General features: G+C 45.0%; 8 protein-coding genes, 8 long non-coding RNA genes, 1 other non-coding gene and 7 pseudogenes across 65 annotated transcripts in view, besides 82 other annotated features; 14 read left to right on the forward strand and 10 right to left on the reverse strand.

Annotated features, from left to right (window-relative positions):
- TBC1D2 (TBC1 domain family member 2) overlaps nucleotides 1–34,098 on the reverse strand; it is a 56,652-nt gene extending 22,554 nt beyond the window's left edge. For 6 of the 7 annotated variants that reach the window (XR_929824.4, NM_018421.4, NM_001410988.1 and 3 more), the window contains exons 1-5: nucleotides 33,622–34,098; nucleotides 30,234–30,375; nucleotides 22,443–22,578; nucleotides 11,865–11,998; nucleotides 7,401–7,597 (exon numbers count right to left, since the gene is read on the reverse strand). Coding sequence is in view for 5 of the 7 variants with exons in the window: in NM_018421.4 (NP_060891.3) it covers nucleotides 7,401–7,597; nucleotides 11,865–11,998; nucleotides 22,443–22,578; nucleotides 30,234–30,375; nucleotides 33,622–33,990 (978 nt within the window). In the remaining 2 variants the exon portion in view is untranslated. The remainder of the gene's footprint in view (nucleotides 1–7,400; nucleotides 7,598–11,864; nucleotides 11,999–22,442; nucleotides 22,579–30,233; nucleotides 30,376–33,621) is intronic. The other variant, NR_051978.2, reaches the window with a different exon arrangement.
- Nucleotides 1,119–2,318: an enhancer, noted in NCBI's record as "MED14-independent group 3 enhancer chr9:100984952-100986151 (GRCh37/hg19 assembly coordinates)". NCBI's record gives its function as "activates an origin of replication core promoter dependent on BRD2, BRD4, P300/CBP and CDK7 cofactors, and independent of MED14, by STARR-seq in HCT116 cells {active_cell/tissue: HCT116}" and the evidence as "EXISTENCE:reporter gene assay evidence [ECO:0000049][PMID:35650434]".
- MIR6854 (microRNA 6854) lies at nucleotides 7,598–7,666 on the reverse strand. The gene has a single exon (NR_106913.1). It is a non-coding gene; the product is annotated as a microRNA 6854 (primary transcript).
- On the forward strand, nucleotides 13,011–14,201 carry LOC100131625 (ADP ribosylation factor like GTPase 8B pseudogene; annotated as a pseudogene).
- Nucleotides 26,278–27,195: an enhancer, noted in NCBI's record as "H3K27ac-H3K4me1 hESC enhancer chr9:101010111-101011028 (GRCh37/hg19 assembly coordinates)". NCBI's record gives its function as "activates a minimal SCP1, AML or CMV promoter by ChIP-STARR-seq in naive H9 embryonic stem cells {active_cell/tissue: H9 hESC(naive)}" and the evidence as "EXISTENCE:reporter gene assay evidence [ECO:0000049][PMID:30033119]".
- Nucleotides 27,196–28,112: an enhancer, noted in NCBI's record as "H3K27ac-H3K4me1 hESC enhancer chr9:101011029-101011945 (GRCh37/hg19 assembly coordinates)". NCBI's record gives its function as "activates a minimal SCP1, AML or CMV promoter by ChIP-STARR-seq in primed H9 embryonic stem cells {active_cell/tissue: H9 hESC(primed)}" and the evidence as "EXISTENCE:reporter gene assay evidence [ECO:0000049][PMID:30033119]".
- Nucleotides 34,113–34,162: a silencer, noted in NCBI's record as "silent region_20119". NCBI's record gives its function as "represses an Ori minimal core promoter by ATAC-STARR-seq in GM12878 lymphoblastoid cells {active_cell/tissue: GM12878}" and the evidence as "EXISTENCE:reporter gene assay evidence [ECO:0000049][PMID:35858748]".
- Nucleotides 34,333–34,822: an enhancer, noted in NCBI's record as "active region_28695". NCBI's record gives its function as "activates an Ori minimal core promoter by ATAC-STARR-seq in GM12878 lymphoblastoid cells {active_cell/tissue: GM12878}" and the evidence as "EXISTENCE:reporter gene assay evidence [ECO:0000049][PMID:35858748]".
- Nucleotides 42,454–42,503: an enhancer, noted in NCBI's record as "active region_28696". NCBI's record gives its function as "activates an Ori minimal core promoter by ATAC-STARR-seq in GM12878 lymphoblastoid cells {active_cell/tissue: GM12878}" and the evidence as "EXISTENCE:reporter gene assay evidence [ECO:0000049][PMID:35858748]".
- Nucleotides 44,402–44,602: a silencer, noted in NCBI's record as "peak7303 fragment used in MPRA reporter construct". NCBI's record gives its function as "represses an SCP1 promoter by STARR-seq MPRAs in K562 erythroleukemia cells {active_cell/tissue: K562}" and the evidence as "EXISTENCE:reporter gene assay evidence [ECO:0000049][PMID:32103011]".
- Nucleotides 52,303–52,836: an enhancer, noted in NCBI's record as "OCT4-NANOG hESC enhancer chr9:101036136-101036669 (GRCh37/hg19 assembly coordinates)". NCBI's record gives its function as "activates a minimal SCP1, AML or CMV promoter by ChIP-STARR-seq in primed H9 embryonic stem cells {active_cell/tissue: H9 hESC(primed)}" and the evidence as "EXISTENCE:reporter gene assay evidence [ECO:0000049][PMID:30033119]".
- Nucleotides 52,869–53,403: an enhancer, noted in NCBI's record as "NANOG hESC enhancer chr9:101036702-101037236 (GRCh37/hg19 assembly coordinates)". NCBI's record gives its function as "activates a minimal SCP1, AML or CMV promoter by ChIP-STARR-seq in primed H9 embryonic stem cells {active_cell/tissue: H9 hESC(primed)}" and the evidence as "EXISTENCE:reporter gene assay evidence [ECO:0000049][PMID:30033119]".
- Nucleotides 53,404–53,936: an enhancer, noted in NCBI's record as "NANOG hESC enhancer chr9:101037237-101037769 (GRCh37/hg19 assembly coordinates)". NCBI's record gives its function as "activates a minimal SCP1, AML or CMV promoter by ChIP-STARR-seq in primed H9 embryonic stem cells {active_cell/tissue: H9 hESC(primed)}" and the evidence as "EXISTENCE:reporter gene assay evidence [ECO:0000049][PMID:30033119]".
- Nucleotides 58,188–58,873: an enhancer, noted in NCBI's record as "H3K4me1 hESC enhancer chr9:101042021-101042706 (GRCh37/hg19 assembly coordinates)". NCBI's record gives its function as "activates a minimal SCP1, AML or CMV promoter by ChIP-STARR-seq in naive H9 embryonic stem cells {active_cell/tissue: H9 hESC(naive)}" and the evidence as "EXISTENCE:reporter gene assay evidence [ECO:0000049][PMID:30033119]".
- On the reverse strand, nucleotides 66,558–487,384 carry GABBR2 (gamma-aminobutyric acid type B receptor subunit 2). 4 transcript variants are annotated; one of them, NM_005458.8, is made up of 19 exons: nucleotides 486,866–487,384; nucleotides 356,384–356,521; nucleotides 320,322–320,492; nucleotides 274,862–274,963; nucleotides 259,381–259,446; nucleotides 251,595–251,795; nucleotides 232,430–232,666; nucleotides 184,530–184,590; nucleotides 172,624–172,704; nucleotides 167,303–167,453; nucleotides 164,089–164,221; nucleotides 149,913–150,020; nucleotides 141,164–141,286; nucleotides 89,544–89,654; nucleotides 84,570–84,794; nucleotides 81,690–81,872; nucleotides 77,673–77,802; nucleotides 72,234–72,351; nucleotides 66,558–69,198 (listed from the first exon to the last, which is right to left on the reverse strand). In NM_005458.8, the coding sequence occupies exons 1-19, from the start codon at nucleotides 487,184–487,186 to the stop codon at nucleotides 69,033–69,035; spliced, it is 2,826 nt and encodes a 941-aa protein (NP_005449.5). In that variant the 5' UTR covers nucleotides 487,187–487,384; the 3' UTR covers nucleotides 66,558–69,032. The 4 variants fall into 4 exon arrangements, with proteins under 4 accessions (NP_005449.5, XP_016870820.1, XP_005252373.1 ...); XM_017015331.3 differs by lacking the exons at nucleotides 356,384–356,521; nucleotides 486,866–487,384 and adding an exon at nucleotides 334,102–334,437; XM_005252316.6 differs by lacking the exons at nucleotides 320,322–320,492; nucleotides 356,384–356,521; nucleotides 486,866–487,384 and adding an exon at nucleotides 316,995–317,117.
- Nucleotides 110,336–110,630: a silencer, noted in NCBI's record as "tiled region #5055; HepG2 Repressive non-DNase unmatched - State 24:Quies". NCBI's record gives its function as "represses a minimal TATA promoter and a strong SV40 promoter by Sharpr-MPRA in HepG2 cells {active_cell/tissue: HepG2}" and the evidence as "EXISTENCE:reporter gene assay evidence [ECO:0000049][PMID:27701403]".
- Nucleotides 111,123–111,267: an enhancer, noted in NCBI's record as "145 bp enhancer 175 fragment used in the MPRA reporter construct; PK_construct_4053". NCBI's record gives its function as "activates an SV40 promoter by MPRA in K562 cells {active_cell/tissue: K562}" and the evidence as "EXISTENCE:reporter gene assay evidence [ECO:0000049][PMID:23512712]".
- Nucleotides 111,187–111,204: a transcriptional cis regulatory region, noted in NCBI's record as "GATA motif; enhancer activity is reduced when this motif is scrambled". NCBI's record gives its function as "necessary for full MPRA enhancer 175 activity {active_cell/tissue: K562}" and the evidence as "EXISTENCE:site-directed mutagenesis evidence [ECO:0005528][PMID:23512712]".
- Nucleotides 138,240–138,740: an enhancer, noted in NCBI's record as "H3K4me1 hESC enhancer chr9:101122073-101122573 (GRCh37/hg19 assembly coordinates)". NCBI's record gives its function as "activates a minimal SCP1, AML or CMV promoter by ChIP-STARR-seq in naive H9 embryonic stem cells {active_cell/tissue: H9 hESC(naive)}" and the evidence as "EXISTENCE:reporter gene assay evidence [ECO:0000049][PMID:30033119]".
- Nucleotides 150,668–151,356: an enhancer, noted in NCBI's record as "H3K27ac hESC enhancer chr9:101134501-101135189 (GRCh37/hg19 assembly coordinates)". NCBI's record gives its function as "activates a minimal SCP1, AML or CMV promoter by ChIP-STARR-seq in primed H9 embryonic stem cells {active_cell/tissue: H9 hESC(primed)}" and the evidence as "EXISTENCE:reporter gene assay evidence [ECO:0000049][PMID:30033119]".
- Nucleotides 153,556–153,850: a silencer, noted in NCBI's record as "tiled region #1904; HepG2 Repressive non-DNase unmatched - State 23:Low". NCBI's record gives its function as "represses a minimal TATA promoter and a strong SV40 promoter by Sharpr-MPRA in HepG2 cells {active_cell/tissue: HepG2}" and the evidence as "EXISTENCE:reporter gene assay evidence [ECO:0000049][PMID:27701403]".
- Nucleotides 153,857–153,916: an enhancer, noted in NCBI's record as "active region_28697". NCBI's record gives its function as "activates an Ori minimal core promoter by ATAC-STARR-seq in GM12878 lymphoblastoid cells {active_cell/tissue: GM12878}" and the evidence as "EXISTENCE:reporter gene assay evidence [ECO:0000049][PMID:35858748]".
- Nucleotides 167,257–167,435: a silencer, noted in NCBI's record as "fragment chr9:101151090-101151268 (GRCh37/hg19 assembly coordinates)". NCBI's record gives its function as "represses an EF-1alpha promoter that drives an FKBP-Casp9 reporter gene in an ReSE screen in HepG2 liver carcinoma cells {active_cell/tissue: HepG2}" and the evidence as "EXISTENCE:reporter gene assay evidence [ECO:0000049][PMID:32094911]".
- Nucleotides 174,602–175,277: an enhancer, noted in NCBI's record as "H3K27ac-H3K4me1 hESC enhancer chr9:101158435-101159110 (GRCh37/hg19 assembly coordinates)". NCBI's record gives its function as "activates a minimal SCP1, AML or CMV promoter by ChIP-STARR-seq in primed H9 embryonic stem cells {active_cell/tissue: H9 hESC(primed)}" and the evidence as "EXISTENCE:reporter gene assay evidence [ECO:0000049][PMID:30033119]".
- Nucleotides 175,278–175,953: an enhancer, noted in NCBI's record as "H3K27ac-H3K4me1 hESC enhancer chr9:101159111-101159786 (GRCh37/hg19 assembly coordinates)". NCBI's record gives its function as "activates a minimal SCP1, AML or CMV promoter by ChIP-STARR-seq in primed H9 embryonic stem cells {active_cell/tissue: H9 hESC(primed)}" and the evidence as "EXISTENCE:reporter gene assay evidence [ECO:0000049][PMID:30033119]".
- Nucleotides 180,195–180,696: an enhancer, noted in NCBI's record as "NANOG hESC enhancer chr9:101164028-101164529 (GRCh37/hg19 assembly coordinates)". NCBI's record gives its function as "activates a minimal SCP1, AML or CMV promoter by ChIP-STARR-seq in primed H9 embryonic stem cells {active_cell/tissue: H9 hESC(primed)}" and the evidence as "EXISTENCE:reporter gene assay evidence [ECO:0000049][PMID:30033119]".
- Nucleotides 239,222–239,422: a silencer, noted in NCBI's record as "peak7304 fragment used in MPRA reporter construct". NCBI's record gives its function as "represses an SCP1 promoter by STARR-seq MPRAs in K562 erythroleukemia cells {active_cell/tissue: K562}" and the evidence as "EXISTENCE:reporter gene assay evidence [ECO:0000049][PMID:32103011]".
- Nucleotides 273,789–274,988: an enhancer, noted in NCBI's record as "CDK7 strongly-dependent group 2 enhancer chr9:101257622-101258821 (GRCh37/hg19 assembly coordinates)". NCBI's record gives its function as "activates an origin of replication core promoter dependent on BRD2, BRD4, P300/CBP, MED14 and CDK7 cofactors, with strong dependence on CDK7, by STARR-seq in HCT116 cells {active_cell/tissue: HCT116}" and the evidence as "EXISTENCE:reporter gene assay evidence [ECO:0000049][PMID:35650434]".
- Nucleotides 287,014–287,544: an enhancer, noted in NCBI's record as "H3K4me1 hESC enhancer chr9:101270847-101271377 (GRCh37/hg19 assembly coordinates)". NCBI's record gives its function as "activates a minimal SCP1, AML or CMV promoter by ChIP-STARR-seq in primed H9 embryonic stem cells {active_cell/tissue: H9 hESC(primed)}" and the evidence as "EXISTENCE:reporter gene assay evidence [ECO:0000049][PMID:30033119]".
- Nucleotides 342,095–342,264: an enhancer, noted in NCBI's record as "experimental_103859 CRE fragment used in MPRA reporter constructs". NCBI's record gives its function as "activates a minimal promoter by MPRAs in K562 erythroleukemia cells, with activity observed for both the introgressed and non-introgressed 9:101326013 variant alleles {active_cell/tissue: K562}" and the evidence as "EXISTENCE:reporter gene assay evidence [ECO:0000049][PMID:34662402]".
- Nucleotides 344,396–344,896: an enhancer, noted in NCBI's record as "H3K4me1 hESC enhancer chr9:101328229-101328729 (GRCh37/hg19 assembly coordinates)". NCBI's record gives its function as "activates a minimal SCP1, AML or CMV promoter by ChIP-STARR-seq in primed H9 embryonic stem cells {active_cell/tissue: H9 hESC(primed)}" and the evidence as "EXISTENCE:reporter gene assay evidence [ECO:0000049][PMID:30033119]".
- Nucleotides 354,325–354,384: an enhancer, noted in NCBI's record as "active region_28698". NCBI's record gives its function as "activates an Ori minimal core promoter by ATAC-STARR-seq in GM12878 lymphoblastoid cells {active_cell/tissue: GM12878}" and the evidence as "EXISTENCE:reporter gene assay evidence [ECO:0000049][PMID:35858748]".
- Nucleotides 381,496–381,790: a silencer, noted in NCBI's record as "tiled region #14650; K562 Repressive non-DNase unmatched - State 22:ReprW". NCBI's record gives its function as "represses a minimal TATA promoter and a strong SV40 promoter by Sharpr-MPRA in K562 cells {active_cell/tissue: K562}" and the evidence as "EXISTENCE:reporter gene assay evidence [ECO:0000049][PMID:27701403]".
- Nucleotides 385,279–386,885, forward strand: SEPTIN7P7 (septin 7 pseudogene 7; annotated as a pseudogene).
- Nucleotides 388,903–389,895: an enhancer, noted in NCBI's record as "H3K27ac-H3K4me1 hESC enhancer chr9:101372736-101373728 (GRCh37/hg19 assembly coordinates)". NCBI's record gives its function as "activates a minimal SCP1, AML or CMV promoter by ChIP-STARR-seq in primed H9 embryonic stem cells {active_cell/tissue: H9 hESC(primed)}" and the evidence as "EXISTENCE:reporter gene assay evidence [ECO:0000049][PMID:30033119]".
- Nucleotides 446,285–446,470: a silencer, noted in NCBI's record as "fragment chr9:101430118-101430303 (GRCh37/hg19 assembly coordinates)". NCBI's record gives its function as "represses an EF-1alpha promoter that drives an FKBP-Casp9 reporter gene in an ReSE screen in HepG2 liver carcinoma cells {active_cell/tissue: HepG2}" and the evidence as "EXISTENCE:reporter gene assay evidence [ECO:0000049][PMID:32094911]".
- LOC124902228 (uncharacterized) lies at nucleotides 475,983–480,108 on the forward strand. Its single transcript, XR_007061688.1, has 3 exons — nucleotides 475,983–476,048; nucleotides 479,551–479,660; nucleotides 480,054–480,108. It is a non-coding gene; the product is annotated as an uncharacterized LOC124902228 (long non-coding RNA).
- Nucleotides 485,010–485,581: an enhancer, noted in NCBI's record as "H3K4me1 hESC enhancer chr9:101468843-101469414 (GRCh37/hg19 assembly coordinates)". NCBI's record gives its function as "activates a minimal SCP1, AML or CMV promoter by ChIP-STARR-seq in primed H9 embryonic stem cells {active_cell/tissue: H9 hESC(primed)}" and the evidence as "EXISTENCE:reporter gene assay evidence [ECO:0000049][PMID:30033119]".
- Nucleotides 486,153–486,723: an enhancer, noted in NCBI's record as "H3K27ac-H3K4me1 hESC enhancer chr9:101469986-101470556 (GRCh37/hg19 assembly coordinates)". NCBI's record gives its function as "activates a minimal SCP1, AML or CMV promoter by ChIP-STARR-seq in naive H9 embryonic stem cells {active_cell/tissue: H9 hESC(naive)}" and the evidence as "EXISTENCE:reporter gene assay evidence [ECO:0000049][PMID:30033119]".
- Nucleotides 488,476–488,770: an enhancer, noted in NCBI's record as "tiled region #5777; K562 Activating DNase matched - State 20:ReprD, and HepG2 Activating non-DNase unmatched - State 20:ReprD". NCBI's record gives its function as "activates a minimal TATA promoter and a strong SV40 promoter by Sharpr-MPRA in K562 cells, with weaker activation in HepG2 cells {active_cell/tissue: HepG2 | K562}" and the evidence as "EXISTENCE:reporter gene assay evidence [ECO:0000049][PMID:27701403]".
- Nucleotides 510,458–575,004, reverse strand: ANKS6 (ankyrin repeat and sterile alpha motif domain containing 6). Its single transcript, NM_173551.5, has 15 exons — nucleotides 574,582–575,004; nucleotides 568,553–569,055; nucleotides 563,281–563,325; nucleotides 562,402–562,606; nucleotides 560,916–561,022; nucleotides 558,638–558,786; nucleotides 556,675–556,873; nucleotides 555,854–555,903; nucleotides 552,326–552,529; nucleotides 549,345–549,495; nucleotides 546,530–546,699; nucleotides 534,869–535,052; nucleotides 529,478–529,545; nucleotides 524,008–524,124; nucleotides 510,458–515,072 (listed from the first exon to the last, which is right to left on the reverse strand). The coding sequence occupies exons 1-15, from the start codon at nucleotides 574,938–574,940 to the stop codon at nucleotides 514,968–514,970; spliced, it is 2,616 nt and encodes an 871-aa protein (NP_775822.3). The 5' UTR covers nucleotides 574,941–575,004; the 3' UTR covers nucleotides 510,458–514,967.
- Nucleotides 549,276–549,570: a silencer, noted in NCBI's record as "tiled region #9654; K562 Repressive non-DNase unmatched - State 15:Elon". NCBI's record gives its function as "represses a minimal TATA promoter and a strong SV40 promoter by Sharpr-MPRA in K562 cells {active_cell/tissue: K562}" and the evidence as "EXISTENCE:reporter gene assay evidence [ECO:0000049][PMID:27701403]".
- Nucleotides 569,843–569,892: a silencer, noted in NCBI's record as "silent region_20120". NCBI's record gives its function as "represses an Ori minimal core promoter by ATAC-STARR-seq in GM12878 lymphoblastoid cells {active_cell/tissue: GM12878}" and the evidence as "EXISTENCE:reporter gene assay evidence [ECO:0000049][PMID:35858748]".
- Nucleotides 574,267–574,767: an enhancer, noted in NCBI's record as "H3K27ac hESC enhancer chr9:101558100-101558600 (GRCh37/hg19 assembly coordinates)". NCBI's record gives its function as "activates a minimal SCP1, AML or CMV promoter by ChIP-STARR-seq in naive H9 embryonic stem cells {active_cell/tissue: H9 hESC(naive)}" and the evidence as "EXISTENCE:reporter gene assay evidence [ECO:0000049][PMID:30033119]".
- Nucleotides 574,267–575,268: a biological region, named in NCBI's record as "H3K27ac hESC enhancers GRCh37_chr9:101558100-101558600 and GRCh37_chr9:101558601-101559101".
- Nucleotides 574,527–575,146: a silencer, noted in NCBI's record as "silent region_20121". NCBI's record gives its function as "represses an Ori minimal core promoter by ATAC-STARR-seq in GM12878 lymphoblastoid cells {active_cell/tissue: GM12878}" and the evidence as "EXISTENCE:reporter gene assay evidence [ECO:0000049][PMID:35858748]".
- Nucleotides 574,768–575,268: an enhancer, noted in NCBI's record as "H3K27ac hESC enhancer chr9:101558601-101559101 (GRCh37/hg19 assembly coordinates)". NCBI's record gives its function as "activates a minimal SCP1, AML or CMV promoter by ChIP-STARR-seq in naive H9 embryonic stem cells {active_cell/tissue: H9 hESC(naive)}" and the evidence as "EXISTENCE:reporter gene assay evidence [ECO:0000049][PMID:30033119]".
- Nucleotides 576,897–586,029, reverse strand: LOC124902229 (uncharacterized). Its single transcript, XR_007061689.1, has 2 exons — nucleotides 585,220–586,029; nucleotides 576,897–578,058 (listed from the first exon to the last, which is right to left on the reverse strand). It is a non-coding gene; the product is annotated as an uncharacterized LOC124902229 (long non-coding RNA).
- Nucleotides 586,001–586,090: a silencer, noted in NCBI's record as "silent region_20122". NCBI's record gives its function as "represses an Ori minimal core promoter by ATAC-STARR-seq in GM12878 lymphoblastoid cells {active_cell/tissue: GM12878}" and the evidence as "EXISTENCE:reporter gene assay evidence [ECO:0000049][PMID:35858748]".
- On the forward strand, nucleotides 586,119–628,530 carry GALNT12 (polypeptide N-acetylgalactosaminyltransferase 12). Of its 6 annotated transcripts, none has more exons than XM_011519018.3 (11): nucleotides 587,514–588,474; nucleotides 590,563–590,645; nucleotides 601,705–601,874; nucleotides 605,201–605,390; nucleotides 610,221–610,406; nucleotides 613,698–613,815; nucleotides 615,421–615,597; nucleotides 618,451–618,582; nucleotides 622,545–622,658; nucleotides 624,426–624,572; nucleotides 627,401–628,530. In XM_011519018.3, exons 1-11 carry the CDS (start codon nucleotides 588,409–588,411, stop codon nucleotides 627,539–627,541), a joined length of 1,524 nt encoding a protein of 507 aa, XP_011517320.1. In that variant the 5' UTR covers nucleotides 587,514–588,408; the 3' UTR covers nucleotides 627,542–628,530. The 6 variants fall into 6 exon arrangements, with proteins under 6 accessions (NP_078918.3, XP_006717350.1, XP_011517320.1 ...); XM_017015133.1 differs by lacking the exon at nucleotides 587,514–588,474 and adding an exon at nucleotides 589,275–589,322; NM_024642.5 differs by lacking the exons at nucleotides 587,514–588,474; nucleotides 590,563–590,645 and adding an exon at nucleotides 586,119–586,518.
- Nucleotides 586,191–586,260: a silencer, noted in NCBI's record as "silent region_20123". NCBI's record gives its function as "represses an Ori minimal core promoter by ATAC-STARR-seq in GM12878 lymphoblastoid cells {active_cell/tissue: GM12878}" and the evidence as "EXISTENCE:reporter gene assay evidence [ECO:0000049][PMID:35858748]".
- Nucleotides 627,096–627,390: an enhancer, noted in NCBI's record as "tiled region #15412; HepG2 Activating non-DNase unmatched - State 12:CtcfO". NCBI's record gives its function as "activates a minimal TATA promoter and a strong SV40 promoter by Sharpr-MPRA in HepG2 cells {active_cell/tissue: HepG2}" and the evidence as "EXISTENCE:reporter gene assay evidence [ECO:0000049][PMID:27701403]".
- Nucleotides 638,394–638,604: a silencer, noted in NCBI's record as "fragment chr9:101622227-101622437 (GRCh37/hg19 assembly coordinates)". NCBI's record gives its function as "represses an EF-1alpha promoter that drives an FKBP-Casp9 reporter gene in an ReSE screen in K562 erythroleukemia cells {active_cell/tissue: K562}" and the evidence as "EXISTENCE:reporter gene assay evidence [ECO:0000049][PMID:32094911]".
- LOC102724684 (uncharacterized) lies at nucleotides 647,437–655,782 on the reverse strand. 3 transcript variants are annotated; one of them, XR_930168.2, is made up of 3 exons: nucleotides 655,751–655,782; nucleotides 650,638–650,767; nucleotides 647,437–647,906 (listed from the first exon to the last, which is right to left on the reverse strand). It is a non-coding gene; the product is annotated as an uncharacterized LOC102724684 (long non-coding RNA). The 3 variants fall into 3 exon arrangements; XR_428583.3 differs by lacking the exon at nucleotides 655,751–655,782 and having other exon boundaries at nucleotides 650,638–650,882; XR_930167.2 differs by lacking the exon at nucleotides 655,751–655,782 and having other exon boundaries at nucleotides 647,437–647,939; nucleotides 650,638–650,882.
- On the forward strand, nucleotides 668,856–670,525 carry NME2P3 (NME2 pseudogene 3; annotated as a pseudogene).
- Nucleotides 684,304–684,510: a silencer, noted in NCBI's record as "fragment chr9:101668137-101668343 (GRCh37/hg19 assembly coordinates)". NCBI's record gives its function as "represses an EF-1alpha promoter that drives an FKBP-Casp9 reporter gene in an ReSE screen in K562 erythroleukemia cells {active_cell/tissue: K562}" and the evidence as "EXISTENCE:reporter gene assay evidence [ECO:0000049][PMID:32094911]".
- Nucleotides 686,921–687,161: a silencer, noted in NCBI's record as "fragment chr9:101670754-101670994 (GRCh37/hg19 assembly coordinates)". NCBI's record gives its function as "represses an EF-1alpha promoter that drives an FKBP-Casp9 reporter gene in an ReSE screen in K562 erythroleukemia cells {active_cell/tissue: K562}" and the evidence as "EXISTENCE:reporter gene assay evidence [ECO:0000049][PMID:32094911]".
- On the forward strand, nucleotides 689,653–707,983 carry ADIPINT (adipocyte associated pyruvate carboxylase interacting lncRNA). Of its 2 annotated transcripts, none has more exons than NR_176918.1 (2): nucleotides 689,653–689,919; nucleotides 706,805–707,983. It is a non-coding gene; the product is annotated as an adipocyte associated pyruvate carboxylase interacting lncRNA (long non-coding RNA). The 2 variants fall into 2 exon arrangements; NR_176917.1 differs by lacking the exon at nucleotides 706,805–707,983 and adding an exon at nucleotides 694,896–696,266.
- Nucleotides 710,420–710,932: a transcriptional cis regulatory region, noted in NCBI's record as "candidate enhancer chr9.1708 targeted for multiplex CRISPR interference". NCBI's record gives its function as "positively regulates COL15A1 gene expression with high confidence in K562 cells {active_cell/tissue: K562}" and the evidence as "EXISTENCE:mutant phenotype evidence [ECO:0000015][PMID:30612741]".
- Nucleotides 713,616–713,910: an enhancer, noted in NCBI's record as "tiled region #4619; K562 Activating DNase matched - State 5:Enh". NCBI's record gives its function as "activates a minimal TATA promoter and a strong SV40 promoter by Sharpr-MPRA in K562 cells {active_cell/tissue: K562}" and the evidence as "EXISTENCE:reporter gene assay evidence [ECO:0000049][PMID:27701403]".
- Nucleotides 713,616–713,910: a silencer, noted in NCBI's record as "tiled region #4619; HepG2 Repressive non-DNase unmatched - State 22:ReprW". NCBI's record gives its function as "represses a minimal TATA promoter and a strong SV40 promoter by Sharpr-MPRA in HepG2 cells {active_cell/tissue: HepG2}" and the evidence as "EXISTENCE:reporter gene assay evidence [ECO:0000049][PMID:27701403]".
- COL15A1-AS1 (COL15A1 antisense RNA 1) lies at nucleotides 719,334–723,101 on the reverse strand. Its single transcript, NR_198999.1, has one exon. It is a non-coding gene; the product is annotated as a COL15A1 antisense RNA 1 (long non-coding RNA).
- On the forward strand, nucleotides 722,356–849,236 carry COL15A1 (collagen type XV alpha 1 chain). Its single transcript, NM_001855.5, has 42 exons — nucleotides 722,356–722,521; nucleotides 722,611–722,699; nucleotides 764,014–764,561; nucleotides 765,743–765,817; nucleotides 767,627–767,707; nucleotides 775,383–775,530; nucleotides 779,288–779,400; nucleotides 781,902–782,036; nucleotides 783,347–783,499; nucleotides 793,866–794,015; nucleotides 794,425–794,568; nucleotides 798,838–798,891; nucleotides 800,540–800,599; nucleotides 801,806–801,898; nucleotides 803,323–803,448; nucleotides 804,353–804,415; nucleotides 812,998–813,033; nucleotides 813,463–813,603; nucleotides 813,799–813,867; nucleotides 814,619–814,654; nucleotides 814,762–814,845; nucleotides 817,117–817,182; nucleotides 818,970–819,005; nucleotides 820,494–820,556; nucleotides 823,017–823,085; nucleotides 823,184–823,219; nucleotides 826,235–826,288; nucleotides 826,390–826,449; nucleotides 828,139–828,207; nucleotides 828,303–828,344; nucleotides 830,837–830,882; nucleotides 833,025–833,105; nucleotides 833,551–833,600; nucleotides 833,711–833,821; nucleotides 834,709–834,853; nucleotides 838,338–838,402; nucleotides 840,420–840,548; nucleotides 840,694–840,753; nucleotides 841,499–841,558; nucleotides 845,331–845,516; nucleotides 847,004–847,119; nucleotides 848,122–849,236. Exons 1-42 carry the CDS (start codon nucleotides 722,511–722,513, stop codon nucleotides 848,333–848,335), a joined length of 4,167 nt encoding a protein of 1,388 aa, NP_001846.3. The 5' UTR covers nucleotides 722,356–722,510; the 3' UTR covers nucleotides 848,336–849,236.
- Nucleotides 740,204–740,704: an enhancer, noted in NCBI's record as "H3K4me1 hESC enhancer chr9:101724037-101724537 (GRCh37/hg19 assembly coordinates)". NCBI's record gives its function as "activates a minimal SCP1, AML or CMV promoter by ChIP-STARR-seq in naive H9 embryonic stem cells {active_cell/tissue: H9 hESC(naive)}" and the evidence as "EXISTENCE:reporter gene assay evidence [ECO:0000049][PMID:30033119]".
- Nucleotides 741,205–741,789: an enhancer, noted in NCBI's record as "OCT4-NANOG hESC enhancer chr9:101725038-101725622 (GRCh37/hg19 assembly coordinates)". NCBI's record gives its function as "activates a minimal SCP1, AML or CMV promoter by ChIP-STARR-seq in primed H9 embryonic stem cells {active_cell/tissue: H9 hESC(primed)}" and the evidence as "EXISTENCE:reporter gene assay evidence [ECO:0000049][PMID:30033119]".
- Nucleotides 749,502–750,079: an enhancer, noted in NCBI's record as "H3K27ac-H3K4me1 hESC enhancer chr9:101733335-101733912 (GRCh37/hg19 assembly coordinates)". NCBI's record gives its function as "activates a minimal SCP1, AML or CMV promoter by ChIP-STARR-seq in primed H9 embryonic stem cells {active_cell/tissue: H9 hESC(primed)}" and the evidence as "EXISTENCE:reporter gene assay evidence [ECO:0000049][PMID:30033119]".
- Nucleotides 750,080–750,657: an enhancer, noted in NCBI's record as "H3K27ac-H3K4me1 hESC enhancer chr9:101733913-101734490 (GRCh37/hg19 assembly coordinates)". NCBI's record gives its function as "activates a minimal SCP1, AML or CMV promoter by ChIP-STARR-seq in naive H9 embryonic stem cells {active_cell/tissue: H9 hESC(naive)}" and the evidence as "EXISTENCE:reporter gene assay evidence [ECO:0000049][PMID:30033119]".
- Nucleotides 776,742–777,498: an enhancer, noted in NCBI's record as "H3K4me1 hESC enhancer chr9:101760575-101761331 (GRCh37/hg19 assembly coordinates)". NCBI's record gives its function as "activates a minimal SCP1, AML or CMV promoter by ChIP-STARR-seq in naive H9 embryonic stem cells {active_cell/tissue: H9 hESC(naive)}" and the evidence as "EXISTENCE:reporter gene assay evidence [ECO:0000049][PMID:30033119]".
- Nucleotides 777,499–778,254: an enhancer, noted in NCBI's record as "H3K4me1 hESC enhancer chr9:101761332-101762087 (GRCh37/hg19 assembly coordinates)". NCBI's record gives its function as "activates a minimal SCP1, AML or CMV promoter by ChIP-STARR-seq in naive H9 embryonic stem cells {active_cell/tissue: H9 hESC(naive)}" and the evidence as "EXISTENCE:reporter gene assay evidence [ECO:0000049][PMID:30033119]".
- Nucleotides 850,187–850,687: an enhancer, noted in NCBI's record as "H3K27ac hESC enhancer chr9:101834020-101834520 (GRCh37/hg19 assembly coordinates)". NCBI's record gives its function as "activates a minimal SCP1, AML or CMV promoter by ChIP-STARR-seq in naive H9 embryonic stem cells {active_cell/tissue: H9 hESC(naive)}" and the evidence as "EXISTENCE:reporter gene assay evidence [ECO:0000049][PMID:30033119]".
- Nucleotides 850,688–851,188: an enhancer, noted in NCBI's record as "H3K27ac hESC enhancer chr9:101834521-101835021 (GRCh37/hg19 assembly coordinates)". NCBI's record gives its function as "activates a minimal SCP1, AML or CMV promoter by ChIP-STARR-seq in naive H9 embryonic stem cells {active_cell/tissue: H9 hESC(naive)}" and the evidence as "EXISTENCE:reporter gene assay evidence [ECO:0000049][PMID:30033119]".
- Nucleotides 853,573–854,291: a transcriptional cis regulatory region, noted in NCBI's record as "candidate enhancer chr9.1735 targeted for multiplex CRISPR interference". NCBI's record gives its function as "positively regulates TGFBR1 gene expression with high confidence in K562 cells {active_cell/tissue: K562}" and the evidence as "EXISTENCE:mutant phenotype evidence [ECO:0000015][PMID:30612741]".
- On the forward strand, nucleotides 882,096–932,641 carry TGFBR1 (transforming growth factor beta receptor 1). 29 transcript variants are annotated; one of them, NM_001407432.1, is made up of 10 exons: nucleotides 883,532–883,574; nucleotides 897,521–897,656; nucleotides 907,304–907,549; nucleotides 910,958–911,188; nucleotides 916,308–916,538; nucleotides 920,985–921,152; nucleotides 923,181–923,337; nucleotides 924,934–925,058; nucleotides 926,103–926,233; nucleotides 927,629–932,641. In NM_001407432.1, the coding sequence occupies exons 3-10, from the start codon at nucleotides 907,414–907,416 to the stop codon at nucleotides 927,752–927,754; spliced, it is 1,305 nt and encodes a 434-aa protein (NP_001394361.1). In that variant the 5' UTR covers nucleotides 883,532–883,574; nucleotides 897,521–897,656; nucleotides 907,304–907,413; the 3' UTR covers nucleotides 927,755–932,641. The 29 variants fall into 29 exon arrangements, 25 of the variants coding, with proteins under 25 accessions (NP_001394347.1, NP_001394352.1, NP_001394353.1 ...); NR_176361.1 differs by lacking the exon at nucleotides 897,521–897,656 and adding an exon at nucleotides 923,946–924,061 and having other exon boundaries at nucleotides 883,562–883,751; NM_001407422.1 differs by lacking the exon at nucleotides 897,521–897,656 and adding an exon at nucleotides 885,485–885,589 and having other exon boundaries at nucleotides 883,562–883,751; nucleotides 910,946–911,188.
- Nucleotides 883,090–883,689: a silencer, noted in NCBI's record as "silent region_20124". NCBI's record gives its function as "represses an Ori minimal core promoter by ATAC-STARR-seq in GM12878 lymphoblastoid cells {active_cell/tissue: GM12878}" and the evidence as "EXISTENCE:reporter gene assay evidence [ECO:0000049][PMID:35858748]".
- Nucleotides 883,780–884,289: a silencer, noted in NCBI's record as "silent region_20125". NCBI's record gives its function as "represses an Ori minimal core promoter by ATAC-STARR-seq in GM12878 lymphoblastoid cells {active_cell/tissue: GM12878}" and the evidence as "EXISTENCE:reporter gene assay evidence [ECO:0000049][PMID:35858748]".
- Nucleotides 915,723–915,852: an enhancer, noted in NCBI's record as "active region_28699". NCBI's record gives its function as "activates an Ori minimal core promoter by ATAC-STARR-seq in GM12878 lymphoblastoid cells {active_cell/tissue: GM12878}" and the evidence as "EXISTENCE:reporter gene assay evidence [ECO:0000049][PMID:35858748]".
- Nucleotides 924,289–924,415, reverse strand: RNA5SP290 (RNA, 5S ribosomal pseudogene 290; annotated as a pseudogene).
- Nucleotides 945,596–945,890: an enhancer, noted in NCBI's record as "tiled region #12902; K562 Activating DNase matched - State 8:EnhW". NCBI's record gives its function as "activates a minimal TATA promoter and a strong SV40 promoter by Sharpr-MPRA in K562 cells {active_cell/tissue: K562}" and the evidence as "EXISTENCE:reporter gene assay evidence [ECO:0000049][PMID:27701403]".
- Nucleotides 949,132–949,914: an enhancer, noted in NCBI's record as "H3K4me1 hESC enhancer chr9:101932965-101933747 (GRCh37/hg19 assembly coordinates)". NCBI's record gives its function as "activates a minimal SCP1, AML or CMV promoter by ChIP-STARR-seq in naive H9 embryonic stem cells {active_cell/tissue: H9 hESC(naive)}" and the evidence as "EXISTENCE:reporter gene assay evidence [ECO:0000049][PMID:30033119]".
- Nucleotides 949,941–950,110: an enhancer, noted in NCBI's record as "experimental_103896 CRE fragment used in MPRA reporter constructs". NCBI's record gives its function as "activates a minimal promoter by MPRAs in K562 erythroleukemia cells, with activity observed for both the introgressed and non-introgressed 9:101933859 variant alleles {active_cell/tissue: K562}" and the evidence as "EXISTENCE:reporter gene assay evidence [ECO:0000049][PMID:34662402]".
- Nucleotides 957,293–957,793: an enhancer, noted in NCBI's record as "H3K27ac hESC enhancer chr9:101941126-101941626 (GRCh37/hg19 assembly coordinates)". NCBI's record gives its function as "activates a minimal SCP1, AML or CMV promoter by ChIP-STARR-seq in primed H9 embryonic stem cells {active_cell/tissue: H9 hESC(primed)}" and the evidence as "EXISTENCE:reporter gene assay evidence [ECO:0000049][PMID:30033119]".
- Nucleotides 957,794–958,294: an enhancer, noted in NCBI's record as "H3K27ac hESC enhancer chr9:101941627-101942127 (GRCh37/hg19 assembly coordinates)". NCBI's record gives its function as "activates a minimal SCP1, AML or CMV promoter by ChIP-STARR-seq in primed H9 embryonic stem cells {active_cell/tissue: H9 hESC(primed)}" and the evidence as "EXISTENCE:reporter gene assay evidence [ECO:0000049][PMID:30033119]".
- Nucleotides 960,075–960,534: an enhancer, noted in NCBI's record as "active region_28700". NCBI's record gives its function as "activates an Ori minimal core promoter by ATAC-STARR-seq in GM12878 lymphoblastoid cells {active_cell/tissue: GM12878}" and the evidence as "EXISTENCE:reporter gene assay evidence [ECO:0000049][PMID:35858748]".
- Nucleotides 962,772–963,985, forward strand: LOC105376174 (uncharacterized). Its single transcript, XR_930169.3, has 2 exons — nucleotides 962,772–962,851; nucleotides 963,043–963,985. It is a non-coding gene; the product is annotated as an uncharacterized LOC105376174 (long non-coding RNA).
- Nucleotides 963,151–963,360: an enhancer, noted in NCBI's record as "active region_28701". NCBI's record gives its function as "activates an Ori minimal core promoter by ATAC-STARR-seq in GM12878 lymphoblastoid cells {active_cell/tissue: GM12878}" and the evidence as "EXISTENCE:reporter gene assay evidence [ECO:0000049][PMID:35858748]".
- RN7SL794P (RNA, 7SL, cytoplasmic 794, pseudogene) lies at nucleotides 964,036–964,315 on the reverse strand (annotated as a pseudogene).
- Nucleotides 965,905–966,024: a silencer, noted in NCBI's record as "silent region_20126". NCBI's record gives its function as "represses an Ori minimal core promoter by ATAC-STARR-seq in GM12878 lymphoblastoid cells {active_cell/tissue: GM12878}" and the evidence as "EXISTENCE:reporter gene assay evidence [ECO:0000049][PMID:35858748]".
- Nucleotides 981,715–981,884: an enhancer, noted in NCBI's record as "experimental_103898 CRE fragment used in MPRA reporter constructs". NCBI's record gives its function as "activates a minimal promoter by MPRAs in K562 erythroleukemia cells, with activity observed for both the introgressed and non-introgressed 9:101965633 variant alleles {active_cell/tissue: K562}" and the evidence as "EXISTENCE:reporter gene assay evidence [ECO:0000049][PMID:34662402]".
- On the reverse strand, nucleotides 994,874–1,000,391 carry ALG2 (ALG2 alpha-1,3/1,6-mannosyltransferase). Of its 3 annotated transcripts, NR_024532.2 has the most exons (3): nucleotides 999,996–1,000,391; nucleotides 999,428–999,586; nucleotides 994,874–997,285 (listed from the first exon to the last, which is right to left on the reverse strand). NR_024532.2 is itself a non-coding variant. In NM_033087.4 (2 exons), exons 1-2 carry the CDS (start codon nucleotides 1,000,341–1,000,343, stop codon nucleotides 996,383–996,385), a joined length of 1,251 nt encoding a protein of 416 aa, NP_149078.1. In that variant the 5' UTR covers nucleotides 1,000,344–1,000,391; the 3' UTR covers nucleotides 994,874–996,382. The 3 variants fall into 3 exon arrangements, 2 of the variants coding, with proteins under 2 accessions (NP_149078.1, XP_047279952.1); NM_033087.4 differs by lacking the exon at nucleotides 999,428–999,586; XM_047423996.1 differs by lacking the exon at nucleotides 999,996–1,000,391 and having other exon boundaries at nucleotides 999,428–999,964.
- Nucleotides 997,311–997,480: an enhancer, noted in NCBI's record as "experimental_103900 CRE fragment used in MPRA reporter constructs". NCBI's record gives its function as "activates a minimal promoter by MPRAs in K562 erythroleukemia cells, with activity observed for both the introgressed and non-introgressed 9:101981229 or rs41274646 variant alleles {active_cell/tissue: K562}" and the evidence as "EXISTENCE:reporter gene assay evidence [ECO:0000049][PMID:34662402]".
- Nucleotide 997,396: a transcriptional cis regulatory region, noted in NCBI's record as "Neanderthal adaptively introgressed variant 9:101981229 (GRCh37/hg19 assembly coordinates) or rs41274646 in the experimental_103900 CRE". NCBI's record gives its function as "modulates activity of the experimental_103900 enhancer by MPRAs in K562 erythroleukemia cells {active_cell/tissue: K562}" and the evidence as "EXISTENCE:reporter gene assay evidence [ECO:0000049][PMID:34662402]".
- Nucleotides 1,000,481–1,000,800: an enhancer, noted in NCBI's record as "active region_28702". NCBI's record gives its function as "activates an Ori minimal core promoter by ATAC-STARR-seq in GM12878 lymphoblastoid cells {active_cell/tissue: GM12878}" and the evidence as "EXISTENCE:reporter gene assay evidence [ECO:0000049][PMID:35858748]".
- Nucleotides 1,000,731–1,009,064, forward strand: SEC61B (SEC61 translocon subunit beta). Of its 2 annotated transcripts, NM_006808.3 has the most exons (4): nucleotides 1,000,731–1,000,815; nucleotides 1,000,995–1,001,092; nucleotides 1,006,348–1,006,449; nucleotides 1,008,786–1,009,064. In NM_006808.3, the coding sequence occupies exons 1-4, from the start codon at nucleotides 1,000,813–1,000,815 to the stop codon at nucleotides 1,008,871–1,008,873; spliced, it is 291 nt and encodes a 96-aa protein (NP_006799.1). In that variant the 5' UTR covers nucleotides 1,000,731–1,000,812; the 3' UTR covers nucleotides 1,008,874–1,009,064. The 2 variants fall into 2 exon arrangements, with proteins under 2 accessions (NP_006799.1, XP_047278618.1); XM_047422662.1 differs by lacking the exon at nucleotides 1,000,731–1,000,815 and having other exon boundaries at nucleotides 1,000,995–1,002,619.
- Nucleotides 1,009,746–1,009,915: an enhancer, noted in NCBI's record as "experimental_103905 CRE fragment used in MPRA reporter constructs". NCBI's record gives its function as "activates a minimal promoter by MPRAs in K562 erythroleukemia cells, with activity observed for the non-introgressed 9:101993664 variant allele {active_cell/tissue: K562}" and the evidence as "EXISTENCE:reporter gene assay evidence [ECO:0000049][PMID:34662402]".
- Nucleotides 1,016,415–1,019,221, forward strand: LOC124902230 (uncharacterized). Its single transcript, XR_007061690.1, has 2 exons — nucleotides 1,016,415–1,016,558; nucleotides 1,018,949–1,019,221. It is a non-coding gene; the product is annotated as an uncharacterized LOC124902230 (long non-coding RNA).
- Nucleotides 1,032,078–1,032,637: an enhancer, noted in NCBI's record as "active region_28703". NCBI's record gives its function as "activates an Ori minimal core promoter by ATAC-STARR-seq in GM12878 lymphoblastoid cells {active_cell/tissue: GM12878}" and the evidence as "EXISTENCE:reporter gene assay evidence [ECO:0000049][PMID:35858748]".
- Nucleotides 1,032,768–1,032,827: an enhancer, noted in NCBI's record as "active region_28704". NCBI's record gives its function as "activates an Ori minimal core promoter by ATAC-STARR-seq in GM12878 lymphoblastoid cells {active_cell/tissue: GM12878}" and the evidence as "EXISTENCE:reporter gene assay evidence [ECO:0000049][PMID:35858748]".
- Nucleotides 1,038,337–1,038,386: an enhancer, noted in NCBI's record as "active region_28705". NCBI's record gives its function as "activates an Ori minimal core promoter by ATAC-STARR-seq in GM12878 lymphoblastoid cells {active_cell/tissue: GM12878}" and the evidence as "EXISTENCE:reporter gene assay evidence [ECO:0000049][PMID:35858748]".
- Nucleotides 1,041,765–1,041,904: an enhancer, noted in NCBI's record as "active region_28706". NCBI's record gives its function as "activates an Ori minimal core promoter by ATAC-STARR-seq in GM12878 lymphoblastoid cells {active_cell/tissue: GM12878}" and the evidence as "EXISTENCE:reporter gene assay evidence [ECO:0000049][PMID:35858748]".
- On the forward strand, nucleotides 1,062,471–1,062,822 carry RN7SKP225 (RN7SK pseudogene 225; annotated as a pseudogene).
- Nucleotides 1,074,949–1,075,148: a silencer, noted in NCBI's record as "silent region_20127". NCBI's record gives its function as "represses an Ori minimal core promoter by ATAC-STARR-seq in GM12878 lymphoblastoid cells {active_cell/tissue: GM12878}" and the evidence as "EXISTENCE:reporter gene assay evidence [ECO:0000049][PMID:35858748]".
- Nucleotides 1,075,359–1,075,408: an enhancer, noted in NCBI's record as "active region_28707". NCBI's record gives its function as "activates an Ori minimal core promoter by ATAC-STARR-seq in GM12878 lymphoblastoid cells {active_cell/tissue: GM12878}" and the evidence as "EXISTENCE:reporter gene assay evidence [ECO:0000049][PMID:35858748]".
- Nucleotides 1,076,398–1,097,248, forward strand: LOC124902231 (uncharacterized). The gene is made up of 2 exons (XR_007061691.1): nucleotides 1,076,398–1,076,504; nucleotides 1,097,004–1,097,248. It is a non-coding gene; the product is annotated as an uncharacterized LOC124902231 (long non-coding RNA).
- Nucleotides 1,083,533–1,085,300, forward strand: KRT8P11 (keratin 8 pseudogene 11; annotated as a pseudogene).
- Nucleotides 1,084,812–1,085,311: an enhancer, noted in NCBI's record as "H3K4me1 hESC enhancer chr9:102068645-102069144 (GRCh37/hg19 assembly coordinates)". NCBI's record gives its function as "activates a minimal SCP1, AML or CMV promoter by ChIP-STARR-seq in naive H9 embryonic stem cells {active_cell/tissue: H9 hESC(naive)}" and the evidence as "EXISTENCE:reporter gene assay evidence [ECO:0000049][PMID:30033119]".
- Nucleotides 1,088,066–1,088,295: an enhancer, noted in NCBI's record as "active region_28708". NCBI's record gives its function as "activates an Ori minimal core promoter by ATAC-STARR-seq in GM12878 lymphoblastoid cells {active_cell/tissue: GM12878}" and the evidence as "EXISTENCE:reporter gene assay evidence [ECO:0000049][PMID:35858748]".
- Nucleotides 1,097,249–1,123,893: the final 26,645 nt, after the last annotated feature.

Here is a 1,123,893-nt window from a genome sequence, read left to right on the forward strand (position 1 = left end):
TGGTCCAGTTCTCTTTGCTTCTGGCTGGGAAGTGGCAGGAACTAGAGTGGCCGCCTCAGACCCACAGCAGAAGGTACATGTTGAGAAAGGGCTGCCCCCCAGCTCAGAGTTGCTCACCTACCTCTGGGTTCTTTAATGTGAATGAGAAACCTCTCACTCGTTTTGGGCCACAGTGCTTTGAAACTTTTTTTTTTTGAGATAGCGTCTCCCTCTGTTACCCAGCCTGGAGTGCAGTGGCACAGACATGGCTCACTGTAGCCTCAATCTCCTGGGCTCAGCTGATCCTCCCACCTTAGCCTCTCAAGTAGCTGGGACCACAGGAACATGCCAACACACCAGGCTAATATTTGTATTTTTTTGTAGAGAAGGGGTTTTGCCATGTTGCCGGGCTGGTCTCAAACTCCTGGACTCAAATGATCTGCCCACCTTGGCCTTCCAAAGTGCTGGGATTACAGGTATGAGTCACCACACCCAGTGGAGATGTTTTTGTCACAGCAGCTGAACCCATACCCTGACATATACACATCCATTTCAGGGATGAACAAACTGAGGCCCAGCAGAGAGTAGAATGGAATTCAATCTCAATTGGCTAGATTCCAAAGCCTGTGCTCAGTAACTAAGAAAACCAGGGGTGGCAGCTATGTGGCATTACTCTTCCCTCTCATCCCTGTGGCAGACATCACTAATTAATCTCCCATACTTCTTCCTGCACAGCCTACCCTAGTTGAGGCCTCAGAATCATTCTCAATATAGCAGCCAGTCACTACCAATCAAGTTGAGTCAGGGTTAAAGAGGAAATACACTGGCAATCCCCATGTAAAGCCACACACAGAGGACCTCATTCAAGCCATTTGTGCCTAGTTACCTTCAGCCCACCAGCCGATGCCTGCAAAGCTGGTGGAAGGAACTCTAGAAAGTTCAGAAACAATAGAGCTTGATTTATTCCTCAGCAGGGGCAACTAATTCACACAGGAACTCAAGGTCTGCTCAGCTCCCTGTGCCTTTAAGCCTGTAATTTCCCCAGGGAGGGCCACGCCTGGACTCAGGCCTATCTGTCCCAAAGCAGGGATGTGAATTTGTTCTGGGCCAGGATCAGGACATCAGCAGCCAGGTCCACGTGGAACTAATACCAGGTAGGTATGACTTTCAGGCAACACTGCCCTGCTCTGTGCTTCTCATTTGGAAAAACATGGTTTCCTAGAGACATGTCAACTATACCACACCAAAGTATTAAAATGAGTGGATTGGCTGGATAGCCTTATTTGCTAAGAACAATTCTATATTGGAGGAAAACTGCCAAAAACCATGACTTTTTTGGAGAAGCTAATGACAAGACCACATTAGCCTGCATCTTCTGAAACCTTAGGACTAGTGACCATCCTTTCTCTGGTTCTCTCTTTTCCTTCCACATGCCCATCCATCCATCCAACCTTTACCAAGCACCACTCGGTGCCAGGCCAGGCCCTGAGCCAGGTGCCGTGGCCCAGAGAGGGAGTGGTGAGAGTTCCCACCTCCAAGGACTGCAAAGGCTGGTGGGAATGAACATGACCCACCACAGTGGAATGATCTACTGCAAGTCAGGGGAACAAGGGTGTTTGTGGGAAAGGCAATGACTTCTGTCTGGGGTGGAGGTTGTGGGGAATACCAGTCCAGAGCATTTAAAAGAAACTGTGAAGAATGAGAAGGGCCAGAGATGGTCGAGCAGCAGGTGGGAGATGAGGGTGGGGATGGCCCTCCAGATGTGGCCAAGCTACAGCCCCAGTAAAGACCTGGAGGAAGGAAAGAGCTACCATGGAGCTGTGGGAGCCCTGGGGTGTGGCAGGAAGTTGGGGTGAGGACAGCACAGTGATTGCAAACCAAAAGGGAATGTTTGGAACGTCCAGAATGAAGAAGTCAGCTTCTCAGGGCTCAGTGGAGAGAGATTAACATTCCTGTGGTTCCAGGAAAACTGGGGGCCTAGGCCATTTTCTGCTTCAGCTGAGATTTGGAGGTTACCTTGGATGACTGCCCAGGGAAATAACCAACAGACATCATTGTTCAGACTTGCCCTAGGAGCAGGACCAGTGGGTGTCTTTCCCTCAATTTGGGGAGTTAGTTGACTCTGAAGCTTATTTCATTACATCTAGCTGTCTCCTTCCCGCATTTGGCTCCCAGAATCTAAGACTGAGACACCAGCCCAGGAGGCTCTCCTCCCACCCCCAGAATTCTTGTACCAGAATAAAATAGGCTTAAAAGAACGGAACCAGGGCAGAGGGAGGGAGCCTCAGTAGGACTTGTAAGATGAGGAGTGAGAATGTCATGAATTCAAGAAACCTAAAGTCTGGATTATAAGCAATGTCTTAGGACCAATTCTTAAAAATAGGTTGGGCCGGGCGTGGTGGCTCACGCCTGTAATCCCAGCACTTTGGGAGGCCAAGGCGGTCGGATCACGAGGTCAGGAGATCGAGACCATCCTGGCTAACATGGTGAAACCCCGTCTCTACTAAAAATACAAAAAAATTAGCCAGGCGTGGTGGCGGGTGCCTGTAGTCCCAGCTACTCAGGAGGCTGAGGCAGAATGGTGTGAACCCGGGAGGCGGAGCTGGCAGTGAGCTGAGATCGCACCACTGCACTCTAGCCTGGGCGACAGAGCGAGACTCCATCTCAAAAAAAAAAAAAAGAAAAGAAAAGAAAAGAAAAATAGAGGGGTTGATGAAATTAAGCTTTTTGAAGTGTTTTTTTTTCTTTTCTTTTTTTTTTTTTTTTTTTTGAGACAGGGTCTCACTCTGTTGCCCAGGCTGGAGTGCAGTGGCGCAATCACGGCCCACCGCAGCCTCAACCTCCTGGGCTCAAGAGATTCTCTTGCCTCAGTCTCCCTTGTAGCTGGGACTACAGGCATGCACCACATTGCCCAGCTAATTATTTTATTTTCTGTAGAGACAGGGTCTCCCTATGTTGTTCGGGGTGGTCTTGAACTCTTGGGCTCAAGAGATCCTCCCACCTTGGCCTCCCAAAGTGTTGGGGTTATAGGTGTGAGCCACCATGCCCGGCCCAAGTGGTACTTTTAATATTTCTCAATCGAGTTGTTTGGTTCATCTCAGATTTTGATACGTGGTCATAAGTTGTCACTTTATTTAAATTTTTAAAAGCCAATAAATCATCTTTAAAAAATAATCCTTTATCTTTTTAGAGCATTGCTACTTTCATCAGTGGTGGGCCCTACAGGGGTCAGATGAAGGGGCATGGGCTTTGGAGTTGCACAGGCCTCGGTTCCCATTCTGGATCCGTGGGGGGTGTATCTAACGAGGTGACTCTAAGGAGGGTAGCTCAGGTGGCCTCTTCATTGAACCTCAGCTTTCTCATGAATGGGGCTAAAGCTTCCTCTTCTGCTCAGAACTGCCTCTAGCATGAAAGAGAAAGTGCCAAGTGTCCCTCCCCAAGCTGACATGGCCAAGGTACCTCCCAGCCCTCTTTCATGTCCTCTGAAGTTTTTGGCTGGAGTTCTAGGAAAGTAAGAGGCTATACGTTGCCCCACTGAGTTTCCTAAAAAATTACGTTCCTTTACCCAGTAATCCTGATTGAACTAAGGTGGCCCCAGAGGGCCGCAGGCAGGGTCCCAGAGGGGTTCATCATTCCCAGCCGCCAACAGATGGCCAACATCACCACAGACAACAGCCTTCCATCTGCCAGAGCAGACGGCCTTCAGGCTGGGTGGAGTTCTGTCAACTCCAAGGGTCAGTCCCCGGCCAATCAGCCATCTGGTGCTATCTCCTAGAGCCCAAACCTCTTGTGGGGCCAGTGCTGCAGGTATGGGGACAGATAATGGCTTAATGGGTATTGAAGTCAACCTGTGGTTTAATATGACACCAGGGGGTACACAGGGAGTGCATTCATTTTTTCTCAAGAGCAGTTTTGGTGCTTGTGTCTCATAGTGGGCCTCACCATGAGACTATGGAAGAGAGGAGGCAGCCCAGCCTCTAGACTTGGAGAAGGAGGTTAGGGCCCCAATCCTGGCTTTTCCAGCTGCCTGCGCATGGGCAAGTCACCCAACTCCTCTGAGCTCCTCAAATGCTGGCTTAGCCCCTGGGAGACCCTGAGCATGCAGACACTCTGAGAACCTCAGTTTCCCTTTCAGAGTAAGGGGATGAAAACTATTGTAAGGACAGAGATAACACATGGGAAGGCTCAGCACAGTCCTGGGGCCGCGCTTCATACCAGCAGTTCCCATGCTCACATCTTCTCTTCCCCACTAGATGGTGAGGTGCCCAAGGGCAGGGATTTGTCTGCAATGTGCTCTCAAGAGCATCTCGCAGTGTTTGAGATAGAAATTCCTAAAGAGTCACGAAAGCCACTGGCAATGGCCAGATCAGCTAGGATAAGACCCCAAATTCCCATGTCCTCCTGAAGTTTGAGGTAGACAGGAGGTGCCTTCCCACTAAAGAAACACAGGAAGGTACCTCGCAGGGGTAGCTCCTGGGATTCCAGGTGCCCATCTTCCCAGCTGATGAATGGGACTCTAATGAGGGTCTCAGATGGACAGCGGCTCTCCTAGCGGCATTCTGAGTGCCTGGGGGCACCACTGGGCACCCAGAAGTTGTGCTGGCTTTTTCTGTCTCACCTCTTTGGTTTCAGTATCTGGGCTACAGGTGAAACCCTAGAGTTACGGGGCTGCCATTCCTCCCTTCCTAATGTGGAATGAAGACCTAAGCTCCCTGATCACTGCTATGGCCCCACGGCACATTTCCTGAAGGCACTGATGGGCTCTCACTTCCCGCCTCGTCTCTGAGCCCCTCAGCAGGGCACCTCACTGCTTGTAGGGCAGGAAGAGATTGACATGGAGGGTAAGGAGGGCTGCAGTAATCGCCAGAACAACCAGAGCCTGCATCTGTTGGGCAGCTGCTGGGTGCCAGGTACTGGGCTTTATGAATCTGGGCACAGGTCTCTCCAGTAAACACGGCTGCAACTCCATTTACAGAAGAGGAAACTGAGGCTTAGATAGGTTAAGAAACTTGCTTAGGGCCAGAATTTGAGCCTGTGCTGTCTTATTTAAAGGCTGGTTCTTTGAATCACCCTGAAGACTGAAGTTCATTTGTGGAATGGGTTGGAGAGTAAACAAATCCACTCCTATTGCACAATAATTGGATAAACTAAATAAATCACAACTCATTCTCCTTTTGACCCTCTGTCCCAGGACACAAAGTCGAGGTTTGGTGGAAGGTTACCTGGTAGAAAAAAAATCCAGATTCTTCAATGCATCAACAACTTCCTCCTGACAATTTCCCTCTGAATATATGGGAGTTGTCAATAGCCTGGTCAACCCTTATTAATCTCCAAGAATCTTGCCTTTATTTATTGAAGAATGATGAGTCCTCCAGAGATGCAGAGCAATCAGGGGCAAACTTTCATGAAATCTAGGTTTCCTGGGGCCTTTCTACTTCATCTGACAATTTGTAATGTCTTAGAAAGAAAGGCTGTGTCAAGAGAGGCTGCCCGTATATTCAGGATTTCTTTTTCTTTCCAGGTTTGGGTTTCGGATTTAAGCTCTACTAGTCCAGGGATCAAGTAGCTGCTATGGCTCTGTTTCATGCCCTCTCAGCTCTCAGGAGCGTCCAGCAGCCTCAGAACTGGAGCACCATGATGACAGGAGGAAAAGACAGCTGGGCTGCTAAGCAGCAGCAGAGGGGACCTCACGTGTTATAACTACACATTTGGGTGTTGCTTTGTTTAATGTCTGTCTCTGCCATGAAATGCAAGCTGTAAGGGCAGAGCCTGTGTCTTTTGCTCATTGTTCTTTCCCAGCACCTGGAACACTGCATGCACATAACAGGCCCTTAATAAAAATTTGGTGAATAAACACATGAGTTAAGAACGTATGAATAAATGAGCCCCCTCCTTTGAGAACTCTAATGTCTAATCACCAGTTGCTTCACTAAATGTAACTCCTGGCCAGGCACGGTGGCTCACGCCTGTAATCCCAGCACTTTGGGAGGCTGAGGTGGGCAGATCACTTGAGGTCAGGAGTTCGAAACCAGCCTTGCCAACATGGTGAAACCTAGTCTCTAATAAAAATACTAAAAACAAAAACCAAAAAACAAAAAAAAATTAGCTGGGCATGGTGGCAGGTGCTTGTAATCCCAGCTACTTGGGAGGCTGAGGCAGGAGAATCGCTTGAACCCGGGAGGCAGAGGTTGCAGTGAGCCAAGACTGCACCACTGCACTCCAGCCTGGGTGACAGAATGAGACTCTGTCTCAAAAAAAAAAAAAAAAAAGTAACTTCTGACATGCCAGGAATGAAGCCTCTGCCGGTTCCCCTGAGATCTGCTGACAGTGGTCACTGCTTAGGGGCAGAAAAGGCAGACGAGGGGCCAAACTAGGTATAGGGAGAGCATTTTTTCTAGATTTCTTCCCACCAAAATAGGGCAGAAAAGAAAAGAAGAAATGTACAAGTTATAAGAAATATTCAGAAGGTAATAGGGCATAAGCCCCACCTCCCCAGCCTAAGTCCTCTGGAGTCAGGGCTGGAAAACAAAGCAGAAAGGGCCTCCGGGCAGCCAAAGTTCAAACACAAAAGCTTAGGCCTTCCTCTAGAGGAAAAGGAGTCTGGGCCCTCACTGGAGCCCGCCACTGCCACCACAGGTCCTACCAGGCCCCACCGTTGGGATTTATGTAACAACTGCCTAACTTAGTCGCTTTTATCACTCTAAAGAGGGGCTCCCGCCCGGAGCTGCAGCCCTCTCACATCTTTGCCCTGGGACCCTCACTACTTCATAAGGTAGCCCCTGGCTTTTAATACCATTTACTCTCTGGGATGTAGGATTTTGGAGTAGTTTTAATGTCTGTGTGTATGAGATCTGTTTTCTACAATTATTATATAGCTCTTGTAACTCTCGTAATTAACTTCTTACCATATTAAGCCCAAATATTCCTTTCACTGTTTCTGTGTTGGTCCTGGCTTAGCCCTGGGCCACACACATGCTGCTTGTTTGCTTTCTCCTGTGACAGTCTTGTGACGGTCATTCAGATATCTGTGCCCAGATATCGGCTGCCAGGTCAAAGTTCCCCCCAGTTCTATCGACAGCCCCTCCCATGACCCTGCATCCAGATCACCTGCCTCTAAATAATGTCATTTTCTGGGTAGGGGGTGAGACCATGCATGGCCCTCCAGGAGGGGTCCAAGAGACAGTTATTAGAGTAGATCTCCAGAGATACCTGCCCTTGGTGCCCTTTTGTGACTTACTTTGAGTGACATCAGGTTCTTGAGTAATCAACAGCATATTTCAACATTCTGCAGTTTGGCCTTTAAAGACCAGAGAGTAGCTGGTGCCCAGCACGGCTAATGCGTCCCATCTAGCTTATCCGAAAGGCTCCAGGAACTGGAGGGGTCCACTGGAACCTGGGGCCTCCCTGGGACCAGACCTCACCTTCTGAGACTTTAACTCCTTGGTGAGCATCAGAACCTGTTGCTCCAAGGCTGCCACTTTCTCCTGGGCAGTTCGGTTCCGTGTGATTCCTTCAGAAAAGAATGGGAAGGTGTTGTTCTGGCGCTTGGCTTTCTGAGCGAAACTGATGGTCAGAGAAGGCTTGGGTGCAGGCTTTGGAGAATCCTCTGGCTCTCTCCCTGCTCAAGAGGAGAAACGCAGAAGTTATGACTGATGACATCAGCAGTTCTCAAACCTGAGCTTGCTTTAGAAGCACCTGGAGGGCTTGTTAAAATGCGGATGGTTGGGCCCTAATTTCGGAGCTCTGGATTTAATAGGTCTGGGGCAGGGCTTGAGAATATGCACTTCTAAAAAGTTCCTAGGTGATGCTGACACAGCTTGTCCAGGGGTTAGACTGTGAGAACCACTGGCCTACATAAACGTTATTGCACTGTGCTGGCCCATCTGCTAAACTGTGCCTGTCTCCTTCCTTCAGATCCCACCCAGCCTGCATTGGTCTATCTCATGCCACCCTGCTGGTGTTTGCCAAGTGGCTTTCTCCTCAGGCACAAGCCCTGGCAGGATGTTCTGTTCCTTATTTCAGGATCCCACCTCTATGTACTAGGAGATTTTCAAAGCACACAGATCTGTCTGATGATAGGAACACAAAATGAATGTCTGTACTCTGCATTCTTGCTCCAGAGAGCAGCTCAAGCATTTAACTTGATTCTTCTTATTCCAAGCTAAGTTAAGAGATATATTTCCCCCACAGTTGATTGTCTCAAGGATGCATAGTCCTTTTATCTCCTGGGTTACAACCTATGGTTCACAGGCCAAATCCAGCCCACAGCCTGCTTTTACAAATAAAGCTTTATTAGAACACGGCCATGCCCATTTGTTTATGTGCTGTCTATTGCTGCTTTTACTCCTCAAAGGCAGAACTGAGTGCTTAAAACAGAAACCCTATGGCCCACAAAGCCTCGAATCGTTACTATCTTGCTCTTTACAAAAAATGTTTGCCACCCACTGTTTTTAAGTCATCAAAATTTTATTCTTAAATCAAACCAAACATCAGAGAATCATTCCCTTGTGTTGCCTTGTCCTGCCCTGACCCAGCTGTGCTTCTGGTCTCTGCCATCAGCCTGCATCAAGGGACATTTAAGGGCCTGACTATGTAGCCAAGGGCCCTTGAGAAGCTTGTTCACATGGGATATATACATCATGCCTATTATGAGTCCCCAGCAGAAGAAATTCCCTTCAGCCCTAGGAACTTCCAAGAAAAGCTTTGCTTCTTATAAGAAAATATGTTTTTAGTCTTATGGACACTGGAAATAATCTAGCTGCTTGCATTTCCCTCTTTGCCTTGGCTGCTGAGCTTACAGCCACATTTACTGCCTACTCTCAGATATTTTGTAGGATCGTAAATTGATCTTATCTAAATCTCCTAACCAAATTACTCATTTGCAGGAGTATGCATTTTAGTAAACTATTACCTATTTCTTGGGACTAAAGTGTTAAAGGTGTTGAAAATAAGAATGTGGTATGGCATCCCAGGATAGGGGACACGCAGGGCTTTGGGGATAGGCCAAATGACTTAGCATGAGACCAGGCCAAGGGCTGGCCAAACAGTCTTGAACAAATAAAGAGTTACTCCAGTAGGTGACAGGAACCAGACACTGAGTGCAAAAACAGTACCTTGCTCGGCCGGGCGTGGTGGCTCACGCCTGTAATCCTAGGACTTTGGGAGGCTGAGGCGGGTAGATCACTTGAAGTCAGGAGTTCGAGACCACCCGGCCAACATGGTGAAACCCCGTTTCTACTAAAAATACAAAAATTAGCCAGAAATCACTTGAACCCGGGAGGCAGAGGTTGTAGTGAGCCGAGATCATGCCAGTGCGCTTTAGCCTGGGCAACAGAGCGAGACTCTGACTCAAAACAAACGAACAAAACAACAGTGCCTTGCTGAGTGCAAAACCAGAACAGTCTTGTTCCAGATCGAAGAGAAATCAGGTTACACTGGGTACAAGGCAGCCTGCAGAGCTCAGAAATATGTACTACCTCTTTCTCCTTCCTGTAATGGGGTATAGGGGAGCAGGGAAGCTCCTTGTAGCACTGCTGCCCTCTGATACATGACTGTGCACCAACTCTGAGGACAGGCAGGGCAGGCCTCACAGTGCCCAGTTTATAATTAGAGAAAATAAGGCCTAAGACAGTGGTGTTCAATCAGTGCCCTGGATTTCATAGGAGTGCCTCAAGGGCTGACTGGGAGAGGAAGGTGGAGTAAGAGGAGCAGAGGAGGAGTCCAGACTCCAACTCCAGCCTCAACTCTGCTTTTTTTTTTTTTTTTTTTTTTTTTAATTTGTAGCTCATTTAGAGTCTCAAAAAGAATTTAGGTGTTTTTTATTAGTGTTCAAGAAACTCATTTGTACATATTAGAAAAGATTTATTGACATAAAAATAATCTTTTCCTCCATTTAAAAATCTGATTACAACCACTGTTTAACACAGTGTAAACACCGTTTAACACAGTTTAACACAGTGTTGAGATATTCAACACTTTATTAGAAAATAGGTTTTGTGTTAGATGATTTTGCCCAAATGTATGTGTTCCAAGCATGGTTAAGATAGACTGGGCAAAACTATACTGTTCAATAGGTTAAGTATATTAAATGCATTTTCAACTTATGATATTTTCAACTTATGGTGGATTTATCTGCTTTATATATTAGATTTTGTTCTGTCACTCACTCTGTGGCCGTGAGCAAGTCACTCCACCCTTCCATGCCTCAGTTTCCTTATTAATCTAATGAGGATAACAACAATATATACAATATATACAGTTCCAGTTGCTGTAAGAATTAAATAGGTCAAGGTAGGTAAAGTGCTTGGTACACACAGATGAAACTTGAAAAGATTCTACTAAGTCAAAGAAGCCAGTCACAGCATGGTATATTCCTTGGTATATTCCACTCACAGCAGATGTCGAGAACAGGCACAGCCATAGAGAAAGAAAGATGAGTGGCCACCTAGGGTTATGGGGCAGTGGGGATTAAGGTTGATGACTAAGGGTGCAGGTTTCTTTTTGGGGTAATAAAAATGTTCTAAAATTGATTATAGTGACGGCTGCATAATTCTGAGGATATACAGAAAGCCACTGAATTACACATTTTAAATGGGTGAATTGTATAGTACATGAATATATCTTAATAAAGTTGTTGCCAAAAAAAATGCTTACTGCCGCACTGGCATGAAGTAACTGCTAGTGTTATGATGATGGTGACTCATCCGATATAGCACTGGCCTTCTCTTGGACTGCTTGTTGTGCTCTCTAGGGCTCTGCCAGGCACTGACTGCTCCAAAGGGTGCTTTTTCTTTTCTTCTTTCTCTTTTTCTGTTTTTTTTTTTGACAGTGTCTCACTCTGTCACCCATGCATGATCACGGCTCACTGCAGCCTCGACCTCCCTGGCTCAAGTGATCCTCCCAGCTGAGCATCCCAAGTAGCTGGGACTACAGGCTTGCACCATGATCAGCTAATTTTTTTATTTTTTTGTAAAGACAGGGTCTCCCTGTGTTGCCCAGGCTTGTCTTGAACTCCTGGGCTCAAGCAATCCTCCAGCCTTGGCCTCCCAAAGTGCTGGGATTACAAGCGTGAGCCACCATGCCCAGCCTCTTCTTAATTTTTTACTCTGAAAAAATTATAGACTCACAGGAAGTTGCAAAGATAGTGCAGACATGTCCCAAGTACTCTTCACCAAGCTTCCCCTGATGGTGACATCTTACATAGCTATAGTACACTATCAACTCTAGGAAACTGGTGTTGGTACAATATGTGTGTATAGGTCTATGCCATTTTATCACATGTGTACATTTGTTTTTGGTTTTGTTTGAGACGGAGTCTCACTCTGTCACCCAGGCTGGAGTGCTGTGGTGCAATCTCGACTCACTACAACCTCTGCCTCCCAGGTTCAAGTGGTTCTCCTGCCTCAGCCTCCTGAGTAGCTGGAATTGTAGGCACTGGCCACCATGCCCAGCTAACTTTTGTATTTTTAGTAGCGTGGTGGTATTAACAGGTGGGGCCCTTGGGAGGTGATCAGATTTAATGTCATGAGGGTGGAGCCCCTGATAAGATCAGTACCCTTAGAATAAGCAGCAGAGACCAGAGCTCTTTCGGCCACGTGAACACACAGTGAGAAGGTGGCCATCTATCTGCAAGCCAGGAAGGGAGCCCTCACCACACATTGAATCTGCCGGCACCTTGATCTTGGACCTCCCAGCTTCCACACAACTGTGAGAAATAAGTATCTGTTATTTAAGCCACGCAGTCTATGGTGTTTCAGTAAGTAGCCCAAGCCAACTAAGACACACACAAAAGCACAAATGCTGGTTCGCTGGAAGGAAAGAAGGCACTTGTGCCAGCCGTGAGGAGCTGGTCCCTGAAGGCAGCTCAGCCCTGGACAGAGGCTCACCTGGGGTGCTGGCGTCAGAGGCCAAGGGCTGCTCCTCCCTCTGAGGCTCCCCACTCTGTGGAGAATCTTCCCCTGGAGGTTCATGGCCTGTTCCCTGGGCCTGCTTGTTGCCACGGATGTTGTGCATTGTGTTCCTGAAAGGAGACAAGAACAGAGGAGCATGAGGCTGAACCCTGCCTTTCTGCCCTTCTGTCCTTCCCGCCACCACTGCTGGAGCTCAGGTCTCATCCCCACACCCTGTCATCCTGACTGGTCTCCCAGACTCCAGGCACCCTACATGATGCCTCCCCATGCATGGCACTCCCAATCTCCTTTACCTATCTCTTTCGCATTCTCATCTTCCACACACTATGTGGCTTATAAGTAATACAAGCTTGACTTCCTTAACCCCCACCCCTGCAGCTGGAATATAAATGCCATGAGGCGGAGGTATTGTCCGTTTTGTTAACTGATGCACCTACAATGCCTAAACGGTGCCCAAAACATAGAAGGTGCTTAATATGGGTGTGTTGAGTGAATGCTGAATGGACTTGCTGAACCAACTTTCCCGAAACCTTCATCTGGTTTCATAACTATCTGGCTCAAAAACCATCAGTGGCTCCCGACTTCTGCTGAGATAAGTTGCAAACATCTCCTGGCATCTTTCCCTGCTTGCTCTCTTTCCCTGCTCAGATCTGTCCTCTGTGCAGCCTTCACTGACCATCTCATGGCCTCCAAGGGGCTTAGTGTACTTCGCAGCGGGGTCACCCTTTGGCCAAGTACTTGTCTAGGCTGAAGCCTCATGATGTCATTTCTTTAAGAACCGGGTACTAACCTACCTGCATGTTTGCTGGTGCCCAACACTGGGTTGTACATGCCAGAGACCGGGCTCAATACATGTTTGGTTTATAGAAGGGAACTAGATAGTACCAAAGGCTGACCTAAGATCACAGACCACAGAGAAGTTCATAATGAGCTGGATGTAAAAACAGTTCAAGGAGTTTATTTTCCCTTGCAAAGAGATAAGATTAATGACAGGGAGGGAAAATGATGAAAGGAGTTCACTAGGTCAGTGTATTTCGAACTGAAAGTTCCCACTCATTGGTAGATTGTAAAATCAGTTTAGTGTCATGACCAGCATTTAAAAAATGAAATAGAAACTATCAGGGCTGCTGCCACCTGCCTGCATCCACCTGTGTTGCATCGGAATCCTGAGGAGCTGTTGGGTGGTCCAGACCAAGGCTGGCTCGTGTGGAAGTCATCCTTGCCTCTGTTTGCCGACCCTCCCATCCATCCTGTCTCCCAGTGGTCGTCATGCGGCGCACATCTCCTGCCTGCTGTACTAGTTCCATTTGCTCTTTTGGAAGCAGGAGCTAGAACTGACGCTTGTGGGGCTACAGGACTTAGGCCAAGACCAGCTTTGTGAATATCACTGCGTCAGGTCAATTTAGTGAAAACATGATACCCACAGTGAGCTTCGACACGAGGAAAGTAACTAAAGGTAACATCACAGTAAAGATCTGGGATATGGCTGGGCACGGTGGCTCACGCCTGTAATCCCAGCACTTTGGGAGGCTGAGGTGGGTGGCTCACGAGGTCAGGAGTTCAAGACCAGCCTGGCCAGGATGGTGAAACCCCGTCTCTACTAAAAATACAAAAATTAGCCGGGCGTGGTGGCGCATGCCTGTAGTCCCAGCTACTCGGGAGGCTGAGGCAGAGAATCGCTTGAACCCGGGAGGCGGAGGTTGCAGTGAGCTGAGATTACGCCACTGCACCTCCAGCCTGGACGACAGAGCGAGACTCCATTTCAAAAAAAAAAAAGATCTGGGACATAGGAGGACAACCCCAATTTCGGAGCATGTAGGAACTATATTGCTTAGGAGTCAACGCTATTGTTTACATAACAGATGGTGCAGATCGTGAGAAGATAGAGGCCTTGAGAAATGAGCTACGTAATCTAGATAAACCACAGTTACAAGGAATTCCAGTGCTAGTACTTGGAAGCAAGAGAGAGATCTTTCTAATGCCTTGGATGAGAAACAGCTAATTGAAAAAATGAATGTCTGCTATTCAGGATAAAGAAATGTGCTACTATTCAATTTTTTGCAAAGAAAAGGATAATGTAGGTATCACACTTCAATGATTTATTCGACATTCAAAATCTAGAAGCTGAAGCATCTCCTGAAGTCTTCCAATCCTTCTCAGCTATAATCCTAGAATTATTGTCTGTTTCTCTAAAGCACTTCCCAAAATACGGTCCTTCCTAACCCCAATAAATTGTCTTTTTCAGAGTTTATTTCTCATGTGCATTGCTGAAGATGTGTATCCCTAATCCTTCATAAGAATCAGCAAGTTGTCGGCTGGGCACGGTGGCTCACGCCTGTAATCCCAGCACTTTGGGAGGCTGAGGTGGGCAGATCACGAGGTCAGGAGTTCGAGACCATCCTGGCTAACACGGTGAAACCCTGTCTCTACCTAAAATACAAAAAAATTAGCCATGTGTGGTGGCGGGCACCTGTAATCCCGGCTACTTGGGAGGCTGAGGCAGGAGAATGGCATGAACCTGGGAGGTGGAGCTTGCAGTGAGCCGAGAAAGCGCCACCTGTACTCCAGCCTGGGTGACAGAGTGAGACTCCATCTCAAAAGAGGAAAAAAAAAAATCAGGGAGTTGTCATGATCAAGTCAGCACATACAAAACATACACATATCTTACACATACTTGTCTTAAACTGTATAGAGCTTTTTAAAATTTTATTTATTAAAAAAAAACAATTGACCATCTTAACTCAAGAAGATTGCATATTTCCATCCTGGTCTTTCTGGGCCAGATTTTTGTTGTTGTTGTTTGAGATGGAGTCTCACTCTGTCACCCAGGCTGGAGTGCAATGGCACGATCTCGGCTCACTGCAACCTCCACCTCCCAGGCTCAAGCGATTCTCCTGCCTCAGCCTGCCGAGTAGCTGGGATTATAGGTGCCCACCACCACACACAGCTAATTTTGTATTTTTAGTAGAGACAGGGTTTTGCCGTTTTGGTCAGGCTGGTCTCAAACTCCTGACTTCAGGTGATCCACCCGCCTTGGCTTCCCAAAGTTCTGGGATTACAGGCATGAGCCACCGTGCCTGGTCTGGGCCAGATTTTTATATTGGTTTTCAGTAAATGTTTATCTATAACATTTCATTATAGAGTCCAGTAGCTTGATACTGATACTGACTTGATACAGCATGAAGTTTCTAGTGCCACACACAGTTTTTAGAAAACCTTTAAGCCTGGCTCATGTGGGATATAAACATAATGTTTATCTTATCTCACAAATGTATGTGAAATGTATAATTACACCTTAGGAATCCAAAAATGGTCTGCAAAGAGTGAGCGGAGGCACCAGATCAATGTTGTTGGTTCTTTACACTGGTGAGATTCTACTTGATGAGTATTAAAAACACTGCTTTCTGAGAATTCTTTATCACAAAATAGCAGTTGGGGATATGGGAGGAACTAAGGCATGCTTTGTATCTGTGTAGATCATTACTTCCATTTTTTTTTTTTTTCCTCATTCAAAATACTTTTCATGGGGTTGGGAATTGATTATTTCTCCAAAGCTTTTATGAATTTAAAGCATGCCAGTTAAGATAATAAAATCTGTTAAGAATGTCAGACTTTGGCCGGGTGCAGTGGCTCACGCCTGTAATCTCAGCACCTTGGGAGGTCAAGGCGAGTGGATTGCTTGAGGCCAGGAGCTCGAGACCAGCCTGGCCAACATAGTGAAACTCCGTCTTTACTAAAAATACCAAAGTTAACCAGGCGTAGTGGCTCATGCCTGTAATCCCAGCTTCTCGGGAGGCTGAGGCAGGAGAGTTGCTGAATGTCACTTGAACTGGGAAGGCAGAGGTTGCAGTGAGTGGAGATTGCGCCACTGCACTCTAGTCTGGGTGACAGAGCAAGACTGTCTCAAAAAAAAAAAAAGAAAAAAAAGAAAGTCAGGCTTTGCTGAAAAAAAAGAAAGAAAATATCAGAGTGCACCCCACTTAGTGCACCTTGCAACAGCACCACTGTCTGGATTACTATAGCTTTGTAGTAGTGTTGATATTGGGAAGAGTGCGTCTTCAAACTTTTTTTTTCTTTTTTTTTTTGAGATAGAGTCTTGCTCTGTCGCCCAGGCTGGAGTGCAGTGGCACGATCTCGGCTCACTGCAACCTCCACCTCCCAGATTCAAGCGATTCTCCTGCCTCAGCCTCCTGAGTAGCTGGGATTACAGGCGTGCACCACCATGCCCGGCTAATTTTTTTTGTATTTTTAGTAGAGACGGGGCAAACTTTTTTTATTCTTCAAGATTATTTTGGGTACTCTGGGGCTCTTGAATTTCCAGGATCTTGAATTTTAGGTTTAACTTGTTAATTTCTGTAAGGAAGCCACCAGAATTTTGATGGTGATTATATTGAATCTGTAGATCAATTTGGGAAGTATTGTCAGATTAATAGGTTAACAATATTAAGTCTTTTTTTTTTCTTTTTTTTCTTTTTTTTTTTTGAGACAGAGTCTCACTCTGTTGCCCAGGCTGGAGTGCAGTGGCACAATCATGGCTCACTGCAGTCTCTGCCTCCCGGGTTCAAGCGATTCTCCTGCCTCAGCCTCCCAAGTAGCTAGGATTACAGGAATGTGCTACCATGCCCAGCTAATTTTTGTATTTTTAGTAGAGACGGGATTTTACCATGTTAGCTAGGCTGGTCTTGAACTCCTGACCTCAAGTGATCTGCCCACCTTGGCCTCCTAAAGTGTTGGGATTACAGGCGTGAGCCCCTGCGCTCAGCCTAGCAATATTAAGTCTTTTGATTCATGAACATGAGATATCTTTCCAGCTACTTAAGCCCTTTTTTTCAACAATGTTTGGTGTTTTCAGAGCACACATTTTGCATCATTATGTCAAATTCATTCCTAAATATTTAATTCTTTTTCTAATATTGTTATGGAATGTTTTCTTAATTTTATTTTTGGGTTGTTTATTACAGGTGTATAGAAATACAACTGATATTTCTATATTGATCTTGAATCCTGCAACCTTGCTGAACTAATTTCTTAGCTCTAATAGTTTTTCCTTAGGATTTTCTGTAAACAAATATCATGTCAACTGCAAATAAAGATAGTTTTACTTTTTTCCTTCCCAATCTGGATGCCTAATTTCATGTTCTTGCCTAATTGGCCTGGCTAAAGCCTCCAGAACAATGTTGAATATTCCTGATTTTAAGGGGAAAATATTCAGTCTTTTACCATTAAGTATGTTAGCTTTGCATTTTTCATTGATTCCCTTTATCAAGCTGGGGAAGTTTCGTTCTACTTGTTTTTTTTGTTTTTTGTTTTTTGTTTTCTGAGACGGAGCTGCTCTGTCGCCCAGGCTGGAGTGTAGTGGTACAACCTCCGCCTCCTGGGTTCAAGCAATTCTCCTGCCTCAGCCTCCCAAGTAGCTGGGACTACAGGCCTGTACCACCATGGCCGGCTAATTTTTGTATTTTTAGTAGAGATGGGATTTCACCATATTGGCCAGGCTGGTCTCAAACTCCTGACCTCAGGTGATCCACCCACCTCAGCCTCCCAAAGTGCTGGGATTGCAGGCATGAGCCACTGTGCCTGGCCTCCTTCTAGACTTTTAAAAAAATTATTTATTTATTTATTTATTACTATTATTTAGAGACAGTGTCTCACTCTGTCACCCAGGCTGAAGTGTGGTGGCATGCTCATAGCTTACTGCAGTCTTGACCTCCTGGGCTCAAGTGATCCTTCCACCTCAGCCTACACAGTAGGTGGGACTACAGGTGTGTGCCACCACACCCAGCTAATTTTTTGTAGAGATGGGGTTCACTACAATTTTTTGTAGGCTGGTCTCAAACTCCTGGCCTCAACCAATCCTCCCACCTTGTCCTCCCCAAGTTCCGGGTTTACAGGCAAGATCCACTGCGCCTGGCCCTTTCCAGTCTTTGTGAGAGGTTTTATCACAAAGAGATGTTGAATATTGTCAAATGCTTTTTCTCAGTCTACTGAAATGATGTGGTTTTTCACCTTCTTCTTATTAATGTAGTGTATTACATAAATTGAATTTCAGATGTGAAACCAACCATGTATTCCTAAGATAAATCCTACTTTATCGTGGATTAATCCTTTTTATATGCTGCTGAATTCAGTTCGCTAGTATTTTGTTGAGAATTTTTACATCTGCCTTCATAAGGGATATTGGTCTGTATCTTTCTTATGATGTCTTTGTTTGGTTTTGGTATCAGAATAATATCAGTCTTATAAAATGAGTTGGGGGATGTGTCCCCTCCTCTTTTATATTTTGGAAGAATCTGTGAAGAATTGGTATTAATTTTTCTTTAAATATTTGGTGGACTTCACCAGTGAAGTCATTTGGTCCTGAGTTTTTCTTCATGTGTAGTTATTTATTTATTTATTTTACTAATTCAATCTCTACGATGTAATTAGGTCTTTTTAGATTTTCTTCTTGCGTATATTTTAGTAAATGTGTCTTTCTAGGAATTTGTCCATTTTCATCTAAGTTATCAAATTTGTTGGCACATAGTTGTTCATAGTATTCCTCATATAATCCTTTTTGTTTCTGTAAGGTTGGTAGCAATGCTCTCTTTTGTTCTTGACTTTAGTAATTTGAGTTTTCTCTCTTTTCTCAGTCTGCCTAGCTAAAGGTTTGTCAACTTTGTTGCTCTTTTCAAAGAATCTCTATTGATCTCAAACTTAGTTTAAAACAAGATCCAGGTGTGTTTGTGTGGTGTGTGTGTGTGTGTGTGTGTGTGTGTTTTGTATAGTTGGGCCCAGAATAAGAAAATAATGAGATTATACTTTCATGGATAGTACAGCTGAGTGACAGAAGGAAAAATTCATCGGTTGAATTAAGAGCAGAGAAGAAATTAGAACTCAGCACTCCCAATACCTGATCTTTTGCTGTAATTACTATGGTGTCCTGTTATAAGGAGAGCCCCTGGCTCCTTGGCCTAGTGACTTCCCTTTCCCAGTCTTGCCTTCCCCATCTGAAAATACAAGAATGTAGTTCCATTGAAGAGAATCATGATGATCATGATAGGCACTACTATTTACTGAGCATCACTTTATGCTGGGTCCTGTGCTGAGCCCTGTTACATGGATTTCACAAACCACAAGTCACATGAGTTGGAGAGGGACACAGGGCCATATCCCTATAGCTAGAGGCACTGGCTAGGTGGGGTAATCATCACTGCTGCCCACACTTTAACCAGGAACTGCTCCCTCCCTGACATGTCCTGGGTCTGATAAGCAGTCACCCCTGGGGTGTGGGAAAGCACAGAAACCACAACTTTAGGGCAGCGAAAGGCCTTCTAAGCCCTAGCACACATCTCTGGGAATGGGAAGCTCGCTACCTTCTGAAATGGTCCGGCTGGTCACCACCCAGCTAAACCACTATGCTTGGAAGAGCTGTTTCCATTTCATAAATTTATCAACTTTGCTTGGAGCAGTTCATGGACCATTTTCTGTTTAGGTTTAATTCCAGGTCTGCAAGGCCTGGCCAGCATGGGAGTGGTGATCCTAAAGACTTGTTCTGAAAGGATAACCTTGGGAAAGCTAGTTATCCTCCCTGAGCCTCAGTTTCCTCATCTGCAATGGGGATGTCAAACATATCCATAATGAACACTGGATGGACCCTTCCATGGCTCAAATTCTAAGTGAAACACTATGATGCATTCCACTCACTTAATCCTCCCAAGACCAATGAAGTAAATACTATTCTCACCCTCATTGGACAGAGAGAACTGAGATTCAAAGAGGATAAGTAACCAAAACTACAGAGCAAGTAGGCAGTGGGGCTGAGCAGCCCTGGATGTCTAACTCCATGGTTTGAGGACTTAACCATGTGATGATACCACTTCACAGGTTTGTCTAGAGAACTCGAGAGCATAAAGCACCCAACACAGTGCTCAGGAAGCTCCCTACCCCCTTCCCTGAGTATGACCCGGGTTCATGGCAGCACCAACAGTGAGTTCCAAGACCAGCCAGAGCACAAGGGTGTAGGACACAAAGGCAGCTCTCATCTCACCAAGTAGTCTGGGGCTCTCAGCAGCCCAGGGCACTTCTCTTGCAAAGTAGCCTGGCATTTTCTGTGGGCCAAGACAAGTTACAGGAGGGAAGTTGCTCTATGACCCTCTGAAGCTTCCTTCCTTTCTTGGTCTCTGCATTTTCTATGTTCTGCTTCTGCTGCTGTGGCCTCTATCAGGCATGGACTCAGTTTAATATTGGTGAGACTGCCCTGGGTGCATGCTGGCTGGATAGCTGGACTTCTCAGGCCCCCTCTCTACCCCAGCATGCTCCCAATGCACCCAGTTCCCTGTAGCTCCTCCCAACAGGTGATCTCCTGCAGGGTGCCCTCCACATCCACTCACCCTGGAGGGCTCAACCATGCCCTATACCCATCAAGCCTCTCTCTCAAGCTTAGATCTCTCTCCTGGGCTCCAGGTCATTCCATCCAAATGCCTGTGGGGGAGCTCTACCTCCAGCCAGCAGACCCCAAAGAACACTCATTGTCTTTTCCCTAAAACCTGATTCTCTCCTGGAAAGGACGTCACCACCCTCCTAGTCACTCAAGCAAATTCAGACTCTGAAGCCAGCAGAGGGAAATACTCTGCCTGAGTCACACAGAACCAGGGGTCCCTTATCAAAGTCCCGTGAGCAATCTATTTTGCCTTCTAAGAGCTCTAAGTTCATCTGAAGTCCACATGGAACACAAATGCCCAGGCTGGGCGTGGTGGCTCACGTCTGTAATCCCAGCACTTTGGGAGGCCGAGGTGGGCAAACCACGAGGTCAGGAGTTTGAGACCAGCCTGGCCAACATAGTGAAATCCCATCTCTACTAAAAATACAAAAAGTCAGCCGGGCGTGGTGGTGGGTGCCTGTAATCCTAGCTGCTATGGAAGCTGAGGCAGGAGAATCACTTGAACACGGGAAGCAGAGGTTGCAGCGAGCTGAGATCGCGCCACTGCTCTCCAGCCCGGGCAACAGTGCAAGACTCCATCTCCAAAAAAAAAAAAAAAAGAAAAGAAGAAAAGAAAAGAAAAGAAACGCCCAAACAGGATCACTATTGGATATAGTTTGAATTCCTGAAAGTTTCCATCCCTTCAACTAGAGTAACAATAGCAGCAGCAGCTAATATGCATTTCATGCTTAAGACTGCCAAGCACAGTTCTAAAGCAGGCTGCATGCATTAAACGATTTAATTACCATGCTAAGCTTATAAGGCAAGCGCTGTTGTATTTACATTTACTAACAAGGTAAGAAAAGCATTGAGAAACAACTTGCCAACAGCAGCACAGCCATGACTGGTGGAGCCAGGATACAAACCCAGGCAGTTTGCTTCCAAAGCCCAGGCCACACTGCTGCCTTTTTTTTTTTTTTTTTTTTTTTTTTTGAGACAGGGTCTCACTCTGTTGCTCAGGCTAGGATGAAGTGGTATGATCATGGCTTACTGCAGCCTTGACTTCCTGGGCTTGGGATTACAGGCACATGCCACTATGCCTGGCTAACTTCATTTTACTTATTGTAGAGGCAGGGTCTCAGAAGTTGCCCAGGCTGGTTTTGAACTCCTGGCCTCAAGTGATCCTCCTGTCTTGGCCTCCCAAAGTGTTGCAATTACAGGCATGAACCACGACGCCTGGTCCATACTGCTACCTTCTTAGAAATTATCTAAAACAAAGCCTGACAATAGTAAGGTATATATATATAATATATTATTAAATAACAAAGTAGTTGAGATATGATTGACACAATAAATTGCACAAGTTAAAAATGAGTAATTTGATGCTTTTGACATGTATAGACATTTGTGAAACCATCACTACATCACATTCAATATGATCTCATTTATGCAATATGTATATAGAAAATGTAGAGGAAAGAAATATACCAAATGCTAAGAATATTTGTCTGGGTGGTAGGATTATGGATAATTAAAAAAAATACTTTACTTATAATCAAGTGATCCTCCTGCTCCAGCCTCCCTAGTAGCTGGGACTACAGGCTGTGAGCCACCTCGTCCAGTGGGTAATTTTTTATACCCTTCCAGATGTTTCTGATTTCCTATAATGAACATGTACCACTTTTCCAATGAATGTATTTTTTTTTTTTTTTTTTTGAGACAGAGTCTCACTCTTGTCGCCCAGGCTGGAGTGCAATGGTGCAATCTCGGCTCACTGCAACCTCTGCCTCCTGGGTTCAAGCGATTCTCCTGCCTCAGCCTCCTGAGTAGCTGGGATTATAGGCACCTGCCACCATGCCCGGCTAATTACTGTATTTTTAGTAGAGAAGGGGTTTCGCTATGTTGGCCAGGCTGGTCTCGAACTCCTGACCTCCAGTGATCCGCCCACCTCGGCCTCCCAAAGTGCTGGGGTTATAGGCATAAGCCACCACACCCGGCCAAATGTAATATTTTAAAGTGATGATGTGATTAATTGAAAATAAAGCCCATAACCCTCTCCCGGGGCCCATCTCCCTGCAGGAGAATCACAGTGGGTCAAGCTCCACTGAAGGGGCTGCCTGCAGCTTGGCTAGCCCCTCAGCTCCACTGGCACTTACTGTATTTCAGTCCCCAGGTGCTTGAGGGAAATATTCTGAAGGGCAGGGAAGGGCTGCAAGGCAGCTGCCACGCCCACTAGCCCAGGGGGTGTTTTCACAGGGCACAGGAACTCCTCCAGCTCTGCCTCTTCTTGCCCTGGGAACAAAGAAAAGGGAAATCCATCAGCTGGGTCACTGCACTTGGAAAGACAGGTCAGGTGGGATGCTATGGGTGCAGCCCTGACTGGGAACAGGCTGGAGTTGGAGAGTTGCAGGGGCAAGCAGGCCCTCCCTGTAGGTTAACAGCAGCAAAATAGGCTTTTCACAAAATGTTCTGCAGCCAGTAAAATGATGCATTTTGCTGGTACAGCCCTCCTGCAAACCCCTTAAAAATATGCAGACCTGGCTGGGAGCGGTGGCTCATGCCTGTAATCTCAGCAATTTGGGAGGCTGAGATGGGCGGATCACCTGAGGTGGGGAGTTAAGAAACCAGCCTGACCAACATGAAGAAACCCTGTCTCTACTAAAAACACAAAATTAGCCAGGCGTGGTGGCGCATTCTTGCAATCCCAGCTACTCAGGAGGCTGAGGCAGGAGAATCGCTTGAACCTGGGTGGCGGAGGTTGCAGTGGGCCGAGATCGCGCCATTGCACTCCAGCCTGGGCAACAAGAGTGAAACTCCGTCTCAAAAAAAAAAAAAAAAAAAAAAAAGGCAGACCTACAGTTAATTCTACATCTGAGAGTCCATCCTAAAGATGGAAGTGCAGACAAAACTTTATGTGCCAAGAGGTTCGTTCCTTCTAGCATTGTCACAATAGCCTCAAGTTGGAAAAGATCTAAAAACTTGGGAATAGGTTAAGTATATCAGAATGTCTTCATATGACGGAATATTAATCATTCAAAACAATGTGAATAAATACTTATAAACAGGGAAACCTGTATGGAATATAATATTAAGTGGAAAAAGCCAGATTAAAAAAAAATTGGGCCGGGCGCAGTGGCTCACACCTGTAATCCCAGCACTTTGGGAGGCTGAGGCAGGCAGATCATGAGGTCAGGAGATCGAGACTGTCCTGGCTAACACGGTGAAACCCCATCTCTACTAAAAATACAAAAAATTAGCCAGGCATGGTTGCAGGCGCCTGTAGTCCCAGCTACTTGGGAGGCTGAGGCAGGAGAATGGCCTCAACCCAGGAGGCGGAGCTTGCAGTGAGCCTAGATCGTGCCACTGCACTTCAGCCTGGGCGACAGAGTGAGACTCCATCTCAAAAAACAAAACAAAGAAACAAAACAAAAACAAACAAAAAATTGGAAGGCTGGATGTTGTGGCTCACACCTGTAATCCCGCCACTTTGGGAGGCTGAGCTGGGTGGGTCACTTGAGCTGAAAGTTTGAGACCACCTGAGCAGCATGGCAAAACCCCATCTCTACAAAAAACAGAAAAATTAGCTGAGTGTGGTGGTGCGTGCCTATAGTCCCAGCTACTTGGGAGGCTGAGGTGGGTGGATCACTTGAGCCCAGGAGGTGGAGGTTGCAGTGAGCGGAGATGGTGCCACTGCATTCCAGCCTGGGCAACAGAGTAAGACCCCGCCTCAAAAGAAAAAAAAAATTGGGGTTATAGTGTAATCTCAATTGTACAGAAAAAGTCTCAAAGAAATATACTCCGCAATCTTAACAGTGGTTTGAGCTGCGTGATGGGATTTGCAGTGAGCAGGCTATTCTCATTGTATTTTACTGTTTTTTTTCCAAATTTTCTACAATAAACATGGGTTACTTTATAAACAGAAAAAGAATATGTATTTATCAAAAATAGATGTTTATACAGAGATTTTAAAAACACACGCAAATATTAGGGTCACACTACTGAGTATCAAAAAACAAAGTAGGACATTTTATATTATTATATGATCTGAAATGTGTTTAAATAAAAGGCAGGCAGGAGGTCATAACATAAGGTTAATACTGGCTGCCTCTGGGTGATAGGATTACAGGTTCTTTTTCTTTTTAGTCTTCCAAATGTTCTGTTTAAACAATGATTCTTCTACAGTGAGTGACTTGAAAATGTTTAATGTTAAGCAAGCTTTCAAGGCCAAGGAAATTATGTGAAGTATAAGAGAGGGGAGGTGAAATATTTAGAAATTAACTTTGAGTGTTAGAAAAAGGAGAAAAGAGCCAGGACCACTTATGGGTTGGTATGAGCTTGATTAGACAGCCCCTGAGACCTACCAGGGCAGCAGACACTTTCCACTTGGAGCCCTCTTACTGGGAGACTGAAACATTTAGGAGCGGAGATTTGTTTTTGCACTATATCTGCAAAAAGGGTGTGGGTATAAAAATATTAAATATAATGATGGGGGTCAGGGGGAGCTGTTCAACCTACCTAAGAAAAGAAACTTAGCAGTAGTTCAAACAACAGACAGTGTATTTGTAAATTCCTAACAGGCTCCATCAGATCTGGCAGGTAGGCCAGCACTCACACTCCTCAAATGCGAGATCTTTGAGGCCCTCCCTTCCATGAATCCTCTCACCAAACACAGACTGGGTGTTTACCCTGAGGCTTGTGAGTGGGGCTGGAGAAAGTGAGAAGAATAAAAGCAGAAACTCAAAGCCTAAGGAGCAGGGAAGGGGAAAAAGTGCACACCTGGGGTCAGGTGCTGGGGTAGGGGCAGTTCTGGGAGGTGGAGACAGAGTCTTTCCAACCCAGGTCAGGGGAAACTTCCTGGAGGAGGGGCACTGCAGCTGGGCCTTAAGGACTGGGGTTGATTTGAATCTGCAGGAGGAACCAGGAAAGATCTTCCTATGCCAAGCATACAGGCAACAGTAAGGGGTTTCAGACCCAGAGCTGAGTTTGCGGGGAGGAAGCTGGGAAGATGGGGTGGGGAAGGCCAAACAGAAAGGGGTGTGGGTAAGTGGTTGGATCTCATCACGATGGAAACCAGAGCTCCTAGGGGTTTGAGCAGGAGGCTGAAGAACCAAACCTGGCTTTGGGTAGAAGATCTGTAGCTGGGCCCTGTTTCCATGGGGAGGGTGTTGCGACCTGGTTGCAAATCAGTAAAAAAAAAAAAAAATCAAGGGCCGGGCGCAGTGGCTCATGCCTGTAATCCCAGCACTTTGGGAGGCCAAGGCAGGCAGATCACCTGAGGTCAGGAGTTCAAGATCAGCCTGGCCAACGTGGGGAAACCCATCTCTACTAAAAATACAAAAACAAACTGGGCGTGGTGACGTGTGCCTGTAGTCCCAGCTACTTGGGAGGCTGAGGCAGGAGAATCGCTCGAACCTGGGAGGCGGAGGTTGCAGTGAGCCGAGATCACACCACTGCATTCCAGCAGCCTGTGTGACAGGGCGAGACTCCGTCTCAAAAAAAAAAAACAAAAACAAACACAAACAAACAAAAAAAAAAACAAGAAGGATACTCTCTACCTTGTCTCCTTCAGAGTTAATGTATACAAAAATGTTTAAAAAGCCGTAAAGCTGGGCTGGGCACGATGGCTCACGCCTGTAATCCCAGCACTTTGGGAGGCGGAGGTGGGTGGAGCACGAGGTCAGGAGATTGAGACCATCCCAGGTAACACAGTGAAACTCCGTCTCTAATAAAAATACAAAAAAATTAGCCAGGCGTGGTGGCACGCACCTATAGTCCCAGCTACTTGGGAGGCTGAGGCAGGAGAATCATTTGAACCCAGGAGACGGAGGTTGCAGTGAGCCAAGATCGCGCCACTGTACTCCAGCCTGGGTGACAGAGCGAGACTCCGTCTCAAAAAAAAAAAAAAAAAAAAAAGCCATAAAGCCCCATATTGTGGACTCACATCTTTCAAAGTAACCTTTAAGCCAGACTCTGAACTGATTCGAAAAAAATAAAATTTTTTTATTTATCAATATTTTAACCATCTTATTCTCCTTCATTCAAAGCAAACCAAAAAAACTTAACAGTTTCTCTAAGATTTTGATATCTTAGCAGTACTTCCCTAACTGCTAATATCTGTTTTCTTGTAAGTGCCACCTGTGGGCCTAGATCAACTCTGAGACTACACAGAGCCAAGTCCTGGGGGTTGTCATCACTGGTAGGTTTTACCAATGAGGAAATAGCCACTCAGAGAGGTTGAGTTTTGTGGCCAAAGTCAAAGCTAGCAGGTGACACCGTTATAGACTCAAACACGTCCCTACTTTTGCTTTTCCCATTAAACAATGTGGCTTATCAGAGCAGCCTTTCTAACAAGCAGATCATCTAAGACAGGAGGGGCTGCCCATGAAGGCACAAGCTCCCAATGCAAAGGAGTGTGCAAGGCACGGGCGGCACAGGATGGCGATGCCCCAACAGAGACCAGCACTTCCCACAGGAGGCAGAATCAATGACCTGAGGCTGCAGTCTGGGGCACCCTGGAGAAATGCCCTCCATGAGTGACCACACAGAGGATTTTCAGCAGCATTTATTTGTAATTCTCCTTTTACGTGAGCTCTGAGGGTTGCCCCACCACCAGTGGGAAGAAGGCGCTGCCTAGACAAAAAAAGGGCCTGACCCAGGAGGTCACTGCCTCCCTAGAGGGCCCTGGACGAGTGCCTGGCTGCCCCTTAGCTTTGGGAGGGCAGGTTATGAGTCTGCAGCCTAGGGTTTGAATTTCAGCACTGATGTTTTCTTACTACATGACCTAGGACAGGTCTCTTGACCTCTTTGAGCCTTAGTTTCCTGGTCTATAAAATGGAAATAGCACTAACTACTCTATAAAATTATTGTGAGGATTAAATAAGATGACGCATGTAAAGTGTTGGGGCAGCAGGCATATTTCATGACAGTACACATTTATACAGGTCCTTTGTAAACTGTAGCTTACTGTGGCAACTTGCTATTCTTATTATTATAAGTCTCGTGGGTTCCCTTTGATCTTTCTTGGCTCTGCGGAGACCGTTGTTTAGGTAAAGCATAAAATAAAGTTGTAAATCCTTAAAAGCAGGAGAGAACATGCCTTGCAGATTGCTCAAGAGCAGTGACGAGACACTTTTTACCAGAAGTCTCTGACTCAAAGTCAGACATGGGTCAGGAGGTTTTCAACGACATGGGAGCGGGCCGCTGCTTCCTCAGGAAGGGTGGAGGCGGGCGAGGTGGGGCAGCCTGCTCCACGTGGCTAATCCAGGCCTTGCTGACTTGCCCAAGACACCAGAAACATCTTTCTAGGTGGGCTGGGAAGGTTTTGCCAGGCCCTGGGTCTGGGAGGAGAGTGCAGGCTTGCTGCAAGGCGAGGAAAGGTTTCAAGAGGAGAAGCTCACGTCCCTGCTTCCTGAGTCTCAGGCAGCATCCTCCTCAGGAGACTAGAACCCAGGTCATCACAGCAACTCCACCCCTTTCTCCAATGCCCACAGCAGGGGCTGGCCTGGAAGAGGCCCGCCGTGTGTGCTGAAGCAAAGCCGCACAATTAAAGAACCTGCAACAGGTTCCCCACAGCAGAAGAGGTCTGAGGATCCCAGAGCCGTTCTTCCACAATCTGCTTCTTCAAATTTCAGTTAAGACACAGGAATTCTATTATTGCAGAGGTTTCTGCTGGCCTCTAGTCTGATGCTGATCTTTGCAGCAGCATCAACCCAGGCTGCAGTTTTCTGCAAAACCAGGGTTGTCTGGCTCCCTGGCAGATGGGGAGTGGGGGCTGGAGCAGAAGCAAAGAAACCCTTCAAAAGAAACTCCAAAGAAATTACTAATGATTATTAAGAATAAAAGGAACAGTTATTATACTAGTAACAGCACCTATATATGTTTGTGTATATACTATTATGATAGTAATAGCATGGGTGTGTTCTATGCACAGACATATAGACATAGAATAACAATATTATTAGGACAACTCCCATGTATTGAGCACTTACTATGTGCCTGAGGTTATGCTAAGGGGTTTACATTCCTTTCCTCATTTAATTATAAAGTTTAGTGTATTGACTTACACATTCATTCCACAAATATCCAATGTGCCAGGCAGGACACCAGGGAGGTGACACAGGCAACCAAAAAAAAGTCCCCACCCTTAAGGGCTAGCGGGTGGAGATGGACAAGGACGGGGGTAATTATTAATAGAACACAATGGAACAGGTCTCCCTTGAAGTGTTTGAAAAAAGTGTTGAGGGCCCAGAGAGAATCCAGCTGACAAAGTCTGAGAAGGCTTCCAGGAGGAGGCTGGCAAGAAGAGAAGGCAATGCTGGAGCTTGGCCATAGAGAATAAGCAAGAATTTGCCAGGCAAAGGAGAGAGAGCAGAGACTCTGCCGAAGCATCAAGCCCAAGGTGGGGACTGGGGGAGCAGGCAGAGGTGAGATCAGGAGGGATGAGCCCTGAGTGCAGGAGTGAGGTGGTGGGTGGCATTGGATGGCAGTGACCGGGTTCAGGGTCAGGTTTAAGAAAGCTCACTCAGGCTGCAGAGAAGGGGATGGGTTCTGGCATGGCCTCCACATGGGGATACTGGAGAGGAGGCCACTGTGACTTTGAGAGATGAGGTGTGACCTGGGCAGTGGCAGCGAGAAAGGCCTGGGTCTGATGTATGGGTCAGAGGGCAAAAATGGCCAGCACAGTGATTGACTGGACTCACTGGCTGGAATTGAGGAAGGGTGGAGGGCAACTACTAGTGGGTACAAGAGGGGAAATCTACTGAGAGGAGGGAAGGGAAATGGGGAGAAGGGTTGGGGCAGATGTACTCAGCTTTGGACATGCAAAGCACCCAGGTACAGAGGTCCAGGGGGTACTTGGTAACAAGTCCTGCCCTTGCCTATTTGGCCTCCCTGTCAACTGAACATGAAGCACTTTAGACACAGTGTGGCTTTGTACTGGGACCTGATTTTCCACATTCTTGCAGGGGCAGCTGTGAGGTGGTCCATACCGATCCTAAAACCTGCCAATCATGTTCCTGGCTGCAGCATGGGGGTGGGAGGGTGTGGTCTCCTGGACTCTTCCACGTTGGGATGATCCAGGATTTGGGATCAAGAAACTTCATTTGTGAGTCATCTGGGGGAAAAGGATCCTATCTTATGGGAACACCAGCGATAAAAATAATTGATCTGGCCAGGCATGGTGGCTCATGCCTGTAATCCCAGCACTTTGGGAGGCTGAGGCGGGTAGATCACGAGGTCAGGAGTTCAAGATCAGCCTGGCCAAGATGGTGAAACCCCATCTCTACTAAAAATACAAAAATTAGCCGGGCGTGGTGGCACGTGCCTGTAATCCCAGCTGAGGCTGCCTCGGGAGGCTGAGGCAGAGAATTGCTTAAACCCGGGAGGCGGAAGTTGCAGTGAGCCGAGATTGCACCATTGCACTCCAGCCTGGGCAACAGAGTGAGACTCCATCTCAAAAAAAAAAAAAGTCACTGATCTACCCAACTCACGACACAAATCTACAACACTGCATTTTCTTATTAACCCTCCTCACAGCAATTCTGTGAAAGTTTGATTTCTTGAGGCCTTCCATAATAGTCATCACAATAGTAGCTCACAAGTATTGGGTTCTGACCATGTGCAGGCATTGTTCTAACCATTTTAGGTATATGAATTCATTTAATCCTCAAAACATCCCTAAGAAGTAGGGATAATTTATAAACCTCATCTTATGGGGAAGGAAACAAGCTCAGAAAGGTTAAACAACTTGCCTAAAGTTATATAGGACTAGGATTTGAACCCAGGCAGCCTGGCCTCAGCCCAAATTCTTGCCCTAACTAATCCTGAGTCATATCCCTGGCTCTCTGCTTCCTTAGCAGAGGGCTCCTCCCGCTCATTCCCAGCAGGAGGGTAAAGGCTTAATCACCAGAGCCCTGGGTGTGCAGGCAGGAGGGTAGCCCATTGGGTACCTAGCTCGAGGTGCAGGACGGGCCCATTCCCAGCCAGGGCGGCATCAGGGGTGGCAGGAGGTGCCGGCGGGCTGTTGTGGAATTCCCAGCGCTTCATCTGCAGCTGCTGCAGCCAGTACAGCATCGCTTGCTTGGTGGCGGCCTGAGAAGCACAAGGATTAGTTGGCAAGGCCCTGTGCCTGAAGGGTGGCACTGGGTGCAGGAAGAGGGGAAGGTTGTGGGAGGCTTAGGAATGCTTTCTTTCCCAGGAAAAAAAAAAGGGGGTCACTGTAGGTATGTATGCTTCCTGGCCACAGAAGATCATCAGGCTCTGGTCTCCCACTCAGCGGTTCCTTAGCTGCTCTGGGCCTCAGTTTCCTCATCTGTACTCTGGTGACAATAAGTCTCATTGCATAGGACAATGATGAGGATGAAATGAGACAAGGGTATCACACAGTATCTGACACACAGTAGGTGCTCAAAATGTGCTCACTGGATAGAGGAATTTGGAGGCGCTGTGAGAGGGGGAGGTGCACTGAATTCTGATATGCGTGGGGTCCTGGTACCATCACTATCTCTGTGTGACATCTCCAAGTCTTTGCTGCCTTTTGTGGAATAGGAGTAATCCTTGCCTTGGGGATGCACTGGAATCATGGATATGAATGGAGACTGGAAAGCCACATGCACATGTGACAACATGGTGGCACCTTCCAGGTGCTCTGGCCCTCCAAACAAGTTCATGGTAAATGCTGGTCATTAGTCTCCCAGCACTGGCTGGCGGTTGGTCCAAACATCCACTTTCACATCCAATAACTCCTGGATTCTTCAGGAGGGAGGCAAGGCAGGAGTGAGCACCCCTTTCTACAGATGGAGAAACTAAACCTCTGAAGTTGCCCAGGCATGTGGTGGTAGAACTAGTCCCATAACCCTGGTCTAGAAGTTGGATTTTATGGCCAGGAGATTAGTGGCTTCATAAAGAAGGCCTGAGATCAGCTGAGGTGGACTGCAGAAGATGAACAGCTCACCGGGCGTGGATGGGGATTCTCAGAGAGCTGCCTGCAATCAAGGCCACATGAGAACAACAGCGGGCTACATGGCAACAGAGGCAAACTCCCTATCTCAGGGGTTCACTGGTGTGCACTATGCAGGGGGGAGTCTGTGAAAGTGACCCTCAGGCTGTCACACAGGTATCAATAAGATAAATGATGCCCACCAGTGTTCTCTTTCCATACACTCTCTCAGAGAGACTGCAGCACCTCCCAGGTCTTCCCCATGACCTTAATGCTGATGAGCTCCAGCCGAACCCAAATACCCCATTTTATTAACTCATTTGACAAGGGTATACTGAGCATTGACATATGTGTCAGAGATAGTGCTAGGCACTGAATACAGGGGTGAGCCAACACACATGGTCCCTGTCCCCTTGGAACTTGAGAGTCTCCTGCAGGGGACATGTACCTGGATGTTCCATGGGCTCCTCATCCTGAGTTCCCTCCTGTCAGTGACTGACCCAACCAGGCAGTCAGCCAGTTACTCCAGCCACTCCTGACATCTCCCTCATTCTATTTCCCTACTATCCCGAGACACCTCCATTGTCCCCTTCCCCACAGCCACAGCTCTAGTTCAGCTGTCACTCTCTTCTGATCACCTTCTGATGGGCTCCCTGAGTACCAGCCTTGCCCTTCCCCTAGTTTCTTCTCTATCCAATAGTCAGACTGAGCTTTTGCTACTTGGCCTAATTTGCCAATTCCCCACCCTCGGGCCTCTGCTCTTCAACTCCATCCTTTGGGCCCCTCTGTTTTTCTGGCTCATGTGATTTGCCTGGACACTCAGGGCTGTATCATGGTTTCCTAATTTGCTCACGGTGCTCTCTTGGCCTGGAATACCTTTCTCCCTCTTGTCTGCTTGCCACCTATTTCTTCTTTCAAGCCTTGGGTGTGTCCCTCCTCCAGATGCCTTTCTGGCTAGCCCCTTCCACTTGGTGGAACTGACTCCTCCTGTCACCACACCTTCTTGCACAGACTTATCACATGTCTCTACAGAACATTTCAGGGTGCATGCAGGTTCTCCCTCAGTCTCTCCCACCAGACTTTAAGCTGTCAGAGAACCAGGGGTGGGGGTGCATTAGCTCCACACCCCGCCAAGCGCAGAGCCAGGAACAATGGAATACTATTATAAAGACCATGTGTTGAAGACCCTGCATACAGCAGTCAACCTGTGGAAGAGACACATAGACCCGGGAACCACATGACCTCGAAAATGCCTTCCCTGGCCAGGGATTCCTGAGTTTCATTATTTTAACCAAGTCCCCCAGCCTGGTCACCCGCCAAGTCCAGTCAGTAAAGGAGAACTGAACACGTGGGCATCCACAGATACCCACTTAGCTGGAGTTGGGGTTGGAGGGGTGGACAGATGGGGATGGGGTGGGGAAGGCTATCTCCTGGCACATTCTTCTCTGATGCCCATAGAACACTTAGCCCAGATCTGTCTTTCCAATTAAGTTATGGGACACCTCCTCTTGACATTAGCACTCTGACCTTGGTTCCATCACCTTGTGTGTGCATGTGTGCTTATGCAACAAAAAATTATTAAGTACTCCACTAGGTACCAGGCTGTATTCTAGGTGATGCAATTAATTCAACAATTTGTACATGCCTGTGATGTGTCAAATGCTTACAAACCACCTAGGTTCTGAGAGGTTAAGTAACTTGTCCAGGGTCACACAGCTAGTAAGTAGCAAATGTACAATTTGAATCCAAGCCCGTCTGATTTCAAAGAATGTGGCCTTTCTACTGCTTTAGGCTTTCTCAGTTACACATGATGATAAAACCTACCCCTTGCTGCTGATAGGAAAACAGGTTTAAGCATGCCTAGATGAACAATCTAGGCTGATCAGTGAAACCTAAGTGTTTATTTTCCTAATCCCTGCCAGTCTCTTCTCAGCATTCACTGACCTTGGCCAAAATATCAAGAAACGGGAATCAGAATCCTGGCCTTGAGAGAGGATTGCAAAGACCATATTTTGACTTACTTAGGTCCCAGGTAAGAAAGTTAAGGTAACTGCACTGTCAGGCACACCCAAAAGTAAAAGTTTTGATTCAGCACTGAGAGGTAGAAAGACTATGGGATTCCAAGCTACCCTACTCTCTAGACGCATGGACCTCGAGCCAGTCCTTTCATCTCCCTCTGACTCAGTTTCTTGATCCGTAAAATGGGTCTGTCTTCCCTGCCTTGTGGGAACCCAATGAGGAAATGGGTGGGAATGCACTTTGCAAAGCACAAAGTTCTTGGAACTGTCGTCACCGACACTCCAAATTTACTGTGTCCACCTCACACTCGCGCCCAGCCTTGCCCTGCGAAAAGGGGACCTCACGCCGCTGGAAAGGAGAAAGTCGTTGCAGGAATTTACCTTCAGGGTAATAACCCGGCTGGGAGTCTTGATTTCGAAGATCCCCTCCTCAGCGTCCGCCTTACAGTCAAACACTGCACTGGAGAGGTCGATGCTGTCCAAGGGATTGGCATCCTGAGCGGTCCGCGAGTAATACAGCTGACATTTCCTTTCGTCGTAGAAGAACCAGCGGGATTTCCAGCCCCGGATGGGCCCTTTGCCGCCGAACTTACTTAAATACCCACAGAGTTTCTTGGGGACCGCCTCCAGGGACCGGGCGCAGTCCCCCGATTCTTCCTCCGGAGGCGGCACCTGTGGATCCCTGGCAGACTCTTCGGACCCAGGGGCAGAGGAGCTGGACTCCGGGGCGTTCTCCCCAGCGCCCTCCATCGCTGCCAGCCGGAGACTGCGGAGGGACGAGGGGTCCGCGGGACCACCAGGGACAAATCTCGGAGACTCGGCGGGCAGCTTCCCAAAGGGAGACACCTGGGCGGGGGCGGGGCCGACGGCGAACCCGCCCCCAGGAAGCCACAGAGTCGGGACCGGGTGCGGTGCGCGCGCCTCAAAGATCGCAAACCCAGGTTACGGCGGCTGGCCACGCCCCTCCACCGCCAGGCCACGCCCCCGCAGCGCTCAGTCGGCTCCCTGCAAAGCCCAGCTGCTTCCGGCTTTTTCTCCGCGCCAGTCAGCCATCTTTACTGAGGGCAGCCGTGCTCCCTGGCTTCAGGTTAAAGGCGTGGTGGCACTGAGTTAGGTTAACCGCGGGCAGAGAAGCCTGTCCCTAGCTACACTTCCCTGGTAGTTCGCATAGTCACCTAGAAAGATAGTGCTTTCTTGCACCCGATGGGCTGCTTGTTCCCTCCCTGTGCCGCGCGGGGCACCCTCGGACGGCGCATCTCGCGGCCATTGGCTGAAAGGAAGACCGCTGGGAGGCCCATCTTCCGGCGTCGCCCGGGCAGCGCGGCTCCGGAGCTGTCTGCCACTCTTCTCCTGGTGTTCCTTCAGCCCCGTCAGTGACGCCGCGGACGGCCTTCTTATCCCTCGCCTGACAGCAGTGGCCTCCCCAGCTCTCTGTCCTGGCTCCTATTCGCCTCCTGACAGCGCTGGTTGTGTTGCTTGGGGCGCCCAGGCGCGGCCGCTGCGCTGCGGAAACCCATGCCACTCCTGGGTCATAGTTGGGTGCAGTACATTTATTTTTATTTTGTTATTGCTATTATTATTTTTAGAGACGGTCTGGCTCTGTCACCCAGGCTGGAGTGCAGTGGCGCGATCAGAGCTCACTGCAGTCTCCGCCTCCCGGTCTCAAGCCATCCTCCCGCCTCAGTCTCCCGAGTAGCTGAGACCGCAACTGCGCACCACCACACCCGGCTAATTTTTAAATTGTTTTTTGCAGAGAGGGGGGTCTTGAACTCCTGGCCTCAAGCGATTCTCCTGCCTCGGCCTCCTAAAGTGCTGGAATTACAGGCGAGAGCCACCGCGCCAGGCTGTTTTGTAAATAAGTAAAAGAATTTAGGGTTTGACTAACTTGCTCAACTTCTGCCTCATTTTACCTGTTTCCCCTTAAACTTCTCCCCTTCCCTCCTAAGGCGCATTTCTCCATTAGGGTTGCGGAGCCCAATTGCGTCCAGCTTTCTTTAGGAGCTTCTTTCTGCCTTTCTCTTGCCCTTTGTTCAGCCTTTCCTCTTACTTCATCGTCTCCCCCTCAGCCGTCGTTAACGAGACCCTCATGCACACTCAGTGATATTGACAAGAAGCAGGGTGGGGGTAAAGGCGAGGGCTCTAGAGTCTATTTGCATAATTTTCAGATTCCCACTCTGCAATACTGAGTGATTTGCTCAACCTAAAAATGGAGATAACACTTCTTCCTACCCACCCCCGACCCGCCGCCAGACAACTTTACGGTGAAGCTAATGAAATTTATGTTCACTTGCATGGGTCGCTGGGATTTGTAGTCTAACAGGTGGGGAGTTGCAACCAGGGAGCATTTCTCCTAAATGCCAGAGAGCTCTTCATTTGTTATAATTTACAATTTATTTTCTCATTCTAAATAACCATCGTCATACCTAATTTTGTGTTCATAATTTTGTAATTTTTTAAAAATCAGAAGGCCCTTAATGCTGTTTAATTCCAGTCCCCACAAAACCTGGATCTACACCTGTCTACCCTTAGAGTTGTTTTGATAATTAAATAAAATAATATGTGTGAAGCTCTTAGTACAGAATGTGGGACAAAATATTTCTTTTCTTTTCGAGACAGAGTTTCGCTCTTGTTGCGCAGGCTGGAGTGCAATGGCGCGATCTCGGCTCACCGTGACCTCCGCCTCCCGGATTCAAGCGATTCTCCTGCCACCGCACCCAGCCAGTTTCTTTTCTTTTCTTTTTTTTTAATTTTTTTTTTTTTTTTTTTTTTTGATACAGAGTCTCGCTCTGTCGCCCAAGCTGGAGTGCAGTGGCATGCTCTCCAATTCCCATTCTCCTGCCTCAGCCTCCCGAGTAGCTGGGATTACATACACGCGTCACCATACCCAGCTAATTTTTGTATTTTTAGTTGAGACGGGGTTTCACCATGTTGGCTAGGATGGTCTGGATCTCCTGACCTTGTGATCCACCGGCCTTGGCCTCCCAAAGTGCTGGGATTACAGGCATGAGCCACAGTGCCTGGCCCCATTCCTGATTTTTAAAACCTCTTAATAAAACAAACAGCATACCTTATTTGTTCTAGGTTTTGTAGCTAGGCAATGATAAATATTTGAAAGAATAATTATAAATATATTACGTATACCAGAAAAACTCAAGTGGTGGCCTGTTTTAAAAAACTGTGCATATGTGTATAGATGTCTCCAGCAGCAAACAAATGGAAAATATAATGGACAACATCCCTTACATAAATGACTTACATAATGAATACCTTATTGCTTTATAGTAGGATATAAGACAAACCAAATATGTCCCTGAGTGGGAAGAGTTAATATTGTAAAGATGTCACATTCCTCAAATTAATCCATACAGTTAATACATTTTCAATCAAACTCTCGATAGGCTTTTTTTTTTTTTTTTTTTTTGAGACAGAGTCTTGCTCTGTCACCCAGGCTGGAGTGCACTGGAGCGGTATCGGCTCACTGCAACCTCTGCCTCCTGGGTTTAAGCTATTCTCCTGCCTCAGCCTCCCTAGTAGCTGGGACCACAGGCAGGGCACCATGCTCAGCTAATTTTTGTATTTTCAGTAGCGATGGGGTTTCACCATGTTGGCCAGGCTGGTCTTGAATTCCTGACCTCAAGTGATCCATCCACTTCAGCCTCCCAAAGTGCTAGGATCACAGGTGTGAGCCACCATGCCTGGCCTCGATAGGCTTTAAAAAAACTTTTTATTTTTGAATAGTTTTAGAAAAAGTTACAGAGACAATGGGAGAATTTCTGTAGACCCTACACCCAGTTTCCCCTAATGTTAACATTTTGCTTAATCCTGGTATGTTTGGCAAAAATAAACATCTAACATTGGTACAAAACTATTGACAAGGCCGGGTGCGGTTGCTCACGCCTGTAATCCCAGCACTTTGGGAGGCCGAGGTGGGTGGATCACGAGGTCAGGAAATCGAGACCATCCTGGCTAACATGGTGAAACCCCGTCTCTACTAAATATACAAAAAATTAGCCGGGCGTAGTGGTGGGCGCCTATATTCCCAGCTACTCGGGAGGCTGAGGCAGGAGAATGGCGTGAACCCAGGGACGGAGCTTGCAGTAAGCCAAGATCGTGCCACTGCACTCCAGCCTGGGCAACAGAGCGAGACTCCCTCTCAAAAAAAAAAAAAAAAACTATTGACAAAACTACAGTCTTTATTTGGATTTTGTCTGTTTTGTACCAATAGCCTTTTTCTATTCCAAGATCCCATTCAAGATGCCATAGTTAGTCATCATTTTCCCTTAGTCTCCTCTGCATTGTGACGTATTTCTGTTTTTCCTTGTTTTTCATGGTCCTGACAGTTTGAAGAATACTAGTCAGGTGTTTTGTAGAATACAATCACTTTGGGTTTGTCTCATGATTTCACTGAGGTTATGTTTTGGGGAAGACTACCACAGAGGTGAGGTGCCCGTCTCATCACAACATCAGAGTACATGATATCTGCATGGTTCCTATACTGTTAAGTTGTGTAGCTTAAATTTTCTCATTTTATTTTATTTATTTTTTTGAGACAGAGTCTTGCTTTCTTGCCCAGGCTGGAGTACAGTGACACAATCTCGGCTCACTGTAGCCTCCGCCTCCCGGGTTCAAGCGGTTCTCCTGCCTCAGCTTCCCAAGTAGCTGGGGTTACAGGTGCTCGCCACCACACCCGGCTAATTTTTTGTATTTTTAGTAGAGACAGCGTTTCACCATGTTGGCCAGGTTGGTCTCGAACTCCTGACCTCAGGTGATCCACCCACCTCGGCCTCCCGAAGTGTTGGGATTACAGGCATCAGCCACCATGCCCGGCCTAAATTTTCTCATTTTAAAAGGATGTTAAGGCCGGGAGTGGTGGTTTTAATAACAAGAAAAGTTAATCACTTGGATAAGGTAGGGTCTGCCAGATTTCTCTGCTATAAAGCTGCTCCTTTTCATTTCAACACACTGTTCTTTGGAATTGGGTTGCTAAATTCAGTCCCCCCTTATAAGTAGCTCCACCTCCTGGAGGGGTTGATAGGAATTTTTGCAGCCTATTAAAATGATTCTTACATACTCTTTTTTTCCTTCCTGTCTTTCCCCCTTCCCTTTCTTTTCCATTTTTTTTTTTTTTTTTTTTTGAGACAGGGTCTTGCTCTGTTGCCCAGGTAGGCTGAAGTGCAGTGGTGCAATCATCACAGCTCACTGCAACCTTGACCTTCTGAACTCAAGCAGTCCTCCTACCTCAGCCTCCCGAGTAGCCAGGACTACAGGCACATGCCACCTCATCTGGCTAATTAAAAAAAAAAATTTTTTTTTTTTTGGTAGAGATGGCAGTCTCACTATGTTGCCCGGGCTGGTCTCAAACTCCTGGGCTTACATGATCCTCCTGCTTCGACCTCCCAAAGTGTTGGGATTACAGGCCTGAGCCACTGTGCCCAGCTTTAAGTTTTACTTTTTCAGAAGTAAACAAGTGAGAGTTGCCAACATTTTGGAGAGAAAGGACAACTAGAAAGGATTTAACCTACCAGACATTTACATTTAGTAATTTGGCCAACAAGTATTGAGTAAGCACTTTCCATCAGTCACCATTTAAAATGTTAGGGATAAGTCATGAGTGGGACAAGGTCACGGCTCACATTGAGCTTTCATTTTAGTCAAAGGAGGTGGGTAATAGGCAGGTAAAGAAGTAAATGAACATAGTAACCTCCAGAGTCTCCTACGTGCTAGAAAGAAAGTGAATAGTATTACAGGAGCAACAGAATTCGGTGTTTTTGGCACATGGACAGGCACATCAATAGAGCCAAGTACAAAGTTCTGAAAAACAAAAATATACGTATTCAGTTAAGTTTATATATTAATCTTATAGCATCTGTCTTAGTCTATTCAGCCTGCTATAACAAAACACATTAGGCTGGGTATTCTGTAAGCAACAGAAACCTCTGCTCACAGTTCTGGAGGCTGGGAAGTGTAAGGTCCAGGTGCCAGCAGATTCAGTGTCTGGTGAGGACTGCTCTCTGCTTCAAAGATGGCGCCTACTTGCTGCCTCCTCACGCAGTGGAACGGGCAAACAGACTCCCTCAAGCCTCGTTTACTAAGGCACTAATCTCATTCATCAGCACTCCACTCTCAAGGCCTAATCACCTGCTACAGACTCTACCTCTTAATACTATCACATTGGGTTTTAGGTTCCAACATATGAATTTTGAGTGGGACGCCAACATTTACACCATAGCACTATTTATCAAAATAGAGTTTAGGTAAATTAGATAATTACATATATAAAGTGAAACTGTAGGATATATGCAATGGGATATTACTCAGTCTTATAAATAATGAGATTCTGACACATGCTACAACATGGATGCAGTACCTAGGAGGCAAACTCATAGAAACAGAAAGTATAATAGAGGTTACCAGAGGCTGGGGGAGGGAGGAATGGGGAATTACTGTTTAATGGGTACAAAGTTTATTTTATTTTATTTATTTAATTTTTTTGAGACAGGGTCTCACTCTGTCACCAGTCTGGAGTGCAGTGGCATGATCATGGTTCACCACAGCCTTGACCTCCCAGGCTCAGGTGATCCTCCCACTTCAGCTTCCTGAGTAGCTAGGACTACAGGCACCTGCCACCACGCCTGGCTAAATTTTGTATTTTTAGTAGAGATAGGGTTTTGCCATGTTGCCCATGCTGGTCTCGAACTCCTGGGCTCAAGTGATCCTCCGACCTCACCCTCCCAAAGTGCTGGGATTACAGATGTGAGCCACTGTGCCCAGCCAGTTTCTTTTCTTTTCTTTCTTTCTTTTTTTTTTGGATACAGAGTCTCACTCTGTCACCCAGGCTGGAGTGCAGTGGCATGATGTCGGCTCACTGCAACCTCTGCCTCCCAGGTTCAAGCAATTCTCTTGCCTCACCCTCCCAAGTAACTTGGATTACAGGCACCTGCCACCACACCTGGCTAATTGTATTTTTAGTAGAGACAGGGTTTTACTATGTTAACCAGGCTGGCCTCAAACTCCAGACCTCAAGTGATCCACATACCTTGGCCTCCCAAAGTGCTGGGATTACAGGTGTGAGCCACCATCCCTCGTCCAGAGTTTCTTTTTATTTTTTCTTTTTTTAAATTTATTGAGGTGGGATTGATATACAGAAATTTGTACATATTTAAGTATGTAATGAATTTGGAGATAAGTATATAATTGTGAAACCATCACCACAATTAATGCCATTAACATATACATCACCTCCAAAAGTTTCCTGTTACTATTAATTATTATCGCTATTTCATGATGATACTTAATATGAGATCTACTCTCAGCACATTTTTAAGTATACGCCATGGTATTGTGAACTCTAGACACCATGCTGTGCAGTGGATCTCTAGGACTTGTTCATCCCACATAACTGAAACTATATCCTTTGACCAACACCTCCCCATGTTCTCCCTCCCCGCAGCCCCCAGCAACCACCATTCTACTCTGCTCCTCTGAGTCCAACTATTTTAGATTCCTCACATAACTGGTATCACACAACATTTGCCCTTCTGTGTCTGGCTCATTTCACTTAGCATAATGTCCTCTAGGTTCATCCATGTTGTCCCAAATAGGCAGGATTTCCTTCTTTTTTAAGGAAAAAAATGTACTTATAAGTATACATCTGTTCCTGTATTTAAGTTGTTTTAAAGTTGAATATAATTCCTTACCTCAAGAATGGGGATCAGAAATCATTTCTCCCAGCTCCACTTCCATAAAATGCAAGCAAGAAGTCACACACAAATAGCAGATTAACTGGGAAGCTTTCTTAGAGAAAGAAAGACACATGTTAAACTCTCTGATGCTGTAGATATAAGGACACAGACTAGAACTCTATCATTCTCACAGGAAAAAGTTGGAAGGGATAATGCAGGCTTCTCAATGTTTCCACCCTGTTACAGGGGGAATCGTGTCCCTCTAAATTCATTTGTTAAAGCCTGAGGCCGGGCATGGTGGCTCACGCCTGTAATCCCAGTACTTTAAGAGGCGGAGGTGGGCGGATCACTTGAGTTTAGGAGTTTGAGACCAGCCTGGCCAATATGGTGAAACCGCATCTCAACTAAAAACACAAAAATTAGCTGGGTGGCACACTCCTGTAATCCCAGCTACTTGGGTGGCTGAAGCAGGAGAATTGCCTGAACCCGGGAGGCGGAGGCTACCGTGAGCCAAGATCATGCCACTGCACTCCAGCCTGGGCGACAGAGCAAGATTCTGTCCATAAATTATTTATTTATGATTAGAGTCCTTATAAGAAGAGATTAGGACACAGACACACAGAAGAAAGCCCATGTGAAGACACATCTACAAAGCAAGGAGGGGGGCTTCAGAAGAAATCAACTCTGCTGACATCTTGATCTTGGACTTCTAGCCTCCCAAAGTGTGAGAGAATACATTTCTGTTGTTTGAGCCACCCAATCTGTTCCTTGTTATGGCAACCCTAGCAAACTAATACACACCCTAAACAATGGAGTGAGCTTCCTTAGGAAACTCATTCCAGACATAGCCCAAAGTGGCTTAGAGCACCCACGAAATTTATCTGAAGCCTTGCTCTATACACATAAATAAATATGGGTTCATATCAGACAATTTAGTATAAAATATTTTAAATCAATTTCCAAAAAGCAAAATAGTCAAAGCCTGCCCCCAACCACCTCCCTATGAGGACTGGGGAGAGGGCCAGAGTGCATAAACCTCAGCTGGGGTGTTGGGTGTCAAGAAACGTGGCCACTGGAATTTTCATTTGCCAATTGCAATTTTTAGGGGCCTTGGCTTTCTCATCTGTAAAATAGGGATTATAATACTCCTCAGGGCATCCTGCCAGATGTCTGTGAAGACTGAACGTAATGATGGAAAAATTTTAGTTCGGTATCCCACATCTGCACCAACACCAACATACTCAGGGTTGCTCCAGGGAAAAAAGAAAATGAAGAAGAAAAAAGATCTACGTTTTAAGTTTAGGGATATTATAAGGGAATCTCTGTTGATCTAGGTGCATCAATTGTTGTATATCCTAACAGATGCACTTCTGGTTATTACATCAAAATATGGTCAACACCCCTCCTCACCCTCTTTGCCTTCTGCTGTGGTAGGATTAGCTGCAAGCAACAGGCTGTCAGAAAGCGACATCTTGCGGCCTTTGTGGGACCTGCCCTCCGGGACACAGTACTTGGTGTTCTCAAACTCTTGTCAAGGGCTTAAAAAAGGCACAAAGCACTACTCCCTGTCTACCCAAAACAGTCAGGTTACTAATTTGACACCCTTAAATTCAGTATATTTTAAATGTTTGTCTAACCCATTCATTTAGTGAAGGCATGAGAAACTGATTTTCTATCAGCAAAATCATGTATTTGTGTTCAGTATAAGTTTATTACATGCACTAATAAAGCATTATACTTCAAACTATTTCGAGTTGTCTTCCATGTCAAAATGTTTTCTTCTCTTACAATGGGATAATTTTAGTTCTTTTAGTAATGAAGGAATAACTTACAGGAATGTGGTTATACAGTTTTATTAAAAATGTGTTAAAAATTTTAAGCTTTCTTTTTAGGAAAATATATACTTCCTCACATATCTATTTTTTGAATAATATCATTAATTATTAGCATTATTTATGTTTATTTGACACAGGATTTTCAAATACATATGTTTTAAAGAAATTAGGTTCACTTAAAACTATAAGTCATTTGCAAATGAGATTTCTCACTGATAGTTTTTCTATAAATATTGATTCAGACAGTGATTATTGGAAACTAGAGGAAATAGAAAGAAGGTTTGGTTTTGCATGAATACCTGATAATATAACATGATCTCAGAGGCCAAAATGGTCTCCCCAAGCTACCTGGCAGGATCATTGTAATAATGACCTCTCCATCAGTCAAATCTTGCTTCACTGAACATAATGGAAATTCAGTTCCGCATGCCAAGCACAGCATTTTAGGTACAGAAACTTGAGCAAAATACCCGACACTGCAGACATTGAACATTCTCCTATTTTATATTCCATCTGAAATTCTGAATGTGAAACAGATTCTGCAGAAGGAACTTCAGTTCCAGAGAAACTTTCTTTTAAAGTTATTGTATATTTTAAGAATGAAACAACATGGGGGCTATTTTTAGTTTGATTTTTATAAATTTATAACCAAGAGAAAAGAAAAACTAGACTTCTGTGTTTTATGTTCTTGGTATGCTTGGCAAGAAATGTAGCAAAGTCATTTAATGGGTAGAGAAAAGAAAGTTCCATGGGATATTAGATATCAAATCTTGGCAGTATTTTCGTATATTTTCTAATGTTTCTGGGTCAGGTCACCTGGATTTGAATTCTGGCTCCATCACTCACTCCATCACTCAAGGTTAACTTAGAGTTAACCTCTCTGTGCCTGAGTTTCTTTGTATAATTATGGCACCTATCCCATAGTGTTGTTATGTGACTATGTGAGACAAAATGTGTCAAGTGTTTAGCACAAGAAGCATTTAACAGATGTCAGCTACTAACTTTCATGTGCGTCCGTGTGAAGAGACCACCATACCAAACAGGCTTTGTGTGAGCAACAGGGCTGTTTATTTCACCTGGGTGCAGGTGGGCTGAGTCTGAAAAGAGAGTCAGCCAGCGAAGGGAGATAGGGGTGGGGCCGTTTTAAAGGATTTGGGTAGGTAAAGGAAAAAAGGGGGGTTGTTCTCTGGCGGGCAGGAGTGGGGGTCACAAGGTGCTCAGTAGGGGAGCTTTTGAGCCAGGATGAGCCAGGAGAAGGAATTTCACAAGATAATGTCATCAGTTAAGGCAGGAACAGGCCATTTTCACTTCTTTTGTGGTGGAATGTCATCAGTTAAGGCAGGAACCGGCCATCTGGATGTGTACGTGCAGGTCATGGGATATGATGGCTTAGCTTGGGCTCAGAGGCCTGACATTCCTGTCTTCATATATTAATAAGAAAAATAAAATGAAATAGTGGTAGAATGTTGGGACGGTGAAAATTTTTGGGGGTGTTATGGAGAGACAATGGGCGATGTTTCTCAGGGCTGCTTTGAGCGGGATTAGGGGAGGTGTAGGAACCTAAAGCGGGAGAGATTAAGCTGAAGGAAGATTTTGTGGTAAGGGATGATATTGTGGGGTTGTTAGAAGAAACATTTGTCATTTAGAATTATTGGTGATGGTCTGGATATGGTTTTGTATGAATTGAAAAGCTAAATGGAATAAGAGAAGGAGAAAGACAAGTATTAAAGGTCTAAGAATTGGGAGGACCTAAGACATCTAATTAGAGAGTGCCTAAGGAGATTCAGCATAGTCCTGCCAGCAAAGATTATTTATTTACTTTAAGAGTTAAGACTGGCAGTTTGGGGATAGCACCAGGAGATATCAGCTGTGATGGCTTGGAGAAACAGTGTAAACAAGAGCAGGGCATGTATGAGTAGTTGAGAACGGTGAATAGGAGTATGACTAGACAGGAGATAGTAGGGATGACAAGTTTTTTGGGGCACAGTCCAAGTTGGTCTGGTGTCTGGAATGAGACTGGGGCCTAATAAAAAGGAGCGTCTATACAGGAACTTAAATGGGCTGTACCTTGTAGCATTCTGAGGACAGGCCTGAATTCTGAGAGGGGAAAGTGGTAAAAGTATTGTCCAGTCCTTTTTAAGTTGGTGGCTGAGCTTGGTGAGGTGTGTTTTTTTTTTTTTTTTTTTTTTTTTTTTTTTTTTTTTTTTTGAGACGGAGTCTCGCTCTGTCGCCCAGGCTGGAGTGCAGTGGCGGGATCTCGGCTCACTGCAAGCTCCGCCTCCCGGGTTCATGCCATTCTCCTGCCTCAGCCTCCCAAGTAGCTGGGACTACAGGCGCCCGCCACTACGCCCGGCTAATTTTTTGTATTTTTAGTAGAGACGGGGTTTCACCGTTTTAGCCGGGATGGTCTCGATCTCCTGACCTCGTGATCCGCCCGCCTCGGCCTCCCAAAGTGCTGGGATTACAGGCGTGAGCCACCGCGCCCGGCCTGAGGTGTGTTTTTAAAAGACCATTAGTCCATTCTACCTTTCCTGAAGACTGAGGACTGTAAGGATTATAAAGGTTTCACTGAATACCAAGAGCCTGAAAAAAAATGCTTGGCTGATTTGACTAATAAAGGCCAGTCTGCTATCGGACTGTATAGAGGTGGGAAGGCCAAACCAAGGAATTATATCTGACAGAAGGGAAGAAATGACCGTGGTGGTCTTCTTAGACCCTGTGGGAAAGGCCTCTACCTATCCAGTGAAAGTGTCTACCTAGACCAAGAGGTATTTTAGTTTCCTGACTCAGGGCATGTTGAGCAAAGTCAATTTGCCAGTCCTGGGTGGGGGCAAATCTCTAAGCTTGATGTGTAGGGAAGGGAGGGGGCCTGAATAATCCCTGAGAAGTTGTAGAATAGCAGACGGAACACTGAGAAGTGATTTCCTTGAGGATAGATTTCCACGATGGAAAGGAAATGAGAGGTTCTAAGAGGCAGGCTAGTGGCTTGTACTATAGCACAGCCTGCCTTTGCTGGTGTGTGGCGATTAGGCCTGATGGAACTGCCATCAATAAACCAAGTGTGATCAGGGTGAGGAACAGGAAAGAAGGAAATATGGGGAAATGGGGTGAATGTCAGGTGGATCAGAGAGATACAGTCATGGGGGTCAGGTGTGGTATCAGGAATAATGTGGGAGGCCGGATTAAATCTGGGCCAGGAACAATGGTAATTGTGGGAGACTCAACAAAGAGTGAGTACAGCTGAAGGAGCCGGGGAGCAGAAAGTATATGTGTCAGGTGGGAGGAAGAAAATAGATTTTGGAAGTTATGAGAACTGTAGAGAGTGAGTTGAGCATAGTTTGTGATTTTAAGGGCCTCTAAAAGTATTAGGGCGGTGGCGGCCGCAGCACGCAGACTTGAGGGCTAGGCAAAACAGTAAGGTCAAATTGTTTGGATAAAAAGGCTACAGGGCGCGGTCCCGGTTCTTGTGTAAGAATTCTGACTGCACAGCCCTGCACTCCAGCTGTGGGTAATGAAAAGGGTTGGGATCATTCAGGGAGATCTAGGGTAGGGGCAGTCTCTAAAGTTGTCTTCAGGGAACAGAAAGGAGTGGGGAAAGGATTTAGGATCTATGGGGTCAGCTAGGTTTCCTTTTGTGAGTTTACATAATGGTTTTGTTAGGATGGCAAAACCAGGTATCTAAAGTCAAAAGTATCCAACCATGCCTAGGAAGGAAAGGAGTTGTTTTGTAGAAGGTGCTGGGGTTTAAGAGATCAGTCGGACACGATCGGCAGGGAGAGCACGTGTGTTTTTATGAGAATTATGCCGAGATAGGTAACAGATGAGGAAGAAATTTGGGCTTGACTGAAGTAATGGGGGCTATCTGTGAAGCTTTGCGGCAGTACAGCACAGGTGATTTGCTGAGCCTGATGGGTGTCAGGGTCAGTCCAAGTGAAAGTGAAGAGAGGCTGGGATGAAGGGTGCAAAGGAATAGTAAAGAAAGCATGTTTGAGATCCAGAACAGAATAATGGGTTGTGGAGGGAGGTATTGAGCATAGGAGAGTATATGGGTTTGGCACCACGGGGTGGATAGGCAAAACAATTTGGTTGATAAGACGCAGATCCTGAACTAACCTGTAAGCCTTGCCTGGTTTTAGGACAGGTAAAATGGGGGAATTGTAAGGGGAGTTTATAGGCTTTAAAAGGCCATGCTGTAGCAGGCGATTGATAAGACTTTAATCCTTTTAAAGCGTGCTAAGGGATGGGATATTGGCATTGAGCGGGATAAGGGTGATTAGGTTTTAATGGGATGGTAAGGGGTGCATGATCGGTCGCCAAGGAGGGAGTAGAGGTGTCCTATACTTGTGGGCTAAGGTGGGGAGATACAAGGGGAGGATGTGAAGGAGGCTTTGAACTGGGGGAAAAGGCAGCAATGAGGTGTGGCTGTAGCCCAGGAATAGTCAGGGAAGCAGATAATTTAAATTTAGTTAAAGTGTCTCGGCCTAATAAGGGAACAGGGCAGGTGGGGATAACTAAAAAGGAGTGCTTAAAAGAGTATTGTCTAAGTTGGCACCAGAGTTGAGGAGTTTTAAGAGGTTTAGAAGCCTGGCCGTCAGTACCTGCAATAGTTACGGAGGCAAGGGAAACAAGCCTTTGAAAAGAAGGTAATGTGGAGTGGGTTGCCTCTGTATTGATTAAGAAGGGGACAGACTTACCCTCCACTGTGAGAGTTACCCAGAGCGTCTGTGATGGTCCTGTAGGCTTTTGAGGCGATCTGGCAGTGTCAGTCTTCAGCTGCTAAGCTGAGAAGATCTGGGAAGGAGTCAGAGAGCCTTGGGCCAGAGTTCTAGGGGCCCTGAGAGTGGCTGCCAGGTGAGTTGAACAGTCCGATTTTCAGTTGGGTCCTGCACAGATGGGACACGGCTTAGGAGGAATCCCGGGCTGTGGGCATTCCTTGGCCTAGTGGCCAGATTTCCGGCACTTGTAGCAAGCTCCTGGGGGAGGAGGTTCTGAAGGAAACTCTGGCCACTGCGGTTTAGGTGTTTGGAAGTTCTTGTGTGCTGGAGATGTGGCTGGGGTTTGTCTCACAGTGGAGGCAAGGAATTGCAACTCAGAAATATGTTGCTACTTGGCTGCCTCTACTTTATTATTGTACACCTTAAAGGCGAGGTTAATTAAGTCCTGTTGTGGGGTTTGAGGGCTGGAATTTAATTTTTGGAGTTTTATTTAATGTCAGGAGCGGATTGGGTAATAAAATGTATATTGAGAATAAGACGGCCTTTTGACCTTTTAGGGTCTAGGGCTGTAAAGCGTCTCAGGGTTGCTGCCGAACGAGCCATGAACTGGGCTGGATTTTTCATATTTGATGAAAAAGCCTGAATGCTAACTGATTTGAGAGAGGTCGGATAAAGAAAAAGGAGCATTAACCTTGACTGTGCCTTTAGCTCCAGCCACCTTTTTAAGAGGAAATTGCTGGGAAGGTTGGGGCGGGCTAGTCACAGAATGAAACTGTAAGCCAGACCGGGTGTGAGGAGGGGAGGTGATAAAAGGATTATAGGGTGTGGGAGCAGAGGCCGAGGAAGAATTGAGACCTGGCTCGGCCTGGCGAGGAGCAGCCTGGGGAAGAGGGGAGAGGTCAGATGGGTCTGTAGAAAAGGAAGATTAGAAAGACTCAGCGATGCTTGGGGTTGGGACTGAGAGGACAGGCGGGAGGGAAAGAAGGAGGATTTGGGACGAGTCGCATTGGGAACAGAGAGAAGGGAGGGAACAGTGTGTAAAAGAATGCCTGGACGTCAGGCACCTCAGACCATTTGCCCATTTTATGACAAGAATCATCTCGATCTTGTAGGATGGAAAAATCAAAAGTGCTGTTTTCTGGCTATTTGGAGCCATTGTCAAGTTTCTATTGGGGCCAAGCGGTGTTGCAGAAGAAAATAAGATGCTTAGATTTTAGGTCAGGCGAGAGTTGAAGAGGTTTTAAGTTCTTAAGAACACAGGCTAAGGGAGAAGAAGGAGGAATGGAGGGTGGAAGGTTGCCTATAGTGAAGGAGGCAAGTTTAAAGAGAAGGGTAGAGACACGGAGAAGGGGGTGGGGAACAGCCCTGGGCTGCAATGTGGGCGAGCAGCCAAAGCAGGCGTCCCCGCAATTGACTCGCCACCAAGGGAATGTGGGTGAATGATCAAGGCAGGCGTCCCCGCAATTGACTTGCCACCAAGGGAATGTGGGTGAATGATCAAGGCAGGTGTCCCCGCAATTGACTCGCCACCAAGGGAATGTGGGTGAATGATCAAGGCAGGTGTCCCCGCAGAGATCAGACACCAGTGGAACGTGGGTGAATAATCAGAGAGCTGTCCTTGCAATGATTAAACACCAAGGGAAGGCTGCCTTCCTGAGTCCGTGACCGGTGCTGGAGTTTTGGGTCCACGGATAAAATGTGTCTCCTTTGTCTCTACCAGAAAATGAAAGGAATTGAAATTAAGAGAAGGGAGATTGAAGTGTGGCACCAAGATTGAAAGGAGAAAGAGGTTGAGGGATCGTGAGAGAGGTTGGAGAAGAAAGTAAAAACAGGCCGCTTACTGTATTTGAAATTGGTGAGATGTTCCTTGGGCTGGTCGGTCTGAGGACCCAAGGTCATAGGTGGATCTTTCTCAAGGGGGGACAGGGGATTGATATCCCAAGGGAGGTCCCCCGATCCGAGTCATGGCACCAAATTTCATGTGTGTCTGTGTGAAGAGACCACCAAACAGGCTTTGTGTGAGCAACAAGGCTGTTTATTTCACCTGGGTGCAGGTGGGCTGAGTCCGAAAAGAGAGCCAGCGAAGGGAGATAGGGGTGGGCCGTTTTATAGGATTTGGGTAGGTAAAGGAAAAAAGGGGGGTTGTTCTCTGGCGGGCAGGAATGAGGGTCACAAGGTGCTCAGTAGGGGAGTTTTTGAGCCAGGATGAGCCAGGAGAAGGAATTCCACAAGATAATATCATCAGTTAAGTTAGGAACAGACCATTTTAACAATATTATTATGAATTCTAGGAACCTTTGCTTTGAGCTAATAGGAAACTCCCAACATTCCTTTGATTCAGGTTGTGGTTCAAACTCTTATTTTTATTCCAGGCTAGTTCAAACTCTATTTTTATTCCAGAACAGCAGACAAGCTAGTTTTTCTGTCTGGTGCATATTCTGCCTGTTGCTGGTTTCATTAAGTAACAGGAGACTGTGCTCTCTTAGATAGGAGTCAACTAGATAGTAATGTTCCTTCAACAAGAAATAATGTCCCTTTCAAAATGTATAATGGCCATTGGCCAGAAGAGGTGGTGTGGCTTCATGATCTGCCAATGGCAAGCTCAAGGAGCTGCGTTGCTCATTTCTGTTGAGTTCCTGGGGCTCTTGCTGCAGAGCTGTGCCTTTTGTTGACCTCCTGTGCTGTTCACACGTGCTACAAATCTCAGGGCAGATCACAATGACAGAAGGCACAGGGCGAGAGGGAGAAGTGTGAACACTGCTCTGTATCACTATTTCAAATGAAGGTTGACACCCCAGAATGCAACAAAAGCCACTCACTCAAATGCCTACACAGAGAATACAGGTAATAATATGTATGAGTTAAGTGGGCTGAGTGTAAGGGAAAAAAAAGCTCTACAGTGCAGGCAGAATAACAAATGTCAATTGATACTTGGACGCTGGGTATTAATAGGCGGTGGCGGAGGCTGTGTGAACTGAAGAACATATCCCATATAAAGGAGGCTCTCAGCTCTGTTACGTTTTACAAGAGAACCTTGAAATGCAGGTTTTATTTATATAATGATAATACTAAGAAGAAGCACAAAAACACTTTGTAGGCAAACATTGAACTAGTATAAACATCTGTTTCCTTCAAATGACATGCGTGTCATCAATTTGCAACCTCTGCAACATGGGTCTTTGGGCCTATCCATTTCAACCTCTCACCCGCTGCAGGCATTCCCTCTCCAGTATCCCTGTTGGAACACTTCCTGTGATGGGCTGGTCCCTTCTTCACCAGGCTCTGCATTCTATTATGTAAATGGTTATGTTTACTGAGTTGATGTTGTCTGTTTGGAATTTGCTGCAGTTTGTCCTCCTTTGATCCTTTGGAGAACTGAAGAGTAAAACAGCCTGTTTTATTTTTTTGAGATGAAGTCTTGCTCTGCCACCCAGCCTGGAGTGCAGTGGCACGACCTTGGCTCACTACAACCTCCGTCTCCCAGGTTCAAGCAATTCTCCTGCCTCAGCCTCCTGAGTAACTGGGATTACAGGCATGCACCACCACACCTGGCTAATTTTTGTATTTTTGTTAGAGACAGGGTTTCACCATGTTGGTCAGGCTGGTCTCAAACTTCTGACCTCGTGAGCAGCCCGTCTAGGCCTCCCAAAGTGCTGGGATTACAGGCGTGAGCCACCGCGCCTGGCCAGACAGCCTGTTTTATATATGATGGCTTCCCTAGGAAGTAATTAACAGTTGTCATGCCATACTTTCCCACTACCCCCAAGTCTTCCTTAAACTGTGTCGCCCATGACATAGTTTCTAGGCTTCAACTTGTCACTATCCAGTTCCTCACCTCTAGAAGTGCTCCTTCAGAAACCTCATGGTCAGAACTGGAGGTGTGATGGCAGGGCAAACAAAGGCAGACATCTTGTAAATTTCTTCTCTGAGATGCTAAGCAATGGGGACATCTGCCCTGCCAAGTCACGTCTTCCCCCTTTGGCACATATTTTGGGGTAATTAGGGAATGGGGAGAGGAAAAATATCACTCTTGCAAAGCTATGTGGAAAAGTAGAACAATTTTACTGGGAAAGGCATTTGCTTCAAGCTGACGCATGGGGTTTTTTACAGATGCTGCATTTGTGTTTAACCTGGGACCTCGGATACTCTGAGGGCCACAAAGAGATACAGAAGCCCCCCCGGGAAGAGGAAGAAGTCAATCAGATTGGCTGTCTGGGAAGCCAGCAATGGGTGTCAGGCACTTTTGGGGAGCACAAGGAAGGTTGGGCAGAATCAAGCCTCCCTGAGGAAGGGAGAAGTATGAATAACTCACAACCAATGACCTTGAAAGGGTGGGAGAAGACGTGGGTTGGGAATGTCATTATGGTTCCCAAGGCCTGCAGAGCCCCCAACCCCTCTCCCCACCCTGTCCTCTCAGAACTTCTCACCTAAACCAGTCTTAGGACTTGTAAGGGGTGGAAGTGATGCCCTGAGGTTATGGTTGGAGGCTGTCTATGGAGGTAGGGAGCACCTATATGCTTGGAGATGAGGCTTCCCCAGCTTTGAAGGATCTTACCTCTGGATGGAATTAGCAGTGGCTCCTTAGGGCTAAATGGCTATGACTGCATCCAGTGGGACTACATATAGGGATATAAATATGTGACCATATGCAATTTTTAAAACAAAAATATTGTCATTCTTTACCTATTTTTCTTCATTGCACCCCCTCCCCCTTAATATTATCTCATGGAGCTCTTTTCAAGTCAATAGATATTAGATTTGCCTTATTCCTTTTAACAGCTGAACGGTATTCCATAGTTTCACTCGCTTCCGTGTGAAGAGACCACCAAACAGGCTTTGTGTGAGCAATAAAGCTGTTTATTTCACCTGGGTGCAGGCGGGCTGAGTCCGAAAAGAGTCAGTGCAGGGAGATGGGGTGGGGCCGTTTTATAATATTTGGGTAGGTAAAGTAAAATTACAGTCAAAGGGGGGTTGTACTCTGGCGGGCAGGAGTGGAGGTCACAAGGTACTCAGTGGGGGAGCTTTTGAGCCAGGATGAGCCAGGAGAAGGAATTTCACAAGACAATGTCATCAGTTAAGGCAGGAATAGGCCATTTTCACTTCTTTTGTGGTGGAATGTCATCAGTTAAGGCAGGAACCGGCCATCTGGATGTGTACGTGCAGGTCACAGGGGATATGATGGCTTAGCTTGGGCTCAGAGGCCTGACACATAGTATGACTGTATCTTCACATTCAGGTTATTTCTAATTGTTTCTAGTTATAAATAATGTTGCAAAGCCCATCTTTAAAAAAAAAAAAATAGCCGAGGTCTCACTATGTTGCCCAGGCTGGTCTTGTCTTGAACTTCTGGACTCAAGCAATCCTCCTCCCTCGGCCTCCTAAAGTTCTGGGATTACAGGCATAAGTCACTGCAACTGACCTCCAACATTATACATATATCTTTTTAGATATTTTCTAATATTAATATAGAATATAGAACTAAAGTGGAATCGTTGGGCCTAAGAGAATGCCCACTGCTATGATTTGAATGTATGTGTCCCTCCGCAATTCATTACATTGGAAACAATACCCAATGTGATAGTATTAAGAGATGGAGCCTTTGGGGAAGTGATTAATCATGAGCACACTGCCCTCATGAATGGGATTAGCGCTCTTACAGAAGAGGTTGAAGAGGGCACCCAGTCCCTTTTGTTCTTCTGCCATCTGCTACGTAAGGACTCACCAATAAGGCACCATTTTGGAAGCAGAGGGCAAATCCTCCCTTGACACTGAAAGGGCCTTCATCAGTGGACTGACTTCCCAGCCTCCAGAACTGTGGGGAATAAATTTTTGTTAATCATAATTACCCAGTCTAAGATATTTTGTTATAGCAGCAGGAATGTTTCACGCGCATCCGTGTGAAGAGACCACCAAACAGGCTTTGTGTGAGCAATAAAGCTTTTTAATTACCTGGGTGCAGGCGGGCTGAGTCCGAAAAGAGAGTCAGTGAAGGGAGATAGGGGTGGGGCCGTTTTATAGGATTTGGGTAGGTAGTGGAAATTACAGTCAAAGGGGGTTGTTCTCTGGCGGGCAGGGGCGGGGGACACAAGGTGCTCAGTTGGGGAGCTTTTGAGCCAGGATGAGCCAGGAGAAGGAATTTCACAAGGTAATGTCATCAGTTAAGGCAGGAGCAGGCCATTTTCACTTCTTTTGTGATTCTTCAGTTACTTCAGGCCATCTGGATGTATATGTGCAGGTCACAGGGGATATGATGCCTTAGCTTGGGCGCACAGGCCTGACAGAATGGACTAACATACCCACTTATATTTTAATAGATAATGATGTCATGCCCACAAACAAATGACCATAATTTAAGTAGCAAAGAAAACAAAGTACAAGAAGATAATAAAGATAAGAGCACACATTAATGAAATCATATAGAAAAACACAGTAGAGATGCTCAACCAAACCCAAACTTGTATTTTTTCAATAGAAGAATAAAATACAACCTTGTAACTTTAGTTAAGTCAGAAAAAGGATGCATAGCAATATAACGTATGAAAAAGGGACATAATTACAAATGCAACAGATTAAAAAAATAAGTACTACAAACAACTTTATGCTAATAGTTTGAAAGCTTCCATGAAATAGACATGTTTCTAGGAAAATAAAACTTATAAAACTCACTTGCACAGAAAAAGAAAACCAAATCTGTAACAGTTGAAGAAACTGAATTAGTAGATTAAAATCAACCTACAAAACAATTCTGCTAAACGTTCAAAGAACTGACAACTCTAGGCCAGGCATGGTGGCTCACACCTGTAATCCCAGCATTTTGGGAAGCCGGGACAGGAGGATCGTTTGAGGCCAGGAGTTCAAGACCAACTTGGGCAACATAGTGAGACCCCATCTCAATTAAAAACAAACAAACTGACAATTCTAATTTTATACAAACCCTTTCAGAGATTAGAAAAAGAGGCAACATCCCCTCAAATCATTTTACGAGGCTAGTGATGACCTTGATTCCAAAGCCAGAATGAAAAAGAAAAAATAAAGCATCAAATTTATTCATGATTTTAGATGCAAAAATCCTAAACAAAATAATGGCATACTTTAGTAATGTATTAAATAAAAAATGACCTAGTTAGGTTTACCCTAGAAATGTAAGCATCAAATATATCTACTATTAGCAAATCTAATAATGTAATTCACCAGATTAACAGATTAAAAGAGAATAATCACAATCAGTGCTGAAAAATAGTTTATGAAAATGCAACACTCATTTATGATAGCAGCTAAGGGAAATGGATCATTCCATGTACCCCATTTGGAAAAGCAGACATGATACGGGTTGGGAATGTTCCTTCACTAGAAGTGGTTGGAGGAGTCTTAACTCTTTGAGGCACAAATGCGAAATGATGGACTTTTTCCCAGTGACCAGTTGGACTCTGTGGAACCTTCTTTCCCACTTGTAGCTTCCCTTAATAATATCTCAGGCTTCTCCCTTCATGTTCAGTTACTAAGAATCACTGGACAAAATGATAGACATCTAGATCAATGGAATAGAACTAAGAATCCAGAAATAAACCCTTGCATTTATAGTCAATTGATTTTCCACAAGGATGCTAAGACAATTCAGTGGAGGAAAGAATTATCTTTTCAATTAATGGTGCTAGGATAATTGGCTACCCACATGCAGAAGAATGAAGTTGCACTCCTTACGCATACCTTACCCAAAAATTAACTCAAATGGATTGTAAATGTAAGAGCTAAAACTAAAAAACTTTCAGAAGAAAAACAGAAGTATTTGTGATTTGAGCTTAGATATGACAGCAAAAGCATAAGCAATAAAAGAAAAAAGTAAGACTTCATCAAAATTAAAAACTTTTATGCTTTAAAGAACACCCTCAATAACATGAAAAGATAACCCATTGAATGGAAGAAAATATTTGCAAATCGTGGATCAAATAAGAAACTTGTATCTAGAATACATAACAAACTCTTACATCTCAATAGGAAGAATTCAAATTATTCAACTTAAAAATGGCGCCGGGTGCAGTGGCTCATGCCTATAATCCCAGCACGTTGGGAGGCTGAGGTGGGAGGATTGCTTGGAACCCAGGAATTGGAGACTAGCTGGGCAACATAGGGAGGCTCTGTCTCTACAAAACTAAAAAAATTAGGGAGTGGTGGCTTGCGCTTGCAGTCCTAGCTACTCGGGAATTTGAAGTGGGAGGATTCCTTTAAGCCCCAGGAATTCTAGGGTGCAGTGAGCCGTTGTTATCACACCACTGCATTCCAGCCTGGGCGACAAAGTGAGGCCCCGTTCCAGAAATAAATAAATAAAAGGCAAAGGCTCTGAACAGACATTTTTGCAAAGAAGATATGTCAATGGCCAATAAGTACATGAAAAGATGCTCAATATCTTTAGCCATCAGGGAAATGCAAACGAAAACCACAATGAGATACTTCACATCTACCAGGATGGCTATGAATTTTTTTTTAAAAATAGATAATAACAAATGTTGGTAAGCATAAGGAGAAATTGGAACCCTCATACATGCTGATGAGAATGTAAAATGTTGTAGCTGCAGTGGAAAAATCTGGCAGTTCCTCAAACAGTTAAAACTAGAGTTACCATACAACCCAGCAATTCCACTCCTAGTTATATCCCCAAGAAAAACAAAGACATTATGTCCACACAAAAACTTGAGTGTTCATAATATCATTATTCATAATAGTCCAAAAGTAGAAACAACTCAAATGTTTGCTAACTGATAACATGGATAATAATTGCATAAAGTAAAATGTATACACATACTATAGACTATATTCGGCAATAAAAGTTGAGGCAGTCCTGATCCATGCTGCAATATGAATGCATTATCTTGCATTCATATTGATAACACATGAATTTTGAACCCATTATCTTAAGTAAAAGAAGCCCATCACAAAGAACCACATATTGCAAGTTCCATTTATGTGAAATGTCCAAACTTACAGAGACAGAAAGTAGATTTCGTGGTTGCTTAGGCTGGGGGAACTTGGGGAGAAATAGGGACTGTCAGCTAACTCTTCTTGGAGTGATGAAAATGTTCCAAAGTTAGATTGTGGAGATGATTGTATGAATCTGTGAATATACTAAAAAATTTGAATTGTATACTTTAATTCATTTTATTTTATTTTTTTAGGATCTCAGTCTGTTGTAGTGGCAAAATCATGCTCACTATAACCTCAAACTCCTGGGCTCAAGTGATCCTCCTGCCTCAGCTTCCTGAGTAGCTGGGACTACAGGCGTGCATCCCCCACGCCGGGCTAATTTTTAAATTTTGTGTAGAGATGGAGTCCCCTTATGCTGTCCAGGCTGGTCTCAAACTCCTGGGCTCAAGGGATCCTCCTGTCTTGGCCTCCCAAAGCATTGGGATTATAGGTGTGAGCCACCATGCCTGGCTGAATTGCACCCTTTACAAGGGTGAATTGTGTGGTATGTGGATTCTATCTCAATAAAGCCACAAAAAGTAAAGAGTCTCTGGATGTTTAAAAAAAAAAAAAAAGTGCACTCTTCCCAGGCAGGCACTTGAGGTTTCTGTGACTTGGGGCAGGGAGGGAGGTGATGAGGTTTGCTCTCCCATTCTCTATTTTCTCTGAGATATCAGGGAAAGGAGGCAAGAGAGGGGAGAGGTATCAGAACACTGCTTTCTGTGACTCCTTGCGTGAGGTTACAGTCTTCTTTCTGCTGGCATCACTTCTTTTGTTCCTATCTGGCTGTCTGTTCCTCTGCCAGGCAGGTGTCTGAGTGCTGGCTTTCCAGTGGGTCCTTCTGACACAATCCTCTGGTGAGCAAGTTCTGACTGAACTTCATCCATCTACTTTTTTCCTCAGCCTCTTAGGATGATGAAATTCTCCCAACCTTCCTCAGTGCCCACACAACCCATGGAAAACCCACATCTCCTTGCCAAGCCACCCTGTGGGAATGCCACTGGCTACCCTAGTCTTCCTCTCTTCCGCTCAGCCCTCTCTCGACCTGCCAGCAACACTGGCCTGGGCATTGGGCAGTTCAATGGCGCTGAAGTTTTCAGATGAAAGGCATTGCCAGTCCCTTACTTGGTGAAGGGGAAAGGGTCTGGAGGAATACTTAAGCTACCCCCGATCTTATGGAGGGAGGGGAACTTATTTAAGCCTTCCCGGCTCCCCCATGGGATGAGAAGAGATGGCTGCTGCTCATGAATTCTGCTCTCACTTGCCTCCTCTTCTTCCCTGTGGTGGGGGTGACTTGTGAGAGAAAGTGGATGCTGGAGCGCTGGTTCTGCAGAAGTCCTGTGAAATTATGACTTCCAGCAGCTCCTGCATGGAGATACCGGCCCACATCTGAAGGTCCTTTGAACTCAGAATGGAAGCTCTAAAATCAAATCCAAGACTACTTGGCTTTTGCACTACTGAGTTTGAATTAACCCCAGGTGGTCTTCTCCACGCTTAGTGAGAAGATGGTGGCCTGCAGCTGCTTCTCCTCCCTCCACCCTTTACCTGAGCGGTGGAAATGACTTGAGCTTTTAGAGATGTGCGTGGGACACTTTCTCTAATTTTCAGAGACCATCTAGATAGAATAATCTTTATGGAAGAGGATATGGATTTGCTCTGATTGGTTGGGCCATTGTAGCAAGAATTAAAGAGAGAGGAGTTGAATGTGCAGGTTTCTGACACTACTCCAATCTCAAAACTTTCCCTCCCTCCCTCCTCCTTTCTTCCCTCCCCACTTTCTTCCCTTTTTTCTTCTCAGTCCATTTTCTCGTCGTTTGTCTGTAATCTCTTATTTCACAGAAAAAACTCAGAACTGGCTTTTCTTTGCAGATGGGGTGAACACCTTCCATCTTGCCTCCCCTGCCCTGAGATGCTGGCAGAGTCCTTCTGCTAGATCCTGGAGGCCTGGTTGAGTGGCCCAGGGTGAAGATCTGGGATGGGGGCATCTAGTCAATGGGCAACTTGGGCATAGGATTTTGTGTCTGCATAGGTTCTTCTCTGCTGTGGCAGAGCTGCCAGCCTCTAGCCCTGAGTGAATCGGCATCCTTCCTGATGTGGAGGTCGCCCTACCTCTTCAGTTAGTTTTGACCAACTCCCCACCTCCACCTCCACTCCCATCGAGGGGCTGGTGCCTTCAGAGCTGTGGCCACCACAGCCATGGCAGGTGTCTGTTGTCATAGCCGCCCAGGAGCTCTGGTACTGCCATCATCATTGCCACTGTCACTGTTGCTCAACATGGAGCTGCCCCTGCTCCCCCAGGCTCCCTTGCCCTCAAAACCAGGTGTCCCTGAGGCCCAGAATCTCCCAGGGGCTGGTTTATGAGTCAACCTGAGGAGCCCAGGGGCCTGGAGTGTATCTCCCAGCGTTGCTCTGAGCCACTGGCTTGCTCATGGTCACATTGCCTGGGCCAGAGGCTCTCAGACTGGGGCCTAGAGCCTCAGATGATGCCCTTGGTGAATCTTGGGGGTCTGCAAATCTTCTATAAACTGAAAACAAGAGGGATTTTTATTTCAAGATAATCTTTAAAAAAAGCATATCCTGGGTCATCTGAATCCGGCTAATTGTGACTAGGGTTTAAAGAAGTGGTAAAGGTGGTCTACTCTGGATCGGGCTGCTGTGTTCAAATTGTGACTCACTCCACATCCCAGCTGTGTGACCCAGGACAGCACTCACCCGCTGTGCCTGAGTGCCTTTAGCTGCAGAAGGGTGGTAATGATCGGTTCTGCGCTGGGGTCCCTGTGAGAGCTAAATGAGATTATGCTTGCAAAGCACTTAGCCTGGGGCTTAATGGGCATCTGCACTCAATCACGACTCCAATTGTGTGTATTATCAGATGGCCCCACTATTGTCAATGGCTCATGAGAGAAAACAAACAAAGGTGGCCTTAATAGGGAAGTGATATGTTAGAGTCCAGGGACAGCCCAGTGATATTGCAGCATGCTGAATAAATGAAGTTTTCACAGAAGTTTAAATAAAGAAAAGCAGTGTGATAATTGAGCCATCACACCAGGCTGGCTGAAGTCACAGGAACATGCCCGGCAGCAGTCAGAGCTGTGCTCGTGTGGTGAGCTGCCACTTATTTTTCGGCAAAACCTCATCTATCCCATTCCATCCATGTTGTTAACATGATTTTTATTGGCTTTGCTATTTTGTTTGGATTTTATATGAATGCTGTAAGCCTAAGCTTATATCTGGTTTGAGCACATTTCATAATTTAAGTCAACACAGTTTGAAAAGGTGTCCATATGTCTCTCTCTCTTTCCGCTTTCTTTCAACAGGGTCTCACTCTTTTGCTCAAGCTGGAGTGTAGTGGTGCAATCAGAGCTCACTGCAGTAACTTTCTTTATAAAAACAATTTAACTCAACACTAAAAAGGTGTCCATATGTCTCTTTTCTTTCTTCTCTTTCTTTTCCTTCCTTCCTTCTTTCTTTCCTTTTTTCTTTCCTTCCTTTCTTTCTCTCTCTCTCCTTCCCTTCCTTCCTTCCTCTTTCCTTCCTTCCTGTCTCTCTTCCTTCTCTCTTTCTTTTTTTCCTTACTTCCTTCTTTCTTTTGACCTGGTCTCACTTTGTGGCCCAGGCTGCAGTACAGGGGCACAATCATAACTTACTGCAACCTTGAACTCCTGGGCTCAAGCAATCTTCCTACCTCTGCCTCCCAAGTAGCTAGGACTACAGGCATGCCACCAAGCCCAGATAATTAAAAATGTTTTTTTGTAGAGACAGTCTCACTGTGTTCCCATGCTGGTCTTGAACTCCTGGCCTCAAGAAATCCTCCCTCCTGGGCCTCCCAGAGTGCTGGGATTGCAGGTGTGAGCCACCATGCCTGGCCCTCTCTATTTTTTTTTCATGTTTGAGAAACACTGTTTTGGGTCTTTTCCATTGGAATTCAGATGGAGAGAAATCAGATGTATCTTCTCTCTCACAAAAACCCTAACTTCACAATAGTACCAGACTTCTCCAGTTACAGACGTGGTGGACTAGGGTAGCCAAGAACAGCCACAACCTTGGAGAACAAAGATGGCCGAGCTAATAGCACTTCAACACTGCCAGAGCCTCCAGGCTGGCAGCTTCTCCTATGTCATGTCATTCCTAAAGCTTTGAGTGTGGAGATTGTTTTGCCATCCAGTTGACCATTTTATTGCTGGTCTTATTTTCTAGTATTTCTACTGTTGTATTCAGGATGTTTGAGATTTATGGCTCTATGGGATGACATGTTTCCTATTGCTTATGTAACTTAGATGGAAAGTAAGGGTGACTATGCCCTGTGAGATCTAGATGTGATTAATCCTAACTTTCTATTCCCTCCATACTTGGCTCTGGAAAAGACCAGTGCTTCTTCAATGCTTCTGTGAATTTTGGGAGAGCTTATGGGCTCATGGTCACCTCTTGCTCCAAATTCCCACTGATGCAAAGAGTATATATATATATAAAATATATGAAACATATCATATTTATCATATATAATATATAACATATATACATTATATAACATATATCTAACATATATACATTATATATAACATAGTATACACATATATACGTCATATATGTCGTATATATGTATATATATGTATACTCTGTTGCCCAGGCTGGAGTGCAGTGGTGCAATCCTGGCTCACTGCAACCTCCGTCTCCCGGGTTCAAGTGATCCTCCTGCATCAGCCTCCAGAGTTGCTGGGACTACAGGTGCGTGCCACCATGCCCAGCTAATTTTTGCATTTTTGTAGAGATGGGGTTTCACCATGTTGGCCAGGCTGGTCTCATACTTCTGACCTCAAGTGATCCACCCGCCTTGGCCTCCCAAAGTGCTGGGATTACAGGTGTGAGCCACCGCGCTTGGCCAGAGAACATATTTTTCCCTCTGCATCTTGTGGCTGCTGCTTCTTTTATCCTTACTCTGGTCTCTACCTAAACATAGAATTTGCTGTTTTTCTTTATTTCCACTAAAACTCACAAAGCTTTTACTTGTATAGTAAATGTAACCAAAGGTTTAGGGACATTTTGCAGGAGGGAGTGAAATAAAGGGAAGACAGAGGCTTTTACTTCATGCAACACAAATGACTTAAAATCAAATATTCAACATCCCTATTCTTTTTTTTTTGAAAAGGAATTTTGCTCTTGTTGCCCAGGCTGGAGTGCAATGGTGCAATCTCGACTCACTGCAACCTCCACCTCCCAGGTTCAAGTGATTCTCATACCTCAGCCTCCTGAGTAGCTGGGGTTACAGGCGTGTGCCACCATGCCTGGCTAATTTTTTGTATTTTTAGTAGATACGGGGTTTCATCATGTTCGCCAGGCTAGTTGCGAACTCCTGACCTCAGGTGATTCACCCGCCTCAGCCTCCCAAAGTGCTGGGGTTACAGGCATGAGCCACCGCACCTGGCTGACATCCCTATTCTTAAAAGCTTTTTAGCCACACTGTCCTGTTATTTATCACCCACTCCTTTCATTTTTCTCTCCTTCTAACCCCAAACTTCTAGTTCTTTTTCTAACAGAATTGTTCTGCTGTCTCTCTTTTAGCCTTGTCTTTAGAATCTCACCTTGCCCCTAACACAGCATGTCAGGATGTTTTCCCTAATGACATTCTTCCTAGATGCAGTCTGTTGTGAGGAGACTAGGCTGTTGGCTGCCCCATTGTACCTACTAAAGCTGCTCATTTTACATTCCTCCTGTCTGGGAGTAGCACAAATATAAGCTTAGTGTTCACAAGGCACTTTCCCCTACATGAGCCTCTTTGACTGTCAGAGAAGCTCTGAGCGAGGTATCATGTCCATTTTACAGATGAGGGATCAGAAGCTCAGAGAGGTGGAATCATTCAAAGCCATGCAGCCAGGTAAGTGAAGGTGTACAAATGTGCACCCAGGCCTGATGATTTTTCAGATGTAACTCACATCATCACACATAGACAGGATGCGTGCTGTCTGATCACGCAGCAGTCTGAAGTCACATGGATTCCATGACAGGTGATTAACACACAACAACTTAGTTGTCCTTGGTGCAGCCACAGCAGCCCCTGCAGGTGCATGCATTCTACAGAATTGGGCTGCTAGTTCTCTCCCTCTCCCCTCCTCTTCTTTCTCTCTTTTGCTGGCTAGCTTTTACTCATTTTCAGGTCTAGGTATAGGACTGGCTACATAATTTGTGGGCTCCAGTATGAAATTAAAGTGCTAAGCCCTGGGCCGCGTACAGTGGTTCGTGCCTGTAATGCCAGCACTTTGGGATGCTGAGGTGGGAGGACTGCTTGAGCCCAGGTGATCGGGACCAGCCTGGGCAACATAAATTTTTTTAAATATTTTATTTTTTAGAGAGATCTCATCTCTCTAAACAATAAAAAATTAGCCAGGCATGGTGTTGCATGCCTGTAGTACCAGCTACTCGTAGGCTGAGTGGGGAGGATTGCTCGAGCCCAGGAGGTCAAGGCTGCAGTGAGCTGTGATCATGCCACTGTACTCCAGCCTGGACAACAGAGTGAGACATTGTCTCAAAAATAAACAAGTCAATAAAAAATAAAAATAAAATAAAATTCTAAGCCCCCTTTTCAAAAGTTATTTAGAATTTCAAAATAGTTACAGCAGAGCATTAAGTCGAACATGAGGCCCTTTAAAAACTGTATAGGTTGCAAACCCCCAAAACTAGCCCTGTTTGGAGGCTATGGCCCCCAGGAGGCATGTCCATTCTGGAGCAGGTGCTTATCACAGGCTATTGTCATTTCTTCATTAAGCATCTGTCTTCCTATTAGTGTGTGAGCTTCTTGAGACCTATATCCTACTCACTGTTCACCTGGCACCTAGCACAGGCCTTGGCAAAGATCAGGGGCTCGGTGGATGCCCCATTGAGGGTCTGGGGCTCCTGAAGGTGGGACCTGGAGGAACCAGACAGTGAATTGTCATCTCTGGGCAGGACCCACTCAGGACCACGGACAGGGCAGACCAAGTATGATGGAGTTAGCCCCTGGGATTTGCCAGGGGTTTCAGATGTGGGGTGGAGGCAGAGGAGGGACCAATTTTCTCTTCCAGAGAGTGTGTTAATCATTTACTGTCCAGTACCTACAAACCCTGCTCCTCAAGGCTAAGTAAGGGGTGACAAGCTAAGGGGGTAGGGGACAGGCAGGTGACAAGTGCTGGGCACGCAGCTTGGTGCCAGCCCTCCGGCCCTCAGCCTGGCTCCTTGACCCTTCTTTAGCCTCCTGAGGCTTCTTAGCCCCATCTTCCCTTTGGGTATCCTTACCCACCTCCCTGTTCAGCAGCGTGTGTGAGGCCAGGGAAATATCTCCTGCATGTCTCCTTAATACCAGGAGGGTTTCAGACAACAGTGAACCCCTCGTGGAGCCCCTCTGCATCCCACAGATTTCTTTTGGTTCTAAGTGACAGAAACCCAACTCTATGTAAGCAGAAAAGGGTATGTATTAGTTTAAAACCTACAAGCTCAAGGATGGATGTATTTTTAGGTATCACTGGTCCTTGAGCCTAAATGATGCAATGAGAGCTCAGTTTCCCTCTTTTCATTGCTCTCCACGTGGAGGGCAAGATTTCAAACTTCTTAAAAACGGCAGGGGAAAGCTTTGACTGGCTGGGCTTGGTTAATGAGCATATCCCTGAGCCAATCCTGTGTCCAGCAGTGGAAGCAAGGGCGGCCCTCCAGATTTTCTCTCTTCTGCTTTCCCCCAAAAGTAGGGCAGTGCTTTCAGAGGAGCTGCAGGAAGGCAGATGTGGTTGCTGGACAGGCAGAGGTGCTGATGGCCGCCAGTCTGCTTTTTGCAATCTACCCAGTACCACCTCCTCTCCCTGGCACTGGCTTCTAGGCCTGTGGATCCTGATCCTTGTAGAGAAGAAATTGCTGAGCACAGGAAACTGCCTGGAAGGGCAGGCCTCGGCTGGTGCCCCAGGCTTAATGTTTTCAGAAACCTCTCCCCTTCTTCCCTCAGAGTGGACCCCAGTGTTGTCTCCACACCCCAGGGTGAGGAGACCCCCAGGCAGAGCTTTCTAAGAGGGCTTCAACTCCAGAAAGCCTGTCTTTGAGGTTGGGAAACACTCTTTTATTTTTAACTCAGAAATGACCCAGTCATAACAAAAGGAAGACAGAATGCTTTTGAAGAAGAATGAAGAGGAATGAAGTGCACCATTGCTGTCTGGGCTTTTCCTGCTTATGGCCAAGCAAGGCATCACTTCAGTGATGTGACAAGGAGCATCTTCAACACTTGGGTCATTTCTCTCTTTCAGACGTGCTAAGAGGAAAGACCAAATGTTGTCTTGGCTGACTCCATATTTAGTGAGGCTATGTAAAGATTTCTCAGTCTGTGGTAGCTGAGAAATTGCTCTATGGGGCAGCGTCTCACCGCTGTGGTCGTACTACCTATGGCAGAACAGGTGTGGGAAGTGGACTGAGAAGAGCCAAGTCTCAAAACCAGGACATCTGGGTTCCATGCTGGCCCTCTCGTGACCTTCTGGTTGACCTTGGCTCCAGTTGCTGGGCCTCCGTTTCCCCAACTGTACTAGGAGGGGCTGGGTGAGATGACCGCTGCCACCTTTCTCTGCTCTAATTTCTGTGAGTCAGGGTCAGGTAGAGAAGGAAGACCAGCTAAGATTCTGGTTGTTCCTGCCTTTGCCACAGCCTTATTAGGTGGCCTTGGGTACGTATTCTTCATGTTGGGCCTGTTTCCCATCCTTGAACAACCCACATCCCGTAGGATGGCTGTATGAGCAGTGGTGTGGAGCAGCAGGCACAGAGCAGGGGTCTCCTGGGCCAGGATTCAGAGAGCCTGCTCCTTGGGAGCCTCCACGTTGAGGATCCCATGTCCCGGAAAACTCCAGGCTGGGACTAGCCCTCCAGTGGAGTCTGTGAGTCCAGTGCACCCATTTCTAGGACTGCACCCAGTCACATGAACCTCGGGCCTCCCCAGCCTGCTGTGGCCACCTCTGCTTTTACTCTGCCTTCTAGACCCAGCAACCAGTGTGGACAAGCCTCTGTCAAAATGTTCAATTATGAAAAGCCTCGTTGAAGCCCATTCTGAGCTACAGGGAGGAACTGCTGCCCAGTGGAACGTCATGGAAGCAGACATGAGTCCCATCGTCAGGGAGCTCAGGGTCCGGAATGGGGAGGGGACAGCGTGGGCATGTATGCAGTGCTGTAGAGAGGGGGAATGTCCTCAGTCCAGAGCTAGGAAGAGAAGATCCCATTGAAGGGGATCTAGTCGGAGCTGCCGGCTGAGGCTCAGCACCCTGGAGAAGTAAAACAGACTTTGGGGTGGCTCCATAGGCTCCGGGGGGTGGGATGATGAGGCTAGAAAGGAGCATGGGGCCAAATCTCGACAGGCTGGCAAGGCCCCGAAGGGGAGTTGGGGCTGGAGAGGTTGTGGGTTTTCCATATTATTTAAGAATCTTGGGATTGCAAGTGATGGGAACCCAACTTGAACTAACCTCGGCAAAAAGGGCAATGTATCAGAAGAACAGAGAATCCAAGGAAGTCCTGAACAACTGAGCAGGTGAGGAGGGCCCAGAGTGCCTTCAAACCTCCTGAAAACAGCTGGCAGAAACCCTGGGAAGTGCTCTGATTGGCTGGTCCTGGATAATGAGCATATTCCTGAACCAATCACTGTGTCCGGGGGTGGGAGCAAGGATGGTGGGAGCAAGATTCCCTTCCAATAGGTCCCCTTCCTTACCCCAAAATCAGGGCTGTGCTTTCAGAGGAGCGCAGGAAGGGACCGCTAACCAGGTACTCAGACACCATCAGAACTCAGCTGTTGGTCCTGATTGTCTCTCTGTTGGCTCCATTTTTTTTTTTTTCTGTTTCATCGCAGACTAAATTTCTCTACATGGAGGAATCCTGAGGAAGTGATTTACCGGCCCAGCCTAGGTCAAATTCCCACCCTCGAATTAATCAGCTGTGGCCAGAAGTTGGGGTCACCTGGTAACAGGGCTGCTTTGCCGCTGTCAGCAGGAGGCTGGGATGGGCAGTTTATGAAGGAAGGGACAATGCTGAGCAGGCAACCCCAGAATTGTCCCCTGAGTTTCTAAGCGGAGGAATATGGCCCGATCTGACCTGCATTTTGGGATGAGTAGGCATTAAAGACGACAGGTTTTTTCCTTTTATTCATAAAAACAAATTTGCAACAATTTATTAAAAATCGATACCATGCAGTAGGGGTACGAGAAATTCCTCATTTACATTTGATTCTGGCAGTTCCAGTCTAATTTAAAGCGTTTTGTGCACTAACATCATTGGAAAATGCCTTCAGGCCGAAGCCTCTTCAGAAATGGACGGTGTGTTTGCTGCATATAAAAGAACAGAACCATTAAGTAGCTAGAGTCACTTCTGTGGGTCTTGTTATTTGCGAGGAAATTAAAAAAAAATGGGTGAACCTACAGTATCAGTAAGACAGAGAATGTACTTCGTGAGTTAACCTAGAAGACAGCGCACGCTCAGGAGTCACAAAGGGTTACAGACGCACAGGCTCACCTCCGACAGTCCAATACTTTTGTTTGTTTTCCTGCTATGCTGGAATAATATTTCTACAGGTATTTTTTTTTGTGTGTGTGTATACATTATGTACAATTAATTGTCTCTTTCCCTTTGAAAAATTAATGTGGTCCTTTAAATTAAATTTGGTTTTGGTGAAATCAAGAAAGCAAGTAAATACTGGTAATACACAGTGAGTGACAACACCGATTTTTAGTGCCTAAACAGAGAATGACTTCAACTTGACCTGTGATGTGTTAACATTTTTTTTTCCCTAAAAGCTACAGTACCTCCATAACCTCTCTTTGGGGAAGGGGAGCAGAAAGCTATGCTACGTGAAATAGGGTGCTTTGAAATGTTGGCATTGGTAAGATTCCTGTGGGCCCTTTTGTCAAAGCCTGGTGGAGAAAACAGTTTATTCCTGACTGCAGTGGTTCTGGGAAGAGATTATTGCCTGCCTGTTGAAGCTGCCAATAGGTTTCTTTAGGGAGTGAGCGAGCTGCTCAGTTGTGCAGACATCCTGGACATTGTCATTCAGGCCTTTCTTGAGCAAAGAATGAACCTGTCTAGGAATGTCAGAAAAGTCACTGGGAGCCTCCCTCCAGCCCGGATGTTCTGGGTAGAGGGCTGTGCTGGAAGCTTCTCTGGGCCACACCCCCGGCTGTAGGGAGGGCTGAAGGTCAGAGTCATACTCATACCTCACGGATCAGGGCGGCTTCACTGTTTGGTACAAAGCTTTCCTGGACAAGATCAAGTTTCAATCCTCAGAGTGACCTTGTGAGGTAGGCAGGACAGGTGTTTTAGTTCAACCCCAAGTTACAGAGGGGAAACTGAGGCTCAGAGAGACACTAGTGACCTGATCAAAGTCACGTAGGGAGTGGGCAGGGGACTGAGGACTTGAACCCAGGTCTGTCTGACTCCCAGGCCAGTGCTCTTAGGGGCTCAATTTAAAGGGAGGAATGATCTTATGAATGAGAATCAATCTGCTGACTGATCACCCCAGTGATCCCAAGGGGAGAGCTCACTGGCTTGTCTGGATGGAAGGCTGCCTTCTGGAAGCCAAGGGAAGCCCTCAGCCAGCAACTCTCTCCCCTATGTCTACGGGGATGTCTTTTAGCAGAGTGCCTCCAATTCACTTTGGTCAGAAACAAAGTTAGTGGGAAAAAAAAAAAAAAAATCCCAGCCAGCCCTTGGGCCCTGATGAGAGAGGTTAAAGTGCACAATCTTTCTTTATCGTGTTTGCTGGGAACAGACATTCCATGATTAGCTCGGGTGGTCCCCCTGGTTACTGGGAGCATCCGATAGGAACACAAGGACATGGCCAACGTGGTGGGTGCATGACAGACTGTCGGTGAATGCTGCAGAGCGTGTCTGCAGTGACGTGCCCTAAATCCCCACGGTCCCAGGAATGGGTGTTATTGTGTTAACGTGTGGCATTTACCAGAGTAACAAACATCTCATTGGGTGACACAGGTCCCATGTGGAGCATGTAAGTCAGCCTGCTCCAGTGCCGCAGCCCTCGGCCTGCCTGCTCCAGGGCTGTGCCTGTCTGCGCTCCTGCAGACTCCCTGTTCCAGGAAGGCTGGGGTCAGCTGGCCTGGCAGCTGGGGGCCTGGTGGCCCTTCCCACCTCCTCCCCCAGAGTGGAGAAGGGCTAGCCTGAGGGGTCACAGCCAGTGATGTGTGTGCAGAGGCAGTTTCTTCAGAAGCTCCTTGCCTCTTCCCAAGGCTGCTCGAGCCACTCCGTGACTTCCAGCTGGAGTTCTAGTGCCTCTCTCCTTGTCTAGTTTTTTTGTTTTTTTTTTTTTTTTTTTTTTTTTGCAAGTTTGATATCCCAGCGCCTCCTTGTTTGCAGATGTTAAGGAAGACGTCCCATTTCCGTTCCTCTTCTTTGTGAAGAAATAAGGACTTCACAAATAAGGCTCGAGGTCAGGTGCCAAGTCTCCCCCTGCCCCGTCCTGTCCACCTGAGTGCCATCCGAGTGGTCCTGAGAGGCCAGCCATGGTGCCCAGCTTCTCCGCAGCCAGAGCCGACAGTGTTTCTGCAGCAGACCCCTCTGCCCAGTGTGGTTCTGTCACGGGGGAGGCCCCGGGCCCAGGCCTCCCACCCTTACAGGCCCGAGACCATGACTCGGAAGGAGGGTGGCACATGTCTGTGGCGGGGGCTGGCGGTGGGGCTGACGCAGGGGCTGACACAGCTGGCGTCCACGCCTCCGATGGATGGGAGGTAGGCGTGGTGGAGGATGGGGAGCTGGAGGGACAGCCGACGCTGGATGCTGAAGAGAAGGAGAGGGAGGAGTGTTAGTGAAGGGTAGCTGGGCGCTTACCAGAAAGTTCCTTGGACTTGCTTTGGCTAAAAAAGCTGATGACAGGAGCATATTTTTCTCTGAATCCAAGATCTGTCCATCCAATCATCTAACCATTCAGCAATCCAGCAGGTATTTAATGAGGGCCCATATGTACCAGCTACTGCCCTGGGAATGACCAGGGAGACTTGAATAAACAAGGGAGATGAATTTTCTCGAGCTTTGGGCCAGGATTTGGTGGTTATTATAAATACCCTAGCAGAAAAGATGCTCCTTGACTTACGATGGGGTTACATTCCCATAAACCCATTGTAAGTTGAAAATATCGTAAGTTGAAAAATGCATTTAATCCACCTAACCTACCAAATATCCTAGCTGAGCCTCGCCTACCTTAAATGTGCTCAGAACACTTACAGTTGGGCCATATCATCTAACACAAGGCCTATTTTATAAAAAAGTGTTAAATATCTCATGCAATTTACTGAATACTGTACTGAATGTGTATCACTTTCACACCATTGTAAATTTGAAAAATGGTAAGTTGGGGACTGTCTGTATTACTAAGGACAAAGCTTTGCCTTTCTATCAGGGCTTTGCTGCAAACCAGATAGTTCGCATTCTCTACTCTTGCAAACCTCCACAGGGCTTTCAGTTTCATCCCTGAAAGACTTCTCGCCTGCTCCATCCTTCCTCTCTCCCGTCTGCCTCTGCTTTGCCCAGGACCGCATCTCTTCTTGCTGGGCCAATTCCCACAGGCTCTTCCAGCTTCTTTGGTAACTAGTGTTATCTTTCCAACACTAGGAAGCCAAGGAAGGGAAAAAAAGGGACACTGATGTGATATTTGGGGCCCCCTAAGTTCCATCTTTGGATCAGAATTTTCCAGGTGAATCTTCCATCCTTTCCACCTGTAAGCCCTGCCCTCTGGCAGCCAGTTTCCCTGGAAACCCTGCTCCTGGGTGCTCTTCTGCTGTTTCCCTGTCTGGAAGACTCTTTCTCTGCTTCCTGACATGATGAACTGTGTCTCCTTCAAGATCCAGTTTAAATATCACCTTGTTTGTGCTCACTCTCTGCTAGGAGAACCCTTCCTCTGCTAAGCAGAACCCTAGGTAAATACTCAGAAATGAAGCCAGAAAAAGCTGGAGGCAAGATGGAGCTGGGTGTGGGTTAGCACGTGATGGAGGAGCAGCAAGGGAAAAGGGAGCTGCCCTCTGACTCCCTTCTCATTGCCACACCCTTCTGGTCTTAATGACTGTCATGTCACTTTGTTGAAAAGGCTGCTTGCGGCAAATGTGCCCAGGTGACTGCTCCTCTGCTCGGCTCAGCTGCATTCTTGCACAGTTCTCCATGGGTGCAACTTTCACACCGCATTCCTTGAGAGAAGGGACTGAGTTCTTATGCCTTCTTGTGTTCCCAGTGCCTGGCCACTCACGTGCAAAAAAGCGAAAAACAAAAACCCCAGAGCTTAACAGACACCCAATAGGCAAAAGAAATACTGCTATTCCCATTATAAAGAAGAGGGAAGAGTACAGAGTTCAGGTAACTTCCCCATGGAAACAAAACCAGAACTGGGGAAGCTGGAATTCTTGCTGCTTCTGTTCAACCACATTGTTTTGTGGTGGAGGCGAATCAACTCATGGGGGCAGCCTTATCCCAACTGGGTGTGCCCTTGGGGTTCATTTAGGTCACTGGTGGGTTCTGAGATAGATGGGTACAGACGAAGTGCTGCCCACACTTTCCAGAAAGATTCCTCCCAAGAGACACCTCACAGGTGTGCATGGAACTACAGTGTTGGAGATCTCATTCTGAAGTTAAAGTTGGACCTGTATAATGTCAGCTGAAGTCTGTGTCTTAAGGCAAGATCATGCTGGCAAGAAGTCCAGGACAAAAAGGGAAGAATAAACTGTGACCTGGGAAAAGGGTGTCCTGTCCAAGCACCCAGGGCAGGGCTATCTGCCTAGGCAAGGTGGGTCCTGTGGTTGTCAGAGCATTCTTCTGTCTGTTAGGATCCTGTTCACCTTTCATTCATTCAACAAATGCTTGTCAAGAACCTATTCACTGGCAGAACCTGTGTTCGGTGCAGGGGACACATGAAGGACTCATAACTTACTCTCAAGGTGCTTACACTCTACTGGAGGCAACTGCTAGGCAAACTGCTGACAAATTCCATGTAACTCTCACTCACTGTCCTGGACTGTAAGCTGGCCAGGCCTTGGAGCTAGTTGGGTTGACAGGCCCTTAGCTCTAATACTAAAGAGCCCCAAATGATGCTGCAATTGGTGATTTGGCTGCTTTTGCTGGTTCCTCATTGCTTGTCACTTCCAGAGGCCAAGTTTCAAAGTTTGTATTTCCAGCTTCTGCTTCCAATGTGCTATAAGATGGGAAGGCCTAAAATTGCCTGTGGGAACAAAGCTAACAGAGATGTTCAGGTCTTTGCTTTGATGTCACCATCTCATTGAGTCTTCTCTGACCACCCTATTTAAAATGACACTCCCTGACCCCCTTCTGTGCTTTTCCTCCAAAGCTCCTATTGTTTGACATGCCACTTCTTGCTTTTTAATTAAGCTATCAGCCTCCTAGATAGAATGGAAGCTCTATGAAGATAGGAATTTTAGTCCGTTTTCTTCACCGCTGTAACCCTAGCACCTATGCCTGACATACAGGAGGTCTCAGTAAACTGTTAAGTAAATGCATTTAGCAAGGTTAAATTTTACACATAACAAAGGCAGCGTCTTGTGGTAGACAACATGGGATTTGATGTTGGAAAGATGTGAGTTCAAGTCCTACTTCCTGCATGTAGCAATTGAGTGACCTTTGGCAAGTCACCTCCCCTTTTTGAATATTAGTTTTTCATCTGTAAAAAGAGCACTGTAATTGGACTGCATCATGGGATGGCTGTGGAAAGCAAATAAAATAATGGATGTGAAAACATCGTGCAAATTGCAAACTCTTGTGCAGGAGTGACGTATTTCTTCTTCAGTTATAATTCTCAAGGAGAAGGTACTTACTGTTCTGGAGAGTTTATATCTTCTATAGGATCTTTGCATGTTCGAGAGGGCTCTGTTGTGTTCCACTGTAGCTGGGGATTTTGATCGAGGTGATTTTTTAAAATGGCCTTTCCTCCATCTGAATGCAAAACAACAATACCACAACATGTTCGGTTAACTTAGTTTTTAAAAATCAACAATGCAACTTTTTGTAGGATGATGCCCCAAGAGACAGAATGCAAAAGAGCCCATTATCCCTCTGTGTTCTCTAAGCTGAGGTCTGTGTAGTGGCTCTCCCGGGACCAAGGCGGTGAGCTGAGAAGCCTCCAGCAGTCAGGGATGGAAGCAATGTGCTGGGGATGTGTGTGGCATGCCCCACGCTCTCCTTTCCAAGAACAAAAAGGGGAAAATCAAGTCGACTAATGTAGGAAACATAACTTAGAAACAAGAGGTTCTAACATTCTTTTTCACAGGCACATAGGGATGTAAGACAAAGAAAAAACCTCCAAGGTATATTTTTCATAGAGCAGCAAAGATTGCAAAGAAAAAGAATAGTCAGTAAACTGCTGGTGGGAGAATAAATGGACATAATCTTACTGGGGGCACTGCTGATCTGTGTCAAACACCATAAAAGGACCTATTTTTTACCCGGAATTTCCACTTCTCGAAATTATCCTAAGGAAATAATTAAGGATCTGTGCAAAGATATATACAAGATGTTCAACCTCGGCATCTTTTTTTTTTTTTTCTGTCACTCAGATCGTGCCACCAGTGGCATTATCTTGGCTCACTGCAACTTCCACCTCCCAGGTTCAAGCAATTCTCCTGTGTCAGCTCCAAGCAGCTAGGACTACAGGCGCATGCCACCATGCCCAGCTAATTTTTTGTATTTGTAGTAGAGATGGGGTTTCACCATATTGGTCAGGGTGGTCTCGAACTCCTGACCTCAGGTGATCCAACTGCCTTAGTCTCCCAAAGTGCTAGGATTACAGGTGTGAGCCGCTGCGCCCAGCCACAACCTCAGCATCATTTATAATATTAAAATGTTGGAACTCATCTGAATTTGGTAATAATGGATTAGTTACAGAAGTTATAGGACCTCCATTCAAAATAATATTGTGTAGCCACAAAATATGTGATTCAAATTCTCTCAACTCTCTCTGTGCTTCAGGACCATACAAGGAGATTTAAAGAAATATAAAAATCAGGTTCCCACCCGAGATTTGGATTCATGTGGTCTGGAGGGGTCTTTGTTTTTGCTCCAGTGGGCAACCTTATATGTATGTCATTTTGCACCTACGTGTGTACAGTTGATCCTCATTATTCATGAATTTTGTATTTGCGAACTCTTCTTCTGACTAAAATTTATTTGTAATCCCCAAATCAATATTTCAATGCTTTTGTGGTCATTTGCTGACATGCACGGTGTGGGAAAATGTGAGTTGCATGATGCACGTGTTCCCAGCTGAGGTTGAGCAAGGTGATGCACTGCCTTAGCGCTTAGCTTTTATATTGTAAATAAGTATCTTCCTGAAGGTTATTTAGTGACATGTTTTTCACATTTTGTGCTGTGTGTTGGTGAGTTTGCTGTTTAAAATGGCCCCCAAGCACAGCGCTGAAGTGCTGGCTAGTGTCCCTAAGCACAAGAGGGCTGTGATGTGCCTTATGGAGAGAAAATACATGAGTTAGATAAGCTTCCATCAGGCATGAGCTATAGTGCTGTTGGCTGTGAGTGCAATGCTAATTAAACCATATATATTAAATGAGATGTCTTTTTTTTTGAGACGGAGTCTCACTCTGTCTCCAGGAGGAGTGCCGTGGTGCCATCTTGGGCTCACTGCAACCTCCGCCTCCCAGGTTCATGTGATTCTCCTGCCTCAGCCTCCCAAGTAGCTGGGACTACAGGCACGTGCTACCATGCCCGGCTAATTTTTGTATTTTCAGTGGAGACAGGGTTTCACCATGTTGGCCAGGATGGTCTCGATCTCTTGACCTCGTGATCCGCCCACTTTGGCCTCCCAAAGTGCTGGGATTACAGGCTTGAGCCACTGTGCTCAGCCTAAATAAGATGTCTTTAAAGAGAAACATGCATACAACAAAATTATATATTGATTGGTGGACAAAAATGTCAGCTTGTGATGTCAGCCTGTGAGAGATTCCCAGGAACTAATCCTGTATAGGAGCAATGGTTCAGTATTCACAATCCACTGTTGATGGAGGCTTTACAGAAAGAACATAACTACCGCTACGGTGAATCAGCAGAATCGACTGTATATCCATACTGCTATGGTCTGAATGTGTCCCCCCAAATTCATGTGTTGAAACTGAATGACCAATGTGATAGTGTAAGAGGTGGGGCCTTTAGGAGGTAATTAAGTCGTGAAGGCGGAGCCCGCATGGATGAGGTTAGGGCCCTTACAAAAGGGCTTGAGAAAGTGGGTTTACCCCTTCCACTCCTTCTGCCACATGAAGATGTAGAGTTCCTCCCCTCCAGAGGATGCAGCAATCCAGGTGCCATCTCAGAAGTGGAGGCTGGACCCTCCTCAGACACTGAACCTACTGGCACCTTGATTTAGGACTCCCCAGCCTCCAGAACTGTAAGAAATACATTTCTGTTGTTTATAAATTACCAAGTCTGCAGTATTGTGTTACAGCAGCACAAACAGACTAAGGCATGGAGAACAAATCCCAAAAGTGGGATTGCTGGGTCTGAATGATTTCTGTTTCAACCAGCAGCATTTGAGAATGCCTCTCTTATAACCTGTTGCCTGGCACTCTGAGCAGCTTTTTGATCTCTGATCTTCGCCAGTCTTTGAGGCAAAAATGGTATCTCATTGCAGATTTAATTTGCATTCCTTTAATAAGGAATGAGATTGATCATCTTTTCATAAGTGTAAGAACAATTTCCAGTTCCTTTTATGAGAACTCTCTTTTGCTCATTTTTCTTTTGAGATGTTGGTCTTTTTCTTACTAATTGGTATATAATTATACATACTTTTTGTATTGTTACACATCATTTCTCCTTATATATAAGGGCATAAGCTTGTTATCTGAGTTAATTTTTGGCTTTGTTTGATTTTTTTGACTGTACTTATCATGGCTTTTGCATTATGAAAGAAATTCTTTTTGTACCTAAATTTATCAACCTTTCCTTTTGTGATTTCTGTTTTGCATCAAACTGAGACAGGTCCTCCACTCTCTGAGATTATTTTTTAAAAATTTTACTTTGGTTTCTTCTAGTACTTTCATGTTTTCATTTTTTATATTTAAATATTTTATTCATTGGAATTAATTTTTGTGTAGGTGTGAGTTTAGGATCTACCTTATTCTCCTCCAGATGCCTACCCATTTATCCCAATGAAATTTATTGAATAATTCATTTTTCCCACAAATTTAAAATGCCCACTTTTACCAGATACGAAAGTTATTAGAAGTAATTTTTATTCTTGTAATTTCCTTGTTATCTCAATTTAAACGTTTTTGCAATAACCATGTTATATAATATTAATTATAGAATATTGCTACTGTAATAAGACCACTTACTACTTATATAATCAGAATAAAAGGCCAGGCATGGTGGCTTATGCCTGTAATCCCAGTACTTTGGGAGGCTGAGGTGGGTGGATCACCTGAGGTCAGGAGTTCGAGACCAGCCTGGCCAACATGGTGAAACCCCGTCTCTACTAAAAGTACACAAAAATTAGCTGGGTGCAGTGGCAGGCACCTGTAATCCCAGCTACTCAGGAGGCTGAGGCAGAAGAATTGCTTGAACTTGGGAGGTGGAGGTTGCAGTGAGCCGAGATCGTGCCATTGCACTCCAGCCTGGGCAACAAGAGCGAAACCCCGTCTCAAAAAAATAAAAAATAAATAAATAAAATAAAGATTTTTCATTGATTTAAAATAATATTATAACAAATTGATGAATACATGCTAATGGAAAAATCCAAGCCATAGAGAAATACAAAAAAGGTAATGTGGCCAGGCGTGGTGGCTCATGCCTATAATCCCAGCACTTTGGGAGGCTGAGGCAGGCGAATCACTTGAGGTCAGGAGTTCCAGACCAGCCTGGCCAACATGGTGAAACCCTGTCTCTACTAAAAAAAAAAAAAAATTAGCTGGGTGTGGTGGTGGGCACCTGTAATCCCAGCTACTAAGGAGGCTGAGGTAGGAGAATTGCTTGAACAATTCTCCAGTGAGAATTCTCCAGTGAGAAGGTTGCAGTGAGCTGGAATCATGCCACTGCACTCCAGCCTGGGTGACAGAGTGAGACTCCATCTTAAAAAAAAAAAAAAAAAAGTAATGTAAAATAGTCCCTTCTCACTCACTTTCCACAATACCATTTCTTTTCACACGAGTGAATACTGTTAGCAATTTGGTGTTTGTTTTTCTAAACCTTTTAAAAAATGCATTCACACACACATGTATGCATTTGTGTGTCCCATAATCATAATGTTGGCTTTCATCTTGCTTTTTTCACCTGGAGATCTTTCCATATCTGCACAAGTAGACCCACCTCACTTTTTAATAGCTATAAAATGTGCCATGTTTTGCTATATCTTAATTAATGAAACCACCCCCAAATAATGAACATTTAAGTTAACTGCAGTTTTTCTCACCTACAGACAGCACTGTGATGAACATCTCTGTGTTCATCTCTGCACACCTGGGAGTATTTGCAAGGGGCAGGTTCCTGCTAGTAGAACTGCCAGGTCAAGAGGTTTAACATGGAGCATTTAGACAGTGCTAGACTGACTTCTAATGCATTGCAGGAGAATGCTCATTTCCAAATACTCTTACCAACTCTGGTAACCTTTAAAATTTTTTTTCTAAAAGGTAGGCAAAAATGGTTTGTGGTTTTTTTTAAATTTATTTTTGTAGAGATGGGGTCTTGCTATGCTGTCCAGGCTGATCTCAAATTCCTGGACTCAAAGAGATTCTCTAGCCTTGGCCTCCCAAAATGCTGGGATTACAGGCATGAGCCATTGCACCTGGCAGGTTTGTGTTATTGTAGCTTGCAATTCCCAAGTGGGTGGTGAGATTAAGCATTCTATCATAACTAACTGACCATTCTTTTCTTGCACATTGATGAGGTGTGTTTGAAACTGTGAAATATCGTTCAGAGAAGAAAGGGTAAACTATTCGCTAAGAACAAAAGGGAAAATAAAATGTGCCTGCCCCCAGTCAGGACACTGGGAATGCTGGCCCCACTGTGTAGGTGTGGAACTGCAAGCCGAGGGATGAGAAATCGAAGACCCAGGCCCAGGCAGGGTGGGGCTCAAAGCGGACACTGAACTGTGGTCAGCAGACAGAGGTTCCAGATGCTCCAGCTCTGTGTGTGTGACTTCATACCAGTCCTGTGCCCTGTCTGAGCCTCAGTTTCTTCATCTAAAAAATGGAAGATGAACAGCTGGTGTTTGAAACCAAGGTCCCTACCACATTCTGGGGCCCTGGCTCTCTTACCTGTGCTCTCAGTGAAGTTTCCCAGGTTGAGGATGTCATTGAGCTCTTGGTAGTGGTTCTGTTTAATGTAGGTGGTCTTTTCTGGTGTGTCCTGCAGCTGCATGGTGACCTCTTCCAAGTCTTTATCCAGCTACAAGACAAAGGTTCCAGTTGAGTCAGGTCCCTGGCCCAGCCCTGGCAGCTAGGCCACTAGGGCCAAAAGGTAGCTCACAGGGCTGGGCCTTTACCTGTATTCAGGAGTGCCCTGAGAATCAGAGGGGTTACTGCATTTTGGTGAGGAGATGCAGAAGGATCCTGGCGGCTCTTTGTTCAAGGAGAAGCTATGATAAGAGGGACCTGGGCTTTGCAATTATGTGTTCAGTGTAGGCTTGGGCCTTGATGAAGCAGACAAGCAAGCTCAGGGAGGAAGGGCAGGGAGAGCATACGAGCTAAGGCTCTGGACAGGACTTATGCAAACCCAAGGCTGCCCCTTACTTGCAGTGATGTTCTTCTGGCTTGTGAGAACCCAGTCTCAATTTCTTTTTCTGTAGAATGGGGTAATAATAGTACCTACCTCAGGGGGAGGTTGTGCAGATCAAACAAGATAATACATGGAAAGTTTAGCCCAGTGTCTGAAACATAATAAGGGCAACTTGCTACTATAATAATATTACTATTATTACAGGGTCTCACTCTGTCACCCAGATTAGAGTGCAGTGGTGCAATTATAGCTTACTGCAACCTTGATCTCCTAGGCTCAAGCAATCCTCCTGTCTCACCCTCCTGAGTAGCTGGGACTACACGTGCATGCTACCATGTCTGGCTAATTTTTTTTTTTTTTGGTAGAGATGGGGTCTCTCTATGTTCCTCAGGCTGGTCTTGAACTCCTGAGCTCAAGCAATCCTCCCACTTTGGCCTCCCAAAGTGCTGGGTTTACAGGCATGAACTACTGTGCCTGGCCTTATAATTACTATTACTGATACTTAATAGGACCCACAGTGGAGGACAGACATGCAGGGCTCGCGAGCTCTGAGCCTCACACTATCATGGAGACTCTGACCTGCAGGGTCTCACTCAGAGGAGTTAATCAGGATGGGTCCCAGTCATCCCCACGTTTTTATTTTTAGAGACAAGTCTTCTCTATGTTGCCCAGGCCGGTCTTGAACTCCTGGGCTCGAGCGATCCTCCCACTTTGTCCTCCCAAAGCGTTGGGATTACAGGTGTGAGCCACAGCACCTGGCCCATTCCCAGGTTATACAAAAATCAGGTGCAAGTCCTGGGGGCAATTCAGCCCCAGAGAAGCCTGGGCAATATGAGTGTTGGTAGTTGTTGGGGGTGGTAGTCGGGATGGGTGTTGAACATCTGTGATATTACCATATCTGTATAATAGAATGGCTTTCATCCATGATTCCTGGCTGCTATATCTCTTGTAAGAGTCTTTTGTTATAATGTTGGGGCATTTTAGGCCTCAGGAGCGGGCCTCATGAAACAGAATCACTCTCTCTGACCTTCTCCTGTCCTTTCTCACCTGCTCAAGGCAGGACTGTAATCTGATGTAGGTCAAAAGACCTTTATCACAGAGAGAAAGTCTTGCCCCATACCCTGGAGGAAGGAATGCTACAGAGAGGCCAAGAAAATTCTGAGCAGAAAGGCCTTGCTGGGTTTAGATCATGCATTTTTGTCCAATCACATTTCTACACAGTTGTCAGTCATGCCTCGTGTAATGAAGCCTCCATAAAAACTCAAAAGAACAGGGTATGAAGATCTTCTGGGTAGCTGAACACGTGAAGGTTCCTGGAGCATGGGGCCCAGGGAGGCAGGGAAGCTCCACACCCCTTCACCCGTCCTCGCTCTGTGCATCTCTTCATTCATGTCCTTGGTAATAAGCTGGTAAATGTGTTTCCCTGGGTTCCGTGAGCCCCTCTAGCAAATTAATTCAACCCAAAGCAGGATCCTGGGAGTCCCAACTTGAAGCTGGCTGGTCAGAAGTTCCAGAGGCCTGACTTATGACTGGTATCTGAGGGTAGGGTGGGGGTCAGGGGGAGCCTTGGGGACTGAGCCCTCAACCTGTGGGATCTGAAGCTATCTCTAGATATGTAGCATTGGATTTGAACTGGAGGCACCCAGCGGGTGCCTGCTGCTCGTTGGTGGGGAAAACCCCACACACATTTGGTCACAGAAGTCTTCTGCGTTGACTGTTGTGTTGGTGCAAGAGCACAGGAAAAACATGGTTAGAGGATTTTTCCAAACAGCATCCTGCTGTAGTATAAGGGAGGAGACCTGATAAACTATCAGAGGCTGTTCTGATGTCAGGAACACAGCCATGAAATTGTTTAACACGTTTTCATGTGGAGGAGGAGGGAAAGAGATACTCTTTTCTATGTGACTTAAATGGCAGGAGTAGGATCAAAGGGTGGGGACAACAGGAGGCCAGATTGTGATTCATTTCCGGGAAAAATAACACAACATTTAAGAGTTTTAAATAGTGGCCTGGGTTTCCTAATGTGACTGAACTCTTCATTGCTGAAGTGTGCAAGTAGAAGTGAAATGCAGTGACATGGTCGTACTCATCAGGAGAGGTCTGATATTGAAACAGAGCCTGTAATGGGCTTTGGGGGACAGAAACCCTTCTTAGTTTGCTCTGGCAGCTGATGGTGGGTTACCTCATCCTAAAGCAGTCATCTTTAGGTGCACAGACAACTGTATGGTGGCTCTCTGTGGCAGAATTCTGTGAGCCCCCCAAAGGGCGGCCAGATCTAGCAAATAAAAATCCAGAATGTCCAGTCAAATTTGAGTTTCAGATAATGGGTTCTTTTTTAGTATAAGTATATTCAAGTATTACTTGGGCTAAACTTTTACTGAAAATATGATTGGTTGTTGATCTGAAGTCTGAATTTAACTGGGCATCCCATATCTAATCTGGCAACCCTATGTCTCACTTCTTCCTTGCAGCTGTCCAGCTAGAGACGACGTTTCCCAGCCTCTCCTCTCACTAGGTGTGCTCATGTCAGTTTTTGTTGATGTGACTAGGGCAGAACCAAAATATGCACAATTTTTGGTGTTACTGCTTAAAAGGCAATCCCTCATGTGGACTTTCTATCTCTTCCCCTCCTGACACTGTGAACAGGACATGCTGTCCACCCAGCTCTCCCGCTATGAATGAAGAGAACACCCTGGAGAGTGGGGAAAACCAGAGGGCAGGAACCAAGCCCAGCAATGACCTTGGGGAGCAGAGCTGCCCCAACCGGGCCCTCTCTTTTCACGGCCATTAGGTAAAAGGGAAATAAACATATTTTCTCTGGGCCACTTTATTTTGGGGCCTTGTTTAGCCAGCATTGTAACCAATGTACTTTCCTTGGTCCCTTTCCTGTCCCCCTCCCTAATCAGAATTCCTCTATTAAAGCAACACACAGCCTGCAGAGCACGGGTTCAGGCATACCTCCAACCCAAAGGGAGGGGTAGAGGAGGGGAGGTAATTTGTTTTCCCTTCCCTGGTCTACAAGCCAAGCCTGGCTTGGGCACAAGGCAATCTGGCTATGGTCTCTCTGGAATATTCAAGAACCAGTTGAGAACCCTCAGGACAAAGGCGAGGTCTGCTGCAGCACTCTCTCTTGAAAAGTTTCTTTTCACTTTCTCTTCTCTTGTACATCACATAGATGTGGTGGTTGCTGGGTTGTGCTGGGAGAGTGAAAAACTGAGAGGGAGAGAGACACAGATAAAGAGACACTGACGTAGGAAGCTATGATAATCCAGAAGCTCACAAATCTCCCTGAGTTCCTTTCTGTCTGGGGATGGCTTGAATCAGGTGTTGCTGGCCTCCAAGAGCCTGGGTGAGGTGGGCAATAAGCTCATGTTGGATTCTGACAAATGCCTCTGTGTGGTTTATGTCACCCCTGGCTCTCGCAGCTGCAACTGCAGCTGATGAGACTGCACGGTCATGCTGCAGGGATGGTCTAGAGGAGCCTGAGAGTCCCCGCACAGGGTTAGAGGGGCTTCAGTGGCAGACAGGGCCCAGCTACCAGATGCAGAGGGAGGTACCTCTGTGATCTTCATTCGCAGGCGATGGTTTTCTGACTGTAGGCCCTCCAGGCGGGATGTGCTGGCTTGGTTCACACTGGTGACCGAGGTGGACGTTTTAGAATCTTCTTTCTTCTGATTCTGAGTGAACTGGAATCGCCTGTTCTGCGTTGCTGCATCTGGGTTTGTTCTCAGGGTGATGAGCTGAAAGGACAAAGGTTGGGGCGGGGTTGAAGAGAGAGCCTTGAGTCCTTCCTCCCATCCCACATGGCAGACTCTCCCAGCAGATCCTGCTCTGGAGGCGATAAGAGGCCCCAGGAAAGCCACAGGCTGGGAGTCAGGAGACCTAGGCTCAGGCCAGACTCTGCTACTCGCTTGTGTGTGACCTGGGGCAGGCCCCCTCCCCTCACCAAGCCTCCATGTCCTTCCTGGTCACTAAGAGTCTAGTCTCCTGACCCTGATGCCACCTGCATCCCAACCAGGGCCCCCGAGGCCTCACTCCAGCTGCCTAGCACGCTGCCTTAGGCCTTGCTCCTTGTGGAAAAAATAAGCCCCGAGGGCAACAGTTGTGACAACAAAGAGACAGAGGAGAGCGAAGGCCTCTGTTAAACCATTGATGAGTTCTGGAAGCAGGCTAGTAACAAGCTCTGTCACTGACAAAAGCTTGTTTTTTAGCAGCTTAAAACAACACATGGTTATTATCTCACAGTTTCCGTGAGTCAGGGGTCTGGGCATTGCTTAGCTACATCCAAAACATTTTGTATAGAAAACAAAAAGTTGCCACTTGACCCTTACCCGCTTATTCTAGAAACATCTCCGGTCGAAGCAGGCTCTGGGCTCAGCTCTGGAAAGCAGGAGCTGAGTGACCCATGGCCCCTGCCCATTGGGACTTCATGGTCCAGAGGCGTGGGATGGGGATGAAGGAAGGACTCAATCTTCACCAGGCCAGCGGGTATCAGGGACAGCCTACCACAGTGCCATGGCCTGCTGGGCTTTGAGGGCGGTCTGGAGGGATGGTGGGGGGAAGGGAACTCCAAGGGAAGAACTGGTGTCTGGCAACGCAGGGAGGCCTGGGGTAAATGGAAGGGGAAGGGCAGGCTGGGTGGTGGACAGGGTTCTCTGGGGAGACTAGAGGAGACCCAAGGGTCCTGAGAGCCAGCCCAACATCAGAAACCTGATCCTAGAGCCAGGAGGACAATGGGGAGCTATTGGGCGTAACAGAGCAGAGTGCCGCAATTGAAGCTTGGCTTAGAGAATCATCTGGCCTCTTTTACAGGATGGAAAGAATGTCAGAGTGCAGGCAGAGAAGTCACGGTGTTGCCCTTTAGGCTGGGCAGGTGTGGACGACTAAGGTGTGTACACCAGAGGTATTCCAGTGCAGAGCTCACAGTGCCTGGGGGCTGACTGCATGTCCAGGAGGATGGAGGCACCATGGGTAGCCTGTTTGCTGAAATGGACCCAGATGATCTTTCCTCTCCCCTGCTCTGAAGCAGATGCCTCCCACTTGGGTCAGTAACCCCTCCCAGCTTTGCAACTCTGTGTCCTGTTCTTTCCTTTTTTGGAGGGGCGGGTAAAGGGTCTCACTCTGTCACCAAGGCTAGAGTGCAATGGCGCAATCTTAGCTCACCACAACCTCTGCTCCTCCAGGCTCAAGTGATCTTCCTACTTCAGCCTCCTGAGTAGCCAGGACTACAGGTGTGTACCACCACACCTGGCTTTTTTTTTGTATTTTTAGTAGAGACAGGGTGTCACCATGTTGCTCAGGCTGGTCTTGAACTCCTAGCCTCAAGTGATCCTCCTTCCTTGGTCTCCCAAAGTGCTGGGATTACAGGCACGAGCCACCATGCCTGGCCACCTTCCTTTACTTTTGAGACTCACTTAGGTCAGGCTTCCCTCAACACAGATCACCCTACTGCAGGGACTCCTAAGAAGAAAGGCCTCTGGCTCACCCACCCATTGCAAGGTAGGATGATGTTCGAAAAATTTCTCTTCAAGGTGGTCCTAAAGGTCAGCCCTTCAAATAAATGGAACATATAAGTGGCTACTAAAAACAGTTATTTTTTTGGACCCAACAATACTACTTCTGTGATTCCACATTAAAGGAATAATTGGAAAAAAGGAAACTGTGTTATGCAGAAAAAATGTTCATTTCTAAAATCCAATGCTCACCAATATAAGATCAAGTGGGCAAGTAAATTAAGGAAATTCCCTCAATGACAGTTATGAATGTGGGAAAATACAAAGGACAAAACATTAAGCAAAGAACAAAATGTGTGCTATAGTTATGGCCATATCTTAAAAAGTATCACCATAGGCTGGGCGAGGTGGCTCATGCCTGTAATCTCAGCACTTTGGGAGGCCAAGGCCGGAGGATCGCTTGAGCCCAGGAGTCCAAGACCAGCTTGGGCAACATAGGGAGACCCCGTCTCTATAAAAAATTTAAAAATTAGCCAGGCGTGGTGGTGCAAGCCTGTAGTCCCAGCTACTTGGTAGGTTGAGGCAGGAGAATTGCTCGATTCCGGGAGGTTGAGGTTGCAGTGAGCCGAGAGATCACATCACTGCACTCCAGCCTGGGTGGCAGAGTGAGGGAAAAAAAAAAAAGGCATCATCTCCTAGCCATTAAGAAAAAGGCTGGAAGGAAACACATCAAAAACATTAACAGTAAAGAACACCCCAACAAAACATGACCAGTGATGATTTTTGGGTGGTGGGACTATGGGAAATTTCTGAAAAACCTGGCCTTTACTACTGTGCATTTTCTGAATTTTCTATAATGTGAATTGTCTTCATCATAAAAAAAAAAAGGAATGGGTAAACCTTTTAGAGAATGGAGAAAAGCCAGCAATGCCCCTGTGCTGGAGTCAGAGGGCAGAGGCCAGGTGGTGGGGCCAGCGCCTGTACCTTCGGCACGAATACCAGGCAGAGGGTGATGGTGCTGCAGAAGATGATGACCAGAGCCACGATGCAGAACTGCACATTGGGCTGGTCCCGGGTCAGGAAGGAGACAGCGGCCCCGATGATGCACATGATCCCCACGTTGTAGACACTCATCCCGATGTACTTGCTGTCGTTGAGTGCGGGGATGCTGACGTTGCGGGTCTCCCAAGCTAAGAAACAACCGAACAACTGAAATGGTGAACAGAAAGGGGAGAGATGATCGTTACCAAGGGGTGGCACACACAGGCTGCTCTGAGAAGCTGTGGAGTGGAGGGTTACTCAGGAGGTGGGCTGCAGGGAGGGAGGGTCGGGGGCCTTGCTGTCAGCCGGGTCTTCTGGATGTCACCATCTGTCCCCACTTGTGGCCCTGCTGAGTCCTGCTGAGCAAATGCAGACTGGGGATGTGACAGCTGTCCAGTTCTCCTGCACCCCTATGACTGGTTCATGCACAGACCTGCCCAAGGCTACAGTGGAAGGGAACTTCAGATAAGATCTCAGCTTTCTCCCTCACTCTCTAGGGAATACTAATATCCAGAAGGGTGAAGAGGTCTGCCCAAGGCCGCACAGCAATATGGTAGCAAAAATGGGCTGTGTTTTTAGAAATTCACTCCAGTCTTTTTTCTATTAAACTAAGCAGATCCCTTGTGTCTGAGACTTCTATTGTCCCCAAGCACACACAGACACCCAGAATAGCGACTACATTTTTCAGCTGCCCTAGAGGCTAGGCGTGGCATATTGCTAGCTTCTGGACAATGCCTGTAAATAGAAGTGGTGTGCACATGTTCTGGGAAGTGTCTTTAAAGGGAAGAGGTGTTGCTTTTCCTCCTTCCTAACAGCTGGAGTGGAATGTGATGGGTGGAGCTTCAGCATCCGTCTTAGATCACAAGGCTATGACGTGGAACCTGTGTAATGATGATGTGGGGGCTGCAAGATGCAAGGAACTGAGATTCTGGGAGCCTTACCCCAGCCCTAGACTGCTTACCTCTGGACTAGGTTTACCTGAGAGGAACATTTCCTGTCTCTTCAACCATTATTATTTTGGGTTTTTCTGTGACTTGCAGCTCTACTCCTAACCAATAGATGTCTTGACAGAAATGGACAGGGTAGAGGCCAACTATGATCTGAAGCAGGGTGTCGAGGGTTTAACCCTTATGGGTGGTCTAAGGGGAGGGCGGGCTGCAGGGACAGCTCAGGTGGGTGTAGGGCAGAATGGTGGTGTGGTGGGCAGGAGGAAGAGCCAAGATGGCTGACTGGTACAGGGACCTCTGCTTTAGTGCAGCCCCTCCAAGAGGCCTTCTCTCTCACAAAGGCCCCTCTTCCCTTCGGCTTCAGCAGGGCAGCTTCAGGCGTCTGACAGCTGCATGAACCATTTAACATCACACTGAGGACCTGTGTTTAGAGATTCGATGGCAGCATAACGCTGTGTGGTAGAAGCAGGGCTGGACACAAGGCCAGGGGATATGGAATCTGCTCTGCCATCTGTTGGCTGGGTGACCTGGGCAAGTCACTTCACCTCTCAGGACCTTACTTTCAACGTCTGTGGACTGGGAATAATAATAATAATAATATCTATGTCACAGGGTTTGTGTGTGGATGAAATGGGAGGATGGATGTCAAAGCACTCTGTAGACTGAAATGTTCTGTACCAAGGTAATTTCAAAGCTATTTGTAATTGATCTTATTTTATACAAGCATGATTGTTTTCCTCTCCCTTGTCTTTTATCCTTTCTCTAAATGTGTTATCTCACAGCCTGATTTATTCCTTTTAAAAAATTCCTTTTAAAATGGGGAACCAGGCTAGGCATGGTGGCTCACACCTGTAATCCCAGCACTTTGGGAGGCCAAGGCAGGTGGATTATCTGAGGTCACGAGTTTGAGACCAGCCTGGGCAAGGTGGTGAAACCCCAACTCTACTAAAAATATAAAAATTAGCTGGGCATGGTGGTGCATGCCTGTAATTTTAGCTACTTGGGAGGCTGAGGCAGGAGAATCGCTTGAACCCAGGAGGCGGAGGTTGCAGTGAGCAGAGATCCTATCAGCCATGCTACTGATGGGCCACCAAGCCACTGTGAAGGTCTCCACAATAAATGTGGGCTACTCTGGGGACCTGGTGGTTGGCTGTAAATCTCTAAAGAGTGTCAGGAGGAAACACAAAGTAACTTGTTCTTAGGCCCTCAAAAAGTAGAATGAGGGTTCATGGGCACAAGTTACACTGAGGAAGATTTCCGCTGAGGATTAGGAAGAACTTTCTAGAAAAGCACTCCATCTGTGGGTTGAATGGTGACTCTAAAAGATATGTCCATATCTTAATTCCTGGAAACCGTGAATGTGACCTTATTTGGAAAAAGGGTATTTGCAGATATAATGAAGGATCTTGAGATGAGATCATCCTGGATTATCTGGAAGGACCCCAAATCCAATGATAAGTGTCCTTATAAAGGACACACAAAGGAGACCCTTGGGGAGAAGAAGAGAAGGCCATGTGGAGACAGAGGCAGAAACTAGAGTCATGCGGTCACAAGCCAAGGCATGCCTGGAACCATCAGGTGCCGGAAGAGGCAAGGACGGATTCTCTCCTGGAGCCTTCAGAGGGACCACAAGTGTCTGTCTGGATTTTGGACCTCTGGCCTCCACAACTAGGAAAGAATACATTTCTGTTTGTTTTGTAAGCCACTGTTTTGTGGTAATTTGTTATGACAGCCAAAGGAAACGAACACATCATCCACGAATGGCACAGGCTCCTTTGAAGAGGGCGAGCGCCCCATCACTGGAGGTATAGAAGCAGTTAGTCAATGAATGCTTTGGGGGATGCTCAGGGTGGGCTGGGGATTGGGGCCAAAACATCTGGCAGTGGGGTGGACCCAAAGGGCTGTGTGTGCTTCTCCCAGCCTTGAGATTCTGTGGCTCTAAAATAGAAGGATTAGGGGGATGGCAGTGGGATTTTAGTCATAAACCTTAAGGGCCAGGAGGCTGGGGACAGTTCCTTGCATGTTCTAAATGGTGAAGCATTTGTGCTATTAAATATAGCTTTTGTTGACATGAGCTGGCTGAAGCTGTTAGCTTCACGGGAAGACATACAGTCATTTCTCATCTCCAACCACTTTGGAAGTAGGTGGGAGAAGACAATGAATGATCAAAACATTACAAATAAATCCAGTTTAAAGATGTCAATATGATTCATCGTAATCTATTTTCACGGAATGAGTCTCAGAATCAAGGAACATTAAGGATGGAAGGATCACGGAGACAGTCTAGATTCTCTCTATTCAACCAGGGTCAGGGAGGCACAGGTCATTGACATGACATGCTTTCCCATGACAGGGAGCTTGTCCTTCTTAGGGGCTCCATGGCATCTATGGACAGGGCTGCCTGTTACAAGAATCCATCTTTACATGGAGATGGAGTCTGCCTTCCAGCAACTTTGCTTGGGGCTGACGGTTCTGCCCTCAGGTCTGTGCCACCCATTGCTGAGAGCTCTTCCAAGTTTCTGGTGACTATGAGTGTGTCCTTGTCCAAACCCAGGACCTTTGGCCAGTCCTCAAGTTCCTATTTCTATATTGGGTACCTCCTGTGGACACCCCCAGGGTCATTACCTTGTGCTCAGATTGCAGCCCAGTGGTCCTGTTGCTTGCATGGGAGCTCAAAAGACTTCTATGGAAAACCATAAAAGGGTGTCAACTGGTATGAAGTGGGGACCAATCTTTGTCTAGGGTCCTCTTACATGCCCTTCTGGCATGGCCTCTCAAAGGACACAGGATCAATCACTAACACTTCAGTGATGCAGCAGCAGGTAAGAATGCATTTGAGCAGCACAAGAGATTCCAGTTTATTTGACTTTTGGAGAGAGGGCTTCATTTTTGGCCTCTAAGTGGGGTCAAACGGGGGTGAATGGTGACTTAACCTCCCTGTGGAAAGATCTGAGGAGGGCGCAGTGACCAGCTTTGTGTCACTAGATGGCTTTCAGTGGAAGCATGGTTTATATAGGATATAGGAGAGAAGATTCAAGGATCAACCTGGGCTGAAATATGGTGGAGCTGACCTTTCAAGTTCTTCCTAATGTTGGAATTTCACAACGTGGGCTTGGTATGTGATCTTTGATTTTTTTTTTTGAGACGGAGTTTCGCTCTTGTTGCCCAGGCTGGAGTGCAATGGCCTGATCTCGGCCCACCGCAACCTCTGCCTCCCGGGTTCAAGCGATTCTCCTGCCTCAGCCTCCAAAGTAATTGGGATTACAGGCGCCCACAACCACACCCAGCTAATTTTGTATTTTTAGTAGAGATGGGGTTTTGCCACGTTGGTCAGGCTGGTCTCGAACTCCTGACCTCAGGTGACCCACCCACCTCGGCCTCTCAAAGTGCTGGCATTGCAAGCATGAGCCACAGCACCTAGCATGATCTTTGATTTCAAAAGATGAGTAAAGTGGAAAGAGTGCTGGGTTTGCAGTTTGGAGGTTACTAGGCAGCTTTTGGCAAATCATTTAACCTCTCTGAGGCTTACCCTCCTCATCTATTAAATGGGGATGATCCTGCCCACCTCCCATGGACTTAAGAGAGGGTCCGCTGAAATGCTGGACATGAACATGCACTGGATGTCGGCAGACTGCTCTTCCTGGGAGTAGTGCAGTGACAGCTGTAAGGCACAGCCACGAGTTTTTGGGTTACTCTCTGGTTAAGATCTTGACTCTGCCACTTACTAGCCAGATGACCTTGGGCAAGACACCAAGCCTCAGTGTCATCAGTGAAATGAGGATGTTATTTGTACCTATCTCATAGGGTTGCTGCAGGAACTGAGATAGCATGTGGCAGGCACTGAGTCCACAGAGAGTAACTGCTTAGTCATGGAGGCTCTGTTTATTTTTACATTGATGGAGGCCCCTGGGAGACAGAGGCCCAACAAAGAAGTGTCCCCCCTCAACACTGTCTCCTGCTCTGCACCTACCATGAGAAGTCCCTTGTAGGCATAGACGATGCCAAGCCAGATGGTCATATGGGTGTTCTCACAGTGCTCCAGGAGAGGGCGGATGGAGATATCCCGTCCTGCTGGGTCCGGCTGTGCAAAGAGAAAACAGAGACTCAGGGATGGCACAGGACACTCTTCCAGCAACTGGGTCCTTATCTGAGAGCCCTTTTCCCTCCTGTGAGCCATAGCCAATGCCACTGTTCAGCAGGCCATTTGGACCCCATCTCTGTGTTCCTAAGGTGTGGAGCCCAGGCCTCAACTAGCGTTGACTGCCTTCTGTTTGTTGGTAGCAATTCAACCCTGCACTCCAGTTCTCTGCATAATTCATGCCTCTCCAATTTGAGTCAGAGCTCCTGAGGGTAGGAACTGGGTCACTTCTTTGCCCCTAGGATCTAACACAAAACCTGGCCCAATGCAGGTACCGCTAATATTTGTTGTGAGAATGAGGTATAAAGTTAGGTCAGGAGGTCTTCAGGTATCTCTGGGGTTACCTCTGTGCAACTGGAGATATAGGATATACTGGCCTGCCCAAGCCTGGGGCCTGCCAAACCCTTCTGAGGAGACCCTCTTGCCCACAGCCCCACTGCTGGAGCAGTGATGGCAGCCAGGTTGTGTACCACATGACTCATCCTTGGCCAGAGCTGACTGGACAAAGAATGGGCACCTGACCCCAGGCAGCCAATCCAGAGGCTTGTCAGATACCTATGAGGTTTCCTCCTACAAAGTGCTCTGCCTAATGAGGGTTGATGGAGAGGATCCCTCCTGAGCACATTCTCTCTGGCAGGAACTTGAATTGGGAAACTCTGGGAGATAATTGGCCAGATGGTGGCAACAAGACAAAAAGACACCCAGGGAATGAAACAACATCTACTGTACATTTATTTTTTTCTGAACCATTTGAGAGTAAATTGCAGATATCCTGACCCTTCACCCCTGAATATCCTAGCATATATTTCCTAAGAACAAGGGATTCCCTTGCACAATCACATACACTTACTAAATTCAGAAAATTTAACACTGATACAGTGTATTATCTAATATACTAGCCATTTTCAGATTTTGCCAATTGGCTTAATAACGTCCTTTAAAGCAACTGTGGATTTTCCAATGCAGGATCCAATCCAGCATCATTATTGCACTTACGTGTCTTTGGTTTCCTTTAATCTCAAACAATTCTTCAGCCTACTTTGGTCTTTCATGTCATTGTTTCTGAAAAATCTAGTTCAGTTATTTTGTAGAAGCCCCTCAATTTGGATTAGCCTGAATGTTTTATATTCAGATTTTATGTATTCTTGTCAGGAATCCTACATAAGTAAGAGTCACATCAGGGGGACGCGTTGGCACTCTGTGATCACTTGGTTGACATGATTTCTGTCAGACATCCATTTCAAAGGTATCATTTCCCCATTTGTAATTAATAAATAATCTGTGGGAGCTACTTTGAGACTGTGTAAGTATCCTGTTCCCCCACAAATGTTCACGCAGTGGTTTCAGCAACCATTGATAATTCTTACCTGAGTCATTTATTACTTTGGTAGCTGCAAAATGGTGATTTTCTAACTCTACCATTCTATTTAAACACTTGGCATTCTACTGCAAAGAAGAGCTTTCCTTTCCTCCCATTTATTTATGTATATCAGTATGTTCCTTTTTTTTGAGATAGAGTCTCTGTCACCCAGGCTGGAGTGCAATGTCGTGATCTCCGCTCACTGCAACTTCTGCCTCCTGAGTTCAAGCAATTCTCATGTCTCAGCCTCTTGAGTAGCTGGGATTATAGGCGGCCGCCACCATGCCTGGCTAATTTTTGTATTTTTATTAGAGATGGGGTTTCACCATGCTGGCCAGGCCGGTCTTGAGCTGCCGACCTTAGGTGATCTGCCCGTCTCCGCCTCCCAAAGGGCTGGGATTACAGGCATGGGCCACCATGTCTGGCCTAGTATGTTCCTTTTTAATTCAATGTCTTATAATCCTTTGCTATCTTATTCATGTTGATGCTTAAATTTTTCCAGATTGGGCCAGTGGAAAACAACTTCATGCTGCCTTCTATGTTTTTTCCACACATCACCATAATTTTTTTGAGCACTTTCTTACTTCTTGGCACAACGATTCCAGCACTCCTTGAACTCTTCTTGCTCCCAGCCTTGCAATCAACCATTTCTCCAAGGAGTCCTTGTTCTTTTTAGTGGAGAATGGTGTTTAGAAACCAAGATGTAGGCACTTGATGGTCTCACTGTTCCTAAGTTGTCACTACTTCTAAGCTCTTTTAAAAATAAATCTGTCTGTCTGTCTGTCTAGATAAGATCCAACACTGCCGAGTTCTTGCTTGCCTTCCCCATTCCATATTTTCATCACTCTTCTCCAACAGTGGAATCCCTGCCTTCGAACAACATCAAAATATTTACTGATTTGTTCAGTCCTACATTAGACACTAAATAGTTGCAAAATTGATACATCCATACAACTGTCAAGCACAAACTTACTAAGTAAAGTTGAAGATTCCTTTGCAATCTGTTTGCCACTGGGAGTATATCACCAAATAACTGTGTTCAGGATGTTATATTCTGATGGAGTTGTGCTGTTGAGGCCCAGGGTAAAGCCACACTCCTGAGGGTAAGGCATGGGCATCCCCAGGGTCAATCACTAGGAAGAAGGTACTTTGATGGGACCCAGGGGTAGAAGGCAGGTCTTAGACGGGTAGCGTTTAGAAACTAGTTTTTTGGTCTTGCTCTCCAGGTGTGACCTTTGAAGCAGGCAATGGACCTGGGCTTCTGTGAGGTGGGGGAAAGATGGTGCTCCCACGTGAAAGCAGGAGGAGCTAGGAGGGGTGGGACCTGGGGGTTCAGGCCATTTTTTGACCAGATCATCCTGCTGTGTGTTCTCTCAGGCTTGATTTGCCTTTCGCTGTCCCAAGCCACAGAAAGCCTTAGCTCAACCTCTTTGGGTCCATGTGCATTGAGTCCACACTTGGGCTGGAGTGCTAGAGGGGATAATGTGGTTTCCTGAAGGCTCTGCAGTAAGAAACACCCCGGAGGGAGGTGATCTCCAGAAACTAAAGTCAGAGTGGCCAGGGGTAGAGATTTCCCCTCCACTGCTACCCACCCAGGAGCTGGGCTGCATTTTATTAAGGGCAATGGGGGTTTCCTGACATCCTTTCATTGTTTAATTAAGGTGACAGAACTGGCTTGGTCCCAAGGTCAACTGACTTAGTGGCAGAATCTGGGTTTCTCCAGTGTGTGACAATCAGGCCAACATCAGAATGCAGTAGCACGGACCCATTCCAGTTATGCATGAATGGCAAACCCATTAACGGTGATCCTGTCTTTTCCTCTACAATGAACAGCAGTAATTTATGATGGAATCTTAGATTCTCGGTGTGGAGAAAATTAGTTGTGTCATACAGCATTGCTCAATGGGATGAAGTGCTCTTCACAGGAAACTGACAAGGCTTGCCTGGCTTACACACTGCAGTGGCAGGGAGCCCCTCCCTCCTGCTCCCGGTGAGGTAGTACACAGTGCTTTCACGGAGCCACAGCCTTCTCCTCCTGGACCTCCACTCACCGGGGCTCATCTCTCCCCTGGGGTTCCCCAGAATAATTCCAAGCTCTCTCTTTGAGTCTGCACACCTTCCACAGGAGGGAAGATCTACAGAGAGGGGACACACCACTGTGCCTTCCTCCACCCAGGCCACCTTGTCAGTCAACCTGCTGGAGTTTACCACTGCTCTACAGATTTACCACTCCTACAGGCTTTGAATGGAGCTCAGTACTCCAGGCAGTGCTGAGCAAGTCAAGTGCTGAGCAAGTCAGCTTGACCTCTTTCTCTGGGTCTCCTTGGCTTTCTATATAATCTTCCACCAGTGATTCATGTGTTCCTTCAGGTTGGACCAAGACCCATCAGGTAGTTTTCACAGAACTGCTGCTAGCCCAGTCTTTCCCCCTGTGCTGCTGACATTCCAGCCTGGCTACCTTTACCTTTCTCTTAGCTGCTCCCCTTCCCCCGCAACCCCACCTTCACCGCTCTGACCTCTCGGAATCTTGAAATCTGAATTCTTATCTTTGGCCTTTCAGTTCCGCACCCATCTCAGCAGCCTTAAGCACAGTCCTGGCAGGAGGGTAGCAAACAAACACGATGGGTCCACTGAGAGTTCATGGAAGTCAGTGGTCCTGGGGTGGCCGAGCTGCTCCCACACCCACCTTCCCCATATTCAGGTGCTGATCCAGAAATAAACTGCAAAAATGTTCTGGTCACTAATGTCATCCTCATGCAGCCCCATCTCCCTGTCACAGGTCAGAGGTTACGGTGGCAGGGGTTGGGATAGTTTTGGGAGTGATGATGTTCCTGTTCCTGTGAGGCTGGCAATGGGCATCTGGAAGAAAATCAAGTGACTCCTGCACTGAACCACAAAGCAGACTGTACAAGCTGTAGGTGTTGTCTAATCCATCCAGATTCTACCTGGGCCTGGAGTTCGCAGTGGTCTGTGCAGCCACACATGGGGAGAGATGCACCTGAGCATGCAACCTGCAGGGGCAGGTGGGCTACCCACCCCCCAACCCCCAGTGCTTCCTTGTCATTGTCGTGCACCAAAGCAGCACCACTAGAGGGCACCAAAGAGCCACATGAAGGGTCCAGCCTGGTGGTGGTGGATTACCCTCTGCTGGGGACACAGAACTACCAACTACTATAGATCGGTGGGGCCGGAAACGGTGAAGCTGTCAGCAGCATCTTGTGCTACTCTGGAAGGCACCCACTGGCCTTACATGAGGCCAGATTTCCAAGCACCATGGGGGACTCCCCCACTTCTGGAGCAGCTGTTGGGGAAGTATTCAGGCTATACTTGGGCACTGCACTCGGCCTGTTCCCAGTGTGGACTGTCCACGCAGGCCAGGGCCAGCGAGCACAGGGCACTGACCCCTGCAGACATCAGGGTCAGGGCCTAAGCCCGGGCTTCGGCCTCTTCTCTTCTGTACAGGACAGCATTTGCATTGCCCTTAGAATGTTTTTCTTGCTCTGGATAGCTGGCCTGCAAAATTTTCAACTGGCTTTTTTTTTTTTCGAGACAGAGTTTCACTCTTGTTGCCCAGGCTGGAGTGCAATGGCGCAATCTCAGCTCACTGCAACCTCTGCCTCCTGGGTTCAAGCGATTCTCCTGCCTCAGGCTCCCGAATAGCTGGGATTACAGGCATGCGCCACCACGCCCAGCTAATTTTTGTATTTTTATTAGAGACGGGGTTTCTCCATGTTGGTCAGACTGGTCTCGAACTCCCAACCTCAGATGGTCTGCCTGCCTCAGCCTCCCAAAGTGCTGGGATTACAGACGTGAGCCGCTGCACCCGGCCACTTTTGTTATTTTTCTTCCTTACTTGTTGCTCTCTTTGGCAATTGCCTAAGAAATCATTCATTCATTCATTCATACAGTGAATAACTGTTAAGCACTACCATTTGCCAGATACTGTTCTGGGCATGCAGCAATAACCTGGATAGACAAGAGCCCTGTCCTCATGGCTCTCCCATTCCAGTAAGACCAGGACAGTTCCCATGAGAGGCAGCCTCAGAGAGAGAGGGCTGACTTCACCAGATAACATCAGCCATAAGGACACCAAGAGCTGCCTTATCATGAGTGACAATGATGTGCTCACTGCTGGGTTGGGAACTCTACACCCGTCATCTTGTTGAAGTCACAAAAATCCAACAAGGTGTTATACTTATTTCACAGATGAGGAAACAGAGTCACAGAGAGGTGAAGTAACTTGCCCAAGATCTCCAGCTAGTAAGTCTCGGGGCTGAGATTAAACCCAGGCGTGTGTGACTCTCAAACCAGCACTCCCTCCTCCTTCACCATGAGCCTTCCCTGATGTGCCCTCCTCTCACGTGCATCATTGTGTCAAATCGGAGGAGACAGTGGGTGTAACCGGCTCTATAAACTGCAAAGTGCTTATTTGAGGGAGGAAGAACTTAATCGTTAAATATTCAACAGTGGCTTCCCCTGAAGCCCCCAGAGCTTTAGGGTGAAGGCTGCGCTTTGGTGCTGCGAGCTGAACTCAGGCTGATAAAATGCTCTTTCCTGCCTGGCAGGGCACCGTGTCCAGCAGTGAGGCCACACCGGTTTGGGACGGCCAGAAGATGGAAGTGCTCACACCTGACTTCTGGTCAGGCTGCTGCTCAGCAGGAGGCACGCAGAAGCTGCCGGGGAAAGCCTCTCCCATCTGTGCGGCAAAAGGAGAGCAGCTGGCCCGAGAGTCCCTCTGCATAATGCAATTACTCACAATGTAGGTCAGTGCCCCCTGCAAATATCCCGCTCTGTCCGGCTGCACAAACTGACAGGCAGGGAGTTGGAGCATAAGTGGAGGTGTTGAGGCCTGAAAGGTCAAAAGCCTTGGTCCTGCTACAGACTTGCTGGGTGATCTTGGGCAAATCCCTGCCCTTTTCTAGACCTCAGTTTCCCATTTGTGAAGGGAGCCCATGGGTTGATTTACAGTGTAGTTAATGGGAGTCTGAGTCATTGGGAGATGACTCTATCTGTCCTACATTTCATGACTGTATTTGTCCTACATTCATTCATTCGAAATCGACTCCATGAGGATTTGTCATGTGCCTGCTGTGTGTCATGCACCATGTTGGTGTGGGGGTACAGGATGAATGAGACCAACATGGCGCTTGCCTTCTTGGAGGGTACATTCCAGTGGAACGGGGGCTGCTCAACAAACACAGGCATTCAACAAACCACACAGTACAGTTATGAATACAAACAGTGATAAATATTCCTAAAGGAAACTACGGGCACTTGGAGGGGTGCTAATGAGGGAAGTTGTTTCAGATCAGGTAGCCTGGGATGGCTACTCTGCAGTGGTGACATTTAGTCTGAGACCCGGCAGATAAGAAATGCCAGCCATGTGAAAAGCTAGGGGAAGAGCACGCATGGCAGAAGGCATGGCAAGGGAAAAGAACCTGAAATGCAAAGACATCAGCATATTTGAGGAACCCTCATGTGGCCAGAGAGGCTGAAGTGTGATAAGCGAGAGGACAGCATGGCTTCTCACTCGATAATGTGAGCACAAAGTGCCTGGGGAGCTTGTTAAAATGCAGATTCAGGTGCGCGGTCCCGGGTGGGGCCTGGGATGCTGCATTTCTAAGCAGTTCCAGGGGAGGAGCTGATCCAGGGGCCACCCTTTGGGCAGCAAGGCCTTAAAGGATTTGAAACAGTAGGGTAATATTTGGTTCTCAGCTTAGAAGCAGTCTGGTTAAGAACGCAGATTCTCTTTGTCACCCGCACACCTCTGACACAGAGTGATGACTTAGCGCAAGGCCAGACTTGACAGGGCTCCTCTGTATGTTTCTGACCCTGGACCAGACCTTGACAATCATGTGCTTCTGTGTGTCCTGTGCAGGGCTGGCCAGGGCGGTTAGGGGTGGGCGAGGCAACAGGCCCAGGCAGGGAGGATGGGGAGTCCAGATGGTGCACATGAGGAGGGCCACGCAATTCACCTCTGATCACGGGGCTCTTGGCGCGGGTCACTCGGACCTTTTATTCCTGCCACCACTGTGGGTGGAAAGGGTTCCTAGGCCCAGCCCAGCCCGGCCCGGCCAGTGCTCCTTTGAGGGAGGGGGTGCTTTCCACCTTCTGACCAGCTCCCAGAAGTTGGCATGCAGAACTTTCTCCCTGGGCCATACCTGCCTCTTTTCTTTTTTCAAATTCCAAAGTTGATTTTTAAAGTATATGGTAAAATTGGTAGGTTTTTCTGCTGGGGGTGAGTGTAGGTGTGCATGTAAATGTGAGTTTGTGTGTGTGTGTGTGTGTGTGTTGGGGGTGTGTGTGTGTGTGTGGTGTGTGTGTATTAGGGGGTGTGTTTGGCCTTCCCAGACTGCATTTCAGAGTTTTGAGATGGTTCTCCTTTCCTGGGAAGGCAGGTGAGTCAACATGGCCTCTTTTGGGGTGCCAACAAGGATGCCTAGGCAGGGAGGGGAAAGGGCCCTGGACTCAGATCCCAAGTCCACCTCTTGCCAGCTGTGTGACTTTGCACATGTCTCCCAGCCTCTCTGAGCCATAACTTCCTCATCTACAACCTCCCAGGGCTGGCAAGATGATCAAAGGAGGTGCGGTGTGACTCGCAAGCTGGAGAGACGGGAAAGCCTGCTCCTGATGTGGAAAGCATCATTATTATCCCCCACTGCAGACAGCCACAGAGCGCTGGAGCTGGGAGGAACCTTCCAGATCCCTCAGGGGCTGGACTGCTTATCTCCACAGCAGCAGCCCCGCACCTCTGAGGCAACAAAGCTAGAAGCTGTCATTTCAAGTAAGCATTTTTTTTGTAGAATGTTATGATTACAAGTTTGGGTGATTTTTTTTTTTTTTCCAGAATCAGAGATCTGGAAAGGACATGTAAGATCACCCACCAGGGTTTCTCAACATGGGCACTTCCAGCCACTTTTCTTTGGGGATGCAGAGAGCAATTATTTGTTGGGAGGGACTATTCTGTGCTGGGTGGGGTGCACAGAACCCCTGGACCCCGCGTACTAAAGGCCATGAATGTCCTCTAGTCACTGTGACAGCCCTGATCTCCCTCCCGTCTCCCCATTTCCAAACACGAATGGGGTTCTGCATTGATCCAGTTTCTCTTCTTATAGGTGGAGAAACGCAGGCGCAGAAAAGAACCTGGAACTAGCAGCTGTTTTGGCAGCCAGATGAGATGCCCCCTGGGAGAGCCATGCCTCTTGTGGAAAGGGCCTGCTCCTCCTCACCTTCAGGAAGTTCTACTAAAATTCAGTAATCTTACTAGGCAGTAAGATTCAGGACATAGGCATGGGCAAGGACTTCATGTCTAAAACACCAAAAGCAATGGCAACAAAAGACAAAATTGACAAATGGGATCTAATTAAACTAAAGAGCTTCTGCACAGCAAAAGAAACTACCATCAGAGTGAACAGACAACCTACAAAATGGGAGAAAATTTTCGCAACCTACTCATCTGACAAAGGGCTAATATCCAGAATCTACAATGAACTCAAACAAATTTACAAGAAAAAAACAAACAACCCCATCAAAAAGTGGGCGAAGGACATGAACAGACACTTCTCAAAAGAAGACATTTGTGCAGCCAAAAAACACATGAAAAAATGCTCACCATCACTGGCCATCAGAGAAATGCAAATCAAAACGACAATGAGATACCATCTCACACCAGTTAGAATGGCGATCATTAAAAAGTCAGGAAACAACAGGTGCTGGAGAGGATGTGGAGAAATAGGAACACTTTTACACTGTTGGTGGGACTGTAAACTAGTTCAACCACTGTGGAAGTCAGTGTGGCGATTCCTCAGGGATCTAGAACTAGAAATACCATTTGACCCAGCCATCCCATTACTGGGTATATACCCAAAGGACTATAAATCATGCTGCTAGAAAGACACATGCACACGTATGTTTATTGCAGCATTATTCACAATAGCAAAGACTTGGAACCAACCCAAATGTCCAACAACGATAGACTGGGTTAAGCAAATGTGGCACATATACACCATGGAATACTGTGCAGCCTTAAAAAATGATGAGTTCATGTCCTTTGTAGGGACATGGATGAAATTGGAAGTCATCATTCTCAGTAAACTATCGCAAGAACAAAAAACCAAACACCGCATATTCTCACTCATAGGTGGGAATTGAACAATGAGATCACATGGACACAGGAAGGGGAACATCACACTCTGGGGACTGTTGTGGTGTGGGGGGAGGGGGGAGGGATAGCATTGGGAGATATACTTAATACTAGATGACGAGTTAGTGGGTGCAGCACACCAGCATGGCACATGTATACGCATGTAACTAACCTGCACAATGTGCACATGTACCCTAAAACTTAAAGTATAATAATACAAAATAAATAAATAAATAAAATAAAATTCAGGAACTGCTTGAGGGGTAAGGGGACCACTGGTGCATTTGTGACCCAGGAACAGGACCTGGAGCCTACAGGAAAGGCCTGGGAAAGGGCAGGAGTCTCCAGCAGGCTCAGGACCTTCCCAGGACTCGGCCCTGGGGGGTCTGAGGCAATATTTCCTGGATCTCAATACCCAGGAGGTCCCAGCTGACGTGGGACAAGAAACTATTCACATGGTCACCCGATTTTTGTTGAAGGCACATTATTGAGTGGACGTTTCTGCTTGCTGACCTCAGGCAAGCAAATCCCTTCCCCTCAGAGGCCCCCTCCATGCCCACATTCAGTGATTCCATGGTAGCAACACTAGACAAGAGCAGACACTCCCAGGCCTGGTTGCTGGGCTCTTGCCTGTACCCCACCCTCAGCAGGATGGGGCAGCCTGGACCCCTCATGCCCCAACCTGGCAGAAGTCATCAGGGTGGCATTGCCCGGGAGTGCACGTGGGTGCAACCAGTGGCTGAACCACCTCTGTCCTGAGAGTGGAGCCCTGCTTTCCTCCTGTAGTCCAGGGACAAGCCTGACCTACCAGCAGCAGGCAGAGCCAAGGTGGGCGGTGGGGACCACTGTAGGACCCTGACCCAGCAGGCAGACGATGGGGAGAATGATGACAGGAGACAGAGAAAGACAAAAGGAGCTGAAGAGGAACCTGGTCCCTCAGACATGGCATGGTACAGTAAGATCCTGACAGCTGTCAATTAAACCCGGAGAAGAAATAAAGTAAGAACATGACGACAGCACAGTTGTGTGGCTTATACTTGGCACTAAATGACTGAGAGAGAAAAGCACCTTGCCCTTACTTGCTTCCTTGATTGCCTTCTCTCTTGCATGCTTTTGCCCCCTTCCCCTGCCCAGGGCCACAGCCCAGCCCTGGCCTGAAACTCGTCCTTCCCTGCTTTCTGCTTCTCAGCCTCTTGGTCCCCTCTTTCTTCCCCTTCAGCAAGCTTCTTGAAAAAGGAGTCCTCACACTCCCATCCATCATCTTCCCCTCCCACCGCTCTCCAGCCTAGTTCTGCTGAATTGCTCCCCCATCATTTCCAGGGAACTCTTGGTGGCCAGATGCAGGGGATCCTATTTGGTCCTCTGCTTCCAGGCCCTCTGGGCTGGCCCAGAGGGGGCACCAGGGGCACCCTCTACTCCTGCCTAGCCTCTCCCAGTCTGAATTTATTGCCTTCTCCCTTAAACCTGCTGTTCCTCTGGGTTGGCTAGCTCAGAAAGCAGCCCACTGTCTGCCCAGGTGAGACCAGAACCTGGCGTCTCTCCAGCCTTTCTCATTCTTCAATGCCCACCCTGGCTCCAACATCCAGCCGCCTGTCACATGCAGGTGAATGCACCTGTGTGAAGTTCTCTCCCCTTTGCCTTCCCTCCTGCCCCAGGCTCTTGCCCTCGGTCAGGACCTGGTCTCCTGTCTCTTCCCAACCCATTCCTCCTCTATGTTGCCTCCAAGTGATCATCCGCGCCGTGCTAATTCCATGCTCCAAGACCTTCAGTGACTCCCCAGACTGCAGTAAAGACATCCGGGCCCCATGATCCTGGCTCCCATCCCCCTCCATGATCTGACCCCCCCATACCCGTCCAGCCTTGTTCCCCATCCCCCAGTCTCAGCCATGAGTCAGTCCATCATCTCTCCTCCTATGACACAGTCCATCATCTCTCCTCCTGGTGCCCTTATTGTGGGGTTTCCTTGCCCTGGGATACCCTTCTTCATAGGACGGTGAAGTTCGCATCCATTCCTCCAGGCCTCTGGGCTCCTCCCACATCCACTGCCCAAAACATCTTCCTTCCTGTCTTTTTCGGGAGGACTTAGTCTGTGTTAGAGGTATCTGTGTTGGACTCTTTCCTGTTCCGCTATCGCCCCCACCCCTGTCATCTGTACTTCCTCTGACCCCCTCACATTTACTAACTGCTCACTGTGGGCCAGATTCTGTGCTGAGTGTTATATACACTGTCCCATTTCACCCAATCAATCAACCACCGCAGACACGAGCGCCAGCACCACACCATTTTAGGGGACATTAAACGAGGCTCCGTAAGGCTGAGTGACCCGCTCCACGTTACACAGGAGTGAAGGGGAGTGGAACTGTGACTTGAACCCAGGTCCGCCTAACTCCTCTTGAAACCTTTTCTCTAAACCACTAATCTAGATCTTCCAACAGTGTGCCCTGGTCATGGTGTGGCGGGACTGGGTAGAAGGGCCCCACGACAGTGCTCTCCTCCGCCTGCCTTGGGGCACATGGATAGGCCAGGCACTGCCAGCCACGAGCAGGCTCTGTGGTCACCAGGGTGCTGTGCTAATATTGTGTGCTGTGATGTGAAAGAGGATGGAAAGCCCTGCCATAAATTAGACTTGATTGTGGCCCTGAGCTGGCAAGGGCAGCCCTCTTCCCCATAGTTCCTGCCTGGCCTAGGAGTGCCTGTTCAAGTGCCCCACCCAGCTGCATCTTGCCCTGGGCCAGACTCCTCTGGCCAAGGAGCCTCTCTGTGGGGGAGAGGGTGGTGGTTGGCCTTGGGCTTGGGGTCAGATCTGTGGCCCCTAAAGTGAGTAGAGCTCCCAGAGGGCCCTGCCCAAGCTGTCCAGCTCCAGTCCTCGTCCAGGCTGGCATCCCTCCCACCCAGGCCTTGGACCTCCCAGCCTAGACCTTGAGGCAGCTGAGCTGTTCCCACTCAGCCCTGGCATGGCCGTGCAGAGGCTGTGTCTCTCATCACCTTCTCACAGGGCTCTGCTGAGAACTCAGTGCACAACCTGGTTGGCTGTTCATGGTGACTCCCTGCTGTCAAGTCCAAGCCCAGCTTGGCGTGAATGGAGAGGTGACAGAACTAGAGTGCGAAGATTCTCTAAATCAGGACTCTGTACCACGTGGGATCCCGGACAGAGCTATTCTACTCTACTACAGCTGAGTGTGTGCACTCAATGTCAAGGTTTTCAGTTTCATTAGATCTGCCCAACCACCCTAGGAGGTTAGTAGGGCCATCAGCCTCCCTCACATTTTGCGCAGGAGAATACTAAGCCCAGGAGTGGGCTGGAACTTACCCAAGCTCACACATCAAGAATTCAGGGCAACTGAACCTCGAGCATCTTGACTGCAGGCTCAGGGCCCTGTCGGTTTTTCATGCTCCTCCCTGGGACTCTGGCTGATTCTGGGACTCCCAGCTCACACGGAGGAAGGCAGGCTGCTGCCTGGATGAACTTCAAGTGTTCCTTCTCCTGTTCCCTGCTACATCTTAGATTTTACAGTGTGTCCTTGGCTAAAGGCAGCCTGGGCACACTGCAGTGCCCTGGTGTAACGGACAGCCATGGGCCTTGCACTTGAACTAGGGTCTGGCCCCAGGACTGTGACATGCTCACCCTGAGCCCCGGGTTCTCCTCTGAGAAATGCTGGGGTCACCTGCTTTGAGGGCTGTTCTTAGTATGAAGCAAGAGCACAGTAAGACAAAAGACTACAGAGCCGACACACACACACACACACACACACACACACACACACACACACACACACAGAGTAGTGCATTCCAGAACAATATACTCATTTCATTTTCCTGTTGTCATTCAGAGAGGCGAGTGCACTGGGAGCCACAAAAGTGCAATGTTGCAAAGACTTTTCCAAAACAGGATGCGTAATGGCTGCTGTGGCCACTGCTGGCGGTGTGTGGGGATACCTGGGTAGCAGCAGGCCACCAGAGAGTGTGCATCCCTCCTTCTGTGCTCTGCAGTGGGGCTCATTTTTCTGGGCCAGGTTCTTGCCTGCCTGCAATCCTCCTCTGATGACGGAGTTACCAGTGATGCTCAGGATGCTCCGATTTCATTATAACTATAAACCTGTTCTCAACTCATCTCTCATATACCCTCTGGCAACAAATATATAGAAATGAACCTATAAACTTTGTACACACACATATACACACACACGCACACACATATAAGTCTTCTGAGGTTACATTATTCTAGTTTATAGGGTTACGCAACTTTCGGGCTTGAAGAGACTCAAGTGTCTTCTCTCATATCTCTTCCTTAGGGTACAGTCTCTGCCAACGGCCCACTGTCCAGTCTTTCTTTGCATACCTCTGGTGATGAGACACTCACTACCTCCTAAGGAAGCCCAGTTCATTTATGGTTAGATTGGACTTAAATGTGTGAACTTTCTTCCTTATTTTGAGCTGAAATCTATACTTCAGGGACTTTTTCCACTGTCCCAGGATCTGTCCTCTGGGGCTCTTCCCTTGGCTCTAGGACAGCAATTCTTTTTTTTTTTTTTTTTTTTTTTTTTGAGACAGAGTCTTGCTCTGTCACCCAGGCTGGAGTGCAGTGGTGTGATCTTGGCTCACTGCAACCTCTACCTCCTAGGTTCAAGTAATTCTTCTGCCTCAGCCTCCTGAGTAGCTGAGATTACACGTGCATGCCACAACACCCGGCTGATTTTTATATTTTTAGTAGAGATGGGGTTTCCCCATGTTGGTCAGGCTGGTCTTGAACTCCTGACCTCAGGTGATCTACCCATCTCGGTCTTCCAAAGTGCTGGGATTACAGGCATGAGCCACTGCACCTGGCCTAGCACAGCAATTCTGAGGTTAGAGACAGCAGTTGTGCCCTCTGAGCCAACTATAGGTTTCCAAGGGGATCTGAGTAGGGCAAGACAGTTGTCCCCTTCCCATGCCTAGCACCCTGTTCACCTGGGGCTGTTCCTGAACTTGCCTTAGTTATCTGGCAGCCAAACCACAGCATGGAGCTTGGCAGATTGCATGGTTAATGTCCACATTTATGGAATTTTGGGGCTTGCAATAGTCACACACACACATGCACATGATGTTCTCACACATATACATGCACAAGCACAAACACACACCTCTTTGGTGTTCTTCAAAGACCTAAGGGCCCATGCATCCTATGATTCAGAACCCCCAATATTTTCCTCTGCTGCCCAGGAGAAATACTCTAGTGACCTCCTTGTCATCTCGTCCCTCATGACCTTTGAGGATATGCAGCCTTGTGCGAAATTCCAAAAATAGGCTACCAAAGGCTACTGATAAGTGACCTTAATGATCTCACGACAAGTAATTGGGAAGAGCCAAATGAGAGAAGGGAGTGGCCAATCCAAAGGAAAGATGGGGCCGGGGGAATAAGAACAGGAATGCAGATTTAAGGAAAGTTGAAGTTGTACATTTTTTTCTATGAACCAAAGAATGTGAGGTAGCTTTGGCACAGCAAAACAGTGAGCATATAACTGCCTCTAACTATAATTTAGCATTTGTCACATATATAATCTCATGTGCTCCTGTAATAATCCCATGCAAGGTAGGACAGGAAGTATTAGACCTAATTTACAGAGGAGGAACCTGAGGCTCAGGGAGGCTCAAGGAACTGACCAAAGAAAAGAGAGAGTGGTAGAGGCTGATGCCACCAACATCCCATCTGCTCATGCATATTCTCAGCTTTTTTATAATTAGGTGGTGGGTGTGGGAGATCATGTGACTAAGTCTGGCCAATGGGCTGTGGGTGGAAGTGACATTTGACTCTTGTGGGCTGAAGCACTGAAGACCTGTTGCAAGATTGGCCTGCTGCCTTGTGTTGTGGTCCAGAACACAGAGTTGCCTCATGGAAGATGGCTGCCCTGGAGAACCACCTGGCTTCACAGCTGGATTTTGTGTGAGTGAGGAATAAACCCTTGTTGCACTGAGCTGCTGAGATTTAGAGGTTCCTTATTGGACCTGGCCAATACAGAAGGGCAATTACATTTATTTTTATGTCATCACGAGTCAGGTACTTTGCTAGGCACTCTGTATATGTCACCTCATTCAATTTTTGAAACTATTTTGTGAGAAAAGTATTATTTCCTCTTTGTACTATATGGGGAAGCTGAGGCACAGAGCAGTAAAGCCTACTTGCTCAGGGTCATAGAGCTACAAAGGTGTGGGCCTGGGCCCTGAATCTGGGTCTGTGTGATTGGAAGGCCTCGATGAACTCTGGAGATTTGCAGAAACAGATGGCTACTGTGTTTCAATACCCTGTTGGGCTAAACGCTTCTTTTGAAGATGGAAGACTGTGCAGATTGCTTTCTCATTCAGATTTTATGCCTGAGTAAAATCCTTGTGCTATGATTTATTATAGCAGCACTGATTTTCCAATTTTAAGACAACAATGCAGCTTGAAGTAAAATGGAAAGAAAACATGGAAACATTTTAAACCTGTGGTTTAGATCCTCATTATGTCTTGCGGGAACTGTTCGGGGGCTTCCTCAAACCTCTGCCTCCAGTCTCCCTTTATCCTCTCGACTGCTGGTGTCACTTTCTAAAACAGAACCTAAGCCTGCCCCCACCTGCTCAAAACCCACAGCGGCTCCTTGGCCCCTCCAGCAGCACTTCCTGAATTCAACTCCTTAGAATAGGTAGGTATAAATATGCTATATATTTTAATTTTGTGCTAAAATTTTAAATTGGCCATTTCTAAAACTTCTTTGGCTAATGGTCCCATAGCCAAAGAAGTTTTGGAAATGCAAATTTAAACATTTTTAACAAATAAAATTAAATTTATTAACTAAAAAATATAAGGCCGGGCGCAGTGGCTGATGTCTGTAATCCCAGCACTTTGGGAGGCTGGGGCGGGCGGATCACTTGAGGTCAGGAGTTTGAGACCAGCCTGGTCAACATGGTGAAACCCCGTCTCTACTAAAAATACAAACATTAGCCAGGCGTGATGGTGTGCACCTGTAATCCCAGCTACTCGGGAGGCTAAGGCACAAGAATCGCTTGAACCTGGGAGGTGGAAGTTACAGTGAGTCAAGATTGCGCCACTGCACTCCAGCCTGGGTGACAGAGTGAGACTGTCTCAAAAAAAATAAAATAAAATAAAATAAAACTGCAGAACTTTCCAGAGCCTTTAACCTGCTAAAAGTATATTATACATTTCCAAGAAGCAGATATGTAGTTTTGAGGATTTCTTAAACTTCAGACCGTATGATCTTCCATTCCCTTTTATTTTGGGACAGCTAATGGGATCAATATTCTAAACCATATACTTTGGGTGGATATTGGCTTTTAGGATAAAGTCTGTACTTCTCAAGGTCACATTTAAGGTCCTCCCAGGACCTGGTCCAAGGCCACCCTCCAGCCTCATCTCACAAACCCCTGTCTCCATCTGTCCCAGGGTTCAATTCCCGTGCTTCCTCCCCCTAGACTTCTTAGTGTCTAGCATCTCACTCCATGCTAGGGTATATGGGGTTCTTTGAGCTGTGACGTGGAGAGAAAACAAGGATTGAGGAAGAATGTCAGAAACTTAACAATACAGCCTCTATTTGGGAGAATGTTAAAAACACTCTATTAGTGACGTGGCTGATTTGAAAAATGGGAAATGATGATTGTGCGACTAATTGAAAGCCATGTGTTTACCGAGGCTCAAAGAATCCCTTTTAGAAATGGGAACTGGGCCCGCATATGCCAATGAGCAAGGCAAAATGGGTGCACGTTGCAAACAAAAAGTACCAAGAAATGCTGGGCAGAACCAAAGATATCAATGTAATTAATAAAGTAATTAACATGCACAGGAAGTGCAAAAGCTGCCAGGAGGCTGATAAGAGAGGGTTATTAAAAAAGAATGAGCAGTGTAGCAGGGAAGTGAAATTAAGTTTTGCATTTTTTCTTTATCACAGACCCCCAAAATACTCTATGAGTAATAAATAGGCCTTGACTTACTGCAGACATACCAATGAGGCTGGGGCCAGAACTGCCTGGTGACCCTCTCCCTGGACAATAAACACATCAATTCATCAGTCAGCCAGTCACTGAGAATGTGGGGAAGTCCAGTCGACTAGGAGACAGGGGGTATGGTGGGTAGCAAGGTGGTTAAAGGTGCCAGCTTTGGAGCCAGGCTGCCTGAGCTCTAATCTCAATTCTGCCACTTACAAATGAGGTGACCTTGTGGCCACCATGTAACCTTATCATTACCATCTGTAAAATGGGGCTAGACATAGCACCTGTCTCATAGGATTGAGGATTAAATGGCCCAATATGTATAAAGCCCCTAGACCAGCGAGTGCCTGGCCCGAGTGAAACCCCACGTGGCAACCCACTCAAGAAGCAGCTCCCTGATGACATATGCACTCAGAAAAGGTTTCAAAGATTCACCAAGGAAGGGCAGAGCAAGCTGGTGTCTCCTCAGGTCATTTCTGCTGTGGACAGTCACCAGGGTGTTTGTAGGAATGGTTTAAACTGGTAGCTTGTCCTTAGTCACCTATCTGACTCTGAAAGTCCAGGTAAATCTATGCCTTGGTTTCCCCATCAGGAAAATGAGAGATTTGCTTAGATTTCTTGGGTCGTTTCCGGCTCTGAAATTCTATGACTAAACACCTAGTCACACAGACAATTGTTAATTATGGAGGGAGCAAAACCAGCCCTGCCTGGGGGCTCCTTCTCCTCCTCTGCTGCCTTCAAGCTCTATTCCAGGCACAAGGGTCCTCTTGGACCCTTGGGCTGGAAGCTGCAGAGTCATTGGGCTACTGTGCCTATACACGTCCCTAGCCACGTTCACCCACCCTGAGCCCTGTGGCTTGGGCCCCTGAGGCATCTCACCAATGGGGCATCTCGGCCCTGCCCTTCGGGGCTCATTCTCTCTTGCCCCCTCACTGTACCACCTCCTGAGCCTGTCCCTCTATCAGAGTGCTTTGTCTCTCCCACTCTCATTTTTTTCTTTTTCTCATACAGCAAAGCTGAACAGTACAACACACCCTTGTGTATTCTCCTCCAGGAGTCAATGATGGCTAACATTTTGCCATATCTGCTCCTCTCTCCCTTCCCTCCCCATCTCTCCTCTCCTCTCCTTTTCTTCTTCTTCTCTCTCTCTCTCTCTCACACACACACATGCACACTTTCCCTCCTAAACTGTTTGAAAGTCAATTGCAGACTCCATGACACTTCAGCATGAATGTACATAACCACAATATTATCATATCTATTAAAAGTAAAAATAATTTCGTAAAATTATCTGACAACCAGAGTAGGCGTTATCAAGAGCTCATCACATTCTCCACTGCTGAATTTCCTGTATGGCTCTCCAGTGCCTCCAGGTTAAAGTCCAAGCTCCCTCCAGCCCTGCATCTACTTTCTATCGGCAAGCTGCCAGACCCAACCAATTCTTGAACTCTTCTCCAGATACACCCTACATTTTCCTGCTCAAGGGGTTTCATCTACCTGGAATATCGACTCCTTGAGGTTTTACCCATCTTTTGAAGACTTGGCAAAAATTCTATGTTGTCCAAGAAACCCTCTAAAATCACTCTAGTTGAAATGCATGCATCTTTCTTTTCATATCTCCATGACACCTGAGAAGCAAATGTAATGACATATTTCATACATGGAGGAGAGCAGGGACAAAAAAATCACAGAAATGGAACTGATCCCTGATCAAACTGTGCCTGAAGTCCACTTTACTGCTGGACCTTTTCAAGATGCCAATATATTCCCTCTATTGTTTATGCCAGTTTGAGTTACTTGCAACCGACAACATCTAACAGATACTACAGGTATTGGACCCGACAATCATTTAGCCTTCTAAAGCTGTGAAGCCACAGAAGAAAAATATAGTGCATCATGCTCCAGTATTGGACACTTGCTCTTCTCCAAGAGCATGTCCCCCTCTCTCTACCTTTGCTTTCACTGTTTCTTTACCTGGAATGTCCTTATGTATCTTTTCCTGTCTTTTTCTTTTTGAAAGTGAGGTAAGATTCACATAGCACAAAATTCACAATTTAAACCATTTTAGGTGTATAATTCAGTAGTTTTTAATATAGTCACAATGCTGTGCAATTAGCACGGCTATCTCATAGTTTTCATCACCCCCAAAAGAAACCCATATCCATTAGCAATCACTCTCCATCTCTCCTTCCCTAGCCCGAAGCAACCACTAATCTAGTTTCTGTCTCTGTGGATTTGCCGGTTTGGGACATTTTACACCAATAGAATCATACAATATGTGGCCTTTTGCGTCTGGCTTCTTTCACTGAACATAATGTTTTCAAGGTTCATCAACGTTGTAGCATGCGTCAGTACTTCATTCTTTTTGCAGCTGAGTAATATTTCCCTGTATGGATAGACCACATTTTGTTTATTCATTCATCAGCAGATGAACATTTGGGTTGTTTCCACTTTTTGGCATTATAAATAGCTCTCCTATAAACATTCATGTCTATGTTTTTGAGCAGATGTTTTCATTTTCCTTGTGTGTATACCTAGGAGTGAACTTGCTGGGTCTTAATAGTAACTCTGTTTAACGTTTTCAGGAAAGGATGAACTATTTTGCACAGCTTCTGTTTTCTTTATCCAAATCCTATTTGTTCTTTGAAGACTTGGGGGAAAAGTCCCTCTTCTTTTTTTTTTTTTTTTTTTTTTTTTGTGAAACATTTCTCAAGGCAGGATGAGCAGCCACCTCCTCTGCGTTTCCACAGGGCCCCGGGCGGAGCTATTCTAGCACTTGCCACCTACACTGCCATTGTCAATTAACTTGTCCCCCTGGACTGGGGGAGTCCTGAGATCAGGGGCTGCACCTAACCCATCATTGTGGCTCCAGCATCTGGCACATAGTGGGTGCCCAGTAAATGTGGGTTTGGCAGATGAATGAATGACACGTGTCTCTCTAGTGGCTCTATGGTGCACCTGAGCTCCACGAAGTCTTCTTCATAACAGAGGACAGGCTGTGCTGAGCACCTCCTGGATGTGCGAGCCAGTGAGTGTGGGTGGGGCAGAGAGCGTGGAGCATGAGAAGGCACATGGGAAGTGGGAGTGGGAGCATGCATACATTTTAACCACACATGCGGCAAGTTCACAGACTGCCTTGGAATGAGCCAAATGAGACTGATCCAACCTGCTCATGCCTAGAAGGGGGAAGTGAGGACAATACACATGGACAAAAAGGTAGCAAAGAGCCTTGATCACAGACAGGTGCTGGAGATAACAACAGTCCAGCCCTCAGGCTGGGATAGAGCTCTGTTGCCTATGGAGCAATTTCCCATCCATCAGCTCATTTGACAGTCAGCATGGGGTATGAAGGAGCCGAGCTTTGGGGATTAGCAGGCCTGGCTTCTCACCTCTGAGCCCCACTTGCTACCTATGTGATTCAGAGCTCTCCAGGTGCTCCCCTGCAAAATGGAAACAGAACACTCTCTGCAGCAGAGTCTGCAGGATTAAATGAGTGGATGGCCATGGAAGTGCACTGGAAGGTGTAAATCTATCCTGCACGTTTGCTCTTGGCAGCAGTGCACCTCAGGACCTGGGAGGTTGGCAGGGTAGTTATGTCAGTTTTCTTAGGGAGTCAGGAAATTCTGGGGCAGGGAGTGGAAACAAATCAGACTGATTGACCTCCTTCTATGTGCCAGGCTCAGAACTAGGTACTTGAACATGTTATCTCAGTTAATGACGCTCACAGTAAACCTGTGAGGGAGGAATGAACTTCCCCTATGGGCACTGGGGCTCAGAGAGGTTAAGTCACTCACCCAAGGTCACGCAGCTGGGAGGTGGCAGAATCTGGTCCAAAACCTTGTATCATTGTGTTTACAGATGCCGCACTGTTCCTCCAAAGCACACAGTGCAGGGGCCTGGGCTGGTGACTGCATTCTATTTCCTTGGCATGTGAATGCATTTCCAGAAGCCTGCCATATATTTTTAATAATTGGTATGAACATGCAATCTCTCGTCAGCTGGCTTCCCGTCTGCTGTAAGACGCAGATAAGAAAGAAAGAGCCTGAACAGACACAGGAAAATCCTCCACGCCCATTGGCGGAAATCATGCAGGCCCTGAGTACCTTTCTCACTTTAATTCTTCGAGTCTTCTGTGTCTGAATCGTGGAAGAAAATGACTTCTTGGGTAAAATATTAAAACGCCACATGTGGATGTTCATAGTCTCGCTCTGGCAGCCCTGGTAATAATGGCTCAGAGAGGCCTCTGCAGCCTGGGTCTGGGAGTCAGATTTGATTCCTCTGAGATTCCTGAGCCAGGAACACGCTGGGCTGGGCTCAGGGGTCCCAGTGGCAACGAGTCAGACACAAGAAGATGGCAATGTGAAGGGCTGGCTTCCGTGGGCTCTGCAAGGGTTCAGGGCAGAGCAGCCAAAGGCCGGGTAATAAATGATGCTCTGTATGAGGGCTAACCTTCATCAAGTGCTCTCCAGGTGCTGGGTGTGGGCAAATCTTACAGGCATCCCTTCTAGTCCTCCCCAAAGCTCAGTAAAGTGGGCACTTCTCCTATCTAGGCCCATTTTAAGGCTGAAGCCCTCAGAAATGATACTCATTTTCTAGAGCTGTTGTAACAAACTACCATAAATTGGGCGGCTTAAAACAATAGACAATTAATCCTTGCACAGTTCTGGAGGCCAGAAGTCCAAAGTCAAGATGTCCGTTGGGCTGTGCTCCTTCTGAAGGCTCAAGAGAAGAATCCTGCCATGTCTTCTCCAGCTCCCGGTGGCCCCAGGCATTCCATGCTGTGGCTGCATCATTCTGCCTCCATCTCCGCATGGCCTTCTCCCCTGTGTCTGTGTCCCTCTATGTGTATTTTTTATAAGGACACCTGTCATCGAGTTTAGGGCCCATCCGGGTAATCCAAAATGATTTCTTCTGAAGACCCTTAACATAATGACATCTGCAAAGACCCCTTTAGCAAATAAGGCCACATTTCACAGGTCCAGGGGTAAGGATGCATATATCGTTTAGGGGGAATGACAATTCAGCCCAGTACACTAACCTAACTTCACACAGTAAGTGGCTGAACTGGGATTTGGAGTTAAGCCTAGCTCCAGAGTCTACTTGCTTAACCACTAAGGGCTACATGTTGTATATTTACCAGCTGTGTGACCATGGGCATGTTATTTAACCCCTCTGTGCCTCAGTTTCCTCATCTGTAGACTGGGGATAATAATGGTAATTCCCACATGGGGTTGTTGTGAAGACTGAATGAGTTGATAAAGCAAAGAACTTGGAACAGTGCTTACCACATAGCATGCACTCAAGAAAAGCTGTTGCTATGATTATTTTTGCTATTGTTACTCCTAAGACAATGCAGCTTTGTTGAAATCCTAGAAGAAGGCTGAGTAGATCTAGTACTAAGGATGAAGCGGGACTGGAAGGTGAAGCTCTCAGATCTAAACTTGCTGGATTTGAATATCTGTTCACTCTCATGAACCATCAACCAGATAATCACAGATGTGAAAGAGATTTAAGCATTTGTAAGAGAACATTATGCACAATTGGAAGCTAATAATTTTGAAAGCATCAATGAAGAAAAAGAAAACAAAGGGACGGATGCAAAAAGAAGCAGGAAGTGTGAATGGATCAATCCCAGTGGAAGGGATACTGACTCATCCAATACCACAAGGCTTGGGCTGGGTTCCAGTTCTCATGCGTAGCAAGCAAGGTTATCTCAGGCCAGTCAGGTCACCTACTCAGCTTTAGTTTCCTCTGATGAATCTCTAAAATGGGGATGTCAAGGTGCTTTGTGAACTTTGCCATGCTGTTGAAATGTGAGACACTGTTGTCATTATTATAGTACGTGTTTGCTTACTATTGGGTGCTTGCATGTGAGTAGGGTAAGCCTGGAGTTGGGGTACCAGTCCAGAGAAGGGCAAGAGTATGGGTGGGTGGGCTGGGAAGTGAGATTTGGGCAGGACCAGCAATGATCGTGTTTCTTCTGGCTGCTGTCCCCTAAGGGGTGGTTCACAGGTTGTCTCAGCCTCCTCTGACATGAACAGAGCATCTTTGGGGCATGTTAAATGTTTCATCCTTTGTCAAGGACAAAACAACTCAGTATTTGAAGCTTAATCCACTATCGCTTTAGGGAGAAACTTCAAGCTAAACAAGGGCAGAAAAGAATGAACATCCCACCACAGGGCTGGCGGTTCCTTTCCGAGCCACCATGAGTGCTGAGGTGCCTGGACACTGTGGTTCCCTTGTCCTTTTTTCTTCCCTGTTGGTTTCTGTGGTCAGTGGTTTCCTTGTGATTGTAGAGCACTTAGAAACAAACCTGCCTAAAGTTCTGGTGTGGAACTTGCTCACCCTCTGTCTTCCCATTGCAATGAACAATGCTGCAGAAATAGAAACCTCATAGAAACCTCCCTTTTTTCCTCTTCCTTGCTCTCTCTCTTCCACTGGAGAAACAATTGTTCAAATGCTAACACAAAGATTTTCAGAAAAATATGAGACCAGAGGGCCTGCGTAGCTCTTTGGGGTCTGCACACATGAACTCCCCAGGTGGGCCTCTCTCTGAGTCTGTAATTCTTTTGTCATCATCATCATCTCTGGCTGGCAGGGACCAACTGGACTTCAGATTTTCTGGATTCAGCCTTTTCTTCTTTTACTTTCTAGTCGTAAAAATTTATTGTCCTGAGTCTATTTATCACCCTGGTATCCAAGGTACAGTCTTGGGCCCTTCCTAGAGATTCGTGAGAGTCTGGACCAGAGAATCTCAACTCCGGCTGCACACCAGAACCCATGGCAACTTTAAAAAATTCCTGATGCACAGGGCCCTTTCTAAGCCAGTTAAATCAGATATTTTGGGGGGTGTGACCCGGGCCGGTATTTTCAAAAAGATCTTTTCTGGGTGATGTAGCAGGATTGAGAACCACGAGTCAAGTTTCTCTTTGAAATCATTCAACAACAACAACAACAACAACAACCAAACTTCCTCTTCACCTTTAAAACATTACTTATTTTTCTTTTTAGTATCAACATATTCATCCAATAGTTCAATCCAGCTACTGAGCAACCACATTACCTACTCAGCTGTTGTCAGTGCTGACAAGAATCATGCCAGGGAAGCTTGTCCATCATCCATTCATTCATGCACGCATTCCTTTGTTCATTCATTCACTCATCCATTCAACCAACATATATTGAGCTGTGTGTCTGTCTGGCCCTGTGCAAGGCCATGGAGAAAGAGCTCTGAGTAAGATAGTTAAGGGCCCTGTTTCATGGGGCTCACATTCTAGTGGATGATAGAATATAGATGAGAGAACGAGGAATAAGCAATGTGATGGAGAAACAGGGGAGGTGAGAAAGAATGTTGGGGGACATTTAAGGATCTGGTGATCAGGGAGGTGGCATTTAAGCTAGATCTGAATGACAGGAAAGAGTCTGAAAAGGTTTGGAGGAAGAGCGTTCCAGGCAGAAGAATCATGAATGCAAAGGCACAAAGTTGGGAATAAAGTTGGAGTGTTAGAGCTCCAGACAGAAGGCCCACATGGCTAAAGACTGGGGTGAGCACAGGGAGAGGAACTAGATGAAGTCAGATATGGAGTGGGACTGGATTGTGTAGGACCTGTAGCAAGGTAAGAAGTGTGGGTTTTATTTTAAATTGGAGAATTTTAAGTGCAAAATAGTAAGATACGTCGTGCGTTTAAAAAAGATATCTGGCTGGGCGCAGTGGCTCATGCCTATAATCCCAGCACTTTGGGAGGCCAAGGCGGGTGGATCACAAAGTCAGGAGTTTGAGACCAGCCTGGCCAATATGGTGAAACCCCGTCTCTACTAAAAAATACAAAAATTAGCCAGGCATGGTGGCATGTGCCTGTAGTCCCAGCTACTCGGGAGGCTGAGGCAGGAGAATCGCTTGAACCCAGGAGGCAGAGGTTGCAGTGAGCCAAGATCACGCCACTGACTCCAGCCTGAGCGACAGAGGGAGACTCTGTCTCAAAAACAAAAAAGTATCTTCCAGAATGGCAGATGTAAATCCTGCCTTTCCAGTAATTACATAAAATGGATTAAACACTCCAATTGAAATGCAGAGATTGGCAGAATGAATTAAAAAAAACATGATCTGACTATATTTGCTGTATATGTGACTCACTTTTGATTCAAAGATATAAGTAGGTTGAAAGTCTATCCGAGAATTTTTTGGCTATTCAGGAAAATGGAATATGAAGCATACAAATTGGAATGAAAGGAGCAAAACTCTCTATTTGCAAATTATATAATCTTATGGGTAGAAAATTCTAAAGAATCCACCAAGAAGGCTGGGTTCAGTGGCTCACACCTGTAATCCCAGCACTTTGGGAGGCCAAGACAGGTGGATTACCTGAGGTCAGGAGTTGAAGACCAGCCTGGACAACATAGTGAAACCCTGTCTCTACTAAAAATACAAAAATTAGCCAGGCATGGTGGTGGGTGCCTGTAACCTCAGCTACTCAGGAGGCCGAGGCACGAGAATCGCTTGAACCCGGGAGGCGGAGGTTGCAGTGAGCCAAGATTGCACCAATGCACTCCCGCCTGGGTGACAGAGTGAGACTCCATCTCGGAAGAAAAAAAAATTGCTGAAAGAAATTAAAGAAGACCTAAATAAATGAAAAGATAGCCCATGTTCATGAATTGGAAGACAATATTCTTAAGATGGCAATACTCCCCATATTATCTACAAACTCAAATCAACGCTTATGAAAATCCCAACAGCCTTTTTTACAGACATGAAAAAACTGATCGTATAAATCATATGGAATCTCAAGGGACCCTGCATAGCTAAAACAATCTTGCAAGAGAAGAAAAAAATCAGAAGACTCACACTTCCAATTTTAATTGCCACAAAGCTACAATAATCAAGTCAGCATGGTGTTGGCATAAGGATAGACATATAAATTGGTGGAATAGAATTGAGAATCCAGAAATACAAGTACACATCCATGGTCAGCTGATTTTCAACATGGGTTACAAGACTATTCAATGGGGAAAGGATATTCTTTTCAACAAGTGGTGTCCAGGGGCGGTAGCTCACGCCTATAATCCCAGCACTTTGGGAGGCTGAGGTCAGGAGTTTGAGACCAGGCTGGCCAAGAGCCTATTTTTTTAGTCTCTACTAAAAAAACAAAAATTAGCCAGGCATGGTGGTGGGTGCCTGTAATCCCAGTTACTCGGGAGGCTGAGGCAGGAGAATTGCTTGAACCTGGGAGGAGGAGTTTGCAGTGAGCTGAGATTGTGCCACTGTACTCCAGCCTGGGCGACAGAGTGAAACTCCGTCTCGAAAAAACCAAAACAAACAAGTGGTGCTTGCACAGCTATATATCCACGTGCAAAATAATTAATTTGGATCACTACCTCATACCATGTACAAAAACTAACTCAGAATGGATCAAATACCTAAATGTAAGAACAAATAGTATAAAACTCTTAGAAGAAGACATAAGTGTAAATCTTCATGAGCTTGGATCAGACAATAGTTTCTTAGCTATGACACCTAAAGCAGAAATAATAAAAGAAAAAATATATAAATTGCACTTTATCAAAATTAAAATTTTTCATGTGTCAGAGGACATTATTGAGAAAATGCAAAGACAACTCACAGAATGAGAGAAAATATTTGTAAATTATATATCTGACAAAGGCCTAGTATCTAGAATATATAAAGAACTCTTACAACTCCACAAAAAACAGATGAATAATTCAATTAAAAATGGGCAAAGTCTCTGAATAGACATTTCTCCAACAAAGATACATAAATGGCCAATAAGCATGTAAAAAGACACTCAGCACCATTAGTCATTAGTTATTTGATAGTCATTCTCATCAAAACCACCAGAAACCTTTATACTCACTAAGATGGCTATAATCAAAAAGGCAGATAAATAACAAGGATTGGCAGCAATGTGGAGAAATTGGAACCCTCATATATTGCTGGTGGGAATGTAAAATGGTGCAGCTACTGTGAAAAATTGGCCGTTCCTAAAAATGTTAACATGAGTTAACATGGTTACCATGTAGCCCAGCAATTCCACTCCCAGGTATATATCCAAGAGAACTAAAAGCATATGTTCACACAAAAATTTGTGCATGAATGCTCACATTAGCATTATTCATAATAGTCAAGAGTTGAAACAACCAAAATATCTATGAAATGTTGAATGGAAAAACAAAATGCAATATATTAAAACAAGGGGATATTACTTAGCCATAAAAAGAAATAAAGTGCAGATACATGAAGGAACCTTGAAAACATTACGCTAAGTGAAAGAAGCCAGGCACAAAAGTCCATAGATTGTTTGATTCCATTGACATGAAATGTCCACAATAGACAAATCCATAAAGGCTGAAAATAGATGAGTGGTTGCTAGGGACTGGAGGGAAGGGAAAAAGAAGGGGTGATGGATAAAAGAAGGTTTCTTTTTGGGGTGACAACGTTTTTCTCAAATAAGATAGTGGTGATAGTTGCACAGCTTTATGAATAGGCTAAAAACCACTAGGGTATACATTTAAAGACTGAATTTTATGATATGTGAATTATATCTCAAAAAAAAAAAAAAAAAAGAAACAAAAAGAAAAAGATCCCTCTGTCTGCCAGTCAGCCATGCAGAGAATGACTTGGAAGGAGCAATGAGCTGGAGTCTGCCTTGGAAAGCTATGATTACATCCACCACCACAAACAACTCAGTGACTTCAACAATAAAGGCTCTTTATTCACCAAACCACTTGCTCATTTTGCACCACCTGTAGCCTTGCCTCATTGCACCCCAACTCTGGAATGGCAGATGATAAGAGATGACGGTGGTGTGGACCCCAGTCACAGCAGTGGAGGCAGACAGAAGTGATGGATTAGGATGTGATTTGGCAATAGCGTCTGCAGAACAGGTACAAAATTTTTCAGAGAATAGCCCATAGATCTAACAAGATTTCTCTAAGGTGTGTTTCCTCAGTTATTCAACTAATATTATTTATTGAGTATGTACTATGTGCCAGGTACTTTTTCAGATGTTGAGGATATAGCAGTGAATGAAACACAACCCTCCCTCCCCCTGTATTCTCATGGAGCTCACATTCTAGTGAATGGTGTGGTATTTGTACAGCAACCAAAAGCCAGGGGAATATGCTAGTGTAGTCATCATGGCTGAATAGCAATACCTGGTTCTCTCTTTCCTTCTGGGCACACGGTAGGATTGCTCTTCCCTGGCTCACTGAACTCGGGCATGGACATATGATGCATTCTGGGCAATGAGATATGGGTAGAAGTGACATGTGACACTCTGGGGTGGAAGCTCAAAGCTGGCACACACTTTGCCGCACACTCTTTCCCTTTGCCACCAGCTGTGTCCCGGGGTAGGACACCATGGTGGGGGAAAGCTGCAGCTGGTTCTCAGTGGACAAGTGCTGTGATGAAAAAAGAACATTTATTGCTTTAATCCAGTGAGGGGTTTTTTTTTTTTTTTTGTTACTACAGCAAAACCTAGCAGACCCTGACTAATGCATGTTCTCTCTCACTTCTTTGCCCTCTGAGAGACATTAACCCAGATTCAATCTTAGTTCATACTTTAGAAAATTAAGTCCAGTGTCTCAGCACAGTAACTTAAACTTAAAACCAAGTGTTTGGAGGCAAATGTCATCAAGAGGGTACTGTTGCTGTTGTTTACAATCTATTCTGTGTGTGTGTTTCTCTCTCTCTCTTTTTTTTTTTGAGACGGGGTCTCGTCATGTTGCCCAGGCTAGTCTTGAACTCCTAGGCTCAAGTGATCCTCTTGCCTTGGCTTCCCAAAGTGTTGAAATTACAGGCATAAGCCACCACGCCTGGCTCATGCCTGTGTGTTTCTCTGATAGCATCAACCACAGACCTACCAGCAGCAAGCTGGTAACACCACCCTTTATGGACATACCTAATCTTGCTCATCAGACATGCAGTACGTAAGGGAGCATGGCAGACAATGGGTACCCCATAAATGCTGAAGGAGCACCCTGATGATGAACCATTTACCAAGAGGTAGGTTGGTTGGAGTTTACCCACAGAAAAGAGGGAAGGTCTTCATGGGGACTGCAGCCTGTATTTCTGCCAACATGGATGTGTGGCATTGGGTTAAAAATAATAAAAATTTAAAGACTCTTTTTGCTCAGGAACAAAAATGGCTTTAACAAGACAAATACAGTGGTCAGAAGAAGCCAGGATGTCACACAAGTTTCCAATCATTCTGTTCATGACACTTGAGAATTTCTAGCAAACAGCTCATGCCCTGAAGAGTTCCTGGACAGGTAGAGATGGAGAAGTTCCAGCTTCAGGGCTGGCCCTGGTGCTGTGGCTCTGTCTTTTGTGATTTGTGTCCTAATGGGCCTCTGGCTGGCCCCATGTGCTGCCCACAGACATAAGGGAAGCCAACAAGGAAGATGAAATCAACTGCAATCTCTCGTGAATCCAACACACCTTTCCACACAAGATGTTCCAGAATCGCGGCGGTGGCTGGCAGAGCTATTCTGTCCATACACTGGGCCCAGACACATCTGTGCCCACAATGCTGACTGCAGAGCCGAGCCGAGGCTGGGCCAGGATCCATGCCAGAAGGCACGTGGCTGTGGACACCCTTAAAATGTCTCTCTGGCATATCATTCCAATTAAATCTCGCCTGAAGTTCTTGTTTTAATAACTTAATCTAGAATTTACACCTTGCCTCCTCTCCCAGAGGGCTCAAGACAGCACACATTAAAAGCCTAAATACAACAGGACAGTTAAAAATAAAGACGAATGATCAGAAGGTGAGATAATCCTCCAGGAACCTGAGATAAGATGGTTATTGCGGCTGAGCGTTGAATTTGGCTCCAACTTTCTGGCAGCCAAGGTTAAAAAGAACACAGAGTGGCTTATCCAGTTACGATTGCCTGATGGAAGGAAGGAAGTAGATACAAGTTCACGGAGAGAGCACAGCCCATTTCCTGGTACTCAGTTCCACGAGGACCTAACCTGTGGATCTTTATCTCGGGGACACAAACTGAACAACATCCTTCGTAGTAGATGCTGAATCATGCTTCACTTGGCAGCCTCAGCCCCAGAAGTGGGCTCTTGACAAAAGGTGAGGGTGTAATATTAAATTAAATTGCAACTCGGCAAAGACATTTCTTCGAGAAGCCGGCTTAATGGGCCCAGACAGATGGGTTGAAATTGGACATATGGAGGCATGGGGAGAGCTCCAGGTGGAGGGAATAATTTAGTCAATAAATATTTACTGAATACTTACTTTGAGCCAGGCACTGGTGGTGGGTGCTGGGGACACACAGATGGCCATGGCCTTTGAGGAGGTCACAGACAAGAGGGGACCGGCACACAGACAGACAATGATCAGTTCTGTGACCAGAATGAGGGTGAACAGTGTGAGATGGAAGCACAGGACACAGGTGTCCATCCAGGCAGCCCATGTGGTCCACAGGCCCCTGGAGGAGATGCTTCTAAGCTGCCTCTCAAAGGTCAAGCAGGGATTTTACATATGAAGATGGCATATTGGGGGTGGAAAGGGGGTGTTCTGGGTAGAAGGTGCGCAGGCATAGAGGAAGAGAGTGGGATGCTTTGGAGAAGTAACAATAGCTCAGGGTAGCTGAGCACAAGGAACAAGGAAGGGGGTTGTGAGAGATAAGGCTAGGGAGGCGAGCCAGCCGGATCATCAAAGGCCTCCTGAGCTGAGCTAAGGAGTACAGACTTCATCCTTTAGCTGCTGGGGAAAATTTTAAACAGGAGAATGATGTGGTTAGAACTTCAGATGGGGTATGGTCCTCCCTAGGAGGAGTTGGCCAGGCTAATGGAGGCAGCCCATGGGTAATGGACCAACCAACGGCCCCTGTGGAGTTCCACTGCCCTGCCTGGACCATGGTCTGCATCTGGCTGGGGCCCCAGCCTGGCCATCCAGGGCACCATGGATAACTATGTGTGACAAGACCAGCCTCACTCACTGTTCAGGGCTGATGGCTCCAGCAGTGAGGACCCATCACTTGGAGTGTGACCCTTAGCATCCAAAGCCTTTGGCCACCAGGCCACCTGTGAGCAGCCTACTGGGTAGGGCAGACCCTGGTCTCCAGCACTTCCCCCACCCAGGCCATTACAATGTCTCTTTATTTTCAAATGAGTAGCGTGAAGTCAGGCTTGGACAGGCTTTATGAAGATACCAGCTGTTTCCTGAAAGTGCCTGCTTTAGGATTGACTTTTTTTCCCCCCAGAGCAGCTGTAGAGGGAGATAGAAGGTAAGAGTTGAAATTATTTAAAACTCTATGTGTTTGCCTCTTCCAATATCTGTTTCCATAGAAACATAACTGGTATAACCACCAGGCTCAAAGCCAAGTGTAGTTCCATGATTCCAAATCCCCTGTGTGCTTCCACAGAAGAATGGCAAGACTACGGAAGCTGGAGGAAAGTTCTGAAATATCCCTTTGTCCCAAATGGCCCTTAACTTGATTACTGCTCAAATGGCCAGAAAGCCACAGAAGCTAGAGTGTAGGGAATTCCTGACATAGGTTGCTTGGCATCCTGTGGGGACCAGGATGAGAGAAGACTTCGGGGTGTGCAGGCAGCCTCAGGATCCTGCCACAGTGGCTGCCCTGTGGTTCCGTGGCTCACCTGGGTGTTCAATATTCAGTGACCTTGAGTGCTGTCTGCCATGTCGCTCCATTTCAAGACCATTTTGGAATGGTCAGGTGGAGGTGTAAATGGTGGCTTGCTATGAAAGGAAGGCTTGGGAAAAAATGAACAACCCTCCACCTAGGATCACACCATCTGTATGTACTGAGTTTACTTTTGGGGAAAATTATCTCAAATTATTTTCCTTAAAAGAAAAGAATCCTGGCCGGGCGCGGTGGCTCACACCTGTAATCCCAGCACTTTGGGAGGCCGAGGCAGGCAGATCATGAGGTCAGGAGTTTGAGACCAGCCTGATTAACATGGTGAAATCCCTTGTCTACCAAAAATACAAAAATTAGCCGGGTATGGTGGCGGACGCCTGTAGTCCCAGCTACTCAGGAGGCTGAGGCAGGAGAATGTCGTGAACCCGGGAGGTGGAGCTTGCAGTGAGCCGAGATTGCCCCACTGCACTCCAGCCTGGGTGACAAAGCAAGACTCCGTCAAAATAAAAAAAAGAAAAAAAGAAAAAAATCCCATATGGAGGTGTGTGCATATACTCACACATACATACTGTCAATTCGTGGCCCTAATCTTACTTGATCTAAAAGCAGCATTTGACGCAGTTCATCAAAACTTCCTCCTTGAAACACTTTCTTCATTTGGTTTCCAAGACACCAAACTCATCTGATTTTCTTCCTATTGCTGAGCTTCTGCTAGGTCTTCTTTGTCAATTTCCCCCACCTTTCCAGTCTCCAAACATGCACAGGATCCAGGGTGAGTCCTTGGTCCCCTTCTCTTCTCCATCGCTCTGACTGCTCTTGGTGCCCTCATCCAAGATTGTCATTGCCATCCATAAGCTGCCCCATCTGAGTTCCCATCTCCAGCCCACACCTCTCCCTGAACTTCAGATCCGTATGTCCAACACCTACTCACCGTCACCACAAGTAGAGTAGGTGCTCAAAAAAGAGAGCTATTTTCCTTTTTTCCAAGAATACAAATCATATTTTAAAAACCTTTTTAACATATTTGGCAGGTTTATCTACACCTGCTATATCTGAAATGCAGAAACAGCCAATCTTTCCATCAGACTCTAAAGAAGAGGAAAGGCTGAGATGGGATGCAGGAGCACTGAGCACAGGGCCAGTTCATGGGACACCTGTCAGTCCTTGCCTCAGTCTGGGGCATTTGTCTCTGGAGCCCTCACTCTCCCTTTTCAAATTCTTCCATTTGTGAATGGCTCTCTCTTGACCATCTGCCTGGGGACAGCTCTCTCTCCTGTCCCCTCACCAGTGATGGTTCTCTCTCCTGGTATCCCACTGCTTAAAATTCTCCTTCCCTGGCTCGTCCTCCTGTGCGCATGGCTGTTTAATCACTCAGTGATTCCCGGGGCTCCTATGGGGACTTCTTCACTTCTCACTGCACCCACTTTCTCTGGGTTACTACACTCACTCTCATGACTCTATCCTCAATGTGCTAACTAGCTGCTTCCCCACAAATCTCTACCGACTGGACAAACTACTCTTTTGTCCACTGGGACCCTGCAGCCCATCTTCTTAGCCCTTTTGCCTAGAAGGCCCTCAGGTGACTCAAACTTATGGCCAGAAATGAATTCCCCATGTTGCCTCCCAAGCCCATTCTCATTCCACACCTGCCTTAATGAAGAGGTTCCCCAAGCACCCCAGGCAGAAATCTGAGCATTGCCCTCCCTGCCCCCATATCACTACCCCTTAGAGTCAGTCAATCACCACGTCTCGTCATGTCTGCTCCCTACATAGCTCTCAAATCCACACCCTTCTCTGTTCCCACTGTGACTGCCCTGGCTTAGGTCGCCATCAGCTTTTGCCTGAATTACTGCAAAAACATCCAGCTATCACTGGGCTTCCAGCCTCGCCCCTCCATCTGTTCTCACCGTGCAGCCAGGGCAAAGCTGATCATGTCACTCCCCTGATGAGATATCTTTAATTTTGAAGTTTAAACTCCTCTTCTTAGCACACAAGATCCCTAACAATCTTAGCTCTGCCTGAGTCATCATTCGACCTTCCTCTAATTTCCTCAAAGGCATCCTCAGTTTTGGCCATCAAAACTATTCAAAACTATTTCATAGTGGCTTTTTAACTTTTTAAGAAAAGAAAAGATACATTAACCTACTTAATGGTGAAAAACTAGATGCTTTTCCTGAAGACTGAGAACAAAGCAAGTATGTCCCCTCCCACCACTCCTATTCAACATTGTACTAGAAGTTCTAGTTAATGCAGTAAGTCAAGAAAGGAAATAAGAAGTATACAGACTGGGAAGGAAGAAATAAAATTGTCTCTGTTTGCAAATGACATGATCGTCTATATAGAAAGTCCCAAAGAATCAACACAAAAACTCTTGGAACTAACAGGTAATTATAGCAAAGTTTCAGGATATTAGGCTAATATACAAAAATCACTTGCTTTCCTATACAGGCACACCTCAAAGATACTGCAGGTTAGATTCCAGACCACTGCAATAAAGTGGATATCTCAATACAGTGAGCCACACAAATTTTTGGTTTCCCAGTGTACATAAAAGTTATGTTGACACTATACAGTATTCTATTAAATGTGCAGTAGCATTATGTCTAACAAACAATATACATACTTTAATTAAAAATACCTTATTGTTAAAAATGCTAATGATCATCTGAGCCTTCAGTGAGTGGTAATCTTTTCGTTAGCGGAGGGTTTTACCTCCTTATTGATGGCAGCTGACTGACCCACGTGTGGTTTCTGCTGAAGGCTGGGGTGGCTGTAGCAATTTCTTAAGATAATAACGGAGTCTGCTGCATTGATTGATTCTGCTTTTCGTAAATGATTTCTTTGTATCATGCAATGCTGTTTGATAGCATTTTACCCACAGTAGAACTTTCAAAATTGGAATCAATCCTCTCAAACCCTGCTGCTTTATCAACTAAGTTTATGGAATATTCTAAGTTCTTTGTTGTCATTTCAACAATGTTCACAGCATCTTCATCAGGAGTAGTTTCCATCTCAAGAAACCACTTTCTTTGCTTTTCCATAAGAAGCAACTCCTCACTCATGAAAGTTATTTTTTCCTTTTATTTTTAGTTGACATGTAATAATTGTACATATTTATGGGATACAGACTATTTTGGTGTGTGTATAAAATGTGTAATAATGAAATCAGCATAATTAGCATTCCTATCACCTTGAACATTTATCATTTCTTTATATTGTGAACATTCAAAATCCTCTCTTCTAGCTTTGTGAAAATATATAATAAATTATAGTTAACCGTATTCATCCTGCAGTGCTGCAGAACACGGGAATTCATTCCTCCAGTCTAGCTGTAACTTTGTATTTGTTAACCAACCTCTCCCCATACTCCCCTACCTTCTACTCTTTCCAATCTCCAGTACCCACGATTCTACCCTCTTCTTCCATGAGCTCAGTTTTTTTTTCTGCTTCCAGATATGAGTGAGAACACATGGTATTTATCTTTCTGTGCCTGACTTATTTCACTTAACATAATATCCTCCAGGCTCATTCATGTTGTTGTGAATGACAGGATTTCATTCTTTTTTATGGTTAAATAGTATCCCATTGTGTATATATACAGCACATTTTCTTTATCCATTTTTCTGTTGATGGACATTGAGGTTGATTCCATATCTTAGGAACTGTGAATAATGCAATAAATATAGGGGTGCAAGTATCCTTTTGATATATTGATTTCCTTTCCTTTGGATAAACACCCAGTAGTGGGATTGCTGAATCATATGGTAGTTCTATTTTTAGTTTCCTGAGAAACCCCCACATTATTTTCCATAATTGTTGTACTAATTTACATTCCCACCAACAGTGTATAAGAATTCTCTTTTTTCTGCATCCTTGCCAACATTTGTTACTTTTTGTCTTTTTGAAAATAGCCATTCTAACCGGGGTGAGATGATACCTCACTGTGGTTTTGATTTGCATTTCCTTGATAATTAGTGATGGTGAACACTTTTTCATGTATTTGTTGGCTATTTGTATGTCTTCTTTTGAGAAATATCTATTCTGATCCTTTGTCTTCATTTTAATCAAATTATTTCATTTTTTTCCTGTTGAGTTCCTTGTATATTCTGGACATTAGTCCCTTGTTGGATAAATAGTTTCCAAGTATTTTCTCTCATTTTACAGGTTGTCTCTTCACTCTGTTGATTGTTTCCTTTGCTATGCAGAGGTCTTTTCGTTTCATATAGTCCAATTTATCTATTTTTGTTTTTGTTGTCTGTGCTTTTAAAGTTGTAGCCATAAAATCTTTGCTTAAACCAATGTTTTGAAGCATTTCCCCTATATTTTATTCTAGTAGTTCTATATATTCAGGGCTTACATTTAAGTCTTTAATCCATTTTGAGTTGATTTTTGTGTATGGTGAGAAATAGGGGTTGATATGGTTTGGTTCTGTGTCCCCACCCAAATCTCACCTTTAATTGTAATAATCCCCACATGTCAAGGGTGGCGCCAGGTGGAGATAATTGAATCATGGGGGCAATTTCCCCCATACTATTCTTGTGATAGTAAGTAAGTCTCACGAGACCTGATGGTTTCATAAATAGGAGTCCCCCTGCGCAAGCTCTCTTGCCTGCCACCATTTAAGATGTGCCTTTGATTCTCCTTTTCCTTCCACCATGATTGTGAAGCCTCTGCAACCATGTGGAACTGTGAGTCTATTAAACCTCTTTCCTTTTTAATTTACCCAGTCTTGGGTGTGTCTTTATTAGCAGTGTGAGAGCAGACTAATACAGGGGTCTAGTTTCATTCTTCTGTATATGAATATCCAGTTTTCACAGCATCATTTATAAAGAAGGTGTCCTTTCCCCAGTATATGTTCTTGACACCTTTGTCAAAAATCAGTTGGCTATAAATATGTGGATTTATTTAGGGGCTTTCTATTCTGTTCCGTTGGTCTATGGTCTGTTTTCATACAAATATCATCTGCTTTGGTTACTATAGCTTTGTAGTATATTTTGCAGTCAAGTAGTTGAATGCCTTCTGCTTTATATCTTTTGCTCAGTATTGCCTTGGCTATTCAGGGTCTTTTGTGGTTCCATATGAATTTTCAGATTGTTTTTTCTATTTCTGTGAAGAATGTCATTGACCTTTTGATAGGGATTACGTTGAATCTGTGGACTGCCTGGGGCAGTATGGTCATTTTAACAATATTAATTCTTCTAATCCCCGAACATGAGATGTTTTTGCATTTCTTTGTGTTCTCTTCAATTTCTTTCATTGGTGTTTTGTAGTTTTCATTGTAGAGGTCTTTCACTTCCTTGGTCAATTTATTCCTAGACATTTTTTGTAGCTATTATAAATGAAATTGCTTTATTTCTTTTTCAGCTAATTTGTTATTGGTGTATAGAGATACTACTGACTTTTACATCTTGATTTTCTATCCTACAACTTTACTGAATTTATTGATTTGTTCTAAGAGTACTTTTGGTGGAGTCTTTAGGTTTTTATAAAATATATAAGATCATATCATCTGCAAAGAGGAACAATTTGACTCCCCCCTTTCCCTTTTGGATGCTCTTTATTTCTTTCTCTTGCCTAATTGCTCTGGCTAGGACTTCCAGTACTGTGTTAAAGAAGACTAGTGAAAGTGAGCATCCTTGTCTTGTTTCAGTTCTTAGAAGAAAGGCTTTCAGCCTTTCTCCATTCAGTATGATATTAGCTGTAGGTTTGTCATAGATGGCCTTTAGTATGTTGAAATATGTTTCTTCTATGCCTAATTTGTTGAATTTTTTTTTATCATGAAGGGATGTTGAATTTTATAAAATGCTTTTCTGTATTTATTTAGATAACAATATGGTTTTTGTCCTTCATTCTCTTAATGCAATATATTACATTTATTGATCTGTTTACGTTGAATCATTCTTGCAACCCTAGGATAAATCCCACTTGGTCGTGGTGTATTATCTTTTTGATGTGTTGTTGGATTTGGTTTGCCAATATTTTGTTGAAGTTTTGTTTTTTTTTTTTTTTTTTTTTTTTTTTTTTCGGGACAGAGTTGCCCAGGCTGGAGTGCAATGGCATGATCTCGGCTCATTGCAACCTCCGCCTCCTGGGTTGCAAGCGATTCTCCTGTCTCAGCCTCCCAAGTAGCTGGGATTACAGGCATGCACCACCAGGCCTGGCTAATTTTTTTGTATTTTCAGTAGAGATGGGGTTTCACCGTGTTGGTCAGGCTGGTCTCGAACTCCTGACCTCGTGATCCGCCTTCCCTGGCCTCCCAAAGTGCTGGGATTACAGGCGTGAGCCACTGTGCCCGGAGAATATTTTTTCATCTAGATTTTTAAATCTATGTTCATCAGGAATATTGGTCTGCAGTTTTCTTTTTTTATTGTGCCCTTGTCTGGTTTTGGTATCAGGGTAATTCTGGTCTGGTAGAATGAATAAGAAAGAATTTCCTCCTCTTCAAATTTTTGGAATAGTTTGAGAAGAATTATGTTAGTTCTTTAAAAGTTTGGTAGAATTCAGCAATAAAGCCATCTTGTCCTGGGCTTTTCTTTGTTGGGAGACTTCTTGTATGGATTCAATTCTGTTACTCATTATTGGTCTGTGTAGGTTTTCTATTCCTTTCCGATTCAATCTTGGTAGGTTACATGTGTCCAGAAATTTACCCATTTCCTTTAGGTTTTCCATATTGTTGGATATAGTTGTTCATAATAGTCTCTAGTGATCCTCTGTATTTCTGTGGCATCAGTTGTTATGTCTCCTTTTTGTTTCTCATTTTCTTTATTTTCATCTTTTTTTTCTTGTTTAGTCTAGCTAGTGGTTTATTGATTTTATCTTCTCAAAAAAAAAAACCCCACAAGTTCTCATTTTCTTCATCCTTTGTATTTTTTTAGCCTCTATTTCATTTAATCCTGCTCTGATATTTATTTCTTTCCTTCTATTAATTTTGAATTTATTTTGTTCTTGATTTTCTGGTCCCTTGAGGTGCATCATTAGGTTATTTGAAATTTCCCTACTTTTTTGATGTGAGTGTTAATTGCTATACGTTTCCCTCTTTGCACTGCTTTTGCTGTATCTCATAGGTTTTGGTATGTTGTGTTTTCATTTTTATTTGTTTTAAGAAATATTCAAATTCCTTTCTTAATTTCTTCATTGACCTAACAGTTGTTTAGGAGTATGTTGTTTAATTTCCATGTTTCTGTACAGTTTCCAAGGTTCCTTTTGTTATTGATTTCTAATTTTATTCCACTGTGATTTGAGAGATGATTGATATGATTTCGATGTAAAAAAAATTTGTCGAGACTTGTTTTGTGGCCTAACATATGGTCTGTCCTGGAGAATGTTCCATGTGTTGATGAGAAAAACGTGTATTCTGTAGCCATTGGATGAAACGTTCTATAACTGTCTGTTAGGTCCATTTGGTCTACAATGTACATTAATTCTGACACTTCTTTGTTGAGTTTCTGTCTAGATTATCTGTCCAATGCTAAAAAGTGGGGTGTTAACATCTCCAACTATTATTATATTGGAGTCTACCTCTTTCTTTAGCTTTAATAATTTTTTTTATATATCTGGGTGCTCTGGCATTGGGTGCATATTCACAATTGTTATATCTGCTTGATGAATCGATCCCTTTATCATTATGTCATGTTCTCCTTTGTCCCTTTTTATGTTTCTGACTTAAAGTATATTTTGTTTGATATTTGTATAGCTAATTCTGCACGCTTTTGGTTTCCATTTGTGTGGAATTTTGTTATCCATTCCTTCACTTTCAGTCTATTTATATCTTTTTCAGGAAAAGTGAGATTCTTGTAGGCAGCTTATAGTTGGCTTTTTAAAAAAAATCCATTCATCCAGTCTATGTCTTTTAATTGAGGTATTTAAACCATTTACATTCAATGTTGTTATTGATAAGTGCAGATTTACTCCTGTCATTTTGTTAATTGTTTTCTGATTGTGTTGTATATCCTTTGTTCCTTTATTCCTCTTTTATTATTTACCTTTGTCTTTTGGTGGTTTTCAATGGTGCTAACATTTCATTTCTTTCTCTTTCTTATTCGTGTCTCTTCTCTACCAGTGAGTTATACTTTTGTGTGTTTTCATGAAGGCAGATACCATCCTTTCACTCCCAGATGTAGGAATCCCTTAACCATTTCTTGTAGGGATGGTCTAGTGATGATGAATTTCCTGTTTTTGCTTATCTGGGAAATGGCTTTATTCAAATTTAGAAATTCTTTCTTTTGCTTGATCTAGTCTATTTTTGAAGCTCTCAATTGTGTTTTTAAATTTCATTCATTGAATTCTTCAGTTCTAGGATTTCTGTCTGGTTCCTTTCTTAATGATATCTATCTCTGTGCTGAATTTCACATTCAGATCTCAAATAGTTTTCCCAACTTCTTTGTGTTTGTCCATCTGTGTTGTCTTGTATCTCACTGAATTTCCTTAAGATCATCATTTTGAATTTCTTTTCTGGCATTTCATAGATTTCCTTTCTTTGGAATATGTTATTGGAGAATTATTGTGTTCCTTTGGAGGTATCATGTTTCTTTGCTTTTTCAAATTTCTTGTATCCTTACATTGATATCTGTGCATCTGGTATAACAGCTGCTTCTTCCAATTTTAGGGATTGACTTTCATGGGGAAATAATTTTTCCTGTACATGTGTCTATAGTGTTGGCTGGGTAGGGTACTTTGGCTTTGATTCTGAATGGGCTTAGTAGTGTAGTCTCTGTATGATTTCTTTGGCTGTAATCAACATCAGTGATTGCTGTGAATTTCTCAGTAGCTTAGGCTGTAATTATTAGTGGAGGCTATGTTGAGGCTTTACTGGAGATAAGGACACCAGGCAAGCTGGTCCTGGGGCTGGCCCCTGGGTGGCATGTAGGGGCACTGGTGGTGGCAGTTGTCTACTGGGTGTGCCAGTCCTCAGGTCCCCAGGTATTGTGTGTGGACATCAGAAGTGTCAATGGTGGGCCTAGGTGGAATGGTCCTTGGGCCCTTAGGCAGCTTGCATAGCCACCTCTGGTGGCAGAAGAGGTGGCTGGTCAGTCCTAAGGCCACCAGGTAGTGATAATGGTTGGGTGGGTGGTGCTGGAGGGCTGGGAAGGCCAGCCCTAGGGCCCCTATGAAGTGCTCATGGATGCCAGTCATGGGCAGGGTGGACTAATACTCAGATTCCCAGATAGCACATGTGGGTGGTGATGGCAGCAGGCAGGGTGGACCTGTCCTCAGGTCCATGGATGGTGTGCATGGATGCTGGTTATGGTGAGTGGGACAGACTGGTCCTCAAGATCCCTGAAGGTGTCTGCAGGTGCATGAGGGTCCTGCTGCTGGAGGGGGAGGGGTTATCGGCATCCCCAGGCAGGCAATTCTCAGGCTCTGGGGAGAGCATGCTTTGGGTCCCTTTGTCCTGGGGGTAGCCTTCCTGGTGTGGTACATTGATGTTCTCTGGGGCATAGGACGCTGTGTGGGCTAGAGTCCTGGGGACCCGGCTGTGCCACAAGTTATGGCTGGTGTCATAATGCTGCAGCCCTCTGGGTGGATGTGGGGGAATGTCAGTTGGGCTTCAGTATGTATAGATGTAGGGGCTTTTGGGCCCTAGAGCAGGATATATTCTGGTGGGTGCTGGGCTCTCAAAATGGTGTCCTGATGCAGCAGCTTGGGTTTTAGGGGGGTGAGTGAATGGGACCCAGAGTGAAATCCTCTGGAAAATGCAGTTGTATGGACTCCAGGCAGCTCCCTATACTAAGCTAATGGCCTGTGAGTACTAAGGAGCTCTCCTTGGCTAGTATTTCAGGCATCTGTGATGGGAATGCGGACCACTAAAGATCTATTTTCCCCACTGTGGAGAGTCCCTCCTGGCTCTGAGCTGATCCTGATCTCTCTTAGATGCTGTATTTGGTGTATCTTGTTAAAGTTTTATCATGAGATTGCAGCAATCCAGTCACATCTTTAGGCTCCACTTCTAATTCGAATTATCTTGCTATTTCCACCAGATCTGCAGTTACTTCCTCTGCTGAGGTCTTGAAACCCTGAAAGTCATCCATAAAAGTTGGAATAAACTTCTTCCAAACTCCTGTTAATGTTGACATTTTGACCTCCTCCCACGAATCTCAGATGTTCTTAATGGCATCTAGAATGGTGAATCCTTTCCAGAAGGTTTTCAATGTACTTTGCCCAGATCCATCAGAGAAATCTCTATCTATGGCACCTATAGTCTTATGAGATGTATTTCTTAAATAATAAGACTTGAAAGTCAAAATTATTCCTTGATCCATGGACTGCAGAATGGATATTGTGTTAACAGGCATGAAAACAACATTCATCTTCTTTTACATCTCCATCAGAGCTCTTGGGTAATCAGGTGATATGGTTTGGCTGTGTCTCCACCCAAATCTCACCTTGAATGGTAATCCCGATAATCCCCACATGTCAAGGGTGGGACCAGGTGGAGGTAATTGGATCATGGTGGGGGGGGGTGGCGGAATTCCCCCATGCTGTTCTCATGATAGTAAATTCTCACGAGATCTAATAATTTTATAAGCGTCTGGCATTTCCCCTTCTTGCACTCACTCCATCTTGCCACCCTGTGAAGAAGGTGCCTGCTTCTCTTTTGCCTTCTGCTATGATTGAAAGTTTCCTGAGGCCTTCCCAGCAATGCAGAACTGTGAGTCAATTAAACCTCTTTCTTTTATAAATTACCCAGTCTCAGGTATTTCTTCATAGCAGTGTGGGAACAGACTAATACACCAGGTACATTGTCAATGAGCAATAATATTTTGAAAAGAGTATTTTAATTAATTAATTTATTTCTGAACAGTAAGTCTCAAAAGTAGATTTAAAATTATTCAGGAAACCATGCTGTAACAGATGTGCTGTCATCCAGGCTTTGTTGTTCCATTTATAGAGCACAGGCAGAGTAGATTTAGCACAATTCTTCAGGGCCCTAGGATTTTTGAAATGGGAAATGGGCACTGGCTTCAACTTAAAGTTACTACCTGCATTAGCTCTTAACAAGAGAGTCAGCCTTTCCTCTGAAACTTTGAAGCCAGGCATTGACTTCTCTTCTGTGGCTATGAAAGACCTAGATGGCATCTTCTTCCAACATAAGCCTGTTTCATCTCCATTGAAAATGTGTTGTTTAGTGTAGCCACTTTCATCAAAGATCTTAGCTATATCTTCTAGATAACTTTCTGTAGCTTCTGTATCAGCACTTGCTGCTTCATCTTGCACTTTTATGTTATAGAGATGATTTCTTTCCTTTTAAATCTCATGAACCAGCCTCTGTTAGCTTTTAATTTTTCTTCTGCAACTTCCTCACCTCTGTCATCCTTCATGGAATTGAAGAGATCTAGTTCACTGAGATTTGATCAGGCTTTGACTTAAGGGAATGTTGTGGCTGGTTTGATCTTTTATCCAGATCACTCAAATATTCTCCATATCAGCCATAAGGCTGTTTTGCTTTCTTATCATTCATGTGTTCACTGAAACAGCACTTTTAATTCCCTTCAAGAATTTTTCCTTTGCATTCAAAACCTGACTGTTGAGTGCAGTCGGCCTAGCTTTTGGCCTATCTCTGCTTTCAACCTGCCTTCAACCTGCCTTCCTCACTAAGCTTAATCATTTCAAGATTTTGGTTTGAAGTGAGAGATGTGTGACTCTTTCTCTTACTTGAACACTTAGAGACAACTGCAGGGTTATTAACTGACCTAACTTCAATATTGTGTCTTAGAGAATAGGGCAAGGAGAGGAAGAGAGATGGAGGAACAGTGGGTAGAGCAGTCAGAACGCACAGAACACTTAACAAATAAAGTCTGCCCTCTTATCTGGGCATGGTTTGTGGTACCCCAAAACAATTACAATAGTAACAGGAATGATCACTGATCACAGATCACCATAATAGATATAATGATAATAAAAAGATTGAAATGTTATGAAAATTATCAACATGTGACACCGAGACACAAAGTGAGTAAACGCTATCAGAAAAAATGGTGCTTATAGATTTGCTCAATGTAAGGTTGCCATAAATTTCAATTTGTAAAAAATGTAAAATCTGCAAAGTGCAATAAAGTGAGGTATGCCTGGACCAGAAATGAGCAATTGAAATTTGAAATTAAAAACGCAATCCCATTTACATTAGCACCCAAATGAAATGAAATAGGTATAAATCTAACAAATTAGGTAAAACATCTACATGAGGAAATCCACAATACTCTAATGAAAGAAAATAAAAAAAGATCTAAATAAATGGAGAAATATTTCACGTTCATAGATCAGAAAACTCAGTATTGGTAAGATGTCAATACTTCCCAACTTGATCTATACATTCAGTGTAATCCCAATAAAAATCCCAGCAGATTATTTTGTGGATATCAACAAACTAATTCCAAAGTTTACATGAGTGGCAAAAGACCCAGAAGATCTCACACAACATTAAAGAACAAAGTTGGAGAAGTGACATTCCCTGACTTTAAGACTTACTATAAAGCTATGCTAACCAACATAGGGTGGGATTGATGAAATAATAGATCAATGTAATGGAACAGGGAGCTCAGAAATACACCCACACAAACACAGTCAACTGATCTATCACAAAGATGCAAAGGTAATACAATGGAGAAAAGATCGTCTTTTCAGCAAACAGTGCTGGAACAACTGGACAACACGCAAAAGGAGTCTAGACATAGACCTTACACCTTTCACAAAATTTTACTCAAAATGGGTCACAGGCCTAAATGTTAAATGTAAAACCATAAAACATAACAGAAAAAAATCAAGGTAACTTTGTGTTTGGCAATGAGTGTTTTGATACATCAAAAGTATGATCCATGAAAGAAAAAAGTAATAAGCTCGATTTCATTAAAATTTAAAACTCCTGCTCTGAAAAAGACAATGTAAGAGAATAAGACAAACTGAGAGAAAATATTTATGAAACACATATCTAATAAAGGACTTGCATCCAAAATATACAAGGACCTCTTAAAATTCAACAATAAGAAAACAACCTATTTAAAAAGTGCACAAAAGTTCTGAACAGTCTTCTCACTAGATGGCAAATAAGCATATGAAAAGATGCTCAACATCATATGTCACTGGGGAATTGCAAATTATAACAATGAGATACAAGCACACACCTATTAGAATGGCTAAAATCCAAAACACTGACGACACCAAATGCAGGCAAGGATGTGGAGCAACAGGAACTCCCATTCATTGCTCGTGGGTTTGCAAAACGGTATAGTCACTTTGGAAGACGGTTTGGTAGTTTCTTACAAAACTAAACATCCTCTTACCATATAATCATAACTTGCACTCCTGGGTATTTATCCAAATGAATTGAAAATTTATGTCCACACAAAAACTCACACATGAAAGTTTGTAGCAGCCTTATGTATAATTGCCAAAACTTGGAAGCAACTAAGATGCCCTTCGGTGGGTGAATGAATAAACAATCTGTGGTACATCCAGGAAATAGGACATTATTCAGTGATAAAAAGAAATGAGCTACCAGGAAATAGGATATTATTCACTGATAAAAAGAAATGAGCTATCAAACCACAAAAATATATGTAGGAACCTTAAATGCATATTACTAAATGAAAGAAGCCAGTCTAAAAAGGCTACATACTCTGTGATTCTAACTATATGACATTCTGGAAAAGGAAAAACTATGGATCCGTGGTTGTCAAGGATTAGTAAAGCACAGAGGATATTTAGAACAGTGAATCTACTCTGTATGATATTGTAATGGTGACTACATGACATGCATTTGGCAAAGCCCGTAGAACAGTGAACCCTAATGTAAACTATGGACTGTAGTGACGAATAATGTATCAACATTGGTTCATCATTTGAAAAAATGTACCAGACAATGCAAGATATTAATAACAGGAAATTGTGGGGGTGGGTGGAGGGTACATGAGAACTCTTTGTACTTCTGTTAACTTTTTCTGTAAACCTAAAACTACCCTAAGAAATAAAGTCTATTAAGTAAGTATAAATAAAATTTAAAAAATTAAATACATCTGCTGGGCATGGTGGCTCATTCCTGTCATCGCGGCACTTTGGGAGGCCAGGGCAGGTGGAATATTTGAGCCCAGGAATTGGAGACCAGTCTAGACAACATGAGGAAACTCCGTCTTTACAAAAAATACAAAAATTAATGGGGTGTGGTGGCGCATGCCTGTAGTCCCAGCTACTTGGGGGGCTGAGGCTGGGGGATCACCTGAGCCAGGGGAGGTGCAGTGAGCCGTGATCTTGCCATTGCACTCCAGTCTGGGTAACAGAGTGAGATCCTGTCTCAAAACAAAACAAAACAGACAAACAAACAAAAAACAACAACAAAAAAAAAAACCCCACATCATAGTTTCTGAAGAGGAGATATAATGTATATGTACAATTTGAAGAACAGAATTGCCAGAGCCTTACAGGACCTGTGTGCCTGTCTCAATCATATCCTCCTATCCTGCCCACCAAGAAGTAACCACAATCTTGAATTCTGTGTTAAAAATTGCCTTCTTCTTTTTTTAAAAAATGGTTTTGCTACCTATGTATGTATCCTTAAACAATATTCTGTTCAGTTTCTCCAGTGTTTGAACTTGAAGCGTGTGAAAGCCTGTTTTGGGTATTCATGCGTGACTTGCTGTTTTTGCTCATTGCTGTGTTGTTGAGATGCCTCCAAACTGATGTGTATGGCTGTGGCTCATTCATTCCCACAGCTGTATAGCCTTCCTTTCTTTGAAAATACCATAGTGCACGTATCCATTCTGTTCCTGTGGGCCATTTAGGATGCTATCAGTTTTTGGCTGTTATAAACAGTGCTGCTGTGAACACCCAGGCTTGGGTCTCCTTGGGCATATGTGTGAGACTTCCCCTAGGGATGTGTCCTAGTGGAATAGCTGGGCTGTGGGGCATGTGCATCTTTGACATGACTCATGTCAAATAGTTTTCCAAGTGGTTGTGCCAATGTACACTGGAGTAGCACTGTGTGTTGTGTTTGCTGCCTGTGTCCTCTCAGCACTTGGTTCACTGGACACACTGCCTGCTCTCTAAATGCAGCGGCCTCTGCCTGAGTGCTCCCATACCAGCTCAGGCCTCCTTGGCTTTCAGCTGAAAAGTCTTCTTTGACCCTATGAGGCCAGACTGGCGTCCCTCCTCGGGCTCCACAGCACCCTGTACCATGAGGGTTGTGAGTTAGCCACTGACTTGTCTGTCTTCCTAACTGCTCTAAGGGGTCCTTGAAGGAAGGGCCACATCTCATTCACTGCTGTCTCTCTGGAGTCCCTCACAGGGCCTGATGCATAGCTGGTGAAAAAGGTGAGAGTGAGGCTGGAATCACTTTGGGGCATGAGGAGGCTGTGGGGTGCTGAGCCATAGCTGGAGGCTTGGCAGTGGCAGGGGCGTCATGGAGTCAGGCTCCAGGACCACAGCCACACAGTCAGCCTGCCCTGAGAGGGACTGTGTGTAGCCCCTGAGAGAGGAAAGAGGCGGTGAAACCAGAAGTCAGGACCTCCATCCCCTGCCTCAGGGACCCTTTCCACCCGTATGTGGGGTTGGGTGGCAACATGGTTGAAAGCAGACCACCTGGGGTGGAATCCAGGCTCTGCCACTCACTGGCTGAGTGACCTGGGCCAGTCACTGAAGGTCTCTGTGTCTCAGTTTCCTCATCTATAAAATGGGGGCAAAAATATCTCCTACCTCACAGGATTATTATAAAGATTAAATTAAATGAGTTCATATTTGTAAAGCATTTAGAACAGTACCTGGCACATGACGAGTGCTACAGAAGTACTTATGACATATAAATGGCTGGGCGAGGTGGCTCACACCTATAATCCCAGCACTTTGGGAGGCTGAGGCAGGTGGATCAATTGAGGCCAGGAGTTTGAGACCAGCCTGGACAACACGGTGAAAGCCTATCTCTACTAAGAATACAAAATTTAGTCAGGCATGGTGGTGCACACCTGTAGTCCCAGCTACTTGGGAGGCTGAGGCATGAGAATCACTTGAACCCAGGAGATGGAGGTTGAGCAGCGAGCCAAGATCATGCCACTGCACTCCAGCCTAGGTGACAGAGTGAGACTCTGTCTCCAAAAAAATAAAATAAAATAAAATAAATCGATCAATATTTATGGCACAGAAATGAATAAGGATGGGGGACTGGGCTGCCCCCAGTAGGCCTCTAGGGGACTTGCATTCCAAGGACCCTTGAGTATGCTCTCTCAGGGTGAATTGCTTCCATGGGTCCTTCCTGTTATTCTCAAGCCCTGGGTTCTGTTTATTTCCCTCTCACTGCTTTCAGAGTCGACAGTGATCTGAAGTGATACGGTTATTCGTCTGCAGGTTTAGTCTGCTCCCTGATTTGCCTGCAGGCTGCCATGAGGCTGTGGCTGCCATGGCTACCTGTGTCTTCCCATGGAAGATGCCGGCCGTGGCGTGCTTGCTGGGTGGGCTGTGTGGAGGCTGGCTGAGACATGGCCCTGTCCTGGAGAAGTTGCTTGCTGGGAGTCCTGACTGGGGAATGTTTGGGATGCTGGGGGAGGAAGTGAGGCAGAGCAGGTTCTCGACTCCAGCGGAGCCAGTGAACACAGGGACACCTCTCCATAGGAGGTAACACTGGTGCTGAAACTGAAGTCATATACTTGGCAGAGAAGATTCTGGAAGGGGACACAGCATGAGCAAAGGCTAGGACGCGTACCATATTACAAGGCCCATACCTGGAATCCTCAGGTGCTCAGAGTCCGGAGCACACAGGGTGTCTGAAGTAGGTAAGTGGGAGGGAGGGATGGGCCACAAAGGTCTTTCATCATCTCTCCCCCAAGCCTAGGCTTTCTGTTTGGAGATCCTGGACAAAACAGCCCCTTGAAGGAGACTTTAGGATACCTCAGGCCCTGGGCACACTGTTCAACTACCCTGTTGTGTCTGACAGAGGAGGGTCTGAGAGAAACCAACGGCTTGGTGCTGTTTGTAGAAAAACGACAATAAACAGGGCTGTGGGTGGACAGATCAAAGGGTTCTGTTACCATAGCAACAGAGGGACAGGCCAACCCTAAAATAAAAGAAGAAAAGTAGGCACCTGCCAGAAAAGGTTCTGAGAGAAATCTCAGCACACCCTGCAGGGAGACACAGGAACAGCCTATCTGGGCCTTGCCTTGGACAATCTGGGTGACCCTGGGCCCTGGATAGCACCTTTCCAGGCTCTGTTTCCTTATCTACACAGAAAGGCACTTCTGCAGCACCCTGGGACTCCTCAGTTTGAGAACCATAGCCTTGGAAAGTCTGGAATGTGCTAGGGTTCTATGCACAGAGCCATTGATAGCAGCAGTGCTTATTACAGAATAGAAGGAAGGCAGGTAAGAGCCATGATAGCAAACCATCAGCTAGACACATCAGACTGCACAGGTTTACCTTGTTTAAACGGTCCAGTAGGACAGGCATCCCCACTTCCAGAGTCTGTTGACTCTGGCACTGCTGGTGTCTCCCCACCACAGCTGGAGCCTTGGGAACCTCTCGTAAATACTCAGCTCCCACCTTCATCTAGAATAGAGGCGGCAGCCATTCAGCCTCCCTAGCCCACTGTTGGGCTCCACACTGAGCCACTGTGCCTCGTTCTGTCCACCTGGTCCAGCTCCAGGCCTTCCACAAACTCTGCCTGACTCACCCTGCTCTTATTTCTTGATCTCCTGGGCCCTCAGTCTGCCCATTATTCTACTTTTTTCTCCTCATCTGTAGAAGGGGAGAACATTTCCCTGCCCTACTCACTTCCCAGATCTGTGGCCAATGAACAAAGGTTTAAGAAAGCCTGTAAAACTGCTAAGAGCTGCCCAGGTGTTGAAAGGCAGGGTTAGGCAGTAGGTGAGAGGGTAGTTAGTGGTATTGTCACTAACCTGCTAGGTAACCTTGGGTAAGTTACACAGCCTCTCTAGGTTTCTGTTTCCTCATCAGTAAAATGAGGTTAAGGACAGCATCTACCTCCCAGAATTGCTGTGAGGATTAAATGAGTTAACGCATGATACCAGCTGTCATCATCATCATCGCTCTTATCATCGTTGCTTTTTATTATCACCGCCACAGTCTCTCCCTAGCTCAGGGGCCCAGTTAGCCAATGATAGCTCTTCCTGGTGTTGACATCCTGTCTGGATTTCTAAATTCTGGTGCTGGGCAGGGAATTCCCTTGGGATGAAGGGGGCATTCCCTTGGGATGAATTGGGACCCACCCAGCTGTTCTGTTGCCTACCTTGCAGGGTGAATGGTGACCAGATGTCCCCCCGTCCAAAAATAGCCTGTCTGCTCGAGTGGACTCAGTTCCTGCCCCCTTGGCCCGTGGGCAGAGCCAGTGTCGGGTCTTTCCTCCTTACCAGTTCTGGTTGTGACTGTCTGGAGTCCCACTTCTATGTGGAAGGTGGTCAGGTGGAGGGACATAGTTCTCAATCTCTTTCCTATATGGCATTCTCTGCTGCTGCTCTGAATGCATGCATAACTTCTTACCAAGCTGAGTAAACACTGTCTCGAGATAAATGAGGCTGAGCATCTTATTTTCTATAAAACCTTCTTGTCTAGAAAGATAAAAGGCTCTGCCCTCAGTGCATAGAATGACCATTTCTGGTTTAGTGTAAGAATTCACACTAAATTCCCACAAAAGATCTCTCTAACAAAGCAGTGAGAGAAACAGAGATTCTTATTTTCTTAGAGTTTGTTACACTCTACCGAAATCCTACCAAATAGCACACCCCACTGCAGCTCAGCTGTAGCCCGCAAAGACAGTCTAACTATTCTAAATGAAAGTCAACAAAACTACAGCGTCCTAAGGGACTCAAAATTCCCTAATCTGGAGAATCCTAGAAAGACCAGTGCGAGTTCAGGGCAAGGCTGACTGCAAGACAACTAAAAATATATTTAACAGTACTTTTATGTGAGGTTCCTTATTTTAACAACAAATATCTGATTTCAAATGTGTGAAAAGAAATATATTGCCCATCACTTTGAAAACAATATAGTATCTAGAAGGAGCTTTCAGAATGTTTACACACTAGTAGCACTTTTTAGGAGATTTACTTTAAAATTGGGATAAATATGCAATGTCATTTCTCAAGTGATGGATCTTATAAATGAAGGCTTCTACAATGCATAAGAATATACTCTTAAAAAGCCCAACATTTCCCATTCATTCTGCGTGTATTAATATTAAAATCAACTTCTTTCACAACACCTTATATTTGGCCTCCCTGGAATTACATGTCTCAAATGGAAGGAAATGGAACTGATGAAGTGTTCCCAGTGGGGTACTGGGCAGTCTGGGAGCTGTGCAGCCTCACTGTCCTCATGTGCCAGGGGCTGCATCTGCAGGCTTCCCTCCTGCCGGCATGGAGGGCTTACCTCCATGCTGTACTTCTCCACTGTCCTTCGCAGGGGGTCCACAGCCTGCCAGCAGATCAGGATACACAGGTCGATCAGCAGCATGCCCCCCACGATCACAAGCAGTTTCTGGTCCTTGATGATCTACAGAGCGGGAAGGAGCAGAGGGGAGCCGATGTGAGAGACAGCTTCCCACGCAGCAACTGGGGGCCCAGGTCATAGGGGGAACCTGCATCATGAACCCCCCAGCCGGAGAGTCTCCTGCGATTCCCCATCACCCACAGGATAAATCCAGCCAAGCTCCTCTGTGTGACATTCAAGGCCTTTCACAAGCTTGACCTTATCACTCCCCAAACACATATGTGCATTTTGTTGAAGTTTGGCCACTCCTAGTCCCTGGCCGAGCTGTGATTTTCACCCTCCAGGTCTCTGTAGGTGCTAGTTCTTTTGTCTGGAATACCCTATTCTTTCTATTTGGCAAACTTCTAATAATCCTTAAACATCTCGATCAATTGTCACCTCCTCCATGAAGTCCTCTCTAACTCCTGCAGCACAACTAATTACTCCATAGCGCTTTGTCCACATACTTAATTATCAGGAGGAACCACAGTAGTAACAACAATGAGAGGAATAGCTAACATTTAATGAACACTTACTCTGTGCCTGCCTCTAGGTTGATGGTTTCAGAGGCAGTGTCTCATATAAAAGCAAATATTGTTATTATTCTTATTTTATGGATGAGCAAACTGAGGCTTAAAAGGGCTAAGTAACTTGCTCAATATAATAAACTTAATAAGAGATGAAGCCTGGATTTGGACCGAGATCTGTTTTCTCCAGAATTCACATCCTCAAACATTTACAGCAACAATCAGAAGCTATATAAAGTTGTATACATGTCTTCCCTCCTCAGTAAACTGGGGAGGCCTAGACAGAAAGAAAGCCCATTTTATTTGTGTTCCCTCAGCACCTACCGGGGCCTGGTATGCAGTAGCTACTTAAAAGTCTGATGAATTGAATTGACATGAAAGAATATAAAAAGAAGAAATATAACTCCCATTCCTCTTTGCAGCCTGGGATATTTTTATTACTCTGTGAGACTCCTACCCCACTTTACGTCTGTTTGATAGGGATCGGCTGGGGGATAAATATTTTCGGTGCCAAAGCTGACCTGTATTTCATTCACTTCATGTTTATATATCCCCTCACTCTCCAGAAAAGCTAATGTGATGGAGTAGTTCTGGAAGAGACTCATGGAAAAACAAACAAAACTCAGGCAGAAGCTTAAGAAATATCACCAGGTTTGGTTTTTAACGATTAAAGCCATTTTTAAAGGAGAAATAAAAACCCGAGGGGCCTTTATGTTACCGAATGTAAAAAGAACACGAGGAAAGTGTGGGCTCAGTGACTGCCAAGGAGATTAAATCCAGCAAAACCGCTGTACCTGGGGGCAGGGCACCGGCAAAGCCCGCTCTGAGATTTTCAAGGATATGGTGAACTGCTGGTGCTTTGCAGAAACCCAGCTTAACTCTCACCCTCTGGGGAACTAGGCAACTCCCTGCCAGTCTTGAGAAACTGGGGCAAAATGCCTAAGGAGCTTAGCAGTTAGGGGATGGGTTGGAAGGAGCCTCATATCTACGTGATGCTGAACATGGGGCTGTTTGAGCCCCCAGGCATTTGTCCAGCTATTCCTGACCCCTGGAAGGCCTGACCTGCACCTTTCTGCTGGCATACTCCTACCCTGATTTCAAGATTGAGCCCAAGCAGCTTCTCCTCCTCCATGAATCTAGGCATACCCTGCAAGGGGCATAGATGGCTTTAAAAGCTGAGCACCAGAATTTTCCTCTTGTAAATGTCATAAAGTAAATCCTTCCAATTTAATGGCTCAAGTATGAAGTCTGAGGAAGTGGATTTTTTTTTTTTTTTTATGGAATCTTGCTTTGTCACTTAGGCTGGAATGCAATGGTGCAATTTAGGCTCACTGCAGCCTCCACTTCCTTCCTGGGTTCAAGCAATTCTCCTGCCTCAGCCTCCTGAGTAGCTGGGATTACAGGCATGTGCCACTACACCCAGCTAATTTCTGTATTTTTAGGAGAGACGGGGTTTCACCATGTTGACCAGGCTGGTCTTGAACTCCTGACCTCAAGTGATCCACCTGCCTCGGCCTCCCAAAGTGCTGTGGTTACAGGTGTGAGCCACCACACCTGGCTGGGGCAGTGGATTTCTAAAGTATTTAAAATTAAGTGGACCTGAGTTAGAATTCTGGCTCTGTTCCTTGATACCTGTGTGACCATGAGCCAATCACTTCCTTGCTCTCATTCTGCATTTCTCATTTGTAAAATGGGCAGGGGCAGGGGGAGGGAGAGAGCAGGAGGGCTTCTGTGTTATTCTCCAAGTAGGTATAAAGGAAAGGACACAGGTTTTGGAAGTAGAAGACCTCATTCTAATCCCAATTCTTGTCAAGCGTGATCTTGAGCAAGCTGCTTAACTTTGCTAGGACTCAGTTTCCTTCTTTTTAAAGTGTGGTCAGTGATCCTTAAATTGTACAGTTAGTATAAGAATAAAATGAGATGAGGTATGGAAAGCATTTAGTACAGTGTCTGGCACAGAGAAGATGATCAACAAATGGCAGCTGGCTACCATTACCTGGGTTTTGACAATTAGTGATTCTGTGTTTATGTGTAAGACACAGTGACATCTAGGGGCCAAATGTGATACTGCACCTAAGCTCTACTAGACACAAGACTAATCATCATGTGTGGATGGGTGCGTGGTGGGAAGATGCTGAGAATCAGAGGAGAGGAAATGGTTATTTTCCTTTTGGCACCATTCACAAACCCTGGCATGTAGCCACTGTTTGTGACTGAATGGGTTTAGGCTAAGTAGTTATGAATCACTTTTTATTTATTAATTGTAGAAATATTTATTGAGTGCCTACCCTGAGTCAGGTTCTGTTCTAGGCACTGAGGATGCAACAGTGGACAAAACAAACATTCTGCCCTAAGAAACATGCATGTTTGTGGGGAAGACTAGTAGTGAAAATTATACAAGTACACCCGTGGGAATACAAAATACAATGTCAAGTAGAGGTGATTTAAAATAATCTTAAATAATGAAAACAGAAGGAAGGAAAGAAAAAAAAGAAGCACTGATCTGAGCACCAGAGACCCCTTGCATTAGGCAAGGCCATCTCCCTATTCTTAGATTCTTTGACTTCCTTCCTTCTCTTAAATGCTGCCTGAACTTCTCTCTGGGTTACGTCAGTACTCACTGATGCTATCACATGCAGTCCTCTCTCTGTGGGTAGGAGGTACTTAGTGGCAGATGAGAGCAAAGGCACCCAGTAATGATTAAGCACCTGGTTCTGGAATCAGATCTAAGTTTGAAATGAACTAACTAGTTGTGTGATCTTGGGTAATTCCCTTCCCACTCTGAACCAGTTTCCTCATCTAGAACATGGGGATAATATTTGCACATCCCACACTAGATTACCAGAGCCTGGCTTACAATAACTGTTCAACAGATCCAGCGATTTTTACTAAATGTGACTTCTGGGTTGTTTAGAGCAGGGATTAGCAAACTACTGACTTGGCCCACCATCTATTTTTGCAAATAAAGTTTAATGGGAACGTAGCCTTGCTCGTTTAAATGAGCGTACCCTCAATTACAAGGAGGGTAAGGTAGAGAAGAGAAATTTACACCTTTACCATACTCATTTAAATGAATGTCATGTGCATATTTGTCTATGGTTGCTTTTATTCTATGAAAGCAAAGTTGAGTAGCTGCAACCATGACAGAAGAGCCTGCAAAGTCTTACCTATTGACTCTCTGGCTCTTTGCAGAAAAACTTGGCTGATGCTTGGTTAAGAGAAAAGGGCATTTCTTCATTTTTTCAAAAAACTTGAGATTTTCTGACCTATTCAGACTGGCCTTCCACTAGGGCCAACTCATTTCTTCAGGGAACACCATTCAGGAGGAATACAGCATGGATGGTGCCCCTGGGGCTGAGCTCTCCTGTCGTCTTTAGATGGCAGATGCTTCATGACAGCTGCTAAAAGCCCTCAGCATTTTCCTTAAGTTGAGCCCAGATGAAAGTCTGAGGGTTTATCCTCAGGTGCTTTTCCCACTCATGTTATTGTCTACAACAGAACCCAGTCATATTTGTAGTGAACTTCCATTGTCCTCAAAAAGCATCTGCCCCCAGAACAGAAGGTGTCATCTCTAAATTTCTACTCTTGTTTCAACACTTCCATTTGGTCCTAGTATGAGGCAAAATAAAGACTGTAATAAAACTCCTCAATTTAAAAAGATTTTACAATTGGTCTTTAGAAAAAAAGTAACATGCTGTAAAAATATGAAATTTGGAAGCATTAAGTCACACGTGTTAATAGCCTTTAATAGCCTTCTTTTGCTTTAATGCTTTCAAAAATGTGGACATATAGGGCATATGGGGTGAAGTTTGTGTATGTATGTTTGGGGAGGGCAAGCCATCATGGATGAGGGAGGAGGGGTGGGAGCTATGCAAAGAAGAAAAGGATAAAAAACTGCATTGAAAAAAAGCAAATGATTGCATTTGCAAATTTATATAAATCTAGTATATATGTCAGTAAAAAAAAAAAAAAAAATAAGGGGGCCACTAAAAAAAGTCCAAACTTCTTTAAAAGAAACAAAACAAGTCAGTCACCAAAGGACAAATATTGTATGGTTTAACTTATATGAGGTTCCTAGAGGAGTCAAATTCATAGAAAGGAGAATCGTGGTGGGCATGGCTGTGGGGAGAGGAAGGGAGAAGAGGGAGTTAGTGTTGAATGGGTATGGAGTTTCAGTTTGGGAAGATGAAAAGGTTTGGAGATGGATGGTGATGATGGTTGCACAATACAAACGAACAACATGAACTGCCAAAGGCTTTCAGTACAAGATTTGGTACTAATTTTGTTGTGAAAATGATGAAGGCTGGATGAGCACATTATTCCAGTATGAGAAACTCTTTGGGGTTACTCTGGGTTTTCTAGTGATTCCAGGAGCCGGTTTGCGGTGCTGTGGTTAAGTATTATTTACCAACCAAATTACAGGAGGGTAAGGTAGAGAAGAGAAATTTATATCTTACCCAAACCACACACTCAATCAGGGAACCAGATTGTTTTGAAAGGGTTGTGACAGGCGTAGTTCAAAAATGGGCTCTTCTTCACAGTTCCAGTTTTTTACATAACCAAGTTGGTTTTTATTGTTACAGTTTTGTTTTTATTGTGGTAAAATGCACATCAACTTTACCATTTTAACCCTTTTTAAGTGGAGAGTTCAGTGCCATTAACTCAATAGAGGTGGCCCTGATCCCCTCTGTGCATGAAGTTTATCGCCGTCATTGCCCTTTCTGTCCCTGACATCACCCTCACCATCCTTGATGTCATTTCCCCCGCTGGTCCTGAGGCCCTCCTCACCGTCACAATCATCTTCCTCTAGATGCCTGGTGACACAATTACCATCCTCTGATGTCCACCTCTGTCACCTTCTAGTCCTCTAACCTCATACCCGTTAAGGGACTGTTTTAATCCCCACTGTCTCTGACATCATTACCCTTAAAAACAAAAGTAGAAAAAAAGTTTTAAAAAGTAAAAAAAAAAAAAAAAAGTAAAGAAACTTTAAAAAGTTAAAAAAGGTTAAAAAAGTGTGTGTGTGGGAGGCTTGTTTCTCAGATAAGCCTCCTCCCTGGATGCCTGGACCCACTGCAAGCCTGAGCTCTCAGAGTTGGCCCAGACCCTTGGCGGGGACCGAGTTTCCCCTAGCTCAGGCAGTGCAGGAGGAAGTGAGCAAAAGCCCATGGCCTCTGGTGACCACACCATATCACTGCCCCACAGGGAGCTTCTAGACAACTGAACTCCTGCCGTTTTCCCAATATGTTTTGTCGATTGTGGCCAGACGGTTGATGTGTTCTTGCTTGGCAGTCATGTTAGAGAGCATAAAGGCAGGTTTCTTATCACAGATGACCATAGGGATGAATCACATATTAGCACAAAGGAACCAATACTGTGCTTCTTCCAAACCAGGATGGAGTTGTCATCCTGGTTCAAGAGCAGAACAGCTCTTAAACCAGAGCCGCAGAGCAGGAGGGGCCCCAGAAGCCACCTAGGCCAGTGGCTCTCCAGCCTTGGCTTGCTTTGGCCAGGGATGGGGAAAACACAGGCTCCTGGGCTCCTCCCAAGGATTCCCGTTCATTAGGGTCAGGGCGGGGCCCAGGAACTTGCATTTCTAACAGCTTGCAGGGCAGCCGCACTCAGAAGCCCTGACCTAGACCACAGGTCCCCAACTTTGGCAGTATATTAACATCACCAGGGAAAGCTGAAAAACTACTGATGCTCAGCTCCAGCCCCAAAGCCCTCATTTCAACTGGCCTGGGCGACTTCCAGTAGTTTTCAAAAGGTCCTCTGGGATTGCAGTCCACAGCCACAGCTGAGGAACACTGGGGTGGCCAGGCCTCTCATCTTACGGAGAGTTGTCATAAATGCTGCCGGGGCCCAGAGACGGCCCCTCCATGCGAGCACAGGGACAGGGTGGCAGAGCAGGGCCCCTTCCCCACTCTAAATGCAGCCTGTGGATTTCCTAAGGTGGTTCGGGTGTGGGGCAGGGGGCAGGGGGCAGAGAACAGAATATACCTCCACCTCATCTGGAGAGGACAGGGGGCTGCAGTCCTGAAGAAGAACCTTGGCAGTGAAGAGGTGGGTGGGGGGCCTGAGGAGTGAGAGGTATCACCAGGGCACCAGGCAGGAGCCCACAGAATCACAGCTAAGGGGACAATACTATGTTAATGTGTCCACATTCTACAGATGAGGACACAGAAGTCCTGAAAGACTAAGAGCTTTGTCTAACACGGCAGATCAGCAGTGGAGCAGAGCCTAGAACTCCAGGCTTCTGTTTAGCCTGTTGGCCTCACTGCTCGGGCTGGGTTGCTGTCTGCCACTGGTGCCAGGTAGCCAGGGAGCAAAATGCAGGCTTGGATGAAAAACCAGAACAACAGGCTCCATGTTCCACTGGGATGAGCCCACAGTGAGGATCTGCAGAGGAGGTGTTGGTAAACAGGTGATGCCCACATCAGGATTTGAAGAGTGTGTGCAGGGGGCTAGGGTGTGGTGGGTGGGGAATTGAATTGAGAAGAAGATTTTTGGTAAGAGGTGTCATGGTACCCTGGTGAGAGAAATGGGTGGACTGGGAGGGAACGCTTCCTCCATGACCTCAAATCAAGGGAGAGGCCTTGGTTTCCAGTGAAAAGGAGATCACTGGGTGGCTTGATAGGAGTCTTTGCAGCCTGGGGGACCCTGTGGACTGGTGTCCGACTCCTGCTTGAGAAACCTAAAGGTGGATGATGGACTGGCCAGCTGCTCTGAGGATGGAACAAAAGAGAGGCAGCTACTACAGTGACATCAACCTTCAGTCCTTGAGTTTGTAGGTGCAAAGGATGAAGGAATGCTTTCTGTGCCCCAGATGTGGGCCATGGGTGAGGGAGAGTTTGTGTGGCCCTGTCCAGGACTAGCTGGAGGGGTGAGGTGACCCCAGGGTGGAGAACTGAAGGGTGCTCAGGAGCAGAGGAAGAAGCCACAAATAGCCAATTGGGGGAGCATTTCACCTGCATCAAGAGGACGGCAGGAGAGAAAGTCCTAGTAATGAGGGACTCAGAAAAGCGCCCCAGGAGTCTAAAGGGGCCACTGCAATCCTTGCCAGGCCCAGTAAGCCCAATGCCAGCTCTGAGCAAGTAAGGTATTTCCTGCCTCTTCCACCACTCCTAATTCCAACTCTGGAGGGGTTGGACACCTGGGTGGATGGGATGATGGGGAAAGAATGCAGGCTGGCCAAAGACAGAAGCGGCCAGCCTATACTCCTTTTCCCAAGGCAGGTGGCCGGCCTGCTGCAGGCCTGAGCTGGGAGAGGGAGAAGTTGTGCCAATCAATGCTGTTTGCAGTTTTGAATATAACAATAGACTCTACATATTATAATAGTTACTAACCAGAGGACCTTCAAGATCACAAGACTTTCACAAATTTTATCCAGAAGAAAGGGGAGCTCCAGTACCACTGCAAGAGTTAAAGAGGACAGTGGTGGATAAAGTTTCTCTATGACTAAGAGTCAAGGTCTGGCAACATCATATCTATACCAAACCGCACGGGTGGCGAATGCGGTCCACGGTGTGAAGGCTGAGCTCCTGTCCTACAGGGGCCTCTTTGAAAATGGAATCATTAAATCAGGTACCAGCCCTGTTTCACTCCTCTCTTTTAAGGGCTCCCTATTGCCCATAAGTTAAAGTGCAGATTCCTTAATGTGGCTCCTGTCTTCCCTTCCAGCCTCTTCCTGTACCCTGTCCCCACAAGCCCTATGCCCCAGCCACACCAAGCCTCTCTCGGCCCCTGACCACCCTCCTCCCATCCCCAGGCTGCCACGGATGGTTCCTTTGACAAGGTCCCCAGCATCCCTATGCCCTTGGCTCAGCCAACTCCCACTCACCCTCCAGGCCCCAGCATAGGTGGCACTTCCTCCATGAAGCCTCCCTTGAGTGTTTCGTACCCCAGCACCCCCCACATGTCCCCAGCCAGCCCTGATAACTGTGTATTACAAATGCTTTGTTAACTGTCCGATTTCCCCAGTAGGGTGAAGGTGGCAGGAGGTAGGGATTGTGTTTAGCTTGGATCCCCAGCAAATAGCTCAGTGCCTGGAATATAGTATATACTTGCTAGATAAATGCTGGGTGAACACTACTAATACCCTGAAACAGAAGGAGAGTGATTACCTTCTTCTTCATTTTCACATTTTTGAAGATGGCGTGGACTCTCCAGGTCTTTGCAAACATGGCCCCAAAAGCGGTCGTGTAGCCCACGGTGAGAATCCAGGTCCTGACCTAGAGGCCATGAGAAAACAGAGGCATTGACCTTCCTTAGGTAGACAGACTTCATCAGGTATGAGTCCACCCTGCAAGGGGACTCTTTATGATGGGGACAAATACTCCCCTCTGCATATAGTTGAGTTTCATTGGCATCTTTCAATCAAATTTCCATTCAATAGGCATTTAGTTCTATCAGCCACTTACCAGACCCAGGTCACTAGGCACACAGGAGTGCAATATTCAAACCATGCCTTAGATGGGCCTAGAGAGAGCCAGACAGAGGGAGAGCCACAGAGGGCCCCCAGGACTGCTGAGATGCTGAGATACCACCAAAAGGTGATGGTCCAGCCCTCTGGCCTTCACTTCCCCTCCTCCCTTCCTTCTTCCTGCTGCCCAGCCCTCTCCCCACATGGTCAGGCCATGTGGCTACTACTGTCCAGTGTCACCTCAGAAGGTCAGTTAGTCAGCATGGGCCAGACTGGCCACTGAGCCCACACTTAGACCTTGGTCCCTGCTCAGGACTGAGGCCCTGTCTGGCTCTCACCTATTCCCCAGGACCAAGGTGTGCCCTGACGCCTAGCCCTGGGTTGGTGGCTAATGGGAACAGCCGGCCCTGACAGGAGCCTACAACTTGGATCCCTGAAGGCTGGAACAGGCTGGCCACCACCTGTTAGGTCTTAGGGGCCTCCAGGACGCCCACCTTCACCTGTACTGTATCACTCCCAGACCCCCCAACCCTCACCATTTAGACTGGACACCCTCTAATACCCAGGAGACGTGCACATCTCCAGGTGGGCCCCACATCATGGTCCAGCCCTGGGCTGTGCACCACTGAGTTCTGGGGCCTCCCACTCACTGGGACAGAAAAGCCACGTGCCCCATGAGTTGCAGCTCTGAGCTTGGGTCTTTGCTCTCCCTCAGCTCTGTTGAGCTTAGTTTCCTTTGAAAGGTTCCAACCTGCCTTGGCTGAACACAAGGCAGAAAGTTGGATGTGGTAGGGGAAAAAGAGAGGCAGCCAGGCTGCAGCAGACAGCTCAGGCCCTCTGCATCCAGAGGAACTGAGCACAGTAGCTTTGCTTGGCTTCCCCAGGCCCCTTCTAGTTCAGGGCTGGCTGCCACCAACACATGTAGGAAGTTTCCAAGAAATGTTCCCAGCCCATTCCCCTTACAGATTCATTCTGCTCCTGCCTTTCCGGCAACTTGACTCTCCAGGTTTTCAGAGACAGAACATTTTGCGTTTCAATTTTATTTGTAAAAATAGGAACTATTTTTAGATTGCAAGGCTGACCCACTAAATCAAGGGAAGGACAACAGTATCACAGCGCTTGTTCAGAAACACAGGCCTGTGAACCATGAATGCTGTGAGGGTACAGGTGGGTGCTTAGCCTTCTATTTTCTTTTTCTTTTTCTTTTTCTTTTTTTTTAATTTCACAAACAAGGAGAAATCAGATGGGTAAAAATGAACCACAGTGCTTTAGAAAGAATGTAGAATGGCCACATTATTACCCAGATGATCATAAAAGGATGTGAGAAAAATATACAAAACAGGGAGGGGGAAAGAGCCAATGATAGAGAATTTAGACCTGAGCATATTCAATGAACAGATAATACATTTGTCATCTGTCAGAGATGCATGGGACTTGACAGTTCATCTCATTCATTCACTCATTCGTTTGTTTGTTCATTTGTTCATCTTCAACAAGTATTATTAGGACAGAGGCAAAGTATACAACAATAAAAAGAAATAACAACAACAATAACAGACACCAGGGTGATTTTTTGGAGGTATCAGTTAAGTGAGGAACTCCCTTAACAGGTGAAGAAACTGAGGCCCAGCGCATTCAAGATAGTTCCCTTAACCATGCCACACAGCTCCAGAGCTAAGCCTGGAACTCGATGCTTTGACCCGGTCCAGGCCTCTCTCCCCGACATCCTGCTGCTGCCTCCTCCTCAGATGGAGTCTCCTCAACTCAAATCAGGTTCATCTACACCTAGGAGCCGGATGTCAAAGGACCAGGACACACCCAGAGGGGGTAGCTGACCAACCTGTAACACCCTCCAGGGACCTCAGCACACTTGTAAAGCTAATTTAGTGACATGACTGTTAAGACCAATGGTCTACAGCATTTTTGATAACATTCTCTTGAACATGTTTAATTTTACAAATGACCATATACAGACCATGGGCATTTTAAAAAGGACAAAGATGAAGTAATATCATCATTTTTACCTCATCCTGTGGCTGACAAAGATCTATTTTGAGGAGATGTGTCACTCCAGTGTGCAAAGCATTCCTTTTTTTTTTTTTTTTTTTTTTTTGAGATGAGATCTTGCTCTGTCCCTCAGGCTGGAGTACAGTGGTACAATCACAGCTCATTTCAGCCTCCATCTCCAGAGCTCAAACAATCCTCCCACCTCAGTCTCCTGAGTATCTGGGACTGCAGGCATGCACCACCATGCCCAGCTAATTTTTTTGATTTTTAGTAGAGACGAAATCTTGCTATATTGCCCAGGCTGGTCTTGAACCCCTGAACTCAAGTGATCCTCCTGCCTCGGCCTCTCAAAATGTTGGGAGTACAGGCAAGAGCCACTGCACCTGGCCTTGGTGTGCAAGCATTCTTAATATTTGCTTTGACTTAGGTTTTCTTTGAAACAATCATTTCCAGGCCACTTGTCTATTTTGTGAGGGCTAAATTCACTCAATCATATAATTAGTCAAGTTAGTTAAAATTCAATAATATAAATTTAATCTGGCATCTGGAAACTGCAATATGTTGCCATAAACTAAAAGCGAAGAATAGCTGAGGATGCCTGGGCAGAAAAGAGTTAACATAGCAGGCCTGAGACTGTTATCTTTAGAAAGGTCTGATTTGAAGGTTGGTCCTTGGCTGGTATCTGAGAGCTTGGATTCTGGACAGTTCCCACCATCCCCTCAATGATAAGAGCAGCTCACTGTGCCTGAACTGGTTGTGCAAACAACGTGGTTTATGCTGAACACTGCCTTCCTTCTGGGAGTCTGGAATTTTGTTACATAGTAGGCAGACGGTGTCGACATATCCATCCTCCGACTAAAAACCCTGGGCGTGTCATCTCTAATGTGCTTCCCTAGGCAGCATTTCACACATGTGGTCGCTACTCATTGCTGGGGGACTTAAGCGTGTCCTGTGCTCCTCCGCTGTGATAGGGCTATCAGAAGCTGCCACCTGGTTTCCCCTGGACTTTGCCTCCCCACGTGCCTTTTCCTTTGCTGATATTGCTGTGTATTCTTTCAGTGTAATAAGTCATAGCTGCGAGTATGACTGTGTGCTGAGCCCTGAGAGTCCTAGTGAATCATTGAACTTGGGGGTTGTCTTGGAGACTCTCAATGCTGCATCCCATTGCTGTCTGGTGTAGAGAACTGACCAACCACCTTGTCTCTGGGAGCATTCCTGCATACAATCACCAGACACCTACTGCCAGGGCTCCACAGTGAGTCCCCATATTAAGTGTTACTCCAGCTTAAGTTTCTGGGATTTAAACCCATCGCTGCCCCACAGAGCCCTCAGGTTAAACTCCAAATTCTTAGCAGGCAGGGTGCAGCCCCCTCTACCTTACCTCTTCTGATATTTCTCAAACCATCCTGCCCTGCTCAGTCTTTCCCCTCACATCACACTGGCTCATGCTGCCGGGTCTGACACGCGCTGTTTCCTCCACCCAAAATGCCATTCCTTGTTCTTCACAACTTCTCATGCATCCTCTGAAATCCAAACTTGTGAGCCACTTCCTCTGAGAAGCCCACTGAGACCTTGCAGGGAGGTCATGACTACTTCCTCCTCATGACTTCTGCCTTCAAGCATGTTTCTGCTCTGCTGGTCACACAGAGATGACATCTATCTGATTACCTGTCTGCCTCTCCCACTAGATGAAGCTACTGGGAGGCAGGGCCTGCTTTGCCCACCTTTAAATCTCTGGAGCCAAGAGGAGACAATCAGACTGGATGGGCCAGTTTAGGAGGTCATGAACTCTTTGTCACCACAGATGTGCAAGTTGAGCCTGAGCAAGCAAATTAAAGGAAGACCACAGAGAGAACTGGAGCATTTGATAGCAAAAGAGGCTGAGTTCATGGCCTCAGCTGCCCCTTCCACATGCTGTCTGACAGGTAGTGAGCTCCCCATCACTCCACATATTCAAGCAAAGCTTGGAAGACTCCCCCCCTTCTCCCCCTCCATCAGAATGCTCCAGGGGCATTTCCTGCACTGAGGGAGGTTTCATTTAATGACATCCCAGGTGCCTCCCTTCTATGTGGCTCTATGATGCCAAGTAAACGAGAAGGTTTCATCTGAAGGGTTCTAATGATTCTGTTTTCCAATATGTTACCACCAATACAAGTCTCTACTGGTTCGTCAACACCAAATAGCTACTTCACTTTTTCTCCTAAAGTCTTACGTGTGTTTATTTTTCTGATTTAACATCTTTCTTTTTCTCCCCTTAGCCATCAGGTACTCAGCCCCCTCTGCGAACTGCCTTGAACATAATCCATCCATGGGGGAAGACAAACTTTAGGCAGGTAGTGCCCATCTCAGTCCCAGCTATGAAAAAGGAAAAAGAAATGAGAGCAAGTCTCCAAATGGAAGGAAAAATCTATGCCCAGAACAATTCTGCTCAGCCGCTTGCTCCATTGATTTCATGAAGCATGCCTGGGAGGGTGAAGGGCTTTCACTGCCCTTCTGGGGATCAACATGAAAATGGACATACAACCTCTGCTGGCAGGCCTGTTCTGACAGATGACGCATGGGACTGCTGTGCTCCGGGTCTCCTTGTTGCCACAGATTCATGTGGGCTTCAGGCCAGCAAGTCAGATGGAAGAGCAAGCCCTGGTGGCTGGCTGGACACAGGGGCAAGTCACTTTCCTGCTGTCCAAAAGGTTCTCTCAAGGGCCTTTTACTTCATTCTGACTGCTCATCCTAGGTGCTCAATAGTGAGAAGGAGGGAAGAAACTCCCAGAGCGCCCCAAAGCAAGCCCCAGAGCACTGTGAGGTATGAGGTGGGGAAGCTGAGAGGCCTGAGGTCTCCAGGGCCCATCTTGTCTTCTAGGGCAAGGGCGACAGATAAATCCTCAAGTTATAAGACTCTGAAGAGCAGCCTCTAGAAACAGCCCCAGAAGACCCCGTCTTGCTCAGGGTCTTCTGGGTAAGACCTGTATAGAAAATCTTCTCTGGAGCTTAGAGTACAGCAGAGCCTTTCTGGGGGAACGGTGCAGGGGGCAAAGGTGACTCAGGACCCACAGGAGTACTTTGGAACCCGAGTCAGGGCCTAGGGGCCATCTTAGAAGCCTTGGGGCAAATCAGAGAGAGGTTTCTCCTCTGGGAGGAGAAATTTCTGAAAGGCACCCCGTCTGGGCCCTTTCTGAAGGACTCCACTCCTCAAGGCCCTTGAAGCCAACAAACTCCAAGAACTTGGCTCAAAGACCCGATCACAGGCCGAAATTCAGCTCCTGCCCCTGAAGCCAACACCCTTGTGTAGTGCAGAAAGTGCACAACTGCCCTTGGCAGCCTTGGCTCAGGCCACAGAACAATGCAGAATGAGCAAGAGGCCTTTCTTCCTGTTCCCCCACAACCCCAGAAGGTGCCTCAGGACTGGAGGTTGGGGAGCTTTTTGGAAACGCAGCATTCTCAGATGGGTAGTGGCAGGAGGGGGTGGGGTGTGGTGGGGAGGGGGCTGCTGTGTGCCTTCATACAGCTCTGTGGACAGAAGACGTGGACAAGTGGGCGTCAGGGCCAGAGAGGAAGGACTGAGTGGCCACACCATGTGATTGCAGCTGTTGAGAATTCTGTGGGCAAGTATGGTGTATCATTTAGGACTTCCAGAAATAACTGGAGCTCACTCAGAGGGGTCCCTTATTTTAAGTCTTCCCTGATTTGTCCCTTGCTTCTGGGCCTTACCCACTCCCCTAGGCCTGTCTCTGCCAGTGTACACAACATAGTAAATGGGAACTGTTTGTTTACTTAGGTTTTCAATCTACACTGCCAGCTCCTCGAGGACCATGCTCTGTGCCTAGCAGGTGCCTGGGAATGTTATCATATGAATGAATGAATTGTGGGAACAAGAGTGCTGAGCAGAGCCAGGGGTTGGAGTGGCCCACATGTGGGGTGTCTGGAAGGGAGGCCATCATCTGCTTATTGGCTCAGGAGTCTGGGGAGTCCCTGGTTCCCCACTCAGCCCCCTCCTCTGGAAGGGAGTTGGGGGTGGGGAGGCCACTGTCATCAAGCGGGCATCTGTACCCCATCCAGGACTCCAGTTGGCCCAATCAGGCCCTGTGACAGCCAGTCCCTGTGACCCTCTCCTTGAGCTGGTCTGGACCTGCCAGGCAAGGCCACCACCAAACCCTGTGGGTATCTCCTAGCCCAGCCTTCCTGCTGCCTTCTGAAATCACAAAGCATGTTACCATGGCCAGCCATGACAGCCACCTGCAGAAACAGCCCCAAACCCACATTATTACATTGTTTTACTTCTCAACTGCCTCAAAAAGAAAACCCCATGCAACAACAACAACAAAACCACAGATTTATGGCCTTTTAACTAAAAATGTTTCATTAATTCCTACCAGACTTGAATTTACTGGGAGGCCAAGTGGGTGTTCCTAGGCAGCCTTTACCTTTCTAGTTAGAGTTAGAAAATCCCAGTACCTCTAGGAGGGCAGGAAGAGGGCATCACACTCCCCAGTCCAGTGTCTGGGCCTCCCCTGCCCCACCCCTGCCTAGCTGCCATCCATCTGAGCAGAGTGAAGAGGCCGAAGGGGTGCTTCGGGACTCGAACCCCACCCTGCCAGCTGTGATGGAACCGCCCTGCTTCCCGAGGTTCGAGGGTGGGGGCCACAATCCAGTGTCTTCCAGCCCAGGAGCTCCTTCCCTCCCACAGCTGGGCCCCAGGAGACCAGGCTTCTGGTGCTCCCATTTATCTTACACAATCAGTCTCCAAGAGACAAACACAAAAATAAAGCATCAGGTACTAATCTTATCCCTGCTCTTCCAAGTGCGGTCTGGGGATGTGGCATCAGCATCCCCTGAGAGTGTGTCAGGAATGCAGAGGCCCCCTTCTAGACCCGCTGCATTCCATCCAGACCCCCAGGTGGCTCAGTGCACACTGAGTAGCACTGTCTGTGCATGCAGGAGCTGGGATGGGGGCCACCCTTTGGCAAGGGGAGGAGGGTTGGGGCAGATAGGAACCAGAAGGAGACAGGGAGGGCCTCTGGGATGCTGATAAGGTCCTGCTTCTTGATATGGATCCTGGATTCACAGTTGAGTTCAGTTTGTGAAAATTCACTGAGTGCCACACTTATAATATACATACTTTTTTTAAGTAGAAAAGTAGATAAAAGAGTTGGGGTGGTCAGCAAGTAGAGGCAGCTGGGAGCTAAAGCTGAGTCACGCTCTTCTGAGCGTCCCTCAGGGCAGCCCTGGGCCAAACTGGCTTCTTAGGCCAGATTCCAACCACTACATGGCCGCAGCATCCTCAGAGGTCCCGTCTGTGTCATTCTTACCTCCCTTGCTGCCTGCCCCAAAGCCCCTTTCAGCACTCAAGGTGGCAGAGGCAACCACCAGCTTGGCTTTGACTTAGGCAGGACCCAAGTCTGTTCCCGCCCCAGTTTTGGTAGAGCAAGGCCACAGAAGGCCAGAAGTTGCCATGGGTACCTACACCAAGCTGGCCAGCATCAACCGGTTTTCCCAGCCTCTTCTTTTTTATCTTTTTTTGAGACAGGGTCTCCCTCTGTCACCCAGGCTAGAGTACAGTGGCACGATCTTGGCTCACTGCAACCTCTGCTTCCCAGGTTCAAGTGATTCTCCTGCCTCAGCCTCCTGAGTAGCTGGGACTATAGGCGTCTGCCACCATGCCTGGCTAATCTTTGTATTTTTAGTAGAGATGGGATTTTACTATGTTGGCCAGGTTGGCCTCGAACTCCTGACCTTAGGTGATCCACCCGCCTCAGCTTCCCAAAGTGCTGGGATTACAGGCATGAGCCACCGCACCTGGCCTCCCAGCCTCTTTATCCCAAGTTTACTCTGCTTTATCAGTGTCTCTCTTAATGGTATCCAGAGGTGAACACAATTATCCAGACATAGTCCCATCATTCGTTCATACATAATGATAACAGCTAAGATGTATGAAGCCTTACTGTGTGACAGGCACTAGATGCTTTACATACATGATCTCATTTAATCCTCACAACCCTATTATTATCATCCCCATTTTACAGAAGAGGAAACTAAGGTTCAGAGATGTTAAATAGGGTAAACAAAAGCCACTGAATTGTACACATTAAAAGGGCAAAATTTATGGTATGTGGATTATATCTTAATTTAAAAAAATCTGAGACAAAAATTTTGGTAATATTGGCTGGGATAGGTGGTTACCAGATCCCTAAGAACTTAGTTGACTTTTTTTTTTTTTCTGGTATAAGCCAGCTAATAAAAAATCAGAATAGTCTTGCTTTCTAATGAAACATCTCAATCATCTTTGTGGTCCAACAGAGCTAGTTTTAAACTTCTTCCCTGCTGCCTAGCAGTGTGTGACAGGGCTTCCGTTTTCTGCTCCGTCAGGTGGGGACAGTGAACTTGGCCTTGTCAGGTGGTTGTGAACGAAAGGCTGCCCCTGGCTGAAAGCTGGCCTTGGTGACTCGCAGAGGCTGAGGGCACAGGCTCGGGAGTTAACAGGAAGCTGTTACTACCCCACGCCCAGGAATGCTTCTGAGAGCCCAGGAAGCTGCGTGAGGCCCACGCTGGGATCTAAGGTCCGCCTGGAGCCTCCTCATCCTGTCTGCAAAGCCCCTTCTTACTCCTCCCCCGCTCGAGCTGGGGTTTCTGCCTCAGATCCACAAGGAAGGCAAGTGCTTTTTCTCATCCCCACCTGCTGGACTCCTTGTCTGGGCAGACAGGGGCTGGGATCCCAGAGCCGGGTCAGCTCAGCTGCCGGGGTCCATCCCTTCCCCCTGGCACTGGGGCCCTGGCCACGCCCAGCACTGTCCTTGCAGACAGCTCCACGTCCACAGGGGCCACGTTGCTATGGTGACTCCACTACCCGCACAGTGTCCAGGGAGACAGCACGGGGTATAGCTGGAGCTGTTCTCAAGACTTGGAGAAACCGGCACTGACAGTCTGGGAAGATTCTGGAAAGGGTCAGAGGGAGTGGGGGATGGGAACTAAGAGAAACTGCATCCCTAGGAGTAGCACTGTGTGTGGGTGAATCTGTGTGCACGCACTCACACACGCACCCACCCTCGTCCGAGCAGAGGTGTAGCCCCTAGAGAGGCCTAATCTTGTGACTGTCATAGGTTTCTGCCTGAGGGGGTATTCATGGTTTCTCACTGTGTTAAGCTGCTATTTTGAAAACTAAAAGGGAGAAAAAAGCGGCATGTATATGGCAGCAGAGCAGACAGAACTGTGACTTCGGCTGCGCCATGTCTGAACCTGGTCTCATGGTCTACCTTGTCCCCTGTCCTTTAAGATTTACAGAACCCAGTGTGGGACACCAGGAAATTACACTGTGACGAGGATGCAAGGTGACAAGCTGTGATGCCTATCCCTCCTCCTACATCCCTCCATGCAGCACTCTCCCTGAGTTCCAGGCGGCTTGTCTGAATCGTCTTGTTTAACCCACACTGCAATCCTGCAGAGGGAAAACTGTTATGCTCATTTTACAGATGAGAAAACTGAGGTTAAGTCACTTGCTGCAGTCAGGAGCTAGTAAGTGGAGGAGGTGGCAGTCGAATGCAGGCTGTTGTTGGAAGATCCGTGATCACTACACCATAGGGGCCTGCTTCTCCTTGCAGCTCCCCACTCGGTGGGAGTTTGCTGGGAGCAGCCTTCTAGGTCCGAAGGACAGAATCCATGGCACCAAGTGAAATTAAGGAGCTGCCCACCCTGGAATAGCAGGTGGAATACAACCCAAATTGTACCCATCAGGCACTGGTACTTAGGCCCTAAATTCAAGAGCTTTCACTTCCTCTTCCTGGGCAATATTGAGAATTAGTAAATAAATGGCCCCAGCCCTAACCCATGTACACCTCTGTGCTGACCCGATTCAGTCCGGGGTAGATAATCTATGCCTTTTCCCCACAGTCATGCATGTGGACTCCCCTTTGTAGAGCTTCTAAAACAGCCTTGACTGCAAATAAATTAATTCTCAGGGGCAGCAAGAACTGGGCCCTAATATCTTTTCGGGCCCTCATTTTCAGAGCCGATGCTGATTTGTAAAGCGCTTTATGATTTATTCATATCAGCCTTCCCCGGCTTCCCAGGACAACCTTCCCCTCACACAAATGAGCGTGACTCCCAGAATAGAACATCAGGCTTCATTAAAAAGAAAAGCCCTGGGTGTGGGGGATGTCCCTGTTTTTGCTCCCTAGCCTGCGTCACCCTGTGGTTGTTGAATTCAGGTCAAACTTGAGAAAGCACCTGTGCTTTCATAGCCTTTGGCTTGTGAACAAGGCGAGATGTCAGGAACTTCTTTCTGGGAAGGAGAGAGTTTCTAAAGGCTGGGCAGCCCTTCATGTCTGCTGCAGGAATCTCTGCAGTGAAGATTGAATGCCTCAGGACACCTGAGGCATTCCCAGGTGTCCAACAGCAAGTGATGAGGAGATGGGCAGAGTGGCCCCCGGGAAGGACTGGGGCCATGGCAGAATGAGGGTAGGGTTTTGCTCCACCGGTTCTCAACCTGGGGAACAAGGCAAGCCCCTTGCCTCTCAGGGATGCCACTGAGAAACTGGAGTTGCCAAACTTGCCCCCAGTATCTTTTTTTTTGAGACCGAGTCTCGCTCTGTCGCCCAGGCAGGAGTGCAGTGGCACGATCTCGGCTCACTGCAAGCTCCGCCTCCCAGGTTCACGCCATTCTCCTGCCTCAGCCTCCTGAGTAGCTGGGACTACAGGCGCCCGCCACCTCGCCCAGCTAATTTTTTGTATTTTTAAGTAGAGATGGGGTTTGCCATGTTGGCCAGGTTGGTCTTGAACTCCTGGCTCCAGGTGATCTACCCGCCTCGGCCTCCCAAAGTGCTGGGATTATAAGCATGAGCCACTGCACCCGGCCCCAGTACCATTTCCATTACTGTAATCATCACTGTGTCCTAAAACTTGGGGAGGAAGCCTAAGCACAGATGGAAGAGAGAAATCCTCACTTTCCTCGTTTAACTTCATCAGGGTCCCTCAGGAGCAACCTTTTATTCAGGCCTCACCACTGCCCAGGAAAGCTGACCATAAATAAATTGTATGCCCATGAAATTGTTAGGCATCTCAGGGCACAAAAGTCATGCTGATGTAGGAATATCAGAGACTCAGTGGCCTTCACACTTCCACTAAAACTAGCGAGACTTCCATGCGCTTTGGTTATCATTCTCATGCCAGAAGGCCACCCTTGTTTTTTTCTTTTTTTTGAGATGGAGTTTCACTCCTGTGGCCCAGGCTGGGGTGCCATGGCGTGATCTCGGCTCACTGTAACCCCTGCCTCCCAGGTTCAAGCGATTCTCCTGCCCTCAGCCTCCTGAGTAGCTGGGATTACAGGCATGCGCCTCCATGCCCGGCTAATTTTGTATTTTTAGTAGAGATGGGGTTTCTCCATGTTGGTCAGGCTGGTCTTGAACTCCTGACCTCGGGTGATCTGCCTGCCTCAGCCTCTCAAAGTGCTGGGATTATAGGTGTGAGCCACTGCACCTTGCCCCAGGAGGCCATACTCTTTAGAGAACAACCCCACTGAACCACACCCACAAGGACTTTTGAGAAGCTCAGCTTCTTTGGAAGCTGACTGCAGGCACAGTGAAGCCAGGGACTTGCATCTTTTGTATTCACCTTCTTCACTCCCAGACGGGCAGAATAATGGGAATTAGTCTCATGCCAGAAGGCCATACTCTTTTGATCTTTTGGTGGGAATGAGCCAGTGCCAGGCTTGGAGTGAAAAACTCTTGAGTGGGAAGAGTGAACCAAGTGACCCTGGAGCACTGGGGTTTGACAGTCATGCAGGTCCCTCCAGGAGAGGAGAGGGGCCTGAACACACCAGTGACCTCACTACCCCCTCAGTTACTGGGGACTCGACCACACACTTCTCAAGGCACTGCCCAATTGAGGATAAAGTAAATGTATCTGTAGACCTCTCTCTGGCTAGACAGCTCACAGTGAAGTTACTGGTAACAGGAACAATTTCTCGATGATGTGTAACAGTCAGTCCAGTTTAATCATTCGCAGAAATCCTGGGAGCAAAATCCCCTAGACTGTAAGATCTTGGGGGGCTTCCCTTCTTTCCATGTGCTGTCCCAGAGCAGAGGGACTGGCCTGGACTCAGTCCTCAAAATCTGGGGTGTGAGTGGGGACTTGCAGCACATTTAAAGGGTGCTTCGTTTAAGCATCCCTCACTGCTAGCCTTCAGCCCTCATCATCCAGCAGTGGGCAACACTGAGGCTTGTGAGCAACAAATGCAGTCTAAAAAAGGCTGCTTTGCAAAAAAGGGCCCACAGTGCTCTCAACGTCTTGAAAGAAAACAGCACCAACAAAGGAGTGGCTTTTGGATGAATCCACTCAGCACCGATCTTTTGACCATCCCCTCTAGCTCTGGTCTTCCAGGCAGGGGACTGGATGAATTACTGCATGTGGGACTCTAAAGAGACCCAGCTGGCTAACCCCATTTGGACAGATCATAGTCAATGTCCAGAAATACATCCCAACTGATTACTTTATTCTTAAAAAGTAAGTTCATGATATTTTCAACTGAGAGTTAGTTCCATAAAACTATTAAGTGATTGCTAATACATAACCCCCTTTAAAAAAATAACTAGGGAGGCCGAGGCAGGCAGATCACCTGAGGTCGGGAGTTCGAGACCATCCTGACCAACATGGAGAAACCCCGTCTCTACTAAAAATATAAAATTAGCTGGGCATGGTGGTGCATGCCTGTAGTCCCAGCTACTCAGGAGGCTGAGGCAGGAGAATCACTTGAACCCAGGAGGCGGAGGTTGCAGTGAGCTGAGATCATACCATTGCACTCCAGCCTGGGCAACAAGAGTGAAACTCTGTCTCCAAAAAAACCCAAAAAACAAAAAAAAATAAAAGGCATTTCTTTAGGCATTAAACTTTTTAACATGTTAATTAACTTTAAAAATAATCTTTCTAATGTATAGTAAATTAGTTACACTGCTTTGGACTTCATTAAATATATATATATCTCAATAGGGATGATACAGCCCCCTTGGGGGCAACTGTTGGTTCTTGAATGTGAAGAAACATTACTCTTTTTTACGTATAAACCATAGATATATATATAAAGTACACAAACAGATATACATTACATTTCTGGTATTAAACTTTCATAAGAGGAATCATTAGGAAAAAATGTCTAAAAATGCTCCTTAGGGGAACAATAAGGAAAAAACCGTTGAAGAAAACACCACTTAAATAGAAAATAACAATTATAGCTTTTACCATATAACTCAGTCAGACATACAAAGATCTATCGTCATATTCTTTGATGGTTTTTGAGGTAGATGGGAGGATCTGTTCCTTCTTAAACGATCCTGACCCTGACTCTGACCCTTGGCGCTGATGCTTTTCTGGAAGATAATATTTTTCCCCTCCTTTTCTATGTTACTCTGTCAATTCTCAGTGGGCTCTCTTCTAACAGTGGCCTGGTAAGTCCAGTATCTTTATTTCCGAGACAGGGTCTTTCTCTGTTTCCCAGGCTGGGGCACAGTGACGCGATCACAACTCACTGCAACCTTGATCTTTGGGCTCAAGCAATCCTCCCTCCTCAGCCTCCTGAGAAGATGGGACTACAGGTGTACACCAGCATGCCTGGCTAATTTTTTTTTGTATTTTTTGTAGAGACAGGGTTTCACCATGTTGCCCGGGCTGGAAGTCCATTATCTTAACTTTGTAGGTGGTATTTATACCCAGTGATGGCCTGACAGTAACACCGTTCTTCCCTGTTGAGTTGAAAACTACTAAATGGGTTGTTCCCTGCCTGTTCATGTATTTTCATGTATTTCTGGGTTTGCATCTGTGTTTTCGATGACTGAGGTCACCAAGGAAACTTTCTATCATATACCACTGGCTTATGCAGAATGACTTACGGTGCAAAGTGTTTCAAAGGTCTTTTCAGAGACAAAGGATCCATCAAGGCCAAAGAGAAATATGGAAGCATAGGAGAGCATCCCTCCAAGGATGATAAGGTTGTTCATGTATGGACTCGACATCTTTATGAGCCTGACAAGAGAAAGAGACAATAGATTTAACAGAATGGTTAATTTAGTTATTCCTTCAACAGGTATTTTCTAAACGCCTGCTAGATATATATTGTTGCTCAGGCTAGAGGGGAGAGAGAGAAACAGAAATACGCCATGGGGCCTCAGGGGACACATCAGCAGGAAGTCCCACATTTCTAGTCAGATTTTCCCCAACACCCAGGTGCTCACTCTGGAACCTTCCCCTTACAGAGAAATAATGAAAAGCTCTGGTTTCCTCTACCCTCCTCCCCACCTACTGTTTGTCCTTCACTAAAAGACCTCAGACAACTATATATTTCTAATTGTTGATTTCCCTGCCTCCTTTGTCAAGTTCACCTATTACTTCCCAAGGGACAGCTTGTCACATCAGCTTCTTCATCCATTAATTTTCAGTTTAAACAAAAGCATTAAGTCAACAGGTTTTTTTTTTTTTTTTTGGCTGGAACTAAGAACTCATGTCAAATCTAGAGAATGTGACATGTAACTTCAGCCACGTTCCCCACAGTGAGGAGAAAGTCCCATACCACACTCCCCAGCCTTGAGTAGACCATGTCAAGGAGGCCTAACTGTGAGTCTCAGGGTTGCTTAGGAAAGCTCACACTGTTCCGTGCACAAAGACAGCCACACATGTGGGCAGGAATACCTCTCCCAGTCACCGGGTGACAGAGGGAGACACCAGAGTCCGCAACCCACCCACTACCCCTGTCTTCACTAGGCTGCAGTGGGGAGCAGGGAGCATTCTTTATACTTCCAGACGCTGCATCCTTCTCTGTCATTTCCTCCCGGAACCCTGTGGTGGCCTCCAGCTGCCCAGCAAGCCAGGGTCATCAGTGGGCTTGTAGGTGCCTGGCCCCCCCAGCACAATCAGCTCAGAAGGGCTTCAGGTTTTAGGCGCCCTGTGGTTGAGGGGCTCTTTTGCAGACTGTAATTACAGCCAATTGTTCCCCAACATTTTCCTTTGCATTCTCCAGTTCTGTTAACCCTTCACATTTTAAACATGCAATACGTCAAAGGGAGAGGGAAATAAGAAGCCTGCTGCTCTTCCTCTGTGAACTGCACCCCGGCTTTCAAGTTGGGAGCAGGGGGTCCAGGGCTTAGACTCGGCCACTCCATAAAAGTGACACCTTGACAAATCACTTAGCCTGGCTGAATTTCCTCACCTGTATAACTGATCCTGTTGCCTTGGACACACATGAAGCTGAGATGACGCTGGGTCCTTGGAGGTCCTTTTGTAAACCGTGAACTACTTAGGTGCCTCAATTCTTATTACTACAGCAGTCAGGGGAGGGGAGAGCCTGGGGGTTGGGGCAGGCTTCCCAGAGGAGGTGGGCCTTATAGGATGGATTTAGGAAGACAGAAGTAGGGGGAGGGATTGGGAACCATAGCAATATTTTTTTTCTATCTTTCTGCAGATTTTTAAATAGCCAAGCCAGTTAAAAAACAAGACAAAACAAAACAAAAAACTTCACCTGGATGCCAGCCTCTTGAAAAGAGTAATGGTAACTTTCCCCCAGGAGGCCAAGAGGGGGTAGTTAAGGAATTCAATGAGTTTAGTCTTATGATGGGGCAACTTGCTGTCCTGATGGGACTTCTCGAGGCATCTGGGCTGTCAATCTAACTTTGAGAGCTGATTATGTGCCCAGGCCTGTGCCAAGTGCTAAGAGGTATGTTGAGCATTTAAGGTTTGTATGGAGTGGACAAAAGTTGCCTCACTTTTTTTTGTGGCAGTATATGTGCTATTTGTTGTAAGTAAAATAAAATAACAGGAGAAGAAAACTCTTTTCTGTTTTTCAGGAAATAGGTTTGACCTAAGCAACTGCTATCAAAAAAAGCCAAACAAACAACAAAATAACCCCGGACACAGTGGCTCATGCCTCTAATTCCAGCAACTTGGGAGGCTGAGGCAGGAGGATCGCTTGAGTCCAGGAGTTTGAGAAAAGCCTAGGCAGCATAGTGAGACTGTCTCTTAAAAAAGTAAAATAAAATAAAATAAATTAATTAAAATAATTAATTAATTAATTAAAAAACCAAGCACACACACAAAAGTCTAGAGCCTCCAAATTCCTTCTTTGCAAGCAGGGAGAAATTTAAAAATCTCAAAAACCAAAAAAACTGTTTTCTTCAGAATCAGACTTGTTCCCGACAGCCCACGAGTTCATGCAATGTGGCTTCTGGGCACCATGGCAGAGCCATGGCACCATGTAGGTGGTCACTGTGGCTGTCCCCATGACGGCCCATGCTCTGCACCCCTGCTTATTCCACAAAAAGGCTTGGGGCTGGGTTCAGGGATTTGCTATGGACACCAAAGAAGCAAAATGCACTTGGTAAAAACCACCGCCTGGAGTGGCGGCCTGTTCTACCCATGACTGACCAGAATAACTCAGTCAGCCTCTCTCCTCTGGAGAATTAAGGGCACGTGGTGGGGAAAAGAAATTAAGACAAGAAACCAAGAAGACAGTCTGCCACGAGTGGACAGCAGCACTCTGTCGCTGAACTTCAGGGCTTTTCTCTGTGAAATGAGGAGTTATCCGGAGGGTCATACGGGATGATGGAAGGGAGGGCTTCCTGGCCGTAATGAACTGTACCAATGGGAGTCCATTTCACTGGACTTTGTGACCCCCTTCAGTGGTGATTCCCAGCGATGCTAGGGGATAGGGGCAAAGAAGTTTGGGGTATTCTGTCTTCTATATCTCTCCTCCTGGACCTCCACAAAGTACAGGAGTATATCCAAAGCTCTGAGAAGGCCCGTGGACTTGGACTCTTCGATTTTATTTAACTTCCTCAAACTTATTTGACTAAACTCCTGTGCAACCAGCAGCCTGGCCTCTGTGTGTGTGTGTGTGTGTGTGTGTGTGTGTGTGTGTGTGTGCGTGCACGCACACACACGTACTCACATGCATGTAACACCTACAACATCCTAGCAACGGAGGAACACTTTGGGAAACTCTGCCCTGCAGACTTCTGTGTCCCTGGGGAATCTGTCATGTGGCACTCCTATACTGTGTCCATAGGCTTGTCAATTTAGAAAGTGATATCACAGAGGAGGACCAGGGTGGCTTACTTCTGATTCCGGTTCTTGATGTTGAAGAAGAGAAAAGCACTGGCCATGATCATCCCGAGGATGGTGAGGGCAGAGAGGATGCTGTAGAGAGGTAGGGAGATCTTCCGCAGCTGCTCCAGGATGATGGTCTTGTCTTTTGGTGGTTCGGATCCTAGAGGATCAAGAGAAGACATCAGTGGGACCCAATGCAAGTCATTCCCCGAGAACACCTTTGCCTTAGTGTCCCTGACATCCAGCCAGGCCCTGCGCACAAACTCTACACAAGGCACATCTATCTACCGGGTGAGCCAGATCCGGTGGTTGGCCAGTCTGCTCAACAGGGAGCCTGAGCTAGGACTGTATTTCTTTCTCTAAATAGAATCAATAAAGGATTTGTGATGCATTTAATAGCCATTAGAAGACTAGAATTTGATTTGGTCTAATTACACTATTGAAAAACCATCACCATTTATCCCCCAAGGCAACAACGGCCTGGAAGCACAGGGCTGGGTGATGTGAGTGGGTACCCGTGGGTGCCTTCGGGGATGAAGAACTTGGCTTTGGCCTCAAGATCTCTGCTCCTAAACATACACAATAAATGATCCCTCCTCAACAGGATGGACACCTTGCCTGTTGGTTCCATGGTGACACATAGGTGTTTTGGCTGCAGAATTTCTGCTTCAATGTCATTGTGTTTTAAAAGCTCTATCTGGCTTTCTGTTTCCACAAGACTCTGAGTAACTGTGGGAGGCAGAAGCTACCTTCCTCTCCCTGCTGTGCCAGAACTGGCCTGGAACTGTGGGATTCCATTTCTCTATGTGACTGCAGAGGTGCGCTGCTCATTCTTCAAGAGCACAAGGAACTCGGGGGAACCCTGAGGGTTTCAGAGCAAATCCATCTTTCAGTCCTGTTTTAGTTTTAGCAGACATAGACTGGTTTGGGATGAGGGATTCAGGGACTCCCCCAGCTTCCTGCGAATCCCTCTTTCTTAGCTGCTATTTTAGGTCAGGTTTCTGCTGTGGAATTGTGAAACTTCAGGGCTTTTCTCTCCAGTAGGGGTATGTGGAATCAGCCGGATGTTACAAAGTAGCCAAGCCTGGGAATCTGGGAGCCCCACCAGGGTCCCAGTTATGCCTCTCTTCCCAGGAGACAAGCAGGAAAGGGGCAGATGTGGTAGCAGGGAGTGAGAACTCCCCTGAACATCTGGGTTTAAAACACTGCTAGCAAGTTCAAATGTGTTTAGAAATATTCAGTGGCTTTGGCTGAGCGTGGTGGCTCATGCCTGTAATCCCAGCACTTTGGGAGGCCAAGGCGGGTGGATCACTTGAGGTCAGGAGCTCGAGACCAGCCTGGCCAACATGGGGAAACCCCGTCTCTACCGAAAATACGAAAATAGCTGGGTGTGCTGGTGCACACCTGTAGTCCCAGATACTCGGGAGACTGAGGCAGGAAAATCGCTTGAACCCAGGAGATGGAGGCTGCAGTGAGCCAAGATTATGCCACTGCACTCCAGCCTGGGTGACAGAGCAAGACTCCATCTCACAAAAAAAAAAAAAAAAAAAAAAAAAAATAGAGAGCGAGAAACATTCAGTGGATTAAAAGAGTTTGAACCATGTAAGAAATTTAGGAAAGTTTCCAGGTTTGAAAACATCAAGGAACCTGCTGATGTGGTTAATGTGAAGCCTTAAGCAATTCCATGTAAACTAACATTTATAAGAAAAGTGGCATCAAGGGCCAAAAGTCTGGGCTAAAGCAGACACAAGGAGATGGAGGTAACATCATTTCTTGCTTCCAGATGGTGAAAGCTCACCATCTGGAAGCTTCTTCCACCTCTGTCCATCATCCTTCCCCAAACACCTGGCTCAGGTGCCTTCTGGCTACCAAATGCAAGAACAGTGCTGGGGCATCTGTGAGATCCTGGCTGGAAACAAGCCCTTCTATGGACACTGAGAAAGAAGACTGAGGTTTGGTTCACAGGTGATATGATCACTACTGGGTTTGGGGCCTATTGTATAGAAACAACTCCAGAAAATTGACAATAGACAAGAGAAAGTTGTCTCCTTCTTACTCCTTCTTCTGTTCCTGCAAAATGATGGCTCCACAAGGGGTATTAAGACTTTGTGGAAACCAAATGCTTGGTTTATCATGAGTATTAGTAACAGCAGAAGTCCTGAGTTTTCTTTCTCACTTTTCATCTGGTCCATTCATTCATTATTCATCCATTCATTGCCATTCACTCATTCATTCATCATTAATGATGATTAATCACAATTAATAATCAACTCCCATCTGTCAGGCCTGAGACTGAGCACCAATGATACAAAGATGAAAAATACACTGTCCCTGCCTTCAGGGAACTTACACACTAGCCATAGGAAAAAAGAAAAAAGCACTAATAAGCAATCCTATTTATTGAATGCCTATGACAAGCTAAGCAAGATACAGAGATTTTCCCACTTGATCCACCCAACAGCCTCAGGGGTAGTTAAGATTATTATCATTTGACAGAGGGGACAATGGTTTTCTAGGTGTTAAGTGGCTCTTACAGCTAGTAAGTGGCAGGATTTGAACTCAGATCTGCCTAACCCTGAAGCTTATGGTCTAACTACTACACAAACTGCTGCCCGTGACGCTGGGGTCCAGGTGATGTGATAACATCAGACAGGAGGCCTGAGAGCGAGCAGGGAGCAGAGTGCAGTCCTGCCTGACGGGGTAAGGAAATGCTACAGAAAGGAGGTGACGAAGGAGCTGAGTCTCGAAGGATGAGTAGAGTAGTTGGCTGTTGGCCAGGAAGATGAGAAGGAAAGAGCATCCTGGGCAGAAGGCACAGCATGAGCCAAGGCCCAGTGGTGTTTCAGGACAGTTGAGGAACTGTAAGCAGTTTAGTTGGGGGGAATCTGAGAGAGGAGACAGAGAAGCGAGGAGGGGTCCCTTCATGGAGGCCTTGGGGCCACAGCTCAGAGTGAGGTCCCCTCGCTCTGAGCAGTGGGGACGTGCGGGGCTCTGAGCAGAGGTGGCATCTTAAGCCTGGCATGACAGCAAGGGCACTTTGGCTGCTGAGGGCAGAATGGATTGAGGAGGGAAGGCTAGCACAGCTGTGAGAAGCCTCACTGGGGGCTAGTGTAGGGGTCCGAGTGAGCGGGGCTGAGAGCTGAACCCAGGCCAGGTGTGGATAGAAGGCCTGGGCTCTGCCCTGACCTGCCTGGGCTCTGTGTTCAGAGGCTGATTATTCACGGTCTTGGTAGTGGGGAAGGTCTGAGAAGCAGGAAGTATGCCTGGCACAGCGGCTTCCTGTGTTCTCTCAGCCTGGGGGCAGAGCCCGGGGCTGAAAGGCAGGGCCTGGGCATCACCAATGAAGACCTGGTACCCTCTGACTGTTGTTTAGCCACTGTCCTGGCTACTGGTCCCTGCCCCACCAAATTCGTGTTTTTCCTGTAAGTTGTATTTTGTGTCTTTTATTTGTTTGGCGCTTGAATCTTTTCTTCAATTCGTAAACCCAGAGTCCTTGTTCAGTAAACCCTGATCTCCCCAGTCCGATAGCAGACATGCCGATCTTGGGGATCAGGGCTCTGGTGGTTACAACAGGCTGTGTGAATCTGGGGTGTCACCCTTGAGGTAATACTTGACGATATGTCTGGTGACAGCTCCCTCAGTTGGGATAGGGAGGCTCACCTGAGTGTGGAGACCATTCTGGTTCTCAGAGGCTGACTGGAGTTTTGCTTTGCAATGTTCTCAAGGCTGAATCCCTCAGGTCCAGTGGAAATATAGGAACATGACAGAGTCTAATCAAAGGGCCTGCGGAAGAGCCTTCTCTGGTGCCCTTGCTTTAAAGAAGGAACTTAAAAGCTCCTGGCACAGAAAGCCAGCTGTCCCAATTTCTGCTGACCCACTGGAATCAAAGTAACAATATGGATGTGGCAGCTTTCTCTATTGCTATTAAGTGACTAGACTGTCTGTTTGTCCATCCGTCCATCCACTGTCCATCTGTCTACTCATCCACTCACCCTCCTATACATCTATCTATCCACTACCCATTCATCCATCCATCCACTTGATCAATTCATCCATCCATCTACACAGCCATCCATCTGTCCACCCATCTACCTGTCCATCTATCCACTCACCCACCCACCCAACCCACCCACCTATCCATCTATCCATCCATCCGCCCATTCACACACCCATCCATGCATCCACCCATCCATCCATCCATCCATCCATCCATCCATCCATCCATCCACACACCCACTCATCCACCCAACCATCCATCCATCCACTCATCCACTCATCCACCCAACCATCCATCCATCCACTCATCCACCAACCCATCCATCCATCCATCCATCCATCCATCTATCCATCCACTTGATCAATTCATCTATCCATCTACCCAGCCATCCATCTGTCCACCCATCTACCTGTCCATCTATCCACTCACCCACCCACCCACATACCTATCCATCTATCCATCCATCTGCCCATTCACACACCCATCCAGGCATCCACCCAACCATCCATCCATCCATCCATCCATCCACACACCCACTCATCCACCCAACCATCCATCCATCCACTCATCCACCAGCCCAACCTTCCATCCATCCATCCATCCACACACCCACTCATCCACCCAACCATCCATCCATCCACTCATCCACCAGCCCACCCACCCATCCATCCATCCACTTGATCAATTCATTTTGTCATTAAATACCACCAAGTCTCCAACATGCATCAGACCTTGGCTGGTGCCAGGAATTTAAAGTTAAATAGGATCCAGTCAGGGGCTCATAGCTGAATCACCTAGTAATATCAATGTAAAGTGACAGTGGCCATAAGAGAGGCAGAGAAGAAAGACTGGAAGCAAAGAGAAGGGAGTCATTAGCTCAGTTGGATGGCAATTAAGGAAGATCGCACAGAAGAGGTGTCATTTGAGCTGGTTATAGAAGCTGAAGAGGAGTTCTCTAGCAGAGGAGAAGAAATAATCTTCTAGGAAGAGCAGCAGATAGACAGGCCTTATTTCCAACCCAGTCAAACCCTTTGCCAGAGGAGAAGATAGACCTAAATTTAGCAGGGCTACATTTAAAAAGAATTACTCCTGGCCATCCAATGGTTTAAACACCTCAGTGTGCACTTCATACAAACTCTAGTGACCCATGCCAGGTGCTGGAGCCCATACAAGTGATTGGAGCCCTGTGCTCAACGATTGAGTGCATGTGTTGAGGATGTTCCCTTGACCCCCTGAAGCCAAGGATGCTGAGCTTGTCCCTAACCCTTAGACAATGTCCAGGCTTGGGAGCAACTGGGCAGGCCCCCTCCTCTGAGAAGCCCACCTGCCTTACCTTGGAACCTGATGGTGTCATTGATGATCTCCAGTGTGTCGGCCACAGCGTTGTACTCTCCCACCTTCACCTCCCTGCTGTCTGTGGGGAGCAAAAGACAGTGGCCAGTTAGACTGGGATCTGGGTTTGTGTCTGGGTGCTCCTATTCCAGGCTCTTGCTCCCCTCACAGGCCCTGGATATATTCTGGCAGGCTTCCCTTTCTCCAATGCCTCTTCTGGTTAGAATCACAAAACTTCTAACCTGATCTAGGCTGGAACATTCTCTTGCATTGTCTCTGTCTCATCAACTGGTTGTCCATCCTTTGCTTCACACCTCAAAGATGGGGAGCCCAGGCTCCCTACAACTGTACTCTGTCTGGTACCAAGTTCTTCCTGGTCACTGAGCTGAAATGTTTCCCTGTAACATTCCCCCTGCTCAACTGGCTCTGCCCTCTAGAACCACACAGACCATTTTTGCTCCATCTTCCCTAGGATAGGCCCAGATACTTGAAGACAAAGACAGGTCAGTCTGCTGATACCACCCCCCAACTCCTCTTTACAGAACAGCACTTCAATCTCCCTGCTCCCCCACCCCAGCCCCTCCTTGGGCCACATTCCATAAAGTCAGTCTTTCTGTAGAGTGTAGATCCAAGGACTGACCAGTGCACTTTTGGCATGATTTGGTCAGCAGCAAGTAGAGGCCACCATCCCTTCCCTCATTCTGGAGTTCACATTGCTATTATATGCATCCTTAGGTTGAATTTGCATCTTTCAGAAGCCACATTGCTCTGCTGTGTCATACTAAGCATAATCTCCCACTGCTCTTGGCTCCTTGCACTTGTTCAGTGTGTTTTTAAACCCAAGTGGTGCATTCAAATTTACTCTCAACCTTCTTACAGTTCTTGGTGTGTTTAGTTCATTGTTTTGGTCATCGTCAAGGATAAAGATGATGAGGACTGGCCCAGAGTGGTGGCAGAAGAAATGGAAATGGGGATCAGATTTAAGCAAGGTTTCTTTTTTCCAGGTAAAATCAGGACAACTGAGTGATCAAATGGGAGATGAAGAAGAGGGGGACCAAGGTCATCCAAGGTTCTGGTGGGGATGAGGAGTTTCAGTTCCCATCCCTGAGCAGAGAACCCAGGAGGGCTTCAAATACAAGGGGAAGAATAATGAGTTCCATCTTGGATGTGCTGAGCCTGGGATGCCTGTGGAGCATCAAGGCAGAGATGCTCTTGAGTCTAGAGCTGAGGGGAGAGGTGTGGCTGGGGGGCGAGCAGGAGTCATCGGCATGGAAGATGGGAATCGGAGTTGGAGGCAGGAATGAGACCCCCAGGGAAAGTGAGCCAAGTGAAAAGAGGAGAGGATCAAGTGCAGACTCTGGAGGAGCCCTGACCCCTGGGGTGGGCAGAGCAGAGACTGGGAAGGGGTGACCAGGATGCAGGAGCAGGGTGTTGGGAGGGAGTGGGCATCTTAGAAGCCAAGGAAAGGCACACCTTCACCATGGAGCTGGCTGCAGTGTCACATGCCACAGAGAGGCTGGGAGAAGACCCTTGAGCAGGGTCTGAGGATCTGGCATCTGGGAGGATACCAGCGAACATGGATGAAGCAGATTTAGGGAAAGGTTGTGGTTAGAAGGATGGAGCAAGGGGCAGTGAGTTTGAGGGCAGGGATAGGGCCCCCAGGGAAGAGCAGGCTTGAGAATGGTGGGGAGCAGGTAGGAAGGGCTGGGGGTACTGACCGAGCCTCTATAGTGTGCTGGATCAGTGCTATTTTATGTACATTTTCTTGCCTAGCTAAAACAGTGTGTGGAGTAGGTGGTCTCAGTCCCACTTAAAGACAAGGAGACGGAGGCTCAGACAGCTTGTGGCTTTGCCTAGGGCCCCAGTGGTAATAAGAATAGAGGCCAGACTCAAACCCTGGACATTTTCCATAGCCCATGCTCTTCCCTGACACGGGGGTGCCTTGATGGGATTCCTGAGAGGTGACAGTTTGTGCCGAGTGCCCACTTCATGGACCACCTGTGCCTCGTGAATGTGGGAAGCACAAAGAGGAGGATTGTCCACCCATCCCCAGATGAAAGCCTCTGTGAAGTGCAGGCGGGTCCCTTCCAGAGCTGCAGACCCTGGCCAGCAAAATGCCTGGAGTTTATATAGGAATTCCAAGGCACACCCTGAGGAAGTGCCTCCTGGGGCTCTAGCTCTAAGGGAATTTCTTTGCAGAAATGCAGGTGCACTGCTGGCCCTTAGAAACATTCAGAAAACAGAACAGGGAATCCCCTGGGCCACACTTCTGCCTGTGTTCCTCTGACCGTGGGTGGTGGAAACAGGGGCTGTAAAAGTCACTTCCTTCTCCCCACAAGGGTCCTCGCCATTTAGGGGGCATCACACTGCGCAAGCGGCTGTTGCTTACCTGGGTCACCCGGCCCCTAAATGTCACATTAGCAGAATCTGCTGGGGGGCTCCAGCATCCCTGCTTTGGCCTTTTGAAGTCCTGAGCCCTGCAGATGCCCCAATCAGGTCCTGCTGCTCAGAGGAGGCCCTGATTTATTTATTTGAGGCAGGGAGGCAGCGCATGAAATATGCAGGTTGATCAGAATCAATCATCAAGAGTGGGGAATGGTGTGGCTGGCACCCCACCGCACCCCGGCCACACAGCCTGCCCCTCTGACTCACATACGCTGCTGTATGCACCGTCCCATGGCACTGAAATAATACTCAGCTTCCCACCGACCGTAATCACCATAATCTCTCCCTGGGGGCAATGTTGGAGGCTCACAGGCGCTTCACAAGTTCCTGCATTTAATGCTCATGGCAAACCATGAATTGGGCATAATTCATCCTGGTCTAAAGAGGCAGGAGGAGCCTCAAATAGGTTAAGTACCCACTCAGAGCCAAGTGCTCAGCAGCGACCCAGTGGGCAACTGAACATGGGTCTCCTAGTTCTGAATTCAGCATACTTTTACCCCCATACTGAGCAGGGCTGCCAATCATTCAGCCCACATTTGTTGAGTGCCTACTGCATGCCAGGCTCAGCTCATGGTATTTCATGATAAAGCATCTCTCAAAAGCAGCACTGCAGGTGGTGGGAAGTTAAAGTCATTCCCGTGTCCTCAAGCCAGGTGGCCTTGGACATCCTGGATGCTGGAGAGATGTTGATACTAAATCCTCTAGTTTTATCATTTCATTCATTCATTCAACAAACATTACTGGACACCCATTACGTGCCAGGCTCTGGGCTAGGGGCCAGAGATACAGAGATTTTTTTTTTAAATCACAATTTCAGATCTTGCATGACTGTATCTGTAAACTGGGAACTTTAGAATTGATAAGAGGGTTAAAGACGAGAATATATGCCAAGTTCCTAGCTTGGAACCTAACTCACGGTAAGTGTCCAATAAATTACGGTTATTTTATTCATGATGAAAGTAACTGTGGGCTCTATGTGAAGTTCCCAAGAAATATCTTCATATTTTCTTCCTGCCATCTGTTCCTCACCATGGTTCCTCCACTTGGGAGGTGGCTTTCCCTCCCTTTAACAAGTTAACCTGTCCAAACCCTACCTGCCTCTTCCAGGAAGCCTTCCCTGAGTACTGTTCCTCCCCTCCCGGTGTCCTAGTTGCTGTGGACTCAGGGCTCTGTGCATGACAGCTCTTCACGTAGAAGCCATGTCCTGTGTGTGTCCAGGGCTTCTGATTCCTGCTGGCTAGCCTTGCTTCTGTTGTCCCAGGCAGTATAAGGTCTCATCCCCTGCACTCTGCTCAGGGTGCCTCCTGGGTCTGCAGATGGAAGGACTGTGTCCCCTGTATTCTTGCATTCACCCACAGTCCAGCCAGGTGGTAGCCATGATAGGCACACAGCCCTCTCAGCTTTTAACTCTTGGGCTTGTTAACTCCACCGTGCAAACAAGGTCAACCGGTCTATATGTGGATATGTCTATATCCAGTCTGTATCCAATTTTATTTGGGGTGGGTGTAATAACTGCCAGGGGTAGACTTGTCTTCTCACTTGGTTCTGGCTCCAAATTGGGGGAGCCAGAATGTGTCCTTTAGAATTTGATTGTTGTTGAAAACACGCACACTGAGACACAATGTATAACTCTGGGGTATGAAACAAAAGATGATCTTGGCTCAACAAAAATAAAAGATTCTATAAATGTACTCAATTCTAGGACCCACCCCCCAAACTCAGGCATAGAAAAGAGCTCTGAGCTAGAAGACAGGAGCCCCCAAGCTGGTGCTGGCTTTGCGGTCACTCTGAGTAGCCCTGGGGAAGTCCCATCCCCAACCTGGGTCTTGCTAAGTGAGGGGGCTGCATGGGAGATCTCTGTAGCCCCAAACTCCTGTTCAATGATGCTGCAATTGCTTGGAAAGGTCCTCCTCATTCCAAGCTAAAACCTGCTCTGTGTGACGTCCCCTCATGGGTCCTGGGTCTGTGCTGGGGCCCCAGATCACTTCGGCTCCTGCTCCTGACCATCCTTCAGACTTGGAATCTGGCAACCATGGGCCTCAACTCTGCTCTTCCCCAGGATGAACAGCCATTTCTCAGGAAGTGATTTTTCACTTCCACCCCATCCCAATCTGCTCCCTCTCCCTCTCCCAGCATTACCTCTCAGCAGCATAGAACAGAGACAGACTTTGTGCTCTACTGTCACAAACAATACGCTATTGCCATATTTTTCATAAGTTTAGTTAACTGACCTTTGTTTTGAGATTTTTAACAGGCTAGGTGGACATTGGCCAAATACCCTGGGGTACAGTAACTGCCAGGGGTAGATGTGTCCATCGATCTAGGCAAACTGGCCCAAGGACAAGAGCTAAGTACCTGAGGGGACCCAGGTCATATGCAATAGGCTGTCTGCCCCAGGAGCACTTTTTCTCTTCTTCTTGGCAACCTCCCTCAGGTCCTTCAGAATTCATCTTGGGGCCGGGTGTAGTGGCTCATGCCTGTAATCCCAGCACTTTGGGAGGCCGAGGTGGGCAGATCATGAGGTCAGGAGTTGAAGACCAGCCTGGCCAACATGGTGAAACCCCGTCTCTACTAAAAATACTAAAATTAGCCAGGCACGGTGGCACGTGCCTGTAATCTTGGCTATTTGGGAGGCTGAGGCAGGAGAATTGCTTGAACCTGGGACGGATGTTGCAGTGGGCTGAGATTGTGCCACTGTACTCCAGCCTGGGTGACAAAGCAAGACTCCATCTCAAAAAAAAAAAAAAAAAGAATTCATCTTGGATGCCACTGCTCTCAGATATCCTTCCTAGATTCTGCCAGGTAGACCTGAGTGCCCTCCTCTGAATGCCCACAGCTGCCTGTGCCATCACTTATCACGCATCACACTTTGCTGTTGTCTGTGTCTACTCCTCATTGCACTGGATGGGCTGTGGGCTCCCTGAGGGCAAGGATTGCATCTTACCCTACTCAGCCCCACCAACCCCCATACCCAACCAGTGCCAGCCAGCACCTGGCAGGTAGGGGGTCACCTGCTAGGAGTGACAGGAAATAATTGTTGAGAAACTTCAAAAGCACAAACCTTAGGACAAAAACCAAAAGGGTTTATCTACATCAAAATTAAGAACTTGAAGGCTCAACCAGGACTTGAAGGTAGTTTATAGACAAGTGACAGAATGGGAGAAGATACTTGCAAAGCCTAAAGCCAATAAGGGATTGATATCTAGCTTATGTAAGGAACTTCTGCAGACCAACAAGAAAAAGACAGTAACTTCAAAATAAAAATGGTCAAAGGGCTGGGTGCGGTGGCTCACACCTGTGATCTCAGCACTTTGGGAGGCTGAGACAGCAGGAGGATCGCTTCAGGCCACGAGTTTGAGACCTGCTTGGGCAACATAGCGAGACTCCCACCTCCATGAAAAAAAAAAAAAAAAAAACCTAGCCAGGCATGGTGGTGCACGCCTGTAGTTCAGCTACTTGGGAGGCTGAGGAAGGAGGATGGCTTACACCTGGGAGTTCAAGGCTGCAATGAGCTATGATTGTGCCACTGTAGTACTCCACCCCAGGCAACAGAGGGAGACCCTGCCTTTTTTTTTTTTAAAAAAAAAAGAAAAAAAGAAAAGAAAAAAGATCAAAGGATCAGAACAGACAATTAACAAATGACTAATAAGCACAGAAAGAAATATCCAAACTCATTAGGAATCAGAGAAACGATACGTAAAGTCACAATATGATATTACTTTATACTTTTAGACCGTCAAAAAATGAGGGATCCAGGAAATCCCAAATGTGGGTGGTAGGTAGGGACACAGGAATCCTCTGCCAGTGGGTGTGGATATGGGCAAGGCCATTCTGCAGAGCAACCTGGCAGGTTTTGGGCATGTTCAATGTGCACACAGATTCTGACTCAGCAATTCTGCTCTTGGAAACCTGTCCTAAGGAAATTCCCAGTTGGGTCCATAAGGGAACATATATAAGGACATGTATTATTTGTGAGGGTGGAGAGTTGAAAGTGACCTGGGTGTCCGTCCCAGGGGCCTGGATGGGTGAAGTGATGGATGCACCCCACCATGGCTCCTGCAGGGAGCAGGGAGGAGCCATGCCTAGAAGCACACCCAGGACCATGGAGATGTCTTTAGAAACAAAGTGTTGAGTGGAAAAAACAAAACAGAACAGAAAAGATACCTAAGCCAGTGGCACTGATGTACGGAGCAACACGCATCTTGCAAGCACACACACAAACACAATATGGGGTGTTTGCCTTTCCTTGGGGGAGGTAGGAGTGGGATATGGGAATAAAGGAGGGAAATAAGGGGGATAAATGGACACACAAGAGGGACTTTCATGGACCAACGACAATGACTGCCCATGAAATGAGGTGTGCGAATTGTGTCCTAAAGAAGCGCGACTGCACTTTTCTCAAGAAATTCCTCGGGGGAGAGTGTAAATCTGGGGTCACTGTTAAGAGTGCCCAAGAGAGAAGGAAGCCAACAGTTGTTATGACCCTTCTCTGTGCCAGTCCCCGAGACAGGAACATCACAGCCTCACATCATCAGGTTCTCAGTCACTCTCAAGGCAAGGAAAATGATCATCTTTTATTTATTTACTTATTTTTAACTGAAATGAAGGCTCAAAGAGACTAAGCTTCTTTGCCTATCTGTCAATGATCAGGCATGTCTGCTTCAAGCCTATATACTTTCCACATGAGAGGGAATGAGTTCCCCATCACTGGAGGCATTCAAGCAGTGGGAATGTTGTATAAGAGAATCAGGGCTCCCTTCAACATGGAGAGTCGATGGCTCAATGAAACCCAATACCTGTAAAATATGCTGTCTTTTGGGCCACCTTTCTTAGGCTCCCTGAAAGGCAAATCCTGGAACATGAGGGCTGGGAGGTGTCGAGGCTAGGGTCAAGCTGGAAAAGAGTCCACATTTCCGTGTGTCCCCTGGTTCCTGCTTGTCCACAACCCTGCTGGTATATCCTGAAGGATTATGGACTATGACTCCACTCTTTAATTATATCAAGTTGAGTGACAGTCTGACGAAATGGCCTTTCCAGACCCATGACTTGGTGAAGCGAGCTACAATTGCAGGCCTTGACAGAGGAAAAGGTTATTAAAAATCAGCCTCAAGAGTCTCAAAGTAGGGTCAAACTAGCCCTGAAAGTATTCTAGTAGGTTCTGGGAAATAATCTTCCTGCTTTCATAAGCACTGGCATTCGGCCAGAGAGATTATGAAGCCCTGGAGGATCGGGGACTGTATCTTATTCAACTTGGTTTTCTCCAGAGGACTTGGTAAAGCGCCTGGCAGATGCTCAGGAAATGCGCACTGAATACAACCGTATCTGTTACCCTGAAGACCAAATGGTAATTAATGTCTGCAATTGGGAAGGACAAGTCTCCCTTTCACTAGGTACGTTCTGAATGACAATTATGTCGTTAGAGTGAAGGAAGACCCCTTCCCTTCAAATCAGGTGCCAAAATATAAAACTCCAAAGCCTGAGCCCTTTATGTTGCATAGAAGCAGTGTGAAATTCAAGCACATTATCATTCCCCGAGATTCTTACAAATAGGCCTAATGAAGGCAGGGTCGGTGAGTTGGAGCGGCAGATGCTGAGTTTTCTCTAAGAACAGCATAAACAAGGCTCTAATCACGGCTTCACTCAACTTCCTTCCCTGCTGCAAATTCAGAGCCATGTTTAGACTTCGGCAGTAACATGGATACTTTTTTTCTCTTAAGGGGAAAAAAGCCAATTCTCTAGTATTCATCCTCATCTACACGTGGTGTCGTGAAAATCAGCCATGGCATCAGGGAGGAGCATGGAATCTGGAGATGAAAGGGGTTCAGGCCTGAGGTGTGTGCCCAACAGGATGCTAATACCTGCCTTACCTACGGCCAAGGGTGGCTCCCTAAGAATAGCACCTGCCTGAGATGAGGGGAAGAAGGCATGCAGTTTATTTGGAAGGTGATCCTAGGATGCGCTGTTAGTGGTGTGGGGAAGTGAGGCAGGGAAGGGAGCCAGGACAAGGTGCATGAGTGAGCAGGTTTCTTTGTGGGCAACCGAGGCTCAGTCCTACTGTGGGAGCTCTGGGAAAAGAGCCAAACACACCTGGGAGTTGCCTCACCCAAGGGGAAAGGATGCTGGGGTATTTATCCTCCCCTTCTCATCCATCACTGACACAGGGCTGCTCCTGGAGGCGTTAACTCCCTGGATGGCTCATCGCACAGCTTGGACGGCCTATTCAATAATCCATCCTGGTAGATAAGGCACCTCTGAAACCCTTTACATTTGGAAAACCAACTGTTGTGTTGATACGCATATGCCCCCTGCATTCTGGTGGCTCATTTCAGTCCTAAAATAACACAAGGTCCCTCTATTGGAGCAAGAGGATCAATGTCTGTTTAAAAAAACATGTAGGCCAGGCGCAGTGGCTCACGCCTGTAATCTCAGCACTTTGGGAGGCCGAGGTGGGCAGACTGCGAGGTCAGGAGTTCGAGACCAGCCTGGCCAATATGGTGAAACCCCATCTCTACTAAAAATACAAAAATTAGCTGGGCATGGTGGCACGAGCCTGTAGTCCCAGCTACTCGGGAGGCTGAGGCAGAAGAATCACTCGAACCCAGGAGGCAGAGGTTGCAGTGAGCCGAGATTGTGCCACTGCACTCCAGCCTGGGTGACACAGTGAGACTCCGTCTCAAAAAAAAAAAAAAAAAAAAAAATCATGTAAACAGGAGCATCTGGCCTTTATTGAAGGCCCAGCTGTGACCCTCAAGAAAAGCTGGACACAAATGCAGAGAGGGTGAGGGGAGCACACTTGTGCCTGGGTGTCCGTGGGAATGTGCAGAAGAGCAAGCTGAGGTCCAGTCCCTGCTCTGCCACTAGCCAGCTGTGTGTCCCTGGGAGACACTACTCATCCCTGGACCTCAGTTTCCCCATTTATACCATGAATTCTGGAATGAGATCATCGCTAAGGCCCTGCCTTGTATCACCTCCTATACATCACTAAGTGCAGGGAGCCGCTATTAGGGGTAAATGGCAGACAAAAAAGCAGCCAGGGGGTTTCAGCACTTCAGGGAAACCTGAATTTGCCCCAGAAAGGTGTCATAATGTTGACAAGGTGCTAATCATAATTGCTACTTACTTGCTGAGAAAAAAAAAAATATATATATATATACATATATATAAATATATTGTATGTATAGTTAAATATACACATACTTTCTCATTTAGTTTTTCCCATATTCCATGAAGGTAGTTAGGATTATACTCCTATTTTACAGATGAGGACAATCAAGGCTCAGAGAGGCGAAGTCGCTTGCCTGAAATTCTACAGTGAGGAAGTGACTGGATCTCGGGTGGGTCGACCCACAAAGCGCAAGCTCTGAACTGCTGTTTGCTGTACTGCCTTCCTTATAAATCCAGATATGCCTAAATAGTGACTGAAGCTGGTGTTTAAACCTAACGTATGAAAAAAAAAAGGCAATACAATTGGCATGCACTGGTAGCTGTGATCAGCCAATCCTTATTTTACAAAATACTTTCTTAGAATGATATAATTTTGAGAACTGGAAATGAGACAAGAGAATTTAGTTGCAATCACTCAAAAAAAAAAAAAGTAAGTATCTTTGCCAAGATGCTTACTTTGTTCAACCAATGAAGAAGTAAAATTTAACAAATGGAAAAATAATTACGTTTGCCTAAAATTACATCTTTTGTGCACGCCAGAGAGCTGACACGCGTTTCAATTACCTGCCACAGAAAGACGAATGGGTATGTCTACAAGATTGCATTACAGAGCGATAGCGCTGAAGAACACCTCTCCTGATTGATCTGAATCCTGGTGGGATTTGTCTGAATGAATCTGAATAACTCACTTTAATTTCTTGCTTTCCCCTGGATGGCGCTGGGATCTGCTCAAAGTGAGTGGGCACAGCAGGCACCACTCTTGTTTCTGGGTTTTCCAGAAACACTCGGCTGCTCAAGAACACTGTATTGATGAGAGGTTCATCTAGTCGTTTTGGCTAATCACCCCGCTAATGGCTGTACTGGTCTGCCTCAAGGAATGCCCAGCCCTGTTCCTCAAGGATGCTCCTCACATGGCCCTTGTCTGCACCTCCGTTTTTCCCTCATCACACAAAGAAATTGGTCTGGATGGTTTCTGAGGCCCTTCTGACAGCAACAGAAAGTTCAACGCATGACCCGGTTTCTTCAAAAAATAAATGTTCTGTAAAAAGTGGTGGGTTATAATAGATGAAAAGAGACTAAAGAGATACTTCAAGCAGATGCAATGGGTGGAATTTGTGTGGATTTTCCAACAAATCATCTGTGAAGACATCGTTGAGATGATCAGGGGATCCACACAGACTGGGAAATTAAACGATATTAAGAATTGTTTAATGTTTTAGGTGTGATAATAGTACCGTGATTATATTATAAAACCTCCCTATCCAAAAAAATGCATACTGAAGTATTTATAGAATGAGATGAGATCGTGTCTAGGAGCTGCTTTAAAACACTACAGCAAAAAAAGGGGGGATGGGGTGAGTCAAAATGAAAGAAGATTGGCAAAATGTCGATAATGATTGAAACTGCCTATTGGGCACATGGGGGTTCATGATGCTGTTCTCTCTACTTTAGAGTCTGTTTGAACATCTCTAAAATCAAAACCAAAAACAGGTGGGTGCCACTGTTGCATGTCTGTGGTCCCAGCTACTTAGGAGGCTGAGGTGGGAGGACTGCTTGGGCCCAGGAGTTCGAGGCTGCAGTATGCTATGAACGCATCTGTGGATTGCCACTGCACTCCAGCCAGGGCAACATACTGAGACCCTTTCTCTACAAAAAACACCCCAAACCCCACAACAATGCAAAGGTCCTCAGAATACTAACTTAATCCCCACCACTCATAATCTCATAAACCTTTTAGAGTCATGCGGGAAGGCAGAATAGGCCAGGGAAGCACAGTTATCCCTAGGGATCCATGGAGGATTGGTTCCAGGATCCCTTGAGGATTCCAAAATCCCCCAACGACCAAGTCCCTGATATAAAATGGGGTAGTATTTGCCTATACACTACACACATCCTCCCATATACTTTAAATCATCTCTAGATTTCTTACAATGCCTAATAAAATGTAAATAGTTGTTATACTCTATTGTTTAGGGAATAACGACAAGAAAAAAAAGTCTGTATGTATTTGGTACAGACGGAATCATCCATTTTTTTCCTGAATAGTTTCAGTCTTCAGCTGGCTGAATCAACAGACGTGGAACCCATGGAGATGGAGGGCTGATCATGATGCGGCTGAGAAAAAAATATTCCAAATAGGTTGAAACTAATGTTTTCAGAAAAGTGTTTTCAATTGGCTCTGCTTTCTTTTATCTGGAACATCACACTTGCATTCCTTTTGATGTATTATATTGCATAAAACAACATTCCTGAATCTAAATTTTATCAGCTAGAAAGAATAAGCATCAAAATGCCTACCTTGAAATTGAGTAAATTTAATGGTCCCCATTCTCTCCCCATTCCGGAATACAACTTGACCCTAAAAACAAAACAAAACAAATCAAACAAGAATAAAAGAGAAATGCCACATTAGCCCAAACGCCACTGATCTCACAGCAATTCATTAACTGTACAATGCGATTATTAATACTGGAGGAAAAACAGATTCCCGCTGGACCACAGATGAAAATCAAACTAATTGTTTTTAAATTGGTTGTGACTTTATCTGGTTAATTTGAGGAGAACAAAATCAATAATGGAACTAACACATGTGAATTGAAGCCAAGATAAGCATCATCATGATCACCATGACTATTAATTAAACACCCACGTGTCCGTGCTATAATGGGGACGACGTCTTCTGGGGTGCTGGAAAGATGACGGCAAAGGTGAGGCCCTTTGGGCCCGGCCCTGACTCCTCTCCCTGTGCCCCACCCATAAAGATACGGGGTATTGCTGAGTCTGCTTGGCTTCAGGACCAGAAGGGTGCTAGAGGTCTGTTGGTATTTCTTATTAGGAATAGAGAATGTTTTTCTAAGTTTTTCCTGAATGGTGACGTCAGTCCCAATTATAACCAAGCTATGGTGCAGCAAAAAACTAAGCTTCTTGAGCCAGCGAGACCTGACTAGTGTCACAGGCAGCTGAGTGCCCCTCATTAGGGACCTTGGGGGCTAAACATAGCGTTATCTCCTGCATCTGCCCTGCTGGCTTCCAAATGCTTGGCTAAATATATCAGGAATTTAGAGATGGAATGTCATCTCTTCTTTCCGATTTATGGCCCACCTAAAATTCTGCAGCCATACGAGGAAATTGACACACACTATATCACTGAATCTTCATGCCAAACGTAAGTGATAAGGGGATGACCCCCATTTTGCAGATCAAGAAACTGAAACTGAGAGAGGTTATGGACTTCACACAAGGTCACTGTAAGTGAGGCTGCTGGGATTCAAATGCAGGTTTAATTTTAATGTCCATGCTACTTCACTGTGGCATGTTGCTCTTGATCGAGAAATAAGTTTCTTCCTGTCTTTTCATTATTGTGAAATTAGGAAAAGAAATGGTTTTAAAGGTATCCTGCTTTTCTCTCACTGTTATGCTTTTGTGTCATCAGGCAACAGCACAGACAATACTCTGGGTTCCACTGAAGTCTTGGGAGAAAACCCCAGGAAGCATTTTTCCTTAGGCAGAAACCTAAAGACTGAAGCCCTGCAGCTTCCAGAATAAAGGGGGATCGCTCAGCCTGATCCCAGAACGAGAAACACCTTCCAAGGCCACCTGGACACCTTTTTGAAACCCTGAAGACAGCTGTGAGTAGTATCAGTTTGAAACTAATGCCCACCGAATTCTATATTCAGGTGACGGTAAGCAACTCCCTGGAGTGTGAAAACACTTCAACCAAGGTGAGACAGGAGCTGTGATTTTTATTTCGAGGGACAATTGAAAATCACAAAACACCTTCTAAAAGGATCATTTCTATGTAAATGGACCACTTTGCCTGAGTGGGAAAGGCTGTCCACAAGGAGAAATTTTTTTTTTGTCTGACAGGATGGGGATCTAATTTACCAATCTTCTGCCAAGCTTTGAAGAATTCCACAGGTGTCTAGATTTAAAATGCGCACAAATTCTGCAGACTCTTTATTAGTGAAATTACAAAGTGTGTGGAATGGTATTCAAAGCTTCCATGGAATGATACAGGAGTGGGGGTGAGAAGAGCCTTCCTTTACTTTGTGAACAAAACTAGTCCACCTTTGAAGCAAGATCTGTCATATTTTATTTTACTAAATATAACTATTTTGTACTAACAGGAACTCCTCCCATCTCTTTGATTTCTCCTTAATTTCTCAGGTGGTACAGTGGAAGTAGGCCAGCGTGTCTCACAAACTGGGTTCAGTCCTCTCTCAGGCAAGTTCCAGAACATCTCTGAATTATGGACCAAGCACAGGTCCTGGTACAGGACAGGTGCTCAGCAAATGGCAGTAGTAATTTTTATTTAAACATGTTTAATAGTGGGGAGCTGAAATCAAAAGATGTTAAGCACCAGAGAGCTTTCCAGCCCTTGGGAAGCGAGTTTCAACTCTCAGGTGATTTCAGCTGACAAAGTGGAAACCACTGGGCCCCCAGCCACGATGTCTTCACCTCCCAGAATCATCAGCCCCCAAATGACTGACTTCCCAAACAACACGAGACACTGTGCATTCTGCCTACCGATGAGAGAAAGTAGAGGGCTTCTGTGACTGGGGTGACGAAGTGCTGATGGAGACACGGATGTGTAACTGACTATGTTGAGGGTCTGCATCAGGGTCACCATGGCATCTGTTGGGTTTGACTGGTGAAGCCATCCCTGCTACCCTAAGTATTGCCGACTGGATAGGGGACCACTGTGCCAGCCAAGACAGCCTTGACAAGACCAGGTATGAGGGAGGCCACAGGCCAGTAAGGTGGTTCTCAAGAAGTTCTGCCCAATAGGTGTCCCCCTTATTAAAAGGTGGTCAATTTACAACATTCCAAAAATATTTACCTACTGCGTGCTCGATACCCTTCTAGGGACTGATGCCTGCTCTTGGAGAGCTTTTTATTTGATTAGGAGGGATAGCAGAAACAAGTCCTCCAATGCTTAAGAAATTTCAGTTAGTGATGAATGCTATGAGAAGATCAAAAGGGTGATGGGAAAAGGAAGTCTTTTTTTATTTTTTATTTTTTTGAGACAGGGTCTCGCTCTGTTATCCAGCCTGGAGTGCAGTTGTGCGATCTTGGCTTACTGCAGCCTCCACCTTCTGGGTTCAGGCGACCCTCCTGCCTCAGCCTGCGATTACAGGCACACACATCATTACACCCAGGTAATTTACTAGGGGAGCTGCTTTAGTTGGGTAGTTAGGGAAGACTCCGCTCAAGACGTTATAAGAAAGCTGAGACCTATCTGGAAAGAAGGAAATATTCTAGCCAGAGGCAAAAGCCAGGGCCAAGTCCCTCAGGTGGGGAAGAGCTTGGAATGTTCAAGGAACAGAAAAGGCCAGCATGGCCGGAACACAGTGAGGGAGGCAGGGTTGTGGCTGGGCGGTGGCAGATGCATAGGTGGACAGGGGCCAGGTCACATTGCCCCCAGAGACCATGACAAAGGGTCTGGACATGACTCTAATGAACAGCGATGAGGGTGGGGAGGTGAAGCGGAGCAGCCTGTGATGTGATTTCAGGTTGGAGAAGATTGCACTGTCTGTGGGGTACAGAATGGATGGTAGTGTGGCAAACGTGGAAGCAGAGACTCTGGAAGCTCTGGCTCAGTAATCCAGGTGTGAGAAGATGGTGGTTTCAGTGAGGCTGGTGGCCAGACTCTGTCCCTCCACAGCTCAGACTGCATGGCAAATGTAGCTAAGCACCGAGCCCAGGGCAGTGCCTGTCTTCCGTTTGACTCCTCTTATCCTGTGTGGTGGATGCCAGGGGTGCGCCCAGACACCCCACCCAGGATGGAGGCCCTCCTCCCCAGCGGCTAGCATCTGGCTCCTGTTGAGATGCCTTGCACCCAATCAGAGCTATGTTAGTTCAGGTTATGCCCCCTCCCTGGGGGCAACCTGCAGCTAGCAGTCAGTGTGAAGGGTCATGGATCTAGCCCTGCTGCCTCAATTCAGGACACCCGTGAAGGACCATGGAATCCCGAGGTCCCCTGGGATTGGCTGAGCTCATGATTGCCACTGCATCACATTTTGACTTCTCCCGCTGCCCAGCGCTACTTGGCTTCCTCCCTTCCAGCTTCTGTTCCTGAAAACATATCCTGATAAACTTCCTGTATGCAAATCTTTGTCTCAGAGCCTGTTTTCTGGGTAACCCTGTCTCAGACACCCTGTCATCAAAGGTCGCTGGGGCTGGCTCTTTCTTGCCACCTGAAGGAGCTGAGCAACAGGGCATGGTGGGAACAGATGGGGCAATGCTGCCACTAGATGCTTTCAGAGCCACCGTGGCCTGCAGTTCAGCCAGGGGAGCCAGGCCAGCTTCAATTCCTAACACCCCAGCTTGAGCTGGAATTTTTTTTTTTGGTTTCCCTCCCACAAAGGTTGCACTTCTCCCAGCACATGTAGTCTTTATGTAGAGATAAATATCATGACTCTCCTTAAGCTTTCGTCTTGTGCAATTCCAGGGCTGTAACAGAATCATCACATTCATTTGAGACCAATCCAGGTGATGAGTTAAATTCTAAGGCAAGGGAGTTTGGTAACTCTGGCCGGGGTGGGGGCTGATAACTGTCTGGTGGCTCACAGTTCACACTCACTCTTCTACACTCTCCTCCTTGTGGCAGGGACTGGAAGCCCTGAAACTACATTTCCCAGAATCGCCTGCCAGCTGGTTTCCATTTAGGGAAGCGGTCATGGGAGATTAGAAAGAACGCATAAGCATGCATGAGGGAAAAGCTTTTTTTTTTTTTTTTTTTCTTCCTCTGCTCTGGTTGCAGCAAGGGGAGCTACGAGTAACTGCAGGTGTCTGTGGGGCCCAGCAGCTTCTGATTCCTGAACCGTTGGAGTGTGGGGGCCCCTGGCTGCATGCTCAGTGGCCAGAGATAGGGCCCCAAAAGTAGCAGAAACAGCAGCAGCAGGAGCCTCGGAGGCCTGTCTACCTGGGCTTTCCCTCCATTATTTCATTTGTATTCCAAATCTGCTCTGTGGTCATTTTTATAAATTCCCTGGAAGTAAGATCTGGTATCAATCAACATCCAGTCAAGAAAACAAAAACCACTTCAGGCATTTCAGGGGCAATGGCAACATCACTTTCCCTTTCATTCTTCCTGCCCAAGGGGCATGGCAATTTTCTGAAGAACTGTATCTGCCACAACAGTCTCTACCTGTTTTCCTCCACCATCCCTTCCAACAAAGTTGGAACCAGTTCCTGTATGAAATCTCCCTCTGAAATGACTGAAGTGGTTTGTGTTTTCTCCACTGGATGGTGATTGATAATGGATTCTAACTTCCAAGGAGTTTATAAGAATGACCACAGAGCAGATTTGGAATACAAATAAAATCACAGAAGGGAAAGTTCCAAGTGGATAACTTATAAGGATTTTTTTTCCCCCTGAAAGAGATGTTGCTAACGTCAAAGAAAGCAGTCTGTTTCATAAAAATCAATCCAAACTAATAGTTCAGGTTTAATTGGGAGCCATAAAGCTGCATTTTCTCCTTCAGCGAAATCTTCAGAATGTATAGGGTAACTTACGGATAAAACCCTAAGTTTTGGCGTTTGCCAACAAGAGTAAATATTGCCATCCATGTGAGCTTGGATGCTCATTGAGCGTTTCTGAGCATCAGTTCTTCTACTTGAAAAATAGTAAGAACAATACAAATTTCTCAGGGTTGTTTCTGAGAATTAAAGAAGATAATTATGAAATGAGAATAGCCAGGGATGGGGCACAGCAAGGGGTAACTTATTGTAAAGGGTAACTGTTATTGTAATGCCTTGAGTTAGTAAAATCCCATTTTTTTTTTGTTTTGTTTTGAGACAGGGTATTGCTCTGCTGCCCAGGCTAGAGAGTAGTGGTACCATCATAGCTCACTGAAACCTCGAGCTCCTGGGCTCGAGTGATCCTTCCACCTCAGCCTCCCAAGTAGCTGGGACCATAGGTGCTTGTCACCACAACCAGCTAATTTTTAAAACAATTTATTTGTTGTTGAGATAGGGGTCTCAGTATGTTGCCCAAGCAGGTCTCAAACTCCCGGCCTCAAATGATCATCCCACCTCGGCTCCCCTGAAAAGTGCTGGGATTATAGTTGTGAACCACTGCACCCGGCTGCAAAATCCCATCTGATGTCAGTTCAGAATCCTCAGAAAAGTTAGTGGGGAGTAAAATGGACACTAAGGATTCTAGAAGCCAGTAGGATTTAACAGCCTCCTCTTAGAAAAACTAATTCTCTGTTTTCATTGTTCATCTTTAATACTTAACTACTAAGCATGAGTAAAATTCACTCCAACAAGTTTATGAGTCTTATAGGTTAAGCCCTTTGTTGGGGCCTCTCTTTTTTCCTTCTTAAATTTCACAGTGGAAGGCAGAGATACTCTCCCTGAGAACAAGATCTGGTGTAGGGTCAGGGAGGCAAGAAGGGGAGCTTTCATGCTTCAGCCAGTGTTACAGGCAACGCCTGGGCAGGGGCGTGAAGCTACTCTGAGTGAAGACTCGCTGGGCTCAGCCTAATATTCTGGAGCCCTGGGCCTACTGAGGGACAGTCTCTGCAGATCACAGTGTACTTAGGGAAGGATTTTCTTCCTAAATATGACTCTAGACTGCACTCTTATCTCCGGGTTGTCGAGTGTGCCTTTGGGAGGTGTGAGCATGCATCCTCACTGAGGATTTGACTTGTGCTGTGAGAAATAAGATCTGTCCTGACACATCACACTGGCAGGAAAATGTCTTAAGTTAATGGAGGTTGAAGGGTGTTAGGGCTCTGAAAACAATACTCCAAAAGGAAGGCCTCAGAAGTCTCCTCAGAAGCCAAAGTTTTTCTCTGACCTTCTCCTGGCCTCCTGTCCCTCAGTCCCTTGCTCCTCTGGGGCCAATCACAGAAACTCCAATCCCTCTTCCCCAAAGCGGGTCAGAGAAACTAGCCATAAAATGTAAAATATTACGCCAGTGTTCCCTCCAAGTTTCTGTGTAAAAACTGGCTATGAAGAAATCATGTAACTTAGCTTATTTGACTGTAGGTCATGCGACCCCCATTCCGGAGAGAGCCCTGCGCTTCCAGAAGGAAGGAATGAGTGCTCAGAGAGGTCAAGAAGAACCTAGACAGACAGGCCTTGCTGGGTTCCCCACTCAGTCTATCAGCATTGGATCAGAGCCTTTTAGTCCAATCACATTCCTACGCGGCTGTCTAGACTTTATTGAATCTAAGCATAAAAATAGACAATTTCCCCTGTATCTCTGGGTCTTCATTCTGAAGGCTCCCATGTATATATATTAAATACATGTGAATGCCTTTTCCCCAATTGGAAGTTGATTTTCCAGTGAACCTTCAGACAGCCAAGGGGAAAGCTCTCCTAAGGCCCCTACAAAGACCATGGGGGACCCTGGTAAGTTCTGTTGCAGGGGCCAGCAGATCAATGTCTGTGTGAGGGATCCAAGCCCATCGTGGACTGTTCTGCTGCCAGCCCTCCTCCCAGGACAGCACTGGTCTCAAAGAAACAATGCAGACTTTGAGAAAACACTGGGGTTAAATTGCTTGTCAGGGGTTGCATAAAGGGTGGAGATCTGCATGACACAGGCTTGAAGGAGAAGGTGCCCTCTGTTTCCACAGGGATGGCAGGATATAAAAGAGAGAGAGAGAAAAATAATTGAGTATATCCACCCACATGTTCTGTAAAGTTTAAAAAATATTCTTTTTTTTTTCTTTATGTCCCCTTGAGCTATAGAAGAGGCCACATTTTGTACACAATTTAAAATATTTTCTTACACCAAAAATTCTTTTGTTAGACACAAGCCTTCAGGAATGTTTGATGCACTCATAGAGCCTAGAGCAGTAGGTTTGCAGGGAACTGAAAGAAGGAGCAGAATGGGAGGTGGGGTCTGTCCCACTGCCAGCCTTCGGCGGGTGGACAATAAGGATGCAGGGGCATCTTTCTGAGGGACCATAACCAGACGGCTCAGAGGGTGCAAGTAGTGACCCTCCACAAAGCATGTGGTGGCCTAAGGTGGGGCTGTGTGCGGTGGAGGGAAGCGGGGACCTAGAGAAGATGGCTGGGTGGATGGCCCAGGAAGGGTGGAGCAACTCCCTCTCTTTCCTTCCACTTATTATAATAAGAGAGTCAGGCTTATTTAGAACAACAAAATATCAGGTGTAAATGAGTGTCTAAGAAGTACGGGAAAAGTGAAGTAAATTTTAATACAGACACATGATGAAATATTAGGATACGTGCATTCAATCAGCAAGTCCTGTTGGGCACCTATGATGTGCCAGACAGGCACCAGATCAAACAGTGAGCAAAATCAACATGGTCCTAGATTGCATGAAGTGTAGGGTCTGGTGGAAGACAGAGACATTAAGCAATAAACACACGGATAAATAGAGGATTACAAACTGTGATCAGTGACATAAAGGAAAAGAGCAGGGCTCCAAAAGAGAAAACTACAGGAAGACCCTAATTTAGACTGGAGGCCAAGGAGGGCCTTTCCAGGAAGGTGGCATTTGCACTGAAACCTGAAGGAGCTGGCTGAGCCGAGAGCAAGGGGGAGAATATCCTGGAAGGAGGAAATTGCAAGTGCAAAGGTCCTGAGGCAGGAAAGAGATTGGGAAATCCAAGGACCTGAAACAGTGCCGATAAAGCTGTAAATGGTCATTGAAGAGCAGCTGAGCAAGGAATGTGACCGGCAAGGTGGACAGGTGCAAGGCCACGCAGAACCTTACCAGCTATGCCAAGGATGCTGAGCTTCATTTTGAATGCAAGAGGAGCAACTGAAGGGTTTTAATGAGGGGGTGACTTGATCTAAGTCCTATAGACTTAAGTATTATATTATAAAAGTTATCAAAGGTTAGAACAAGTGATATTCCAATTGTGCCAGTCGCTGGCTAGCTGTTGACCAAATTCATTTCCTTTTCCTCCTAGGCACATGGCCAGACTAGGTTTTCCAGGCTTCCTGACGGTTGGGTGCGGCCATGTGACAGTCCTACCAATGGAATGTGGGTGGGAGGGACATGGTACTCCAGGCCTGGACCATGAAAACCTCTCACAAGTTCCTGATCCTTCATGCTTCCCCGTTTTCCCCCCTGTCAACCAGATTGATAGGATCTATCGGAGAACCCTGAGGCCTAAGGAACAGTGGGGACATGAGACAGAGGAGCTTGGGTCCACGAATGATCACGTGGAAAGGCTAACAACCAGAAGGACCCACTTTGGACTTTATATAAGAGATAAATAAAATTTTACTGTGTTAGTCCACCAAGATTCTCAGATAACTCGGTTACAGCAGCTAGTGTTATTTCTCCTAATACTATAATGAATTAAAAAAGTAAAAAACAAAACAAAGGATAAAAATTGTATATACAGTATACTCGCAATTACGTAAAAATTACCCCCACAAAGTAAAAACGTTAACACTGGTTGGTCCCGGGAGTGTGATTATCGCTTTTTATTTTTACTTTTTAATACTTTACCTATATTCTATAATAAATGGGTATTATTTTAATAACAAGAAAACTTTATTAAAAACTTTTTAAAAAGATGTGATAAGGAGGCACATTTTACCGGCAAAAATAGCAATATCATCAGCAATAAACTAATACTCCCTCTTGAAATAGATTAATTTTTTTACTATTTTACTAATAATTTTACAGATTAATTTATTTACTGTTTTGTCTGTGCAAACGTAAGCCCGTTTCCCTCTCAAAGTCGAATAACAAAGAGAGCAATGAACAAGTTCAGATTCAGGCTGAACTTGGCCATTTTCTGGGAAGGGAAGCTGGGGCAAGCGCCTTTTCATCTCTGTGCTCAGGCTTCCCTCGGCAAAACGTGCAGAGATGATATTGTGCAAGCTACTTTTAGCTTTGCTGAAACATTTGTGTGCGTTATTTAAGATTTTTTTCCCCTGGGGTTCTCCTTTATTAATAGATATTCAACAACACCCTCAATGGAATGAGGTATGTATGATGATCTCCATTTTACAGATGAGGAAACTGGAAACTGAGAGCCTGAGAGGTCAGGACTTTGCCTAGGGTCACATAACGAGTAGGCAAAAGGACTGGGACCCACCTCAGTTGTGTCAACTTTAAGCTCATGCTTCTAACAACATGCCATTCTCCCTCCTGTTTGCGAGAAGGAGTCATTGATCAGAAAATGAGCTCTCTGCAGGGGACTGGAGTAAGTACCACGTGACCTTGGGCTAGAGGGATGGTGTGTGGGTGTAGTAGGAGTAGGCAGAGGAGGAGGAAAGATAGGTAGTCAGGGATGTGTTGGTTAATGTTTAACAGCTGGCTTTTTGGGGAGAAGAAAAAAGAGCTCTGATGTGTAGTGTTTGCCAATTTCCGTGGTGTAAATACACCCACCATGGTAGATTTCAAGCTATCAATGATTTAACAGCTGGCTCACAAATTCCTGATAATTTAACAACTGGCTCTCAGCTCTCTCTGGAGCCTGCAGGAGCTGGCTCCAGCACACCCATAACCAAGCCAGTCCTCTCTGGCTTCCAAATTAAGATTGTGAATGCAAAATGCCCTGTTTTTACCTGCACAACTGGGTGATAATCTCTTCCCAGAAACAAGCGAGGAGGCCACAAATCAGCATGGGACTAGCTGGAGAGAAGGGGCTTGTGCCAAATATTTACCTACTGTTTCTCAGCTCCCAAGCCTGCCCTCTCTATCCTGCTCTGTGATGCTAGGGCCAGGGCTCCACAAGCCACATCTCCCAGACTCTGTCCTGTTAGCTTCCGCCAACAGGAGGCTCTGAGGTAGAGTGGAAGGGGATGATGGGGACTCCCTGCTCTCCTGTTCCTGTCAGGCAGGGTCCTGCCTCTAGCTTCTTTCTGCGCTTTCAGCACCAGCCCTGCTATGTCCCTTTGAGGGGCCATCAGACATCGGGCAGACATGCCCCTCTTCAGACATCAGAATACTAGCTGTGCAGGGCTTCTCCTCTGAGCTCCTGGGTTCTGAAAAGCTCATCTCTGTCCTTTCATTTTCCTAGCCCTAGGGGCAGTAGCTGTTTCTTTCTGCAGCTGGTATCCGTTGACTGCTTCAGTGCTCCTTCTGTACTCCTTCCTCCTCCCATCACCTATTAAACAATTCCTTGTATTAAATCCCCTCTGTTTGAAATGCCTAGAGTGGCTTCTGTTTTTCAGACTGGACTCCTCCTCTCCATCTACCATGTGGTTTTGGGACTTGGTCCTCCAAGCACAAGCCTCCTATGTTAGGTCCCAATTAAAGTGGCCTCCCCTGTTCATGTCCTCTTTGGCAACGGCAATGCTCCCGGCTCCTTCCTCCACACCCTGAGCTGAATATGGTAATTGCCTCCTGCTGGATGAAGCTTCCGAGGGCAGGAAAGTGCTCTTTCCTCTTCAAGGGCTGGGAAGCAGCAGGATGCAGGACTATTGGTTACGTTGCACTGAGTTGAGTTGAGTTGAATGGACTGGGTTCCCCAGTGTTGGTGGGCCAAGGAGCAGGATCTCTCAGGAAGAGCTACGAAGGAGAGAGAATGGACACTGGCCAAGAGCATTTGCTCAGTTAGCTCCCCAGGGTAAGAGGACTGAGAGACATGCAGAGTGGCCCAAGGTGGAGGAGCTACTTGTCACAGAGGCCTGAAGGTGATCACAGGTTGGGAGATCAAGATGCCCTGGAGGCTGCTGGGCCCTCGGGACCTGCATCCCATGGGCCAAATGATGTTGGCTAACACTATTTCTTTACAATTAAACCAGAAAGGGCTTGGGGCTTACAGTGAGTAGTTCGGGGTTCTAGTCCCAGTTCTGTCCCCAACTCCATGTGTATTCATAATTGTGTTCCTTCCCTTCTCTGGGCCCCAGTTTCCTCATTGATAAAATGAGGGGACAACTGGCCACATACAATGTTTGTTGAGTGCCTGCTCTGGGACACAGCATGCTAGACCCTGCAGTGTTACAATGAAAAAGACAAAATCGTTGTCTTCTAGAAGCTCCCAGTCTAACAGAGATGACAGAATTTTTTTGTGTAAGACTATTATAAGGTAATGTGAGTTGCTAGGAGAGAGTGGGTACAGAGGGCTGGCAGCACAAAGGAAGGGCACCTCTCTTTGAGGGGGTGGCTTAGGGGTACAGAGAAGAATGACCATGTTACCCAGGCAAAGAAGATGGGAGAGGAAATGTTCTAGGCAGAGGGAACAGTGCATGCAAAGCCTAGAGGCAAGAGACAGTGTGGCTCTTTGGAGGAGTAGAAAGGAGGGTGAGGTTGCTGTGGGTGGTGTGCATGGGGTGGAGGGCTGGTGGGAGGCAGAGAATGCAGGAGCCACATCAGGCAGGGCTTTGGACCTTATGCCCCAAATAAGGGGCCACAAAAGGGGTGTTGGCCAGGAGATAGCAGGTGCAACGAGCTCTTTCCCTTTTGTGGAAAATGGATGGGCATGGGGGAAGGACTGGAAGCAAGGCAGCCAGTGGGAAGCTGTGGAATCCATGGGAGAGGAGGATGATGTGGAAGGAGCAAAGTAGATGATGCATGAGGTGGGAGGGAGGCTGGGCATGGTGGTTCATGCCTGTAATCCCAGCATTTTGGGAGGCCAAGTGGGAGATTGCTTGAGCCTGGAGTTCAAGACCAGGCTAGGCAACATAGCGAGACCCCGTCCCTATAAAAAATAAAAAATTAACCAAGTGTGGTGGTGCACTCCTCTAGTCTCAGCTACTCAGGGGGCTGAGGTGAGAGGATTGTTTAAGCCTAGGAGGTCAGGGCTGCAGTGAGCTATGATTGTGCCAGTGTACTCCAGCCTGGGTGACAGAGTGAGACCCTGTCTCAAACAACAACAACAACAACAAAAAAACCCAAAAATCCAAAAAACAAAAAACAAAACAACAACAACACAATATGTATATATGTAAATGGGAAGGAAGTGGAGGTGGAATCAACAAGCCTTAAAGATACCCCGGAAGTGAGGAGTGAATGCAGGGAAGAATGGCTCCCAGCTTTCTGGTTTGGGCAGACAGATGGAGGGTGATGCCTACAGAGTTGGCAGAGGAGAACTGACCAGAGCAGTGGCTGGCATCTTTGCCCAGGTTCCTGGGTGGGTGGCTGAGCCAAGGGAGCTTTGTAGCTACAGCGCCATGCATCACCAAGCCTCTGCCCAGGCTCCTCACCACCCCCACCCATGGTTCCTTCTTTTCTGGTCATTTGCAGATGCAAGCATCCCTACGATTAGAAGTATTTGATTTTTGCTTTACTGTAGGTTCTATTTTTGTTAAATAGATTAGGCTCCACCAGGAAAACCAAATTGCTGACCAGCTGACCTGAAAGTCTGAGAGATGCAATTTGCAATCTGTTGGAATCTTCGCTTTAAGCCAGGGTGGGCTGCAGATTGGCCCGGGGGGGCGGTGGAGCAGGGCTCAAATTAGGCAGCTGGTGCAGCAGCCGTCCAGGCGCCAGGCAAGGGAGCTCAGGCAGGAAGAGAAAAAGATGCAGATCAGAGAAATAGGAAAGGAAAAATGGACAAGATTTGGTGACTCAGAAAGGGTATCCTGCTGGGAGGTGGGGCTCCTGGGTTCTACTCTGGGATCCCCCAGTCACACTGGTTGCAGTGTCTCCTAGGGTGTAAGGAGATAAAGTTGATATGATCTAAAGCTGGGCCCAGAATTCCTCTTAAAGAGCAGACGATCTTGGTGCCTCCTGGTGGGGAAGAAAGAACCTCCATGTGTTTCTGGGTAGGAAAGACCATGGCCGTCGGGGGCGGCCAGCCACTCTGCTGAGAAAATAGGCTGGAGTTCATTTTCCTCCTGAGGACAGGACCTGGGAGGAGCGGAAGAACCTCTCAAACAAAATTTCATAGTGCAAACTGTTAGGCAAAGAGGAGTGGGAGGTGGAGACCACCCAAGGGTGGCTGCGGAGGGCCCAGGTCAGGGGCTTCTCATGTTCAGCTTGATGCTGCTCCAATTACTTTCTCTGATACAACCCTGCTCTGCCTGGCCCCTAAATCTTCATTGACATCCCCTCAGAAGGCCTTGTCAGAGAGGACAGTTTTTGTGTCTTGTTTTGTATGGGTGTAGAAATAGAGGAGGAGGCTGCATATCTTGCATGGATCAATGTGGCTCTGAGTGGAGGAACACCTGAGGGATCAGGAAGTGGTCCAATTCCCGAGTGAATTCAGCAGAGGCAGGAGCAGGAGAGCGCGAGTCCTCCAGGAATTTGGAGAAGTCTTGAGGTTAGTTGTGGGCATCCCCAAACTGAGGGATGGAGCCTCCTGACAACGTTTCTGGCTCCCAAGCAGCTGACATCAGGTTGTACGTAAGATGCTGGGTCAGACAGGAGGCTCTCCAAATCTTGGAGACGCTCTCTGGCTTGGAAGGTCTGGTATAGGGCCAGTAGGGGTGGTGGTGTGATGAAGGGAAAGGAAGGGCAAAAAGTGTTCTTGAACTCTTGTCTCGGAGGAGGGGAGGCCACATGCTCTGCAGGGATACCCTAGCTCCCCCCACCTGGCCCTCCTTGCCCCTCTGGATATACAAGTCCTCGGTGAGCTCCAGCCAGCAGAGGAGCCCCTCCGTTGTCCCATGCCTGGCTCAGCCCCAGCCCACCTGGAGCCTCGCCTAACTGGAATGCCAGCCTCAGCCGGCCTCGACTGACTCTCCCGCCAGAGCCCCAGTGGCTGTGCTCATCCCTGCTGCCAGGCTGGTAGGAGGAGCAAAGGCATGTGCAGGGCTTTTAGAAGAGTGAAGCGCTGGGTTCATGCAAAGAGTGTGTGGCCGGGAATTTACACTTTTTTTGTTGAGTACTGGCTGTGCATCAGACTAGGCCAGGTACTGGAGATACAACAATCCCCAAGACTTAGTCCCTGCCCTCAGGAAGCCCACAGTCTAGTGGAGGAGACAGACCTATAGATAACCACAGCACAAAGGCACGAGTGCCCTGATTGGCAGAGGGCCTGGGCTGTGGGGAATCTATCCAGCCCAGGCTCACAGAGGGCTTCCTGGAGAGAGGGTTTCTCAAAGTGAGCCCAGAAGCGCTAGGGAGAGATCACCAGGCAAAAGGGAAGGTTGGGGATGGTGAGAGTGTACCAGGAAGAAGGAATCACCTGTGTAAAGGCCTGGAGGTGGGAAAGTAGGCAGAGAGTAGGAAGCAGAAATAGTTCTAGGTTGAAGGGTGGCAGAAGAGAGATAAAGCTCTGAAGGCAGGCAGGGAGCAGGTGAAGAAAGGCCTGTAGCAAAGTCACACCAACAAAGAATGGAAAGCGGAGATCTCTTGCTTTGCCAGATATTAAGGCATATTAGAAAGCCACACTAAGAGGAACAGATGGTTTTGGTTCAAAAACAAACAAGCCAGTAGAAGAGAACAGAACCATGGTTCCCAAACTGGGCCCCGAGGTGTCCCAGGGTACTAGAGTGAACTCGCAGGGGTATTGTGGCATATTTTAAATTTCTGAGGGAAACAGTGATATTTAACATTGATCATACACCATGTGAACTACTAGCTTGAAGTAATTCACAGTCTCAACATTAGATTGTGCCACATCATTTTGATGACATCGCCTCTTTGTGAAACTGGGTTTTCAGTGGTTGCTGTGACGAAAAGCAAGTATGTATAAAAATCGACGAGGAACAGGAAACAATGTGTAAAAATCGACGAGGAACAGGAAACAATGTACAATCTTATTCCAAGGTTTCAGAAGCTGTCCAGCTCCCTATTCCATTAGTAAGGAACTGTACTCATTCAGGAATAAAATTAAAACTTTACTTTTTGTTTCAATTTCTGTGCATTACTTTTTTGAATGGCTACTAAGTTGTCAGGATTTAAATATTTATTTAGTTGTTTGGACCTAACTGCTTAGAAACTTGTAGTATTTCTTTTGGCTTAGAGAAAAAAATATTGTGTGAAAAAATGCCGTGAAAAAATTACTGAGTCACTAAGGGTGCTTTAAACTGAGAAAGTTTGGAAACCTCTGGAATAAAGGGTTAATAGGTAAGCACATTTTTGGAAGGAAATTTAATTTCCAAAAACATGGCACCATAAATCAAAGGGATGTTTAATTGTTTAACAGATGACAGTTGGAAAACTGGTTGACTATATAAGGGAAAGCAAAACTTATGCCAAAATCCATAAACAAGAGTGGATACGTGACCAAGTAAAGGTTTAAATGAGAAAGGTAAAGTTAACAGGAGAAAATGTAGGGGAATATCTTTGAAACCCAGAGGCAGAACTTCTCAAACAAAACTTCCAAAGCACAAACCGTTAGCCCAAAAACTGATTAATTTGATTATATCAAAATTGAGCATTTCCTAGACAAAGGACATCCTGGACAAACAGACAATAGAATGAAAGAAGATTTTTGTAAGGTCTAAAATCAACGTGGTCTTAACACCCAGATTATCCATGGAGTGCCTGAAAATCAACAATATAAAGACAGCAACCCCAACAGAAAAATGGGTGAAGCATCTGAAAAAGCAATTTACAAAAGAGAAAAAACCAGAAGACAGTAGGCACATGAAAAGATGCTTAATATCATTAGAAATTAGAGAAAATTAAAGTGATGTTGCTTTACATCTAATACATGGCAACACTTAGAAATACAGACAATTCTAGGTATTGGTGAAGACAGAGACATGGGGCCTCAGGCACTTCTGGTGGGATGTCACAGGAGCAGGCATTCAGGACAGCGTCTGGCACTACTTAGTCGAATTAAGTGTCCATATACTCTTTGACCCAGAATTTCACTCCTGGGAAACAGCCTAAGAAATTCTCATAAGTGGACATTTAGAAGGCTGCTTAATGCACCTGTGTGTGTGTGTGTGTGTGTGTGTCTGTGTGTGTGTCTGTGTGTGATGGAGGTGACCTAGAGAGAATCATAACCAGCAGATTAGATGTAATGGAAGGATAGATATTAAAAGCACACTGCTTTTTTTTTAACTATTAAAGTTTTAGGGTACATGTGCACAATGTGCAGGTTAGTTACATATGTATACATGTGCCATGCTGGTGTGCTGCACCCATTAACTCGTCATTTAGCATTAGGTATATCTCCCAATGCTATCCCTCCCCCCTCCCCCTACCCCACAACAGTCCCCAGAGTGTGATGTTCCCCTTCCTGTGTCCATGTGTTCTCACTGTTCAATTCCCATCTATGAGTGAGAACATGCGGTGTTTGGTTTTTTGTCCTTGCGATAGTTTACTGAGAATGATGATTTCCAATTTCATCCATGTCCCTACAAAGGACATGAACTCATCATTTTTTAAGGCTGCACAGTATTCCATGGTGTATATGTGCCACATTTGCTTAACCCAGTCTATCATTGTTGGACATTTGGGTTGGTTCCAAGTCTTTGCTATTGTGAATAGTGCCACAATAAACACACGTGTGCATGTGTCTTTATAGCAGCATGATTTATAGTCCTTTGGGTATATACCCAGTAATGGGATGGCTGGGTCAAATGGTATTTCTACTTCTGGATCCCTGAGGAATCGCCGCACTGACTTCCACAATGGTTGAACTAGTTTACAGTCCCACCAACAGTGTAAAAGTGTTCCTATTTCTCCACATCCTCTCCAGCACCTGTTGTCCTGACTTTTTAATGATCGCCATTCTAACTGGTGTGAGATGGTATCTCATTGTGGTTTTGATTTGCATTTCTCTGATGGCCAGTGACGATGAGCATTTTTTCATGTGTCTTTGGCTGCATAAATGTCTTCTTTTGAGAAGTGTCTGTTCATAACCTTTGCCCACTTTTTGATGGGGTTGTTTTTTTCTTGTAAATTTGTTTGAGTTCATTGTAGATTCTGGATATTAGCCCTTTGTCAGATGAGTAGGTTGCAAAAATTTTCTCCCATTCTGTAGGTTGCCTGTTCACTCTGATGGTAGTTTCTTTTGCTGTGCAGAAGCACTTTAGTTTAATTAGATCCCATTTGTCAATTTTGTCTTTTGTTGCCATTGCTTTTGGTGTTTTAGACATGAAGTCCTTGCCCATGCCTATGTCCTGAATGGTAATGCCTAGGTTTTCTTCTAGGGTTTTTATGGTTTTAGGTGTAACGTTTAAGTCTTTAATCCATCTTGAATTAATTTTTGTATAAGGTGTAAGGAAGGGATCCAGTTTCAGCTTTCTACATATGGCTAGCCAGTTTTCCCAGCACCATTTATTAAATAGGGGATCCTTTCCCCATTGCTTGCTTTTGTCAGGTTTGTCAAAGATCAGATAGTTGTAGATATGCGGCGTTATTTCTGAGGGCTCCGTTCTGTTCTATATCTATATCTATATCTGATCTATATCTCTGTTTTGGTACCAGTACCATGCTGTTTTGGTTACTGTAGCCTTGTAGTATAGTTTGAAGTCAGGTATCATGATGAACATTGATACAAAAATCCTCAATAAAATACTGGCAAACCGAATCCAGCAGCACATCAAAAAGCTTATCCACCATGATCAAGTGGGCTTCATCCCTGGGATGCAAGGCTGGTTCAATATACGAAAATCAATAAATGTAATCCAGCATATAAACAGAACCAAAGACAAAAAACCACATGATTATCTCAATAGATGCAGAAAAGGCCTTTGACAAAATTCAACAACGCTTCATGCTAAAAACTCTCAATAAATTAGGTATTGATGGGACGTATCTCAAAATAATAAGAGCTATCTATGACAAACCCACAGCCAATATCATACTGAATGGGCAAAAACTGGAAGCATTCCCTTTGAAAACGGGCACAAGACAGGGATGCCCTCTCTCACCACTCCTATTCAACATAGTGTTGGAAGTGCTGGCCAGGGCAATTAGGCAGGAGAAGGAAATAAAGGGTATTCAATTAGGAAAAGAGGAAGTCAAATTGCCCCTGTTTGCAGACGACATGATTGTATATCTAGAAAACCCCATTGTCTCAGCCCAAAATCTCCTTAAGCTGATAAGCAACTTCAGCAAAGTCTCAGGATACAAAATCAATGTACAAAAATCACAAGCATTCTTATACACCAATAACAGACAAACAGAGAGCCAAATCATGAGTGAACTCCCATTCACAATTGCTTCAAAGAGAATAAAATACTTAGGAATCCAACTTACAAGGGACGTGAAGGACCTCTTCAAGGCGAACTACAAACCACTGCTCAATGAAATAAAAGAGGATAGAAACAAATGGAAGAACATTCCATGCTCATGGGTAGGAAGAATCAATATCGTGAAAATGGCCATACTGCCCAAGGTAATTTATAGATTCAATGCCATCCCCATCAAGCTACCAATGACTGTCTTCACAGAATTGGAAAAAACTACTTTAAAGTTCATATGGAACCAAAAAAGAGCCCGCATCGCCAAGTCAATCCTAAGCCAAAAGAACAAAAGCACACTGCTTAATGAAAAGGAAGAAAAAAGAGGATATATATTATATATATAATACATTTACATAAATACAAATAATAACACACATTTTGCAAAACCATATACCAAAAAAGGTACAATTGGACAGACATAGGGAATGGCAGTGAGAAATGGGGATGAAAAGGAATGAATGGGTGAATGAATGAATGAATGAATGAATGTAACAGAGCCGAGCCTTCCCTGAAGCAGTGATGTTAACTGTCACGAACTGATGACTGAAAGCAACTAAATTCTCTGTACCTGAAGGAGGTTAAACGAAGTAAAATTGAACCTAGACTTTACCTTAAGGGCAGGGGAAACCAACCAGAGTTGAGGAGGTCTGTGCTTGGTACACATGTGTTTGTTCATTCAATTAGTCATTTGTGCACTCATTCTTTCATCACATTTTTGTGATCAGTCTCTTCTGGGCCACGCACTGTGCTGGGCTCTAGGTATAACACGCAGAGCAAACAGGCATTCCATGGCTCTGGTCCTACTGCAAGGCCAAGTGCCTAATTGGTCTCCACTGGTGTTCAAAGGCTCCAAACCTGGGCAAACCAGGTGGGCCACAGGCCTGGTGGATATTACCACCTTCCCATTTCCTGGTTGACAAAAATGAGGCTCAGACAGGTGAGTCATTGAGTCACAAGGTCACAGCTATGACTTTGAGTGGCAGAGCTGGGATCCGAGCTCAGGTCTGCGGAACTCTGAAGCCAGTTACTTCCCCTCCAACCCCAGCAGGAGAGCAGGAGAAGCACTGTAGTAGTCCTACCCCGGGTTGGCTGTAGGCCTCCTCTGGCTTAGCTTACTCATTCAGGGCAGGTCCGGGAAGGCTTCATGTAGGAGGCAGCGCTGGAGGATGAGGTTGTCTGCTTTTTCACAATTGTATTCCAATGCTAGAAATGCACGTAGTATGTAATAGGTGCTCCATAGATAGTTGTAAGTGAATGGATGGACAAATGAATGAAGAAACGGAGAGGACATACATAGGGCTGTGAGGAGCTCAGAAGGCTGGCACATGAGGGGTGGGGAGGCAGGTCTTGAATCCCAGGCTAAGAAGTGTAGACACTTTGTCAGCTGCAGGGGCCTCCTGCCAAGGTTTGAGCCAGGGCATCCATCCCCTTTACGGGTCATGCTTAGGCAAAGAGAACATCATGTTGCTTTGCCTACTCAGAGTCAGCGCAGTGTGACACATAACCTATCCAGGACTTAAAGCACAGAGTGGTGTAAAGGGCACTGAAATAGCAATCCCAAGATGGCATGCTGGCTCCGTGTATAGGTTTCTCCATTTGCAAAATGGTGTGTGTGAGCCTGCATCTGCCAGTGTGTGTATGCACACGTGTGTGTTAGAGTGAGGGCAAGGAGTACTGGCTAGGACAGTCTCCCAGGCTCTCCTGGATCTCACAGTGCTCAGCTCTGAGTTTGATGAGTCACCAGTTGAGCCCCCAACCTTGGAAACAGTGGGCTGGGCTGGCAGACAGGTGTCCCTGGCATGCCTGATTGAGAACCCATTCTCCCTTTTGGCTCAACTCCCCAACTAGAAACCCAGATGGCTCCACAAGGGAGTTGGGGGACTATTGGTTTCATGGACTAAGCCTAAAAATCTTCCATCAGCTAAAATATCTTCCATTAAGAGAAAAGTGTTAGCAGGCCAGGAGTGGTGGCTCATGCTGTAATTCTAGCACTTTGGGAGGGAGGCCGAGGTGGGCAGATCAACTTGAGGCCAGGAGTTCAAGATCAGCCTGGCTAACATGGTGAAACTCAGTCTCTACTAAAAATACAAAAAGTTAGCTGGGTGTGGTAACCTATGTCTGTAATCCCAGCTACTTGGGAGGCTGAGGCACGAGAATTGCTTGAGCCGGGGAGGTGGAGGTTGCAGTGAGCAGAGATTGTGCCACTGTACTCCAGCCTGCGTGACAGAACAAGAATCTGTCTCGAAAACAAACAAACAAAAGAGACAGGTGTTAGCAAAAAAGGAAAGAGAAATGGAAGGCAGGGCTGCTGCTTTGATGGTCCCAGTGTTTGCCTGAGGAGGGTCAGGAGGTTCTTCTAGCGGCAGAAACCAGAATGAAGGCTGTGAGATGTCAGGAGCAGACTATGAACAAACACAGTTGAGTGTCTTAGGCTGTTTGTAGGGCTGGAGTGAGGTCAGGAGAAGCTGGGGAAGATGAATCAATGAACCACTTGGGTTCTCTCCTTTCCCCTCCCACCTCTGGCCTGGGCTTGGGGGCGTCCTCATTCCCATTTACTATGGCTCTTCTAAGCCCTCTGGTCAACTTACGTGAACTGCTAGAGAATTCAAGAGTCACAGTTTCTTATATTTACAGGACTTGTACCTGGTTTATAGCTGCCAATGCACTTCAGAGTGCACATTTATTTTTCTTGCTCAGCAACCCATCCCCCTTTGGATGGTTTTAATTGAGAGACTATGTCAGCCAGGGTCTTTGATAACCACACTCTAAGGTGGCCCCAAATGACTCTTGCCTCCTGGCGGTCACTACCAAATTCCATCATCCCCTTCCACATTGAATAGGGCTGGCCCGTGTAACTTGTAGGATATGTCTAGAGAAATGGCAGTGTGTACTTTCCAAGAGTAGGTCATAAAAAGATGCCGCAGCCTCAGTTGTTTTCTTTTGGATTACTCATGCTGGTGAAAGCCAGCCACCGTATCATGAAGACACTCAAGCAGCCCTGTGGATTACTCATGCTGGTGAAAGCCAGCCACCGTATCATGAAGACACTCAAGCAGCCCTGTGGAGGGGTCCTGAGGAACTGAGTCCTGTTGATAGCCAGCATCCACTTGCCAGCCATTTGTGGGAGACATCTTGAAAGCAAACCTCCCAGCACTAGTGAGCCTTAGAATGACTGCAGTCCCCACTGACATCTTGCCTGTATTATCCGAGAGACCCCAAGCCAGAACCTTACAGCTAAGTCACTCCTGAATTCCTAACCCACAGAAACTATGTGAGATAATAAACATGTATTGTTGTTTTAAGCCACTACACTTTGGGATCATTTGTTACGACTTAACAGATAACTAATACAGGGCCACAGGAGGAAACATAATTCATCCTGGATGGCTCAAAAGAAGAGACTTTATTAAAAACTACTCGCAGGGTAGGGGGCAGATTGAGGGAGTAGACAAGGGAAGGTGATGTGCCCATGGACCAGCAATGGCAGGAGTTGCTACCATACCTCAGAACGGAAGGAGGAAATAGTGTCACTGGAGATTCAACAAAGTGGGAGACAAGAAGGAGAAGCCACAGCCATGGAGGGGCACAGGTATTTCAGGAGACGCAGCTCCAAAGCAGGGAGGAAGGCAAAGGCTGCACCTGACCAATCTCCTTCCTCCTGGACTCCAATCTCTTGCCTATATTGAACCAGAAACCAGAAGACAGGGGATGTCATCATGGGATCAGCCTCCTAGAGCACCAGAGCAGGGGAGAAAATGCGTGTAAGGAAGAAGAAAAGTAGAGAGACAACACAGAGAGACCCACTTGGCCCCATGCTCAGCCTTGAAGTTCTGTGAAGATGGCTCTATGCAGGGATGGATCACATGACTGGAACTAAGCCAATCAATACAGACTATTCTAGCTATGTGATTGGTTCAGAAATGGGCACATGACCCAAGTCAGCCAGCCAATCAAAACTAACGGGACTAGCAGGGATTTTGCTGGTGCTATAAGGAAAATGGGTTCCCTTTTTTGCTGGACTTGGTGCTGACATGATGAAAAGCAGAAGCAACTGTGCATAGGCCTAGAATGGACCTGGCCCAGGAGAAAGCAGACCCAGAGATGGAGAGCTGGAGAAACCTCATCCTAGACTTTACTGCTCCTTTGCTTAAGTACAGTTTCCTATCACTTGCACCAAAAGAGTCCTGAATGATACATTCTCATCCACATCTTTGGTGATCCTTGAGGCAGCTTTCTGGGTAGGTTGGCAAAGACCATTGATTTCATTTTACAGAGGAAGAGACTGAGGTTCATTTCGCTTTATCACATGGCAACCAGTTCATTTTATTTCATGATTAAATTAAAAACTCACCCAGGTTTTTGGTGTGTGTGTGTGTGTGTGTGTGTGTGTGTGTGTTTGAGACAAAGTGTTGCTCCGCTGCCCAGGCTGGAGTGCAGTGGTGCAATCTCGGCTCACTGCAACCTCCACCTCCCGAGTTCAAGCGATCCTCCTGCATTAGCCTCTTGAGTAGCTGGGATCACAGGCATGCACCACCATGCCCAGCCAATTGTTGTATTTTTAGTAGAGGACCGGGTTTCACCATGCTGGCCAGGCTGGTCTTGGACTCCTGACCTCAAGTGATCCGCCCACCTCAGCCTCCCAAAGTGCTGGGATTACAGGCATGAGCCACCACGCCTGGCCGGATTTTGGTATATATTTTTGTCATCACATTTTATGGTTTTAGATTTCTGACTTCTATGTCAGTGACCTCGCTACGTACATGCCTTTTATTGAGAACTGCTTCAAACTCTCCTTAGAAGTAGGCGATACACTATGATTAATTTTAGTCAAACAAGCAAACAAGGCATGGTGGTTAGGAAGATTTTCCAAGGTCACACATCTTGCAGGCAGTGGATTACAGGAAGACAGGACCAAAGCTTGTTGAGGACAAGCCATTCACTCAGTGTCTTCCCAGGGACTTCAGAACAAAGCAGGGGAGCTTTTCAGTCTGGAAGGGGAGGCGAGAAAACAGATGTCTTCTCTTGACTTCTGAGTTGGCCACAGTCCTTTTAAGTAGCTTACTGGGATGATGCAATCTAGATTTCTCTGACATTGTCTCCAACTTCCCTCCCCCTTGCTGATACCATTCCAGCCACACTGGCTTCCTTGTCATGCCCACACACTCCAACTTCTTTGCCTGCCTGGTAATTTTTCACTGGATGTCAGACCCTTCATTGGGTGTTAGCTTTTAAAAATACTCCTTGAGGCTGGGCGTGGTGGCTCATGCCTGTAATCCCAGCCCTTTGGGAGGCCGAGGCGGGTGGATCACAAGGTCAGGAGATCAACACCATCCTGGCCAACATGGTGAAACCCTGTCTCTACTAAAATAAAAATAAAAAAATTAGCCGGGCTTGGTGGTGCACATCTGTAGTCCCAGCTACTTAGGAGGCTGAGGCAGGGGAATCGCTTGAACCCGGGAGGTGGAGATTGCAGTGAGCCAAGATCATGCCACTGTACTCCAGCCTGGCGACAGAGCGAGACTCCGTCTCAAAAAAAAAAAAAAAAAAAAAAGTTCCTTGAAATATTCTTAAGTTCTGTCTGGGACATAATTAAGTTACTTGGAAGGAGTTTGACCCTTTCGAGTCTTGCTTTTAAGCTTTTTTAGGTGGGACCAGAGCTGCCTTTAGTCTAGGGTTCATTTCACCCCACTCCTGAGATGACCCCCTTCTGAGTATTCTCCTTGTGATTTATTAAACTTTTTCCCACCCAACGTGGTGGGAACATGAACTATTCCCAGGCCTGCCTGAGCTCTGAGGATCCTTCTGCCTGTCTTTTCCTTTCTGCTGGTTCTTTCCCTGGTCTCAAGTGCTTTCCTCTGTACATGTGCCAGTAAGTACTCAGCTGAGGGTGTGAGCAGACCTGCATAGTTCTCCCTCTCCATGCAGCTCTCTCTTCTCCAGTGCTCTGCCTGCAAACTTCTGCCTCCTTTGTCTCTGAATTCTCATCTCTGTCTCTGCAACTCAGCAAGACTGCCAGGCTCTGTTTGGGTTCCCCCTTCCTGTGCTGGAAACCCTCCAGATGGTCATCTGGGCGATTGTAAGATTCACTTCCTTTGTGCTCCTCCTCTCAGGGGTCACTGTCCTCTGCTGCTTGTAGCCCATGTCTGAAAACTGTCATTTCACATAGTATTTGGACTGTTTTTTTTTTTTCTTTAACTTGTTTACAGCAGGAGGGTAAATCTGGTCCCTATTACTCCTCCATCTTGGTTGGAAGTGGGAAGTGGAAGCCCCCAACTCCAGAACTCCAGATACTCTCACCTGGACTTTGGCTGGCTGCTTATCTGCTTGGCTCACTCTTACCTACTCGCTTGCACAACTCATTCCCTCACCTCCTTCAATGCTTTTCTCAAATGTTACCTTCCCAATGTGGCCTTCTCTGGCCAGCCTGTTTAAAACTCTCTTCTCGCCATCCACTGGTAGCATTTCCAATCCTCCTCATCCTCCTACACATCTTTCTTTCTTTCTTTTGGAATAGCAACCATTGTCTTCTGACAACCTGTATACTTTTCTCATTTAATATGGCAAGAACTGATTGTTTGCTCCTGGCACTAGACTGTAAACTCTCTGAAGAAAGGGATTCATTTTGGTTTTGTTCACAGCTGTATTCCTAGCTCCTAGGGCAGTACTTGGCACATAGTAAGTTCTCAAAAATTATTCGTTGAATAAATAAATGATGGAAAAGGTGATAGAAAAAAAAACCCACATAAGCACAGTTATGAAGTTTGGAAATTCTGATGCATGTGTGGGAGAGTAGCTAGTATGCCTCCTGGGTAAGAGCAGAATTCAGAGAAATAGCTGGAAACACAAGTATGGCCTGGTGGTGGAGTTCCTAAAATGCCAGGCTATATCCTACAGGCAGTGGGGAGCCATGGAAGGTTTTGTCTGTTTTTTTTTGTTTTGTTTTGTTTTGTTTTTTTGATAGAGTCTCACTCTATCACCCAGGCTGAAATGCAGTGGTGCAATCTCATCTCACTGCAACCTCCACCTCCCAGGTTCAAGCAATTCTCCTGCCTCAGCCTCCCAAGTAGCTGGGATTACAGGCACCTGCCACCATGCCCAGCTAATTTTGTATTTATTTTATTATCACTATTTTTATTTTATTATCACTATTTTTTGAGATGGAGTCTCGTTCTGCTGCCCAGGCTGGTGTGTAGTGGTGTGATCTCGGCTCACTGCAACCTCTGCCTCCTGGGTTCAAGTGATTCTTGTGCCTCAGCCTCCCAAGTAGCTGGGACTACAGGCATGTGCTACCACGCCCAGCTAATTTTTGTATTTTTAGTAGAGACAGGGTTTCACCATGTTGGCCAGGCTAGTTTTGAACTCCTGATCTCAAAGTGATCCACTGCCTTGGCCTCCCAAAGTGCTAGGATTATAGGCGTGAGTCACTGCACCCGGCTCAAGGAAGGTTTTTAATAAGGAGTACCATGGCCAGAGATTATTTAGGAAGGCTAATATGGTGAGTGTGAGAATGAGCCAGAATGAATGAGCGGCAGAGGGGACAGAGAAAAAGGGGTGGTGGTTGGGATTTCACGGGGGTGGAGTCAGCAGGGCTTGGCAGATGGAAGGGAGGAGTTGAAGATGATCGCTGTATATATCTCTCTGTAGAAACACGGCTGGCATGACAGTGCAAACTTTGGTTCTAAAAATCCCACTGAGGTGGGTGGGAAGGTGGAAGAGGGGTATAAAACAAACAGAGCATTAGAGGTGGCTGACCCCAGCACACAAACCAGGATCCTGGCATTTCCCACCTGCATGAATTTGACAAGCTACACAACCCATTGATCTTCAGTTTCCTCTTCTATAAGATGGTCCTAATCGTGTCTCCCTCACAGGGCTTGTTCCGAGGAAATTTAGTACTTCAGGAGCTTAGTAAATGTTGGTTCTCATCATAAACCTTTTCTTTTCCATTATTTTGGAGTCCCGAGTCCTGAGCACTCTGAGGGTCTCTTTGACCATGCCAGGCACCATCTCCTCTATCCTACAGATGAATTGAGGCACAGAACTCAGCCCCACGTGAGGCCCACTGACTGTCCAACCCAGGACATGTCAGATAAATCCCATGGCCTCCAGTCTGGTCACCACCACTCATAAAGGCTAGAGTGGGCAGTGTGAGCCCGAGGAGAGGACCCCAGGCTGGATGTCTGCTCCAAATCCCATCACTTTGGGGGTGTGTGGGAGAAATGGGACGTGTTTCCATTACACTGGAGTTTAGAAGCTCAGGATACTCTGTTCACAGGAGACTTTAATTCTCAAGACATCTGTCCAGCAGCTAAGGTCATTAAACATGAATTACTGAAGCAGCTCTTCATAAGCTAGTTGATGGAATTACTAGATTGGAGGATGAACAGGGAATTTTGTGTACGCTGTGTAAAGCATTGCAGAGCTGCATATGCCGCAGGGACTCTGCCAAATTAGTGAAGGGGAATTGACAGTGATTATGTGGATTAAACTGTCACTACGTATGGCTTATAAAGATCCTGCATGCTTGAGAGAGAATCTAGGTCACTGTTTTATTATATGCCATGGGTCTGTAAGTATATACATGTATGTAAAGACATGTACACATACATACACATGTACAAAATTACTGCCTTCATACATTTACACTAAGGATATACTAGAGTCACAGTCTGCAGGTGATGAATCATGAAAGTAATTAACTGTACACTAAGGCCTTGAACCTCAAGACTTTTTCAAGCTAGCCTCTACCTTATGTTAGGCAATATCCTATATGTTTTTTTCTACATATTCAAGATTAAGTTACATACTATTCCCTCAAGCTTGGGGCATTGAGGAGAAAGAAGACTGGGACATCATGTCCTCTAGGCCCAGAAAACTGAGGTCCATGTGGGACAGGACATGTTCAAGGCCTCTTTGATGTCTACTTCAACCTTTCTTTCCTTCCCTGCCTGATTCATTTCTGTCTGATGATTCCTGGGGCCACAGCCCCCAGACAAAGAGATGTTTAATGTATTGATACCTGGGCATGTTTCTGTGGAAGGTGGGGGCTCAGAAGACAATGTGGTCCTGATCTCAGGGACCAGGGCTGAACCTTATGGAGAGAGTGGCTAGGTGGAAGACAGAGGGACAATGTTCACAGGTGGGATGGTTAATATTGAATGTCAACTTGATTGGATTGAAGGATACAATCCTTCAATCCAATGAAGTATTGTTCCTGGGTGTGTCTGTGAGGGTGTTACCAAAGGAGATTAACATCTGAGTCTGGGACTGAGGGCTGGGAAAGGTGGGTCCACCCTCAATCTGAGTGGGCACAATCTAATCAGCTGCCAATGCAGCCAGAATAAAAGCAGGCAGAAGAACGTGAAAAGCCTAGACTGGCTTAGCTTCTCAGCCTACATCTTTCTCCCATGCTGGATACTTCCTGCCCTTGAACATTGGACTCCAAGCTCTTCAGCTTTGGGACTTGGACTGGCTTCCTTGCTCCTCAGCTTGCAGATGGCCTATTGTGGGACCTCACCTTTTGATCATATGAGTCAATACTTCTTAATAAACTCACCTTTATATAGACATCTATCCTATTAGTTCTGTCTCTCTAGTGAACCCTAATACAACAGGGAACATGGTGGGGCTCAGGGCACAAGCAGCTGAGCTCTGGGCCAGTCAGTGGTGTGCTGGTAAATGTTCAACAACAGGGTCTCTGAAGGGGAGAAGAAGGAAGCTCTGATTTGTAGCGTTTACCCATTACCATGGCATAAATACTCCCATCATGGCCTATTCAAGCTACTAACGTAACCTCATAGAATAAGAAGTTGGGAAGAGATGTGCACAATCGGCTCTCAGCAGCTGATATACACCAATTCCAACACACCACTGGGCCCAGTTGACCAAGTGTGATACAGCAAGTGTCAGAACAGCCTTCTTCCCTACTGAAGACTGAGGTCACCGCAGCCCTGTATAAGCCCCATGCATTTTGGGGCACTGGGGAACAAAGATCTGGCAATAAGATGGTGACAGCCTCCACAAGTGGCTGCGGGCATGGAGAGTCACCAAGGAGGCTGTGCCACCAGGCCAAACAAGGACAGTTTGTGAGGACCCTGAGATGCCTCCAGGGACACAGGAAAGACTAGGGGAATTGTGGGGAGTGGGTCTTGAGGTCACACTGTTCTGTAGGTAGGGGCAGCACACAAGGAGGTTTTCTTAATGTTGGTGTAACCTCATGTGTAGACCTAGGCTGGAGTGGGTTCTGCCCATTGGTATCATGTTTGCCTCCATAGATCATGAAAGCCTAAAGGGCCAGGCTCAGAGCAAAGCTCTTCTGCACACTCCATATTCTCAGTTTTTAATGCGCATTTGCCAAACATCCTTCTGGACCTGATCTTTGCTTCTGCATGAGTGGAATGTTTTCCTGTGGGATCAGGCCAAAGAGCTGCACCATTCCATTTTCTCTGGGCTGCCAAGTAAATTTTCAGATTATCCAGATGCTTAAAGTATGCAAAATACTGTAGAATCTATTGATGTATTTCTTTAATTTACTATAGTAATGCTCACAGTATATATAACTTCAGAACCATTCAGTTCAAAATGGAAAGTAATTGCATTAGGAGCACACCCTCCATCATCCCCTCTCTTCTGTCGTAACTGGTAAAACACCAAGCCCTATCAGTTTTCTTCCTGAAGTGTGCCTTGAATCCATCCACTCCTCTCTATACCCAATATCACTGAGATGGCTGATACCAGCATCCCTGCAGGTGCTGTTGCTTTGCTCTGACCTGCTCTCCCCACCACAGCCAGAGGGAGCTTCTTAAAAACAGCAGTCAGGTTGCTCCCTTGCTAGACACTTTTCCACTGGTCTTAGTATAACATGGCCTCCACCCACCACTCCAGGCTCATCCCACTTTATTCCAGCCACACTGGCTTTCTCAAAGGTGCCACACTTTCTCTAACCCCAGGGCCTTTGCACCTGCTCTTCCCTTTTCCAGAAATGCTCTTCCACCCACTTTGCCTAGTTAGCTCCTATTTGTTCTTCAATCTCAACTCAAAGTCACCTTCTCAGGGAAGCCTTTACTGATCCCCAGTCTGTCACTCATCCACAACACTTTAGAGTTTGTTATGCACCTTCCTTATTTCATCTTCAGGTCTCCACGTTATGGGCACCCCTGTAACTTTCTTTCAAAGCACTTTTCACCATTTATATTTAAATGGTTATTCGGATGATTATCAGTTTTCATCTGTTTCCTCCTGGGTACAGGGATCACATCTGCCCTGCTCACAGTTGTACCCCCAGCAGCCGCCACCCCTATCCTCCTCATACTATAGGTGGTTGTAAATGTCTGTAGAATAAATGAATGAACAAAGGGAAACAGTCATGTCTCTGTGGTTGTACCAAGTTTTTACCTGTGGTCCCATCACTGATGATAAACCTTCCATGGCCCAGAAAGAGTGTTTTATTAGCCCTAGGACATATAGTTAATTTCTTCACTGTCAATATCTGATTTCTTCTGTTATTTAAACAACAACAACCATATATATATATATATATATATACCCATAAATATACCATATATATATATATACACACACACACACACCATATATATATATATATATATATATATATATATATATATATATATATATATATATATATAGTATGGCGTTCTTTCTTCTACTACCACAGATCCTTCAATCATCCACAACACTTTACAGTTCGTTGTGCACCTTCCTTGCTTCATCTTCAGAGCAACCCAGTGAGGGGTCCCTGGTCATTATTTTCACTTTGCAGAAGATAACACAAAGATTAGAGACTTGCGGAGGTCACCAGCTGCTAAGACACTGGGGACAGCATGCAACCTTGATCTGCAGGCTCCATGCCCCGTGCTCCTCCTATTACACCAAGCTGCCTCCCCCAGCAAGCTAAATGAGCTGCCCAAAAGAAACAGCATCACTTCACTCTTGCCTAGAATTTTGCTTAAATACTTTCAGAATCATTTTTGCAACTGGAACGTTTCTCAAAAGAAGAAAACTAGTTCATCACAGTAATCAAGTCTGTCACAGAGGATGTGTGATGATGTTTGAAAATATAATCCTATGAACATCAGAACTGACAACTCTGAAACATCTCTAGGCTAAATCTGCTAATAACAGTCTTTAGCATTCAGGTTGGCACTCACATGGGTCGGTGTGATACATTTCACAGCAGAAATGCCCTAAGAAGGAACTTTCTCAAAGAGTAACTGGGTAGAGGACAGATTTTAATGAGGCCCTTTCACACTGAAAGGGTGAAGTGTGAGTGAGGAATAAAGGCATCAGATAAAACATGTATTTCCGTGAGTCAGATGACAAGATGAGACCTCACATCAGAAAATGTGGCAAACACTTTGTAGAGGTCAGGACCTGTACAGAAAAGGAGTCAAAATATCAGGGCCATTGCCTCTGAAGATCCTTCTAGAGAAACGTGCTTTGATTAAAATGCAGCAGACACATGAACTGAAATTACCTCTCCTAGGCCTAGTGTTCACATACTCACTAGCTCAGTTACCCACCCTTCCACCCACAAACTCATCCACCCATTCATCTATGCCTGTCCACAAACCTGCCTAGCTATCCACCTGCTATCATCTATCAATACAACCACCGTCTATCCATCCATCCCTCCATCCATCCACCCACCCACCTGTCCATCAATCTACTCACATAATCATCCATCTATCCATCCATTCATCTATATCCATCCACCTACCCACACATCCATACACACATCCACTCCTCTATATCCATCCACCTATCTACACATCTATCCTTTCATCCATCCATCCACCCACAAACTCATCCACTCATTCATCTATGTCTGTCCTCTTATCTGCCCACCTGCCATCTTCCTGTTAATCCATCCATCTACCCACACATCCATCTGTGCATATATCTATTCACATAACTATCCATCCATCCATCCACCCACCCATCCACCCATATATCCATCCATCCATCCATCCACCTACATACTCATCCATTTATCCATCCATGCACCTATAGCTATTGACCTACCCACACGTCCATCCATCCACCCATCTGTATCCATCCGCTGTCCACACATCTATCCATCCATCCGTCCATCTATCTATGCACCTATCCATCCATCCACCTACCCACCACCCACATACCCATCCATCCATCTACCTAAATGCTCATCCATTCATTCATTCACCCATGCATCCATCTACCCACATACTCATTCATTTATCCAACCATCCATCCACATCTATCCACCTACCCACGTATCCATTCATCCATCCACCCATCTGTATCCATCCACCTGTCCACACATCTATCCATCCATCCATCCATCCATCCACCCATTTATCCATCCATATTTACCTACCCACACGTTATCCCTCCATCTATATCCATCTACCTATCCATCCATCCATCCATCCATCCATCCATCCATCCATCCATCCATCTATATCTATACACCTACCCACATATTCATCACTCATTCGCCATTCACTCCTTCCACTCAGCCATCCAACTATCTACTCACATTCCCACCCCTCCACCCATCCCCCAACCCATGTCTCCACCACTCTACCCATCTGCCCATACATTCAACCAGCCTTCCTGTGTATCTATTATGTGTAAAACCCTGAGGAGACATTCAAGAAGTAGGGGACAGGGATGATAAAAGTCTCTCTGATGTATCTGTTCACTAACTTCAATTATAGTCCAGGCCATGTGCTAGAAACTGAAAACAGAGATAAATCTCAGAAAGACCCTACCCTCAAGGAGTTGGTAGTAGAAGTTAATTCATGCAAGCGAATGAATTAACTGGAATCAAAATTATTGCAAAAGAGGGTGAATTCAAGGATTTCTACATTGTGCTGCTGGGGTCTGAGGGCCATGTTTCTAAGAGTAGTTTGACTCTGCTCTGTTCAGTGGACACCCACTCCCTGGCCTGCCACCATTTTTTATTACTGAAAACATGGGAATGAGGTGAAAGGGCATTAAACAAAAAGGCTATTAACCCTACCACAAAAACCTCATGCGTAAAAAGCACAGTACTGTTTGCTGCTTTGGTAACTACACAAGCTGGCCAAGAAAATCAATGTGCTGCTGCTGCTGGTGGATCCCTCTCCCTTCTCTCTCTCTCTCTTTCTCATTCTCTTTCCCACTCTCTTCTGATTCATTTCTTAAGCTTTTAAGGGGATGACCACAGTGACTTAACATAAAGATAAAGCAATAAGGAGGTCACTGTTTCCCAAACCTTGTCATACGTGTGCCACCCTCATGGTTTTCACAATATCTACCCGCCATCTGTGCTTTCCTTTACTAAATATCTGCCTTAAAAAAAAAACTGAAAAAAGAGTGCTTATCTCGCTACCTTAAATGCTGGTTATATTTTTACAGTGCACATTCAAATAAACATGCAACATTAAAATAAAGAGTGTGGGTCTGGATACCAGCTACCGTGGTTCCTTCTTGGGCACCTGTTGCTCTATTGGAAAAGCTGCCATTGCTGCCAGGCTGTCCTCCAGGGCCTGCCTCCTGTGAGATGACCTGACAGCTCAGACCCAGGTTCCCCATGAAGGCTTTGCTTCTTCTTTGTTACTGCAGAAATTTGCTTACTAATTTTTAAATCCAAAGGGACAGTCAGCAAAGTCTTCCAAAGAGCAAATTGGAAAAAGAAAATGTAATATTAAAGGCAATGTTAATACTAACATAAATGTTAAATGAAGGACACTAATATCGGGCTTCTAGGTAAAATCTCCTTTGAAAAACAAGTTTGAAAACTCCTGGAATACGTTGATACATAGCTGTATACATGATGAATATGAATACCCATAGACCACATATTTAGGGATGTGTGTGTGCATGCATGCATGTGAGTGTGTTTGCGTGCATATGAATGTCAGAATGTGAATTACCAAAGATGGCAAGAGCTGCAAGAATCCAACTGAAGCAGCTGGTTGGGGACCCACCAACCACAGAATCCCATGGAAAATTAATTATAGGTGTTTGAGGGTCTAGAAGACTGTGAAGTTGGTATCCAAATACATTCTTCCTTGTCATCCTTGCACTAATTCAGCACATACTGTGTCCCAGGCACTCAACATGTATAAACCTCTTTAATCCTCACAGCCCTTTAAGGTAGGCCCCGTTGTTATCTATAGGGGTAACTGGGGGGCTTGCCCAGTATTTTGGCCTCTTTAGGGCCAAAGCACCATCATTCCCCAGCTCCTGAGAATATTGGCTACTGAAGGTCCCAGCCTACTTCCTTACTGCGAATTACCCTCCACCATGAGGAACTGCCTTGGCTAAGGATACACCTGCTCCTAGGGCCAGTGACTAGCTGATAAGAGGACACCTGGGCCCAGCCTCTGCTCCATCACAGCTCCAGAGCTACCAGAATCAGCTGGAGCCTCAGTTGCAGCCACACTGCCATCAGCTTCTTGCTCTTGTTCTGTCCCCTTCACTTCCCTACAGGTGTATCCAGAGCATGCTCTCTGACAAACCTTCTGCAAAGATGTCCCATCTCTATTTACAAGGAGCTTGATCTAAGGCACTATCTATGTTTTACAGATAAGAAACTGAGATGAAGAGAGATTGATTCCTTGCTCAAGTTTACCTGGCTAGCAAGTGGAGCCAAGATGAGAACCTAGGAATTCTGTCTCCAGGTTCCACACTCTTAACCATTTCATACCTCTTAGGAAGACAAAGGTGGACACCCCCTTCCAGTCCCTTATAGTCCCCCACTTCCCCCCTTCTACAATTTACAATGCCCCAACCAGACTCCAGGTCTTTACTTTAAAATTACTGGTTTAGGCAGTAATTCTAGGAAGCCTGAATCCCATTGAGAAAGAAGAAGGAGGTGGCAGTGGTGGTTAGAATTTCATGAGAAAGTGGCATGAAATTTCATGAGAAAGTGGACACTTCCAAGTGTCCTTCTCTCCATCACGCAGGTCTGGTTCTCATCCACGTGAGCACAGAGTGTCACATCGAGTGTGTGTGAGTAACCTCTGCATGAGCACACACAGGCGGAGCCAGTGTCCATCAGGGCCCACAGCCATGCCATCCTGTCGGCTAAAATTTATGTCAGCTGTCTTCTCCTGATTTTAGAAAACTTCCTTCCTGCTTAGCAAGCTCCTGGGCTAACATACCTTGACACACACACAGAGAGGGAGATTCTGGTCTCACACCAAGAGAAATGCACGTAATCTTCAGATTCGTTTTTCATATAGGATCTGGATATATCTCTGAGTATTTTCCTCAATAGTGGGGCTACCACTAATGTTTAATTGTACTATTTACTTTAAAATATTTGCTATTTATATTTTCAACATGTAAAAATGCACATTCTTAGGTTTCTGTATGTAAAAGCAACCAGACTTTTGCTGGGCTAATAACTATTTGGTTAGCGGTAGCTTGCAAATACCATTATTTCCCTCTAAAATTAGCAAACTACCTATGATATCTTTAAAAATACTTAAAAAATAAATGTACAGCTAAATAAAATTGCTCTATCATAATAAATAATAGCTAAATAAAATAAGCTCTCCCATAATAAATAACCCATTTAATAAAAACTCCTCTGAAGGAAGTTATTATTATTATTATTATTTATTATTTTTTGAGACAGAGTCTCACTCTGTTGCCCAGGCTGGAGTGCAGTGGCATGATCTCAGCTCACTGCAACCTCCACCTCCTGGGTTCAAGCAATTCTTCCACCTCAGCCTCTCAAGTAGCTGGGATTACAGGTGTGTGCCATCACAACCAGCTAATTTTTGTATTTTTAGTAGAGACAGGGTTTCACCTGTTGGCTAGGCTGGTCTAGAACTCCCAACCTCAGGTTATCCACCTGCCTTGGCCTCCCAAAGTGCTGGGATTACAGGCATGAGCCACTGCGCCCAGCTGGGAGTTATTTAATGGGTATGCAGTTTCAGTTTAGGATGATGAGAAAGTTCTGGAGATAAATAGTGGTGATGCTTGTATAACATGGTCAATGTGCTTAATGCCATTGAATTTGTACACTTAAAAATGACTAAAACAGTAAACATTATTTTATACATATTTTATCACAATTTAAAAAACGATAGGGTTAAGAAGATTGAGAACCACTGCCATGGAAAAAGTTTTATAATGTGAGGGACCAAAATAAATGATAAAGAAATTAAAATAAAAAGGATCACATCTGAATGTGAAGTGTCCCATGAGTCTGTCTGAATGATGAGGTTTCAGGAGACTGATTTCTCTTTGGTGCGTGCCTGTACTTTTCACATTTTCTACAAGGGACATGGATAATTTTTATAATCCAAAATAAATATGTATTAATATATGTTATTTTGAAACACATGAATAAGTTAGAACAGGGCAGGTGAGGTTATAAAATGCCCTCCCTCCTCCCGATCAGGGGAAAGGTGGGTACAATATAAAGAGTCTCTTCCAGTGCTGTGGCCAGAGCTTTCAGTGAGGCTGGCCCAGAACCAAGGGGCTGGGGCCTGGCTTCAGCCTTGCCTCTTACTCAGCAGGTTAGGGAGAGCCACAGAGCTCCCCCTGGAAACTGGGGTGGTGGGAAGTGCTGATCTCATTGGTTTATTTCCACATTGTCCTTCTCGGGCTAGATTCTTTTGCCCCCTAATGGAGGAGAGCTTTTATAGGTGTAGGATAATGGTTAAAAGTGAGGGTCGAAAGTTAGATGGCTTATGTTCAAATCCCAGCTTCTCTACTCACTAGCTCTGTCACCTTGGGTAAATTTTTTAACCTCTTAGGTTGAATGAGAGGGTTAAATTACTTAATCCTCTACCTCCTTAACCTCTTAGCTGCAAAACAGTGACAATAAATAGCAGTCTCCACTTTTTGGGGATGTGTCAGTTTGCTTGGGCCATCATCACAAAGTACCACACACTGGGTGGCTTAAACAATGGGAATTTGTTATCTCAGTTGTGGAGGCTAGAAGTCTGAGATCAAGTTGTTGGCAAGGCCACTTCCTTCTGAGGGCTGTGAAGGAGGATCAGTCACCTTCTGGTGGTTGGCTGGCAATCACTGACACTGCTGATGATATAGAAACCTCATCCGTATCTCTGCTTCATCATCACATGGCATTCTCCCTGTGTGCCTGGCTGTCTTCAAATCTCCCCTTTTTATAGAAACACTGGTTATATTGGATTACCTTACTTCAGTACGACCTCATCTTAACTAATCACATCTGTAACAACCCTATTTCCAAATAAGGTCACATTCTGAGCTACTGTGGGTTGCAGTTCAGCAGATGGATTTTTTAGGGGGGCACAATTCAATCCATAACAGGTGAATGTGAGGATTAAGTGAAATAATACATCTAGGAGCTTGGCATAGTGCTCAGCATATAGTAGGCATTCAAAACTGTTCATCATTCCTATTATCATGACATCTGTCATTATGGTAATTTGCTGTGACCACCATGTCCCTGGCTCCTTCCAAGGAGCCTCCTCTTTGTTTCTCCCAGGGATAAAGACAGAGCCTGCACCTTCTGTTGAAGCTCTCATAAGCTGATACACTCCCCCACACTGCTTTTCTTAAGGAAATAGCTATTTTTTCCCTGACTTGATGAAGTCAAACTTGCAAGCTTTGGAAGGTTAGGCATCAATTCAAACAAATTGCTAAACCACATTATTTTGATCTTTCAAATTTATCTGACAGCAGAAGGAGTAGGTTTCTTTCCTGTGCTGTACATTGTCTGCAGTCATTTGTAATTGTATTTAAATTAAAGGGGGAAGGGCAGCCAAGCAACGCCTAACAGCACAAGATTTGGAGACACTTGCATTTAGATCAGAAGACCTAGAATGTAATTCTGAACCAGGTTCACCAGTTATGCACTGTGGGACCCCAACATAGCCACTTTGCCTTTCTGAGCTATAATTTTGTAATTCATTCAATCAGCAAATATATTTCATGGACTAAGTGCTGGGTCTTGTAGACACCAGGGGTACAGAGAGAATTACAGGCCCCACTGTCAAGGGGCTCAGAGTCCAGCAGGAGGAGGCAGATAGACACACAAATAATCCAGTGTAGAGGGGAACCGTTACATCCTTCACTATTAATATGGGGATGGTAGTACCTGCTCTCTCTCTGATGCATCTCACCTGGTTGTTCCCATTGTGAGCCCCTTGGGGGCAAAACCTTACATCTTACTACTCCTACCTGGCCCTGGTCTGGCTTACTGGAGGTGCAATGAATGCTGGTTGAATTAATTGGATACCTAAATGCTTAAGAATATGGACTTTGAGTCAGTCAGACTTGGTAGCCTTGCATAAACTCTCACTTACTACCTGAAGGATCCTGAGTAAATCATTGAACTTTGCTGAGCCTGTTTCTTTAATCTATGACATGTCATTAATTATTTAAATCATCTGTTCATTAAACAAATATTTATCAGGCACCTACTATGTCCCAGGCACCCAGTTCTAAGCCTTAGAGATAAAGCAGAAAATAAAACAGACAATAAATAAGTAAAATATGTAGTATGTCAGATGGGGCTAGATGTTGTGGAGAAGGATGAGTAGAGGGGGGCTGGGTGGATGGGGAGGGAGTTGCAATTTAAAGTAGGGTGTCAGGTTAGGTCTCACTGGGAAGGAGAGAGGAGGGGAGAGACCTGACATAGGTGAGCAAGCCAGATGCAGCTCACTGGAGGAGTGTACCAGGAACTGGGAATTGTACGTCCCCACCATATTCAATAATAAGGGAAAAGTGCTTAGAATGCTTCCTGGGATACAGTAGGAGCTCGTTAATTGATAACTATTATTAGCATGAGTGAATAAATGTAATTGCATTAAGGAAGGAAGATGGGAGAGACTATAAATGCACTCTGTAAACAGGGCAGTCACACAGCAAGGATTATTATTATTATAGTTGTTGTTTATTACTAGCAATTACCTCTCGAAAATGTTTCTGACAATCTGAAGTCACAGAGGGCCCATCAGCAATTGCTTCTGCTGCTCAAGCCCTGGGATTTGAGCCCCAGAGAGTTGCTTATGGGAGAAACGAGAGATTGAGAGGGGAGTAAGGGATGAGTTTTTATGCTGCCTCAGGAAGGGATTCCTCCAACGCATGCGTGCACGTGCACATGCATATGCACATGCGCGCGCGCGCACACACACACACACACACACGCACGTGACCTTGTGTGAATTACCGCTACCAGGTATCACAGCAAGAATTTGGTAATCACTATTAGCAGATTCAAGAAATCTAAGTCCTGTTAATACTTCTGTTGTCAGTTCTGATTATTTATCGGGTTGAAAAAGTCTTTTTAGTTTATAGATGCCTGGAAGGCAACAGAGTAGAAAAGTGTGATTGAATTTCTCAATCATTTGTGAATTTAATCCAACAACATTCACTAGAGGTTATCAGGAATTATTGAGCTTCTACCAGGCATAAAGGGCCAGGTGAAGTACGAGGGGATCAGAGAAAGGAAGGGCTGTGGTCCCTGCAAATCTGGGAGATAGTAATTCGCTGGAGGAGACGAATATGGCTCTCCTACAGGCTACTGCAACTGGCAGGGGTGCATGCAAAATGCACCAGGGACGAGGGAGAAGAGTCCAGAACCCTCCAATCGGGTGTGGGGGTAGGTAAGGAGGACCATTGGTTCTAAAGTTACACATATGGTAACTATAAGGTTATAGTAAAAATTTTCTCTTGAAAATGCTTAAATTTCCCATAAATACACATGGGTGTCTTAGATGGGGTCCTCCAGAAACAAAGCCTAGGACAGGGAATCACATGTCAGTAATTTGTTAACGACGTGTTCTCGGAAGAAACCTGTAAGGGAGAGAAGAAAAAGGAAGAGGCCATGCTCAGATGTGGTTTAAGATGAAGGTGAGCCTCAGCCTGTTCTGGTTGGAAGCCCTGGAGGGTAAATTGCACTGGGTGTTGTACCAATGCATCGGTCATTGCTGCAGGCTGATGGTGTGGGTGTAATTCCCAGGCACCTCCAGGCAGGAGGCACCAATTGCCCAATCCTGTAGGGACTGTAGGGAAGGCAGCAGGTGTGAGCCATTAGCAGGGGCACCTGCAGCAGCTGGGGGATAAGCAAACCTAAGCAGCCCTCTGAAACTGAGCTCAGGAGATCTGGGTGGGACACCATCAGCATCTGCTGCAATTAGCTTTTGTGTGTAATGCTGAGTGGTAATGCTTAGGGCTGCTGGAGCACTGAGCTAGTCAAAAGGGAGGAAGAGGAGGGAGAGCTGAGAGCAGATGCCTTCCACATTAAGGTAACTTTCAAATCCCTAGAGTGAATGGCCACAGGAGAGAACTCAAGTGTTCTTGCTTAGAGGCAGAGTTTACTTGGTTCTGTGTGGATAGTAAACCACTCCAGCCTTCTTACAAGTTAATAGATTTGTTTATTGTTGAGAGGGTGAAATGAGATTATATATATGAAACAGAATGGTATCTCATAGGTATGCAATGATTGTTTGCTGGGTCTTGATTAGACCCACACAAACTCTGCTCTTTGTAAAGTAGCCATTTTAATAGCAGTAGTAATAATAATAGCAATAATGATGATGTAGTTCTTAGGTACTAAACATTATTATTTCCCACAGCCACACTTTGAAAGAAGAAATATTTACCGCCACTCTACAAATGAGGAAACTGAGGCACAGAGATGTAAGTAACTTCTCCAAGGTCACACAGCTCTAAGAGATACATACACTGTGACCTGTTTTTACTTGACCTTTCAAATTTGTAATTCTTGTTATAGTTGATCACTGCCATGTCCTGGGCAATGGTACATTTCATCTGAGTTTGAGGGTGGGCTGGTTAGCCAGAGAATGGAGGGAGAGAGATTAGAGTCTCAAATCAGCTCCTATGTTAAGTTTATGTGTGATGCAATTTCACTGGAACTACCTGGGTCTGGGATGTGCTGGGGACACATGAGGTACAGAGAAAGTTCTGGATGGGTTTTCTGTTGCTCCCGGGCAGCAGACAAGAAAGGAACATGAAAAAGGGACCTCAGAATAGGAAACCGTGGGGTGGCATTGGACGCTAGCATGGGGTCACTGGAACAAGCCCCATGTTCTAGGGCTCCCAGTTGTTATACCACATTTGGACTATTTCAGAGCTTCTAACAAGTTCTCCAGTGACAGCCTTGAGCACAAAGTCAAGAAACAGGCACAATCAGGATAATCTGGGGGATAGAGTCACAACTGGAAGAATGACCAGCCCCAAGTGGTGTCAAATCTTGACTGGGTAGAGTTTTCCTTATTTCTGGATGGAGTTCCCGGTGCCCTGTTTCTTGTCTTTTTCTTTCCCAGATTCAACCTAAAAAAGACTTCTTTTTTTTTTTTTTTTGAGACGGAGTCTCGCTCTGTCGCCCAGGCTGGAGTGCAGTGGCGCAATCTCGGCTCACTGCAAGCTCCGCCTCCCGGGTTCACGCCATTCTCCTGCCTCAGCCTCCCAAGTAGCTGGGACTACAGGCGCCCGCCACTACGCCCGGCTAATTTTTTGTATTTTTAGTAGAGATGGGGTTTCACCGTTTTTTAGCCGGGATGGTCTCGATCTCCTGACCTCGTGATCCACCCGCCTCGGCCTCCCAAAGTGCTGGGATTACAGGCGTGAGCCACCGCGCCCGGCCCCTAAAAAAGACTTCTATGAGTAAATGATGATATCAAATATAAGACACCAATGTCTGGCTGGTGGGAGGCCTGAAGTTTAGTCTCTACATTGGAAAGTAAAACCAGGACCCCAAAAGATCAAACAGGCAGGAGAGATGGGACAACTCTAACAAGATGATATGTAACTAGTATGTATGTGTGTGTGTGTGTGTGTGTGTGTGTGTGTGTGTGTAAAATTATATTTTGACTTAAAAAAACCAAGTGCACAAACTCCAGGATCACAGTAGGGCGAGGCAACAGTGGGGATGAAATAAAGGTGGGTTTGAGCCAACATTGCAAATTCCCCTGGAACGAGGAACCTGTTGGTTTTCTCTGGCTACCTAGTTTGACCTTACTTAGAGTACTTGGAATTCCAGCCAAACTGAGTTTAACTCTATGATGTCCTCCTTTTAGGTAAAAAGTTGGTAGGGTGGGTGGTGGGGTGGTGACTTGTCTAGGGGGTGGGGGGAGCATTTTTTGAGTCTTAGTAGAAATAATTTTTTAAAAATCTTGCAGAAACTTTAAGGGGTATACTGGCTAAGGCTGGATCCCTCTTCACCAGCAACAAAAGCAAATGGATCAATACACTCTGCAAATCGCCATCTGCTGTTCTTCATCACCTTGGTGAGACCAATTAGAAGATAACAGCCATCGGAGGTGAAATGCCTGAACCTAAGGGTGCCAGCCTGTCCTGACAGAGGTTACACTAGGATGTCCAGACCCGCTGCTGGTTGAGAGACACTGGGCAGAGGATGAAGGATGGCTCTATTATTTGGAGGAACTTAATGGGTCACTCTCTTTCCAACTGTGATCGTTCCCACATAGAGTACACCCACCGAGAATGAGGGACAGTCACAGCAAACTTTAGCAAGAATGGAGCCCTCTTCTCATAATCCGAGACATTCCCCAGGAGCCTCTTTCAATTTCCCTATGGTCAAATGCTCTTGACACCTAAAAGCCCCCATCCAAACCCAGTGTACATGCCCTAAGGAACTCCTGGAAAAGCATGGGTTCAATTCTCATAAGGTAAAATGAGAGTCTATTAATTTATTTTATTTCTTTTTTGAGACGGAGTCTCACTCTATTGCTCAGGCTGAAGTACAGAGGCGTAATCAGCCGCAACCTCCTGGGCTCAGGTGATCCTCCCACCTCAGCCTTCCAAGTAGCTGAGACTACAGGCACCTGCCACCATGCCCGGCTAAATTTTGTATTTTTTTGTAGAGACAAGGTCTCATCATGTTGCCCAGGCTGGTCACAAACTCCTAGGCTCAAGCGATCCACCCACCTCAGCCTCCCAAAGTACTAGGATTACAGGCAGAAGCCACTGCACCCAGCTGATTCTGTAAATTTAGCCTGTCATAGGCACCACAATCTCAATGTGCTGTCCTTTTAAAAGACAAATCAGAAGATACATTTACCAAACAGGGTATACTGCTGGTAACAGCCATCATCTTAGCCTGACATACCCAAAGGATTTGTCGACCTTGAGATCTGGGAGGTCACCCTTGTTTTAAGAGACTGGAAACTGGAAAGAGTTTAAAAAAAAAAAAAAAGATCACCTGAAGAACTTTAAGGCTTTGATTTTCACCTGAAGACTTAGCCAGTGTTTCCAAGCATGTGCTGAAAGGTTATGGTCTCCTGACGATGAATTTAGTGCATCTTGATTAGGAAAGCCAAATGAAAGGAGTCTGTTCAGCCACAGCACACTGACGTGTTGAGCGTTGGGAAGAGGGGCCTGGTATTGCATCCTTGCTCCCACCACATGCACAGGAGGGTTCCCCACAGGGTGGCTACCTTGCAATTATTGATCCAGCAAGTTAGGATGGCTCCTTGGTCTTTACTCCCCTAAGCGAAACCGTCTTTCCTCCAGAGGCCTTGGGCAGACCTTGGATACTGCCTAGCAATTGTTCCTCTACTTGTCCATTCCCACTGCTATTGAATGAGGGGCTCTTGGGGCCAGGGACCGTATGTTATTCCTCTCTATACTCCATACACCCAGTGCGGGGCTTGCTAGAGGAGTGAATGAATGTAGGAGCAAATCCATTGCTGACAGGTTTAAACCACAAACGTGTGTGTGTGGCCCCAAGCAATTCTCAGGTTGCTATTTAAGAATCTCTCAGACTGCTGTTTAATATGTGAATTCCTGAGCTTTACTGTAAGACCACAGAATCAGAAGTTATGGGGTGGGGCCAGGGAACCTGCATTTTAAATGAAGCGCCCTGGAAGATTCTCATGCCTTTAGAAGGTTAAGAATCATTGCTCTAATGATGAGCTCTGCTGAGCTGGGTTCCAAGCCCTGTCATTTTCAGAAAAGGGGATTCTCAGAATGCTCTGGGCTTTTGAGATTTAAATAGCCAATTCTAGCCTGAGTTTCCTGGTTGCATAATTGACAGAAGAGGGGGATGGAGGAGGGGAAGCATCCTGAGACTTCTAAACCATGGAGGGCCAATCCCAGGGCTGAACATCAGAGAGATGTACGGCACCCCCAAGTCATCAGAGGGCCACAGGGACATGGAATCCCACTTCAGAGTGTTCCCTGAGGAGAGTCACTGGGAGCAGAGCTTCTAAGAAGATAAAACAGAACTTGCCTTGAGTTAAGGTGGATTCCCAACCTAGGATGCATGGAAGACATTTCTTCATCCATATGCCAAGCCGGGACCACTGGCCCAGCTCCCGGCAGAGAGTGTGCATATTGAATCAATTGAAATTGAGTCATGGATATAATTAATTTAATGTGTTTAAACGATTTCCCATATAGTAAACATGCTAAATGAGGGGGCACCCAGACTAAGATGTCTGCCTGAGAGTGGAAAAATGGATACTGTGTGTGCTGTATAATGAAAATCCTTCAGCAAATGGAAAATGCTTCCATTTATTTCCACCTCCCATGTTGTTTTCCTTTCTAACTCTTTATTTATAGCTGAACTTGGCCTTCTGTAGTCTCCTTGGACCACAGAGACACTTTTTATTTTGTCAGAAGATGTCCTTTTTGCTGTGACCAGAAGACAATTTTAACGAAACCTGTCTACAACCCAGTGACAAGCACCTATTAATATGTGACAAAGGAGATAGGAGGAAGGTAACATGGAGTGCAGGACTGTTTCACTGTTGCGGTCTGTCTCCACTAAAGGGGCACTTATGCAAAGAAAAGGGAGATGGTGTTGAGTGGGTGGAGGCAGGGCCTGTCCAGCTACCATTCCAGCTCTGCCAAACCATCTTGCTGCGTGGCTCTGAAGGAGTCATTTTCCTTTTCTGGACCTCAGACACTCATCTACACCACAAAAGCATTGAATTTGAGGATATTTAAGACAACTTTCAGTTCTGATGTTCACTGAGTTCTGAGTCACAAGCTGGAGCAGACAAAAATAGGTGCCAAGGAATTTCCCATTAAAAAGAAACTCATCCTCAAGCCGTGGAGAACATTTCAGGCAGTCTATCTAATTGCTCATCAAGTAAGGATTATGTATTATTTGGCTTAGATGAAAGGGAGCATTTAGAAGTGGTTATAAATGATCTCCAACTAAGATCTATCAGGCACCTAGGCAAAATGCAGAGTTCTAGGATTGTGAAGGGTGGCAAAATGCTTTCTAGATTCTGTAGCTCTCTATTCATCCATTTCAACTTTGGATACTTTGAATTCATTTTGAAACAGCCCTGCCAAAATGCTACCCGTGGGACCCTGGGTGAATCCCACCCCTTTCTGAGTCTCAGTCCATGAACTTGTAGGATGAGGAGAAAGGACTTTGGAGGTATTCTAATGGGTGTTCTGTCCAGCATTTCTGAGGGAGGGATCTCAGGGGCTGCAGGGGTGGGGAGAGGGCTGCAGGAAGAGGGGGCTGAACAGGCAGAGTTCAGGGCTCCTTCTCTGTTCAACTGAGAAGCTCTTCTTTAATCTGTTTTATATACCAGGCTCCATGTGAGATTTTATAACAAGGAGTTCTGAGAATAAAAATAATTCTTTAAGCTACTGGTCTGAGGAAAGCTGTTAAAGTTTCCAGCCTGAATCTAGGCTGTGCTACAGAAATGGACTTCGCCAATACATTGTGGGAGTGAATTTTTCAGAGCCTTTAGTCCAGAATGGCTCTGCTTGGGGATTTTGGAAATCGACTTCATTTGAGCAAACCTCAGTGCCACCCAAGTGCCTCCCCACTGCCCCCCAGCAGTGGTCTCAAACCCTGGTGTGCATTAGAACCACCTGCAGGGTTTGTTAAAACACAGATGGCTGGGCCCCACCCCGAGAGGTTCTGATTTAATGGGCCCATGTGGGGCCTGGGAATGTGCATCTCTAACAAGCTCCCAGATGATGCAGACCACACTTTGGGAATGGTTGGTCTGGAAGATAAAGGCCAGTCTCCTTAGCATGTCCCTCCAGAAATGGACCCCAACTTCCCTTCCCAGCCTCCTTATCCAGCTTGCCAGTGTTCCAGCCCAACTAACTGTCCTTCCCTCCCTCTTGCATTTCTTCCTTGCTCACCATGCTCCCTCTGGCCAGCCCCTGTCTTCATGTCTAACTCCTGCCCACAGTTCAAGGCATGGGTCAAATGCCACCCCTTCCAAAAAACCTACCCTGACTTTTTCACTAAAGGTCACAGAAATCCCTCTGGGCTCGGGCTTGGGCTCAAATAGTTTCTCCCACAGTGCCAAGCACTTTTAACCTCTCATTGTTTTTGTCTAGGTCTTGCCCGTGCATGTGAGCCACAGGCTCTAGGACAGGGAGCCCATCTTACCTTGGCATCCACACCATTATCCACACCTTCGGCACCTGCACAGGTTCCAGCCCACCAGACCAACAATATAAGCCTCAGCACAGGCATGCATGAATATGCATATTCAAGAAATGCCCCAGCCAGCTCAGCTTATCTACCCTTTATTCCTCAAGACAGACTGACTCTATTCTGAATCTGTAAATTAGAACACAGGACAGCACTTTAGCCCACTCAACGTATTCTTCAGATGAATTTTCCATATTTTCTGGAGCAGAGACAGTGACAAATAACTACCACTTTGGTCCATTACCAGAAGGTCACTACCTTCTGCAGCAATTAAGAGCTAGACCAAAGTTCAAATCCCACTTGACCCTGATTAGCTATAGTACTTAAATGCTCTGAGTTCCAGGTTCCTCACTGTTCATGGGAATAATAAGAGCACCTACTTCCTATGGATGGCATAAGGATATGGTGTAATCATTATTAACAGTAACAATAGAATTTATTGAGTGCCTGCTATGTGCCTAGCACTAGGCATACATTATTGAGTCTAACTACATTATGTATTTAGCACAATGTCTAGCACATAATACGCAATCAAGAAGTATTAGCCATATTATCATTGCTTATTTTCCCAACTTCCATGCAAGATTTATATTATTATCCCCATTTCCCGGATGAGAAACTTGAGGCTCAGAGCAAGTAGCTTGCTTAATAAATATTAAAAGGTTGTATTATGTAATGTGTAATCTTTAAAACTAGCTTACAAGGTAAGTATGATTTCCATTGTGTGAATGAAAACTGTAGTTCAAAGAAGGTAACTTGTAAATGAAGGCCCAGGATTTGAACCTGATTTTGGGTCCAGAGCTTCTCCTGGCCCACCCCAGCCCACCATCTGGTAAACTGTGCCTGCACTGTGTGCGCAGTCAACTTTCTATGCCCTTTTTTTTTCTTTTGAGATGGAGTTTTGCTCTTGTGGCCCAGGCTGGAGTGCAATGACGCGATCTCAGCTCACTGCAACCTCTGCTTCCCGGGTTCAAGCGATTCTCCTGCCTCAGCCTCCCGAGTAGCTGGGATTACGGGCATGTGCCACCACGCCCAGCTAATTTTGTATTTTTAGTAGAGACAGGGTTTCACCATGTTGGTCAGGCTGCTCTCGAACTCCTAACCTCAGGTGATCCACCCGCCTCAGCCTCCCAAAGTGTTGGGATTACAGGCGTGAGCCACCATGCCCGGCCTCTATGCCCTTTCTTTCTTTTTCTTTTCTTTTTTTCAGAACAGAAAGAAAACTGTTTTATTACACAATTAAACTTGAATGTGGCATGCATCATAGTCAATCTGCTTAAGAGACTGCAGAGACAGAAAGATGGTCACCAAAATTAGTCCATAAGAGGAAGAATTTACAGCACCATGTCATACATAGTTCATCCTAAATTCACATGGAGATTGAAGAGGCTATCTGTGTGTGCTAATTGTTTATATTCAATGACAAAAAAACTTTTCACATCTTCATAACAGGAGGTAGTTTAGCAGCTTGAAGCCAGGTACTGTGCCAGGGAGCACAGAGCCACTGCTCTAAAATGTAAATAGCCAAAAGGATAGAACGCTTTTCAACCATTTTTGTAGCAGAGTGAAAGCCTACCTTCAGCAAGTACCTGGCTCTATGCCCTTTCTTATCCATGAGTCACAGAGAAGCATTTTCCCAATGTGTCTGAGAGCACACACTGCCCCTGCCCCTTGTCTGAACAGCCCTGCAATCCTAGGGCCTGCAATTAGTTATTTCAATGATCAGAGATAACAGATCACATAACAGAAAGCCTGTAACAGCCCCTCTTTTGCTTTGCATGTTTACAAGGAACACTAAGGAAAACAGCCCAGAGGCATGGGACTGACCGTGACCCCGAAGAAGTTGGTCTCGTTCATGGCATTGAGGATGATCCTGCCCAGCGTGTGGTCCGTGTAGTTGAAGTCCTGGATCCGCTGGTGCCGGCTGCTGGCATGCAGTGTCTCCATGGCCCTCTGCAGTGTCTTGGCGATGACCCAGATGCCATCGTAGGCGTACCCGTGGAACTTGCTGGGCCCCACGCCTGACCGCTTGTTGTTGTACTCTCTCTCATACTGCTGTGGAGTCTGGAAAAACAGGGGATTGGGGGAATCCCAAGTTATACTCGGCAGGGACATCAGGTGCCTGATGCCGAGAAGAGCTGCTATTCTTCAATGCCCACAGGGTGCCAGGTACAGTGCTAGATTCTACGTGCATTATCTCATTTAACCCTCACAACAACCTCATAAGGTGGGTACTGTTATTGTCCCCATTTTACAGACCCCCCATTTTCAGGGGGGTCAACTTGCTTAGTTCCACAAAGCTAGTGAGTGACAAGACTGAGATTTAAACTGTCTTTTGGCAAGACTAGAGAGAGGGGATAATACACCCTAACCAGGCCTTTGCCTCTAAACTTGCAGGGCCTGGGGTGAGGTAGAGGCCCATATCCCGTATGTCTAAATGTTAAAGTTATAGCATATGAACAAACTGTTCAAAAATATTCTCTATCTCCTCATCGTAATAAATACACCTTCCTAGGGATCTGGAAGGCCAAGCTGGAATTCAGAATTCTGGGACTTCTCTGAGTTTCAGCAGCACAGAGGGAGCTGACAGTGTGCTGCTCAGCCCACCCCTCCCCTTCCCTTCCCACCCCTCTCCATCCTGCAGCCCAGCCAGGCTCAGTCCATACCTCCTTCCCCTTCTAGCATCAGTAGCTCCCTGTACCCTCAAAGGCACAGTCTACCCTCAAGAACTGGGGCAAGAGGCTCCCTAGACCCTGGAAGTGGCTCCAGCTTATGGGTTGAGAATTCAGGGCACAGTCTGGAAGCTGGAAGGGGTGCAGGTCTGAGTGGGCTGTGTCCGTGGCTTGCAGATTCTGGGCCCCGAGGGGCCTGAATGAGGACCTCTTAGAGCATGTGACCCAGGGCAAGGCCCAGTTGCTCAGGTGTCAGGCAGCATCCATCCCTCCTGCTATTCCATCTACCTTCCATAATATAACAGTCCGAATAGGCCAGCATTGAAAAAAAGATTTTTTTTTCTCCCATTGAGCTGAATTTCATAAAGGAATTTCATTGGTGATATTAACATTTTGATTGTGGCCACAAAGTAACGAAACTGCCTTTTTACTCCAGACCTTGGAACTTGCACTTCCAGATGAATGCCACCCTGGGGGACCCATTACCCTCAGCTCCTTCATGGGTCTTTTTTCAAATCACTTCTGAACTCCTCTGCCAGAAATGTCATCAGGGCCCACGGCTTGGTCTTTGGAAAAACCCTCCTTGGGGAAAAATCACACACAGGACAATTGACTCTTTGTCAGTTTATACTGAGAAGGGCCCCTTAGGGACAGTCACGGGCATGCAGTCAGTCTATAGCCTGAGGCACAGAGAGGTGCAGAGACATGTCCAAGGTTACACAGCCTGTGTGTGTGTGGTGGAGGGAGGGGGGGCGCGGCACCAGACTACCTTCCCATTTCATCTTGGCTACTTCTTTCCTCTTTGATTTCTAAAGTCATAATTGCTTTTTGAAAACCACCACAAGTTGTTTGGGCCATGTCTAGTGTTTTTAAGGAAGGTGGTGGAGCTGGGCCATCAAAGACTGTGTCTTCCGTGGGTGGAGCCCACCGGGGCCAAGAAGCCAAGTCTCTTGTGGGGTCACCCACACAGATGCCTGGGGATGAGTGCCAAGTGCCCCCGGCTGTGAACCTTGCAGGCAATGAATTCTGCATGACCAAATGTGAATGAATCCTGGCCGGGAGTCTGCCTCCTCCTGTTTCAGGGTCCTCCTGGAAGGCTCAGGTTTGATCTGTTTGCAGCTTTCCTTGGAAATGCATCCTCTCTAGCTACCACCACTCTGCTCATCACTCAAGATACACAGTGGGCAGAAACTCCCCCCAAATCCCAGGTTCCTCAAAGAGACCAGCATTTCTAGTCCAGCTCAGCTCCCTGAGTTCGTCCTGTTACTCACATTCCTCCACCCGCCCACACTCCATGCCCGCTGGCTCTTGAAGCTCATAGTCATCCCCGCCACTTTCACTCCTCCTAGAGAAGGAGGAAACAGTCCACTATGAAGCTCTGTCTCTTTAAACCTTTTGGGTCCCTTGATCACATCAAGTTGGCTTGCACCTCAGGGCTTTGCACAAGCTGTTTCTCTGCCAGAAAGCTCCTTGCCCAGCTCTTGGCATGATAATTCTCAGCATTCAAATGTCAGCACCTGTCACTTCTCAGGGATGGCTTCCTTGACCCACCCGTTGTAAAAGCCCCCAGCCTGAGGCCAGGGGTTTTTATCTTCTTTATTGCACTTGTCACTCCCTGCAATTTTCCTCCTTATGTGTTTACTTGCTTATGGTCTGTGGTTTCACTCCTCCCTTCCCACCCACCTAGAATTAAGCTCCATGAGGTCGGAGATGTGATCTGTCTTGATCACTGAGGTACCACCAGAATCTCAAACAATACCTGCTTAGGCCCTTTTTAGGCCTCAGTTTCTCTGTCTGTAAAACACAGGAGCACACCTATTCACACATTGTAGAGCAAAATCGTTCTTCCCAAATACAAAAAGTTGTAATCCTACTGTGTATGAAAGTAGTCATTTCCCTGCATCCTTGACAATAGGTATTTTCATTTTTAACTCAATTGTCAGTTTGTTAAGAAAAACATATATATCTGTTAAGAAAAAAGTATTCTTTTAATCTTAATTTGCATTTCTTTAATGATTAGAATGAGCTTATTTTAAATATTAACCAGCAATCTTAATTTTTTAGGTGAATTTCCTAATTATGTTAGGTGAATTTCCTATACCATCTTGCTATGGTGATGTCACATCATTTAATGTTTTGTTTTAGTGTCTCCTTGTTATTTTTCCATCTTTTACTACTTGGCTGTATTTTCTTTGATTTTTTAAAATGTGATTTGTGTCTATTTCTGGTTGTTAACTACTGACCATTTTAAAAGGATTTAAACAGTACTTGGATGCGTGTTTCTTTAATTAATTGCGTTAAGCATCACAGAAATGAGGCCCCTTTGACTTCTCTTTTGGATTTTGCTCCTATGAGCTTTCTCCAATGCACGCAATGGCATTCGAGGGTTGGTGGTGTCCATTTTTGAATTCCCTTGTTCGACCTAATGACTACATTCAGATGACATTTCTACAACACCTCCCTGACCAGAACACGACACTGGAGCAGCCTTCAAGGTTTCTATGATCCTTTAAAAGTGGGAGGTCCAGACTTGAGGTGAACATTCCCAGTGTGGTCTCACTGGGTGGTAACTGAGTGTAATTTTAAACTTCCTTGATATAGTTTTGTTTTGTTTTGTGGGACACTAAGGGGATCAAGATCATATTGTCTATTGGATTTGGCCTTGAGGTCAACAAAAGTCCCTATATAAACTTTACATATGCCACTTGTAAACTCATCTATCTCAAAAAACTGTCCTTCCCGGGTACAAGGATCAGGAGGAGGGCCAAGAACACTGGAAACACGGCTCTTTACCAGATTTCTGTGGGTAGAGTCCTTGGAATCAGACACAGGTGTAGCTAAGCCCTGAAAGGTGACCTCAGTTCTTGCTGTCTTTGGAAGCACCAGGTTAAAGAAGTCGTTGCTGCCACATGATATCCCAGGCCATTCATCATTGTTCCCAGGCGATGCCAGCACCAACTCCCTTGGGCAAGACAATGACAGCAGGAAGAAACGCACTCACAATTGTTGGAGAAAAAGTTCTTAAAGCAGGCCTCCAATTATTCAAGGCAGAAGAATTTCTTCCATCGTAAAGCTGACACCGAATGCTGATTAATTACCATCCTCCGAGGTCAAGTTTATCGTGAGATGCTAAAAGTTTCTGAGAAAATAACTTATGCAGATAGTCCCAATTACTGATAGGTTGGCCTCCAGAATATTTTTTAAAGGCATTTGTTGGAACTTGGAACATATTTTCCCACAGACACTATGTTATAAATAGTGGTTAGGTCCCAAGGCTAGCCCACACAAGCTTGCTAACCTACAATGTGACTAAACCTTATGAGTCTGTCATCCCAACAGAAATGAGCTGAGTCCTTCTTCCTGGGAGAGGGGAGCCTCATGGACAGAAGAGAGGGCAGGAGAAGGATACATCCTCTTCCACATCTGCAACTGATCCCCACAGAGGTGAAACTGGCAGACTTTCTCGCTGGCATCCCTGTGGGAGGTTTGAATCACAGAGTCTCATTTGGAAGTACACGAGAGAATATTTAGTTTGCTGGTTCCCGTGCTGCCGTTTGTAAATCACTTGGGAAGCTTGTTAAAAATGCAGATGCCACGGCTGGGCACGGTGTCCCACGCCTATAATCTCAGCACTTTGGGAGGCCGAGGCAGGTGGATCACCTGAAGTCAGGAGTTCAAGACCAGCCTGGCCAACCTGGCAAAACCCCATCTCTACTAAAAATACAAAAAGTTAGCTGCGCGTGGTGGCAGGTGTCTGTAATCCCAGCTACTCAGGAGGCTGAGACACAAGAATCATTTGAACCCAGGAGGCAGAGGTTGCAGTGAGCCGAGATTGCATCATTGCACTCCAGCCTGGGTGACAGAGTGAGACTCCATCTCAAAAACAAAATACAAACAACCAAAAGAACAGATGCCAGGGATACATTTTGGTTCAGTATATCAGTGAGTGAGTTAACTTAGGAATCTGTATTTTTAAAAACCTTCTCAGATTTCAAGCATACAAAAATTGGTAACCACTGATGAAGTCCCTCCTGCGATCTGATTATTGGATAATTATTGGATCTTTTCAGTAGCAACTTCCAGGTGTTTGCTGAGTTTCTTCTTATACTCCTCCAGTATTGGGAAGCTCACTATGCCTCTCAGGCAGAACTTTCCACTTAGGGAATGGCTGATGTTGAGGAGACTGTTCTTCCAGATGCAGAGTTTGCACCTCTCTCCCTGAAACTTGTATTCGCATGCTACGTGTTCCTGCGGAGCCACAATACACACATCTGCTCCCTTTATACACAACAGCCCCTCAAAGAGCCAAAGACAGGGAGATGCCTCCCCTTTTCTAATGCATTCTCCTTCTTTTAAGCAAAATAATCTCAGTTCAGACTTCCACTCTATGATGAAATCGCTTATATCAGACCAAAGCTCCCATCAAGAACATTTAGAAAAGCAGAATAAAATATTAAAATAGCTATTCAAAGACATCAGAAAACAAGCAGGACAGCTAGGACTGAGAATCCATCATTCTGGAGAGAAGATAAATGCTTTGAGATGGGCCCCAAATTCTTTGCTGTTTTCCTTTTGAGGCATTTTCTGATTTGTAAGTAAGAAGGCTAGTCACAGAAACAGAAAGCATTGGATCAGAGTTTTCAGCAGTCCCTCAGGGATAGGAAGCCAAAAACTGTAGTTCTGGACTACCAAGGTAGCAAGACTTGCATGGCCAAGGTGCCAGAGTAAAGGGAACCATAAAAAAGTGAGCCTGGTATTAAGACTGGCATTTTTACTTAAAATATTTGATAATTAAGCTGCATAAAGCAAGAGGCTGAGAAGCCAAGCAAAAGAGCCAAGAAAACAAACAGAACTATTTAGAGTTTAATAGTATTGGGAAAATAAAAATTGGAGTCCAGGGTCAGTAAATATCCCAGGATTTCAGTTGAGAACATTGAAGGGTCAAACACTAGGAATCAGGGCAAACCAAAATAGATTGGGCCTTACAAAAACTGAAACCGAACCTGGAATCATCTCAGTTCTTCACTGGATTAAGGCAATTTGCCACTACTCTAACTACTTGCTTGAAGAGTAATACATTTTCCCTGGAGAAAGAAAACACTATCTGTAGCCTCTACAATTTTTCATACACAACACATTTAATTAAAATGTACTAGGTACACCAGGAAATAGGTCCAGATAATTGTTTTAAAAGAAAAGCAAGGAAGAAAAAGAAGAGAAAAGTATATGGAATGGAAACAAATTCATAGGTGATCCAAATCTTGACATTATTAGACATGAACTTTAAAATAGCAAGGTTGGCGGGAATGGTGGCTCACGCCTGTATTCCCAGCACTTGGGAAGGCTGAGGTGGGCAGATCACCTGAGGTCAGGAGTTCAAGACCAGCCTGGCCAACATGGGAAAAAAATTAGCCAGGCATGGTGGCGGGCACCTGTAATTCCAGCTACTTGGAAGGCTGAGGCAAGAGAATTGCTTGAACCTGGGAGGTGCAGTGAGCCAAGATCACACCGCTGCACTCTGGCCTCGGTGACAGAGCAAGACTCTATCTCTAAAATAAAATAAAATAAAATAGCAAGGTTTGTATGTTCAAGAAAATTGATTAAAAGATGCAGAATGTCATCAGAGAACTGAATACTATAAAAGAAAAAATATAAAAATTCTAAAAATAAAAAATACAACAATTGAAATAAAGAATTCAATAGATAGGTGAAACAACATATTAGACACAGCAGAAAGTAGATTAGTGAACCAAATACAGGTTTGTATTCAGACTGAAACATAGGGAGAAAAAAAGTTTGGAAAATAAGAAATGAACATAAGAGATACATGGAATATGTTGAAAAAGTATAATATATGTATAATTGTGTCCTAGAAGGTGAGAAAAGAGAGACTAGACAGAAGCAATATTTCAAAGGATACTATTCTATTTCTCCAACACACATCAATACACAGATTCATGAAATCCTATGGAGCTCTATGAACTCCAGGCAAGATGAACACAAAGGAAAGTTCACTTCAGCACAGTGTAGTAAAACTGCCAAAGACCAAATCAAAAACAAAATCTTAAAATAACTAGAGGAAAAAAAGATGCATTACTTCAAAAGAGCAATAAGTCAGACAGCAGACTCAATAGAAACAATGGAAGCCAGAAGACAATGGAATGACATCTTCAGTGCCAAAAGAAAATTATAGGCCATCTAAAATCCTCTATCTAGTCAATACATCTCTCAATATTAAAGGTAAAATAAATTTCAGACAGCCAGACACTTGGAAGATTTGCTTCCAGAAGAGTCACAGTAAAAGAAAGACCAAGGAGAAGTTCTTCTGGCAGAAAAATAATAGTAACAATAAGCAGAAAAATAGAAATGTGGGAAGGAAAAAAGTAATAGGAAGTGTAAATGTGTTAGTAGATCTAAATGAAAAATGACATCAGTGCCAAGAAAATCTTAAAGAAGAACAAAGATTAAGGATTTATACTACAAAGTATCAAATCATACTTCAGTAATTAAAACAGGGTGATATTGATTAAAAGATAGATAAGTAGACCAAAGGAAGATAAATGGAAGTTCAGAAGCTTGTGTATATATCCACACTATATGCAGTTGTTTAATTTATGACAAAGGTGACACTGTAGCCTGAGTGGTGGGATGGGGGATTATGGCCTTTTCAATAAATAGTCCTGAATCAATTGATTATTCATAAAATTAAATATATTATTTCAGACCATACATAAAATTAATTTCAAGTAAATTCTATGTCTAAATGTGAAAGATATAACAAAACTTCTAAATGACAAGATAGGAAAATATCTTCACGAGCATGGGTGGGTGTATTAGGCCGTTCTTGCATTGCTATAAAGAAATACCTGAGACTAGATAATTTATAAAGAAAGGAGGCTTAATTGGCTCATGATTCTCCAGGTGCAGAATCAAGAATCGTGGTGCTGGCATCTGCTTCTGGTAAGGGCCTCAGGAAGCTTTCAATCATGGCAGAAGCCAAAGGACAGTAGGTGTGGCACATGGCAAGAATGGAGCAAGAGAGCAAGGGGGAAGGTGTCACACACCTTAAACAGCCAGATCTCACATGAACTCAGCGTGAGAACTCACTTGCTACCAAAGGGATGGTGCTAAACCATTCAGGGGGGATCCACTCCCATGATCCCATCACTTCTCACCAGGCCCTACCTCCAACATTGGGAATTACATTTTGACATGAGATTTGGAGGGGACGAACATCCAAACCAAATCATCAAGACAGGGTGATTTTCAGAAAAAACTAAAATAACAAAACCAAATACTGCTTCTGCCTAGTCTCTCTTTCCTCCCTTTCCAGGACACAGTTATACATATATTATACTTTTTCAACATATCCCATGTGTCTCATATGTTCATTTCTTATTTTCTGACTTTTTTCTCCCCATCCTGAAAATGCTTAAACAAGGCATAAATATACTAATCACAAAGAAGACTAATACATTGGATTACATTAAGATTAGGAATATCTATTCATCAAAATACATCGAGAGTGAAAAGATAAGCCACAGAATAGGAGAAGATATAAATAATACATATAACTGTCAAATAATTCATATCCAGAATCTAAAAAGGAATTCTACAAATCAGTAAGAAACAGGCAGAGTATCCAACAGGAAAAATGGGCAAAAGACTTGAATGGGCAATTCACAAAAAAGGGTATCAAAATGGCCAATGAAGATATGAAAACATGTCCAACTTCATTAGTCATCAGGGAAATGCAAATTTAAACTAAAACAAGACACCAACCACTACACACCCACTAGTTTGGCTAAAATTAAAAAGCTGACACACCAAAAGTTGTTGAGCATGTGAACCAACTGGAACTCTCAATCACTGCTTGCGGATGTGTAAATTGGTATAACCACTTTAGAAAGCTGTTTGTCACAGAGTCTACTAAAGCTGAACATATGGCTACTCTGACTCAGAATTCCACCCCAAGTATGCACCCAATAGTAATGTGCACATATGTTCACCAAAATATATCAAATGCCCAGAATTAAATCAAACAAAATAAGTACAATAATCCTTTTTTCTTCTTTTTAATTGAGATGGAGTCTCACTTTGTTGCTCAGGCTGGAATGCAGTGATGTAATCTTGGCTCACTATAACCTCCGCCTCCTGGGTTCAAGCGATCCTCCTGCCTCAGCCTCCCAAGTAGCTGAGACTACAGGCATGTGCCATCATGCCCGGCTAATTTTTGTATTTTTAATAGAGATGGGGTTTCACTATGTTGGCCAGGCTGGTCTTGAACTCCTGACCTCAAGTGATTCACCTGCGTCAGCCTCCCCAAGTGCTGGGATTACAAGTGTGAGTCACTGCGCCCAGCCAATATGTGCAATAATTCTACACAGAAAACTATAAAACATTTCTGAGAGAAATTAAAGAAGACCTAACTAAATGCAGGGATATACACAATTCATGGATTGGAAGACTTTAATATTAAGATGTCAGTTTTCCCTAAATTGATCTACAGATTCAGTAAAATCCCAATAAAAACCAGAGAAAGTATGTATGTATGTGTGTATAAACTGGCAATCTGTTTTAAAAATGTATATAGAAATGCAAAGAGACAAGAATAGCCAAGACAGTTTTGACGAACTAAGATGGAGAACCTATATGAGTAGTTATCAAGACTTATTATAAAGCTACAAAAATTAAGATGTTTTGGTGAAAAACAATGGAAAAGAAAAAGATAAAGTTTAGAAACAGAGCTCTCCCTCTCCCTCGCCCTCTCGCTCTCCGTCTCGCTCTCGCTCTCGCTCTCCGTCTCGCTCTCGCTCTCCGTCTCCCTCTTTCTACAGTCTCCCTCTCTTGCAGAGCCTGGGCAGTACTGCCGTGATCTCGGCTCGCTGCAACCTCCCTGCCTCGGGCTCCGGTGATTCTCCTGCCTCGGCCTGCCTAGTGCCTGGGATTCCAGGCACTCGCCGCCACTCCTGACTGGTTTTTGTATTTTTGGTGGAGACGGGGTTTCGCTGTGTTGACCGGGCTGGTGTCCAGCTCCTGGCCTCGGGTGATCTGCCCGCCTCGGCCTCCCAAGGTGCTGGGATTGCAGATGGAGTCTCGCTCACTCAACGCTCAATGTTGCCCAAGCTGGAGTGCAGTGGCGTGATCTTGGCTCGCTACAACCTCCACCTCCCAGCCACCTGCCTTGGCCTCCCAAAGTGCTAAGATTACAGCCTCTGCCCGCCCGCCACCCCGTCTAGGAAGTGAGCAGCGTCTCTGCCTGGCAGCCCATCGTCTGGGATGTGAGGAGCCCCTCTGCCCGGCCGCCCCGTCTGGGAGGTGAGGAGCGCCTCTGCCCGGCCGCCATCCCGTCTAGGAATTGAGGAGCATCTCTACCTGGCCACCCATCATCTGGGATGTGAGGAGCGCCTCTGCCTGGCCGCCCCGTCTGGGAAGTGAGGAGCGCCTCTTCCCGGCCGCCCCGTCTGGGAGGAAGTGAGGAGTACCTCAGCCCAGCTGCCCCGAATGGGAAGTGAGGAGCGCCTCTGCCTGGCCGCCCCCTCTGGGAAGTGAGGAGCGCCTCTGCCCTGCTGCCCTGTCTGGGAGGAAGTGAGGAGCGCCTCTGGCCGGCTGCCCCAAATGGGAACTGAGGAGCGCCTCTGCCTGGCCGCCCCCATCTGGGAAGTGAGGAGTGCCTCTGCCCAGCCGCCCCGTCTGGGAGGTGGGGGGCGCCTCTGCCCGGCCGCCCTGTCTGGGAAGTGAGGAGTGCCTCTGCCAAGCCGCCCCGTCTGGGAAGTGTACCCAACAGCTCCGAAGAGACAGCGACCATCGAGAATGGGCCATGATGACGATGGCAGTTTTGTCGAAAAGAAAAGGGGGAAATGTGGGGAAAAGAAAGAGAGATCAGATTGTTACTGTGTCTGTGTAGAAAGAAGTAGACATAGGAGACTCCATTTTGTTCTGTACTAAGAAAAACTCTTCTGCCTTGGGATGCTGTTAATCTATAACCTTACCCCCAACCCCGTGCTCTCTGAAACATGTGCTGTGTCAACTCAGGGTTAAATGGATTAAGGGCGGTGCAAGATGTGCTTTGTTAAACAGATGCTTGAAGGCAGCATGCTCGTTAAGAGTCATCACCACTCCCTAATCTCAAGTACCCGGGGACACAAACAGGGCCGAAGGCCGCAGGGACCTCTGCCTAGGAAAACCAGAGACCTTTGTTCTTGTGTTTATCTGCTGACCTTCTCTCCACTATTACCCTATGACTCTGCCACATCCCCCTCTCTGAGAAACACCCAAGAATGATCAATAAATACTAAAAAAAAAAAAAAAAAAAAAAAAAAGAAAAATTAAAGCATAAAATGCTTATTAAATAAACAATCAATACGTGATGTGAAAAAAAAAGTTTAGAAACAGAACCAAATATATAAAGTCATTTGCTTTATGACAAAAGTAATATGGCGGCACAGTGTGGGAAAAGATGGACTTTTCAATAAATGATGTTGGGTCAATTAGATATCCATGTAAAAAAAGAAAAGAAGAAAAGGAATCTTGATCATTACCTCACATCCTATACAAAATGTATTTCAGGTTAATTATAGATCTAAATGTGAAAGGTAAAACAATAGAGTTTCTAAAACACAAGATAGGAAAATATCTTCATAGCCTTTGAGTGGGTTCTATTAAAGAATTTCTGTTCATTAAAACACACCAGTTAAAGGACTTCCAGGTAGCTGAAGATGAAGGAGGCTGTGTATAAATTAACTTTCCCAAGTCTCCGCAAACTATACTAGCTAGCTTTGTAGCTACAAACATTCTATACAAAATGATACCACATCTATAATGGAAGACAGAGAACATCAAAACTTTACAGATGACTGAATAAGAAGAGAAAAATTAACACATTTCACTTCTGCGTTTGCCTCACCCATGCCCTGATGCAAGGTTTTGTGGTAAAGGCAGAATGAGAAAACTGTGGCAAAGACAGAAGATGGTGTTTATTTAAGAGTGAACTAGAATAACTACCAGAAAGACGAATCTTCCCTGGTATGGTTTGCATTTGTGTTCCTGCCCAAATCCCATGTCAAATTGCAATCCCCAGTGTTGGAGGAGGAGCGGCCTGCTGGGAGGTGACTGGATCATGGGGCAGGTTTTCCCCTTGCTGTTCTCATGCTAGTGAGTGCGTTCTCACAAGATCGGGTTGTTTAAAAGGGTGTAGCACCTCCCCCTTTGCTCTCTTCCTCCTGCTTCCTTCTGCTCCAGACATGCCTGCTTCCGCTTTGCCTTCTGCCATGATTCTAAGTTTCCTGAGGCCTCCCCAGCCATGCTTCCTGTACAGCCTGTGGAACTGTGAGCCAATTAAACCTCTTTTCTTTATAAATTACCCAGTTTCAGGTGTCTCTTTATAACAGTGTGAGAAAGGACTAATACACTCCCTAAATCTGAAGATACTAAAAAAAGCTGTGGAGTTCAAAAGTTCAAAAGCAGGCATCTGAATGGCAAAGGAAGTCAGAAGAATGGTTACATCTGGCAGTGGGTATTAACTGTAACACATAAAGGCAGTTTCTGAATTGCTACAAATAGTTTTTTTCTTGACCTGGGTGGTAGTTACATGGGTGCTCTCCTTCAATAAAAATAATTAATGAAACCATAAAAGGTAATCCCAATCCTTCCATTGCTCCTCATCTCACATGACCTGGGTTATAAACTCTTCATCGATCTCACTACTCCTTCCTCCTACCCCTAAGGTTCCTATCCTGAAAAGGAAGAGAATTAATATTTGTTGAGCACCTACTATGTGTTTGCACTTGGTAAGATACTTTCTACTGTATAACCTCATCTAATCCTTACAAATCTGTGAGAGAGATATTATTATCCCCATTTTACAGATGAGAGACAAACTGGGAAAGGTTAAATGACTTGCACAACATCACTGTATTACTCTTAGGTTCAGCTGCATTGTAACAGAAAAAACAAATTATCAGTGACTTAAATGAGATAGGTTATTTCTTTCTCATATAAAAGATGTCTGTGGGGAGGCTGAGTAATACAGCTATGACAGCTCCCCAGGGTAATAAGGGATCCAGGGTCCTATCTTTATGCTCCACAATCCTAGAATGATGCTTCCTTGTCAAGGTCACCTTGTACCTAATGGTCCAAAATGGCTACTAGAAATCCAGCCATCACATCCACATTCCAGTCAACACAAAAGAGAATGAAAAAGAAAGGCCATATCCCCCTTTAATAGAGCCTTTCTAGAAGTCCCACATAACACTTCTACTTATATCTCATTGGCCAGACTTGCAATCCCGGCCATATCTAGCATGGAAGGCTGGGAAGTGTATAATACATTTTCCAGTGAGGTGGCAACATACCCGGTTAAAAACCAGAGTTGCGTTATGAACTCTGGTTTGTTGTGTTACAGAGCTTAGAAGAGGGGAGGAGAGGTATGGATGTTGGTATAGATGACCAGCCACCTGCCAGAGTCACCCAGTTGGGAAGTGTTGGGGCCATGATTCAAGTCTAGCCAGTGGCCCCTCCATGGGCCAGTCAGCCTTTTCCTTCTGAGCCCATGCCCCTCTGACATAGTGCCTTCTCCCAGTGTCATGAGTGCCTAGGGGAGTAGCAAGGAATGGGAGTAGCAAGGAATGGGAGCTTTGTGGGGGGTAGGGGAGAGAGCAGCGCTGTGAAGCTGGGCTCTCTGGGGAGTTCTATTTTTCCGCAGCACCTTTCCTTCCTCCGTGCTAAGCTCAGTGCTTCCCTAAAACTCCAAGTTCTTTGTCACGGTGCTCACAGCGCAGTGGTAATGAGATGGGTGCAGATTTTCATGGGCCATTGGCTCTAAGTGGAAGGATCACTAGATTTGCTGGGTTGAATAAATAATCATGGGTGGTCACAGAAGTTTCTTGCCAGAAAACATTACAAAGTCTTCCAAAGGATGGACCTGTGCCTTTGATGGAGGGCTAGGGCTACTCCAGAGGTCTCAGGGTGCTATGAACAGCTCATCTGGGGCCTTGGCCCAGCACTGAGCCTCAGCAGGGGCACAATAACAGGAGAAGAATGTCCCTATTGGAGAGGCTGAGCCATCGCTGGAGAAATCAAGCCAGAATTATAAATGCTCACAAAGGAAACAAAACGAACAGGACTTGAAAAATGGAAGCTGACACTTGAAATCACCGATGTCAAGTCACTTTGCGGGAGTAGAACAGTGATGGGGAGCCTCAGTGGAGAGAAGGAGCCAATGTTGGGCCCAAAGCAGGAGTCCAGGGGCTGTCTTCATGAGGTCCCAGAAAATTGAGCTCTGAATGGGCTCAGAAAGCCTGAAGGTCCAAGTCCCAACGCAGGACAGTCCAATGGGAAAGGACTGAAGAACGTGCTTCTGGAGGGAGCCCGTGACCTTGCTATTCCTCCTACCAGAAAACTCCTGGTGCTAATGAGTGAGCTGGGGACAGCTGGATGCTAGAGACAGGCATACAAAGGAGGGAACCTTGGAGAATGCATCCAGGAGGTGCCACTGTTCTGCCCTTTTCTGTGACTTTGTCTATCGGGAGTCAGCTGTATCCTGGGAGATCTGACAAGAGCAAGTACAAGAGGACAGGGGTTTGACAAATACAACCTGTGCAGGGCTGTGCTAGGATGAAGTGAATAAAGCACTAATTTCAGGTACAAAATTTAAAGGGGAGCCAAAATATCTCAGTAATTAAGATAAGCATATTTTAGTGTCATGTTTAAAAAATAAAAACTAATGCAAGAAACCCATGATGAACATAACATCAAAAATTTAAATACAGAATCCAACCTTGCACTTGCATGACTTAACATCATAACCATGTCACAGAGCTTGCTGTAATAACTCCACACCATAGTTACACAAAGTTAGAGAACTGAGCTGTGAAAGCACCCTAGAAGTTACCTAGCCCAGGGAGAGAATGTGACTTGCTGAGGTTGCAGATTAAGTGGTGTGAACGCAGGATCCACACCGGATCTCTGGAGTACCACACTCTGTGCTCCTGTGTGTCACGTAACAACAGAGGCCCACTGAGATGCCACAAAAGAGCTGATTTGGATGTGTCCCTAAGCACGTCACAGGTCTAGAGGAGCAGCATGGCAGAGGGGAAGGGGCGCTGAGTTGGGATTAGGAGTCCTGGCTTCAAGTCCTGGATCTGCCTCTACCTGCTGGATGATTGTATTAGATTTGTGGGGCTGCCAACAAGTTCCCACACACTGGGTGGCTTAAAACAACAGCAGTTTATTCTCTCACAGTTCTGGAGGCCAGAAGGCTGAAATTCAGGCATTGCCAGTTATATTGGTCCATTCTCACACTGCTATAAAGAACCACCTGAGACAGGGTAATTTATAAAGCAAAGAGGTTCAATTGACTCACAGTTCTGTATTGCTGAGGAGGCCTCAGGAAACTTACAATCACAGTGGAAGGGAAAGTAAGAACCTTCTTCACAAGGCAGAAGGAAAGAGAGAGAGAGTGAAGGGGGAAGTGTCACACACATTCAAACAACCAGATCTCGTGAGAACTCATTCACTATCACAAGAACAGCAAAGGGGAAATGGCCCCCATGATTCAATCATCTCCCACCAGGTCCCTCCCCTGACACATAGGTAATCCAGGAAATCTCATCATGAGAGCCTGGGTGGAGACACAGAGCCAAACCCCATCATGAGGGTTGGCTCCTTCTGGAAGCTCTAAGAGAGATCCCTCCACTCCATGCCTCTCTCCTAAACTCTCCCTCTGCCTTTCTCTCATACAGGACACCTGTCGTTGGTTTAGGGCCTACCTGGGTAATCCAGGAAATCTTATCCTGAGAGCCTTAAGTTAATTACACCTGCAAAACCCCCCTTTTCCAAACAAGGTCACACTCCCAAGTTCCAAGGGTTACAATGTGGATATATCTTTTTAGGGGCCACTATTCAACCCACTTTCGTGATCTTGGGATGTCCCTTCCCCTCTCTGGCTCTTAGGTTTTCCATTTGTACAATAGTGAGGATGACAAGAGCCCATTCACTTGCTGTGGTTTTACAAGTGTTTGCTTGTTTTCATGGACATCGATGGATCCCAAAATACAGGCATCAATCCAGCAGCCAGTGCCATGCTGACCGTGGCCCCAAGCAGCTATATAGAACGCAAATTCAAATTCAAGAAACATTTCCTGACTCTCTAGAACTATGTTTGACCATAGACTTCTGAAGGCTGTTCGGAGAAGTTGGCTTGTGGTCAGACCATAAATAGGAATACTTTATTCAACTCTGGGCCCCACACCCTCTAGAGAGAATGTTCAACAAAGGCAAGTGCAACAAAGGAACAGGCTGAGCATGGGGAGGGGTTTGATAAATACAACCTGTGCAGGGCTGTACTAGGTGAATAAAGCACTACTTTCAGGTGCAAAATTTAAGGGAGAGTCAAAAAATCTTGGTAATTGTGTTAGTCCATTTTCATGCTGCTGATAAAGACATACCTGAGACTGGGCAATGTACAAAAGAAAGAGGTTTATTGGACTCACAGTTCCAGGTGGCTGAGGAAGCCTCACAATCATGGCAGAAGGTGAAAGGCACATCTCACATGGTGGCAGACAAGAGAAAGGATGAGAGCCAAGCAAAATGAATTTCCCCTTATCAAACAATCAGATCTCGTGAAACTTATTCTCTACCACAAGAACAGTGTGGGGGAAACTGTCCCCATGATTCAATTATCTCCCACCGGGTCCCTCCCACAACACATGGGAATTATGGGAGTACAATTCAAGACAAGATTTGGGTGGGGACGCAGAGCTAAACCCTATCAGTAATCAAGATAAAAATATTTTAATATTTTAAAAATAAAAATGAATGCAAGAAATCCATGATGAACAAAACATCGGAATTTAAATAAAGATAGAATCCAACCTTGCACTGGCATGACTCACCTCACTTTCCTCACCCTAATCCCTGTCCTGTGAATCTGGTCTTTATTTAAAATTTTGACAATTTGTTCATCATGGGGTTTTTTTTTTGGCATTATTTTAATTGCATTAACATATTTTGTTTAATCTTGATTACCGATGTATCTGGCACCCTTTTAAATTTCAGGCTTAGTCCCAGCCCTGGACCTGTGAGCTAACAATTGGAAGGACTAGCGCTGTTTAGTTTGGAGAAGCAGTGACTCTGTGGTCACTGAAGGACTATGTGGGACAGATGGGTCAATAGGATCTGAGTAGCTCCAGTGGGACCTAGGGGTGGCAGAATTAAAGGAGAGAATTCCTTTGCTACTGGAAGATCTGAGAATCTGATGGGAAGCTGGACTCCATAATGTCTAAGAGCAGCTCTGGGACCCTCTGATTCCAAGAAGCGAAGAGGCTTCAAATTTCCTTGTGTAACTTTAACAATCTCGTAACTGTGGGGTAATGTAAGAAATGCTTCCTCTTGCTTCAAAGACCATGCGGACAGGGATTGGGTCTCCTGGACTTTTGGAAGCCACCTCAATGGTCCTGTCCCCTCCAGGGGGTGGGCTTATGAGTGGGTTTTCCAAAACTGTGAGGTGAACAGTCCCAAGGTGTCCCATGCATGAGACAGTGATGGGCAAGAGGTCAGCCTCTTCACCAATCCCGAATAAGAAAATTTAGAAAAGGGAAGTCAGTGATCTGGGGGATGTTGTTACAAATGCCAAAACATTTCCTCCCAAATACACTACAAAAAATGATCTTCCTACAATGCACTCTCGTGTACTGCTCACAGCCCTGCACACAGCCCTGCATGGCTCCCACCCTGGCTGAAAGCCACACCCTTAGAACTATATCCGAGGGAGGTCCTTCCTGTAGTGTCTCATGGCTCTCATCCTGACAGCCTCACAGATCTCCTGTGCAACCATTTAAGTCTTTGGTCTTCCTGAAGCCTCTCCATTTAGTTACTGTACCATCTGCTTTCATGGATATTTTTTTCCCTTAGGTTTTGTGTTTTCCTCAATTTTTATGATATTTTTAGATTAAAATACAGGGTATCCCTGGACCCAAGGATCTTAATAAATTGCAAAATTTGACACCTTTAAAAATAACACTTACTGAATAAATGAGTTATTTCTGCTCATTATTCAACATCTCAAAAAAATGTTATATATGCATTGATTTTGGTATGAAAATATTTCTTTCAACATTTTCTAACCAGGTGCCAGTACGAGCTAAAGAGCTGTTTACAAAATATGTCCTAATGATTTGCCATTTCTTGACAAATCGATAAATCATTCATGTAGAGTTGGTTCCAATTGAGATTAAATAATACATAAAATTATATACATATATTTTTCCTTATTATAAAGCTTTTTCTTGATATAAAATTTGGTCTGTAAGAACCCTGGGGGTTGAGTGAATAATTTAACTTCTGAACTCAGAAAAGACTTATGTGCATTGCTGTGCTGAATTTTGGCTGCTGTTCAGAATTGAGAAATGGATGTTACCACCTTTACCAGGGCTATCATCACCTGATCTTTGATAAGACTTACAATGATAGAGAATGGTGTGCTTTGGAAATACTTTTACATGTCCTATATTACTTGGTCCTCGCAATAGCCCTATGAGATAAGCAGGGCAGGAATTAGTAACACTCCTCATGGAAGCATGCAGAGGCCCTGAGGCTGACACACCCTGTCCAAGGTCCTGCTCACAGTCGTGACAGCATCAAGGTGCCAGACACCATGCTAGTGGCTTGCACCACCTGCCATCAATCCTCCTGATAACCCCCAGAAGGGGGTTATCACAGATATAGAAGCAGAGATATAGAAGATATATCTATAGAAGGGACATCCTAAGATCACAACAGTATGCTGAATAGTGGCCCCTAAAAATATATATCCACACAGATATAGAAGCAGAGGCTTGGAGAACTCAGGTTCAAGGTCACACAGGTGGTAGTGGTAAAATTGGGGTTTGACGCAGTCTGGCAGCTCTACAGCATGTGTTTCCCAAAGTCTACTTAAGGCGTCTTTCCTCTCCTCCAGGAGAGCATCAACACAACTGAGAATGACATCTTAGGTAAAAGGAGCACGGGATGAACTTTTACAGAGTCTAAAGGGCCCTGAAGTTGATGCCAGGACTCTATTATTCATATATGTATACATAACATGTGTACTGTGTTATGTGCTTCACAATATCCTTACCTCATTTGGGTCTCACAGTTGCCTAGAGAGGTAAGCAGTGGAGGGTTGTACATACCACATTTTACAGGTACAAGAGGCTCAGAGAGGTCAAGTGATTTGCTCAAAGTGACACAGGACAATAAATGTGCTCTTTTGGCCAATGTCATCAGACAAGATGATCAAAGGAGGTGGGCCAGAAGGTTGAAATGGGGACCAAGGCACTGACCTTTCCTGAGATGGTCTTGATCTGCTTGGAGCTCAGGGGCTCGAAATCCACGCCAATGTAGCCCTCCATGGCAGCAAGCAGATTCTTCCGGAGGCAGCGGGATGAGTTGGCTTCCGTGTGCACCTGCTCCCACCAAGAAGGCTCGTACCAGCCCGGAATGATCCACTGATATTTACTACCATACATGTTCTCCTCGTATGCCTGTAAAAGATGGAGTGACTATGAGGGCATTGAGAGTCGCACAGTTCAAGGCTCTGTGCCCTGGAAGACAGGTGGGGAGGAAGGCTTCCTCTTCCCAGAGGATTTAGGAAATGTTTAATTACTTGTTTGGTTTCTTCCTTGCTATTTATCAAAGGATCCAAGGTAGTTTATGGATAACATGTATAATAAAATAATAAGTACTGAATAAAAATTAAAACATAAGGGCCCATAAAAATATAAATTATGTTTCCTGAAGATAGAAGGAACAGAATGTAGACAGACCAAAGGTTCTAACCATATTCATCATTAGCTGCAAATTTCACCATGAACTTCCCAGCAGCCCAAGAGAAAAGGGCAACAAGGTTATTTACACAACTCTCATTATCAATAAGGAGAAAACATACCAGATCTTTGGGGAAACAAAGTATTTTCTAGTCTCTAACCCTAAAAATGTCCCATATGGAGAGGATACTGTCAAATTAGCCAGTTTAGTATCAACACAACTTCTACAACAAAGAGATTTCATAAAGCTAATTTTTGTATAGATCTTTACTAAAAGCTGAGGCCTCATAACACAACCCAGGGGGAATAATTTTTAAGGGGCCAAGGCAATTTAATCTAAGTGTGTAGTTTATATAAGATGCCACTTGGCAAACCGAGAAGTCGCTCTGAATCTTTATCCAAAACACAGAGTGTATAAATTCAGATCCTAAAAAAATTCCCTTACATTTTTATATCTTACATGGATCTTATTTGATTGTCACTCACATTCACTCTGGGAGGTGGTTTATCATCCTCATTCTAGAGAGGAGGAAACTGAAAATCAGAGGGAAAGTAACTTTTCCAAGGTCAAACAGTCAGGGAGAAAAGTCAGGCCTGGATCTAGTTCTGCTGACTTTAAGGGTACAAAGCTACACTGCTTGCCTTCCATTTAAAGAAAAGTCATCAGAAGGTTCTAATGCACCCCTACTTGACTCTAATTCTTATTGTCATTATTTTATATCAGGAAAATCATGGTTTTTGATAGCTTTGATTCAAGCAGAAAAGTCCCAGTTTGTAGGACTGTCAGGTTCCATCAAAATTGGGTTCAGAATAAAGTTTCTAAGTGGTGGTCATGTACCCGTAAGTAAACAAAATACCCAGAAGTGACTACAGAGAGCAGGGGTGGATGGAAATTTCCTCTGTGCATTGATGGACTGCCCGCATTCTAAACTGAAACCTTAAACAATCCTTCCGTTCAATCCTGGGGAGTCACCCACATTAGGAGATGTTGGGGAACCATTCATGTCGCACCCCTTGGCCTACAGCAGGGTTAATGTGAGAGGACAGGAGGGTGTAGGGAGAGAAGCCTGAGATTGCTCTGGACCCTGGGAAGGTTCTTGCTGCCTTCCACTTAGGCTCCAGGAGGCTAAAGTGAGGGTCTGTCCACAGAAGGGAGGCCAGAGCTCCCAACAACTCCTATATGTTAGAGAAAAGTTACCATCAATTCTAACAGTCAGAGGGGCACTCTCCTCATCCCAAGTCCAGAGGCTACTCCTCTAAAACACCCTTAATACCTGAGAAAGCCCAGGCTGCAGTGTGGAGCAGCTCATTGGGGTACATGTGAGTTAAAAGATTTGTTCCTTGACTTAAGCTCAGATCCCCTCTCTGTGGTCTCCATCCATTGGTTCGGCAAGGTATCTGAAGATTAAATAGACATTGCTTAACAAAAGACCCCTTCAACTACCTCAAGGCAGTGATCACACTGTCTCTTCACTAGACTCCTTCGATGATACAGGACCTTCGCTTCCCTCATTTTAGACACTGTACTTCTCATAATGCAACCTCAGATCACAGTCATTTTTGCAGCAACTACATTACAATGTTGCCCCAAACAAAACTGTCATGGAAAATACAGAAAACTCTCGTATTTTAATTACCTAACAAAATCCCAGCTGAAGAAAAGCAGGCAGTCTCCGGGGCTTCTCTCTAATGAATGAAATTTAGTCCACAGAAACTTTAAAAAAAAAAAAGAAAAGAAAAGAAAAGAAAAGAAATGCCAGATCCTGGCTGGGGACTAGACTTTTGAATAAAAGGGTCACCCTAGTAATCCCAGGTCATTTAATCAATGGCAGAGCCTGTAAGACTTCACAACTCTCATCTTTTACTGACAGAGATCTCATGTGTATTGAGGTCCCATTATGTGTGTTGCTATTTTTATATATTATTTTATTCTCACAACTACCCTATGAGGTATGCACTATTATCTAAATTTTATAGATGAAATTTTCTCAACACATATAGCTGGTAAGTCAAAGGGACAAGACTCAAAGTCCATTCTTGAAGTTCCGCTCTTAGTAAAACAAAACAAAAGGATTTTTGGAAGTTTTCTCAATCTTATAAGGTTGTGGCAAGGAGACAGCTCCACTTATGAGGAAGTAAGAATCAGTAGATACAGAGTGGCTGGGCGCGTTGGCTCATGCCTATAGCACTTTGGGAGGCCGAGGTGGGCGGATCACTTGAGGTCAGGAGTTCAAGACCAGCCTGGCCAACATGGTGAAACCTTGTCTGTACTAAAAAATACAAAAATTAGCTGGGCATGGTGGCACATGCCTGTAATCCCAGCTACTCAGGAGGCTGAGGCAGGAGAATTGCTTGAACCTGGGAGGCAGAAGTTGCAGTGAGCTGAGATCACACCCCCGTACTCCAGCCTGAGTGACAGAGTGAGACTCTGTCTCAAAAAACAAACAAACAAACAAAAAAACTCAGAGTGAGGATATGAAAAGGCCTTCTGATCAGACACAAAGGCAGATTTTCTTCACACATGTGATAATTAAGACCATGTGGTAATTAATTAAGAGGCAGCACTGAGCAGGAAGTTCAGAGCAGAAAATCAGATCAGCTCTGACAGTTCTTCAACCAGCTACTGTCCTGTTGTAGCTGTTTCTTGTAAGTGAGTTTTCCAGAAAACAGAAGCTTATTCCATTTGAATGATAATACATTTTATTTAGAACATTAGTCAATTTTGATGAAGACAAAACTTTTTCTAACCTAGCTTCTGACTTTTTGGGGAAAAAAATAATACAGTCAAACAGCAGATTTTCTGCCACATGCCTGCCAGGTAACTCATGCACACAACTCCTGGAGCCCCACTTTTCCCATGGACAGACAGAGGAAAGCAAAGCCTGCCTCACTGTACTGGTTTAAGAATTAAATGAGATAATTTGTGTATCATGCATGGCAAACACTATGTTCAGAAACATTTTAGCTGCCCCTTCTCATTCTCTTCTCCTCTTGGTAACCCATAGTTTCATTCTGAACATAAGTCACTGTTCTGGGCTATGTTCTTGGGCTTAGAGAAGACTGCCCCAAACACCAGATGGCCCCAGACAGTTGTACTTAGACTTTGGATCCACTTTTCATGGCTTTTTGTCTCCTTTCTAGCTGTCAGTTCTACACTGTCATTTTTCACTATCATCAAGTTCCTCTGCCTCACTCTGAATTTGCTGCTTTTAAACTGCTATAGACTTGGAAAGTAGGGCGCCTAGATTGCTAAGCATATTTGTAGAGCAAAAGCAAGCAGGCTTTGAGTGAGGCTCTCCTGCAAGGGAGGTAGACTGGGCTTGGATAGATCATCCATTGTCTAATGCAACTGTGGAAATGCCTCCAGGACTCCATTGCAGTATTCCTATGGTCAGAAGGGCTGAGGTTGTTGGACACATGAGTTTTAACTAGGCACTGGTATGCTTCTCTGTCTCCTCTGCCAGTTGGGGAGTTTTGGGAGGGTGGGGCCATGCCAGTTCTCTCCTGGAGCCCCAGGGCTTTCTACAGTGCCTGGTATACAGGGGCTACTCAATCAACGGTTGTGGACCGACCGAATGAATGCATTTCTAATTTACTTGGTCACCTTGATTTTTGTTTTCTTTTTTCTTGAGACAGGGTCTGTCTCTGTCACTCAGGCTGGAATGCTGTGGCATGACCATGGGTCACTGCAGCCTCGAACTTCTGGGCTCCAGCAATCCTCCCACCTCAGCCTCCTGAGTAGCTGAGAATACAGGCAGATGATACCACGCCCAGCTAATTTTTAAATTTTTTGTAGAGATGAGGTCTTGCCATGCTGCCCAGGCTGGTCTAACTCTTGGGCTTAGGCTATCTTCCAGCCTTGGCCTCCCAAAGTGTTGGGATCACAGGCATGAGCCACCACACCTCCATTTTCTCTGCATCTGGTAGAAATGTGGTCTTAGGACCTATGACTGACAAACGGGTACTATTGCATGAGAGTGGGCCATCCTGAGTTCACACGGTTCAGCCCCATGAACCCCTTTGGTTCTTACTAGCTGTATACATGTAGCCATGACACAATTTAAAAAAAAATCTAATTTCATCATTTAATTAAGTTTCCTTTTGCCTCCTCCACTCCCCATGCAAGAAAGACGTTTCCTTTTTATATTAAGGTTTACAACAATAATAGTAATAAACCCTCGCATCAGTAAGGCAGTTAACAGTTAGGATGAAGCTTTCCCTTTGGTGGCCTCATTTAAGCCTCTCGACAACCCCATGAAGCAGACAGGGTACGGATCATTGCTTCCATTTCAGAGATGAGGCAGCTGGGGACCAGAGATGTAAAGCGACCTGATTGAGGTCACACAGCTGGCAGAGCTAAAACCAGAACCCACATTAGAGTGCTTGAGAATTTAGAACAGACCACTGAGGACAGAGGAGAAGACAAAAGCAACATGCCATGCTCATACTGTGCTGATGCCAAAATGAACATTTGCCACAGGGCTATAAATAGGCCTTGCATTTGCTGGAGTCTGCGATCCCATTGGGTGGCAGTTCCAATCTCAAGAACACAGCAACACGCTGTAAAGTTTCCAGGGCAGCATTTGGATGGCAGAGACATGGTTGTTTCCATGTGGTCTCTGCTCTGACTCCAATAGAGATCGGAAGGCTCTCTTGGGGGCCTCTGCTCTGAGCGTCCCCTCCCTCTGTCACTTATCAGTCTTGATCCAGCGTGAAAACATTGAACAGTCTCCTTAGGACCTTCTGGACCTTCCAGAAGAACTCCTTCCCAACCAGACAAGACCATAAGTCCTTGAGGGCAGATTCCATCTGGGGACCCAACACATGGACACTATACCCAGCCCAAAGCCTCTGAGAAACTCCTCGGAATGGGGCAGCAAGTGAAGACTCTAAGAGAAACCTCATCTCAAAATGCCAAAACTAACAAGAGTGAAGAGGAAAATGGGATGAGAAGGTGGGATGATGTCCCCGTACCATGTGGAAGGCAGACAAGCCAGGGGGCTTTGGGTTGAAAGGTAGACAGCCATGCCATCTGTTCAGAAGCAGAAACCATGGCTGGGAAAGCCACTTGGAAACTCACCCCAGTGCGTGGCAGAGTGAGATCACAGTCACACCTGGGCTTTGATTTGGCTTAAATCAGAACATAAGGCCCATCTATGTTTCTTGCAAACTGGAGGTGGCCAGGGTCTGGTGTGGCATCTTCATAGATCATTTTTATTAATTTATTTTTTCTGAAGTTATTTGTTTTCCTCATTCGATCAACACCAATCACCCACCATGTACCAGCTCCTTGCAAGGCCCTGGGGATACTGGAGAGGGGATACCGAGTTTCTTTTGTAAAAGAAAGCACGCTCTCAAATTTGGACCATTATTTTCCTTTTTAAAGTGGGTTATTTCTGGACCCTACGTAGTAAGCAGCAAGGTTTTATGAGTTTTGGAGTAAAATTTTTATATCTATTCACTCTATATTTTCTATTTTTCTCATGGTCCTCCTTCGATTTCAATGTGGAAAGACCTCTTGCTACTCTCCACTGATAAATAGAATGCTTAACACAATTTTGTGGAATCTACCCATAAAACTTGCCAGTAAATGGTGGCCCATTCCATCTTTGGACACCTGAGACCCTATATAAACAACCAAAAAAAGATGGCTGGTATCTGCTGAGGGTTCACTGTACATGAGGTACTATGCAGAGGGTTTTTGCTCAACAATCTTATCAGACAGGTGTTACAATCCCCATTTTACAGATGAGAAACTGGGGCTCAGAGAGTGTAAACAACATACCCAACTTCAATAATAAGTAGCAGAACAGGGACTCAAGCCCAAGCTGATTGGCTCCTGAGTGCCAGCCTCCATCCAAGATCCCCTGAAATGTCAGCCTCACAGCCTCTCCCTTCTCCCGGCTAAATCAGAAGATGATCGGACAGTTCTCGTTTTGCTCCTGAGCCTTCAGGTTCAAATAACCACACGTGACCACGGCTTGCAGCCACTACCCTATCCTCGCTGCTTGTCTCTTTTCAATTCCTACATCTGTCCAAAACAGGCCACCAGGAGCTGGGCAGGTCTCCCTAGGTGGGGTCTCTCCAGCAAAGAGCAGAGGGACTACCCTGCCCTGGGTGTAGACATGCAATTTGAGGTCACCTCGGCTCTCTGGCACTGTGCTCATGCTGATGACCTTAGTTGCCAGACCCGGTAGTAAACTGGGGGTCATCTGGAACATCCAAAGTCCCTTCTCTTCTCAACACACAGTACTCCTCAGCTATCCCTCTACCACTTGGACTTAGGCAGCTTCATTTGTTCTAATATAATATGTTAGGACCATTTACTCTGCTTGGATTTAATCAAACATTCCAACCTGTTAAAGTTCTTTGCACTCAAACTCTGTCATCCAATGTATTTCATGATTTCTAGAATTCCTATTTATAACCTCATCCACATTACTGACAAAAAGATCAGAGATCTGCGGCCCGTCACCAGACACTACGCCTAGAATGACCTCAGTCTAAAAGGTGAAGCTTATTGGGCAGACAGTGACTCACCTGCCTGGGCTTTCATTTTGTTGACTTTTCTCCTGACATGATGGGGAGGATTGGGAGCTGGGACATCAAAATGGAAACTGACTTAGTTCCTGTGTTCTGTCCCCTACATCTAACTTAAGCTAGAAGTCATATGGAGAAAACCTTTTTTTTTTAGAGACTAGATTGGGGATCAGGTTAATGGGGATGGAGCCTTGGCTCTGCCATGAATTGGCTGAGGGCCCTTGGACAAGTCCCTTTACTCTATGGAGCTCTATTTCCTCATCTGTAAAATGGGAAAATCATAGTTGCTTCACATGGTTATTGAAAAGATTAAATGAGATAAGGCATAAAAAGGTCACCTTTGTCATCTGTCACTAGACAGCTGTAAAGGATTCAGGAGGAGAAAATCAATAGTTGATAATTTGTCCCTAACCTAAGACTCTGAGCCCTACCTACAGGGCAGGGAGGGGGTCTGAGTCACTTCAGCCTCACCCTGATTTCTGGTATCTCCCTGGCTAAGTTGAGCAGACTTAGAATTAGCCAACAAGGCTTAGACTATGGGTTAGACTGAGGTCCCTGGTTCCTCGATGATGGTATTGTTCTGAGCCCTGGGGTTTTAGCTCCCTGGAAAGAGGAAAGAACAGTGAACGCAACTCTTCTGCTTCCAGGAACCCAGGCTCCAGTCCTGTGATCCCACTCACAGACTGAGCAGGGAGATAATGAGTATGGGAAAAAGCTTCGTGAACCTCCCCAAAGACACGAATGATACAACTGTTTTACTTACACAACAGAACACTTTTGCTGCCATATTCTGGTCAAACTGGCCAAGGATGATCCGCACATCATTCCCCTGTGGATGGAAGGACACATCATGAAGGTGAGTAGATGTTCAGCACCCCATAAAGGGTTCAAGGCTGTGGCAGACAACATTCCTTCACCTCTGGCTCTTAGCCCAGAGCTCTGCCTGGGAAGGTGGGCAGGGCAGAACCTCACCCCCAACCCCAGCCCAGCCTGGATTCTCTAGCCCTCTCCAGGGCTGGCTTTCCTGTGGCTCCTGCAGTCAGTCCACCCTGGTCTCATGGGCAAGCCCTAGGGCAAGTCTGTACAGGCTGGAGGCTAAAGCTGACTGCTCTCAGGGGCCTTGCAACCTCCCCTGTTCTCCTCCCACCAGGGCAGGCAAATCCTGCAGTCCATGGAAGCATCATCTAACTTTCTTCCACACTTTACATATAGGAAAACTGAGGCCAGATGAGGAGAAAGGAGCTTCTAAGGCCCCTGGGGAGTTTGTGGCAGAGACAAGACCCCAGCCAACCACACTCTGCTGCCCTGCACAGTGTTCTAGCCCTTTCTACCTTCCTGATAGTTAATCCCTCAAGAAATTCCTGGAGCCTACAGAGCTTCCCAATTAAGAGGTTTCAGACTTGCTTTGAGCTTTGTTCGCATCTCAGCTCTACCAACAAACCATGGGTGGCCTCTGGTCGCTCCTTTTCCATCTCAGCCCCAGTTTCCTCATCTGCAAAATGAGGATAATGGTAGTACGTTCCTTACCGGATTTCTGGGAAGACTAAGTGAAATAGTCCTTGTAAAGTGCTTAACACAGTGCCTAGCACATAGTGAGTGTCCACCTTTATTTCTAAGGAAAATCTATTTTTGAAAGCTCTATACATGGGATTACATTCATTATCTCAGTGTGGTTAATAGGAATGTGTACAGTGACCCCTGTGACTCATTCATTCATTCAACAGACAATTACTGAGCATCAGCCAGAGGCTCTCATGGGTCAGGTAAATGGGGTCTTTGTTGCTTTCTGGGGCATTGGGATCCAGCTGCGTCCTGTCCCATGGAGAAGAACAGGCTGAAAGAGAACGGGTGGGGCGGCCACCAGGAGACCAGCCAGGCCCTGGCCCAAACACCTGCTCCCCATCCCAGCCGCTTCCTGCCCTCCACAGTGAGGCCCAGCCTTGCAGGTGGTGCCACCTTCCTGCAGTTCATCCATCCCCTCCAGCAGGCCTCATGGCCCTTTGATGCATAAAGTAGAAAAATATGCTTTTAAAGATCAGTTTTTAGCATCTTTCAAAATTGGAAAGTGCTGACTGAGAGGCCATTTTACTCATCATGTACTTTAGCAAAATAAAGAAGGCCTGGATTCTAAAATCATCTTTCGTTTGCAAGCAAGAATGGAAAGAAGAGGGGAAAAAAAACACTGGCTCTGAAAGGACTTTAAAAGATCGTTAACAGAGCAGTGGAAGGAAGGCAAGCCTTTGTCATCACCACGTCTGCAATGCTATAAAAAGTTCTAAGCTGCTTCCGTTCTGTGGACTTGCTTCCAGGCATGCTCCAAGATCTTTCTGCTTGTTCGTTAAAAATTTTTAGCATTTTTTGCTGCTGACAGTACCCATGCATCCATCCATCCTTTCATCCAGCAAGTATCTATTGATCATCTACTTTGTGCCAAACCCTGTGTTGCTAAACATGGTATGGTAAAAACAGCTTATTAGATTTTGAAGTCAGAGACCTGGGTTCAAATCACAGCTCCACCTCTGATTAGCTGAAAACTTTGCTTCTTAATCTCCTGGAGCCTCAATTCCTTCATCTCTGAGAAAGGGATAATCCTATCTACCTTGCCCAGTGGTTGTCAATTCATCATAATGAAACTCACCCGGTGGCTTCCATGCTGCTCTCTGCTGGCTCCCCTCGTGCCTGCCTGGCCACTCCTGCTCATACTCCTCATCATCAGCTCCTGACCTTTCTGCCCATCCCTAAATGCTGGTGTTCTGTCCTTAGCTCTTTGCTCCCATCACTCTCCCTGGGCCACCTAGTTCATGACCCCAGCCACAACTGTTCTCTGTGTGCTGTGGACTCCAAATCTCTCCCCCCAGCCTCAGATTTTCTCCAGTTTCCCACCAGACTCTTCCAGTTGGATTCTCTCAGGCACCTCCAGCGCAACATGTCCCAAGCTGAATCCACCAGCTTTCCCAAGAGGCCCTTTCCTCCTCCTGTGTTTTCCATTTCTGACAATGTCAGGAACTTGGGAGTCATCTTAGACTCACTCCTCTTCTTCAACCCTCATCCAAGCCATAACTGGAATCTGTTGGTTCTGTCTGCTCACAACTAGCTCCTTAATCAGTCCCAACCCTCCAGCCCCACTGCCCTGAGTTTGGTTACCATCATTCCTTACTCAGTGAACAGCAACAGCCTCCCTGCACCCTTGCCATGAATCCTGCCCCATCCACCCATCGCCACAGAGCAGAGGAAGGGTTCATTCCTAGATTCAAGTCTGATTGTGTGAAATCTGTCCATGGCTTCCTGAGGTTTGCAGATCAAACACTGAGCTCCTTAGCACATTCAAGATGTGCTAAAGATAGAGATGGTAAAGATCCTATGCAGTCTTTACCAACTGACTTGTGCTCAATTCTCTATCACATTTCTCATACCCTGCCTTGGCAGTGAGTCCTAAAACAGGACTGCATTCATTCATTCATTTATTCATATTCCCACTTCGCCCCCCACCCATTCTGCAAGTCTATCCCTCCAGAGTGCCCTTCCCTCTCCTCCCACTTACTTTGCCCGCACAGCTGCTACTCACCCTTCCTACCTTAGCCCAGGCTCCTCTGTTCTGAGAAACCATCTCTCTGCCCCATCAGGCTTGGTGGCCACTTCTTCCTCTGTGAGCCTGGATCACCCTGTGCTTGCCTCCAATGTGGCTCAAGTCCACTTACTTGTCTGTCTTCCCCACTGAAGTAAGCGTAACTTGACTTATCTCTAAGTCCCCAGCTCCCAGAACAGGGCGCTACACATATGTCAACAAATATGTGTTGAATGCACGATGAAGTGAATTAATCCAGTGTGCAGCATCACGCACAATGCCTGGCCTACGCTGCTTATTTGGTCACTAGTAGCCATTATCATCACTGCACTAATATCTGACCAACCCCATGGTCTAGACCCTGGGCTCACCATGTCCACTTCTTGAGTAGATCGAGGGACCCACATCTTCATAGCTGACCTCCTGACCACCTGCTGACAGTTAAATAACCAGCTCTGCCACTTGTGAACCATTTGGTGTCTTTGTTGCTATGACAACCGAGTTGCAAGGACCACTTTGTTCAGTGCTCCCAGGCTGTTAGATTTGGATGGGGCCCGTGGGATCCCCCATCTAGCTAATCTCTTCCCAGAGAGGTACAAGCTCTCCCAGGGCTCCACAGAACCAAAATGAAAGCCAGAGCTCTCACTTTGGTTCTCCTTGACCATTAGAGGGCCCTGGAGACAGATCCTATGCAGAGCCAGGTCATGCCTGCTGCAGGAAGCTGTGAACACATACTCTGCTTCTAGACGGTGAGAAAGAGGGGGAAAGACGCTGCCAAGTCTGGAAGGAAGGAGGAGCAGCCCGGAATCCAGGGTTGGGGAGAGGCCAAACGGGGGATGAGGCTGGATGGGGATCTTGGGGGGCACCATAGAGCAGTATAAACAGTTTGAGGTGCTTCTCAAACTAGGGTATGTGCATTCTAGAGCACGAGGAGGTGTCCCGAGTGTAGGAAGTGCAGATATACTGCGTTCTCCTTTCTAAAGTAGCAACTTACTGGAAGATTCAGGGGTTAGGGGAAAGGTTTTGGATTTGGGGAATCTTAATAGTTTTTCCACACATGTGCATGCTCTCATGAAAGTTCCAGAATCATGCTTTTCAATGTTGCATAGCTTGTATCTTTTCCTGAAAGTCCAGAGAGTAGAAAGAAGAAATTTGGGAATAGCAGTAGCCCCTGCTTTCAGACAAGCCCCCTGCCTCCCTGCCAGGGTATGGGCCCATTCTCTTATGCTGAAAGGGCTTGGGGCAGTTTAGGCAGTAGTAGGGGGTAGGGAGGGGCAGCCATAACCATCCCTGAGGATGACAGTGACAGATCAGAGCTGTGATATCACAAAGGACTGGAAACGTGGCAGAGGGCAGGGTCTGGAAAATCCTGTGCCCTTCCAGGGACTTGGCTCTGCAGGGAGCTTCCTGGAGTGAAAGCAGATGACCTGAGTTGGGGCAAATGAGATGGCCAGGTCTAGGGTTGGAGACCATACATGGAGACCTATGTTCACACCCTCAAGAGGCTACTATCACAAGAAAGGGGCAAAAGTGGAAGGAAACAGCGGTGGGAATGGGGTAGGAAAATGGGGAGGGGTATTCAGCCCAAACCCCCAACAGTGACAGGATGAGTGAGGGAGAGGCCCACTAAACTCCCTCTGGAGAGGAGTCTAATGTTGCCAAACCCTGGGTAGCTTTCCTTTTCTTTTTCTTGACCCTGTCTCATCCCTCATCTAGAACCACTTTGTCTCTGGGATGCTTAAAGAGAGCTAAACACACATACACACACGCAGGCACACACACACACAGGCACGCACACACACTCACGCACGCACATGACACTTAGCAAGGATAACCCAATTCAAAGAACTAGCATGTACCCCCAGTTTGCAAGCAATCCTAACATCATAAAAATAACAACTCTCAAGCCCTTTCTGAGCTGTTGTGCTAAACAGTCCGTCAGCCCCACCCTGGGAGGTGGGCGCTGTTATTATGCTCACTTTGGAAAGATTCATGAGCAAAGCAAGGTCCAAAGAATTAAGCAAACTTCCCAGGTGCAGTCCCCTCCTTGGGGCTGGTACACCCGCCCGGCTGCAGTGAGGGTGGGCTGCTGACAGCTCACTCCCTTCTCTGGAGAACTGCCCTCAGCTAAGGGGAGCTTCCTGGCCATGGGAGCCACTCCATGCCCCACACCCCACAGAGAGCAACCAACAACTGACTCACATTGGTGGAAAACTCCGGCCCCCCTGCTGAAAGTTAGGATCAGCTCTGTGGTGCTGTCTGTGCTCCGGAGACCCCTGTGGGGCCAGGCTAAACTGGTATCCATCCAAGACAGAGCTCCTCCTGCCTCATCCTGCTTCCCTCCCCTTCTCCTGAGTACTTCCACAATAAATTACTTTCCCAAGCATCTCAGGCTCTGTTTGTAGGGACTTCAACCTAAGATGCCAGGTCACACAAATAGGAGGTGGTGGCACTGGCCTTGCCCCGGGTGGGTGTGGTCCCAGAGCCTGAGTGCTTGACTCCTCGCTCCTATCTACCGCCTCCCAGTTGAGGATGCAAACCCCACTGGGTCTGAGCTGCTGGAGCTCAGCACTCAATCTGCAGCAACAGCTAACTGAGAAAAGTCATGCAGATGTTGAAGTGAAAGGATATAAATGGCAAATGCAATCCTGAGCCACTGAAATTGCTGGTGTGCATTTAAGAGTGCAGGACAGCAGAGGTGAGGAAGATGAGGGACCACGCCCTCCAGCCAGCCTTCCTTGCCTGTGGAGCATGGACTCTTGCAAGGAAGGTCAAGCTCGACCCTGAGCCTGACCCTGACCTCTGGGTTGTCTGGAATCTCCTGCCACCCATGCATCTGTCTAGGTCCACTCAATGGCATCCTGGTTTCTCAGAGCCTAGCCTCGCAGACTACCTACTGTGCTGGGCTGCTGAAAATTCAAATGTCACAATGCTATATAAAGAGAGGAGATGCTATAAACCCCTAAGGCAGCTGAGCTGTTAGAGGCTGGCCATGACCTGGGCCAGCGGGCACTGCCTAAGGCTTCGGAAGCCCAGGCCAGTCCTGTGCCCCAACTGTCTGGCTGTAGACTTGGAGTGGGCCCTAGAAGTTCAGCCTAGAATGTTCTCCAAAGTCCCTCCTGGCTCTGACAAACTGATCCCATACCCACAATGAGTAGTCCCTTTTATTTAGCTAAAATTTGTCTTACTTAGACCCCACCCCCCACTGGAAATGTCCATAAAGGCAGAGAAGCATATGCTTCACTCTGTCCGTAAAGGCAGTGAAGGCATACGCTTCACTCTCAAGGAAGGGAGCGAAGAGGGAATAGCCCACAGCAGCCCAGTGGAAAGCATGGCATTTCTTTAAAGTTTATTCTTGTATCTTGAAAATTCATGTATATTTAACACTCTAATAATATATCTATGTCGTAAGTTAAAAATAATACCTTTTCGTCTCCATGTCTCTGAGCAAACCTGGCCTGTGAGAAAGATGCACCATGTGTATTCTGCAGCTTTGCGTCCCCTTGGGGTGCCTGTATGAACTTCAGTTTCAGGCAGTCAGGATGGACTCCTGGCCTGTGGGAGTGGCAGTTCTCATCAGGTCTCTCCTATCTGGTTGGGAAAAAAGGGGGTCAATTCCCTAAGGACTTTTTTTTGGCCAGAGTCAAGAGGGAGAGCACAGTTCCCACTAGGACTTTACCATGGAGCAAGGGAAGGGCAGTCCTCTCAAAGCCTACCTTTGTAGTTGTCTTATGCCAGGCAGAATAATAGCCACATCCTGGCTGGGCTCAGTGGCTCATGCCTGTAATCCCAGCACATTAGGAGGCCAAGGCAGGAGAATCACTTGAGCTCAGGAGTTCAAGACCAGTCTGGGAAACGTGGAGAAACCCTGTCTCTACAAATATATATATATATATAGGCTGAGTATGGTGGTGCATGCCTGTAGTCCCAGTTACTTGGGAGGCTGAGGTGGGAGGATTGCTTGAGCCCAGGAAGTTGAGGCTGCAGTGAGCTGTGATTACACCACTACACTCCAGCCTGGGTTACAGAGTGAGACCCTGTCCCCACTCCCCCAGTCCCCCAAAAAAGGCCACATCCTAATCCCCAGAACCTGTGAGTACGTTATGTCACGTGGTAAAGGGAAAATTCACATTCCAGATGGAATTAAGGTTGTTTATCAGCTGATCTTAAAATAGGGAGATTTTCTTGGATTAGCCAGGTGATAATGTATTCACAGGGTCCTTAAATGTATTCATGTATTCACAAGGTCCTTAAACATGGCCGAGGCAGAGACAGTGATACAGTGTGGGAAAGGCTCCACTGACTATGGCTCACTTTGAAGATAGAGGAAGGGGATGCCAGCTGAGGGATGCAGGTGGCCTCTAGATACTGGAACTAGAGCCTCCAGAAGGAACTTGGCCGCACTGACACCTTGATGTTGGCCTGTCAAGATCCATGTAGGACATCTGGCTTCCAGACAGTAAGATAAATTTGTGTTGCTTGAAGCTGTTCAGATTTTCACAGCAGCAATGGGAAATGAAGACACTTCCCTCTCTGGAAAGGCCTTACCTTGGGCTTATCCTGTCTCCCTCCTCTCTCTGCTGGGGTTCTAGGACACTCAGTTGTTGCTGACTAGTCGAGTAGCTTTTCTGGTCAAAGCTGTCCCCTTAATGTGAGGCATAAGGATCCCCACTAATATTGTTGGAGAATTGGGCTATTTTTGTGAGTCACTCAAAAAAGAAAGCCAAACATGGCTCTAAATGGCACAGACATATTTTCTTTTCCTTTTTTAAGAGTAGAAAGCCTGGCTCAATTTAGAGGGTCTTCATGATGTTGCACTGGGGCCCAAATATTGCATCAATATAAAAAATAAAGATGAGAGCTTTCTGCTTATCTCTGTCTTTCTGTCATTCCCTAGCACTTTTTTTTTTAACCGCTCCTCCACTTAAGGCAAGTAAGTTGCAAAGCCCTTTCATTCCTGTTTTGTTACTAAGAAGAAATGGGGGGAGACAGGTCATTTAAAAATGTTGGGTATGAGTAACCTTGGAATGTTGAGAGGCTATGCTGACTGAGGAGTGTGGGTGGACACGAAGCTGGGAGGCATGCCGTGGAGGTTAAGAGCCAGTCTGTAGCTAGACTGCTGAGCTAGAATCTCAGCTCAGTCACTTAATCAGCTTCATGGCCTCAGGCAAGTTATTAAACTTTCGTGAGCTTCAGTTTCTCTACCTATAAAATGGGGATAATAATAGTACCTATCTTCAGAGCAGGTGGTGGCAAACAATTTCTATAAAGGTCCAGATAGTAAATATTTTTGGTCTCATAGGCCATATAGTCTCTGTTGCAATTACTCAGTTCTGCCGCTGTAGCACAAAAGCAGCCAAGGACGTTGTGGTAAATGAATGTGTTCCTATAAAACTTTATTTACAAACACAGAGAGTAGGCCGGATTTGGCCCATGAGCTGTAGTTTGCTGACTGCTATTGTAGAGTTATTGTGGGGATGAAGTGAATTCATGAATCTGTGGGCACAAAGGGAGTGCTTAAAAGTGTCCTCCTTTGATGTTGAAGCAGAAGCGTTGGATGAGGTCAGAAGAAGAGGCTGTGATAAGATGGAGAGAGAGAAGAGGAGCCCTCTGGAAAGAGGTGGCTGCTGGCACAGCGCTGACGCAGGCAAGCAAGGCTCTTGACTCCTCTGGTAAATTCACCTGCAATAGGGAAGCTCTGTGGGCCCAGAGACCCTAAATGAATTGCTCACAATCTTTCAGCTTTGCTTACTGTCTCAAAGTTTGGATTTTAGAAAGTCCTTTGTTATCATTTTAAGATATTCATTAAAAGATAGAGAGTTCCATGGCTTCTTTCCCTGAAATTCTCTAATTTTATTATTTAGTGTTTTATTATTTAGTCTTTTCTCTATTCCAGCATCTCTCAAGTTTCGAACGTAATATCAACTACTGATTTTTCAGCCCCCGAGAGAGCCCAACAGTCTGCCTACGGCGACCATCACACAATTGGGATGGCCCAGTGCCCTCTCTACAGAGGAAGACACCAAGGCAGGGACGGAGTCCAACCCCGGGTCTACTTGATTCAAAAGCCCCTGTTATGCTTGGCACAGGTGGCTCACGCCTGTAATCCAGCACTTTGGGAGGTCAAGGCGGACGGATCACCTAAGGTCAGGAGTTTGAGACCAGCCTGGCCAACATGGTAAAACACCATCTCTACTAAAAATACAAAAATTAGCCAGGCTTGGTGGAGGGCACCTGTAATCCCAGCTACTCAGGAGGCTGAGGCAGGAGAATCACTTGAACCCAGGAAGTGGAGGTTGCAGTGAGCCGAGATCGTGCCACCGCACTCCAGCCTGGGCGACAGAGCAACACACCTACACGCAAAGCCCCTGTTCTGAGTTTCTGTCTGGGATGATGAAACAGTTCTGGAAGTGGATAATGGGATGGTTGTACAACACTGTGAATGTACTTAATGCCACTGAATTGAACACTTAAAAATGGTTAAAATGGTAAATTTTATGTCACATATATTTTACTACAATAAAAAAAAAGGGTCACAACTAGAACAGCATTCCCTATACTTTCTGAGTTCTGACAAAAAAAAGGAATAAAGACTGCTGATGATTTCTGTAAAAGTAGGGCATAGGGTTCCTGATGGTGGGGGCAGGGGGCTGTGGATAGAAGGGACTTTTGGGGTATCTGATAAAGTTCTCTGACCTGTGTGCTGTTTGCCTTAGGATTCATTTAGACATTCATTTGATTTCTGTGGCTTTCAAATTGTTGTTTGATTTTACAATAAAAGATTTTCTTTAAAAGTTCCTGCTCTTTCCACAAAAATATTTGGTCTCCAGAGCACCCGGATTGAACTGAGGCAACTGCCCCTCCCATGTCAATTCCAGACATAAGGGTCTGTGGATGCCCCATGGTTGAAATAATGTACCACATATTCCTCCAACAAATGGAAATATGAATATAGGGCAGAAGGCCACTTTGGGGAAGGTGCATGAAGCAACTGAAATGTCCAGAAAGGGAAATGTGACACCTGGAACTCTCCCTATGAGTGCCCAGGACGTGGTCTCTGTGCAGAGCAGCTTCCCAGCCCCGCCTGGAAACAGCTAAACTTTAGCCACCCCCTGTTCAGAACAGGCTTGGAATGAGCTTAAAGGGCCTCGCGACTTCATCACACAGAAATGGTATTTCCTGACTTTCTTGATACAAATTTCGATACACATCTGCTAAATCAGCCTTATTAATTTCATTATTCCGTTCCTCTGTGCTCTTGCCTTTTTTTTTTTGCCTGGGTGAACTGTCCAAGAGTGAGAGAGAGATGTTATGCCTCCCAATGCTATTGTGTTTCTGTCAATTTCCGTCTCTATTTTTAACAGGCTTTTCTTTCTTTATTTCAGTGAGATGTAATTTAAAGCAATAATAGTCCGTGAGCATGTTATTCTCAAGGTGGATTGAAGCCTTATCTATAGAAAAGGACTCTCCTTAATCCTGTTTGACACCTGTATCTTGAACACGCTTTGGTCTGATATGAATACTGGGATTCTTGCTGTAGTTTGACTTGCTTGGTAGACCTTTGCTCAACCTTTTACCTTCAACCTTTCAGTGTCACTTTGTTTATCTGATGTAAATAGCTAGAGTTCGTTTTTTGAAACACAATCTGAAAGTCTCTTCCTTTTGATAATGAGTTTGGCCTATTTGAACTTCTGGTCAGAATCATTATATGTGGTCTGCACTGATCTGTTTTGTGCTTTCTGGTTTTCATGTTTGTTTTCTGTTTCGAAACATGGATGAGATTTCCTTTGTTTTATTTTTGTGTTTCTGCAGCTTCAGGTTCTGTTTGCATTATGGTATATTTACCACTGAGTCATTCAAAGCATTCTTTAGCTTATATCTACCTAATTATGAAACTCATGAGCAAAATGGTCTCTTTTGAGTCCCTCTCCTAGTTAACACCAGGAGTTAAGCACCCTTCTTTTAAAAAATTCATCTCTTCTTAGGCCTGTGAAGGTAATTTGGATTTTTATATCTCAATTATGCCTATTGCCGTATCTATTTTTGCATTATGTATAAAATTATATGTAATTTTTGCATCTGCATACACTTTTATAACAATTATTTAGACTTTGCTTTCCTTCCATGGGTTCCAATGATCCCTGCTCAGCCGTTTCTGTCATGACCTCAGCTGTAAAGTATGCCATCGCTTTTGGCTGGTTGACATCAGACTTCAGGATTAGCTTCAAGAAGGGGACCTGGCTGGAACATCGTGTGAGCCCCATACAGTGCAGAATACCTCCCAGTTGCTCCACTGTCTCTGGGATTTAATGCTTCAGAGGAGTCAGAGAGTGGCCTGGTTTTTGCATCTCTATGGGAAGTTTGTTTTTTTCCTGGCCTAGATATTTGTAAGATTTTCTCCACTAAGTATGTCAAAATTTTGGCAAAACCTGTCTAAGTATGACTCTCTTTTCACCAGTTATGCTAGAATGCAGAAGCTGGCTAGTTTGCTCATATAGTCTGTACATTTCCATATAAAATTGTTGTAGTTCAAAAACTGTAGAATAATGGAAATTTTGTATGGCCCAATCTACAGTACTAGGTCTGTCTTGAGCCCGCTTAAGTTTGTTTCCTAGTAAAAAAAAAAAAAAAAAAAAAAAAAAAATTCTTATTTGAAAACAGAAAAATTGTGGAGACTATATACAGAGTTCCCATACAACCCCTCATCCAGTTTTCCCTATTATTAATGTTTTATATTAGTATTTTGTGCATTTGTCACAATGAATAAATATTGATGTTATTATTAGCTAACACCCATTCTTTAATCAGATTTCCTTAGTCTTTTTCTCAAACATCCTTTTTCTATTCCTGGATCCCATCTAGAATATACCACATTATATTCAATTGTCATGCCTCCTTCAGCTCCTTTTGGCTAAGGCTTTCTCTATTTTTGATGAACTAGACAGTTTGGGGGAGTATTGGTCAGGTATTTTGTAGGATGGCCTTCAACTGTAATTTGTCTGATGTTTTTCTCATGGTTAGACTGGGGTTATGGGATTTGGGGAAGAAGACCACAGAGGTAAAGTTATTCCCATCATATCATGTCAAGGGAGCTTTCAATGTGACTTATCACTGCTGATGTTGACCTTGATTGCCTCGCTAAGGGAACGTTTGTCAGGTTTCTCGACCGTCAAGTTATTCTTTTTTATCCCCCCTTCTCCTACTGTACCCTTTGGAAGGAAGTAACTTAAGAAGTGTGTAGTTATGACCTACCTCTTTGGAGTGTGAAGTATCTATGTAAGTTATTTTGAATTCTTCTGTGTAGGAGGTTTGCCTATATTCTCCCATTTATTAGTCAATCATTTACATAATAGTAAACTTGTGGAGATTTATTTTATACTTTGGGTTATATTCTAATACTACTTTAATTTTTTGTGTTCAAATTGTTCCAGCTTTGGCCATTGGGAGCTCTTTCAATTGGCAACTGTACTCCCTTGATACAGCCCCACCAGTATGTGTGTTATTCCTTACCTTCTGGTATTACAAAATACTCCAGAATCATCTTGTCTATTTCCTGCCCCATAGAACCAGCCATTTGTCTAAGGAGCCCTGGTTCCTTTTACTGGAGAATGGTGTTAGGAACCAAAATCTGGGTGTTAGGTGTGCTCATTGCTACTGTTTCTACTGTTTTGGATTTTGATTCTGTTTCTTTTGTCCTGGTTTTCCCTTAGGAAAACTCCCTTCTCCAGTATCCACAACTGTTATCCTTTATCTCACTGGATTGATCTATTTGGCGATTTCCTCTGAATTCTGGGAAAGTATCTCAAGTTTGCCCTCCACCTTACTGATTTTTATATTTCTCGGCTTTAATTCTGCTCTCTACTACCTCCAATGCAGACTCCAGTTCTACTATTTGATATCTGGTTTTCTTGTCTGTCCTCTGTACCTCCTTCTCCATCTTATCCCACAATAAATCAGAAACTTGCTTTTCCTCTGAGATTTCCAAAAGTAACTACCTTCCCGTTGTTCCTGAGTATTATGTCCTTGTAGCCTCTGTTGCACTTTGTCCAGACTTGGTATTTCATTCACACACACTCAACAAATTGTTGAGCAAATTACGTTGGGTTTTAGGTGATGGGAAACAGAAGAGTGACCAAGACAGACAGAAATTTCTGCTTCCTGGAGCTTACATTCTAATGGGAGGAGACAGATGATAAAACACCAGGTAAAATGAATAGAAGTCCAGATATTGTTAGAGGTAACTAGTTAGGTCAAGGTCATACTAGAATAGGGGAGGCTCTTATCTAACATGATCAGTGTCCTAAAAAGACAATATAAAGAGAAGAGAGGACATGCCATGTGTGGCAGAGATTGGTGTGATGCAGTGGTGAGCCACAAACTGCCAAGGATTACTGGTGACGCCAGCAGCCAAGAGAAAGGCAAGGAAGAGCCCTAAGCCTTCGAGAGAGTACATTCTGTTGTTATAAACCACCTAGTTTGTGATACTTTGTCGCAGCAGTCCCAGGAAATGAAAATAGATATCAATCAGTGAAATGGAGGAGAAAATTAGCAGAAAGGGACAAGTGGGAGTTGGAGGAACAGGGATTTCAATTTTTAAATAAAGTGTTCAGGGAAAGCCTCGGGGAGAAGGGGATGACTGGACAAAGACTGCAAGAGGTACAAGAAGGAGCTGTGCAGGTGTCTGGGTGAGGGGAGCCTTTGCCAACAGATGAGTACTCTGTCATTAGTGCTGCTCTCCTGGCTTATGTGATACTGAAATCCTTTCTCAGAAGTACGTGCAGAGCAGTGGAGAAAGCTGGGCCATGACATTGCCCAGACCTGGGTTTGAATCCCAACCCACCATTTTTCAGCTGGGTGTCTTGGGGTAGTTGCTAACCTCTTTGAGTCTCGAGTCCACATCTGTGAAACAGGGATACAAAAATTCCCTCCATCTGAGGGCTTTGGGGAGGACGAATTGAGCAAATAAAGGTGAAGGGCTCTGCACAGGGCCTGGCCTGTGGTCAATGCACTGGAAAGGTGGCTATTTCGGCTGTTATTTTCATTATGGTTAATGTCGTTGCTACTTCTGTTGGAGTTGGCTGGTTGATGGGTAGAGAGTCCAGTTCCATCTCCAGTTGCTCTGCTCTGCACACAAAGGTTCTTTAAACATTAAAGTCCATAGATGCTGGGCCTCTGGAGCTCAGGGAGCTATTTCAAGTGCCCACCATGGGGAGATGCCTCTGCATGTGGCAGGAGAATGTCAGCGCAGCTGCAGGCCCTCCCCTCCTCTCCCAACCCTGCCCCAGATGCTTCCTGCAGAGCAGCCACCCCACCCCTGAATCCTCCAGGCCCAACACAGCCTGTGACACTGCAGGGGGGAGACCTGGCTCCAGCCACCTGGGCTGTCAAGCAGGCCCTTCCCTGACTACTGTGTCCTCATCTGCAGAGGCTCCCAAGGCTGAAATGTGACCCGCAGGCTCTGTATCTGCTCTGGAGGAGGTGGTAGACAACTGATATGTTGCTTCCCTTGCTCCCCTTCTCTGGGCTTTGGGCTCCCCATCTGTGAACTGGAGGATTTAGAAGGCAACTGCTCTAAGCTGCTACCTGCTCTGACTGGTGTAACCTGGGACCCACACAAGACAGAAGGGACATATCTGCAGTTGGCATCTGGGGTCTCCATGCTAATGACTTTAAGTGAGGGCCTGAAGGAATGGAGGAGAGGGAAAGAGGAATTTGATAGCTCTGATGACACTGGCACCTGCTTACAAACCTCCAGGAAGTCCCCAGGATAACATATCAAACTTCTAAGCTTGGCATTCAAGGCTCCTGGGAACTGACTTCTGTTTCAGCCTCCCTTCTACCCCACTCCAGGTACTTCTGCCTCTGTGGAATTCCTGCTGATTCTAAGCCATGATGAGCATGGCTACCCTACCCTCTGATCTTCCCTCCTACCGTGCTGGGCTCCTGTAGGAGGGGATCCCTCTCTTCCTCCTCCACCAAATGTTGTCTCTTTTTGGAACCTTGTCTGAGCACTCTCCCCAGGTGGGATGAGTCACTTCCTCCCTTTGTTCCCAGGCCCCTTTGTTCCTGTTTCCCCTGAGAGGTCTCTGTCTTCTTCACCATGCTGGGAGTAACCTGAGGACAAGGTCAAGGCCGATGATGTCTATGAGCCCAAGAGAGGGTCTGGTGCGTAAAAGCTGTTTGAGAGAGTATGCAGAAGGAATGGACAAATGAAAATTAGAGACTGACTTACAACTGGGGAAACTTCTCGTTGACCCTTTCTGTTCCTAAAGAGAGTGTCACCGGATAGGGGTCAGGAGCCTGGGCTTTCAGTTGCAACAAGAAGACTTCTTTGCTGTGGGCTTTCTGAAAGACAGTTCCTCTCTCTGTGACTCTTCAAAACAGACATGACAATCATGTGTGCCCTGCTTGCCCCTGAGGCTGCGTTGAGAGATATAAAACCATCAGGAAAGTGCTCAGTGGCTGTGCACCTGCAGCCAGCACCTCTGGCCAGTGTTGGAGAGCAAGGAAGGGAAAGCCAAGGGAAGCCAATTCCTGGGAGCTTCTCCTGTCTGGGATGCCAAGGTGGAAATGAACTTGAGACCCAGACCAAACTTGAGGCTCTTTCATAGTCAGGTAATTTGGGCACCCAGGGCATTGAGATCAGTCTGCCATTCACCCTGTGGCTAGCCACACCTACCTTCAGCTTTTTGACACTGGTACAGGGATCGTTGGAGAAGCTCTCGGTGTCTGAAATCTCAATGTCCTCGCCATACAGAACTCCAGTCAGGTCATTCCGCACCTGTCAGCAAAGAGAAAGCAGAGGGTGGGTGTGCTGGGGACCACAGGAAGGGCCAGTTCCGAGGGGTCACCCTGGGGAAGTCAATTGGGCAAAGCGATTTTCTCTACCGACAATGCAAAGTGAGTGGTTTTGTTTTACATTATTAACTAGACCGCCCCACAAAAACTTGAGGATCCCCCAGTCCCACCCTGCAACTGACACATGGATACAAGGAGGCCAGACAGGGAAGGGACTTTCCAAGATTGCCCAGGGAGTTCCTGCAAGAGTCAAGATTAGCACCTTTGCTGGTGTTTCTCCACCACATCACACTGTCTCCAAATCAGGCTATTCAATTGTGTCTTTGTTAATATTTTGCACTATTTATTTGCAACATTATTTCACTTTTATGGTGAGGAAATAGCTAAGATATTCAAAGACAATATAGAGTAAAGGAAAGAGGAAAGAAGTATGGAACCTGCCTATGATGTTACACGTAACTATGTGTCTACTGACACTCAGAATGAGGAATATCTATGGATGTGAAAAGCAAAGGGCTGCAAACTCCAGTGTTACCAGGACCAGCCAGTGTGTGAACTAGCCTGTGTGGAAGGATATTACAGAATGATAGGGCTGGGCGTGGGCTCACACCTGTAATCCCAGAGCTTTGGGAGGCCAAGACGGGGGGCTTGCTTGAGCCCAGGAGTTCAAGACTGCAGTGAGCCGTGATCACGCCACCGTACTCCAGCCTGGGTGACAGAACAAGACCTTGTCTCAACAGAACAAAACAAAACAAAAGACAGTAATAGTTGGTTGCTGAGTTAGAATGTGGGTCAAGGGTTACCAGACCTTCTGATTTTTGAGGGGAGAAATCAGAAATTTAGACTTTTAAAATATAAAATCCCCTAATTTTTAAATGTTGATACTATTTTGAATTAAAAAAAAAAGAAAGTAAGGATCAAACCAAATAAACTTAAAGTCTGTATCTGGCCTGTGGCCATGGCTGTGCACCCTCTGACATATAGCAATGGAAACTGGATTTTGGGTTTTAGTAGCAAGAACTAGGCTGGGGTTAGGGGATCCAGCTTCCAGGTCCTGCTCTATCACTGACTTGCTTGTGACCTCAATCTCTCGTGTGATTCTTCCCTTCTCTGGGCCTCAGTTTCTTCCGCTTTAGGAGATGCTTAAAGCACTTCTTGTTCACACCCATTAGCATGGCTATTACCAAAAAGCAAAACCACAAGTGTTGGTGAAGATGTGGAGAAACTGGAACCCTTGTGTGTTGCTGGTGGAAATGTAAAATGCTGCCACTGCTGTGGAAAACAGTATAGCAGCCCCTCAAAAAAATAAATATAAAATTACCACATGATCCAGCAATTCCACTTCTGGGCACGTACCCAAAAGAATTGGAAGCAGGGACTTGACAGACATTTTACACCCATGTTCATAAGAACATTTGTTCACTGCAGCTAAAAGGCAGAAGCAGCCCAAACGTTCACTGCTCGATGAATGGATAAATGAATTGTGGTGTATACAGACAGTGAAATACTATTCAGCCTTCAAAAGGAATAAAATTCTGACACATGCTACAACATGGATGAGCCTTGAAGACATCATGCTACATGAAATAAGGCAGACACAAAAGGACAAATATTGTATGACTCTATTCATATGAGATACTCAGGTTAGTCACATTTATAGAGACAGAGAGTAGAATGGTGGTTACCAGCAGCTGAGGGAAGGAGGGGGTGGGGAGTGATTGTTTAATGGGCACAGAGTTTCAGTGTGGAATGAAAAAAAAAGTTCTGCAGATGCAGTAGTGATAGTTGCACAAACATGTGAACATACTGCTACTGAACTGTACCCTTATAAATGGCTAAAATGATAAATATTCTGCTATGTATATTGTATCACAATAAAAAAGAACTTCTTATTTCAACACTTGGTGGATCCTTGTAATGTATACATCAGAGCATTTTGGATAATCTGGCCTTAAATGTCACAGGATGGTCAACACCAAGGAAGGGAGACAAAACAGACTGTGATGGGAGCTGCCATCTTTTATTTCTTTGACAGAAATATGAAGCAAATGGAGCAAATGTGAACATGTAATCATTCTGGCTAGCAAGTCCTTGGGTGTTTATTTTATTCTGAATGCTTGAAATGCCTTGTGATCAATGTTTTGTAAAAAGAAAGATGCTGTCACAGTCAGCGTGAACCTTGTCCATCCTTCGTTTTTACCTCAATTTGATGGAAGATTGGTAACTAGTCAATGGGGGGAAAAAGTTAACTTTTCCATTAGAGTTTATTTCTGCTGTCTCAAATCCTTCTGGATACAGGTGGGCCCCATGATGAGTTTTGAGCAGCACGAGGTGTTGTGGAACAACAGTCATTATTAAACAGGGAAAACATGCACATGTGGCCCTCCTGGGAGGAGCTCAATGCGTGAGCTCCTGGAAACGCACAGTCTAGCCTTGGCTCTCCACTTGCATGGCACCCACATTCCAAGAAACTACCCAAACTCTCAAGTCTCAGTTTTTACACCTATAAGATGGGGGCAATACAGCAAGTAGCTCATGGGGTTGACTCAAGGCTCAGCAAAAACACTGAATATGTGGAATGGCTTTGTAAACTCTAAAGTTCTACACACCACTTAGAAGTTGGAGTGATCATTCCCAGGCAAATGGCAAGGCATCAAGGCTGCAGTAGCTTTGGTATCCACATGTGTGTATTAATGTGTGTATGAAAGCTATATATAAACATGGCAGAATAAAATGTTTTATAGGTGGTCAGAACTCAAAACGAATAGACAAAACACACCCTAGAGGTCATCTCATCCCTCCCCTCATTTCACAGATGAGGAAACTGAAGTGTGATTCCCAGTCCTGGCTGGCTCTTCTGGATTCTGCCAGATGTGGACAGTTTCGGAGGCCCGATGAACCAGAACAGGCCAGAACAGATGGTCAGTGAGGTCAGCCACTCACCGCCCATAATCTCAGCACCAAGGAGTCTATGCTCACCTCAAGTATTTATCCTAATGGACTTTCTGGGGAAAGCAAATGGAGGCAGTCAGTAATATTATAAATGGCATTTTAAAGTGACAAAAGCATGGAAAAGAAATAATGTAATAGATCTTCCTCACAAGGGAAAACAATTTACATGCTCCTTAAGTGGGTAGAAAGACCCTTTAGTGCACTGATGGAAGATTTACTAAGAAAATTTATAAATGCCTAGGTTTCCTTCTGGAACTGCAGTTATCTCTTGTTTAAAACAGAGCCAGGCCAGGTGCGGTGGCTCACGCCTGTAATCCCAGCACTTTGGGAGGCCAAGGCGGGTGGATCACCTGAGGTCAGGAGTTCAAAACCAGCCTGGCCAACATGGTGAAACCCCGTCTCTACTAAAAGTATAAAAATTAGCCAGGCATTAGTGGCACGTGCCTGTAATCCCAGCTACTTGGGAGGCTGAGGCAGGAGAATCACTTGAACCCCGGAGGCAGAGGTTGCAGTGAGCCAAGATCGCACCACTGCATTCCAGCCTGGGCAACAGAGCAAGACTCTGTCTCAAACAACAACAGCAACAACAAACAGACGAAAACAAAAAAAACTGGAGCCAATATCTTGCCATTAACTACATTTCTGCAAAATGATTTCCTTTTTTCTATTAATCTCCTTTATAAAAATAGAAGTACATTCTTCTGGGAAAGGAATAACTCTTAATTCCCAATAAAATACACTCACACACACAACACACTCACATACACACAAAGAATGGCAGGGGGTGCCCCTGGGGGCCTAATCTGCATATTGGGCCAAGTGAGGCAGCCACCAGGAGTCTGATTTGCTGAAAGCTCTGGGCATCCTGGGAGGGATGGGGAGAGATGGGTAATGATGGGCAGGGGAGGTTAGAAGGCTGCCCCTCACCTGGAAGGGAGCCCCAGGAGGGCAGGAGACACAGATTGACAGGGAGTGAGGAGTGCTGTGAGCAGGCACCAACGGCTGCTGGAAAGGAGGTAAGGAAGGACTGGGCTCCCTAAAGGCCAGGGCCTCTGGGGCTACCCAAAGGGGAAAACTCTCCCTGTTTCTGGAGCAGCGGATCCAGGACCTGGCCAAGGAACAAATCCACAAGGAGCCGAAGACATTCGGCATGGAGAGAATGGATGGGTCAGAGCCCCTGGAATAAATAATCTGCGATAAGAGGCTTGGAGGCAATAGTTGTTGACTTGACACCTCCTCCCCACCCCCGCTACAAGAACTGGTGTGGCCCATCCATGTGAGTTCGTGCCAGAAAGCATGTCCCTGAAGCAGTGGTTCTCAAACAGTGGCCCCTGCACCAGTAACACCAGCACCATCTGAGAACTTGCTAAAAATGCAAACTCTCCAGCTCTACCCAGAACTACTGAATCAGACACTCCAGGGTGGGGTCCAGCACCCTGTGTTTCAACAAGCTCTCCAGGTAATTCTGATACATGTTTAGAGAACCACATTCTAAACAAAGCAGGATAAGTTTTAAGTAAATGATTGATAATTGTGAGAAAAAAATTTTAATGGCTTGGATATTTTCCCCTCGGTTAGGAGACCAGAATGTATTAACTGAGCAAGGCAATTAACAAAGGGTGATTAAGACTAGGAACCACTGCCCCCCCCCCTTCCCCGCCCCCTGCTCCTTTTTTTTTTAATTAATTAATTTTTTTTTGAGACAAAGTCTCACTCTTTCACCCAGGCTGGAATGCAGCAGCATGATCTGGGCTCACTGCAATCTCCGCCTCTCAGCTTCAAGCGATTCTCCTGCCTCAGCCTCCCAAATAGCTGAGATTACAGGTGCCCGCCACCACACCCAGCTAATTTTTGTATTTTTAGTAGAGACGGGGTTTCGCCATGTTGGCCAGGCTGGTTTCAAACTCTTGACCTCAAGTGATCCACCCGCTTTGGCCTCCCAAAGTGCTGCAATTATAGGCGTGAGCCACTGCACGTGGCCAGGAACTATTTTTAAAACATATCACATCTAGAATGAAGGAAGGGACAATCCCTCTCTGTCGTCCATCTCAGACCACACCTTGAGCACTGGGCTCAGTTCTGCTTGCCTTTATCAGGGTAGCAGCAAAGTGGTTCACACTCAGAGGACAGTTTTAAGTAAATGATTGATAATCTAGGACAGGGACCAAGAACCCTTTAGGGAGACCACAGGCACGGGCTGATGGAGAGTGTAAAGGTCACAAAGGGTGAGACCAATGACTCCTCAGGCTCCCACGCAGCTTTGGGAAGCAAACAGCCAAATGCAAGAATGTTAATATTTCAACTCAGACTTCAAGTTCTAGGAAGTCCCACATTTTTCATAAAGCTAAGAGCCAGGAGAAATCCATGGCTTTGAGGGAAAGCCAGCAGTGGGGACAGCCTCACTCATGCTGAGCAGGAGAAAATGCCGCCAGGTCAGATCAGCTGTCTGAACAGCAGAGACGAGCGCGTCTGCCCACAACCTCCCTCCCAGCTGGTTCACGGTGCTGTGGTGAAGAGAGTGACAGGGACTTGTCACTCCAATAAAGCCATCACAATGGCTTCGTTCCTGCAACTGACTGAGCACACAACCTCCGTCCACACACTAGACATGGGAGTGCAGTCTTTATCCATGCCTGCAAGACATAGGGGGAGAAGGGGAGGGGTTGGAGGAGGAAAAGGAGATCAGAGAAAAAGGTGGAAAGCAAATGGAATTGGGAAGGGAGTGCAGGTAAACGGATGACTCGGAAGAATCTTCTCACTCAGCATTTAATTGAGTCCATGTGACCTGTTTAAGCCTAATGTGGGTCTGCACTGTCCCATCAGGGAGGCTGGTCCCCACTTCTGAGAAGGCCACAGTGCCACTCCACTGCAAGGCCTCCTCCCTGCTCTGAAGCCTGCACCTCTCCATTAAACACAGAACAGCTGCCAGAGGACGCCGGGTACTGCCCTCTCTCTAGAATCACCCAGCCTTGGGTTTATCAAATCACTGCATGACCCACCGCTTCAGTGTGTGGGCCAGCCTGTTCTCTCCACCCACACTGTCTCTGCTTTAGGGCCCCAAGACTGTATCTGCATGCCCTGCCAGGCTCCTAACCCCTGCAACTCCCTGCTACCCACAGGTAGGGCCAGTGAACCCCTGGCTCCTATGAATCCCCCCGCTTGGCACTGGACACTCCTGCCCTCCATGGATGCAAGGTGAGGGGCCTGAGGTCAGGAGCCCTGGGGTGCAGCCCCCAGTCAGCCTGGAAAGGGACCTTCTCTGACCTCAGGCTCTCAATCTGAGCTCTTGCTTCATTCCTGGGACTGAAATTCTCTCATGCCCAGTCACTGCCTGGCTTCTGAACTTGAGTACCTTTCCGAGCAGCCACTCACCACTTTGGATTTTCCAGAATGGGCTCTGTTTGTCCCTACCAGTCCCACTACTTCATTCACTCACTTATTCACCCACTCATTCATTTCTGATATTGACATCTCTTCTGTTTCAGGAACCGTCTGAGGTAGGACTGGGCCTCTAAAGACCAAAAATGTTCACTGTCCTGGATCTCTGTCTAGTGAGGGCAAGAGGCATTCATCAGCTGACTGTCCCAGGGAATGTGTAAATGTTCACTGAGACAAGGACGCTCAAGTTCAGGGGCAGGCTCCTGGGAGAGGCTGTAGCAGAGAAGTCAGCCCCAGGCCAGGAGGTGGGGCAGGGAAAAGGATTCCAGGCCGAGGAGCAGCATGTGTACTTCCTGTGACGGGAGGGAGCTGGTGGAGAAACTAAAAGAATGTCCTAGCGGGCTTAATGCAGAGCCTAAAGCAGGGCTTGAGGGAGGCTGTCGGAATGAACTGAGAAAGAGGTGGGTGAGGGCAGCCCACACAGGCCTTCCAGTTCACGTGAAGGATCAGGTCTCGGCCCTAAGCACAGTGGTAACCCATGATGAAGTTTTAAGTGATGGAGTGACATTATTAGAACTATGATTTGAGACAGTTGCTCAGGCTTCTGTGGGACCTCTGAGGGGCAGGGACATGAGGGGAAGAGGAAGGGCAGGGAGGGGCTCCAGCAATGGTCCGGGAGAGGGATTCTGGAGGCTAGATGATATGATATGGGAGGTGGCAAGAAGTGATCGGCTTGGGGGTACATTCAGGACAACTAATAATCTGTATTAGTCATCTACTGCTGTGCAACAAATTATCCCAAAACGTAGCAGCTTAACCAATACACATCCACTGTCCCCCACAGTTTCCATGGTGAGGAATGGGGAGCAACTTAACTGGGGGTTTCTGGCTCAGGGTCTTTCAGGAGGTTGTGGTTAGGATGCTGGCTGGGGCTGCCGTCACCTAAAGACTTTGGGACTACATGTTGGAATCACCTGGGGAGTTTTAGAAACTGCTGATGCCCTAACTGCCTCCTAAACCAATCAGAACCTCTGGGATAGGACCCAGGCATCTGTATTTTTAGAGCTTTCCAGGAGTTTCCAATGTGTAGCTAAAGTGGCTACTGATTGGGGTAAGAGCAACAGAATCATCAAGCTTACAGCTGGGTTGCCAGCCTGTCTGAAAACCCCCGAGCCCCCTGTCCCCATCTCCTCCAGACCCAGGGCACCAGGATTGCTCCCCTGCTCTCTCCTGCCCCCTCTAGTAGGTACATCTCATCTTTAATCCTCAGGCCCTTCTACTCCTGGCCCTTAGCACCCCGAGCAGAACCTGACTATGGCAGAGGAGAAAATGGAGAGAAGGAAAGGAGGCAGGAAGACATGAGACAGAAAGCAAGAAAGGGAGAAGAGAGAAGCAGAATATTGTTATAGCAACTTGCTACTGCATTCAGACCACGTGTCCCACACAGAGAAGGCTCCCATGGGCAAGTGAAATTCACAGCCAGTGGCTGGAGGCTGCAGAGAGCTCCAGAGATCTCAAGGCACTCAGCTTCTATGGCCAGTAGTTCCCCAGACAACTTCCCTAATGAGGCTACTGCACCAGCAGAGGAACCATCCAGAAAGGCACAGATCCAGGTAAAGATGGGGAGAACCAGGGCTGCACCACATGCACTTTACAACTCTTTGAAAATTCTAATTAGGTTACGAAATGAACTTGAGAGCAAAGCGAATTCTCAGCTCTCCTATGGAAGCTGAGGTAACCTACTTTGTCATTCAAATGCACTTGCTATATATAGCCATGAATTGTGCCGAAATGTCACTCCTCTTACCTGACTAAAGTGTATAATTATAGATTTACTTCTATTCATTCATGAAATGTGTCTTCACTTGATTAAACAGTTCATTCAAGGAAAATCCATTAAAATATGGAACATGTTAAAATGTGGCTCCTTAGAGGCAGAGGGCACCGCTGTAGCTAAGATGCTAATTAGGATAAACAGGCATTTGAAACACTCAAATCTTTGAATAATTCAGGCCACTTTTACTGGGGCTGGAGCTCCCCAGGAACTGCCATTAATTTAAGCTAATTAAAAAATTAGCCTGGAGAGGTGTAGACCAAAGCCGACTTCAAACACAGGAGAGCTGTCATGTAGAGGGGGGGCACCAGGTTCTGCGCACCCCCGTGGTGCTGGAGCACCAACAGGTAAGATGGTTCAGGAAATTAGATTTTGGCCCAATGCCAAAAAACCCCATAGCTTTCTAATGACGGAGAAGGTGGCTTTGATAGATAGTGAGGTCTTTCAAAGAATTGGGGCATATGCTTAAAAACTTATCCATGTGGTGTATTTCTGCCTGTCCAACCTGATGTGCATTCATTAAGAGAGCATTCCTTCTGAGAAATGGAGCCACCTACTTTTTAGATTTCTACAAATAAGTTCGCTCTTAATCATCTGTAACCAGATTTGAAAGTAAGTGAAAAAAATGTAAAGGGCAAGTGTGTAACTGAATATGTATTAGATCTGCTGCACAAGGGGAATAGCTGTACTTGGGGAATGCCTGTGGGTATATATCCAGCTGTATCCAGGTGTGTGTGTGTGTGTGTGTGTGTGTGTGTGTGTGCATGTGCGTGTGTGACCCATGCATGTTCACAGTGCAGAGCCAGTGGCTTGAAATGTGACCTCCAAAAAAGATAGGTCTAAGTTCTAACCCTGACAACTTGTGAATGTGACCTCATTTGGAAAAAGGGTCTTTGCAGACGTAATTAACTGAAGGATCTTGGGATGAGATCATCCTGGATAAATCCAATGTTAAGGATTCTTATAAGAGAAAGGCAAAGGGAGACTTGGGGCACAGAGACATGAAGGGGAAGTCCACGTGAAGACAGAGGCAGAGGGTGGAGTGATGCATCTGCCGGCAAGGAGCACCTGGAGCCACCAGAAGCTGGGAGATGCAGGCAAGGATTCTCTCCTAGAGACTCCAGGGCAAGCCTGCTGACACCTTCATTTAGGACCTCTGGCCTCCAGAACTATGAGACAATACATTTCTGTTGTTTTAAGCCACCTAGTTTGTGGCGATTTGTTTCGGCAGCCACAGGAAACTAATACACCTGGGGCAGGTTCCCATGGAGAAGCCTGGGCTTCCTATCCAATCTAGATGCTCACATCACATGTCAAGGCCTCTGGAATGGAACCCCAGTTTCCCTCTATTTGATGGCACCATTTGTCTGTCCCAAAGATATATGGTATTTCTTACATCTCCAGAATTACCAAAAGCAGGGAAACAAGTGGAGGACCATACGCTGTGCATCGTGGAAATGTGGGTGCCTGGGACAGGGGCGCTGGCCTCATGGAGCTTCAGTGGAGGGCTCAGGAGTCTGCATCACTGACTTTGAGTTGACTTGCAAAGAGATGACCATGAGTATGGGGGCTGTAACATTTTCTTCCCCATGGACGTGTCAGCTCCAGGAGGGAAGCACTTGGTTTGTTTTGATCTCAGGATCCTGTGTAGTGCCTGGCATATAGTAGGTGCTCAGAATTGTGGTGAATGAGAGCATGGATGAGTGCATGCTGAGGCTGCACCATGGCCACCCACTCTTAGATGGAGGAGGTTAATATTCCAAGCCCACTAGACCCATCTTGAGCTGGTCTCGCAGGGATGAGGCAACTTCGCAAGGGCTGGGCTGCATGCTGAGGCTGAAGACCCAGTCTGCAGACACAGGGGTGAGTCCCAGGGGCAGCGCTAGCTGGAACTCTATCAGGGCCCCAATGAAGGAAGAAATCTGGGGAGAGCTGTGGTGCTCTGGGGGCACCCCTGTGGGGACATATGGGGCCTGAGGGCAGCTGGAGTTCCCTGGGGACAGTTCCCTGCCTCTCTCACAATGGCAGAGAGTGTCAGGCACCTGTGACCTGAGACCTGCCCAGCTACACACATCAAGACCTCATGGCAGCTCCTACCTGCTGGGAGTCCAGCTGGCCTACATGGCAATTGGGAGCAGAGATCCCACCTGGTAGAGCTACAGGCCCTCACACCCAACCCACAATGCCAGCTGTCAGCACTATCACTGCACTATGAAAGTCCTCCAGAGGGAGGGCAGGGAGGCTGTAGGCTGCTCCTCTCCCCAGCCCACCACTGCTCCTCGGAGGCCTGTCTCCCAGAACCACATACTGTAGGGGAGAAACGCACCCTCGGCCCAATTTCAAGAAGGCAACTGGGGCTGCTCTGGCTTTCAAATCAAATCAAATCCCTCTTTCGATCAGCCAGGCTGATGGAAAACTGATTTCTCAGTTTTAGAAATTCCAAAGAATCATCAGTGATGGATAGAGTCATGCCCTTCCCCCAACAATGTCCATGTCCAAATCCCTAAAATATGTTACCTTATGTGGCAAAGGGGACTTTGCAGACAGGATGAAGTTAAGGATGTCAAGATGGAGCAACCATCTGGGATTATCCTGGTGGCCCAACATGATCCCAAGGGTCTTTATAAGGGAAGGAGGGAGGTAGAAAAGTCAGAGTCAGGGAAGAAATTTGTTCAAAGATGCTCTGCTGCTGGCTTTGAAAGTGGAGGAAGAGGCCAGGAACCAAGGCTCACGGGCAGCATCTAGAAGGTGGGAAAGGCAAGGAAACATTCTCCCCTAAAGCCTCCAGAAGGAACCAGTCAAAATCAAGAACACCTTGATATTGACCCAATGATTTTGAACTTCTGATCTTCAGAACTATAAGATAATAATTTGTGTTGTTTAAAGCCACTAAATTTATGATGATTTGTTGCAGCAGAACAGGAAACTGATACAATAAGCTTTCACCCTGAGATCCCATACATCTTGAAATGCCAACATGCTGTTTGAAGCCTTCCCTTGTTCCCAGGCTAGCAGTGACTTATCCTCTGAACTCCACAGTCCTGGGCTCAAGATCCCTCTTCTCGGCTAAACAGAATGAATGTCCTGATATCTCACACACCTTCCATCTGGGACACCTCTTGCCCCTCCAGATGCCTAGCACAGGGGCTGCCTGAGGAAGCAGGACCAGGTCCAAGCACCTTTCTTGGATAATGCACAAAAATTTCCTGTTGGGCATCCCCAACCATCAGTCTTCCCTTTGGCCCTCATTTTTCAAGGACCTCACCCACTCTAGGAGCAGTCGGTGAAGTCAGGCTATGCTGAGCTGTTGGGGAATGAAATTAGCCATCAGACCTTATTGCTTTCCTTGTGACAAACTGCCCATTGCTTTAATTGTTCCAGACTCGAGGGACCAAACCAATGTTTACAAAAACACTGGGTATTAATAAAACAGGGAGGCTATATAGTTAAGGTGATGAATAGAAACTTCTATAGGAAATCAGCAATATGCAAAGTGAGCCTCTGACACCAAACTAGAAGACGGATATTAAGAAATCACACCTGAGAGCACCAAAGCAAGCCCACTTCAAAACCATTCCCTGGGGAGGAGGAGCCAAGATGGCCGAATAGGAACAGCTCCGGTCTACAGTTCCCAGCGTGAGCGATGCAGAAGATGGGTGATTTCTGCATTTCCAACTGAAGTACCGGGTTCATCTCACTGGGGAGTGCCAGACAGTAAGTGCAGGACAGTGGGTGCAGCGCACCGTGCGCGAGCCAAAGCAGGGCAAGGCATCGCCTCACCAGGGAAGCGCAAGGAGTCAGGGAATTCCCTTTCCTAGTCAAAGAAAGGGGTAACAGACGGCACCTGGAAAATTGGGTCACTCCCACCCTAATACTGCGCTTTTCCAACGGGCTTAAAAAATGGCGCACCAGGAGATTATATCCCGCGCATGGCTCGGAGGGTCCTACGCCCATGAAGTCTCGCTCATTGCTAGCACAGCAGTCCGAGATCAAGCTGCAAGGCAACAGCGAGGCTGGGGGAGGGGCGCCCGCCACTGCTGAGTTAGTTGTTTGATTAGGTAAACAAAGCGGCAGGAAACTCCAACTGGGTGGAGCCCACCACAGCTCAAGGAGGCCTGCCTGCCTCTGTAGGCTCCACCTCTGGGGGCAGGGCACAGACAAACAAAAAGACAGCAGTAACCTCTGCAGACTTAAATGTCCCTGTCTGACAGCTTTGAAGAGAGTAGTGGTTCTCCCAGCATGCAGCTGGAGATGTGACAATGGGCAGACTGCCTCCTCAAGTGGGTCCCTGACTCCCGAGTAGCCTAACTGGGAGGCACACCCCAGTAGGGGCAGACTGACACCTCACACGACTGGGTACTCCTCTGAGACAAAACTTCCAGAGGAACAATCAGGCAGCAGCATTTGCGGTTCTCCAATATCCATTGTTCTGCAGCCACCACTGCTGATACCCAGGCAAACAGGATCTGGAGTGGACCTCTAGCAAACTCCAACAGACCTGCAGCTGAGGGTCCTGTCCGTTAGAAGGAAAACTAACAAACAGAAAGGAAAGCCACACCAAAAACCCCATCTGTACGTCACCATCATCAAAGACCAAAGGTAGATAAAACCACAAAGATGGGAAAAAAACAGAGCAGAAAAACTGGAAACTCTAAAAATCAGAGCACCTCTCCTCCTCCAAAGGAACACAGCTCCTCACCAGCAACAGAACAAAGCTGGATGGAGAATGACTTTGACGAGTTGAGAGAAGAAGACTTCAGATGATCAAACTACTCCGAGCTACAGGAGGAAATTCGAACCAATGGCAAAGAAGTTAAAAGCTTTGAAAAAAAATTAGACGAATGGATAACTAGAATAACCAATGCAGAGAAGTCCTTAAAGGACCTGATGGAGCTGAAAACCAAGGCACGAGAGCTACGTGACGAATGCACAAACCTCAGTAGCCAATGCGATCAACTGGAAGAAAGGGTATCAGGGATGGAAGATGAAATGAATGAAATGAAGTGAGAAGAGAAGTTTAGAGAAAAAAGAATAAAAAGAAATGAACAAAGTCTCCAAGAAATATGGGACTATGTGAAAAGACCAGATCTATGTCTGATTGGTGTACCTGAAAGTGACGGGGAGAATGGAACCAAGTTGGAAAACACTCTGCAGGATATTATCCAGGAGAACTTCCCCAATCTAGCAAGGCAGGCCAACATTCAAATTCAGGAAATACAGAGAATGCCACAAAGATACTCCTCGAGAAGAGCAACTCCAAGACACATAATTGTCAGATTCACCAAAGTTGAAATGAAGGAAGAAATACTAAGAGCAGCCAGAGAGAAAGGTCGGGTTACCCACAAAGGGAAGTCCATCAGACTAACAGCTGATCTCTCAGCAGAAACTCTACAAGCCAGAAGAGAGTGGGGACCAATATTCAACATTCTTAAAGAAAAGAATTTTCAACCCAGAATTTCATATCCAGCCAAACTAAGCTTCATAAGTGAAGAAGAAATAAAATCCTTTCCAGACAAGCAAATGCTGAGAGATTTTGTCACCACCAGGCCTGCCCTAAAAGAGCTCCTGAAGGAAGCACTAAACATGGAAAGGAACAACTGGTACCAGCCACTGCAAAAACATGCCAAATTGTAAAGACCATCAAGGCTAGGAAGAAACTGCATCAACTAACGAGCAAAATAAACAACTAACATCATAATGAGAGGATCAAATTCACACATAACAATATTAATTTTAAATGTAAATGGGCTAAATGCTCCAATTAAAAGACACAGACTGGCAAATTGGATAAAGAGTCAAGACCCATCAGTGTGCTGTATTCAGGAAACCCATCTCATGTGCAGAGACACACATAGGCTCAAAATAAAGGGATGGAGGAAGATCTACCAAGCAAACGGAAAACAAAAAAAGGCAGGGGTTGCAATCCTAGTCTCTGATAAAACAGACTGTAAACCAACAAAGATCAAAAGAGACAAAGAAGGCCATTACATAATGGTAAAGGGATCAATTCAACAAGAAGAGCTAACTATCCTAAATATATATGCACCCAATACAGGAGCACCCAGATTCATAAAGCAAGTCCTGAGTGACCTACAAAGAGAGTTAGACTCCCACACAATAATAATGGGAGACTTTAACACCCCACTGTCAACATTAGAAAGATCAACGAGGATACCCAGGACTTGAACTCAGCTCTGCACCAAGCAGACCTAATAGACATCTACAGAACTCTCCACCCCAAATCAACAGAATATACATTCTTTTCAGCACCACACCACACCTATTCCAAAATTGACCACATAGTTGGAAGTAAAGCACTCCTCAGCAAATGTAAAAGAACAGAAGTTATAACAAACTGCCTCTCAGACCACAGTGCAATCAAACTAGAACTCAGGATTAAGAAACTCACTCAAAACTGCACAACTACATGGAAACTGAACAACCTGCACCTCAATGACTACTGGGTACATAATGAAATGAAGGCAGAAATAAAGATGTTCTTTGAAACCAACGAGAACAAAGACACAACATACCAGAATCTCTGGGACACATTCAAAGCAGTGTGTAGAGGGAAATTTATAGCACTAAATGCCCACAAGAGAAAGCAGGAAAGATCTAAAATTGACACCCTAACATCACAATTAAAAGAACTAGAAAAGCAAGAGCAAACACATTCAAAAGCTAGCAGAAGGCAAGAAATAACTAAGATCAGAGCAGAACTGAAGGAGATAGAGACACAAAAAATCCTTCAAAAAATTAATGAATCCAGGAGCTGGTTTTTTTGAAAAGATCAACAAAATTGATACACCGCTAGCAAGACTAATAAAGAAGAAAAGAGAGAAGAATCAAATAGACACAATAAAAAATGATAAAGGGGATATCACCACCGATCCCATAGAAATACAAACTACCATCAGAGAATACTATAAACACCTCTATGCAAATAAACTAGAAAATCTAGAAGAAATGGATAAATACCTCGACACATACATCCTCCCAAGACTAAACCAGGAAGAAATTGAATCTCTGAATAGACCAATAACAGGCTCTGAAATTGAGGCAATAATCAATAGATTACCAACCAAAAAAATTCCAGGACCAGATGGATTCACAGCCGAATTCTACCAGAGGTACAAGGAGGAACTGGTACCATTCCTTCTAAAACTATTCCAATCAATAGAAAAAGAGGGAATCCTCCCTAACTCATTTTATGAGGCCAACATCATCCTGATACCAAAGCCTGGTAGAGACACAACCAAAAAAGAGAATTTTAGACCAATATCCTTCATGAACATCGATGCAGAAATCCTCAATAAAATACTGGCAAACCAAATCCAGCAGCACATCAAAAAGCTTATCCACCATGATCAAGTGGGCTTCATCCCTGGGATGCAAGGCTGGTTCAACATATGAAAATCAATAAATGTAATCCAGCATATAAACAGAACCAAAGACAAAAACCACATGATTATCTCAATAGATGCAGAAAAGGCCTTTGACAAAATTCAACAGCCCTTCATGCTAAAAACTCTCAATAAATTAGGTATTGATGGGACGTATCTCAAAATAATAAGAGCTATCTATGACAAACCCACAGCCAATATCATATTGAATGGGCAAAAACTGGAAGCATTCCCTTTGAAAACGGGCACAAGACAGGGATGCCCTCTCTCACCACTCCTATTCAACATAGTGTTGGAAGTGCTGGCCAGGGCAATTAGGCAGGAGAAGGAAATAAAGGGTATTCAATTAGGAAAAGAGGAAGTCAAATTGTCCCTGTTTGCAGATGACATGATTGTATATCTAGAAAACCCCATCGTCTCAGCCCAAAATCTCAAGCTGATCAGCAACTTCAGCAAAGTCTCAGGATACAAAATCAATGTACAAAAATCACAAGCATTCTTATACACCAATAACAGACAAACAGAGAGCCAAATCATGAGTGAATTCCCATTCACAATTGCTTCAAAGAGAATAAAATACCTAGGAATCCAACTTACAAGGGATGTGAAGGACCTCTTCAAGGAGAACTACAAACCACTGCTCAATGAAATAAAACAGGATACAAACAAATGGAAGAACATTCCATGCTCATGGGTAGGAAGAATCAATATCGTGCAAATGGCCACACTGCCCAAGGTAATTTATAGATTCAATGCCATCCTCATCAAGCTACCAATGACTTTCTTCACAGAATTGGAGAAAACTACTTTAAAGTTCATATGGAACCAAAAAAGAGCCCGCATCACCAAGTCAATCCTAAGCCAAAAGAACAAAGCTGGAGGCATCACGCTACCTGACTTCAAACTATACTACAAGGCTACAGTAACCAAAACAGCATGGTACTGGTACCAAAACAGAGATATAGACCAATGGAACAGAACAGAGCCCTCAGAAATAATGCCACACATCTACAACTATCTGATCTTTGACAAACCTGACAAAAACAATCAATGGGGAAAGGATTCCCTATTTAATAAATGGTGCTGGGAAAACTGGCTAGCCATATGTAGAAAGCTGAAACTGGATCCCTTCCTTACACCTTATACAAAAATTAATTCAAGATGGATTAAAGACTTAAATGTTAGACCTAAAACCATAAAAACCCTAGAAGAAAACCTAGGCAATAAGATTCAGGACATAGGCATGGGCAAGGACTTCATGTCTAAAACACCAAAAGCAATGGCAACAAAAGCCAAAATTGACAAATGGGATCTAATTAAACTAAAGAACTTCTGCACAGCAAAAGAAACTACCATCAGAGTGAACAGGCAACCTACAGAATGGGAGAAAATTTTTGCAACCTACTCATCTGACAAAGGGTTAATATCCAGAATCTACAATGAACTCAAACAATTTTACAAAAAAAAAACAAACAACCCCATCAAAAAGTGGGCGAAGGATATGAACAGACACTTCTCAAAAGAAGACATTTATGCAGCCAAAAAACACATGAAAAAATGCTCATCATCACTGGCCATCAGAGAAGTGCAAATCAAAACCACAATGAGATACCATCTCACACCAGTTAGAATGGCGATCATTAAAAAGTCAGGAAACAACAGGTGCTGGAGAGGATGTGGAGAAATAGGAACACTTTTACACTGTTGGTGGGACTGTAAACTAGTTCAACCATTGTGGAAGTCAGTGCGGCGATTCCTCAGGGATCTAGAAGTAGAAATACCATTTGACCCAGCCATCCTATTACTGGGTATATACCCACAGGACTATAAATCATGCTGCTATAAAGACACATGCACACATGTGTTTATTGCGGGACTATTCACAATAGCAAAGACTTGGAACCAACCTAAATATCCAACGATAGACTGGATTAAGAAAATGTGGCACATATACACCATGGAATACTATGCAGCTATAAAAAATGATGAGTTCATGTCCTTTGTAGGGACATGGATGAAATTGGAAATCATCATTCTCAGTAAACTATCGCAAGAACAAAAAACCAAACACCGCATATTCTCACTCATAGGTGGGAATTGAACAATGAGATCACATGGACACAGGAAGGGGAATATCACACTCTGGGGACTGTTGTGGGGTAGGGGGAGGGGAGAGGGATAGCATTGGGAGATATACCTAATGCTAGATGACGAGTTAGTGGGTGCAGCACACCAGCACGGCACATGTATACATATGTAACTAACCTGCACAATGTGCACATGTACCCTAAAACTTAAAGTATAATAATAATAATAATAATAATAAAAAAGAAAATGTGGCACATACACACCATGGAATACTATGCAGCCATAAAAAATGATGAGTTCATGTCCTTTGCAGGGACATGGATGAATCTGGAAACCACCATTCTCAGCAAACTATCGCAAGGACAAAAAAACAAACACAGCATGTTCTCACTCATAGGTGGGAATTGAACAATGAGAACACATGGACACAGGAAGGGGAACGTCACACACCGGGGACTGTTGTAGGGTGGGGGGAGGGGGGAGGGATAGCATTAGGAGATATACCTAATGCTAAATGACGAGTTAATGGGTGCAGCACACCAACATGGCACATGTATATATATGTAACAAATCTGCACGTTGTGCACATGTACCCTAAAACTTAAAGTATAATAATAATAATTAAAAAACCATTCCCTGGCTGTCTGAGCCCCATCCCTGCTCTTGTCTCTTGAAGAATGGTGGAGGGGATGGCAGGCGGCCACATGGGGAAGTCTAGGCTTGTGAGATATCACTTCGTGCATCCCTGAAGAACTGCCACCAAACCCAGGGGACTGGCGTGGCACCTGGGCCTCAGGGAAAGGGCCAGTTCCAGTGGGGGAGGCCACCAGGAAGTAGATTTCAGCTCCCTCAGAGACAGAACTTTCTAACAAGAGAATGAGCCAAGGAAGGATGGACCCTTCCCCAGGTGGGACTGAGCTCCCCGCCATGACAGGTGTGCAAGCAGAGGTGGGTTGCACAGGCTGTAGAAGGGATTCAGGCATCAGATGGAGGGGCAGACGAGACTGCTGCATCTCCAAGGAACGTCTCAAATTCTCAAACCTGAGAAGTTGCAAGAGAGGCCTCAGCCAAACTTGCCCATGGGGAGCTGCCTAGGTGGTACCTGTTCTCACCCCTGCAGAAATAGGACAGCTTCAGGCCGCTCCATAAGCTGGACGAGCAGTGCGATCAAATTGTCCACCTTTGCACTTCAAGGTGGAGTTTAAAGGACTCTTTTCTGAGACCCTGGGAAATCACTGCACTTTTTATTAGCAGCTTTCTTTCCAGTTCTGGATTCCAAAGTGGGTGATTTGTCCTCAACTTATGTTCTGCTCTAACATCCTAAGCCCCTAGCATTTGCAAACCCCCTTTCTTGGCTTCCACTGGCTCCCTTCTTCTAGGGCTTCAGATTTGGGGTGTGGAATGAGGTGAGGAACTGAAGGGCTGGGACTCGCCTTGGCACAGACAGCAAAAGGCATAGGTGCAAACTGCTCCCAGAGCCCACCTCTCCTCCTTCCCTTCCCTCCACTCCCCCTCTCCCACCCCCATCCCTCACTCCAAGCCCTCAGGGAGGAAGGGGGCCACAGGCGACACACCAGGATTGACTCTGGAGTGAATTTCATCCTCAACAATCTTACAAAGCAGATCCCATTCTTGTTTCCATTTCACAAATGAGGGACTTGAAAGATTAAGTCACTTGCCCAAAGCCTTACAAGTAGTAAGTCAGAGGGTCAAGACTGATACTCATGTCTCTCTGACTTCCAAACATCCAGGAGGGGAGAGTAGAGGAAGAAGAGAGGAAGAGCTTGGGTGGTGGCACTGGCCTGGCCCCTAGGTGGTTCCTGCAGGGAGAGGACCCAGTGAGTGGCTTTCCTCCTTGAGCATCCCTCTCTAGACTGGCAGGCCCTGGGGAGTTGAGACTGTGTTGGGGCCTCTCTGTGTATCCATGCTGGATATAAAGCCTGGCAAAAAGCAAGCGATTAGGACACACGGGAAAGAGAAGCATGGCAGAACTGGACATATCCAGGAAGCAAGGGCATCACAATCAGAGAATGGTAATAAAAGAAGGAGACAAGAACACTGAGGATGCACTCCACCTTCACCTCCTGGCCCCAAGGTCTGCAAAGGGAGCCCTCTGTCCAGCAGGCAGAGTGAGTGCTGACACTCTCAGGCCCACTCCTCATGTCTGAGAGAGGCTGAGCTCAGACCATCAGAACCAGGCTGCCACACACCAACTCACCAGCCCTCATTGGACAGCTGGGGAAACTGAAGTCCCAAGAAGAATAGAAACTTGCCCCAAATCACACAACTTTCTAGGCACGGAGCTGGGACTCAAACCCAGTTTCTTGCCTCTAGACCAATATTGCCCAAAGCCATTTATTTAACGGCAGCAACAGAACACTAAGCCCCCAAGAGAGCCACCAGTTGCAGACCTTTCAGGACCCTTTCCAAAATCCAAGACAGGCGCTGCTCCCACGCAGTACCCAGCCCCATTCCTGACCCCGAGGGTGGCACCATCTTTGGTGATCCTGGCTCCTAGCTCCTGGGTTCCAGGACCCAGCACAAGGCTTGGCACAGAGCAGTTGCCTGGTAGCGCTAAACAGACCTGGAAATCTCCCCGATATCAACCACCCTTGGGCTCAGAGTTTAGGGCAGCAGCTTCCAAGGATGCTTATGCATCTGCATCTTCCCAGGAGCTTTGTAGAAATACAGATTCCTGGGCCCCAACAGAGCGATTCAGACACTGGTACAGGAGGGAGGCCAGCAATCTGTGTTTGCACAAAATGCTGTGAGATCTTGGTTGCACGACCAGATTTGAGAGACACCCTTTTAGTGTGCTCCAGTCTGAGTGGCCCTTTAGCTTAAACTCCTTTGTTCCTAAGGGCCCTCTGATGGAGATACTACGGTGCACTGCCAGAACAGAGGCACTCATTCCGGATTTGCCCTTGAATAAAGGAGGCAGCCTCATTCAAGGTCACACACCTTCCCCAGGACCGCCTGCACCCAGTGACTGGCCCAGCCTTCTGGTCTCTATTTGGGACTTCTCTGAAGGGCCATCCTAGCTCCATAGCTCCCCATGGGCAAGCTTGGCTGAGGTTCCTTTTGCAACCTCATTGTGTGTCAGCTTCTTCCTTCACCCAGTCCCACCTTTCCCACCCCTTCCTGTGGGCACTGGCTAACAAATCTCCTGTATGCTGAGCCCCAAGAGAGTCCCTCTCCTGGCGAAACTGACCTTGAACAGGCTCGCCCTCCACCCACATATGTGTCAGCTTGGACCAAACCACTACATTGCCACCAAGTTATCAGATGACAATATTGCCTGCTGAGAGCCCGAAACGCAGCTGCTTGCTGTAGAACCCTCATAGTGACTCAAAGACTTTAAGCTTTTCAAAATAATGTCTAAACTTCATTGTAAGTGAGGAAAGGAGTAAAGTGATAAAACTATCCCTGTGCCCAGTACACTAATCCAACTAGTATAATATCTCATCATGTTGGTTATTCCCATTTGCTTTCATCCACATGCGCCAGCCTGCCCTGCCCTGCCCTGCTTTTTTCATGGAATTAGAACTTTCAGATAGGGCAGCACGTGAGTGGCCTGGTCCTCTAACTTCCAGCTGGGCTTGGCCAATGGGAGCCCGGCAGGAGTCAGAAGACCAATGAGAACCCAGTGGGAGTCAGAGGGCCAATGGGAGCCCAGCAGGAGTCAGAAGACCAGTGAGAGTCCAGAGGGAGTCAGAGGACCAGTGAGAGCCTAGCAGGAGTCAGAGGACCAGTGAGAGCCTAGCAGGAGTCAGAGGGCCAATGGGAGCCCAGTAGGAGTTAGGGAGCCTATGGGAGCTCAGTGAAAGAGAGCCAATGGGAGGCCCCAGGAGGAGTCAGAAAGAAGGCGAGAAAGAGTTCCGGGTATTTTTTACCTTGGCTGCTTCCTGGCTTGGTTAGAGCCCGTGTGAAGCGGCTGCTCCTCCCAATTCCAGTAGCTCTGCCCCTCCCCTTGTCCTCCAGAGCAGTTGATGCTCGTGACTCCAGCCATTGCTAGCCCCTGGAGCTGCAGTAGCCCTGGTTGGTTCCATTGCCTCTGCCTAAAGTACTTCATCTAAATCGGACTTCAGCTCTGAAGATGCCGTCTGTTTCTTGCCAGGACGCTAATACTGTAGATATAAGTTTTTCAGGTAGAAATTATCAAAGTATAATTTTTTATATCCATATGTTTTCACCTAAGATTATAAGATACACTTTGTAATTCATTTCACCACTGACCATGCATGCGCGAATCCCCTTAAGTTTCGGACTTCAGCCCTCCTATGTCTAAGTCCTGCTTACCCTTTAAGCCCTATGGTAAATAGCCCTTCCTCCATGAAGTCCTTCTGGATTCTCCAATGAGATGCACTCACCCCTTGTGAACACTGGCATCCCCTGCTTCTTCCTCCCAGGCCCTGCTTTCTCGGCCCTGCTCTGGAGTAACTGGGACGATCTTCAGTGATCAACAGCCCAGAGAATCCACTACAGCAGCACAGAGCATGAGGTCCCCTCAGCCCCACAGCCAGCCCAGGTGTCTGGGGGAGGATGCTGGGTTGCTCATGTATGGAGAGGATCTAAACTCTGGACAGCTCCCTCAAGGTCAGGAAAGACAGTCTGCGCTTCCCCTCCCACGAAGCCCATGGAGCCAGCCCCATCCTGTAGAGGTGCTGAGTGTGTGCCCTGGGAGGGAGCGGTGGTCTAGGTGAGCCGACTGTGTCTTGGGGTGGACACTGCACCAAAGTGCTGAGCAGGCTGCCAGCCTGGGAGCAGGGTCTGAAACTGTGCTAAACTAAGCAGATTTTATAATGTATCTTCTTACGAGCAGTACTCAGAGACTCCAGGGAACAGGTATTTACTCTGTAGAGTCTGAATGGAATTTTCCAAAGGGGACCAAAATCTAGAGGCACCAAGATTACTGTTATTGCTGCGGCTTGTTAATCTGTCCATCTGCCCCTGGGCTGTGAGCAACTGAAGGGCCTGAAGGCTCTGTCTGAGCCCCTGTCAGATTTTGGCATAATGGCCTGGCTCAGTCAGCACTGGCTGAATGAGGGAATGAATGAGACCACAGGACACCCTATGCATCTGCCTGAGGTGGGTGTCACTTAACACCTGGTGCCCAGCGTTTCAAGGGGGAGGCTTGAGGAGCATCTGTGCTTTCTCTGTGCTCCAGTGATCAGAGAAGAGCAAGGGTTCTTAGGCAGAACTGCCAGAATGCTCCAGAAGGGAAGAGAAAAATTAGAGAAGTCTGCACATCCGTGATAGACGGGAAAGGCCGGAGCAACAGTGGGGACTCATTTACTGAGTGCCTGTCATATGTGGAGCCCTCAAACGTATATCACTCCTTGCGGGCATGGGTGTAAACCCAAAAGGTACAATTATGACCAGTTTATGGGTAAATAAAATGAGATTCAGAGCTGTTGAGTCAACTGCCCAAGGTCACACAGCTAGGATGTAGGGAGCCTGGGATTCAACTTCAAAGTCTATCTCTTTCTACAATAGCCTATGCTGGAAACTAGGAGCCGGCAACTTTTTTTTTTTTTTTTTGGTAAAGGGTCAGATAGTAAATACTTTAGGCCTTGCAGGACTTACATGTTTTTTCCCAACAACGTTGCAAATGCAGCCATACACAATGTGCAAATGAATGGGTGTGGCTATGTTCCAATAAAACTTTATTTATGAAAACAAGGGGCTGCATTTGGTCCATAGGCCACAGTTTGCAAACCCCTGTTCTAGACTCAGGATAAAGAGCCTATGGTTCTATTTTTCCCTCTAGGAAGGCTGTGGGAGAGAGGCAAAAGCATGAACTCGAGTCAGGTGACTCTAGACTAGCATGCTAGCTATGTCCCCACTGCTGGGCTACCTTGGGTGAGTAAGGAAACTCTCTGAGCTTTTTTTCTTGTCTGTTAAAAGGGCATAACCACAACTTGTCTTTGAGTTCTTGAAAAGGTAAGCTAATATACGCTAAGTGTCTACCATGGCTAAGGTTCAATAAATGGCAGTGTTCATTATCAGAAATGACAAAGTCAAGAAGGGGAGGTGTGGAAAACATGCCATGGGATTGGGGGAAGGAGAGGAAGTGATGGTGATGCCACTGATACTAAATCCTGAAAGGTATATCTTCTCATGAAGGCTGGCTATGGGCTTTCTGCAGGAGAATGCTACTCTATACCTCACGAAACCCCAAGGGGGATTCATAGGTGCCTGTGATGGGAGAAATCTTTTCACCACCCCCGGAAGGAGCAGATGTGTGGAGCTTGGTGACTCCCCACGGAGGGTAGGGAGGCAGCTGTTCACAGACTTGATATGGCAAATTGTGTGATGTGCTGTCTTCCTGGGGCAGGCAGCCAAGCAGTGATGGAGGAGCCTCTGCAACCCCCTCCCCACAACGCCTGCTGCCCACGTCTGCTGACTCACCCAGGAGGGTCTGGGTATGCCAGAAGAAATCCAAAATGGCTCTCTAGTGAAGCACAAGGCTTTCAAAGGGGATGGAAACTTGGAGGCAGGGGAATGGTTTCTTCTGTTTCCACTTAAAGGGCATAACTTTGGCAGAGAAGGGAGGATGTGGGGAAACTCCATCAATATTGCTGAAGGCCAGGATGTGGCTCAGGACGCCAGATGATGAGTCCCTGGCAAGGGACAGAACTCACTGCCCCAAGACTGGCAACACCATGTTTGGCAGGAGAATTCTCCATCTGATCGAGAGGATGCTAAACTGGAACTTGAGAAGGAGAGGAAAAGTGCCCAGGAAAAACTATAAAACCAGATATGAAGAAAGCCAATATAAATGAGGAATTTTAAAAGGGGGGCCATGGAACAGGAAATGCTCAGGGAATCTCATATGTCTATATACCAAAGTACAAAGTATAGGAAACAATGTTAACTATGAAACTTTTGAGAAAGATGGTAAAGCTAAGCACAGATGTCCAACTCCCACCTAAGCTACCTCCTTCTGAAAGTGACAGAAAGGACCAAGGGAATATAAAAATAGGGGGGAATCTGCTTCAGCCTTGGAAAATAGGAAAGAGTGCCATCAATATGCCACCAACTTTGAGGAATTTCTGCTAGGTACAGTGCCAACAGAACCAGATTGAAGACTGACTCATGGCTCTCCTTCCTGAGAAAGTAGTGCGGTGCTGCAGGGAGGGTGGATGTGCTGACGAGACTGACCTCACAGCCTCTGATGGGTGAGTAAGTACTGGAGGGGAGGCTGGGCCACAGAAGGGTGCAGGGCCTACCTCTCACTAAGGAGTCCACCTATCACCCTGCAACCCAACAGCCTTCAGGAGTGGCTGGGTCATTAGATCTACGAACAAGCAAAGCCTATTGAAGTCCAGTTTCCCCAGGACAGGCCTAGGCACCTTGCAGACACAGCAGGCAAGTAAACAAAGTCAGAGGCCAGGGGGATCTCTGCACATCTGGAGCAGCTGTTTGACAAACTCATGAAGAAACCATTTAAACAAGAAAGGCCCACACCACCAAATGGTTTCCTAATCCCTTGGCTGCTTGTCCCTAGGCTGGTCATATAAAATGTTATCATCCAGTCTTCCAGATGAATATCCAAGGTGAAGAATCTAACAGCATCTAGATAAAACAATGAGGGGACTCAAGAAGAACTCACCCATGCTGTAAGCGAATACCAGGTCATAGAAGGCATAAAATGCATATGGAACCTATGAAAACTTTCTGAAACATAAAGGAAACAAACAAGGAATTCAAGCAAAGAAAGAATATCATCTCTAAAAAGAATTGCTGTAGGAAATAAAGGTAAATTGTAATACCCATTTTGTATTTCATGGAGGTTAAATAAAATCTGGATTCTAAATCTAAAAAATAAAATATATGAGAAAAGAAACTGAGATAAAAGAAACCAGGCATAGTTAATATAATAATGACTGGAAATGAATAATGTTATGAGAATTTTAAGAAGCATTAGAAGCAACAAGGAGCAGAATTTAATTGTAAAAAAAAACTGATGAATATTGTGGAGGACAGTCTTGAGATGTTCTCTCACAATGTGAAGGAAAAGGACTAAGATTAAAATGACCAGAGAGAAAACAAAAATATGGAGAATAAACTACAAAGGCTCACTCATGAATTATTGATATTTCTAAAAAAGATATCAGAACAAAAGAGTAATAATTAAAGATATAATAAAAGAAAACTAATGCAATCAGAAGAAAGACCAGATTCTTCGAATAAAAATGTAATCATATTTTAGACAAAACAAAAATCAGCTATGTGCCATTTTTTCTTTATGAGTATCAAAAATAAAGAAAGAATCCTACAAGCAACTGGTACAGGCGACTAAAAAACTTTATCTCCAAAGGAACCAAATCAGACTGCATCAGACTTTATTACAACATTGATGTAATGTCTAGAGAGCTTATGATCATAGAAATTTATACTTAGATAACTTGTCATTCATAGGCAAAGCTACAGAGAGAAATTGTGATTTATGCAAGGGCATAGATATAAAACTCATATGACCTTCCTGAAAAACAAAAGATGTACTCATGCCACAGAGAGATAAATCAAAAGACATAACTCATGAAACTGACTCATGTCAGAAGAAATTAGTCATGTAAATATGGATTTGAATCTTAAAATCATAGTTATTGTAGTATAGTTTCAAAATAAAGTGAACATCTCAAATAGCAACTGAAAAAAGCATATCCACAATGTAAAGAGTAAAATCAAATTAAAACTCAGATTATAACAATACAGAATTAGAGGCAGTGAGGGATGGAGAGTAAACAAGTGTACTGATTTATGTAACTTACAATAGATATTGTTGCATTTCTAGGTTGGCACTTAGGGAAGTAGAAGACCGATATTTTAAACTTAAAGTACAATTGTAGCATAGTTTTATTATAATGAGGATGAGATATTATTTAGCTGAAACTATAGGATTTCATCAAAGCTGTAATCAAAGACATTTATATGCTTAACTACGCTTAATAGCAACCAAAACAAGAGTAAAAAATAAATATGCAAATTAAGAAATTAGAAGAAGAATGGTGAAAGAAACCTACATATAAAGGGAAGGTATTATTCAGGAGAAAAGCAGAAGAAAATAAATTAAGAAGTAGATAAATCAAAGCACAGCCAGTAAGAATCCAAGAGCTGGTCCTTTGGTTAAAAAACAAGATAATGGGATGCTCTACTGAAGACTTAACTTGTGTTTTTCTGCTATCTTCTTTAGCAAGAGAAATGTCTGAAAAGATGAGTAATCTTTAAAGGAGAAGCAAGTAGACCTCCCCCACGGCCTCAAGCAATCAAGTAGCTGCTTTAAGAAGGAGGATAAACGTGTAGCTCTATTACGTAGCAAAATGGAATAACAGGACCATTTGGGAGTAGAGCTCTAAGAGGAACCCTCTCTGACCTGTGGGGATGTGGATATCCGAAAAGAAAAAGCCAACAGAAGTTCTAGATCTACAGGAGGGGCTTGAGGATGCTAGGAAGTGCAACCGGGAACCTAGATTAGCAGCAGTAACCAGTGGGACCAGTGTCCACAGCACACTCAAGTGGCAGCAGGAAGCAAGGGCTGCAGAATGCTGGCTCTCCCAGCTTTCTATTAGAAAACCCACCAGAGTTGTTGGTCATTTTAGAGAGGGGTGGTACTTCAAGACAGAGACACTGACCCTAGTGTATCTGGCAGATGGAGTGCTTGATCCAGGTTTAATTTCATTTGAAAAAATAATAAAAAATGTAACCATTTCTTTCCCACAGAATTTAAGATGTTAATAACAATTACATCAATAAAAGAAGCAAACTATCTAATCAAGGGGAAAAGTGGGAAAAACAAGAAAGGGCCTATAACAAAAAAACAGAGGCTTTAAAAATTGTCCTGAAATATATGCTAATAAATTTGAAGATCCCAAAGAAATGGACTATTTTTGAGAAAATATGTTACTAAATCCATTTAAGGAGTATAAAGCCAAAATCAATAAGCATGGAAGAAGCTACAAAGATAACTTGTAAAAAGGGCAGACTGAAAAATGTAAAATCCTGGATGGTTTCATAGACACACCTTTTTATTTTCAAAGAGCAGTTAATTTGTATCTATAAACTGTATAGGGCACCTAAAAACATGGAAAGCTTTCCAACTCTTGTCGTAAAACTAGAATATTCCTGACAACTAAACCTGACAAAGACAGCACAATCACGGCAAAATATAAATTATCATACGTACTTACAGAAAAAAATAGATGAATTGGTTAAAAGAAAAACAAACAGCACAACAAACAGTGGAATGCCAATATGGTTTAATGTAAATATGAATGCCAGACCCATTTATCCAATAGCCTATTCAACCTCTCCATCTGGATATTCAACAGGCGTATCTAAACTGTTGACCCCCTTCATGGAAACTTGCTCCTCTGCACTCTCCCTCAAGTTGAGAAGTGATAACTCATTCTGTCCAGTTGCTCAGATCAAAAACTTTGGCGCCATCTTTGATGCCTCACTGTTTATCGCTCACACACTCATTCATTCCATCAGGAAATCTTGTCAGCTCTACTGTCAAAAATATCTAGAATCTGGTTGATTTTCACTATCTAGTTCAAGTCACCACCACCCTCTACTCGGTGGTGCCAAAAGCACCACTTTTAAAAACCTAAGTCAGATAAAATCCCTCTTATTAAAAAAAAAACTCTCCAGTAGTCCAGAAAGAAATCCATACTACAATGGTCAGTCGATTTCAACAAGGGTGCCAAGACCATTTAATGAAGAAATAATAATCTTTTCAACAAATGGTCCTGGAACAATTGAATAGCTTCATATGAAAGAATGAAGTTGGAACCTTACCTCACACCAAATATAAAAGTTAACTCAAAAGAGATCAAAGATCAGGGATTGTATCTGACTATAAAATTCTTAGAAGGAAGCATGGGCTGAAGTGTTCATGACCTTGAATTAGACAATGGTCTCTTAAATATGACATCAAAAGTAAAAGCAGCAAAAGAAAAAAAGATAGATTTGACCTTACTAAAATTAAAAACTTTTGTGCAAAAAAACACCATTAAGAAAGTAAAAAGAACCCTTAGAATGGGAGAAAATATTTGCAAGTCACCTATCTGATATGATCTAATCCAGAATATATAAAGAATGCTTACAACTCAATAACAAAAAGACAAACAACCCAATTAAAAATTGGACAAAGGATTTGAATAGGCATATCTCCAAAGAGGATATACAAATAGCTAATAAGCACATGAACACATGTTCAACATCATTATTCATTAGAGAAATGCACATCAAAACCACAATGAGACACCATGTCACACCCACTAAGATGGTTATAATCTCTTCTAAAATGGAAAATAACAAGTGTTTGCAAGGATGTGGAGAAACTGGAACCCTCATACCTTGCTGGTGGGAATGTAAATGGTATATCCATTGATGCAAACCAGAAAATGGCTTGGCAGTTTCTCAAAATGTTAAACGTAGAGTTACCAAATGACCCAGCAATTCCACTTCTAGGTGTAAATCCAAGAGAAATGAAAACATACATCCCCACAAAAACTTGTACACAATGTTCATGGCACCATTATTCATAATAGTCAAAAGTAGAAACAACTGAAATGTCCATCAACTGATGAATGATAAAATGTGTTACATCCACAAATTGGAATATTATTTGTCCATAAAAAAGAAAGGAAGTACTGATATATGCTACAACGTGGATGAACCTTGAAAACATTATGCTAAGTGAAATAAGTTAACACAAATGCCACATATTTTGTAATTCCATTTATATGAAATGTCATTATAGGCAAATCTATAGAGACAGAAAGTAGATTAACAGCTGGGGGCCGGAGAAAATGAGTGGCTGCTAATGGATGTGGAATTTCTTTTTGGAGTGATGAAATATTCTCAAATTACATAGTGGTAATTGTTGCACATTATTGTGTATATACTGAAAACCATTTAATTGTATGCTTTAAAATGGTGGACTTTATGGTATGTGAATTTTTTCCCAATAAAAACAAAACCCAAAACATTCTCCAATAGTTTCCCAACTGACTCAAAGTATAAGCCAAAGTCTTCACAAATATCCTAAAAGAACCACAGATCTCTTGCCCCACCTCCACTCCACACCAACCACTCTACTTCTCCCACACCCACCCTGTTCCAGTCATCATAGCCTTCCTGACATTGCTCCAGCACTTCCAGAGTCCCTCCCACCTCAGGACCTTTGTGCATCTGTTCTCTCTGCCTGGAACCCTCTTCTCTCAGGTCTCCTTATAACCTGCCCCTCACTGCTTTCAGGTGGCTGCCCAAACATCACCTCTTTGAGGCTCTGCTTGACTTCACCACTCTCTGCATGGGATTTCCTACTCCCTTAACTCTACTTTGTCTCCCTAGCACTTGTTATCATCTGACATATTTTAAATTTATTTGCTCATTATTTTTTTAAATCATTTGTTTCCCCCACTAGAATGTAAGCTCCTTGAGGGCAGGGACTTTGTTTCACTCACTGATGTGTCTACAGCACCTAGAATGGTGACCAACACAAGCTAGGCACTCAATACATATGTCTTAAATGAATGAATGTATTACCAAATGGGTACAAGGAAACTGATGACTATAATTTGTCACACTAATAGATCAAAGTAAAAATCCATAGCTATCAATACAAATTCTAAAAAGGCATCTGACATTTTAGCATGCATAGCTAAATAGGTACAAACACTGAGTAAATAAAAATAGAACATCCCTTGAGATGAGGAGGAATATCTGCTCTTCTAACAGACATCAAACCTTACTAAGAGCATTCTCATTAAAGTCAAGGACAAGACAAGAATACCCACTGTTATCACTATTTTAAAATATAACTCTAGAACATCCAGTGAATGAAGCAATATTAACGACAATAACATATATTATTCATATGTTAATAATATATAATAATAATATATATATTATATATATATATGTATATATAAAATAGTGGGTATTCACTCCTTTGGACACTGTTCTAAGCCCTAAATGCTTTACATGTGTTAGCTGTTTTAATACTCATGACACCTAAGGTTATATTAGCATTTCCCCATTATCAGGGACACAGAAAAATTAAACAACTTGCCCAAAGTCACCCAGCTGGCAAGTAGCTGAGTTGGAATTAGAACTCAGACGGTCATTCTGCTATGACTGTCATTTACCACTATGCAGTACCGCCTCAATGAAAAATGATGAAAATAAAGATGCCATAATGCTGGAAAATAGAAAGCAAGTTTATTCTTGCTCCAGATGTTATTATATCTACCTAGAAAATCCAAGAGAATTAAGAGAGGAAAAACTAGCAGAAATAATAGGAGTTCAATGTAGCCAGTCATAAGATGTGGATATATACATCAATAGTTTTCTCATATCCCACCAATAACCACTTAAAAACATCAAGCAAACTAGATCCCATTCCCCAAAGCAATAATAAATGTAAAATACCTGATAATAAACCTAACCGTTCATGGAAAGGACCTGTATGAAGAAAATGACAAAACTTTGCTGAGGATCCAACAAGAAACGTTCCATATGCATGAGTGGGAAGACATGGTATATAAAGATGTCAACTCTTCTACAAATTAATTAAAGTAACTAAAATTCAAACAAAAATGCCAAGAATTAAACTGGTGAAAATGAAGGCAACTGTTAAGAAAGAAAGGAGAGCTGCACATTAAACTATATTATAAAGGAGCCCTGAGGTACCCATTCCAGCATAGACAGATTAATGGAACAAAATGTAAAAACTCAGCAACAGTCAAAAGCTGCACCGTCCAAGACAGTAGCCATCAGCCACATGTGATTATCAAGCGCTTGAAATCCTAATGACACATGTTGAAATGATAGCATTTTGGATATGTTGTATTAAATAAAATATATTATTAAAATTAATGTTACCTGTTTCTTTTTACTTTATAAAATGTGGCTACTAGAAAATTTAAAATTATATATGTTGGTTTGCATTATATTTCGATCATACAGAACTGGCCTAAAGCATAAGCAAAAGTGTAATATATTATTTTCTAAAGATAAAATTTAGCATAGGCATTTTAAGTAAATCAGAAAAAGATATATTAAGTGCTGAAAGAAAAATTGAGTGACTATAATGGCAGGAGAGGAAAGGCTGATATTTCAGACCATATACTGAAATTCCAGATAAAGTGAAGAATGAAGTAAAAAATATACTAGAAGAAAACATAGGTATGTATTTACAAAAATTTTGGAGATGGGAAGAGCTTGTCAAGCATAATGGAAAGGTGAAAAAAATGGTCTTGATAAATTTAACTGTATAACACACTAAATTTTTCAATAGATCAACTAATATCAAAAACAAAATTAAATGTCACATGAAACATGGAGAAATATCTTAACAAATATGACAAAAGGCTGATCTGATACCCTTACTTTATAAAGAGCTCTTATAAATCAGTAAAAAAAAGAACAGTCTAATGGGAAAAAGTGCCAACAACATGAACAGCCAATTTACAAAAGGAGAAACAGAAATGAGAAATATTCTTAGTAAAAAAGAAATTCAATCTCAATAGTAATGAAAAAAATGCAAATTAAAATAGCAATCGCCAAAAATCAGAAAAGAATAATACACAATACTGGCAGGGAATGGTCCCGTATACTGCTATGAAACTCTAAATTGGCATGATCTTTCTGGAGGACAATTTGGCAATATGTACAAAAGGTTCAAAAATGTGCATATGCTATTTCTAGGAATTAACTTCAGAAAATAATCAGAGATGTTCCCACAAAAGTACAAGTATGAGTTTACTGCATTATTTATAATCAGTAAAAATTGGCAACTACCTCCATGTTCAATAACGGCAGCCTTCTTGAGTAACTGATGGCATACGCACAGGGTAGAATAGTTTAAACAGGAATTGGATAAAGATGGTGAGAGCAAACACACATCTACCTCCTGTCCCATCCCCGAATCCTTGAAATGGCCGGCCAAAAAAATGTTAAGAAAAAAAAAAATCCCAACAGTTTTGGAAAAAAGAAGAAGACCGTTCATGGACAGGGTATTTGCAGAATTGTTGGAATATAGGAAGAAAGGGAACAGACTGTAGGATAAATATGACTGGAGGCAAATACAATTCAAAACACATCAGGGCTATGGCACAGATTGGGGTCAAGTCAAGAAGCACTGTAGCCATTAGGAGTCACGGTGACGGAGTCACGGAGAACATTTGCTGACCTGGGAAAACATTCTCCCTGCATTGCTAAGAAGCCATTTCGATAGCAAGAGCATGTATTTATTTACACACATTCATTTATGTGCATTGAAAAAATGGTAAAGACATCAGCCTAGATGTTAATGATGACCTTTCAGTGGGTAGGTTATGGCCAATTTTAAATTTTCCTTTGTGCTCTTTTGTGTTTTCCAAGTTTTCTGCATTGAGTTCATATCCATATTACAATTAAAAAACAATAATTAGTACTTTAAAATAAAAATAACCACAAAAAAGAACTTGACATTTTTATGGTAAGAAAGTAACTGTAATCTTATTATTTTTCCTTTGAATTACTGTAGTAACCTCCTGGCTGCTTTCACAGCCTCTGGTCTGCTCCTCCCAATTGGCCCTCAGGACTGCTACTATCTCACTTCTCATTTAAAAACCATCCATGGCTCCCAACTGCTGACAGGTAAAGTCTCAACTTAGAGGCATGCAGGGATCTTCGCCATCCTTCTTGCCTCCTAGCTCATCCTTCCACTTCTCATTCTGTTCATGGAGCTATCGAGCCCCAACAGACTCTTTGCTGTTTCCTGAAGGTTCCACACACCTTCCCAACTCCACTCCTTTGCTCATGCGGCTCTGGCACTACCCAAGCCTGGCAGATGGGCCTTGGGGGAGAAACCACAGCCAGAATGTACCAGAATAGCTCTAGGGAACCTACACACTACAAGATGCACTGCCCTGTCAGCCAAGAGGACCGGCAGAAACAACGTGTCCCGGGAAGGGTGGTAGGAGCAGCGTGAAGGGACAGTGCTCTGTTCTGAGATTCCCAACTTGAGAAAATAATAAAAATTAAATGCAGGATCCCATGGCAAAAATTCCAAAGGACTGTGAAGAGGTCCCCTTGAGACATGGTTGATTGGCCTGTATATTCACCTCCCTGCTTCTGTGGTAGGTGGGGTACAGGGACTTGGGGGGATATTGGCCCCAGACTCCTGGCTTCCTCTTCTTCACAAGGGCAGGCACAAACCGGGGTTCATGTCTATACCTGCCACTTCGTGGCTATGAGACCCTGGCATTACTTAATTCTCCCTGAGTGAGTCCGCTCTCTAAAAGGGAGACAGCACCAGGTGCTGTGGCTCACACCTGTAATACCAGCACTTTGGGAGGCCAAGGTGGGAGGGTCATTGGAGCCCAGAAGTTCGAGACCAGCCTGGGCAACAAAATGAGACTCTGTCTCGACAAAAAATAAAATAAAATAAAAATAACCAGGCGCGGTGGCGTGTGCCTGTAGTCTCAGCTATTTGGGAACCTGAGCCAGAAGATCGCTTGAGCCCAGGAGTTTGAGGCTGCAGTGAGCTACGACTGCACCACTGTACTCCAATCTGGATGATGGAGGGTAACCCCATCTCAAAAAAAAAATAGGGAGACCACACCATGCTGAATAATTGAACATAACTACCTGGCACACAGTAGGTTCTCAATAACTGGCAGATGAGATTTTAATCACATTTTCCTACTCCCAAGGTCCTGATGTGTGTGTGTATAGAGGGGGAAGGGTTGCTTCGCAAGGCTTGAGTCCTGCCCTGGGAGCCTGGCCCGGGGCTGGGCAGGTGGCACCAGGAAGTGTCCCTGGTGAGGGTGCTGAGGTCACTGTGGATGGTCCTTTTCCCCCAGAGACCTGAAGGATCTCCTGTGGACTGTTTTGAAGAAGGCACACTCAGTCAACGCTATGTTCCAGGATCCTCACAGCTTGAGTGGAGGATATATTTATCTAATATCACATGCCCTCTTGAGCAAAGAGTACAACACTCACCCAGCCCTTCAGGAGCCTGGCGTTGGCACCACAGACCCACGGCCAGTCACCCTAGCCTCTCTGAGCGGGGTCCATGTGGAGTGGGGAGAAGGACTCCACTCTGAGGACCTGGTGTGGAGTGTTATGGGGGACCATCCACTAGGTCCTGAGGTCTTCCTTTTGAACCAAAAATGGGACAGCCATCTTCTCTCTGCTCTGGAGTAGAGGGAGGAGGAGACTAGTGGGCCATCTGTCCCGAGGGCAGGAGCTCTGAGCCAGATAAAGGCATCCAAGCTCGGACATCTGTCTTCAGCAGGCTTAGCCATGGCAGCCACCACTGAGCAAAACATCCTGGAAATGCTCCAGATGTGCACACACTGCTCCAAGATGGCAGAAGCACTAGAAACTGGAGCCCCTGACAGGCGGTGGCTCTCACCTAGGTGGGGTCTTCCCACTCTGCAGGGGTGGGTAGGACAGAGCACTGCTAGTGGGCTGCACTTCCCACAGGGAACATTCACATGAAAGAACAAGTGTTGCTTGAACCCCAGGATCTGTCCCTATGGAGCCTCAGCAGAAGACTGAAGGCCTGTGGGGCTGATTCTTGACATTGATCAAATGCCTTTCCCATTGATTATCTGCTTTAGATCAGAGTTTCAAGGAGAAGTCTATTGCCAGTCCCACTCCCCACCCTTCACCCATCTATCCTCATGAGTTAAATAAACAGGCGGCTAAGTGCTTTTTATTCATCCCAGTGGTCCCCAAACTTCAGTCACTCCTGCACCTCTTAGAGGCCATTTCACCATGTCTGTGCACCACCCGTGTAAGCATTAATTAGTATTTTCAATTGAACGGTGTCACTTTTTAAACAGGGATTCCATCTTAAGCAATAACATCCATGAAGTACAGTTTTGATGTGCTAGTCATCATTTTACTTTTTCCTAGTGTATAATAACACAAATACAGAGATATTAAGATTGTACAAAAATCATATCACATATTTAAACCATTCTCTGGGAAATAATGGACCTACCCTAACCCTTCAAATGCCAAAGAGGCTGCCACAAACAACCACCAAGGTCTGGACAGGACAGATAAGAATCTTTTCCTGCTGGCTGACCCACAGGCCTGGCCCCTTGCAGAGCTCAAGGGAAGAGCACAGAGAAGGAGAGGATGCTTGCTTGGGCAGGCAGCCAAGTCACCTAAAAGCATTGGCAAGTTCTTCAGATAAAAGTTGGGGCCCGAGGTGGGGCACTAGTACCATTAGGATTAGAATCTGATCCGTCGGAGTCCCCTCTGTCTCCTAATGATAAAAGATCTGCAGATACGCTGGCAGCCCAGGTGATCCTGCAGCCAGGAGGGATGCCAAGGGCAGAGCTCAGAGGTGGCTCAGCCCTCCAAGTGTGCTTGGCCTTGTTCTTAGTTAAAGTGAGCTTGGGAGCACAGTGGTCCCACCTGAAGGCTGCCCATTCCTTCAGTGCAGTGGTTCTCACACTCTAGCTGCATCAAAATCATAAAGCTGAGCCCATCCCACAGTGTCTGATTCACTGGGGCTAGGACAGAGCCCAAGTGGTCCTGCTGATGATGCTGGTCCAGGGACCACACTTTGAGAACGACTGGTGTAGAAGTCAGTATTGCCCAATCCTGAAGAGAGAGGATTCTGAAGCATTAACAACTCAGGAAAAAATTCTCCCAGGATGACAAATTCAGGAAAATTAACTTGGACACAAACTACCGTGTGTGCATTCCCAAAGCCCAACACCTACATCATCTATAAGCAAGCACGTGGCAGGTTCCTGGGGATTGTTGATGCCAATGGCTGGTCCAGAACTTTCCACTGAGATCTCTAGAAGAATTTCCACCAACAAACAATGTCACATCCAAAAAAGACTTCAAGTTAAGAAATGATGGCATGACCTGAGTGGAATTCTGCAGGAGTCAGACTTGCTGACTCTGCCAGAACTGCCTGGCCCTTTGCAACGATCCCCCCTTGCCAAGTTGCCATCTGTCCCACCAAAGGGGCCTCGGGTCAACTCCTTTAAAGTTACTGCTTACTTTTCCAGAGCAGTATCCTGGGAGACACTCCTGCAGGGGAGGACAGGGAGACCCTGGGCTTGCATCTAACCTAGGAGTCACCCTTGTTAGAATCATCCGTCATTCCCTGCTGCTCTTCCAGATGGCCCGGGTGACTCAGGCAGGAGGCAGTCAAGAGAGGGAATGGACTCTTCACAAGCCTGGATGCTGGGGCTGGGGTTTCTCTGCACCCCTTACACCTTCATCTCACCATCCCAGGAACAGGTGGACTCAGGAAAACAGGAGGGAAAGAACTGCATTTGTCCCTAAGAATCTGGCCTAATGGATCAAGAATCATGTACTGAAATCCTCACTGAACATACCTGCACCAGGGAGCATGCAGGGTGAGGGGACACAGGGATCTGCTGTGGCTCTCATTCATCATCTCATCTCATCCCCCATCCAGTGACAGTGGGTGAGAGATGAGGAAGCAAATGGTGTCTTGTGCTGCATCATGCAAAGAACTGGTATGGGGAGAAAAATGAGGAGGAAGAACACAGAGACGGCACACCTGGAGCCAGCTGGGGAGGTTGAGCCAGATGGAGGGCAGGATGTTCCTGCCAAGAGAGAAGCCAGCATGGAGGTGTGGCTGGACCAAAGGGGCAAAGGAAGAAGTGACTGCAGGTGAGACAGAGGAGGAGGCCTCAGAGAGACCATAAAGGGTCTCGAGCCATGCTAAGGAGCTTGTTCCTGCTCAGAGCAGCAGGAGAGGATGATGATTCTAACAAGGGTGGCTTCTAGATTAGATGCAAGCCCAGGGTCTCCCCGTCCTCCCCTGCAGGAGTGTCTCCCAGGCTACTACTCTGGAAGAGTAAGCAGCAACTTTAGAGGAGTTGACCCAAGGCCCTTTTGGTGGGGCAGATGGCAACTTAGCAAGGGGTAAAGGTTTCAAAGGGCCAGGCAGGGCCCTGGAGGGCCTGAAAGGGCAGGTGCTTTGAAGAGGAAGCTCTGCAGATGCTGACCTTTTGGTCTCGGGCAGATTAAGGGCCTCACCTCAGTGGGGCCTGCCACTTGAGAGAGGTCGCCAGTACAGAAAGGTCAGCTTCAGAAGCCTCGAGATCACTGAGGACCAGTGACTAGGTGGGGAGTCTTGGAGCTTGGAGCTTGGAGGGAGAAAAGGGAAAGGCAGCCATGCTCATGGCAGGCACAGAAACTCAGCCATGCAGTGGGGCTCCTGAATAGGGGCCAGCCACGGGCTAAGGAACCTGATTCTGGATGTTAATAAAAATAACAGCTGCCCCTTGCATGGTGCTGAGGATAAGCCAGGCACTTTTCTTAGTAGTTTAAGTATCCTAACACATTGAATCCTCCCAACAACCCTAAGAGGTAGGTGCTATTATTATCCTCATGCTCAAGATGAAAAAAAGATGGCAAAGAAGCCTACGAAAAGATGCTCCACATCATATGACATGAGGGTAATGCAAATTAAAACAACAAGATACCACTGCACATCTATTAGAATGGCCAAACTCCAGAACGCTGACAATACCAAATACTGGAGAGGATGGGGAGTCACAGAAACTCTCATTCATTGCTGGTGGGAATGCAAAATGGTACAGCCACTTTGGAAGACAGTTTGGCGTTTTCTTACAACATGAAACATACCCTTACCATATGATCCAGCAATGGAGCTTCTTGGTATTTACCCAAAGAGCTGAAATCTGATGTCCACAAAAAATCCTGCGCATGGATGTTTAGAGCAGCTTTATTAATAATTGCAAAAAAATGAGAAGCCACCAAGATATCCTTCAGCAGATGAATGGATAAACTGTGGTACATCCTGACAATGGATACAGTTGACCCTTGGTAACCACAGGCTCCTCATCCATGGATTCAACCAACCATGAATTGAGGATATTTTTTTTCAGGGGGGCACCGGGGGAACAGAGTCTCACTCTGTTGCCAGGCTGAAGGACAGTAGTGCCATCTCAGCTCACTGCAACCTCCACCTCTCAGGTTCAAGTGATTCTCCTGCCTCAGCCTCCCAAGTAGCTGGAATTACAGGCGCCCGCTACCATGCCCAGTTAATTTTTTTTGTATTTTTAGTAGAGACAGGGTTTCACCATGTTGGCCAGGCTGGTCTCGAACTCCTGACCTCAGGTGATCTGCCCACCTCAGTCTCCCAGAGTGCTGGGATTACAGGCATGAGCCACCACACTCAGCCCGGATGGAGGATATTTTAAAAATAAATAAATAAATAAATAACAACAGAGCAACAAAAAATAACACAAAAAAAAACCCAATGCAGTATAACAACTATTTACCTAGCATTTACACTGTATTAGGTATTAAAGGTAATCTAGAGATAATTTAAAGAATATGGGAGGATGTGCATAGGCTATATGCAAACACTACACCATTTTATATCAGTGACTTGAGGATTCTCAGATTTTGGTACCCATGGGGGTCTGGGAACCAATCCCCCATGGTTACTAAGGGACAGCTGTGTTAATTCAGCACTAAAACTAAACAAGCTATCAAGCAATGAAAAGACATGGCGGAAAGTTAAATGCGTATTAAAGAAGGGAAATAAGCCAATCTGAAAAGGCTACATTCCGTATGATTCCAACTAAACGACATTATGGAAAAGGCAAAACTATGGGGATCAGTAAAAAGACAGAGGACTTTTAGGGTGGTGAAAATACTCTAATGATACTATAATGATGAATACATGTCATTACACATTTGTCCAAAACCATTCAATATACCCCACCAAGAGTGAACCCTAATGTAAACTCTGGAGTCTGGGTGATGATGCCCTGTCAATGTAGATTCATCAGTTGTAACAAATGGGCCACTCTGACAGGGATGGTGAGAATGAGGAGGCTGTGCCTGTGTGGGGGCAGGGAGCGTATGGGAAATCTCTGTACCTTACTCTCAATTTTGCTATGAATTTAAAATCCTCTAAAATTAGTCTCTTAAACAAACAAAGCAGAGGCACAAAGAGGCAAGTAATTCTCATGACCATGTCCCTGGGAGTGGCAGGATCAGGGTCAAAGGCCAGGTCTCCATAAGCTCACATCCTAGAATCCAAAATTCTTTGAGCTAGGAGGGATCTTAGAGGTCAACTGGCCCAATTCTCTTAGCTTACAGAAAGGGAAACTGAGACCCAGAGACAGCAAGTGATTGGCTTACGGGTACTTAAGCACTTAGTTGGTTAGCTGCAACATAGAATTGAGAGCCCAAAGAATAACTTGGTGAGGATGGTTGGGTAGACCATAAGACTTGAAAAGGGGGAGAGACCCAAATGTCTCTGCCTCCCTCTGCTGTCTTTCTAGGCATCCCCTGCCCACTGCCTTCATCTCCACCCCAAGCCCTATCTCCCTCCTGGGCCCGCAGTGCCCATGTGACATCACTCAGCACTCTGGCCTCTCAGCTCCTTGCCCTAAATTCCAGTGACCTGCACCTCCATGCCACAATGGGTCTTCACACATCACCAGGGTCTGGACTCTCGGTACTTATGCCCCTCTTCTGGCTCTGTCCACAGCCTCCCAACAACCCTCCAGTTCCTTACCGCAGCCCCTCAATGTGCACACGGGTTACCTGCCTGCCTATCCCTCTCCAACACAGACTTCGTGGACCACCCAACTCTTCACACCCCTACTGTTGTCTTCCATCTGGCAGGGCCCCCAGCACTGGACCAAGGCCTCCCTCCACCTTCTCCATCCTGCTCCTCAGTCCCCAGGCCTGCTGAGGGCCACAAGTAGACCGAGGCCACCAGGTAGAATGGGGCTACTTTGAGCTCAAGGTCTCCCACCACCAGAGGGCGTCACTTCCACCCTGAGCTCCTGACTCTGAGCCAATTACGCAGGACGTGAGTTCTCAACGCTGGCGACACACTGAAGCCACCTGGAGAGCTTGGACAGGCTCCAACACCAGGGTCGTCCAGTGTGGTTGCTCTGGGGATGGCCTGGGCATCAGGATTTTCAAAGCTCCCCAGATGCTCCATCCATACAAGGGATTACCACTCAGCAGTAGAAAGAAACAAACCACCGCCACATGCCACAGCATGATGTGCCTCAAACACTGCGCTAAGTGAAAGAAGCCAGACGCAAAAGACTGCGTGTTCTTTAATTCCATTTATATGAAATTTCCAGAAAAGGTAAAACTATTCCTGGGGCTGGGGGGTGGAACTGACTACAAATGGGCACATGGGAATTTTTAGAGTGATGAAGAGTGTTCTAAAACTGGATTGTGGCGATGGTTGCACAAACACATACTTTTTTTTTTTTGAGACAGGGTCTCACTGTCTCCCAAGTTAAAATGTGCAGTAGGGCAATCATAGCTCACTGCAGCCTTGAACTCCTGGGCTCAAGCCTCTCAGGTAGCTGGGACTATAGGTGTGCACCATCATGCCCAGTTAATTTTTGTATTTTTTTTTGTAGAGACAGGGCTTTGTCATGTTCTCCAGGCTGGTCTCAAACTTCTGGGCTCAAGCAATCCTTCCACTTTGGCTTCCCAAAGTGATGGAATTACAGGTGTGAGCCACCACACCTGGCCAACATAAAAAATTTATAAAAAATAATTGAACTGTACATTAACAACGGATGAACTGTATGGTATGTAAATTATATCTCAATAAGGCTATTAAAAGTGAAGAAAAGGAAATGGAAGAAAATCCAAAAATGTACATTTTATTTTGTATTAAAATCAAAATTTCCCTGGTGATTCTAGCGAGCAGCCAGAGTTGAGAACACAATGCAGGAAGCCTCACCACTCACCCCCAGGCTGTGTCATTGATCTCTGGTCCTCCACAGCACAGGGCCCATCACAGACCATGGCACATAGGAGGCCACACTGATTTTTTGAGTGAATGGGCCTGCATTTTCAGTTTGCCCCATGAATCACTGGAGAAGCAAATGGCTATTTAGTGAGCACCTACTACACAGAGATCTTTCATTTCTGTTTTCTCACTTAACCATCTCATCTTCAGTACCTGCAAGGTAGGATAAATAGCCCCATTTTACACAAGGGAAAAGTGGATCTCTATGAGGCCTAGGATCTCACAGCCATCACTTAGCAAGGATGGGCTCAGAGATCAGCCCACCTGGTACCAAATCCTTCCTTCTTTTGTCTCATTTACATCTTTCATCCAGAGGGGGCATGGCAGAGCAAGCTGAAACTTTCCAGTAGCCAATTCTCTCCATGGAACCCTGGTCCCAGCAGCAGCTCTAGATCTGATACATCCTAGGGTCAGCATGGGAAAGTGAATTGCCTGGGGTCACGCAGCCATGCTTGGCCAAAGTGGGCCTAGAGATCAGTACCTCAGACCCAAGTCCTGAGCAGCCTCTGGGTTACCATGGGCTTACCTTGAAACTCAGAGGTTGGAGGTGCTCACAGGAGCAGCTGGTCCCCAGGTGGGATGGCCCTCAGCCTTCTACCCGCTTCCATAGTCCTAATGCCACAGTAATAAGCTCCGTGGGAGTAAAGCCCCTCCACCACCCCCTCCGACTTCAGGATTTCTTTCACTTGACATTCCTTCCAGTGCACCAGTCCGGAACAGAAGTGCTTGACGTTGCTGATCGACCAGTTTCATAAAAGGAATCCAGTTTCCTTTGCACTCATGAAAAGCTGTTAGCCCCTGGCGAGTTTCCAGGGCCTGCACTCCAGCGATGCAGCCCAGACATTGAGAGAGGGATGCCAAAGCCCTTGGGCACAGAGAGGAGTCAGCTGGGCTGAGAGATTTAAATCAAGAGAGGTCCTTGCCAGCAATACCAGCAAGCAGCATCCTGTCCTCGGGAAAAAAGGTTTCCCACTGAGATGCCCTGAAACCCTGGCTGAGGGCCCCGACACGGCTGTGCAAGGGGAAAGATGTGCTACCCAACAGTCAAGACCTGAGATTACCCAGTGAGGACCATGTAGCGAGGACACACAGCAACAGCCTGAGGGTACAGCTTCCAGCCCTGCCTGGGCTCTTTACCAGCATGCGCCCTGGGGCAAGAGACCTCCCACCCTCTGCAAACCTCAGTTTCCCCATCTGTAAAATGGGAACCATCACTCCTCCTTACAGGGTGGCTGTCTGTGAGAGTTTTTGGGAATCTATAAGGCACACAACCAATGTCAGGGCTCACAATTTACCCCCTTTAGAACCAGTCTGGTGGGAATTTCAAACCTCTTAGGCTATATGCAGGTAGTTCCTATGCAATTCCAGGAAGCTAGAGAAGAAAAGAAGGAGAAATGGGAAGTCTGAACTGAGGGGTTCAGGACCCCAAAATTTAGTCCTGACTTTTCTGTGAACAATCTTTCATGACTTCAGAGGTGCCTTGAAACCTTGAACTTTGTCCCCTTCCCTCTCTGGGCCTTAGTTTCCCCTTCTACAAAATGAGGAGGGTAGGAGATATGTCTCTAAGGGTCCTTCAGGCTCTGACAGCCAAAGATGCTATTAGAAAAAAGCAGGTCTGGCCGGGCCCGGTGGCTCATGCCACTTTGGGAGCACTTTGGGAAGCTGAGGTGAGCAGATCAAGAGGTCAAGAGATCGAGACCATCCTAGCCAATATGGTGAAACCCCGTCTCTACTAAAAATACATAAATTAGCTGGGTGTGGTGGCACGTGCCTGTAGTCCCAGCTACTCGGGAGGCTGAGGCAGGAGAATTGCTTGAACCCAGGAGGCAGAGGTTGCAATGAGCCGAGATTGCGCCAGTGCACTCCAGCCTGGTGACAGAGTGAGACTTCGTCTAAAAAAAAAAAAAAAAAAAGAAAAAGAAAAGAAAAAGGAAAAAGCAAGTCTCTCTAAATCCTAGTAGAGTCCAGTGTTAATGGGGCCATGGGATGGGTCCTTCTTATCCTCCACCATCCACTTGTTTCACTCTCATTTTAGAACATTTCTCGCTTCTCTATGAAGGCGGCCTTTCAGCAAAAGCCTCTTCAGCGTTTGGCAATGAGTCACTCCCGCTGGAGGTCAAGTTCCCTTTGTGCCTCCTCCTAGGGGCTGAGAAACAGAGAGGTGGGAAGATGACGAGCAGTCTTGCCTGGGAAAAGCTTGCCTTGTTTGGATACCCACAGACAGTGGGGCCAAACACTTCCACTTTTCACGCACCTCCAAAAACAACCCTCTCTGTGTATGAACTTTACAGTTTACGAAGCTCTTTCAGATCCATTACTCATTGGATTTTGGCAGAAGCCCTGCAGGGAGGCATGCAAGAAGTTATTGTCCCCATTTTACAGGGGAGGAATCGAAGCTCAGAGAAGCAAGGTAACGTCTCCAAGGTCACACAGCCAATGTATGAAGTGGTCTCTCCTTCCCATGGAAGAGACAGGGGGCAAGAACCTCAGAAGGTAAGTGCAGAGCTGCAGTGGAAACCAGGTCTGCTGATTACCAGCCCTGTTCTACTCCCAACTTTCTTGCCACCCTGCCCGGCCTTTCCCCATTCCCAGGCTGGCAAGAGGCTGTGTGTCTGCCCCCACCGCTCCGGCTGAGGTCTGTCTAGACCCCTGACTCACACATGGAAATCCTCCACACGGCTAAAGTTTGTTTCTCTTGGGCTGCTAAGAACACTTGGTTTGTCTTGTGTTTTTGGAGGCTCCAAGTATCAAAAGCACACATGGGAATAGAAAGGAGAGGAGGAGGCACAAAGCAAATGGGAAAAAAGACAGGAGGCCATTTTGTACTCATCTGAGTGAGGCTAATGTTTCAAATATTTGTTAATATCCACTGTTAGTAAGGATATGTGAAAATGGGAATTTTCAAATGCTGTTGGTGGGACTAGAAATTAGAACTGCCTTTTTGGAAGTCAGTCCTTCTCAAATTTTTAAATGGCCCAGCAAATCCACTTCTAGAAGTCTACTGCCAAGACGCACACCTAGCCATGAGAGTATGGTTGTCCCATTGAAAAGTGGTCAACGTTCAGAGGGGCTGGCTCGGTAAGTTACGATATACCCATCTGACAGAACACCAGGTCCCTTTAAACCATGAGGTTAATCAAGACCTCTAAGATCTGTTGTAAAGTGAAAAAAGAAACATACATGATATGAAGTCATTTGGCTTTAAAACAAATACATTGAAAAAGTTCTAGGCAGATGAACCCCTAAGTGAAAGCAGGAGTTAACTTTCAGAGAGAAAGCATGATTCAGGTGGCTTAGGACAAAGCAACACTTTTACATTTTTTACTACCCATATTTTGGCTTTTTTTTCCCCCACAACAAAACACATACACAAAACAAAAAAATTGCCTACCATATATTAAGGTGTGTTTGTAAGTCACTTAGAACAAACAAAACTCTGTACCCCATCCAAGGTGACATTGGCATCTTCGGTCCAAGCCAGCCCTTCCCCAAAACTCTCCTCACAGATGAACACACCCCCTGGTAGAACTTTGTGATCTTAGATGGTCACGACAGCATCAGTAACAAAGACAAGCCCACAGGGCCACTGAGGGAATAAGCCACACGAGGTAGCCAATAAAAAGAATGAAAGGGAAGGTTCACTCCTGATGATGGTTTCCACCAGTCCTATGCACAGTGAAATTCCTCAGCTACCAGCTCTATTTTGTCAACGGTGAAACAGCTTTGATCGCACTAACCAACACATGCTTAAAAGCCCTGTGACAGTACCCATCCCTGACTAAACCACATTGCCTTTTGCTAGATGACAGCAGCAAGCAGTAAGGCAGGCCGTGTCCACACAAGCCGAGCGTACCTCAGAGAACCTCTGAACGTCTTGCGTCAGCGTGCCCACGCGCTTCCACTGGTAGTGCTTGAGCAACTTCAGAATGGCTGGATTCACCGCATTGTCTGATGGGACGGTCCGAAAGAAATAAGGGTATTTTTTCTTATCGGCTAGAACAGGCGTGGTTGCAGCAAAAGAAAGCTGAAAAACACAAAAGAGACAACGCTTTTTACTGATGAGCCTCACAGCTGTGACCCAGCATCTTTCCTACTGGAATAGAGACTGTTAGCTTCAACTTAGAGCATAAACACACAGGGACAGATATTTTTAAAACTTTTTTATTGTAAGAGTAACATATCATAATGGAAGGGAAGGTTTAAAAATGCAAAATAAGGAGGAAGAAGGGAAAAAATAGCCAATGATCTACCCCTCCCTAAAGAACCATCATTCATGTTATCGTCTATTCCTTCCCAGTCCTTTTTCTATGCAGTGATTGAATTTTTTAAAAAAGATCCTGAAATCATTCTACATGCACAATTGAACTGTTTTTCCCCATTTAACGGTATCCTTAAAAACTCTTCGTAAACCTTATAATAGCTGCACAATATTCCAGCATATGAATATACCATAAATTTACTGAATCGTTTCTAATTTGGGGTTATTTCGATTATTTCTAATTTGTCATTATCATCATATTATTCTACAGGCATCTTTGTACATAGCATTTTTGTTTTATATTTTGGGATGTTTCCATAAGATAGAGTCTGTGATGTAAAATTTTCCAGATAAAGAATATGAGTCTTTAAAGATTTATACTTATTTCCAAAAAACATTTTATCGGTTTGCAAATTTAGTAGCCAGGAATGATTAGAGGGCCAGTCTCACCACATCTTTGCCAACACAGGGAGTAAAAAATGTTATTCTGTCTAATTTTATAATGATTTATCACCAAATAAAACCCTGAATCATATCGCATTCATGGTTATAGATAATGCTGAACTTTTCCCTATGGTTATTAACTAGTAGCATATCCTATTTTAGGAGTTACTTTTTCATGTCCTTTGTTTATTTTTTGAGTGGTATTCTAATGCTTTTCAGATTGAATTTAATGAAGATATTTTATATATATAGCGTTCAAACTCAGGCTATTATAGTTGCTGCAAATATCTCAGTTTGCCTTTACATTTTATGTGTGTGTATTTTAATTTACACTCGATAGTCAAAGCTGTCCATCGTTCTCTTTATTATTTCTTCTTTTTCTTTTAAGTGCCAGTTAAGTTGTTAAGTTGGATTTTAATTGTCTGTTCCTGAAGGCCCAACCTAAATGCCACCCCTTCCATAACACTTCCTCTGATCTCTGTTCCTTCCCTCAGCCTCAGCCACAGAAGGTAGTTATCAAAGTTTTTGATCTTTGCAGTATGATGGTGAAAAGATGTTATCTGGTTATAGTTCTAATTTGCATTTTTCTTAGAGTGAGTGAAGTTGAATATTTCTATTTTGTTATATTAATTTTATTTATATATATATTTATTTATTATTTAGAGACAGGGTCCATTCTGTTGCCCAGACTGGAGTACAATGCTGCTATCATAGCTCACTGCAGCCTGGAACTCCTGGGTTCCAGCGATCCCCACCTGCCTTAGTCTCCGGGGTAGCTGGGACTATAGGTGTATGCCTCTATGCCTAGCTAATTTAAAAATCTGTCAGAGAAGGGGCCTCACTATGTTGCCTAGTCTGGTTTTGAACCCCTGGGCTCAAGCCTCTGGCCTCAGCCTCCTGAGTCACTGTGACTACAGGTGTGCTATCGCACCCAGCTTCTTCCTATGTGTAAAAGTAATTGGTAGTTCCTTTCTGGAAACTGTTCACATTTTTTGCTTGTTTTCTAATTTGACTAGTAGTCTTCCTTATCAGTTTATAGAAATGATCTTTTATATTAAGAAAATTAGCCCTTTATGATATAAGTTGCTAATTTTTCTCCCAGTTTGTACTTTGTTTCTTGATGTTGTTTATAGTGCCGTTTCCAGGTAATCACGGTTTTTTTTAATGAGGATGAATTTATCAGTTTTTTTCCTTTATGACTTCAGGTTTTATGTCATATTTAAGAAAGGCCTCTCTTACTCTGAGATTATAAAATAATTTCTCCATGGTTTCTTCTAGTCTGTCTGTCCTCCCTCCTTCCCTCCCTCCCTCCCTCCTTCTCTTCTTTTGTTTCATTCAAATCTTTGATCCAGAGAGGGCATGGATGAAGCAAGCTCAATCTTTGCTGCCACCAGCCATCTCCCCAAACCCTTGCTTGTCCCAGCAGCAGCTCTGGATTTGATCCATCCTAGGTTCCAATTTAAGCATCCAGGGAAATAACATCCTGGTACCCTCAGCCTCCAGCTAAAGTTGCTTTACCGCTTCTTCTGTCACCCTAGAACCACGTTCCCCTTACAAAAGTTTGTGGGGGGCAGTAGAGATTTGTCCCTTTCCATGTCTGTTTCAGAGGGTAGACAGCCACTCTCTAGAATTGCTGGATCTCCTATCTATTGGAGCTGACCACACAACAGTAATTCAGCCATTACCTGAAGCTACAGAGCCCCCGTAGAAACCATCTTCTAAGATCCAACAGAGAGACACCCCAAGACCGGTAAAGGTCAAAGGTAGAATGACTTTTGTCAGTGTTCAAAGATTCTTGGTAGACGAGGACTAATGAGAGGGAAATTTCAACTGGACACATTGAGGAACATTCACATCAGAGTTGTCTGGCCTTGGAAAACCTGCCATCAGAAGTAGTGAGATCCCTGTGTCTGGAGGTGTGCAAGCAAAGACTGGACCACAACCTAGTGAGAACAGAAGGGCTTCAAAGTGTCTGTGAACCCCCTGAAAACTGTAGGAAAGGATTTGCATGGCCATGTATGTGCAGACAGACATGCACATTTTTCTGAAAAAAAGAATCAGTGGCTTCCATCATATTCACAAAGAGGATCATTCCAACCAAATCAAGGTCTGCACACCTGCCTTCAGTTGACATTTAGGTCCCGTAGTGAGTGCGGGAAATAAAGCTCTCTATAGTCCCCTCAAACCTACTGTCTGTGATTCTTCTCACAAGATTAAAAACACTGCAAGCCTCCTATGCTCACCAGTGGGAGAAGGAGCTATTAGAAAAACCTGGGAGGAACTATTTCAGGACAGGGACATTATATATACCATCACATCCCCAAAAATCCTTATCTAATACAATTTGGAAAATATTGGCTTTCTGATGTGATTTCTTAATCACACTCTGGTTGCTACTTTACCATTATTGTCCCATTAGTTCCAGGTCCACAATTAATTGTTGCTTGAACAACCTCATGTTTTCCCTGTGGGTAATTACCGTGGTTACTGTTCAGTGAATAAATGGCCCATTGGGTTTACAATAGGCTTGGAGTACAATATGTGCCCCGGGTCTAAATCATGTTGGGTGCAAAATATTAACTGGCACTGACATTTTCTGCACCATTTGAGATAATGCACGCTTTGATTAGATTGCTTTGCGTCACTGTTTCTCTGGCTTTACTCTGGCTTTAGCCTCCTGAAACTTTCTTCCATGGGCAAAAACTGCAGGTGCCCAGTAGCACTGCTGGACTTCAAAACTAACAGACATCTGAGAAATCATCTAGCTCTGGGGTTCTTGGCACACTGGAGTTATTTGGGGGAGATTTTAAAGAATACTGATGACTTGGTCCCACTCCAAACGAACTGAATCAGAATCTCTGGGCATCTAGCCCAAGCATCAGTATTATTTAAAAATTTTCCAGGTGATTATGATGCTCAGTGAGGGTTGAGGACCACAGATACAGCTCCACACCCCTGGTTTGGAATAAGTAGACTGCAGCCCCGAAATAAGATATCAAAATTCCACTACAGCTAATAAGAGGTAGAAGCAGGACTTGAACCCGGGTCTATAGGACCCTAACACTAGTGCGCTTTCTCCCATGGATGACTATCTACCTGCCTCCTACATGCTCCCCAGGCCTTCTTCCCCTAGCACAGTCACCCAGCATCTGGCATCACCAGGGCTGTTAGCATTAGGGCCCTAACTTGGAGACCAAGCTTTCTGAGCTCTCCTGCCTTGTTTCGCATAACCAAGTTTGTTTCTGAACAGATTGTGATTGAGGCTTTGAGTTAATTCCTAGCCAAGGATTTATTTCGGAGAGTATTTTAAAATTTAATTTCTAGTTTTCTTATAATTTCTAGTTTTATTGCATTATTTTGAGAATTTGGCAAGTGCAGTGTCTGCTTTTGGAATTTATTGAGATTTTCTTTGTGGCCTATTATACAATCAACTTCTGTACAAGTTCCATGGTGGCTGGAAAAAAGATGAAATCTATAGTCATAAGCTATAGAATTCTTTATTAGACTACTTATGCATAATAGATATAACCAAACTAATTATATTATCATACGCTTTGTATTTTTGTTTACTTGATCTATCAAAGGCTGAGAAGTTTGTTAAACTTTTTTCTATTGTCTCTGACCATTTCTTCATGTATTTCAACTGTTTTTGCTTTTTATGTGTTCATTTTATCTTGTTTTGAGCATAAATGTTCATCACAATTATGTCTTCATTTTTCAGCAATATATACTTTTGCCTAGTGCAAATAACAGGCACTTAATAGATATTCATTGAGCGAGTGAAGATTGAAATATTTATCAAGATAAAATAAACCTGTTTGTCATTTTATTGCTTTTTGTTTGATACTGTATCACGCTTGTTATTAATACTGCAACCCTTACTGTATTTTTGCTTGCATTTGCCTGTCACTTTTTTATCCTCCTTTTATTCATATTCTATTAAGATTGTTTTTAAATACACATCTTGAAAAGAGCATATGGACAGATTTTAAAATATGTATGTTTATTGCTGTAGTAAATATTTGGCCTTGCATTTATCATCTCATTGGCCATCTCTTCTTTTTTAATGCTTCCCTTTTTTTGTTTCCTTTTGTTCCCGCTGGTTTTCAACTTTGTATCTATTCTTCTCTATTCTGGCTATGTGAATTAATCTTGCCTCAGGTCTCAGCCCGCTGGAGTACTTTTTAATAGGTACCTTGAGAAGGATAAAGGGTTGACAACTTACTGAGGATGGCCCTGTGTTGCACTGACACACGGCAGAATTTGGCTGGGCATGAAATTCTTGGGCTACCATTTCTCCCCTTTGAAACTACAAAGTGATGCAGAGGAGAAATTTGGGGCTGGCTTGATTGTCACTGATTGTCGTTCATTTGTAGGTACCCAGTTTCCTCTACCTGGAAGCCTGAAAGATTTTTTTTCCCCTTATTCCTGGAATTCAAAAAAATCGCACTCTTGATTTTATTTGGGATAAAGAGAGCCCTATACACGACCTGTATACAATCCATACACTCAAGTATTTCCAACTCAGTAAAAAAAAACCTAATATATATATATAAAATGACTATGCTATATTTATATTGTGTATATTGTTTTATATTTATATTTTTATAATATATTTAACATATTTATTACATATACATTTATAATATTGTATATATTATACATAATAAATATAGCATATGTAGTATGTTTATCATATATATATTTATATTATATTCCTATATATTCTTGTCTCTCCTCTGGGCCACAGGATTATCTGTATGTTGTCTCCTCATTCTCTAAATCCATATCTGTCCTATTTTCTTTTCATAATTGCATCTCTTAGTCCTTGTCCTCCTCAATCTAGAAGAGCATCTTATTTTACTGTATTTTATTACAAGGTATGTGCATATTAGCTTTCACTATTTTCTGGTAAAATGGCTGTACCCACAGCCCTAGCTGTAGGACATAAGTATTCTCATTTCTTCACATCCTGGCCAGTATTTGATATTATCTGACTTCCTAATTTTTGTTAGTCTTTCAGAGATAAAGTGGTACTTCATTATTGTTTGATTTTGCAGTGCTTTGCCTGGAATGTGGCTGAGTGGTGATACATAGACATGTTAGCTATTCGGGTTCTTTGTTCTGTGAGTTGCCTGACTTGCTTTTCAACAGCCTCAGTTTTAAGCCTTATTGACTTTAACATATTTGTATTGTGTTATTGACATTTTTAGTTTCCTATGAATTTTTCATGATCATCTCCCTTTTCGCCCCATCCTCCAATTGCAGGCTATTTCATGGAGCCTGCTTTGCTGCATATGATTGGGGAGGCTACACATCTTTCTAAAGTTTTCTTCTTTATCCTACAATAGATCATTTTCAGAGATGGACTCTTCCTCCACTTCTTCTGAGTACTCTGCTTTTTTTCATTATTTTTGAAGTACTTTTTCAAAGGTGTTTTAAATTTATTAATCCTCAAAAGCAAAGCAAGTGTTTTCAGGCTGGGCTTATCAAGAGACACATGTGGACGGCACTTGGCCCTGTTTTCTATTTACGTTTTAATTGCATATACTTCTCAGAAGGCCGGAGAATAAGTATTTAAGCACAGTTTTTGGTGTCTAGTAGGCTTTCACCTTAGGCTGGTCTACATTAAATAAGTGACATCATCTTTTACCCTCAGTGCCCAATTTTCTAATACTCTAGATCAACACAGTACATTAAATTCCCTTCCTGCACTGCTGCTAGGGTTTTTCTTTCCTGCCTAAAAAATTTCATGTGGGAAGTCTCTGCTTCCCAGAATGCAATTCACATCTAGTGTGCTCCCCTCCTCTTCTCATCCAGGTTTTTTTTCCCCCTAGGAATGTATAGCTCTGTCTGAGTTTAGTGAAAGAGAGATGAGAATAAAGAGAAAAAAGCAATTTGGTTGTCTCAGAGATCAGCAACTGTTAGGTAGAGGCAATAGCTATCCAATTTTCTAGTTGATATGAGTCCTGAGTCTAACTCAGATTGTAGGGGAGAAAGGAAAAGGTCTACCTGTTAATTTTCAACACAATTGTTATTTTATGAGGCAAGGTTTGGAATGCTAGGAAGCAAAGCTTAGGATTTTCTCAATCTAGAGCCATCTACTTTGTAATTAATGAAGCTTCTAAACATCTAGAATATCAATGAGTATTGGGGTCTCTTGGTTCCTTGAGAGTGTATGTATGTGTATGTTTTTTTGTTTGTTTATTTGTTTGGTTGGTTGGTTTTCTTTGAGATGGAGTCCTGCTCTATCGCCCAGGCTGGAGTGCAGTGGTGCAATCTCAGGTCACTGCAACCTCCGCCTCCCGATTGTTCAAGCGATTCTCCTGCCTCAGCCTCCCAAGCAGTGATTACAGGCACCCACCACCATGCCCAGCTAATTTCTTTTTGTTTTGGGATTTTTAGTAAAGATGGGGGTTTCACCATGTTGGACAGGCTGGTCTTGCGCTCCTGACCTCAGGTGATCCACCTGCTTTGGCCTCCCAAAGTGCTGGGATTACAGGCGTGAGCCACTGTGCCTGGCTTCTTTTCCATGTTTTGATAGTTTCAAAGGAAAGCTAAAAAAATGTTTTATTGGGTACCAAATGTTTTATTGAGTAGCCAAATACCCTTTTTTTTCATTTTTGGTTTATGCCATTTATTTATTTAGTAAACCATATGTTCTCAAATATTGCAAAAATAAAGTTCAAGTCAGTTTAGTAAAAGTATTAGAAAAATCACGAATAAATTTAGTCTGACTTAACCAAATATGTGGCAGGGCCTGGCACCCTCTTTCACGTTGTTCAGATGCCATTTAAACCACAAGGTGGTGTGAAGGTTTTTAAGGTTCATGATTGGTACCATCAAACTGCTCTCTAATGTGGTGGTGCTGCCATGCCCCTGGGGGCTGGTGGATAAGACTGCCCAGCTCATCCCATACTGGCCAGCTCTGGGCACTGAATGGGGTTTTTGCCCACCGCCCTGCTTGCCCCAGTCTGTAGCCAGGCTAAACCTGGATCACCAGCATTCTCTTTGTTTTGAGCAGTTGCCCAGGGAGTCTTGAGCACATCCTGGCCCACAGAAGATCCTTAAATAGCATCTCATTCTTTCACTCCCACCCCAGGAAGTGACCTGAGTGCTTCTGATAATGATGGCATCCAGGTACTACCCAATCTACGACCAGACCACAGGGCCTGATGGCTCCCCTGAACTATCCATGGCCACCTGGCCAGAGGAGTGGCAAAATCCTCCAGAATCTTGGTGTCAAGGACCAAGTTCACAAAGAATTAAGCACTATGAGTGGTTGCCTTGAAGCCAGCATATGGGCAAGGTGAAGCAGCTTTGACCTTCATCCTGGAGCGTCAAGATAGTCCTGTCCAAATCCTATAACCTAGTTCTCAGTATACAAATTTAGTATAACTGCCCCCCACCCATCACCTTTTATCTATGCCAAGTCTTCCCAGTTATCCCACCTGATCCTCACAACAACCCTGTGGCAGGTGCCGTTAGTAATCGTATGGATAAGAAAACCGAGGCTTAGAGGTTAAAAAACTTGCCCAACAAAGCAAATTGGGGCGAAAGCACAAAAGCTTTCATGCCCAAGAAAGCATGAAAATGTTTCAGCTCTAAATAGTGGTGATGGTTGAACAACGTTGTGAATGTACTCAATGACAATGACTCATCCACTTTAAAATGGTTAAAATGGCGAATTTTATCTTGTGCATTTTACCACAATATAAAAAGAAAAAAGGAACTTGTCCAAGATCATGCAACTTAGAAATGGAGGAGTGGAACCAGTACTGTTAAGTCATACTGCCTCCATCCTCACCACCACAGCCCCTCAGAAATGATACAAGCCCCTCAGTCTGAATCCCAGAGACATCCTGGCAAAGACGGGCAGCAGCTGAGTGTGATTCAGACCCCTGGACTCCAAAGACCTTGGATTTGGACCTCAACGCTGTCTTTTCCCAGCTGTGCAAACTTAGGCCACTAGTCCTTCTTGCATCTGTAGAACTAAGATTGTAAGCTCTGCCCTGCCTGCTTTGGAGGGGTGATGGCAGGATGTAAAAGAACTTTGTGGACTCTGAAGCTTTACAGATGCATAAAGTCCCCTGCATTCCCTGTGATTATGATTGCCAGAGAGTTCATAGATACTGGATTTGTGGAGAGTCTGTTCACACGGGGGATCCTTTGCAATCTTCCTGGGGGACAGGATTTTTGTTTTTATTTCCTCATCCTACACTCACTCAAAAAAAAAATCCATTCTCTAACATGCCTGAGAGTAAAGCCTGCTTGACAGTGGATAGATGAATGAATGGAGAAATGACCCAACCACCCAATCGGCCAGCCACAGTCTAAGCCATCCAAAGGAGAGTTTTTATGAACACACGTCTGACTTGGTGATTAATACTTTCAGACAGGGCTAGGTGCAGTGGCTCATGCCTGTAATCCCAGCACTTTGGGAGGCCGAGGTGCGTAGATCACTTGAGGTCGGCAATTTGTGACCAGCCTGGCCGACATGGTGAAACCCTGTCTCTACTAAAAATACAAAAATTAGCCGGGCGTGGTGGTGGGCACCTGTAATCCCAGCTACCCAGGAGGCTGAGGCAGAACAATCGCTTAAACCCAGGAAGAAGAGGTTGCAGTGAGCTGAGATCATGCCACCGCACTCCAGCCTCGGCGAGTGAAACAGAGCAAGACTTTGTCTCAACCAAACCAAACCAAACAAAACAAAAACTTTCAGACAGATTACCCAAGGTAGAAATTATGATCCATTTTATACCTGAAAAAACTGTGGCCCAGAAAGGTCATCCAGTAGACCAGGGAGGGAACAATTTATGCCATGGCTTCCAGGGCCTCTCAAACACAGCAAGTTTTGGAGGAGACATATTTAACCAGCAGCATGGGGTGGGAAGAGAGCCATGAGCATCTCTCTCCAGCTGGAGGCCTCTAGCCTGCCGTGATATGTTTCATGAGCGTTCAGGGCCTGCATACTGAACCATGAGTCACTTTAACAAGCAGCACCTGAATGCAGAGAGAAGTGGTGAGCTCATGCAGCTACGAGGCCTCTTTAGGGAGCCGGGACATTTAGGCTTAACCCTGTCCCTGTGACTGAGAGAACAAGGGTAAGTCATTTCCCCCCTTTTAGATGTCTGTTTTTCTCATCTCTGAAAGTGATGGATTGGACCAAAGATTTCAAAGGTTCTCTGCAACCACAAAAATCTATGCTTCGCGAACATTGAAGAAAATGATTAAGGAGTTTCTTGGTCTTGTGTGGGTGTGTGTTTTATTTAATCTGATTTATTCAGATAACTGCCATTGTGCCTCACTTCCATTTGCAGATACGAACCCAGACGAAAAATGTAAACTCATCTCCCAGCTTCAGGATCTTTATGACATTCCAAGGCATTGACGAATTCTTGCCTAAATGCAATTCATTCTTCACCTGTTTTGGGGCATCCGAGTTTAGCTTCTCTGCAAAAATAAACCATTTTTTTCAGGAGGCAGGTATAACCGGGCAGGGGGGACCACAGTTGCTAAGTCCTAGGTAAGGAACTCAGGCCAAATGCAAAGGGATGAGAAAATGATTGAGGCTTGCTCTTTTCTCTGTTGGTTTAATCTTTTTCCACGACTTTGCTGACTGTTTCTGTAATTAAATGAGGGAGGTATTTGTCATCTAGGGTTCCTTTCAGCTGAGATGAATGGAACGCAACTTTCTCAGGAAGCTTCTGACAAAACACTGTTTGTGGCCAGTGCCAGGATGTATACAAAGGCCCCAGGCTGTGTGTGTTGGGAACTCGGGTCCACTTCAGGTCTGCGCCAGGTCGCCGCTGTGCTCAAGCCCTGGTGAAAAACTGTTTGGACAAAAAGTGCCTCAACATAGATGCCGGTGAGATTAATGTGATGCGGGGTGGCTGCAAAGCATTTCCCAAGTTAACAAGGGAAAATGAATGCCTGGCATTTGAGTGAGTTCTGGAAGCCCCACTCCAACAAAAGGCCTTCTGGGGTATCGTGCATAGACTGGCTGTAAGATTTTAAATCTCTTTAGTCAGAGAGAGCTTGGGCTAGAACCTCTTGGGGAACAATCATTTCTCCTTTCTGTTAATGAGGTTTAGTTTTTCATCAAATGCACAGCAGTTCAGCTTTTACCACCCCCTGCTGTGGCCAGTCCTTTTTTTCTTTTTCTTTTTCTTAGAGACAGGGTCTCACTCTGTCACCCAGACTGGGGTACAGTAGCATGATCATAGCTCACTGCAGCCCGGAACTCTTGGGCTCAAGCATCCTCCTGCCTCTACCTCCTGAGTAGCTGGGATTATACCCACGTGCCACCATGCCTGGCTATTTTTTTTATTTTTTATATTTAGTAGAGACAGGGGTCTCGCTATTTTGCCCAGGCTGGTCTGAAACTCTTGGCCTCAAGTGATCCTCCTGCCTTGGCTTCCAAAAGTGCTGGGATTATAAGTGTGAGCCACTGCACTCAGCATATTCTTATTGGGAACTTGTGACAATTTGTAAGGGAGACATTAGTGCCTTTGTTTCCTGTGGGAGAAACTGAGTCTCAGGGAGGTATAGTGACTTGCCTGGGGCCCCATAGCTAGTAAGAGGCAAAGCAGCCAGGTGCGGTGGCTAACACCTGTAATCCCAGCACTTTGGGAGGCCGAGGCAGGAGGATTGCCTGAGGCCAGGAGTTCAAGACCAGCCTGGGCAACATGGCGAAACCCCATCTCTACAAAAAAATGCAAAAAATTAGGCATTGTGGTTCGAGTTTGTGGTCTCAGCTACTCGGGAGGCTGAGGCAGGAGAATCAACTGAGTCTGAGACATTGAGGCTGCAGTAAGCTGTGATTGTGCCACTGCACTCCAGCCTGGGTGACAGAGGAGACCCCTTCTCAAAAAGAGGAAAAAAAAGAGGCAAAGCTGGGACCTGAGCTTAGATATTTTGACTTCTTGAAATTATGAAATAATGAGCACGTACCGTGGAGCAAGCACTGCATGAAGGGCTTAGCATTCACTTCTTCACTTAATGTGCAAAACAACCCTATGAAGTAGATGTGATTCTGATCTGCATTTTCCAGATGAGGAGACTGAGCCTCGGAGAGGATAAGTGACTTGCACATGATCACTCCGCAAGCAACTGGCAGAGCAGGGAGACTAATGTCACAAGTCCCTGCTCATTCTGCAGAGTGCTATGATTCTTCTCTGTGATTTAACAATTCCCAAAACATATTTACTTCTCTAGTCTAATTTTGATCTTCACAAAAACCCATGATATCAGTAGAGTAGACTTTATTATTACCCTCATTTTTTAGATAAGGAAACTGATGTTCAGAGAGGTGACTTACTCAAAATCAGGTGACTTACTCAAAGCCGCATGTTAACAAATGGCAAGGCTAGGGTTTGGGACTTTGGTTCTTAGAATGACGTCCTCGCTCCAATTTTCTGGGCTGCTTCTCAGGGAGGCATCTGAGGCTAAGACTAGAAAGCAACCAGGGCAATTTAAAAGAAGAGAGAATTAGCCGGGCATGGTGGCGGGTGCCTGTAGTCCCAGCTACTTGGGAGGCTGAGGTAAGAGGACCGCTTGAGCCTAGGATTTAAGGGTGCAGTGAGCCAGGATCATGCCACTACACTCCAGCCTGAGCGAGAGTGAGGCCCTGTCAAAGAAAGAAAGAAAAAGAAAAGAAAGAAAAGAAAAAATAAAATTTATTTAAAAGAAAAAACAATAATACTTCATCAGTGGGTTAGTATGCTTTTGATTCTCTAAGATGGTCCAATGAAAACATATGAAACAAAAATCGTACGTATATTTAAAAACATTCTTCATCCTGGACGTTCTTCTTTTTAAACTTCTATTATCAAATAGAAACTACATACATAAGCACGTTAGATACTTTTAAAGAATAATAGCAAAACCAATATCCAGCTGCCTATCACCCAGTTTAAGAGACAGCATTTATTTATTATGATAAATTGTGAAGTCATTTAATGCTTTGCTCTTTAAGATATAATTGTTTTTGCTATATGGCATTCTATGATTCTTTATTACCTTCTTCACTCCCTTCTTTAACATTTCTATTATTATTTGACGTAAAGAAGATTGGAAAACAACTATTAGTTCCGCAAATCCTTTTATTTTAAGTCAAAAATGGGAGTAAATTAGAGAAATGGCAAAACCAAGTCGATGCTGAGAAAGCAGTGTGGCTCATAAGGGTAAGAATGCTGGGTTTCAGTTTGGACAGGCTGTGTCTGAATGCCACCTCCGCCCCTCCCTGTGCAACCTCAGAAGACTCCTCCAACTTTGGGAACTTCAGTCTCCTCCTCTGTAAATGGACTGGGGTCAGACAGGCACATTCCCATTTCAGGGCTGTCGTGAGGGTTGGAATAGCACAAGTGCCCAATTAATGATGGCTTACAGTAGACCACAATTTCTAGACTTAAAAGTTACAAGAACTAAGTTAGGAGAATTAGATGGTATTTCTTACAATCACACAGGGCCTTTTAATTTACAAAGCCCTTTCCTGCAATATTCCACCTCCCTAGGGAAGGCAGGGGAGGAGCATACCCATTTTACAGATGAGAAGCCTCAGCGAAGGAAAGGATTTGCTCAAACTCAAGTGGCTGCCACCAGGCAGGGACATCATTCTAAAGCAGGATGTCCAAATCCTAATCTATTATTTTAAAATGGTTTGTTAATTAAACAAATAATTATGATTGTATTGCTTGTCTAATTGTGTACAATTAGAATGTATGTCTTTAATTTTCTCTTAAACTTCTGGTAAAATGTTCCATTTTCCCCTCACAGCTGTGCAGGTGACAAATGCAGGAAATTAACAAATTACATTAGAAGCCTCTTTGGTTTCCTCGGCTCCTTTGCACTTGGCTTTCAGCTGATGTCTTTAGGGGTAAGAAGTGTTCTCGTGTGATCACAGCTGTGAAGCCAACCGCCTTTTAATTACCTCACTGCAGAAATCATGTCTCCTCATGTCAATATGGCACCTCTGATCAGTCCACAAGTTGAAATCACATCTGTCAGGGGTCGGGGGTGCTGGGGCCCCAGCTCGAGTCTTTGAGTGGGAGAGGATGCAGCATTTCTTACTTCTGGGATCATACTTCCTACTCATTTGTCCAGGCCTACTCACAGACACCTCCTCCAGGGAGCCTTCCCTGCTCTCCCTCAGTTCTCCCAGCACTGTTTCTTCCCTTTGTGGTGAGGCACTGAGAAGTGATGGGCAGCCAGGCCCACTTCACTGACTGCTCTATGAGCTCATTGAGGGCTGTCTGTGAGTTTGCTCTGTAGCCATGGGAGACATGGAGGGGAAAGGGAGACAGGAGGGTCACAAAATGCCTTCACACTTGTCTTCTTTAGACAGGAACTCACCCAGTTGTCACACAAAACAGAACAGAGGAGGAAGGAAAGTGCTGGTTTCTCTGGCTGAGGAAAACAGGGTTTGCGCCCCATCCCCTTGAGTAGATAGAGCTCAGGCAAAGCTCTGAGCGGCAGACTCGTACCAAGGAATCACTCAACCAGACAGGCCAAGCTTGCCAAGGAGGCCTGAGAGCCACCTGCCCGCTGACACTCAGAGGACATGGGAGGGCCTTCAGTGTGGCAGTCACTGGGCACCTCACAGCCCCAATCCCAGGGACACCGGGGCTCGAGAAGAAGGGGTCATCCTAGGTTCAGTTTACCCTGTGAGCCAACGCTTTCCACAGGCAAGAAAGTGGAGCACGAGACTCCACACCTCTGAAATGTGCTTCATGGTCAGTCCAGAGGAAACTTAGCTGAGTCAAGATCAAAGATTCAAAGATGCTTTCCCAGAACGAGAAGTTTTATTCCATGGGGCAGGGGGTCATCCAGGATCAGTGGCTGGGGCGGGGCTGGGGTTGCGCATGGGCAAGAGCACCCGGAAGTGAGTGCCGCTGTGTGCCTGTAGAACACACAGACCCAGCTCCTCTGGTCAGCTGCAAACCCGCCACCAACCTGCTAGGCCTCAGTTTCCTTAACTGTAAAATGGGGAGAATAAGTCCTGCCCTGACTAACTCTCCAGGGCTCTGTTAAAGATAAACTGAGACCGGGTGCGGTGGCTGACGCCTGAATCCCAGCACTTTGGGAGGCTGAGGTGGGCGGATCGCTTGAGCCTAGGAAGTGGAGACCAGTCTGGGCAAATTGGCAAAACCCCATCTCTATGGAAAAAAATAAAATTAGCCAAGCACGGTGGCCATGCCTGTGGTCCCAGCTACTTGGGAGGCTGAGGCAGAAGAATTGCTTAAGCCTGGGAGGTCAATTCTGCAGTGAGCCGTGATAGTGCCACTGTACTTCAGCTTGGGCAACCCAGCAAGACCCTACTTCAAAAATAAATAAGTAAACACACTGAGAACTTGGAATATGAACATGTTTTATAGGAAGTGAGTCCTAGTGCTATAATAGAAGATGAGGAGATGAGGGTTATGAGGCCCACTTGGCCTGCTCCCTCTCCACCTCTTTTGCTCCAGCGTCCTCTCTCACCCCCTCACTCCAGCCTTCTCTTTCCCAAAGCAGGCTCTCCCTCACTCCCCTCTGAAAAAGCCTTTCTGAACACCTTCCTACCTCCAGTCTACGCAGGGGGTGTCTCCCCTACTGCACCTCCATCAGACCTTATCACCTGTACTGTCATTGCATCCAAACTGTCACAGAATAAGCACTCAACTATGTGTTGAATAAATGAATGCAGAGGGAGCAAACTTACTGTGTGGGGTCTCAGAGGGAAAACCAGGGTCCATGTGTAACTGTTTCAGGGAGGCTGATACGGTCAATATGAAGAAGAAACCGTTCACAGTAAGGTATTCAAGAGTGAATCAAAATCTTGCAAAGTACTGAGTTCCCCAGCACTGGAGGTATTCAAGAAGATCCTCAGGGATCATCTGCCAGAGTCACAGAGGGGATTCCCAAATCAGCAGGGAGTTGAATTAGTCAGTGGTGTGCTTTGTATCCCAGGGAGCATACTCAGTGACTTCAAGTGAGTCCCAGATGACTATTTTATACCCTAAGAGACATGCTTTTCCTTAATTTGCTTTTATACTACCTTCTTAGTAAATGATACTGATTTTTCATTCATGGCATTTAGATAAAATTATGAGTCAGTTTAAGGGAACATACTAATTAAGTTAATAATACAAGTTGTACTTGCATTGGCAGAGTCAAGAAAGTGATATGAAAATGATAACGTCAGGGATACATGGGATTACAGGTTCATCAAAGAGTTTTTTACCAGAATATATGGTCCTTAGAAATAAACGTCTCCTACCCAAATCTCTATCACCTTCAATTAAATTAGGTCATAATGTGAATTTAAACAATTACAGAATGAGTTAGACTTTTATCTGGGCACTGGGGAATAGGCACTATCAGAAGTGTCAAGAAGAGAGGGTAGCTATCTTAAGAGAAATCAGCTACATAGAAAAAAAAACAAATAATGGAAATGGCCTAAGCGATAGCTTTGCCAGATTTAGCAACATTTGGGACATTCTTGCATTAAAAAACAAAGCAAAAAACCTTTTTGTGTATCTGAAATTCAAATTTAACTGGGCATCCTGTATTCTACCTGCTAACCCTAAGTAACCATTCAGGCCAGCTGTGGTAAAGGGCTGAACCTATGCCGTATCACCAGTGGGCTGATGGGGGCTACTGAGAAGTGGGCTAAGGGAGTGAAGAATGAGCATTTAGTGATCTATTAGTTATGTCTACAATTAGCATAGAAGGATAAAATAATACCATGGGTGCCATTTATTTATGTGCCATTCTGGGCTTGTCCAACTCTTCATTTTATACACAGAGGACCAGAAAGAAGGGATTTGCCCAGTCTTGCCCCCCAAGTTCATGGCTGGCAGGGCTAAACCCATTCGCTTCTCCACATTGCCTGCTCAGAATCTAAACAGAATCCTTCCAGTGCCACAATTATGTAACTTCAGACTATCCTGAGCAAACATGACCACTCACATCATCAGCCAGGACGCCCACAGCCACTCAAACCCTCCAGCTGATCCAGTGTCTCATCATGACTACACTGAAATGCCCTAGAATAACACAAAAGATGTGAAACAAAGTCCATTGACACCGAGTTCTGTTGAAGGAGTTGTCACTGTGACAGCAAAGCACTCAGGGATCTGAACCACATGCTGCTGATAGGGTATCTCCAGGGATCTCAATAGTACAGTTCTATGTTTGACTCTTCGTAGAAACTGAAAACAAGCATCATGCTTTATTACAAAGAAGCTCTTTCACTTACTGTTTATTAAATTGCATGGAATTGGACTCAATTTGGTTTTTTTTCTTAGTCTTTCTGTTCCTTCCTTCCCCTTTCTGGGCCTCGGTTTCCTGAAGAAGACTGTTCTAGGTAGTTTTTATTTCAGCTCTAAAATTTCATGATTTAGTAATTATATGTTTAATTAACTAATTTATTTTTATTTTATTTATTGAGACAGGGTCTCACTCTGTTGCCCAGGCTGAAGTGCAGTGGTGTGATCTCTGCTCACTGCATCCTCCACCTCCTGGGCTTAAGCAATCCTCCCACCTCAGCCTCCCCAGTAACTTGGACTACAGGCATGCACCACCACTCCTGGCTAATTTTTGTATTTTTAGTAGAGATGGGGTTTCGCCATGTTGGCCAGGCTGGTCTCAAACTCCTGGCCTCAAGTGATCCATCCACCTTGGCCTCCCAAAGTGCTGGGATTACAGGCGTGAGCCATATGTTTAATTTACAAACCAAAGAGAAAGTATTCTGTCTTTGGGCAAGAAAATGAAAATTGCTGAACCAGAGATAATGCCACCAGAAAGGTTTTAAATCAGCCTCTTTCACAAAGAGATTTATTTATTCTAATTGTTTTATGTCTCCATTTAGATATTAGCCTTTTACTTTCAGCTCTTTTAAATCAAGTTCATTCATTAGTTTTCTTAACAAAGATTTATTTTCTAGAAAAATTATAGATGCATTTATCCTTTGACCCAGAAATTCCACTTCTAGGAATTCATACCCAGTTTACACTGGCACAAATGTGACAATGTGGCCAAGGTTATTCCAAGAGATTGGAAATAATCCAAATGTCCATCAGTAGAGGACTGGCTGTACAAACTACAGTACATCCATACAAAGCAGGGCTGTGCATCTGTGAAAAAAAAAATAAGGAATGCCTTTCTACAGTGATAATACAGTGAAATCTGGGAAAATTAAGTAAAAAAAAAAGCAAGGTGCAGAAGAGTGTAGACTGTATGCTCCCTTTGCATAAAAAGAAGAAATGAGGAACAAACACACACACACACACACACTCACACACACACACTTGCTCATATTTTCAATAAGAAAAACTGGAAGGATAAATTAAAAACTAATAACAATGGTCACATTATATAAGGATGGCATGGAACAGAATGGAGAGAGCTTAGATTGGAGCCAAGAATTCTCTGCTATACATTTGACTATGGAATCATATAAAAGTTGTGTATAGTTTTTAAAATAAAATTAATCAACAAGGAGAAAAAAAATCAACCCCTAAACAGTGAAAACAAACCAGGACAAAGGAATCTAGGAATATATTAAGTTTCTAATAGAGTCACATGGAGAAAAATGTGTAAAGAGACTTTTGGACACATTTTCACTGTCCAGCCAAGGAGGACATATTCTTCCTCTCCACTATCCCACCACCCAGCACACGTGCGTGTGCGCATACACACATACACACACACACACATATACACATACACACACACACACATACACACACACACATATATACATGCACACACACACACATATACACACACACACATACACACAAAATACACATACACACATACACACACACAGGCGCATTCACAACTTTTTATTTTGAAAAATATTTAAAGAAGTTGAAAGAATAGTACGAGGAACATTGTATAGCATTCCTATAAATCCAAAAATATTTAAATAAAAATATTTAAAACAAAGAAGTTGAAACAATAGCATGAGGAATACTTTCACTTAGATTCACCATTTTCCACATCTGCTTTCCTCTCTCTCTTTTTAAATATATAGTATATATTATATTTAGTATTATATATATACTATATAGTAGTGTATATATATATATATACATAGACACACATATACATATATGCACACACATACACTTAATGATGTTTTTGAAGCATTTGAAATTAGCTTACAAATATCATGATACCTCATAACTAAATAGTTCAGAGTGCATCTTGGAAAGAATGAAATTATCCTATATCATTATAATGTCATTATCACAGTTATGAAAACGAACAATAATTCAGTATCATCTAATGCGTAGTCCATATTCAAATTTCTTCAATTTCCCAAAAATGCCCTTTTGTTTTAAAAATTCAGGATCCAGTCAATATTCACGCCTTGCTTTTGGTTGGCATTTTTTTAATTTTTTGATTACAACAGGCCTAGGTTGGCTTTATATGGTTTTTCTTATTGTTTTCCACAATATGGACTTTTTAAGAATTCAGGCCAGGTAAATTATAGAATGACCCATATTTGTCTGATTATCTCCTCATAGATTACAGTTTAAACACTTTAAAGATATTAAAAATTATATTTTCAAGCTCATTCCACTGAAAAAAAAAAACCGTGAAGGAATGAACCCCAGTAGCAACAAGTATACCTAGTACCCAAATGTTGGTTTCTTAACACAATTTCCTACCAGGAAGAATCAGGGCTCCTTGGAGGAATGGCTGGAATGGAGGAATGGAGGAATGGCTGATTCCAAGACTAAGGCAGGTAAAATATTAAGTGCTCAAATTAGTAGGGGAAGAGAAACAGAAAGAAGCAGGAGGAGGAGAAGAAAGAGTCAAAAAAGGGAAAGCTGTTCTGGAGAGAAGAATGCAGGCTTAAATGTAGAAGGAATATAATTAGAAAATGAGGTTGGGTGCAGTGGCTCACACCTATAACCCCAGCACTTCGGGAAGGCCGAGGCAGGAGGCTCGATTGAGCCTAGGAGTTTGAATCCAGCCTGAGCAACATGGCGAGACTCCGTCTCTACAAAAAAATTTTAAAATTAGCCTGGCATGGTGGCATGTGCCTATAATCCCAGCTACTGGGGAAGCTAAGGCAGGAGGATCCCTTGAGCGCAGGAGTTTGAGGTTACAGTGAGCTATGATCGTGCCACTGCATTCTAGCCTGGGTGATGGAATGAGACTGTCTCTCAAAAAAAGAAAGAAAAGAAAATTACCATTTTGCAACACCAATATGATACTGAGGCAGGCAAGCATCATAAATTGATGCTAAAACCATTGAGTAAAAGCTTGTGAGGAAATGGGATAGTCATACGGTCTCAGCGTTTCACCCCATAGATTACTTCATAATTACAGAGGGGGAAAAATGTATATTTACAATAAATTTGGAAGATACCACCTTAACCAAGTGATCAAATTTAGTATCATCAATAATAGTTCAAATTGACATCCTGGGCCCCCTGACTCGATGCACTGGGAAGAACACAGCATAAAAAATGTAGTATTCTTGCCAAAACTCATGAATCTAATCATGAGGAAACAAATGACAATTGTGGGACATTTTATAAAACAACTGGCTTGGGTTTTCTGAAAAAAAAGATCACTGTCCTGAAAGCCAAAAATATATGGCAACAAAGACAATGCATGTTCCTTGCTTGTGTCCAAATAAATTCCAATAAGGACAATTTTGGGACAACTGGAAAAATCTCAATATGGACCATATATTTGGTAATATTATTGTATCACTGTTAAATTTTTCAGATGTGGTTATATTAGGGTTATGTAAGAGGATATAATTGTCTTAGGAGATGCATGCTAATGTATTAGGGGTGAAGTGTCATTGTGTGTGCAAACTAATATCACATGCTTCAACAAAAAAATCAGTGACTGTGTGAGCGTGTGTGTGGGGGTGGTGCAGGGAAAGAGAGGAAAAGCAAAAACAAATATGGCAAAATGTAAACAACTGTCAATCCAGATAAAGGGTAAATGATGTTCATTGTACTTTAACTTCTTGTTGCAGGTTAAAGTAACTTTCAAAATAACAAAATTGGAGGAGAATTTTGGGGGAAAGGTAGAAACATAAATAGAGCAGCAAATGCTGGGCATTGTGGCTCACACCTGCAATCCCAGCACTTTGGGAGGCCTAGGTGAGAGGATCACTTGAGGTCAGGAGTTTCAGACCAGCCTGGGCAACATGACGAAACTCCATCTCTACAAAAAATACAAAAATTAGCCGGGTATGGTGGTGTGCGCCTGTAATCCCAGCTACTTGGGGGGCTGAGGGGGGAGGATCGCTTGAGCCCGGGAAATGGAGGTTGCAGTGAGCTGAGATCATGCCACTGTACTCCAGCCTGGGTGACAGAGCGAGACCCTGTCCAAAAAAAAAAAAAAAAAAAAAAAAAAAGAGCAGCAAAAACACTGTCTGCATGAAAAATAATGTCTCCAACTTACTGAAATACAGTACATTCAATATATTTTTGAAAATCTATGAATTCATGATGCTACTTACATTAAAGAGAAAGATTGAGAGCACCGAAAACCAAAATGGAAACCAAAGATTCACAGAGGTTCTCCTGGATTCTGGGCCATGAGCTGGGCTCTAAGGTTCCCCCGGCAAACAAAGGAGACGCTGCCTCGACTTCACAGAGAGAACAGTAACTATCAGGCAAGACTGCACTGAAGGAGGAAGTGAGCATGCTGTGGGCAGCGAGGGTTACCGGTTACGGACGCATCCACCGGAGGCACGCCCTGGAAACGCTTCCCAAACAAGTGGTGCTGAAGCCTTCTTGTTAGCGTGGGCCAGAGGATTGGGCCAAAACAGCTTTGCTGTGCCAAAGGTCCCTGTGCCCAATCCTCTAGGAATGGGCCCAGAGTCTCAGAAGACACCCCGGATGTGAAGGAAGTCATTCCCTCATACTTGCAAAGCCAACATGTCATGTTAGAAGAGGCTAAGACAGTACTATGTAATAGCTTTTATGGGAACATGGGGAAAATAGAGAAAATTATGCTTAAATCAGCATTTATGAATGTCTAGATCGTTATCTAACCTAGGATTGTTTTTCTCAAGTTGAACCCTTCCCACTGTATAAGGCTCAATCTCTTCATCATGGAAATAATAAATAATGTAATCATCTTAGGAAACAGATTCAAAGCAAAAGCCTTCTGTATAATTCACAACTAATGTAGACTATGCTCTATTTAGAAAAAAAATCAGCTCATTCTTTATAAAATCATCCAGAGTAGGACTATAAGTACTATTCTTGAAATACTTAGCATAGTTATTGATTTTCACCAACAACCAGTCGATCTATTTTCTGAGTTTGAAGGAATCATTTATTTTTTATACACAAGTTACTGAATGAGTAATAAGTTTAAAAGTGCTATGTATGCATGTGTGTGTGCATGTGTGGGTGTGTGGGGGTCATGAATGATTTACAGGGAGAACACAGCCTGTGTCAGGGGACACGTACTGCCTGGGTCCTCCATGGACAGGCAGGAAGTTCCTCGCCAACACAGCTGGAGAGGGAGGCAGAGACCCGGAGTCTGGAGCCTCCATGGCCCCCAGAGAGGCCACTCTTAGAGGCCTTCGGGAGACCTCACCTTGTGGCCTGCTTGCAGCAGGAAGCAGGGCCAGACTCTACTTTCTTTGAATCTTATTTTCCCCAATCTGAGAACAGGCCTAACTGGGACAACGCCTGCTCTTCAACCCCAAGTAGTGCAGTGAGGGTTACATGATACTGTGTGACAGGCAGTGTAGACTTGCGGTTGCAAGCAGGGACTCCGGAGCCATTTAAGAAGGGCAATCCTTTGGCAAGGCACTCAACCTCTTTGTGCCTCAGTTTTCTCATCTGTGAAATGAGGAGAATAACAGCCTCTTAGGGTTGGCATGTGAAGTGAATGAGTTAATTTATGCACAGTGTTTAGAACCATGCCTGGCCCATGGCAAAGGCTATAGACATGTGACAAATTAGTTTTTTAACAGGCCCTACAGGTGTGTCCAGTCACAATTCCTGAGCACCTACTTGAGGCAAGGCCCTTGGGGTACTGCTAAGACTCAGATGGGCAAGGACTGTCTGGGCCTGAAGGAGTTGTTTGGCAGGTGACACTGAAACCTCATCAGGGATTGTAATATATTGAGGAATGGGCAAAACAAAGGAAGTGAGGAAAACGCTGGGTACCTCCTCCAGCTGGGACCAGGGTTGGGGAAGACTAGGAAGCCTTCCTGGAGGAGGAGGTAAGACTTGAACTAAATATCAGGAAATACAGAGGACTGAGCCGGGGAGGAGGGGGAGCAGAAAGGGCATCGTGCAGTGAGAACAACATGGGCAACAGCTCTTGAGCTGTGGGGAGCAGGTTCTATGCCTTAGCATGAGGGGAAAGGACCAGACGGGGAAGGCCACCAGAAAGGCTGGCACCACAGCTCTCTGCCCTACCTGAGGTATGACTTTACACAGGCCACATCAGCTCTCTGGGCCTCACTTCCTGCAGAAGGGGTGTCCTACACCTGGAAAGCTCTGGCGGAGATCAAGAGACATTAAAGCTGAAGGCCTGGCACAGCTGCAAGGCTGCTCCTCTACTCTGTGTGGAGTTACATGTGTGAGCGGCCTCAGCCCCTGAGCACTTGCCTGGTTCCTTCTCACAGCTTCTAGACATGGAGGGGAAACCAGGCCTTATGAGCCCAGGGAAATCACATGCAGAGGCCCAAGAGGGACGATGCCAGGCTTAAGGCAGGCACTGATGGCTCTGAGCCACAGGTCATAATGACACAACATTATCGAGGTTATCAAGGCCCATCAACTGGCCCAACCCACTCCTCTTACACAGGGGCCCACAAGGAGCAAGAGATATCCCAAGACCACATAGCTCATCCCATGGAGGTGACCCCAGATCCCAGGGCTCTGTCTCTACCTGCACAGATAGGCCAAGATGTCACCTGGGTGACTATGTCCTTGAGTGGATGGCCACAGGAGGAAGAAGGAAGGCAATGCACCAGCACCCAGGGTCAGTATAATGCCACTGCCAAGCCCCAGACCAGGAACCGAGGCTGGAAGAGGCTAAGCAACCTGCCCCAGGCACCAGCTAACAAGCACCAGAGCCTGGATGTGAACCCCAGCCTATCTGCCCAAGCCTGAGACGCGTACCCGGTATTATTGGTATGTTGGCTCTCTGGCCCTCCATTTGCCCATCTGCACAGGTGAGCACCACACACCTTACCAAACACAACACTGGACGGGGCAGTCAGTGCCATGCCACCACATGCACCCGTGTGTCTGTCCGCAGAGCACCTGCCCAGCGGCTCAGCAGGCATCTTCCCAGTCTCACACTCTAAGGCAGTGGTTCCCACCCATGGCTGTGCCTCAGAATCACCCAGGGTGCTAACACACAGCACAGAGGATGAGGCGCCTAGAAGCAGGACGAGAGCTGGCGAAGGTGACCAACTTGTCCCGGCCAGCCTGGGACTTTCCTGGTTTGAATACTCACAGTCCTACTTCCTGGGGCACTCTCAATCCCAAAACAGGTATGATTGGTCACCCTATGCCTAGTGGGTTTTTGTATTTTACCAAGTTTCCAGGGGATCTTGATACTCATGAAGTTTGAGAACCACTGCCATAAAAAAAGCCCATTTTTAGTCAATTTTCCTCAACAAAATAGTAACCTTCACTCATGAATTACAGGAATGATGTTTTAAGAATAATATTGATGGCTGGGTGCAGTGGCCCACACCTGTAATCCCAGCACTTTGGAAGGCCGAGGCGGGCGGATCATGAGGTCAGAAGATCAAGACCATCCTGGCTAACACTGTGAAACTCCGTCTCTACTAAAATTACAAAAAATTAGCCAGGCACGGTGGCGGGCACCTGTAGTTGCAGCTACTCGGGAGGCCGAGGCAGGAGAATCATTTGAACCCAGGAGGTGGAGCTTGTAGTGAGCCGAGATTGTGCCACTGCACTCCAGCCTGGGTGACAGACTGAGACTCCGTCTCAAAAAGAAAAAAAAAATTTAAATTAGCTGGGCGTGGTAGTATGTGTCTGTAGTCCCAGCTGCTCAGGGAGGCTGAGGTGGGAGGATCACTTGAGCATGGGAGGTCAAGGCTGCAAGACACTGTCAAAAAAAAAAAAAAAAAAAAAAAGGCGACAAAGAAAAAGAAATAAGAAAGAAGAAGAAAGAAGAAGAAGAAGATTACATGCCTGCTGGGTGCCCAGCACTGTGTGACACATTTATTATTTCTATCTCTCATCCCAACCTTATTAGGCTGGTGTTAATCCCATTTTACATGTTTGTCCCCAGAGGGAGCTCATTTTCAAATTCCCTCTCCAGTTCTTTCTAGATGCAATCTGTAATTCCAGACTCAACTCTGTGTAATCTACAATTGTGCCGATCACTAGCAGCACCAGCTGTACCGTAAGTAGCGCGAGTGATTTATTTATTTAGAATGAATTATTTACAGCCCACATATTCCCAGAAAAGGGTTGAAGTGGCTGGCGGTGAAAGACGCATAAACAATGAGGCCACTGGACTTACACATTGGGAACTGATATTACTTTAGAGACCATGATCTTGAATTAAAAATAGGGGTCAGAACCTTAAATTGAATCTTTCACCAGGCCAACAGGAAAGACATGGGGTATGTCCTTGCAGGAATAGATTGGGAACCACCCTGCCCTCGATAGCATCCAGCCCTTCTTTAACCTACCTCTGCTTCTCTGAAAACCAGAAAGAGTGTGTGTGCCCTCTAACAGCTGCCTGGGGCTTCTTTCGCCTCTCCTGTAAGTTCTCTGTTTTAATTTTACTGTTCTGAATCATCTTCATGGTCGGTGAGAGTTAATTTCATCCACACAACTTTAGATCTGAAGACAAATGGAGACCTATACATTTTCAGGGCCCGGTTGGCATCACAGTTGCGGTAACATCACCACCTGAGATCTTAGTGGGCCTGATGGTCTGCAAAGTGCTCCCACATGCTCCAGCATCCCTGTCCCATCTAATGCTCTCAATAGCCCCAGAAGGGTGGACGGGATTACCTCCTTGATACTGTGAGTTCAGTGAGGCTCTGAGGGGGCTGCTAATTCGCCTAAGTTCCCTCTGTCAGTGAGAGGCATCAGAGGGAAAATGACCCGGAGCTTCGGAATTCCAGTCCTCTGTTCAGTCTCCTGCATCAAACTGCCTCTTTGCCATGTCTCCCTCTTTTGGGGTGGTGGTGTTGGGTGGTGGATTTGCACTGCTTCAGGAGAGCCTGGGAGAGTATACAGCAGGCGCTGCACTTGTTGAGTGAGAGAATGAATGAATAAATATAGCATGAGTCAGTGAATGAATGAATGATTGGATGGATGGATGAATGAGTAAGAACAGAACCTCTCTTCCCCTGAAGATCGGAGGGTGCTGCCAGGATCCACGCAAGCCAGGCTGGATGCGGGGACCACATCTCCACCCCTTCCACCAAAGGAGTGGGGGTTTGGATCATGAAGGGCAGTGATACCCCAGGCCAACTCAAAGCTGTGGAATGAACCTCCCCCTCCATCCCTCACACACATTATTGGGTCCCTGTAAGTGGCACCAGGCATGGAGAGACTAATCAGACATGTCCACTGTCTTTAGGGTACCACAGTCAAATGGGGGGGCAGAAATGGAGACAATGATGACACTGTGGTGTAGAGACAATCCTGTAACAAGGGATGCTGGACACATGGCGTAACATGCCCAGAGGCTCAGAAGAGCCAGCAACTCACTTGCCAGCTCTCACAGGCTGGACGTGGTTTTCAAGGTGAAAAGGAGAGGACGGGCCTGCAGGCTTGGGGGACCACTCAGGGGAAGGCTGGGGCCTTCAAAGAGCACAGAGCAGCTGAGCAGCTTCAAGGGACTCTGGGTGCTGGAGCTGGGAGATTTGGGGCAAATGAGGTGGGAGGGGCAGTCACCAGCCAGCACTTTGTCCACCACAGAGCCTGCCACATGTTCCCCTCTCCATCCCTCTGGCCTTTGCAGTGGCCTTCAGCTGCCCCACAGCCCTGTGTCCTAGGAATGCTGTTGCCATGGCCACCATGGGTCCCGCTTCAAGCCAACTACCAGACTTCTCTGTCCTGAAAACCCTTCTGTGGGTTCCTTCTTCCTTCTACCAATTGTATCCAAACAAAAAGCTACCAAGCTTTTCCTCACCTCATGTGTGACATGCTGCCCACTTTCAACACTGGGCTTGACTGCACTGGGCATCTGATGACAGCCAGGAAGGACTCTCCAAAGTCCCCAGGTCCTTGGGGTCTCTTCTGCCCTCTCTGCTTGGCCCATAGTGCATGCCCTTAGCATCATTTCTCCTCTTCCCTTTCTTCTTGTTTTTAATGAATCCAGAAGGTGGAAGCATCTCATAGATTATTAATGTGCTAAATGGCCCCCCTGGAGACCAGTGCAAAGAAATGGCTCCAACCCGTGCTGGATTACTGGCCTCTATTCTCTTTCTTAGAGAGCAGCAGCAACAGTTTCCAGCTGTGCCTCATCGTACTGCTACTTCCAAATGGTTTCCAATCAAGGCTGCAGGCTCACTTGCGTGCTCTGTGGAAGGGTGTGGCAGTCACATGGGCCAGGTTGTGGCGGGATTCTGGCCTGGGTGGGTTTTGACTGTTGGGGGCTGAGAGGCAGACGTTGTGTGTACTTTGAGCATCTTGCTGAAGAGCCCCCATTCCATCCCTGACTCCTTATTTTCAGAGTCTGCAGTGTCAAAGTAAAAAACCCTGTTGTCCATGCAAAGCTTTAAACTCCAATGGCCGTAATCAGAGATCTGCTTCTAGTAAAGGAGTCCTGGGCATCATAACAGCAGCTACTGGATTACAGTTTATAAAAGCGCTTTCCCTTGGAGAAAAAACAACTGCATAAAACATAGAAGGCAGGTTTGCTATTCCCATTTTACATAACAGGAAAGTGAGGCTAAGGGAGAGAAAATCAGACCATGGCACATGCTGCAAAGTGCTGGAGGGTGAGCCACGGAGCCCAGTGTCGCTGTTACTGTGAGACTTTGGCAAGGCCCCTACCCCATCTGGTCTCTGTTTTTCAGCCTGTACAACAGGGAGACTGGACCTAATGCCTGCTAAGCCTCTACGACCTCTGCCATTCCATGAATCTACCTCAAATTCCACAAGCCACAGCTAAGCAACAAGCAATCTTTTGATTTCTCAGACAGCCTACAGTTTAATAAAATAATCATTTGAGAAAATCATGTCAGATCACAAAATTTCTGTTCCTATGAAACAAAATGGCATTGACTGACCGTTTAGAATGATGCCAGAATTCAGTAAATAGCAAAAGGCCTGATTTGGGGGTTCTCACTGATTTGTTTTTTAAATGTCAAAACCAGGCATGCTTTCGAGTTTTCAGAAATCAAGTCCTAAACGTATTGGGACTCCATTGCCAATACCTCTACACACATAGAGTCAACATCCTCCCATCTGAAAGTCCTCCTTGCCTCCACTCCCTCACATGAACTTCTCCAAGGAGACAGCCCCATGACACAAGCCGAAATGTTCCTTCCCAGGAAGGTCCTCGTGGGGAGTGCCAAGGTGGGCCACAAGGCAGGGTGGGCTGTCGAGGGGCGGCTGGGGACAGCGCTGGGAGAAATGCATCTACAATTTAATAATCTGCCACGGCTGCCTTTTAAAGGACAAGCTCTGTGGGATGCAGTTCTTGAGGAAATAGTGTTTGCGTTTTCCTACGAGCAGCCCTTTATCCCTTTAGGAATCTGACTTTATTTTCATCAGCAAGATGATTTCTGTCTGCAAGCTGAAGCTGCGATAATCTCACTCCCAAGCAGGAAGGAGTGTGGTCCTGGTCTCTGAGGATGTCTAACTCCCTCTTGCTAGCATCTCTTGGACCTTTCCCATGCTCTGTCTCCATCTTCCCCACCCAGCTCCAAATTCTCCTGGTTTTTCCCAGGCCCCATGCTTTCAGGACAAACCAGGCTGGTGGGAGATCTGCAGGACTGCCCCAAAAACTGCAAACACAAGCCACCCTTAGGTCTCTGAGGACAGGATTCTGGGTGGGACTGAAAAAAACTGCAAAGGAAACTTATCAGTTAGAAAACCAGGGGGCGGGGGTTCCTGAGATGGGAGATGCGGGCTGAGGCTGAGCCCAAGGCTGTGTTAGGGCTCCCTCTGTGTCCGTTTAACAAGAGGCTGCAGCTGGAGAGTCCTTGGGTGACTTTAGGTCTGGCACACTCTGATGACGTGCCCTTGGTTGTTAGGGGACCAACCCAAGGCCTAGAAGGCAGGCACCTGGCTCTCCGTCAGCAAATACGCCCTGAGCACTGCTCTGGCATCACTGCCAGGCCTGTACCAGGCCGAGGGGCAGGGTGAATGAGACACAATTCTAACCTCAGGCAGCTGCAGGCCGGGGGTGGGCAGACATAGCAAACACCCTGGGAGGGATGTGCAGGTCAGGTCAGGAAGCACAGGGGAGGCCATGGGGGGCTTTGCAAAGAAGGGACACCCAAGCTGCACCAGGAAGAATGAGCATAGTCCTGCCAGCAGCCTGTACTGAGGCTGGCAGCATGAAGGGGCAGGAGGTGGGCTGGGAAAACGGCAAGGTGATGGTGCACTCCATGGACTGTGCCCCACCATGGACTGTGAGCTTCATCCTAGCGGCACTGGGATACTTGCCCTGGCAGCATCCCCCTGTGACCGCCTCCATGTCCTCTTTCCCACACGGGCAGCATCAGTTGGAGTTTTTTGGACCAGCAGCATTTGTTAAAGAGCCCAGGTGTCTGGGGGATGAACAGGCCTTAGAGAGCTCCTGGCCTGGCAAGTCTCCAGGGGCCAACAGCATCACAGTCACCTGAGCCACTGGTACTGAAATGGCTGTGGTTTTGATCAGCGGGGAATACAGTCCTAGAGGGATCTGATAAATCCCCTAACCTAGACCTGCTCAGAGTGGAGCCCTAGAATTTGCACTGTTACCAAGAACCCCCGTAAGTGACTCTTCCCATATAGTTGGAGAGCCACTGACCTGGTCTATGCCTACTCTGTGTATTAAATTTCCCCAACAGCAGGCCTGGCTGAAACTGGACTTCTCAGGGAACCTTGGCCCACAGGGAACTCATGACTTCACAGCCAGGCAGCGTGCTCCATGCTGGAAGCTTCCAGAGGCAGGGCTTGCTTGCAGGAGGTGGAAACGCTGCTCCCTGATAACTTTGGCCGTGGCTCCTGCTTCTCCCCACTTGCACCAGAGACCAGCAAAATCTATCAAAGACAGCCATGCAATGCTGGAGGCCTGGACTCCTCCCTCCTCCCCAGTGCCCCATGTGCTCTCCAGGCTGAACACCCTCAGCTCTCCAATGTCTAGACCTTGACCCTTCCCTGATGCTTTCCTGGGTCATGCCCTAGTGGGTTCCTCCCAGCATGAGGCCCAGATCAGAGCCCTGCACCCTGAGCAGGCTCTGACAGTTTGGAGAGGGACAGAACCAATCTCACCTGCATGTCAGACCCTGGACTCTATGAAGGTCCTTGCATATAGAGGGAGAAACAGGTTCCCAGTGGCTAAGTGACTCACATCACGACTAAAACAATATTAGCCTCTCTATGCAGCAGCTATGAATCAAGAGGCCCAGCAAAAGGCAAAAGTTAAATTTAACCCGTTTCAGCACCAGGGTGAATTTTCACCCCTCTGGTGTGTGAATCCCTATTTTTGTGACACAAGGAAACAGAAACAACTGATTACGCATTCCTGGCTGTCTCTGTCCAGCAAGCATTGCTCCTCCAAAAAGGGCCGCCAGAGCTCCTTTTCAATTACACAAATTCCATGCAGTTTTCCATTTGTGAAGCTCTGTTTTGAAGCCCAGTCTTGAGTAAGTTAAGAGATTTATCAAATCCCTTGGGCACCTGTAGACCCACCCATCCACCCCTTCACCATCTCTGGAAACAAGCTTAGCCTCCCTGTGTTGGGGTTGGGGTGGCTTGGGAGGTCCACAGAGTCTGGCTTATAATAAATGGGTCTAGGTTTCCTGAGAGTGAGAAGGAGGCAGGAATCCAGGCTCCCAGGCTACTCCCAGATCAAGATCCTGATCTTTGTTCTTATATCTTCCTTGCCTGGCTGCACAAGCCTGGGAGAAATCCACTCTCTTGGGCTCATCTACCATTCTGCCTCCCAGGTCCTCAGAGAAGTCCAAACTGTTGAGTACCCTCCAGTTCCAAGCCCCCCCAGCATGCCCCATCCACGTCCAGTTGCAGCCGTTGATCCAGCCCCAGTGTCTAGTAGTGAATGCTAGGGCAGTATTGTCTGGGTGTGAGCATCTTCCCCCACAAGGAGCCTGGGAAAATGCAGAGCGATTCTGTGGAGGTGGAGGCTGAGATTCTGCATGGTCCACCGCCCTCCCTGCCCTACAGTCAGGGCCACACTGTGAGAGGCTCCGCCATGCAGCATCTCAGGCCCCTCCGTCCACCTATCCTCTGCACTTAGCACATTTCAGTACTCAGTGAGGACCTACTGTGAGCCCAGACCCTGCGCCAGACACTGGGAACCAGGAGATGAAGGAAGGGGTGGGGAAGGGCTGCCCCCAAGAAGCTCACAATCTGATATGGAAGACTGGCATATAGAACAAATTATTTTTCACAACACTTATTATTTTTTTTAATAGAGGCAGGGTATCGCTTTTTCGCCCAGGCAGGAGTGCAGTGGCATGATCATAGCTCACTACAGCCTTGAATTCCTAGGCTTGAGCAATCCACCCACTTCAGCCTCTCAAGTTCCTGGGACCACAGGAGTGTGCCACCACACCCGGCTAAATTTTATAATTTTTTGTAGAGATGAGGTCTCACTATGTTCCCCAGGCTGGCCTCAAACCCCTGGCTTAAAGCCATCCTCCTGCCTTGGCCTCCCAAAGCACTGGAATTACAGGCATGAGCAACCATGCCCAGCCCATTTTTTAAATTTTATTTTTGTTAATTGAGGTAAAATATACATATAAAATTTACCATCTTTACCAATTTTAAGTGTACAATTCATTGACATGAAATTTATTTAATAAGAGAATACTGTACACAATATAGAAGGATGTAGAACAGTGTTTCTCAACCTTCGTTTCACTGTTAGTCTCCTAAGAAGTCTTTCTGGCTGTTTTTTCCTACTCTTGCCCCCTGGTGAAATTGTAATACCACAGGCATGCATAGATCTGTTTGTGTACTACATCTATATCTATGCTTTATACATTAAAAAAGTAAGATTTTTTTTGCCTCGCCACAAGAACCAATGTTTACTCCCTTGGAGAAGATATCACCCCCTATTGGGAATGCAGGGTGTAGCGGAGGAAGAAATAATTAATTTACTTTTTGAGCGGGGAATGGGCGGCACTGAAGGAAAGGGGGAAAAGAAGGAGATCAGGGAAGGCATCACAGAGGAAGTGGTATCCGGGGTTTTGAAGGATGAGCAGGAGTTCTGCAAAACAGGGCAGGGCCTCAGCATCAAGTGCCCCTTGCTGGGCAACTGGAGTTCCTGCCTTCCTCCAGACATTAGTCACTATAGTATCCAGTCTCCAAGCTAGCACCCAGTGAGCTTACCTCCCACTACACCTTGGTACTATTCCTCTCTAAATAAGAGCTAATTTGTGTGATCCACAGATTTCAGCAGAACTTATAGTATGCAATTTCCAAAGCTAAGTCCCAAAAGACTTTGTCACCTCTGCCTTGGTCTTTTCGTGACTCACTTTGGGGGATGCCAGCTGCCTTGTCATGAGGACACTCAGGCAGCCCTATGGAGACCTCCACATGGAGAGGAGCCACACTGGAAGCAGATCCTTCGGCCCTAATCAAGCCTTCAGATGATGCCAGCCCCCAGCCTTCAAATCCTCCAGCTGGGCCCCAAACACCATGGAGCAAACACAAGCCATTCAGTGTGTCTGAATTCCTGAACCAGAGAAATAATGAAATAATACATAATATTGCTGTTTTAAGACACTAAATTTGGGGGGATTTGTTACCCAGTGGTAAATAACTAACACAGTCCCCATCTTGTAACCCAGTTCTATGTCTTATCATCTCCTCTAGGTTGGAGGGCTGTCCTGCTCATGGAGAGGCCAGGTAGCTGTGGTCTGCAAGCTGGGAGTTTCCAACGTTGTGCTTGTTCCTGCAGCTCCTCAGGGAATTCTGAGGGACAGGTGGTTCCAAGTGACACTGAGAATCAGTGGAATCAGCTGGATTCCTCTCTGGGCAGGGGATTTCCCTGGGACCTCAGCCTCTCATGCCTGGACAAAGCGTCCATCTTCAGATCCTTCCATCCCTTCCCACCTCCCTCCATCCCTCTGATCATTGAGCAGATTTCTAATGAAGACTGTGAAATGATAGGCACAGGGAAAAAGAAAAGTCCAGGTTCTGTCCTTAAGAAGCTCACAGCCCAGCTGGAGAGACAAACATTTATAAACACCACCACCCCCCCCCAAATCTGCAAAACCCTAAGAGAGAGACAGGCAGAGTGGAGTGGGACACTGGGCTGTGCACAAGCTCTGCTAGAATTAAACAAGGGGAAGTGATAGGCTTTCTAGGGCCCTACTTTAGCAGCCCCCTAGGAGCAGGCAGGAAAGGCTTCCTGAAGGAGGCAGCATTTAAGCTGGGTCTTAAAGAATGGGCAGCACTTGATACACTGGGTATAGGAAGAATGGGATGTTTTGGGTGGTAGGAACAGTGTAAGAAAAGGTGGGAATGCAAGAAAGACCAGGAATGACAAGTAATCAGGGGACTCAACTTGGGGAGTGGGAGGAGACAGGGCAGGACTAACCACAAAGAACACTTAGTTAGCACTAACTGTGTGCCAGACACAGCTCTAATCCTTTTTCAGTCTTTCCATCCACACAACAAACCAATGAAAGCAGTCCTATTACTACCTTGATTATGCAGATGATGAAACTGAGGCTCAGGGAGGCAGCACATGGCTCTAACTAATAGAGAATGTGCTCCTCAATGTTCAGGAAAGCAAGCTCAAGCCCAGAGAATCTAAGTGACTGGTCCAAGGTCTCCACAGCTGTCCTGGGCACCCTGAGGGCATGAGGCCAGGCTCCCACGGCACACTGAGCCATGCTGGCTTTCAGGTGTGTGGTTAGGTTTGTGGTTAGGTTTGCACCAGAGCACATGGCTGCTTTTCTGGTCTCCTCTTCCTGTTGCATCCACCCACAATCAGTGTGGCCTGCTCCGGCCACAAGGAATGACTCAGCACTCCCCAAGCCCACATACTTTCCCACCTCCCGCTTTTGCACGCCCAGTTTCCTCTGCAGCGGCGCTCTCCCCCATGTCTCCAGCTGTCCAACGCCCTCTCCTCCTTCAGCAGCCAGCTTCATGCACCTACCATAGCACCTGCCCTGGGGCTTCCTTGACCCGGGGCTAAGTGAGGGGCCCTCGCCCGGGCCCCACCTCTCTTTCATCACACCTGCCATAGCTTGTGCCCACCACCCCTCGTGGCTGCAAGCTTGGGCTCCACCCCAGCACCCCATGCATGCAGCACCAGACACAGAGGAAGTCCTCAGCCAGTGCAAGTGGAATGAAACAGATCCTCTATGTGGTCAGGCTCCTGCTCACCCTGTCACTCACTCTCTTCACCCTGGCTCCCCACCCATCATGCTCCAGCCCCATTTCCCTGTTTTCTGTTCCACGAATACACCAGGTCCTTTCCTATCACAAGCTGCCTTCCTCCGTTTACTATTCCATTCACTGACATGGAATGCGCTTCACCCAGTGGTCTCCTTCTCACCCTTTGGGTCTCAGCTTGAATGTCACCTCCTCCAAGAGACCTTTTCTGACTACCCCAAGGCAGTCACTATATATCTCATCACCCTGTTTCCTTCTGTCATCGCCAAGTTTCCTTACTACAGTCTTATCTTAAGGGCCAGACTGCTTGAGTTAAAATCCTGGCCCTACTACTTACTAGCTGTGAGTCCTTGTGCAAGTTAGATAGCTTTTCTGTGCCTCAGTTCCATTATCTATAAAATGGGGATAAGGTACCTAAAGCATAGAGTGGATTTAAAAATTAAAAGAGTTCACGCAGAAAAATACTAAGAACAGTGTCTAGCACATGGCAGACCCTCCATATACAACCTTAATAATATTATTATTTAATTACTTACTTGCTTCTTGCCTGTCTTCCTCCTAGAATGTAAGCTCCAGAATAATGTGAACCATACCTATCCTGTTCAGCATTGTATCCCCAGTGTGCCTACCAAAATCCAGGCACAGAGTAAGTTGCCTAAAATATTTGTTGGATGGATGGATGGATGGATGGATGGATGGATGGATGGATGGATGGATAGGTGAATGGGTGGGTGGATGTATGGATGGATGGATGTATGGGTGGATGGATGGATGGATGGACAGACGGATGGAAAGATGGATGGATAGGTGGATGGATGGATGGACAGATGGATGGATGGATAGGTGAATGTGTGGATGGATGGATAGCTGAACGGGTGGATGGGTGGATGCATGGATGGATGGATGGATGGATGGATGGTTAGGCGAATGGATGGGTGAACATATGGATGGATGGATAGGTGAATGGATGGATGGATGGATGGATGGATGGAGCAAAAAAGTAAACATGTGTATGGGCCACCACTCACCCCTGGTGGTCATATAGTTCTACACTCTTCTTTCCCATCCCAAATAACAGCTAACACTGGAAAGTCTCACCTACAATAGACTGTATATATGTTGGTGGAGCATTCAATGATGTATAAAATCTGCCAGGGCAAAGAGTGAATAATTGGCAAGGAGACCAGGAAAGACTTAACCGAGGACAAAGGCAGTCGTAGATAACAAAAGAGAATCTCAGTGGGAAAGGGAGACTTGGCAGAGAATTGATGAGGAGTCATCTGGTTAAGGGAACGGTGAGAGCAGGGCTCTGAGGCCCAAAGGTCCAGGGCGCATGTGTGGAAAGGCAGGGTGTCTGGCAAGGCTGTGCTGTGGAGCAAGTGGAAGGAGCAGGAGATAACACTGGGCAGGCAGGTTGGACTGGCATCAGTGGCTCTGAAAGCTGGGCTAGGGAGTCAGTGGTGAGCCCTGAAGCCTTCAAATACATGGTGATAGCATCAGGGCTGCCCTTTAGAGACCTACTGTGGGGGCCATGCCAAGTCAGGCCAGCAGTGAAAGGCTGTGCTATCACCCAGGAGAAAGTCCAGGAGGCCTGACCCAGGCAACATAGAAACCACATTGTACAAGGAATAATTCCTGCAAAAGACTGAGGGCCAACCAAAGACACCTCCCCACAAAAGAAGGTAGCTCAGACCTTACCTGCACCAGATTCCAGCCTTGGAGGGACTCTGCAATGATGGATGTGACGGATGGACAGACGCCTCCAAACACCATCAAGTGGTTAGGCCCGTATTTTATTGCATCGTAGAAGGCTTTCAACCCTTTTGCGTTGTCGCACTGGGAAGCAACACATAGAAAGAAAGGTCCAAATTAGAAACAGCTTTTCCCCAGGGGCATGAGCCCAACAAACAAATCTTTCCTCATGGAAACCTTCTGGGTTTCAGTTCTCCCATGGTGGGGAGTCTCCTTAAGCCAGCCCTGAGTCCACGCTGTAAGCTCCAGGAGTGTGGTCTTGGCACCCACTATCCTGTCTCTGCTCCCGCTAAGTGCCCTCCAAATCTAGGACCTCTCTCCAGCACCCCAGCTATCTCCCTTTAGAGCACACTTAGGAAAAGTCCCATAATGCCTCGCCCTGGGATCTCACTTTTTCATGGCCATTTATATTTTAAGGATGATCCCACACTCATTAAAATGGCTATCATTAAAAAAACACACAGAAAACAACAAGTATTGGCAAGGGTGTGGAGAAACTGGAACTGCTGTGCCCTATTAGTGGGAATGTAAGATGGTGCAGCTGCTGTGGAAACAGTATAGTGGTTCCTGGAGAAGTTAAACACAGAATTGCCATATGATCTAGCAATTCCACCTCTAGACGTATACCCAAAACAACCGAAGGCAGGGACTTGAAGAGATAGTTGTACACCCATGTTCATAGCAGTATCATTCATGATAGCCAACAGATGGAAACAACATGAATGCCCATCAACAGGTGAATGGATAATGGAACAGTAGTGTATCCATGCAGTGGAATATTTCCAGCCTGGAAAAGGAAGGAAATTCGGACACACGCTACAACGTGGATGAACCTTGAGGACATTATGCTAAATAGAATAAGCCATACAAAAAGACAGCTATTATATGATCCCACTCATATGAGGTTATCTACAGTAGTTAAATTCATAGAGAAAGAAAGTAGAAATGGTGGTTGCCCGGGGCTGGGGGGAGCAGGGAAGGGGTCTTCATTGTTTGACAGGCTCAGAGTTTCAGTGGGGATGATGGAAGTGTGTTGGAGGTGGATGATGGTGATGGTAGCTCAGCAATGTAGATGTACTTAATGCCACTGAACTGTACACATAAAAATGGTTAAAATGGCAAATTTTAGGTTATGTATATTTTTACCACAGTCTTAAAAAAATGATGATGAGGATAAATCTAAAGAGAAGATTCATTCAGCAAACACTTGCCAAGGACTACTCTGTGTTCAGTCCAGGGCTGGACGTTGAGGAAACATAAAAATTGGATGCAGCCCCTGCCAAGGAGCTTCCGTATTAGAGAGAAAAGTTGGCCAAGGAAACAGTTCACGGCGACCCAGCATAGGAATGGAAAGAGGCCAGGGGCCCACGACGAGTATCAGGATTCAGTTCTGGCTCACTCAGCGCCTTTCCATCCCCACCTCCCTCAGTCAAACCCTGTGGTCATCTCTCCCCTGGACAGTGGCTTTGGCTTCTACTGGGTGTCTTACCTCCCCATGGGCAAGTTCAACCCCTCCACCATCTAGCTGTCTGAGGGTCCTTTGTCAAACATCAATGAATTCTTCTCACTCTTCCTGCTTTCCATGCACTTAAAACCCAAACTCCTATCACAATATAACTCTCAAAAGGTTAAAAACATAATTCTCATGAAAATCGATAGTGAACACATGTCAAAGTTTTATTTAACTCATTAATAAGGAGATCTGCAGGATGGCAAAGTGGATTCAAAAGAGAATTTAAGGAACCGGGACTGAAAAAAGGAATAAGATAAGAGTGCCAAATTAGATACAAAACTGGTTAATGTCCTACAGGGCAATAAAACCACAACCTTTGGGGATAGAAAGAAAATCACTGAAAATCAGCATATCTTATCTGTTTTAGAGGATTGCAAAATGTTTAGGTCTTAATTGATTGAGCAAAGTTCTATTCCCGCAGTCAGATGACCCTTAGGCAGGACTGTTGGAAAATGCTCTAAGTATGAGGGTAAAGGGTCACAGAATCACATCTTTGTACTATGTACAGGTTTGGGGTCATTTTCTTAAGACTCCTTATCACAATGGAAGCCACTCAGTCCAGCTGCTGACTCCCAATCTGGCCTGAGTTCCCTTTTCTCTTCCCTTTGCTCACCAAGTGAAGCCCTACCAACCTCCTTCCAGTTCCCTGAAATCAAAAGCATTTTCCTTCCCACCTCTGGGCCTTTGCACTTGCTGTTTTCTCTGCTGGGAACACAATTTCCTTGGTTCTCAGCATGGCTCACTCCTTCCCATCAATCAGGTCACCCTCCCCAAAATATTTCCCACCCCCATTCCCTCCCTGACATGCCACCCTATTTAATGCCCTAACATAGTTCCTAAAATTATCTGAAATCATCTTGTCTACTTTTTGTTCACTTGTAGATTGACTGATTTCCTAACTAGAATGAAAGCCCCAGGTGGGCAAGGATTTTGTCATCGTTTTCACTGCTGTCTCCCCAGAGCTTGGAGAGGGGCCTCAGTAAAGATTCAGTAAGATCTGTTGGGGCCAGGCGCGAAGGCTCACGCCCGTAATCCTAGCACTTTGGGAGGCTGAGGCAGGCAGATCAGTTGAGGTCAGGAGTTTGAGAACAGCCTGGACAACATGGCGAAACCCCGTCTCTATTAAAAATACAAAAATTAGCCAGGCATGGTGGCATGCACCTGTAAACCCGGCTACTCAGAAGGCTGAGGCAGGAGAATCGCTTGAACCTGGGAGGCGGAGGTTGCAGTGAGCCGAGATCGCGCCCTGCACTCCAGCTTGACAGAGCAAGGCTCCATCTCAAAACAAAACAAACAAATCTGTTGGACACTCTCCCTTCATCTGCTCTCCTCCTCCTTGCTCTACACTTCCACGTTCTCTCCTTATTTTTGTCTTTCTCTCCATTCTGTGTCCTCCTCATTTTTTTCTGCTTGTTCTCCACCTTCCCCTTAAGTGACCGCTATATGGGAGCAGAGTGAACTAGGATTTCTTGCTCCCTCTTCATTTATTTGAGAAACTCCTCTGATCTGTGACCCATGTCTGTGCCAACAGGGACAGAGGACTCAGTCCGACATGGTTCCTGGGCCTCGGGGAGCTCACCGATGGTGGAGGCAGTGAGGCCGGGGCACGCAGTCACCTCCCGTGGGGGATGGTGGCTGGTGCTGTGGGACAGAGGCAGATCCAGGCTGTGGGCACTGCAGGGAAAGCCAGGGAGGGCTCTGGAAGAGGGAACACTTGAGACGGGAATCGTAGGCGGAAAAGCAGCACGAATACAGGCAAGGAGGTGGAAAAGTGAGACGGGAACAGAAACAACCCAGCTTGCTTCAACAGTGAGTGACAAGGATGAGGTGGCCAGGGAGAAGGCTTAGAGCTCTCAACATCAGGGTAGGGAGTTTGAATACTACAGATTTTCGGTAAATAATTCAATTTAAAATTTTTAATTTAATTTAAAAACTGGCCAAGTTAATTTATTTCCCCAAGAAAGAAAGAGAGAAAGGAAGGAGGAAAGGAAGGAAGAGAGGGAGGGAGGGAGGGAGGGAGACAGGGAGGGAGGGAGGAAAGATTAAGTTCTTACTGCTTCTGGGGCCCTCTATTAATTATCCCTGTTCCTTGATTGAAAGCAACACTTCTCACCCCCAACAGAGCACGAGCAGATAATAACAGAGTAGTTCATGTTTTAATTGTTTCTACCATGATTTTTTTTTTTGGAATCTACCATGATTTACTGAATCATTTATAGTTTTAATACATTTCTGTAATGACTTTGGCTTTTTTTCTAATCTGTAGCTAATGACAACGATACTACAGTACCACAGGATTTATAATCAAAGTTGCATTAAATAATATTAGCAACAATGAATTTATTAATACATGCTTGCTTAGCAAACACTTTCTGAATATCCAGCCCATGCAAGATTCTGTATTAGTAATGATGTCACGGCTTCTCACAAATACAAAACACTGGGATATGTCAACTAAAATATCTGAGACTATTTGACAACCAGTATTGGAGCTGGAGAATCTTACAACGTTCCCAAATATTTATCTGACTGAATTTTCACCAGAGTGGGTGTGGCGGGCAAAGTTTTGGCCCCATTGACCTTCACCCCTTGGAATTACCTCCATGAATATTTTATGTTACATGGCAAAAGGGACTTTGTAGATGTCATGAAGGTTACTAATCAGTTGACCTTAAATTATGATACAGGTAAGCCCAGTGTAGTCACATAAGTCCTTAAAAGCAGATCTTTCTTTACCTAATAGCAGAGGGGAGATCAGAGATTGGAAGCATGAGATGGATTTGATATGCCATTGTTGGTTTGAAGATGAAGAGGTCCACGTGTCAAGAAAGCAGGGACCTCTGTTCTACAATTGCAAGAAACTGAACTCTGCCAATAACCAGAATGAGCCTGGAAGCAAATCTTCCCCAGTTGAGCCTCCAGATACGAACCCAGCCCAGATGACACTTTGATTTTGGTCATATGAAGCCCTGAGCAAGGGACCCAGGGGAGCCACACTGTGTCCAGACTTCTGGCATAGAACTGTCAGACAATAAATAGGTGTGGTTTACATCACCAAATTTGTGGTGATCAGTTACAGCAGCATAGAAAGCAAATACACTCAGGTAAAATGTGAAAAATAAGAATGACACAGTATGGTTTTCCTTAAAGTTAATTCCATTTGAAAAATGATCCTTAATTTACAGACAAGGTCCTTTGTAGTTGAATGGTGTTGAAATATTTTTCTGTTACAAAAGGATAGAAATGAGAGAGGTCTTGTTTTTAATGTCCTGACATGATAAAATAGAAAAAATTTTCACACTATGTAAGTTTCTGTTCCACGGCCCTCCCCTTCTTGGTGTGTGAAATCCCAACATCTAGGCATTGCTAATCTAGCCCCACACTCTCATTTTCAGATGCAGAGACTGAGGACTAGAGAGAAGGGATTTGTCCACTGTCTTGCCAGGATTAGGAGAGGGATTTCTGGATTCCCAGTCTCTCAGCATTCCAATAGTCTAGAGACTCAACCGAAGAGAAGGTTAAAGCTAACAGCATTCTAGAAAAAAAGACCATTTCCCCCAGGATAATGCCGCAAGCCCAGGTCTCCTCCAGATCAGAGCTCTTGGCTAAAAGCAAGAGAAACAACGTACTGGGCACCAAGCATGCTTCCCTGGCTCCCCTAAAGGGAGCAACTTTGCAGTGAATAACAAAATAAATCACATGGATATATCTGTCCCATTTTCGATGCTATTTTCCCTTATCCTAATTTCTAATGCTGTGTCTTCTTACCTGACATGATTCGCGTCCCAAATAGATGGACTTTCCAGCTCACCAAAGGTGAATTTTGGGGGCTGGATCAGCTTAGAGTTTTTTACAGTCAGCCCCTCAGGGGCGTAAAGCCCAGCAGATAGGGCAGTGAAAGAAGCACTGAGCTCCTCACCTTCACTTCAACCAGCAGCTCCTCTCCCAACTGCCTCAGCTGCAGCATCAGAGCTCCACAGAACACTTAATTTTAAAGCAGGCTTCATTGCTAGCAGCAAAAATGTTTGAAAACCACCAATATGACCCTGGAGGTCCTTACAGAGTATAGTGTTTGTCTCTGGCCTCAGGAAGGGTGGGTGAATGTCTCATAAGCAAGGCGTTTTGGCATATACGCTATAGGCTACTCACTCCAAGTTAATCCACTGTGCATGAATGTACCTGATGATCAAGTCACCAAATCACTGGGGAACTTCTCTAGGTTTTAGTTTCCTGAAGGACTCCTTGCAGACACATTGCCACAGCCATTTCACAGGATCTGTCCTTCCAGCTCAGGTGAAAGTCAATGTTATGCGTATTTCACATTTTCCCTTCTCAAATGCTGCACGTGAAGATGTCCCCCTAAAGGGCTGTTGATTACCCTTCTTTTCCTGTGGACCAGCCCTGGCCTGAGCCAGGAACATGCCAGAAGCTTTTCAATACCCCATTTAAGTTGTCTGTCTGACAGCTTTTAGTGAGATGTTCACTGGGCAAAACCATCATTCTGAGAAGTTATTTACAGCAAGTTGTCTTTCTGTGATTTGGTTTTTGATGAATTGCTCTCAGAGCCACTCTAAGTGGGGGTCTGTGTCCTGGAAGAAAGCTATGGGCTTTATCATGCTCTCCTTTCCCCCCACCACACCTCCCCCACCGGAAACCCCACTCACTTCTAGAGGATATTCTGACTGGTTGGCATGGCCACAACTTGACCAGCAGGCAGGAAGTAATTAATCACAGTTCAAACTGTCATGCAATAACTCAAAGCTTCATGACTGGCCTAGCCTCTGTCTTCAGTCTTGCCACCTGGAGATTGGCTCTAGCACATAGTAGGTGCTCAATAAATGCTGCCTTCCCTCCCTCCCTCTTCTCTCTGGTATTTGTTATTACCTTCCTTTGACTCCTCCTCTACTGTAGCTCATGGTCACCACCTCACATCTCCTGTCTGCTGTTCCACTGCCAAGGGCTTCTCCTTCCCTATAAGGACTTGTCACAGAGAAATCACCATTGGCACATATAGGCTCTTAAAATTCAGCACTTAAACATGGGAACAGATCCAAAAGCCATGAAAATCAATTTTCAAATGAAAAAGTGAGGCTCCAGATGAAATCCATTTTCATTTAAATCTCATTTTTAAAGAATTAAAATACTTTTTTGATTTAAAAATTTCAAAGAAAATGTTGCTGAGAGTTAAAATGTAAAAATGCCAAGAAAATGTCAGAGTTAATAACAACCCATCTGAAACTGGGAATTACTCCATGCAGAATTTCAGAATGGAAAGAGAATTTAAAAGCTAATGTGTCCAACCTGCCCCCGTTAGAAAGTCCCCTCTGGGTCTCCCACGCAGGAGCACTCAGTATCTGCTCACGTCTGTCCGTCCAGTGCCAGGGGTCTCACTCTCTCACTAGGGAGCTAATTTGTCCTCGGCCAGCTCTGCTTCTTAGAAAATTCTTCCTATCATTGGCCTGGAAATCAGATAGCTAAGCTCCGCAGAGTGACTCCGAGAGATGTCTTCAGGCTAAACTACCCTTAGCACTTCCAATCATCCCCATACAGGATAGTTTTACAGCCTGCTTATCTACGAGTCATTTCACAAACAGCCTTTGGAGGACAGATTTTTTGGGCATGTAGCACCTAGAATGGTCCCCCAAATACCTCCATCTACCCTGCCCAGAAAAGCGACACTAGCTAACGTATACTGTGCCCTCAGCACTATTCACAATTAGCAAAGACTTGGAACCAACCTAAATGTCCAACAACGATAGACTGGATTAAGAAAATGTGGCACATATACACCATGGAATACTATGCAGCCATAAAAAATGATGAGTTCATGTCCTTTGTAGGGACATGGATGAAGCTGGAAACCATCATTCTCAGCAAACTATCGCAAGGACAAAAAACCAAACACCACATGTTCTCACTCATAGGTGGGAATTGAACAATGAGAACACATGGACACAGGAAGGGGAACATCACACACCGGGGACTGGCGTAGGGTGGGGGGAGTGGGGAGGGATAGCATTAGGAGATATACCTAATGCTAAATGATGAGTTAATGGGTGCAGCACACCAACATGGCACACGTATACATATGTAACAAACCTGCACGTTGTGCACATGTACCCTAAAACTTAAAGTATAATAATAATAAAATTAAAAAAATATATATGTGTTAGGCACAGTACTAAGAACTTGATGTCAAGGATCTTATTCATGCCTCTCAATATTATTAAAAGGTATAGGCTGAGTATCCCTAATTCAAAAATCTGAAATCCAAAATGCTCCAAAATCCAAAACTTTTTGAGCACAAATATGACACTCAATAAAAATGTTCACTGGAGCATTTTGGATTTTGAATATTTGGATTTGGGATGTTCAGTCTTTAAATATAATGCAGCTATTTCAAAATCTGAAAAACCCCAAAATCTGAAACATTTCTAGACCCAAGTATTTTGGATAAGGGGTACTCAACCTGTACTGTTATTTCCCTTTTACAGATAAGGAATTTGAGGCTCAGAAATAATAACTTGCCCAATTTCAGGTAGTCTAACTTCAGAGCACGGTTTCATTTTAAATAAGAATGTGCTGTGAAATATTTCACTCACAGAAAATATTCCATATACAATAACTTAAGTATGAAAAATAGTAATGCGAACAGACAGTATATCCAGCATCACAGCTATGTTGAAGACCTCTGCGCCCACACCTGCACATAGCCCTCCTTTACCCAGGGGGAGCCCCAGGCCTGAATTTTGCATTTATCCTTCTTTTCTTCTCTTTTCTTTCTTTTTTTTTTTTTTTTTTGTTTGTTTGTTTTTTTAGACAGACTCTCAGTCTGTCACCTAGGTTGGAGTGCAATGGCATGATCTTGGCTCACTGCAACTTCTGCCTCCCAGGTTCAAGTGATTCTCCTACCTCAACCTCTTGAGTAGATGGGATCACAGGCACATGCCACTGTGCCCAGCTAACTTTCGTATTTTTAGTAGAGACGAGGTTCTGCCATGTTGACCAGGCTGGTCTTGAACTCCTGACCTCAAGTGATCCACCCGCCTTGGCCTCCCAAAGTGCTGGGATTATAGAAGTGAGCCACCGTGCCAGCCCCTTCTTTGCTTTTCTTTACAGTTTTATATGTACATGTTTCTTAAACACTGTATCATTTAATTTTACTCATTTCCGAACATACATATAAGTGGAATTGTGTTATACATTTCACCTGAAACTTGCCCTTATGGCTCCACATTATGTTTGTGAGATTTTTGCCGCTGAATATAGCTGTGGTTCATTCATTTTCATAGCTGTGTAATATGCCATTGTGTGAATATGCCACCGTTTGTTTGTTCATTCCTCTGCCAGTGGACCCTTGGGCTGTTTCCAGCATTGTGTTTGGTTGCTGCTGTAAGCAAGATGGTCGAATATTTGCATACGCGCCTCCTTGCACACATATGAAGAGTTTCTCTAGGGTATAAACCTGGAAATTGAATTGTTGAATCATAGCGTTTGCTGCATGTTCTCTAAGTGGTTTGATCCATTTACACTCCCAACAGCAGTGTTTTAGAGATCTCACTGCTCCATATCCTTGCCAGCTTTAATTTTTGCCAGTCTTGTGGGTATTTGATATCACATTTCAATTTGTATGTTCCTGATTACTAAAGAGGTTAAGCCATCTTTTCATATGCTTATAGCCTGTGTTTCCTCTTTTGGACTGGTAACTTTGCCCATTTTTCTACTGGGTTGTCTTTTCCTTATTGATTTGTTCAGAGCACTCCCAGCCACAATGCCAAGCTGAATGAAACAATCACCTCCCGCATTCTGAGTATTGACTTCTGTTAATGCGGCTTCAGTCTGCACACCTTCTATTGGGCTCCTACATCATACAGAGCTTGCTGTCAGTAAAAACTACTAAATCAGCACCTATTATCTTGGGTAGCAAAACACCGACAATCCTTCCTTGGTGCCCAGGGGAGAAAAAACCTACTGGATAAAATCCAGCCAACCAAAAGATGAATCAAAAATATAAATCTCAGGAATGGAGGAGGACTTGTGGTAAAAAAGGAGTGATAGTGAGAGCCAGACCCATTTAACATGAAACAACTGGCAATGTGAAGATAATAATGGAACATAAAATGCAGGAGGCAGAAGAGGGAAGAGAAGTTGTAAGATTGTTAATTTCCTCTTCTTCCATAGAAGGGCTTTAATCAATACCATCTAAAATTGAAAACTGTAGTTTAAAAGCCAGGATTTTAACCTCACTGCTTTTCATAATCTTTTATTACCCTTGGAGAGACATTTTGGAAACAAATATTTTCTGTAGCAAAGGCAAAATTGTTTAATGGTGAGCAATTCCTTCTATTTTACTTTTCCTCATTTTCTTCTGTTATATGCAAATAAATAAAATTCAACAACGATCTAAAGTAGGATGTAATAATGATCTCATTTTATAAAATTATTTCTTTATAATATATGCATAGAGAGATGTCTGGAATGAGAATCATCGAATGTTAAAGGTTATGAGATTTCAGTGGTTTTTTGTTACTTGCTTCTTTTACTTAAATAAAAAAAATACAGATTACTTTTATAAAGACAGAAAGTCATTTTTAAACTGGTAAGCTTTCCACACCCAGGGTGCTTTCTCAATCACTGAAGTTTCCCTCTTTCTGTTCATCTGTGGGTGATTTTCTGAACCTAAGAACAGACTTTAACATTTATCATTGCTAAATCATGTTCAAAATTAGCCCAGCACCATATCCAACTGAATTAAATATACACTATATTGTTTTGTCATTGCAACTAATTCATTGAAACATTTTCAGTCACCTACTAAGTACTAGGAGCTGTCCAGGAAACAGTAAGTTCATGTGACCTCTAAAAATTCTTTGAACAGAACAGGTACCCAAGAAACATTTACTGAAGTGTTAAATTTAGAAACAAGAATAGTAATAATAATAACACAGTGAGCCCTTACATAGCATTTGCCTGTGCCAGGCACTATTCTAATTGCTGTATATACACTAACTCACTTAATCCTCCCAACAACCCTATGAACCATGTCCCATTATTATCCACATTTTAATAGATGAAAAAACTGAGGATCAGAGAGGTGAGTAATTTGCCCCAAGTTGCACACAGTGAGTGAGGGGCAGAGTTGGGAGTCAAACCCATGGAGTCAGGTTCCAGAGTCCATGCTCCATCATATCCATGTTCTGTTCTTTTCGGGCACAGGGTAAGACTACATTTCCCAGCCCCTCCCCCCGACAATTAGGTGTGACCACCGAGTTTTGGGCAATGGAATATGAACAAAGACGATGTGTGCCATGCCCAGGTTGGCCTGTAAAACCATTCCATGGGTATTCTGTGCTCTTTTCCATCCACAGTGTGAGTGGGGAAAAAATGCAAGGACCTGAAACAGGAAGAAACCCCCCAGATCCCAAATCCCTATGGCAAGCCTGGAAGGGGACACCACTATGTCACGAGAGAAACCATCCCAAGGAGGGCAGTCTCACGAGCTGACAGCCTCCAGGTGTGGCGTCTTTGGGTATGCCTCAGAGGAGGTCACCCTCTTCCCAGACCCCACCAACCATGGACTGAGCATGGCAGAGGAACAAGGGCTCCTCACTTCTGGCCAGTGTAAGACCTGACTACAGGTGATCTCTGAGCCCACTGGTCCAGCTGGAACTTTCTTAGAGCAGTGCTGCTGCCAGGGACTGTTCCTACCCGAGCCTCTTTCCTTCCCCACACCCTTTACTGATGTCAGACCCACCGCACAGTCTGAAGGCTCACCCTGCCCATCTCTCTTCATATCCTTTCAAAGGAATTTCCCCAGGGCCCCTCTAACTCTGAGCATCTGCTTCCCAGAACACCAACCAACACACCCCTTCAAGCTGCACTTGACAATGACATAAGCAAGAAATAACTTTCATGCATGAAACTTCTGGGCTATAGAGGTGTAGTCACTACAGAGAGGCCGCATCATCTAACAAACATCCTTAAACGCCTGCTGTAAGCATTTTGAAACATAAAGAATCAGCACACCTGGGGAACTATTAAAGAAGGGTAAAGACAGTTGAGAGAGACAAGAAAAGATTATGGGAAAGGGTACAAAGTATATATGCCTTACATTTTAAAAAGTGTTCTCCTATCATTCAAGACACTTACGTCAAACCAGAATTTCAGGGATACAGCCAGATATAACTAAGGTATGCTGAGTTTGGCTGTCTTTTTTTTTTTTTTTTTTTTAAAGACAGGATCTCCCTCTGTCACTGAAGCTGGAGTGCAGTGGTGCCATCATGGCTCACAGCAGCCTCAACCTCCTGGGCTCAAGTGATCCTCCCACCTCAGCCTCCTGAGTACCTGGGACCACAGGTGCACACCACCACCACCACACTAATTTTTTAATTTTTTGTAGAGACATGTCTCACTGTGTTGCCTAAACTGGTCTTGAACTCCTGGACTTGAACTCCCAGTATCAAGCAATCCTCCCACCTTGGCCTTCCAAAGTGCTAGGATAACAGGCATGAGCCATCATGCCCTGCTGAACTAGGTTATCTTATTCGCCTCTGTCCCCCTTTGCCTATCAAAGAGTTTGGCCCCAAACAGGTGTTTAATACATCCTAGCTGGACTAAATTACTGCTGCCTGGCAGATACAATCACTGCTGGTGGGTAGAGCCTGAAATAAAAGTAGTCATATCCATAGCTCTGTCCCAAACAGCTTATTAACTCCAGCCATCTTGAGTTTTTCACACCCCTTCCCCGGGGTGATGGACAGACCATCTGCTTCTAAAAGTCTCCAGAGAGCCAGGCTGTCCATCCTGAATACTGAGAAAAACTGGCATTTCTGTATTCTCCCTGAAGCTGTCACTCTGAATTCTTGGCCGGCTGCAGACTGTGTTATTTGAAGATGATGGAGCCATAGCACACATCTCTCCTCTGCACTATTAAAGCCAATTACCCAATTTACAAAATGTTTCTCAAAGACTGGGAGATACAAACTGCGTTTCCTAATTAGCTGTCAGTAAGCCTCCCCACATATGCAGGTGTGACATTTTTAAAAGTCAGGGTCACAAACACAAAGTGTACTCGGGCTGCCGATCAGGAGAGGGGTGCTCTTTTCTGCAGGTTTGTGCAAATATCACATGTTGGCAGCCCTTCTCCGGGGGTGGGGGCTGGATCGCCCTCTTAAGAGATACCAAACTCCAACTACGTGTGCCACCAAGCCATCGCCACTCCTTTCCATTCCACATTTGTGGGGCACATTGGTTCAACATTGGCTGGGCGCCTGAGCTAGGTAGGGGAAGATGAGATGGGTAAGACTGGGTCCTTGCTCTCATGGGATTTATAATGTGGAGTGGGTGAGAGACATGGAAATAATTTAGCAACATGTAGTAAATGGTGTAATGGAGGGTTGGACCTGGAGTTAGAGAATATTCATTCATCCCATAAACGCACCCTGGGTGATGAAGAACCAGGTCTCATGGTAGATGCTGAAGACGCATAAAAAGTGACATACAGTCTTGGCCATCAGGGAGCTTTCCATTCAGGAGGGAAGAGAAGATTCAAACAAAAAGCCATAACACAGGGCAGGATAGAAGTGGGAGCAATGGCAGAGACAAAAGTCACGCAAAAAAGGAAGGAATATTCAAATTGCACTGAGATATTCTGCCAAGACTTCTTGGAGGAGGCGGCATTTGAGCTGAGCCTTGCGAGAGGAACAAGAGACTGAGGTGGTGGGAGGGCACACCAGGCTGAGTTACCAGCAAGAGTGAAGGCTTGGAAATAGGAAGTTGCGGGGCACCTTGGAGAAGAGGTCCATCGTGTTCACTAGCAGGAGCACAGGATGGAGAAGGGATGGGTGGGTTCGGACTGGCTTGAGCCAGTGCGTCGGGAACACTGAACACAGGTAGGTGTGGTTTTCTTTCCTTCAGGCAGTAAGAAGTCACTGCAGCACTTTCACCAGGGGAGTGCCGAGAGGGAAGAGGCACTTGCTTTACACAGATGCCTCTGGCAGCTGGGGCAGAGGAGGAAGACCCAATGGGGAGGAAGGAGGCTAGGGAGAGGTGGGTGCATTGGTCCAGGCGTGAAGTGCTGGTGGATGGCTTGGCAAGCAACTTGGCCTAGCACCCCTAGGAGAGACATGTGTCCACTGGGGAATTCATTAGCTAAAGGCCTGTGAGGCGTGGGTTTGACCAATTCATGATATCAACAAGACTCGTTCAAATGAGTCCATCTCAGTAGTCTCCTTCATGGGAGGTCAATGATGGGAGAGACTGATGAGGAAAGAGATCGAAGAAAGAATAAACCAGCTATGTCAGGCATAGGATATGAGCTCCAGACCTGCCACTGCCTCACTCTGTGACCCCCACCTCATCTATGCTTCACTTAAAAAACAAAAATGTTGAGTTAGCAGATTTGTCATTCAGCAGAGTTTGCAAAGCAAAGCAGGCTATACTTTGGCAATAAACAAACCCTAAATGTCAATGGGTCACCCCAGGAAAAGTTGATTCCTCTCTCAAGCAAGGGGGGCACTTGACACATCCCAGACACCTAGGAGCCCAAGCTAATGGAACAACCGCCATCTTGAATGCAGCCAGTTGCTAATGGGGAAGGAAAATGAAAACTCTGGAGAGGCTCAGCCAGCAATTAAATTGACCTCATTGACTGGACATGGCCCATGAGACAGGCATGGCCCCACCCAAGTATAAGGGACACAAAGTGCAACTTACTAAGTGAGGAGAGAACCAGATACCTGGGAGCCTACTATGACTGCCACAGATGATCTCTCAGATCCCTTCCAGCCTACCAGTGTGTGTTTTTGTCTGCACTCAAGGCCAGATTTTGGTTCAATTTATACATATCCAGCTAACATTTATTTAATACTGACCTATGTGCTAGGAAATAAGCTAAATTCTTTTTACGCATTAGCCCACTTACTATTTATATTTAATATTTGCAGTGACTCCATGGGGTAGATACTGTTATTAGCATTCATTTAACAGAGGAGGAAAGACAGGTTCAGGGAGCTTAACTGACAAGTTCAAGATTACATGACTGGTAAGCCATGAAGCCTGCACTCAAACCCAGGCTATCATACTCCAAACCTTATGCTCTTAGAAATAAGGCCATCTCTTTAGAGCTGGCCAGAGATAGTGTAAAAGGCCTTGGAAAGCAGTAATAAGTCATCAGGAGAGTGTTGTAGAAATGATTATTTCACCAAGTGAAGGAATAGATTCTAATCCTGAGAATCCATAAGGGAAGGCAAAGAGCCAGGGAAAGTGAGGATATGTCTTAGAACAGCAAGTCCAGTAACTCTCCAGGTTGGAGCACTAAAAGGGTGAATGGTAGATGCGAGGGGTGAGACTGGAAAAGGAGGTTGGGGCAGCCTCTGGTAGGCCCTGAGCCAGCCAGTGCCAGCTTAAGGAGGTTGCCCCTTATTTTTCAGTCCATAGGGAGTTTCCCTTTGTTTTGTTTTACCACTTTATTTTAGTTATTTATTTTTTCTTTTTTGAAGACAGGGTCTCACTCTGTTGCCCAGGCTGGAGTGCAGTGGTACAATCACGGCTCACTGCAGCTTTGACCTCCTTGGCCTCAAGCGAGCCTCCCACCTAGGTCTCCTAAAGCTCTGGGATTACAGGCGTGAGCCACCATGCCTGGCCATTCTAATTATTTTTAAGTGTACAACTCAGTGGCATTAAGTGCACTCACCATGTTGTGTAACCATCACCACTGTCTATTTCCGGAATGTTTTCATTATCCCAAACAGAAAAGCTCTGCACCCATTAAACCCTGGGGCTTCTCAAGAGTGCTTCGACCTGATCATGACATCGCCAGAGCTGAGGACAGGGACGACGACCCTGGCAGCCACTTGAAGGTCGTTATTCAAGTGAGGAAGGGCAGGGCGTGGGGAGGGGTGAGAGACCAGTGCAGTGGTCCAGGGACAATGGCAGGAGCAGGGGGAAGGGGTCAGATCAGAACAAGAGGAAGAGTAGCCTCTAGGAGAGAGGGGAGTCCTAGTTTCCTTCAGGGGCTGTGTGAGTCTGGGCCACCAGGACCCCCTGAGGTAGAGAAGCCAGGAGGGGGTGCTGGGTCCAGGGGACACTGCTGAGTCCAGCACTGGGCACAAGGCTGGTGAGGCACTGGCCAGCTGCCCACGCTACCGACTTTCCCTTGGGAGCCATGTCCCCGAATCTGACAGTCCTTCCTAGCACACGGGCCAGAGCTATCCCGACAGCTCCCCCATGTGCAAACACCCACTGGCCGCCTGCTCACAGATGAAGGGGGGCTGTAGGGTGGGTCCTCACCCCGTCACCGTGGCCACACTCATTCCTCAGGTGCCCATGCTCCCTCTGCAGCGACTCAGCTGGAGTTAATTATGTGCCTCGCTTGTCCTCCAGCTGGGGACATGGTGGTCACTCCCCCACCTGACAGATGAGAGCTGGGCTACTGTCACACATCACTGTGATGAGGGACTCTACTCAAGGGCTCCAATTCTCCAAGCCTGGCATAAGTCCTTCCGCCTCTCTGCATCACAAGCTGCTGCAGGCACCTGTTTTCAGAGGCCCATCCCAGAGGCGATTTCCCCAACACCCCAACATCTCAGGTCTGATCCCACAGGCACAGTGTCGCCCACACTTGGAGGTTGTAAGGGGGTTCTGGGGTCCAGGCTGCACAAGCAGCCTTGGGCACAGCTGTGTTCCCATCTCAACATCCTGCTCCCAGGTCCCAGCTCCTCTACATCTGAAGCCCTAATGCACCTTCCCAGTGTCTAGCCCCAGGACTCATTTCTGGCCCGCCTCCCACCCCGTGGCTGAGAGCCTGCTAAGGGGTCCCCAAGCCCATCACGACACTGCCTGCGCAGGGGGTGACGCCTGGTGCTGCCCCTGGATTCACGGAAGAATGTGAGGCCTCTCCCTGCCTAGGAAAGGGGGCAAAGGGGTTTCAGCTTGGAACCTTGCTAGACGGACAGACCAGCAAACAGATGCCACCAAGTGCTGGGAGGGGAGGGGAAGGGAGGGGCTCTGGGAGAGGAATTTGCTGGAGGGGTGGGGCCCAGGGAAGGTTCCTATGGCTCATTGAGGCAGCAGTTTGGGACCAGTGCATTTAGGAGCATAACCGCCTCTGGGGAAGCCCCTCGGCAGGACCCCTCAACAAGATGGCTGGCAAAATCTGAAGAGCAGCAGCCTTTGGAAGGCCAGAGGGAGGTGCAGACCTGCACAGGGCAGCCCATCCCCAGAGGTGAAAGTCAAAGTCCACATCTGATAGGGGAGCTCACAAGCCTGGTCCTCCCTTTGTATAACAGGGAAGTAATGCTGGGAAGCCCTAACCATGGCACTCGAGGGAGCTGCATGGGGCAGAAGCTCGAGCCCTTTGCTAACCATGAATGCTGAATTTATTCAGTTTGATGTGCTAGGCGTTTACTGAGGATCTCTTTCAGGCTGAGATCTGCCAGGCACTTGGCAAACAGGAGGAAACAGGTCAGAGCCCGGTTCTCAGGGAGCTCACGTGCCAGCGGGGATGAGAGAGGGCACAGTCACCGCAGAGAATGGTGTCTTAGTCTGCTTGGGCTTCTATCACAAAATACCACAAACTGGACAGATTAGAAACAACAGAAACTTATTTCCCACCGTTCTGGAGGCCAGAAAGTTTGAGATCAAGGCGCCAGCAGATTTGGTGTCTAGTGAAGGCTGGTTTCCTGGTTTATGGACAGCGCCTTCTGGCTGGGTCCTCACATGGTGGGAGGGGAGAACAAGCTCCCTTGTACCTCTTTTATAAGGCAGAATCCATTCATGAGGGCTCCACCCTCGTGACCTAATCACCCCCCTTCCCAAAGGCCCTACCTCCTAATACCATCAGTTTGGGGGCTAGGATTTCAACATATGACTCTTGGGGGAAAGGAAACTTTTAGACTGCAGCAGATGGGAGAGCATATGATGAAAGGGGCAGCAGAGAGTGTGGGGCCTAGAGCCGGCCACCAGATGTAGTGCCAGGAATCAGGGAAGCCTTCCTGCAGGGGCGGGGTGCTTGGTACTTGTGCTGAGTCTTGATGCTTAAGGAGAAGTCAGCCACATGGCCAGCCCATTCCTCCCTATTCTTTGAGCTTGGTAGGGAGAGAGAATCCATGCTTTTGTTCTCTGCCAGGTCAGGAAAGCATTTTCCAAATGATACTTTACAAAAAAACAAAAACAAAAAAACTAAAGAGAAATCAAAATGAAACTAAATAATGATATACAAAAGCACAAAATGGCCCCATATCTAGAGGGCCAATTCCTGGATAGACAGGAGGCTGGAGGTTGTATTTATAAGGAAATGAGTTGCGTGAGAGAAGGAGGTTGCCCAGAGTACACAGCAATGGAGATGAGCCAATCTGGGTCTCCTCCCACAGCCATAAGTCCTCTTTCCCCAGCCACAGGTCCCCAAACCCTTAAGAGGGTATATGGCTTCTGCCATGACACCTGTGTCCCATCCCCTTTGCCTGGCCAAGTCCATGCATCTTGCTTTCTTCTGGAAGTCTTTGCCAGGTGAGATGCCCCTTCCATGGGCTGAGCCAGCACCCTCTGTTGGGGAAGGCCCATGGAGACCCTGTCTCCTACATCTCTGTAGCTTAATGGTCAAGGGTCTGGCTTGAGCCAGGTGTCTGACTTCAAGTATCCCACTTACTAGCTGAAGGACCTTGGGCAAACTTTTAGCTTCAGTTTCCTCCCCCATAAACGAGGATGATAATAGTGTTTACATTATGCTGTTATGGTGAAGGTCAGATGAATTCATTCATTCAAAGGGCTGGAAAGAGTGCTGGCACCGGTGAACACTTGGGAGATGTTAGCTGTTCCATGTACTGCCTCAGGACCCCTGCACCTGCACACACTGAGTGCTCCTACCTGTTTGCTGAATTTTCCCAATGGGGGAAATAAAGGCAGTCACAGCACAGCCTTGGGGGTGGGGGCTCTGGCTTATGGGTTCCCTTCTCGGGCTTCACATTTATATAGCTAAGAAGGACCAGGACCACACCTGCCCTCTCTGGTCCCTCCTGAGGAAATGGTAGGGGGATATCCTCAAAGCCCCCCTCCCAATTTTATTCCTATAACAGCCTGGCCCAGCCCAGCCCTGCCATGGAAGGAGCCGGCGATGTGGTCACGACAGGACCATATGGGGACCTGCCCCTTGCTATTTCTCACTATTTTGGGCCAATCTGTTGACATGACAACCAGGCTTTTAGACCCTGCCGCCCAGGGCTCTGTTTCCATCCTTACGCTTGCATTCTGCAAAACACAGCCTCCATTCACCAGCTGCCTCCGCGTTTGGAGGGGCAGAGTCACAGATTCTGCAAGACCCCCTCCCCTTAACAGCTAGAGCAGGCAGCAGGTAAGACCTCCCACCAGCATCCCTACTCCCAATATGCATGGGAATTGGCAGCTCCCCTCCCCAAAGCCTGCAAGCCTTAGGCAAGCACTGAGGGAGGCCAGGCGACTACCTCGAAGCTTTGCATGAAACCCCAGGGCTGACTCGCCTTCCCTAGCAGGAGCTGATAAGGCCCACCCCTATGCTGTGCTCAGTCTCCAGATACTCATATTTTAGGAAATATTAGGTCAACAAGGGATCCCAGGGGTTGTCTGGGCCAAGCACTGCATTGTGAACCCAAGTGGTGCAGCTTATCTGAGATCTGCAGGCCCCCACCCGTCAGCCTAGGATTCAGGCCACCCCACCAAGATTCCATACATGTTGCTCTAAAATAGATGGCAAAAAATGTGTGTGTTCTCCTGCACAACAGAGCATACAGAATTTTATTCTTATGCTGGGAACTTTGTGATCACAAACAACATGCCAGGGACAACATGCCAGGGACAACATGCATGGGCTGAGTGCCCACTAGGGTGGCAATAACAGCAGCCAGAAATAATAATAATGGCACTGAACTCCTGAAGCTTGCTATGTGGCAGGGAAAATCCTGCACACTTCACAAGCATCATCTCATGAAGCTGCATGTCCACAGCAACCCCCATTTTACAGAGTTGGAAACAGAAGCTCAAAGAGTTTACATAACCAACTCCAGGACACACAGACAGCAGGAGGGAAGCTGGGCTTGAGGCCAGCCTGTCTGTGCACTCACCCACAACCTCATGAATCTTGGTGGTTGGAGGGCTCAAGGATGAAGTGGCAGCAAGCATCACTGCCTTCCCAGAATCCCCAGAGCCACCTGGGGTGAGGGCACAGGTAAGGAAATTTCCAGCAATGCACTCAGAGCAATAAGAAAAAATGCTGGGGAGGGGAAGGGTAGATGATTGGGAAGAGCAGGGAAGAGAGTATTCACTTATAAGTAAGCTCTTTTTATTTTATTTATTTTCATTTTTATGGAGACAGAGTCTCACTCTGTCTCCCAGGCTGGAGTGCAGTGGTGCAATCTCGGCTCACTGTAACCTCTGCCTCCCGGGTTCAAGCCAACTCTACTGCCTCAGCCTTCCAAGTAGCTGGGATTTACATGTGTGCACCACCACCTCCGGCTAATTTTTTGTATTTTTAATAGAGATGGGGTTTCACCATGTTGCCCAGGCTGGTCTTGAACTCCTGAGCTCAGGCAATCCACCCGCCTTGGCCTCCCAAAGTGCTAGGATTACAGGTGTGAGCCACTGCGCCCAGCCTACTTATAAGCAAGTTCTAGGAGCTGTGCCCTAAGCTAGGCTCATTCAATGACAACATCCACCTGAAAAATTTCTTTCTTAGAAGAGGCCAGTGACTAGAACTGAGGAGGCCAGAGAGACATCTTGGAGGAGCAGGCTTTTGAAAAGGAAGGACAGGAGCGTCTTCATTTTCCACAGTTCAGGAAGTGCATCACCTACTCTACAGGTAGAAAGTATGAGATTCATACGCCACACCCATTGCATCCTCCACACTCTCTAGAAACAGGGTGAACACAAAACTACACAGGGAGATCTATTGTTAATATCGTGCATAAAGAAGAAAACAAAGGAATTTTGCTAGGAGGCTGGCGGGTGCAGTCAGCTGAAATAAATAAATTAAAATGCGGCATTGTTGTCTCTGTGTACATTTGTTTTAATTACTGTTTACTGAAAAACTAAAACTTCACATAGGAAAGAAGAAGAAAAAAAAAATCCCCAAACGTGCGTAACCAGTGTCTGTACGACAGATCTAACTTGGGGCGGGTGGGGTGGGACTTTCGTCTTCAGCTGTCACAGCAGCACCCAACCAGGGGTGCGCACACAGCAGATCAAGCATCTGGAACGGGCTTCCACATGGCTGGCAGACACTTGGACCTAAAAGCTCATCCAGCGAGCATGAACCTGGCTACCTAGGAGGCGGCATCACACAGCAACCCAGCCTCCAAGCCCACCTACAGGCCACGTGAGATGGGCAGAATTTTCCCTGTTCCATCACAGTACACCACATGTCCTCTATATGGTTTTCACTCTGTCTTTTATTAACAAGCCTCTTATAGACATAAATGGCTCCCCTGCCCCCTACCTCCTTAGCCCTCTGAAGTAGACCTACCTGAAGGCAAGAACCATGCCTGTGCCATCTTTCTTGGGCCTGGCACTGAGCTCAGGCTGACCGGGAGACAAGACGGGCACCCCCAGCTGCTGTATCTGTGGGGAATGGCAGAGAAGGCCTCATTCCTGGGTGGGATCTTTGGTGGCCTTGAAGGTGAGGACTCCAACCTAGGGGCTTCAAACTCAGTTCCTCAGGAGGCCTCTTGAAGAAAGACTGACATGGCATGACCCTACTGGGCAAGGCTCTGAGTCCCCACCACCATTTAACCAGAAGGGTTCCCTTCTGGAGATTTTATATGTGGGCTTCTAGCACATTTTGTTGGAATGGAAGGTTCTGTAGACAAGCAGAACAATGAACACCAGGAGACTAGAGCAGCCCCCTGAGGGCCTTGCCATAGTGGCTGGGCCTCACTCCATCACCTTGGGTCCTCTCAACCTGGGACCTGCAATGGACATACCAGGCCTGTTTAGCAAATGAACAGAGAAAACAAAACAAAACCTCTCAAGAAACCAGGGGAATCTTAAAGTTTCAACACAGGGTGAGGGGCCAGTGTTTTCTCCTGACCTGATGGAGGTTGAATTACACATGACCTTCAATCCCAGGCTGAGGGGGCCACCTCTGTCCTACGGAGCATGTGGCCCCAGGCCCCTCAGACACAGTATGCAGTGGTGCTGACGGGCTCTGAGCAGGGCATGCGGGTATACAGTGACCTGCCCAAGGAGGCTTAGGTGTAAACTCAGGACACAAAACAGACCTGGGGACCCCACCCCGCATGGCACCAGGAGGCTTTGGCCAAGTTGAGAAGAGGGGGACAGCACAGTGTCTGAATTAGAAGGTGAGGTAGGAATGCCAGGGAGAGATGGGGGTGGGTACAAGGCAGTTTGAGGACTGACCAGCCCGGTCTGGCTAAAGCAGGCAGTAGGAGAAATGGGCAGAGCAGGAGCTCCACAGTATTAATAGAAACTGCCTGGATGCAGAGAGTGGGAATGCGAAGAGTCAATTAAGAAAGGGGCAGGCACGCGCTGGCTAATTGCTGAAGCTGGGGGATGGGCTCATGGAGGCAGCTTATCCTACTCTTTCTACTGAGGCATGCATCTGAAATCATCCATCATAAAAAGCTCAAGAAAAAATAAGAAGAACAAGGAAGGGCTGTGCAGCCCCCCAAATCTCCCCTTTTCTCATTTCAATGATTCCAGGCACATCTGCAGGAAATATACAACCAGAGGCCCAAATCACAGCTAAGATGACAGGCATCAGGGCTGCAAAGATGGAACAGCTCCTCCTTCTCTGCTGGGCAGAGCACTTCTTCCCAGGGAGTATTTCTAGCTGACCTCCCCGCTCCAATAGCATCAACCATCATCTGTAGGCTGATGACCCCAAATCCCAACCTCCACCTCCCTGAAGCTCCAGACCACACATCTCCACCTGGGTGACCCACAGGTCCAAACCTGGACTGGCCATCTTCCCCTAAAATGTGGTCAGTGTCCCAGAAGGCAGAATACAGATGTGACTGGGTGAGAGAGGGGCTCTAGATTCTGACTCTGAGAAACCTGCTTTCTCTGCATAAGCCTTCTGCATAGGCATGGTGCTCAGCAAGTGCCCAGTACAAAGAAGGGCTCAGTAAACATCAGCTGTCACCATGACTATTGTTATTTGCATTCATGTTAGTATCAACGTTCACCTCTGCAGGTTCCCCAAGGCAGAAAACTGGGAGCCGTCCAAGACTCCATCGTTGCGTGGCCCCTCACACCTAGCCAGTCTCAAGTCCCGTACGTTCTACTCACTGAGTATCCACGGAACCGTGCCAGCCTCTGCACCGCACCGCCACATGCGTGTGTCTGGCCTCACTGTGGCAGGTGACTCTGCTTCCAGGCCTGCTACCTCCCCTCTGCTGGTCACCTCCCTTCAGAGTGATCTCCCTAAAATGAAAAGCTTATCATGTCCCTCACTGATCAAAAGGCTTTCATGGCCCTCTGGTCCCCCGGTGAGCACCCTATTACTGTGCTTTCCAAGGCTCAGCTCACATGTCACTTTCTGCTCCAAATCCTCCCTGATCCCAGTAAACAGGACTGACCACTTCCACCCTGTGCCCCACTGACCTCATACAAACTTCTACAACAATAACAGTGCTGCTCAGACTGTCATAAAACACACAATTTCCAAACAAAACAAAACGTATCAGAATACCAATGTAGATTGTCAAATTTTATTTTCTCAAGTAAAGACATTAAAAAACAAAACATGGGCTGGGTGCAGTGGTTCACACCTGTAATCCCAACACTTCGGGAGGCCAAAAAGGGAAGATCATTTGAGGCCAGGAGTTTGGGACCAGCCTGGGCAACACAGCAAGACCTCATCTCTACAGAAAAATTTGAAATTAGCCGTGCATGGCGGTGCACATCTGTAGTCCCAGCTACTTGGGAGGCTAAGGCGGGAGGATCACTTGAGCCTATGAGTTGGAGCCTGCAGTAAGCTATGAAAATGCCACTGCACTCCAACCTGGAGGATGAAGCGAGACCCTGTCTCTTAAAAAAAGAAAATAATAAATGAAATAAATAAATCAATAAACAAATCCTAATGTCTGCTATCACCACAATTTAATTTTTTAAAGGACATAAGAAGGAAGGAGGAGGAGGGAAGGGAAGGCACCATCTCAAAGTGAAGGGTGTTCTTTAAAACAACAAAGTCAGCTCTGTTAAAAACTTACCCTTATTTTCCTCAGGGCACCATGGTCTCTTGAAGCTCTGTTAAGGCCAGTATGGGCCAAGGGCTGGTCATTGTGAATGTTTCCTGGTTTGTTCCCATCTCCCACTGGAAGCTGTGAGTGACTTTCAGGTGGGCACTGCCAGGCTGAGCCTGGAGATGCAAGTGTGGGGTAGTGGATGTCAAGCCCCAGCTGCCTGCGATTGCCAAAGTCAAGTACAGCACAAACAATGTGACCACAGGGAAGACCCTTAGCTGAGTTGCTGAGTTGGTTTTAGAAAGATTTTACTTGAACGGCTCTTTATTTTTTCATTGTTATTTTTTTGAGACAGAGTCTTGCTCTGTCACACAGGCCGGAGTGCAGTGGTGTGATGACAGCTCACTGCAGCCTCACCCTCCCGGGCTCAAGCAATCCTCCCTCCTCAGCCTCCTGAGTAGCTGGGACCACAGGCTTGCACCACCATGCCTGGTTAATTTTTTTTTTTTTTAATTGTTGGTGGCCGGGTGCGGTGGCTCACGCTTGTAATCCCAGCACTTTGGGAGGCCGAGGCAGATGGATCATGAGGTCAGGAGTTTGAGACCAGCCTGGCCAACACAGTGAAACTCCGTCTCTACTAAAAATACGAAAATCAGCTGGGCGTGGTGGCAGGCACCCGTAATCCCAGCTACTTGGAAGGCTGAGGCAGGAGAATCGCTTGAACCCGGGAGGCAGAGGGTGCAGTGAGCCGAGATCGCACCACTGGGTGACAGAGCTAGACTCTGTCTCAAAAAAAAAAAAAAATGGTAAATGTCTCATTATATTGCTTAGGCTGGTCTTGAACTCCTGAGCTCAAATGATCCTCCCTCCTAGACCTCCCAAAGTGCTGGGATTACAGGCGCGAGCCACTGCACCCAGCCTACAACTCCTCATTTTAATATCGCTCAGGAAGCACACCCTGCAATAACGATGATCATAATAATCCTAAAACAAACCTGCCCAAGCACTAGGGAACAATTTGAAATTGTTAATTGATTCAGTGGGAGGGGAGAAAACTGGAGGAAAGAGAGTGCAAGTTCTCACGGAGATGCTCGGTTTCTTTTTTTAGCAAACTACCTTGTGCCTGTCACAGTCTTCCCTGAAACACCCAAACATTCACTGGATTCCACAACGTGGGGCCATAGTCTGTACTGGAGAGTCCAGTATGCTACAGGCAGGAGCAGACATGGCCTGGGTTCAGCTGTGTGGCCTTAGGCAAGTCACTTTGCTTCTCTGGGCCTTCCAATCCTATCTATAAAGTGTAGTGATTCCTTATCTAGCTGTAGGGAGGGCCGGCAGACACAGGAAAACACAGGCTCTGGAAACACGAGGACTTGGCCACCCCCAAGGGACTACTGCTGGTATTCTTGTTGTTGCTAAGAAGACTGAATGCTCAGCAAATTTGGACTAAGAGAGAAATGGGTTTCATGTCAATAAATACCCCCACTCTCTCTGCCCCGTCTCCTACAGAGCACCTCATTTCATTTGCCAAGGCATTCCCTGTTTCAGAAAGATAAACAAGATCCCCAAAGGCTGGAAATCATTCTTCCAGCAACTTCCTCATTGTCCTGTTACAACTAAGATCTGGGTGGACATTCTCAGGCAAAGGATTTGGTCTGGAACTTTTCCACTGTGTTTCCTCAATGGCCAAGGTTCATTCATGCTAGAGAGAGGAGGAATTTAATATCGCTAATTACTTTTTAGGGAGCAGTTTCATCCTGGAAATTTTGAAATTGATTTCTTATCCAGTTTCCCCTTGGTTGATATTATTCTCTCAAGATCCTTACTGAACCTTCCAACAACACTTCTTTTATTCTCCTTCATGCTCCAGCTCTACGTTTGCTTTTTTTGTCCTCCCTCAAGGGCAAGGATCACCTCTCTGATTTTTGCCTCCCACCCTGGGCCTGGCACACAAGTCAGGCTCCACCAGTGCACTAGAGAAACAAAGACACAAAGATGTGATTTTCCCAAAGCATGCTTTCTGCAACTGCAGCTCAGAAATCTCAAACGGTTCAAGATAAGAAACTGGCCCAAAGCTGATTAATTTTGCAAAACAGACCTTCCAGGGTAGCACACAAGATCTTCAGAAAGAATATTCTGGTTCTTACTTCCCACTGAGAGCTTCAGGGACCATAATTAGAGCAGCATGGAGCAACAGACTCCGCTCTGGTTCACTAAACCCCAAGAACCTTCCTACCAACATGGACAAAAATAACGTCCCGTTCCATCTGAAAATATCACCTAGAATTCAGATGTGTGCTCTCTCATTGTGTTCTGTGCATTTTTAAGTAGCTCTGTTTGGCTGGGTTTTGACAGCTGGAAGCTGAGGCTTGGAGACCCGCCCGGGCACAGGGTGGTGCTTTTCAAAGATGCAGACCACTGCGTCAGAACCACCTGGGGGCTTGGTAAAATGCCGCTTCCCAAGCGCTATTCCAGACCTACCAAACCGGAATCTCTAGGGCTGCTCCATTTTTAATACACATCCCTGATGATCCGGGTACACACTAAAGTTTGAGACGCCAGCTCATTTTCCTGCCAAGGAGCTTTGCTTATTCCCCCACCCAACCTCCCACACACATCCATTTCATCGGCTTTATTGAGCAACAGTTTCTGCAGGACAGGACATCCATGCAGCTCTATGGAGTCACAGACTGCAGGTTCACCGAAGTTCTCAGTGTCTTGGTCTCTGCTCCAACATCGCCCTCACCCTTCCTAAAATAGCCACCAGCCATCCTTTGGGCTCCGAATGTTTGCTTTTGTTCCAGAAGATTGTGTTGTCATGCTTTTCCCTTCTACCCACAACATGTAGAAGGCTGGGCAGAGTAGGGCCTCAGAAATTGCTTACTGATTGACCAACACCTGCATAAATTGGAACACTCACTGGAAGATTGGTCCTTACATATGCATTTGTTTTTAATGCTGGCTGGATGCTCATACTAATAGAGACAACAATGGTAATCATAAGAATCATAATGCTGGTGAGAAAGATCTTTATATAAGGCCCTTTCTAGGTTACAAAGATATGTCACACATTTTCCCCTTGATAGTCATCTGTAACACTCAAAACAAACATTATCACACCCACTTTACTAATGGCAAACTGAGGCTCGGAGAGATTAAGTGGCTTTCCTGAGGACTCACAACTAGTTGTTTGCGGGGCTGGTACTCCAATCTAGACCCCTCATCTCCCAGGAGTCAATCATTCTTTCCCTGATCCAGTAAATAATGACTGAGCCCTCATGATATGCCATTCACCACACCAGAGCTAAGGACCAAGAGCCAAGGCTGACGTGGTCCCTGCCCTCCTGGTCTCCCACCCACATCACCCCTAATGACATGGAAGCTGCCATCAGCCAGGAGACAAGATACGTACATGGCAAGGCCAAAAGGCAGAACAAGTCAGGGTGTGCCCATGAGACGAAACCAGGGCAGCAATGCCCCTCTCCTTCTGTTGAGGCCTCCACAGGGATGTACAGTGCAACAGCGGAGTAGCCATCCCCAGGTCAGGTTTCCAACTGCACCTGCCCTGCCAGTCTCAGGTGCTGTGAGCCCCAGAGCTTGGAGGCAACAAGGGGAGCACAGCTCTCAGCATGAACACGGGGATTTTCAGAAAGGGTGGAGCAAGGTGGCCTTGGTATAAGCTGCCATTCCCCAGGACGGTACTGCAGATCTGCAGTGGGCCACTCGCCACCCTGAGGCTAAGCTTGCATCTGTATCTCAGGCTACGGACTCTCACCTGCCTTACAGAGCTACTGTATGCCCACATGAACGTGATGGGGAAACCCACAAGCCCAGCTTGAGGTCGGCAATCACCGTGATTCCTCAGGGGCCCACTTCCTTTTCTTAATGGATCTTCTAAGGGTCTAGGGACTGCTGCTGCCATTTGGGGCTATGGCAAGGAGTGCCTCTAGGATACCCTGCACATTCACATCTTTCTTTAACTGAGGCTTCAAACTGCGTGACATAAGCAGACTAGTCATGAGACTCCAGCACATCACTTAACCTCGTAGCATCCCATTTCTTCACCTGTAATTCGGGATAATGGAACTGTTCTCCTCGAGTTCATGTGAGGATTTTTTTTATTATACTTTAAATTCTAGGGTACATGTGCACAACGTGGTCTGTTACATATGTATACATGTGCCATGTTGGTGTGCTGCACCCGTTAACTCGTCATTTACGTTAGGTATATCTCCTAATGCTATCCCTCCCCCGTCCCTCCACCCCACTACAGGCCCCGGTGTGTGATGTTCCCCTTCCTGTGTCCAAGCATTCTCATTGTTCAATTCCCACCTATGAGTGAGAACATGCGGTGTTTGGTTTTTTGTCCTTGCTATAGTTTGCTGAGAATGATAGCTTCCAGCTTCATCCATGTCCCTACCAAAGACATGAATTCATCCTTTTTGCGGCTGCATAGTATTCCATGGTGTATATGTGCCACATTTTCTTAATCCAGTGTATCATTGAGGGACATTTGGGTTGGTTCCAAGTCTTTGCTATTGTGAATAGTGCCGCAGTAAACATACGTGTGCGTGTGTCTTTATAGCAGCATGATTTATAATCCTTTGGGTATATACCCAGTAATGGGATGGCTGGGTCAAATGGTATTTCTAGTTCTAGATCCCTGAGGAATCGCCACACTGTCTTCCACAATGGCTGAACTAGTTTACAGTCCCACCTCATGTGAGGATTTAAAGGGTAAATACATACAAACTGCTTGTAATAATGCCTGGCACATCAGAAGCACTGTGGTGTCTATTATCTTTTTTTTTTCTTTTTTTTTTTTTTTGAGATGGAGTCTCACTCTGTTGCTCAGGCTGGACTGCAATGGCACAGTCTTGGCTCACCGCAACCTCCACCTCCCAGGTTCAAGCGATTCTCCTGCCTCAGCCTCCCGAGTAGCTGGGATTACAGGCATGTGCCAACATGCCCGGTCGATTTTGTATTTTTAGTAGAGACAGGATTTCTCCATGTTGGTCAGGCTGGTCTCAAACTCCTGACCTCAAGTGATCCGCCCGCCTCGGCCCCCCAAAGTGCTGGGATTACAGGCATGAGCCACCGTGCCTGACCTATTATCATTTTTTTATGATAACTTTCCTTTTTTAAAAAAAAAGTACAAACAGTGCGAGAGCCACTGCTGCTGAGGAGAGAAGCGTCCACAGCAGCACCATGGGAGGTCTGATTGATCCACATGAATTCCTAGGCATTCAGACCTAAGAATCATCTTCTTCCTGCTTGCCCGCGGCTCCGCCTGCATCCAAACCGCTGCTCGCCCCATGTCGCTCGGTAGCTCAACAGAAGACCCCTGAAGGCTATGTGGGATTTGCCAATCTCCCAAACCAAGTATACAGAAAATCAGTTAAGAGATCTGGTTTTGATTCACGCTATGGTAGTGGGTGGAACAATCCAAAGTTTTAATCAAAGAAGGTGGTGTTCAGTTGCTGCTCACAATAGTTGATACCCCAGGATTTGGAGATGCAGTGGATAATAGTAATTGCTGGCAGCCTTACAATCGACTACATTGATAATAAACTTGAGGACTACGTAAATGCAGAATCGCATGTGAACGGACGTCAGATGCCTGATAACGGTGTAGCGTTGTTTATACTTCATTGCTCCTTCAGGACATGGACTTAAACCATTGAATATTGAGTTTATGAAGCGTTTGCATGAAACAGTATCATCTCACTTATTGCCACAGAAGACACACTCACACCAGAGGAATGCTAACAGTTTAAAAAACAGATAATGAAAGAAACCCAAGAACATAAAATTAAAATATATGAATTTCTAGAAACATAATAAAGAAGAAAATAAACTTGTTAAAAAGATAAAGGACCATTTACCTGTTGGTGTGGTAGGTAGTAATACTATCATCAAAGTTAATGGCAAAATGATCAGAGGAAAGCAGCATCCTTGGGGTATTGCTGAAGTTGAAAATGGTGAACACTGTGATTTTACAATTCTAAGAAATATGTTGATAAGAACACACATGCAGGACTTGAAAGAGGTTACTAATAATGTCCACTATGAGAACTACAGAAGCAGAAAACTGGCAGCTGTGACTTATAATGGAATTGATAACAACAAGAATAAAGGGCAGCTGACCAAGAGCCCTCCGGCACAAATGGAAGAAGAAAGAAGGGAGCATGTAGCTAAAATGAAGAAGATGGAGCTGGAGATGGAGCAGGTGTTTGAGATGAAGGTCAAAGAAAAAGTTCAAAACTGAAGAACTCTGAAGCTGAGCTCCAGCGGCACCATGAGCAAATGAAAAGGAATTTGGAAGCACAGCATAAACAATTAGAGGAAAAACGTCATCAGTTAGAGGATGAGAAAGCAAACTGGGAAGCTCAACAACGTATTTTAGAACAACGAACTCTTCGAGAACCTTGGAAAAGAACAAGAAGAAAGGAAGATCTTTTAAACTCTCTATTGACCACCAGTTACGTATTAGTTGCCAATATGCCAGCTTGGACATCAGTGTTTGTTGGATCCGTTTGACCAATTTGAGCCAGTTTTATCTATAATGATGGATTTAAGAGCATGACACACATTATTTTTGTTGTTGTTGTTCTTGATGGAGATTAAGATGCCGTCAATTGTCTAGGGTGTTGTGTACTTAGAAAGTAACAGCTCTACTTTTCCTACTTTTTCTTTTTCTTTTTTTATTAAACAGATTATCTTCAGTTGAATGCAAGATAACATTTTACTGTTGTATAATCATGTTCTGACGGTTTGATTGTTTACAAGATATTCCAAAATAAAAGGACTCTGGAAGGTTTTCATTGAGGATAAAAGGCCATAATATGATGCAAACTATGCTTCTCTATGATAATTATAATACAAAGGTTCCATTCAATGCAGTATATACAATAATGTAATTTAGTCTAACACAGTTGACCCTATGTTTTGACACTTCCATTGTTTAAAAATACACATGGAAAAAAAACCCTATATGCTTACAGTGCACCTAGAGCTTTTTTATAACAACTTCTTTTTGTTTGTTTTGGATTCTTTAAATATATATTATTCTCATTTAGTGCACTCTTTAGCCAGAATCTCATTACTACTTCATTTTTGTAATAACATTTAATTTAGATAGTGTTCACATATTGGCCCTGCTGAAATAGAATATAGCATCTTTCATATGGTAGGAACCAACAAGGAAACTTTCTTTAACTCCTTTTTACACTTTATGGTAAGTAGCAGGGGGAAAATGCATTTATAGATCATTTCTAGGCAAAATTGTGAAGCTAATGACCAACCTGTTTCTACCTATATGCAGTCTCTTAATTTTACTAGAAATGGGAATCACGGCCTCTTGAAGAGAAAAAAGTCACCATTCTGCATTTAGCTGTAATCATATATTGCATTTCTGTATTTTTTGTTTGTATTGTAAAAAATTCACATAATAAACGATGTTGTGATATAAAAAAATGTACAAACAACATGCATCAGTGGAGAATCTCTGCAATTGACATAGAATCATTTCTTATAAAACCATTGTTCCATCTCTTACAGACTGGCATCCCAGACAGCCTGAATTCTGCCCCCACTCCCCCTTCCAGCCCCTCTGTCACCCACCTCAGGTGCCCTACATCACAGTCATCTTGCAGTTGGCATTTCCCAAGCAGAATTTATCTTTTCCCATTTCTGTGCCTTTGCTCCTCACCTCCCTGCAGTTTCTCGCACCTCGAATGCCCTTACCCTTCCATCTATGAAATCCAAAGCATGCCCATATTTCAAGTGAACGTCGGGGAGGAGTGGGAATGGTCTCCTGACATTTCATTGGGTGATTTTTCCACATAACAGAGCACCTAACCCCTCCCAGCTATAACCCATCTGGGTGGGCTGAGCCCTAAGCCCTAAGCAATGAGTGGCAAAACTGGTTGAAGGGCAGGGCTCCAAGGTGGGTTTTTAGCAGTGAGCAAGGCATGGTTCAGGGGAGATGGTGCTCAGGGCCTCCAGCTTTCGGCCCCCTCAGAAGGGTGGGGCTGCTGGGAGTGGCCTGGGGCAGAGCTGGGCTCCAGGCTCCTTGGGTGCCAGTGGCACAGCCCTTACATCCTCAAAGTCTTTGTGATGCCCCGTCTGCTACCCTACTCAGTTTGTGTGGACGCTGAGAGCTCCAAACCCAGGCTCAGGGCCAGGACACTGGGCAGTGGCACTAGTGGTTCTGAAGAGGGCTTGCCATCGAAGCACTGGGAGGCTGTTTCCACAAGCCAAAAGGGCAGAGGGGCCATGGCCAAGATCAGAAACCCAGACACGGAGGCTGCACTTGGCAATGAAGGGGACACAGAAGCACGTGGATGTCAGGGGCTGTGGCTCACCATGCCCCAAACCAAACTCCTGTCCTCCCTGCGCCCCTCTCCCAGATGCCTCATTTCAGTGAACAGCACCCATCCTCCATCCGCCCCGCCTAGGAGGGCAGTGCAGCCTGCCAAGCGCTCCAGAAACTGCTGCCTGGACTCAACTCCCAGTTGGTGGCTTCCTGGTGGCGTGACAGTGGGCCCATTTAACCTCTCTGAGCCTCAGTTTCCTGCCTATAAAGAGAGGATGACAATAGTGCCTATTTCATGAGGTTTAAAATGAGTCAACCCATCTGGAGCAGTCAGGACACAGAGCCTGGCCCACAGCCTGCACTACGTGAGGGCTCACTTCTATAGTCAGGTCCTTAGCACTGCGCTGGCTGAAAGGCAGCCTGCAAAAATATGCATCCATGCCCTAACTCCTGGAACTGTGAATGCTGCCTTATATGGTAAAAGAGGGAATATTACCTTACATGGCAAAAATGTGATTTAGTGAAGGTTCTTGAGAGGAGGAGCTTATCCTGTAATATTCAGGTAGGCTATAAATCTCATGAGTGAGGCAGAAATAGACTAGACAGGCAGAAGAGAGAAGACAATGTGACCAGGGAGGTAGAGATTGGAACCCTGCAGACCCAAGTCAGGGAATGCCAACAGTCACCAAAAGCAGGGAGAGGCACAAAAGGATTGGTTTTCCCCCAGGGCCTCCAGAGAGACCCTGGCCCTGCCAAGACCTTGATTTCAGACTTCTGGCCTCTAGGACTGTGAGAAAAAAAAAAAACGTGTGCTGTTTTCAGCCACCCTGTTTGTGGCAATTTGTTCTGGCAGCCACAGGAAGCAAATACAAGGTGCCTCCTTAATCCCAGTTACTCAGGAAGCTGAGGCAGGAGAATTGCTTGAGCCCGGGAGGCAAAGGTTGAGTGAGCAGAGATTGCACCATTGCACTCCAGCCTGGGTGAAAGAATGAGGCTCTGTCTCAAACAAAAACGAACAAACAAAAAAAACAAGGTGCCTCCTTGACATCGCTCTCCCCACCTTCCACTGCTTTCTCAAGTCTCCCTCTGTCCAGGGAGGTCATTCCTCCCCGCTGCCTACAGAACCACCATCCTGTCCTCTCCCAACTGGGCTACTTCCACCCAACAATGGGCTCCTCAGCCCCCCGGAGATAAAGATTGGGATAAAGATCAATGCCACCCCCTGCCTCCTGCCCTGTAAGGCCCTCTGTGGCATGGCCGCTGCCATTTCCACTGCCTACCTTGTCCCTTGCTCACCCTGGTGTCTTAGGCTTCACTCACAGTCCCTTGTAGCTGCATGTCTCCTTCAGCATGGAGCCACCACACTTACTGTCACCCCATCCCATCCCTGCCCTAACTATTTCCTACTTGAGCTTCTCCAACAATGAAAACTGCTATGGATTCCTTCATCACATCCCAAGTGCACCCGAGGAATGAATGAATGAATGAATGAATGAATGAATGAATGAAATTGGAAGATTCCTATATCCCAGGCCTAGCTAACTGGACAAGGTATGTAAACCCAAGCCATAGGCTAGCTGCTGACCCATAACCTTGTAGGCCCAGGAAAAATGAGCTGGCAAGGAAGAGATTTTCTCTCTTGAAAATCTGGATTTGGAAATGTTAAGAAAACGAGAAAGTGCTCTTCAGAGCACACACCACTTTCTTAGAAAAGCCTCCCCAATTCTGGGTAGGTTCCCCAGCCACGCACACTCCCACCACCGGGTACCTTGCCCTCGTGGCTGTGGTCACACTACATCTGTCTGCCTCACTAGACCTCACGTTCCATGGCAGCCTTGTTCAGCACTGCTTCCCTGATGCGCCCAAGGAGTGAATGAATGAATGAATGGCAATTGACCGAGGAGCCATGTGAGTTCATCTCACAACACAGCTGGAGGCTACACCAGGAGAATGATTCATTCCAGAATCAAGGAGGTGGAGAACAGGCCTGCTCAGTTTCTGGTTGGTCTATCCAAACCCATCTTTGAGGCTCTATCTGGGCCCTGCCCAGGAAGAGAGAAGGGACCACCTGCAGATTGTCCCCAGAGTCAGCCAGTCTGGAGAGAGGACAGCCAATTATATCCCACGAGTCTTGGCTGCAGAGCCTGTAACTGTTCAGCCAGTAGAAGGGCCCCCTCAGGCCCAGCATGGCCTGCACAGCTCTGAGGGGCTCTCAGAGGCAGAGAGCACAGATGCAGTGTGTTTGGTTCCAGAGGAAAGGACCAGAACTAGGATATGGGGGCTGGGGCAGAAAGCTGCAGGGAGACAGGCACCAGCTGGAGAATAACGGCATTTTTTTCAAAGCCAGGGCTATGCTTGGATGCAACAGAAACGTGGCCGGTCAGCCAGCCCTGGAGCTGTCCAGGTGTTAGATGCTCACCTGTGTGACAGGCTGAGGAGGGATTCAAGCACTAGAGGGCCGCTTCTAACCCAGAGAGTCTGCACTTTTGTTCTCACTATCACAGTTATGTACATTCTAATGTGCTGTCACAGCCTCATCTGTTTCCTGGAGAATGTGACAAGCACTGTTTTATGAAGAAAGTAAACAAAAGAATCCCAGCCAAGGTGGTATCGCAAATTAAATTCACATTTTGAGGTCTCCTCCTCCTTGCTGTAATAAACACACAGCAATGATAGCTGAAATACAAAAATAGAAAATTTAAAGACATAGCATTACTCAAAAATAAAATTCTCAGGGGGGAAAAAACCACAACATGGTAAGTGGAGATGAGGCTGCAGGCTTGATGGGCTCTGAGTGCAATACAGACAGAGGTGCCTGGCATTGAGAATTCTCTGGGGTAACAGAGACTCATAGCACGCCCAAGTAAAGGCGGGGGCCAGAGCCACAATCAATGCAAAAGAGAACTATAGTCAAGCTCACTATTTGAAGCAAAGGGTTGGAGCAGAGCAGGTAGAGAAGGGCTTCCTCTGCTCTAGAGGAAAGCTGGGATGAAGTTCTACCAACTGCTACCTGCTGCCTCAGCCCACAGGAAGCTGCACGCTCTGGATGGCAGGACAAGGTGGAAAACTGTGACAGATGGAATGCAAACATGGCCAGTTATTCACCCCTTCCTATACCCATAGCCTTTGGAATGACTTTGACTCTCCTACCATCAAAAGGTGAGTTGGCACCCATGACCACCAGCTGATGCCTATAATTCCAACACCTTGGGAGGCCAAGGTGAGAGGATCACTTGAAGTCATGAGTTCGAGACCAGCCTGGGCAACATAATGAGACCCAATCTCTATAAACATTTTTAAAATTTAGCCAGGCATGGTGGTACACACCTGTAGTCCCAGCTAATCAGGAGGCTGAGGCACAAGAATCGCGTGAGCCCAGTAGATTGCGGTTACAGTGAGCCGTGATTGTACCACTGCACTCCAGCCTTGGTGACGGAGCAAGACACTGTCTCAGGGGAAGAAAAAAAAAAAAAGGGTGGAGTCTACTTTCTACCTTTTGAATCTGGGCTGGCCTTGTGACTTGATGTGGCCAAAAGAATATGATAAAAGCGAGAGGAAGCCTGTTCCAGGCATAGGCCTCAAGAGTTACCAGAAAAAGACAGTTTCTAAGGAGTCAATAACTGGATGGACAGCAGACATCTCTTCAGTAACAAGAGACCCAAAAGACAAATTCTGCAGGGAAGTAACTGCATGCCTGGAATTCTGAACTCTGCTAAAGCAGTATTCAAAAGTGAGAGGAAAACAGAGACATTTTAAGACATCCAAATATTAAGAGCGTTGACCATCCTTGGCACTCACCATATGCGCTAAGTACAACTTGAGAATGAACTCAGCCAGAAGAAAAGGGAACTCAGAAGAAGGAATAGGGCACAAAAAACAGTGGCGAGCAAAAGCATTAGGAAAATGTGTTAGCAAAGTTAATGAACTACTAACTGTAACACGAAAATAATAACAATTAAAATTTTTGGAACCAAAATTCTAGGAAACAATGATAGAACAGGTATTAGTGGGTTGTGATGCATGATTACAATTCTCATCAGATTCAGTAAAGGAGAATGATATTGAATAGCAATAGATTTGAGTAGAAAAAAAGAAATTAATTTAGGATATATGCTAAAGTGTTAAGGATATAACCACATCAGCAGAGGAAAAAGGGGGAGTGGCAGAAGGAACACTCAAAATAAGAGAGTAGAAATATATCACTAATCACAATAAATATAAACCAATTAAAACCACCTATTAAAAGATAAACTAGGCTGGGCGCGGTGGCTCACGCCTGTAATCCCAGCACTTTGGGAGGCCAAGGCAGGTGGATCACCTGAAGTCAGAAGTTCGAGACCAGCCTGGTCAACATGGTGAAATCCCACCTCTACTGATAATACAAAAATTAGCTGGGCATTGTGGTGCACGCCTGTAAATCCCAGCTACTTGGGAAGCTGAGGCAGGAGAATTGCTTGACCCTGGGAGGCAGAGGTTGAGGTGAGCCGAGGTTGCGCCAATGCACTCCAGCCTGGGCAACAAGATTGAAACGGTGTCTCAAAAAAATAAATTAATTAATTAAGTAAATAAAAGACAAATTAAAATGAGTAAAACAAAATGGGTTATAGAATGTTATATATAGTATGATGTCTACATAAAGCTTAAAAATACTATAGATTGTTTATGGACATGTACATCTGCAGTAAGATATAACAATAGAGATGAGAAACATAGAACTAACTTCTAGATAGCTGTTGTTTCTGTGGAGGGAAGAAGGGGGAAAGGAGAATGGAGAAGGATAAAAAGATGCTTTGGGGAGGGAGGGAGGGAGAGAGACAGACATGCATGAAGATCAACCCTGCAGAACTTGATCACAAATGGAGACTGTAAACTCAATTCATCCAGGAGCTGGCTCTTTTTAACACAGGTCTCAGTGATGCTATTGCCCAGAAACAGACTTTCAGGGTATATTAACCTTCCCTCTGCCTGTTGTTCTCTCAACCTGGAACAGCTTCTCTGTCCTGTAGCCTTTTCAATAAAAATCCTTCATCTCCCTCTGTTCAGCTGACACACCACTCTGATGGATCCTTCCATGAGAAGAAATGCCCCCACTCAGGGACAACCTCAGGTCAGCCCTGGGCTGGCTGGCCACCTCTGCCTCTCTCACTTTATAGGCTCCTGAGGCAGGATGCCACCCAACTCACCCCTGAATCACCAGCCCCTAGCAGGATGCGAGACACACTAGAGCACACGGTCAATGCAGATGGTCTGGATGTCTCAGCTGTAGACCCCAGAGGCACAGAGAGTCCTCCTGGTGTGAGATTTACTGAGGAAAGGAGGAAGGACCACAAGCCTATCTCAGCACAGTAACAGGTGGCATTCACAGCAGACCAGTGAAAAGGCATCAGCTGTTCCACAGAAGTGAAGTTCTACATAATAAAGCGTATATCATTAAGTGCTCCAACTTAAGCCATGTTTGAAAGACTAATTTTTAAAATGCAATTTAGACATGGCTGCAGGTTTTAGACATGCCCTTATTGTCCAAAATTCTTTCTCCTCCCCACCCCCAGGATATTTTGAAATTGCTAAGGTAACGTGCTTCCAGAAGAGTCCAACAATACAGTCATGGATAAAGCAGGAGGTGCCAAGTTGCTCCCCACTTCCCTTGCCTCCAATCTCACCCTCCAGGAATAATCGGTGTCGACCCCCTGCTCTCAAAAAACACATGGTGCTGTACATAGCCCAGATCCTTTCTTCCAGGCCACTCAGTGTGTGCCCAGAACTGTGCTGGACTCCTTGATACATATTTAATTTCACCCTCTAAACAGCTCTGTGTGGGAGGGAGGGTCATTGCTCCCAGAACAAAAGCCACAGTCCAGAATGTGACTCCAGAGCCTGGCTGCCTGCCTCTCAATCCCAGTTCTGTCATCTATGAACTAGGTGAGCTTGTGCAAGTTTGCACCTGTTTGTGCCTCAACTGCTTAGTGCTAATAAGTAGTACTTCCTTCATGGTAAATTGTGAGAATTAAATTCACACATGCAAAGAAATAAGAACAGTGTCTGACACGTAGAAAGCTGATAAATTACTATTTCCATCTTATAGATAAGGAAACTGAGATTCAGAGAGGTTAAATGACTTAGCAAATCCAAACAACGGTTAAGAATTTCAAGCCATGGACCTGCCAGAAACACATGTGGTCCCCAGGGAAGATACAGGGTATGGGGTGTTACACTGCCCTCCATCCTAATTTTCCAACATGCTTTTCAAATCCTCAGGGTCTTTGACATTTCTTCCCTTTCTCACCCTCCGGGTCAGGCAGTAAGCTGCCATTTCTTGCTGCTGGCTATCAACCCTACACTTGTTCCTAATTGGTTGACTTGCTGTAGTCTGGAAACCAAAGATAATACAACTGGTAAGAAAAGTACACAACACAAGTGCAGCTAGGAACTGAGAGAAGCCCGAAGCAGAGCTCCCAGACAAACCGAATGAGCCTTAAGAAAAGTTGGCCGGATGCGGTGCCTCACGCCTGTAATCCCAACACTTTGGGAGGCCGAGGTAGGCAGATCATTTGAGGTCAGGAGTTCAATACCAGCCTGGCCAACATGGTGAAACCCCTTCTCTACTAAAAATACAAAAATTAGCTGGGCATGGTGGTGCATGCCCGTAATTCCTGCTACTCGGGAGGCTGAGGCAGGAGAATCGCTTGAACCCAGGAGGAGGAGGTGGCAGTAGGCCAAGAATGCGCCACTGCACTCCAGTCTGAGTGACAGTGAGACTCCGTCTCAAAAAAAAAAAAAGAAAGAAAAGTCTTCTACTTTGGCAGTTTAGAGATCCACAGAGTCAGCTGGGTTTTGGATAGATGAAGTGACTGGATCTGTGTTCTCTGGATAAGTGAGGTATTGATGTATGAATATATTTTCTACATTTTAAAACTAAAGTTTCTGATTTAGGCATTTGTTAATTTCTCTGCCCTCAAAATGCAGAACCATGAATTGCAATCCCTTGGACAGTGTATTTCACTTTAAATATCTACATTCCAGGCTTCCCCAGGTACTGCATGTCAGTTCTAACCACTCTCCTCCATTCACATTCTGAAGGTATAAATGAGACCTAGAATTTTCCTGGGTCCCTGCTGCATTGCATTTAAATAACTTCCCAATCCACCACGATAAATTCTCTTTATGATGGATGATCACAAGTTTCTGTCAGATGTGCGTGTGAATGGATGTTAAACTATGCCACAAACTAAACATGCACTGGGTGCCGGCTCTGGGTTGGGTGCTCAGGGGTACCAAGGAAAGCCAGACCCAGCTGCTCCCCAAAGGAGGTGAGGATCTGGAGGGGTGAGGAAATGGGGCCCAGAGAAAGGAAAGGCAGCATGAGAAGTTAAGGGAGAGAATCCTAAAAGGAGTTGAGGATGTCTAGACAAGGAGACGCAAATGCAGCCTGGGAGAGCAGGGACACTGAATGACTGGGAGCCCCAAGTACCTCTAAGGTTTCTGATTTTATTCTCATAGTCACATTTTTGTGTTTGTTGGAATCATAATGAAAGCATACGCATTAGAGACATTGCTGTGGACCACACAAAAATACCAAGATTCAGCAGAAGGAATGACAAGGGAGATGGAACCTCCTGCACAGTCAGAGAACTTGGGTCCCTAAAGGGATTTCTTTGGCCTTGATTCTCTGATTAGATCCTCTCCAGTCACGATCCTGAGAATCCTAACCACTCCTCTAGTGAATGCAGGAGACCTAGGCCATTTGTTGGCACACAAAAAAAAGCTTCACGAAACCCAACACTAAAGTCACAGCAGAGACAAGTTCACTGTGGAGTCAGAACAAGACCACAGGCAGTGATGGAAGAATCATGGCCAGAGTGGACTTACAGCCAGACAGATCTGCACCCAGTGATGCCCCCACTACCTGCAGTCTGTATGACCTGGAGCAAGTCCCCTTACCACTCCGAGCCTCCGTTTCCTCATCTATTAAAATGGGATGACATCTATCCAATTGGCTTCTCTGTGAGGATAAAAAATGGGTACAGAAAAAGCTTAGCCCAGTGCCTGGTCTATAGAAAGTGCTCAAAAAAGAGTAGCTGTGGTTCTTATTCTTGCCATCATGAAGAAACGTGATTTTACCCACATCAGAGGCCTGTGTCCCCATGGCTGTCAGGCTCAGGGCTAACCGATCCTGCAGCTCCAGTTCTCTGGTCTCAGACTTCATGAAGGGCATCCACCTTTATTCCACAAGATCCCTCTAAATGGCTTAATCATAGGCACCCTCGGAAGGGGAACCACACTTGGCATAATTACTAGACTTGTGCCCTTTTTGTAATCTTGACTTTGTGGGGATTGTTCGATCACAATAGTTGGGGGTTTGTGCGCGGTATTTAATTAGGCAGATGAAAGCATGTTAGGATGAAACAATAGTATCTCTAATTTAATGACATGTTCTGCATCTTACCCTGCAGCAATGACAAAAGATGCCTCCATGCAAAGGAAAAAAAAAGGTCTGCTGCATCTCTCTCTCTCTCTCTCTCTCTCTCTCTCTCTCTGTCTCTCTGACTCTTTCTGTCTCTTTCTCTGAATATTTCTGTCTATTTCTCTCTCTCTCTCTGTCTATCTCTGTCACTGGGTATGCTTCTATCTCTCTTTCTGTCTCCCTCTCTGTCTCTGTGAGTGCTTCTCTCAGTGTGTCTCTCTCTGTCTCTTGCTCCTCTCTCTCCAGTTGACATCTGCCTAACATGGCTACCACCTCCCCAGCAGCCCTGGGGAACCAGCCTTTGCTAAGTGCTCCTCACTCCCTCCTTGATGTAATCATGACAGAAAGACTCCAGAAGAGACAGGCCCAGAGGAGAAAGTGAGGCACCAGTGTGACTGTCTGGGGCTTCTGGTCCCAACTCTGTGACCTAAGGCAAGTCACTCCCCTTCTTGCCAATGATCTCTTCTATAAACTGACAGCTTTAGTTTAGGCCTGGCCTGACTTTTCTTTTAAAAAATAGTTATAAAAAAGGAAAAAGAGAAAACATTCAATAAGAACATAAGTTGGTGGGGAAAAGTGAAGTGAAGTGTTCTAAGATCTTTATACTGCCTGTAATGAGCATACATATATTAAGTTTAAAATTTTAGAAGTTATATATTTTCAATTTTGAGGGTAAATATTAAAAGAATAGAAACATTATAACTCCCTAGCAAAAGGAAAACAGAAATAATAAAAATAGACAAACCCAAAAGAAGGTAATAAAAGAAACCTGTAAGAAGCAAGGCAAATATAAGCACAAAATAAAATTTTAACCCCCCACCCCTGCCCCAGAAAAAATTTATTAGGCCTTGTGCCCATGGAACCAAGATTTGAGGGAGATTTATAAAATTAAACATAGTTTAAGAAGGGATAATTAAACATAATAAAAACAAGATCATTAAGTACAGCCCAGAAAGAGAGATTTGCAGGCAGGTAACAGGATGATCTCAGAGGTCTTGTCTAGCTCTAAAATTCTATTATTTTAATTCTGGGCTGTAAAATGCCAACATTTACCCAAGTCAATAAACATCAAGAGACTGATATTTCATCGGAATCCAAGTCTGATTTTTCAATATTGATTTTTGTGAAGTCAATTTTGGTTAAAGTGCCTTTTTAAATTGGTGCTCCTGTGGTGTCAAATGTCAACATTTATTTTTCCAGAACTCTCCTTCCTGTGGGGACTCTGGTCAGCAAATGAAGCTTTTGATACTTGGAGTTCCTTGTTTTTCTTGCTTCTGATTGAGGGCCCTGATTAATAGTGTATGATGTTTTTCACTGAGCCTTTAGGGTTTCCATTGGGATATAAAAAGTAATTTCTGTATGCACCTCCATCATGAAAAAGCCAGGTGAGGAAGGGTCGCAGTGTGGGGGAGAAAGGAGGGTTCATCTGTGGTCTAGCTGAGCTTCCCAAGCTTCACGCATGCCTGCATATGAACCCCAGCTCACCACTCACCTGCTGTGTGGCCTTGTGCAGGTCACTTACCCTCTCTGTGCTGTGTTGGGTCATTGGCAAAATGGACTTAACACCTGTCTTACAGAGAGGCTGTGAGAAACCCGTGAGATAGTACATGTGGATGTCTGGCCCAGAGCCTGGCCCACAGGAGGCAGTCAGCAAATGCCAATTCTCCCAAACCCCTTGATTTATTTTCTCTGTACTGCTACATTTTATTTTTTCAAATCTACAGTAAAGCTGAAGGGATAGTACAATTAATACTCATATACCTGTTGTCTTTTCACCAATCACTAATATTTTCTCTCTTTCTCTCTCTCTCTCTCTCTCTCCCCGCTCCCAGCCCTGAATTATTTGTGTGTAGCTTGCAAAGATAAGACCACCTCACCTCTAATATCAGGGATTATCACCTAACGTTAAGGACCGTCTCCTACATACATTACCACTCTACACCTTTAAAAAGAAATATTTTAAAATAATCTTATTTAAAATAAAATCAATACTTTAAATTTCCCAGTTGTTCCAAAAATGTATTTATGGGTTGTTTTAAATCCTAGATTTAAAAAGAAATTCACACATTACATTTGGTTGTCAATGTCTCTTTGCCAACCCACCCTTGATTTTTTAAATGGTATTCCTCCAAAGCAAGCAGGGGACAAAAGAATAGCTGATAACTGGGTAGCAGAAGAGGTAAGAAGGAACTCTGGGAATTAGGTTTTGAATCTTCTTTGAGGCATTGGGTCCGGGTAACCTTGAGCTTCATGCTTCCTTTCTGCAGATGTTTTCATTATCTGTAATTGACGGCTTGCCCTGGCCCATCTCAGCACCTATTATTGCTCCGGTGGAGGGAGTTGAGGCTCAGAGGCTTTTGGAGTCACACAGAGCCCAGTCTGAATCCCACTTCGCTATCTGCGGGGCCCTCAGCAAACTACCTTCCACCTCTGAGTCTCAGTTTCCTTAGCTACAAAATGGGTGCACTAGTATTTGTGCCTACCTCCTAAAGCCATCATGAGAATTAAACATGTGAAACACTAGGCACAACGGCAGGCACAGCAATGGCTCAGTGGGGGAAAAAAAAGCTATTATTGTTATTAATGTTGCAGGAATTATAGACTCTACAGTCAAAGCTCTTATCTGCGCAGCAATTACCCTTGGCTTATAAAGAGCCCTTCACAATTTATGAAGCACTTTCTCCATTATCTCCTGTTGAAGGCATGGCAGTCCAGGGAAGTGGGCCACGTGGGGACAATTATCCCCACCTTAGAGAGGGGACTCAAGGCTCAGAGAGGTTGAACAGCTTGGCCGAGGTTACAGCTGGTTACAGAAGGAACCAGGACTTGCGGAGTGAAGCAGGGGCACCACTGCCATCCCACCCTCCAGTTCCAAGTTCTTGTTCTGTATCCATGGCATCCACATCGTGTGGTTCTCCATCCATTCTTGCCTTGAGAACACATATCCTGTCTTATTTCAGTCTGGACAGACTTTGTGACTCTGCTTCTCAGAGCCCCTGTCCCCTACCACAGATGGAATATGATTCCTCCACCTCGTCAGTCAGCTAGTGTTCACAGAGCGCAAAACAGAAAGGCATGCTGTGAACTGCGACGCATTCTGCAGACTGAAAGCAGCCACTGCTGCTATCAGACTCTGTGGGCCTACTAAGGGCTCCTTCAGGAAAAACATGCTCCTTTACAACGGGAGCCAAATAATTAGCCCAGAAAATTAAGGTCCCTTCTCCCAGGCCTCATTTCTGAATCATAAACTGCAAGAATCAAAGTCATTTTGAAAAATGGCTTTTTATTTGTCATGATTTTCATTTCCTCAAAGAGAAGGCATATTGTACTAGGCAAAAATCAATGCTTCCCTGTAATAATGTGCCTACAGATATCCGGTGCTGAAAGCCTCATGCAGAAGGAATGGAAGTGTATCTATACAATATATCAGTCACATCAAGAATCTGAAAATCAATTCTTTATGGGCTTGCATGAAAAATGCACAATTTTTTAATCAAAATACAAAACAACTGACTATAAGATTTTAAGACCGAAAAAAAAATGTGTCTTGCCACCAAAAAAAATGGTCTTTAGGCATCCCAACTAAAAATGCATTCTTTTAATGACCCAAATATTATAATTATCAGAGCATCCTCTACTTAAGAACCTGGTGACTCTTCCTTCATCCCACCTGCAACTCACATATATTTTATTTTATTTTATTTTACTTTATTTGGTGTTTTGCTTTGTTTTTTGAGACAGGGTCTTGCTCTGTCACCCAGGATGGAGTGCAGTGGTGTCATCACAGTTCATTGCAGTCTCAACCTCCCAGGCTAAATGGATCCTTCCACCTCAGCCTCCTGATTAGCTGGGACTATAGGCGCACATTGCTACACCTGGCTAATTTTTGTATTTTTTTGTAGGGATGGGGCGTCACCATGTTGCCCAGGCTGGTCTTGAACTCCTGGACTGAAGCGATCCTCCTGTCTCGACCTCCCAAAGTGCTAACGCCCATATTTTATAACTACCAAACAGAAACCCCCAGTCATGATAGAAAAGAAGGAAAGCAATAAATGTTTGTTCAGCTAGCTATGTACTGCAGTCTAGGCAAGTTTCAAGAGAAGCAAGAGTGATTAAGACCCACACCTGTCCTCAGGATGCTCAGAGTCAGACTGTATGTCAGACCATGGCACTCCTCAGCTCAAAACCTTCCTGTGGTGCCCTGTCTCGCTTGGAGTCAAAGCCAAAGTCCTTGCAGTGCCCCCCCAGCCCCATGTGGCCTGCCCTGGGGTGGTACTCTTTGATGTCACCTCTTTTTCTTTTCACAGTGGTGAGGCAGGTACTTGTATTAATTTCCTGTGGCAGCTGAGACAAATCACTGCAAACTTAGTGGCTTCAATAACACAGAGACAAACACAGAAGAGTCTTAGGGCAATGGAGATACTCCATACAATTCTGTAATGGTGGCTATGTATCATTACGTATTTGTCCAAACCCACAGAATGTACAACACTATGGACTCTGGGTGATGACGCTGTGTCAATGTCGGTTCATCGACTGGAACAAATGGACCACTCTGGTGGGGATGTTGATAATGGGGGAGGCTGTGCATGTGTGGGAGGCAAAGAGTATGTGGGAAATTTCCCTACTTTCCTCTCATTTTTGTTGTGAACATAAAACTGCTCTAAAAATTTATTTTTAAAATAAAGTCTTCAGGCGGGGCGCGGTGGCTCATGCCTGTAATCCCAGCACTTTGGGAGGCCGAGGCAGTTTGATTGCTTGAATGCAGGAGTTCAAGACCAGCCTGGGCAACACGGTAAAACCCTGTCTCTACAAAAAATACAAAAATTAGCTGGGGGTGGTGGCCCATGCCTGTAATCAATCCCAACTACTTGGGAGGCTGAGGTCGGAGGATCACTTGAGCCTGGGAGGCAGAGGTTACAGTGAGCTGAGGTTGTGCCACTGCACTCCAGCCTGTGCAACAGAGTAAGACCCTGTCTCAAAAATAAATAAATAAAATATTTTTAAAAAACATACAAAAACGCATAATTGTCTTACAGTTTTGAAGGCCAGAATCCAAAATGGATCTCACTGGGCTAAAATCCAGTTGTCAGCAGGGCAGCATTCCTTCTACAGCCACTAAGGAAGAACCCATTCTCTCGCATTTCCTACCTTCTAGAGGCCACCTGTAATCCTTGGCTCATGGCCCCTTCCTCCATTTTCAAAGCCAGCAGTGCAGCACCTTCTAATCTCTCTTTGACCCGTCTTCTGTTGTCACAGCTCCTTCTCTGCCTCTGACCCATCTGCCTCCCTTCTAAGATCCCTGTGTTACTTTCAGACCCACCTGGATAATCCAGGATAGTCTCCCATCTCTAGATCCTTAACTTAATCCCATCTGTCCTATGTAGAAAGTAAGATAGCCGCAGGTTCTGCCATGAGAACATGGACATCTCTGGGGGCCATTTTTCTGCCTACCACAGTCTTCTTCATATCCATTTTTCAGATGGGGAACCTGAGGCACAGGGCAGCTCGGTAACTTCTCAGGTCTCACATGGGGCAAGTGGCTGAGCTGGGATTCAAAGGCACAGTCAAACTGCAGAGCCCAAGCCCTCCGTCTGTCCTGTGAGGTCACCTGGCAGGTGCAGAGATGTTTGAGCCTCTCCATTTGGCTGGAGAGCCAAGGACAGTAAGGAGGGCAAGGCAAGGGAGGTCAATGGCAGTGGTCCTGGGCACTGTGGAGGGGCTGGACCAGGTCCTGAGGGGTGTGCAATGTGAGCCCCACGAAGATCTGGCCTCCCCTTGGACTCACAGGCAGCGTGCACAGGAAGGCAAGCAGCAGACAGGGCCAGGGCCTACAAGTCTCAGCACAAGGATGCAGGCCAAGCAGACACCATGACCTCACAGCCTCAGTGGGTCCTGTGGACCTGCCTAGAGAACTTGGCCCCCATTGGGATGCTGGCATCTCACCCCCGTTCCATGAGAGGTGGATATATTTTGGCCAGAACTGTGGGAGAGAAAAACTTCAATTATCCTAATTGTTCAAATACTGTCTTCCAGTAGAAAAGAAATGAGATGTTAAACAAAAGGTGGGCGGGTGGTTGTAACAAAGACAGAGAGACTTAGGGTAGGAGGGAGAGTAGGGAGGAAGAGAGTCTCTCGGGAAGAGAGAGGAAGAGGAGGCAGCAAGGAGCTGCTGGTAGCAGCCAAGGAAGCAAGCTGCAGGCCGAGCAGACACCTTGACCTCATGGTCTGTGATGGTCTCTGTGGACCCGCCTAAGGAACTTGGCCTGCACAGGATGCGGAGGAAGCTGGGAGCTGCAGAACGCTGAGGCCGGCTGCTGGCAAATGCACTGAGAATCAGTGGTGGGCCAGGTAGGAGCCCCGAGCCCGGGGCAGACAGGGAGGCAGCTTGCATCAATTTACTGTGGGACCTTGAGCAAAGGCTTTTCTCTCTCTGGACCTCAGTTTCCCCATGTGAATTTGTGGAGAGGAGGGATCAGCCTGTTGCTCCACAGGGCTTCCTGTAGTGCAGAACCTCCCCTCCATCACCTGCCCTGGTGTTAACTGCCAGTAAGCCCTCCTCCCAGCCTCCAGAGGCTTTGCTGGCCACCTACACTCAGGAAGCACAGCCCAAGCCCAGCCAGGCTACTGTCTGGGAACCTGGAACCAGAGCCTGTACATACTCCTGGATGATGTGTCAAGGCTGCAGCAGAGGGCCCCACAAAGGGGGCTATAACCCAGCCCATGCCCCAGTTGCCACACGGCATGCCCACCCAAAGGCACGCTTGTGCTCCCTCCAGGCTGCTCCACCCCTGCCCTACTCCCACATTTACTTCCACTCACTTGCCCAGGGAAGGAAGCTCCTGGTCACTGATGCCCGGCTCAGGGCTCAGGACCATCCAGGAGACACCACCATCCACACCATTGCCCTTCTGTGGAAACTGTTCCCTGTCCTCATACCCAGCGTGGCCCAGGCCCCTGAGAGAAGGCAGCCTGCTGCCCTGAGAGCTGTGTCAGGAGACCTTGGACAGAGAGAATGAGAACTTGGGAAGAAACTGCCTCTGCCACTTCCTCCTGAGGGGTCTTGGAAAAGACCCTGAGCCTCTTCTCTGGGAGGGGCTATGATATCCCCTCGCCAGGCTGCTGAGAGTGTCAAATGAGACAACAGGGTGACCGTCCCCTACAAACTGGAAGACTCTACACAGAGGTAGTGTGGTTAGGATCACTCTTCATCAAGGACTCACACACAGCTATGATGTCAGAGGTTCCCTCCGTCTTTAAGACAGACCTAAGATGAATCAAATCCATATTCTCCTGTCCCCACAGGCCAGTCACAGTCTGGAGGGAATGCATTTAGGCAACTCTCTCCTTTCATCCTCAGAGCACCTCAAGAAGCAGGGACTGGTTCCTGCCCATTTCACAGATGAAGAAACTGAGACTCAGGGAGGCGAAGGGAGCCAAGGAGCACACAATATGTAGTGATCTGGATTCACACCAAGTGCACCTGCCTTCAAAGCCTGACGTACCTTAAACAGGGGACAGAGCTTAAGACAGGGAAGTCAGGGCTCAGGAATGTGCATAGGGAGGCCCTGGGAGAACAATAGAGGGGAGAGCTCCCTGACCGGGAGAAGAAGCACTGCAGCCGTGGGACCCACCTGGGTAGAGATTCGGAAGTGAACCTTGAAAACATCATGCTGAGTGAAAGAGGCTGTCGCAAAGGACCATATATTGTATAATTTCATTTATAGGAAACGTCCAGAATAGGTTAATCCAAAGAGACAGAAAGTAGATTGGCTGTTGCCAGGGGTTGGGTGGATTGGAGGAAAATGGGGAGTGACTGCCAATGGCTCCAGGGTTTCTTTCTGGGGTGATTAAAATGTTCTAAACAGATTGTGGTGATGGTTGCACAACTCTGTGAATATATCAAAAACACTTAGATTACACATTTTAAATGGGTGAATTGTATGTTAGGTGAATTAAATTAAGATTTCAGAAAAGCTGTTATTTTTTTAAAAAGGATAAGAAAATGAGTTGGACCTCTTGTTTAGCTAAAGGTGAAATCGTAGAGAGGTAGTGAAGAGCCTGGGTCAAATCCTGATCTACTGCTTGCTCTCTGTGTGATCCTGGGCAAGTCACTTAACTCCATGCCTCAGTTTCTGTACAACGGGGATAACAATACTTATATCTCTTAGGACTATGAAGTTGGAGTTAGATTATGTAAATAGCCGTACTTGAAAAGGCTTGGCTCATTATAAGTTCTAGATGAGTGCTTGCTGTTATTTTTATTATCTGAAGCAACACCAAGCATTTGCATGTTGTTTATGTAAAGTTGCATCCTCTGCTCTGCGATGCAGTGGCCTAAAATGCTTCCTCTTTGGAGGAAGGATTCATTCAGTCAGTCAACGAGCACTAATTTCTGCCTCTGTCTTGAACTTCTCTTCCAGATGCTCCTGGAGGGCTGAACCAGCACAGAAGTTACAAGGAAGTGATTTCTAAGACACCATTGACATCATCCTGCTTCAGGAATAAGTGAGAACATGAAATGCCTAGGTTTGAAACCGCCTTTCTTGAGTGAGGACTGCAAGGAGAACCTTGGATGCTTTTCAGATGCTGCCTGTGTTTCATGGTCTCTGAGATTTGCTTCCTAAACAAGATGAGGCACCTGAGCCATAAGGGTGTGGGATCAGCTTCACGGAGGCCAGCCTCAGCCACTGGTGGGCCGATTTGGGACAGTGACCCCCAATGTCAGATGTCCACATGATACTCACAGCCCACCCGGACTCTGGGACTTTCTCTGTGAATAAGCTAGTGAGACCGGAGGCCAAGCAGATGGCAAGCTGTGGCCCTCTCCATCATCTTCCTCGGAGGCCAAATTCCTCCTGAGAAAGGGTGCCTGGACCACCAGAAGCTTGGTAGGGAGAATAGGAGCCATGGACCCAGGAAACAGGCTACAGCTTCAAGGGTTGAGGCACTGTGTATGAGATGGAGAGAGTTGAGACAAGCTATTCCCCAGCCTCTTGTTCATTCTTCCGGCTAATGCAGGAATCATCGGGACATCATGTGAAAGACTGCATTCCAGAGGGCTTTGTAAGCTGTCCCCACTCGGGTCTGTTAGTCTCATTAGGAAAATCTGACCAACAGTGTAAGTGGTAGAACAGAGAAAGGCTATGTTGTGAAGTAGTGATCGCCCTGTCACACAGAAGTGTCCACACAGGGCAGGTGACAGATGAGCACCCATCAGGGCGTTCTGAAGCGGGTCCGTGTGCTGGCTGATCTGTGAAGCCCTATGGCCATTCTCCTCGGTGTCTGTCCCCCAAGCCTGAAGCTCAGTCAATGACAAAAGGCAGAAACCAAATGAGCTGGAAGGGGCCCCAGAGGCCATCTAGTCTAGCGCCTCTATTTGACCAAGGAAAAAACTGATTTTACAGATGAGAAGTTAACTTGCCCAAGGTCACGCAGCTCTTCAGGGCAGAGCCTGGAGTCTTAAATTGGCGTGTTCAATTGGGCCTGAAGTTGGACATAGGCAGCCAGACTTTCTGCTGAAAAAAACAGTTTCAAGACTTCATGTTCCAATTGTAGCTAAATGGCTTTTAATCAGATAAGGACACATCTCAAAAAGCACAGAAAATTTTAGAAAAATGTAGCTTTCCCTTAAGCACCGTTACAAGTAGCAATTGAAAAGTTACATGACATAAGATACAACAAGAATAACTTACGTGTGTTTAAAAGTATCCCACTTAGGCCAACAATAAACCGTTTACATTTTAGCTCATTTATCAGATGAGGAGGGTAAAGACCAGGGAAGCTTCAGCGAAGCAAGAACTAGAAGCTTGTGCTGACTCCAAAGCCACTCCTCCAAACAAAAGGTTTTTGCAATGACCCCAGGTATCCTAAAGTCATATGTTATCAAGAAATATATCAGTTTTAAAAGGCAGGGTAGCTAATTATCTAAGCAGCTTGCTGGCTACAAACGTCCCCTGAATTTCACTTTCTGAAGTGACAGCCTTCCCTGGGCTTTTGCTGGGATTTTGTCAGCTCCGGGGCACCATTTGGCTGCAAAACACTTGAGCTTGCTGTGAAATTGCCCATTTTAGATGGAAACACCTTTTTCTTTCTCTTTTATATAAAAAGTATATCCATGGCTTTTTTTCAAAGCTTTTCTATTAGCTACGCTGCTGTACTTGACTTTTCCTCAGAGAAAACACTTTGCTGTCTGTTGTCTGTGTGATCCAAACCACACCTGGAAATGGAACTTTCTCACCCCTCACACACCACCCTGCCTCTAACAACCTCCTGCCAACTCATTCTCGAGATGTTTTTCCCTAAGAGGAAGGGCAAGGGTTTGCTATATGATGGAGTGTGTGTCCCCCTCCAGCCAGCTTCTCTTACCTGTGGATCCCCCAGCTTCCTCCCGTGAAGCTGAAAAGGCCACGTGCAAACATGCACGCGCGTGCACCTACCCCTACAGGGGCTGCAGCTCTGGGGCCATTCTGTCCTTCCCCACACTGTGTCCTTTATAGGCCTTGCTTTTATCAGAGAAGGGCTTGCCTTCTTGATCAATGTTAAACTTGTTACCAAATTTGAAACGAAGTCTAAGTCAGAACCAAAGGTGAAATCCTCAAAGCTTCAGATTCTAAAAAACCATTCTGGGTAACGAAAGGGATCATTCTGACACACACCTGGTACAAAACACTAAAGTTAATCTAAAAAGAGACTGAAGAGTTGAGGTTTAATGAGCAAAGGAATTCATTTGTACTTAATATTGATGTATTTTTGGATATGCTCAAAAATGATGTGCCTCTTTATTTACAAAGGGAAAAATAGAGATTATCCAGGTTTATGCTACTATTTTAATAAAAAAGGATAATTTTCATAGAAAATACCACAAGTGATCATATGATAAGCCAAAAATGTCTTCTCCTTATTTATACCTAAGTTGATTCTAATCATTCAGCCTAAGCAAGCACATTTGCTGCTGGGAGCTCCTTAAATTACAAGCCATTTTCTTTTCCTCAAGACTAGATTATAAAAACCAAGTCTGAAAGGAATGGCCATCCTTTCACTCCTACCTCCAATAGCTTCAACATTCTCTGCCCACAGATATTAACTGGATATAGTAGACATTGATGGTCTGCCACGTAGCATTCAACTCCTTCTTACATTTTAGATAGACTTGATTTTCATTTGGGGTCACCCCTTCCCCATGTACATATGAAAGCCATGCTGTATGGAATACTGGTGCCTTGGTCCAAACCAATTGGCTCACCCCTTTTTTCTTGATTGTGATTGGTTCAGGTGTAAGCCAATGAGAACATACAACTCCCAGAAGGATGTGCTTGGAAAATTTGGGACAATGAACTGTCAAGCAAAGGTCACTGAAGTTATTAAAGAGAGTTGCATTATGACGATCCAGATATTTTTGCCTTTCTGAGCCCCTTCCCTCCTCCATTTTAATACTGCACCGGTATTAAGATGAATATATTAATATTACATCAAAACATTTTCTCCAATCTACAAGGTTTTTTTTCTTTTCTTCTTATTTTAAAATAAATTAAAACACTTTTGTGGGCTTCTAAAAGTATTCATGTGCCTCATGAATAACTGAGCCCTATTTCAGGATTGAGTTGACTCCAAATCCCACCCTACCTATGGGCTTCTCATTGTGAGCCCATGAATTTCTGTATGGTTTATGTCACTCTGCATGGCTCTTCTATTACTGACAGCCAAGGGTATCCAGATACCCTGGAACAACAGACACAAAGGATCACTGGGTGAGAAGCATCCAGAGAAGGCAGCCAAGCCCAAATCTGAAATCAGTCAAACCCTGACTTAAATCCCCCTGGCACTAGTCTTTCTGGGCCTTAATTTTCACATCTGTAAAGTGGAGATAACACCACCTAATAGGCAAGATCACTCAATGAGAGATGAGGTTGGCAGGGAGGTGGTGTTATTCACTACATGATGGTACTTAATGTCATGATCTTGCTTTCATCATTATGACTGAGAAGTGGCTGTGGATACCTGGCATCAGGTGACTGACACAGGCATTGTGAGGACTACAGGAGCTTGAGCAGTGGCCCAAAGACCTACTGAGGCAGGACAGACTTAATTTTCACCTCCTTTCATGTGCTTTTCCTTAGCTCAGCAGCAAGAGGGTAGAGAAATGATCAAAACACAGATAGCCAAAAGAGAAAAGAGAAGCAAAGAGAATTTGTTTAGAAAATTGGGAGACCACTAGGAATTGAGAAACTAAATTTTCAAGCCAGCAAAGACCACCCAATAAAGGAAAGGAGTCAGTGTGAGAGGCCTCAAGTCTCTGTTAAAAAAATGAAAAAGGAGAGTTGAATAGGATGGCTTTTAAGAGGACACCAACCTACCAATACTTTTAAACTATAGAGCTGCACCGTCCAACATTGGCAGCCACTAGCCACAGGTCACTATTATTTAAACTTAAATTAATTCAAATCAAATTTAATTTATCAATTCAGTTCCTTCGTTATTACACTAACCCCATTTCAAGTACTCACTAGCCACACGTGGCTGGTGGCTACCATTTGAGACAGCACAGATAGAGAACGGTGCCATTATCACAGGAATTTCTACTGCATAGCGCTGCTGGGGAGTGAAGAAAACATAACGAAATGCTATCTTAATATAAAAACTACCAGTGATACCCAACAAAATCAGACTAATTCTTGACTCAGAAATATCTCATGAACTTCCAAAATTAGACTGAGTTGATTTTCAACTCAGAAAACACCTCATGAACTTCAGTGGTGTGTCTATACACTTAAGAAAAAAGCAGCACAGGGTACAAAGTCCCAAAATCTGGATTCAGGCCTTGACTATCACACTTCCTGCCAGTGTGACCCTGGAAAAGATAACTAACCTTCCTAAGCCTCAGTTTCCTCATCTGTAAAGTGATAATAAAACTTTCTATCTTATTTGCTGCTATGATCACATTAGCTAACTGATGCATTCAACTAACATTTATTGAGGGTCTGCTATGTGCCAGCAACTATTTATTCAACACATTGAGGATAAAACAGGTAATGAATGGAACAGACAGATATCTCTGCCCTCACAGAGCTTACATTCTGAAAGATTTTAGCACATGTTAGCCATCAATCCTGATAATGTTAACAGTCTGACAATACTATGATTCATACTTGAATTTAATAGAGACTCAGTCCACTCTCAATTAGTTAGAATGTAATTTCAATTTTAAAGTAATCGAGTCCTCTAACTCATCTCCCTCCCAAATACAAATCTCAGCTAAAAGTTCTTTAAACTTATGTATGGCTTTGGATTACATCATAAAACCAAACACTTCACTATGACATTTGAATCTAATTCAAGAAAAAGATCTGATTTCAGCAGCTTTTAGTCCAGACTTTAGAAAAAATTAATTATGCATGCATTCAACTAGCAATGAGCAAACTTGATAATTTAGGCAGTTTAGCAATTGGATTGAAATTTTACAGCTAATTTAAAGTACTCTACACTACTGATTTCAGACTTGAGGTTATGAAGCTGAATTAGCCTGGACAAGAGCAAATACTCAGCACTTTCAGCACAAATTGCCTTGACTGGTTTGTAGGAAGCGAAATGACTGCTCACACCCAGCCCCAATTGTCTAGACACTAAGATGCCCCAGGGTGGTATGTATGCCAGGTAGCGTTTGTTCTGTGTTCTCTGAAGCAAGACTGGGTATCATTTATCCTTGTCTTCCCCAGGACCCTTCACAAATGAAAGAAGTATGTCCTAGTGGAAGGGTCACGGTGAGTTATAGCTGTGTGACTTTAGGCAAGCTCCTTAACCTCTCTAAGCCTCCAGTTTCCTCATCTGCAAAATGGAAATAATAACAATACCTCCCAGGTAGTTGTGAAGAAGTAGAGATAATGTATGTAAAATGTCTGGCCCAAACTAGGTGCTCAATAAATGGAGTTCCTTGCCTTATTCAGTGTGGCAGTTTTAAAACATGGCACCAAAACTCTTAAACATTCCTCCCCTTGAGTGGTGGGTTCTGTGCCCCCTCCTCCTGGACCTGAGCAGACTGTGATGGCTCTGATCAATATTGAGTATGGTGAGAGTGACACTATGGAACCTCTAAGACAAGGTTTCATAAAGTCTGTGCAGCTGCTTCCTGGCTGTCGTGGGATTCTGTCTCAAAACCCGGCCATCATGCTGGAGAAGCCAAAACCATGTGGAAAGGCTGTGGTCAGGTCATCTAGTCAACAGTCTCAGCTAAGCTCAGCCTTTGAGTCAACTCAGCCCATCAGGGTTTCCAACTGAGGGCCCAGTCATCATGGAGCAGGATAAGCCATCCCTGCTGTGGTCTGAATTTCTGATCCACAAAATCCTTGAGCATGATAAAATGGTTGCTTTTACCACTAAGTTTGGGATGGTTTGTTAAACAGCAATAAGTAACTGGAACACTCAGTAGGTTTCATTCGTTCACTCAACATTCACTGGTGCCTTCTAAGAGCAAAGAAGTGCAGTGAGCTCTGGAGAGCCTCAGGAAGTACAGGCTAGTGGAGAAGTATAAAAGTAAATAGCTAGTGGTGTGCTGGTAAATGTGTAATAAACAGCTGGGGTTTCGGGACACCCTAGGTTGTAGTGTTTGTAGATATCCGTGGTGTGAATATTCCTATCACTGCCAATTTCAAGGAACAAAAGTGAAGTCACCCAGCTTGGAAAATTCCTGAGAATTTAACCTCAGCTTTCATGAGCCAGTACCAGCCAGCTCCAGAACACCACTGTCAGGGTGGTGTGAGAAGTGTGAGAAGTGCTATGAAAAACGTGGCAAAATGTCAGGTGCAACTGGGTGCTGGCCAGTCCAGGGAATGGCAGCCATTTAAACCCAAAACTCTTAATGTCTTCTCCAAAAAACTATAAAGAATAAGAAGAACAGGCCAGGCGCAGTGGCTTACGCCCGTAATCCCAGCACTTCGAGAGGCCAAGGCAGGAGGATCACCTGAGGTCAGGAGTTCAAGAGCAGCCTGGCCAACGTGGTGAAACCCCGTCTCTACTAAAGATACAAAAAAAATAGCTGGGCATGGTGGCGTGCACCTGTAATCCCAGCTACTTGGGAGGCTGAGGTAGGAGAATCGCTTGAACCCGGAGGTGGAGGTTACAGTGAGCCGAGATCTCACCATTGCACTCCAGCCTGGGCAACAAGAGCGCGAGACTCCATCTCAAAAAAAAAAAAAAAAAAAGAATAAGAACAGATAAAAGGCCCATCCTCAATATCACCAGAAGACAGAGCATCAGACCACAATGCAAGTCGGACCCCAACTGCAGGAGCCAGGGCGGGGAGGGACGTGGAAGAGCCTTAGTCTGCAGTGCCTTTTTAGGGGTGCTCAGCAAGGTGGATGGAGAGTCCCCAAGTTAAAGGCATCCATCAGAGGAGTCCTGTGTTTCTCAGGAGTGGTTCTGCCTTTGTGTCCCCACTCAGCTCAGTGCCGGTTGGGAGCTGTCTACCAGAAGCATGGCCTCAGCATGAACATGGTAACCGGCTTCAGTGCACAGCCACTGAGCTGTGGTCAGTTACACTGGCCACTCCTGAGAGAGCACAGAGGTGAATTTTCAGAGCTGTCACACGGGGCTGAGTGGCCTAGAGGCAGACACCCAGGGAAGTGCAGTGGAGCCTTAAGTTGGGACCCCAACAGCATGCACGAGACTGCCGCTGACTATAGGAGTGCCTATTAGGTGTAGGGTAGGACAATAAGCATCAGCTCACCTCCCAACTGCCTCCCCACCCGACTTTGGGCCCTACTTCAGTCTATACACGCAGGGAGGCCTAGCCAAAAAGAATGTGGAACTTCTAAATGTGAGCCCGCTGCATGGGTGTAATTTTTAAATTCTATTTGTAATGGATTGCCTAGTGTCCCCGTGAAATTCACGTCCACCTGGAACCCCAGAATGTGACTTCATTTGGAAATAGGGTCTTTGCTGATATAATCAGTTAAGGATCTTGAGATGAAATAATCCTGGATTGAGAACAGGCCCTAAATCCAATGACTGATAACCCTGTAAGAAGAGAATAAGACACAGAGACACAAAATGAAGAAGGCCGCTTGAGGACCGAGGCAGAGATGGGCGTGATGGTGCCACAAGCCAAAGAACACCAGAGCCACCAGAGCTGGAAGAGGCAAGGAGGATCCTGCCCTAGTCTTCAGAGGAAGCAGGGCCCTGCTGACACCTTAATTTTGGACTTCTAGCCTCCAGAACTGTGAGCTAATAAATTTCTATTGTTTTAAGCCACCCAGTCTCTGGTTGTTTTTTATGGCAGCCCTGGGAAATGATAGACTATACTATCCCGATCAAAAGTGTAGACATCAAGGGTTGGAGGAAGGAAAGCAACAACCTAACGAGTGATCCTTGGAACTGGAACGCATGCGACCCATGCCTCTCCCCCTCTGTCACGCCTCCTGCTCACACACCTCCAGTGCAGGAGAACTTAACTACATTTAGGTGAGGCCACTTCTGTTTCCGGCAACTCCCACAAAGCCCCTCCCTTATACTGACATAAATATCTGCCTCTCTGTAATCCCTAGCTTCCAGCCTAGCTTTGTTTTCTGAGAGCTGGCCTGCTTTCAACAGCCCATCTCCTGCTAAATCTTCCTACAGGCTACTCAGTCCCAGTTCCTTTAAGGAATAATGTAACTTACTCGAAATACAACAATGAACCAGAATATGCAAATGATCTTATCAGCTGTATAAAGCTCTATAAAGACAATCTTTCCCTGATTAGCATACTGCTCTGCCTCTATTTTCACCAGGGATTCACAAAACTGGCACACCCAGAACTTCTAGCAACCACAGGGCATTTGGGGACAGCCACTGAGGTTGGGTGGGCACACCAGACCCAAGTTCAGGAAGAGTGGTCCCTTCATTCCACAGGCCTCTAGAGAGTGACTCCCAGGTGCCAGAGTGTGGGCTGGCCATAGGGGTGGCATGGGGAGGATGGGAGTTGAGGGTGGGGGACACTCAGAGGGCTAGAGAGGAATGGAGTAATTGTCAGGAAGTTACTCCCGCAACAACCATGAGGGAGACAGAGCCAGAACTACTGCCTAGAACTCTCAGCATGACTCATTTACCTGTCATACTCTAACTTCAACAAAAAGAAAGACACACACAGAGGCAAGAGGTGTGACCGCCTCTTGAGGTGGAATCAGGGCAGGCTTCTAGAAAGAGGTGTCTGTAGGTTGGGTCTTTAAGTCAGATGTGACAATCTGAAAAAAATAGACAGACCAGGCAGAAGGAACTTCTGAATCTTTAGACCATGTTCAAGGAATGAGGACAAGTTCACTGTGGCTGGAGTATTTGCAAATCAAAGAGATAAGAATAGAAGTTGAAGTCAAACATGGTCTTAGACTGGGTACAGGATTCCTCTCTTTAGCTGTGTTTTCCCATGAGACTGGGCATTGATGGTGGTTCTCAAACTTGAGTTTGTATTAGAAGTCACCTGTGGAGCCTGCTTCACAACCAGACTCTAGCCTTGCCACACAGTGTCCCTTGCATACCCCACCATGCACCCGGTTCTGACTCCATGCATCAAAGTGGAGCCTGGACTTCTGCATCACCATGGGGCCACGGTGATTCCAAGACAGGAGTCGCAGATCTCACCTGGGAAGTAGTCCTGGGCTTCTTACCTTCTCCATTATGAAAAATGATGTGGGTGGCATAACAACATATTAGGTCATGCCAGAAATACTGGCAATTTAAGTTCATATGAAAAAAATGCACTGGGGAAAGAAAACCAATTTCAAGTCTCCATCAAAGTACCCGGCAAAAATGAAAGGCCAAGAATTTTCAAAAAATTACCTCTGCAGGCAGAGCAGTGGCTTCTGGGGCTGCCACTCTCCCCCTGAGCCTCAGAGTCTGCCTATACTTTGCAGAGAGGGGCCCTCAGGTCATTTCAGGGTGAGCGCACTTGGGGTGTAGCCCCAGTGTCTCAGATGAAACTGAATCATGCCCTTGGAGACAGGTCATTTCTTCACAAAGGGGCTACCAGGATTGACACAGACATTGCATTTTATTTTTCTTTCCTTTCTTTTTTTTTTTTTTTTTTTTTTTTTTGAGATGGAGTCTCACTCTGTCACCCAGGCTGGAGTGCAGTGGCGTGATCTCAGCTCACTGCAACCCCCACCTCCTGGGTTCAAGCAATTCTCCCGCCTCAGCCTCCCAAGTAGCTGGGACTACAGATGCATGCTGCCATAGCTGGCTAATTTTTTGTATTTTAGTAGAGATGGGGTTTTACTGTGTTGCCCAGGCTGGTCTTGAACTCCTGAGCTCAGGCAATCTGCCCACCTCAGCCTCCCAAAGTGCTGCATTTTGTTTTTGAAAAGCAAAAATGGATTTCAGAAGCAAGAATTTGGGAAGCAAAGCATCTCAGAAGCAGATGTTCCTTTGGGCCAATCTCCCAACCCACACTAAAATGTCTCCAAATACCTCACTCCGAATTGCCCATAAATGCAGAGTCCCGGGCCCTCCTTGGAAGACTCTGGTTTGGTGGGTCTATAGTAGAGCCAAGGAATTCTTGAGGGGAGGAACGTTTGGAAACAGTTAGCTCACCCGGCCTCTTCTTACAAACTTCCAAGGACAGGGAGGGCCTTCCTTTCAAGGGCAACCCATCCCAACTTTGAAGAGCTGCAACCCTTAAAAACTTTCATCTGATATCGAACTGAAAACTTCCTCCTGTGCCCAAGTGCTCCAGGTTCCCAGCCTCTGCAGTGAGTCCAAGTAAAATCTAATCCTTCTGTGACAGGCTGCCTGGTACGAAAGTCTACACACAGGACTTACCTACTGACTGCACGTGCTGCATGCGAAAAGGGAGACACAGTTGGCTACTTTGGGAACCTTTAACATCCCCCTCCCCAAGCCCTTTCTTGTGTTCCTGCCCTCCTGTTTCCTAAGAGAAAGGAGAGAATAATGGCATTAATAAAAATTATTTATTGAATGCTTACTGTAGTAGGCAGAATAATGGCCCCCCAAGAATGCCCACATCCTAATTCCCAGAACTTGCATGAGGTTAGATGGCAATGGGGAATTAGATTGAAGATAAAATTAAGGTTGCTAATCAGCTGACCTTAAAGTAGGGAGCTCACAGTGGATGATTCATGTGGATCTGTAATTACAAGCATCCTTAAAAGTGGAACAGGGAGGCAGGAGGGTGAGTACCCAGTGATGTCATGTAAAAAAGACTTGACCAGCCATTATTGCCTTTGAAGATCCAAGGGGACCATGAGCCAAGAAATGTAGGCAGCTTCTAGAAGCTGGAAAAGGCAAGAAAAAAGATTGTCCCCTAAAGCCTCCAGAAGGAAAGCAGCTCTGCTGACACCCGGATGTTAGCCCACCAAGCCCCATGTTGGGTTTCTGACCTCCAGAACTATCAGATAATAAAGTTGTGTTTGTTCAAGCCACTAAATTTATGGTCATTTGTTACAGCAGCAAGAGAAATCTAATGCACTTACTATAGGCCAGATGATATAGTAACATACTATATACTGGATAGTGTACATGTAGTATTCCATTTAACAAAAACTTAAGGATAGGTGTTTTTATTCCCCTTTGACATATGAGAAAACTGAGGCATGGATAAACTAAATAACCTGCCCGGGGTCATACAGACAGAGTGGTAGAGCCTGGATTCAAATCCAGTTCTGTCTCCAAAATCCTTTATGAAGAAAGGGTGGGGAGGAAAATGAGGAGCTAAAATTAACAGTAAGAAAATGGGAACAAAGAGATGAAAATATCTGGAAGGAAAGACCCAGAACAAAATACATAATCACAATACAGTTACCCCAAGGTTGTCCTAGGATTCCTAAGAAATGCCTATGGTCCAAGTCTGAAACCACAGACTCAAATCATCAGAGTTGTGAGCGTGCTTGAAGACAGTCTAGGTCAAACCCATCAGGTTAAAGCTGGGGAGAATAAGATCCAAAGAGAATAACTACCTTGTCCAAGAGGACAGAGAAGCGAAGCAGAGATGGGGCTGGAACCCAGTGCCCAGGGCCTCTCTGTGGCAGGCCAGCTCTCACTAATGCAGGCCCTGTTTTAGTACTGACCGAGTGGTTAAGATAAATATTAAAAGTTGAAAGAGCCAGTGCCTTTATACAAAGGCTGGATACAAAAACCCACCAAGAGTTTTGCATAGGCCTTTCCTGAGACTTATAGCATGACAAGATAATGAAAGAATTCTTAACAGGACCCATTTAGGATTAAACAAGTTTTATTGAGAGTCTGAAGAAACTCCCCAGGCCTCCACAAACAAGTTTATTGAGGGTCTAAAGGAATGCCCCAAACCTGTGATTTAGCAAAAGACAAGATAAAGGTAATCACCCCAGCACCTGGACCCATTTAGATTAAGTAAATTTACTGAGGCTCCAGAGGAAGGTCTTCCGAACTCAGATCTTAGTTATAGATTAAAAAGTTAATCACTTCTGTCTTTAGATGAATGCACACTTACACATAGACATGTAGTTAGGAGGTATATAAGCTCTGGAAGACTTTGTAATTTTGAGTTGGTCTGGTGATATTTTCCAGGCCTTTTCCCTATAACCAGTTACAGAAATAAAAACTCTCTTCCTCCCCAGTTCATCTGCATCTCATTATTGGGCCACAAGAAATAGCAGCCCGATACTTAGTTTGGTCCAGGAACACCTCCAGTGCTGGTTTCTCCATACCCCTCACCCTGGCCCTCCTTTCCTCCTTCCAGAAGAGTCTGTGAAGGCCCATGAGTGGCTAAGGTGAGTGGGTCACTCCATCCAGAGCACATTGAAGGAGATGCTGGGAGCCCTGCACCTATAATGTCTCAAAGCAGTGTCCTCACCTGGCAAGGCCTCTTGCTCCTAGATGGGCCAGCAATCATGACACAAACAGGCCACAGTCACCCAGATTATCCATTGTGTGTGCTACCATCTGTCACCACCTTGCATGTTTGGGTTGACCTGCACCATCACACTAATGAAGATAGCAGCTGCCAGAAGACTGTCATTGCCCTGGAAATGGACTTTAGGGACCCAGGGCCTCCCCCACCACCCCTGGGAGAGGAAAAACAGCACACCTTGCAGCGACACACTTTTCTTACAAATACAACTTAATTAACCTGGCATAAATTGTAGCCTCATATCTAATCATCAACCATTGTTCTCACACACGCATAGACAAAAAAAAAAAAAATTCAAATACAAGACCCACTTACAATGGTTCAAGAAAATTCTGGTTTTCCACACTCTGCTTTAGAAAGCACCTCCTACTATCCCCTTCCCTGACCCAGAAGCCTGTTCCCAGAGATCCAGCTGCTGGCTTGCAACTTGCAGTGTCTGCATTGTCACTGCCAGCTGCCAGCTCCAAGGGTCCCGGTGGTCTCATTAAAAATAGCCTTATCTCGGGAGGCACTCTGCTGATTCTGAGACCTGCCCTGCCCGGCCTGGGAGAAAACAAGGCATTTCCCACCATTCCGATTCCTCCTTCCTAGCCAGAGAAAGAGACAGCATAGTGGCAACCAGGACAGGTAGTCTTCCATCACCTTGAACTGTCTCTGAAACTCCATTCTTACCTCTTTCCCTGGCAATTGCCTTATTTGCATTTAAAAGGGATTCTTGGCTTAATTCCACTAAGTTCAACTTTTAAGACCTCCATTTTATTTGAATAGTTTTTAAAGTTTTGAGCCTTTGAAAATACAACCATATATATATATATATATATATATAAACAATCTGATAGTAATTTTCTCAAAACAGCTGAAAGTCCCCTTGATAAGGGCAGGGGCAGGGTCTTATTCACTTTTGGATCTGCTGTACCTATAGCACACAGTAGGTGCACCAGTAACACATGTTGAACTGAATTCAATCCCCTAACCTTACATATCCCGGGGATAGACTCATAAACTCCATTAGTCATGGACATTATGAATCTCACTCTGCTCTCTACACTCAGCTGCTAACTGCCAAAGACACAGTAAACCTGCTGGTGGCATACAGGGGCAGATTACCCTCATCTGGCAAGGCATAGTGCAAATACCCCTTCCTCCATGAAACCACTCTGATGCCCCAGGTCCTGCTGGCCAGAAACCACCCTCCGTGATGCTGAGGGACCACAGACAGAACAGTCCTACCAGGTACCATACATGGATGTACATGGAGTGTACGAGATGCCCTCTGGGGGAAAAGAGGTGCCACAGACAGAAAAGGATCATTCTAGGCTTTGGGTAAGCTGTGTTTTGCGGGCCCAGAGCAGGGAGAATTCTAACCCCCTGGAGAGGAGGAGGAGGGTAAGGCATCTTGGAGGACTTCATGGAGGAGGTTCCTTCTGAGCAGTGTGGGCAGTAGTCAGGCTCTGCAAGGTGAGAAGAATCACACTGCGGAGACTCAGAGATTCTGAGACAGGGCAGTGTGCCTGAGGGACACACGAGCTGATCAGTAGGTCTGATGCATGGAATGTGGAGTAAGATATTAACAGACTGAATATGGCTGAGTTTCTGAAATTTCTGGAGCCTCAGTTTCCCCGTTTGCAAAATGGAGATAGTAAGATCTGCCTCCTCAGTGATTCTCAACCCTTAGCACACGTAAGAAAAGCCTGGAGGCCTTACTGAAATGCACATACCTGGGCTTCCTTCTCCCCTCCACCCCTATTGAGGCACTTACAGAGTCTGATTCCAGAGGTCTGAGGTAGAACACAAAAATCTGTGGTTTGGTTTTTTTTTTTTTTTTCTTTTTGAGACGAAGTCTTGCTCTGTTGCCCAGGCTGGAGTGCAGTGGCACGATCTCGGCTCACTACAACCTCTGCCTCCTGGGTTCAAGTAATTCTCCTGCCTCAGCATCCCTAGTAGCTGGGATTACAGGCACACACCACCATGCCCAGCTATTTTTTTTTTTTTTTTTTAGTAGAGACAGGGTTTCACCATGTTGGTCAGGCTGGTCTCGAACTCCTGACCTCAGGTGATCCGCCCACCTCGGCCTCCCAAAGTGCTCGGATTACAGGCGTGAGCCACCACACGTCCAGCCAAAAATCTGTGTTTTAAAGTCCCCTCCTTCAGATACCTGTCACAGCATTCTCATGGGGTAAGAGGGAAGTCCACGAACCCATAAATCACTGATTCAGTTATTTTAGGACCTAAGTTATCCAAGGTACATAAAGCAACGGGCATGCATGTGGCACACAGTGCTGCTCATAAAGTGAGTTCCTCTTCCTTCCTCTGTCTTTGCTCCCGAAATTTATTGATTGCACAGGTTTTGAGTAGAGAATCCATTCTGCCTTAATTTTAGGTAGAGGTCCTTTTCATGTTTCTATGTTGGTTTCTGTGTCTGCTTCCCCCAAACAAGACCGTGAGCTCCTTAAGAGGAGGAACCAAATTATTAATAGCATCTCTGGCATCCAGCAGGGCCCTGGCCAGGTAAGTGTTTTAGAATAAAAGGAGAGAAGGCAGCACCACCCCCACAGTCCCTGAGCCTGGCTCCATGTTAATTGTGCAGTAAGTAGGTCGATGGGCTAGGGGGACCCCAACGGCCTCACTCGAGGAGAGAACAGGGGCGATTCGAGGAGTGGTAAGAATGAAATCCATCAAAAAGCAAGGCTCCTCCAGCACGGCTACTTCCCGCTTACGGCAGCCCTGGGAACAGTTCTGCTTCCAGGGCGCATTAAGTACAAGCTGCTTGACCACTCAACAAGTCCTTTATGACATTTCCAGACTCTCAGACCAGAATAATATTAATGAAAGTTTCATGCCCTGATAAATAGTTCATCAACAACCAAGGAAGGTAACGGCCTCCCCCTCCTCCCAGAGAGCCAGCTGGGAACCCCACGCTTCCTCCTCTCCTTCCTCAGTCTCCTCGTCCAATTAGCCACTGAGGCCCACTGCCTCCAGCATCTGCTCCTGTCCCTCCAGCCCCTGCCCTAGCACTAACACAGACCCCACAGCTTCTCAGCTGGACATTGGCAACAGACTCCTCAGCAGTCTCTATGCCTCTTCCAGCCCATTCCCCATGCCGTCCTAAGAATCTTCTTGCATCTCAGCTAGGAATTTATCATGTCCTTCCTCAAAAGCCTGCAATGGAGTCAAGTGCAAATGTTTCAACTTGACCATCAAGCTCCTCTGAGGTCTGGTCTAACCTAGCTTTCTTTCTCATCTCCCACCACTCTGTTTCCTACACCATTCCCTCTAGCCCAGTGTTTTCAAACTGCAGATCCCACCCTATGAGTGAGACATCATATTATTTTAGCACATCTTGAGCAGGAATTTTTAATGGAACAGAATAGGTGTGCATCATACATAGGAAGTTTTCATTTTGTGAAAATTCTGTTTTAGGCGTGCGCGTGTGTGTGTAGGTGTGAATGCACTGTAACACATTATGAAATGCACATCTTACTGTGGATCTGTCAGAAAGATTTGAAAAGCGCTTCTCAGGCCATGCTGAATTCACTGCTCCTCTGCTCTGTTCTCTGTGCACTGTTTCATCACCATAGTTTCCCACACGAGTCCCTCCTCCTGCACTGTCTCCCTCGCCTCTCTCTACCTGCCACCTCCATCTATCCACATCATAAGCATTCTTCCAGGCTGTCTTAGCTGATCTCTCCCAGAAGCAGACTCTGAGATAAAGATGTGTATTTGGGAAGTGATCCCAAAAGGCATGGGTAATGAAGTGGAAAAGTGAAGCAAAAGGGACTGGAACCAATCCAGGGGGCACTGTTGAGCAGGACCCTGCCATGGGCAACTGCAGTTCCCACTGGGCACTCGGAGGGGAGAGGGAGCTGAGATATTCACCCACCAACCCTGCCAGCCACTGCTGTGAGATCCTAGCAGAGGGAAATTGCCAGGGCAGCATGCAACGGCATAGAGAGTGCCCAAGAGCGATGGATGGGGCAGCGACAGGGGTGGCTACACAGGTTCTAGACAAAAGTCATTTCCTCCATGGAATCTGCTTTTCTGCTCTGCCATGCTCAATACTCACGTGCCCACACAGGCACACAGAGGTGTCATGGTTCCAGTTGCATAGTGGACATTCTTTCCACTGTCTTTGTTCCTGAAATTCACTGATAGAAAGATTTTAAGAGAGAAGAGAGCCTATTCTGCCTTTATTTTAGTTGGAGCCCGTTCTTTTCTTTCTATGTCTGTTTCTGTGTCTGCTTTGCCAGATAAGACCACGAGCTCCTTGCGCAGAGGGACGGAATTAGCTCAATATTCATACCTTCTTCTTCCTGGAAAGAAACCCATATTTTCCTTGGGGAACTGCCCTTCTTCCACCCTTAATCCATGTGAGCCAACTGTATCCCTGTGGCCACAGGGACTAGGGCAGAGATGGGCACAGCCCCCAGTAGGCCCAATGAAGCTCAATCTGAGGATATTTGTTTACTCTGTTAGGAAAAAGAATCATTTCTTTGCTGGCATTGCTGAAAACTGCTAACTGCCATGTTGCCACCAAGAGGAGAAAAGCTTCAAGAGAACAGAGCCAACACCCAGGAAGGGAAGGGACAAGGGAGCCAAGTCCTGGTGACACTGCCTAAGCCTCCGGGGGCTAGCCTTCCCCAAAGTTTCTGAATGATTCAGTTCTGAGCCAATCAATTCTGTTTCCCTCCTGAAATTAGCTAGAACTGAGTTTCTGTCACTTACAACCCAGAATACCATCCAGTGCCACCTGTTGTCTCTCCCTCACTGCACTGTCACCTGGAAAGCGGAGCGATGACCCATCCGGATCTTCACATTGCCCAACACACAGCAGGGAAAGATGGTGTCTACACAGATAGTTGTGGTGCAGACGCCACCCAAACACACTTGCAGCCCTGACCACTGGCAAACATAGACACATGATCACTGACCAGTCATAATCATGACCTCCAAAGCAGATGTGGTGGATAATTACACACATTGTGGGCAGCAAAGAGCAGAAAGGATAAGACAGTGGGAAAGGAGTCAGGGAACTGAAACAGATCTTGGTTGCCTGTGTCAATCTAAAAGGAACCCTGGGTTTAACATGGGGACCTTGGAATTTGCCAGCATGTTAACCCAGATTCAGCCCCAGAGAGGCCTCTAGTGCAGGACAGTTCTCCAGGTGGCCTTGGGCCAACCCGGTTCTCCTGGCTTTCTCACTTGTAGTTCTCAAGAATAACTGCAGAAGATACTGGGAATGGGCTGGGCGTGGTGGCTCATGCCTGTAATCCCAGCACTTCGGGAGGCTGAGGTGGGTGGATCACCTGAGGTTGAGAGTTCGAGACCAGCTTGGCCAACATAGCGAAACCCCATCTCTACTAAAAACACAAAAATTAGCTGGGCATAGTGGCAGCCACAGCTACTCAGGAGGCTGAGGCAGGAAAATTGCTTGAACCTTGGAGACAGAGGCTGCAGTAAGCCAAGATCATGCCACTGCACTCCAACCTGGGTGACAGAGCAAGACACTATCTCAAAAATGAAAAAATAAAAAACAAAAGAAGATACTGGGAATGTAACATTCTGATATAAGGTTGGACTGGCCAGAACAACTAGGTCCTGCTCCTGTCCCTGCTACAAAGAGGATATCCTTCAGCACTTTAGCCCAGCAATATATGTTACCCCAAGGTATAAAACCCAGGGCGGGCTGTTTTCTGGGGTCCCTCAGCTTCGGACCAAGTGAGGCACACGCTGACAAGACTCCATTCATTCTGGACAGCTTTCCTGAGCCTTGAGAGACTGGCTTGCCATGAATCCTAGGCTTCTGTCGACCCTTGTTGCCTACCTGTAGGGAATAAACCACTTCATGTAATTTGTATGTGAGTGTTCTGCCTCACCAGACTCAGGCAAGCAGGCAAAGTGCAGCCCAAGGTGCAATGGGCTGCAGTGGTAACCAGCATGTAGTGAATCTACTTTGCACCTAGAAGCACAATTTGTCAGAGCTGGGAGACTAAAAGCATAGCGTCCAGCCTTGGGGAGTGGCAGGGCTGGTCTGAGGTTACTTAGCAAGCTGGTGGCATCTCTGGAACTAGAAGCTGGGCTGATGCTCTTCCCATTGCATGGGAAAGAAGCTAGAAGAAGGGTGTCTAGTTCACTCTGTTACTATCATCAGAGTGTTGAAGTTGGAGGGCTACCCTGCACCTTCAGCCTTTCCTCTCTCCATCAACCACTCTCATCAGGATTTTCTCCAGGGTGAATTCACCAGTGCTCAGAAAACTATCAGCAACTGAGTCCCCACCCCACCCCTAAGGTTCTGAATGTCCCTGTGTATGCGAAAGCCCCATTCTCCAGCCCTGCCTGGGACCAGGGACAGTGTGGGCAGGATACTTCTAATTAACAGGAGTACAGTTCCTTTGGGAACTTCCCCTACTGCAGCCAAGCATGTATATTGAGCACTATTGAACCTTCAATAACAAAAGCAATAATAATAATAACAGCAGCAGCTAAGCTAGTAAGTATTGCTTGGTGCTTCCTATGGGCTAGGCACTAAGTGCTTTACATAGACTAACTCATTTAATCCTCACACAAGTTCTATGAGGTAAGTACCATTATTATTTTCATTTTGTAGATGAAGAAATGGAAGCACACAAAGTGTAAATAACTTGCCCACAATTACCTAGCAAACAGCAGGCCAGGATGTAAATCCAGGCAGTCTGGCTCCGGGATCCCTGTTGATGAGCACTGTAATACTTTCTCTGGGCGGAAAAGGGTTAACACAGCGGGTCTGAGACTGTGTCCCTAGAAAGATCTGCTGGAGAGGTTGGCCTTGGGCTGGTATCTGGGGACTTGGACTTCAAGAGAGTTCCCACTCCCCTCTGATAAGAATGGCTCACTGGGCCTAAATTGTTTGTGCAGACAATATGGTTCCTACTAAACACCTGCTTTCCTTCTGGGAGTGTGGAATTTTGGTATGTGTTAAGCAGAGGGTGCCTACATGCCCAGTGCCCAATAAAAACCTTGCACACTGAGACTCTAATGAGCTTTCCTGGTAGAAACACTTCACAGTGCTGTTACCATTGGTTGCTGGGGGAGTTGAGTGTGTCCTATGTGACTCCACCGGGAGAGGACTCCTGGAAGCTCGCACCTGGTTTCCTCTGGACTTCTCCCCACCAGCCTATTCCCTTTGCGGATTCTGCTTTGTATCCTTTTGCTGTAATAAATCATAGCTGTGAGTACAACTGGATGTTTATTGTACTCTGAGTCCCTCTAGCAAATTATCGAGCCTAGAGGTGGTCTTGGGGACTCCAACGCATCTTCAAAAGCCCTAAAGCTATCATCTGAAAGAACATCATAGGAAGTCTTCGTTCAGTTGGTCTTGGGTGACATTGTTCAGAGGCCCTTCCTCATATGTTACAACAGACTATCTCTCTGGTATTGCAGGATGGCTTACAATGGGTTGTCCAGCACTGGGCTGGCACAAAGTCCCAAGGCTAGCAGAGTTCTCTGGGAGCTATCTCCCAGAGGGTCCTCCCACACCTATCTTGTCCCCACAGGGCATCAAAAGTAGGCCTTCAGTGATGAGCAATGCCAGCAATGTGGTTTTACTTACAGAGAAAGCGAGGCTCAGAATGGTTGTGTGACATCTTCAAGGACTAGAACCTAGGTCTCTTTTGACTTCCTATCCAGGGGTCCCCCATGATCTGTCTCAGAGGGCAGTACCAGGCACAATGAGAAGAGGCAGGGAGGATATCTGTTTGCAATATAAGAAAAAATAAATACCCTTTCTGAATTAGGGTACGCTTCTAAATAAATTGAACAAACACAGGTGAAGTGCTGGACTTCTGGAGATGCTAGAGGACTAGGCACAGTCCCTGTGCTATAGAGCTCACCTCTAGGAAGAGGCCTCCTTTGAAGGACTGAGTTGCCCATCACTGGGAATGACAGGCCCATTCGTACATTGTCAGATCTAGCATCTGACCCTGCGATTCAGCAATTTTGCATTTACCTGATCATGCCAGACCTGCACCCTTTCACACAGCTCTATTCTTTCTCCGACACTTCCTCTGCTCCACATTCTCCTCCAGAGAAAGCCCAGCCCAGGAAATGCGCAGGTGGCTGCCGGAGAAGATGTAGAGGGCTTTGGAAACAGATGGCCTCAAGTTTGATCTCAGCTCTACCTCACACTAGCTCTGGGATTCTGGCAAGTTCCATAAGGCTCTGACTCTCCGCTTCTTTATCTGTGAATAACAGGGGCGGAGGAGACTGCATGAAACCCAAACCTGGCCCCGAGCCTGGCACCCGACGGGTTGTGCCCTATCCCCCTGGATACTGAGTGCTGGATGTACCAGTTTTATGAATAGGCCACCTACTTTCCCTTCCTTGCTCCACCAACAGGAGGAAGAATTAGGTTAATTACATTGAGAAGAAATGCAAGAGGGTAATAAGCTCTCTGATCCCATCTTTTGTTCATAAGTTAAATAAATGTAAAAGTTGCTACTCAAGTGATGTTAAAATATTTGACCTCATTACCTCGAGCGCTGGCTCTGATACGAAGGTTAGTCACTGAAAAGATGCCAGTTATTCAAGTACAATTCTCATATATAAGAATGAATACCATCCATACACTGTCGATTGAAATGGTCATTATTTGTTAAGTGTTTGGTTTTTTTTTTTTTCTCCAAATAAATTGACAGCAAAAGGAAAGAAACCTGCCAACAGTCATGGCCCCTGAGAAGTGGACTCTTCATTAAGTCCCCTTCCCCTTTCTATCATTAATCATACAGGGTGTGTGTGTGTGTGTGTGTGTGTGTGTGTGTGTGTATAGATAGATAGATAGATAGATAGATAGATAGATAGATAGAGTCTTACTCTGTCACCCAGGCTGGAGTACAGTGGCGCGATCTCGGCTCACTGCAACCTCTGCCTCCTGGGTTCAAGCCATTCTCCCACCTCAGCCTCCTGAGTAGCTGGGATTACAGGCAGCTGCCACCACGCCCAGCTAATTTTTGTATTTTTTAGTAGAGATGGGGTTTCACCATGTTGGCCAGGCTGGTCTCGAACCCCTGACCTCAGGTGATCCACCCACCTCAGCCTCCCAAAGTGCTGGGATTACAGGCATGAGCCACCGCACCTGGCCCATACAGGATATACTTCTACCACCCAACGGCATTTAAAGATGCATCTCCACGTTTTGACATCACCTTCAAATTTGCCGCTTTAAGGGAGGTATGACAGTGGCAAGTACTTGACAGCGCCTCTCCAGGCCCTGCTCTGCCACAGGTCACTCCTCCCACTTCTCCCTCTCCAAGTCTCAGTTTCTTCTTCTGTCACATGATGGGTCTGGACTAGATCAGGGGTTACCAAACCTAGCTTAGTTAGCATCATAATCAATTGAATAGCTTTTAAATACCGACATTCCAGGCCTTACCCCAACCCCAACCCACAGAATGAACCTTTCGAGAATGGGGCCTGGAAATCTGGATGTTTAGCAAGACCCCTTCCCCAGAGGACTCAGTCTGGTGTCCAGCCACAGACCAGCTGGACTAGAATACTATTAAGTTTCTTCCAGTATTGATATTCTACCTTTGGGATGACCTCACTGAACTAATACCTGGTGATAATTCCCCAATTTCTAGGCATCTGAGTTACTTTCCATTTTCCTAAATATGATTCTTTTTAAATGGGTCATGCTGGCTATCATTTTTCTTCATTCACAGGCATCAACAGAAAACACAGAGCCCAAAGGAAAGTCCGCAACCTAAAGGTCCATTAAAAAGTGATGGATGTCTCCAAATCCAGGTCAGTTTCAAAGGCAGATTTCTCCTGATTCATCTCTCAGTGATGAAAGGGCAGAGCTGGGTGAATTTGATTTAAATCTAACTGATTTAACTCACCAGTCAGGAAGACTCAATTTGACCAATTTTTCTCCTGCAAAAGATGTATTCTTTTTTCAGAAAGATAACCTTAGAGCCTCCTTTACAGCTCAGAGGCAAATGTAGTTTTCTTCTTTGTTAAAAAATACTGATTTTATTAGGATTGAAGCATCCTGGAATTTCAAAGCTGGAAAGACTGAGTGGTCACCCAGTTTCGCCCCTTACGGCCCCAAAGAGTTAGTGAGTGACAGGGAAGGAGGAGAATGCCTTCTCCACCACACCCACTGCCTCCAGCTTAATTTAGTCCTTCCCAGGGATCCCATGGCTACAAAAGAACACTCAACAATGTCTTCATTTTCCTTTTACCCAAAATTGACTGCAGCGGTGGGATACAAACAGCAGCAAAATAAGAAGAATGCGTTCCTCCTCAATTCACAAGCCCGGGGACTAAGGTTCAGTCACTTAGAAATAAGACTCTCCATTTGAAAGTGCCGCAACAATACAAAATATGCCTGTGTTCATGCCTACAGGAAAAACAGGTTGAGAAAAATAGGTATAATGAATGGTAGGATTAATGATTTTCTTCTCCATTTTCCAAAATAGTGTTGTTTCAAAAATATGTACAAACTTTACAAAAAACAAATGAAGCTCTTGGAAAGGTGGCATCCAGGGACTATTGGGAAGAGAGAGGTGGCCATTTACCTTGCTTTATTTCCACTCAATGACATGACCATCTATTTTGGATATTTTCTCCAACAATAAGCATGTACAGCTATGTTAATAAAATATCCTGAAGTAATTCATGTGTCTGGATTTACACTGACTTCAGTGAGAGCTATAAAGAGGTCTCTCCTTCCATTACTGTTCCCTGACATTCACAAGATATGTTACTCATTTGGAAACTTATCAGGTGTGGTCTTGTAATATTTCCTCTTTTAACTAGAATTTCTATCTCCATTATTTTTAAAAAATTTTTCATGTGTTTCAGTCCTGTTTCCCCAGGAATCAAAATCATCACCTCCTTGTCACTGAATAATGCCCTAGCCTGAGCAGCAGTGTGGAATAATTGAGCCAGGCTGCCTGGGATTGAATCCTGGCCCTGGCACTTGCTAGCTGGGTGACGGAGGATGAGTTGTTTAACCTCTGCTCAACCTCAGTTTCCCTGTCTTTAAAACAGAAGTTGAAAGAATAGTACTCATCTCATAGGGTTAACTCCATTTACATTTTTTAAGTACTTAGAATTGTGCCTGGCACACAATAAGTACAATATAATTGACAAATTTCAAAATACCTTTGCCAGCCCCAAAGCTAATGAGGTCATCAGCAAAACCCCAGATAGTGGGACACTACAGGACAAATGACCCAGTTTCATCAACAAATAAATTCCAACGGAAAAAAAAGAAAAGGAGGAGGGAAATGAAAGGAAAATCTTTATACTAAAAGATGCTTAAGGGAGATTTGTACACCATGTTCACAGCAACATTATCCACAAAAGCCAAGAGGGGGAGGCAACCTACGTACACATTGACAGATGAGCAGAGAAATAGATTGTGGTGTATAAATACAATAGCAGATTATTAAGCCTTAAAAAGGAATGAAATTCCAATGCATGCTACAACATGGATGAGTTTTGAAGATACTGTGTTTAAAAAGCCAGTCAACTATATTATTCCACTTACATGAGGTTCCTAAAGCATTCAAATTCGTAGGGACAGGAAGTAGAATGGTGGTTTCCAGGAGCCAGGAAGAGAGAGGAATGGGGAGTTGTTTAATGAGTACAGAGTTTCCGTTTGAGATGATGGAAAAGATTATTGAGTAGTGATGGTGATGGTGGTGATGGTTGGCCACAATGTGAATATACCTAATGCCACTGAACTGTACACTTAAAATGGTTAAAATTGTAAATTTTATGTTATGTATATTTTATCAAGATTATACACACACACCCACACACACACATACACACACTGGTTTTTTTTTTTTTTTTTTTTTTTTGAGACAGTGTTACTCTGTCACCCAGGCTGGAGTGCAGTGGTGCAGTCTCAGCTTACTGCAACCTCTGTCTCCTGGGTTCAAGTGATTCTCCTGTCTCAGCCTCTTGAGTAGCTGGGATTACAGGCATGCACCACCACGCCCAGCTAATTTTTTTATTTTTAGTAGAGACAGGGTTTCACCATGTTGGCCAGGCTGGTCTTGAACTCCTGACCTCAGCCTCCCAAAGTGCTGGGATTACAGGCGTGAGCCACTGTGCCCAGCTTATCAAGATAATAAGTTAAAGAAAATAGAGACAGAATCTCACTCTGTTGCCAAGGCTAGAGTGCAGTGGCATAATCATAGCTCACTGTAACCTCAAACTCTCGAACTCAAGCAATCCTCCTGTCCCAGCCTCCAGAGTAGCTAGAATTACAAACACACACCATCAACCTTGGCTAATTTAAAAAAAAATTAGAGATGGGTCTCGCTATGTTTTCCAGGCTGGTTTCAAACTCCTGGCCTCAAGTGATCCTCCCACCTCAGCCTCCCAAAGTGCTGGAATTATAGGTGTGAGCCACCGCTCCTGGTCTATAACAATTTTTTTAAAGATGTTTAAGAGATATGTCAACCAATCACAATGTGTGGGCCTGATTCAAAAACAAACTCAAACACTTATGACATTTATTAGACAATTGGAAATTTGAACCCTGACTGGATTTTTTTATATTAAAGAATTAATGTTGATTTTTTAAAAGGTGTGATCATGGTTTATAAGAGTACTTATCTTTCAGACATACAAACAAAATCATATAACATGTGAGATTAGATTCAAAATAATAAGGGAGAAGAGGAAATGAATTGGGATAGTCATAGAACAAGACTGGCCATGAGTGGACAATTGTTGAAGCTGGGTGATAGGTACATGGGGTATTCTGTCTACTATATGTTTGTAAGTTTCCATAATAAAATATGGTCAAACAGTTTATTATCATATGTATCATAGTTACATTATGTGTATTATCTTTGTTCTCAAGGGCCTGGCACTGTTCCTGAGATGATAACCACTTTTTAGTTTAGTCTGGTTAATTCCATTGAATTCCAGTCTCAAGACCTAGGAATACAGAAGCCATGGACCTTCCCTCCCAGCCCCATTCTGCACTCTCAGGTCCAACTTGAACTCCCTTCCTATGGCTCATCCATTTACGGTATTAAAGTAGTCAACAACCTCCCAGTTGCAGGGTGCTTGTCAGCAGAAGTTAACCTCATTTTACAGATGAGGACCCTGAGTCCCTGAGAGTTTACTGACTTGCTCAAGCCAACAAGCAGCAGATTTGAGACTGACACCTGGATCAGTGGTTTTAGGTCTGTCCTCTCTCACCTCTCTGAGCAGCTGCTTTTCTCCAGCTCCCAGCCTCCTCATGCTCTAGAAAAAGCTCTGCCTTCTCCCACACCCGCCTCTTCCCCACTCTCCTTCAAAGTGAGGCTAGAGCCCATTTCTGATAAGTCTTCCTCAAGTAGGCTAAAGCCTTTCCCCCCAGTGGAGCGTCACTCTCACTGTCATTTTCCAGCTTCGCATTTGGAGGCAATGGGTCTTTTCCAAGGCACTACAGGTGAGAAGAGCTGGCACCAGGTGGCCTTACCAGGTGGCCACCAGAGGGGCTCTGAGGTCTGAACAACCAGGCTCTGCAGTCAATCCCCATGCCCAGGAGCAGTGGTTCTCAACCTTGGCTGCACATTTAAATCGCCAGGGAAGCAGTGAAACACACCAGTGCCAGGCCCCATCTCCAGAGATACTGACCTCATTGGTGTGGGTGGCCTCAGCCATGTGTTTTGGCTACACTCCTCAGCTACTTTTTTAACTAATCATTTTTAGAGTCAGGGACTTGCTCTGTTACCCAGGCTGGAGTGCAGTGGCACAATCATAGCCCACTGCAGCCTCGAACTCCTGGGCTCAAGCAATCCCACTGCCTCAGCCTCCTGAGTAGCTAGGATTACAGGCATATGCCCAAGCCCAGCTAAGTTATTATTTTTACTTTTTTAGAGATGAAGTCTCTCTATGTTACCTAGGCTGGCCTCAAACCCCTGGCCTCAAGTGATCCTCACACCTCGGCCTCCCAAAGTGCTGAGATTACAGGCATGAGCCATCGCACCTAGCCCTTAGCTATTTCTAAAGCACAGCCAGAGTTGTGGAGCACAGCTATACAGACAACGGGATCCTTTCTCTAAGCAGTTAGTCTTCTTTACCCATAAAAAGAAACTTTTAAAATAAATGGCTGAAAGAAAATGAGCATTGGTATAAACATAACACATAAATAAATGCACAGTAAATGTTGGTTGAAAAACAGATTAAGTTAGAGCGAGATTTAAAGAAATGTAACCTCCATGATTCCTAGGTAGAATAAGTTTACCTTAACTGTCTTCCTTTTTCTACCTGAGCTCTAAAACAGAAATTTCTAACTTCTCTTTCTGGATATCAATTCAAAATCCAGCAGGATATTATAACCAACCTCTGTCCCTAATGGCTGTTAGCACAGCCTCTTCTTTATGTGCCTAAAAGGACTTCCCTGAGGTTTTCAGCACACACACACACACACACACACATATGCACACCCACACACACAAACACACCTCTTTTTATGTAATCAGAAGGGAGAAGAATCTGCATACAGTGCTGACCTTTAGCTCATGGAGAAACTGAGTCCTCGTATTTAGTGGATGCATGTAGTATGCCAGGTACTGCCTGAGCATTTTCATGCTTCATTTCTCTGCTCTCCAACCACACCATGAGTGGGTATATTTATTCCTATTGCATCCACAAAGAAACTGAGGTTTGGAGAGATTAAGTGACTTGCTCAATGTCACAAAGCTCACAAGGACTATCCTGGGACTTACATTCTGGTTTTCAGGCTCTAATTCAGTAGTCTTTCTGTCTTACAGCCATAACATCGCTCTCACCTGCTCACACAAAATGTGTACAGACACAGAGCTACACACGATGAGGAAAGCAGACCTATGTTGCACTGGTCGGGTACTTGTGAATACCAACAAGCAATTGTGGGTGTCCACTCTTCCCTGACACCACGGTGCGCTCTATGGAAACAGAGCCAAGAACTGTTTAAGTGCCTCAACTTTGGGCCCCTCTGCACCTGGTACACAGCCTTGTCATGGCCCATCTCGGCCCCAGCATGTTGTCTGTTTAAACATCTGTCTTACATGTGAGCTCCTTTAAGAGCCCATAATGGGGAGAAAGAATAAGTATTATCTTCGTCATCATTCATTCACTTAACAAATATTTGCTGAATGCTTTCTATGTGCCAGATGGTGGGAACTCAACAGCATGCTGGCATGGAGCATACATACTAGTGGTGAAATGGATATTAGTCAAATAGTCAAACAAGCGGATGGGTGCTGTGGAAAAGCACCGAGGGTTAGAGGACATGCAACGACAAGAAGATCTGAAGGGGCGAGGCAGACATCCTTGAAGAAGTGACATCAGAGCTGAATTCAGAAGGCCTAGACAAGGGCAGTGGGGAGTAGGGAGCAGTCCAAGAGGAGAGAACTACATCATGTGTATGAAGACACAAAAAAAAGCAGAGCCCCTTGGTCTTCACCCAAAGGAGTTGAAAACTTATGTCTACACAAAAACCCACATACGGATATTTACAGCAACTTTATTTGTAATTGCCAAAACTTGGAAGCCACCAAGATGTCCTTCAGTAGGTGAATGGATAAATAAACCATGGTACATCCAGACAGTAGAATATTATTCATTGTTAAAAAGAAATAAGCTATCAAGGCATGAAAAGACCTGGAGGGTCTTTAAATGCATGTTGAATGAAAGAAGCCAATCTGAACAAACTACATACTGCTTGATTTCAACTACATGACATTCTGGAAAAGGCAAAACTATGGAGACAATAAAAAGATCGGTGGTTGGGCAGGGATAAATAGGGGAGCACAGGGGACTTTTAGGGCCGTGAAGCTATTCTATGTAATATGGTAATGGTGAATGCCTGTCATTATGCATTTGTCCAAACCCACAGAATGTACATCAAGAGTGAACCCTAATGTACACTGTGGACGTTGGGCGATAAGAAAGTATTGAAGTAGGTTCATTGATTGTACCACTCTGGTGGGGGATGTCGATAATGGGGGATGCTGTTCATGTGTGTAAGCAAGGGGTGTATGGGAGATCTCTGTATCTTCTTCTCAATTTTTCTGTGAATCTAAAATTGCTTTAAAAAAAAAGCCTTTAAAAGAAAAGAAAAGGTACAGAAGCTAGGGCTCAGAGAACAAGGAGACCAAAGGAAGAGATAAGAGTGGTGATGTGTGTGGGAATCAATCCATGTGGGACCTTAAGAGTGATGTTAAAGATTTTGGTCTTTCACATGCACACATGTTTATTGCAGCACTATTCACAATAGCAAGGACTTGAAACCAACCCAAACGCCCATCAATGATAGACTGGATAAAGAAGATGTGGCATATACACACCATGGAATACTATGCAGCCATAAAAAAGGATGAGTTCATGTCCTTTGCAGGGACATGGATGAAGCTGGAAACCATCATTCTCAGCAAACTAACACAGGAACAGAAAACCAAACACCGCACGTTCTCACTCATAAGTGGGAGTTGAACAATGAGAACACATGGACACAGGGAGGGGAACATCACACACTGGGGCCTTTTGGGGATGGGGGGCTACAGGAGGGATAGCATTAGGAGAAATACCTAATGTAGATCACGGGTTGATGGGTGCAGCAAACCACCATGGCAGGTGTATACCTATGTAACAAACCTGCATGTTCTGCCCATGTATCCCAGAACTTAAAGTATAATAATAACAGAGATTTTGGACTTTACCCTAGCTAACGCAAAGCCACTGGGAGTCCTAAGCAAAGGGTTGATATAAGATTTAAGTTATGAAAATATGGCTGCAGGGTATGGAAGGAACAGAGAGGAGGTCAAAGTGGGTACAGGGAGATAATTAGTAGGCCAGTGTAGTCACCAAAGAGCTGGGTGATCATGGCCTACAGCAGATAATGGCAGAGGGCAGGAGAAGTAAATGGATCCAGGAGATATTAAGGGTGGATATGGCGGAGAGGAGGAAGGGGTGTGGAGGAAGACCTGTAGGCCTCTGGCTTGCAGAAATGTGTGGATGATGGGGCCATCCCTAAAGAAAATGCAGGACCATGGAGCAGAACTAAATGGAAGGTGCTGCAGTCACATCTGACAGGCCTCACATCTGACAGGCTAATCCCAGCCTTGTGTTGCTGTCTTATTATAAAAAGGAAAAAAAAAACAACAGTTGAGCTGATATTTTCAGTAATAAGTGGGCAAGTACTTCAACATTTAATTTATATGTCACTAGTTTCAAAACTCATTTTAAAACCTTCCTATAATCTTACCAGGTTTACGTACACTGACATTATAACACCCAAATTATTTCTGATCTAAAAATAATTACCCCGTATGTTGCTTTGCCTGAAAAAGTGTTGAGAGAAATTATTGGCAAGGAATATTTTTCCATTGCCAAAGAACAGTGAGCCAGTTACCAGTTATGCCTTAACTCATTTCATCCATTCTTAAGGAAACCTATCAGAGGACAGCCACATTTCCAGAACACATTTAGGAGTGAGGGTGTCCCCACAGGAGGGCAGAGCACTGTGACATGATTATGGAAACAAAAAACATGGGGGAAGTCCAGACAAGAAGGGGTCAGCAGCAGGGAGGTTTATTAACAGGCAGCTGGGTAGGGGTGCTGGCAAGAGCAAAGCTGGCCCTAGATGCTGGATCAGAGGTTGCAAACGGGTGGCTCTTAGGCCACATTCAACCTTGAAATATGTTTTATTTGACTCATACAGTGCTACTTTTTAAAAACTGAGCCAACATTTTAAAAATCCAAATTTTCAGCTTCTCTTGAAAACTCAGTAGATCTGGTCAAACTGGGCCACGTTTACCTGTGGTAACAATCAATTGGAACTGAGCAGCCTTTGCCCCTGCAGAGGGGGAGGGCTCTCCCATCTACAACATTTCCATGATGCCCCATCTTTAGGGCTTTACCCAGCTTTAAGTGTCAGCTGACATTTATCATTGCGGTTGCAAAGTGTTGTTTTTCTTATGGTAAAGAAATATTTCTCTGTATCCATGTCTCTATTAAAAGTGAAAAACAAAACATAAACCAAGAAGACTGTACGTTTTCAAGAAAAATGGAGGGTATATTTCCTTACAGAATTAAAAACCCTCCCAGCAGGCGTTAACACACAGTGTGCCGTGGTCCATTTCCCTTACGCCTGTTCTCTTCATTCATTTACATTTATCTGGCCAGCCCCTGTGGAACCCTGGCCAGGGACTCAGATGTAAGGAAGGGACCCTGTTTTAGCGGAAGGGAATATGAAAAACACGTGGCCACAAAAAAGATCAACATTCAGTTATGAGAACCAGGATCCAGGGTGAGGGCCAACTCAGGTAACTCAATGATAGTGATTCTGATGACAGTGAAATGATATGGTTTGACTGGGTTTCCACCCAAAATCTCGTCTTGAATTATCATCCCCCAAATCTGCATATGGCAAGAGCGGGACCAGGTGGAGGTAACTGGATCATGGGAGCCATTTCCCTCATGCTGTTGTCATGATGGTGAGTGATTCTCACAAGATCTGATGGGTTTTTAAGTGTCTAGCATTTCCCCTGCTTGTTCTCTCTCTGTCCTGCCCCCTGTGAAGAAGATACCTGCTTCTCCTTTGTCTTCTGCCATGACTGTAAGTTTCCCGAGGCCTTCCCAGCAATGGGAAACTGTGAGTCAACAAAACTTTCCTTTATAAATCACCCAGTCTCAGGTATTTCTTCATAGCAGTGTGAGAATGGACTAATACAGTTACCAAGAGCCTTTACTAGGCACTGACTGCTTGCTAAGCAGCATGCTAAATACTTTACATATATTCCTTTTAACTCATTTTTCAGACAAGAAACGTGAGGTTCAGAGAGGATAAGTCATCCACCCATAGTCAAGTGATTAATAAACAAGGAAGTTGGGATCCAAACACCAAAACCCAAGGTCTACCACCACGGGCGGTTTCCACTGGAGATGCACACCAGAATCACCAAGGGAGGTATTTAGAAATACACAAGCCTGGGCCCCACCTCCAGAAGATTCTGACTGGGGCAGAGTCTGGGCATCCCTATTTATTTATAAAGCTCCCCAGGTGCTCCATGGGTACAGCTTCAGTGGAGAGCCACTGTGTTGAATGAATGAATGAATGAATGAATGAATGAATGAATGTATGCTGGTGTGACCTGGCTAACTCAAGTAACCGACTAGCTTTTCCCACTAGATGATGTCACCTGGACATGCCCTATATCAGTCTCCACATGAAGACAAATGCCTGCTCCCATCCACCGCTCTGTCAACCCTCCAGAGGCGGAACCAGCACTCTCACACAAAGACCAGTCCTTATTCAATGTGGCATCTTAAAAGCGGGTTCTTCCAAGGAACCACTGCCAGTATCCTTCAGGAGTAGGCTTCCTCCCTAGGGCAGTGTGTGCAGAGCACTTTGTTCAAGTAATGCAGAAGGAAAAAAGCCCTGGCTTGGGGGCAACATGTGACCTCATGAATGTCCCGTGGTAATAGTTGTGGCTCACAGGGATCACAAGCCACGTTAGTACTAGTCGTGAGACCCCCAACTCACCCAGAAGACCCTTATCTGGAACGAATGAGAAACAGAAAGGAAATAGACAAGAGCTCTGGGCAGCATTAAGGGATGTCATGCTCTGAAATTTAAGACTTTCCTTCATAAGAACTTTTCTTCCATGTACTCAAAGCCAATTTATTCTCACTCTGGGCAAAATACTCCAAGTCTGACCACATGAAATATTCACTTTATAAAGCTGCAATGGTGGTATTTTCTCAGCCAAGAAAAACTATTATACGTCTTGAGGCACTGGGTTGTTTTAGATATCATGGGTCATGAAACAGATCCTGTATATATTCTTGCTTTTTCCACTAGGAAGCTCAGGGCCAAATTTCTTATTCACTTTTGGCAATCATGCAAGACCTTTTGCATATATTTCTCTGTACTCACTTCATTCCTGTCTTCATTTTACAGTTCTCCCTTTTGCATATTTTACAATTTTCCAGCTGAGCTATTTATTTTAAAGCACTGCACTGGAAATGTTTATACATCTTTTTTGTTTGTTTTACATTGTTAACATTGTTTTATTCACTGGAGAAAATCAGACGATACAGATCAGGGGTCAGCAAATGTTTTCTGTAAAGGTCCAGATAGTAAATATTTTAGTCTTTGAAGACCATATAGTCACAGTCCCATATTATTTCTTCTTCTTTTTTTTTTAAACAACCTTTTTTCTTTTCTTTTCTTTTCTTTTTTTTTTTTTTTGACTGAGTCTTGCTCTATTGCCCAGGCTGGAGTGCAGTGGCACGATCTCAGCTCACTGCAATCTCTGCCTCCTGGTTCAAACAATTCTCCTGCCTCAGCCTCCCAAGTAGCTGGGATTACAGGCACCCACCACCACGCCCAGCTAACTTTTGTATTTTTAGTAGACATGGGGTTTGACCATGTTGGCCAGGCTGGTCTTGAACTCCTGACCTCAAGTGATCCGCCCACCTCGGTCTCCCAAAGTGTTGGGATTACAGGTGTGAGCCACCGCACCCAGCCTAAACAACCGTTTTAAAAACGTATGAACCATTTTTAGCTTGCAGGCTTAAAAAAAAAAATGATGCTGTAGTTTGCTGTCCTGTGATATGGATTAGAAACTCCATTAAACTGTTACTTGCCAGAAATAACCACTATTAAAATTATGGTACATATCCTTTAAGACATTTTATATGCATATTTTAAGTGAAATCTGCATTATATTATACACACTAATTTTTGGCCTTTTTCATCTAACAATAATTCCCTCATATTTTTCTATGTCAAAACTGGATACAGAAAACACTGTATAAATATTGCACAGCTATATCAATATTTATTCAATCAATTCTTTCTCCTCGAACATTTAGGATGTTTCCACTTTTCACTATAATAGATAATACTTCCACCATTACCTTAGGATAAAGTCCTAGAAATGAATTTTCTAGATCAGAGAAGATACAGGTTTTAAAGTTGTTTGATAAATATTCTCAGATCACCCTCCAGAAAAGTTATATCAATTTACACAACACTTCCACCAGTATGAAAATACGTATTTCCTTAATCTTCATCAATAATGGGAATTACCATTTTTTGCTTGTACCAACCTGAGAGTAAAAGCGTATCCTACTGCATTAATTTTAATTCAATTGATAGCTAGCACACATATTTGTGACTAAGTTCCACATTTTTAACTGCCTTTATTGGCCAATTGTATATATTCTTTGGTGAGTTTCCTACGGAGTCTGAGTTAGTTTCCTATTGCTACTATAACAAATCACCACAAAGTTATCAGCTTAAAACAACACAAATGTACTATTTTATCGTTCTGGAAATCAGAAATCCAAAATGAGTCTTACAGGGCTAAAGTCAAGGTTTTGGCGGGGCTGGTTCCTTCTGGAGGCTCTGAGAGGAAGCTCCTTGCCTTTTTCAGCTTCTAGAGGCCACTTCTATTTTTTGACTCATGGCCCCTTTCTTTCCTCACTCAAACTTCCTGGTTCTATGCCCGTGTCTCCTACTACTCACTCTGACCTCCTGCCTCCTTCTTATAAGAACCCTTGTGATTACCTGGGGCCTACCTGGATGATCCAGGATAATATCCCCATCTCAAGATTCTTTTTTTGTTTGAAATGGAGTCTCGCTCTGTTGCCTAGGCTGGAGTGCAATGGCACAATCTCAGCTCACTGCAACCTCCTCCTCCTGGGTTCAAGCAATTCTCCTGCTTCAGCCTCCGGAGTAGCTGGGACTACAGGCATGCGCCATTACACCCAGATAATTCTTTTTGTGTTTTTAGTAGAGATGGGGTTTCGCCATTTGGCCAGGCTGGTCTCGAACTCCTGACCTCAAGTGATCCACTCACCTCCGCCTCCCATAGTGCTAGGATTACAAGAGTGAGCCACTGCACCCAGCCGCAAGATTCTTAACTCATTACATCTTCAAACTCCCTTTTGCCATGGAAGGCAACATTCACAGGATCCAAGAATGAGGATGTGGACATCTTGAGGCGAGGCATTATTAAGCCTACACTGTGGGCCCTTTGCGCCTCGTGCCTTGGAGTGTTCATCTCTTTCTTATTTTTCCTTTTGTGTATTGAGACGTGTTGACTTTTCCCCCACCCCCCCGATATGGAGTCTCACTCTGTTGCCCAGGCTGGAGTGCAATGGCACAATCTTGGCTCACTGCAAACTCCACTTCCCAGTTTCAAGTGATTCTCCTGCCTCACCCTCCTGAGTAGCTGGGATTACAGGCGCATACCACCATGCCCAGCTAATTTTTGTATTTTTAGTAGAGGCAGGGTTTCACCATGTTGGCCAGGCTGGTCTTAAACTCCTGACCTCAGGTGATCCACCTGCCTCGGCCTCCCAAAGTGCTGGGATTACAGGCGTGAGCCACCGCGCCTGGCCTGTGATGACTATGTTAGTGGATGCTGCGGACCACTGCCCAAATTATCCATTTTGGACCACAGCACTCATTTTCCCAGCTGCTAGGTGGCTCACAAGTGAGTCTCTCCAGAAATTGCCTTGGCCTGAAGGGAGCTGTTCTGGTCTAGGTTAGGCCCCGTCCCTCAGAGCAGCCGGCATCCAGTGTGGGAATACAAAAGCCTGATCCCTTGCCTTGATTCAGGCAGCTCCAGAGCTCCCTGGAGAATTGGTCGAGGCTCCTATTGCAACCACATCGCAGCTCAACTTCTCCCACTTCAGTTCAACTTCTGCTTCACTTCAACTCTTCCCCCTTCCAGTCCTGCTTCCCACACTCTTACAGGTGTTATTCCTAACAGCACTTGCCAAAGAAAAGTTCCTACATACAAATCTTAGAATCTCAGTTTCCCAGGGAATCCAACCTAAGGAACTGGCTTCAGAAATCGTTTTCAGAGCAAAATCTAATATGAGATTTTGGAGCTGGCAGTGAGAACCCCACTGTTGGTGGTCGGTGGGACACTCATAGCCTGTGGCATGCTGAAGCAGTGAAATTGTTCAAACTTTCACCATGGCCAGCTGGAATGGAAGATGGGTAGGGCACTATCACAGGCATTTGAGAGGTTTGAGTGAAGCAATGATCATAAGGAACTTGGAATCAGATGGCTGTTGCTGGGTACAATCAATGTGCTGGGGAAAGATGAAGAGAGGCTGAGAATGATTAATCACCAATTTCAGAGGAGTGTGAAAATCGAAGACACTTCTTAGTAGCATATAAAGAAACTCACATCTCATGTAGATGAAGGGCAGAAAAAGCTGAGGACCCCAGGAGTTATTTAAAAGGGGAGCAGAGCTCCAGAGAAGGGTAAATTTCCAACCCTGACAAATCTGCTATGCTGAAATCAGGGCTCTAATTGGAGAACAGGGCCTGAGACTTGGAATGGAGACACCAGGTCAATTTACCTGAAGACCCTGCTCTCCAGATTCTCCTGAACCCCCAGGCCTGCAGTACTGACCCACTCCTCCCTAACACAGGCTAGGGTGTCACCTTGCTTAAAGATGATCCAAAGATGCTATCATACGTGCCCACCCCAGGCACGTGTATCCCCCCATCTCTTCCTGACCACCAGGCCAAAAACTAGAGTCAAATCACAACACAGCCAGACATGGAAGCCCAGACAAGGTAACACACACCAGAGCTGTGCGACCCAGACAGCATGTCCCACAGGAGCCAAGAGGTGATATGTGGGACTGAATTGTGAGAGTGGTGGCTCATGAGGGAATGGAGCATCAGGTTGATTAAGGATGGGTTGATCATGATGAGAGGACCCTCCCATGATACAGAATATAATGCCCTAGTAAGTATCCTGAGACAAGGAGTTAACACAATGGCTCTTACAAGCCTGGCCTACGCTAAGTGAAGTAGAAATGCCAGAACTGTCATCAAGACAGTGGAGGGAGAAATCACAAAGCTCATGGAAGTAAGCTCACTAGAGAGGAAATTTAACCAAGGCCAGGAGACCATGCGGGGACAGGCAGGGGTGGGGTGGGGTGGGGTGGAGCAGAGGGTACTGGAGGAAAGGCACAGGGTCATGGAGATATTCAGTGCTGGCTCTTCTCTGCAGACCGGGGATGATGGCAGAAAACTCTGTTACAGAACTGGTCTACCTGATAGCAATCGGCATGATAGAATCCCAAATACTAAAAGGCCAGACAGCAGCACTTCACTGTCAAAAGCAAGGTGGGTGCAACTGTCATAATTAGCGGCAAGGTCAGAATAGCAGTCAGGGGCCTGGTCCACAGAGATCTAGGAAGACGTTTAACAGAATGGTGTTCCTCAGGGAAAGATAGATGGGCAGCCAACAAAGGTAGTCCTTCATTTATGGAGCCAAAAACTGAAAAATCAAAAATGAATGATCAGGAGGCTGAAAGCAGCTGCCCCACTAAAAAAAAAAAAAAAAAAATTATGATCCCTTGCCCAGTTTATGGACCTGAGACATTTTGCAGACCTGAAAGCCTCCGTCTGAAGGAAGGCCTAGGTTCCCATGAGGAAAGACCCTGTAACATCATCACAACAAATATATATAATAATGACTCCCTCTGTCTTTCTCCAGAGGGACATCCCAAATTTATACAAGTAATCATAAACTGGGGAAAGAGAAATACCCAGACATTTTGAGGATTGTTAAATACACAGTCTGAGTTGATACTGTACCCAGGGACACAAACATGGCCACCTTGTTAGAATAGAATTATACTAGGGATAGCTAAGAAAAGGCATCCCGGCCCAGGTCCAGATCATAATGAGTCTACTAGGTCCACAGACCCACCCAGTGGTATGTCCCTCTTGTCAAATGTGTGATTGGAAAGGCCATGTCTGGGCGTCGGCAGGATCCCCACACTGGTTCTCTTGTCTATAGAGTAAGAGCCATCAGAGTTGAGCAAGGCCGAGCAGAAGCTTCTGAAACTGTTTCTCCCACTTTCCTAGCCAAAATATTATGTCAAAAACAGTACGGCATCCTGCTGGGGGTGGGAAGAGAACGGCACAAAGACCTAAGAATAAACGGCTAGTGATCCCCATTGTATTCCCATTTAATCCACCAGCCTAGCCTCTTCAAAAACCAGATGGATCCTGGTGGATGACAGTGGACCACTGCAAAGTCATCCAAGTAGCACCTCAATTACACTGCTCTCCCAGAGCACTAGCTTTGCTAGATCAGATTAACGCAGACTCAGGTACACGATATGTGGCCACCAAGTTGGCAAATCCATTATTTTCTATTCAATGGGGAAGAAAAATCAGAAGCTGTTTGCATTTACATAGAACTAATGGCAGGATACATTTATGGTTTTTGTTCAGTGCTATGTTAATCCTCCCACTCTCAGTAACAGTCTGAAGGGCCTCTGGACATTGTGCAGGACACCATATTGGTCTTTTATCTCAAAAGACCAATCTCGTTCACTGGGTCAGCTGAGCAAGAGAGGCAAGTATGCTGGACACTGAGTCAGATACATGTACCCAGAGGGAACTAGACAAACCCTCCAAAGATTCAGGTGCCTACCACATCAGGGAAGTATTTAGGGATCCAGAAGTCTGAGATATTCTCGCCAAAGGAAAGAACTAATTATTGGGCCAGGTGCAGTGACTCAAGCTTGTAGTCCCAGCACTTTGGGAGGCTGAGGTGGGAGGATCGCTTGAGCCCAGGAGTTTGAGACCAGACTGGGCAACATAGTGAGACCCCCATCTCTGCAAAATGAAATTTTAAAAAATTAGCCAGGCATGGTGGCATGTACCTGTAGTCCCAGCTACTCAGGAGGCTGAGGTGGGAGGACCACTTCAGCCTCAGAGTTCAAGACCAGACTAGGCAACAGAATGAGACTCTGTTTCTACATAAAATTTTTAAAAATTAGCCCAGTGTGGTGGCATGCACCTGTTGTATTAGCTACTCAGGAGGCTGAGATAGGAGGATCGCCTGAGCCTGGGAGGTCCAGGCTGCAGTGAACCATGATCGTTCCACTGCACTTCAGCCTCCTTGACAGGGTGAGTCAGTCTCTCTCTCTCAATCTCTCTCTCTCTCTCTCTCTCTCTCGCTTGCTCAACAAAAAAAGAAAAGAGAACTAACTATTGCATCTTGCGCCTCCCAACACTAAGAAGACCTCTTCAGGTTCCCAAAGCAGCATATTTCATACTTGGGAATACTGTTCTGACCCATTTACTGATTGACACAGAAAGCTGCCAGCTTTGTGTAGATCCCAGGGCAGAAAAGGTCTTTGCATTAGGTCCAGGCTGCAGCACAAGCAGCCCTAACAATTCAGCCATATGACCCAGCAGACCCTATAGTACTAGAGGAATCTGGTGGGAAAAAAACACCATGTGGAGTTTGTGTCAAGCCTGAATAGGACAATCACAACACAGACCCTAGGGTTCTGGAGCAAGGCCATGCCATCTGCAGCAGAGAACTAGATGCTGCTTGAAAGGCAGCACTTAATGTGCTTCTGAGCCCTGGAGGAGATGAAGTGTGGACTCCCACTCACCAGGGCGGATCTAACTTCTCACATTGCTGAACGTCCAACCTGCCAGCAACAAAGACCAGAGCTGAGTTCCCATATGACACCAACCCTCGAGGGATGCGACCAGCCACTTGGAGACAAGTTGATTACATTTGAACATCTTCAACCCCAGAAAGGAAGTGCTTTATCTTGACTGTAATCTACACCTATTCTGGTATGGTTTACCTGTCCTGCCCAAAGAGCCTTAGCCAGCACCACTGTCTGTCTGGGGTTTACAGAGTGTTTGATCCACTAACGCAGATCCTACATAACATCACCTCAAACCAAGGAAACTGCATGAGAGCAAAGGAAAGGTAGCAGTGGTCACATGACTATGGAGCCTCTCACAGACCGAATCACTCAGAAGCTACCAGCCTGATGGAGCAATGGAATGGCCTTCTGAAGGCTCAGGTGAGGGGGCCAGCCTGGAGATGATCCCCTGCAGGACAGGGTACCATGTTCCAGGAAGGAACCTAACGAACCCAAAGGAATAATCTAAATGAACGATCATTACATGGTGCTGTGGCCCAACAGGTAGAATACATGGGTCTGGGAACCAAGGGCTAGAGGTCGGAATGGCTCCACTCAGGATCACTCCCAGTGACCCACTTGGAGAATTCATGCTTCTCATCCTTGCAGCTTTAGGTTATGGTAGGTCTAGAGACATTGCCCCCAAAAGAACTTACTGTCATCATGGAACTATTTTATGCCTGCACTGTCCAATGCACAAATTGCCTGTGGGTACTAAGCACTTGAAATGTGGTTAGTATGAGTGGATAACTGAATTTTTATTTGTTTTTTCATAGACGGGGTCTTGCTATGCTGCCTGGACTGGTCAGACCTCAAGTGATCCTCTGGCCTCAGCCTCCCAAGTAGCTGGGATTACGGGCATGAGCCACTGTGTCTGGCTTATTTTATTTAAATTTAAGTAGTTACTCATGGCTGGTAGCTACTATATTGGACAGCACAGGTCTAGAGGGCCTGAGCAACAGAGAGGGAAGGCTTTCCATGTGAGACAATGGTAAAGGTACCATTAATCTTTCAGCTACAGAGACCACCTGGTTACTTCAGGCCCCTTGTGCCAAGAACCCAGCAGACCAGAAGAGGAGCCACTGCCCTGGTAGGGGTAACTGATCCTGGTCATCAAGAGGGGCAGGGCTGCTCTTAGGTGATGGGGGCCTGGAAGAGTGCGTTTGGTGCCCAGGTGATCCACTGGGATAGTGCTCCGTGGTCCTTTGCCCAATTTTGACAAGTAAATAGACAGTGCAGCAGTCATGGTCTGACAAGAACACAAGAACACAGGACCAGGGGCTCAGGGTCCTCAGGAATGAGGGTCTGGCTCAGCCCACCCAGTAAGCCATTTAAATCAGCAGAGATGCTGGGGAATATAGAACAGAGAGCAAAGGAGAGATGATGGGTCTCAGCTGTTTCCCAAAGCCCACTGTAGCAGTGGGGGTTGTAGTTTGTCCCTCTAACTTCCTCTTGTAAGCTTCCTAGGAAAACAAACCATAGAATTCTAGGGAAGACATGCCAGAGGGGTGAACTTACTAAACAGAGAAAGTGAATGCCAGCAGCAGGAGCACTGGGTGGGGTGGGGCTGCCATCCACTGTCCAGGTCCTCCCTTCCCCTTCAGGAGCTGGGCACCGCTACCCCAGCTGCAGGGAGTGCTGGCTGCTGACCAGAAGCCACCCTCGGCCAAGTGAGCTGCGTTACCCACATTTATGTCCCCTCCCCAGGGGCAGCCCACATCCAGTAACTATTTGACATAGGGGTAGGAAGACCCAACACCCTTGCCTTGATTTGGGACAAATCTGAAGGGCTCTCCCACCTTCAGGGCTCCCTGCGGCATCAGCTGAGGCCTCTGCTGCAACTGTGTGCTGTGTGGCAGTTCAATCTCTCTGTGCCCAATCCTGCTTCCCTCTCTCCCTTACAGGTACTGTTGTGGAGAATAGCCCTGCAACATAAAGCTCCTGCACGCACATCTGTTTGGAGCCAGTTTCCCGAGAAATCTGACCTGTGTTGTAAATATCTGCCTTGGTTATTGTTTATAGATATAGTGGATACTGTGGGGCTCCACCTCAATCCCTTTTGCTGGGCTGATATGCCTGTCCCCCCAGCTGCTAGGAATATCAGCTGCTGACAGTGAACAACTGAGTCCTTTACTGGAACTTGCCCTCAGTGTCAGGGAGCTGCCTCATCCCACGGGGCAGCCCAGGGCCAGTGACTGGCCGATGCAGGAAAACAAAGGCCCAGTCCCACTGCCTCAATTTGGGACCGCCCTGAAGGGCCATTACAGCTCCAGGGCTCTCCCTGGGATCAGCAACAGCCTCAGTTGAAACCACAGTGGTGGTCCATCTCTGCCTCTGCCCCCTCCCTCCTACCGTCCGTCCTCTTTTGGCCACAGTCGACTTTCCCATACACTCCCCAATAAAACTTTTGCAGGCAATTCTCCATCTCAGAGTCTTTTTCCTGGGATCCCAACTTAACAGTGGCTTTGATTTTCAGACATTTTTAAATTCTGTATTCAAATTTACCAGTCTTTGTTTTGGTGGCTGCTGCCCCTTGGTATCATGCTTAGGCAAGCCCTGCAGCGTCCAATGGTTATATCAGTAGCCACTTCTACCATTTTATGGGTTTTTTTCACACTGAAATATTAAAGCTAGAAATGATTTTGCTGTAAAGATTGGAGGTTGGGGAGTAGAAAGCTAACATTTTAACTTTCTTAATTCCTTTTTTATTGTGGCAAAATACACATAACATAAAATTGACCATTTTAGCCATTTTGAAATGTACAGTTCAGCAGCTTTAAGTAAATTTACATTGTTGTACAACCACCACCACCACCATCCATCTCTACAACTTTTTCATCACCCCCAACTAAGGCTCTATACCCATTAAACACTGACTCCCAATTCTCCCTCCTTCTCTGCAGCCCCTAACAACCACCATTCTATTTTCTAAGAATTGGTCTTCTCCAGGAACTGCACATAATTGGAATCATAGAATATTTGTCTTTTTCTGTCTTCTGTATTACACTTAGCAGTATGTCCTCAAGCCTCATCCATGTTGTAGCATATGTCTGAATTTCCTTCCTCTTTCAGGATAAATTATATTCCATTTTGTGTGTGTGTGTGTGTGTGTGTGTGTGTGTGTGTACACTAAATTTTGTTTATCCTTTCATCTGTCAATGAACACTTAGGTTGAGTCCCCTTTCAGCTATTGTGAATAATGCTGCTATGAACATTGGTGTACAGATATCTGTTTGAGTCCCTGCTTTGAATTATTTTGAGTGTCCTTCCAGAAGTGGAATTACTGGATTCAATGGTAATTCTATGTTTAATTTTTTGAGGAACTGCCATATTGTTTTCCATGGTGGCTGTACCATTTTACCACCAGCAATGCAGAAAGGTCCATTTTCTTCACATCCTCACCAATACTTGTCATTTTGTTTGCTTCTGTGGTGTTTTTTTGTTTTTTAATAAAAGCCATCCTAATGGGTGTAAAGCGGTGACTCGTGGTTTTGATTTGCATTTCCCTAAAGGTTGGTGAACTTGACCATTTTTGCATGGGCTTAATGGCCATTCGTTTATCTTCTTTGGAGAAATGTCTATGTAAGTCCTTTGGTCATTTTAATTAGGTTGTTCTGACATTTAAACTTTTTAAATGTAACCAGTCATCCTCAATACCTTTTGTTGATAAATTCAGTTCTTCTCAATCATTTCACATTCTAATTTATTATATATTAAATTATTGTATTTATTCAGGCACGCTTCTAGAGTTTCTATTCTGTTCCACTGACTGGCTATCTCTTTTTGGTTTTAGAGCACAATGTTTTAATTAACATAGCTTTATAAGTCATCCTATTAGCTGTTGTTTTGTTTTGCTTTATGTTGCTTCAAATCATTTTAGGAAAATGGCAGAACATTAATACCATAAGTCTTAAGACCTAGGATGTTATTGATTCATCACTCCACAAATACATGTGGAAGACTATTGCTGGGATTGAGGATGCAGAACAGACTAGGGGCAGGGGCTGGGGGCTGGCACAGTCAATGGGGCATGTACATGCAGGAAACCAGAAGCACACATCATGAGGAATCTAGTCCAAGGAGTCAGGAAAGGCCTCCTTGAGAAGGTAATGTTTGAGCTCGAATCTTAACAAGGTAGAACCAAGAGAACGCAACCAGGAGAACGAAGCAAGCGACCAGGGCGGGGGTGGGAGGATGCAGCCAGGCAAAGGGCAGAATGCCAGCAAGCCACGTGTGCAGTCTCCAGCTGAGATGGGACTAGGGGAGGATGAGGGCCAGGCAGAAGGGCCAGCCGAAGGACTGTGGACTTTCTGCTAGGAAGAGTAGGCCATGGAAAGCTTTTAAAAAATAAACAGGTTTATTGAGATATAATTCACATATACAAATTACCCCTTCAAAGTGTACAATTCAATACTTTCTAGTATATTCACACATATGCACAATCACCACAGTCAATTATAGAACATTTTCGTCACCTCAAAAAAAAAAAACCCAAATACTATGTAACATCCATTATAATGGCCACTACCAAAAAAGTCCAGAAAATAACAAGTGTTGATGAGGACATAGAGAAATTGGAACCCTTGGGCACTGTTGGTGGGAATGTAAAATGATACAGATGCTATGGAAAACAATATGGCGGTTCCCCCCTAAAAATTATCATATGGTCCAGCAATTCTACCTCTACGTATATACCCGCAAGAATGGAAAGCAAGATTCCAAACAGAAATTTGTGTGTTCATGTTCATAGCAGCATTATTCAGAATAGCTGAAATGTGGAAGCAGCTCACATGCCTGTCAACAGATGAGTGAATAGCAAAATGGAGTGTATACATACAAGAGAATATTATTCAGCTTAAAAAGGAAAGAAATTCTGACATATGCTACAACATGGATGAAACTGGAGGACGTTGTATTAAATGAAAGAAGTCAGTCACAAAAAGACAAACAGTGTATGATTCTACTCATCTGAGGTACCTGGAGTAGTCAATATTGTAGAGACAGAAAGTAGAATGGTGGTTGCCAAGACTAGAGGGTGGGAAGAATGGTGAGTTATGGTTTAATGGATACAGAGTTCAGTTTTACAATATGGAAAGAGTTATGGACATGGGTGGTGGTGATGACTGTACAACATTATGAATGTATTTAATACCACTGAACTGTACATACACTTAAAATGGCTAAGAAGGTAAGTTTGATGTTATGTGTATTTTACCATGATTAAAAAAATGGAAAATGCAACCTAAATATACCCAGACCTATTTTTTAAAAGACACCAATAAACAGACATCATCTTGCTTTCATTAAAAAGACAAACAGGAAAATAATCCCATACCTTTAGCAACCACTGCCACCCCCCCGCCCCACTTCCCGCTCTCTGCCAATCTCTAAGCAACTACTAATCTACTTTCTGTCTATGTATTTGCCTATTCTGGACATTTCACACGAATGGAATCCCACAGGATCTTATGTGACTGGCTTCCTCTTTCACTTAATGTTTTTAAGGCCCATCCATGTCGTAGCATGCATCAGTACTCCATTCCTTTTTATGGGCAAGCAGTTATCTATTTTATAGATCTACCACATTTTGTTTGTCCATTCGTCAGTTGATGGACATTTAGATTCTTTCCACCTTATTGGCTATTCTAAATAATGCTGCTATGAACATGAATGTACAAGTGTTTAGGTAGACATATGCTTTCATTTCTCTTGGATACATACCTAGGAGTGGAACTGCTGGGTCATATGGTGACTCTATGTTTAATCATTTAAGCGACTGCCAGACTGTTTTCCAAAGACCATTTACATTCCCACATGGAATGAACAACGGTTCCAGTCTCTCTACATCCTCACCAGCACTTGTTATTATCTGACTTTGGATTTTAGCCATCCTGGTGGGTGTGAAGTGACATGTCATGTGGTTTTGATCTGCATTTGCCTGATCAAGGAAGGCTTTTAAATGGGGGCCCAATACAATCAGACTTTTGAACAGTTCACTCTGGATAAAGAATTTGAGGACAGCAAGAAGTCCATGAGGTTGTGGTTAAGAGGCCACCGCTGTTGTCTCGAGATGATGGTAGCTTGGACTATGATCAAAGAGATGGTAAAAAGCAGAGAGTTGGAGAACTAGCAGATAAAACCTACAAGGTCTGGAGATCACTGGGTGGGGGCATGAAGGAGGTATCAAAGGTTTCTTGTTTGTAGAACTGGGTGGATGATGGTGCTCTCACCAAGAGAACCCAGAAATATAATTTTTAATTGTGATGAAAAAATACATAATATAAAATTTACCATCTTAACCTTTTTAAAATGCACAGTTCAGTAGTGTTATGCACATTCGCAATGTTGTGCAACCAATTTCCAGAACTTTTTGTCTTTGCAAAACTGAAACTTTACACCCTTAAAAAAACAACTCCCTATTTCCCCTCTCCCCCAGCCCTGGCGACCACCATTCCACTTCCCGTCTCTGTGAATGTGACTACTCAGGAAATCTCATATAAGTGAAGTCAGACAGTATTTGTCTTTTTGTAACTGGCTCATTTCACTTAGCATGATATCCTCAAGGTTCATCCATGTTGTAGCATGTGTCACAACTTCCCTTTTAAGTGAGAACACAGAAATATTTTTTACTGACCAGCAAAAAGCATAGGTTTATTCAAACCACTTTCTTCTTCAATACTACACTCAAAGTTTGAATCTAAGCCTTCTTCAGATGCAGATTCTCAGGGTTCGTCTGAGTCGGTGCCTGTCTTGGCCAGATGGGCACAGCATTCTGCTGAAGCCCTGCTGTTTGTGACCCAGACTGCAAGACCTTGAACCCCTCAGCATCTTTCAAATGAACAGAACAATTCTCAGGCAAACCCAAGGATAAAGGAGATAAGGGCCTTTCATCTGAATTTCCTATTTGGTTATTTGCTGTTTCACTTTTCTTTAATTAAATTATCTGCTGATGGGAACTAGACAGTTTATCTTTAAAGTCTGTCCAAAGCTTTTAATAATTTCGGGCACTTGATATTCCTTCATGACACAAAAGTTGGTCACGGCCACCTCCCTTAACTCTGAAAATTTTATGATCTATTCTGGGAGATTTGGCAATTTCAACTGCCTTTAATCATCTTGGCTGGCACATGACAGCAATCTTCTACATTCACAATAATTGTATTACTTCATTATAGTGTCATCTTCTAAAACACATAATAAGCAATCATTTAGGAATCCAAATGTAAGTTAAAATTCAAGTGACTGTAAAGTCTCCAATGAAATAAGTGACCATAGCAACTGAGGTGGGAAATAGATGAAACCCCATGTACACGGAGATGGTGACAATGTCCACAAGAACTTATTCCTTTGTCCTCTGGCAAGGTACATCCTGGTTTCAGAAACATTAAAATATCCAGGGAAGATGTGCATCTTAGAATCAAGAAGACCCGGTGCATATAGAGAGGCAAAAGGAATATAAGGTTTATGTACAGCCACAGAAAGTGCCAGCTGGCACCAAGAAAATAAAATAGCCAAATAGATAATCGCCTCGTGCAGCACTTTTTATACCAAGAATCATAGTGCATGGTGGGGAAAATGCTACATGTGCAGAGGACAACTAATGAGGACTGAGATGAAGATCTTGAGTCATCAATAAAAGACTGAATTAAAATCACCGTATCTTAGAAGGTGGAATGTGAACAGGACTTATCTCTGAGAGGAGTAGATGAAGGGAGAAAATTATTATACTTTATAAGTATTTTCTTGGTTTTTCTTCTACCATGAATATGTACGAGAAAACGTTTTCTAAGTTGAAAAAAAAAAACAGGGAATAAAAAGATTTTAGAAAGATACACAGGATGGCCAATATCTAAAAGAAAACACTTTTGGTGTTTAAATGTGAAAACTTTAGGTCCCTGAAAATAAGCACCCGAGTACAATTGATGCCCTAAAGATCCTGAATAAACGGGGCATAACAGAGCATGGAAAGCCTTGCATAATTGCCACTATCACTGTGGTTTTCCTATAAAGCACTGTTCGACACACAAGCCCTTGTCTGACCTACGCTCACTGCTAACACTTCAGCTGCTGCCTCTGAAGGTCATGAGGAGCCCTGTTGAGGAGGAGATAAATGATAATGGTTTTTTTTAAGGGCAAAGCCTCGTTTGAGGCCCATCAGTCACTGCAAATCCTGTCCACATACCCCACATCAATCCTCTAGGGAAGGAGAAATGGTTTATAAACTTTGCTTAACAGTTAGAGACTCCCTCCTCCAGCCTTGCACAGTTCAGGCTGTGTGGTCATTTCTGTCTCCATCATCATCTAGAGAGGGAACAGGGGGTTTTTATAAACTTCCCTTGGCAGTTCTCCACTCCACTGCCCAGGATGGTGCCTGGAACACAAAAGGAGCCTAAGATAGAGTAGCTAAATGACATGGAAATCCAAGCTTCCACAGGATTCCCATGTCCAGTTGCTTGTTCTTACAAGTGACTTCACTAAATCCATCCACACAGCCCAGGAATCGCAGTGGTGTCATCAACATTACTCTGAACAAACAGATCCCACCCAATCACGAAAGCCAGGAATGCCACGTGAACATCTGGGGGTGCCATAGGATCCTTCACCTTGTCCATTTTCACTTCAAAGTGCTGGCTCCTGGTCTAGGGGCCCTGAGTGCTGGGTGCCTGGTGGGCAGTGAGGGTTGAGAGTGGGGGAAGAGGCAGAAATAGGTAAGAAAAAAATCCCCACCGCAGGACCTTTTGTGTTCCAGGCACTGCAGGAGTCCAGTGTAGCAGAGGGCAGGGCGGCACCTGGATCTCACACACCTACAGTACAGGACTCGGGTGTGATGGATGAAAGAGGTGAGATGCCCACACAGGAGAGTCCATGACAGATGAGACAAGAAGAGAGGCTACAAGGTGGCGGCCCAGCATGGTGGGGCCAAACTGCCAGCCCTTAGCTGGGTCTCAGAGCTGAAGAGATGTCAGTACTCCTGCTATGAACAGGGCTCAAGGAGGATAAGGGAGACCCTGAGACTGGAGGGTTCAAGGCCATGGAAGAGGCTGTGCATGTGAGCCATCCACAGGGGCATTGTGGAGGGGACAGTGTGGAAGCTTCATTTCTCTCTACACCCTCTTCTCTTTCTGCCTCCCTAGGCTTCAGTGGCAGGAGTCCCAAGGACTAGTTTGGAAGGAATCCCCAAATCTTAAAGTGAAAGTTCAGCTGGCCAGGCTCTCCCTTCTCACGAAGCTGGAAACTGAGGTTCACAGGAAGCATGTGTCTTCCCCAGGCCTCTTAGAGGGTCTAGGGAAGAGGATGGAACCTGGGAGCTCTGACTCAGAGGGAAGGGCCTTTTCTAGTTCCCACACCAGGTCAAACACATGGAGAGTGAACGCAGATATGTTTTCACCTGCCATGAAGTGGGAACCAAGTGGTGACTTCCCAGCAAGCACGGCAGGATGGCAATGGTGCTTTGGTCAGTGGCCAAAGCAGGAGCCACCATGGATGGAAGAGGCTTGAAGGAGGAGGAACCAGAGGAAGGCAGGCCAGGTGAACGGCTGTGGCAGGTGCCCTAACCACAGTGACAAGTCCTGGGCCAGTTCCATGAGCAGTGAGGCTATGAAGAAAGGCTAGGAGTGAACACCATGAGATCTGGAAACATGAAGGGAGTCAGCGGACACAGGGGAGGGCCAAGGAAAAGGAGTGGTTAGAGATGACGCCAAAGCCCTCAGCTTGTGTGATCAGCATGAGGACAGTTCTGGAAAACTAGGAGAACAAGCCACATTTGCAGCCTCAGATAATGGGCTCAGTTTTAGCTGTGTAGGGCTATGTGTCTATTCTGAAGGTGGGAGTGGGTGAGTGGAATCCAGGAAGGATGTGAAATTAACAGTAACAAGTGTGGACAGCTAATCTGCACTAGGGGCCTCCTCTTCATTTCCCTTGCCCCAGATTGAGAGTCTATGCACTTAAAGATCAGCACTGGATATCCGCCACCTTTTGCTTTGTATAAAGAGATATTGGTTGAACCAATGAAGTTCAGGGTGGTATGGAGGAAGGCAGGCAATACTCCACCAAATGTTGCTGTATTCAACATTTCCAGAGCATCTGTGTGGCAGGCATTAAGAAGACACTCCTCTGACATCCTTTCTCCCTTTCCTTCTTTTAGTAATAAAACCTCTTCTCACCTGTAATAGATAGAACAAAGCACACCCCCCCAAATATATCCATGTCCTAATGCCAGAAACCTGTGGATATGTTACCTTGCATGGCAAAAGGGATTCTGCATATGTGACTAAGAATTTTGAGATGGGGAGATTATCCTAGACCCAGATAGGTTTGATGTAATCACAAGGGTTCTTATACGTGGGAGGCTAGAAATCAGAGTGAATAGCAAGAGATGTGACAACAGAATCAAGAAGCTTGAGTGATGCAAGGAAGGGGCCATGTGCCAAGGAATGCAGGTGACCTCGAGAAGTTGAAAAAAGCAAGGAAATGAATTCTCCCTTCAGAGCCTCCAGAAGGAATCAGTCCTGACAAGCTTTTGACCTTAGCAAGACTCATTTTGGACTCCAGACCTCCAGAACTATAAGATAATAAATTTGTGTAGTTTTAAGCTATAAGTTTGTGGTAAATTTTTATAGCACCAATAGAAAACTAATATGCCACACCATTATCTAGCTAGAGATTAAATGTAACCAGCTTCCTTTGCAGCTAGGTATGACTATGTGACAAATTTCTGAAATGGGATTGAAAAGAAGTGACATGTACAACTTCTAGGCCATCTTCAGCTTTAGGACAAGTTGCTTGCTCTGGATTTCTGCAATTTTTTTCCCTCTTTTCCCCTTCTGGTGAGCTAAAACACAAATGTGGCAGGGACCCTATTGCAACTACTTCAATGAGGGCAAATCCTATAGCACGATGGGACAACAAGAGTTAAGGAACTCAGATCCCTGAATGACCTTGTGGAGCAGAGATGTCTGGACCAGCCATAATGTTGACTGAGGGAGAAATAAGTGTTCAACTTACTGAAGCCGCTGTATTTTTGAGCCTCTTTTTTACAGCAGCTTACATGTAACCCAAACATACTGACTAAAGGAAGTCCCAATTTAGCTGGACAAACACAGAAACAGATCTTTACACTATTATAGGATGAATGCTTTGATACAGAGATGGGCAAGGTGCTCTGTGGGCACAGAAGTCTCTTGTGATGCAACTGAAAGAATTCCAGATTGGGACCTGGGACCTCAGATGGCCATCCACTCAAGCTATGCCCTCAGCCTCAACTTCCCCTGCCTTACAGGCCCATAAAACAACAGTGGTAGCACTAAAGATGAAATAATCTTTTCACATAGCCAAGAAGACTACTGCACTATTTGGAGCCCAACTGCACTACCGTTGCCCAAGTCTTACCATCTGCAGCAGTTATTTTCAGCTCAAGAAGATAGGTCTGGGCCACTTGCACGCCTCCAGACCCAGGCTCTTGACCAAAGGGAGGTGTCTGGCAAACTGCACACTGGCCAGCCCCCAGACAGCTGAAGGCTTGATCCAGACAGCAATCAAGTCAAAAGCGAAGAGCCCTGGTCATTGGCTTTTCACATATTAATAACTGGAGGATACCTGAGACAGGTTTACAACATCTTATAGGCATTCAAGCAGTTTTGCTGATTTTTCAGAATTTTTTTTCTGGTCCTCATGGTGGTTATTGGCTATGTATTCTCTCTTTAGATCTTGTTCATTTTCAGCCAATTGTGCCTGCTCTGCCAAAAAACTTTTGAGAAATGAACCAAAAATACCTAAGAGCAGAGTTTGGAAAATGGCCCTTAGATAAGTCAAATCATGTCATTTCCCTGCTCAAAGTCCTCAAATGTCCCATGGCCAGAAATCCCTATGGGATCATCCCTTCTCTGTCTCACACTTGACCCTGCCCCACTCCATCACTCTGCTCCAGTCCTACGGGCCCTCTTATTGTTCTCAAACTCCTCAAGTACACTAGCCTCAGGGCCTGCAGTGGCTCTCCCTCCAGCCTCGACCTTCACAGGGCTCTCTCTCTCTCCTCCCATCCAATCTCTGCTCCAGCACCATCTCAGAGAGGCCTTCTCTGGACACCAGTTTCAAACAGAAATCACTCACCCGTAAATATTAGGGCCTGACTGTCCTTTGTTTTTGTTTTTTTTCCTAGTGCCATCACCACTTAACATGTTACCTACCTAGCTAGCTATCTAAGATGTATTTATTTTTGCATTGTCTGTCTCCTTTATCAGCACGCAAGCTCTCTGGACGGAACTCTCGTTTTGTTCATTGATGTACCCTCCCTCAACCCCCACTGTCTACAACCTATAATAAATGGTTAATATTTGTTGACTAAATGAAGAGTGCACCAGAATTACCAATACATGGAAATCCAGTACTGGGGAGTACTGATTTTTCTTTTTGCCAACTCATTATTTTGGACCTAATTTTCACCTTGATCATATTGTTTTCATCCTGCTTTAGAACAATTTGTTTTCAGCCAAAACAACTAGAACTATCCTGGGGACACTACCAACCACTGCCAGCTCTAACCACTGGCACCCTAACCGCTTATTTACTTAGAAAGCAAGTCTAATTTCCCAAACATATAGAATGCGCCCCAACGCGGTGGCACCTTTCCTGCGAGGTGCTTCGCTGGAAAGCCTGCCCCTGCTGGCAGCTGGCAGAATCTTGAGGTTGGTAATACAGGAGACCAGCAAGGCTGTAATTAGCACTTGACAAGCACTTTATGTCCCGCAATTTAAATGTCTATGGCATTGTAATTCAGTTCCTAGTTGAGGCAAACATGATACTAACCTCATCTGGAAAACGGGATGAAATGAAATGTCTCCTCACATTTATGGCCTCCTAATTAGTGCATACGGGGAGGTGAAGCTCCCCAGCCATCCCACCTCCAAATTTTCAGAGTGCTTTCTCTTTCACATCCTCCTAAAATTCATGCCAGTGACTGAGCCTGCACCCATGGGCTCCAATACATGTTGACTGAGTACCTACTGCAGGGAAGACTGATAATTTCCTATGGTTGTTTCTATGTAAGGTTTCTATACAGTTGGGAATGAATGACTGTCTATGATGGTCTTAAGGACAGTTCTTGACTTCAAGGTGTTTATGGTCCACCTGCCTGCAGAAATAATTCTGAAATGCAAATCATTTGTATGGAAGAGGCTGAAAAAGCATTTAATAAAATTCAGCCCTCATTTCTGATTTTGAACAAAGCCCTCTTAGCAAATGGGAAAGAGGATACCTCCAGGACATGACAAAGTCTGCTGCAAATAGCCAGTACCCCAAGCAGTAGGCAAACAGCAATCATTCCATCAAACTCAGGATGTAGACAAGAATGTGGATGCTCATGACTTCTGCCCAGTCCAGTCCCCAAAGATGACGACAATTCAATCCATGGACAAAGAGGCAAGATTAAAATATTGGAAAGGACAAGGCAGAAGTATTGCTACTTGCATACAATATGACTGTCTTCCTGGAAAAACTCAAGGAAACCTGTGAGAAACCACAGGACCAATGAGAATGCTCTATAAGGCAGCTGACTAGGAAAGTGATATTCACAAATCCAAGTTTTCTCCACACCAGCAATAGTTAATTAGAAAATACCTGTGGAGAAGAGAAGCCACTATAATAGCAAAAGAATATCACTCACAATAGTGACAAAGATTAAAACACTGAGTAATTAACTTAATGAAACAAGTAGAATTTCTATGAAAAGGGCTGTAATGATTGGAGCTGCTCAAGAATATTTGTTGAATGGATGGGATAGCCTTCAGGACACACTATCCCCAAATCTGGCACCTTGGCATTTGAGAAAACAGCAGTACCAGGAAGGCCATTCTCACCTTCCTCACACCCTTCTCCCCTGGAGCAGGTCATAAAACCTAGGGAAGTCACTCTTTGAGCTTCTCCCGCCCTTTTCTCTTGAAGCAAGTCAGAAGACCCTCATGGAGAGGTGCCCTCTGTATACCAAGGGGAAAGGAACATCCTTATCTCTGAAGACACAGGAGCACAGAGGGGAATCTGAACAAACAGGCCTTGGCAAATTCCTCCCAGTTTATTACCATTAGATCACACTCTCTTTGTCCAATCAACTATCTCCACAACTATCCACTTTTTCATCAAACCTAAGCATAAAAATACACAAGTTTACCTGCATCTTTGGGCCTTTGTTTCCTTATGAAGGCTCCTGTGTCATGTAAAACTTATATTAAATACCTTTGTATATTTCCTCTTTTCTCTTTAATCTATCTTTTGTTATAGGGGCCTAAGCCATGAACCTAGCAATGAGTGAGGGAAAAAACATCTTTTCTTGTCCTGCAAATGAACAACTACGATTTTCTTCCAGAGGCATATGAAACAGGTAAGAATAAAAGAAAAGATGTACCTTACTTCTGAATGTGAAGACTCAATACTGCAAAAAAAAAATTATTCTCCTTTAATCAATTTCTAAGTTCACCAAATTCCAACCAAAATACTAATTCTATTATTATCATTTTATTTATTTATTTATTTATTTTTTTGAGACAGAGTCTCGCTCTGTCATCCAGGCTGGAGTGCAGTGGCACGATCTCGGCTCACTGCAAGCTCCGCCTCCCAGGTTCACGCCATTTTCCTGCCTCAGCCTCACGAGTAGCTGGGACTACAGGCGCCCGCCACTATGCCCGGCTAATTTTCTTTGTATTTTTTTAGTAGAGACGGGGTTTCACCGTGTTAGCCATGATGGTCTCGATCTCCTGACCTCATGATCCGCCCACCTCGGCCTCCCAAAGTGCTAGGATTACAGGCATGAGCCACCATGCCCGGCCTCTATTATTATTTTTAGAACTCAACAAAATGGTTCTAAAGTTCTAGCATAAGAATAAACAGGTGAGAACAGTTAAGACAATCCTTGCAAAGAGAAGGTTCATCATGGAGGAGACTTCCCTTATGAGATATTAAAGTATAATATAAACGTAAGGTGACTTAAATACCGGGACACTGACCCAGAAAGCATCAGACATACCTATGGAATAGAAGTTCAGAAACAGACTAACTATGTATAATGTGTCATTTCAAGTAAGCAGAGAAATGAGTCATTCAACAAATGGTATTGGAGCACTGGATTAACCATTTGGAGAAATATGTATCATTAGAAGTTTACTTTATAAAAAATAGATTAACATAGTAAAGAGTTAAATATTACTGTTGGTGGGACTGTAAACTAGTTCAACCATTGTGGAAGTCAGTGTGGCGACTCCTCAGGGATCTAGAACTAGAAATACCATTTGACCCAGCCATCCCATTACTGGGTATATACCCAAAGGACTATAAATCATGCTGCTATAAAGACACATGCACACGTATGTTTATTGCGGCATTATTCACAATAGCAAAGACTTGGAACCAACCCAAATGTCCAACAACGATAGACTGGATTAAGAAAATGTGGCACATATACACCATGGAATACTATGCAGCCATAAAAAATGATGAGTTCATGTCCTTTGTAGGGACATGGATGAAATTGGAAATCATCATTCTCAGTAAACTATCGCAAGAACAACCAAACACCGCATATTCTCACTCATAGGTGGGAATTGAACAATGAGATCACATGGACACAGGAAGGGGAATATCACACTCTGGGGACTGTGGTGGGGTGGGGGGAGGGGGAGGGATAGCATTGGGAGATATAACTAATGCTAGATGACGAGTTGGTGCAGCGTACCAGCATGGCACATGTATACATATGTAACTAACCTGCACAATGTGCACATGTACCCTAAAACTTAAAGTATAATAAAAAAAAATTTAAAAAGATATTTGTGAAGACATAATTAAGACTACTATAAAATATTTTACCATGACAACTAAATGAATAATTACAACCTAAAAATTATTTTTTATAAAATCAGCTCATATTTTTCCATCTCCTTATGTCACCAATTCCTCTTTTTGATCAAATAAATTCAAGAAAACAATAAAAAAAAGAGTTAAATATTTAAAAATCAAACCATTACTGTAACCAAAAGGAGATATAAGTGGGTTATTTATAAAGCCATGGAGTACTTGCAGGACTTTCTAAGCATGACACCAAAAGCAGAAACCACAAAGATATAAATCCAGCTATGTGAAGATGTTTAAAACCCCTACATTGGGCCAGATGCGATGGCTTATGCCTGTAATCCCAGCACTTTGTAATCCCACTTTGGGGGGTGGAGACAGGCGGATCACTTGACTTCAGGAGTTCAAGACCAGCCTGGCCAATATGGTGAAAACTCATCTCTACTAAAAATCAGCCAGGCATGGTGGCCCGCACCTGTAGTCCCAGCTACTCGGAAGGCTGAGGCAGGAGAATCACTTGAACCCGGGAGGTGGAGGCTGCAATAAGCTGAGATTGCGCCACTGCACTCCAGCCTGGGCAAGACAGGATAAGACTTCATCTCAGAAAAAAAAAACAAAACAAAAAAAAACCCAAAACAAACAAAAAACCGTATATTGAAAAATAATGTAAAATTAAAGGCAAGTGAAAAAACAGGAAAAAATATTTACCACACACGAGATAGGAGATGGATTTTACCATCTTTTTTTTTTTTTTTTTTTTTTTTTTTGAGATAGAGTTTTGCTTTGTGGCCCAGGCTAGACTACAGTGGCATGATCACAGCTCACTGCAACTTCTGCCTCCTGGATTCAAGCAATTCTCGTGCCTCAGCCTCCCAAGTAGCTGGGACTACAGGCGCCAGCCACCACGCCCAGCTAATTTTTATATTTTTAGTAGAGACATGGTTTTGCCATGTTGAAGAGGCTGGTCTTGAACTCCTGACCTCAGGTGATCCACCCACCTCAGCCTCCCAAAGTGCTGGGATAACAGGCGTGAGCCACCACTGCACCTGGCCTGATTTTACCAATCTTAATACATAAAGCAGTTTCACAAATCAGCAAGAAAGAGCTACTCATATTTTAAAAAATAAGCAAGAGATACAAGTCAATTCACTAAAAATGAAAGGCTCATTAAACATTTAAATACATTCAACCTTTCTGATAAACAAAGAAATGCAAAGTGAAAGTTTATCAACTGCCCAATTGACAGAGCTTTTGATTTTGTTTTGTTTGTTTGTTTGTTTCAGAAATAATTCTCAGTCCTGTGCTCTGGGAAAGGGTCTACACACCCACTGCTGTCCAAGGACAGCTTGGCAGGAAGTACAGTGTCAGATTCCAGTGCAGGTCCTGCGGTGGGCTCAGGGGGCTTCATCCCCTCTATGCCACTGCCCAGCTCTGAGGTCTTGGGGAAGTTACTAAACCTCTCTCTTTCCCCCCTCCACCTCCCCCGAGACGGAGTCTTGCTCTATCGCCTAGGCTAGAGTGCAATGGCGCGATCTCAGCTCACTGAAACCTCCACCTCCCAGATTCAATCGATTCTCCTGTCTCAACCTCCCAAGTACCTGAGATTACAGGCATGGGCCGCCATGTCCAGCTAATTTTTCTATTTTTAGTAGAGACCGGGTTTCACCATGTTGGTCAGGCTGGTCAGGCTGGTCTCAAACTCCTGACCTCAAATGATCTGCCCACCTCGGCCTCCCAAAGTGCTGGGATTACAGCTGTGAGCCATTGCGCCCGGCCCAAGTTACTAAACTTCTCTGAGCCTCTGATGTTTTATCTTGAAGGAGGAATAATAACAGCTCCTACCTACGCTATGAAAATTAAACGAGATCATGCATGTAAAAGCCCATAGTAAGCTCTCTACAAATGTCCGAGATGACTACGTGTTAAAATACTTAAATTTTGCATCCCCTCTGGCCCAGCCAATGCTAGATTCTAAGAAACTAATCATGGAGATGCGCATCTATTTTGTTTCCGGGCTGAATGCGGCACCCTTGTTTAGAAGAGAAAAAAAAAACCAACAACTAGAAACAACCTGCATGTTCGACAACAGAAAATTAATCCAGGCCGGGTGCGGTGGCTCACGCCTGTAATCCTAGCACTTTGGGAGGCCGAGATGGGCAGATCACAAGGTCAGGAGATTGAGACCATGCTGGCTAACACGGTGAAACCCGTCTCTACTAAAACTACAAAAAATTAGCCGGGCGTGGTGGCGGGCGCCTGTAGTCCCAGCTACTCGGGAGGCTGAGGCAGGAGAATGACATGAACCCAGGAGGCGGAGCTTGCAGTGAGCCGAGATCTCGCCACTGAACTCCAGCCTGGGCGACAGAGCGAGACTCCATCTCAAAAAAAAAAAAAAAAAAAAAAAAAAAAAAATCTAAATAAATTATGGCCTAGTGGAATTTTGGGAAGCCACTTAAAAATATGAAGTAGAGACTCTGGCAGAGCCAGAAAGCTCTTCAAGATATACAGTAAAAGGAAAAAAGAAGAATGCATTTTACCACGGTAAAAAAAAAAAAAAAAAAAAAAAAAATTGGTTGTGGGGGGTGGGACTCAAGTAACAGCAGCAGATGATCTGAAGTCTATTTTTTTTAAGTCTGATGAAATCACCATGGTATCAACAGTGATTGTGTTAGATAGTCAGGTTATAAGTGATTTGAATTTTCCTCTCTTTATTTGCATTTTCCAAATTTTCTACAAAAAACATAAATTACTTCTATAATAAGATAAAAACACTACTAGTTATCTTTTTTAAAATGCAAACTCTCCAAATATGAAAATAGGAGTTTATTGTTAGGATGATTTTTCAGAAGATGCAAATGTCCTTGTAAGTATGCATTTCCCTTCCCAGCTGGGAAAGGTCCAACCATCAGTGGTGACGGATTCCATTGGCATGATATTGGCTATAATCCAAAGTCCAACCGAAACTGCTCATGATACCCAATGATATCTATCAATTCCTTGGTATATTCTGGAAAGGGGGCTTGTGATTCCAAGATAATGTATCTATCCTAAAACATCAAAACCAAATATTGTGTGATACTCTACTGTAACATTTCCCAAAAGCAGAGTGAAAGCAACATCTATGGTAGAGACAAACTTTACCCCGTCCAAAGCTTCTCTTATTACGGATCTGTATTTCGTCAGCGCAATGGACTCTGCTTGAATTCCCTGCCTCAAGGATGGAATTCTGGGCTTTCCTCAAGGCCAGCTGCTGCATCACCACCTCCTCCCAAAACTGCCCTGATCAAGGTAGAATGAGGCATTGATGTGATGGTTAATATTGAGTGTCAACTTGATTGGATTAAAGGATGCAAAGTATCATTCCTGGGTGTGTCTGTGAGGGTGTTGCCAAAGGAGATTAACATTTGAGTCAGTGAACTAGGAGATGCAGATTCACCCTCAATCTGGGTGGGCACCATCTAATCAGCTGCCAGCACAGCTGGGATAAAAGCAGGCAGAGGAAAATGGAAGGACTAGACTGGCTGAGTCTTCTGGCCTCCATCTGTCTCCCGTGCCGGATGATTCCTGCCCTAGAACATCAGACTCCCAAGTTTTTCAGCTTTTGGACTTTGGGAACTACACCAGTGGTTTGGCAGGGGCTCTCAGGCCTTCGGCCACAGACTGAAAGCTGCACTGTTGGTTTCCCTACTTTTGAGGTTTGGGGACACAGACTAGCTTCCTTGCTCCTCAGCTTGCAGACGGCCTATTGTGGGACTTCACCTTGTGATCATGTGAGTCAATAGTCCTTAATAAACCCCCCTTCATATATACATCTATCCTATTAGTCCTGAACCCTCTAGAGTTCCCTAGAGAATTCTAATATACTTGTTGAATGAATAAGGGCATGAATGATGCTTCAAGCCCTCAGTGCACACCTTCTGATTTAAATTATGAATTATTTCTTTCAGATGTCTATCTCCCCACTAGAATATCAGCTCCAAATGGGCAGGTCTTCTGTTTCTGCATTCTTGGATCTCTTCGTCCCATGACAAACAGTGTCTCCTTGATTAAACTATAGTTTTTGATTTTACTTATTTTATTTTTAAAGACAGGATCTCACTCTGTTGCCCAGGCTGGAGTGCAATGGCACCATCATAGCTTACTGTACTCTCAAAGTCCCAATCTCAAGAGATCCTCCTACGTCAGCCTCCCAAGTAGCTGGGACTACACACACACACACCATCATCCCCAGCTAATTTTTTTTTAAGAGATGAGCTCTCACTCTGTTGCTCAAGCTGTTCTCAAACTCCTGGCCTCAAGCAATCCTCCCGCCTTGGCCTCACAAAGTATCGGGATTACAGGTATGAGCCACTGCACCTAGCCTTGACTAAACTTTAGTCAGGCTCCTCTGATCCTCTTCCCAACTAGGCCTTGACCTTTGGGCTTCCATGTCTTTGCATCATCCAATTTTACCAAGACCCGTGTGAAGCTGTCTTAGCTAGAAACCTTCACCCTTGATATCTGATCAAATCCTCATCCCCCGCCAGCTCCAGGTGATGTCTGATATCTCCCCAGCTGGCCTGCCTTCACCAAGAACCCTGTCTAGTTGGTTCAGCCAGAATCGTCCCTTACCCCTGACATTTCCTCATAATAATTTCCCATCCCTCCCAACCTGCTCTTGGGGTATGGCTCGCCACTGGTCCACGCTGTATTTGGAACTGAGCCCAGTTCTATCTGCACTGGGGTCTCTTTTCCTCTATTGCAATAGTCCCCGAATAAAATCTGTTTTTTTTGTTTTGTTTTGTTTTTGAGATGGAGTCTTTCTCTGTCACCCAGGCTAGAATGCAGTGGGGTGATCTTGGCTCACTGCAACCTTCGCCTCCCAGTTCAAGTGATTCTCCTGCCTCAGCCTCTCGAGTAGCTGGGATTATAGGCATGCACCACCACACCCAGCTAAATTTTGTATTTTTGGTAGAGATGGGGTTTCACCATGTTGGCCATGCTGGTCTCAAACTCCTGACCTCCAGTGGTTCACCCATCTCGGCCTCCCAAAGTGCTGGGATTACAGGCCTGAGCCACTGCACTGGGCCTAAAATCTATTTTTACCTTTTTAACTTCTGTCTGGCTCCGGTTTTCTTTAACAGCCACAAACCCTGCCCCTTGTCCAGGACTCCCAGCTCAGTCAGTGAAGGGTCCACCATCCACAGAGCTTTGGCTCCTTGCTTCCTCCCTGTCACCCCCACAACCCATCAACCAAACACAAGGGTGTCCACAACAGCCCTCCAAGCTCTGCCTCTCCCCAGCCCTGTACTTCCAGCAGAGCCCAGACCACCCTCCCTCAGCAGAGTCAGTGCTTCTAAACAAACAAGACAAAGATCCTCCCTCGACATACTCTGACCTTCCCCTGCACTTTAACCAGGTTTCCTGCCCTGCCTCAACCCACAGACTTCCTTGTCCTCTTGGCCCTCTCCTGCTGAGGGCTGTCAAAGAAGCCAGATCTAGACACTAGTTAAAGCAGTGAAAACAAATTTTATTCAGGATGTTACTGCAACTGGGGGCAAGAGACCTCAGTCTAGACATGGGCTCAGTTCCAAGCAGAATAAGGGCATGTGGGGATTTACAGCCAAGGGGCAGGGTGGGAGGTCACGGACGGAACATTACTATGAGGAAATGTCAGGTGTAAGGGGGAATTCTGGCTGAACCAACCGGACAGGATTCTTGCTGAAGTCAGGCCAGGGAGATCAGACATCACCTGAGGCTTGTGAAGGACGAGGAATTTGATCAGATATCAGGGGTGATCAGATATTCAGGGTGGGGAATTCTCACTCCACTGACTTAGCAGGATTCTTGCTAAAATTGGGTGATGCAAAGATGGACACAGAAGCCCAAAGGTCAGGGCCTGGTTGAGAAGAGGATCAGAGGAGCCTGACTAAAGTTTGGTCAAGGAGAGACTCTGTTGAGGCCAGAGGCCTGCTCTGGGATCTGCTGTTTCCTGCCTGCTCTGGGATCTGCTACCCCATCCCCCAGCCCCCGCTGTGTTCTCCAGCTCCTGACTCTGAGGCTGCCCACCTTGCAATGACTGGATTTCCTACAACCCGGTCTGGCACCATTCCACAGGTCCTTGGCACCACCCACACACAATGTAGAAAGCTTACTGGCTCCACAGGACAGGGGCAATGCTTGGGACCACCTACCAATGCCCAACACAGTGCCTGGCACACAGAGGTCTTGTAATAAACATCTGTAGGAAGGAGGGTGAAGGGGAGGGATCTAAGATGAATCCAAAGCCACCAATGGAAGTGTTTTCTCTCATCTCTGGGCATGTTCGATGGTCTCACTGGGATCACCTTCCCCAGCACATGCCCCAAAGGACACCCCTTCTCAGCAGACCTGGGGGCTCCAGCCTGCCAGGGTAGTCTGAATTTACAGGAACACACACACTGAGCAGCAGACCTCAGCTCCCCTGCCCTCCAGAGATCATAATGAGTCACAGTCAACAAGAGCCTCTGCCTCTTTTCACATCTACTCCCTCTAAGGCTCATTGACTTTGTCTTGTCCTTAAGCAGTTGGTTTTTTGAAACCAAGTGTCCAATGATGCAGTGAATCCTGAAAAAAGAATCTTGGAATCCTGGAGCAATGGGGTGAATGTAACAACAGGAAATTTGTTTTTTGGCTCTGCCACCTCAAATATTTGCTAATCCTCCTATCTCGGCATCATCAGCAAAATTTGATCAGTATGACTTTTATGACCTATCCAAATCACTAATTTAAGAAATAATATGTGGTTTCATATATATATATATATAAAATCTCCAGGCAAAGAACAGAGTCCCATGGACAACCACCACAGATTACTTGCAGATGAATATCTTTTGGGTTTGGAGTTTCAACAATTAACAGATGTGCCTAAATAGACCATCTTTATCTCATTGAAAAATCATTAGATTTTGTCAAATATCTTCAAAGAATTCACATTTGCTAGGACCTAGCTCCCTGATCTAATCAGCCTAGTAATTTTCTCAACAAAGAAAGAGTGGTCAGTCCTGAAGGCCTTGCTCTAAATGAACCCAGGGTGACCCCAGTGATCATCACTTCCTCTCTTAATTGTTCAAAGCACCCTCTGAGCATCCACATTGGAATCATAGCTAGTTATAGTTCCCACTAACCTCCATATCACACTTGTGCAGGCCTCTGTGGACAGCTGGGAGGGGCGTTCCAGGGAAGGGTCCTGGCCAGGTGAGCCAGGCAACACAAGGAGCATCTGCTGGTTCTAGAACAGGAGAGTGCAAAGCGTGATGGAGATAAGAAAGAGCCCGATCTGAGCCAGATATTGATGTTGCCCAACTGTCTCAGAAAAGGAAAGCACGTTCAGGACAGATAAGCCAAAGGCAAGGGCAAACTTCTGGAGGAGGTCACCACTATCATGAAGACTCCGGTTCTAGTCCCAGCCCTATGCCATCCTATTGTATGGCTTTAGCAAGTCAAGCCTCTCTCCTTCTCTGGGCCTCAGTTTTCTCATGTGTAAAATAGAGATAATGATCAGATTATCTATGGGAAGGCAGGTAACTGCACCAGTTGATTTCTTGAGGTCCCTTTGGAAGCCAGACACAAGACAGTGGTGTATAACGTTTAGGGATGTGGGCCCTGGAACCAGACTGCCTCAGTTTGAATCCCAGCTTACTAGACATGTAACTTTAGGCAGGTTATTGAAACTCTCTGTGCCTCAGTTTTCTCATCTGAAAAATGGGGGCAATAACAATGCTTACCTCCTAGGACCTTGGTGAGAAGTAGATGATTTACTACCTATAAAGTCCTTAGAAGAGGCTAAGACTGGGGAATGTGTTTGCTTTGACAATGCTGGCGGTGCTAATAGTAGGATATACTGCATTTTCACTTAGACAAGCTCATGCCTGTGCCTAGTGCATGTAGACAATAACCCAGGATTCCCACATTCCAGGTTTCTGAAGGATCTTGTACAGCTCCAAACAAGAGGAGCTGGACTGCAGAAAGCAGCTTTTGCAGCAAGTAAAAAAGCCAGGATCGTCCTCTATCCCCGACGTCTCTGACCAGCTTTTCTTCAAAAGAGTCAAAATGACAGGGTTTATGGCACGGTTATGTTCTTCCTAACGCTATTATGTCAGTTATCATTACATATACCATACAAAGATCTGAACGCTTTTAAATTGGTTTCTTATACACATCCAAACCACACAAGAAACTCTTTTCAGGATATATTTATCTGTTTTTTCATGTGGGCCTTAAATCTACTCTGACATTCTGACTTCTGACTTCTGACTATAGAGAATGAAAGAGTCCAACTGCCCAATTTCTTCCCTGCAAAGTGACTTAAAAACAAAAATAGATAGCTCAATCTTTCCATCTACTGCCCTATTTCCTCCTAAAACTGAAATGAGACCTACTTTAGTCCCCATTATCGTTGCAACACTGCTTCTTCTGCAGCTTCCATGATTTCCTCCTTCACACGTTCAGACACCTATCACAGCAGGGCTCTCATGGAAACACTCAGCAATCCCAGATATGCCTTTCTTAACTTTGGTCAAGGACTTTCCAGTGTCATTATCTAATTTAAGCATAAAATCACCCTGAGAGAGGTTGGAGCAGGTGCCTTTCCCCATTTTACAGGTGAAGAAACTGAGTCTCAGAGAACCCAAATTTCAGGAACCAGGACCAAGCCTTCCAAGATCCAACCCCGTATTCTGAACACATCCTTCCTTTCCCCAGGGCTCCCCCAAAGCCATTACAGCTCTCTTTTGCTAAACACCTAAAACTGATTTATTTTTGGTATAAATCCAATTTCATCTTTATACATCAGCTTCTTTATCAGTGATTGTGAGAAAACCACTGTATTGCTCTGTTCAGAATCTCTTTCATCCAAATGTGTAGAGAAGGAATAGCCCGCCCTTCTCTGCCCAAAGAAGAAGTCATGTTTGGCAGGTAGCAAGGGGCTGGAACCTGGCAGGTCTCAGAAGGAAAGCCATTCTGCATCTCAGCTGGGAACCAAGACCATGATCCTCTCAAGAGGGGCTGATTAATCCCTAGAATCCAGAATGACAGTGGCCCCCGGAGTGCTGCTGTCCAAACCCAGGACTTAGCCCATCAGGGAATAAAGGAGAAACCCAACCCAGACCAGATACCCTGCCACACTCTGAGAGAGACAGGTCCTAGGGACCAACTGTGTGTGCACCTGCATCAAAAGGGCAACTTCCTCTGCAGCCAGACTGGCTGCCCATCAGCCAGAGGGACAGCCTGGGGAAGTCAGCACCAGCCTTCTGCCCTGTGACTGCACAGCCAGGCCTGCCAACCTGGCCTCTCACTGCTGAGTTCCACAACAGTTATATCAGCACAGATCACTGCTACTCACTGCTTCCCTTCATCAAGAAAGCCATTAAGAGAAACATAAAGTTGATTGCATCTATTATGTCCACCTACAGACTCAACTTAGAGTAAGCTTTAAAATCCCTCCTGGGCCCTCTTCAAGACCCTGAGTCATTTTTTGATTGTTAAAATTAGAATGATCTGAGGGCAGACTCACTCCCAAATCTAAGTGATGTCAAACAAGGATGGGTCCCATTCCCATTCAGTGTTATCAGGCATCCGTGGAGTGCCTAGCTCCAGCTGGGGTGTTTGAGAATACATACTCTCATCCTAGCCTCACGGACAAACCCTGCAAGGCAGGTAAACTCATCTCCCTGTTGCACAGGGGGAATGACAGGCTCGATGAGTTACAGGGCTTGTCACCCCTAGGAAGTGACAAAGCCAGGGTTTAACTCCAAGTCAGCCTAATCCACCTTTCTTGCCCTGTGTCCTAGTCTTTGCAATGTCCCTGGAGGTGACCTTGCCCAGCTCTCCGTTGACTGGGGGGTTGTGTTCTCCAGCCTTGGCCAATAGGAAACTCTTTGCCGACAGCAAGGCTAGAAGCCAGGACTTTGCGGAGGCCCTTGGTGAGCACTGATTGATTAAGAAATGTGCTTTCAGACACTGCGGGCCCAAAGGTGACTGTTTCCCAGGCCGTTCAGCTCTCTGTCCACAGTGTCTCTTGCGGTCAGTCACCTATGTGCTGGCCACATCTGAATGGCTCAGCATTATCCCCTCAAAGTCCTACCTTCCAAGCTTTGCTTGCACAATTCCCTCCTCCCACAGGGTACTTCCCACATCTTCTACCTCCTGTCCTTCAAGGCCAGCTCAAAGGTTGCTTGCAGTGAAAGGCCCTTCCAGGTTCCACCCTGTGAGAATTCAATTCACCACCTCCTCTTTGTGCTGCTGGAGTTCTTACTGGAGCCTCTGCTAAGAGGATCTTCAAATCTCCCTCACAGCATTTTTGTATTTGACACTATTATGACACTTACTATGTATCAGGCAGTGGCTGAAGTCTTCAGCAGTCACTGATAACTATCAGTTTTGGTAGCCGTCCTGTGAAGCAGGTACTATTATTATCACCCCATTGTACAGAGAAGAACACTGAGGCACAGGGAGATAAAGTGGCTTGCCCAAAACTAACACAGCTAGTAAGTGCTCTTACCAGGGTCACTTGCTTGCATGTGAGTGGCCTACATTGTCCTGTGAGCTCCCTAAGGGCAGAGGTCACACCCGAGTCAAGTTTGGATGGCCCAGGGCGTGGCAGGAGGCAGGTGCTCCAAGCTTGCTCCTGAATGGAACTCAGTGTCCAGCATGAGGTCACCTCCCCTGTGTGGCAAGCTGTGGTGGCCAGCAGTATGGATATTAGTCCACCCAACATCCAGCCACTCTGAGCGCCTCCCTGGGCCACCTTTAGTCTTTCTTGAAGTGCTTAGGAGGATGAAATAGAAAGTGCATTCTCGTCCATGAAGCCAACAGTGTCTACACATACAGCTCACCATCTATAACCTTCTACTCTCTCCGGGGCTTGGCCTAAGGGCCTTCGGGAACAGCCATGATAGGTGACTCCCGGGAGTCTGGCTGGATCCTGGGACCCCAAACAGCAGGACCACAGACCCCATCTGGCTGGACTGTAGCATGCCTGGCCGCTGTGGGTGGTGCCAAGGGCACTGGGCTCAGAGTCGGGCCAACTTAGACTCGCTGCCTCACACCCCAGCTCACCATGCAGATCCACAGTTTCTCCAGGTATGAATGGGACTAAGGGCAAGAATTCTTCTTTAGTTGTTTAGTTGTTAAAATAATACCAACAACTAAACAATGAGAATTACAAATGCTGTGCAGTGCTAGAGTTGACTATTTCTTCCAAATGCCTCATTCAGTAACACCCTGGTAACAGAGGAACCATTTTATAAGAACTAAATGAGACACCAACTGCCCTTCAGACTTAACCGGGTCGATACAAATGACATATTCCTTGGAATGCTCAAAGAAGAGATGGGGGTAGGGCAGTCTGGGCTTTCTCTTGGCAATACTTGGCCCAGTTCTCCCTCGACCCCCGGCGTGGCCTATGTTGATAGATCAGCGAGTGTTCCTCACCCGGACACCTCGAGGTTCCTCAATCCCAGCCTCTAAGCCAGGCTTAGCTGCCACCCTCAGCTCCCTTCAGCTCTGCCTTGCTACCATGGCCTCATCAGAAGCCTGAGGTCTCCTCTGAAACCAGGATGAGGTCCTGCCCCCTGATGAGGTCAATCTTGGGACAGAGGCCCCCATTCTCCAGGGCCACCCACTCAGGGCCAAAACAGAAAGTGAGGGTTTCAGTCCCGGGCATTGAGCAGTTTCCATGTGCACTGATCTACACAGATGCCATTCCCGGGCCCCTCCATGTCCTCAGGTGGTAGCAGGGGGCTCCAGTATCAGCTATATCTCTAAACTAGCCTTGCCCTCAGCAGCCCATGCTCTGGCCCCCACTCAAAGCAAGGTCTCCCTTGCAGATCATTTTGCCTTTCCTGCCAGCAGGCCCCACTACATCCTAACAGTTTCAACCCCAGAGGCTGGGAGTCACTCTCATTCCTTTCCCTCCCAGAGGACCCACTGTTCTTTAGACAACATGGCCATTGATCCTCAATGACTTGAAAGCTTCCTAAGGGGAGGGGCTTTAGAATGTCATCTGAATACGGAGCCAGACCAGAGCTCAGAGCTGACCCTGGGCCTCTCCATCTCACAAGTTTTAAGCTCTTTCTACTACACCTTGCCACTATCCAGGTGCACATATGAAAGCAGCCATGCAGTGCCCAGCACATAGTAGGGATTCAATAAGGACCTGTCCCTGTCATTTTGTTTTCTCCATTGTGGACACAAGGTTGGAATTAGGGCCTTCCAGGCCACAGCATGCAGAGAATTCTGAGCAGCCAGGTCAAAGCCCATCTGATGGTTAAAAACCCAGTGTCCAAAGGAGCCTGGCTGCTCTCCTTTTGAGGAGGAGGTAGCCAGCTAGCAACTGTTGCCCCCAAACTCTCAAGCCAGATTCATCATTTCCACACTGCCTGGCCCAGAACCCTGAGATCTCCACCAAATACTTGTATATCTCCTTGGAGAAGTCAAAGCTCTTTCTGGAGAAAATGAAAACGCCCAGCACACAGGCATTCCAGCCGCCCACTCCTGGGCTGCAGTGGACTGGCCCAGTCTGGGTATTTCATATTTTAAGCTGGTGGGCTAGGCTCTCCCCCAGCCACCCAACTAGCAACCCCCCATGATTTGAGGTCTAGGCCCCGCTGATGGCCAGGATCCCAAATTGATGCTTACAGAAGACAGCCCTCACTAACTTTCATGCTCCCAAGTTTCTGCCCTGAGACCCCTGATCAATAGCCTGGCAGTGGATGGCCTTGGGCCTGACACCTGCCAAAGACAGATGATTGGTTTTTGAAGACATTTGACAGTTGAGAGGAAACACGTTAACTACCTCTTGTTCTAGATTCTTCGGTAAGACAGCCTGCTAGGGTCACAGAACCTCAGTTCCCTGAAGAACTGCTTTCAGAGTGTTATAATCTAATACTGTGTCCTCCTTTATTAGGGGGTTAAATGATCACTCACATGAATGACATCGCTATGTCTTCTATAAAGATGTTATTGGAAATATCCAATGGTCCTGAGAGAATGGCCCAGAATTAATTACTCTTTGTGTTTAGTTTCGGGCGTATTTTATATCTGCACCACTTTACAGCTTCTTAAAGCCCTTTCACATTAATCTTATTTCTCTCCCTTCCTCTCTCTCTTTCTCCGATCTCTATAATAACTCTATGAAAAAGCAGAGCAGACATTACTATTCTCATTTTATAGGTGATAAAACTAAGGTGCAGAGAAGTTAAATGACTAGCTCAAGGTCATCCATTAGAGAGCATCAGCATTGGGTCACCCATGTAGAATCCAGAGCTCTTTCCACTGAACTGCCCTGCCTCTAACCTAAAAGATTTGTCTCTGGAGCCTAAAAGGAAATGTGTCCTCATCACACAGGAACATCAGAGCATCTCTCTCTTGCCTTCAAATCCAGTGTTCAACTGGAACAATCCATTCCTCACAGATGCCTGATAACATCTTCTCTGTTCCACTTAGGGGCCCAGTTCTGATTTTTATCCAAAATTGTTCTGTTTTACCTTGTGTTTAGCATCACTCATGCGAAACACATTTGCAAGGCACCAGGGGCTGTGCTGGGTGCTCCAGACACAGAGACCTTCATTCACTCACAAATATTCTGGAGTACCTGCAGGCTCTGTCCTGGGCTTTGGGGCATGGCAGACACCAAACAGATGCTGTGCCTGTCCTCATGGACTGGCCCAGCTCATAGCCTGGCGGGGCAGTGAACAATAACCAGTAGTGATTATAAAGCAGAGTTATAAAGACTTCACTGGAGACACCAGCCCCAAGGGCCAGTGGATGGTTCACCACTGAGCTCTCAGCGCACCTCAAATCCTTCCAGAAATGGATGGGGCTTAAAAACACCCCTTAACTTAAAAATCCCATTCAGTGAAGCTCAGACACAGATCACAACTTCTTCATTGGCCTCAAACACACAGTCCCCCACTGAAATAAGAACGAGTTTTTATGCTGCTACACAGCATTTCACATTTTCATATGCATTATAATAAAATGATAACAGTAAAACTTAGTATAAAATCTAGTCAGTGTGGATCCCTGTGCTCAATGCTTTACATGAATGTTCCAGGTCAACCCTCAAAATAACTCTCTCACAGAGTATCATCCCCATCTCACGGACAAGGACTCTGGGGCTCAGGGGACAGGCAGTGTCAGCATGCACACACAGGTTGACCGATGCCCAGTGTCTTTCTACAGTGTCCAGCTGTCTCCCCCACACCCCACAGGCACTGAAAAACAAACTAGCATGCCATTTATAAACATCAAGATTGGCCTCAGAATCCTCCAGCCTTCACTCAGTCTCCAAATAGTTACTGAGCACCTACTATGTGCTAGAAAGTGTGCTGGACATTATGGTGAGCCAAAACAAACCAGTTCTTGCACTCATGGAGTTCACAGTCCCCTTGTGAAGCAGGAGGGAGACCAATAGGGATCAAATAATCCAACAAAAGTTAACTTGCGGCTGTGATAAGCAGTAGAAAGGAAAGTTCATGGTTCTTAGAGAAAACGTGATAGTGGATTTTGCCTAATCGGGGAGGACAGAGAATGCACACTTGATCTAGGATTTAAAAGATGAAGAAAGGTGGCAAGAACATTCCAGGCCACAGTAACAGCTTGTGCAAAGGCCCTGTGCAGGGAGGAGCACACTCATCCAAGACACAGAGAGGACCATGTGGCTGGGCCTGAAGAAGAGAGGGAGAGTGCTCAGCAGCAATGCTGGGAGTGGGCAGGGCAGACTCCAGAGGGCTTGCAAAGCTGTGGGAGAAGCTGTGTTCCCACCCCAAGAACAATGGTGAGTCCCTGCAGGGTATCAAGCTGGGAGGCCGCTGGACTGGTTTGCTGGGTCAGTGGTCTTAATTGTCTTCTGTACCTGGGGGTGCCCATCCACACCATCACACTCCTCATGCTGCATGGTAACGATCCCTGGGCCTCCTCCCCCACGTGCCTTTGAAAGCACAGCTATTTTGGAGTTATCTCCCTACACTGTGTAACAAACCCAGAGCCTGGCACCAAGTAGGTGCTTAGCAAGTATAGCCTAAATTCATAAAGGAAGCACCACTATTACCCTTGAGATGATCCGAGTCTATCAGGAGACACACTCAGACATAAACACTGCCATCCTGAGTAAACACAACCGAAGGTGACAAGTTCTGCAAGCGACAAGTTCTCCAGGTGCCAGGGGATAGAGAGCAGATCTGTGTGAGTCAGGTGTGTGGACAGACATTTAAAGTGAGTAGAAAGTGCAGGGTTGGCTGTATATGACTGAGTGGGTGGACAGAGAAATGGGAGAGGGTGGGGTTGAATCCGAGGGAGAGGCAAGCAGTTGGGGGTGAAATTTGCAAGCAAAAAAAGCATTGCCGCTTGTTTTTATCGGAGAAAAAAAACTTGCCGCTTGCTTTTATGGGAGGAAAATAACTATATGAAGATGGTGGTTTACTCAGAGCGTAAGCTGCAGAGATCAAAGTCAGACCATCCAGACTTCAAATCCCAGCTCGACACTTGGTTGGTTGTGATGTTAAATACGTCACATAAGCTCTCTAAGCCTCATCTGTAAAATGCAGACAATAAGAGCAAGGACCGCCGGGCGCGGTGGCTTACGCCTGTAATCCTAGCACTTTGGGAGGCCGAGGCAAGCAGATCACGAGGTCAGGAGATGGAGACCATCCTGGCTAACACGGTGAAACCTCGTCTCTACTAAAACTACAAAAAATTAGCCGGGCGTGGTGGCGGGCGCCTGTAGTCCCAGCTACTCGGAAGGCGGAGGCAGGAGAATGGCGTGAACACGGGAGGCGGAGTTTGCAGTGAGCGGAGATGGCGCCACTGCACTCCAGCCTGGGCGACAGAGCGACACTCCGTCTCAAAAAAAAAAAAAAGAGTAAGGACTTCATAGGACTGTAGTGAAGACGAAATGAATGAATGCTGCAAAGCACTGACATAGGTGCCGACATATAGTAAGCACTGGATAAAGGTGAGCTACTGTTGTTCTAGTTTCTTTTTCTTCATCTACCCACCTGCAACTAAATGTTCCTATTTCCTTTTCCTTTGATTATGACCATGACATTTAGAAGCTCTCCAAGGGCTTCCCAAAGTTTCTAGAATTCCCAGAGTCCAGGAAGGACCTCTGAAGGGTTACTTGGGCTCCAGAGGATGCTTTGTGGAGTGACAACCAAGCCAACTCTCCCTTCCATCAAAGCCAAGGCACTCTCAGCTGGACTGGGCGGGGGCATTCGCATGGGCTCTGGTCATCTGCCCCAGAGTGGGCATGCGGGTCCCCATCTGCCACTTACATCCCTGAAACAACTCTGGGCATTTTTCAGAAAGGCTTCAGTGAATGGTAGTTCTAGAAACAAGACGATTTGGATAATACAGTGATGATTATTATAAGTATGGCTGTTGCTTTCAAAATCAGTTTTCTCTGAACAAAGTCAAGTGGATCATAAGAAGAGTGTGAAAAATATCATTTTTCTCTGTGCCACCTCCTGACCCTGTACCATGAGAGCAGCAATAATGCATCACTCCACAAAGTCCTTCTTTGGCTAGATTTTATCTGAACAGTGACTGATGATGTCCTTGCCAAATGGCAGGAGAAGGGGGTCTGCTTCCGCCAGCAGCTGTGGAACACGGGCATTGATGAAGACAGATGAGTCCACGCACTCAATACTTTGGATCTACCACTAATTTTCTAGATGACAATGACACTTCATCCTTCCAGCAATGCAGACTACTCTAAAAAAATCAGAAAGGTAGAAAATCGGCAAAAGAATGCCCCCATCAGCCCAAAAAAGTGTTCAATATTCATTCACACAGGCAAGAATTTTCAGACTCTTAAACTCCAGCTCATAACCAATGTACTCTTACTTTATGCACAATTCTTTTTTTTTTTTTTGAGATGGAGTCTCATTCTGTCACCCAGGCTGGAGAGCAGTGGTGTGATCTCAGCTCACTGCAACCTCCACCTCCCAGGTTCAAGCGATTTTCCTGCCTCAGCCTCCTGAGTAGCTGGGATTACAGGTGCGTGCCACCACACCCAGCTAATTTTTGTATTTTTAGTAGAGACGGGGTTTCACCATGTTGGTCAGGCTGGTCTCGAACTCCTGACCTCGTGATCCACCCGCTTCGGCCTCCCAAAGTGCTGGGATTACAGGCATGAGCCACTGCACCCAGCCTTTACTCACAATCTTGGTTATCTAGTTTGGGGTCCAGACCTATTCTGTCACCATCAGGGAGACGGTCCCTTTCAAGCTGAGCATACCCAGTTCCTGAGTTAGTCCTGGCCATAGAAGAATAAAGAGCAGAAGCTTCTGACCCAGGAGCAGGGAGCCTGGAAGAAGCCTTGCTATTAGGGGATTCCAGGGAACATATTTTCTCACTATGCCCAGATCTGCACTGGACCACCTGACTCACCAAGGCTGATGAACTGGCTTCATTCCCACAATTTCTGCCAGGACCAGAGCCCAATCTAGCCTCCTTTGGCTCTCGTGCTCTCTGGAGGCGAGAGTGAGATATCAGAACATGTTTCCTAAGTCCTCCGTCCACTGGTTAGCGTATTGCTCCAATAAACTGACCTCCTAAAACCATAATGCTTCTCAGAAGCCGGAAAGTATTTATTTCCTAGGTTTTGATGTACCTTGGAGGATGGTGCATATATTTGTCAGAGACGAAGAAAATGACATCAGCTTTGCACCAAATCTTCTATTGGAACACCCAAGCACCCTTTCCCCTTTTACACCACAACTACAGAGCCCCCAAAAGCACTAAATAATAAGAACCCGAAAGAATGAATAAAGAGCAAGCAGAAAGCTCACCCTCACATGGCTTGGCATACAAAGCACTTACTCCATTTGTTAAAACTCTGCCCATTAATCCTCTTAGAACTGGAGAGCTGGAATCCAGGCTTTTAGATCTATTTGTTCGATAAATATTTATTGAGCTCCTGCTCTGTGCCTGGCCCTGAGATAGTGCCTAGGGGGACCACAGAGGAGCCAGACACACCCAGTGCCTGCCCTTTTGGTGCTAACAGTGGAGTGGGGATCCTCGATTAGTGCTGCAATTCACAGAGAACAGCAAAGACTTCCCTGTGGTCTCAGCAACTAACCCAGCACCAAACCCAGATGCTGACCCTATCTGGGGCTCATACACTCACGGTTTCAGCCTGGCTCCTCTGTGCATCCCTAGAAAGCCAGGTACAGACAGGAAGGCATTTCACCAGCCTCACTGTGCACTGTTACATAACGCTAGAGAAGAAGAAGAAAAGAAAGTAATAGAATGCAGCTGCTTACTGGGCAAACTATGCCATTTAATTTCCTCACCTTCCTAAAACCAAAATAAGTAACAAAAAAGTTAGAGATAAGAAGTCACTTACATTTTACTCCCAAACAACATGGAGGATGACCAACCAGGTGCCTGGAGAAGGGGAATGCCTTCCCTTCCCCCACATCCTCTGCTAACCCCTCCTGTGGCTGGGCTATACCACGTGTAATTGTTTTTGTCTATCTTGATCACCTGTTGGACAGTGAGCTCCTCAAGGGCAGGATCTGTGTTTCATCCAGCTCTGTATCCCAGAGCCTAGAATAGGGCCAGGTGTAGTAAGTAGTAGGGCATTGTAGAAGAAACAGGCAGTGTCTGTGGCAGCCAACCAAGTAGGCCCCACCCTCCTTTAAAGAGAGAACCTACAGGAGGAGATGCAATCAGCTAATGGTCATCAGCTGCAACACCTTTAAGACCTGCCACAGCCTTCAAGCTAAGAGCAAAATCTCCCAAGGCAGACCTCAGCCAATCACTGAGTTGGGTGGGGATTCTAGAGCCTGGCTCATTGGGTCTGATAGGAAACTCATGTAATGGATAATCTTGGCTCTGGAGCTCTTCCTACCCGACTCTCCTTCCTTCCCCGTCTCCTTCCACAGGTGTCAGAACAGCATCATGGACAGAGCATTTCCCTACCTATTCTTTTATCTTTCACAGGGATGGCTTCCAAGATCTCTTATGCTTACAAGTCTATCTTGGCATCTCCTTCCTGAAGGACCCCAATTGACAAGTGTCCATGGCATCCATATGCTCCTTATGTTTCCCAGCCTCCTCTGTAGTTAGGCTGGCCATTGACTATTTCTGGCCAGTGGAATATGGGTAGAAATAATATGTGTCACTTGCAAGTGAAGGTGGTTAAAAGTCCAGTGTGCCTTCCCTCTGGATTCTTCCCTATCCCCATCTTCCTGAAGCCTTAAGATGGGAGACTCACAATACAAAAGTGGCCTGGCTCCTCGCGTTACCACCTGGAGGAGAGCCACCCAGGACGACCTCTGACACACTGGACTTTGTGTGGGCAATAAATAATCTTACTGTGTTAAGCAATTGAGATTTCAGGATTTGTTTGTTAGTGCAGCATAGCCTCACCCACCCTAACTAACAAAAGACATATATCCTAGATACTATCCATTTAGTACCCCTGTTGGATCGTTATCTTGTGCTTCCAGCTTGCTAATTTCCCTGCTGACATCTCAGACCTCTGTATGAAGAAGTTGATGTTACTCTGCCCACAGGGAAGGAAAGTCAAATACACAAAGAAGGTCCCTTTAAAGATAAAGTGAGTATGCTAACATTCTTAGCCCAATATCAAACATTAAACAGGCCCTTAGTGTATTAGTTCCACCCACCACCCCAACTCAGTCTTTAAAAAGGAATTTGGGGACAGAGAAGTTATGTCCGTGGGTGCCTGGCTAGGTGTGAGGAATTTCTGGGGCGCTCATATTGCCCTCATATTGGGGAGCTCGGGGTTTGGTGCTGGTAGGCACATGCAGAGGGCAGCTACAGCTCAGCAGTTTGCTTAGCCCTGATATGTAGTGCCACCTCAGTCCTTAAATGAGGGAGGAAGACCCTGGGGAAGGGACAAGACCAACCATCCCAGAGGGTGCTAACTCAGAAAGCAGACTCGAATCGATGCACCTCCAGTTCAGCTCCTCACCATTTACTCATGCAGGCTGCTCATTAAGCTCCATAAGGCCCTGAGGGATGAGACTGACCCTACCCTCAAGAGCTGCCAGCCAGCAGGGGAGAAAGTGACAAACAACTATGATACCGGCAGAAGGAAAGACACGCCGGGAGACACACATGAATAAAGGCCACAGTGTCTGCACCCTCTTCTGCCAGCAGGCCTTCTCTGCAACACAGCACCAGAAAACAAGGGACCCGTCACACTGCTTTGTATTTACTTTAGGCTTTGAGCTGCCCCACCCATTAGACTTATTCCTTATAACAGCCCTGTGAGGTCAGCACAATGATCCCCAGATTGTACGGAAATAATAACAATGGGAACAACAGAGCAGCGATATTTCCTGAGCACTCGCAGTGTGCCGATCATTGATTGGATTATGTCACCTGGATCATCTCATTTGTCCCTTATGCACCTGATAAGGCAGTTAGTGTATCAGCCCCATTTCATCGATGAAGAAACCGAGGCAAACAGACCTCCCCAAGGTCACCAAGCAGGTGAGTGGTGCCCAAATGAGGATACAAACCCAGGTCTCCTGACCCTAGGGCCAGGGCTTATTGGACAGGTGTGAGGTGAGCACGTGGCCTCACCCCTGCAGGGACCCTCTCTCCTTGTCCCCCTAGGGTGCATCTAATTCCAGTGACTGTTCTGCCAATGACACACCCCCTCCCCAGACATTGGTTCCCTCTCTGTTGCCCCTCCTGCCCTGTCGGGTCTCAGTGCTGCCCGTTCTTCACAACACCCTCTCCTGCCTCCCTGTCTCCATTCAGGCCCCATCACCGCTCCCTTCAACTGTTAAAGTAGCTTCCCAGCCCCTCCGACTCCAGGCTCATTCTGTCTCCAGTCCAGCCTCTACATGCTCACCAGCCTTGATAGGATCACACCCATGTTCAAAGACATCGCACGGCTCCTTGCAGCTCCAGATTAAAGTCCCACCTTCCGGACACAGCATTCAAGGCCGTCCACGCCCAGCACCAGCTACCTTTTCCCTCTACAAACCCTGCATTTCCAAACACACTGCACACTTTTTTGCTTCATCTTTGATCTGGAGACCCTTCCTGGTATCCAATGTCCATTTCCCAGAGCCTCTGCCTCTCTCTGTCAACTTTATATTCACTCTTCCAGGCTTATCTTCTCCAGGAGGTCTCTCTGGTCCTATATGATCTTCCCTTTCTCTTAATGCCCCTGGCTTCTATTGTTTCTTTCTTCAATTTAGCACTCCTCAACTGCCTGCCTTTGTGGCTATTTGTGATCAGACCCACTGGCATACCAACCCTTAATGGCCTCTGATTTCCTTGGAGGAATCACCTCTCCCCAACTCTGTGTTCAGGTGGTTGGGTGAAGCTGACCTCACCTCCCTCTCTCATCATGAAAGGAGGGCAGAAGTTCTAGGCCTGTCCCATCAGGGTCATGTGACTTGTTCGTGGATAAACACATGACCCAATTCAAGCCAATGAGATATAAACTTGAGACTTTCGCTGAAACAGTTGGGAAAGAAACACTCTTCTTACTGGAGTTTCTAAACTGGAAGTGTGTAAACCTGCAGCTTCTAGAGGCCATCTGTGCCACCACATGGGGAGAGCCTGCCTGAGAGTGAAGCCAACACAGAAGAAATCAAAGCCAAGAGGCAGAGAGGAAGATATTTTTAAAGATATCATTTGAGCCCCTGGATTTGACCATGCCTGCATACAGCACACCTTAGGTTTTTTCAGTTATATGAACCTGTTAAAGTTGGCTTTCTGTCATTTGCATCAAGAGTACTAAACAACACACTTACTAAGGGCCAGGCAGCATGCTGGGCAGTGGGGGTGCAGCTGCAAAGAAGATGTAAACCTGAACCTGAAAGAGCTCACGTTCTTTTTAAAATTTTTAAATTTTATTTCGTTTTATTTTTGAGACAGAGTCTTGCTCTGTTGCCCAGGCTAGAGTGCAGCAGCACAATCACAGCTTACTGTAGCCTTTACCTCCTAGGCTCTAGCAATCCTCCTGCCTCAACCTCCCTAGTGGCTGGGACCACAGGCACATACCACCATGTCAGGCTAATTTTTTATTTTATGTAGAGACAGGGTCTCCCTATGTTGCTCAGGCTGGTCTTGAACTCCTTGGCCTCAAGCAATCCTCTCACCTCAGCACCCCCAAAATGCTGAGATTACAGGCATGAGCCACCACACTCAGTCTATCTTTTTATTTTTAAATAAAAATAAATTTATTTTTTAATAAAATTAAAAATTTATATTTTATTGTATTGAGATTTAGTTAACTGTATTGAGATTTAATACAGTTAAATCTGTACTGAGATTTAATTAACTTATACACTTTAAAAGAGTGATTTATATATATATATATAAAGTGTATAATTCCATGGTTTTTAGTACATTCACAGAATTATGCAACCATCTCCACTATCATTCTCTACCTTGCATTAGAAATGATGAATACGTTCTTGCCCTGTTCTCTGTTCACCAGCTGCCTCTCTCAAACCCGGGGCTATGTTTTACACCTTTCTGCAGCATCAACAGCTCCAGTAGGTGCTCAGTAAACACCTGCTGAGCTGTACTCAGACCTTTTTAGGAAGCACAGCCTCAATTCAACAGTCCTTTAAATCCTTTTTAAAGCATAGTGAATAAGGGAAAAGATATTTGGCAAAGCCACTCAAGAAAAAAGACATGCTCAACAATCACTGGGATTTCTACATTGGATCTTGGCATCAGGGTGGTCTTTCTGACAGTTGTACCCCTAGACTGGGCTCCTTGGCTCCCTGAACTTTCTCTAAGTTTATTATTGAATGATTTAAGATAGTAACACATGAGAAAACATATAGGTCCAACAATAGGGGAATGATTAAATACGTATGGTTCACCCACAGGATAGAATAGTATACAGCCACCAAAAATCATCTTTACAAGGAGGATTTGAGGACATGGGGAAAAACCCATGATACAATGTTAACTGAAGGAAAAAAACATAAAAGAGCACATGGAGTATGATCTCAAGTACATAAAATAGTAAAAAATGACAACTGGAAGGGAATGATGCTAATTATTAGATGTTATTATTTTTGTGTAGATGGATTATGGGCAATTATTTTTCTTTATGCTTCTCTGTAATTTTCAGCTTTTCCACAATGAACATTAATCAAATTGAAAAAAAATATCTTTAACTCATTCCTTGGCTATTATTTTATTTTATTAGTGTGGCTAGAATAAGAAACAATCACATGGAGAACATTTCTGAAGACAGGAAGATCACTTGAGCCCAGGAGTTCAAGGCTGCAGTGAGCTATGATGTACCACTGCAGTCTGGCTTGAGCAAGAGAATGAGACCCCCAACTCTTTCAAAAAAAAAAAAAAAAGTCATTGTCTCTCAGATTTTTTAGATCAAACATTAAGTAATATGGTACATTTACCTTTTTACCTTGACTGCCAGGAAGCTCAGAGCTAAAATATAATACTCAATGCAATAAATTTTAGCCCAGGTTCTTGGTATAGTAACTTCTATGCTTCTACATAGTTTCTGATGCTTTCTTTTATCTGTATTTTCAGTTGTCTTGCTTGTTCAAATCCTCATTGGAATATATAAACGAGTATTTGCTGAAGCCATTTGGTGTTACACCAGAGAAGCAGAGGTTCTGATAGACAGGTATTCTGTTAGGCTGTTTCATTTTTACCAACACATGGCATTGAGTGAGGTTTTGAAAATCTACCACTATTCTACTTACAGAAGAGAGTCAATCTGGTTGTAGGAGGCTCCTTTATTGAGACAGATTGTCCCCAGGGACCAGATTAACCCATTCCTTGCTAAATCTCCATCTCTCTGCAGATCATATGGATAAAGGTCCATACTGGTGCCCATAGTCACTGGCCATTGAGGCCACTGATTGACAGCAAATGTCAGCAAATCCAGCCAAAATCTGTTCACCACATCCACCCTGTGTTAAAGTCTACAAACAATGTGACACAGCCTGCAAATAATTAGGCAGTGTCCACAAAGACAGCCAATCTGAATAAACTAGACCCTAAACACTCTAACACTAGCCACAAACATTCTTTAGATCGCTCTAGATTTTGCTGCAAATTACCTAGACTGATCCTTCCTTCACTCTGGCTCAGGGAGAAAGCACCTCTACTTTAAAGATAAGGCCACTTGTGAATTCACAGGAAATAAAAATGAAGGAAGGGAGCTGGGCACGGTGGCTCATGCCTGTAATCCCAGCACTTTGGGAGGCAGAGGTGGGCAGATCACCTGAGGTCGGGAGTTCAAGACCAGCCCGACCAACATGGAGAAACCCCATCTCTACTAAAAATACAAAATTAGCTGGGCATGGTGGCACATGCCTGTAATCCCAGCTACACGGGAGGCTGAGGCAGGAGAATCACTTGACCCTGGGAGGTGGAGGTTGCGGTGAGCCAAGATCACGCCAATGCACTCCAGCCTGGGCAACAAGAGCAAAACTCTATCTCAAAAAAACAAAAACAAAACAAAACAAAAAAAACAAAAAAAAAAAAAAAAAGAAGGAGGAGGAGGAGGGGAGGCAGCAGGACACATTTATTTAGTGCTTACAGCATGCCAGAGCACTGGCCGCTGAGCCTGCCAGCTCAGGGCATCTTCTACCCTGGCCTGTTATCTTCCTTAAGCTGTGTGTCACCTGCAGAGTACACATAATATTCCCACCTAGGCTTAGAGAGATTAAATACCCAGCTCAAGGTCATCCAGGGTGGAAAGTAACCAGTTTCTCACTAAAACCCAGGCCCCACCTACCCCAAAGCCCTGGCTCTGGGCCCCTTCAAAAGGCTAGAGACACTTCTCTGTTTGCACGAAGCTAAAATTATCTTCTGTCTTCCTTCCCACTGTTTTCTAAATATTCCCACGAATTGAAGAGTCTTCTGACTGTCTCATCCTCTTGACTTTGGGTCCTTTCACTCAGAAAGTCATCAAGACACACTCGAAAAATAAAATGTAAAGGCTTCAACCCACACCCTGAAACGAAGCACCCATCTCTTTGCTGCCACAAACAGGCCAGTATGAAATCTCTTTCAGGGAAGCTTTCTAAAGGGAAGAAACTGATGATGAAAACATTATGCAGCTGACAATACTTGGTGATGATGCAAGCAGGGCTGCCCTATCTAAAAATGTGTTTGTCCCCAAAAGACCGGCTTTGCAGTGACCCCTCCAGAAGAATATGTGCAGTAGCAACAGAGAAACTGTCAAGAAGATATGCCTCCGTGTAACTGCATTGCTGTCTCCATTTATGTGTGCCAGACAAGTACCCCCACAGAACTTGAGATGCTCAGGCAAAGACGAGGGCGATAGGAATGTCATTCGGAAATGATTTCACACCGGGTTAGCCCTGCACAGCCAGCCAGCTTGCATCCTCTGGGGCAGAGGACGCCTCTCCGCCTGCAGCAGCCTGCGCGTACCGCTGCCAACTGCCACCGGTTCCTTCACCTTTTATTTACAGCGCAGAGCAAGCTGGTTCACCGGTGAAGCGGGGGAGGCAGGGAATAAGATACAATCTAGATTCTGCTCTTTCTCTGGGGACATAAAGAGGGTCCGACCAAGGAGGAGGGGAAGCCCAGATTGCACCACCAGAGCAGTAGCGCGACCCTCCTCCCAAAAGGGTTCTGCACCTGGACTCCAGCAGAAGCGCCCGGAGAGTCCCAGGAAGCCAGGATCAAGCCCAGCGCCTCGGCCCCGTTCCGCGCGATGGAAGAGGCGCCAACCGAGCGTACTGCACAGGAAATCACTGCCCCCTTCAGGCCGCGTCTCAGACGCTGCGGTCGGAGCACAGGGGCTCGCTCGGTCCGGAAAAACTCGCAAACCCGACCTTGCGCGGCCAGCGATCGCTCCTCCAGACCCGCTCCGCGCGCTCCAGCCCCGGCCTGGCGGTGAAGGTCCGCTCTGGGGCTTCAGGCAGAACCCAAACCGAGGGCGTGGGGAGGGGTCTTGGGATGGAAAGCCCTTGGCTCTCTGGCTCCGCTCCGGACTGCTCTCCAAGTCTGTGCTCCGGCTGCTAGGTCGGATGCTTCAAGCCTGAGCCGTGAGAAACTGCCTGCAGCCGCCCGGCCAACAGCAGCGGCGCGGCCGGACACCACTGCACGTCCGGGACGAGAACTGCCAGGGCACTTTCTGAGCAACTAACCCGAGGCAGGGGTCTCCTGAAATCGCTCTGGCCACAGGCAGCGCCGGGCACGTCCAGGCAGAAGCGCTGCAGAGCCGGTGGCCCCACACTTGCCCGCGCGGAGCGGGCTCAGAGCTGCTGGCGCGCACCAGGCGCCCAGCCACGCTGCACGCTCAAGCCCCTTGGGTTCCGGAGCCTTCCGGACCTCAAAGCGCGGCTCGGCTTCCCTGGGGGCCTGTGAGCAGGCCCGCGGCCCCTCCGGCCCTGGGTGGCCCAGTTTGCAGTCAATGCGCCTGTTCCTCCCACTCGGTACCTCGCAGCCCCATGAGCGGGACCTGGACAGGGACAATCAATGTAGGCCTTTGGGGGTCCAGCCCCCACCTTCTCCACTCCTTTTTCTCTGGTCAAAAGAGACCCCAGTCTTCTATCCCACCCCCACCCCTCCCCACACACACATACACACATAAGACCAGAGGAGGGGGTGCTTGGCAAATGTTACCAGCTGTGCCAGCCAAGCCCAGCAGGACCGCGGGGGTGAACACTGGGCACCAGCCCTCTCTGCCCTCGGCAGGCGCGGGCCGGTCAATCGGGGATCTGACCAAAGGCCGGAGGTTGCCTGTGTCCAAACCACCCACCCCAATGCCCCCCGAAGCCCCGACGGCAGGGGCAGCCGGACACTCACCTCCGTGTCATAGAGCCGCAGGTCGAGGAAGTAGGGGCGCAGGAGTGACTCGTTGCGGATCTGCTCGATGGCCAGTTCCACGGCGGGGAGCACACCGCGCCCGATGCTGCCCTTGGCCACCTCCTTGGTGAGCGGCATGAGGCCCATGATGGAGAGCGGCGGGCTGCTGGGCGGCGGCCGGGGGGCGCCCCGCGCCCAGCCCCAGGCCCCGGGCGCCAGAGGCAGCAGCAGCGGCAGCAGCAGTAGCAGTAGCAGGCGCGCGGGCGGCGGTGGCGGCGGCGGCGGCGGCCCGGGCTGCCCGGAGCTCCGCGGGGAAGCCATGCCGCGCCGCGGGCTGCGGGCGCCGGCTCACTCGGCCCGCATGGCCTGGCCCGGCCCGCCGCCCCGCGCCAAGGTCTTCCCGCGGCGCCCGCGCAATGGCGCCGGCCCGGGCCCCGGCTCCGTCTCGGGCTAGGGTTCCGGCTCGGCTCAGAACGGCCGCGGCGGCGGCGGCGGCAGCGGCGGCGCCCGTGACGGATCAATCACGCCGGGAAGGGGTGGGAGCGAGCGGAGTGCGGGAGGCGGGGAGCAAGCGAGCAAACGCGGAGAGGGGGGCCGGCGTCTCCGCGCGCGCCTCTCTCCAGCGCGGCCGCCCCGCACCGGGCCGCCTCCGCCCGCCCCCGTGCGCGCTCTGAACCGCTCTCCCGCCGGGAGCTGCTAGGCGGCAGCCCCTGGAGCTCGGCCGGGGGAGGGCGGACGGCAGGAAACGCGGGAGGCGAAGGCGAGGCTGCTCAGGGGCGGCTCGGGCCGCCTCCAGGGACGGGGACGAGCCGTGCGCGCCGGGGGAGGGGGAGGCGCTGGCGCTGCGGCGGCCGCGGGGAGGGCCACCTTCCCAGCACACGCACACACGCGCCCCCGGCCCTCCGCTGCGCCAGCTGCCGCTGCCCGCCGACCGCTGACCTCCAGGCACCAGAGCGCCCGGGGACAGCGATCTGGGAACCGGGACCGCGCGCTGGCACACGCAGTGGCCGCCGCCGCTCCGCCGAGCGCTGCCTGTAGCACCTGCACGGTGGTTTGGAACCGCTTCTCGGAGGTCTGGCCGGGAAGGTCTGGGCAGGAGAATGTTCCACGAAGGCGTCCCAGAGGCATCTGCAGCCTACGCTCTCCCGTTCTTTTCTGGCGCCCACGAGCCCCTGACCGAGTCCCGGGGGTCGCTGAAGACGCCCACGGGTGCTCGAACGCCCGTTGGTGCCAGGCTGCCCGGCCTTTAGGGCCTTGGCTGAGGACACCCCTTTCCTCCCCACCAGACGGAGCGACCGCCCTTTGCCAACCCCAAGCAAAGCTGGGGTCCCAACCTTACGTGCGCTACCGCCCCCTCCAGGCATTTGACCTCCCCGCGTCCCCATTCTTGATGGGCCCCGCCCTAGAAGTCTCCCGGGGTGGGAGCACTATCCTCAGGCCAGGGCGGGGCCGCGCGCCCCTGGACTTGGCCCTCTCTCTGCCAGGTCGCACTGGCCAATCTTAGCCAAAGCAGTCCCGAGCCAGATGTACCCGAGTGAGCTGACCTAAGACCTTGGGTTCCTTGTGCCTCTGCATACTTCAAGAATAGGAAACGTGATCATTAATCTATAAAGTCCCAGGGGCTGATTAATGCGAGGAACACAGTAGGACATCAAATCACAAAACATACTTGAGCCTGAACCAGGGACTGTGGAAGATATCGACGACCTTGTAACAAGAATGGAAGTTTGACCTTCGCTGAGTACTTACTGTGTGCCTTATGATGTAATCCCCACAACTGCCCTGTAAGCATACTGTGTTACTCACCCTTACTTTACAGGCGAATACACTGGTGCTCAGAGAGGTTCTGTAGCTAGTGGAAGCACACAGAGCTACTGAAGGACCGGAACCCAGAGCCAGCAGGAACTCCGTGCACAGTGCAGTGGGAGCCAGGGATGTGGGACTGCAAGTTTCCTCTCCAGGAGGAGCACTGCCCTGACTCAGTTGCTCTGGACATCGATTCCCTCCGGCATATGGTGAGGGATTTGGACCGGATGATGATGATGATGGCCACACACCAGCTCTACTGGAGTGAGGCAAGGGCAGCTCTGAATCCAGGCTGAGTTGTTAGGAAGCACAAAGATGTGAGTGGAGGCTGAGCAGAACTACTAGAGAGTACCTTGGACAGCGCCAGGGAAACCAGGCCAAATTCTCTCTGCCCTAACTTCTCTTTCCAGGCTTCTATAGACTCCACCTCTCCCGGCTCCACTTGGCATTTCCTTTTCCCCAAGCTGGAGGGTTTGCATGAACAGAACTCACCTGAGCATCTCCTCCAGGAAGGGAGGAAGGAAGGGAGGGAGGGAAAGAAATGGTCCAAAGGACAGTGTAATCCCCAGATACTCGCTCAACTGCTGTCTCACTTGACATCACAAATATCCTCCAGTCATAGTCTTCTGGCACCTGCCATTCCTCAAACCCTTAGCTCAGGTTTCTGAATGAACATTTTCACTTGGTTTTTTTCTTTTTTCTAATTCTTTCCTTTAGTCATTTGTGTCCTCCTTGCAAGCTGTGCCAATATAGAGTGTCCACTGACACCTACATCTGGGAATAAGTTGAAAGCTGGGTAACTTTGCCTGACATTTACTAAGGGGTTGAAGGCCCTACCTGGCATCCTGCCCTACAGCCCCTCTGTCTTCTTTTATGGTGGGGTGACCTGGCCCCAAGACGCATGACCTGGGATCTGCCCTGACCCAGGGGGCACCAATCTCACTCTCCATCAGCATGGCTCCAGGCCAATCTCTGATCTCACAGCCCACTCCTAATGCCTGGGCATCCCTCTGGTTCCAAGATCTTACTCTGGCCTGGTATTACAGTTTGGGTAACTGCATCCCTGATGTGCTTCCTGAGTCTGAGTTCCTGCCTCAGTCACCAGCCTAGAATGCATGTTCCTCCAGAGCTGGGGTCCAGCGTCTTGCTTTATAATAATCATTCATTCCTTTGACCAGTGTTTTGAAGGGCATGCTACCTGCTAGGCACTGTCCTAGGAGCTGATGATATAGGAAGGAAAAAACCAGAACAAAATCCCTGCCCTTGTAGAATTGACATTCTAGTGGAGAAAGAGAAACAATAAATAGGAAGAAGAAGATATGTTAGTATGCCCATTTATGAAAAGTGCTATGGTGAACAAAAAAGCAGGAAAGAGGATTGAGACTGGCAGAGTGGGGCTGCAATTTGAAATAGGGAGGTCAGGGAAAGACACACTAAGGTGACTCCTCAGCAAAGACATAAAGAAGGTAAGTAAGAGAGACAGGCGAATAGTGTTCCATGCAGAGGAACAGCAAGGGCAGAGGCTCCGAGACAGGAGTGTGCCTGGCATGTTCAAGGAACAATGTGGAAGCCAATGTGGTAGAGCAGAGTGGGCAAAGGGAAAGCAATCAGATCCAAGGTCAAAGGCAGGTAGGACTGTATGGGGCCTCAGCACTGGGAGGGCACATGAAACAGCAACCGTGGGAGGCTACTGGGTGGAGCAGTGACATGATCTGATGTATTTTAAGAGGATCACTCTGGCTGTAGAGTGAAGAACCGTTAGCAGGGGAAAAGAGCGTGAGCAGGAATACCTGTTAGGAGTCTCTACTACAATAAGCACATTTGGTGGCCAGGCCAGGGTATAAGCAGAAGAGAGGATGAGAATTGGCTAATCATTGTGCTTCTTATTAATTGGAATAAAATGCATTGGCCAAGTCCCAGAATGTGGAAAACACTTGATTCCCTTGAACTCATCTACCTTTTAAGAGATGTAATAGAGACTTAGAAAGCAACGTGCTCAGGTTGCACCTCCAGGAAGTAATGAAACATCCGTGTTAGCCCAGGTCTGTATGGCTTAAATTATTATCTTGTTTGCATAATCCTGTTTCCTTAGCAATCTTTTCTCACAAACCCTCTGCCTACACACAGAAGCCAGTCTCTAAACCCCAGCTCAGAGGTTGAGAGATGGTGCCCGCTTCCTTTCTGGGGATTTTGGGGCTCCATGGTCCAGCTGGCTCCCTGTCAACATGACACTCCATCCCTTTGAACAGGATCCTGATGCTGGGAAGCTAACCAGGCCTTTCTCTGCTGTCTGCTCTCCTTCCTTATTGGGCTGACACCCTGTGCCACCCAGGGCTGCTCAGATCTGCCCTCCAGAGCTGCCTCCTTCCAGGAACTGGGTCCAGTTTTTAACACCCTTTTCCCCATTTGATTGTTATCCATGCCTGCCTCTACTCTAACTCCTAACAGCAGCAAGGTCTTCTCTCACTTTCTTCTTTAAAACAAAACAAACTATATATATATAGTTGATATAAGGTTGGTGCAAAAGTAATTGCAGTTTTTGCCATTGAAAGTAATGGTAAAAACTGCAATTACTTTTGTACCAAACTAATATATAGGATTGAGACTGGAAGGGTGGAGCTGCAATTGTGTGTGTGTGTGTGAGAGAGAGAGTGTGTGTGTGTGTGTATGGTTTACATACACACACATAGGCACACACATGCCATCTTTGCAAACATCTCCCATGTTATTTCTCATTCATGTTTATATGGAAATGTTTCTTTCAACCAAGTAGTTGGCAGCCTATTTTTTTTCTTGAAGTGCATTATTTATTTTCATTTCCTTGCTTTTTTAAAAATGGTAAGTTATGAATGATGGCTCTAAAAAAGACTAACTGAATGAATCTAAGTTGCATATCCCTTTTCACAAGGCATGTTTTTTAAACCATAAAATTAGGTTTCAGGTATCATATGTGGTCTGGTGACACAGCTTGAGTAATAACAATAGCTACCATTTATTAAACACCTACCTACTCTGTGCCAGACACCTTGGTATGCATCATCTTAATCTTCACATCTGCCTGAAAAATTGGTGTTAGGATCCCAGTTTTGCAAATTAAGAGATTAAGGTACAGCTTGATGAAATGGTGTGCCTAATGATACTTGGCAGAGGCAGCAAGGGGGTCCAAACCCAGTACTGTCTGACCAGTCCTGTCAAACCCAGTCCTGCCTGACCCCAAATTCCTGCATTTGTCTCCGCTCTACTTGCCTCTCCTTGAAGATGCCTTTATAGAACTGAATAGGACAGCCTTAAAGAGACAAAGAACACTGCTGAGGGTCCACACCAGAAAGAAGTGAAATGAGCTAACCAGGGAACTCCACTGAGTTAAAGAGAATCTGGGTCCTCTTTTGGGTTATCAGGGAGGAGAGTGTCTGGCCTGGAGAGTCTATGACTAAATCCTTCAAGAGTCAACAGCGGCTGGGCACGGTGGCTCACACCTGTAATCCCAGCACTTTAGGAGGCAGAGGCGGGCGGATCACGAGGTCAGGAATTCAAGATCAGCCTGACCAACATGGTGAAACCCTGTCGCTACTAAAAAAAAAAAAATTAGCCGGGCATGGTGGCATGGGCCTGTAATCCCAGCTACTCAGGAGGCTGAGGCAGGACAATTGCTTGAACCCAGGAGGCGGAGGTTGCAGTGACCCGAGATCGGGCCACTGCACTCCAGCCTGGGTGACAGAGCGAGACTCCATCTCAAAGAAAAAAAAAAAGAGTCAACGGCAAGGCTAGGGCAGGCCAGCAGAGCCCAGAGCCTCCTCCTTTACCCATACTCTTCATGTGGTTTGAGAACTGTGGAAGATTGATTCAGGTCAGTGGGACAGGTCCTGAATGAACACAGAAAGGACATTTAGCTTGTAATTGGGTGGTCTCCAGAACAACACAGACTGGCAACAGGGATTAAATCCTCTCTCATTTAGAGGTTTCAAAAACAATTAGATTATTAACAAAGGGGACCCAGGATGGACAAGAGGGAGAGTTTTAGAACAGAACCTTAGACGAAGAACAGGCTTAGGAAGCCTCTTTTCCTACCCCTCCAAACATATGAGTCCCTCTTTACCCCTTAGGGACAGTGGTGAGTTTTGGAGTCAGGCAGCCCTGGCCTCAAATTCTGGCTTGCTAAGTATTAGTGGTGCAACTTTGAGTAAGTTACTTAACTTCCCGAGCTTCATTTTCTCCATCTGTAAACTGGGAACAATAAAGGTTCCTCTTTCATAGGGTTATTGTGAGGATTAGATAATGACAATAGCTAACACATAGTGAGCATTCACATGTGCCAGACACTGTTTAAACCACTTTACATGTAATTATCTCCCTTATTAAGATAATGCATATAAAGTTCTTAACACAGTACTAGGTACTTATTAGGCATGTAATAAATAATTATATTACTGCTAAAGATGGCAAGATCAGTGCCTGCTGAGGTTCCCACTTCATTACTTGATTCATGAGGTTTTCACACATTTTTTTCTTAGGCTCCACCAGTAGGCCTTTCTACAGCTTTTACCGGGTTTTAACCTGTTGCAGGAGTCCACAGCACTCCCTCTCACCCATGGCAGTTCCTTCCCAGAGGTAGTTCCTAGGCACCCCCTCACTCTCCACCTCTAGCCAAGTCTTCTTCTTTGGGAGAAATGCCCCCAAACCTCCCCTGGCCACAAGTCTAGAGTCTGCTCATGGCTCTCCTCAAAGACATTACCCAGAACCAACCACAAAACCCTCCACCTGGGCCAAGAAAGATGTAGAAGAGCATGGCTGCCCTTCTGTGCTCACACCTGTGACTGCTGTCCCCACTGTCCTTATAGTCCAGATTTACCCACATTTTGCTAGCAGCTGCATCACCCCTTTGGCTTATAGGAAGCTTGTGGTTCTCTAAGAACCCTAGGTTTGTTTTCTATGGGGTTATTGTTGCTGATGCTTCAAAAGAACAGCAAGCCACATCTCTCTAACATTACTTATCAGCCGTTTAATTTGGAGGCCTCTGAATAGGATTGAAACATTTCACCTTTGACCATGTCCTGATGTTGCAGCCTGTTGAAGGCATCCTTGTGTGGTGAGTCTCTTATCACTCATATTCACCATCCCTCTCAGTTAATGCCATTGTCATTGCACAATAGGATTTTCTTTCTCATCCTATAGCATTAGTCAAAATGTTAAATAGGAGAATGCCAAAGACACACCCTGTGACTGCCCACACTGGGGGTCATCTGCCGCCTCTGGTTCTACAATTAAACCTACTGAAAATTGCTCCCAACTTCCACATTCTGCAGTCCTCATTTCTCTGTCTTGCACTCCTGAAAATCATGAAAAGCCTTGCTAAAGCCCGGCTGAAACCCTGATACATGCTACCTCTTAATTTCTCTGACCTGTCAGATGAATAACTCCATGAATAAGGGTGGTCGTAACTGGGCTGGCTCTTGGTGAACACAACCACCGTAGGGAGCACTGCTCTCCTCTGTGTGATCACACATCATTTATCCAATCAGCTCTTCTCAAACGCTGCTGACAATAAACACCCAAATCCCCTACTGCTGAAGTCACCATTTTAGGCTCTTAGGAAACCTGAACCCTGCTGCATCCCCTGCCACCTAACCCTCCCTTTCACTCATCTCCCAAAGATCCTTCAGATGCTCTTTCTGGATCCTAGCTACAGTGTCCTGCTGTCTTGACAGGTACTTCATCTGGCCCTGGAGACATAGGCTCGTTGAAAGCTTCTAGGTGCCCTCTAACAGTCTCCTCATCTTTCATTTTATGCTTGCTCCACTATCTCCTGTTTGCTGGTCATTCTCCACCCAATACATCCTGTGTGCCTCTGTTACAGGCCTGGAGATGAGAAAATTCTGCATTCTTTTCAACAAACGTCCACGCTTTCTCCTAATGCACCACACAAAGTCCCTTTTGTGGTCCATGGCATTATCCCAACGCTTCAGGTCATTCTGGGATTGAGCGCTTGCAGGGTCCAACAGCTTCCTGATACCTCCATTCCAGATCCTGACTTTCAGTTTCTCTCCATGGCCCTAAGTATGTTTCATAAATTTTATTGAAATATAACAGACAGTTCAATGAATTTTCCCAAAGTGAACACACCCATGTAATCACCATCAAGAACCAGAACATTACCAGCACCCAAAAGTCATGTTGCTGGCCAGTCACTCACCTTCTCAAGGGTGACCACCATGCTGACTCTGCTAACACTGTAGATTGGGTTTTGCCTCTTCTTGGGCTTGATATAAATGGAATCACCATCTGTCCTTTTGTGCCTGGCTTCTTTCACTCAACATCGTGAAAGTTATCCATATTGTTGTATATGATTGTAGATCTTTTATTCCCATTGCTGTACAGCATATATCCTTCAGAGAAACTCTCCTGCAGGCCCCTAAGGAGAGATGTACAAGGACACTTACAGTGTTGTTTGTAAAAATGGAGAGTTAGCGGTAGCCTTGGCACTTATTGCCTTTATTGCACTTTTAAAAATCTGACATCATCACAAAGATCTGAGTATATGATTTTCTCTCCACCCACCCCCAACGTGGCTGGTTGCAGTCTCACTTGTATATATTCCTACGTCTATTCTTACATTTCTCCATGCTATCTTTCATTTATCCCGCCAAACTGACTTTTCCAAATCTTGTCACCCCCCAGCTCAACACATTCGATGGCTCCCTATAACCTCTGGGGTACAAACTCCCACGCCTGGTATTACAAGCCACTTACAATGTGGCTCCAATGTTTCCAGCTTTAGCAACCAGCTCTCTCTCCCCACACCTTTTATATTCTAACTACGTAGAATATATTAGCTGGCCCATAAACATGAACCCCTTTTCTGCCTCCATACCTTTGCTCATTCTATTCCTTCAACTTGGAACACTCTTCCCACTCTTTCTCCCACTGACAAAATCCTTCAAAACTCAGGTCAAATGTCACCTCCTTTGTGATATCTCCTCCAGTCACTCCAGCAGAAATAATTGCTACCTTTTCTCAGCATCCATAGTAAGGCTTGGTTCATGCTGACAGATAATACTTATCATTTCTTTAAAAGTTAATTACCACATTTCACCATTCTAACACACACGTTCTTATTCATCTCTGGAATCAGGATGCACTTTGCCATTGATGGCATCTTATAGTTGGAAGTATTCTTTTTCTTTCTTGTTGATACATAAAATAATGGTGTTTAAGATTCAGTGAAATACAGTATTTCATTTTTATCTCAGCATATTCTAGAAAAGCTTGTCACACTGCATTGTATAGTTAGTTGTCTACAATTCTGTGTTCCTTTTCATGTGTGAGGCCATAGGCATGCACAAAGTCAGCAATCTGTTCAATGAAGAGATGTGCACCGTTCACTAGTACCTGAACATTTACTAAGTCATGGGAGGTGATGTGGCAGGGAAGACCTCCTAGTGTGGTTCTTCATGAGGTTCCTCACAAGGCTGAAAGAGTTACCCTTTCCTCCTGAGGTGCTGAGGCCCAGGAGACAGTGGTGGAGGGCTGGAGAGAGCCATAGAAGTCTCTCTTCCTTGTGGCTGGCTGTCATGTCAGCTCGCATCGGGGCAGGGGAGGAGAAGTTACATAGGATTAGTTTAATGCCCAATCCTTGATCAGCAAAGCAAGCTTCATTCAATTATAACATCATTCCTATTGGGTAAATAGGATTTGCTTCTCAAGGATCTGATTTATGGCCTGGTTTTCAGGAGCATGCTGTGATAGAAAGCAGTAGCATCCTGTTGTGCCAATCTCATTCCAAGCCTCTCTTTTTGAGTAACAACAGTGAGTCTTTTAATTTGCTTTTTCCTAATGAAATCAGTTATTTCTCCTGCCCACACCACCACTCTATGTTATATTAAATAACAAAGGACACAGATAGGCTGGCATCTGACTTTAGTGGTATTTCAGTTACCTTTTGCCCATTTCTTAATATTTCAGCCTTTCAAATTGTATAGACAGTTTAGGTAAAGGCCAGTATGTTTGTCTTAGTCCATTTGGACTGCTATAGCAAAATACCTTAGACTGGGTATTTACAAACAGAAATTTGTTGCTCACAGTTCTGGAGGCTGGGAAGTCCAAGAGCAAGGCACCAGCAGACTTGATGTCTGGCAAGGACCTGTTCCTTGTAGATGGTGCCTTCTGTGTCCTCACATGGTAGAAGGAGGACACAGAAGTCACCATCAAGCCTCCTTCATGAGGGCACTAATCCTATTCAAGAAGGTGGAGCCCCCATGACCCAATCACCTCCTAAAGGGCCCACCTCTTAATACCACTACAGTGAGGATTTGGTTTTAACACAAATTTGTTTTGTTTTGTTTGAGACAGAGCCTTGTTCTGTCACCCAAGCTGGAGTCCAGTGGCACGATCTCGGCTCACTGCAACCTCTGCCTCCCAGGTTCAAGTGATTCTCCTGCCTCAGCTTCCCGAGAAGCTGGGATTACAGGCATGCACCACCATACCCGGCTAATTTTTAATATTTTTGGTAGAGATGGGTTTTCACCACGTTGGCCAGGCTGGTCTCAAACTCCTGACCTCAAGTGATCCGCCTGCCTCGGCCTCACAAAGTGCTGGGATCACAGGTGTGAACCACTGCGCCCAGCTGGTTTTACTACAAATTTTACAGGGACACAAACACTGGGACCATAGCAGTGTCCTATTGATTTTTCACATGCTTCTGAAGTTTGGAATTACAACATAGTCAAATGCTTTGGGATGATCCACTTTATATGATGAATGATACTCTCATATATTGTGCAAGATATTGCACTATCCTGCCTGCACAAGACCCCATGAATTCAGATGGATCTGTGGCTACGTTTAGAGGATTGGTTGAGGAGAAAGTTTGCTCCTGTGTTCATTAGGATTACTGAACAAGGTAGCAGTTTTATAAGGTTTCCTCCAGTTTCAGGTTGGCTTTATAAAGAATCACTGCATGTATCAGGTATTGCTTTCTGTTGGGTGGTTTTCCTGGGTATTTCAAGGGCATGGGGATTGCCAAACCGATGAGCATGATAAAGTTCAATTGCATGGCCATCTGGACTTCCTTTGGGGAGTTTCTTTGATTGATATCTTTATTTTGTCAGGATCCAGGAAAGCACTTAATTCTTTCATATGATGTTCATTATCTTTTAGCAAATGAGATGCCTCTGGGAATTTTCTAAATTCCATCTTCTCCTTCAGAAAGGATACCATAGCTTGCAATGTGAAAAAAACAATAAATAAAGTTTCTTTCTGTCAAGTGGCACACTCTGGCTAATAAGTCTAAGGATAAGGAATAACTGGAAGGGTAAAAACAGATTTATTTTTCACTTCATACCCTTCTATACTGTTTGAATTATCTCTTACCATAAGCATATATTCCTTTTATTTAAAAAAAGGTTCTTATATCATTTTGCCATTTTGTTATTGCTTTTGTTTCTATTTTTATCCTTTTCTTCTTTTCCTTTTGTGAAGTTTGTGCAGAGGATGACAAGTTCAGTTCATTTAAAAAAACTCCAACAACAAAAGAGCAACCAACCCACCATATTTGGTTTCTATATTTACTATTGTTTTTTTCTGTTTCAATTTTCTTTTTATCTCTGCTCTGGTCTTTCTCAATATTAGATTTAACCTTATATAGAAATAAATTTTTAAAAAACTATGTCAGTGTCTCTAAACTTTGGGAGGGGGAGCTGTTAGGAACACTTTAGAGAATCTGGTGTGGGGGTGGGCGCGGTGGTTCACACCTATAATCCCAGCACTTTGGGAGGCTGAGGTGGGCAGATCAGCTGAGGTCAGGAGTTCGAGACCAGCTTGGCCAAGATGGTGAAATCCCATCTCTACTAAAAATACAAAAATTAGCTGGGTGTGGTAGCATGCACCTGTAGTCCCAACTATTCAGGAGGCTGAGGCAGGAGGATCACTTGAACCCGGGGGGTGGAGGTTGCAGTGAGCCGAGATCACACCACTGCACTCCAGCCTGGGCGAAAGAGCGAGACTGCATTTAACAACAACAAAAAAGAGTCTGGGGGAGCTACAGATTATCATGCAAAGGAAAGTGCAGGCAGCTTCAGGGGTCATGCCCTTCCCCAACCTGAGGCTAATATCTTTTCAGTGCAATCTAGGGTATATTACCCTTTGCATATATCATTGCATGTAATTATGTTTAATAATTATGTGAGGCATCTGTATGCCCACTTTTCAGAAGAGAAAATGGGGTCTCAGAGAGGTTGAACGATTTGCCCAAGACAGCACTGGAATAGTGACAAACTTTGGACAGTAATTTTGGATTTAAGCGGCCAGCCAATCTTTTCCACCACACCACAGCTTGAAGGTTAAGTAAACAACTGATTTTGTAACTTTTCATATTATTGACTCCCCTTTGTTGAAAGGGGGTGCTTGTTGCCTCATACTGTTTCTTTGCTGGTTCTTTGGATGAGGAGACCTGCGGCTTGCATGTTCTTCTCTGGACGTTGTTTGATGCTGGGTGTGAGTCTCTGAGGAAGTCAGTTGATTTACTGGCACATTGGAGGTCCTCAAAACACAATCCAGAAGAGAGTCAGAGGCCCTGGAGTTCCATCCCTCTCACTGCAGCACCCCTGGCATTGGTGGCACCACCTCTGGGGGCAAGGAAGACAGGTGGGGTGAGGGAGGAGACAGAGGGGAGTCAAAGGAGGAGACAGGAGACTTGCACCCCATTCCCATTATGCTGACAATTGGAGGCCCCTTGGCTTTGGTTCTTTTTAAAATGGGATGAGTGATCATGTGAGCAATTTTAGCAACAAAAACCATCTTGAGCATTTACCATGTGCTGGACTCCATGCTTAGCACTTTACAGCTAGGAAGAGGCAAAGCTGGGGTTCTGACTGGTTTGAAAGTCTCCAGAGCCCTCTACCCTACAAGCTATACCGTCCCACCCTGACTCTGAGGCCCCAACAGGCCCCCTCCAAAAGACTGGCAGCAGATCAAAAGGGATGAGAAAAGAGATGCCACACCCTTCCACATACCTCTCTTTTCCCTTTTGTGAAACCTTTCTTGCCAAAAGTTTACATTTTTAATGTTTATGAAAATAATATTATGATCAATGAAAAATTAATGTTCTGTATCTATTTTTAGGCATTTAGGGTCTCCCAACCCATGATGATAATGTGAACTACTTTGAAAGAAATCTCACTCATTTTGGGTTCATTCTTCCCTAATTCACATAACCAGAGCGTCATTCGGGCTTGCTTTAATTTTAAAAGATCTTTTCATAGGTGTGGTTTGGAAGGTGTATTCAAGATGAAAAGCAAGGTGATCACCCCTCATTGTGATTTCTGATCACTTTGGTACTGGCCACTTCTCACTCCCTGCTGCCCGCCCAAATGTCATGACCTTTGTGCTTCTTTGTACACACAAAACTCTCCCCTTGGAAAGCTTTACCCACCAACTTTAAACTCCACCCACTTTTCAGGGCCCAGATAAAACTCTGCCTTCTCTGTGAAGCCTTCCCCAGTGTCTCTCCAAGGAGTTGGTGCCTCTGTCTTCTGCATGACCCCAGCTCTTTACCTCCACCTCCTGCAGGGCCCTGAGCACTTTCCACCTGGCACCACCAGCACTGCTGAGACTCAGCTGTCTCTCTACCACACTGTGTCTATCCTTTGCCTCCCCTCCGGTCCAAGGCCTGGCACATAGTAGGTCCTCAGAGATCTATTGAGAGTCATTGGCAATGGCCAAGACTTGTCTTCCACGCTCCCTATAATTTCTCCTATATGCCTATCTGCTCTCAGCATCCACTGGGTCCAATTCACTCTCACTCTCTCTGGTCCTCCATGTACTCTGTCCTTTTCAGCTTTTCCCCCAGTCTTCACTTGACACTGCATGTTTTGGTAATCTATTGCTGGCATAACAAACCACCCCCAAATGTTATGGCTTAGAATAACCATCACTTTATTTGCTTATGACTGTAATTGGGCCTGGGCTCAGCTCAAAGTTCTTCTGCTGGCCTTCAAAATGGCATGGATACTGGGAGACACAGTTCATGGGGGCCACCAATGTCACAGACATCTCACCATCAATCAGGGCTATCTGAGTCTGTGTCTGTCTCCTATGAGTGGAACTCCTTGAGGGCTGGGGTTGTGTCCCCAGAGCCAGCACAGTTCTTAGCAGAGTTGGGGGCTTAGTGAAGAGGAAATTCCCTAAACAAGAGTCAGAAAACTCAGGCACTGGACCAGTTTTGCCCCACATGACTTTGTCCCAATCCCCACCCCTCTCTGCACCTGTTTCCCCACCTATAATCACAAGAGGTTCAACAGATCTTCCAGCTCCTTTGAGTGTGGCTGTCATCCTGTGATTTTATAGGACTGAGTCCAGCATCCTTGATAAGGCTCCTGAGGCCCCAAGAGCCTCCCACAACCTGATTTTCCAGCCACAGACCCCAGGCCCCAGACACATCCCACTTCTTGCTGTTCCCTGGATAAACCGTTTCTAGGCCTCCATTCCTTTTCTTATGCTATTCTCTCTGCCTGTGCTATCACATCCATCCTTTGAGGATAGAGTGTACACTGCTTTAAACCTCATTTGCAGAGGCCGAGCAAACCACCTCCTTGGTTAGACATATTCACCTTCCATTCTATGCAAGGCCCTTCTCCCCTTTTGTTTTTCCCTTCATCCCTAATTCCCATTCTTCTCCCAACCCCCAACATGGTCACTCCTCCAATGTGCCGGATACATGTCACATATTTGTCTATTCTTATAAAATATTCATTCCTCTAGTAATAAGTGCCCAGGCTACTGCTAACTCTCCATTTTTACAAACAACACTGTAAATGTCCTTGTACATCTTTCCTTAGGGGCCTGCAGGAGAGTTTCTCTGAAGGATATATACTCAGGATTGGGACTGCTGGAACACAGGTATATTCATCAGTCTAACAGAAAGTAGAAACTGCTTGAGTACGTAACACAGGGGCACTTGAATGCAGGGAATTAATTACTCAGAGGATGGAAGAGCTGCGAAGTAACTTGGGGATGGGGAGGCAGCCATCCACAACAGCAACAGCAGGAAACTGCCCCCTTCCCCAAGCTGGAGGGACAGAGGGGAGAGATTAGCTGGTAAAGTTGGAATCCCAGCTGAGCTGTTCGGCCACAGCTGGCCCTTTGGGGATGCAGCTGCTGCTTGGAGATGCCACCTGAGGCCAAGGGAGGAGGAGAACACCCTGGCTTCTTCCTTACTCTGACAGTCTGCAGAACTTCTCATATTTCTTGTGATGGGAGCAAGATGGTAGGATAGGAAGTCCCAGACTCATGAGTCAGTCCTTACCCCAAGTCGACACAGCTCAGTGCTGAGGGCAAAAGTATCTTCAGTGCCTAGCACACAGTGACTTCTTCCACAAGGGGAAAGAGTGGAGCCTATCAGGGCCACTCAGTGGGAGTTGGATGACAAGAAGCCTGGGAAATGCAAGCTGGAGGGACCAATCCCCATGACACAGCCCACAGCAGGAGGAGGACGAGACCCATCTCAGGGCACACAGGCCTGGGGGGGCACACTGCAGGCAGGCACATACCCAACTTCACTTAAATATGCCAGGCTGCTTTCCAGATGGCCATGCCAGCGAACATGACCCACATCCTTGCCAACACTTAGCATTATCCACCTTCCTAGTTTTTGAAATTAATGGGTATACAATGGACTCTTACTGTAATTTGCATGTCTCTCAGTTACCGGTAAGGTTGAGCATCTCTTCCTATGCTTGTCAAATATTCAAGTGTCTGTTTCTGTCAACGGCCTTTTCTTGGTTTGCAAATATTTCTAGCTACAATCCCTTATTAATCCCTTGTCAGATTTAGATACTGCAAACATCTTCTCCTTGTCTGTTCACATTGTGACCTTCATTTAAAAAGAAATCTTTGATTTTTAGGTAGTCAAATCTTTTATTATTATTTGCCTTAGGGCTTTGTGCTTTTTGTGTCTTAAGAAGTTTAGCTCCACTTACCAGCTCTCTCACGTCCCCTCTTTCCTGGATTACAATTCTATATTCCTACACCTGTAGAGAGGGAGGAAGAAGCTTGGTTGTTTCTCCCGATCTTCTACATGACCCAATTTCAAGCTACTTTCTCAGACAGAGATGTTCTCTACCTGTGTTTCCCAGGCTGAGTATTCGTCGCCAAAGAAGACTTTGTTTTCTGGGGTGTTAACTTCCTAGAGAACATACTAGACATTGTCAGCACAAACAACTCCACAGCTGAAAACAGCAAGGAAGAATATGAAGGAAAGATGCATGCAACAAAACAGGTTTCCAAACCAGGTGCCTCTCATAACTGCAAGAAAAGGAAGCATGTAAAATGGTGAAAGTGAGGATTTCTCAGTTCTCACCTTCCTCAGGTGTCATGTCTCAAGGTAATAAACATGGCTCAAGTTCATTTTCATTCCTTTAATTAAAAAAAAATTCAGAAAGTGATACATATCATGGTTGTAGAAAGACAGAAAGAGCTTTGAACTCAGATGTCAGACAGACACCAGTCTAACATGGAGCTGACTTGTGATCTTTCTACAAGTCATCCCACCTGTTGGAGCTGCAGTTTTGTCTGGCCTGTAAAATGCAATTTACCATGTACACTTTTCCTTAAGAAGCTTCACTTGGAGAGTGGAAATGGAAGTGCTTTACAACTTTTACAAATTTTTAAAGCACCTACTAAGTGCTAGGCACTGGGGATAGTTTTTCTCATTTAATCCTTACAACCATCATAGAAGGATAAATGTTTTATACCCATTTTACTGGTGGGAAGACTGAGAGATCCAGAGGTTCAGAGAGATTAAGTAACTTCCTCAGGCTCACACAGCTAAGATTGTTATTCCCCTTGCCTTAGTTGGACTGGAAACATGGAGCTCTCTGCTTTGGGGATCTTAGCTTTTCTATTTCGTATTTGTCAAGTTATTTCAGACTGAAGCATCCCATTTTCGTGCCCTGGGAACCAGGTTAGAAACAAATTTCAGATAGTGCTTTCCAGATCTTCCCTCCCCTCAGCTGACGCAGTTCTCCACACTCTGGCAACCCCAGAGATCTCCAAACCCAGCTGCAGAGGCTCAGAGGGTCCCCTGAGACAGCTCTGAAGTGGTTCCCATGGCTCCTAGCAAGTGGAAAAGCGATAGGAGGACCTTGTCTATCCCAAGGGGTAGAAGGTGAGAGAGAGCCCTAGTGATGTAGCTTCCCATCACTAGGAGTTGGGAGATTGCCCAGCTCCTAAGCCCCCTGACTCCACTCCCAGGAGATGAAGCTGCCTGGAACCCCACTGGCCGACACAGGACAGAGGTGCTGAGGGCACAGCCTGGGTATCTGAGGACATATTGGGGTGACTTGGAGTAAATACAGCATGGAAGGACAGGTGCACTGGCAGCTACCCTCGGGCGTCACCTGCCAGCTCAGGCTAATGATCCTGGGGCCATGACTGGGGATGGCAGGCTCGGGTGTTGCCCTCCCCTTGAGACTGGATAGACACCCTTTCCCTCTGAGCTCCATTCATAGGAAACTCCCAGGTCCCAGTTGGCAAGCACTGAAGGGCCCAGGGCTGATCCCTCTCAATGCAGGTTCCTGTCAGCAGATGAACAAAGCATCAGGTGACTCCAGGAGCAATGAATCTCCGTTCCCTTCTTAGAAAATGATTATCAAGTCACAGACTGTCAAAGCTGGAACAAACCTCAGAGATGGTGACATCAAACCTGCCTTACAGTGTACATGCGGAAAACAGGCTCAGAGAGGGCAAGCAAGGCTGCTCAGCACAGCAGATGTCACCCTGAGCCTACATTCTCAGCGATGCTCTCTGCTTAAATCATTCCTAGCAGCTCCGTGAGAAAAGCCCTCATCCCATGAGACCTCTGCCAAATTTGGGGCTGCATTGAACTAGGGATATTCCTCCAGATTTTGAAAACTTTAAGGCATAGCCCTCTTAGTTTTAAAATTTCACCCTGAACCATTTTGTTTCATGGAGTGTACAGAAATCTTGTTTCTCCCAAGAAAACAACAAAGAAACGATGGCTTCCTGTGTGAAATCCCCGGGAGGTGTAGGACTCAAGAAATATTCTGCTTCTCCTCTTGCAGAATCCATAGGGAACCAGAGAAATCCCAAGTCTAATGTTTCCTGGGGAGCATCACTACAATGCTGGAACAAACATCAAAGGAAGATACGATTGGTGGAGTGGAAAAACCGTGCATTTAGAGTTGAGAGACTTAGGTGCAAGTTTGTTTTGTCACTGATCTGCTGTGTGACCTTGGACTGGCACCATCTGGTTCTGGGTGTTTATCCCCCATCATTTGGAGGAAAGACGGGATGCTCACTAAATGTACTTCCAGCTTTAGTACCCACTGGGACCCTAGCTCTCCCCACTGCTGTCCCTGGGCACCACCTCCAGCTTTCCTCCTGAGCTTGCAAAGCCTGGGAAGAGAAGGGGTTGGGTGTTTTTCTTCCATTTAAGCTCAGACTTATTAAGTGACTTGTCCACATTTCTCTGGAAGTGACAGGCGATGAATACGGAGTTCCTGAGGCGCTTTGTCCAGATCTGACCATGGAAATCAGGAGAAAGACAAATAATCTCCAGATTGCCTGGGTTGACGTCGCTGCTAGAGGATGATGTTAATTCTGCTGTTTACAGAAATAAGTCCAGTGTTGAGTCGAAGCTTTTTGGTGTCTAAAACCAGATGGTATTTCCTGCCTTGATCAGCCTCAGAGCTTTGGTTCCCATGGCAACCCTGAAGTTCCACCTACTGCAACTTCCCTGTTCTCCAAGCTTCTTCCTCTTCCACCATCATGCTGGGTCCATGGAGAATAAAGCCACTAACCAGCAGGTGCACAGCATTTGACAGTTTACAATATACTCCAGCAGTTATTACCTCATTTAATCATCACCACAGCTTTGCCAGATAGCATTTGCTAACCGCCCCCCATCCTACGGATGGGAATACTGAGGCCTCAGAGATGAGGCGATCTGCACTTTCAGCCCTCTATGGTGTAGGTAGACGTCAAACCCAGGTTTCATGATTCCGGATCTCCACTGTGCCAGGATGAATATGAATACCCTGCCCTGCAGATCACCTACTATGCTTAGGATTCCTAAATGATCATTTCCACAAATAAATCAGGTCTAATCAAGGCATGGCAACTTTAAGCAAATTACTTGACTTCTCTGTGCCTTACTTTGCTCATTTGTAACATGGGTTGTAATAATGGTACCTCTGGGTGGATGAGAGGATTAAGCATGCATGTACAACCAGAAGAAATACTTACTGGGGTTGAAGGGAAACCTGAGAAGCCAGGGTGAGTCTCAGTTCTGCCCTGCCTATCTGGGTGACTCTGGGTGGGTCATCTTGCCTGCAGAGCCTGCTTCCCCCAGTGTAGGAGGGAACAGCATCACAGTGCTCACACGCACGTGGTGCTTGAGAAGATGAATGCGCCGCCCCTCACGCTGCAGTGCACATACGCATCCCCTGGGGACCCTGCAAGGCCTGCATTTCTTACAAGTGTCCATGGACAACACTTTGAGTAGCAAGGCTGTAGCAAGGAAAGCTCCACACAGGTGTTATGAGTGATCAATCATGCAAAGAGCCATGCCCCGAGCAGTAGAAAGCTCAAGAAGCTTGAAGAGCTCACTGCAGGTGAGCAGGAGCCCCTTGGGCAACTTTATCAGGGTGTGAGATTTCTGTCAGAAGGGCTCCTTCGGCCCGAGCCCTGGGCTCTGCACAGCCTGGAACTCTTACGGGGTTCTGGTGAAAGCTCTCCCTGATCTTGCTCTCAATAGAGGACATCAAAACATCAATGTGTTACACCTTGCACAACAAAAAAAATTTATTGATGACTTGTGAACTCTTTAAAATAGACTTTAAATTAAAAGCAAAGTCAGTGTGACCCAGGAATGATAAGTGGCCTATGTTCAAGTTCATGACAGACAGGGGATCAATGGAGACCCAGCACGTGGCTCTAAAAACAGTCTGCACTTTGTGCTTCCCCCCATTTTCCTTTGCTCCATATTCTTCCTTATGTGACTATGGTTTGTAAACTAAATTATGTGCGTTTATTGCTACCTAATTAACAAATATTTTCCATTTATTCTTGCAATAAGTCTGGCCAGTGCATCCCTAGGCCTTGCCACAGGTCCATATCCCAGCTCCTCTGCCTGCTCTTAGCTCCAGGGACATGGTGACTGCTGATAAGGAGCTCCTATGCCCTCCAAGGAACAGTGAGAAAATGAACGATTAAAAGTTTCTGTGCCCGAGGGTCACCTCCATGTGCCAGGCACTGTGCTGGACATTGAACGATGTGAGTCCTCACAGCAGCCCTGTGAGCCGGGGTGTTGTGACGCCAGTGGATCACAAGCTCCTAGAGGGCAGGGAATTTGCTTTACTCCCTGGTGCATCCCCCGAGCCGACGAGGGTGTGCCATCAGTGTCTGCTGCATGGACATGCTCGCCTACCTGAGAGAGGCTGTCAGCACCCCCACATGGCCTCCTAGTCATGTGACACCCATGAGGTCACCCCACAGAAGCTGCAGTGACAATGGTGTGCAGCCTCCAGCTTTAGCTCTTTCTTCGTTTCCCAGGTTCCCCTCCACGCACACTCAACTCTTTAGAAAGCCCCTTGTCACAGGCCGGGTTCCCTGGGAAGTGCGCTCTGAGGTGAAGCAGAGCCTGCAGCCTGTTGCTTAGGAACTGACCTTGGGACAGACACCTGTGGAAGGGAAGAAGAAAGGTAGGACTGCGCGGAAGGAGAGGCCAATGGCTGCGGCTGAGGCGGGGGAGCGGGAGTCCATGGGAGTCCACAGGGCAGCCTCAGCTGCCTCGAGGGCACCCATAGCTGAACAGGTCAGTCAAGTGGATGTCCATGCCAACGCCTGGGCGCTTCAGGGAACACTCATCTTCGGACTCAAAGGGAGTGTCTGGGTCATGATGAAAGTGGAGACAATTATCCTGCTAAAGAGCTGTGAGCACATGAGGCAGAGAAGCTCTGAGCCACGCTGAGACAGGAAATGAGAACCAGAGGAGCGGTGAAGGGGCATGGAGCAGGTGAAATGAGCTGGTGCCCTGGGAACATCCTGACCTCTCCCCTCCACAGGACCAGGACCAGGCAGCCCCACCTCATTCGCTGGCTCATTCTCAAAGCATTTTCTGTGCTGGGCTCTGGGGATACTGGCTGAAGACCTTCACTCTATCTAGACTGCTCTGACAAAGGGGCACATGGATGTGGGAGGGAGAGGAAAGGGAAGACCCTAGAAGGGCCACACACCTGTCACACTGAATGGCACGGTAGAGATGAACAAGACTCACTGAAGGTGAAACACCAGCCAGGTCACGGGCACGCCCACAACCTCCCCCTGGCAAACCTTTTAAAAAAAATTATGGGAACATATATAACATAAAACCAGCCATTTTAAGTCTACAGTTCAGTAGCATTAAGGACATTCACAACGTTGTACATTACCATTAGCTAATTCTACAACTTTTTCATCACCCTGAAAGGAAACCCCCTACTCATTAAACAGTCACTTTCCATTCTCGACCCAGCCCCACAACCATGCACCTGCTGTCTCCAGGGATTTGCCTATTGTGGACATTCCACATAAATGGAATCATGGAATATGTGGCCTTTGGTGTCTAGTTTAACTTAGCCTACTGTTTTCAAGGTTTACCCAGGTTGCAGCATGTATCAACTTCGTTTTTTTTTTTTTATGGCTGAATAATATTCCATTGTATGGATATAAATTTTGTGCATCTATCCATTGGACATTTCGGTTGTTTCCACCTTTTGTCTATTGTGAATAGTGCTATTAATATTCACGTACAAGCTTTTGTTTAAATACCTATTTTCAGTTCCCTGGGGCATATACGTAAGAGTGGAAGTGCTGGGTTTCATGGTCATTCTATGCTGAACTTATTGAGGAGCCACTCCCACTTCTTTTTATAGCTTTTCATAGAACCACTGGGCTGGAAGGGATCACAAAAGTGTCCTAGAAGAGTGTTGCTCAAACTTTTGGATTTCACACACCAGTAAAACTAAAACTATCACCACCACAATCAGCCTCTTCCAAAGTAGGAGGGACTTCTGTTGGAATGAAGGCCAGCATGTAAAATGGAAATATCCAGTGTCAGACAAACTCATGGCCTCGTTCTTGTTTTTCTCATATCACCTCCACCTGGTACTGGTGCGTGGGGACCACTTACCTGGTCCAACCCCCAGCCGAAGTCTGCATCCCCTCTCTAGCTGCCCTGGCACAGGCTGGTCCAGCTTCTGTGCCTAAGGAATGCTCCTGTCCCTGGGCAGCTCAGATCCCTGGAACGTTCTTTCTCGTGGAGTGCTGGCCCCGTGCCCATGGTCTCCCCAGACCCTTGCCTCACCCTCTAGGACCCCCAGCTTCCCCCCACCACCTTCCTAAGGCCTCCTAGGGCTAAGCCCACCAATGTGAGCTACTGGCACCGGGGAAGCATGAACAAGGCAGTCCCAACTTGCAAGAATTCTTATTATTCTTTTGAGACAGGGTCTCATTCTGTCACCCAGGCTGGAGTGCAGTGGTGTGATCATAGCTTACTGCAACCCTGAACTCCTGACCTCAAGCGATCCTTCTGCCTCGGCCTCCTAAATTGTTGGGATTACAGGCATGAGCCGCCGTGCCAGGCCACTTGTGAGAATTCCTAAAAGAAATAGAATCACTAGGCTATTTATAGCTTTCAGAAGCCCTCCTCTCCAAATGAACAAGTTAGAGGCTTCAAATTGTGAACAAGTTGCAGAGGCTAAACAACAGGTTTCATTTGTCTTGTTGCCTGGGCTTATTCAAATTCCACGTTCCCCTCTGTGCTGACGACACGCAGCAAGACACCAGGAAGAGTGTGAGGCCTGCACTCAGACCAGACTGTCCCTTGTCAGCTGTGTGACCTCAACAAAGTTGGTTAGCATCTGTGTGCCACAGTCACCATACTGACAGAAAAAGGAGTTTCAGTCTGCCTCACAGGGTTCCTGTGAAGATGAGGCAAGGTGACTTCTAGAAGCTGCGCCTGGCAGACCCAGGGACTCGCTCCATAGCAGCCATGACAGGCAGGAATTTGGGCAGTGTTTTACACCTTGGATGAATGTAGTCAAAGTGGGAAGATAACTTTACATCATTTAATATACACAGGCCGACAAACAATAATCTTTCAAAGAATTAAGTCCCTGCACAAACATAACAATAAAATAATAAAAAGTGTCTATGGTGAGGAAAATAGACACTCCCTTGGGCAGAAACTAAAATGGCATTCTAGACTCTTGGCAGTGAATACACTGGCCCTAGTGAGGGCCCTATAGGGGAAGGCCAAACCTAGAGGTGGAGACAGGGTCTCCGACACAAGGATGGCCATGCCCTGTGTCTCAGCCTTGGAGAGGGCTCCAGCAGGAAATGGGAACCTGGGAGGTCCCTATGCTGATGCGAGATGGCTCCACTCTGCTGGGCAGGGCCCCAAGTTGGCGGGGGTCCTGGAGCAAAGGGAGTTCTCAAGGGCAGGGAGAGGTGGTCTCAGCCTTAGGAAGGAAGCGCAGTGCCGGGGAGGGGAGCCGAGGACAATGAACTGGGCTTTGTGCTCGAGCTCACTACCCGTGATTCTGTGTGGATTTCCCTTCTATCATTCCCAAGCTTTGGCAACAACAACTGTTATTTTTGGGACTGGATTCTCAGCTGGGGGGCTGAAATTAAGGCAGGGTCTAAATCCACTCTTAGGCTGCATGTTAAGGAGGAGCAGAGCCCCCTGAGGCCAGAGGACCCACCTCACCCAGGGAGATTCCTTCTGCAAGCCAGTCCTGCAAAATCTGTTATCAGCTTTATTAGGGAAAACATCAGGTCTCTTTACACGTTGAACAGGAACTGCTGGTTAACAAGACACGATTAACTTGCTAGGAATGGACAAGGACAGCGACAGGATGGTGCTTCACAGTGCCTCCTGCTGATGGCACCTTCATTCTGGCTGCAGAATTCTCCCAGGAAGGGTCCCGGGCTCTTCAGGAGGCATTTACTTGGAAGTACAGGTCAGCGTTATCCAAAGTTGTCCAGCCTCCGGCCTGGCCCATGTCTTCAGGCAGCTCTGAGGCAAGAATAAAAGGGACGAGTTCCCTGCCCCCTTTTTACCCGCTGGATCAGCTTCTACGACTTGGTCAAACTATCTTTCTTTCTGTCTGCCATGCCAGGAAATCCAGTGACAGCAAGACCCAGAGTCAGGCACATTTGGAGGGCAGGTCCATCGGCCACTCCTCACTTCTGTGGGCTCCGATGCCAGCAGAGCCACCTGAGCGGCTGCTACCTCTTGCCGGAGGCAGTTTCTTCTGGCCTCACCCACCCAACCATGGCTACGTCAGGGCAGAAGGGAGAGAAGAAAGAGAGATGAGAGATGAAAGGATTTAAAATGGGCAACCATCTTTGAGGTTTCCCACATCTGCACCGCTCCACAGTGTGAAAAGGGCTTTCTCACTTTCACATGATCCCTGGGGGCTACTATCCCCCTGTAACCAAAAGGGAAACTGGGACTCAAAGGGAAGAAGAAACGTGCTCAACATCACGCAGCACTAGGTCTATGTCCAGTGCTCTTTCCAGGGTAACAGGTTGCTTCTACTCATTTTAAAGGACTAAAAACAGAAAAACAGGCACCCAACTGACCCTTCCTCCCTGACGATCTAGAACTTACACATTACGTGCTGCCTTTGCACATGCCCCAGCTGGAATGCCCTTTTTCTTTTCTGCCTAAACCTGCCCTTTGAGGCCCCACTCCATCTCTCTCCTCTGGGGCGTGCCCAGGCTGAGCCTGAGCCATCATCGATGACTTTCCCTGAGCTGTATACCCAGCAGGCTTCATCACCACACCATCTCACCGACATGATTGTCTCCTCTAAGATACTGTGGGGTTCCCTTGAGGGCAGAGAAGTCCTTTTTCATCTTTGGAGACAGAGCGTACGAGTAGGGCTGGCACAGGGTAGATGCTCAGTAAACGTTCGGTAAACAAAAGAATTAAAAAATAAACAATCTCCTCACAAAACCAGCTGGCCTCCATGTAATTTTGTGGCGCTGAAGAAGAGAGGCAGGAGCCCTCCGTGGCCAGCAGGGACTTGGACATCCAGCACTCACGACACACCAGCAAGACACTGCCTGGGTGCTGGGAAACAATGCCCTCCACCCTGCAGGAGAGCTCAGGGTGGAGCCTCAGCTCAATGCCCTCAGGCTGGAGAGCTCTCAGAACAGGGACCCTGCCATCTCAAAGCAGGACCGGTCCCCTGATGTCCCACTGCCAAGCAGGCCACCTCTGCAGAGCTGCTGGGGAGAAAAAGGTGACCACCAAGGGCCCTGACCCACTTCCAGGGCTGCAAGGCCTCTTGGTTGCCGCTGTTCCAGAAAAAGCGGGGCTTCTCCAATGGTGTCCAAGGAATTCCAGTCTTGCAAAAGCACCTTGGAGAAGTGATGAGAGTAATGTGGGAGATGCTATGAGTTTCTTGGCCCTGTGAAGAGGCCTGACCCATGCTGGCATGCTGAAGGTTGTGAGAGGCCTGTAGCAAAGATGATCGTGTAGCTCGCTTTAGTGTCTGCCAAACCTACTCAACCAGGGAACCTCACCCCACTTTCACATACACACCCTACGTTTCTTTATGAAAAACCTATTATCCTGTGGAACTAGGGTTCCCAGGAGCATACTTTTGGGAAATGCTGGTGAAGGTTGCCAAGCAAGGGAGGTGCTTCTTGTGGGGGGAACAGCCACAGGCAGGCTGGGGACACGTGTGGGAAGGGAAGGGGGTGATCAAGGACCAAAAATCAGAAAAACAAGCACCCAACTGACCCCTCCTCCCTGACGATCTATAACCTACATGTTCCGTGCTGCCTCCACACATGCCCCCGCTGGGGTGCCCTTTCTCTTCCCTGCCTACCAGCCGCATCCAAACATCCCCAGAAAGGGTGCCAGGGACCTCTTGTGAACCAGCACACAAACTTCCTAGGATGAAAAGCCTTGGACACTTGAGTCCAGTGAAAAAGAAAGGAAAGGCATTGTCTGGAGCCTCTGCTGTCCTGTCTGCAAAATGGGAATAGCCCCGCTCTGTCCAGGGTCATCCAATGAGTTCATGGAGGTCTACATTTGTGAAAAGGTGACCCCCCGGTGCAGCTGTGTATCATTGTTCAATCAAACTTACCTGAGTGGAAGCTATACCAGTATATTGTTATGAAAAAAACAGGACCACAGCAAAAAGCAGGCACAAAACCTCAAAGCACATAACGTCAGGGGCCATGAATTTCAGAGGCAAACAATTCTAGGCCTACTGTTAACCCCTGAAGCCATCAGTAAATTAAAACAAGAATCACAAGTGCTTCTAGCTCCAGGAGTCTATAGGAGTTAGTGGAAAAGGCACAGGCTTGCAAGCCCACCAGGTCCGGTTCTGACCCCAGATCTGCTCCTTCTGGGCTGTTTAACTGGCAAGCTGCTTCCCTCTCCTAAGCATCCGTTTCCCGAATGTGCAAGATGAGGTTACACAATGCCACCTCCAGGGTGGCCATGAGGATGAAATGACAAAGGTAAAGCTGCCAGCACATAGTAGGGGATGAATGAGTGTGTCTCCTTAAAAAGGCTGGGACATTAGTAACCTTTGTAAAGGTGTCTATCAGTAACAGCTAAATGAAACACTTTGTCTTCAGTCCTGTGGAAAGTTGGCTTCTGTGAGTGTAAGGCTGAGAGAATTTAAAGGAAAAACACCCAACCATCAGGGCAGGGGAAGAAAACTACGAGGCTCTGGGCAGTAAGTTAACGACAGCCTCTGAAAGCCAGCATAGGGGAATGGGCTTTCATGGCTGGGGGAGGGACAGATGAGAGATGGCACCTCCCAAGGAGACCAACTTGTGGCTCAGCATGGCTCAAGGTAGAGATCAGAATTCTGTGCAGCCTACCATCGACTGGGTACTTCCTGCAGACCCAGCACTTTGGGCATACTGGTTCTAAGCTCCAACTAAGAGGCCATTGAGCTTCATCTGAACTTTGAACCTGAGTCCAGAGCACAAGGTCTGCCCACTCTACCATGCTGCCTCTCAATGTCGGGACCATCTATTTACAGGTGTTCTCTTGCCTGTCGAGAGCCTGAAGGCTCTGTATTGTGTCTGCACACTTGGCACCTGGTAGCTAACATAAATGCAACAAGCACTGGCTGAATGAGTCATTCACTGGAAAACACTTCAGAAAGCCAGTGGGTTTTAAAAGTCAGGGCCCCTCTAATTTAATAAAATATGATATGGTAGGAAACTACACAAGCCAATTCCCTTTTGAGGAACACAGCATTAATAGGATGTAGACAAAATTCCAAATTTTCACTTCTTTGCCTAGAAACTTTGAGCACCAGAGACCTTTACACAATGTGACCCATTAGCCTTCTGCTTCCACTTTCAGTGCAGAAAGCCCTGCAGTGATACAGGTGAGCACTGTGGAGTACCAGAGCATCATCTGGTCTGACCTTCCACTTTGCAGATAAGGAAACTGAAAGCTAGGAAGAAGAAGGGATCCACACAGCAGGCCTCCACTTCTTTCCTTCTATAATAGACTCTCTTTGCAATAAAGAAAAATGCGTTTGACATACACATCTCCAATGTAAGCTGTATGCAGCAGGTGCAGTGGAATGCTACAGCAGTCACATACACAGCACTAAGGGACCCAGTGGCTGAAAGGGGGTCAAAAAAGACTTCATCTGAGAGGTGACTTGGACTAGGAGGGGCAAGTTAGAAGTTTTAAGGGAAGATGTGCCAGGAAGGCTAACCTCTCACCATAATACATACCCCCCATCTAAGTCAAAAGTTGTTGCTGGGAAGCCACTATGTGGAGACTGCACATCCTGGCCTCCTCTGCATCCAGGTGGGGCCACATGACTACCAGTGGCCAAGAGGACGTGAGCAGGAGTGATGTGTGTCAGTTAAGAGCAAGGCAGGTAAGAAGCAGCCGTGCCTTCTCCATCGTCCCTTTCCCTTGCCGCCAGCCAGAAGCAAACTCTGAGGCTCCCGGGGAGGGCAGAGCACAGGATGAAAGGAGCTGAGTCCCTGCATCACTGTGTGAACCAACCTGCCAAGCAGAAGCACCCCCACTGGACTGTTACATGGGAATCTGTCTCTGTGTGTTGAAGTTTGTTGCAGCAAGAAGTACTACCAATGAATGCCGTCGACGTGAAGTGGGCATCCCGAGCAAAGGGAACAACATGACTAAGGCACAGCAGTGTGACGGGGGCAGGGCTGGGGCTGTGGCCACGTGAAGGGGTCCCGGGATTCAGAGAGCTCACGCTGGTGGCTGCGGGAAGGAGGATCACGCACAGGGGCTGTTGCCAGGGGCCCTGGTGTTGCTGGCACTGCTCTCAAAGGAAGAGTGAAAGTTGTGAATGGTTTCCTGTAAAATTTGTCTCTCGCGTCCCTGTGGAGGAAATTGAAAACAGACACAGAAAGTCTTATTAAACCTTTTAACCATTAATTCAATTGACACAGTGTTGTTAATGTTCAACTCATACTTCAAAAACCCATGGGCGTCTTGGGGAAAATAAATTACCTAACTGAAAGAGTACCGAGTTCAATAAAAACATACTGAGTCAGAATCTCCCCAGTACCCACCATCGCAGCCTGTCAATGCTGGAGAGGCCCTGGGATGCAGGACCCCAAACCCCTGGACAGAGTGGGAGGCCGAGTCCGGGGCAGGACTGACTTCTCCCGAGTCGCACGGCCCGGATTCGAGGTCTCCTTTCCTGCGCCTCTGTGCATCTTTCCAGTCCTTAGATTTCCAGATAATTCAATGGGAGCCAAGTGTCCTTCTGCTACAGGATAAGAGTTTAAACTGCCTTTGCTTCCCTTTGCCCAAAAGCTGCCGGATTTGTCTTCACAGAGATTCACTTCTCACTCTATTCCTACAACGCCCCCTGCCCCCTATACACACATTTTCAGATGAGAAAAGAGGGTGGATGTGAATGTTCTGTTAAGCCCAGAAAACATCATCACTGCATTCCAGGCTCGGAGGCAGCAATACTCAGAGGTTAAGAACAGAGACTGCGTCCTAGCCAGAGCAATCAGACAGGAAGTCAAACTGTCGCTGTTTGCTGATGACATGATCGTTTACCTAGAAAACCCTAAAGACAGCTCCAGAAAGCTCCTAGAACTGATAAAAGAATTCAGCAAAGTTTCTGGATACAAGATTAACGTACACAAATCAGTAGCTCTTCTATACAACAACAGTGACCAAGCTGAGAATCGAATCAAGAACTCAACCACTTCTATAATAGCTGCAAAAAAATAAAAAAAAAAAATACTTAGGAATATACCTAACCAAGGAGGTGAAAGACCTCTACAAGGAAAACTAGAAAACACTGCTGAAATAAATCATAGATGACACAAACAAGTGGAAACACATCCCATGCTCATGGATGGAGAGAATCAATATTGTGAAAATGCCCATATTGTCAAAAGCAATCTACAAATTCAATGCAATTCCCATAAAAATATCACCATCATTCTCCACAAAATTAGAAAAAACAATTCTAAAATTCATATGGAACTGAAAAAGAGCCCGCGTAGCCAAAGCAAGAATAAGCAAAAAGAACAAATGTGGAGGCATCACGTTACCTGATTTCAAACTATACTATAAGGCCATAGTCACCAAAACAGCATGGTACTGGTATAAAAAATAGGCACATAGACCAACGGAACAGAATAGAGAACCCAGAAATAAACCCAAATACTTACAGCCAACTGACCTTTGACAAAGCAAACAAAAACATAAAGTGGGGAAAGGACACCCTTTTCAACCAATGGTGCTGGGATAACTGGCTAGCCACATGTAGGAGAATGAAATTAGATCCTCAACTCTCAGCTTATTCAAAAATCAACTCAAGATGGATTAAAGATTTAAATCTAAGACCTGAAACTATAAAAATTCTAGAAGGTAACATTGGAAAAACCCTTCTATACACTGGCTTAGACAAGGATTTCATGACCAAGAACCCAAAAGCAATGCATAAAAACAAAGGTAAATAGCTGAGACTTATTTAAACTAAAGAGCTTTTGCATGGCAAAAGGAACAGTCAGCAGAGTAAACAGAAAACCCACAGAGTGGGAAAAAAAATCTTCACAATCTATACATCTGACAAAGGACTAATATCCAGAATCTACAATGAACTCAACCAAATCAACAAGAAAAAAACAAACAATCCCATCAAAAAGTGGGCTAAGGACATGAATAGACAATTTTCAAAAGAAGATATACAAATGGCCAGCAAACATATGAAAAAATGCTCAACATCATTAATGATCAGGGAAATGTAAATCAAAACCACAATGTGGTACCACCTTACTCCTGCAAGAATGGCCATAACAAAAAAATAAAATAAAAAAAAAAACAGTAGATGCTGGAATGGAGGTGGTGAAAAGGGAACATTTCTACATTGCTGGTGGGAATATAAACTAGTACCACCACTATGGAAAACAGTGTGGAGATTCCTTATAGAACTAAAAGTAGAACTACCATTTGATCCAGCAATCCCACCACTGGGTATCTACCCAGAGGAAAAGAAGCCATTATATGAAAAAGATACTTGCACACACATGCCTATAGCAGCACAATTCACAACTGCAAAGTCATGGAACCAACCCAAATGCCCACCAATCATCGAGTGGATAAAGAAAACTGTGATATATATATGATGGAATACTACGCAGCCATAAAGAGGGATGAATTAATGGTATTCGCAGTGACCTGGATGAGATTGGAGACTATTATTCTAAGTGAAGGAGACTATTATTCTAAGTGAAGTAACTCAGGACTGAAGTAACCAAAAATAATATGTTCTCACTTGTAAGTGGGAGCTAAGCTAGGAGGATGCAAAGGCATTAAGAATGACACAGTGGACTTTGGGGGACAGAGGGGGAAAGGATGGGAAGGGGGTGAGGGACAAAAGACTACATATAGGGGGCAGTGTATACTGCTTGGGTAATGGGTGCACTAAAATCTCACAAACCACTGCGAAAGAACTTACTCATGTAACTAAACACCACCTGTTCCCCAATAATCTATGGAAATAAAAAATTAAAAACAACAACAACGACAACAACAACAACAACGAATAGAAACTGGGCTGGGCATGTGGCATGCACCTGTAGTCCCAGCTACTTGGAGACTGAGGTGGGAGGATCGCTTGAGCCCAGGAGGTCAACTCCAGCCTGGGCAACAGAGCGAGACCCTGTCACAGTCTAGGTTTGGAGCCCATTTCTCCTATTTGCTAGCTGGGTCACCCTGAGCAAGATACTTAATCTCCCTGGGCCTTGGTTTCCTCATCTACAAAAGAGGGATGATAACAGTCCCTCAGGTGACGGCTGTGAGATGATTAGAAGGCCTCAGACACAAAGCTGTCCATTGCAGCACCATTTATACAAAGTTTGAAAATCTATATAACCAACAGGTAGGAATTTTTTAAAAATTAATTTTAGCACATTTCCCCAACAGACCCTGTGTGGGTAGCTGGAGGCAGACAGATCCTATCCTCAGAGGGCAGCAGTGGATTAAACATTTTTTTTTTTTTTTTGAGACGGAGTCTTGCTGTCGCCCAGGCTGGAGTGCAGTGGCGCAATCTCGGCTCACTGCAGGCTCCGCCCCCTGGGGTTCACGCCATTCTCCTGCCTCAGCCTCCCGAGTAGCTGGGACTACAGGCGCCCGCCACCTCACCCGGCTAATTTTTTGTATTTTTAGTAGAGACGGGGTTTCACCATGTTAGCCAGGATGGTCTCGATCTCCTGACCTCGTGATCCGCCCGCCTCGGCCTCCCAAAGTGGGATTAAACATATTTTTAAAAATTAATAAATATGGTCAAAATGTAAAGTAAATTAAAAATGTATCATCTCTGGCAGACTGTTCTCTACTAAGAGTGAAAAGGGGGAAAAATCCACTGAATGAGCCCAGACTTCAAACTTTCTTTCATTTCATGGACTCCCCATAGCCCAGAGGGGCCCCTCTCCAGACCCCCACACAGACACCTCTTGTGCTGATGAGGCCTCCTAGACTCGAGAGGACAGTAAGATTCTCCCTTCATCCCAACCAATCCAAACAATTTTAAATAAGCTGGGAAAATGCCCTCCAGATTCCATCAACACAATCCAAAGGCTGGAGGGTATGACAGAGCATTGGATGCCAAGTCAGAGGATCTGGAATCCCCACTCTACCACTGATTAGCGCCAGGATCGCAGGCCCGCCCCTTTTCCGCTAAGTATCTGTCAAATGGGGATGTTACCTGCCAGCGCTGCACTGAAGCTCACCCTGAGATAATGAATGGGGTGGCACTGTGCAAACTGCAGAGGGCTAAAATGTAAATGGAAGGGTTGACAGCAATTTTATTATTAAACACCATCTTAGCCTTAATTTCCTGAGAAATGAGGTCAGGGCAAGACAGGGTTCCGGCCCTCGCTGCCTGCTAACCTTAGGAGGGAGCTGTAGATGATTAAAACCATAATTGTTTCCTGCATCCACAACTGATTGAAGATGATAACAATAATTGCCCTTTAAAAACCCCTGAGTTTCAAAGGACCTGCCTGATAATTCTCAAAAGGAAAAAAAACAGCTATTAAATGTAGAAAAAAGGTTCAACTATCTAGCATCTCAAAAAATGCAAATTAAAACAAGGTACCTTTTTTTGCCTATCAAATTAATAAAGATTAAAAAACAAACTGATAGTAATACTGGCAAAGCTGCAGTGAAACGAATAACAAACTCTCACACACTCACAGCTAGTGGAACTGTTCACTGGCTCTTTCCGGAAAGTTATTCAGATGTACATATACCTTGATTCTGACTCTTTGACTCAGTAATTCCACTTTCAGACATCTACTGTGAGGATTAGAAGGCCTTAGACACAAAGCTGTCCATTGCAGCACCATTTATACAAAGTTTGAAAATCTACATAACCAACAGGTAGGAATTTTTTAAAAATTAATTTTAGCACATCTATGCAAATTTATATGAAAAAGAGTTCTTAATGACATGAATAGCTGCATATATTGCATATTAAAGAAAGCAGGATATAAATACGGACCCAAATTTATCTCAGTTATATTTTACGAAAATTTAAGGGTGTGGTGATGGGTGCTTATAATCCAAGCTACTCAAGAGGCTGAGGTGGGAAGATCCTTTGAGGCCAGGAGTTTGAGGCCAGCCTGGGCAACACAGGAAGACCCCATCTCTTTAAAAAAGAAAAAACAAAAAAAAGGACACAAAACACTGCAGAGTAATCTGCCCAAAGGTGAACAATGTTGGCCTCTGAGTGATTGGATTGTGATTTCTTAAAAAAATTCTTTTCACCATTTTGGTACTGTGTAAATTTAATAAAATCAATATGCACTGCATTGACAATCACAAAAAAAAGGGCAACAAAAAGAAACAATGACTTAGGACCAACTAACTCCTCATTTCTGGTAAACCTCCAATATATAACTCATCCGAAACTAACAAACTAATGAGCAGACTCGAGCACACATTACAATTCCAATACTGGGGTGGGTTCATCTGGAAGTGACGTGGCTTGCAGGCTGAGGGTCCACAACGTTTTGCTAATATTACTATGCTTAATAAGACTTGCTGATGTTATTACATTATGAGCCAGGTTTTTAGTTAATACTCACTTAAAAAATTTTAGGCCAAAATGCTCAATCTTATTGATTGTGTAAAAAAAGCATTTTATATCACACCCTGTTTTCATGTAAACACATGTAACTGAAACATCTTGTCCCTTCTATCTGCAAAAGCATGTTGCTATTTTCTATTCTATTTTCTAAAACGTGCTGCTCATGCCCCATTAAATGGATTCTAAAACCCACCAGCGTGCTGTGGACCACAGCTAGAAAGACACTGCGGGCAAGGAAAGCTGGGCCTCCCCGTCTCATGTGTCCTGGTCTGGGGTCTCTAATGTGTACAGAGCACTAGAGCCACAATGGGTACTCTCTCTTGGTTGGCCAAGCTTGCGTTGCAAAAGAAAAAGTATGAATGTTACAAAGAGAAGTTCATGCCCTATAGCAAAATTAAAGAGGCAGGAACCCTTGATGTCAAGGTCAGGCAAGTCCAGTCTAGAATAGCCAAGGCCCAGAGCATCTGAAGGCTGTAAGGGCAGTGAACCGACTCTTGGAAGCCACCTTTGGCCTGAGGAGCTCTTTGCACATCTAAGAACCAGCACGCAGTTGCAGTGCTAACTTAAAATAATGCAGCAGAAGTTAAATTTGCTTTTGTACTATTACACTTCTCCTAAACATGCCTTTTCTCTATGACTCATGATGATACATGGTCTTCACTTCCAGAGGACTTTATCTGGTATTATTTACTCTTGAATAACAGGATCTTTCTCCAGGGAAGTGGTTCAGATCGGCTCCTTCCCCTTGCACCTATTACTGTGTGGAACTGCCTGACTTTGCAGGGTGGATGCTGCCTGTTGGGGGGACACAGGTGGGATTGAGTGGTGCCTTTGGCCTGGCATGTCACAGGCACCTGGGCCTCTTGGTTGTGAGCTGGTGAGCTGGGCCCCTAAGCAGGACCACTAACAGCTGTCCCTTCTGCTTCACCTGATGGGGCCTGTTTAGTATAGGATGCAGACTGTCGCAGAAGAGGGAATGGGTGGGGGGGAGGGGGAGATGAATTTGAGAGGCAACTGAAAAAAGGCTCTAGTTTATATAAACTTTAAGAACAATGTCCTCCATCGGGATGGGCTCAAGATGTCATGTCATTCACTCTGATGATGTCAGTTAAGTTTCCTAAGGTTTGCACACTAGCCCAGTCTGTCTGCTTTTTGTGATCCTGGGCCAAGGAGGCCGTAGCCACAGAGGGCACAGGGGAGGTTCTGGAAGCATTAGCAGTTGCCATCTGGTGGCATCAGCTCCTGGCCTGTCCTCTCACTGGCCCTGCCTCCAGAACCTTTTCCGTCCTTCTTCCTTAACTGGCTTAAGCTTGGATTTTACTCACTCCATCCTCTCCTTGGCTCACACATCTGGCCTCTGGAGGCGAAGAGGAGAAAGGGTCCTCTAACGCCTGGGCCACAGCCCTCCCCCGCCCCACCATCACTCACCCACCTCCCCTCCCCAAAGCCCTTTCCCTTACTTGACTGAGTCACCCTTTACCACCCTGGGGGCCTTGCTCTGTCCCTTGGGCCTCCCCACATGTCATGTCTCTTGCTCTGCACTCCAACCATTCCTTTAGTTCTTTAAACACACTGCACACCTCACTACAGGGCCTTTGCACATGTGCTTCCCTCTGCCTGCTCCGCACTTTTCTACTACCCCTCTAACCAGTGGTTTCCACTCTTGCTTCAGGTCTCAGCTGCCTTGCCACTTCCTCAGGGATGTCTTTTCAGCCCCGATTCTAAGCCAGCTCTCACAGCACCACCTGCCTCTCCTTTATGTGCTGTGGGTTAGCTACACTGAGGCAGTTGGAGACCCTGGGTGAATTCCTCAACTTCTCTGAGCCTTGGTTTCCTCATCTACAAACTGAAACTGACTTCTGTGGCTTTCGTAAGGATTAAATGAATGACTATAATGTGTGACATGCTCAGAGCACAATGCTTGGCACAGAGTGATTCTGAATGGTCAATACCCGCATGGTGCCTGAGACATAAAGGCTCTTCTTCATGAATAAATCAATGCCCCAGTCTTTAGAGACTGTTTTGGTTGATTCACCTTCTGTGAGCCACCCTCAGGCTTCAGTTTCCTGGACGATGCCCTTCCTGACAGCCGAGATCTGCCCGCCTCTGACAACCTCCATACCTGCCTTACCCCCCTGCCCTCCCCCTTGACATCTAACAGCAGAGCAGAAGCGGTGCTGGTCCGGAAGTCAGGCATCACTGCCCAACTCTGAGCCTGGGCTTCCCTATATGTAAAGTGAGGTGGTCTAGGCCCACGCAACAACCAAGAAATGTTTAGAATCCAGCCATTTACAGAGGAGAAGGAACTAGTAAAGACTGGAGGAAAACTACTTGGCCTTGGGATGCCCAAGGCAATGCTAAGGGCATCCCTTTGAAGGATCACCTTATAGCCTTCAGGCAGGTAATAAGAATGACGACAGTGACAACAAAAACCACCACCTCCAATCCTGGCAGGGCTGAGAGGAGCCGCCTCTGCACAGCACAGTGCTGCAGAGAGGTGAAGAGAAAGAGGCCAGGAGGCCTCGGTTTAGCGTCTCCCTCCACTGCCCACCACCGCGTGACCTGGGCACCATGCTCCCCTCCCTAGACTGTGCACCCTCACCAGCCAGACAAGGTAAGTGTAAGGACATCGGCCTCCTTGGGCTGTCTACAGGACTGATGAGGAAACGTATGCAGTGATTTGTAGATGATAAAGTACTACATAAATATTTATTTGCTGCTGGTGGTATGTGTCTGTTCAATATTTCTGTGCATAGTCCAGCAACATACAGAAACAACCATAAAAGTGGCCATGCTCTCTGATATCTCCACATATCGTGGAACACAGCCCAAGGAACAGCAACAAAAAAAGAAAAAAAAGAGGAAAAAGGCAGAGATGTCCATTATGGCAATATTCATAATAGCAAAATTCCAGGCATGAGACTACTGTTCAACAAGTGGAAAGCTGTTAGGCCAAGTGTGAAAAAGCAGCAGGTAAACAGGTACTGCGCATTGTTGCTGGAAAAAAAAAAAGCCACCCTTTATTAAGAAAAAAAAGCAGACAGCAAAGGAGTTCCAATAGCCCAATAGCAACTACAACGAAGCTTGCAAAGTGAGTGGGGATTTGTCTTTTTTATTTTTGTGGTTCTTTTTTGTTTTTGGTGTGTGTGTGCCTTTGGGTGGGCGCGGGGTGAGGGCACTGATATTTTTAGCTTTAAAGCTGATGAGAAATTTAACATGAGACAAAAATGTGGGAAGCCGACAATAGTGACTGACGGCTCTCTGTGTGCCAGGAGCTCTGCTGAGCATTTTAGTCCTTGACACACCACCATCATCCCCACCCTACAGACAGGGACAGTGAGGCTCAGAGAGGTGTTTGCCTCACCCCACACAGTGAATAAGTGAAGGAGCTGGGATTCAAACCCAGGCCAGTCTGATCCCAGGGCCTGTTTGAGCCAAAGGCTCGAAGGCTCTGCTTTCACAGTGCTCCCGAGGGCCACACCTAGCCCTGTGCATTGGTTACCTGAGCGAAGATTTCAGCTCTATCTGGGGAGAAACCTTACGGGGGAAGTCCGAAAAGGGAAAAGGCCATGCTGGGAGGTAGTGAGTGCTTGCTCACTGTCAGAGAGAGGAAGTAAGACCTTCCCAAGATCCCAGGACCCTGGTGAAGCTCTCAGATGTCTGAAACACGGAAATACAAGAAACAGAGAACGGTACCTTGCCTGCGTTCAGTTCAGAAATCGCTGCCAGAATCTGCTGCCTGGACCCATCTGTCTTAATTCCCAGCTCCTTCAAGTCACCGTCAGTCAGTGTGAGGAACGCTTCCATGTCCACCTGGGGAGAGAGAGGGGATTTGCCACCATCTGCTGGATGCCACAGTTTCTTCCCAGTCACAACAGCAATCTCATGATTATGAGCTATGAGTGCTTATTAGTAGTAAACTGATGATGATTTACTACTTCTAAGTCCTGACTTTATGTTTAGAGTTTCGTTGAAAACATTTTTAAAAAATGAACTCTCCTCAGATCTGGCTCTTGGATTTTCTGAACAGATGCATTTTAGGAAGACCCTTAAAATGAGCCAGGTAAGAAAAATCTGGGATAGTCATCTGGGTGGCTAGAATAGGAGAAATCCAAGGCCCGCTATTAGAAAGGTAACTGCAATGTTGCTGTACTTTTAACAATATCGGATACTGTACAAACGTATGGCAGTACTCACCTCATCTCCCTCACCACGCACGAGACAGAGACAGACTGTGGAAAGAGAGTGAGGAAATAAGCAGAAGCAATAAAGGAGAGAGGGCCATGGAGAAGGAGAGCAGAGCTCAGAATAAGGGCATCTCAAAACTGCAAGCCTTGGTTTCTATGGGTGAGATCCTAATGGCTCTGTCAACCCTGCCTGGCCCGTGGACAGGAAATCAGGCCCTCTGCTCCACTGGCTCCTGTTCCTCTTCAGCAAGGTGGAGGGAAGGTCAGAAGTGGCTCCAATGAAGCAAGCACACCCATCACCTTGCATGTCGGACAACAATGGCCTCTGGCATGGGGGTCCACACCTGGCAGGATCCAATCCAGGTCTACTGGGAAGCCAGTCTCACCATCAGACCAGAGGAGGGCAGTTAGCAGTATGTGTGCAAAGCACCTTCTGAGGACTTCAGATAGACGGAGTCATTTAACCCTCATGACATTGGCGGGGTAGATCACTATCCCCACTTTGGAGACAGGGAAACTGAGGCACAGAGAGCTTTTTTTTTTTTTTTTTTAGCATTCAATGTAACATGGCCAGTAAGTGGCAGGGCCTGGCTTTGAACCCTGGCAGAGGGCTCCAGCATCCTCGCCGTTCTCCACAATGCCACATCACCCTTCAGCCGCAGATTCCCCGGCCTCCCTCATGGGCTTTTCCTGAGGGCAGTAGCCCCCTTGTTAACACGACTTGACCTTCCCTAAGCATTAAGGGATTGGGTCCCCAGTCCGGGCCCTTCCCCCTGGGGAGCTGCTATTGCAGACAATGCTACAGCTTCACAAATCAGACTCCAACAACAGCGCTTATCTGGGAGATGGGACAAAGAACTGGCTGCCCACACCCACGTCTTCAGCCAGAGCTAAGCAGGAGGAGGCTGTGCTGCCCTGGAGACAGATAGGGTGCCAATTCCCACTCACTGCCAGGGGACCTGGGCAGGTGCCTTACCTCAGTTTCCCCACTGAAAAATCACAAACAATCCCACCACATAAATTACAGGGTGGATGCGGGATCTACAAAGAGTTTACAAACAGCTTTATGATCTACATTTACAAACTACCAGATACTATTACACTTTAGAGATATGCTACTGTCATTTAAAATAAAACTTGCATAACTTCTTGAAAATCCTTAGTCTTTCACTTTATAAGAAGGCTTTATTTTATATTCCCTCATACCTAACAAGATTAACATTTTTTTTCTTTAAAACATTTGATTTATGTAGGGATAGAGATTTTCTTTCTGAAATTTTCCCCGCCCCCACCTCTCCTTTTCTCTGTTAACAGTCATTTTACTTTTCTGGATTAAAAACAAACAAAAACCTTCAGCCAGGTTTGAGTCACTGGGGAAGAGTCTGTTCCCTTAACCAGTCCTTAGCCCCCTCTGAGATGCAGGCACCCCCACCTCTCTGGCAACAGTAAGCTCCTGGCATCTCCTGGGTGTTTTATAAAAGCTCACGGAGTGCTGAGGGGCTGAATGGATAGGTGATGCAGTCTGAATGGAAACCACCTGCCCCCCGCCCTGCTGGACACGAGTCTTTCCCCACCATCCCAACCCCTAGCAGGGACCCCACATCCAGCGTGGCACCATGGCCAGTCCTCAGCGATTCTGACATCCTCAGCACCTGCCCTCTTGGTGAGGGGCCCTCCACCTCCTAACTGGTCTTTCCCTCCCAGTTATTCTTCCCCTTCTGCCCTTCCAACCCCTGTCCACCTCCACACCAGAGGTAACAGACCTTCCAGCCTGCATCTACCTCAAGCCCATGGTGTACAGAAGCAAGTCCACATTGTCCAGGCCCTGACTGGTCAAGCTCCATTCCCTCCTCCTGATGGACTGGCCTTGGCCCAGTCCCAGCCAAGCCAGAGTACCACAGGCTCTCTCAATGAGTCCTGCTCCCTCTTCCCAGATGCCCTTCCAGGTCCGTTCCCCCTCTTTCTCCAAAGTTCAGCTTAGCTCTCAGCCCAGGTCTTCTCTGGCCCTCATTTCATAGACCCCCTTCTCTGGGCTCCAGAGTATTCTGGGCATCTGCATTTCCCAGCACCAGGCTCTGGCAGAGGGTCTGGCAGGGGCAGGGTCTCAAGTACTTAGTATGCGTTTGCTGAATGAATGAATGACAGCATCAATCAATCAATCTTCTGCCTCTCCATCTGCACTGACCTTCCCAATTCTGACCTCCGTCAACCCTGGGGGATGCCAAACCCTCAGGGCTTATTCTAGGTGGAGAGCACCAGAGACGGAATTCCTCTCCTACGACTACTTGTGAAGGGGTAGCAGGAATAAGGCAGAAATATCCCAGTATCCTTTCAATATTCATGCCCTATTTTTTTTAAGCAACAGAATCCCAATTTTTAGCTGGGCACATTTCCACACAGTTAAAACATATTTCTTAGTTTCTTTTGCAGTTAAGTATTGTCAGGTGATAAACTTTTGGTAAATGAGATATAATAAAGACTGTGTGGGACTTTGGGGAAGTCTCTTTAAAAAGGAGGGAATGTGTCCTTTTGCAGTCTCCTTCCATCCTGCTGTCTGGAATGTGGATGTGATGGCTGGAGCTCCAGTAGCCATATTGGACTTTGAGGATACAAGCCACATACACTAGTGGGGGTGGAGCAGAGAGCTAGAAGGAGCCTAGATGACTCATCTCCAAACTTTTTGTGGGAAAAATCACCTTATTTTTTGTTTAAGGTACCATTATTTTGGTATTTTTCAAATACACATAGTTAAATCCACCTTAATACAGGTAGAAAGATGAAAATTATTAGTCTGTCTTTAGCTTCAAAATGGCAAGATGAGAACATGAATTAACTTCATTCCTCTTCCATATTCTCACTGATAACTATAAGTGCATTATTAATGGGGATAATTGTTTACTGTTGGAAACTAGGGAAAAGTGCTATCTACATGCCCTTTTGCAAGGGACTGAGAAGTACCCCTGAAGCTGTGGTGACTGGGTCTGGTGGCAATCAGCAGGGTTAAAACCTCAGTCCTACTAAAGCCTCCAAGGAAAACACTGGGTTGTGGGTCCATATAGAGAGTGCACCCCTACAGTGTAACCAGCTCATATGTTGCCAGAGAGAAACTAAGTAAAAGGAAGAGACCCTGAGCTTGGCCCCCAGCAAGCACAGCCACCTGTGTCAAGTAGAGACAAGGGCACTGCCTCAGCTAACCTCACACGAACCTAACACACAGAGAGGTCCTCAGCCAGTGGCTGCCAGCCCTCCCCATGGCACTGCCTCAGGCCCCAGCTCCCTCCCTGACCCCAGAGGCTGCAGAAACTTCTAGGTGGGTGAGTTACTAAAATTAGAGCAAATCTGCACAGCCTGCCTTCCTCTCCCCGTGAACATTCTCGAAGCTCTGTACGTCAGCTGAAACATACCCCCGTTCCCTACGCTGGACAACCACAACAACCTCTGAACGATGAAGGACAGGTGAACTCGCAGACATGCCAGGTCAGAAAAAGGGGAAAGGCCAATAAATCAGAACAAATGTCACCCTATGAGCCAGGGACACGATACTTCAAGAAGCAGAAGTGTACTTTGAGATGTGTTCTCTGTACACTCCAAGAAGGCATAAACATATCAGCAAAAGCAGGCAGCGATCAGCAATACGGAAAGATTTCTTGGAGAAAGTCACTGCTAAGGTTTAAAACACCAAGGAGGCAGGAATGGCAGACTGTATATGGTAGAAAAGCAAACAGGAGGAGGAAAGCTACGCGCCCTATTTGTTTCTTGAACTAAAATACGAGCTCCTCAACTGCATCTCAAGTCTGGTGGGGACAATGAGTGATTCTCATGATTGCTCTGCAATTGTGTCAGTTTTTACCTACTAAGCTGCTCACTGGAACGTTCTAAACCAGTGATTATACCCTGGAGGCTGGTGGGCCTGTGGAGGAGTTTTACTTGGCTAAAGCAGTAAATTTTTTAACAGCTTACTGAGATATAATTCATCTACCATAAAATTCACCTATTTATACAATTCAATGATTTTTAGTATATTCACAGAGTTGTGTAACCATCACCACACACTTTTAGAACATTTTCATCACCCCCAAAAGAAACCGTGTATCCATTCTAGTCACTCCCTACTCTGCCCATTCTACCCGCCTACTCCTCCACCCAACTCTCTGGCAACCACGAATCTACTTTTTGTGTCTACAGATTTGCCTAGCCTGGACATTTCATATAAATGAAAGCACACCCTACGTGCCTTTTGTGACTGGTTTCTTCCACTTAGCAAGATGTGTTCAGGTTCATCCACGTTGCAGCATGTGCCAGTATTTCATTCTTTTCATGGCCAAATAACATTCCATGGCACAGGCATATTTTATTTATCCATTCATTAGTCGATGGACATTTGGGTCGTATCCACAGTTTGGCTTTCATGAATAATGTTGCTACAAGCATTTGTGTACAAGTTTCTGTGTGGACACATGTCTTCATTTCTCTTGGGAATATACCTAGGAGTAGGACTGCTGGGTCACACGGTAACTCTATATTTAATATTTTGAGGAAGTGCCAAACTGCAGAACAGTATTCTTTTTTTAATGTGAATCTGAATGCTTTTAAACACATAGCAACTCTCTCAGACCACCACTGACCCTAGATCCAGACACATAACACAGGTTCCTTAGGGTTTACTATTAGCTCACTTTAAGCCTATAAGTCTGCCAGTCAATCACACACAACAAAAAAAATGTTTTCAGGAGAGGAAGAAACTTTTCTAGAGAGAGCAGTGCTCAAAATTACAAAATTCTATCATAACAAAGCAAGCCATAAGTCCCCAGGATTTCACAATAACAAACTGAACTAATCCCGCTAAGCACGAATTCTATTTCCTCAACTGTCTCAGTGCAAGAGATCAATCTAGGCTTGCAAAATGAAAACCTACACATTTAGACAAATTTTTCTTTCATAGTAAGATTTAAATTGACATTCAAAAAGAGCATTCTTACCTCTTGTTCCTCAAAAATGGGCTGATATTTCTCAAGTGATAATTTCTTAAGGATTCCAGTCAGTTCATCTTCAAGATGGAAAGGTGAAAAAAAAACAACACATTTTAGAATTTGGTAAAGTGGTCTTCAAACCTTTATAAAGTAGTGGTAATCTTATTTCAAATGAAATTCTATAAGAAACACCAACACAGAAAGCTGATCTCAGCTGGACTCCTGCAGATGAGGCTGGAGGTGGGTCCTGAGCTACCTGCACCCTCTTCCCCTCAAGGCAGGCCCTCAGCAATCAACAAAACTCCACGTCAGGCTGTGAAGACACAGAGAGTCTGGGCCAGGACTGACTGATTCCCTCCAGACTGCGACCCTCAAGTTCTGGAAGTTCCAGCTGCCAGAACTAAAACTCTGCCTTCTGTGTGAGAAAGCACCATAAATGCCAATGCCTGCAGTAAATGCCAATGCCAGCAAGTCCTTAGCTAGTGTGAGGAAGAACTTAAGAAAGAAGATGGTGGGCTTCAGACCAGAACCAGGGTTTGGCTCAAGTGTGCAGAGGCTGTGGCCTTCCTGAAGGAAAAAGGCATCTATGTGGAACAGCAGAGCCACAAGGGCACAAGAAGATGATTTGGGGTGTCAGAACAGGGAGAATAAAGAAAAGGAGACAAAACCAGCACCTGAGGGGCTTGGAGAAATATTTACTCACACATTCAATAGGGATTTGCCAAACTAGGAACTGGGGACTCAATAGATACCAAAACAGACAATAAGAAGGCTGACAGAGGCCGGGCAGGTCGTGCATGCCTGTAATCCCAGGATCTTGGGAGGCCAAGGATGAAGGATCACTTGAGGCCAAAAGTTCAAAACCAGGCCTGGCACTATAATGAGATTTCATCTCTACAAAAAATTTAGAAGTAATTAGCCAGGAGGTGTGATGTGTGTGCCTGTAGTCCCAGCAACTCGGGAGGCTGAAGCAAGAGGATCACTTGTGCCCAGGAGTTTGAGGCCACAGTGAGCTGCAATTATGCCACTACACCATTGCACTCCAGCCTGGGCTACAAAGCAAGACCCTGTCACAAACAAACAAACAAACAAACAAACAAAGGCTGATAGGCAAGACAGCAAGGAAGAAGAGAGCAGCATCAAGGTAAATGACAGCATTTCCAGTTTTACAAACGCTGTTTTACAGAAGATGGTCACGGAAAGACTCTCCTATAAGGTGATCTATGAGCAGTAAATGAAGGAGTGAGCTATGCAGATATCTGGAGTAAGAGCATTAGGCAGCATCCAGACAGGGAAGAGCAGGTGTAAAGGTTGTGAGGCAGTGCATGCAGCTTAAAGAAGTGATTAGGAGGCTTAGGTTCCTTCTTTTTTTAACTCATTCATTCAACCAACCTTCCTTCCCTCCTTCCCTCCCTCTTTCCCTTCCTTCCTTCCTTCCTTCCAGCAGTGACTACCACTGTGCCCAATGGACACTAGGTAGCAAGGATGGAGAGGTCCCTGTCATGAAGCTCAGTGTGGCTGGGAGGATAGGATGAGGAGGATGAAAGCTAATACACAGTGCTATCAGCCAGCCTGTACATGGATGACCCACTTGCTCTTTACAACACCAATGAGGTAGATCCTATTACTGTCCCCATTTACAGATGAGAAACTGAGGCACAGAAAGGCTTGATACCACATCTTGGGTGAGGTCATCCTGCTAGTCCGTGGCAAAGCAGGGACTCAAGCCCAGTGGTCTAGCTACCAGGCCTGTGCTAGGCGCCCACTCTCCACTTTTCTCATGGGTGGTGCATGCTATGGTGAAGAGCAACAACAGGGGGATGTGGGGACAGAGAGAACAGCTGACCCAGCCCAAGGTACTAGGGAAAGCTTCACAGTAGAGAGGCTACTGAGCGAGGATGTATGAGACAAATCAAATCCCAATCCACACATAATCTGTTGTATTTCATGACACCAAACCTTTGCTCCTGCTGTTCCCTACACATGCAGCCTTGGTCCACAGTGGTGTGCTGGTAAATGTTTAACAACTGGTTCTCGGGGGAAGGTGTATGCATGTATATAGGCACATAAATCTATTGCAGATTTACTGATATAAAGGATTTATAGCACACAATTTACAAATAATAAAAAATACAATATTCTTTCTTATAAATTCCATATAGCCAATTGATTCTCACCAAATGCTTTCATTTGTTTTTGCCCTACTCTTGTACCCACAGCCAAGGAGTATGGTTCCAACATGAACACTGGCTGAGAGTTTTGTTTACATGAACAAGAAACATAAAAAAGAAACAACAAAGACTTACGTTGGAACTTCAGGTGAGCAACTTGGCTGAATCAGATAATGGTTTTCAAATACTGGAAGAGTATTTTCTCAATTTTTTGTGCTACTCACAAGATAACGGTTACAGATACAACCTACTTTTAAGTTTAATCCTCATTGTTAACATTTTCCCATCACTGCCTAGATTACATGTAGACAATATCTATAAGACAACAAATCAAGCCCCGGATTGCTTGAGACCAGGGAGGTTGAGGCTGCAGTGAGCTGTGATCACACCACTGTACCCCAGCCTGGGTGACAGAGTAAGACCCTATCTCAAAAAAAAAAAAAGCAAGCCCTGATTGATGGTGTTTGCCAATTTCCATGGTGTAAATACCCCCATCATAGCCAATTTCAACCTACCAATCTAATGCCCCTGAAAGTGAAGCTGAGCAGAGATGCGCAGTAGGAACACATCATTACGGGGTATTCACACTGCAGGTATGAGATATACACAACCTCAAGAGCACAGATAATAAAATATACAAAAATGAGTAAAAAATACATTTTAAGTACAATATACTGTTATATTTCTATAATTCAGTTAATTCGAAGTTCATGTAATTTGTAAATAATGGTTGTGTTTAACAACCAGCTTGGGCATGTCCTATAAACTGAACAGTCGGCTCTGGCACCCCACTGCCCATCTCTTCCCAGTGTCGTGGTCCAGCTGGAGTGCCCGCTCACCAGGGGAGCCTACCATGGCACATGGTGCTTTGCTGATAACAGGTATGACCTCACCTTGTGTTACACTCTAATGTCATTATGTTGAATGTGTCTGTATCCCTGTGAGTTCCCCTGGGTGCATAGGTTAGGGCATCCAGGGGACTGCCCAAGAAAATTTCCTGGAACAAATGTGAGGCTGAGAAGGTGATGCTGTCACCAGCCTTGCTGCTTCAACAGGTGGAGTCCAGAGAGGAGGAATGCAGATGGAGACATGAGGCAGGGAAAAGCTCACGTGTCCTTGACTGGGACCAAATATTTCCCAGAAGAATATAATAAAAATAGCTCTTTGGGGGCCGGGCGTGGTGGCTCACACCTGTAATCCAAGCACTTTGGGAGGCCGAGGCGGGCGGATCACGAGGTCAGGAGATCGAGACCATCCTGGCTAACACGGTGAAACCCCGTCTCTACTAATAATACAAAATAATTAGCCAGGCGTGGTGGCGGGCACCTGAGGTCCCAGCTACTTGGCAGGCTGAGGCAGGAGAATGGTGTGAACCCGGGAGGAGGAGCTTGCAGTGAGCCGAGATCGCGCCACTGCACTCCAGCATGGGTGACAGAGCAAGCCTCCGTCTCAAAAAAAAAAAAGCTCTTCGGGGATGGATTGCAGCCCCCGGCCTATAACAATCATATACCCACAGGACAAAGGGCTCGCTGCCTCAGGACCCAGGAACTCTCAACAGGAAAACTAAGCTTTATGAACCAGAGAAATTATTCTACAAAGAAAGTGCTATTGGCCCTCTTCTTTTTTCATCCCAATTAGGACTCTGCAAACCATTTTTAATAATGAACAAGAGGGAAAGAGAGTGGGTACAAACAGTCCATACAGACATCCACTGTCTCCACTCTTTTTTGGAAAACAATGGGGCACAAATACCTAACTGAATCTCTAGGGGCTTCAATTCCTGAAAACCTCAGAGGTGGGAGAATTCACGAGTGTGGAACTCAAGACTCCACATAGAAAATATGGTTGGGGAGGAATGAGTTTGCTGGTGAATCTCTGAGGCCTTGATAAATGATCACACTGGATATCACAAAACAATAAAAGCAGCCCCCAAATAAGGAGGACACCAGTGGCAGCATGCATTTATCAACTTAGTACAGACTAGAGCCTGTGCAAGTGATTCCAACTTATCTTGCTCAGCAGAACCTGCTCAGCACCCTACTCCTCAGCAGCTGCAGCGAACTGCCCGCAAACGCATTTGTGAGGGCCACGAACACAATCAGATTTTCCTCCCTGCTGACTTATACTCCTCGATTTGCACCTGCCTGGACCCCAGGTCTCACCAAAGCTTCCTCCCTCTTTCCCCCATCCCAGCTCCTACAGGCCTCTAGAGGGCAGTTTAAAAGGATGGGATTCCTTTCTTCATCTGCCTTTATCTTTCCTGGGGCCTGACTGCAAAGCCTCTGCTCCTGCCCTACCACCCACTCCATCTTCCCTCATCATTCCCGCATGGGGGCTGCAGAGGCTGTAATTCACAAGGCAGGTTCCAAGGCTCTCCTGGTTGCAGCAGACATCAACTGCTTTTGCTTGCCCTCACCCATCCCCCTTCTCCTGGAAACAGTATTTCCAAATTTTCCTTTGAGGAACTATTTCTCTCCCACTTCCAATACACATATGTCAGTAGGTTGGACCCCAACTCCGCTCCAAAGCAGACAACTGACCGAAGGGGCATGGCCAATCACCACATTCCACCCCTGTGGACACAGAGATAGTCAAGGGAGGGCAACTGACCTAGGTCATTATAAATACAGCCAAGCCAATGGCCTTTACACTTGGGATTTTGCTGGACCTACTGAGAAAGTAGCACTCGTTCTGCTGGAGTTGAAAAATTGGTGGGAAGACAAAAGTATGCCTGAAGCTGCTTGCCACCACTTGGAGAGAACCTACCTGAGACCTGGAAACACTCCCAAAGCACCTGAATTCAGGCATGGTTGAAGCACACCCTAGACACTCCCATCATATGAGCCAATGAAATGTCAGGTTTCATTTTTTTCCCTTGAACCAGTGTGAGTGGAGTTTCTCTCACTCACAACTGAAAGAATCCTGACAGGTACAGGGTCCAGGGAAAGTAAGTTCGTGTTGGAGAAGCACTTCCATGGGTGTATGTTTGTGCATGTAAACAAAAATCACCTATACTCAAAAACTCTTTGAGGGAGCTTACCATACCTTTAGCATAGTGAAGACAAAAATACAAGGTACAATCAGAGAAGAGGAGGGACATGTTTGTCGTAAATCTTCTTAAAACCTGACCTAGGATGGTTATAGCAATTAAGGTCACCTTGCAGTTCCTTGCTGCCAGGTCATCATGGTGAGAGGAATAGGTGGGGTTTCAGGCCCTCAGGGGACTCACCCTCATCTGTGATGGTGCCACTGCTGGAGCCCCCACTGCTCTTGGACTGCCGATGGGATGACGAGGAAGACACTGAGGACTCTGCAGTGTGCCCTTTGGGTGAGGGGGAGGGCGTGAGGGTTGGAGAGGTGCTCTTGGAGGTAGTGGAAGTTCCAGATGGAGGCCTTTTGCTGGTCTCCAATTTCTGCTGAACAGAGTAAGACAAATACATAAGCCATCACCTGTAGGGTAGAAATGAGGAAAACAAGACACCCACAACAGGGAACATGGGTGGTATTTGATTCAACATGATGTTTAACCAAGACTATGAAATCTACTTTTAAAAACATGGAAAGCAGAAATATCATTATCAGAACAATTAGAGGAAAATGCAACCCTGGAGCAGAGATAGGATAAGATCAAATAGCTGCATATTATGAGTCAGGAACCACCCCGCTCCCCACCCCGCCCCGCTCCCCCAATCCCAGTCCTGCCCTCCAGCTACTTGCATTGTGGCTTTGGCCAAGCCCCCCGAGCTCTCTGGGCCTCAGTTAACCAGCTGTAAAATGAAAGTCTGGCTTAGGGAGGCACAAAGTCTCTTTCTGCTCTTGATGCTCCTTCATCTACACCAAAGAACACGTATTCTTCCCTTTTTCTCATTGGTTAGCTTTAAAACAAAGGCTTTTTACATTAAAATAATTCTAGACGTATAGAAGAGCTGCACAGAGAGAACAGAGTTCCCACATACCCCTCACACAGCTTCCTGATATTAATATCTACATCGTCACAGTATAATGATCAAAACTAACAAGCTGACATTGACACAACACTATTAACTAAACTACAGACTTCACTCTGTTTCCCTGGCTGTTTTGCTTATGTCCTTATGCTGGTCCAAGATCTGATCCAGGAACCCACACTGCATGGAGCTGTGCTGTATCTCTGTAGGCTCCTCTGACCTGTGACAGCGCTGTCTTTCCTTGTCTTTCATGACCCTGACACTTGGGAAATCTTGGTCAGGTATTTTGAAGAATGCACATCATTTTGGGATTATCTTAAGTTTTCCCATAATTAGATGTGCTTGTGAATGTAGGGGGCAATGAAGTGATATGCCCATTCAGTGCATCGTTATGCAGAGAGGACACAGTATCTGATTACTGGTGATGGTAACCTTCATCACTTACATGAGGGGATGTCTGCTGGGTTTCTCCATTATAAAGTCACTATTTTTCTTTTTAATATTATTTGGGCTGGGCATGGTGGCTCATGCCTGTAATCCCAGCACTTTGGGAGGCTGAGGCAGGTGGATCACAAGGTCAAGAGTTCAAGAGCAGCCTAGCCAATATGGTGAAACCCCATCTCTACTAAAAAATACAAAAATTAGCCAAGTGTGGTGGTGGGTGCCTGTAGTCCTAGCTACTTGGGAGGCTGAGGCAGGAGAATCACTTGAACCCGGGAGGCAGAGGTTGCAGTGAGCCGAGATCGCACCACTGCACTCCAGCCTGGGTGACAAAGCGAGACTCTGTCTCAAAATAAATAAATAAATAAATAAATAAATATACAAAATAAAATATCCTTTGGGAGAAGTTTTTGGGTAAATATTTATTAAGGTTCTGCCCATTAACTTTGCATTCATTGGTGAGTCTCACTGAGGCAAGTGTTACAGTGGTGTTCCCATGGTGATTTTCTATTGCCCTCCTTCCTTCCACATTTATTATCTGTAATACTTCTATAAGGAAGAGTTGTTCTTTCTCTCCTATTTATTTGCTCAATCATTTATTCCTATCAGTACAGGCTCATGGGTATTTTTTAAGCTCTGGGCCATAATCCAATATTACTGTTATTTTGTAGCTCATTATTACAGCTTTGGCCATTGTGAGATCTTTCGGGTTGGCTCCTGTACCCTTTTGACATGCGCCATCTTTCTTTTTTTTTTTTTTTGTCTTTCTTTTTAAAAGTATTTGCCTACTTTCTGACACCACAAAATATTCTAAGCTCATCTTATGTTTCTGCTGACCCAGTACTAGAATAAAACACTTCTCCAAAGCTTTCCAAGGTCCCTTTTATTAGAGAATGGTATTTAGAAACCAAAATCTGGGTACTAGGTTGCTCACTGGTACTGGGATGTCACTGCTTCTAGGTCCTCAAAGTGGACAGAGCAAAGACATATATACACTAACCGATGTATACACACATAGCCATATCTACTTTTATATCTACTAACTCTGTGTGTGTGCAACTCTCTGTGTATTTAAAAGCATGCACTCATACTGATTCATACCGATACCTCTGACTTCAACCCAACATCCACAGAGTTTGTTCTAGCATTTTTCCTTTGATTCTGTCTCTGACAGTAAAAACTTTGCTACTTATTTATTCAATCCTGGTATATATGTTAAGTGTACATGTACACAAAAAAATTTTTAGCCCATATCCTGGTAAGGATAACAGAATTGTTAGCCCATATCCTGGTAAGAAAAAAAATATCAACTAGAGTACAGTACTTGTATACAGTACTTTTTGTCTTTAGCCTAATATCCACTCAACATACGATTTTCTCCTCCACCTCCTACAATGTGGTTAGGTCATTCATTTGAATACACTTAGATCTTCTGTCATAGTTTGCATTCTATCTTTGGTTCCTGGTTGATTTTGTTTTTTTTAATTTGCATACAGTAAAAAATAGCTCTGTTGTACACAATTCCATGGGATCTGAAAAACACATAGTGTTATGTATCCACCAAGAGGGTACCATACAGAAGAGTTCCATCATCCTCTGAATGTCCTTAAGTGGTCCTTTTCTAGCTAATCCCTCCTCCTAATCCCAAGCCATAAAAACAGCGCTCTATGTTCCATCCTGTGACTAGAGACAAAAAAATAAACTATTTTTCCTCTATTCTTACCCCACAACAATCAACACAGAATGTGTCTGTAACCAAAGGTATGGAGCTTTCTTCCCCTACACACCAATCAATTAATCAGTTCTGCAGTGGACACCAGCTAAGTATCCTCCAATTCAAGTCTGACATGATCTATCCAAACACAGCATCAAATCCCACAGGTTGAGGGCTCAGTCCCAGGAGACTGCCCCCACTTCAGATGCCAACTGAAAGCCCCAGATTGTTTTACCTGTGCTTTTGACTGGCTATAAATCAGAGTTCCCACAACTCCCTCCTTGGGTTTGATTAATTGGCTAGTGGCTCACAGAATTCAGGGAAACACTTACTTACATTTATGGGTTTATATGGATTATTATTCAGCCATAAAAAGGATGAAATCCTGTCATTCAAAGCAACATGGATGGAACTGGAGGACATTATGTTAAGTGAAATAAGCCAAGAATGGAAAGTGAAACACTGCATACTCTAACTCATATGTGGAAGCTTAAAAAGATGATCAATGTAAGTAAAAAGTAGAACAGAGGATACTAGAAGGTGGGAAGGGAGAGACAGGAAGAGATTTGTTAAAAGGATACAAAACTATAGCTAGATAGGAGGAATAAGTTCTAGTGCTCTATACCACTGTAGGATGACGACAGTTAACAATAATATATAGTTTCAAAAAGCTAGAAGGAGGATATTGAATCTTCCCAACACAAAGAAATAATAAATGTCTGATATGATGGATATATAATTACCCAGATCTGATCACTATATAGTATATGTATCTAAACATCACTATGTACCCCCTAAATATGTACAATTATTATGTGTCAATGAAAAAAAATAAAAATTTAAAGATATTACCATGCATAGGGCAAGGCACGGAGGAAGGGGCAAGGAGCTCCCACACTCTTCCTGGGCATACTACCCTCCAGGAGTCTCCAGGTGTTCAGCTGTTTGGCTCTCTGAACCCAGTCCTTTTCAGGTTTTCATGAAAGCCTCATTATGGTGGCACAATTAATTAAATCATTGGCCACTGATTATCAACTAAACCTTCAAACCCTCTCCCTCTCCCCAGAGGTTATGGGGTAGAGTGAAAGGCTCAACCCTCTAATCCTACCCTCTAATCCTGCCCTCTAATCCTGCCCTGGTCTTTGCTGTGACTGGTTGCCATCCTGGAGCTACTTAGGGGCTGCCAGCCATCAGTCAATTCATTAGCACACAAAATGACATCACTTTGGAGATTCTAAGGATTTAGGAATTGTATGACAGGAAACTGGATGAAGACCAAATATACACTTCACTGTTATCACATATCCCTACAGTGTTGCTGTTGCCAGAATCTCATATAAATGGAATCACACAATTTGTAGATTTTTGGGTCTGTCTTCTTTCACTCAGCATGATGCCTTTAGGATTCATTCAAGCAATCGCACGTATCAATAGTGTGTCCCTTTTTGATGCTGTGTTGTGTTCTATTATTACATGAATGTACTACAATTAGTTTATCTATTCACCTGTTGAAGAACATTTGGGATGTTTCCAGTTTGGGGTGATTATTTTTTAAAACTAATGTAAAGGTTCACAGATTTTTGTGTGAAGAGAAATTTTTTAAAAATCCACCTAGTAGTCAGTTAGCTGGGTCATATCATAAGTGAATGTTTAGTTTTATAAGAAACTGCCTATCTTTTTCAAGGTGGCTGTACCATTTTGCATTCCTATTAGCAATGAATGGGAGTTCCAGTAGTTCCACATTTGTCACCAGCAACTGTACCTTTTTAAATATTAGCCAGTCTGACAGGTATATAGCTCTATCTTAATTATGGTTTTAATTTGCATTATCCTAGTACCTAATGGTTAAACATCTTTTCATATGCTTATTTGCCATCTTTATATTTTCTTTGATGAAGTATCTGTTCAAATATTTTGCCCATTTTTACATTTATGTTTTATTATTGAATTGAGGGTTCTTTATTTAGTCTGGAAAAAAAGACTTGATTCTTTATAGAGATAGGACCTCACTCTGTAGCCCAGGCTGGAATGCAGTGGCAACATCACAGCTCACTGCAGCCTTGAACTCTAGGGCTTAAGCAATATTCCCATCTCAGCCTCCCGAGTAGTTGGGACCACAGATATGAGCCACTGCACCTGGCTCCTGGATAAAAAACTTTTTCCAGATCTATGATTTGAAAATATTCTCTCCTAGTCTGTGGCATGACTTTTCATTTTCTTAATGGTATCTTTTACCAGGCAAAAGATTTGAGTTCTGATTAAGTCCAAATTTGCCAATTTTTTCTTTTATGTATCATGCTTTTGGCACTGTGAGATACACGTGGAGGTTCCTTTTCTTGCAATATGGACATCCAATTGTTCCAGCACTCTTCATTGAAAAGACTACCCTTTCTCCACTGAATTGCCTTTGTACCTTTAAAAAAAGAATTTATTTGGCTTTTCTTGTGCGGGTCTATTTTTGGGCTCTCTCTTTTGTTCCACTGATCTATTTGTCTGCCCTTTTGCTAATACCACACTGGAGCTTTATGGTAAGTCTTGAAATTAGGCAGTGTGAGCCTGCCAACTTTATTCTTTTTCATATGACTATTATAATTTTTTGTACCTCAATATAAAATTTATAATCAGTTTCTAGATCTCTACAAAAAGAGCTTGCTGGGATTTTGACTGGGATTACATTTAATCTGTAGATCAAATTGCAGAGAATTGGTATCTTCATAATCACAAGCCTTCCATCTCTTCATTTATTTAAGCTTCTTTATCAGTGTTTTGTAGTTTTTGACCTTTTGATTCCACACATATTAGATTTATACCTAAGTATTATATTATATTCCATATAATACATTTTCACATAACTTCAATTTCATACATGTTAAATGTATTATATTTTTAAAATTTCAAATTAAAAACATTCTAAATGTCCTAATGCTAAATGTTTATTACTACTGTAGAGAAATACAGCTGACTTCTGGATATTGACCCGTATTGTATCCTGAGACTTTGCTGGACTCACTTATTCATCCTAAGAGCTTTTGTGTAGATTCTTTGCAGTTTTCTATGTGGACAGTCATGTCATCTAAGAACAGATATAGTTTTGTTTCTTCCTTTCCCATCTGTATGCCTTTTATTTTTCTTGCCTTATTGTACTAGCCATAGTATTTGGTACAAAGTTGACAGTTGGAGGTAAGAGACAACATCCTTGTTCCCAGTCTTAGGAGGAAAACAATCCTTAACCATCAAGTATAATCCTGGCTATATGTGTTTTATGTCAGATTCAGGAGGTTTCCCTCAATTCCTAGTTTGTTGAGAGTTTTAATGATGAATGGATTTTAAATTTTGTTAAGTGCTTTTTCTGCATATTCTTTAGTCTGTTCATACGGTGAAGGCTAATGATTGATTTTATAATGGTGAACCAGATTTGCCTTCCTGGGATGAACCCCACTTGGTCAGAAGGTATTATACTTTGTATTTAATCATGGGATTAGATTTGCTCATATTTTGTGAAGGATTTTTATATTTATATTCATGAGGGCTACTGGTCTGTCATTTTTCTTTTCATGTTAGTCATAAAAATGCATCCTTGTTCCCAATCTTAGGAGAAAAGAAAATCTTAGGGATTTTCTATAATAATATAATAACATAGGGGTCAATTCTCCAAGACATGCAATCCTAAATGTGTACACAGCTCGTGAGGCAAAAACCAACAGAACTGAAAGGAGAAATAGACCAAACTGCAGTTATAGTTGGACACTTTAAAATTCCTCTCTCAGTAATTAGTAGAACAAGTAGAGAGAAAATCAGTAAGAATATAGAAGACATGAACAACAGTAACAACCAACTAGACTTAATTATACATTTATGGACATTTATAGAACTCCTCTCCCCCAACAATAACAACAGAATGCACTTTCTTTCCAATTGCCTATGAGAAATTCACCAAAAGAGATCACATTCTAGGGCACAAAATAGACCTCAAAACATTTAAAGGGATAGAACTAGAAACAGAACTATAATCAAATTAAACTGAAATCCCCAAAAACAGAAAGATTTCTGGAAAACTAACAAATAATTGAAAAATAAACAATACATTTCTAAATAATCAATGGGCCAAAGAGGAAATCTCAAGAGAAGGGGAAAATATTTTGAATGGAATTAAAATTAAAATATATCAAAATTTGTGGGATGTAGAAAAAGCATCACATAGAGGTAAATTTATAGCATTAAATATCTGTATTAGAAAAAAAGAAAGATCTCTAAACTGTAATCTAAGCTTCCACCATAAGGAACTAGAGAAAGAAGATAAAACCCAAAGGAAGTAGAGGGAAAGAAATTATAGATAAGAGCAGAAATCAATTAAATTGAAAACAGAAAAACAGAGAAAATCAATAAAACCAAAGTTGGTTCTTTGAAAACATCAATAAAATTGATAAACTTCTAGCCAAACTGATTAAGAAAAAAAGAGAGAAGTCACAAATTACCAATAGAGGAATGAAAAAGGAGACATTCCTACTGATCCTATGTAATAAAATAGTAATAGATACATACTACTAACAACTGTATATCCATAAATTCAACAACTTAGATAAAAGGGAATAATTCCTTGAAAGATACAAAGTACAAAAACTCACCCAAGTAGAAATAGAACACCTGAATAGTCCTATATCTATTAATGAAATTCATTCTGTAAGTTAAAACCTTCCAAAAGAGAAAACGGCAGGCCCAAATGGTTTCCCTGGCAAATTTTATCAAACATCTAAGGAAAAGGTAATAAGAATTCTACACAGTATCTTCTAGAAAACTAGAAGAGGAGACAATACTTCCCAATTCATTTTATGAGCCAACGTGACAGTTTTTTCTTTCAGTACTTTAAAGATGTCACAACACTGTCTTTGATTTGCATGATTTCTGACAAAAAGTCTGCTGTAATTCCTATTTTTGTTTCTCTGTATGTAATTTCTTTCAAGAAAAGGCTGCCTTCAAGATTTTCTCTTTGGCTTGTTTTCAGTAGTTTAAACATAATATGGAGGGGTACATTCTTTTTGGTATTTACCCTATTGAGCATTCTGTGAACTTCCTGGATCTGTGGTTTGGCATCTGTCATTAATTTGAGAAAATTCTCAACCATTATTTCTTTTCATTTTTTAAGCATTATTTCTTTACATATTCCTTCTGCCCCACCTCTCTCTCTTCCTGTAGGGATTCCAATTACCTCTATGCTGTGGCATTTGATATCATGCCATGACTACTGAGTACTGATGTTTTATATGTGTTTCTTCTTTCTTCTCTTGTGATTCAGTTGGGGTAAACTCTACTGACCTAACTTCAAGTTCACTGACTCTTTCCCTGGCGGCCTCAAGTCTACTGAGGTGCCTGTCAAAGGTATTTCTCAACTCCATTACTGTTTTATTTCTAACATTTCCATTGGGTTCTTTCTTATAGTTTCCATCTCTCTACTAAAATAGTTACCCATATGATCTTGCATGTTGTTTATACCTTCTATTAGGACCTTTAACATATTAATCACAGTTATTTAAAATTCCCTGTCAAATATTCTAACACCTTTGTCAGATCTGATTATCATGATTGCTTCATTTCTAAGGAGTGTGGTTTTTCTTGACTTTTTGTATGTCTTGTAAATTTTGCTAAAAATTGGACATATTATATAGTAGAGTATAGACTAAGATTTCTAAGCATAAATGGATATATCTTTCTTCCTACTAAGCCTTTAATGCTCCTTCTAGCTGATTATATGCCTGAGTGGAAAAAGAAGACCCTCCCTGAGGTTTTGAAAGACTTGCCAAAAAGCTGGCTATACTACTAATAAATTCTCTCTTTTCTCTGCTCTTTCCATGAAGACAGACAATCCCAAATAGAATCTCTGATAAAGCAGGAGATAATTAGTATATCCCCACAGATCTATTCCAGCCAAAAGCAAAGAAACATGATACTCTGGACCATATGGGCAACATACTGGGGAAGAGGTGGGTAAATATAAGATTATTTGGGATTCTGTGAAATATTTGAATTGTTCTCAATATCCGTTGAGTGGTAGGCTGATTGTGTTAATGACATCATCTCTACCCCTCCCTCTGTATGTAGTTCTGTGTGCTCTCCTGCCACAGGCATACTAACTTGCTTAAACAACCTGATTGGCTTTCAACCCATGCCTTCAGCCACTGCCCTGAGAACATGTCCAAGCTTGTTGTAGACACATGTGGCTCAGTTGTCCTGGCCACCTCAGCCACCAGCCAGGTGAGTGATCCTGCAGACCAGAGAACTGCCCACATAAGTCCAGATTAAACTGCTGACCCACAGACACACAAGCAGCTAAGTAATGTTTTTGTTTGAAATGACTGAGCTTTAAGGTAGGAATAGAAAGCTGATATATCTAGTAGGCCTTTAGGCCTCCAGAGATCTGGGAAGTATTGGTGCACACTCTAACGCCACCTATGCTGTGTCTCTTGGAACTCATATCACACTGATTCACGGCCCTGCTAGATGCCATGCCTTGTGGATATTCCACCATTACAGCGAGTTATTTTAAGCAAAGTACAAAAACCAGATTGAGGAGGCTCATATGTTGAATACTAACTTCTAATTTTTACTAAGGTTATCTTTGAAAAAGCACTTCATGTCTCTATCTTGCTGCTGGGATAGAAAGCCCACTTCTGTGTCCTTTGATTTAAGACTGTGGTTTCTATGAGCCCCGGACTGGGCTGGTTCCAACAGATGCTCTGGCAGGAATAACATTCCCCAGACCCTCCCGAGAGCCTCATTCAGGTATGCTGGGGTGGAGCCCAGAAACCTGAATTTTTAGATAGCTCCTCAAGATCATAACATACTATTAACATTATGTTATAAATGTCAGGTGATCATTGAAATGGATGGTTTCCCCAGTTTACTGCTTCCTGAATGCATCTTTTGATACAATCTCCTTTCATGAGAATATACTTATATATAATGTATGATCAATACATCAAAATAATAGTTCATATAATAGAGAATAGTTAATATAATTTATAACTTGGAAATGCCTTATTTCCAATAAAAATTAAAGGAAGCTAACATATAACACATCCAATAAGACCATCAGAATAGAAACAAAATTTTAGACAAGAAACACTATATCAAAGCCTCAAAACAGTAGGCTTCATGAGTAGCTGAGTTTCCTAGTAGCAAAGGCAAAGAAAGAAATACAATAATTCTAAAAATTCTTACTATCTGATAAAATAAAATATATCAAAGTATCAGTAGAGACTTTTTTCCTCACAGCCGAATTATAAAAGGAACTTAATCATATAGGACGTATTACACAAATTATTTTGAAGATAAAAAAATGGAAAATAAGCAAATGTGTAGGGAGAAAATCTTTTTGGAGCTATACTGTGAAAGGAATCTAATTATATAGGTCCTATTGCACAAGGGATCTTGAGTAACAAAAAGAGTTGTGTAACCAAGAGTGGCTGGGCAGAAAATGACTATTTCTCATACAGTACATGTACATCCTGGGAGCATAAATCTCTGGAGGCGCTTCTTTGGTGGGCAAAGGTCCATGGATGAGGGAGGCTTTCTGTGTTTGGACTTTTCTCACTGAAGGAAGCTTATGACATCTAAGAACTATGAAGAGTGGGGTTTTGCCTGGACATAGAGTCCCCTCAGAGGAGGAAAGGGTTATGCTGCACTACTGGGGAGTCACTTGGTGGAGGAGCCAGCTCACACTCACGACTAGGAACCCGCACTCTGGGGGCTCACCCAGAAATCAACCAAGGCAAAGAGGTTCAGGAGGCAGAGGCAGAGTCTGAAGACACTAAAAAACTTCTTGTTCCAGGAAGGCATCTAGGTTTTCTTGCTTACTGCATTATCTGTAGATGCTAACAATGTGGTGACTGTTCTCTGGCTGCATTAATGGAAGCACAGTGCCCAGAAGCAGGGAGACAAGGTCCCGGCTCTGTCCTGCTCATGTCCTTCCTTCAGCTCCTCCCTTAGGCCACGCTGTCACCTCTGGAGTGCTACACAAGTTGTTCCCTCACACCAGAACAGTTGCACCAACACCCCTGGCCCACCCACACCCCTTTTACCTGGCTCCATTCTCATCCTTCAGATCCCCATCCAGATGGCCCTGATGCCCTCAAACCTGGGTAGGGCCCCCCACCTGTGCCCCTACAGCATCCTTCCTGCTCCACAACAACCCCTATCACACTGAGCTGTGACTGCCTGTGTCCTTAGAGCGGTTGCCAAATTTCCCAGTTCACAGTTGGATCCTTACTGTTAGCTGTGCCAGGCACAGAGCAGATGCTCCCAGGATGTATACAGTGGATGAATAAGGTTGAAGGACAACAAAGACCACTAAGAACGCTGTCAACAGGAACAGCCAACACGGACATGAGCTTATCCTGTGCCAGGCCCTGTTCTAAATGCTGAGGTGTGGGGCTGAGAGCTGAACCCAGGCAGGTTGCTCCTCAACTCATGCTCTTAAACCATTCATCCTCATCAATGAACAAATGTGTGCAGTGTGAGGCTGGGTGACCTGTGGGACTGCAGGAAGTGGGTGTGTACCCTGCCACTGTGCAGCAGCCCAGTGCCCCTCAAACCTGGAGATGTGAGGGGAGGTAAACGCCTGGTGCGGAGGACCATTTCAGCCCTTCTCATGCAGCCCAGGAGTGGCTGGCTGGAAGGGGCCTGTCTTTAGTCCTGTCCCATGACTAAGGCACTGCCCATGCTTCCCGGCAAGTGGCCCATGTTAGAACAGAATCTGTGAGTGTAACAGGAGGAGGCCACACAAAACAAGCACCTTGCCAACAGGAGCGCTGCCACCTGCAGGGGAGGCTGGAAGCTCAGACGGGCTGGACCCCGGTGCTGGCCCCACAGGGCTTGACCGATGGCTGGGTTTCTGCTCCAATAATCCGGCTGCTTTTTTCCTCTGGGCAGCGATTTGGGACAAGACATTGTCTATGCTGCCACCTGAGGAAACACAAAATGAGTGAACACCATGGGCACAGAGGGCTTACTCCAACACAAGGGTGGTGGACTGTCGTGTGATGATTGGGTTGGAGCCAGTCTCCCAGACTCCCTTCCCCATGTGGCTCCAGGACAGGACTGACCACAGGAGAATTCTGCAGGAGAACCAGGAGGTAGATGTTTAGGCAGCAGGCTCTGTGCTGCGAAGGCGTAATGGTAAGAGGTGGGAAGCAGCAGCAAAGGCAAAACCCAGTCCATCCTCGCTTTCCCCGTGCCACAGCCAGCTTGTGCCGGCCCCCACCAGGCACAGATGCAACACCCTGCACTCGATGCCCACAGAAGCCCCTCTGCAGAGCCGGCCAGCAGCTGCACAGACCGTCTTGTCTGGCTGCACCAGGGCTTCAGGAGGGCTAGTGAGTGATTGGTCCCTCACCCTTTGACTCTCCCTTTATGTGGCCACCTACTCTCACGACTGAGTCAATAAATTCCCAATTCCATAATGCTCAGAGTGCTCTGCTTCCTGACTGAACCCTGACTGCCATTCTCCCTCACCCTGCTTCCCAAATCTACTGGTAACCTTGAACTATTATAAAATAAAGGGGCCGGGTGCAGTGGCTCACGCCTGTAATCCCAGCACTTTGGGAGGCCGAGGCGGGCAGATCACAAGGTAGAGATCGAGACCAGCCTGGCCAACATGGTGAAACCCTGTCTCTACTAAAAATATAAAAAATTAGCTGGGTGTGGTGGCGGGCACCTGTAATCCCAGCTACTTGGGAGGCTGAGGGAGGAGGATCGCTTGAACCCAGAAGGGGGAGGCTGCAGTGAGTGAAGATCGCACCACTGCACTCCAGCCTGGCAACAGTGAGACTCTGTCTCAAAGAAAAAAAAAAAAAAAGAAAGAAAGAAAGAAAAGAAAACAGTGATAATACCCAGGGCTGGGGGGTGCTCAAGAGGGACACTAATGACTAACATTTATAGAGGATTTACTATGTGCCAGGCGCTGCTGTAAGTATTTCACATGTTTAAACAGAGCCATTCTGGAGGGCAAAACATATCAAAAACCTCAAAAATAGGCATACTCACAAACTCAGCCACCCTGATTCCAGCAAATTTAAATAAATGAAATCACTGAACATACAGGTGAATATGGAGGCATGAAGGTATTACGTAGGGAGGTATTACCTATAAAAAGCAAAAATCTAGGAACAGCCTCAGTGTTCAACACAGGGAATTGGTTAAATGAACTGTGATGCCTCATACAAATGGAATACTGTTTGATTATTAAACAAGGTGCTGTAGATATATATGTATCAACATAAAAAGGTGCTCACAATCTAGCAATGTGAGGAAAAAGAAAAAAGCAAGTTACAGAGCAGTTTATAGTTTAGAAAGGCACGTGGTTCCAAGAACAGGCTCTGAAGTGAGACTGCCTGGGTTTGGATCCTGGCTCTGCCAACTAATAGCTATTTGACCCCGGACGAGTTATCTAACTGTCCTTAGCCCCAATCCCTCATCTGTAAAACAGAGGTGGTAACTTCACTGCCTGCTGGGGCACTGAAGGAGATAATTCATTCGAAGGGCTTGGCACGCTACTTGACAAATATTAAGTGCTCCATAAATTATTGTGCCTTTTTATAAATATTCATAATCTATAGAAAAACACTTTCCAAATATATATATGAAAATGGTAATGATGATCTGTAGTGGGTGAGATTATACTTTGTTTTAGTCTCTTGGCTCATCTGGTCTTAAAGCTTTTTCCACTAGAAGCAGGGTGGCTGATATGGTTTGGCTGTGTCCCCACCCAAATCTCATCTTGAATTTCCCACAATTCCCGCATCATGGGAGGGACCTGATGGAGGTAATTGAATCATGGGGGCGGGTCTCTCCTGTGCTGTTCCCATGATAGTGAATAACTCTCATGAGATCTGATGGTTTTATAATGAGGAGTTTCCCTGCACAAGCTCTCTCTTGCCCTGTGCCACGTAAGATGTGCCTTTCAGCTTCTGCATGATTGTGAGGCCTCCTCAGCCTGTGGAATTGTGAGTCCATTAAACCTCTTTTTCTTTAGAAGTTACCCAGTCTCGGGTATGTCTTTATTAGCAGCGTGAGAACAGACTAATACAGTGGCCTTCCTGCAAAGCTGGTTTTGGTTAATCCTGGATGACCTTAGGGAGGACTAGAAAGTATGCTGCAAGCCCATAATAACTTTGGGGCACTCTGCTTTGAGATCTAATTGCCACCAACTTGCTGTGTGACCCTAAGCAAATCTCTTGCCCATTGTGAACTTCGGTTTCATCTGCTCAATGAAGGGGCAGAATGAGAAGCTCTCCAGGGTCTAACCTTCAGAGATTTTAAACACCATGAAAACATCATGCACTTCCCTTAATCTCTTGTAAAATTTTACAAGAAAAAAAAAAGCATTCTGGACTTTATCTTCCTCCATCTCCATCCATCTGCATCCCCAAGAAAATGTGTAAAACTCTGAATTGGGAATTCACTGAAAAATCTCTTAGCCACATTAAGGAGAAAGTGCCTCTTGCGTGGTCATTTCTGCGACTGTCTGCAACCTGAATATCCAGGCAGTGCACACCCTCAGTCCCAAGGGATCACCCCACCTCCCTGAGTGGCCCTGCCCAGCTACTCACCTGAGCGGTTAAGCAGCTCCCCACCGTGCCGGCTCACACCTACCCCACTGGAGCCGCCCGATGAATGAGGCGAGTGGTTGAAGTTTCCAGAATTGGCAGAAGAGGCTGGGCTTCTGGGGAGGCTTGGAAATTTAACAGGCCTGACGGGTGTCTACAAGAATAAGGCAGGTGCAGCACTTAGGGAGGCTGCTCCTCCCTCCAGCCGTGCAGGATCACAGTGTGGGGGTTCCTGTGCTCAGCTGGTGCATACCCCACCAAAGCTCGCTGTGCCCAGCATGGCCCTGCCAGGGCCCAGCTGGGGAGTCCCTGAGGGATGGAGCTTGCTTCTATGTGCTGACAACTTGCCCATTAGCTCAGTGAATCCATGTCACATCATTTCCCATGGGCCACCTTGCTTTCAGTCTCATTCAACTCCAGGGCCTTCCAGGAAAAAACCTGACCATGTTATTCACTGACAACCCACGGAGGCCTCAGCACATCCAGGACAAAATCCAGCCCCCTCAGCACCGCCGGGCACAGTGACCAGCACCCCAGCTCCAAGCCTGCTTCCGTGATGCTGCCTCTGTTGGTCCCTCAGCCTGAAATGGATCTTCTCCTCCCCACATCCTTTATGGTGTCTTTCCTGGCCCCATTGTCCCTGGTGCCAGTGCTCCTGGTCACGTCCTCTCCACCCTGACCTCACTCCACCCTCTGCTTCGCTTGCTCTGCTCCAGGCACACCAACCTCCTTTGGGTTTCCTGCTGATCTTTTTTGTGCCTTGGGGCCTTTGCCCAGGCAGTCTGTTCTACATGGACCCGGCGGCTCCCCCCCATCCTTACCCCACTCCTCCCACAGCGGCTCCTCCCGGTCCTTGGCTCTCAGGTCTCGGAGGCCTTCACTGCCTAAGCGGTATAATATGGGCTCTGGTCTAGGGTGGGCTCCCGTGTAGGGCAGGCTCCTCAACACACGGCTGTGATCCCTTCCAGCACCCTCTTCGCTTACACTGTAACTCTTACCATGGCTTGTGAGTGTACATTTACTGCGGTTGCCTGTGTGTATGATGCCCCAGTGGACTGCCAGCTCCATGGGGACTTGGTTCTCTGCTATATGCCTAGTACCCAGCTCTGGCCTCGGCACAAAGAAGGCACTCAGTAGATGTGATTAAAGGTTGCAGTGGGCTGAATTGCAGCCGCCAAAAAGATACACAGTGTCCTAATTCCCAGAACCTTTGACTGTTACCTTATGAGGCATGAGAATGAGGATGAGCTTATATGTGCTTACCTAAGATGTGCCCAAGTCAAGGATTTTGAGAGGAGGAGCTTATCCTGGATTATCCAGGTGGGCTCTAAATGCAATCACATGTATCTTTATAAGAGAAAAGGCAGAGGGAATTTTGACAAATGAGGAAGCAATGTGACCACGGAGGCCGAGACTGGAGTGATGCAGCCACAAGCCAAGCGAAGCCTAGAATCAAGAGAAGCTGTCAGAGGAAAGAAAGGATCTCCCCGGAGCCTCCCGAGGGAGCAGGGCCCTGCTGACACCTTGATTTCAGACTTTCTGCCTGCAGGACTGTGAGAGAATACATTTCTGTTGTTTTAAGCCATGCAGTTTGTGGTGACTTGTTACAGCAGCCATAGGACACCAAAACGAAGGTCCTCTTGTTGGTCCTCTACTGTGGGCACTCCTAAGGGAGAGACAGTGACAGATCCCAGGGCCCTGGCCCCCCACTGTGGGCACTCCTAAGGGAGGGACAGTGACACGATCCCCAGGGCCCAGAATGAGGCCCCTCTGCTGAGTAAGCGAAACAGAACACACTTGCAAAGGCCATAGCTCACGTTCTCTCTCCCTCTACCTGGGACGCTGCTGCCTGCACTCCACTGGGGAGAAAACTCTTCCACAGCCTGCAAATCCCAGCTCAGCTGTCGCCTCTTCCTGGAGGCCTCCCGAGTGCCCTACCACACACGGTCACCTCTCTGGCGCTCCCACACTCCTAACACTGCTCCCTGCCTCATGTTCTGTGCCTGTGTCTTTGCCACCCAGACCACCACCTCTTCTAGGGCAGAATGGGGCTGACTGGGCTACATGGCAGTGGGATTCAGTTAATGTTCACTGAGCAAATGAAGCAAGTCAAGTTGATGTTCTGTCCCTCTAGGGTTAAATTCTCAAGGAAACACAGCCATAGAAGAAGTCTCAGGGATGGGTTCTACAACTCCCCCGTTCCTACCTGATCGAGAATAGTGGACTAAATGCAAACCTGTCCTGCCTGTTTTGAGAGCATCTCCAGGCGCCAGGCTCTTGGTCTCCTGCAGGTGATCTCATACTATCATAGCCCTAGGAGGCAGCAGTGAGTGCTGGGGTCAGCCCCATCGTATAGAGATAGAGGCCACACGTTTCTCCAATCACCCAGCACATGGCGACAGGGTCAGTCCTGAATCCCTTCGTCTTGCCCATTTGCTGCATCTACCATCTAGATACAGGTTACACACAGATACCTTCCACACTGATGAGACTGTCAATTTCAGAAACAGACCAAGAGCCACCAAGTTAGAAATCACTACAGTCAAAAGGATAGAAGTCATACTCTTGGGCACAAGAAAACACCAGTAGCACACAGAGTTGCCGCTGAGTGTTTGCTCTTGATTATGGTTCACTCACACTTGGCTGGTGATCTTCAGCTATTACTCCCACTCCCTGGGTCCCAGTTTCCTCATCTACTAAAAGGAAGGTTGGATTAGATGGATCAGGTCTTCAAACTGTGCTCCTTGGAGATCTAGGGTTCCAGTGAGGGGACAGATGTTCCCTGCTACCTCAACATTTTAATCTATTTTCCATACTGAGTTGCTCTGTAGGGCTTCATTAGACAAAAGGATATCATCCATTCAAAAGAAAAAAAAAGTTGCAACCCCTCTGGATTCGTCGGTTTGAGGTCCCGCTGCCTGGAACACACCATGATCTCAGTGAGCAGTGAGTGATGTGTAAAAGTGTGTCAGAAGACAACTTACAGTGTCTGTGCCCCCGCCGCCCACGGGGTGGCCCCTGCTGGCTCTCTGGGGCAGCGCAGTCTTCATGGGGTCTGCCTTCCCGTTGTGACGCGTCCGGGACCGATCAGAGCTCCACAGCTCAAAACTGGAAGGGGGTAGGAATGGGGGGATGACTGCTTTCAGCTTGTCACTCGGGAGTCTGGTGAGGGGAGCTCCGTTTCGAAGCTGAAAAAGACAGGCTGAGGGTTAGACAAGCCCCCAGGAGGGCTCCCAACTCTGCAGGAAAGACTCCATGTTTTTCCTGCTTCTTGGGGCATGGCACCACCATCCACCCCTCCACCCAAGCCGGGAGCTATGTGGCATCTACAGCTCTCCTCCCAGTAACCGCACAACACCCATGTCTGCTCTGCGCCAACACCAGGCTTCTTCTGGATCTCTCCTCACAGCAGCAAGATCAGAATGGGGCAGAGGAGACAGAGCGCCAAGGAGAAGCAGATGATGTTGGTGTGCTGTGGGGGAGGCAGGGGAACTGGGAGAACACAGAGGAGGGGTGCCCCTGCTGCACAGTGAAGGCACCTTTGTGGGAACCGAGCTGAGAACGACAGTTTAAGCTGGGCCAGTGAGGACCAGGAGGTGCATTCCAGACTGAGTGAGGGGCCAGAATATGGAAAGGCCTGGAACCTAGAGGAGCAGGACATGGGTGCAGTGCTGCAAGGAGACCAGCATGAGCAGCCATTGGGAGTGAAGAAGGAAGCAGGAGGTGATAAGGGCTAGGGCTCAGCACCACTCTCTTCCCCAGCCCCCCACATCCCAGCTTGCTCCAGCCACGCCTCCTGCTGCTGACATTTAATTGTAATTTAATTTTTAATTTTGAAAATGTGATTTGGGGGTCAGTATAAAATCTACACAGTAATGACTGTTAGATCTTCAAGGAAGTGTTCACAGACCAAGCTCACCTTAATTAAGAAAAATAGTGAACTTTGTGCCAGATGGAGCTTTGCAGCAACGGGCATCCCACAGCTAAACTCGCCTCGGGAGCCGAGCAGGCGGGCATCTCCACACTGATGGCTGCACATGCCCATCAGCAGGGCAGCCGGGCCACCCCACCCATTATGGGGGGGCAGGCACACTGGCGCCCTCTACAGGGCATGAGCAGTTGGGGAAGTAGTACACCTCCGGGGTTCCCAGGCTGGCTCTGTCCTGCTTTTCTGAGTCTCTAAACAAGTGCTGTCCCCTCTTTCCCTCTAGACCACAACAAGCTCATCCAGCAAACGGGGTTGAGTTGGAAACTCACAGCGACAAATCCACCACCACAAAAGGGTATTTTCCCTCCCTGGGGTAACAGTCTAAATTGTTGCTATCTTTCTGGAAGCCAATGACATTCACAACCTTTGACCCAGGAATTCCATTTCTAGGTATTCATCCTGAGCAAATAATCAGGCAAGTGGGGGAAACGAAGGTATAAGGACATTCATCTGAGCTGTTAAAATAACAAAAAACTAGAAATCCCAGAGTCTGACAGTTCAGTCTTGGATAAAGAGACACGTTCCTACACTAGAATGTTCTAATGTAGCCATTAAATATGATGTGGCTACATGGTGTTTTATGACATGGAAAAGATGGTCACAACACATAAATCACAAATAAATTGGATTCAACACAATATGGGAAAGATACTAACAGTGCCAACCTCAGGAATATTAAATGAGCTGATACATGCAAAGTGCGATGAATAGTAGCTGGTACTTAGTAAAAGCTATGGTATTTGCTATTATTATATACAACATCATATCATATTTATACATGCTAAAAAACTGCTTACAAAAAATACTCAAAAGACATATCCATAAAAATGCCAACCATGGTTATAGTTGGGTGTGTGATCAGGGATGAATTTATTTTCCTTCTATATGTTTTACTGCTTCTTCCAAAATTTCTAAAATAGCATTTCTGTCTTCACACCAAAAATAATTATTGCTATTTAATAACATGATCAAACGTCAGGCAGCACAAGCCCCCACAGTCAGTGTTCGAGCCATCAATTTACACCTGTTGGGGTGGCAGGGAGCCGTGGGCAGATTGGGTCAGGACCCCTCGCTGGGCTCTAAAGTTCCTGACACTGCTGATGCCTTTTCTGGGAGCCCCCTCTGCTCCCTTGTCCTCAGCAATACTGCCCTCTGCTGGCTAGTATTAGGGTCTTAGCGCTAAAGGGACTCAAGTCCAACTTTAACCACTAAGCTCTCATGTCAGAGGAAACAAACGTGAAACCCAGAGAGGGGAGGTAACACATCCAAGTTCACACCACGGAGCTTATTCTGGGCCAGACACTATGCTAAGAACTTCCTGGGAGTGATCTTGTTTAAAAACCATAACCATGAGGGATCCCCGAAGTCAGAGACTGCAAACTGTCCCCCAGTATCTACTTTTCACATCTTAGAAATGACACCCCTAATGTTCATTTAGATGGGCACAGGACCACTTGGAACAAAGACTTCATTTCCCAGCTTCCCCACTGTGATTTAAGCAGAGTAGTTGCCAAAAACCCTTTTTTTTTTTTTTTTTAAAGACAGAATCTTGCTCTGTTGCCCAGGCTGGAGAGCAATGGCACGAGCTTGGTTCACTGCAACCTCCACCTCCCGGGTTCAAGCAATTCTCCTGCCTCAGCCTCCCGAGTATCTGGTATTACAGGCGCCCACCACCATGCCCAGCTAATTTTTGTATTTTTAGTAGAGATGAGGTTTCACCATGTTGGCCAGGCTGGTCTCAAACTCCTGACCTCACGTGATTCACCTGCCTCCGCCTCCCAAAGTGCTGGGATTACAGGCATGAGCTACTGTGCGTGGCCCCAAGAAACTTCCTTAAAGACAGCTGGCATGTGCCCATGGCTACCTCTTCTCCCCTCCTCTCTCCTGCTGGCTGGAATGAGGCCGTCATGGGCCAGAGCTCTGGCAGCCATCTTGAACCAAGAGGTGACCTGAGAAACAGAAACTACACATGGGGGACCAACAGGCAGAAAGGACTCAAGTCCCTAACTCCAATGAGCCATATACTAGTTCTGGACTTTGTTTACTTGAATGAAGTAGGCTGCTGTCTTATTTACACCATTGTTACTTGGGGATTTTCCGTTACTCACAGTTGACCCTAATCCTAATACATCTCTAAGTTACAGATGAGGAAACTGAGGCCTCCCCAGCTGGAAACATAGCCTCCTCTTTGACTCCTCTCACCCTGGTTCTCCACAGCCCAAATGGTGAGTCTTCATTTCTCATGCTGCCCATCAATTCCTACCCTCAATCCCCTGCCTCCATGAGAACAGGGCCAGGGCTGACACCCAGCGGGTGAGCACCAGCACAGCCCTCTCCACAGTTTAGAGCTGGCATCTGTTCTGACTCCTCAGTGCCAGAGCTAAGCCCACTGTTACACATTCTCATCACCAACCCTATCTGTGACCACTACAAAGACAGACAAACACCTACATCCCTCCTTGTAAATCAATCAACTGATGATTGCCGGAGACCTAAAATGCTTTTAGAAAAGCCCCACACTCACCATGGTTGTCAATAACGTGTCTTCCTTTTCTCCTCTTGTGCTCCCAGGACCTGAGAGACAAATGGAAATTTCCTGAAATGACCCCTCCACGTGTCCACAGCATAAGGATGAGTGACTGGGGCAGGCTTCAACCTGGAAAACCAACTCTCCTGGGTGCTTAAATATTTAATAATAATTGGTATTCGATATTTTAATAGAAGGAAGGCATTTAAAAGGTATATTGGAGCATGTTTTCAGCTTTTCCATAAACCACTGCCGTACTGAGTCAGACAGTGGTGCCCCCAGCTCAATAGTCTGTCTCAGACAGTGGTGCCAAAGTAGCTAATCTGGTCATGGGGAATCTGACTGTTAGAAGGGATCTTATCTATGTTCCAGTCAGTATGGGAATCTCCTTCAGCAAACTGACAAAGTTATCCAAGCTGTTGAATACCTTGAGTGACGGGGAGCTCACTACTCACACCCTCCCAGTAACTCATTTTATTTCAAGATGCTTTCAGTGTCATAGACCAATCACATTTCAGAGGTGGGGAAAACCACCTATCAAAGGCAAGAGAGAGGACGACTCCCTGTCGTCCCTCAGCAGGGAGTGTGGGACAGGAACCTGGGCCTCTTGCCACTGGCCAGCACCTTCTCATTCTATCACACTCTTGGTGGTTGTGTCCCTGCCTAAGTATCTTTTCCACCAGACCAGCCTCTATGCTCCAGTGTCCCATTCCAACATCATCTTACCCCTGACAGCAACCCAGGAGGTAGGATGAAGGGCAGAGGGTACAGGCTCAGACCATTCCAAAAATTCTACTGCACATGCAGACTTTTCTCACCATTGTCTTTGGTCACAGGGGCCGCATCAGGGAGTGCAGAGCGGCTTGTCTTGTCCTGGGGGGCAGCCCTCATTGTGGAGTCCAGAGCTGGCTCAGGCTCGTCAGAGAAAGGCAAAGGCTGGTTGCTGGACAGCCCACGGGGCAGCGTCTGCATCAGTTTGAGCTTTCGGAACCGATTGGACATTCGGTTCCACCAGGACTGCCAAAGGAACGCAGAGCAGAAGTCATGCTCCAGGAAGGGCAAGGAGACCAGGCCCAGGACCTGCCAGCCCAGAGACAGTGACTACATTCACATGTGCCTGCCCTCCCCTCTCCTGGGGCCCAGACAGACATTACTGATCAATGATAGCACCCATTCCCAATAAGCCATGGTTACTCACTAAATCTTTCCTGACCCAGCCCTTAGGCAGTCACTTCCAATAGCCTGGAGGTGGCAGTGAACCCTATTTGCCACCCCTCATCTAATCAATCTCCTCATTGCACAGATTGAGAAATGGAGACCCAGACAGGATTGCTGACTTGCTTGAGGTCTTACAGTGAGACAGGGACAGATGGACACAGAGGCAGCTCCAGATTCCTAAGCGTCTACAATAGCATAATCTCCCTCCTCCTGCTCTGGTGATAACGTGAGAGGCATCAGGATCTCTATACCAGGGCCTGGGCCAGCTGCTCCTATAGCTGAGCCTCACCTAGAGAGGACAGGCACTACCTCCTGGGAACGCTTGTAACCCATGACCACTCAGAGGTTAATGAACAGCCACGAAGGGCATCTGTGAGGGCCTGCCTGTGGAAATGGCAGTAAGAGCAGGAATGAAGGGAGCTATGAGAACAACACAGTCAGGAAGGATGCAGAGCTTGAGCCAGCAATGGACACAAAAGGAGCGCCGAGTCTGCAGCCCTCAGAAGGCGCTACCACCCCATGCAGACTGGGGAGGTCAGCAGACAAGACCAGTGTGTTGTTTTGTTTTCTCAGGCATAAAGTAAGTTTGATTTCAAACAAGTAGAGCAGGATGTGGAAGATGAGAAATCCAAAGAGAAAGTCTCAGCTTGCAGTTACAAGCAGCCACCAGAGCTTGTTTCTGGTGTTTCCAGGAAGCTGGCAGGGCCTGTGGACTGCAGGGAGACCCCAGAGTGGCATGATCAGCAAATATCCTGCACAGTAAAGCAGAGGCTGCAAACGGATTCCTTGGGAAGAGAAGTGTTTGCTTTGGCCAGCTCAGTACTACATCATGCAGAATTTTCTAAAATTCCCTGTACTTATAAATTAAGATTCCATATCAAAATCTGGATTTCTATTTTTTCCTTTAAAAAAAAAAGAGAGAGAGATCTAGTAATATGGACCCACATTCCTTTTTGAGACAAGTTCTTGTTCTGTCGCCCAGGCTGGAGTGCAGTGACGTGATCTCAGCTCACTGCAACCACAGCCTACCAGGCTCAAGCTTTTTTCTTTTTTTTTGAGACGGAGTTTCGCTCTGTCGCCCAGGCTGGAGTGCAGTGGCGCGATCTCGACTCACTGCAAGCTCCGCCTCCCGGGTTCACGCCATTCTCCTGCCTCAGCCTCCCGTGTAGCTGGGACTACAGGCGTGCGCCACCATGCCCGGCTAATTTTTGTATTTTTAGTAGAGACGGGGTTTCACCGTGTTAGCCAGGATGGTCTCAATCTCCTGACCTCGTGATCCGCCCGTCTTGGCCTCTCAAAGTGCTGGGATTACAGGCGTGAGCCACCGTGCCCGGCCGCGTGGACCCACATTCTTACAAAGCAGCCACTGTTGCCACAACATGGTCACAGTCTCCCCAGTTTTTCCTGGTCCCCTTTGTTTCCTATTGCTCAATGCCAGCTCACCTGCCACCCCTGCAGGGACTCCCTAGCATAAACCAGCCTGGGTGCATAGGAGGCAGCAGGCTCCCCGCCAGCCCCCATCTCCCTAGCCCCCAAGCCCCTTTAAGACAGGAAAAGGCAAACCTTCAGTCCACCCTTGTCATCGGGCAGCACTGGGATGCTCCAGGGCTGTCGGACCTTCGAGTGGGGCAGGGGAGGCTGGTGGCTCGGCCGGCCTTTGTCTTTATTCACCTGCATGCAGACAGATGCCAGCAGTCGAACAAGTTCCGTGTCTATGGACACAAAAGGCATCATTTTACCTGCAAATATGTCTGTTGGGCCATAAGGAGAAGACTCAAGATGACCCCTGTTAGACTTAGAACTCAGCCCTGCAGCTCCAGGGTCTGTGTAATTCCAGAATCAAGGCACCTGCCTCTCCATCTGATCTTCAAAAGGTGGCAAACAAAGCCAGCAGGGCTTAACCTACTTAACCAGAAAGAAAAACCGGAAGTCCTCTCTCATGAGGAAGGCAGGGGGACAGTGTGTTTAAAAGTGCAGGCTTCACAGCCAGGCTGCAGAGGTTCAGATTCTGCTTCTGTCCCTCCCTGGCTGTGTAACTGCAGGTAAATTACAAAGCCTCTTTGTGCGTCTGTACAAGTCAGTGACATTAATACCCACCACATAAAGGTATCTTATCAATTCACGGGAATTCCTTTAGAGCAATACAAGTGCTTTAAAAATACTAAGTATTATGAAGTTATTAGGAACCCAACTCAGTTATATAAAAAAAGCATTGCAAAAAAGATTGAGAAGAAACTACTCCAAACTATTAACAATGCTTTTTCTTGATGACTATTTCTTTTTTTTTTTTTTTGGAGACAGAGTCTTGCTCTGTCACCCAGGCTGGAGTGCAGTGGCACAATCTTGGCTCACCGCAACCTCCACCTCCTAGGTTCAAGCGGTTCTTTGCCTCAGCCTCCCATGTAGCTGGGGCTACAGTGCCCGCCATCATGCCTGGCTAATTTTTGTATTTTTAGTAGAGATGGGGTTTCGTCATGTTGGCCAGGCTGGTCTCGAACCCCTGGCCTCAAGTGATCGACCCACCTCAGCCTCCCAAAGTGCTGGGATTATGGGCGTGAGCCATCCACGCCAGGTTATTTCTTTTTTCTCTCCAAGTATTCAATAATAGGCATGAGTTTCTTCAAAAGTTTTGTGTAAACACTTCATTTAAAAACCCAGTAGGCAAAATATTCCTAGGAATAGACTGTTTTATTGGGAAAGGGAATAAACGGCAGTGGAGGCTAGGGAGAAGAGGAACACTGAAAAGATGAGTTTCTCAGAAAAAGTGTGTATGAGATCCAGCGAGAGTGGCTGCGGACTGATTCCGAATAACAAACTCTTGGCAAGTGAAGAAGGTCTCCAATGAGGTGGAGTAGGATCACTGGACTTGGGGCACAGGACTCCAACCCTCTGGCTGGGACAGATCACTTCCCGAGTCTTGGCGACCTCATCTCTTCAAGAGGATGTGAACCTCTGCTTCCCCTCTCAGACCTCTTTGAGGGTCAAACAGAACCAAGTGTGCATCTGTGAAGTGCAGGGGCCTGCAGCAGGGAAGGGGTGGCAAGGGTGGCAGTGCTGTGACGAGGAAGGGCATGCCTGCTGGCTACCCCTCTAGCTAAGAGGGGCAGCAGGTGACTTGTGACTGCAGAGGTGAAAGTCTTCTCTCCCCACAGCCAACAGCTAGAATCCCAGCACAGGGTTCAAGCCCAGTGGGTCAGAAGGGCCTCGGGGCTTCTCTCTCTCTGGGTTGAAACTCCAGGTTGATAAGAAAGACGACAGATCAGAGACCTTTCCCCTTGAGCTGGCTAACTGGAAGCCCAGGTCCCAAAAGAGGGTCTGTCACAGCAGGGGAGGGTCAAAGGGGAGTAGCAGGTACCAGCCGAGGCCAAAATGGGGTGGAACTAACGGCTACATTCCCAGTACACGACCCTTGACCCTGCAGCCTCTACCTACACAATTAAGCTGAGAAGGCCATCGCTCTATCTCCCATTCTGCTTATCAAAGGGGACTTTATGTTTCCACCTGAGTGACTCAGGATTTCTGGCTGTGAAGCACAGATGCCATTCTAGGGTGTGTGTGGACTGCAAAGTCAGACACGTCTTATTTTCCTTCCCTCTCTAGAGACTCCTAGGAGGTTGGTGCTGGAGGAAGTCCCCGGGGCCACCTGGTCCAAGTCCAGCGCTTCACTGGGGAGGGAAGGAACTTGCCTAAGATCATGCAGTAAGCTCCTGACACTTGAGAGTGACTTTCCCCCACGAATAAGCAAGTGCTTAAAACACAAGTCACAGAGGAGGTGCCTGTCTTGACTCCCAGTCCAAGAAACGCTGGGTAGATTTACAACCCTTTTCTTGAAATTACCTACCGGGATCATTCAGCAGCATCACCAGGTCAAAGGCCGTGTATCCATTTTTTGCACGAAGAGTGACATCGGCCCCTTGGTTTAGCAGATATTTCACAATTTCCTTATTCCTGGGAAAAAATGCTAGAGTTACATTCACTGAAAGCAAAGGCATGGCTTTGCTCCTGGGCAACAAAACCAACATTAACTACAAAGCTCAGTCTCTGAGCATTTAAGAAGGACATGGAAGGGCAAACAGTCTCACATTCTCTCATTCCCTAGCACGTGGGCAGGTCAAGCGGGAACATGATTTAAATCAAAGTCTAAGTGTTCCTTCCAGGAACAAAATGAAGACTGAGGCTAGATGTGGTGGCTCACACCCGTAATCCCATCACTTTGGGAAGCCAAGGTGGGAGGATCACTTGAGCCCAGGAATTTGAGACCAGCCTGGGCAACATGGGGGGCCCTGTCTCTACTAAAAATTTTGTTTAAAAATTAGCTAGGTGTGGTGGTGCAAGTCTGTAGTTCCAGCTACTTGAGAGACTGAGGTTGGAGGATGCTTGAGTCTGGGAGGTCAAGGCAGCAGTGAGCCATGATCACGCTACTGCACTCCAGTCTGGCAACAAAGTGAGATACTGTTGGAAAGAAAAGAAAAGAAAAGAGAAGGGAAGGAAAAGGAAGGGGAGGGGAGGGGAGGGGGAGGGGAGAGGAGACAAAACCAACAGCTCTGCCCAAAAATCACTGACCCCATGGAGACTCCACTTCTTCCACCCTAAATCAGGACATCTCCATTGGGAAAGTCTCCTACAGACCAAGGTGTCTGAAATAAAATTTCGTCTTGGAATTCAAGACTCATCGAATAAGAAAACAAACTGTTTTCAGATGACACAGGAAAGTGATCTGATCACCTAAAAGAGGGCAAGGAAAGAACCTCTAACTGGGAGTCAGATCACTTAGCAGCTACAAGATGCCCACCCCAAAGACGAGGCCTCCAGGAGGATGACAGCCCATCCTGCTGGGATGATCACATAAGAAGGGGTTCATAAGCACCCTGTAAACACTGAAGCCTATTCAAAAGGAGAGGGGTAGGACACATCTCACCATCAATCATCACAAGACGACAATGGTATGAATAACCAATGTTTACTTCATACAGGAGCTACTTAAGGAGGTCACTATATCTCAATGTGAAAACTCCAATGAATCAGTCACTGTGTTCAACTGAAACCAACCTAGAGAACCTTATCTCTCTGCATAAAATGCTCCTGCTGCATGGTTTTTCAGGGCCATTGTGAAATTCTGTGATGGGGGAACAGGAAATCTGGACACAGAAGGGTGGGACTAAAATGAGCCTGTGCCGCTTTTTTTTTTTTTTTCCATGCCTCAATGTCGTCATAGTCCTGGGGTTTGTATGCAGCATCTCAGGACCAGAAGAGCCCATTGGGAACCTCCATCTCAGGCCAGAGCATCTGTCTGGCCTTGTCGCTGAGGGCGTGGGGCTGGCACTGACCCATGGTAGGTTGCCTGCATGAGGGCCGTCCAGCCATGCACGCTGTCCTGCTTGTCAACATCCGCGTGCCTCTCCACCAGCAGCTGCACCAGAGCCAGCTGCCCCGTAACAGCTGCTAGCATCAGTGGCGTCGCCCCGTCCCCATTGACCAAGTTCACGTGGCTGGGGTCTTCATCGGCAATCTCTTTGACCAGCTGGAAGTTTCCTGCAAACACAAGCAGGAGTCCGGGTGAACTGTGGGCCTGGTACCATAGGCTGATTTCTCCTGTGGTTCATGTAACAAACACTTGCTGGCCCTGCTCTGCCTCTGCAGTGGGCTGCTGGGCATCATAGGGGATACTAAGAGGGCGTCAGAGATAGCCCCGACTCTTAAATGCCTCAGTCTAGGCGAGACAGAGACAAACACACGAATGGGCAGAAGTGTTACCAAAAGACAGAAGTGTTGTTAGTGTCTTCAGAGAACGGATGAAGGAGACAGAAGAAGACAGAAGGAGAGTTCAGGTCTCGCTGCGGGGTGAGGATCGGGAAGGGCTTCCTGGAAGCAGGGTCTATATCAAGAGAGAAAATTTTAGGCTAAATGCCTCTTTGTCACAAAGAGACTGGAGTGGGTATGCAGAGAGGCATTTCAGATGCAGGAAGAGCTAGGGCATAGCTAGACAGTGTTTGGCTGGAGTGGGGCTGGAGGCCGTCTGGAGTCTATGTGTAGAGCTCTACAATAAATACTGGCCTCCAGGATCTGAACTTCCAAACACCAAACACCAAAATGCCTGTTTCTTTCTCAAATACCCTGGGTGGCCCTGCAAAGGACTACAAATATTAGGTTGGGAGAATGTAGCCCTATATTCTTAAATATCCAAAAAGATTTTCTAAAGCGCTTACCCATTTTCAATGCATGGAAAATATCAGGTCGCCTTTTCTCCTCATCTGGGTAAACAAAGATTTTTAAAGTTAACCACGGAAAGGTTTAATATAACAGAAAAGTCACAAGGGTGTAACAACACAGCCTGGCTTTAAAAAGCATCTAATTCTCAAAAGCAATCTAATTGGAGACCTACGTAATGGACAAATCCAGCAGCTCTTCTGGAAGGTTTATTACCCAAGAACATCTGAAAACACTTCAGAGACAGATCTTGCCAACAAAACACGAATGAGCAGCAGATCACGGCCCTGATCTCATGCAAATAAAGCAATCATTTTTAGGCAAAACAAACGTTGGCATATCCTTTCTTAGATATACTGAAAAGTCTTGGGGTCTTAGAAAATCCTGGATTCCCATGGACATTGTTTAAAAATTTTTTTTCTTCTAAAAACTAAATGTACAATCATAATTCCAAATCAGAGGACCCCTGAGATATCGAGCAGCTGAGCTCTAAGGAAGTTCACAGCCACAGCCAACAGAAGAGCCAATGCTCATATTTTCTTTCCCTCCCATGTAAGAAGCAATCAGAACATGCTCCCTCCTCCAAACCTGCAGACACAGCTGGCCAAAAGCCGCTGCCCAACTGGGCATCTTCATGCTGTACCCTGAAGCCCAGCTGCTAGGCTGGGGCCGGACCCCATGCCTACCTGCACAGCTGAGCCTTGCTGCAGCCGCCAGATGTTAGCCCCTCCCTCACATGCTCATCCCACACCTTCCTCCAAGCTTGGGCCAGCAGGTACCCCATTCCTGTCAGAGCAGGCATCCTCATGGCCAGTCTGCTTGCTGGGGGGCTGAAGGCAGGCCTTCTGCAGCCTTTAATTGATCCCAGGGGATGGAGCAGCTGCCAGAGGGCACTTGTGACTCTGGGCTGACTCTGGTCGAAATGAGCCCTCTTGAGTAACTGGGAGGAAGCTGCAGCCCAGGACAAGGAGCACAGAGTGTGGAGTCAGTGCACGTGAATTTCAGCGCACATTTTTAGAGTAAGCTGCCTCTTCATCACAAATGTGGGGATAGCATCCCTCTCACCTGGCTGTTGCAGGGATCAAATGATAATGTTAAGGCGCCATTCAAAGAGCAATTACTTTCTTTAGCAACCAGCAAGGTAAACCCCAGAATTCTTTTTTTGAGATGGAGTCTCGCTCTGTCACCCAGGCTGGAGTGCAGTGGCGTGATCTTGGCTCACTGCAACCTCTGCCTCCTGGGTTCAAGTGACTCTTGTGCCTCAGCCTCCCGAGTAGCTGGGATGACAGGCACACGCCACTACACCCAGCTAATTTTTGTATTTTTAGTAGAGACGGGGTTTTGCCATGTTGGCCAGGCTGGTCTCAAACTCCTGACCTCAAGTGATCTGCTCGCCTTGGCCTCCCAAACTGCTGAGATTGCAGGTGTGAGCCACCGCTCCAGGCCGGAACTCCAGAATTGTTTTTTTTTTTTTTTTGAGATGGAGTCTTGCTGTGTCTCCCAGGCTAGAGGGCAGTGGTGAGATCTAGGCTCACTGCAACCTCTGCCTCCCGGGTTCAAGCGATTCTCCTGCCTCTGCTTCCAGAACAGCTGGGATTACAGGCACCCACCACCGCATCTGGCTAATTTTTGTATTTTTAGTAGAGATGGGGTTTCACCATCTTGGCCAGGTTGGTCTCGAACTCCTGACCTCGTGATTCACCCACCTCCGCCTCCCAAAGTGCTGGGATTACAGGCGTGAGCCACCACACCTGGCCAGAATCCCAGAATTCTTCATGGAAAGTACGGACACTGCCATGGGACACAGTATATCAATTTTGCCTGTGAAATACTATCAAGAAACTATTCTGCACCTGACTTTTAAAAAAAATATGTCATGTTCTTTCAAGTATTCAAGAACCAACTTTGCTGTGGGGTGGGGTCTTCTCATGCCAAGACCTTTTCACAGAAAAGAGTGTCACCTGGTCTTAGTGTTGGCTGCTAAGCAACCATCTGACACAAGTTAATCACTGACAGCAGAGCCTGGCCCCAAGAGGCAGGGGCAGCTGTGTCCTGACACCCAGTGACTCTGGGCAGGTCCCTTCCTCGCTTTGGGCTTCAGTTTTTTTCGTCTATATCCAAGCAGTCCCAGGGACCCTGCCCCAACCCAAGGAAAAGAAATCAGCTCCAACTCCACACCACAACCTCAGTGGGGAGTCAGAGGTGTCGCAATGACAGTTACAGCATCAAAAGTACCCTGTCCTGCTGCTAATGAAAGGCAGAGACCAGGGGACCTCCAAGGCCTTGGTGGGGGCTGGATTTCCGGGAACTGCACAGTAAGAGCTGGGGCTCCTATTATTTATTTCATAATCTGTCATTATCAATAGCACAGCCTGCACCCTACCTGGGGCTCTTCCCAGGGATCCCCCAGGGCCAACACACTCCCTCAGGTCCTGCATGTCTGCTGCAGTCCCACCTTCTCAAGGTTGCCCAACCACTCCATTTGACACAGCAGGATGAATTGTCCCAGCTTTGCCACACCCAACCTCTTTACACTGCCCTTTTTTTTTTTTTTTTAACCCTGTGGCACTTACCACCTATCCTACTATATATTTAATATGCTTATTTCCTACTGACTGCCTGTCTCCCCTTATCAAGGCCAAGGTCCTCAAGGTCAGGGATTTGGATCTCATTTGTTCACTGATGTATCCAAAGTGCCTAGAAAGGTGCCTGATACATAGCAGGCCTCAGTACGTCTTTGTAAAGTATCGGAATGAATGTATCATCAATCAAAACATAATAGTTTCCATTTATTGGATGTCGTCTATGTGCCAGGGCACTGCGATGAAAATTTTACAGGCCTGATCTTACTATTCCTCACAAAAATCTCCCAAGAAAAGAGCCTTTATTATGACTATCTTATGAAAAAAGACACTGTAGTCCTGCAGGGCCAATTAAGATGACCAAGACCACCCAGGTACAGAGTGGGAGAACTGAGCCTCAGACTAGTTCTGCTCAATGGGAACATGACCAGATCCTGCTGGAAGACCCGAGGTTCGCTCCTGTCAAATAACGCCGACAACACTATGGAGTAATCCACTTCCCATGTGCTCCCTCTGGGCCAGGCAGGATCTCACATGAACCCCACAGCAGCCCTGAGGCGGGTATCACTCCAGCACCCATTTGTGGAGAAGGAAATGGGAGCTTGGTGAACTGAGGCAGCTGGTTCAAGGTCCCTTGGCCAGCAGGGGCACAGCCAGCATCGAACCAAGTGGACAGTGACCTTGGCCACATCCACCAATGTGTCTGAGCCACTGCATCTTGGGGAAATGAGGGCATCGCCATCCCATGATGCCAGGACAACCCCTAAAATGAGGCCTGTCAGAAGCTAAGCCCGAGGGCACTCCGTGAAGATTCAAGATGCAGAGGCTAAGGAAACCTGGGATGGAGAACGCATGCACAACAGAAGAGGCACAGCTCGGCAGGCACGGGCAGGTGCAAGTTCTGGAGTGTTCACTTCTGAGCCTGAATTCCCTCCCCTGCAAAATGGGGGAATACCCTCCTCAGAGGGTCCCTGCGAGGGTGAGGGGAGATTCAGCATGGCAGGTGTGCTGGGCACGGCAGGGCCTGGGAAGGGCAGATCCTTTCCCCATCCCTGCCACAAACAACCCAAACCTTTAAAGGAGAGCAATGGCCTTGTGTCAAAAACAAAAACAAAACAAAACCCTGTCCTAGGAGACTGGGGCCCTAATTTCTAATAGCAAGCCTTTATGAGTCCCTAACACTCTACTGGGCTGAGTATCTCACACGCCAGAGGATAACCTGCCTTCTGCTCACCACCACCCCGTAGTAGTTGTCATTGTGTCCATTTCACAGATGAGGCAAAGGCTCAGAAGAGTCATGTGTTAAACCAGCTTCTAGAGCCCATGCAGGAGCTGCAGGTGGGAGAATCACCTCTAGGTGCTCTTCCCATGGAATCCTCACCTCCTGAGTGTCACTCACTCAGCTTCCAATGGGTGTGTGACCTTTGACCAGCTTTCTTCCCTCTCTGGGCCTCAGTTTCCCACCTGGACAAAGTAAGAGGTCTCTTGGCTTCAGGTAGTTCTTCCTAAACTTCTTTTTCCTTTTCATTTGAGCATCCTCTTCATTTTTGCCACCTCTCTGTCATTACAGGCTTTTAAAACATGTTTATTTCAGACTTGTTCTGATTGGATGGTGTATTTCTTTTTTTTTTTTTTTGGAGAGTGTATTTCTAATAAGCATTTACCAAATTTTCAGCATCTCTTGATTGATGGGGCTATTCTATATTCTTTCAATGGTAACAAACTTAACACTTTCAGGTCTTTTTAGCCAATGTGCCTGAAGCTACTTTCTTCAGTGCTTGACCTCTCAGAGCTAGATGTTTATATACACTGCAGCCCACCTACTGTTACTCCCTGGCTGTGAGTCCTGCCGTCGAAGTCAGGCCTTTTACATAGACAGAGGGTACCAAGGCTGTGTGTTGCGATCTTATTGCAAACCGTGCATTAAAGGTTTTGAAACGTGGTATGTCCTATGGCAGATTTGCTAAGGATTGTTTAGACAACTCTTTACATGCCAGAGAGATGGCAAGAAGTTAAAAAAAAAAAAAAAAAAAAGATGCACTGCTAGATGTTTTTTAAAAAACTAATTTTCATCAATTTTACATGAACTAGTGTTTGAGAAATGATCAGGGCAGAGGAGGTCAGGCACACTATTGTAGAACAAGGGCTGGCAAACTATAGCCCATGGCTCAAATATATCCCACTGCTTGTTTTTGTAGTTATAATTTATTGGAACCTAGCCATACCTGACTCATTTACATATTATATGCATAGCCACACCCATTCATTTACTCATTACATATGTAAGGCTGCTTTCACTCTAGCAGAAGTGACTACTGTAGTTTTAACAGAGACTGTATGGTCCATACAGTCTATTTGGCCTTTTACAGAAAAAGTTTGCCAAACCTTGTTGTAGAAGGGCCCCAGAACCACCTGCATCAGAATGATGTGCTTGGGGAGAGCAGCCTTGTTATAGAGGCTTCCAGGCTCTTGCCCAGGGCTACCAAATCACTCTGCAGAGAGTGGGCCCAGAACCTGCATGTCACAGGCAATCCCCCCGATACTTAAGCACACCACTTCCTCAGTCTCAGTGGTCTGCAGGGCTGGACTCTGAGTTCTGCGTGTCCTTCCAGTAGAGCAATCCTCAGCTTAAGCCACATAAACACAATTTGGGGTCCTCTGTGAAGCCACGGGGGGCATGCAGCCTGACCTGTTTTGGGCCTGACGGTGGTCAGCGGGTCCAGGTAGTCTACAAGGTCCCTGTGCTTGCAGTCCAGTGCAACCTCGAAGGCGGTCTTCTCCAGCACGCTGAGGTGGTCAGGGTTGGCGCCCTTCTCCACCAGCTGCTGGGCCACTCCAAGCCGCCCAGTGAGTGCGGCCAGCATCAGCGGGCTCCAGCCCACGGTCCGGGCTGCGTGGTTGGGGTCCGCGCCCCACTCCATCAGTAGACGCACCACGGCCTCGTGCCCGTGCTGGATGGCAGCCATCAGGGCTGTGATGTCCAAGGGCTCATCCCTGCTGCCGCCCAACCCCAGTTGCTCGCCTGAAGGGTGGTGATGGTCCACAAAGGCACCGGCTTCCAGGAGCAGCTTCACCACACCCAGGTGGCCGCCCCGAGAAGCCACAGTGAGCACACTGGCCCCCAGCCGGTTCTGGGCATTGACATCAGCCCCGTGATCCAACAGGAGGTGTGCCACACTCACATGCCCAAATCTGCCAGGAAGATGGAGAATTAGTGACACTGAACACACAGCACTCGGGGGCCAGCTTATGTCATCCTTAATTGGCATGAATTATTAGTCCTGACAGCTGCTCATGATAAGAGGTCTTATTCTGGCGCCAGGCACTGTGCCAGCCACATGGATGCAGATGCATCATCATGAAGGTGAGCAGCTGCCCTGCCTGGGTTCAAATCCAGCTCTCCCCACCACCAGCTGCATGACCTTTAGGAAGAACTTTGATTTCTTTGTGCCTTCATTTCCTGATCTGCAAAATGGGGATATAACTGTACCTACTTCAAGGGTTGTTGGGGATTAAATGAGTTACATGTAAAGCACCTGGCTCTGTGCCTGGCCACAGGAAACATCACATCAATGTTAGCGATTGTTAGGTATTATAATTGTTCATGTTACGTTATTCAACGTGCCAAGGGTTACCCGGCTGGTAAGGGGTGGCATCAGGGTCAGGACAGGTCTGTGTGAATGCCGCTGCCCTTGCTTTTTCTCTTACACCATGCTGCCTCCTACATTTCAGACAGTCGATTTTATTCTGCTTTATAGCCTGGGAATCTGTCTCTCTGCCTGTGCTCTAATTTCCCCACAGGCAGAGCCCATGTCTGATTCATTTCTACCCTCCCCATCCCCAAAAGCACACACCCCATGCCAAGAGGTGTGGCAAGGTTGTGGTCAGCAGATAGGCTGGGCATTGCGGCCTGGAGGCCTGCTGCCACCTGCTGGCAGGAATGTTTGTTGCAGGCGGCTGAGGACCCAGCCTAGGCCAGATCTTCCTCAATGAAGTCACTGCTGGGCCCCTGAAGAGAAAGATCTGCACCCACCAACTTCCTAGTACCAGGAGAAGGAAAACAGGTACCTCTTCCCAGCAAAATCTCTTCCTTCTTTTAACACCAGAGGGCAGAAAAGTTCTGTTTTGTGGTGTCTCTGGTGGGCTCGGAGCTGTGTATCTCCAAGCTGGAAGCGGCCCTGGACTAACAAGAAAACAATGACAAGACAGGGGCTGTCTACTCCAGGTTTTCGAGACCACAAAGCCACTGTCATGTCTGCATCTGTGAGGCAGCTTTCTGGGTTTCTCGATGCTCAGCCCTCCTTCCCGGGAGCCAGTTTTGCACCTCATCTAAACCCAAGACCTCCCTCCTCCTGGCGGCTGGCGGCCAGGCCAGGGCTGAACTCTGTCTGAGGCTCCGGCTGAATACCTTCTGGGATGTGAACCTGAACAGCATGGGGCTACTCAGCCACGAAGCAAGAGCCTGGTGACACAGCTCCATCAGCTGCAGGGGGCTGGGCCTCTTGACCTCCACTCCCAGAGTGGAAAAGGACAAGGCAAATTGAAACCAACTCAATGCAGAAAGCTGCACCCCAATGTCTCCCCGCCTCCAGTCTCGTTCCCTCCTGCCCATCCTCCATGCGACTCCCAAATGATATTCTCCAAACCCAAATCTGTCACTCCCCAGCTTCTGATTGCCGAAGACCTGACTGCTTTGCCAACCTCACTTCCTCCTGCTCCCAAACCACACCTTCCCGCCTTCCCCACACCTTCACCATCCTGACCCCACCAGAGGACTCTCCTGTCCTCATCTACTCAGCACACCCCCACCGTGTCCTGCTTCAGGAGTCATATCTCACCCACTCTGAGCAGCTTCCAGACCACCCCTCAACCAGGCTAGGTCAGTGCCCCTCTTCTGAGCACCTAATTCCACGGGCTCGCCTCTGGCTGCACGTGAGCCCTCTTTCCCTAATTGTCTCTCCTATTCAGTGGCAGGCTCTCCAAGGACAGGACAGGGTTCCACGCATATTGTTTCCCCAGCCCCTACCATAGTGGCTGATCCACATCGGAGCTCAGTAAATTTGGTCAAACAAGCCAAGTAAATGAATGCATAAATGGCATAACCACATAGGGGAAGGTCCAGAGGTGAGCAGTGGAAATCCCTGAAGAACTGGTGTATCCTCCACTGTAGTACATTTCTAAAAGATTACACTATTTAGTTATCAAGCATGAGATAAAATCTAGCATAATCCCTAACAGCAGATTACAAGGTGCGTCACATTTTTATCTCATTTGATCTTAATAAACCCCGAGATAAACTCACAGATTAGGAAACTGAAGATTACAGTGGAAAGCAATTAATCTAAAGCCTCTCAATTTGAACGTGATAGAGTCAAAAGTTGCACCTGGACTCAAAATCGAAGCTCCAGTATAACCAATTTTTAAGGAGGAAGAAAAGGGGTGAATTAGAGCAGAAATAGTGAAATTTGGAATGTTTTCTGAATTAGTGAGTAGCCCAAGAGAGCACTCAACTATGCTGAAAATATAAAAGGATCCAAGCAAGGCTGAGATAATGTTGTGGATGCTAAGTTTCTAATAGGTAACTGCCGGAGATGGGCATGCTAGGGGCTTTCTGAACAGGTGCTGTGATTACTGATGAATTTCAGCAATTAACACCTGTGTTTAAAGAGCTGGCACACATTTTCCCCTCTCAAAGCACTGGGCTGAGAGTCCAGCTCTGCCCCACTGGCAGGCAGGAAATGAAGGGTAGGGAAGGAAGGTAAACACTATGCAACCCTGTCCCTTGGAGAGAAGTCTCTGGCAAATTTGGCAAGCCGCTTCCAGGCACCAACACCAAGAGGGAAACTATCAGTTACAGGATTCATGGCTGGGAGCACAGGCTCTGGAGCCACCTCCCTAGGTGTGAATCTGACTCGCCACTTGGTAGCTATGTTACTTGAGCAAGTTATTTAACTTCTCTGTTCCTCAATTCCTCATTTATGAAATGAGGATGACAATAGTACCTCCTTCCTAAGGTTTTGTATGGATTGAATGACTTAATTCATTTAAAGCACTTAGCACAGTGCTTGACAGAAAGTCAGTGCTCAATAAAGGTTGTTTTTTGTTTTGTTTTGTTCTGGTTTTTTGAGATGGAGTCTCGCTCTGTCGCCAGGCTGGAGTGCAGTGGCGCGATCTCAGCTTACTGCAACCTCCGCCTCCCAGGTTCAAGCGATTCTCCTGCCTCAGCCTCCCGAGTAGCTGGGACTACAGGTGCGTGCCACCATGCCCGTGCCACCACGCCCAGCTAATTTTTGTATTTTTAGTAGAGACAGGGTTTCACTATGTTGGCCAGGCTGGTCTCGATCTCCTGACCTCCTGATCTGCCCGCCTCGGCCTCCCAAAGTGCTGGGATTACAGGCGTGAGCCACCGCACCTGGCCAAAGGTTACCTATTATTTTAAGAACATGAAAAAACATGCCCCAGCGCGGTGGCTCACGCCTGTAATCGCAGCACTTTGGGAGGCCGAGGTGGGCGTTTCACGAAATCAGGAGATTGAGACCAGCCTGGCCAACACAGTGAAACCCGGTCTCTACTAAAAATACAAAAAGTAGCTGGGCGTGGTGGCACGTGACTGTAATCCCAGCTACTCCGGAGGCTGAGACAGGAGAATCGCTTGAACCCAGGAGGCGGAGGTTGCAGTGAGTCGAGATCACGCCACTGCACTCCAGCCTGGTGACAGAGCGAGACTCCGTCTCAAAAAAAAAAAAAAAAAGAACAGGAAAAAACACTAAGGTCACCATTTCTAATACTAAAACACCCACAAAAGACCAAAGGCACAGGGTGTCTAATAGTCTGGCCTGATCCACACAGAGAGCTGGGACGATAAATAGATGCTTGCTCAGACCCAGCGTGGTGGCTGCCAGGGGTGTGGTTTTGAGCAGGATTCTGGGGGCGTATCCAGATCCAAGGAAGAAGAGCACAAGGCTGGAAGGTGTCAGCACACAGGCCATTCATTTGCCTACCCCGATGTGAGGGACAGACACACTGTACATCCTTCTGGAAGTCTTCCATATATACTACTCCTCAACTTGACCTTTTCTTATGAATTACGCAGCAGAAAGCTGGAGCACAACTCAACACAGGCAGAGATGCTACCTGAATATAGAGTCGGTGTCACACCAACTGAGGAACAGCACATTTTAAAATACCCAGGCTCAAGACTATCCTGCAGAACTTGGTTAAAACTGATGATCTGGGGTCTCTGAGACACTCTGAGGCATGTCAGTGCTGTAGTCACAAACCTCACTCAGTAAATTCCTCAGGGGGCTCACCAGGGCCCCTGTGCACGCACTTGGTGGATTGCAGAGATGAGACACACATAACACATCAGTGGCTCCCAAACCTACCATACAAGAGAATCACTGGGGAGCCTCTTCTCACACAGAGTCCCTGTCTCTTACTCCCCTCACTGCCCTGGGCCTTCTAAATCACAATCTCCAGAAAAGGAACTCAGGAATCTGCACTTAGACAAGCATCCTGGTGATTCTGATGTGTGGCCAGGTTTGGGTACTGAGGAAGCCAGTCAGCATTAACATGGTGTGATGGATGCTACCACAGAGGCCTTTCTGCTGCGGAGGGACCAGAGAACAGGGAGATATCATGGCAGGCTTCACAGAAGCCAGATCTCTAGATGCCATCCTTGCTGTCTCTCTTAACCCCTCCCCAAGGGCCAGTCGTCAACTCCTGCTGATCTACTCCCTGAATATATCACAAATTCATCTGGGTGCCCTCCCTCCGCTGTCTCCATTCTGGTCTAGGCCACCATCACCTCTCACTCAGACTGCAGCAAACTCTACCTAACCAGCCTTTTTGACTCTAGCTTACCCTAGAGTATCTAATCTATTCTCACACTTCAAGGAAAGTAATTTTTCCAAAACGTAACTCTCATCCTGTCACTCATTCTGCCTAGAACCTTCCATGACTCCCTAGCACCTTCCATGACTCCCTAGCACCCTAGGATAGCTAGCGTTTCTCAGCTCCCACACTCCCCCAACTCCCTGGCATCTGCCTTCTCTCCAGGGAGGACTAGTACATCATTCTACTCATACATTCTACGCATACCTCATTCTACCAGTCCTACCAGCTCGTGCACCCAAGCCTTTGCATGGGCCTCCCATCATGCCTTCCCACAGCCCACTTGTAATGTCCTGGCTAATTCTCAGGTATCCGCAGGTCTCCACGTGGATATAAACATCTTTTCTACCAGAAACCTTCCCCCACGTCTCCAAAATGGGTCACCTGCCCCACAGCTACTCAAACCTTTCCGGTCAAGCTCGTTCCTTTGCCTGGCCTGCCCACCAATGCCCTGGGTGGGGACTCTGCCTGGGTCTCGCAGCACCCTCAACGCCAAGCCAGGAAGGGAAGGCAGGTTCTGAGGAAACTCTTACTGCAATAAGAAATGAATTAAATCTCTAAGGTTCTAAGTCTCTACAATTCTATTCGCTGTCTCCAGATTCTATTCTGAAAGGCCAAAATTTCTAAGAATCTGATTTTATGTTAATTCAAAAGTGTTTCCACGTCTATGCTCAAAGTTTACAAAAGACTACTCAAAGTTTACCATTCCAACTCTAAGGAGTCCTTAACTCTTCACCTCCCGGGGCATCCGGCCGCCGGGGACCGCGTCTCGGGCCAGCGCCGGGCACCACTCTGGTCCCGGGCCCCCGGGCCCCGCCGCCTCACCTGGCCGCCTGCATGAGCGCGCTCCAGCCGTAGTGGTTGCGGCTGTTGACCGAGGCACCGCGGCGCAGCAGGAAGCGCACCAGCGGTTCGTGGCCCCCGGCCGCGGCGAACTGCAGTGCGGTGTTGCCCGCCTCGTCCGAGCAATCCACGGGCACCGGAGCCCCGACTGCCCCCGCCGCTGCGGCCCCGGGCCCGGCCACCTCGGCCCCCGCCGGCTCCGCGCCCGCCTCCGGCTCCGCGCCGCGCTCGGCTGGCTCCGCCGCCCCCGGCTCCAGCAGCCGCCGCGCCGTCTCCGTGTCGCCCTGGTCACACGCGCGCAGCAGCAGCTGGAAGGCCGGGGGCAGCCCGCCCTCGCCCATCGCCGCCGCCACGCGCGGCCCGCTCCCGTCCGCCCCGCCGGCCGCGTCGGCTCCGCCCCCGGATACCGCCCGCAGGCGCCCCCTTCCGGCCACCCGCCCGCGCCGCGCGCCTACTGTGTGCCGGGAGCGCGCCGGGGCTAGGGCCGCGCGCCTGCTGTGTGCCGGGAGCGCGCTAGGGCCGGGGCTGCGCACCTCCAGTGCCCGTATTCGGGAGTCCAGGGACGCTCAGAGGAGCGCCCGCCGCAGACCCGCGTGTTCCCTTTTGCCTCTTCGGCGCCCTCTCGCCGCCCTGTCCCGGGGCTCCAGAAACTTCCTGTCAGGGCAGAGGTGGGAGCGGCCACGCCATCCCCTCTTCACGCTGTGGTCAGGGCCCTGGGCCCGGGTCTGAGTCCGCAGCTGCGTGGGCCTTGACTTTACTAGCGGGCTCCGCTGACCCCACCGCAGCCCCTGGCACTGAACCTGCCCTTCTAGAATAAGGAAGCGGCTGAATTAAGGAACGAACGGATTGTTTCCTCACAGTGTCCTGCGGTGCCCTTAATGTCGCTCCTTCATCTGGGCCAGGCTGCTGGGGCTAAAAGCGCCTCCTGTTCTCTCTCTCTCCCCCACCTTTTATTTCAACTATTATTATAGATTAAAGGGTACAGGTTTGTTACATGGGTAAATTGTTACATGGGTAAATTGCGCGACGCTGAAGCTTGTGGTCCCAACGATCCCGTCACCCAGGCAGTAAGCATAATACCCACCAAGAGGTTCTTCAGCCCAGAGTCCCCTCCATCCCTCCCTGGCCTAGCGATCCCCAGCGTTTGTTGTTCCCATCTTTGTGTCCATGTGTACTCAATGTTTAGCTCCCACTTATAAGTGAGAACATGCAGTATTTGGTTTTCTGTTCTTTTTAGGTCGCTTAGGATAATGGCCTCCAGCTTTATCCATGTTGCTGCAAAGGGCATGATTTCGTTCATTCTTATGGCTGCATAGTATTCCGTAGTATTCCATCATATTCTATCGTGTATATGCACCACATTTCTTTCATTCCTTCCCTCTCTTCCCTCCCTCCCTCCCTATCCCCCTTCCTTCCTCCCTCCCTCCCTCCCTTTCTCCCTCTCTCTCTCTCTCTCTCTCTCTCTTTTGACAGGGTCTTGCTCTGTCATCCAGGCTGGAGTGCAATGGTGCAATCTCTACTCACCACAACCTCTGCCTCCCAGGCTCAAGCAATCCTCCCACCTCAGCCTACCGAGTAGCTAGGACTGCAGGCAAGTGCCACCACACCCGGCTAATTTTTTGTATTTTTGGTTGAGAAAGGGTTTTACCATGTTGTCCGGCTGGTCTCAAAGTCCTGAGCTCAAGTGATTCACCTGCTGTGGCCTCCCAAAGTGCCAGGATTACAGGTGTGAGCCATCACATCTGGCTCTGTACCACATGTTCTTTATCCAATCTACTGTTGATGGGCACTTAGGTTGATTCCATACCCTTGCTATTGTAAATGGCACTGCAATGAATATACAGGTGTCTTTTTGATAGAATGAATTATTTTCCTTTGGGTATATACCTGGTAGTAGGTTTGCTGGGTCAAATAGTTCTATTTTAAGTTCTTTGAGAAATCTCCAAACTGCTTTCCACGGTGGCTGAACTAGTTTGCATTCCCACCAACAGTGTATTTTCTCCACAGCCTTAGCAGCACCTATTGTTTTTTGACTTTTTAATAATTGACATTCTGACTGGTGTAGATGATATCTCATTGTGGTTTTGATTTGCATTTCTCTGATGATTAATGATGTTGCGCATTTGTTTCATATGTTTGTTGGCTGCCTGTATGTCTTCTTTTGAGAAGTGTCTGTTCATGCCCTTTGCAGAGACACAACGAAAAAAAGAAAACTTCAGGCCAATATTCCTGAAAAACATAGCTGCAAAAATCCTCAATGACATACTACAAACAGAATCCAGCAGCACATCAAAAAGTCAATTCACCATGATCAAGTAGGCTTTATTTCTGGAATGCAAGGTTGGCTCAACATGCGCAAATCAATACATGTGATTCACCATATAAACAGAATCAAAAACAAAAACCATATAATCATCTCAATAGATGCAGAAAAGGCCTTCAATAAAATCCAACATCCCTTTATAATAAAAATCTTCAAAACAGATTAGGCATTGAAGGAACATACCTCAAAATAATAACAGCCATCTATGACAAACCCATAGCCAACATCATATTAAACAGGCAAAAGCTGGAAGAAGACTCTCACCACTCCTATTCAACATAGTACTGGAAGTCCTAGCCAGACAACCAGGTAAGAGAAAGAAATAAAAGGCATTCAAATAGGAAAAGAAAAAGTCGAACACTCTGTCTTTGCGGAGAGTATGAATCTATACATAGAAAACCCTACAGAGTTTGCCAAAAGGCTCCTGGAAATGATAAACAAATTCAGTAAAGTTTCAGGACAGAAAATCAATGTATAAAAAGCAATAGCAGTTTGATATGCCAATAACATTCTAGCTGAGAACAAAATTAAGAACACAACCTCATTTACAATGGTCACAAAGAAAATGAAATACCTTCTCTCTCTTTATCAGCGGTCCTTGAAGTGTGTCCCACACAGCAGTAGCACCATCACCAGCTGCAACACTGTTACAAACGCAGATTTTTCTGGCCCTACCCAAGATCTACTGAATCAGAAATTCTGGGTGTGGGTTCAGCAACCTATATTTTAACAAGCCCTCTGGGTGATTCTGATGCATGCTAAAGTTGGAGACCCACGTTTGATCTTCATTGCACGCCTGCCATCCACCGGGGAGGGCCCAGATGATCATCCCTAGGTTGCAGAGGAGGCAACCGAGGCACAAAGAGGTTGTGTCTTGCCAAAGACTCCACAACTATTCTGCAGGAGAGCTGTGAGTAGGACTCAGGTCTTCTGACATCGAGTCCAACTCTCTTTCCATTTTCAACAAATATGTATTGAGTGCCTGCCATTTCCAGACACTGTTTTAGGTGCTGGAAAAGCTGCAGGATTTAGTACAAGGTTCTTCTGTAGCTCACAGATCCATGAGAGCCTGAGAACCAGTTCTGGAGGCCCCAAAGCCAGGAACAATGACCCAAATCTCATGCCGCAGCTGCACCCTGTAGGAAGATGGGGTTGGTTCAGGCCCTTTTTGGTGTTCCTGGCTTCAGATTCAGAGGCTGAGGTGACAGTGCCTGACTGGCCCAACTTGGGTCATGTGCTCATATAATAGCGGGAGGTAGTTTCTGCTTCAGAAGGTAGGGCACTCCCAAATGTAGGAAGGGGGTTCAGATGCTGGGCAGTCAAAAACGATAACAAGTGTTTGCTATGAAATATTCCCTCTGGACACCCTTTTTCTTTTGGGAAGCCTTTCTTCCCTACTCACAGTCTGTGTGCTTCAGTGGTTAGCACATATCCTGATTGGCTTCAGCCCAGGACTTTTTTTTTTTTGAGACGGAGTCCCACTCTCTCTCCCAGGCTGAGGTTCAGCGGCACAATTGCACCCCACAAACTGCAACCTCTGTCTCCTGGGTTCAAGTGATTCTCTGCGTTAGCCTCCCGAGTAGCTGGGATTACAGGCACCCACCACCATGCCCGGCTAATTTTTGTATTTTTAGTAGGTACGGGGTTTCACCACGTTGTCCAGGCTGGCCTCAAACTCCTGACCTCAAGTGATCTTCCTCCCTCAGCCTCCCAAAGTGCTGGGATTACAGGCATGAGCCACTGTGCCCAGCCCAGCCCAGGATTTTTGCTAAAGCAATTGAGAATGAGGCCCTCTCTGCTGAGGTTGCCAGCTATCAGGATGTCAGCCAAACTGGTGCTCACTTTGCCACCACTTGAAGACAGCCTGCCTAAGAGTGAAGTCACCACAAAAGAAAGCAAAACCAAGTGATAGAAAGAGACTAAGTTAGAAAATCCCTCCCCACATTCTTTTTGGTGAGGTTTATTTTGAGCAGCATTGTTGTCACTTGCATTCCAAGCCTTAACAAATGGATAATTTACTTTTTTTGTAAATGAATGGGTTCATACTACGCATGCTATTCTTGAATCTTGCTTTTTTTTTTCTTTTTCCATTAACAAATGTCTTGGGCACCTTTCCATGTAGGTAAATACAGACTGCTGCATTTTAAAAAAATGATTGCGGCCCGGCGATGTGGCTCATACCTGTAATCAATCCTAGCACTTTGGGAGGCTGAGGCAGTCGGATTGCCTGAGCTCAGGAGTTTGAAACCAGCCTGGGCAACACGGTGAAACCCTGTCTCTACTAAAAATACAAAAAAATTAGCCAGGCATGGTGGCATGTGCCTGTAGTCCCAGCTACTTGGGAGGCTGAGGCAGAAGAATTGCTTGAACCTGGGAGGTGGAGGTTGCAGTGAGCCGAGATCACACCACTGCACTCCAGCCTGAGCGACAGAGCGAGACTCCATCTCCAAAAAAATTTTAATAAATAAATAAATGATAGCATGAAACACCATTCAGCAGACGTACCATAATTTATTTAATCATTTAATTTTTATTTCTATTTTATATTTTTTGAAATGGAGTCTCACTCTGTCATCCAGGCTAGAGTGCAGTGGTGCAATCTTGGCTCACTGAAACCTCTGCCTCCTGAGTTCAAGCGATTCTCCTGCCTTAGTCTATGGAGTAGCTGGGATCACAGATGCCCGCCACCACACCAAGCTAATTTTTGTATTTTTAGTAGAGACGGGGTTTTGCCATGTTGGCCAGGCTGGTCTTGAACTCCTGACCTCAAGTGATCCACCCGCCTCGGCCTCCCAAAGTGCTGGGATTACAGGCATGAACCACTGTTCCCAGCCCATTTAATCATTTTAGAATAAGGCACAGTTGAGGCCGAGTATGGCGGTTCATGCCTGTAATCCCAGCACTTTGGGAGGTTAAGGGGGGTGGATTGCTTGAGACCAGGAGTTCAAGACCAGCCTGGCCAACATGGTGAAATCCCATCTCTAATACAAAAAAAAATAGCCAGGTGTGGTGGCACATGCCTGTAATCCCAGCTACCTAGGTGGCCGAGGCACGAGAATCGCTTGAACCTGAGAGGCAGAGGTTACAGTGAGCTGAGACTGCACCACTGTACTCCAGCCTGGGTGACAGAGCAAGACTCTCAAACAAACAAACAAACAAACAAACAGAAACAAGCACAGTTAGCTTGTTTCCAGTTTTCTGCTCTTATAAAAAATACTGCATTGGACAGCGCTTGTAGCAGCCAGGGTCCCACCAGGAAACAGATGGCACACTTGGCTGAGGAGCTGGGGAATGCTTACTAAAGGACCATTTACAGAAGTATAGGCAGGATTTACTAAGAGCCACAAGGGATGGTGCAGTACTCCAGGGCTGGTAATAGTACAGAGCTGTTACCATCCCAGGCCTGAAGGGGAAAAGGGGAGAGCAGGTACTGGAATTCTGCAAGAGAGAAAAATTGCAGAGACCTACCTGATAGGAGCTACAGCCTTTGGTAGAGGGACAGAGCCAACCCACAGCAACTCAGTAGGGAGCTATCCTCAGAGGAATAAAAACCTCTGACCTCACTCTCCTCCTGCCCTCTGATCTCCTGCCAGTGCTCCTCATTAGTAAACCCTACTGGAAGCTAGAGTCTTGGAGCCTGCTGATATAGTTCATGCAGTCAGCCTTCCAGGGCACAGAACAGGGTGAAGAGAAACAGCAGGGACAAATGGACGATGTCTAGCACCTTGCTGCTCAATCTGGGGTTCTTGGACCAGCAGCACTGGTATCACCAGGGAGCTTGTTAGAAATGTGGCATCTTGGGCCCACACCAGACCTGCTTAACCAGATCTAGCATTTCAACAGGATCCCCAGGTGACTCACCATACCATACATTAAAGTTTGTGAAGCACAGATCCAGCACATCTTTCTATGCAAGTATAGCTATAGCCTTATTGTTTATGAATTCTCTTCCAGCCTTTTTTTTTTTCCATTGGTCCCTGTGTTGGTTTGGATCCTCTAAGAATCAGATGCCTAGATGTTTGTTTGTTTGTTTGTTTTCTGGGAAAAATACCTACAAAGGACAAAGAGGGAAAGTGTGTAATCCCAGCATTTTGGGAGGCCGAGATGGGTGGACCACTTGAGGTCAGGAGTTTGAGACCAGCCTGGCCAACATGGTGAAACCCCATCTATACTACAATACCAAAAAAATTAGCCAGGTGTGGTGGTGCGTGCCTTTAATCCCAGCTACTTGGTAGGCTGAGGCATGAGAATCGCTGGAACCTGGGAGGCGGAGGTTGCAGTGAGCAGAGATCACACCTCTGCACTCCAGCCTGGGCGACAGAGTGAGACTCCGTCTCAAAAAAAAAAAAAAAAAAAAGAGGGAAAGGGGAAAGTCGGGGAAAAGGGATGGGGAGCCCTCAGACCATGATGCAGGTCTGATACTTGAGAAAGGAGAATGGGAAGTGACGAGGGAAAGTCTCAGCCAGGCAGATGGGGGATTCCCAAGCACGGGTTGTGTCCTATATCATGCAGATGTGGCCAGGTTCTGGTACCACACCATGCTCGGTCACTGACTGGGAGTAGCCAGAGGATACCACAAAGGATCCAAAGGCATAGCCACTGGGAGCTGGCAGTCAACCGTGTTTCCCCTAAAAGTTTCTCCCAAAGGGTAATCTGAGCAATGCACCTCATTTCCAACACAATTCCTTTCAACCAACTTTTTTAAATTAAAATTTTTTCTTAATTTTGAATTTTTTAGGCATGGTATCTTGCTTTATTGCCCAGGCTGGAGTGTAGAGGCTATTCACAGACACCATCGTGGTGCACTGCAGCTTCAAATTCCTGGGCTCCAGTGATCTTTCTGCCTCAGCCTCCTGAGTAGCTGGGACTATAGGTGTGTGCCACGGTACCAGGCTCAGCCAGCATTTACTAAATACCTTCTGTGTGCTAGGCATTATGTGTGTTGAATGATAGAAACATGGCCTCATGGCTCCCAGGAAATCCCACATGACTGCAGAACAGTGGGGTCTATGAGTTTTCATCGTCAATTCAAAGGAAGATGTCACAGTTTGGAGGATGCCACTGACAGCTTCATGGCAGAGCTTGGCTACAAGTTGGGCAGAAATGATGGGTGGGGTCTAGGTCGTTGTAGGAAAAAGGAGGAAACATATTGGAAGGAGAGAGCAGGGGGACAGGAGGACCACAGACTGACAGAGTGGATTAGGCAGGAGATAAGGAAGGCTTAGAAGTAAAATAATCTCGAAAGAGTACAATATTTACTTTAAATGTCTTTTTTTTCCTAATAAGGTAACGATTGTTTTAAAGAATTCTGATGTTGTAGAAATATAGAATGTAAACTCCTTGAGATCAATGGCTTTGGATATTGTTTACCTCAAATCCCCAGAATCTAGCACACTGACTCCCAGATGGTAGGTGATCAATAAATATTTGTTGAAAAAAAAACAAATAAATGGAACAAAAGTGAAAGGACCACAGAATCTCACCCATCAGAAGTAAATATAATATAGTTAATGGTTTGGTAAATATTCCTTTAGATTTTTTCCCCTTTCATATGTTAATATATATTATTTTACAAAAATAGGATCATACTATTCATATAGCTCCACGACTTGCTTCTCTTTTCTTTACAATGCATCTTGAACACATGTGTATGTTAAATGCCTACAACTAACTCATGCTTGCAAATAGCACTGTGGTATATTATGGTATTGTACGGATGTGCAATATTTTATTTTATAATCTCTTGATGGAAATTTGGATTGTTTCCAACTTTTTGCTTTTATATACAATACTGCCATAAGCTTCCTTGTATGCATATCTTTTGAGCACTTACGAGTCTATGTTTGTTGGATAGATTCCTAGATGTGGAATTGCAAAATCAAAAAGATGTTAATATTAACATTTCTAATAAATGTTGCCTAATTGCTTTCCAAAAGGTTATACTAGTTTGCATTCCTACCAACAGTGGATGAGAGTGTTTTTTCACATCCTTGCCAACACTGGAATTAATAGCCATTTTCATTTTTGCCAGTCTGATAGGTGAAAAAATATTTCAGGGTAGGTTTATTTTGTATGTATTTTAGAGAGATCGAGCATATTTTCATACTTTTATAAACTATTTATATCCTTTTGGGTGGGAACTGTCTATTTAAATCCTTTGACCATTTTTATTTCTGTTTGTTCTCTTTATTTCCCTATTGATTCACATACTGGGTAAATGTCATCTGCAAATATCTCTTTCTGACTTGCCTTTTGTTTCTGGACTTTGTATTATACTGGAAGCCTTACAGAATTCAAAATTTTTATATAGTCACATTTAGAAATATTTTCCATATGGTCTCTGGTTTTTCTCATTCAATACTTTTATAATTAAATTCCTTCCCTTCCCTTCCTTCCTTCCTTCCTTTTTTTGCTTATTTACTGTGGCATCTTCAGATCATTTGGAATTTATTTTGATGTAAAGTGTGATGTTGGGACTTGATTTGAATTTTTTCCAAATGGTTATCAAGTTGTCCCAATTATTACTTGAATTAGGCACATGTTCCCCACTAATATTTGAAATACCACATCTACCATAGATCATATTAAACTCTAAAAGGAATGTAATAACTCCTATGAAGAGAGCTAATATGACAAATTAAAAGCATCTTCTAGAGATATCTACTTGTTGGTGAGCAGCCGATGACATAACATGGTACTGTTAGTGAACAGATAAGCCCCCTAAAAATAGCAATAAACCCAAGGGCTTTACCTCTGTTGAAAAGATGCTAGATTTCCAACAAGCTCCCAGGTGGTACCAATGCTTCTGGTCTAAATATCATACTTCACTCAGCAAGGTGCTGGACATCTTCCCTTTGCCTTACTGACACTCTCTCCACTCTGTTTTGTGCCCCGGGAGGCTGACTGTGCAGACTGTATCACTCAATCTTCTCAACAACCCTGTTCAGGTGGTGCTATCATTAGATCACCATTTAATAGATGAGCAAATTGAGCCGAGATAAGTAAAGCAACTTGCCTGAGGTCACACTGCAATTCGTGATGGGGCTGGGTTGAGCTCAGGCAAGTGGGCTCCAAGGTTGTGTTCCGACCTCCTAAGCTAAGCTGCCTTTGCATCTCATTGCAGCCTGCCCAACAGTGAGTGGTGTGGTGGGAAATCCTGGACTGTGAGTCAGGAGACCCAGATACAAATCCTCCCTCTACCGCTTGCATGTTGTGTAACCTTGGGCAAGTTGCTTCACTTCTTGAGCCTACATATTCTCATCTGTCAACCTTGCAAGGTTGTCATAGGGTGAAATGAGAAAGTACATGAAAAAGAAAGTCCAGCAGTTTACAGCACACAGTGTGTGCTCAGTAAACAATAGCTTTTATCTGTTACCTGGGGCTTAAGTCCATGTCTTGTAAGGCCTAATTGCATTTCTCTTTTCTCTGTATCTGAACCTCTATTGAGAAGCATTCCAATTTGGCAAGCGGATCCAAGACATTATGAATTGTAATCCTTGTCTGTTTTCTAATCTGACCGCAGATCTTAAATGTGTTGGGTGTCTGAACAGAGGCCAAAGGGCTCAGGTCCAGACCTACCTAACACAACCGCCTTCTGGCATTAACCAGCAGCCTCCATTCTGCGTGGGAAGCAGGCGGGGCCCTGAGCACTGTGGGAAGAGCCACTTCCCTCTAGTCTAATATTAGCAGCAGGTTGTCCTGAGTGGGAGCTGCTTTGCATGGTTCATCCCAAAACCCACCCCCCTCCTGCAACCTGAGGGAGATTTCCTCTGGGGATACCAGTAGCCAAAGGCTGTATGAAGACAACAGCAAGTCAGATTCTACCTCTACCTGAGCCGCCAAGTTCAAGGTCCTCTCCCCACCCTGTGTCTCAGACCCCGCATTTATCAATGAGATAATTGGACCAGATTTGTGCTTTTTAAACTTTCTGGGCTTCTGGTCTCCTTGAGAATATTTGATAAAAAGCTTTGGACCAACTTCCCATGGTAAAACAAACAACAACAAATAGAGCTTACACTCTATCCTTCTACAGGGGATACAGAATGATTCTTTTCCCTGAGCTAGACACCAGCAGAGGGAGTTCCAGATTAATTTAAGATATGATTTGAAATCTCTGCTATCACTTTTACATTCAGATATCTGTGTAGACATTACTTCATCAGAGAAGCTTTCCAAAACCCCCAAACTAGATCAAGTTCTACTATTCTAAGCCCTTTTAGCGCCCTGTAATTCTTCTTCAAAATACTTAACACAATTCTAATTATCTTTTTAATATTTGTCTACTCCATTAGACTTACTTCGTCCCTGGCAGCTCAAGGCTCCCACAGCAGTGATCTCATGAACAGGGCGGCAGCTTCATGGCCTTTTTTGGTTGTTGTTTAATAGAAACAGGATCTCGCTTTGTCATCCAGGCTGCAGCGCAGTGGCGCATAGTTCACGGTAACCTCCAATTCCTGGGCTCACACAATCCTCCTGCTTCAGCATCCTGAGTAGCTGGCACTATAGGCACGTGCCACCATGCATGGCTAATTCTGAAATTTTTCTGTAGAGATGGGAGTCTTGCTATGTTGACCAGTCTCGTTTTAAGCTCCTGGCTTCAAGTGATCCTCCTATCTCGGCCTGGGATTACAGGTGTGAACTATCATGTACAGCCTTCATGGCCTTTTGCTCCTAGCCTCAGAGGTCACAGAGCTATCACGAGGCGAGCCAGGCGAGGGTTTGCTATTCAAGGACTCCAAAGAGTATGGCAGAGGCTGGGCCTGCAGAAGTCAGTGGGGCAGCGTGGTGTCTGTTGATCTCATCGCACCTCCATCTCCTCATCTGTAAAAGGGAGCTCGTAATCCTAGTTGATGGTTGTTTTATTGGACTGTGTAAAGATCAGATGAGATAATGGCAGTAGAATTCATAACACCCTGCAGGGTGTATTCAGCCAACACTTAGCGCCTACAATATGCCAGGCGCTAAGGGTTTTACCACCACTATCTCTTTAATAATGCACCATAGCCCAAGAAGGAAGATGCAAGTCTCAGCCAGCCCACTTGAAGACCCTGCCGAAATGAGCCACCCCGGGGGCTGCGCTTGGGCTGGCGCGGGGCTGGACGGAAAGGGGGCGGCGCGCAGGTGGGGCGGGCCGGGGGCGGGGCGGCACGGCGGTTCCGGGATCCGGGTCCTGGCCTCCACCGCCGCCTTGGGGCGCGCAGATCGCTGGCTGCAGTTGGCGGGCGCATGTGGGGGCGCACGGCGCGGCGGCGCTGCCCGCGGGAACTGCGGCGCGGCCGGGAGGCGCTGTTGGTGCTCCTGGCGCTACTGGCGTTGGCCGGGCTGGGCTCGGTGCTGCGGGCGCAGCGTGGGGCCGGGGCCGGGGCTGCCGAGCCGGGACCCCCGCGCACCCCGCGCCCCGGGCGGCGCGAGCCGGTCATGCCGCGGCCGCCGGTGCCGGCGAACGCGCTGGGCGCGCGGGGCGAGGCGGTGCGGCTGCAGCTGCAGGGCGAGGAGCTGCGGCTGCAGGAGGAGAGCGTGCGGCTGCACCAGATTAACATCTACCTCAGCGACCGCATCTCACTGCACCGCCGCCTGCCCGAGCGCTGGAACCCGCTGTGAGTGCACAGCTCTGGGGAGGAAGCCCGCCCTCAGAGCCCCGGGCCTCAGTTTCTCCATCAGAGCAGTGGCAGGGCGGGGAGCTGGGGTCTCCAGGATGGCGCGTCTTATTGAGTCTTTCTCCGAAGACGATAGTGTAAGAGCTCACATGGGGGCGGGGAGGCAAGAAAGTAAAAAAGACGAAAGTAGAAAAAAAATTACCAGAAATTGGCAAGTCTGTTAGTGATCTCTTAGCTCCCTTCTCCTTGAGAAGTTATCATCTCCCTGAAAAGGTGAGGGTCAGGGCTAAGCAGAAGGGTTTAAGGCGAGGACCCCCCAGCACCCAAAGGACAACCCCGCTCTGCCCGCCTCGCAGTGCCTCCGCGAAACTGACAACTCCTCCGGGCGGTGACCGGCTCCATTCATTCTCTGTGTGTGCCAGGGCCTAAGGGACAAACAAGATGCGAGGGAGCGCCCCACAGGTGAAGCGAAAGATGGCTGTAAGGCCCCCTCAGCGCTAGAAAGCCTCCTTGTGCTCTCCCTGGGCATTGGATTTCTGAGCTTTGGGTGGAGGAAGGCGGGAAGGGGCACGGGGTGGGAAGGGCTCCTTCTGGCCGTGATCCACCCCAGCTCACTCCTGTGGGTGGTGCTGGACTGGAGCCAGCGTGGTCAGAGGCCTAGTTCCTGTTGGAGCTACTGGCTGGGCAGGTTGCGCCCCTGCCTAGGTGGGGATCCAGGGCACACGCTGGCAGCAGGAGGAAGGACAGGTGGCTGCTGCCACCTTTGCCGCTGGGCCTCCCGGGCTCTCACTTTTTCTTCGAAGTGTCAGGGATCTTCCAAGTCCTTTTTTGAGCCCCTTCCTTACAGACTTTGAGGAAAAGAGGACTCAGAGAGGGGGTTCCCATTGGAGCTGGTGGTGGCAGCCTGCCGTGTGCACCAGGCACCTGCCACTCCTCTCCCCTTCAAGCCATTCCTGCTTTACAGGTGTGGAAATAGGTTCGGAAAGGATAGGTGACCCACCCAAGGCCCCTCAGCTGGAATGTGGTAGGACTGGTCTGGAGGGACTATGGCCCTTCTGGCCCACTTGGCACCATGCTGATCTCAGGATTTTAGGGGCCTGCTCCATGGTACCTTGGCCAGAGAGACCATGAATGATGGAATGAGGATGCCCCACCTCTGCCCCACTGTTTCCACTGTCTTCCCTGTTTTGGGGATCTCCTCATGCCTAGCCTCATGCTTCTGCCTGAGGCATTTTTCACTGTTAGTCTTTTTGAATAAAACTTTGTTGGGATTGATAGTAGTTCCTCCACTCACCAGCCTAACGCATGTTTAGCTCCTCGAAACCCCGAGGGTGCCCGCTGAGGCAAGGTGGAGGGGAAGCTTTCAGGTTATACCCAGCTTCAGATTAAATCCAGCCCAGGGGAGATAAAATCCTGGTTCTTTTGCTCGTCACTTCTGTGATCTCTGGCAAGCTGCTTAGCCTCTCAGAGCCTTGGTTTCCCTTCGTTTGCGAAATAGGAAACTCATAAAAGTGAGTCTCCATGCATTCTACATAAAAGTGAGTGGAAAGAACACAACTTAGGAATTAATAAAGCATCAATACCTGGGAGCACACTGTGTGCTTAAATCTTAGTTTTTTCACCTTTCCCTGTTGCCAAGAATGTACTCAAGAGGTTGCTTTTGAGAGTCATCCAGGGATTGGTTGTAGTTTTTCTTTCCTGGATCCAACTTCCTTTATTGTCGCAGGTTGTGAATATCTCTTTGAAACACTGTGGACAATCTGTGGGGCTTATGGTAACCTGTCTCCATGGTGACGCAGCTGCCCTGTGTCCTCTCAGGATTTGCTTGTAGATCCTGCTGTTGCATTGACCCTGGAAGTTAAGCCAAACCCAGCATGATAAGGAGTGTGAATGCCTCCTGCTTCTAATTCCTGCAGCAAGGCCTGTTGGGTTATTCTTACCCAGCCAGAGAGAAAGGTGAGCCTGAGCTGTGTGGGTCTCTGTTGGGCCAGGCTTTGAGATGTAACTTCAGAGTGGTCAGTAGGGTCAGGGTATTTTGTGGCATCTCACTTTTATTACAGTTCATCCAGGAGCTAATCAGGGTCTTGAGATTTTGCCTGAGAAACCTGAATGGCAGATCATAAGTTCACAGTGTGGGTATGGGGTTCTCTGCGAGTCTAATAAACAGAGGGATAATGAGGGTCCTTGAATGTTGCAGGAGGGAGGGCCCTGAGGGAGGAGCATCTAGTCTAACCAGAGAGGAAAAGCCACACCCCCAGGTCACATAGCACATCTCAGGCAGAGCCACAGTCCATATCTGTTACTCGTTCCTCCCTTTTTGGGTGGGGATGATTATTTCTATGTTTATTTTAATTATGAAAGCAATGCATATTCACTCTAGAAATGTTGGCATGCACAGAGAAACAGAAAAGGAAAAAAATGAAAATCCCCAATAAACCTACCACTCAGGGAGAACCATTGTTAACATTTTGCTGTGCCTCCTAGACTTTTAATGAAAGTCTTTACTCTGCAGTGCCTTTTATCAGAGGAAAGGAGTTGGGAATGACTAAGGGACCACTTGGTTTGACTCTTCCTGGTGTCAGCAGGGTGTGGCACTGTGTCTGCCTTCTTGAAGAAGGCCAGACCACTAAAAAGACATTTTAGAGTACTGGTCCTAATTCTGTGAGAGCCAGTATAGACCTGGGCCCCTCTATGAATCTAATAATTTACATGCCAGTGGATTCGAGTATAGTTTTGTTAGTTACAGCACTGAATTGAAGAGGAGGCTAATGATGACTAGGAATCCTTCCTTGCATGGTAACATAGTAAGTATTAATATATATTAATATAAATAAGTATAGTAAGTAAGTCAGTAAGCATAGTAGTATAGTATGACTAGCATCTCAGCAAAGAAGGTGAATTTTTACTCTGAGATGATAGCGGGTCAAAGTGGGGAGACAGATAGTTGGGTGTGTGGCCCTGGGGAACTTTAAAAAATATATTGATGCCAGGAATCTTCCCCAAAACAATGAAATCAGAATATCTGTGGCTAGGACCTAGGCTGAATCTGATATGCAACCACGGGTGAAAGCTACTGGCCTAGAGCCTGTGGATTTCTGAGTCAGAAGATTTAGGGTGAGTGTTTTGGAGGGTGTGGAGAATACCAGAACTAGAGAAAGTAAGGATTAATAACAGGTCAAATGTAGTTCAAGCCAGTGATGACATCATAGTCAACTGAGTGGTGTGTCACAAGGAAATGGTTATTAGTAATGTTGTACCAAAATTTGCAAAAAGTTTTAGTTTCCATAGAATACGGGGAACTTGAGATGATCACTGTAACATCATTCTCATTTGCATTCTGATATTTAGTAGAAGAGAGAGTGGAGTAACAGACAGTGCCCTCAGGGCTGGACATTTCTTCAGGTCTATCTATGACAGGAATCCCATATGTGTGAACACCAGCCATTCTCTACCAGGGCAGAAGAACTGTGAACCATTGGTCAAGGAAAGCATGGTGTTTTTATTTCTTGACTTGCTCTGGTTTTAGGCTTGTTAATACTATAATTGCAGATGTGTGTCTGAGTTCAGGGGTCAGGATTTGGGTGCTGGGATGGCAAAGAGTCTCGAAGTCGTTCTTTTTTTTTTTTTTTTTGAGATGGAGTCTTGCTATGTTGCCCAGGCTGGAGTACAATGGTGCGATCTTGGCTCACTGCAACCTCCACCTCCTGGGTTCAAGCCATTCTCCTGCCTCAGCCTCCCGAGTAGCTGGGATTATAGGCAAGCGCCACCACACCCAGCTAATTTTTGTATTTTTAGTAGACACGGGGTTTCACTATGTTGGCCAGGCTGGTCTCAGACTCCTGACCTCAGGAGATCTGCCCGTGTTGGCCTCCCAAAGTGCTGGGATTATAGGCGTGAGCCACCATGCCCAGCCTCAAAGTGGTTCTAAACAGGTAATTAAGCAAAAGTATGTCTTGCTAGGGTTGCAGAAGGGAGTAGGACATTAGACTGATGTTTATTTTGTTTCCCCAACAAAGTTGTGGATATTTTATGAATTCTTATTAGATCCATCTTGAGAACATCAGAGTGGCATTCTTTCTTGAGTCAGTACTCCAGTACTTCAAATCCACAGAACATGTTCAATTTCGGTTAGTATTTTCCTGATACCTTTTTCTTTCACTCATTCTGTGTCCATATGTTTTTGGTGTGTCTTTGAATAGTATGTTGCTCGATTTTGTGTTGTCATTAAAAAAAAATCCAGGCCAGGAGTGGTGGCTCACGCCTATAATCTCAACACTTTGGAAGGCCGAGGTGGGTGGATCACTTGAGGTCAGGAGTTCGAGATTAGCCTGGCCAACATGGTGAAAACCTGTCTGTACTAAAAATAGAAAAATTAGCTGGGCGTGGTGGTGGGTGTCTGTAGTCCCAGCTACTTGGGAGGCTGAGGCAGGAGAATTACTTGAACCCAGGAGGCTGGAGGTTGCAGTGAGCCAAGATTGCACCACTGTACTCCAGCCTGGGCGACAGAACAAGACTCCATTTAAAAAGAAAAATCCAAACTGACAATCATTAACTTTTAACAAGATAGTTATATCCACTTACATTTATTGTGCTTACTGATGCTTTTGGATTTGATAGTGCTGTCTTATTTTATGTTTTCATTTGTTATGCTTTTTTGGTGTTTTCCCCCTCTTTTTTCCTACTGCTTTTTGAGTCGATAGAGGCTTTTCCCCTCATTCCATTTTTTTCCTCTCTACTAATTTAGTAGTTATATTATCTATTTCTAACCTTAGTGGTAAATTTTAAAGTACATATTTAACTCAACAAAGTCTAAAATTAAATATTAACTATGGACCATAGAATGCTTTAGTATTGATCATCTTCTCTCCTAATTTGTATGCCATTTTGCTCCAATATTTTAATTCTGTCTTGCTTTTAAACCAACAAATTAGAATAGCTAAAAATGCAGTATTTATTTGTTCAGATTTATCCACAAGTTTACCATTTTCTCTGCTCACTATTCTTTCCTGAGTCAGAGACCTTTCTGGGATTCTTCTCCTTCTTCCTGAAATACATCATGTATTAATTGCTGTAGAGAGGTCTATTGTTAGTCCTCAGTTTTCTTTATCTGAAAATGTTTTTATTTTGCTCTTGTTCATGAAAGTTTTGCTGGGTATATAATTCTACATTGGTAGTTTGACATTTGAAGGTATTATTCCCTTGTCATCTGGTTTGCACCATTGCTATGAGATGCCTACAGTGACCCAGATCTCTCTGTCATTCTTGTTTCTTTGTCATTCATTTGAGGTCTTCTTTTATTTAAGCATATTAAGCATACTTATTTTATACTCTATGTCTGGTAATTATGTTATCTAGATTAGTGTTTTCTTGTTGTTCCTTCATGAAGAAGACTTCTTTTACTTTCCTGTCGGCTAAGCCATCCATTTAAAAAATTTTTTTTTTTTTGAGATGGAGTTTTGCTCTTGTTGCCCAGGCTGGAGTGCAATGGTGCGATCTCAGCTCACTGCAACCTCCACCTCCTGGGTTCAAGTGATTCTTCTGCCTCAGCTTCTCCCTAGTAGCTGGGATTATAGGCGCCTGCCACCATGCCCTGCTAATTTTTGTATTTTTAGTAGAAACGGGGTTTCACCATGTTGGTCAGGCTGGTCTTGAACTCCTGACCTTAGGTGATCCACCTACCTTGGCCTCTCAAAGTGCTGGGATTACGGGTGTGAGCCACAGCGCCCAGCCAAGAGATTTAAAAAAAAAAAACTTTTTATCAAGATTTTTTGGGTGTATATACCAGGAGTGTTTCCCTAGACATCTTAGTCTTCCATGTTGCCAGAAGTAGAAGTCCTATATTCACTTTTTAAAAATAATTATTTTCTACACTAGACAGGATTCTTTTGGTTAAAAGTAACTGAAAGCCCAATGCAAACTGCCTTAAATATAAAAGAAAATATATTGGGTTCTATTATAGAAAAGTCTGGGATGAGAACTGAGTTCAGGTTATTCTGGGCCCTGGATTCAGGGACTCAATTGATGTCATCACGAAATTATTGATTGGTCAGGCCTGAGGCATGTAACCTTCCCAGGGGTAGGGGTGTGTGTCTGTGTGTCTCTGTGTGTATATGCATGTGCTTGTGTATGTTCAGCCCTCCACAAACCACATAGACTGAGAATTGGAAAAGGTTGGCTCTTGAAAGGGAAATCAAGATGCAGTGTACAGTGAAGAAAGGAGAAAGGATTCTAGGCAGGTAAGACACAAAAATGTACATCACGATCTCCTTGGCCTTTTCTACAGAGGATATGATTTGATTTTTTTTAAAAGACATTTATGTGATAACCTTAATATAAAGATAAAAGAAGATCAGGAGGGGCTGGGTGCAGTGGGTCATGCCTGTAATCCCAGAACTTTAGGAGGCCAAGGAGGGCGGATCACTTGAGGTCAGGAGTTCGAGACCAGCCCTGTCCAAAATGGCGAAACCACGTCTTTACTAAAAATACAAAAATTAGCCAGGCATGGTGGCGGACACCTGTAATCCCAGCTACTTGGGAGGCTGAGGCAGGAGAATTGCCTGAACCTGGGAGGCAGAGGTGGCAGTGAGCCAAGATCCCACCACTGCACTCCAGCCTGGGTGAAAAAAAAAAAAAGGAAGATCAAGAGGCATTTACTGTATCCATTAATTCATTCATATCCATATAATAAGTAAATATTCTACCAGCAGAGATTATTGTAGTCCCTACCCAGTAGGGTTGTTAGGAAGGCTACATGAAGTAATGTGTATAAAATGCTTATATGGTGCCTCTCCTGTATTAAGCACTCAACAAATGGTACTGTTACTACCAGGTAAAGTACAAGGCGTGCTGAAAATACAGAGACAAACACAGCTCAGTCTCTGCCCTTACAAAGCACATGCAATATACCAGAAACTTAGGGAAATGATTGTGTGCTGTGATGTAGCATTAAATCCAGTTCTGAGCTTCCTTTTGTCCTCAAGGCAAAAGTGGAACCTTAAAGTGATCCATAGCTGTCTTTGTATGATCAAAAGATGCACAGCTTTTTATTAGTCAGGAAAAGGAGAAAGTGTTTTTTTCTGGAAGCAAACTTAAAGACATTTCAAAAAGATATACAGACGATCTCCGATTTAAGATCGTTTGACTTAAGATTTTTCAACTCTATCATAGTACCCATTGCAACCAACCTGGTTTTCACTTTTGGTACATATTTGGTAAATTATATGAGGTATCCAATACTTTATTATACAGTAGATTTGTGTTAGATGATTTTGCCCAACTATAGACTAATGGAAGTGTTCTGAGCACATTTAAGATAGACTAGGCTAGGCTGTGGTGTTCAGTAGGTTAGGTGTATTAAATGCATTTTCTACTTAGAATGTTTTCAACTTACGATGAGTTTATTGGGATGTAACCCCACCGTAAGTCAAGGGGCATTGGTATTGAACCTCATAAAACAGAATGCCTTTAGGAGATGTTTTCAAAAAAGAAACAGAAACTATACCAGGACAAGAAAAAGAGAAAGGGCAGAGTATTAAATTATTGCTCAATGAAGGCATTTGCTGTGAGGAACTAAAGAAATATGATCTAATCTTTTAAAAATAATATTTCTTTGTGATTATAAAAATTATAGATGTTCATTTTAGGACAATTTTAGAATGCACAAAAATATAAAAAGTAAGAATCAGCAATAATCTCACTTCTTAGAGATCACCATTGATAACATTTTGGCATATTTCTTTCTATTGTTTATTGTTTATGCGTGAACGCGCTCACATACACGTTGTTGTTTCTAGAATTGGCTATCTGTAGATTTCTATCCTGCCTTTTTGATTTAACATTATAGTGTGACCATTCTCCTTTATCATTAAATATTCTCTAAAAAATGTTATTTTGTTGTTTTACGTGGTGCCTCTCATGTAGTAAACACTCAACAAAGGGTACTGTTATTACCAGGTAAAGTACAAGGCGTGCTGAAAATACATGGCCATGATTTCCTCATGCAGCCATACTATACTATATTTTCTTCTTGTTCGACATTGAAATTGTTTGCAGCTTTTTGCTATTATAAATAATGTTACAAAGAAAAATTTTTACAACAAGCCTCCTTCAGGGTATTCTGACTATTTACTTAGGCAAGAAATGTTTATGTATGTTGATATGAGATCAAAGAAAAGAGGAACATTTTAAAGCTCTGAATATTAATTGAAAAATTGGCACCCAGCCTTCTTGTGATTTAGATGGCACAAATGAAGAGCCCACCTAGACATTCTAGAATGGTGGCCCTAGGCTATTGGTTTTAGTGGAAACACATTAAAAAAAGAAAAAAAAAAAAAAAGCAGGGCTGACAAGAGAAGAAATAAATTTTCATCCAAAATACTAAGGATGTGATTTCAGACTAAAGGATTGTTCTCTACATTGAATGCACCTCACTTTGAAAACCTCACTTCACCGTCCTTATTGTCAATTATTTCTCTTGAACTTGTGCATGTTTGAAACAAAGTTTTAGCAGCATCTTAAGAAAAAATATTTATTTTAGGTTTCACAGAAACACTTTTGTTTTTCATGTAGTGTAAGCAATTAACTTTTTTTTTTTTTTTTTGAGTCAGGATCTGGCTCTGTCACCCAGGCTGGAGTGCAATGGCGCCATCTCAGCTCACTGCCACCCCCGCCTCCCTGACTCAAACCATCCTTCCACCTCAGCCTCCTGAGTAGCTGGGACTACAGGTGTGTGCCACCATGTCCAGCTAATTTTTTTTTTTTTTTTTTTTTTTGAGACACAGTCTTGCTCTGTTGCCCAGGCTGGAGTGCAGTGGCCCCTGATCTCGGCTCACTGCAAGCTCTGCCTTCCGGGTTCATGCCATTCTCCTGCCTCAGCCTCCCAAGTAGCTGGGACTACAGGCACCAGCCACCACGCCTGGCTAATTTTTTGTATTTTTTTAGTAGAGACGGGGTTTCACCTTGTTAGCCAGGATGGTCTTGATCTCCTGACCTCGTGATTCACCCGCCTCGGCCTCCCGAAGTGCTGGGATTACAGGCGTGGGCCACTGTGCCCAGCCCAGCTAATTTTTGTATTTTTGGTAGAGACAGGTTTTTGCCATGTTGCCCAGGCTGATCTCCAACTCCTGGGCTCAAGCGATCCTCCCACCTTGGCCTCTCAAAATGCTGGGATTACAGGTGTGAGCTACCGCGCCTAGCCTCGCGGTTAATTCTTTCTGAGGCTCCTGGTGAGCTACAACTCAACACAATCTAGCTTTTCTATGCATCTTGTCTAGTATTCAGGGGCTTAATAATGAAGACGCAGTTATTAATATTTTTATAATACACACACATATGTTTTCCATTTGCTATAACATGTATTTGTTGGAGGGGGGATGTTTCTTTTTGTTTTTTTGTTTTGTTTTGTTTGTTTTTGAGATGGAGTTTTGCTCTTGTTGCCCAGGCTGGAGTGCAATGGCGCGATCTTGGCTCACTGCAACCTCCGCCTCCCAGGTTCAAGTGATTCTCCTGCCTCAGCCTCCGGAGTAGCTGGGACTACAGGTGCCCACCACCACGTTCTGCTAATTTTTGTATTTTTAGTAGAGACGGGGTTTCACTATGTTGGTCAGGCTGGTCTAGAACTCCTGACCTTGTGATCCACCCGCCTCAGCCTCCCAAAGTGCTGAGATTACAGGCATGAGCCACTGCACCCGGCCCAGAGTGAGGATGTTTTGGTAGATATGAGAAATAATGAGATTGAGGAGGGCATTTGTAAGGGCCACTAAAATTGAGCTACATAGCTATAGATCAGAATAGACTTGGTGTTTGGATGTGTCCACAACATTGGACCTTTTTTTCCTCTTTTTATATTAAAGTTTTAATTTGGAAAAATTTAAACCTGGAGAAAATTTATGACACACCAGCATAACAAACTTCTATAAATCCTCCACCTAGATCCACCCATTATTGTTTTGGCCCATTTAATCACTTTTTCTCTTTCTGTATGTCTACTATAATATTATATACATTTGAGAGTAAGTTATAGAAATAACAGTTCTTTACCTGTCTCTACTTCAGCATGTATTTTCAAAGAACAAAGACATTCTCTCATGATACCATGATATAATATCAAGTCCAGAATATTTATCCAATATCGGATGTCTATAGCTGTCCCAACTTATTATTTTTTTTTTTTTAGACGAAGTCTCGCTCTGTTGCCCAGTCTGGAGTGCAATGGTGCTATCTTGGCTGACTGCAACCTCCGCCCCCCGGGTTCAAGCCATTCTCCTGCCTCAGCCTCCTGAGTAGCTGGGATTACAGGCAGGCGCCGCCATGCCCGGCTAATTTTTTTGTATTTTTAGTAGAGATGGGGTTTCGCCACGTTGGTCAGGCTTGTCTCGAACTCCTGACCTCAGGTCATCTGCCGGCCTCGGCCTTCCAAAGTGCTGGGATTACAGGTGTGAGCCACCACACCTGGCCAGCTGTCCCAACTTTTATAGCAAGATTTTTCCTTCCTAATCTAGTATCTAAGCAAGAATCAGGTGTGACACTTTAATCAGGCCATTGCTGTGCCTCTTTAGCCTCACTCAGTCGGGAACAGTTCCTCAGTCTCTCATGGTCTGTTATGACGTTGACATTTTTGAAGAGTAAAGACCCGTTGGTTTATAAAATGTCTCAGTTTGGGTCTGTCAGACACTTTCTTTGTGATTTATTTTATGGTATGTATTACTGCAAAATTTAGTGGCTTAAAATAGCAATAAACACTTGTTATTTCACATAGTTTCTATGGACTAGGAATTTAGGAGTAGCTTAACTGGGTGGTTCTGACTTGGAATCTCTCTTGAGATTATAGCCAAGATGTCACTTGGGACTTTGATCCCCTGAAGGCATAATTGGGTGGGGCTGGAGGTTCTGATTCCAAAATGGCTCATTCACGTGGCTGGAAAGATTGTACTGGCTGTTGGCAGGAAGTGTCAGTTGCTTGCCACATAGACTCCTCCATAGGGCTGCTTGAGTATCCTCACAACATGGCAGCCGGCTTTCTCCAGAATGGATGATACCTTCCATTGAGGAAACAAGAGGAATCCTCAATGTTTTATGATGTAGTCTTGGAAGTCACATACTGTTTCTCCTGCATTTCATGTGTGGTGGTTTTAAAATATATCCACAAATTCTTTGATAGCCTCTGTCTAAGAGATGGAGCCGCATTCTCCTCCCCTTGAATGTGGACCAGGCTCCCTTCTCTGGAGCACAAAGCCTTCCACGGGGTCAGTGCTAAGTTAACTACTTGCATGAGTTGAAAGCCTATGGTGTCTGGGGATTCGGCTCCTGGCTGGCTAGGTGCTGGTGGGGATGCCCAGTGGCTTCACAACACCAGAGCTTTCATGCTTCCAGCCTGGGCTGACCTTTTCTCAAGTGCCCAGAGCAGGGCCTCCTGATGCAGCCAGGATGAGTATATAAAGCTGACTGAGAACAGCCAGCCCCTATCAGAGATTCTCAGATAAGCCTGTTCACAGCTGAAGGGAAATCATCCCAGTGACAGCAGAGCAAGGCCACTGCCAGGGAGCCTTGGAACTTGCTGTAGAGGCTGTCCTGGCATTAGGAAGAGGGACCTAGAACTCATTCCAGGGAAGAGGACCCTGGACCCCGAGAAGGAGAAGAGTAATTGTCCTTGTCTTGGTAGGAGGGAAGGCCAGGTGGGGAGATGTGATACAGGGATCTTTAGATTCAGATGGCCCACCTGAGCCTCCTGTTGGGTAGAAGGAACAAGCCAGAACCTTGCAACAAGATCCCTGGACACAAAGATCTCAGCCCAGTACATACTAGCAGGTGCTCTGTGAACTGACCAAGTCACTCTACCTTTCTTAGCCTTTAACGTGGGAGCAATAAATGCTAACATAGGAAGTGGTTTTGAAGGTAAAATGAAGTACTACATGTCATCAATTCAGAGGCACATTTTTTTCCCACATTTCAACATTTCTAAAATTAGCATGTGTCTTAAAAATCAATGCATCTTACCATTATGCCAGGTAGCACTTGTCTTTTTTTCCCCCCAGGTTTTAAGTTTATAGGTACATGTGCAGGATATACAGGTTTGTTACATAGGTAAACGTGTGCCATGGTTGTTTGTTGTACAGATCATCTCATCACCTAGGTATTAAGCCCAGCATGCATTAGCTATTCTTCCTGATACTCTCCCTCCTCCCACCCCCGACGACAGGCCCCAGTGTGTGTTGTTCCACTCCATGTGTCCATGTGTTCTCATAATTCAGTTCTCACTTAAAAGTGAGAACATGTGGTATTTGGTTTTCTGTTCCTGCATTAGTTTGCTGAGGATGATGGCTTCTAGCTCCATCCATGTCCTTGCAAAGGACATAATCTCATTCCTTTTTATAGCTGCATAGCATTCCGTGGTCTACATATATACCACATTTTCTTTATCCAGTCTATCATTGATGGGCATTTAGGTTGAGTCCATGTCTTTGCTATTGTGAATAGTACAGCAATGAACATGCGCGTGCATGTATCTTTATAATAGAATGATTTTTATTCCATTGGGTGTGTACCCAGTAATGGGATTGCTGGGTCAAATGGCATTTCTGCCTCTAGGTCTTTGAGGAATCGCCACACTCTTTTCCACAATGATTGAACTAATTTACACTCCCAACAACAGTGTAAAAGCTTTCCTCTTTCTCCACAACCTTGCCAGCATCTGTTGTTTCTTGACTTTTTAATAATAGCCATTTTGACGGGTGTGGGATTGTATCTCTTCTTATTGGTTCATTAAAGAATGTCGTGTCTTCCAACCCAGGGCTGCTTAACTTTGTTGAAATACTGTAGACTGGAGCACAAAGGTAATTTTCTAAGGTATGACAAAAATACTATGCTTATTAAAAAAGAGTCCTTACCTGTTAGAGACACATATCGAACTATTTTTGGATGCTACAGTATGCTGGATTTTCTTTAGAAATAATCTGGGGCAGAGGGAGTGGTGTTGACACAGATGAATCAAGAGTACAGTGGCACGATCTAGGCTCACTACAACCTCCATCTCCTGGGGTTCAAGTGATGCTCATGCCTCAGCTCCCTGAGTAGCTGAGGTTATAGGCGTGTGCCATCATGCCCGGCTAATTTTTGTATTTTTAGTAGAGATGGAGTTTCACCATGTTGGTCAGGCTGGTCTCGAACTCCTGGCCTCAAGTGATCTGCCGGCCTCAGCCTCTGAAAGTGCTGGGATTACAGGCATGAGCCATCATGCCCGGCCCTGTTCTGCTTTTTTAATGTTGAAATTTCTGGCCAGGCGCGGTGGCTCACACCTGTAATCCCAGCACTTTGGGAGGCCGAGGTGGGCGGATCACAAGGTCAGGAGATTGAGACCATCCTGGCTAACATGGTGAAACACCGTCTCTACTAAAAATACAAAAACAAAATTAGCCGGGTGTGGTGGCAGGCACTTGTAGTCCCAGCTACTCAGGAGGCTGAGGTGGGAGAATGGCATGAACCCGGGAGGCAGAGCTTGCAGTGAGCCGAGATCGTGCCACCGCACTCCAGCCTGGGCAACAGAGCGAGACTCCATCTCAAAAAAAAAAAAAGAAAGAAATTTCTAATAGTAAAATAAAAGAGGAAAAAACAAATACTTTTGTATGCTAAGGGCTCTTCCCTGACTTTTCATGGGGTTCATCATTCAGGTCTCATCCTAAATGTCACTTCCTCTAAGTGCCCCTCCCAGATTACCTGTCCTATAGTTGCTCTCCTTCCCCCTCCCCACTCCTCTGCTTTTCATTTTCATAGTTTCAAAGTTGTTCTCTTTCATCACTCTCCTTTCCATTTTCCATAGCACAATCACTTTCTGTAATTCCTGATTTGTTTGTTTAGTTGATTACTGTCCCCCTGAATATGAGCTGCATGGGAGCAGGGGCCTGGCCTATCTGACATGCGGTAGGTGCTCGGGAAGTTTTTGGTGACTGACTGATAAAGGGCCCAGTAGCACATGCTGACATATGGTAGACAGCAGATGTCAGTTTCCCTCCTCCTCCTGCCTAGTTTGGCATCTTTTCTCCTGTCCTCTTTGATCTGTCACTTAACTAATCTGGGAAGGCCTTGCCTTAGCAACCCAGGGAGCCTAGCTGGTCTCCAGCATTTCACCCCCTTCTTGAGTATCTAGCTGATCTCTTGGCCTAGCCTTGGCCAGCCCCCAGCATTCAAACTTTGTCCCTTCTGGTATCCCTGTGGTTTCACTCTCCCACCTTCCCATCAGCTACTTCCCACTGATAGTCTCCAGGCACTGCCCCTTAGTCAGTCCCGTGACACTGGGAATTTGTCATGTCACTCAGGATAGAATTCTGTGTCAACCAGGGAACCTTCAGTTCAAAGTGACGGCAAATTGCTAAACAAAGAGGGAGCTTATTGGTTCTAATCACTGCCAGTCAGGCCCACTGCTGGAGTTGGGTGGGCTCAGCCCCACCCCACCACATGACTACCACATCTTGGGGGGCAGGTGGCAGCGGGGATTTGGGGGAGGTAACCAATGTCCTCTGTAGAGTCCTTCCTGGAGTGTCTGTAGGTCCTAGCCACAATTCTAGTTTATGCATTTGGGACACCACCTTTGCTAAGCCTAGACAGTATTGGATGCTGGGAGAGGGTAGGGAGTGGTACAGTGGTACATGAGGACTCAGAATACTGTCAGTGGTGCATGCTGAGATGGAGGTGGGCCGGGTGCTGGAGGAGCATTGAGGAGACAGCAACTGCCCAAGATACGTGGTCCCAGGCGTTTCACAAAGGAGAACAGGCCTGAGCTGGGAGCTTGCCAAGTACAGAAGGGAGGAAGGGGCATTCCAGGCAGAGGGAACAGTCTGAGCAAAGGCCTGGGAGTGAGACTGGGGCAGAGTAGACAGAAAGGAGGGCGATGGGGAAGGAAGACGTGCCAGTTCCCTTCCTTCTGATTCTGTCTCGTTTGTATGTTGCTCAAATCAAAAAGTTGCTTGACAGCTTAAAACAATATCCCACAGTAAAAGCTAGGTGGGTGCCATGGTTAGGACCTTTCTTGGAGTCTGCTGGGGCTCCTAGTGCCACAAGGGGAGCTCTGGAAGATCCTTCAGTGGATTATGTCCCCTTCCGCAGGGGACCATGACCTATGTCCCCTTTGTCACTCCATCCCCAGTGCCAGCCTGGGCTAGATCCTGAGTTCCTGAAGTTCCGCTGTATTTGCAGGTGCAAAGAGAAGAAATATGATTATGATAATTTGCCCAGGACATCTGTTATCATAGCATTTTATAATGAAGCCTGGTCAACTCTCCTTCGGACAGTTTACAGTGTCCTTGAGACATCCCCGGATATCCTGCTAGAAGAAGTGATCCTTGTAGATGACTACAGTGATAGAGGTGAGTCCCGGCCAGGGCTCTGGGAAGAGCCTGTCCTTCTGTAGCAGTGTCTGGGAGGTGAGAGTGGGATGCAGGAGGGCTAAAGTAGGCCCAGTAAGGATGGGCTTCCTGTATCCTCCTGTACCCAAGGAAGACCTCAGGGATAGTAGCCCAGAAACAGTAGGCGTGGGAAACTGGAAGGAGCAGGGCATTCTCTTGGCAGTTTCTGGGACTGTTCATTTCATTGGCCAGTGGAGGTGATGTAGGAGGTGAGGTTGCAGGATGGGCAGGGCCAGATCTGGAAGGGCCTTGGAGGCCACCATAAGGGGTTGAGGCTTAAGTGCAAGCTTGATGGGGAGCTTTGCAGACAGCAAGGTCCAGGTCCCTCTGAGGAGCTCACTGAGCCAGCTGTGCGGGGAATGGCCAATGGCAGGGGAGGGGCTGGGTGAGGATGGAGGCAAGGAGGGTGGAGGGGCCTCTGTGGTGCCCACATGCAGCAGAGCCTTGGCTTGGCTGGGACTGGCAGTGCCAACGGAGTAGCATCAGCCCGTGAATCCTTGGGGCCTAGCTGAAGTGAGAGCAGCTAAGCTTAACCAAGGACAAGTGTCAAGTCTGTAACAGCAGGTAGAGCTGTGGGCTTAGTCACTACAGCCTGTCTCAAAGGGAAGCAACCCCTGCTGATGGGGCATCTGCTGCCTCAGATGCTGCACTTGCTCTGACTTCAAAACTGGCCTCTGTGTGTTCTAATAGGTGTGTGCATTGGGCTGTTTTCACAGACTCAATAGTGACTCACACAAGATAGAAACAGGCTTCTCACATCACAAATCTGGTGTGCTAGTCTAGAATGGGTGTGGTGGCTCCTTGGTGGATGGGGCCTCAGCTCCTTCTGCACCTGTTCCCACCTTCTCTAGGGTGCTCTGCTGCCTTGGTCCTCATGGACCAGGCTGGTTTTTCACCTCCTACTCACTCTGGTCAACCAGAAGACTTAAAGGGGAAGGAGAGCCACACCCTTCCTCCCGAGGGCACTGCTTGGAAGTTCTCCACACATCCCATTGAGCAGAGCGTGGTTGCCTGGCCACGTGTAGCTGCAAGGGAGGCTGGGAGCTGTGGCCTTTATCCTGCTGGCTGTGTGTTCAGTTACAGGTCACAGGGAGAATGGGTTTAAGGCACAAGGAGCAGTGTCTGTGACAGCGTGTAAGCCAGGCTGGGGTAAGCCAGGCTGGGGTTTGGTGCTGACTATAGCCTAGAAGGCATTGGGTTCTGGGGTCAGGGCACCTGGGTCTGAGACGATGATCCAGTTATGGCACCTTGGGCGAGTTGCTTGTCTTTTCTGAGCCTCAGTTTCTCACCTGTGAATGGGTCTGTCCACACCTATCTCAAGAGAATTATAGTGGGGAATAAATGGGATCATGTATAGGACAGAACCTCATGTAGCAGCCGGCACATAGTAGGTGCTCATCTGCATTTCCTTTTTCCGTTTCCCCCCAGGGTCGTTTTAAATCTCTCCGTGTGGACATTGGTTCTGGGCCACACTGCACGGGCTTGAATCCCCCTCCCCCAACACCTAGCGACTAGACAACTTTGAGCAATGACCCTAACCAGTTTCAAACTTGGCTTCAGCCTCTATAAAATGGGAATAATGATAGCTTCTACCTTGTAGGATCATCGTGAGCATTGAATGAGATGAGGAGGGTAATGTGCTGGGTAGGTGCTTGGCATTTAGTGAGCTCTTGTTAGATGATAACTTCTATTTTTATAATGTTTAAATGTTTAAAAAGTTGCAAAATGAAAAAAACAGCATTTCACAAATATATTAATCTAAAGTCAAAGAGCGGATTATTTATTTTATAATAATGGGATTAAATAGCTCCTCAGTAGGCAGGAATACAGTAGAAATTCCTCTGACACATCTCAGTTCTCTCATAAAAATGTGAGGCAGTGTGGACCAAGCTTCCCTTCCTGTCATTGTGGGAACTTGGGAAAACAGGCATGATGCCCTGCTTTAACCTGTAATGAGTTAGGAAGTCCTGCCTTGCCTCCCCTCCCCACCATTTCTGCAGTGTCAGTGTAAGCTTGATGAAAGGGTGTCAGGCCCTCTCAGATGCAGGGAGACAGTTCAGGCAGACATAAAATTAATGCTGACAAGATCCATCACGAGTGCAGGGCAGCCATGCTGCACTCATGGGTTCACTGGGTACAGTAGCTAATTAGCTTTGCTTGCAAAATTACCTGCCTTATTCCTGCCATCAACTTATTTGTGGTTATAATTTGGATTTTTTTAAAAAATTGGCTGGGTGCGGTGGCTCATGCCTGTAATTCCAGCACTTTGGGAGGCCAAGGTGGGAGGATTGCTTGAGCCCGGGAATTTGAGACCAGCCTGGGAAGCATAGGAAGACCCTATGTCTACAAAAAATTTTAAAAGTAGCTAGGTGTGGTGGTGCATGCCTGTAGTCCCAGCTACTTGGGAGGCTGAGGTGGGAAGATTGCTTGAGCCCAAGAAGTTGAGGCTGCAGTGAGCCATGATCATGCCACTGCACTCTAGCCTGGCTGACAGAGTGAGACCCTGTCTCAAAAAAAAAAAAATCAACCAATTAATGCTTTTATTTATTGATTTATTTATAGACAGGCTCTCACTCCGGTGGCTGCTCTGGGCGGTAGTGTTAGCTTGTAGAATTTGGAGCCGGGTTCCCCTCATGGCTCTTCAACTTCCTTACTCTGTGACCTTGGGCAAGTTACTTAGCCTCTCCGGCCTCAGTGCCCTCATCTGTGAAATAGGGATAATACTATCACCTGCCTCAGAGGATTGTTATGAGGATCAGATAGGTTATCTAGAAATCACCTAGGTAGTACTTGGCACAGCAAGTCCTCTTTAGTTTTAGCTGCTATTATTATTGTTACTACTACTGAAACTGTAAAGTACTCCTGAGAAAATTTCTATTAACATAACTACTGTTTTTATAAAAATTGCGATTAGATGGTTCACGTGTTTTTTGGTTTTTAAATGCTCATGAGTCAAAACTGTAAAGCATTTTTTGTAACAGCTTTATTGAAATATATTCACACACCATTCAATTCACCCATTTGAAGTGTACAATTCAACGTGCATGTGTTTAGATGGGGAGCAAATGGTGGTTCTGGAATTCCTCCCCCAGCCTCCTCCTGGCCTTCGGAGCACTTCCAACCTTGGTTCTGGGTGAGGTAAGGATGTCCCAGGTGGCAGAGCAAAGGAGGCTCCTGTCTATTTCATCTTCTGTTTGGGACAGGGAGGCCCAGAAGGCCCCGGGTTGGGATGAGGCGCTCCTCCGAGATTGTCACGGTGACCCCTGTTGCTTTGTTTGCCTCCCTAGAGCACCTGAAGGAGCGCTTGGCCAATGAGCTTTCGGGACTGCCCAAGGTGCGCCTGATCCGCGCCAACAAGAGAGAGGGCCTGGTGCGAGCCCGGCTGCTGGGGGCGTCTGCGGCGAGGGGCGATGTTCTGACCTTCCTGGACTGTCACTGTGAGTGCCACGAAGGGTGGCTGGAGCCGCTGCTGCAGAGGTACGTGAGCCGCCCACCATGGGAGAGACAGCATGTTACCTGGAGTAGGTAGCATGAGGAACAGACTCATCACGTCACTTGAGGGTTAACGGGTTGCCTGGGCTCAGCTGCTTCTCTGTCACTGGGCAGGAGAGCAGTCCCTGCTTAGTTCGGCTGTTGAGACCGTTAAATGATTTAGTGCATGGCAAGTGCCTGGGAGTGCCAGCTGGAGAAGGCCCTGTGTCACTGTTTGCTTTTATTATTCCTTCTTTTTTCTTTTTATTTTTTGAGACAGAGTTTCACTCTTGTTGCCCAGGCTGGAGTGTAATGGTGTGATCTCGGCTCACCGCACCCTCTGCCTCCCGGGATCAAGCGATTCTCCTCCTCACTCCTCCTCAGCCTCCGGAGTAGCTGGGATTACAGGCATGCACCACCACACCTGGCTAATTTTATATTTTTTTGTAGAGATGGGGTTTCACTGCTTTGGTCAGGCTGGTCTCAAACTCCTGACCTCAAACTCCTGACGTCAGGCGTGAGCCACCACACCGGCCTTATTATTCCTTTTTATCCGGGCTTGTTGCAGAAAACCGAGGAAGTATCATCAACCAAGAACATTTTAAAAAATCCTCAGTCAAATAGAATGGCACTCCTAAAGAATACACATTTTGATGTATTTCTTTCAAGCAGGGCTGACTTAACCCTTACACCCAGGAGGAACAATGCCTAGGGCCCATGAAACTGGAAGGAACCCAGATAAATGTTATGAATTTCTTTTAAAATCAGAAGGGAAAAATGAATATCATAATAATGGGTATGTAATAATGAATCTAGCATGGATTGTATTTGTCTTTATACCAGTATAGTCATAAAATATGCTTTTTAATATGTCTGGTTGTTATAGAGGAAGGGTCCCTGAAAGTCATAATGTAACCCTGTTCTCAAGGCCATTGTCCTTGCTGTTCCACGGCATCTCACTCTCACCCTCCTACCTTCCCCCCTCAAGAAGCCACCATCTACTGGGGCCCACTTTTTGTTCCCTTCTGTCTCTTTCCTCCCCATGCTCTGCCTCGTCTCTCTGCCCTTTCTGTTTCTGCATCATAGAAGTCAGGAGCTGGGCTTGCCAACCAGAAGCTCCCCAGGTGGGAGAGGAAGGAAGGGATCTTTGCTTGGCCTCCCCGCTGTGGAGCAGGCAAAGGGCTGGAGGGGCAGGGTCTCTGCAGCTGGGGAACTGCTTCCCCGCAGATGCCAACTCCATGGTTGTTAGGGTTGTCTGAAAGAGCTGGGGACCCACTTGCCTTCCTTCCTGGGTGTGACCCAGCTGCCCCCTGCCCTGCCACTTCCTACTGTCCTGGCTTCTTGTCAGCTGCAGGTTCTATAGCTGTCTCTTTCTCCTCCTCAGCTCTGATGAGCTTTCCTAGCAGCAGATTCGAGGCTCCTCTGGCCTGTGATGGAGCTGGAGATTAGAGCACAGTTATGGCCGAGTGCTCCCTCTGGAACCCAGACCAATGGGCTCCCCTTCCTTCGTTCCCCCACTGCACTCATAGATGGCCACCTCTACACAGGTCTGAAATCATGGGGAGAGGACATTTCTTTCTCTGCAGCTGATGGATTAATGCTTTTAGAATTCCTCTTCATCCCACCCTTTGGACATGGGCCAGCCGCCTCCTTGCTGCATGCCTGTGGAAGAGGGGATTTTCCACCTCGGTTGTCTGTTAGAAATACCTGGGAAACTTTAAAAAATTTATATTTTAATTTTTAATTGTTGTGGGTAAATAGTAGGTGTATATATTTATGGGGTACATGAGATATTTTGATACAGGCATGCAATGCATAATAATCACATCAGAGGAAATGGGATATCCATCCCTTCAAGCATTTATCTTTGTGTTACTAATAATCCACTCATACTCTTTTTTTCTTTTTTTTTTAGACAGAGTCTCACTCTGTCACCCAGGCTGGAGGGCAGTGGCGTGATCTTGGCTCACTGCAACCTCCGCCTCCCAAGTTCAAGTGATTCTCCTGCCTCAGCTTCCTGAGTAGCTGGGACTACAGGTGCGTGCCACCGCACCTGGCTAGTTTTTGTATTTTTAGTAGGGACAGAGTTTCACGATGTTGGCCAGGCTGGTCTCGAACTCCTAACCTCAGTGATCCACCCACCTCAGCCTCCCAAAGTGCTGGGATTACAGGCGTGAGCCACTGCACCTGGCCCAGTCATACTCTTAGTAATTTTTTTTATCTATCTATCTATCTATCTATCTATCTATCTATCTATCTATCTATCTATCTGAGACAGAGTCTCGCTCTGTTGCCCAGGCTAGAGTACAGTAGGGTGATCTCGGCTCACTGCAGCCTCTGCCTCCCAGGTTCAAGTGATTCTCCTGGCTCAGCCTCCTGAGTAGCTGGGATTACAGGCATGCACTACCATGCCAGGCTAATTTTTGCATTTTTAGTAGAGATGGGGTTTCACCATGTTGGCCAGGCTGGTGTAAAACTCCTGACCTCAAGTGATTTGCCCGTCTCAGCCTTCCAAAGTGCTGGGATTACAGGCATGAACCACCACGCCCAGCCAGTTATTTTTAAATGTACAATTAAATTATTTTTTTTTTTTACTATAGTCACTCTGTTGTGCTAGCAACTGGTACGTCTTATTCATTCTTTCTATTTTTTTGTACCCATTAACCATCCCCACTCCCCCAACCAACTACCCTTCCCAGTCTCTGGTAACCATCCTTCTGCTCTCTGTCTCCATGAGTTCAATTGTTTTAAGTTTTAGCTCCCACAAATAAGTGAAAACATGCAAACTTTGTCTTTTTGTGCCTTGCTTATTTCACCTAACGTAATGACCTCCAGTTCCATCCATGTTGTTGCAAATGACAGCATCTCATTCTTTTTTACGGATGAATAGTACTCTATTGTGAGTATATGTACCACATATCCTTTATCCATTCATCTGTTGATGGACACTTCGGTTGCTTCCCAATCTTGGTTATTGTGAATAGTGCTGCAACAAACATGAGAGTGCAGATATATTTTCGATACACTGACTTCCTTTCTTTTGGATATGTACGTAGGAGTAGAATTGCAGGATCATATGGTAGCTCTATTTTTAGTTTTTTGAGGAACCTTCAAACTGTTCTCCATAGAGGTTGTACTAATTTACATTCCCACCAACGGTGTGTGAGGGTTCAACCTGGGGAGCTTTTTAAACACACCAATGCCTGGTCCCATTTGGATCTAACTCTTGGGGCTGGGGCCTCGGCTTCTGCATGTTTCAAAAGCTCCCCAGGGGACTTTGGTGTGCACGAGCATTGGGACACATCAGACTGTGGACTCTCCCTAAGGTGGCCCCAGACAGGAGTGGTAACCCTTTCCATCCAGGGGCTTTTGGAAATGTGGGAGGGTATTCTTGGTTGTCATGTCAACCAGGTAGGGCTCCTGGCATTTTGTGTATCAGGGAGGCCAAGTATCCTGCAGATCAGCCCTGTTCAGTGGAGAATGGTTCTGGCCCAGATGCCAATAGCATCCCTGTGGGTCCTGCACATTCTCCAGCCACGACTGGGAGTCCTATACTCCAATGCTGGTACAGCATTCCCCTAGTTTTCCCCTCCTTGTAAAAATTAGGCTTTCTGTGGTTCCAGCCAGCTTGATCACAAGCCATCAGTTCCTGGGGGAGCTGGCCTTTGCCAGGGGCCAGCTAGAACTTGCCCAGCAGGTCTGATGTTGGCCCTTTCAACCTTTTAAATAATGCCCTCAATTGCTTTAAATAAGCGGATGTTGGTGGATACCTAGTATGCAACTTCCTCAATTTGGGGAACTCACAGATCTAAGACCCTGTCTCACGCAACCTGTTCTGAACAGTGCAATTTCCCGATAGTTGTAATTCTTACCCCAGAGTGGTATTTCTAATATCCCCTCTGACTTTCTGGTGTCATTCTAAGGACACCGAAAGCTCAAGTCTGGTTGATCTCTGTTGCACTGTCCTGTGTGGCAGGACTCTTAGGATTTTTAGGTCTCAAATTCCAGACAACGTCCCCCAAAATGTACTCAAGGAAATCTAGTGTTCACACGTGGTCTAGTCTCAGTCCATCTTTCCTGGTGTAGTGGCAAATGCAAAGAAACACGGCCTGGAAGCATGCTGAGGGATGGCCAGATTTGTAATAATGTGGAGAGAACCGTTGAAGCCAACACACAGGCTGATACCTGCAAAAGGAAATTATAGCATTTTTCACTATATGTAATATTTCACAATAACAAACATTAAAATAAAAAAATAGCAATAGTTTCAGGTTCTCTGCCAGCTATCTTAAAAACATTTTCCCAGGAAGTCCTCACATTAACCCTCTGAATGGATATTATAATTCCAGTGTTACCACTGAGGCAATAGGCTCTGAAGTTAGGTGACTTGGCTAATGTCACACAACAAATAAATAGCAGGATTAGAATTTATATTCTAATTCCAAAGCTGACCCTTTGGTCTGGGTGCACCTTTGTTCTTAGGAGATAAGTATTTCTTGATGTTAAGGTGTTTCATTGTGATTAAACCTCTTGCACTTCTGAGAAATTGAAATCATAGAGCGTTTGGTCAGAATGTCCATGGATAGAATCAGAGCATATTAAAGTCATGGGACTTTTTGTTTTAAAGCCCTCCGTGGCCCCCAGATCTCCCCCATGGTGGTCACCTGCCAGGGCTCTGACACGGCTGCAGACACCTGGAATAAGAGAAGCAGGTCTTTCTCAGATGTTCCTCCCTCTTATTGGAAGGAAGACAAGAATTCACCCTTGAATTTCCCAATTGTCTTCCTGCTGCCCGTCTGCATAGGAGAGACGGATGGATGTCTTGGGTGCTTTCAGGATCCATGAAGAGGAGTCGGCAGTGGTGTGCCCGGTGATTGATGTGATCGACTGGAACACCTTCGAATACCTGGGGAACTCCGGGGAGCCCCAGATCGGCGGTTTCGACTGGAGGCTGGTGTTCACGTGGCACACAGTTCCTGAGAGGGAGAGGATACGGATGCAATCCCCCGTCGATGTCATCAGGTCAGGAGCTGACTTCTGGGTGACTTGTTTTTTAAGCATGCCTCATTGAATCTGGCTGACCTGTGAGCGGAGGCCCTCGGGAGGAATGGTTAGCTGTCAGCTTAACTACCTCCCCTCTTCCCACTTTTTTGCCCAGAGTATTTGTTTATTTTTATTAAACGTGTCTGCTACACATGTCAATTTTATATCGGTATATTTTATTTATTTAATTTTTAAATTGTGGTAAAATATACATCATAGAGAATTTACCATTTTAACCATTTTGAAGTATGCAATTTTAGGCTGAGCATGGTGGCTCATGCCTATAATCCCAGTACTTTGGGAAGCCAAGGTGGGAGGATTGCTTGAGTCCAGGAGTTTGAGACCAGCCTGGGCAACATAGCAAGAACCTATCTCTACAAAAAAATAAAAATTAGCTGAGCATGCTAGTGTGTATCTGTAGGCCTAGCTAGCTGGAAGGCTGAGATAGGAGGATCGCTTGAGTCAAGGAGTTCAAGGCTTTAGTGAGCTATGATCACGCAATTGTACTGCAGCCGGGCGATAGAGTGACACCCTGTCTCTATAAAAAAATAAATAAATAAAACAAAGCATGCAATTTTAGTGGCATCGAGCACATTCACGGTATTGTGCAAACATGATCTTTACCTATTTCCAGGAATTTTTCATCATCCCACACAGAAAATATCCCCACTAAGCAATAACTTCCCATTCTCCCCTTCCCAGCCCCTGGGAACCTCTGTTCTTTCAGGCGCCCCATGTGAGTGGAATCATACAATATTTGTCCTTTTGTACTTGGCTTCTTTGACTTATCATCATGTTTTCAAGTTTCCTAGAGAACATCATTCCTTGTGATGGCTGAGTAATATTCCTTTGTACATATATGCTACATTTTGTTTATCCATTCTTCTGTTGGTGGACACTTGGGTTGTCCTTTGGTTATTGTTAAATAATGCTGCTATGAACATCGGTGTACTTTTATCTGCTTGAGTCCCTGTTTTCCATTCTTTTGGGTATACACCTAGGAGTGGGATTGCTGGTCATATGCTCATTCTTGAGGAAACATCTTTAGGCCCCTTTGACCTGGGGTGTGGGTGGATCCATGGCAGGTGGAGGAGTCTGCTCTGGCCAGTGGGTGAGTCAAGCTCTGAGTAGAATGGGCCCAAGGGAGGCTCAGCAGCTCTCATTCTGGAGGTTTTGAAGTGATAGCCTGGCTTCTTCCTCCCCTTCCAAGTTCAGAAGCAAGTGGGAGACAGATGTGGGAGTTGGGCAGGAGGAGGTCAGGACTTCAGCCTCACCGCTGGTGTGTTGAACCGGAAGTAGGCTCTGAGTTTTGCGTCCACATTTGGCAGTTGGGCTTCTGAATTCTTTCACCAGAGTCCTGACCTTAAGATGACCCGCTGCTGGCAGGAGTGGAGCAAGCAAGGAGAGTGTCCAGAGATAAGGCTGGAGAGATGGGCGGGGCCAAGGGAAGGGGTTTGGACTTGACCCTGAGCAGGTAGAAGCCACTGAAGGGATCGGAGCAGGAAGTGACCTGAGCATGTGCTGCGTGCCATGTGGTGAGGGCCCTGGGGGGACCGTTGTAGGCAGGGATACCATTAGGAGGCTCTGCAGTCTTCCAGGTCAGAAACAATGGTTCAGGAGATGGTGGGCACTGTGGATTCCAGAGATGTTAAGATGGAAGAATTGGAAGAAATTGAGTGGGAATTGGGGAAGGAAGGAATTAAGAATGGCACCCAGGCTTCTGTAGGAGCCCTTAGTGAGAACATCCTGCTCAATCCCTCACTGAATAGGTTTGGAAACTGAGACACAGAGCAGGAGGCTCTAATCTAGGCTACTTAGGCAGCCTGTCATGAATTCATGGGGGTCCATGAATTCTAATTGCCCCGTTACCCCACATGCTCAGGGCACCTATCCTCCCCATCCCATAATATCCCTGTGCCTCAGTTATCTCATCTGTATAATAGGTACCAGCATATCCACCCTGCTTATTTCCTAGATTTTTAGGATAAACACACGTGAAGGTGCTTTGTAGTCTAGAACCTTCCCTTCCACTGGGGATGTTGCTGTTGTCTTCTCAGTTGGCCCCATGCTTGGAGTCCAGGGCAGGCCCCGATGCTGCAGGATGTTAACATTTTCAGTGGTTGCGCTCTCAATGTTCTCTTTCCCTATTTTTTTTTTCAAGTTGGGGTCTCGCTTTGTCACCCAGGCTGGAGTGCAGTGGCATGATCTCAGCTCTCTGCAACCTCTGCCTCCTGGATTCAAGTGATTCTCCTGCCTCAGCCTCCTGAGTAGCTGGGATTATAGCTGTGGGCCACCACACCCAGCTAATTTTTGCATTTTTTTAGTAGAGACAGGTTTTCGCCATATTAACCAGGCTGGTCTTGAACTCCTGACCTCAGGAGATCTGCCCGCCTCAGCCTCCCAAAGTGCTGGGATTACAGGTATGAGCCACCGTGCCCAGCCCTTTCCCTATTTCTGAATTCATCCTTTTGCCTGTGCAACTCTGGGACGTGCTGACCTTACAGTGTTCTGCCGTGTAGGCTGGAAGCCGTGGGCCGTTTCTGGTTAGTGCTGGCTTCCAGATAAACCTGGTGGTGGGTGGCGGGAAACAAGGCTGGCTGAAAAAGCAGCCTGAGGCTGGCTAGCTGGGTCCTAGTGGAGGAAACCACTCAAGAGGACCTGGCCCTCGGGGCACTTTCAGATGCCAGAGTTGCCTTTAGGGCCTTCTGCATACTGGCCTCTGAGTGGCATCTGTGAGTGCCTGCCTTGTGAGATCACACCTCCTCAGATGACCATGGCCTGGAGCCTGCCTTCTTCTCGGAACGTGGTCTCTTGCTTCTCTCTTCTCCTTGCTCTCTATGCTTCTAAATGTCCCTGGATTTCTCCCACCCTTAAGCCTTTGCTCATGCTGGAGAACCATTCCATTTCCCTTCTTCTTCTTGGCTAACTGTCCTTTGTCCTGCAGACCTTGCTTCCTCCAGGGAACCTAGTCCTGCCCTTTTGCCCCTGCCCTCCTCAGTGTTCTCCCAGGGCCCTGGCTGACCTTAGTTAACATATTTAGCACACACATAGTACTTACCTGCTGAGAAGCCTGGGAGCCACCTCAAGGCAGGGACCGTAGGGTACATCTATGCCTCCAGGCCCAGCCTAGTGTGGGGCACAGAGGTGAAGGCGGGATATGCTTAGAGATGACAGATGAACAGATGAAAGGGCTCGTGGTGGGAAGGTAGTTGGATAACTGTGATGGTTTTCTGCTGTCTACAGTGAAATAAGGATATCATACTTTTTTAGGTCTCCAACAATGGCTGGTGGGCTGTTTGCTGTGAGTAAGAAATATTTTGAATATCTGGGGTCTTATGATACAGGAATGGAAGTTTGGGGAGGAGAAAACCTCGAATTTTCCTTTAGGGTAAGTATTTCAGTCTTCTCTTTGGACATGTTCTTAACTGATTCTCTCTTTGGGAACGATGGGATTTGCTGTAAGAGCCTGGTGGACCCTGAAAGATGATGACACGCATATCCTATAAACATGCTTGCTTTCTTGTTTTAGCTTTTTAAAAAGTGTACTTTTTCTAGATTTGGGGCCAGCAAGGGCCTTGCGAGTCACATAGTTCTCTCTCACTCTATGGAGAGGAGGAAATGAAACCAGGAGAGAGGTGACTTGCTCAGGGTTAGGTTCCTCCTGATCCTGTCTTCTGGAGCCTTTACTTGATTAATTCCTTATGAAGTGGCCTCTTTATTTAGCACAGTGCCTTTCAAACTTTGACAGATGTAAGAATTTCTTTTTTTTTTTTTTGAGACGGAGTCTCGCTCTGTCGCCCAGGCTGGAGCGCAGTGGCACGATCTCAGCTCACTGCAACCTCCGCCTCCTGTGTTGAAGTGATTCTTCTGCCTCAGCCTCCCGAGTAGCTGGGATTATGGGCATGTGCCATCATGCCCGGCTAATTTTTGTATTTTTAGTATAGACGAGGTTTCACCATGTCATCCAGGCTGATCTCAAACTCCTGACCTCAGGTGATCCACCCGCCTTGGCCTCCCAAAGTGCTGGGATTATAGGTGTGAGCCACTGCACCCAGCCAACACATGTAAGAATTGCTGGGTAAACTTGTTAGAAAGACAGATTCACAAGCACAATCTAGAATTCTAGCTAGATTTGATAGCTTTAGGGTGGGACCAAGATTCTGCTTTTTGTAACAAGCCTTCCTACTGATGCTACTCTACATGGCCCGTGAAAACCGTATTGGAAAACTCCTAGCATTTCAGTAGATTTTCCAGTTAATGAAGTCTTACATTTTAAGCATCAAAACTTTGTGTAAATGTTGGTGCTTTTCAGTGGAAAATTAAGATTTTTAATAATATTTTATATGGTGTTCTGCCCTCATAAAAACTGAATAAACAAGAATTTGGCCTTCTACCGAGGACTCACGCCCTCTGTAATAAGTACCAGATGCTGTGCTTGGTTGTCCCATCTTTGGGAAAATGAGATATTCAAGGCTGTCAGTCCCAGTGTGAGATGGGCTCAGATGCCTTCGCCTGTTGAGTCTTTGGGTGTGCTTTTAATGGTCTCTCTGCCTCTTCCTTAGGTGTCAGGCTGCTCTACCTGTTTCTAGACGCTCTTCCTTTCCCCCTTCCAAACCTCTTTTCTTCCTTGCTGCTTTCCTATCTTCTGTGGCTAGGAGATCAGGTAATCAAGCCTGTGTTTTCTGTAATGAGTAAGTGGGTTGCCAGCGAGGTCTCTGTGGATGCTCCTGTGAGTCAAGTGCATGAGCTTTAGTGCATGGACTTTGGGGTCTTGGTTCCCACAGCTTATATGTTTTGGGGGCTGCTTTCTTGCTCTTTACCCACATTCTGTGTCATGAGTGTGCCGGGTAGGTGGCCTCCTGCCCGATGGAGGCTGAGCATCTTGGCAGTGTCCATCATGCCTTGCGTGTGCCTGGCCTCTTTGCTGCAGATACTATGGACCCGCAGCTCATCCCCTGCTCACCACCTGGCCTCTCCTTTTCTCTGTGTGCAGATCTGGCAGTGTGGTGGGGTTCTGGAAACACACCCATGTTCCCATGTTGGCCATGTTTTCCCCAAGCAAGCTCCCTACTCCCGCAACAAGGCTCTGGCCAACAGTGTTCGTGCAGCTGAAGTATGGATGGATGAATTTAAAGAGCTCTACTACCATCGCAACCCCCGTGCCCGCTTGGTGAGTTCCTCGGCCCACCTGCACTCCATCTGGCTTCATCTGAACAACAGCAGCTAATCGTGGCTTCCCCAACATAGTCGATCTGGTTCCAGAAATAGAGAATAAATTGGGTGCTCAGATACGAGTAAGGGGAGAATTTATTCCTCCATTTATAATAATTATATGCAGTCAAATCTTCTTATTTACAGCTGTTATAGTGCATAAAGCCACCACAAATGCTGAATTCATGAAAACAGAGCCATTGTTCTTAGGGGAAATACAGGGTTAGGTTCCTGCCAGACTTGGGGCACAGTTTTGTCAGCAGATCAATACAGAACCTTGTTTTCTATGTGTTTCTGTTCAAAGACACCTGTTTAACATATATCGTTGCATCATTAACATTGCACTCATGGCTAACAGCACGGTAACTCATGCCAGAATGAAGCTTACCTAGCACGTGTTATTTTCTCTTCATCACAACCTTCTTGCATTTAGGAACACTAGGTAGCACTTCAGCACTACGACTGGGGGACATTCTAGAATAGCTGGTGCAGTCACCAATACAAAGCAGGAAAAAATGTGGTGCCCAACAGATGGTGAAAAGAACACTGGTTTACAGGATGAGAGCTGAAACAAGAAGGCGGTGTGTGCCCTTGTTATATATCACCTGGAAATGGGAGTTAAGTGTTGGGCAACTCAAATTTTTTGTCCATGAATGTGTGTGAAAATTAGAAAACACCACAAGTATTGATTTGGAGGTTACAAATCAATTTTATTATAGCATGTAGGGAAATTCAGATACAGAACCAGTAAATAATGAGGATGGACTGTACCAACATAGATAGTTGGGGATACCTGGTGTCACAGGCCAGGCATTGTCCATGTGTTTTGGTTTTCCTCTTTGTAGCCAGTAGGGTGAGTCCACAAACACAGGGTACAAGTTAAGGCACAGTTCTTTACCTTAAAGCTATTGCTCAGGGACACATCCGCCTTATTAGTTAGGGGTCTGTTACCTCCCTCTAGAGCCTTCTTGTTAGCACCCTGGAAGCTTCCTTTTCTAAAACAGGGAGTCTGTTCTGCTTCCATTTCCAGATGGAAGGACTACTGGAGAGTGGCCCAGGCCCCCGCTGCTACTCTTTCTCACCATATGTCATGGTCATGGAAACCCCCCCACCGCCAGCCTAACAGATGTCTATCTTCCTCCCCACTCAGAGGCCTTGCTGGGCCCATCTCTCTGACCAATGGTGAAGGTGTGCCTGCAGTCACTGAAGTCTCAGCTCAGTTGGCTTGCTCCCCTGGGTCTCAGCCACACACTACAGGGACACTGGCCCATCCACCCACTGCACTGAGTCTGTCGGAGGCTGAGGTTCAGCCCAGACTGTGTCCTTCCTCATAGCGATTTATCTCAGGGACTTGTTTTCTGGTCCGGATCCTTGCTCTGCCTCTACCTCCGGGACCATTGTGGATGAGGGATCTGCCTCTTCTTTCCCAGGTCTTGGGCTTCAGATGAAACACAGTCCACTGCCTCTGCCCCAGCCAGCTCTGCATGCTCCATGGCAGGGTGCCTGCTTGCCCTGCATTTGCATAACTAGTAGGGCTGCTTGGCAATACAAGAAGGTCTTGCTCTAAGGCTTCTCATCAGGCCACTTCATGGAAGTCTCTTCTGAGTCCTTCCAGCAACCCTGCAGGGTAGCAATAAAATTCTCATTTTATAGATGAGAAAACTGAAGCTCAGAGAGACGCTGTTGGAAGGAACTTGTCCAGGCCCTGTGGCTGATAGGAGGTAGAACTGGGCTTGGGGCCTGTACTCTGCAGCGCACCTCTTGCTCTGCTCTGCAGAGCCCATGGGTTCTCAGCTGGACTCCCACTCAGCCCCTCTCTGGCTCTGGGCTCCATGGTCATTTGCTTCTGCCTCCTCCGTCTTGCCCAGCACCATAGAGTAGAAACACCCACTCTTTCCTCATGCACAGTCTGGAACCCATAGTTCCCTTTTCCTGAGGGTTCCCAGAGAATATTTTAGGGGGGCACTGAATGCACCCTTAGGCTTCATGTCCAAGGCCAAGTGCTAAATGGATACTTGGCTGAAGCTGGGGGCGCAGTGACTTTCACCAGTGAAAGAACTCTGGGAAATAGCAGAAATCTGAAATCTTATTCAAACATGTACTTATTATTACCATTTTGTTCAATATTTAACTTGTCAGCTTTTAATTGTTTAACATGACAGTGCAGGTACGGTAATATTTCTGCACTCAGCATTTTTCTTGTGGCTGCACATTTGCGATACTAAATAGAGGCTTGCTGTATTTAATTATTCAAAAGCTCTCAGTCATTAGTTTTGCCCATAAAACCAAACTTGCATAAGTATTTCTTTTTGCTTATTTCATACTGAGAACATGATTACATCTAGAATATTTACCTGTGTTTGAAAGTGGATATTCAGATATTAGTAGTAAACCAGAAAGTCATGGCATATGTTTCGGTGAAACTGACATTTCCCTGGTTGGGTTTCAGGATGACTTCTGATCACAAGCATGGGTCACAGGTCCGGGATCCATAGATGCCAGTGCAGCCCCAGGGCTTGGCTCCTTCACTCCATCAGCAGGCGGGTTGTCCTCTACCCTTGTGCACCTGGTCACACCCCCCTGCCAACAGAGCACCTAGGAATGGAATTGTCTGTGTGACAGCCTCTCATACTAGAAGCTAGAATTAGGTGCAAGGATGTTTTCTATCCTCTGTGCTCCACACAGGGCCTGGCATGCGACGAATGCTCCATCAAAGCTGGCTGGTGGTTAGTAAGTGAGCATCAGTGAACACAGGGGCTTTGAAAGGAAGCACTAGGACCCATGGGGTCTCACTGTTTTGTTGTTTTCTCAGGAACCTTTTGGGGATGTGACAGAGAGGAAGCAGCTCCGGGACAAGCTCCAGTGTAAAGACTTCAAGTGGTTCTTGGAGACTGTGTATCCAGAACTGCATGTGCCTGAGGACAGGCCTGGCTTCTTCGGGATGGTGAGTGAGGGTGGTGGGCCCACGGCAGGCAGGGACTTCCCTGGCCTCTGGGTCTGCTCTGCAAATCCTGGGCAAGAAAGGCCACGTCATGGGGAGCACTGGCTTCCTCCACTCCCACCCGCCTGCCCACCCCCCACCACCTTTTTATCCACTGCCCTTCTTTCTCCCTGTGAGCGTCTGGGCCGTAGGTGCAGAATGTCAGAGCTGGAAGCCATCTCAAAATTGACAACTATTTTGTAGGTAAGGAAACTGAGGCTTATCTGGTGTTTCCATGTCCTAGTTTTTACCAACGCCTTATCATATTACTTCTAGTCTCAATGGCTGGACTAGTTAATAATTCCAAGTTTGGAAGTCTACAGAGGCAATAGTGGGTATAGGGGAGTCACTTCGAGTATTTCAAAAAACCTAAAAAATGTTTTTGGGATGAGACCAGATAAAATGTCCAGTGTCTTTTGTTTTTGCTGGGAATGACACCAGCTTAGCAAGGTCTCCTCTGCTGTGATGTGTTGATCAGAAGTGCTGGTGTTCCATTCTAGAAGTCTTTGATACATATAAAGCAGGATATTCATGTTACATTCTATTTTCATTATGAAAATATTCAAACATATAGAAATGCAGAGAGAATGGTATGAGAATGGTATAATGAATACCATCCCTGAGATTCTAGAATTTTCAAGATCCTGCCTCTCTTTATCTCTTTCTCTCTCCTGTACTTCACCTCCACATTTTCCTCTTTTTAAGCAAATCCCGGGCATTGTGTCATTTCTCTCCTCTGCATTTTATGCATTTTCATAACATTTGGACATTATCTTACAAAACCGTAGAAATGAACAAGTATTTCTTGGTATCATTTAATGTCTAGTTCTAATACATATTCCCCCAACTTTTCCAGTTTCTCTTTGAGTGGCTGGCTAATTCGAATTGGGATCCAAACAAGGTGCACACATTGCATGTGATGGTTGTGTCTTGTCTCCTAAATCTCTTTTAATCTAAGGCAGCCCTCTTCCTTTTTCTTGTTAATATCTTTAACTTGTTGAAAAAACAATATGTTACCTGTGGAGTGTCTCACTCTTGCAATTGCTATTTTTTTCTTTGTGGTGTCTTCAAGTTGTGCCTCTCTCCCCCATATTTCTTTAAGATAGAAGTGAGTTCTAAAGGTTTGATTAGAGTCAGGATCCACCTTTTTGGCAAGAACACTTTGTGGGTGATGTTATGTGTTCATGTTGTGTCATATCAGGAGCATAGGAAGTATGGTCATCTTTAGTGATAAGGTTGACCAGTGGGTTAATGGAGTATCCCTCACCTGGACCAGTCATTATAAGACCCCCATCAGCCTCTGTCTCATGTTTTTAGTAGCCACTGATAACCATTGCCTAGGCCCATTATTTCAAATGGAGTTGCCAAATGGTGATTTTTCTCTTTCATTTCTTCCACATTTATTAGCTGAAATTTTTCATAAAGAAGAACACTCCCTCATTAACTAAAGCAATTTGGTATATGTGAGTTTTAGAATTCATACAGAAAAGGCACGACAAATTCTTTTTTTTTTTTTTGAGAGAAAAGTCTTGCTCTTGTCCCCCAGGCTGGAGTGCAATGGCGCGCTCTCAGCTCACTGCAACCTCTGCCTCATGGGTTCAAGCAATTCTCCTGCCTCAGCCTCCCGAGTAGCTGGGATTATAGGCACCTGCCACCATGCCTGGCTAATTTTTTTTTTTTGTATTTTTAGCAGAGACGGGGTTTCACTATGTTGGCCAGGCTGGTCTTGAACTACTGACCTCAGGTGATCTGCCTGCCTCAGCCTCCCAAACTATTGGGATTACAGGCATGAGCCACCATGCCCGGCCAAGGCATAACAAATTCTTAAGTCTTTTCTTTATTTGCTTATTTTCAGAGTAAGAGTTGGTATTTTAGTTTCCTCCAGTTGTATCTACTGGGTTGTTTTTTTTTTTGTTGTGGCTCATTGTTTTTTTTGGCTTTTTCTCTTCTTGAGTGTCATTGTAAACTAATGGGTGTTTAAATAGCCGGTGTGCTTCAATCAATTCATCTTTTCTTCTTTGTATTGTTTTTTGAGACAGGCTTCTATTCTGTCACCCAGGCTGGAGCACAGTGGCACCATTGTAGCTCACTGTAGCCTGGATCACTGGGCTCAAGTGATCCTCCCACCTCAGCTTCTTAAGTAGCTGGGACTACAGGTGAGCACCACCACACCTGGCTAATTTTTTATTTTTATTTTTAGTAAAGACTAAGGTCTCGCTATGTTGCCCAGGCTGGTCTTGAACTCCTGAGCTCAAGCATTTCTCCTGCCAAGGCCTCCCAAAGTGCTGGGATTACAGGTATGAGCCACTGTGCCCAGCCCAATTCATCTTTTTAAAAAATATATGAAAATTGTTTTTGGCCAGTGGGAGTCCCTTTATTTTGGCTTCTGAGGTCTTTGACACCTTACAGTGGCGTTGATAGCCTCCTTGATTCTGGCCAAGTTGTCCCATTCGAGTTTTAAACATTTCCTGCCATTCCTCCCAGAAGCCCTGCTCCTTTGTTGGGTAACGGTATTGGGAGTCAGTCTGGATGCTGGCGGTGCCCGTTGCTATGCGTTGTCATTGCCTCCAGACCATGCAGTTTAACAGAAATATAATGAGAGCCACCGTTGTAACTTAAATTTTTTTAGTAACCATATTAAAAAAAAAGTAAAGTTAATGAAATGTTTAACTCAGTATATCCCAAATAATATCATTTCAACATATAATTAATATAAGTATTTATTCATTGAGGCATTTTACATTCTTTTTTCATACTAAGCCTTGAAATCTGGTGTGAATTTTATACTTATAGCATATCTCAATTTGGATTAGTTACATTTCAAGTGTCCAGTAGCCACAGTGGCCAGTGGCCGCCACATGAAATAGCACAGCTCTAAATTTTTCTCATTGGGCAGAGAAAGGAAATTCGTATTTTTGAGAAACAGATCATGAGCTTATATTAATATCTGAAAATCCAATGTAGTCTTGAAAAATTTTCTTTGATAGCATACTCATATTTCTTTTTTCTTACCCTGAAAATCTTGGTTTTAAACAATATTAACATAATTACTTATTTTCTTTATCCTAAAATATATTGAAAATAGTTTCAAGATAATTAATACAGTACTACAGCTTAGAGTATTATACTGAATGAGGTTTATAATTTCTTTGCAGCTCAGTTTGTTTATAGAATATATTTCATAGGTGGTATTTTCAAACATACCATGCTCTAAAGTGATTTAAATTAATTCTTTTTTTTTTTTTGGTGGTGGGGAGGACAGAGTCTTGCCTTATTGCCCAGGCTGGAGTGCAGTGGCATGATCTCAGCTCACTGCAACCTCCGTCTTCTGGGTTCAAGTGATTCTCCCGCCTCAGTCTCCCAAGTAGCTGGTACTACAGGTGCACCCCACCACACCTGGCTAAGTTTTGTATTTTTAGTAGAGATGCGGTTTTGCCGTGTTGGCCAGGCTGGTCTAGAACTCCTGGCCTCAAGTGATCCACCTGCCTCCGTCTCCCAAAGTGCTGGGATCACAGGCATGAGCCACTGAACCCAGCCTAAAATAATTCTTTCTTTGTGTCTATCGCCTGCTTGATTTAGTTAGCTTAATTAATCTAGTTCGAGGTATCAACCCAGGTATATTTGGACTTGCACAGCAGTAAGGCTGCTACTAATGAGAAAGAAAGAGAGAGGAGCTTTCAGGCCATGAAGAGTTTATCTCTCTGGTCCTCAGGCTTATCAACTTAAAATAGGGGTAAGGATTCTTGCCTGCAGAACAAGGAAGCACTTTTAAAGCTAGAAGGTGCTGTACAGAAAAGACTCTTACCTTTGCGTCTAGCTCTTGAAGCAGGCTCTCCTCTCATGCCAGGTACCCTCCCCAAGCCTTGTGTGGCATCTGTTAGTGTCTATAAATCTGGACTGAAATGCCACATTTATGTTTTATTTAGCTCCAGAACAAAGGACTAACAGACTACTGCTTTGACTATAACCCTCCCGATGAAAACCAGATTGTGGGACACCAGGTCATTCTGTACCTCTGTCATGGGATGGGCCAGAATCAGGTAGGTATGAGCCTCAAAAGAGGAGAAAGCTGTGTGTTTTGTTAAAAAAATTAAATAGTTGAATTTTTTTCTTGTAAAAGTAATATTTGGGAAATATAAAAAGTAGAAGCCTAGGGTGGCCAGACTCAGAGAGACCACTGTTAAAATTAAAATGTGTTTTCTTCCCATCATTTTTTACACATAACACACAGAGATTATGTGTTGTAAATAGTTGTCATAATGTCTGTATGTTTTATATTCCATTATTTCCATTCCCTTCATCTACTTTTCTTATGTTATTAGATACCCCTTGAGAATATCATTCCTAGTGGCCACTTGATATTTCATTTTGTACCTGTATTACTGTTTCGTTAACTGGTTCCCTGCCTCCCTGTCTTTGCAATTATAAATAACCCTGCCTCTAACACCTTGGGTCAGACAGAAGGAAGGATAAAGTAACAGATCTGCATTTCAGATGATTTCCTTAGAATTAATTGTTAAGTGGAATGACAGGTTTAATGCATAGGGCCACCTTGCAAGGTGGTGTTTAGGGACATTGCCTCAGCTGGGGGCCAGGTGTATCTGTCTGGGTGAAGGGCTGTAATTCAGGCTGGGCAGGGGAGATTCAGTCCTGGGGGAGTCTGAAGACCAGAAAAGGACCCCCAGCCCTGGAAAGCAGTTGACAGGACCCTTGGAGGATGCAGGAATGGAGAGAAGTGTTGGTTCTGGGCCTCTGAAGCTTCACCGTACCAAGGAGTTATCAGACACCAGGAAACAAAGGGATAGAGATTCAGATGTTGTTTTTTCCAATCTGGATTCACCCCAATGCCACTTGAATATGAGGCCTTCTTATGGTCAAGAGTAAACTTTCTTAATTCCAACCCCTGCAACCTTAAATTATTTAGGTTTTCAACACTGTTTAGAACAGCCTTCCTCAAAGCTGATGGTACCTGAGTGCTACCATCAGCATCATCTGGGAGCTTGGAAATGCACATTTTCAGACTGATCCCAACACTACCGAATCCCAGACTCTTGTTTTAAGCAGCTTTTCAGGAGATAATGGTGTGACAAGCCCTGCTCTGTGCGCCTTAAGAACACCCACCTGTGTCAGAATTTTTGAAAGGGGCTGGTGGGGTGGGTGGGTGTCTTGTCAAAGATGCAGAAAATGCAGCTTCCTAGGCCCCACCTCACACATAAGGAATCCTTATTCCGTCTCTGGGATGGGGCCAGCAATCAGCATTTTTAACAGTCACTGTAGGTAGTTCCTAGTACACTCAGGTAGGAAAACCATTGTCCGGGAAGAACCAAGTCTTCCCGTTAGCGGTCACATTGTCTGCTTGTGCACAGCACTTTACATCTTCTAGGAACTGTCATATTGGGGGTTTGGGAGGAGAGACTGAGGAAAAGGAGAGGAAGTAGCTAGTCAAGGTCACAGAGAGCCCCCAAGAGCTAGTGCTGCGATGGGTCCATTTCCCTTCCTCCCATCCCACACCAACACAGCATTCAGCACTGCAGGCAGGAGGTGACATGCACCAGCCCTGTCTCCCTGTCTAGCAAGCTGGGCAGGCATGGGAAGGGCCATTTCCTCCACGCTCATGAAGCACTGCAGTAGCGGTTCACTGAGGGCTGTGGGATGCGGAGGAACCCATCACACAGGCTCGTGTTGGTGGTGACGCAGGTGCATGACCCCACCCATGCTCTCGTGATCCCAGGTTCTTGTCCAGCGATCTTTCCTCTTCCCACATCAGTGGAAAATGTTGTGTTACATGTTGGCTGCCCCATTTTTAGTTTTTCGAGTACACGTCCCAGAAAGAAATACGCTATAACACCCACCAGCCTGAGGGCTGCATTGCTGTGGAAGCAGGAATGGATACCCTTATCATGCATCTCTGCGAAGAAACTGCCCCAGAGAATCAGAAGTTCATCTTGCAGGAGGTAGGTGAACTCTCTCCTTCCTTCCTGCTGACAGTCCCTGGGCTATAAGGGAGAGTGTGAGAGTCAGACGTTCTCTCTGGCATAGTCCTGGTGAGGATCAGGGATGTGGCCATGCATGGACAGGAGCTCTGGAAGACCTGGAACCTCAGTCCCAGTGAGCCTGGGGGGCGGTGATGGCAGGAGATTGGAGTCCCCTGGCACACGGTGTCATTAGCACTGCCTTCCTTCCTCATTGTCCAGTCCCTTTTAGTCTTTTCCATTTCCCTTGCACCCCCATGAGCTGCAGGCACCGACATGGAAACAGCTCTTACAAATGCATTCAGAGATGAAAGGGCTTTAAATGAGTAAGCCAAATAGCCCAAGTGTAAGGATGTTAGCCAAAGTGTTAGATCCAGATATAAGCCACCCCACCTCTCTAAGCCTTGTTTTTCCCAGCTTTAAAATAGGTACAATAGGCCAGGCACAGTGGCTGACGCCTGTAATCCCAGCACTTTGGGAGGCCAAGGCAGGTGGATCATCCGAAGCCAGGAGTTCGAGACCAGCCTGGCCAATATGGCAAAACCCCATCTCTACTTAAAAAAAAAAATAGCCAGGTGTGGTGGCATGCCCCTGTAGTCCCATCTACTTGGGAGGCTGAAGCAGGAGAATCACTTGAACCGGAAGGCGGAGGTTGCAGTCAGCCGAAATCATGCCACTGCACTGTAGCCTGGGAGACAGAGCGAGACTCCGTCTCAAAAAAAAAAAAAAAAAAAGGTGCAATAATAGCAGACTTACTTTACTGAGGATTAGATGCATAGCCAGAAATATTCTTTGGAAACTATAAAGCTCGATAGAGATTAGTTGTTGCTTGTGGTATTATAACCAAGAAAACACCTCTGATAGAGTAGTCTCCCTGGATAGTCACAGTTGATTTGAAACTGAGGGTTACCTCAGACCTGAGGGTGCTGGCCCCACCACACTTGCAGTCAGCTTGCATCAGGACTTGTAAATCGATCATATCCTTTGACTCACTAAAAAGCATGTGAGGGAATAAATCCAAAGAAAATCATTTGAAAGAAAAAAATTCATTGTTTTTTATCTCCCTGGGCAGCTTTCACTCCCAATATACTGCTTATAAATGGGTTTATTCTAAAGATGATTAAAAGCTGGAATATGTTTTCCTGCAGAAAAATGTTGTCACTAGCAATGACATTTGCAGGCTGCCCAGAAAAGCCACACACCATGGTGTTACCTATTGAATACAGGAAAATAAGAAGGAAAAATACTTCTGCACACCCCAGACGTCTCTGATCTTCTTGAATGTCCTCCTCTTCCCATCTTTCTCCCAACCAGAAGCCATTGTAAGCCCTCAAGGAATGGTAGTGGACACTAGAAACAATAAAATCAGTTTGACATATCAAAAATTTTATCTTAAATTTCAGTGACCATTTAAGGAAAAGGAAGTTTGTTCAGGAGGCTGGGAAGAAGGATACTGAATTGGATTTTTTACCTTTCTTCAGGACGCTTAATACTTTGATTCATATGTGAAAAGGATACAGCTTGATTTATTATATTTCATCAGTCATGCCCTAAATATATATATATAAAACAAATATATATTGAACAGAAACATATGTGAATTCTGAAGGAAATGTCCCCACTTATATTCACTAGACCATAATAGAAAGCTTAGTTCTTAGGGCTGGATCTTTTTTTTTTTTTTTTTTTTTTGAGACGGAGCCTTGCTCCACCAAGGCTGGAGTGCAGGGGTGCAATCTCAGCTCACTGCAACCTCTGCCTCCTGGGTTCAAGCGATTCTCCTGTCTCAGTCTCCTGAGTAGCTGGGACTACAGGCGCCCGCCACCACGCCCAGCTAATTTTTTGTATTTTTAGTAGAGATGGAGTTTTGCCATGTTGGCCAGGCTGGTCTTGAGCTCTTTGGCCTCAAGTGATCCACCTGCCTCAGCCTCTCAAAGTGCTGCGATTACAGGCGTGAGCTACTGTGCCCAGCCTTGTATTTTCTTATGTAGGCCTAAAAACCTCTGAAATGTCATTTCTTGGATTCTACAAAACATGAGTTTGGATTTTTTTGAATGAAAAAAGTTCCATTTAGTGAACAGCACATCACAAAGGTTTTTCACTGATGTTGTTATTCACTCTGCCTGTTTGCTGCTCAGCCATGATTAAGTTCGTTGCATACAGCTTATAACAGAGAGGCAGAGGGAAAAGATAAACACCAGGCCTGAGAGAGAGACTTGCTGAGATAATTGAGCAAGGGCTGGCAGAAAGGAGAGAAGCAGGAGGTCATTAAAGAAGACCATCGTCTTTGGGGTTTGGGAATTGGCACAAGGCATATAACCCACTGATTCTCTGATGTGTGACAGGTGAGTAGCTCAGGCCAAGTGACTGGCTTCCTCATCCATCTGGTCTGTGGCTGAGCTGGGACTACAGCCAAGTTTCCACACTCTGTTTAAATACCTAAGAGAAAGAGATCACCCTGCACGGAATGAGTTGACCTAAGAGGAGTGAAAGAGATAAACAAAGGATCTTTGTTCCTGATTTCCCTGAAGGAAGCCAAATGCAATAGGGAGATGTAGGGTATGACACATGCCCAGAGCAGCCAGCAGGTGGCACCATCGGTCCTGTGAGAGGCAAGCGGGACGCAGCCTGTACAAGCCTGGTGCTGTGTCCCCGGGACAGTCCTGAGTTGCTGCGTTACACGGAAGACACTTACCCCTCAATAAATATTTCTGAAATGGTAAAAATCAGACCCTGATCTCTTTAAAACATGTCTTTAGGAAAAAGAGACTTTTCTGATGACTTGCCTGTCATTCTGTTATCTTTTGTAGGATGGATCTTTATTTCACGAACAGTCCAAGAAATGTGTCCAGGCTGCGAGGAAGGAGTCGAGTGACAGTTTCGTTCCACTCTTACGAGACTGCACCAACTCGGATCATCAGAAATGGTTCTTCAAAGAGCGCATGTTATGAAGCCTCGTGTATCAAGGAGCCCATCGAAGGAGACTGTGGAGCCAGGACTCTGCCCAACAAAGACTTAGCTAAGCAGTGACCAGAACCCACCAAAAACTAGGCTGCATTGCTTTGAAGAGGCAATCATTTTGCCATTTGTGAAAGTTGTGTTGGATTTAGTAAAAATGTGAATAAGCTTTGTACTTATTTTGAGAACTTTTTAAATGTTCCAAAATACCCTATTTTCAAAGGGTAATCGTAAGATGTTAACCCTTGGTATTTAGAAAATTAAAACCTTATAATATTTTTCTATCAAGATGTATATTTTACAGTCGTGCCTTTTACTCTCATTAGCAAAAAAGATAAAGATTTTATTTTGGTATTTACAAGAATTCCCAGGTACGAAGATATCTGCATGGGTGGAAATCAGGTTCAAGCAACGTACTTTGCATTAACTGATAATACCTCAGCTGCGGGGTTAAAGTTTTCCCAGTATAGAGAGACTGTCACTAGGAACATTGTATTGATTTATTCAGGTCATTGAGATCTTCTAGATGTATTTTAAAAAGAATGCTTTTTGGTTATGTGTTGCTACCACAGTTAACACTCCATAATGTTCATGTCAGCCAAAGAGGACTAACCAAAGCTGAAATCTCAGAGAACAATTTGCTTTACTAAGCTGAGTCAACTTGAGAGCGAACTTCTAACAATGCCGCACTGTAGTGTGGCTGGTTCTACCACTATGACTTTAAAACATGTTTATATCATTTTTAATTTTTATGATACGGTAGTGTCAGGGAGAAATGTAATGTTCTATATGAAATTCCTTTTTCAAGTTTGTTCATTAATAACAGTTATTAATTTAAATCAGCGTTAGAGTTTGTGCTGCTGCAACTGCTGTGAAAATTTCTCTGAGTAATTCTGATTTGTGAATGATCCCAGACCAACCCTGAGATTTTGTCAACCTGATTAAGTCAATATGAATGATTAAAAAGATGTGAGAACACTGACTGCAGATCTTTTTGTACTGTAAACCAAAAATAAAATTCTAGGGCCGGGTGCGGTGGCTCACGCCTATACTCCTAGCACTTTGGGAGGGCAAGGAGGGCAGATCACTTGAGGTCAGGAGTTCGAGACCAGCCTGGTCAACATGGCGAAACCCCGTCTCTATTAAAAATACAAAAATTAGCTGGACGTGGTGGCATGCGCCTGTAATCCCAGCTACTCCGGAGGCTGAGGCAGAAGAGTCTCCTGAACCCAGGAGGCGGAGGTTGCAGTGAGCCAAGATCGCGCCACTCTACTCCAGCCTGGGCGACAGAGCCAGACTTTGCCTCAAAAAATAAAAAATAAAATTCTGGGGTCCCCCATCTGATTGAATGGACTCCTCTCTTGGCCAAGAAGATCCCAAAAAAACCTGAACCTAGTTCAGAACTGAAAAACTAGTTCAGGCCATGATGAGAAGGGAGCAGTATCCAGACAAGCCTCATTACCCTCTCCTCCCTTTGGAGTTTAAAGACAACTGACTGGCATTCACGTTAAAACAGATCTCTTAAGATGGACCAAACAGACTCTTTGTAGCAACACATACCAAATTCCAACCTGACTGGTATAACATCCTATGACCCTGAAGGAAATCCAAGTATTTTGCCACAAAATATATTTCTTTAACATATTCTGAAATGGCCCTGCAAAGCTGTCTCTTGCGGGGGAAATTTACATTCTGTAGAGAATCTCCTTCCCTAACTAGGTCTTTTCAGGAGAGTCTGACACTTTTTAAGGTCTGATAAGAGACCTTCACATCTATTTTCTCTGAAGCCTGCTACCTGGAGCTTCATCTACATAAGAACCTTGGCTTCCACCCACCATCCCCCCCACCCCACCCCACCCCACCCCACCCCTTACTTAGTTCAGCTGACTTGGACTCTTCAGGCAGAGCTTAACTCTTTCAACCAATTGCCAATCAGGAAATCTTCGCATTCGCGTGTGACCTGGAAGCCCCGCCCCCCGCCCCCTTCTTTAAGATGTCCCGCCTTTCCAGGCCAAACCAAGTTATGTCTGCCTGTAACTTCTGTTTCCCTAAGATGTGTAAAATCAAGCTGTAACCAACCACCTTGGGCACATATTCTCAGGACCTCCTGAGGTTGTGTCACAGGCCATGATCCTTAACCTTGGCAAAATAAACCTCTGAATGGATTGAGACCTGTCTCAGATAGTTTTTGGTTTACAGGACCAATCAGATGGGAGCGATGAAGATACACGTGGAATTGATTAAAAGGTATCAATTTGTGTCTCAGGCTCTTTTTGACATACATTCTCCACTCAGATCCTGTCAAGGACCAGTTTAACATTTACCCAGAAACAACTTGGCTTGGGCTGGCTCGAATCCATCTGATGCAACTTAACTTATCTGTACTTCAGTTTCTTCATTGGAAAAACAGGGATAATTAAACCAAGATATGGGATAGCTGTGAGGATTAAATAACACATAGCAGGTCAGGGCTTAGGCCCTGGTGTTACCAGAAAGGGATCTGGATCTTGGATTACGCACAAGAAAGAATTCAGGGTGAGTCCAAAGAGTAAAGTGAAAGCAAGTTTATTAGAGAAGTAAAGAAACAAGAATGGCTATTCCATTCTTGGGGGTCCAGAGTACCCCCGAGGACTACTGGTGGGCTATTTCTGTAGTTATTTCTTGATTATATGCTAAACAAGGAGTGGATGATTCATGAGTTTTCTGAGAAAGGGGCGAGGACTTCCCAGAACTGAGGGCTCCTTCTCATAGACCATATAGAGTAACTTCTTAGCATTGCCATGGCACTTGTAAACTGTCATGGTGCTGGGGGGAGTGTCTTTAGCAGGTGAATGCATTATAATTAATGTATAATAAGCAGTGAGGACCACCAGAGGTTGCTTTCATCCCATCTTGGTTTTGGTGGGTTTTGGCTGGCTTCTTTACTGCATCCTGTCTTATCAGCGGGTTCTTTGTGACGTGTATCTTCTGCTGACCTTCTATCTCATCCTGTGACTAAGAATGCCTAACCTCCTGGGAATGCAGCCCAGCAGGTCTCAGCCTCATTTTACCCAGCCCCTGTTCAAGATGGAGTTACTGTGGTTTGAACACCCCTGACACTGGCCCACAGTATGGGCTTATTAAATATCAGCTTCTATTTTCAGAAATGTACTTTAATATTTATTCAAAAATAAATATTAAGTAGTTTAGCTTTTTAAAATCTTTATGGGATTAAACAGCTCTTTAGCAGGCAGGAATAGCTTTCGACACAGCTCAGTTCTCATAAATGTGAGGCAGTGTGGGCCAAGCTTCCCTTCCTACCGCTGTGGGAACTTGTGAAAACAGACGCAATGCCCCCCCTCAACCCATGAGTTAGGAAGTCCTACCCTGTCTCCCCTCCCCACCGTTTCTGTCACATCAGTGTGAGCTTGATGAAGGGGTGTTGGGCCCTCCCAGATGCAGGGAGACAGTTCAGGCAGACATAAAATTAATGCTGACAAAATCCATCAAGAGTGCAGGGAGGCTGCAGAGGTTGCATGTCTGGAGAGTCTGCCGAGCATGGCAGCTAATTAGTTTTGCTTGAGAAGTCGCCCCTCTAACTCCTGCATCCGCTTACATTCGGTCATTTTTAGGCTCGAAAACAGTCAATATAAAATAGAAATCATATTTTGGGGGGTGTCAAGGGAAATCTTTACACAGACTGGGAGGGAATTTACAACATCTCGAGAAAACGTTCTCTTCACCGATGGGTGAAGAGCCTGAGAAAAAGCCCATAGGGATGTGAGGGAATTCACACATCTATTCACTGTACCCGAGTGGGTTCCCACCTGCCCCCACCTGCCCCCACCTGCCTCCCTGGCAGGTGTGAATCCAGGGCTGATGTGTGGAGTTGGAGTCCTGGGGGCCAGCCCCAGCTGTGGCAGATTGGCAGATTGTTTCGCCTTCTAGGACTCTGTTGTAGTTTCCTCTAATTTGGTCTTGAGGTCTGTCTCAAGAGCATGGGTAAAAACTCTAGCCCTGCCCTGCCAGGGCTCTAGGGATTTGGTCATGAATGTTTATAGTGTGTCTTTCATGGGACACTTCATCCTGGCAGACAGCCTAATGCCTGGGTGTCCAACCCATGACAGGGTGTTCCTCTCACAGAAAACTTGGTTTATACTGGAAGATGCCTTTGTGGCTCTTGTCTGACCTGCTCAGTTTATTCCTACCAAGACAGCCCCTCTCCAGGAGAGCCCTGACGGGGGAAGAAGGTAGGTTTGGGTGTGTTGGTCAGGTGAGACACAGAAGAGGCAACTCAGCAAAACACATGAAATAAGGCTAGGCATGGCTCACACCTGTAATCCCAGCACTTTGGGAGGCTGAGCCAGTGGATCACCTGACATCAGGAGTTCAAGACCAGCCTGACCAACATGGCAAAACCCCAACTCTAATAAAAATACAAAAATTAGCTGGGTGTGGTGGTGGGCTCCTGTAATCCTAGCTACTGGGGAGGCTGAGGCAGGAGAATCACTTGAATCTGGGAAGTGGAGGTTGCAGTGAGCGAAGATCGCACCATTGCACTCCAGGCTGGGTGATAAGCAAAACTCTGTCTCAAAGAAACAAACAACAAAACAAAACAAAAAAAACAAAAAAACCCCACATGAAATAACAGAAAAGCATGTTACTCACAGATCAGAGAGGCCGGGGAAGGAGGCCTCACGGGGCCAATAGGAGGGTGAGAGCTGTCCAGAATATGCATTCAACCAGCATATGGGGAGCAAGAGAGAGGGACCTTTGGGCCAAAGCCTTTTTATTGCCCAGGCTGGAGTGCAATGGTGCAATCTTGGCTCACTGCAACCTCTGCCTCCCGGGTTCAAGCGATTCTCCTGCCTCAGCCTCCCAAGTGTCTGGGATTGCAGGCAGGCACCACCATGCCTGGCTAATTTTTTGTATTTAGTAGAGAGGGTGTTTCACCATGCTGGTCAGGCTGGTCTCAAACTCCTGACCTCAGACACGCCACCCGCCTCGGCCTCCCAAAGTGCTGGGATTACAGGCATGAGCCACTGTGCCCAGCCGGGGCCAAAGCCTTTATTGGGATCCAGGGAAACCAAGCAGTTTTCCCAATGGGAGTTTTAATTGATGGGTTTGGAACAAGCAGGCAGGAGTTCCGGGAGGTCACAGGTGACTGGGAAGTGGTTGCTGTGCATATCTACACAGGTCATGTGAAGTGTAGGGATCGGTGGGCAAGTCAAGTAGGTTGTATCTAGCTGTCCCCTAGGGAGGTAGTCACAAGAAGGCAGTTGTATAAGCAGATATCTGGATCAACCACATTGAGGAACTGGGAAGAGGTGGAGAACTGGAAATTGTGTCTCAAGGGTGACTAAGTCCTGCTTCTGGTATGAAAAATTCCAATTTATATTCAAAACAGATGCTGAGGCAACATAAAATTATAAGAATTCACTACAGACTCATTTTCTTATCTGCATAATGAGGATAAATATGTCCTCTGTTGATTTCTTAGCTATATTTCTTAGTTACTTTTTTAGCGGTTGCCTTAGGGATTCCAGTGTGCTTCCTGAATTCATCACAATTTTCATCAGTTTAGCATGGAGTTAATTCCAGTAAAATTTGGCAAATTTACACCAATGCAGCTCTACTTCCTAGCCCCTCCTCTGTGCTATTATGGACATATATACTATATATATTATATACTCAATAAGAGAAGGGTATAATTACTGCTTTCAACAGTAAAAGAAGATTATATATATATATATATATATATATATGCACACACACACTCACACACACAGAGTCTGTTATATTTACAGACATATGTACCATTTCCCATGTTCTACATTACTTCCTGTGAATCTGAGTAACCATTTGGTGCCATTTTCTTTGAGCATAAGAACTTTAGTAGTTTATCTAGGAGAGGTCAGTTTGCAACAAATTCAGTTTTTGTTTATCCAGGAATATATTTATTCTGCCTTCCATTATTGAAAGAGTTTAGTTGGATCTAGAACTCTAGTTGACAGGTTCTTTATTTTTCCTTTCAACCCTGGAATGTGTGATTGGACTGCTGTAGGATCTCCCTGTTTTGAATGGGAAGGTGTTTGTTGATATTGTTACTTCTGTGTGATAATTCATGTTTCTCTTGCTGCCTTCCAAGATTTTCTCTTTGTCTTTATATTTCAGCAGTTTGATTATGATGTGTCTAGGTGTGGTCTGCTTGTGTTTTTCATACTTGGGGTTTGTTGAACTTTTTGGAATGTAATTTAATGTTTTTTATTAATTTGGGAAGGTTTTAGCCATTATTTCTTTAATTTTTTTTCTACCCCTTTCTGTGTTCTTCAAATTGGACTTCTGCTGGTTTTGTTTGTTTGTTGTTTGTTTGTTTGTTTTTAGAGTCAAGGTCTTACTCTGTCACCCAGACTAGAGTACAGTGGTGCAATCATAGCTCACTGCAGACTTGAACGCCTCCTGGGCTCAAGCAATTCTCCTGCCTCAGCCCCCAAGCAGATGGAACTACAGGCACACACCACCCCCAGCTAATTTTTTTGTATTTTTTTTAGGGTCTTGCTATGTTGCTCAGGCTGGTCTTGAAAGTCTGGCCTCAAGTGATCCTCCCAACTCTGCATTCCAAAGTGCTGGGATTACTGGCATGAACCACTGGGACCAGTCTTTATCTATCTTTAAGTTCACTTATTTCTTCCGCCATCTCAAACCTGCTGTTAAGCCTATCTCATCACCTTTTCATTTCAGTTATTGTAGTTTTCAACTCAATATCCATTTGGTTCTTTATTATAGTGTTTGTTTCTCTGTTGAGGTTCCCTATATATTGACTCATTGTTGGTACATTTTCCTTTAATTGTTTGAATATAGTTTAATTGTTGAATATAGTTTTCTTTAATTCTTTGACTATATTTGTAATGGCCAATTTGAAGCCTTTGTAACTTTGCAGATTAAAACAAGTATATTATTTCATAGTGTCTGTAGGTCCAAAGTCTGGCCATGGCTTAGTTGGATTCTCTGCTTAGAGTCTCACCAATTGAGGTGTCATCTAGGGCTGTGATCTTATCTTGGACTCAGGGTCCTCTTCTAGGCTCACTGGGTGTTGGCAGAAATCACTTCCTTGGGGTGATAGGATGGACCAATGGTCTAAAAGACCATTTCCCATTCCCTGCTATGAGGCCCTCTCCACATGACATTTGCTCATTTAAGGCTAGTAGGAGAGTGTTTGTTACTGATTCTTATCTCTTTCAAGGGGCCACTTGATTAAGTTAGGCCCACTCAGGATAATTTCCCTTCTGTTTACACAGAAGTCAACTGATTAGGGATCTTAATTACATCCACATAATTGCATCACTGGAGTACTATACCATCATACTCACAGATCCTGTTCATACTCAAGGAGAAGGGGATTATGTGGGGTATGTACAACAAGGGGTCCTCTTAGAATTCTTGCCTACCACAGCCCACCCTCTGGCCCCCAACAATTGACATCCCTTCCACATGCAACATACATTTACACCCTCCTAAGATTCCCTGGAGTCTCATTACAGCATGAGCTCAAAGTCTAAAATGTTATCATCTTAATCTAAATATCATTGCCTTAAAGTTCAAAATCTAAATCAAGTCCAGGTACAGATGGGCTTCTGGTTGTTAGCCAATAGGTACAGCCGCTGGGGCACAATTCCTCCCCATCTGTGGTCCTGGGAAACTAGAGTTATCTGCCCCAGCATTCTCAATATACAGTGGTGGGACAGGCACAGGATTACAGTTGCAGACATTCTGGGTCAAAAAGTGGGGAATGCAAAGTCAAAAGGCATCATGAGTCTGCTGAGTCTATCACGGTTTGGAAATCCAGCCAGGCAAATATTTGACTATTTTTGATTAGCTTGCAAGACCTAGGAATAATCTCAGGGGCTCTTAGCTCCTTCCTCTGGGCATGGTTCCACCCTCTCATCACTCTTCCTTTTTTATAAGAGATAGCACATATTTGCAGCTCAGTAGTTTTATCAGCCTGCTTCCTGACTTTTTTAGCGCAAGCTGGCAGCATTTCTACTTGGACAATTTTCTCAAGAACTCTGTGGGTCTTGCATGGATTTCAGTGGTTTTCATTCCACCAGACAGAAGCCACATCCGCAGATCTTTGCAAACTAATTCCTTTTCGATGTTGGCCTCCTGCTAAGATGGCTGAGGAATAATGGCCTTGAGCTCCCTAGCTGTCCCTGACTGAGTCGAGAAGATATGTGAGGTGCACACACCCTTCATCTCTCGAAAGAGCCCCTTGTGGGACTGAGTACTCTGATCTTTTGATCTTTCTGAGGTTTTAGCCAAAGGCTGTACAGCCACACACTCAGCCTCTTCTCTATGTCACATTTTCCACAGCCATTGACTTTTAGCACCTTTTGCCACCTGGAGAGGTGGAGTTTTTTCTAAACAATTCAGTCCTAGTTCATTTTTGTGCCATGGTTTTCCTCTCTCTCTCTCTCTCTCTCTCTCTCTCTCTCTCGCTTCACTCACATTTTACTCTAAGCATCAAGGAGAAACCAAGCAGCATTGGCAACATTGGATGAAAATCTCCTTTTGCTGCACAACAAAGCTCATCCCTTACTTCCACACACTGTACTTAAAATAAATAATAAATAAATAAATGGTTCATCTTTTATAAGTTCTGCTTTCCACATAACTTCAGGAGACAATTTTTAAATCTTTAAAAATATTTATTTTCACTGATATGTAATAGTTGTACATATTTGGGGGGTAGGTGTGATATTTTGATAACTGTATACAATGTGTAATGGTCAAATCAGGGTAATTAGCATATCTGTATCACCTCAACATTTATCTTTTCTTTGTGTTGGGAACAGTACAAGTCTTCTTTTCTAGCTAGTTTTAATTACACAATAAATTATTGTTAACTATAAGTTCCTTGCTATACTGTTGAATATTAGAAACTGTTCCTTACATTTAACTATTTTTTTTTACCCCTTAACCAACTTCACTTCACTCTCCCTCCCCCTATTCTTCTCAGCTTCTGGTAATCCTCACTCTGCTCTCTACCTCCATGAGATCCATTTTTTAATTTTTTATTTATTTTATTTATTATTATTATTTTTTAGACAGAGTCTCACTCTGTCTCCCAGACTGGAGTGCAATGGCTCGATCTTGGTTCACTGCAACCACTGCCTCCCAGGTTCAAGAGATTCTCCTGCCTCAGCCTCCCGAGTAGCTGAGGTTACAGGTACCCACCACCATGCCCAACTAATTTTTGTATTTTTAGTAAAGACGGGGTTTCATCATGTTGGTCAGGCTAGTTTTGCACTCCTGACCTCAGGTGATTCACCCGCTTTGGCCTCCCACAGTGCTGGTTACAGGTGTGGGTTACTGCACCCAGTGGTGTTTGTTTGTTTGTTCGTTTTTTGAGACAGAGTCTCCCTCTGTCACCCAGGCTGGAGGGCAGTGGCCTGATCCTGGCTCACTACAACCTCGCCTCCTGAGTTCAAGTGATTCTCCTGCCTCAGCCTCCCAAGTAGCTGGGATTACAGGTGCCTGCCAACATGCCCGGCTAATTTTTGTATTTTTAGTAGAGATGGGGTTTCACCATGTTGACCAGGCTGGTCTCAAACTCTTGAGTTCAGGTGATCCACCTGCCTTGGCCTCCCAAAGTGCAGGGATTACAGGTGTGAGCCACTGTGACTGGCCCCACTTTTTTAGATCCCACGTGTGCCTGAGAACATGTGATATTTGCCTTTCTTTGCCTGGCTTATTTCACTTAACATAATGACCTCTGTGTTGCTGCAAATGACAGGATTTCCTTCTTTCTTATTGCTGAATAGTATTCCATTGTATATATAAACCACATTTTCTTTATACATTCATCTAGTGATGAACATTTAGGTTGATTCCATATTTTGGCTATTGTAAATAATGCTACAATAAACATGGGAGTGCAGGTATTTCTTGGATGTTCGGATTTCCTTTTTTTGGATATATACCCAGCAGTGGGATTGCTGGATCATGTGGTAGTTCTATTTTTAGACTTTTGAGGCACCTCCATGATGTTTTCCATAATGGTTGTACTACTTTACATTCCCACCAACAGTGTACAAGCATTCCTCTTTCTCTGCATCCTTGCAAGCATTTGTTAATTTCTTTGTCATTTTGATAATAGCCATTCTAACTGGGGTGAGATGATAGCTCATCGTGGTTTAAATTTGCATTTCCCTGATGATTAGTGATGTCGAGCATTGCAGGAAACAATTTTGTTAAGGTTTCTGCCACTATCCAGCAAAGATCCCTTTCCTCCAGTTTCCAATGACATGTTCCTCACTTCCTTCCTCTTATTGCCATATTGTGAATATCAGTCTGTCGCCCAGGTTGGAGTGCAGTGGTGCAATTATAACTCACTGCAGCCTCGAATTTCTGGGCTCAAGTGATCCTCCTGCCTCAGCTTCCTAAGTATGTGGGAGTACAGGCATGCACCACCATGCCCAGCTAATTTTTAAAAATTATTTTTTGTGGAGACGGAGTCTCACTTTGTTGCCCACGCTGATCTTGAACTCCTGTCTTCCAGCAATCCTCCTGCCTCGGCCTCCCAAAGCAACCATCCACATTTCTACAAGGAGATGCAGGCTTTATCATGCTCCTCAAAATCCCTCCACCCTTCTCCATTTTAGGTATTTGTTACAGCAACATCTCACTTCCAGGCACCGAAATCTGTATTAGTTTTCTATGGCTACGCAGCAGCTGAAAATACCCATTTATTATCTCACAGTTCCTGTAGGTCAGAAATCAGGGCTTGCTTGGCTCAACTGGGGATCGCAGCTTTGGATCTTGCAGGCTGAAATCAGGGTGTTGGCTGGGACTGGTGTCTCATCTGAGCCTTGGTGTCTTCTTGCAAGCTCACTGTTTTTTGGCAAAATTCATTCCTTGTGGTTGTAGGACTGAGAACCTCAGCTCCTAGAGGCCACCTGCTGAGAGTGTCTGCTGCTGGCTTTGAAGAAGTGAGCTGCCACGTTGTCACAGGGCCACGTGCCTTCGACCTGAGTGTGGCCTCTAGGCGCTCAGAGTGGCCAAGTTCATGCTGAATTCCTGGAAATGGAGACTCATCAGTGGGATTATTATGTTAATAGCAATGTAGACAATGCAGGTGCATTGGAAACTTGGGCTCAGGAGCAACCATCGCTGTCATCAGATATTTACTTACCATTCAAGAAGATTCTGTTTTGAAAATTTCCAAAAATTCTCAAGAAATGGAATCTTTGTCATGTGACAGGCCCTTTACATGTCAGTTGGAAAGGATGTGTTTTATTTCTAGGGGCCAATTCTGGATTTCTTTATAGGTTGAATATCTGTTCAACTTAAATTTCCTTTGCTAACCTACTTTCCTTTTCTCCTCCTATTAAAATAGCGCTTTTCACACTTTCATGTGCATAGTGGGAATCCCCTGGCATCTTGTTAAAAGGCAGATTCAGGCCAGGCGTGGTGGCTCACGCCTGTAATCCCAGCTCTTTGGTAGGCCGAGGCAAATGGATCACTTGAGGTCAGGAGTTCGAGATCAGCCTGACCAACATGGTGAAACCCCATCTCTACTAAAAATACAAAATTAGCCAGATGTGGTGGCACATGCCTGTAATTCCAAACTACTCGGGAGGCTGAGGCAGGAGAATCACTTGAACCCAGGAGGCGGATGTTGCAGTGAGCCAAGATCAAGCCATTGCACTCCAGCCTGGGAGACAGAGCGAGACTCCATCTCAAAATTAAAAACAAAAAAAGGCAGATAGATTCAGGTTCAGTAGGTCTAGGATGGGGTCTGAGATTCTGCATGTCCCCTAAGCTCTTACATAATGCAATTGCTGCTGGTCTGTGGACCACATTTTGAGTAGCAACATATATGTGAGAATGAGACGGAGAGGAGAAAGCGCCTGGTTAGCCAGGCAGTCATGTCTTCCTTGCACACACACACTAGATGGTGTTGTCAGCTCAGGAAACATGACAGTGCTTTCCTGGAGACCAAGTCTATTGGTCTAAAAATTCTCCAAGTCAGAGATCCCGGGATGGCAGACTTGGAAGGCTCCCAGAGATCATCTAGTGCCAGATGTAGCCGATGGGGAACTGAAGCCAGGGAGGGAAGAGGTTTGCTGGATATCACGCAGCAAGTCAGGGACCAATTCCCATCATTCCACTTAGCAGTCAGTGTTCTAAATGTGGCCTGGGTGTGTCACTTTTCTTAAAGTGTTAAAGTGGTACTCTCTCCTTCTTTTTAAAAATTGTAGCTTCAAAAATTGGCTTTGCTATATTACATTGTATACATTTTAAAGTCAAATTAATTTCCTATCTTAACAAAAAGTTCTAGAGACTTTGCCACGCAGCTTGGTGTATCATAGCCACAATATTTATTTAATTAGTGAAGTTGGAAATACTGGCCTCTTACAGTCTCCTAATGTTTGTGAGGTTTAATACACTACACACCAAATTTCTCACACCTATACACAACTTCCAAGGTTTTTTTTTTTAAAACAAACATTTTATTTGATCTTATGAAGTCAGTTAGCTGAAGGTTGCTACCTTCTGTTTGCAGCTGCTGATAATAATAATAATAATAATAATAATAATAATAATAATAATAATGATACTATGTGTTCAGCACTTTTCTAAGCACTTCATATAAATGAGCTAATTTAATTCTCAAAATTAAAAACATTCCACCTCCCGCCCACCACCCCTGCTTTAAAAGGTAAGGACATTGAGACTCAGAGAGGGTAAGGAACTGGTCTAAGTTTGCACAGATAATAAGCGGCAGGGCTGGGATTTGCACTTAGTCTTGCTCCAGAGCTCAAACAGCTCTGTCTTCCTCTCTCTGGGAGGGGAGGAGAGGGCCTGCCCAAGTCACGCAGCTCATATTCCCTGATCACTCTTAATCCATGTACACAACACTGCCAGTTACAGCCTGACGGTTAATGAGAGTCTGTCCTGCTTGGAGAGTGCAGGAGTTTATAGCTGATTGATATCTCTGGGCAAGCACATTTCTTTCCAAAGTGTCAAGTCAAGGAGAAGAACTAGGGACAGGGCTCCAAGTTCAGAGTTGCCTGTGGACCAGACCTGCTCCTCCACATGCAGCTGTCCGGGTGGAATTCCATCCTTGCCCATGTCACACTCTGCCCTCTTTCTCTTTCAAACAGGATGCGGGTGGGAGGTATGTCTTCAGTTTCCCTCTCTGAGGTTCTTGCTGCTCAGTCAGAGAGGCCTACAGGCAGTGGCCAAATTGACTGCGATTGCTTCATCCAGCCCTTACCCATCTTCAGTGTGCTTAATACCCAGGGGATAGAGAGTTCTGTCTCAATCGCCATGTCATGATTCCTTTCTGAATCATCTTGAACTTTCTTTTACGAGGTAAGGGTCAGTGGAACAGATTGCTCATGAGAATCTTAAGACAGTTATTTCAGTATCCTATAAAGAAATTGCCAGAATGGGTGTGTCTGTTGGGTGGCTTGAGTTATTAACTCAAGCGTGATTGCAAAGCACCACTGGATTCTAATTGCCAACAGTTATTTTTCATTTATTTATTTATGAGATGGAATCTCGCTCTGTTACCCAGGCTGGAGTGCAGTGGCACAATCTCGGCTGACTGAAATCTCCATCTCCTGGGTTCAAGCAATTCTCCTGCCACAGCCTCCTGACTAGCTGGGATTATAGGCACCTGCCACCATGCCTAGCTAATTTTTGCATTTTTAGTAGAGACGGGGTTTCAACACGTTGGCCAGGCTGGTCTTGAACTCCTGACCTCAGGTGATCTGCCTGCCTTGGCCTCCCAAAGTGCTGGGATTACAGGCATAAGCCACCGTGCCTGGCCACCAACGGTTATTTTAACAAGCAAATTACTGGGTTATAGACCTTGAAGGGACTTTAGAAGTCATGTGCTCAACTCCTTCCTAATGCAGAAATTCCTCCTCCACGTTCCCAATACACAGCCAGCTGACCCTAGCTTGTCCACTGCCACTTACTCCACAGCCATCCCGTTCTGTTCTTGGGTGGCTTCCTGATGAAGCGGGAATCACTTTCCCTGCAACTTCCCTTATTGCTCTGGGATCCCTCTGAGGCCACCCAGTGCGTTTGCTCTCTCTGCTCCAGGACACCCCTCAGAAAGTCAAGTAGGGAGGATATGGCCTTACACTTACTCTGCTCCAGGCTAAGCAGCCCTAGTTTCTTCATTGTGGTGTGTGGTTTTCACTGGGATTCTGGGAGTGAGTGAAGACAGAGGTTTGCATGAAATCTGCTGCATTTTACCAAAAATCAAGACTGTCTTCTGTATCCTTACAGAGAGGTCCAGGCCAGCTCAGGCTGACCCCCAAATGCTGTGAGGGTAGTAAAACATTGGCAGGCTGTGGGGTGGGGACTGGCTGCGTGCATGTGTGTGTGTGTCTGTGTGTGTGTGTGTGTGTGTGACAGAGAGAGAGAGAAAACCAGAAATGGTGTGAGACCCCAAACCTTCATTTTCCATAATAGGAAGTCAAGAATAATCATCTAAAATAGAAAAACTGGCCAGGTGAGGTGGCTCATGGCTGTAATCCCAGCACTTTGGGAGGCCGAGGCAGGTGGATTACCTGAGGTCAGGAGTTCAAGACCAGCCTGGTCAACATGGCGAAACCCCATCTCTACTAAAAATACAAAAATTAGCCAGGCATGGTGGTGGATGCCTGTAATCCCAGCTACTCGGGAGGCTGAGGCAGGAGAATTGCTTGAACCCGGGAGGTGGAGGTTGCAGTGAGCCAAGATCACGCCACTGCACTCTAGCCTGGGTGACAGAGCAAGACTCTGTCTCAAAACAAACAAACAAAAATACGAAGGCAAACACTGGAAGAAATAGCTGGAGGAGTTGAGAATAGAGTCTCTCTTGGGAGCCAGATCTGGGGGTGGAGAGAGGTGGGAATGGGAGACTGCTGATTTTATTATAAACCTTGAGAATGATTAGGTTTCTTAAGCTAAATACATATATTCCTTTGACAAAAATTATATTTAAAAATTTCCCCAAACGGAGTCTGAGTGCAAACTCTTATTAGTAGGGAAAAAATTAGGGACCTTAGTTTGCCTTTGTTTGGCATGATCGATTGAAAACAGGCCAGGATTTGCAGTAGGAGAGACCTGAGTATAAATTCTGCTTGGTCACATGGACTTTGAGCAAGTTACTTACCCACTCCGAGCCACGATATCCTCTTCTGTATTATAGGGGCAGTGCTACTACCTCTGAGGGGGTGGTGAGGATTGAAGGAGGTGAGGGGGGCCAAGCTGGGAGCCTGGGGCACCAGCCAGAATCAGAGCTCAGGGACCACTTCCTGAGGGAGAGAAGATGCTGACCAGACAAAGATCCCAGGTTGCTCAATCCCAGAAGTGTCCTGGGAACCAGATCAGCCTCAGCCAGCAGAGTGTCTGGGAACTGTTGCTCTTCACAGAAGCCCTGAGTTCTGTGCTGTTTGCTGCATGTGGTAGAACAAAGAGGTCCTTGGAGGTTCCCAATCCTCCTTCCTTCTCCATCTGCAGGAATATCAACTTTTCAACACTTCTCTTGTAATTAGTCCATCTCCCTGGGAAAACATTGAATCCAAGAGCTGCAGGGATGTTTAGGGTTCATTTTATCCAATCTTTTCACTGTGGAGTTGAGGGCACGGCTCCCTCAGAGAGCACAGGAAGGGGCCCCAGAGGCTAGTTCATAGTTTGTGCCTGGAGAAGGGAGGATGAACTTCGGCCACTCTGCAGAACCCTGCGGGCAGTAGGATTTGGAAGACTCAGGGAGCTTGTCCTGATGTGGACTGGGCTCTGTGCACAACCTTTGCAACCAGAAGCTGAAGGGAAATCAAACTGCCTTTTCTGGGTCAGATTCTGGACAATTCTGGGAACTTGTCTGCAGAACAAATTGATTTATGGGGACCCAGCTGTGAGGAACTGTACAAAACAGGGATCAGAGGAGATACACTCCAGATGTGGCTTCATTAAAAGCAGGGAGAGAAAAATACGGCTGAAGGGCTTCTTAGGTCCATTGGGCCGTGACTCGGAGTCTTGGGAGAAAGTATGGCAAGGGCCTGTGGCATCAAGCGGCTGACTTTGAGCTGGATAGCAGCTTAGAATTCATTCTGTCCAACCTCCAGACACTAGGGATGGGGAAGCCAGAGGCCTAGAGAGCAAAGGGGCTGATTCGGTATCACACAGCCAGGGTAGCCAAGGTTGGGACCAGAACCCACGTCTTCTGCTGCCAGTTCCAACGTCTGTCCCATCACCTGCCCCTGCCTCTCACTCTAAGAGTCTGCCTTTTAGAAACCAACTCAAGGCTGTTTTCTTAATTAAAAGCCAATCTCACTGTGTTGGTGAGATTGGCCACACTTTGAAGAATGAGGCCAGGCATCTATCTATCTATCTATCTATCTATCTATCTATCTATCTATCTAATTAGCTTTCTTGGATGGAAAAGATCCTTTTGTATTGCCCAGAGGGAATCCTTGCCCTAATGCTGGGGTGAAAAACTTCCTCCCCATCTCACAGACTTCCAAGGCTCTCGGCAACACTTTCCATTGGAGTAGTTGGTTCTTTGTCAGGTGTCTGCTCTCTGTCTTCTGAGGGTGCAGGTGGAGGTGGTCCAAGAGACGGGAGCATGATCCTCTCCAGCTGCATTGTCTCTGTTGGGAATGGATTTCAGTTTTCTGATGCTCGGAAACTAGATTCACATTTGGTAGAATCTCAAATCCAGCTTGGTTTCCCATTCCTATAACAGCATTCCTGATGTGTGTGAAATTCTTCTTTTTCTTTAACACTTTAATTTTCCCAGATTATTTAAAAATATAAGATTACTGCTGAAAATCTGGAAACTACACAAGAATGTAAAGAAACCACTTAAGTTCTCACTACCCAAAGACAGCACCATTTGGAATTACGTCCTTCCAGTCTTTTTTCGTGATCACACTTCCTTTCATTTGGCTGAAATTGGCTGGATAATAACTTTTGCCCAGTGAGCATAGTTCTGTTGCTTGGAAAAAGGCAGAATTAGTCTCCTTCCTAACAAAAGTTCAGATGCATGAAGTCAACATCTGTCCCCAGATTCTTCCTACCTCTGGGAAAAAACCTCAACCCCATTTAAATGCCAAGGTTTATAACAGCACTTCTGATTATTACCATTTACTAAGTGTGCACTACTTGTAAGGTACAGTGCTAACTAATTCTCATACATTCCTTGTTTAATCTTCACAACAACCTCATGAAGGAGGCATTTTCTAGCTCCAAGTTTTAAAAGAAACTGAGACTCAAAGAGAATGGGTCCCATTTAGGCTGACGGGAACCAAGTTCAGTGAGATGAGAGCCTCCTTTATTCTGGACCCTTTATCTCTATTATGGTGGCCAGAGGACACAGCAGCATTCCTGATGCTTTATCAGAACTGCCCCTTGAATGCCATGCTTGCAAAGCAAACTTTTACATTTGTTCCTGACAAATTAATCTCTTTCATTCTGGCTCATAAAGACCTTTTTTTCCCTCATAAAAATCTCTGAGGCAACATGACTCATGTAGAATTCCTGGAAACAATATTTTTAAAAAGCCTCCTAGCTATAGCACCTGGCACACACGACACATCCCATACCTGGTTACTATTACTACAGAAGGCAGGTGACACTGTTTGTTTCGTTCCCTGGGTTTCCCTCTGTTCCCCACAGTAGAACAATGGGCTAAAAGTAGCTCTGTGCTAAGGAGGGCCCATCCGCTGTGGTTGGTCTCTGAGGTGGCTTCCAGAAGCATCCATCCTTTCCAGCTATTGGCAGAAACAAGAAGCCAAGAAGATACTTCCTTGAATGTGGGCCCATCTGCTCTCATGCCTGGCTCTGCTCTCCCTCATCATCCCTCCCATTTGCGGGTGGGGTGGGTTTGTCTGTCCTTGGTGGGAAGACCTCTTCCCTCCCCAGCCCTCAGACCCCAAATCCATGACACCACAGCCCACCTTGCTGCTACTTCGGCTGCTGATTCCTCACCCACGTTGCTCAGAAGTGACATTCCTTTTAGTGGGGTGGAGCTGTTGAAATGGATTTTAAAATATGGGTTGAATTTGAATTTTTGGTTGTTTTCTAAATTTGGTCACAATCATGTCTTCTTGTTCTAAAACAAGAGAGAAAGGAAGCAGCTGCCCTCTGGGAAGCCTCCAGAGAGGAGAGGGGAAGAAGAAAGCCCTCACGTGTCTCTGTTGATTGTTCTGCTTCCTTCCTGAGCTCTCTAAAGCCAGGTCTGTAGGAGTGGAAGGAGATAGACATGGCCCTGAAGATGCCCACTTGGTATCCCTGGCCTGGGAAACTCTTGCAGGGCACACCATAGCCACCCAACAAGGCTACTGGCTCCTGCTCATGCCAGACCGGTGTGCTCTGCCCTGTGGGGAACGGAAAACACAGACACTGTCCCCACCCTGGGGAGCAAATCCCACTTGAATCTGGCCAATATAATTCAAGGCAGATACAGAGAGGTGCAAGGAGCCCAGATAAAGGAGTGACCTTGTCTTCATTAGAGGGGGTGACATTTGTGCCACCTCAGAAGGCTGAGTAGGCTCCAGATAGTCTGTGGAGCAGGGGAGGGCAGTCCAAGGGTGGACATGGAGGCCAGGAATGGGGGGAGGGGGGATCCTACAATATGGAGAAGGGAGGCTGGGCAGGGGAGGCCACAGCCTGGCTGGGTCCACATCTTCAAGGGTTGGATGCCAAGCTGAGTTTAGATTTCATCTTGGAGGCAAAGAGGAGAAATGGTCTGTGCAGTGAGGACAAGGTTGCAGCTGGCCAAGCAGTGGTTTCCTCCCATTGCATCATCCTTCCTCAAGCGTCCATCCCCCACGGAGGGAGCTGCAGAGGGCTGGGATTCTGCAAAGGGCTGTGTGGTTTGGCTTCTGTCCCCAGCCCTGAACTAAACCTTTCCTGCCAAGGTCAGGGACCTCTCATTTACTAAATCCTTTGAAAAGTTTTCTTCCTCATGTGCCTGAATCTCACTGCTGCATTTGGCCTGGTCTGTCCCTGTCTCTTGTTGAGATACTCTCCTCTTGTGGCCTGTGGCCACCACACATCTGGGTTCTCCATCTACTCTCCCTGCTTCTCAATCACTTCTCTGGGCTTCTTCTCCAGCATTCTTAAGTCACATTCCCCAGGATTCCATGAGACCTGCTTGTGACCCTTCATGCTTTTCCTGGGGGATCTCAAACACGGGTGTGGCTTTATTTTATTATTATTTTTTGAGATGGAGTTTCACTCTTGTCACCCAGGCTGGAGTGCAATGGGGTGATCTTGGCTCACTGCAACCTCCGACTCGTAGGTTCAAGTGATTCTCCTGCCTCAGCCTCCTGAGTAGCTGGGATTACAGGTGCCCATCACTACACCTGGCTATTTTTTATTTTTTATATTTTTAGTAGAGACAGGGTTTCATCATTTTGGCCAGGCTGGTCTTGAACTCCTGACTCCAGGTGATCTGCCCACCTTGGGCTCCCAAAGTGCTGGGATTACAGGTGTAAGCCACCATGCCTGGCCAGTTGTGGCGTTAATACCAATAGTTAGCTGTGTCTATCAGGAATTTTTTTTTTTTTTTTTTTGAGACAGAGTCTCACTCTGTCACCCAGGCTGGAGTGCAGTGATGTGATCTCGGCTCACTGCAACCTCCGCCTCCCGGGTTCAAGTGATTCTCGTGCCTCAGTCTCCTGAGCAGCTGGGATTACAGGCTCCTGCCACCATGCCCAGCTAACTTTTGTATTTTTAATAGAGACAAGGTTTCAACATGTTGTCCAGGCTGGTCTCGAAATAATGACCTAAGGTAATCTGACTGCCTCAGCCTCCCAAAGTGCTGGGATTATAAGGTGAGCCACTGTGCCTGGCTATCTATCAGGAATTATATCAGAAGTAGCAGAAACCTGTAAAACAGTGATTGAATCAAATTGAGGTTTTATTTTTCTTAGGTAAGAGGAAGTTCAGATTTAGGCATTTCTAGGCTGATACAATGTCTCTGTGGTGCTGAGGGATGGAGGCTCCTTCTGTCTTTCCACACGGCCTTGTTTAGTGTCTTCCTGTGACCTGTGGTTGTAAGATGGCTGCCTCCTCTCACCCCTCCAAGCATTGAGCCTGTCTTCATTCAAGGAGACGGGAAACCTGCCAGCTGAGTCTGTCTTCTGTTAAAGAGCTTTCCTGGGGGCTCCACCAGTGATGTCTATTTACATCTCTGCATCAGTCAGTTATTGCCAGGGTAATGCTCTGTAACAACCACTCCCAAATTCAGGCTCGGCTCATCTGAGCAGTAGTCCAGACTTGGATCGGCTGGCCTTGGCTCTAAGAGCACTAGTTCTGGGATCTAGAATTTGCTGGGATCCGAGCAAGCAGTGATTACCTGGGTGGGTTCTTCTAATGGTGAATCATGAAAAGAAGGAAACCAAACTATGCAAGCAAATAAAAGGTTTCTGCTTATTCCTTCCACTAACATTCCAAAGGAAGTCATGTTACTAAGCTCAACATCAACGCGTAAGTACTTACACTCTATTCACAATGGAGAGGAGAAGAATGCATATTTGTGGAGGAATAATCCACATTAACACAATCTCACTGTCCAGCCATGTATGTTGCCTCTTAGCTGCAAAGGAGGTTAAGTGTGGCTTTTTTTTTCTGAGTCGGAGTCTCACTCTGTCACCCAGGCTGGAGTGCAGTGGTGGGATCTCAGCTCACTGCAGCCTCCTCCTCCCAGGTTCAAGCAATTCTCCTGCCTCAGCCTCCCGAGTAGCTGGGATTACAGGTGCCCACCACCACACCAGGCTAATTTTTGTATTTTTAGTAGAGACAGGGTCCACCCTTGGACTGCCCTCCCCCCACCCCCTCCACCCCGCCAACAGAAGGGGTCAGGTCTCAACTCCTGACCTTGTGATTCGCCCACCTTGGCCTCCCAAAGTGCTGGGATTACAGGCTTGAGCCACCATGCCCGGTCAAGTGTGGCTTTTCTAGTTGGCACATTGCCATCCTAAACAAATGCAAGGTTTTGATAGTAAGGAAGTAGAGGAGAGTGGATGTTGGCTAGGCACACTTTGCCAGGACTTTTTACAATAGTCATGGGCCAGGAGTTTCCAGGCAAAAATTAATGAAGATAGGGATCACACTGGCTTACAGTAACACTGGAGAAGCTTATTATCCTTGTGAAGACACAGAGACAGGCAATGCCACATCTCAAACATATCCAAGATTTACATGGGCCACTGAGTTCCTTTCTCCCATTGCAACATTTCACAAACTTTCCCCCATTTTGGTGTCCTCCCAAGTACTGTCCCTCATTTTGGCACCTCTCCTAGTACTGTCAGAGGTGCAACGACATGATGGGCATGGGAAGGTTACCAGGAGAGGTGGAAGAGTCATCAATGTCATCCCCATTTGGAGTTGCTTGTCCTTACGTCTTCTCGGGAGATGCTAGCCTGTGTCAGTCCTAGCACATGCCCATCAGCCCTGAAGGACTCTGGCTCTGTCACATGTCCTGGTCCCAGGGCCCAGCATCAATCTCTTTCATTTGTAGCATCAGTGCTTCAAATCACTATCAAATATATTCAGGTCCTGACATCAATTAAGGGACAGGAAGGTGCAAAGCAATCTAAGACAAGAAGTGAGAGCTGGTGTTGAAAGAAGGAGGCTAGGGCGTTGCTAACTTCAGGATCACAAGGACTGTTCCACTGCCTAATCCTAAAGAGCAAAGAAAGCAAGAGACTTTTACTAGATCAAACTTGCAGTTCCTGAAGCAGGGAGTCCAGAATGGTTTCCAAAGTCTGCATCATTATTGTCTTCTTCAGCTTCTCACTCACCACCTACACACTGGCAATTCCAGATCCCTCTCCAGCATGGGTCTCTCTCTACCCGACTGCCTGCTGACCATCTCCTCTGCTTGCACCACAGAGCCTGCAAACACAACACCTTCTAATCTGGACTCGTCATCTTGTCCTCCCCTAACCTACTATTCTTTCTCTCGTGCTGCCCACAAAGCTGAAAAAATCTGGTCTATCTCACTGGCATCTATTTCTTTCCCTTTGTCCTAGCAAGAGCCTGAGTATTTCTTTGGGGTCCACTCCTTTGCCTCTTAGTCCCTACAGTTTCTATGGCTCCACCAAAGCTTAAGGGGTGGAGCTCATGGATTAGGTCTAAGTCAATTAGCAAAGCCATAGTGATTGGCTGGAGGTGAGCATGTGACCAAAGCTGGTCCAATCAGGGCAAATCTCAGACTATTCATGGGAATGCTTGGACACAAGCTCTTGTGTGTTTTTGTTGAATTTAAACCTGGAGGGATGTAGTTCAGAGAGGTGCTGGCAGCCATCTTGAAAAGATATGGGACGAGCTGTCAAGAATGGAGTCAGCACAAAGTACTTGAGTCGGGAGATGGGGGGAGGAAATGCTGATCATATGACCCTCATACTGTTCAGTTATATGAACACTGCACTCCTCTTCCCTTTTTTTAAAGGTCAGTTTGACTAGTTTTTCAGACATTTTCAACCGAAAGTGTTCTGCTACACCCTTCTCACTGTAGGACTACACCACTGATTCAGCCAGTTAAGCCAGAAACCTGGGACCCACCTGTCGACTCACTCCCCACGTCTAAGGAATACCAAAAAGCTCTCAATCCTTTAGGCAGTCCCCTCCCTGCCATCCCCACTGCTATTGCCTCTGTTCGGGCCTGTGTCCTCTTTTGCCTGAGCCATGGCCAGTGACCATCAAGTGGCCTCCTCTTCAAACTTGCCGTTTCAATCTCTCCTCCTCCCCATCCAGCAGCGTAGCCTTTCTAAGAGCAAACCTAACCATGGTACAGTGCCTTATCACCTCCCAAGCTCCGCTGGCAGGTCCTCCTTGACCTGGCCCCTGACTGAGGCTGTGGTCTCACCTCCTGCCACCTCTCACCCCCTGGAAGAAGATGCCTGTTCCGCCTGCACATCCCTGAATGGACGAGGCTGTCTCACACCTCCACTGGAAGACATGATCTTCCTACCTTTTCTTCCAAGAACATTCTTCCTCAACCTCTGATGTCCAGTGCAATCAACTCTGTGTAGCCTTCTCTGACCACCCTGCTGTAGTTGTTTATTCCTGCCTTCCTCAACACTGTTCCTTGTCTTACCTTTATCATAGCAGTTGATCCGGTTTGTGAGGGAGGGCTTCTAGAAGGCGGGTGTGATGTGTCTGGTCATTACTGTAGCATTTGCCACAAGGCCTGGCCCAGGGGTGGTCATCCAGTGTCTGCTGGCCAGCTGCGTGAATGATTGATTGAATGAATGAAGGAAGGAAAGAGCAGATTAGACTAGGGAACATCGTCCTCTGACTGCTTTTGCTGCTGGGAGGGAAGGCCTTTGGCTTGGAAGGAAGCTGTAGTGAATGGGAAAGGGGAAAGAACTACCAAAACATATTGTGAGGTCACAGTCAAGCGGAACTCTGGCTGGCTCACACCTGTAATCCCAGCACTTTGGGAGGCCGAGGCGGGTGGATCACTTGAACTCACAGAGTTCAAGACCAGCCTGGCCAACATGGTGAAACTCCATCTCTACTAAAAAGACAAAAATTAGCCAGGCGTGATGGTGGGTGCCTATAATCCCAGCTCCTAGGGAGGCTGAGGCAGGGGAATCACTTGAACTTGGGAGGTGGAGGCTGCAGTGAGCCAAGGTCGCGCCACTACACTCCAGCCTGGATGACAGAGTGAGACTCTGCCTCAAAACAAAACAAACAAACAAAAAACAAAAACAAAGTGAACTCTGTGGAGGACTTTTCTTTACTCTGTAGATACATCTTGAGCCGAGTACAGACTGCTCTGGTGGCACAGAGGCGAGCTATCTAGACAGAATCAGGTGCTCGTGAGTGTTAATTCCACCCAGCTCTGCCACTGACTACCAGTATGACTTTGAGCAACTCATTTCCCTTATCTGAGCCTCAGTTTCCCTTTTGGCCTATCAGTTATAGTCCCTGACCTGCCTGCCTTGTAGAGCTGTTGTATGGATCAAAGAAAAAGGGGCTTTCTAGACCCAGGAGTGCTCTTCGAAGGGAGGCCAGGACGCCCAACAGTGACTCACGATCTCAACTCTTCTCATGTTCACCACTCCCACTGTGTTGTGAGGTCTCCCAGATCTGGGGAATCCATGGTCATTATGGATTACAAGTGTGAATGGACAAGCTTGGATACCTCTGAGCACACATTCCAAGCTGCCTTTTTTTTTTGAGACGGAGTTTCGCTCTTGTTGCCCAGGCTGGAGTGCAATGGGGTGATCTCAACTCACTGCAACCTCTACCTCCTGGGTTCAAGCGATTCTCCTGCTTCAACGTCCCTAGTAGCTGAAACTACATGTGCCCACCACCATGCCCGGCTAATTTTTTGTATTTTAGTAGAGACAGGGTTTCACCATGTTGGTCAGACTGGTTTCGAACTGTGACCTCAGGTGATCCACCTGCCTCGGCCTCCCAAAGTGCTGGGATTATAGGCGTGAGCCATCACACTTCCATGCTGCATTCTTTTGATGGCTGCTGACAAAATCTCAACTCCAGCTGTAAGCAAAAATGGAATTTATTGGCACACAGAACTAAGAAGTCAGGGACTTCAGGCACAGCTGGATCCAGGATTCCAACAATATCTATCCTAGGGCTTTTTTTTTTTTTTCTCTGCTTCCTTCTGCTGGCTTCATTCTGAGGCAAGCCTTCCTTACTCCCTGAAGGGACTCCAGGAAGCTCCAGGCTTCCGTCATTCTTACAGCTAGCAATCTCAATATTTTCAGTGAAAGTTCAGGTATTGAGTTTTGCTAGATTCTCTTGGATCAAGGGCCTATCTCTGATGTACCACTGTGGAGAGGGGCATTAGAGGGACCTGAATTCCATGCCCACCTTTGGAGCAGGGACGGACATAGCACTACCTGAACTAGGCATGGGGAGAAGTGGCTCAGTGAAGCAGGAAAGAGAAGATGCATGCCAATCAGGCAATAGCAACTGTCATCAGTTGCCAGTGGCCTGGGCAGAGTGGGTGTTAAATCGTGAGGTCAGCATATCTTGTGTCTGGGGCCCCTTCCTCCTTCTGGGTGCCATCTCCCACCCCTGTGCCATCAGCTGGAAGTGGCAGAGAATTACTCAGATGAGCTGGGCCCACAGAGCCAGAGGAATCTGTGGGTCTGGGAAGGCAGCCAGGAGGTCAGGCCTCCTAAGCTTGGGGTGGAAGGAGCCTGCCAAGTCTTGGACTCCCTCCTTGCCCCAGCGCCTCCCTGCCTGGCTGCAGCTAGATCCCTGGAGGCAGACAAGTTCGGAGGGCAAGGGTGAGGGGGTGCACTGATAGAAAGAGGAGTGACGGGACTCAGGAGGCCTGAGGTTAGGCTGGGTGAGCTCTGGCTCACTGGGAAGCCATCTCTGCCTTAGACTTACCTCACAGGTGTGCCACCTGAGCACAAGGCCCCATGCCTAGACGGGCCCCATGCTTGGTATAATGCTCTACTGTTACCATCTTGAAATTCTTCATAGTTTTTGAAATAGATGCCTCCAGTTTTCATTTTGCACAACCCCCAAAAGTTATGTAGCCAATCTTGGTCTCAGTCTCCCCATCCATGTCAAGAAAGTGATGGACTAAAGGACCAGAGGAGCTTGGAGGTGACTTCCCGCTGACAGCAGAAGCAGGTGGTCCTCCAGGGGAGCTTCTCTGGGCTCACAAGTGGTTATTTCCCCTGAGAAGGTCACCCAAAGCTGCCCCATGTTGCCACCTCCTTTCTCCTCTTCCAGCTCCTGTACTTTGAGGGGTGGAAAGAGCTAGAGCTGCGATCAGCACCCACGACTCAGGGAGCACTGGACTTCCCATCATCACTCACCCATCTGGCTTAACGCCCCCCCCACCATCTGGCACCATGCTACTCATAGTGTGGGTCATGGACCAGCAGCCCTGGCATTCCCTTGGAGCGTGTTAGAAATGCAGACTCTCAGGCCCCACTCAGACCTACTGAAGCAGAATCTGCATTTTAACAAGCTCCTGGGTGATTCTCAGGCTCATTAAGGTCTGAGAAGTTCTGATGAAGGCTCATTAAGGCTCCCTCCAGGGCATGCCTTGGGCCTCAGGACTGGGCAGGACAGCATTGCGGGGTGGATAAAGGCACAGAGCTGGAGAAGTTCAGGGTGTCCACATTTGCTCCAGCTGCCATGACAAGTACTCCAGGCTGGGTGGCTTAAACAACAGAAACTGATTTTCTTGCAATTCTGGAGGCAAGAATTCCCAGATCAAGGTGTGCCCTGGGATGGCTTCCTCTGAGGCCTCTCTCCGTGGCTTGTAGGTGGCCGCCTTCTGTCTCTGTGTTCACATGGCATTCACTCTGTGCTTCTCTGTGTCTTAATCTCCTTTTCTTATGAGGACACCACCCGTCAGATTGGGTTAGGGTACCCCAATGAACTCACTCAAACTTAATGACCTCTTTAAAGACCATGTATCCAAATACAGCCACATTCTGAGGTACTGTGGGTTAGGACGTCAATGTATGAATTCAGGGAGGGACGTGATTCAGCCCATGGCACGGGTGTGCACAGGAGGGGCACAAAATGGAAGTCATCAAGCGTTCACTATGTGCCAGGCTTGGAGCCAGGTGCTCTGCTTATTTTTTTCACTTAATCCCCAAACAGCCCTGAGAGGTACAAAGTGAGCCACAAACACTGTTGAGGTCCCTCTGTGTGCCAGGCACTGGGCTAGGCACACACATACATCATGGCACGGCTTCCCCACAGAGTCTGCTCCTCATCACACTCACAGGTGTGGAACCTGAGACCCAGTGAGGAAAGAGAGGATGCTCCAGGTCATTCAGGGATGGGGCCAGGACTCAGGTGTTTGTGGTCCATTTTCACCCCTCCTTGTCTACCTCCTTGCCTTGCTGCTTGGGAACAGTGGTTTACAAGTCATTCTGCATTGCCATCAAATAAACTAGAGGGTCTTTTTGTTTTCTTTTTTGAGATGGAGTCTCACTCTATTGCCCAGGCTGGAGTGCAATGGCGCAATCTTGGCTCAGTGAAAACTCCGTCTCCCGAGTTCAAGCGATTCTCCTGCCTCAGCCTCCCAAGTAGTTGGGATTATAGGCATGCACCACCACACTTGGCTAATTTTTGTATTTTCAGTAGAGATGGGGTTTCACCATGTTGGTCAGGCTGGTCTTGAACTCCTGACCTCAGGTGATCCACCCGCCTTGACCTCCCAAAGTGCTGGGATTACAGGTGTGAGCCACGGTGCCTGGCCATTAGAGGGTCTCTAATTGTAGAAGACAAAAAGAAGTGGTGAAAAACAAAAAGACACCTGCTGGCTGGTGGGGTGTCCTGGAGAAAGGCCACACCCATACCAGGCACCAAGGCTGGTGTGTGATGAATGTGGAACCCCTGGACCCTTTGCAGATGGGGTTCTGGAGATACTCCAGCCTCAGCAAGGGGAGGAGCATATGCTCCAAGCTTGCCAAGTGGGTGGTTCCTGCGGTTGGATTTTGGGGCACACTCTGCTCTGGGGAGTGGAGCTCACAGAGCCATTTTCAGTCCCGGTAAGCCCCCAGTTTCCTTCTGCCACTCTGAGCTCTCTTTACCTATTCTTCATCATCGGGACACTTGTGCGTCTACACTGGCAGTCATGGGATTTTTTTTTTTTTTTTTTTTTTGAGACAGAGTCTCACTCTGTCATCCAGGCTGGAGTGCACTGGTGCTATCTTGGCTCACTGCAACCTCTGCCTCCCAGGTGCAAGTGATTCTCCTGGCTCAGCCTCTCGAGTAGCTAGGATTACAGGTGCATGCCACCACACCTGGCTAATTTTTGTATTTTTTTTTTTACTAGAGATGGGGTTTCACCATGTTAGCCAGGCTAGTCTCGAACTCCTGGCTTCAAGTGATCCATCCACCTCTGCCTCCCAAAGTGCTAGGATTATAAGCATGAGCCATGGCGACCGGCCTGGTCATGGGATTTTAAAGCAGGCAGGGGCCCTGGAAGGACCCAGTGGGCCAGTCCATTGACCCTGGTTTGAGTCACAAACTCCTTGGAGAGCCTCAAGGGAGCCATGGCCCCTGTCACTAGGAGAGCACACCTGTGTGCACACACACATAGACACACCTGACCATTCTCAGCTGCAGGAGCCTCCAGGTGCAAGATTCTGCCTTAGAAGGCTCTACAGCACCTCCGCCCTTGGTGCACACCCTGGGGGATGAGTTCTTACTTTCTGCCGTGCCTGCCCGGGGCTTCGGTGCACCACCCCAGTTACCTCTTTTTATTGGAGCCGACTCTGCCTCCCAGTGGCTTCTTTCCATGGGTCATTGTTCTGCTCCTCAGAGCCACCTGGAATGAGGTCACCATGTCCTCTCTGTGACACAGATGAGAAGCTAAGGATCTACATCCCCTGGAGTTCGCCCCTCTCCATGGTGTTCAGCTGTGGCTCTTTCTTCGCAGGGCGGGCATCCAGACCCTTCCCAGCCTGTCTTGGCCCCAGGCCCATTCCTGTTTCTCATTGTTCTCATTAAGGGCTGGCCCCCAAAACACAGAATTCCAGGTGCAGTCTGGCCAGCCCAAGGAGAGCAGATCGCTCATCCCGTTTGTTCTGGATGTTGGCCCCCATTAATGTAGCTCTGGAGACAAACATAACACAGCAGATACACTGAGCTGGGGGTCAACTCAGACTCCCAGATTGTCTCCCTGTAAACAGCTGTGCAGTCACATCTCCCCTTTCCTCTTTGTAGTATTTGTGAGGTTTTAGATGGAAATCCCAGTTTATACCAGATATTTGGTTTTCAATCATGCTCCTTTACTGCTCATAGTGCCCTCAGCCAAAGGCATTTCCACCCTGAGCTTCAGTTTCCTCACAGATTTGTTGGGATGGTGAAATGTATAAGGTCAATGTTGGGGCTTGGAAGGGTATTCTCTTTCTGTGTGTTGTTGTTTTGGAAAAGATTTCTGGTTGTTTCCAAAATCCATTTCATCCCTTTTACATGGAAATAAAACTTTCACCTTGGTGTGCAGATGCTCAGCATGAGACCATAATTCCCAGCCTGTCTTGCGCTACATGGAAGGACTGGGCAAGCAGCGTGCAATAGTCTCTGCTTATCCACACTTCCCACAGTTTCTGTTACCCAAAGTCCAGAACGGTAAGTGATTTGGGGAGAGAGAGAGAGAGAGAGAGAGAGAGAGAGCGAGAGAGAGAGAGGGAAGTCACGTTCACATATTTTTTTATTACTGTGTATTATTATAATTGTTCTATTTTATTAGTTACATTGCTAGTCTTTCACGGTGCCTCATTTATAAATTAAACTTTATCATAGGTATGTATGTATAGGAAAAACATAGTGTATATAGGTTTGGTACTATCTGCAGTTTCAGGCATTCACTGGGGGTCTTGGAACGCATCCCCCACAGATAAGAGGGACTCTTGTACTCAATTTCCAGTTGTGCCTTTGAAGAGAGGAGTGTGTCCTCTTTCGTTACCTGCTCCGTGGATGGAGCATAGATGTGTGGGGCGCTATCTGGGATACCTGGATGAGTACAGCCCCTTGGGATGGCAGAGCAATAAGACAGAAGCAGCCTGGGCCCCTGATGACTTCAAAGAGCTGCCTCAGCCTCCTCAGAAAGACTTTCTTTTTTTCTTTTTTTTTTTGAGATGGAGTCTCTTTGTGTCACCCAGGCTGGAGTGCAGTGGTGCAGTCTCAGCTCACTGGAACCTCCGCCTCCCGAGTTCAAGCAATTCTCCTGCCTCAGCCTCCAGAGTAGCTGGGATTACAGGCGCGCATCACCACGCCCGGCTAATTTTTGTATTTTTGGTAGACACGAGGTTTCACCATGTTGGTCAGTCTGCTGTCAAACTCCTGACCTCATGATCCGCCCACCTTGACCTCCCAAAGTGCTAGGATTTCAGGCATGAGCCACCACATCTGGCCAGAAGGACTTTCATGTGAGTGAGAGATGAACTCCTATTCTGCATACGCCGTGTTATATGTGTTGCTCAGCTGAGCCTTGTCACAGCCTAATCAATGAGTTTTTTTGAGGCATTTTATTTAGAAGAGGCAGATACAGGCTCAAATCAATAGGGAAGAAGAGAGGGACTTGCAAATACTCTAAAGCCAATTTTTTTTTTCTTTACTTCTGCTTCTTTCCTTCCCTCCTGCCATTTCTCCCCTCTCCTTCTATCCAAACTTTGAACGCTTATTGAGTTCATTTTCTGTACCAGGCTTTCTGCCAGGCACTGTGGATACAGAGATGATTAAGACACACTGTCTGCTGTAGACTAGCAAGGGAGACAGAGGGCATGTAGACATGCCCTCAAGTCCATGTGACAAGATCACCATGGAGGGGTTTACAGGGTGATGGGTGGACTCAAAGAAGCAGCCACCTCTTTTGCTTGGAAAGGTGGGAGGAAGGGAGTCAGAGGATTACGTCTTGAGTTGATCCATGTGGGCTGCATAGAGGTTCTCCAGAAAGAGAAGAGAGGGAACAGCATTCCAAGCAGAGGAAATAGCTTGTGCAAAGTACTAGAAGTGTGCAGGAGCATTGAGCGCAAAGAGCTGTGGGCTCTTTGTGGTGGGAGTGAGGGGTGGAAGACAGCTGATCAGGGACTTGCTTTGCAGCAAAGTGCCCTGCCAGAAGTCAGCTCCCTTCTGAGGAGTGCTGAGCATGGAAGAAACAACTGCTTTGCAAACAAACACCTCATGTATTTATTTCCTCTGTTTTCCTCACATCTCTCATCTTTTCCCCTGAATGAGATGCCTCCTGGTTTCACTTAATTTCCACAGGAAACTGGAAGGAGCCACATCTGTCTAAATTCTCCCTAACTCACTCCAGATTTTCAGGGTCAGAATATGGCCGCTGAGAGTCAGGGTCTCTGTGGGGTCAGAGGTGACAGCCCCAGAATTGGGGTCTTGTGCCGAGCCCCTTATGGCAGGGGAGGCCAGGCATCAGTTCCCTGCACGATACAGATGTTCAGCAAGGATTTTGTTGGGAGCATAATCAGCGGCCAAGGCAGCCCCTGGAGAGGGGAATGTGGGCCTCATTCCCATGGGCTCCTGCCCAACGTTCCTTCGTTCCTGAGTTTTATGTTCCTGGGAGAGGCTGGAGGCCGAGCAATGCTCCAGCTCCACAGCAGCTGCCCCCTTCTCGGAAAGGCAACAACCTCTTTCCTCACATGGCCTTGGGACGTTGGACACCCAGCTCGGGGACATTGTTTTGTTCACAGCTGCATGCTCATGGCATTTATTTAGGGGACACTTTCTCTTCTGCCACCTACAAGGAGGCAGCTTGGAGCAGAAGGAGCAGAGCTGAGCCTCCAGAGATGGAGGTCTGTTCCTGGAGAAAGTGGCTCCCTCTCTTTGAGGCTCAGTTTCCTCATCTGTAAAACAGAGCAGGCTGGCCCAGGTGGCATCTAAGGTGATGTGTGAACAGCTGTGGACTTTGGAGTCATGCAGACTTGTGTTCTGCCTGGGCCAGTTGGCAGCTGCGTGGCCGTGGGGAGGTCCTGAACCTCCCCAGCTGCGGTGTTCTGTCCTCATCTGTGCATGGAGGACATGGGATCAGGTCATCTTGAAGGGCCTCGAGGGCTTAGTGATGAGGCCAGGAGAGCCCACTCTCAACAACGATGCTGAGGAAAAGCATTTTGTGTTCTCCCTCTTGGCAAAATATTTATAATTCTATGCCTGTTGGAACCAAGCAAGGTCAGCACAAAAGAATTGGCCCTCCACTATCCTAAGAAAACTAAAGCAGGAACAGTAGAGCAAATACCACATGCTCTCACTTGTAAGTGGGAGCTAAACATCAAGGACACGTGGCCCCGAGGAGGGGAACAACAGGCACAGGAGCCTACTTGAAGGTAGTGGATGGGAGGAGGGTGAGTTGGGTGCTATGCTCATTGTCTTGGTGGCAAAATAATCTGTACAGCAACCCCCTGTGACACTCAATTTACCTATATAACAAACCTGCATATATACCCCTGACCCTAAAATAAAAGTTAACAAAATAAATAAGTAAAACAAAACATATGGGAGACCGAGGCGGGTGGATCACCTGAGGTCGGGAGTTTGAGACCAGCCTGGCTAACATGGTGAAACCCCATCTCTACTAAAAATACAAAAATTAGTCGGGTGTGGTGGCACGCACCTGTAATCCCAGCTACTTGGGAGGCTGAGGCGGGAGAATTGCTTGAACTCGAGAGGCAAGGTTGCAGTGAACCAAGATCATGCCACTGCACTCCAGCCTGGGCAACGGAGCAAGACTCCATCTCAAAAAAAAATAATTTTTTTAACAAAAGAAGAGGCATCCATGATTTACCCTTCCTCCCACCCCTTGCCCCCAGTCTCCACAGATCAGTGGACTGTTTTTTCCAAAGCATAACTGGATGACTCGTTGGGTTGTCCTCTTCCTGCACCCCACCTTACTGTGTCCTCTCACTCACCCTGACCCCTTTCAGACCCTTCAGCAGTCCAAACTACAGCCTCTTCTGGAGCTTGCATTGTCCAAGGGTGACAAGAAGCAGCCCCAGTGGGTGAGGATGGGAGGGCAGGGTGGGGGTTTAGCTCCTCCAGCATCTTCATGTGCATCTCCCAAACCCTCCATCTCAGAAATTCAGGGTGCTATTGGTGTGTGATGATGTTGAGCCATCCAGGTCCCCCGTTCAAGGTGCTGGCAGTCCCCTGTGCCTGCTGCACTCCCGCCCTCCCCACCCACTGCTCCTGCTGGCTGCCTCCCCTCTTTCAGATCTTGGTGTCCTGTCACTCTCCATCCTGATGCCTTGTCTGTCCCCCATCTCATCTTTCAGAGCCCCGGGTGCTTTTTCTTTGGAGAACTCATCATATTTGTAGTTATACATGGGTCTCGTCCTCTCCCATTTGATGCCTGGCTCTTGCAATGGATTATAAATGCCAGGAGGGCAGAGGCCATGCTGGCCTTACCGTATTCCCATTGCCTCACATAGTGCCTGGGAAATAGTTGGCTCTGGACAAATCGTTGTTGAATGACTGAAGAAATGAATCACCCAGTGAATCTAGAATTTGGTGGCAATGTGAGCGCAACAGGAAGGCAAGTGGCCGCAAATCATGTTGTACTAGTTACAGACTTTGGCACTAACATGGTGGGCACTCAAATCCTAGTGGTGACCCTGGGGACTCCAGGAGGGCAGGCTATTTTCCCTCTCAGCCCCACAGAGGAGAGTATCTCAAGAAAGAGAAGGTGTTCACCTGTGTTGAGATGTTCCTGAAAGGCCAAGGAAGAAAAGGACTGAGGTATGTCTATTGGACTCAGTCACAGGAGGTTATGGTGACCTTGACAAGAACAGTTTTAAAGGACTGGGGAGTCGGAAACCAGACTGCAGGGGAGGGAGCAGGAGTCAAGGAAGTGGGAATTGTGAGTAGAAATTACTCACGGAGACTATTTCTAGACACTAGACCAGGAATGGGAGGAGAGATGTCATTAGCTGTTTCTTACCAAGAAGGATCACATCAAAATTCATTTGGAAAATTTTTGGAATAATAAAAATGATTCATCTACTAGATGGCCAGCAAAATAAGATGCCTCAACCCCTAGTCCTACTTCTCACCAAAAACTAGACTATGAGAATTGAAGGGACCTCAAAGGCCAGAGGATTCCAACACAGCCCTCTCATTCCATAGACGAGGTGCCTGAGGCCCAGAGAGGGTCAGGGATGTGCCCAAGGTCACACAGCAGATGAGGGGGAAAGACAGGTTTTGAAGCAGGCTCCTGTATGCTCAGCCCATGGCTTTTTCCCCATATTCCATGTCTTTCTTTCCCCTGTCCTTTCTAAACAGTCGTTATTGACTCCAGGAAATGGGAAAGATAGTTATTTTTAGTTTATTCAAAATGAGTAAAATGGGTAATGTTTTTTTTCTCCCCAATATATCAGATCCGAAATATGTCTTATGTAAGAGCTAACTGGGATGAGAAATGGTCGCACAGTGAGAACAAAGATTTCTTTGACTATTAAAAGTTCCAGAGTGAACCCTAAACTGGCCCAAATAACTGGGCTCAGCTCTCCTTGCCTAGCTGACAGAAGAAGGTTGGGCAGGGCTGTGTGTGTCTGTACATGTGCAAGTGTGTGTGTACAAGTGAGCACAAGTGTGTGTATAACAGGCTCCCTCTGTGGGGTGATTTCTAGAGCACCAAGACAAGCACCCTGAATCTGAACTTCTTTGATACTATTTATCATCATCATCATCATCATCATCATGAGTAATTCTACTAACATATGTATAAAATTTACCATCTTAATTATTTTAAGAGTATACTTCAGTGTGTTAAGTACACACATGTTGTTTGTTGTGCAACCATTACCACCATCCAGAATTTTCCAGAAAACTTTTTATCTTGCAAAACTGAAACTCTGTACCCATGAAACAACAGCTTCCCATTCCTTCCTCCAAGGCCCTGGAAATCACCATTCTAATTTCTGACTCTATGAATCTGACTTCTCTAGAGACCTCCTGTAAGTGGAATCATATGATGTTTATTCTTGTGTGACTGGCTCGTTTCACTCTCAGGACTTCTTTCAGTGTGTGCTCCTCATGCCCCCAACACCCCATGAGACACCCTCATTTCAATACCTCTTTGAGTGTTTCCTTGTGCCCCCAACTGCCCATGAGACACCCTCCTTTCAGCACCTCTTTGAGTGTGATCCTCGTGCTCCCAACCCTCCATGAGACAACCTCCTTTCAGTACCGCTTTGAATGTGATCCTTGTGTCCCCAATACCCCATGAGACATCCTCTCCTTTGGCAGAGGATTTGATCCTTGGTTGAAGAGTGGCAAGCAACCCTGGGAAGGAAGCATTTCAAGCTTTATTGGAACTTTTTCTTTAGTGCCAGTCAATGGATAATTCCTTGAGAGCAGGTTTTGATAGGGTAGGGGTGACCCTAGTTGAAAGCCCTGATTGATTATGGGTGGGAAGAGGGAGAGACCTGATGACAGAGAAAAAAAATTGTTCTGCCTGGAAAAATGTTGCTGGGATCATTATAAGTGAATCCACGAAATAGCAATTAGTTTTATAACAAGCCACTTCTGACATTTATGTCCCTAGGTGTGTTGACCTCATGTTATGCTCTGACTTGATTCCTTGGGGAGTCATAAATTAAGTGTCCTCAAAGGACTGCTAGCAATAATCATAATAATCCTCTTGTATTTTGGTTGCATTCTACACTTTGGGACACACTTTCATTTATATTATTTTATTTGATCAAAATGACAACAATGTGTGCTCGTTAGAATATGACTTATCATCTTCATTTTTCAGGTGAGGAAGCCGAAGTTCAGTGGGTGGAAGGGACCTGCTCAGGCTTGTACAATCACTTGTTGGTATCACTGGATTGAGAACCCAAGTCTTTAGCCCAGGCCTTTTTCCACTGTTCCACATTTTGCTGGAGTTTTCTCCCCTCTACCTCTCATTTGACCTCAGACTCAATCCTTCTCCAAGAATAACGCGTCACTATGCAGATGCTCAAATTAGAAACTCCAGAGTTGTCCTTGACATTCCCTTGCTCCAGTTTCATATCCAGTCTTCAATTAAACCCTGTCGTTTTTAATTCCTGAATATGTTTTCAATACTCCCGCTTCTCTGCAAGTCTGGACCGGCAGCGTCCAGGCCTTTTTCTCTTACCTGGAGTTAATCCTTTAGACTGTCATGATGCCATTTCTGTTCTTCTCTTCCTCTGTTATTTCCCGGGAAATGTGGATTTGAACAAGGTTAGACGAGTTTTCATATTGTAGAATTTCTCAGACCTTCTGATCTGCTAAGAATGGTCATGGTGACTTGCCAAAGTAAGGGGTTGTGTGTTTGCCATACCCTAAAATTACTTGATCTTTCCTGGACCCCTGCGGTTTATCTCTACCCTCTCCCCCATCCATTTTCCACGCTGAAGCCGCATACACCTCTGCTAACTGCAAAACTGCCCTCCCCATCCCTCCCCATGCTCCTCCTACCCCTCTGGCCTTCCAGTCCCTCTGACATGTGGTAAGATACACATGCCCTGCCAGGGTCCCCTCTGCCTGACTTCTCTATCACCAGCTGTGGCAGTGTCGGTTGCTGGTGCTCACAGCTGTCTCCTCTGGGAGCCACCTTACCAGGGAGGCCACATTCCCTGGAGCTCCAGAAGCATCTCATAACCAATATCTGACATGGTGCTTGCAGTGCCTTTTACTTATTTCTCTTTCTCTTTATTTTCCAATAGCTGGGACTACAGGTGTATACAACCATGCCCAGGTAATTTTTATTTATTTATTTATTTATTTATTTTTTTAGAGACAGGGTCTACCTATGTTTCCCAGGCTGGTCTTGGACTCCTGGCATATTAGTCTGTTTTCACACTGCTGTAAATAACTACCTGAGGGTGAGTAATTTATAAAGAGAAGAGTTTTAATTGACTCACAGTTCTGCATGGCTAGGGAGGCCTCAGGAAACTTACAATCATGGCAGAAGGTGAAGGGAAAGCAAGGTATATTTTACATAGTGGCAGAAGAGAGAGACAGAGAGAGAACAAGTGGGGGAGGTGACGCACTTTAAAACCATCATTTCTCATGAGAACTCACTCACTCTCATGAGAACATCATGGGGGAAACTGCCCCCATGATCCAATCATCTCCCACCAGGCCCCTCCTCTGACACGTGAGGATTACAAGTCGAGATGAGATTTGGTGGGGGACACAGAGCCAAACCATTATCACCTGGCTTCAAGTAATGCTCCTGCCTCAGCCTCCTGAGTTGTTGGCGTGAGTCACTGCTCCCAGCCCAAGATTTATCGTTGTTAAAAGGTCATCATGCTGGTGAGGAGATCAGAACCCAGGCATTCTGATACACAGCTGGTAGGAAAATAAGTTAGTACCACCATTTGAATATGGCCCTTTGGGGCAGAGAGTTTGTCTCTGTGTTCACCCCTGGATCTCCAGTGCCCAGAACCATGCCTGGCACTTGGGCATTCAATTAAAATTTGTTGAATGAATGTAAGACAATTTGACAATACATCATGAAGCTTAAGTTTTCATATCCCATTGTTTAGTAATTCCACTTCCTAAGGAAACTCTTAAAAATTAGAACAAAGATATTTGTATAAGGACATTCCTCACATTCATTTTTACACTCATAAAACTGGAATCAACCTAAGTGTCCACAGGATGGTGACTAGCTTAATTACGGCACATCCACACTGAGAAATCTGATATAATTGATAAAAATAACATATTCAAAGAATATTGGGCATATAGGATTATGCTATTGATAAATACTAAGTGAAAACAATTTAAAACTCTATATACAGTATAATCTTAATTTTGGGGGAAAAAAACCCAAATCACACTTGTTAATAGTGGGTTGCAGTGATTTTACTTATTTCTTGTTCCCTTTATTTGCCAAAATGCCCACAATGAATATGTGTTGCTTTTGTAGTCAGAAAAAAAAAAGCTTTGAAAAGGAAAGCATAGTTTATAACAAAATTGTGAGCAGCTAGGAAAAATGGGAATAACTTGTAATAGTATTTTTCCCACTAATACTTCATAATAGATCATTTTATGGTAGGTTAAAGAACATACCTCCTTATTAAATTGGCCTGGCTTTGTCTGGACAACAATGAGGATTAGATTTCATGAGACACTTTGCGTTGTTTTCATGCTCTTAGTGTATATTTTTCCATGACTTGGAAAATCTTAAAATACTGGCTCCACTTAAAAAAAAAAGTTTCACAACTCCTTTGACTGGAATTGATTTCTCCTGTGGCTCCAGGGTCTGTAAAAGGCATCAGGATGCCACAAGGCATTGACCTTTATTCTTCGCCTCGGTCAGAGAATTTCCCTATGACTGGCTCAAGGTTTCCAAGAGGAAGGCAATTAAATGACCTAGCACAATTGCATGGATCCTCGGCCCTGGGCTTATCTTGATTAGGAGGAAGTGGCTATCTAGTTGTTCCAAATTTAGAGCAGAAAAGAGCCGGATGTCTAAGACTATCACACAGAGAAAGCCTTAACCCATTGGGGCTTTTGCCCTACTCACCACTTCCCTGATATCTGGCTGTGTCCATCTTGACGCAGAGCACAGGGAGCTTTGGGTTACAATTTTCCCCTTCCCAGCAAGTCTGTCCTAGCTTCAAAGTCCACTGAGAGGCTCCTTTCTGTGCTAAGATTGAGAAGATGCTGGGCACATACCTCCTGAGAGATTTCGTGGCTTATGCTAAAGGTTCTGTCATCTCTAAGACTGAGTTCAGAATCCTGAGGCTGGTGGTCAAGACCCTTCACCATCTGGCCCCCTGCTGCCCCTCTCCCATTGTTCATCTCTACTACAGTGACAGAGAAGTGTTTATGAGAGTGAACTCCAGGGACTAGAAACAGATGTTGTCCCTGCCACCAGGAAGCTTACGGAATAGTAGGAAGGTAGAAATTCAGCACACGGAGGGGAGTACATTCGCAGCCCGGCAGAGATCTGGCCTTAAAGACCAGATTGGCTTCTTCCTAGTTGTATGATTTTGGACAAATTATTTTATACCTCTCTGTCTTTGCCATCTCATCTGTTAGAGGGGGATATTAATATTACTAATAATACCAAATTCATAAGATGTTTGTGAGCTTTACATTATTTGATATGTGTGAAGCACTCAGTACAATGTCCGCTATATACCTTTGTCCCTCAGTATCCATGGGGCATTGGTTCCAGGGCCCCTCCAAGGATACCAAAATTTAAGGATGCTTAAGTCCCTGGTATAAAATGGTGTAATATTTGCATAGAACATGTGCACAACCCCCAGATACTTTAAATCATCTCTAGATTGCTTATAATAGCAAACACAATGTAAATGCTATGTAAATAGTTGTTATACTGTATTGTTTAGGAAATAATGACAAGGAAAAGAGTCTGTACATGTTCAGTACAGAAGACACCATCCATTTTTCCCCCTGAATAATATTTTCAATCCACAGTTGGTTGAATTCACAGATGCAGAACCTGCAATATGGAGGGCCGGCTGTACTCAATGCTTAGTACATGTTAACTCTTAGAGAAAATTCATTCACTTAGAGAAAATTTGCTGAGCTCTGACTAGGTGCTGGGCACTGTGCCAGATGCTGTAAATTCCAAAGGGGATAATGCACAGTCCCTGGCGTCATTCCAAAAAAACCCCGTATTTTACTGATGGAGATGCAAATGGGAACGGACCAAGGTAGCATAGCTCCAGGCACCTTGTTCCAGAAACTCTGGTCTCCTCTCTTTTCCAAATGTGCCATGCACTTCCATGTTCTGTGCTGTTGTTCCTTTTCTCTAAAAAGCTTTCCCTTTTCCTCAGCCACTGAAAACATTCAAGATCTGGCTTATGGTGTGTCATCAACACCGTGAAGCCTTCCCTGACCCCCAAACCAGAATCATGGACTCTCCTGTGTCTCCATCGTGCTTTGTATAAACTCTCTGCCTCTCATCTTCCCCTCAGCCAGGGCTGGTCATTAGAGGAACATCTCCCAATAGGCTGGAAGCTCTTTGAAGGCAAGTTTTATGCTTCACTTATTTCCATGTCCCAGTGTCCAGCACAGGGCCAGGCACATTGTAGATGTTTAGGAAGTGTTTGTTGATTGAATGAATGAATGAAAGCACATCTCACATCATAGAATAAATTGCTGCACTGATAGTGAGGAGAGATGCTTCCTTTCCAGCATAATATTCTATGAGACCACAGAATTTGCTCTGCAAATAGTTGGGTTCCTTCTACTTATTCCATCTGCTGCTGTGAACAAGGCTAAGTTTACTTAATCATAGGTAAGTTGGAGAAAGTGCCGGCCCAAGGGGTCTGGCCTGAGCATGGCTTTCCAATTGTAATATTGTCAGGAGCATCCTGAAAGGGTTAAGACCCTTGCCTTGGTGCTGGTCTTGTGCCAGTCCATTTGGTGTTCACAGTGTAGAGATTATTTAACTGGAAATGGAAGCCAGTATTAAGGCCAATATTGCAACAGAAATAATTGAATGTAAAAACCACATGTGCTTTGGGGACTGGGACACAGAAATTTAATTTTAGTTTCCTCACTTATTTGTCGGGTGATGTAGGGAGGCTCTTTCCTCTCTCTGAACCTCATCCATTAAATGGGGATCATAGGAGGCTGGAGTTGGGGAGGTTGGACTGATCAATCTGTAAGTTCCTTCCGGCTGTGATATGCCCTGTCTGTCACTTCTATGATATCAGATAAATGAAAGGCCAACTGAAACAAATTGCTGGAAAGTGATGTGGAGGGAGTTCTGGGAGAGGATCCCAGTCCTCATGAGGTCAAGCTCATAGTTTAGGAACCAAAAGCTCAGAAATGCTCTGAAACCACAGACGATCAAATCCACCCACTGGAGATTCAGCACATATTTGCTCAAAATTGCAAACTAAAAGCAGACATTTTTGAGTTGTTTGGAGGATGCATGGCTAGACCTAACCTGGGCGGTGAGTGTACAGGGCAGTTCATGCAAATGGGAGAGACCCTGTCTGCTGTCTGGGACCTGCATCCTATTGGCGGGAAGGGCGTTCCTGGCCTGCCCACCCTGGCCATCAGGACATAAAGATTCCTTGCTTGGGTCTTGCTCAGGTACTGTGCTTTAAGAACCTGAATGTTCTTTTGACTCACTATTTTATAGAGACAGCAGCAGGGTCAGTTGAGAAGAATTGAAACCCACTCTCAGAAGTGACTTGCAGCGCATACTTTTTTGAAAAAAATTGAGAGGTAATTCACACACCGTAAAATTTGCCCTGTTCGAGTATCTAATTCAAGGGTTTTTAGCATATTCCCAAAGTTCTGCAATCATCTCTGCTGTCTAATTCCTGAATAGTCTCATCACTCCAAAAGATATATTGAGGCCAGGGGCAGTGGCTCACACGCCTGTAAGCCCAGCACTTTGGGAGGCCGAGGTGGGTGGATCACGAGGTCAGGAGTTTGAGACCAGCCTGGCCAATATGGCGAAACCCCGTCTACTAAAAATACACACACACACGCACACACCCACGAAAGCTGGGAGTGGTGGTACACACCTGTAGTCCCAGCTGCTCAGGAGGCTGAGGCAGGAGAATCAGTTGAACCCGGGAGGCAGAGGTTGCAGTGAGCCGAGATTGCGCCACTGCACTCCAGCCTTGGCGACAGAGCAAGACTCCGTCTCAAAAATATATATCTCTATCTCTTGTGTATGTTAGCAGTCACTTCCTACTCCCCTCTCCCCTGTGCCCTTGGCAACTACTTTTGTCTCTGTGGATTTGCTTATTCTGGACTTTTCATATAAATGGAATCATACAACACGTAGCCTCCTGGGTCTGGCTTCTTTCATTTTGCATAACGCTTTTAAGGTTCATTTGTGCTGACTATATTTTTCTGAACAATTAAAAATTACAGGCTCCTGCAGCACAGTGCAGGTGCCACCTGGCCCAACCAGCTTCTTGGACCACGGCCAACCTGAGTGCACCTTCATCACCATCAAGCCAGACAGTGTGCAGCATGGCCTGGCTGGCAAGATCGTGAAGTGCTTTGAGCAGAAGAGATTCCACCTCGTGGCCAGGAAGTTCCTCTGGGCCTCTGAGAACATCTGAAGCCGCACTACTTTCACTGGAAAGACTGCCCATTCTTCCCGAGGCTGGCAAAATACAGGAACTCAGGGCCTGTCTTAGCCATGGTCTGGGAGGGGCTGAATGCGGTGAAGACAGGCCGAGTGATGCTGGGGGAGACCAATCCAGTGGATTCTAAGCCACACACCATTTGCAGGGACTTCTCTAGTCAGGTGGGCTGATGCATCATTCATGGCAATGGCTCAGTAGTAAGTGCTGAAAAAGAAATCAGCCGGGCTGGGCATGGTGGCTCACACCTGTAATCCCAGCACTTTGGGAGGCCAAGGAGGGTGGATCACGAGGTCAGGAGATCAAGACCATCCTAGCTAACACGGTGAAATCCCGTCTCTATTAAAAATACAAAAAATTAGCTGGGCGTAGTGGCGGGTGCCTATAGTCCCAGCTACTCGGGAGGCTGAGGCAGGAGAATGGCATGAACCCGGGAGGCAGAGGTTGCAGTGAGCCAAGATTGTGCCACTGCACTCCAGCCTGGGTGACAGAGCGAGACTCAGTCTCAAAAAAAAAACCAAAGATGTCAGCTTATGGTTGAAACAACAGATGCTGGAGTGGATGTGGAGAAATAGGAACGCTTTTACACTGTTGGTGGGAGTGTAAATTAGTTCAACCATTGTGGAAGACAGTGTGGTGATTCCTCAATGATCTAGAATGAGAAATACCATTTGACCCAGCAATCCCATTACTGGGTATATACCCAAAGGATTATAAATCATTTTACTATAAAGACACATGCACACGTATGTTTATTGTGGCACTGTTCACAATATCAAAGACTTGGAACCAACCCAAATGTCCATCAATGATAGACTGGATAAAGAAAATGTGGCACATATACACCATGGAATACTATGCAGCCATAAAAAATGATGAGTTCATGTCCTTTGCAGGGACATGGATGAAGCTGGAAACCATCATTCTCAGCAAACTAACACAAGAACAGAAAACCAAACACCGCATGTTCTCACTCATAAGTGGGAGTTGAACAATGAGAACACATGGACACGGAGGGGAACATCACACACTGGGGCCTGTCGGGGGCTGGGGGGCTAGGGAAGGGATAGCATTAGGAGAAATACCTAATGTAGATGATGGGTTGATAGGTGCAGCAAACCACCATGGCAGGTAGCATGGCACCTATATAACAAACGTGCATGTTCTGCACATGTATCCCAGAACTTAAAGTATATATATATTAAAAAAAACCAACCAAACAAACAAAAAACAACAACAAAAAAGAAATCAGCCTATGGTTTAAGCCCAAAGAACCAGTTGACTACAGATCTTGTGCTTATGACTGGGTCTATGCATGATAGGTGGACACAGTAGCAGTCTCTTTCAAGAACTGCTTGGAGTGTCCTTGGACATAGCTCTTCATTCCACTGACTTAGAAGCAGAAGCAACAGAATTGATCATTCTTTTCTAGAGCATATTTACCCATAAAGCCATGGAAACTAGAAAAAAATGTGTATATGCCTATCAACCTTCCAATAGCATACATGTGAGCTTGGTGTGATCTACCAACCTCTACTTAGTAGAACGAATAAAGGGCTGGGCTAGTCTAGCTAGGTCTGTTCCAGGTCCTCTCTTCTTCATTAGTCCAGTTCAATTTTGGCCTTTTAAGAAAGATGCAGACCTTTAAAATTAAGAATAAAATCTTTGATAGTTTCATTTTTTTGTTCCATCTTTGCTGGCAGGTTTAAAAGTCTTTTCCCTGCCCAATGTTATTTAAATACATGTACATATTTTCCTGCGTGTGTACTTAAAACATACTTTCATGGTTTCCTTTTTATGTTTACAGCTTTAATTCTTCTGGAATGTGTGAGTGGTGTGAGGTAGGTATCTACTTTTATTTTTTCTCATGTGGTTAGCAAGCTGCACTGCCACACATTTTTTCCTCATTGACTTGGAAACAACAGCATTACCATATCCTACTTTTGACATATAGTTGAGATTACTGATGTACTTTCTTTCCTGCATTGGTCTGTCTTTCCTTCAGCTGCTAACATACTGTTAAATTTCTTGCCCCTTTATGATATAATTTAATATTTGTTAGGATAAGTTCATATTATCACTCATATTAAAAATCCCTAGTCATTGCCGTGTGTTTATTATTCTAGCTTAGCTTTGTTAATGTAATATGCTTCTTTTGTGTAATGTGCATTGCTGCATTATTTAAGAATTTTAAATTCTGTCTTAGCAAACAATTAGAAGCCAGTAGCTGTGTAACATGTGATAGATAAAGTTGGCCGAGCCTACATGGGCTGAACAGAGACAAGACGGGATGGGAGGACCAAGGAAACACTACATATTCATGAGGCCTGAGACACCAAATGTTTATGACAGCTACACCATCCTTAGACCAGCTCTAACTGCCACCTTGGATCTCGAGGACAAGAGCCACCTCTGAGATGACTGAAAAGAGAATCACAAAGGCCTGGGTCTTTGGTGTCCTTGAGCTACAAAAGCTCCCTCTAACTTAGGCGAGAGTGGAAGACACTTCTATTTTGTTTAAGCCATGATTACATGAAGCTGAACATAATCCCAACTAAATCACCCCTAATTTCATTTTTATATTTGGTTGTCTGAATTAGAATTTGCAGGACGGTGTTAATAACACTGATAACAATGGACATTCTTTTGGTTACTGATGCAAACAGGACTGCTGCTGGTATTTCGCCAATAAGCTTCTTGCTGGATTTGGTTTTACATAGAGTACATTTGTCACTTTAAGAAAATGCATCATCAATGATGGTGATAATGAAATGTTAAATTTTCTCAGATTTTTTTTGTCATCTATCAAAATAATTACATGGCATTTCTGCTTTGCTATATTGAGATAATGAATTATACTAAGGTTTTTCTAAAGTTGAAACATACATACAACCCCAATCTTTTTTTCTGTATCTCTTCTGTTCACTTCCTTACATAGATGCTCCGTTATAGCTCTTGGCTCTCTCCTCAACCTTCCTTTCATCATTTTTGTCTCCTTAATAATTTCTTCTGAGTTCTGGGGAAATTGCTCAAGTTTGTCTTCTGATTTCTTGCTCTCCAAAGTGTGATCCAGGGACCAGCGGTATTACCTGAGAGTTTGTTAGAAATGAAAATTCTTGGACCTCCACCCCAGACCTACTGAATCTGCATTTTAACAAGATTCCCAGGTAATTCATGTGCACACTGAAATTTGAGAAATGTTCTAAAATTCCTGGCTGGGCGTGGTGGCTCATGCCTGTAATCTCAGCCCTTTGGGAGGCTGAGGCTGGTGGATTGTCTGAGCTCAGGAGTTTGAGACCAGCCTGGACAAATACAAAAAGTTAGCCGGGCGTGGTGGCGGACACCTGTAATCCCAGCTACTTGGGTGGCTGAGGCAGGAGAATGGGTTGAACCCGAGAGGCAGAGGTTGCAGTGAGCTGAGATCACGCCACTGCACTCCAGCCTGGGCAAGAGTGAGACTCTGTCTCTCTCTCTCTCTCTCTCTCACACACACACACAGACACACACACACACACACACACACACACAAGAAATGCTGTAAAATTCTGGCAAAAGAGGGAACCCTTTCCAGGTTTTCACCGACAATGCTGCTTTTTCCCATTATTACAGTAGTTTGGTTATTTTAGTACAAATTTAGGAGAAGAAGGCATTGGGTCACCACTGAGGATCAGAACTCTTAGTGGCAGGATATGAGGAAGGGCAGTTGGCTGCTGTATCTGATGACATGAGATGAAGCTGACAGTCCAAAGGTCATCAAAATCACGAGCAGGCCTCAGTCCAACAAGAAAGAATCCTTGTGTTACATTTATGAAGGGCAGTAGGCCTCCTCCAGAGGGTCTTGCCCACATTCATTTGACAAATTTACAGATGCCAGCTGGTATCTACACGAAAGCCTCTTGTCCTAAGCTGATAGAGAGGAATAAAGGGATTCCTGTAGAATGGTTTGGTTTCAAGAATACATTTTCCTCTTTTCTAGGTAAGTGGAAGAAACTCCTGAGGTTATTGATGAGACAGATGTCCTTCTGTGCCCCAGCACTGTGCCTGAGGGCTGCCTGGGGGTTGGGGGAGGGAACTCACAGCCCTGAATTATGAGTATTTGCATATAGTAAGATACATTCTTTAAAAGAAGACATCATATTGCCTATACCCAATTCTCATCTGTCATGGCAGATTGGCTGGAAAAATCGTGGGAAGGCACAAAAAGCTATTGAAATGATTCTAAGGAGAAAAATAATCTTTCAGACAAACTGGCTCATTCCTTATTTATCGCCACAAAACCCTTTATTCCCTGGAGAATGTTGAAACAATACTGGCGCATAACTCTCATTGTGGAATTGAAAAAACATCCTACCTTTCTTAATAGTTTCATGAAATTGTTGTCTCAACAGGAAATTCTGGTCATTGTCACACATTCTTCTTGTTTATTATTAGTAATAATAACCCTTGCATCAGTATTGTGCTCTAAACTTTACAAAGTTTCTCCACACAAAGTAGCTCATTGATCTCTCCTGACAATCTTGTGAGACAGAGCAGGGTGGGTGGGCACTGATGTGCCCATTTCATGGAACTGCGGCTCAGAGGAATTAAAGGACTTCCTCATGGGCATAATGGGCAGTAAATGGCAGCTGCAGGGCTCACACTTAGGTTTTCTAGCTGCAGGGGAGATTTCCAAAGCACATTTGGCCAAGCTTGGCCAAGCGTCTTTGATCCTTACTCTTCCCAGTACAATTATTTGGACTTTTTGCAGTTTGTGCATATACAAAACAATAAGGAGGATCACAATCCACATGGAAAGTTCATTCTCCAAAGTTTTGAGCTAAAATGTAATGCTTTAGTGAGGTGGCATTCTTCAGATTAGACTTAGATTGTTAGACATCTCCTGTTCCCTAGAAACTGTCTATGTAAATCCCCTTGTACTTATTACACACCATTGTTGAACTTATGCCAGGAATTCACTGCAGCCTCAATAAGGTGTGATTTATTACAAATCCGGAACAAATAACTGTTTATAAGTTCTTTTTTGTTCTCTAAATTTGATTCATCTCACCCGATGAGTAGGGTGAAGGCGTCTTATTTCTGTTGTTCTGTAAACTATCTTCTACTCCTCATTTTTTCCGCACTGAACATTTCAAATTCCCCCAAATGTTCCACTTATTTTCCCCACTCAAAGCCCTTGCATATATTCTCATTCCTAGAATACCCCTTATCTTCTTTACCTTCACCACTTTCCTCACTCTTCCTGCCCTTAAAAGGACCTAGTTAAAGAGCTATTCCTCTGTGAGGCCTTTCGGATCCAAAGTTAGGCATACTTGCGTTCCTAAAAGCACTTTGAATGCATCTCTGTCATACCATGGACCTATCACAGTGTGAAATCTATTTCATTTAGCTCCATGTAAACTGGGAATTCCAACTGGATTGGGAGCTACTTTGGGGAAGGAAGGACATCTTATTCCTCTTTATTTCCCTTGAACTTGGAACCTGACAACTGATATGAATTCATTAAGGGATGATTTAATTTCCTTCAGGTTTTATTGCATCAGGAACTCCTTTTGACCAGGTATCACTTTAGTTTTTTCAGTTTAGGTGATAGGAAAGTCTTAAAGGGGACTATTCAAATACGGTAGGAGTGAGTTATTATAGCCAATTATTTTAAAGAACAGGAGGTAAAGTAAAGTTGTCTCCAGATTTATCTTAGATTCTATTCCTTTATGTCACCAGGTGAGAGTTACTTTAGTGTAGAGCTGCTTTTTTCAACATGCATTATGATTTTATCCAGGACCAGCCTATCTAGAGGAATTCTGAATTGTCTTTGGTACCAGGGCATTTTCCCCCCAGTTCCTTTACAGTTCAGGAATTGATATTCAATAGTTCTCAACCTTGACAATACATTGGGATCACTTAGGGAGTTTAAAAAATACTGGGGTGAAATTTTCATGGGTCCTCTGAAGTCTTTCACTGAGTTTGAAACTGTACATGCACAGAGTGACACTCTGAGAGACCCGGCAAGTAATAGCTACTGGAGGACGGTGAGCTCAACAGAGATTTTGGTAGTGTCAGTGCTGACAGATGTTAGAATTCTGACTAACCGTATTAGAGTCACCTTACTGAATACCCTAGACATTCAGTTGAGACTGCAGAAAGGCTGTCTTATTATCTTTAGAAAAAAGTGAACTGCCTTCCAGAAAGAAAGTTACAACACTCTTCAGAGGAAGTGAACACAGTCCAGACTCTCAATGTGGTAGCCACAATGTGCAGCAAAGAAATTAAAATTACTAGAAATATAAAGATGTAGGGAAAGTCATGCCAACTAGTTGAAAGAACAGTCAGTAAAAACAGATCCAGGGATGATACAGATAATGAAATTAGTAGACAAAGAATTTAAAATAGCTATTATCAATATGTTTGTGGATTTCACAGTTTGTGAAAAATCCACAATATGTTTGTGGATTTTTATCATTTCCATTTTTCTGATGAGATTCCCCCATCTGATAAAAAAAAAAAAAGAGAACCAAATAGAAATTCTAGAACTAAAATTTTACTATCTGAAATTTTAACAAATTCACTAGATTGGATAAGAGCAGATTGGACACTGCAGAAGAAGTGCAAAGTAGTTGAAAAGGCAAATATGTGGGCACATTAACAGATTTGTTTTCTTAGTATCTCAGCTAGGTGATCAAGGTCATCATCAATAGTCATGAATTACGTTGATGGTACGTACCCTTGGTATGATGTGATGAGAATAGCATGTTACCTCTATGGTCTTCCTCCCCGTAACTCATAACCCCAGTATCATCATGAGAAAAACATTAGAAAAATCCAACTGAGGTACATTCTACAAAATACCTGATAAATACTCCTCAAAACCGTTAAGGTCATCAAAAACAAGGAAAGTTTGAGAAACTGTCATAGCCAAGAGAAGTCTAAGGAGACACAATTACTAGATATTATGTTGCATCATAGGTGAAATGTTGAACACGAAAAGGACATCAGGTAAAAAGTAAAGAAACCTGAATAAAGAATGCGCTTTGGTTAAGAATGTACCAATAATAGTTCATTAATTGTAACAAATATACCATACTAATGTAAGATGTTAATAACAATTGAATCTAGGTGCAGGATATGTGAGAACTCTTGCTACTACCTTTGTCATTTTTTTGTAAATCTAAAAGTGTTCTAAAATAGTTTATTTAAAATAATAAAATGACAATAACAAGTGCTGTCAAGGACATGGAGCAACTGAAACTCACATTCTTTGCTGGTAGGAATGTAAAACGGTATAGTTTTGGAAGTTTCTTATGAAGTTAAACATGCACTTATCACATAACCCAGTAATCTCACTCCTGGGCATTGAGCCAAGAGAAATAAAAACATATTTCCTTATGAAGACTTGTATGTGAATGTTTACAGAGGTTTTATTCAGAGTCACCACACACTGGAAGAAACAAAAATGTCCACCAACTTCTAACTGAATAAATAAATTGTGTACATCCTTACAATGGAATACAACTAAGCAATAAAAAAGGAATGATCTCTATCATAAAAACCATGAATGACTCTGAAAAGCATTATGCTAAGTAAAGGAAGTCAGACATAAGAGCTCATACTGTATCATTCTATTTACATGCAATTCTAGAACAAGCAAATCTAATCTAAGGTTAAAAAAATCAGAACAATGGTTGCATCGTTAGCTCTGAAGACTGAGGGTGAGGATGATTATGAAGCGGCAAGAGGAACTTTCTGAAGTGATGGAAATGTTCTACATCTTGATAGGCTGTGGGTTACATGGGTGAATGCATTTGTGAAAACATATCAAGATGTGTTCAAAGGTATGCAAAGTGTACCTCAATTTTCAAAGAGAAGGTTAAAATGTGGATGCCCGAGATTCTAATTTTAATTATTCCATATGTAGCCTTTGAGATTTTTAAAAGCTCCCATAACCAACGTTAAAAATCACTGTTATAAGTATTTGCCTAGTGATAGGATCACCCGTCATTTCTGTTTGTCATGTGAATGCTTCTCTCTGGCTTTGTTGTGTGGAACCTGGAAGTTGGATGCATGGGTTTACATACCTGCTTGGTCGTTGGGTCCCCTGAAGATGGTTAATTGGCAAGCAACAAGTGCCAAAGGCTCGAGAAGAAGACAGGAGCAGGATGGAGCCCCCAAAAGCCCCTCCAGCTCTTCTCTTTCTACTTCTCTGAGAATGATCCTGCTTATTCAGGGAGTGGATTGTTATGGTGATGGAAAAAGTAAATAGTAAGGGGATCAGAGGAAGTATTATTATGAAGCAGGGGGAATTCTTACTCCTACATAATTTTAGATAATTGTCTATTCCTCTTCAGTCAGCTGGTATCACACGGACAACAAAGTCCCACTGGATTCTGCAAGCCGACCTGGTCTTAGTTCTGATTTTTGTCCTTTTCGTGACTATGGAGAGGCTGTAAAAAGAAGGAGAGCAGTACACATCCACGTGCTGAGCATATGCCATCCATTCTGCTGGGAACTTTGTTTCTTCTTTCTTCCTCTAGGTTAACACTAAAGCAACACCATTTTCTTGTTAGCAATTTTTCCTCTTTTGAAAATGACTGGCACCCCATTAACATTTTTAGGACAAAAAAAGCTTTTCTTCAAACTTTATCCAACATTAATAAGCTGCATAATAAAAACTGAAATAATAAATCATAACAGTTATTCCATGGATACTCTGTGTCTGATTTTCAGAACACATGGCCAAGGTTCCAGAGAGGTCTCATTAAAAACTAAAACTTTGACTAATGATAACTAAAACAATTTCATTGAGGGTGCACTAATAAATAAATGTATAAACTGAGACCCTCCCAATTGAAAGGAATTTTGCAGAACATCCAACTCCGTAGGTATCTGTGTAGCTGCTGAGTGGTACTCAGTTTCTCGCACACCTCTGAGAACAGAGAAGCTCGTAAGACAGCCCAATGTGTCTCTGAGCAGTTCTGACTGAAAGCTTTTCCTGGCATGGAGCCACAACCCACATTTCTGTAACACACAGAGAATGTAAAATCCCTTTTCCTGTTTGCTGTCCACAAGCTTTCTCTGCAATAAGTTAAACATCTCTAATTGCTTAAAGCTTGCCTCCTGTGATTTGGATTTTTTTTGCACCCATCAGCTTGCTTTCTCTCTCCCACATGAGTCTTAGTTCATTTCCATGCAAATCTAACACGATTCATCTGAACCCCTATTATCTGAGCACCTTCTCAGGGTCAGGCACTAGGCTAAGTGCTGTGGAGAAGACAGGGACAAATCAGGCTTGGCCTTGTAGGAGAGGGAAGACTTGTCCACAAAGGCCCCCAGTACCAGGCAGGCTGTTATATGTGGCAGGAGAGAGAGAGACAGTGTTCTCTTTCCACCTCAATTCCCAGGCTTGAGTCTTGCATTGCAGCACATCAGCTAAAGTATACAGCTATGCAATTTCAGGGCTTGGTTAGAGGGGGCTTCCCATCAATTTTCTTATTTTTTTTTTGAGACAGAGTCTTGCTCTGTTGCTCAGGCTGGTGAGTAGTGACACGATCTAGGCTTACTACAACCTCCGCATCCCGGGTTCAAGTGATTCTCATGCCTCAGCCTCCCGAGTAGCTGTGATTACAGGCATGCGCCACCATGTCTGGCTAATTTTTGTATTTTTAGTAGAGACAGGGTTTCGCCATATTGACAGGCTGGTCTTGAACTCCTGGCCTCAAGTGGTCCCTCCGCCTTGGCCTCCCAAGGTGCTGGGATTACAGGCATGAGTCACCGTGCCTGGCCTAAAAATTTGATGAATGCATGTCAACTGACTAGGTCTCTGTGTTTCAATTCCAAATTTTTGGAAGACAGAATCTGATTGGCCCATCCTGTGCCAGAGATCCACCCCTTGTTCAATCAGCTGTCAGCAGAAGGAGCAGGGTCACCTGATACAAAAGACCACAGCTTCTGGGCTAAGAAGAAGGAGAGTTCTATAAAATATGAGTGTGATTGGGGAGGAAGTAATCGACTTCTTAGATATATTATGGGTAGTATTATGGATAGCAGATCCATAATATATAATATATGTAGGCAAACATAAGCAATGTGTAATATCTGTAAGCATGAATCCTGAACGATGGGAGTTATCCCCATTTTATAGCTGGGGAAACAGATTCAGAGAGTGAAAGTGACTTTTCCAAGGTTGCTCCTTTTAATGGCAAAGCCATGGTTTCAATTCAGGGCTGCCACATTGCTTCTTGGCATTCCTTAAGTCTTTCTGGAACTCATTTTTATATCCGCTTATTCATCCATTCAACTAGAAATTATCCAGCACTGGCCATGGGCCTGGCATGATGTAAAGCCCTGGTCACACAGACATGTCTGGAAACCGATCAAGAGCATAAGGGAGGGTTCTTGCCCTGCAAAATATTATAGATTTTCTAGGGAGAGGAGACATACAAACACCACAAGTTCAGGCATTGTTGCATAAAGTGCCCCCAGGAGTGAGCAATACTGCAAAGGCTATGGGATGGAAGAGTAGAGAGAACTCCGTGGACTGGCATAGCTGGGGAAGTCTCCTGGAGAAGGCAGAACTCCATTTAGGTGCCCCAGATTAGAGGGGAGAAGGAAGGAAGGACTTCACACAAGCAGAGCTGTGTGCATTCTACCTCCTGAACATCATTCATTTACATCCGTTTCTCTACATCCCCCTGGGCCCCATCCTGGTCCCAGTCACTAGCATCCCTTGCCTGGACACAGCCTAAGCCTTCAACATATCTGCCTCCTTCTTGTCTTGTTCCCCACCAATGGATTGGTATTGTCGATCTTTTTTTTTAATTGATAAAATACTTCAATCATATCAAAAAGTATAGTAAACAATGCAAGGGTCACCAAGATACCATCATTTAGATTCAATAGATATAAACATTTCTGCATATTCATTTCAGTTCTGTCTTTTATAGAAATATAACAATTTCAGCTGAATTCCTGCTCTACCCCTTAACCCTCCCTCCCCTTTCTAATGTTCTGTTAGATTGACCATCATTCCTACGCGGTTTTCTACTTTTTCTACTGATGCTGTATTCACAAAGCATATGTGGCATTTTGTGTATTTTCATTGGTAATGCTCACATACATAAGGTTCATATCATTTTGCAACTTGTCTTTCTTTCTCCACTGCTCATTGTTTTTCAGATTTATTCTTGATACAAGGATGCGTTAGGCCATTCTTGCATTGCTGCAAAGGAAACCTGAGGGTGGGTGATTTAAAAAGAGAAGAAGTTTAATTGGCTCATGGTTCTGCAGGCTGTACAGAAATCATGGTGCTGGCACCTGCTTCTGGTGAGGCCTCAGAAAACTTACAATCATGGTGGAAGGTAACAGGGAGCCAGCATGTCACATGGCCAGAGTGGGAGCAAGAGAGCGAGGGAGGAAGTGCCACATACGTTTAAACAACCAGATGTCACGTGAACTGAGTGAGAACTCACTCATCACCAAGGGGAGATGGTGCTAAACCATTCATGAGGGATCTGCCCCCATGATCCAATCACCTCCCACCAGGCCCCACCTCCAACATTGGGAATCACATTTCAACATGAGATTTGGAGACAAACTTCCAAACTATATCAGGGGAGATCTAGTTAATTCATTTAACTGCTGTATAGCATCCCATTGTGTGAATGAATCACAGTTTACCTGTTTCCCTATAGATGCCTGGTTAGCTTGTTTCTACTTTTTCACTATTAAAAATGGCACTGCAGTGAATATCCTTCCATATACCTCTTTGGGCACATGTGTATGTGGTTTTCTCCTAGGGTAGAAACCAAGAAACGGAATTGCTGGGTGCTATGGTCTGAATGTTTGTGTCCCTCCAAAATTCATATGTTGAAACCTAATCCCCAAGGTAATGGTATTAGAAGGTGGGGACTTTGAAAGGTGATTAGGTGATGAGAGCTCTGCCCTTGTGAATGGGATTAGTGTCCTTATAAAATAGGCCAGAGAAAGCTCCTTCGCTCCTTTCACCATGTGAGGACATAGCAAGAAGGCAACATCTATGAACCAGGTGGTGATTCCCTCACTAGACACTGAATCTGCTGGCAACCTGACTTTGGACTTTTCAGCCTCCAGTTTATGGCACTCTGTGATAGCAGCCTGGATGGACTAAGACACTGGGCCAAAAATACACAGATCTTCAACTCTACTGGTGTTGCTAAAGATTCTTTAAAATGGCAGTGCCACATTATATGTGCACTCCTCCAGTGTCTGTGAAATAAGAATTCCAGTGGCTTCACATCTTCACAGTCACTTGGTGTTGTCAATATTTTTCTTTAAAAAAAATCAAATTTCTCCTTCTTTCTTCTATCTTCTATGGCAGATAGAGGAATCTTTCTAAAATGCAAACCTGATCATGCCCCTTCCCTGCTTAAAACCCCTCCAGTGGGCCCTCACTGCTCCCTGTAAAACACCCACGCTCGAGTGACCCACAGGCTCTGTGTGAGGAGTCGGTGCCTGCTCACCTCTCCAGGCTCACCTCTCTCTCCTCCCCTGCCCCAACATGGCTGAGCATACAGACACACACATGCACACATGCGGGTATGCATACCTATGGGCATGATATTGTCCAATCAAACTAAACCATATACATTTCCCCTAATCTACTGACCTTTTCTTGTTTGAGGGTCTTGGGATACGCTGCTCTCTCTGCCTGAAATATTCTTATTCTTCCCCTTCTTCCCCTTCCCCACTCTTTAGAGGCTGAATCTTTTTTTTGGAGACTGTCTCACTCTATCGCCCAGGCTGGGGTGCCATCTTGGCTTACTGCAACCTTCGCCTCCCGGGTTCAAAAGATTCTCGTGCCTCAGCCTCCAGAGTAGCTGGGATTATAGGTGCATGCCACCACGCCTGGCTAATTTTTTTGTATTTTTAGTAGAGACGGGGTTCCACCATGTTGGCCAGGCTGGTCTCGAACTCCTGGCCTCAAGTGATGTGCCTGCCTTGGCCTCCCAAAGTGTTGGGATTACAGGCGTGAGCCACCTGGCCCAGAGGCTGATTCCTACCAGCCCTCAGCTCTTGGCTTGCTGCCTCCTCCCTGGGAAGCCTTCACGGGCATTCTGAGCCTGCGCGTGATGCCTTTCCTCAGTTTCCCAGCCAGCACCCTCCACTTTGGGCCTCACAGTTCTCGGGACACTGACTTGTGATTGCCTGTTTATCATCTCCCTGTCCCACTGTTCTGTAGACTTCTTCATATCAGGGCTTGTGTGCTCAGCCTATTTATTGAATAAATTTCTTACATAATCTGCGGACAGGAGACGGGTCTGGATGGAACAGAAGTGGCAAGAGGAGAAGCAGCAGGAAATCAGACTGGAGAGAAAGTGCTGAACCATAACCTCAGAACTCCAATCCCCAGGTAAGGAAACAGACTCGGCAAGATGACTGACCTTGTCTAGAGTCACATATTCAGTCAGTGTCAGAGCCGGATTTTATCTGCAGTCTCCTGACTTGAGGTTGGGGCGCTCTCTGCCGCATTTTAGCTGTGGACAATGGGAAGGAATCAGTATAGCAGGAGAGAGATGGGGCTGCCAGGGAGGGCAGGAAGTGCCGGGAGGGAGGCCTTGGGATCTGGGATGCAGGTGGACGGCTTGGCTCTGCAGACATAATCCTGGGTCCTCTGGGAGGCGAGGAAGGAAGAAACATTGGGCCAGTTTCCTAGAACAGACACTTGTCCAGGCTGCCTGGGGAGACTTGGGTGGGCCGCCTCTTCTCCTGGGAGGAGCAGACTTGTAAGAAGAAATGCATCCTCTCCCTGAAGACCCAGCCCACCTGAGTGGCATCAGGAGAATGATTTCTCAAGATCCCCCTTTGGCAGGAGGGACACCAGAGCCAAGGACAGCCAGGAAGAATTAAAGGAAGAATTAAAGGCCTAATGCAAGCAGGCAGGTGCTGGCCCGGGGACTGAAGTTCAGCTCCTCCAGCCAAAGGGGCTATAGAGGGTAGAGGTCAGGCTCAGAGGCTTGGGGTCACTGGCATGTAGAGGAGCCCTTCTGTGCATCTGCTCATGTGTGGCAGGGCAAGGGGACATCAGTAAAATGGGGACAACAATACCTATATGTCATGTGATTATGGTGAGAATTAAGTAAAATTATTGTAAAAATGGAAAGGGCTCAGAAGAGTGCTTGGCACAGAACATCACTCAGCTGCCCATAGTTATTATTATTTGCCCACAGGGTTGTTGGGAGGAGTAAACAGGACAGCCTGGTGGACAGACCCTGTAAGGCTGGGTCAATGACTACGAGCAGGCTTCTTCTGTTAGGAACTCAACCAGTGAGTGTAGATGAGGATGGGAAATCCTCATCTACAGAGAGGCAGAGAGGAGGGGCGTGGCCTCCAGGGAACCAGCCTCCTCCATTACTTGAGTTTCTGCACCTGACAGCTTCATCATGGATGACACAGGTCACCTCTGGAAAGATGCTTACAGCTCACACAATCCAGCTCTCCAGCTGCATACAAGGGGAAACCGAGACCCAGAGGGTAGAAGTGACTTGTCCTGGGCCATGTGCAAGGCACATCTGAGCCCCACTTCTGGACTCAGACCTAAGGTTCCTTCTTCTGTTGCATCAGCCGAGGTCTCAGTGTTTGGCATTTCTTCCCACAGTTGTCCTCTGCCTCAGAAATCAACGGGCTCTCACCAGCTCTGAGAACCTCAACCTTTGAGAGCTCCCTGATTTGATTCCTTTCTTCCTGTTTTCCCGTAGAAGCCAGTTGAAAAGCAATTGAAAGCCACTTCCACCTCTGGTGACCTCTCCAGAACTCTCCCTCCCTCGGCCTCTCCTGGAGAGGTCAGGAGCAGATTAGCAGTGTGTACCTATCTGCACCCTTCACGAAGGTTTTCAGGGGCAGGTGGTCTCCTTTTCCTCAAATGGAGTGCCCTCCCTCCCTCCTTCGCTGCACCCTCCCTCCCTTCTTCCCTTCCTTCTTTTCTTCTTTTCTTCCTCACACACCTTGCTGTGTCAAAACCACCCATCTGGTACACACAGAAGTTCATTCTGAGTGACCTTGAGCCTGCATCTTTGTTGCACAGGTAGAATTTCTCTACTGAAAAATAGTTTCAGGAGAAAATAGATACAAAATGCCAGGCCTGGTAAGAGCTCATTTGTAAGGCATATATTGACCAACAAGCCCAGGAATTATAGGCATGCAAAATGGGGGAAAATGAAGCTTTAGATTTTTTCTTGTAGCTACCGTGATTTTTTGATAAGCTGTTAGAGCAGCCCATGGCGGGTCTTGCTGCTTTAATAAACTCTCGTGGGGCCAGAGGAGTCTCGTATCCATGAAGCAGGTTCACGTATGTTATTTCATCTGAAACATACAACTGCCCTCTGAGGTGAGCTGGACAGAATTGTTTCCTCCACTTTTCTGATGAGGAAACCGAAGCTCAGAGAGATCAAGGAGTTTCTCCTAAAGATCTGACAGACCCAAGGCTTCGACCAAGTGTTTCTGACTCCACATCTAGGGCTCCTTTTACTAACAATTCTACTTGAGAGAAATCCAGACTTTTAAACTTAGGACAAGATCCTACCCAGAATTTTTAGTTAAGAGCTAGAATTAAGTGAATCTGAAGTGCACATTATCCACAAAAGGGATAAATTATAGTAAAGATAAAAGTGACCATTGAATCAACGACAACTAGACTGTCCCCTCTGGTCTCCCTGTTCCACCTTTGAACTCCAAGTTAGACTTTTATCCTCAAAGCCTTCCCTGGCTCCCTACTCACCCGCTGGGGTGGAGTGGATTATTTTTCCTCTGGGCCAACCTTTTCACGTTCTGTGAGTCTCAACTACAATTTGCATTATATTGTCATTCATTCATTCATTCATTCATTCATTCATTTGTTCATTCACAGAACTCTCTTGTCCCATGTGCGATGAGTTCCTCAGGGTAGTGACCTTCCCTGTGGCACAGTATCCTTAGGCAGTGAAACGATTCTGCAAGTGAACTGGCCTGGCCTGGTCTAATTCAAGGACACAACAATGTGTACCAAGTCTGGTGCTGGGCTTGGAGCAGTGGCATTTGCTGACTCAGAGAGGGGCTTGCAGCAAGTAGGGTGGTGGCCAGGAGCTGGGGAATGGGCATTGTGGGAGGGTCTTGACCAGCAGACAGATTTTGGGGAAGTCTGGGAGCCCAGGCTATAGCCACTGGCCTGAGGTTTGGGATCAGGACTCAAGTCTTTGGAGTTAGGGTTCAGGAACTTACAATGATCTTGGAAGAAACAGGCTGCAAGGCCAGGATTGGTATCAGGAATGAGTCAAAAGTCCTTCCCCTTGGAGGCCCAGCTGCCGGGCCCATGGGGGCTGAGCCCTCTGAACACCCTGGCAAAGGGCCAAGGATCTGGGGCCGTCTCAGCTGTCGGGGCAGGAGGCTGGGAGTGGGGAGGCAGGCAAGATATTTTAAGAAGCCGCATTTTTCTCATTTCCAAAAGGCAGAAGAGCTGAGTAGTTAAAGTACAAAGAAAAAAAAAAAGTTTGGTTTAGAAATTGCCCTAACCTAGATTCTCAGATAAAGGAGGGAGCCTTTCATATAGAGCTTTTTGTGATTGCTATGGTACAGGGGACCTCTCTTGCTTTGTGCAGAACAACCATCATTTCCGTTCCCTCCGAATAGCCCTAGTCCATCACTCTGACCCCAAAGACAGGCCGATGTCCAGAAATCATATTGAGTAACTCAGCTCATATCTTACCAAACAAGTTGGATTTTACTTTCTGGGTAAAAAAGTTATCGGTTCATGGTCTGTGCAATTACTTTGAAGATGGCTCATTCTCATTGCCTCTTGAAGGAAAGTTCCCAGTCTCTGCACACTTTTTTTGCTATGGCAAGGAGCACCAGCTGCTCACCTGTCCTCCACACCAGGGGAGTGAAAGACCAAGTTGTCATATGCTTGAAGAAATGAAAAGGGGAAACTAATAATATTTATTGAGAACGTGCTACGTGGAGGCATGGTCTTAGGCCTTTCATATGTATTATTCTATGTGTATATATTTACATACATACACACGGCAGTGCGGGGAGATAAGGTGTTACTATTCCCAATCTCCAAAGGAATAAATGAAGACTCAGTTGCCATTTAACAAAAGTGTTGGAGTTTGGATTTGAACTCCAGCTCAATCCTCTCTACAGATCTCTGAGATCTTCACTGCTTTTCTTTTTTTTTCTTTTTTTTTTTCTTTTTTCTTTTTTCTTTTTTTTTTTTGAGACGGAGTCTCGCTCTGTTGCCCAGGCTGGAGCGCAGTGGTGCTGTCTCAGCTCACCGAAACCTCCACCTCCCGGGTTCAAGTGATTCTCCTACCTCAGCCTCCAGAGTAGCTGGGACTACGGGTGTCCACCACCACGTCTGGCTAATTTGTTGTATTTTTAGTAGAGGTGGGGTTTCATCGTGTTAGCCAGGATGGTCTCGATCTCCTGACCTCGTGATCTGCCCGCCTCAGCCTCCCAAAGTGCTGGGATTACAGGCGTGAATCACCATGCCCGGCTTCTTCACCGCTTTTCTGCACAGTGAAGATACCCCGGAAGGACTGGTGCTACCTTTTCAGAGCTGGAATGATTATACCAAAGGCCACTGGAGCTGGTCTGGCCACCAGGAGCTTTCTGATTTCCCAAGTGTCCCTCCTTTATGCCAGTCTCTGATGTCAGCTAGACCACTGGTTGGCTGGCCCAGTTATCCAGATCTGAAGGCCCTGCCCTGGCCTAGGGGCCCTTATTGATAAGAAGAGAGTGATGCTGCTGGTTCCCTGCTAGGGGAGCGGTGAACCCAGCCGAGAGGACATGTTGGCTGCACAGGTTTGCCTGCTAAAGGAGCCAGCGCAGTTGGCTGCAGGGAATTTGATGAAAATAATCAGCTGCAAACTCTTAAAAAACAAACAGACTTCGATCCAGAGGTTTGAATAACAGCCCTCTCAGCCAGATGGCCGCAGGAGCCTCGCCAGGGAGAAAAAAATGATCTCCTGCCCTGAATTTCCTCTTTGTTCTGGACCCTGCTCTCGGTGGACAGCATCGGTGCACCCCACCCTCGAGAGCGCCAGCCGCCCGGACAGGGCCTTGTGTTTAGGGAGCTTAAGGCAGCTTTCCCCAGATTAGGGTTTTGGGACAGGGAATCCAGGCAAAGAAGCGGCTTTCTTGTCCCAGTATGAGTCACCACAGGCTGGAGGAAGCACACAGCTGTCTGCATCTGGGCCTGGAATGTGGTTTCCTCTTCACAGGACACTCCCAAGGAGACTGGGACCCTTGTGGGTACAGGACAGGAAGTCGTAAGCAGGGCCACCCTGTGTGGGGCAGACCTGGACACCATGGTCCCCTCCAACAGGGCTTCACGTCCGAGCTATTGGGAAGAGAATGCTAGCTTGCTGCCACATTACATTGCAACCATGTCTGGAACAAGTGGTAGGGAGTGCAACCTCCCAGACTCAGCCCCCGATGGCTCCAATAAGAGCACTGATGTAAGACTGAGACCAATGTGGATTCGAATCCTTAGTCTTCTACTGTGTGACCTCAGACAACTTATTTGACTTCTCTGAGCCTGTTTTTACTTCCCTGAGTTTTAATGAGAATAATAAAGAAATTACATTTTCAATGCATATAGCACAGTATCTGGCACATAGCAGGCACAAAATAAACATTGGTTTCCTCCCTCCCAGCCTTCTGGCCCAGAGCCTCTTGGTACCAAGAATTTCTTCTAATGCCTACTCCTAAATGCTTTCACTGATCCGTGGTTCAACCTGTCATTCTTGGCTTTTGGCAAAACTTCCAAGTACAATCCTCTCCCATCTTCCCTGAATGGATTCCTCTCTCTCCTCTATTGTTATTTTAGTGACTCTGTTTGCCAGTATGTATTTTGATTTACTAAGCTACCACAGATTCTGTTTGGAAGTAGGCTAGGCAGGGTATGCAATTACAGTGATGTTGCATCAGGCTCATCTAACTTACAAGTTATTTTATTTTTTAATTTTTAATTTTTATGGGTATATCAGGTATATATATATATTTATGGGTTCAATGAGAAACTTTGATATAGGCATGCAATGCCTAATAATCACATCAGGGTAAATGGCGTATCCAACACCTCAAGCATTTATCACAAGGTAATTTTAGGATTTCCTCCCCTCTGGATGGGCGATATGGCTCACTCCCAGCTCTTTGGGAAGCTGAGGCAGGAGGGTCCGTTGAGCTCAGGAGTTTGAGGCCAACCTAGGCAACATAGTGAGACCTCCTTCTCTACAAACAAACAAACAAACAAACAAAATTAGCTGAGCATGGTGGCACATGCCTGTGGTCCCAGCTACTCAGGAGGCTGAGGTGGGAGGATCACTTGGGCCTAGGAGGTCAAGGCTATAGTGAGCTGTGATTGTGCCACTGCCCTCCAGCCTGGGTGACAGAGCTAGACTCTGTCTTTAAAAAAAAAAAAAAAAGCTTCACAACAACAAACAAATCTATTAATATGTACTAAAATGTTAAAGTGTATTAGTCAGGATAGGCTGGATTTTGCTTCAGTAATAAACAACTCTTAAATATGCATGGCTTAAAATAGCAAAGGCTCACTTCTCACTCATGCTCCACATTCATTGTAGGTTTGTGGGGTCATCGTTCACACTGACCTGTCTTAGATACTCAAGGTTCACCACCTGGAATGCTGTGGGTCACTGCAGCAGGGGGAGGAGAAGATGAAGAATCTCTTAGCAGCACTAGAATGCTTCTGCCTGGTGGTAACACACCACTTCCCATTTCACAGGCCAAAGGAAGGGACATACAATCCTATTGTGTGCTCAGGTGGAAAATAACCAGAAAAACTGAGGAACAAGCATTAATGTTGACTACATAGAGGCTCAGTGTTTTAAAATAATAGAGGAAACCCTGCAGGCAAGAAGAAGTTTCAGTATTCTCCACTCTTGCCATTAATCACTAGGGATTTGCTGGCCATTTTAAAATCAGAATATGCCCAGACATTTGCATAGAAGAAGTTCCTTTTGTTTCTCCCTTCGGTCTATGTCAGAGGTCCTGAATTTCCAGTGTGCGTAAGTATTCTTGTTTGCCATTGTACAACGCTGTGTACACAATCCTAAAAGGCTTTCAGAGTGTTTTGGACATAAGCATTTTCCCTGTATGTGCTGAGTTTAGAACCTAATTTACTTAGGATGTGACTTTGCAGTACTTAATTGACACTAATGCCTGATTTTAGTTGTCCCAAAGTTTTATCACATTCTCCTCTTCTGTGCGTCACTTACAACCCTAGGAGCTAGTTTTTATCCAAAACTCTGAAAAACGTCGTCCACATACATTATCTTATTTAGTAACACTTGTAACCCAAAGGAGTTGGTTTATTAGTGGAACATTTCCATTCTACAGAGAGGGCAAGTGACTTGCTCAAGGACACAGCGCAGATATGTGGAAGTCGAATTTGTGAACATATTTCTGTCTGGCTTTAAATTCTGTGACTTTCTCATGATCCTAGGCAGGCTTCCAGCTGGGACAAGGAGGTCTTATTTGGAAAGGGAGTTTATAGGCCCTGAACTCTGCTCTGGAAATCTGTGAAAAGAACAGGAGGGAATGAGAGGCTCAGCCCCATAGACCCTTCTCCCTGCTGCCATCCACTCAGGGCATTGTGCTTAGTGAAAGCCCAGTTTCCGCAGGGATTACTTTGGGCACACAACATTCTAGGAGCTGGATGTCCAGGAATTCCTGTTAATTAGGCATTTATTCACGGAATAAATGTTTCCCTGAAGAGCTTTCTGCAGCTGGCCAATGTTCCGGTTTGGTCGTGGGCAGTGAGATGCCCATTAGTCTAGAATACACGACAGTGTGAGGCGCACGTTCACACGTGAATTGCCCGTGTAAGTAGTATAAGTATGTAACATGTATAAGTGTGTAAGCTGTGTAATATGTATGTGTAGGGTTGGTGCTTGTGTTAGCTGTTCTCTGTTTGTAGAGTCACTAGATAAAATACAGGATGCTCAATTTAATCTGAACTTCAGATGAGCATCAAATTATTTTTTAGTATAAATTTATCCATGCAGCATTTGGAACATAATTATACTAAAAACATGTTATTCATCTGAAATTCAAATGTAACTGGTCATCTTGTGTTTCGGTTTGGTAATCTGGCTGCTATGTCTACATGCATGTGTGTCAGCATAAATGGACTTGCTTGTTTATACCCCAGGGTGCACCTGAGTGTGTGTGTTTGTGCCCGTGTGTCTCTGGGTGGGTACGGGGGTCTGTGTGCATGTGTACCTCGCTGATAAGGAGTCAGTGGCTGGTTGGGAACCAACTGCTTCACCATCCATAGCTCATCTCCTGCCAGTCCAACCCTACTGGAGCAAGAGGGGTCAGGATGGGCCAGGCATGGTGACTAAAGCCTGTAATCCCAGCACTTTGGGAGGCCGAGGTGGGTGGATCACCTGAGATCGGGAGTTTGAGACCAGCCTGGCCAACATGGTGAAACCCCGTTTCTACTAATAATACAAAAATTAGCTGGGTGTGGTGGCAGGCACCTATAATCCTAGCTACTCAGGAGGCTGAGGCAGAAGAATCGCCTGAACCCAGGAGGCAGAGGTTGCAGTGAGCTGAGATTGCGCCATTGCTCTCCATCCTGGGTAACAAGAGCAAAATTCAGTCCCCAAAAGAGAGACAGAAAAAAAAAAGAGGGGTCAGGATGGGCCTTGAATACCTGGTCAGGGAGCTTGGACTTTCTCCTGAGGGTAGCCACGTAAGGCTCTGAGTAAGGGAGCAAACAGATCTAGATGTGTTCTACAGAAGTCCCTCTGGCTGCATTGCAGAGAAAGAGCTGGAGAAGGCAACACCAGAGGGAGGCTGAGGGAGCTGGATGGTGACCATAGTGAGGGAGGGTGAAGATCTGGGCTAAGGCTTTGGCAGTGGAGATGGAGGGAAAGGGTCTAATTGCAGGACTCGTTGAACAACCATGAAGGGGCTGAGGAAGTCTGAAGTTGCAGGTGGTGTTCATGTTTCCAGCCTGGGCACCTGGGCTGATGAACCATGGGCCCCTTGGTGTTTATCTTGCTCCCTTCCTCACCCTCAATGTCAGGCACAGTGCCTGGCATGTAGTGGATGCTCTGTGGGTGTTTATGGCATGAATACATGTACATGTTGATGAGAGAAGTGGGGAATACATCAGGAAGAGGAAGAGGAGAAGAAGGTAGAGGAGGGAGAGGGAGAGGAGGAAGCGAAGGAAGAGGAGAAGAAGGGGAGGGAGGAGGAGAGATACATCCTGACTGCATGTCAGCGCTGGGGACTGACAGTGTCTATTTCATCCCTGGCTATAGCTCCACATTAAAATAGTACCCAGCAGTGAGTAAATGACAGTGTAAACCAAATCCAAGCACAGTGCCTGGCATATCGTAAAAGCTCAATAAATGTGCATTCCAACCTTCTTTTCAGGGAGTAAAGATGCTTCCATTATTCCAAGGAATTTCCTTCCCTGAGCACAGTTTTTCTGTTTTAGGGAGGTAAATGTCCTTTTGCTTGGGACATTTTGTCTTTTCTGCCATTGAATTCCTGGGAAATTCAAATGCACTGGGCCTCAAAGCTTGCTGTGGATCATGGGACAGTTAGAGCCCTAGTGAACAACGGCCCGATCCCAGGGGATGGCGCTAGTCAGGGTCAACCCCCTCATGGCCTCTCCTTCCTTCTGACATAGCCTTGTCGTCTGTTGGGAACCCAGAGATTCTCCTGGGTCTGGCACATAGTATGTGCTGTGTAAATGTTTGCTGTGATTATTTTTGTTATTACTGTCCCTGGGCCTGGTGTTTCCTGAAATTGAATTATTTCTCTGACTCTAAAGCTTAGTTTATTTTATTTTATTCAAGCCTTTGGCTAACATCTCAATAGCTCAGGATTCCCAAAGCAGGGAAGACTAATTCTGACACGATCCCTTTCCGGCAATTTTTAAACACTCATGCCACAGAGGAAGGTAGGCTTCCTTCAAGAGCTCACTTAGTGTAGATAAACATTTGACCGGTGGATATGCAAACAGTCCAAAAATGCACCTTTTTCTAAGTGTAGGGTCTCAAAAAGGGTTTTCAGGATTCAATGCATATTCATTTAGTCATTGGCTTGTTCATCTAGTAGTTCCCACTGGAATATAAACCAGGGCAGGCTTTTTGCCTGCCTTGTGTGCTATTGGAAACCCAGTGGCCGAACAGGGCCCGACACTTCACAACTGCTCAATACATATTTGTTGAATGAATGAATGAATGAATGAGCATCTTATCTGTGCTGGGATGCCTGGCATTTGGATACCAGAATTGGACACAGTCCCTGCAGTCCGTGAGCTTGTGGTCCTGCAGAACATCCCCTGCACCCAACGTCTACGTGAAATACAGTGCAGATCAACCCAACTGCCTGTGAGATAGGGAAGGCACCTGCAGGGGTCACGGAGCCAGGCAGAAGGAGAAGCACTTCTGCTAGGAATACCAGAGAAGGCGTCTTAGACTAAGTGGCATTTTTTTCCCCAAAAGTCTTGAAATCACCTTTTATTTTTGTTATTCTTTGTAGAATATGTCAATGTTTTAATAAGGACTCCATATACACATACAAAAGATCAACTGTGCTAATTATGTTAGGCCAGGTTCATTGAATCCATTTTAATCTTCCAAATTTGTTTTTCTTTAAACCGTCAGTCTAATTATAATTTTAAAACTATGATGAATTTTTATTTCTTTTATTGATATGTAATGTTAAACACATTTATAAGGCACATGTAAGTGTTTTATGCATGGAATGTGTAATGGTCAAGTAAGGGTATTTGAGGTATCCGTCACCTTGAGTATTTATCATTTATTTCTATGTGTTGGTATCATTTCAAGTCCTCTCTTTTAGTTACTTTGAAAGATACAAAATATTGTTTGTTGTTAAGTATAGTCATCCTAGTCTGCTATCAAACATTAGAACTTATTTTTTCTATCTAACTGTATGTTTGTACGCATTAATCACCTTCTCTTCATTATCCTCCTCCCACCCACCTACCCACCCTTCCCAGTCTCTGGTATCAATTATTCTATTCTCTATGCCCATGAGATCAAGTTTTTAGCTCCCACGTATGAGTGAGAACACGCGGTATCTGTCTTTCTGTGCCTGGCATTTTCACTTAACATAATGACCTCCAGTTCCATCCCTGTTGCTGCGAATGACATCTCATTCATTTGTATGGCTGAAGAGTATTTTATTGTGTATCCATACCACATTTTCTTTATTCATCCACCTATTGATGGACACTTAGGTTAATTTCATATCTTAGCTATTGTGAATAGTGCTGCAAGAAACATGGGAGTGCAGGTGTCCCTTTGGTACACTTGAATTCCTTTCTTTTGGATAAATACCCAGTAGTGGGATTGCTGGGTCAGGGGGTAGTTCTATTTATAATTTTCTGAGAAACCTCCATTTTGTTTGCCATAGTGGCTGTGCTAATTCACATTCCCAGCAACAGCGTGTTAAGAGTTCCAAGGTGGTATTTGCACCGCTTTGGTTTCAGCATCAAGGAGGAGTTGGTGGAAAGTCAACAGAAGGAGCCATGGTCTAGAGATGGGATATCTTGGTTGGCAGAGGAGTCCTATTTAGGCTCGCTGGGGATAAAGGTCACTGAAGCATATGTTCTGGATGGTAGGGCCCATGTCTGTCTGGTCCTTTGTTACATAGCATGGGATCTGGCACAGTGTGGGCTCTCAATGAGTTGTTGATTAAGAGAAGGAATGAATGACATGAGAGAAGAAAGAAAAGATGGGACCTAGACATCTTTCTGGAGGTTTTCTTGGCAACTATAATGGATTTCATTGCCTCCCCATGTCTGGAAGGAGCCTTAAGCCCCACCCCCATTACCTCCATAGCACTCCACCAAGCGATCATCTCGCTTTGGCTAGGATGCCTCTCAGTGATGGGGTTCTCAATCCCTCCCACACAACCTGTTCCTTTTTTATATAGATCTGATTATTAGAATAGCCGTCCTTCCACTCACCACAAGGAAGCAGAACGGCAGCAGGGAAAGAGCACTCAACCTGGAGTTAGAAGACCCGGGCTTGGCTCCTGAGCCTTCCACTGTCTCACCGTGTGGTTCTTGGGCAGGGGCAGGTGTAGCCAGTGATTATGAGTGTGGGCTTGGACATCTGGCAGATCTGCCTTAATTTCCTTATCTGTAAAATGGGAAGAGCAATAATGCCTACCTCATTAGGGCACTTGTGTGGATTAAATGAGATAATGCATGCAAAGTTCTTAGTGCCTTACCTGGCAAATTAGTGAGTGCTCAATGAAAGTTAGCTATGGTTTTTCATATTATCATCTTCTTCCTGGCTTTCAGTTTCTTCCTCTGTGTAATGGGAATAGGAAGCTCTGCCTTGGATGTCTCTAGGGCTTGGTGTGAGGAGCCAGACAGAGAATGGGCACGAAGGATCCACAGAGGTGAGGGATTCTGCATCATTCCCATCATATCGGCTTTTTCTGTAGGAGACTCCACTAGTGTGTGGTTTACCCCGAGATCACTCCTACAACACCGAGATCCTGAGGTTTTTCCCTCCCGTTGATGGTTAGGTTTCTGTTCCTTGACAGCCTGAATCATGGCCTCCAAGATCTTATTTACTTACTTATTTATTTTTATCAATAAATAAGTATTTATTTATCATCATTTATATGATGATCACGTTGGATTGTCACCCAGGCTGGAGTGCAGGGGTGTGATCATAGCTCACTGCAGCCTCAAACTCCTGGGCTCAAGCAATCCTTCTGCCTCAGCCTCTCTAGTAGCTGGGACTATAGGTGCATGCCACCATGCCTGCATAATTTTATTTTTAATTTTTTTTAGAGTCAAGGATCTTGCTATGGTGCCCAGGCTGGCCTTGAACTTCTGGCCTCAAGCAATCCACCCATCTCAGTCTCCCGAGTAGCCGGGATTACAGATCTACATTTAGAACAGGACTGCAAAGAAAGGAAAGGAGAAATGAAGAAAAGGAAGCAGACAAAGTTCTGGTTTTCAGTAGTTCCTTGGAGAGCTCAAGACTCAGACTCTGACCCTGTCTGCAAAGGGGGATCGTCCAGCCTTTGAAATAACCATTTCCTTCCCTCCTGGCCTTTTTCAGATCAGAGAGGTGGGAGGGGGCGTGGAGATTTAGTTCCCGGATGCACTGAACAGGAGGCTGTGAGCTTTCCTCTGATGTGCGACTCTTCTGCAGGGGCCCTGGCCCTGGGAGGCGGGGCTCTGGGCTGCGGCAGCTCCTCCTGTGGTCTACCTTGGCTTCACTGCAGGCCCAGCTGCTGCTGACCACGCGGGTTTCTTTTAAGAGGCTTGGCTGACCCTCAGCACAGCTGAAATGTTCTGAGACCTTGAATGTCAGAGATGGAAGCAACTTTATGATTCTCTGGGCCAGAGGTTCCCAGGCTGGGGTCCCTGGACTTGGGGTGCTCAGACTATTCCCGGTTCTTTCAAAAGCTGAAAAGAAACAGTATATAGCCCCTGTGTGAGGGCTCACGGGCTCGTAAAAGTATCCGGTGTCTTGACTTTTCTCTGAAATCAGCTCCAGCTGGTCCCTCTGTACCCTGGTGTTGCTGGTGACAGTGATAGCTTCCCACTGAACTTAGCTGCTAGAAGCAAGGTGAAGCCCTTCACACACCATCTCACTGATCTTCGATCCTGTAAGATGGGTACGTTTATGAGTCCTATTTTGCAGATGGAGACACTAAGTGCCAAAGGGGTTAAGCACTGTGCCCGAGTTCACACACCCAGCAGCCTGACTCCACAGCTCCAACCCCCAGCTACTAGCAAATAGTCCTCTGAAAGCTCAGTTATTTAGCTTTGAACACAGCAAAACTCATCATTATTCAGGGAAGATAATTTAGTAGAGAAAATGTTGAGATCTAAGTACTACACTTAGGAGGAATAATAAAAGGGTTGGTGGAATAGTTGAGGATATGCCATTTTTAATTTTTTATTGATTTTGTTTTGTTTTGTTTTGTTTTTCTTTGCTCTTGAGAGATGGCACATGCCACTTTGTTTTGTAAAACAAAGGCCTAGAGAAGTGAGGGTCCTGCCCAGTGTCATCTTGGGAACTGGTAGCCAGGACGAGAACTTGTTTCACTTTGCGTGGACTTCTTGGGTCTGACTCCAGAGGGCCTCCAGGGCAGCAGTGGCTTGTCCCGAGCTGATGGCATATGACTGGGGGTTCCCTGGAAGGGTCTCTGACATCCCCCTGTCCTGGCAGGCCACTCCCCAGCAAGGGTCAGGCCACACATCTTGACTAGCTTTCCACCAGTCCCCACCGACCTCCCACCAGCTGCACATTGCCTTGGCCTTGCCAGACCACAGAGCCGTTTAGAGCTGGCAGAGGCCAGCAGAATTCATCTTCAGCAAACTCTTCCTTCCAATCCCATCATTGTACATGTACTTTATGATTTGCAAAGTGCTTCCACATCTTCCACATCATTCAACTTGAGACCCAGGGCTGTTCTGGGAGCTGGGTGGGGGAGGGATAGTACCCCATTTTACAAAAGGAGAAAAGGAAGTTCTAAGAGGCAAAGTACCTTGTTCAAGGTCACACACTCAGATAAGAAATGTTGGAGTCAGAAGTTGGAGCTGGGTTGACCTTTTCCATTCCAGTGCCTGTTGCACCAAACAGCCTCCCTGTTTGGAATGAGGAATTGCAAGAAGCAGCGGTAAGTCACATGCCAAGCTGGGTTGTGCCAAGAACTTTATATTTAACTAACAGCATCGCCATTAACCATATCTTTTTTCCCATAGTGGACAAATACAGGTACCTAAATTAAAACAATTTTATCTGTGTCAACCAAGATTGCAGGCCTGCACTCTGAGAACTCATGATGTAATGAATAGACACAAATGTTCAAGGCAGAAGTGGTTTATATTCTAGACTCATAACTGTCTCACTGTGACCCTGAGAAAATGTTATGCTCTGGGCCCCTGTTTTCCATGTGTACAATGAAGATAATAATACCTAACACCTACCTTGCTTGTTATGAAAATGATTAGGGCCGTCATATACAAGTTTCTTCGTAAAATTTTAAGACGTGTTATACAACTATTACACATGACCATGAATCTTCGTAAACACCTAAGGCAAGGGAAATTCACATACACACACACACACACACACACACACACACACACACACATAAACACATTTATATGTAATTAATGATGAATAAGTACATCCTAAGTAGTTTACATGGCTCATTCTATTAATTGGAACAAGAGCCTTGTGGAAGCTAGTACCATGATCATTCCCATTTTATAGATGAGGAAACTGAAACCCAGAGATCTTAAGTAACAGGTAGCAAATGGCAGAAGCAGGATATGAAATCTGGATAACAGGTAAGCTCTTTAACAGCCAAGGTGCATCAGAATCACCTGAAGGGCTGGTTAAAATATGAAATGCTGAGTCCCACCCCGTGATTCTGATTCAATAGGTTTGGTGTGGGGCCTGAAAATTGGATGCTGATACTGCCGGATCAGGGACCACACTTTGAGAGCCACTATGTTAAGCTTTGTGCCCAAGACCACATACCCAGCAGTCTGACTCCACAGCTCCAACCCTCAACTACTAGCAAATAAATAGTCTTTTAAAAGCTCAGTTGTATAGCTTTGGATACTGCAAAACTCATCATGATTCAGGGAAGGGAATTTGGTAGAGAAAATGTTGGGGTCTCAGTACTACACGTAGGAGGAATAATAAAAGGGTCTCACTGCTTGTAATCCCAGCACTTTGGGAGGCCGAGGCGGGCTGATCACGAGGTCAGGAGATCGAGACCATCCTGGCCAACATGGTGAAACCCTGTCTCTACTAAAATACAAAAAATGAGCCTGGTGTGATGGTGCATGCCTATAGTCCCAGCTACTCGGGAGGCCGAGGCAAGGGAATCGCTTGAACCCAGGAGGCAGAGGTTGCAGTAAGCTGAGATCGCGCCACTGCACTCCAGCCTGGCAACAGAGCAAGGCTGTGTCTCAAAGAAAAAAAAAAAGTGTCTCACTGTATACAGAGCTCTCCTGCCCTTCCAATGGCCCAATCCAGGCCCCCTGAGGCCTGTGACACAGGTTAGCTGGATCTCTGTATGCACTAGGTGCTTGACTTATGTCTGGTAGATACATGTTACGCTAATGGAGAGGTGTGGAAGTGGACGGTGATGCTGGGTAGACCTTTTCTCCTTCGGAAACCAAGTGAGAGAAGTTACCCCATGCATTTGCCTGTGTTTGAAGGCCCTGCAGGTGCCTGAATCTTTGTGGCTGTGGCTACTCAGGCCCTTCCCCAGGGCCATCCAGCAGGAGGGAAGGCCATTTGTCTGGAAAAGGCACAGGAGAGAATTCACATGATGTCTTCCCAGCTCCCATCAGTCAGGGTTTCCCTTTAAGCTCCTCACACTCCCAGATTTCAGGAAACAGTCTATGAATGGAGAGAAAAGGCACAGCCTTCAAAAACAGAAAGCACAGACCAAGAATATTTAAATTCAATAAACCTAATTTAATTTATGTTTTTGAAAAGAAATAAGAAACCAACTTCCAGAAGAAGAGAAGCATTTCAGAAAACAGGGGTTGAGCCAAAAGCTGTGGTCACAGATATAAGAGAGTAAAAAATCAAGGGCATATGGATATCCACTTGTTCCAGAACTATATTTGTGGAAAAGACTATGCTTTCTCTACTAAATTGCATTGATATTTTTGTAAAAAATCAGTTGTCCAGACCTAGAATAGCCAAAACAATCTTGAAAAACAACAAAGTTGGAGGACTCACACTTCACAATTTCAAAATTTACTACAAATCTGCAGCAATCAAGACTGTGTGGTACTGGTGTAAAGACAGACTTATATCAATAGCACAGAATTTGAGAGTCCAGAAATACAAGCTCACATTTATGATAAGTTGATTTTCTGCAATGGTGCCAAGATCATTCAATGGAGGAAAAAAACCAGAATCTTCAACAAATGGTGTTGGGGCAACTGGATATCCATATGCAAAAGAATGAAGTTGGACCCCTGACTTACACCATATAAAAACATTAACTCAAAATGAACCAAAGACCCAAATGTAAGAGCTAAAACTATAAAGCTTTGAGAAGAAAACATAGGTATAAATCTTCATGACTTTGAATTAGGCAATGGGATATTTCCTCATTTAGTTTGGTCTTGTTTAACTTCTCTCAGCAATGTTTTGTAGTTTTCAGTATAAATCTTGCACAGCTCTGGCCAGACTTATGCCTAAGCATTTCATATTTTTGTGTTACTGTAAATGGTATTGTCTTTGAATTGCAATTACCAATTTTTTTTTGCTTGTGTATAGTAATAAAATTGATTTCTTTATGTTGATTTGATATCCTGCAACCTTGCTAAGCTCACTTATTAGTTCTGCAGCTTTAATGTAGATTTCATCAGATTTTCCCCATTGACAATTATGCCATCTGTGAATAAAGGCAGTTTCTGATCTGGATGCCTTTTCCTTTACTTGCCTTAATGAATTAACTAGAACCTCTGATACAACATAGAAGAGTAGCGAATGCAGAAGGGGGAGATCTTCCAGTCTTTCGCATTAACTATGATGTTAGCTGCGGGTTAGCTGAGGTCTTCTGCCTCAGCCTCCTGAGTAGCTGAGACTACAGGCACCTGCCACCACGCCCAGCTAATTTTTGTATTTTTAGTAGAGATGGGTTTCACCTTATTGGCCAGGCTGTTCTCGAGCTCCTGACCTTGTGATCTGCCCGCCTCAGCCTCCCAAAGTGCTGGGATTACAGGCGTCAGACACCACTCCCGGCCTTTTTCCCCCTCTAGTCTTAATTTGCTGGGACTTTTAATCAGAAATTGATGTTGGAGGCTGGGCGCGGTGGCTCACGCCTGTAATCCCAGCACTTTGGGAGACTGAAGCGGGTGGATCACCTGAAATCAGGAGTTTGAGTGGTCTGGCCAACATAGTGAAACCCTGTCTCTACTAAAATTACAAAAATTAGCCAGGTGTGGTGGCACATGCCTGTAATCCCAGGTACTCGGGAGGCTGAGGCAAAAGAATTCCTTGAACCTGGGAGGCGGAGGTTGCAGTGAGCCAAGATCGCGCCACTGCACTCCAGCCTGGGCGACAGAACACGACTGTCTCAAAAAGAAGAAGAAGAAGAAAAAAAAGAAATTGATGTTGGATTGTCAAATGCTTTTTGGACATCTACTACTAGAGAAAACACAGGGATCACAGATGAGAGAGAGTTCAAACTTGAGAGTGGCCTCTGTTTTCTCTCAGAAAGAAGATAAGGGGAAGAAAGTGCCCTGCCCAGTGAAAGGAGCCTTGCTTAGGGAGCCACGTGGGTGTGTGGGGAGCCTCTGTTCTGTGTCTCTCTCCTTGGCCAGCCTTCCTAGGGTCCAGGTCCTGGCCTGTGGACTCCAAAGCCAGTGCTCTTTCCTCTACACCAAACTGTCTAAAGACTTTGACTCCAGAACACTGCTTGACCAAGGCCCCTAAAATGAATAAAACTTTAGATTCCTCAATAATATAAAATAGTAGGAATCATTTGCTGAGCACTTTTGGAATATAAGAAACAAAGCTGGAACTAGGGTGAGGTGAAGGAGCCATTCACGGATGCAAAATTTAAGGGGGCACTCGCTTGACCCTATGTGCCTCCCTGGCCTCACCCTCATCCAGGCTCTGCAAAGAGCAGTGCTAAACACTTTACCTGCATTTACTCCCTTAATCCACAAAACAACACTTTAGTGATAGGCGTGATTATTGTTTTTGTTTGTTTGTTTTCTGAGACAGAGTCTCGCTCTGTCACCCAGGCTGGAGTGCAGCGGTGCAATCTTCAGCTCACTGCAACCTCCACCTCCCGGGTTCAAGCGATTCTCCTACCTCAGCCTCCCAAGTAGCTGGGATTACAGGCGTGCACCGCCATACCTGGCTTTTTTTTTTTTTTTTTTTTGGTATTTTTAGTAGAGACGGGATTTCACTATGTTGGTCAGGCTGGTCTTGAATGCCTGACCTCAAGTTATCCACCCACTTCAGCCTCCCAAAGTGCTGGGATAACAGGTGTGAGTCACGGCGCCTGGCCATGATTATCATTCTTAGTTTACAGGTGAGGAAACTGAGGTTCAGAGAGGTGAAAGTGACCTGGCCAAGTAATTAGTGGCAGAGCTGGCCTTTGGAGCAAAGTCTGTTCATGTTTTGTCTGTGTTCTTAATCAGTGGTTCTCAACTCTAGTGACCCAGAATCACCTGGAAGTTTGACTGAAACACTGCTGGCTGCCCCCCAACACCCCTCGCCCACCGCCACTGCCCCAGAATTTCTGACTCAGTAGGTCTGCTATGTGGGTAGGAGAATTTGCATTTCTAACAGGCTCCGGAGGCTGCTCCTGCTGCTGGTCCAGGGACTGTCCTTGGAGAACCACTTCAGTATGCCTTACTTCCTCCTCCATGACCCCTGTTCACTGGAGCTCAGGGGCATGAAGATTCTGAAAGTGAAAGAGAGAAGTCTAAGAAGTGTCAGATCCTTCTGGCTTGCGAAAAAAATGAAAGCATCAATTTCCCTGGACTGGACCAAGAGTTTCCAATGTCACCCCTGCTATGCTGAAGCCCCAGCTTCATTCCAGAATGCCCCAAACAGAATCAATGAGCAGCTATGAGTTGAGTTGGGGGATGAACTGACCAGTAGTGAGAACCTCTGTGGGGACTTATTCATCTGAAAAGAATGCCTGACATTTATTCTGAAAGGCTTCTTTCTATAGACCCTCAATCCTTGTAGTACAAAATGGGCATTTTCTTCTTAAATATATTTCAAATGTTTTCTGATTTATTCTGAGACATCTGTATCAGAGGGACCCGGTACACCAGATTTTTAAAGCCTTTGAAGAAAGGCCATTGCAAAATAACAGACAGCGGGGATAAAACCAACACAGAGCTATTTAACATGTGATAAGGAAAGGCAGACTTAAACTGGGCTTGCTGAAATCCCCAAGTTTTAAACATGTGACATTTCCAGAGTTGACCCTAGTGTCTGACGGGCTAAATTTTTCTTTAATCCTCCACATTTTTGGTCTCTAAGAACCCCTATCAGGCTGCACATTGCCCTAAAGTGCAATAAGAGAAAAGCTGATTTTATTCCTTCACTAGATCTTTATTGGGAGTATCACAAAGCCCCGTGGCAGGAAATCCCAGCCCTGGCTATACCTTGGACTCACTTGGGAAGCTCCTAATCATCTCTTTGCCCCAGTTACACCCCAGACCAATCACAGCAGAATCTCCGGGGGTTAGGACCAGGCATGCCTGCTTTTGAAGTACCCTACCCTCCACTGTGACACCATTGCAGCCAGGGCTAAGAAGCTTTGCTTTAGACAGTGAATTCCTGGAGAATCCCCACTGCTTTCTTCTTGCTCTTTCTCCAGGAGCTACAGCTGATAATGATGCTTCACACCCTGAATATCTCCTCCTGGAGTTAAAGCCTAACTTAGAATGTGGAGGCAGCAGCTGCCTGGGCTCTGATTTGAACGGGAAGGGAATTCCTATTTCTTAAAGATCTTCCCAGTGCCAGCCTAGTTTCATCCACCTAATAACCCTAGGAGAAAGATATTACTGTCTTCACTTGGTAGAAGACACGACTGATGTTCAGAGAGGTGAAGTGACTTACCCAAGGACACTCAGCTGTCAGATGGCACAGCTGGGATTTAAAGCCAGGTTTGTCTCCCCTCCTCCTTGGGAAAGATGGAAGAGTCCCTGTTAGCCACAGGGAACCCCTTCCTTCTCAAAGCAGCTCACTCCTCTTTCGGGCATCCAGGAGCCCTCATCCAGCCCCCTTTCACCCCCATCCCTGTCTCAAGCCCCAGTGTCTCCCCAGGTTCTGCAGCACGGCTCTCTCAAGCAGTCACGGTGAAGAAATGAGCTTTGGCCAGCGGGGTGGGGTGGCCCTGAACAGTTCTTATGCTTGCACTTCCCGTGTCTGTCTTTTTTCCTGATGATGAATTGCCCTCTGGGGGAAAGGGGACCTCCGAGCTTACCTGGAGGTCAAGGCCAGCTTGCCTGGAAAGGAAGCCTAAGGAACCCCTTTAACTTTGGGGACCACTGGACACCAATGCACTGTGCCTCTGCAATTCTGTGCTTGCTGGTCCTGCTGTTTCTGCCATAACCTACTATTGGGAAAGGAGGGGGAGGGAGGATCCGCTATTGTTTCTTAAGCCCTACTTCACAGGTAGAGAGCATCAGGAGAGGGTGCCAGGAGGCAGCACCATCCAGCAGAAATCAATAATCCCGGACCAGAAAATGGGCCCCTGGCTTTCTGTCCCAGCCTTGCCACAAACTGAGTGATTTTGCAGGTCATGACCTCTTTGGATCACAGTTATCTTATGTGCAAAGCAAAGCATTTGACCTAGAGAATTTTTTTGAGCCCTCAGGTTCTATGAGAATTGTGCTGCTCTAGTAACAACAGCAGTTAGGGTGACCCACCCCTCCTGGTTTGCCAATTGGAGCATTGAAGTCCTGTGTGTCAGGAAATTCCTTAGTCCTGGGCAAACCAGGATGGTTGGTCACTCTAACTGCTGTCATCTTTTCAGTATGCGGCGTGTTCGGCCTCTGGCACACGACAACAGGAGCAGTGGCAGCAGTAGGCTGTGGTCTTACTGCCATACCTTTAGATTCCTTCCCTCATCTCAGAGTGCTGAGAACAGAGGCTGCAGTTCCCTGGAGGCCCGACCTCTCTCTGTGCTTTCCCGTGGTCCTCGAGGCAATCTCCTGTCTGTCTGCCCTACCCTGGACCGTGCGTCTGGCCTTGTAAACAGTTCCTGATTTTCTCCAGTTCTGAGGCCCCTTGTTTCTTTAGCTAAAGGTCAAGGGCAGGATGACTCTCTTGTCACTGTGCTGTTGGGTGGGGCATCACAAGGGCTCTGCTGTGCTCCTCCCCAGCTCCCTGGCATCGAGCATTCCCTCCACAGCCCCTTGGTCACTGGCAGCCAGAGTCACTATGTGTCCACTCACAGACCCGGCCAGGCCTGGCCGAGAGTGGGTGGGCCATGCGCAGTTCAGCGTGGAGCTTGTGCCTCATTGTTGCTCCTAATGTATGTGCAGTGCCCAATAGCCACCCTGCTTACAGCGGGTGTCAAGCAGCTTCCTGGGTGCTTCTCAGAGGAGCCTCACATCACTGTGGAAGGGGAAGGTCTTTCTCCTGGGTTAATGGCTGTGGACACTGAAGCTCTGAGAGGCACATGGGCTTGAGGTAGCCCATTCAGGGCCAGGACCAGGGTTCCAGTCTGTAAGAGCCTCTTTAGGTCTCTAAGACCCTGCCACTCAGGCCTTCCTTGTTTCCAGGCTCCTTATCCATCCTTCAACGCCACCATTGGCATCATCGCTCCACAGCACCGCCTGGCTTGTCCCTTCATTAAACAACCTGAAAGGACTTTGAAAAGCAAACAAAACCACCTTTTACTTACAGAAACTTTCAAAGAAATATGGAAGGGAACAGTGTAACAGCACCATCCCCCAATACCCCCAGCTTTGGCAGCCACCTCTCCTCTCATTCCATCTGGCCCCACATGCTCCTGCCCTCCTTGTTGTTTGAAGCAGTCCTAGATCTACCATTTGAACCACAAACATTTCTGCATCAATCTTAAAGATGAGAACTTGGAGAAATAACCACAATACCATTACCATCTTTAACAAAATAAACAATAATTCCTTAATAGCAACAAAAGCCCCGAGTTCAAATGTCTCCCAATGTTTCTTAAATGTTGTCATTAGAATTCACTTGTTTGGCTCAGGATTGAAATAATGTCTGTGTATTCCAACTGATAATATGTCTCTTAAGTTTCTTTTGACCTCTAGATTGCCCTCTTCTTTGCCTTTTCCTTTGTAATTTATGTTTGAGGTGAGGAGTATCCCAATTACCCAAATTTGACCATTACACATTATATACATAGATCAGAATATCATATGTGACCCCAAAATATGCACAACTATGATAAATCAATTAAAAAATACAAAAAAAGAAAAAAGAGAAACTAATCATTTGGCTGGTAGAGTTAGTGTCTCACAATCTGGATTTTGCTGTTAGTAACCCTTGTGGTATTGTTTAATATGTTTCTCTGTTCCTTGTGTTTTAAAGAAAACATAATGACGTAATGCCATTATCTTTTTTTTTTTTTTTTTTTTGAGATGGAGTCTCCCAGGCTGGAGTCCAGTGGCGCGATCTCGGCTTACTGCAAGCTCTGCCTCCCGGGTTCACGCCATTCTCCTGCCTCAGCCTCCCAAGTAGCTGGGACTACAGGCACCCGCCACCACGCCCAGCTAATTTTTTTGTTGTATTTTTAGTAGAGACGGGGTTTCACTGTGTTAGCCAGGATGGTCTCTATCTCCTGACCTCGTGATCCACCCACCTCGGCCTCCCAAAGTGCTGGGAATGCTGTTATCTTAATAAAACTATTTTTATTCCTTCCCATTCCCTTCTTTTTTTATTTTTTAGAGACAGGCTCTTGCCCTGTCACCCAGGCTGGAGTTCAGTGGTACCATCATGGCTCACTGCAGCCTCAAACTCCCGGGCTCAAGCGATCCTCCCACCTCAGCCTCCTGAGTAGCTGGGACTACAGGTAGACACCACCTAAACTGGCTAATTTTTAAAATTTTTTGTGGAGATGGGGTCTTGCTATGTTGCCCAGGCTGGTCTTGAACTCCCACCTCAGGCTCCCAAAGTGCTAGTATTACAGGTCTTACTCCCTTCTGATCACTGTTTACATGCATATAATCTTTCAGGGTTTTTCCTGTTAATTTGATTAACACTACTCTGTAAATATTTTCTAGTTTTTATATAGAACTTTCATCATTAACATTCTTAATAGTTACCTACTAGAGTTATGTTAAGCCTTAATCATTCTTCTATTGTTGAACTTGTAAAGGTTTTGTCTAGTTTTATCACTATGACAGATAACACTAAATCTTTCATGTCTCTGGTATAATTATTTATGTATGAACTCTATATCCGTGACTTTGTCTGTGTTGGGTCATGTGTCCACACTGCTCCCTCCCTGCAATTTTTGTTTCCAATTTAACAAATGTAAAATGATGCATGGAGGATCCAAGATGACCACAGATTCTTTGTTACCTCTCCCATTGAGAGGTGGAGTTTAATTCCCCTTCCCTTGAACCCGGGCTGGCCTTAGTGCCTTGCTTGACAAACAGTATGTGGCAGAAGTAATGCTCTGAGACCTCTGAGCTAGTTTGTAAGAAACCTTGCAGTTTCTGCCCAGGTCTCTCAGAATGCTTGCTCTAGGGCATGCCGGCTACCACGTGAGAGATCCGGCCACTGTGAGGAGACTGCGTACTAGAGAGGCCCTGAATAGGAGCTGGGGTCCATATCCCAGCCAAGCCCAGCCTGCCAGCCTCCCCAGGCAGCAGCCATGAGAGTGAATCCTTGGATTCTCTCAACTCATTGGCCAGCTGAGTATCACAGAGTGAGCCAAGCCCCGCCTCAATTCCTGACCCTGAAAATCATAAAATACAATTAAATGGTGGTTGTTTTAAGCTGTCAAATTTTAGGATACTTTATGTAGTAATAGGTAACTGGAACAGGTGCCTTTATGTCCTTCCCCTAGCTCCCTTTTTAAAAAAAAAAAGAACTTTTTTGTTTTTGAATAAGAACTACGTTTCTTTGATTTACATTTCCAGTGTATATTTTCGCAGGTATTTGGATTTGCATTTGTGATTTTTTTCTTTTTAAATTAATTGCCTTTGTAAATTGGCCTTGTTTTGTTCTGGGGTAGGACTTTGACTCCAAAGCATGTCTGGGACCCTGCACATCTAACTCCTACCTATGTCGCTGGTGGAACTTATGCTCTTAACAAGGAGATTTCTATCTGAATGTCCTGGGAGGTGCCTTCCAATTCTTCCATGATTGCATCTCTTGGATGGTGGAGTGAGAAATGAGATTTATCTTCTGAAGCCAAAACCCATATCTAACTGATCATGGCATATTTAGTGCTACAAATGAAATACAAATAGAAAGACATACTAAGCATCCTTTCAATTCTTCGTGACAAGAAGACCCTTCTGCATCCATAGCAACCAGGAAACACAGAAACAAGAACATCCTTCAACCCTGAATGATTTCTGCAGTAATATCATTTTAGATTTTGTGCCTTGAACACAACTATAGTTTTATGTTTGCTTTTTGCATATATTTTGTATTTATTTCATAAAACATGAAAGCATTCTAAAAACACTAAATAATTCTCATCTTACCCTCACCTCTACTAATGATGTTTCTTCCTGCTTAAAGCATTCACAGCATCTATTGTTATATTTCTGAAAGATTTGAATTTTTTAAAAGTAGAGATCTAATAACATGAGAGAAATTTGAAAACAAGGTAAAAAGCCATAAGCCTACCACTTTGACAGTGACAACCATATTTTTATGTGCCCTTGCTGTTTTTACAACTCACGTGTGTTTAAATATTTTTTCAGACTATTTCACCTAATATTTTATCAGAAGCATTTTCTATAATCCCATAAAGTTTATACCCGTCATTTTTAAGGGCTATAGAATATTTTTTCAAGGTTTATACCATAATTTACTTAACTACCCTCCTTCCCCTTTTTGCATATTTGGGATGATTCCAGGTTTTCACTAAGCAGCTCTTTGATGAATATTTTTCTGCATATGGCTTTTTCCATATTTCAGGGTATTTTCTTAGGCTAGCTTCCCAGAAGGGGATTACTGAGTCAAAGCACATTAACATTTTTATGGCTTCATAGTATCTTTTGAAGAAGGTAGGTGTTCCATTTCATGAGGTCCACAAACATAAAAGAGGAAATTTGGCTTCAAAAACTCCCTTGTAACACATGTACATTAAAATTTTGTCGTAGAGCTGTTCTGATACTTTTCTAAGTAATTAAAGCTTGCCCTTTTAAATTAAACAAATATAAAAAGTTATTTTTCACTTTGTTTTTGAGAAGAGTCTTTTCTAGGATGTTCTACACTTCTGAGCTTTTCTAGAAAGAATCCACAAAGCCAGCTCTGATTTTCGTCTTTATTCATGGACCACAGGCAACTACTGGAAATGGGGGTCTGAGAAGCTGATCCCAAGCAAACAGCCAGGCATCCACATAAGCAAAGATGTGTTGGGATTTCTCTGGTCTCACCTTGCGGCTAGAAACTTTCATCTCTCAGAGAAGTCCCCCAGTACTCCCGCATGGGCTCATGCGAATGTGAAAAACCTTCAGGTGGCTTTCCCTGGATCACCCAGATAGCAAGTTTAGGTGGCTGAAGTGAATAAAGTCTGCGTGCTTTCCTGAAGTGTAGGCGAGATGGGATGTGAGGCCAGAAGAACCAAGTTCCAGCTCCAGCTCTGCCCTTTATCAACCAGCTGACCTTGTGAACGTTTGCTGCTTAACCCCTGAGTCTGTTTCCACACCCCCGGGGCTGTTTTGATAATCATGTGACGTAAGTAGTGAGGGAACTGTAAAGGTCCAGACAGATGTGGGTCAGCGGCATCTTGTTTAGATTGTAAGAACAGAGGCCAGTGCGCACCAAGGTTGTATTTTGTCAGCATTTTGGATGGGAAACCTACGAAATCTCATGAGTCATTAAAAACGGGAGCCCTGGTAGGGCTGGGTTCCTCAGGGCCTGGAGTGATGGGGGTAGGGTTTGAAACGGGGTGGGGTCTGGCTTCTTGGTGACACCAGGCTGCTGGCAGAGGGAATGTGCGGCACCTTACATGAGGGCTCTACATGTGGGAACACTGAGCCACAAAATCCGAGAAGCAGAAAAAGCATAAGCCAAGCTAGGGAGGAATAACCATGGAAGGGTGTGGGGTGGACCACGTTTTCCGAACATGGTGTCTTTAAATCCTTTAACAATAACATGTTGATATGGTGGTTGTTAAGAGCATGGTAAAACTATTAGGAGGAAGCAGTTGGAAAAAGGGATCAGATTAATTTAATTTGTGATGAAGACTTTGACATGGTCAAAGAGCGGCTGGTTCTTCCACCAACCACTGCCACAGGCTCCACCCCTTGAACCTGGCCCAGCCCTCAGCCTCCTGGGCAGCATCTATTCCTGTGCGGTTTCTGTCTCTTTAGGACCCGCATAGCTTGCCTGTGTGGTAGGGAACTTTGCAATGGGTTTGGAGAACCGGGCTGCCCATCTGGCGTAAGGTGCTATGGCTCGATGTTGCTGAGAAATACTCACTTAAGACCTTTTGGCTTAATTGAGGGTCCTCAGCCCCCACTCCCATTGTGGCTAGCTTCATCGTCCACTGTGATGCAAGAGCCTTTGAATGGGTCGGATCCACCCATTCGGGGAAACACAAAACACATGGGCCACCCGCTTCAGAGAGCAGAGCCCTGAAAGAACCACGGCCCTCAGCAATGCACGATTGTTTGTCTCTCTTTGGCCATCTGGTTGTGGGAGACAGAGCAAGTCAGATTTAGCTCGTTAGAAGTCACTGGGGCTTTCACTTTAGCCCTGAGATTTTTTTAGGTCAGGTAGTGTGTGTGAGAGCAGACAAACGATTCCTATGGTGAGTTTCATTCCATATATTTCCACCCTCTCGGGCTGATGAAGAGTTTTGAAATCATCACACCCTAGTATGGGTTGTGGCCTATTTGTGCATCATGAAATCTATTGAACGGGTTTTGATCAGCCTTTTTAAAAAAAATATAACGGAGCACAACAGAGTAGAAAATATCTGAATGCGTTACATGTAGTATGGGCAAATATTGCTACATGAAACCTTTGTTTCAGAAGTGTGTTTTTGAGATTGTGAGACCAAGGGTCTCAGTTAAGAAAGATTAAGAGCCACAATCTGGTAGCATTTCTCAGTGGAGCACAGTTGGTATTTTTGCTGGGCTAGTTCTCTGTTAGGTAGCCTGCCTCTTACATTGCAGAATTTAGCATCCTTGGCCTGCCAAATGCCACTAACATCTGCATTCATTGTGACAAAAGAAACTCCCCATACCCTTATATTTCCAAGTGCCCCCTAGGAATGCTACTGACCTGTGGCAAACTCTTGAGTCTCTAGGCTTGAGGGAAGAGGAAGCCACAACCTGTGGCAGCTCCGAGTGACCACACTTCACAGTCATGTCCAGCAGAGCTGTTTCTAACAGTTGATGGGCAGGAGGCAGTGAGGCAGATAAAGGGGAACAGAGAAAGTCTGTATTTTTTGTCAGCTGTACCACTGGCCACTCTCAAGAGTAAGGTGTGGCCCTGCCATTTGGGAACATGAAGACTTAATCTGTGATGAAACTCCTATCAGGGCCGGGTGCGGTGGCTCATGTCTGTTATCCCAGCACTTTGGGAGGTCAAGATAGGTGGATGGCTTGAGCCCAGGAGTTTGAGATCAACCTGGGCAACATAAGGAGGCTCCATCTCTACAAGAAAATCTAAAAATTAGCTGGGCATGGTGGTGTGTTCCTGTAGTCCCAGCTACTTGGGAGGCTGAGGTGGGAGGATTGCTTAAGCCCCAGCCGTTGAGGCTTTAGTGAGCTGTGATCACCCCACTGCACTCCAACCTGGGTGACAGAGTAAGACCTTGTCTCAGAAAGAAAAAAAAAAAAGCCAAAAAAACTATCTCTTTGGACAGATTTTATGTCCTGCCGTCTCTGGCTTATCTCAAGGACACATTTATCAACCCTCATCCTCCTTGAGACAAAAATAGCAGTTAAATGTAGTGCTTTTTACATTTGCCCCATCCTTCTTTACAGATACTGTGGAAGCGGCAGTCATTGTCTGGTGCACTGATGAGGGAGCTGGGGTAGAATGGAAGGCAAGCAGCCCAAACGTGTGGCGTTTTGCCCACAAACTCTTTGACAGGCCTCCTTGTGTGGTCAAATGGTACCTAGAAGATTCCTTAGTTGTCTTATTTCTTTAAATTAAATAAATTTGTACAGCAGAGCCTCTGGTTGGATTGGGCTTGGGATCAGGTACAAGGTCCCTTCTAGCTCTTGGCTGCTTTCTTTCCGAAATCTTGGATCCTAAAGGCCTTAACTCAACAGAATACATTTTTTTCTTGCTTTTCCAAGGGTGTGGCAAATGGGAAAATCCATCTAAGAGAGGTCTTGGCAGTTTGTCTGAGCTAAAAAGTTCAAATGCATCATCGTAGGAGACAGTATTAAATACTCCAAACAGGCTGGGCGCGGTGGCTCACGCCTGTAATCCCAGCACTTTGTGAGGCTGAGGCGGGCGGATCACCTGAGGTCGGGAGTTCCAGACCAGACTGACCAACCTGGAGAAATCCCGTCTCTACTAAAAATACAAAATTAGCCAGGCGTGGTGGTGCATGCCTGTAATCCCAGCTACTTGGGAGGCTGAGGCAGGAGAATTGCTTGAACCCGGGAGGCGGAGGTTGCAGTGAGCCAAGATCGTGCCATTGCACTCTAGCCTGGGCAACAAGAGCAAAACTCCTCAAAACAAAACAAAACAAAACTCCAAACAGAGCATTAGACTTATGATGTCTCAAACGTTCTGGGGCTACCCCCACGCTGGAATACTATTTCTACCTAATGCAAGAAATTCCAAGATAGAATTCAGGAACCAGGTGCCATGAGAAATAGAAGTGTGAAACTTTAGGTCAATGGCAGTGAAGCTGTAGCGTGCATAAGAAAGACCAGGGAGCTTCTTAAAATTGCAATTCTCGAGCCCGCACCTATAGACATTCTGATTTGATAGGTTTTGTGTAGAGACTAGAAATCTGTACTTTTAACATGCTTTCCACAAAATGATTCTGATGCAGGCGGGCCACAGGTAAAAAACACCAGTCTGAACCGTGGCTGACCAATGTTGTTTGGTGGAGTGACACCCTCTAGGGCAGTGCTTAGCAGAGCATGCAGAGACTTGAAGACACATGATAAACATGGATATGCATTTCCAGTTGTCCTTCTTATTTGTAGTGGTCTTGACCCCGAATGCCTGGGGAAACTGAGCAGGAGGCCCAAAAGGCATAGAAAAGAGCATTGGATAGGAGTCAGGACATTTGGCTCTGGCTTTGCCCTGGATTGACAGTGGCCCTGGGCAATCCCCTTCTTCTCTCTGGGCATGAGTGGAAGCTAGGCTTGAAGATCTCTGAGCACGCTTTTAGATCTGATATTCTTATATTCTTTTTTTTTTTTTTTCAACCTCCGCCTCCCAGATTCAAGCGATTCTCATGCCTCAGCCTCCTGAGTAGCTGGGATTACAGGCACACACCACCATGCCTGGCTAATTTTTGTATTTTGTAATAGAGATGGGGTTTCACCATGTTGGCCAGGCTGGTCGAACTCCTGACCTCAAGTGATCTGCCCACCTTGACCTCCCAAAGTGCTGGGATTACAGGTGTAAGCCAACGTGCCTGGCCTAGATCTGATATTCTATGACTGTATATCTGGGCCTTTTATTTGTATTAGACAGATATTTGTATTATTTAATGCTAATAAACATTATTATTTATTATTATTTAATTTATTATTATTTAATAAATTTATTATTTTATTATTAATTAAAAATAATTGGCCTCTTATTAAAAATAAATGGCCTCTATTATTTAAAATAATAATAAAATAATAAAATTATTATTAAATAATAATAAAATAATAAATTTATTATTAAATAATAATAAAATTAAAAAATGTTTAGTGACATGTTAAATGCCAGAGTCATTTAATTTCACACATTCAACAATTTTCTATCGTTATTACTATTTTTTAATTCATGAAACTTGAGGCACAGAGACTGAGCCATTTGCTGTGTTGCCCAGGCTGGTTCTGAACTCCTGGGCTCAAGTGATCCTCCCATCTCGGCCTCCCATCACTTATTTTCTTTTTTTCTTTTTCTTTCTTTTTTTTTTTTTTTTTGAGATGGAGTCTTGCTCTATCGCCCAGGAGGGAGTGCAGTGGTGCGATCTAGGCTCACTGCAAGCTCCGCCTCCTGGATTCACGTCATTCTCCTGCCTCAGCCTCCCGAGTAGCTGGGACTACAGGCGCCCGCCACCACTCCAGGCTAATTTTTTTGTATTTTTAGTAGAGACGGGGTTTCACCGTGTTAGCCAGGATGGTCTTGATCTCCTGACCTCGTGATCTGCCCGCCTCGTCCTCCCAAAGTGCTGAGATTATAGGCGTGAGCCACCGCACCCGGCCCCATCACTTATTTTCTAAGAAGAGGGGTACAGCTCCAGCTGGTAAAGAACAGTCTCTGGATTTAAACCCCTGTTGTCTGATTTTGGATACTTTATATTGCTCATTTGTCAGATGTTGGATGGGGACTTCTTTGTCCCTTGGGAATGGCCTCTATCTCCCCCTATTCTGTGGTTTTTGGAAGCCCACAGCCATTTTCAATATTTAAGCACATTCCCAGAAAGCTTATCTTCTTATGTTCACCTCTGATGCTGAGCTCTTGTTTCTAAGTTCTGGTTATAACTCATCACAGCATCCCATGTGTGCAAACTTTGTTCTGTTCTATTGACCAAGACGTTGTATTAATGTCTCAGTTGATATCCACAAAAGTCCATTTTTATAAAGCATTCGTGTGTCGGGCAAACTTGAGTGAAGGCTGTTGTGGTTGCTGGGGGAAGGGTCATTGCAGGAGGGCTTTCCATTTGCTGGAATGCAAACAGCTGCAAACCAAGCATTAGACTTAGGATTTTGCAAATGTTCTGGGGGCACCCCCATGCTGGAAATATTTCACTGGCTGCTTCATCACACAGAACTTCTGGCCTCACACTATCTTGATGGTGCTTATCAGCTCTTGCCACTCTGCCTTTAGCTGGGTTTCCCAAAATGCAGAGCCTGAGGCAAAGACTTCTGTGCCAATTTATGAAGTTCAGTTCCAGGAAAGAGGGAGGGGGAAAAGAAGCAGGGAAGAAGTAAGAGCAAATAACAGGTCTTATATATAGATGAGTCCTCAGTCTTGTGGGACGTTTTTTTGAGAAGCTGCTGCTCAGGGTGGCTGATGTGTGATAGGGAGGGAGAAATAGTCATCCACTGGTTTCCATCTCTCATTGTTCAGAAGCTGGCCACATATTATTTCCTTCGCATTTCCAAGTTGCTTATGTGTGGGCACTAAATGAACCCTACAGCATCTCATGTCTCAGGATTAATATAGAAGTCCCTAAGTATGAGGTGAGAGTTATACACTTTGTGCAAAAATGAAGGCACTGCCAGTTTTACCCGTAATTGATTGGAGTCCCTGGTGAGTTGATCTCTGCAGCAATGGCTGTGGCTGGAATGAATGACCACTTGGAGGCAGGAAATTCAGAGAATTTGAAATGGTGCATTAGAGATGTGTGGCGTAGTTTACTCCCTGCACTGCTTAGGTTTGCCTTCCCAATAGATCTAGCTCCTATGCTATCATATAGGACCTTCAATTTTGAAAGAATATGATGTTCTCACTTATTTTCTTTGTGTGTGTGTGGTGGGGAGGAGTTGGGGGCAGGGTCTTGCCATGTTGCCCAGGCTGGTTTTGAACTCCTGGGCTCAAGTGATCCCATCTTGGCCTCCTATCACTTATTTTCTAAGAAGAGGGGTACGAGTCCAGTCAGTCACAGAATCCCTTTCAAGATCATAACCAACTTAGATCTCTGAGAAGATTTTAGCCAGGAGAGTGAAACAAGCCAAAGTCCCCTCAGCTGTAGCTAGTGCCATATCCCTCCTCCCCCACCCAGTCTGATTTCCTTTATTCTCAGTCCATACTTTGGATGATCTGGCTTGCTAGCCTAGTGAGGTGACCTAGACCTTTATCCTTTAAGGGTCTGACCTCTCAGCTGCCTTGATTGCTTCATGTGCCCATTTGCTATCATTACAGGATATGCATGTACCAAGAAATACACCAGGACATTCCCTGGATTGTAAATATATCTTCTCTGCCCCATAAAGTAGCTGCTACTGTGGCTCCCGGTGGCCATCAGGGCTCAATAGCCCCACTTATGCAGTCACTCTTTTTTTGCCTGCTTGCCCACTGGCATGAGGAGCTCAAGGTGACCAGATAGTGGTCACAACTTCAAGTTAGTGGCCTTATTGTATCTTTTGGAGGAGTTCTGCTGAACACTAGCACCTCTACCCCACCAGAGCTTAGTTTCAGTGGATCACTGGGAGAGGAAAAGGACTGAATTCCACCACTACTCCTTGGTTTCCAGACCCAAGTATTCTAGTTTTTGGAGACACAGCAACATGTATTGGCCATTAATTCAGTGACTTTCCCAACCACATTCTGGAGGAGAGTCCTACAGCTCAGCACCAGGTGGTCCCTAAGCTGGTGCCTTAGCTGAGCCTTTAACAGGCCTTCCCACCATTGTATTAATCTAGATGTTTCTGGGGTATGTGCTACATGATCAAGTCAATGGAGTCCTTGATCATTCACTCATTGTCACACTGCTTTTACCATAAAATGAGTCCCTTCATTTGAAGCAATGTTGTGCAGACAACATGCCGATAAATCCAACATTCTGCAAGTCTTTGGATGGCAGTGCTGGCAAAGGAACTTGGTCAGGGAGGGCAAACCCATTTCCATTTGGGTACTGATGCTGAAGAGGAAAACATACTCAGGACAGGGTCTGAGGGGATCAACTTATCACCAAAGGGTTGGCTGGCCTCTCGGAGGACTGGTGCCATATTGAGGGCTCCGTGTCAGTCTTTTCAGCTGGCAGGCTGGGCATTCATCAATGTCAGCAGCTATATCTGCTTTAGAGGGATGGGGCCCATGCTTCTGGGCCTGTGCTTAGCATTTACCCCTGCCATCATTGTCACTGTTTAAGGCTTCTCCGTGTCAGCTCCTTGATAGTCAAGGAGAGAGACTGGCTGACATCCACAGGATCAGTCACCCTGTCACCTGGCTGTTGAATTATCTCCTCTGTGGTGGATGGTTTCTCGTGAGCATTGAGATACAAAGACCAACACGTGTGCTCATTTCTGTAGGTCAATCTACATTATGCTTCCCTAGATCTCCTGGTCCCAGATCATCCAATCTTGTCTTTCAGGCCTCTGGCCAACATCGAAGTCATTTGCCCACTGCTCAGGCATCTACATACATCATAATACTATACTACTTCTCTCTCTTTCAAAGAGTTTGACCAAGTGCCCCACTCATAGTTCTACCCCCTGGGAGGAGTTCTCTTCACCGTTATCCTTTGCGGCCACCCTTGAGAAGGCTGCAATGCAGCAACAGCTCATTTCAACTAGCACTGACATATCACACAGGCTCATGTGTGAAGCAACCTGGGTTCTTTCCTTAACTGATTACTGGTTGTAGGAAACCACCCATGAAGCCCTAAGTGTGAACTCAAGAAGGGGTGTTGGTGCAAAGCAGTAAGTGACCTGGGAGTCTGGGCTACCTGTTCACATAATTTACTCGTGCTGTCTAGACCTTTTTAGGCCTGATCTCAAATATATAATTGGCATAGATAGTCTTAGCTTCTGGCAGAACCCTTACATTAGCAACTTGACTTGTAGAGTCTGGTAGGAAAAGTCAAGTGGAAGTCCTTGAAACTACACCCTTTCCTCCACTTCAAGGCAGTAGATCAGAAGCAAAATCACCTCTCAGAAAGTATTGCAGGGGTTAGAACCCCTATCATGACTTAAATGATGCAGGGTATGGTAGATCCCATTACATTTCAATTAATTAGCTTGTATAGGCCCCTGCGAAAGCCAAATCTATTATCAGATGATAGTGGATTTCCAAAAATCAGATGATAGTGGATTTCCATAAACTTGGCCAGATGGTAGCATCCATTGCAGCTGCCATGCCAAATACGGTATCTTTACTGGAATATACCAACATAGCCTTTGGTGTGTGGGATGCAGAGTGACCTGGCAAAGTGGAATCACAAGGAAGATAAAAACCAGTTCACTTTTACATGGCAGATACAGTAGTATATATTCACTGTTTTGCCCCAGGAGTATCATAACAGCTCTTTGTTATAATATAGTCCATAAGGACCTTGTCATTCCAACATGCCATGGACTATCCTGCTGGTCCCTTATACTGGTGACATCATGCTGACTGAAGATAGTGAGCAGGAAGGGACAATTGCCTTAGATACTCTGTTAAGATGCATGAATAGGTCAGAAGCTGAGAGATAAGCTCCATCACCTGTCTCATCCTGGGTTATTCAGATAGTAGCATCTGAGGCTAAGTCTTGTGTGCCTCTATGGCATTAGGGAGTGTGATCTTAGAGAGCAGAAGTGAAAAGGAAAGGGAGGCGAGGTAGGAGGAAGAGCCCAATAAGAGGCAATAGACATGACGGACTGCTCTGCAAGCATTGTGTGACCATCTTCTGAGATGCCTTATAAATTACTTTCTTGGCACAGTGCATCTGGAAGAGGAAGGGAGAAAAATACATCTACTGGCTTCCATTGGCTGAAATTTTGCCCCACAGGGTGTTATTTGCACTGTACTTCCAGGTTGCTCATTGCAGGCACTAAGGATAGTGCTGAGGATGTCATGCCTTAGCATCAACAGGGAAGCCCTGGGGTGGAAGTGAAAGGTGATCAATGTGGACATGAGGCCAGGGGCTGTGAGTTGTATCTGCCTGAAGTTGGTGAGAGTCCAGGTAGAGTTGGTCTCCACAAAGGGGACTGCTGTTAGAACAAGTGGCCAGAGACCCTGGAGACGGGTGAGACTAAAAGAATTTCAAGCAGCTATCTTAATTTGGATTCCCGCAGCAAAAGACTCAGAGGCAAGGATTCCACTGCCAGCAGTTCACTTGGTCAGTTTTCTTAAGAAGCACTGGAAGGGGAGTGGGGAAATGAGGTGGCCAATAAAGAGTGAGTGCACAATACCCCTGTGGGAAACCGGAGCTCAGTCCTGTGGAAACTCTGGATAGAAGTATAGAATGTGTGCCTGCCTAGGTGTTCCCACCAGCTGGGTAAGGGGGCTGAGATTCTCATCCACCAGCTCCTGACCATCACTGATTGAGAGCTGCTTGGGGAAGGGGTTGCTCCATTAATTTCCCAACACTTCTGGTCTTCTGTGCTTGTGGGCAGAGCAGGCTCCAGGGGCCAGAGAAAGCGCTCAGGTGAAGGGATGCAGGTGCTGGCAGTTGGAAGACAGCCACCCTGCACATAAATGATCAAGATGGAGGGGATCTGGACAGGATGTTGCAGTGGCACATAAAAGGTGTCTGATACATTCTCCCTCCTTTTTCTTTTCCTCTTGGATTGTCAGATTTTCAAATCCATCATTTTCTCTTATGTTGAACCAATGACTCTTGTCTCAGCCTGTGGCCCCTCTTTGCATATCCAAACACATCAAGATGCTCAGCAGAACAAATGAGTCCTCCTTGGAAGGTAGTTGTGGGCTTAAACAGTCATTATTTTCTCTTGGTTATCCCAAAGGCAGCTATCTCTTTAGTTATTCTAGTAAATTCTATTCTAGTTAGCTAGTTAAATCTATTGCACTTTTTCTGCACATTAAATCAGATGATATGCAAGCTCTAACTACCTCCTGTAGACGTTCTCATCACAACTCCACAAGGGAGGCATTGTACCCATGTAGTGAATAAACTGAGGTCTAGAATGACATGCACTATATTCTTGGTAACTTCTTCAGAAACCAAAGTTTTAGATGATTTCCACAGATTTTTGTGCCCCTTCCAGCTGCTTGAGACAGTATGGAGAATGCTTTTGGATATTGAGTTATCAGGGACATTGGGTAGATTATGGGAAAATGGAACAGCCTATTAATTTAGTCCAGTTCTGTAAGAGTTGGGACATAAGATCCCCAGTCTTCACACATCCCAATCTCACAGATTACACTGAACGGTGGTAAACAATTTAGATCAGCTTGGGTATGACACGAAGCTTCCTCTTGGCTATTTCTACAACTTAACATTGAATGGAAGGAAATCACTTAAGCCCTAAAAACACTGTCTGGCAGGAGGTAAAATGTCTTGCTTGGCTTCCTGCCCCATCCCTCCCACACCCACAGCTGGGACCATTTGGCCCCCACTTCAGCTCCCAGGCCTGAGACCCTCCCTGTTCTTCATCTGCCTGAGTTCAGGGACAAGCTGCAAACTGAGAGCCCTTCTTGAATATGAACATGGTCTGGCTTCCCAGGAGAAATAGGTGCAAAATCAACAACCTTAACACGAGTCTATTTCCAGTCATTTGTAGATGAGAAGTGTGCTTTGGGAAACTTCATTTTTAGATTCCAGTGAATTGGGTATCATCAGTTACAGAGAACCAACAAAATATGAAATGTGCACATAGGACTTCCCTGCAAGAGTAGAAAGGAATCTGTTGCCTTATGCATATGTATCTTGGACTGATAAATTGGATCACAATCAAGTCTTCACCCTTCATGTTATATATGTAACTGAGGAGGCCAGGTTTGTTTCATAATGGCACCTTCATTTTTATTTTTTTCAATGTACACACTTTATTTGTATATTAAACAAGTAGAAATATGTTTTTCCCCATCTTTCTTTAAACATGTTCTTCTCCCCATATATCTTCTGTTTACCCATTTTTAACAGGAACATGAGCATTCAACCTATTCCATTTTTTCTTATATGCAAAGGCAGAGTGCAACTGTGATAGGGGCAATTGATTCTTAGCTTTGGTTTTGGGGACAATATGGGGTGGTGGGAACTACGGCAAACTGGACAGTACTGCCTTAGCTGAAGGCAGCAGCCCCTATTCAATGCCAATCAATTGTTGGCACAGAGAATGCAGGCCTTATGTCGCCAGGTTTTCCAAAATTTCAAAAAGAATCCAGAAGTCTCAATTTTACTGTGCAATTCTCTAATTATCAAATATTGCTAGCCAATTTAATTTGGAGGTTGACACCCAGCAGACCAGATAAAACATATCTATGGGCAAAATTGAAGGCTGGGCATGGTGGCTTATGCCTTTAATCCCAGCACTTTAGAAGGCTGAGATGGGTGGATCAACTTGAGGTCAGGAGTTTGAGACCAGCCTGGCCAACATGGTGAAACCCCGTCTCTACTAAAAATACAAAAATTAGCCGAGTGTGGTGATGGGCGCCTATAGTCCCAGCTACTTGGAAGGCTGAAGAGGAGAATCACTTGAACCCGGGAGGCGGAAGTTGCAGTGAGCCACCATTGCACTCCATCCTGGGTGACAGAGCGGCACTCCATCCTGGGTGACAGAGCGACACTCCATCTCAAACAAAAACAAAAACCAAAATCAAAAATGAAACAAAATTGAGCCTATGGCTGCCAGTTCACAATCTCTGGTTTTAAAACTGTCAAACAGAACCCTAGATCTACTATGTAGCCATAACTGATGTGGTTTTTCTAAGCAGTATAGAAATATAGTTCTAAGAAAGTCAATTATATTCCTAGTTAATGTGGTACTTTACAAACAATAGAGAAATATAGAATTATGAAAGCAAATTCCCTATGGTTAGTGAATCAAAATAAAATAAGGTTAGGCCCATCACAGAGTGGCTGCAAGTGGGAGAGAATTTACATTCACAGGGAATGTGAACAGATTAGGAAAGAGGCCTCAAGTGGACAATTTTGTCGGGATGCAGTTCGCCTTATGTGTTAGCTCCACATGAGGCCAACCTGGTTCTCGAGCTGCTTTGGCTACTGGAGCCTCAATCCCTTAAGAGGTTGATCTAGGGTCCCCCCTCTGTCTTGCCAGTTGTCCCCCTCCACAGGCCGCAGCCCCGATGAGAATATCCACAACCTCTAATAATAGAAGCCAAAATCCAATGGACAGAGAGCACTGTGGTGTACCAGTAGGTGGTCCCATCAAGGGACTCACAGCCACCATTCAATTCAAGGTAGTTGTGTCCATTATCCAGGTGGAGAAATAAAAAATCAGACCAAGGGCAAGATTTGCCCAACTTCACCCTGCAGCCAGGGCCAGCATTGGACTGGAACCCAGACTCCTGATCTCCAGGCCAACCATCCCTCCTCTGAGCCCTCACCGCCCAGGCTGGCATGAACCCTTTCATATCCGAGTGCTCTGTGTCTCCACTGCGATTTTGCTCTTGAGGGTGGAGAGTGAGTCTAATCTTCTTGCTTACTGGCAGGCAGCATGGCTGAGTGGGGAGGAGCATGGGTGTTGCATCTGCCATTCATTAGCCTTGGAATGTTTTGAACCTCAGCTTTCTTATCTATGAAATGGGGATCATGACAGTATCACCTTTCCATGGCTGTTGTGGGTATTAAATGAGATAACACAGCTAAAGCATTTAGCAGAGGGCTTGGGACATAATCCACACCAAGTAAGCATTAGTTGCTTATATCCATTCCCATGCCATCTCCTCTGCAAGGCTAACTCACTTGGCAAGAGGTGACCCATCCTCTAGAGTGGAACTGAATCAAACACAGGAACTGACCACAGAGCCACGGCCCACTGTGGCTACTTGGTGCTTCAGGAAGAGAGGTTTCTAGTGTTTACCTGGCTTCAGAGCTGTCCAGGTCTCAGCCAACTTCAGCGGTGCCTCTTCTCACTCCAAGATCTCACACTATGTGCCGGGTGGTAATCTTAATAAAAAGCGACCATTGAGGGTTTACCCAGTGCCCTGCGATAAGCTCTGCACAGATGGGTTAGTCTGCCCTGAACCGCCTCACTCCCACTGAGGGCTTTCGGAGGCAGAGCCTGGTTCATGACCCCCACATCTCATCACAGGGCCTGGTGTGATGCCTCACCCAAGACTGTGCTCCTTCATTCATCCAGCGTTTATTGGCATCTCCTACTACCTGAGCTGTTTTAGGCAGGGAACAAAGCACAGATAAGCCCTCCTGGAGCTTACATTCTGATGAAGGGGGCAGGCAAGGTATACATAGGGAGGAAAGCCCTGGAATCCAGTACATTAAAAACTTTTATTAGGATTATCTCTGCTGCATTTAGTTGTATGTATCCCTTATGGCCCCCAGGCAGGTCCACTCCTGGGCATTCAAGTCGGTCCATGTGTCAGGCGTGCAGGGTGGGTCACAGCATCTAGGAGCTCAGTGCAGCTTGGGACTTTGGGACATACGCTCCACCTCTCTGAGCCTCAGTCTCCTTGTCCATCATATAAGGAAATCACTGATTCCAGCCTTCCTGGGCTGTGGAGAGGATTCCCTCAGCGGCTGTGAAAGAGTGCTTTCTTGCGGGTCAGCCCCGACAGGACAGACTTAAGGGCGGGAGGGAGCCCATCCCGCTTGCCCCAACGAACGCGGGCGCGGGGCTTTCCTCGCAGGTTACATAAGGCAGCCGCGGGTGGAGGCAGCAGAGGCGAGCGCACGTCCGTCGAGGGGGAAAGGGGCGTGGGGAGGCGGCCGGGGCGGCCGGTATCCCCCGGGCGTGAGTGCGCAGCGCGCGGGGGAGCGCAGGGCGCGGCGGAGTCGGGTTTCAGAGCGCGGGTGACTCGGGGCGCGGGCCGGGAGCCGGGATTCTGCCCGCCGCCGCCGCTGCCGAGCGCCGCCTTTGTTCCCTGCAGGAAGGGCGAGCGCGGCGGCCAGCGCTCAGCGACCCTTCGTCCTCCGCTAAGCTCCAACGCTCTGCTCGACTAGCCGCGCGCCTTCCGGGGCTCCGCAGACCCGCGAGATGGCACCAAGGTAAGACCCGCTTCTCTGCTTCCTCGCGTCCCGGGCCCCTCCAATACTCTTGCCCGCCTCACCTTTTCTCCCTCGGGCACATCTTGCAGGAGGAACAACGGGCAGTGCTGGTGTCTGCTGATGCTGCTCTCGGTCTCCACGCCCCTCCCTGCTGTCACCCAGACCCGCGGTGCGACAGGTAAGCAACCCGGTCGGAGGGTGGCACCGGCTGCCTCCGCGCCCGTGGGGGAAGTCGGTTTTGGCGGCGGACGCGGCTGCGATGCGTGCCTCATTCCTGGACATAAAAGGGAGTCTTGCCACTCAGTGCGCACTGGCGGTCCCGCGGGCGGCTACCTCCTGGCAGTGCAGGGGTTATAGCTGTGAATGGGATCCCTGGGCAGCTGGGGCGGTTGGAGCGTTGTCTGGGCACCCGAGATGTCTGAGCTGGGTGCGGAGCCTCCAATCTTAGGCAGAGAGGGACTTCAGAAACAGCGCCAGCGCCAGCGCCAACAGCCTCAGCGCACCCAGCGCCAGCAGCTTAGGTTGTGCGTGCTGGCTGGCTTCTGGTAAGGGCAGGTCTGGTGCCTCTCCGCACACAGGTGCGAAGCATGAACACCGGGAGGGACATCTGGGGCTTTTGCTGCTCAAGAAATAACGGAACTGAATTGCTCGGTTGCTTAACCCAGCTCTGAGTTACCTAAGCGGTCACGTCTATCATGGGCAGTGGCTCCACCGGTGGTGGAAAGAGCTGTGGCCTGGAAGCCAGAGATCTGATCCCTTCCGTTCCCCGGGCCTCAGTTTCTCCAGCAGAACTCAGGCGGTTGGCTGAATAGTAAGATATAAGTTAAAGTAGACCTAAGTTAAAATGGGCCTCGGTTAAGGTCAGACTGCCTGGGTTTGAACTGTGGCTGGCTGAGTGATCTTGGGCAATGGATTTCATCGCTCTGTGCCTCAGTTTCCCCATCTGAAAAAGGCGATTAATTAGACCATTTTACCTTCCTAGAAATGTTGTGAATATTAGAGAAATTAGAAATAATGTGCTTCCCATGATTCCAGTATATACTAGGCACAAAATAAGTGATAGAAATTACTGCTTGATTCTTGCAGTAACTATGTGTTGGAAAGCAATGCAAGTATTTTTATTTTTATTTTAGATTCAGGGAGTGGTCATGTGTGGTTTTTTACAAGGGTATATTGCACGGTGCTGAGGTTTGGGCTTCTATTAATCCCATCGCAATGCAGGTATTTTTATAACATTGAGGTTGAGAGAAGCTTAGAAAGTGGCCAGTCCAAAAGCCAGGACTTGAATCCAGGTCTGTAGGCTCTTGCCCTTGCTCAGCTCTTTCTCCATGCAGTTTTGCAGAAGAGCCATGCTTTCTATAGCTTCTGACCCCCTCCCCTTTGAATTTGGGGGATTAGTACACATCTTCAATTGAATAAGGGAACAGAAAGTCTAGGAAACAACCTCTAGTCGGCCCAAAGGAAACGGGATTGAGAAGGTGGCCTTGGTTAACTCTTTGTTTGCCTGAAGAAGCCCAAGACAGCCCATTGTCTCCTGGGCAACAAGACCCAAATCCGATGATAGCTTTTCCTGCCAGAGTGTCCAGCCTGGCATTTATTGCAGATCAAAGGGCAGCTGGAGTATAGTTTTAGCTTCTCAGCCCCATGGCTCATGTCAGAAAGTTGCAATTTTGCATATGATATAGGGCCCTGCCAACTCAGTGGCAGAGGCCAACTTTGGGTTCCATGGTCTTTTGTGAACTTTGCTGCAACTTCCAGTTTCCCAAAAGGAAGATGGATCTGGGGATAGGAACTTTGGTGTTTCTTTCTCCTCCTGTGTGTGTCTCTGGGATCCCTCAGTGTCAGGGCTGTTGTTTCTAACACAAAGGAAGCCCTATTCCCATTTATAATGTAAAAAGGGAGGGCCAGCAAACCTTCAGGAGCTGAGAACGGTCTAAGGAGGGCCATTTGCAACTGATGGGTTTTCAGTGCCCCTTTGGGGATGTGAAACGATTCCTAAAAATGTAAACTATCCTCCTGCAAACTGCATTTGTAATGCAATTTAATATCCCTAATACTTATAAAACACTTTGTATATCCAGGTGGAGGTGTGAACATGTTCATATTTCATTCATCCAATCCTTACAACCACTCCAGGAGGTGAGGACTGAGAACAGTTACTATCTCTGTTTTTCAGATGAAGAAACAGAGGTCCAAAGTCACAAGACTTCTAAGTGGCTGGGGTGGGATTTGAACCAGACAGTCTGACTCCAGAGTCCTTGCTCTTAACCATCCTAGTGTGTAGTTAGAAGAGCTTCACGGATGGAGAAGGCTTTAGGGGTTCCATGGTCTCCAATGAGCCCCACAATCTGAATGTCACAATTGTAACATGAGTCCATTGCATGGCATTGTGCAGTCTTCAAAGCACAATGTCACCTTCACCACGTCCCTGGAATCACCACCCAGCAGTGCTGAGAAGTAAATTGGGCTCTGTCTTACAGAGGGGATGTGACTTCCTCAAGGCCGCATGACTGTAACTGGGTAGATCCATAATAGCCCTCTCACGTCTGTGAACTTCTGGGCTGGTGCTGTTCCTTCCATAGGACCACTGCCCAACTGGCTATAAAAAACAATTGCCAAGACTTCATAGCACTATGAACCAGCAGTGTTTTAAGTGCCCTGCCATGAATGAGCTCAGTCAATCATCACAACAACCCCATGTCTTATCCCCTTTTACAGATGAGGAAACTGAGGCACAGTCTTTTGCCCAAGGGCATGTAGCCTTCAGTAATATAAGCACAATTTGAGCCCAGAGGGTCTGACTCCAGAATCTGTACTTGTAACCACTATGCTGTATGCTTAAGTGGGGTGGCTTCTGAAAGCATGTTTGTAAGTGGGCTGTTATGAGCGGAAATACATGTTCCCAACGATTTGGCAGTTTCTTAAAATGTTAAATATATACTTACCCTACAATCTAGAACTTCCACTCCTAAGTATCTACTTAAGGGAAAGGAAAGCATATGGCCACCCAAAAACTCATATGTATGTTCATAGCAGCATTATTTATAATGACCAAAACTGGAAATAAAGTTAAATTCACCATTAGCTGGTGAATAGATAAACAAATGAGGTGTATCCATTTAATGGAATACTACTCAGCAATAAAAAGGAATGAAGTATTGATCAATGCTACAACAACATGGATAAACCTTAATACCATTAAGCTAAGTAAAAGAAGCCAGACATTAAAAAGCAATACATTGTAAGAGTCCCTATATATGAGATTTCTGTAAAGGCAGAACCACAGAGACAGAAAACAGAAGCAGAGATTGACTGCAAAGGGGCATGAGGAAACTTTTTGGGGAGTGTTCTAAAACTGGATTGTGGTGGTAGTTGTGCAACTCTATAAATTTACTAAAATAATCTAACTATACATTTAAAATGGGTGAATTTTATGGAATGTAAGCTATGCCTCAATAAAGCTGCTTCTTAAATAAAAGAATGTATTTTCCCAGAGCATCTAGGCCCCAGATCTGGTGGGGCTTCAAGGTGGGGTTCCTAGCCAGCCTGGTACAGAGCTGGCACACAGCTCACAACTTAAAAGCTGCTGGCCTCTTAGGGCATTGATTCTCTCAGAAAATGGGTCCAGAGTTCTGCCTGCACCTCCAGGTCTCTGGATCGACTCTCCCTACTATCCCTGAATGCCATTGTGGGCCCAGGACAGGGCTCCTCAGGTAGGGGTAGAACACATGCATATGGGTTTTTTGCAGGTAGTTGATCTGTTAAAAAGTGGGTCTTTGTAAACTTCCTGATATCCTGCACGCCCTAAAACAGCACAAGTTCAGGTATTGGAAAACCTGGGTTCCACTCACTGACTTCCTCCATGAACTTAGATGAGTTGCTTTTCCCACTCTGAGCCTGTTTTCCCATCTACGAAGTGGAGAGGCAAGAGTCACTCATCTCTGTAGTCCTAATTTAAAATGTTGGGAAACAAAACAAAATAATATTTTTCTAGTTTGAGGTTTGATTATTTCACATAGTTTAGTTCAACAAACCCATTCTGTGCTGGCCCTCATGCTGGCTGGGTACAGAAAGGATTTGGGCACAGAGCTGCCCCAAAGGGGTCATAGTTCACAGGAAGAAAGAAAGGGCCACAGACAACTGTAATGCCATTTTTCCTGAAGTCTTCTCATCTACCATGCAGAATGTCCTGTGTGCAGCCAATCCCATCCTTCTACACCATCCTGTTTAAAGACACACTTGTCGGCCGGGCGCGGTGGCTCACACCTGTAATCCCAGCACTTTGGGAGGCTGGGGCGGGCAGATCATTAGGTCAGGAGATTGAGACCATCCTAGCTAACACGGTGAAACCCTGTCTCTACTAAAAATACAAAAAATTAGCCAGGCATGGTGGCGGGCGCCTGTAGTCCCAGCTACTTGGGAGGCTGAGGCAGGAGAATAGCTTGAACCTGGGAGGCGGAGGTTGCAGTGAGCCAAGATCGCGCCACTGCACTCCAGCCTGGCAACAGAGGGAGACTCTGTCTCAAAAAAAAAAAAAAAAAAAAAGAGACACTTGTCAGTGGGTGTCACCCACATGGCCTCTTGTACCTCCAATGGTCAGGGTTGAGCTGGAGGACAACACCAATCCTTCCTTTTCCTGGTAAAGTTTCAGGGTCATTGGAATACCCAATATTTTAGAAGATAAGGGGGCTATTGTCCAGGTAGGGATGGTGGTGTCACAAGTAATTTGCTCTTGCTAATAAAGTGTTGATGATTGCAAATTATTTGCTTATGTTTAAACTGTTTTATTGTGAAATACAACATCCATTCAGAAAAGTGCATGCTAAAGGTACAGTACAATCTTGTATCACAGAGCAAACATGTAATCCAGATGAAGATATAGGATAATCCCCAGAAGGTCTCCTAAACCCCTTTGCTGTGGTTTTATTTTCCCTTCTTTCTCTCTGAGGTAACCATTACCTTGACATTAACAGTCATCCCTTTCTTGCTTTTTAAAAATAGCTTTACTATCTAAGTGTGTATCCCAAAATTCTGAAGTTCTGTTTTACTCGATTTTGAACTTTTTAAATGCAGAATCTATTCTTTCATGTCTGATTCTTTCAATGAATAATAAGTTTTTGAGATTTATTCATGCTGCTGTATGTGGCTGTAGTTCATTGCCATTGCTGTATAATAGTCCATTGCATTAGCATAGCATATGTTACTTATCCATTCTTCTCCAACATTTGGGTTGTTTCCATTTTGGGCTAATGTAATAGTGTCGCTCTGAACATTCTTGTACATTTCTCTCAGTGCACATGTGCATGAATTTCTGTTGGTTCTATACCTACGAGTGGAGTGCTGAATCAGAGTGTGCATATCCCCCAACTGAGTAGACAATGCCAGCATGTCTTCTAAATGGTTGTACAGATCCACACAGCTACCAAGAAATGAGGGCCTCCATTTCTTCACATCCTCACCAGCACTTGATCTTGTCACTGAGCTTAACTTCAGCATTTCTAATGGGTGCATATTTGATCTTACTGTAGCCTTAATTTCCATTTTCCTAATTATTAATTACCTTTTCATATGTTTATTGACCATTTAGATATCCAGACTTACTTTTTATTGAGGTGAAATTTACATTATATAACAGTAACCATTTTGAAGTGCACAATTCAGTGTCATTTAGTTCCTTCACAATATTGTGCAATCAACATCTCTATCAAGTTCCAAAACATTTTCATCACCCCAAAAGAAATATCTATGCCCATTAATCAATTGCTCCCCATTCCCTCATTTTCTCAGCTTCAGGCAGTCACTAAACTACTTTCTGCCTCTATGGACTTGCCTATTCTAGATATTTCATGAAAATGGAATCATACAGTGTATGACCTATTGTGTCTGACTTCTTCCATTTAACATAAAGTTTTCATGGTTCACTCATGTTGTATCATGTGTCAGTACTTCATGCCTTTTTATGACTGAGTAATATTCCAGTGTATGTATATACCAAATTTTGTTTTTCCATTCATTTGTTGATGGACATTTGGGTTATTTCTACCTTTTGTTTTTTGTGAATAGTGCTGCTCTGAACATTTGCATACAAGTATTCGGATGCTTGACGGCCTGTTTCTACTTCTTTGCACCTAGGAGCAGAATTTCTGGTCATATGATAATTCTGTGTTTCAAGTATGACGAACCCCCAAACTGTTTTCCACAGTGGCTGCACCATGTTTACATCCCCACCAGCAATGTATGAGGGCTTTAATTATGCACATCATCGCCAATGCTTGTTTTCAGTTTTTAAAATTATAGCCATTTTAGTGGATATAAAATGGCATCTCATTGTGGTTTTTATTTGCAATTCTTTCTTTCTTTCTTTTTTCTTTCTCCTTCCTTCCCTCCTTCCTTCCCTCCCTCCCTTCCCTCCTTCCTTCCCTCCCTCCCTTCCTTCCTTCCTTCCCTTCCCTTCCTTCCTTCCCTTCCCTTCCCTTCCCCTTCCTTCCTTCCTTCCTTCCTTCCTTCCTTCCTTCCTTCCTCCCTCCCTCCCTCTCTCTCTTCCTTTCTTTCTTTCTTTTGACAGAGTCTCACTCTGTCACCCAGGCTGGAGTTGGTGGCCGGCCCATCTTGGCTCACTGCAACCTCCACCTCCCAGGTTCAAGCAATTCTCCTGCCTTAGCCTCCCGAGTAGCTGAGACTACAGGCATGCCCAGCTCATTTCTGTATTTTTAGTAGAGATACAGTTTCACCATATTGGTCATGTTGGTCTCGAACTCCTGACCTCATGATCCACCCACCTCGGCCTCCCAAAGTGCTGGGATTACAGGCGTGAGCCACTGTGCCTGGCCTATTTGCAATTTTCTAATGACAAATGACGTTGCGCATTTTTTCAAGTGCTTCTTGGCCACCATCTTCTCTGGAGAAATCCTGATTTAATGGGAAGCATATGAATCAGAGCAGCGCAGAACTTCCCTCTAACCACCCCACTCTTGCTCCCTGGCAGTCTGATTTGCTTTTCTGAGTGAGAGAGATGTGGGTAGGAGTCACACCTGAAGTTTTGCCTCATTGACCTGCAGTCTCCATCTCCCAAAGGACAATTGTCTAGAGCTGGCCACTTTGTCCAGAGCTGGACTTTAGCAATTTGTCATTATTATAAATAGTGCTGCTGGGACATCTTCAGACAAATGGCCTTTTTCTTTTGGATTATTTCCTTTGGCAATATTTCCCCCCAAAGAACTCACCCATCAAAGAACAGAACTGGTTGGACAGTTCTTACTATGTATTTAGATGGATTTTTCTTATTTAATCATGATGCTTCCTAGTATAATTGCCCTCACTGGGTTCTCACTGTACCTGAGATGGAGTCATGCTCCTGGCCCCAGAGGACCCTGCCTTCCTCCACTAACACTAAGTCCCTATGGACTTCAGCTCACATCAAATCACTGGCAGGCTTCTGAATGGGACATGCAACGTCCCACACCTGTGCTTTTGCATAGGCTAGTGCCATTTTTATTCTATTATTATTTTTTGGGACAGGGTCTTCTCTGTTGCCCAGGCTGTAGTGCAGTGGTACAATCTTAGCTCATTGAAGCCTCAAAGTCCTGGGCTCAAGGGATCCTCCTTCCTCAGCCTCCTGAGTAGCTGGATTACATACCCTCATACCCAGCTAATTTAAAAATTTTTTGTAGGCATAGAGTTTTGCTGTGTTGCCCAGGCTGGTCTAAAACTCCTGGCTTCAAGCAATTCACCCTTCTTGACCTCCCAAAGTGCTGGGATTACAGGCGTGAGCCACTGCACCTGGCTACCAGTACCATTTTAAAAATGCCTTTCCCCCATAGTACCTGGGGACCCCCAAATCATCCTTCTAAGATTCTACTCTGGGAAGCTGTCTCTCCTCTCCCAGGCATAATGAGCATCTCTTTGTCTCAGGGCTTCTCAGACTGTACAGTGACCACTGATTAGTTGCCTGCATCCCTAACTGCTACATAGGAAGTTCTATGAGGCAGGGATGGGCCTGTCCAACTCTGAATCCTGGAACAGGGATTTCAGGTGCAGGACTGGCATGAAGTGGGTACTCAGCATACTTTTTCAATGAATCAAAGAAGGAATGAAGGGGTTAGTCTAGCCTGTGGTCTAATGCACCAACTTACTATGTTCTCTGTGGTGTGTAAGTCATTCCAATTCTTCCATGGCTTTGTCAGCTGTAGGGTGACCTTGACTGAGTACTCAGGGAATATTATAGGGCTGTCGTTTTCTTCAATAGTGTAATAACTAGTTAGGCTGGAATTCACTCTAATGTTAATTTGCTCTTTATCTTTCTTATTATATTAATTGGATAAAAATTTATTTCCCAGCTTCTCTCTACTCATCTTATTCCTGATTGCCTCAGTTTGTCAAAAGTTGTGCATTTATCTTTTTTCTTCTAGCTAAATATGTAAGTTGATTTTCCAGTTTTCTTTTGATATCTACAGCTTGATCACTTAAAATGAACCATAGATTAGGATATAATCTCTCTTTTTTTTAAGTCTCTCTATGTTGCCCAGGCTGGTCTTGAACTCCTGGGCTCAAGCAATCCTCCCAACTTGGCCTCCCAAAGTGCTGGGATTACAGGCATGAGCCACCACACTTGGCCAGATTAGGGTATAATCTAAAGCCAGTTCTTTTCCAAAGTGGTCCCCAGGTTTCCCCCAAGTACTAATTAAAGTGTGAGCTATTGCCTCATCACTGTACTGCCCATCATTGTTGTGTGATATCTTATCATATAATATTTTTTCTTTTAATGATATACTTTTATTTCTGGTATCTCTGTATTACTGATCACTTTCTTGTGCTAATATGTGTATGTCGTTTTAAATCCATACAATTTTGATGCTTGTTACTTTGTGCTATGTTTTACAGTCTGGTAAGAGAAGTTACCCCTGCCTACCTCCTTCATTAAGCCACGAATTCTTTAGTATAGGTTGGCTTATTCCATAATTTCTGCATGGTATGATTAGATAATGGGAGTGTACCAGTGGTAGTGGGTAGGTGAGGGTTGTAAAAAGGAGGCAATCTTACAATAAGACTCAATTTAAGGCATTAATGTCTAGTGTGGAGAATGGATAAGCAAATAAGACCTCAAAGTCAGAGCATCAGATTGTGGGGTATGACCTATTGCTGTCAACAAAGTGCCCAGGGGAGCTAAGGTGGTATCAGAGGTGTTGGGAGGAGCCAGGTTTGCTGACTGATTACCTTCTTCTGCTCTATCCAAACTACAGAGAGGAAAAGTCTAGGGTTAGAGCAGATCCAGGTCAACATCTAATGAGAGAGACAGGGGTCCCTGGTCACCTAATGAATGCAGCCCACTCTTTATCCCCATTATAACCAAACTCAACCCAACCCAACCCTATCCAACCCAACTCAACCTAATCCAATTCAACCCACCTAATCCAATACAACCCCATCAAACTCAACCCAATCCAACCCAACCCAACCTAATCCAATCCAACCAAACCCATCCCAACCCAACCAAATCCAATCCACTCCAGTTCATATTTGTTGCATACCATGGGTGGTTTAAAGGACAGAACAGGGCAAAAAACTATTCTGAGGGCCCTGGTATCTCTCCCAAGTGACCAGGGCCCCTGACCTTAGATGCCAGGGAACCCCTTTCTGGGTTTGGAGAGCTTGGCTGGAGTCTGGCTTGCAGGCAACACCCTGGCCTTAGGCCTCTCTAGGAGTTACTCCTCCCATCACTGAGGGACTCAAATGGGGCCCAGCTTAAAACACTCCTCCCATCTAGGCAGTCTTTTGTGACTAGCTTCCTCCCAAAGGGAATTTCTGTTGAAGTCTTCAAAATGGTCTGTCTGTTCTGTATTATGGCTTCTCTTACAGATGTCTGTCTTCCTCCTATTATTCCTGGCTTCCTGCTGTCCCAGGCACTCTCTGGAGTAGGTGGCAGGATGGCTGAAGAGCCGCATTAGACTCAGTGCCCATCCTGGAGGGACTCATAGTTCAGTAGTAGAGACAGTGCGCAGAAGCTGGCTTGCATGCTAAGGAGCTTGTCCTGAGTTTCCTAACACAGTGTAAGCAAGCATCTGCACTGCCAAAGTAGGGATGTCCATTTCCACCAGGAGATGGGAGAGGCAGAGGGATGTGAGAAGTGTTTGTAAGAGATTCATTTTTTTCAATAAAATTTTAAAAATTGGTAATAAAAATAATACATAGTTATTATAAAAACTAGGGCCAAAAAGAGGAGTTTAAAAAGATCACATATTATCTTGTGACTCAAAGATAAACCCTGCTAGCATTTGATGGACTGTGTTTCAAGTTTATTTTCCACCCCTAAGTATGCACATAGATCATAATATGAACAGAACATTCTGTACATTGCATTTAGTGTTTAGTTGATGGCTTTTTTCCCCCTTAACAATCATCTAGACACCTTCTCTGGAACATTAAATACTCGTCTCTAATATTTTTTGTGTTTGTAATAGTATTTCATTGTTTGGTTGTCTTGTAATTAAACTTTTAGGCTGTTTCTCATTGCTCACTATTATGAACACTATTGTGACGATCGTAGTCTTGTAGCTTTGTATTTGACGACTTCTGCAATTATTTCCTAGCACAACACAATTTCCTAAAACAAATAGTTGGGTCTAGTGCATGCCCATTTTTAAGGCTTTTGTTGCATTGTTCAGACAGGCAATAATAATTTATACTCCCTGCAACAGCATATGAGAACGCCAAGCCCACCCTGCCTTGTCTATTACTGCTGTGTCTCTAACCCAAAAGGAGCAAATGACAACAGGTAAAGGAACAGTGCCACCATCCTTCTCCAAATGGTGGCCTTACTCAAAAGAGCTGAGGGCTCCTCCCACCCTCCCTCTCCACTCTTCTCCTTCATTCATCCATTTTGCACATGTCTGTGGAAGGGCTAGAAGAGGGTTTTTCAGGAAATTAGAATGTGAGAGCTCATGTCATGAGGACCTTGATGGTCATCAGGCCTCCAGTACCTTGGAATCATTTTGGGGATTCCAAGGGGGCCTGGTGCCCAGTCCTCCAGCTCTTCAGGGATTCTTCATACATCTGAGATAAGGTCCAGACACCAGCAGGTTTGAAAATCTCCTGGGTGCAGTCTAAGATGCAGCCAAGGCTGAGAATAACCAATGCAGTCCAACTGCTTCCTTTCAAAGGTGGTGATGCTGAGTCCCAGAGAGGGACTCCTTGTCTTCCTTATCTGTAAATTAGGGCAATTCCTACTCTAAGGATTAGTGATCGGGCCTGTCACTGGTGATCAGTTCAATGCCTCCTTACTTCCCTGCTCCCACATCACTGTGGGTTCCTTGAGGGCAGGAAGCCGTTTTTATTTATCCATGTTTCCCCAGCATCTGACATGGCACTAAATGGACACAATGAGCATTTGAATAAGTTAATGAATGAATCATTCAAAGCCTGGGACTGTGGAGATCTTAGTGAAAACCCAGCATTATGAACCTTTGACCAGCAAAGTCTATGTGCGCCTCCAGCCACACTGAAAGACCACCCTGCAGCCATCCACTGTGCAGGATGATGGGGCTAGAGCAGGGTGAGAGTAGGCACTGCCTATAGTATGTATATCAAGAATAGAATGTTTCATGAAAGAAAAGTTAAGCTGTGCTTTTTCTGGCATAGGAAAGTTACAACCATTTCATCTCACAGAACATAGAGTAGAGATTCTAGCTGATGACAAGCTGAACCCAAGTTCTTGCAAGTTCAACAGCATTACACACAGAACCTCTGAAATAGGCCCAGCCAACTGCTTCTCCTCTCCAACTACAATCTTAGTGGCTAGCTAGTTCTGACTTGATTGTCTAGCTCAGAGAAGGAAAGTGACTAGCTCATGGTCACAGTTCAAGTTGGCAGGAGAGCCAGGTCTAGAACCAGGTATCCTGACTCCTAGGCCAGTGCTCTGGTGCTTCACATGAACCTAAGAAAATACCAAGGGTATGGCTGGGGTATGGTGGCTCATGCCTATAATCCCAGCACTTTGGGAGGCCAAGGCAGATGGATCACCTGAGGTCAGGAGTTTGTGACCAGCCGGGCCAACATGACAAAATCTTGCCTTTACTAAAAATACAAAAATTAGCTGGGCGTGGTGGTGCACGCCTGTGGTCCCAGCTACTTGGGAGGCTAAGGCAGGAGAATCTCTTGAGCCCAAGAGGCAGAGGTGGCAGTGAGCCGAGATCATGCCACTACATTCCAGCCTGGGTGGCAGAGAAAGTCCCCATCTCAAAAACAAAAACAAACAAAGAAACAAAAAACAACAACAACCAAAAAACAGTATGATCTGTGCTAATAATTATATAGTGCTTTTTATGTGCCAGGTGCTGTTTTAAGTTTTAATATATAGGATATACATATATGTTATATATACACACATGCATATCCACATACACACATCTGTGTGTGTATGTATATGTTTTATATAATATACATTTTATATGTACATTTACATATATGTATGTGTATCTGTGTGTGTATTTCATATGTGAAATTCTCACCACAGCCTTGTGAAATGAAGAAATTCAATTACAACTTGACATCAGCACACAGGTCTGTCTCCCAGCCTCCATCCTCTCCACCCTAGAATCCATCCTCCACACTGCAGCCACAGTAATCTTCTAGCTTCTTGCCACTCAATCTTCTTGCTTCTAGCATCTTGCTACGTGTGGTCCATGGACCAGCAGCATCAGCATAACCTGGGAACTTGGCAGAAATGCAGAATCTCTGGCTTCACCCCCAGAACTCATAAATCAGAATCACACCATCTAGGGGACTGAGGATAGCATTTTAACAAGATCCTCGGTGATTCGTGTGCACTTTTAACATTTGAGCAACACTCTAAACCAGCTCTGATTGTGTTGCTCCCTGCTTAAAACCCTTTGCCATCTTCCCATGATCACCATCTGTGGTAGGCAGGGTCATGGCCCTCTGAAGGACCCACAGCCTAACCCCCAGGACGTGTCACTCCATTAGGTTCTATAGCAAAGGGAGTTAGGCTGCAGATGGAATCAAGGCTGATAATCAGCTGACCTCAAATGAGGGAGATTGTCTCCGATTATCTGGTTGGGCCCAATATCATCACAAGCGTCCTCAAAAGTGGAAAAGGGAGGCAGAGGAAATCAGAGTGGTGTGATGTGAGAGGACTTGAGCATCCTTGTTTGCTAGCTTTGAAAATAGACGAAGGGGCCACAAGCCAAGGAATGCAGGCAGCCTCTGGAAGCTGCAAAAGGCAAGGAAACTGATTTTCCCTTAAAGCTTCCAGAAAGAACCATGGTCTGCTGATACCTTAATTTTTATCTCAGTAAGACCTGTGTTGGACTTCTAACCTCCAGAACTGTAAGATAAAAAAACTTGTGTTGATGTAAGCCACTAAGTTTGTGGTAGTTTGTTATAGCAGCATTGGAAGATAAATACAGCCTTCTACTCCTTAGTGTGGCATTTGAGGCCCTCTGAAGTTCCACCAAGTGCTGTCCTGGCCTCATCTCCCAGAATATCCCTTCCCACACCCTAATCTCAAACCAACAGAGTCTCCAGAGTAGCTAGAGTATGGGAAGGGACACTCTGAAAAAACCAGACTAGGGTTATTTCTCTCTCTCTCTCTCTCTTTGTGTGTTTGTGTGAGACAGGTTCTCACTCTGTTGCCCAGGCTGGGGTGCAGTGGTGCAATCACAGCTCACTGCAGCCTTGACCTCCCTGGGCTTAAGTGGTCCTCCAGCTCAGCCTCTCAAGTAGCTGGGACTGCAGGTGTGCGCCACCATGCCTGAATAATTTTTCTATCTTCTTTTTTTTTCTTTTTTTAAGAAATGGGGTTTCACTGTGTTGCCCAGACTGGTCTCAAACTCCTGGTACAGGCACCATCACACCTGGCTGGGGTTGTTCTCTATGCCACCAGCACCTAGCCCTGTGCCTGGCCCCTGGCCAGTACTCAGGCAATGCCTTTTGAAGTAATAACCCAGTGGAACCCTGTTACGTTCAGGTCGCCACCAGCCACGGAGGAGCCCATGACATGCCGGAGGCAACTATGGCAACAGTGCGGGACATGGTGGAGACTCTCCCAGAGCCTCAGCCTTAACATTCCTTTGCTCTTCTTCTGCTGTGGGCAAATCACTGTACCTCTCTGGGCCTCAGTTTCCCCATCTGGGAAATGAAGGGGTTGGAAAGACAATTCTAAAAGCATCGTTAGCATGAACATGCTAGGATATCTGAGTTCAGTTTGGCCGCACGTTCTGGCAGTTGGGGGCAGTGATTCGGCTCAGCTCTGCTCAGCCCTGTTCATCTCACTGCTGAGCACATCCTGCACTGTCATCCCATTCACAAAGTGGGATACAAAACTGCCCAGCAACTGTGTGTATTTGGTACAAAACAGACTACAGCTGCTCATTCCCCCTGTCTAGTTAAAATGCCAAATTACTCACTCTCCCACAGAAAGAAAAAAAGGAGGGGTGGAAGAAACCATTTCTCACTGCAGAGTTTTTCCATGTGACATATTTTCTAATTTTATTTCAGGTCTAACTGTCTGCAGTAGATGGCTCCATTTCAGGGTCTTCCCCTCCCCTTTTAGTATATGAGCTTTCATTAAGGAATGAAGTGGCTTTATTTGTTTAATATTTGCAAGTGTGGGCTGATATCAAATTGCAACTGAATGTCTTCATTTTCTCGGCGGAGGGAAGTTCTCTAAGATGCCCCGCACTGGTTTAGTGGCTCGGATTCCTTGGTTCTAGGCCTGGTCACAGGAGCTTTGCCAAGTCCCCTCCATTCTCTGGACTTAGAAACTCAAAGTGAGTATTCCGCAAAGTGAGGAAAAGGCTGGCTCATCACGGAGATAGGGTGGCTGGATTGGAAGCCATGGCTGATGCGCCCCATTTCTAAGAGTGGTTCCATTTGAGACTGTGTTGGAATGGTATGCAGCTCAGTTTATGTCTGTGCTCAGCTCCTGTCATCTCTGCACTGTTGCTTTAGTTCATGGAATGGCTGAGAAATTTTTCATACCTGGAAAGAGTATTGTAGCTTTGTTTTAAAGAAATTAATTCTGGCCAGGCATGGTGGCTCACATCTGTAATCTCAGCACTTCAGGAAGCCGAGGTGGGAGGATCTCTTGAAGCCAGGAGTTCGAGACCAGCCTAGGCAACATAGTGAGACCCTGTCTCTACAAAAAAAAAAAAAAAAAAAACTAAAAACTAAAATGATCTGGGTGTGGTGGCATGAACCTGTAGTCCCAGCTACTCAGGAGGCTGAGGCAGGAGGATCGATCACTTGAGCCCAGGAGACCACCATGCCTGGCCAGAATTAGTTTCTTTAAAACAAAGCTACAGTACTCTTTCCAAGTTATGAAAAATTTCTCAGCCATTCCATGAACTAAAGCAACAGTGCAGAGATGACAGGAGCTGAGCACAGACATAAACTGAGCTGCATACCATTCCAACACAGTCTCAAATGGAACCACTCTTAGAAATGAGGCTGCAGTGAGCTGTGATTGTGCCAGTGTACTTCAGCCTGGGCAACAGAGTGAGATCTTGCCATAAAAAAAAAAAAATTAATTCTGCCCCTGCAATGTCTGTTGCATGCAACCTCTCCCTTCTATCTTCTTGCCCTGCCTGGCTTCAGGCCTGTGTTACCTCTTTCTGCTGGGTTGCTACAGCAGCTCCCTGGCCAGCAGGATCTCCCATCTCTCTGTCCTCTAGCATGGCTTCTCACTGTGAGTCAGAGTAGCTTGTCTAAAACACAGGTCCCATCATGTCACATCCCCTGTCAAAACGCTTCCATGTTTTCTGTGACGCACAATGCATTCCACACTCCTTGGGTTGCAGTTCAAGGCCTCTTCTCCTCTCACATCCCTCCCCGTACCCTGGCTCTACCACCCTGAACTGCTTGCTGGTCTCTGAATTGACCATGCATGTTCCCTTCTCCAAGCCTTTGCTTGCGCTGTTCCTCAGCCTGCCCTATGGAAATCCTCTGCATTTTCACCTTGATAGACTTGTTGCTTAAACTGTGGTCCCTGGACCAGCAGCATGGGCATCATCCAGGAGCTCATTAGAAACAGAGTCCCAAGGCCGGGCACAGGGGCTCACACCTGTAATCCCAGCACTTTGGGAGGCCAAGGTAGGGTGATTGCTTGAGGCCAGGAGTTTGAGACCAGCCTGGGCACCATAGTGAGACAACATCTCTATAAAAAATTAGCATGATGTGGTGACATGTGCCTGTACTCCCAGCTACTTGGGAGCCTGAGGTGGGAGGATCGCTTGAGCCCAAGAGGTTAAGGCTGCAGTGAGCCGAGGTCACACCACTGAACGAACCCCAGCCTGGGTGACAAAGGGAGACTCTGTTTCAAAAATAAAAAAGAAAAAAAAGAAAAGAAATACAGGATCCCAAATCCTGCCTCAGACCCACAACATCAGATCTAGACCCACAGCATCAGATCTAGACCCACGGCATCAGATCTGTACCTTAACCAGGCCCCCAGGTGATGTGTGTGGCACTCAAGTGTAAGCTGCAGTGCTGTGTAGCTTGGAGGGCAAGTGCTGAATCTGGGCAGTCAGATAGAGCTGGCCTGGTTCCAGGCTCTGCATGTATCAGTTGGTGACCTTGGACAATGTACTAATCCTTTTGAAACCTCAGTTTCCTCATCTGTAGAGTGAGGAAACTATAAACGAAATAACGCCCCAAGCTCTTAGCACAGTGCCTGGCACATGGAAAGCCCTTAATGAAGGGGAGTGGCCAGTAACAAGGTTCCATCTCAGTGCTAGCTGATGTTGTGCCTAAGCTGTCCTGTGTCCTCTCTCAGCATTGCTTGTATTGGGTTTATTCCATCAGAGGTGAGAACTCATTTGTAAGTCCATCTTGCTGAGGATGGGAAGGGCCAGGACCAAGTCATTTGTGTTTGGAGTTTAGAATCATTGACCTTCCAGTGGAGGGAGATAAACAATCATAATCTGATGTGGGGAAAGTGAAACATAGCTAAACAAGGACTTTGCAAAGTGGGTGGGATGGAATTCATTCCAGAGTTTCTGCCCTTGGTAGAAATGGCCATTCTGCCTGTTGTAACCTGGGGGCTTTCTCATTCATCCATTTGTTTACCCACTTTTATGTAATATGTATTGACTGTTCTCTGAATACAAGCAATGTGTGATATCCTGGGCAGAAAATGAAAAGCAAGATAGGCTTGCTGCTTGCCCTCTAGGATCCTATAGTCTAATGGGGGACATTGATGCTAAATAAAGGATTGTACAAAAAGACTCTTTATGTTTATAAATGGTAGAAAATGTTAGAAAGTGCAATGAGAGCTATGAAAGCACATGCCAGGACACTCTCATCTGTACCAGGGTGTCAGGAGAGTCTCCCCAAGGAATGGGATTTAAGATGAGATCTGAGGGGTGAACAGATTTAGCCAGGAAAGGAGGTGGGGATGATGGGCTGGAAGAGGAGTGGAATGTTCCAGATACAGAGAAACAGAATGAGGAGAGGATGGAAGAGACAGCCTGAATGTGGCTCGAACACGTTGAGGGAGGAAGGCAGGGTGAAGTTTCTGGGATGAAAGCAGGGCCTTCGCCCAGGAGCCGTTTTTCCTAGCCTGGCCCTGGGGGAGCATCTTGGCTTCCCACCCTCGGTCAGTCCTGCAGCACTACCGCCCAGGGCCACCCGGGGTAAAGGCCTTTGGTCTAGGTAGAGTGCAGTCAAGCCCTGGATTCTACTACCTGCCTTGCTCCTGCCTCTGCTTATCAGACAGTGAATTGCTTCAGGGCGGGGGCAAAGGGTCTCTACCTTTACATAGCGTAAGAGAAGAGAATTTAAGAGACTTGCAGTAAAATGTCAGGAAGGCAGAGTCAGAAGAAAGCCCGGAGCCAGCACAAAGAGCCCCTGGTCCACCTTGGCCTCTCAGGGCCTCCCAGGCCACGACAGCTGCCTGGCAAAGAGGTGGTGGAGGCAAGTGAGGAAGGTTTCTAACAATTGCTGTCTGCGGTTAGACTCCAGTCAGTCCTGGCTTTGGAAAGCTTCCTCCCGTCTATACAACGAAGAGGTCGGACCAGCGCTAAGGTCATCCAGGTCTGACATGATCTCTTTTTATTTTTTATCTCTCTCTGGATCTCTGTATTGAGAATGTGCATCCGTAAACATAGGAAGAATTCTCTTGCCAGGGAACAGAAATGCGGTTTGGGGAGGAATAACTCGGGTGGGAGGTTTTTAGATGCTTTCACTCAGGGGAGCAATTCCTTTAGACATGGTTGTACCCGTGAGACGTGGGGGATGCATTACGCCTCTCCTGTCCAAGCCATTCCTTTGGAGACCTGCTTCTCAAATGGGTGTGCTCACAGTCCTTGGCTGTGTGACACTAGCATGCGAAGAGCCACATTGTTTATTTCCTGGAGGATTTTACTCAGTGGTTGGTAATTTGTGGTGAGGAGACCAGTAACAACTGGGGAATAATTTGGAACATTTTTATATTATTAAAACAAACACACACACATGTTTGGAGTGGAATTCAAAACTTAAGTGCTTTTAAAGATAAAGCAAGAGAATTAAATTTTCAAGGTCCTGGGGGGCTCTTTGGCTAGACTCAGGCCCTCAGGTTTATCTGATGACAGAGTGCTTTAGCAGAGATGATGTTATATACAGATTTGAGGTCCCCAACTTGTGGGGGATATTTAGAATTATTGCAAAGGATACATGGACATTTTCTGTCTACAGATACCTAACACCTGTGTGTTGAGGGGGCTATTAATGCTTTGATATTGACAAGATGGAGATGGTCACTGCCCTCCAAAGCTTTGGATTAGAACTGTCAGCTCCAAGAGGGAAGGAACTTGTCTATCACTGCTGGATCTCCGGCACTTAGAATAGTGCCTGCTGTACAGCAGGTGCTCAATAAATGCTTCTGGAATGAATAGAAATGTGTGTGTTGATGGCCATGAGAAGCTTTCATTTCTCCATCCACGTTTACCTTTCCAGGAATAGCGTGTGGAGCTGCTTTAGCATGGAGATCTTGGGTGGAATGTGAAGAATGCTGTCATGCATATGCATGTGGGAGGCTGGTCAGCCTTGCTCAGGTTCAAGATTTCCAAGAATCACTCTTTGGAGGCAGCCTTCCACCCAGCGTGGTCCATGCTGCATAGCGTAGGCTCCTTGTGTGAGAAGGCACAGTTCACCATTTATGCACCTTAGGTAGCTAGGACCCACTGGGCCTCACTTCTCACAATGCCTGCAAGTCCCCCCAAACACCTTACTCCCATCAGAACCCACTGGGAACCTGAGGCCTCAGAAAATGCTGGACTTTGGGGATCAACTATTCCAGCTCCCCCAAATTGCAGACGGGAAGATGGAGGTTCAAAGAGAGCAAGGAACTTCCTGGGAGTCACACACATTTTAGCGATGTGACTCCCAACAGGTTCCTTGTTCTAGAACTGGGTCTGGAACTACGTCTTCTGATATCCAGGTGGGTGGCATCACTCCATTTTGAAATTCCCCAGTGCTGCTTGATCACATCCGTACCATTCTCAGGGATGTGCTTGACAGTAGTGTGTGGTTAGAGCTGAGCTTTGGAAACATCACATGAACTTTAAATCCTGGTTCAACACTTTTTTTAATTATGTGACTTGGGCACATTGCTCAGAAAGAGTGTGGGTTTCCTCATCTGGATGGTGGTGGTGGGTGATGGGTATAGGAGTCCTACCTCCTGAGGCTATATGAGCTACTCAGCAGGTAATGCCCAGGAGTGCTCAGAGCCAGGGATGGGGAACCCAGTGCTGAGCCATCCATCCCACAAAGTTAAGGTCATGCCCATCCCGTTCACCCCAAATCTCCATGACTTGCAGTGCCAGGCATGTGACGGTGTGTGCTTGATAGTCATTTGTGAATGAACAAATGAATGAATGAACAAAATGGACAGAATATGCTTAGCACCTGACATTTGCCCTGTGCCACCACCCTGAGAGCTAAGTATTGCCACCTCTATTTCCAGATAAGGAAGCTAAGGCTCAGAGAAGTTAAAGAACATGCCCAAGATCACCTGGCTAGTACGTGGCTGAGCAGGGACTTACATACAAGTTTCTCTGGCATCAAATTCCACGTCCTTTGCCCTGCACCATTCTGGGGGAGGCTGGTCCTCCTGGGGTTCCCCCGAGGTCACCTCCCCTCCCACCCCCCCATTCTTGGTCTCTAGTTAGGAGGTGTCCACTGGGTTTTCATCTTGGAAGGTCTGATTCCCTCTCCCATTATTCTGGTGGTCCACAGGCTGTTCCTCCAGCAAACATTTGGAGACTGTCAAGCTGTACTTTCATCTAAATTAAACAAGAGTCAGCCTGTTTCAAAATATGACTTCAGGGTCACCATCTGTTCTGGCTGTTCCCTTAAACTCAAATCCCATTTTGGAGCCAAATGGGGCTCCAGCATCCCACAGAGAGTGTGTCTCTTTGCACAACTGAGCAGGAAAGTCTGTAGAAAGACACAGTGTGTTTGACAACAACCCTCGGACAAATTTCTCTGGTTATTTCTTTTCCCCTACTCAGCAGCATCAACGTCATTGCATGTGAACCACAGGTCCCCACCACAGATTCAAATGCATTCCTTTCTACATTGGGTACCTAGTGTGTACCAAGCTCTGTATGAGGCCCTTTCCCATGCCATCTTCCGGGTCATGGGAGAGAGTGGCCTGGATCTTACAGTGGGGGGAATACAACATGCCAAAGCTGCTCGAGCTGGTCACACCATCAGTCTGGGCATCAGTTTTCTCATCTTGGGGACATTGGACTGGGTATTTTCTGAGGTTCTTCCCAGCTCTGAAGGTTACCCTGATTCTTCATCAGCGCCTTGGCCAATGTAGGCGAGATTTCACGGTGCCCACTGAAGCTATGAGCTCGTTCTGACTGCGCTGCTTGTCTGCCCTGGCTGAATTCACACAAGCTCATCTGTTGGGACGCCCCGGGCTGTTCCCAGGGCAGCTTGATTTTGCCCAGGGCATAACATGCCAAGTGCTGAGAGGCTGCAAGAAAGTATGTCTCCTGCTGTTGCCAAACTATCGCCTTCGCACCACATTCCAGATCACCCAATTCCACCCTCTCCTTGGCAAGAAAAAGAAAGGGGACCCAACTGCCTAGGGCAGCAGCTTGGGGTGAAATGAGGATTCCTCCTAAAATGGTCAGCTAGAACCTTCCTCAGGAATCTGCCAAGGCACCCGGTTGCCTGTTGCATAAATTTTAGTCTCCTTGGCTGGACATTTGAGGCTCTCTGACTCCAGTCTCCTAAAGGAAAAAGAATTGAGAGTAGCAAGAGCTGGGAAGTCCCAACCACTGCAGTTAAGGCCTGCAGTCTTAAGCTCCTTCAGCTTCAGTCATCTCATCTGAAAATGGCATAGCCACAGTCCCCACCCCATCAGACTGCCTTGAGGTTAGGTGAGCTAATGCACCTAAGTGCTGAGCTCAGGGTTGGCCTGTTGTGAGATTAACATTTCTAAGTCTGAATCTCTCTGGATCCATAATTCTCTCCTTTTTGCTCCAATGCTGGAGGCTATCTCGGGGTCCCATTTCTCCCATCCTTGGAATCACTCACTTGGCCCTTGTTTTCCTAATTGTGTGGGTTTGCTCATGCTCTGCTCACTCCACTGTGTTCACCTGTGTGAAGCATCTCAGGCCTATCTCCACTGGCCCTTCCTTCAGGTCCCCTTCCCAGTGTCCCCCAGTGGGCGGGGAGTGCTCCCTCTTTAAGCCCCTACAGGACTTTCCTGTCCTTTGCTTATGGCTCCAAGCTCAGGTCACCTGTATCTGGGCCCCGTGTTGGTGTCTGGTCCTTTTTTTCCAGGGGACCCAATTCCTTGTCCTCTTGATCCCCCAGAGCCCAGCCCAGGTCACCTGTATCTGGGCCCCATGTTGGTGTCTGGTCCTTTTTTTCCAGGGGACCCAATTCCTTGTCCTCTTGTTCCCCCAGAGCCCAGCCCAGCGCCAAGTCCAGACAGGGTTGGAAAGTGGATGCTGGTTGTGGACAAGGCCAGACTGGGCCCAGGATAGAATGAATGATAGTAAGGTCCCCTCCTGACTCTTCTTCTGGGAGGGAAGAGAGAGGACCATTCTCCCCTAGGGAGATGTAAATTATGGCTGCCTTGAGGCCTGTGGATAACAACTCAAGAGATTTCATTGACCCCATAGTATCAATCATGCCAAAGAAATCAAGAAACACCCCAGGCCATGTTTCACTTAGAGAAAGACTTAGAAAGCTCAGAATTAAAATACTCTTTCAAGCTCCTCCTATCATTCAGTGCTCCTCCCAACCCAATGCTGCACCCCCATGGAGGAGATGGGGGGCCTTCTCCACACAGGAGGACCAGGGATCTTACCGTTCTGCTCCTGGGATCTCCAGGGCTGGCCTGTCCCATCCTACCTTGCCCCATGGCCCCAGCTCATGCTCTGACACCCGGATAGGCCATGAGCAGCCTCCCTGAGGCCTCTAGCCAAACCTCAAGGACCCTAACAGTATATAACAGAGAAGGGGAAGCCCGGTTGTTCACATTCTCCACCCAGACCATGTTGCAGAGGGGAGGAAGATGGAGGCAGCTGGAAATGAGTCTGAAGTCTGAGAAGCCAGTGTGTTTAAGAGAGTCACTCTCATCTCAGTGAAGGAGAGCCGAGGGCAGCCATTTTGCAGAAGGCTGCTCATTCAAAGCCTCCTGCTTAGGGAGAGGGGATTGCAGCCCCCAGCAAAGCTACAATCGACTCTGTGTGGTTATTAATATTATATTATATCTCAACAGTGGGGATCAGGTGAGAGCTAAGCTATTAAGTGCATATTAAGCTAAATGGTGCTGGTGGGATTACTTGTGACAACTACTGGCATTCATTAGAATTCTTTATGATTGATGATAAATATGATGTGTTAAGACAGGCATACAATCACGCTAGTCTAGAGTCCATTAAGCTCATTCATTCATGCACATGTGTATTATTTGTACATTCATTCGTTCATTCATTCATCAAATGCTCAATTTATGCCTACTTCAGGCAAGGTCTCACATTAGGGAGATGAGGGTGACACTGGGAGATATGGAGATGAAACAGAACATGCTACCTACCTCCTGAAGGGCTCACAGGCTGCTGAGGGACACAGGTGAGGAACAGATAACAGAGTAGTGAGAAATTGGAGCTTTCTGTGAAACTGGCCCTGGGGTGGAATGGGGGTTCCTAGGGAGATAGTATGACTCGTAGACCTGGCCACCGCAGTCCCCTCCTGGAAGGTGTGTGCCGACCCTTCTCTGTACTGACTTTCCCTGGGGAGCCACAGCTCTGTTGGAGACCACAAGTTTCCCCCTGCCTGCAGAACCCTCTCCTGACAGGCCTTGACCCAGGGGGCTGGAGTGCCCAAGCCTCTCTACATCCACTTACCTCCAGGGGCTGACTTGGACAGGCTTCCTGCTGGCCAGCCTTCTTCCCCCACAGCTGGGGCCACTTGGCTGCCTCACCCCAGGCCCTAGGACATTCCTGTTTTCCATCAGTGGGATCTAGTGATTCAGGGGACTTAGCATCCCAACAGCCTGGCTGGGAGGTGGCTTGAATGCTGTGCTATGATCACAGAAAAGCGCTGTCTCTACCATCTAGTACTGGGGCCCTGCCTGGGTTGGTCCATGGTGGAAGCAGTTACAATCCTGCCCCTGCACCCTGTGCCTGGGTCTCTGGCCCCTGCACCAGACGTCTGTGCTGCTGGCTGCCTGCTCTTGTCTCCAGGTCCATGACTGCCCATGACTGGCCTCCATTCAGGTAGTAGGATGCCATCTTTGCCTCAACAGCACAGCAGTTCTCAAACTAGGGTGTGCATCAGAGACACTAGGGGGCTGGTTAAAACACAGGGTGCTGGGCCTCAGCCCAGGGTTTCTGATTTTGTAGGTCTGGAGTAGGTCTCGAGAATCTGCATCTCTAATAAGTCCCCAGATACTGCTGCTGCTGGTCCAGAAACCACACTTTGAGAACCACTGGCGTCATGGATAAGCAGACGGGCTATGGAGTTTGAACCCAGGTTGTCTGGGTCCAAAACCTGGCCCAGCCACTTGCTAGCTGTGTGACCTAATCCCTCTGCACCTCAACCTCCTCATCTATAAAAACAAAGGTAATAAGAACACCCTCCTCACTGTTACTGTGAGTATTGGATGACCCAGTCCAGGCAACTCACTTGCAATCGTGCTTGGACACAGCACACAGTAAGTAAGCATTCAGTGAATGTGTGAGTTTCCTAGGGCTGCGGTAACAAACGACCACAAACTGAGTGGCTTAAAACAGTAGTAACTTATCCTTGTCCAGTTCTGGAGGCGAGAAGTGTGAAGTGGAGGTGTGTGGGCTGGGTGGCACTCCTCCTGGGGCTCTAGCAGGGAATCCATTCCTTGCCACTTTCAGCTTCTGGTGACTGCCAGCAATCCTTGGCTTGTGTCCACTTCATTTTAATCTTTGCCTCTGTGGCCACATTGCCTCTTCCTCTTCTGTCTGTCAAACCCCCTCCATGTGTCTTATAAGAACACCTGTCATTGGATCTAGTGCCCACCCAGATAATGCAGGATGATCTTTTTATCTCAAGATCCTTAACTTAATTACATCTCAAAGACTCTAAATGTAATGAACATATTTAGAAATGAGGACATGGACATATCTTTTCTGGCGGTCACCACTGAACCCACTTTAGGGAACACAGGCTATTATCATTATTAAGTTGTTCCTTCAGCTCCTGCAGTTGGGCCTGGCCTATAGCTTCCTGCCTGGGGGCGGGGGCGGGGAAGGAGGAGTAAGCTGACTCCCAGGTTCCAGCTTCTGGTCAGCTGCACTTTATTCAAGACAACCCATTTTCAGGCTGGGGCAGAGAATTCTGCCTATTAAGCTATACTGGCTATGTTATAGCATTTCAGCATGTTCAGATTTCATTGATCTGAGAAAAAAACGCCAATCCCAGCCCCCCAGACTCCTGTCTGGAGCCCTTTGTCCATGTTAATTGTTCCTCATACCCTGGCAAGTTGTACTTGGCAAAGCATTTTCTCATTCAAAACTCTACTGGATCCTCACTGCAGTCTCATGAGAAAGATTGTATCACCCTATTTTGCAGAAGAGAAAACTGAGGCCCAGGGGAAAATTGCACAAAGCTGCCTTTCATGGCAATTCTAAGCAGTAATTTATGGGAGAGAAAAGAAGGCTAATGTCACTGATAATACTAACTACCACCACCGCTATGCTTCATTCATCGTGGGCCTTTGCTTGGCCCTCTGCTCAGTGTTTTATGTCTATTATCTCAGGTCATTCTCAAAACTCTCTCCTGAAGTAGGTAGCATTCCTCTTGCGGATCGAGAAACTCTGGCTCAGAGAAGTGAAGTATCTTATCCAAAGTTGCCCATCTTTTAAATGCAGAGTTGAGGTTGAGTCTTTCTCCCTAATACCAGGTTGCTCAGAGATCCGTCTCCTAGCTCTGAAAAAATGTCAGGGCAGACCAGAAGAGAACAGTGGCTGCCCAGTGGCCAGCAAGACTGTGGGAGACCCCCTCTCGTTGTCAGCAGAGCCCCGCTCCTGGTAGCTGGTAGGGAGGTGCCCAGTGTTGATGCCCCCAGCCATAGGGAGGGAGTCAGGGCAATGGGAATAGAGAGGCAGATGGGCCCAAGGTCACTGAGGGCTGGGACAACAATAAGGGTGTGCTTCCTGGAGTGGGTCAGGCTTGGGTTGAAGTGACATTCCTGGAGAGCAGCAGAGACAGACTCAATGCCTCGCATCAGACAGATGAGGGCTTAAAATCTCCAGTCTGGGATTTGATAGCTGGGTGCCCTTGGGCAAGTTATTTAACTTCCCAGTGCCTCATTCCTTCATCTGTAAATTGGGAACAAAAAGAGTGGGGTTGTTGTGAAGAAGTCAGGGGCTATAATTAGCATCAACTGGGAAGTTTGTGCAGCCTCCCCATGCCCAAGCCACACCTGAACCAGCTCAATCAACATCTTTGGGAGTGAGGCAAGAGCATTAGTAGTTTAAAAAAAAAAAAAAAAAAGTCTCCCCAGGTGATTCTACTGTGCAGCCAGGGTTGAGAACCACCGCTATGCAAGTAAAGCACTTCGTGCCCAGGACATAGTAAGGGCTCCGTATACAGGAACTATTGCCCATTCACTCATGCACAAAACAAACATTTATTGAGCACTTACCTATGCCAGGCTCTGGATTACATGCCAGGCATCACCTGTTCACAGCAGCTGTCTGAATTTATTTATGTACTATTTCTAGATAGCTTCCAATAGAGGGATCGTGGAATTCAGTGCTTTGTGAAGCCAGGACCCCAAGTCCATAATTCTAGGGAGAAGGTTTTACTGACAACGAGGAAAGGAGGGAAATGCAGAAAATGTACCCAAATCAGAGAAACCAAACCCTGTGTGTGGGAAGAGCAGTCTGAGCTCTCTGAGCCCTTAAGGGGGTAGCAGGAGAAGACAGTGTGGGCTTCAGACTTTCTGTGGGCTCCTCTGTAAATATCTGCCCCTACAACACCCCAGCTTCCACAGCTGTGATGTGGAAGGGCTTTCAATGATTGGTTTGATTGTTTTTAGCCTCAGAACTCTTCATTCAAATGAGACTTAATGGAACCCAAATTATTAAACAAATGAAGTCTGAATTGCTTGGGTGTATGTATATGAGTGTAGGTGAGTGTGTGTGGATGTGGGTTAGTGTGTGGGACAGGGTCTATGAATAGGTTGTGAGTGTGTGAGTAGGTAAGTGTGTGCATGTGTCAGTGTGTGAGTTTGTATGAGTCTAGGGTGAGTGCGGGTGGAGGTGCATGAGTCGGTGTATACTGGAGTATATAAACGTGTGTGTATTTGTATATCTATGTGTTAGTTTGTGTGGCGTGAACCTTCGAAAGTATGTGTATGAGTGTGTGTTATGAGTATGTGAACCTATGCGTGTGTATGAGAGAGTGGTAAGAATAACAGATTTGTACTGTGTATTTGTGGATGTATCCGTGTGTGCATGTGTTCCTGTGTGTTAGGGGGCCAAGGGGCAGGACTTCTGCTAAGGCCTCCTGTATCCTCCTCCCTTTCTCATCCCCAGCCCTGGAAAATACTGCTTGAAACCCCCTGGTCTATGTGTCTACACTGGCCCTGCCAGCAGTCCTGTGTCGCCTTGGAATGCTGGGCCTGACGGCTTCCAGGAGCCATGGGCTGTAGAGCATCCATGTCCAGCAGGTCACTGCATGCTCCCATCCCATGCCCCTCACGTGCCCCTGACAGGCCCCTTTTTCTCCGTGCCATTTTCCATGTGTTTTCCTCCCAGAGCCCTGAGCTGAGCCCTCCAGAGCTGCCTGCCGGGTGGGGGTGATGACTCATTTCAGTTGATGTCATCCTCAGGATTCAAGGCTCTCAATGCACTCAAAGAGTCTTTGTTCCCCAAATGGAAAAGGAAAGTCCGTACACCGAGAAGAGCTGACAACGAAACTCTTCCCAGATGCCCATGGGTGCTCACGCCTGCCCGCACCTGCTGGCCTTCACTGTGCCACCTAGTCCACATGGTCCCTGGGGTGGCTTTGTGCCCAGGATCCAGGAAACAGAGGTTGAGGGAAGGGGGTAAAGGAAGGGACGTAAAGACCCCCACTGCAGCAAGACAGCAGGAACCACTGCTTCTTCCTGAGATTGGATATGCTCTTGCACTGCGGCTAACTGCTGCCAGGACTGAGGGGTCCGCGTGTGTGCGCATGCACGTGGGCATGTGTGAAGGGAGCGGTGGTGAGCAGAGCTGGGTCACAGGATAGGGGAGTCACCCCATGCTCTCAGCAGAGCCGGGTCACAGGATGGGGGAGCCACCCCACGCTCTCTCTCTCTGGGCTGCTCTCCTCAGTTCCTTATCCGCTGGGCCTGTTCATCAATTATGTTGCTAATTCTTTCATGGCTAGCAGGTGGTTGTGAGGCTGAACGGAGGTGCTGTACTGACAGCTTGAGAGTGCCCCGCCCTGGTCAGCACCCAACCCAATGAGCGAGGACTCCCAGTGTTTACCAAATGCTCACTACACACCAGGCCCTGTGCGAAGTAGGGTTCTCACTGTGTTGTCCGTTCTCACAATATCTCTGTGAGCCAGGTCCTAGTGCTGCCCCACTTTATAGATTAGGAGGCTACAGAGGGGCGAGGTGATCTGTGGAAAGGCCATGAGTGGCAGACCCAGGACTAAGCATAGGTCTGTCTGATGCCAAAGCCCAGGCAGTTAGCCCTTACCCGTGGCTGTCACTTGAGAGTGGGCATCAGATTGACGCAGGCAAGACCCTGAAAGACTCTGATTCCATAGGCCCAAGCAGGAGGGGCAGACCTCTGACTTTTAAAAGCTCCCAGGGGTGACTCTGATATGTGGCTAGGGCTGCAAACTTCACACCAGCCTACCTTACCTAGTCCCATTTGAATCTTGACTCCAACTGCTTATTAACCTCATGGATTTGGAACAGTAATTTAAGCCTCAGTTTTCTAACCTGCAAATGGGGATAATAATATCATCCATCTCAGAAAGAATCAAGTGTAAGGATGACTGATTTGTGGAAAGCCCTTTGAACAGCACTTGGCATGCAGCAAGCCTGCAGAAAATTTTAGCTGCTGATGCTGTTGTTTCTTGACATTCTGTTCATTCAGAGTCCCCTTTGCCAGGCTCTGTGCTGGTGCTGAGGACCGAGAGATGAGTTGGCATGGTCCATGCCCAGGGCCCATGTCTAAGCATATGAGAGCAAGGTGAACTGGCCACTGGACTGCAGACAGATGAGGGTGTCTGGGAGGAAGGATGGAGGGGGACTGAGGGAACACAGAAGTATGCAGCTGGGCCTGGGAGAGCCACAAGGAAAGCTTGAAAGGCAATGGGCTGTAACAGGCAGAGCCCAGCTTCACATCTTCAGTGCTGGCTGCTGCACCGAGGATTCTGAGTGAGTGACTTCCTGTCTCTGGGGCTTGACTCCCTACTCTGCAAAATGAGAGAATGATCCCTGCGTTGCCTGCCTCCTGGCAGAAGGAACGGGTAAGAGGATGCTTTGGAAACAGAAGAGGATACTGGACAGGTGAGGATTACTTCCTGCTGGGCTAAGTGCTTTTCAGCTGCTGGCCAGGAAAACCAAGCTTCAGCCAGGACCCCAGCTCCAGGCTTCCTCAAATCGTCTTCTCCAGTTTAGGTCAGAGGCTCGAGAAAGCAAGAACGAGAGAACAAGAGAGCAAGAGAGAAAGAGAGAGAGGGAGAGAGAGAGAGAGAGGGAGGAGAGCTTATACAGTAACTTCATTGAACAGGAAAATTCCTATGCTATATATGAAAACCGGAAAAGAGAAGGAGGCGTTCTAAGTTTACATGTAGAAAAATGCTCTTCTGTAATTCAGAAAAATAGGGTCTTTGATTGTGGCCGAGCCAGGTCTACTTTCTAAGTTGATCCAGGATTTTTTCCCTGGCAAGGAAACAGTTCTTTTTTAAGAAATGCATCGGGTGATAGGTTTTTCTAAGAACCTCTCGCACCTTTGCTGGGTGCAGATAAACCCTCAGGCACCGTGGATTGTGTTGTGTTCATTTTCCTCAGAAAGGGAGTCAGGTGGAAACGGGAGCCCCCAGAGACTCCAGCCTGGGTGGGGCTGAGTTTCCACACAGGCAGAGAGCTGTGACATTTTCCTGAGCACAGTGCTCCTTGCCTCTGGCCAGGCCTTGCTGGCTAAAGACAAGGAAGTCTGTGGGGAGGGCTGGGTTTGTCCCGGCCCCTGTTGGAGTCATTCCTTCCAGGCCTGAAGGCTGTGGACTGAAAGAACCGGCAGTTAGGGGCGGTTAGAAAAACTGAAACACTGGCGGGAGACAAGGAGGAGGCAGACGATGAGGCTGTCAGACCTGGCAAGGGCCTTTGGAAAATATTTAGTCCAAGGCTCTAGTTTGACAGATATTGAACCTGAGGCTCAGAGAAGGGAAGGGACTGCTCAAAGTCATATGCCAAGTTGGTGGCAGAGTCCACCTTGCAGGCTGAGGCCCTTTCCACCACCCCATGCAACATCTGAGAGGTCAGGATGTAGAAGTTGAGGCCGACTTGTGTGTGGTCTCAGAGGGGTAGAGAGCTAGGCCCAGCCAGGTGGGTGGGAGTTGCAGGGGCGGTTGCCTCAGTTCAACATGAGAAAGGACTTCCGAAGACTTCGAATTGTGCAGCAATGGTCAGGTGGCCGTGAGTGGAGATGAGCAGGTGGAAGCCAGGTGGCTTTGGATGGGTGAGCATTGTAGGAAGCTCCTCCCCAGGTGGTGAGCTGCACTGTCCCACACAGTCTGCGGTTGCTGAACTCCTGTCCCTCCAGGGAGGTGGGAGAAAGGGAAGTCACATGCCAGATGTGATTTAGACATACCCAGGGTCCTTGGGGGCCACCTCTCTGTAGGGGTGTCCAAAGGGAAGGGAAAGAACCGTCCCAGAAGATGCAAGAACCCCACCCTCCCAACTTGCTGGCAGGACAAGCTGACAAAGGGCAAGGAGGAGGGACACGTGGCTTCTCCGACGGTCTGCCCCCCATGCTGCAGGCGCAGAGGAGGGGGACTGAGCACCTCCTCTTCTCCCCAGGGACTGAGTGCCAAGAAACTCAGGTGAGAGGAGCCCTTCTGGGGTCCCAAGGGCAGTCCCCCCACCTTACCCTACATACCCTCATCCTACTGGTCCAGCCCCAGGCCACAGGCAGTATAGGGTCATCTGGACCCCCTCAGCCCCGGCCCCCCAGTGGGAATACACCCACCCGCTTGCAGGAGTCACCGTGGCCCCGTTTAAGCTGACTGAAGTGTGCCGTCGGTCTTTAGAGGCGTGTGTGGGAATGGTAGAAACCCAGGAGGGGCACCTTCAGCCTTTCCCAGCACTCGGTGCAGAGAAACAGCAGAGGAGGGAAAGGAGGCGTTATGGGTTCTAGGCCTGGCTTGGCCAAACTCACTGCATGGCCTCAGACCTGCTCTCTTGGGTCCCTTAACAGACCTTTCGCTTTGAGTCTGTTGTTGGGATCCCGGTTCACAGCGCAGGTGGAAAGCCTTCCTTGCAGTTGGTGGAAGCGCAGTTCCCGTAGAGACCGCCAGGAGCCGCTGCCGCGCACGGTCCCGGGGCGTCCTCAGCCTCCCTCGCGCCTCCGTCCGGACATATCCGCAGCGCTCCTTCACCTGGAGCGAGGAACGCTCCTTAGCCTCCTCTGGCTTTAAATGCTAACTAGCGCTAGCGCTGGGCTCAGGTCCCAGATGATCGTCTGTGAGAGGGAGCTTTGCAAAGCCAGCTACAGTTCTCTAGGGAGGCAAGGCTCCAAAGCTCAGGCTAGTCCCGGGCACTGCTTCAGGACCCCACAGATGGAAGGACTGATCCAGCCCATCGCACGGAAGGGGAAACCGAGGCCCAGCGGGGTAGGGGAGGTGCCAGATGATGTCCCTGAGCCTGTGGCAGAGAGGAGGAGGAGAGGTGAGAGTTCGCTCCTGTTCTTCATCTCTGGCCAAATCGCTGTCATCTGTGTGGAAGGAAAACCTGAACCCTGCTCTGTTTGTTTCTTCATGGCTGGGATTCTGCCTGGTTTCCATGGAAACTGGCTTTGGACCCTTGGGAGGAAAGTCGCACCCTGCCCTGACTGCTCAGATTTTCCTCTGCCTCCTCTGTCTCTGAAACCGTCTGATTTCTCCTCTCTGCGCCCTGAGGAGGGGCCACCCCAAAACTGCACTTAGGAGTCTGAACTAGATTTGAGGGAGGGAGGCTCAGGTTGTCTCTCCCTGTGTCCGTTCCTTCACAGCATCCCCTTGGCTCTGTGGATGTTTAGAGGAGGGGGGATGACTTTGGCCCTTTTTGCAGAGTGAGAGTGGGGCCCCCGTGTGTTGGGGTGCAGCTGAGCCTGACTGGAAAGATTTAGATGTAAGAAGATGGGGAAGAGTGATGTCACTAGAAGGAATAGCATGAGTGAAGGCAAAGACACGGGGGGAGAATGAGGAGATGAAGCAGAGGGTGTCTCGAGTAGAATTTTGCTTTTATGCTGAAGGCACTGGGGAGCCATTGAAGGCTTTGGAGCTTGTAATAGGAGCAGATGACTACTAATGGTCACCTAGATAGTGAGCTGCTTGAGCACACATGTTCCAGGCTTAGCTCCATGTCTCCAGCACTACACAAGGCACAATGTGGGAGCTTTAGAAATATGATCAAATTCATGAATTGGAAAAGTAAGTTGAAAACCCCCATTGGAAATGAAGCTATCTCTAAGCATTAATGAAGTGAGAGAATAAGACCGGTCAGATGCAGCCCCAGGAAGTGTTTGAAGGCAGTGAAAATACATAGAATAAATCACAGTGGATGTGGCTCTGAGAGTCTATCTGGTCTAACTCTCTGATGGGAAAACTGAGATCAGGGAGGGGGACTAGCTGGCCCAAGGTCACAGACAGAGTCTTGAACCTGAGTCCTTCCTCCCCTCCCTGGGTCTCTCATTGCCCCATGGATTCATGCCTCCCAGATGGGCTCTCTGGGCCAGTGGATCCAGCATCGTGGAGATGGGAGGGAACGTGGACTTTCAGGTGATGGATGGGCATGCAGTGAGGTCACTGTTGGATGTCAGACTGGAGCCCGACCTCAGTGACTCTCACCAGGGCCTCAGACTGTGAGCCTGGCACCTTCAATTCAGGAATGCCTAGGATTTAGTTCAGCCAGCAAACACTTCCTGAGGACCTGCTCAGGGACAGAGCCTGGGTGTGGGGGAGACAGGGAGAAGTGGACGCCAGTTCCTACACTTAAGGAGGTTCCAAGATGGTAGGGTCCAACACCTTAGTCATATAATGCCATATATGCTACATAGAGTCAGGGCCAAGTGCAGGAGCGGGAATGCCCAGACTACCTGGTGGGGGAATCCAAGAAGACTTCATGGAGGAGGTGATGACATTGAAGTTGGGCCCTGAGATGTGTGGAGCAGTTCCTCAAGTGGAGGGAACAGCATACACAAAGGCTCAAGGGTGTAAAATGTAGGACCCATTCAGGATACCTTGAGTTTTCCAGTATGACAATTGCATGGGAAATAGCAGGGTAATAATAATAGGGAAAGAAATGGCAGCTACCATTTATTAAGCACTCTGTGTGCTAAGCAGTGTGCTAAACATTTTAGGTATATTATTTTATTTAAGTCACACAACTGTCCTCTGAGAGAAGTATTATTATCTGGGGATAAGTGTGGGCCGCTTCCAAGAATCCTCAGGCTGCAGAGTTCCATCAGCATGCTCCACGCCAGTCCCCAGTCCCCTCCAAAATGGTGGGATGTCTTCCCACCAGCTGTGATCTCCACCCTCCTCCCTTCTTGCCCAGCACAGAGCCATCCAAGGTCAAGCCCATGGACCCAGTTGCTGGGCCTGTTTGTCTTGGCTCCCTGGCTTCTCCTCCCCTCCCTGGTGGCTGCCTAAACAGGTGGCCCTCCTGCTGGAGGCCAAAGGGAAATGAGCCAGCAGGCCCAGGCGCAGCCGCGAGTGAGCATGGGTCACTCCAGGTCAGGGGTCGTCCCCTACCACGCCATGCCATGGGACAGTGGATGTGGAAGGATGTGGTGGGGGTTGCTGAGAGCAGAGCTGGGCTGCTGGGGCTGACTTGGGCTTGCTCTACATTCATGGCTGGCCTCCCTCTTGGCGGACTCTGTGGAAACAAGGCCTGCGGGCCAGCGCCTATCCATGTGTCCTGTCTTGAATGGCTGAGGTCTAGGGGGATGGAGGGTGGGAGGGTTAGGAAGGGATCTTTTTTGCAGACTTTGGTTTTTGTTAAGCTTATACCTTGCATTTCCCATCTGTCGTCTCATTGAATCCCCACATGGGAAGTGGGCAGGGACCTCCCCTGATCACCAGGAAGTCATCGCCCAAAGGCTTTGTGTTTGGTAAAGGGCAAAGGAGGGGTCTCATCCCAGCTGTGTCCAAGGAAGAGGATGTTCTCCACTGCAGGCTGCCTCCTTTGCCCCCTCTCCAGCTGACCAACCATTGGCCAGGACCTGGAGTGGTCGGGGCTGTGGGAGGGCACCAGCTCTGGGACTCGTGGTACCAAGACTCTGTCCACCCTTGCTTGGCTGCCCCATCTGTTGCTTCCTGGCTGTGCCTCCTGGCCATGGAAGTCTCCCTGAACATCAATTTCCCTGTCTAGAAAACAAGGATGTTGGATAGATTCATGAATTTTTGTTTTTAAGCAGACTCCTAGGCATAAGAATTCCCAGAATTGCCACATGCAAGCCTGGATCTACTGGCCATGGGAAGCACTAGGCTGGTTTAAGCAATGAGCTTTCTGAGTGGGAGCCTCTCAGGCCCTTCTCCCTGTGTCGCCTGAACGCTTAACCTGGCCCTGGATCCCTCAGAGACACCACTTGGAAACAAGCCACAGGATGTGAAGCTCTGGTGCTTTTACTCTCTGTGGCACCAGGAATTTTCCGAGCAGAAAGAGGCTTCCCCCTCCTGTTCCCAGCAGGAAAGAGAGAGGAAATAGAGGAAAAGCTTTTTACTGGATTGGATAAGCGAAGAAGAAAGCAGAGCTCTCAGTAGGGTGTTTGTGGTTTTGTTTTGTTTTTGTCTTTAAACCGTGGAGGAAAGAAAAGAAATCTCAGTGGGATGTGTGGTTTTCTTTGTTTCTTTTCCTTCTTTTTTTCTTTCTTTCTGTACAAAGATAAGCTGTATCTGAGTGAGGAAAAGCAAGAAGAATAGGTTTTATGATTTCTATAAGTGGATGCAAGGAGATAATCTCTTTAAAAATATGTAGATGTCTTTACTTTTCATACCATGTATATGCTGTAAAATAGAAAAAAGTATAAAAAGATATCCAGTGAAAAGCAAGTCTCCCAGCCCCCAGCCACCAGCTTCCTTCCCTGGAGACAACCACTGCCCCGTTTCTTGTGTATTCTTCTAGAGCTATTGTAATATACCATATATATTTAAATATATATGGTATATTTAATTTGTATTAGTACATACATTTCCAACTGATAGCAATTCACTTCTGCACCTTATTTTGTCTGTTTTTATATAGTACATCTTGATTGTTTCATATTAGTACTTAAGGAATCACATCTTTTGAAACGCTGCCTTGGATTTCGTTGTGTGAACCTGTCATCATTTATTATATTAATCATTCCCAAAGATGGGAATTTTAGGTAAATTTAAACCACGATGCTGTGAATATTTGTGTATGTACTTTATATTTCACATATGTAACTTTATCTGTTAAAAAATTCATAGACGTATGACTGCTGGGTCAACAAGTACATGCACATTTGCCATTTTGATAAATGTTATTAAATTGCCTCCCACCACGTTATAACAATTTATGCTCCTGCCAGTAACGCAGGAGAAGGCCTGCTGCCTTAAACCCTTGCCAACACAGCGTATTCTGGTCTTTGCCAATCTGATAGGGAAAATGGTATCCCTTCGTAATCTTAACTCATTCTATCATTATGAATGAGGTTGAGTATTTTTCATATGTTTAAGATTTTAATTTCTTTTACTGTGTCTAGAATTTTCTATTCTTTGCCCATTTTTCTTTTGGGTATTCATTTACTTTGCATATTAGAGAAATGAGTTTGTTGCTGTGATTTTTGTAGCAAATATCAGTCATTTCATGGTTTTGGGGTTTTCTTTGACATTGCAGGGATTATCTTTATTATTATTATTATTATTTATTAGTTCTATGCAGAACATTTTTTTCTAAGTGGTCAAATTTAACCAAATTTACCAATCTTTTAACTAAAATTAATTTCTGTTTTAAAGCAAGTTGTAAACTGGAGAGGATAAGCATTCAATTGAGAATCAAATCTGAGTTCATGGCCAGCAAACACTTCCTCTCTATTAACCTTAGTTTAGTGTTTTCTAAAATGAGGTGATTGGAGGCTGAGCGCAGGGGCTCACACCTGTAATCCCAGCATTTTGGGAGGCCGAGGCAGGAGAATCACTGATTCCAGGAGCTCGAGACCAACGTAGGCAATATAGCGAGACCCTGTCTCTACAAAAAAATGAAAAAATTAGCTGAGTGTGATGCTGCATGCCTGTAGCCCCAGACATTTGGGAGGCTGAGAGGTGGAAGGGTCATTTAAGCCTGGGAGGTGGAGGCTGCAGTGAGCTGTGATCATGCCACTGCATTCCCACCTGGGCAACAGAGCAAGACTCTTGTCTCAAAAAAAAAAAAAGAGGGGACTTGAGAATATGTACACATTCATTCATTTGTTCATTCATTCACTATAAGCCCTGGGTTGGTTACTGGGAAGACAGATGGCCCAGTGGGAAGAGAGGCAAGTGACCCAATAGTGACATGCAGGGGCTATGATGGAGGACCCCGTGTGTACAGAGAGGACTTCTAATGCAGCCCCCAGAGGGGAGGGTGTGGGTGCGGGAGGTGAAGCGAGATTTCAGGGGAAGCGAGGCCTGGGCTGATGAGCAGGAGTCATTCAGTGAAAATAACTGGGCTGGGCTGGGGCAGATGGCACAGAGGAAAGCATTCCTGGCAGGGGTGGGAGTCCCTGGGACAGCATGGGGCACGCTGGGGCTGTGTCAGGCATGTCAGGGAGTAGGGAGTGCAGCTGGGTCCTGACCACAGAGGGCCTCTTGAGCCAGGTGGCAGCAGCCTGGTCAGCCCTGGCCCTGAGGGCCATGAAAAATCCTATTTCATAGAAGGCTTCTAAGCAGGATAGCAACAGGATCAGATGTGCTCTTTTGTCGAGGAGGGGTTAATCGTTTTCATAAAAATTGTATGAAATATTTTCCATGAAATTTGCTATAAAGAAAAATACAATGAATATTTCTTTTGAATACCACCTGAACAATTAACACTATCACTACCGTTGAAAAGCCCCGTGGACCTCTCCCAAATTGCATCTCTCTGCCTCCCCTAAATGTTGGCAAGAATATGCTGCTGGTGGGTCTGCGACATGCATGACACGGTTGCTTCAGAGAACAATTTTGCAATATTCAGGGAAGCTGTAGGTGCACATACCCATATTATCCAATAATTCCACTTCCAGCTGTGGAATTACCTGCACAGGTAAGCAGGAGGAGATGTGTATAAGGGAGTCCGTGGCAGTATCATTTGTAATATTGATGGAAACCTCACCTTCCACCAACAGAAATGTGAATCAACCCATTGTAGCTTATTTATACCATAGAGTACTGTTGTGAAAATATAAGGCCAGGCCAGGCGCGGTGGCTCATTCACGCCTGTAATCCCAGCACTTTGGGAGGTCAAGGTGGGCGGATCACCTGAGGTCAGGAGTTCGAGACTAGCCTGGCCAACATGGCGAAACCCCGTCTCTACTAAAAGTACAAAAATTAGCCAGGCATGGTGGTGGGCACCTGAATCCCAGCTACTCAGGAGGCTGAGGCAAGAGAATCGCTTGAACCCAGGAGTCAGAGGGTGCAGTGAGCCGAGATTGTGCCACTGCACTCCAGCCTGGTCAACAAGAGCGAGACTCTGTCTCAAAAAAAAAGAAAAGAAAATATAAGATCAGAGCCACATGTATCAACAGGGATAAATCTAAAAAATACAATGCTGAGTGAAAAATAAAAGCAAGTTTCAGAAGAATGTGTGCATCATGCCACCATTTATATGAGGTGTAGAACACACACCATGGTTCTACATTCTGTTAGAAACACGTATCGAGTGGACATACAAATGCGTGGGAGTGATAAACACCAAATTCACAAGAATGGCTCCTGCCAGAGCATGGGCAGAGGAAAAGGACTGAAGAGAGTTCATGGGAGCTTCAGCTGAATTGATACTGTCTTTCTTACGTGGAGTGGTGGGCACATACTTGTTCCTCATAATATTATAATTATTTTTTTTAGAGACAGGTCTCACTCTGCCACCCAGGCTGGAGTGCAGTGGGGTGATCATAGCTCACTGTAGCCTCAAACTCCTAGGCGCAAGTGATCCTCCTGGCCCAACTTCCAGAGTAGTAGATTACAGGCACGCACTACCACATTCTGCTAATTTTTAAATTTTTTGTAGAGATGGTCTCTCTGTGTTGCCCAGGCTGGTCTCAAACTCCTGGCCTCAAGCAATTTTCCTACCTTGGCCTCCTAAAACACTGGAATTACAGGCATGAGCCACCATACCAGGCCCTATTTTAAAATTTTAAAAAATGATATATATAGAGAGAGATAGGGTATTTCTTTGTTGCCCAGGCTGAAGTGCAGTGGCATGATCGTATTTCATTGCAGCCTCAAACTCTTGGGTTCAAGTGATTCTATCACCTCAGCCTCCCGAATAGCTGGGACTACAGGCACACATGACCACACCCATTAATGTATAATGTATTTTATTTATCCATTGTTTTTCAAAATGATTTCAACATATAATCAATATAAATAGTATTGAGATATTTTTCCAAGCAAAGTCTTTGAAATTTAGTTTGTAGTTTACATTTATGACACATCTCAGTTGGGAAGACCCATTTTTCAAGTGCTCAATAGCCATATGTGGCTACTGGTTATCAAATCAGACAGGGCAGGGTCTGGTACGATAGAAACTTAGAGGTCACCAGTTACAACCTGATACAACTTTATCAACAGATAGAGTTGTGTCAGGTGACCTCTGCGGTTCTTTTCTAAACCAGCAAGTCTAGATGACAGTGATGACGATGATGATGATGATGATGGCTGCCTTTTTTCTTTTTTTTTTTAGACAGGGTCTCGCTCTGTCACCCAGGCTGGAGTGCAGTGGCATGATCATGGCTCACTGCAGCCTTGATCACCTGGGCTCAAGCAATCCTGCCACCTCAACCTCCTGGGTAGCGGGGACTACAGGTGCACACCACCTGGCTTTTTTGTTGTTTTGTGGAGATGAGGTCTCACTATGTTGCCCAGGCTGGCCTTGAACTCCTGGGCTCAAGTGATCTGCACTCCTTGGCCTCCCAAAGTGTTGGGATTACAGTTGTGAGCCACAGTGTGTCCAGCCATGATATCCACCACTTTTTAGGCATTTGGCATGTGCCAGCACTTTGTATTATGTCCTTTAATCCTCACAACAACGCTATAGGCTAATTACTCGCTTTTTTTAAAATTGTGGTTAAGCATACATAGCATAAAATTTGGTATTTTAACCATTTAACAACCAAGTGTCTCATATTGTTCTTTATACTGTATTTTTTTGTGTAACCTAGATATTCCATAATAATTGAGGTTAGTACTGGCGGTGAGCAGCCTTCTCTGTGAGTGTTGCGGAGTTGAGATGGGGGCATGGCAGTCAGGGCATCTCCCTCTCCCAGCCACTAAGTATACATACCCATTCATGGGAAGTTTGAGTTCCTGGACCACCTGGAGTCTTGACTCCATCCTTCTTGCTGCTGAAGGGTCATTGATATAGTAGGCAGACTAGGTGGAGCCCCACCCGCAACCCCGGTACAGACTCCCCCATCTCAGTGAGGCTGCAGCAGTGAATCAGCCAGAAATCACACCAGCCATGGCTCGAAAATGTCCTGCCACTTACCAGCTGCATAACCTCGGGCCAGTCATCTCATCTTCCCAAGGGATAAGAGCAGTTAATTGCCAGGGCTGCTGTGAGGACTGAGTAAAACTATGCATGAAAACCACATTGTTATTATTCTTTATAAGGGAGCTCAAGGGCACAGAGGCAGGCTCCCATGTCAGCCTCACTTTCCTGGTCAGTGCTGCAGGCGTGATTATCCCTGCGCATTGACCTCTTGAGATTGTTCAGTGGATATAATAAAAATAAAGAATAGCGAATGTTTGTTGCACTGCTACCATTATTAACCAGGGGTTTCCGTGGACGGTCTCATTTAGTCATTCTTTTGGAGCCCATTCTAGTGCCTGTATGATAGAGGAAGACACTCAGACTTGGAGTGGTTCAGTGACTCACTGGAGTTCACACAGCTACGTAGTTGTGTCCAATAAGATGGTGGCAAGTTGGGTAAACTGGAAATCAGGCTGATTCCTCAGGTAGGGCTTTCCTTAGAGGGTCTCTCGAGTGTTTGGGGTTTTCTCTGGAGACAAACCCGCCAAGTCCTCAGAAACCACTTAGGTTCTCAGTGGCCTCTGGCCTTTGGCGATAGCCCAGACAGCCATCAATCAGTCTGCCTTGCCCTCTGGCCTCCAGAGGAGGACACTGCTCGATTCTGATCCTCACTCATTCCAGGCCTCCTCATCTGGTTGAATCCTCAGGATCCGGCTTCACTTCCAAGGCCAAAGGGTGTTACTTGTCCATTGTCCTGGCTACAGTGGTCTTGTCCCCCTCTCCCTGGGACTTGCCTTCCTGTCTCACTACTGGTACCTTGGATGTCAACTCAGAAGTGGGTGCATGTTGCTGCAAGCTAGTCTGCAGCTTTCTCCTGGGGAAAATACTTGGATGGGCCAACATTCTGGAGCCTGGGGGCCTTTTCAGGACACCATAATGGAGCTCCACCATTTCTCCCTGCAAGGTGTGGTGGCATAGCCTCTGGGGTCAGATGCTCTGGGTTTGAAACCTGCATGCAACTTACCTTGAGCAAATTTGTTAATTTCTCTAAGCCTCAGTTTTCTCAGAAGTAAGATGGGGATAAGAGTACCTAACCTCATAGGTTTGTTGTGAGGATTACATGAGCTAATGTATGCAGAGCGCTTAGAGCAGGGCCTGGTGCAGACAGAGCTTAGGGAATGTGGATGATGATGGCGGTGATGTCAAAGGCGATGACAATGACGCAAATTTCAATTGCCTTGAGGCCTGGGAACACTTCACTGTGTCCCTGATTTTCCCTGCACACTCAGAGGCACTTAAACAATAGACCTCATTCAAAACAAAACAAACCTATCCAGTTTTTTTGTTTTTGTTTTTTTGAGATGGACTCTCCCTCTGTCACTGAGGCTGGAGTGCTGTGGTGCGATCTCAGCTCACTGCAACCACCACCTCCGGGGTTCAAGTGATTCTGCTGCCTCAGTCTCCCAAGTAGCTGAGATTGCAGGCATGTGCCAGCATGCCTGGATAATTTTTGTATTTTTAGTAGAGACGAGGTTTCACCATGTTGGCCATGTTATCCTCGAACTCCTGACCTCAAGTGATCCACCCACCTGGGCCTCCCAAAATGCTGGGATTTTAGGCGTGAGCCACCATACCTGGCCCCTATTCAGTTTTATAGTGGGGAAAAAAAAAATCTCCAAGTCGATGGGTGAACATTATATATTCTAGGGATTACTCATAAGTGTTTTCCAAACGCAGGTCATGAACTATTAGTGGGTTATAAAATCAATTTAGTAATTAATTACCAGCATGTTTTTAATAAAATGAAGCAGAAAAAGAATAATTAAATGAAAAGAAAAATATTTGAGTGCCTGGTGAGTATTAAATCATGTTCTATGAAACTTCTGTTTCAGTGTTACAGATATCTGTCTACACGTGTGTATATTGGGTTGCAGTGCAAATGCATTTCTTTTTGTGGGTCGTTGTCAAAACGTTTGAAAAACAACCATTTAGGAACTACAGTTTCAGTGGGGTTCCTGAGTGATCCCGTTTCATTTGTGACTGCGTTTCTTCCTCATTTTCAAGCAAAGTGGAATATACCTGTAAAGCGTGGCCTCTCTCTCCCTCCCTGCAGAGACTGCTTCCCAGGGTCACCTGGACCTCACGCAGCTCATCGGTGTCCCGCTGCCCTCGTCCGTATCCTTTGTCACAGGCTATGGTGGCTTCCCGGCCTACAGTTTCGGGCCTGGTGCCAATGTTGGCCGCCCAGCCAGGACTCTCATCCCATCCACCTTCTTCAGGGACTTCGCCATCAGCGTCGTGGTGAAGCCCAGCAGCACCCGTGGTGGCGTGCTCTTCGCCATCACTGACGCCTTCCAGAAGGTCATCTACCTGGGCCTGCGGCTCTCAGGTGTGGAGGACGGCCACCAGCGGATCATCCTCTACTACACGGAGCCAGGCTCCCATGTGTCCCAAGAGGCTGCTGCCTTCTCGGTGCCTGTGATGACCCACAGGTGGAACCGCTTCGCCATGATTGTCCAGGGTGAGGAAGTGACCCTCCTCGTGAACTGTGAGGAGCACAGCCGCATCCCCTTCCAGCGGTCCTCCCAGGCTTTGGCTTTTGAGTCCAGCGCTGGAATCTTCATGGGCAATGCAGGAGCTACAGGGCTCGAGAGATTCACTGTGAGTTAAAGTCCCACTCCAGGTAGATCAGGGAGGTGGATGAACAGACTCGCCATGCAATAAATGGAGCAACTATTATTGTTATTATTTTATTCTTATGTCCTCAAAGAAGCATGCGTGTTATGATGGGAAATAACACTAGGCCTGGAACCCCAAAACCTAGATTTCCATCCTCAGTTTTCAACTTACCTTGTAAATTTGAGACAGTTATCCAGATTCTCTGATCCTCTCTGTGTTTCCTTATCTGTAAGTGGAGATAAGAAAACCTACCCCACAGTCTTGTAGGTCAAATAAGATAATCTGTGTGAAAGCACTTTGTACGTTTTAAGATTTTATATAAAAGAGCAAGGTTTGTTATAGCCCTAAATGGTTTGATCTTTGGATATGGGTGACAATTGCACGTAAGTAATTTCTGAAAAGGTGGGATACACTAGAATACCAGAGTGAGAGGTAGCTTTTCCCGCCTTCTAGGCAATGTGCACTTAAAAAAAATTTAAACTGACTTTACTATCAAAATGGGCTTTTATGAATAAGGCATTCTAAAGATCACTAAGTTATTGTAGTTACTCATTTAGTCAGCACACGTATTTACTGATGTCTCGTTGGTGAACAGGACAGCACCACGGGGTGGAGTTTGGGTTTATCTGGAGTAGAGTGAAAGACATTGGAGAATGTTAAGAAGTTAAAACACAAAGGGCAATTTTTAAATGCTCACTTTAGGAGCCTCATGGAGAGGAAGCTGTCAGGTGTGGGGAGAGGGGAGGAGAGTGGAGGCAGGGAGGCTGTGGTAGCCCTTCTTGGGACGAGGCCTTCAAACTCAGAAGCATTGAGCTGCAGGGGAAAGAGCTTTCTGGGAGAGGGAGATGTGCGTTTCAGGGCCTGCCGCTGACAAGCTGGGGACCTGGAGACAGGAGGCTGCTGTGGTGTGCACACTTGAACACAATGCTCCCCAAGGGCCTCTCTGGCCCAGGGGTCAGTATGATACTGGCCCAAGGAGAGTCCCCCCATAACTGAGAGTGGGCCAAGAGGTGGCCTGGCTTCGTGGTTGAGACTGCAGGCTGTACATCCTCATTCCCACGCTTTTACCTGTTCGTCTCCATTGCCAAAACAATCATGTCTTCCACTGGCAGTCATGCTGTGTACGTGCAAACCGTGGCTTCTGATCCGTCTCTTTTCCCCAGGGCTCCCTCCAGCAGCTCACCGTGCACCCCGACCCCAGGACTCCCGAGGAGCTGTGTGACCCTGAAGAGTCCTCGGTGAGCTCCCCTACTATCCCACAGTGGGCCCTGCAACCCCAGCAGCCGCAGCCTGGGGAGGGCTGGATGCCCAGACAGTGGCGTGGAGTTTCTGAAACCTCTCATTTTGGCAACTGCTGCCTCAAGTCCTATTTTGGGCTTTTGGCGTGATTTCACTTTTTAAAGAGCATCAGCCATCTCTGGTGTGGGGAGCTGTGTTTCTTATAAGGTGTCAGGATCTTCCATGGCTGTGGCCGTCAATGGCCTGCTTTCCCGCCTTCTTGCCAAGAAATGGTGTCAAGATTCTAAAATCAAAGTTAAAACTGAGATATTCTGGGAGTAAATTCCTATAAAAAACGATCCTCAACTTAGCTTTTATGCTTGGCAAATGAGTTCGTTCCTAAGCTGGGGATGGAGTGGTGGGCAGGAAAAAAAAGATGACTCCTTCTTCCCTCCCTCTAAGGATTGACTGAGCACCTGCTGGGTGCCAGCCCTGGGTAGGTGCTGGAGATAAAGGAATAACTGGGAACTGTTTAATAAGCTGCTCATATGCACTTCCATACCCAAATACAGTGGCAGAGCTGAGTGTGATGGGAAAAGGGGGAGATCCTCAAACCCAAACTCAACGTTGTCAGGTGGGAGCAGGAGAGGAAAGAGGAGGAACTTGAAGCCAGTTAGGGAGCAGGTGATGCCTGACCAATGACAAGGGTGAGGCCTCCCAGGGAGAAGGGGTCCAGGATGCAGTCAGAGGTGAGCAGAAGGTAGCGCATTCCTGCAATTCCTGTTGCCTTTTGGGTGGCATCAACGTCACAACAGAACATAAATTGATTTTGTTAACTTTGTAAAAAACAAAATGCTGTCGATTTCGTTGGAAAGCCCCTGAGAGGTGGAATTTGGGCCTGTGAGAATGCCTGTGTTCCATGAGCCAGTGGTCCCAGCCTGACAGTCATGTGATGCTGATCAGTGTAGTCACGCGTTAGTCTCTGCATTGCCATTAATACTGAAAAAGTAGAAACAACCCAAGGGTCCAAGAACAAGGGATTGGTTACAAAATCACAGCACTCGGGCTCCTTGTCTGCCTTTAGGAGGCTAATTAGAAAGATTAGGTAATGCCAGGAAGTCATGCTTCGGCTGTAATTGTTCCCAGCGCAAGATTCCAATGACAGCCTCACAAAGGTTGGGAGAGTGGTGGGGACCTGGATCGAATGAAAGTAGATATGTTAGAGAGAGTGAGAAATCATTGTGTATTCTGTTAGAGCAATAAAATGTGGAAAGAAATAAAATGAACAACCAGGCTGGGCGCAGTAGCTCACGCCTGTAATCCCAGCACTTTGGGAGGCCGAGGTGGGTGGATCACTTGCGGTCAGGAGTTGGAGACCAGCCTGGCCAACATGGTGAAACCCCATCTCTACAAAAAATACAAAAATTAGCCCGGCGTGGTGGCGTGTGCTTGTAATCCCAGCTACTCGTGAGGCTGCGGCAGGAGAATCGTTTGAACCCAGGAGGCAGAGTTTGCAGTGAGCTGAGATCGCACCACTGCACTCCAGCATGGGTGACAGAGTAAGAGAGAACCTGTCTCAAAAAAATAAAAAAATAAAAATAAATAAATAAAACAAATAACCAACCATGCACACTGCACACACGCTGTCTCCTTAACCCCACTCCGTCTCTCATAGACACACACACACACACACACACACACACACACACACACACACGGTTTCCCTGTAGGAGAGTCGGTTTGTCAGTTTCTGTAACTTTCCCAGTCATCCAACTCTTATGGGCCCTGCCCGCTCTGCCCGGTGTGTGGCACAGTTTGTCTCCACACAGGCATCTGGAGAGACCAGTGGGCTGCAGGAGGCAGACGGAGTAGCTGAGATCTTAGAAGCCGTCACCTACACTCAAGCCTCGGTGAGTACTGGGATGCTGTGCCATGTGATCTTGCTCAGCTTTTAGCAGGCTGAGAATTACTAGAGGGGGCCCAGAGTCCTGGGTCTGACCTCTTTGTTTCCAGACCTGTGAGCTTAATCGTTGACTCATCTGGGGGGGTCAGGAAAATAATGGCCAATGGGCACTTTGCAAAATCCCCTGGTGAACCGCAACACCAGCTTCCTCAGTGCCACCCTGTGTGTGGCCATCAGAGGGCTGTCAAGGGCAAACGCTGTGCTGTATTGCTTTGGAGCCTTGGGTAAAAAGCCTGTGGCCTTAGGTAACTTACTCAACCATTCTGAACCTCAACTCCTCTTCCAAGAATGGTGATTCTAATAGCCCTATCTCATAGGGTTGTTTCCAGGGTTAGATGATGAAGTGCAGGGACAAGCCTCAGCCCAGCATCTGGCATGAGGGAAATGGCCCTGAACGATGGCTCTTGTTATATTTGCTCAGTGCTCCAGCTGTGAAAGCACAGTCAGGACCCCAGTCTTGTGAGTCACAGAGTCCTCCAGGGAGCTCACTTCTGACGCATGGGAAAGGCAATCCTAACTTCCAGTGGCCTGGACCTCCTCCCTCCTGGGAATGCTCCCTGTGGCTGAGACATGGAAGTGGTTTTGAAAGCACTGAGTCAGACTGTGGGGACACCCAGGAGCCTGTTTTTAATGAAAACAGCAAGCAGCAGCAGAGTCACTAAATACAGCAGAGCTTCAGCCGTCTCCTTGCCTGGTCAGGCTACTTTGTAAACGTATCTCTAATAGAAGAAATCAGGGAGATGGAAATTAGGCAGTGGCTGGAGATTACAGACCTTGGGCAGCAGGGCTGTGCATGCAGCAGAGCTGTGGATGCAGCAGAATAGAACTAGACTCTGTTAGCACTGGAAGGACCCAAAGTCCTGTACATCTCTTTCTGTACAGAGGTGTACGGAAAACTGCCCTTTGTGTACAAACTGAGCAAACCAAGGCCCAGATAGGGGAAGACACTGACTGAAGGGTGTATGGGCCGGACTGGGGTAACAGCATGAGTCTCCTGATGCCCATCCATGGGGTCATGGCCTGAGTGGTATTGCAAAAGTCCATCCCAAGGATGGCGGCCAACTCTTGGCCAGTTGGGATGAATGAAGTCAAGGGTCCAAGTTGCCTGCCTACCTGGTGATTGGGGAGGGCAACTGCTTTGGGTGGTGTGGCTATCCTGTGTGCCCATCAGCCCTTGGCCATCCCACAGGCATGTCCCAACCTGGGGCAGTAGGACACAGAGTGGCCTTCACATCTGATGCTGCCCTGTGCACCAGTTCACAATTCACAGCGAAGCCAACTCAGGCAAAGGTGCCAACAGCCCAAGGTTGCCCTTAGAGAGGGACAGGAAAGGAGAGTGGAGTTTGAGCCTGAGATGATCACAGGGGACAGAAGTAGGGCAGAGAAGCTTGGGAGGGGGCACCAGAGCTGGGCAGCTTTGGACAGAGATAGAGAAGTGGGAGGGGAAGGAAGAGAACTGGCATTTCTTGATACCACTGTGTACCTGGTGCTATTGTGTCTGGAATTGGTGGGTTCTTGGTCTCACCGACTTCAAGAATGAAACCACGGACCCTCGCGGTGAGTGTTACAGTTCTTAAAGGTAGTGTGTCTGGAGTTTGTTCCTTCTGATATTTGGATGTGTTCAGAGTTTCTTCCTTCTGGTGGGTTCCTGGTCTCGCTGTCTTCAAGAGTAAAGCTGCAGACCTTCGCGGTGAGTGTTACAACTCTTAGGGCAGTGCCTCTGGAGTTGTTTGTTCCTCCCGGTGGGTTCATGGTCTTGCTGGCCTCAGGAGTGAAGCTGCAGACCCACCCCATGAGTGTTACAGCTCATAAAGTCAGTGCGGACCCAAAGACACTAACAGCGATATTTATTGCAAAGAGCAAAAGAACAAAGCTTCCACAATGGGAAAAGGACCTCACCAAGTTGCCGCTGCTCACTCAGGCAGCCTGCTTTTGTTCCCTTATCTGACCCCCCCCCACATCCTGCTGATTGGCCCATTTTACAGAGAGCTAATTGGTCCACTTTACAGAGAGCTGATTGGTCCGTTTTACAGAGAGCTGATTGGTCCATTTTGACAGGGTGCTCATTGGTGCGTTTACAATCCCTGAGCTAGACACAGAGTGCTGATTGGTGCATTTACAATCCTCTAGCTAGACACAAAAGTTCTCCAAGTCCCCACTAGATTAGCTAGACACAGAGCACTGATTGGTGCATTTACAAACCTTGAGCTAGATACAGAGTGCTGATTGGTGCATTTATAATCCTCTAGCTAGACATAAAAGTTCTCCAAGTCCCCACTAGATTAGCTAGACACAGAGCACTAATTGGTGCGTTTACAAACCTTGAGCTAGATACAGAGTGCCGATTGATGCATTTACAATCCTCTAGCTAGACATAAAAGTTCTCCAAGTCCCCACTAGATTAGCTAGACACAGAGAACTAATTGGTGCGTTTACAAACCTTGAGCTAGACACAGAGTGTTGATTGGTGTGTTTACAAACCTTGAGCTAGACACAGAGTGTTGATTGGTGTGTTTACAAACCTTGAGCTAGACACAAGAGTGCTGATTGGTGTATTTACAATCCTTTAGCTAGACATAAAAGTTCTCCAAGTCCCCACTAGATTAGCTAGACACAGAGCACTGATTGGTGCATTTACAAACCTTGAGCTAGACACAGGGTGCTGATTGGTGTGTTTACAATCCTTTAGCTAGACATAAAAGTTCTCCAAGTCCCCACCCAACTCAGGAGTCCAGCTGGCTTCGCCTAGTGGATCCCGCACGAGGGCAGCAGGTGGAGCGGCCTGCCAGTCCCACGCTGCCTCCTCAGCCCTTGGATGGTCGATGGGAACAGCCGCCGCAGAGCAGGGGGCGGTCCCCGTCAGGGAGGCTTGGGCCATGTGGGAGCCCACTGCCAGGGGGCTCGGGCATGGCAGGCTGCAGGTCCCAAGCCCTGCCCTGCGGGAAGGCGGCTGAGGCCCAGTGAGAATTCGAGAGCAGTGCGGGCCGGTCGGCAGTGCTGGGGGACCCGGCACACCCTCTGCAGCTGCTGGCCTGGGTGCTAAGCCCCTCACTGCCCAGGGTCGGTGGCACCGGCTGGCCGCTTAGAGTGCGGGGCCCGCCGAGCCCACGCCTACTTGGAACTCTCACTGGCCCGCAAGCGCTGCACGCAGCCCTGGTTCCTGCCCACACGTCTCTCTCCACACCTCCCCACAAGCAGAGGGAGCCGGCTTCAGCCTCTGCCAACCCAGAGAGGGGCTCCCACAGTGCAGTGGTGGGCTGAAGGGCTCCTCAGGTGTGGCCAGAGTGGACGCCAAGGCCGAGGAGGCACTGAGGGCGAGCGAGGGCCGCCAGCACGTTGTCAATTCTCGCTATTGTATGCATGATTTCACTTTTGTTTCTTGCCACCCTGCAAGGTAGGTGGCATCAGCCCCATTGTGCAGATTCAAAAATGAATGCCCAGGAGGTGGGGTGCCTCTTCCAGGGTCACAGGGTAGTGAAGTCAGGACTCAAGCCAGGCCTCACTCCCCAGGCTTGGACCCTCCCCAGGACCATGGCACTGCAGGCACTGGGGCAGATGTGGGGCACGTGTCAGCCAAGGGGGGCTATGAAATCAATCCCCAGACTATCTGGAAAAGTGAAAAAGAAAAAGTTGTTGGTGATTTGATGGACTTGGTGGCCTCTGGGGAACCTCTAACACTTTCTTTCCATGCTTCCCCAACCCAACTTTTCTCAGTGGTTTTATGGGAACTGGTGCATATCAGAGTTCCACCAAGCGTGAATCCCAGCTCTGCCACTTACTAGCTCTTGACCTTGAGCAAGTGACTTAAGCTCTCCAAGGCTCAGTTTCCTCCTTGGTTACAATAGAGTGGACCTGCCTCATAGGGTCAGTGTGAAAATTAGACAAATTGCCCTGTGCAAAATGCTTGGACAGTGCCTGTTGTTGCTACTGTTGACCAGTGGGTTTGTTGTGAGGATTAAGGGAGGTGATGTGATGTGTCAGAGAGCAGCTCAGTGCTGGACTCAGCACCGGGCATAGTACAGATGCCTCGTTCCTCTTGGGGCCTCCTGGTTGGCCAGTGGCTTGGGCTGACAGGCATGCCAAACCCCTGTGGCTGCCTTCAGTTATTAAGGGGATTGCCCTGGGCTGTGCCTCGAGGCCTGATGGTCCTGACCTTAACCTGTCTGTTCCTGATCATCAGAATGCCTTCCCTGTGCACCCGTCTGTCTGCACCACAGTTCACGCTCTTCCACATGCTTCCATTTCCTTTAGTCTCATTTGCAGGGAGGTGTTTGGGGTCTCTTCTACATAGGAGGGCACTGAGGCCATGGAGATGGTTGCTGGAGGCACCCAGCCTGGAGGTGGCAGAGCCAGGTCTCCAGCTCAGGGTCCAGAGTGCACTCAGTCATGCCACCCCTGAGCTGGGGACTTCCCCCTTTTAACATCTCCTGGAAGGGCTTTATGGCATTTTCCGGCAGCCACCCTCTAGGACGGGGAATTTCCCTCTTCAGCTCAGACAGTCCCCGCCCGCCCCTTGTCTGTCTAACTTCTTTCTTGGAATGAATCTCACTTCCCCATCCTCAGCCTTTCCAGCCTGCCACCCTTTGAGACATGAGCCGTCGCCAGTGAACTGAATTGCAGACTTTCTGAGTGGTCAGGGACTACAAAGTCTGCCCCTCCTTGCCTTCTTCCCCATTTAGGATTGGGGTCCTTGCTATCCAATTCTTTGCATTTTCAGAAAGTTCTATGCTGTTGGAATTAACATCCCTGTGGTTCTCAGCCCTGGCTGTGCATCAGGGTCATTTGTGTGTAAGTGTGTGTTGGGGGTGGGGGTGGCATGGGGGGTTGGGGAGGCACTGTGTTGGGGGGATTGGTCTTTAAAAGCAGATTCTTGCCTGGGCTGTAGACCTGGATGTTCAGCTTCAGTAGATCTGGAGTGAAAGATCCTAGAATCTGTATTGACAAAAAGCTCTGCAGGTGATTCTGGTCCTCAGCCAGGGCCTCTTTCCCAACCACACCCAGATGCTCACAGTTCTCTGGACAGACCGAGCACTTTCTCCCCTCCATGGCGCCTTAGTTCCTGCGGTTCTGTTTGCCTGGAGGGCCCCTCCCAGCTCCCATTTCTGCCTGGCAAGTTCCTACTTAGCCTTCAGGATCCAGTCCACATCCTCTCCTTGGAGGCCATTATTTAGCTAAGCCCCCTCCTCGCACTTGGCTCTCACTCACGCCATCCCATGCATCACTCCGAATCATGGTTTGTTGCGTCTGGTCTAGGTCTGGGGATCCTCCATCACCTGACAGCTTGAGGACAGACACGCTGTCTTAGTTATTCATTTCTGTGTCCCCAGGGCTCAGCCAAGGACCTAGCACACGGTAGGGCCTCTGGAAATATGTGCAGAATGAGTAAATCTGATTGTGTGGACGTGAGCCTGGACTCAGCAAATTGCAACACTTTTAATAGCAAGTCTTCAGACTTGAGGTTCCTATTTTGTCACAGGCCACACTGGATCCCCATTCACATTGACCTCTGAAAACCAAAGCCACCTATTTGAGGCAGGTCCCCTTACCCTCACTCCTGAGGGTCAATTCACCAGAACCATGCCCTGTCCTTGCAGGGGGGTTGGGATGCCTTGTTGGGAGTTTGACAACTTCAGCCACCCTGAGTTACAGAGCTCAGCCCCCATCTCGTTGTCTTCCTATGTTTCCTGAACCCTCACCTGCCCTGCCCGCCTCATCCCAAAGTCCAAATGCCTTATAGAGCACCTTTGCTACCAGCCACCAGCAGCCTCACTCCAGACTAGAGATGAGCATTCAGGGGCTTGAGCATTGGTTCCTGAACAAGTGATGGAGTGGCTTCTGCCTTGATCCCTCACAGGGAGAGGAGAGGAACCTCCTGGGCAGGGGTCTTTATCTTCCCTGCTAGATGAACATCCATCTGGGTGAAATGGAGACATCCCACCTGGTCTTGTTCACAACCTCCCCTGGGGAGGTGCCTGCTGTCTGCTCCCACTGCTGCCCTGGTTCCTGTCTTGTGGACTTCTTTACTGCCACCCCCCAGTCACCTGGCGTAAGCCTCAGCTCCCCTAGTCCATGATCACACTGCCACCAGCGAGGACTCTCTAAAACACACAGCTGCCCCCACCACTCCCTCTCCCGATGCTCCCCAGTGGCTGCCTGTGGCCCTTGGGTTCAAGCCCATTCTTCTCCCCACAGAACCAGCTCCTCCCTCTGCCTGCCTCCCTGGGCTCTGTTCCACTGCTTCCCTCCTCAAGCCCTGGGCTCTTGCCAAGCTCAAGTTGCCAGGCCCTGACTTTCATCAACCCTCCACCCCTGTGTTCTGAAACCCTGCTCATTCTCCAAGGCCCAACTCCTTAAAGCCTTTCCTCCCACCTCCACCCTGAAGATTTTACAGTACAATAGAATCCATGGTGATTGTCTCTGGGTGTTAGGACTCAAGGTGATTTCTCTTTTTGCTCATCTGTACTTACAGTGTTTTCAATAACAAATATGGAATATTTATGTACTAAATATAAAGGTGTGCTTAGCCCTTCCATGCATTTTCTATTTCCTGCCTTCAAGTAGTTCTTTATTGTCCTCATTTTTACAGAGGAGGAAGCTGAGGTTCAGTGAAGCTCCATGACTTGCCCAACATAACTAAGCTTATAAGTGGAGAGCTGGGATTTGATCCAGGTCTGACTGTAAGAAATGAACTATTAAATTCTAAATGATGGGGCTTCCAAGAATCCTCCTTGTTCCATGGACCAGAAATTTTTTGATTTACTAGATTCTGAATTAAGGAAATAACCTTCTGTTATTAGTCAGGAAAGGTAAGTGATGCTGCAGTAACAAATTAACCTCAAAAATCTTAGTGCCTTACAAAACAAAGATTGGTTTCTTGTTCATACCACGAGTTCAACACTGATTCACAGGATTCTTCCATGCACCCCCAGCCCCTTTAGCTTAGAAAGTGATGAGGCTATCTGAATGCTGACAAGCGCTGGGTCCCGCGAGCTGCTGCTTGGGTCCAGGGGTGATGCTGTGACTTTTGGAGCCCATGCTAGGATTTCTGCGTAGATCACTGAAGCACTCTGTGTTTCTGTTGGGGTTTTGTTTGTTTGCTTTTCTCTAGTTGGTAATGTTGGTTAAGACACTGACTGGCTTTGGAAAAGCTATATAGATGCTGAAGTTTCCTCGGAAGGAACCACACCCGTCTTTCATTTTCATAGGTGTTTTCATATCTGGCATTGAATTTATATGCAGTTTATTGAGTGCAGCCTGGTTCATTCATTTGTTCACTAATTCATTCAATCATTCCCTCCTCTAACAGATCTTTACTGGGCACCTCCTCTGGCTGACCTGGGATTTGGGAATCACAGAAATGTGGTCCCTGTGCTCAGAGAGCTTTGGCTGAGATGAATAGTCTCACTGTCAAGTGAACAGAATCTAATGACCTCTAGTAGGCACCTCTTTCAGGCCCTGGGAGGTGCAGCCATTGCCCAGGTAGACACCAAGTGGGGCCAAGCTTTCCCCTTGGTTTATTCAGCATCTTGTGGATATATTATTTTCTTCAGTGATATTCTCTGTCATTTCTTCTGCTTTACTGCCAAGTAAATCATTTTGCATCTCATTTTTCCTCCCTTCAGCCCAAAGAAGCAAAAGTTGAACCCATAAACACACCTCCAACTCCATCCTCCCCCTTTGAAGACATGGAACTTTCTGGTGAACCTGTACCCGAGGGGACCCTGGAAACCACCAACATGAGCATCATCCAGCACAGCAGCCCCAAACAAGGCAAGTCCGGATGCACATGCCTACGTAGTGGCCTTTTATTGGGTGATTACTATGTGTCCAGCCGGGGCCATGTATGTAACATACAGAATCTCATTTAACCTTCCCCTCAACCCTTTAAGAAAGGGTGAGAACCACCCTCATTTTACAGACAAGAGGAGGAAATTGAGCCACAGAGAAGTTAAGTAACCCAGCCAGGAGCAAACAGCTTGTGAATGGCAGAGCTGGCATTTGAGCTCAGATAGCAGATCTTCTAACCCCCAGATCTGGAGCTTCTAACTCCCAGATTCTATTCCTTCTGGGGTTTAACAGAAAAGTTTGTAATAATCCTTGCTCTTTGTTGAATACCTACAGTGTGCCAAGTGTTTGGATATTTTGTCTCCAACACCGACAGCATACCGCCTACTCAGTAGCACTAGCCACTATTTTATAGGTGGAAAAACCAACACTTGGAAGAGCTAAGTCCAGAGTCCCCACCCATTCTGACTTTTGCCACAAACTCCCCAACTCTCAGAGGATCAGCTAAACTCCTGTGTGGCACAAGTGAGAAACTGATGGCCAGAGAGGGGCCAGTTACCCAGCAAGGCAGCAGCAGTCCCTAGGAGAAGAGCTGGTCCCCTGGCTGCCCATCCAGGGCTCTGGCCCCTGCCTCTTGTCCCCCTACCTGTGCAGAGGAGCACTGGTAAAAGCCCAGGCGTCAAACACTATCCCCCAGGCACTAGCTTGGCATATGCCCAAGCCCTGAGATCGCTTGTGGTTTCTGTCATTTCTCAGAGGGGCCGTCACTTCAGACTGAAGATGTAAGTACAAGATCATTCCTGGCAGCACTGTTCTTAGGAACAAAAATAACCCAAACTGCCCACAGTAGGGATTGGTCGGCCAAATTCTATTTCATTCATACATACAGCCCTGACACTGGTGATACAGAAGATTTAATGACCCAGGGACATGCTCGTGGTATATTCCACCAAAAAAGCAAATTCCAAAATTATGTCTATGACCCTAATTTTGAATATATGTTATTTATATCTATTTACATATAGCTATGTAGAGCGATGTGTGTGTATTAGATACATCACATATTAGACGTAATATTCATCAAAATGTTATAAGCAGTTATCTCTGAGTGGTAGGATTATGGATGGTTTTTACTTTTTTTATTGTACTTCCGTATTTTATTAATACAAGTCTTCTACAATAATACATATCACTATTCTTTTTGCTTCTGCCATCAGTTAATGAGTGTTATTTTAACAACTAAATTTGGGGAGTCTGTGGGTCAGAGAAAGTATAGAGAACTGGAGAGAAAAAATTGTAGGATAATTTAATAACGTCATGACAGAGCCAAGGAGGCAGGGTGTTGCTGTGGAAATACTGCCCGCTGGGGAGAGTCAGACAGCTTGGAAGGAGGCCCTGCCTAGCCCCCTATTTGCTGTCGGCCTGGGGCAAGTTGCTGATCAGTTTCCAAGCTTCAGATTCCTTAGCCGTCCTCTGGGAGCATGAACAATCCCCGATGCTGGGTGGATGAGAGGGCTGAATCTGGCCGCAGTTGTGGAAGTGGCTTCTGAATTGCGAATGCTTTTCTCAGGGGTGGAATTAGGATCTCTCAGCAAGGGGTTAAGGTGAAGGGGCTGGGGCGAGGGCTTTCCTAGACTGAGAAGATGAGGTCCACGTGGGGACTGGGCTCTGATCCCAACGCAGCTCGCCTGTTCCCGGGATCAGCCACACTCCTTATCTAGCAGACAAAAGGTCAGTTGAAAGCAATGGAGCTAGCCAAAGTGTCCTTTTCTTCTTGATGTGTAGACAGCCCGGATGGTGGGAGAAAGCCCTGGCTAAGCAAAGCCCCTAATATTTGCATTCAGAGCTTCCCTGACACCATCGTGACCCGTGGAAGGGGCCACCCCACCTCCTTCTTCCCAGGGGTCAGTCCTTGGAGGACAGGCAATCGGCTGCTTGCACGGCACCCCCTGGTGGTCAGAGCAGGGAAGACGAGAGTGCTCGACCCGTGCTGGCCACTCTTCCATCACAGGATGGGACAGGAGTGGGTGGGGAGGGGGGCAGAGTCCTTTGGAGGATTTGGCACCTCTTCCAGAGTTATTGTGACCATGGGACCTGCGTGAGCACAGCGTGTGTGGGAAGGGCCTGGCCCGGGGACAGGCTGACCTGGCTTCAGGGCCCTTCCCAGTCTCAGTCTCATTCCCAGGGTTAATAATACTGAGGTATTGATGTGTGGATCCGGCAGGTCACACCTGTCATGGGGTGATAGTGGGATCCCCAACCAGGATCTGCCCACCTGCAGGAAGGTGGTGGGAGGGGTCCCGGTGGGCAGGACAGGTGGGCCAGCAGGAGGGTTGCTGGAGGGAGTGCATGGGACAATCTTGGCATGGGCCCAGCCATAACAGGCGTGCAGTCATGGTAGTACAACTTCTTTTTCTTCTTCTTCTTCTTCTTTTTTTTTTTTTTTAGACAGGGTCTTGCTCTGTCACCCAGGCTGGAGCACAGTGGCACAATCATGGCTCACTGCAGCCTTGACCTCCCAGGCATGAGCTCCCTCCTTAGGCTCCTGAGCAGCTGGGTCTACAGCCACATGCCACAATGCCTGGCTATTTTTTTTTATTTTTAGTAGAGATGGGGTCTCGCTATGTTGCCAAGACTGGTCATGAACTCCTGAGCTCAAATGATCCTCCTGCCTTGGCCTCCCAAAATACTGGGATTACAGGCATGAGCCACCATGCCCGGCCAATGAATAAGTTTTCTTTGCTTCAAAAATCCATTTGCGTTTTTTTTTTTTTTTGAGATGGAATCTCACTCTGTCACCCAGGCTGGAGTGCAGTGGCACAATCTCAGCTTACTACAACCTCTGCCCACTGCAACCTCTGCCTCCTGGGTTCAAGTGATTCTCCTGCCTTGGCCTCCCAAGTAGCTGGGGTTACAGGCATGTGGAATCACACCTGGCTAATTTTTGTATTTTTAGTAGAGATGGGGTTTCACCATGTTGGCCAGGCTGGTCTTGAACTCCTGACCTCAAGTGATCTGCCCACCTCGGCCTCCCAAAGTGCTGGGATTCCGGGCTGCTTTTTAAATTGCAAAAGAAATATATGCATGTGGGAACAATTAAATTAATGCTCAGTTGTATAAACCAGAAAAATAATAGTTTCCTCTTCTTACACTCCTATCTTCTGGAAAATATCAGTACTAAACACTGTGGTTTAGCCAAGTATATAAATATATAAGCACATACATATACATATACATATACATATATGTATATATTATGTATGTCATAATCATTATTACATAACATGAATATGTTATATATATAATAATGATACGATATCTATACTCATACTTTTTTTTTCTATTTTACACACGTAAAACCATATCAACAATGAACATTTATCAATTGCTTACTATATGCCAGGGGCTGTCCTCAATGCTTTATTTGCATTAACTTACTTAGTCCTTGTGACACACAGTACTCAAAACAACCCTATGAGGTAGGAATTATTGTAATTCCCCATTTCTAGATAAGGAACTTGAGGCAGAAGTTGAGCGACTTGCCTGCAGGTGGTGCCAGAGCCTGGAATGGAAACCACACATGCTTTGCCATGTATGTTGTTCTGCAACTTGTTTTTTCCCCCTCTTGACCCTGTGTCATGGTATCTGAACATCTTTCCAAGTTAGCTGGTGAAGAGATACCTCATTCTTTTCCAAGACTGCAAAATGTAGTTATTGATAGCAGAATGCCTGCTTCCTGTAGGGTCTGGTGAGATCCTGAATGACACACTGGAGGGGGTTCATTCTGTGGATGGTGACCCCATTACTGACAGCGGCTCAGGGGCTGGGGCCTTCCTTGACATTGCTGAAGAAAAGGTGAGTAGATGGTAAATTTCATTTGATTAGTCAGTAGTAGGCTTGTTTGCTTATTTCAAACTTGGTGATGATTTTACTGAGCACCAGAGAGAACCACAAGGGTTTTGGTTGAATAGCATCAAGATTGCTTCTGTCCTCATGGTACAGAGGAGGTCAGAGTCCCAGGGCCACAGAGGCTCTCCAGGGATGCACAGGACTGGTGGGGGATATGCAGTGCAAGCTTGTCCTCACACTTGCCTGTGATGAGCGAGCGTCCAGGCCTCACCAATGCAACCCCGCCCTCCTGCTCAGTTGTGAAGGCACATAGCTTTATCAGCCCTTTGAGTCCCCTTCAAGACAGAATCAGATTAACTGCAGGTGTGTTCATGCTATTGTTTGGTAATTGGCTTTTACACCTGCAAAGCCAGTTTTTGAAATGCTGGGCTCCCTAGGGTGCAAAATTAAAGCATAAATAGTTTTCTCACAATGGCCCCTGCTGAAAACCCACAACGCCAGCTCATTCCTTCCCTTCTCCTGGGATGAAAACTTAAGACAGTTCTCACAGCTCTCTCAGTCACTATCTGGTAACAGTCAATTTTCACAGATATTTAAAAGTCAAGCCCAGCATAATATCAAAAATTCAACAAAATTACAAACACAGTTTCCCCCCTTCTATACTCAGGCCTACTGTAGACTAGGAAACTGCCAGGAAAGGGAAGCATGGTTAGGGGTTTCCTCTCTATTTTCTTACTTCTCTCTCCTCCTTATCCTCATGATCTCCCCATCCTCTAGAGCTATTTTTAACATCTGCAGGGGCTGGCCCACCTGGAGAAATGGACACAGTTGTACTTGGCTGGTCAAATTGTGATCTGGGCTTTTGGTGTGGAAGATGCCTGATTGTTGGAACTCTCTCTTATGGGGGCTTTTGTGGTTCCTGGGAGGTCTTCCTGCAGGGGACCTAGGATCAAAATTCCATAGTTTGCCTTGTAACTTCTGCCCGGGCTTCCACCCCATACAGGTTGCCCAGATCTTCTGCGTGGCTCTTTGAGTACAGCCCATTTCAGCCAGCTCCCTTTGGAGAGATTTTATCTTGTCTATCTCCAGCAAAACAACTGCAGGACAAATACCCCTCCCTTCTCCATCCCCCTCCCCTCCTCTCCCCTTTCCCTCTCACCTCCTCCTTCCCTCCTCTCTCCTTTTATTCCCTCCCTTCCTCTCCTCTCCTCTCCTCTCCCCTTTTCTCCCCTCCCCTCCTCTTCCCACTTCCCTCCTTTTCTCTTTCTCCCTCACCTCCCCCTCCTCTCCTCTCCCCTTCCCCTCTCTTCCTTTGTCCCTCTCTCCCAACTCTGAATCTAAAGGGCTCCCTCCTTTCACCTTTTGTCTCCCTGGAGAAAATCAGACACCAGTCCCTGAGCCTCCCAAATTCCAGGAAATACATACCCAGCTCACCAAATGGTTTGGAGTGAGTAGAGGGGAGGAGAAGAACCGCAGTACACTGAAAATTCTTTCCAAAGGAATTCTTGCTCTCCAGGCACTCAACCCCAAAATGAGTCCTGTATGGTTTCTTACACAGCCTAGAGGTAGGAGATGGGCAGGAGCTGGTAGAACGGGTGCCATTTCCTTGTTTTAGCATGGGGAGATTACCTGATGCCTGTGAAATTGCACTTGCCCTTTGGGGCTTTAGCTGACGCTGAGTTAGAAAGAGTCTCATTTTAACATCCTGGGACCTCAACTTTCCTCTAACTGTTTTTTGAGACAGTAATTCTGCAAGGATTTAATATATTTTATGAAAAAGGGGCTCTGTGGTCAAATGACTTTGGGAAATGCTGCACTCTACATTCCTCTTTTTATAGATTCTGAGAAATCCTGCAGCAAGGAAATCTTTTTAACTTTGATTAGCCTGGTGTTTTTTGTAACCAAAAGAACCACATTTTTGCAATAAATAAACAAGCTTTGGGAAATGAAGATAGAACATAGTTTGCTGTCACCAGCCCCAAAGCTGCTCTCTCTTTCCATTTCTCCCATTGCTATGAAACCTTCAGAGAATCTGCCTGTGCATTCCCAAAGGAAACTGAGTCACAGGGAGAGAGAAGAAGCAGGAATGTCTCTGTCTCCCAGCCTAGAGAAGGCTGAGGAGGACAGAGGTGCTGCCTACACATTTCTGAAGCATCTTCATGGGCAAAGACATTGTCTAATGCCTTCTGGATGGGTACATGGGGAGGTCACAGGGAGGCAATGGGTTTCAGTAGAAGTATCTAGAGCTAGACCAGGCTGACTCAGGAGCAGTGATTTCCGTGTTAATGGAGGTGCAAACCAATACTGGGAATCAAACACCAGACATAGGTGCCTGGGCAGTCTTTCCCATCCCTGGATTTATGAAACCATAGATGTGAAAGTCCTTGAGAGAAAGAAGCTACAGAAATGCAGGTGGCTGGAGAAGGCTAGGCAGTCTGTTCTCACCAGCCACAGGCATGTTGATGGGAGCCCAGAGACATGGTCTCTTGTGATGCCTTTGTTTTCAGAATTTAGCAGCAACAGCAGCGGGGCTGGCCGAGGTGCCCATCAGCACTGCTGGAGAAGCAGAGGCCAGCAGTGTGCCCACCGGGGGACCAACCCTCTCTATGTCCACGGAGAACCCAGAGGAAGGGGTCACTCCAGTAAGTAGCTCAGAGCGCAAGCTCCCCTTCACCTGTGTCTGGGGTTGTGGGTTGTGTTGGGTGGGAGCAGTCACTGGCTTTCCCTATGTGTCTGTGAAACACAGTGACAGTCTCATGGGGGCAGTCTGTCGGAGTAAGCACTAAATAGCATTGACCCATTCAGTGGCGGTGTGCAGAGCCCTACACTGTGCTGGGCACTAGGCCTGGTTTCAGGGATGGATAGTAAATAGGATAGACGTGATTCCTGAAGACAGGGTGGTAAGAGGGGCTGTGGTCAGTGGTAGGTGAAGCACAGGATGCCCTGGGAGCACTGAAAAAGGGGCCCAGAGCCCAGACTCGGGGGCACAGAAGTTTCCTGGGGAAAGGATGCTGAAGGCGGGCCTGAGAGGGTAAGTAGAAGTCGCCTAGCAGAGGGGGTGGAACAGGTGTTTCAGCAAGGTGGGCTGGCAGGAGCAAAGGCCTGAAGCCTGAAGAAGGGCAGCATACCTGTGGGGTCAAGCGTGAGCCAGGGGTCGGGGAGAAATGGCTGGAGAGGCTCTAAGGACACAGAGAAGATTCAGCAGAAGTGGGGAGTCACTGAAGGGTAAGAAACAAGGAATGGATGTAGCCAGATTAGAATTCCAGAAAGATCACTCTGACTACTGAGAGGAGAAAGGGTGGGGAAGCAAACTTGGAGAAAGAGGCCGGGCTTGGGGGCTGTGTTGGAGTTTGGGTGAGTGGTGGTGCCAGCCTGCCCTGGGATGTGGCCAACAATGTCAGATCCTCCCAGAAGTCCCAGTGAGCAAGGGGCTGAGAAACATCCATTGAATTTGTCCATTCACGGTGAGTGGCCTTGGGGAGAGCAGCTTCAGGGCTATCGGAGCGGTGGAAGCCAGATGGCACTGGGCTAGGAAGAGAGTGGGACAGGGAGTGGTCCACGAGGGTAGACTACTGCTTCAACAAGAAAGCTGTGGAGTCTGAGGACCTAGACTTTTGTTTCAACACAGTGACTTAAGCACCAGTAGAAGCTGCACTCTCTGATTAGGGGACACAGCTTGGAAGGGCTATTGGTGAGCACATGCCCCTCGGGGTTGGCAGGGAGTGGCTGGTGGCACACCACACGGGTGGGATGCTGGGGTGGTCTCGCAGCATGAGTGGTGTGAGGAACCAGGCTTCCATATTTCTGTCTGATGTCTCACTGTGGGTTTCCATGTGAAGTGAGGTCTTGGTGTGCAGGTGCTTTGAGGGGCCCTGGCCTTCTGTTCCTTACCACAGTGTGGTGGATCAGCATCATGGGGCACTGACGCGGTTCCTGTTGACTTTCTATTCAGGGTCCAGATAATGAAGAGCGTTTAGCAGCAACAGCAGCAGGGGAGGCCGAGGCACTCGCCAGCATGCCTGGGGAAGTGGAGGCCAGTGGTGTGGCCCCCGGGGAGCTGGACCTCTCCATGTCCGCCCAGAGCCTCGGGGAAGAGGCCACTGTGGTAAGGATCGTACAGTGCCCAAAGGTTGAGGTCATGGTGGGAGCAGCTCCTGACCTTCTCAGAGTGTGGGGCTCCTGCTCAGCAAACCCATGGGAGCCTGAGGCACGGGGATCTCTGACCAAATACTCACTTGGGGGTGGAGTTTGCCAAGGCCTGGGTGAGTGTGGTGAAGCCCCTGGAGGTCAGTGAGCAGCTGGGCCCTGGGGATGGGTGAGTTGCAGAGGTGGGGTTTGTCCCAAGGCTGCATGCAGGACCCTGCTGCCTCCACCCACAGGGGGTGGGAGCCAGAATGGAGGAGTGGCGGGCTCCTGGAGGGCGATGGGGGATCAGGCAGCAGGCGGCAGGCCCCAGCAAGGGTCAGAGGGCACGGCCAGGCCTTCCTAGCCCTCTCCTCGTGCAGCGCACAGACACTGTCCAGCTCCTGAAGGCAGGGCACATCATCCCAAGGCACTTGGCCAGTCTGTCCCTGTGCTGTCTCTACTATGGGTGCCCTCAAGTTCTTCCAGCTCAGCTGATTCAAACCTGAACTCCTCCTTTCCACTCCTCCTATGTTCCCACCTCAAATGAATGGGACCATCATCCTCCAGTCACCTAATCCAGAATTTTCTTCTCTCTTCCTTAAGTTCTATATCCCATCAAGCATCAAGTCTTGTTGATTTTTCTGCCCAAACACATCATGAATCGCCGGCTCTGTCCTCCTCCAATGCTGGCCCCTGTGCTGAGCCTGCCGTGTCCCCAGCCCGGGCAATTGCTAAGAGCCCTGTCTGGCCTCCTCCATCCTCTCACAGCTTGTCTCCAGTCTTTCAGCCCCACTTCTTGGAAGCTTCCCATCGCCCTTCCCTGCAGACCCAGCTCCCATACCTGGCCTGAGAGCCCTTGCAGGGTCTGGCCTACCTAGCCTTGCTGACCACCTCTTGGGCCCGTCCTCTCTGCCTCTCAGCAGCACTTCAGCCACACTGACCTTTTTCTAGTTTCTCCATCATGCCTCTCTTCCTCATACCTCTTCCCTCATCATGCCTCATACCCTCTTCTCTCTGCTGAGAACCTTTCTCCCTTCTCTCCTCCTTTTAATTCTAGCTTATCCTTTAGAATTCAGCTCAAACACCACTTCCTCAAGAAGATGTCATTCCAGACTGTGAACTCTCCCCATTCTTGTCCTCAAAAGGCCTCATCATCATTGTAGTTGATAATGAACTTGGCAAATAGTTCATGTCTGGCTCCCTACCAGAATGTAAGCTCTGCTAGAACAGAGATTACTGATACAATATTTTGTTCATTGACATACTTCATTCCTGACCAATGATAGGCACTGAATGAGTATCTGCTGAGTGAGTGAATGGCTGGGGTCATCAGGACATCACAGATCAACAACGCCGGCCTTTGATGTCATTGCACACACTTGTGCCCCTGGTCTGTCTGTGCTGGTCAGGCAGCCTTCAGCCTTTTAGCATCCATGCTGGGAGACCTTGCAGTGTGGCTGGGGGTGGAGGTGGGGGACATGCACTGATGGTGCCACAGGCCACTGGGCAGTTATATGGATTCTTTCAGTGAACAAAGTGGCTGTCTCCTTCTCCTTCTTCTTCCTCTTCCAGTTGCCCTTTCCTTTCTCCTCCTCTTCTTCTCCACCTCCCCTCCCTTTCCCTGTCTTCCCCTTTCTTTAATGTCTAGGCACTTACGACAGAGTGGGAAAGCCAGGGATCAGGTTCTACCAAGTCCTAGCTTAATAGAAACTAGAATTTGACCAGCAGGGTTGTCTGAAGATAGAAGGGCTATCTGTAGAGGTGGTGAGGTCCTAGTTACTGGAGGTGTATCAGCTGTAAAGCAAAGAGTATTTGAAACAAGTCTCAGTCAATTTTGGAAGTTTATTTTGCCAGGGTTAAGGATGCACCTGTGACACAGCCTCAGGAGGTCCTGACAACATGTGCCCAAGGTGGTTGGGGCACAGCTTGGTTTTGTGCATTTTAGGGAGACATGAGACATCAATCAATATATGTAAGGTGTACATTGGTTCAGTCCAGAAAAGCAGGACAACTCAAAGTAGGGAGGGGGCTTCCATGTCATAGGTAGATAAGAGACAAACGCTTGCATTCTTTCAAGTTTCTGATTAGCCTTTCCAAAGGAAGCAATCAGATATGCATTTATCTCAGTGAGCAGAGGGATGACTTTGAGTTCTGTCTGTCCTTTGTCTGTAAGGAATTTCCTTAAGGACAAATTGTGAGGGAGGTATGTACCTTTCTTATCTTAGTAGATACCTTTTAAAGGAATAGCATGGGAGGCCGTTTTGCCCTAAGCAATTTCCATTTTCATTTTTCCCTTTGGCTTAGTGATTTTGGGGGTCCTGAGATTTATTTTCCTTTCACATTTCCCCCTTTTTAAAATCTTTCAGATAAAGCATTTTAAAGAAAATGAGTCTCTAGTTTCAGGTTTAGTTGATTTCTCATGGCTAGGAGGGTTTATTCCTAGACAGGTAGGTCCCATGTTATTAGGAAAGTTCACTTTTATCAGGCTGTGAAGTCTCATGCCCTACAAGAGAAAATAGCGGGAGGGAGAAAAACAACAAATAAAAAAAGAAGAACAATCCTGGAAAATTGATATAGGTCATATTACTCTGAAGTCCATACATCAGTAGGCAGGTATGAAAGTGGCTTATTATGTAAATAGGTTGCTGTTATTTTCCTCTGAAGTTTAAGTTGTCTAGCTTCAGTTTGCAGGGCTTTAAGAAAGCATGGCTTAATTTTAGTGATTTCAAAAATGGGGAAAAAATGGAAAAGAAGAAGAAGAAAAAAATTTGAAAACATTATTATGGAGACTTGTAGCCAGTACAAATTTTAGAATTCAGTCCAAACTGTAGAAAATAATAAAAATTGAAAAACATTAGGCAAGACCAAAATCTAACAACAGGTGTTCTATAGTTTATTTTAAAACATAAGTTTTCTCTTTCCAGTCCCATTTTCACTAAAGAAAAATCATAGGACAATTTCATTTGCAAATTAAGTTTTAGTCTTATTATACTTGGCCTGAGTATTTGCATAAAGTCAGCAAAAATAGTTATTTGCCATATAGGCTCCTCTTTTTTTTTAATTGACTTTGCTGGAGCTTTATTCCATAAAGAATCTCAGATTTGACTTTAAGGCCTTAAGGACAGCCCATGCCTGCAAATACCTGTATTAATTGGGTGAAGGCCTCACCTTGAGGTCTCAAGAAAACTTGGGGCTCCTGGACCTGTCAGAAAGTGACATTCTTTACTTACCACAGGTCAGGAACCTGTACAGAGATTGTGTAGACAAGGTATGAGGCCAGCTTTCCCAAGGGCTTTTATTGGCTCTATAAATCAACTTTGGTTCCTTAAAGGAGTCTGTATCTGATAGCATGCCATTCCAGTCAAAACCATGGTAAAATAACCAGTGTCTCCAGCTGTGCTCTGTTACAAAAGAAAACAGATTGTTATCACACTTACACAAATAACTATATTGTAAGTTAAGAATACTCACAACTAATTACCAAATTTTTGGAGAGATCAGGTAGAAATATGCTCCAAATTTTGTTTATATGAGTATATTTTACTCATTTTTTTTTGAGGCTGAGTTTCTCTCTTGTCTCCCAGGCTGGAATGCAGTGGCATGATCTTGGCTCACTGCAACCTCTGCCTCCTGGATTCAAGTGATTCTCATGGCTCAGCCTCCCAAGTAGCTGGGATTACAGGCATGTGCCACCACCCCTGGCTAATTTTTGTATTTTTAGCAGAGATGGGGTTTCACCATGTTGGTCAGGCTGGTCTCAAACTCCTGACCTCAGATGATCCACCTGCCTCAGCCTCCCAAAGTGCTGGGATTACAGGCATGAGCCACTGCGCCTGGCTACTCAATTGTTAAAAGCTGTAAATAGCTCAAAAGAAAAGTTTTCTTGGCTCCGATAAACAAACAAAAAAAGGATCAGCAATGTTTTAAGCAAAAAGTTATAAAAGGATTTTCAGTCTTCTAAAAGTCCACAGTTAACTCCTGTTCTGCATGTTATTCATGAACATTTCAGCTCTTCATGGGAGCCTTGGAAGTTTTTTCTCTATTCTAACATTACAATCTTCAAAACTTGCATTGAAGAGCACCTATCAGAGTCCTATGCCGATTATAAAACCACCTTTTGAAAGGGATAAAAGCAAAACAACTGTGGATGACAAAAGTGTTGAAACAGTCATAGTTAAAGACACAATTGACAAGGAAACTTGGTTACTTCTGTGGCATACAGCAATTTTACATAATAATTACTACTGATAAAATATGCTAAAACATATCAGAATCACAGGAATTTCATACAACTCTGAGCACATACTAATAACACATTTATGTAAATATAATCCAAAGAAGGTTAAACACTGTTTCATATTTGAAAATACTTCCTGTATGATTTTATTATATCGAATAAGCCAAATATGTCTCTTTTGGACTTCAGGGGAATAATAGCTCAGAAGAAAAGCTTTCTTGGTTCTGAAAATCAAAAAATTAATGGGACCTAAGTTAGAATTTGACTTTGGAAATTTTGTCAAATATAAAAAGTATAAAACACTTGATATCACAAAATAGGATCACAGGTCATTGTAAAATAAGTCATTCATTTAGCCAAAGTGATACCTCAAAGAGTTAAAAAAAAAGGCAAAAATATTTATTCTTTGATTGAAGAGATTGATTTCTCAAACAATTAGCCCTAATAAAAACAACAGGAGGCCAATTAAATTTGTTTTTCAAAAATTTTTAAACAATCTATAAAATTTTAATCATCTTGACCATAAGATATAATTTCCATAAGCCTTTTTATAACCTTTATAACCTTTATTAAGGAGTGGGTTAATGCTCCAAGAAAACCTTGTTAATCTGACACAGGGGCCAATATGCTGGTCTTGCATCAGCATGCCTTTGACATTAATGGTTAATTTATAGAGAAACTAAACTTATTTTATCTCTCAAAATCTGCCCTTATAATCTCATGTGCCCACCTCTTCTGCAGTAGTCTTTGGACCTTGAGGAGTTGAATAGCTTTAATTTTTGGCGCTATGTCTCACGAACGCAGTTTATTTTGGTTGACATCTTCTACAGGATCTGTAGGTGAGGCTTTAACTGCTGTCAGTGTTTAAGATTTAGCAGGACTTGGTGTCCTTCTTAGACCCAGGAATCAAAGCCCTGTAACTTAATGGCACAAGTACTTTAAAAGCACATACAGAAATGTAGAGCACCTGATTCTGTCACTGTTCTGGGCACCACTATGTAACCTGCCATGATCCCTGGTGGACTGAACAAATGGGGGCAAATGTGGGAATAAAAGACAAGAGACAAAAGAGTATATTTGGAAGAAGGGGTCAGGGGAAACTTGCCTCTTGTGGACAAGGGCCCTGAGCTTTACACAGCCCTCCATATTTATTAGGCAAAAGAGACAGTGAGAAGGGGAGTGGAAGAAGGGGTCAGCTGCTTAGTCCAGAGTAGGCTTGCAAGACTGCATTCCTCAAACAACAGGCTCTAGATGTTGCAGTAGATAACCTCGGCACCCGGGAGTGATTGCCTCCAGCAAACCTTCTGTCGGCGGGAACACTTGTGAGTTTGCTCACATCCTGCATTCATGATAAACAGTTTGCTGTTCGATCATATAGCCTCCAGTGGAATGCTGAGTTGGTCACGTCCCATGGGCCTTCGGCTCCCTTCACAGAAAGTTATATGGACGTAATAACCTTAATTAAAAAAAATATTCTTTTTGTTAATCTGCATCTTTTCTAAGCAAACGAAAACTTAGTAATAATGACATAGGAATTATTTAGATAAAGTGTAAGATCTGTTTATTAGGCCAGTTACCCAAAGGCAAAAGAAAAGACCTTCTGCAGTGCGACTGCTGTTCTCTATGGGGAATATTATATTGGAAGAAAATACTCCTTTTAGATCTTTAAGATAAAACATTTTTTTAGCATCAGGCCACAACATTTATAACCAGAGGAAAAAAAATCTTACAGGAGCTGAAAATGAGTTGAAGATTAGTTATTATTTCAGGCCTTTTAAAAGGCGAGAGAAAACAGAAAAGAGCAAGATGCAATAAAAGTCGAACTTTGTGTAAAAAAATTATAATGCCTTGTAATTTATTAAGAGTAAAGCAATACCTTAAGAAAATTTTGTAGTTCAAACCAATTCTTTAGTGTATAAGTGGTTTTTTAAAAATCAAAACCCAATCTCTGGAAAGACCATTTTAAATAATTTCCCTTTAATTGTAGACAACTTGCTCATATGAAAGCTTTTTTTTTCATCTGTCTTCTTCTTATGATGTAAACAGACCATTTCTGACATGCTTGGACTTTCTAGTTTTCCTGAGCATCCCTCTTTCTGAAAAAAAAAAAAAAAAAAGTCATTTTATTCTAGGACAAAATTTACCATAAAAGATTCTTTCTTGTATAAAATTATTTTTCTTTAAGCTTTCTTACCAAAATTACCTCTTTATTTCTATAACTTTCTTTACATCTCTCTCATTTCCTGATTCCCTTCACTTTGTTTTATACATAACCTTTAAATAAGCTTTGAATGAGACAAAAATTATTCACCTTTTAAAAAACACACTTTTTTTTAGAAAGAATGTTTTCTTACAATATATTTTTTAATTGGAATATACCCAACTAATGAAATATCTATTATTTAATTTAACTTTAGATTCTAAATTATGACACATTTGTCTATAAGTATTTATCCCATTACATTTACCTAATTATTTTTAATACTGTACCTAGATTACTGTATTTATGAAAACTGCAATAGTCATTATTTAAAGTTATTTCCCTGCCAACCATTTTATAGCCTGTGAATTTCAGGTGTTTATCTAAGTAGAACCTTAAGATTAAATATATGGTTATTTTACTAAATCAAGATTTAGCTATTTTCATTAAACTAATGTTCTTGTCTTATTTATCAGACAGTACACAAGCAAAGGTTATCCTGTTTTGGGCTGAGTTTATAGTTTTGTAACCCTTGTGCCAAATTTTGACACCTTATAGTATTTGGCAGGGATAAGTATGAAATTGCTTGATCAATAAATGCAAACAAAAATGTATGCTGGCAATTCTTAAGACATTTCTAATATTGCTTTACCAGTAATTTTAAAACTAGCTTATTAAAGACTTAAGTCGTGTGAACTTGAAAAGCATTTGGGTTTATCATTTAATTTATGAGTACTCTTTAAGCCATTGTCATACCTTGTAGCGAAAAACACAACAAAATGTGTATGTACACATAAACACACACATACATACTCATACAACCAAAAATCCTATAGCTTTTACTTCAGAACTCTAGCCATGAAATATTAATACAAACACATTGTCCTGCAGAAACAATAACAAAAATAAATGTCTGGATGCAAACAGTGGATTTTATCTCAGGAGAAATGTAACAGCAGACTTAAAGCAGGCAGAGGCAGAGAAGAAAGCAGAGAGATAGAGAACTTAGGAACTTTATAGTTGCAGATCGACTTTTGGGCTCTGAATTTTTCTTGCTGTAATTGTGCATGAAAATACCATATATGTTCATTTTACAAAAATACTTGCAAGAAGAGGCACCATAAAACCAACAGAGTGCCTGAAAGAGGGTCATTCTCCTTGTTTTTCCTTATTCTTAGATTATTTGTTTCCCACCCTTTTTTTTTTTTTTTTTTTTTTTTTTGAGACGGAGTCTCCCTCTATTGCCCAGGCTGGAGTGCAATGGTACAATCTCGGCTCACTGCAACCTCCACCTCCTGGGTTCAAGTGATTCTCCTGCCTCAGCGTCTTGAGTAGCTGGGACTACAGGTGCGTGCCACCATGCCCAGCTAGTTTTTTTGTATTTTTAGTAGAGACAGGTTTTCACCATGTTGGCCAGGCTGGTCTCGAACTCCTGACTTCATGATCCCTCCCAAAGTGCTGAGACTACAGGCATGAACCACCGTGCCCGGCCTTTTTTATTTATTTATTTTTTATTTTAAGGGACGAACTGAGCTGTGGCCTAGCATTTTAGTGGAGTGTGTCAAAGTGTGCTGGTTGCGGGTGAGACTCTACAGTGTGTCACCACTGAGCCATTTCCACCCTCTTACGTGTCTCAGTTTCTCTCTGTGTAGTTCTAGCACCTCCAAGAGGCTCAAAATCAAAATGCAGGGTGACCAGCTCCTATATGCACTTCCTGAATGAGGCTTTTTAAACTAATTTTGTTGGGGGTTCCCTGTAGGGTTGCTGCATGTCATGGGGGGGTCAACCCCCCAAGACACTCCCACTTGCCCTCCAGTCACCCAGGGGCACCTTTCAGCTGGGAGGTGCAAAATGCCCTTTCTCTTTGAAGCTGAGGAAACTCATTCTCCCATTTATCTGTGAAAACAATAGTTCAATTCCTCATGCAAAATGCTCACACTAGCCAATTGAGATTAATTTCAGGAGGAAAGGCAATGGAGAAGACACCCTTTAGAATGTACCTCTGAACTAGAATTAGGGTCCTAAACAATAACTTCCTAGGAGAAAAAAAAAAAAAAACAGCTAAGACCACTTCCTGTAAATTGTCCTCAGCCACCTCTAACTTTGTACTCTCATCCACCATTATACACACTAAGGTCAAATCCTCTCCCGGTATAAGGTAATCTCTGGTACCCCCAAAAGCCAAAGAGGTCAGGTCTTACAATACAGGAGAGCAGAGCTTCAGACCTAAGAAGAATCTGCTCATGACTCTTGAAACTCCACAAAGAAAATGGAACACCCCAAAAAGGGGCGGGTGGTGCCTTTGTTCTGAATACTTTAAGGGGTTTGAGTCATTGGAAGCCTCCTCTAGGTTTTTATTGGTACTAAAGATAGTGAAGGGGGAAGGAGGTATAGGGCGGAAGAAAAGTAAACGAAAGAAAAAAAGTTTTTAAGACAGGAAGCAAGGATAGCAAACGTGCATGTTGTGTTTTTTTTTCCCCTCTCTTGCAGCTGTGAGAAATTTTAGCCAATTCAGAGAGGTCTTGTTACCCATAATTTAGAATTCTCATTCAGATTTGACCAAGTCAGGTAGAGCTGGTCAAATCTGATGGGAGAAAGATCAGAACAACAACCAAAAAAACCCTAACAACATGATTACTGAGCACTTTAATAGTAAGGAGAAATTAGGAACAGCTGGTTGTTAATCTTAACTTCAGCTAAGACAAAACCCCAATTCAGCTACTTACTAGAGATAGGTCTTAGGCAGAAGATTGCTCTCTACCATCCTAGAAGCAGGAAAGAATTTAAACTTGCCTTCCCTGTTAGAAATGAGCTCAAACTCCAGAAAGGAGTTAGGTGCCTTCCATCATCCTAGAAGCAGGAAAACTTGCATTCCTTGTTGGAAGCAAGTAAGACTGCAAAAAAAGAATTGTACAGCAAAATAAACTTTAGAACTTGACCAAATTTTGGGAGATCAGGGATTCTCTGGAGGGGAGGCTCCTAGGCCTCAGCAAATTGTCCTATTGGTTTGAACCATAAAGAAAGCTCAAGCTGGTATCAAGCACCGATATGAGATTTGTCAAAGGTCAGTGGCACCTCCACTCAGAATCCCTTCTTGGTTGCCAAAATGTGAACCCCAAATATCTGAGACAGGTCTCAGGAAAGTTAGGTAGTTTATTTTGCAAAGGTCAAAGACATGCCCGTGACACAGCCTCAGGAGATCCTGACAACATGTGCCCAAGGTGGTTGGAGCACAGCTTGGTTTTATGCATTTTAGGGAGACATGAGACATCAATCAGTATATATAAGGTGTACATTTGTGCTGTCCAGAAATGCAGGACAACTCAAAGTGGGGAGGGGGCTTCCATGTCATAGGTAGATAAAAGACAAATGATTGCATTCTTTTGAGTTTCTGATTAGCCTTTCCAAAGGAAGCAATCAGATATGCATTTATCTCCGTGAGCAGAGGGGTGACTTTGAGTTCCATCTGTCCTTTGTCTGCAAGGAATTTCCTTATGGACAAATTATTAGGGAAGTATGTAGCTTTTTTTTATCTTAGTAGCTATCTTTTTAAGGGCTAGAATGGGAGACAGATTTGCCCTAAGTAGTTCCCAGCTTGATTTTTTTTTCCCTTTGGCTTATTGATTTGGGGATCCTGAGATTTATTTTCCTTTCACAAAGCTAAGGCCAGAGAAGTGCTTAGCAGAGATGTGCTAGAAGGGACTCTGGGGTGGGTGGGAGGATGCCCTGAAAGGTACGTTCTAATGCTGGAGCTCCAGGCGAAGGTGTGGTCCTGGAGGAGCAAAGGAAAGGGAATCATGGAGCCTCCAGTTATCTGAGGCTTTAGCGCTTTCCACCCCCCAGCCTCACACCCACTGAACCAGGGGCATGGGCGAAGGGGCACAGCTCCTCATGCCAATTTCATTTCAGGGTCCAAGCAGTGAAGACAGTTTAACAACAGCTGCAGCTGCAACCGAAGTGTCCCTCAGTACTTTTGAGGATGAGGAAGCCAGTGGGGTCCCCACAGATGGCCTGGCTCCCCTCACAGCCACCATGGCCCCTGAGCGGGCAGTCACTTCTGTAAGTGTCATCTTGTGTCCTCTCTGGCTCACAGGGGAGAGACAGGTCTGCATCATGCGACAACAGTCATCCTTGGCCTTGGCAGGGGCACCTGTAGCTTGGTTATGAGCACATGTCTGGGTGGGCAGCTGCTGGAGGGAGGCAGGACACAATGCTGGAGTGTAGCAGAGGCCACAGCCCTGCTCCCTCCTAGCCTTGCCCAAGAATTTACTCAGAGACAAGTGGTCCACAGTTGGCACTGAGGCTTAGAAGAGATGCATATTTCAGAAGGGGTGTGCTGGGGGTAACGATGATCGTAGGTAAGAACGTGCTTTGAAACTGGGCTGGCACCACAGAAACGACTGTTACAACTCCCTGGCAGCCTCATGAGCGAGGTGAGGTGGTGCCTTAATGCTGGTTTTGTTTTCAGGGTCCTGGTGATGAAGAAGACTTGGCAGCAGCCACAACAGAGGAGCCCCTCATCACAGCTGGGGGTGAAGAGTCCGGCAGCCCTCCCCCTGATGGGCCACCGCTGCCCCTGCCCACAGTGGCTCCTGAAAGATGGATCACTCCAGTAAGTGGCATAGAGCTGTAAGATTTGACTTGGCAGACCTTACAGGGGAGAGAAAGAAAGGCCAGAGTTGTGGGAAGGGCTGGCCCCCAGCTTTCTCAGAGGTAGGTTTTCATGTTGGTTTGCAAATTTGGGCATTTGAGGAGCTTTAACCTGAGGAAAGCTTGAGGAAACTCCAGATCATAGAGAAAAAGCAAGAGATTAAAGTCAAGGGGACCTAGCTTTGTGTCCCAAACTGATCTTTGGATTGAAATGAGATCTAACAGTCAGTGTTCTTCTGGGGACAAAGTTGACAGTAAGACGTGGCGGGTCTGTAGAGGGGATGAGAGCATCAGTGCTGTGTGTGTGTTGGGGGTGACCTCCAAGTCCCTGCCAACATGAGTTTTTATGACTCTTGGCTACAACTGTGTGACCTTAAGCAAATCCGTTGATTTCTTTGGCCCTCCGTTTCCTCATCTGTGAAAATGAGTGGCTGCAAGGCCAAGTCAGAGAATGAATGCAGGTTGGAGAACGTTTACAAAGCTCTGTACCCACACCTAGGGTTGTCACCACTTAAGGACTATAACTGTGTCTCTTAGAAATAGGAAACCCAGACCTGGCCCTCAGCTTGGGCTTGTGTGAAGAGGGACTGCTCTTCCAATGTGAACACATTTTTAAAGGAAAATATCTCCTTGGTGATCAGCATTGGCTCATCAGTTCCCCAAACACCACTTGGTCATGCACACTTTGAAAGCCACCACTCAAGCTACAGTCATGTGGCCCATTGGCCACGGTGCGGCAGGACTGACCTGTGAGGGGAGGGGCTGTGGGACGGGAGATCAGGACAGCCCCCTGAGGTCCTGAATGCCCCTTGCTCCGGGGCCTCCTATAGCGGTTATCACGCTGCTTCCTGTCTCTTTAGAGTTGTCTTGCATTCATTCGTTGATTCACTCATTGACTGGACACATAGCGGCTCTGGGCCCTCAGTCAGGACACTTGTAGATAGAGATGAATGTGACCTCACTCCTGTCCGCAACAAATTCACAATCAAGCGGCAGGAAGTAAGCCATCTGAACTGACATTGATTAATCACTCTGTGCTCCAAGTTTACCTGATTCTCTTCACCACATTCCTCTTCAGTATAAGGTGAATGGGAGATAAGATGTGGAGAGGTAAAGTCACCTGCCACTGTTGCCTGCCTCTGAGAGGTAGAGCTGGGATTTGAACCTGCATGCTGGCCTGCAAAGCTGGAGCTCTTGAGCTTCACCCAGCTGAAGTCCTCATCCATGAGAGTGTGGTGTGGTGGGAAGATCCTGGACTGGGGGCCAGGAGTTCGAGGTTCTGCTTCCAGAGATGCTGCTGACTTGTTGTAGGCCCTGGGCCTCCTTGTCATCATCTATAAAAGGAAAAAAGGTGAAGAACAACTCTGGTTTTTAACTCTGGTCACGCATTAGAGATGGCTGGGAAGCTTAAAACAATGCAGGTGTCTGAGTCCAGTGCTAGACCAAGTAACTGAGACACTGGGGCTGGGGCTTTGGGCTTGCAGGGCATCTAGTGGGCAGCCAGCTCTGGATTGACCCGCTCATGCACTGTGACTTCCCAAACAATGTCCCCCTGCTCTTCTGCACCTCACCCCAAGGTATACACAAAGCACCAAGTTCAAATCTCCCTAGTGATGCCACATCGGGCACAGATAGAGCCGGTTCTCCTGTTTCTTTCTCTTTTTAACGTTTTATTATTGAAAACCTAAAAATGTCACAAAGGAGCTTAGACAAAGGAGCTTAGAATAGTATAATTAACCCCCACATACCCATCGTTCAGTTTGGATAATTATCAACACTGACAATCTTGCTTCATCTGTTCCACCTCCTACCACCATCTTTTTTGGAGAGAAGGGGAATACTGGAGTATTCAAAAATCAACCCCAAACATCCTATCATTTATTTAACTGGTAAATAATTCAATGTGTATGGCTGATAGAGTGATCTGGTACCTTTGTTTTGGTCATAGCCATAGTATCACGATGCATCTAACAAAATGAGCAGGGGTTCCTTCGTATTATCTAATGCCCTGGCTATTTTGTTTTAAAATACCTCTTTCCAGTTTGTTTGACTCTGAATCCAAACAAGGTCTACACATTGCATTTGGTTGATACGTCTCTTAAGTGTCTCTTAATCTCTAATTGTCTCCCGCCTTCTTTTTCCCTTTTGCCATTAATCTGTTGAAGAAACTGGGTCAGTTTCTTCCTTAGACCCTTGATGTTTTCAGCTTTGAGAAGTCAGTCTGGTAAGGCTGGCTGTGCTCATGGGAGTGTGAGGGTTACTGCTCCTGGGAAGCTCTTTGTCCACATATATTAACAATCATAAGAGCGCATATTGCTGACCAGAAACTTCTCTTCTAGGAATTGATTCTAGTGGAGATAGTCTGATAGCCTTTGTTGTTGCCGCTTTTTAAAAAAAGGCTTTGTTTACAAGGATGCTAATCTCAGTGTTGTCCATAATAGAGAAAAATTGGGCATAATTTAATTAGCCAACAATAGAAGATTAATTGAATTAAAGTATATTCAAACAATGGAACATTATGTAGCTAATAAAATTATACCTGTTAGAAATATTTAATGATGGGGGAAATGCTTAGCATATAATGTTAAGTGAAAGAAGCTGGTTGTAAACCTAGTATATTGTGTGGTTAACTATTTAAAAATACACACATGCAAAAACACTAGAAGGAAATACCCTCTGTAAATGTTGGCAGCTGTTGCCTCAAAGTGGTGGAACTGTGGAAGGTTGTTAGGTTTTTAATACATTGTGGTTTAATACATTTTCTACTATGGTGGCTTACAATTTTTATGATAGATTTTTTAAAGCTCTGAGAAGGAAGAGAGAGAGAGAGAGACAGACACAGAGAGAGTTAGAGATAGAATGAGAGAGAGAAACGGAGACATGGTTGATGTCTGATGAAGACATTCCTGCTAAGTCCCCACGTTAGGGATCTGCAATGAACTCAGATGAATGCCCCGATTCCTGAGCAGAGTCTAAAAGCACAAGATTGTCAAGAAGGCACCCACCTTGGGATATCTCTAGGATCAGTTTTTTTGTTTCTGTTTTTGTTTTCTTGAGACAGGGCCTCACTCTCTTGCCCAGACTAGAGTGCAGTGGCGTGATCTCGGCTTACTGCAACCTCCGCCTCTTAGGCTCAAGCGATTCTCCTGCCTCAGCCTGCAGAGTAGCTGGGATTACAGACAGACATGTGCCGCTACTACCCGGCTAATTTTTTTGTTTGCTTATTTGTTTGTTTTTAGTGGAGACAGGATTTCACCATGTTGGCCATGCTGGTCTTGAACTCCTGACCTCAGATGATTCACCTGCCTCAGCCTCCCAAAGTGCTGGGATTACAGGCGTGAGCCGCTGCACCCGTCCTCTAGGATCAGTATTGGCCCAGCCTCTAGGATCAGTATTGGCAGATATGTGACAGAGCCAGGCATGCTATACTGCCATGGTGACTCTAGGTCAGTTTGAATCTCAGAGTCACCATGACAGTATAGCTTGCCTGGCTCTGCTACATATCTGTGGCCAGTTTTCTTCACTTCTCTCTGTCACAGTTGACTCATGCATCAAATGGGAATCATAATCTTAGAACCTACCTCTTGATTTGTGAGGATTAAATGAGTTCATCCATGGAAAACATGACCCAGCACATAGTACATGCTCAATAAATTAGCTGTCTAGAATTATTTTGCAGATGAGGCCCAGAAAGGATTAGAGCTTTGCTCCTAGGGGTCCAGTAGGAGTGAGAGCCTTTGTCTCTGGATTTTTTAGTGCTTTGGTTTTCTGCACTGTTTACAACCACTGTCTTCAGACGGGAGCCAGAAGTTGATTAGCAAAGCCCACACTGGTCACAATGATGTCATTACATTTCTAAGGACTGACTAATAGATCTTAACAAATATATGGAGAATGTTGCCCTGGAAATGAAGTAATATATTTAAAAATCTGTGTTGTGGAACACAAGTGAGAGAGAAGACTGATTGTCAGGTGTGGGTGACTCCAAATGCCAGGCTCTTCCCACTAGTCATTTGGCAAATAGGTACTGAGAGCTTATTATCTGCCGGTGCAGGGGATGGTGCAGTGATCAGGCAGCCTCTCTCTTCATGGGGCTCACTGACTTCAGCCCAGTACAAGCCCTAGCTCATGCCCAGCTCACTGACCAGGACCAGGGAATGTCATCGGAACTCAGCAGCCCCATGTCCCAAATATGTTGTGGCCACGTTTTAACCAAATCTTCTTCTTTTAGGCTCAAAGAGAACATGTGGGAATGAAAGGACAGGCTGGGCCCAAAGGAGAAAAGGTTTGTGCTGTGACCATCCTGGGGAACACTTTGGCTCCTGATCAAGTGTCCTGAACATGTTATTTAGGTTTGATTTAGCCCACTCTGATCAAGGGGATCGCAGAAGCAGCAAGAGGGCTAAGCCCAAAAGAAATGGACTTGTAGGTCTGGGAGAATCAGGAAAAGGGCACTGGGCAGTTCTGACTGAGTCTCTTCTCACCACCTGGTGACCGTGGCCAAGTCCCTTGACCTCCGTGGGCCTTGGCTTCTCTGTCGAGTATCAAAGGGTCCTATGATTCCACACCTGGCTCTGCCACACATCTGCAACCAGTTTTCTTCACTTCTGTGTCCGGGCTCTGGGCTCTGCCCCTGATTTTCTTCCTGGGAAAATGTTGGGCAGACAAGAGCTTTTGAGGACCACAGGCCTAGGTTTGCCTTTTTGTAGCTGTGGGATCTCCCGAAAGTTCTTTACTATTTCTTTGCTCCAGTTTCTCCATCTGTAAAATGGAGGTGGTGATGATGACCCTGCGGTGTGGGATGACGTGAGGGGATGTTTATAGAAGTGCTTTAGCTGGTGTCAGTCACTGCGGGAATAACAAATTCCTCTTACCAAAACACCTATTGGTGATAAGCTGTTCCCAGGGGGATGTGTCCACAGTGACCCCAGTCAAGAGATCCTGCCCAGGGAGCCTGCTCTGGCCATAGGCAGCAGCTTGGCTGCCTCTGGGAGCCTTCTCATCTCCACCATGACCCTGGTCCTCTGCCTGTCTCACCTCCCTCTGGGCTGCACAGAGGCCGTTCCTTGCAGCAGATGATGCTCCCGTCCTGGGGCCTCCTGAGTGCCCACCGGGGTGTGGGGAAGGGAGGGCCAGGGCTGGGGAGGGCGGTGTCCTCACTTCTCTCTGCCTCTGGCTACCTCAGTGGACTTCAGATGGAGCAGGGCTCTGGGGTGTAGCAGGAGGCACACAGATTTGGGGACTTTACTGTGGACATTTCCTCTCTCCTTTTGGTGGATCTGGCCATCCTGTCACCTTATTTGTCAGAGAAGCCACTTCTCTGGGCCCTTTTTGACAGCCAAAACCTCCTGGGATGCCACTCTGTCATTTTCTTTCATCTGCCTCTTTTCCAAATGTGTGCTTCTGTCATTCGAAAAGCATTTTCTGGGGCACTAGCCTTGTGCCAGGTGCTGGGACCTGGAGGTGATTCAGGCACTGTGCCTGCCCTTGAGGGGCACATGGTCCCAGAGGGGCAGACTGTGAGCAATGATGTTCCTGTAAAGGTCACACGCCCTGGTGAGAGGAGCAGGTGGGCAGGGCAGGCTTCAGGGGAGTCCACACTGGGCCTGAGCACTGAGCACTGGTGCTCTAGCAGGGCCCAGATCAGAGGGTGGGGATAAATCCTGGAAGAAGGGAGGGTGTGTGTGATGCGTGCTCATACTGGTCAGCTCTTTCCACCACAGCCTGTGCCCTCCAAGTATGGCACAGAAACAAAGGGCTTCTGAGCCCTGGGGTGGGACAAGGCATTCCCTTAAGCTGTCTCTGCAAAGGACAATGCCATTTTTCTTTCCTGTGTGATCCTGATTTTAAAGATGAGCACGATTTCTACAGAAAGGTGGGGAGATGGTAGGAACAGAGTTCCAGCCGTTCACTGACCATTTTGTTCTCTTTAGGGTGATGCTGGGGAGGAGCTTCCTGGCCCTCCTGAACCTTCTGGGCCTGTTGGACCCACGGTGAGATTCCCATCCAGGCTTGTCACACACACAGGTGTAAGACCAGGGATGCGGCCAAAACAGCCACAGGCTGAGGACTCTCCTTTTTGGCCCCCAAAGTATCTTGCAGTCAGACCCTAGGGCTTTCTGCCTCTACTAGGACTCTGCAGTGTGCAGCAGCAGAACTGATTTCTATCCAGTTTAAATCCTGCACCTTGAGCATCCCAGAAGTTCTTCAAACTCAACACTTCCCAAGCTGGACTCATTACCCATGCCCCAGACCTGCTTCTCCTCCTGGGTTCCCCATCTCTGAGGATGGCACCCCATCTATGTGGTCACCAAGAGAGAAACATCCTTGAGTGGTCCTCTGCCTTCCCCAGCCCTGCCCAGTGTGTCCCCATGTCCCCCTGAGTCTAGCTGTGCAGTGCCTCCTCCTCCTCTCTTGGGCGATGGCACCAGCCTCCTAACTGGTCTCTCCGCCTCCATGTCACCACTTCCCTTCCCCCACACACATGTTCCCACCACTGTGACCTTCCTAAACACAGCTGTAACCCCCAAACCCAGCTCTTCTGGGTGCCTCTCAGGGGGTGCTCAGTACACACACATTCAATGAATGAATTAGGCCCTGCCTGGTTCCTGTCTTCAGGAGTTAAGTGCTGGAAAGGTGTTTTGAAGATTCCCCTTGTTCTTCAGATACATTTGATGCCATTCAAGTATGCACTGAGGGCTCTCTGGGTGCTCGGCCTCCTGCTGGACTCTGGGCACCCAGTGTGTCTCAGGTTTGGGCTGGCTCTTGAGCCCTAGTTTAGAGGAGCCGATGGACCCACGCACAACTAAGCTTCGAGTCAGGTGGTCCTAGCATCTCACTGAGACCTTGACAGAGGCTAGTGGGAGCACTGTGGAGGGAGAGAATTCTGCCTGGAAACGGGGTAGGGAGGGCTTCGTGTAGGAGGAGACTGCGGAACTGGGCCTTGAAGGATGAGTTGGGAATTGAAAGGCAGGAAAGGAGGCCGAGGACATGAGTGGGCTGCACAGCTGGGAGGCGGCAAGAGAGAAGGGTAGCTGTAGAGGGGAGTGGGAGAAAAGTCAGAGAGAAAACGGGGAGCAGAAGTTATCGGGCTATAGGATATAGGAAACATTTCCCCATTTTGGAGAAAACTCAGTGACGTGGCTGTCCTTGGAGTCTGGCAGTTAAATGCAAGTAGTGGAAATTTCTTCTCTTTCCAGGCAGGAGCAGAAGCAGAGGGCTCTGGCCTAGGCTGGGGCTCGGACGTCGGCTCTGGCTCTGGTGACCTGGTGGGCAGTGAGCAGCTGCTGAGAGTGAGTGTGAAGGAGGACACGACCTGGTGTCTGGGACTGCCTTCAAAATAACCCCAGAGGGAGGGACGTGGGGGCCAGGGACAGATGAAACTGGATTGGCTGCTGCTGGGGTTGCCGGCAGTGAGCTCATGGGGGTTCATTCTACTTTTCCTTGTGCTTGTATATATGTTTGAAATTGTTCACTTTGATCAGTTGCATTGTAAGTGAGTACGAGCCTACATTTATCTTCAGGACCTCCTCACCCCACCTTCTTCCTTTCCCTGGTGGGCTTCTTGAGCAGGCTGCCCTGCAGCAGGTGTGCCCAGTGCCCTTCACCTCTGCCAACTGGCTTTCAATCCTCCCTCCCCCTCCTCTCACCCTATTCATTAAAGAGACCTGCTGGTTTTGTCTCTGGGTGGCTATTCTACTTCAGCTTCCAGAACCTTCCTGAAATCTCCTTCCCTTATGCATTCCCTCCCTGCCTCCCTCTCCAGGCTACTCTTTCTCTTTGGTGCCTCTTGCTCCCCTGGCCTCCTGCCAAGGCTGGAGCTCCACCAGTCCTTTCTGAAATTGCCCCCTGGGGAGCTTCTACCTTCTCTAGCTGCAGCTGGTGCCTCTGTCCCTGAGAGCCTGTGCTGAATCCCTGGTTGAAAGCTCCACTTGGCTGCCCCTCTGCCCACTCCTCATGGCCAGGGCTAGAAGGGTTCTGGACTCCGTGGTTAAATGGAATGGGAGCCAAATGAATCTCCCAGCCTGGTGGGATCAGCCAACCCAGCAATGGGCTAAAAACACTAGTGCACTTCAGAAAGAGTTTTAAAAACAAGGCTACACCACAAGCAGTTTTTTTTGTTTTTTTGTTTTTTTTTTTTTGAGATGGAGTCTTGCTCTGTCGCCCAGGCTGGAGTGCAGTGGCGCGGTCTCGGCTCACTGCAAGCTCCACCTCCCAGGTTTACTTACTCCATTCTCCGGCCTCAGCCTCCCGAGTAGCTGGGACTACAGGTGCCGGCCACCACGCCCGGCTAATTTTTTGTATTTTTAGTAGAGACAGGGTTTCACCATGTTAGCTGGGGTGGTCTTGATCTCCTGACCTTGTGATCTGTCCTGACTGACCTCACAGTTAATCAGAAAACTAAGTTCACCAGAGCACCTCTCAGAATTCCAACTAATTGGATCTTTCTTGTATTCAGCCTTTTGGGAGAAAACACGATATGATGGGCTCAGAAAGACTGAGATTCAAATCCCAGTTCTGCTACTAATTAGCTGTGTGTCTGAGAGCCCTTGAGTCGCATGGTCTCACTGAGCCTTATTTTCCGCATCTGCTAAGTGGGATCACCAAACCCTACATGTAGGATTGTTGAAAGAATTTGAGAGATTGCATGAAGCACATACTCAGTATCTCATTCGGTATTCCCCCACTGTTTCTAACAGAGTCTTTGTGTTTTTAGGGTCCTCCAGGACCCCCAGGGCCACCTGGCTTACCTGGGATTCCAGGAAAACCAGGAACTGATGTTTTCATGGGACCCCCTGGATCTCCTGGAGAGGATGGACCTGCTGGTGAACCTGGGCCCCCGGTGAGCAACTGAAGTCTTCTCCCCATCTCTGTGGCTGTGGGGCTTCCTTTAGCAGGGGAGGGGTGTACAGATTGCAAAACCCAGCACTGTCCAAGGTTCGCGATGGGGAGAGAGCAGCTAGCTGTTTGTAAACAGAAATCCTCCTCATCTGAATCATTGCTGAGATTCGAAAGAAGCAGCAGCCAAGAAAAACATCATCCTACGTATTGTTTTGCTGCTTTATCATAGTCAATACAGATGGCCCCCTACTTACGAATGGTTCAGCTTAAGATGTTTTTGACTTTACAGTGGTGCAAAGTGATGCACATTCAGCAGAGACTTTACCTTGAGTACCCATACAGCCATTCTGTTTTCACTTTCAACACTTTATTATAAAATAGGCTTTGTGTTTGATGACTTTGCCCAACTATAGGCTAATGGAAGTGTTCTGAGTATGTTTAAGTTAGGCTAGGCTAAGCTATGATGTTCAGTAGATTAGGTGTATTAAATGCATTTTGGACTTAAGATATTTTCAACTTGCAATTGGTTTATCAGATGTAGCCCCATTGTAAGTCAAGAAGCGTCTGTACAGGAGACACAGATTCATAAAGAATCTTGGAATCATAGGCCATCAGGGCTGGGCCTGGGGTAGGAGACCCTTGGAGACCATCTGGTCCAACCCTGTCTCTAACTTCCCCATAGAGGAGGAAATGTAATCCAGAGAGTGAAGGACAGTTAGCCACAGGTGCACAGTCAGCAGTGACCCAGCCTGGGCCAAGGACTAGGTTCCTGCCTTGCACCTGACATGAGGCCCTGGGCCCACCAGCCTCACCTGCCTCCCAACCCTGCCCTCCTTTTCTAGCAAGCGTGTGTATGTGATATTTAGCAGAAATGTTGTGGGTTGATTGTCACTGATGTTCCCCAGGGCCCTGAGGGACAGCCTGGAGTTGATGGAGCCACCGGCCTTCCCGGGATGAAAGGGGAGAAGGTACGGGGAACACGGGAGGGTCCCACCACATGGGAGCCACCAGGCCCACACTACTCTCTCTGACCCCTAAACCTGACCTTGCCTCTTATGTGACTGACCCCCTGGCCTCCTGAAATCCCCTGCTGGCCACTTCTGCTGGATGTCTCCATCATGGGACTCATCATGCCCAAGCCTGAACTCAGCACCTTCCCTGCCCACTCTTGTCTGCCCCTAGCTTCAGTGAATGGTGTTGCCATCTACCTGGTCACCTGGAGCGAGAAATGGAATCTTCTCTAACTCCTCCTTCCCTCCCTTTCCTGGTATGATTGGTCAGTGCCAAGATGGCCCAGTCTGACCTCCACATCTCTCACTTTTGTCTCCCCACTGAGCTGGACTCATCTCTTCTCATTCGCACGGTGGCCTTGGGCTCCCAGTTGCTGTCCCATTCTCTCCACCCACCCTCCAGCCTCCTGCCCAGTTCACCTTCCTGTAGCAGGCTCTCGTCAGCCCCTGCCCTGGCTACTGAGAAAAGATCAAGGGCTCAACTGCCTGCAGGACACACCCTAGCTCTGTGCAGACATCTGGCCCTTCCTGATTCGCACAAGCTGCCTCTGTAGTGCATCCCCCAACTCCTCACACGGCCTCTTGGCCAGTGGGCTGGTTCTGCCCAAATGCTCTGGGCACGCTCTTCCCTTCTGTCCTCCTGGCCTTTGCACATGGTTTTCTCCCTGTTTGGGATGTCCTTTTCCTTTTGTCATCCTCCAAGACCCAGTTCAGATACATCCTCTGGGGAGCTCTCCCTGACTCATTATGAGCAGAAAGCACCCCTCCTTCCTCCCCTTTCTATGAGCATCATAGGAAGTTCCCATGCTATTGAGAACCTCCCTTGCCAGTGACACTAAAGGTGTTAGCTTACCTGTCTGCTCCTCACCCCCACCCTGACATAGAGCATAGTACTGCCTCTCTCTCCTTAGAACCTAGCACAAGCCTCTATTAGTGTTTGATGCATGAATGAAACTTTTTTCAGACACCATTAGTCTACTTTTCCCAGAGTCTGGCCTGCCTTCATCCTCTTCATTCTCTGTCTGTAAGCTGGTCCTGCCTCCTGTCTGCAAGCCTGTGCTGGTGCTACCTGGGGCGTGTATGTGTAGGGGGTGCTTTCTGCCTCTGCAGTGTTCCCAGCTTGATGAGATAAGCCATGTCTGTCAAAGGAAGGCAATAAAGACAAGGTGAGCCCTGTGCTAGGGATGCGATCAGTGGGTTTTACTGGGGTCTAGAGGAGGAAGAGAGATCTCAGCTGGGATCAGAAGTGGGGCCTTCTGTGAACCTCTCATGGACAAAGACGTGGAAAATGCTGACTCTGTAGACACCACCATCATCACTGAACTGAATTTCTAGTTTCCGTCAGCTCTGGAGTATGTTTATTTTAATTGGAACCATAACTCAATTTTCGTGGAAAGCTTATTTCTCAGAAAAAGATACAATTGTCAAGCTTTATAGAACTCATTTTACATGTACCAACAGTTTTACAGAAATTAAATTTTGCAGGAAGCACCACAGACCTACACTCTTCTTACCTGTTCTTCTTCCAGGCTTCCCCCCACCCACCCACACACACCCCTCCCATACTCTGTCTCGAACTTAAAGATACCCACACCCACAACTGCATACAAAACACCCTTGCACAGGCACTCTGCAGCTGCTTGAAGAATCAGCAGTGCAAGGAGCAGCAGGCTTGCCTAGGGTGAATGTTGGAGATCAATCACATTTGTTTCTGAAATTTGCTATGCATCTCAATTTGTTGCACTGTGCACATATGAGGTTTTCTGATCAAGCAAAAACAGACTTGGAAGAACTTGGAAATTTGCATCTGGAGAGCTGGCAGGAAACTTTGCACATGATATTTACCTTAAAAACAAAACAAAACCAAAAAAGTCCCTAATAAACCAAGGTGCATATTCAGTATGTAAAATAACAAAAAATGTGCTAAAGGAAATGAACAGCTTCAGGGCTGTAGTAGATCATAAGATCCAATGATTCGTTTGATCTTTGACTCCCCATCAACAATATCTGCCCTTCAACTTGCATACCTCCAGTGACAAGGAACTCATCTCCTGCCCAGGCAGTGCCTTGCACCGTTGGATAGATCCACTTATAGGGAAGTCTTTCCATTTGCTGTGGTGAAATCAGCCTCCTTTCTCTTTAGCACAGCACATAGACCAATCTAGGCAGTTATCTAAAATGGAGTTTTCTCTACAAAGAATAAGGTTCAGGTTATTTAGCTGGAAAAAAATGTTTTTTATATAATAATTATTATTATAAAATATGAGATTGAGATCAAAACATGATGCTCATTAAGAATTCATCAAATATCTTAAGTATGAGCTAAGCTATGAGGACCCAAAGGCATAAGAATGATATAACAGGCTGGGTGCGGTGGCTCACACCTCTAATCCCAGCACTTTGGGAGGCTGAGATGGGCGGATCATGAGGTCAGGAGTTCAAGACCAGCCTGACCAACATGGTGGAACTTCGTCTCTACTAAAAATACAAAAATTAGCCGGGCGCAGTGGCACAAACCTGTAATCCCAGCTGCTCGGGAGGCTGAGGTGGGAGAATCGCTTGACCCGGGAGCCAGAGGTTGCAGTGAACCGAGATCGCGCCACTGCACTTCAGCCTGGGTGACAGGGTGAGACTCCGTCTCCAGAAAAAATTGAAAAAAGATTGATACAACAGACTTGGGGGAAAGGGTGGGAGGGAGTGAGGGATAAAAGAGTACAGATTGGGTACAGTATACACTGCTCAGGTGATGGGTGCACCAAAATCTCAGAAATCACCACTGAAGAACTTACTCACGTAACCAAATACCATCTGTTCCCCAAAAAACGTATTGAAATTATACAAATTAAAATATTTTTTAAATGATACCTCAAAAAGAATTTATCAAATAGATTATTCTATGCTGAGTTCGATGATAGAAATATTCCTTACTTTATTTTTCCCAAATCAAGATGATCAACTAACTCTTAAGATCTTTAGCCCAAGAAGGAATGGGTGAGGAGTAGCCTGCTTTCTCAGCAGTAGAATGTTTCTAGAAAGAATGCAGAAGAACTTGCTGAAGAAGATGGATCTCTGAAAAATCATTCCTTTCTGCTTTTGCACTGCAGATTCTGCCATTCAGTTCTCGGAACACACCTAGTATTAACAGTTGTTGTTGATTTTCTACTTTCAGAATCTAAGTCATTCATGTTATTCTGCAGTCTCAAAAGGTACTGGGACACCTGGGCAGGAAAGAGTTTGTGCTTGGAAATTTTCTTCAGTGTCCAGAATTACTGTGGAATGCTGAATTGCCAGTAATTGCCTTTGAGTAATTTCACTGAGCTGCCAAACTGTCATTGTAAAATCAGCTTCTGTCTTTTCCGTTGATGTAAGAGAAATACAATTAGATCATCATCACCTTCCCTTTCTCCAAGCAATCCCAATTGGTCTTTGAACAATTCTCTAAACCTTGTATAAGAAAGAAAAGAGAAGTAAGCTGCTTTTGCCTAGGATGCAGTAATGGGTTTAGACCTTCTAACAACATGTTTAAATGAAACACTGAAATAGTTGCCTAATTTCCTATTTTATATCTTCTTTCATTATCAGAAGTGTTTGGTTCAACATCTGGATTATAGGCCTCCATAAAACCAAATAGATGGCTGGGTACGGTGGCTCACTCCTGTAATCCCAGCACTTTGGTAAGCCTAGGTGGGTGGATCACCTGAGGTCAGGAGTTTGAGACCAGCCTGGTCAACATGGCGAAACCCCATCTCTACTAAAAATACAAAAAATTAGCTGGGCATGGTGGTGGGCACCTGTAATCCCAGCTACTCGGGAGGCTGAGGCAGGAGAATCACCTGAACCCGGGAGGCCGGGGTTGCAGTGAGCCGAGATCGTGCCATTGCACTCCAGCCTGGGCAACAAGAGCAAAACTCCATCTCAAAAAAAAAAAAAAAATCATATAGACCATAGTCAATTGTAACAGAAAAGAAACTGGTTATCAGTATTACAAACAGCAGAAGGAAAACCAACAGACATCCACAAGGCAGTAAGATGTGCTGTCTCAGAAGCCACACAAGCAAAAAGAATCCTCATCTCCATTAGGTTCTTTGAGGTTCCTGTGTGCTGAAATTGAGTAATGTCCTTAGAAAATCCAATTCACCACAGTAAGCCAACATTTTGAATCAATTCTAAACCACGATGTTGTAACAGACGGCACTATTTTACCTCATTCCTTTGCAATGTTTCCATTAGTGAACTGATACCTTCATATTTCATCACTTTTAAAACCATACTTGCAGCTCTGCTATTTGGAATTCCAAGATTGCATGCATGCCCTCACTGCACAAAAATTCTCTCACTAAGAAATAATGTACAACTCCAACATCACCATTTTGGGAATAGGAGCCTTCCCTCAGCCTGTTCATTGGAGCTCCTCCTTTTCACCCTGCCTGTTCACATAAGTTCCAGTAAAGTGGACTCTTCTACCCACAAGTTAATCTACTCGTGTTCCAAGCTGATGGCCATCTTATCTGTGAGTCAATGGAATGGATTCAGATACTCTCTTTTTACCATGTCTAAGCTGGATAAAATCATCTAAGACCATAAACCAAGGCCCATGATATCTTCTAGAACTTCCTTTGAAACTCTATAAGATGCCCTCTTGATTGGAAAGGAATGAGGAAGGCAACTGAAACAATTCAGTTTTTCACTTTATGGACATAATTTTCTGTAACAAGATCAGCCGGCCATGCAGCTACAAGGTTTTTAGAGGGAGGCTACTTTAGTTTCTGTTTCACAACAATCCTGATGGTAGTTTGACTTGTTACTGAAAAGATGCACAAGATTGGCACTTTCATTAAAGACAGTTTGCAATGGGCAGCCAGCAACAAGCCAATCATACCCAAGAGGAGCAGACATAGCAACTGTAGCCTCTGGGTTAGGCTATAAAATTGGCATCCAGTTATTGGAGTCATGTTTCCACTGCAGGTGGAAGGTCACACTTAGTTTCTCCCTGGTGAGGCTGGCCAGCAGGGAGGTGACAGAGCCTAGTCGCTGTCACTTCTTTCACCGAGCACACCTTCTCCTCCCATCTCCCCAGAATGGCTGGAGTGTCCCTGCTGGCTCCTTTGCCACAGAGGCACCAACTTTCCATGAAGCTGCCCCTGGAGACCTTATGGAGGGCTTTGCTCGCAGAAATTCCTTGCCACTCCAGCCTCAGAGCCTGCCTCCAGAGCCTGGTGCCTCACCTGGGAGCCCAGACCACCCTCAGCCCCTGTGATCCCCATTCCTAGGCCAAGAACTGGGTAGTGTGTCCCAATAGGAAAACACTGCAAGAGATGGGACCCTTCCCATGCCCCACGCATGCCCCCAGGTGAGAGGCATTTGTCTTCCTCCAGCATCAGGTGGAAACCCTCACCTAGCAAACCCATGAACCTCACCCATGGGAGCAGCCAGTTCCGTGAGGAAGGTTATCACAACTACCAAGCAAACAGCATGGGCTCGAGTCTGTGAAGGAGAAAGGGGGAGATTGTTGCGTGGGGGTTGCCTATTGTGTGCAGGCAGTTTTGCGGACACGTCATGGCCTCATCTTTCTCATCTATCCTGAGAGCTTTGCTTAGGCTCATACTCAACTAGAGTCCCAAAGTTTCAGAGCTGGAAGGAACCTGCAAATTGCTTTAGTCCCTGGTTTTCTGTGCCCTGGCAGAGCCATGGGACTTTGTGGAAGTGCCTTCGGGCTGGTAGGTGAGGACAGAACAACTCTACTTCAAGCATTTATTAAAATTAAAATTAAATTGTAATTATAAAAGTAATATATGAATATAGTTTTCATTGCCTCATGTGTCCTATTTCCTCTTTAATTATTTTTGTTAGAGTAGGTCCTCCAGTCATATTTTCACAGACTGTCTGTAGATGGCAAACTTTCTGAGACCCTGGATTTTTTAAAATGTTTTTATTTTCTTATTTGGTTGAGTATAGAATTCTGGGTTGAAAGTCATTTGCCCTTGATGATTTGAAGATGATCACCATCATCTTCCAACATCCGGTGTTGTCAGCACAAAGTCAGATTCACTCTGGTTCTCACTCTATTGGAGGTCATCTGATTTTTCTCTTTGGCAAATTTGGGGATTTATTGTTCTTTATTCTTGGTGTTTAAAAATTCCTCTGCATTGTTACTAAATGTGGATTATTGTTTCTATTTTATTTTTATTTTTTAATTTATTTTTATTTATTTATTATTATTTTTTGAGATGGAGTCACGCAGTGGTGCGATCTTGGCTCACTGCAACCTCCTCCTGGGTTCAAACGATTCTCCTGCCTCAGCCTCCTGAGTAGCTGGGATTACAGATGCACACCACCACACCCAGCTAACTTATGTATTTTTAGTAGAGACGGGGTTTCACCATGTTGGCCAGGCTGGTCTCAAACTCCTGACCTTGTGATCTGCCCACCTCAGCCTCCCAAAGTGCTGGGATTACAGGCCTGAGCCACCAAGCATGGCCAATGTGAATTATTTTTTAAATGTATTCTTTCATTTATCCTTCTTGGTACTCTATGGACTTTTTTTGGGGGGAGGGGTGCCTTTTAATCTGGAGACTTCTGTGTTTTTTCAGAAAATTTAAACACTGCATTCCTTCTTTCTCTTTATTCTCTCCTCTGCCACTCCAATTAAACCGATGTTGGAACTTCTGATTGTGGCTTCTATCTCTCTTACTACTTTGTCATTCTGTCTAGGTCTTTTTACCCTCTTGTGTTGCTTTCTGGGAGAATTCTGTAGCTTGATCTCTGTATTAATTCTCTCTTTAGGTGTGTCTATTCTGTTATGCAGTCCTTCTGCAGAGTTCTGCATTTCGACAGTTTTCTATTTATAATTTCCAAGATCTCTAATTGGTTCTTTATCATAACCACTGTTTTTATTTCATAATAGCTTGTCTTTGTGTCATGGCTATGTTATCCTACCTTTTCTCTGTGAGAATGTGTGTCTTATACTCAATGTCCTGATTGAATTGTTTTCTTAACTCCATTTCCTTGGATGTAAATTCTGTAGTTGACTTAGTTGTTTCTCACAGTATTGCCTTGCCTCAGATGTTTGTGTTTCTTTCTTGTGTGTTTACTTGTGAAATTGGGATCCTGCCTGAGTCTGTTTTCTGCCTCTGTTGGTGCAGACTGTTGGGAGGTGGGCAGTAGCCCCTTCTGAGACATGCAGGGTTCAGGAAGGGGATGGAAGGAATAAGATGTGCCATCAGGCAGGGCACCTCAGCAGCTGATCTTCCGCGTGTAGGGTGCCCTTGGACCTCACAGAGTTTCCTAGTCATCTGGGGCTCTGCCCTATGTCTTTAGCCCAATAAACAACTGTTGTTTTCTAAAATTAAGGTATCCATATTTTCTCCTTGGCAGGAGTGAGGGTGGGAGGGGAGGGGAGATGGGCAGGGCTGGACAGCTAGCCTGCTGCAGAATTTCAACCTATCTACCTTCTGGGGCCCAGGGGCCACATCATGCACCTGACTTCCATCACAGCTTCACAGCAGACTTTTCTCCCTGTGGTTTCTCTTGATGGCTGAGGCCCCTGTCTTCAACTTCCCTGTTTTCCCCTTGGCATTTCTATTTTGGATTTAATGCCACTCCCCATCTTATTTTTGAGCACGGCTATTTTAGAACTATCCATTCTCTCATTTCCATGGATTTGATATAAGGAGGAGACTGTAGCCCAGGAACAAAAATGACTGGGGGGAAGGACATAGTCTTTGATGGCTGGTACATCAGCATCTCTCTCAGGACCTCCTGTGTGGCATGCAATTGCTGACTTCATCTCTTGCAGGTGCATTTGTGGTTTCCTCAGAGATTCTCCATCTGGGGGCCCCCTACCACAGTCCTCTGATGTAGGCCACTGTCCTCATTGCTGACCACTCCTGACCGCCCACCTGCTTTGGTCCTCTCCTCTGCTTGGAGCTCACAGCCGACTCCTTTCTGTGACATCTGCATCTAACCCCCCAGGAAACTGTAGTGTGGTCCCCACTGGGTGTGGACATGCAACCTGCCCTAATGCAACCTCCTCCCCAATTCTGTCTTCTGGGGACTACTCCAGCCAGCTTTGGGTCTTTAGATCTTTCCACAAGAGAGCCAGTCATCATCCCCCATATATCCAAAAGTCTAGGGGATACATTTCAGATCATGAAGCCCCTTCCCTCGCTTTAGAGTGGGTGAAGTACCCTCTACCTCCGTCATGGGAAGGGTGGGGAAGGGGACCACTCCAGTCCACTGGCAGCTCTCCAAGCGAAATCTTCTATGATCTCTCCCTCATTAATCTTTAACTTCTCTGGTTTACTCTTGCAGTAGGTGATGAGCTGATGGTTGAAAAGTGGGTTTCACAAGCTTTCAGCATGACCTGCCCAACAGACTGGCACCTATTGTAATGTGTTTGGTTTGGAGACACCAATCTGAGACAGAAAGAGTCCTATTTTAATATCCTATTTCCTTGGAGTCCATAATTGTGCATTGTCTTCAGAACACACCTCATGACATATGCATTAATTGGTCCATGTTTTTGTTTTTGTTTTTTTCAGGGAGCAAGAGGGCCTAATGGCTCAGTTGGTGAAAAGGTAAAAAAAAAAAAAAAAAAAAAAAAAAAAGAACTTTCTTCTCCCTCCTCCCCTTTCTTTGAGTTTACTATAATTGGACTGCTGGGCTGGAATATTGAACATATAAATGTCATGGAACAGAGAGGAACACATCTCAAAGGAATTGCTCAGAGAAGGCAGAACAGCTGGGGATGGTGGGGAGTAAACACACTTCAATGTTTTCTCCTTCCTCACCCCTCCCTCCAAATGCATTCAAATGAGTGCATCAGCTTATCTCCAGGTGAACTGTCAATTAGCAAGACAGCTGTTTCTGTACCATTAAGTGGTACCGATCAGAGAATTCATCAACCTAATTAACTTCAAGGAGTGATTTTCTGATTCAGGCATGCATGTTGTTCCTTCCATGAGTGAACCCAGGGCTAGATAATCAGCCTGCCCTCTTTCCTACAGGGTGACCCTGGCAACAGAGGCTTACCTGGACCCCCGGGGAAAAAGGGACAAGCTGGCCCTCCTGGGGTCATGGGACCCCCAGGGCCTCCTGGACCCCCTGGGCCCCCAGGCCCTGGATGCACAATGGGACTTGGATTCGAGGTACTTTTCCCCTTTTCTGTGGTTATAAAAATGATGTGTACTAAGGGCTACTAGAAAGACCAGCTAGCTAAACCCTGGTCTCAGGGCAGAGGCTGTGCGGATTCCCCTGTGAGCCGCCAGCTTCCAACACCACACCTGGCACAAGTAGGTGCCCAGGAACTGGATCTGAAATTCTCATTCTTGCTCCTTCCCCAGGATACCGAAGGCTCTGGAAGCACCCAGCTATTGAATGAACCCAAACTCTCCAGACCAACGGCTGCAATTGTAGGTCGCCTCTGAAACCTTCATTATGAGGGTTGTCACACTGTCACACTACAGTGAGGAAGCTGTGGGCTGCATCCCGGCTCTGCCACTTTCAATAACTCACCTTCTCTGTGCCTCCAGCCCCCAACTGTGCAATAGGGAAATGAGATGCTCTTTACAGCTTGTGTCTTTGAGGAACAGCATAGAAGTTTTGCAGAAAACATGATGTGGGAAGAGAACTTGAAAATCATTTTTATCTCTCTTCATCTATTTCTCTCTCTCCCTCTGCCTCTTCTGTCTCTTACCACTAAGCATCTCTACTTTATTTCCTCCCTCCAGTTGCCCCATTCAATGCACACACTTTGCCCCAGGTCAAAGCCCTGTGCTCCTGGCAGGTGCCCCTCCCTACTGCCTCCAGCCCCTGGCAGGTGTTGTCCATCTCCTGCCATGAAGCGATGCCGGCTCTCAGGAGGACCGATCCCCTGGATTTCATTCTCTTTGTTAAATGGGCCCCAGAGCTGAGCCCTTCAGTCTAGCACAGATTCAGGGTCAAGAGGACCCTCACCCAATGCTGGGAGAGGGCCGCTGATTCTCTCACTCTGTGGAGTGTTGCTTCCTTCTGACTCCAGAAGGGGCATTTTTCGCTTATTCTTGGTTCCCATTGCCTGGGACAAAATAAGCATAAAAGCTTAGGGGGAGATGGTGAGACAAGAGGCTAGATGGAGGTGAGCAAAGTGACTAGAAGAATATTTATTTTTGTTTATTTTTCCAGGGTCTCAAAGGAGAGAAAGGAGACCGGGGACCCAAGGTGAGGTCACAGAGCCAAGGTGGGGGTGGGAGGGCTTTCCAGCCTGGTTCTGGGAGCATTATCGCTGTACAGTGAATTTTTTTCTCACTTCTTGCTGCTTTGACCAGGGAGAAAGGGGGATGGATGGAGCCAGTATTGTGGGACCCCCTGGGCCGAGAGGGCCACCTGGGCACATCAAGGTCTTGTCTAATGTGAGTATCATTCAGGTCAGAGCTTGTCTACATATTTTCCACCTTTGCCAAAGGGAGGAGAAGGTTGTCCATGACTTCAAAGCTTCTGGCTATGCAGGAGGCATGTAGCCAGTGCCTGGTGTTAGAACTTCCACCTGCCAGCACCTACCTGTTCCTCCCCCAGTTCCACTGTTCTCTCACATGGTGCTTCTAGATTTGTCTCTTCTGATTAGCAGCATTTGGGGTCAATTGAAAAAACAGGCTAGGAGCATTAGAGATGTTGGGGTCTTGAGGAAGCCCCAGATAAGCAGTGCACACTTTCCCCAGCCAAGTGCAGAGCACATTGAGAAATAAAGCCAAAGATGAGGAGGTAGGCCCAGATACCACCTTGATTACTGATGGAGGTTAGGTGGAAGGCCTTCACCCAGTGGGAGAGCCACATGTTCCTGCCAATCAGACGGACTTGCCCATGGGTTGCCAGATGTGCTTCCCAGAGGCAGGCAGATCTGAAGGAAAGAAGTGTGGCTGAGCTGGGCATGCCCCTTGGTGCTTCCCAAACTGCCCATCAGGAAGGTCCCTCCACCTCACCACGGAGGGGGTACAGGAGCCAAGAGAAGCCAAGGATTACACCCTTCATGTCACAGGAAACATCTTTATGTGCTCCCTTTAGATGGCTCTTTGATAGTCTATTAAAACTAAAACTAAAAATACCCATTCTCCAAAATCCCACATGGGAAGATGTCCACACAAATGGAGGAAAGCATCCTCTTCCCAACTCTCCTCAACAAGGAAGGCAGTAACTTCATCCTTCAAACCCCCATCATGGTACAGCAAGTGGCCTATTTACATGTCTGACTCCTCCACCTGCCCTCTGGGGCTTTTTTTCTTCTCTGTATCCCCACCACTGGCCTCATAGTGCTGGTTTAATCAGTGTTTGCTGAATGAAATGTTTGGTGTCATTGAATTCTCTATTCCTATGATAAATACTCTGGCATAAGCACTCATGGGCATGCACTCTGCATCAGGTCCATGCTAGGCTCTGTGGGTATAAAGATAAGTAAGGCCAGGCACAGTGGCTCACACCTGTAATCTCAGCACTTTGAGAGGCCGAGGCAGGAGGACTGCTTGAGCCCAAGAGCTTAAGACCAGCCTGGGCAACATAGCAAGACCCTGTCTCTGATATTAAAAAAGTTTCTATTTTAAAAAATTAAAAATAAAGATAAGTAAGACAGAGTTCCTGTCTTCAAGGAGCCTCCAGTGAGGTCAGGAGAAGGGCTGTAACAGAGCTGTAACTGACAGGCAAATGAACATAAAGAGGGGAACAAGGGAGAAAAGACTGTTTGGGTTATGAGGAATCAAGGAAGACTTCCTAGAGGAAGTATCTTTGAGCAGGGATTGGAAAGCTGAGAAGGATTTTACCAGGTAGGCACGGAGGACAGAACTTCCAAAGCTCTAGTGTCAGGGATGCCCTGAGCCAAAGCAGAGGGTAGGACAATGTGGTGTGCTCCAGGTCGAGGGAGCTGACTGGCAGAGGATAGTGCACATGGGTGTGTGTAGAGAATGATGGAAATTGGAGAGAAGGCTGGAATGTGGGCTGGGACCAGATCGCATGCATTTAATATTAAGACATCACATCATGAAAAATCCTGGCCCTTTAGAGAGAAATAACATCATGCTGGTAGACCACAGAAAGACAAGCCCCAAATAACTGGAAAAAGGATGACTAAAGTTAGAAGAAAAAAAAAACACGATTTTTAAAAATCAAATATGTGTAAGGGTGTGGGGAAAAAGGTAATCTCATGTGCTTCTGGTGGAAGTGTAAATTGGCCCCTTTGGATGGCTCTTTGGCAGTCTTTTAAAGCTAAAAATATTCATATTCCAAAATTCCACATGGAAAGATCTCCACACAATATGGCCGAGTGAAAAAAGCAAGTTGAGGAGTAATACAGCCTGATGCCATTTATGTAAAATAACCACATGGACAAACACACACACCCCAACACTGTGCTTTCTGTGGGTGCATATAATATGTATATGTTTAAACTCTAAAAAGAGAAGACATTCGTATATTGTGTGATTTAAAAATTAAGTAAAGGAGGAAAGTGCGAAGGCAGCTCAGAGCTGTTTTATAAGAAGGGGGAGGGAGAGCTGTGTTTGGCAGTGGGCTGAGGGCGTTCTCAGTGTCTGCGGTGTTCCGCTATGCTGGGTGACTTTAATTAAAGCTTTGCTGCCAGGAACAAGGCAGAACACATGCCATCCTTTGTCCTCATTGTCTGATTTTTCTCTTTTCAGTCCTTGATCAATATCACCCATGGATTCATGAATTTCTCGGACATTCCTGAGCTGGTGGGGCCTCCGGTTGGTATCTACAGCTGCCCCAGAATGTGGCTTTTACCCAGACGCCCCTGTTGAAACAAAGTCGGGTTACTTTGGAATCCTTTTAGCTCCTGAAGCGTAGAGCTAGAATATATCAAAGTAGAATGGAAAGAAAGCTTTGCATTTTTTGAAAAGTTGCTTTCACATTAATTTGATCATGTGGAAAGTTGTCTCCAAAGCAGTGGAAGCTTCCAGTCCTGTGCACCGGCAATATGTGTCATGGAAATTAGAGAATGCTAAGTAACAAACAGATGACATCTGTTGCACACTTTTGGCCTGCTTTTATTTACATTATCTTATTTCATAGTATAGGAAGAGCCTGGAGACACCTTTCCTTGTGCTCAAGGGAAACGAGGAAGAAATGGACTCATTCTAGTCTTTATAGCCCCATTTTAGAACTCTGGAAATTATCTGTGTGTTAATTTCCAGATCTCTAAAATGGGATTATAATGTATATAAGAAATACACATTATTTTTGGCCAGAAGTGGTGGCTCACGCCTGTAATCCCAACACTTTGGGAGGCTGAGGCAGGCAGATCATGAGATCAGGAGTTTGAGACCAGCCTGGCCAACATGTTGAAACCCTGTCTCTACTAAAAATACAAAAATTAGCTGGGCATGGTGGCATGTGCCTGTAATCCTAGCTACTTGGGAGGCTGAGGCACGAGAATCACTTGAACCTGGGAGGCGGAGGTTGCAGTGAGCCAAGATCGCACTACTGCACCCCAGGCTGGGTGACAAAGTGAGACTCTATCTCAAAACAAACAAACAAAAAAAACCAAAATATACATTATTTCTGCAAGTTGGCAGAGTTGACTCATGGCACAATGGCCCTAAGATGAAGGAAGCTTCCTCCTACAGCCTGTAGAATAAATACTCATTGCATCTCCCAGCATCTGCTGGTCAGCACAGGAGAAAGGAAGGAGCTCTGGCCTTAGGAGCCTTGAGGTTGCAGCCCCATCTTCTCCACACACCACTCTGAGCCCCTAATTCTCTTCTCTGATGACACCTCACCAGCCTTTGAGGCAACTTGTAAGAAGTGAGGGATGTGAAACTGCTTAGCACACTGTGACGCTCTGTGCAAGTCATTGTGGAGACAGGTTTATGCCTTCACAGCTGTGCAATGCCGATGTCCCTGCCTCTCCTGCAGATCCCCATGAGGTTGCCCTGAATCCCATTCATCCAGATCCAGGGGAAAATCTAGTGCTGCCCCAAGATTCCTGCAAATATCTGCAGACTCTTCTGGCACCAGGTTTCTCCCCTGCTGAGTGACCTCATTGTGAGCCATCTTCCTGTCTCCTCTGTACTGCATCCATTTGATTTCTATGAAAACCAATAATCCAAAATACCTCAATAATGAAACCCTAGAGCAAACCAGCTAACAAGTGAAAGTTTCTTCCCAAGGGGTCTTTGTTTTCCCCAAGCTATTGGAGGTTTCTGATATTAGGTGGGTGGATACTGAAGCAAAACACAGAGAGACTAAAACCAGAGATTGGGCATCCCTGTCCTCACAGTCCCTGGGCCTTGTCTGCCTGCATTACCATGCCTCCACCCCTTCTCTCTCTTCCTTGCTTTCTTTCCAGTCACTGTCCTCCCCTTGGCAAATCCAGACCCTCACAGGGCCCCTTCTTCCCTAATGCTGTGTCAATCCGTCTTCCCAGCTGTGGGAACATGCTGAGGCCTTTGGAAGGGGCTGGGAGGGAGGGGGTCCTGCTGACTCTGGAAATGCCGCTCCTAATCCAGCGTGCTCTATCTTTGGTGTGTCACAGGGGCCGGACGGGTTGCCTGGGCTGCCAGGATTTCCAGTAAGTACCACCCTCGCTGTCTTCTATCTGTGCCCCGTGGCTGCGATCATTCTGTTCCTTCCACCTAGAATGGCATTTCCTCCATCTATGCATGACTGAGCTCCAGGGGCATCTTGTTCATTAACTTTTTCTTGATATTTTTGATAGATATGGGGTTTTGCCATGTTGCCCAGGCTGGTCTGGAACTCCTGAGCTCAAGAAATCCATCTGCGTCAGCCTCCCAAAGTGCTGGGATTACAAGCATGAGCCCCTGAGCCTGGCTGATTTTCTGAACTTTTTACATTTTCTAAAGGCACATATCATATGATAACACTAAAAATAGTGCTAACTAGACGTTAAAAAACAAAAGAGAGAATGGCAACCATGACCACGATTGTGACCATGACTCTGACCATGATTCTTGGTTAGCAGAAGAAAAGGCCAAACCCCTAAGCTCCAGCCCCGGCTTGGCTGCTCCAAGACCTGGGGCACATTTCAGAGCACACTTTCCTCTAAATGAGTGGTCCTGTGTTCCTGAGGGAGTCCCAGGCTCTGCAGGAGAGCCTCCAGGACCTCCACTGCAGGGAGTAAGGAGGGGGCCAAATAGGCACATTCCAGGCCACTGACCTTCAATAAGGGAAGCTTCACTGGACATATTTGTATATATTAGGCTTTCATTTAAGACTTTATTTGGGGGAAAAAAAAGGAAGGAAAAGAGTTTCACTGCTAAACAATAATAACAAATAGTTGAAAGCCACTGCTGTAATGGGTAATTCACTCTTTCATCCAGACAAGACAGGAACTTGTGAAAAGTTAAAATAGCAATAAAGTGTTGAAATGCCTTTTTGAGGCAGATGTGGCTGTGTGAGTCATTGTCACAGGCATTCAGTGTCTGTTGGAGTTGAGAAGAGGTTGCCTCTGGCTGCATGTGTGGATTTGGCTCTGCAGAGGGGTGGGTGGGCATTCCTATGGGGGGGGTGGCATGAGTGCTGGTGCAGAAGCAATGGAGGAGTGCAGAGAGGCTGCGGGAAGGGAGTCAACCTGATGGTGTGGGAGATGAGATGTTGATGCCTGGCTGGGATGGGCTGGGGTGCCAGGCTAAGGTACCTGGGTCCCATCTCATAGGTAGTGGGGAGCCAGAGAAGGGGTGGGAGTCGTGGAAGGGGATAGTGGAGGAGGCGGGCTGCAGGGTGGCCTGGAGGAGCCGTGGGGCAAGCAGATGCAGCAGGCCCAGATAATAGGCTGGATCAGTAGTGCCCAGTTGGAGGAAACCAATGTTCAAAAAAGTGTGAAGCCTCAAGGCCTCTTAACACTCAGTGCTATCTTCTTTCTGCCAGACCACAGTTTCTGGACCACTTAAGGTTAAGAAAATGTCATAGGTAATCATGACTTCCACCTACCTGGGGGATGGCAGTGTGTATTCTACTGTTGAGAAAAAATATATTTCTGATTGGTTTATGCATTTTAATCTTAACGAACAACCAAATACTATATAACAATTCCTTCCAGGGTCCTAGAGGACCAAAAGGTGACACTGGTTTACCTGGCTTTCCAGGACTAAAAGGAGAACAGGTAAGAGGGGCCCAGGTATCTGAGTGAGATTGGGCGCTGGAATTTGCTAAACGTTTCAGATTGGCTGAAAATAGCTATTAACTTTTCTCTTCTTTGAGATACAATTCACATGCCATAAAATTCACCCCTTTAAATTGTACAATTCAGTGATTTTTGGTGGGCTCATAAGGTTGTACAACCTCATGAACCACTCTGTAATTCTAGAACATTTTCATCATACCAGAAAGAAACCCCATACTTATTAGCGGTCACTCTCCAGCTGTTAACTTTTTTAATCTCCAGGTTCTCTATGAGACGAGAAGGTACGAAGTGGGTAGTGAAATTGATTTTTACCATAATTTGGAAAGAGAACTCAACTCAACACTCCTTTGTTCTCACACACACTGTGCTTTGTCTAACCACCTGCTGGGCATCCCCCTTAGAACATGCACTGCCTGAGGACAGGCATCCTGCCAGCTTCTTTTCCATAGCTCCAATACTAATATGGGGCCTGGTATACAAATGGTACTGAATACACTTGTTGGACGAAAGCATGTATAATTAATGAGTAGAACAAATGTTAATATTTATAAATTATAAATTGAGCATTCTGCAGTTGAACAACAGTCTTGGTCCAAAGTCTCTGGAATAAATACTTAGCACACAGAACACTTCCTGAGAACTCCCAGGGTACCAAACCTATTGTTGTGCTTGTATTCTTTTGTGTTTGCCTCTTAGAATTAACTTTCCAGTTGGTTTTTATAGATAAGGGGGAGAGTGACGTCCATAAACAGATTAATATATTCACTCGTCCATGTATATACTCATCCATCTTTCGTCCACTGACCCGTGTGGTGTGCCAGGCAGTTTCCTGTGCTAGGCGTAGGGATATAGAAATAAGATGAGGAAGAGATATGCAAAGAGCTAACAGAGCACATGCTTACAGCTGGAATGGAGCTCTGTGCAAAGCCAGTGGGAGCACTGTGCAACCCCCTGAGCCTGCCATGGGGAGTCAAGGAGGGTGGGTGTGCTCTGTGGGATGGGGGAACTCCTCTCGTTCTTCTCTCCCCCCATCATTCTATAATATAATGGTCTCCAAGGAGGAGAGGGCCTCCAATATCTAGTGGGCCACTGCTCCAGGGCATGGAGGGCTCGGTATGCTGGGTGAAGGTTTGGCATCACGTGGGGATGTGTCTTGGGATGCTTTTCCTGCCACAGGCCTGTGGAGATGGACCAGGGCTGGCCAGCTCAGGCTTGGGAGGAGGCCCAGGGAAGCAAGAGCACCTCTTGCTTTAAACACTCTGTTTAAACACTCTGTTTCCTATGTGGTAAGGTCAGATGGATCTAGAGGGACGGACATGACATCCCCGCCCTAACCTCCTGCCACCTTGAATGACTGGTCCAGGCAGCCGGGCAGTTCTGCTCTGGCCATTGCAGTGAACGTGCTTTCTCTCACTCTGCCTCTAATGCTTTTGTGCTTGCTTCTTCTCCCTGCTGGCGTGCTCAGGACTACCTTTCCTCATCAGTGGAGTGGTAAGATCTAAATACCAGGTGTGGGCTTAGGGGGATGGAAGAAAGAGGCTGCTCTGCTTGCTTTGATGCTACTGTCCTAGCTACTCCCAGCCCCATTGAAAAGAGACTTCTGTGTGGCTCAGCCCTGCTCCCCAGGGGCCAGCATTGAAGTTTAGGGCCAAAGCCTCAGAGTCAGATAGAAGGTTTCTGCACCCAGTCTTGTTCTCTTGACAATCATCTTCTCAGCAGCCTCTAGCATAGTAGATGTCTCTGCTGAGGACAGGATTGGGGTCAGGATCCTGTGTTCTTGCCACCAGTCTACCCATCACTCATTCCTAATGTCTGGGATAGCTTTGCCTAACTAAGTAAGTGTTTGCACAGGAGCTTAGAGTTTGGAGGCAACGTTGCATATGGAGACATAAGGCCTCCATGTTGACAGAGGCCTCTAGTTTTTATACCGTCATCTCTTTCCTAATTTCAGGTGTTTTAACAAGAATAAGTATTCTTGGTGGGAACAGATCTCAGGTTGAGTTGCTAGGAAAGCAAGCTGTCAAATACATTGGGAGCCAGAGCTTCCTTGAGGGCACCATGTGGCAGGAGATAGACAGGACCACACTGGGGCTGGATCCTGGAGGGTTGAGAGTGAGGATGCAAATCTGTTATCAGTGGGAGCCTGAAGGGGCATGGAAGACAGGACTGTCCTGTGCCTTAGGACGGTAACTCTGATGGTGCATAGAGGGAATGGCTGAGAGAACATTCATTCATTTAGGAGGCTGTTGCAATACTCTAGTACGAGGTAATTTTGGAGCAGTGGGGTTTCAAGTAGGATGAAGGCAAGAGAAATAAATCATGGCTGCAGGACTCAGAGGTCTCTGTACAAGGTGGCAAGGAGGAGTCTCTGTACAAAACTCTCTGGACAAGGTGGCAAGGAGGAGTCCTGACTTCATTGAGATGTTCTCTGAATTGCAGGGCGAGAAGGGAGAGCCGGGTGCCATCCTGACAGAGGACATTCCTCTGGAAAGGCTGATGGGGAAAAAGGTAATTATGTCACCAGACCCTGCAGGCACATATCTGCCCCAGCTTTGCATCTTTGTTTCTGTCCCAAACAGTGACAAGTATATATCTTCCTGTTTTAGGGTGAACCTGGAATGCATGGAGCCCCAGGACCAATGGTAAGTCAGAGCGTCTCTCAGCTGGATCTGGGCTGGGGTTTGAAGCATTTTTCATACTTTGATTTGGTTAGATTTAGTTGTCCCGGTTATGAAAATTCAAAGATGTGGCAAAGATGTGCAAAATGTGCATATACTAGGGTAAGGCTGACTACAATTAAATAAACTTTTCAGTGATTTAACACAATAGCAGCTTATTTCTCGCTCTTGCAAATTCCACTGTGGTTGTTCTCAGCTTGGCATCTCTCCTCCAAGAAGTGACTCAGGGATCCAGGATGCTTCCATTCTGTGATTCTGCCATCTTGTGGATTCAAGGTCGCACAGGAGCTAGCAGGCTGAAGTTGGGGAGGGGGAAGAGATTGTGAAAGATAATAAACATCACTTCTGGCACATTCTGTAAGCCAAAACCCAGACGCTTGTGGCCTCAAAATGTAGTTTAGCTGTGTGTCCAGGAAGGAGAGGTGCACTTGCAGTTATACCACAGAACTTGCCAGCTAAAGATGACCAATTTCCCAGGAAACCCTCAAAGGAACCCCACAAAACCTCTCTGGGATTTTTGATTCTGGTTGTGAATATGCCACTCATTTGCTGTGAGACCTTGTGCAAGCCCTCTTCTCTCTCTGGGCTCCTGTTTTCCCATCTGCACATTGAAGAGACTGAATTAGTACTAAATGATATTAGGGCCCTTCTGGCCTTACGGCTCTGGGAATCCATAACCCATCTGGGCTTCTGAGCAGCTCTTGCCATTTCTCTCAAGGGCGAACCCTAAACTTACTTCCCTGTGTAGAACATTCTCTATGGGTCAGACTGTACTGATGCTTCACATAGGTCATCTCATTTCATCTTCACAACCCCAAGAAGTGACTCTCAGAATCCCCATTTTATAGATGAGGAAACTAAGGCCCAAGGAGGTTAAGTAACCTGCCCATGTGACACAGCTTGTAAGTGGCAGAGTGGGGATTTGAGGCCAGCCAGTCAGGCTTTAGGTCCAGTCTCTTCTCAGATGAACCTCACTGCCTCTAATGAACATTTGAAACATTGAACATTTGAAACATTTTGGGCTAGAGAATTGTATACAGGTTTGTTTGGTTGAAGTTGGATCTCAGGTGTGGGGAGAAAGGACCTCACATTTCTGTAACAGACTTGTATCCTTGAAGAATGGCCTGTAACTTTCGAGGTGAATCCTTCAAAAGACCTTCTGAGGCCTTTGGTCCCTGAAGTTAAGAAGAGTGGACACCCAAAGTCAGGTAGCTAAGACAGACTGAGAGATTCTTGTATTAACTACTGGTTAACCACCTACTAACCTCCAATACTGTGGAAAATACAAATAGTTAGTGGTGGGGGTCAGCAGGCTGCTGCAGATGCCATGGCGGTGGTTCCTACTGAAGCCCAGCTTGGACACAGCTTGCCAAACACAGGCAGTAAGTGGCACCTTCTTCTAATTTGCATGAAGGTGCTGTGTGGGCTAGCTGTGGCCCTAGTGACCAGTGTAGCTTATAACGCCTTCTCAAATTCACTGGTGTCCTGTTACACAAAGTGTAGACCATGCACCAGCATCACTGACATCACTTGGGAGCTTCTTAGAACTGTAGAACCTCAGGCCCCACCCAAGACATACTGGATCTGCATTTTTAACAAGATCCAGGTGATTCTTAACACACATTGATGTTTGGGAAGTGTATTAGTCCATTCTCACGCTGCTATGAAGAAATACCAAGACTAGATAATTTACAAAGAAAAGAGGTTTAATTGACTCCTAGTTCCGCATGGCTAGGAGGCCTTAGGAAACTTACAATTGTGGTGGGAGGCATCTCATCACAGGGCAGCAGGAGAGAGAATAAGTGCCAGCAGGGGAAATGCCAGACACTTACAAAACCATCAGAGCTAGGGAGAACTCATTCACTGTTATGAGAACAGCATGGGGAAATCTGCCTCCATGATTCGATTACCTCCCACCACGTCCCTCCCATGACATGCGGGGGTTGTGGAATTACAATTCAAGAAGAGATTTGGGTGGGCACACAAAGCCAAACCATATCAGGAAGTGTTGCACTAGAACATACCAACCAAGTGGCCTGTGCCCTGTCAACCCCATCTGTCTTTGCTTTTCTTTCCCTAAGAGTAATACAGACTGGGTACTTTACGTACTGACCCTGTTTCAACTCAGTTTTTGTTTGTCATTTTTCAGAGCATGGCTATGTATGTTTATGGTAGGATGAAAAGGGACTTGGAGTGCCCCAGGCTTAAATCAGTCATTCTTCTGGGAGACACAGCAGACCCAGCTACAGGGTTGGAAAGGCGCAGACTGAGGGTAGAATTTGTTCTAGGAAGACATACATCATCAGTGGTGTTGTCTGTCAACCAAGTAGTTTACATCCCAGACATTAGAAGGCAGGAGGGTTCCTGAAGGTTGCAACAGAACAGTGGTTCTAGAAGCCTGTGGTCCTGGAAAGCCAGCACTGAAATAGGGTCCATGGTCTGGAACTCAGCTGGATGACTGGGGTGTCAGACCAAGACTCTGGTTCCTAGGGGCAGGTTAGAGCAAGGAAGGAACCAAATCCTAGAGTGGGTTATCAGGCCAGGCTGGCCTGAGGGGCGAGGCAGGGCTGCGTTATTCAGAATGGGGGATGCGATAAGCCCTGGGACATAAGACCTAGGGCAGAGGTCCATGTTCTGGGCTGGCCCAGCACCTGGCTACCAGGGAGCTGAGGCCCTGAGCTACTGACCTCTTGCTCCTTAGTTAACCCTGACTGCGAGGGGCTGGGTCCAGAGTCTGGGGTGGGTTGGAGCCTGCAGGAAAGCAGGGGATGGTGTGGGTTGAGCAGGTGCTTCTAGCTGAGAGCGGAGAGGCTGGAGACAAGGAGGCCGCAGGCAGGGGCTTCTACCTGGCTCCCTGCCCTCCTTCCTCCTGTCAGTGGATCATCGTCACCACTGCCTGCAAAAGCGGGCTTGCACTCCTCATTTCCCTGAACCAAGACTTTCTGTTCTTTTCTAATCTGGCATTTGTTTTGCCTCTAGGGGCCCAAAGGACCACCAGGACATAAAGGAGAATTTGGCCTTCCCGGGCGACCTGTAGGTATCAGTGTTCATTGGACAGGCTGGAGGGGGAGGACACGTGGGCCAGGCTGGTCTGTGGGCGGAGGGTTTACTGAGGTGTCTGCTGTGGGTTCCAGGGTCGCCCAGGACTGAATGGCCTCAAGGGTACCAAAGGAGATCCAGGGGTCATTATGCAGGTGAGTCACCCTGGGGATGGAGCCGGAGGTTGGTGTCCAGAGAGGGTGAGAGAGTGTGGGGTCCACAGAGCAGGGCCTGTGGACTGAATGTTCAGGAATGTTGTTCTTCTTCCTTCACTGCCACTGCCAAAGGTCCTCCCACCCAGCCCTGTCCTTCAGCTCCCTCTCAGGAGGGTCCTGCCACCTAAAACACCTTAGTGGAAAATAGACTTTCTTGTGTAGGACCCAGAGGGAGTAGGGGAGAAAGGGATCTGGTCATGCTCAGAAAATGTGGTTCCAAATCCCAGGGCCTCTAACTCTAGGGTAATGTCACCTCTCCCCTCCTTTACACAGTCCCAGGGATCACTCACATCACTAGGGGCTCAGTGAGTGCTGGAAGTCAGTATCAAAGGCAGATCAGCTACTTAGGTGGGGCCTCCCAGGTTGGCAAACACTGGGCAGCAGCAGGGACCCTGGTCTAGAAGAAAAAAGCCAATGTTTATTCAGCAGCTGCTGTGTACCAGACACTGTGCAAAGTGATTTTGTTTTGTTTTGTTTTGTTTTGTTTTATTATTATTATACTTTAAGTTCTAGGGTACATGTGCACAACATGCAGGTTTGTTACATATGTATACATGTGCCATTTTGGTGTGCTGCACCCATTAACTCGTCATTTAGCATTAGGTATATCTTCTAATGCTATCCCTCCCCCCTCCCCCCACCCCACAACAGTCCCCGGAGTGTGATGTTTCCCTTCCTGTGTCCATGTGTTTTAAGGAGAGTTTCTCATTTAGTCTTGGTGATAACTATTGCATGAGATACTATGCAGGGATCTTGTTTTACATAAGAGGATACCAGGGCCTCTAGAAGTCAAGGCACCCACCCAAGGTGACCCAGCTAATAATCCCCAAACCAAGATGTAAACACAGCTCTAAGTCTATTGCTGCTTCTGTTTGTGCCACACTGCTTTTGCTTTGTATGCCCAGAAATCCAGAAATACTATTTTCCTGAAGCATTAGGGGTTGAGTCTCACTCACCAAGCCCACTGGAACCGGCAGGCAAACCAGACACTGACGCCTTCATTTAGAGTGATCAATACACTTTCTGCATGAACTAAACTCTTCATGCCTGCCCTCAGAGCCTCACCTCTCCTGCTGCAAGCTCCTGCCTCTAGGCTTAGAGGAGAAACTGTTGCATGGTACTAAGGCCAAGCTGGCTTCACTTTGAAAATGACTGTGCTATCTAACAAGAGTTTTGCATTTATGCTTGCATTTCTGAGACACATTTCCTCTGGCAATATATCACATGAGGGACCCCCACAGTCCATTCCCACCCGTATACTGGGAATGCACTGATAGGGGAGCCTTAGGCTCAGTATCAACTGGGTGTCAGAATCTGAGTTGCAATCTCAGTTCTGCTGTAAGTTGCTGTGTGGTCTTGAGCAGGTCACCTCCCCTCTCTGGGCCTCATTAGCTGCATGTGTTAACCAGAGACAATACTTGTTGCCCTGCCATCTTCCCTATGGTTTGTTGTGAAGATACAGTGAGGCCAGGGACATAGAAGTGCTCTGTGGCTCCCTGAGCAACCTGAGAGAGAAGTTGGTTGGCTTCAGCAGACCCTCCTTTCCTTCCTCTGGAGGAAGTGTCCTGTGGCTGCCCCTGCATTCACAACAACCTGAACTAATGGAATGGCCTTTTTTTCTTCCTTCAGGGCCCACCTGGCTTACCTGGCCCTCCAGGCCCCCCTGGGCCACCTGGAGCTGTGATTAACATCAAAGGAGTAAGTTGGCACGCAGTGGGAAGACCTTCCCGATTGGCCTAAGCTGGAGTCAGGTGTCCTGTTGACCTCACCTCTCTTGTTCTCATTACCCACAGGCCATTTTCCCAATACCCGTCCGACCACACTGCAAAATGCCAGTAAGTAGCAATCACTGCCTTAAAGAGCAGGCTTTGGCATGGATAGCAACTTGGAGAAAAAGATCAGTCTTTGTCTTGGGCCCTTTCTATCCTCAAATGTCCTCTCTGATGTCTTCTGTCCCCTAAGTGTAGACCCTCAAGTGACTAGAAGCTTTTAGATAACAGGTCGTGGCAATGAAATATACTGGATCTTCTAAGGGTGCACACACGGTGAGGTGCTTCTTTTCATACAATCTAAAAAGCAGTGTCTTTTGTTATTGCGACCACATTAGCTTCATGCTTGGAGTAGTATAAAACTGGGAAAAATAGACCCGTTAGAAAACATAGATTAGAAAACAATCCATGCCAACCCATGATCTTTGCATTGAGAACTTTGTAACTAACTATGCTGCCCTTTCCCAGTGATCACATCACTGCACCGCACACAACACTGACAGGCAGGGCTGATCTCTCCCATTTTATGATAATGAAACAAACTGTGACTCAGAGAAGCTCACTGGCTTGTCCAAGGTCATGGGACTTGACTGAGCTGGGATCATAACTCAGGTCTCCTAACCACCAGGCAGCAGGTGCAGACACTGGGATGCTGAGGGGTCAGGCACTTGCCCGGCCCCCCAGCCATTGAGCAGCTCTGTCCCTGATTTTTTACCCACAGGAAGAGAGTCAGATTTCTGTGAGAAAACCCAGTGGGGAGGGTGGGCCTTGTGTACAGGCCTTAGTCACAGAACCATGCATAATCATTCTCTCATTCATTCGACAAATATTTATTGAGCACTTATGCAGTGCTAAGGACTCTGCCAGGCCCTGGGGACACAACGGTGAACTAGACGGATGTGGCCTCTGCTCTCAGGAGCTTGCAAATTACAATTTAGAAATATTCTTTGAGGTGAGTTCGTAATTGATCCCTGTTGGAGGTGATGTTAAGGCTTGGGTCATAGCCTTCAAAATGACGCAGTTTGGCCGCGTATTTGCCCAGACATCTGGCTAAGTCTAAACGTTGAGGCATCCAAGTCTGCAGCTCAGGGCCTGGGAACTCTGGCCTAGAGGGCAGGACCCACCTATGTCAGGTGACTAACGGGCTCCAGGCTCTACATGGAGACAACAGCAACCCAGTATGTGTTTATATCCATGGCCTGAAGAGAAACATAAAATCTCAGTGCTGGAGTGACCTTCCTGGGCAGTCGCTGCATCCCACCTGCTTATCACACAGGAGAGACCACACAGCCCAGAGAAGCAAAAGGCTGGCTCCAGGTCACACAGTGAGTCAGTACAGCAGCCTCTCCTAACTAACATGATTTCAGGCCTCAAATGAGCCAGCCACAGAACAGCACTTGACAAATTTTAGAGTGCGGTAAAAATGCTACTGCAATTATCATGACCTGCACCAGGACCTCTCACAGTAACCATGGCCTTTGGGGGTCGTGGGGATACCTAAAAGAAGGAAAAGATAGGCTCAAAGCATTTTTAGTAAGATTTTTTACTTCATATTGCCTGGCTAGATACTGTAGGAGCTGGGTCATAGACGTTTCTTGTCCAACTCTCAAAATGGACATTTTGAAACAGAAATGCTTCCTCTTACAGCCAGCATCTCATGAGCCCCTTCTAGTTTCAGCTCCTTCCAACACCCTAATCATTTACAGCTCATGTCTGTAGTGGAGAAACTTTATCAGCATAGCCTGCAAGATAACAGCTTGGAGCTGCAACTTTCATCCTTAACTTAGAAATGTTTTTCCTGGTAGATTTCCTCCCCACTCCCATCTTTTCTTGATGGCCCCTGAGCAGCTTGTGACCCTCCACCCGTAAGCACAGAAGGATTTTGGCACCATACGGATGACTTTGATTCTACACATCAATTGGGAAGAAGCCAGGTTTCAAGTGGCTTTGTCTGAATAGAGAAGGAAATGCAGGAATCTGGGGAAAACTGGGAAGGAATATTATCCAGAACAGCCTGGACTCCAGACCCCTGAAACTTAATGAGGTGTCCAGAATAGCACCCCCAATCTAATGATAACCCCCTTTGCTAATTACCTGCCCATGATGCTCATCTTTGATTACATGCAATAGCTAAGCTAATGGCTGACCCGGTTTCACGGTTGGGCATGTCACTTGCTCGGATGCTTGACCTTACACATGAATCAATCCCAACTGATAAGAAAGGAAGACAAGAATGTTCACAGTTGGCCAAACCACCACTGCCACGATTTGTTGTCTTAAAGCTTTGGGCTTCCTTATGGCTGAGTTTTTTGGCCATTAGGCCTCAGCTCTGTCTCCCCAGCTCAACTACATCATGGGTCTCCCAGTTTAAAGCCTGGGATGTCTGTGCATTGACAACTCCTGGGGACTCAGGGCTTTGGGGGACTCCAGAGCCAAAGGAAGGCCTGACTCTGTGGCATTGCCTCTTTTGTCACATGCCCCCGGGACAGTGGCTGCCTGTTTCTGCAAACACCACGGCAGAGCTTGCAGTGCCTAACCTGGCCTTCCTCTCTTTCCAGGTTGATACTGCTCATCCTGGGAGTCCAGAGCTCATCACTTTTCACGGTATACACTCCCTTCTTCATCATTTGTTTCTCTGGGACATCTCCTTGAGGAAGATGGTTTTCCTTTGCCCAGTGCAGGGCGCAGACTAGGTGGTCAGGAAGGTCTAACTGGATGCTGTAGGGGTGGGGATGGCAGCTGAGCCAAGGCTGTGGGGCTGTGCACCTCTCTTTGGTTTGGTCACACATGTGCCTATTCTGCTCATCTTAGCTGAGCCTCCTAGTTGGCAACAAGCACTCTGTTCTTTCAATTGTTCATTTGTTCATAAAACATTCACTGATGCCTATTCCTTACTTGGTATGATCTGCACTGGGCTGAGGCAGATTCCAAGAGCCTGAGAAGCGCTGTTCCTGCCTCTCAGGCTCTTGGAACCTGTTAAGTGAAACTACTTTAAAAACAATTATAGTGCATTATACTAAGAGCTGATCAGGGAAGGGCCGTGGGAGCTCAGGAGACCCTTGCCTCGGTGTCCATGCAACTTTGTAAGCATCTCCTGGGAGCTTGTTAGAAATGCAGAACTTCAGGCCCCACCCTAGACCTGCTGAATCAGAACCCGTGTTTTAACCATCTCCCGGGTGAGGTGAGTGCACAGCAAAGTGTGAGAAATGCTGGCTCAGAGGGTTTGAGTAGTAAATGTCAGCATATTCATAGCCACATGCAGGAGCTTTGCTATGGCACATCAGAAAGGCACAGGCCAGGGGATGGGGCCTGCAGGTGAGCAGTCACTCTGGTCCCCCTGTCCTCACACACCCTGTCACGCCACTTGGGGTTTAAATAGAGGAAGGTCTTTTTCCTCCAATATTCACTTTCAGCTTGGCTGTGTCACCCCGGCCCACGAGGTGGTGGTCTCCCTGATGATATCTAGCCCTGTGGTTTTTCTGTCACTTCTGCTTACCAAGCCCAGCCTGTTTGCAAACTCTATGCTTAGATTCAGTTCAAGGCTCCCCTTTCCCCTGATGCAAGGTGGACCTTGGGGAGCAGGGGATGGAGCTGGATTTGTTTTCTCAGATTCCCCAATTGTTCCTCTTCCCTGTGAGCCTCCCCTGGAAGGAGGGGGAGGGAACAGATCTTTCTGGATGTGACAGCTCCTAGTGAGCAATCATCCTGCTTACTGTGTGCAGCTACTACTGCTCCGGTTGGTGCTGGTGCACTTGCTGTCTTCTCTTCTGATCACTGCTGTCTGTGGGCTCAGTGTGGGTGAAGGAGGCCCCATGGGCCCCACTGCGCAGGTCATTGGTCTCACACAGCATTCCCAGGGTTGGAGAGGCCTCGACAGATGTAGTTGCCGCTCCCTACTGACCCCCTGTTGACACCATCATTCCTGTGATGCTCATATTCCCTCCCCTTCATTGAGAAAGCCTGAGTCGCTAGCCTCATCTACACTTTGTGGCCCCATCTCTAGGCTCAAGACCATTGGTGGGTTGATCTGTCACACCTCTTGGGAACGAGGAATTCAAAGACCTAGCGTCCACCCTACCCATCAAGGTGGGGAAAGGGAACCACTTCCCTTCCCAAGCAGTGATCTCCCAAAAGGCTTTCCTCCATGCCCCCTCCCATATAAAGAGTTGAGGGGAAAGGTGGGGATGGAATGCCAGTTCTGCAGAAACAGTGTTTCTCACTAGTCCTGTGGGGATGTACAACACTTCATGGTGGGCATTCTCACAACTTTGTACGTAGAAAACTTAGCGCCCTTGGTTGTCCTGTGCGGGCACTCTTGGGAGAGCCCTCCTGTTCCCTTACAACCCCATGCTACACAGGCCTAGATGAGATGAGTCTGGAAGATTGACATGGTGCTGAGTCTCTGTCTTCATTTGTGGCACTGACCAAGCCAGGGTTAGCCGCAGCCTCTGCTGCACTCACGGGATGCGCTGCTGGAACCTCAGTGAGAGCACATATTTCATCTTGCCTTGCGTTACTGTGAGCTCTGTCTGTCTCCCAGTAGACTGAGCTTTTCAAGGTTGAGAATGTGTCTGAAGCATCTACCTCTGCCCTCTTTATGATTTTACACTTGCTGATCTCTCAGGAGGGCTTTGTTTGAGTGGACTTTGCTAAATGAGCTTAGTTTGAAAACCTGTCTCAGAAAGGTTTTATATAGAAAGAAGGTGATTTTCCATTTTTTTTTAACATGTATGTGTTTGGTGGCAGGTGTTAAAGGAGAGAAAGGATCCTGGGGTCTTCCTGGCTCAAAGGGAGAAAAAGGCGACCAGGGAGCCCAGGGACCACCAGGTATTCCAGCTCTTGTTCTCAATCTTGCCTTTGATTTTTTGCTCCTGAGAACAAATGCGACTGAGAAATGTGACCTAGCCAGAGGGTAAGACTAATGACATTCCACCCTGACCACAGGCTCCACTGGTTTCTAGTGAAAACCAAGCATGGGCCTGGCATGTCCAATAGGGAACATTGTCAAGAGAGACCAGAAAATCCAATCATTCATCTTTTATATGCAAAACAATGTCCAAAGAAGGCCAGGGACCTACCTGGGATCCCACAGTGTCTGGGTTGATGGGCCCACAGTAGCTAGCACCTGTTTCTGCTTCCAAGCAGACTCTGTTAGCCAACCCAGTGCAGGCTCACATCCACTAAGATGTAACTGTGGTTGCCAACTTAGAGACTTTTATTTTAAAATTTCTGAAATTACAATCGTGAATTTTACGAAGCATTTCTTTTTCAGGTCCTCCACTTGATCTAGCTTACCTGAGACACTTTCTGAACAACTTGAAGGTGAGTATTTCTCTACCAATATTTGGCCTGTGTTTTTCAGGTTTTGGTTTATGTCAGAGACTGAGTTCATCCCACTCTTACTGAAATATTCCTGTGTTCTCTGCTTCCAGGGGGAGAATGGAGACAAGGGGTTCAAAGGTGAAAAAGGAGAAAAAGGAGACATTAATGGCAGCTTCCTTATGTCTGGGCCTCCAGGCCTGCCCGGAAATCCAGGCCCGGCTGTGAGTAGAGACCCCTCCAAGTCATCTACCCCAAAGACTTACAGCTTTCCCGGAAGCCCCCAATGGGACTAGGCAGTTAGGGCTAGTCATTGTACTATAAGCTGGAGGCAGAGCTTGGGGATTAGCCAGCTCTTTCCCCATCCTTGTTGATTGATGGGCAGGTTGGCTGAGGTCCCTGGAGAGAAGGTAGCTGGTCAAGGCCACATGAAGGTAGGTAACTTCCAGGCCATTAGTCACACTGCCTTATTCATGACATTGGTGGAAAATTCACTCCACACAAAGAATGATTAATGGTGAATGCATCAGATAACAGAAGCAGAATGGAAGGTAAGGAGATATTTTTAGAGGAGCTGTTTGATTCTTCTGAAATTTTATCAAAGGAGCTCCTAGATAGGTGTGGTTTTCCTAGGATGAGAGATTTTTCCAGGTGAAAGGAGAGAAAGTCAAGCTGTGCCCCCAACAAGAATATGACTAGATCATTGACCTTTGGTCCCAGAGCTCACTGTGAGGGTAGAACCAGCAAAGCCAGAGATCAGAGTTCTGCCTCTAGCTCTGCATCTAATTTGCTTCATGATCTTGGGCAAGTCCTTTCACTTCTCTGGGCTTCAGTGTCTCCATCTGTGAAATGCAAAGGCTAGACTAGATGATCTCCAAGGTCCCTTCTGCCTCCAGGAGTCTCTGGGGTTCTCTGTAGAATCATTCAACATAATGACTGGGCTGCCATCTTGGAGGCCTTACCCCACCTTGAATTGTGCCCAAGATTGAGGATAGTAATAACAATAGCTGGTGTTTATTGATTTCTTTTAAATATTCTCATAAAAGGACTAGATGGGACTTCGAGTGATGAATGATGCTTTCTCTCTGTTATTGTGTGCTTGCCTTGACAGGGCCAAAAAGGGGAGACAGTCGTTGGGCCCCAAGGACCCCCAGGTGCTCCTGGTCTGCCTGGGCCACCTGGCTTTGGAAGACCTGGTGATCCTGGGCCACCGGGGCCCCCGGGGCCACCAGGACCTCCAGCTATCCTGGGAGCAGGTTAGTGCCGTAAACAGTGCCCTTGTTCATGCTGTCCCTACCATTGTGTTCAAGGTCACAGCATCTGGGTGGCTTGTCACAGCTGCACTGCCTAACAGAGGGCTTTCCTGGATACCGCCTTCTTTCTTTTTTTTTTAATTGAGATACAATTTGCACATCATAAAATTCACCCACCTAAAGTGTCTAATCCAGTAGTTTTTAATATATTCATGAAGTTATGCAGTCATCACCACTGTCTAATTCTAGACCATTTTCATCACACCAAAAAGAAATTTCATACCAATTAGCAGTTGTTCTCTTTTCTCTCTTTCCCTCTCCTCCACCAGATCTGGGCAACCATGAATCTACTTCTGTCTCCAGATTTGCCTATTCTGGACATTTCATATAAATGGAATCATATAATATATGGCCCTTTGAGTCTGGCTTCTTTCACTTAACACAGTGTTTTCAAGGTTCACCCATGTTGCAGCACGGAGTTCATTCCTTACTGTGGCCAAATAATATTGCATTGTATAGGATATACATTTTGTTTATTCATTAATCTGTTCATGGACATTTGGGTTGTTTCTACTTTTTGGCTATTATGAATAATGCTACTATGAACTTTCGTGTACAAGTTTTTATGTGAACATGTTTTCCGTTCTCTTCAGTATATACGTAGGAGAAATTGCTGGGTCATATGGTAACTCTATGTTTAACTTTTTGAGGAACTGCCAGACTGTTTTCCGAAGGAGTCACAACATTTCTCATTCCCATCAGCAGTGGCAGTGTATGAGGGGGTTCCAATTTCTCCTCCCATATTATGGTATCCTCATTGTATCTTTTTGATTATAGCCATCCTACTTGGTATGAAGTGATATCTCACTGTGGTTTTGGTTTGCATTTCCCTAATGACTAATGATGTTGAGCATCTTTTCACATGTGAGTGGAAACTTCCTGGCTGCTTTGTCAATGCCTTAGGGGCGTGAGAACCTGTCTTAATGACCAGCAGTGACTGGAACTCTGTATATAAAAATCTATTCATCCTTTAGAGCCTCACCTCCTCATATGCAAAACTGGCAAAATTAAAGAAAATCTCTATGTAATGAGCATGTATCAGATGCCAGGCATTTTGCTAATCACTTTGCTATGGTATTTTATTGAAACCTCACAACAACACTTTAAAAAAAGCATTAACATCCCCATTGTACAGGTAAGGAAAGTGAGGCCCAGAGACATTTAGGAACCTTTCCAAGGTCACACAGCTAATAAGTGACACCAACAGGATTCAGACCCAGAGCAGTGTAGCTCCAAAGCCTGTGTTATTTCTACTATGTCCATTGGAGGAGACAATAATAGCAGCAATAATAGCATGAAGGCATACTTTTTTGTTGTTTGGCTTGGCAGGAGCCAGGTATGGTGGAAGCATACCTGGAAAGAGACCTACAGAGTCCTTGGCATAAGGAGAGCTTTACACAGGAGGTGACTTTGGGGCTGGGGCTTTGACTTAGCCTTGGATCTTTTGGCTGCAAGTGATAGAAACGTAACTCAAAGTAGCTCAAGCAAAGGGGAAATGTACTGGGTGTGAAGGAGGGAGTGAACAGTCAACTTGTGGGAGAGGTAGATAAACAGCTGGACCTCAGGAACAGCCAGAGCCAGGGACTCAACCCCTGCAAGGATTCTCTGGCCATCTCTTGTCTCGGCTTCTCTCTGCATGCAGTTTCACGCTTCCTCACCACAAACCACATCCTCTGCACAGCGGGAAATATGGTTACTGACAACTTACAGCTTCCACTGTCAGCTAGAAATCTTGAACTTCTTTTACTATTTTAGTTTGAAAAGTCCTGGGATGGGGAAGTCCTAGAGAAGGGTCCTGATGGGCCTGACTTGGGTGAGGTACCCAATCTTGGACAAATCACCTATGACCAGGAGGTCGGATCACATGAGAACATGGTAGCTCTTTCTGGAACCAAATGGTTGTAGAGGTGAAGGGAAGGTCCCAAGAGAAGGAGATGAGGACACTGGTCCTACAAAGGAAGAAGGTGCCGAGTGTATGGAACCACAGGTGCCCACACAGCCATGAGGGAGGAGTAGGACTACAGGAGGTGGAGGCATATTACAGGGTGAGTGCAAGGTGGAGAAAAACTGTTGTCCACAGCAACACTACATTAGGGCTGCCGGGATGCCTTGCTGCATTGAGCAAGGATTGCTTCTCACATAATGTATAGCAATTCAGTTTACAAAACACTTTCATGGCCATTATCCCATGTAGTCTTCACAGCAACCCTGGGAGGAAGATAAAACAGATATTATTATAAAATTCATCTCACGGATGAAGACACTGAAGCTCACAGAGGTGAAGAGACTTACTTGAGGTCACAAATTCTATTAGGAGGCATGGCTGGGATCCAAATCCGAGTCCACTGGCCCTCTATCCACTAGACATTTGCCACCTGTGTGTGGGTGTTCAAGTCCTATGTTGGAACTGAACATTTGCTTGCAACGACCTGAAGGACTGTATAATTTTACTGGGGCTTGTAAAAACACCCTTAATTCTGCCAAGAGCTTGGCAGATTTGGAGGAGTTGTCGGGGGTAGGGTGAGCAGAGGATGAGAGAGGTAGAAGAACAGCCAAAGGAATAGTTGTAATTATACTACTTTATGTTTGCCTAAAGTAAGGGCTTTTCAGTTGAGGAATCATAGACTCCTAGAGAGTTCAAGGATATACCTCCAGGATTTGTCATCCCAGTAATATTTTTTTATAGAATTATGTGTGCATTTCTCTGGGAAAGAGGGCACTAACCTTGATCTGATTTTTAAGGGCACTGTGACTCTTCAAAAGCTAAGAGCTCCTGGCCGGATGAATGCTGTACATGTACAATTTTCAAAGCACTCAGTTCTCACCGCAGCCCAGGGAAGAAGAAATGCCTATTTTACATTTTGCAGATGAGGAAACAGCTTTGGAGAGCTTGCTGTTTCCTCGAGATCACACAGCTAGGAATGGACAAACTTAAGGACTTGAGTCCATGTCTCTGGCCCCAAGGCCAGGGCTACTGTCACTGCACCACCCTGGTCTCCTCCCACTCCCTAGAGCCTTCTCTTCCTCTTTCTGAGCCTGCTTCCTCTGTTCAGTGTCACATGCTTGTCTCTTGGGTGAAATAAGTTATATGAGTCAGGACATTTTTGAATGCAAGTGACAAAATATTCAACTTAAGCTGGCTTTTATAAAACAACCACAAAAGGAATTGATTCACTTATGAAACGGAAAAGCACTAGCCATGGCTTCATCCAGGGTAACAATCAAGAATCCCAGCTCTTCCCTGAACCAGTCAATGTGGCCTAAGTCACACGCTGGGGGCACAGCACCCAAGATACAGGTGGAAGTTGGGATGCTTTGTGGCGCTGTGAATGGGGTTGAACACACTTCTCTCCGGGAGTCAGCTGATACCTCAGACATTTTTCAGAGTGTGGTTTTTGTGTAACTTCTCTTTTCTGTTTTGTCTTAGCTGTGGCCCTTCCAGGTCCCCCTGGCCCTCCAGGACAGCCAGGGCTTCCCGGATCCAGAAACCTGGTCAGTATTATCATCAGTGTGTAGTCATCATTCCATTTGGGATAGATATACTTAAAACTCTGCCTACGATCTCCTGTGTCTGACATCCCTTGGGGATCAGGCCTTCATGATAGTAGGCTTGGTGCAATTCCATAAATAGTAGAAGGGATTTGTTATCTATTTGGATGACTTATTAAGTAAAAAGACGTGAAAAAACAAAATCATGTATATGTAAGTTCCACCATTCGAATCCTTAATTGACTAAGTTATAACAAGAACCAATCATATTACTTATATATTTTTATATATATATATATATATATATTTTTTTTTTGCTGGATGAGGGGTGGACGGGGTCTCACTCTGTCACCCAAACTGGAGTACAGTGGTGAGATCACGGCTCACTGCAGCCTCAACCTCCCTGAGCTCAGGTAATCCTCTCATCTCAGCCTCCAGAGTAGCTGGGACTACAGATGCACACTACCACACCTGGCTAATTTTTTTTTTTTTTTTTTTGTAGAGACAGGGTTTTTGTTACATTGCCCAGGCTGGCCTTGAACTCATGGGCCACCAAGGTGATTCTCCCACCTTGGCCTCCCAAAGTGCTGGGAGTACAGACACGAGCCACCACGCCTGGCCACCAATAATAGTATTTCAAAAAGCATAAACCTGCTCGGGTGCGGTGGCTCACTCCTGTAATCCCAGCACTTTGAGAGGCTGAAGCAGGAGAATCACTTGAGTCTAGGAGTTCAAGACTAGCCTGGGCAACATAGTGAGATCCTGCCTCTACAGAAAAATGTAAAAATTAACTGGGTGTGGTGGTGCATATCTGTAGTCCCAGCTACTTGAGAAGCTAAGGATCACTTGAGCCTGGGAAGTCGAGGCTCCAGTGAACCATGACTGTGCCACTGCACTCCAGCCTGGGTGAAAAAGCAATACCCCATCTCTAGAAAAAAAAGAAAAAACAAAACAACAAAAGCCCAAGAGCATAAACAATGTTACAACAGGTCCTTGTGCTGGTCAGATTTACTTGGATAATTCAGTCTTCTCCATTCTGCCAAAGAACATCTCTGGCACATTCGTTACCCTGCAGTTCGTTGGAACAAGACATAGCACTCCAAGATTACTGTAATGCACAGAAAAATGGACAAATACTTCACAAGGATGTCAGGAGTCCAAAAATGCTCTTTGATCTTTGCTGGATGTTAGTTGCAAAATTTGGCTGCCAAAAGAAAGAACTGTCCTACATATGATGGAATTCTGATATTTGGTTCCCTTGGGGATATCTAAGTCATTTTGATGCACAAAGCCATTATCTTCAAGGCTAGGTGAAAATTAATATTTTATAATCTTTCTCAGTTACAATGAAAAATAAAAACTCTCTTGGCCGTTATTTCTTTGAGATTTGATGCTATTCAATAGATTTTTGTAGCTTCTGTATGTGCTTCTAGATATGCCAAATGGCTGTCTAATCTTTGGCACTTTTCTAGGCAGAGAAATTACAGACCTCCATTTTCTATCATGCATTTAATGTAACTACCAAGCTAGACAAAAAAGATTTAAGACCTTAAGTATAGTTGCTCACTTGCTTGCCTTTCTTATTCCAAATGAAAAATTTGAAACTCTTCAAGGACCAGCATGAAGTAACACCATTTAACCATGTTAGTGCCACCAAGTAGCTTAAAAAAATAGAAGTGGTAAAACTTACCAGTGCTTTTGCTAATACCCAAACCAAAACAAAGATAACTCCATTGACAATTTGTAAATGTCTTTATACTCACATAATATTGTCATTTTTGTTTTAATTCATTTATTATAAGTTAGATTTGTGTTTCAAAGTATACATGTTTTTGTTTTATCAAGAAGAATGCCCTTTAGTTACTAATGAAGGTATATACCTCTATCTGGCACATTAACAAGCCTCTTTATTGAGTATCTGGGGACGGCTCCTAGTTGACTTTACAGAGAGGCCAGGTTATCAGATGGTGCCATTCCTCTAATGATAATGGCAGTGTTTGGAATTTAAATGATCTGACAGGTCACAGCATTCAGCAACATGGATGACATGCTGCAGAAAGCGCATTTGGTTATAGAAGGAACATTCATCTACCTGAGGGACAGCACTGAGTTTTTCATTCGTGTTAGAGATGGCTGGAAAAAATTACAGGTAATTTCTAAACTTCCTTTAACACACTGCCTTCAAATACCCTCTAAAAATAATAATCTACTCCCATAAATGCCATTTTTTTCTGTTTTGAAATGGGAGAAGTTTGTAATTGATCTTTCATTTCAATGTACTGTTTTTCTTAAAGCTGGGAGAACTGATCCCCATTCCTGCCGACAGCCCTCCACCCCCTGCGCTTTCCAGCAACGTGAGTAGTTACCCTGTTGGACTGCTCATGCATTCATTTATCAGCATTTCCTGAGTCCTCCTTGGTATCTAGCACCAAGCTCTCCAAACTCTGGACAGTCAGCTGTGCACGGTTTAGTATCTGGTGAAATCCTAGAAATTAATGGGTGCTAACAGGAGGTTCCCACAGTAGAGCGGAGGAATAACTAGATCCAGAGGCTGGAGACCTGCTGTTCCCATGTAGTAGCCAAATCTTCTTGGGCAGAGGGCTTCCTCTATCTTGGCCTCAGTTTGTTCATCTGTGGAATCATTGGTTGGTATAAGCAATCTAGAAGATTCCTTTAATTTTTGGCACCATCTGCCTCATAAGAACATGGGCAACTGGCATTGTCCATCTTCTAGCCCTAGAGCAATGCTTTGAGGTGGGTACTATCATCCCCGTTTTGCAGATTATGAAACTGAGGCTCTGAAGAGGTAGCTTTCTCTATTAAGTGAAAGAGTTGGTGATTAAACATGGGTTTATCAAAAAGAATGCCCTTCCTTGATTCAGTGCTCTTTTTAAAACTCTTGAGAACATTTTCTCCCTTTCTGAAGATGATTTCTTCAGCAGGTCATGAAACTCTTTACAGTTAAGAGTCACAGTTACAGACAATGGCAAATTATTTAAAGCATCTTCTCAAGAAACATTGCACTTGCACCTCAATACACTCTGAAGAACAGATTGAATGCATATTCAGAACTGTTTCTTTTCCTCCTTTTCATAACAGCCACATCAGCTTCTGCCTCCACCAAACCCTATTTCAAGTGCCAATTATGAGAAGCCTGCTGTAAGTACAATTTATACATTTAATCTTCAAATACTGAGTGTATATCTGCTAAGTGCTAGGTCTCATGCTTAGTACACAGTTCCTACCATCATGATACTTATAGACTAGTGAGAGAGGCAAACAAAAAACAGAGAATTACAATACAGTGTGGTAAGTTGTTTGGGTGAACCAAGCACAGGGTGCTGGGGGTATAAGGGAGGGCAGAGACGTCTACCTGGAGGAGGTTACCTCCAAACTAAGACCCAAAGGACAGCTGAGTTCGGGAGTGAGCCAGGTGGGAGAGAGGCAAAGGGAAGATGGAATAGAGGGAGGTAAGGGGAAGGGCTGTGCATTCCTGTAATTGCTAGTATTAAATTACAGGCAAAAGAGTAGAGTTCAAGGCAGAAAAGGGAGACATTTAGTCTGTGGAAGTCAGCAAAGCAAGTGCTAGGTTTCAAGGGTCTGCAAGCCAAGCCAAAAAGTTTGACCATTTTCTGTGGGCAATGGGGAGCTACAGAAGGGTTTAAAGCAGGAAACAGGTATGACAACACTAGTGTTTCAGAAATTACCTTGGCTACAGTGTGCAGATTAATCAGAAGGGACAGGAGCAGGGGTCCAAAGGCCAGTTAGGTGACTCCTGTGTTATCTGAACTAGAATCACAGCAGTGAGCCCATAGACTAGTGGGCAATTGGAGAGACATGAAGGAAGCAGAAGTGACTAATTGGGTCATTGATTGAATATGGCGCATTAAAGATGAGAAAGGTCAAGAATGATGCCCAGGTTTCTGCTTGGATGATTGAGTGGTGACAGTTTCCTTTCCAGGGATTGTTTCATTGCTGGGATTAGAAAGTCTCTCTATTCCTTTGCTAGCTTAAGTAAAGATCTCGTTTAAATCAGCATAGAAACCTCATGGAACTCCATCACAGGAAGAACAGCCAGGCCTGGGACTCTTGTCTCTATTAGTCTGCTTTGCTCTCTCTATAGACCACCTTCTGAAAGGGTCTTTCTTCCTCCCAACCTCACCCCAAAACACATATATAGGTGACATGAGCTTGCACACAGCTTTGGGTCACCCTGGCACTGATTCTTGCCCTAAGTCTGTGTGATCTTACAGCTGCTGACCCCAGTACTACTGACTCAGTTCAGAGTCTTGGGAGAGATAGTTTATATGGTCTGTCTTGGGTCAATTGCCCACTCCCAGCCCAATCAAGAGTTACCAGGAGAATGAGTTTGAAGGTCTAAGGCCACTCCTTATGGCAGGGATTGTGGGGGCATTTTCTATTGTGCTGCTATTGACCAAGGAGGAACTAATTTGGAGCATGGTGAGTCTGAGGTGCCTGGAGGAAACCTGAGTGGAGACTACCAGGAAGGAATAGGTTCTGAAGGTCTGAAACCCCACAGTGGGATCTTGGCTGTAGATGAGCCATGCAATTACTACGGGGCTGGTTGGATTCCCAAAAGAGAATCTATACAGTCAGAAGGGATTAGACTATGAGGAGCAAAACTGAAAAGGAACTGATGGGAGAAATATGAGAAAGAAACTGAGAAGCCATAGCCAGAAAGGAAGAAAGCAAGCCAAGCAAGGTAGTAGCCAACAGTGTCAAAGGCTGCCAGGAAATTCATAAGAAGAACCAAAAGGTGTCCTTCAAATTTAGAAACTAGAGCAAAGCATTTAGTAGCCAAAAAGATTCTAGTTGGTTGAAGAGTCAGTGGGAAGTGAAGGAAGAGAAATGTGAGTGTCAGTAACCCTTCAAAAAGCCCCAAAGTTAGGGCAGTAGCTAAAGGATTTTTTAAATGGTATTTTATAAATTCAGAACTAATACGTATTCATTGCAGAAAATGTCAACAATGCATGAAAAGAATGGAGAAGAAAATAGTAACACACCTACAATTTTATCAAAACTACAACCATCCACAAAATAGCAATTTTAACATTTTGAGTGTTATAACATTACTGTCTTCCTAAAAGTACAATATAAAAATGTTGTCATTTTATAAAAATGTTCCAGCAATTAGAGAAATACAAACATGAGAACACAAAAACCCCCAATCTCGTCATTCAGAAACAACCGTAATTTCAGACATTTCTCTGTGTCTCTCTAAAGGACAGTAGGGCTTGGTGGGATTAGAGGTGGCAAGGAAGCCCTGCAGTTGCCCCCTGCCTGTGCCTTTCTTAGGTGGCCCCTGGCATTGGGGAAGCCTCATTCCATCAAGGCCTCGTGTGATGCACTCTGATGTAGCCCCAAAGCACACTGGTTGGAAGATGATGAGACCATAGGGCTTCTTCCCTCAGGCACCAGAGTCTCCAGATGCATGAGGAAGAAGACGGGGGGTGGGGGCAGTATAGTCAGATGGCAAGGACATCAAAGGGTCAGGGTGTATATGTGGAGGTGGAAGTCTGGTGGCCTGCCTGTGATTGTGGTGGGTGGGCAGCATGCTAAAGCTCCCTCTTACCCTAATGGCTGGGAATGTAGAGCATAAAATGCTAGCCACTGGGAGGCCTGCTGGGGAAGCCTTGGCTCAGTGCGGGGCAGGAAGGAGATGGGGATGGGGTGTGATGCTGCTTGACCTGGACCTCCATCTAGTATGGTGGTCAAGACAGAACCAGGATGAATAAAAAGAGAGAGACTGGAGCAGGTGGCAGCCTTGGGGTCTGTCCTCTGCAGGAAGGAAAGGGGTGGTGAATGGAGAAAAATATCCAGAGATGTGCAAGGGCTGCTTGGGGCCAGTCTGGACACTCACTGTAGCTCATGGCCAGTTGTGGCCAACTGGCTGGAAGCTGGAGAAGCAGAAGACCACCATGGTGATCCTGGTCACTGGGACACACAGAGGCTTTGTTCAGGTCTGAGAGGCGGGGTAGAAACCAGGAGAGAAACACTGGCCGCCTCCTGCCCCACCGCCTGAGCCTCATTTCATGTCCTTTGGCTTAAGATATTTAAAAATATTTTCCTTTTTGGTAACTTGGACCCAGGTCCTGCACCAGCCTCTCAGCTCTAAGTTGATGAGATAAAAGTTACCCCCGAGATGAGATTGATGGGAGGCAGGGAGATGAGTGTTCCTTGATTATGGAATGCATTCCAGAGGGTGTGGCAGAAAGGCTGAGAGAGGGCAGTAGTAGGAGGCTGGGTTTTGGGAGAGAAAGTGTGGAAGAAATAGACTACGGATTGGTTTTTATTTTGGCTGCTGACCAAGATAGCAGGGATGTGAAGCTGGAATTACTATAAGACCCCTAGTTCCAGAAGGGTCTATCTCAGCAGTCTTAGTCATAGGTGCCATACCCTTCTTTCGATGGCTTTCTCCCAGATCCCTCATGTGATCAGCCCCAGGCCTATCCAGGAGATGGAAGAAAGGGCTGCAGGCAGATAGCTGGGAGAAGCTCTGGGATCCAGGGCCAAAGCCAGCTTAAAACCCCTGCACAGACCCAGAGGTCTCAAACTTATGGCCTGCAGGTGGATTCCGAGATTCAGATCCCTGAAGTTCTTTATTTGGTCCAAGCAATATTTTGTTCTGTTTTTTTTTTTTTTTTTTTTTTTTTCACCTAAGGAAGACATTTCTACCACTTAGAGCTGTTCAGAGAGCTGAAACAGGCTGCTTGGGAGACCATAGCTCTCCTTCCCCGGAAATGGTCAGGCAGAGACTGTAATTCCAATGTCAGGGAGGGATTGAATAAAATGACCTCCAACGTGCCTTCCAGCCTAAGAAGTCTGGAATCTTTGCAGGAATGTGAGATGGTTCTGGGGGCTGGAGTTTGCCTTTGATTCTGACTGCTCTCTTTTGTCTCACATTTTTCAGCTGCATTTGGCTGCTCTGAACATGCCATTTTCTGGGGACATTCGAGCTGATTTTCAGTGCTTCAAGCAGGCCAGAGCTGCAGGACTGTTGTCCACCTACCGAGCATTCTTATCTTCCCATTTGCAAGATCTGTCCACCATTGTGAGGAAAGCAGAGAGATACAGCCTTCCCATAGTGAACCTCAAGGTAAAAATAAATATGGTTCCCATTGCCTTCTGCATGCATTGGTCGCTACAGGGCCTGGAGGCAGTTTTCATTCCTGACATCAACAGAAGACTGTTGACTTAAGCCTGCTCTCTCCCTTACTGGCTATGTCACTTTGGGTGGGTTCTTTGCCTTCCCTGAACCTCAGTTTTCTTTATGCTTGTGTGACCCTTGGAGCATGCAGGAGGAGAGATAGTGATAACTTCTTTCATTGATACAGGGTTTTCTTGTTTGTTTACAAAGTACCTCATTATCTTAATAGGGACTTCTAATAAACATGAGAGTTATTCATTTTTTAGTTTGTCAGATGAGAAAACTGAGGCTCAGAAGAAGAAACCAGTTTGCTTAAAATCACTGCAAACTAGGGCACTTTGTCCTGAACCCTGTTTTGGTGTTCTGTGCCCATTTAAGCAGATATTTCTCTGCCCCATTTGTGGGTAAGACAGGGCCTTGTAGGATCCCTCGATTATTCCATAGAAATAGCAGACTCTTTCAAGGCTATGCAGAGAAACCTCGTTGCCACTCACATACACCGTGGAGAAGCTCTGGGTCCTGATGACTGTTTCTTAAAGGTACTTCAAGACCCTTTAGTCTCTGCAACCCCAGTACTCCAATTTAAAACCTTGAGGCTAGCAAGTTCCATCCTAACCCCATACCCAGCACTTTCCACCTCCTCTCCCAGAATTCTGTTCCAGCACCTTCACCCACTGAAATTATTTTTATTCTTGGATCTCTCTACAAGGGACCAGGCTGTTTCAGGAAAAGGACTAAAAAGTTCATCTCCATCTCACCCACAGTGTAGACTGGCACAAGGCCTGCCACAAATTTGAAGCTTAGTATGTATGCATAATATTTTCAAAATAACAATAATAAAATAAAGACATAAAACACAATTTTGATTGGAAGGAGGCTTGTATACACTTCTAATAAGAGAAATTCCCTCAAGAAATAAGACAGTAAAAGCAAAAGCGTTCATGGATGGATTATAAAATCAAACCACAAACATTTCTTGAGTTTTCACTCTGTCCAGGCTCTAGGATTGGGGCTGGAGACTCTAATGTGAGGTGGCATCTGGGCCTTGAAGAGCGAGTAAAAATCGGCCAAGTGTGGTGGTGCATGCCTGTATTCCCAGCACTTTGGGAGGCCGAGGTGGGTGGATCACCTGAGGTCAGGAGTTCGAGACCAGCCTGACCAACATGAAGAAACCCTGCCTCTACTAAAAATACAAAATTAGCCGGGTATGGTGGTGCATGCCTGTAATCCCAGCTACTCGGGAGGCTGAGGCAGGAGAATCACTTGAACCTGGGAGGTGGAGGTTGCAGTGAGCCAAGATCCCACCATTGCACTCCAGCCTGGCTGGATGACAAAAGCGAAACTGTGTCAAAAAAAAAAAAAAAAAAAGAGTAAAAATCTAACTCATTTGTAGGCTGATGGTATAATGATTCTAATGTGGTATTTTGTCTCTATAGGGCCAAGTACTTTTTAATAATTGGGACTCAATTTTTTCTGGCCACGGAGGTCAGTTCAATATGCATATTCCAATATACTCCTTTGATGGTCGAGACATAATGACAGATCCTTCTTGGTAAGTGAGGGTGGAAGTTCTCAGATATGGTGTGATAGATAGTTTTAGGGGGCATCCTAACAATGGGATGCCTTTATCAGCTGCTTCTCTAGGATATTGCCAACATAAAGCCACAGTGAGGCAACTGAGGGCCTCAGAGAAAGCCTTGTCCTTGGAGTCAGAAGACCCAGGTCCAGTAACTCAATATGGAATCCTGGGCAAGACATTTCCATTCTCTGAGCCTCAGCTGCCTTACCTGTCAAATGGGCAACATAACCACATCTATGTCATAGAATTGTGAGAATAAAATGAATATATGTGAAAACATATAGCACGCAGTGGGCACATAATAAGTGGTAAGCAATGCAACTCCTGGGGATCCTGTAACTCTACACTGTGATTTGCACTCTAAATCTTGAAAATTATGTGAGTTTTTCAGAATAGAACAACTCAGCAAACCTCTCCTCACTGCCTACTCTATACGAGGCCTGAGGCCAGGCCTGGAAGGCACAATAATAAACCCACACAGCTCCTACTTTTACAGGGCTCACAGTCTACAGAGGAAATAGACACACACTAACTGTGACTCTAGACAGAATATTGTAATTGTAAGTGGAGAAACAGGTACCATAGGATATACAGGATATGTTTGTTTTCATTTTTACTTAGGGGTGAGAATCAGAGATGGCTTCCTGCAAGAGGAAGTTGTTTATTGGCCTTTGAAAGATGAGAAGGAGTCACTGGTCTGAAAATGAAAGAGAAGCCCTCCAGACCAAGGGACCCCATGAGCAAAGGTTTAGATTCACAAAAGAAGAGGGTGTGATTTGAAAACAACTGCAAGCTGGGTGTGGCTGCAATCTAGTGTGTTAAGAAAGCTAGCAAGGGCAATGAGGATAGAGAAGTGATTTGGCATCAGGGTTAAGGAGTTTAACTTGATTCATTAGACTTATGCCAATTTGCTTACCAAAAAATACCACAAAGAAGTGTCATTTTGAAAAATAACATGACAAAATTACTTTATAGGCCCCAGAAAGTCATTTGGCATGGCTCCAGCCCCCATGGCGTCCGCCTTGTGGATAACTACTGTGAAGCATGGCGAACCGCGGACACAGCGGTCACGGGACTTGCCTCCCCGCTGAGCACGGGGAAGATTCTGGACCAGAAAGCATACAGCTGTGCTAATCGGCTAATTGTCCTATGTATCGAAAACAGTTTCATGACAGACGCTAGGAAGTAATGGCCTTCTGATGATTCTTAAAGAGTTTTCAATTTTTTCTTATGTGAAGAGTTGACACTGAAATCTAAAATGTTTAATTGTTGTAAATATTACAGTTTTTTTTTTTTACTACATATTCTTTACAACAGCAACCAAAGAAAACATACCTCAATACACTCAAAACTGAAGACATAGAGGACTCAGATCAAAGACAAAATCTGATCCATATATTGGTGCTAGATTCTGCAGGAAACCCCAGCAGTGTGAACGCATCCCAACATAGGTTAAGAGCAAGTTGAAAACAAAGGCCATGGCATTCTGCCACTGCATCCTTCAGACAGTTATATCCTCCTTTTAAACCATTGTTGTTGAGTGTAAGATGTCCTTCATGTTTTCTTATAAAGTCAGTGTTTAGAAATGTTACCCTTTCTAAGTTATATACAGATCAAATGCTTTTTTCTTTCACGTACATCCATCATTTGCAACTGCTGTTCGTACACAGAAACAGGACTGCTCAAATGATCCTATTTGTATTTTCTGATGCTATCAGACTCTAATGTTTTTTTCCCTAAAATATTATTGCCATCATGCTTTAGGAATTTTATATTTTTACACAATCATATTTTAGTATGGTGTCTGTTTATGTAACTCTGACTTGCTGGAAAAGTTGAAACTCCAAATAATCTGAAACTAGAAAAGAAATAGCACATAATTACTACCTTCCCCTTGGCGGCTCTCCTCCCCAACCCCCACCCCACAATTTTATGACTTCCATTTGGCAATTGTTGAATTATAACTGCGACTGAAACAAACAGGTTCATAGAGATGAATTTTCTGAGAAACATATATCTACATGTTGTATAATTGGATTTTTTTTCCATGTAAGTGAACATAAAAACATCTTTTCCGGGTGCTTTCTTCATTTGACTTTTTCCCGCTAGTTCCTTTATTCTCCATCACTGATGTGGAAGCAGACCTGGGGTGGGTTTGCTAATCCTGCCACTTGTGCTGCCCCCAGGCGATGATCAGAGAACTGAAACGTTTTCCCATCATGCTCATCTGCCCTGGCTGTTGTCTTCCACCTAGTGGGGCCAGTGTAGGTTGTGTAGAGCCTCAGAGTGGGAAACAGGATGAGCTGTGATTCTGCCACCGTCTCAGGGCATGACTTTGGGCAAGTCGGCCTCTGTCTCTCAAGGAGATTGGGATAAGACAAGCATAGTATTGGCTACCAGTCATTAAATATCAGACTTCTGATATATCCCATTTCATTTTCATAATAACCCTGCAAAGTAGTTTTTTAATCTCTACTTTACAATGCAAAAAAAAAAAAAAAGTCAAAGCTCAGGGAGTTACTTGTTCCAGATCATACACTGGTGAATGGCAGGGCTGGTTTCAGACTCAGGGTCTGCCTCACGTCGGGGCCTATGATCTTCCCAAGGAACCCCTATGCAAGCCTGCCTCTCTGCTCCCTCCCAGCTGCAAGCATGTGATTCTCTGGCTCTTGGTCTGACCCTCTAGGAGAAACATAATCACCAGGCAAGAAGTATGCTGGGATATTTCCTCCCATTCAGCTGGGCTGGCCCAGAAGCTCAGCAAAGTGAATCCGCCCTCAGAATCCTTGAAGTAGGAAGGAAATCAAAGAGGAAAAACAAAGAAAAAAAGGCAGCCCAGAATCTCCATGTAGGGGCTGCATAAATACATGAGTGGTGAGAATCTTCCTAATGAGTCACAGAATGAAGACTGTTTGAGGCTGGAAAGCCCGAGAGGTGGTTTTTGAGGACCAGCCCATCCGTTGAGTGATGAGGGCTGGGGGTGCTTGGTATGGACAGGAACTGCAAGGGGAAGGCGGGCAGGAGGCTACCAAGGCCACGAAGCGCAGACACCGTCCATTTCTGTCACAGCCCACCTGGCCCAGAGTTACAGAAGAGGCAATGTGAGTTGGGGTTTTGGGGAGGAGCCCAAAGTCAGGGAGACCTCATTTGCTAACCCTGGAAAGAGTATTGAGGCTTATGGCATTGCCATTCAGGCCTCTCCATGCACCAGAGGAGGTATAACCGGCTGACCCAGAAGGAGGCCCTGAGTCAGCCCCAGCCCCATTTAGACTTGGAGAATGAGTGTCAAAATCCTGGACCTGACATTCACTAAACACCAGCCCTTGCCCAAGCTTTCCCGTCACATGTTGAAAACCGTCACCCTGGTATCCTCAAGGTCACTCAGACAAGCCACAGAGGCTCCTCTGCAGGCTGTGTCATCGGAGCCCCACCCCATCTCAGGAAAGCCTTAAACACTCCGGGCCTAGCCTGGCCCTTCTGCCAACGGCCAGCACATCTGTGATATCCCCCAGCTCCCAAACCTGCCTGCCTTTCCTCATACTTCCTCCTCTGAACACCTGACATGTGTAGCATCCGAGTCTTGTTACACAGTTGAAACACAATGGCGGAAGGGCCTCTAAGCCTTCACTCTATCCCATGCCTGGATGTCTCAAATGTGCCTGAATGCTGAGCCAATTAACAGTCTCAGGCATGATAAGGGAGGGAAGAATTGTCACGAGTAATTCATCTTTATCGTGCTAGAGGTCTTTTGGAGACTTGCTGTGAGTCCATACTGCACACCCTCAGGGTCTGAAGCCTGCAGCAGCCAAAGCCCCTACCCAGCAACAGAACCAGAGGGATAGAAACAGCTGCCAGCCCATGTCAGGGGCCAGGCTCCATAAGGTGGCAGACTCTGGAGGGTGCACAGGAGCAGAGGGTCTGAGCAGGTATGTGGGGAGAGCATGAAGGAGGTGGTCCAGGAGAATCCCCCTGGCAACCTGGACGTGGCCACATAGAGTAGACCGAAGAAAAACCCAGGGAACAAGGAGAATGGGCTGCAGGAGCCATCCTTGCATTTCCCGTCTCCTCCTGGACTTCATGTGGCTAGCATGGTGTCTCTTGAACCTGTAAAGGGTGTAAGTCAGAGACAGCGTGGAATTCTGGGAACCATCAGCAATCCAGTACAGCTGAATAGCAGTCAAGACACTTTCTATTAGTCCATAAAGGGAACACAACTCAAATTCACAAGTTTTTTTGTTTGTTTGTTTTTTTTAAAGAAATGTATTGGCTCATGAAACCAGGTAGGACGGGGATGCAGAGACTCAAGCAACGTGGCATGACAATGTGGTCACTCACTCTGTTCTCTCTCTCGGTGTGTGTATGTGTGTGTGTGTGTGTGTGTGTGTGTGTGTGTGTGTGTGTAAGACTATGTCTATCTGTCTTGCTTCTCTTTTTCTGTGAATATGGCTCCTTCCATCCAAGTGAGGACAAGATTCATGCGGCAGAGATGTCTGCAAACAGCTCTAGGCTTATGTTATTCCACCACCCCAGAGAGTGGCTCCAGAGGAAAGAGAAGACTTCCTCTCCCACTGGGATGATACGAATTCCTGGAAAGGACTCTGATTGGTTCCAACTGTATCACAGGCCCATGACTGTGTTTGGCAGCCCCCACCCCAGAAATGAGTTGGGCAGAAGGAATAATTCCTCCATCCAAAATGCATGGGGATTTGCAATGACCTGAAAATGAGGGATAGAAGGTTGACAGGGCCAACAAAATAGATTCTACCACACACAGCAGCAGGGAAGATCAAGTGTGGGGGACGTTGCAGTGAAATAATAGACAGAGGTGAGATCATGCTGGCCTTGAAATCCAGGATGAGGCATTTAGACTTTATCCTGCAACTGACGTAGTAGTTAAGAAGAAAGTACTTAGGCAGATAGTGAGGGTACAGGAATCCTCAGTAAGGTTTTCCTTTTAATGAAAAGCAGCCCCAAAATCAAGTTCTTTCTCTTCTTCTTCTTCTTCTTTTTTTTTTTTTTTTGAGATGGAGTCTCACTCTGTCACCAGGCTGGAGTGCAGTGGCACAATCTCAGCTCACTGCAACCTCCGCCTCCCAGGTTCAAGCGATTCTCCTGCCTCAGCCTCCTGAGTGGCTGGGACTACAGGAGCATGCCACCATGCCCAGGTAATTTTTGTATTTTTAGTAGAGACAGGGTTTCATCATGTTGGCCAGGATGGTCTCGATCTCCTGACCTCATGATCCGCCCGCCTTGGCCTCCCAAAGTGTTGGGATTACAGGTGTGAGCCACCACACCCAGGCAATCATGTTCTTTTCTAACAAAGAGCAGCCTGTAAAATTGAGCTGCAGACATAGACAAGCAAGCTGGAAGCTTGCACAGGTGAATGCTGGCACTTGTGTCAATAGGAGAAGGCTACCTGGGACTAGGCATGATCAAAATGATGGCTCCATGTTCCCTTCTCTTTGCCAGCCACGTGTACAGTAAGGAGCAGACAAGATGGCGCTGGCCAAGTGGAAGGCCCATTTGCAGAATAAGATTAGGGTGGGGTGACCAGCCTTCCCCAAGTGCTATGTAAACGTCGCATCTGGTCAAACCAATCTGTGGGCCCTACTTAAGTCAGACACCGCCTCCTCAAGCCTGCATGCATATAAAATCTGCTGCAGGTTTTCCGTTTCAGTCACCTCTTCCTCATGAGAGGGAAGGCTGCTCTCCTCTCACCTTCCTATTGCCTATTAAACTTTCCGTTCTTTGACCCACTCACATGTGTCCCTGTCCTTAAACTTCTTGGTGCAAGATGACAAACTCCGAGACAATGTTGCTGCTTCACAACTGGTAGGGCACCTTGGGAATATTTAAATGAGGTAAGAGATGGTATTGGATCCATGTTTGAGAAAGATCAAGCAGGTTTTTTGTTTATTTGTGCACTCATTCAGAAATATTTCTTGAATAATAATTTGTACCCAGGATCATGTTTGGACTTGGGAGTACAAAGATAAATGATGCCCCCACTTTTCAAATCTACTAAGTCCATTCTAATGCCACAGACTGTTTCAAATCTCCTGTATATTTCCTGCCACCTGCTCTCCACCTCCTCAGAAACCCTACCAGTGGGGGACAAGCACATGCATGCAGTCCTTGTCTATCCTAACAGCTGGAGAAGTACTTTTCTGGTTACCCCTTGAGCTCCTGGTCCATCAAAACACCACTGAGCCTCCTCAAACCTCTTTGATAGCCACTAACTGATTTTCTCCTTTTGCTTTCCATCTTGTACTCCAATTTATAGGGCCGGTAAATAGAGAGATGCCTTGGTCTGTGTCTGAATTTTGGTCCTGCCACCTACTAACCATGTAATCATAGCCAAGCTACTGAAAAACTCCAAGTTACTGAAAATAGTCCTCCACACTCAGTCCTTCCCTGCAGCTCAGTTTCTTCATCTGTAAAAGGGGGACATTCATGGAAACTACTCTCCTTTCAGTTAATTTACAGGAAGCACTGGGAACAGCATTCTGGCCCCGTGTAAGCGTCCAATCAGTGTTTGCTATCTTTGGCCTGTTCCAGTTGTCTCTCAGTAGGAGCTGGGGGAAGGTCTCTCCTTCAACCATCCTAGCTGGTGTCTTCCAATCTGCCTGGCTTCTCTGCCTGTCTTCAGGCACAGGGCTGGGACTCAATGTATACATAGCAGTACAGCTCTGCCTGCTGTTGGTAAATATCCGTTGTCCCACGACCCCGAATGTCTGGACTATCCTGGCCCTCTGCTCCTGCCCTTCATAATCCAACAAGTAAAATGTTATCATCTGGCTCATTAGCGGCTGCTGACAAGAGGGCTGAATTCCTTCTGATAGACAGGCACACATGCCACAGCGACTGTTTAGTCATCTCATCATCCCCCTGCATGAGCCTGCTGGGGGCCCTGAGTTCCAAGAAGGACCCAGAGCACCCTGTTATCTGATATGTTTGTGGGAGGAAATTGCCTCCCTCTCCTCTCCTTCCAAACTTGTGCCTTTTCCTCTGGTCCTTCTCTTAGTGAGTGGCTCCACCATCCAGCCAGGAGCCTAGGAATCTTTTATTTATTCAACGATATTGACTAAGTGTCTCCTTAGTAATAAAAATAACAACAATAAACCATAAAATAAGTGCTAGGAAGCTCTGCAGAGTTGGGATATTTTTATGATGACTACTTTGATTTTTTTTTTTTTTTTTTTTTGAGACAGGATCTCACTCTTTAACCCAGGGTAGAATACAGTGGTGTGATCATGGCTCATTGCAGCCTTAATTCCTGGGCTCAAGTGATTCTCCCACCTCAGCCTCCTGAGTAGCTAGGACTACAGGTGTGTGCCACCAGGCCTGGCTAATTTTTAGTACATATACATATATATATATATGCATATGTACTAATATATGTATGTTTAGTACATATATATGTTTGTAGAGACAAGGTCTTGCAATGTTGCTCAGGCTGGTCTTGAACTCCTGGCCTCACAAAATTCTCCTGCCTCGGCCTTTCAAAGCGTTGCACGTGGTGGTCTTCCCTTGAGGCAATGTGGTGCTGGCTCTTTTCTTATCTTCCCTAGGACTGTTGCTCACATCTCCTGGCCTCTACAGTTCCATCTCCTCCAGTTCATTCTCCACACCAGGGGAGAGAGCTTTCTAGAAAGCCTGTCATACTTAGTGTTTTGATTTGAGTTTCCCTTTAGAGGAGGATTCATTAATTTCTCTGCAAGGCGATCCCAAGAAACAAGGTAAGAGAGCAGAGAAATGAGACAGGGATGGGAAGGAAGATTTTAAAGGGTGCATCTAGTTCTCACTGTGAGTGACTAGATCACACTGTCCTCTTAAGGGTTCTGGGAGCCCGTGCAGTCTGGCACCTCAGAGTTTCCAACCAAAGGGACAAGGATGTTATGGTCTTCATACACCAACCCCTCTCAGTCTTTGAAAAACAGGAGGGCGAGGCACTGGATGAGATTCCAGTACTTCTGGCCTGCTGCACACGACAGAGTGGGCTCAGCTGCCACAGAATGCTCTCAGGCAGACACGTGGATGCTGGCAGTGGGAACTTGGGGGTTTATGGGCGGGGCACCCCAGAGACTGCAGTATCAGGCCCAATCTAGCAGGAAGTCACACAAGGTTTACTTCAAGATAACACTTTGAGCTTACAATACTTTCCTCAAACCTTACTGAAATGATAAAAACAACAGAGAAAAAACAAAAAACAAACAAAAAAAGACCTGCAACCCCTTGTTAAAAAAGGAAGAACTATCTCAACCTGGCAGAAACTTTGAGGACTTTCTGGAAGATAGAAACCTGCTATGATTGGCTATCCTATAACCACAGCAGCAAAGGCAGGGCCTGTCTTCGAGTCCCTCCTGAGGCTGATAGCCACAGGAAAGTGCCAGTAGAGGCTGAAACAGAAATAAGCTGGGAAAAGGCTGGGGGGAAGCTCATAGAGACTTGTGCAGTTGCTGACAGCACCCAGAAGACCTATCAGTCCTTTCAATGTGGGCTTTCATATTTATGAACATCAGTACAGAACAACAAACACCAATTAATCATTTGAGGAGATCTAGCAGCCTCCAAAAGGGAATCAACAGTTAATCAGAGCCAATGGCTTCTGTTTCGAAAGAATGATTACAGAAAACAGGAGATAACTTTTAAAGATTCAAATTTGTATTTTCATCCAACTCCACTGGAAACAAGGAAAAGAAAGCAAATTGGTATTCTCAGTAAAATTTCAGAGAGTAAAAGAAGCATGAAATGAAATACTGGGAGAATAAGAAACAGTCCTTGAAAATAAAAGAACGACTGTATCACCAGAATAAAATAGAACTACAGCATATATGCTACTGAAACCTGATTTAATGAATTGTTAGATCAAAAGAATTAATATAATTGCTCAAAGGACACAGACAAAAAGATAAATTCATGAAATAAAAGATGAGGGAAGGAGATAGACATAATGTTTCAATATTTATATAACAGGAGTCACAGAATAAAAGAGAATATTAGATGGAAGAGAAGTACCAGTGAACAAAAGAAGTTTGGTGCGGTGGCTGGAGCCTGTAGTCCCAGCTACTTGGGAGGCTGAGGCAGGAGGATCTCTTAAGCCTGGAAGTTCAAGACCAGCGGAGCAACATAATGAGACACTATCCCCATCAAAATATAAATATAAATAAATAAATAAATAAATGAAAGAAAATTTCCTGAGCTAAAGAAGGAGCATAATCTGTAGATTGAAATGATTCACTGAGTCCTGGGCAGAATTGTTGCAAAATATCCACCTGTGTACATTTCTGGTAAAGTTTATGCATTTCAGTAACGATGTAAAATCCTACACACTTCTATATAGAGAGCAATTCAGATTGGCATTGGAGTTCTTATTTGCAATATTGAAAATTAGAAGACAATGGGGTAAAGTATAAATAATCCCGTGGATTAAGAATTATATTAAAATTTCACAGCCAACCAAACTTTCATGTATGGGAACAAAGAGAGACATTTTCAGAAGTGTCAAAACTCAAAATTATAGCATCCAGGTGCCTTTTCTGAAAAACAGACTTTGTGGAAGGATTATAACCAAATGGAAATTAACCAGGAATTAGTATTTCACAAAGCAGAGGATGTGATGATAGAAATCTAATGAGAAACAAAGTCAAGATCACTTACGGTTATATCCAAATCAATTTTCCCAACGTGTAGTATTTTTACCACATATGGATTGAGATGGTTTTTACTGTAACAGTTATATATTTATTTCAATAGTTGTTAGGAAAATATAGGTAGATACTAAATCCATAATTTCATATTTATTTGTATTTAATATAAAGTAAGTATTTAAGTTTTAAAAAGTGGGCTGGTTGAAAGGAAAGTATTAGGTAAGTAATAGTACAAATGATACATTGTAGTGTAGGTGATAGACAACTGACTGAATTTTCGGAAATGTTGAGCCGAATAATTGTCAATAACGTGGTTGTAAAATACATTCCAGACTTTACCCAACTGTGATGATAAAACAGGTTTGTGTTTCTTCTAAAACTTAAATTACAGGGCTGATGCCCTAGGTACAAAATTAGCACAAAGTCATCTTCTTCTCTCTCAAATATTCTTCAAAAATTATTCCTTCAAATATTCTAGGCTTGCTTCTATTTGCCCAGGAATTAGTTCAGCTCATTGTTTATCTGTGGGTACCTCCTGGGAGAAGGGAATTCCAGGATGTCCCCTGTGGCTAGATTCACTTCCCTGGTGTCAACACTCCATTGGCAGTAACTGCCCAGCTGGTGTTTTGGGGCACTCCGCTGAAGTCATGGTGATCTTGAAGAGATGTTCTGGTGGTCCTGTCCCCCAAACCATGTCAGCTGCCACTGATACAGTTCTCTGCCAATCGATTCCACAGTGCTTTCTTGTAGTTCAAGAATGTTTGCCTCTTCTCACAGCGCTGCGCTTGTTTAAGATGCCCACAGTAAAACTGCCTGGTCTCAGTGTTACAGCTCTTAAATAGCACAGCATTTTCTGTTCATCTATGCACTGTAGTTTTCTTCAAGACATCTCCCCAAGCAGGAGAGAAGCCGGCTTAGAAGTTCTACAATTAATTCTATTCTGTGTTCACCTCAAACATTTCCCGGACTGTGGTGATGAGTGTTTTGGTGTCCCGCAAAGCAGAGCCCGAGACAAGGACTTAGTGCAGGCGATCCCAGGAAGTAGGAGCAAGGAGATAGGGAGAGTAAAACAGAGAAAGAGGAAAAGTCCATCAACAGACACACTGTGAGGTCACTATTGTCAGCAACAAGAGCTCAGTTCCACCAGGACCTCTGAGAAGTATGCAGAATATTTCCCACAAGTGTCTACCCAGTGGAGAGGAGGATGGAGCATTTGTTCATTGGCCAACATTGTGCATTGGTTGAGGGTTGCCCATAGGGTATGAGTTCCTCGGCACTTCTGAGCTGGGCCAGCCTGGAAAGCTTCCTGGCATTAGGAGAAGGCCCTAGCACAGAATGAAGAAAGACAAGAGGTATGAGTATTGAGGTAGAGCACCAGCAGCAGAAGGTGAGTCAGACAGTCTATCACAGGTATGAATGAAATCAGAGATGGGCTAAATGAGTGTGACACAGACACAAGAGGCAACAACTACAATCCCACTTAGCAGTCCAGCCTTCCCACTCCTCATCATCAGTTTCAATCATAGCCCCATCTTCCACATAGTTCTATATTGCTTTTTGGCTCCCGTTAGAGCAACGACAGTAGATATGACATGTTTTAACATATTTGATCCTCTGTCAGCAAGAGAAAAAGCAAAAATGAATTAACCAAAGTGTATAAAACACAGTAAACCTGATAAACTTTAAAAAGAGATAAATTTGGTTATTTGAAAACAAAAAATAAGGAAACCTCTGGCAAGTCTGAGAAGCAGACTTCTGGCAAAAGAGAGAAAAACACACATATAGGAAACTGTAATGAAAAAGCTAGAAACCACTGACACAGAAGATATTTTAAAAATTAAAGGAGACTTATACAGTTTACTAATATGAATTTTAAAATATAGATATAATAGATAATGTGCTATGAAAATGTAATGACAAAAACCAATGCAAAAAAAAATAAAGAAAATGTCTGAATTGCTTACTAAACACAAATGAAATTTAAAAGACTATGGAGGCCGGGCACGGTGGCTCACGCCTGTAATCCCAGCACTTTGGGAGGCCGAGGTGGGTGGATCACGAGGTCCGGAGATCGAGACCATCCTGGCTAACACGGTGAAACCCCGTCTCTACTAAAAATACTAAAAAAAAATAATTAGCTGGACGTGGTGGCGGGCGCCTGTAGACCCAGCTACTCGGGAGGCTGAGGCAGGAGAATGGCGTGAACCTGGGAGGCGGAGCTTGCAGTGAGCAGAGATAGCGCCATTGCACTCCAGCCTGGGTGACAGAGCGAGACTCCGCCTCAAAAAAAAAAAAAAGACTATGGAAAATCTGCTCACCTCCCCAAATTTTGCATTCTTAGATAGTTTCATGGGTGGGACAGAAACAGTTCCTGAAAGAAAGGAGAATGCTACAGAAGAAAGAAATAGTAACAGGAAAGTGAAAATAAATGATGCTCATTGCATTCCACCCTTTGAGTAAAACAGACAATGCCACGTAGACTCTTCCACGTATAGAATTCCAAGAAGGCAAACATAATACAATGCAGTCACCTCGCCCTTAAGGGTTGACAACCAAAGCAACATCCAACTATCACATCCAGTTGCAAGTCAAGGGTCGCTGGGTGAGATACGTTCCATTCAATCAGACCCTGATGCTGGTCAGTTAGTAATTATGTATTGAGGACATAAGAGTACAGAAAAGGACGTGTAACTGTCCTCAAATATCTTATACTCCAACGGGAGGAGATAGATAGTAAACATGCAAACAAATAAATAGATAAGATGAATTCAGGTACTGAAAACTGCCAAAAGAAGGTAAAGGTAATGGAGCGGAATGTGATTGGGAGAGGGATGTGCTGCCTTTGCTCACGTGAAGAGGCCCTTCTGAAGAGATGACAGTTGGGTTGAGATGTTTGTCATTGGTTTATTAAGATGTCTTGATTGAGGTATAAATATGAAATCATTTGATTTCTTGCCATTGCTATCCCAACTATGCTATCCCTATAGCATTGTCCCTCAGAACATAGACCTTTATAGACTCTGGTGAAGTATATGAGTTAAGGTCCATCCAAAAGACAAACAGCACTATCAGTATTTGAAATGGGGCTGGGCACAGTAGCTCACACCTGTAATCCCAGCATGTTGGGGGCTGAAGAGGGGGATCGCTTGAAGCCAGGAGTTCAAGACCAGTCTGGGCAACATTGTGAGACCCGCATCTCTATAAAAAAATTTTAAAATTTTTGTTTAAATTAACTGGGTGTGGAGGCACATGCCTGTAGTCCTAGCTGCTCAGGAGGCTCAGACAGGAGGATTGCTTGAGCACAGGAGCTCAAGGCTGCAATAAGCTATGATGGCACCACTGCACTCCAGCCTGGGTGGCAGAATGAGACCCTGTGTATAAGGGGAAAAAAAAGTATCTGAAACAGACAGAATTTGATGCAGACAACTAGTTACATGGATGATGGAAAAGGTGAGAAACTGAACAGAGGACAGTAAGACTACCCAGATTTTGTCAGAAGAGGGGCAAATGGAGGAGGATGTGTGACCAGAGCCCAGAAACTATGAAAAAAGGGTGAAAGCTGGACCGTGCGAGGCCTAGAGTCATACAAGAGGAAAAACCCACGGCCAGAAACTCCACTGGAGATAGAGAGAGTGGACAACGAATACCTTGATTATCTTCCTTCCTCTTGTTTTCCAGTCCCTCACCTGTGCCTGCCTTTGGCCACATAACCAAAAGTAACTGACCCGGGGAAGCACAGCCTGCAGGGATGAGGTCCCAGCCCCAGTACATAGCAGGCGTGGGAAAGGGTGAGGGCAAACAGGTCCAGGGCAGACACAGGAGGATTCCATAACTTTCTGATTATTAAAAGTCCAGTCTTCTTTAAGGCTTCAATCTCAAACTCCGTTTAAATCTTTTTTCCCTTCTCTTGACCTCACATGGAGCACTCTTGAGCTGGGACATTGACTTCTAGAAAAGAAAGTGGAAAAAGGGTATGATCTGGGTCTCAGATATCCACTCCCCTTCCTTCTTCAAGTCCTAGCCCTTCCTGTGTATTTGAGGTGGGCCAAAGGAGAAGAAACTGGAAAAAAGTCTTACTCACCTGGCCACAGCTGCAGTTCTTTCTGGGTTGGCTGGTACTGCTTCTCTGGCTAATGCTGGCCACTGATACCCTCACTGTGGCAGGCATTCAAATGCTGGTCAGTCCTCTGGAGGATTCATGGGACCAAGCCCAACCACCTTCTTCAAGGTTCCCTGAGCCAGGGCAACTGTAGGGCTATGTATAGGCAGCTCCCCTTCTGCCCCTATTTTCAACTTGAAATAATTCCAGTTATCTCCTACTTAATCAGATAAATCCAAGGGCAGATTAGAAAATAATATCCAACTTGAAGGGAAGAGCATACCCATTGCCCCTTCTTTTAGGGATCTCCTGCTTTATGCCTGGTTCTCTGGAGTCTCCCCAATAGTTAGCTTAGCAGGGAGGAGTCACTTCTCATCACAAACACTGCACTTTCCACAAGACAGATGCTTCCGACACTAACTCCCCTCCTTACCCCTTTACAGGCATCTCATGAAGATTGGGAAGGAGGGCTGCAGGAAGCCTGGTAGGGATAGATCTGGTAAGGATAGCCACCTCCCATGATAAGCCCTGGGAGAGGAATCTGGCGCCATGACAGGCAGCTGTCTTGAGAAGGTGGCATGCTTAGAGCCTCTTTGTTGTCACATCTGGGCTTTAGCTGGAATTCCCAAACAGGAAAAGCCTCATCAAACATCCTGCTGCATTTGAACAATGGAAAGGAGGTGAGCTTGCAAAGATCTAGGGGAAGAGGGTCCCGAGAAGGAGGAACAGCAAAAGTAAAAGCCTTGAACGCAAAGTAGCTTGCTGTGGCTGAGGGGCAGAAGGGCGCTGGTAGAAGCTGGAGCAAGAGTATGCGTGGGAGGAGACAGAAAAATAAGGGAGGATGGGCAGGCAGCTGCGGATACCTAGGCTTTTGTAGACTAAGGTAAGGGGCTTAGATTTTATGTCTGGTTGCTCTGAGAAGCTACTGGATGTAGCTTATATAATTGGACGGATTTTACTTTTTCAAGGCAGCAAATTCTGTAAGTGGATGGATCATTATGACATTTTCCACTGTCAGAAAAAATAAAACCAACATTGACTACTTACACAAAGAGAGTCTGACGAAGGCATATTCACCTCTTCTGGCTAACATTCATTTTATTGTTGAGATGGATACAACGATCTAGAGCTTTGCTCTCCACAGATCTATTAGGTTAATAGTGTATGAACTGATCATTGTTTTGGAAAGACCACTGTGACTGTTCTGTGTGTGGAGTAGACTGTGGCGACAATGCTACAGGCAAGTAGACCAGTTAATAAACTGATGCAGTGATTCAGCTGAGAGATGATCATGTCCTGGGCGCTGGTTGAAACAGTGGATGTGGTGAGAAGTGGGCAGATTTGGGATGAATTTAGGAGGAGGAGCCTTGCTGAAAGGTCTCAGTTATGAAATAATGATTCCTGGGATTTGGACCTGGCTGGCCGACTGCCTGGAGAACAATGCTCCCTCCTGGGATGAAAATGACTCCGTAAAGGCAAGATTCATTTATAGTTGTTGTGCTTTTTTTCTTTATGATTACAGCCCCAGGGTCTATAAGAGTGTCTGCCACCTTGTAGGTACCCCACAAATATGTGCTGAATAAATGCAAAAGCAATTGTTGGATCAGGTAATCATTGAGAAGCCTATACTCATGCTCTTGCCACCTAGGACTAAATGATGCATGTAACCACGCTATACAGATGGTCCCAACTTAGGATGGTTCAAGTTATGATTTTTGACTTTATGATGGTGTAGACCTGACACATATTAAGTAGAAAATATATTTCAAATTTTGAATTTTGACCTTTGCTCAGGCTAGTGATGTGCAGTATGATACTCTCTTGTGATGCTGGGCAGCTGTAGTATGCGCAGCTCTCAGTCAGCCACACAATCACAATGGCAAACCACCATGAAATATTTAATACTTTATTCTAAAATAAGCTTTGTATTAGATGATTTTGCTCAACTGTAGGCTAATGGAAGCATTCTGAGCACATTTAAGGTAGGCTAGGCTAAGCCATGTTAGGTTATGTTAGGTTAGGTATTAAATGCACTTTTGACATGATATATTCAACTTGGCAATGGGTTTATCAGGACATAACCCCAGTGTATGTTGAGGAACACCTATATATGTTTGCAAGATTTCCACTTAAAAAGGAGAAATGGTCCGGGCGCAGTGGCTCACGCCTGTAATCCCAGCACTTTGGGAGGCTGAGGCTGGTGGATCACTTGAAGTCAGGAGTTCAAGACCATCCTGACCAACATGGTGAAACCCCGTTTCTACTAAATACAAAAAATTAGCTGCGCATGGTAGTGCATGCCTGTAATCCCAGCCACTTGGGAGGCTGAGGCAGGAAAATCGCTTGAACCTGGGAGGTGAAGGTTGCAGTGTGCCGAGATTGTGCCATTGCACTCCAGCCTGGGCAACAAGAGCAAAACTCTTTCTCAAAAAATAAAATAAAATAAGGAGAAATGGGGAAGCAATTCCAGTTGCCATCAGTTAGGAACCTATGTCCCATCCTTCTGGATAGGGACAGTACAGACTTACTTTGCTGCCAGAGGAGCAAGTTCTTTCTGCCCTCCTGTGGGTCCTACCCCTTAGAGAACTTGGGGTTATCTAAGGGCAGCAGTAAAATAGCCACCATTCTAGAAGGATTTCTGCTCCTCAGCACAGGCCTAGAGAAGTGTTCATTCTCCAGGGACTCAGCTTCCTGGCCTCAGCTGCCTTGATGCTCTGAGTGATGAGGGAGAGCTGAGTGATGAACACAGGCCTAAGCAGTGTTGCTATCAATGTTGCTTCAAGATGAGGTGCTCCCTCTTTACTCCAGCTCCCTCAGGGATCCCTATTCCTAGTTACAGAATTTGCTTTTGCAATTCTTTAAGGAAAAAGACCATCAAACTCTCTGCAGTCTTGGAATCTTGCTGCAAGTAGAAGGAGCCTTTCTTTTATCTGCCTGCTGTTCCTCTTCTGCTTTCAAACAGCCCAGCTTGGATGGAAACATCCTTTTTGGCCATGCCTCATTAAAGGGCATGAGAAATAGTCAACCCATTTTGACATCTTTTGACTTTAGATCTCTTGAAGCAGCTCCTCACTACCTTGCCTCAGACAGTTCCACATTTCAGGGACCATTACCTACAAGTCCTCATTTGCAGATATCAGTTTCTGTATTATTCAGGTCTCTTTAGTTATGGAACAAAAATCCAAGTAAAATTAGCTTAACTAATAAAGCACAGTTAATGGCTCTTGTAAAAAAAGCCAGATGGGTCTGGAATCTGGATCATTGCATCCAGATAAACAAATAATATTGTCAAGTCTTTCTCCTCCCTTCTCCCATCCCTTTCCTTCCATAACTGGTCTCAACTTTTCTTTGTGCTTGGGCTTCATTTTATCTGACTGCAGATGGCTTCATCTTGGCAAGGGCAGGGCTTAATCTCCTGGCTCATGTTATGTAGCTCAGCTCTGCCAAAGCAAGAAGAGGGGTTCTCTCTTCTCCCCATGCTTTACTGGACATAAGTTCCAGCCGATTATCCCAGCTTTGATCAAAGCTCATTCAAACTGATCAGTTTCCTCATTCAATCTCAGTTGCTGGGGGATGGTCACGCCTAGGTCAGGTGATAGTCTTTGTGGCCAGGTGCTAAGAATCTGTGATTGGCACTCCCACCAGAATCAACCCTGTGGTTGGACTAGGGGAGGAGCAGATATCTAAGGGAAGAAGGGGAGGATGGTTGCCCTCATTAAGAAAGGAGAGAGAAGCTGCTCAGGCAAAGACAACAGATCCCTCTTACGGTGAGTCAGATTTAATGCCAGGACCTAAAAAAAGAGCGAGCATTCAAAGGCTTGTTTTTGTTTTCTTTCCTAACTTAAACAAGAAACGACGAAGTTGGTGGGCAGGAATCGTAATGAGGAAGTGAGCATTTCTTCCTTTGTGGAGAAGTGTACTGAGGCAGGAGGTTGTAAGAGCAGGCCCTACATTTGTTCGCTGGGCTCTTGGAGGCTCTTGGAGAGGGAAGCCATTGCAGGTGATGACTCAGTGTGGTGGATCATGCCTCCCTCAGTTCTGCTCTGTCCAATTCTCCAAAGCCAAATAAATAGGAAGTGTGGCAGACGGATTCTTTTTAGTAGCAGTACACTTGGGCTTATTTTCATGGGCATGAGTCCACGGGAAAGCAATTATTTTCTCTTGTTTCTTTGCTGCATCAGAGAAATGGAGCAATTTTAAAGAGGGATTTCAAAGAAACAATATTGTAATTTACAAAAAATGGGATCATGTAGTGACCGCCAAGTTGGCTGTGCTGAAATATGACTTGTTCTGAACAGCGTCCATTAGAATCTTACCATGCCAGAATCAGAAGGGATCAGAAGAGATCACAGCCAACCCTCTCACACTACACAGAAGGAAACTGAGATCCAAAGAGGAAAATGGAGTGACTTAAAGGACCCAGTGAGTTAGAGGAAGTGCAAAACCTAATACTGAGGTTTTTTAAATCCCTGCACAAGGATCTTTTCATTAACTCATTCAAGGATGCTTAATAAAGTAAATAACGGAGTGTCTGCTATAGATTTGCTTCTAAATGTCCTTGAAAGCAGTTGATTGGAAAATTCCACCTGGTGCTGCAAGTGAAATTGCTAAATGAATTTGATTCTTGCATGCCAAAAATATCTCTACAAAGATATGAATTTGTCTTGGTTTAAACACTGCGAGCAACTGGATTCAGACATCAAGGTCATGGCTTTGCTCATAGCACCTTTGCCTTCCAGTGGCCTTTCTGGTCTCTGAATTCCATGGTCTGAAGTTTGTCTTACCGAGGAGACTACTTGACCATGTTTTTGTCATCTCTGGTACCTTCCCGGTTTCCCATCTTGATGGTCAGGCTATGCTGCTCAAGTCTGATCCCCGTGGACCTTCCTCATCACAGCAAGGCTGTGTGGAGCCATTTTCTCCTCCACACCCCCCTTGCTCTGTGCCTTGCAACCTGGGCTGTCTGGACTATAACTCTGCAGGTTGCAGTTGGGTTCAGTCAACTGACCAGACGTGGAAAAGAAGAAGGCGAGGGTGAGGTTGAGGTGCTTATTGCCCGGTTCCCTCTTTGTGGGATTTCCAAGGGCTGGCTGCATCCCTCCATTAAAAACCTCAGCTCCCACCAAGTGGCTCCTCCCATCACAGGACTCCCTCTCCTGGTATCAGTAGCTCTCCGTCCACTTACCTGTTCAGGCCTGGGCAGGTAACAGCACCTGGTGTTACTCATGCTTTGATGAGCCCTTTGGGGTTCTGCATTATCTCTTGTGGTTTCCCCATACCCTGCCATCCCTTTTAAAAATAATTCCTTTATTAAACTCACCTCAAGTTACCCCATTTAAGTGTGCCACCTGTTCATCTGGGACTCTGACTGATATACTACCTGACTCCAACCTGAGACTCCATCTCCCCCAAGTCTCTGGAACATATTCTGTCCCAAGAGGGAGAATCTTTGGAGACTACTTTCAGGAGTCACTGCGTCTGCAAGTTCCTTGAACCTGAACTCCTAAGTCTGAATTGCAAATTCTCACCTTCCTCCTGAGAACAAGCCCCCAAGAACTTACAGTAGAACCTCTCACATGGAGATGGCATGAGGCCAGGAAATCAGGACCTTGAGTGAGGAGGCTGCAGAGCTGTGCTGGCTGTCTGGGATGACATTAGGTATCTCATATAGCAGAGGGGCAAGAAGAGGGGGTCTGGGGATCTTGAGAGAGAGCCCACTCTGGCAACGTTGGAAGCCAGAGTGTTCCTTACCTTTGGGCTGATGAGAACTAGGGGGAGGCATTTGTGTCCCTGCTTAGGCCAGAGCACTAGGAGGGGAGCGCCTGCTAGGGCCCAGCATGATGATGGCAGTGAGACTCTGCTAACTGGACTGAGAGAGCCCTCGGGGAAGGTAAAGCACAGTACTCTCCTCTCAGCATTAATGACTACCCCGCCCCCTGCAAATAGCCCACTGGTTCAAACTCCTACACCCCGTAGCTGAGCCATCCCATGGGTCTCTTAAGCTCCAAGTCCCTGTTCTGACAATCGCAAGCTATTCAATAATAGCCAGTGTCTTCTTTATTTCTATCCCTCATTGTGCTAGACACAAAATATGTTAGCTTAAGAGTAGTTTACAGTCACTTACAACCTGCCTGCTACAGACTGCCACCTGAGCCCAAAACTGTGTGGGATGGCAGTGTCACAGAAGAGATAGTTGCAAAGTTGCCCAAAGTGTTCATATTATCTCACATTTTTTCAAAGTGCTTCACGGTTTGTCATTTTCTCATGTATTATATATCAGTTAATTCTCACAATAAATCTGTTATACATATGTATATATACGTGTGTGCCTATTATGTATAATATACATATTTAACATATATAACATTTTTGTATCTCTCTATATAATGTGTCAGAAGTACAAGGCTTCAAGAAAGAAAATGACTTACCCAAGGTAATATAACAACTCAGAATGAATCGCCTCTTTAGATTTCATGTGAGCTCATTGTGCAATATATTCGTTCTGATTATGTCTACCTTCCACTTGAGTCTGTGAGCTCGTTAAACATAGAGTCCATGGCTTATATTTTTTGTCCTACATTCCAACAAATGTGTGCATGTGTATATGTGTGTATACAATGCATCTTTAATGTTTACTGAATACCAAAACAACTAGTCATGTATCCACCAATTAGATTAGGAAATAGAATTTTACTAGTACTGTCCGAGGCTTCTCTGTGCCCCTTCCCTATATCTTAACCTCTAACCACTATTCTGAATTTCATCTTTATTATATGAATGTATCTATATTATTTAATTGTGTATGTAGCTTAAGTTTAAATAAATGGGTAAATGGTTTATTTATCCTTACCACCATCCTCTGTCCCCACACACCCTCCATGTACACACACAGTGTCCTACATACAGTAGGTCCTTGGCCTGGCCGGGCTCTAGCATGACCAGAAAGCAACTGACTTCCCACCATCATTTCCAAGGGCTTGAAGAAGTCTGGTCAAAGTTTGGCATTGGGTTCTGGGGAGAAAAAATCATGGGAACACAGCATCTTGGAACACCTAGCTACAATGCACGCATGCTGCTACTCCAGTGGAGTCCTTTTGTAATTGTTCAACAGGTTCTTCTTGCCTGCTGCACAGATAAAGCCAGTTCATGGAGAGTGCATTATTGCAGTAAAGGTTTTCATGGATAATTTTGTGGGCAGGGGTCTAGGGAATGGGTGCTGCTGATTGGTTGGGGTTGAAATCCTAGGGTAATGAAAAACAATCCTCATGCATGGAATCCTTCTCTGGGTGGGGGCCATAGGACCAGTTTACTCATGAGTCACAGGTCAAGGAGGGATCAGTTGGTTGCCAGAATGAAAAAGTCTAAAAATCATCTCAAAACACCAATTTTAGTTTCTGCAATAGGGATGTTACCTATAGGAGCAAGTTTGGAAGTCACATATCTTGTGACTTCTGGCCTCATGACTCCTGAGCAGTAAGGGATTGTAGAAGCTACACCTACATTTTAGCAGAATTCAGGCCCCTCCCATAATCCTAATCTCATGGCCTTTCATTTGTTTTACAAAAGTGGCTTTGGTCCCTGAGCAAGGAGGAGGTTAGTTTTAGGGAGGAAGGATTATCATTCTTTGTTTCCAAGTTAAACTAGAAATCAATTATTCCCATGGTTAGCTTGCCCTGGGTGTACCCAGGAATGAGTGAGAACAGCCAGGTTGTGAGGCTAGAAGCAAGATGGAGTTGGCCATGCTAGACTTCTCTTGCTGTCATGATTTTTACAAAGGCAGTTTTACTTTGTAGCCACAAGTCACATAGATTCAGGGGGAAGTCCTAGTGACTGCCTTACTTGTGGAGCTCAAAAATCTTTTCTTTCTGGCCCTTGCTTCTGAGTCGCTGGTGACAAGCACCCCCAACCCCCTCACCCTTAATGATCTACCATTAACCTAATTTCCATTTCCTTACACATTTCCCTGTCAAATTCTTGGAGAGTTTATGCCACATTTTAACAATCATTTCAACAATGCAAGCGGTTTGTGCAAGTCTTAAGAATGACATTTTTCAAACTGTAGGTCATGACCCATTAATGAGTTGTAAAGCCAACTTAGTGGGTTCAGACCAGGATTTTTAAAAAAATGAAATAGAACTGGGCATTACCTCATCAAGCACCCAGGATTACAAAAAGATCAGAATATGCTCCCAGTAGCAAGGTAGCAAGGCGTAAGTGTTATTTTGTGAAAAATGTGTGTGTGTGTGTGTGTCCCAGATCACAGTGTAAAGTGTATTTCTTTCTATAAATTATGTTCAAAAATGTTTTTAAGCCACTCCTCAAGAGGCACCTTGCCAGGGACATTGGTTGCTTGCTCATCTTCCCCCTATTCCACCTCTCCCTATGGTAGAATAATTCTGTGGTTTGGATGGGCTGTAGGAGTGGCCATGAACAGCCTGAACCAATTACCGTAATTTCAACCCAGTTGCTACCAGGATCGGTTCAGAGGTGGTCAGCAATCCAATGCCTAGACCAACTAGGACATGTCATTCCCTGGCTACAGTCAAGGGACACATGACCCAATTAATCCAGGGATCCATCTTCCAGGAAATCCAACCACATCCTTTGATGGGCCTGGAAATCTTACAAAGACGTGCTTTGGAGAGGCCCTGTCTTGTCTGAAACACAAAAAAGCTATTCACTGTCCACCCCACCCCACCCTCAGACCAGAGCCTGCTGGGGAGGGAGAAGAAAAGACCAAAAAACAAACAAATAAGACACAGGATAATTTTAAGTGACACCATTAATAACCTACTTATAAAAGTCATGGTTTTGCTACCTTAAAGAGAGCTTTGTAGGTGACCACAGGTCCTTGTCAAGCGCTGGGTTCCCTCAAGGAGTAGTTTACACATGGAAAAGACTGGGCACTTAGGAGGCTGAATGCCTAAGGAAACAGATTTGAGAATCATTGGCACGTCCATGCCAGGGAAGGCCAGGGGCACATTTGAGGCTGTCCAGGGAGAGGTTCTAGCCAAAGGGAGAAGAGCTGGGGCAGACCCTGGGGAGCAATAGTGCCTGGAGTGGATAAAGAAAAAATTGGTCAGAGAGAAGACAGATACCACAGCGCTTGTCCTGCTGCAGTGTGGTGGACACAGATGAAAACAGTGTTCCCTCTTGTTCCCCTCTGTTAGTCTACCAAGACCTGGTCTACACTGGCCTGCCAGACTTCCAGGGCCCTGGCAATGGAGCTCTGGGCAGTGGGAGAAGTGGAGGGAGAAGGCAAACTGGATACACTTTCTAATGGGCAGATGACCTCTTGAAGGAAAGAAGGCATACAGGAAAGAGGATGGGTGGCATAAACCACATTTTGAAAGAAGGTTTAAATGTAAATTCCCTGGCATCATTAAAAATGTTGTTTTCAGCCGGGCATGGTGGCTCACGCCTGTAATTCCAGCACTTTGGGAGGCTGAGGCGGGTGGATCACCTAAGGTCAGGAGTTCGAGGACCAGCCTGGCCAATATGGCGAAACCCTATCTCTACTAAAAATACAAAAATTAGCCGGGCCTGGTGGCGTGTGCCTGTAGTTCCAGCTAGTTGGGAGGCTGAGACAGGAGAATCGCTTGAACCCGGAAGGCGGAGGTTGCAGTGAGCTGAGATCTCGCCACCGCACTCCAGCCTGGGTGAAGGAGTGAGACTCCGTCTCAAAAATAAATAAATAAATAAATAATGTTATTTTCAATAAAAACTTAAGTGACTTTTTGGTGTATGAGGGGAGGAGTTAGACTGTTGTTTCTTTTGATGAAACATTATGATGAGAAGGCTCGGGGTGATCAGCTATACTGGAGTTATTAATACAATGCTAGAGTAGGTAATTAATTGTATGTAGCCATCTCCCTCACTAAACAGTAAGCGCCTAGAAAAAAAAAAGAGTTGAGCTGAGAGCAGGGGATCTAGCAATGCTTGACGGAGGAAGAAGAAAGGATCAGTGGAAAGATCTCCTGCTTTATTTAGTCCAGTCCCTCCAGGGGCACCTGCCCTTCCCACCTAACCCTACGTAGAAGGGCTGGGGGAGGGACAACAGTGCAGCCCCAGGGCCTGTAGAATCGAGAGGCAAGAGCCCACCTCAGAAATAACATGGAGTCCTCTGTAAATGGAACACTAAGATCAGGTGTGGAGCAGAACCTTCCAGGAGCTCAGACACACATTCTATAAGGATGGTGGATTCCCAGCATTTTCTTCTTTCATTTCCCTTAGCTTCACAGTGAAGTTCCTTTGGAAGGTACCTCCTTGTCTCACTATCTTACCAGAAATGAGGAAGGGGTTCTGGTTTCATTCTGGGGCATGAAGGAGGAGTCAGGAGCTGTACTTTGAGGGGCTGGGTATATGACTCTGGGGCAGAGTTGGAGATGCTGGCATGGTCTGCCTCATCTGAGCAGTGCTCAGCATATGCCCAGGCTCTCTGAAATCTCTCCTAAAAATTCATCTTGGCCTCTGCTTTTGCCTTGGGTGAGTTGTTTCCCAGAGTCCCGCTCCTGCAGCCACGTTCCTCCCCAGCTTGGTTCAGCTCAACTCAGCTGTGGTGCCAGGAAGACACTGGGGCTTTTCAAGAAGAAACCCCGCCTTCTTTTCTCAGAATGCAGAGATGGCCGGGGCTCTGGGCCTCTCTGGTCTTTCCTGGAAACACCATATGGCCTAGTTCTGATGGGCTCACATGGAAAATGACATTTGCCTTGGATGTGATGAGTCCACAGAACCTCCCTTCTGGCTCTCGTTTGTTCCAGCATTTCTGAGCTGACCCCCCTGCCACCCTACCCCTGGTGTTGAGCACTGGAGACATAGCAGGCCTCAACCCTCTTGGAGATCATAGACCAGGGAACACATGGAGGGGTCAAAAACAAAAGCGATCAGGAGGGCCTCAAATGCCTCAATAAGGAGGTATGGTTTTGAGATGGAGTTCCAGGATTTGGCATGTGGAGTGGCTGAGGCATGGAGGACAGCTGGTAAGAGGAGAGTGATCATCCCTTTCTCCCAGTGGGAGCACTCACTTTTCCCCTCTGGGATGGGGCAATCAACAGCTGCTGGTCTTTGTGTAGCATCCCTTCTGAGAATGAGGGTTCCTTTGAAAAATGACTCCACCTCAACCACCCACGCCGTATGGGTCTGGTGGGGCTGCCAAACACAGTGTCATGTCCAACCTGACTTCCACCACGGTAGAAAACAGATGACCCAGGTTCAGCCAATCACAGTGCCTCAAGACCTGGCTTTGGTGATTGATACAAGGCAGTGCTTTGCAACATAAGGCTGTACTGAACCCCATACCTCTGCTGCTTGAAAAGCAGGGTGGCAGTTTTATTTTTGTTGTTATTAGATTGGGGAGCATGTCTGACATTTAGTGGCCAGGGTGCCAAACATCAGCAGCACCCAAGACAGTGTCTTGTAACAAAGAATTGTCCTACTCCAAAGGCCAATACACTTTGTTGAAAAACCCTCACCTAAAGGATGGGGCCTGGTCCCAACTGGACCCAAGTCTATCCCTTGGGTTTTGTCTAAGAATGTCTGGCAAGAAAAGGCCTCTTTCTCTGGGTTCCCTAGCTCAAGGTGAGCCTGAAGCACCTTGGCCCTTCCCTCTATTCTGTAATGCACACAAGAAGATGTCTGAAGGAGAGAACAAGGCCAACACAGAGAAAGGCTGGGATGAGAGATGGAGACGAGAGTGTGAGATAGCCAGTGACATCATCTACCCTTGTCCTTTTCTGTTATGACAGCCAAAACATTTTTTTTTCCTCTTTCAAGTCAGGTTCCTTTCTCTTGCAACCCAAAGAATGGGTTACTCCAGTCCCGTGGCTGGGTGTGATGTCTCATACCTGTAATCCCTGCACTTTGGGAAGCCAAGGTGGGCAGATCACTTGAGCCCAGGGGTTTGAGACCAGCCTGGGCAACATGGTGAAACCTCATCTCTACAAAGAATAAAAAAAAAAATAGCTGAATGTGGTGGCATGCACCTGTATTCAGCTACTTGGGAGGCTTACTTGGAGGATGGCTTGAGCACAGGAGGTTGAGGCTGCAGTGAGCTGTGACTGTGCCACTGCACTCCAGTCTGGATGACAGAGAGACATCTTATCTCGAAATTTTAAAAAATACATTTAAAAAAATTTTTTTAAGAATCCTAATAATTCTGAGGCTTCAGGAAGCAATGTTCCTTCTCTGATGATGGATGTAGGAAATACAAATTTTAGAAGGCAGCTTCAGCTCTCTATATTCTCCCAAACCTCCCTCCACACTGTCTACAAGCAGGAAACAGCTCCAGGGAAGGATTGCACAGCAAACTCGTGGCAGGAATCATTGGAAGTCAGGTCTCTTGCCTCAGAGCTTGGAACAAATACACTACCCTTGTTTAATAAAATCAAATGTAAGCTCCTGTCATTGGGGTCGGGATGTAACTATGTCCTTAATAACCCATTTGGCATTCAGGGGAAGGTACACAAAAGGAAACTTTGTCTGGGTCCACTGGGAACTTTCAAGCCGGTTGGGGCCACCACTGCTGCCCAGATCCTGTTGATTTGGCTGAAAAAGTGGGATATTCAGATGAAACTGGGAACACAGGATGCTCAAACTAAAGGGCAGGGAATTTCAAGCCTGCTACAGTTCACCCTCTTCTCCTGGGTTTTCCAGGTGAGGCAGTGAAACTGCTCTCTGAGACCTCCCATTTCCTCCACAGAAGACCATCAGGAGATAGTTGGCATCCTTCTTTGGCCCAGAGCATTCTTAGCGGTGCCTTGTGGCCAGGACTCTATTTTATTTATTTTTTTGGAGGCGGAGTCTCACTCTGCTGCCCAGGCTGGAGTGCAGTGGTGCGATCTCGGCACACTGCAACCTCTGCCTCCCAGGTTCGAGCAATTCTCCTGTCTCAGCCTCCCGAGTAGCTGGGATTACAGGCGTGTGCCATGATGCCCGACTTTTTTTGTATTTTTAGTGGAGATGAGGTTTCCCACCATGTTGGGCAGGCTGGTCTCAATGGCCAGGACTCTATAATTAGATGAAGATGGGATCTTCTGCCCTTACCATTAAGTTGGAAGGATGTATGCAAGGCTGGTACTTGCCTGACTTAGATAGAGGGGAGGCTGTGCTGCAGAAAGCAGGGAACCTGCTCACCTTTAAGTGCTTTTCTGATACTGAACTGTCAGAGCTCCTGGATCCTCTGGCATGCCCACTATTCACCAGCCCTGCCTGCCTTCCCCCTCCCCATTACACAGACAAAAGTCACTGTCAGGTATTTGTTGCAGCAGAATAAAGTCTTAATTGTTGTAGGTATGGAAGGGATTCAAACTAAAGCTATTTGACAACACGGTACAAAGAAATTCAGCTTCTGACGTTATCTCCCCATCTCTAAATACCAAATACGCTCACAGGCTCTCTTTCCTCTCCCCTCTTTCAGTTGATTTCTCCAAATGCTTGGGTTCCTGCAGGAAATTTTTTTAGTGTTTTTGAATGTTCTGTTTTGCTTTGTTTTCACTTGAACTTTTGTTATGAATGTCCAACTTTCAATGCACTAGGAACCATGGATTTATCCTTTATTTTCTGCCTCAGAGGGACTTCTTGAGGTTTCTTAATTTATGATCAATTTTGTAAGTGTCCCATGGATACTGGAAAAAGGAAGAAGATTCTGTTTTTTTGCGCATGTGAATTTGTGTGTGAAGAGCTGTGTATATGTGTGTGTACATTTAATCTTGGTAGTTATTCTTGCTTACTTTTTTAGTGCTTCAGTTGCCAAACAGAGTTGTATTAAGCTCTCTGCAGTACTGCTGTGCTTCTGTTGAATTCTCTCATCCAATGTGAATGCTGTTGTTTGGATGTATAGTTTTAAATGTGCAAGTGAATGTGTGTGTGTATGTTTGTAGAATTAAACTTGTTCAGGTCTCCTACAAAGAGGCCACATGGCCATGTGCCCCATGTCTTATGGCCTTGTTTTTATGTTTTTGTTTTCTTTCGTTACACTTTTTCAGAACATGTGATTAAACAGAAATTTGAGCCAAGAGGAAGGGGTAGTGGCAACCTATTGAAAATCCTCACTTTGTCTTGACCACAAGGGAATCTTGCTGACTGACCAAGGGAAAAGCCAGGCTCTCCCTGAGACAATGCAACTGAATAGGGCCAACTGACAGGGAGGAAGAGTAGAGGACAATAGTGAAGCCATGCACCTAGCCAGGCAGGCAGCAGACAAGGGCAGATTGACATAGGACATGTAGCCTGTCAGCTCTGAAACTCTACCAAGAAAGCACGATGTTTTAACAGACAAAAAGAGAGTGGCAGTGGGTACTTGAATAGCACATGAGGGAGGTTGGTCTGCATGGAGCAGAAACTCCCCCACTGGGCGCAATTTGGGCCTGGGATTCCAATCTTGGAGGGAGAATGGTAAGAGGGAGGTTGGGCCAAACTTGGCGGAATTGTGGATAACACAAGGGATCACAGCAGAAGTGTAGGACACAGGCAGAAGCCTAGTGGAGGCTGTGTCGCAGGAAGGCAGGCAGAGACTGTTTAATGTCCAGGTGTCTGAGGACAGGATTAGTGCTGAGAACTGCAGCAAATGGAGCCACAGCCTGTAGCTGTGGCACTGCCTCTCAGGACAAGAGAGAAGATGCTCAAGCCTGCTGGCCCACAGCCCTAACTCAGGGTCCAGGAAGTCTGAATCCCATTTTAGTTCTCTGATGAGGAAGGGAGGGTGCTGAAGGCCGGAGGATGTGTCTCCAGGGAAACAGGTAAAGCAGTGGGGAGTTGGGAGAGCTTAATGCACCTCTTTCTGTCTTTGGCAGATCAAGCAGTCAAAAAATTAAAAAGGATTAGCTACTAGGACTAAATAAACACACACATACACATTCACACACAAATTAAATACACAAACACACACAAGTTAATGTGCACAAAAAATAGAATCCACTTCTGTTTTCTAGTATCCATAGGACATTTATAAAAATTAATCCTAAAATAAGAAATACACTTCCCAAAGCCAAAAAAAAAAAACAGTATTTATCCACAGGTCAAATTCTATATCCATAGTGTATTTAAAATTAGACATTCACAACAAAAATCTGTGTGAAAACAAAACAATACAAAACACAAAACAAAATAAAACAAAACGTTTTCCTAAAGTAACCCAAGCATTTGGGGAGACCAGCTTGAAAGATGGGGATGGGGATAGACAGCCTGTGAGCATATTTTTAATGTTTGAGAAGCTGCAGAGACAATGCCAGAAGTTGAATTTCTCTGGTACTGTATTGGCAAAATAGCTTTTGTTTCGATCCTCTTTGATACCTATGCCAGTTACAATTGTATTCTGCTATGGCAGAGAACTTGGTAGTGATTTTTAAGTTCATCTGTGTAATGGAGGAGGTTAGGTAGTACTAGTTTTGTTCCTGGTCATTAGTTGATTGACCTTTCCGTAGACAAAAAGTAAAAATACAGGGAAATGTATCTTCCTAAATGCATTTATGAGATGGCAAGAAAATAGGAGACTCTCAGGCCAAAATTCTAAGTGAAAGAAAGAACTCAGGAGCACTGCAACTGGCTGTTGTTCTTATGGCATTTACTGAACCAGATGAACTTGAGCTTCTGTTGTCTGGTCTCACAGGGCACAGGAAATGGGAGACAAGATCAGGGGCCATCCAAGGCCCCTGGACACTTCCACCATAAAGATGAGACCCCCCCCAAGGTTTACACTTCCAGTGAAAGGGTGAACCAGAAACAACTACTAATCTTCAACTGCTGGGAGGATGTAAAAACCCAGCTGCCTAGCCGAAAAGGAGAAATAATGTCATCACTGAGAATTCGGAACCACAAGCTCTCTGTCCCCCATGGTGCTTAAAGCCCGAATTCATGTTACCTATATGGTTCCAACAATAAACAAATTAAAAAACTCAAGTCTGGAAGGCTGAGGCGGGTGGATCACCTCAGGTCAGGAGTTCAAGACCAGCCTGGTGAAACCCCATCTCTACTAAAAAAGGAAACAAACAAACAAACAAAAATTAGCTGGGCGTGGTGGCTCAAGACTGTAATCCCAGCTATTCAGGAGGCCGAGACATGAGAATTGCTTAAACCCGGGAGGCAGAGGTTGCAGTGTGCTGAGATAGTGCCACTGCACTCCAACCAGGGGCACACAGTGAGACTCCTTCTCAAACAACAACAACAACAACAGCAACAGAACAACAACAACACAACTCAAGTCAATAATTTAGAGTAATAAAAGACTGGTAGTGGTCCAGGTGGCAAAAATAAATGCAAATCCTTGATAAAACTTACTTAGAAATAAATTTAACAAATGTTATGAAAGACCCCTGCCAATAAAAACTACAAAACATTGTTGAGAAAAATTAAAGATTGAAATAGATGAAGAAATATACCATGCTCATGGATGGGAAGACTCATATTGTAAAGATGTCAATTCTCCACAAATTGATTTATAGTTCAGTGCAATTCCAATAAAAAGCATAGCAGGGTTTTTGTAGATATTGACAAACTAGAACTAAAATTTACTTGGAACTATAAATATCTTAGCATAGGCAAAACAGTATTGAAGAAGAACGAAGCTGGAGAACTTGTTCTACCTGATTTTGAGACTTACCATAAAGTATAGTAATCAAGTCAGTGATGTTGGCATTAAAATAAACCGAAGACCAATGGGGAAAAAAGAGAGTCCATAAATAGATCCACAAATATACAAATGGTTTTTGACAGTCACCAATGCAGTTCATTGGGGAAATTTTCTTAACAAATCTTAATGAATTATCCTGGATCAACTGGATGTCAGTATAGAACAAACTGAACTTTGATTCACACCTCACGTCATACGTAAGATTTAATTCAAGATAGCTTAAAGACTTAGATGAAGAAGGTAAAACTATAAAATAACTAGAAGAAGGACATATAGGAGGAAATCTTTGTGATTGAGGGTGGGGCAGTGAAAATATTCTGCATGATACTCTCACTGTATATTCATCAAAACACATAGACAATAACAGTGAATACAAAGGTGAACTACTGACTTTGGGTGGTAATGATGTGACAGCGTAGGTTCATTGACTGTAACAAACGTACCTCTCTGGTAGGAGGCATTGACAGTGGGAGAGGCTGTGAGTGTGGGTGAAGTCAGGGAATACATGAGAACTATGTAATTTCACATCAATTTTGCTGTGAACCTAAAACTGCTCTAAAAAATGAAGTTTATAAAAAAAAGACAAAAAAGACAGATTACTTACAAAGGAGAAACCATTAGACTACCATCTAATTTCACATAAACAACAATGGAAGGCAGAGACAGTGAAATGATACGTTCAATTGTGGAGAGAAAACAATTATCAACCTAGAATGCTATGTTCAGTGAAAACATTGTTGAAAAATGAGGGTTAAATAAAAACATTTTCAGTCGAACAACAACTAAGATTATTTGCCACTGGTAGACTCTCACTAAAAGAAATTTTAAAATATAAACTTCAGGAATAATAACAGTGATTTGAAGTAGAAAGTCTGAGAGGTAAAAAGAAAAACGAAGATCAGAGAAAGTGGTTAAAAAGTGTTTGTACGTGTGAAAAAAAGCTTATCATCACTGGTGAGATACCACAATGAGATACCATCTCATGCCAGTTAGAATGGCGATCATTAAAAAGTCAGGAAACAACAGATGCTGGAGAGGATGTGGAGAAAAAGGAATGCTTTTACACTGTTGGTGGGAGTGTAAATTAGTTCAACCATTGTGGAAGACACAATGTGTGTGTGGCGATTCCTCAAGGATCTAGAATTAGAAATACCATTTGACCCAGCAATCCCATTATAGGGTATATACCCAAAGGATTATAAATCATTCTACTATAAAGACACATGCACCTGTATGTTTATTGTGGCACTGCTCACAATAGCAAAGACTTGGAACCAACCCAAATGCCCACCAATGATAGATTGGATAAAGAAAATGTGGCACATATACACCATGGAATACTATGCAGCCATAAAAAAGGATGAGTTCATGTCCTTTGCAGGGACATGGATGACACTGAAAACCATCATTCTCAGCAACTAACACAAGAACAGAAAACCAAACATCATATGTTCTCACTCATAAATGGGACCTGAACAATGAGAACACAGGGACACAGGGAGGGGAACATCACACACAGGGGCCTGTCGGGGGTGGGGAGCTAGGGGAGGGATAGCATTAGGAGAAATACCTAATGTAGATGATGGGTTGATGGATGCAGCAAACCACCATAGCACGTGTATACCTATGTAACAAACCTGCATGTTCTGCCCATGTACTCCAGAACTTAAAGTATAATTTAAAAAGAAAGAAAGAAAGAAAGAAATGTGACCTCCAATGTTGGAGGTGGGCCTAGCAGAAGGTGTATGAGTCATGGGGGTGGAAAAAAAAGTGTTCGTAAACATGTACACACTTATTTTCTCTTGATATCCTTGCCTCTTTGCAATGTGATTTTGCAGTTCCTTTTTATCAAAAAAAATGGAGTCTTTTTCCCCACCCTTTGAATTTGGGCTCAGCCCCAGTTCATGCCCAAACCAATGGGATATGGTAGAAGTGATGTTGTGCCAGTGGATGTTTTTTTGTTTTGTTTTGTTTTTGAGACAGGGTTTCACTCTTGTCACCCAGGCTGGAGTGCAGTGGTGTAATCATGGCTCACTGCAGCGTTGACTTTCTGGGCTCAAGCGATCCTCCAACCTCTCAGCTTCCTGAGTAGCTGAGACTACAGGTGTGAACCACTATGCCTGGCTAATTTTTGTATTTTTTGTAGATAAGTGGTTTTGCCATGTTAACCAGGCTGGCCTCAAACTCCTGGGCTCAAGCCATCGCCCCATCTTGGCCTCCCAAAGCGCTGGGATTACAGGCATGGGCCACCATGCCTGGCCGGTGCCAGTTCTAAACCTAGACTCAAGGCTCTTGCACGCTTTCATTCATTATCTTGGATAATGAATGTCATGTTATCAAGCCTAGGCTAGCCTGCTGGAGGATGAAAATCCACATGGAGGAGCTGATCTAGCTCATTACCCTCTTCCACCCCCTTCCACCTGACAACCGACTCATAAGTGAGCTCAGTGGAAATCAGCATAAATTGGCCTAAACCTGAAAAACTGTCCTACAGTCTCATGAAAGATGATATATGGTTATTATTCTAAGCCACTAAATTTTGAGGTGGTTTGTTTTTCAGTTAGGAGCACCAAGAATTAGCAATAGCTAATAATGGCAGAAGTCAATAATGTCTTGTAGGTTAGAAAATAAGATAGAAATAAAATATGCAACAATAAATAGGATGGACAAATGAGCAGAATAGAAGCATTCTAAGGTGAATAAAAATAGATTAATTTTTCTCATATAATAAGAAATAAGCATTATGGAGCTGGTGCAGTTATTCAAAGTGAATAAAAAATAGATTAATTTTTCTCATATAATAAGAAATAGGCATTATAGAGCTGGTGCAACTGTTCAGGAAATTTATCAAAAACCTAGACTCTCTCCATTTTTTCTCTCTACAGTCCTCAGTTTTGGCTATCGCCTTTATGTTTACAAAATGGCTGCTGTACCTCCAGGCATTGCAACTGTGTTCCAGGGAGAAAGAGAGAATATGATGAGTCTCTTCTTTTTTTAACTAGGAAGTATCTTTTGTACAGGCTCCGCCTTGTGGAAAGTAGATTTCTGTTTACATGTCACTGGCCAGAACTCTTGTCACATGGCCATACCTAGGTACAAGGAGCCTGGGAAATTGACATATATATTTTTTCTAGGTGATCTGCTTTCCCAAAGAAAAACAGGACTCCATTATAAAGCAAATGTAAGAATGGGTGTAGTTTAGATGACAAGCAGTCTCTGCTCTCTATTTTGGAGAAATCCTCTTACTTAAGGAACTAATCCAAAAGGAAAAGCAAACAATGTCCTTGGCATAAAGATTAAGAGACAACATTACACAGGGTACAAGGCACTGGAGTGAGACTCCTAGTCCTAGCTCTGCAGCTGACTTGCTGGGGAACTGATCCTCAGTTTCCTTCCCTTTAAATTAAGACATTGGAGTAAATAACATGTAAGCATTTTAAACAACAAGTAAGTCTGTAAAGACTGAAGGGAATTAACATTTATGACAGATTCCTTAATGTGCAATAGCTCATTTAGACCTCACAACAGTATCTCCCTTTACCCTGGGGGATGCTAAATCTCAAAGCAGTCAAATAGTGTTCCCAGACCCACATCTAGTGAGTGGCAGCCAGAATTTCAAGTCGGGTCTGTAGGCCTCCAAAGCCAGAGGCTTCTTTCTACTGCCCATCCAACCTTTCTCAAAAGGCAAATAAGGTCATGCATTTTTATTTACTGAATTTTAAGTAAAGCAGTGTCTTTTGAAGCGGGCCCAGTGCCACTTGCAGCAGAATCACCTGGGATGTCTATTACAAATGCAGATTCCTGAACCTTCTCCACATGAACTGAAGCAGACTTGCTAGGGCCGAGGGAGACCCAGGAATCTGTATTATTACAAGCTCTCCAGGTAATTGGAGAGACTTTACAATTTGGGAACCATGATTTTAAACTAATAATTTAGTGTTCCATTCTAGTGTAGTTTATTTATGGATCTGTGGCTCATGGAAATTTCCTCCTAGTATCAGGAAGATACAACTTAAAAATAGTCTGTTTTTCCTTCCTATTGTATCCACTGAATTCCACGGAAAATGTTAAGGAACTGGAGGTGTGATTAACACTGATTAATCTAGGCTCCGTACGTCAAAGGCACAGACTGACATGAACATACATGCTGATTAGAATCATACAGAGCTGGAAGGGGATGGGCAAAGAAATGGCATTAGCTAAATATTTACTATGTTCCAGACACTGTACCAGACACATTACGTCATTTAAGGGGCCCAAGACAAGTGATTCAATCCCTTTTATTTATAAACGGGGTAGGTACTATTATTATTTACATTTTAGAGATGAAGAAGCTAATGGCCAGAGAAAAACAGTCACTTTCTGAGATCATTCATTCATTCATACAATAAAAATCTCATTAGCTCTTATCTTATGAAAGACATTGCAAATAGAGCAGCAAAAAGGCAGTCTAGGGACCTCAGGTGGCACAAAGTCCACCAAATCTCCATTGAAGAAACTGGAACTGAGAGGGCAAATTGGGACTGGAGCCTGCCAGAAGCCATCTCTCTGGAATCCCTCAGCCTGAGCAAGAGGGGAGTTTGCTGCTGAGGCTGCTGGAGCTGCGGTGTAGAGCAAGTTGCAGGCCTCTGAGCCTGTTGGAGGTTCAGAAAGGTTAGCTGACTTGCTTAAGTAAGTGTCCTAGACAGGAGGGAGAAAGCGCGCGGGTCTCAGATCCCAGCTCCAATATCCACGCCTTTTCCCTTTTCATCTCCCGGAAGGAAGCCTTCACAGGTGGGGAAAATGCTCACCCAGTGACTCTAAAGTAGTGCACAAATTGGCATTAATCAGAACCATTCTGATTCCTGCTATCAAGGTTTATTTAATTCTAAGCTCAAATGACACAGAAAATAAAATTTCCTCCTTAAAAGGTTCTGCGGAAAAATATTCTCTGTTCTACGTAACAGCCTCCTTGGCTGTGTTTGTGTCTGAAGAAAGGACTAGTCTGACAGGAAGAATTACAAATCTGGAGCTCATTTTGGCGTCGCAGAGGGAAGGTGGGTGGAGCGTCTCGCAGTAAATTAGGAATTCAGAATGAAAACGTAGAGTTTATTTGGGTTTTTAGTGACACCTCAGGATTATTATACAGCAGTGTCAGACACAGCTCAAAGTAATGATGACTGCTCCCCCTCCGCCCCGCGGGAGCTGGGTGCTAAGAAGGGGGAACCCCTCCTTTGAGGGGTTGGGGTGGGGATCCTCCCTTTCCAACCTGGATCGGGAAGGGGTTTGAGAGGAGTGCGGCTTGGATCCCCATCCTGGATCTGTGCTGGAGGGAGGCGGGAGGCTATTTGGGGGTGTGTTTGGGCTCAGGATCTGGGTCTGACGCTGGGATCTGAGGACTTTCTGGGTTTGGAACTGGGTGGGGGAGCTGGGTTTGGGGTGACCGCTGGGAGCAGGAGGAAATAGGAGAGTGAGTCGCATGTGAAGGGCACTGAGGAGGGATCTTCGGGGGAATGCTGAAGTTGATGCGTGGACTTGGAGAGGGGAAGTTGAAGTGGATGCAGGGGCCTGGCGCTGCAGCGGATCTGGGTGGCATGTGCTGGGATTGCCAATGCGGAGCTGTGAATGGGGTCAGGGTGGGGCTGAGGCAGTACCAGATCTTCCGCGCCTAGAGGAGGTTAGAAGAAAAGAGCGTCGAACGGCCACAGCCTTTTTCCGAAAGAGACTCACACAGACACACCCATCGCTCTACCCGGCCCTCCGGGGCTAGCGGCTGAGCGGTGCTGGGGCTGGCAGACCCCGCCCCCACGCGGCCTCTCGGAGCCGGGAGCCGATCGGGCCGGGGCTGGGGTCTGGCGGCCCAGCCCCCGGGGAGCGTGGGGCGTGGCCAGAAACCGGCGCTCGCGGCTGCGGATTGGCTGCCTGGCGGGCCCGCAGGCGGGGCTCCCGGCTGGGTCCCGCTTGGCAGCTCGCGGCGGCGGGGAGGCGGGGCCGGCGGGAGCCCGGCAGCCAATGGACGCGCGTCCTCCGAGCAGTTACAAAGGGCCGGAGCGAGGCCGCCGCGGCGGCTAGGGAGGTGGGGCGAGGCGAGGTTTGCTGGGGTGAGGCAGCGGCGCGGCCGGGCCGGGCCGGGCCACAGGCGGTGGCGGCGGGACCATGGAGGCGGCGGTCGCTGCTCCGCGTCCCCGGCTGCTCCTCCTCGTGCTGGCGGCGGCGGCGGCGGCGGCGGCGGCGCTGCTCCCGGGGGCGACGGGTGAGCGGCGGCGCGGCGGGCGGGCGACTGCGGGGCGCGCGGGCCGGACCCGGCCTCTGGCTCGCTCCTGCTCTTTCTCAAACATGGCGCGGGGCCGGGGGCGCAGGTGGCGGCGCCGGGGCCCGGGCCGGGCTCTCGTGGCGCCGCGCGGCTCGGCGGCTGCCGGGCGAACCGCAAGCGGGGAGCGGAGGCGGGGCAGGGGCGTGTGTCCGGGCGCGGGCGGACGTGTCCGGCTGCCCGAGGCCGCCCCGCTCGGGACTCCCCGGGGAGGTGGAGTCGGGCGGAGTCGTCCGAGGTCCGGGGCTGCCCTCTGGGGTGTGAGTGGGCGAGGGCCAGGGGCGGAGAGTGCGAGGCCGGCGGGGACTGGCAGAGCCGTGGCTGCCCGCCGCCGCCCCCTGGGCACGGCGTGACCTTGTTCTGGGGACCCCCGCCCCAAGAGGGTCCGTGCCAGAGGCTGCCGAACCCGGGGCGGGGTTTGAGGTTGGGGTGGAAGGCGGCTCCCGGGCGGGGTGTGAGCTCCGAGCCTCTAGGGCTTCGTCCAGTGGGAGTCGGGGGCGACGTGTGGTGAGACCCCTGGGTCCGCAGGCCGCCCTGACTCCCGCCCGGCTCGACCCGAGCCGACCCTGCTGGAAGGGGCTGCTCCTCCAGCCAGGGGGGCTTTGTGTGAGAAGAAGGAAGCGCGGAGATGCGCGGAATGTTTCTTCTTTCGTGCGTCTGGGGAGTGTTGAAGTGAGTCCAGTAACCAGACGGCTACGGATTGTTTTCATAGTGGAAACTTGAACGTTTGCTCATTCTGCGGGTTTTGGAAATTTTGGGAACGACTGTGAATTGATTAAACGCTTTTTATTTCCTCGAAGGAACATCACTCACGTTGTTCCTTTTCTTGAGTGACAGTTAATAGTTTGATTCAGACATCTGTATAGCTGGTTTTCAAGGAAGACTGTTGGCTGGATTTTTCAAAATAGTAAATCAGGTTGGGGTAGGTGGTTGGTATCCACAAAGGGATGAGTGAAAAACTTCGTTAGCAGCTGAACTGAGACACTAGAAGCTAAAATACACAGCCTCAGTGTTAGCAACTAAAATGCAGTGAAAGTACATTTCTGTTTCTGAAACTGGACAAAAGATGTTGAAATTTTTTTAAAAAATCAAGACTGACGGTGACGATTATAATCAGTCCTAATAGCTACCGTCTATGTATTGTGCATTACTACGATGTAAATGCATACACTATTGTATAATTACATTATTTAATCACCACAAGTAAACTCCCAGGAGTAGTGGCATTTGCCCCACTTTACAGATGTGCAAAGTGGGGTACAGACACGTTAAGTACCCAATAACTTAAGTGCTAAAGCTAGGATTTTCACTCAGATCTCAGTTTCCCAAACCTGTATGTCATATATATATATAAATATGTATACATCATACTATCTGGCGTAGCCCATTTTTCTTCTTCAGTCGTCTGATGAGCAATTGGTCTTTATTATCCACTTTGGATTCTGTCCTCATGATTTGAGTATCAGATAGGCTTCATTCCGACTCTTAGCACATTGTTGAGTCCCTTCACGTGGGCCTGCATTAGAGGAAACAATGGATTTTTGACATTGGCCTAGGGAGGAAGGCAGGATAACTGTGTGGACATTTGGGAGAATCAGTATAGTTAGGCATGAAACACAGGTAACATTTCCACACCGCTATTAACTTGAATAACACAGTGCACTCTTTTCCACCAGAAGTAGCACAAGAAGCGTTCATGTATTCAAGTAACAGTAGTGGACTTAGTTGAAGACACAGAACATTGCTCAGTCCATGTCCTGGAGGAGTTTACAGTCTCCATGGTATGCACAAAATACAAAGCTGTCCAGGTGCTTATTACTCTAAGCCCAGACTGCCTCAGCTTGTCTGCCTCCCCTGTTGGTTATGATGATGCCTCAGTCCACCCTTAAAAAACATTCTGAAAAAGGTCAAATGCTTTTTATTTCCTCTGTAACTTGGCTTCCCTTTTAAAGACTTGCACCTTTTTATGTTCTGAGTATGTTTTAATGTTCTCTGCCCAACTTCTGTCTCCAACATAGGTTTCTCTAGGGAAATTGATTCCTTATCCCTAGTGCACAGTTTAGTACCACTATGTCTATATGTATATCCCATCTGAGAATGCTATTTGCTTCCTTTCTGCCATTTCATAACTTTTTTTCTTTGAAAACGTGCCCCCAATCCAACTCTTCTATGAATGCCTCTTGAATGTCTCCTCCTTTCTTGGTATGCAGCCTTCAGCTTAATCCTGCCTGTTATCCTCCAAATCTAGTTGCTTTCCCATGTTTTTCTCATCTAGGCTTTTCTATGGCTACTGCCAAACTAATCTTCCTCAGCCTTCCCCGTGAAGGTTTATAAGATTTCCCATTTGTATTCAGCACTTAGAACAACACTTAGCAGCTTATGATTGGGGCCATCTCTGAGTATCCTACCAGGGATCTCATTTCTCATTACTGCAGACCTTCGAGCAATTTCTCTTTCTCACTGACTCCTGACTGTTCAGCCTTTTCACTACACATTTAGTTTTGCCCCTTTTTTTGGGAGTGCGAGAAGTTCTCAGCCCTGACTTCCTGTGCTGGTTTAGTTCTTGAATTCTTTGTCTTCCAGAACTCTGCAACACTTAACAGTTTGTGTTGTCCATTTCTACTGCCTGTGCTGCTACTTAACTCTACTTGAATGCGTTATAGGTACCCAGAGGACAAGATTCATGCCATTTCTTTCTTTTGTGGCCTCAGAACTTAGCACTGTGTTTTATATTCTATTCCACATAAATGCTTGTTGATTTCTATTTGAGCATTCCTTTAATATTTATACTGTTTTATGTAAGTCCAGTTTATGCAATATTAACTTGTAATTCCGTATAAATAATCAGGAAAAGTTGTATGGCGTGTTGAAAGCAATTGGTTATTTGTCCTACCTTCACCAGCAGTTATGCAGAAAATGGGGCAATACCTACTTTTGCCTAATTCATGAGATTGTGAAGATCACATGAGAAAGTGGTATTTGAGTTTGAGGTTGCTATTCTGTGTTGTTGCTAAAGAGCAGGACTGATGTTCAATAAGCAGTTCCCACTGGGCCATGTGTGTTTTGGTTAAACATCCTTTCTGATTGGTTGGTACCCTTGTAGTGCCAGTTGTTAAATATTTTTAATATCATTTCTATAGGGAGGCATTAGTATTCAAAAAGGGAAATGATTAGTGTAAGCTGGAATGATTGGGGGAGGCTTCTTGGACACTTTAGGACTTACACTGACTTTGAAGGGTGGGTAGAATTCAGAGGGGGATTTGATGAGTGTGAAAGTTCTTTTGAAGTTGTGTCCCCAACTGTCCTGGGGCCTACTCCAAGGGAGGAAACAAGGCTTTTACTGACTGACTGGCAAGTTACTCTTCAGAGTTAGGTTCCTTATTCTGTACTGTGGAATTTGGATGTATTAACCTCTATCATTTTTTCCCCAATCCTAAAAGCTATAGTACATAGCTGGAAACAAAACATAAAAGTAATCAAAGTGGAATGAGTGAGGGAGAATAACATTATGGGATGCCCAGTAGGACTAGGCATTCAAATGGTGGAAGTCCTAAGTATATTATCACTTCAATTTACAGATGAAAAAACGACTCAGGTGAATTTCTTAGGGTGGCACAGGGGCAGAACAGAGACAGGAACTTTGATTTTCTGATTCCATATCTTGTGCCCTATATGGTGCTTTAAAATGTGAAGGACTTGGAGGTGGGAGTGGGACAGGGTTGGGATAGGTGGTTGGCATCCACGAAGGGATGAGTGACTTCCTTAAGTGAAGTAGGCCTTGAACTTCACAGAATTTATGAAAAGTGAATTCTAAAGGTGGAAGGGAGGGGGAATGATTAAAGCCTTAAAGTTCTCAAGGAAAAGGTCAATTTTTTTTTAATTGCTGATAAAAGGACCTGGTATATACTTATTGATTGAGAAAAGTAGGCCTATAGTAGTTTGGAAGATGGTCTTGAGTAAGTACAGTTAATTGAATTGGGGTGTAGTTAGAAGGCTTTGGTTTAGAATATTAGATGATCCGCTTTGTTGTTGAAATTAAGAGAGGAATTGACATAAAAATAATCAAGAGGAAGATAAATCTTGTTCCTGTGAGGAGGGCCGCTCATGTAGGGAAGACCCCTGTCAAAAGGTTCTAGGCCTTAGTTGAGCAGTTACAGGGACTCAACACCATTCTTGTAGTGTCATTTTATTGCACCAAATATGTTCATGTGTAATAAATGGAATTTTGAAAATGCCATTATCCTATGGATGGCCCTTCTGATGTGAGAACGTGTCTCTTCAAACCACAGAGCCCCTTGCAAATGTCGACACACCTCTTGCCTTTTGCAGTTCTTCCTTGGTCATGGCTTACGTAACACAGAGTTCTCTGAACAGATGGACTGTGGTTTGATATCATGTGATTGGGTCACATCTTTGCTTCCTGCTTTTGGAATTGAGGGCAGATGCTGGCATATTTCTCAGGGATTTTTTAATGCTTTGTCCCATAGAACTAGCTTGAGGAAAAGTTTTGGAGTCTTCTCAGAATTTATGGTCAGTTTTGACCCAGCCTAACTCCAATACTTAGGATTACATTTAATGCCATTCTTAGCTGAATTTTCTCAATGTCAAATCCAGGCAGTCTCCATAAACATTAAAATTGTTTACCACTCTGAATTAGATCCAATTTTATGTGTTTTGTTTGCTTTCCAGGTAAGTTTCTTATGGCTACCCTTCTTCATCATGAAGAAAATTGGTTGGTAGACTTGTAATTATTCATCTCAGACATCACTTTCTTAAATACTAGTGGACTAAGTTCAGTTGGTTTTATGGTCCAATTTTATAGATCAGATCAAGTCTTTTATAAAGCTGCTCCCTCAAAGAACAATTTCTAATCTAACTTAAAAAAAATTGACTTGCAAAGTATACACACAGGTTGCTTTGAAATTTCTTGAAGGGTTGCAAGAATATGCTACATATTCTATCTGTCTTGTCTCGTTTAATTCTCTCTTCTCTCTTTTTTTTTCTTTGACCATGGCTAATACGGCATCATTTAGTTCTCATAACCAACCTTGAATGGTAGTTGTATAGAGTACCAAAACTTCTTACTTATTTGCTGCTTAATTTCCAAACTCTTAAGCCCATTTGTTCCCAGATACAGGTGACCAGTGCTCAGAAGATAACTGTAGGTTTTGATAACATCGGCTCTACCCCAAGATTCTTTTCAACTCTAAACATTATCCAAAGGTGTTAGTATTTTTTCATCGTCTAATCGTAAATATATATATAAAAGAAAGACACTGCTTTGAATGGCACAGATGTAGACTAACAGTAGTTCAGCCACTGAGACTCAAATGATTTTGTATTACCATAAACCCCATCTGCCTGGGCAGGCAGAATTGACACAATTTTGCTCAGATTGGAACCTAGTTCATATCTATGAAAGAAGACCCTCTTTGTTTCCATTTTATAGACCAGGAAACTGAAGTTATGCTGTTAATGAAAGGTGGAGCCTTCAGTTAAGCACTCCAGGGTATGTACTCTTTTCCTATACAAATGCTCCTCTACTTATGATGGGGTCACGTACGTCCATGCTCCTTTCATATAGAGTAAATACATTGTTAGAGCCACTTCAGCAGGAAAGTTTCCTTTCCCTTTTTTGCAAACCATGAGAATTTGCTTCAGATTGCCTTGATTACAGTTTTACTATTTCTTTGCAACTGCAGGCCATTCAGATACTAACAGTCTTTCTTTAACATTATATTTTTAGGTAATTTGAATCTTCCTGACGAGTCCAGTGATAGTTGATCACTTACTATTTGTATTGATTTATACATATATTCATAGCAAATTCTTTTCTTCTAAAAGTTACATAAGCACAGGACTGAAAATTTGTATTAGAGAAAGGAAAAAAACCATCACCAGCCATTATTAACATTTGGCATATCCTGCACCCATGCTTTTTTTTTTTTTTTTTTTTTTTTTTTTTTGAGTATAAAAAACCATTCTTGGGCTGGGCACAGTAGCTCACACCTGTAATCCCAGCACTTTGGGAGGCCGAAGTGGGCGAATCACGAGGTCAGGAGTTCGAGACCAGCCTGGCCAACATGATGAAACCCTGTCTCTACTAAAAATAACAAAAAATTAGCTGGACGTAGTGGCAGGCACCTGTAATCCCAGCTGCTTGGGAGGCTGAGGCAGGAGAATCACTTGAACTCAGGAGGTGGAGTTTGCAGTGAGCCGAGATTGCGCCACTGCACTCCAGCCCGGGCGACAGAGTGAAACTCCATCTCAACAAAAACAAACAAACAAAAAAACAGCAACAAACCATTCTTTAATCATTCTATTTCAGCAGTTTATGAAAGCTAATAAAAGTGTTTAAATTGACAAACAGCTTCAGTTTACAGAGGAAAGAGCTTCAGTTTACAGAGGAAATAGCTCATCTATTCTTAGCAAATATTTAGTAGTGATCAACATGATGAGAAATATAGGAAAAGTAAGAGGCAGTCTTGCTTTTGAAAAAATTGATGCTGAGGAAATATGACTACAGACTCAGTACTAGCAACCACAGGGACTGCTTTACAGAGGAGGTAGGACTTGATCTCTCTGCCTTGCAGGAGGATAGGGCTTTGAGTGGATGTGTGGTGGAAAGGAGGCACTTCTTGGCTGGAGAGGATGGCATGTGTGGAGAAAGAGCATTCTAAGTTTCAGGATTTCTAAGAGGAGAAATGGAAGTTCATGGTGTAAAGGGTGGGCTCAGAGAATTATGGGCCTTGAAAATCAGGAGAGTGGTTTTAATGTGGAAAAAGAATGTCTAATTGTGCCGCAGAGGGAATGGATCAGGGTGGCTACCCAGTTGGTTTGATGGCATTGAGAACGGGGTGAAATGGTGACTGTATGACATTTGAAACAAAGAAATCAGAGGAATTAGTAGTAGGGCCTGTGTGTGGCTGTTCCCTTGCTTGTGTGCTCTTCCCTCACATACCTGCATGGCTTCCTCCCTCACCTCCTGCAAGTCTTTGCTCAGATGACACCTTTTTCTCAGTGAGGCTTATCCTGCCACCTTTTAAAATATTGTCATCATCCTACAGTGCTTTCCTTCTCTGTAACAATACCTTCTAACATACTGTATTTATTTACTTATCATATGTACTTATTTACTGTTTATTGTCTCCTTCCTATCATTCTATGCTTTGTGAAAGTGGATGTCTTCGTTTTGTTCACTAATGTATCTCAAGTGTATGGAAAGTGCCTGGTGCATCCTAGGCACTCAGTAAATATTTGTTGAGTGGCAGTAGGTCTTAGCTGTAAAGAGGTGGAGTACAGAAATTCAGAGTGACTCCATGAAAGAAAAAAGAATGACTCCAAGCTTTTTTAGGCTGGATAATGCCTTTAACTTAATGAGTAATTTGGCACGAGGATTAAGGGGAGACGAATTCTGGTTTAAGCATGTTGAGTTTGAGGTGAAGGTAGCCAAATAAAATTGCTCAGTAGTCAGCAAAGATTAAAAAAAAATGGAACCTAGTTGGAAATGGGAGAGCACCTTAAGCAAAGAAATGGCTACTAGCATCTAGCATTCACCTCATATTCTCTCTCTCTCTCTCTGTCTTTCTCTTTTGGGGGTAGGAGGATTCTAGTGTCCTAAAACGCTACCTTAAATGGAGTTTTTATTTAGACCCTGAAGTCCTAGCTTGTATCTGGAGTCCTGGTCCGTTTGCTGGGATATGGTTCTTTCCTGTTTTGCAGGTTCATGCTATTTTTCCCCCACCTCTCTTAGTAAAGATGTATATATTCAGAATTACTTGTGATCTTCTGGTTGTATTGAAATTAACCTTCAGACAGTGCTGCTTTCTCTGCAGTAATGCGTTTGATCTTTTGGGAGTGTGGTTCTTGGCTGAGATAAAAGAGAGGAAGTTTCCTGCTTGCGGCCTAGGCCTCAGGTCATGGTTGCTGATGTTACAGGTGTCAGCTTTACTATCTCCTGGAGCTCCCTGATGGCTATCCTTTTAAATGCTTTTCCTGTTGTTTTTCTCAATGAACCAAACACTGGTGCAGTTGTATCCCTAGACCATCTCTCTTTTTCTATTTGGATTGATCTAACTTAAGTTTTTCTTTCAGTTTTGAAGGCAGATTAAATTCATGTGACTTGGTTGTCAGAAATTTAATGAAATATTTGTTTATAGGAGTAGTATATAAGCACCAACATATCTGGCTGTAATTAGAGTCTAATCAGTGTATCTGTGACTCACTTTTCAAAAGAGGATAGTTCCTAATTTACCTGATCGTTGTGAAGATAGTGTACAGTAGTATTTACACTTAGTACATAGCCTGACACCAGTAGGTGTTCAATAAAGGGGAATTATTATATATTTAAATAAGTGAAAGAATGTCTTCTGAAAGAAGAAATACATGTCTGTGTAATGAAGAACTAGAATTAATTGGTAGACTGAAAGGCAGAATTCAGCTCAATGTAAGGAATGACTCTCTACCATAGCTGTCAAAATGGAACATTGTAAGGTAGTATGTTCCCTGTCACCCTGGAACTATTCAGGCAGAGGCTAGATAACCTTCTGTCTGAGAAATTGTAGAAGGAATTTCTTACATTAGGTAGGAGGTCGGACTTGTTTATCTCTAAGCTCTGTTTCTCCTCTAAAATTCTGTACTTTTGGGCATAATCCAAGCTTCCTTGCTTACTGGTTTTAGCCAAATATAGTCTAAATATCCCTAGGATTCATGGCTTCAAGATGAGCAGTATCTTGTTGCTCCTGTATTATACGAGAAAAGTTAGTTTATCCATTGATTGGCTTTTATTTTGGTCATTTTCCAAAAAAGGATTTTGGAAGCTTGAAATAATAGCAAATTCAGTAAGACCAAATCTACTGACCACAAAAGATAAGAATCAGTAAGTCAAAAAGGGAAAGAAAAAGAGAACAATTATCCGTAAGTTTAGCTGAGGAAAGCTTTAGAAGTTGAACACAATACTTAGCTCTGAGTTTTCTGGTAACCAAGGCAAGTAAGGAAGACTGATAATTTGCATAGATCTCATTGCCTATCGAGAATTCATGAGGAGACTGCCACCTTCCTTAATAAAGTGGAGCCCCAAATGCCAAGATTGTCATACAGGGAGAATCTCCAAGTGGTAAGGGGTTATTGCTGGATCTGGCAATAATCTGATTCTTGTTCTGAGGCTTCCCCTTTAACACGTATTGAGGGTTCAATTTAGTGCTGCTGCCTCCATCTTTCTTCTCCAGTTTAAGTCTCTGATCCAAGTATGAACACATTAGTCTTTCCCTAATGCCAATGGAACAGCTGATGTAAGGCTAGGACATTTAAATCAAGCTTTGCTAAAAGCTGGAGGATAATGAATAGAGAGCAACATGAAACTATTTAGTCTGGCTTACAAAGACATTTTTCTCATGCCCTTATCTTTTGGTGTGTCTCCATTTGATACACTTCATCAGAGTACTGCTACCAAAGGCAGAGCCAGACATTTACCTTCAAACAGGTGCAAGTCAGTAAGATCCAGAGTGTCTTTGCTTGGGTTTCTTGTTTGAAGAACTGCTTCATTTCTGAGTAATGGACGTTCGGAATGATTACTTTAGGAGAGACCACACTTATCTGAGAGTGTGGCCCTACTGTACTGGTCTCACAGTAATCCCAGTATTCATGGAAAAGATAGGCACGTACATTAGCATGAGGGCATTCTGTGGTTAGAAGCATTCTGATTTCATTGGGAAAAACAAGCTTCTCTCTGTTCTTGAGCAGAAGCTTTTATAGAAGTCTTTGTACATGGGCCATTGAAAAATAAAGTGAACAATTCGGGTTTATCACTCATGATTTGTAAGGATTCACTTTTCCTTTTTTCTGCAGTTGCTGTACTACTTCAGGTCTGTTCCAGTGTTTCCTTGTTCTCACCACCAAGACTGAACCTCCTTATTTTTGTTCATTTGCTTCAGGAAAACCATTCCATCTAGATTTCCTAGGTGTAAACCTCACTGATTACATAATAGTGTATATTTATAGTTCTAGGACACCTTCTTCAGGCATCCTGTTACATTTCTACATTATAAGATTCTTAAATATGCATTGAATTACAAATAGGTCCCCAGGGAAAAGGCAAAAACGAATGGCTTTTTCTGCGAGAAACTAGGACTAATATAGATATTTGGGAGCACTGAACATGGAGGATAGAGTTAAACTTGAAAAGACATACAGAGATAGAAAAGCAGCAACTGCCCTTTCATTTGTATGCAAGCACACGATATATGTATGGGTTTTTTATTTTTTGCTTGATGTATTCATTTCCAAATCAAACTATAATGTGCTCTAATTGGGTCTCTTTGTTCAGCACGTGGTTGTTGATTTGAGTACTTTCTCCAGTTGAAAAACTGACATTTTAATTTTGTTATTCAATGTGTGATAGATTTAAATAAAAACACCCAAGATTGTGTATTGTAGATTTCCTTCAACAATAATTATATATAATTATTTTATCAAAATAAACAAGTTAAAGTAGTTTTAGTTATTTTGTCTCATTTTACATTTGGGAAAAAAATTACAAATCAGGGGCCAGAGTCTGGTCATGTTTGTCAGTGAGGAAAGACAATTTCTGATTGCCAGTCCCACCAAAGCGTTGGCAGATTAACACAGCATTGTAGATTACTTTCCTAGGAAGAGATGCTCCTTTTTTCTCCCTTTCCATTATTTTGCTTTCCTTCTTTCCATGGTGCATTGTCCTTTTGTTTTCTTCCCTCTTATTTCGATGCATGTATAAACTTGAGCCTTTCTGCTCTCACATTCTTTCTCCCCATGATCATAATTGTTTCTTCACTTTATTCTTAAAAAAAAAAAAAAAGGCCACATAAGTATTTTATGTAGATCTCATCTATCATTTAAGTTTTGTCAGATCCAGCCTGCTCTTGCCTTACCATGGGAGAAGGGAAAGGAGGGAGGAGTTTTAAGGGATTTTAGGCATCAGGCAGAAGTCTTAAGGGAAAACTCTGCGAGGACCAACAGGCTCAGAATTAGCTGTGCATTGCAAACAGATGGTGTGTCCCTGAGGAAATAGCGTAGTTGCCCTAAGCAATTGGGTGCTTCCATCTGATTTAGCTTAGTCTCTGTAACTGGGAAAAAGGAAAATCTTATGGAAGAAATGAGTATAATCACCTGTGAACCATTCTAAACTATTATCTAGAGACTAGTGATTATTGACTTACATATAGATTTCATAATTCTGCAAGATAGTCTTCGGTGTTGTATCATCAGTTATCCAAGGTATAAATAACATCAAGACCCTTATGCCTCTGAGCCTGATAGATCCTTATCTTTTAATAACCAACCCCCCACTTTCTTCAGTAGCCATGATGCTACTGTATCAATGCTACCAGCAATTGGAAACCCATATTCCTAATGCCAAGTCTCGGCATGTAGATTTTGAGGTCTGAAAACTTTATTAGCTTGGTTACAGTACATCTCAAGCCTAAGTTTTCATATACACATAGTTTAGTCTCAAAGGGCAAATGTTTCCCTGAAAGGAGTTCAGTCAACACTAGATGCTTATATCTTTAGGCTCCAAGGGAGTCCAAAATTTAATGATTAAAAATATTATAAAAATGCAAATATAGAAATAATACAAAAGCTCCTTCCTTTTGGTGGGCTTTTCTGTCCTTGCTTGGTTCAATTCAGCTGTGTTCTTCTAGGAGACTGCAACCACAATTTAACTGCTTTGCTTTGGTATTTTGTTTGACAAGGGAGATGAATGTTTCAGATGAGACGGAGTCTCACTGTTGTCACCCAGGCTGGAATGCAGTGGCGCGATCTTGGCTCACTGCAACCTCTGCCTCCTGGGTTCAAGTGATTCTCCTGTCTCAGCCTCCCGTGTAGCTGGGATTACAGGCATCTGCCACCACGCCTGGCTATTTTTTTTTTTTTTTTTGTATTTTTAGTAGAGATGGGGTTTCACCGTGTTGGCCAGGCTGGTGTCGAATTCCTGACCTCAGGTGATCTGCCTGCCTCGGCCTCCCAAAGTATTGGGATTACAGCGTGAGCCACCGTGCCCGGCCTTCAATTTTTTGCTTTAAGTTAGAATCCTGTTTGCTTACTTTTTCTGACCCAAATGTTTTAAAAATGTTTTCCTGTGTTTTCATTTAAAAGATTGGTTTTACCTCTCACATTGAGATGTATCTGGAGTTGGTTATTTATTATGGTATGAGATTTTTATTATTTTTAAAATACGGATATCTGGTTGACTCAGAACCATTTATTGGTAAAACCTTTTTTCCCCCAGTGTACAATCACCTTCATCATAAATCAAGAGGTTGTATATGTGAGGGTCTGTTTCTCTGTAATCTCTGTTCTGTTTGCCCATTTGTCCTTGTGCCATTACCATACTGTCTTAATTATTATGATGTTAGGAGTCTTGATATCGAGTAGTGTTAAGTCTTTCAAAGATTGCTTTGGTTATTCTTGCGATGTTGTTTTTCCATATAAATTTCAGAATCAACTTGTCAGTTCCCACTGAATAAAAAAACCCTGTGGGGATTCTGATTTGATTTTATTGAATCTACAGATCACTTTATGGAATATTGACCTCTTTACAGTATTGAATCTTCCAGTTAGGAACTTGTCACTTTTCTCCATTTATAAATACATTTTAAAATTTTATTTTATCTCCTTTGTAATTTCTATCAATAAGTAATATTTTTTAAGCTTTCTCTGCAGAGGTCTTTACCTGTCTTTTGTTAGGTTTATTCCTAGTTTTTAGATTTTTAAAAAACGTTTTCTATTTATTACTGGTTTAAGAATGATTTTTTAATTTAATTTTTTTTGGTATAGTGAGTAACCTTATATTAGTGACCTTGCTAGATTGACTAATTGATTCTAATAGTTGATCTGTAGGTCACTTTTGGATTTTCCATGTACATAGTTGTCCTCTGCAAGTAATGATAGTTCTGTGTCTTTCCAGTCTATCTTCCTTTTGTTTATTTCTGACTTACTACACTCAGACTTCTAATACAATGTTGAGAAGTAGTGATGGATATCTCTTTCTTATTTGTGATTTCAAGGGAAAATGACAGTCATGCAACATTAAATGTAATGCCTACTTTTATGCCTTTTATTTAATCTGATTATTTCAGAATTTTTTTTAAATTCTGCAATTTACTGAAATTTTTAAATATCATGAATAGCTGTTGAATTTTATCAGTTTACTAAGATTTTTAAAAATCATGAATAGCTGTTGAATTTTATCAGTTTTTTTGTTTTTGTTTACATCACCTAAACTGCCAAACTCCCTTACTGTTTTCTTTCTTTTTTTTTTTTTTTTTTTTGAGACAGGATCTCACTCTGTTGCCCAGGATGGAGTGCTGTGGCCTGATCATGGCTCACTGCAGCCTCAAACTCCTGGGGCTCAAGTGATCCTTGTGCCCCAGCCTCCCAAATAGCTGGGACTACAGGTGCGTGCCACCACACCTGGCTCAAACTTTTATTTTGGCATCTTTTGTACAATGTTTTTGTATATCCTCTACCTAAAATGACTTTCCTTTCTTCACTAGCTTTCCTTAAGTCTTAGTTTAGGTGTCATATTTCAGAGAAATCTCCCTTTTCTGTCCTCTGATCTGTGCACTTTGCATCATCATTTATCAGTGGTGTGTTCTCTGCATTGTGAATCTGAGGGCAGGAATCTCAATCCTAATTATCTCTATCCTCCTAAAGGTTTTTTCTTTCTTCCTACACAGGTTACATTCACTGTTGTGTTCTGAGAAAAGGTGTTCAGGCCTTGCTTTCTGCTTCTAAAATTACTAACTGCCCAGGACCATCAGTTCATTTCTTCAACTGTGGCTCCAACAGATCTTTCGCTGTTTGCTGGCCCAGGTATTGCTCTCCTCTGCCCCGAGTCAATGGCAGCTGGGAGTGGTTACCACTTCCTTCTCTTACCACAGTTCCTTCTCTACCACAGTTCTGTTTTGTATGTCATTCCCCTAGCCCAGGATGATCAGCCACTTTCATTTACGTTCATTATTACACCTTATTATCTGTGCAACCAAGCCAGTCTCTCCTACAGCCACTCGTGCTTTCCAAAGGGAAAGGTTGAAATTTTCGGTTTTGTCCTACGTGAGGGGTTGTGGGGAGTAGGGGTGGAAATCACTGTAGATTATCAAGTAATCCTTTTTTTCTTTGTGTACTTTTGGAATAAATCTAGATTATGTTGATGTAACTGTTAGGACATTTCTGTTTCTTCATCTCTAAAGGAGCTGGGATCTGATATTTCTGTTCATATTCCTTCCAGCATGAACATTTTATGGCTAATTAGATATTAACTTATTTATTAGGGATATTACATATACACACTGGGTGTGTCCCTACACTGTTAATTTGGGTTGGAACTGAAAATATACTTTCTGTGTGTGCCTACTGCTACTGTAGTGAAGTTCTTGAGCCAGGTCTGTTCAGTCATATTGTTGAAAAACTGTATGAATATTTATGAAGGAGAAAGAGCTGATAGGTACCATGAACATTCACTGTTGTATATGCATATGGTTTATATTGTGTTCTGTGTCAGTATTGCCTACCAGAGCTGTCTCAACATTAGCTCTGATTCTCTGTCTAGCATCTAGACCAGAGACTGGCACGTAATAGGAGCTCCAAAGAAATACTTGTTGAAAAAGTGCATAAACTAATTTTTGAACATTTTATTATGTGCTGGGCACTGTGCTAAGTATTCTATGTATGTTATTTCATTAACCCTCAAACCTTCTGAGATTGGTACTGTTTGTTAGTATGTTATAAATTTAGGAAGTAAGTTGAAGAAATTTAGGTTCAAATAAGTTAAGTGACTTCCTCAGGATTACTCAGTGCCTGACTGGCAAAGATAGGATTTTAACTTAAGTTTTTCTGTCTCTGAGTTCCATCAACTTAACTACCATATCCTTATAATACCTACCCACTAGTCAAATTAAAATCTAATAAGAAACTGTGTAAAAGCATACTTAGATTGAGAGGAAATAAGAAATTTGGTTATTGTTTTAGCACTCACCTTTAGACATAGAAGTTTCTCCATTTCTTTTCAGGGCCTGGGGTAAGGCAAAGTGTGCACATCTGCTCTGTATATTAAAATATCCCCTCAACTCATTGAAGTGGAACAAAAACAAGGTCACTTGACAGGACTGTAATTGTAATCACACTATACAGCTTTACTTCCTGCCCTTTAGTAGTAGGACCATTCCCTTGTCCTTAAACATGCTTCTAAAATACCAGTTTTAATGGCTATATAGTCTTTCATTTATGATTGTATAAGGATTCATTCTGTCATTGTATTGTCATTCACATAGGTTGTTTTCAATCATAAAATACTGTAATGAACATCTGCAAGTTTAGATTTTTGCTCTCACCTATTGTTTCCTCAGACAACTGTAAGTAGTAGAATTGATGGATTAAAAGATACTTTTTAAAGGCTCTGACTCTTCTAAAATGTGTTGTTAAACTCCTCAGATCTGCTAACCAGATCTTTATGCTGTACTTGTGTGATTTATTTCGAATCTAAGTGAAAGCCTTTGTATTAGTTACCCTGTTAAATCCCATCTTGCCATTTGGGCAGCCTATTCTTAGTGTGTTTTCTCTGATATCAGTTAACATTATATTGGCTAATTCCATAGAAACTAGGAGACTGGAAAATGAAGATAATGTGGAAAAACAAGAGCTTGTGAATTTGGGAGTGCCCTGTTCTTTTAAGATGTGATGTGGGTTAAATGATAAACAATGCATCTTAAATTCTTTAAAAGTGGCAGAAGTAAATGGAATTTATCTGGAAAAAAATCAGGCGTTTATTCTGATGCCCTAAATTCAGGGGTGAAATATTATCTGGACTAGAGGAAAATTTTATGTACATTATATGGTGTTCTCTATTTTGACAAGCTTACTTTGATATTACTGCTGCAAGGTAGCCCCAGGAGGGTTGAATTGAGAAGAACTGAGTATTTTGAGGAACAAAACCTAGGATAGTAGGCTGGAGGGAATTGGAGGTCAGGGTTTTAGCCATGTATACAGAGATAAGCAACATATTTAATAAAAAGAAAAGGAGAATCTATATAGTATGCTTTACTCCAAAGCTGGATGAGGGAGAAAAGAGGACACGTCTCCTTGAGAAGGGGGCATGTGTTGAGAATGGAGAAAAGGGGTAAGGCAGATTACTCAGAAGAACTGGGGTAGAAGAATAGGTTGGATGATAAAAGGGGCTGACATTAGTCCCTGAAAGTTTTTTTTAAATAACTTCCAACTTTTGCCTTCACCTTTGCCAGCAGTGATGTGATCTGCTTTCAGCTGTAGTGAAGCAAACTGCATAAAGGACATTGTGCATGTTAGGTCTTTTACTTGCCTGTTGGTACATGTTTGTAATATTTGGAAATACTCTCACTGCGAAGAAAAGTATAGTTGTGCTGTAGTGGGTAGGGTGAGGAAAATAAGGGTCATCACCAGCAAAGTCAGAGTGATGAAAAAACTGGATTACAACACTCTGCTTGACTTTGCATAGATAAGTAAGCCAAGCAGAGTGTTTCCTGGATGTAGTTAAAATACAAGCTTGGAGCACAGGTAAAAGGCCAAGAGGCTTGGAGATGTACATCTGAGATGTACCAAAGGGCCAAGTGCAAAGTAAGTTTGGGAAGTTTAGTGTCATATAAAAACTAATAAAGAAAGGGTGGTACTCTGTCTCATATCCTGAAACGTTTTGAAAAGAATATTGAATTTGACCAGAAGGGCATTGCTAGTGAATTTCAAAGAGAGATTTCAGTTGAGCTCTGAACTGGAGGAAGATGGGTGATAGAAGGCTGGAGAGGGCCAGTAACAAGGGTTGAAAAAGGAAAGAGTATTCAAGCGTATGCATAAAAAGACTACGGGTAGGTTGTGTAGATGATGACACACTAAGCCTGGGAAGACAAGGTTTCGGTGCTAATTTTTATTTCTTTAACAAGGGTGATAGAAATATCTGTTCCATATATTAATACTATACACAACTGTTTACCTCTCAGCTTTTCTAGCAAGACATATGGGCTTGTGAATTAACCCTGGGTAGCCCTGGCATTAGATAGAATTAATAGTGCTTCCATATGTGACCTCGAGACGTACTGAAATGAGGCAACCAAGGAAATCCTTTATATTGGGACCAAGAGCCAAGATCTCAACTTGGGATATGTTACCCCGAGAGTTGTTACCCCGATACTATAATACCATGAATAATAACCCCAAGGGTCCTGTTGTCTCTTTTTCCTCATGTCACTTCCTTTGGTACTAACTGTCACCATGCTAACATCTGCAAACTTTGAAAATTCTGATTTATTCTGCAATATTTGGAAATTTCACTGCTAGTAATTGTATTTCCTGGCATGGTTCTGATATAATTTTCTGTGTACACAGTAGCTTTTCCTTTTAGTGCTGAATCACACTGAAATCCTTGTTTAACCTAAGTTATAGTTGCAAGGGAGCTATCAAGACAAATAATTACAGTGATGGTGAAGTGAATACAAGTCAAACATCCCAATCTGAAATTCAAAACCTTTTGAGCACACCAACATGATGCCACAAGTGGAAAATTCTGCACATAAGTACTTAACATGACCTTTGTTTCATGCTCAAAATTATTTCAAATATTATATTAAATTACCTTCAGACTATATATATAAAGCATATATGAAACATGAATGAATTTTATACTTAGACTTGGGTCCCATTCCCAAGATGTCTCATTATGTATATGCAAATATTCCAAAATCTGAAAAAAATCCCAAATCCAAAACACTTCTGGTCCTGAGCATTTTGCATGAGGGATACTCAACTTGTAATCTTTTCTATGTATAGCCAAGTTTGCACATACATAGGTTACAACAACCCATCATGTCTTAACCTTTCAGTCTGGAGGCTGGAGTTTTCTTTTTACTTTGATTGTAAATTGTATTCAGATTTTAGAAATGTAAAGCTTAGAGAAATGTGCATCTCAAGATTAAGAAAGCTATGCCCACTGTTAAAGACTGGGGCATGGAAACAAAGTTGGACAGTGTAGTAGAAAGGTCCTAAACAGGGGATTTGGTTCTTATTTTTGCTATCAAGCAGAAGAGTCAAAACTGTAGGAGTCTAAACCAAATCAGGTCCACCTGGGAGTCTTTAAAGTTCAGGGTTACTTAGCATGGGGATAGTGGTATAGCAAATAGTTGCGTAGGTTTCACTCGTGGGCTGGTGATAATATAGTGAGGATTCACATCCGCCTGTAATCTGGGTAGAATATTTGTATAAATCATTTTGGTTTTTTGGTTTTCTTTTTAAAATTTTTAAAATTGTTTTGCTTTTCTTAAGTTTTGGTTTCTACATTAATAAAATGACAGAACTGAATTGCCTAGATGATATTCAAAGTTTCATGTGGTTCTGTTAGTCTGGGATTCTACAGTGGAATTTTGTCACTACTTTTGGGAAGAAGTTTACCTTTGGTGGCCTACGAATAAAAACCACATTGGCACAATGCCATTTATCATATGGGATAATTCTGTGTGTTTATATAATCATTTATGTTCGTTTCCAAATGTGTTAATAAAGTACAGTATCTCATTTGATTAGCTCAGATGATGAAATAGGTCAGAGAGGTATTATGTTTATTTTCCTGATGAAATAAAACATCGTAGTTAGCATCTTGAACAATTTAAATTTGATCATCTTACTTGGTATGCCAGCCACTAAGGATGAAATCCTGCCACTGAGAAAGAAAACCCAGTCAGGAAAGCTTTCTCACCCTTATCTATCTAACAAATTGTACATATTCTCCAAGTTCTGACTTGAATGCTGGTGAAGCTTTTCTTGATAATCTCTTCTACCGCAGCAGAGTAGAAACACTTTGATCATTCTTCTCAGGACTCAGGATTTTAATTATCTGTTTAATGCCTTTCCCTTCCACCCTAGTGAACTACTCAAGTGCAAATACCTTGTCTTACTCATCTCTGCACCTCATAGCCCACACTGTACCTGGCATATAGAGATGCTTAGTGAATAATTGCAGAATTAAATGAAAGAGTCAAGGTGATGTGTTGCAGAGTGAGGAGAACTTGGGCTTTGGGCTGGCGGAAGGAGGTGTCTTCGTTTACGTTTTTTAGATTGAAATTTTGCCATGTATATGCGTTTAAAAATTTAAAACCTAGTTGAATAAAAGGTTGGGGGGGGCAGTATCCAGGGGCCAAATCTATCTATTAATAAAATAAATTTGAATTTTTTAAAAAAATGGCAATTAAAACTCATGTTCATGGAAAAAATTAAGTTCTTATTTTAGTTTTTCCCTAAACGATCTTGCCGTATCACATAACAGCAGTCTTGTAGTCAATCAAGACTGACTTCAAGTGGTGAAATGGAATTTTTTAATTCCCTGAAGAGAGAAATCTTTACCTAGTTAAGCTTTGTGTTATCTTGATGTTTTTATTTGTCTAGTGACCTCTTCTGATTGAAAGAGTAGTTAAGAAAAACCCTTTAGTACTGACTTTTTCAAATTTACCGTAATGTAATGACCTCTTTGAAAGGAGAAGTACAGAGTGTATTTTTCATAATGTTACTTAAATTCTGTAGACATGAAACTAGATATAAAACCCTTATGTTCTTGGCTCATACACCACTATAAACCAAATCTGCAAATTAAATACAAAGACAACTACAAAAAAAAACAAAATTCAAATGAATACAATTATTCCATGTGACAGATGATGTTTAGGTTTTGCAGTAGAAAAAAATAGCTTTAGGTCTAATTCCATTTTAAATGTGTTTCTGTATTTTAACTTCAGTGATAATAAAAGCTGTGAGTAGTGCCTCTTCTCATCAGTAATGTTATGCAGGAGGGCATTAATGACTTCAAGGCCTTGTTGGTAAGTTCAGGATGAGACATCATACCTAACCAAAACACTTGACAGCAAGCATTCCTCAAATACAGGCTTATAAGTTTTACTGAGATGTCATCCATTTTGTTCATTGGAAGATAAGGTTAATATCTTGACATTATTGAAATCTTCATTAAATGATTTTCTAAACCAGTTATTGCTGGAAATGAGAATGGAAAAACATTGCATACCTACAATTATATTTACTGCTAACAAATGTTTGCAAATTGTACTACACATGTAGGACCCATATAGCACTTGCATATAATAAAGTACATATATGGTATTGGCTGTTAGGCTATTGGCTTTTGAATATGCATGCCATGCCTGTATTGCCATATGGTCGATTCAAATTCCCTTTATTTTTTACTCTTTCTTTTACAATGACCATGAAACTTATGCTGTGTGTAGTGTGCCACAAGGACATTTGGCCTGAAGGGGATCTTCACACAGCTGAAGAAGCAGCAGTGAAAGCCTAGTGCCAGTGTTGAGACAGTGGCTACTCATGATCTTGAATGTTTATCCTTGTTTTTAGATTATCTTTGAAGTGAAAATATGTTCTCAAACCTTGTACCCAACTTATACATCCTTTTTTTCTCCCAGCATATTTGGGAGACATTGTTTTAGCAAATATTTTTCTGATCACTATCTAAGGAGCCAGGATTCAGAGATGTGAAAAACAAAACAAGCTTGGCCCTTCCTGAGGCAATGAAAGACCCTTTAACAGCAAGCTATAAATAGATTGATTTGTGCTGTTCTAAAGGTATGCAAAGAGCACTATGGAACATATTGAAAGGAGATACCAATTATTGTGAAGGTAAGGGCGAGGTTTAGAGCACATAATGGCAAAGATCCTGTTGAAATAGGGTCTTAAAGGATGAGTCAGATAAGAAGATAGGTTTAAACTAGACAGAGAGATGGTATATGTAAAGACCAAGGTCATGAAAGACATTATTATTATAATGGTGAGAGGTGTGTGGCCCTAGATAGCATTTGCCATGTGAGAAGTAAATTGGAACCCCAAACTAAAAGTCTTGTTAGGCTAGGTGTTTAGCCCTTATCTCATCAGCATAGGGGAGCCATGGTGATCTGAGAACTGGGAGAGTATTCAGGGCAATATTTTTTATGTATAGCGGTTACCACATTGTATTACAGTGTTCTCCTTCACTTGTCATTGGAGCTCTTCAAGTGCTGTGACCATTAGTTATTAATCTTTGTGTGCTAAGCTTTTGGTAGAGTAACTGATAAAAGTAATGCTTAGAAAACATGGGTTGAATGACTAATCATGAGTAAAGAGGATTTAGGAGAGAATTATGACAATGTCCTTCGGTGGTAGTTTTAATGCTTTGTGGGTCACAGACTCCATTGTGATTGACTTGGAAAGCTTTTCCTTGAAAATGTAAATACATATAACATTTGGCTTATAGTTTTATGGGATTCATGTACCTCTGAAGCCAGTCCATGAATTCCTGGTTCAGAATTCCTCCTTAGGAAATCATACCCAGACAGCCATCACCATCACACCTTGTCATGAATAATTACTGTCTCTTTTAGCAGTCTTTATTACGATTGTGTCTCTTTCTTGTCATTTCCTTGAGTTTCTTTCATACTTAGGAAGCAAATAGCTGACCTGTCTATGAATAAAGAAAGCGTTTTTAATAATGATTAAGGTAAAACTTTACTGGTCTGTAAAGATAATAGACAAGTATGTGAATTAAGCCAGCAACCAAGAAACAGCTACTTGAGGGAGAACCTGACATTCCTGAATTTGAGTTGAGCAAGTGAGTTGGGAGTCTGCAGGGCCATCCTCAGACTTGGTTTGCTAGAAGGACTCACAGGACTCAGAAAAGCTGTTACAGTCATGGTTATAGTGTATTACAGCAAAACCATACAGTTAACATCAGCAAAAGCAAAAGGCACCCGGGGTGAAGTCTAGGAGAAATCAGACACAGGTTTCCAGGTGTCCCATTCCAGTGGCATAGCATAGATGGCCTTAATTCTCTCAACAACAATGTGTGACAGCATGCACGAAGTTGTCAACCAGGGAAGTTCGCTTGAGCCTTGGTGTCCAGGGTTTTTACTGTTGGTCAGTCACTTAGGCTTGCAGCATCTGCATGACAGGCTTCAGCCCCTCAGACTTCTCCTACCCGGCCCCCCAGCAGTAATAGGTGTTCACTGTAAATCACATTGTTAGAATAAGCTGTCTGACAAAATTGGTACCATGTGACCCAAGGCCTCAGGCATACAGAAATATTCTTATCAGGGAGAATATTCCAAAGGTTCAGAGCTCATCTACCAGGAGCCAGCCAAGGCCAGTTTTGAAGACAAGTCTTTCTTGGGAATATGCAGGGTTTGAGCAACTCAGTCCTGCTGAGTTAACCCTTTCTTGTACAGCAAGTTAGCTCTTCAGGGAGTTAGCTCTGTCTATCCTGCCCCTGTCTGCCTAGCCACTCCTTTTCTAGGTAGAGTGGACCTTGCTGTTCACGTCATAGATGGCCATTCCGTGTACCTAGACTCCTTTTTATTCCTTTGCCAACAAGTAATTGGAATGTTTGGATTTAAGAACATGTCTGTGCTTTGCAATTTCATGTGACCATGGTGAAATTATGCACACATTCTATCATTGTGATTCAACAAGTATTTTTTGAATGCTGCTGTGCATGAGGCATGGTGTTAGATGGCAGATTGACAGAAATGACTAATACAGGTATCTGGCCTCAAGGAGTTTACAGTTTCATAGGAGAAAGAAAAACAAAACTAGCAATTCTGGTAAGCAGTATGTGTTTTGGAGAGCACTTAACTTCATCAGAGAGCATGGTTGAAGGTGTATCTGTGTGTATGAGAAGGTGTTGGTGATAATTAGAAGGCTTCCCTAAAGAGGTCACTCCTGGGGTTGAGCCATAAAGATCAAGTAGATACAAGTGGGCATGAAGCTAGTATTTTGCTGCCAGTCATTTCTGTAGTTAGGTTGCCTATGTGGTTGGAGCATGTATGTATTGTTACAGGTGTAGTCTGCTTGGCTTCCCTAAGAGAATGCCCCAGTCCTGGCCAGAATATACATGTCTTTTTTAGGGTTTGCACCAAGGGGAATAGAGAGTGTCTGGCTCAGTACAAATCTGTTTCCGTTACTCCATTATCCAGAAAGCCACTGAAATGGCATTAGCCTACACTTAATGGGTGGTAGTGTTTTCACACATTGCTTCTCAAAGGAGGAGTATGTGAATGTTTAGTTTGGGCCTGGTAAAAAAAAAAAAAAAAAAAAAAAAGTATAACCATTACAAATTTAAATGTACTTTGTTTCTAATGGGAAGGCAAATGCTTGCCTTGCTTTGATGAAATTGAACATAACAAAATTTTTCTATACTTGGAAGCAAAAAACTTCAGGAAAAAACCTGGGTCCAAATGTTGCTACATTTCCTTGGGCTTCCACGTGTATGTGGTTCTTAATATAATTTGAAACTTCTAAGAGCAACAAATAGTTGTTTTTTGCTTCTAAGAGCAACAAACAGTGCATAGAAATTGTGTGATAATAGGATCAAGAATGTATTATTAGAGTGAATATTGGATAATTTCAAACTGTTAACCTTGAGATTTTTTCTAAGAATCTTTCTCTTTTTCCAGCGTTACAGTGTTTCTGCCACCTCTGTACAAAAGACAATTTTACTTGTGTGACAGATGGGCTCTGCTTTGTCTCTGTCACAGAGACCACAGACAAAGTTATACACAACAGCATGTGTATAGCTGAAATTGACTTAATTCCTCGAGATAGGCCGTTTGTATGTGCACCCTCTTCAAAAACTGGGTCTGTGACTACAACATATTGCTGCAATCAGGACCATTGCAATAAAATAGAACTTCCAACTACTGGTAAGTTGTATAAAATTTTTTTCCTAGATACTACAAGAAAAACTCTTCATACTCTGTGATTTTAGAACTGGAAGGGATCATAAAAATTGTCTAATCCAGCTCATTCCGTTTAGAGGCAAGAAGTGACTTGTCCATTGTTACAGACTTATAAGAGTAACCAAGATCCTGCCTCCTGGGTATGTGTTGTTTAAGAAGGTGGTTCCAGGGTGGACTTCCTCTGAGGTCTGTTATACCTAAAAGGATAGATAAAAGCAAACTCTGACAAAGCCCACAACAACATCTTCAGATTGTCTCTACTTTGTTCTCAGAGTGAATTTCTTCTTCCTTGTATAATGCTCCTATCTTTTAAAGCAATCACAGTCTTTTAATGAGTGGGGATTCAGAGCAGCACTTAACAGTCTAGATGTTTTCATTTTGTAATTTCAGCTTGTTTTATGATCTTTTTGCGTAAATTAATTATACATGATTTCTAGATTTTTGGTCCTTCACCTGTAGTTTACATTTAAAATTTCCTGGGGCTGGGTGCGGTGGCTCATGCCTGTAATCCCAGCACTTTGGAAGGCCTGAGGTGGGCAGATCACTTGAGGCCAGAAGTTCAAGACCAGCCTGGCCAACATGGCAAAACCCTATCTCTACTAAAATAACAAAAATTAGCTGGGCATGGTGGCACATGCTTGTAATCCCACCTACTTGGGTGGCTGAGGCACAACAATCTTTGAACCTGGGAGGCAGAGGTTGCAGTGAGCCAAGATTGTGCCACTGCACTCCAGCCTGGGTGACAGAGTGAGGCTCTGTCTAAAAAAAAAAGATAATAAATAAATAAATAAAATTTCCTGGCAGAACCAGCAGTTTGAAGACTTCATAAACTTTTTAATTTTAAGATTCCGGTTTAATATGGAAGTCTGAGCACATGTATTTAACTCTTACCTCTTTCCCCAGATCCCAAAGGAATATAAAAATGAGGGCAACCTGTATTAATGCTAGTGGGATTAATGGTAGAATGCCACCCACATGCCAGCACTTGTGAGGAACTTCTGCAATTTACAGTACAGATGACACCAGACTAGTAAAGAATTGACTAGCCATATAAGAAAGGTTAGTCATCGAAAAGTCCAGCCAATAACTTAGACAAAGGATTTGGGGGGTGAGGTTAGGGTATGGGGGCAAACTCTCAGTTCCCTTTTAGGAAGCACCTGGCTTCAGTGCTCAGAGGAGCAGACACAGTTGCTCACTCTCCACTCAAAGTTGGTCCAGGCCTTGTGCTAATTAAAGGAGGAAGCACTGCTGTAGCGCAGAAGGAAAAGGCCAGTCCTCCACCTGTTCAGCATGATAATGCAGCTCCCCTGTGGTAAGGGTTGGTCGGACTACAATATCTTTGTGACTTTGATGAAAGCATCTGCAGTTATAATGTGGCAAAGAAAAGGATAATTCCAGAATTTCCCATTTCCATCATTTGAGCTTGAAATATCTGAATAGATATTTACAAAACCTTGTGAAGAAGTCACCTTATTTCTCATGTTTCTAATGAACATATATAAACTTCTCATTTCCAGCTCTAGGATAAGCAAACAGCAAAAAATTACCAATGAAAAGTTAGGAGTTCAAAAGAAGTAGTCTGAACTAGATAGATTAGATGTCATCCTGTGAAATAGGTTTACCACATGATAGGGAAGAACTTTCAAACAGTACAGGGTCTATTTTCAGTTATTCACTATGAAATGAGAACATTTCACAGTTGTTAAAGGTTGCTTTCAGAAGAAAAGCCCAACTGATGAATGTTTTTAAAAATGCACTATTGAGAGCGAACAACAGACTGGATGCCATAATTTTATAGTCAAGTTTGGGACAAGTTTTAAGAAACTGTGTTACAATTCAGAGAAAAGACAGTTGGTGAGCATATTAAGAGATATAGGGAACAGATTTAGATGATCCAATATGCTTATTATCAGAATTCCAGAAAAAGGCATGAAATCATAAAGAAGACAGAATACCAGGCAAAATTAATGAAAAAATATTAATCCAAACACATATAATAAAAAGTATCAATTTCAAGAATAAAAGAATTATATAAGCATTTAACACACATAAACATTGGTTACCTGTAAAAGGTGAAAAAAAAAAACAGGTTCAGATTTTCTGCTTAAATATCAAAGGGCAAATGGAACATTTTTACGATCACCTAAAATTCTTGAAATAGGCCAAGATTTTTCATATACAAAGGCAACAGCCTTCTTGCCACAACTAAGTTCAGTGTACAAGGGTGCATGGACTCTTCCTGAAAGAAATTACTAGAAATAGGATTCTGTATGATAAGAGATTAATCTACTGAAGATCTTAAGAATGGGAAAGATGTGATATGAAAGAAATGGTGGTAAGCAGTAAACCAGTAAGACTCAGGATGAATGTCAAAATAATTGTAATTTTCTGAAACAACCAGAAAATCTTAATTATTAATAGAAGTTACAAGAAAATGATCTGGACTTAAAAGTCCAGGAGGTTAAGATAGTATAAAAAGTATATATATGCAAACTCTGTTAAAAAAAAAAAGTAAAAGATATGTTCTGCCTTTAAAAAATTGGTGGACCTATTGGCCGGGCATGGCTCATGCCTGTAATCCCAGCACTTTGGGAAGCCAAGGTAGGTGGATCACTTGAGGTTAGGGGTTCGAGACCAGCCTGAGCAACATGGTGAAACCCCGTCTCTATTAAGATACAAAAATTAGCCAGGTGTGGTGGCACATGCCTGTAATCCCAGCTACTTGGGAGGCTCAGGCAGGAGAATCGCTTGAACCCGGGAGGCGGAGGTTGCAGTGAGCCAACATCATACCACTGTACTCCAGCCTGGGCAACAAGAGTGAAAATCCATCTCAAAAAAAAAAAAAATTGGTGGAGAGATATATACTGAAATGTGAGTTGTTTAGAAGTGATGAAGATGTATGTGGTTTTTTTTTTCGCTTGTTTTGATATTTTGTTGTTTTTTTTGTTGTTGTTTTTCTTGCTATGAGCATGTACTGGCCTTGGAACAAGAAGACAAGCCAAACATTAAAAAAAATATGATTTTTAAGGAGATGTTAATAGGTATTGTTACAGGTTATTGGTATTAGTGACCTGATGTGATAAGTGGGGAAGGTCCTATGATATTGGCGGCAGTTGGCCTTGTAATGATGGCTGAAGAATACAGGAGTAAGTGGGTGCTGACAGAGCTGGTGTGCATAAAAGGAGGCCTAGTGGGAGAAGACTGATTCACTTGTTCTGGGTTTGAGCCCTGTAAACTGCTGTAATGAGGCTCTTTGGCTAAGTGGTGGCAGTGGCCAGCTGCAGGAATTGTGTAGGATTGGGAAAATGGGGGTTGCCACCTACAGTGTTTTTGTCGTTGTTGATGTTTATTTCACTCGAGGCCCTTTTTCAGTAAAGTCATCACCTGGCCTTGGTCCTGTGGAACTGGCAGCTGTCATTGCTGGACCAGTGTGCTTCGTCTGCATCTCACTCATGTTGATGGTCTATATCTGCCACAACCGCACTGTCATTCACCATCGAGTGCCAAATGAAGAGGACCCTTCATTAGATCGCCCTTTTATTTCAGAGGGTACTACGTTGAAAGACTTAATTTATGATATGACAACGTCAGGTTCTGGCTCAGGTAACATAATTGTTTCTCCTTTTTCCTAAGACATCTTTTTAAAATTAAGCGATACTTATTTTATTAGTTTTCTAATAAGCCAACTTGCTAGAATGTGAGATAGTATAAATAATATTGCAGGTTTGAACCTAATAAAAATCTTTAAGCTTGATGTATATATGACTGTGGCTGGTTTAAAATAGATTGGAACTTAACTTTAACTGTTAAAGCGAATCAATAAGTCAGCTCCATGGTGGTATAAATTTCAAAGCGTTCTCACTTGTATAATCTAATTTGCTTTTCATCACTGTGAGGTAGAAAGGATAAGAACAATTATTCTCATATAGATGAAGCTGAAGGTCAAAGATATTCACATGATCTGCAGCTAACCCATTCTATTCAGGATTGTTTAGCAGCTTGATGTTTACATTTGAAAACAGGCATGACAGAAATGTATTCAGAATTGTGAAGGTTATTTACTTTTTAAACATTATATGAAATTGTCTTTCGTATAGGCCTGGTTTTTTAAAATTAAACTAATGAACTCTTATGTCATTTTCTCACTTGAGAAAAATGTCTAACCACCTTCTTATTTAATGTAGTTTTGGCCCCTAATGACGTTTTCTTTTCTCAGTTCTATTTGTTGATATTTGTGGCATCAGAAGTAGATGAGCTAATTGTCAGAGTCATCCCAAGGTGGATTTTGGCATAGCAGTGCTTCATGTTTAAACTGAAAGGGGGTTATCTTTTACTTTTTCTTGCATGTGGTTTGGAAAAATATTAAGAGAGGAACACTCCTATCCCCTGTGTTTTTAGAATTTGACACTTGGTGAAGAATAAATAGATCTAGGTTTCAAGGCAAGCTTTGTCATTGATTGGCTGTATAACCTTGGTTAGAACATGTTTCCTCTTTGGGCTTCTGTTTCCTCATCAAAAATATGGAACCCATACTGTTGATAAAAACACTTCAAGTGGTTTGTTAAGACTTTTAAATGAGATGTACTATCCTTTGAAAAGTATGAGTCATCTTCAAATAAGGGCTAAATTCATGAATAAAGTGAAAATTTGTAAAGCGTATATAATGAAAATTTCACTAATTTTGGTGAAAGCCCATCTCTATTAAAAATGCAAAAAAATTAGCCGGGCGTAGTGGCATGCGCCTGTAGTCCCAGCTACTCGGGAGGCCGAGACAGGAGAATCACCTGAACCTGGGGGGTGGAGGTTGCAGTTAGCTGAGATCGCACCACTGCACTCCAGCCTGGGAAACAGACTCCATCTAAAAAAAAAAAAAAAAAAAAATTTTCACTAATTTTATAATTGAGTGATATTAAAGGAATGTTAAAGCAGAAGTTGTGACTGGGTAAGAATATAATTCTGAAGCATAAAATCACATCTAATGTTGCAGAAAGCTCATATAATGACAAATGTCTATTTATTTTAAGGAAATGAATATATATTGGTATGTATGCATATCCATTCATTTAAGAATGAAGAAACTGATTTTATTACCTGAATTATTCTTCTATAGAATTTGGCCATATGTATTCAATAAGAGAGCTCTCTCCTTGACTACTAGGACACACACAGGCTCGCACTGGAGCTCACGTCCCAGAAGGCAAGCTTAGGGATTCCTGAAACAGTTGTGCAAGGAAGACAATGAGAGTTTGGACTTAGATGAAGCAGTCTTAGTACTGAAGGTGTGATAGTCTTTAGGCAGGCCTGGTGGACAGAGGTTATTTTAGAGCTTTCCTGGGACTTCCCATTTATTCTCAGTTCAGATCTTCAAAAAGATTTTGCTCATTCTGGAAGTCATCCTGCTCAAAACTGTGATAATCAAGGACCAGAGTCACAGAAAATCAGGATGGCTACAGATATTTGGAATTAATCCCTCAAACCTGTTCTCTTGTTTCTAAACTTATACTCCGGAAAGACACAGCACTCATGCCACTTGCCACAGTGGAATAAGCCCACCTAACTGATTAAAGGAATTGGTGGGTGGGTGGCAGTTGATTACTGGATAAGAATATCTTCATTAACCTTTTAAGATATAAACATGAGAAACAATGGAATAATTCTGTTTCCATTATATATATATATATATATATATATATATATATATATATATATATATATATTTCTAGATCCATGAGGGACCATAGCTCTCTGTTCTCTGAAAGCTTCTCTCCCTCCTTTGATGCCTTACCCTGCAAAAACTTGTCTGCATTGCTTGCTAGCTCTGTGGCTTTGGGCAGTTAACCAATGTCTCATGCTTGAGTTATTTCATCTTTAAAATGAAAGTGATGGATTCTGTGCACATCATTGGATTGTTGTGAGTTCAAGCAAGACAAAATGTTTGCATGAAAGCACTTGGTAAATTGTAGAGTTATGTCCAAATGACAAGTGTTACTCTTATTGAAAACATACTTGGAGGAAAAATCTAACATACAGTATCAGTTGACCACATTGTACAAAACTTAGTTTAAGGCCTCCTTTGCCTGTCATAGTTCATTGTGTACTGAATTCCCTCCAAACCTATCCAGGCAGAAGCCATCTTCTGGTGAATAATAGCAGAAAATGCCATCTGTTTCCCTTCTATTCATTATAAATCCTTAATGCCACCTTAGGCATGAGACTAGTGCCTGTGAATAAGTAAACTGTGTGTTTGTAATACTCTGTTTTTAGTTCTTTCATTAATTGAGGAAAAGGTATAAGCATTTCACATTCTGAATTCATATGTTTATTACTTAGTACCGTGACCATAATTAAGGAAAGGCCCTGTCTCTACCTCTAAAGACTGTGCTTTTAACTTGGGAACTTCAGGGAATACAATGAAGAGCTGGGTTCTGGCAGCTGTACGCCAAGTGTGTGAGTGTGCACATGTGCATATGTGCCAGCTTTTGTAAGTGAGTCTTCTAGGCCAGTGTTTGTTATGGCGTGTGCAGCTTATGAGCTCTTGTAATATATGCATGTTGTTCGGGTCTTATTTCCTGTTCACTGCATGTAAAGCTGTGGAGTCCCTGTTTCCCTTTTGAAGTTTTCTCTCAAACAGTTCTAAAGGTACAGAAGAGTAGAGCAGAGAATATAGAGATCTAAATTAGGCCTATTCAGTTTTGTCTTTAGAAGAAAATTGTTACTTTTTTTTTTTTTTTTTTTGGAGACGGAGTTTCACTCTGTTGCCCAGGCTGGAGTGCAGTGGTGGGATCTCAGCTCTCTGCAGCCTTCACCTCCCGGGTTCAAGCAATTCTCCTGCCTCAGCCTCCTGAGTAGCTGGGATTACAGGTGTGCACCACCATGCCCAGCTAATTTTTGTATATTTATTAGAGACCAGGTTTCACCATGTTGGCCAGGCTGATCTTGAACTCCTGATCTCTAGTGATCCAACCACGTCGGCCTCCTAAAGTGCTGGGATTAGAGGTGTGAGTCACTGTGCCTGGCCAATTGTTAACTTTTTAAAAATGCTCAACTATTCATGTGAAGTAATCCAATATAGATAATACAGTGGATCAAGATTTGCTTTTTAATTTTAATTGACATCTAGAATCCAGTGATAAAGGGGAAGACAAAACCTTTCCTCGTCCTGTTGGCCTTTCTTGACCATACCATTTACACAAGTCCTGAACCTGTCAGGTGTTTTCAGAATTTGTGTTTGTGATTCCTTTTTCTTTTTTATTACTTGTCTTTGCAATTTCCAGATTAGTCTCCTGAAATTAACTCTTAAGTGTACTTTTAAGTCTGTGGTGTGGCCCTCTACAAGGCTTTCATAAAATGTAATAAATTAGTATCTACACTAAACAACATAATTAGAATTGATTATACATAGTGCGAAAGAGCTCTATGATTTAAATAAGGATTTCTGACAGATCTGTTTCTAACTAGCAGCCTCCTTATAAACACAAACAGTTATTTATAGTTATACTGCTAACTACTTTACAGGAGGTGGGGAGGGTAGAGCAAGAGGAAGAAAGGACCCGTTTGAGAAACTTAAGAAGAAGAGCTTCTGATCGCTTTAAAGATTTAACGTTTGGATTTATAAGCATTTCACATCAGGGAACCAAAGAGAGCAGATAATTTCATTTACTGTCATTGGGTTAATTTGATCTAGTAAGCAGCTTTGAGTATAGATTATAAATGACACCAATTTATATGTACATAGATTGTATAAATAAGATATGAGTGAGGAACATGATGTACACTGGCATTTTCTTTGTTAGTGTCAATGTAATTTAAAATGACACTTACCGGATGGTGGATAGGATATTAAGTGATGGTCTCACATATAGTGCCACTTAAATGTTGCAGGTAAGTTAGTAAACCCTTTTAAATGAAGTAAGTATGGCAATACTTAAAAATACATATTTTGGAGAAAGCCAAGTTCCATTAGTGGAAAAACAGTGCTCCATTACCAAGGTAAGTTACTTAGCCTTGTTCTTCAAGATACTAGTGTTGTCTATGTAGCCAGTTGTCAGCAAGTAAATTGCTTTCCTTGAAATAGTTTCTGTGGTGATTTTTACTGACTTATCAAAAAGCCAGAATTTACTTCTGTGTTTCTGCGTTCACATCCTTTTTTCCTCCCATCAGTGAAACTGTTACGAGATTCATCTTTCTAAAATAAGATTTTAAAATTATCTTGCTTCCAGCCATGGCCCTTTTTCTCAGAAATCTTTAAAGGTTCCTCTTTTACCTAAAGCTCTTCATTGGTTATTTTGAGCTTGGTATTCAGTACTCTTCATCTTCTGGTGACAGCTTACTTTCTCTTTTCACTGCTTTGCCACATATATCCTCTCTCTGATTGCCCAAGCTGCTTCCCTAAAAATGTGTCATTCATTTCCCTCTACCTTTGCCTGCACATTCTTCCTGCCTAACCACCGTACTTAAGGGATAGTCAAAATTCAACTTACTTTTACAAAGCCTACCTTGACCCTCTAGCAGGAGTTTCTGGATTCTTTTATTATATTTATTATCTTATTTTCCTTTTTTAATTAGTTATTTTATTGCAAATATAATATCTCCCCAGTGAGATAAATTCCTAAAGGGATAGCTTAAAGTATCAGTTTTCTGGGTCACTCATTAGTGCCTATCATGATGTTTGAAACATGTAATATTGTTGATTGTGTTGAGTACTATTTATTTTTACCTTTAGGTTTACCATTGCTTGTTCAGAGAACAATTGCGAGAACTATTGTGTTACAAGAAAGCATTGGCAAAGGTCGATTTGGAGAAGTTTGGAGAGGAAAGTGGCGGGGAGAAGAAGTTGCTGTTAAGATATTCTCCTCTAGAGAAGAACGTTCGTGGTTCCGTGAGGCAGAGATTTATCAAACTGTAATGTTACGTCATGAAAACATCCTGGGATTTATAGCAGCAGACAATAAAGGTCTGTAACATTTGCTTTTCCTTATGTTATATATAACAAGATCTCTTTAAGTCTTTACAGATATGGTGACTAACCATCATCAAAGTAGATGAGACATAGATGTCTCTCATGTAGATTAGACCCATTAAGTCGAATACAATATATTAGTAACTTTTAGAACTAGGAACTTCTTCAAGATTTTCTTGACTCTTGATAGCATTCCTAAAATCTCTTAATGTTTTATAAAATATAAAAGAGCTATTTTAAAAAGCCATGTACTTTGTTGGTTTAGTTTAGGGCAGTTAGTTATTGAGAGTACTCATGATATAGAAAAGATATATAAACTTGCTCAAAATTTTGAGAATAGGGCTCAGATAGCTGTTTCCTTTTAATCTCTTCCTGACCAGTAGGATGTTTCAATATGGACTATTGACCTTATTAATGGGGAGAGTAAAAATAACTTGTCAGTGTTCTGAGTTGCCAAGGGCTAAATAGATGAATCTTCTGGCAAACTCAAAGAGATAAATTGTTTCTTCAACCACCCTGGTAACTGTACGGACACTTTTCTGCCTATCATGCTGGTGCCTGAGGCCCAGTGTCAGGTCAGATGCTGAAGAAGGAAGGAAGCCTGTCAGCAGGGAGTCAGAATGAGTGGGGACTGCAAGCAGTGACCTTAGACTGTGCTGCTGCCACTTTCTTAGCTTCCGTTAATACCTTTATGCCCATGATTCCTACTTTTTTTTTTTTTGAGATGGAATCTCGCTCTGTAGCCAGGCTGGAGTACAGTGGTGCAATCTCGGCTCACTGCAGCTTCTGCCTCCTGGGTTCAAGTGGTTCTCCTGCCTCAGCTTCTCGAGTAGCTGGGACTACAGGCGTGCACCACCATGCCCAGCTAATGTTTGTATTTTTAGTAGAGATGGGGTTTCACCATGTTGGCCAGGTTGGCCTCCATCTCTTGACCTCGTGATCCACCCACCTCACCCTCCCAAAGTGCTGGGATTACAGGCATGAGCCACTGTGCCCAGCCCCCACGATTCCTATTTTTACTGCCTCTGTCAGAGACTTGTGTTTCAGCTCCACTCTTGTCATCCCTACCCCTGAATCAAATGTATTTCCCAGCTTTCCTATTTAAAAAAAAAAAAAAATGCTGTCATTATCTCTTAGCTTGGCCAGACCTGTAGTCATCTTTTTCCTTCTCCCACCTTCCATTTACTTCAGCAATATTTATTTATTCAAATATTAACAGTGTTTAACCTCAGTTGGTAATTATGGGTGATTTTTATTATTTTTCTTTTAGCTTCTCTGGGTTTTCAAATTTATTTACAAGCATGTACTGCTTTTTTTTGTTATTGACTTTTATTTGTAGAAAATTTCCAATATGTAGAAAAGCAGAGTAGTTACAGTGATCCCTCATCGTCCAGCTTCAACAGTTGTCAGGTCACTGCCAATCATAATTGATGTCTGATCCCACCTACTCTGCCCTAACTGTGTTATTTGAAGCTGGTCCCAGACAATATGTTTTCATCTGTAAACACTTATAAAATGTAATTTGTATCTTCAAATGATGAGGAAATGTTTTTATGAAACAACCACACTACCATTGTCAGTTTTTTAAATGTTATCAAATATCCAGTTAGGTTCAATTCTATAATTGTCTCCTATTAAAAAAATTATTTATTCAAATTATGATTCTAAGTCCACAAGTTATATTTAGTTGATATTTCTCTTATGTGTCTTAAAATTTAGGTCCCCCCTTCATCTTTTTTCTCCTCTCGCAGCTTATTTGTTGAAGAAATTGGATTGTTTATCCTGAAGGGCCTATCACATTCTGGATTTTGCTGATTGCATTTCCATAGTGTCTCTTAACTTGTTCTTCTATCTTTTCTGAAAACTGGTAGTTAGATTTAGAAGCTAAACCTAATTGGAGTTTTATTGGTTTTCTCAAAATACATACTAAGGATATTATATACATCCTATTGCATCATATGTGGAGGTGTATAGTGTTTGATTAAGACGGGGCAGTGAGGTATATGATGAATGTAGGTAGCGATTATCAGTGGCACCTGACAATGTAATACCTCTTAAGTTAAAAACAAAACAGGCCGGGCACAGTGGCTCACGCCTGTAATCCCAGCACTTTGGGAAGCCAAGGTGGGTGGATCACGAGGTCAAGAGTTCAAGACCAGCCTGGCTGGCCAAGATGATGAAACCCCATCTCTACTAAAAATACAAAAAAATTAGCCAGGCATGATGGCAGGTGCCTATAATCCCAGCTACTTGGGAAGCTAAGGCAGAGAATTGCTTGAACCTGGGAGGTGGAGGTTGCAGTCAGAGCTGAGATCGCACCACTGCACTCCAGCCTGGGCGACACAGGGAGACTCTGTCTCAAAAAAAAAACAACAACAAAACAAAACAAAACAAAAAATAGTAATCAGTCTGACCAAATCCTTAGTTCTCATTTTCGTTTCTGCCTTTATCACCATTTATTTCCTCCCCCAACTCTTAAAACAACCTTTTCTTTATTTACTGTGTTTGATGACCCTAGACTTTCCTTGTTCCTTCTTACTTCTTCATAGTTGTCTTTGTTTTCTCAACTCTTACTCTTCTCACTGGTTCATATGAAGGTACTGATTTTATAAGTGGTAATTTCTTCCTTAAGAACATAGCCACATTCATGGTTTCAAACTCTACCATGTTGGCAACTCTCAAATCTCCATTTGAAAGCTTAAACCTCACCCAGGGTCTGGATTTTGTCACATTCCAAGTTACAAACACAGCAGCACAAAATGTTGGTGAGTCTGTGCCCTGAACTTCTAACCAGGCTGATGCTGTCATCTGGTGGTCACCATGGGAACTAGCTGACCCTACTGGCTCTTCCCTACTCCCCTTCTTTCTTCTTTGTCAGGGGTTAATGTACTTTCTCTGAGCCTAGCCCCTCCACCTCAGTTCCTTTATCTTCTCCTGATTTAGTTAATTCCACCCCCGGCAGCCCTTTATATTTATGGCCCCTTACATATAACCTTCCTTCTATCTTGTCCATAACCTGTGGTTTCCCTTTCTTCCATCTGCCTGTCTTCCACTTTGTTTCTTGTATTTGTGAGCTTTTCAAAATTCAGTAATGGTTAAGAGGCATGCAAATAAGCTAGTGATGTGCCTATATCAAGGAAAAGCAAGGGTGCGAGTTTGGTCAGAATCAGTTTATAAAGTTCATGAAGAACAAATTAATACTAAGTCCTTTTAAATGTACCCAGAAATCTCCTCCAGAATCTTCTGAAAAGTTTCTATTCCTTTCTTAATCTCTTCTAATCAGAGTTGGTTTTCTTCTTCAACCAAATACCTTCAAAATAGAAGCTGTTTCATGTCAATATGGATTTTTTCTTTTGGTTTACAACCAGCAGGGAAAGAAAGAGCACAGTTTATGTACTTCTTACCTAAAGAATCTAGCATTCCGTTTTTTAAATCTTAACAGTCTTACAAAGTAAGACTTTATTCTTGTATAAAAGGAGAAACAGGCTCCTTGTCAGTAACAGGCAGGCCGTGGATTCCAACCAGGTTAGAATGACTCTAAGCGTCCATCTTTTACTGGATTGTGCTGTCTCCTAATGTTGTAATGCTTTTTTTCTTCATGGCTTAATTAAGCATGTGGTTTTCCAGCTACTTCTAGGTTAAATTAGATTGTCGTGGACCAGTCTAGCTTAGGAGCCTAGCTAGTGTCTTTACCATTATTCCTATGAGAAAACATGTTTTAAACTCGTGTTTTGGCTTACAGAGGAAATTTTGGAACCCACGTTCCTCGTTGTTTGAGTTTAGTCCCAGCTTTTCCAGTTTTGCTCCTGACATTTCAGTTCCTATTTCAGCTTCCCCATGTGTTAGAGGTATCACTATTTCTGTTTTTCTAAGCTAGCAACCTTGGAATCATAATCATCTTGTCTTGCGTCTTTGTGAACTGTGTACACAATCTGTCACTAAAGCTTGTCATTTCTTGTTGAAACTCACTTTCAGTTTTGTCCCATACTCTTCCATTCCCACTGTGGCCACACTGGTCTCCGGAGACTTCTCACCTCCTTGCTTCCCTCTCTGTTCCTTCCTTTTTTTTAACCTTCTCTCCTTCCAGGAACAGCCACTGAGCACCCAACCCGACCCAGAGATTTTTCTAGGCACTTAAGAGTGCCAGCTCTGATACCAATTATCTGTGAAGACTCAAAAAAGTCACCATCTTTGTCTCTTAAATGGGATTAATTATACTTGCCTTATCTCAAGAAGAGGGGCTTACTCTGAGGAACTAAAGGATGTGTACATAAAAGTATAAAACAAACAATGTAGAAGAAAATGTGAAGGAAATACAGACTTAAGGTGGCATTATATTGCAGTGTGTGACTCAGGATTGAGAGTAAAAAGTAATAACCATTGAACAAATAAATCATAAATGGTCTGCAGCCCAACCGAAATGTTAATTCTGTTTTACAGACAATGGTACTTGGACTCAGCTCTGGTTGGTGTCAGATTATCATGAGCATGGATCCCTTTTTGATTACTTAAACAGATACACAGTTACTGTGGAAGGAATGATAAAACTTGCTCTGTCCACGGCGAGCGGTCTTGCCCATCTTCACATGGAGATTGTTGGTACCCAAGGTAATTCTATAAGCAGTTCTATTATTTAAGCTTTAAATTTTCATGAATAATGTCTATGAAAATAGAAGGTGGAGGCTGGGCCTGGTGGCTCATGCCTATAATCCCAGCACTTTGGGAGGCTGAGGTGGGCAGATCGCCCGATCTCAGGAGTTCATGGCCAGCCTGGGCAACATGACAAAACCGCATCTCTACCAACATACAAAAAATTAGTCGGGCATGGTGGCATGCACCTGTAGTCCCAGCTACTCAGGGGGCTGAGGTAGGAGGATTACCTGAGCCTGGGAGGTCGAAGCTGCAGTGAGCAGACATCATGCCACTGCACTCCCAGCTGAGTAATAGAGAGAGACCCTGTCTCAGAAAAAAAAACAAAAACAAAAACAGTAGGTGGCCTAACTGGAGATATTTAAAACAAATTTTTTAGATGAGAACATTTTATCTTTCAGTTCAAAATTTCAGGTAGAGCTAGGAATCTGGAAATTTGTTTAGAGATTCTCTAGTCGTTGTAACAAAACTGTGATTTTTTTTGAGTTCTTAAAAGTAGCATTCAATCTTATGATTTTTGAGGATCTCAGTTTCAGAATTCAGGTCCAACTGAATATATTTTTATGTGTAGTATCAAATGAAATGTGAAAGTGCTTTGTAAACATCAACATGCTAGGTAACTGTTATCTGGCCATCTAATAATTATATTTGACCTTGAGATAAGGAGACTGCATGAGATAGTTTTACAGTTGAAAAATTAAATACTAAGTTTTAGTTATGACATTTGTATGCTGTAGTTTTTGTGCATGTGGGATTTCAGATGCCAGTATATCTCTCTGCTCTAGCAGTTGTCCACTTGCAACCCAATGGCTCCCCCACTCCCCACTTTACATACAGCATAAGTGCTAGTTCACATCTTAGCTCCATCTTTGTAGTTATTATTATTATTGATTGTAACAGTTTTATTGAGTTATAATTCACATCATAAAGTTCACCCACTTAAAGTGTAAAATTCAGTGGTTTTTAGAATACTCAGAGTTGTACAGCCAGCAAACACTACAGTCAATTTTAGAATATCTTCACTCCAAAGAGAAACCCTGTAGCCACTAGCAGTCACTCCCCTTTCCTCCCAAACTCCTTAGCCCTAGGCAACAACTGCTCCTTTTTGTCTGTAGATTTGCTTATTCTGCACATTTTATATAAATGAATCATACAATATGTGGTCTTTTGTGACTGGCTTCTTTCACTTAGCATGTTTTCAAGGTTCATTTATGTTGTAGCACGTATGAGTACTTCAGTCATTTTGATGGCTAAGTAATACTTCAGTGTATGGATATGGCATATGTCATATATCCGTTCGTTGATGGACATTTGGTTTGTTTCTTTTGGCCATTGTAGCTAATGCTGCAGTGAACATTTGTGTACAAGTTGTATGTAGTTTCATGTTTTCAGTTATCTTGGGTATATACCTAGGAGTTGAATTACTGTATCATATGATAACTCTATTTAATGGTTTGAAGAACTGCCATACTATTTTCTTAAAGTGCCTGAACCATTTTACATTCCTGCCAGCAGTGTATGAAGGTTCCAGGTTTTCCACATTATAATTATTATTTTTTAATAACATTTTCTAGTGGTTAGCATCAAAGATAATATACTTAATACTGAGTACATTGCAGTTGATAGGGAAGTGATGTTCTACATGCTTGGTTCCTGGGCTGCTGGAATATCAGTCTATGGCTAAGTTTCTTAAAAAGAATTCATAAGGCACCAACAGATAAACTGATAACTTTTTTTTTGCCCCAGTCTTTGAGTTGTTCATCTTTTAAAGCATGTTATTGTCCACATTTTCTTTAAAGAAATATAAATTCAGTGACTTTTGGTGTAGTGATTCACTTGAGTTTAATAATGCCGTAAGTATTGTAGGTCATGTGGGCTGAAATGCTTTGATAATTTGGGTTGGGAGAAGAGACTTTTGAACCTAAAGATGTGAGTTGTGATTGGTATTACCTTTTAAGCAGTCATGTTTAATTTTTGATTCTTTAGGAAAGCCAGCCATTGCTCATAGAGATTTGAAATCAAAGAATATCTTGGTAAAGAAGAATGGAACTTGCTGTATTGCAGACTTAGGACTGGCAGTAAGACATGATTCAGCCACAGATACCATTGATATTGCTCCAAACCACAGAGTGGGAACAAAAAGGTATACTTTTGAACAACTATATTTAATATCTTCTGAAATCACCTTTTTTCCCTTCTCTTTCATATATACATATCATTGCTGAAACTCAGCTTAAACTTGCACTTTATTAGATTGCCAACAGGTAAGAAGATCTCATGGTCTTGCCTGCTCTGAAGCCAGAGTTACCTGACTTAAAAAGATGCCTGCTGATGAAAGGTTGCCCTTCCAGAAAATATCATTAGGCATGTTAATTATAATAACAGTAGTAACTAACGTTTATAGGGCACCTACTATGTGCCAATCGTCTAATAGGTCTTTTACGTATATTACCTCATTTAATCCCTTCTCAAATACTGTGCAGTAGCTAGCCCTGCTATTTTCATATTTCAGTTCCTAAAAATATGCCTTTCTTGCTTTCTTAGAACTTTTGCACATGCTGTCTCCTGGAGCATACTTTACCCTACTGTTTCTCAGCCTCATACCCACCTTTCCCGTAGGAAGTTTTTTCTAGTCCTCAAAAATCTTAGGAGTCCCTGCCAGGGACTGTCATAGCACACTGAACTGGGACCGTTGAGGCACTTATGCGTTATGTTGTAACTGTTTATTTATTTGCCTATATATTCTATTAGGTGCAAGCTGCTTGAGAGCAGCCTTGTATTCCCAGCATCCATCACAGTGCCTAATACATGGTAGATCCTCAGTAGATATTTGTTGAGTCCATGAGTCTTCAAAAGAACTTAATTAGGTAGGTGTTATTACCCTTTAATTCACAGATGAGGAAACCACCTTGAGGAGGTTAAATAATATGGCCAGCTTCATGTGGATGATAAGCCGAAGAGCTGAGATTTGAACCTGGGCATTTCTGACCCAAACCCCTTATCACAAGCTGTCACAGCATTTTTTCAAACTACTGTCTTGGCCTTGGAGACAGCTGGAGAGCCAGCAGCATTAGTCTATTCAAATTGCATGTATAATTTTGAGATTTCTGGATTCCCTGGGGACTCTCAATTTTCCCATCCAAGTACTAAGCAGGCCCGACCCTGCTTAGCTTCCAAGATCAGACGAGATCGGGCGTGTTTAGGGTGGTATGGCCGTAGATGACTCTCAATTCTCAACCAGCTAAGGGGTCCTTGTCAGTGGTTGCTGTAGGTCTCTGTGGGTCCTGACCCATAATTTTGGTAGGTTTTTGAAGCTTCAGTATGAGGACTGGCATTCTTTTGTATCTATTATTTTTTTCCCTGGAGTATATTCGTGCCCTTCCTTTCATCCTCAGTGAGAAGACTTCTAAATTAAAATGCATGGTTTCTACCTAGTACGTGTATAGGTGGTGTACATTAGGACACCTTTAACAGTCACAATTGTTATGTATGTCTTTCATTGGAAACCAAGATCATGAGGCAGATAGTGTGAAACTGCTATTTTAGCATTTTGTGGGATTTAGTTGACATCATTAATGTGCAAACCAGTGTGGATATTTAATATTTTTCTTGAGTCTAATATTTGTTATGTAATATTGTGTACATATGTCTATGTATAAAGAAATGTCTGAAAGGAGGTTCATCCAAATATGGCAGTAAGGGGATGATTTTCAAAGTTCTTTTTGCAAATTTTTTTTAGGTACATGGCCCCTGAAGTTCTCGATGATTCCATAAATATGAAACATTTTGAATCCTTCAAACGTGCTGACATCTATGCAATGGGCTTAGTATTCTGGGAAATTGCTCGACGATGTTCCATTGGTGGTAAATTGCTCTCCTCTCCCCCAGTAGTTTGTCATGAGCAGAAGTTGTTCAAGAATTGTCTTCTTTTTTTAATTGAATGAAATTATGTACAGTCCATTATCTGAAACAGGATGTCACCGAGTGCCAGAGAAAACAAAGGCGATGAAACCTTTGGGAGGGGACAGTGCCATGGTGTGCACATGCACAGCTCTAGCCTAGTGTATTCTCTTCCTGTTTCCATTTGAATCTGGAGACTCATCAGAACCCAACCCCTTGTTATATTGGAATATAGTTCTTTAGAATGGACAGCTGCTTGAGAGGCTCACCTAGGAAGCTGTTTCTAGCATGTACCTGGGTGTCAAACTTATTTTTTTTCTTTGAGATTGTGGTTATTTTCTCCAACTTGATAGTTACAGTTACATACACAGAATACAATTATGTTACCATTGTGTTGTATTCTAGAGTTAGTTTGTTTTAACTTCTAGCTTTTTAGATGGAGTACTTTTAATGTTTACTCAGGAAACAGTCTCTTAGGCTTGGGGACCTAGACTTGGCTGAGACCTAGTGCCTTAGGTTTTTGAAGCAGTGAGGGACAGAGTATTTCTCTGTATTGTAGTAAATAGGATATATTATTGACAGATGCAAGTAGAGAAAGGGACTTGGCACCTTAAACTTGCCTCATAAGATTCAAGTCTCACTGATAGGGTATATATATCCCTGTGCAAGTGAGAGCCTGTGCACTTACAGAATAGAATCTCATTTGCTGCACAATAGGGTTCTAGGGGAAAATGTCAATCTGGTCATCACAGCTCATAGTTTACTGTCATTTCAAATAGGCTTTATTGATCTCATGGCAATACTTAGTTTCAAGGTGTGGGTGGAATATCAACTCAGGGAAGTGGCTTGTGGATACAGATGTGGATGAGATAGAGAAAGCTGTAATCTCTGTTCCACATACCTACTTTAGTAATGAAACACTGTAATAGGTCTCTCAGGTGATCTTTTAATGCCTTGGCATTAGCTGAATAAATTCATCAAAATTTAATTTTTTTTAAACTGATACAGGAATTCATGAAGATTACCAACTGCCTTATTATGATCTTGTACCTTCTGACCCATCAGTTGAAGAAATGAGAAAAGTTGTTTGTGAACAGAAGTTAAGGCCAAATATCCCAAACAGATGGCAGAGCTGTGAAGTGAGTATTTCTTTTTGATATTAGGCAATTTTCTAAACTGCTTCTGCTTAGTAAGCAAAAGTTTGCTACTTTTCTTTAAGGAAAACTTTTCTTTAAGAATTTTCTTTTTCATAGCAGTCAAACCAATGTTTAAAAACAGAATAATTTGGTTTTCATATTCAATTGTAAGCACATTGAAAGGGCCATGGAACATTTGCAGTGGCCTTTAGTGTATCAGAACATAGTTTAGATCTGCCGGGCGAACTAAGGCACATATTTTTAAATGAATGCCTCCCTTCAGCCGGGGCAACCCAGAACACTAGACAGTTACCGGACATGAATGAGGAGCCCTGTATTCTAGACCAGCCTGGCTACCATTTCAAGGGTCTGACTCTGAACAAATCCCTTTAGTTCTCTGGACTTTAATATCCCTTTGCAAGGTGAGGAACTCAGATAAGGTGATTACAAAGGTGTTTCAAATGATTTTCCGTTTTATTCATCTGATTGCCCAGATAACCGTTAACCAGGAATTTAGGGAAAATGCTTTTTTCCAGCAGTATCTGAGCTGCTCAACTTCAGCTCTAACAAAAAGTTTTAGAAACGTTTTTGTAATTGTAAATTTAAAGATTCGTAAGATGAATTTTATTTAACCTCTCCTTAATTGCTAGCTGTTACTATTACAATATTGGTGAAGCAGAGCATATTCCTCCAGGTTTGAAGATTTGTAGCTTAAAAAGGCTATAAAAAGCTGTTCAGTTCAGTAGTTGATTTTACGTCTTAAACTATTGTAGGACTCAGCAGAACCTCTGATAAGCAAGAGAGCTTGCTACCTCCAACAAAATCACATCTCCAGGCCCAAATAAATAAAATGTATTTCAGCATGCTTAAGGAATTTGCATGTGACATAGTTTAATAAATGAGAGTGCTGCTAGATTTTGTCTTTTAGAAATTTGATCTACTTGGGAGGCTGAAGTGGGAGGATTGCTGGAGCCTGGGAGGTCAAGGCTGCAGTGAGCTGAGGGCATGCCATTGCATTCCACTTTGGGCGGCAGAGTGAGACCCTGTCTCAAAAAAAAAAAAAAGAAAGAAAAATTTGATGTGAATACTTCAAAGTACAAACTTAAAATTTCAGTGTGAGGTCAGATTTCTTCTTTGCTTTGCCCAGCTCTGGTTTAGGATTCGGCCTTTTCAGGTTTGCTAAATGAGTCACTCTTTGTCCACCTGCTTTCCAGCACTGGCACCAGTACCCTATTGATGGAAATTTATGTAATTTCTACTCATTTGCTATTACAAATAATGCTTAAACAATAACAAGTGTATATGTCATTTAAAAAGAAAATTTACACGTAAAAATTCTTATCCAGACCAATGGAAAATGGTGCATGCATTAATTTTTTTTTTTATATTTTCTTGTAGGCCTTGAGAGTAATGGCTAAAATTATGAGAGAATGTTGGTATGCCAATGGAGCAGCTAGGCTTACAGCATTGCGGATTAAGAAAACATTATCGCAACTCAGTCAACAGGAAGGCATCAAAATGTAATTCTACAGCTTTGCCTGAACTCTCCTTTTTTCTTCAGATCTGCTCCTGGGTTTTAATTTGGGAGGTCAATTGTTCTACCTCACTGAGAGGGAACAGAAGGATATTGCTTCCTTTTGCAGCAGTGTAATAAAGTCAATTAAAAACTTCCCAGGATTTCTTTGGACCCAGGAAACAGCCATGTGGGTCCTTTCTGTGCACTATGAACGCTTCTTTCCCAGGACAGAAAATGTGTAGTCTACCTTTATTTTTTATTAACAAAACTTGTTTTTTAAAAAGATGATTGCTGGTCTTAACTTTAGGTAACTCTGCTGTGCTGGAGATCATCTTTAAGGGCAAAGGAGTTGGATTGCTGAATTACAATGAAACATGTCTTATTACTAAAGAAAGTGATTTACTCCTGGTTAGTACATTCTCAGAGGATTCTGAACCACTAGAGTTTCCTTGATTCAGACTTTGAATGTACTGTTCTATAGTTTTTCAGGATCTTAAAACTAACACTTATAAAACTCTTATCTTGAGTCTAAAAATGACCTCATATAGTAGTGAGGAACATAATTCATGCAATTGTATTTTGTATACTATTATTGTTCTTTCACTTATTCAGAACATTACATGCCTTCAAAATGGGATTGTACTATACCAGTAAGTGCCACTTCTGTGTCTTTCTAATGGAAATGAGTAGAATTGCTGAAAGTCTCTATGTTAAAACCTATAGTGTTTGAATTCAAAAAGCTTATTTATCTGGGTAACCCAAACTTTTTCTGTTTTGTTTTTGGAAGGGTTTTTGTGGTATGTCATTTGGTATTCTATTCTGAAAATGCCTTTCTCCTACCAAAATGTGCTTAAGCCACTAAAGAAATGAAGTGGCATTAATTAGTAAATTATTAGCATGGTCATGTTTGAATATTCTCACATCAAGCTTTTGCATTTTAATTGTGTTGTCTAAGTATACTTTTAAAAAATCAAGTGGCACTCTAGATGCTTATAGTACTTTAATATTTGTAGCATACAGACTAATTTTTCTAAAAGGGAAAGTCTGTCTAGCTGCTTGTGAAAAGTTATGTGGTATTCTGTAAGCCATTTTTTTCTTTATCTGTTCAAAGACTTATTTTTTAAGACATGAATTACATTTAAAATTAGAATATGGTTAATATTAAATAATAGGCCTTTTTCTAGGAAGGCGAAGGTAGTTAATAATTTGAATAGATAACAGATGTGCAAGAAAGTCACATTTGTTATGTATGTAGGAGTAAACGTTCGGTGGATCCTCTGTCTTTGTAACTGAGGTTAGAGCTAGTGTGGTTTTGAGGTCTCACTACACTTTGAGGAAGGCAGCTTTTAATTCAGTGTTTCCTTATGTGTGCGTACATTGCAACTGCTTACATGTAATTTATGTAATGCATTCAGTGCACCCTTGTTACTTGGGAGAGGTGGTAGCTAAAGAACATTCTGAGTATAGGTTTTTCTCCATTTACAGATGTCTTTGGTCAAATATTGAAAGCAAACTTGTCATGGTCTTCTTACATTAAGTTGAAACTAGCTTATAATAACTGGTTTTTACTTCCAATGCTATGAAGTCTCTGCAGGGCTTTTACAGTTTTCGAAGTCCTTTTATCACTGTGATCTTATTCTGAGGGGAGAAAAAACTATCATAGCTCTGAGGCAAGACTTCGACTTTATAGTGCTATCAGTTCCCCGATACAGGGTCAGAGTAACCCATACAGTATTTTGGTCAGGAAGAGAAAGTGGCCATTTACACTGAATGAGTTGCATTCTGATAATGTCTTATCTCTTATACGTAGAATAAATTTGAAAGACTATTTGATCTTAAAACCAAAGTAATTTTAGAATGAGTGACATATTACATAGGAATTTAGTGTCAATTTCATGTGTTTAAAAACATCATGGGAAAAATGCTTAGAGGTTACTATTTTGACTACAAAGTTGAGTTTTTTTCTGTAGTTACCATAATTTCATTGAAGCAAATGAATGAGTTTGAGAGGTTTGTTTTTATAGTTGTGTTGTATTACTTGTTTAATAATAATCTCTAATTCTGTGATCAGGTACTTTTTTTGTGGGGGTTTTTTTTTTGTTTTTTTTTTTTTGTTGTTGTTTTTGGGCCATTTCTAAGCCTACCAGATCTGCTTTATGAAATCCAGGGGACCAATGCATTTTATCACTAAAACTATTTTTATATAATTTTAAGAATATACCAAAAGTTGTCTGATTTAAAGTTGTAATACATGATTTCTCACTTTCATGTAAGGTTATCCACTTTTGCTGAAGATATTTTTTATTGAATCAAAGATTGAGTTACAATTATACTTTTCTTACCTAAGTGGATAAAATGTACTTTTGATGAATCAGGGAATTTTTTTAAAGTTGGAGTTTAGTTCTAAATTGACTTTACGTATTACTGCAGTTAATTCCTTTTTTGGCTAGGGATGGTTTGATAAACCACAATTGGCTGATATTGAAAATGAAAGAAACTTAAAAGGTGGGATGGATCATGATTACTGTCGATAACTGCAGATAAATTTGATTAGAGTAATAATTTTGTCATTTAAAAACACAGTTGTTTATACTGCCCATCCTAGGATGCTCACCTTCCAAGATTCAACGTGGCTAAAACATCTTCTGGTAAATTGTGCGTCCATATTCATTTTGTCAGTAGCCAGGAGAAATGGGGATGGGGGAAATACGACTTAGTGAGGCATAGACATCCCTGGTCCATCCTTTCTGTCTCCAGCTGTTTCTTGGAACCTGCTCTCCTGCTTGCTGGTCCCTGACGCAGAGACCGTTGCCTCCCCCACAGCCGTTTGACTGAAGGCTGCTCTGGAGACCTAGAGTAAAACGGCTGATGGAAGTTGTGGGACCCACTTCCATTTCCTTCAGTCATTAGAGGTGGAAGGGAGGGGTCTCCAAGTTTGGAGATTGAGCAGATGAGGCTTGGGATGCCCCTGCTTTGACTTCAGCCATGGATGAGGAGTGGGATGGCAGCAAGGTGGCTCCTGTGGCAGTGGAGTTGTGCCAGAAACAGTGGCCAGTTGTATCGCCTATAAGACAGGGTAAGGTCTGAAGAGCTGAGCCTGTAATTCTGCTGTAATAATGATAGTGCTCAAGAAGTGCCTTGAGTTGGTGTACAGTGCCATGGCCATCAAGAATCCCAGATTTCAGGTTTTATTACAAAATGTAAGTGGTCACTTGGCGATTTTGTAGTACATGCATGAGTTACCTTTTTTCTCTATGTCTGAGAACTGTCAGATTAAAACAAGATGGCAAAGAGATCGTTAGAGTGCACAACAAAATCACTATCCCATTAGACACATCATCAAAAGCTTATTTTTATTCTTGCACTGGAAGAATCGTAAGTCAACTGTTTCTTGACCATGGCAGTGTTCTGGCTCCAAATGGTAGTGATTCCAAATAATGGTTCTGTTAACACTTTGGCAGAAAATGCCAGCTCAGATATTTTGAGATACTAAGGATTATCTTTGGACATGTACTGCAGCTTCTTGTCTCTGTTTTGGATTACTGGAATACCCATGGGCCCTCTCAAGAGTGCTGGACTTCTAGGACATTAAGATGATTGTCAGTACATTAAACTTTTCAATCCCATTATGCAATCTTGTTTGTAAATGTAAACTTCTAAAAATATGGTTAATAACATTCAACCTGTTTATTACAACTTAAAAGGAACTTCAGTGAATTTGTTTTTATTTTTTAACAAGATTTGTGAACTGAATATCATGAACCATGTTTTGATACCCCTTTTTCACGTTGTGCCAACGGAATAGGGTGTTTGATATTTCTTCATATGTTAAGGAGATGCTTCAAAATGTCAATTGCTTTAAACTTAAATTACCTCTCAAGAGACCAAGGTACATTTACCTCATTGTGTATATAATGTTTAATATTTGTCAGAGCATTCTCCAGGTTTGCAGTTTTATTTCTATAAAGTATGGGTATTATGTTGCTCAGTTACTCAAATGGTACTGTATTGTTTATATTTGTACCCCAAATAACATCGTCTGTACTTTCTGTTTTCTGTATTGTATTTGTGCAGGATTCTTTAGGCTTTATCAGTGTAATCTCTGCCTTTTAAGATATGTACAGAAAATGTCCATATAAATTTCCATTGAAGTCGAATGATACTGAGAAGCCTGTAAAGAGGAGAAAAAAACATAAGCTGTGTTTCCCCATAAGTTTTTTTAAATTGTATATTGTATTTGTAGTAATATTCCAAAAGAATGTAAATAGGAAATAGAAGAGTGATGCTTATGTTAAGTCCTAACACTACAGTAGAAGAATGGAAGCAGTGCAAATAAATTACATTTTTCCCAAGTGCCAGTGGCATATTTTAAAATAAAGTGTATACGTTGGAATGAGTCATGCCATATGTAGTTGCTGTAGATGGCAACTAGAACCTTTGAGTTACAAGAGTCTTTAGAAGTTTTCTAACCCTGCCTAGTGCAAGTTACAATATTATAGCGTGTTCGGGGAGTGCCCTCCTGTCTGCAGGTGTGTCTCTGTGCCTGGGGGCTTTTCTCCACATGCTTAGGGGTGTGGGTCTTCCATTGGGGCATGATGGACCTGTCTACAGGTGATCTCTGTTGCCTTTGGGTCAGCACATTTGTTAGTCTCCTGGGGGTGAAAACTTGGCTTACAAGAGAACTGGAAAAATGATGAGATGTGGTCCCCAAACCCTTGATTGACTCTGGGGAGGGGCTTTGTGAATAGGATTGCTCTCACATTAAAGATAGTTACTTCAATTTGAAGGCTGGATTTAGGGATTTTTTTTTTTCCTTATAACAAAGACATCACCAGGATATGAAGCTTTTGTTGAAAGTTGGAAAAAAAGTGAAATTAAAGACATTCCCAGACAAATACTAAGACAATTTGTTGCCTATGGACGTCTGCCTTACAAGAAATACTAAATCCTTCACACAGAAAATAAATGACACCAGATGGTAACCTGAATCCACAGGATGAAATGAAGAGCACCAGAAATGGTGGATATATGTACAACTAGCAAAGACTGTATGATTGTATAGCTGCCATAAATTACTACAAATGCCCTGGCTTAAAGCAACACCTATTTATGATCTCAGAATTCCATAATTCAGAAGTCTAGGCATAGCTCAGATGGTTCTCTGCTCCATATTTTAAAAGGTCAAAATGAAGGCATTGGCTGGGCAACATTCTTTTCTGGAGGCTCGGATGAATAGGCTTCCAAGCTCATTGAGGTTGTTGGCAGAATTCAGCTCCATATGGTTGTAAGACAGGTTGGCCAGGGGTGGTTGTCAGTTTCTAGAAGCCACTCAAATTCTTTGGCTCGTGGTTCCCTCCTCCATCATCAAAACCAGCAGCAATGGGTTGAATCATCCTTGCACTTTTCTCGGATCTCCCCTTCTGCCTCATCTCTCCACTGTCTCTTCCACTGCATCTCTCTAATGCTTCTGCTTCCCTCTTCTGCTTTTAAGGGGCCATGTGATTACTCAGGGGGCCATCTGGATAATCCAGGATAATTACCCTATTTAGTAACCTCAGTTTTACCTGCAAAGTGCATTCACTGCAGTACCAAGATTAGTATTTGATTAAATAACTAGAGAATGGGAATCTTGGGGAAATAATTTGCCTACCAAAATAAATGTAAGTTATCTTTCAGTAGCATAAGACTATATAGTAATTACATCACCATACTGTTGGGTTTACAATATAGGTGCAGTGTATATTAATAACAAAGGAGTGGGTAGGAAATGGAACTCTATTGGGACAAAGATGTATCTTATTAGAATTAATTAGTCCTAATTTGAAGATGATTGTAATAAATTGAAATGCATGCTGTAGAGCCTGGAGTAACCACTGAAGCATCAATTTAAAAATAAATTAAAAAAAACAAAATGGTACACCAAGAAATATTTAACACAAAAGGCAGAAAGAAAGAAGCAAAATGATAGACATTTGGAAAACAAATAGCAAAATGGCAGCCATAAGTAATCATGCCAATAATTTCATTAAATGTGAATGGACTAAATAGTTAAAAGGTAGAGATGGTCAGGATGGATTTAAAAAGAAAAAACTATATGGTGTTCACAGAGGCACACTGTAGATTCAAAGACCAATAGCTGTAAAGTGAAAGTATGGAAAAATATAACATGCAAACAGTAATCGTAAGAGAGCTGGAATGTCTATATCAGTACAGTGGGCTTTAAGACAAATATTACTGGAAATATAGGATATTTTAAAAAGCCAATATATCAGATATAACAGTTAACATATGTATATGCACCTAACAGGACCCCAAAATAACGAGAAAAATGATAGAATTGAGAGGAGAAATGGACAATTTAATAATATTTGGAGATTTTGACACCTACAATAATTGATAGAATGACTCAATTGAGAATCACAGGCATACAAAAGAATGCTGTCAGCCAAATTGTCCAAACATTTACCACCACCCACCACGAACAGAATGCACACTCTTTGCTAGTGCACATGGAACATTCTCCAGGGGAAACCACATGCTATTTCATAAAAGAAGTCTCAGTGAATTAAAAGGGATGAAATAGTAGGAAGTATGTTCTCCAACCATGTTGAAATTAGAAGTCAACAGAAAATTGCAAATCCCAAAATATTCGGAAATTGAATCACACATTTCTAAAAAACCCATGTATTGAAGAAGTCACAAAGGAAGTTAGAAAATTTTAAACAAATGAAAAAGTACAGCATGTCAAAATTTATAGTGTACAGCTAATGCACTGTTTAAAGGGAAATTTACACTTTTAAATACCTATACTTTAGAAGTATTAAAGCCAGTGGGGATAGCTGCAAAAATACTTAAAACACAATATTAGGAAACTGAATCCAACAACAGATAAAAGGATTTATACACCAGGACCAAATGGGCCATATCCTAGGACTGTAAGCTTCATTTAACATCAAAAAAATCAATGTATTATACCATACTAATAGAAGAAACAATAAAACCCATATTATTATAATAACTAAATAGCCAAAGGAAAGAATATTTGACAGAATTCAGCACCCATTCGTGATGAAAACTCAGCAAACTAGAAATAGAAGGCAACTTCCTCAACCTAGTGAAGGGCATCGATAAAAAACTCACAGCCAACATACTTGATGGTGAAAGAATACTTTTCTCCTTAAATCAGAAACAAGTCGAGAACATCCTTTCATCATTTCTATTCAATGTTGTCATGGAGGTTCTGTCCAGTCCCTGTTCCCTCTCCCTACAAAAAGACTAGAAAGACATTAGGTTGGGGAAAAAAGTAAAACTGTCTTTATTAAGAAATATTACCTGTCAGATTCTAAAGAATCCACCGGAAAAAATTTTTTTTTTGAAGCTACAAGACCTAATTCAGCAAGCAAGGTTGTAGGATACACAATCAATATTAAAAATTGACATTATATTAGCAATGAACGATACCTTCAAAAGTAAACTCAGAATAGCGTCAAAAAGAATATAATAATACATTTATTTAATTGAAAAAATATTGCCGAGAGAAATCAAAGGATCTAAATGAGAACTTCCATGCTCATGGATTAGAGAATTCAACAGTGTTATGATGGCAATTCTCCCCAAATTGTTCTATAGATTCAACTCAATCCCTAGCGATATTCCAGAAAGGTTTTTCTTTAAATTCACAAGCTGATCCTAAAACTTAACATGGAAATGCAAAATGTCTAAAAGATCCTAAATGATTTTGAAATGCACAAAATTGGAGGAATTGCCTTACCCAGTTTCAAAACTTACTGTAAAGCAACAATAATCAAGACTGTTTATTGACACAAGGATAGTCAGTCATATACAGCAACAGGACAGAATTAAGAGTCCAGAAATAAGCCCTCACAGACGACCAACGGACTTTCAAGATATGTGCAAAGATAATTCAACAGGAGAAAAGACAGTCATTTCAATAAATGGTGCTGAGACAATTGGATATCTGTATTTTAAAAGGAAGGAAAAAAGGAAGAAAGTTAATTAGACCCTCAGCTCATTATGCACCTAAAGGTAAGAGCTAAAGCTATACAACTTCTAGAAGAAAACAGGAGAAAATCTTTGTGATGTTAGGTTAGGCAAAGATTTTAATAGGACTTCAAAAGCAAAATTTATTAAAAACCAGTTGATAAATTGGACTTCACCACAATTAAAATATTTGGGGCTTTAAAAAACAAGAGAATGAAAAGATGAGCCAAAGACTGGCATAAAGTATTTGCAAATCATACATCTGATAAGAGATTTGTATTCAGAATATATAAAGAACTCTTACAATTCAATAAGAATACAAATGGCCCAATTAAAAATTGGTGAACAAATTCATTGCTCAGAGATTGGGTATGGTAGAGTTAATTCTAAATTCTGTATTTGGGTATTAATGTTTAAATGGTAATTCGGCAACAGTTGATAAAGTGAAGCTCTAAATACCATGAATTATGTGTAGGACTGTGACAAAAAAAGTAAAAATAAAAACTGGTCAAAAGATTTGACATTTTCCCAAGAAGATATATGAATGGCTAATAAACATAATTCTTTATAAAGACTAGATGAAATTAAAACCACAATGAGAAACCACTCCTCACACACTCAAATGATTATAGTTTTTAAAAAGACAGATAGCCAAGTGTCAATAAAGATGAGAAAAAGATGAATCTCACACATTGCTGGAATGTAAACAGTCCCTTTGGAAAACAGATTGCAGTATCTTAAGAGGTTAAATAGAAACCTATTATGTAACCCAGTAATATCATTTCTAGGTATCAGTAGAGGTGCCAGATAAAATACAGGAGGCTCAGTTAAATTTGTGTGTCAGATAAAAACAATTTTTTAGTATAAGTTTGTCCCACATATTGCATGGAACATGTTTATACTAAAAAAAAGTATTGTTTATCTGACATTTAAATTTAACTCGGCTTCCTGTATTTTAACTTGCTAAATCTGGCAACTCTAATCCAAGAAAAATTAAAACATATGTCCACACAAAGACCTGTAGGTGAATATTCACAGCAGCATAATTCCTAATAGTCAAAAATGGAAACAAGCTAAATGTCCATCATCTGGTGAATTGATATTTAAGAGGTAAGGTATTTATACCATGGTTTATAAGACTGCTTGATCCTTGTTATAATGTGGATGACCTCAAAACCCTCATGCTAAGTGAAGGAAGTGGGATGAAAAGGTTGCAGAAAGGCACAAGGGAGCTTTTTCGGATGATGGGAATTGAGGCAGGAGAATAGGGTCTGGAGGCAGGGAACCTAAGGCTCTTTCACCCTGACTTCCTAGAACTAAATTGAAAGGAAAACCCTAACTTTCCACGCCTAAGTAAAAAAAGGACCAGAGGCTGCAGATGGGAAATCTGTCTGCAACAAATCAGACTGAGTACCAGTGGAGTCTTCGTTTGCAACTTTGTGACTTAGCTCCAGCCTCTGAATGGTTGCCGTCCACAATCAACCAGACTGATTGCAGGCTTAGTCAGTCTTCATTTGCACAGAAGTATAACTTTGTAACTTCACCGTAGCCTCTGATTGGTTGCCTTTACCAATCAGATGTTTGCACAGGAGTGTGACCTTTGTAACTTCAGCCTCTGGTTGGCTGCTTTCTGCAACCAATCAGACTGATTGAGGGCTACCACTTCATTTACATGAAGTATGCATGAAGTGGCCAATGGGAAACTTCTGGGGGGTATTTGGACCAAAGAAGATTCTGTATTGGGGGCTCTTGAGTAGCTGCTCAGGCTGCTCCCACACTGTGGAGTGTACTTTTGTTTTCAATACATCCCTGCTTTCCTTCTTTTGTTGCTTCATTCTTTCTTTGCTTTGCTGGGCGTTTTGTTCAACTCTGTTCAAAACGCCAGGAATCTGGACAACTTGCAGTTACGACCTTCTACTGGTGACAGAATGTTTCAAAGCTTGATTTTGGTGATGGATTCAGAACTCCGTAAATTTACTAAACATTGTGCACATGAAATGGGGAAATTTTATGGTGTGTAAACTATATCTCAATACGTCTGTTAAAGGAAAAAAAAGTAAAACTCGCCTTTGCCAGTTTTTGTTGTTGTTGTTTGTTTTTTGTTTTTTCTTTAAACAGGGACTCTCTGTCACCCAGGCTGGAGAGCAGTGGTGCGATCACAGCTCCGGGCAACCTCGACTTTCCCGGGTTCAAGTGATTCTCGCCCATCAGCATCTCGAGTAGCTGGGACTACAGGCACCAGCCAGCACCCCAGGCTAATTTTTGTATTTTTTAGTAGATACGGGGTTTCAGCGTGTAGCCCAGGCTAGTCTCGAACTCCTGAGCTCAGGTGATCCGTCCGCGTCAGCCTCCCAAAGTGCTGGGATTACAGGCGTGAGCCACTGCACCGGGTCTCACCTTACCATTCTTGCCACCCACCATACTTCCTTCATCTGTCCGCCATGCTGCATGTCCCGACGCACCCTGCTTCCTGCCTTTCTGCTAGGCTCCGCCCTTCGCTGGAACTGCATTTTTCCCTCTCCTCTGCCTTGCTAACTTGAATCAACCCCAAGGCTCAGGTCGGAAGGCATTTCCTCCACTATTGTTGCGCATCCTGCCTGCTGGCAAATCATTGATCCCCTGCTGCATTTCCAAATCACTTACCTCATTTCATTGCACATCGTTCCTGTTTTAATCCCCTTAGGGAGTTAGGACTCTTGCTCTCCCTCTCTTCCCTTGAGAGAAGCAGACGGTTTCTGTGTATTTTCCTGTCCAAGCACCTAACGTGAAAATTAACAAAATAGTTTGAGTGCTTATTTTTGGTGCTAACTCTGCTGGGTCCTTGGATGCTCCGGGAGTCTGGCATGTTTGGGGTGCTTTGTCAAAATTTTTAGGGGTCTTCCCTAAATGGCTCCCACCACACTCTGTTTCCAATGCCGCATCATTTCGTACACATGCCTCCCTCTAAGCCCTTGTATTAATTTTACGTCTCTGTGTTGTTCCAAGGCTTGCTGCTGCAACTAGCTATGAATGCCTGGAGAACAGGGACTCTGTCTGATTCATTTCTGTGAAGCTCTTGCCTAGTCCAGGGCTTGGCTCAGAGCACGCACTAAGAGGAGCTTGTTGAATGAACGAATATTCAATTAAAGGAATCCCAAATGAATATGAACCAATCTAACAGAATGTCGCTATGGAGATGGATATTTACTTCATCAATAAGGAGAGTCCTTCATCCTGGGGCTCCCCAAATGCAAGGCCTACAAGTTTTTTTATAAAGGGATTTCTTACTGCCCCACCAATTTCTGGCCTCCCCTTGCTATTCCGTTTATTTATTCCATCAACTACTTCCATTTTTTTTATTGGTTTATATTTTTCTCATATTTGATGGCATTCTTTTTAAAACAATGAGCTCTCCTTAGTCAGAACCCAGCACCTTTTAGTAAGATGGAAGTTTGGGATCTTCTGATTTGAATTACGTAAAGTGAAAGAATATTTTTACATTCTTGATACTTATTCTCAATTTTGCATTCTCTTTATGGCACATTGACTGTATAATAAATCCTGTACATATTATTCATCTCTTTATATTTCTTTTCTTGTACTGTTCTCCCAAATGAAAACCAGAATTCTTATTCACAGCAATTTAGACCAGCCCAGCTTATGAGCAGAGTGATACAGGTCATTTTGGAAGTCTTTCCAGCTCTATTATTTTGTGATTCTCATATAGTTCTTACTTTTTTTTTTAACCAATGATTGAATGAAATCTGTTTTGATCATATTGGGATGTTCATATTTTCAACCTTTATTCATTTGTTTATTCTCTCAAGTTCCTTTTTATGTGATTTTTAAAAACATTTCAACTTTTATTTTAGATTCAGGGTGTACATGTGCAGATTTTTTTACATGGTTATATTGCATGATGCTGAGGTTTGGGGTATGATTGATTCTGTCACTCAGGTAGTGAGCATAGACCCAATGCATAGTTTTTCAGCCCCTGTTCCCTCCTACCTGCCCCGTGCAGCAGTCCCCAGTGTCGGTTGTTCCCATTTTTGTGTCCATGTGTACCCCGTGTTTAGCTTATAAAGTGAGAACATGCCATATTTGGTTTTCTGTTTCTGTGTTAGTTCGCTTAGGTTAATGGCCTCCAGCTGCATCCATGTTGCTGCGAAGAACATGATTTTGGTTTTTTATGATCGTATAGTATTCCATGGTGTATATGTACCACATTTTCTTTATCCAATCCACCGTGGATGGGCACCTAGGTTGATTCCATGTCTTTGCTATTGTGAATAGTGCTGCAATAAACATGTGAGCATCTTTTTGATAGAACAATGTATTTTCCCTTGGGTATCTGAGTAATGGAACTGCTGGGTTGAATGGTAGTTCTGTTTTAAGCTCTTTGAGAAACCTCCAAACTGCTTTCCACAGTGGTGGAACTTTATATTTCCAGCAGCAGTGTGCAAGGATTCCCTTTTCTCTGCAGCCTCCCCACCATCTATTATTTTTTGACTTTTAATAAGAGCCATTCTGACTGGTGTGAGATGGTGTCTCATTGTCAACCTTTAAAAATGAACAAGAGTTTGGTTCATCAGATCGCATTGCCTATGTTTTTTGTTTGTTTATTTGTTTGTTTGTTTTTGAGACAGAGTTTCACTCTTTCACCCAGGCCAGAGTACAGTGGTGAGATCTCGGCTCACTGCAACTTCTGCCTTCCAGGTTAAAGTGATTCTCCTGCCTCAGCCTCCTGAGTAGCTGGGATTACAGGCGCCTGCCACCACGCCCGGCTAATTTTTGTATTTTTAGTAGAGATGGGGTTTCACCATGTTGGCCAGGCTGGTCTCGAACTCCTGACCTTGTGATCCGCCCGCCTCGGCCTCCTAAACTGCTGGGATTACAGGCGTGAGCCACCACGCCCGGCCACTGCCTACCTTTTTAAAGAATGTGTCCTAAGCATGGTTAAGTTTGATACAGACATTCGGTGCTTGCCAAATACAGGCTGAGTTTAGGATGGCTCACCAAATATATAGCTTGATTCCTCCTGGACTATCTCATGCCATGGCTATGTTTGAGTCATTCCAAAAGCCAGTCGAATGGGATCTGTGACTCTGGGTGGAAGGGGCCCTGCATAGTACTTAACATAGAGTGGGCATCAATAAGTATTTGGTTGAATACACGAGTGCATGCAGATAATCTAACTGTAATCTAACTTCCTCAGAAATGCTGATGTTCTTCTGTAACTTCCAGGATGGAGGGTCACAGTGCTTCTCTATTGACATATATTCAGTGAGCAGGGTGCCTTCACTGTTTTCACAGAACATTATCTTATTTTTGGAAAGTAACAATTAAAACATTCTTTCTAGCAGAGTGACATATGTTGGCCCATATCTCCTCCCCACTCGTCTGCCAGGGTCCCACACTCCCAGCCTTTGTCCTGTAGCACAGCAAGTAAGAAACTGAGACCAAGTCCCTTTGGGTAGGCTCTTTACTAGGCTGAACAGAGTCTGTTTCTTAAACTGTCACTCATACCTTCCCAAGCATCCCTCAGTATGCTCCTGATTCCTTACTTCTATGGCTAAGAATCCGTGTGCCTGGTGGAAGATAACCCAGATTTCAGGTCTGTGCAGATCTCAAAATATCTCAAAATCTGTTTAAAAATCACAATTTAAAAAAAACTCAACTTAGCCTGTTCTCCAATAAATCCTCAATAGGTGGCAGTGTTGATCTTTCTTTGGTCTCTGGTCTGCGGGAGTGTTTTGGTTTGTTTGTTTTGTTTTCATATTAGAAAAGAGTTGAGGTTTCTACCTAGTTTTAGATTGAGTTCTACTAAATGTAGTTCTCAATCAGACTATTTTTCTTGAGGCCATACCAAAATCAATGACTGTTTTTCTTGAGGCCTTACCAAAAGCAATATCTCCTACGCCAGCTAAAAATGTGGTAAATCTTCAAGCTAGTATTCTATTATTTAACATTTTTAATTATAACAATTATTCATGGTTGTAAAGTTTCAAAAGCTACAGAAGTGTAGAAAGTAAAAAGTGAATGAAAGTTTTCCAGGTGTTTTGCTATGCACATAAAAATGCATATAGTTATAAAACATATAGATATATAACATTTATATATATAAATAGAGAACAATATGGATAATATGACTCTATATAAAAATGTTATATATCTGTATGTTTATATATAAATGTTATACATCTGTCATGTTTATATATGTAAATGTTATATATCTGTATGTTTATATATAACTGTTATTTATCTGTATGCTCATATATATGGCACATATATATATGAGGTCATATTAACCATGTTAGTCTGCAGCTTACATTTGCTTCTTTACATAGTGTTTGTTCTTCCACGTCAATATATATGATCACCATTCTTCCCACTTTCATGGCTTATAACAAAACTTTTACATTCTTTTTTTTCTTTTCCTTTTTTGAGACAGGGTCTCACTCTGTTGCCAGGCTGGAGTGCAGTGGCACAATCTCGGCTCACTGCACCCTCCGCCTCCCAGGCTCAAGCAATTCTCCTGCCTCAGCCTCCCGAGTAGCTGATTACAGGAGCCCACCACCACGCCGGGCTAATTTTTGTATTTTTAGTAGAGACAGGGTTTCACCATGTTGGCCAGGCTGGTCTTGAACTCCTGACCTCAAATGATCCACCCATCTCGGCCTCCCATAACATTTACATTCTGTTCTGGAACTACAGCCAAGTCTTCTAGGCTTGAATACTTAAACCAAATAAAAATAGCATTTACCATATTGTGGTTATACAAATATTAATCACTGCAGAAAAAAGTGTGATAAAATCTATAGAGAAAGAAAGAATATTCCATGTATTTAATACCAGCCACACAGCTGTCAACATTCAAATCTTGGTCTTTTAATGTAGTTTTTACTTTCCTCACTTTTATTCAGGTATCATTGTTTTTTATTTGCTTCAGTCTCATTTTTTTGAAATCTCATTCTTTCATTCCCTTTGTTTTGCACAAGTACTTCCGTGAGTAATTTTTACATTCGAGTGCACACGTGATAAACTTTCCTTGCATTGCTGGAGTATAATTTCAGCTCAAATTCATATTCCATTGGAGTTTTTTTTCTTTTTTCTTTTCTGAGACAGTCTCACTCTGTCACCCAGGCTGCAGTGCAGTGGTGCAGTCTCAGCTAACTGCAACCTTCACTTCCCAGGTTCAAGTGATTCTTCTGCCTCAGCCTCCTGGGTAGCTGGGATTACAAGCACGTGGTACCACACCTGGCTAATTTTTGTATTTTCAGTAGAGATGGGGTTTCACCATGTTGCTCAGGCTGGTCTCGAGCTCCTGACATTAAGTGACCTGCCTGCCTTGGCCTCCCAAAGTGCTGGGATTATAGACTTGAGCCACCATACCCAGCCTCCACTGGAGTTTTAAAGGCATGATTTTTAAAGCATTTCTGATGGGAAGTCTGAAATTAATTAAATTCTCATTTCTAATATTCAAGCTTTTAAGCCTTTCTCATTCTTCTTGGGGTTCTGAAATTTCTAAAAATATCTAGGTATGGGTTTTGTTTTCATTTATCCTGCTTGGTACTTAGTGGCCTCTTTCAATCTGAGGACTTGTATTTTTTCCCAGCTCAGGGAAACTTTCTATTATGTCTTTGACTTTATCCCCCACCACCTCTCTGATTTTTTTTCTTACCTTCTGAAACTCCTACTGAATTGATGGATGCTAGCCTCCTGGAGCTTTCCTGTTTCTAGACTTTTAGTTTTTACTATGCTGACTTTTTTCTGTATTTCTGGAGATTTCATTGACTTCCACACAACTGCTCTGGCTTTTGGTCTTGGCCATTCTATTATTCCTGTTTGCTGAATTTTTAAAATTTTGACCCTTATTTTACATTTCTAGAAATTATTTCTTGTTCTCCGATGGCTCCTTTTTTACGGCAGCTGGCTCTTGTTTTGGAGATTTCATTCTCTCACATCTCTCCAGAGATACTAATTAGGGTTTTATCTTTAACATTACCTACTTCATCTTGTTTTTTTTTTCCAGGATGACGTTGTGTTTACTCATGTTTGTTCAACTTGGTTGTGCTATTGGTTTTCCTCAAATATTTGGGGCTCCATGGCTCTCCGTCGACTTTCCTAAATGAAGGATTAGATTAATCTGTATGGATAGCTGGTGTGGCCTGCTTTCACAAGAGGCGTCTCCCTGGAAGGGGAGGGCCAGTTCAGGTCCCCTTGAGTGGCTGGGCCATATTGTCAGCAGGCTCACCTCTAGATTGCAGCAGGCAGCCTGGGATGCCCACGCCTGCCAAGGTAAGGAGGTATTTAAATAACGGACTGGAGTATTTAGCTATAATTTCCTTTTGGACAGAGGACTTTCTACCACCCCTCCATGCCTTCTGATATGGTTTGGCTTTATGTCTCCACCCAGATCTCATCTTGAATTGTAATCCCATAATCCCCTCGTGTCCTGGGAGGTACCTGGTTGGAGGTAATTGAATCATGGGGGCGGTTTCCCTCGGTGCTGTTCTCGTGATAGTGAGTGAGTTCTCATGAGACCTGATAGTTACAGGGGCTTCCCCCTTCACTTAGCACTCATTTTCTCTCTTGCCACCAGGTGAGGAAGGACGTATTTTCTTCCCCTTCCGCCATGATTGTAAGTTTTCTGAGGCCTCCCCAGCCATGCTAAACTGTGAGTCATTTAAATCTCTTTTCTTTATAAGTTACCCAGTCTCGGGTATGTCTTTATTAGCAGCGTGAGAATGGAGTAATACACCCTCTCAACCCAAACTTGCCATATATATTTGTTGGGGAGGCCTACATAGACTTCCAACCCTGTTCTTGTTCTGCTTCTCTCTTGACTTTAGACACCTATATTAGGATCCCTTCCTGGATAGATCACCCACATTTTTTAAGAATAATGATTGGGTCCTAGGTACCCAAAGGGCAAAATTACCACTAGTTGTTCCTTTACGGGTTGAGCATATGTTGAGCAGGGGAAGGGAGAAGGGAGGGGCCCCGAATGTCCCAGCCACTGTGAATGCAGCTCTTTGCTCAGTTACTCTGATGGTTATCCTATGGTCTACTCTTGCTTTCTGTCTCTTGTTTCTGAGTTTGGGGTTTCTCTAGGGCTCCCTTGAGAAGGAAAGTTCTTGGTACTGGTGTTTGGGGCTGTGGTTTACCTTTGTACTTTCTCAGTTGATCTGATCCCATCTACTTTTTCTTTTCTTTTCTTTTCTTTTTTTTTTTTTTTTTTGAGACAGAGTCTTGCTGTGTTGCCCAGGCTAGAGTGCAGTGGCACCATCTGGGCTCACTGCAACCTCCGCCTCCTGGGTTCAAGCAATTCTCATGCCTCAGCCTCCCAAGTAGCTGGGATTATAGGCATGCGCCACCACACCTAATTTTGTATTTTTCGCAGAGATGGGGTTTCACCATGTTGGCCAGGCTGGTCTTGAACTCCTGACCTCAGGTGATCCGCCCATCTTGGCTTCCCAAAGTGCTGGGATTACAAGTGTGAGCCACCGCACCCAGCCAATCCCATCTACTTTCTAGCTTCCAGTATTTTCTCAGACTTTCTCATCTGCTGGCACCCTGTCTTGCTTTCCAGCACTGATCTGATTTCACTCTTTAAAAAATATATTTTATCCCCATGGATCCATGGTGTAGTGGAGAGGTGGATGCATGTGCTCAATTTGTGACTTCCAAACTAATATATTTTTCAAACTTAATTTTTTTTCCTAATTCACATGGTTCAGAAGATACTGAAAGGTCTATCAAGAGGGTACAGGAAAAAATTTTTAAAGGTACTAAAAGGATATATAAAGTGAAAATGTCCCTTTCATCCTATCCCAGATAAAGACTACAGGTTGTCCTCTTATATTTATTCTGCCCTTCTTTCTTTAGAAACAAAATCTCCAATTTTAGCTATACTCATGAATGCTCAGCTAAGGAGGGCGTTTCCTAGTTGTGTCCAAGTCACTGAGTTCTGGCCAGTGGGAGGTGAGTGGAGGCCATGTGCTTAACGTTCAGTGGCTCTCCTAGAGGGCGTGGATGTGCCTTTCACTTTCTTTACTCCCCCTTTCTTATTGGCTGGATTGCAGAGGTGATGGTGAGCCATCCTCCTCCCTGCAGAGGAAGGCAACACTGTAGTGATGGCAGAGCCACACAATGGAATGATCCTGGGTCCCTGACACTTCGTCACCATTATACCTGCCCTGCTTTGTGAGACAGAATTGAAATGCTATCTTGTTTAAGCCTTGCATTTTGGGGTCACTTCTTATGACAGACAGCCTAGTCTGTCTGCTAATTGATATAATCTCTGGGCTATTCAGCTCACCTTCCTGGAGGCAACCAATGTAACCATATTGCTGGATTCTTCCAGGGATATTTCATGCATAAACTAACAAATGCATACAGGCATGCATGCATGAATGCATTCATATGTACATAAACACATATATCCAACCATGCATGTAGCCCCCTCTCCATTTTCACATAAATGATGCTGTACCAAACAGCTACACTTTAAAGAGGCCAAGCTTGGTTTGGAGGAGGATTGCTGGTAATGGCCCTCAGCTCAGCTTCTCCTTTTCTTGCTGACAAGGTGAGCTCTCTCTCCAAATATACACCACCTCCTAGCAAACCACAAACCCTGCAGCTACTGAACCCGCTTTCCTCTGAGGCAGTTTATTACTCAAGCACAACCCTCAGCGCCTTCTTACCCCTTCCCCCCTAAAAAAGAGGTTTATTGAAATGTTCTAGCCACAGAATAGCCTCCCTGTAAACAATTCCAATGCATTTTCCACCCCGTTTTTCATCTTTCTGGGGTCTCTGAGTGACAGGGGTTGGTACTCCAGGCGGATGTCCAGGGGATCCCCCTCCTCCCCCAGGAGGGCTTGACCCAGCCCTGCCATGGCCTCTGGAAGCCCTGGATGTGGATGTCTCCTAAAGAATGAAGCTGATTGCTGACGGTCTCTGTAATGGCCTCTTTCCTCTCTGCTCATCTTCTCCCCAACAGCCACGTTCCCATCCTGGGTCCAATGCCCTGAACTGATGTTGTAAGAGAAAAGCACAGTAGATTGGACAGTATCTCCACCAAATTCTACTCTTTCTAAAAGGGAGGGAGAAGTCTGAAATCCACTCAGGTTGGCAGGGGAAGGAAAAGGTGTATGTGTGGGAGGGGGAATGGGGTGAGTCTTAGAGCTGGGAGATGCTACAGATGACCATCTCTTGTGCGGCCTTGGCCATCATAATATCACCAAATGTCCTTACTCCTCTGCTTGTCTGAATCCTGCCTAGCTCAAAACTCATACCGTCCACTCTAGATAGCCTCCCTGTCCAAGGTGGCAATGTCTGTCTGTCTGTTTTTCCTTCTCTCTCTCATACACACAAACACACACACACACACACACAGGCTGTTTCTGATTCATTTCTCGGTTCTTAGAGTCCGTCATAGAGGTGCTTAGGCGCTTCTTGTGAAATGAATATGTTTTTAATTTTATTTTTTGAATAATCACTTAATTAAAAAATCATCTTGAGATCATATTGGAAGAAAAAAAATCAGAGTATCTTTCCCTGAGAATTCTTCCTCTCACCCTTGTCCAATTCACTCCACCCCATCACCTCCATTGACAACTGTCTTTGTTAGTTTGTTTGTCCTTCCAGTGATTCTTATGTAAATGTGAACAGATATTTGTATTCCTCCCTCCCTTCTTACACAGAGTATCCAATGTTCTTTTATTATTCCCCATTATAACCTAGAGATTTTAAAATTAATAAATTTAAAATACTGATCCATTTGCTTTTTCACAATAAAGCATGTATAGGTACAATCCCATGCATGTTACAATAATTTATTTTTCTTCCAAAGAAAAATGTATCCATGGCCTTTTCCTGAGAGGAAGTTTTCAGGGGAGAAACTATCCTGGTGATTGTAGAATTCTTAGCCCAGAAGACAGCTGGGCTTGGGAGGCTCTGGGACCCAGGTGAGTGCAGGAACTTTCTTACCAGGTGGCTCTGAGAGCTGGGAGATGAGCCACCTCTCATTTGCATTTCTGAGAGAGGCAGGCAGGGAAAAGAAGCCTGGCTCAGAGCATTGTCTCCAGCCCGAGTCACTTTTGGGCTGTGTATCAATCAGAGTTCCAAAAGAACCTGATGGGGATATAGATTAAGAGTTTTATTGCAAGGAATTGGCTTACATCATTACGGAATCTGAGGGGCAGGCCGTCAGGAAAGGAAGGCTGGGGCCCTGGGACAGGATCTATGGCCTCAGTCTACAGGCAGAATTTCTTCTTCAGGAAAGCCTCAGCCCTGCTCGACTGATTGAATCAGGCCCACCCTGGTTATCCAAGACAATCTTTTTTATCCAAAGTCCACTGATTTCAACCCCATCTACAATATACTTTCATAGCAATTCCTAGAGTAGCATTTGCTTGAATATGGGACTGTTCACAAGTTCACACATCAAACTGTCACAGGTTGACTTGGCTGAAACAGATTGTGTGAGAGCAGAGGCTAAGTGGGGGGCGTTGGAGTTTTGTTGTAGTTGTTGTTGTTTTGTTATTTTCTGGAAATCAATGTTATTTCCTTAGATGATACTACCCAGGGTAATCACGGCTGCAACGAGTTATTCCATCTATCAGTGGAATGAAGCATTTTTTTTTGCCAACTTGATGCTTGACTTTCCTAACTTACCTGCAAGAAGCGACCCCATTAGCCTCTTTCACAGGTGAGGAGCACACCTCAAGTTCTCTTGCTCATAAACCCAGTAGGAGTCACTGGGATTTGGCCCTCATCATGGTCACTGAGGGGTTAAACCTGCCGCAGCTCTGCTGACCCCTGAGGGTTTCAGCCAGTACTCCATGGCCATTAATCATCCTCATCTGGGACCAGGGCTGCGGGGAACAACGTTTACTAGCAATTAACCTACAGTAGAGGGACCATTGTTTCCCCCGCCTGCACTCCCCTCCTCTGCACGCCCAATTACTCTAAATTAACATTTACCAAGCAAAGTGCCTGTTAATTGGAAGGGCAGTAGAAAGAAAGGCCACACACCTACCCAGTCTAACTTAATAACCTCAAAAGCAGCCATTAATTAACAGGGCAGCGTTTCCATTCAGATCTTGTTTAGACAGTTCGGCAGTTAACTCTGTGTCTGTGTTTCTGAGCTCAGCCCTGCACCGCATCTCCCTGCCCTCCCTTGCCAGCAGCTCAGATGAAAAACACACTCATAAAGAAATCTTCACTCTCTAGAATGTCTGCACTGGCCAGGGGACTTAGGGATTCCTGGGGACAGCCTTCTTACTGTGTAGATGGGGAAACAGGCTGAGAAAGGCCTCAGGGTCCCAGGGTCAGACACTAGCTGGAGGCCTCCTGGCTGGGGGCTCCTATCCACCCTGCCCGATGTGTGTGGGTGTGACATGCTTTCTGTCCTCTCTGGTCTCAGTGCCTGATGCCAGGCACTCAGGATGTGGACTTGCATGAAGCCGGGGAGCAGGGGTGGGGCTGGGGGTGCGGGTAGAAAGGGGGATGCTTCTAAGAGGAGAGAGGGAGGGATGGAGAGGAGGGGGCTCCCTCTCACAAATGGAGAGCAGCTGCGGTGTCTCCAGGCAGCCCCGAAGGCCTTCGTCCATTGTCCCTCCCCACTTGTGCAGTTGGGTTGAGTGGCAACTGTACCCCCAGCCCAGCAAATGGAGGGTCCTGCCCACTTGACCCTGGGCATCCCTCGAGCCCAGCCTTCCTTTCCTGTGCATACTCATGGTCTCCTCCTCATTTGGTAGCCCTGGGGACCCCTGGCCAGTACCCTTCTTTCCCCAGGGCAACTGTTCACAGCCTCCTGACTTGCCTTAATGTCCTCATCAGACAACCTCACCTCCCTCCCTGAGAAACTCAAGCCCTCCAGGAGGGGCCTGCTTAGCTTCCCTTCCTCCCCCTGGGGCTCAGCCTGCCCTGTCTATAGGGCCTGCCTTGTTGGTGGTAGTTGGTTGCAGAGTTGGCCTCAACCCCCAATCTGGATCTGGACTCTGGTCTCGCGCCTCTCCAGGCTCCTTCGGGCTCATCGTCTCTCTGCAGGTCTCCACTCGCTCACTTCCCCTGCATCCTCCCCACAGCACAGGGCATACTCTCAGGGGACGCCCCTCCTAAATCAGCCCTGCCGTCCCCCATGGTCCTCCAGCTGGTGTCGAGCTTCTCCAAAGGGACATTGCACAGGTTGCGTTTTCCCACCTCCCACCCACTCTCAATTCTCCATAGTTGACCTTTGGCCCTCAACTGCCCCACAGAAACTGCCTTTCTCAAGTTTAAAACAACCTCCTTGTTACTAAGTCCAGGAGACACTGTGTAGGTTTCTGTTTTTGTTTTTTTATATGACCTTTTTGTAGGATTTTCTGCTGTTGCCCACTCACTCCCTCCCTCCCCTCTGAAACTCCTGACTTCCATGATAGCACTCTTTGTTTCCCAGGCGTTTCTTTCTGCCAGTCCCCACAGGATTTTCTGTGCTGGCCCCTTCTCTTCTGGTCACATATTCTCCGTGGGTGGCCTCATCCACTCTGTGGCCCCATTACCAACTAGATGAGGAAGAAGGGGAAGAGGAGGAAGATGATGACAGTGACAACTCCCAAATCTCTATACTGGGCCAGATTTAACTCCTGAGCCTCAGACTCCATCAACCACCTGGGAGTCCTCCTACTTGGGAGTCCTGCAGGCATCTCACGCTTGCCATGCTCAAAATGAGCTCATTAGCTTCCCCTGTACTGCTTCTACTTCCGGGCTTCTGTGTCGTTGGAAGTGCCGCCATGCACAGGGGAGTCATCCCTGCTGCCACCTCTCATGTTCAATCAATCAATCAATCACTCTTCAAGTCTCGTACCTTCTTATGTCTCCAACAAGCCTCTGGATTCCCATTGCCACTACCGTAGCTGTGACACATTCCAGTCTTACCTCCCTACAGGCAGAGCTACCTTGCTAAACTCATATTTCATCACATCATGCCCTTCAGTGGCATGGCGTTGACCTCAAGATAAGGTCAAGCTACTTAGAACATCATAGAAGCCAGATTCCTCAAGACCACTCGAGCATGACACATTGGGAAAATTCCTGCACTCTGCAAGGGTTCTAATCTTGGCCTCAGCTTTTTCATTTTAACGAATAAAACAAACATTCCCTCAATGGTGTTGGTTCTTAGAACCATGATATCCTAATTTCCTAATTATAGTCTTGTCATACTTCTATGAGGCAGGTGTTATTGTCCTTGTTTTATAGGTAAGAAAAATGGAGTCTCAGAGGGCACAAGCTCACAAAGTAATTAAGGTAGGATCTGAACTCAGGTCTGACATTTCCTATGTTCTTGCCAGGATCCCTCAGCTGAACAATTGAACAGAGAAGAGGTGGGGGCTTCCAGTGACCCAGGGACTGTTTGGACCAGGCCACAGATCTAAGAGACCTTCTCACACTGCAAACCTCTTTTCCTGTGTGCCACCGGGGATGTGTACCTGGGGCTTGAGCCCCTGCCTGAGCTCTGGATCAGAGAGAGCCTGCTCCTGCACCTTGTCTGAAATGGAACAGGGGTGACAGATGAGCAGAGGATCAATAGCCATCTGTCCAGGCTCCACTGACAAGCTAATCTTTTCAGTAAACATTTCATTAGCTCCTGCCAGTCTGCTGCACCTGCTGACAGGAGAGGCCAAACGGAGTAGGGGGAGGGGAACCTCCGCTTTATGGTAGGGCTCCAATGGCAGCAGGGGTCTCCTGGCCCCTGAGAGCTAGTTAAGCTCAGCTGGAATACCCCTGCCACGCACTGGAGGAATCCGGATCATCCCCAAGATTTTTGTATTTGAAGGGACTTTTAAAATCATTTAACCCAAGCTCTGTACTTTAAAAAGAGAGAGCGCAGTCCTCAAAAGTGACTTGCAGAAAATCAAAGTAGCCACTTGCAGAGACATCAGTGGAAATCAGACCGGGTTCTTTTCCATGTTGTGAAAACATTTGTATTCATTTTGTAATATGCAAAACATTTGAAATTATATACAGTTGTAACCAAACATCTTTGGAATGGGAGTATTTGTGAAAGAAGGGTGTTGGGTGGGTGGCAGGAATTTTCCTTTAATGTGGGTAGATTTAATTGTGTCTCCATGAAGGGGGCTGCACAGATTCCATGCAGGGTGACTTATGGCAAATTCTGGAGACTTATGTTCTTTTTGTTTCCTCTAGCTCTTCCCCAGAGAAGCTTCCATGACCACCATCTAAACATGCCCTTCTCCAGGCCCTTGTAAGAACATTATAAGTTCTTACAACAACTTGTGCTTTTTCTTCATCATACTGTTACAACTACTGCTGCTGCTGCTGCTACTGATCATGTCAGTGATATTAATAATAACAAAGCCGACACCTACTGAGCACCCACTATGTGCTGGGCGCCGCGCTAAGTGTGTTCCATATGTTATCTCTTGTAAACCCCACAACAACCCACGAAGGCAGGTGCTATTATATTATACTTTCCCATTTTGCAGATGAGCAAAGTGTCTCTGAGAGGTTAGGTGGAGGAGTGAGGGGTTAGAGCCTGGGTTTACCTCACTTCAAAGCCCAAGCTCTTACCCACCATATTGCATTTGCAGCTCGTGGTTCGTGGAATTATTTGGCTATCATCTGGCTCCTCCAGCCAGATTGTGAGGTCTACGAGGCTAGGAAGTACAATCAGTTGCCTCAGCACTATGTCCCCAGCACAATGGTTTCTTTGTTTGATTATGAACTGATGCAAGGTATTGTATGTGAGTTTGTTTAGCCTTTACTGCTCCCAAGCCAGTGGAAATAAGCTGGGTTTTGTTCATTGCTTTCTTGGGGAGTGCTGTTTGTGTTAGCCATGCAAATTCACTCTTCTCCTCTGCTGCTTCCCCAAAGTACTGCCTGCAAATATAGCTAGTTTGGGTGAGCTCTCATTTATAGCCCCTTTTCCTTTGCTTTTTAGAACAAAACCATGTCCAGAAAAATCTTTTTATGCTAGGCAATAACCCTTACTATGAACTCACTGTTCTGAACAAGTGAGTCATTTTGCACATTGGGGGAATACCCCTCAGTGTAGAAAATTATGTTTGCTGGCTCTCTTGGAGGCCTGCAGCCCCTCACGGCCTCAACGTGCTCCCCTTGTTCTATCTCCTGTTTTATCTCCACTGCTTTGGGCAGCCCTTCCAAATAGTTTTCATCCTGGAGTTTAGGTTGTCTCTACATTTCAATAGAAATTGTTGCTTTTGGATGATTTCCAGAAAAAAAAAATGGACATGCTGACATCTTGCCATGGGGTGACTTTATGGGAATTGGGGTGCCTCTGGGTGAAGGACAGTTTCAGATGATGGCTGCCATGCAAGGATGCAGCTTTTCTCAGAGCTGAGACAGGACCCAGCCAGAATGCTTGGTGTCTGATTCTAATGTCCTTGATCTTCAACTCTGCGTTAGAAGGCCTTCATTAGCCGTGCTAATAAAAGAAAAATAGAAAACACTGAAAAACTAACACAAAAAATTAAAATGGGCTGAGCGTGATGGCTCCCGCCTGTAATCCCAGCACTTTGGGAGGCTGAGGCAGGTGGATCACATGAGGTCAGGAGTTCGAGACCAGCCTGGCCAACATGGTGAAACCCCATCTCTACTAAAAATACAAAAAAAATTAGCAGGGTGTGATGGTGCATGCCTGTAATCCCAGCTACTTGGGAGGCTGAGGCAGGAGAATCACTTGAACCCGGGAGGCAGAGGTTGCAGTGAGCCGAGATCATGCCGTTTCACTCCAGCCTGAGCAACAAGAGTGAGACTCCATCTTAAAAAAAAAAAAAAAAAAAATTTAAAATGACCCATAACGTTTCCACCTAGTGAAAACTACTGTTAAAGGTGTAACATGGTAGATAAACACCTTCAGATTTTTCTCTATACATACATATGCACATACAAAAAGATGATCCTACTAGGCATATGATTCTGAAACTAGTTATTCTCAATTAGCACTATAGAATGAATATATTCCCATCAATAAACAGATTTATTTAATTTTTTTTTGAGGCAGAGTCTCGCTCTGTCTTCCAGGCTGGAGTGTATTCAATTTTTAATGGATCTATGATGGTCTAGTGTATGCATGGCATATGATTTATTTAATTGGTAACTTAGTGATGCACACTGCTTCTCATTTTTTAGCTTTCTAAACAATTCTTCACTGAATATCTTTGGCTGTATACCCCTGTCAACTTGCCTGAGTGTTTTCTCCTAAAGCAGGGTTTCTCAAGAGTGACAATAATTCTTATTCTGGGGGGATGTCCTGTGTACCATGAGATGGGTAACAGCCTCCCTGGCCTGCATCACTAGATGCCAGCAGCACCCCTTCCCCAACTTGCTGACAATCAATGTCTCTACATTGCCAAATGTCCCTTGGGCAGCACAGTTGCCCCTGCTTGAGAACCACTGCCCTAAGGATAAAGTTCTTAAGATAAAAGTTTAAAGAATATGCATATTTTAAGGTTTTTGTTATCTATTGCCAAATTACCTTCTCAGAATTGCACTGATTTATGACTTTATACTCCAAACAACAGTGTATAATAGCGCTCAATTTCACTACCCTTATGAATATGAACGTTAGCACTAAAAAAAGCCCAGCTCAAAACATTTTACCAATCTCAGAAAACAAAATGGGTTTTTTGTTTGTTTTTGTTTTGCTTTTTGAGACAGAGTCTTGCTCTGTTGCCCAGGCTAGAGTGCAGTGGCATGATCTTGGCTCACTGCAACCTCCCCCTTCCAGGTTCAAGTGACTCTCCTGCCTCAGCCTCCTGAGTAGCTGGGACTACAGGCGTGTGCCACCATGCCCAGCTAATTTTTGTATTTGTAGTAGAGCTGGAGTTTCACCACGTTGGCCAGGCTGGTCTTGAACTCCTGAGCTCAGGTGATCTGCCCACCTTGGCCTCCCAAAGTGCTGGGATTACAGGCATGAGGCACTGTGCCCGGCCAGAAAACAAAATACTATCTCACTGACTTTTAAAAATTACTAGAGTGAGACTGAACATGAAATGAAACTATGTTGATTATACAGATTAGCTATTGTTTCCACGGTGAATTATTTTTCCTTATAATTTACTATTTTTTCCTTTGGAATATTCATTTTTGTCTTATTTTTTCATGTCAGCTTTTAATATTATGAACAGAATGTACATATTTTTCCTAACTTGCTGTTTGTCTTTATGTGTTGAGATGTGTGGTCTTATTTGTTCAAAAATCCTAAGAGGGTTGTAAACAGGGCCAGGAAGAGAGTCCTCACACAGGTGTCTCTCTGGGGGCCCTGAATCGTGTCCCTGCCAGTGAGCCTCCAACCGGCTGGGTCTCTGTCTAGCAGAGGATCCTATGTGAGTCATGCTCTTTTTTATTAAAATCTGCTGAATGTTCCTTTTGTGTCTGAGTGAAAAGTTCTGGCTCTGAAAACTCAGTTGTCAGGGGAGCCTTGATCTGGGAAGACTGACCTGGGGCTCAACAATAATTAGTTCAGGTTAATTATTGGCAATCTGTAGATGTGCAGCATAGGAGCTTCTCTTCCCCTCGGCCTGGGCCTCTGGAGGTTTCTTTTATGAGCTCTGAACCCTGAGGGAGGACTTAAAGTAATGAATTTTCCTGTAATCAGATTTGAGGGTTTGTTCCCTGAGCCATCCAGTCAATTGGAGAATTGAGCACTGACTGGTTTATTTGGCTACGGGATGCAGGAGATGATGCACAGAGCATCTGATAAGCAACCCGGGGAGGAGAGTGAAGAAATGGCATGACATATTCAAGAAGTTGACCTCTGGGCTTGGAGGGAGCGGTTCTGTTTACAAGGGGGACATAGTGTCTGGGAGCTATTCAGAAGAGTGGGGTATTTTATTTTGAGTATCAGGGAGTAAGAGTTCTGCTTATCCTCGAGGGGAACCTTGTGAGATTCACCTTGAACTTCATTCCTATGACAGCAGTGCAGTTTGTACATGTTTATAAACACTTAATTTGTTCAGGTGAGCCACAGTGGCTCACTCCTAAAATCCCAGCACTTTTGGAGGTTGAAGTGGGAGAATTCCTTGAGGCCAGGAGTTTGAGACCAGCCTGGAAAACATAGTAAGATCCCACCTCTACAAAAAAAGTAGAAACATTTGCCGGCCTTGGTGGCACGTGCCTGTAGTCTTAGCTACTCAGGAGCTGAGGTGGGAGGATTGCTTGAATACTGGAGACTGAGGCTGCAGTGAGCTAGGATTGTACCACTGCACTCCAGCCTGGATGGGAAAGCAAGACCCTGTCTCAAAAAAAAATTAAATATTTAATTTGTTCAGATTTATTTAGCATCCATTCATTTGTTCATTTATCCATTCAATCAACAAGGAGGCACTGGGGATATAGAAAATACCTGCCCCTGCATTATTGGAAGAAAATAGATGCTTCATGCGGATTTGTGTTATGTAAACAGGGGGTCACAATGAGAAAAGTTACAGAGGCCAGGCAGGCCAAGTTAGTGAGGCGGGGGTTGGGTCAGGGAGACGATAGGGAGTGGTGAGAACTGGGGTGAAGTGAAGAGCCCATGTCTTCTCTAAGGAACAGCTGCCTCAGCTCCAGCCAATGGTTGCCAACAGTGTGGCCCAAAATTGCCACGTTTTCCAGTTTTTCAAGAAAAGTCGGAAATCCAGATTTTTTGGGGGGTAAAGTATTTCTATTTTAAAATTTTGGTTCATATTTTTATTAAGCATTCTGCAGGCCAAACAAAACATGTGAGTGGGCCAGATTCAGTTTATAGGCAGCTGGATGTGAACATAAATACTTCTGCAAAGTATGTGGATATTCTGTTTAATAAACACACCTACAAAGAAGACAAGGAGATGTCACAGGGGTTAGAAACCAAATAGAGGAAGGAGGCGAAGCTGGGGTAGGGGAGAAATATTTATATCAGAAGCCTAGGGTAAGGTGACTCTGAAGCATGAGACAAGCTTAAAGCCTACTGCCAGGCAAAAAGGGAACGTGTATTGTCTAATAAAAGCACATCTACCTATATATTTAATTTTTTCTTTTTAACATTTCTTTTAAATTAAAAAAATTTTTTTTTTACTGTTTTTGAGATGGCGTCTTGCTTCGTCACCCAGGCTGGAGTGCAGTGGCACGATCTCAGCTCACTGCAACCTTTGCCTCCTGGATTCAAGCAATTCTCCTGTCTCAGCCTCCCAAGTAGCTGGGATTACAGGCGCCTGCCACCATGCCCAGCTAATTTTTTGTGTTTTTAGTAGAGACAGGGTTTTGCCATGTTGGCCAGGCCGGTCTTGAACTCCTGACCTCAAGTGATCTGCCAGTCTCAGCCTCCCACCCTTCTGGGATTACAGGCATGAGCCACTGCGCCCGGCCAGTATTTAATTTTTTCTAATGTTATCGACTAAGTAGATGTGATGAGTGCTATGCTAGATTCTTTACCAAATGTAACTCTCAACTCTGCTGTCGGAACACCCTCATTTTTCAGGAGAAGAAACGGAGGCCCTGGGTGGTGAAATGACTTATGGAGCTGAGGCTTGCACCTGGACCCGGCCTTTGCAACAAGGTGTTTCTGAGAACAAGAAGGAGGCAAAAGCTACTTTAGGAGGTGGCGAGCACCACATTGCTACAGATTTATAAACAGGAAATGAAAGAGTATGTGATATTGAGGGAATTCAAGTATGGAGTGGGAGTCAGGCCAGAGGAGAGTGAGATGCTAATGAGCCTAGCTTGGGGAAAGGGCACCAAAACTCTGAGGCGCCGGTCCTGCCCTTCACCACTTCTTAGAAAGTTCTTCCTTCTATTGAGCTGAAACCTGTGTCACGGGTCTAAGCTCTGCCCCTGGGACAGTTGGGGGTGGCAATGACTGAGCATCTAACATATGCCAGGCTCTGTACTGGGCTTCAGGGCTGCCGTGATAACTCAGACATGGTTCATCTCCCCCAAGGAGCACACAGCCCACCTCGACACACAGGTGTGAGAACAATTGCATTTGTCTTATTGCTACCCTGCCTGGCATCCACCCTGGAGCCCCGCAGCGCTCAGTCACAGCACATCTTCCCCTCTGAATCCCTCTGATTCATATCAGAGTGCTGGGCCTGCAGGGGGTTGGCAGTAGATCCTGTTGCCACCCTGTCCCACATTCTCTGGCCCTGGAGTTCTCCTGAAGCTGCAAAAGGCAGTCCCCAGCTTGTGGGATGATTCTGAGGCTGGTTTCAGTATTTCAGAGGGTCCCCAGTGGGTCTGAGCCCACAGCTGCCTTCCTTGGCTTCTGGAGGCCAATTTTCCGTCTCATTTTCCTCACTTTCTTGCTTTGCCGCCTGACATTGCCTTCTCGATTAACTCTCTGCACCCAAGTCGTTGCCTCAGTTCTGCTCTTTGGGAAACCTAAACTAAGATGGACACCCTCCCATTTCACAGGGAGGAAAACTGAGTCCCAGAAGAAGGGCAGTGGCTTGTCTGAGCCACCCAGATGGCGAATGACAGAGAAGACCTTGATTCCAGGTCCGTGGCCCTGAGCTCAGCCTCGCCGGCTCCTTCCCCACGGTACCTCCCAGTCTTCCTTAGTCTTCCATCATCTTAGGCTCGGTTTTTCTTTTTAGCAGAATTCAATGGTAACAAAGTCAGAATTTGGGGTATTTTTTCAGATCTGGGAATTTTTTCTCCCATGATACTTCTGGTATTGCTGCTAACCTAGCCCGGTTTTTATCTGTAGCACCTTTTATTCATAGGTTGGAGATCCACGATTGATAGCCATGCCTGTTACCGCTTTCATCTTTTCTATTTCTTAATCGCATTTCTGGAAACATCTTGTAAGTTTATTATAATATATCTTGTAAGTTTATTATAATAAACATTTTATCAGTTTATTATCTGAAGTAAGAAATTTGTTGCTTACCGGTTTCAGTGCATTTTATCTTGAAACTATTTTCCTTTACTTTCTCTCCTTACCTCGCTCAGTTCTTATTTAATAGAACTTCCATATTTTGATGTCTCATTAAGAATATGCCCCTATCCATTCCCAAATTTTCCTTCTATTTCAGGAAGTGATTGTGTTTTTAAGGAAAGGTTTCCTTTGGACCTTACTATACCTGGTTCCTATTCTCTCTGTTACACAATTTTCACAAGGCCCCAAGTTGAGGTTTCATATGTTGGTTTTGTTATCTATCATCACATTCTTGAGCAAACAGATCTATCTAGGCCCAGTGTTGGTATCTCCCAGAAGTGAGGATTAGCACTAATTTCTTCTTAGTTTGCTATGACTTGGCCAGTGGTTGAGGAGTATGTACAGAAGCAATTGATGGGTTTTCAGTGAATTCTAGTTCCTTCCTCCAGGAAAATGTCCCATTTGAATCTCTTAGAAAATGCAACCACTTTAGTAGGTCTGAACTCAGGAAAAAGCTCCTTGGAAATGGACTTTCGAGTCCAAGCAGAGAAGAAAAGTCTAGAGACCGTTCTAGACAGGTGCTGTTTCTGAGGACAGAGGCCACCAGGGCCTTCACAGAAGGAAACTCTAATGGATCTCCATTGGCAGGCACCTACATGGCAGAATGTGGTCTGCACCAGGCCAGGGGCCGTGGCCTCTGATGGAGGGTGAGGCTTCCTGGACCAGAAGCCAGGAGAGCGAGGCGAGTCGCCAAAGGGGAGTGAGGACACAGACTGCAGCAGGGGCCCCTCTGCCCTCTGATCTCTCATTCACTGGAGGGGACCGTGTTTTTCCTCCCGTCCTCAGTTGTGCTTGTTTCTCATTTTTCTTTGCAATGGCCTGGTTTTCCCTTCCTTTTGGCAAGTGTCGTGGGTGATATGAAGGGAATTCTTGAGATTGTATTTCCATTCAACCTGCCTCTTCTCAGGAGCCACTCACTGATTTCAGACAGGAATTCTATGTTGAGTGTAGATTACAAAACATTTAGAAATAAAGCACGGAGATTCCAAAAGGGATTCATTCTACAGGGACGTGAGACTCTTGAATATGTCATTCTGAGTTAATTCCATTCTGTGCTTAATTCCAGTAAAGGAGATAAAAGAGAGGCAGCCGAAGACACAGGCTACACAGAACTGTGCTGGCCACATGCCTCAGTGCCTCATGCTGAGGGTGGGGCAAGAAAGCACATGTGCACACACACACACACACACACACACACTCACATACACAAGAACATCCAGGGATGTGGTCAGGTTGGAAGTCCACAGGAGCTGAGATTTGGGAAAAATGACAAAAAGGCTTTGCTGACTCTACCCTGTGTGAGTTCAAAATTGCACTCAACTGTTAGCAACAGAGGCCTGAAAAACAGTGGCTTAAACAAAATAGGGGTACATTTTTTATCTTAGGCAGGGCAGGACTGCTCTGGTGGCTTCACAATGCCATCAACATCTTGAGCTCCTTCTATCTTTCTGTTCTGCCATCCTTAGTGAGTGGCTTCCATCTGTAAGGTCACCTCATGGCCCAGCATGGCTGCCAGCACCCCTACCCTATCTGTGTTACAGGCAGGAAGAAGAAGAAATTGGGGAAGAACAAAAAGGGTGCCTTTCAAATGCGTCAGCATCTCTAAAGGAATTCCCCAGAAATCCCCCCAGTGACTTCTGTGTACAACTGACTGACCACATCTGCAGGGGAGGCTGCAGAATGTGGTTTTGTAGCGGGGCACATTACCACATTCAACAATATGGAGATTCTGTTACTAAAGGAAAGGAGAGAGTAGACAAGGAGAAGGCAACTAGCGATTCTGGACACGAGCTCCAGGAAGACAGTAAACAGAGGAGGAAAAGTACTGCCCTCCTCACCCATCTGGGGTACACGGGACACTATCAATAAGCGATAGAAGCCCAGGACTCAAGCTGTAGTTAACTTGCTTTCCTCTCTTCTAAATGTTAAAGGAAAGTTCACATCCAGGGTAGTTAGGAGACAGAGCAGCATTTTAAATGCTGTCAAATTCCAGCTGAATTCAGAAAATTCAGAATTTTCTGAACGGTGTTGCACAAGATGTTTTTGAATGTTACATGAAAAAATGAGTCCCTAATCAAAAAGTTTGGGAAACTCTGGATTGAACCAAGTTGTGCAGTTTATTTGATTGCAGAAAATGTTGGGGTCACTGGTGTGCTCACTTGCCTTGTGATTTTTTTTTTTAAATTTTGGACAGAGAACATTCCCATATTTGACCATGGACTCACTTCTTACAGAAAATCCCATGGGATAAACATTCCACATAGTAAACATTTAGGAAATAATGGTGTGGTCAGAGGCTACATCTTTACCCTGCCGGTTTTCTCAAAGCACTGCCCATGGGCCACCTACACTAGAATCTTCTTAGCTCCATTACACAACTACTGAATCACAGTCTCAGGCCTGTGGCTTGGAAATCCGCATTTTCAAAGCTCTCTGAGCTATAGTCTTACGCTTATTGAAGTTTGGGATCCACCAGGTGACAGAGTTGTGCCTCCACTTTACAGACACCATGACTTGATCAATTTACATCCAGGTACCTCCTCCTGGCTCCCTAAAACTCATTTCTCTCATCACCATGTGGTACCCGGATAATTTTCTCAGCTCTGTTCCAAGCAGCTTGCATTTATCTTTATTGTTGCTCTTTTTATTGATTTAGGTCCATCTCTGCAATTCGTCAAGCTTGGATTGCATTTTAATCTTGTCCTCCAAAGTAGCTAAGATCCCTTCCAGCTTCCTATCATCCAGAAATCTGATTAGCTGGGTCTCGATTCCATCCTTCAAGCCATTAATGAAAACATTAAATGGTCCTGGCTTGGCATGAAGGTCTTCAGGGTTCTCGGTGGGTATATGGCTCCCATATCTGCCACTAGCCTCTGCTTGGCATAGTCCTGGGTTGGAGATCAGGCCCAATATTTCAGTTGTAGGTTACTGCATCCTCATGCTTCCTCATCCATGCACGTAGTGCAAATCTGTGTAGGAAAAATACAACCTAGTAATTAATTAATTCATTAGACATTAGATCAACAAATGTCTTTAAAACACTAGGTTTTTCCTCACACCAGTGGCATGTTGACCTCAGAATGAAGAAGCTAATGCCGAGTGTGTGCATTAGAAAGATCGATTTTTATGTAAAATGCAACTCGGATCTGTCTTTGTGATACACCATTCCAGGAGGAGATGACCTCAAGACAAGCAGCTTCCATGCAATACTGCAGCAAGGGCTTACTTTCCTGAGCATTTCCCACGCTCCAATCACTGCTCTAATTCCTTTAGATGTGTTAACTCACTTCCTGCTCACAATACTTCTATGAGGTGAGTGCTATGGTTATCTCCCTTTTTTAAGGTACTATGCAGATAGTGCCAGAGCTGATAAGTGTCAGAGCAAGAATTCAGGCTCAAGCAGTCTGGCTTCAGGGCCCAGGCTCTGGACCACTCTTCCATCCCGTTGCAGCAGTGGTTGAGTGGATTATGTGGTGGGAACAGCCTACCCAGTGCTCAGAACCCAGAAATGATCAGAAAGACTCACCGTGGTGCTCATGGGTTTTCAGCAGTCATCTCTGTTCATGTTCCCAAACCATGCCAATCAATATTCTTTGCTGCTATTGGGTAGATGAGGAAATGGAGGGACCAAGATAACTGCCCCAGAGCCAACCCCAGGTCCAGCGGACTCTTTCCTCCTCAGAGGCTTGCCCCAGGAGAGACCAGCTGAACAGGCATTGCCTGGGACTCCTTGGGGAAGTGGAGGTTGGAAAAGTAAGTGAAGGAACAAGCACTGGGGGGGGGGTCAGTGTTCAGTTCATCCCTTGCTATGGCCCCATCCTCAAACCTGTCACAAAGCCCTGCCAGCCAGGGCACCCACAAAGCCCACCTTCTCCAGAGGGGCCTGAATCTCTTGTTGGGCTTGGTGTGGGTTTCGGAGGCGATGACTGGGCTGAAGTGACCTCTCTCATTCAACAGACTCAGCCACTCAGGGCTGGGCCTGGCCTGACTCTAGGAGCACAAGATGCAGCCTCTGTCCTCAGAGATTCAAAGGTTGAGCAGACATTGGCCACAGTCCCGGCTGGCTCCGACCGTGGCAGAGGCTGAACCAGAGCAGAGGAGGAAGCAGAGGGGTGGGCCGCAAGCTCTTCTTGGAGTCTCAGGAGCTGCAGAGAGCAAGCTGGGCTTCCTGGAGGAGGAGGCGTGAGAGTTGGGCCTTGAAGTAAGGTTTCAGTGAAAGCGGAGGTGCGGGGTGGGTGGGGTGGGTGTTGAGGGGGTGTGAACACTCATGCGCGGCCTCATGAGCACTGGAGCAGCGCTGGCGGCTAGTGATTTTTCAGACAAATGCCTGCCAAAGCCTCTGACATAAATCAATTTTTCACTTCATTCCTTCTGACTCAACCCCTCCGTCAGGCACTCAGCAGCTGTTTCCTGAGCTGATGTACATCTCATTAGTCTATCAAGCTCCAACAGCCAAGGCCAAGGCCCCCAGAATGAAAAACTGACGCAGCCACCCCTTCCTGTGCCAGAGACAGGAGAAGGGAGGGAGACTGACGGCCTTTGTTCTCTGAGCAAGACCGTAAAGCACTTCGCCTACAGGCCACAAGAGGGCGATGGTGGTCCACACATAAGATCTTCCCAAAGAGCCAGCCAAAAACGCCTGCCTGGAGAATCTGGAGGTTGTGAAAGGTGACTTTGTTAAGGAAGGGCGATGGCCCTTCTCCCTGCCCCAGAGCTCTGAAAGCCTTTAAAGTGGCTTTAGCAGCGTGGTTTAAGAATGGCTCCTTCGGTACAAGGACGGCCATCACTGCTTCTCCTACTGTGTTTGATGCCAGCGTTCTTCCCGTCTGCAGGGAAGGACGGAGAGTGAGGAGGGCACACAGGACGTAGCTGGCTCCTGGCCATGGACGGTGACCGCTCTGGGGCCAGCAGGGTAGAGCTGCCTTCCTACATCTGAGAACTCAAGGGCGAGAGGGAGGCAGGGCAGGGGAGAGGGTTGGTCTCAGTTCACAGGGCGACCCTCTGGCCCTGGTTCTGACGGCGACTCGCTGTGTAAGCTAAGGAGTGTCTCGCTCTGTACAGCGGGCAGGTGGTGGGTCTCTGCACGTCCAGCATCTCCAGCTTTCCGTCCTCTGAGCTGTTTTGACATGGGAGGCGCTGGCAGGGAGAGAGGGGTCACTGATGTGGGAAGCTGGTGCAGAGCTGGGGAGTAGCTTGTGATGCTGGAGAACCTGGAGATGCCCCTCCCATTCCTTGGGCCTCGACTGTCTCATCTGTGGAATGGGCGGGTCAGACTGGATAATCTCTAACCATTGCTTCCCTTCACTTCTGTCCCAATAAACACACACGGAGCTTTTTCGTTTGTCTTTTGTCTTTTTTTTTTTTTTTTTTTTTTTTTTAGAGACGAGGTCTCACTATGTTGTTCCCCAGGTCTGAGTACAGTGGCTGATCCCACTATTGTCCAGCACAGGAGCTCTGACTTGCTCCATTTCCTACCTGGGCCTGCTCACCCTCCCTTAGGCAACCCGGTGGTCCCCCTCTCCAGAGAGGCCACCATATTAATGCCAAACTTAGCGCAGACACCTGATCGGCATAGTGCACTAAAGCCCAGAACTCCTGGGCCCAAGTGATCCTCCTGCCTTCTGAGTAGCTGGGATGACAGGTGGGTGCCACCACTGTGCCTGGCACAGAGCCTATATTGGTGCTAATACTTCTGATTCTGATTCCATTAAAAAACAAAATAAAACATGTTGCCCTTTGGCTGTTTCTGACCTCCATAGTGCCCCCAAAGTGTCCCAACTGGATAGTGGTTGGAGACCATTACTGTGAATGCACATGTGGCCCTTCTCCACACAGTGCATCTGAGGGAAAATGACAGAACACTCAATCCAATTAGAGGAGGCCAGCACAGGCTGGCAGTGAGGAGCAGGCACGAGGCTGCGTTCCCTGTGCTGGCTCCTGGGCCCATATGCTAAGCTCTGCCTTCAGTTCCTGCAGGAGCTGTCCCTTGTTCAGCCTCAGATGTCCTAGCCTCCAGCCGATGGAGGCTGTGTTAGCTCTATGGTGGCACATGGGCCTTTTGTGGCTCCCATGGCGCATTAATACTTTATGTGGCCCATATTTCTTCAGCTGCATCTTCCAACGCTCCCATTGATTTTTAAATTTCAGTGCAAATACAAAGCAAAACTGAAGTTTATGGAGTGTAGGAGAATCCATCTGAAAATTCCCTAGGGTGGCACCAGAGATTGTAACATTAGATGCACTAAGAAAGAAACAACTGCAGCACATTGCTTGGCTCTGCAGTAAATAATATTTATATAGTCATAGAATTGCAGAGCATAAGAGAGCTGATTATGGTTACTGAAATGTATGGGAGAGTTAGCAAACCTAACAAAAAATAAAAAAAGGTTTGGGGTGGGGAAAAGTAGAACTGAAAGAAGTCAGGAACCAAAGCTGGAGGAAAGATAGAAGGCAAAGAAGCTGCTAGTAACAGTAACAATTGCATCTTACAAAATGAGGAGTCCGGAAATGATGCCTAACATTGATAGAACAAGAAAAAGAGGTTTAACTATTTTATGTCTAGCTGCAAAGGTAACTATGTTAGTCATTAGTGCCACTTGCCAAGATATTTCTGGTTCTCCTTTGTTCTGGATAATTCCTGACCCTCTCTGGTTAGATGGGGCCATGAGATTAGTTCTGGTAACTGAGTTGTGAACCAAAGTGATGGGAATCACTTCCAGGGCTAGCATTTCATTACCAGTGGGATCAATCTTTCTTCTAGAAGGCGACTGGCATTATGTGAGATGGTGGCTCTTCCATCAGCCTTGGGTTTTGAATAATTACAGTGTACAGATTATGCCTCTTCCTGTCCCCCATGGACCTGTAATAGACAAGTCCCATGAGTGAGAAACAAACCTTTCTTGATAGAAGCCATTGGGATTTGGGGTTGTCTGTCATTGCAGCATTACCTGCTGTATCCTGAACTAGCACATAATATAACTTTACTAAAAGGACAGGAGAGGAAGTGGTCGGGGTTATAGGCGAGCTAAGTCTTCAACTATTAGAACATAAAATAAATAGGTAATACAGAATTGTTAATCCAAGAAATAGCAAAATTAACATATTATTTGAGATGTAAAATTGTCTAAAGTGGTTACCACTGGGGAGGGGGACTAGGGATGGAACAAAGGAATTTTGCTTTGTCATAAACCCTTCTCTAGTATTTGGCTTTTGAAATTAAAGTTTGTTAGTTTTTGAAATAGACTAAGTAGGTACAAAAGAGGATACAGGAAGTCAGTCTATTTCTCACTTCTGTTTTCCAATTTGGAGGCAACGCCTTGCCAGTTTCTTAGGTATTCTTACAGGAGCAGTCTAAGAATACAAAAACATAAACAGGCTTACATGCCTTTACTTTCAAGTAGCATTGTATCTTGGACATCATTCCTAACCACTTATTTAAAGCTGCTTTTGCTTAAAAATAGCGGGATAGTATCCCATCGTATGGGTATACTATCACTTAGCTGGTCCGCTATTATGCGACATTTGTTTCTCATTTTTAATGTTATTAACAATGCTCTGTGAATATCTTTGTAAGATGTCATGTTACGCATGGATGAGCCTATCAAAAGGCTAACATCCTGAAAGTGAAATTCCTGGGTATGTGTATAATACATACACCTTTTGAGAAAGTGTACAAACTGCCTACACAAGTTGTATCAATGTTCATTCCCACCAGTACTGGAGAAAGTACCCTGAGCTAGTGTCTCACCTATAAGGTCTATTGATTTGATTTTAATAGGAGTTAAAGTGGTGGGGATTTATTTTCTAAATTACTTCCTGAATTATCCATTGAAATGAATGAAAACAAGACTGTAATACTGCACTGGCATGAAGAGTTTTAAATTAAATCTCACATTCTTCAAATCTCTTTGGCGCTCACTCTTTGCTTCATTTACCCAGCAAATATTGGTTGAGTACCTTCTATGGTCAGGGCTGCTAAACACAGTGAGTGGATGGGTGGACGGACAGATAACCAAACTGTATTTCAGATCTATAGCTCCAGTAAAGGAACTAATGCAGACAAATACTAGGGATTCTGAATATTCTTTCTTTTCTAAAAAATTTTATACCTACACATACATCTACATATCTGTATCTCTCAATGATTCTTTCTCGGTTTCTCCATCATTGAGTGTAGAGTTGTAGAAGCAATGACTTAGTTTGAGAGTAAAACTGTGAAATCATAGCATTTGCAGCTCATTCCCATTCTCTCCAACTTCTTCCACCACTCATAACTGTGACTGCCTCTCTCCCATTCCCCCCAGGATCTCATTTTTTCCACCTCCCTCCTCTTGGCTTCCAACAGGCACAGATCTTCCCAGTTTTCAGATGAGGCTTCCTTTGCCACTGTGCTTATATCAGGACAATCCAACCACCCTATTCCCTGGCTGTGACATCAGCACAAGCCCCCTCGTCCACAACCCAGTCTCCTTTCTGAAAGGAAGACTGGATCCCATCACTCTCTTACCTAAATATATTGGTGGTACCTGTTTGCCTTTCATAAAGCATGGCATCAATGCCCCGAGGCTCTCACTGCTTCTGTGCCAGGCTCGTTGCTAAGTGCTAGGTGCACATACTATTCCATTTCACCCTCCTGACCACTTTCAGAGGGGGGTCATAATATTACCCACCTTGTACAGGTAGGAGCACTGGGGCACTAACGTGACTGAGGACCAAGGACACCTAGCTAGGAAAGGAAGGTGCAGGAATTTGAGTCCTGTTTTCAAAGACTGCCCCTAATCACAACACGATGGCACCATATTGTTTTGATAAGCTTTCTGAGATTACTCCCAAGGGGCAGAATTCAAGGGTCCTACACCTTTGCTTCCAGGTTCCCTCATTGTGGTCTTCATTGTAAGACACTTTGCCATGCAGCTCTCTGCCTCTATTCCTACAGTGGGAAAAATTGAAGCATAGGACGGAGGCAGAGATTCTCAGAAAATGTTGGTGAAGTGGAATCCCACTGCATTCTGGTAGCATCCAATCCTGCATGCCTCTTTTCCTCACCCCTTTCTTCAACCTCTCTGCATCTGGGCTCTGCACGTGCCTCTGTTCCATTCTAGCTAGGTCTTCGGGGACAGGCACCCTTGTGGCCACATGCATTGCCAGCCTGGGGCCCTGCTCTTGTAGCCAAAGTTGTCTTCCAGCTTGGTCTCCAGCACACTGCCCATGAATGGCTGTGTCCCCTCCATAGCTTCTTGCTTTCTAGCTCCACAAGGTAGATGTGCCTTCTATCCACAACCTTCTTACCCCAAGTCAGGGAGCTGTCCACAGCTTTGTCCTGCACTACCTGCCCCCCCACATACAAGACCCACCCACAGTCCCTACTGGGGACATAGGAGCCATTCCATAAACAGAAGCTGGATGAATATTTAATGGGAAGTAGTATATAAACAACTTACGTGGGTGTTGTAACGATCTGCAGTGAAATATTCCCTCACCTCTTGGTGAAATTATCATTCCGAACCACGGAATACATTAGGTTTTATGATCTACTTGCTTCTTTGGGGAAATACAAATCTTAAAACGTCATCTTCATATGACAGGGCAAAGAGTCCCCAGGGACACAAGATGTTTAAGGACGTTAACTGAGAATCAGAAATAGTTTGCGATTAATATTGGGGTTTTGTTTATGGGCATAAATAAATCCCAAGTCTAGGGCTGACTTATAAAAATCTGTCTGTGATGAAAACTCTGATCGCAAATTGATGGAATGGGAAAACAATCTGAATTTAAAGAAGTGATTTGGGGGCAGGCTTACAGTGTTTAGAAGCTAATATTTTCTGGCCATAAATGAATATGCTATTCAAACATTCTGAGTCATCAACTAAAATAAATAGGATAGAGACTAGGAATTTATATTGATGGTCTACAGCTGTCCAAGTTCTGTAAGTAGGTCATGTGAAATGGAGTTCCTTTTCTGGGGTCATTGAAAGGGGCCTGCTGGCCCTTCTTCCTTCCCCATGAAGGCAGGGAAGCCGTAGTAATTCTCAACAGGAGGAGGGCAGAGGAGTAAACACTGGCATTTGGAGCCTGGCGTGACTGGAAGTAGGCAGGGGACCTCATGGAAGAAGCACGGCTTTGGGAGTGGGAAGATCCCTGTTCGCCTCCTCCCCGCCTGTTAGTTATGTGACTCTCACATATCCAACCGTGTTCAGGCCTCCTCCTTGGTCCAGAGCCCATCACAGACTGCCCATGGTTTCTAGAACAAAGTCCAAGCCTCCAGATCTTTAGCCTGGCTCCTGGCATCCTCTGCAATGTGCCTCTGCCACTCTCTAGGCTCGCTTCCCAGCACATTGGGCTTCTGAGCCTCAGCACAGGCTCTCTCACTTCTTGCTCCCTTTCCATAACCTGCAGCCTCTGCCCAGGATGCCCTTCCTCTTAGAGCCATTTGGTTAAAAAAACTGCTCTTCTTTTAAAACAGCTCAGAAGTCATCTCCTCTCTGAAGCCTTCTCAGAGTCCCCTGGGAAGAGGTAGCTTAACCCCCTTCTGACTTTCTAGTAAACCCTGAATATCTTGTAGTCTTGTGGCCTTGTGGTACACAGAATGAGTAGAATATGGTTCCCTGTCTCATTGGTGTTGAATCTGGCTAGGTGGCTTGTTTAGTCCAGGGCCTTAAGAGGCAATGCACTGCTTGTGTTCTTTTGCGCTTCTTTGATTTTCCAAGGGGAATGTAAGGCCATGTGGAGCAAATCTGATCCCAATCCAAACCTGGAGCCAATTCCAGCTGACTTGCATCCTAAGGCAGAGCTGCCCTGGGCAAACTATACAACTGGAAGTGAAAAAAAATGCTTGTTGTTGGAAACCACTGAGTTTTGAGGTGGCTTATTACACAGCATTCATGTGGCAATAGCTGACCAATACATTATCACCTTGGGGCTGAACCTCAGAGAGAAGTGTAAGCAGAAGAAAGTATCAGCTAAGTGTGGAGGAGCTAAAAGATATCAGGGCTGCTACTCTAAGCCTCTCAGAGAAGCCGACCTTTGGTGTGAGGCCGTGTCTAACATGGAAGTGGTAGCACTAGAGAGAAGAAAGATCTGGATAGATGGGCAGAGACAGTGCTCCTGGATGGATATCCAATTCCTGGATAGAGATCCAGGAATTCCCACATGGCCTGGTGGGGGATGAGGAACCTCTAGGAGAACTACTTGACTTATATCAATTAGGGGACAGCACAGGTGAGCTACAAAGCACAGGTTCTTGGGACCTCAGGCTATGGAAGGACTTTAATTATCTCCTTAATACCCCCCAGACCAGACCAATTACCTTCCGCACCAAAAGACCCCATCACAGGACGCCCAGGACCTCACAGAATGGGGATGCAGGAGTAGAGGCCAGTGAAGACCCAGAGGGGAACATAAGCACCCAGGGTCATTCTTCCCGTCACTATGCTGGTACCATATCAGAAATTAGGAGGTGGGGAGTGGAGAATCTATGAACGGAGAAAACCTTATGACTTTATGGATGTTAACTTTAAATCAACTGAAACCATACCCAAGAGACTATTCTAAATGGGAAGAGATGGAGTTACCTTTAATTAAGAAGCTTAAGATGCCCCTGTCCTAGGTTGAATTCCCTCATCAGAGAAAGGGTAGAGGCTTGGGTACAAGATAAGACATGTTGCAGAGAAGACAGTTATTATTATTATTATTATTATTATTATTATTATTATTATTATAACATCTAAGTTGTAGTGGGTAATTGTTTACTTTACTTGCTATGACCTGAATGTCGGTGTCCCCCTAAAATTCATATATTGGAACTTAATTTCTAAGGTGATGGTATTAAGAGATGGAGCTTTTGGGAAGTGATTAGATCATAAGGACTCTGCCCTAATGGGTGGGATTGGTGCCCTTATAAAAGGGTTTTAAGGAGTGAGTTTACCCTCTTCTGCCCTTCCATCATGTAAAGGTACAGAGAAGGTATCATCTGTGAAGAACAGGACCTCATCAGACACTAGATCTGCTGGCACCTTGATCTTGGATTTCCCAGCCTCCAGAATTGTGAGCAATGAATTTCTGTTGTTTATAAATTACCCCGTCTAAAGTATTTTGTTATAGCAACAGGAATGAACTTAGATACCACTATACACACTCTGCTTGCACTGATGGTGCTTTGGAGGTTGAAGGAATTGGGTGTTCGATATGTGCTGAAGAGTTAAGGGAAAAGGGCAGTTGTTGCATGTTACTGGAATTGAAAAGTAGAAAAGCGAACATTTATGTGACTAAGAAAAATGGAAATCCCTTAGCCCTGAAGATCTTCAGTGATATTAGGAAGATTCTCTCTTTCCCATCACATATGGATTTAGGGTTAAAGTCACTCCACTTAAATATTATGGCAACAGAGAGGCGCTCAGGACCTGGAGACCTCCAAGCTGCTGCTGACTTTTGAGTTTCACAACGTTGAGAAGGTAGGGGGTATTATTTTCAATACATCTCTTCTAGAGAAGGATGAAATAAAATGTGTGTGTGTGTGTGTGTGTGTGTGTGTGTGTGTGTGTGTGTGTGTGTGTGTTGGGGGGTGATTCAGGAGAATCTGAAATAGGACAGCCTGATACTGAATTGATCATCATTGTTGCTGTAACAAATTAGCCACAATTAACACAATTAACTTTAGTGGCTTAAAAACAAGCCTCCACTGTGTTTGGAGGAAACTAGCAGGCAATGGGATTGGTTAGTATCCAAGATCATTGTTAAGTGTCAGAGCAGGCAAGAGCCCATCCCTGATGGAAGCCTGAAATGTGGGGTGAGAATGACTCATGGGAGAGTCAGTGACTCCTACTCTGCACTTTGGGTCAAAAAGTTGTATGTTGAACCGAATAATGGTCCCCTAAGGATGCCCATGTCCTAATCCCTGGAACCTATGAATGTTTCATTCCATGGTAAAAGTGACTTTGCAGATGCAACTAAATTAAGGATCTTGACATGGGGAGATTATCCTGAATTATTAATATCTGGGTGGGCGCAATATAATCACAGGAGTATTTATAAGAGGAAGACAGGAGTTGCAGGGAGGGGAGGCGATGGAAGCAGAGAACTGAGTCATGTAGCCATAGGCCAAGGAATACAGGCGGCCTCTAGGGGCTACAAGAGGCAAGAAACAGATTCTTTCTAGATCCTCTCTCAGAAGGAACCATCCTTGCCGACACCTTGATTTCAGCCTCAGAAGACTCATTGTAGGCATCTGACTCCCAGAACTGTAAGAGAATGCATGTTGTTTTAAGCCACTAAAGTTAATTGTGTTAATTGTTGCTAATTCTTTACAGCAACAATGAAAAACAAATACAAGCTGGAAGCAATATAATGGACCAACAATAGGGGACTATGTGACAGAAGCTGTTTTTGTAGAGGAACACACTTACGGGAAGTAGTGTAGAGTCTGAGGTTTTGAGGTGAGCAGATGTGGAGGTCTGAGTCCAGTTCTATCCTTTCTAGTGGTGTGATCATAAGCAAGTGACTTATCCTCTTTGAGCCTCAATTTCTTCATCTATAAAATGGGGATACCCACCTCATAGTCTTGTGAGGGCTAAACTGTGCCTGGTACACAGTAGGCACTCACTCAGTAGTAACGTCTATTACCATTATCATAGAAAAAAAATCTGAAAGGACCTAAAGCAATAGGAATAAGAGAAAAGTAATAAAAGGTGCGTTATAACAATTAAAGAATCTGGAAATGTTCAGAGTTTTATAAAGGTCTAATTCATTCTCAAACAATGAGCTACAGTCTCTTTGTAGCTCTGCCTCTTGGGTAATTTTTTTTATTACTTTTACTACTTTTATTTTTACAAGTTACTTGCAATTAAATGTTTTATCTTGCCAGTTCTTTTAAAAAAATTTTCAAAGTGTACAACATTTGTACTGTCTTCCGTTAAATTGCTTTTGCCCACGTGGTTTGCTCCCAAGGTTTTGAGGTGGTAGGGACTCTGAGTGAGGGCAGAAGGCACACAGGGAAAGAAAAAGGGAGCTTGGCCTCCTGCAGTCTGGAGGGACAGCCTGGGGCATCTGGGGACAGAGAGCAAGCACCCTTTCATCTGATACTTAACGCTGGGAGGAAAAAAGCAAGGTTAAACTGTGACTTTAAGCAAATCATGTTTACTTAAGTAATTCATTGTGGGTATTTTTTGAAAATGGCTTAAAACTATGTCTCTACTTAGTCATGCAGATATTAGCAGGTAAGGAGAACTTTATTTTTAATATTAATTCAACAGACATATTGAGCATCCACCATCGGCCAGGCAGATCAAAGAATGGATCTGGGAGGGAAGTAGTGAGTGGATGAAGAGAAACACAAAAGTGAGTAAATCAAGCTAACCAGTTTCCATAAGCCTATTATCTACTTTCACATTTTTCCATATTTACCTTATATCTCTATTTCTCTTTTTATTTTCAAAATAATTTGAAAGTAATTTTCAGACATCATGATTCTTCATCCCTATATATTTCAACGGAAATCTCTGCTATGGATTGAATTGTGTCCCCCTCAAATTCACACGTTGAAGCCCTAACCCCAAATGTGATATTTGGACATGGGGCACTTGGGGGTAATTAGGTTTAGATGAGGTCACAAGGGTGGAGCCCTCACAATGGGATTAGTGCCCTTGTAAGAAGAGATACCAGAGAGCTTTTGTGCTCTTTCTCTCTCTGTTGTGTGAGGACACAGTAAAAAGGCAAAGCTGTCTGCAAGCTGAGACTACAGCTTTCAGGAAGAGGGCCCTCACCCAAGTTCAACTATGCTGGCACCCTGACTTAGGACCTCCAGTTCCTAGAACTGTGAGAAATAAATGTATGTTGTTTAAGCCACTCAGTCTATGGTATTTTGTTATCACAGCCCAAGTAGAGTAAGATGATTGCCTAAGAGTAAGAACATATTCCTTTATTACCATCTGCTATTATTACTAAGAAAGTTAAACATAATTCTATAAAATCATCTAATATCATCTATATTCTAATGTCCCAAAAATGGGTTTTATACCTATTTTAATCTACTCTGATTTTATTGTTGTTGTTTTACTTACCTGGAATAAAACTGACCTTTGATCGCTGTTGCCAATGGCATGTCTGTGCACCATATAGCATTTGCTTGCATTGCAGAGTCCTGTTTAAAAGAAAATCACCAGGCTCTGCCAAGCTTGACCTCTACCTTCCTGTTAAATAACATCAAATACCATGTCTTGAAAAAGCTGGACCCTTTCACCTCCCCTTTCTAACTGTACCTGGGAGGAGCTTAGGCTCTCTTCTTATGGACCAACTGATGTTCACTCAGGTAGGATGAAATGGGGTGCAAGAAATTAGGTTCTTCAGCCCCTTCTGCAGCTGCCAATTTTGAAATGATATCATTTGATTTGGAAAATATTAAGTGTCCACCATGTGCAGGGGCCTTTCACATGAATTATCTTACATGTTAAATACTCACAGAAACTCTGCAGAATATAGTGGGACCATAACTCCTTTTAGGGCTCTGGGTATACAAGAAATGTTATTATTCTTTATTTCCTTTAAGTCAACTTTGGACTCTTTGAGTTCTTGTTTTACCATGATTTTTTTTTTTTTTTTTTTTTTTTTAGCATTCTGCTTCAGTTGTTATTGGGGTCCCCCTTCCTGTCTTCCTTCCTCCTTCCCTTTCTTTTATCCACCTACTTCCCTTAATCCCCTCTATCCCCTTTCATTCCCCTTCCATTCTGCTCTTCCCCACCTCTTCATAAGTCCCTTCTGACTCCCTCTTCCCTCTGCTCTTCCTCCTCCCACCTTCCTTTTCTCTCTGCCTTCTTAACCACACAGAGCTCCCTGTGGGTGGGGCTGTGGTCCATACTAATAACAGTAAATTCCCATTTATCGAGTGCTCACTGCATGCCAGGTGCATGGATGAGTCTAATTAGTCCTCACAGCAACCCTGTGAGAAAAGTTGATTGGTTATGATGCTTTAGGCTGCAAGTAACAAAACCCAACTAACAGTGGCCTGAATCACAAGACATCTATCCTTTACTTAACATGATGGAGGAGGAGGATGCTGGCCTTATTTCAGCTGCCCAGTGGCGGCATCAAGGCCTCCAGCCTTCTGCTCTCTTCTTCTCCACTGGGCTTATTCCTGAGCATCTGCAGTATGGCAACTGAGCCCCACATCTGCACTCAAAGGCAGGAGGCAGAGTAGAGGCTATAGTTGTGCGAAACTTTCTTTTCCTGTTGTGAAAGGAAAATATCTCAGGCCCCCAGAATCACTAAGCTAAAGGGAAAATTCAAGCTGGGAACTGCTTAGGGCAAACCTGCCTCCCATTCTTTTCAAAGTTATTCCTCTGCTCACTGAGATAAATGCACATCTGATTACCTCCTTTGCAAAAGTGAATCAGAAACTCAAAAGAATTCAACCATTTATCTCTCACCTATCTGTGACCTGGAAACCCCCTTTCCCCTTCGAGTCTTCCTGCCTTTGCTTTGAGTTGTCCCGCCTTTCCAGACTGAACCAATGTACTTCTAACGCATATTGATTGACGTCTCATGTCTCCCTAAAATGTATAAAACCAAGCTGTGCCCCGAACACCTTGGGCACATGTTGTCAGGACTTCCTGAGGCTGTGTCACAGGTGCACATCCTCAACCTTGGCAAAATAAACTTCCTAAATTAACTGGATTTTCTGGGACCACTCTGTGCTTATCTCTCTTTAATCTTCCCCCTCTCAACTCATTGGCCTAACATGTGTTACTTGGTCACCGCTAGCCACAGGGAGACTGGGAAACTGAGTGTTGAGCTTTTTTAGCCTCTGTAGTGGTGAGAAGAGAGAAGGGATTTGGGAATTTCCTTCGGGTGGCCACTTAACACTGTCTGCCTCATAATTGGCCCTCCTTTTACAAAAGAAAAACTGAGACTCAGAAGAGTTCTTATTCGCTCCAAGGATCAAGCTGCTAAGAAGAGCTTGAATCAACATTTCTTTGACTTCAAGTTCACAAAATTTTCAATAAGCAATTCTTACTGACTGAGGGCATTCTATAAGGCACACAGCTCTCTTGCCACCCTTATATGTACATTTATTTATTCAAACATCTCTGAGTGCTTATTGTGTGCCAGGCCTGGGCTGAACACCAGGGGTCCAGAGATGGATGAGCAGGGCACAGTCCAGTGGGCTCGCTGATGCATTAACAGATGGTTCCAGTTCAGAGTGGTAAGTGCGCCAGGAGAGCTGGCGTGTGAGCACAGATGAAGGGTGTTAATGACTAAGCTTCCAAAACATACCTTGCCCAATGTCACCTGCTAGAGGGTGGCAGAGCAGGGACTCAGAGTGTGAGTTGTCTAATTACAAAGCTGGAACCCTGCCCCTCTTCCCTTGCACCTTCTGCCATCCACAACAGCCAGTGGAGGGAGCAACAGTGACACCCAAGCAGGCATGGACCCCAGCTCTATGTAGGTGGCTTCTGAATGATGATGGTTCTCTTCACAGCATTCCCCAGAAGTGATGGCATGAGCTTAAAGAAAACAAAAGCAGCGCTATCTCCAGAATAATCCCCCTGCAAGCCTGTTCAAAGTGTTTTTTTTCTTAAAAACAAAACAAAACAAAACAAAACTGTTTGGTCACATCTAAGCTGGTCTCAGCAGAGTGAAGCTAGCCATCTAGATCTTCATGTCCTAGCTACTTACTTTTCTTCAATGGTGGCATTTTCCCCCTTAACTAAGGTCACTCAGTTCCCCACTTGGCTTTACCTGTGGTTGGTTGTAGGCTGTAAGTGAAAGGAAATGCCAACTTCTCACAACTTGGAGAAAAACTCAGCCCAGTCATGGCTTTTCCTCCCACTGTAGAAGCTGAAAATGCCAGACACATCCCGATCTCCCTTGCACCAAGCAGAGCCGTGGCCTGGGCTCAGCCAATCAGACTCATCGCTCCTGAGCTGAATTACAAGCGAATGAAGTGGAGAAGGAGGGACCCTGCAGGATCCATTCTAGCAAGGGCGTTGGCAGCCACAGCAGCCACAACAGTTTCCCCGAGGCGGCAGATCTGGTGGCTGCATCTGAATGGAACAGCAGAGGGCTGGCATTGTAAACTATGAGCTGCAGGTCCACAGCAGCAACAGCGGAGTCTGCACAGGGCCGGTTCTGAGCCTGCTTTCCAACATCATCCCAGCTGTATGGCCTCCAAGGCTGGTTTTAGGCTCTCTCATATACTCTGTGTGCTATCCAATATCCTACAATAAATTCCTTTCTGGTGTAAATCAGGAAAAATTAGTTTGTTGCTTGCAAACTAAGCACCCTGGCTGTTATATGCACAACTTCTGGAAGGGCACACAGACACAATCCATTACTAAAATGACTAGTCTTATTGAAAGCTTTCTACTGAGCACAAAAGATGCTGCAAACTTTTTTTTTTTTTGAACTGGACTTTTGATTTCAGAATAGTTTTAGACATAGAGAAGAAGTGCAGAGTAGTTCAAAGGGTTCTCATATATTCCATAGCCAGTTTCCCATATTCTTAACATCTTATGTTAGTAAGGTACAGTGGTTACAGTTCATAAGCCATTACTGATACATTAATACTAACTAAAGTCCAAACATTATTCAGATTTCCTTAATTTTTACCCATTTCATCTAATGTCATTTTTCTGTTCCAGGATCCTATACAGAATACCAAATTACATGTAGTTGTCAGTTCTCCTTAGCCTCCTCTTGGCTGTGACAATTTCTCAGGCTTTATTTTTGGTTTTGAGGAGGACTGGTCAGGTATTTTGTAGCATGCCCCTCTACTGGCATGTGTCTAATGTTTTCCTCATGATTAGATTGGGGTTATGGGTTTTGAGGAAGAAGACCACGGAGGTGAAGTGCCATTCTCGCTACATCAGATCAAGGGCACATCCTATCAACATGACATAAGACATTGACCTCAATCACTTGGTTGAGGTAGCGGATGTCAGGTTTCTTGGCTGTGAAGTTACTCTTTTTCCCCCTTTTCATACTGTACTCTTTGGAAGGAAGGAACTATACACATCCTAAAATTACAGTAGGGAATTACGCTCTACATCCTTGAGAGTGGGGTACCTACATAAGCTATCTGGAATTCTGCAAGGGAGATTTATTCCAAACCAATATAAATAAGTGAGTGAATAAATAAGTGAGAGATCTATTCTATTTTCTCCTGCTTATTTATTCACTCGTTTATTTATATCAGCGTGACACCATGGATATTTATTTTGCACTTTGGGTTACACTCTAGTACTACTTTATTTTGGTGCTCTTGGCTTTGGGAGGCCAAGGCAGGCGGATCACCTGAGGTCAGGAGTTTGAGACCAGCCTGGACAACTTGGTGAAATCCTGTCTCTACTAAAAATACAAAAAATTAGCTGGGCATGGTGGTGGGTGCCTGTGATCCCAGCTACTGAGGAGGCTGAGGCAGGAGACTCACTTGAACCCGGGAGGCATGGGATGCAGTGAGCTGAGATCCCGCCATTGCACTCCAGCCTGGGCAACAAGAGCAAAACTCCATCTCAAAACACACACACACACACACAAACAAGCAAACAAAAGAAACCAAGATCTAGGTGCTAGGCATGGGTGTTGCTACTAGGGTGTCATTGCCCCTGGAGTGTCATTGCTTCTAGGCCCTCTCAGCTGACAGAGCAAGGAAATATATGTGTGTACACTAACCGGTGCATATCCATATATCCATAAATATTTCTTTGTGTAGCCATCTGGATCTATATTAAGTTTCACATGAGTGCTTGCTGATGTCTTCAACTCTGCTCTATTACTACATCGATCAGTGTAGCCTTCTCCCCTTGCTTACCTGTAACCTCTCACTCCAACTGTGAGAAACCTGGCTTCTACCATCTGCTACCTATTTACTTCATTGTTTAATTCCAGTATACGTAAGTGCTGGTTTCAGAATTGTTAGCCCATACCCCCATGGGAAACGGCTTTGTCACTAGACTACAGTGCTTATGTGCCGTTCCCTTGGCCTTTCTCTTGGCCAGGCCTCGCTCATTTCTAAAGTTATACTTAGTTCAGTACCTTTTTCTCTCACCCATTTCCGTAAGCTTGTTTCAAACATTTGTACAAACTTTCCTTTTTTCCCTGTTAGGCGGATTTTCAGTCCAGCCTCAGACTGGAACCCCTTCCTTTTCCTGACTTCCTCTTTTTCACCCTTAGCTCTTCATCCTGAAACTGTGGTTTCATCCTGTTAGTCCTTCACCTGGGGTAGGCCAAGGAACATGTTTGGTCTCTATCCTGAAGGAGCAAAGATGTGTTCCCACAACCCGGGGAAGCATCTCATAGACCTCTGGGGGAGCAGATTGTCCAGAACAGAGAACCCATGAAACAAGAAAACCTTTCTTTCTCTTTCTGTTATTCGTGGCCTCTCATAGCATTACTTAGGTGTGTTATTAGGATAATTTAAGCCCCATCCACAGACATACGCGTGGAAAGGAAGAAAGGTGTTGAATGGAGACAGAGACCCCCACCCTGCCACATGGGGGACTGTGAGGACTGACTGCAAGGCAGGGTGAGACTCAGCCATGCCACGGCCATGCCACAGTACTACAGAGCATAGCTTTTCCAAGATCCAATCATTCATGATCGCAAGATTTCATTTGCCTTGAAACATTAAGTTCTTCAACTTTCTCTATTATTATTATTGTTGTTTTTAAATCAGAATATTAGAATACTTTGAAAAATCACCCAGTGCGCCCTGAAAGGTATTCTAAATACCATTCTCAATAATCCCTGTGGCTCTTATCGTGGGGAATCTGAAGTTTGAAGTGACATCTCTCATCAATTCTGCCCCTGGGGATAAAGTGGGAGACTGACAGCTGATCACTTCTTGCCTTTGATAAGCCTTTCTTATTCTAATTACACCTTTCCTTAAAGTAACTTTTCCAGCTTCCCACCCTCACCCTGCCCCTTATATCCCTGTTTAAAAGGAGCGTATTCAGATAGCTTGTGAATAATGATGCCTCAGGATGGTTTAATGGGGAAAAAGGAAACCTGTAGAGAGCCTTATCTTGAGTGAGTGTCTCAAGCATCCAAGATTATCTCCCTGTCACCCTGTGACCCATCTTCTTCATGCCACCTTTTAATTTTGGTAGCAATTACAGTGTATATGGATAATGCCCATTAGCATATTCATGGTCATCTCTTCATATTTATTGTCCGCACAACTCATTAATCTTCATCTACTTTGTGTGCTTGACAGCTCAATCTATTTTGCAATCTCTGGGAAGCAGCCATGGCCCCCCAAAGCCTTTGTTTTCCTGTAAATAAACTGTGTTGGGGACCAGGGGACAATGATGCATCCTGTGGTGATTGACACCAGCCACGGCTACTAATCAGGATGGGACTTCATTGCCAGCTGAGTCGAGTGCATTATGGGGCCATTGTTCCAATGCTGCCAGGGCAAGAACACACACAGCCAGTCACCTTCACAAGATGGGTTGATTGTTCTTCAAGATTAGACCGAGTTGCCTTATTATCCATCCCAGACAACAAGGCATCTCACCCAAACAGACGCATTTGCAGGAACAGCCAGCACACCGGCCAGATTTGAATTGCTAATGTATAATCTGCCCGGCACAGATGTGCAATGAATATTTGGATGTTGTTTTGCCCGTCAGTTGAGGAGGATGAATTGATGAGGTGATGAGTATTCAATGATGGGTCCTGGATGTTGGCCAACAGCAGAGGTTGAGCACTTGCATGGATGATCATCAGATTACCCCCCAAAGTGCCTGTGCCATAATTCAGCAGCAAATTCTAGGACAGTCTAGCAGAGTGTACTTCTGGTTGGTGGAAAGTTCCCTTTCTTTTCTGGTACAATTAGATGTTTCGCTGTGTTTTTCAGGCTTAGGAAAGATATAGAAGTTGCCTTTATTGCCCTTCCCTGCCAACTCTTAAGGATATGAATAATGGTTCAGGAGCTAACTACTTGGGTTTCAATTTAGCTTCAGCATTTTCTAGCTCATTTTCTTAAGTTATTTGTGCCTCTGTTTCCTCATTTGTTAAAACAGATTGAAAAATTCTACCACCCATCTAGAACTATTGTGAGGATTAAATCAGATAATGTACACAGACTAAGTGCTAGAACAGTGCCTAGTGCATAGTACATGCTGAAAAGATGTTACCTGTTACTGTATTGTTGGTCATTTGCTTTCTCTCAGTATTACTGTGGTCAAGTAGCTTGGATACACTGGAAATAAAATTAATCCATTTTCATTACCTCAGGAGAGCTCATGGCCTATAGTATGCTACTTTCCCTGGTACATTTCTGATAGAAAATGTACCTTTCCTATAGGAATGGAAGTTTTCCTATAGTTATATAACCATGGAGCCCTTTTTCCTGAAGCATTTTTTACAGCTTATTTTCCTTGGAACATATTATAGGAAAAGCAGCTCTAGAAGGTAAACATTTACAAAGTTTTGAAAGAAAAACATGTGACTCAAGAATTTTATATATAATCAAGCTATTTATATGCAAGACAATGGGAATTATACAAATGCATATATTCTCTCTGAAAAAATGTTATTCAAAGATGTGTTCCATAGAAAGGGAACAATGAATCTAAGGTAGAAACCAGTGAGACCAGTTGATTGTACTGAAGTAAGTCCAAACAACTGCGGCAAATATATTATCAAACTTGAAATAAAAAAATTAAAATATTTGAAAGAAATTATTTATATTGAAATAATGGGATAATGAAATACATCAATGAATAGCAGAAGAATGAAGAAAATCAGAAGGGAAAGCAAGTGTCCTTTTTAAGAAAAAAAAGGATGGTACAAAGAATATATACACATATACACATATATATTATGTATATATGTATTACACTTGTGTGTGTAGATACATACAGTGTACACATATACAGGTGTGTATATATGTGTGTGTACATATATACAGGTCTGTATATATGTGTATATATATGTGTGTGTGAGTATATATGTGTGTATATATATGTGTGTGTGTATATACACACACAGGTGTAATAAGAGCAACCTCAGTAATCTTTAATAAAATATTAAAAACCAATACTATAAGAAAAAACACTAAATCTAAGATTTCTCTATTTATTAGACAAACCAAAAAATATTCAAAATTAAAATATGGGTAAAATATGATTATTTAACGTGAACAAAGAGAAAGTCAGGTCTGAGGATATTAGTATTGAACAATGCAGAATTATGTAAGTCAAAGAGTATTAAACTGCTAATTTCATTTCTTTATCTTCAGTGCTATGCACAGGGTAGGTCCTAAATATATATGAGTAAGATTTATTGTGGAAGTAGAAGCAACGAGTGAAAGGTATGTGAGAAGGCATGATTTGCCTGCAAGGACCTCTTGAGGGTAAGTTTAAAAATAAATTTATTGACACACAATATTTGTACATATTGACAGTGTAACATGACATTTTGTTGCATGCATACAATGTGTAATGATCAAGTCAGGGTATTTGGGGTATTCACCATCTTGAGTATTTACCATTTCTTGGTGTTGGGAACATTTCAGGTTATCTTCTAGCTAATTTGAAATATACAATACATTGTTGTTAACTATAATCACCCTACTCTGCTATTGAACATTAGAACTTATTTCTTCAATCTAACTGTATATTTGTATCCATTAACCAACCTCTCTTCAACCCTCCGACCCCCTCCCAGCCTCTGGTAACTATTTTTCTACTTTATCTCCATGAGATCAATTTTCTTTTCTTTTCTTTTCTTTTTTTTTTTTTTGAGACCGAGTCTCGCTCTGTTGCCCAGGCTGGAGTGCAATGGCAGGATCTCGGCTCACTGCAACCTCCGCCTCCTGGGTTCAAGCGATTCTCTTGCCTCAGCCTCCTGAGCAGCTGGGATTATAGGCACCCGCCACCACGCCCGGCTAATTTTTTTGTATTTTTAGTAGAGACGGGGTTTCACCATGTTGGACAGGCTGGTCTCAAACTCGTGACCTCAGGTGATCCACCCACCTCGACCGCCCAAAGTGCTGTGATTACAGGTGTGAGCCAGCCCACCCAGCTGAGATCAACTTTTTTAGTGCCCACATATAAGTGAGAACGTATTTGTCTGTCTATGCCTGGCTTATTTCACCTAACATAATGACTTCCAGTTCCATCCATGTTGCTGCAAATGACAGGACTTCATGCTTTTTTATGGCTGAATAGTATGTCATTTTGAATATATACACCACATTTTCTTCATCCATTCATCTGTTAATGGACATGTTTCAAAGACTTCATATCTTTGCTATTATGGATAGTTCTGCAATAAACAAGGGGGTGCATGTATTCCTTTGACATACTGAGTTCCTTTCCTTTATTTATTTATTTATTTTTGGGGGGACAGAGTCTTGATCTGTTGCCCAGGCTGGAGTGCAGTTGAGCCATCTTGGCTCACTGCAACCTCCACCTCCTGGGTTCAAGTGATTCTCCTGTCTCAGCCTCCGGAGTAGCTGGGACTATAGGTGCATGCCACCAAGCCCAGCTAACTTTTTTATTTTTAGTTGAGACGGGGTTTCACCATGTTGGTCAGGCTGGTCTCGAACTCCTGACCTCAGGTGATCCACCGGCCTCAGCCTCCCAAAGTGCTGGGATTACAGGCATGAGCCACTGAGCCTGGCCCAGATTTCCTTTCCTTTGGATAAATAGCCAGTAGTGGGATTGCTGGATTGTATGGTATCTCTATTTTTATTTTTATTATTATTTTAAAAAATCTCCATACTGTTTTCCATAATACTTGTACTAATTTATATTCCCACCAACAGTGTATGAGTTCCCTTACTCTGCATCCTCGCCGGCATCTACTTTTTTTTCTTTCTTTTTCTGTTTTTTTTTGTTTGTTTGTTTTGTTTTTTGAGATGGAGTCTTGCTCTCGTTGCCCCGGCTGGAGTGCAATGGCAGGATCTCGGCTCACTGCAACCTCTGCCTCTTCAGTTCAAGTGATTCTCCTGCTTTGGCTTACCGAGTAGCTGGGATTACAGGTGCCTGCCACCATGCCTGGATAATTTTTGTATTTTTGGTAGAGATAGGGTTTCGCCATGTTGGCCAGGCTGGTCTTGAACTCCTGACCTGGTGATCCACCTGCCTCGGCCTCAAAAAGTGCTGGGATTACAGGTGTGAGCCACCACGCCTGGCCAATTTTTTTTTTCTTTTTGTCTTTTTAGTAACAGTCATTCTAAATGAGGTAAAATGTTGAAGTGCTCAACATCACTAATGAGCTATGATTAGTGATATTGAGCGTATTTTTATATACCTGTTGGCTATTTGTATGTCTTTTGGGAAATGTCGGATTTTTTTTTTTTTTTTTTTACTGTTGAGTTGTTTGAGTTCCTTGTATATTCTGGATATTAGTCCCTTGTCAGATGAGTAGTTTCCAAATATGTTCCCCTATTTTAACAGGTTGTCTCTTCATTCTGTTGTTTTCGTTGCTGTGCAGAAGCTTTTTAGTTTAATATAGTCCCATTTGTCTGTTTTTTGTTGTTGTTGTTGCCTACTCTTTTGATATCTTAGCTATAAAATCTTTGCCTAGACCAATGTCCTCAAGTGTTTCCCCTATGTTTTCTTCCAGTAGTTTCACAGTCTCAAGTTTTAGATTTAAGTCTTTAATCAATTTTCAGTGGATTTTGTATATGGTGAGACACAGGAGTCTAGTTTCATCCTTCTGAATAGGAATATCGAGTTTTCACAGCACCATTTATTGAAGGGGGCGTCCTTTTCCCAATGTATGTTCTTTGTGCCTTTGTCAAAAATCAATTTGCTGTAAGTATGTGGATTTATTTCTTGGTTCTCTATTCTGTTCCACTAATCTATGTGTCTGTTTTTAATACCAATACTCAGCTGTTTTGGTTACTATAGCCCTATAATGTATTGCATTGGGGGTTGCACTGTAAGGAACTGCATTACATGTGTTGATTGCTTTGAGTAGTGTGGTCATTTCAGCAATATTAATTCTTCCAATCTATGAGCATGGAACATCTTTCCATTTGTTTGTGTCCTCTTCAATTTATTTCATCAGTGTTTTGCTGGATACATTTATTCTTAGGTATTTTATATATTTTTGGTAGCTATTGTAAATGGGATTGGATTCTTGATTTCTTTTTCTGCTAGTTCACTATGGGTATATAGAAAAACTACTGATTTTCTATGTTGATTTTACATCCTGAAAATTTACTGATTTTGTTTATCAGATCTGAGGGTTTTTTTTTTTTTTTTTGGTGGAGTCTAGGTTTTTCTACATATAAGATCACATCGTCTGCAAAGAAAAACAGGCCAGGCACAGTGGCTCACATCTGTAATCTCAGCACTTTGGGAGGCTGAGGGAGGACTGCTTGGGTCCAGGAGTTCGAGACCAGCCTGGGCAACATTGGGAGATCCCATCTCTACAAATTTTTTTTTAAATTCAAAAAAAAAAGAAAACAAAGAGGGATAATTTGACTACCTCTTTTCCAATTTGGATGCCTTTTATTTCTTTCCCTTGCCTAGACTGCTCTCATTAGGACTTCCACTGCTATGTTGAATAGAAGTGGTGAAAATGAGCATCATTGTCTTGATCCAGTTCTTAGAGGAAAGGCTTTTAGCTTTTCCTCATTTGGTATGATGATGTCAGTTCTGAGTTTGTCATATATGGGCTTTATTATGTTGAGGTATGTTCCTTCTGCACCTAGTTTGTTGTTTTTTTCATGAGGGGTGATTAATTTTACTAAACGCTTTTTCCGCAACTATTGAGATGACCTTATGGCTTTTGTCCTTCATTCTGTTTATGTCAGGGGTCCCCAGACCCTGGGCCACAGACTGGTACCCTCCTGGAACAGCAGGAGATGAGCCAGTGAGGGAGCATTACCACCTGAGCTCCACCTCCTGTCAGATCAGAGGCAGCATTAGATTCTCACAGGAGTCAGAACCCCATTGTGAACTGTGCATGTGTGGGATCTAGGTTGTGCACTCCTTATGAGAATCTAATGCCTGCTGATCTGAGGTGAAACAGCTTCATCCTGAAACTACCCCCGACCCCCCACATACGATCCATACAAAAAACGTCTTCCACGAAACCAGTCCCTGGTGCCAAAAAGGTTGGGACCACTGGTTTACGTGATATATGATGTTTACTGATTTGCGTATATTGAACCATTCTTGTATCCCCGGGATACATTCCACTTGATCATGGTGGATTATCTTTTTGAAGTGCTTCTGAATATGGTTTACTAGTATTTTGTAAATGTACAAACTATTATGTGTCTATTTCATGAGGGATATTGGCCTGTAGTTTTCTTCGTTTGTTGCGTCCTTGTCCAGTTTTGGTATCAGCATAACACTGGCCTCATAGAATGAGTTAGGGAGAATTACCTCCACTTCAGTTTTTTGGAATAGCTTCAGGGGAATTATGTTAGTTCTTCTTTATAAGTTTGGTAGAATCCAACAGTGAAGCCACTTGGTCCTGGGCTTTTCTTTGTTGGAAGACTTTTTATTACTGATTCAATCTTGTTACTTGGTCTGTTCAGGGTTTTTCTTTCTTCCTGATTCAATCTTGATAGGTTTACGTGTCTAGGAATTTATCCATTTCCTCTAGGTTTTCAAGTTTGTCAGTGTATAGCTGTTCATAACAGTCTCTAATGTTCTTTTTTATTTCCGTGTTATCAGTTGCAATGTCTCCTTTTCATTTCTGATTTTGTCTATTTGGCTCTTCTCTCTTTTTTTTTTCTTGGTTAGTCTAGCTAGTGGCTTATCAGTTTTATCTTTTTAAAAACACCCAACGTTTCATTAATCCTTTGTATTGTATTTTTGGTCTCTATTTCATTTAATTTTGTTCTGATATTTATTATTTCTTCTACTAATTTTGGGTTTGGTTTGTTCTTGTTTTTCTAGTTTTTTAAGGTGCATTATTAGATCGTTTATCTGAAATCTTTCTACTTTTTTGATGTAGGTATTTATTGCTATAAACTTCCCTCTTAGTACTACTTTTGCTGTATCCCATAGGGTTTGGTATGTTGTGTTTTCATTTTCATTTGTTTCAAGAATTTTAAAAAATTTCCTTCTTAAGTTTTTCATTGACCCAGTGGGTGTTCAGAAGCATGTTTAATTTCCATGTATTTGTACAGTTTTCAAAGTACCTCTTGTAACTGATTTCTAGTTTTATTCCATTGTGGTCTGAGAAGAACTTAATATAATTTCAATTTGTAGAAATTTGTTGAGACTTGTTTTGCCTAATATATTATATATCCTGGAAAATGTTCTGTGTGCTGATGAGAATAATGTGTATTGTGGAGCTGCTGGAGAAAATGTTCTGTAAATGAGTGTTAGGTCCATTTTGTCTAAAGCACAGTTTAAATACATTATTTCTTTGTTAATTTTCCATTGATATGATCTGTCTAATGTTGAGAGTGGGGTGTTTAAGTCCCTCACTATTATTTCATTGGCATCTATCTCTCCCTTTAGATCGAATGAATTTGCTGAATGTACCTGGGTGCTCCAGTATTGAGTGCATGTACATTTAGAATTGCTGTATCCTCTTGCTTAATTGATCCTTTTACCATTACATAATACACTCTTTGTCTCTTTTTCCTGTTTTGACTTTTTTTTCCTAAGCCCTTTAATATTCACTTAAATAGTTGAGGCATAAACAATAATAAAACTACCTTTTTTATGTTACAAGAAGACTTTGTATGATATCTACATGATATACCAATTTTCTCATAATCTCTTTGGCAATAACATTTCATTAACACTCTAGTCCACAGGCTGATTCAACAGGGTCAGAAAGGCAGGCAGGAATATGTTAAAAATAAACTTATTGAGGGGTAAGAGGAATCCAAACATTTACTGACTATTATGCTCACTACTAGGTTTTACATAGTTAACATAAATTAAATGTGAATGTAAGTTCTAGTTATCTGTTAACAGAACAGCATTGCTACAGCTAGGTTAATTCTAAACTTTAAATGTTCTTTCACTTTAAGGACAAATCGTGGAACCAAACAATATGTCTTTGCCTCAAAATGCATGTCAATGTGCACTAATATATATTTTCCATTTCCAAAGTTTTTTTCACAAGTGTGCAACATTAGCACATGAAAACATTCAAGCTCTTGGCCGGGTGCGGTGGCTCACGCCTGTAATCCCAGCACTTTGGGAGGCCGAGGCGGGCGGATCACGAGGTCAGGAGATCACAACCATCCTGGCTAACATGGTGAAACCCCGTCTCTACTAAAAATACAAAAAAAAAAAAAATTAGCCAGGTGTGGTGGCAGGCGCCTGTAGTCCCAGCTACTGGGGAGGCTGAGGCAGGAGAATGGCATGAACCCAGGAGGTGGAGCTTGCAGTGAGCCAAGACTGTGCCACTGCACTCCAGCCTGGACAACAGAGCGAGACTCTGTCTCAAAAGAAAGAAAAAACATTCAAGCTGTTATTACTTCACTTGAACCTGGGTTTACATTCTCACCTGCCAAGCACTATTTGGCCAGCATCACCACAACTACCTGGATATATCACCCTGTTTTTGACTTGAAATCTATTTTATATGACACAAATGCAGCTACTTTTGCCTGTTGTACTTTCCATTAGAATGGAATATCTTTTTCCATCCCTTTACTTTTAGTCTGCATGTCTTTTACAGGTGAAGTGAATTTCTTATAGGTAGCATATAGTTGGGTCATTAAAAAAAAAAAAAAAACCCGTTCCGTCAGTTTTTTCCACTCTTAAGTGAAAAATTTCATCTGTTTACATTCAAGAGTGTTATTGATATGTGAGGACTTACTTCTGTCATTTTGTTAACTGTTTTCTTGTTGTTCTATATAATTTTTGTTCCTATCTTTCTTTCTTTCTTGTTTATCATTGCAGTTTGGTGATTTTCCGTAGTGATAACATTTGAGTCCCTTCTCTTCCTCGTTTGTTTGCTTTACCAATGAGTTTGATAGTTTTGTGTTTTTTCATGATAGTAGATAATCACCCTTTTGCTTCCAGGTGTAGAACTCCCTTAGGCACTTCTTGTAGGGCTGGTCTAGTTTTTGCTTGTCTGGGAAAGACTTTGTTTCTCCTTCATTTATGAAGGACAGCTTCGCTTGGTAGAGTAGTCTTGGCTGCCAGTTTTCTTTTCTTTCTTTCAGCCCTTTGAATGTATCATCCCATTTTTTCCTGGCCTGTAGGGTTTCTGCTGAAAAATTGGCTGTCTGATGGGGGTTCCTTTATATGTGACTTTTCTCTGGCTGTTTTTAGAATTCTCTCTTTGTCATTGACTTTTGACAGCTTGACTAGAATGTGCTGTGGAGAAAACTTGTGGAGTTACATCTATTTGAGGATCTCTGAGCTTCCTGTATCCTGTATCTGGATGTACACTTGGTACACTTGGGAAGTTTTCAACTTTTATTTCATTAAATAGGTTTTCTATAACTTTGGTCTTCTCTTCATCTTCTGGAACACCCACAGTTCAGATATTTGCTCACTTTTTTCTTCTTTTTTCATACTTCTCCTTTTCTGTTGCTTTTCTGTCTCCCTTCCCCTTCCCCTTTCTTTCTCTCTCTCTCTCTCTTTTTTTTTTCTGGCTTGTTTCAAAAGACCTGTCTTCAAGTTCTGAAATTCTTTCTTCTGCTTGATCTAGTCTACTGTTGAAGCTCTCAAGTGTATTCTTTTAAATTTCATTCCTTAAATTCTTTAGTTCCTGGATTTCTCTTTGGTTTCTTTTTTAAGCTATCTATATCTCTGGTGAATTTCTTATTCATATCCTGAATTTTTAAAATTTCACTGTATTGTTAATCTCAATACAATTAAGTAATTGTTAATGTGTTCTCTTGTATCTCACTGAGCTTCATTCATATTATTATTTTGAATTCTTTTTTCAGCATTTTATAAATTTGTTTTTCATTGGAATCTATTACTGGAAAATTACTGGTTTTTTCTGGAGGTGTCATACGTCCTTGCTTTTTCTTGTTTCTTGTGTCCTTACTTTGACATCTGTGCATCTATTTTAACAGTAACTTCTTCCATTTTTTTGGATTGGTTTTGATAGGGAGAGACTCTTTCCTAAAGATGTATCTATGGTGTTGGGTAGAGCACTTTAGCTTTGCTTCTGGGTGCATGCAGTAGTGTAGTCTCCATATGATTTCTTCTAGTGTAAAAAGCATTGGTGGTGTCTGTGATTTCCTCAGTGACTTAGGCTGTAGTTGTTAGTGGAGGCTGTGGTGAGGTTTTACTGAGGATGGGGATGCCAGGTTATCAGTCCTTATGCCCCAGTTGCGAGCCAAGTGTGTCTTTCCGTGGGCCTCCAGATGTATGTGAACACCAGCATTGGGGGTCCAAACGTGCCGATTCTTGGACCGCCAGGAGTCCCTTGCTATAGTGCTGGCAGTGACAGTGGTAGGCTGGGTGTGTGGCTGAGTCTATGAACCCCTGGATAATGTATGTGGCATAGGCAATGGCAGTAGCAGTGGTGACACAACACTTGGACTCTGAAACAGCATATGTTGGTGTTAGCGGTGGCTGCAACAGGCTTGGGAGGTGGTGCATGTGGGGGTGGGAGAGCCGCTGAGGTAGTAGGGGAGCTGCTGAGGTAGTAGGGGACGGCTGGGTAGACCCATCCATAGGTGCCTGGGAGGAGTCCACAGATGCCAGTGGTGGTGAATGAGGCAGGGCAATCCCCATACCCCCAGGTAGTGTGCTTGAGCATGGCAGGTGGGGGTTGTACCAGGCCAGGCAGGCCTGTCTTCAGGCCTCCTGGTGGTGTCCTCAGGTGCTGGCTGTGTTGGGCAGGGCAGGGTGCTCCCCAGACCCCTGGTGGAATGTTCTGGTGGCTGCAGCAGCAGCAATGGTTGGGGGAGCCTGTCCTTAGGGCACATGCAACTATGTAGCAGTGGCCCTGCTGTTGGCAGGTGGAGTCACTGCCAGTGGCATATGCTTTGGTTTCCCAGTGGCAGCAGCAGTGGCTGCAGTGGACAGTGGCAGAGCCTGTCCTCAGGGCATGTGCACAGCAGCTCCTCTGCTGGGGGCAGTTGAGTTGCTGCTTGTGGTAGCTCTCCCAGGTAGGCAGTTATCAGGCCTCAGGGAACATGCATTTTTGATTCCCTTTGTCCCAGGGGTAGCTTCCCTGGTCCACTGCACCACTCATTCCCCAGGGTGTAGGACACTGTGTGTGTTAGAATGCTGGGAACCCTGGTATTCTGCTGGGTCCATTTGGTATTGTGCTCCTGTAGACCTCTGGGTGTACATGGGGGTATATCAGTAGCGCTCCAGGCATGTGGAGATGCAGGGGCCATTTTGCCCCAGGGTAGAATGCAGTCTGGTGTGGGCTGGGCTTGCAAAACGGTGCCATGCTATAGCTGCTTAGGACTCAGGGAGCACATGGGACCCAGCATGCGTTCTCCCCCTTGAGCAATGCTGTTGCGTGGTCTCTAGGCAGCTCCCTATGTTAGGTCTCTGGGCCCATGAAGATCCAGGGGCTGTCCCATGGCTAGGGTTGCAAGTCTGTAGTGGGAATGTGGACCACTGGGGATCTCTCACTGGGGATCTCTCCCTTTCCCCACACTAGCCTCTCTGGGCACCTAGCCAATCCTGGCTGAGCCAGTTGCCTAATTTCCCTCTCCTTCCATGCCTCAACTGTTTCCTGTCACTTCTCTGTTGAATTCTAGTGTTCTCTTGGATGCTCTATTCAAATGCCTCTAGTCAGCCATTTTGAAGCCTTCCCCTAGGTCTCTTTTTCCCAGGCTTATGTCCCTAAGCTGCCTCAGCTGACCAAGTTTCTATTAAATAATAATATATTTTCTCTTGGATGATTAGGACTCATCCAGATGGTCTTACCCCTTCAAAATAATTGCAAACAAGATTAAAACTGCATTTAGGAACTATTCTAGTTGGCTTATGCCTTTCTCTGATGACTCATACCACCAACTAGGTATAAGTTTTTAAGGGATCTCTTACTTTATCTCACTTTCTTCTGGGAACAGCTTCCAATTTCTTCCTCAATATACACTCTGTTCCCTTCTCCCAGCGATATGATTTCTGCTGCTGTATGATCCTAGATCTTGGCCACAATTGATGGGTTCAAGATTAGATTGCTGACCTGAATCTGGCAACCCATAGTACCTTGCCTCTCAACCTTGCTTCACTGATTTAAGGGCACCTGAACCAGGAAAGGTCCATCTTAACCCTTCTCTGTTATTTTTTCAAACTCTGCAAAAGAGAGCCAGTTCCTCTTTGGTAGTAGAAGTATTAAGGTGGAGGGCTTGGCTTCACTGGTAGCATGTTTCCTGCTACAAAAGAGAAGTTAGTCTATACCGAAAGACAATGAAGTATCATATAAAGAAATGGTGTTCTGGTGGCACTTGAATTCCTGGTTTCATTTGAACATCTAGCCTAGCTACATCCCTGTACTTCTCTTGATTCAATTCTGTAACTTTCCTTGAATTACCCAATCTATCCCAGTAGCTTCCTAAAAATCTTCCCTTTCTGCCTAAGCTAGGGTTGGGTTAAAATTTTTAAATATTTGCCCATATAACCTAACATATGATCATGTATTACTCTATTGAATTGAAGTGTTAAGTTAGGTTTCCAGGTTCTCTAACGCAAAGGAAGCATACAATTTGGCTGAAAGCAAGCTGGTTAACATGATCATTTGGTTTGAAAATAAACATCGCCAGTGATTTTTTTTGATAATTGCTTTTTTTTTTTCGTGTACCCTAAGCAGTTTTGCAATCTTTTCATGTCTTTTTCTTTAGATTTTTCATTTTTGCTTTTCAAATTTGCCTTTTAAAACTTTAAATATTTGCTTTTAGAATTTAAAGTCAGTTGTTTTTCCTCTGGACTGCTTATAGTAGAAAAAAGCTGGAGTAATCTCAGTATATAATAATAAGGATTATAAAGAACAAACTATATATCTCAAACAGGGCATTAGTTGGAAACACAAATGTCTACTATGTTGAAAACTTAGTAGACATAAATGACCAACAAGACTATTTTATAGTTCATTGCTCAAATTTCTCTTTTCTGAGGAAAAAAAATCTAACTTAGGAAATATCAGAAACCATAAACAAAAAATTTCTGGCCTGGACACTCTCATTGTGATACCAACACCAAAACTCCAGTCCTCTTGGCATAAACAGAGCTGCTGGCTCCAGCAGCCCCTTGGCTCAGGGGTCAGGATGGTAAAATTCTCCCTTCCCCTACCTCCCAAGAGCTGATGCTTTATCAAGGACAGTTTAGAAAGTGGGTCATTGGGAAGACTCCTCTCCCCTTAGCTGACAGGCATGAGAGCACTGGTGTCTGGAGGGTGACACCTTCTCAGGCTATTGGGGACAGAGTTCGAGAGGGTTAAGGTTAGGAATGGAGTAAGGGGTTCAAAGGAAGTGATAGAATATAAGTGGTTTTTGATAGAAGTAGAGGAGGGCTGCAACTGTCCCTCTGTGTGAATTCAGACAGGTCCCTTCCTCTTTCTGGGCTTGTCTTCCCATCTGTGCAATACCAAATTAGGTTAGGTGGCCTCTGGGGTCCCAGTCAGATTTGACTGGCTTTGATTCTGGGAGGTGGAAATGCAAAGGAAGGAGATCACAGGATGATTAGTGACCCTGGCAAAGGTGGACAGAGAAGGGCTGATTGTTATGATTAAAGATGGAGTGAGCAGAGTGGAGCAGTGAAGTGCTCTGGTGCTGTTTTTACTCTTTTTTTTGAGATGGAGTTTTGTTCTTGTTGCCCAGGCTAGAGTGCAATGGTGCGATCTCAGCTCACCGCAACCTCCGCCTCCCAGGTTCAAGCGATTCTCCTGCCTCAGCCTCCCAAGTAGCTGGGATTACAGGCATGCACCACCACATCCCACTATTTTTTTTGTATTTTTAGTAGAGACGGGGTTTCTCCATTTTGGTCAGGCTGGTCATGAAGCATTTGCTGAAGAGGCAACTGTAGTACAACTAAAAGAACTGTTAACCTCAAGTTGGACATACCTGGGTTTGAATTGTAGCTCCACTGCTTCCTAGCTGTAAGCCTCAGACTTTCAATCTCTAAAAATGCCTATAATTACCTGAAAGGATGCTGTGAAGAGCAAACGAGACAATCTCTAATGAGCTCTGCAAAAGCTCTAAAGGCTGTCCAAATACGTGTTCAGTAGACATTTGTCATTGGATCAAAGAACTGCACTACTACTCCCCCTTAGCTGAGTGGGTCTCTTTATGGACATGATACTCCCTCTTCTATTGGCCCATCGTGTTTTTATGTGTGTATGTATGAAGGACAAATGATATTTACGCATATCAAAGAGGAGGAGACTGAGAAATTCTGGTATGCGCAAAGTCCCGGATGGCTCAGGTAACTAAGGGCCAAATGCTGGCTCAGTTACTTTTCAATTGTGTGCCTTCAGGCAAGTCTTTCACCTCTCTGAGCTTGTGTGTAAGATGGGGGATAATCATACTCACCTCGGAAGACTGATGGGAAGAGGCAAATGGACAGTAAACAGCAAAGTCTTTCTAAACCCAAAGACCTGTACAACTACAACTGCAGTGCTGCAGAGGGAGTTGTACTGAAAAAACATTACACAAAGAATTTGGTTAGGGTGAGGGCAGACTGAAGAATAGTAAAGTGGTTGGACTTTGGAATCAGAGGGCCTTGAGATTCTGTCCATTCTTCAAGGCCATGGGACGCAGGCAACTTGCTTAACTACATTCATCTAAAAGGGAAGAATACCTACATCTCAGTGAATTGTTGAGGATTAAGCATCTGCTATGTATGTATCTCCTTTCCTGCCCTGCACAAAGTAATTACCAGAATTACTATGGATAAGGCCCCAACAATTCACCTTCAATGTTTCATGCTTCTACTTTCCCTAACTTCAGCTTAGTTTTGGAAGGTGTGAACACTTCTTAAGGGCAAAGTTCCATTCTAGGGTCCAGGAACCAGGAACTAATGGTCAGAAGCTGGAAGCTCATGGCAGGCAGGACTCCATCCCTCCCAGACCTGTGAAATCTTATTGTCACTCACTCCGGCTTAGGACAATGAAGTGAAGCTAAAATCAGGGTCCATGAACCCATGTAGTCCATTTGAAAGGATTTGCATAAAAATGGTCAAATATGCAAATGTTTAGTGCTGCTTAGTAAGGTAAGCACCATGTTGTAGGTCACAGTGTGGCCAAGTCTATCTGTGCTAAACTCCATGGTAAGAGCCACCAGGCTTCCTGGAAAGGCTGCATTTCTCAGAAACACATGAACCAAATCATACCTTCTGTACTACATGGTAAGCTTTCACAATGCCAAAGAAAATGGAATGCAACAGAACTTTTAATCCCATAAAAGACTCAATATATTTGGCACCCTCATTTTATAGTACTCCTTTTTGGTACAGAATCATTTTGCCAAAATACTCCTGTGATACAGATGCACATGATAAACTGTAAAATGGAATTTCACCCATTGAAGAGCCCCAAAAGAACAATATGGTAGTGCAGCATGAACTAACATGCAATTTCTAATTTTCAATATCCCCAAATTGCAAAATACTAATAGCTAATATATATACTATATGCCAAGTATTAAGTACTTTGTAATATTATCATAATCTGTTATAACCGCACTATGAGGAAAGTAGAATAGTACAATTATCTCACTTTGCAGATGAAGAAGCTGAGGTATAGAGATCAATTTACACAAAATCATATAGGCTGTTAGGCTCTCAAGTCTAGCTCTTAAGAGTTGATAAATGTGGAGCCTTTGGCTAGTAAGCTTTGCTACTTCTGGAAATGAATTTAGCCTTAGAAGTATGTTGAAAACTACTGTTTATGATTTGCTGTTAGACCAACAGGTAAACAGTGAACTATAAGTCAGTGTCACGAAAATATCAGTGTCATGAAAAGGCTAGAGTACATGGAGGGGGAAGATAACTTCTGGCTTGGGAGGTGGCCAGAGGGTCAAAGAAAGCTTTGCAGCAGTGGCATTTGAGCCAGGCCTTGGAAGATAAAAAACATTTGTGTCCTATACTTAGTAGGAGCTTGGTCAAGACAACACAAATATTAACAAAACTAATGACCTAGATGACATTAAGAAATATACCCTAAACAAGATGCACAACACATGTGTGACAATATTCTTGCTTCATTTCAATATCCACTTTACCCTAGTGTTCTGATTTCCAGTTTGGTTGTCATATCCATGTTCGTAACAATACCAAAATAGATTATGGAGACCAAAATCTAATACTGTTTCTTTTTTATGATAAACACCTTTTATTATATCTCAGTGTGCAAAAATACAAATTATCTTAAAAAAAATACAGAGCACTCTCGCTATGGATCCAGGCAAAGACAGGACAAACAAAAATTCCCTAACAGATGACAGTGAACACTTCGGTGGATTGAATCTGGGAACTACAATAGCCCTGCTCTCATTATACTATGAAGCCAAATTAATCAACTTTGATAATGATACACACTTAAACTATGAAAACCAATTAAGGCACAGTATCATTCAAAATTTATAGACAGAAGAGCAATAATCCCGAGAAAATATAATTAAAATACTCTGCTGAACATGGAATGACACCACATTTGTAACTTAACACTGGCAAAATTTGGAATGATTATAGCATAAAAGACATGGTTTTTCTGAAAAGTGGACAGGGAGGTGTGGTATATAGGAAAGTGGCTCACATTCAAGACTCAAGTTTATTTTTTAAAAGATCTCTTCTGCATTAGATTCTAGGTTTCTTTTTTGGTTTCAAAACTGGGTCTACAATCCATAAAAATGACATTAATGGAGATCTTAAAAACAATCTGATTATACCAGCAGTTTGGTAACATATCGGTAGAGCTGTTCTGTAAATGCTTCAGGGGAAAATTTTTCCTTCACTCTGGCTCTTCCAGCCAGGCCCATGGTGGCTTTTAAGGAAGGTTCACGGATGAACTTTTCTATTGCTTCTGAGAAGTGCACCGGGTCAGGCTCACACAGAAACCCTGTGACACTGTGGTCAATGGACTCCAAGGGTCCACCCGAATTAACAGCAATGACTGGGCACTGCATGTACATGGCTTCCAGAGGGACAATGCCAAAGTGCTCATTGCTTGGTGTGTAAAGCACACACGTGCAGCTGTGGAGGAGGGAGATTTTCTGTTTGTCTGAGAAAGACCTCAAGAAGGTCACATACTGGCCAAGGTCGGACTGTTGGACCATTTTCTTCAATTCCTGATAATGTTCCACATTCTCCAGGACTCTCTCGTCATAACCACCTGCCACGATCAGATGAACCCTCTCCCAATCTTGGGATGTCAATCTTCCACGCAGCTGTACTAGGGCTTCCAGTGCCAAAGTCAGATTTTTCTTCCTTTCGTATCTGTTGATGGAGAGCAGCAGGAATTTTTTCCCCTTGGGGACTAGGTCATCCAGCTTTTCAGGAACAACTGAGTCAAAGCTGGTGACATTTAGAGATGGATAGAGGACATCAGGGTCTATGTGAGACAGGGACTTGAATGTTTCCTTAAAAACAGCAGCTGTGAACTGGCTGTTGACTAAGATGCAGTCTGCCATGCCTGTGGTGTATTCCTCTATCCAGTCAATTGGGGCCCTGTATAGTCGTTTAAGAAAAGAATCTCTCTTGGTGAGAAGCAGATCTGGGAAGTGACAGTAAAATAGGATCTTCTTCCGCCGTCTAGCCAGCCTGAACACTGGGATACAGGCAGACACCTAGCCAAAGCAAAAATCAACAGCGGATAAAGTGGTCAACTCAACTTCAACCAAACCAAAAACACAGACACCCACCCCGTCTGGCTAGTCTGTGGGCTCCTCATGGGCAATGTCTGATTCTGTTTTATTCCCCAAGACTCTCACCCAGTACCATATGCCTGGTGTACAGAAGGCTACAGACGTTTGCTAGATGTGTGCTAAACATTTAAAGCTTCAAGTCCAGTGATTTCCTCTTGTATAGTGCTGTCTAATAGAAATCTAGTAATATTAAAAATGTTTTTAAGGGTGAAATTAATTTTAACATATTATTTACCGAAAACATTATCATTTCAAAATGTAACCAATACTAAACAGTATTAATGAGATACTTTATATATACATATATTTCACATTACATCTTCAAAATCGGTTTGTATTTTAACTTTAGCACATCTCAGTTTAGACTAGCCACATTTCAAGTGCTCAACAGCCACATGTGGCTAGTGGCTACCATACTGAACAGTGCCGCTCTAGGATCTTTCTCCTTCTAAGGAACTGAATGAATGAACTATAGTAGTTTAGAGCACAAGCTCTAGATTCAAGACTGCCAGGGTTTGAATCTCAGCTCTACTAACTGGCCACGATCAAGTAATTTATCCCACTCTGGGCCTTAGTTTCCTCTTCTGTAACATGGTGACAAATTATAGTTCAAAAAACCCATATACTTTTTGTGATTATTAAATGCACTGATATATGCAAAACACATGGAGTTTAGCACACAGTATGTGCTCAATAAATATTAAAGCTAGTCATCATTGAGCATGAACTACATGCTGGCATTACTACAGACTTTCTTGTTGGGTAATCTTTACAAGTCATTTTAGTCTCAGCTAACTTAAAACCTGAAGAAGGTAACTTTAGGGATAATGTGCAATTTATTCAAAGCCACTTAATTAAAGCAGTAGATACGGAACTTGAATCCAAGATGCCTATTTCCAAGCCAATAATTTTTCCTCTACCCACTATAGTCTCAGCTGCCTCATGTCTACTGACACATGCAGGATGTTTGGTAAATGTCCACGTTACTTAAAAAGAAAGCTTCCATGCAAGCAAGGATGATCAAAAGTAACTCAGGAGTCATAATTAAAGAAACACAAATACAAATGTGATGCCATCTGCACCTATCAGTTTGGCAAAGTTTAAAATGGTTAATATCCAAGGCGGACAAAAGCATGGAGTAAGAGGCTCTATCATACATTGTGGGGGAGTAAAGTGACACAGCCTCCTTGGTAGGCAAACTTGGCAGTAGCTATTGATATTTAAAATGAACAACTCTTAGACCCACCAACTTTAGGAATTTCCTCAAACGACATATTTGCAGAAGTACAAAAATATTTTAAAAAAAAGAAGTAAAAGGATGTTCATTACAACACTGATCTATTCACAAAAAACTAGTCACAACATTAGTGTCCTTTAAGGAGAATGTTTAATTATGACACACTTAAACAAAAGTGGATTTTCTGGCCACTATGAAGAATGAAGTGAATCTCTAATATTGATACATAAGAATGTCCCGGCTGGGCGCAGTGGCTCATGCCTGTAATCCCAGCACTTTGGGAGGCCGAGGTGGGCGGATCGCGAGGTCAGGAGTTCGAGACCAGCCTGGCCAACATGGTGAAACCCCATCTCTACTAAAAATAGAAAAAATTAGCCGGGCGTGGGGCGCGCACCTGTACTCCCAGCTACTCTGGAGGCGGAGGTTGCAGTGAGCCGAGATCGCGCCACTGCACTCCAGCCTGGGAGACAGAGCAAGACTCCGTTTCAAAATAAATAAATAAATAAATAAATTTTTGCTGAAAAAGATGCCTAATAGTAGGTATGTCATAATACCAATTATGTACCAATAAGAAGATATAGATATACCTATGAAAAGACACAGGCTGGTGTCACCACAACTTCTGAAAAAATACAAGAGAAACTTAACGGTGGCTATCTTCAGGGAGTAGAATAGGACGGGGCTTTTAGGTTACATCCTTCTATACTACTAAATTTTTAATCGAGTAAATGTTACTTTTTAAAGTCATCTTTTTTAGGATGGGGAAAAATGCACGAAGGAAAGAGTCAAGAATAGCTACAGGGCAGATCCAGGTGGACATTATTTACCAAGGTAAAAAGCTTGAACTTTTCTCCAAAAACCAATGGGGAGCCATGTACAAGTTTTAATAGGGGCATGATATATTCAGCTTGGCGTTTTTAACACATGACACTGCTGAGGACGGTGTGGCCTGGCTCCGAACACAAGGACAGTGGGATGCAAATGGCCTGAAAGGAGAGTCAACAAAAATAACAGGTAAGCGGGAAGACAACACGCGAGTTACTCATTAGTAAAAGGTGACTGAAGCTGACTTCTAATACCAGCGTTTCTCAGAGCCCCAAAGACTATCTACCTCGGAATCACCCTATGACCCAGTTAAAATGCAGATGTCTGGGCCCCACCTCAGGGCACCTGGATGAAAACTTCCTGGAGGATGGAACCCCAGCAATCTGCAACTTTAAATGGGCCCACACTAAAGTTAGAGAACCACAGGCTCGCTCACAACCCTGACTTCTCCATGTCAGTTCCGATCTTTGCGAACCGCAGACAGGGAAGGTCTTCTCTCAGGGGTCATGCCCGCGGCCGCCCTCCACGGCGAGGTCCGCACTCGCGCAGCCGGCCCCGCGGCCGCCTCACCTGGTCGCACACTACCACGTCGAACTCCTCGTCGGCGAGGAACAGCACGTAGAGCGCCAGGAAAACCATGCGCACGTAGGCGCAGACGGCGGCGCCGCGGCCGCCCCAGCCCAGGCCTCGCGGCAGCCAGTCCCCGGCACAGCGCACCGGTAGCTCGCGGCTCTCGGCGAAACAGTGGCCCGGGTCGTAGTGCGCTGTCCAGATCTTCACGCTACACCCGCGCGCCTGCAGCGCCAGCGCCGCGTCCAACACCAGCCGCTCAGCGCCGCCCACGCCCAGGTCTGGGTGGAGGAACAGCACCGACGGCTTGGGAACCGAGTCCCGTTCCCGGCCCTGCTCCTCCGCCATGGCCCTGGAGCCGCAACTGCACCCCGCACCCTGATGGGGGTCTTCTGCGCAAGCTCCGCGCTCGTAGCTCCCAGCTGGCCACTGCGGGCCGACCCCGCCCTGCCGTACGTGCGTCAGTTAGGCCACATCAGCGCAAATCTGTGAGGGTCTAGTAACTGCCTGAGAAAATATCTTGTCTGACCCCGGTTATATTTTTCCTTCGGTAGGGATTGGACTTTCTGAAGGACGTTGTGATCCAAAGGAAGGAGGCCGGAGGTCTCTACTTCCCATACAGCAGGTAACTAAGTTGTCTGTAGCAGACTGTCTACAGGCATATCGTGAGACGACCCAGGCGTCCCTGGGGTCAGAGAGGACCTTGCCTGCAAGTCCGGGGGCGGGGCCTGAGTCAGTCTCGCCAGCTGCCGGTCTTTCGGGGGCTCCGTAACTTTCTATCCGTCCGCGTCAGCGCCTTGCCACCCTCATCTCCAATATGGTATGGCGGCCCTTCCATGATCCCCGCCTCTCCCAGAAGCCCTGACTCCTCCTGCTTTGCGCCGTGCTTTTCCTCTGTAGCTCCCTTGCTTCCCCCAGCCTCGGGTGTGGGTGTCTAGGCCGGGGTTCTGGGGCAGGCCTGCCGCGCTCACCCGTCTGTCTGCTTGTCTCCCTCTACAGCCTGGTCCGACCCCCAGTGGCACTAACGTGGGATCCTCAGGGCGCTCTCCCAGCAAAGCAGTGGCCGCCCGGGCGGCGGGATCCACTGTCCGGCAGAGGTAAGGAACCCTGCAGTTCGTTCGCTTCCAGACTCGGAGATAGGACCCAGAACCTCGCTGATTCTGGGGTGGAGACCCTAGCATGTGAAGATTGACAAAGGCAAAATGAGCTTCTAGTGACGTGGCCGTGGGAGTAGTTAAAGGCCTTTTGGGAGGAAGGCGACATTTTTTTTCTCGTTGCTCAGTTTAGGGCACTACTCTTAAAAAAGGAAAGTTAACAAACTGGAATAGAGTCAGAGATAACTTTGAGAAAACCGATGTCATTAAACTGGTGTCTCTGGACCTGAGGTTTGCACTCACATTTCCATCTGGCGGCCCCATAAGCAATCTGTCCTACAGATAACTCGTCCTACACAAAACTTAGTCTCTTTTCAGCTCAGCTCTCTCACTCTCAATTATATCTCCTTACTTCCATATGGCACTGTTGTACACTCATTTACTCAGAGCCAGAAACGTCAGCGTCATCTTGGATTTTTCTTATGCTCTTTCTCTCTCTAGTCATATGCCAGACTTTAAACTCTGCTTGAAAGCTTTCTCATAAGCTCTTTCCTTTTCCCTTTCTACTGCTTTGCATTTGCTACTTAACCCTTTTCTTCAGGCTGTTTGCTTTCCAGTCCATCGTTCGCTCTGCTGTTACTCTTCTGCGTAGTTTCTGTTACTTGTTGCTGAACTAAAAAAAACAAACAAACAAAAAAAAAAAACCGGGGGGATACCAAAGCTCTTAGTGGTCATTTCAGCCTAACCTTTCTTTTTCCTTTTTTTTTTTTTGGGATGGAATCTCACTCTGTCGCCCAGGCTGGAGTGCAGTGGCACGATCTCGGCTCACTACAGCCTTTGCCTCCAGAGTTCAAGCAATTCTCCTGCCTCAGCCTCCTGAGTAGCTGAGACTGCAGGCACGTGCCACCACACCCAGCTAATTTTTTGTATTTTTAGTAGAGACGGGGTTTCACCATGTTAGCCAGGATGGTCTCGATCTCCTGACCTTGTGATCCTCCGTCTCTGCCTCCAAAAGTGCTGGAATTACAGGCGTGAGCCACTGCGCCCGGCCTTCAGCCTAATCTTTCTTTGCTGTCCTATGATCCAGCACTCGTGAACCCATTACTGTTTTCTGAATTCACAAACTTTCTCCCTCATCTCAAGGCAAATTTCTACTTATTTTCCAAGACTAAGCTCAGGGGTTATTTCCTCTTGAGGCCTTCTCTGTCTGTAAGCAGCAGTAGCTACTAGTTTTCCCTTTTGCCCCCATAGCATTTTGTTCATATCATTATAAGACCAGTGATGTTTCCATATTTATCTCCTTCATTAGACTTTAACAGAGAACCTGCTCAAGTCATTTCTATCCCAGGTACCCACCATAAGGCATGACACAATAAATAATGACTGAAGGAAGGAATCAAGCAACCAAGTTGTTTTGGGATTTTTGAAGGAACTAGTGGGGTTTTATCTAGGGAGGAAAAAATCTTGAACACATGCATGGAAACTTCTGAAGGATGTGAAGAGGGATGTGACATTTTCTGGCTGCAACAGGTAAATCTAAAACTGATGATTTGAACTTACATGAAATATTTCACATCAGAACAAAGACATTCTAATAGAACTGGCAGAAATGTAAAATTATCCTGAATGATTTTGAGTTCCCTGTCATTGGGATGTTCATGAGGAGTGTATCAGGCTGTGGTTTAACTTATATGGGCTTTGAGTGCTGTCCCCTTCCCACCCTGGGTTTTAGAGATTTTTCGTGCAGGAATGGAAAACATGTCCTGTGGGTGCGGTTCCTTGGGAATGGTTCTGCTTAATGAGAATTGGTAATACTGTGGCAGGGAAGTTTGGCCATCCGAGAATTTGTAAAGAAATAAAAGAAAAAGCACATATTTATCAAATGTACATATGATAATGAAATTATTTATTTAATAGTAAAAATGAAATAACTGATGCACAAGTGAAATGGAGAACTGAAACATTTGAAGACAGACAGATGCAGTTTTTAAAGTCGTGGGTGTTGGTGTCATCTTTTAGGATTCAGTGTGATAGAGCTAGTGTAACAAGAAAGACCATGGTTGTATGTATTGAGAGACCTGACAGTGTTTCCTTCTAGAATGGTAGTGATTAAGTATCATTTCATGAGTATAATGTAATAAGTATTGGTTGTTTAAGAATATCTTTGCTTTATAAGTCTGAGAAAACATTGGAAGTTAATGATTCATAATAGTGCTTTGGATTATGTTGTCTGTAGAGCTGCCTTCTCCATGCTTGATGAGGTGATAGATACTACCTTGGAGGAGAAATGTTATTAAATTTAAGCTCAGGCCAGAGTTGGTGTTCTTGCTCTCCTAAATACAATATAAAAGGAACTTGCTGTGAGGAGCAATAATGCTTTATAAACTGTAAAGGTGTGAAGTGCCACATAGTGTTCTAGCAGGATTAATGGGAATCAGGGATATTAAGATGGCGGAATAGCCACCAATGTATAGACATCAAGGTATTGAGGTCTACTACATGCCAAATGCTGTTTCATCTCCGAAGATGGGTCTGTGAACAAGGTAGGCAAGGTTTGTACTCATGAACCTTATATTCCAGTGTGGGAGATCAAACGCAAGGAAAATAAGACAATGTAATTTCAGGCAATAAGGGCTATGAAGATAAATAAAGCTGGGTGGGGGATAGAGAGTGGTGGGGATAGGGCAAAGGTAGGTAGTTGTTTTAGATAGGGTGTTCACAGTAGGTAATACCTGAGTAGATACCTGAAAGAAGCAAGAGAGCAAATCACACAATGGTTTGGGGACGAATAGGCCTCCTAGGCAAAAGGAGTGGGTAAGTATGAAGATTCTGAGGTCGATGAGGTTGGCTTTGAGGAGCAACAGAAGCACCATGTTAGAACCAAGTGTGTAACTGGTTAGTTTTGAAAACCATTGTGTTGAGGTATAGAAGGGAGAGACAGTTACACAGTGGCCAGAAAGAAAGGGTAAAATAGCCCCCAAATACAAATTTGAGAGATTCAATGTGTTTTATTAACCTTTACCTAGCTACCCCTAGGGAATGGGAAGTATTTTGAGTACACTTTAGTATTTCTAGGGGCTCTGGTTTTCAAATACTCTTCTATGTTCCATGCGCCAGCAGAAATAAGAAATCTTAAGAGAAGCCAGCCTGACTCCTCTGGGGCTCCTGTAATTCCAGGAAACTTTGAAGTCAGGAACTGGAGGTGTGATATTGTGGAAATAGTAGGAAGTGCATGCGTCCAAGTCCTGGCTCAGTCCATGACTATAATATGTTCACACTGGGTTTATCTTCTAGCTTAAAATCCTTTTCAATGAACAAGGAGGAAGATTTCAGCTGCATACCCCACAGATGGAATGACATATATCTGTGTGTGTGAAACCTTTTCTAAGGGCATGAATCTTTCTGTAAATCCCTGTACAGTTATGTTTTGCCATTTACAATCAGTTTTCCCATAGGAATGGTCACACAATGAAGTTTTAAGTTCCCAGGCTACCACGTAGTCCATAATTAATGTGTCTGAAATATAATCCTTGTAGTACAATAGACCCAAATCATGGTTTGGCACTGATTGCTTTCAAAGTTCTGGCATGAACACAGCTCTTCCTGTTAGAACCAGGACTGCACTCTCCCACTCCGTCATGTAGCAGGGCAGGCTCCCCGTGCTGTAGACAGTGCTTCCTGCATTCAGAATGTGGAGTAAAGACCGTGGTTGGGTAAAGGAGGCATGAGGACCAGAATGGGGAGGAAAGCAAGAAGAGATGGTAGGGATAGGGTTTTCACTTCTCTTCTTTTCCGTATATGCCCTTCCCTTTTTCAAAAATCCAGAATCATCAGCCCACAGATACTGGAATGAGATTTTGAGGGAGGGTATACTGGGATTTGATGCTGAATGGTGCAGGCAGCAATGAGATAGGCTTCCCCTCTCCTCCCCACTAGGACTTCTGAGTTGGTGATACATGGTCTGAAGAAAATTGCTTGTGACTTCTCACCACTTGCCCCTTACCCCCATATTGTACCACTCCAACATGGGGCACGATGAGCAGCTGGGGTTGGGGAAGTACTGCAGGGAAGGGTAGTTGCTGGGTGGGGTTCCCCGGTGACTGAGGGCTTCTCCCAAAGAGGAGAGAAAGGATTCCTTGGGCCTATTCCTTGGCAGCAGAGTCCTAAGTGCTGCTAGGCTGCTTCTGTCTGCCAGGGCTGCGTGTATTACATAGTGTATCTTACAAGCCTTGATCCCCTTGTGAGAGACACAAGGGGTGTTTTGGTTGGGTGTTCCCTGCGTTTTTTTTACATTCTACCTCTCTGTGCAAGATCTGTGATCACTATATTAAAATAGTGAAAACACGGCCAGGTGCGGTGGCTTGCACCTGTAATCCCAGCACTTTGGGAGGCCAAAGCAGGCAGATCATGAGGTCAGGAGTTCAAGACCAGCCTGGCCAGTATGGTGAAACCCTGTCTCTACTAAAAATACAAAAATTAGCTGGGCATGGTGGCGCACGCCTGTAATCCCAGCTAAGCAGGAGGCTGAGGCAGAAGAATCGCTTGAACCCAGGAGGCGGAGGTTGCAGTGAGCAGAAATTGTACTACTGTACTCCAGCCTGGGCAACAGAGCGAAACTCCATCTCAAAAAAAAAAAAAAAAAAAAAAAAAACAAACTAGTGACAACACATAACAAAGTAATTTTTTATAAAGTGTATACTCTATCTTGGGCCCTGGATATAATTAAAGCTTAAAGTTTTTGTCTGTTTGCAGTAAATATACTAATTTTAAAATACATCTTTTAAAGTAGCCATTTTAAGATCAGCTTGTATGGATTCAGGGCATTTTAAAACAGGAATTTATTATTTGGCTTCATGAAAGATGCATGTGAGGAGAAAGTGAAATGCTTTGTCCACATGACACAGCTGGATGTTTTGGGCATGCAGATGGGCTCCAGGGTCAGAGCTAGGTTCAGCCACCTGTTGGCTGCAGGGTCTTAGATATTTTGCTTAACCTTTTCTGAGGCCAATTTGCCTCATTTATAAAATGGAAAAATCGTGACTGCTTTTCAGGGTTATTGTATGCATTGGCATCAGGTAGGCACTTAGTTCATTGTGGTTATCATGATCAAAGGAGTAAAAGCAGGAATTTAGGTGGATTCTAGCAAAGAAAGTTTTTTTTTTTTGATTCCTTAACTGTGTAATAATGGTAGCATATGTTATAATGCTATTCTAATAATTTCCAGAAAAGGCCATTTGTAACATTTTCCTCTCTTTCAGGAAAAATGCCAGCTGTGGGACAAGGAGTGCAGGCCGCACAACCTCGGCAGGCACCGGGGGGATGTGGCGATTCTACACAGAAGATTCACCTGGGCTCAAAGTGTAAGTCTTAGGAACAGTCCTTGTGTTTCTGTCCAGTGGCAGCAGAGCAGCAGTGGCAGCACTCTGTCTCTGTCACCAGTAGCGTTTGCCTTGATGCGATTTACTGTACACAACAGCCTCATTTGTGCCAGGCGGACTGGGTTTGGTTTGCCTGTTTATCAACCGATTAGGCATTGTAGGGCCGGGAATGACATCTTTTCATGGAGTGAGGGAAAGGAAAGGAAGTTCTTCATGGAGCTATGTCAAAATAAATGAGAACAGAGAGAACTGGAGGGAAAACTGCTTAATTAGATGAAATTGCTCTTCATTTGGTGATCTTGCCCCGTACCAAGAAATAGGAGTAATCATTTGAATAGGAATTGGGTGATTTTTCAAAGTTCTCCTGAAGGCATAAGCTGATATTACTACAACCTGATGGAGGTTTTCCCATTAGGCTGTGTTACCAGGAGTTCCTTGGCCTCTTTGCCTTTGGTGGGTGGTGAGTAGACTCAGGAGGGTGAACATGTAATACCACTTTCCAAGTTCTTAGGCATTGGAGTGCTCATTAGGTGATGGGAAATGGGTGTCCAGGGACCCCTGTCCCCATGCCTTGCTCAGGGTTTCTGGTGCTGTGTGGCAGATCTTATCCCACAGATTTCTGTTAGGTTCCAGAACACCACTGCCTACAACTGTTTCCTGACTAAACTCGGTGGATGAGGATTCGAAATAATAACAGCAACTCTGATTTACATAGCACTTTGTACTTTGCAAAGAACTTTCAATGTCTGTTGTCTAGTTTGATCTGCCCAGCAATCCAGTGAGGTGAGAGATGTTACCATTTTGTAGATGAGGACCTCAGGTTCAAAGAGGCAAAGTGACATGCTCAAAGACACACAACAAGAGGTGGAACTGGATATTCTGATTAAGTCCTATGCTCTTTGCATATTGTCCATCTAGTTAAAATAAAAAAGACAAAATTGAATTAATTTGGATTAGTTTTAATTAATTTGACCAGCACCTTGACTTTAGTTTACAAAGTCACAAATTTGTAACTTTACAAATTTGTAAAGTTTTTATTAATTTTAATTAGTTTTTATAATTTTAATTAGTTTTAATTAATTTGACCAGCACCTTGACTTTAGTTTACAAAGTCACAAAAGGATCACAAATTTAGTTTATAAAGCCTTCCCTGGAATTCTTGTTTTCTCTTATATTGGAGACTTATATGATAATGTGAGAATATATCTAGGAAGTAATTCTTGGGGTTGGGGATATGTGAGGTGGGGGTATCCTGACTGCCAACCTTTTGGTCTTTGGTGGAGGTAGTTTGAGTATTTCAGAGAGAATTTTTTTTTCTCCTTTAGCGACAGGGTTTTGCTCTGTCGCCCAGGCTGGAGTGCAATGGCATGATCATAGCTCATTGTAGTCTTGAATTCCTGGGCTCAAGTGATCTTTACTCCAGGAGACAAAATTGGATAAATTTGGATTAATTAGTCCTGAGTAGTTGGGACTACAAGTGCGCACTACCATGCCTGGCTAGTTTTTTGTACAAGCAGAATCTCACTGTGTTGCCCAGGCTGGTTTCTAACTCCTGGCCTCAGCCTCTCAAAGTGCTGGGATTATAGGCATGAGAGGGAACCTCAGAGAGAACATCTGTAGCCCATTGCTCTTCAGGGGACTCATTTTAAACCCTTCTCAAGAAGGTTGTCTTTTAATTTTTAATTTTTATGGGTATACAGGTGTATATATTTATGGGTTATATGAGATGTTTTGATACAGGCATACAATGTGTAATAATCATATCAGGGTGTGTGGGGTATCCATTACCTTAAGCATTTATCCTTTGTGTTATAAACAGTCCAATTATACTGTTAGTTGTTTTACAATATACAATTAAATTATTTTTTGCTATAGTCACGTTGGTGTGCTAGCAAATACTAGGTCTTATTCAGAAGGTTGTCTTTAAATAAATCTTAATTTGAAAAAAAAAGTTTGGTAATGGGTTCATTTGCACTGAAAGAGTTTTCTTCTTTTTATTTGAGAAGACAACAAATACATGAAATTAGATTAATGTCTCCAAGACATCAGATCATTTCATTTGTATATGTTTTGGTATGTTTTACTAAAAGATAAGGACTCATCCTTTTTAAACACAATTGCAGTGCCATCATCACACCTTCAAAAGTATCCACAATAATAATTTTAGAAATATTTTAAAATGATACAAATAATGTTTCTGGATGAACCTTGAGTGCTGCCCACCTTACCTCTACTTTTCCCCTAGGCAATCTTTAGTATTGCAGATCTAATAGTATATTATTACTAAAAGTAAGCATGCTTTCTCTTCTTATTTCTAGTGGCCCTGTTCCAGTATTGGTTATGAGTCTTCTGTTCATCGCTTCTGTATTTATGTTGCACATTTGGGGCAAGTACACTCGTTCGTAGATTCAGTTACATCCATCTGTCATCTGAAGAAGGAGGAAAAAACCCAACATTTCTTGGACCAAAAGTATAGTGACTATCTGTTCATGAGAGAAATTTTCTGTAAGCTTGCTGTTTTACAGGGGATTTATCAATAATTGATTTTGAGGAATCAGTTTTTTTCTATGGCTAATAAACTTTTTAATTCACTTATACTGAGTCTGATCGTTGATGCCTCACTGCTAGGGCCCTTAGTCTTTCTGCCTTTAGATTTGTAAGTAAATATGTAGCAAATATGTCTGGTGAATATTGAGTTTTTTGTTGGATTGACAGTTCCTCACATGACCATGTGGTTATTCAAGTCCAAGATTCTGTAATTGCCCTTGGCTTGTTTTCTTCTAGGTATTTCTGTCCTGGCGATTGTCCTTTTGGGTATTCTGTGGTTATCAAGGAGTGTGTCTCTGACTCCGTCAGACAGATCTGTGTCCAAAGGAAGCTAGTACTTAGGAGAACAATCAAACAAGAAACCAGAAATCTCGGATGAAATGTTGGCGCAGTCTGTTCTTTGTCTTTAATAGGGCCATAGATTATATTTTGCCTCTTCTTTCTCAGTTCTTAATTTTATGAGTGTAGACCAGGGATTTCCATTCATCTACCTCTTACTGTTAAACCCATTTTGAGATAATCCATTTGATAAATTGGATTATCTCAAAATTTGGTAAGACTTATCTAATCAGAGTGAGATACTAGCATTTCTACACTGAGTCGATATAATTCTAACCAGAAATAAAACTTAAGTTTCACTTAGCTTATGTTGCCATACTGGGTATAAATAGTCAGTTTCTGGTACGCCCTAGGAAATACTGAGAATTGCTCAAAGGTAGCTTACTCCAGCCACAACTCCAAGCCAGAATTTCTGACAAGAGAGGGCATTCCCTGGGAAGTGTCCTAGTTGTCCAACAGAGTCACAAAATGATAAAGAGGTATATTATTAACGGTTAAGAAAAAACAGATAATTTTAAAAACATCTTTTTCATACACTAAGCCTATTTTTGAGAAAAAGTCTGAACAGTTAAGCAGTTTCTTAAGTGTTCTTTAAAATGCTAGCTGTAAAGTACTTTTAGATTCAAAGTGTCAAATTTAAATGATGAGAATATGTATCTTTAAAAAAGATTTCCTAGGGAAATATATTGGTAAGTGAGCTCTTGTAAATTCTAACAAATGGTATTTTATTGGGAAAAAATTGATGGGAAACTGGTTTTCTTGGATCCTGTGAGTTGCTTATTACATGAAACAGGTGTCTTCATTTTTGAAATGCAGGGAAAAATGTCTCAATTTCATTTGGAAGAAATTAAAGATGATAGTACCCATAATGGATTTTTTCCCTGATACCGAGTTTGATGGTACCAATTATAGCTAAAAATTATGCCTTTAATTTGGAAAAGAAATCTGTCCCTCTGTCCAGAGGGGCCTTTTCCTCTGGGGGAGATGCTGCAGCCACATGGGGGAGCTGTTTGGTTGTGAGGGGTGCATTCTCTTTGCTGCACCCATCTGCCTAGCCATGGTCTCTAGTGGACTACTAGCTGAAAGTCACTGAATTTTCTGAGCTAGTGATTTATAAGATGCTAGTTTCGGTGGCAGAACAGGGAGATGCTTCATTCAGCAGAAGGAAGAGAAGGAAAATTGGGGGTTGGGCATAAAGATATACAACATTATTATGTAGCTGCTTTGGGCTCTGATGGTACAATGCTCATACATAGCTGAGAATCGTGTCCAATCTGTTCCTTTTTTGTTTGTTTGTTTAATTGTAAAATACACATCACAGAATTTACCATCTGAACCAGTTTTAAGTATATAATTCAGTGATATTAAGTACATTCATAGTGTGCAACCATCACCAAACTAAAACTCCATGAATTAAACAATAACTCCTTCTCCCTGCCCCAGTCCATATGGACCTCATATAAGTGGGATCACGTAGTATTTGTCTTTTTGTGACTGGCTTGTTTCACTTAGCATAATGTCCTCAAGATTGATCCAAGCTGCAGTATATGTTAGAATTTCCTTTCTAAAGACTGAACAATAATATTACGTGTCTATACTACATTTTGTGTTCCTTTCTCTTTAAGGTATTCTCTTTAATAGGTATTCCTAGATTGTTGTTTCCTGAGCCCTAGGGAATAGGGATCTATAGTAAGTCTGAAAGCCTAATTAAATCTTTACCTTGGCCCAACAAATCCTCAGTCTCCCTTGAGCATGGACTATAATTCTAACCATTTCTGATGGATGCATAAGCTAGCACATGCTGAGTAGAAGCTCTAAGTAATTAAAACTGGAAAAATGAGTTACATTATAACTGCAGTTTGGGTCAAGCCTGTTAAGCCATTGGGGAAAAAATATGTTAAGAGAAAAGGCCCAGTGAGTCCATGAAACTAGTAGGGATTAGAAAGAGTAGGGTCTGTGGGCCCTAATATTACCCTAGACATGTTCCAGTGAGACAGTGGATGAGGATAGCATCTGTGCCTGGGAGAAGCTAAATATGTTGTAGCTTCTGTTTTCACACCTGTCCTTATCAGTCTTTTTTTCCAGGTGCCAGTGTCCCCACAGAAAGAATTGAAAAGGATGTTTTGAAATCATGCAAATGTTGGCATCAAGTTAAAATAGATGAAAATGCCTACAAAGCTGGATTCATTCAACAGAAAATACTGTCAAGCATGTGGAGCTCCTATGTGCAGGGAGCCATGCTCTTGATTCCCATAAAGCTGCCCCTTGGTAGCTCCAGAGCCATTGTCCCTCTCTTCAAATGCCGGAGGAGGGCCAGGACCAAGTTTGTTTGATTCTTTGGGTGCACCTTCTAAACTTAGCGTATCTACTTTACTCCATCTTCTGTGATCGGAAGTGTTCCTGACGTGGGTTCAACTGCTGGCCCTAAAACATAAGCAATTGTGTGATCTTGGGCAACTCACTTCTCTGGATCTCACTTTTCTTATGCATAAATGAGTATAGGTGTGATAATTCCCAACAGATAAGAGATTTGACGAGAAAGCTGTAAGAATGCTGCGTTAACTAGCTAATGTAGGGGAAGCTAAAGATCACCTCTACCATCTTAGTTCTTCAGTGGGATCTTCAGCTGGGTCTGGAATCAAATTGATACAAGACAAATTAACAGGAGGAAAGCATGCACATTGTATTAATTTTTACATTGTACATGGGGACCCTCACAAGAGAATAAAGACCCTAGGAAATAGCCAAGGGAGAAAACTTACAGGTTTTAGACAAAGAACAATAAATTTGTGAAGAAATGACAGGGCAAAGGGATCTGAGATGGGGGCAGTAAATTCTAGGGAAGTCACCAGGAGATATATGGGGTGGAGGGTTGTAGAGATAGTGGAATATAAGGGTTTCTTCAATAAGTTTATTTGTACAGGTTCATTGCAGCAGCAATGCTCAGGGCCTGATATTTTCTCACCTTGGTATGGGGAAGGCATCCTCCTCAAAGGATATTTTATGGTTTGCTACATGTAGGAAAGTACAGGTCAGATAACCCTTTCCACAACTACAGTTATTTAAGTGCTTACAGTTCCTTAAATAATCAATATATCAAATCGGCATATTTTGGGGTAGATCATCCTTAACTCCTTGACTAACAGTTAACAAGTGCGCATTTGCAACAATTTTAGAGATACGGTTTTTTTATTTAATAAGCAATCTAATGAGGAGTTTGCTCTTTGCCCCATTTTACACAGGAGGAAACTGAAGCTTAAGCCACTCAGCTGATAAGTGGAAGAGCTGGGATTTCACTGCAGATCTTTGACTGACCTACTAGAGTTACGTAGATGGGAATCTTAAGTATTTGGGGTGAGGGAAGGATATCCCAACAATAGAGCTTGAAAGGTAGTGCCTTTAAAAATAACAGTCCCAAGAATATGCCCCACTATTGTTTGATGTAATTCAAGCCTTAAATAGCTTTAGTTTGAGGTTTTAGATTCTGCAGAAGGAATTGGTTTTTGTATTTCAGTCCTTCTGAGCTTTGTTCATTCTATGGAGCTCTTGCAGTTATAGAGAAAGCATAGTGTTTAGGCATCAGCAGACATTTACTGGGCACTGTGTGCCATGCCCTTTTATTGGGGTTTTAGAAATGACCTGGCAAGGTCATTAGCTTAAATGGACTGGGCATTTGTATACTAGGATCCTATTCCTATCTGGGGCTACAAATTAGAAATGGCTATGTGATTATGGAAAAACCAGTAGGAAGCCCTCTCAAACCCCCTTGCCATTGGTGAAATCAAATAGTCAGGACCACAGTTTAAGAACTAGTATGCTCATGGTGTATGGGCTGTGGTGCCAGGGATTGCAAAACTGGCACTGTCCCCAGGAAATCCATACTGTGTGATCGCTTGTCCAACAGAGGAAAAGCAGAGAATCCTGAGATGCCCTAGCTGGAAGGGCTGCGAGTTCACTGGGTTTTCTCCATTGTATGACAGAGGAGACAGGCCCAGAGAGGGGAAGGGACTTGCCTGAGATTGTGCAGCAGGTTTGCAGCAGAACAGAGGCCAGAACCAGTCTTTTCTGTTTCCAGATCAGGGCTTCTTCCCAGTACTGCACTATGAACCCAATTTTGAGCCTGTGCATAAGCCTGTTGACGTCTCTAGAGGGTAGGCTCTGGAAGTAGGTAAACTAAGTGGTAGGCTTTGAATAGTGGGCATTGTTAATCAAAGGGGAAGGAGTGAAGACAGCAAGACTAGCTAGTAAAAATAAAATCAATTATGTTAGCAACTTTAGGAGAAAGTCAAGTTCATGAGACTTTATAGAGACAAAATAGGGAGAAGCAGCTAGCAGAACTGCAGTGTTTTGCATTTTTGTGACCACAAATGTTAGGTGAGCCTGGAACACAGTGAAATTGACCAAGTAGGGTTAAGGTTTGAGAAGGGCTAAACTGTTGAAATGCTATTCCTGGTCACTCTGACAACTGGGTCTCTTTCCCATGCTGAAGGCATTAAAATAAGATAAAACATGCAAATGCACCAAATTGGAATCAAAGGTATAGTCATACAAAGTCTGGATTGCTCCATTTTAAGGAAAGGTCTAGAAGTTTATGCCTCAGAAAGCAAATGAAGACATGAGGGGAAGAATTTGAATTACATATATAAAGATTAAATTAGTCCTGCAAACATGCATACTCATTTTTCTTCCCATTGACTCTGGTCACACGCATCGTAGATAATGAATCACGTAGTTGCGTGCTCTATTGTCTTTCCTGTTCTACTCAATAATACAGTTGCCAGTAAGAAAACATGCTCATTCTTCTAGGGATCTATCTAAATTGGTCTGGGTTGTAGAATATAGAGCAACTTGCTGCTTAGATGAGTGGTTCCCAAACTTTAACATGCATCAGGGGCACCTGGAAGGAATCTGCAGCTGCTACATAGCAGATTTTGAGATCACTCAACTGGGAGTCTCCACTCCCTAAAGCAGGAGCCCAAAGCAGAAATCACAATGTGGGGCCAGGGTCACTGGGCATATACTTTATTCTAGGCCCATCACCCAAACAGGTGTGTTAAATTTGTCCCCCTTTCTCTTCTTTGAAGTTGTAACCAGGGTACTATTTGTTTTGCGTTGTCTGCACTGTGTCTGGGGAAGTACGCCTTTTCGTGTGTGTGCTAGCACCTGCTGGGATGCACAGTCACAGCTGTAGAGCTGGAAGGCCCTGAGAAACCACAGAGCCCTTCATTCTGTTCTTTTTTGCATAGCAGTGCCTCTTTTTATAGAGGATGTATTAGGCTGTTCTCGCACTGCTATAAAGAAATACCTGAGACTGTGTGATATGGTTTGGGTCTGTGTCCCTGCCCAAATCTCATGTCAAATTGTAACCCCCAGTGTTGGAAGTGGGGCCTGGTGGGAGGTGATTAGATCCTGGGGGCAGATTTCCCCTTTGGTGTTCTTGTGGTAGTAAATTATTGTGAGATCTGGTTGTTTAAAAGTGTATGGCACCTCCCTGCCTCTCTCTTCCTTCTGCTCGGGCCATGTAAGAAGTACCTGCTTCCCCTTTGCCTTCTGCCATGATTCTAAGTTTCCTGAGGCCTCTCCGGCCATGCTTCCTGTACAGCCGTGGAACTGTGAGTGAATTAAACTGTTTTTTTGTTTGTTTGTTTTTTTTTTTTTTTTTTTACAAATTAGCCAGTCTCAGGTATTTCTTTATAGCATTGTGAGAAACCACCCCCATACTCTAATCACCTCTCACCAGGTTCCACCTCCAACATTGGGGATTGCATTTCAGTATGAGATTTGGGCAGGGATACTATATAGATATCCAAGCTATATCAGAAGACATGCTGCCTGAGCTCAAGCAATCCTCCTGCCTCAGCCTCCTGAGTAGGTGGGGCTACAGGCATGAACACCATGCCTGGCTAACTTTTTTTTGTTTTTTGTAGAGGTAGGATCTCAAATTCCTGGCCTCAAGTGATCCCCCTGCCTTGGCCTCCCAAAGTTCTGGGATTAGAGGTGTGAACCACCATGCCTGGCTTAAAGCAATTTTCTGATGACTGATTATGCTTTCCAGATATCTTACTCTTGAGAAAGGTGGTACCCCACATTTGAAACACAAGCATTTTGGCTCACTAGAAGGATATATCCTCCATTGTAAATAAAAAGTCGGCCTCTTTATGCATGAGGCAAGCGTTGTTTCTGTTTAGATTGGTCTGGATCTAGTCATCTTTAGTTGTTCATCTCCAGGTGAACTGAGAAAAATCCAGTGTTCTGATTTGAGAAGCCAAGAAGACCTTGGCTGATGGTAAATTTTTAGCAGGGAATCTGGTAGTGACCAGTTTGCTTAGCAGAGCTGATGGCATTCACATCACCATGTATAGAACTTGGACCAGTGAAGGCACAGCCAGCTGGGATTTGCTGTTACACATAGCAGCTTAGGGAGCCAGATTCTAGTGATCACTTATGTGTATTCTTTCATTCCTGAAATGAACTCCACTTGGTCATTGTGCTGAAAAGAGTTATCATAGCCAGCCAGACCCTGCTATTTCTAGAATGTTCTGTTTGCAAGGTTGGACCTTGGCTGGTGTCTGAAAACTTGGCATTTGAATCATTCCCTAACTGATAAGGCTGATTGGGCTGATTGACAATGTGGTTTATCCAGTACACCAGCTTTCCTTCTGAGGAAGGTAATTCCTCTGAGAGTCTGGAATTTTGGTAGTTGCCAGGCAGAAGAGGCCCATGTGGCCAGCCACCAACAAAAAAACCTTGGGTGCTGAGTCTCTAACAGGCTTCCTGGCAGAAACATTATTGCATTGATTGTTGCTAGAGAAAGGAACTTGCTTGCAGTGTTCCTTACAGAAGGGAGAGAATATAGGAAGACTGTGCATGGATTTCTCCATTCCACCCATGTCTTTTTCCTCTGGTGATTCTGTTGTGTCCTGATATGGTTTGGCTGTGTCCCCACCCAAATTTTATCTTGAATTGTAACTCCCACAATTCCTGTGTGTCATGGGAGGAACCCAGTGGGAGGTGATTGAATTATGGGGGCAGGTCTTTCCTGCACTGTTCTCATGATAGTGAATGAGTCTCATGAAATCTGATGGTTTTAAAAACAGGAGTTTCCCTGAACAAGCTCTCTTTGCCTGCTGCCATCCATGTAAGACGTGACTTATTCCTCCTTGCCTTCCGCCATGATTGTGAGGCCTCCCCAGCCATTCAGAACTGTAAGTTCATTAAACTTCTTTTTCTTCCCAGTCTCAGGTGTGTCGTTATCAGCAGCATGAAAACAGACTAATACATGTCATTTCCCTGTAATGATCCTTAACTGTGAGGACGATTATATATTGAAACCTGAGTCATTCTAGAAAATCATTGAATATGTGGTGGTCGTGGGGACCTCCAAAAAAGTCGTGATGTATTATTTTTAATGTGCTACTGGATTGTGTTTGCTAATATTTTATTTTCTTTATCAATATTCTTAACTTCAATTCCCCTTTATCAAACTTTTACTGAAAGCTTTTCCAACATTCACATTGTTCTAGATATCTTGACATATAGCAACTTCTGTACTCTTTTGAGGAATTCATGACAACCTCTTTTACAGGTGAGAATACTGTTGCCCACAGAGGTGGAGTGACTCACACAAAGTTCTATAGCTACTGACTGTATAGCAGAGAGGGGAGCCAGGGCTGTCTGCCTCCCAGTTAGGGTGACCATTCTGGTTTGCCCTGGATTGAGGGGTTTTCTCCAGGCTGAGGGGTTTCCTGGGACATGGGACTTTGAGTACTAAAACAGAGATAGTCCTGGACAAATCAGGACTGTTGGTCACCCTACTTAAGTCTACAGCTTTTAAAAAAAATACTTTATCCAAGTGGATGCTTCTATTTTCATGAAAGAAAGCTTGTCCCCATTAGGATTTGGGCATATTTAGACACAAATTGGAAGTGCCAGACACCTGGTCTTTCAAGGAGAACAATTTCCAAATTCCTTTTCTGAGTGCCATACATTCTGCATCTCCCAACCTAGTTTGCTTTGTGCTTGGCTCTTTGCTCTTCTCCACCAAGCCCCCCCTCCCCCCGCTCTGCCCACCACATTTTTCAACATTACTGGTTTTAATTTCCTTTACCATCCCCGTTGCAAAAACTTCTTTCCTGATTTAATTACTATTTCTCTTAATTCAATTTTATGCTCTTGATTGTCGTTAAACTCCTAAAGTTGTTTCTCCAAAGAATTTAATGGCTAGGCCTTGTGCTTAGAGATTAATTGTTGTCATTTTGCTTTCAAGCACAGGTACTTTCTTACTTCTCTTCAGTTATCTTTGGGAGAAAGGAAAGTGACCATCCTTCTTCCCAGGGCTGCTCTGAGAACAAACACTGCCGGGGGCTGCCTTTTGAGAGAGAGAGAAAGCCAGACCTCTTAAATTTGTCTTCCACCTTCTACTGACTCTAATCTCAGCATCTGTGAATAGCCAGAGAACCTCTGGCTCCTCAGGTGGGCTCAGGCCATGAACGGATTGTAGGGAGGGCTCTAAAAACAGCAGCCCAGGCTTGAGATAGGGTGGCTTTCTGCCAGGAGGGATTTGCACAGTGAAGAGGGGGAACAAGGGCTGGCTCTAGCCTCAAACATCCTGCCTGGCCAAGGTCCCCCAGAGGAACTAAGCCTGTGACTCAAAGGAAAAAGGAATACTTTTGGTTAGAATTTCCCTTCCCTGGAATGTCCCTCTTGGGGATAAACCTACTCCTGAGCATCTTTCTCACGTTCACTGTACAGTAGCTAAAAGGCTTTGACCTTTGAGTCTTCTCCCTGCAGCCCACAAACTCTTGATTTTCCCACCTCTGTCACCCCTGGATCTCCTGTTTTCCTGTGCAGATCCTTGACAAACAGTGGCCAGAGGTAGAGGAATGATTTCAGGCTGGAGCTCTGGCAAGCTCCCTTTACAATCCAGTTGTGTAACTCTGCCCCTGTGTGGGTGAAGCAACCCTGAAAGGTAGAAAGCACAGGCTCTGGGGCGGGCCTTAGACCCTGCCTGGCACTTAATGAGCCATGTGATCTCGTGGCTCAGCTGCCTCTGAACCTCAGTTCCCTGGTCTGTGGATAATCAGATATAGAACCGTATAGAAGGGATGCGGGGCTGACTTTTATTTCATGTGAGGGTTAAATGAAAGAATTGAAGTAAAGTATTCAGCACAGTTTCCTGGCACATAAGCCTTAAATAACAAATATTATCAACATTGAGTAGCATTTGGTCCTACATCAGTCATAGAATCTTCAACTTTTAGGACTGAAAAGGAAACCGAAGTCCTGTAGGCCAACCTTCCCTCCCCACTCCCAATTTGATTATGAAATCCTCTATTCAGCCTTTGACTTTGCTAGCAGACCTTTTGTGATGGGGCAGCTCACAGCTCTTGGGGAATCCCTGCCTTCTTTGGGCCATTCTGTAAATGTCAAGGAAGAGCTCTGTGTACATGTGTGATGTATTTAAACTGCTTTCCAGTTGCAGGGAACAGGAAGCCTTTCCCTATTCCCTATTCAGGTACAATAATGTAGGCTGCTAGGGAACAAGATCGAACAATTGGAGAAGGCTTTTGTGGCTAACTCAGTGACGTACTTGCAGGTGAGGGTTCCAGACTCCAGAGTCTCCCTTTACCTAGTTCTTGGGAGTCTAGTGCAGCTGAAGACGAGGTACTGCGGATGAAGAGGAAGACGAGGTACTGCGGATGAAGAGAAACCCAGATGATCCAGGCACATTTTATAGACAAGGCCTCAACGACCCCAAAGGAACCTTTGAAATCACCCTTTTCCTGGGTTCACGACGACTTGTAAACGATACCATCCATCCCTGCTTATTCATAGTTATTAAATACCAGAATAAAGAGATTAGAGCTCATGAGGTGCTTCGTCCCCATCACTCGGGCTGCTTGGCTGCATTTATGATGAGAAGGCTCTGGGTGTTTAATAAAGTATCTGATATGTCTAATAAAATCCTCCCATGGCCCTGCTGATGTTACTATAATAGCTTCATGTCACATGCTCTTGTGCTATTGAGCCAGTACCAGAACATATTTTAAATTCTTATTATGTCTATTTAATTTTTATTTAAAGGAAATTTTCAAGGTTTAAAGCAGGTACCGAGGTACCTAGGTGTGAAGACCTAGAAATGTGCTGTAATATTTATCAAAATAGTAATGGAGTGATTTAAGGATAGTATAGGAATAAGCAACTGTGCATTCGTGGCTTATCTAGTTATAGATCTGTACTGTTCCCCTAAGAACTGCAATTTGTGAAATAATGGCTTCTCATTGTTATGCCACATCTATTTATAAAAAGCTGAGTTTATTCTCAGTGCTCAGTAGTTTTTTTTTGTTTTTTTTTTTTGAGACAGAGTCTCCCTCTGTTGACCAGACTGGAGCACAGTGGTGCGATCTCGGTTCACTGCAATCTCCGCCTCCCCGGTTCAAGCAATTCTTATGTCTCAGCTTCCTGAATAGCTAGGATTATAGGCGTGAGCCACTACGCCAGGCCTCAGTACTTAAAAGATTTTATCTTACTTTAATGATATATTTTATATAAGCTTCTGGAAGGTTAGAGCAGGATTGGACCTTAGAACTTAATTTGACCAATTCCTTCCTGACAGTAATGACAAAATTGAGGCCCAGAGAGGGGAAGGAATTTGCCCAAGGTCATACACGTAATAAAGGCAGAACTGGGATTCAAGCCTAGATTTTTACACTTCATGCTCTTGCTACCATAATAAGAAGCCCTTAAAATACCTATACGTACCTGGCTTTCATATACACACCTCCATGAGAGGGAGGCAACGTGTACACGTAAACATGCTTGTGACAAGGGAATTGGCAGTGATAGCTGTTGTCACTGGCCGCCAGGACCCACATGGCCTATCTGGTTGCTTAGGTGGCTGTTCTCTTTCCTCTCTCCCTCTTCCTCTTGAGTCCAGGTGTAACTAAGGCATTATAAAAAACAGACAAACCTTGACATCGGAAGAGCTGACTTTCTTTTTTTTTATTTTTATTTATTTATTTTTTTATTATATTTTAAGTTCTAGGGTACATGTGCACAATGTGCAGGTTTGTTACATATGTATACATGTGCCATGTTGGTGTGCTGCACCCATTAACTCGTCATTTACCTTAGGTATATCTCCTAATGCTATCTCTCCCCCCTCCCTTCACCCCATGACAGGCCCCGGTGTGTGATGTTCCCCTTTCTGTGTCCAAGTGTTCTCATTGTTCAATTCCCACTTATGAGTGAGAACATGCGGTGTTTGGTTTTTTGTCCTTGTGATAGTTTGCTGAGAATGATGGTTTCCAGCTTCATCCAAGTCCCTACAAAGGACATGAACTCATCCTTTTTTATGGCTGCATAGTATTCCATGGTGTATATGTGCCACATTTTCTTAATCCAGTCTATCATTGATGGACATTTGGATTGGTTCCAAGTCTTTGCTATTGTGAATAGTGCTGCAGTAAACATACGTGTGCATGTGTCTTTATAGCAGCATGATTTATAATCCTTTGGGTATATACCCAGTAATGGGATGGCCGGGCCAAATGGTATTTCTAGTTCTAGATCCTTGAGGAATTGCCACACTGTCTTCCACAATGGTTGAACTAGTTTACAGTCCCACCAACAGTGTAAAAGTGTTCCTATTTCTCCACATCCTCTCCAGCACCTGTTGTTTCCTGACTTTTTAATGATCGCCATTCTAACTGGTGTGAGATGGTATCTCATTGTGGTTTTGATTTGCATTTCTCCGATGGCCAGTGATGATGAGCATTTTTTCATGTGTCCGTTGGCTGCATAAATATCTTCTTTTGAGAAGTGTCTGTTCATATCCTTCGCCCACTTTTTGACGGGTTTTTTTCTTGTAAATTTGTTTGTGTTCTTTGTAGATTCTGGATATTAGCCCTTTGTCAGATGAGTAGATTGCAAAAATTTTCTCCCATTCTGTAGGTTGCCTGTTCACTCTGATGATAGTTTCTTTTGCTGTGCAGAAGCTGGAAGAGCTGACTTTCAATCCAGCTGTCCCTTCACCTTTCTGGTCCTCATTATAAAATGAGCTGACTTCCTCTTATCCCAATGCTAACTTCAGCACCTGTCCTGTGGGATGCAAATGGCATTGGTTCAAAAGCCACCCCAGTGTAGTGAGACAAGCTTCTCTAGACTTTCTGGGTAGGAAGGAGGGTCGGAGGGGGGGTATAGATGTTAATGTTTCCTTGTCCTCTCTACCTGTGAGATCCTGTTTATTTTGAATTAATTTCATGGATGGATCAATTTGCTTTCTCACATGTGCTGTTCTGGTCTCACACCACATTGTTGAGGAAATGCAACCCCTTTTCCTTGATTTCCCCTCATAAGCACACAAGGCATCTACACACATGTAGCTGCCATTATAGAAGACTTGAGGAAAGAGAAGTTTGCATCACTGTGTTGCTTGTTGCTTCTTCTTTTTAGAGAACCTTTCTGCAGGGTTCATCCCAGAAATTCCCCATTCTTCACTTCAAAACACAGAATCACTAAGCTCATCAATTCTCTATCATTTAGAAACTATATTTTGGCCCAACAGAGACCTGTATAATATGCCTTAAATGAGGTCTAAGGTTTTTCTCTCAGGTAAAAGAAGTCTTGAAGTAGGCATTTGGCTTGTCCATTTTGGGCTGCTATGATAGAATACCACAGACTGGTAATGTATAAACAATGGAAGTGTATTCCTCATAGTTCTGGAGGTGTTGAAGTCCAATATCAAGGCACTAGGAGGTTCGGTTTCATTGTCTGGTAAGACTGCATCCACTATAAGGGCAGGATGCTGCATGCTCATATGGCAGAAGAGGTGAAGAGCAAGCTAGCCAAATCCTGCTGTGTGAAGGCTTTTTAAAAATGACCTTAATTCCACTAACAAAGAAGAAGCCCTCATAACCTGACCACCTCTAAAAAGCCACACTAAATATATTACATTGGCAACGCCTGAATTTGAGGTGAGGGGACACATCCAAACCACAGAAGCATTCCAGGGCTGATGTGGTAATGCTACCATCTCATTAATGTCCTTATCTCCTCTTGTGTTTCTGTTTTGGTGTACTTAGCACAAGCTCACTGTCCTCAATCAAGGCCACCTCATACCTGCAGAGTGGCTGCCGCAGCACCAGTTATTACATCCATATTTCGGGTAGAGGAAGAAGGAAGGTCAACAAGAGACCTGCCAACAGAGTCAGCCACTTTTTTAGGGAGCATTTCCAATCCTACACAATAGTTTCTTCATTCCATTAGCCTGAAGGTAGTCACATGACCGCTCTTATCTAGAAGGGAGGATAAGAAATCTAATTTTTTAGTGGGGACACATTTCTGCTCACCAAAAAGTCAGGGCCCTAAAGAATATATTTTGGATAGGCCAACAGCAGTGTTTGCCGCAACCCTCAATTCAGCTCTGGATGTATCTTTGCATAGCCAGGGATGCATTTTTTAATTAAAACTAAGAGGCCATGCCATTGCTGAAGGGTGGGGAACTGGAGCAGAAGAAATGTCTCTGTCCTTCATCTGCTGTCTTCACTAACAGTCTCTGAAAGTGGAAGGGGCAGTAAAGAAATTTACTTTCCCACTGTTGTGAAATTTACCACCCTCCTTATAAGGCAGAAGTGGTTACAGTTGCTTTTTATTTTCCTGTTACTATACCCAAGGATTGTTGTGAGAATCAGAAGACAGATATGAGAAATCATGTTGTGAACTATAAAATGCTATTAAATGACAGAAATGATTGTTTGTCATTATTATGAGTGTTGTCATGTCTCCCAAAGCTGCCTGCTCAGTTGAAGAAAAGTGTTTTCTGATAGAGAGTAAGACTGAGAACCAAAGAGAAAAGGAGAGAGGGAGATAGAGAGAGGAGGGGGAAGAAGAGCGATAGAGAAAGAAAAAGAGAAAGAGAGAAAGACAGAGAAAGGAAATAGACTGATAAGGAAGGGTGGGAGGAGAGAGAGGGACAGAGAGAAAGGAAATAGAGTGAGGAGAAGGGGAGAAGGAGAGAGAAGGGGAAGGGAGACTGGGAAGAAGGAAGGGAGGGAGAGAGAGAGGGACAGAGAGAAGAGGGGAAAAGAAAGAGGGGAGAGAGGAGAAAAGACAGAAGGGAAGAGCGTGGAGGTCTTTTTTCTATCAAAAGCAGAACAGAAATACATTGACATAATTGAAACCCATGACTGACCACAAGCATACATACAACTCTGGTAGACAGCTTCAAGGTACTTAGGTTTCTCTGACCATTTAAAAGTATCTTCCTCATTTCCAAAGCGGTATATGCATACTGAAGACTATGAGAAACATATGAAAAGGCACAGGGGAGTTTTTTTTTAACTGCTTTGTTGATGTATAGCTGACATAGAATAAACTGCACATATTTAAAGAGTATAACTTGATACATTTTAATGAAAGTATACACTGCAAAACCATCATTATAATCAACGTATCTATCATCCCCAACAGTTTCCCTGGGCTCCTTTGAAAGCCCTGCCCCCGGGCACCCACTGGTCTGCTTTCTCCCACTCTAGGTTAGGTTGCATTTTCTGGAAATTTATACAAATGGAATATCAAATTCCATATATAATGTATGTAATCTTTTTTTTGGCCTGGCTTTTTTCATATAGCAGTATAATAATTAATGATATAGACCCAGCAGAGTTTGAGATATTCAATTAATTCATTAATTGAATTAATTCAGATATTCAGGTATTGAGATTAGTTAATATTGTCATATTTGCTTCAGCTTTCCTCGTTTTTTTGAGTAATGTGATCTATACGAAGAGAAAATGTTTTTAAAAAATACATCTTAATGCATTGTAATTACACAAATTACATTATAATTAAGGAAACCCCTGTGTAACCACCACTCAGGCCAGGAAAGGGAGCTTTGCAAGCACCCCTAACCTCCCAGTGTCCCCTCCCCAGGTCATCACCAGCCTCCCTTTTGTGAGAATCATTTTCTTGCTTTTCTTTTTGATTTTACGATGTATGTATGCATCGCAGTATGATAGAGTGGACTTAGCTGTTTGTGAATTTTATATGAATGAAATCACACTGTATGTCTTCTTCGTGACTTGCATTTTTTGCTTTGTTTGTGAGATTCACCCCTGTTGTACCATGTAGCTATGTTTTATTCATTTTAATAGCTATAGAGTATTCCGTTGTATAAATATACTGCAGTGTGGCATAGCCCACTCTGGAGAGAGAGCTTTTAAATGTGATCAATACAGTTTGGCTTTTCGTTAACACTTGTAGCCATCAGACAGTCCTTACAGGATAGAAACAACGAAAACATCTACCCTTCCCCTGGATGCCAGTACCCCCGCCCCACCCTACTGTGTGTCCACAAAAAGTTAATACTATAAATATTTACAGATGTCAATCATAAGTATTTATAGGAATATCTTCTGCCCTGGTATAGTCTTCTTTTTGAAGAAGCAAGCACACAGTTGATTTTTTTCAAAAATCAAAAACTTTTTTTTGTTTTTTCGAGACGTAGTCTCGCTCTGTCGCCCAGGCTTGAGTGCCGTGTCGTGATCTCCGCTCACTGCAAGCTCCGCCTCCCGGGTTCACGCCATTCCCCTGCCTCAGCCTCCTAAGTAGCTGGGACTACAGGCGCCCGTCACTACGCCCGGCTAATTTTTAAAATATTTTTAGTAGAGACGGGGTTTCACCATGTAAGCCAGGATGGGAACTTTTTTTTTTTTTTTTGCATCATGTCGGTCTGAACACAGCTAGTTAAATTTTCTGTGGGAAACAGGAAAAAGAGGAAGAGGTTGGACATTCCCTTTCAAGAGGCTGCTCTTCCACTTCCACTGTTTTTCTCAGGCCCTCAATCCAGAGGTTCCTAGACGCCATTATTCACATTCTTCTTTAAAAGATGCTCTCACAGCATAAGAAGTCAAAACCTAGCTCTCAACCCCATCAAAAAGTGGGCAAAGGACATGAACAGACACTTCTCAAAAGAAGACATTTGTGCAGCCAAAAAACACATGAAAAAATGCTCACCATCACTGGCCATCAGAGAAATGCAAATCAAAACCACAATGAGACACCATCTCACACCAGTTAGAATGGCAATCATTAAAAAGTCAGGAAACAACAGGTGCTGGAGAGGATGTGGAGAAATAGGAACACTTTTACACTGTTGGTGGGACTGTAAACTAGTTCAACCTTTGTGGAAGTCAGTGTGGCGATTCCTCAGGGATCTAGAACTAGAAATACCATTTGACCCAGCCATCCCATTACTGGGTATATACCCAAAGGACTATAAATCATGCTGCTATAAAGACACATGCACACGTATGTTTATTGCGTCACTATTCACAATAGCAAAGACTTGGAACCAACCCAAATGTCCAACAATGATAGACTGGATTAAGAAAATGTGGCACATATACACCATGGAATACTATGCAGCCATAAAAAATGATGAGTTCATGTCCTTTGTAGGGACATGGATGAAATTGGAAATCATCATTCTCAGTAAACTATCGCAAGAACAAAAAACCAAACACCGCATATTCTCACTCATAGGTGGGAATTGACCAATGAGAACACATGGACACAGGAAGGGGAACATCACACTCTGGGGACTGTTGTGGGGTGGGGGGAGGAGGGAGGGATAGCATTAGGTGATATACCTAATGTAAATGACAAGTTAATGGGTGCAGCACACCAGCATGGCACATGTATACATATGTAACTAACCTGCACATTGTGCATATGTACCCTAAAACTTAAAGTATAATAATAAAAAAAAGTTTATTTCTAAAAAAAAATAAAAAATAAAAAAAACCTAGCTCTATGTTTCTTCATATAGAAGAAGCATTATAATAAAAGTAATTTAAGTCAGTGCTTGCTGTCTGACTTTTATTTTTCAAAAGGGTTCAGTGTATTATTCAAATGTCAAGAATAATGATTTTGACCTTGGCCTGCGGGCAGGTGGACCACACTGTCTCTCCCCAGCCCTTTCTTCAGAATCTCTGTTAATTCTATAACACCTTCCGTGTCTGCTGTCATTGTGGTTTACAGGCACCTTGTCACATGGTGAATAATTGGATCGCCATTCAGTGAAGTAGAGAAATAATTTTAATCCCAGTTGTACAGATGAGATAATCGGAGCATAAAGAATGTGGGCTTTTCAAGGTCACACATCAAGAAAGTCACGAAGCCCGTTTCCATTTCTCGGTCTAGGTAAATATGAAGCCCACATTTCCATGTTCCTTCCTCTCCCTGAAGGGGAGGTCCAGCCATTGATTTTTTGTTTACATTGGGGTACACTGGTACTACTCTTTGGGTATTTGGGGGCAAGTGAAAACACCATTAAGAGAGAAGAGCCTTTTGAATCTCAGAGGAGTCAATAAGAAAATGGGCTTTTCAGGAGGTGGGAAGAAGAGGCAGAGTTGGGAAAGTAGGCTCTTTTTCTGTGAGCAGGGATATATATTTGTTCCTCAATCAGCATGCACACCGGGTCCCATCACTCTCTGCCTTCCATGCTTTCACAGCTCTTTTCCTTGATATTCCAATTCTGTGGTATTTGTTTTTTTCATTCTTTTGATATTCAGTAGTCATCATTCTATTACAAAGGAGAACTTTCTCTCTCTTCCACCTATTTATGTTTTCATTTATTAATTTATGTGACTAGAGTCTCATGGAACCTGATTTATTCCATGGGTTTTGATGATCACTTGGAAACCCCTTTATGCTGGCTCCTGTGACTTTCTGGCATGTTCCCATGATTCTTTGAGCATATTCTTACTTTGGGCTACAAAAACGAGTGCTGAGCTCATTGTGTACTTTCACTGCCTCAGCCTCAAATTCATAGTATTTTAGAAAAGGTAGTTGAAGGTTTGAAGGCTTGAGCCATAGTAGAAGTCAAAGAGGAACATAATTTCTCCTAAAGATATAACTCTTCTTGGCCTTCAAATGAAGGGATTAAGAGGACAATGCCCATCTTGATTATATGTGCCTGCAGTTCAGCCCAAGGATAAACAAATCTGTTTGTCTTAAATTTCTTATGACAGTTTTATAGAAGATAATTTTAAACTGAGCTTCAGATGATACCAGATGGGAAATGGAAGATCACGTTCATAGGATGGGGTCATGCATGGAATGAACTGACTTCATTTCTAATAGTGACCCCTGCCCATGGAAAGGGTCTATGGAATGGACTGCCTTCATTTCTAAGAGTGAGCCCTGCCCACAGAAGGGGTCTATGGAATGGACTGCCTTCATTTCTAAGAGTGACCCCTGCCCACGGAAGGGGTCTATGGAATGGACTGCCTTCATTTCTAAGAGTGACCCCTGCCCACGGAAGGGGTCTATGGAATGGACTGCCTTCATTTCTAAGAGTGACCTCTGCCCATGAAAAGGGTCTGTGGAATGGACTGCCTTCATTTCTAAGAGTGACCCCTGCCCATGAAAAGGGTCTGTGGAATGGACTGTCTTCATTTCTAACAGTGACCCCTGCCCATAGAAAGGGGTCCATGGAATGAGCTGCCTTCATTTCTAACAGTGACCCCTGCCCATGGAAAGGGGTCTATGGAATGGAATGCCTTCATTTCTAACAGTGACCCCTGCCCATAGAAAGGGGTCCATGGAATGAGCTGCCTTCATTTCTAACAGTGACCCCTGTCCATGGAAAGGGGTCTATGGAATGGGCTGCCTTCATTTCTAACAGTGACCCCTGCCCATGGAAAGGGGTCCATGGAATGAGCTGCCTTCATTTCTAACAGTGACCCCTGTCCATGGAAAGGGGTCTATGGAATGGACTGCCTTCATTTCTAACAGTGTCCACTGCCCCAAGAGAAACTTATCCTTCCAAGGAACCTGCAGAGTAGGGTAGCTCTCAGTGGGGTGGCAGAGCAGGAAGCCACAGTGATCTCAAGAATTCAGGGTCTAGAGGCTTGTGTCACCCTAGTGTGGGCAGGATGACCTCAGTGTTTTCCTGTACTCACAGGAGCAGCCAGAACCTACTCAAAGACCTGACAGTTTTCATCATGGCTCCTTTTCTTTTCTATTAAAAGTGGTTTTAATTAGGAAAGATTTCAAGCTTACAGAAAATTAAGAAGAATAATGTCATATGGACAAATATACCCACCACCAGATTGAAGAAATGTTAACAGTTGCCTTAGATCCTTTTGGAAAGAAAGTAAAACTACAGATAAAGGTGAAGCCGAAATGCATCTCCATTCCCCTCTCTGTCTTTCCAGAAGTAATTCTCAAGTTAGAAAGCAACTTCTCTGTCCCAATTATTTCTGTGTTTTTACAAGAGTAAACAAAAATATATGGTATTGTATTGTGTCTTAAAGAAATTTCATAAGCAGCATTATACTGCTCGTATCCTTTTTCAATTTTCTTTTTTTCTACCTAACCCTGAGATTTAACTACATTACTATTAACCATATTAATAATACAGATAGAGTTCATTCATTTTTTCTGCTATATACTATTTTATTGTATAATATTACTACAATGATATGATATGATATTACTCTTACTAGTTCTAAATGCTGTATATATTCTCTTGGATTTTCTTTGAAGATAACATTGTTTAGAAATAATGAGTTTTGTTTTTCACTTTCTATCCCTAAACTTCTTATTTCTATTTCTAGTATAATGTTGAATAGGAGTTGAATTCAGGGTTATTTTCTTATTCTTGATTTTTAAAGAGATCATAAAGTTTGCATTTTTAAATATGATACGTGTGGTAGGTTTTTTGGTAGCTATCTTCTTATCAGGTTAAGAAGGTTACCTGCTATTACCAGTTTGCCAAATATGTTGCAAAAACTATTTACCAATATCCATTCATGACTGACTTCATTAAGTTTCTTTTTCTGCATCTATTGATTGACTATGTAATTTTCTCCCTTTAATTTCTTAGTTACATCAATAGATTCCTAGTGTTAAAGCATCCCATTTTTTATGGAAAAGAAAAGACAGAGGATTATCCTGTCTCTTTTCCTTAATCATGGTGTATTTCTTTCTATACACTGCTTAACTATGTCCATTTTCTGGCTGTTTTTTTTTTTCTATGTATCTATTTTTAAATTCTTATGTTTGTGTATGTTTTTGAGGTGGGGGTTTGTATATTTTCCCCTCATATCATCCTTGGCTGGTTGTGTTATCTACACTATATTAGCTTTACAAAACAAGTTAAAGAATTTCATTTTTATTTCTTGCATGGAAGAATTTATATATAACTAGAATTATCTGTTTTATTAAAGTTTAGAGGATCCACCTGTAAAAACCATCTGGGGCCTATAATTTCTCTGTGAGAAAAATTTAAAACTATTAATTCAAGTTCTTCTTCAGGTATAACACTAATAGGGTCTTCTATTTCTTCTCAAATTAGTATTGGCAAATGTGTTAGTCTAAATTAGGGGTCGATAAACTATGGTCTGTGAACCAAATGGCAGCCACTGTCTGTTTTTGTAAGTAAAGTTTTATTGGAACCGAGCCATGTTCATTCATGCTCATATGGTGTAGGACTGCTTTCCTGCTACAGTGCCAGAGTTGAGAGTTGAGCAGTTGTGGCAGAGGCAGTATGATCTGAAAAACTTAAGACATTTACTATCTGATCCTTTATAAAAAAAAGTTTGTCGGCTGGGCATGGTGGCTCACGCCTGTCATCCCAGCACTTTGGGAGGCTGAGGTGGGCAGATCACGAGGTCAGGAGTTCAAGACCAGCCTGACCAACATGGTGGAACCCAGTCGCTGCTAAAAATACAAAAATTAGCATGGGCATGGTTGCGGGCGCCTGTAATCTCAACTACTTGGGAGGCTGAGGCAGGAGAATCACTTGAACCCGGGAGGCAGAAGTTGCAGTGAGCCGAGATCATACCACTGTACTCCAGCCTGGGCAACAGAGCAAGACTCCATCCCCCCCGCCAAAAAAAAAGTTTGTCAATCCCAAACCTGGATTATAGATATTGGCTGTAATGAAGACAACCCCCAGGGCAGTTCTTTAATGCAATGGGTGATGATGGCAGGGCTGCATTATCTTGTGGCTAGCCTGCCCACCTAGGACATGAGTGATTTTGCTTTCATGGTGGTGAAACTACAACATCAAGTTAAAAACATTCTCAGTGATGCAGTGAATCGTTTGGCAAATTGACATTTCTGGCAAATTGACTTTTGACAATCTAATTTTCAACAAATTCTTCTTTGAGGATACATATTTTTGTACTTGGCTCGCTTCCTTTGGAAAAACCAAGTGATGCTTTGAGTAGAATAGCACACCAGTTTTAGCTAAAAGGCAGCTAATTTTACTCAAAGATGTGTGTTTTTTTGGTAGATTTTTTTTTTTTTTTACCCTGAGGTTAGGTGGGGAAGGATTTGTCTTCATTTTCCTCCTTCCATCCACAGTTTGCAAAGCCCCTTGGAGTGCTCCCTCTACTCCTAAGAGGAAGAAAATATGGACCCCGGAAAGCAGGCAGAAGGGTTAATAACCAAGGGAGCTGGAAAGAGGGAGAGAGAGAAGGGAGCCCACAGAGGAGATACTCACTTAAGGTTGCCAAAGTGAGATGAAATAGACCACTATTAAGAGTCAAGGCGACGGAGAGTGGAGGGTGGGAGGAGGATGAGGATCAGAAAACTATGCTTATTACCTGGGTGATGAAATAATTTGTGCACAAAACCCCGTGGCACGCAATTTACCTATATACCAAACTTGCACATATACCCCGAACCTAAAATAACAATTTTAAAAAAGAGAATGCTTTGCCTGTTGTATTAGTCTGTTCTTGTACTGCTATAAAGAAATACCTGCCTGGCGTGGTGGCTCATGCCTGTAATCACAGCACTTTGGGAGGCCAAGGCAGGCAGATCACGAGGTCAGGAGATCAAGACCATCCTGGCTGATACGGTGAAACCCCATCTCTACTAAAAATACAAAAAATTAGCCGGGCGTAGTGATGGGCGCCTGTAGTCCCAGCTACTCAGGAGGCTGAGGCAGGAGAATGGTGTGAACCCAGGAGGCGGAGCTTGCAGTGAGCCAAGATTGCACCACTGCACTCCAGCTTGGGAGACAGAGCGAGACTCTGTCTCAAAAAACAAACAAACAAAACAAAACAAACAAACAAAAAAAGAAATACCTGAGACTGGGTAATTTATAAGAAAAAAGGTTTAATGGGCTAATGGTTCTGTAGGCTGTACAGGAAGCATGGCAGCATCTGCTTCTGGGGGGCCTCAGGGAGCTTTTACTCATGGAGGAAGGCAAAGTGGGAGTAAGCATCTTACATGGCAGGAGCAGGACTGAGAGAGAGAGGAGGGAGGTGCTGCACGCTTTCAAACAACCAAATCTTGTGAGAACTCTATCACGAGAACAGCACCATGAGCATGGTGCTAATTAACCATTCATGTAGCATCCACCTCCATGACCCAATCACCTCCCACCAGGCCCCACCTCCAACACTGGGGATTATCATTTGACATGAGATTTGGGTGGTGACACAGATCCAAACCATATCACCTGTCCTCTGGACTCTCTGTGGTCTCTGTGTGTGTGCTTGTGTGTCTGTTTGTGTCTCTGTATGTGTCTGTGTGTATATGCTTGCTTGTCTAATTACTTAAATGAGTGTAGTAATTAATGTCTATAACCTCTTGCCTTTCTTAATGTCAGGGGCATACTAACAGAGTTACAGGTCTAACTCCTCCATTTCACAGAGGAGGGGCGTACCAACAGAGTTGTAGGTCTAACTCCTTTTACAGGAGGGGCAAAGCAACAGGAGAATAGGTCTAACTTCTTGTTAGGAGTTAAGCCTATAACTCTATTCGTACGCTCCTCACATTAAGAAAGGCAAACTGAGGCCCACATAGGGACCTGGGAGTGCCCAAGGTCACCTGTTTCTAAGTCACAGAGCTGGGATTTCCCACATTTACTTGATTCAGAGACTTTCCAGAGGCCCTCACCCCCTCCTCCTGCCTGGATGCACATTCGAGCAGCCACCTTGCCTCCCTGCAGTTGGTGAAAACCACAGGGTGGGCCTGCAGGGGAGACAAGGCCCCATCGGCTTTGGGGCTCACCCAAACAGATGGCCCCGTGTGGGGAGAATGACACGGCAGAAAGGCACTTCACGCCCAAGGCCCCACCAACGCACCTGCTTTTGGTTTCAGTCTTTCTCTCTCAGCAGAATCAAAGTTTCCAGGGGAATCCCTCTTGCCTTCAGTGGATCGCCCCTCGAGGCAAGTAGCTTGAGTCACTCACCGCAGCACTGGGATGGTGGCCACAGGGCTGGTTGGCTGGGCCGTCTGGAAGGCGGTTTCCCTCTTCACGTCTGTCTAGAGGTGGTATCGTGCTCTGTGTGTCTCCTCGTGCCACCCACCCTCCCCATTCTCCTCCTAGTTGGATTGTTCTAAGCCACAGCTGTGACCATGCCATTCCCCTAGAGCCCACAGAGTGGCATCCAAACTTCCTAGCAGGGTATTCAGGGAACTTTTCCAGCCCACTGTGGCCACGCTGTGTGTCTTACACAATGGGGATGCCTTTGTTGTTTCCAGAGAACACTAGTCACTTTTGTATCTCTGTGCTTTTGCATAAGCTGTTTCTCTTGTCTAGATTTTTCTTCCCAATCTGGACTGCTTGGAACACTCTCTCCTCATTCTTTTCTTTAAAAAAGTATTTATTTAAAAAAATTGTGGTAAAATTAACGTAACATCAAATTTAACATTTGAATCATTTTTGAGTGTTCAGTCCAGTGGCGTTAAGTACATTCAGATCGCTGTGCAACCTTCACCACTATCCATCCACAGAACTTATCTTTCAAAACTACAGCTCCGTACCCCCTAAGCAATAACCCCCTAGTCCTCCATCCCTCCCCACCCCATGGCAACTACCATTCTACTTTCTGTCTCTATGAATTTGACTACCTTAAGTTACTTGTATGAGTGGAATCTTACAGTATTTATCTTTTTGTAACTTTTTCACTTAGCAAGTCTTAGAAGTTCATCCATGCTGTTGCATGTCAGAACTTCCTTCCTTTTTTAAAGCTTAATAACATTCCATTGAATGTAAATACCACATTTTGTTTATGTATCCATCCATTGATGGACACTCTGGTTGATTCCATCTCTGTTGGCTATTGTGACTTAATTTGTGGCCTAACATATGGTCTATCCTGGAGAATGTCCCATGTGTGCATAAGAAGAATGTGTATTCTGTTGTTGAGTGGAGTGGTCTGCGTATGTCTGTTAGATCTAGTTGTTTTCTTGGGTTGTTCAAGCCCTTTAGTTCCTCACCTGTTTTCTGTCTGGTTGTTCTATCCATTACTGAGAGTGGGATATTGAAGTTTCTGACTGTTATTGTATTATTTCTCCCTTCCATTGTGTCCATTTTGGCTCATGCATTTCAACAGTCTATTATTAGGTTTGTAAATGTTCCTCTTCATTCTTATAGACTCTCTTTGAATGCTGCCTCCTTTGATGCCCCCATCCTTGCCTCCTCCAGCCCTAGTCACTCTCCTCTGTGCTTTCACTGTAACTTGTACACACCTCTGTGTACCACATTCTGCTTTACTGAATAATTTACTGGTTGTCTTTCCAGTGAGTCTCAGAGGACACAGAATTTTGTCTTATATATGCTTGCACCTCTAGAATCTGGCACAGTTTTTGGCTCACAGTAAGTGTCCAGTGAACATTTGTTGAATAGACCTTTGTTATGGAATGCAATTGTGTTACTCATGTTCTTCCTGGGGTAAAAATAATTACAGTTGGAAATCCTCAGCATATCCTTGCCATAAGGATAAGGTAAAAGTGCTTATGGCCTCCAAGGTGCTTGTTCTTCTCCCTCATTTGATCCTTGTCACAACCCTATGAGGAGGTTGGGCAGGGGCTTGCAGATTCATTTTACAGACAAGAAAACTGAGGCTCAGAGAGGCAAGGTATCTTGATAAAGATGAAGATGGTAAGAGGCAGAGCTGGGACTTGAGCCAAGGCTAGTCTGGCTCCTGACCAGAACTCTTTTCTCTGTACCCGCTGCCCTTGTAAGCTCTGTTTGTGACTACCATGGCTGAGATCATGATCTCTGTACATGGGTAAGGTTGAAACTGGGACAAGTGGGAGCTGAGGTCTTTGCACTCTTTTCTTTTGCAGAATTTCAGGTTTGCCTTTGGAGGTGCTATAAGGAGTTCCAAGTGAATATGTGAGAAACACATCACTCTATCCATTGTAGGATGACGAACACTGAGTAACTTGCTCAATATGGCACAGGTAGGAGTTGGGGCTCCAGTCTGAGCTTCCTGGCCCTGAGCATAATGTACTCATCATTTGTTCTGACGTATCCTGGGCTGTCTTGGGATACTTCTGCCCAAGAAGGAGCTTTCCTTATTTTGAATTAAAATCTGCCCGTCGTGTCCACCCTGCCCCCTCCTACCTCTGTCCTCTGGAGCCCCACAGGGTGAATCTGCCCTCTCCACTCCTAACAACCCTCCAGGGATGTGGTGATATTGACAGCATTCCCCTGAGTTTCTTCTCAGGCTGAATGACCCCAGTGCCTTCAAGCTTCTCAGCTGCTTTTCCAGGGACTTGAAGTCCAGGACCCTCCCTATTGGGCCACCTCTTCCAGATGTACTCCCATTTGTCCATCAGCTGAGGCTGAGTGACAGGGAGGCACACACCTCACAGGGTGTTGCTGGGTTGGCAGGCAGAAAGACTGGAGGGGCTCTGATTGTGGCTTCTTTGAATAGATGCGCAACTGGCTGTCAGGAGGAGAGTGGAGGGGCAGGAGGAGGAGGAGAAGGAGGAGGAGTCAGCAGTGAGATGGAACAGAAATTGAGGGGCAGGGTTACCGTGGGCCTGCTTCTCTGGGAGGCTCCTGTTCAGATCAATCCACCTGGCCCTGTGCTGGTCACGGAGTGAGCCACTTGTAGGGAGAGTGTTGGACATTTACAGACCGTTCCCCTTATGTGTTTGGACATGGTGTTTTGCAGAGTCCATATTCTGGCCCTCTAGACTTTGGTTACCTGGAATTCTGTTTATAGCCCTTTTACCTCCTGCTCCAAGGATCTTCTAGAAATGGCCAGCTTTGCCAGCCCCTTGGTTGGTTTTGACAGAGCCAAGGGAAAACAAGAACAAGGAATGGCTAGCGAGGCTCCAGTAGGGCTTTTGGGTTTATTTTCACATAAGCTGATGATAGTAATTGCACTACCTTATAGGATTTTTGAAAGTAAAAAGGTGATGCATAAGTGCTTTGTGTAATGTGGCTCTGTAAAGGGCAGCTGCCCTTGGCCAGGTGCAGGGGCTCATTCCTGTAATCCCAGCACTTTGGGAGGCCAAGCCAGGCAGATCACTTAAGGTCAGGAGTTTGAGACCAACCTGGCCAACATGGTGAAAACCCACATTTATATTGCAAAAATACACACACACACAAAAATTAGCTGGGTGTGGTGGTGCACGCCTGTAATCCCAGCTACTTGGGAGGCTGAGGCATGAGAATAACTTGAACCAGGGAGGTGGAGGTTGCACTGAGTTTGCACCACTGCCCTCCAGCCTGGGTGATGGAACGAGACTCTGTCTCAAAAAAAAAAAAAAAAAAAAAAAAAAAGGCAACTGCTCTTATTTTTCATCCTGCTAGGGGCACCTGGTGGCTCCTAGAGATGTTCTCCTCATGGGACTTTGGGCTTCTGAGTGAGGTGTATCACTCTACGCTTTGAAAGCATTTTGTGGGTTAAGAACTGGATCAGACAGCGGGACTGGATTTCAGCCCTGCTCTAAGTTTTTGTGTGACCTTGGGCAAGCGCTTTCCTCTCTCGGTGCCTCCATTTTCTCTCCTGTGCCATGAGGAGTGTGGGTGAGAAGATCTTTGGGGTTCTTCGGCCCCTGAAGCTGGGGGATCTGGGTCATGGCAGGGTGTTACTTTCTGACGCTTTGACTCTTTCTGTGGGGAAGAGCATCTCCCACAACTTCGCCTGGTGCCAAGTTGGTCTGCTGCTTTTCTAGACAGGCCTCACTAGCCAGCACCTGCTGGAAGTGGGTCTGGAACTGGGAGTTCCAAGGCCAAGACTGCCTGTTCCCCTTTGCCTGAGGACAGGAGCTGGCACTGCTGCCTCCATGCTACATGCCCTGATGACACCCCCAGGAAAGGGACGCTGCCTGGATTGCTCTCAGGTTCTCTCCCTGCCTTCCCCAGGCAGCCTGAGCCCTGCCCTTAAGTCATGGGGAGAGTTCAGCATGTCCTCCTATGGCACGTGGCAAGACGGCAGTAAAACCCAAGCCCTCCTGGAAGGCAGGTGATCCTCACCAACTAGCCAGGCCTGACTCAAAGCCTCGCCTGCCAGCCCTCAAACCAGCTGTCCTCTGAGTTACTACACAGAAATCATTCTGCGAAGAATGGCTCAGGCAGTGGGAAGGGTCCCCTTACCAGCCCAAGCAGTGAGCATGTCCCTGGCTCTGGGGCCAAGGAGAGGAATGCAATATCAGCCTGGCACCAAAATGGCCTGAAAGAACAGCTGACTCTCAGTGGGGAAAGCTGAGACGAGGTCCTAAGTTGAAGGCTGGCCATCAGCCTCAGGACGGGGATTGCTGATGGTCTGACCCAGCGCCAGGGAGAGAGCTGGCTCAGACTTCTGAGGCCTAGCCCCTAATCCCACCCTTCACCAGACTGTGTGTGACCTTCACTCAGCTCCTGTCCCTTCCCTGAGCCTTGGCTTCCCCATCTGGGCTGAATGTGATGGTGTTTAGGGAACAAATTTTATGGTGTCATTACTTAAAATGTGGGAGCTCTATTTCTTCAGCCTTTAATAGAAGTGTTACTGTGAGGGGTACGTGTATTTCATGTAACTATCTGCTGGATTCCACGTCTTCCCTCTTCACCACAGTGCCCCTTCCTCACCGAATCCTAAGCTGAGCTAGTACCTACACCCTCGTTTTCTAGAAGGAAAATTACCTTCATTCTGGATTTTAGGAAATGATATGCTGGACTTTTCAGACTATAGTTGAAAGAGGTTTAGATTAACCAAGGAGATCTTATTTCTTGTTTCAGTTCTACCAGTGGAGTCTTGAGCTCTTGCCCCTCCTTGACTCAGTTTCCCTCAGAAGTATGAGCTGTTTGAGCCAGGTGATCTTGAAACTTCCTCCCAGTTTTGATTCAGGGTTTCTAGTTTTCCCTTGGAAATTTAACTCTGCCACCTCCCCCTGCGCCCCACCCCCAGCCTGTGTCTCACAAATGGGTTAAATGGGAACAATTGAGAAGTGAAACAACTTTGCTATAGACCAGCTCGGAAGGATAATGAAATTCTCAACTTCTGATATGGAAAACTGTTAGAAAAATGCAGCTCCTGCTCCACTTGTGAAAAATAAAAAAGAAAAATGGTGTTTAATGTCATCTGTCACCCACAGTGGTGAATTTTACAAGTGGTCATAAGCACATTCCCCTCCCCCAACACGCAGCAGGGGAGGAGGAGGTGTTGGGTAAGCAGGAGCTTTTGGAAAGTGCGTGTCCCCAAACGAAAGCCAGATATCGGGGCCAGGCCTTGCTGGGGTTACCTTCCCGGTGCAGCCATGATTTATTTCCCGCAGGTCTGGGGACCGTAAGAGGGGATTCCAGAAGCTTCATGTGAGCAGTGAGGACCCAGTATCTTGGGGCTGCCTGCCAGTAAGGCGACCTCGCTCAGTGCCTGTCGACACCGTCTGCTGATTGGGAGCTGGCCGCGGCCGCCCAGGCCCTCGTGGCCTCTGGGTCATGTGAGAGACTTGGCAGGAGCCGGTGCTCACTGAATCCGGTATTCGGGTGGAATCTGTGCCACGGAGCTGTCAGCGTGACGGTGTCAGCAGGTTCACCTGCCTGTGCCAGAGGAAGGGCCACACGCCAGGCAGCCTTCTGGGCCATCCTGTCATCCTGCTCTGCAGCTGACAGAGACACCCACAGTCGCATCACTCAGCCGTTTTGCTGACAGCCCGGATGTGCCTTTGAACAGCCTGCATTTAGGGTGCTGCGGGAGGAACCCTGCACTCCTGCTGCTGATGAGCTGGGCTCTGCACAGCGAGCAGGAAAGAAGGAGGAAGAGCTTTCTGGATGTCAAATCTCACGGGAAGATCCACAGAAAATTTGAGGAGTAAAAAGTAAACCAGTCAGCCGAGACTAGATCAAAGATTCCTCTGTGCCTGACTGCAGACCTGTGGTGACTGAAGAATGCTATCATTCCACAGCAAAAATGGAAAAACACAGCCAGGAGAATCAATCTCATAAACCTAATGTCACTTGAGGAAATGTTCTTTATTTTTAGATAAGGAATATTTTTGCAACTTTTTAATGTTGATTCTTTCTCTCTAGAAAACAATGGTGATGTTAGATGGTAGTTGGTTTTTGAACAGTACCCACTTGACAACCCTATGTACATCCTGTGTAGTTGAAAAAAAGTTTTACTGATTCATAAATTCCAAAAATCTAGGAACCATTGGACTCTCAGAGGACTCATGGAGAGTGACAGGAGAAAGGGCAGAAGGGCAAGGTTAGATGGTGGAAGGCCTTGCTCTAGAAGCTCTGTGATAGCAGGGAACCACACTATGGTAGCCCTGGGTTCTAGCACATGGGTTGGTAAACTTTTTCTACAAAGGGCCTGGTAGTAAATATTTGAGACTTTTGGACTGCACTGCCTTTGTGACAACTATTTTTGCCCTCTTGGCATGAAAACCTCCATAGACAATGATATGTAAATAAATATGTAAATGAAAAAGTGTAACTGAATTCCAATTAAACATTATTTATGTATGTATTTATTTTTGAGGCAGGGTCTCACACTGTCACCCAGGCAGGAGTGCAGTGCTGCCATCACGGCTCATTGCAGCCTCAGCCTCCTGGGCTCAAGTGCTCCTCCTGACTCATTTTCTAATTTTTTTATTTTTAGAGATGAGGTCTCACGATATTGCCCAGGCTGGTCTTGAACTCCTGGGCTCAAGTGATCCTCCCACCTCAGCCTCCTGAAATGCTGGGATTACAGGCATGAGCCACCAGGACTGGCAATAAAACTTTATTTATAAAAACAGGTGGTGGGCCTGATTCGGCCTAGGGGTTGTTGTTGGTTGACACCAGTCTAGCGCAACATCTAGTATCTAGTAGGTGTTCAGTAAGTATTTATTGAATTGATATGAATTGTTTCTAGCAGGCAAAGAGGAGACATTGGAGGTGTGTGAGATAGGATTTTAGAAAGATCGCTGTGGTAGACTGTGTAAGATGGATGGAGGAGGCATGAAACAGAGCCAAGGTGCTGGGTAAGGAGTTGTTACAATAGTCCAGGCTTGGGTGGTGAGGGCTCAGCCTGGAGCAGGGCAGGAGAGAAGAAGTGAAGGTGGGGAAGGGGCTGAGCCTATGTGATAGAGATGCATTTAAAGGAAAAAGGAGAAGCCACTCTGGCTGGAGTTGAAGCCCCATTCCTCAGGCTTTGTTTTCCATGCACCAAACCGTGCTTGAAGAACTCAGAGCCCTATTCTGTGTTAAAAAGACAGGCTCTTTCAAACCAGAATTCTGGCTTTCAAGACTGTTTTTGCCATGGATTTCAATAACTCACAAGTTGATTCTTTGCTTCCTATTTACATTTCAGCTGTGCCAGAGGCACAGAGGCAAGTCCTGAATGTCTTAGCCTCCTGATTTTGTTTTAGTAGGACAAGGACTGTGTGTTTAAAAAAATATGAGAATAAAAGTGTACTTCATACTTAAAAAAATATTTTCCTGGCTGGGCGCGGTGGCTCATGCCTGTAATCCCAGCACTTTGGGAGGCCACGGCAGGCAGATCACAAGGTCAGGAGTTCGAGACCAGCCTGGCCAATATGGTGAAACCGCATCTCTACTAAAAAAAAAAAAAAAAAAAATACAAAAATTAGCTGGGCGTGGTGGCGGGCGCCTGTAGTCCCAGCTACTCTGGAGGCTGAGGCAGGAGAATTGCTTGAACCCAGGAGGCAGAGGTTGCAGTGAGCCGAGATCGCACCACTGCACTCCAGCCTGGGTGACAGTACGAGACTCCATCTCAAAAAATAAATAAATAAATAAAAAATTTCCTGCCATATTTAGTTCTAATAAGAGGCATGAAGGCTTAGAAAGGCTGCTGCTCTTGGCAAAGGCACGATGAGTTGGTTTTGGACATCTGCAGTGATGGGAGGATGTTCAATTGGGATGTCCAGTAGCATCAGAATTACCACCCAAGTTCACGTGAGCAATGAGTCTGGCAGGGGAGCCTCTGGAGTGAGCTTGGAGAGAGAGGAACTCTGTAACAGTGAGAAGAGCCAGAGAAGCTGATGTTTAACCTTTGAGAAATGCCAGTGATTATGGGCAGAAGACAGAAGTCAAGGCAGTGGAGCAGCCACAGAAATGGGCAGTGCATCAAGATTGGGACATGTAACTGATACCAAGGAAAGAGACATTCTCCAGGGGAGGGACTTGGTTAGAAGCATCAAGCCCTATAGTTTCTTTCTTTGGTTCACTAATTCTAATTCCTTCAGCAAATGTTTAGAACTTCCTTCTCTGAGTCTGGCCATATTTCAGGAGATAGAGATATAAAATCAAACACAGGCCGGGCACAGTGGCTCACACCTATAATCCCAGCACTTTGAGAGGCCAAGGCAGGTGGATCACCTGAGGTCGGGAGTTCAAGACCAGTCTGGCCAACATGGTGAAATCTCGTCTCCACTAAAAATACAAAAATTAGCTGGGCGTATTGGTGCATGCCTGTAATCCCAGCTACTTGGGAGGCTGAGGCAAGAGAATCGCTTGAACCCGGGAGGTGGAGGTTGCAGTGAGCCAAAATCATCACGCCACTGTACTCCAGTCTGGGTGACAGAGCGAGACTCCATCTCAAAAAAAAGAAAAGTTCGGGCGTGGTGGCTCACACCTGTAATCCCAGCACTTTGGGAGGCTGAGGCGGGTGGATCATGAGGTTAGGAGTTCGAGATCAGCCTGGCCAATATGGTGAAACCCCATCTCTAGTAAAAATACAAAAATTAGCTGGGCATGGTGCCACATGCCTGTAGTCCCAGCTACTCGGGAGGCTGAGGCAGAAGAATTGCTTGAACCTGGGAGGCGGAGGTTGCAGTGAGCCGAGATTGCACCACTGCACTCCAGGCTGGGCGACAGAGCGAGACTCCATCTCAAAACAAAACAAAACACAAAAACACAGCCTCTGCCTTAGAAGCACTTAATCAAGTGAGAAAAAGCAATGCAAATGCAGCTGCGGTTCATTGTAAAGCCTCTCACAACAGTCTGACTACAGTGTGGCCCTTCGCTCTCCCGTCATCAGGAGGAAGCTGGAGGGAGATGCAGTTCTGTGCACCACAAAGTTGTTCAGAGACGTTTTGGAGGTACCAAGTTTCCCATCATCAAGATTGTTCAAGGTTTGCTAGATGACCGTGTGATGGAAATATTAAAAAGGGGATATAAGCCTCAGTTATGACCTTTCTTCCAATCCTGAGACTGAACCACAAATATTCTGCTTCTACTTCCCTTTCTCTAGGTAGACTCTGACAGCCATGATCATGAATTCTGCTTGAAGGGTGTGGTCCTAGGAGTGGAAGAATGTTGGGAATAGTCCCGTGCAGTGGGAAGGACACTGAGGGCACAGGCGGAGTCTTGTGTTCTAGTTGCAGCTCTGCTGTTGACCTGTGGTGAGACCCTGGAGAAATCTTTCCCCTCTCTGGGTCTTAATGTTTCCTTCTGCACCGTGGGAGTGAGACTAAGTGTTCTCTGTGGTCTATTCCAGTGCTTCTCATTGCTGCCTCTGGGGAAGGACCATTTTTGGGGTTATATCTTTATTGTGATATAATTCACATACCATACAATTCACCTATTTAAAATGTACAATTAAATGGTTTTTAGTATATTCACAGAATTGTACAACCATCACCATGCTCAATTATAGAACATTTTCATCATCCCCAAAAGAAACCCTTTAACATCAACACCTTTTTCCATCAACACCTTCACCATCCCCAAAAGAAACCCTTTTCCATCAACACCTAATCCCGTTGTCTCCCTGCTGGCCCTAGGATACTTTCTGTCTCTATAGATTTCCCTATTCTGGACCTTTCATATAAATGGAATCATACAGTATGCATTTTAGGTAACTGTCTTCTTTCATTTGGAACAGTTCCAAGGTTCATCCATGGTAGCATGTATTGATACTTCACTCCCTCCTATTACTGAATGCTGAGTAATATTTTATTGTATAGATATAACACATTTCATTTATCCATTTGTCAGTTGATGGACAGTAGTTTGTTTCTACATTTTGGCTATTATGAGTGAAACTGCTATAAGCATTGGTGTATCGGTCTTTTATGTGGAGGTATGTTTTCAATTCTCTTGGTAATATACCTAGGAGTGCAACTACTGGATGATTAATTACTTCTCTGATCTTACATCCTGCCCCACCCCCTCCACACTCCCTGTGCTCCAGTCACAGGGGGCGCCACCTACTTGTACTTCCAATTCTTCAGCCCATGCTTTTGGAACTCTGCAGTTTTGCCCACACTACTTTTTCCCCTGAGATGTTATTCCCTTCCATCATTTGGGGTGCAAGTCTTTTGTGTTACTAAAGGCCCAGCTTAGATGTCATTTTCTCTGCAAAACCTTCCTCCAGTGCTTCCTCTTGTGAAAGCCATACAATCCCATGTGCCTCTTTCACAACACTAGGCATTTTCTACCTTGGATTGCAGTTATTTTCTACTCAGGTCTTATTGCCTCTTCTAGACTATAACCTTCTTAGCTCTATCTGCTTTTTAGATTTACTTTTTGTTTTTGAGATGGAGTTTCACTCTTGTTGCCCAGGCCAGAGTGCAGTGGCACGATCTCGGCTCACTGCAACCTCTGCCTCCTGGGTTCAAGCGATTCTCCTGCCTCAGCCTCCAGAGTAGCTGGGATTACAGGCGCCTGCAACCACACCCGGCTAATTTTTTGTATTTTTAGTAGAGACAGGGTTTCACCATGTTGGCCAGGCTGGTCTGGAACTCCTGACCTCAGGTGATCCGCCCGCCTCAGCCTCCCAAAGTGCTGGGATTACAGGCATGAGCCACCGTGCCCGGCTCTAGATTTACTTTTATATTCCAAGTGCTTTGCACATAGCAGACCCTGTATAAATGTTTGAATAGTGAGCATTTTGTGTGCTTTGTTATTGAATTATTTTAAGACAGTAGGTACCTCTACGCTCTAATGGCTCTCAGGGTTGTGACAGCCGTGCACGTCTTCTCAGAATGAAAGCACATTTTCTGGGCAGCATTTGAGGGTAAGCTGAGCTGCCTTCTCTTCCTTTAGCCCATTTCCCTGGTCTCTAGCCTGACACGAGCATCTCAGACTCTTCCTCATGCTTCCAGCTAAAATCTAACAAATTACTCTGAAATACAAGGTTATGTGTTATGGATCCTGACTTCTTCGAGCATTGCTTATGACTGAAATTTATAAACAGACAGCCGTCTTCCTGGATGACCTAACAAATCATATTCCCCTAGAATATGAGCTCAATGAGATGTTTAGAGCTCAATTAGATGTTTAAAGCATCAGATAGTGCCATGGACTAGGTGACTTCCTGCCCTATGCAAGGTAGGAGGTGGCCTTGACAAATGGTCATCTGGTCTTAGACTGAACATTTCCAATAACAAATAAATACCTTCCTCCCAAGGCCCCTTGATGAGTGCGCAAGGTTTCCTTTACATTGGACCGAAATCTTCCATCCTGCAGCTCTCAGCCATCGTGCCCAGCTTGGCACTTGGGGCACCTCAGTCCACCTCTACTCCCTCGTTCCAGCACAGCCCTTCAAGTTTTGAAAATAGGACTGGGGCTTCTGTGTTTGTTCTTATGCAACCAGAAAGGCCCCAGTTCTCAACACTTAATAAGAAATAGTAAAAATTATAAATAAAAAATCAATAATCATACTTCTGAGTAAAAAAATAAAACCAAAATAGTACAATAAAAAAGTGACAATATTAAAATTATGGTCTTTAATATCTCATTATCAAGCATTTAGCATGTGCTGGGCATTGTGCCAAGCCCTTAATGTGAATTCACTCTTTCCACTCTCACAACAACTGTACGAGGTAAGGGCTGTCATCTTTCCCATTTGACTGATAAGGAAATGGACACTCGGAAAGAATAAGTAACTTGATGAAAGTTACATAGCTACTGGTGGAGCTACTGAGTGCAGGTGTGTCTTCTTCTTGAGTTCAAGGTCTCAATTCTATGCACACAGCCTCACTAGTGGTCCCTGCCATGTGAATGTGGCCCTTCCCAGGGAGCTGGATGGAGGTGGCTGGCCTTGCATTTCCATGGTTCAGTGGGAGGCACATGGGAACGAGAGTCAGGAGTCATGGGTTCCAATGTGGACACTCCTAGCCTAGGATATAAATCTGCACAAAGCCCCCTTCTTGCTCAAATCTCAGTAATGTAATTCTTAAAATGACTAGGCTAAATTGTCAAGTTGCTCTCGGCTGTGATTTGGACATTCCAGTCTTCCCTGAATGCGCTACACCCTTTCACAACTCTGGGCCTTTGAGCTTCCAGTCTTATTGCCTGGAAGTTTCTTCCATCTTCTACTACTGTACTCATCTTTAATAATGACTCATCTTTGAAGAGCTGATTTGAATAGCACATTCTCTATGTAACCTTCCCTGAACTCCAGGTAAGGTCAGCCTTGCCCCTCCGTGTTTCCTGCACACTTGCACAGGTCTCTGCTCTAGAGTCTGTGATTGTCTCCCGAGATGGACCGTGAACTTCTCAAGGGCAGAGACTTGTTTGTTCACCACAGTGACCTTAGCACGGTGCTAGCCACGTGGGTCCTTGTTTTTTCAAGGACTCTTGGACTGCCAGTTGTTATGACGCCGTTCAGCCTCACGCCTGCTAGATGGCGCTGCAGCCCACCAGAATGGAGCCCGCTGGTCTGCAAAACCACAGGTGCCTCCAGCGGGGGCTTCAGACCGCACTGGGAGGTATTTGGCCAGGAGCCCTGGAAAAGCAAAAGTTTTCGTTTTCTCCTTATCGTCTCAGTTTTGACTGCTGCTACTGAACAATGTATCTTTCGATTCCTTGAGGCCTAGGGAGGTGGAGGTCTCTCCCTTCTTTCCTCTGCCTCCTAGCAGGAGAATTTAGGCTACTCCTTTCCTGTTTGGACTGTTCCAGGTTGATTTATTGTCCAATGTTCTACCTGCTGATTTTTGTCACGTGTCACCCTCACCTACTCCTCTGAAAAAAAGAGGAAAGATACAATTCAGCACTTCATGGCAATATTGCTGACCAAGTGAACTCCTGCCATCTCTATTCCCTTTTACTATTGGCTAACATCTGCTTTGTTTCATTTTTCTGCATCTTCTTTCACTCTTTTCAGCATCTCACAGCAGCCCACACGTCTTTCTTCTAGCAGAAGGAAAGCATTATGGTATAGTGGTTAAGGGCACTGGGGCTGCTCTGACTGGATTTGAATCTTGTCTTTGCTACTTATTGGTTCTAGGACTTTGGGCAAATTTCTTAACCTCTCGGTGACTCAGTTTCCTCATTTGTAAAAGGGAAATAATAATAGTACCTACGTAAAAGCGTTGTCACGAAGATTCAATAAGTTCTTGGTGCTTTACCTTAAAAAGGGTCAATAAACACTAAGTACTACAAATGCTTATTATAGAACATACAATTGGAATTCATTAATTTGTGTTCAATGTACCCCTTATGTTAAGTTGTGAGCCCTAAGAGGTTCACGTTGGGTCTGTCTTGTTCATTGTTGTATCCTTAGCCCCCACAAGAGTGCCGGGAGTATGATAGAGGCTTCGTTAAAATTTTTGGAAGAACCAAAGTCTGTTCTGTTTCTCCTGTATAATAAAAATGAAACAAAATTATGATATATATTGTTTACCCATTTAAATGGTCTAGGATTTAAAATTAATAATACCTAATGTTGCCTGGGGCATAAAATGGATGCTTTCATTTATCGCTGGTCTATTATAAAATGGTAGAATTTTTTTGGAAGGCAATTCGACAATATGTGGAAAGATCCTGAAAAAAGTGACTCAGTAAATCAACTGTTAATCAATCGTTCTTTCTTTCTTTCTTTCTTTCTTTTTTTTGAGACAGAATCTTGCTCTATAGCCCAGGCTGGAGGGCAATGGCCAGATCTTGGCTCACTGCAACTCCATCTCCCAGGTTCTAGTGATTCTCCCACCTCAGCCTCCCGAGTATCTGGGATTACAGGCACCTGCCATCATGCCCAGCTAATTTTTGTATTTTTAATACAGACAGGGTTTCACCATGTTGGCCAGGCTGGTCTCGAACTCTTGATCTCAGGTGATCCACCCGCCTCGGCCTCCCAAAGTGCTGGGATTACAGGTGTGAGCCACTGCGCCCGGCAATTTGTTTTTATCTGAGTGCTCAGACATGCATAAAATTTTAAGTACAAGGGTGTTAATCACAGCAGTATTTATTCTATTAAAAATCACCAAGAATTGAAGAGAAACACTGAAATACTTTAATAAATGATGACATGCCCATGTGATGGACTATTATGCAGCCATTAAGTGATCTCTTCTGTGGAATAATTAATGACATGGGAAAACATTCCTGATACAAGCTTAAGTGACAAAATTAACAAAACTGGGTATACAGAATGGGCACATTGCTTAACTTCTCTAGTCTCAATTTCCTTATCTGTAAAATTAAGGTAATAATACTGCCTATCTCATGGCATTGTTACAAGGTTTAAAAAGTATTTTAAAAGGTTTAAATAATTTTATTAGTTCTGGGCATGTGAATAAGATCTCAACACTTATTAGCTACTGTCATAAAATACATATCAGGAAAACAAGACTGGAAGGAAATATAGCAGAGTGTTAATGGTGGTTAATCTCAGACGGTGGGATTACAGGGGTTTTAATTTTTCTTTTTATAAAGCAAAGTATGTGTAAAGCAGCTAATATAGTGCTAGACAATAGTGGGTGCTCAATAAATGTTAGCTAGCATGATTCTATTTTTCCTTTCTCTCTCCCTTTTTTTTGACACAAGGTCTCGCTTTGTCACCCAGGCTGGAGTGCAGTGGTGCAGTCATGGCTCACTGCAGCCTTAACTTCCTAGGCTCAAATTATCTTTTTTCCTTAGCCTTCTGAGTAGTTGGGATGGTAGGCATGTGCCACCATGCCTGGTTACTTTTTAATTTTTATTTTCTGTAGAGACAGGGTATCTCTATGTTTTCCAGGCTGGTCTCAAACTCCTGGGCTGAAGTGATCCTCCTGCCTTGGCCTCCCAAAGTGCTGGGATTACAGGTGTGAGCCACCATGCCTGGCTTCTCTCTTTAATTTTTAATAATGAACATATATATGTTTTAAAGCTATTTAATATAGCAATTATGTTAGTTTTTTGAATTTTTTAACTAATTAAAACCCCCCAACATAACATGTAGTCTATGCCAGGCTTCGTGACAACCATTCAAGGCTTATCTGGCAAGGTAGACTGACTGTGGGCCTTTCCCCTTCAGCTGGGAGCCCAGTATAACCAATTCAGTTCTGTTTGCATCATCTTCTTTTTAAGATTCCCCCAAATATTCCTTCCCTATGGCGAATCCTAAGTCATTTTTTAAAATAACATGTTCCTTTTATGACTCAGTAGTTTTCTCTGTTGGCCTTTCTTCCTCAGGCTTTCCTTTTTCACAACAAATTCCATGACTATCTTAACTGCTTTCCCCCGATTTTATCCCACACCGCACTCTCCTTTCCCATCCAAAACAAATAACAATTCATCTCTCCCCTGCAAATGAAGTCAAGATTGTTGATAAACATCATTTTTACCTCTTTTAAGTCCAAATAAAAATTAAGTGTATGAGTAAGTTGGGATTACAAATCAGAGAGGAAAGAATGACTAATCTGATGAAAGATATTGGGAAATTTGACCAACTATTTTGGGGAGAAAAAAAATTGAGATTCCTATGGCATACTATGCAACAAAATAAATTCCAGACACATTTAAAAATCATATCTAGGAAAACATGAAGAAAATATTGGTGAGTATCTCATCTCAGGGTAGGGAAAACCTTTTTAAGGACTTATGATATACAACGGTATATGTGTCTAAATAAACATAAAATCTCCTCTAAATAAAGTACAAAAAAGGGAAAACAAAAATATTTGCAAGACTTATGACAAAGACAGATATCCTTAAGATAGAAAAAGTCTTTACAAATCAATAAGAAAATTTGAGTACGTCATTAAAAAATGAGCAAAGATAAGCAAAGTTAAAAGATAAGTGATGGAGCATGAGAAGATTTTTATAGCACAGAAAACAGATTAAGCATTAATAAAGCACCACTGATATAAAAGTTTCCTCTAAATCAATATGAAGAGATGAATAACCCAAAAGAAAAATCAATAGAGGTTGTGAACAGGCAAGTCACTGAAGAATAAATAAAAATGGCCAACAAATATATAAAATATGCTTAACTTCATCAATGGCCAGGGAAATACAATTCTTTTTTTTAAAATCTACTTTCCACTTAACAAATTGGCAAAAATTAAAATGTCAAAAATAACCAGAGTGTTGGTGGATATGAAGGAAGCAGGAGCCGTCTTTTTCTCATTGGTGAGGATATATAAATTGGTAAGGTCTTTTGGAAGGCAATTTGGCAGTACATTTAAAAAATATTTATCCCCTTTGGCTCTACAATTCTGCTTCCAAAATATAGTCTCAGAAATACTCATACACATGCACAGAGATGTATGCACTAGGTGCTTGTTTTGAAAAACTGAGGGAAAAGGTATTCGCATTTGCTAGAGAACACTGACAGACGTGCACAAATGTGTGCATAAGAATTTTCACTGTGGTTTTGGAAGGACTTGAAACTATCTCAGATGTCCAGTAAGAGCAGATTACTTAAATGAATTATGTGCACCCACTTAATGAAATACCAGGCAGCTTGTAAAGTGAATGAGGTTGATTTGCATGCACAGAAGGGAAAGATGTTCGTAACAATAAAAATTAATGATGTTCATAATCATTACTTTAAAAAGCAACTTGCAGGACTTTAGGTGAGGTCCAAACCCATTTGTGTAAACAAAAATACAACTCCTGCAATCAAACTGTGTGCCTCTGCTGTGGTTGGCTAGGGTGGGCAGAAGCCCTGCTGGTGCGCTGTGTCTTGACAGCATCCTCTGCTTTTAAAAAAATCACAGTTGGGAGAGCTCTTGTCTAGGTAAACATTCTTTCTCTCTTTTGTCTGCTGGGTGGATTTGGGACTTCTTAGCCTTGTTAAGATGATTTCAGGTAGGACACTACCCGATTATCAAATTCTGAAGGTTTCTTCTTAGAAAACGATGGGATGGCCACTGTCTCTGTGAGCATTAAAAGGGACAAACCAGTAGAAGTTCCCAGACTTGTCTTGGCTCAGTAGTAGGAATTCTTTTTTCAACAATTACAGTGGATCATAAGTAGGCTAGGCAGGAGGGTCCTCTGGATCAGAAGGAAGGGGGAAGAACAACTGAAGATGAGACCGTGAGATCTGTTTGACGGCCCTGTCTCTCAAGGTCTTCTCCCTCATGTGAACTTGAAAACTGCTTCTTTGAGCTTCTACCTTAGCTTCCTATTTCTGCCCTTAGGGTCAGGCCCTTCTTCCTAAAGATAATCCTTTAGAAATTCAAATATAGTGTCCTGTCCTCTCCTGCGTCAGCCTCATAAGTTAGGAACCCCATGTCACTTCAGGGGTTCAAATAGAGGCTTCAGTGCCATTGTTTACAGAAGCTGATGTGGAGACCTCCCCATGGGTGAGAAACTCAACTGGGTGACCCCACTAACCCATGGTCTCTTAGAATCCCCTTAGAGTCTATGAGCCTAAGGTTTACTGGTGAAGGGCTTTGTCTTCATTATCCACTTGTTCCTGTGATCTTTTTCTGTGTGTTTCATGAAAGGTCTCAGCAAATGTTAATAGAGTGGGTACCTCTAAATAAACAGGCTGTAGAAAAATGGGTCATAATACCCAAGTAGGAAAGAGAGAGAGCTTCAATGGCTTCATGGTGCTTGACCGTGAAGGGAGGTCATTCTTCTGAGTGAAGGTCCCCATGGAGATAGCTTTCTCTTTTCTGTGTTGTGATGAAAATGGCTCTGAATCTACATGAGTGAATGTGGGGGCAGGGTGGGCACTGTGGGAGGGGGTAACAACCAACAGTCAGGGGTTTTGTTAGGAGTCAGATGGCTGGGTGGCCACGTGGGGAACGACTGAGAACCAGAGCACCCTGGTTTCCTGCCCGTTGGCTCTTCTTTGAGGACAAAGAAGGCTGATTGATTGATGATTAACACAAATTCTTGATGTCTTATCTTCCATTTGGATTTCCTTCAGCCACTCAGAAGATGAGGCTGGAGAATATTCTGGTGAAGTGTACCAAAACAGTTTTCTGGATTTTCTTTCTTTAAAATATCTGAATTTCATTTCTCTGAAAAAATATAACATTTCTTCAGGTATCATAACGTTTATAGATGTTGGTTGTATTGTCATAGAATTGAATAATTTTAATTGGGAGGAGCGGATAATACACACGTAAAGGAAATGGTAAAAATTGAAATTCTTTTTTTTTTAGGCAGAGTCTGTCACCGAGGCTGTTGCCCAGGCTGGAGTGCAGTGGTGCGATCTCGGATCACTGTAACCTCTGCCCCTGGGGTTCAAGCGATTCTTCTGCCTCAGCCTCCTGAGTAGCTGGCACTACAAGCACGTGCCACCATGCCCGGCTAATTTTTGTATTTTTTTTAGTAGAGACAGGGTTTCACCATGTTGGCCAGGCTGGTCTCGAACTCCTGACCTCAGGTGATCCACCCCCTTGGCCTCCCAAAGTGCTGGGATTATAGGCGTAAGACACCCATGCCTGGCCTGTAAAATTGTAATTCTATAAAATTGACCCAGTGTTACAAACAAAACACAAAAAACCAGCCATGTACTTGCATGAAGTGCTCTGGCTGAAACTCAGCCCCAGAGAATTTTGAAACACTTAGGAAGCTATTCCTTCCTCTATTCTTTGAACCCATTCCCTTATGCCTTCTAAGGAACTATCAGTAGCCCTTTATCTGCTGTATATGAAACTTTTCTGTCTTAACTGTATAATCACATTAACATGTAACCATGGAAAACCCCTTCCTATTTAAGAAGGCATCAATGGATTCCATTCACACCAGTATTGCCCATCTCTCTCCTTTCACAGCTAAATGCCTTTACAGAGCTGTCTACACCTGCTGCCCCATTTTCTCACTTCCCACTCAGTCCTCAGCCCCTTCCACTCCAACTTCTGGCCCCACTGCTCCACTAAAAAAATTCTTAATAAGTCACCAATCATCTCCACCTCATTGCATTCCATAGACATTCCTCTGCTTATCTTCCTTGACTCCTCAACAGCCCCTGACACTATTGACAACTCCGTCTTTCCTGAGACCCTCCCTGGGCTGTTTCTGATGTGCCATTCTCCTGGTTCTTTTCCCCACCTCTCTGGTTGCCAAGCAGTTCCTCATCTACTTATGCTTTCAATGTTGGTATTCTTCAAGTTTTCGTCTGAGGCCCCCTTTTTCCTTTCTATTTCACAGTCTTCCTCAATGATTACAGCTATCAATTTTTGGAACAATGACTTTAAATTTTGTGTCCCCAGCCTGCTGTCTCTTCTGAGCTCTGGATCTGAATATCCAACTGGCCATTTGCCTTTACTTGGATGTTTCAGTGGCTCCTCAAATTTATCTGTCCAAGACTGAACTCATGACCTTCCCCCACCCACCACCAGCATGTTCCTGATTGAATGTATCACCATCCATATAGTTTGAGGAGTCAGAAAACTAGGCTTCATCAGCTAGAAACCATCATTCTCAGCAAACTATCACAAGGACAGGAAACCAAACGCCGCATGTTCTCACTCATAGGTGGGAACTGAACAATGAGAACACTTGGACACAGGGAGGGGAACATCACACATGGGGGCCTGTTGGGGGTGGAGGACTGGGGGAGGGATAGCATTAGGAGAAATACCTAATGTAAATGACGAGCTGATGGGTGCAGCAAACCGACATGGCACATGTATACCTATGTAACAAACCTGCACGTTGTGCACATGTACCCTAGAACTTAAAGAGTAATAAAAAAAAATAGAAAAAAAAGGATTAGGGGTGAAAACATTGCAGGCAGAAGAAAAAAAAAAGATCAGGCTTCATCCTTGACACCTCCCTCTTGTCACTTTAACCTGTGAATAGCTCTTGAACGTACACACTTCTCTTCATCTCTACTGCATCTAAACATGTAAAACAAAAGGGGATGATTTGAAAGGGAATGAGGTCACCACTGGTGGTGGTGTCCAAGCAGAGACTGATTGGCCTCTCGGTATGGGTGACACAGCAAGGACTAGATGCCGAGATGGCTTTGAGTGCTCACTCATCCTCTGTTGCCTGCCTGAGCTGTGGGGCGAGCGTTCATCTTTCCTTTCTCTGAGATCACCCCTTTCTCCTGCTTATGCAGGCACTGCTCCATGAGGCCTAGAAAGCTCTTAGAGGCCAATTTATAATGAAAGTCCCTTTTAGAAGAGGCCTGAGTTCCCCTGAGCTACTAGGATCCCCAAAGATCATCTAGTTCAAATGGGAAAGCTGAGGCCCAGGGAGTAGGACAGAGACTTGCCTAGGTTTAACAGTGAACCAGTGGCACAGCAGAGACTAGGTCCCAGCCTCCTACCTCCTTCTAATGCTTTTATCTTCCCATCATTCCCTGCTGCCCTTCATTAGTACAACTGTCTCATTTAGGGCTGGTGAGTAATAATTTGCACCGGGTTCCATCAGATGGTAAATTACATCACTCAAGTGGGAAGGATGTTTCAGTGTTGCTCTCGCTAAAGTATTGAAGACAAAGAGTTATTTGTTAGGAACACAAACAAGGAGACCAGGGGCTGAGGAACAATCTAGAACAAAGTCCTGGTGGGTGCTTTGTTTGTCCAGCCACATACCTGAGGACCTAAAGTCTAGGTCCATAACTATGCTTTTAGACCTATGTCAGAAGTGAAACCAAACCCAAACCAAGCCAAAAACAATAACAAGAACCTCAGTGTTTGTCAGTTGGGACTTTTTGACCTGAATAACTGTCCATTCTACCAGCTAATGCATGGAGTTGGTTGAAAGGGGGCCAAAAATGTTTTTCATAATATTCAGTTCCACGGTGGATAAAGAAAACAAGTATAAACCAAATGAAATGGGTATGAAATAGTTATAAAATAAGACTTTTCCTGATAGTTTATAGGCCGAGCCTCTAACTCTATGCTCCGAGGGTTGCAACACCCCTTTAATCTTCTCTGCAGCATTTATTAAAATATTTCATAATAAAAGATCTTAAGAAAAAGTATAGAGACAAAAAACAAGGTGGTTTAGAAATGGAGAGAATTTTTCGAGACTGAACTGGATGTAGAGGTTCCTCCAACAAAGAGATTGGATTTTAAAATATTGTTCAACTTCTTTGTTCCTAAGTCTAAAATGACTTACACTCTACCAGTTATTAATGGGTACACATAGTACTTTAAAGTTATAGATTATGAGACCTAAAGTAATAAATGGCATTTTTTGACTTATACATATGTCATCATTTTCTCATGACTTTCCATTTTAAAATGATTCCTGATTTTATTTCCCTCATAACAATATGCAAATAGTTATGTTCTGAGGCTAATACCTCAGATGGCGGGCAGAGTGGGCATTAATTTCATCTGATTCATTTTTTCATATCTATAGAGTTTCATATTTTCCTTCCTAAAATCATGGAGGTTTAGGAAATCCTTTGACTCTAGGGCCTGCCACTCTGAGTTTTCCCCTGGCCATGTCAGGGCTTCTGTACCCTACCACTTCCAGATTCTGCATTATATACATTACATTGATTTGTGCTGTAGCTAGAATAGTGGTCAGGAAACAAGGAATGAGGAAAGTGGGGATTGCCTCTTGGGGTGACAAGGTGGGGGCAATATTAGAATCTACAGGTTGCAGGGTATGTAGCTTGAAAAAACATACTAAACATGATAACATAATTTTATATCTGGCAAACACAAACATAGATTCTTAGTAAAAACTACAGGAACTTAAGATAGTCAAATCTCTACGATTGATGAGGGTCACACAAAAATATAGTAAAAAAGCATTCTACATTAGCCCCAGGCCTAGCTGAGATGATGGCCACAAATATCTGAATCTCACAAAACAATTCAGAACGACAGAAGGATAAATAAAACCAAGCAAAATACAGGACTGTAGCAGAACCAGGAGAAAGAGAATGCCCCAATTTTAAATTGATCCACAAGTAGATAAAGAAATACTAAATTCCGGCTGGGCGCGGCGGCTCACGCCTGTAATCCCAGCACTCTGGGAGGCCGAGGTGGGCGGATCACGAGGTCAGGAGATCCAAACCATCCTGGCTAACACGGTGAAACCCCGTCTCTACTAAAAATACAAAGAATTAGCTGGGCGTGGTGGCGGGCGCCTGTAATCCCAGCTACTCAGGAGGCTGAGGCAGGAGAATGACATGAACCCAGGAGGCGGAGCTTGCAGTGAGCCGAGATCACGCCACTGTACTCCAGCCTGGGCAACAGAGCGAGACTTGGTCTCAAAAAAAAAAAAAAGAAAGAAAGAAAGAAATACCAAATTCCAACAAGTTGTCTTTTGTGCTTTGCCCAGTAGCCCCGTGAATAACAAGAACAGTAGGGGAAATGCAATGCAGAAGAGAAAAGAGAAGAGGTGGCAGACTTATGATTGATCTAAAACCACTGCCAGAAAGAAAAAATCTACCCTGAGTTGGAAACTACCAAAAAGCCCTAGTAGATCAGAGCACAGCTCTAAGGAAGGAATTAAAAAATTCATGCTATTGGAGGTGGCAGTCTTCAAAAGGCATTGCTTCTGAGGGAAGAGAATATGAAAAGGTAGGGAAGGGTGCTTTTTGGAGATTTGGTGGTGAAGGGGAAAAGAAGGAAAAGGGGAAATTTTATAGTCTTGCAATATAAGAGATAACCAACAAATCAGAAGACAGACAATTCCTTCCTCAACCTAAAACAAAACAAAGCAAAACAAAACACACACAAATAAGCCATTCTGGAAAGAAACTACACATTGATACACGGACATGAAAGGGTACCCCTGAATTAGAAATCAAAGAGCATTTATTAAATTTAGACAAGTAAGTTAAGTAAAAGACAAAATCATATCAGAAATCAGGACTACAAGGTACCCAAAAGAGAATCGACTAAATTAAAATTTGGATGGAGAAACTGAAGAAAGGTAGGAACAGAACCAAGAGAATAAAAACAAGATAAAGTGAGAAGCAAAAAGGGTCAGAGAGAAAGTGTTTGAAATGGTAGATAGACAGGCGAAGAAGAATCAGTGTACATATAATTGGAGTCCCCGAAGCCAACAAAATGATGGCACAGAATAAATATTTAAAACTGTAATTCAATAAAACTTTCTGGAAATAAAAGAAAACCAGAATCTACATATTGAGAGGGTCCATTAGGTACATGGAAAAATTTACCCATAAGGTCAGCTTCATAACATATTCTATTAACTATGAGACTTTAAAAATAAATAGAAATCCTTTAGACCACCAAACAAAAGATCAAAGGACTCATAAGGGCAATATAATTATAACTGAAGTTGTTATGCAGCAATAGATAACTAATACATATGGGTACATATACATTGCAAAGTAAGAAGTCCAACTTCCTTAGAATCAGTGGTTTAAAAATAAAGGGCAAGTATGCATTGAGAATCTCCGAATAATATTAAAGTGCAATTTTACCGATCTCATTAGAAAAACAGTGAATTTTTGTGCAAATTATGTCTTTCTGTGACACATAGTATGGGATCGTTTTCATAAAAGTGAAAATGTTATATGAAATAGCCCCTTTAAGCATAAAGAATAATTTTTTAAAATGTTGCACCAATGGAGACACTCTCATCAAATATCACATTTGCAATACTGCCAAAAATTACTTGGAGATAAAATTGAGATAAAATACCAGGAAACATTTTTTTTCTGTTTAGTTCTATAGTCAAGTGTCAAATTGATGTGTTAGTTGAAGATATCAGGCTTCAAGTTTTGCAAAAGAGCCAATCATTGCTCATTTTACTTTTAGTTGTAACAAATCCACAGAGGACAGAGATTGAGCACAGCCATTTATTTATGCAAGATATACGGTTAGAGATATATTGGAATAGAAAAGTGCTGCTTTTCAAAGCCTTGGATACCATCATTGAAGTTGATGATGTCTTTGATGCTGTGCCAAAATTATTTAAAGTCAATGAACTGAATGGGAAAAATATATTTATAGTGTGTCCTGGTGGTGATCCAGCAATGCTGGGTCTGAAATTAAGAGTTTTTAGAGGGAAAAGTTTTAAAATTTCATCTAATTTTTAGGATATATGATGACTTTACCGACAAGCAATTTATGAGAGGATTTCAGCCTTGCTATCAAGAGAGTAATTTTTATTAAAAAAAACTGGATAAAAGCATGATTATATGCTTTGCTCTGTGAAAAATTAAATATAGATAACAAAGGTCTTCTGTTCTATGTGAGGTTCATTGACTGTCAAAGGGAAATTTGCTTGGAGGGTCCTGTTGCCTGATTTTTGAAATACCAGAGAAAAGACCAACTGTCCATTTAAGAGGTGATCAGACTTCTAGTGGAGTTTGGCATATTTATTTATGAGATATATTTGAAACTTTTAATACATTGAAACTGAAATTTGAAGTGTATAAGCCAAATTAGTTTCATTATGTTATACTCCAGGCATTTATACCATCATTTCCTCCCCAGGGTGTCCATTACTCCCCAGTGAAGAACCTCCCTGGTCTGAGAAATGGAACTTCCAAAACAAGGCATTTAGCATAGACCTTAGGCGTTCTCTGGAATCTCCTTCCCCTTAATCTAATTACAGTCTGGAAATGATGAATTTATAGGTGGGAAGAGATTGGTAGTGGAGGTATGATGCACCCCTAAAGGTGGGGGTTTACCAGATATGAAGTCCTAGGTCAGTGGTTTTCAGACTTTTTGTGTTCATGCTAAATATTTGAATATTAGAAATTTATGCCCAACACACGAAGCACTCCCCAGACATTTTGACTGTCAGATTCTTTTTCTCAGAAACATAATGTAAGACCAGCGTTCTGCCAAACATACTTCAAGAGACGCTTTTCTAGATCCCATGAGCTAATACATATAGAGCTTAAAATAAAAACAGTGTGACCCAAGAATTAAACTTAGTTAAGATATCCATATGTGAAGCAATCAAAAAATAAAAATAAAATAATAAAAAAAATGAAATAAAAGGTCTTGGAAAGTATACCATTGCTAGGGTCTGAATGTTGGTGTCCCTCCAAAAGTCATGTGTTGAAATCTAACCCCACAAATGATGGCTTTAGAGGTGGGGCCTTTGGGAGGTGATTAGGTCATGAGGGGTCCATCCTCATTAAAGGGATTAGTGTCCTTATGAAAGGGCTTGAAGGAATCTTGTCCGCCACTTCTACCATGTGAAGACACAACAAGAAGTCATCATCTATGAGGAACAGGCCCTCACCAGACAGCAAATCTGCTGGTGTTTTGATCTTGAACTTCCAGCCTCTAGAACTGTGAGAAATACATTTATGTTATCTATAAATTACCCAGTCTTAAGATATTTCATTATAGCAGCTCAAATAGACTAAGACAGCCTTACACATACTTCCTCCTCTGAAATAACTACTCAGAGGTATTCCTTTTAGTGCTACTTATATTTGGAGCAGTAATAAATTTATAATTCTAAATAATTGTAGATATAAAAGTAAATAGTTTAGTCACAGGTAAAATGCAATATTATACCTTCTTAAAGTAATGCCAAAAGTATTAAATTAAATTCAATGGTAGAGAGTAAATAGTTAAAGTTGAAAGTAGCAATTTGTAAATTAGGAAGCAGAAAATCCAAGAGCAGATTTCTTTAAAACAGACAAATCTCTGGTAAGTTTAACCCATTAAAAGAGAAAAAACGTAAACATAAACATACACAAATACCATCATACAAGTATATTCAACATCATTGCATTGGCAGTTTTCATTTTGCTATAGACTTTTTTCTTTCTTCCCCCATCTCCTTTCTTCTTCCATTCCACCTTCTGACTACCCTTCTTTCCCAAAAGGATCAACAGAAATAACCTGATGTGTATCTTTGCATACATTGCTCTATGCACCTGTAACCCTATACAAAGATCTACTCATATATAGAATTTTTTGGTTTCTTTTTTCTAAAGCTGGATTCTTTTTTTTTAATTTAATTTAATTAAATTTATTTATTTATTTATTTATTTTCTGAGAAGGAGTCTGTCACCCAGGCTGGAGTGCAGTGACATGATCTCAGCTCACTGCAACCTTCACTTCCTGGGTTCAAGTGATTCTCCTTCCTCAGCCTCCCAAGTAGCTGGGATTACAGGTGCATACCACCACGCCTGGCTAATTTTTGGTATTTTTAGTAGACACAGGGTTTCACCATGTTGGGCAGGCTGGTCTTGAACTCCTGACCTCAAGTGATCCACCAACCTCGGCCTCCCAAAGTGCTAGGATTACAGGCGTGAGCCACCGCACCTGGCCTAAAGCTGGATTCTTATTAAAGATATTTTTCTCCAAATTCATTTTTTCTATGTCACTTAACAATACATCTTGGTCAATCCTTCAGGTTGATGGACACAAAAATCATTCTTTTTAATGTTTACCCACTTTTAGTTTCCCCCACTACAAATAATGCTGCACAAAACTTCCTTGTATTATATTATGTGTCTATCAAAAATATTTCCAGAATTAGCATTGCTGGGTTGAAGTACATCTATATTTTAAATTTGAACAGATATTGGCAGATGGCTTTCCAAGAGGGTTGTGGTAATTCACATTCCCACCAGCACTGTATAAGCGTGACTATTTCCCCACATCTTCACCAGCAGCTGGCATTCTTATTTAAAAATTTTCTAATTTTATCAGTGAAAAACTGGTGTCTTATTATTGCTTTATTTTGCATTTTCTTTACTATTTTTTAGGTTGAGCATCGTTTCTTGTGTTTATTGGTCATTTGAATTCCTTCTTCCATGAATTGTATATCATATCCTTACCCATATGCCAGTTTTCTCTTTTTTATGATTTTATTACCAAGGGGCAGCTCGTTGGCTATTATAAATATTTGCTCTTTATCATGTATTTTGTTATTTCCCCAGTCTCTAGTTTCCTTTAGGTTTACACAAATTTTTAGTTTTTATGTGGTAAAATATGCCCATATTTCCCTTCATATAATCTGAATACCCTGTCTTGACTCACAGGATATCCCCTCCCCTAAAAGTTACATGGTTATTTTACTAGCTTTTCTATTTGTTGTTTAAATTTTTTACCACTAAGTCTTTAATATAAATGGAATTTATTTTTATATGTTTTGAGATACAATTGAACTATATTTTATTTTAGATGGTTAATCAAGTCTGCCATCATTTTATTAAATAACTGATTCTTATCCCCAACAGAATTGAAATATCTTAGTTATATACCAACTTCCCATAGATGCTTGTTTCAGTTTCTGGATTCCTATACTCTGCTTCACTGACCTATTTTATTTTTCTGTGAGAAATATCTGATAAGCCATGTTACCTCTCATATAGTTTGCTATTCATAATTTTCTAATATTTGGTTTTCTCTGTAATTTTTTTAAAGAAATGGGGTCTAGCTCTGTCACTCAGGCTGGATTGCAGTGGTGCAATCATGGTTCATTGTAACCTCAAACTCCTAAACTCAAATGATCCTCCTGCCTCAGCCTCCCAAGTAGCTGAGACTACGGGTGTACACTACCATGCCTGGCTAATTTTTTTTTAATTGTTTTTTTTTGTAGTGACAGGGTCTTGCTATGTTCTCTAGGCTGGTTTTAAACTCCTGGCAACAAGTGATCCTCTTATTCTGGCCTCTCAAAGTGCTGGGATTACAGTCATGAGCCACCATGCTTGGCCCTCTATAAATTTGTAAATAGCTTGTAACCAGTTCTAAAATGGAAATGACATCATATTTATGTATTTACTCAGGGAGAAATTTCATTTTCCAAGCCTCTTTTCCTTTCTTTCTTTTTTTTTTGAGACCGAGTCTCGCTCTGTCACCCAGGCTGGAGGGCAGTAGTGGCGCGAAATCGGTTCACTGCAAGCTCTGCCTCCCGGGTTCACGTCATTCTCCTGTCTAAGCCTCCTGAGTAGCTGGGACTACAGGCGCCCGCCACCACGCCTGGCTAATTTTTTGTACTTTTTAGTAGAGACGGGGTTTCACCGTGTTAGCCAGGATGGTCTCGATCTCCTGACCTCGTGATCCGCCCGCCTCAGCCTCCCAAAGTGCTGGGATTACAGGCGTGAGCCACCGCGCCAGGCCCCCTCCCCTCCTCTCCCCTCCCCTCTGCTCCCCTCTTCTTTTCTCTTTTCTTTTCCTTTCTTTTTTTCTTTTCTTTTCTCTTCTTGGATCTTGCTGTTGCCCAGGCTGGAGTGCAGTGGCACAATCACAGCTCACTGCAGCCTCGAAATTCTGGGTCCAAGTAATCTTTCCATCTCAGCCTCAATCCTAAATTTTCTGTCCATGAATATTGTATCCTTTTATTTGCTCAATTCTTGTGATGTGTTCTTAAATAGGATTCTATGGTTTTCTTCACATAGATCTAGTTCTGTTCCGACAAAATATTGTACATTTGTAGTTATTGTTACTAAGGATTTGATGTTTCCCACAATTTCGTTTCTAACTGGTTACTACTAGCAGATGGAAAATATGTTAATTTTCATATATTTATCTTCAATCAAGCCACTTTACCAAATTCTCTAATTAATTACAGAAGTTATTTCTAAGAGTCTCTTGGGTTAAAATGGTTATAATTATATGATTTATAGATTTAATGGTTTTTATCAATATTCACTCTGATGATTTAATTTTTTTTCTCAAAGAAGGAGGACAAAAAGGTGACAGAAGGCACCCGTGTATTGTTCCTGATTTGGATGGGTGTACTGTGTAGATTTTGGGTAAATAGCCTCCTACTATTTGTTTTCTACTTAGAACTTTATTTTCAATTGGGAGAGTGTAAAATACTATTATTTTTTGTTAAATATCTTCCTAGCATCTAGCTTAATGACATATTTTTCTTCTTAAATTTGTAGATATTTGATTGTGAATTAGATTTGCTAAAAATTTTTATAAATGTTTATATATATTTATAAAAGTGTTTGATAATTCTATTTTAAATATTATATTTTTAAAAATTTAAGTTGTGCTACCACTATGAAATGAACTAGGGAACTTTTCTTTTTTATTGAGTGGAATAGTTTAAATAACATTAGAGTTATCTATTATTTAAAGGTTGGAGAGAGCTCAGCTATACCATTGGTTCTGATGCCTTTTAAAAATAGAAATTTTAATAAGCGTTCTAATGTTATCTAAAGTCTTGGTCCTTAAAAGTTGGGCTTTTTAAAAAAAAACTTATTCTTGGGTCTACTTTTGTCATTTTCATTTGGCAAAAATTTATCCATCCCTTTAGATTTTCAAACAGTTGCATATACTATTGTCTCACAATTTGATATCTCTGTCTTTATCTCCTTTCTCATTCTTCCTGCATGTATTTTTTGCTGTTTTTATTTTTCTCAATCAAGCTAGTGAGCAGTTGATCTGTTGGTGTCTTTTAAAAATACAGATTTTTACACATGGGCATAAAGATGGCAACAGTAGAACTACAGGAGGAAGCGGGACAAGGGTTGAAAAACCAACTATTGGGTACTGTGCTCAGTACCTGGGTGACAGGATCAATCATACCCCAATCCTCAGCATTATGCATTATACCTAGGTAGCAAACATGCATATGCACCCCTTGAATCTAAAACAGAAGTTGAAATTATTTTAAGGAAGAGCCGAATGGAAATCCCTGAACTGAAAAATACAAAATATACTTTTTAAAAAGAAAAATGCCTCATATAGTAGTTAAAAAAAACCCAGATTTTGAATTTATTTATGCTTTATACTCTTTTATTCTATTCATTATTTTTCATTTTTATCTTTATCAATTCATTCCTCAAACTTTTATACTATTTTGTTTTCCCTTTTTTTAGTTTCTTAAGAAAAATACTCATTTTAAGTCTTCATTTTTTTTTTTTTTAAATAAGGCATTTTCCAGATGTGAGGGTGACCTGGCTGTGACATCTGTTGCCCCATTGATGGCCACGGTTGTTTGGCTGATCTGGCTGCCTAGGCAGGTGTCCCCTTCCTCCCTCACTGTTCCATGTGCCTCCCTCCAGAAGCTACATCCTTGGTTGAAGAGGATGACCATCCCCAATAGAGGAGGACTGGTCTTCAATCAAGGGCATATGAGTAGCTGCACTCCCCTGATAGAACCTGCAAACAAGCTCTGAAAAAATGAAGGCATTTTTTAATATCAACTAATAATGTGGAGAGAGTACTGGAGTTAAATAATCATTTTGCAAAAATCATAATAAAACTGGTTCAAGCAAGAATCATCAATGGATATTAAATGTAGTGAGAACTGTGTGTAGTCATAGTAGAGAAATTGGACAACAAATAGTCCTGTATGTAGTCACAGTAGAAAAATTGGACAACACTTTGATCAGTGATCAAAATTAATGCCACCAATGAAGGACAGAAAAACAACATGTGACTCCAGATATAATACACTCAGAAGCATCATTTGTGTAGTTCTCTGGTTGAGAATGTGAAACCTAATCTTGAGGGACCATTAGACAGACTCCAACTTCTGATTGATTTTTATAAATACTTCAGTGCTCAAAAGACAAATGTGTTTTTCTATATCCATAGAACCGCAAATTTTCTATGTATTAATATGAGTTGTTTATATATATGTTTATATATTATATATATTAATATTAGTCTTATTATTATTTTGAGATGCAGTCTCGCTCTGTCACCCAGGCTGGAGTGCAGTAGCGTGATCTTGGCTCACTGCCACCTCCGCCTCCCAGGTTCAAGCAATTCTCCTGCCTCAGGCTCCTGAGTAGCTGGGATTACAGATGCGCCCACCACGCCCAGCTAATTTTTGTATTTTTAGTAGAGATGGGATTTCACCATGGTCAGGCTGGTCTCGAACTCCTGACCTTGTGATCTGCCCTCCTTGGCCTCTCAAAGTGCTGGGATTACAGCACCTTGAGATATACACCACGCCTGGCCCAATGTATATTGTTAATTGTGGTTATGTCATATAGGTCCTTGCCTTTCTTGTTATGTTTTATTTACTCTTAGGTCTATCACTTTCTGAAAATAGCATATTAAAATCTCCCACAGGAGTTGTATTTTAAAAATCAAATTCTCCATGTATTTCTATGAGTTTTTGCCTTATATTTAGCTGCAACTTTTTAGGGGGAAGAAAGTTTCATGACTTTTCATTTTCTTTATCCTTTGTAATGTTTTGAACTTAAATGCATTTTGTGTGATATACTATTGCAACTTTTGCTTTCATTTTGTTTGAATTTGTTTGGTATCCCTTTATTTTAACTTACTTCCTATCTTTTAAAGTGTATTTCTTGTTTTTTAATTCAATATATTGTACTTCAATAAAGGAATTCAGACCATCGGCATTTAGGATAGTAAATATCCTGACATGTAATTTTATGCTTCTCTGTGTTTTGCTTTGTTATTGCTTCCTCTTTTTCCTTTAATTAATTAATCTGCTAGCTTGAGTAAATTGTCATTTAACCCCTCTTTTTTCCTCTTGCTAATTTGGAAGTATTTCTCTGCTTTTCAATTCTGCAAGTGGTTACTTTTTTAGCCCCAAGAATCATCATTGAACATGTTTTATCTCTTATGTCTGATTATGACAGCAATTATCAACTTGCTCCCAACAAATTGTTTATTTACCTATCTCTCTCTAAGAGCAAAATGAAAGGAAATCATTAGAAATGCTTTATTTCTTTATTCTCAAACTTTCCCTTAATTTTCTTTTCCAGCTCTTGCTCAAATAGTTTAAAACATTTAGTTTAGGCTATTGTATTAGTCAGGGTTGCCCGGAGATACAGAACCAAGAGAATCTATGAAATGGAATTTATTAGGGGAATTGGCTTACATGATCACAGAAGTAGAGAAGTCTCCCAATAGGCCATCTACAAGTTGGAGAACCAGAGAAGCGCATAGCCTGGCTCAGTCCAGTTCCAGAAGCCTTAGAACCAGGGATGCTCCCAGTATGAGGGACCGAGGAGGCTACTCGTTCAAGTCCCAGAGTCCCAAAGCCAAAGAACCTGGAGTCTAATGCCTGACGGCAAGAGGAGAAAGATGTTTGCTCCAGCTCCAGCTCCAGAAGGGAGGTGGTGGGTGTAGGGGGGTGGGGGACAGAGAGAGAGAGAGTCCTCGTTCCATCTTCTTGTTACAACTGGGCCCACAGGGCAGGTCTTCCTTTCAGTGACTCACATGTCCGAAACACCCCCACAGACACCCCCAGAAAGAACACCCTACCAGCCATCCAGGCATCCTTTAATCCAATCACATTTATACCTAAAATTAACCATCACAGCTATTCCCTTTTCCCTATTCTAAAACCTCTTATTTAAAACTTTAAATAAAAGTCCCCATTCATATTATTCATATATGCATACACGCTTGCATATATATAATATAATATATTACAGATATATTTTATATATATGCAATATTAAGAACATTTAACAGCCGGTATTGACAGGAACCCACCTATCAGATCAGAATAAATGCCCGCTGTGACTAAGCATTCTTGTCAGTGCTGCTTCCCAGTGTTTTTGCTTAATCTACTTAACCTTCCTGCTTGAATGATTTTTTTGGTTAGTGTACTTTCTCAAGTATGTTCTTCAGCAAGGGTAGATGGATGACACACCCTAAGAATCCTTGCATATCTGCAAATATTTTTATTTTTCCATGTAGGTGTTATTCTAGCTTGCTGTATTACAGTTAGAAAATTGGGTGCTCGTCTGTTTCTGTTTCTGTTTTCTTTTTAACTAATTTCTTCTTTCTGTTGATTGTCAGGGAAAAAACAGTGATTAAACAGTGGTGAAATTGAAATTTGGGACTTTTCAAAAAATTAGGCTATGTCAAGATTTCTAGTTCTGTCTTTAATTAGTCTATTCTGGGACTAAAAAAGCTCTCCTAATATTGAAATTAATCTTTCTTTAGATAAAAAAATCCTTTATTATTTGTTTAGTTTTTGTGATCATCTCATCTGTTTCCTTCTCTTCTTCGGAAATGCTTATTACCTGCAGCTTAGGTCTTCAAGTGTTTTGCATCTTCTCCTTTCACGATTTTTGTCTTTTTACATTTGTTGCTCTGTTGTAAAGCCTACTAAGTCCATTTTCAGAAATGACTATCTTCTCTTTCAGCTTAGGTATTAAAAGTTTCGATGAGAATGCTGTATTGTTTGTACCTAAAAAGTGCTTTTTATTTTATTTATTTACTTATTTATTTTTGAGACAGACTCTCGCTCTCTTGCCCAGGCTGGAGTGCAGTGGCATGGCTCACTGTAACCTCCGCCTCCCAGGCTCAAGTGACTCTCCCACCTCAGCCTCCCCAGTAGCTGGGACTACAGGCATAAGCCACCATGCCAGCTAAATTTTGTATTTTTAGTAGAGATGGGGTTTCACCATGTTGGCCAGGCTAGTCTTGAACTCCTGACCTCAAGTGATCCGGCTTCCTCAGCCTCCCAAAGCATTGAGATTACAGGCCACTGCACCCGGCCTAGAAAGTGATTTTTATTCTTCAATTGGATCTCCTCGAGAGCTTCTCTTAGATTGCTGTTTAATATTCTCACCTGAGTCTTCTGACATCCTGCTCCAGTGGGTCCCCTGCTTGTTGAACTCTGCTGTGTCTCCTTTGTTCTGGTTATTGAATGTTGGCTGAAAGAGATGTTCTTTTCCTTAACCTGCTCATGATTTTGTCAGGTCAACTGTCGGGTAAAATCACTGGGATCTTTCCAGTGCCAGCAGGGCCTAGGCAATTCTAGTCTTAAGGGACAGTGGTGAACAAAACGGCCATGGTCACTCTGCTTCTGAGCAGAGGGAGCAAGCTTCTGCCCACAGGTCCAAGGAGCAGCTTCTTGTCACATCAGGGACTAAAAGTAGTTACCTTCCTCTTGTTCTCCTGCAGGTTCTCTGAGGCCAGAAGAGTCTGGCTGGCCCTCCCAGGACCACACATGAGTGGCCTCCTCCAGGTGTACAAGCTATCCTCTACTTGGACAGATATGATTTTTTTAGGATTTAAGAAAGTCATTGAAACTTAAAGCATCACCTCAAAGGAAAAGGGAAGGAGGGAGAAAGGAGTAAAAGAAAGCCACCAAAAGTACTGCTTGACTACGGAAGACTATAGATGCTATGTCTGTGTGTGTGTGTGTGTGTGTGTGTGTGTGTGTGTGTGTGTGTGTGTGTGTGTGTGGTGTCTATAGCAGCTATAGTGCTGTATCTAAGTCATACAAAAGTTCTGATGTGACCCCAGCTAATTCCAGCCTTCCATTAACTGAAGCCATTTGCTCCTTGACTGGTTGGGTCTTCTTCAGGTTCTGAGATCAATAGTTTCACAAGACAGCTAATTAGCCCACATTCAGAAGCTCAAGAGCTTCATCAGGTCCTGCACCAGACAAACCTACCTCTGCTGTGAATTGGAATTGAGCCTATCCCTCCCTCCATTCTGCCAGGCTTGGCCTCGTTTTCCTCTTCATATCACTTGGGGTTCAGTCAGAGAAGCAGAGCCACTTGGTGAGACAGACACAGTAAGGGGTTGGCTATAGACATTTCACCTTATATAATTGCGGGGACTGGTCTATGCAAGGCCATTATTTCTGTGTCTGGTGCTGGGGCCTGAAGTCAGCATCAGATACAGAAGTGGGGAAGAAATGATGGACAGGAAGTGGAGAACTGAGGTTAAAATGGATCGGCTGGAACTCAGGGAATGGGGTGGAATCCACACTGGTATCTCACTTCACCCAAGACTCCAACTTTGATGAGGGGGATGATTTACAGAAGTTATGCATTTTCTTATGGAACAAAAACAAAATGCTGAACTGGCCCAGGGATCAGGGGAGCTGAAACAAGAGCGTCTGCAGGAGCTGGTGGGCTTCGGGGGGGCCGCAGTTCCCAATGCTGGCCCACACCACCCAGAAGATATGTGACAATGTCTGTGAGGGCTTGTGCCCTGCCCTGGCCTCTGAACATAACAAGAATGTGGCTGCTGCTGCCTTTCCTTGTTCTGAATCTCTTGCAAAGTGTACTTGTGGCCAAAGCTGACCTGGCACGAACCAGAAAAGGGAATTCTAAGAAACACAACTCCAGCTTCACTAAATTGACACTGTAAAGCCCCCACACGTCGTGAGGCTGCAGTCTCATCATTGACTTTGGACTGAGGGCTACCTGATGGCTTTGTAGTTCACCTGTCTTCTTACTTTGTCCCAGCGCCTGTCCAGGTCAATGGAAGCAGTTTCCCTGTGTGTACCAGGCACTCCCAGCTTGGCCCTCCCAGAACTTCGCCCCACCCCTTCATGGTCTGGATTTCAGAAACCAGATCTAATTCCAGCTGAAAGTCGAGGGAGTTTACGGAAAAATCTATGTGGATGTGGGCATCTTAGAACGAGGCTTTCCTCTTCTGTTCTGGATTCATGGGGAGCTTTAGGAAGGTGAAGCTGTGTGTGAGAAGGCTTCTCAGAGATACCGTGGAGTTCAAGGCTCAGGAATCCATACTTGGGAGCATGAAGTTAATATGGATGCTGCATTCACCTGGTCCAGGAACTCCTGCTTTCCTCTCAGCCCCATCCTGGAGGGGTAGTACTGGACATTCCTGGTGTTTCGGGAGGCCAGGCATTATAGACAGCCTGGTCCAAACCTTTCATTGTTCTTCTAGAGGCATTGAGAATAGCAGCCTCATTAGGAGCAATGGCTGGAAGTAGACTGCCTAGCTTCACATTAGGGCTGACCTCGTATTAGGGCATGTGACCTTGGGCACATTACTTGCCCTCTCTATCCTTGATTTCTTCATATGTAAAATAGGGGAAAACAGTAGTACCTACCTTGGACTGTTATGCCTATTAACTGACAAGTGGGCTAAGTGTCTGGCACCTAATAAATGCTCAATAAAAAGTATTATTATATATAGACCATTTCCCCATAACCAGAGCCCTCTAACTCAAGGAAGCAGGCTATGGGGACTTCCTCCAGTTCTGGGTGGTTCTTCATCACAACTATCCCTCAAACTCATAGCTGGCTGTTGGTCACCTCTTTCCAACATGTACACCATTCTGCCTTGCACTGGAGTTAGCTGCTGGCTTGTCTGTCTTCTCACTAAACTGGCTGTATTAGTCAGGGTTCTCTAGAGGGACAGAACTAATAGGATATATATATAAAATCCTATTAATACTTAAACTCCCATATATATATAAATATATAAATAAATACATATATGAAGGGGAGTTTATTAAGTATTAACTCAAGTGATCACAAGGTCCCAAAACAGGCCGTGTGCAAGTTGAGGAGCAAGGAGACATCCAATCCAAGTCCCAAAACTGTAGAACTTGGAGTCTGATGTTTGAGGGCAGGAAGCATCCAGCACGGGAGAAGATGTAGGCTGGCAGGCTAGGCCAGTCTAGCTTTTTCATGTTTTTCTACCTGCTTTATATTCTAGCTGTGCTGGCAGCTGATTATATGGTGCCCACCCAGATTAACGGTGGGTCTGCCTTTCCCAGCCCACTGACTCAGATGTTAATCTCTTTCGGCAATACCCTTACAGACATACCCAAGATTAATACTTTGCATCCTTCAAGCCAATCAAGTTGACACTCAGTATTAACCATCACACTGGGGTTTCACTTAGCATCACTAGGAGCTGGGTCTACTTCATCCTTTCCCAGCACACAGCCTGGCAGATACTAGGCCTGCAGAAAAGTTTGGGGGGAACCAACATCTTCAATTCCCAGAACGTCTGATTTGCAAAGACTTGGAGGTTGTCTAAACCAATTTCCCACCAATTTTAGGAATTCCTCTTTTAGACCATTTTGCAGATAGTCTTCTAGTCTCTGCTTACATACTTCCCGTTATGGGAGACTTGCTATTACTCAGGGCAGCCCATTCTCTTTTTTTTTAAACCACCCTAATTTTAGAGCTTTCTAATTTTACTCAATAGGATTAATTTTTTCACCATTTGCATCAAGTTTTGGCTGGAGACTGCAAAATCATGCAGTGAGAGAGTTGGTAAATAAGAATTATTCTGGGTTTATGGATGACGTTATGAAATAGTGAAAAAGCTGACAGAGCACACAGTATAACTTTTATAAGCTTTGCTCAACTAGTCAGAAACAGGTCCTCGGAAATGTCTATTCATTTCTGCTTCCAGTGTTTATTGGGAAAATTCTTATATGGTTATTTACAAAGCCAGACAGAAGTTTATAGAGAGTTTGAAGGTAGAAGTTTATAGAAGGCTTGATGTATTTGTCTGCATGCTAATCTCCTAAAAGTCCTCATTCTGGGCCACAGTTTTGGGGAGTGGAGTAGTTGTAGTTCTTAGAGTGCATCTGAAAGTCCCTGGAAGGAAGGGGTTAGGCTTTCCATTTTCTAAGAGACAGTCTTGCTGCCTTCTGGAAGGGATGCTCAGATCTTAGGATAGGTGCCTCCCAATAACCCAGAATGCTATCTGGAGTTTAGCCAGAACATTAGTCCCCTTGGATTAATTTGGAATTCATTCAAATAGTCATTCCCTAATGCCTACTTTATGCAAGAATTTCCCTCAAGGTGCTCGCAACTGATTGGAGGTAAACAAAGACATGATAATGACTCTGGTCCCAGCCAGAAAGTTCTTAGAGCCTCCTTATCCATGCAATCTGTAGTAGAGCGAGGCCTTCCAGGAAACTTCAGAGAACCCCTCCTCTAAACCCTTTTCCAAGAGCAAATAGGTGAGATTTGGGGGAGACTATTGTGTAATAGAAAAAATACCCGAAAGGAGAATCTGGTTCCCTGAGGGGAGAGGTCCACTTGCTGCTACCTCAGTGTTCTTTTGTAAAGTGAAGAATCTCTAACATGCGTACTGGCTCTAACATGCTGAACATTTACAACTAAAAAGCAGTCACAATCCCTGACCCCCAATTGCATAGAGCTTCATGATTTCCATCCTGCTCTCATTTGAATCTAATCCTCATGGTCCCCTGAGAGGCAGATGGGACGAGGACTATGATTTCCATTCTATGGATAAAGAAACTGAGGCTTAGCTCGTGTCCAAGGTCGCGTGGCAGGGGAATGGCTGAGCCTGGAGTTCAGGTCTTTCCCCACCCACTGCGATTGTTGTGGGGCCTTCAGGTTCTGACAATCCATAATTATATAGTCAGCCTTGAAACTGCAAAACATCTAAGGGGGTGGGGGGAAGGTGACTATTAAGATGGTGAACGTAGCTTTTATGTGGAAGATATCTCAATACGAAAGCATTTGTATGGAAGGAAAGGAGGAATGTGGGCTCAGACCATCTCTGGGATAGTGGTCTTTTGTCAGTTTATTAAATTCAGATTTATTGCTGACTTTCTGACCAAAAACATAGCTGTTAGCAGTCTGTAATAAAGCAGAAATATGAATTTTCAGTGAATCTGAGAAAAAAAAATAAAGAGAAGAGACGTTAATGACCTGTCGCTTGGAATAAATCTTAGTGGTCACATAAAGTAGGATGACAGGAATTTATATTGTCCCTCAGCACTTGAATGACTAATGTGGCTAGAGTGGAGAGCCACAGAAATTACTTCTCTTAAAAAGCCAGCACCTGTTTGCAGGCTTTTGGAACTGTTTGATGAAGTCAGGGAAGGTTGCCTTGATGTCCCCCAGTCAGGCTCTTGGTAGACAGCACCAAGCTTGAGACAGAGGTGGTGTTTCAGCCCTGTCCTAAGACCTTTAACTTGGCTGGTCTCAGAGGCTGTCGAGGTTCCTGAGCTGTTCAGGGAGGACCCCCAAGAGGCTAGAGAAGATCTTCTGAGAGACATTGATGAGCAGGGCAGGGGCAGCCAGAAAGGGTCTCAGATGGCCTCAGGGTGGATGTCCATCTGAACAGGTCCCCGATCCCACCACACACTGGGATCCTGGATTCTGTAGTATCAGAATTACTAGGTTAGAGCCAGAACAGCTCCCCAGAGATTTGTTAGTTCGACACCTCCATTTTTTTCAGATGAGAAGACTGAGATTCACAGCACGGAAATAAGTAGCTCAAACATACAGGAGAAGAGAGTGGCAGGTGCAGAAGGAGAGCTCAGACATCTAGACTCCTGGGCATCACACGGCCCCTGTTAGTGTGACAATGGTCCTTCCTTATTCGAGTGTGAGTGAGTACAACCCTGCATCCCATTGATATCCAACAGATATGCCATGTTTAGTGCTGGGAATGTATGATCCCCAACCCAAACAATCCCACTAAGATACTTCCTGTGAAAATCATTATCCATCCTAAAAACCTCTCTCACTGGTATAGCGTGTTACCATCTACACCATGTTTTCACTTATGGGATTCTTGCTAAATGAGTAGATTTTCACTGCTCTTGCCACACACACACACACACACACACACACACACACACACAAATGGGTAACGATGTGAGATGATGGGTATGATAGTTTGCTTCACGTTCTCTTTATGTGATCCTCACAACCATACTGAAAAGGCACACAGAACGTCTACTTTTATTCTTTTTGTACAGATGAAGAAATTGAGGTTCAAGGAGTAAGAATCTCCTGAAGAATCCATATGTCTTTCAGTGAAATTCTGAATGTATTGTAATGAAGTACGGTTGGTGGGTTAAGTTAATGGGTTAGTCAACACCGTTGCTGGGCACCATTAAGAACACAGAAAACCTCCAGCTCTGAACCTGTACCCCCTAGCTCTGACGCTAAGACACTGCTGTCCATTATGGAAAGAAGAGATCATCAAAATGCTCTGACCTCTTCTGGAATTGCCCGGGACCATCTTTCCTCCCAGAGCCCACAGAACCAGTTCCTGGAGGTTTAAGTTAATGAAAGCCAGCTTTTTCTATAAACAGTTCACCTAAAATGTAATCTCTTTTTGAGGGTTTCTAGATCTGATTTGGGTGTCCTATTCTTTTCTGTCATTTAAAAACACACTGTAAGTATTTTAAAACCCATTCATCAAAGGGAAAACTTCTGGCTAAATTTTATGCTTTTATTCATTTATCAAATTTACAGCATTTTATGAAGAGGGATTTCTTATCTATGTAGGTGTCTTTTCTATTAAACGGTACAAAACTACCCTTTCCTCAAAATGATATGTATGTGGCAATAAATAACTGCATTAAAAATGGGAATTCCAGCCAAGTGTTATGCATGGATACACCTGATCCTGTCTTTGTAATTATGGATGATATGTATTGATGCTGGGGATTATTTATCTCATGCTCCATAATTGGCTATTAATTTATGAATATGAGGGCTATATTACAGGTAACCCAGAATGAAATGCTGCAGATTTGATTTATTGTGACCTGATAATGGGTGTTAGGGGTTATCCAAGCGACACACAGAGTACACAGAGGACACTGGAAGAAGCTGGAGTGTCGGAAGGCTTTGAACTTTGACAAATACCAGATATGTGGAAGGGTTTTAGGGGCCTGAGATTTAAGCCCATTTAGAGCTTAAAATACCTTACTAATGATGACTTTAGTAGTCATTTCATTGATTCATTCATTCCCCCATTTATTATTTTTATTTTCTTTTTGAGACAGGGCCTTGCTTTGTCACCAAGGCTGGAGTGCAGGGGCTTAATCACAGCTTACTGCAGCTTTGACCTCCAGGGCTTAAGTGATCCTCCTGCCACAGCCTCCTGAGTAGCTAAGACTACGGGCATGCACCACCACGCCTGGCTAATTTTTGTATTTTTAGTAGAGATGGGTTTCCCCATGTTGCTCAGGCTCATTCCCCCATTTCAAACATATTATGGAGCACCCACTGTGTGCCAGGCTCTGGGCTTGGCTCTGGGACACAAATGGTGAGCATAAACAGATATGTTCCTTGACCTCCTAGAGCCTATTCTCTTGTGAGAACGGCACACCTTAAGATCACCACACATTTGTATCCTTCTCCCTTTTCTTCTTATTTATAGAACACTGATATTGTTTGGGTTGACAAGATGCCCAACTAAAGAACTACATTTCCCAGATTCCCTTGCAGCTGAGGGTAGCCATATGACACGTTCTGGTCAAAGAGATATAACTGGAAACCTGCTGGTTATTTTGGTGACGTTGCTTTCCTGATAGGGTGGCTGCCTCTTCCATCTTGTTGCTTCCTTTTTCCGCCTTTCCTTAGAGAATATGAGTATGCAGCTAGAAGTGAGCGGTTATCTTGCAACTATGAGGTGGCAATCTAGAATTGTTATGTGAGAAAAAATAAGCACCTACAGATGTGGTTAAACACATGGTAACTGCATCTTTTTTACATACGACCAATGCAGTTCCTACTGTTACACTCACGTGTCTTGGGTGTGAGATTATGAGGCCAGAATTCTCTGAAGGGGTGGTAGGAGCCTGGAAAGGGTGATCCCAGCAGTGGTCAACTGCCAGGACTTGAGAAATGTGTCTGCAAGTGCTAAATAAGGTCTAGACTCCCGTGTTTCAAGGGCTACCCCGACGTACACAGCATGTTGGAGTGATCTGTAAATACTCTATCTACCACCCACATTGCACTGTGAAGTGGACACTGCCCACTTCACAAGGTTGTCACTTAGGAGGTAGAGATGGAAGAATGTGAGTGGAAGTCTCTTGAACAAAGGAAGGTGCTGCACAGAGGCCAGTTACGTTTCTTTTCATACGAAATAGTCTGAAATTAAAGACAGACAGGAAATATAATATGTATGTACATATCACATTATATATAATGAAAGCCTAAGGAAAGGTGGATTTTTTTCTTTTAATTTAGAGATGGGGCCTCGCTCTGTAGCCCAGGCTGGAGTGCAGAGGCACAATCACAGCTTACTGCGGCCTTAAACTCCTGGGCTCGAGTGATCCTCCCTCTTCAGCCTCCTAAATAGCTGGGACTACAGGGTGCAAAACTGGCTCCTGAAGGATGATGCAGAAGGCACTGGTTACAAAGGGCTGCATAAAAAGGGCACATAGATGGCGTGCCCAGCATAGCAAAGTCCTGACAGTACGAAAATGCTGGGAGCCCGCGTAGGAAAGAAACAAGCCAGGACCCAAGGACTTTCATATTTTAAAGAATGGATTGGAAACTAGATGACTGCTCAGTGTAAATGACCAATGGCAGGGTATAAGGGGTGTGTGCGTGTGTGTGTGTGTGTGTGTGTGTGTGTGTGTGTGTGTGTGTTTATGTTGAGGGTGATGTGGGGGAAGAGAAAAGCAGCGGATATAATTTTCTCCAACAGCCAGCTAAGCTGAAGGGATGTAGAGCCTATGATTCAATTTTTCAAAGCAGTATTTGTAAGGCTTCGGGGTCCAGAGCTAGAAGTGACTCTGCAGTACAAGCCTGGAAGAAATCCAGGCTCAGGACCGCCTTCCCTTTCCTCCCCAGAGCCGCCCACCGACTGTTTGACATGCACAAACTGGAGTTCTTTCCACACGGCGTGGCAGGGCCACGGAGAAACCGCTCCTGGGTAATTAGACAATTAGCTCCTTGCACTCTTCCTGCAGGAACAAATCCGGGCCCCCATGGCATCTGTCCCCTCCTGTTCCTCCAGCTGGCCTCCTTGCCACGCGCACACCCTCCCCGGAACCAGGCCCGGCTGCCTGCGCCCCCCGCCCCCTTCCACTTCCGCCACCAGAAGGGGTGCGGGGAGGCCGGGCGGGAGGGGAGGGCCCAAGGCTCGCGGGGGCGGGGTGACTGCCGCCCCAGCACGCGTGCCCCTGAACTTGTCTTCAAAGTTCTCCTACGGGGTTGGCAGCCCCCTCTTGAAAGCTGCTCCGTAGCCGAGGCAGCATATGGACTGTTGACAGAGCAGCTGCTGGGGAAGAAGACGCTGAAAGGAAGCCTCGAGGGATAAACAGGAGAAACCCATGTCACCACGTGGCGCCCCAGGCGCGCGTCAATGCTCCAGCTCGTTCACTCTCATCTCCTTCCGGGGGCGAGGAAAGTGGTTTTGGACTGCTGTGCTCGATTGTCTGCTCTTAAAATAATGAACATCATTATCATCCTAATGAGAATGAGTATGACAATGATAGCTAACAGTTGTCGAGCACTTATAAGTGCCAGCCAGTTCTCTAAATGATTTCAGGTGCGTTATTCCATTTACTCCTTCAAACCGCCCTCTGAGGAAAGAGCTGTTGTTGTTCCCATTTTGTAGATGAAAAACCAAGGCTAGAGAGCTTAAGGATTTTATGCTAGACACACGGCTAGTAAGTGACCCAGGTCTTGTGCCAAAGCCTTCACTCTTAGTCATTGTTGTGATTTCCTATTACAAGCATTTTGAGTGTCAGACCACTGTAGTAGGACTGATAATTAAGATGCATGGTGTCGTGTAATTTACAAAGCAATGGGTGCATTCATTCTCTCATTTGACCTCCAGAGAGTGGGGGGCAGGTGAGAGTCATCTCTGTACTCCCAGCCTTTAGAACTGGGTCTGGCACAGAAGCATACAGTGAATTAGAGGAATAATACATGAATAAATAAATCAACCCTGGGGAAGTGCTTTCACATCCATTTTGCAGGTGAGAAAACAGGCTCTTCAGAGAGTTTTGCCTGAAACCACATAATAATAAACTTGGTTGAGAGGAGATTTGAACTCTGATCTGCAGACCACAGGTCCTGTCCTCCCTCTTTCCTACCTGGAATGTAACAGGTTAAGTGGAGGAGAAGTCTGGGTTGGGGGTGGGGCAGGGAAAGAACATAAAGCCATGAGTGTGGTTTATTTCAGAGTTGCTTACTGATAACTTAATAAATCCCCAGGGTAGAGAGCTTGAAGAGTATTGTTTCAAATGACATCCAGATTGAGCAAAAAGATGTTAATTTTTTTTTTTCCTGTCCGGAGCCCTGTCTGCAACCTTATCCTCAGTGGCCCCAGGAAGCTGTGGGTCTGTCAAATGCCATTTCCCCAGGTGGATCAGTCATCCCAGTTGGGGATCTGGACCTTCCAGACGTGAAGGCAGAAACGAAGAGCCCATTCATCACATTGAAAGCTGACACCTGACAGAGATTCAATCCCATCTTGATGCTGGAAACTTGGAGAGAAATGGAGTGGATTAATTTTCTCAGGTACTAAAGAAAAAAGTTTCTGAATATCAAAGGTAGGACCAGAAACTGCATGAATGGCTCTACTAGAAAGCTCCACTCCAGGGCGTGGCAAATCAGGGCCTGGCTATTGGCAGTCTCTTGTTTCTAGAACATGTTTCTGGAAGATTCTTCAAATGCATGTTGCACACAAATATGTTAAGCATGAATTTACTATGCTATTTGGCACAGGGAAAATACTATATCCAAACTCTGCCTCCTTTTAAGTTGAGAATGGGCTGGAAACTTGGAGGAGGTCAGGTTCCTAAGGATGGGCTTTGCTAAGCAGAGGAATATGGGGAGGCTGCAAACTGGATTAGCCAAGAGAAAGCTAAATCGTTAACATTTTGTGGGGTTGAACTTAAGAATTTCTGAGTCCTGTGGAGTTCATGGACATAAGGACAAGAACAAAAGGCTGCCACATCTGAATTGCAAACCTTTTTAAAGGTCCACTGAGACCAGAGGCACTTCTACTCCAACCCTTCTGTAATCCGTGAGGCACAAGGGTAACCTTAATGGAGTTCTTGTATGTAAAGAAAGGAACCAGATTCCCGGGCCCTTCTGAGTACCCATGATTTCTCCCCAACCTCATCTGATATGCTTTTGCCTCTGGGTGTTTGCTTACGCTGTTCCTGGTGCCTGGAATGCATATTCCTCTTTTCCGCTCACCAAACTTTCATTTATGCTTAGAAGCATAAATCGAGTCACACCCCTTGTGTGTAAAGCCTTCCTTGGACACTCCCAGCGGAGTTGGTTACATTCTGCTTGGGATTCCCACTTTGCATGTTCTTCTACTTGTCACAGGCTATTGTCTTCGTTTTGTTTGTTTGTTTTAAGAGACTGTTTTCCACAGGCAGGAAGGAGGACAGGCTTCCTATTCCCTTTCAGAAGTCCAAGGGCCAGGTAGATTCTGGTGCTTGTTAGCGGCTCCTTTTTGAAAGAACAGGAAGGTATGAAGTCTAACCTGTTGACAACGCCAGGATGGTTTTACTTTGTATTATTCATTTTGAGCAAATTTCCAAGGGGACTTTGAGAGACCAATGGGGAACAACGTGGAGGACTCCTGAGATGCAGACTCCTGGAACTTTCCCTGTCCCTGAGTTGTGGTTCAATAGAAAATGTGCACTTAGAAAGATATCTGCCCAAGTCAAACCTGTGTCCCAGGGAAAGGGAGGGCCAGGTGGAGACGGCAGATCTCATCCCCACAGACCTCCAAAGGGCCCTTTGGCACCATGATTGCTCCCTCTTCAGTCCTTCCAAGCCCTGTTGATGTTATAATCCCTGTTATTCAAATTGCACCAGAGGAATCCATGCCAGTCCATTCTGGCTTAGTCACTTCACTCATCAGCCCAGCATCCAGGGTGAGTCATTCAGCTTCAGGTTCCTTCACTTGTGGATAACAAAGTTGCTAACTTCATAGGATGGTTAGAAGAATTAAATAAGAGGTTATTTATTTATCCGTGTATTTATTTACACAATTTAAATGGCAGTATAACATAGACTGAAGTGCAAGAATCTTAACTGTAAGCTCAATGATTTTTTTAACATACATGTGCAGCTGGTAACCACCACCCAGATCAAGATAGAGAATTAAATGAGATTTTAAAAGCTGACAGAAGCTTATAAACTGTAAAGCGCTGAAGAAATGTTGGTTTTGAGTATTACCAGGAGGTGGAGCCTCTTTCCCATTAAATTCCCCTCCTATAACTTCTAGGTTTCTAGAAATCATTAGCACCAGTTGCAACACCCTAGCAAATCATTGCTGGTGCCAGGACCTTGATACCCCAGCCATGCAGAGTGGAGACACAGACCCATCCATTGCTGTTAATCTCCACATTATCAGCATGACTTCTCTGAGTCATGTTAGCCCCTGCATCCTCCCCTTCAGGCAGCAGGATGTCCTCACAAAACAGGGCCATTGACAACACAGGTGTGCAATTTCAATTCAGTACAATTTGATTCAAAAAGATGTGCCCTTTATGCTGGCGCTGGACAGAGAAGGGGAGAAGAAACTTTCTTGGCTGGGCCCTCCAAGGGGGCTTGAAATCTGTGAGGCTGTGGCCAGTTTATACATACCTGTGAAGTGAAGCCCACAGAGGCAAGAGCTGTGACTGTCACCCTTCTCACCCATGGGACTCTCTACCAGAGGGTTTCCAGACCCTCTCTCCAGGGCTGTCTACTCCTCTGGGCTGTAGCCAGCTTCTCCACTTTACCTGCTAGATTTCTCTCCTGGCTACTCTATGGCCCTCAGAACTTAGTGATTTCCTAAGAAACCCATCTTTTTACCTCTTCCACCTGGCTTCCTCCTCCTGGCTTCCCTCTTTCTCCGTTCTGGCATCACTAACTCCCAATCATCCACTCTAAGCCATATCCAAGGGTCAATTTTACACTGGCCATGGTTCTTCCTTCTGAACTTTCTCTGTCATTAGCTCCAGTGTCACCTTGAAAAGCCCCCATTCTGCCAGAGCCTCCTAACTGGCTTTCTATCAAAGCTGGAGTCCACTCCGTCACTTCCCTGACAAATGTTACCCACCCTTCCAGACCAAGGAAAACGCCTCTGCCTCCCAGAAGCACTCCTCGATTCCTTCAGTCACATGTTATTTACCTATTCCAACTGTTGACTATGGCCAGCCTTTCTCACAGTAAGTTTCTCACTCTCTCTTTCTGTCTCTGGTGTTAGGGCAGTATTTGGCCCTGGGCGATGGTGAATGAATGGATGAATGCTGCATTCAAGGCTAGACAACATAAGTAAAGGCAAAGCCATTGAGCTATTAATCATACTTTCAGGGACCCAAACCTCTTTTAAAAGGCCAGAATATGCTAATTCAAGTGGAGGCTTTGAGAGTCTTCCTTTATCCTCTCCATCCCTGACCCTTGAGCCTATCAGAAATGGGCAGACACCTGACACCTCACACTGCTCAATGCATGAAAATGCTGAATCTAGAGAAACTTTGTCATAATTACCTACCTACTTGAAAGTACAAACTACGTAATTTGCCTTTAAGTGTTCTTAAATTAATATAAATAATGAAGTATGCTCAGAATACTCAAGTACTGGTACATCAAATTGAAAACAATTAAAATTAAGATGGATTTGTTAGTATTGTGACTATTATTGATTAAAATGGTAATGATAAATAAGGAGAAATGTTAAGTACAACAGGGAGTTGGTAATATTTCTTCAAAGTAATCATTTTGCTGTGACTACCCAATTATTAGTACATTTAATGTGTTATTCAGTGCAATTAATTACCCACTTTGCTTCTGGGAAGGCACTAGGAAAAAATTGCTTTCTGCCTGGAGTGGAAAAGCCACTGCTTCTGGAGTGATGTGTGATGAAGACCACGCTCTTTGCGGATGTGGCTCCTAGCAACTCTGATAGAAGCTGCACATGCCCTTAGGGAAGAAGGGACACAACAGATGTAGCAGGTTCTCACTCTCACAGTCACTTGCTTTAGTAACCATGAGAGGTGCTGGTAAGCGGGCTGGAGGATGGAATCAGGAAACCTAGCCTGAGTCTTGGCTGGGTCAACTAGTTGTGTGACCTGAGTTTAGCTGCTGTGTCTCTCAGTGGTTCATTTTCCTCCTCTGTAGAATGGGAATAATACAACCTGTAGAGATCTCTATGTAAAGGGGACCTGTCAGTGGTGCAGATGTGCTGGGCTACAGTGATTACATGTCAAGAGCCTCAGGTCTTCCCCCAGGCTCACTCTGACTTGGAGATTTGCTTCTGGCTCCTGTAAACCACTTCTGGGAGTCACCTCTGGCAGTGTGCCATAGGTCTGCAACATCTAAATGCAAGGTGAATGTGGAAGTTTGCATACCTGCCCTCTACCCCCACTGTCAGAGGCATTTGAACCAGAGGGACTCCATCTTGAACAGGGGCTGGGTAAAATAAGGCCGAGACCTACTGGGCTGCATTCCCAGGAGGTTAGGCATTCTTAGTCACAAGATGAGATAGAAGGTCAGCAGAAGATACAGGTCACAAGACCTTGCTGATAAAATGGGTTGCGGTGAAGAAGCTGGCCAAAACTCACCAAAACCAAGATGGCGTTGAAAGTGACCTCTGGTTGTCCTCACTCCTCATTATACACTAATTACAATGCATTAGCATGCTAAAAGACACTCCCACCAGTGCCATGATGGTTTACAAATGCCATGGCAATGTCAGGAAGTTACCCTATATGGTCTAAAAAGGGGAGGAACCCTCAGTTCCGGGAATCGCCCACACCTTTCCTGGAAAACTCATGAATAATCCACCCCTTATTTAGCATACAATCAAGAAATAACTGTAAGTATAATCAGTCGAACAGCCCACACCACTGCTCTGCCTATGGAGTAGCCATTCCTTTATTCTTTTACTTTTTTAAACTTGCTTTCACTTTAGTTTTTGGACTTGCCCCAAATTCTTTCTTGTCCAAGAACCCTCTGTTGGGGTCTGGATAAGGACCCCTTTCCAGTAACACCACTCCATCCTACATCCCCGATCCAGGTGATAGGCTCCACTAGCCTTCTTTTCTTTCTTTGCTGGAAAGAATGTTAGATGGGACAAATGATGAGATAACAATTGCTGGACACTTTTACAAAGCTCTTGCCTATTTGTTTTCTTATTGTCTGTACAACCATTCTACTAGGTCAAGGAGTTTTATTAACCTCATTTTACAAACAAAGACACTAGGGTTTAGACAATAGGATCTAGAGAGGAAAAGCGACTCTCTCAAGGTCACAGAGCTAAGAAGTGGTAGCTTGTGTACTTGAACTTGAACCCTCTGACCCCAGGAACCAGGATCCCTGCCCCTTTAGCTTTCTTATATTATTGCCACATTTCCTTATCCTCGAGTCTTCCAGCTCCCAACTCTCCCCTATGCTAAGGTTCACTGTATTGTTTCATAAAGCTAATTGCTAGTTTTTACATAAAGGCTTTATTTTCTGAGCTCTAAATTGCCCAAATTAGATTTTATTAAGCTCACACGTATGATTTTCCTTGTTTTTATTAAAATTAAGTTCACTCACTTGCCATTTGCAAGGGAGTTTGAAATTAGATTGCTTGGTATCCACGGAAACACAGGGAGAATCTTCTATGTGATCGACTTTTACCCACAGAATAGAAAAAAAAAGGCAGCTGGTAATTAGGTGCGTAATTCATAGGCAAGCTCCAGAGCTCCGTGGCCAGGATCCTCTACTTTGTGGCTGAGCCATTATGACAGCTCTTCCGGCGTTTCCCTGTGCTGGGGAGGAGCAGGAAGGATGGGGGTGTGGGAGGAGCTGGTGTCAGTCCTAGCTCTGCCCCTTCCTCATTCTGTAGTTTTGGGAAAGGCAAGTCTCTTATCTGGGCCTCAGTTTTCCCATCTGTAAAATGGGGAATTAAGGAAGTTAGCCATGGCAAAAATATTTTATCCCACATTTTACTTCTGATTCCTGGTAGCGAATGGCTGTAACAGTGTGATGGGAAGGCTTTTCAGGTCATACCTGGACTCAGCAGAAAATCACGTCTTGATTAACTCACTCATTCAGCAATTACTAATTGAGCAACTGCTGAGTACCAGGGACTCTTTCAGGCGCTGGGGAATAGGTGAACTACTTAGAAGAGGCTCAGTTCTCAGGATACAACAACTATAAAAACAGACAGCTAAATAAATTAAATTTAAAAATGATCATAAGAGAAGACAAATCAGGGAAGGTGATGCTACCTTAGATTTGGGGGGATCAGCAGGAGATGATATTTGAGCTGAGACCTGAGAGGACAAGAAAAACTCAGTCATGAGGAGATCTGGCTGCAGCCAATGTGTGGGTCACAAGGTGGGATGGAACTTGGCATGCACAAGGAACAGAGACAAAGCCAGCGTGGTAGCTGGGGGTGAGATGGTCTCAGATGGACTCAGCGTGGGAGACAGTGGCTAGATGGTGATTGATTTGTTATGTCTGCCATTGACAAGGGAGCAGGGAGCCTCACTGGTGTGTGCTCCCTATTTGTAATCCCTGGACTAAATGATCTCAGCAGTGACATTCCAGGATCTTGTAGGCAAGGGCCCCTTCCCAGTATAGGGGTGTGGCTTCCAGAAGGAAGTTGTGGTTGTATTACTTCCAATAGGGTGGGTAGGGAGGGAAGAGTCCTTTGGGAAAGGGGTTGCCATTTGAACTGGGCTTTGAAGGATGCTCATTTCCATACAAAAGGGCGACATGTCCTTCTCCCTGGTACCTATTTTAGCCTGAAGAATCTGGGCTGCTTCTTTAGCAATTTAGGCAAGGTGTAGCCTGCCATGGGTAAGGAAGACTATCTGTTGGCCGTTAGTCAGGTGACATAGACAGGACACTTCAGTTTTTCTGAGCCATAGTTCCTTCATCTTTAAAATGAAACAGCAATAAAATTTACCCCTCAGAGTTTTGTGAGAATTAAGTAATAAATTGGCACAAAAAACTTTATGAAATATACCAGCATTTTAATATTTATAATTTATATATGAAACAGCCTTAATACAATATTGACACTATTAAATACGATTAGTAAGATTTAAAACTTTTTGTTATTATTAGGATGACTCTTGATGCTCATCCCTCAGAAGAACTTCATGATTTTTTCCTGAGTATAAATTGTCACAGCTTTTGTGGAAAACAATGAGCAGTGTGCATCAATGGCTTAAAAAATATTCTTTTTGCCCAGGAATTCTACTTCTTAGAATTTAACAAAAATAAATAAGTGGACTTCTGCTTCTGGCCATGGTTGAGTAGCCTATAGCAGCCTAATGCTCCTGCTAAGAACTAGAAACACTGAACAAAATACAAAAGAAAAGTTGTGTGTATTCACCCAATGGAATAATATACAGCAATGAAAATGAATTATTGCTACAAGAAAAACATCATGGATGAATCTTACAAACAATGTTGAGCAAAGGAACCAGATGCAAAATCTAGGCCAGGCAGGGTGGCTTACACCTGTAATCCCAGCCCTTTGGAAGGCCAAGGTTGGAGGATTGCTTTAGCCCAGGAGTTCAAGACCAGCCTGGGTAACATAGTGAGACCCCATCTCATAAAAAAAGCCCCATGTCTACTCCTTCTGGAATATCCACCTGGCTCAGCCTGCCTGTTTCGACTCCTGCCTCCATCACATCCATCAGAGTGACCCAGAAGTCCTCTGGCCCCTGGGCCTTCAGCAGCTGCACCTACGTGAGTGGGCCTGGCGTCTGCATCAGCTCCTTGAGCTGCTCCCGAGTGGGGAGCAGCAGCTTTCGGGGTGGCCTGGGTGGAGGCTATGGTGGGGCCAGTGGCATGGGAGGCATCATCGCCATCATGGTCAACCAGAGCCTGTTGAGCCCCCTTAACCTGGAGGTGGACCCCAACATCCAGGCCGTGTGTACCCAGGAGAAGGAGCAGATCAAGACCCTCAACAACAAGTTTGCCTCCTTCATCGACAAGGTATGGTTCCTGGAGCAGCAGAACAAGGTGCTGGAGACCAAGTGGAGCCTCCTGCAGCAGCAGAAGATGGCTCGGAGTAACATGGACAACATGTTGGAGAGCTACATCAACAACCTTAGGCGGCAGCTGGAGACTCTGGGCCAGGAGAAGCTGAAGCTGGAAGCAGAGCTTGGCAACATGCAGGGGCTGGGGGAGGACTTCAAGAACAAGTATGAGGATGAGATCAATAAGCATACGGAGGTGGAGAATGAATTTGTCCTCATCAAGAAGGATGTTGATGAAGCTTACATGAACAAGGCAGAACTGGAGTCCCTCCTGGAAGGGCTGACTGACGAGATCAACTTCCTCAGGCAGCTGTATGAAGAGGAGATCCGGGAGCTGCAGTCCCAGATCTCCGACATGTCTATGGTGCTGTCCATGGACTACAGCTGCTCTCGGGACATGGACAGCATCATCCCTGAGGTCAAGGTGCAGTATGAGGAGATTGCCAACTGCAGCCGGGCTGAGGCTGAGAGCATGTACCAGATCAAGTATGAGGAGCTGCAGACGCTGGCTGGGAAGTACGGGGATGACCTAAGCCGCACAAAGACTGAGATCTCCGAGATGAACCGGAACATCAGCTGGCTCCAGGCTGAGACCGAGGGCCTCAAAGGCCAGAGGGCTTCCCTGGAGGCCGCCATCACAGATGCCGAGCAGCGTGGGGAGCTGGCTGTTAAGGATGCCAACGCCAAGCTGTCCGAGCTGGAGGCCGCCCTGCAGCGGGCCAAGCAGGACATGATGGGGCAGCTGCGTGAGTACCAGGAGCTGATGAACGTCGGGCTTACCCTGGACATCGAGATTGCCACCTACAGGAAGCTGCTGGAGGGCGAGGAGAGCCGGCTGGAATCTGGGATGCAGAACGTGAGTATCCATACGAAGACCACCAGCAGCTATGCAGGTGGGCTGAGCTCGGCCTATGGGGGCCTCACAAGCCCCGGCATCATCTACCGCCTGGGCTCCAGCTTTGGCTCTGCCGCGGGCTCCAGCTCCTTCAGCCGCACCAGCTCCACCAGGGCCGTGGTTGTGAGGAAGATCGAGACCCATGATGGCAAGCTGGAGTCCGAGTCCTCTGACGTCCTGTCCAAGTGAACAGCTGCGGCAGCCCCACCCCGCCTGCCCCTCCTGGCTGACCCAGAGCGGGGGAGGGAGGCCGCTGTGAGGGAAGCACAGGGAACAGGAGATCCACCTCAGGCTCAGCCCTCGCCCTCAGCCCACGTTGGGGGGAGTTCACTCCCTGGGGCACCCTCCTTGCCCATGCCTCCAGCTACAAAACAATTCAATTGCTTTTTTTGTTGTTGTTGTTGTCCAAAATAACCTCAGCTAGCTCTGAAAAAAAAATCTGCACAATTTTATACTTGAATTTGTATAAAATTCAAATATATATTTATATATAGATGACATAAAATACATTAAAATGTATCTAAAACATAAATATATGTAAGTATGAAATATATTAGTAAATATATAAATATAATTTATATTTGTATTTATACTTTATAAGACAAATAAGCAACCATATAAATATAATGTATGTTTGAATTTATAGAAAAGTTAATCTAATGGTGCTTAATATTAGGATAGTATTACTCTGAGGAGACACAAAAGGGCCTTGGGTTCTGGCAATATTCTGTTTCTTGATCTGGGTGGTGGTTCTGTGAGGTATTCACTTTGTGAAAAGTCATTAAACTGTGTTCTTTTGATTTTTGCACTTTTCCATATGTATGGTTCACTTTGATTTTAAGAGAGTTTCCCTAGATGAAAAAGGAAGTCATTGGTTATGTGGATAAAGATGTTTATTACAGCATCATATATGTGGTGAAAAAGAGAAATTGCCTAACACTCCAATAATGGGAAATATTTAAATAAAATATGGTAATGATACCATCTTTAAAATAATGTTTTCAAGGGACTTTGTGTGGGAGAATTTTAATATTACACGATTAATTGAATAAATTATGAACATTGTGTATGGAATCTGGGCTTGGTGGGCTGGGTATGTTGGCACATGCCTATAATCCCAGCACTTTGGGAGGTCAAGGCCAGTGGATTGCTTGAGCCCAGGAGTTCAAGACCAGCCTGGGCAACATGACGAGACCTGTCTGCAAAAAATACAAAAATTAGCCAGGCTGGTGGCTTGCACCTGTAGTCCCAGCTACTCGGGAGGTTGAGGCAGGAAGATTGCTTGAGCCCAGAGGTCGAGGCTGCAGTGAGGCCTGATGGCACCACTGCACTCCAGCCTGGGCATCAGAGACCCTGTCTCAAAAACCAACCAAACAAACAAAACAAAAAAATTTGAGCTTAGGCTAACTGGGCTACTTCCTTAGCTCTAGAGACTGGAGGAAATGGGATAGGCTGGAGTGTGGAGACAACCTCTTCTGATTGTAGGCTTCTCCTCACTGCAGCCTCTGCCATGGGGATACAGATTAGTCAGTGGAGTCCTCCCAACCCCCGCCAAAGAGAATGATTCAAAGGTCTGCTCAGTGTCTGCTTTTCCTATTGTAAACAAAGAAACAAACAAAAAACCCCACAGTGGACTCAATGGAGCCCTCCTCTCGGCCAATGGGATTCCAAAGAAACCTGAAAAACTAGTTCAGGCCATGACGGGAAGCAGGTCAGACATGCCTCATTATGCTCGCCTCCCTTTGGAGTTCAGGCACAACTGACCAGCATTAATATTAAAACAGAGATCTTAAGACCAACAAAACAGACTCTTTGTAGTAATAAGACACCAACTTCTAATACCTGACTCTTGTATAATATCACATGACAGATAGCAGGCTGTTTAAAGTATCAAGCTATTTTACCCCAAAATATATTTATTTGCCATATTTTGAAAGGGACCTGCAAAACCGTCTCTTGTGGGGGAAATTTACATTCTGTAGAGATTCTTTTCCTTTTCCAGGTCTTTTTCTGATCCTGTAGAAATTAGCTGAGAGTCTAGCACCTGTTAAAGGTGCCATCTATTGCCTCTAAGGGAGGCTGCCTTTGAGATTTCATCTATATAATAAGAACCTTGGTCTCCACAACCCCATATCTTAACCTAGACACTCCTTTCTGTTGATTCCAGATCTTGAGATAATAACTGAATTCTTTCAATCAAATGCCCATCAGAAAATCCTTGAATCCACCATTGACCTGTAAGCCCCTGCTTTGAGTTGTCCTGCCTTTCCAGGTTGAACCAATGTGTGGTATACCTCACATGGACTGATTGATGTCTTATGTCTCCCTAAAATGTATAAAACAAAACTGTAACCCAATCACCTTGGGCACATGTTCTCAGGACCTCTTGAGGCTGTGTTGGGTCGTGGTCCTCACATTTGGCTCAAAATAAATCTCTTCAAATATTTTACAGAGTTTGGCTTTTTTTTTCATACACTACCTTCTAGGGAAGTGAAGCAGATCCCATTTCCTGACCCTGATCTTCCTTGTCCTCATCTCTCAAAGAGCACCATCATTCTTTAACCACCTCCTTTCATATCTCCACCATCCTGGGAGACCCACTTGCCTTTCCTCAGCAGCACTTGGCTCCGCTGAGTTAACAGATCTGGATAGTTCCCAGCACCCCTCTCCCAAGGCTTAGCATCAGTCCAGATGAAAGTCATGGGCAAGAAGAGAAATATTTTCCTACCTGCACTGTGGTTTACAAACTACCTGCCCACAAATTTGTAAGTACTCCATGTTATTTTTTGGAGTTATACTAGTAATTCTTTCATTCCTCTTTCCACTCTGCCGCCCACCTTACCCCAGGCCAGTCATATTGGACTTAACATAACTGCTCTCTTAATTACTGAAAGACCTGGGAGAGGTGTTGTAATCACCAAGTGTAAGAGCTTGATTACTTACGCCCCCATGCAAGCCGCCTTCCTCTTCTCTCAAGGATCCAAATGGGGATGGGGGGGATGCTTTCCAAATTTTCTAATATGAGTTTTTACCACTTTTATAATCAGAAAAAAATATAAAATAACGTTCTTTATCTCTATGAGTCATATAATGTTAGTATGCTGTGCCTGCAGATCACCTGGGGACCTTGTCAAAATGCAGGCTCTGATTCTGTAGGGCTGAGGCCTGGGATTCTGCATTTCAAACATCCCAGGGGATGCTGTTGCTGCTGGTGCAGATGGTGCTTTGAGGAGGATGGGTACAGGCTGTGACCCCCTCCCTTCTCTTCACCTCCCTCCCCCCATGTTTCACAGATCTTCACAGTTCACTGCCCATTTCGTGCAATGATGAGTAAGTAAGAGGAGTTTCAAGGAGGTTGAAATCTATACATGTTTGGGCTCAACACACAGCATTTTGGTGGTTATTTCTTTAGAGAACAGGTTCCCAGATTTGACCTCCTTTACACCCCAAACAGATATAACCATTTGAACCCACAGAAAGGCGCTTAGGAATCAAGAGGCAAAACTCTGGCCTCCGCTATGCCAGTGACTCAGTTTTCCCTCCCCCTATGCAATTGATGGCACTTTGTGTACATTGTTGGTAAAGATGATGATTTTCATGGTCCTACAAAAGGATCGTTATGGAGTTAGGGAGCACTAAGTCACCAAGTCTTCACTGGAGGCTGGAGGATCACTTACTGGGGTGTCGTAACAGGGATTTGAACATCAAAGGGGAAGGTGGCTAAAAGACCTAGAGTATCCTGAGTATTATGAGTCAAAGATAGTTTTACTTTCCAGTTCTATTACAGATCAAAAGATTACATTATATCTTCTTGGAGAGATGGAGAGATAAATAGGAAAATACTGAAGCTACATTAGTGAACTATTTTTTTTATTATTTGAAATCAAGCAGTGCTAGGGTGGAAAAGACACTTAAAGGCCTCTAGTTCTGCCTGCTTATAGGAGATGCTCTGTAGAGTTTTGGTGCCATGGTCAGAGAATGCTCCCAAATTCAAAAGGAGTCTTCCTGAGGGATGGTTGTGATAATCTGGTCTCCAAACAAATACTTCATTGACAGGAATAAGTTGCCTCCCAGTAATAAGTTGCCTCCCCTACCAGTAGGTAGGTCTGACTGTTTGGAATTCTCTCAGGTAACTAGAAATCTGACTCCCTGTGATCTTCACCCAATGTCCCAAGGTTTCAACCAGGTGTTTCCAAACGTCCCTGCTGACAAATATCACCTAGGATGCTTACTTAGAATCCAGCCCAACTCCAATTTACACAAACAGATGCTCATGTCCCTCCTCGATATTTTGATTCAATGGGGCTGAGATGGGGTTGGATTTTTTTTTTTCTAATAACCATGCTGACTCCCTTCAGGCATATGGGCATATGGAATCAGTGAAGGAGGCATTTAGATACAAAGGTTCATTCCTTTGACTCCAGAGAAAAATCCATTATTGAAAGTGGCAGATATACAGGTTGGCTGACTTCTTTATTTCATATTTACCATATGAGTTGCTGGGTCATATTTTTTTCAACTGAACATAAATATGAGATACACACACACACAAGCGCATTTTAAAATGCCCCTGTCCTTATGATTGTGAGAAAGATAAGTGAAGCTGTTTTAAGGTAGATACAACTAAACAAAGGATAGAGGAAGAAAATATTAAACTGTGAAAAAACCTTACAAATATAGTGATTAACAGCAGCAAAATTGAAGTCAATGTCCAATACTGAGGTTGGTGGACTGATTTTCATTTTAAATGTTTGCCCAAACTAGGAAGAACTACAAAGATACTCATATATCCTGCAATCCAATACTTTTCCCCCTAGAATTTTAGGGTAAGTAAATCATTCAATAGAAAATAAAGACCTATTCAAAAAGATCCTCATAGAGGCATTATTTATAATTTTGATAAAATTATGAAAAAATTCAATATCCAATAATAGCCTGTTAAATAAACTGAGGTATAACTATGGAATGAAATATGCAGCTACTAAAATTACTTTAAAAATCTATGTCAATTGGAACTAATGCTTATAACATTCAATGTAGTATTGTGGAAAAAAAATTAATCCATTTACAGTTTTTTGGTATATAGCTGAGAGATGAGAACAAGGAAAAGTACACTTTTGTTAAACAATTATTTGCTTAATAAAAAATATATTTAAAATAATACCATTAATACAATATTATATGCACAAAGCCAACAGAAAATTTTATTTAGAGGAAGTAGAGGATTAGGCCTTTGATAAATGTCCATTGAAATCAAGGCCTCCCTCTTTCATGGGACCCTAACTAAGGTCTTTGAGGTGTGGAGGGAAGGCTCTTAGAGTCAACTGGTTCAACCTCCTAAGCATTGTAAGGATGTTATTTTAGCAACCTTGACATTTGATACCCTTGGACCTCTTTGACTTCCATTACTGGTAAGCAAGCTGGGAAGTTTTCCTCAAAGCTCACTGCCACCTTTGGGAGAGATCCAGTGTGGTGGGTGGTGGGTAGAGGCAGATGGTCAAAAGCGCAACTAGGAAAGCCAGACTTCCCATCCCAAATTTTGTTTGTTCAGACCAGAATTCTTTTGTTCAGAGCAGATTGGCACCAACTTCTCAAAATTTGCATCGGAGAACAAAGATTCATGTTTGAGTAAAAACAGTGAGAATAGCACAGCTTGCTTCTTAAAGGTTCCTCCTGCCCCCACTCCCACCCACTCAAATTCTCTATTTCTGATCTTTCAGGGGCAGGGGAACCCATGAGTCTGATTAGGAACAATTTCCTGGACTAGAGGCAAAAGCCTTTGAGTCAGGGCCTCCTGAAAAAATGAATTGGCTCCATGGGGACACTTTGAGAGAGTTGGTCTGGGGGCTGCTGCAGGGGCATTAGGGGCATTTCTGGGTGAGGGTAAATGTTCCTGAGCATCAAATTTACCAGGTTAGAATCTGGATAAATGGGATATTACTAATTATATTGGCATGAGCTGGATTTATGTATAAAGAGCAGATGTTTCACAGTCAGAAAGCCAACACTCAATCTTGGCTCTGCCTATTATTAGCTATGGGATTTGGGTCAATCACATTCCTTTTCTGGACCTTAGTTTCCTTACTTATGAAATGGGATAACAATTTGTCTTGTACAACTCACAGGGATGTTGTAAAAATCATTTAAATACTAGATTGGAAGTACTTGATAACTTCAAAAGATTGTGTATGCTAGTTATTTTAATAATACTGGAAATAGTGATATTGCAATTCTGAATTTTATTTTGGGGTCTTAAGTATTGATTCCTATAGGCTTGTAATTATTTAGGGAATGATGAATAGACTCCCATGTATTGAGGTTGTATTACAAGTTAAATTCTTTTTCCATCTAGGCTACAGGAGGGTTGGGGGTAGGGGGGTGGTCAGTGGAGGGGTGGTAAGCCAGGCAAAGTATGTAAGGAAGACATGCCTTCAGAAAGCCTGCCCAGACACCTCAGGCCTTGTTTGTTTTATATCATTGACTTGTCTATAACGAGGAAGTGTGCACGCCAATGTCATAAATGATAGGAGAGAATCTTGAAGTCTTTTGCAAGAATGATGAATCAGAGGTGCCTGGGATGGAATCAATATACCATAATTAACTATTGCCTTCCTTATTGACAGTAAGCTAGAAGATTTTAATTTTTTTACTACTACACACAATACTGTGATGAAATTCTTTTATACATGTACAAGATGTTGTGTGGGGCACACAAACAAGTATTTCTTTTGGAAAAAGTCCTAGAAGTAGAAGGGTCAGGTCAATTGATATGTGCATTTTAAAATTTGATGGGCGTTTTCAAGTGGACTTCATCGGTTAACTTCATGAGTTTACACACAGAATGGGCCTGGAGAATGTCTCTTTCTTCACATTTTCACCAACACTTGACATCTATCTTTTTACTTTTTACCAAATAATTCTCTTTTCTCTCACCAGCTGTGATATGCAGCTTTGCATGCTCATTGAGTGTATATTTTCTGTGTATTGCCTGTTTATTTCCTTTTCAAATTTTTCTGAGGATTTGTCTTTTTCCTGTTAGAAACTCTTTTTTTTATTATTTTATTTTATTTTTTTCTTTTGAGACGGAGCCTCTCTCTGTCTCCCAGGCTGAAGTGCAGTGGCGCGATCTCGGCTCACTGCAACCTTCGCTGCCTGGTTTGCAGCGATTCTCCCACCTCAACTTCCCGAATAGCTGGGATTACAGGCACCTGCCACCGCTCCTGGCTAATTTTTGTAGTTTTTTAGTAGAAACGGGGTTTCACCATCTTGGCCAGGCTGGTCTTGAACTCCTGACCTCGTGATCCACCCGTCTTGGCCTCCCAAAGTGCTGGGATTACAGGCGTGAGCCACTGCGCCCAGCCTAGAAACTCTTCATATGCTCCATATATTAATCATTTACCTGTTAAGTATGTTGCAAGTATTGTTTCCCAGACTTTTAAACCTGCCTTATGGTGTATTTTAACTTAAAGAATTTTACAATTTTTATGAGGTTAAATTTGGGAAACCAATCTTTCTTTCGTTCTTTCTTTTCTTTCTTTCTTTCTTTCTTTCTTTCTTTCTTTCTTTCTTTCTTTCCTTTCTTTCTTTCTTTCTTTCTTTTCTTTCTTTCTTTCTTTCTTTTCTTTCTTTCTTTCTTTCTTTCTTTCTTTCTTTCTTTTCTTTCTTTATTTCCTTTCTCTCTTTCTCTCTCTCTTTCTTCCTCCCTTCTTTACTTCCTTCCTTCCTTCTTTCTCCCTCCCTCCCTCCCTTCCTCCCTCCTCTCTCTCTTTCTCTCTTTCTTTCTTCTTTCTTTTTGATAGAGTCTTGCTTTGTCGCCCAGGCTAGAGTACAGTGGCACCATCTCAACTCACTGCAACCTCCGCCTCCCAGGTGCAAGCAATTCTCCTGCCTCAGCCTCCCAAGTAGCTGGGACTACAGACGCGCACCACCATGCCCAGCTGATTTCTGTGTTTTTAATGGAGTCGGGGTTTCACCTTGTTGGGCAAGCTCATCTCGAACTCCTGACCTCAAGTGATCCTCCCACCTTGGCCTCCCAAAGTGCTGGGATTACAGGCATGAACAACTGCGTCTGGCTGGGAAACATTTATTTTACAGTTCCCGGGTTTTGTCTCTTGCTTAGGAAGACCTCGCCACCCTAAGTTAAAAAAATATTTACCAGTTTTCTTCACCAATGTTTTCATCTAATATTTTTATGATTTCGCTCTTTAATTCATCTAAAAGTTGTTTCCTGGGGATGGATGGTGTGAATTAGGAATCTAAGACAATTTCTTCCCAAATGAATCGCTAATCGGTTCACTTCCACTTGTGAATTAGTCTATTGTTTCTCCATTAATTTCAACTACCATCTTTATTGTATACTTAATTTTCATATATACTTGAGTTGGTTTCTAGGTTTTTAATTCTGTTCCATTGATCAGCTTATCAATGTCTGTATGAATAATAGACCATTTTAATTACTACAGCATACAATGTGTTTTGACACCTGGTAGGATCTGGTAGGATAAGACCCGAATTAAAAATGCTATTGAATTTAGATCAAAATTGCATTGATGGATATATGTGGGAAAAATCAGTATATTTTCAATATTAAGTCTTGAAATTCCCAACCAGGAATATAGTTTATTACTTCATGTATTTAGGTTCACATCATTAAGTACATTTTTTAGTTATCTTTAAATAGATCTTGTATGTTTTAAAAATTATGTTTATTTTCCAGATTTTTTGTTGTAAATGGAATCCCTTAGAATTATTATTAGATTAATTAGTACGGGTATATAGGAAGCCTATTGAATGAATTATATTGATGGGCTTATCCACAGTTTTTTGAACTTTTTTATTCTAATAGCTTTCAGTTGTGTCTCTTGATTTTTTTTTTTTTTTTTTTTTTTTTTTTGAGACTGAGTCTTGCTCTGTCGCCCAGGCTGGAGTGCAGTGGCGCGATCTCGGCTCACTGCAAGCTCCGCCTCCCGGGTTCACACCATTCTGCCTCAGCCTCCCGAGTAGCTGGGACTACAGGCGCCCACCACCACACCCGGCTAATTTTCTGTATTTTTAGTAGAGACGGGGTTTCACCATGTTAGCAAGGATGGCCTTGATCTCCCGACCTCATGATCCACCCGCCTTGCCCTCCAAAAGTGCTGGGATTACAGGCGTGAGCCACTGCGCCTGGCTTGAATTTTTTTTAAGTGGGCAATCATCTGCACTGAGTAAAAGTTTGTTTTTTTCTTTCCAATCTTTATATCTCTAATTTTCTTATCTTTTGATCCCCCAGAACACTAATGACTAGTACCCATGACAGCAATCAATTCTGTCTTGCACTTATCTTTAGTGGGAATGCTTCTAAGAAATCCCCATTAAATATTTAACTACTGAGGGTTTCTGATAGACAGCCATTTTTTATGTTGAGGAACTTGCATTCTATTTCTGACTTACTGAGATTCTAAGAAATTAATTCTTAATGTTGAACTTTATTGAATGCTTTTTGTATTTATTGAGGTAATTAATGTTCCTTAATCTCTGTGCTGAATTGTAGGATGAATTTCTCTAATGTTGAAATGTCTTTCGTCCCTGGGCTAAGCTCTCCTTGGAAAAAAAATGTATTCTTTAATATACTCTTGGATTTTATTTGCTAATATTTATAATTTAGGATGTTTGCCTCTATGTTTGCAAGTGACAATTGGCCACCACTCCCTGATGATTCTTATTCTCCTTGTTCTCATCTCTAATGTCATTTCATTGTTAACTATAATCTATGGCCACCTTAGGCATCTTACTCTTCTCCAAACATGTCAGGCTTTGTCACACTTCAAAGCCAATACGTTTACTATATCCTTTGCCTGGACTTCCTTCCCTGAGGTGTTTGTGTGGCTGGATGCTTATTAATATGCAGGCACCTGAATTTATCGCCACCTTATCTAAACTAGTCACCTGCTGTCATTCTCTGCTCCTTTGGCCTGCTTTATGTCCTCTGTGGTACTATTTCTATCAGAAAGTGTGTTATTGACCAATTTGTTTCCTTGTTATTATCTGTTTTTTCCCAATAAGTTGTCACTCCATGCTCAGGGGAATTGTCTGCCTGGGCACTGCTGCATGTAGATCACAAAGTAGATGCTCAGGAAATATGTATTAATAAATGCTGCCCCCCCGCCCAGATAAGATGCATGGGAGACAAAATTTCTCAGTTGCTTTAGGTTTGAATTTTTTTTTTTTTTTTTTGGTCTCCTTCATTGTATGCTAGCTGATTGGCATAGGATTCCAATATATAAGTGGCAGTCTCTGTATATGTAAAATGAAGATAATAAGGCACCTGTCTCATGGAGATTTTAAGGTCACTAAATGTGAAATGTATATAAAGTACTTATTGCTATGCAAGGCATGTAGTTAGCATTCAGTAAATGTTGCTGTTACTGTTATTGACCACTCCCTCACGAAACACCTGATGGGCCTCCCTGTGTCTCAGTTTCTCCTCATTCTCAAATGTGGTCAGCAATTCCGGCTCCCTTATTCCACAGGGTGCTGTAAGGATTTAACATAAACACGGCATTTGAAAATGATAGAGTGTTATGTGAACACTGTGACTCTTTTCTGCCATACCCAAGAGAGAGCCTCACTAAAGGAACCCAGGAGGCAGCGCACCCAGTGAGCAGGGCAAAACCTGGAGCTGGACAGCCCTGGGCTCAAATCCTGACTTGACTATTGACCAGCTGTGTGACTTTGGGCAAATTTTAAGCCCCTTTGATCCTCATATTGGTTGTTATCGCTACTCACCTCTGTAAAATAGGGAATAATGGCCATTTCACAGGGTTACTGTGGGAATTAAGTGAAAGCGAACATGTAAAAAATTCAGTTTAGCACTTTGCACAAGAGTGGGCTTAATGATCATTTAATAAATATCTATTAATATTATATTTTTCTATGAAACGAATTGGCAAACCATGATTTAGAGCATTCTCTTTCCAATTTTCCGTCATCAAAATAATCACACTTCGCACATCTTCACTGGCAGATTTCACAGTTAGTGGATTCGGGAAAAGTTATTTACTTGAATAACAAATTCTTCGTCCAATTCTCCAACCTGCACATTCAAGTGGGGGTTGTTAGAGATCTGCGTGCAGTGTGGGTGGATTGCAGGAGGCAGTGATCGTGGTCGTAGAGTTAATGCATAGGACCCTCGCTGTGTGCCAGTCACTGTGCCAAAGAGCTTTACAAACTCGCCCTCATTCATTCTCATCGTACAGATGAGAAAGCAGAGGTCCAGAGAGGATAGAAAACTTGCCCAAGGCCACACAGCTAATCAGAGTCAGAGGCTAGAGCTGAGCCAGCAGCTAGACTTCAGAATCTGTGTCCTGTGTTAGAATGGAGCAGAGGCATACGAGTACAGCGGCTTTCTTCTCGGCCGCTTGCAGCATGTCTGAGAGAGGAAGCAAGGGGTCTCGACATCCTCCCCACAGCAAAGGGAGAGATCTCAGCACCCAATCTGTCAATTTTCTTGGGTATAAGTTATTTGCTCAGAGAATGTGCTTGACAAATTATTTTACAAATGAATGAATAATCAACGAAGAAGCGCATCAACAAATGTAGTCTTCTGAAGACCCCTGTAAATAAGGCTACCAGAATATGCTGGAAAGGTCACAAAGAGAAACACTGGATTCACTTTTAGCCCAAACTATGGATAATGCTCAATCTTAGCATCTATTCTTGGCATATGCAGTAAATCCTCAGTTAATGTCATTGATAGGTTCTTGGAAACTTCAACTTTAAGCAAAATGATGTACAGTGTGATAGAACCAATTTTACCATAGACTAATTGATATAAACAAGAGTTAAATTGCTACAGCATACAGTATGTCATTTTGCTTAAAGTCACAGTTTCCAAGAACCTATAGACGACATTAAGAGAAGACTTAGCTGTGTTTTCTTCTATTAATTATATTTGTATATGTGGCAGGCTGGCTAGCTGCTCACCAAACTTAGAGCTGTGTTTCCCAGCTTCTTCTGAAGTAAGGTGTACCATGAAATGGATTCTCTCCAGGGGAATGTGAATGGAATTGATGAATGTCACTTTCTAGCTGTGGTGGTTAAGAAATAAGTGTGTGTCTTCTTTCTTCTTTCATTTTCCTCGTCTGCTGACAGAATGAAGAGGACCCTGAAGCCCTAGGAGACAAGAACAGAACCACAAGATGGAAAGAGTTTGGGTTCCCAGAAGGTGGCCCACCAACTGTCAATATCTGTGTTGGATGTTCACCTGAATGAAAAAACTTTTATTGTATTGAACCACTGGAGTTTGGGAATTTGTTACAGCTGCTAGCATTACCTTGTTTATTTTGTTGTTGGTAAACTGGTAAATCTATAACTAATAAATAACAGGAACATACGAAGGATGCCTCAGAAGCTCCCTCTTCCTCTCTACTAAAGGTACAGGAATGGTTATTATAGTTTAAAAGGCAGTTTTACATAGTCATTGAACCCTTACAACTTGGCATATTTACTGTTATATGGAGAAGATTGGAATTCAGTTAAGTGGCTTCTCCAAGGTCACTCAACTGGCAATTAAGAGGGAGATGCGGACTCCAACCAAGGCTTGTCTGGTATTGCAGCCTCTACTACTTCTGTCACGGCACAGTAATAAATGTGAAATTCTATGGGGATAAGTTCCCTTTCTGTCAATATCATGTCCAAGATGTTTGGACATGTCCTTCTCCCTCCTTCTTTTCACCTTTGTCTCTGCCAGAGTTTCTTTAGGATGCAGTGCCCAAGGCTTGTGATTAAAAACAGCTGCAGAAGCAGGAGCAAAACATTACCTAAAAATAAGTAGCACCTCAGAACACAATGTGCATGGACTTCTGGGAGGTGGACAGAGTTGGTGGGGTGTGTGACATAGAGCTGCCGCAGGGAAAGCTTTGGTTCTCCACAACAGGCATCTCTTTCTGTGGTTGGCTATTCCTGGGAGTCTCAATGAACTTGATCTCAGAATCCAGGGCAAAAAAAATGGACTCACTCTTCTGCTAAGGAATGAGAAAACTTCCTTTAAGAGTTCATTATCCAATTGGTTCAAACGTATTTAATAAAATGGAAGAACTCTCATCGAAAATATTAGGTAAAAAAAATGATGCAAAATAGCCTAATCAAAATTTAATTAATATTTTTATACACACACAGTTTGCAAAAAGATTGAAAGAATACACCTCAGTGTTAACAGGAGGTATTTCTGTATGATGAGCACAGGGTTGAAATTTATTTATGTTTAAATTCTTTTCTGTCATTTTTAATTTTTGTAAAATAAACACATACTACTTTTGGAATTAGAAAAACATGTTAAGAAAAAAAAGTAGAGGTTAGTTTGCCCTGAATTAATTTAATTTTAAAATAGACTTTGCTTGTTTTCAAATTATAGCTTTGTCAAGAGATACAAAAATTAAATGAGCTACATGTTCTGTAACAAATAATAAATTTATATTTGTGTTATAAATTATATAATGCGCTATCAGACTAAAATTGAAAGCTACCATACAGATTATTCATATAATATTCAATTTCAAACTTTTAGATTTATTCTGAATTGCCTAATCCACTACAGAGTTCAGATAACATAAATTTTCATTTTGTTTTTGATATTTTGATTTTATTTTTCCTAAAAAAATGACACAAGCAAATAAACTACAAATGCAAACCTGTGTAGCTAAAATTGAAAAGCAAACTAGATCACAAAACATGTATATAAATTTGACAGAAAGTTGAGATTTACATTTTTTAAAGAGTATTTAAAAAGTTATTTATAAGAAAATAATCAAGTCTCTAATAGGTAAATGAGCAAAAGCTATAAGCATATTTTTCTAAAAATATATAACTAATAAAATAACAAATGTATAAATGCATTTATACATTTCATAATCATAATCAATGCAATGCAATATAAGCAACTATTCTAGACCCCAAATCCTGACAAAAATAATTGTGAAACTAGAAAACTCCTCTCCAGTCTTCTTGGAATTACCTTAGTGAGCTTCAAGAGCCAGAGCTGCCACTCTGATTCTTTCTTTTAGTTATTCCAATTATGGAAATCTGCTTTGCAGGTAATTCAACAGAAAAGTTTAAATGAAGAAAAAATTAATTTGAGATGGAGTCTCACTCTGTCACCCAGGCTGGAGTGCAGTGGTGCGATCTCAGCTGATTACAACCTCTGCCTCCTGGGTTCAAGGGATTCTCATGCCTTAGCCTCCTGAGTAGCTGGGATTACCAGTGTGTGCCTCCACACCTGGCTCATTTTTGTAGTTTTAGTAGAGACAGGGTTTCACCATGTTGGCCAGGCTGGTCTTGAACTCCTGACCTCAAGCAATGCATTCCCAAAGTGCTGGGATTACAGGTATGAGCCACGGTGCCCGGTCTAATATTTTCTTAAAGTATAAGGAAAAATGCTTGAAACAACTCAACTGATTCATGGAATAGGAACAGAAGTAAATTTTTGTGTCCCGACTTAATGGAATAATATAAAGCAATGATTACAATGGCAATTATGAAAACAATAGAACTATAGAAAATATTTATCATGCAATATTAAATATTAAAGAATATTCAACTATATTTCTGCTATGACTTTAATAGTAAAATTATTTGCACCTACAATCAGGGATGGAAAAGAAGAAAAAATGAAAGTAGTTAGATCTCAGTGAGGTTGTGAATGAACTTCTCTCCTTCTTTAAGCTTTAAAAAAATTGTTTGAATGTATATATGAATGAAAAGAAAGAAAATTTATATTTCTTCTTATCTCCATAAAGAAAATGTTTCTAAATACGACTCTCTGTGAGATTTGAGTTGATATAATACCTCTTTTAGAAATAAAATGATTAAAAATCACTACAACAGATTAATTAAACAAATATTTATTGAACTTTGTGTTGCTTTCCATTGCTGCTGTAACAATTTCCACAAACAGGGTGGCTTAAAACAACACAAATATATTATCTGATGGTTCTGTAAGTTAGAAGTCAGACACAGGTCTCACTGGGTTAAGATCAAAGTGTTGACAGGGCTGTATTCTTTCTGCAGGCTTTAGAGGAGAATCCATTTTCCCCTCTTTTCCAGTTTCTAGTGGTCACCTGCATTTCTTGGCTCATGGCCTCTTCCTCCATCTTCAAAGCCAGTAATGGTGGGTTGAGTCCTTCTCCACATTGCATCACTTTGCCCCTCTCTTCTGCCTCTTCTTCCACTTTTAAGGACTCATATGATTAGATTGGGCCCACTGGGTTAATCTCGCTTATTTTGAGGTCAGTTGATTAACCACCTTAATTGCATCTGAAATTTTAATTCCCTTTTGCCATGTAAAGTAACATATTAATCATCATTCTGCCTACTCCCAGCTCTTCCTCTGTGCCAGATGTAGTGCTAGGAGATGCTGGGGAATTGGAGAGATGGGTACAAAGATGAAGTTCATGGTTAGATATTGAGATCAGCTCTGGAAGAGAATGCGTACAACACCATGGAGACAGTGCTTAGGCTCACAATAAATTAATAGATGATTTGCAGAGACTTGGGAGAGAAGCATGGTTCCTTCTGGGCAACTCGAGGGAGGTATCATTGTGGATTAGCATTTGAATTGGGCATGAAAAGACAGGTAGGAATTGGATACAAAAAGCAGGCAGAGGAAACCAATAGTATTTCAAGTCAGAGATAGCAGATCTAAACTGGTGAAATAGCCATTTTTGTAAGGGGAAATGATCAAATATTTATTTTTTAGTTCAACCTCATACATCAAAGCAAAATGCATGGAGGCATATGACAGCAATAAATGTTGGAGGAAAAATTCAGAAAGCCACTTCCCCCCTTTTCTAAGTTTGAACTTCTAGTTTGTTTGCTTTATCAGCTGTTCATTTTCTGATTTTTTCCTTACACAGCCTTGAAGGTGCCAGTTATGCAGCTCTTTTCCAAGAAAAGTAGCCTCTTAGTATTTTTTTTTTATGACATATAAAGCCTTATGCTTTCAGTAGGACAAATTCTGCTGTCTTGATTTGACCAGCTGGAGCTAAAGGCTGACTAATAGAGAAACTCCTCCCTGGTGCCAATCATCTGGCCCTATCAGACTTTGCTTAGGGCAGTTGAACGGGAGAGATCAAGACATAGCAGAAACTCTGGGAGAGAGGGTGGGGTGGAGGTGGGAGAGAGAGTGAGAGAGAGGAAGAGCTAGGCAAGTATTGGTTCAGAGCTGCTATTGCACCCTTAAATAAGTTTCCCACTACTGAAGGCTTCCTGGATGTGTATCTGTTTCTTGAAATCAATAAAAATAGTGTTTGGCATGTTTCAAGGAAAAATCATGAGATATCACCAAACCTCTGAGTTTGTGTCTGCAGGTTATTTTGATTATTAAGATTTTCATATTGGCTTGATTATTCATGAGCTGGAAACAGTCCTTGTGGTAGCCAAGTGCTGGATACCTTATCTCACACAGCTCCTAATTCAGATAAGTACCCAGGGATTTTTTTTCTCCCAAGTCCTGACCAGACATTATAACACATCACATCACTTTATTGCTCTGAGTTCAGGTCAGGATAAGGATGCTCCTAAATGCCTCGGTGTAAAATTCAGAGAAGATGCCACACAGAGAATAGTATTGCTGTGGACTCTGCCTCAATACCCAACTCTAAATGGCAAAAATGAAAAGATATGGTTAGAATGAATTGCAAGCCTTTGCATTCAAATTTATGGAGTTTTCCCCCCGTAAGAATAGAACTCAATAAAAATTCAAGGCAGGGGAGGGGTCATGAGGACTGCTGGGTTACAACGCAGGCAAACCTCTAAAGAAAGAATATAGTAGACCAGCTAATACATTAATTTGAGAAAGAGAAAAAAGGGTGACAAAATGAAAGAAGACACCTTTGAGTGGTATTATTAGTAATTACCATTATAAAATGGAATAAAATTAAAGCAGACAAGAAAAATAGAGAAAAGACATGGTTCACAAAGCATTTCTCATAAATTCAGAAATAGGGAGATTTTGACACAACCCCTTTTTATAATCATAAGCTTCAAGGAATTATAAAAAGGACATTAGAAACAATAATTGGCAAACTGGAAATCATTACCAGCCAACAGGAAGCAATAGAAAATAGTCTTGCAGATGAGAGGGTAAGGACAAGCAAAGCCAAGAAATTCTATAAGTTGGGCTTTGAAACAAGAGACAGTCTTGAGGACTGGCAGAGGAGAGATGTTCTCCAAGCTATAGGTAAATTTGAAGGAAGCAAAAAGGAAAATAGGAGGAAAAGAGGAAGAAAACAAAGGAAAATTCTTACAATAAGTTTCCTGAATAACTATCACAGAAACAGCCCAGGAGCACCTGCAAAGAGAAACCCAAATAAAGTTGCACCAGGATAATTAGTGGCCAAAAATTCTTGAAGTCCCTGTGTAAATAAAATACCTTAACATATGGAAAAAGAAAAATTCTATCCTGTATGTCTCAATATAATAAAAATAGTACCATATTTAGCGACGGCCACTCTAAGAAAAAAATGCAGTGAATGGTTCCTGAGTTATTCCAAAAATAAGAGCCCAACCCCAGTTTTGGTTTCAAGCCAAAACACACCTTTGCCTGGAAAGGGAAGACAAGACTTTTACACAGCCTCAAGATCCACAAAAATTAATCAGTCTTGGTGCTGCAAGAACACCTTCAGAGGTCAGAAAGTTTTCTTATCCTCTTATCCCAGGTGGGCTTAAGACAAGGGCTGTGTTGTATAAGATGACCAGCCATCCTGGTTTGCCTGGGATTGTGGGTTTCCAGGGATGCAGGACTTTCAGTGCTAAAACTGTGACAGTCCCAAACTGAGATGGTTGGCATCCTAGTGCTAGTTTCCCCTATGTGACAACACAGTCAAGCTAATTGGGCTCAAATGTTAGTAAATATACATGTTTCAAATCCTTGAAATTCTTCAGGTGCTGCATTTTACAATTTATTATTACTTTTCTTTTTTTCTAGGGAAAATGACCCTAAAATGTTCAGCATTTGATCGTTAATTTATCCATTCAATTAAATATGTATTGCAAGCTTTATATGCCCTGGGCTGGGTATGGGGTTGCAATGGCAAGTAAGCGCCTCCCTTAATGGAGCTTAGAGTCTAAGTGGGAGAGGAAGGTATGAAACCAACAGACATATATATGCTTATAATTAGAAATGTGATTGATGGTACAAAGGAAAAGAAGTGATATGATTGAGAAGGGCTTGGGGGATATAGCTTGGACTAGGGGAGGGGAGGTCTGGTCAGAAAAGCCCTTTTAAGGAAATGATATGCAAACTGAGACCTGAAGGATGCAAGGAGAGAGAAGCTAGAGGAAGAGTCAGGCTGCACTGGGGAAATGATGTTGCGGATGGAGGCAGAGGGCAGAGAGGTTCCAGATGAGGAGCAGCATGTGCAAAGTTCCTGAGGCAGGAAGGAGCTTGTTGAGTTGAAGGAGTTGTGAGAAGGCTGATGTCTTATATGAATTACAGGGAAAGAGAATTGCTTTTCAGCTGGAAGAGCTAGGAGGACCAGAAGCAATGGTGGTAAAAATGGTCCAAGCAGAATTGTTGGATGGGAGAGAGTGACAGACACAGGGATACATAGACATATTGAGAGATACACGCAGAGGGAAGAGAAACCAAGAAGGTTAAAGGTTAATGGTGGATGGTGATTCTTTCTGCTTGAACTCTTCTAATAGTAGTAGCCTCTAATATTAGTATAGTGGCCCTGAGGTCTTTCTTGACAAACACATATTTTACAAGGCTTTTGAACACAGATGGAAGCAGAAACTCTGAAACAGCCAAAAATAAGACAACAGCAGAGATTTAGAAGGTCATGCCATAGAGGATACAACCCTACTGAATCTGAGATTTGCTAAAACGAACAGAAAAAAACCACAAAGGCTGTCTTCAGCTAAGTGCCAGAAGGGGTGCTGGCATGTCTCATGTCCAGAAGACCCAGAAATGGCTGAATATTGCTCACCACTCCATCTTAAGAGGTCCCCAAAGAGGTATACCTGAGGGACTATGGCATACCAAAGCAGCATATTCTTGCTGAGCTTGTGCCCAAACTGTAAAGTAAAGCTCTGGTAAACTTGGCTGAGAGTGTGACCGAGGCCCAAAGCTTAAGGGGGGCTTCTCTCAATGGTGAGGGCTAAACTCAAGTCATATGACCAGTCTGCATCAGCCTCAGGAGGTCAGAGGCTGTCTTAGCCTGTTCAGGCTGCTATAACCAAAAACTATAAACTGGGTGGTTTATCAACAATAGAAATTTATATCTCACAGTTCTGGAGGCTAAAAGGCACAAGGTGCCAGTAGATTTCATGTCTAGTGATGACCTGTTTCCTGGTTCATAGATTGTGCCTTCTTACTGTGTCTTTATGTGGTGGAAGGAGTGAGGGTCTTTCCGGGACCTCTTTTATAAGACACCAATCTCATTCATGAGGACCCTACCCCCATGACCTAATCACCTTTCAGAGGCCCCTTCCTAATACCATCGCCTTGGGAGTTAGGATTTCAACACATGAATTCAGATCACAGAAACATTCAGACCATGGCAGAGGCCAAATAACACTCATCAGAAAGAGAGAGTGAACTGCAGGATCATATCTCCTCCCATGAAGAAGACTCTGGTGCTCTCATCACCAAGTTCATGAAAAAGAACAAATAGAGGGGGTGAGCCACACGCCAATAGGCATGATTGTGAATTACTCAGGGCCTTTCCCACAGGTACACATAGCCCAGTCAGGGCCCTGGAATCTGAGCTTGCAGCTCGGAATCCACTTCTCTTGGAGCAAAGCAAGGAGATGGCTGTAGATGGGTGGAGAGTTTGAGTGCACCTGTTCCTTTAGAGGCCTCCATTCCTGTAAACCCAGTGGCCTAACAGCCAAGACTAAGGTTGACTAGGGCATGCGCCACCTTTCTTGGGGAAGGAGATTAGCAGGCTGCATGGGAAATCCTACTGTGATGTCCCCATAGCTGCTGGGATTGGGATAAATGTCAGATGGTCCACAACTCTAGGTAAAAGAGAGACAACAAAACTACTCCTTTCCATTCTGTGTCCAAAGTCTCCTTTGAGAAGGAGATGTCAACTGGAAAGGATCAGGCAAATGTAATTAGAAGGGATTGGAAACCTGAGACCAAGGAAGAGAGGGGAGTGGATTCAAGTCTCCCAGCCTAATTACGTTTCACCTTAGTGTACTAGAAAAGTGCAGGGAGGTGGGCTCAGTGATTCTGAGTCATTGGAGAGTCAAATCTCCCTGAAAAACTACACGCTATAAAAGATCATGTACATTTGAAAAGTGAAAGAACATGAAGTTTTAACAATATAAAAAAGGAAGTAAGAAATTAAAAAATGGAAAGTGATGAAGGGTCAGTTCCAGAAAACTGGGCACTGTAAACTTTCCGTGGGGTAAGCTATCTGGTGCATAAGAACCCTAGGAGGTGAGTCATATTTTCCACACTTTATAATAGAGGAAGCTTAGGTTTATAAAAAAAACTTTATGACAGTTGGTGAGGATCTAGGAATTAAACCCACATATGTTGATGTGGAGACATAGTCAAATACAATTAAAACTCTCTCCGGTGGCTCCAGTATACCATGTCACCTCTCTAAATGACACGCAAGCAATCCTGAAAAACTTCTAGCACCGGTTACCAGGCATGATGATCTATATGAATCCACACTTGTGGTTCCTGGGTTAGCTGGTTCTATTAAGCCTTAGCAAATAAATATTGTTTCTTTTTGTTTTTGTGGACTGGCAGAGAGGAGCTGCCAAATCTCTATATCTTGGCATCAGCAAGTCATCTAGATAATTTTTTGAGAGCTGGATGCTTTTCCTAAAGCACAACTGAATCCATAACCTGTTCATTACTCAGGGTAAACCTGTAGGGAAAATTTTTCTATGACTCCAAACTCCATCTTTGGACCTGTTAATGATTGTAAATAAAGTCTAGGTGAAGAGGTAAAAAGGTGTGTTTTAGAGTTTGAAAGATGAAACAAAAGAAAGAGTCATGGCTAAACCATTGGACAGGGTGGGACAACTGACCTAAACCAAGATGATGGAATTTAGCCAAACTAATAGTCCAATGCTCAGCCATGGGGAGCCTCTCTGTTTACCAAGAAGACCAGGAAGAGGCTTTCTCTACAGAAATACAGGCTCTGGCTAGCAGCAGGCTGCACAGGAGCAAAGGGAAAGTCAACATGTGGATGCAGATGTGGGTGGCCTCTCCCAGGAGACTGAGGCCCCAGGTGAGCAGGGCCACCATTTCCAGATGGTCCTCTGAGAACATCGCTTTTTTATTTGGGGGCGTGTGTGTGGTGCAAGACCAGGGGTTGGGACACATGTTACATCAAGTTCTTGTCCCATTCTCCTTTGCTTCCAGAAGGCAGAATAAGAGCTTCCATCAAAACAATGACAAACAGCAACTCTCTCCATGGTTAACTAAATCTACAGGCACCTACATGCCAAACAGCACAGAGAAGCATTCAAAGCCAAGCCAAGTATGTATGCTAAGAAATTTCGAAATAATTTTAAACTCAAGGAAGTCAATACATTGTGTGGATTTTAAAATATAGCTCAAGTATAACTGGAAACTCTGAATTTTCATTTTAATTCTTGCCATAAGATTCCTACTAGTTTTTTTATATTATTGGCTAGAAAGAAATGTTGGGTTTTATTTTTTTTTATTTTTCTTTTTTCTTTTTTTTTTGGAGACGGGGTCTCACTATGTTGCCTAGGGTGGTCTTGAACTCCTGGGCTCAAGTGATCCTCCTGCCTCAGCCTCCCAAAGTTCTGGGATTACAGGCATGAGCCACCATGCCCAGCAAATGTTGGGTTTTATATGGCAAAACTGAATAAAGAGAAAGTCACAAAAAATGAAGTCAAAAGCAGAGAGGATGGGCTCAGCCTAATTTTCAGTGTTATTGAAAAGCCACCGGGTCACATGAGGCTAATGTGAAATATAGCAGACACAGGCTTCGGAGTTGGAAAGACCTGGGTTTGAATCACACTCTGCCACTTAGTGTCTGGCTTAGTATTGTCATATAGTAAATGGACTAATAATACTTATTTTAGGAAGATTAATTGAGGTGATGTCTGCAGAGCGTTTAGTACAGAGCCAGAACCATAATAAACACTCAAATTTATTATTGTTGCTATTATTGTTGTTATCATCATTATAGTAGAGTGTATAAAATCAAGTTGAAAATCCTCATCATCAACGGATTAAAAAAATCACTTTAATAATAGACCCAGGAGGCAACTAATCCATTAAATTCCCAAGCCAGGGAAATACTCTGAGAAGCAAGCAAATTAAGTAGCAAATAGTGAAACTATCATTATAAGTTAACAGAGGGTTTCAACATCAAGCTTAAGACAATAGGTATCAAAAAAAAAAAAAAAAGAAGAAGAAGACAACAATATTGGTCCAATTGCTTAGAGGTAATAAATTTATGCAGTATTTAAGTATGTAAGAAATAACATTAGATAATATTACCTACTTAGAATATGCAAAGCTAAAATGTCTCTGCCAAAAGGCAGACAACAATGAAGTTTTAATGAAAAGAACAAATGGGATAACAACAAGGAAAGAGAAAAAGCTAATAATAGATTAAGAATTAATCACCAAAAGATGATGTTCACATAAAATAAGCTAAAAATGCATACTATTTTCGCAACCAGAGAAATTAAAATAATTCATTAAAAATATCTGGGCCAGCCGTGGTGGCTCATGCCTGTAATCCCAGCACTTTGGGAGGCCGAGGTGGGCAGATCACCTGAGGTCAGGAGTTCAAGACCAACCTGGCCAACATGGTGATACTCCATCTCTACTAAAAATACAAAAATTAGCCGGGCACAATGGCGGGTGCCTGTAATCCCAGCTACTTGGGAGGCTGAGATGGTTGAATTTCTTGAACCCGGGAGGCAGAGGTTGCAGTGAGCCGAGATCACGCCATTGCACTCCTGCCTGGGCAACTGAGCAAGATTCTATCTCAAAAAAAAAAAAAAAAAAGTCTGTAGCACCTAAAATCCCCCATGCCAGAAGGCAGACACAGAAGTATTAACAAGATTATGCTACTGAGAGATTTTTTTTAACAATTAAAAAGTAATAATAATAAACATGAAAATAAGATAGCTAATTAGCAATCTCAAACATGTGGAAATAGGTCAGAAAGGAACATAAATATATATAGAAGATATATGTCACACATATCTATTTCTCAAGAAGCAGTAGGGTCTTTTTTGGTAAAAATTATGAACCCAGAATTCAAGACAGAAAAATAAAACCAAGAAAATAGATAACATTTGGGTCTCTTTAGATACATAACTTACTATTGTGGAAGTTTCAGAAATATTATTTTTTTGTATTATTTTGTTTAAACAATACTGGACAAGGACATAGAAATCTAAATATAAAAACTATGTTGAGAGATTGACTCACCTTTCAAGCATGGCCAGTGTGACCTTCCTAATTCATATATTATTCCAACCTTAAAGAAATCTGATAGGTCTCTAGTGAATGTAAAATAAAGTTTAAACTTCATAGTCCACTGCTGAAGTCTCTGGCTAGAAGCAAATATCCTAAATCAGGCTGCCTGGATTGAAATCCCGCCTGCACCACTTTTTGGTATTACCTGAAACCTGGGATGTTACTCGTTAATTCTTAGATTCTTCATCTGTGGAGCGAGGACACCAGTGTCTCATAGCACTCTGCCTGGTGCCCAGTGAACACGCAACCAATTGTCACTATTATGTGGATTTCTTGCATTTCTCATCTTCTCTTCCATTATTCTTCGTTCAAACAGCTATTCCTGAATACACCCCATATCTTCCACCTCTGTGCTTTTCTTTAAATTTTTTTAAAAAACAGAGTCTTGCTCTGTCACCCAGGCTGGAGTGCAGTGATGCAATCTCGGCTCACTGCAACCTCTGCCTCCCGGGTTCAAGTGATTCTCATGCCTCAGCCTCCCTAGTAGCTGGGACTACAGAACACCACCAAACCTGGTTAATTTTTATATTTTTAGTAGAGACAGGGTTTTGCTGGTCTCGAACTCCTGGCCTCAAGAAGTTCACCTGCCTTGGCCTCCCAAAGTGCTAGGATTACAGGCATGAGCCACTGTGCCTAGCCACCTCTGTGCTTTCTATTTTTATTTTATTTTATTTTTTGAAACGGAGTCTTAGTCTCATACCGTTGCGCAGGCTGGAGTGCAATGGCAAGATCTCGGCTCGCTGCAACCTCCGACTCCCAGGTTCAAGCGAGTCTCCTGCCTCAGCCTCCTGCATAACTGGGATTACAGGTGCCCGTCACCACGCCCAGCTAATTTTTTTTTTATTTTTTAGTAGCGACAGGGTTTCACTATGTTGGCCAGGCTGGTCTCAAACTCCTGACCTCGTGATCCACCCGCCTCGGCCTCCCAAAGTGCTGGGATTACAGGCTTCAGCCACTGTGCCCGGCCACCTCTGTGCCTTTAATCTGGTGTTTTTAAAGGAAATTGAGGCCTGCTAAGGTCACAGATATAGTAAATAGCAAAACTTGGATCTGAACTCACCTCTGTTGAGTACCAGAGTCCTAACTTACTCCACTCCTACTTTTCATCTTATACTCACCTCCACTTGTATCAGATCAATTCCTTTCCAAAAAGAAATACCCCTAAACTAGGGAAAAAATACCTATTTGAAGGCATCAATAAACTACTGACTGAAGGGTCAAGATCATTGAAAGAAGGCAAATCCACTGAGATGAGCCTAGCGTTCTGCATTGCTTTTCCTCTTGAAGCATTTACTGCTTCATAAGAGAAACTAAACAAACGGAGGCCTATTCCACATTCACAGATTAGAAGACTCCATATTATCACTTCTCTCAAATTAATTTATAGATTATTATAAGCCTAATCAAAATTTTAGCAGATTTGTGTCTGTGTGTAGGGAAATTAATAAGCTGCTTCCAAAAATTATATGGAGACGCAGAGGGCCCAGATTCCTAAGACAATCTTGAAGAACAAAATTGGAGGACTTACACTATCAGATAAAGCTACGGTAATTATAAGAGCATCGTATTGGTACAGAGAGAGACAGACAACCCAGTGGGATAGAATAGAAAGGCCAGAGATAGACTCATACATGTACAGTCACCTTATTTATGACAAAGGGGACATTGCAATATAGTGAGAAAAGATTGGTCTTTTTAATAAATGATTCTGGGTCAACTGGGTATCCATATGGAAAAAATATGAATCTTGTCATCTACTTCACACCTTATGTAAAATCGACTCCAAGCGGATTATAGCTATAAATGTGACAGTTAAAATTATAAAGCTTCTAGAGGATAACACACGAGAATAGAGTGATGACTTTGGGGTAGACTGAGGGCTCTTAAACATTAGGGTGGAAGAAGCACTGAACAGAAAGGAGAATATTAGGAAGTTAGACTATATTAAAACTAAGAACTTCTGTCGAGGCTGGGCATGGTGGCTCATGCCTGTAATCCCAGCACTTTGGGAGACCGAGGCGGATGGGTCATCTGAGGTTGGGAGTTTGAGACCAGAGTGATCAACATGGAGAAACCCCATCACTACTAAAAAATACAAAATTAGCCAGGTGTGGTGGCAGGGGCCTGTAATCCCAGCTACTCGGGAGGCTGAGGCAGGAAAATCGCTTGAACCCGGGAGGCGGAGGTTGTGGTGAACCAAGATCATGCCACTGCCCTCCAGGCTGGACAACAAGAGTAAAACTCTGTCTCAAAAAACAAACAAACAAACAAAAAAACAAACAAACTTCTGTCATCACATACACTATTAAGAGAGTGAAAAGAAAACCAATAAGTGGGAGAGGATATTTGTAAAACATGTATTTGACAATGAACTTGTGCCAGAATATTAAAGAAACGTACGATTAGAAAAAGATAGACAATGCAAGTTTAAAAAATGTGAAAAACTTTGAACAAAACTTCAGAAGAGAGGATATCCAAAGGGCCAATAAACATGAAAAAGGGCTCAGGATTATTCATCAATTATCAGGAGAACAGATATTAAAATTACAAAGAGACAATGTGACATTCACTAGAATGGCTAAGTCTAAAACATTGATAGTATCACATGTTGGTGAGGATGTGGCATAACTGAAACTCTCAAACATTGCTGGTAGAATGTAAATTTGGGAGTTAAGCCATTTAAAATTACTGGTATTTAAAATTACTGATATTCAATCAATGGGAAAAATGGCAACTTCTGAAGGTCAAACTAATACAACTGTTTTGGTAGTTTGTCAGTAACTACCAAAGCTGGACATACATATAGCTGATGAGTAGCAATTTCACTTTTAGGTTTCACTTTTATGATACCCTAACAGAAATGTGCATATATGGGTTTCATAAAACATCACCAGGAATGTTCACAGCAGCATTACTTGTAATAGCCAAAAACTGTAAACTCTCATTTTATATTAAGAAGTCAAAAAGAACCAAACAAACTGTAAACAACTCAAATATCCATCATCAGTTGTAGGGAAAATAAAGAAATTGTGGTACATTTAGTCAATAGAATACTCTTCAACAATGAAAATAAATGAACTATAGCTACAGGTAACAACATAAATGAAATATTAAGTGAAAGAAACCAGACACAAAACAATACATGTTGTACAAAGTTCAAAGTAATCAAAACTAATCTACAGCAATAGAAGGCAGAATAGTGGTGCTTTGGGAAGCGTGTGTTAATAAATGGGAGGGGCATGAGGGGCTTTCTAGTGATAGTCTATTTCCTGGTCTAAGTGGATGTGAAAATCCATCCAACTGTACACTTAAGCCATACTTAAATGTATATCATACTTGTTAGGTAATTAATATTGTTTAATTAAAAGCTGGGGTGATTGATAGAGAACCCCAGACAGGTTTGTAACCCCAGAACTAAGGGTGTGGAGATTTGCTCCAGTGATCATCAGGAATCTTAGGGGAACATGGCCTTGTAGGTGTCTTGAGCTCCATGGGCCAACCACAGTAGAGGAGATGAACAGGTGCAGCGTGTTCAGGTACAGAGCACAAGGATAGTATCGCATCACCCCTTCCAGCAATCCTCACCTGCATGTGCTTCTGAGGAGATCGATATATTCTCTTGAGCTCTGCTGGGGGTACTCAGGGATGCTGGAAAGGCCAGTAGAGTGTAAGAGGCCTCGAGTCAGGTTGGAGAGCTCTCTGAGAGGGGTGAGCTTGTAACTGGAGACCATGGCACACACAATGAGCATTGATAGTGCACACAGTTTGGGCAGAGATCAACACCCAAAGAGCAACAGGACAAGTCCCCTTCACAAGGGCCAGTGAGCATCTGGAAGAAGCACAGCCAGGCACCCACCCTCTAAAACCATGATGTCATGTGGGGCCCCCAACTCCCAGACACTGTGCTAAGGATGGGGGAAGAAGGGGTAGACTTGGCTCTGGGATATATGGATGTGTGAGGAAAGGACCACAGCCAAGTCCCAACTCTCTTGTTCTCTTCTCCCCATCTCCCAACACTCTCCTCCTATCTAGGAAATGTGTTTATTTCCTACTCTTACTCATATCCTGCATTCTACCTGCTCAGAAGTTTATGAAAAAGCACCATACTATAAATCTTTTCTTCTCCCAAGAAAACTTTGTTTTTGAGAATGAAAAAGCACCCTACCATAAATCTTTTCTTCTCCCAAGAAAACTTTGTTTTTGAGAATAAAATTCTTGATTTTCACAGTTTTAAGATCCTAAATTGGAAGTTAAAGTTTGAACTGATATCTTTCTCTTTGCACTCCAGCTCTAAAAATCCTTCGTCTCCTCAAGACAATGAACCTCTGGCTGAAAAGGATATATTTGATGTTCAAAAAAGTGAGAGAAAAAAACACATTAAAATACTTTAAAATGTTATCTTGTCACATTAACTTTCATACTCCTTCAATAATAAGCAACAATAACATAAAGTAAACCTTTTACACAGCTGGAGTTTTTGCTATTAGATTGGTGCAAAAGTAACTGTGGTTTTCGCCATTACTTTTTCCTGTAAAGTTCCTGATGATAACCATGATTACTTTTGCACCATCCTAATAAAACGGTGACACAGTAGGTGTCACCTTTTTGCCACACAAAGTAGGTGGCATTGAGCAGTATGGAGCCTAGAACGAGGAGGGTGATCTTCCAGTTTTCCATTGTCCTGTGGCCAGGTTTTTGTTTCACATGATAAGTGGGTCATTTATAAGCGCAAGTGTGTTCAGGTACTGACAAAGAATAGAGGTGTATTGACACCACGATGTATAGAGAATAGTTGAAGAAGCTGTATATTTTAGCCTTAAAAAGACCTCAAGGCAACAGATCAGTTAACTTCAAATATCTAATAGGTTGTCCCTTCTTAATATTTTAAATTATACTTGCACATGTATTTTGGTTATGTCACTTCTTGTCTATTTTTGAATAAGGATGAATAGGTAATATATTTCCAAACAAATACAATACAATTCAATTCCTTACGTTGATCAGATGGACCAGTCTAACATAGTATCATCCTGTACTGTTACATCCCAGCTTTGCTCCACTTTGTTCCATTCCTTCCATTAAGAGTTGCTTGTCCCTGGCATCCTGCTGTACACTTTAACATTTCCACATGGAATATCCCTCCTTCACAGGGAATTGTATGTCAGGTGGGGGTGTTGGTGGTGGTCAATGTTTTTGAAACTATTTCATCACGAATGCCTATACTGGGAACAGTTATACAGCTTCATATTTAAACTTCAGTCTATTTTACCTATTTTATCTCAGGTAAGAAGCAGAGTCCTATTTAGGAAAGAGAAATTTGTTTTGTATCAAAACTCAGTCACTCATACTGCCACACATTTTAAAGCCTAATTAGTCTCTTATTTTAGAGCCTAAGGCAACAATGAGATCTGAAAGGCCCTTAGATATACTGCAGCTGTGGCTAAAAAAGAGGTTTCGAGCATATTATTCATTCATTTGTTCATCTATACATTATTGTACAAGCATTTATTGTGTATTAGAGACAGCGTTAGATGTGGGGGGGAAATAACAGTGACTAAAACACAAGATCTCTGACCTCCTTACCATTCTTTCGGTGCTGAGATCATTTCCTTACTCTTTCATCTTTTTTTGTTTTGAGCTTATTTGTGGTTTCCCCTAATTATCAGCTCTTAAGAAATGATTGGAAGCCCAGATTCCAATTTCATGCAAGGCACATACATTGGATGAGACCGGCCATATGCCTCAATTGGCACTTATTTCTTTTGTCAAGAAATGATTTGTTATGCCTTTAATAGAGATTTAAAAAATAGATGCAGTTTTTCCAAATCTCTATTACACATAATGGAGAATTTTCTAAAGCTCATTAGTGAAATGAACACTGGGCAGTTGACACTGAGTTTGGGCATAGGGATGCCAGATTGAATACATTATTTGGGACATACTTACTAAAGATTGCTTGTTTATCTGAAATTCAAATTTAATTGGAAAATTTTCCCCCTAAATTTTTGCAATCTTATTTGGACATCATAAATTTTATAAAGTAGATTAGGTCAGCAATTCATCTTTCAGTAGAATCCGGGCTATGTTTCCAAACACTGCCATCCAGAATTGCATATAAAAGAAGGCTGGAGGTCCTTTCGTATCTGAGAGAATTCTATCTCAACCTTACTGAAAAGTCACTGTGAGACTCCTTAAATGGAGAGTAACACAGGCATTAGAAAGGATGCAAAACATTCAAGAACCAGGGGCCTCTCGAGGGCCTGCCTATATTCGAGGCTGGAATGAAACTCATGAATGTGAAACTGCTCTGTAGAGGGCATGACAGTTCTTCAGGTGAATCTCTGGGTTCATGGCATAAACACTCCTTTATATAATGTTTATCTCAAAGACTAGAACAGTTCCAAGAGAACTCCTCTCCCTTGCCAAGAAAAATCTATTTTTAAAAACTCTTATTACAAAAAAACCCTATTTAAATATCATGGCAATAATCCCTGAGGAAAGGTGTAGTATTATAAAGAAAATTGTAAAATAAAAAGATTCAGGAAGAACTCTTAGGAAAATTTCTCTCTCTTCCCAGCTGAGACTTCCTGAACTCACATACCCAAATGACTCCAAAGAAATTCAGTATTTAGTATTTTTAAGTTATTTGTACATGAATATTTTACAAGGATTTTAAGAACAGATGTTCTCATATTACCCCTCTTGCAAATTTTCAAAATAGTCTTCTAAAATATCTTTAATATTCCAAAGTGCTTAACCTTTGTTCTGAGGTAATTACAGGTAAACACCTCATTACTCACTGGGCGGGTTTTTCAAGAATGTTTCTAAATCATGCAATCATCAAATGTCTCCAGCACCTGGTAGAGTCCATCAAAGAGTGGGATGAGGATTTATTCAACACAAATGCCCAGTGATGTCACTGACAGTAGTTGATACTTCTTTGAAAATTCCCTGATGACCCAGCTTCACACAAGAATTGAAAGGCAGAGAGTGAAACCAGCCATGGATGATAAAAAGGCAGGAGAAACTAGGGATGATTAGGCTGCAAAAGACATAGAAGGAAGACAGAGGGCTTCCATTCAAACCTTGAAGTGCTATTAGAGGAAGAAGGGATTGGGTTGGTTGTATGTGGCCCTAAGCAAGGACATGCAGCAGAAACTGAAGGAAGGTAGATTTCAGTCGATGCTGTAGAAGCTCCTCAAATGATGAGAGTGCCCAATTCTCCACTATATTTAGGGGGACTATATATCAGCAATGCTATACCTGCAGGGGAACTGGTCTAGATGGAGCCTACCTTATCAACTCTATGATTCTGTGGTTCACAAAATTTAGCAAGAGTGAAGGCAGAATGTGCTGCTTCTAACCCCAGGCATTGGGGATTTCTATTTGAACTTGAATCTCAGCTCTAGCCGAGTGAACTTGGATACATTGCTGAGGCTTAGATCTTCTAAGAACAGCAAAACATTGTGGTGAGGATTGAATAGCGTATCAATAATGCCTGGCATCTACCAGGTGCCTAAAAAATGCCTTGTTAAAAAAAAAAGTAAATAAAGAAAACTATTTCACCTGGGCTGGGCTTTGTGTTTCTGAGGTCTGAGCTTTCTCTGATAGATTCACAAGCACACCTGTGGGAGAAAAGCAGGCCATCCCAAAGTTTAGTGGGGTTGAAGAGGTAAGTAGTCTGACCCCCAGTAGATTCAAGAGGAGGTGATTGCAGATTTCACAATGGGTAGATGACTGAACCAGCTGTGGCATTGCATCTTTGGGGCTATAGGGCATGAGAGTACGTGAAAAGACTGGGTACTAAAAGTTATGGCCTTTCCTTAAAGGCCAGTTTCGGCTTTTAGACACTGGGCAAGCAAGACTCTTCTGCAGGAAATAGTAGCAGCACTAGACAGCTGGTGGGATGCATGGTATGGATCATGCTGGCACTGGATGGATGGTAGAGACTCTGGATGGATGGTGGGGACACTGCATAGTGGGGTATACTAGTAGATAGAAGGGGCACTGGATGGGTGGTAGGGGCACTGCACAGTGGGGGATACTAGACAGATGGAGGGGGCACTGGATAAATGTGGGGGGCACTGGATGGATGGTGGGGTCACTGGATGGACGATGGGATCACTGGATGGACGATGGGGTCACTGGATGGAAGGTGGGGTCACTGGGTGGACGGTGAAGTCACTGGATGGATGGTGGGGTCACTGGATGGATGGTGGGGTCACTGGATGGATGGTGAGGTCACTGGATGGATGGTGGGGTCACTGGATGGATGATGAAGTCACTGGATGGATGGTGGGGTCACTGAATGGATGGTGAAGTCACTGGATGGATGTTGGGGTCACTGGATGGATGGTGGGGTTACTAGATGGATGGTGAGAGCACCGGAAGGATGGTGAGAGCACTAGATGAACAATGGGGGTTACTGGATGGATGGTGGGATCACTGGATGGAAGGTGAGGGGCACTTGGTGAATGGTGGGAGTCACTGGGTAGATAGCAGGGCACTATATAATGGGGGATACTGGATAAATGAAGGGGGCACTGAATGGGTATGGGGGGTATTGTATGGACAGCGGAGTCACTGGATGGATGGTGGGGACACTTGGTGGATGGGGAGTCACTGGATGGAAGGTTGGGGCACTGGATAGATGGTGAGAACACTAGATGGATGAACGGGGGGATGGATGGAAGGTGAGGAGTACTAGATGAATGGCAAGGGTCACTGGATGGATGGTAGGGGCACTGCATAGTGGGGGATGCTGATTAAATGGAGGGGGCACTGAATGGGTGTCGGGGGCACTGGATGGGCAGTGAGGTCCCTGGATCAATGGTTGGGGCACTGGATGCATGGCGGGGGACTAACTTCAGTGTCCGTGCAGGAGTAGGGACAGTCATGGTCACTCCAGCTGAGAGCTGTAGGGGGCTTTTCCTGCCTAACAACATTTTCAAAATGTGTAAGCCCTTGAGGTTTTTGTACGATCTGGGGGAGGGGAGGGAGTCATGAGAGTAAGATAGTGCTCTCCTCTGCCTTTGGTGGATGGGACCAGGAAACAGTTCTAATTTAGTTTGCAAAATAAATGAAGGAGGTCTTCCTTGCATCCTTGGAATATGGAGCTCTTTGGACTGCCAAGGTCATCTTTGCTTCTCCCTGGCCCTTTCTCTCATCAGTGCTCTCTCTTCGCCTTCCTCTCAGCCTCACACCTCAGTACACTCCCTCTTCCTCCTCCTCCCTGCAGACTGCAGGCATCTGTCTTGGAGCTGCATTTACAGACTATTTTCTCTTTTTCCTTTTTAATATTAGAGAAGGTTATGAAAACATGAAGGAGGAGATTTATTTTGTTATGATACTGACTTTTTGTCCTTACACAGTTAAAAAACATAAACAGAGTAAAGCACTTTACCAGCTTAGGCCTTAGTTGCAATCTCTTTAAAATGCAGGGGTTAGAATCTCTAACAGCCTTTCTAGTTCAAAAGTCTTGTGATCTTTGATATAGTTGGGAAGTACTATTCAGTCATATTCACACACCCAGTGATAGACCTGGAGCCGTGGTGATGCCTTTGGCTATCCTAACTTGTGTAGCTGACTTGCCCATGCTAAGGGCTCACCCTAGGAAGAAGGCCTGTGGGCCTGGGAGAGAGGCAGGTTTTACTCCCATACTCAAAAGCACTGCAGGAGAGAGTGTTTCCTAACTTCAAATTGCTCAAAGACATGAAGCTCAGGGTCAGCCTCACCTCTCGATTTGCAGCTTCATGGAAGACCTATTCGAAGTAAAATATTAAAACATTTTTGTTTTTAACACGTAATCACCAAACAGTGTAATCAAATACTCTTCTGGTCTTTTCCTCTCTCTATAAGAATCCTTAATATCTTTGTGCATAAAATGGGGGTAATTGCTTGTGGGATTATTGGAAAGACTGAATGAGATAAGGTATAAAATGTACCGCTCAAGGATTTTGTGAATAGGAGCTTCTTCGTAGAAGCTATTGCCAGTAAATCCCATGCTCTTATACCTCCTGTTTTGTTTACATCAGCAACAGGTCATGACTATCCTCCCTCATATTCCTCAGGGTCCTGAAAGTATCTTTTTGTTGTTGTTGTTTGTTTGTTTGTTTGTTTGTTAGAGATGGAGTCTCGCTCTGTCACCAGGTTGGAGTGCAGTGGCGCGATCTCGCTCATTGCAACCTCCAACTCCCTGGTTCAAGTGATTCTCCTGCCTCGGCTTCCTGAGTAGCTGGGGTTACAGGCAGGTGCCACCATGCCCGGCTAATTTTTGTAATTTTAGTAGAGACGGGGTTTCACTATGTTGGCCAGGATGGTCTCGATCTCCTGACCTCATGATCCACCCACCTTGGCCTCCCAAAGTGCTAGGATTACAGGCGTGAGCCACCGCGCCTGGCCCAAAGTATCTTTTTTTGCGAAACCAGATTTCTCAGCCACGAGCACAATGAGTCCAGGGGATCATCAACCCAGTGATCCATTTCTTTGGAACTCTACTTGCATGATTTTCCATATTTAATGACATTCCACCAGCAGGATAAACATACACGCAAGGTTGAATCATCTTTCCTTTCCCCTTGGATCAGGAACCCAAGAAAACAGATGCAGGAAGCAGGTGGGAACGCTGGTGAGCAGGATGTTGCTTCTGCCATGCTTCTACTGCTCAGCGGCCCCAGCGGGGATGTGGTGGGAGGAATGAGGGGGCTCTTCAGCTATCTGGGGGCTCATCTCAATAATATACAGCAGGTCTTCAGACAAGGGACACAGTATGGGCTGCCTAAAATAGCTCTCCCAGAAGCTTTCAATCAAGGCCAGAAAGCAGCAGTTTCCACAGCAGCAGTCGAGAGGGTTTTGGGAGAGCCACACCACACTGCTGTTTTGTTTAGAGCAGGGGTGTTCAATCTTTTGGCTTTCCTGGACCACAATGGATGAGGAATTGTCTTGGGCCACACATAAAATACACTAGCACTAACGATAGCTGATGAGCTTAAAACAAATACATTGCAGAAAAATCTCATAATGTTTTAAGAACGTTTACAAATGTGTGCTGGGCTGTATTCAAAGTCATCCTAGGGGCTGGGCGCGGTGGCTGACGCCTGTAATCCCAGCACTTTGGGAGGCTGAGACAGGCGGATCACGAGGTCAGGAGATCGAGACCATCCTGGCTAATACGGTGAAACCCCATCTCTACTAAAAATACAAAAAAAAATTATCCGGGCGTAGTGGCGGGCGCCTGTAGTCCCAGCTACTCGGGAGGCTGAGGCAGGAGAATGGCGTGAACCCGGGAGGCGGAGCTTGCTGTGAGCGGAGATCGCGCCACTTGCACTTCAGCCTGGGCGACTGAGAGAGACTCTGTCTCAAAAAAAAAAGAAAAGAAAAAAAGTCATCCTAGGCTGCATGTGGCCTGTAGGCTGTGGACTAGACAAGCTTGGTTTAGAGATTCAGGACACATGGACAATGAGGGAAATTCTATAGGAACCTATACAATTTGGCTGCCAAGGGAGAGAACTAACACACATCTGGCAAGTGTATTCTGGCTAGAGGAGGAGAAGGGGTCCCCAGAGAATATCTCTTTGAGCACTTTTAGGGGATAGAAGGGTTTCCAGATCGGATGAAAGAAATGACAAAAAAGAAAATTAAAGATGAGGAGACCTCCAAAGAGATAAACAGAAATCAAAGTGTGGAGAGGGGCAAGTGGAAGAACATGACATTTAAAAATGTATATACAGATACCCTCACCTTATTTCATAGCAGGCCTTGAAGACATTTATAGAAGCATACACAATACAGAAGGATAATACATAAATGAAAGGATTTGGGTTTCAAAAGGCTTTTGAAACTTCTGGCTAAAGATGGCAGCATAAAGGCATTTGTAATTCTTGTCTCTCCTTAGAAACACACTGAAAACAAACATGAATAAAACAGAGGGAAAGAAAACTCTTCCTATTTAGTGGAACAAGGAAAAGGCCACAGCCCCAAACCACAAACTATGAACCACACCGTGAAATCTGGAGAAAAATGAGAGAGGAATAGGGATCACCTCAGGGCTTGAGCAGGGAAGATTTCTCTAAATGTGAGTGCTTCCATCCCGAAAGGAGCCTTTGATTAGAATGACCCGCTCTAAGGCTGGATGGGCCACTGGATAGATAGGAATGTCCCTGTGGAGGACCAACGCGTCCTAGAGAACATCTGGGAAGTTGGAGCTAAAGGTGAAATCCACCATTTCCATTTTCCGAGATCAACTCCTGGTTAAGAGCAATGGCTAGAGTCGAGATGGGTGATCAAGGCTTGGGAAGCAGAATTTGCTATTTGCCAGTGAGCCTGTAATTTAAAAGGACTTGCTGTGAACACCATGGACCAAACATTGCAGGAAAATAAGCATCCAGTGTAAAGGAAATAATGGCTTTGATGAAACAGGGTCAGAGACAAGAAACCTAACCCAAAGTTTCAGACTCTTCCAGCTCACTTCTGCTCATCTCCACATGAATCTTCAATAAACAGCTAATGGCATCCAAAGCCAATAAGAAACACAGAAGAACCCACACGGGGTTAGGTATAGGTCCTGCGAAGAAAGGAGGCAGATGACTTACGAGGGGGCACAGCATAAGGAACATCTTGAGTATGTCTGAAACATCCAGGATGCTTCACACTGGTGTGTCATCTAGTGGTGACAAATGAAAACATTATTTCGGTTGTGAAAAAAAACAGACTTGGTTGTGGACTTGAGTTAGCCAAGTAAATATTTTCTTGGCAGTGTACAACATCAGTGCAAAATGCCTATTACACATTCACTATAATTACAGCATTCAATTAACATTCTCAATGATCGCTTTGGGCCCGGTGGTGGCTGAGACTTGGGAGGTGTGAGCTCTGCCTTATATTTTTGCTTGGAAACTGCGAATATTTGAATTTGGAGATTTGATATGGAAAAACTGGTGTAGAGAATAGAAGGCGGATGTGAGCTGTGGCAGGTTCACATCACAACTCGTTGCCCAAACTTTTCAGTGAAACTGATCTTACTAAGTTAAAAAAATCAGTTTCCAATCCAATAGACACTTTGAATTATTAGTTTACTCAATATATTTATGAGGAATATAGGGTTTGGACCATCCTTTTCCTCTGCAGAGGATTAGAAAGGTAATCTAGAAGGAAAGATGTATGTAGCAAACACATTATACCTCTTCTAAACACAGGGGGGCAATGATTAATTGAGTACCTCTTATGAGCAATTTGTGGTTATTTGTTAAGTATATAACCACTCTGTGAAAAAGGTGGCATTATTTCCATTTTACAGGTGAGAAAACTGACTCAAAGAGGCTAAATAATTGGTTCAAGATCACACAGCTAGCAACTGGAGGAGCTGGGATTCAAACCCAATTCTTAGGCAGGGCGTGGTGGCTTATACCTGTAATCCCAGCACTTTAGGAAGCTGAGGCGGGTGGATCACCTGAGGTCAGGAGTTCGTGACCAGCCTGGCCAACATGGTGAAACCCCATCTCTACTAAAAATACAAAAAAATTAGCTGGGTGTGGTGGTAGACATCTGTAATCCCAGCTACTCAGGAGGCTGAGGCAGGAGAATCATTTGAACCTGGGAGATGGAGGTTGCAGTGAGCCGAGATCGCGCCACTGCACTCCAGCCTGGGCAGCAAGAGCAAAACTCCATCTCAATAAAAAAACAAACAAGCAAAAAAAAACCTCCAATGCTTAGAGAACGAGCCAATTAGCATCAAGAGTCAGAATATGAGGCCGGGCTCAGTGGCTCACGCCTGTAATCCCAACACTTTGGGAGACCAAGGCAGGAGGATTACTTGAGCCCAGGAGGTCTGGACCAACCTGGGCAATGTGGCAAAACCCCGTCTCTATAAAAAAGACATGAGCTAGGCGAGATGCTGCATGCTGTAGTCCCAGCAACTTGAGAGGCTGAGGTGGGAGGACCACTTGAGCCCAGGAGGTCAAGGCTGCAGTGAGCTGTGATTGCATCACTATACTCCAGCCTGGGTGACAGAGTGCCACTCTGCCTCAAAAAAGAAAAAAAATAGTCAGAGTATTGGAGCATTCCTCAGTCAGAAGTGCTTCTTAAAAGAAATCAACCTACTTAAAAACTTTAATGGAGTCCAAAACAGAAATCTGAACATAAGCATTTTACTGTATTTTCATGCATACAAAATCTCATCAAAATGGCCAAAGGAATATAATAAGAGAGAAAAAAATAAATGTGCAGGCAAATAGGGAAGGGTGCTATCCACTCCCTAGAAATGACAAGCACTTTCTGCAGATTGCAGTGAAGATGTATCTGGATAGGAGGGGTGGTGGGCTGATCAGGAACACCTGATCACATGCCATTAACACCTGCTCACTTGTGCATGGGTGGAGATGAAGGTGGCCCATGGGACCACTAGAAGCTTATTTGAGCAAGAAGTAGGTCAAGGTGCACCCTCTTGCCTCACATGGGCCTGCATGGAGACCTGTTGAGGCAAGGTCCCCATTTTTCATCAGCCTTTAACATAGGCGGTGCCCAGCACCAGGAAGTGGCAGAGTCAGGGCTTGAATCTGCTCTGGAATTCAGAACATTTACAGCTGGGAGGCTGACCATTTACCCAAATGGTGTTGAGGACACCGAGATAATTGGGAAGCATCCTTACCTTCCATGAGTCTCAGTCTTTTGTGGGATGCAGAGTAAACTGAGCTATGACAAATGTCAGGGAAGCCCCCAGGGGCATGGAAAGCTCAGAACAGAGAGTGATTCTGTGTTTAACATAGAAAAGGAGCAACTTCAGAAAAGGTGATGTTGCTGGACCTTTTTTTTTTTTCTTTTGAGATGGAGTTTCACTCTTGTTGCCCAGGCTGGAGTGCAATGGCACAGTCTCGGCTCACTGCAACCTCCACCTCCTGGGTTCAAGTGATTCTCCTGCCTCAGGCTGGTCTTGAACTTCCGACCTCAGGTGATCCACCCACCTCGACCTCCCAAAGTGCTGGGATTACAGGCATGAGCCACTGCACCCGGCGTGGACTTTAAGGTTACCGGGTAATTGTTGACCTATGGGGGCAGGTGTGGCTCAGAATATATGGAAGTATATGAGGAAGAGAGGAGTGGATGGGATGATGGGAGAACATTCTTGGGAAAATGGAAGAGACTGCTCACCCCCTGCCACACACACTCACACACCCGAGGGGGCACGCTTCCAGTCCCATGAGGAAAGTTTGCTGAAAGGTGCCTGAGGTGCCTGAGCAGGGGAGTGGGTGGGACAGTGTTCTCCCATGAATGTCTTAGAATGTTCTGGGATATTCCTGGGTGCTCTGGCAGGAATCATCATGAGGGTAGTTCAGGGAAGAGGGAGGGATTGCTGCTTTTTAATGGCAGCAGGAAACTCCCTGCCATTAGAGAGGATAATGTGGCTTTATACTTGTGTCTAAGGTGGCCATCCAATTATGCCACATCCCTGGGTCTCAGCTAAGAAGACTGAGAAGTAAAACAATTATGTTGGTACAGGCTAGTACTCACTGAACATCAGCTTCCCCATCTGCAGACTGGAGCGAGGTAAAAGTT

The sequence above is a fragment of the Homo sapiens genome, chromosome 9 (assembly GCF_000001405.40).
Source record: "Homo sapiens chromosome 9, GRCh38.p14 Primary Assembly".
In the NCBI taxonomy this organism is placed as follows: Eukaryota; Metazoa; Chordata; class Mammalia; order Primates; family Hominidae; genus Homo; species Homo sapiens.

What these genes read in the sequence shown, in the direction of transcription:
- GABBR2 (NM_005458.8), bottom strand. Translation starts at nt 487,186, where the DNA reads ATGGCTTCCCCGCGGAGCTCCGGGCAGCCCGGGCCGCCGCCGCCGCCG. An exon ending in TCAAGACCATCTCAGGAAAG is followed by an intron (nt 232,667 to 251,594) that starts GTCAGTGCCTTG and finishes CTGTTTTTCCAG; the next exon opens with ACTCCACAGCAGTATGAGAG. An exon ending in TGCGAATGAAGATCACAGAG is followed by an intron (nt 77,803 to 81,689) that starts GTACCTCCCTCT and finishes TTTGTCTTGTAG; the next exon opens with CTGGATAAAGACTTGGAAGA.
- ANKS6 (NM_173551.5), bottom strand. Translation starts at nt 574,940, where the DNA reads ATGGGCGAGGGCGGGCTGCCCCCGGCCTTCCAGCTGCTGCTGCGCGCG. An exon ending in CCCTGTGACCAAAGACAATG is followed by an intron (nt 555,904 to 556,674) that starts GTGAGAAAAGTC and finishes TTTGTCTCTCAG; the next exon opens with GTCCTGGGAGCACAAGAGGA. An exon ending in CCATTTTTGAGGAACAAGAG is followed by an intron (nt 524,125 to 529,477) that starts GTAAGAATGCTC and finishes CTCTCTCCCCAG; the next exon opens with GTGGACATGGAAGCGTTCCT.
- GALNT12 (NM_024642.5), top strand. Translation starts at nt 586,148, where the DNA reads ATGTGGGGGCGCACGGCGCGGCGGCGCTGCCCGCGGGAACTGCGGCGC. An exon ending in AGATGACTACAGTGATAGAG is followed by an intron (nt 601,875 to 605,200) that starts GTGAGTCCCGGC and finishes TTGCCTCCCTAG; the next exon opens with AGCACCTGAAGGAGCGCTTG. An exon ending in ACCTCGAATTTTCCTTTAGG is followed by an intron (nt 613,816 to 615,420) that starts GTAAGTATTTCA and finishes CTCTGTGTGCAG; the next exon opens with ATCTGGCAGTGTGGTGGGGT.
- COL15A1 (NM_001855.5), top strand. An exon ending in CCAGACCAACGGCTGCAATT is followed by an intron (nt 813,868 to 814,618) that starts GTAGGTCGCCTC and finishes TTATTTTTCCAG; the next exon opens with GGTCTCAAAGGAGAGAAAGG. An exon ending in CTGTGATTAACATCAAAGGA is followed by an intron (nt 828,208 to 828,302) that starts GTAAGTTGGCAC and finishes CATTACCCACAG; the next exon opens with GCCATTTTCCCAATACCCGT.
- TGFBR1 (NM_001306210.2), top strand. Translation starts at nt 883,655, where the DNA reads ATGGAGGCGGCGGTCGCTGCTCCGCGTCCCCGGCTGCTCCTCCTCGTG. An exon ending in GCTGCTCCCGGGGGCGACGG is followed by an intron (nt 883,752 to 907,303) that starts GTGAGCGGCGGC and finishes CTCTTTTTCCAG; the next exon opens with CGTTACAGTGTTTCTGCCAC. An exon ending in CACAGAGTGGGAACAAAAAG is followed by an intron (nt 923,338 to 924,933) that starts GTATACTTTTGA and finishes AATTTTTTTTAG; the next exon opens with GTACATGGCCCCTGAAGTTC.
- ALG2 (NM_033087.4), bottom strand. Translation starts at nt 1,000,343, where the DNA reads ATGGCGGAGGAGCAGGGCCGGGAACGGGACTCGGTTCCCAAGCCGTCG. An exon ending in ACGTGGTAGTGTGCGACCAG is followed by an intron (nt 997,286 to 999,995) that starts GTGAGGCGGCCG and finishes TGCTTTGGCTAG; the next exon opens with GTGTCTGCCTGTATCCCAGT.
- SEC61B (XM_047422662.1), top strand. Translation starts at nt 1,002,566, where the DNA reads ATGGAAACTTCTGAAGGATGTGAAGAGGGATGTGACATTTTCTGGCTG. An exon ending in ACATTTTCTGGCTGCAACAG is followed by an intron (nt 1,002,620 to 1,006,347) that starts GTAAATCTAAAA and finishes CCTCTCTTTCAG; the next exon opens with GAAAAATGCCAGCTGTGGGA. An exon ending in GATTCACCTGGGCTCAAAGT is followed by an intron (nt 1,006,450 to 1,008,785) that starts GTAAGTCTTAGG and finishes TCTTATTTCTAG; the next exon opens with TGGCCCTGTTCCAGTATTGG.